At 38.3% G+C, this 1,153,433-nt stretch overlaps 3 protein-coding genes, 2 long non-coding RNA genes and 2 pseudogenes across 24 annotated transcripts in view; 5 read left to right on the top strand and 2 right to left on the bottom strand.

The window, feature by feature from the left end:
• Window positions 1-60,789, top strand: part of ST18 (ST18 C2H2C-type zinc finger transcription factor) — a 303,405-nt gene extending 242,616 nt beyond the window's left edge. For 6 of the 7 annotated variants that reach the window (XM_009455375.5, XM_009455376.5, XM_054656729.2 and 3 more), the window contains 16 exons: window positions 4,592-4,726; window positions 6,354-6,444; window positions 7,486-7,590; window positions 10,014-10,207; window positions 12,471-12,682; window positions 21,585-21,830; window positions 28,487-28,602; window positions 34,194-34,256; window positions 35,029-35,097; window positions 38,363-38,425; window positions 38,527-38,607; window positions 39,481-39,702; window positions 45,481-45,569; window positions 53,190-53,293; window positions 55,210-55,353; window positions 58,276-60,789. In XM_009455375.5, the coding sequence (XP_009453650.2) occupies window positions 4,592-4,726; window positions 6,354-6,444; window positions 7,486-7,590; window positions 10,014-10,207; window positions 12,471-12,682; window positions 21,585-21,830; window positions 28,487-28,602; window positions 34,194-34,256; window positions 35,029-35,097; window positions 38,363-38,425; window positions 38,527-38,607; window positions 39,481-39,702; window positions 45,481-45,569; window positions 53,190-53,293; window positions 55,210-55,353; window positions 58,276-58,416 (2,075 nt within the window). In that variant the 3' untranslated portion in view covers window positions 58,417-60,789. Of the gene's footprint in view, window positions 1-4,591; window positions 4,727-6,353; window positions 6,445-7,485; window positions 7,591-10,013; window positions 10,208-12,470; window positions 12,683-21,584; window positions 21,831-28,486; window positions 28,603-34,193; window positions 34,257-35,028; window positions 35,098-38,362; window positions 38,426-38,526; window positions 38,608-39,480; window positions 39,703-45,480; window positions 45,570-53,189; window positions 53,294-54,648; window positions 55,354-58,275 lie in introns of those variants that run through there. The other variant, XM_054656730.2, reaches the window with a different exon arrangement.
• A 160,543-nt stretch (window positions 60,790-221,332) lies between these two features.
• Window positions 221,333-271,537, bottom strand: LOC134810865 (uncharacterized). Of its 2 annotated transcripts, XR_010159550.1 has the most exons (3): window positions 270,559-271,532; window positions 257,569-257,692; window positions 221,333-224,281 (listed from the first exon to the last, which is right to left on the bottom strand). It is a non-coding gene; the product is annotated as an uncharacterized LOC134810865 (long non-coding RNA). The 2 variants fall into 2 exon arrangements; XR_010159549.1 differs by lacking the exons at window positions 221,333-224,281; window positions 257,569-257,692 and adding an exon at window positions 259,013-259,319 and having other exon boundaries at window positions 270,559-271,537.
• Window positions 271,538-271,560: 23 nt separating this feature from the next.
• PCMTD1 (protein-L-isoaspartate (D-aspartate) O-methyltransferase domain containing 1) lies at window positions 271,561-352,941 on the top strand. 10 transcript variants are annotated; one of them, XR_010159547.1, is made up of 7 exons: window positions 271,704-271,832; window positions 309,592-309,993; window positions 325,078-325,180; window positions 337,132-337,303; window positions 339,250-339,373; window positions 343,467-347,452; window positions 349,798-350,030. XR_010159547.1 is itself a non-coding variant. In XM_009455358.5 (7 exons), exons 3-7 carry the CDS (start codon window positions 309,687-309,689, stop codon window positions 350,163-350,165), a joined length of 1,074 nt encoding a protein of 357 aa, XP_009453633.1. In that variant the 5' UTR covers window positions 299,811-299,959; window positions 300,416-300,530; window positions 309,592-309,686; the 3' UTR covers window positions 350,166-352,941. The 10 variants fall into 10 exon arrangements, 8 of the variants coding, with proteins under 8 accessions (XP_009453634.1, XP_009453636.1, XP_063673166.1 ...); XM_009455358.5 differs by lacking the exons at window positions 271,704-271,832; window positions 343,467-347,452 and adding exons at window positions 299,811-299,959; window positions 300,416-300,530 and having other exon boundaries at window positions 349,798-352,941; XM_016959461.4 differs by lacking the exons at window positions 271,704-271,832; window positions 343,467-347,452 and adding exons at window positions 299,817-299,959; window positions 300,382-300,530 and having other exon boundaries at window positions 349,798-352,941.
• Window positions 352,942-355,348: 2,407 nt separating this feature from the next.
• On the top strand, window positions 355,349-853,236 carry PXDNL (peroxidasin like). Of its 4 annotated transcripts, none has more exons than XR_010159545.1 (23): window positions 355,349-361,432; window positions 518,057-518,128; window positions 584,096-584,167; window positions 619,701-619,772; window positions 674,553-674,624; window positions 690,694-690,765; window positions 699,258-699,427; window positions 702,081-702,198; window positions 715,539-715,708; window positions 719,207-719,473; window positions 723,899-724,015; window positions 725,856-726,014; window positions 746,293-746,405; window positions 749,334-749,490; window positions 759,789-759,897; window positions 761,644-761,801; window positions 763,486-764,980; window positions 798,165-798,299; window positions 800,715-800,923; window positions 826,848-826,958; window positions 833,041-833,170; window positions 851,911-852,024; window positions 852,790-853,236. XR_010159545.1 is itself a non-coding variant. In XM_519754.8 (23 exons), the coding sequence occupies exons 1-23, from the start codon at window positions 361,269-361,271 to the stop codon at window positions 852,919-852,921; spliced, it is 4,392 nt and encodes a 1,463-aa protein (XP_519754.6). In that variant the 5' UTR covers window positions 355,349-361,268; the 3' UTR covers window positions 852,922-853,236. The 4 variants fall into 4 exon arrangements, 2 of the variants coding, with proteins under 2 accessions (XP_519754.6, XP_063673162.1); XR_010159546.1 differs by having other exon boundaries at window positions 826,848-826,962; window positions 833,013-833,170; XM_519754.8 differs by having other exon boundaries at window positions 826,848-826,962.
• Window positions 446,261-452,446, top strand: LOC104007662 (transcription factor BTF3-like; annotated as a pseudogene).
• On the top strand, window positions 452,539-460,408 carry LOC134810864 (uncharacterized). The gene is made up of 2 exons (XR_010159544.1): window positions 452,539-453,333; window positions 453,364-460,408. It is a non-coding gene; the product is annotated as an uncharacterized LOC134810864 (long non-coding RNA).
• On the bottom strand, window positions 736,468-737,399 carry LOC104007661 (ribosome biogenesis protein BRX1 homolog; annotated as a pseudogene).
• Window positions 853,237-1,153,433: the final 300,197 nt, after the last annotated feature.

Below are 1,153,433 nucleotides of genomic sequence, written 5' to 3'. Positions count from 1 at the left end.
TGTTAATTTTGGAGTATTTTCACACATGAAAAAAGGTTCATTGAATCTATTTATTTTAATTTAACTGTTTTTTAAAAATGCATCATACCTTTAGAAATAACTTTATTTGACATTATTGGAAGTGCATCAGTATTTACTGGATCTTAAATCTTCCAGAAACTTAATTTTTCTTTCCCACCCTCATTCTTGGATTATCTAACTTGCTAGCCAGGCAGGATGCTCTGGTCCTTTTTGGGATAAACCTAGACGTTGATGCGTTTATGAGCCTACGCTTTCACTGGCTCTCTAACTCGGGACTCATACATCTCTGGGACAAACTTGAATGAGAGAGTAGGTGTGCTTTGAGGAGGCTTTAGAATTGTTCTTCAGACCTTGAGAAAAGTGTGTTCCTGCTTCCCTGGAGCATTCCCCCTGCTCTTTCTCCCCAGAGTCTTGCACCAGAAGAGCCTCATGCTAGTTCTAGCAGTTTTATGGAGCTTCCCAAGAGCAGTCCTTAGTGCCTAGAATGCTTGTTTAAGATGAGTATTTTCAGATCCCATCATCATCAGTGCTCCAGCATTTGCATTTTTTTCTCTAAGTTTCCAGGTGATTCTTGGTATCTCTGAAACCCGAGAGCCACAAAATTAGGGAGAGGAGTACCTTAGAAAAAATCAGGGCAGTGGACCCAAGGAGCTTACAAGAATAACATGTTAGTGTGGTTGAGAAGTTCTGATTGCTGAGAGTTATCCAGAAACAAATTATATATTTTGTCATTTTAAATCCATTTTAGCACTCACCTGCAATCTTGACAAATAATGTCTTGCATCTCAGAGCTGAGAAAACAAAAAAGGATAAAATGGTGTCATGTAGTGAGGAGCAAGATAATGCCATGCAAACATCCTGCAAGGGTTGGAGTGGGAACAGAATATTAATGACTAGCCTGTGGTTCAGGGCAGGACACTGTATCTAGCTCTGTGCACTCCCACTAATGTGCAACTTATTGTATTTAACTTTTTAAGTAAACTACAAAATCAGAAAAAAAAATGAAATTTACTCAAAATTCCCCAAATCCACAATTTCTGATATACTATTATTTTATTGATCTTAAGAGATATCATTTCTCCATTTTTATTGATTGATTGATTGATTTTTTAGTTTCGCTCTGTTGCCCAGGCTGGAGTGCAGTGGCGCCATGTCGGCTCACTGCAAGCTCTGCCTCCCAGGTTCCATTCTCCTGCCTCAGCCTCCTGAGTAGCTGGGATTACAGGTGTTCACCACCACAACCAGCTAATTTTTGTATTTTCAGTACAGATGGGGTTTCCCCATGTTGGCCAGGCTGGTCTTGAACATGATCCATCCGCCTCGGCCTTCCAAAGTGCTGGGATAACAGGCGTGATCATTTTTCCATTTTATCATCTCTGAACTCAGAAGAGTATGCGATAGTTTAATTACCAATCATTTTTTTCTTTCTAAGTAGCACACAAAATGATGATTTATTTTGTTTTGTTAAACAATTGATGATACCTTACTGGCAATGAAACCTAGTATTTACAGAAACTTAATTATTTGAGCCATATCTTAAAGTATTTGATGATCTTCAGAATAATTTTATAGAGCTTTTAAAACTTCTTATTTTTTGTTTTCAAAAATTCAGGGCATATAATCTGTGTTTGTAAACATTTGGGCCAATTGGAGGCTTACCGAATTCCTACGAGGGCTGGATGAGTCAGCGGTATATCCTAGTGCCTGAGGCATGGGGACAGCCTCTGCAAGATCAAGACCAGGCAGGCTAGTTAGCAAAACAGGTGAAGAAGGTGAAGCCCACATTGAAGAAGAGCCACAGGCTTAGTCTAGAGGAGGCCTGCAAACTGAGTATTCCCTTTCCTATTCCTTGTTCCCGATGTGGGATCCAATGGCACAAGAAGGATGTTTTTTCTCTCTGACATGCACTCCATGCTGTTAAGTCAATGCTTATCCCAACTGACAGCCATATTCTCCAAAATACCAACCTAACCTCCCAGACAACACCTTGACCATGCAACTTCACTGTTAAGGAGAAAACTCAAGAGTTTTAAAATCTCATTTTACCCCAGCTTTCAGATGAGTCAGCAATTCTAAAATTAGTTTGGTTAGACTCTTGCCACTAAGCATTTAGTGAGATTTAGGTTGCAATGTAAGTACAGTCGCCATGTCATTGACTGTCCTGCCTATGAAAAGGGGAACACTATGAACCATTACATGAGTACATCAGGTGTGAATGAGGACAGTCCCAGGAAAACCAAGGTGTAACATCACCAGAGTATAAGGTCACCCTCATTATGCAACATTGTACAAAGAAAATGGAGGAAGAGTCAAGCCTGAGAGTCGCCCCAGGCTCAAGCTCTGGCTTCTTATCATGCAAACAGATTCTGCTCTCCAGAGCATTTCCCTGCATCTTTGTTTCACCCAGCAGAGGAGGGACTTACAGACAAAGGGGCACGGTGGACTGTCAGTGGGCTGCACTTGGGCAGGAGCCAGGCTGCCTTATCTCTAGCACCCTCTCCGGCTTCCTGCAGACAAACAGTGTGGCGAGGAGGGGAAGTGTGCGACGCCAATCCTTTCAATGTGGTTTAGAAACGTGACCTTACCTGGGCAAGGTCCAAGAGAGGAAGGGCATCGAAATACACATTATTGCTCTTCTCCTTTTTTTCTAACTTACTCTCCTATGGTGTCAGCCCCCTTCAGTTCCCCTAATCAGACTTTAAGAATTTGGACCTAGTGGTCTACAGATTTTACATCAACTTGAAATTTGGCACTATTTTTGGATTAAATAAAACATATATCCACAAATCATGGAGCATCGCAAAACTCTTAATTTGTCTATTACGAAATGCAGAGAGAATAGTATCGACACGGGCATATTTAGGTCCTATCTTTCCTAATGTAAATGCCCGCTGCTGGCCGCAGCCCTATCATCTGGCCGTTCGTTGCTCATTTAAGACTTCCTGCCTTGTCTCCTGACCTCCCTGACCCTCAGCGCAGAACGACTCGAAGGATCCTTGGCTCTTCCGCTTCTGCTGAATCCATGCCCCCATATAATTGCATTACATACAACCTGCTGTGCCCCATCTGCCCAGGACTGTTTATCATCCAGCAACTGGGGTGCCATGGTATGGCAGAGGCATGTCTGCTCTCACAATACAGCACCCCGGAAATGTCTGTCGCATCCCTTGACAGTGGCCAGACTTCGTGCCCCGTTGCACAGGAGCACACGAGGCTCCTCACCCTTGCACGCAGGCCCCATGTTCCATCGTCAGCATCTTCTCGGGCAGGACCACACTGCCTGTTTCCACTCTCGGCATCTAGTGTGCTCATTATTCCTGAGGCCTCATGTTGCAGACCCTGATAGCCTCCTTTCCTCCTGCATTGCCCCTCTCTGAGGGCTCCTGTGCATCTTCTCATGCTCTTTCTTCTCCGTGCCCCAAGTGCCATGGGACAGGCTCTCCCCATGGTTGGTGTTATTCCTAGCACAAGTTAGGGGGCAATTTGGGCTCTAAGAGTGCATCTTTGTTTCACCTTTATCTGCCATCTCAGTCATGAATGTGAACATTTCTGAATAAGGCCTCATCTGTGTTAGTTCTAAGCTCACCAGTATTCATGTTTGGTCCTCATTTATTGCATATATTTATATAACTTTTTAAGTTGTGGCAAAGTGTGTGCCAGAAAATCAAACCCCAAGCTTGTCTGGAGCCTCACCCTCCCCAGGCACCCAGAAAATGCATGAGCAGGTGTCCCTTGCCATGACCGGCAAGGGACCATGGGCCCCACCCACACTGGTGTTCCTGGGGGTGCTCTCTGGACCGCTGCTCAGTGGCCTGCACTCTTTGCACTTCTATTTTCTGTAAGTCTCCTGCAAGAACATTTCCCTTCCAAGTCTTCCTGCTGCCTCAGTTTTCCGATTCTGCATTTAGAGTGAGATCAGCAGCTTCTTCCCCGTGCTCACTGCATGCTGAACCCAAGTGGCAACCCATGGGGGTGTTGGAATCTCGAGACCGTGAATCACTAGCACTGGACAGACAGGACACAAGCCAGTGTCCTTACCCTGTCCTAACTCCGCCAGCTGCTCTGCAGGGAGCAGGCTCTGCTCTTCACTCCCAAGCCCAAGGACCTGCAGGGCCAAGGCCAGACAGGTCTTTCTCAGATATGGTGGTTTCTTTGTTTTTGTCATTTTGAGTCTGGCTTTTTCTAGACTTTCAATAAGAAATGGTTTTGGTTTAAATAAATTCTTTCTCACTATTTTTTCTTTTTGGGAGCCTGTTCATCCCCTAGCACAGGGTTGATTTTTCATAATGAGACTCTAACTACAATATGTGACATGACAACTTAAAACCATCTCTGTATTTTAACACTCCCTTGCCCTGTGTCAGCCTTTACTTAGGAAACCAAGAAAATTGAAAACATGTTTTCTGTTTCCACAGGTCTTAGTTGAGGGTCTTGTTCAAGGCAATGTGAGAAGAATGTTTATAACAGTAAAACTGAATAAAGTGAGAATGTCACCCTGCAAGGCCATTCTATTGAATGGGAAGAAAAGCAAGAATAACCAAATGCATTTCTCAATTTAATTTCTCCATAGATTCACCAAGGCCTGAAAAGAGGGAGACCAAGTGCCCGATCCCTGGATGTGATGGCACGGGACACGTGACGGGGCTCTACCCCCACCACCGCAGCCTTTCGGGGTGCCCCCACAAAGTGCGGGTTCCCCTGGAAAGTGAGTACCACTTGTCCCTCAAAGCTTCTGCTTATGCACGCCAGATCATCAAGATGTTATCCTCTTTGTCTCCCAATTTGGAATTAGGACTGGAAACAAACTTTCTTAAACTATGTCAAGCCAATTCCATCTAGCTGTGGGTTTTAAAATATAGTGTATTTATAGAAAATTCAAGGTGCAAGAAAGCCAACAGATCAAGAGACAATTGCCATAGGAAAGACAGCTAGTTCCTCACAGTGTCCAGAGGAAGGGCCAGGCCACAGCACAGAGGGCCACACAGGAAAGCACCAGGGAGTTCAGGGGTAGAGAGAGTGCGGACAGTGGGCCAGAGTCTTTATGGTGGTTTCTGATGGGATGGGGTAAGCAGCCTTAGGACTGGCCAGTTTGACTGATTTCAGCAGGCTCGAGGGCATAGGGGCTGTCCCTAGTTGTCTGGTACCTGCCTCTGGAGCGATCAGGGCAGAAGAACAGTGCCCCAGAGGGTGAGCACCCAGTAAAGGAGGTAGTTGGGCTGTGGGTTCCAGATTTGCTGGATTGCATTTTTAAAGTGTGCTTGTGGGAAAGTTGTTCATTCTCTCTGGGAATTGGCTAGCCTGGGAGGGGCAGTCCCTCCAGAGTTAGCAAGGCCCCAGATGTTAAATCACGGGAATATAAAAATAAGTCATGGTTATTAAACTGTGTGACTACACAGTTCTGTTTCACCTGGAGGTATGGATTCCTTAAGCTTAGGACCAGTCAGCCTTGACGCATCACAAAGCAGTCACCATTGTCCTCCTGGCCTCCTCTCGCAGTGGGAACATACTCCTTGGTGTTGTCTCAGGACATCCTGCAGCAGTGGAGGGCCCTGAGTAGGAGCAAGCCTTGGCCCCCTCTCCACCCTCAGCCCCACTGTGAGCTATCTACTGGCAGTGAAGCAGAGGGCTGCCACCTTCTACATTGTACAATATCGACCTGTTACATCTTCCACTTTGTGAACCTACTTATTGACACATCTTTTGGGCCAAAACAAATTGCAAAAATGGAAGTGCTCAACATCATTCTTCTCAAAAGTGAGATTTTGCAAGTCACTGAGTCTAATCAGCTTAGTGCTGTCCTGCCAGATTAGCAGTTCCTCAGACTGATTCTCTGGCTCTTAGCTCAACCATACTTTTCTCCCAGTAACCAAATGGCAGTGGGGTGTGGGGAGTAGCGAGTGGATGGACAAAGAATCAAAATAATATCACTTAGAAAATAAAGAAGACCATACGCAGAACTTCAAACTGCAGGGAAAAGATAGAAAGAACTATATGACAAAGGGCGTGCTCCATCCATCCCCCAGGGAAAATCACATTCATGTGATGGGAAGGTTACAAGCTTTTCAGTTTACATTAACTATAAGCAGAATCATCTCACTGAAGTCTAGTGTAAGCACAACGTGGAGTTTAGAGAAATTACAACTTGATCAAGCTTGCTGGATTTAATTTCTGAAGTTCTTCCATGCTCACTTGTTTGTGTCTGAATAGACAGAGAGAGCATGGTGGATGATGGAACTAAAGTCATTTAAATGCAAAGTTGAGAGATACATGTGTTAGTGTGCTTTGTATTTATGGTAAAGTATTCTTTCCTTTATGTGTTGTTTTGTGCTTAGTTCTTGCCATGCATGAAAATGTGCTCAAGTGTCCCACGCCGGGATGCACAGGAAGGGGTCATGTGAACAGCAACCGCAACACCCACAGGAGGTAATTCTCATTAGATGATAATCATTTTGCATTTAAAAAATGTGGTAGAAACGTTCCACCAATAAAATAATGGGTTACCAATGTGTGATGAAAATTGCTGCATCACTATCCAATATGTGACACTTGAAATAGAGAAGAAATATTCTCAGCATGTGCATTGTCAAAAAGGACCTCATCCTTTCCTTTCTTAGAAATTTGTATATTAGCAACCAGTTATGATAATGAAAAAATATTATATTTGAAGTTGCTGTGGTTACCTATTCATATAATCATACAAATAGAATGTGCTGTCTTTTGCTCCAGAACCTCACCATTGCTGTTTTGACATTGCAAAGAGTTGCTTCTAGGTTATCCTGGATCCTGTCCAATAGACATTAAAAAGGTACCAACAGGGCTTCAATGGTTGTAACTATAAATCAGGTGTAGGGTAAACATCACTTCACTGAAACTGCAACTAGCATAAGACACACATATGTGCATTTACATGAAAATGTATTGTGTGTCTATAAATATTTGGGGTGAAAATGCTGATTGTTTGATATTCACATTTTATATTACAAGTCGATTATGTGGCGATGAGGTACTATTTGACTTATAAGCACTATGCCAGCAAACTTCACATTCTGCACTTTGAATTTCAACTAAGGTGAAAAACTGAGTTCCTAAAATTTTTCTAAAGATGCTAAGATAAGTCAAGGAGTTATGCTAACTTCTAGAGTTGGATACATTGCAATTGGAATGAGCACATTCACTTAGAATATTAAGAAGTTTCCAAATGCTTTAGTTATTTATCCCTTACATAATGTTTTGATGTTTAAAAATGAGTTTTGTTACCTTTCACCTCTGAGATGGGGATGGGAGCAAGTGTTGACACTGTAGTTTGCAAAACCCTTTGGGATCTTTCAGTGTGTGCGTGGTGCTAAGTGAACTATTAATATGACTTAACATTTAGTGTGTGCCAAGTGTGCTGTGAGGCACATGCCAAAACAAATCATATTATCATTTTAACTAAAATCCTCCTGTGTTTCTTTTTTTAAACAGTCTTTCTGGTTGTCCAATTGCTGCAGCTGAAAAATTGGCAATGTCCCAGGATAAAAATCAGCTTGATTCTCCCCAAACTGGGCAGTGTCCTGACCAGGCCCACAGGTATGAACCCCTAAAGATGTTCTCGGTGCTCTCTTCATCCAGGCTCCTGCACAGCGGGGCCTCTGGTCCTTCATGAGTCAGTTCTCTGTGGCTTGCCCTCCCCTCTCAGCCCCAGTAGACCTGGGTGTGCAGCCCACTCCACTAGACCAGAGGCTGGTCTAGTTAATGACATCGTTGCTGAAATGAACTACTAAACTCTCCAGAAGTTTAACTTGAAAGTCATCTCTTTGCAAAGGTAACATAATAGGGGTGAATCTAAAAGAATTAATATACCATAGCCTACATTAATCAGAATTGTGGGTTACTAAGTATACCCACAAGTCAGATGAGCACCCCTTCATCACTGACTTCACCTTTCTGCCTGGAGAAAATTCCATCAGAAGTCACTCCTGCCTTTCCTAAATATCTGCTGTTATATATTCATCCTTCAGTTCCACAAACACATATAATGTATTTAAAACAAAAATTCATTCCATGATTGACAGCTATTAATAAAATATCTCCTATTGGTCCTGGTAGCTCCCAGGCTCTTGGTGATATCTAGAAATTTGGAAGATTTTATATCTAAATACTAAAGTATATATGATGATATTTAATGTAAAGTTATATGTTTATTGCCATAAAATCATTTTTGTAGGGAAAATGATTTCAGAATTAAGCTAGATGATCAGATAACTATTGTTACTGAGTCACTGAAATATAAAACCAGTTATTAGACATTTCAACGTTTTCAAGACACGGCTTCCCTTAATATTTTGCTTCTATAGATTTGATGAAGAGTCAAAATTGGCATTTAAATCACATGCGTGAAGAACATATGTCAAGTGAAAATTATGAATTACTGAATAAGTAGCAATTAAAAATCTTAAAGTAAGATTCTTGGTTGGTATGACTGTACACTCTAGTTTCTCCCCAAGTAAGTTAGTTAGCAAATATAGAAAGAATATTGAATTTCATTTTGCTCATTTCTTAAAAGATTTATATTGTTTTAGATTAGAATATATATGCAGCTTTAAGGCTCTAAACCAAGTTATACAGGCAATAAGATCAACTAGTTGCTCAGATATTTTTATATAGCAGCTAAAAAGTTTTTGTAAAATCTAATAAAAAAAACTCATTGGAAACTTTGGCATTCTGATGAGTTTGACAGTTTTTGGTGGAAAAAAGAGAAAAATATATTTTTTAATATTGCTAAATTTTGAAAGGTATATTTGTTTATGTTCTCTTACCATTAGACCACAGCAGAAAATCATTTGTGTTTTATTTGGCTGGAATCAGTGCTACACAAATCTGATGCCCTTGTTTAATCCAAATACAACAATTCTAAAAGAATATATAATTCACATTTAGCTTAGATTGTGATAATTATGTTGAAAATGTGATAGATATTATAATACAGTAATTTTGATTCATATTGAGATGATGGCAATTCAATCGATAAAATATTGAAGTGCCATTTAAAGTATTACTTAAATCAGCAAAAACATTCTGACTGAAGGCAGGGAAAAAAGGTGAAAAGCCCAGGAAGAAACTCTCAATTCAGGAATCAAATCTCTGGTGTCTGTATTGCCCCTTTTAGGCATCAGATTTCTGCCAGCTCTGCAGGACTGAGCAGAGCCTAGCATCACTTCTGAACAGAATATAATGACACTTGCTCACTGGTCACAATTGTGACTATTCATTGCCAATCTAATGAACAATTCTAACAAGCAGAATGTGCACACCTTGTCAGCACCTTAACCAGAATTTACTGATGGTAACATGGCTTTTTTGTTTTTTTTGAGATGGAGTCTTGCTCTGTCTCCCAGGCTGGAATGCAGTGACATGATCTCAGTTCACTGCAACCTCCGCCTCTTGGGTTCAAGTGATTCTCCTGCCTCAGCCTCCTGAGTAGCTGGGATTACAGGTGTGTGCCACCACACCTGGCTAATTTTTGTATTTTTAGTAGAGACGGGGGTTTCACCATGTTGGCCAGGCTGGTCTCGAACTCCTGAGATCAGATGATCCACCCACCTTGGCCTCCCAAAGGGCTGGGATGATAGGCGTAAGCCACCGCACCCACCCGACATGGATTTCCTTTAAGAACTTTAAGAACTCAAAATGCTAATAAGCATCAAATATTTGCTCATGATATCTTCATAAGATGAATGGAGGATTGCATATTCTTAATTTGCTGATGGGAGGACTAGGACCCAGAGTACGCAGCATCATGTAGTGATGTAGAGCCCAGAGCATCTTTCCATCTCGCCCTATGGGTCTGGAGCACGCTGCTCTGTCCTGCCATGGCCCCGTCTCTCTTATTGTTCAGTGTCTCTGTGGATACCTTCAGGAGTGACGCATGTATCTACTGTAAATTCTGACACTAATGTGCTCACCAGTAGTTTCATTGTATTTCTTTTGAACTGCTTCACCCCCCTCTCCAGGACAAGCTTGGTGAAGCAAATTGAATTCAATTTCCCGTCACAAGCCATCACCTCTCCCAGAGCCACAGTGTCAAAAGAACAAGAGAAGTTTGGAAAAGTACCATTTGATTATGCCAGTTTTGATGCCCAAGTTTTTGGTAAACGCCCTCTTATACAAACAGTGCAAGGACGAAAAACACCACCATTTCCTGAATGTAAGCTTTGAGCTCTAATGCTCGTTTCCCCAAAATGCTTCTTGTGTATGGGTGTATGTGTGTATTGGGGGCCAGGGGGCTGTACTTAAATATATGATATACTACATAGAGCTGGCAGGAGAGAAAATATATTCAAGTGAAATACAATAAAGAAAACGATAATAAGTTGATCAATGTTATTGATTTTATACTGAAGTTACACATAATATAGTGAATAGTTAATGAATTAATTATTCTACAAATATGATGCTATTGTTGAATCTAAGTACAATAATTCTAAAGAAATATTTAACTCACAGTTAGCTGGAGCTTGGATTACTATATTGAAAAATGTGATGACTGTTGTAATGCAGTAATATTTATTTGTATTGAAATTATGGAAATCTAATAGGTAAAATGTTGAAATGCTGTTTAAAATATTGTTTAACTCAGCAAAAGCATTCAAACTAAAGGTGGAAGGGAAGGTGAGAAGTCTAAGAAACAATTTGAAAGTCAGGATTTTACTATAATAGAAAAAATTGTGTGGCTGTGGAAATCTTTACTCCCAAACTGAAGCATGAATACGGAAACACTTAAAATACATGAATATTCTTTAATGCTAACACATCCGTATAGAAGACCATAACTCAAATATGGTATAGTGTATGAAACCTGGTGTTTTTTCTTCTTACACATTTCTTCAAGTTGTTGGGGTCCTTAAACATTCTAATGAAAAGGTGTGAAAGTAAATATTGGGAACCAATAGAGGTCATGATTTCTTCATTATGGTCACTTAACTTCCACAAAGGAAAGAGCTAAATAATGTGCACATTGAGTTCTCCTAGACAATGAATTTTTTACAATATTCTGCATAGCCATAGAATCCCTTTGAACTTGCACCAGGCTACGGAAACTGAGTGCTCTTAAGAGCACAGAATGTTTACCTCATTATGTGATGTTGATGAATTCTTTCAGAGAACTAGAATTTCGTGTAAAACCCAGTAGTAAACACACTTGAAAGGAATTTGCCTATCAGGGAGAGGTACATTACATTCTAAAAGATATTTTACCTAATCTTACCAAAAATTGCTTCCAACTAACATAAATAACCACTAACAACCTGTTAGATTTAAGGGAAAAGTTGTACACACACAGTTTTATATCTATCTATCCATGCAATTTTGTGTGTGCCTATACAGATATACAATTTTATTATATATACACACAATATACGTACATACATATATGTTTAATTCCAGCGAAGCTAGTTAATAAGAGCATTCAATGTACTCATATAGTACGGACATTGATTTTTAAAAGTGCAAAACATTCAGTGACATTTTCATATTCTTGTAATTATAGAAATATAACATTTGCCAGTGTTTTAAGTTTTGTTTTATGAAAAGAATCAAATATTTAAAATAAAAAAATTTAATATAAAATAAAAAGCTAAATGCTTTTATATTAGCTCACATTAAATCTTGAGTGTTTCTCCTGTAACCTTGAGTGATGTTTACAAATACTCAAGAATGAAGAGAAATATGTTTAATTCTATCTCTCAGTAATGCCTTGGCACCCACAACAGAAACATAAAATGGAAACTCAGCCTTGATAACTAAATTGCCTTTCTGTTCACCTTGAGAACATTTCCTCCCTGCCCTTTATTTATCTCTCTCCCTAAATATGCAAAATGCCAGCTCATTAAAGACTCCACCATCTATTTAGTTCCATCTAGTTGGATGAAGAACAACTTCTACTGGTTTAAGGACAAAACAAGCCTGCATATCAAATAATAAAAATACAATTCCATGTCTAAGTAGAAATTGTTATTGTGAAAACAAATATTGAAAGGACACATTTTTTTTTCCGCCACTGGAATCACTGGTCCTCACATATATGCAGTTTTCCAATGGGCATGCCTTAAACTCTCTGTAGTCCCTGGTAGGTTTTGCTAGTGTGTTTTTTTATCTACAATTTTTGCCACAAATGTTGCCAGTGCACCTGCCCCATAACATTAGTTATGGAGTTTTTGTCATAAGAAGCGTAAATACAAAAATATTAAGAGAATAGGCATTCTCTCCCAGCAATTATGTCATTTGTTCTGTGAATCTCTGTGAAAACCGATCTGGATAACCTTCATTTAATGTTCCCATGGATAATGGAACGTGTTTTAATTTATTCTTCACATATTTTAATGCAAGAAGTTACATTTTTAAAAAAAACAAATCTATTTAATGACTAAAACCATGTACATGCAATTGCTAATCAAATCTCTCTTCAACAGCAAAGCATTTTTCAAATCCAGTGAAATTTCCTAATCGACTGCCTAGTGCAGGCGCCCACACCCAGAGCCCTGGCCGTGCCAGCTCTTATAGCTACGGTCAATGTAGTGAAGACACCCACATAGCAGCAGCTGCTGCCATCCTGAACCTTTCCACCCGCTGCAGGGAAGCCACAGACATCCTCTCCAACAAGCCACAGAGTCTGCATGCCAAGGTAGGCCAGTCCAAGAGCCCGGAGGGTGGGCCAGCGACTGAACTGTGAGAATAAACTGCCTTTCATGTTCCTAACTACATTCACTACCACTCTGCTTCCCAACCTCTGAAGCGATCCCCTCCCTGTCTCAGGAAGAGGCTCAGAGGAACGCAGGCAGGGATGAGCTTGGTGGGGTCAAAGAAGGATGAAAGTGTGCACATCCTGCTCTGTGGCTCCTCTTGAAGTTGGGGTACCAAAGTTTGGGGAGAAGTGAGTTACAGAGATGGGTTGGGGAGAATTTACACATTTCAAAGCTATTTTTGCTATGGGGAATTTGGCACACAAGAAAAGAGGATTGCTATTAAAATAAATCTCAACAATGGAAGCTTTTCAGTGTCTGCAAATCAAAGAAGGTAAGAAATGTGTGATCAAATGGTGACTTGTAAAACATTTGCAAAATTGACCCATGAAATTTTATCATTGCATATGTTACTATTGTGTAACATAAGATAGTCTAAGTTGCCACAGTATTCTCCAGAGACACATGGTAGAACCTGAATACATTAAATCAACAGGAGATGATTCAGGGAGGGTTGAGAACTCAGGGCATTCAAATACAAAATCACATTCTGTGAAGTTTTAAAAACACCACACTTCTGAAGCCCATGAAATTAATCACATTTCTCCAATACCCTCTCCTTTCCTTCCCAATTGACAATGAGAAGTAATTTTATGAAAACCAAAAAACAAAGATCCTTCATGCCCTTTGACAGCAAAGGGCTTCTGATGCCACAGTCACAGCGATCCACAGAGCTTGTAAAAGTGGCTCAGCCATTTGCCCCTGCTGTTAGCTGGAGCAGGAACTCCTATTTACAGAAAGGGCTTCAGTTCAAAGAAATGATTTCCCTACCTAGATGGCTGAAGCCACTGAAATAAGTTGCCTAGACTTACTTGAGAATAAATGTTACCCTGCTTTATGTGGAAGATTTTCTGCATCAAATGCTAACCCTGAAACCTGGGCACTTGAAGACCATGGCTCCTCTTTTCCCCTTTAAGTGTGCCGGTCCCCGGCATGGTCAGCTGCTGCCTGTGCTGTGCCAGGCCTTCAGGAGAGCAGGTAACACGGTGCCACCGAGCATTTGACAGAAGAATCAGAATTAGCTTCTGGACAAAGCTGAGCCAAGTAAACCCCAGGAAGAGTTGGTGGCCAAAAACCACTCAAAAACAATTTTTAAACAAATGAGGTTCTTAAACAAAGAGAAATTCATCCTCTAAAAATAAAAAATACATGCATATGTATACCAGGCGATCCAAATTCAAAAGATTCCTAGTCACAAATTATTTACATAGGTGATTTAGGGAATTTTTAAATGCAACTTTATTGTTAAATTCATTTTTTTAATCTGAATAAATTCCTTCTTTTAAAAGGTATATATTCTAGTAGCCATCTACTTGGAGAAATACTAAAATCGCTTCCTTCTTAGTGCCTTATCATTTGGTTATTCAGGCTGTCCTATGAGAATACAGGAACCAATATTATAATTATTGATGTTACTGAAATGACTACGGTAAGTGGTTCTAGAATGAATGCTGTCCATCTGTGCCTGTAGATGTGTTCCTGTTCCTCAGAATTCTGCCTCTCACCTTCAGATTCTCCATCTTCTATGACAATGACACCAAGCAACATATCAAACAAAGATGACTAAAATTACAGGGCTTTTTCCCTTATCAATATGTGTTCTATTTTAAAAACATATTTTTGGTTAGAAAAGCAATTGTTAAATGGACACGTTTCAAAAAATCAAATAGTTGATTTTCAGTGTGTGTTCTTGGGCTCCTGGCGGGAGCGCTCCGTGCCAGACTGCTCCACGGAGCTCATCCTGCATGCCCAGGTGACAGGAGCTCGCTGTACGCCTCAGCCTTTCAGTGCCAACCAAGTCTTAACCGCAGAAGCCAAACAATTGATGCGGTGATGAGGGTGGAAGAGAGAGAGCACACAGATTGACATCCCAAAGGAGTTTGTTATGCTGGGAGTTCTAAAAACCATTTTCCCATGAAAATTGTCTCCTTTGCATAGTAGTTGCTAAAATGGGATAAACATGGTGCCCTAGATTGTCACTTTGTGCAGAATCCTTCTGCCAGTGCATGTGCACACACACACACGCACACATGCACACATGCACGTGCACACATTTGCACACAACTGTAACAATTTCTAGAATTCTGTCCTGGTTGGACCTTATTTTCTTAATGTTGAAGAGAATCTCATTTATTCCTGAATTAACAAGATAATTATTTTAGCAAAAGTGAGAGAAAGCCAAGGTAATTCACCCTGAAACTGAGCCTCTGATGAAACCATGTCTGATGTAGGCCTTTTCTGTTGTCAGTGCTGCCTTTTACTTAATGTAGGATTAAGCAGAGACAGACTTCACCTCCACATTGAATGCTAGCCTGATTATCTCTCTGCTATTATTTGATTCTTCCACCATGGCAGGCTATTAGTACGCTTATTTCTCATAGCTCAAATCCATAGATCTCTTGAGTTTCATGTGTAGAAATAAGCGTCTTGAAATGTACAGCTTCTCCTTATTCCAAACTTTCACAGCTGAGCACTTTTGGTATATTAGCAAGACATCCTGGTGATGGACTCATAGCTGAACCAACCAAAGGTCTCTAAGTGCTGGACTGCCCCGGCCACAGGTTAGGGTCAGTCATAGACTTTGCCCTTGAGGAGCTTACCAACAAAGCAGGAGAAAAGAAGTGACCCTCTGGGAGCTGTCCCTGCCTTGCATGGCTCTGGGTAAAGAGCTAAGCTTGAAGAGGTGAGCTTCCTTTCATCCAGGACAGGCATGGTGGCTTTGCAGGGAATTTGACCAGAACTTGGGTGAGGGCTGATTTCTCAATTCCCCTCTGCTTGCATCCAGTTCTTTCCTTTACACAATGAGCATCTCTCATTTGCATAAAGCACCCCATAGGAGTATGAATTACAGATCTTACTGTCACCCATGGGCACAATCTTTTTGACATCAAGCCAAAGAATTTGAAATTGCCTTCATGCCCATATAGTGGGGCTAATACAGGTTAACTGGCTGTATGCAATCTCACAACAGACTCCAAGCTTAATGGGCAATCTGAATTGGTGCTTTGTAAAATTGCAAATGATCTTATAGAAGATCATAGGAGCAGAGGTTGTTTTCAGAGGGGCAAAAAAACTTTGATTTCCTACACACTCTAAAAATATAACGAAGGATGATATGGACATTCCAAAATGCTATCCTCCTTGCAAAGTCTCTTGGCCTCCAAAACTGGAAGACGTCACTGATCCACCCCTTCCCAACACAGAAGGCTCATGCTGCTGTTCACATGGTCATCCATTCACTCAACAAGCATCCCTCAAGTGCCGGCTCCCATCACACCCCAGCCTGAAGGCACCAGTGCTTGTGACATTGCCAATCACTGCCCAAACCAGAGCCCATTATGTCCCAGAGGCAGAAGATTTTCAAAGGAATTATTTATTTGTTAAAATACAATCCAACATATATATAACATATTTGTACCACCAATATTGCCTACATATGTTTTAAGTATCTCTTTGAGGAATTAAATCAGGGAAAAACAATTAACACTATCAGTGCTTAGTGGATGACATAATGGTTAAAGGTAAATTTGTCTGAAGTATTAGCTTTATTTATTTAATTTAATTTTTTTTTTTTTTTTGAGACAGAGTCTCACTCTGTCACCCAGGCTGGAGTGCATTGGTGTTATCTTCACTCACTGCAACCTCTGCTTTCTGGGGTCAAGCGATTCTCCTGCCTCAGCCTCCCGAGCAGCTGGGACTACCGGCGTGCACCACCACACCCGGCTAATTTTTGTATTTTTAGTAGAGACAGGGTTTCACCATGTTGGCCAGGCTGGTCTCGAGCTCCTGACCTCAGGTGATCCGCCTGTCTCGGCCTCCCAAAGTGCTGGGATTACAAGCGTGAGCCACAATACCAGCTTTATTTTGATTCTAAAACTTTTTTTTCTTTTTTTTTTGAGAGGATCTGCTCTGTCACCTAGGCTGGAGTGCAGTGGTGTGATCATAGCTCATTGCAGCCTTCAACTCCTGGGCTCAAGTGAGATTATCCTGCCTCAGCCTCCCAAAATTCTAGGATTACAGGCATGAACCACCGTACTTGGCCTGATTCTAGAACTTGGTTGTAAGATGCATATAATTTCCTTCATTTTAATTTGGAATTAATATGATTTGGAAGACACAAAGGGGCCACAGCTCCAAAGAGCTCCCCTTTGGTCTTGCCACGGGGCCACAGGTGGGAGAGAGTCCTGGGTCTGCTGGGCCTCCTGAGCATCTTCCTCCGGTACAGGCCCCAGGCAGATGCACTCCCGTTTTCTTCCTTCCTCCCACCCTGATCACCAGAGGTAGGAACAGGCCTTGCAGTCTATCTTTATCCTCATCGCTGCTGCTTGCCAGGCATTCTGTTGTTTGTTTTGGTGTTTTCCCCACCTGTTTAGACAAAATGGCATATGCAGAGTGTGCCTTAAAAGAAAACAAAAAATTGACACTTGCTTGAAATGTTTAAAGTTCAAAGTCTGTTTTGTGCTTGAACAAGGCCTAGAAATAACATGATGTGGCACCGCCATTCTTGCCGCCTGGTATCAGGAAGTCTGGCGGCCCTCTGGGCAGTGAGAACCCTGATGCTGCCTTTTCTGGTAACTTTAAGAGCAGGGCAGAATTGCCACACATTCTGAGTGAAATGTTATGAGGGTCTTGGGTCAGGGATCACAAGGCACTGGTTGATACAGGTGCAAGGAAACAGCTATTTAATAATTGGCTTTTTAGCCCTGTGCACAGTAGCCTAAGAACATGTCTCTTTTCGTATTCAAAAACCTAGTCCAATCCCCTGAATCTAAAGTAGAAGTTGGAAAAACAAACTCAGTCAAATTATTATGATTATCAGCTGTCATTTATGGAAGAAGTATTATGTGCCAGGTACTATAAGCAAGCATGTGGCTCACATTAATCCCTTTTAATCCCTCTAGAATTTCTGTAAAGCAGATATTATTATCCCGTTTTGCAGATAAAGAAACAGTAGTACAGAGATACTAAATTACTTTCTCTGAGTGGCACAACTATAACTGTTGAAACAGAAATTTGAACTCATGCCTGTCTAACTTCTCTTCTTAAGATCTTAGAGTAGCTAAGCTGCTGGCCAACCAGCGTGGACCATGATTCCAAGTCCCAAAGATCTTGGGGAAGCTGTTTTAAATTTCACTTAAATTTTATACCTTACATTAGTTATTTCTCCTCTGATCATTTCTCCTCTATTTATATTGAGTATATTTCACAAATTTATAATCTAAACAGCTTTAATAATTACCATTCAGTAGGAGTAAGATATTTTCATTTCATCTGTTTACTGTTAATACCCTGCCTACTTTGAAAACATATTTAAGATAGCTTTCAGTATGGAAAAGATACTCCCAAAACAAAAACCTTGAAGCAAGAATAAAAAACATCAGCTGCTAGATGAAAGCCAGGGGCTAATTATGGCAGAAACCTAATCAGAAGGACACTTAGTTTTGCACTTCCTCTCAGCCAAGTCAACAGGGAAAAGATGGCAGGTGACCCATCCTGTATTCATAAGACAGCTTGCCAAGTCAGGAAAACAGTGCTTTCTTGTTTTATCAATGTTTGGAAAATTAATAATTTTCACAAGATAACATTTAAGTTAAAATTCCAATTTTATTTTTACTTCATCACAAACTTTGAGTGTGTGACCACTTAAAATTGCTAAAACAATATAATGTTGTCATTTGCCTGAAAAATAATGGAAGAAAATAGCCACAAGTCTACCTTCTACATACAAGGACCTACAATCACTTTTGTGTTTTCCTTTTTGTTCTTTTTCAGAAAACACATTTCTCTCTTTTTTCCCTAGTTGTAAACATAGTAGGAATGCCACATTGTTCTCTGCTGTCAGTGATACAAGTATTTTCCATGTAGAAACAGTGTTCATAATTATCACTTTCCTGACCACATAATGTGCCATTAAATAGGGGTAGCATATTTTCGTTAAGTATTTCTCTGTTGGTGGCCATCTAGGTCACTTCTTATTCTATAGTAAAGGTAAGGATTACAATGAGTAATTAGTTCAACCTTCAGTTTAATTATAATTTACATTAAATTTATAAAATTACCTTCACTAAAAATCTATATGCATAAAAAAGAAATTTGTTGAAGGCAGAAACAACCTATTTTCCAATTTTACTTTCCCTAGAATATAGTGTCTTAAAAATATGAAGTACTTTCTCAATAACTTAATGAATAAATAAAATGTACGTAGCATCAGGTAGCTCAAAAAGTGGCTGAAATCGATGGCCTGGGATGTCCCCTCTAAGTCGGAAAGAACATGAATAGTAGTAATCCTATACCTACCCCCAGATAACTTTACATTGAAATACTTAAAGTAAAGATCCAGAATAGCACTTGAAGAAATCAGAATATTAGAAGTTTGAGGGGGTGGGGGATGCATATCTGCCACAGCTTCCCCAGCCCCTCCCTCCTTTTTGTGCTGCCATTTGGAGTTTCAAGCACAGAGAGAAGTGATGCCCATTGATACTGCTCTGAATAAAAGCCCATGCTGTAAACGTGTGATCGCCCATCTATGGGCAGAAAGGGACCCTTCTCTGGTACTGCATGTAATTGTTGAAGGCATCTGTGCGCTCACTTAAAGCCCATCTGTACCCTGCTCCCCAGTGAGCTGCCCGCTCTCTCCCAGTGAAGTCAGGTGCTCAGAGCAGCAGGCTGGGCGCAGGATGCAGGAAAGCGCCTCTTTTAAACATTAGGAGTAATTGACTCGAAATGTATAATCGTAACAACTCCTAGAATCTATCATTGTCTTAATGGACTATTTAGAATTTTTGCCTGTAAAAACTAAAATATATATTAGTCTTGTCTTGGAAGAGTTGATATTTTTCAGAGAAATCGAATCTGCACTATTTATGGGTTTTGCACTATAAAACTCTGCAGCCCAGTCACATGGCTTCTTTTTCCTAAGCCATCTGTCACAGAGGTCTGGAATTTTATGTGAATGTTGGTTGTGCAGTCTTAACCCAAGTTTTTTTTTATTTTTTTATGAAAAATGTCAGCAACTACAATATTTAGCATTTTACTTTACGTTGGCCATTAAACTTGATTACTATAGCTCTGTTTCATTGCTATTTACATATCAGCTACGAAGCCAAAAATTGTTTTGATGCGCTCCTGGCAGAATACATTGTGAGATCATGGAGAGAGAGCACACGTGGCACTGATATGGTTAATATCTTGGATTTTTGTAACTAAGGTTTATTAATGCTGGTATAAAAATGTATTTGATATTATACAGATGGCATAAGATGTTGTGGTTACTAAGTTATTATCCCGGATAAGCTGTACTGCCAAATTCGGGGCTTAAAACTATCACGAGAGATTAAACTATTTACTAAAAAGGGACAGAAAGATACGGCCAAAGCATCTTAGTACAACATATTAGAAGCGTACTTACCTCCCACAAATATAGCAAAGCATATCTATCTCGTAGGCTGAGAGATTGAAAATACAAACTTTGCAGGTAAAATAAGCAAATAAAAGAAGGGCTTTTATTTTCTAAGTCGGGCACAAGCAGCAAGCCCAGCTGATGCAGCCCAGTGGCGCCTGTTTGGGGGTTGGGAGTGGGGGTTGTTTAAAGGGAAGAGTTAAAACAAATCCCCTGGGAAGTAGCTGGTTACCACAAGAGTTAAGGATCTTGCTAAATATTCAAAGAAGAGTGGCCAGCCAAGAGAAAAAAAGAGAGTAGCCAAATTGTCAAGAAGTTAATTTTAAATTGATGGATGATGGCAAAAATACCAGAAAGGTGTTATTCGACCCATTTAGAAAAATGACAGGCAGCTTCCTCCTACCTTCTGAGAATGACTGCACAGTAGTGTTCACAATTCATGACACCACATGAGCCATCCCAGTGTGCGAATCTTGTAGAACATACGAGGCACGTGAGCAGTTTGCTGGAGCTTGAACCAAATACAGAATGGGGTACTGTTCCTCCCGACACAGAAAAAACAAAACCAAGAAATAACACATGGCAAAAGGTAGAAGGTATCTCAAGAAGAAATATTGTGCGGTGGATTTAGTTTTAAGTCTCACACTAAGTGTGGAGAAAATAAGCTGTTTTATAGTATTCTTAAGTTTGCACTATAGGGCTTCAACCTCAGTCAGGCTGTCAGCTGCTACCCAAAGCACCCCCCGACCACCACCAGTGTGAAGCATGATTTGCACTCCCTGCCTCCCTCTCCCTGCCCCCCACAATTTAGCAAAGCATTTCCGGCTCACATAGCCTAGGGTAAAATGTTGCTTTTATATTAGTTTAATATTCCAATAAAAATTCTCTTCCAGTGGGTTGTTTTGCATATTTCTCATGTGAGATTAATATTATGATTTGAAGGGTTGGAAAGTTATACATGCCTTTTGATAAACACAAATGTGAATGCTTTAAATGATGAATTGGGAGTGATAATTCTGTAAACTAGAAAAGAAGATTTAAAGCTAAACTTGTAAATGTGTGTGTGTGTGTGTATATATACACATATACACACACACACACACATTTTCATAAAACTGTTTTAGCCAATATATTTAGTATTTGGAGCATCTTATTTACATTAAGCTTACTTTGTTTAAACCCAGAAACACAAAGCTCACTAATGGGGCTGTTCTTAAAGTCTGCCTAAGAATTGAACATTACCCAACGCAAATCAGAAAGCTAGATTTAAAAGCAGATATACTGACATAAAAGCTTACATTTAAAATGATCCCTTAAAAGCCCCACATGGCTAGGCTGTAACTGCAAACTGCTTAAATGTTTTTCTGTTTCCTATTGTATACCAGGGAGCCGAAATAGAAGTGGATGAAAATGGCACATTGGACTTAAGCATGAAAAAAAATCGAATCCTGGACAAGTCTGCACCCCTAACTTCCTCTAACACTTCTATTCCAACTCCTTCCTCTTCCCCATTCAAAACAAGCAGCATTCTGGTCAATGCAGCGTTCTATCAGGCTCTTTGTGACCAAGAGGGCTGGGACACTCCTATCAACTATAGCAAAACTCACGGGAAGACAGAGGAGGAGAAAGAGGTATTGTTTCCATATGTCAATCAATAAGTTGAAGACAGCATGATTGCAGGGTATCACTAGCTTTTCCCTCCTAAATTATATTTCACATTCCTGTTTAGATAATACATAATTCTGTACCTTGCTTTAGATTTTGATAAAGTGGTGATTTTTAATGTCAGAGGAAATTCATTAACAAATCCAACTTTTATTATCACTTGCCTAAAATAATGTCACTATAGTAGATTTTATTCCTATTAAGGCTGAAATTTTGTGCCCTGCACAAGAGATTATATTATCTATCCCTTCATATAGCAGCTGTAAGGGGCAATGTATTGCTCAACATTGAAATGCCAGCTTACTAATTCTTTCTGAACCAGAGGGTTGAAGATGAAATCAAATCAGGGTGAAGTAAGAATCTTTGAGTCATGTCAAATTTCTTTCCATGGTTTTGTGAAGGAACTGTGTTAGCATACCTATGTATAGACTCATTGTTTAAGGCATTGGATCGAAATGTTGGATGTCTAAATTGAATTAATCTTGAAGTCAAGGAGACCTATTTGTGTATTTGATTATCTTGGAGGTGGTTTTGGCCCTGAAAGCCAGATGGTGCGACAGTGCCAGAATTCATCTAACCTTCGCCTTATGGCTTGAGCCACCTGACTAGGCCTGATTAGCCGTGGACTACTCAGTGTCATTCGAAAGAACTGACAGCCAGAACCCTCAATTGTTTAGACTCTATGTAATTGCAGATGTGACCTTAATTATTACAGTAAGTCAGTCCTATTTTGCTCTTTGTCAGGGAAGTTGTTGATGGGCTTGCCAGTTGATATGTGTAAAGAACTGAAATAGCCATTCTCTGCAGAAGTGTGCAACGCCTTTTACAGCTTTTTGAAGTTTAGAGACTTTGGGTGATGAGATCTAATTTGATTTTTGCACATGCTTAACATCTCAAAGTATAAGTCAACATACACAGTTTTGATCACAAGATTGGGCTGTTTTTCTTTCCCCCTTCCCTTCCCTTCCCGTCGCTCCCCTCCCCTCCCCTCCCCTCCTCCCCTCCTTCCCTCTCTCCCTTCCTTCCTTCCTTTCTTCCTTCTTTCCTTCAGCACAGTTTTGCCAACATCTCCAAGTCCAGTCAGTGACATGGGACCTGGAAATACAGCAATGAATAGGACACACTTCCACCATGCTTGTGTGCCACAGTCATGCATGTGCTCAGAAGACTGACCTGTAGCCAAATACACTGATAAACAGAGTAGCACGCACAGGCACACAATGTGGAGAGGGAGGAATGGCTAACTGCATCAGGTGGCTGGGTGTGGACCCCTGGGAGACATCCTCAGCATCTGAGGCAGCCTGTGTGTCTCCACCACTCAAGCCATCACATGGAAGGATGAGGGGATTCACACACTGCAGCTTTTGATTAGATTCTGTCATACTGGCCTTAGTCATTTTATTCTGCTTGGCTTTTCAAAATTCACCCAAAGCATCCAAGGATGGCCTTAATCAATCTATCATAGTACTATTTTAGAAGAATCATTTATTAAAATAATACATATTTGACGATAACGAATGTGAAACTGATGCCAGCAAAGTTTAAGAAGCTCATTTGCCTCAAATGAAGACCACAAACTGGCAAGTGTGCATCTTTCCCCTGACCACTGTGCCCACTGCCACCTCAGGCTTGTGCCAAAAAACAGAGGTTACACCTAATTGTGTCTACGTGTATCATCTAAAAGTCTGTCAGTGTTCACATCCCTCGAGTATCCTGCACATCTTGTCTGAAATGGAAGTAAGCAGCAAGCCAGGAAGTGGACAGGTTAAGAGGCACAATTGTGATGAGATCAAAATTGTTGGCGCAGTCCTACTACATACGAGTTAGCTTTGGGTAAGGGAATGCGCTTCAATTCACATGACTGCTTAATCTCCAGCCAGGCCACTGCTGCTCAGATCATGGCACATTGCATCTACAGACCTAAAGGGAAACCTGACCCTTGGCCCAGGATGTGTGGATGTGGGTCCAGTAGAAGTCCTTATGCTACAGGAAGGACAGTGTCTCATGAATTAAGTATAACTGCTTCATGCAGGTTCAAAATCCCAACGTGTTCTCATTTCTGGGAGTATCTCGATGCCATATGCAGAGTGGCACTTGGGCTTTCTGCACTCATCCTTATGATTATGGCGAATGTATTCACCAGAAAGTGTCAGGCATAAGCCTCCAATCCTGGGTAGTAACAAAACACATTTGCTTCAAATAGGTTCTCATCTTCATCTAGGGTGTCTTGCGTTGTTTGACACTGATTATACTTTTGTGCCCTCAGCAACGATGTCAACATTGCACTCTTCAGATTCTCAGAAACCCGTTCCTATCACTTCCTTAGCCACAGTTCTTATCACCCAGAAAGCCAGAAAACGAGATTTCATAAGAAATATTTTATGTTACTTTTTAATCTTGTTTTTTGCTTAATTTCAAAAAATCATCTGGATTCATCTTGGTAGACTTGAGTCTGTTTTTTTCTCATGCATATATGTCTGGGACAGTGTTTCATTTCCCAGCAAATTCACACACACAAGATGGGATTCTTTAGAGTGGATTGATGCTCTTTACAGAATGGCTTACTTACTCCAGGTCTGACAACACAGGCTTGGACTGCTACAATTTTCAACCTAAGTATTGTGACATCTGGAATTTAGAAGCTATGTGGGAATTCAGTGTCACTAAGAGTATCAGAGAGGACTTTGGAGATGCTAAGTGAGGTCTTGGACTCAATGTGCTTGCCCTAGGTTTGAGCTGACAGAATATTTGTTTAAGCTAAATGCTTATTGTCCCAGCTATCTGAACAGGGTGATTCATTGGTTGGGAAAGCTGAGGCTGGTGGAGACACACACATAAAAGTACTTCTGAATCACTCTAACTCCTGATATGGTTTCTCACTCTTGTTCTCTGTTCCTTCATCCGTGCCAAGGTAATCTACTAACAGTATTTTTCACATCCTGTTCTGAATCTTGAAAATGAAAAATGTAATGTTTGGTAGGCATTATTTTGAAAAATTAGATTGTATTAAATGCGCTCATTGACAAGCTATCAGAGGGATACCACGTACAATAAAATACAGATAAGGAACCTTTATACGCAATGTCTCATTATCCCAACAATCTTGAAAAGCAGGATTATTATCAGATTTTTTAGAGGAGAAATGTGAGGGGGGTAAAGATGTTGCTCCTGGTCATATGAAATTAAGGAATAGGCCTGGAATTCCCTACAACGAAGAAAAAAAAGAGAAGAAGGTAAATGAGGAAAAGGAAAAGAAAAAAAAAATCTCCAAAAACTGGAGACTGCTTAGGGGATATTGAGAAAAATTTAATAGGAAAGAAAAAAGAGAAGAATGAAGAAATGGCAGGTGGCAAGGTGTGTTGGCGGCAACAGTTGTCTAAAGTGTTTCTGCGGGTGCAGGACTGGAGCTCCTGTGATCCAGGCAAGTCCACGCAATGTGACCACAAAAAACAGTTCCAGGACTGATCCTTTCTTGTGACTTTCCAGTGAGCTTCCCTGGAATAGCTATGTGCGTTCCAGACAATCTATTGTTCACATTTGGAGACTGGAATATGGTATGTCCCTGCTCCCACCCACATCTTTCCCTTTGCCACTTCCCTCTCCCCCCACCACATAAGACACATACACAACCAGAAATTGAGTGATTATTTCTAATTCATTGTTATCTAGTTCATATGCACAACAGTTGCTTAATTTTGGTGGTAATTTTCAGAAAATATTGTCTGTCTCTCTCAGTGAAATAGCCTGTCCAGATGCCCCCTAAAAAAAATTCCTGAATCTGGAAAAAACTCAAAATATCTCGAAAGGAAAGTGTTGAGAAATAACTAGGGCTGTCAGTTTCATTCAACTGTCAGTTCTCCAAAGATTTCAGGGCTTAAAATGTTAAGAGTGCCAGATGCTATTATCTGTTATTCATGTTACCATTATGTCCTGGTCTTTACTGAAATCAGTATAAACTTCCATCTGTATGTTAAAGGAATTTCATTGCATGCATGTACTCTCTAAACACACACATAAATACAATTATTATTTTCAAAATTATACTTTAAATTTTGGAAAAAGATTTTTACAAATGCTATTGATTTACACTGGCTGCTGTTTAGGTATTCATTCAATATAAAACGCCTCCATAACAAAACTAATTATTTAGTGACAGCCACCTGGATTTTAATACATACACTCTCTGCAGGTTTCTAAGGGTAGAATGTTGAGCAAAGAAAAGGGGAAAAGACAATTATTTCATAAAACGATTGTATGCATATGAGTCTATGTGTTAAAGTTACAAAATATTTAAAAGGTCGTATGCAATAAGATTATCCTGTTGAAACATTACCACATATTACTATACCAAAATAAATAACATATATCCTCCAAGCTTTATGTTTATATTATTTAGTAAAATAACTTAAACTTTCATAATTGATTATTTCCTTCAAAATTCCCCATTCTCTTGCCTTCCATAATTATAGATTCAGCCCTAAACAACAGCTAGAAACTTGTGATAATCTGTAAATATACATGTCTTCTTAGAGAGACTTTGTTCATAACTTTGCCATAAATAATAAAATGGCTCTTTTTACTTTATGCCGTTTTCGTTAAAAAAAAATCAGCATCTAAACAGAAAAACAAAGGCTGTTCCACATTGAGACAATATCAGATTTAGCAATTGTATCTACTTTCAAAAAGCAAAGACATTTCTAAATTATAGTGGAAAATACTACTCAGGCCAAATCCAGATAGGACTAAATAAAGTAGATGGTGGAATTATCAGGTTTAAGGCCTCAAAATTTGGAATTTTTTCATTTTAGCCATTTACAGCATAAAACTTTGGAAGGTAAGTGTTAATCATCTATTTTGCTGTGGATCCCATGGAGGCAGCATTAAACTAGCACTTCTCTTTGCATCCTAGTGTGGAATTATTATCAAGCATACATTTCTCTTTATTTTAAAATCCTATCTTTTTATCGGCTTCTGTTTTCAAACATTTACCAGTAAAACAAAATGAAACACTTAATACCATCAATAATATGGATAAATTGTACTAAATCAGGTTTCATTAATGTAATCTGAAGACAGTGTCACTTGAGACAGTGTACCAATGTATTTACTACAGTATGCTCTTGTGTAAAATAACTGATCGAATTGTTAGCCAAGTAATTAATGAAAAAAATTACATTTGCCTTGATGACTGAGATCAGCATTTAGAATTTTTCTTTGGCTGGGAAAATCCAGGAATTTTGTTTTTTTCACATTGCTTTTGAATATAGACTCAGAATTACTAAAATTATATTTTGCTATAGTATTTTTATATTCATTTAATTTAAAAAAATTATTTTGAATCATTCAAAATAGTTTACTTACCTTAAGTACATCAGTACTTTTGAGATTTAGAAGACAGTTTTTTTTAATTAGTTCATCTGATTTTAATATTAAAACCAGAAAGTATTATATTTACCGGATACAAGATTAATGATGAAAGTAAGCTAATTATGTGATTGAGAAAAACCATCATTTGTTATCTGTGAAATAATACATCACTTGGTAAATAAATTGTTTGATAGGATTAGTGAGTCTTCTTTATGAAATAAAGGTCAGTATTAAACTTAAGAGAAGGGCATGAAAATTAGGAATATCCAACAAGAAATTCCATCCAGGAAGGAAAGTGCTACAAGATACCCATTTAGCAAAAGAAGTAATTTCAGAAAAACAGGAAGTAATATAAAAATAAAAGCAATTATCCAGAAAGATCAAATTAAATGCCTAAATTTAATTTAGCCTCAGTTATTACATATTTAAACAAATAATTTAGATCTTAATTATCTGTACATTAGAAAGGGCATTCAGTTAACCAAAAATTCCCCCTTTTCTGTCTAAAAGTTTGTGTGATTCATTTTTGCAATATTTCTTTGGTTTTACTGCTGTTATGACTGCTGGACATATAAACAATTCCTGTGCTCTCTAGGGAGCATTCCTAATACAAGAAACCTTGAAATATACTAAAATATTAATTACATGGGTCAAGAAATACCTACCTCTGTAATCATATTTGACAAAATGTGAACTTTTGAAAGGTGTTCCATATCAATTACACTTTTTCATTCTTCACTTAGGATAAAGATCTGTAACAACCAGGACATATTCTTATTATCTCATTTATTTCTTTTCTTTTCTTTTTTTTTGAGACGGAGTCTTGCTCTGTCGCCAGGCTGGAGTGTAGTGGAGCCATCTCGGCTCACTGTAACCCCCGCCTCCCGGGTTCACGCAATTCTCCTGCCTCAACCTCCTGAGTAACTGGGACTACAGGCACGCACCACAGCGTCCAGCAAATTTTTGTATTTTTGGTAGAGACGGGGTTTCATCATGTTGGCCAGGATGGTCTTGATCTCTTGACCTCGTGATCCGCCTGCCTCGGCTTCCCAAAGGCCAAGGATTACAGGCATCAGCCACCTCGCCTGGCCTATATTATTTATTTCTTATACAAATCCTCTAAGGTATTTCAGCCAAGTCCAAGTCCAAAGCCAAAACTCAAACCTGGCTTCAATGATTTTAAATCTAGTTGTCTTTCCAGGGTTCCCTAATGGCTTCTGTGTTTTGTTTGTTTGTTTGTTTGTTTGTTTTCCAGAAAGACCCAGTGAGCTCTCTAGAAAATTTAGAGGAAAAAAAGTTTCCTGGAGAGGCTTCTATACCAAGCCCTAAACCCAAGCTTCATGCAAGAGATCTCAAAAAGGAACTAATCACGTAAGTAGTGCCCAATGCCATGCCCTCTAAGATTCTGGAATGAAGATTCAAGTTCATGACTTAGAGTTACAATATCCTGGCTTATACAGTTGAAGTTAGGGTGATTTCTACCGGTCAGCAGTTAAACGCATCTAACCTGAGCTAAGAGGGTGTACGTGATCTTATGCTAACAGAATTAAAAGCCTGTCAATTAAAAAACAAAATAAGATAACACAATTAGAAATGCTTCTTAACCTGATAACCATTTACCTCCAGATCTAAGGGTTGGCTTCGGGGACTCTACTAACCTTCTAACACTTGATGCAAATTGTTATTTGGGCAAGGGAGTTATTGGTTTTCATCACATTTTCAAAGGGGTTCTGAGGCCCAGAAGAGGTTAAAGAGCAGGGTACCCGAAGGCAGTAAGTACGAGTTATGTACTAGCGGGTGAATGAGTGAATCAAATGCAGGAAACTTTCCCATGTGTAAGTGATTAAATATTAATCAAGTCTACTCATATATAAATCTATTTAAAGCTGCCAGTTAGTGAGAGTTTACAGCAAGGAGTAACGCGTCCACTTAGGAATCAGGACTGTACCCTCTCTTCTGTATCCCTCATCAAAAAATATGTTTAAACTTTTCCAAAAAAAAACTGTAAAAACCTCTCCTGACCCAGCTTCCACCTGGACTCTCTGTCTCCCCTTCCTTTTCCAGCTGAACGTATCAAGAAAGTTGTTGCTACTGTGTGATGCAGTTTCCCTCCTGAATCTTTCCCAGACCGATCTCCAGGGACCTCCCTTCCCTCGGCATCCCCTTCCCCTGTCAGAATCTTGGTCCTGGAGCCTCCTGTTCCTACTTGACAGGCAGCAGGATGCCACAGAGCTGATCTCCCTCCTCCACAATCCATTGTCTACACTTGGCCTCTAGGATGCCTCACCTCTGGACTCTTCCCTCATCTCACTGCTAGCCCTTCTAGACTCATGTGTAGCCCTCTAAAGAGCGGGGTGCCTCTGAGCTCCATCCTGGGACCCTTCCTTCCTGCTATCTGCACTTACTCCTGCTGTGGACTCCTTGGCTGCCACCCCGCTGTGACCTCCAGATGCCCACCCACCACCCCACAGGGGCAGTGAGTGCTCCCATCCCCCAGCCTCACACTCTGGGCTTCTTGCTTCCCCTAAGCTCTCTAGGAATTAGGCAGGGCCTTAGGGTTGCTGTTCCCTCTGCCCAGAATGCTGTCCCCAAGGCTTCTGCAGGGCCCACATCCTCTCCTCCCTCAGCGCAGCTCTTCTCTCAAACATCACTTATGTGAGAGGCCTTCAGGCTACTGTGCTTCCCCACCCTCAGCCCTGATGCTCCCATTCCCAGATCTTTTCTTCACTTCCCTCCACTCTCTATTTTCTGCCTCCTTTCCCAAGAACAAAGCCTCAGAGGGCACAAAGTGGGGACGGGGGGTCTTCTCTCCTCCGTCTTTGCTCTCTACCTTGTCCGCATCATTGATGCATAATATTTATTATGCAACCTCTTATTTCCCCTTATTTCCCTTCTGTAACTTGTCCACACCATTGGTGCATAATATGCACTGTGCTGCCTCTTATTTCCCCACCTACATGGACAGTGACTTGGGAGCAGGGAATACATTTCAAATGCTGGTGCCAAGAACAGGGCCTTGCACATAGTAGGTGTTCAGTAAAAATTATTCCGAGTCCATCATCAGTTTGCCCTATTGGTATGTGAGCGACTTTAAAATAAGCTTAGACTTTGCATTCTCAAAGGATTTTGTAGGCAAACATTACTGGCTGAAATAGCATTCTCCCTTGTAAACTTGATGTCCACCTGAGGCTTGGTGGTTGACGATACAATGGATGGCTCCAAACATGCTGGAACTTAAATCGGCTTGAACACTGTTTCAGGTTCAGTGACTTGAGACCTTAGAAGTCACTTCTAACTTCTTAGAAACTTCTTAGAAGCCACTTAGGCCAGCCAGACACCTTTTCCCACATGGACCTGCTGTTTGAAACTTTTCATCTTTGTATGTATTTTTTTCATGTGTTATTTTTAATATCTTCAAAAATGGCAAAATTTTATCCTTTGAAGGTAGATTGTTGGAAATTGCTAAAACTCATCCCAAACTAAATGTAGTGTAAATGACTGAAAATTAACCTGCAATACCATTTTGGGTCAGAAAAATGAAGCATGATTATTTTGCAAAGGGCACTTCTCCATGGTATGAGGGTAAATATAAAAGAGGAAGGATTTCAAAAAGATATTGAATGATTTTTGGAATATAATCATTCCAAAAATTCTTAAGAAATTACTCTCTCAGAGGCCTCTTAGTTCATCCATTTTATCTATCTATCTATCTATCTATCTATCTGTCTATCTATCTATCTATTTATTTCGAGATGGGGTCCCGCTCTGTCACCCAGGCTGGAGTTCAGTGGTGCGTTCTCGGCTCACTGCAAGCTCCACCTCCCAGTTCAATCTCCCACCTCAACCTCCCAGGCAGCTGGGATTACAGGCGCCCACCACCACACCCGGCTAATTTTTGTATTTTTAGTAGAGACAGGGTTTCGCCATGTTGGCCAGGCTGGTCTCAAACTCCTGACCTCAGGTGATCCACCCGCCTCAGCCTCCCAAAGTGCTGGAATTACAGGCGTGAGCCACCACGCCCAGTCTAATTCATGCATATTAGACAGGGTGAGTGCTTTGATGGATATCACTTATTTGCATGTGTCTAAGTTGGTATATTTGTCTTGTAAAAGTCATACTACATTCCATGTCACCCTGTCCTTATTATATTTTGCTTTGTGTTTCTAACAGTACGTTGTTTGCATACCAAAAACTTTGTTTAGATTAGGACTTTTTGGATGTCACTAATTATCTTAGAATTTCCTTACGGTTTCAGTGCCACTTACTGAGAAAACTAGCTAGTTTCTTTCTTCCAGTTTTTGTATTTTCATCTGAAAACCTTCCCAAAATATATCACCCAACTAATATTGGCACGTCATTATGTAAAATTTTTCACTGTAGATTCGGAATTTAGTCTAGCTATCAAAATTCCAAACTGCAACTTTCCCCTGTATAATGTTGTCTCCAGTTCTTTATTTCTTGACCTTTTAATACCACCAAACTTAAAAATAAATTATCAGCTAATTGAATGCATATTTCATTATCATATTTTATAGGTAATTGATAGCTGATGTTTAAAAACCTCTGGCACTTCTTGGCTTCTCCTGGCAATATTAATGGGAGTAATTTAAAAATATAAAATAGGCTGGGCGTGGTGGCTCATGCCTGTAATCTCAGCACTTTGGGAGGCCGAAGCAGGCAGATCACCTGAGGTCAGGAGTTCGAAACCAGCCTGACCAAAATGGTGAAACCCCGTCTCTACTAAGAACACAAAAATTAGTCAGGCATGGTGGTACACGCCTGTAATCTAAGCTATTTGGGAGGCTGAGGCAGGAGAATCGCTTGAGCCCAGGAGGCGAAGTTTGCAGTGAGCCGAGGTCACGCCACTGTACTCCAGCCTGAGCAACAAAGCGAGATTCTGTCTCAAAAAAAAATAAAAATAAAAAATTTTATATATATACGTATATATATACGTATATATATACGTATATATATACGTATATATATACGTATATATATACGTATATATATATAACGCAATGCTGTTTGTAACACTAAATGGCAATGTATTTCTAAAGTGGGAATTCCCAGGCAATTGAAACACCTCTCACTCTGAATACTCCAGTTGTATAATGTTCAGAAAAGATTTTTTTACATTTAGTGAGTGAATGGCACTTGCAAGATAACTCAGCCGAAATGTTAATAACTGGTTTTTGTCTTTACTTTTTAACATATATTTCTAGCTTTTATAGTTTTTTTTCTGATATCTTATCCAGGAAAAGGGATGGGGAAAGGAGATAGATGACTTAGCTTGGATCGACCCTGAAAATCAAACATTCCTTTGAAAGATGGGAATGCTCTAACTCTTATAGTTTCTTCAGATACCTGAAAATGATTGGAAAGTGGATCACAGGAAGAAAAATACTTAGAAAGTGATAACTCAGAAAATATAGGAATAGCGTTAGTTTATCCCAAAATGTCCCTTCAAAAGGCTAAAACATGTATTCTGTATATCTGGATAAGTCCTCGCTTTAGGCAGGATGTCAAAAAAAGATCAGATGCGTGACTGGTGTAGTTGATGTTCCCCTCTGATAATTGACACCACCGCAAATAACACTGAGTAGGCTGGGGTCCACCTGCTTATTACAAATGAGTGACTTTCAAACACCATCAGAGGAAACTAAATGACTGAGAACCCAAGGAATCTACTAATTGTGGAAGAAAACTGCTAAGGATAACTAACTACCTTCTTACACGATTGTTATTATTTTAGAGATGGGGTCTCACTTTGTCACCAAGGCTGGACTGCAGTAGCACAATCATAGCTCACTGCAGGCTCGAACTCCTAGGCTCAAGCAATCCTCCTGCCTCAGTTTCCTGAGTAGCTGATTACATTATTTTTACAACACACATAAGGTGGACAGGACATGACCAGGTTCAGAGATAAAATGAAATGCAGGGGCACACATCTTAATGGAGTGAGATTCTTGGCAGATGGCCTGAGAGCCTATTCTTAGGCTAATGGTGAATTAGCAATTGTCTTCGCTGGCTTCAAGCTTTGGATGAAATTGTTTGAATGCTTTACAGACTAAACTTCTTTCCTGCTTCATACTGTCAGCAACTTTCCCACCTAAAATATCAGTTTACATTTTAGTCAAAGATTTTCAGTGGTTTCTAAAATGTTTATAAAGTTACTAGGTTGCCTTGCTCTTAAAAACTCACAAAAATTTCTTTCTGGAATATGTCATATAATGGGTGCTGGTGTTCCTAAGATCTGCTATCATAGCAAAGCATGGGTTTCTAATATTTATTTTTTATAACATATGTAATTTTCTTTTTCTTTTTCTTTCTTTTTTTTTTTTTTTTGAGACAGAGTTTTACTCTTGTTGCCCAGGCTGGAGTGCAATGGTGCAATCTCGGCTCACCACAATGTCCACCTGCTGAGTTCAGCGGATTCTCCTGCCTCAGCCTCCGAGTAGCTGGGATTACAGGCATGCACCACCATGCCTGGCTAATTTTGTATTTTTAGAAGAGATGGGGTTTCTCCATGTTGGTCAGGCTGGTCTCGAACTCCGAACCTCAGGTGATCCACCTGCCTTGGCCTCCCAAGTGCTGGGATTACAGGCGTGAGCCACCATGCCCGGCAACATATACATTTTTCAAATGAATTAAAACATCTTTGATTGCTAACTGACAACATCACTAGGACATCACTTTCCCACATCAATGGAATCAAATAATCGAATGTGATGTTGAAACAGGTACCTAAGGAAGTAACTCATCATGCTATGATTTTTAGTTTTCTTTCAGGTAGTCCACTGGTTCTTATATAATATAAATCCTTGATACACTAGCTTCTGCATGTCCTATACTGTGTTAACTTATCTTGCACACAGAAGCTACCTCCTCTGTAATCTAATGGGCAGAGGAAATGAACCTGGGAAATGCGCTTGACTCTAATGATGTATTTTCTATTGACTCAGCTGTCCAACACCAGGATGTGATGGAAGTGGCCACGTGACAGGAAACTATGCATCTCATCGCAGGTACCCAATGACCTCATGTGCAGTCAGATTTTCATGGTCTTGTTCTATTTTAAATACTTATTCTCACCCTTTCTATCCATGTATTATCTGAAGCAGGAAATGGAGAGTGAGTTGGTTGGGTTTCTGGTTTATTTTCTTTTTCAGAAATAAAATTATGTGATATAAAAATCATGATTCTTGGTCAAAATGGTTTTCTGATCCTGTAGTCCAGGTTATAAGTGAAAAGTTGAGCTCATGTCAGGCTTCGGTTCTGTGTGGCTTGAGGACTCATGTGGAATGAGGAATAAATACAACAGTGACTCAAATCGACCATTTGCCCGAGGAAAAGTAATACCCTCAATCCTGGGCAAATAACAAATTGAAGCATTTGAGAGATTAAACAGTGCAAAGGAGTTGCTTTAATCTTTCTACTCACCATCTCCATTGATGGGATTTGTCTTCCCTTTGGAAAAGCACCATCACCTGGCTGTGCAGCAGGAATGGACTCTGTGTGGGGGTGATCATTGCATCCCTGAGCTTTAGAGTTGGGGGGTCTCATTGGGCTAAAGTCATTCATTTGATAAACAGAAAAATCTGAGTCTATGAGAAATAGTTGAAGTGCCACCAGCCCAGACTGGCGAGAAGAGCAAAGCCAGATTCAAAGCCAGTTATTTTTTTTTTCCCAATCCCCAGTCACCAATAATTTAACGTATGTTCACGACTCAGGATGCCATTTGACTCAGATATGTATATGTCAGTGTTGTGTTGTGTTTTTTTCCTCATCCCTCTCTAGTGTTTCTGGATGTCCTTTAGCAGATAAGACTCTAAAATCCCTCATGGCTGCCAACTCTCAGGAGCTTAAGTAAGTTCGGGAAGCGTGGCCGGCTTGCCCTTCATCCACACGGTAGGACCCTCTCGTTCAGTGCCCATTCATTGCCCAAGTGATCAGCAACAAGCAGTATGTCCTGCCTGCCGGGATCACAGCAAAGGCACTTTCTCACTAAAGCGCTGGGATGACCGAAACAAAATCACTGTAATTTAATTTAGTTAATTTGCTTGCTTCCGGGTCTTTGTATTTTATAATAATTTTTAAAAAAGTGATGTAATAGTTAACACAATACTTTTTTCTGTAAATTTCACAATCTATGTATTAAATCAAACCTGTGAAGGAGTCTCAAACATACCTGCCATTTAATTTTAAAGAAATTGCATAATCCTTAACCTGCTGGGTATTTTGATTCGTACAACTGCCTTTCACTCTTGGGTGCCAAAAACAGTTTGGGCTCATTCCTGCCTCACCTACAAGATCTCAAAGTCACATGTATATTAACTTTTACTTTGTGATTTCATTTTTCCTGCTGATCTTCTTTTAATACAAAGTTCTCAGTTGTTTATTTTCGTATCTTATTATATTACGTATAGAACAATAAACATTTATAGTCTACCTTTTAGTCCTTAAAAATATGATAGGGCATAAATTTTAAAAGATAAAGAAATAGGATTAAACAAAACTAATTACATCTTTTTACAAATAATAAAGCTTTAGAAAAAATGAGTATTACTACATCTACTGGTAAAACAATATGCGTAGACAGCAGCATCAGCGTTTGGTGTCTAAAACACATGTAACATTTCATGTATTATATTTTCTTAGTATTTTGTTAGTCTTTCACTTTTTTAGGCTGTTTAAAATTTTTTTATCTAAAAATTTTAAAAACTAAGTTTATGAAAGAAGATGTGATAATGGACAGATGAAAATTTGGAATCTTAGTACCAAAAGTAGTAAAATAAACTGTGAAATATGCTTTTCTCATTTTCTTTCTTTTTTTCTTTTTTCTTTTTTTTCTTTCTTTCTTTTTTTTTTTTTTTTTTTTTTTTCCGAGATGGAGTTTCGGTCTTGTTGCCCAGGTGCCCAGGCTGGAGTGCAACGGCACAGTCTCGACTCACTGCAACCTCCGCCTCCCAGGTTCAAGCGATTGCCTGTCTCAGCCTCCTGAGTAGCTGGGATTACAGGCATGCACCACCATGCCCGAGTGCTTTTTGTATTTTTAGTAGAGACACGGTTTCACCATGTTGGGCAGGCTGGTCTCAAACTCCTGACCCCAGGTGATCTGCCCACCTCGGCCTCCTAAAGTGCTGGGATTATGTGAGCCACCGTGCCTGGCCACTTTTCTCATTTTCAGTGTAAAGTGCACTTTACTTTGTCAGTGTGGATTTTAGAAGTCATTTTATTGACTGGCATTTTTCTAGACTAAAATATAAGTAGTAAGTAGAGACTAATAATTAACAGACTGAAAAGTGAGATGTACCAAAACATCTTACTAAATTGCTCTAAACTTCCACATTGCCACATCTTAATTATAGCTATTGGGTCTCTTAAATATTTTCTCTAAAACTTGCTTCTAGAAAAATGTTGGTAATACACTGAAAACATGTAAATTGAGAGATCCTATAGGAATACTCATTATTTAATATTTTATACAGCTATCTAATAAGTAATGTCTTTGGTTTTTTCCATAGATACGTTTTTTCCATACAAGAAAATTTCTTCCATGCAAGAAAAATCAAAGAGACATTTCATTGACCTCTTGTTTAGATATTCATGGGGAATGCCCCAAAACGGTTACTCAGCACAGATATTTCCAATCAACATGCTATAAAACCACTTTTTTACTAAAAAATGTTAATAGAAAAAGACCAGCATGTAAAACTTTCTTATAATGGAAGATACATATTATGTTTGTAAATGATTGATAAAAGACTCAGTGCAGGTTGCTCTGGTTAGCCAGAAGAGATGCGTGCTCATTTTATATTACATTTGAAAAAAGAAAAAAAAAAGGCATTTGTTCCCTATTTTCTGACTCAGGCTTGAATATAAATGCATTCTGTGAAAGTTCAGGGGAATGGAATGTAAGGAAAGGGATAGTAAACACATTTTTCTTTGGATTATTGTTTTTCTCAAATGGAAATTTGATCTGAACCACAGTGTGCATTCAGAAAAGCAAGTATTTTGTGATGGCCTCTAGTTTTTGTTTGTATTGGGGATTTTCTAAAAAGACAGCAAAAAGGTAAAAGTCTGTGTAAAATTTTATATTTAAGAATATTTTGAAACCTATTCCTAATCAGCATTCCTAGTAGAAATTGGATTCCCTGTCATCTTTCACTTTTCTCATTCCAAATTTAATGGTTGATTGTTGGTGTAGTTATTGATGGATTTTCCCCCAAAGACTGTTTAACTTGGGCCATGAAGCAGGACAGACCAGGTGCAAATTATTGAGGTTCTTTGATAATCCCATAAATGTTCCAAGTCTCTGCAGTTCACGTGTATCACTGTTGTTCATCTGAAATCAATGGATTATCATAGTCGCACAGCATATCAGAGAAAATAAATTATTCATAAAAATCATTTGGAGGCGGGGCACAGTGGCTTACGCCTGTAATCCCAGCGCTTTGGGAGGCCGAGACGGGCAGATCACCTGAGGTCAGGAGTTTGAGATCAGCCTGGCCAACATGGTGAAACCCTGTCTCTACTGAAAATACAAAAATTAGCTGGGCATGGAGGCATGTGCCTATAATCCCAGCTACTCGGGGGGCTGAGGCAGGAGAATCACTTGAACCTGGGAGTTGGAGGTTGCAGTAAGCCAAGATCGCAGCATTGCACTCCAGCCTGGCCACAGAGCGAGACTCTGTCTCAATAATAACAATAATAATAATAATTTGGAAAACTTTTCTTTTTACATAAAAGGTAAGAACTTTGCATGATGTAGACAGAAGCCCAGCAATAAGTTGTGGACTGATTTTCAAATCCCTTCTATATGAGGTTAAAAAAAAAAGAATGTACAATAAATAACAACTAATCCATTGTCACTCAGTAGTCATATATCCTTAAAAAATATTTAAATTGATTATTAACCAAAAGATAATTATATTTAAGCAAAAACAGTCTCACACAAAAAGCAGCTCATTATTTTTAGTTACATTTGGCTGTGTGACCCCGCCTCCCTCCACGTGAACTACAGAGACTTGGAACATTAATGTGATTACTGAAGAACCTAAATAACTTGAGTGTGACCCCCACTCCCCCAACTACAACCTCTCAGCCCATGCTCTCTTCCTGTACCTTCCAGGTGTCCAACCCCAGGCTGCGATGGCTCGGGGCACGTGACTGGAAACTATGCTTCCCACAGAAGGTAGGATTGATCTTATTTCTGAGATGTGGAAATGAGCTTGTCAGCAGCAGTCAGAGAGATCACATAATTTTGCTTTGTTCTTTGTCGGGTCCCTATTTCAGCTTGTCCGGATGCCCTCGTGCAAGGAAAGGTGGTGTCAAAATGACCCCTACCAAGGAAGAAAAAGAAGACCCTGAACTGAAGTAAGTGCAACAGTTGAGACATGGGGGTCAGCTGTCTCTTGTTGGTAAAATGGGAGGGAACTTGGTTGGGATGCAATTGAACACGGATTGAGTTTCAGGGAAGGTGTACCCCATTAAATATAAGCAAGATTCAAACTATTTGGTGGTTTAAGAAAAGTTTCCAATTTATAGCTACATTTCCACAGCTCTTCGATAATGCAAAAGATTGTTTTAAAAAGTAACAGTTTCATACATTTCTCAATTGTTTTAAAGGAAAGTAGTATTGTGGAAGTACTATACAATGATAAATATGGCAGCATTTTCCCCCGAAACTTTACTTTTGCTTAAGGTGAAATTATATCTAAATTGAATTCCTTCCTCTAAGAAAGGTCATGGATGATATATGCAGATATAAAGTTGTTTTCTCAACAACAGTTCTAAATGCAATATTTAAACATTTAGAAACTCAAATTCCAATTCTATGAGTAATGTGCTATGCAGCGTCTGTTAAGGCAGTTAACATGTTATACCTTTGGTCTTCGGAAGCAACATAACATAGTCCTTATGTGGTTGGCTCTAGACCTAAAAAGTGTGGGCATGAACTTGGCTCCACTTCTTATAAAATGGGCGGCAAGTTACCTGAGCTCTCTAAGCTTCATTATTCCTCATCTACAAAATGGGATAATAATACTCTCTACCCAGTAGATTGTAGTGAATATTAAGTGAGATAATGCATGAAAATCGCGTAGCTCCGAGCCTGTTTATGCAATGCGGTTTTGCTAGTTATGGTGGCATATTTTATTAAAACTCTATAATTGCATGGTTTGTTCTCTGGAGAGCATAGGACTATCATTGCCTTCTTCCTGGCTGGTAATGTCTCTGCTTTCTCTCTAGATGTCCTGTGATAGGGTGTGATGGCCAAGGTCACATATCAGGTAAATACACATCACACCGCACAGCTTCTGGCTGTCCTCTGGCTGCCAAGAGACAGAAGGAGAATCCTCTCAACGGAGCCTCCCTCTCCTGGAAACTGAACAAGCAAGAGCTACCACATTGTCCCTTGCCAGGCTGCAATGGGCTGGGCCATGTAAATAATGTTTTTGTCACCCACCGAAGGTAACATGAGCTTTCTGTCTTTTTGTTGTAGTGTTGTGATCGGTTGTCGCCTAGGCTGCCTTGGGGAGAGGGTTGTGAACAACCCCCTAAAGGTTGTTCACTGTAGCAGTTGAGATGTCATAACATGAAGTCTTTCTGTATAGATATTGGATGAGCATGAAGAATGAAAAATGTTATTTTCTCTATTTCTTAAAATTACTACACAGTTTTCAAGTGCTCTAGAAAATGTACAGTTAGTTTTATTTGTATTCTAAAATGTTGCTTAGGCTGCTATTTCTTAATGGTTCAGTCATTTAATGGTTTACTTCAGTTCCAAGTGGTGATATCTGTTCTATTATGTTATGTAATTGCAAACTTTTACTTTACATATTTATAGCATTCCCTCTGTCTTACGGACTGGCTCAATTTGGGGGCAAAATTGTAGTTATTTTGCTACTGGGAGGATGTGACTCATCCGCAGCAGCCAGAAAGAAAATGACACAGTGACTGCAAAGTGTGCAGCAGGATACAGGAGATCTAGAAACCCTTTTATAGTTTCCCAGTGACTGAATTCCTTTACCACCGAGTGTCATGCATTCAATCAAGCCGTTTCTTGGGCAACAGTGATCTTTGTCCAGCTTTGTGGTTCACATTCCACCTAAAGGAAAAGATTAGAAGCTTCCCTACATATTTCTCCCAACAGTGGGGTCCTGTCTTGTCTTTTGGGCCACTGTACATGATGCTGGTTTAAAATCCAATGAAGCTTTAGGAAACCGTTGATGTTTTGTATATGAGTAGTGTAAACATTGAGCAAAATTGGGGCTTTTTGAGATTTTGCTCAGTTCTAAAGATATATACGGATGATATCAGAAAATAAAGCCTTCCAGGAATTGCTTGTTTAAAGATATTTAAATATTCAGTAAAACCTGTTTATGGAGAAAACTTGACTTTTTCCAGTGGTTTATTTTTTGATGGTTTTCAAATGTAGACCTATGTCCACAATAGCACACATTATTTTATTCTGAATTTGAATTATTATTTCATATTCAGGAACTTCAGTCACAAATCAAGTGTGCCTAATGGCACATTTACTGTACAATAGCTTGAATTCCTTGTAATGACCTCAGTAATATCCATGTTGATACTGCTAATGAAATATTAATGCTGTACCATGGTGAGCACATCCCTCAGTTAGCAGTAATGAAGTTATCTTTAAAAATTGTGAAGAAGTTTTAAATGATGATGCCAAGGCTTGGTGAGGATGTGGAGCAACAGATACTCCCATACTCTGTAGGTAGCAGAGCAACTGGTAGTGCCACTTTAAGAAGCAAATTATCTTTAAAGAGTCAAGTTGAAAACAACAGATGCCCCAGCACACACTCAGACTTATGCCCGGAGGATCTCTGCATATGAGAACCCGGAGATCTGTCTGACCACATCTGAGCAGTGTTGCTCTACTAACTCCAAACTGGAAACAACCTTGGTGCCCACTAACAGTGGAGTGGGTAAATAAGTAGTGCTTATTGATGGTGGTACATGCCTGTGGTCCCAGCTACTCAGGAGGCTGAGGCAGGACGATTGCTTGAGCCTGGGAGTTTGAGGCTGCAGTGAGCTGTGATTGCTCCACTGCGCTCAAGCCTGGTGACAGAACAAGACTCCATCTCTAAAAATAGAATATTCTTTTAACTGCAAATACACATCATAGGTTCCTGTTTACATATTATGTATTTCATAATAAGAAAAAGAAAATTCTGATTTCAAAAATATAGGCTGCAATATTAATGCCAAGGTACTATTTTCTTTCCTTCCTTCCTTTCTTTCTTTCTTTCTTTCTTTCTTTCTTTCTTTCTTTCTTTCTTTCTTTCTTTCTCTCTCTTTCTTTCTTTCTTTTTTGAAACAGAGTCTCACTCTGTCGCCCATGCTGGAGTGCAGTGGGCTTGACCTCGGCTCACTGCAACCTCTGCCTCCCCAGTTCAAATGATTCTTCTGCCTCAGCCTCCTGAGTGGCTGGGACTGCAGGTGCATGCCACCACACCAGGCTAATTTTTGTATTTTTAGTAGAGACAGGGTTTTGCCATGTTGGTCAGGCTGGTCTCGAACTCCTGACCTCAGGTGATCTGCCCACCTTGGCCTCCTAAAGTGCTGGAATTACAGGCATGAGCCACCGCACCCAGCCTCCAAGTTATTATTTTCTAGGAGATGGGAAGCAGTGAAGAATTTAGACAAAGGTAATTCAGATTTCAGCATTCTTGACTCGAAAGTTCTCTTGCAATTTAAAATATTTAAGAAATTGGATTTAATTTGGGGTATCCTCTTTAAGGTGGAATACTCTTTCTTTTCTATGTGTAGAATTTAATGGAATTGAATTTCTCTTGTGATTTCAAATACTTAAGAGACTGTATTTAATGTGGGGTATTCTCTTTAAGGTGGAATGCTCTCTCTTTTCTGTGTGTGGAATTTCTTTTTTTTTTTTTTTTTTTTTGATGGAGTCTCACTCTGTCACCCAGGCTGGAGTGCAGTGGTGTGATCTCAGCTCACTGCAACCTCCGCCTCCCAGGTTCAAGCGATTCTTCTGCCTCAGCCTCCCAAGTAGCTGGTACCACTATACCCAGCTAATTTGTTGTATTTTTGGTAGAGACAGGGTTTCACCATGTTGGTCAGGCTGTTCTCAAACTCCTGAACTCAAATGATCTGCCTGCCTCAGCCTCCCAAAGTGCTGAGATTACAGGTATGAGCCACCGTGCCCAGCCTATGTGTAGAATTTAATGCAATAATATGGCAAAACGCCTCGCTTATGCCTGGCATGCAGTAGGGGTTCAACACAGATGATCTCCTTTCTTGTTTGTAAAGATAATATTAAGCCTATATGTATATATGCAGGATGACTTACATGACTTGGAATATAACTCACAACTGGCTTTTATATGTTACGTATTTTGAATCTGAAATCTCTGAGATTGTTCATATTCTTTCCCATCACTTGTTACCTAGTAATAGCTGACATGTATTCAGGGTTCTTGCCCACAGACAGCACCCTTATAAGTAACTTGTACGGTTTATTCCTTTAAACCTTTGCAAAACCCTGTGAGCTATAGGTATTATAATTATCCTCAGTTGACAGAAGATGAAACAAGCACAGGAAAGTTATGGAATTGCTTTGAATACAGGTTGGCACGTGAGAGCCAGTGTCATCCCACTTCCCCTAAGGTTTAATGATGGGTCCTCACCATGGGCCAGGCACCAAGCTGAGGTGTCACAGGCATTAGTGCATAGACTTTTCTCAACCAAAGTGGGAATCATTACAAAACACACTTTGTAGGACGTTTAAGAACAATTTGACCCACACACTATATCCATATTATATTTATATAATAACTACCTTCAAACCTTGCTTTAAATCTCTATGTGACAAAATTTTCCCTTTGAAAAAAATAGCAATCTGAGAAGACAAGTGATATATTAAAACACACACACAATTATGGATGTTTGTAGCTTTAAAATCAGAAGTCCAGTGATTGACAGAACTCATTTAGTGCTATGCCATATCCTTGTGATTTTATTGAAACGTAGTAATAATATATTGTAAGCAATTATGTTCATGACATACATTGTATCACCTGCCATTTTGCTTTAAGAAGGCAGATGAAGATATAATTTAAAATTGCAGCTGGGCACCGTGGATCACGCCTGTAATCCCAGCACTTTGGGAGGCCAAGGCGGGCAGATCACTTGCTGTCAGGAGTTCGAGTCCAGCCTGGCCAATATGGTGAAACCCTGTCTCTACTAAAAATACAAAAATTAGCCAGGTGTGGTGGTGTGCACCTATAATCCCAGCTACTTGGGAGGCTGAGGCAGGAGAATTTCTTGAGCCCAGGAGGTGGAGGTTGCAGTGAGCCAAATTGTGCCAGCGCACTTCAGCCTGGGTGGCTTGGTGAGACCCTGCCTCAAAAAAAAAAAAAAAAAAATCCCTTAATATGTCATAATAGAATGGTAATTTTGGTCAAAACCATATAAGGCATGTTTTTTTCTGCCTTTCCAGTATGGAGCCAAATGTCTCAGCCTCTTAAAATCTGCCTTCAAAAGGAAAAAGGACTTTTAAAATATTTTTCCTGCCCTTTTTTTTTTTTAATTTAAGATTCATTTTACATCCTGGAAGATATTAAATCTCTACATTGGAAGACACAAAATCAAGTGGCATTTTGGAAGCAAAGCCTCTCTTTCATAACTATATTCTTTGCTTCTAAGTCATGTAATTATGGATGGACGCTTCATTAACTTTTCCACAATACTGTGTCACCCTGAAAGTTCTCTGGCATGTTGTCTGCACAGAGTAGATCCTTTAAGGGTGAGGATCAGAGAAGTTCTAATGAGGTATTAATATCCATTATGTTACAAATGGACTTACTGAAGGTCACCTTTAAATATCCAGTTTACCAAATAAATATTCATGATTATTTTCTCAGAATACAATACGTGACATAAAACAAGACAGACATGCAAACTCCCCATAAAACAGATAATGAAACTTTTATAGGCCACAGTTGACAGTGAGAAGCTTCTGAAAATAGAAGACACAGTTTCCAAGTTGAGTTTGTGCTTTTCATTATTTTCTTTTTCTGTGTAGAAAAATCTATAGCTTATCAAATTAGGCAAACTGCATAACCTTTTCTATATATGTAATAGTATATGTCTATTATTTTCTATATTTCATAGACTCTTAGTGTAGAATAATTAGTATTCTTGAAAAAATACAGTAATTAAGCACACATTTATTAAGGGCTTTTCTTCAGAAATATTTTCTTTCACTCTGCCAAATGTCCCAAGCTTCAGAGTGAAATGATTTCTTTACAGATGAGTTGTAACTAACTTTCTGCAGAAAAAAAGACTTTAAATGACTGATTATGATCATCACTATTTTGATCTAAAAATTGTTTCTACAAAAACACAGCAAGATTGCAAAAGAATTAATGGCTGGATAGAATAACAAAATTATCTGATCATAAACGTTGAAAAACAAGTTTTCTTCAATGTTGTCATTTATCATGCTGGTGCAATTTAAATAAAACAGATGACATTAAGGGAAAGAAACCCTGCTGAAGAGTGCCACTACTAAATGGAAGGGTTATAAATACCACTGCAATGTAATAGACTGCCTCTGCAGTGATTGCATCTGAATACACTTGTGGCAGCTCCTCTTATTCTCCTTCCAGGGTAGAGATTTTTTTAATGAAAAATGTTGTAAAAGTTAGAGAAAAAAATTAAAAACATTCCCATAACCAAACTGAATTTGCCATGGGGGCGTGGGGTAGGGCTTTATTTTGACTTGTATTAATTTGAGTCATTCTATAAAGGTCAAGGGACACTTGATATAAAGGCAGGAAGAACTAGATTCTGCTTTATTACTCATGGAATTTTGACTAATTGGGAACAATTCTTATTCATAATATATATGTACAATTTCACATTTACAGAAAATAAAGTAACCACTACTAAACAAAAGAACTTACTTGAATGGAGATGAATAGCAATTTAACAAAATAAATTAAATAATAATTGTGTATCGGCAGTAACTATTTGTACCTTGATTTAAGGAAAGAAAGCAAAACATTTTACATTATTTGAGGGCCTTTGGCCTTTGCTTTAATGGGTATGTATTCATTACTCTCTACAAAGAGACTGTGGGTTATAATGTAATTAATCGGCAGCAAAAACACAAATAGTAGGTTGTGAATAAAACATTTTAATTTATATAAGAAATCATATACATTTCATACATTAGTACAATTTCTATTTTCACAGCTTATCTGGATGTCCTCTCAATGCACAAGTTATCAAAAAGGGCAAGGTTTCTGAAGAACTCATGACCATCAAGCTCAAAGCAACTGGGGGTAAGAGCACAGGGCTGGCTGTCACCACCTCCTGCAGGGTGTAGACCCTGGCTCCCCAAAGCATTCCGTGTGTCAAAGTATTCTCTAGGTGGGAAGCATAATTTTAATGTACAAGAAGAAAGGTTTCCTCAGATTTGAACTAAAATTATAACTTTGTTTAAAAACCAATTTTTTGATGTCTTCCTTATTTTTAAATAAGGAGTGATCTCCAACAGAGAAAGTCAGGCAGTGGGGTATGATGGATTAAGATATACTTGTGGTTGGCAGGGCATGCTGGCTCACGCCTGTAATCCCAGCACTTTGGGAGGCCAAGGATAGAGGATTGCTTGAGGTCAGGAGTTTGTGACCAGCCTGGGCAACATAGCCAGACCCCATCTCTAAAAAAAAAATATTAGCCCAGTGTGGTGGGGCACACCTGTAGTCCCAGTTACTCTGGAAGCTGAGATAGGAGGATTGTAGAGACCAGGAGCCCAGGATCGAGGCTGTTGTAGTGAGATATGATAGGGCCACTGCACTCCAGCCTGGACAACTGTGAGAGACCCTATCTCTAAACAAAACAACAACAACAAAGATACACTAGTGGAAGTTGTGTCCTTCGGTCTCTCTCACGTGTGCGTGTTCTCTTTCTCTCTCGTGTGTGTGTACGTGTGTGTGTGTGTGTGTACGTGTGCGTTTTTCTGGTATAAATCTGCTATAAAATTTCAGGAAGCAGTTTCTGGCATCTGTATGTGAATCCTTCAATTGTGTTCTTCTGTGCTCAACATGATATTTTTATAGAGATTCTGGAAGGTTTGGACTTAGCATCCAGATCTTTACCTACATCTACATTTCCCTAGATATTTCCTTAGTGTCAATCCCCTCTCCAAGTTCAGAGACACAGTTTCTGAGTTCTCTGTTTGGATCCTCCAATTTTCCTTTGATTCTTGAATGCATTTTCTTGAGATTTCTAATGAGCATTATCTGGGGCCTGTGTTGTTTTCCATCAAAGATCGTTCCAAAGCATTTGAGAAACAATGACAGAGCAATTATTTTGCTCTGGAGACTTTATTTGATGGCATCTTTGGCACATGACTAGAATTGAGCTGGGGACTTTCACTGTTGCTACTTTCCCTGAAAGCATTGCTCAGTCTTTTTAATTTGTGTGTGTGATTTTTAAAAAGAAGACATGCAGTATCCAAGGGAGGGAAAGCACTCGAGCTTCCTACTGTTTCCTTCCGAAGCCTTCATCTGCTTTATTTAAAGCGATCCTTGTGGGGGATGCTCTCCCTCCGTGGGTCCTCACCACTAAGCGCCAAAGGAGGGGAGTGTACATGCAGAGGAGAAATAAAGCCCTGGCTGCTGGGGACAGGCCTGCCTCTTCCAGTCTTTCCAGCATTCACATGCTCAGTAAAAGAGCTTTTCACTAGATGTTCTGACTGCTCCTTGGAAATACTGCCCATTCCCTAAATACCTCTCAGTGCATATGCAGTGAAATTGGGACAATTTAATGTGTATTTATTTATCTCCTTATTTCAAATAGTATTTAAAGGATAAGGACTGCAAAGCTACATGAAATTTTTCTAAAATGCTGGTTAAAAATTTAATTCAGCCAGAAGCAGTGGCTCACATCTGTAATCCCAGCACTTTGGGAGGCCGAGGCCGGCAGATCACGAGATCAGGAGATCAAGACCATACTGGCCAACATGGTGAAACCCCATCTCTACTAAAAATACAAAAAAATTAGCCAGTGTGGTGGTGCACACCTGTAGTCCGAGCTACTCAGGAGGCTGAGGGAGGGAATTGCTTGAACCCTGGAGGCAGAGGTTGCAGTGAGCCAAAAAAGCACCACTGCACTCCAGCCTGGGCAACAGAGTGAGACTCTATCTCAAAAAAGAAAATTAATTCAAAAATGAGACAAAGGAAAGTCGAAGATAAGAATGCAAGATGGAGCAAGCCTGAGGACACTAAGACGTGTGCGAAGAGTCATTTCTTGCTGGGTAAATAAGGATTGCAAATTTGACTTTCCTTTTAGAAGCCAACACAAAAGAAAGCTATAATCGCCGTGTGAATCACGTGGTAGTAAGTAAACTCAGAGCAAAACTCCTTCTGGAACCCAGTGCATGAAGAAAATATTTCTTATGAGTTCTCATTATGAGAACACCACTACCATCCATACTGTAAACAGAATATAAATTACAAGGCCACTCCTAAGAAAGATAAAAACAGAACAGTCATCTGGCATTACATCAAATTATGATAGAGCTTTGCAGGGGGCCAGCAGCAGGTGGTCTGTCTGAACCCACAATAGACTTGCACAGAGACCCAGGAGCAGCAGGGCTGAGCACATACACTTCAAAGGGTCCCTATATGTCTAGCATCTTCAGCTGAGCTTTCAAAGAATATAGAGCAGCAGCGAGCTGGGTTGAACCCATTGACAAGTGTCAGGGTGCAGTCATTCTATGTGGACAGGTGACTAACTGGAAAAGTACACGTTTTACAATCCAAGAAAGTAGAGGCTGATGCTCTGTAAAGCTTAAGAACCTACAATGACTTTGCATGAGAAAAAGCCCACCTGAATTCAGGTCAGAAGGACCTAAAGTGGTTTGGGGGTCTGCTCTAACAATGCTGTGTTTCATGATCCCTTACCTTAAAGTGTGGCCACAATAATTGTTCTCTGGATGATCTTTAAAGTAGATGTAAACCAACACACCTTCAGACATTAAAAATGTTAAATCAAATTGCAATGAAATACAAAGTGCATATGGCTTTACCTTTAGCATACTATGTTAATTTAAACTAGGTACAAATCATTCATGTAATTAGCTGAATTAGATAATATTTTAGGGGAATATTATGTACAAACCATTTCAAACATGGAAGGTCTATATCAAAAAATGTGTACATTAATTTTAGAGTAATTGATCTTTAGTTCTCCATCCTTGCCATAATTAAATTGCCACATTAATTTTTAAAGACCTTTACTACTCCTTGATAATAAAATTAGGCCATCTGTATAAGAAAGAATGCCAGTCCTTCTGTGCTTTGTAGAAACAAGCAGAAGTTATGATAATTGATCTATGTATATGGTCTTGCATTTCGGAGCCCCTTCTAGCTCTTCTCATGTGACAAAATAGTGTGTCCTAAATATAGTTATATATAATTTATTTCTAGATATTAAATCTCCTCGCTCCTTTAGTAACTAAATAGCCAAATTTACATTAACTCATTTTCCCCTAAATAAAAAAAAAAGTACAATTTTGGTACGTAAACTCAATTTAAAAATAAAAGTTCGGCCGGGCACGGTGGCTCATGCCTTAATCCCAGAACTCTGGGAGGCCGAGAAGGGTGGATCACGAGGTCAGAAGTTCAAGACTAGCCTGGCCAACATGTTGAAACCCCATCTCTAATAAAAATACAAAAAAAAGCATTAGCTGAGTGTGGTGGCAGGCTCCTGTAATCCCAGCTACTCAGGAGGCTGAGGCAGGAGAATCGCTTGAACTCAGAGGGCACAGGTTGCAGTGAGCCAAGATTGTGCCACTGCACTCCAGCCTGGGTGACAGAGTGAGACTCCATCTAAAAAATAAATAAATAAATAAATAAATAAATAATAGAAGTTCACTCAAGAAATATAATAGAATTTGTTTGAAATATAATAGAATTGCTTCATTTGTATAATATGAAAAAACATAACTATAGTACTTAAAGCCTCATAAGTTGAGAATACTTGCTCTATACAGGTATATACATAGCTTGCATAATTATACAGAATACAAAGAAAATATAATATATGATATAATCCCCAAATATGCAAATTAGGCACAGATTAGTACCAAATAAATATTAGAATTATTAAATGAAAAGAAAGCATAATCTATTGCTTTTACATAAATGGATTATATAAAGAATCAAAGTCGCTGAACAGTTAAGTAAAATATTTAGTGGAGGCTAGGTGCAGTGTCTCACACTTATAATCCCAGCACTTTGGGAGGCAAGGAAGGCGGATCAGCAGGTCAAGAGATTGAGACCATCCTGGCCAACATGGTGAAACTCTGTCTTTACTAAAAATAAAAAAATTAGCTGGGCATGGTGGCGTACGCCTGTAGTCTCAGCTACTCAGGAGGCTGAGGCAGGAGAATCGCTTGAACCTGGGAGGCAGAGGTTGCAGTGAGCAGAGATTGCGCTACTGTACTGCAGCCTGGTGACAGAGTGAGACTCCGACTCAAAAAATAATAATAATAATAATTTAGTGGATAGTTTATACGGTTTCCTTGATAATCAGCAATACCTAGCTAGTCCAACACTCTACTAGAAGTATGTCTGTAAACATCAGGGCACACCTTTTACTGATACTTCCAAAACAGATGAAACATCTATGAATAAAGATAGTATTTTCATGGTTAAAAGAACATATTCTGGAACCAGAGAGCTTATATTTGAATCCCTGCTGTACCACTTACTTTGTAACTTGGCTTCCCATCCATACTTTGAGGTAATAAATGTTTCTACCTCATGGTTTTTAAATGAGGATCATACGAGTTAATATTTGGAAGTGCAGAGTGAAATCCAAAGGTTCTTAAAGACTGTGTGCATGGAAAGAAGTTTGGCAGATGAGCGACTCCGTGGAAACAGATAAAGTGATATGTTAACAGGAAACATTACAAAGAAATTAGTTGAATTTGATCCTGTGGCTAAAATAGCTCCCCAGATCCCAGAAATTATAATAAAAACATTAGTTCCTTCACTGATTAATTCTATGAGCATGTAAACGGAGCCTGTTACGTATTAGATCCCATGACAATGTTTCCTTTTTGAGATCTCATCTTATGATCTTCCCTCACAAGCTCCAGCCATCTTTTGTTATTAGGCATCTTCCAAACAGCCCCATCTTGATTAAGAGGCTGGGGTGTCTTCAGGAACATTGGCCCTCAGCGAAACATAATCCTAACGAAATCCCAGAACCAAGAACTCAGGCTGTCACTTAAACAGTCTTCTCACAAGCACTCATAACTTAGCCAAAATTGAACTTTTACTTATCCTACTACAAGTTTCAGCCTCCCAGTCTGCCTCATCACAGAGACAGCTCTACAGTTACCCACCTGCTCTGGCAGAAACAAGCAGTCAGGGTTGATTCCTCTCTTCTCAGTCGATTCCTCTCTTCTCTCACCCCCTGCCTCAAGCCCTCACAAGTCCTGCAAATTCTGCCTACAGATTAGATCCTGAGTCTGTCTCCTTCTCTTGACCTCACTTCCCTACACCCAGCCAGGACTCCAGCAATCATCTCCTCATGGGTCTCCTCGCTTCTGCTCTGTCTCTTCTCCAATCTATCCTCTACTCAAAACTCCAAATTATGTTTGTGAAAATTCAGCTCAATCACCCCAGCTCCCCTACCTAAAGCCCTTCCCTGGCTCCTGTTGCACTTGGAATAAACCTAAGCTCCCAGGATGTCCCCATGGCCTGCTCCCATCATTCACTTTCTTGCTGTCCATGGGGCACTCACTCCCTTCCCAGCCTGGGCTCTGGGCTTCCTTCCTCCTCTTGGATGCTCAGCTGCTGGCTGGTTTTTCACAGGCCTGCCTCCTTCTGATCTTGAAAGTCTTGAAAGGAGTGCATCTTCTCCAGTGAAGGGCCTCCCAGAACTCTTTGTGCTTCCTTCGGAACACTTCATGTTTTACAAGCATCTCCTTGGTTTTTGTCTGCCTCACCAGATATTATGTAAGAAAATAGCATTCTTTGAGGTGGAATTTTACTATAAAAAGACAGAAAAGAAAAACAATATGTCAAAGAAATTTATAACAATAGAAGTTTTCGATAGCTCAAATCAGAAAAATTTCAAGTGCTGATAGCACTCCAAATACCTGTTTCATTGAGAATCCAGATATTTCAGTCCTTTCTTCCCCAGCTCTTACCCATCAATTGTCTGAGAGGAGTTCCCTGTACCAGCACACCAACCAGTAAAATACGGGGCTCCAAGATGCAGTACAATTCTGCAGACACAGCTGGCCAGTGCAGAATGAATCCTGAGTCCCAGATACTATAGTTCCATGAGTATGGTCCTGGGTAACTGTTGGTTGTTTTCTTAGTAGCCATGTCATACTGTTGACTCATATTTAAACTGGTCTAACTACTAAGGTACCTAAGTCTTATATGTTGGTTTGTTTTCCTTTTTTCATTAAATCTTAGAGCCCAGAGTTATATCAATCTTATGACACACTCTCTTCATTGGTCCATGCATGGCTCACTTTATTCAGTAGTTACTTTTAATAAAGCAGTAAGTACCCACAGAATAGCCATCTGTTTTATCATGCTGTATGTGATGTAACTTTCGGCTTACTTTTTTTCTCTTTGCACTAAATTACTAAGAATCTCCCGTGTTGTTTTTGGTGGGCATGTGGTTTCCTTTCAAGTTGTGCTTTTGGCGAGCAACACTGCTGTGTACACCTTATGCATGCTTCCTGTGTACAACCATTTGTTTTGGGTGTGTGCCTAAGGAAGAAATTGTAGGGTCATAGAGAATGTGAGCATCACCTTCAGGAGGTAATGGATTATTTCCCAAAGTAGTCACCCTAGGAAAGTATAAGAGCCCAGATCTCTTTCAAACCAATTGTCAAGCCAAGTACCCTTTATCCTCCTCTCATGAAATTGCTCCTATGAAGTCTCTACGTGGAAGTTCACATGTCCTTCTTCATTGTCACCCTGGTTCAGATTCATTCTTCTAGGAGGTAAATTACCTTCAATCCTGCTTCCCGTACCCTTAATATTAACTACCTTCCCCAGGTCCTTGAAACCTTTCAAATGTAGTCATACTCCTTCTACAAAGTAATCATGGGAAATAACCCCCATTCACTGAGAGACTGTGGCACGTTTAGCGCTCTACATTTTATTGCATTCATTCTCAGTGTAGATAACATGCCTATTTTACAGAAGAGGATACTGAAGCACAAAGAAGATAAGTAAGTTGCCCAAGTTGCAGAACAGGAGTCAAACTCCCAAGCTGATGTCCTTCCCCCTAAATTACATTTTCCTCATCCATGTCCATGTGGAAGACTATGCCAATGTGTTTCTGGACTCTAATTCACCTGCCAGCAGCCCCGCAGCTCTGCCTACCATCATGGGTCCTAAGGTCTAACTCAACTAAACAGATATTTAATTACTCAGCATAAAACTGTCCTTGCAGCATTTTGAATACGAGAATGCAAGGGCTTTGAGGTTTAATCCCAGCTCTGCCTCTTAATTTGAACTTGGGCAGGTTATTTAACTTCTGTCAGTGATTCTTGAGGCCTCATTTAACCTCGCTGGGCTCGGTGTCTTCATATGTGAGGAGGGTATAATGGAGCGTGTCCCACTGTAGGGTGTGGTGAGATGTAGTTGAAGACATATTTACAAATGTGTCTGGCAGCACCCCTGGGACATAACTGAGCTACATGCAATGGTGGCACTTTTCTACTCCCTCTTTTCTTTCTTACCAATAAATTAAATCTGTAACTTCTCTTATCCACTTTTTCAGAATCCTAGATATGCATTGTTTTGGTAAAAACACTAAATGAAAATCTCATTTTCAAGTAGCAAATCACAAATTAAACATATAGTGACTCATTTGTTAACAGTTTTCAGTTGGAACTAAGGTAGTCTTACTCTTTACAGGAATAGAGAGTGATGAAGAAATTAGGCATTTGGATGAAGAAATAAAGGAACTGAATGAATCCAACCTTAAAATTGAAGCAGATATGATGAAACTTCAGACCCAGGTAAAAAAAAGAAGTAATTCATGATCCTTAATGTAATCATAATCTTTGGTGGAAACAAAACATTGAAATTTTAAAACTTGTGTGAAAATACATGGTATCTTAGAGTCAATATGCTGAGTGTTTCTAGATTCCATAATTATTGTAATATTCTGAATAGGTGGATCATCCCAGGTTACCATTTATTCAGTAGCTGTGGGCAAGCTTTCTCATGTTTTTGCCCTGGTGGCATCAAAGTTTTTATAAGCAAACAAGGCAGATCATCCTATAACCAAAGAGTCTCTGGTGCATTAGAAAAAAAATGTGATGGAAAGGTAAGAATCCTTGGTTTTATTCAAAATTCAAGTAAAATATAGCAACTTTTTATTTAATGTTTTTGGAACACCTCTGAATGTGTAAGTATTTATTAGAAACAGATCTTACTGAACATTTTCTTGAGCAAATTCTTTACCTAAAAGCCCAAGCAATTTCTCAATTCTGCATTCTTCTTTGTGATGTCTGCCTCATCTCCTGGAAATCAACAGTTCAGTCCAAGATTTTTAAAACATGAATCATAACTCTCTTGCAACAAGTTAGCAGCAAAAGAATGAGACAGAGCATACGACTGTCTTTCTCCCCTTCCCTTCTCTCCTCTTCTGAAATGCAGGATTTGTATGCCACCACAGTTACTGGATCTCTTGGAAGTCCTCACACAACAGCTTAAGACAAAGGGTTTTAATCCATCTGAAATTTAGGTTTCCTTACCCAGAGTGACCATTGTTGCCATCATCAATTAATGGCCATCTGGTCCACAGATTGATACTTTTGTCTAGAAATCATGGGAATTCCTCTAGAAAACCATTAGCAAAGAACACAAAGCCCTCTGCCCTCCTGAGACTTATAGTCTAGAAGGAGGAAGCAGACAATAAACAAAAAAGTCATAAATGATCAATGGTGTTGTATGCTAGAATGGCAGGGGGCTGGGCGAGTGGCTGTATTTCAATACTAAATGGGACCACCAGCCACCAGGGAGAAGAAAGCCATCCACAAAGACTTGAGGAATGAGGGAGTTAGCCAAACAAGTATGGAGAAAGAGTGTTTCAGACAGAAGAAACCCTGCAAGCGCAAAAGTTCTCATCATGAGAAGGCCTGGGGATTTCAGAAATAGCAAAGAGAAGTGTGGCCGCAGGTGAGTGAGCTGGGTGAGGCAGGTCACAGGATAACAGTCTCAGAGACAACAGGGCAGCTCACATGGGGCATCTTAGGCCATTTTAAAGACCTTGGTTTTTATTCTGAATGTGTGCAGAACTGTAGCACAGTTTTGAGCTAACGAGTAACATAATCCCATCTGATTGACATGCTGACTTGCATTTTAACAGGCTCACCTTGGTGGCTGTGTTGAGGAAAGGCCAAAAAGAGATTAGATGGGGTAATGGCAAACACAGGGCCACCCACGAGAAGGCAGCACAGTCACACTGGTGGCTGGGCCCAGGGGGCAGCAGAGTGGAGGGGACAGTGGTCCCATCCTGGATATTTTGAAGGAGGAGCCAGTGGAGGTGAGGTATGAAAGAAAGAGCCATGGGGGATCTGCACTACAGTTGAGTTTCTGCTGACTGGAAAAGGGACAGTGGATGGAGCAAGTTTGGGGAAAATAGCAAAGTTTACTTTAAACATGTTGAGTTTGAGATATCCATCATACAGCCATGTGGAGAAGTTCTACAATTCATGAGGAAGTCTGGGCTGAAGATGAAAATTTGGGGATTTGATTCCAGCACTTCAAACAATCCAATGGGGCTGCAGCTTCATGCCAAGAAGTTACACGCATGTATCTCTGCATCTCTTAGTATTCAGATGCACTTGGTGCATTTTCCTTCAGGGAGAAACCTTTTACACTCCTTCCAAACTCCACTACTCACATTCCCAAGTTATTTCTGTTGTAGATCACATCTATGGAGAGCAACTTAAAGACGATAGAGGAGGAGAACAAACTCATAGAACAGAACAATGAAAGTCTGCTGAAAGAGCTGGCAGGTCTAAGCCAAGCTCTCATTTCAAGCCTTGCCGACATCCAGCTTCCACAGATGGTAAGTTCAAGGCCAGAACCTTGCCGTTCCATTACAAGCGTTTGTAGTGTCATCATGCATCTACCCACGGGGTTGCCACGACTGAGCTTTGAGGAGACCTGTGAGCAGTCACAGAGTGACCACACTTCATCACAGTCTGGCTTGGAGTAATCTCCCTCTCTGGGAACATGGTAGATACATTTATTTAAATTATATGAAGGCCAAGGATTTTTTAGAGGCCAAAGTCATTTAAAAACAAAGGATTTTTTAAAGCTCGGTTCACAATGTCATGTGAAAGTTGAAGGGCAAAACTCCCTCAGTGAAAATGTATTTCCAAGTAGAAGATTCCATGTCTAACAAAATTTGAGACCATTATTTGCATCATCCACCCAAATCAGGAACTGTAACCAAAAATGTTCAATTCCCAATGGACTAGGTGCTTTCTTCATATGGAAGTATGAAGAACCTACTTCAGTTCTCCTCATATAAAATAAAAAGCAAAAAAAAATGAACAAGGAATCCTCATTTTCAAAATCTAAGCATGTCTTTTAGGTATGCAACTATAGTCCTCTATCAGCTAGTAATGGGCACACATTCTAAGAAATGTGTCCTTAGGCAATTTTGACGTTGTGTGAACATCATACAGTGAACTTTCACAAACCCAGATGACAGACCCTACTTTACTTACTTTGCACCCAGGGTGTATGGTACAGCCTACTGCTCTGAGGTTACCCACCTGTGCAGCAAGTTAGTGTACTGAATACTTTAGGCAATTATTAGTATTTGTGTATCTAAACATGGAAAAACATATCTAAACCATAAAAACATGCTATTGTTATCTTATGGGACTATCATCATATATTCAGTCTATCATTGACTGAGATGTTGTTATGCATTGCATGACTGTATTTGGAATTCATAGAAAATTAACTTCTTTTACATATTCTTAAATACAGACAAATCTTTGGAGGAGAGACTACATTGCTAAATGCTTTTAATTTCCTCAGAACCTAAATTTTTAGAATAATTTTTCCAAAGATGCCTATTTTATATATGAAATTATTTATAGAAGCAGCAATGTGATAAAGAAATGTAATTGGTTTTGGTTAAAACATTAAGCCCCTCCATTTTACCCAAGTTCCTAGCATGGGGTTCTTATCTTAACCAATTCCAAATATGTTTCTTGACTCCCACCAGCCAAAAAATCAATAATGTAATAATGAACACAAAGCAAAATAAATGATACCACTATGGTAAGGATTAAGGTAATTATTAAAAATCATTGCAATGTTATTTATTAATGTTGCATAAATCATACTTTGAATATGCATTCCTTAGTATTTTCTTCTTCACCACTGCCATAAAAAATAGGTACCACACAAGTTAACCTGTGCCTTGTATACTCACCACACAGGGCACTCTAGTGGTGATTTTTAGTGCTGATCACACAAAATGTTACGAAAGCACCAAAGAGCGAGCATTAGTATTCCCATTCCATAGTTGAAGAAATCAGGGCTCAGAGAGCTTACTTAATTTGATCAAGTTTCCAAAGCTAACACAAGGCAAGTGGGCCCGGCCCTGCAGAGTGGCCTTTACCCACTGTGCTACCTGGGTTCCCATCCAATCCCCTGACTCTCCAAGAAACACAAGGCACAACAAAGGCAGGAAAGAGAAGGGGACAGAGAATCATGATTGGACAATACTAATAATTTAGCTCAGCGCTTTGCCGAGCAGAGCACAACCAAATAGCTTCAAATTTAGAAAGCTTATTTCCTTAAATAGCATCAATAACAATACTTTGACATTTAAATGTCCTTTCTTCCAAGCACCTTTGCGAAGTAAGTCTCACGTCATGCGTTTTTAAAAAGGAGGGAAAATGGTGGCAACAGAAATGACTGAGTAGCATTCCCCTTGTGACATTCATTCCATTTCACATTTGTGTGAAATTTACATGTATCCAGCATGTGCTCTCCTTGAAGCATCACACTGGGTAAAGGAGAGACCGAAACATACAAAAAGAACAGGGAGGCCAAGCGTGGTGGCTCACACCTGTAATCCCAGCACTTTGGGAGGCCGAGGCGGGTGGGTCACCTGAGGTCAAGTGTTTGAGACCAGCCTGGCCAACATGGTGAAATTCCATCTCTAATAAAAATACAAAAATTAGCTGGGAGTGGTGGTGCACTCCTGTAATCCCAGCTACTTGGGGGGCTGAGGCAGGAGAATCGCTTGAACCCGGGAGGCAGAGGTTGCAGTGAGGTGAGATCACATCCTGCACTCCAGCCAGGACAATACAGCGAGACTCTGACTCCAAAAAAAAAAAAACAAAACAGGGGATGAATAAATTTAAACTTTGTGAAACTGATATTCTGCTTACAGAGACTGAGAAATTTTTAAAAGTATATTGCAATGATGCCACAGGAGAGAAACAGGCTAAAAGGATCTGAGGATGGAGGAGGAAAATTTTCCATCACAACTGTTACTGAGCAACTTGCTCAAATCTTAAATTCCTTAAGTTTCTGCCCAGTGCTGTTAAAGGCACCACTTAGTACAAGCAACCCTTCCTTCCCAGCCTCACAAATATTCACCTTCCACAAACAGGAGGCATATGTAGTGCAAGGCATGTGCAGTCAAGGCTGAGGCTGCCTCCCAAGAGAAGTAGAAAAGTTTTGTGGAGTCCGAGTCCATAGCCAGACATATACTTTATGTGCTCCAAATCAACCCCAAATACTGTACAAGCCAGTCATATTCGTCTCCTGAATTAAGAGTGAACAGATGAATCCCACACACACTCCGTCTCTCTCCATCCCCTGCAACTCCAGCAGTCATATGCACCCTTGCCTTCCCTCCCGACTCCCGGATCACTGATCTTCGATGTCACTGGGTCCTTCTTTTCCCTCAGCCTGAACCACTGTGATTGGGTCAATGTGTTTTGTCTCCATTTAGGGACCTATCAGTGAGCAGAATTTTGAAGCATATGTAAATACACTCACAGACATGTACAGCAATCTGGAACGGGACTATTCCCCGGAATGCAAAGCTCTACTGGAAAGTATCAAACAGGCAGTGAAGGGTATCCATGTGTAGGATCACAGCGCTGCCGGGCAACAGAAGTTACCAACAGCAGTAAACTCCAGATGGATCTGTTAGAGGTTCATGTACTGCTAAGGCGTGGAGGTTGCCGTACTGCATTTACAATTTGCAACATTGCACTAATTTTATTTTCCCCAGCTGATATAAAAAGGAAAGAAAAACTATGATAGACTTCTTGGATTAAAAGCAATGCAGTCAATTATTAGATCTTATTTATTTTCATATGTTTTTCTTTTATTTCTTCATTGTACTCTTCTTTTGTAAAGTATATGTAAAATAAATGTGACTTTTTATAATTTATTTATTACTAATCAAAGAGTTTTTTATCTTTTAACTGCATTTTGAAGTCTGCCGTATTTTTACAAGTGTGTTTATTAATTTATTTTCCAATAGGATTTAAATAGAAATGCTATTCTCAAGTCATCTTTCTTGCTGGGTTTTAATGAGGAAACAGGAAAGGGTGAAGGAAATCCTTGTCTAAGGACTGCACTATAGTTGAGTTTGATTTTTATTGCACACTTCTTCCCCCACCTTTCACTGGTTTTTGTATTTATAAATGAATTTGCGGTAAGGTGAGCTGCACGGAAGGAATAAGAAGACAAATGGCGCCCACTAGTGGGGAATCCGCATTCACAAAAGCACAGGATGCTGGAAAACAGCCTGCTCAGAATTTGTTAGCAATAATTAAATATAGCAATCAGCAAAGTATTCGACTTGGCTGGACGGTTTTCGTTAATATGAATTATTTATTTGAAATGTTTTAAAGAAACATAAGCCTTTTTAGTGATGCAGATTTGTCTGTTTGTTTTTCAAGTCATATCAGATCGTTGGCAACTCGTATCCCAAGATGAAAAATAAGACTTGGTGTGACCAGCCAGGCTTTCCTGCCATATGTTGGTACAATACACAAGTGACAATATTGGTGTAGATTTGTACTTAGCAAATACAAACACATCCAAATGAAAAATTTTGTAGATACCATATCCCCTGAAATAGCATTTATCTTACTGGGTTGACTGGAAAGGAATGGAAAATATAGTAACACATGAAAAAATGCTACTCCAATCTGAATGATTACTTCAAACACTGGCAACTTGGGTCTCACCCTCCATAGGAAACAAGACAACATTCAATTTGATAGAAATCTTGCCACAAAACTTCAAATGCTACAAAATATACACACACACTCACACACACAGGCATACTCACACACAGACACACAGACACACACACACACACACACACACAGACTCATCCACACTTCAAATTGAGCCCACAATCTTGAATTTCTGAATGGATCAGAGTTTCATAGTTTCTATAGTAAAGGCAATGTCTATTTCAGGGATTGTAAAGTAGTTAAGCATTGTTTCAAAAGTTTTTTTATATTTATTTTTTTTAAGGAAAAGGTATAGACAACCAGCTAAACTGCCTTTTTGGTGTGCACACACATTTCATGTGCAGACGTGCCTCTGTGTAAATGTACACATGAACTTCGTGTGGGCTTAATTTTCTGTGCTATAAACAAAAGTGTTTATTTTTTATTAACCTCATGGATATTTAGATGGAAAGTGATGGCATTCACAGGCTTGATGTATTCCACTGTTATTACTGCACAAATGAAAAACAATACTCAACAATAATTCCACTCCCATGAAACTTTGGTCATTGTTATGCATTAAGTGGGGCTTATCTTTGGTTTGGAGTTCATTTGAACTCTTGAACCTTAGTTTAGTGAAGATGAACTGTCTGTTCTTAGGTAGAAACGGTGTTTATTTAAAAATCAATTTTAAAAAATGAGCCACCATATGTGCTGTCTATTATAAATGGGACACCAAACAAAATTTTCTATTACAGTTGTGTACTTGCAAACATTTTGCTATACAGTACTTCATAGATGCATACAAATGAGCTCACTTATTACAAAGACAAACGTTTAATTTGCTAAATATTTTAACAAGTTTGTTATATATTTTATTTAATTTAAAAGAAATCTCTTACCAACCTACATATTTATTACTATAATTTGCTATGACTTCAGGTTAATTTATTTGTGTTTGCATAGTTTGAGCAGGATGTTTTGTGAAGTATGTTTGTATTTATTTGCCTACTTTGTACTTGATGTGTTTTGTAATGTGCACTGAATTTGTTTTCTTTTCAACTATGTTAATGATCAATACTGTAAATTGGGTCTTTTGTAAACAACAAAAAGGCAATGATGTATGCATTTTTTTTAATTTGAGGTAGTTTGTTTGTATACTGTTTCTCCAAACACTTAATATTTCTTACATCAAAGCAACAAAATTGTGTTCAGTGCTGTACATTTGGTGTATGGTAGGAAATAAAAATTGATAACGAGTTTTGATGTGATCTTTCTCAGGCTGTTATCTGGAGACTAGTATCCCCTTCCCATGGAATCCACTGTCCAGAACGAGCCCTGGTGAGGTCCCCAGAGTGCACTTGAGCCTGCCAGTCATTCGGAGACATTTCTGTTCTGACAGCCGGTTTGCTTGCCTTAAAGTGGACAGGACTTTTGGCCAGTTGACAAGCTGTCACTGCCTTTGATGTGGCATTCACCTCCAGAACAGGGAATGCTTTGACATAAGGAACACCTTTGCTAGCAGTAGCAGCAAATTCACTCAGATCTAATAAGTGGCAAGATAGAGGGCCCACCCTCCTGATTCCAAAATTACTTTGGATACGGAGTATATCTCTAGATTCATATAAGCTAAAATTAAAGAAACTTGAATTAAAGAAAAATAATAATAAATTACTGATAGCACCTCTTCTGCTTATGTGTTCTTTCTACCTAATGTCAAATAGTCAGCCTAATTTAATTTTTCAGTTTCTGCCCAGATTCGTACATCTGTAGAATAAGTTTCCACTTACATTTGATCTGGTTAAAAAAAAAATCTATTTAACCCATGTAAGGAAGCCAAATTGACCGAAGGGAAGTCTGGGTTCAAAGAGGAAAGCCAGAGTTGTACTTGGGAGACCTTCATTTACCAGGAGCCAAAACATAACCATTAATGCACAATATAGCTTTCATTTAGTCACCACACTCACGTGTTGAAGATGTGCATAAAATGGATCGCAAAATGCAAATCTGCTCAGTCAGGCTCTTAGCTTACCCTTAGCCAAGGATGTGCATCTTGCCCTGATTGGGACTTTTTTTTTTTTTTTTTTCGAGGTAGAGTTTCACTCTTGTTGCCCGGGATGGAGTGTGATGGAGTGTGGTGGAGCAATCTCGGCTCACTGCAAACTCCGCCTCCCGGGTTCAAGCAATTCTCCTGCCTCAGGCTACCAAGTAGCTGGGATTACAGGCATGCGCCACCATACCAGGCTAATTTTTTGTATTTAGTATAGATGGGGTTTCACCATCTTGGTCAGGCTGGTCTCGAACTCCTGACCTCAGGTGATCCACCCACCTCAGCCTCCCAAAGTGCTGGGATTACAGGCGTGAGCCACCACGCCCGGCCTCTGATTGGGATTTTATACCAACGAGTAGTGTCTACAACTCTGTCAACAAGGCGTCATAAGAAGAGCACCGGTCTTACCGGAAATGGTGAGTAAGAGTCATCCATTCATCAAAAAGATGTTTACTTGGAACACGATTATGCCGGGCCCACTTCCTTACTCCCATGGGAGTTCAGCCTCGTGGGAGACAATGAAATAAGTGATAGGTATTTCAGTTTGGGTACACACAGGCTCCCGTGGAAACCATGTGAGGGTTACCTAACAAACCTGGATTTCCAGGAAGAATACTGCTTCTGATTCAGCAGGGAAAGTTTGAGGCAGTGACAACAGCATGTGCAAAAGTATGGCAATCATCAAGGCAGCAGCTTCACGTATTTAAAACATTGAAAAATTGGTGAGAAGTGAGAAGATGAGAGGCCAAAGCCCAGATGAGTGGGAAGAAGAGGAGGTCATATCGTAGACTGGCATGCTAAAGAGTTCTAATTTCCATAGACTTCAGCATGTGAAAGAAAAATTTTAAATCAGAGAATGACAAGATCAGATTTCACTGCAGATAATTTGTTCCAGCAATTCAGATGATTAACATTTCATACATCAGGGCAAGAAAATTGTGTTCAGTGCTGTGTATGTGGGGTATGGTACAAATAAAAACAGGTAACGAGTGTTCCCGAGATCATTTTCAGGCCAGTGTATAGAGACTATCATTACCATCCCAAGAAAAGTCCTGGGGCCTTCAGACACAGGACTAAAACCCTTCTACTGGAACCAAGGACCTGAATAAAAAGAAGGGGGTGAATAATTATTTGATTTTCCCCATTAGAAAAAGTTTTAAAAATTAACTTGTTATGGTACATAAATATTTTATTAATATTTGTAAAAACTAATGTTTTCTACATCTCTTTCCACACATTACATTCATTTTATTGTGGTCTGGGAAAAGTGCCCTGCTATTTCCTCTCATTATTCAGCAGATAATTATAAAGTAAGCAGATTTAATTGGCTAATAACTATCCACGCTGTCAGACACAATCAATGATGTTTTGTATACTTCATCTGACAAAATGTATCAAGCAAATATCGCCATGCACAATTAAACTGATGAGGAAACTGGTGTTTAGCAAAGTTAGTAACTTGCTCAAGACCGTAAAACTAGGAAACGGTGCAGCCAGGATTCCACCCCAGATGTGCTTGATTAAAGCAAGGCAAGCCCCTTCTCACTATTTTCACAAAAACAATTCTATTGTGGATAGTCCTTCTCTAATGAGGACAATAGCAGGACTCACTGACTCGCCCATTTAGAAATAATTCAGCCTCGTGTGGACCTCTCAACCTAGGTGCTCCAACCAACATGATCTGTCTCATCACCTGTCAGATGTAGTCTCATCTGGAGGAAAAAAAATAAGAATGAGGAAAGATTAAGATATATGCCAGGATCCAGACATATTCCAATATTCCTCAATCTTAACACTACGATAATGAGTACATCCCTGAATTCCCTCTTGTAAGCTTCATGGCCACACTGCAACAGAATTATTATGATCAGCATTATACTAAGAGACAACGAAGGGTTAGAGAGAGTAAACTCTAATCATTGTTTGATGCCCCAGAGATAAGTAGCAGGGTCAGTATTCAACTCAACTCTGACCCAGAGGCAAGCTCCTGTCCCTTCTGCAGGCCGCCACGACTGCATTTAGCCACACTTGCTGTGCTGGCCAGCACCTTACCAGCCTCTGTGCACAGTCATTCAGCAAGAAACAGTTAAGATACATGCCAGGGCCCATTCCAGGAAAAGTTGTTCAAAGAAGCATCATTTTCACATTTACACCACACTTTATGATGTATTTTTCTTGCAAAAGCATATCATAAAAATGTGACATCCTAATAATGTATTTGATGAATTGGGATTGAAAAATCTTAATATTGGTTATAATAAATAGCCAAAAATAAGAAAAATGCAAATCCCTCTTTTTTTATTGTTTTTAGAGCAAAACAATATAATTATTTTGTTCTGTCACTGGCCGCTTTGTGTATGCCTGACAGTTTTGAATTGGCCTCCGACAAATAAAAAGACAGTTTGTCCTGACCTTTACCAGCTATTAAATATTTAAAACATAAAGAGAATGTAAAGTTCCCTGCTCTTCAGAAACAGCTGCCGTTTTAGTAGAGTTTTCCACTCAGATGTATATTCTCATATATAAATGTAGTCATTTTCCTTCTGTAACTGATGGCCTTGTTCAGTTTTAAATGAAATCCAGGGTTAGATTTATGGGTTAGATATTTGAAAGTGTGAGTGGCACTTTGGGGATAATGTCATGCTGCTCTGGTTTGGATATTTGACTCCCAAAACCTCATGGGGAAATGTAATCCCCAGTGTTGGAGGTGGGGCCTAATGGGAGGTGTTTGGGTCATGAAGATGAATTCCCCATGAATAGATTAATGCCCCTATGGGGGTGGGGAGTGAGTGAGTTATCATTCCATTCATTGAGAGAGCTGGTTGTTAAGGAGAGCTGGGCACCTCACTCCGCCCTGCTTCCTCTGTCGCCATGTGACCTCTGCACAGTCCAGGCCCCCTTCAATTTTCTCCATGAAGGGAAGCTTCTTGAGACCCTCACCAGAGTGGATGCCGGCACGGGGCTCCAGGTACAGCCTGCAGAGCTGTGAGCCAAATAAACCTCTTGTCTTTATAAATTATCCAGCCTCCAGTATTCCTTTATAGCAATACAAAATGTATGAAGACGCACTTTAACAATGCTCTTAAAGGATCAAACTTTTAACCATCAGAAATCTTTGTAAATATTGATCCCTGAGACTAGTATACTTGAATTTGAAAAATATGAGAGAGAACGCTCAAGTTCTGTGTCTCATCAAAGACCCAAGGACCAAAAACATCCACACCCACGCAGCTGGCTGTTGCCTGGGCCACGGGTCAATATCTGCATGGACAAGCCTCTACTATGGGATTGACTCTATTAACATGAATTTACTATTCCAGGAAATTCTTGCCCAGGATAAAAAATGGAAAACATCTTCATTATCTGTTCCAGGAACTTCCTAACAATCCATTTACCCGAACCAGATAAAACCAGAACTACTCAATGTACTCTCATAATAAATACCCCTTCTCAGGACACTCATTCATGTCAAGTGATTGTTTACTCTTTGAGACTCACTTTGAAACCTTGGCTTTGCTGTGTGTCTTTCTCCTAAATTGCTAAGTTGTGAACTTGCCCAATTCTAATCATGCCCTCACATTCAAGGGCCCTCCTTAAGCCAGACCCCTCAAATCACATAAATACCCTATGCTTGCTAGCCCCCTTTCCTCACATGCTGTTAAGATTCTGTCAAGGTAAACTCAGTTTTGTTTTATCAATAGATTATTTTGGTTGTATTTTGTGGCAGCCAGCATTTGACAGACCCAAGTAATGTCTTCATACACCCACCAACGTATCTTCCATCCATATCCCCAATTTTTTGGTAATTCGGTACATAAATGCTTCAATTTTGAATCATCAAAAAGCTATAAGTGTAACTGTAAATGCTTTCAACAACTTTCTTGGATATTTCTGTGAACAAAAAAAAGGGAATGTTTTTATCTCTCCCATGTACCCTTTTCATCGCCAGAGATTCATCTAGATCAGCAGGAAAACTGTACGTAATCTACAAAATCAGGAAAGGAAGAATGGAGGAAAGGAGAAGAAACAAAAATAAGAAAATTTATTCATACTGATAACATGAGGTTTTTAAAAGTAAGTCAAATGTCAGTACAAATTCCTCAAGGGCAGCAGCAGAAGCTAACAGGTGGGCTTGGAAATGTTCAAAGTCCCCACAGGCACAGCAAGACACCCTGAAGTTTTTTATAAAGGTGTGTCTGTGTGTTTTAACATTAATCGGGCATTTAATATTCACCAGAAATTTCCCAAGTGCTTTACACATATTATTTAGTTCCCACAACAACTCTGTAAATTATGAAATATGATAATCAGGAGATTTTTTTAAAGCATTCGTAAAGTGGCTCAGTAGCGTGGGCACAGCTGTATGCATCTTCTTCTCAGCACTGAGTGGAGCCTTCTCCCCATCACATGGAGGGAGTTCTGCCCTCCATCCCTCCAATCTCTCCTCTTAACCTCTTGCCCCACTGGCTTCTCCTCCATCACAGCCTGGTTGCACTTCTTAAATCAGTAGCTGTGGAGCACTGAATTATGGCTCAAGACCACAAGCTGAAATAAAAATGTGTTGAATATATTGAGTTAAATAAAGTCTAGTTTTAAAATGAATTTTCCCTTTTCTTTTTATTCATTTTCAGTGGGAATGCTAGGGAATGCTAGAAAATATATAATTACATGTGTCGCTCTCACCAAATTTCTAGTAAACAGTGCTGTTTTACCATTTTTTTGCAAGAAACAAAAAAGGTGTTCAAAAAGAAAAGCCAAGGAAATAACCTAGTTTTTATATTTTCTACAGCTCAGAAATCACAATGTTTTTTTCTCTTTTTGTGAGGGAGAAACACCCCAAAACAGAAAATATCTAAAAAGAATGACAATTTTTACATGATCAGACAAAGTAAGTGGCTAAATCACACTCTAAAATCCACAAATGTATCAAATGTGCCTGATTTGATACAACCTGAAAACCTACTCATTTTAGCTTTTTTTTTTTTTTTTAACAATTACCCATCTACATAACCAAATTCTGGCTCACAAGATGACCATAATAGTTGGAATAGGATGGGCATGGTGGCTCTTGCCTGTAATCCCAGCACTTTGGGAGGCCAAGGCAGGCGTATCACTTGAGCCCAGGAATTCAAGACCAGCCTGGTCAATGTGGTGAAACCTCATCTCTACTAAAAATATAAAAATTAGCTGGATATGGTGGCATGTACCTGTGGTCCCAGCTATTCAGGAGAATTTAATTACCATTTTCACAGAAATTCCATGTATCATTAGGGTCTTAAGAATCACAGAAGAGCTATAGGATGGCTTGGGTTGGCTTATGCAGGCTACCTACCATTCAGTGAATGGGGTACAGTTCATCTCACTGGGTGTATTTTCATATTCTTTGTGCTGTATTGCTTAAGTGGATTATGTTTTCATTGTCTTGTTTTGTTGTATTATATTTCTGATGCACACAAATGAATCAAGCACACAAAACACTTATTGAAGTGAAATGGAGAGGTGAGAATTCCAATATAAAAATTTAAACTTAAAGAAGCATATTCCCATGAGGCAGATACTAACACTCTCACCAATGATAGATGGGGAAACTGAGGCATGGTTTTATTTCATGTCAGCTGCTGTAACAAACTGCCATAGGCTGGGTGGCTTGTAAATGACAGAAATTTATTTCTCATGGTTGAGTCTGGGGAGACCAAGATCAAGGCAAGGTGAGGGCCTGCTTCCTAGCTCATAGATGGCTGTCTTTTTGCTGCATCCTCAAAAAGCAGAAGAAATCAAGGTAACTTTCGGGGGTGTCTTTTGTAAGGGCACTAATCCTATTCTTGAGGGCTCAACCCTCATGACCTAATCACCTCCCACAGGCCCCACCTCCTAATATCATCACCTTGCGGGTTAGGTTTTCCACACATACATTTTAGTGGCACACAGAGATTCCTTAAGATAGGATTACAAAGCTCCTAAGTGGCAGAGCTTGGATTTTAACTCTACCATAGTGGGTCTGGAGCCCACACTTGCATACACTATAAAATGCTGCCACAAAATGAGTGAAGGAGACCTGTGCTGTTATTACCCAAAGCCGGTGAGATTTCTTGCTAAATTAATGACTACTTTTGATCCATTATTTACACTTAGTACTAATTTGGAGCACCTGCTAAGTTTGAAAAAAAGAAGGGCATTAATATTGGAATAAAACTGGCTAAACTTGAATGCCCATCCAGAAACTGTTTCATTCACAGACAGCAGCTGGCACTGCAATATGTCTCTTGATCTTAATGCTGTATTGGAGGAAATAGGGGACACTGAAAATTTATCTATCAAGAAAGGGAGCGCATGCTTGGTGAAGAACTAGAAAGTGAGTTTATTTTTTCACATATTAGTATGCTTTCTAATAAAGGAGAAGGTGTAGGTGAAATTCAAGATTTTTTGTTATTTATTTACTTGTAGAGACAGGGTCTCACTCTGTTGACCAGGTTGGTCTTGAACTCCTGATCTCAAGAGATCTTCCCTCCTTGGCCTCCCAAAGTGCTGGAATAACAGATGTGAGGCACCGTGCCTGGCCCCAACATTTTTTTGAATAAAGAATGAGATAAAAATATTTTCTCATTACCCTGATAATACTACTTAAAGCCATCTCTAAGATTTCATTGAGATTTGTCAATTTGGGATCTCAAACACATTCAGCGTCTTACCTACACTGAACCTGAACTTTAAAGCCAAAATGTTACAATTTTTAATGTTGAGAAACAAGATGGTAGGGTGTCCTGAATAAAGCAAACTATGAATCAAACAGTCCAATCACCTGAAGTTCAATGTTTCACAGTACTTGGTTACTCAATTATTTCTTTACTCACTGAAGAAAGAAATCAATGGCTCATTATTAGGTTATTTATTTATAAATGACACTAAGACCAAATAGTTTCCAAAATGCTTCCAGCCCTACAGGTACAACCAAGGAATGAATTAGGACTCCACTTAGAGCTATTGTTCAAGTTCACACTTAATCTCCCAGTGTTTGAATGTGAGGTGTTTGTCACCTTAATACCTTTGAAGAATTGAAATTAGTAAGGAGAGAGAAATTGCAGCATTATTTCTGGGTCCAGTTTCAATTCAAATATCCAGAACTTCCTGTCAGAACCACTAAACAATTGCTATCATCTTAATGACTTATAATTATGTTAGGGTTTCCCAATTTAATAGAAATAAAGAGTAATACACTTAATTGTATTAGATTTGGTTTATCTGGACAATATTAAAGCCCCAGAAAGAGTAATTTTAAAAAAATAGGAAATTCTCTCTCTCTCTCTCTCTGACAAGAAGTCAGCTGGTAAGCAATACAATGAAGCTTTAGTTTCATCGTTTCATCTACCTTTCTAATCAATCAACCTGTCATCCTCAAAGTTATCACATCATCTAAGATGGCTGCTGGAGCTCCAGCCATTTCACCTGTGTCCTACACTATGGAAGGAGGAAAGACCAAAGAGAAAATGGAACCCCCAGAGCTCAGCCAGATCCCTTTAATCAGCCACCCTAGACATCACCTATTCCACTTGTACTTACATTTCAGTGGCTGGAATTAGTCACATGGCCTTACCTAACTCGAGGGAAGTCTTTTCTTCTGGGTAATAAATAATGTGCATAGCTAACAACTGGTGTTGGGAGTTCCGTTAGGAAGAGAGAATGGATGTGGGGGCGGACATCTCACTTTCTCCACCAGGAGATGTGAGCCAAGTGCATGTGGAGCTTGAACCTGTGGCTTACTTATCCTGGGTAGAATTGGATGAAAGTTTTTCAAATCATGGTATCACTTTTACTGCAATTTTAAAATTCATTATTTTTATAAGCATTATTTTTGTTTTATTATTTTTAAAATTGTGAACAGTCTTTTTTCTTCCTAAAAATGGACACTTGAAATTGTTGGACACATTAACGGATTAAATATGCCCAAAGTTTGATATGCACTTACCCATATGATTCAACTAGAAGGGGCTAAAAGGCCCAGTTTTCCTGGACACCCATCCCAGTGGGTTCCACTCCCACTGAGCCTAACATCCCCACTGACAGGATGGGCATGTATTTGGGATTTCAGATACACCAAACACTTCACAATTTGCGTATGACTGTGGAGCTGAAACACGAGCTACAGGAGGACCAGATCTCTACCCTGGTCCTCACTGTTCTCAGGAATGGGGAGAGGCCCTGGCACAGAGTTGGAATAACTGAGTGAATGAGTCAGTGAAGAAAGGACTTAGCGAGTGACATTGAAAAGGCCACCACATACTCCCTATTCCTGTTTTCCCAAATGTAAAATAATATATGACCTAGTTCTGCTCAAGGTTCTTGAATAATAACAGGTGTGAGAACACAGGGTTAACTTTTAAAGAGTAGAGTTGTGTCGTATTTATCTCATTTATATACTCTATATCAACTGTGATCACTATTAATCTTCAGTGCGGTACTGCTTTTCAGTTTTAGAAATACTTGAGGTGCCCTGAAAAATTACCCAATAACTCATGTGACATAATCACTAGTTCTGGAGTTTCCATTTCCACCATTCTTAATACCGTATGACATTTCAGGAAAAAAAAAAAAAAAAAAAAAACACTGAACTTGTCTAGACCCCAATTCCTTCTCCTATGAAATGCAGAAATACATAAAGTTCTAGAAAATGTGGAGAACTCAGTTATTAGGCAGGGTATGCTGAAAAGGATAGGGTTTGAGCCCCAGCCCTCCGCTGGCCAACGGTGCCTGCAGAAACGTATTTAACCTCTCGCTGGGTAGGGCCGGGAGAGGCCTCGCAGCGTTCCCAGCCCCAACTCCGCCTGGAGCACACAGCGCACAGGTGGCACGCCAGAGCCGCCCCGCTGCCGCCACCCGGTCTGCAGCGCTCCCCCGAAGCCGGCTGCAGCCTCCCCACGGCCCGGGAACCTCCCGGAACCGCACTCAGCCCCAGCCTCTTCCACCCGCCCCTTTATCTCGGTCAGACTCGCCCCAGGTTGAAGTCTGGGCCCACCTCTCTTCCCCTCCGCGCCCTGGCAGGCACTCCCCCCACCTCGTCCGGTCCGGTCTGGGCGGATACTTCCCAGCAGCCCTGAGCTAAGAAGTAGCCTCAGCTTCTACCATAAAGTGGAGATAATCCAGGATAGTTTCCAACATAAGTTCAGGCTTGAAATGTGACACATGCTTCGCCTGGCACACTGAGGGGCACGTCGGAGTCTCCCCCACCCCCCGCCCTCCCACCTATTTGCAGTAACCACGGCTAAACTCCCCCCCCCACCCCCCCGATCGTGTGAAAATCTACATGTGTGGACAGGAAAGGAAGCCAGAGAGGATGGAGACTTGGGAGTTCAAGTATATCATCAGGGATAAGAAGAGCGAAGTGGAGAGGAGGTCCTGAGGTCTGGGCCGGTCCTGAAGTCTGAGCAAGAAGCTGCAGTCCCAGCAGAGGCGGCTCCGGGAAGGGGACGGGAGGGTCCTCTCAGCCCTGCCTGGGGGTTTGAGGTCTCAGCGCCCTGGATTCCTTTAACAGTGGTGTGCCCCCTGCCTGGGGTGCACACCACTGATGCACCCACTGATGCACGCACCCGTCAGGCTGCCGTGGTGTCGCCAGGGTAGCAGGGCCCGGGGGTTTGCACCCGCTCCCCGAACAATGCCCTTCTCTACCCAAGCTCCCTCTCCCTGACCTACAAGGCTTGGAAGCGGGAGCTACAAGGCCCCCAGAGCTCCCCTGTGGGGTGAGCCCCTAGCCTGGCCCTCTGCCCTTCCATATTCCCATTCCCTCACCATTCTTCCCAGACCAGTTTTCCTTAAGAACACCTCCTACTCTCACATTCGCAAGAATCTTGGTCTCAGAAACTTCTGGTGGATCCGGGCGTGGCCAAACACTTGGCGGATCCGCCTCCCGGTAACCCCTTGAGTCCGTTGTCTTGATTGAGGCTGCCTGTCCGCGCCTGGACGATTTCAGAAGGGCCAGGCGCGGACAGGCAGCCTCACAAAATCCTACTGAGCAAGCTAATCGTTGTTGTTGTTGTTGTTGTTGTTGTTGTTGTTGTTGTTGTTGTTGTTGTTGCTGTTGTTCCCACCCGAAACTTCTGAAAAACTACAATTCATATTAGCAAAAACCGTACGGTGCTTCGGCGAAATATATGTCTTAGAGCCAAAAACATCTGCATCTATATGAATACAGTTTTCACTTCTCATCTAAAGGTTTTTGGCACTAAGTAGGCAGAGCCTGAAAAATATTACAGCCTGACTCACGTTAGCTAATGTTATACTGATTTAGAAAAACAAATTGGCCAAGACACAGTTTTTCAAAACTGCTATGCAATAATCTAGTGCTAATTTTTCCACTGCAATTACATTTGGATCTGGCACCAAACAATGAGTAAATCAACTGTTCAATAGCCTTTTTTAGCCTGTTCCTATGACTGAATTACACACATTTCCCACGATGCTCTTAATTTCAAAACTCATTTCCTACCAGGGTGGATAACATTTTTCTGAATGTCCTTCCATGATTTTGAGGCTGTTTCTGTAACTGATTCCTCAAACACCTGATTTGGTTAGGACACAGAGTGCGAGGAAAGCTTATGTCACATATAAATAAACTTTTAACTCTTTAGTGAAAGGATCGCTTTACATGATGTGTGGATTGTAATTCATTAAAATGGGAAGGGGGGATTTACATGTATTGCATAGACAGTAACAACAACGACCTTGTTTCATCACCTTTTAGCACCTCATTGTAATTCTTCTTCCATCTCTTTTGCTCTAACAATTCTCTTTCAGTCAACCCTATGCAGTTTTCTGTTTGAAAATTAGTCTGACATATTCTCTGATTTAATTTGTCAAAAGCTCTGGTTAATAGATATATAGTCTATTGATTTCCACTCTTTCATTTTGTAGATCTTAATACAAATTTCTCTTTATAATGTCCTTTAATTGTCTCTAGAATGTTTGGGCTTCTTCTAAAAATTCCCATACTAAGTTTACTTTTATTACCTTTATGGAATGCAAAGATGTGATAAGGCAAAAGCATAACATATAGCTATAGTGTGGCATGTCCTGTTTCTCCCAAGGATTACCAAGCAGACATCACTGCACTGTGTGCAATTTCTTCAGGGGTCATCTGCAGAGCAACCCCCCAAGCCAGAAGGAAAGATTATCTTCCCTCAGTAATTTCCCACGTAGAACCACAGAGAGAATTCATCTCACACAGCTGGGCCATGAAGCTGTCAAGTGGATGTAACCTCCTCCCTTCAGGACACGTGGTCCTGCCTTATCAGAGAAGAAGATGGAAATGATGAGTTCCAGGAAGCTACTTCCTTGGCATACACCTAACGCTAACCCACTGTATGACAGCTGGGGCTGTCATAACAAATACCACATGCTGGGTGACTTAAATAACAAAAATTTATTTATTTTTTTTCACAGTCTGGAGGCTGGAAGTCCAAGATCAAGATGTCAACAGGTTGGGTTTACTCTGAGGTCTCTCTCCTTGGCTTGTAGATTTGTGGACGGTTGTCTTTTCCCCATGTCTTCACATGGTCTTCCTTCTTGTGTGTCTACATCCTAATCTTTTCTTCTTATAAGGACACCAGTCCTATGGGATTAGGGCCCACCCTCATTACCTCAATTTACCTTAATTACCTCTTTAAAGACCCTATCTCTAAACACAGTCACATTCTGAGATACTGTGGGTTAGGGCTCCAACATATGAATGGGGAGGGACACAATTTAGCCCATAACCCCTACTTTGGGTGTGTTGCAGCCATTTACTCTACTGGCTTTGGCAGGTCCATCAGGAATTCAAACCATAGATTTGTGGTAGGCTACGGTTTGAATGTGTCCCTTCCAAAACTCAGGTGTTGCCAATATGATAGTATTAAGAGGTGAGGCCTTTAAGGGGTGATTAGACGGTGAGGACTCCTACCAAGTTAACGGGAGTAAGGTCCTTTTAAAAAAAGCTTCACACAGCATTTAACTAGCTGGCTAGCTTTGTTTTCTGTTTTTCTGCTGTGTGAGGACTTTAGCAGCTGTCACTGACAACTGAATCTGTCAGCACCTTACCTTGGACTTTCCAGCCTCTGGAACTGTGAGAAAATATGTTTCTGTTCTTTTTAAATATCCCCATCTCAGGTATTCTGTTATAGCAACACAAATGAACTAAGACAGGATACAATGCTGGAGACAGAAGCCTGAGCCCTATTCGGTTCACTCTCCAGTTTTGCCAACATCTCATAGCTCCTTACCACAGCACTGCACTGCTGGACACGGAAACCCCAAGGGGTGCCCAAGACAGTTGATGCCTAGCAGGGCAGAGGGTGCACATTCCTGCTGGAGACCTGGGGGCTCTTAATCCAAAGCTACTGTGGACGCACATACAGAATTACTCATGACTCTGTGTCCAAGTTGACTCTCCCAACTATTGCTAGAGAACACCCAGAAAAGAGCCCAGGCTTCGGAGAGACAAGGAATGCCTGGGTTTTAGTTCAGCAACAAAGTTGGGCCTGAAACATGAAGACCAATGTAGAGCTAAACTCCTTTTTATTCTTTTCTTTTCTTAATTTCTATAACGATTCAGTTGAAACAAAGACTATCACAGACTGTAAGTCATAGACTCTATATGGATGGGAAGATGTCCTTACTGTGGAAAGGACCAAGTTGCAGATCTAGTTCTTTTATGTGTGATCTCGGATGAGTTTCTTACCTTTCTTTAACTGTTTCTCCCACTGTAGGAAACATAGATTTAATTTAATTCAATATTTGTTGCATTTTCATCTAAGAATAAAAGACCCAGTCTCCTAGGTAAGTCCTTTAAACAACTCAAAGACGTCATGAGAGCAAGAGCTAGACTGGATACATTTTTGATATTGGGCTTTGCTTAAAAGGTAGGACCAGGAACCTCTCTTCTGCTGAATCAACACAGTGTCATTACCTCCGTAGACACGGGCCAAGTGCTGCCAATGAGGAAAAGGTGGGATCCCAGGAAAGAGATGCTGAGGTGAAATTTGCATGGAGGAAACTTAATGGGGAATGCCCTTGGGATCAAGTCCTAAGGAGTGAGAAGAAAGCAGGATAGGACAGAAGGAAGAGTTGAGCCGTGATGTAGTCACCACCAAGATCTTGGCTGAGTCAAGGGAAGCTCTGGAACTGAGACAGCCTTGTAGAGCTCTTTCACTTTGAGGCAAGGGGACTTGCCCTTTGTAAACCCAGCCATCCCAGATAGATGAGTCCTTAGACTAGCAGCCCAGGAAATGTTATACTACCTGGTCAAGTCAGCTCGGTTCTAGAAAGGGACTCAGCTGCCAGGGGCCAGTCACCCATACTCCCAGCAGCTGGGAGCTCAGTGCTTCGCCCTGGTCGTTAGAGACCTGGGTGGTGCACACAGCATGCACCTCAACTGCATTCCATTCACCAAGAAGCCTTCTTTCTCATCACTACATCGCAAAGCAGAATGTAGCAAGCAGTGTGATAGAGGGAAAAAATATCCTCAAAATAATGCTCTGAGAGCACACAAGAATAACTCTGATGAGATCAAAGAAAGCCCAGTGGAAACAATAGCATTTGAGCTGGGATTTGAAGAATAAATGGAATTTTGGAAAACAGGATAAAAGATGGGCATTCTAAGTGAAGGAAACAGCATGAAAAGAGGAAAGATGTAACATGCAGGATGGAGTTTTTAGGTAAATATTGAGTGGTACAAACTGACTAGAGTAAAGGCAATAAAGGAAAAGAAACCAGGTGTCACAAAAGAATGGTGAGAGAAGACAGGAGGAAGCCTGGGGCCTACAATAAGGAATTGTGACATATCAGTGACACTCAGCAATGAGGTACAGTGAGCTAATAAGATGGACATTTAACCTGTAAAGTCTGTTTTAGTGCACAGTCTGTCACAAGATAAAACAATAGCTCTGGGCAGCATTATTTATAAGTATTAGGAACAGCCTCAAGTTCTAGCTTCTGAATCATTTGGCTATTGAAGGAAACTGTGATTTAGCTCAAGTCTCTACCACATATCCTATGGGCATTCCAGCACCTTCTCCAATACAGTTTAGGGTTCTCAGAAAGAGTACGTTCTTCTGGTCGCCACTCACTCTAAATTCCTGCCCCACAAAATTTCTGGTCACTGCTCAAAGCAGTCACAGCTGCTGGCCTTGTTCCACGAGACCTCTTCCATCATGAACACAAGCAGTGCCCTCCAGAGAGGTTGATGACTAGCCTAAGATCACAGGGCCACCAAGATGCTGGCCCAGAATTAAGACCAGGTTTCCCTGACCCCAAGCCCAGCTTTTCAATCTTTCAACATTAGTGGTTGCAAAGGGGGAAAAATAAAACTCCCAGTACCATGTACAGATTTTACTGTTTTAATGTTTAATGTAACTTTTAAAGAAGACATATTATAATGTCTAATATATATTCACTACAAAGATGTGTGTGGCCATCTACTTATTATAATAGAATTATGAATTCTTTTCTCTGATTCACATTGTTTGCCTTTAATAAAAGATAAGGAATTTCATATATCCTTAGGAGAGTCACTTTAGCAACAGTTGGATAAATAATATAACATTATAAAAGCCTACAATTTTGTTACTAGTTCATAAACTATTCATTTTGTTTAAAAAATCAGAGTAATAAATGGCCACAATTTCAACAATATAATTTACAGTAATAGACTCATTCTCTTTTCCCTCAATAGAAAAGCTGAAAGAAGTGCAAAGTCTGTGACTGTGTTTCATATATATTGCAAGCAGCTCTTCTTTACTGTATTTCAGGAAGGATTCAGGAAAAAAAAAATCTCCATATGTTTCTCTTGTCTGACTTCTAGTGGAAATAACAATAATCTTTTTCATTGTTATTTAATATCTGTTTGCATTTTTTTCTTGCAAATTCTTCTTTGACATGCAAGTGCGTTAGCAAGTAAATATAGAAAAGAAATTACACAAAGAAACACTACAAACAGGTTTTTAAAAATGTTAATCATTAAATATACACATTCTTTATCAGCAGCCATTTCTTTACATAGCAAATTGTTTATCCTGCCTTCCTCCAATAGTTCCTGAAGAATTTTCCTAACACCTATATATTTTTATAAAATTTTTATCATTAAACAGAGGAGTTGAAAAACCTGATCAGTAAAAACCTTCTTGAAAAACTAGTCTGAAGAAAAAAAATCTGTAATTTTATCCAGAAAAAATATATTACCAGGTGCTTTTTGTGTCCTACTGTTCTCAGAAAACATGAAAGTTGGATGTGAATCTTGTTTTGATTATACATGCCAATCTGATTTATCAGAGTGCAATGACGAGGTGGTGTGTTAAAGTAGGACAGCTCTGGTGCAGCTAGACATTTTTACACCTACCCTCCCCCCGCCCCCCATTTTTAAAATTGCATTTCCCAAAACAACAAAAACAGCAAGGATTAAAAGAACCCAAAAAACAAACAACAAACAACAAACAAAAAACCACGAGCATGAAGAATACTACCCAGTGAGAGAGATCTCTGTACAACTGCACAGGTTTTGCTCTGGCTCAATGGTACCTGCAAGACATGAATGAGGGTAAAATCTAGTCCTAACCAAACTTACGTCCTGGTCTAGGCTGTGGCACAAGAGGAAATGGCTCTGCCTTCTTCTAATTCATCTACTTAAAAGGGGCTCCCTACTTGGGAGGCTGAGGCAGGAGTAACCCTGGAGCTCAGGAGTTGGAGTCCAACCTGGGCAAGAGAGAAAGACCCGTCTCTACAAAAACAAGGGGGACCACTGTGTGTAATTCACTCAAAGGAAGTCTTTGTCCTCTCAGTGGCCTTAAAACAAGAGTATACAAAAGAGAAGAGCGGTGAGGAGTGTGATGTTTACAGTGGGTGAGAGAGACCTGCCAAAAAAAAAGACCAAGAAGTACCAGTCAGAAATGTAGAAGGCCTAGGCCAGGTGCGGTGGCTCATGCCTGTAATCCCAGCACTTTGGGAGGCTGAGGTGGGCATATCACAATGTCAGGAGTTCAAGACCAGCTTGGCCAACATAGTGAAACGCCATCTCTACTAAAAATACAAAAATTAGCCAGGCATGGTGGCACGTTCCTGTAATCCCAGCTACTTGGGAGGCTGAGGCAAAAGAATCGCTTGAACCTGGGAGGTAGAGGTTGCAGTGAGCCGAGATCACACCACTGCACTCCAGCCCTAGCAACAGAGTGAGACTCTGTCAAAAAAAAAAAAAAAAGAAAAGAAAAAAGAAATGGAGAAGCCCTGGGAAAAAGACAGTATCATGGAATTCAGAGAAGCAGAAGCTCTGAAGTAGGAAGAAAGTTAATATCAAATGATCAAATGTAGCAAAGAGGTCCAATAAGATAATAATGGAAATGTGTTCTTTGGATAAAGCCTCTGAAGATCATTAGGACCTTCCTCGAGCATTAACATTGGCAGTGGAGGCAGCAGGGGCTGTGGCAGAAGACGAAGAAGGAAAAGAGACAAAGGCTGGTGGGGCCAGGCAGTTGAATTTGTGATTGTCTTCAGATGATTGCAGTAGAGAAAATGTGTGTTTGAGTTGGTTTCGGTAAGAATAAAATTTTTTAGAACACTGTAAATAGTGGAAGTTAAATTTCCTTAATTTCTGGGAATTTTAGGAATATTCAATGATATAAATGCTTATGTATCTGCAAGCCAATCAGAGTAGTGTCCCTTTAAGATATTTTTATAATTTAAGTTACTAATACCATCTGGAGGAAGGAAAATATTACACACTCACGCAATGAGAGATAAATGTCTTTCTAAATTACAGACATAGAAACATAAACAATATGACATAGAGAGAAAGCTTATAGCTTCAGTTCAGAATTTCAGCCGTGGGTCAAAGTAACACAGAATTACAAAACTCACCAGGCCATATCGACAAGCTGTTCTCTTCCCAGAGAGTATGAATCCTTAATTGATTTGAGTTCAAAATAGACAATTAGAAAAGATGAACAGGCTAGGTGAAGTGGCTCACACCTGTAATCCCAGCATTTTGGGAGGTTGTGGCATTCAGATCACTTGAGCCTGGGAGTTCAAGACCAGCCTGGTCAATATAGAAAAATCCTATCTTGGCCAGGCATGGTGGCTTACACCTGTAATCCCAGCACTTTGGGAGGCCGAGACAGGTGGATCACCTGAGGTCAGGAGTTTGAGGCCAGCCTGGCCAACATGGCGAAACCCTGTCTCTACTAAAAATACAAAAATTAGCTGAGTGTGGTGGCAAGCACCTGTAATCCCAGCTACTTGGGAGGCTGAGGCAGGAGAATCGCTTGAACCCAGGAGGTGGAGGTTGCAGTGAGCCAAGATCGTGCCATTGCACTCCAGCCTGGAGGACAAGAGCAAGACTTCATCTCAAAAAAAAAAAAAAAAAAGAAAAATCCTGTCTCTACAAAAAATACAAAAATTAGCCAAGTGTGGTGGTGCCCACCTGTAGTCCTAGCTACTCAGGAGGCTGAGGCAGGAGGTGTGTTTGAGTTTGGGAGGTTGCAGTGAGCTATGATGGTGCAACTGCACTCCAACCTAGGTGACACAGCAAGACCCTGTCTCAAATTTTAAAAAAAGAAAAACAAAGCAGGTTCTCTGTCATTTTTCACGTAGCAGACGTAAGATTTCTATAAATCATCGTTTCATTTACAGAGAATCCCAAATGGTTAGACAATAAAGTCAAAAGAAGCTGGCACCAGATATCAAGTGAATACTCAAAAAGAAGCATAATCAAAATCTTACAAGGGGAGGATTTGGACAAGAGGCAGAGCACAGGACCAAATGTTGGACATACCCTTGGTCCACAGATGGTGGGTCAGGAAAGAGCCCTGTGAAGAAGGCCTCCTTACTGGGCAGAGTGAACAGGGCTTCACAGATGAGGTCCAATCCTGTGGAGTCACAGCACAAACCAAGTCACAGTGACAAACCAAAGGAGTCACAGTGACAAACCAAAAGCACAGGACAATTCCAGAGATGATTTTATTCAGGTTATTGAGACAGGGAGAGTGTTCATTTATAAGGAACATCTCCGAGAAAAGGAAGCAGCTAAACAAGAGATTCATTGAGTCTTCAAATGGGAGTCATGAGGAAAGATGGGGAAGGATCTTATCTCAGAATATTTGGGTTTATGGTTAGCTCTTTCTTTGGGAAATGATGAGAAGATTTTTGAAAACAAAAGGTTGTAGGGGGGTTTCTTCACCATTACTGTTTTTCAGGAGCACAGGGCTCAGGTCAAGTTCAATGTTGTCAAGCGTTTGGCTGGGTTTGGAGTATAGGGTCGAGGAGAGGCAAGAGGAAGGATTACCAAGGAGGACCAGGAAATTTAGGGTGCAATGTTCACCCTCTTATCTTGATAGAGATGATGGTTTCACCCATTATAGAAATGTGAAAGAATGCACATTTTAAATATGTACAGTTTATTGTACATCAGTGAAGCCTCAAGAAAGATGTTAAAAAACCTGCTTGATAGATTTGCCTCAGTGGCATAATATTTCTTCTGAGGAAATATGCTAATCTTGTAAATTACTATATAACGTTCAAAATTTTGGAAGTCTGACTACTATTCAAGAGACATTTCATGTGTTCAAAAAAAAAAAAATGAGCCTTGGTACCAAACTGTATCCCGTATTTCAAAACTAATAATCATTTGGGAGATATAATTATCTTAGATGTCATAAATTGCTACCATTGTTAGAAACACTTAAAATTCAATTATTTGACTTAGGTTTATTTCCTCAAGTCGGCAATTATCATTATAAAAGAACAACTTTTCTGTCTTGTTCAATTCTACTCTGCTTTAATATATTAGAAAACCACCTTTGAAGCTGGGCGCAGTGGCTCATGCTTGTAATCTCAACACTTTCGTAGGCCGAGTTGGGTGGATCACCTGAGACCAGCAGTTCGAGACCAGTCTGGCCAACATGGTGAAACCCCATCTCTACTAAAAATACAAAAATTAGCTGGGTGTGGTGGCACACACCTGTAATCCCCATTACTCGGGAGGCTGAGGTGAGAGAATCACTTGAACCCGGGAGGCAGAGGTTGCAGTGAGCCAAGATTGTGCCACTGCAGCCTGGGCAACAAGAGCGAAACTCCATCTCAAAGAAAAAAAGAGAAAGAAAGAAAACTACCTTTACACACCTCAAGTGGAAACATATTGTGGCATTTAATTTTGCTGTATTGAATTATGTAAGAAACTGCTACAGTCATCTGTTACTTTGCATTAAGTTCTTAATCATTGAAATATATCCTGATCGTATATGGCCATACCACTCTGAATGTGCCTGATCTTGTCTGAAATATATCCAGATTGTTTCAGCAGTATTTTTTAAATGAAATCTAAGTTCATTTATATCTACAAAATTGGGCCTAGGTATTGCCCACATATTGTGATTCTGTTCACATTGTTTTTGCTCTTCTGTATACAAATTACTTTTAACAAAAATACTTTATTCCTGTTATGGGTTGAATTGTGTGCCCCAAAATTCATACGTTGAAGTCCTAACCCCTAGCACCTCAGAATGTGACTATAGCATTTCGACATAGGATCTTTAAAGCAGTAATTAAATTAAAATGCAGTCATTAGGGTGAGTCCTAATCCAGTATGACTGGTGTCCTTATAAGAAAATGAGGCCGGCACGGTGGCTCACACCTGTAATCTCAGTACTTTGGGAGGCCAAGGTGGACAGATAGCCTGAGTTCAGGAGTTCGAGACTGCCCTGGGCAACACGGTGAAACCCCGTCTCTACTAAAATACAAAAATATATATATATATACCTGGGCTTGGTGGCGCATGCCTGTAGTCCCAGCTATTCGGGAGGCTGAGGCAGAAGAATCGCTTAAGCCCCAGACGCGGAGGTTGCAGTGAGCAGAGATCACACCACTTTACTCCAGCTTGGGCTACAGAGTGAGACTCCGTCTCAAAAAAAAAAAAAAAAAAAAAAGGAAAAAAAGAAAATGAGATAAGGGCACTGACTATACAGGAAGAATGCCCTATAAACATGAAGACAGCCACCTACAAGCCATGGAAATCCTTCCCTCAGGACCCGCAGAAGGAACCAAACCTGCCCATGCCTTGATCTCAAACTTCTTGCCCACAAAACTGTGAGACGATAAATATTTCCTGTTTAAGCTATGCAGTTTTTGGTACTTTAACATGGCAGCTCTAGCAAACTACAACAATCCCCAACGAACTTTTATTTATTTTTCTTTTTTTCTCATATACTTTTGTTTGTTTGTCTGTTTTTGAGACGGAGTCTTGCTCTGTAGCCCAGGCTGGAATGCAGGGGCACCGAAACCTCCGCCTCTTGGGTTCAAGCAATTCTTCTGCCTCAGCCTCCCGAGTAGCTGGGACTACAGGCGCCTGCCACCATGACCGGCTAATTTTTGTATTTTTAGTAGAGACGGGGTTTCACCATATTGGCCAGGCTGGTCTTGAACTCCCGACTTCGTGATCCGCCTGCCTCGGCCTCCCAAAGTGCTGGGATTACAGGCATGAGCCACCGTGCCCAGCCTCTCATATGCTTTTAAAATGTATCACTTACTCTGTTTATACCATATTAGATTTTTAAAAATTTTAACCTTTCAGCCAGTCTCAAAGACTGTCATGTGAAGTCCGCCCTGACTGAGATATAAGCAGCAGGCTGACAAACTAATTATCTTGTTACTTCTTCTATCTTGTTTAAAACAAACAAAGAAAAAATAAGTGTGGAAGAGAGGAACTGCTCACACTAGGTAGCTGCAGTTTCTCCCTGGGCAGCTGAGGGGCGCTCAAACAAACGTCCCCACTGGGGCCCCTGCGTAGCTTGTTTCAGCCACAAAAGCAGTCAGTCAGCGTGTGCTGTTTACCTTCCCTGCACCAGCGCTGGTGTGCAGGTCTGAAACTCAGAGACAAAAACGAAGTGTTTCTTATCCAAGGTAAAGGAGCATTTGACCTGCTCTGAGTAAATCCGAGAAACTTGCCTGATAAAAAAACACAGTTTTTGGTAGAAAAAAAAATATGTAGTTGATAAACTTGTTAAAAATTAGTGGGAAACATAAGTCTCAGCTTTGAAAAGTCCATCCTAGCATTAAAAATTGTTGTTAGCTAAAAATGTGAAATAACAGTTCTGTCATTTTACAACTCATGGTATTCTCTCTCACGTGCTCCATATGATAAATTTCAGTAAATACTCAAACACATTACGGAGTTGGAGTTTTGTGATTTTCCAAATTCCATTTTTATGAAGGCTGGTTGCTGGTGGGAGAGGGATTCGTGCTGTAGGTGGATAAATTGGCAATACTGCTGTGAGAATGTGGAAGTACATTTTCAAATGATTAAAATAATAATACTAAATGTGGGTGATCACATTTCCTTACTATTAAAAGTATACGATTCTTCATGTTGAATGGATTTTTTAATTAAGTAAATTACTAATTGATGCCATATGTAAGAGTTTTTTTGAGATTAGAGGCCAGGCGCACTGACTGACGCCTGTAATCCCAGCACTTTGGGAGGCCAAGGTGGGCAGATCACTTGAGGTCAGGAGTTCGCGACCAGCCTGGCCAACGTGGTGAAACCCCGTCTCTACTAAAATACAAAAATTAGACGGGTGTGGTGGCAAGTGCCTGTAGTCCCAGCTACTCGGGAGGTCGAGGCAGGAGAATCACTTGAACCTGGAAGGTGGAGGTTGCAGTGAGCCGAGATCACACCACTGCACTCCCACCTGGGCAACAGGTGAGACTCTATCTCAAAAAAAAAAAAAAAAGATTAGAACATCCCTGGTAATTCAAGGAGTAATTTAACTCCTTGTCTTTGGTGAATTGTCAGATTCCTGCAACTTTGGAGTCTAGTGTTAGGAGCTTTGGGGCTGGTTGGCTCATTGGCTCAGTGAGTTCAGCCAGACTCCAGGGTCTTCCCATTTCTGTGCTCTACTCTCTTGAGCAGTACCTGTACTCCCCACAGCTCAGGCTGATGTAGACAGAGGATGAAGATGGTCCCCTTCTTCCTATGGCACTCCCTTAGGAACAAGGATTCATTTCCTGGAATATCTGATACAGACATCTCACCCCTCTTCAGCCTTTCCTTGAACCAATTGCTCATTAGGGAATGGGAGACAAATTGGGCTCCTGCTGTCTCTTTCCCCTCCACTCTTGCTATGGACTTTCAGTGCAAAGTAGACTGACACTATCCTCCTGGTCCTCGCCATGCCCAAGCTTCTTGCTTTCCAGCGTCCCTGTATTTGCCTAGCCTCAAAGATCCAGCCAGTCATGACCCATCACACAGGACTGATGTTCTCCCCCTGGGGTCCACAGATCCCTTACCTTCAAGATTGCCCTAGCATCTTCAGCCCTTCAGTTGCTATCACTAAGCTGCCTGTGAGCTAATTGCCTGGCCTATCACCATAGAACAAAGTGCCCAGGGACATTCAGCAGAACCTGAGATCTCTCCCAAACCCAGAGCTTTGCAGGTGATAGTGGCCACAGATCTAAGGAGATGCATGATTCAGTGATAAATGGAGAGGAAAGGAAATGTCAGGGCACAGTGTTTCCAGAACCTTCTTCTCAACAATTAATTGCCATTCTTATGGGAGCTCATTTGATTTGGGATTCTCTCACTTCAACCAAAAGAATCCTGTCTTGTCAACCACCCACTAGGTGGGCCTCCCCAAGGCTTGGAGGCCTTTGCTGGAATTAACATCCTGGTCAGAGGAATCACACAGACTGACATGCCCAGTTTCCCACAGAAAAAAATAAAGCAAAAGCCTTAAGGAGCTTCAAGGACAGCTAGGAAGACCAAATGCTAAGTACAAAGGAATAAGAGTGGGGTTATAAAAAGGAAACAGAGATAAGAACCAGGAGGGTATGAGACTGCAAGAGGGAGGTGCAGACAGAACAAGCTGGGCGGGTTTGCAGATGGGTATAGGAGAGTGACATACTGGCTAACAGGGACAGACTTTGGGTGATGTCCATCTTCTTAAAATAGGATACAATTCTATTTACTCTCAAGGTTGATGTGAGGTAACTTTCATAAAGTGCTAAGCACATTCTCTGGGCAAATGGTAGAACTTTTTCGTCCTCAGTTTTTGTCAAAATGAAGAAAATAATGCATAGATGAGTAGTGGAGAAATGTCATATTCTACTTCTTTAATTAATACATGTTTCTTGTTCCTCCTGCCCTTGTACACTGAGGAAACAGATGTTCTGCATTATTAGGGATCTGAATTCTCCCAGGTAACCACTTCCTCCATCAGTCTCTCCTCACCTTTGTTAATGTCTTGGCTCTGAGTCAGAATCTTAGAGGTAATGTAGGTTCTCTTATCTCTAAAATAATTGATTGTGTAATTAAAAAGTGCTTGGCACATTGGCTGTTAACATTTTATTATTATTAGTGTCATTAGGAACTAAATCTGAGAAGTAAATTTCTGATCTACAACATCTAAAGCAAAAATATATTAATGAAGTTTTACTTAGGTCAGGAGAAACACATGGGCCAAGCAGAGATTTATTGATCTATCTTTTTTTATTGTAATCCAAATATTTTTGTGTATCTTCCTTCTGAAGCATTTTTCCCACAAGTAGTATATTCGTCGAGCTTTGCTACCACAACCTCATTTCTTTGGCAGGTTAGGTGACTTTGCAACAATATATTAAATTAGTAATAAATTAATTATGATGTATAGAGGTGATAAAAATATGTTAATGTGAGTAATATGTAATTTAAATCCCCAATTCAGAATTAGTCAATTAAATTCTTTAGTAAGCCATGTTTATATTATTTCATATTCTGAGTTTCCTTCAAGAATCAAGGTCACATAGTCTGGAGGAAATTGTTCTAGACTTTCTTTCAAATTTAAATACTTTCTGAGAACAAAATACTTCAAAAAATTGTACCCCAAAATACTACACACACACACACACACACACACACACACACACAGAAAGAGAGTCATGATTACATAGATACTGGCATAGAGATCAATAGATGGTTGGGTGGGTGGGTGGATGGATGGATGGATGGACAGATGAATAGAGACATCAAGGTAGAAAGAACATTAAATTAAACTCAGTTGACACATATTCTAGCTTTCTACCTGCCTCTAACCTTGGTTGAGCCATTTATGTCCTCTAGCTCAATGTTCCACAATAATACAATAAGAAGTTGGATTAGATGATCTTTTAGGTATTTTTTCTTCAAAGGACTTATTATTAAAATCCTCCTAGTGAAGCAATTTCAACCCCTGCAGTCATTTTGTCACCTCTCTATTGCTCCTTGTATCTCCCTCTGAGTCTCCTTTTTAACACAAGCACTGATAATAGAAGCTAATACTCTTAGAACAAAAGTCATCTGGTCAAGGCTGCAGTTTACAGTGGATGTTAGATCAAAGCAAAATTAAGAAGGTTAGAGTTTGCTTAAAAAACATGTTGGAACAAACAAAAGAAATTCTATGCCCATCAAGAGAATTGTTCGGGAACGAGTAATCTCATTTAATCGAATATTTCCACATTAATATAATTTTCTGTTTGGGGCTGAGTCACATGCAAGCTTATTTATGCATGAACAGATCAAATCAACATCTTTCTTCTAGATTTTACAGCCACTTCCCTAAGAGGACCTAAGGGAAATGATTCTAGTGATGACAGATTATACTAGAATATCAAATTCACAGTAGAAAAAAATTACAATATGCGTTGAAATTCCTAAAAGGTGGGTACTTTCTAACTTTAGAATGGAGAACCATTAACACATGGTAAATTTCTTCTGATGTATACCATGAGTAAAAAATTTGTTTCGTGACATTATTTGTGGAAAGAAAAAGTAATATTTATATTTTAATTCAACTATCACAAGCTTGGTTTTGAAATAAATGCTATAACTGGAAACCTTTGGTCAAAATTAATGACGTCCCAAATATTTCAGCTAAACTAAATATTGATTCTTTGAAAACAAACAAGGTGTTCATTATGTAGGAATAAGAGACTGAGGCTAGCCAAAGTTTTCTATCATCCATTTATCCTCTATTTTAAAAAGTATTAAACATTTACATATGATTTACATTAGCTTCAGCCTTCTACTGGAGTTATCCAAGCCATCTGCTAGGGAGATTTCTTCTTTTTTTTTTCAGAGGTTCAAACCAGTTCTGACCCCTACCTTCTTTTGAAGGGCAGATAGAGAGTTTAATGTGTAACCACAGGACAGTTTAAGATCCCCAGCACCCCATATTACTTTTCCTGGGGTAACAGAGCTGATGAGCCATTGTGCACGGAATCATTCTGTATTTGAGGAAAGTTCAATAGGCTGGTCCCTCTTTTCATTTAATAAGAACGTTAAAAGTGCCACAAGAATTAAAAACAGTCATAGCTTGCTGCCTTCACAGGACTATTTCCATGAGGAAGGGACAGCAATCATGCCTATAAAGAGTCTCTAGAAATGCTTGGTCATATACATTATACTGATATATATGTGTGTGTGCATGCGTGTATGTGTGTGTGTTTGAGACAAGGTCTTGCTCTGTTACCCAGGCTGGAGTACAGTTTCACAATCATAGCTCACTGCAGCCTCAAACTCCTCCATTCAAGCTATCTTCCCACCTCAGCTTCCTGGGTAGCTGGGACAACAAGCACATGCCAACACACTTGGCTATCTTTTCTTTTCTTTCTTTTCTCCTTTCTTTCTCTTTCTTTCTTTCTTTCCCCTCCCTCCCTTCCTTCTTTCCTTCCTTCCTTCCTTCATTCTTTCTCTTTCTCTCTCTTTTTCCTTTTTTCTTTTTTTTCTGTAGAGTTGGGGTCTCACTATATTGCCCAAGCTGGTTTCAAAATCCTTGGCTCATGATCCTTCTGCCTTGGCCTCCCAAAGCACTGGGATTGCAGGCATGAGCCGCCATGCCCACTACTGGTGTTCTCGGTGGTAGAGATTATGAAGAAGAATTGGGACACATAAGAGAAGCTATTTTTACCCTGGACCAGAGTTTCTCTGCATTTCCCACCTGCAAATCTGTGAGCAGCCACAATTGTCTCTTTGTTGCTGTTGCTTTATCAGTTGGATGGGCAGTTGGAAGTCTCCAGAAGGAAGTTAGGTTTTTCTGTCCAGGATGGAGGCTGGTATAAGACTCTTCAGAGGCTGCACCCTGTCATGCTCCCTCTGCACACTCCAGACTGCCTGTATGGATGTAGCAGGTGCTCATTTAACTCCTTTATTTATGTCCTTGGGAGTGCTGGTGAAGGCACACTGTTGTCCTCCCTCATTAGCCAGCTCCTTGGCAATCCTATTTCAAAAGGGGCAGACACTTTGTGTGTCTTCCCCATCATCCCTCCCTACCAACTTCCCTGGAGACTATCTCAACATGTTCACCTGAGATGCACCATGTGTTAATGCAAAGTAAAGACACCTGTATAATAACATTTTTAAATAATCAAAAAAAAAAAAATAGCAAGGTATCAGTGATGACTGTCCTTCACGGATCTCCGTGACTGAGGTCTATGAAGGAGACAGGAAGGCAATGGTTACAGCTGGGAAAAGACAAAGCCTTAGACTCCGGTGCACTGTTCTCTTTCAACTTCAGATGGTTATCATGGCATTTTAATTACTCTCCTATAATAATTTCCAACTGGGTTCCTGTCCCAGGGTTACTTATCCTCTCACTTTCATTCTCTTTCCCCAGGCATCTCCAGACAATTCATACGCGGGTTTACCAAAGCTTGAGCTAGTCTCAAATTTCCTCGTGAAGCGGGCCCAAGGCTGATAACAGCCATGACTGAAGGTCCCTTCTCCTGCCTTTATTCTTCCTTGCTGGGCCTAATCCTTAGCGCTTCTCAGTTCCTACCTGGTGTGAAATCCAAAAGAGCTTTTCTTCAAGTCGTTCATTAAACTTGGTGTGCTCAGTGCTTAAAGTGGGTGTTTAATTCTTCCTATTTTATGCTCATCTGCATACAACTTTTTAAAAATCAAAAGGTTATACTTTTAAATGTTAATGTATTAGATTTTACATTATTAATTAAAATGAACTATCTTTATTCATCAAATTAGCAATGATGGGGGTTTTGGAAAATAAGCTTTCTACTAGACTGCTGTCAGAAGCATTGATTGCTTCATTTCTGGAGGAAGATTTGGCAATATGTATCAAAAGCCTTAAACATGTTAGTACCGTTGACCTAGCAGTTTTATTTCTAAATATGAGACCTAATAAAACTAATATATGTGCAAAGATGCTCATAGAAGCCTTGTTTATAAGGAATATATAGAAATATGTTGTTAAGCAAGTGGATAGTTTAGTCATTTATGGCACATTTTTACAGTAGAATGCTATATGACCATTGAAAGGTGATGAAGAGTTAGTCTTCCTCAGTATCTGGGGATTGGTTCCAGGACACCTTCTTCCCCACCTCTCACTGTGGGTATCAAAAGCCAACAAAACTCAAGTCCCTGATATATAATGGCGTAGTATTTGCATATAACCTACACACATCCACCTGTATACTTCTGTTGTTATTATTTATTTATTTATTTATTTATTTATTTTTGAGACAGGGTCTCCCTCTGTCACCCAGGCTGGAGTGCAGTGGCGTGATCACAGCTCACTGCAGACTTGACTTCCAGGGCTCAAGTGATTCTCCTACCTCAGCCTCCCCAGTAGCTGGGACTACAGGTGTGCACCACCATGCCCAGCTAATTTTTGTAGTATTAGTAGAGACGGGGTTTCACTGTATTGGCCAGGCTGGTCTCGGACTCCTGAGCTCAGGCAATCTTCCTGCCTTGGCCTTCCAAAGTGCTGGGATTACAGGCATGAGCCACTGCACCAGGCCCTCCTGTATACTTTAAATCATCTTTAGGTTATTTATATTACCTAATACAATATAAATGTTATCTAAATAGTACTTGTACTGTAATGTGTAGGGAATAATGACAAGAAAAACGTTTGTACATGTTCAGTACAGACGCAATTTTTTTTGAATATTTTCAATCCTCAGTTGAATCTACAGATGTGGAACTCACAAATACGGAAGGCCAAATGCATATGCACTAATACAGAAAAAAGTCTTACATAGTTTCAAGAAAAAAAGTAAGCTCCAGAACAATGTAAAATTGTACAAAATATTATCAGTGGTTATCTTGGGTTAATAAAATTATAGTTGAAATATTTTTAAATCTCCTTTTCATGTGAACTTTTAAATTTTATCACCATAAACTTATTATATCTTTCAAGATTAATTTTTTAAATTTTCATGTTGATTCAATTTTTTAAGATATTAACTTAATGTACCTACTTCTTAATAATATTGAGACAAATTATTAGAAAGGCAGGTAAATATTTTTGTAAATGAAAAGAGAAGCCAATGAAGGCATGAATAATTGAAATCCACAGGTAGTTTAAAAATTTATCTTTGATCCTCTGTTTTTTACCAAATATGCAAATAAGATATACAGTTACTGAGTTTTGTTTCCGCAATTCCTGTGTTCCCTGAAAATTTTGAGGAAATATGTAATAATGAAAATTGTGGGATAATGGAGAGTGACTAGAGCAGGAAGAATCATATATAACCTGCAAATAATCAACCAGTTATGCATATATAGAGCTATTAATTTGCTCAAGTTTGATTATAAGCCCTTGATAATCACTATCCATATTGATCAAAAGAGGTTGAGGGGGCCCAGGAATTCTGTGGGGGCTAAGTTACCAGAATAAGTTGTTAAGGAGTGAAGTGTAAACACTCATAGTATTTCTTATCAGAGTATTTTCCACATTGCATTTTTCTCATAATTACTGTATCAACCTCCTGTTAGGTTGTAAACTGTTAAGAGAAAGGACACATCTCTTCTCATGATTGTAATTTCTTTTCCCTTCATATGCCTGGTATGGCTACACTGGCAATATATTGCATGTCTTTAATGAATGAATAACGAACTCTTTGTTATTGATGCTCTTCTACCCGTAAAGCATATCTTGAACCTTCAGTTTCCACTGCTCCCTGCAGCCAGGTTGGGCCAGATTCCCTGCCCGCCACACCAGGGGAGACCTTGGGCAGGTTCCCTTCATCCTCTCACTCCCTCCTCCTCAGCCTCAGTGTCCTCATCCAACAGGAGCAATTTTACTTGTCACGGGGAACTGCTGTGAGATCAAGTAGCCACATGAGCACCTTGAAGGCAGCAACAGGGTCTTAACTCCCCTTGAAACCTTATGGACTAACTGCGGACCTCACCCCACTGGCCTCCATAAATGTTAGGTACTTTTCTCCCCTCCCCTTGGCTATGAGGTTCAACCAGAATGCTAGAGAGGCTTATTTGTAACAGAGAAGAGAAAACAAGTTGTTTTACCAGTGCTTAATTCAATTCCACACATTTCTGAGTCTCAGAATGTCTCAAATAGGAGAATTGGTCTGAAAATCTTCCCTCAGTAATTCTCCAAACTACCATTTGGCGCCTGAATAATTATTAACACCAATCTAATAATGGGAGGACAATCTATTTATAGATATTTTCCTGCAAGTTGTTGTGATGGTTTTAGTCCACTTTGTATTATTTGTTTTAAGAGTTTCATCCTTTTATGTCATCAAGCTGTTAAATTTTATAGTTGAAAACTTTCAATTCCAAAAAGGCAAATACTTTGGGACATTCTCCTCCTACCTTTTTTCATTATTCCAAGTGAATCAAAACTTTTCTTCAATAACGAAAAATCATATATTTATCCATAGATTTTGCATATGCTTCTGTTCCCTTATATATTAAGGTTTTCCCTCAATCCTTTTGCACTGTGCTTTTCAGGTAAGGAGCACAAACCCCAAATACAGTTCTTATGTAGAAACTCCTAAACGTGATACCCTACCAGGCTTTCCACTGAAACTCCTAGCAGTGCCTTCCACTCAATTGCTAACACTAAGTCCAAGGAATATCATAAACTCCTCCCCATTACTCATTTCACTTCTCTTCTTGGCTTCTAATTTTGACCACTATGTTCCATTCTATTCTAAGCAGTAAAAATTATCTTTATAGAGCATAAATCAGATCATTTCAACCCAAACTACTACTTAAAACCCTTCAAAATCTTCCCATTGCAGTTTGAAAAAAGTACATAAGTTGTATGATATTTTTTTTTGTTTCTTTTTCCCATGGGCTGACTAAATACTATTTCTGTATCCTACCAGACACAGGAGCCAGGCATATAGAGGTTGAAGCATAACCTTTACTTGGGACAACACTGGGGAATGCAGCCTCTGAGTGTGGGCCTGTGAGCTGCTGGCACAGAGGCCTGGGCTAGACAGTGGTACTGCTGGACAACTGTGGGTCCCAGCACAGGAGAGGGCGAGTTCATCCTATGGTGGAGCACGAACCTGACACGTGCCCTCTGCAGGCAGGTGGATCCCCAACAAAGGGAGAACACAGAAGGGTTGTTCTGCCACTCTCCGTGTCTCACCATCTGGTGAACTCACTGGTTTCTCTCAGACAGAAAGAAGCCAAGACCCTTCTCCTAATGGAAAGCCCTCTCCAGGGGGACATAGGACTCCTTCAACATTCACCACAGCTACAAGCCCCTCCACCATGGGGGTCCCTGCAGCTACTCCACCCCGCAGGACTCTTTCACTACACCTCAGCCACAATGGCCTCCTCCTAGTCCTCGACTCTGTTAAGTGCTTTTCTGCCTCCTCTCTTTGCATTTGTTCTTTTCTCTGCCTCCAAAGGGCACGTCCCAAGGCTGGATGCTTTTCATCCTTAAGGTCTCAGATCAAATGGCCTGGCCTCAGAAATGGCAAACAGAACACAAAATAAGATGGTAGAATCATGTCTAAATGCATCTGTAACCATTATTACTGGAAGGAGATTTTTTTAATCCAGCAATATGGCGCTTATATAAGACAGAAGTAAAGCAAAGAAGCTCAGAATGTTGAAAATAAAGAATTAGAAAAAGGTATGACTGGCAAACAAAAGATAGGGCAGAGATATTAATACCAAACAAAAGAGACTTTGAGGATAAAGCATTAAGACAGATGAAATGAGATGATAGATAATAATTATAAGGAACAATTAAGCTAATAGATACAAGGAAATTATGAACTTGTATGCACCTTAAAAAGTGGCTCTGTGATTCATGTTGATATAGCAAAACCTGATGGAATTTTAAGGGAAATTGCCAAAACGATCATCATGGTAGAAGACTTTACCACCAGGCTGTGCCACATTAGCTTTGAGGCCAGGCAGTGAGGCAAGCCTGAAGATGCCTCGCCAAGAGGGAAGACCAGAAGCTCCATAAGAAAATGGGGGCAGAAGAATACACAGAACTGTTGCCTTCGTAAACGGACAGGAGAAAGAGCTCCTAATAAAATGATGGATCTGCCTAAGGAGCTTCTTTCAGTTGCCTATAATAAAACCCTGGAGCAATAAAATAAGATAGAAAAAAGTTTTGTTTTCAAGCAGAATTTAGGGTAAATATAAAGAAAAACCACGACTGTAGGATTCCAACATAAAACTGTTTCTCATCCCATCTCTCATAACAAAAGATTCTCAGAGTGAATTAGTAATATCCTCAGAATAAAGATCAAATCCAGGGCCCTCTCAGTAAAAGAGTTATCACAGGAACAAAAATATGTGAAACACTTTGTTAAGACTTCAGAAAGACTTAAGACATTATGGAACAATTCAGATAGACAGTGGGGCTTTTAAGACTCTTAATTCATCCCCTATCACTCTGATTTTGAGGTCCAAGTGGAAAGAGATCTGTCTTGAAGATATTTATGGGTACAGCTTTTATTGAATAAAGTGAATTTATAATTTGATACATAGAAAATGTATTAACTTTCTAAAGAAATTATACTATATTGAACTCAAAAGACCAGAGAGAGTTTCAAATGAAAAACGAATTTTAAATTGTGCAAGAAAGGGTTAACTCAGTAGACCCACGTTACTCAAACCCTGCACATTCTGAGGGAAAGTCTGTGTTCAGGACTAGTCTTTGGCTGATTCCTGGTATATGAGCTCTATGACCCTGGAATATGCTGCCTGATGAGTGTTTTGGTATGCCTGAGGCCTTGGGACATGCAGTAACAGTTTGACAATTAGTTTATGCTGACAATGTGACTTACAGTGAATGCCTATTTTGCTGAGGGGAAAAGGATTCTGAGTGACTTCCCAACAAAAGCACTGGACACCAAGGTTCAGGGGAGCTTCTCTGGTTGTCATACATCCTTGATGAGAGAATTAAGTACCTTCCACAGGAATGGGACACCTGGAAGCTTGCACCAGGTTACTCCTGGAAGTCACACCATTTGCATCTTTCCTTTGCTGATTTTAATCTATATCTTTTCACTGTAATCAACCATAAGTGTGTGAATAAAGCTTCCAAGACCAGTGAGTCTTTCTAGTAAATCACTGGGCCTGAGGTGGTCTTGGGAACCCCAACATACAGACTGTGAAAACCACTCAACTCCAAATAAAAGCCATTTCTCACAGGAAAAAAATTGCTTCTGAGGGTGGAACCAAGGGCCGTGAAGAAACACTCCCAGAGGGCAGAACTGGGACCTAGTCAAGGCATGAAAAATTTATGCCTTGCAGGATTTCAAAATTTCTATGAATCAGTGGCTACTGTGGGCCTTCTGTTTTCACCCTTTGTAAATAGGAATTTCTTTTTGGTTTTCCTGGCACAGCCTTACCTATGTGTGTTAGGAATATGGAAGACAACTTGAATTTTGATTTCATTAGAGAGCCCACTTCTGAAGAGCATCATCTGCACATGGACCTAAATTAGATAAGGAGACCCTGGACCTCAAGCCTGAGCCCTATGTCATAATAGAATGACATCTTTGGAAGGCATTCTAGAGAGTGAATATATAATGTATATGGTAGAAATGTGAATCATTAGGGGTCAGGATTATGGTAATTCATTAAATTAATACCTCCATTTACCCATACTTCTCATTATTCATGCCTATCCTTGAATCTAGGCTGAGCCTGTGATTTAATTTTTAAAATATGTCAGGAAAGATGTTGTGCCCATTCTGACTAATCTTGAGAAGTTCTGTAAGCTTCTACTTTTGCACTCTTGGGAGCCCTGAGCTTTCAAGCAAGAGGTCTGTCTAGGCTGCTGGAAAGATCATTTGAAGAAACCATGTAGTAACACCATGTAAACAGGATACCAGGGGAGGGGGAGAGGGGGAGAGATAGAGAGAGACTCCTGAGACTACAACAGTGCAGAACCAAGGAACACAGCCAACAAAGAAATCCAAAAATCCTAGGCATAGGTATATCGTCCCCATTAAGCAGCCCCAACCAGCCCTCAGTTACTGAAGTCAACTTAGCTGAGAAGCCAGAAATGAGTGAAGTGAACATCTTGTACATTCCAGTCTCAGAAGACATCACTTGGCGTGTGATGAACCATCCTGCTGAGCCTTCTCTGAATGCCTAACGTACAATGATTGTGGTGTTAAGCTACAAAGTTTTAAGTAGTTTGTTTTGCAGCAACAAATATAAAGTTTTAAGTTTGTTTTGCAGCAACAAATATATTCTAGCCAACTTTCTTCTAAGAGTCCACTCACTTTTTGTTTCACCAACCAGTTCTTTCTTCTTGTTCAGAGTTAATTATTAAGTATTCATTCATCTAGTGGGTAGAAAGAGTATGGGATACTGAGTCTGAGGACCTGAGTCAGAGTCCAATTCTACCACATTGGCTCTGTGACTGAATCCCTTACCTTTAAGTTTTGTCTTCTCACATAGAAATGGGAATAATATTCCTCACTGCCTCATGATGATGATTAAGTGAAATGACAATAGTGAGATGTCTTTGAAACAACTAAGCTTATTCTTCCATCCTTTTTCCCCATAACTGAGACTCTAATTTGTAGACATGGGAACTTCCTTCTCCTTGTGTGCCCACTGCAGGACCATGGGTGTGGTGACTGCATGGGGCAGGCTCAGTAGGTGTCTTGGTTACTATAAGATATTAGCTATGCCTGTCATAGAAGGAGAAGCCACAGCCATCCTAGGGACACATTCCATACTTATTTATACAAATATATATATATATATATATATTAAAGTGACTATTTTGATAACCACTGAGATTATAGATCCTTTGAGCAGCTGCTTTTCCACTTGGCATTAGCATGAACTTTAAAATTAAACAAACATTGTTTCCTCGTGAATGAGAAAAAAATAAAATTAGACAAACAGACTTGAAATACTGGCTTTGTTGGTTACTCTGTGTATGATTTTGGATGTGACTTAACTTCTTTAAACTACCTCCTTTTTCCATAAAATGGAAATAGTATACACATCACATTTAGTATTACATTTTTGATGGTTGGATATAATATTTTGATATTTATCAAGTTATTTTTCCATTCTTCTTCAGCTTCGGCCACAATGCCATAAAAACAAAATAGGTCTAATAAAAATAATTATACTTAAGTACTGGCACTAGAATTTATATTTAAATCTCCATCATAGAGAATTTTTTTGAAAATTTTACATAATTCTACAAAGAATGTACATATTTTCTATTCCATAAATAGACTTTCCATGGTGGTTGTTTTTAACTAATGTTAGAATAAATTTTTATTGTGTGAATTAACCAATAGATGGCTGAACTTCAGAGAAAACTGAGGTTCTGCTGTCTCATTGCAAAATACTATCTGCATAATCCAAAAGATAATTAACAAAGATACAAAAGCTCCAATTCGGAGTCTTTCATGCAAGCTCTGCATAAATGTTGTGTTGTCCTCTTTCAGTCTAATCATAATTTGCAATTGTGCATAATTTCAATACAAAAATATTCTATTAAACATGAAAATATGATAATGTGATATAGTGCTAAGGGAGAAAATGCTTTGTAAAATACTAAAAAAGATACATAATTCATTTTAAAATAGATGGCTCTTAGCTTATGAAAATATATTTTCCAGGGAAAAATAAGGTTTTTAGGGTGTTATCTGGAAGGAGGTGGAGAGGAAAAGAAAGCTGATTTTTGCAGCTTAATAAAATGATAGACTAGGAGAGAGAAATTGGGAATTATCGGAACAAAGAGAAAAGGCGAGGTGAAAAAGACCCCATAAGAGAGAGCTATCTGAGCTACATGCCTCCCTCCTCTTCTTATAACCACATTTGAACTCTCCTGCAAGGTCTGCAGAGTCCTGAAGCACCTTGTCCTTTTGAATATTCTTTAATAGCTCCTCTTGGGTCTTGTGACCTCAGGTACTTTAACGGGTTATAAACCTAGGGCTTCGTTCTGATGTCTATTTGCATACTTTTGCAAATGTTCTACTTTTTTTTTTTTTTTTGCAGAATCTGCCCTCAAATTCAAATCTACAAACAGCAGCTTGAGTAGGTTTTTGTAAATTAAAATAATTTTCAGGCACATTGGGACATTCACAGACTATGTTCTGCTGGCACTCTTGGCAGGAGCCCAAGAGTAATTGTACACTACATTAATATTAAATACGCCCTTTGAAAATTTTTCTGAAGGTGGTGATGCAATTTCAGTAACTTTTTCTCCCCCTAGGCATTTATAAATACCAAATTGGTTTAGTAAAGAGGCACTATTAGGGGACTTCATCATAAATTCACCTCTTAAAATAATCCTTCAATGTACTATGTGGAAATCCCCCAAACTGTGGTGTTGAAACAGATGGCACAATTGTGCTATTGAACATCAATGCCATCCATGGACTGTTAATTTCAATTATAAAATGTAAGTCACGGAAGGGTGGATTATGTCACTGGTGATGGTCACAGTATGTTTTCATAAGGTCACACATTTCTTGATGTTAAGTTACAAAGTGGGAGAGAGGTATCTTATGACACTTGTACCCAGACCACACCAGACATATAGAAGCTTAGTTTTTGGACATTCTTGGTTTGCCTCAAGATAGATGTAAAGTCTTTTCAGATAGGTCTCAAGAAGGAGGCTGATGAAACTGCAAATTTCCACCATCTTTCTTCTATTTGAGAGGCTCCTCTGAAGCAAGATGGCAGAATGAAATAATAAAATAATGGCACAATGAAGCCATAAGATAACATTTTGTTTTCTGAACTGAACAAAATAAATATTAACAAAGCTTTAAAATTATTAAAACCATACCCTAAGGAAGTGGAATAACCTCATGAGAAAATCTTGAAATCAGTGAGAGAAAAATAAGTGATTATCTAGATGGTGTCCCAAGTAAGATTATAGTTGACGTATCAGAAATTATGGAGTCCAAGAAAATGCAGTATATACAGAATGGGATACTTTTCAGCCTTTAAAAATGAAGAAAATCCTGTCATTTTCAAAAACATGGATGAACCTGGAGAACACTGTGTTAAGTAAAATAACCCAGGCACAGAAAGACAAATACCGTATGATCTCACTTATATGTGGAATTTAAAAAAGGAATTCATGGAAGTACAGAGGAGAATGATGGTTAACTGGGGTCTGGGAAAAGAAAGTGTGTTTGGGGAGATGTTGGTTAAAGGATACAAAACTTTAGCTAGGATAAATCAGTGCAAGAGATCTATTGCACAACATAATGACTATAGTTAATAACAATGTATTTTATTCTTGAAAAATGCTAAGAGAGTAGATTTTAAGTGTTCTCACCATAAAAAGTGAGGTAATGCATGTGTCAGTTCGCTCAATTTACCCATTCCACAATGTATACATACTTTAAAACAACATTTTGTACACCATAAATATATACAATTTGTACTTGTCAGTTAAAAACTAAGTTAAAGAAAAGTAATGAAGGAGGTCAGAAGAAATGGAAAAAAACTATCAATGAAGAATCTTATATTCAGCAAAGTTATTCTATAGAAATGAAGGCAAAATATAGACACCCCTATGCAAACAAACACTAAGAGAATTTGTTGCTAGCGGACTTACCTTATAAGAAATACTAAAGAACTTTATTTAATATGAAAGCAAGTGATAATAATTATAATCCACATGGAAAAAATAAGAGCTAAAAATTAATCATTAAAGGTATTCATGTATTTACAAAAGACAGCATAAATGCATATTTCTCTCTTTCCTTCTCCTAACTGGTTTAAAAATTAATGATAAAAAACAAAAATACATATAATTTTATTGTTGGACCTATAACATATAAAAATGCAATATATTTGCCAATAGCATTACAAAGGAGGTGAGTTGGAATAAAGCTATACTGGACTATGGAAAGGGCTTCAGATGGCAACTCAAAGCCACAGAGCAAATGAAGAGAACCTGCACTAATTTTAAAAAACAGGGTTAATATAACAAAGACTATAAATATTTACTTGCTTTTCTTTTCTCTCTCAGCTTCTTTAAAACACTTATAAGATTGTATAACATAATCATTTATAACAATATGTTGTTGAGGACGGGCATGGTGGCTCATGCCTGTAATCCCAGCACTTTGGGAGGCCGAGGCGGTCGGATCACAAGATCAGGAGGAGTTCAAGGCCAGCCTGGACAACATGGTGAAATCCCGTCTCTACTAAAAGTACAAAAAGTAGCCGGGGGTGGTGGCACATGCCTGTAATCCCAGCAACTTGGGAGGCTGAGGGAGAAGAATCACTTGAACTCGGGAAGAGGAGGTTGCAGTGAACTGAGATTGTACCATTGCACTCCAGCCTGGGTGACAAAGCGAGATTCTGTCTCAAAATAATAAAAAAGTATTGTTGAATTTGTAACATTTATAGATGTAATATGTATAACAATGATGCCACAAAAAGTAAAAAAGAATAGAGCTTCATATAAGTAACATTTGTATATTTCATTGGAATTAAATTAAGACAAATCTGAAACTGATTTTCATAAGTTAAGGTGCATATTGTAAGCCCTAGAGCAACTACTAAGAAAACAACTTAAAAAATGGCAAAACTTTATTGAAGAAATAAAAATAGTACTTTAGAAGATATCCACTAAATGCAAACGAAAGCAAAAAAGGGGTAATAAGGGAACAGAAAAAACATGAGACATTAACAAAAACAAAAAAGCAAAATGGCATGTAATCATTTAATGTTATTATTGATAGAGTTGGATACAAATCCAATATATGGAATTCCAGTTCCATAAATTGGATGTTATAGTTAGATGTAAATCCAACTATAGCAATAATAAGATTAAATGTTATCAAATTAAATAACCCAATCAAAAAGCAACTTGTCAGATAAGATTTAAGAAAAACGAGATAGAAATACATGCTGTCAACAGAAGACGTACTTTATATTCAAAGACAAAGAAAAACTAAGGCCGGGCGCGATGGCTCATGCCTGTAATCCCAGCACTTTGGGAGGCCGAGGCAGGCGGATCACGAGGTCAGGAGGTCGAGACCATCCTGGCTAACACGGTGAAACCCCGCCTCTACTAAAAATACAAAAAAAATTAGCCAGGTGCGGTGACAGGCGCCTGTAGTCCCAGCTACTCGGGAGGCTGAGGCAGGAGAATGGCGTGAACCCGGGAGGCAGAGCTTGCAGTGAGCAGAGATAGCGTCACTGCAGTCCGGCCCGGGCGAAAGAGCGAGACTCTGTCTCAAAAAAAAAAAGAAAAAAATAAAAAAAAAGAAAGAAAAACTAAATCAGAAATGAAAGAGAAGACTTTATTTCCAGTCTTGGTAAAAGAAAAAGGATTATAAAGAAATAGTACGAGCAATTCTGTCAATAAATTAGAAAATTTAGGTGAAATGGACAAATTCCTAGAGAACACAAATTACTGAAACAGACTTAAGAAGGAATAGAAAATCTGAATAGGGAGAGTGAAGGAAGAGGGCGGATAGGAGACAGGGCTAACATGCAGCTCCCACTTGGACAGACAGAACATGTGGAGACTCACACCATGAACTTTTGCTCCAAGAAACGCTGCAGGAACATATCAAGAAAACCAAAAGAATTCACAGATCCTTTAAAAGGAGTGGCCTGTCGCTGTAAATTCCATGAGACAGGTGAAAAACTGTGAGTTCCCAAAGTGTGAGGGGGGAAACCTACCTCTGAAAACACATCCCCACTGGAGAACCTGAAAATCCAGATCCCAGGAGAAGGATTTAACTTTACCTGGAGCTGAAATGGATTTAGGGAGCCATGCAAAACATAAAAGTAGAAGCAGCAGCAGAAGAGCCTTGTAGGCACTCCCAGTATCCAGCCAGGGCCCAGGGAAGACAACCCTGACTATATCTCACAGGGGCCTTGGGGAAGTCAGCCAGTGGAATTAGGGAGGGGTTACAGGGTGAACAGGGTAAAAGAAGTTTCCAGCTGAATTTTGTAATAATTTTGACTGAGCACAAATTTCCTTGAGCAGAATCTGGGGATTGAATGGGAACTGCTGCAGATATGAGCACAGGAGCCACTGCTGGTATTGTGGGCAGATGAGGAGGGATGAGGCCTGAAAGCTGCGCTTGCTTTCTCAGCAACGAAGCTTATGGCCTAGGGCAAGGTCTGAGTCCCATGCACTGGCTGCCTGGTTCTAAATTCGTCACTGCTGGCAGAGCACTGCAGGAGGAAGACCGGCCTCGCCAACTGCATGGGAGCTGAGTGGGGCCAATCACTACTGGCTTTCCCCCATTTCCCTGGCGAGCTAGATGGCACAGCAGAGGCAGCCATAATCCCCTCTGGAACATAACCTCATTGGCCTGAGAACAATCTTTCATCCCCCATAGTGGCTGTGGCAAGCCCTGCCCAAGGAGAGTCTGAGCTCGGAACTGCCTAACCCTGTTCCCACCTGATGGCTTTTCTTTACCCACCCTTGCAGCTGAACATAAAAGACATAAACCCTGGGGAAATTTATGGCCCTGCCCACTGCCTACCCTGGCCTTACTCATCCTGGCCAACTTAGGGCAAGCTTATATCTCCCTTCTACGACTGCAGCTGGTGCTCTCTTGAAAGTGCCACTTCCTGGCTGGAGGCCACCAACTCAGGCCGTTACAGCAGATCATGACAGAATAACTCTACTCCCAAGAAATAGGGTTAACAATAGCTAATTCCAATGCCTGCAACCAGAGGTCCTGAGCCTACCCATGTATCAACTTCACTACTAGAATATCCAGCATCTGAGAAAGCCAGCACACTAAACACATCTACAACCAATGACTGTCACACAGTCTACTTCACTCTCCTGCCACCTCCATCAAAGCAGGTGCTGGTACCCATGGCTGGAAGATCTGAAGACAGATAACATCACAGGACTCTTTGCAGACATTCCCCAGCACCAGCACAGGATAAGGTAGCCCCACTGGGTGGCTAGACCCAGAAGAGCAATAACAATCACTGCAGCTCTCAGGAAGCCCCATCCCTAGGAAAAGGGTGAGAGCACCACATCAAGGGATCACCCCGTGGGACAAAAGAATCTGAACAGCAGCTTTTGAGTTCCAGATCTTTCCACTGAAATAGTCTACCAAAATGAGAAGGAACCAGAAAAGTAATTCTGGTAATACAACAAAACAAGGTTCTATAACACCCCCAAAAAATCACATGAGCTCCCCAGCAATGAATCCAAACCAAGAAGAAACCTCTGAATTACCAGAAACAATACAGGATATGAATGAAACAATACAGGATATGATATGAATGAAAAATTCTCCAGATAAATAGATAGCATGAAAGAAAAAACAACCATAACTTCTTGAAATGAAAGCCACACTTAGAGAAATACAAAATGCACTGGAAAGTCTCATGAATAGAATCAAACAAGTAGAAGAAACAAGTTCAGAGCTCAAAGACAAGGTTTTTGAATTAACCCAATCCAACGAAGACAAAGAAAAAAGAATTTTTAAAAAATGAGCAAAGCCTTCAAGAAATTTGGGATTATGTTAAATGGCCAAAACTAAGCATAATTGGTGTTCATGAGGAAGAAGAGAAATCTAAAAGTCTGGAAAACTTACTTGAGGATATAATTGGGGAAAACTTCCCTGTCCTTGCTAGAGATTTGTACATCCAAACACAAGAAGCTCAAAGAACACCTGGGAAATTCATTGCAAAAAGATCATCACCTAGGCACACAGTTATCAGGTTAACTAAAGTCAAGACAAAGGAAAGAATTTTAGGAGCTGTGAGAGAAAAGTATCAGGTAACCTATAAAGGAAATTAGGGTCTGGGGTTCTATCTTTAGCCTCCTCAAACAAAATAATTGTCAGCTGAGAATTTTATATCCAGCAAAACTAAGCTTCATAAATGAAGGAAAGATAGTCTTTTTCAGACAAACAAATGCTGCAGAATTGGCCACTACCAAGACAGCACTATAAGAAATGCTAAAAGGAGTTCTAAATCTTGAAGCAAAACCTCAAAATACACCAAAATAGAACCTCCTTAAGGCAAAATTCTCATAGGGTCTATAAAATAATAACAGGATAAAAAAAACACAAGGTATTAAGGCAACAACTAGCATGATGAATAGAATCATACCTCACATCTCAATACTAACACTGAATATAAATGGCCTAAATCCTCCATATAAAAGATACAGAATGGCAGAATGAATTAAAAAGTCCATCAACCAAGTATCTACTATCTTCAAGAGACTCACCTAACACATAAGGACTTACATAAACTTAAGGTAAAGGGGTGGAAAAAGATGTTCCATGTAAATATAAACTAAAAGCAAGCAGGAGTAGCTATTCTTATAACAGACAAAACAAATGTTAATGCAACAACAGTTTAAAAAGACAAAGAGAACATTATATAATGATAAAAGTCTTACTCCAACAGGAAAGTGTCATGATTCTAAATATATAGGGACCTAACACCAGAGCTCCCAAATTTATTAAATAATTACTAGCAGACCTAAGAAATAAGATAGACAGTAGCACAATAATAGTGGGAGACTTCAATACTCCACTGACAGCACTAGACAGGTCATCAAGACAGAAAGTCAACTAAGAAAAAATGGACTTAAACTATACCCTAGAACAAATGGACTTATCAGATATTTACAGAACATTCTATCCAACAACATGCATTCTATTCATCAGCACATGGAACGTTCCCTAAGATAGACCATATGATAGGCCACAAAACAAGTCTCAAAAAAATTAAGAAAATCAAAATTGTATCAAGTACTCTCTCAGACCACAATGGAATAAAACTGGAAATTAACTAGAAAAGGCACCCTCGATACTATATAAATACATGTAAATTAAATAATCTGCTCTTGGATGATATTTGGGTCAACAATGAAATCAAGATAGAAATTTAAAAATTCTTTGAACTGAATGATAATAGTGACACAATTTATCACAACCTCTGGGATATAGCAAAAGCAGTGCTAAGAGGAAAGTTCATAGCATTAAATGCCTACATCAAAAAGTCTGAAAGAGCAAAAATAGGCAATTGAAGGTCACATCTCAAGGAACTAGGGAAACAAGAAAAAACCAAACCCAAACCCAGCTGAAGAAAAGAAACAACAAAGCTCAGAGCATAACTAAATTAAAACAAACAAACAAACAAAAATAATACAAAAGATAAATGAAACAAAAAGCTGGGTTTTTGAAAAGATAAACAAAATTGATATACAATTAGTAAGATTAACCAAGAAAAGAAGGGAGAAGATCCAAATAAGCTCAAGTAGAAGTGAAATAGGAGATATTACAATTGATACCACAGAAATACAAAAGATCATTCAAGGCTACTATGAACACCTTTACACACACAAATGAGAAAATCTAGAGGAGATGAAAAAATTCCTGAAAATATACAACTTTCCTAAATTAAATCAGGAAGAAATATAAACTCCAAACAGACCAGTAACAAGTAGCAAGATAGAAATAGTAATACAAAAATTGCCAAAAAAAAAAAAAAAGTCCAGAACCAGACGGACACACAGTTGAATTCTATCAGATATTCAAAGAATTGGTACCAATCTTACTGAAACTATTCCAAAAGATAGAGAAAGAGGAAGTCCTCCCTAAAGCATCCTATGAAGCCAGTATCACCATAATACCCAAAACAGGAAAAAACATAACAAAAAAAGAAAACTACAGACCAATATCCCTGGTGAACATAGGTGCAAAAATCCTCAACAAAATACTAGCTAACTGTATCCAAGAAACAGCTAACTGTTTCATACCAGGGATGCAAGGATGGTTTAACATACACAAATCAATAAATGTGATACATCACATAGACAGAATTAAAAAGAAAAAACTTATGATCATCCCAACAAACATAGATAAAACATTTGACAAAATCCAGTATTCCTTGATGATTAAAACCCTCAGGAAAATCTGCATAGAAGGAACATAACTCAAAGTAATAAAAGCCATCTATGCCACATCCACAGCCAACAGTATATTGAATGGGGAAAAGTTGAAAGCATTCTCCCTGAGAACTGGAACAAGACAAGGATGCCCACTCTCACCACTTCTCTTCAATGTAGTACTGGAAGTCCTAGCCAGAGCAATCAGACAACAGAAAGAAATAATGGGCATCCAAATCAGCAAAGAGGAAGTTAAACTATCGCTGTTGCTCATGACCTAGAAAACCCTAATGACTCATCCAAAAAGCTCCTAGATATGCCAAATGAATCCAGCAAAGTTTCAGGATACAAAATCAATATACAAAAGTCAGTAGCACTGCTATACACCAACAACAACCAAGCCAAGAAACAAATCAAGAACTCAATCCCATTTACAACAGCCAGAAAAAATAGTACTTAGGAATAAACCTAACTAAGGAGGTGAAAGATTTCTACAAGAAAAACTCAAAACACTGCTGAAAGAAATCATAGAAGATAAATGAAACAAAAAGTTGACACAAACAAATGGAAACACATCTCCTTCTCATGGATGGGTAGAATCAATATTGTGAAAATGACCATACTGCCAAAAGCAATATAAAGAATCTTGGTGGGACTGTAAACTAGTTCAACCATTGTGGAAGTCAGTGTGGCGATTCCTCAGGGATCTAGAGCTAGAAATACCATTTGACCCAGCCATCCCATTACTGGGCATATACCCAAAGGATTATAAATCATGCTGCTATAAAGACACATGCACACATATGTTTATTGTGGCACTATTCACAATAGCAAAGACTTGGAATCAACCCAAATGTCCAATAATGATAGACTGGATTAAGAAAATGTGGCACATATACACCATGGAATACTATGCAGCCATAAAAAATGATGAGTTCATATCCTTTGTAGGGACATGGATGAAACTGGAAACCATCATTCTCAGCAAACTATCGCAAGGACAAAAAACGGAACACCGCATGTTCTTACTCATAGGTGGGAATTGAACAATGAGAACACATGGACACAGGAAGGGGAACATCACACACTGGGGCCTGTTGTGGGGTGGGGGGAGGGGGGAGGGATAACATTAGGAGATATACCTAATGTTAAATGACGAGTTAATGGGTGCAGCACACCAACATGGCACATATATACATATGTAACAAACCTGCACATAGTGCACATGTACCCTAAAACTTAAAGTATAATAATAATAAAATTTTTAAAAAAAGAATCAATGCTATTCCCATCAAAGTACCATCATCATTCTTCAAAGAACTAGAAAAAAAAATCCTTAAATCCATATGGAACCAAAAAAGAGCCTCCATAGCCAAAGCAAGACTAAGCAAAAAGAACAAATCTGGAGGCATCACATTACCTGACTTCAAACTATACTACAAGGCTAGAGTTACCAAAACAGCGTGGTACTGGTATAGAAATAGGCACATAGACAAATGGAACAGAATAGAGAACCAAAACAAAGTCAAATACTTACAGCCAACTGATCCTCAACAAAGCAAACAAAACATAAAGTGAAGAAAAGACACCCTATTCAACATAGTGGTGCTGTGATAATTGGCAAGCCACATGTATAAGATTGAAACTGGATCCTCACCTTTCACCTTATACAAAAACCAACTCAAGATGGATCAAAGACTTAAATCTAAGATCTGAAACCGTAAAAATTTTAGAAGATAACATCAGAAAAACTCTGCTAGACATAGGCTTAGGCAAAGAGTTCATGACAAAGAGCCCAAAAGCAACTGCAACAAAAACAAAAATAAGTAGATGTGACCTAATTAAACTAAAAAGCTTCTGCGTAGCAAAAGAAATAATCAGCAGAGTAAACAAACAACCCACAGTGTGGGAGAAAATATTCACAAATTATGCACCTGACAAAGAACTAATGTCCAGAACCTACAAGAAACTCAAACAAGCCAGCAAAATAAAAAACAAAAAAATAATAATCCCATCAAAAAGTGGGCAAAAAACAGTTCTCAAAAGAAGATATACAAATGGCCAAGAAACATGAAAAAATGCTCAACATCACTAATGATCAGGGAAATACAAATCAAAACCACAATGTGATACCACCTTACTCCAGCAAGAATGGTCATAATTTAAAAATCAAAAGATAACAGATATTGGTATGGATGTGGTAAAAAGGAAGTATTTTTACACTGCAGGTGGGAATGCAAACTAGTACAACTGCTATGGAAAACATTATGGAGAGTCCCTAAAGTAATAAAAGTACAACTACCATTTGAGTCAGCAATCCCACTACAGGGTATCTAAGAGAAAAAGAAGTCATTATATGAAAAAACACGGCATACACATGTTTATAGCAACACAACTTGTAATTGCAAAAATATGGAACCAGCCTAAATGCCCATTAACCAATGAGTGGATAAAGAAAATGTTATATATGTGTGTGTGTGTGTGTGTGTGTGTATATATAGTAGTATTCCATGGTGTGTGTGTGTATGTGTATATATACATATATATGTATATGTATACACATATTTGTATATGTATATACACATATATATGCATATATGTATATGTATATACACACACACACCATGGAATCTATATATATAGATAGATAGATAGATTTTATATATATATAGAGAGAGAGAGAGAGAGAGAGATAGAGAGAGAGTAGTATATATGTATATGTATACATATATATGTGTATACATATGCACACACACACACACACACACACCATGGAATACTACTCAGTCATAAAAAGTAAGAAAATAATGGCATTCACAGCAACCTGGATGGAGTTGGAGACCATTATTCTAAGTGAAGTAACTCAGGAATGGAAAACCAAACATTGTATGTTCTCACTTGTAAGTGGGGGCTAAAGCTATGAGGACACAAAGGCATAAGAATTATACAATGAACTTTGGGGACTCGAGGGGAAGGGTGGGAAGGGGTTGAGGGATAAAAGGCTACACATTGGGTACAGTGTACACTGCTCTTGTGATGGGTGCACCAAAATCTCAGAAAGCAGCACTAAAGAACTGATCCATGTGACCAAAAACCACCGGTTCCCCAAAAACTATTGAACTAAAAAATTAATAAATAATAAAACATTTTTTAAAATTAACAAATTAGATGGGCATGGTGGTGCATGTCTATAGTCCCAGCTAGTTGGGAGACTGAGGTGGGAAGACAGCTTGAGCCCAGGAGGTCAAGTCTGTAGTGAGCCATGATTGTGTTACTGCACTACAGCCTGGGCAACAGAGCAAGACCCTGTCTCAAAGCAAACAAACAAACAAACAAAAAATTAAAGTTCAAATAAAATTAAAAAAATAAAAATCTGAATAGGCCTATCACAAATAAAGAGATTAAATTAGTAATCAAAAAATTACCCTCTGTGAAACGCCTAGGCCAAAATGGTTTCACTAATAAATTCTAAAAATATTAGAGATGAATTAGTACCAGTTCTTCATAAACAATTCCCCTTCATAAAAAGAAGAGAAAACACTTCTCAACTAATTATATGAGACTAGTTATTAACCTGACACCAAAGCCAGCCAAAGATTTTTTAAACTACAAACAAATGTATGTTATGAATATACATGCAAAAATTCTCAACAAAATACTAGCAAGCTAAAACTTGAAACATTAAAAAATAAAAATTATACACTATGACCAAATTCGAATTTATACCAGTAATGCAAGATTTAACATGTAAAAATTAATTGATGTAATATACTATATCAATTGAATAATAAACAAAAACCATGTTGATCTCAATTAATGCAGAAAAAGCATTTGACAAAATTCAATGCCCTTGCATGAAAAAAACACTTAGCAAACTAAAAATAGAAGGAAATTTCTTTAACCTGACAAAGGAAATTTGTAAAAATCCCATAGCTAACATCATACTCAATACGAAAAACTGGTTACTTTCTCCTAAGGTCATAAATAAAAGAGGAATATCTGTTCCTACCATTTATATTCAGCATTATACTAGAGGATCTAGCCAGGGAAATTTGTCAAGGAAAAGAAATAAAAGGCACCAGATTGGAAGGGAAGACTTAATAGAATTTCTATTCACAGATAATATGACCTTGTAAATTTTAAAAATCCAAGCTAATCTATTTTAAAATTATTAGAATGTATTCAGCAAAGTTGCAGGATATAAGACCAATATACAAAAATCAATGGTATTTCTAAATACTGATAACAATCTTTAAATATAATTATGAAAACAACTTTATATATAACATCAAAAAATGCTTAGCTTTAATTTTAGCAAAAGGAGTGTAAAACTTATGCTGCAAAAATTACAACTCCTTAGTAAAAGAAATTAAAGAATATCTAAATAAATGTAAAGCCATCCCATGTTCATACCCCCCAAACCAATCAATATATCCAGTGCAATCCACATCAGAATACCAGCTGACTTTTTTGTATAAATTGACAAGATGATCCTAAAATTCGTATGGAAACTCAAGTGGCTCAGAAGTGCCAAAACAATCTTGAAATAAAAAATTCAAGGACTTAGTATTCTTGACTTCACATCTTACTATAAGGCAACAATAGTCAAGACAAATTAATACTAGCATAAGTATAGACATATGATCAATGGAATCAAATGGAAATAAACCCATGTATTTATGATCAATTGAGTTTCTACAAGAATGCCAAGACTATTCAATTAAAAAAGAATAATGCATTCAACAAATGGTCCTAGAACAACCAGATACCCACATGCAAAAAAAAAAGAAAAAGAAAAAATGAATTTGAATTCTTAACTTTATACTAAATACAAAAATTAATTCAAAATGGATTAAAGACCTAAACTAAAACCTAAAGCTACAAAACTCTTAGAAGGAAACACAGGAATAAATATTCATGAGATTAAATTTGGCAATGGATTCTTAGATATGACACCAAAAGCAAGAGCAAAAAAAGAAAAATTAAAAAATTGGACTTAAAATGTAAATGTTTTGTGCATCTAAGGACACTATCAAGAAAGTAAAAAAGACAACCCACAAACTGAAAAAAATTGTAAATCATGTATCTGATAAAGAACTCATATCTAAAATATATAAAGAATACTTACAACACAATAATAAAAAGACAGATAACACACTAAGATACGGCCAAAGGTAAATTAGTACAGTCACTATGGAGAACAGTTGTGAGGCTCCTCGAAAAACTAAAAATTGTATGTGTGTACCCAAAACAAAGGAAATTAGTATATCAAAGAGATATCTGCACTCTTATATTTATTGCATCTCTGTTCACAATAGCTAGGATTTGGAAGCAACCTAAGTGTCCATCAACAGATGAATGGATAAAGAAAATGTGGTACATATACAAATGGAGTACTATTCAGCCATAAAAAAGAATGAGATACAATCATTTGCAACAACATGGATGGAACTGGAGATCATTATGTTAAGTGAAATAAGCCAGGCACAGAAAGACAAACATCACATATTCTCACTTATTTGTGGGATCTAACAATCAAAACAATTGAACTCATGGACATGGAGAGTAGAAGGATGGTTATCAGAGGCTGGGAAGGGTAGTGGGACTGTTGAGAGAAGGTAGGGATGGTGAATGGGTATAAAAAACATAGAATGAATAAGACCTACTGTTTGATAGCATGACAGGGTGACTATAGTCAATAAAAATTGTATATTTAAAAATAACTAAAAGAGGGTAATTGGATTGTTTATAACACAAAGAATAAATGAAATGCTTGAGGGAATGGATACCTCATTCTCCATGGTATGTTTATCATGCATTGCATGCATATATCAAAACATCTCATGTATCCCATAAATATATACACCTACTATGTATCCACAAAAATTTTTTTAAAATTTTTAAAGAATGCCATCATGAAAAAATAGAAAAGATATGAGCAAAGGATATAAATAGACATTTCTCCAAAGAAGATATACAAATATCCAAAAAGTGCCTGCATGAGGTAAACACAGGTCAAAAACCGCAGTGAGATTTCATTTACCACCCAAAAGGATGTCTATAATTTTAAAAAATTGAAAATAACAAACATTGGTGGGCATTTGGAGACACTGGAACCTTCATACATTGCTGGTGAGACTACAAAATTATTCAACCACTGTGAAAAAGTAGTTTGACATTTCCTCAAAAAGTTAAACACAGGATTTCCAGATTATCCAGGAATTCCACTCCTAGGTATATATCCAAATAATTGAAAACAGGTAATAAAATAAATACTTGTAAAGGAACGTTAATACCAGCACCATTCACAAGAGCTAAAATATAAAATCAGCCCAATGTTCACCGACAGATGAATGGATGAACAAATTACAGTATATACACACAATGAAATATTATTCAACCATAAAGAGGAATGAAGTACTGATACATGCTGCAATACGGATGAACCTTGAGAACATCAGGCTAAATGAAAGTAGTCTGCCACTAAAGACCACATATTGTGTGATTCCATTTATGTGAAATAGCCATAGTAGGCAGAAGTATATTGGCGGTCTCAGACTTTGAGCCATTGCCCATAGACTAGGTGAATCTCCCTAGCTATGCTCAGTGTGCAATAATACACAGCCCTCAACTAAATCCAAAGTGAAGAAGTGCAGGTCTCAGAGAAGGGATGGACTAATAAATCATCCACATGATGTAAAAGTAATAAGAGGATGTCAAAAACAGTTGCCTACTTTAAACATGGGTGGGGAATGGGGAAAGGAAACAATATTAAAAAAAATCTAAGAAAGCATAGTAGGAAACCAGGTTGGTTATTTATTCAAATAATTAGCCGTGCTTGACTGTACTGAACAAAATCATGTCAAAAGAGCATGGGCTTTGGAGACCTAATTCTTATTTCTGGGCATATTCCTCACTCTTCTAGAATCTTGAGCAAGTCACTTAATGTCTCTGTCCCTAGTTGTAAATCTGCAAAATGAAGTTAATGCCATGCACTTTGCAGAAATTGTCAAGGGGATTAAATGAGGTAATTTATTGAGAGAACCTGTATGACACTCAATCAATGATCACTATTTGTCCAGATTCCAGGACAGAAATCACAAAAACATGTAGGTGAAATGTGAACTTTAGGTTGATTTGTTGTGAGGACAGAGGGAACACAGAAAATAAACAAGCAGGGACATAGGCATGAATGAGACCCACAGATGACTCCTGACATTGCGTGAAATAAAAATAACCATGGTCACTTCTAAGATCTTACCCAACACTACTAGGCATGTTATATCTGATAGTTCATTTAATCCCCCTAGCCATATGAAGTAGACAATGTGATTAATCTCATGTTAAAAATGAGGAAACCAAGGCTTAAAGTAGTTAAACAACTTTCCCAAAGTCATGCAACTAGGAGTAATAACATTAGCCAACTATTAATAGTGCTCTCATTCTGTTGCCCAGGCTGGAGTGCAGTGGTGGGAACATGACTCACTGCTGTCTTGACTTCCTGGGCTCAAGTGATCCTCCTGCCTCAGCCTCCCTAGTACCTGGGACGATAGGCATGTGCCAGCATGCCTGGCTAAATTTTTTTATTTCTTGCAGAGGTGAGAGTCTCACCATGTTGCCCCAGCTGGTCTCCAACTCCTGGGCTCAAGTGTTCATCCTGCCTCTGCCACCCGAAGTGCTGGGATTACAGGCATGAGCAACCATGCCTGACCTAAAGCACTTTGCATAAGCTCTTATAAGTCTGTACTATCCTCTCCTCTCTAGGATACAGTATGTGAAGATTTAGGTCAATTCCAATAGTGTTGTATTTCCTCAAATCTAAAGTGCATGATTTTTCACATTTTAACACTTCTGCAATTAGTACCTGCTTTACAAATAATATGGTTTTTTTGTTTGTTTGTTTTGTTTTATTTTTGAGACAGAGTCTCACTCTGTCACCAGGCTGGAGTGCAGTGGCGTGATCCTGGCTTACTGCAACCTCCACCTCCCAGGTTGAAGTGATTCTCCTGCCTCAGCCTCCTGAGTAGCTGGGACTACAGGCATGCACCACCACGCCCGGCTACTTTTTTTATTTTTAGTAGAGACGGGTTTTCACCATGTTGGCCAGGATTGTCTCAATCTCTTGACCTCGTGATCCACCCACCTCAGCCTCCCAAAGTGCTGGGATTACAGGTGTGAGCCACCACGCCCAGCCGATAATATGTATTTTTAATGAAATCATACTTTCTTTTTTTCTAAACCATTACTATTAAATCAGTGGTACTTTTGTAAACTTTCTGAATTTGGGCTGTATATCATACCAATGTATTATTCATAGTTTTTGCAATATAATAGTTCCTTGATAATTACTTGTGAAATAACAAATTTTCAATATTTTTGCATAGGTAGGTCAGGGCTTTAAATGTAGAGCTCCTTTACCCAAATGCTTCTTACACTCCTTATTTAATAAGCAGCTACTTTGCTTCCAACATTCTTTTATTTTCAACACTTAAAAAAATAATCTGCCTTCCCCAGTGACTGGTGATGGGTACCTCCTGACAGGGGCTTTTCTGCTTTTCCCACCCCGGTATCAAAGGAATCCTTCTTTTAAATCTCTAACAATCCCACATGAGCTTCCTGAAACACTATGATATTCCCAATCATCAAAAATCCATTTTCATCCCCTACTATGTGCTTTTCAATGCAAAAATCCATCCAAGTGTCTTTTTTAAATGATGGCACAAACAGACGAAAAGCCAAGGTACATTATGCCAAAGCTAGTCCTGAGACCTGCGATGCCACAGCCCATGTACCCCTAGGACCCACCCTACACAGAAGGGTGGAGCCAAGAGTTGTCAGAAGACTCACAAAAGAGGGAAATAAATAAATGCTGGGAACAGATCTTTTTTTCTTCATTTTTTTATCATGAGATATTTCAGACATATCAAAAAGCACTGAGGCTAATATAACAAACACTCATGTACCATGAATCCAGTATAAGAAATCAGACAATATGGACACGTTTTTGTCCGCTCATGTTTTAACAGTCATTTCACTTTTTCAGTGGCCTTTATTCTAATTACACAACAAGAAGTCTGAAATAACATGTGAGCAAGAATCAGAATCAGAAGTTCAGCTCACATCCTTTGGCCGAAATGCAGATTGGCTGAAATTTTTTTGCTATAGTTGCTATCAGCTACAACAGGTTTTTATTTTTACTTATTCAAAAGCAAGTAGACAAAACATCACACAAAAAAGACTGCTTTAATATCAATATATACAAAACCTTTTAAAAGTCTCTGACACTTGCAGATGAATGCACATTAAAGAAAGCTTTTAGAGCATCATTGCTAATCACTTTTAAATTTTTTTAGGCTTTTTGTCATTGATTAGAGGTATTCAGATAATTAATGACGGTAACATCTGGTCGTTTGTATGAATGCATACAACACAAATGTGGACAATAGTCACTTCTTCTTTTTGAAAGTTTTCAGGCTTTTTGAATCAAGAAGTTCCCTGAAAGGATTGACAACGGCACGCAGACACGGATGTGTCAACTAGTGGCAGAGATCATGTTATTTTATAGTCCAGGAACTTCCCAACATTCCACCAGGAAGAATGGATTTTGAAGTGTAGTTAGTTCCAATTGCAATCAAGTCTGGGAAGCTAGAATAATCATTCAAGCATATACTTAAAAGTCTTATAAAATTATCTTTGTTAGAAGCAGTTGCGGAAGTCTGAGCAAGGCAAATTTACATTCCAACTTATGAATACTGGTTGGTTTTATATTGGAAAATATTTCACTAAGACCCTTAAAATCCTGACTTCATTGAATAGTGTTTTGCTTCAATAAGTCAGATGCTGTCCTCCCAACTGTAAAATGGTTTCATTCCCTAATTTAATGGAATGTATATGTCATGTTTATTTTTAGAAGAATTTGGATTAATCATAGTGTATTTTTTAACTTTGGAATTGACTCAAAATTATAATCTATCTGTTATTATTCTCACAAAACATACCACTTGGTAGGAGATAAGGATTTGAAGATAGAGCTCACACATGTTCTCCTTGCTTTCTTGGAAAAAGGGAGATTGTGGGGCTAAATCAGGGTAAATGCTTCATTCCCTATTGTTCATTCAGACCAAAAGTGAAAAATGAAATGAATATGTTACTGATTAGTTTTCTAGTATGCCATAACAATGTACCACAAACTGGGTGCCTTAAACAACAGAAATGTATTTTTTCACAATTTTGGAGGCTGGAAGTTCAAGATCAAGATGTCATCAAGGTTGGTTTCTTTGAGGCCTCTCTCCTTGCCTCACAGGTGGCTGCCTTTCCCCAGATGTTGCAGGGGTGTCTCTCCATGTGTGCACTTGTCTGGCATCTCTGTCTGTGTCCTAATCTCCTCTTTTTATAAAAACACCACCAGTCATATTGGATGAGGGTCCACCCTAATGACCTCAATGTACCTTAACTACCTCTTTAGAGACCCTGTCTCCAAATACAGCCACATTGTTAGGTACTGGGATTAGGATGTCAGCAGGTGGATATGAGGCACATGATTCAGTCCACACAGTTACATGGACGAAAACACTCCACGAGCCCCAGCTTGAGCTCCAGGTGCTCACCACACTCTGCAAAGCCTGCCCTCTCACCAGCAGGAGCAAGGCTGGGCTCACACACAGTGCCACTTTCTGAAAGAAGCTCTTTGCTTTAATAAAATGAGATGATTTTTATACTCATTTTCAATTCTAATGAAATGTTCACTACTACAGCTGAGTCAAAAAATCTCCTAAGTATCTTCAGAAAGAAAAATAAATTTTTGGACATTCAGCTAAAGAGAAAATGTTCGCCTTAATTTCCTAAGACTAACAAGGTTAGGCTCCCACAGTCCTTCTGCATTTCTGGTGGCTCTGGCATCAGCTAACTACAGAAAAGCTGCTCTGCCCACAGCAAATAGGTCCAGTGATGCTGACAGGAGGAGAAATATTACATTTCTCAGCTGCAAGTGTGATCAGCAAGGCACTGGGGCCCCTGACATCCAGGCTGTCTGTACTTCCCTCTCCAGGAACAAGCTGAGTCCTGCTCCAGGGAGGTGAGGTGCCAGGTGCCTGCCTTTTGCCCTGACAATGTTTTCTCCAGGAGTGCTCAAACTTAAGCTAAATACTTTCAATACAGGGTACCTTTGTATGCACGTAAGAAACACATTTTGCCATTTTTATTTTTATATACGCAAAATATGGAATTTTACACAGAAAGTATTTTTATAAATCACTTTATATTCTGGGCACCTAACATTTCTAATCGCTATGACTTGAGGACTTATTACCATAAAACCTTCATGGTTTCAGGATGCTTGAGTAATCCTTGGTCTTACAACCTCTGGAGTTCAGTGGTCAATTCTAGGTTCAGTGGAGAAGCCCCAGGACAGGACATTGCTCTTGGGAGCAATGCCCTGCGGCCAGGGGAGCTATGAAGGCCATGGGATCCACAGGAGCAAAAAAACCAAGGAGCCAAGCAGGCAGAGGAACCACAGAGCTACCGGAGCTGCCTGGCCTCTGGCTGAAAGGAGAAAGTATTCAGGCTGAGCACCTTCTTGTGAGGCTCATCCTAGATTTCTCCAGCTCATCTGCTCACTTCATATTCTCAAGCCTGGGAGGGATATATTAATTCCTCTCCTTCTTTTCTCTTCCCCTCCCTCTTTTCCTCCCTTCCTCCCTTCCTCCCTCCCTCCTTTCCTTCCTTTCTTCCTTCCTTCCTTCTTCCCTTCCTCCCTTCCTTCCCTCTTTTCCTGCCTTCCCTCCCTCCCTGCTTCCTTCCTCCCTTCCTTCCTTCCTTCCTTCTTTCCTTCTTTCCTTCTTGAACCTGAGGTTCGGGGCAGTTGCTTTCCTTTTGGCAAACAGGTTCCAAGTACAAAAACCCATGCTGTTTTGGTAGCACATGCCTTCAGTTGTGTGTAGGGGGGAAATGCATGGCCCTGATTGGCCATCAATGTGTGGCAACCTGATAGGTGGCATCTTTTGTGAAATGTTTTCTCAATAGCTTCTTGGAGAAAGCTAATCCACAGGAAAGAAACCAGGTAGGCTTTTCACATGTTTGAGGATATGATTTCAAACAAGTATGTTATATGAGTTATTTTTATAAGAACTAACGAGGCTCAGAAGACTGGTTTATGTGAAGGAGGTCTCTGAGTGCTTGAGTGTTTGTGAGTGACGGAATAGAGGTGCTTCAGACCCGGTCAGCTGAGGACAGTGGGTTTCTTTGGCAATGAGCATGGCTGCTGATCATGGGGCCTCGGTCCCAGCCCTGCCCCTGCCTCCCATTGTGTATGTGGGGTTGGGTAAGTTGTTAACCCAAAGTGCCTCAGCTTTCTTGTCAGTAAAATGAATATAAAACCAGTAGATGCATATATAAACAAACTTTGGTACATCCAGAAAGTGGAATGTTATTCAGAGTTATAAAGACATTAGTTCTCAAGCCATGAAAAGACGTGGAAATCTTAAATGCATATTACTAAGTGAAGGAAGCCAACCTGAAAAGGCTACACAATGTATGATTCCAACTCTATGACATTCTGGAAAAAGGAAGAGTATGGAGACAGTAAAAGAATCGCTGGTTGCCCACAGTTAGGGGAGAAGGAGGGATAAAAAAATGAGTATAAACTGAGAACCTATTTCATTAAGGCTGTCATGAAGACTATTGAGTTGCTCTTCGTGAACCACTGGAGCTGGCTGGAGCACAGGCAGTGTGGGGAGCTCTCACTCTGGTGCTACGATGACCTCTGCTATACTAGCTGTCTAAAGAAGGTGAGCTGCCACATCCATGAACCCTCCAGAACTCTCCAGTGGGCCAGGGAATAAAGGAAGGCCTTCCTCCTAACCCGACGTGGCTGAGCTAGTCAGAGCCTAGATATTGTTTAAGGCAGTGGCTCACAAACTTGAGTGCTATGGGCTGAATGTCTGTGGGCCCCTAACATTCCTATGTTGAAATCCTAACCCCCCGGTGTGGTGGTATTTGGAGGTGGGACCTTTGAGAGGTAATTGGGTCATGAGGGTGGAGCCCTCATGAATGAAATTAGTGCCCTTATGAGAGGATTAAAAAGAGACGTGAAAGAGATGACCTCTCTTTTTCTCTCTCTGTCAGGTGAAGACACAGTGAGAAGGTAGCTGTCTGCAAAGCAGGAAAACAACCCTTACCAGGAATCCAATTGGCCCCTACTTGGATCTTGGACGGCCCAGCTTTTAGGACTGTGAGGAATAGATTTCTGTTGTTTCAGCCACCTAGTCTATGGAGTTTTTGCTGAAGAAGCCTGAGCTAACACATTGACTTAGCTTCAGCAGTTTAAACACAGATGCTGGCCCCACACCCAGAGTTACCAATTCAGCAGGTATAAAGTGGGACCCAGTAATTTACATTCTAACAAGTTTTCAGGGGATGATGATGGTATTGGCCTGGGAACCACAGTCCTAGAGTCACTGGTTTGCTGAAATGCCCGGTTCTTGGTTAAAGCTGTGTATAATGTCAAATCACCCAGGTAACCTTCCCTACATAGTGGGGAGGCAAGAGGATGGATGCTGCCAGCTGACCCAGAACTCCTTGACTGCATATCTTTTTCTGTGAGGTAGAATCTAAGAACATCTGGAAATATATAGGTCTAAAACGATGGAAATAAATAAAGCACTCGGTTTCAGCAAATTGCAAAGGGAGGGATCAAATGTTTCTTTAAAAAGTTAAACTTGTAAAAATTCATCTGATTATTTTAGAAGAGATCAAGGGAATGGCAGAGAAAATAGAAGACTAGAGGGATATTACACTACTTTAGAAAATCACATGGCAGAAAGAAGCATCTATGTTGTTATTAAAGAATCACAAGATATTCATTGCCTGAGAAATGCGAAGTGAGGAGAGGAAGGGTGTGGAGGAGGAACACTGGCAGGGCTGATCCTCTACAGAAGCCGCAGGGCTCTGGCTTCCACAGCATCAGTTGTGTTTCTTCATCTGCCAACAGTGACTCTCCAGGGGAGAACTCCTGCAGGGGAGGCAGACAGTATAGTCCCTGCAACTCAACAGCCAGAGGCAGTGGTGGCAGCCACTGCAGCACAGAAGAAGCTCAGGAGAAGGTGCAGGAGCTGTGGCATTAATCAGAGCCCTGTCCTCAGCTCAGTCCTGAAAGGTCAGGGCCACCAGAAAAAGGGGGCATTAGAAATAGAGGTTTGATTATGCTGGATGGGAAAGAAATGCACCTTAACATATCAAGGGTCTACAGCAAGCCCATTACTGGGTATATACCCAGTGGAAAATAAATCATTCTACCAAAAAGACGCATGCATCCGTACATTCATTGCAGCACTATTCACAATAGCAAAGACATGGAATCAAGCTAGGTGCCCATCAATGGTGGACTGAATAAAGAAAATGTGGTATATATACACCATGGAATACTATGCAGCCATAAAAAAGAATGAGATTTTTCTTTTTTATGAAATTCCTTTGCAGGAAAATGCATGCAGCTGGAGATCATTATCCTAAGCAAATTAACACAGGAACAGAAAAACAAATATCCCATGTTCTCATAAGTGGGGGCTAACCATTGGGTACACATGGAAATAAAGATGGCAACAATAGACACTGGGGACTACCAGGGTGGGGAGGGAAGGAAGGGGGCATGGGTTGAAAAACTGCCTATTGGGTACTATGTTAACTGCCTATTGGGTACTATGTAACTATGTGATTGGACCAGTAGAAGCCCAAATCTCAGCATCATACAATACACCCGTGAAACAAACCTGCACATGTACACCCTCACTGAATCTAAAATTTTTTAAAAAATTAATTTAATTAAATGCAAAAATAAAAGTTAAAGAAATCTAGGGTCTACAGCTGTGAGCAGTGCAAATGTCTAAATTTTGCAAGACAATTTTCAAAGCACTGAGGAGAAACAGCCTGCGGAGATGAGCTTTTACCCCAACTATGATGAGCCTGATGAATGAGTCCTGCCATTAAACCCAAGTCTATATAATGGCCTCGTGGCTGACATCAATTTTCTTTCTTCTGTCAGATGTCACCTTGTCTTTCCCCGGTTGGTCTCAACCATGTGGTTCTAGATGATATTAACCGCTGGGTTCTTTGCTTGGGTTAACTGTGATACCAAGAGTGATTTGCTCATGCATGTGTGTATTTGTGTGTGTGTGTGTGTGCGCGCGTGCATGTGTGATGGAGTCTCACTCTGTCGCCCAGGCTGGAGTGCAGTGGTGCGATCTCGGCTCACTGCAAGCTCCACCTCCTGGGTTCATGCCGTTCTCCTGCCTCAGCCTCTGGGGTAGCTGGAACTACAGGCGCCCCCGCATCACGCCCGGCTAATTTTTTGTATTTTTAGTAGAGATGGGATTTCACCGTGTTAGCCAGGATGGTCTTGATCTCCTGACCTCATGATCCACCTGCCTCGGCCTCCCAAAATGCTGGGATTACAGGCGTGAGCCACCATACCACGTGTGTATTATATATGTACATGTATACATACATAAGCATATGTATGCATATAAATGTACATACCAAGGGCTGAAGAGTAGGATAGGAAATGACTGCCAGCCTTGGGACAACAATGTTCTGGAGCAAAATGGGAATAATTAAACTGGTTCAACAGAGCAATGCTGCAGGCAAACCTGAATGTCAGGGCACCCACCTCAAATAAACTGGAGCACAGCTGATGAATAAAACGGCTCATTTCCTGCATTTGGGGATGAACCACAGCCTGTTTAAGGAAACTAAGTGGCAGGGTGTGGTGGTACATTCCTGTGGCCCCAGCTACTCAGGAGGTTGAGGTGGGAGGACTGCTTGAGCCTAGGAGTTCGAGGCTGCAGTAAGCCATGATTGTACCACTGTGCTCTGGTCTGGGTTACAGAGCAAGACCCTGTTTCAAAGAAAGTAAAAATTGTGGCCAGGCATGGTGGCTCAAGCCTGTAATCCCAGCACTTTGAGAGGCCAAGGCAGACAGATTGCCTGAGGTCAAAAGTTTGAGACCAGCCTGGCTAACATGGTGAAACACTGTCTCCACTAAAAATATAAAAATTAGCCGGGCGCGGTGGCAGGCGCCTGTAATTCCAGCTACTTGGGAGGCTGAAGCAGGAGAATCGCTTGAACCAGGGAGGCAGAGGTTGCAGTGAGCTGAGATCGCACCACTGTACTCCCGCCTGGGTGACAGAGTGAGACTCCATCTCAAAAAAATAAATAAATAAAAATAAAAGTAGAAAAACAGGCCCTCAGGAATGTTCACATGCCTTGGCTATTACTGTGGGAGGCTCCTGCTAGAGAAGCACACCTGGCCTCTGGCCACTGCCTCTGCCTGACACTTGCTATCCCCAAAGGAGGCATGGCTTCCCAGTTGTCTCCAGAGGAGATGTAGCGCTTCAGATTGGTCAGTTCCAAGAGGGAACCGCGTCTGTATGCATAGCTGTCCTTTCTTCTGCGGGTAGCTGCTTGTCCTCATGACCTGCAAGCTATGTTTGTTCTTCAGTCACCCTTCCCCTGCAGGGAGGCCTGTGGCTTGGAGGTCAAGTCAACACAGGTAGCAGGAAGTGGGCATGGGGCTGCTGCAGAGCCCAGTCGTGTCCAGACCCCTCTGCACTCCCCACCTTAGACTCCTCAGGAATACAGTGAATATGACTTGGACCACCTGTCTGATTTCTGCATCTATTTTTCTGCTGCTCCCAGGCTTGGAGAAGGAACCAAAGTATGCAGGATTATAGCCACTAAAACCTCAATCATGGTAACAAGGGTTTTACTGGATAAGGCTAGGCTGGTTGAGACTTACAAACAGTGGTAGCTCCAGCTCTCTGGTTCCCGCCTGAAATTCTGCCTCTCCAGCTCTCCCACCACTCAAATGCCTGGACATGTGCTCCGGGGAGGCATGACATCTGTCCCTTCACAGGATTTTTTAATCTCTGAGAATCAGTTGACAATTATGCTAGGTGGGGAGGTGAGGGAAAATAAATCTACTTCACTGTATACATAATTCTAAACTACAGTTCCAACTTCCTTCTTAATAGCCTCTTTAACTGCTACTAGTAACAACGACAAAGCCAGGCAACGTTAATTCCACTTTCTTTATGAATCTTTCCTTCCTTTTCCCAGTCACAAGTGCTTGTGTCCCTTCTATGAATTCTCAGAGCTCTTAATGCTTCTCTAGTGACATTTTCCATGTTCTGACACAGTGTAGTCATGGCTTATCTGCTACTGGACTCTAATCTGCCTGAGGGCAGGGGCGTCATCCTATTCATTCCTTGTCTTTAGGATGATGCCCTGCAAAGAGTACTTGAAGCGAGTGTGTTCCAGACCTTTTACCTCCTGTCAAAGGCATTTAAAGAGCTTAGCATTACAGCTTTGTACTGTCATCCTGTGGGGATTCATTCTTTACCACCCAGAAATTGTGAATTGCATTTCAGATGAAAGCTTTTGATTAAAACAGGCCTTGCTGGCAGAGGCACCTCATGTCACTGGCTGCAAAGTGGTGCCAGGATGTGAGAATGAGCCAGGTCTCACCCAGCTTTGGGATTTCAATAAACATCAATACTCATATGTTTAAAACTGAAGCAAAATCCATCAAAAGATCTTAAACTGCATTGAAGTGGGGATGAAAGATACTGCTGATCTTAGAGTTGGCATGGCAAAGAGAACTTCGGAACTCTTGATCAATGCTGAAATAGGCTATGAGTCTCACAATGGAAAATAATGACATAGGTTATGCAGTCAAGACCTTACTTTTATGGGTGAGGAAACTGAGACCCGGGGAGGATCAATGATGGGATCACAGCTGGTCACCTGTTGAGACCGGTCAGAACACTCACTCCCCTGGCTACAACTGAAGTTGGGCTGTGAGGGGCTAGGGATGTCACTGCGGGGAACTCAGAGTTCATTCAAGTCTGGCTGCTGAAAGCCATTAACAGGTTCTGAGCACAAGATACCATGGTCAGCATTTAGGAAGAACAGTCTGGAGGTCCATGCTAGGGGGAGGAAGGAAAGGCAGAGGACAGGGAGGGTTCTGCAGAGACCTGGGCCAGCAGGAGCCATGTGAGGACGTGATGACAATGCAGCCATACCAGGGGATATTTTGGATGGACCAGCAATGGCAGCATGCCATTGTATAGGAAAAATTTCTCGATAAATTGCTTTCCAAATAAATTGTTGATTATTAACCCTTCACATGCTTTGTCACACTTATTTTCCAATGTCTCCTACCAGATGTTCCTTCTGAGAAAGACTTAAGGAAATGGTGAAGTCAGAAATTTTGTCCACAGAAAGGAAGATGTATCCCCTTTCATCTGCCTCAGAGAAGGAAACAAAAAGCTATGATGCACAAAATGGAATGCACCCTTAATTTTGAATACCATGCGGCCATTAAAAGCCTGAGGTATCGTGTGTGCAGTGATGTGGCACATGCACGTTGTTCTGTGACTAATACAAGTCAGGGAACCATCATCATGGCATCACCTTAATGATTTCAAAACAAATCAGGCCATACCAGCATATTCATACCCCTGCTTTCATAAGTACACAGCCAAATACCTCATTGCTCAAGAGAGGAAAAGGGAGCATGCCCTCATTAGTTTATATCTATCCCCACTGTTCACATTTTTGCCAACAAGAGTGTATTTATGTAATTTTTTAAATTTTTACTTTAAGTTCTGGGATACATGTGCAGAACGTGCAGGTTTGTTACATAGGTATACATGTGCCATGGTGGTTTGCTGCACCTATCAACCTGTCATCCAGGTTTTAAGCCCCACATGCATTAGGTATTTGTCCTAATGCTCTCCTTCCCCTTGCTTCCCACCCCCTGACAGGCCCTGGTGTATGATGTTCCCCTCTCTGTGTCAATGTATTTATTTAATATTTAAAAATACATTTAAAAACAGTTGCTGATGTTTGTATTGCCATCAGAAAAGAAATCTCTACCTGATTTTCTTAGCATGTGGAGAGGAGCAAAAACTAGAATGACAAAGCTTTGAGAGAATGTGGCTCTAAAAAGATGGAGTTGAGCTGGTCCAGAAGCCTGTAACTGGGTAGGTCCTGGGGGGTCCCAGGAGGGTGAAGTATGCACCTGTCCCAGGAGCCTTCAGCTGTCAGCGTGATGAGGTGGCATGCCATGGCCGGCCAGCTTTTGGAAGGCCACAGACATCCCTGAACCTGTGCTCTGGTGACAGCAATTCTAAGTTGTGGGCTATAAGACTTTATTGTATAAGCTACCATACAGTTTAAGAAAGTGTCTGTGTTTCTGTTTCTTTTCTTGATTTTCTATCATGAAAATCTTTCCTTTTTACTCAGTTGACCTTAGAAGATCAAATAAGATCAGCTTTCCATAGTAAGCAGATTTCTTCAACTCAGAGAGCAGCTAAGATGACATTAAAATCTTTTGTCCATTCTCTTTTCTCTTCATTTTTTCTTTTTTTCTTTCTTCTTTTTTTTTTTTCTTTTTTTTTACTTATTAAGATGATTTGGGAGGCAAAGATGGCCGAATAGGAACAGCTCCGGTCTACATATCCCAGTGTGAGTGACGCAGAAGACAGGTGATTTCTGCATTTCCAACTGAGGTACCGGGTTCATCTCAATGGGGAGTGCCAGACAGTAGGTGCAGAACAGTGGGTGCAGCGCACCGTGCGTGAGCCGAAGCAGGATGAGGCATCACCTCACCCAGGAAGTGCAAGGGGTCAGGGAATTCCCTTTCCTAGTCAAAGAAAGGGGTGACAGAGGGCACCTGGAAAATCGGGTCACTCCCACCCTAATACTACGCTTTTCCAATAGGCTTAAAAAAAAGCACACCAGGAGATTATATCCGCACCTGGCTTGGAGGGTCCTACGCCCATGAAGTCTCTCTCATTGCTAACACAGCAGTCCAAGATCAAACTGCAAAGTGGCAGCGAGGCTGGGGGAGGGGCACCTGCCATTGCTGAGTCAGTTGTTTGATTAGATAAACAAAGCAGCTGGAAGCTCAAACTGGGTGGAGCCCACCACAGCTCAAGGAGGCCTGCCTGCCTCTGTAGGCTCCACCTCTGGGGGCAGGGCACAGACAAACAAAAAGACAGCAGTAACCTCTGCAGACTTAAATGTCTCTCTCTGACAGCTTTGAAGAGAGCAGTGGTTCTCCCAGCACACAGCTGGAGATCTGAGAATGGGCAGACTGCCTTCTCAAGTGGGTCCCTGACCCCTGAGTAGCCTAACTGGGAGGCACCCCCCAGTAGGGGCGGACTGACACCTCACACGGCCGGGTACTCCTCTGAGACAAAACTTCCAGAGGAACGATCAGGCAGCAGCATTTGCGGTTCACCAATATACGCTGTTCTGCAGCCACCACTGCTGATACCCAGGCAAACAGGGTCTGGAGTGGACCTCTAGCAAACTCCAACAGACCTGCAGCTGAGGGTCCTGTCTGTTAGAAGGAAAACTAACAAACAGAAAGGACACCCACACCAAAAACCCATCTGTATGTCACCATCATCAAAGACCAAAGGTAGATAAAACCACAAAGATGGGGAAAAAACAGAGCAGAAAAACCGGAAACTCTAAATATCAGAGTGCCTCTCCTCCTCAAAAGGAACGCAGCTCCTCAACAGCAACGGAACAAAGCTGGATGGAGAATGACTTTGACGAGCTGAGAGAAGAAGGCTTCAGACGATCAACTACTCCGAGCTACATGAGGAAATTTGAACCAATGGCAAAGCAGTTAAAAGCTTTGAAAAAAAATTAGACCAATGGATAACTAAAATAACAAATGCAGAGAAGTCCTTAAAGGACCTCATGGAGCTGAAAACCACGGCATGAGAACAACGTGATGAATGCACAAGCCTCAGTAGCTGATTAGATCAACTGGAAGGAAGGGTATCAGTGATGGAAGATGAAATGAATGAAATGAAGCGAGAAGAGAAGTTTAGAGAAAAAGAATAAGAAGAAATGAGCAAAGCCTCCAAGAAATATGGGACTATGTGAAAAGACCAAATCTACATCTGATTGGTGTGCCTGAAAGTGATGGGGAGATGGAACCAAGTTGGAAAACACTCTGCAGGATATTATCCAGGAGAACTTCCCCAATCTAGCAAGGTAGGCCAAAATTCAAATTCAGGAAATACGGAGAATGCCACAAAGATACTCCTCGAGAAGAGCAACTCCAAGACACATAATTGTCAAATTCACCAAAGTTGATATGAAAAAAATGTTAAGGGCAGCCAGAGAGAAAGGTCGGGTTACCCACAAAGGGAAGCCCATCAGACTAACAGCTGATCTCTCGGCAGAAACTCTATAAGCCAGAAGAGAGTGGGGACCAATATTCAACATTCTTAAAGGAAATAATTTTCAACCCAGAATTTCATATCCAGCCAAACTAAGCTTCATAAGTGAAGGAGAAATAAAATCCTTTACAGACAAGCAAATGCTGAGACATTTTGTCACCACCAGGCCTGCACTAAAAGAGCTCCTGAAGGAAGCACTAAACATGGAAAGGAACGACCAGTACCAGCCACTGCAAAAACATGCCAAATTGTAAAGACCATTGAGGCTAGGAAGAAACTGCATCAACTAACGAGCAAAATAACCAGCTAACATCATAATGACAGGATCAAATTCACACATAACAATATTAACTTTAAAAGTAAATGCTCCAATTAAAAGACATAGACTGGCAAATTGGATAAAGAGTCAAGACCCATCAGTGTGCTGTATTCAGGAGACCCATCTCATGTGCAGAGACACACATAGGCTCAAAATAAAGGGATCGAGGAAGATCTACCAAGCAAATGGAAAACAAAAAAAAGGCAGGCGTTGCAATCCTAGTCGCTGATAAAACAGACTTTAAACCAACAAAGATCAAAAGAGACAAAGAAGGCCATTACATAATGGAAAAGGGATCAATTCAACAAGAAGAGTGAACTATCCTAAATATATATGCACCCAATACAGGAGCACCCAGATTCATAAAGCAAGTCCTGAGTGATGTACAAAGAGATTTAGACTCCCACACAATAATAATGGGAGACTTTAACACCCCACTGTTAATATTAGACAGATCAATGAGACAGAAAGTTAACAAGGATATCCAGGAATTGAACTCAGCTCTGCAACAAGCAGACCTAATAGACATCTACAGAACTTTCCACCCCAAATCAACAGAATTTGATTCTTTTCAGCACCACACCACACCTACTCTAAAATTGACCACATAGTTGGCAGTAAAGCACTCCTCAGCAAATGTAAAAGGACAGAAATTATAACAAACTGTCTCTCAGACCACAGTGCAATCAAACTAGAACTCACGATTAAGAAACTCACTCAAAACCGTTCTACTACATGGAAACTGAACAACCTGCTCCTGAATGACTACTGGGTAAATAATGAAATGAAGGCAGAAATAAACATGTTCTTTGAAGCCAAAGAGAACAAAGACACAACATACCAGAATCTCTGGGACACATTCAAAGCAGTGTGTAGAGGGAAATTTATAGCACTAAATGCCCACAAGAGAAAGCACGAAAGATCTAAAATTGACACCCTAATATCACAATTAAAAGAACTAGAGAAGCAAGAGCAAACACATTCAAAAGACAGCAGAAGGCAAAAAATAACTAAGATCAGAGAAGAACTGAAGGAAATAGAGACACAAAAAACCCTTCAAAAAATCAATGAATCCAGGAGCTGGTTTTTTGAAAAGATCAACAAAACTGATAGACCGCTAGCAAGACTAATAAAGAAGAAAAGAGAGAAGAATCAAATAGATGCAATAAAAAATGATAAAGGGGATATCACCACTGATCCCACAGAAATACAAACTACCATCAGAGAATACTATAACCACCTCTATGCAAATAAACTAGAAAACCTAGAAGAAATGGATAAATTCCTCGACACATACATCCTCCCAAGACTAAACCAGGAAGAAGTTGAATCTCTGAATAGACCAATAACAGGCTCTGAAATTGAGGCAATAATCAATAGCTTACCAACCAAAAAAGGTCCAGGACCAGATGGATTCACAGCCAAATTCTACCAGAGGTACAAAGAGGAGCTGGTACCATTCCTTCTGAAACTATTCCAATCAATAGAAAAAGAGGGAATCCTCCCTAACTCATTTTATGAGGCCAGCATCATCCTGATACCAAAGCCTGGCAGAGACACAACCAAAAAAGAGAATTTTAGACCAATATCCTTGATGAACATCGATGCAAAAATCCTCAGTAAAATACTGGCAAACCAAATCCAGCAGCACATCAAAAAGCATATCCACCATGATCAAGTGGGCTTCATCCCTGGGATGCAAGGCTGGTTCAACATACGCAAATCAATAAATGTAATCCAGCATATAAACGGAACCAAAGACAAAAACCACATGATTACTCAATAGATGCAGAAAAGGCCTTTGACAAAATTCAACAACCTTCATGCTAAAAACTCTCAATAAATTAGGTATTGATGGAATGTATCTCAAAATAATAAGAGCTATCTATGACAAACCCACAGCCAATATCTTACTGAATGGGCAAAAACTGGAAGCATTCCCTTTGAAAACTGACACAAGACAGGGATGCCCTCTCTCACCACTCCTATTCAACATAGTGTTGGAAGTTCTGGCCAGGGCAATCAGGCAGGAGAAGGAAATAAAGGGTATTCAATTAGGAAAAGAGGAAGTCAAATTGTCCCTGTTTGCAGATGACATGATTGTATATCTAGAAAACCCAATCCTCTCAGCCCAAAATCTCCTCAAGCTGATAAGCAACTTCAGCAAAGTCTCAGGATACAAAATCAATGTACGAAAATCACAAGCAGTCTTATACACCAATAACAGACAAACAGAGAGCCAAATCATGAGTGAACTCCCATTCACAATTGTTTCAAAGAGAATAAAATACCTAGGAATCCAACTTACAAGGGATGTGAAGGACCTCTTCAGGGAGAACTGCAAACCACTGCTCAATGAAATAGAGGAGGATACAAACAAATGGAAGAACATTCCATGCTCATGGGTAGGAAGAATCAATATCGTCAAAATGACCATAATGCCCAAGGTAATTTATAGATTCAATGACATCCCCATCAAGCTACCAATGACTTCCTTTACAGAATTGGAAAAAACTACTTTAAAGGTCATATGGAACCAAAAAATAGCCTGCATCACCAAGTCAATCCTAAGCCAAAAGAACAAAGCTGGAGGCATCACGCTACCTGACTTCAAACGATACTACAAGGCTACAGTAACCAAAACAGCATGGTACTGGTACCAAAACAGAGATATAGACCAATGGAACAGAACAGAGCCCTCAGAAATAATGCCGCATATCTATAACTATCTGATCTTTGACAAACCTGACATAAACAAGCAATGGGGAAAGGATTCCCCATTTAATAAATGGTGCTGGGAAAACTGGCTAGCCATATATAGAAAGCTGAAACTGAAACCCTTCCCTACACCTTATACAAAAATTAATTCAAGATGGATTAAAGACTTAAATGTTAGACCTAAAACCATAAAAACCCTAGAAGAAAACCTAGGCAATACCATTCAGGACATAGACATGGGCAAGTACTTCATGTCTAAAACACAAAAAGCAATAGCAACAAAAGCCAAAATTGACAAATGGGACCTAATTAAACTAAACAGCTTCTGCACAGCAAAAGAAACTACCATCAGAGTGATCAGGCAACCTACAAAATGGGAGAAAATTTTTGCAATCTACTCATCTGACAAAGGGCTAATATCCAGAATCTACAATGAACTCAAACAAATTTACAAGAAATAAACAAACAACCCCATCAAAAAGTGGGTGAAGGATATGAACAGACATTGCTCAAAACAAGACATTTATGCAGCCAATAAACACATGAAAGAATGCTCATCATCACTGGCCATCAGAGAAATGCAAATCAAAACCACAATGAGATACCATCTCACACCAGTTAGAATGGCGATCATTAAAAAGTCAGGAAACAGCAGGTGCTGGAGAGGATGTGGAGAAATAGGAACACTTTTACACTATTGGTGGAACTGTAAACTAGTTCAACCATTGTAGAAGTCAGTGTGGCGATTCCTTAGGGATGTAGAACTAGAAATACCATTTGACCCAGCCATCCCATTACCAGGTATATACCCAAAGGATTATAAATCATGCTGCTATAAAGACACATGTACACGTATGTTTATTGCGGCACTATTCACAATAGCAAAGACTTGGAACCAACCTAAATGTCCAAAAACAATAGACTGGATTAAGAAAATGTGGCACATATACACTACGGAATACTATGCAGCCATAAAAAGTGATGAGTTCATGTCCTTTGTAGGGACATGGATGAAACTGGAAACCATCATTCTCAGCAAACTATCACAAGGACAAAAAACGGAACACTGCATGTTCTCACTCATAGGTGGGAATTGAAGAATGAGAACACATGGACACAGGAAGGGGAACATCACACACCGGGGACTGTTGTGGGGTGGGGGGAGGGGGGAGGGATAGCATTAGGAGATATACCTAATGCTAAATGACGAGTTAATGGTTGCAGCACACCAACATGGCACATGTATACATATGTAACAAACCTGCACATTGTGCACATGTACCCTAACACTTAAAGTATAATAATAATAAAATTTTTTTAAAAAGATGATTTGAATTTTTACTGGTCTAATTTATTTTAGTTTTGTTTGGAAAATTACTTTGGCTCCAAAAAAAAGTGGTCCATAAGTTAAGTAATTGATTATTTTTAAGACTAATTGAGGATTGCCTAAGCAACTATAATTTTATTACAAATGTATTTTCCTTAAACTACAAAAAAAATCACTGACTTTCTTGAAGCTGGGGGAGAATTATTTATGGAGATTGAAACAAATGCTGAATGTGCTCCCTTTTAAAATGAGAAAATAACCTTCAGCTCCTCTAAAATGTAGAGTTTGGCATTTTACTAAATTTCATAGGGAGAAAATATAATGAGTCAATAAACCCAATTTGGAGGCTGGTTATTGTCACATAAATTAATTTGCCTGCTAAATGATCAGATTCACATCCACCTTTTTCCCCACCATCTGCCTCACAACAAAGTTGGCATTGTACTCCTTTGAGGACGGACTGTAAAAATGTCATTATTTAAAGGCTTATTATCCACCAAGTCATGTTAAATTCCAATTTCCTTGTGCTTGCAGGCTGACCAGGTAAACAACATAGTTTGGAATTCTCAAAAGAATTACATGTACCGGTGGTGTACCTTGAGGCATCTCTGCATTGGGCCCTTGTCCAAAGGCGAGGTGACTCCCATGACCTTGGACTCCTGCTGGCAGGCCACTCCCACCTCAGTGCGACGCAGCCACGTTTCCATGGCTCAGCTCTGACTTGCCTCTCCAAACCCTTGTGATCTGTGAAATCTCTCCTGACTGTCACACTGAGTGATCCCATCCCATTTCTCTGCACAATCAGGCACCTGGCAGGCTTTGCCAAACAGAATGCTGGTTAGAGAGGGGTAAGCGGCTGCCAAATCCCCGCTCCAGCCAAGTCCTAAATATGACCCCAATGGAATCCAAAGACCAAGATCATCCTGACCATGATCTTACTACAAGCCCTGTTTGACAGGGGAAGGGGAAATGTGTTCAATAGAAAAAACATGATAGCTATAAGAGACCAGCTTAATAGTTAAAGATTTTTAAAAGTCAGAAACTAAATTCAGAGTCACAATTAACAACCTTTAAAAAAAAATGCTATTGCCAGGTAGTTTTGTGTGTGTTTTGTTTTTCCTTTTTCATTTGTTCTCCCCCAGCAGTCTAGATGGCTTTATACACACTGATTCATTCTGCATTGGGTAACTCCTGCCATTTAGCCTCACTATATTAACATGGTATAAGCTTGTTAGATAACTCAGTTTGTTGGAAATATGTGAAGTGTAAATAATGACAATTACTCAAGAAATTATTGATAATTATATAACTTTTTTAAAAGTTAGTAGGAATATAGTCTGGCCTCAGATTTTTATAAATATGTATTAATCCAACTGTAAGTTCTGAGGACTTACTCTATGTTAAATATGCAAAGACAAATACAATCTAAAGGGAGAAGTCTGTGCTCATTGAGGCTCCTTGTCTAGACTCTGGAAGGAAAATCAGACAAGTAAAAAATAATCGACTACAGTGTATGAAATAAGCAAGTGTCATATTAGGCCCATTAGAAGGGCAGACTGAGGTCATGGAAGGCCTCCCAGTGACAGGGCCAGGAGTCAGCACAGCCTAGCATGGATGTGACTGGGAAACATGCAAGAAATAGGGACGAATTCTATTCTCAAGGGTTTCAAATGTCATGAAAACGATTTTAGAATTTGTTTAGTTGGAAACCTTTGACGAATTTTAAGCAGGAGTATCATCCCATTGGGTATGAGTTTTAGAAAGTTCCTTTATTCCACCAGCATTGTAGCAAATGTGTTGAGGCGAGGGTGATATTTGAGGTGTGGCAACCAGACTGGAGGCTTTTATGGCTTAATCCAGGCAGGAGATTATGCAGGTGGGAACTGGGCAGTGACAGCGGGAATGAAAAGAAGGGGTGTGTTGAAGATGGGGGTAGGAGCCATCCATAGCAACTGGTGAAAACAACATGAATGGAAAGGGAAGGCAGATGTCACAGATGACTCTCAGATGACTGTAGAGGATAATTCACCACAACAATAGAGTGAATTTCCATTTCCAATTCAAGTTGTGAAAATTAAAAGCAACGAGAGATATTAATGACCAATTTACTTAAAGGACAGACAGTTAACTTTGCAGATGAGAAGTAATGAGATCATGCTAAACCAACAGCATGGAGGTGAAGCAGAAGGAAAATGACAGAAATGAATCACCAAGTATTGTCTATTGCTCAACCATCTAGAGAAGGATTTGGGGAAAGTAGAACAAAAAGTGCCCAGAGAGAGAGGGAGATGTGGAGCAAGTGGGTTTGTGTTTTAATTTCTTGATTTGGGTTGGAAAGTAATGAAAAGGCAAATAAAACATTGGAACATGCTAAGTATGTCTCTCATGGATGGCGGTGGGAGGGATCTTAAGGTTATTAGGAAAAGAAGATTTTGACAAAAGCACAGAGGTCCAGGGCTACCCACCTGCATGTGAACCACCCAAGCACAGAGAGAGAAGCATTGGGTCTTAGAGGAAGGAAACCCCGAAAGCAGGCGAGGGTGCCAGCCCCCATCCGGAGCCCCATGTTGTTTTTTCAGAGCTTGCCATGTGCAGTCCCTGAGTCAGTGAAGGGGTCCTGCCTCTGTAAAATATCTGTCACTCTTTGAGTTTCCTCTCCAAGATACTGAAACATCTGGTTCCTCTGAATGTTGGGACTCTAAAAAGGAAATGAGAACATTTTAAACAACGGAAGAATACCAAGGCAAGTTCCAAGTGTTGAGAGTTCTAGGCTGACACAAAATTTGTCAGGTTAATTTAAGTTGTAAAAGCTAAATATTGTGGGCTGATTTCTGTCCTTTCAAAATGCATGTGTTGAGGTCCTAACCTCCAGTACCTTATAAGGGACTGTATTTCCAGATAGGGCCTTTAAAGAGGTGGTTAAGTTAAAATGAGGTTATTAGGGTGGGCCCTAATCCAGTATGGCGGGTGTCCTTTTAAGAAGAGATAAGGGGGCCGGGCGAGGTGGCTCACGCCTGTAATCCCGGCACTTTGGGAGGCCGAGGCGGGCGGATCACGAGGTCAGGAGATCCAGACCATCCTGGCTAACACAGTGAAACCCCGTCTCTACTAAAAATACAAAAAAATAGCGGAGCATGGTGGCAGGCACATGTAGTCCCAGCTATTCGGAAGGCTGAGGCAGGAGAATGGCGTGAAACCGGAAAGCAGAGCTTGCAGTGAGCAGAGATCTCGCCACTGCACTCCAGCCTGGGTAACAGAGAGAGACTCCATCTCAAAAAAAAAAAAAGAGATTAGGAAACAGAGAGACACAAAGGGAAGCCCATTTGAAGACACAGGAAGATGACATCCTCTACAAGCCAAGGAGAGAGCCCTCAGGAGAACCAACCCTGCTGACACCTTGATCTCAGACTTCCAGCCTCTAGAACAGTGAGAAAACAAATTTCTGTTGCTTAAGTCATCCAGTCTGTGCTACTTCGTTATGGCAGCCCTAGCAAACTAATTAACTAAACAAGTCATTCTCCAAGTATTTACCTTGAGATTTACTCATCTGAACTTGGTACGGTTATTCACTCCAAATTAGATAATTTCCACAAAGTCGTTTCAATTACAGTTATGTGTTGCTTAATGATAGCAATACCTTCTGAGAAACGCACTGTTAGGCAATTCCGACACTGCGAACATCATAAAGTACACTTACACAAACCCAGATGGTAGAGCCCACCCCACACCCAGGCTATATGGTACAGCCCATTGCTCCTAGGCTGCAAACCTGCACAGCATGAACTGTACTGGATACTGCAGGCAATTGGAACACAACGGTATTTGTGTATCTAAACATATCTAAACCTAGAAAAAGTACAGTAAAAATATACTATTAGACAGAATAGGACCATCATTACATATGCAGCCCACCATTGACTGAAATGTCGCTATGTGGCTCATGAATATAATACTGCATAGACTCAGCTTGAGGGATTCATTTCAAAAAAATTTAAACATCCAGGCCGGGCGCAGTGGCTCACGCCTGTAATCCCAGCACTTTGGGAGGCCGAGGCAGGAGGATCACGAGGTCAGGAGATCGAGACCATCCTGGCTAACACGGTGAAACCCAGTCTCTACTAAGAAACACAAAAAATTAGGCAGGCGTGGTGGCCGGCGCCTGTCCGACCAGCTACTCGGGAGGCTGAGGCGGGAGGTTGAGGCAGGACAATGGCATGAACCCGGGAGACGAAGCTTGCAGTGAGCCAAGATCACCCCACTGCACTCCAGCCTGGGCAAAAGAACGAGACTCCGTCTCAAAAAAAAAAAAAAAAAAATTAAACATCCAATCATGCCTTCACTGTAGTAGGCTTCAAGAGGGTCCCTCACAAATTTAATACCAAAGAAGGCCTGAAGTTCGTTCTACATTGTGTCTTTATGAAAATAATTTCAACCTTCCAAATATAGCTTGAGTATCTGGGGTACTATTAGAAATGAAAAAGTATTCTAGTAAGCAGAGGAATTACATTTACAAATTGTCATGTTTGTATTTTTTAAAATACCATCTATTGTAAAGGTACTCTGTGAATTAGTTACATGATTTCAGCCTACTTACCTGAACAAATGATTCCATTACTAACTCTAGCACCACATACCAATGTTTAAAACTCTATCCTACACTTCATAAAAACATCATTTTTGGTCATTTATATGTCATAAATGTTAGTGACAAGGGCAAAAATACATCTGAATTAATACCTATCTGGTCTTTATTTTATTTATATGTACTCTAAATTTTCAAGTTTAAAAAAGATTTTCAAAAATCAGCAAACTTTTCCAAAAATTAGCACTAAGTTCTACATTGGCTTCCTTTAAAAGTTTATTCTATTTTAAATGTATTGAAATAAAGGAATTTTTTTTCCTCTAGAAAAGAGCTCTCAATGTCAAAACAACTTTTTTTTTTTTTTAATTTTTTATTATACTTTAAGTTTTAGGGTACATGTGCACACTGTGCAGGTTAGTTACATATGTATACATGTGCCATGCTGGTGCGCTGCACCCACTAACTCGTCATCTAGCATTAGATATATCTCCCAATGCTATCCCTCCCCCCTCCCCCCTCCCCACCACAGTCCCCAGAGTGTGATATTCCCCTTACTGTGTCCATGTGATCTCATTGTTCAATTCCCACCTATGAGTGAGAATATGCGGTGTTTGGTTTTTTGTTCTTGCGATAGTTTACTGAGAATGATGGTTTCCAGTTTCATCCATGTCCCTACAAAGGACATGAACTCATCATTTTTTATGGCTGCATAGTATTCCATGGTGTATATGTGCCACATTTTCTTAATCCAGTCTATCATTGTTGGACATTTGGGTTGGTTCCAAGTCTTTGCTATTGTGAATAATGCCGCAATAAACATACGTGTGCATGTGTCTTTATAGCAGCATGATTTATAGTCATTTGGGTATATACCCAGTAATGGGATGGCTGGGTCAAATGGTATTTCTAGTTCTAGATCCCTGAGGAATCGCCACACTGACTTCCACAATGGTTGAACTAGTTTACAGTCCCACCAACAGTGTAAAAGTGTTCCTATTTCTCCACATCCTCTCCAGCACCTGTTGTTTCCTGACTTTTTAATGATTGCCATTCTAACTGGTGTGAGATGATATCTCATAGTGGTTTTGATTTGCATTTCTCTGATAGCCAGTGATGATGAGCATTTTTTCATGTGTTTTTTGGCTGCATAAATGTCTTCTTTTGAGAAGTGTCTGTTCATGACCTCTTCAAGGAGAACTACAAACCACTGCTCAAGGAAATAAAAGAGGATACAAACAAATGGAAGAACATTCCATGCTCATGGGTAGGAAGAATCAATATCGTCAAAATGGCCATACTGCCCAAGGTAATTTACAGATTCAATGCCATCCCCATCAAGCTACCAATGACTTTCTTCACAGATTTGGAAAAAACTACTTTAAAGTTCATATGGAACCAAAAAAGAGCCCGCATCACCAAGTCAATCCTAAGCCAAAAGAACAAAGCTGGAGGCATCACACTACCTGACTTCAAACTATACTACAAGGCTACAGTAACCAAAATAGCATGGTACTGGTACCAAAACAGAGATATAGATCAATGGAACAGAACAGAGCCCTCAGAAATAACGCCACTTACCTACAACTATCTGATCTTTGACAAACCTGAGAAAAACAAGCAATGGGGAAAGGATTCCCTATTTAATAAATGGTGCTGGGAAAACTGGCTAGCCATATGTAGAAAGCTGAAACTGGATCCCTTCCTTACACCTTATACAAAAATCAGTTCAAGATGGATTAAAGATTTAAACGTTAGACCTAAAACCATAAAAACCCTAGAAGAAAACCTAGGCATTACCATTCAGGACATAGGCATGGGCAAGGACTTCATGTCCAAAACACCAAAAGCAATGGCAACAAAAGCCAAAATTGACAAATGGGATCTAATTAAACTAAGGAGCTTCTGCACAGCAAAAGAAACTACCATCAGAGTGAACAGGCAACCTACAACATGGGAGAAAATTTTCGCAACCTACTCATCTGACAAAGGGCTAATATCCAGAATCTACAATGAACTCAAACAAATTTACAAGAAAAAAACAAACAACCCCATCAAAAAGTGGGCGAAGGACATGAAAAACAACTTTTAGGAATGTTGACTCACTTTAAATTTTGGAACAAGTTTAATTATGACTACTTGAGTATAACATAGAAAATAAATTTTATTATTAAGATCTTTTCTAGATCAAATCTTTTATGGCTCTGTAAGTTGCATGTCTGATTGTGATTTTTGAATTCCTGTAAGATGTATTGTTCTGCCCTTTTTCAGCTTTATTTTTATTTCAATTCATTTTGACTTATGAATTTTTATTCTCTCCTGCTTTTTCTATAGAGTGAAAAACTGCATATCTAACGTGTCCTTGAATATTACACTATTATTCAACAATAATAAAACACAGGTTTACTACAAACATGTTGGTGTAGAATCAGCTCAAGTCTATGAATGTCTGCATTTCCTTTTTCTTCCTGAAAATTGTGACGGATCTGAATGCTAGTCAAGGAAAAAAGCTTGCTATTGGAATAGGATTTGCATTCTTTCAATGAAGATGGAAAAAGTAAAAGCTAGTCAAATTTCAGGGATGTATTTATTGCCGACACACACTCATATACACACACCACACACAGTCACACACACACTACACACATATTACACACACGCCCTCACATACACCCCCCACACACAGAGGTCTTCAGTTTATCAGAAGCATGTTAGAAAGTTTGAAACAAACAGGTATTCATCTCAGAGTCAGATGCCAGAAGATCTACAGTATATGCTCATTATTCAGATCTGTATAAACAAATCTGAATTGGTATTTAAATTGGATTCTGTTAACTCACTTTGATAATAGGATTAAATGGCAGAATACTATTTGCTCACCCAGAAGCAAGTACAATCCACCATTCACACTGTTCTAACTTGAAAAATACATCGTGTTTTCAGTACTCCATGGCTCTAAGTATTTCTTAAAGTCTGTGAAAATACCAGGTCTGCTATTCAACATAACAAGCATATTTTAACATATTGATTACATTGAAAAATCCAATGAAGAAGAACAACTTTGATTTTTAAGACTCCAGATATCATTCTGAAAAACTCAAAAAGTCATCACTGATAACCATCCCAATGCAGCATTTCTGTCTCTATCTTCTTATCACCACTTGTGATAAACATAAATATTTTTAATTAAGAAAACATTTTCTTAGCTTGCCCTCACAAAATTAATATGGACTCCTATATAGCAACCCCAGCAGATTTTTAAGGAAATAAACCAGCTGGGAAAGGCACTGTCCACTCTCTTGGCCTTGTCCAAGGAGACTTTTCAGATCAAATCCTGGTAGTTCAAAGGCTGTCATCTTTTACCTTAGGATGAGCATATATGCAAAATCTCAAATACATTTTATAAATATGACAGTAGGCCCATGAAGATGAGGTGTCTCTCTCTCTCTTTTTTTTTTTTTTTTTTTTTTTTTTGAGATAAGGTCTTGCTCTGTTGCCCGGGCTGGAGTGCAGTGGTGCAATCCTAGATCACTGCAAAATTCTGGGCTCAAATGATCCTCCTGCCTCAGCCTTCCAAGTAGCTGGGACTACATGCACGTGCCCCCATGCTCTGCTATTTTTAATCATTTTTTCTTTTGTAGAGATGGGGTATCACTATGTTGCCCAGGCTGGTCTTGAACCCCTGGCTTCAAGTGATCTTCCCGCATTGGCCTACCAAAGTGCTGGGATTACAGGTGTGAGCCACCGTGCCTAGCTATTTCTATCTATAACTTCTCTATCCTCAGCCTTACAGTATCTGGTATGTAATGGATATTTAACAAATATTTGCTGAATGGACAAAAAGTCCCTAATACTAATATAATAACTCAATGACAAGAAAAGCTTCAGACAGAAGATGAACATTTTGTACATATCTCATATTATGCTGAATTCTGCTTTGCAATGATGGGCAAAGCTCAATATATAGTGAACATATTGATTGACATTACCAGAGAGTACTCCTCATTACAGGTGGCAGTACAGATTGCTCAGAAGGAGCAAAGAGATCCAGGCACAAAGATAAATGCAGACACATCAGCACAAAAGCCTGGGGATGGTGAAAGCATGCTTGAAGCATGACTTGAAGCATGACTTCATGGAGAAGGCACCAGCAGTGCCTGGCTTGTGTGGCTGAAGACATGTTCCCAAGCACACCAGAGAATGCTGTGTGGAAGCATAGCCCCCAGAACTGGACGTAGAAGAACTCTGGAAATGCACAAGACAATTGGGTGCCAACGGGAGCCTGCAGATGGGCAGTGGATATTTTTGAGTCAGAAAATCATACCTGTGCGTCCTGACAGCTGGGTCCCCTAAAGCAACTGGATCCTCTAAAAATTGAGCTCGCTTTCTTTCTTTCTGCGCATTGCATTTCTCATAGAACACTCTATTCCTTTCTCTAAGGATTGGATGTAGAGTTGTTCTTATTACTCCAGTTCCCTTTCTCTTTGTTGTTTCAGAGTAAAGAATCACATTCTTGTTATATGTTGGCTTTTATTCTACCAAAAGGCAACAAGAAATTTGGATAGTGGCGAGCATGGGACAAGTTTCAAAGGCTCAAGAAACCACCTGAAACTAACCGGCATGAGTCCCTCTGTGAGCTTGATGTTGTTCTAAGCACTAGCTGTGCATTACCATAGCAGAGAAGGACAATCATGATTCACCCTATTTTTAAAGTGAAGACACCAAATTTTACATAATAGTTAGTCCATTACCTGTGTTGCAACGTAGAAGAAAGCAGGCCTTACTTTTCACAGCATTTTCTTTGACTTGCTTCTAAAATGTCTAGGGGTTTCTCTCCTATGAAACTATTTCTCCCTTGATTCCTGGAATTCATCGTCTACTCTCACAACCCCCTTTTGACATTCTCTGAATGTCTTATGCCCTCTCTGTCTGGAATAAAGGAAAGAGATGGCACTTACTGGGCATTGTACTAGTTGCTTCATATACATTATCTTATTTAGTTCTCACAGAAAACTTAGGAAGTACTTTCCCCAATGCTCTGAAGAAGAAAATGAGACTCAAAGAGATGAAATGATTTCCTGAGTCGTGGAGCTGGCATGTAGCCGTAGGGATTTGATCCCATGCACTTACATCCCTCTGTGCTGCCTGCCTTTCGGGCAAGTAGTGCATGATAAATGACGCTGCTCACAACAAAAGATTAGTGGAGGTGAAGAAGGCAAACAGCTTGTAAATTCAGAAAATGAAGTCAGTTGCACAGGGGCCAAAGTCTGGAAGTCTGGACTGAACAGGAAGAGAAATAGGGCCCAGGTGTTTACACAGATGTCAGAGTCCCAGTTTCCGCTGGGCACGGAGCAGGAGTCTTGCCAGATACGGGGGCTGAGCTAGGCGCATTTCACCTGTGTTGTGCCTGAAGTAAGGCGGGAGTGCATGCCTCGCTTTGCTCTCATACCTGTCTTGCAGGTAATTTCAATGTGCCTCTTGCAGATGCAGCCTTCATCCTTTTTCCCTCAGCCCTGCACTGCCTCCAGGAGCTCCTGAGCCTGGGCAAGACAACTGAGGGAGGAAGGAGAAGCTATGCTTTTATCCTCTGGCCCGCCCCAGCCTAGCCAGTGAGTCCCTCCACCTAGGCCCCAGCTCTGCTAATGCAGTGGCTGCAAACGACTTTCCTTTGCATTCTGGGCACAGCCCTGGTGGTTTCTTATACTCGGTCCACTCCTTGTATGTAGCCTTTTATTAAATCTTCCTAAAATGATCCTCATTAAAGAGTGTCTTCTTATCGCCACAGGTCCCCTGTCTGGTACACACATATAGTTACAAAACCAGTTCCAGGAATATTTTCATCATAGATTCTTAGGAAAGTATAGAAAATAATGGAAAATATAGAAATAGTATAGGGAAAGTATCAAAAAGAAATTATACTTTTCCTGAAAAGTATAATTTATTATACTTATTATCTAAAATGTATTTAAATACATCTATTAAAATTTTTATATTATGTATTTATTTAAAATTAATGTTTGAACCATTGCAGTGATACATTTCCATGCCATTAAAATCTCATAGTCCGCCCCTGTCCTGCCCCTTCACCCCTCCTGGGCCTCCTCCTCAGAGCCTGCCACGTTCAATTCATTTAGCTGTTTCCTCAGCGTTGACCTTCCTGTTTCCAGTTTTAGGTAGAAACTGTCTGAAATATGTTTGTTGATTTGTTTAGAGAGATTCTCCTGACACCAATGTGAAGGACAGGGATTTAGGTCCTGGTTGCCCCCACTTTTCTCCAGCCCTAAAACACAGTTCTGTAGAAAAGAGGGTGTGTTCCCTGACACCAAGCACGCATCAGAATAGAATAAGAGGCAGGTTCCAGAGAACAGGCCATGAGACACAGAAAAGAGGGAAGCGGGGCCCAGGTGGACAGCCGTGCAGCACAGCTTGGGAGCACCCAGTGCCAACGGGAGCCTGAGCATGGGGGATTCTAGGGAAGAAGGAAAATGGGACCTGATTAACTGCAGGAGGTGTGAGCTCTGCAGAGGACCAGGTCCAAAGGCGTTCAGAGAGCACTGGTGGGAAATTTAAGAATTTATTCTCTGGGGAGGAAAATAGAAGCAGATCACAGTTTCCTGATTAATACTGAGTGTAAACACTATTGACACTCTTTTTTTTTTTTTTAACTCCAGAGCCAATCAGGGTATATAAACACATTTTCTTTTTTTGATTGTTTGTTTGTTTAATTATACTTTAAGTTTTAGGGTACGTGTGCACAACGTGCAGGTTTGTTACATATGTATACATGTGCTACGTTGGTGTGCTGTACCCATTAACTCATCATTTAACATTAGGTATATCTCCTAATGCTATCCCTCCCCCTCCCCCCACCCCACAACAGTCCCCAGTGTGTGATGTTCCCCTTCCTATGTCCATGTGTTCTCATTGTTCAATTCCCAACTATGAGTGAGAACATGTGGTGTTTAGTTTTTTGTCCTTGCGATAGTTTGCTGAGAATGATGGTTTCCAATTTCATCCATGTCCTTACAAAGGACATGAACTCATCATTTTTTATGACTGCATAGTATTCCATGGTGTATATGTGCCACATTTTCTTAATCCAGTCTATCATTGTAGGACATTTGGGTTGGTTCCAAGTCTTTGCTATTGTGAATAGTGCCACAATAAACATACGTGTGCATGCGTCTTTATAGCAGAATGATTTATAATCGTTTGGGTATATACCCAGTAATGGGATGGCTGGGTCAAATGGTATTTCTAGTTCTACATCCCTGAGGAATCGCCACATTGACTTCTACAATGGTTGAACTAGTTTACAGTTCCACCAACAGTGTAAAAGTGTTCCTATTTCTCCACATCCTCTCCAGCACCTGCTGTTTCCTGACTTTTTAATGATCGCCATTCTAACCGGTGTGAGATGGTATCTCACTGTGGTTTTGATTTGCATTTCTCTGATGGCCAGTGATGATGAGCATTTTTTCATCTCTTTTGTCTGCATAAATGTCTTCTTGTGAGAAATGTCTGTTCATATCCTTTGCCCGCTTTTTGATGGGGTTGTTTGTTTTTTTCTTGTAAATTTGTTTGAGTTCATTGTAGTTTCTGGATATTAGCCCTTTGTCAGATGAGTAGATTGCAAAAATTTTCTCCCATTCTGTAGTTTGCCTGTTCACTCTGATGGTAGTTTCTTTTGCTGTGCAGAAGCTCTTTAGTTTAATTAGATCCCATTTGTCAATTTTGGCTTTTGTTGCTATTGCTTTTTGTGTTTTAGACATGAAGTCCTTGCCCATGTTTATGTCCTGAATGGTATTGCCTAGGTTTTCTTCTAGGGTTTTTATAGTTTTAGGTCTAACGTTTAAGTCTTTAATCCATCTTGAATTAATTTTTGTATAAGGTGTAAGGAAGGGATCCAGTTTCAGCTTTCTACATATGGCTAGCCAGTTTTTCCAGCACCGTTTATTAAATGGGGAATCCCTTCCCCATTTCTTGTTTTTGTCAGGTTTGTCAAAGATCAGATAGTTGTAGATATGTGGCAGTATTTCTGAGGGCTCTGTTCTGTTCCATTGGTCTATATCTCTGTTTTGGTACCAGTACCATGCTGTTTTGGTTACTGTAGCCTTGTAGTATCGTTTGAAGTCAGGTAGTGTGATGCCTCCAGCTTTGTTCTTTTGGCTTAGGATTGATTTGGCAATGCGGGCTCTTTTTTGGTTCCATATGAACTTTCAAGTAGTTTTTTCCAATTCTGTGAAGAATTGGTAGCTTGATGGGGATGTCATTGAATCTATAAATTACCTTGGGCAGTATGGCCATTTTCACAATATTGATTCCTCCTACCCATGAGCATGGAATGTTCTTCCATTTGTTTGTATCCTCTTTTATTTCGTTGAGCAGTGGTTTGTAGTTCTCCTTGAAGAGGTCCTTCACATCCCTTGTAAGTTGGATTCCTAGGTATTTTATTCTCTTTGAAGCAATTGTGAATGGGGTTCACTCATGATTTGGCTCTCTGTTTGTCTCTTATTGGTGTATAGGAATGCTTGTGATTTTTGCACATTGATTTTGTATCCTGAGATTTTGCTGAAGTTGCTTATCAGTTTAAGGAGATTTGGGGCTGAGACGATGGGTTTTCTAGATATACAATCATGTCATCTGCAAACAGGGACAATTTGACTTCCTCTTTTCCTAATTGAATACCCTTTATTTCCTTCTCCTGCCTGATTGCCCTGGCCAGAACTTCCAACACTATGTTGTATAGGAGTGGTGAGAGAGGGCATCCCTGTCTTGTGTCAGTTTTCAAAGGGAATACTTCCAGTTTTTGCCCATTCAGTATGATATTGGCTGTGGGTTTGTCATAGATAGCTCTTATTATTTTGAAATACGTCCCATCAATACCTAATTTATTGAGAGTTTTTAGCATGAAGGTTGTTGAATTTTGTCAAAGGCCTTTTTTGCATCTATTGAGATAATCATGTGGTTTTTGTCTTTGGTTCTGTTTATATGCTGGATTACGTTTATTGATTTGCGTATATTGAACCAGCCTTGCATCCCAGGAATGAAGCCCACTTGACCATGGTGGATAAGCTTTTTGATGTGCTGCTGGATTTGGTTTGCCAGTATTTTACCGAGGATTTTTGCATCGATGTTCATCAGGGATATTGGTCTAAAATAATCTTTTTTTGCTGTGTCTCTGCCAGGCTTTGGTATCAGGATGATGCTGGCCTCATAAAATGAGTTAGGGAGGATTCCCTCTTTTTCTATTGATTGGAATAGTTTCGGAAGGAGTGGTACCAGCTCTTCCTTGTACCTGTGGTAGAATTCGGCTGTGAATCCATCTGGTCCTGGACTTTTTTTGGTTGATAAGCTATTAATTATTGCCTCCGTTTCAGATCCTGTTATTGGTCTATTCAGAGATTCAACTTCTTCCTGGTTTAGTCTTGGGAGGGTGTATGTGTCAAGGAATTTATCCATTTCTTCTAGATTTTCAATTTTATTTGCATAGAGTTCTTTATAGTATTCTCTGATGGTAGTTTATATTTCTGTGGGTTCAGTGGTGATATCCCCTTTATCATTTTTTATTACATCTATTTGATTCTTCTCTCTTTTCTTCTTTATTAGTCTTGCTAGCGGTCTATCAATTTTGTTGATCTTTTCAAAAAACCAGCTCCTGGATTCATTGATTTTTTGAAGGGTTTTTTGTGTCTCTATTTCCTTCAGCTCTGCTCTGATCTTAGTTATTTCTTGCTTTCTGCTAGCTTTTGAATGTGTTTGCTCTTGCTTTTCTAGTTCTTTTAATTGTGATGTTAGGGTGTCAATTTTACATGTTTTGTGCTTTCTCTTGTGGGCATTTAGTGCTACAAATTTCCCTCTACACACTGCTTTGAATGTGTCCCAGAGATTCTGGTATGTTGTGTCTTTGTTCTCATTGGTTTCAAAGAACATCTTTATTTCTGCCTTCATTTGGTTATGAACCCAGTAGTCATTCAGGAGCAGATTGTTCAGTTTCCATGTAGTTGATTGGTTTTGAGTGAGTTTCTTAATCCTGAGTTCTAGTTTGATTGCACTGTGGTCTGAGAGACAGTTTGTTATAATTTCTGTTCTTTTACATTTGCTGAGGAGTGCTTTACTTCCAACTATGTGGTCAATTTTGGAATAGGTGTGGTATGGTGCTGAAAAGAATGTATATTCTGTTGATTTGGGGTGGAAAGTTCTGTAGATGTCTATTAGGTCCGCTTGTTGCAGAGCTGAGTTCAATTCCTGGATATCCTTGTTGATTTCTGTCTCGTTGATCTGTCTAATGTTGACAGAGTGCCTCTCCTCCTCCAAAGGAGCACAGCTCCTCACCAGCAATGGAACAAAGCTGGACGGGGAATGACTTTGATGAGTTGAGAGAAGAAGGCTTCAGACGATCAAACTACTCCAAACGAAAGGAGGAAGTTCGAACCCATGGCAAAGAAGTTAAAAACCTTGAAAAAAAATTAGATGAATGGCTAACTAGAATAACCAATGCAGAGAAGTCCTTAAAGGACCTGATGGAGCTGAAAACCATGGCACGAGAACTACATGGCAAATGCACAAGCCTCAGTAGCCGATTTGATCAACTGGAAGAAAGGGTATCAGTGATGGAAGATCAAATGAGTGAAATGAAGCCAGAAGAGAAGTTTAGAGAATAAAGAATAAAAAGAAATGAACAAAGCCTCCGAGAAATATGTGACTATGTGAAAAGACCAAATCTTTGTCTGATTGGTGTACCTGAAAGTGACGGGGAGAATGGAACCAAGTGGGAAAACACTCTGCAGGATGTTATCCAGGAGAACTTCCCCAGTCTAACAAGACAGGCCAACATTCAAATTCAGGAAATACAGAGAACGCCACAAAGATACTCCTCGAGAAGAGCAACTCCAAGACACATAATTGTCAGATTCACCAAAGTTGATATGAAGGAAAAAATGTTAAGGGCAGCCAGAGAAAAATGTCAGGTTACCCACAAGGGAAGCCCATCAGACTAACAGGTGATCTCTCGGCAGAAACTCTGCAAGCCAGAAGAGAGTGGGGGCCAATATTCAACATTCTTAAAGAAAAGAATTTTCAACCCAGAATTTCATATCCAGCCAAACTAAGCTTCACAAGTGAAGGAGAAATAAAATCCTTTACAGACAAGAAAATGCTGAGAGATTTTGTCACCACCAGGCCTGCACTAAAAGAGCTCCTGAAGGAAGCACTAAACATGGAAAGGAACAACCAGTACCAGCCACTGCAAAAACATGCCAAATTGTAAAGACCATAGAGGCTAGGAACAGACTGCATCAACTAACGAGCAAAATAACCAGCTAACATCATAATGACAGGATCAAATTCACACATAACAATATTAACCTTAAATGTAAATGGGCTAAATGCTCCAATTAAAAGACACAGACAGGAAAATTGGATAAAGAGTCAAGACCCATCAGTGTGCTGTATTCAGGAGACCCATCTCACGTGCAAAGACACACATAAGCTCAATATAAAGGGATGGAGAAAGATCTACCAAGTAAATAGAAAAGAAAAAAAGGCAGGGGTTGCAATCCTAGTCTCTGATAAAACAGACTTTAAACCAACAAAGATCAAAAGAGACAAAGAAGGCCATTACATAATGGTAAACAGATCAATTCAACAAGAAGAGCTAACTATCCTAAATATATATGCATCCAATACATGAGCACTCAGATTCATAAAGCAAGTCATTAAAGACCTACAAAGAGACTTAGACTCCCACGCAATAAAAATGGGAGACTTTAACACATTTTCTTTTCTGTACAGTTTTATTCATTAAATCATTTATATTACCTTGATTTTCTATGTCCCTATCATTAATTCTTCTTAAATTTCCCAGAAACTAGTGTCCTTCAGATTTTTGTTATTCTTAAAAAATTTTTTAAAATTTATTTTTTCATATAGAGATGGGAGTCTCACTTTGTTGCCCAGACAAACTCCTGGACTCAAGGGATCCTCCCACCTCAGCCTCCCAAAGGGCTGGGATTACAGACGTGAGCTACCGTATCTCTCCATGTCCTTCAAATTTAAAAAACAAACAAAAAAACCCTGCATTTTAAGAAATATTTTCTTCTTTTCCATTTTTTCTCTTCTTTTAATGAAATTCTTAAAGAGACATTAAAACTCACAGACTTTTAAAAAAATTATTATCTTTCCTCTCCTGTTTTTCTCTTTATACCTTTTTAATTGCTTCTGGAAGGCTTTCTCCACTCTATCTTCTGAATCTTCAACTGAGTTTTTCTTTCAGTTCTTATATATTTTTCAGAGTTCTTTGTTGTTCACTTTTACTGCCCTTTTCTTACCTTTCTGATATGTTTTCTTGAATAAAATGTCATCTCTTATTTTTCCAGGGTCTTAAATGTAATTTTTATTGTTTTATTCTAACATATTTATCATTTTTCCCCATTGAGTTCCTTTTTTTTTCCCTATTTTGGTTCGTTCATTCTTTCTCCTTTTCTTCCTTCCTCTCCTTACCTCCTTTTTCTTTTTCTTTTTTTCTTTCTTTCTTAGTTTCTTTCTTCATTGGCTTTCCTCAAATGGCTACTGATTGTTGGCTATTATTTCATAATTAAGAATGAGAGACTAGGCCAGGCACAACGGCTCATGTCTATAATCCTAGCCCTTCGGGAGGCTGAGGCAGATGGATCACTTGAAGCAAGGAGTTAAAGACCAGCCTGGGCAACATGGGGAGACCCCATCACTACAAATAAATGCAAAAATTAGCCAGGCATAGTGACACGTGCTTGTAGTCCCAACTACTCAGGAGGCTCAAGTGGGAGGATTGCTTGAGCCTGGAAGATTTTGAGGCTATACCAAAATTGTGCCACTGCACTCCAGCCTGTGTGACAGAATAAGACCCTATCACAAAAAAAAGAAAGAAAGAAAGAAAGAAAAAAGAAAACAAAAAACTTTCCTCATGGTTAAATTATTACTTTTCTTTTTCATTTCATAGAACATTTTGCATTGAACTATTCTTCAAGATAGTGGAGGAAAAACATCCAGAGAGGAAGCTGTACTTAGTCAAAGTGTAGTACTCAATATTTTGGACATATAAGGACTCTGTTGATCTGTCAGAAAGGAGAGCCAAAAGCTAGCAGTCTTAGTAAATAAAACGTTTGTATTTATATCTGTATTAGTTCATTCTTGAATTGCTATAAAGAAATACCTGAGACTGAGTAATTTATAAGAAAGGAAGTTTAACTGGTTCACAGTTCTTCAGGCCATACAGGAAGCATAGAGGCTTCTTCTGCTCCTTGGAAAGCCTCAGTAAACTTCCAATGATGGTAGAAGGTAAAGGGGAAACATCTTACGTGGCAAGAGCAGTAGTAAGCAAGAGAATGGGGAAGGGGAGATGCCACACACTTTAAACAACCAGATCTCAGGAGAACGTACTCACTATTTCGAGAACAGTACCAAGTGGATGGCACTAAGCCATTCATAAGAAATCCACCCCCATGATCCAGTCACCTCCTACCAGGTCCCACCTTCAACACTGGGGATTGCAATTTGACATGAGATTTGTGTGGAGACACAGATCCAAATCATATCATTCCACCCTGACCCCTCCCAAATCTCATGTCCTTCTCAAATTGCCAAATACAATCATGTCTTCCTAATAATCCCCAAAGTCTGAATTCATTCCAGCATTAACTCAAATGCACAAAGTCCAAATCTCATCTCAGACAAGGCTAATCCCTTCCACCTATGAGCCTATACAATCAAAAGCAAGTTAGTTACGCACAAGATACAATGGAGGTACAAACATTGGGTAAATTCTCCCATTCCAAATGGGGAGAAATGCTCAAAACAAAGGGGCCACAGGTCCCATGCAAGTCTGAAACATCACCAAGCAGTCATTAAATCTTAAAACTCCAAAATCTCCTTTGACTTCATATATCACATCCAGAGATGAGCTCCCAAGGCCTTGGGCAGCTCTGCCCCCACAGCTGCTGTCACGCGCTGGTGTTGAGTGCCTGCAGCTTCTCCAAGGACATGTTGCAAGCTGTCAGTGGATCTACCATTGTGGGGTCTGGAGGACAGTGGCCCTCTTCTCACAGCTCCACTAGGCAGTGTCCCAGTGGGGATTATGTGTGGGGGCTCCAACCCCACATTTCCCTTCTGCACTGCTCTAGCCAAGGTTCTCCATGAGAGGTCTGCCTCTGCAGCAGACTTCTGCCTGGACATCCAGGCTTTTCCATACATTCTCTGAAATCTAGGTGGAGTCTCCCAAACCTCAATTTTTGTCTTCTGTGCACCCACAGGCCCAACACCATGTGGAAGCTGCCATGGCTTGGGGCTTGCACCCTCTGAAGCAATGGCCCAAGCTGTACCTTGGCCTCTTTTAGCCAGTACTGGAGCTGAGTGGCTAGAACACAGGACACCAAGTACCAAGGATGCACAGAGAAGTTGGGCCTTAGGCCTGGCCCACGAAACCATTTTTTCTTCCTAGGTCTCTGGGCCTGTGATGAGAGGGGATGCTGCTAAGATCTCTGACATGCACTAGAGAATTTTCTCCATTGTCTTGGCTAATAAGATTCGGCTTCTCATTACTTATGCAAATTTCAGCAGCTGGCTTGAATTTCTCCCCAGAAAACGAGTTTTTCTTTTCTACCATATGGTCAAGCTGCAAATTTTCCAAACTTTTATACTTTGTTTCCCTTTTAAACATAAGTTCCAATTTCAAACCATCTCTTTGTGAACACATATAACTGTACACTTTCAGGAAAATCCAGGTCACTTCTTGAAAGCTTTGCCGCTTAGAAATTTCTTCCACCACATACCCTAAATCATCTCTCTCAAGTTCAAAGTTCCATACATCTCTAGGGCAGGGCAAAATGCCACCAGTCTTTTTGCTAAAGCATAGCGAAAGTGCCTTTGCTCCAGTTTCCAATAAGTTTCTCATCTCCATCTGAGACCACCTCAGTATGGACTTCATTGTCCATGTCACTATGAGCATTTTGGTCAAAACCATTCAATAAGTTTCTAGGAAGTTCCAAACTTTCCCACATCTTCCTGTCTTCTTCTGAGCCCTCCAAACTGTTCCAACCTCTGTCAGTTACCCAGTTCCAAAGTGGCTTCCACATTCTCGGGTATCTTATAGCAATGCCCTACTACCTTGGTACCAATTATCTGCATTAGTCCATTTTCACTTATAAAGAATACCTGAGACTGGGTAATTTAAAAAGAAAAGAGGCTTAGTTGACTCAAGAGTTCCACATAGCTGGGAAGGCCTCAGGAAACTTACAATCATGGTGAAAGGCAAAGGGGAAGCAAGACATATCTTATATGGCAGCAGGAGAGAGAGAGAGCAGGGGAAACTGCCATTTTTAAATCATTAGATATTGTGAGAAATCCCTCACTATCATGAGAACAGCATGGCGGAAACTGTCCCCGTGATCCAATCACTTCCCACCAGGTCCTTCCTGGACACATGGGGATTACAATTGGAGATGAGATTTGGGTGGAGACACAGGGCCAAACCACATCAGTGTTTGAAACACAGTACTTTATTCCATCATTTAAGAAAAGTGTGTCAGTTTCCTCCTGTGTGGCTGTCCTGTCCTGGGTTCTGGGGAATCACATCTACCTAAGGACAGAGGCCCTTCTCTCATGGGGCTCACACGGGGATGGGGGTAGGGGAGGGGGAGGGCAAGCATGTCAGATGGGGCCTGTGAGAGGAATGGAGGAGGGAGGTCAAGGAAGGCCTCTCTCTCATGAGGTGCACCTGGTCAGAATTCAAAAGAAATAAGAACCAGCCAGGCATAGACCAGGAGAGAAGCAGACGAACTGCAAGCACCAAGGCCTTGAGGTGGGAATGTGCTTGGGATGCTCAGGAACAATGCAGAGGCAGCAGTGGCAGAAATGGAGGCCTTGAACGGGAGGCTGGTGGAGAAGCCGTCCTGCAGCAGGCCAGCCCGGGAAGCTGGTAACCACAGTCAGCACTTTGGATTTTACTTCAAGTGAGCACAGGAAGCCTCTGGAAGGTTTTGGTGGACAGAAGAGTGTCATCTTTTGGGGGTCACTCAGGCTACAGATGAATATTTTAACCTAAAGGAAGGAGGGGACAAAATGGTTATTATAATAATTATTATACTATCACTATGACTGTACTATCATTAATGTTATAGTTATTATGACTAAAATGAAAAATTACATTTGGTGTAGAAATGAGTAGCTGGAATGGAAAGGCCTGAGCCAGTGCTTCTCTACCTAAGTGGACATCAGAATTCCCTGAAGGCCCTGCTCAAACACCTGCTCAAGCATCTATTCAACCACTTGCTCAAGCACCTGCTCAGACACCTACTCAAATACTCAAACATGGATTCCCGGGCTCCGCTGTAGGGCTCTGCCTCAGCCTGTCTGGAGTGGAACCGGGAATGCAGGCCTCTAACAAGCTCCAAGAGGATAGCAGTGCTGCTTGTCCCTGTTCACACAGAGCAGCCTCGTCTAAATGACATTGATTCACACATTGTACTTTCTTAATATCAATCATAGAATGCCCTAGTGGAAAAAAAAAGGCAAGAATGCCTGTTTGGCCAAAAGTAATCATGAGATGGTTGAAATGTGAGTAGTATAAGTAACTATTTGATTGGAGGCAAATAATAACTCCTGATGGATAAACATTGACTTACATTTTGTTAGTGCTTTGCACTTCAGAAAGAATTCATGATCTCATTGAATTCTTACAACTTAGGACAGATTAGATTTATTTGGCAGATAAGGAAAGGGTGTAGAATAGAAAACCAATCTCCTAAAGACACAAAGGTAATGAATGAGGAGCCTGGCCTTGGACCCCAATGCTCCTGTTGACATTAAGTGTGTTTTTCCACTATACATCGCTGCCCCTCAAGAAGGACGATGAGGACTGATATTACTTTTTTTTTTTTTTTGAGATGGAGTTTCACCCTGTCTCACAGGCTGCAGTGCAGTGGCATGATCTCAGCTCACTGCAATCTCTGCCTCCTGGGTTCAAGAGATTCTCCTGCCTCAGCCTCCCGAGTAGCTGGGATTACAGGCATGCACTACCACATCAGCTAATTTTTTATATTTTTGATAGAGACAGGGTTTTGACATGTTGGCCAAGCTGGTCTTGAATTCTTGACCTCAAGTGATCTGCCTGCCTCGGCCTCCCAAAGTGCTGGGATTGCAGGCGTAAGCCCCTGCAGCCAGCCTGATGTTACATTTTGACATAGAAAAAGGCCAACTGAAATTGTTGATTAGATACCATGATATTCTCCCTCAAAACTCTCTCAAAATATCTAAGTATGTACTCTTTACTATGCATACTCATTTAACATAAAACAAAGCAATGGCCATCTGGAGATTGTTGCAAACCAAAGCAAAACAAGGAGCCACCACACCTGCTGGGCATTGTCAGCGTTCAGATATGTGGATTTCACACTTTTGGACAGAGTTGACTACTTCTTTGAAATACTCACTATGAACACAAAAATATCCTCATGGTAATTTTTTTGTAGGAACAGTTCGTGTTATAGGAAATGTTTGTTAAAAGAATAAATGTAAACTAAATACCTTACGTTACAGAGTGCTTTGTGATTCGAAAAACACTTTCATTCCTTTTTTAAAAAATTTCCTGTCACAGCAAGCCTAGTAAAAAAAGAGTATCTAGTAGTTTTATGATCATCATTTTACAGATGAGAAAGCCGAGCTCTGGAGGGCTGGCAGCCTGCTCCCAGTCACAGGAGCCATCTGTTGTCAGACATTGATCATTCTACAGTGGATTGATTGGGTATAACTACTTGACATTGCATAACATAATGCTGGGATTAAAATATCTTTCCCTGTAAAATAAATTTTCCTGTATGTATTAGTTAGGATTCCCTGGTTATAAGTAACAGGAACCCACCCTTTGTAAGTGAAAAGGGATTTATTGTAAGGACCTCAAGTGGTTCCCAGAATTGAAGGGAAGCTGCAGAACTGGCCTTTGGGCAGACTGGAATGAAGGGCAGCTCTGGAGACCTGGGAAGCAGGAATGAGTAGACACCTTGACATCTGGCTGTGGTGTCCAAGATGGGTAGAGAGCATCTGGTTGGCCTAGATAGGTCACCATTGATGGCAAGGGACAGAAAAGTATGCCTTGGTTTACAGTGCTGGCAAGACTGAGGCAGTGCAGGGGGTTAAATCCCTAATGCAAAGTGAGGGTGCTATGACCAGAAGGAGGAACAAACACGGAGCTGGCAAAATGACATCTGTCCACTCTTCCTGCTTCACAGCCCTGGCTTACTCTTAGTGATGCTGAATGCAAAGTAGCTGAAGCTAATCTGTGCTATTTCCCCATGCACCTTACTCCTAACAAGAGGGAAAAATATGTGAATAAATGTAGCGTTGGGTAAAATCCCAAAGAACTTGAAATTTCCTAGCCAACAGAAATAACTGTTTTATAATTGTTGCTGTTTTCTTCTAGAGAATGTAGCTATCAAAGCTGAATAGAACATTAGGAGCTCTGTAATTAATGGCCTGAATTAGGTTTGATTTTGTATTTAACCAAATTTCAAATGATTGAGGACCTGTGAGTTATAGATTCTGAGTTTAAAGGATAGAAGCCAGTTGTTTCATTCTGAAAATAATTTTCTACAAGTAAATCAAGGAAGTAGAATTTGGGTTTCTGGTTTGCCTCCCTAATCAGAAGTCAAATTGAAAATACTTTATTATAAGATGACAAGATACAATTTTCTCTCCGTGTTAACTATACCTCAAGTCCAGCTAGAGTTGATATTAATAGAGTATATCATATATATTTCAGTTGCATTCTCGGCCAATGCCTATAGTTAATCTCTGCTTACATATGCTATCATTCATTCAATAAATATTTGAGAGTTTACCTCATGCTAGACTCTATGCTAGGTACTGGATACAAAGATAGAAGGATGAATAGAACCATAAAGAGATCATAATCTGGACAGCATGTATGGAGAACAAACAATACATCTATTGATTGCTTCATACATAATAGCACCCCAAGATAGACATGATTATTCTCTTTGCATAGAAAAGGTTGTATCTAAAGTCTTCAGAACTGCAGGTGGCAGTGCTGGAATTTAAATCCTGTGCTCCAAAGCTTGTGTTATTTTAATAAAAGACTTGGCTTTCTCAAAGGAGTTAGATTTGTACCAATTGCATATACTTTGAACAATGCTCTAAGATTGGACACACAGCAATGGGGCCACAGAAGAGTGCATGATTCTTTCTTCCTGGAGAGACAGTGACAATTGACTTAGGCCTTGAAGATTATGTCATGTTGTGCTAAGCAAAGAGGGGAAGAAAAGACATTGCATCTAGAAAAAACAATTTGCCAAAAAGAGCACAGAGACATAAAACACACAGTTTTCATGAAAGGACTAATTGCCACGTGGTAGGCTATATGCTGTAATGAGTGCCTGAGGATGGTGCTAAAAAGACAGGCCAGAGCAGGTTCATGGAGGTCACGAAAGACATTCAAATTAGTTTTGTATTCCTTGCATGCTAGCTTGGTTTTTAAGCAGAACATGGTCAGATTAGTGCTGTATAAGATATAAAGTATCACTGGCTATGTGGAAAATGGGTAGAAAGGGGAGATGCCAGAGTGAAGAGGAGCAGAGTGAGAATAGTACAAAGTCTTATTGAGATGGAAAGTCAAGAACAGATTGGAGATGCTGATGAGGTGGTGTACGTTTGATCAAAAGGGGCCTGAGGCAGGTGAGTGGGTGCTAAAGGCATCCATTCTTGGCCAGTCAGGAATATTGCCTAAGCAAGGAGCAAGTGCATATTCCAATGTTGCTTGCTCGATTTATTCTTGTACTCTCAAAATACTGACTGTGGCTGAATGTGGTCATTTGGCAGGAATTATAAACTGAAACTTTCATTTTCTCAATGTAGAAGATATAGATTATAAGCCTAGGGGCCAGAGAAAGAGAGGAGAGAGAGAGAGAGAGAGAGACAGAGAGAGAGAGAGAGAGAGAAATACATAGATATATATATATTAGAATTAGTTTTCTTTTAATTTGGAATATACATGAATACATTCTCAATATTGACAGTGAAAAATAATCAAGTACTAAATTCTATGTATTAGTAACATAATTATAATCAAAACAGTGGTTATCAAAAATAATGCACCTAATTTTACAACTCTGTTTTTTTTAATTCCAGTTTTACAAATTTGGCTTTTTAAATTCTAATTTTCTAAAAACTATGAGATATAATCTTACAGATGTAATGATATCTCATAGTTTTTAGAAAATATATACATTACAGAATGATATGTAGGTATCTAGGTACATATGTTTTTTCTTTTAGAACCATATCTAATTCAGAGAAAATATATTACAACCTAATATCTTACCCAAACTCTTAGGGTAGACATAACTAAGAAAGAGAATACTAAGGGAAGATGGAATTGTTTTCAACTGAGATCTTCCAGGACTGTTTGAGGGTAGAAAAAGAAGATTAAGAACAAAAGAAAGTAGATGCCAAGAATAAAAGGAAAGGGTGGCAAAAAAAGGAAAGAGTGGCAAATATAAAAAACATGATTTTAAAAATATTTATTTAGGCATCTTCGCTTTCAGAACTATTTTCAAAAACATTTTTTTCACTTTGTAAAACACACTTTATAAAATTGTTCATAGTCTAGACATCCTAAATCCTAAGTAGCATTTCACAAGGAATGGGTCAATAGCAGAGGGAAAATAGACAACCTAAAATCACAAAGATGTGGTGAAAATATCATAGAAATATTTAAATAGCATCAACAGTGTTTAAATTAGATGGATATATTGCATCCATTTGACATCAAATAGAATCTTTCCCTTCCCACTGCCTGTCAACAAAATCATAACATTAAGTCTGTTAATGTCTACGAAAATATCTAAGGCTATTTTTTTCTCATGGAAGTATGCTGACATCTGTGAAATCCAGGTGGTAGGTTCTTGTTACATTTTTTACTGTGTTTTTTGAACATTTTAAATATTTAATAATTAGATATTTAAATGATTGATAGTAAAAAGGAATATTTGTCGGTGCAGAATGATATGAAATTTTAAAGAAAGAAGTTATCTGAAGAGGATCTTCACATTGGTTTGTTCAAGCTTGGCATGACAGGCTCAGAGACGTTCTGTGATCAGGCAGCCTGGCAAAAACCACATTTCTCTAAATGCTCATTTAATTCCAGAAAGGAGGACAAGCTTTATTACGCTTCGACACAACCTCTGAGATGTTTTTCTATGTGTTTGCTTGAGTGTGTATCACTGCATGTGCTGACCGATAAGCTTCAACTTTTATTAAAATAAAAGGATGACTAAGCAAAATACAAAGTTCTCCTTTACTTCTACAGTATAATATAATGTGCCTAGTATTTTCCTTCTTTTTTTACTGTTTAAACTAATGTAATTAAGTGCAGTGAAGATGTCAGAGAGACCCAAGTAAAATTTTTACAGATTTTTTTTAATATTCAAAACTTTGGTTGAATTTTTGATAAAAGATAAATAACAACTAATTTTATATTAGTTTATTAAATAAACTAATTAATGGTTTAATTATGAGGTATTATAGCGGAGTGTGCCACTGCACTCCGGCCTGGATAACAAAGCAAGACACTGCCTCAAAAAAAAAAATCAAGGTTGTTATTTTTCGGGTCGTATTCTGCCATTTTCAGTAAGATATAATGCAAGACGCCTTGACAAAATCTGATCACCAGAAAGGAGTATTTGAAGCCACTTTATGAAAGATTAGTACATAACTTTAAGTCTTCCTAAATATATAAAAGTACCATATTGTAAAATAAATTCTCCACCTAGCATCTCAGGTGGTCCTGCTTAAACACAAGGCAAAAATGGTATTCTTCTGTTCAAATACTGACGTGGCTTCCTGGTTCCTCAGAATAGATGCCAAAGTTCTGGAAAAGATCAACATGCCGCTGACATCCTGGTGCTAGTCTGGCTTTCACAGCTAAGCCTGGGTGTTCTATAGTGTTGAACACAAACTGTTTCACAGAACACAAAAATCAGACAAGGTCATTCTGTGGTCATGACTGATTAAGACAACCATGATTGATCAAGACAATTTCCCTTTGTAAGAAATTCAGAGGTCGGGTGTGGTGGCTCACGCCTGTAATCCCAGGCACTCACTTTGGGAGGCAGAAGCGGGTGGATCACGAGGTCAGGAGATCAAGACCATCCTGGCTAACACAGTGAAACCCTGTCTCTACCAAAAATACAAAAAAATTAACCAGGTGTTGTGGTGAGCACCTATAGTCCCAGCTACTCAGGAGGCTGAGGCAGGAGAATGGCGTGAACCTGGGAGGTGGAGCTTTCAGTGACCCGAGATCACGCCACTGCACTCCAGCCTGGGTGACAGAGCGAGACTCCATCTCAAAAAAAAAAAAAAAGAAAAAGAAAAGAAAAAGAAATTCAGAAAGTAAGTGACAAGCTCCAAGCTCCTGCAATCCATGAAACCTGACTCACCAAAGCTGGTAGGGAAATTTGAGACACCCACTCACTGGAGTGCCTGTCCCTAGTGCAGTGCCATATAATCAGAAAGAGACCTCTTAGCTCCTGGTTTCTCCCAAGTGGGGAAGGGGTTGGTTCCCATATCCAGCACCCCAACTTTCCCAAGAGGGCTCCCCAGAAGATCGACCACTGTCCTGCTATACTTGAAGTGACTCAGATAGGTCTACCACAGCTTACCATCCTGGAGGGGAGTGGAAACAGCAGCCCAGGCTGGCAACGACCATAGCTCCCCATCCCACTCCCCACAGAGTAGCTGAACAAAATTCACAGCTGCTTGCCTCTTCCTGGAAAGGTAAAGATTTGGTAGAGGCCCCCAGAATCTCTGCCCAGTCTGATTGATGGGGGTCATCTTCTGTATGAGGCCAGTCCATGAAGACCAGCAGAGGTGGCTGCTTTGTCTAATGGGCAGACATCAACACAAAGAGTGTAAGAAAAACAAAACACAAATAAAGACAGCAAAGGAGGAAAAGAAATGCTCATCATCTCTAAGTATTAGGGAAATGCAAATCAAAACCACAATTAAGTATCATCTCATTGACACCTGCCAGGACTGCTATTATCAAAAAACAAAGGACACCTGTTAGCAAGAATGTGGAAACTTTGCACACTGTGGGTAGGAATGCAAAATGGTGCAGCCACTGTGGAAAACACTACGGAGGTTCTTCAAAAAATTAAAATGAGAACTACCATATGATCCAACCATCCCACTCCTAGGTATTCAAATGAATTGAAATCAGGATCTTGCAGAGATGTCTGCCCTCCCATACTCATTTGCAGCATTATTCACAACAGCCAAGAAGTGGAAACAATCTAAGTGTTGTTTAATCATCAGTGGATGAATGGATAAAGAAAATGTGGCATATCGGGCACAGTGGTGCATGCCTATCGTTCCAGCTATTCAGGAGGCTGAGGCAGGAGGACTGCTTGAGCCCAGGAGTCCAAGACCAGCCTGGGCAAAATAGCGAGACCGCATCTCTAAAAACAAAAAGGAAAAAAAAGTACATACATAAACACACGTGTGTGTGATGAAATACTATTCAGCCTTTAAAAAGAAGAAAATTCTGCAATATGACACCATGAAAGACCTTGAGAATGTGATGGTAAGTGAAATAAGCCGGATATTTAAAGTCAAGTACTGCATGATTGCATTTATATGAGGTATCTAAAATAGTCAAATTCATAAAATTAAAGAATGAAATGGTGGTGACTAGGGCTTGGTAATGGGGAAATGCGGAATTATTAATCAACAGACATAAAGTTTCAGTTAAGCAAGATGAATATGCTGTAGAGATCTGCTGTATAACACTGTACCTAGAGTCAACAATAATGTAGTGTGCACTTAAAATTCATTAAAAAATAGATCTCATGTTAAGTGTTCTTATCACAATAAAATGAAAAATTCTTGAGAAAACATTTTTCAAACCACAAAATGACCAAACATCTCCCTCTCCTGGCTAGTATAAGTAACTGCTGCTTCTTTATAAATCACAGCTTCAGCCTTGTTTCTCATCTTGTAAGAAAAGATTCAGCCATCCAACTGTAAAATTGCCCCTGCCTCCTGACAGTATTGATTCTTACCAAAGCCCCATTCCCTGAAACCCTCTTTCAAAACCACCTACTCCAAACCCAAATCCTATAATAGTTTCTTTTCAACACTCTCTTCCTGAGACATCCACGGTTTTCCATGGTGTTTGTTTTCTCTTGCTACAACAAGCACGATCCACCTTCCTCAACCACAGTTGTGTTCCTGAGGGTCTTTGGTAGTTCTCCAATATGATGTAGCTTTTTGCCTTTTGCTATGAGTACAAAAACTGAAAAAAAGAGACATAAAAAGAGGCTTTTGTGCTGAGATTTTAACTTTTTTCCTAGCAACCAATACACAGCACTGGGTGGTTACCAGGCACCTTCTATCTTAATTAACATGTCTACAAAAATGTAGAGATCTGTCTTTTTGTTCCAGATGTCTGCTTTGCAGGTATTTGGCTATCTATGGTTGCTTTTTGCTAGTATTCACATATCTATCAAAACACTAGGGTGAGGCTCATTATTACTGGTATAAATGTATTTTTCAAATTTTTCTTACTGATAATTTCAATTTTTGTGTGATTTATTGTTAGGTCTGATTTTTTTTCCTGCCTTATATGTGACTGATAATGAGCTTGGTTTGTTGTTGTTGTTGTTGTTGTTGTTGTTTGGAGACAGAGTCACTCGGTCGCCCAGACTGGAGTGCAGTGGCAAGATCTCAGCTCACTGCAACCTCTGCCTCCTGGGTTCAGGCAATTCTCCTGCCTTAGCCTCTGGAGCAGCTGGGATTACAGGCATGCACCACCATGCTCAGCTAATTTTTTGTATTTTTAATTTTAATTAAAATTTAATTTTAATTAAAATTTAATAGAGACAGGGTTTCGCTATGTTGGCCAGGATGGTCTCGAACTTCCGGCCTCAAGTGATCCGCCCGCCTCGGCCTTCCAAAGTTCTGGGATTACAGGTGAGAGCCACTGCACCCGGCCACAAGCTTGTTTTAGGTGTTAGAGTGAGAACTCTACCATTTCTTATTTTTAGCTTGTGTTTTTATTGTTGCCATTATCTTCATGATTTCTTCACGTGAATCTGTTTAGTCTCCTGTTCATTTTGTACTGTTGGTTTAGTTAGTATCAGATAATGTAATCTGCAAATACATTTAACTAGGCTCAGCCAAACTATTGTAATAAACTATTACAATATGTTGAAAGCAAACAGAGAGAAGGTGATGCTCTTGATCTCAGGTATAGTGGATTCACACTGTTCTCTGGGAAGGCCTGGCAACTGTTCTTGAAAAGCGGCCACACAGGCCTCATTTTGACACAGAGTCAACCCAAACTGAACACTCTTCAAGTTCATTTGCCTTTCTAATACATGAATACATGCAAAAAAGTTCTAGTGTTTTCCTCATGCACCCAAATCAAGCAGAATATTGCTTTTCATTATATCTTTAGTGAAGGGCTAATTTTTCTCCCCTCTTCTTGGACAGATACTTTTGTAAGAATACAATAAAAATAAATTACTAGGAAAGTGATTGTTTTAAACATACAAAATACAAATAAATTTTTGTTATTATGAGATGCATAAAATGTAAAACTACTCTGTTATGTCGTTGCTGCGCGTGTTTCTGAATGCTCACTCTGATTTCCATTCTGATCTCATTGCAGGCCAAGAGTCTGCCGGCCAGCACCAGCCCTGCCCCTCCCTCTCGGGAGCTCGGCCGAGAACCCTAAAGGAGACGACCGGCTCCATGAAGGTAGGAATGGCAGCAATACCATTTCCCCCTGTGTATCCAGTTCCTGCCATGAAGTCTGGAATGGAGAGTGTCCTCAACAAATACTTGTCCAGTGAATGAATGAATATTAGCAGGAACAATAAAAAAGGAGTACCATTCATTCATTTACATTTATTTAGCATTGTTATGTATTAGACATTGGTGGAACTATTGGAGATAAAGCATTGAACAAAATAGACTAAATCCCTGGTCTCATGTTGCTTGTTGGAATAGAGTATTCATTAACACTAAATGTTTATCCTAAATGTTAAAAATCAGGAATATGTATCAGGTAAATATCTTTAAAAAGTTCATACCCTTTGGTCTTATTAATTTAGGGAAAAAAATCTAAACATATAGAAATATATATGTTTTATGTATATATATATATACACAGAAACATATACTATGTATACAGAAAACAATTTATGCTCAATAGTAAAAAGTCTAAAATCTGCCACCTAAAAATCTGGCAGGCTACAAAGGAATGTTTAAATACACGTTTAAAAGGTCCACTTGGTAAAGTATGATGCAACTGTTAAATTAGATTTCAATCATACTGAAATACTTGTGGATGAAATGGTATGTCTTGGGTTTGCTTCAAACCACTTCAGGAGGGAAGAAGGAAGAGGGTAAGTAAGTGAAGGTTTAGATGCATAGTGGCCTCTAGCCCAAACAGTGAACCTGTGCCTTTGCATTCTGACAGCAAATAACAGCGTAGCAGATACTTACATGGTGCCCACCACATGCCTCGCACTGTGCTAAGTGCTGTAGTTATTTAATTTTAATCTCACAAAAGCATGTTGAGGTTGGTACTAATGTTAGCACCAATTTTCCGGGTAGGGAAATGAGGCACAGAGTGATGAAGTAACCAGCCCCAAATCACACACTTGCTGAGTGAAAGAGAGAGGCTTCACACTGGGCCCTCGAGTACGTCCTGCAAACTTCCACACACTACAGGTGTAACTACAAAACCCATGCCAATGGATTTCCAGAAGAGACTTGGCTTCACCCCAAAGGTGAATAACAGCCTAATTCCTGTCAAAAGAGTACACAAGAGGAGGCTCTGAAATGACATCTTCATCTGCTTTTACCTTCCCATCAAATGTTTTATTTCAAACCTCGCAAGGTCAACTGTTGTTCATGTCTCAAAATACTGGTACCTCCCAAATCCCTGTCGAGCAGTCTCTGCTGGAAAGAAGTGTCTACCAAGTCCTTGCCCTAGGAAAGGAACGTAGCCCAGTGTTGATGACAATGAAAGTCTTTTCTCTTTGACGTTTAGCTTCATGGATTGTGACACATCCTTTTTCCATGTGCCACATTCACAGAAACGAAGGTGTCACTGTTAACAGAAGCATGCCATGTTCAAGAGTTTCAGGTGGCTTGGCTTGACCTAAGCATAGTTTATGATGCTTCACAGGTACTGTTATGCTATGTGCTCTCATCTCCAGGCTTGTATATTTGCTATTCCCTCTGCTAAGACCCTCTGCTCTGTCTTCACCTGGCTAATTGCTAACGCATCATTCAGGTCTCAGCTGAGATGCACTTCTTTTGATTCCCGAGTGTCAGTCAAAAACTCCTTTAAATTACTCTGGGCTTTCCCTAACACACCTGGATTGTAGTCGCCTATTTACCTATACCACCCCCAGGGTGTATGCTCCAAGGGATCAGGAGCCATGTCAGAAATGTTCACCATTGTAATCTGAGAACTGGCACAGTTACTAGCCTGTAATATCCACCAAAAGACTGGATTTAAAAATGCTATAAGGGTATCTCATTATGAATAAGATCCAGCATATCATTGGTATTCAAATGCTGCTAATAGCACATACACTTTAGCAGCAGCAACGCCCAACAAGATGTTCTCGATGTTACGTAGTTTATTCCATTTATAGACTGGGTAAAAATGAAGTTTGGGAAAACTAAAGAATTTATGAATGAATGTTTGTTAAATGGGAAAGGTTAAAAGATAGCAGGCAAACCAAATTAGGTTGTCTAGCAATACGAGATTATTATGTATTTATACAGATCCATTTTAGGGAAGTATACATATGTTACCTCAGAGTTACCCTAAGCACAGAGTTCATAGGAGAAAGTGATGGCAAGAGCTGAGATTTTGAGCACCTTTCTATTCATACCACACCAAAGAGTTTTCATTTTTTTACAGCCAGTGGCAAAAGGCATTCTGCAGGCACTCAGTGATCAAGGGACAAGGAAGTAACTTCAGCAGATTCATGTTTTTGTGTGAGGAAATATCTGTACAGTGTGCAGGCAAACAAAGGCAGGGAGAACACCTTGGAAGCTCTTACAACAGTCTAGGAGAATTGATAAGGGCTGAATTAGGGCTGTTTCCTAAACTCGAATGATAACCTCACATTTTTACTGTTTTTATATGTACAGTAAATATTAGTATCATTTTTTTTCTTTTCAGTGACTCGTTTTAAAAGGAAAACTTATATTCTTACTACCACCATAAGTGGCATGACAGTATTACTTGTCATAAACAGAAAGTATAAAGAAAAAATAAACTCAGGAAAACAAAACCAAGCTCTTGAATCCTACCTCAGCCACAGGCCAAATTAGAAAGGCTGCTAGGCTGCTAATCTCTCACACCACCAAGCTCCACTCCCTTGCTAGATGTTGGGGTCAGCCCAGTTAAAGAAAATGTTAAGTAATTTCAGGCAAACAGTATAAAAAATGAAAGATATGAAAGAGAAAAGTATACATATATATGGCAGAAATCACGAAAGTCACAGAAATGGCAGGAAAAAAAGTTATTTTAAATAAATACATGGCAATGGTTAAGAATCTGTAAGACTATGGGCCCCAAATTCTTTGACTCAAACTTGATTTAGATCATAGTTGAAACTAAGAATCCTAAGTTTTTCACTAAGAAAACCTTGACAAATTCGTTTTAACAATACGAAATAGCAGCTTATCCATTACTTTGTGTTTAGAAAGAAAGACAAGAGCTAGGCCAGCAGCCGGAGCCTATAATCCAGGACTGACCATTTGAGGCTGCCAGGAATTTGAGGCTGCAGTGAGCTATGATCCTTCCAAGAAAAATATGAGGAAAATTACATCTCTAGTCACTCTATGTTTGTGTATCTCTTTCCTTCTGTCGGTTTCTTAACAACAACAAAAAACACTTTTCTATACAAATGGAAGGTTCACCTTAGTAATTCCAAGGATTTGTAACCTTAAGATTTTGAAACTATATTTTAAGCATATTAATTGTAGAAAACTGTTTGTTTCCTTAAAGTTATAGACAATTTTTCTCATAGGAGATTGATTTTAGTCAACTGTCACATCATAGTGAACTACTAAGACCTCATAGATTTTATTACAATTAAGTAGGCTATTATTTATGAACAGGTCTTTTTTTTTTTACTAAGTTAGAAACATCTAAAAGTATTCACTTCTCCTTGCACAAGGTACTATTTAAGTAAAATATGTAAGTACTTTGACAACTTTGCTTTAATACATAATGAAAACAATCCTAGTTTTTCACAAACTAAAAGATAACACAATGGAAAGGAGAATACAATCTCAGTCATCTAAATCTAAAGTAATTCAATCTTGTGTTAGTCAGTTTCCGCTGCTGTAACTTAAACTTATTTCTCACACTCCTGGTGGCTGGAAGTCCAAGATCAAGGCACCAGGAGATGCCAGGTCTGGTGAGGGCCTGTTTCCTGGTTCATAGGGGGCTGACTTTTTGCTGTGTCCTTACATGGTGGAGTGGGGAGGCAGCTCTTTGGGGTCTCTTTCACAAGGGTACCAACCCCATTCATGAGGGCTCCACCCTCATGACCCAATCACCTCCAAGGGCCCCAACTCCCAATACCCTCACACCAGGGATTAGGTTTCAACATATGAATTTTTAGAGAACACAAATATTCAGACCATAGTAAACCCACTTTTCCTTCCTAACAAGTGAGTAAAAGTACACTGCAGGAGGGCCTGGATTTCAGTCAGTTGGAGAAGGGAGAAGTGCGTGAGCCCGTGCCCAGGCGTCCAGCAGAGGGCAGGGCAGCTGCATCTGAGCGCCGCTGGAGGGCAGGGCTGGAACAGGATGTGGCTGAGCCCCGAGAGGGGAAGAGCAGGTGCTGCTCCCCTGCAGAGGGGAAATCTCCTTCCTTATCATAAGCAGATAGGCAGTGCCTGGGGCTGTGCAATTGCAGGGTTTATACTTGCTAGAAAAGAGAACAGAATGTTGCTACAACGATGGAATTGAACCAATTATGGTGAATAGAACTCAAGTCAGTCTGGGGAATTGCTGGAATAATAAGCGAATGGCTAAAGGAGAGCTAAGTCCCTGTCAGTTTACTTGTAAAGAAAACTAAAATGAAGCTCAGCGCTTTCCTTACATGCAGGAAAGATGGGTCCAGGCCATGGCCTTTGCCCCTTAAGTCGTCCTAGGGTGTCCCCTCCACACCCTCCAGCTACGAGGGACTCACAATTCCTTTCCCAAGCTGCCCATGCGCATCCCCAGGGCCTTTTGCTGCTTTTCCTGGGCCTATGCCCCAGAGTCTGGGCTTGGCCCCCATTTGTATCCTTAGTCCGAGGAGGACTGGCTCAGCGGTAGCTTTTGAGAGTCACAGGCTGCAATGGTGCGGGAGGGAGCCGCGGCTAGCGGAAAGCGAGACCACCCGGTCCACCACCGCATCCTAGAGGGGCACTCAGAGAGGCCCAGAGCTGGAACGTCATGCCTGGACTCCCTCACTATTTGGAAAGGTATGAGGCTAGAACAGGCATTTTAAAACGGTTTTTAGCTTGACTTATACCTTCTAATTTGTACTATTGCCCCTTGACCTCACAAAAGTCATGGAAATCGTGACAGAATCTGTCTCGTAGGTTGGGTGTAATAATGAAAGTCTAAAAGGAGTTCAGAGAAGGGAAATACAAATAGTGAAAATGTCCCAGCAGGTCAGACCTACCCGGGAAGCAGGACGTCTGAGATGAACAGCCCTAAAAGCAGAGCGCGATCCAGAAACAGATGGAGCAGTTCAGCCTGTGCCACATGCACTTGCTGGCTAAGGCTGCCGGAAAAAAGTATCAAGGACTGGGGGGCTAAGCCAACAGATACTTATTTCTTCGTAATTCTGGAGGCTAGAAGGTCAAAACCAAGGTGAGGGCAGGGGAGGTTTCTCTCGAAGCCTCTCTCTATGGCCGGTAAAGAGCATCTCCCCGTGTCCTCACACAGCCTTCCCTGTGTGTGTCTGTGTCCTAATCTCTTCCTCTGATAAGGACGCCAGTCATACTGGATTATACTGGAGTAGGTCCCACCCACAGGACCTCATCTGAACTTCATCCGTTCTTTGTTTTTCTTTTTTCTTTTTTTCTTTTTTTTGAGATGGAGTCTCGCTCTGTCGCCCAGGCTGGAGTGCAGTGGTGCGATCTCGGCTCACTACAACCTCCACCTCCCAGGTTCAAGCTATTCTCCTGCCTCAGCCTCTGAGTAGCTGGGATTACAGGCGTGCACCACCACGCCCGGCTAATTTTTGTATTTTTAGTAGAGACGGGGTTTCGCCATGTTGGCCAGGCTGGTCTCGAACTCCTGACCTCAGGTGATCCGCCTGCCTCGGCCTCCCAAAGTGCTGGGATTACAGGCGTGAGACACCGGCCTTGGCGTCATCAGACCTGGGCTCAAAAACGACTCTGTTTCTTACGAGCTGTACAATTTCAGGTGCCGTGGTGAACATGCACGATACACGTTTCTCATCTGTAGCTTCGCAGGTGGTCATTGAGGCTTGAAATGTGGCTCTCCAAACAGAGGATCTATAACTGTAAAATTCACAAAAGATTTGAAGAACTTGGCACAAAAAGGAAGAATGTGAAATATCTCATTAACTATTTTTATGTTGATTACATTAGAAATAACATTTTGGATATATTGGGAAAATACTGAAATTAATTCTACCGGTTTATTTTACTTGTTAATGTGGTTACCTGAAAATGTAATAATACTACATGTCCGGCTCACATTTTCTTTCTACTTAAGAGCACTGATCTAGAGCACGAGAGGGATGGCCATCTGTCCGGCGGCAGCCAGGACAGTCTAGAATGATGCCCAGTGCCCTTACGAAATCATCCAGTTTCACACTTTTACTGGGTTTTTTAAAAAAAATTTGAAGCAGTACTAATAGGTGCATTAAAAGAAGTTGGAATGGGTTTGTGGACCTGCACTCCATACTTCCTGCTCAGTCAGCTACTAGTGTGTGAGACACGTGTGACAACAGAGGCTAACTGAGGTGTGCTTGGTTGTGCCAGCACCTGCCTCTCCCTGACCCTGGCCAGAAGCGGTAGTACTCACACCTCCCTTTTACAGACACCTGCAGGCACTTGCAAATTAAAGAAAATTGCACTCAGAAACTGCTGTATTTACAAATAAGTGTGCATTCTGACAGCTGCAGCTTTTCTGTAGATTGAAACAACACTGCAGCTGGCGTGGACACAACCGTGAATTATGTCTGCACCACAGCCAAATCCAAGTCTTTTCTATGTCACAGCTTTCTCGACTTAGTAAGATTCCTGTTTTTACCATGCCTCTGACAAAAATGTTTTGTATTATCATCCCCAAACACATTATCTTCTACTTGTCAGAATTTACCCTAGGCTAAGTGCTTCAAAATCAGTAGAGAATTTTCTCAACTAAAAGTTATTATGGTCCATACACCGAAGTCAGGGGAAAGTACCAATAATTTCAAGTTTGTTAGCTCTAAATGCAACTTTGAAAAAGACTGCAGGCAATTTTAGTTTTAAAAACTTAAAATAAAAGCTACATTAAAAAATAATTTCACCCAGGCCTGATGGCTCACACCTGTAACCCCAGCACTTTGGGAGGCCAAGCTTGGCAGATCACTTAAGGTCAGAAGTTCAAGACCAGCCTGGTCAACATGGTGAAACCCTGTCTCTACTAAAAATACAAAAATTAGCCGGCATGGTGGCACGTACTTGTAATCCCAGCTACTCGGAAGGCTGAGACAGTAGAATCGCTTGAACCCGGGAGGTAGAGAGGTTGCAGTGAGCTGAGATCACACCACTGCGCTCCAGCCTGGGCCACAGAGTGAAAAAAAATAGTTTCAGAAAAATACCAGTGCCGTTGTGTTTTTTAAATGTCTAAAACATTAACTTAAACATTTGAATATATACCAAGAATAATGATTCTGCTTGTATTATTTTAGTGATATCATCAATATAAGGTAGTTTTAAATATTTTAACATACATACATATGCACTATTTTTAGAATTCATATTTGAAAGTAGTTGTTAATGTAATAGTTGTTAATGTAATGTAATGTTATGAGTCCGTCCCTATAATAATACCAATATGTTGGTTAATCAATTGGTATTTCAAAAATTATAAAATTTTTAGAATTTAGGGGCCCCTTTTCATTCTCAAAAGTGTCCCAGGTTAGGTGGTCTACCATATGGTTACCAAAGCCCAGGGACAATCATGCTGCCTGGACAAACCTCAGGGAGACCATCAACCCTCCAGGGCTGGATGGTGACTCCATGATAACATCCTTAGGGACACTTTACATGCACAGCCTTCCAGCTGCATCAGTCCCCTTGTGGCTTCCCAGCCTCCTATGGCTTTTCCCCTCATTTCCACATGCTTCACCTTGAAATGCCTCTACAGTTAGTCTCAAAGTTATTATACCTTATTACTATGTTAAAGTAGTCAATAAGAACTGAATGGTTAGCATACAAAATCTCTCACTCAATTTGTCTTTTCTGAACAGCAAATCTTCTTTTAGGGACTTCATAATATCATATGGGACCAAGGGAAGTGTCTTTTTCTTTGAAATCATTAAGTGATTTATAATGACAATTTATAATGAAATGACAAAATGTATAATTTTTATCACCTAGCAACTGTACCTGTCAAGAGAATACTAATTAAATCAGGGCCCTAGTGGTGTAATTGTTAATCATTATCTAACTCACCAATATATGTTTAAGTGTTAAACAAAATACAAAGTTTAATTTGTTAGGTTATAATTATTTTAATTAGACTAATTTACTGTATTAATTATTAAAACATCATCAAATACCTAAGATGGCTTAAAGTGAATGTGTAAATGAAAAAGATGACAAGGGTCTCAGAGAGGCTGAAACCAAACTTCTTTTATCATTTTGGGTGAGATTTATGTTTTCTAACAAGTGGTCCTCCCACATTATTTATTTAGACTTTATTGTTTAAAATATAAAATCAAGGCTAGTGAATCAGTAAAAATTTATTCTGCTTTAAACTCTAAAGAACATGGGGATCATGAATTCAGAGAAAAGACACCAGTTTTCTTTAGCTCCTTTAGGGTTACTTTCTCAGCATGTGCCATGAAGCCACCGTGCACAGAAGAGAGCAGCACCCAGGCCAGCAGAGCGAGCGTGGCCTCTGCCACGTGGGCACAGAGCTTCCCCAACAGTTTGGGACTGGATCAGCAGTAGCCTGAAAAAGCTCCCCATTTCTAGAGCTTTCTACAGCTGTATTCTTTCAGAAACTGCAACTATAGGAAGCTTGCTGCAGATAAAGCTCACTGCTGAGATTAAAACAGATTTTAATCAATCTGTGATCTGGATGATGGATTGTTTGAACTTTGAAAAAATTGTCTTGTCCTGCCTTGATGCTCACATAAAGTAACATAGTTTTTTGCTAGTTTATTTAAGTACCATAAACTTTGCCAGTGGAGTTGTTAGAGTGTGCTGAATCAATGAAGTGGTATGAATTGGTATGAATATATTATGTGTTATTATTCATTGCTTTATTATTTTTATGAGATGCACAGGAAGACTGTATCTTAGGCTTGAATCCTGGATCTGCTGCTCACAAACTGCATTATCTAAGGCAATGTATTTAATTTTTCTGGAATTCTGTATCAGGATTATGTTTGGTTATATAAAGGAAAATCCAAAATGGCAGTGACAAATAACATAGACATGTATTTCTATTACATATAAGCTCCACAGTTATCTGCCCTCCTGAGACTTTCCATCTTTCTGCCCTTTCACCCTTAAATCCTGAGTTCAGTGACTTCCATCTTTAAAATTACTTCATGGTCCAATATGGCACCTGGAGCTCGAGCTACCACTTTCATAGTCCAGAAGGCAGGAAGAATAAAAAGGAGACAGTCAGAAGCCCAGTTAAGTTCCTTCAATAGACTCCCAGAAATCTCAAACAATACATTCACTTACATCTCAGTGAACAGAATGTGGTCACATGACCTCACCTAGCTAAATAAGAGAGGGTAGAGATTTAGGCTTTTAACTAGGTACATTGTCAGTTACAAATATAATCAGAATTATGCTGCTAAAGAAGAAGAAAATGGATGTTGGGCAGCAATCATCTCTAACACTGTATTTATATGTAAAATTGTATAAATAATGCCTACTGAATTGTTTTGAGAATGCAAATAGTGTATGTGCAGCACCCAGTTTAGTACCTGACCAATGACTATAATTATTATATTATATTTTGGAAAGTGACAGTGTCATTTAGTATGTACCACTTCAGGTGGATAATTTTGATATACTGGGAGTCATTGCTACCATTGAATGTATACATCATTATTGATTTTGTATTCTTCCCCTACATATTTAATCCAAAGTTAATCGTGAGAAAACTATCAGACAAATCCAGAAACTGGGACATTCAATGAAAACCGTGGTCTGGACCTTTCAAAAAGTCTATGTCATAAAAAACAAAGGGAAGATGGGAGGAAGAGAGGGAGGGATGGAGGGAAAGAAAGAAAGGAAAAAAAAGAAAGGGAGAAGAAAAGCTGGTCTAGATTAAAGGAGACAGGGCAACCAATTATAAGAACGGAAACTTTATTGAGTCCTGAATTTTAAAAAACAAAAAGAACTTTGAAGGATTTTCATGAACCATTGGATAACTTTGAATATGGACTGGATATTAAATATTATTGAATAAATATAAAATTTGGGGTAGATGGGAATAATAATGTAAAAGGAGAATAGGAGAGATGTATTTAGGCATAAATATCATGATGTCTGATATTTATTTTGAAATGATTCCAAAAAAGTATCAATTGTATAAATATATATACACATACACATATTTTATATACACATATATAAAATACAACAACATCAGCCACCAGGCAGTCCCTCCTTAGAAGCCAAGGTCCCAGCCCCACAGTGTCTACATCAGCATCAGCCAAAGGGCATCCTAGTCCCAGAGATCTGTGTCTCTGGGGTTCGTGGGTCTCCAAGCTTCTAAATTTCAAATATTCCAACTTCTTGTTCCACCAGCCCTAGGGATAGTATCTGCTTCCTGAGGTTGCTATCTCGGTGATGTCTGGGTTTTTGAGTTGTCTGTCCTTCAATACTTGGTTAGCAATTCTTTGTATTAAATTATCTGCTAAAATAACTTGTGTGGTTCTGTCTCTTGATTTGACTCTAAAGAAAATATAGAAATTTGTGCTATAAGTGATCCCCGTAAGTATACCCCAAAAAGGCATGGTTTGGATTGTGACTGGGGCCCAAGCGTGGTGCTGACCTCCCTGCTGGGAGGAGGAGCTAGTCCTCCCAGGCCCATAGGAGCATCCTGATTAGGCATAACTAGTTACCTGTGCTTGAGAGTAATTAATGACCACAGGATCAAGTGGCTGCTGCCATTGGCATTTTGCAGGAATGAATTCTACAAAGACCATGATTTGGAATATCTTCCTCTAAGTGCCCTGGATTGCTCACAGAAAGAAAATGACTGGGCAGGACATGGCTGCACACCTGGAGTCCCAACTGCTCCAGAGGCTATGGTGGGTGGATCACTTGAGCCCAGGAGTTTGAGACTAGCCTGGGCAATATAGCAAGACCCCCTCTCAAAGATAAAAATATGGAAAAGAAAAGACGCACAACTCAGGTGTTTAAACCCTCAAAATCACAGAACAAAAAAAGCTTCTACAGAAGCCCTAAAAGCTTATTTTCCTGCTTTTGCTAAATCTATCATTGGAATAAACACACTCAACAACCAGCAGAATACCCACATTGACCTTCTGACCCTTGGAGCAAGGTCCATTATGATAGGAAAGGCCTAGTGGAAGCCTTTGAAACATTCTCTATCAGGATAAGAAAACCAATGACAACACCTAATAACCCTCTCACAAAATTTCACTTCCCATTACTGAAACTTTGAGTTCTGCTAGTCTAGAGGTTTTGGTTCACACGTCAGAAATTCTTTCACCAGGGGCCTTTTGATAGCCCCATTGAACTGGAAGTAGAGAACACCATTTGGCCTTTTGGAATCCTCATGCTACTGAAGCAATAGGCAAAGAAGGAGGCTACTTCTCTGGTTATTCGATCCTGATTATCAAGAAGAAATTGGGTTTCTCCTACACCATAGGGGCAAAATGGATTAATGTCTGGAAGACAAGGGGCTTTTATGAGTGCTTCTTAGTATATCCATGCGCAGTTTAAAAATCTCCAGGAAAATCGTAGCAACAAAAACAACTACTACAAAAATGCAGAACCACTGATAATTCAAAAACTTTGGCAAAGAAGGTTTGGGTCGTTCTGTCAGGTAAAATATCACAATCAGTTCATTTCCTGTAAGAGGGCAAAGGAAACATACAGTAAGTAGTAGAAAAAGGAAGTCAGAGGACTAGAGCAGCATTAACTCATTTTCTCTTCTCCTTCCCTTTATTTTTTATTCAAAATCTGTGGTGATAGTTAGCATGATAGTTTTCTGCTTAGGTAACAGAATATTCACATAGGTTTGGGACTGAATTTGAATAGGATTAACAGTGTCTAGAAATACAGACTATAACTATTGGGACTTTGTGTGTCCTTGTTTGGAGGAGAGATTGGGAAAGTCGTTGTACTAAGGATAATTGCAGCTAATTAGGGAGATGTAGGGAATTGTTTTGGATATTGTATGAAAATCCAAAAATGTGTGGAAAGGAGTGTGCATTGACTATGTCAATTACCAATGTACTGTCAGCCTTGAACCCATCCTTCTAACTCTGCTAGGATCCTGCAGAGCACATTTATATTCTGGCCACTGGCTCCACGTCAGGTTTCAGCAACCTAAGCATGCAAGAGGGTGACCCACCAGGAGGTTGAAGGAAGAAGAACGGAGACACCACTTCCTGTTTCTTGCCTATCCTGCCTCTGCCTCCTCTTCCTGGCAGCCAGTAATGTTCCCTCACACTGGCTGTGGTAGTTTGTTTCAATAGCATTAGTGGATTTACAGGCCCATCCTGTTCACGTGCCCTCAGACGGAGGCCTAACTCTGCAGAGGCCCTTCTCCAAGTATCTAAGTTCTGTTGATTCAAACCACTTCCCTTTGTTCTCCTCAGCCCAAAAGGTAGTAGCTGCTTTCTGAAGTTGTTGCCACTATGAAAAATTAGTGTCCACCTCACCAGTTGTTCGTATTAGTTAACAGTTGTTACATAGATTCTCTCTCCTAAAGTAATGGTGTGGTTTCTATTTCCTAACAGTCCCCTGACTGATCCAGTGGGCAAAATAACTTTGGACTCTGGGGATCTGAACACAAAAACTGGGTGCATCACTTACTAGCTATATAACTTTGGGTCAATTCATCAATCTAAGCCTGAGTTTTCTCATCTGTAAAAATGAAATAATAGTATTGCCTAGGCTGGGCGTGGTGGCTCACACCTGTAATCCCAGCACTTTGGGAGGCCAAGGCGGGTGGATCACGAGGTCAGGAGATCGAGACAATCCTGGCTAACACGGTGAAACCCCGTCTCTACCAAAAATACAAAAAAGTAGCCGGATGCAGTGGCGGGCGCCTGTAGTCCCAGCTACTCAGGTGGCTAAGGCAGGAGAATGGCGTGAACCCAGGAGGTGGAGCTTGCAGTGAGCAGAGATCGCGCCACTGCACTCCAGCCTGGGCAACAGAGCGAGACTCCGTCTCAAAAAAAAAAAATAGTATTGCCTAAAGCTGTAAGGATTGAGTAATAAAATTCAAGTAGAACAAGGTTATTAATGAAAGTCATAACTCAAATATAAAGAACTAAAACAATGTTTTTGTATTACAGAAGTTAACTTAGGCTGGGAACGGTGGCTCACACCTATAATCCTAGCACTTTGGGAGGCCGAGGCGGGCAGATCACCTGAAGTCAGGAGTTCAAGACAAGCCTGGCCAACATGGCAAAACCCCGTCTCTACTAAAAATACAAAAATTGTCTGAGCATAGTGGTACACGCCTATTAATTCCAGCTGCTTGGGAGGCTGAGGCAGGAGAATTGCTTGAACCTGGGAGGCAGAGGTTGCAGTGAGCAAGGATTGTGCCACCACACTCCAGCCTGGGTGATAAAACAAGACTCTGTCTCAAAAAAAAAAAAAAAAAAAAAAAAAGAAATTAACTTAGCTCTGAAACACACATTTCTACTGATGGTGGAAATAATTTAATCTTGCCTGCCAATGTGATTGCTTCTGTTTAACCCCATCACTCTCAAGTTAACTCCAGTTACAGTCCCTTCTCAGGGTTTCTCTCCTGTCTTTTTTCCTGGCCTCATTGGCTTTGAGATTCATATGAAGCCTACCACCAGGTCAACATACTGCATCTTGCCCTCATGGTTTTCTCTGAGGCCTTTCATCCACTGTGTCTCCAGGTGTGTGATTCCAGCCTTGGTCCCTACTTCAGGGTTCAGACCACACCAGTCTGTTCTGATGACTCTCAATGTATTGAGTCACCTTCTCCCTCCAGCCACCCCTCCACATGCTTGCACCACCCAACACCCTAAGTCAGACCCTTCCTCAGTCTTTGCTCTGTTCCCAAGGCCTCTGCATCCCACACCCAGAGCTTAGGGAGGTAAAAAAAAAAAAAAAAAAAAGCTTGAGCCCATTGCCTCCCTGCCTCCAGCACCCCAGGGGCATCATCCTTCCACCCTGCTAGAAAGACACAAAAAATGTCCTCGAACGACCTCAAGTCACTGGCTCTGTAGAAAGAGAATGAGGTGAAAAGAAATGCAAAGGATTTACTTTTCACTACAAATTATTTTGTACACTTTTTGAATTTTCTACCATTCATGTATTTCCCGTGTTTTTTTGTTTGGTTGGTTTTTGTTTTTGAGAGATGGAGTCTTGCTCTGTCACCCAGGCTAGAGTGCAGTCACGCGATCTCTGCTCACTGCAACCTCCGCCTCCCGGGTTTAAGCAATTCTCCCACCTCAGCCTCCCGAATAGCTGGATTACAGGCATCCACTATCATGCCAGGATAATTTTTGTATTTTTGTAGAGACAGGGTTCCACCATGTTGGCCAGGCTGGTCTTAAACTGCTGAACTCAGGTGATCTGCCTGCCTCAGCCTCCCAAAGTGTTGAGATTACAGGCATGAGCCACCATGCCTGGCCCCATGTTTTATTTTTTAAATGGCACAGAGATTATCTGGGCAGTGGGACTGTGAATAATTTTCTGCCTTCTTGTAATTTTTTTCTACTAAAAATGAGTCCATGCTTGACTAAAGGAGAGAGGGGTACACTGAAAACTTGCAACAGTGTTTGCAGATTCTAAAAGGTCTTGTGACTTGTCCTGTGACCCCCTTCTACAAGGACTCATTCCAACCACTTGCCCACTTGAGACCAAGCGGCCTCAGCACCGTGAAGGAAAGGCACACAATTTGGGAGGAGCAGGGCCATTCTCTGCTCTAGTAATTGTGGATTTTAGTCACACAAAGAATATTGCAGGTTTATGCTAAATGAGGCTTGCTTCCAGTTTATTATATATTATTCTATGAAGCATTATTCATTATTCCACATTTGTGTGAAAGATGATGTCTTTAGTAGGCAAGAAGCAGAACGTGGCTAGGGAGTTTACCAAAAAGAATTGATCCAAAACCATGCTCACTGATTATTATCCTCATTGGAGCAGGGACAGAAAAAGAACTGGTTATGTATTAGCAAAAATCAAATTGTGATTTAAAGGCATTAATTTAGTTAACCACATGTATGCATGTGATTAAAATGCAATATTGCTGTGATTATAATGCAATCAGCAAATTATTAAACTGCAATCAAAATGTAAACAAGTCCTGTGTGTCTGCCAGAAGTCTCCTCATCTCATTATTTTAACTCAATCTGTAAACTAGTTTATAGTAAATAGACTCTTTCATATTTCTCAGTTGTCACATTTCATTTTTTCTCTTAATTTGAAAACTGAAAAAAAAAAATATCAGCGAGACATTTTTAAGGAATGTAATGTATCTTTCCAAATGTGATTTTAAAAGTTATACAAATCAGGGTTTATCCATATTACCATACTAAGTTTGATGTGCTAAAAGAAAAATAATTAATGTAAACACCTTGTTTATATATTTAAAACACAAAGATTAAGCAACATATTAATGACAATAAGCTTAACACTATTTTCATGATTTGTAGATTAGTTTACAAATTAATTTTTAAAAGATAGTAGTATGTGCTGAAGAAGACACTAGCTAAAAACAAAGACAGTTGTATATAAATGTGTTTTGTTCCCGCAATACTAGCACTGAATGATTGCACTTTTAAAAATATTTTAATGCAGATAATTTTTAGATGTCAAAATTGGAGAAATGGTGTATTTTATTTAAATCCCATGTTAACCAAATCCCTAGTTCTCTATGTTCTGCCCACATTTAAAAAAAAAATACCTTGCTAGGCCGGGCACGGTGGCTCACGCCTGTAATCCCAGCACTTTGGGAGGCCGAGGCAAGCGGATCAAGAGGTCAGGAGATCAAGACTATCCTGGCTAACACAGTGAAACCCTCTCTCTACTAAAAATACAAAAAATTAGCCAGGCATGGTGGCGGACACCTGTAGTCCCAGCTACTCGGGAGGCTGAGGCAGGAGAATGGCATGAACCCGGGAGGCAGAGCTTGCAGTGAGCTGAGATCATGCCACTGCACTCCAGCCTGGGTGACAGAGTGAGACTCCGTCTCAAAAAAAAAAAAAAAAAAAATTAGCTGGATGTGGTGGCTCACGCCTGTAATCCAAAGTACTTGGGAGGCTGTGGCAGGAGAATCACCTGAACCCAGGTGGTGGAAGTTGCAATGAACCAAGACCGTGCCACTGTACTCCAGCCTGGGCAACAGAGTGACTCCATCTCAAAAAAATATAGATCTAGATCTAGATCTAGATCTAGATATAGACATAGATATAGAGATAGAGATAGACATAGAGATAGAGATAGATATAGATATGTAGATATAGATATATATAGATATAGATATGTAGATATAGATATATATAGATATAGACATATAGATATAGATATCTTGCTGGTTTTCTGATCCTAAATTATACCAGAAGGAAATAAACACTCTCTAAAATATTTCACCCATCCTATCCCAGTACATGCCCTAAACAAAAACGTAAAATATTTTTCATCAATGGTATCCTAATTTCTATTTTAACTTACATTATACTGCCTATTGTTTAATATGAGCTTTTTTTCCCTCTTTTCCAGACTTCTTTGGAGTCCTGTCATCTAAGCTACAATAAAGCTTTGTTCTTCATTGGAAAAATCTTGCTAGAAAATCTGAGTCTAGCTGTGGTGTTGTAATATAGGTGGGTTGGGCTGCCTTCAAAAGGTTGAGACACAAAGAGCTATTTCATTTAAGAAAAATAGAGTGTCTTGGAATCATTTCCTTAGACTAGGGTGGGTCCCAGTGGCAATTATGGTGGTGGAGCCTTTGCTTCCAGACAGCCTTGGTGAAAGCAGGCATTGTCTATGCCCATGAATGGAAGAGCTTAGAGGTACCTGAAAATTGGCATGGTTGTTAAATAAATCACAGTGTCTCTTCTCTTTACCTTTGCCTTTAAAATAATAATCCACCATGTTAAAAATGGTAAAGTACAATTTTTCTGATTCCATTCTTTAAGAACTCAAAGTTATATATAAAATCAATGGAAAAATAACATTATTCTATTTTTTCTTGTCTTTTTTAATACAAAAATTTTCATGAATCTATTTTTCCATGTCTGCCTTTTAATTTATAATATATTCTGTGGTTTACTTATTAATTCTATAATTGTTATATATTTGAGTTGTTTGTAGTTGTTGATATATTGTGCAACTATTTTATACAAATAATGTTGCTCTACCTTGAGAATAAGTAAATAAAATGAATTGTTGGTGCAATCTATAAAATCAAACATTAAAAAAACATATTAAAGAGATAGCTCATTGAATTTTAAGAACATATTGCATAAAACAATAATAATATGTGTGCCAGGTAATGTTCTAAGTGACTTACATATATTCACTTTTAATCCTTAGAACAGTCTCATAGAAGACTATTCTATGGGACTAAATGGGATAAAAATGGAAACTATTTTTTATCCCATTTTACAGATAAAACTGAAGCACAGAAAAATAAAGCAACTTGTCCAAGGTCACACAGATATTATGCAAAAGAGCTGATATTCTAACTCAGGCTGTCTGGTATCAGAGTACACCCTCTCAACCATTATACTACCTTGCCTCTGTAATGAGTATACAAATTGCGAAAGTTTATCATACAAAGTGGGTCATTCTTCTTTATCATACAAATTGAATGAAGAGGCCAAGGGTAAAAGTACTCAGGGCACAAAATATTGCTCCAAAAATGTAATTTTCTGCAAGCCTGGCAGCTGAAACTGCCTGCTGTAACTTGAAAACAGTTTCATCTAATGACTACCGAAACAAGCTGTTAGAATTCTAAGACTAGTTTTGCCCACTGCCATCGCTCACCAATCAGAACTTGCCAGCTCCTCAGAACCTGCCAGTGAAATTTCTCAAACAGCAATATGCAATATTTCTCCTTCCTATAAAACCTCTAACCTCTTTTTCCTTGGGACTCACTAAAGACCTTCCAGTCTGCATGTATGCCCTGAACTGTGATTCTTTTCTCCCAAATAAAGCATTTTCATTTTAGGGATTTGTCTCTTTATTTTATTTGACTTTGACAAAATAAAGTGTCAAATAAACAATAAAGATTGGATTAAGACAGTAGACTGAGAACAGAGTCCAATTTCTTTCCAAACACAAATCCCTTAAAAATGACACAACACACAAGAAGAAGGAACTGAGGAAAGAAGGGAGAGAGGCAGAGAGGGAAGAAGGGAAGGACAGAGAGAGGCGGAAAGAAAAGAAGGAAGGATAGAAACAAGAAATCCACAACAGTGGTGGGAAACAGGGAATAGGTATGAATGGAAGAGAACTTCTGAGCAATTCCTGGAGGACAGATTGAGGTGTGTAAAGGAAACCATAGTGCAAGCCATGGGGCAGAAGAAAAGATGAAAAGGTGCGCACTACAGGGAACCTTAAGCCCCGAGGCGAGGCCAAGGGATCTGGGCCATGATAATGAGCACCTCCTGTGGAGCAGGTGGACCGGTTGCCCCCAGATCCACCCCCACAACACACACACAGAGACTACAGTAGCAATCAGCAGTGGGTCTCAACAAGTGCTTTCCAGCTGAAACATGCCATCAGAAGAAAGAGAACTACTGTCTCAGGAAGGTTTCTAATGGGGAGTAGATACCTGAGAGAGGGAACGTGTGTCTCAAGAACCTCTGGCCCTTCATGACAAGCATAAAAGAATAAAGAAAGGAACTTTCACCCAGAGTGGAAGTCCACAGCCAAGGTGAAGGCGGCTTTCCTTTGCTGCCTTTGGGAACTTCAGTCCATCTGACTGCATCGTGCCCACTGGCCCTAAAGTAAAGCCTGCCGTGCACACAGCCTGCTCCTCTTACGGGTGGCACACGCCTCCACAGATCCTGCATGCATGCAGCTCTCACTCAAGCGAGAGACTTGCTGGAGAGAGAAAGGGACCTGTGATGAATTGCCGAGAAATCCTCATCAGCAATCTGTGGGGGAGGGCGGAGAACCACCAGACAGAGCAATGGATTCTGAAAAGTCTAAAATAATTCAGGAAACAGAAAATATTTTAGAACAAAATTAATTTGCTCTAAAAAAAAAAGCTTTCTTTTTTTTAACTTTTTTTTCTTCAAGTTTCATTTTAAGTTCCAGGGTACGCTTGCAGCATGTGCAGGATGTGCAGGATGTGCAGGTTTGTTACATACATAAATGTATGCCATGGTGGCTTGCTGCACAGATCAACCCATCACCTAGCTATTAAGCCCAGCATCCATTAGCTATTCTTCCTGATGCTCTCCCTCCCCCGGACCCCCAACAAGTCCCAGTGTCTGTTGTTCCTCCCCATGTGTCCACGTGTTCTCATCGTTCAGCTCCCACTTATAGGTGAGAACATGTGGTGTTTGGTTTTCTGTTCCTGCATTTGTTTGCTGAGAATAAGAGCTTCCACTTCCATCCATGTCCCTGCAAAGGACAAGATCTTGTTCCTTTTTATGGCTTCATAGTATTCCGTGGTGTATATATACTGCATTTTCTTTATCTAGCCTATCATTGATGGACATTTGGGTTGATTCCATGTCTTTACTATTGTGAATAGTGCTGTAGTGAACATATGTGTGCATGTATCTTTATATTAGAATGATTTATATTCCTTTGGGTATATAGCCATAATGGGATTGCTGGGTCAAATGCTGCTTCTAGATCTTTGAGGAATTGCCACATGGTCTTCCACAATGGTTGAACTAATTTACACTCCCACCAACAGTGTAAAAGCATTACCTTTTCTTTGCAACCTCACCAACATCTGTTGATCCTTGACTTTTTAATAATAGTCATTATGATTGGCATGAGATTGTTTCTAATTGTAGTTTTGATTTGCACTTCTGTAATCATCAGTGATGTTGAGCTTGTTTTCATATGTTTGTTGGCTGCATTTATGTCTTCTTTTGTAAAATGCCTGTTCATGTCCTTTGCCCACTTTTTAATGGGGTTGTATTTTTCTTTAAATTTGTTTAAGTTCCTTGTACACTCCAGATATTAGACCCTTGTCAGATGGATAGATGGCACAAATTTCCTCCCATTCTGTAGGTTGTCTGTTCACTCTGATGATAGTTCCTTTTGCTGTGCAGAAGCTCGTTAGTTCAATTAGAGCCCATTTGTCAATTTTTGCTTTTGTCACAATTGCTTTTGGTGTTTTTGTCATGAAATATTTGCCCATGCTTATGTCCTGAATGGTACTGCCGAGATTTTCTTCTAGGGTTTTTATAGTTTTAGGTTTTACATTAAGTCTTTAATCCACCTTGAGTTAAGTCTTTAATCCACCTTGAGTTAATTTTTATATGTGTATTGAAGGGGTCCAGTTTCAATTTCCTGCATATGGATAGCCAGTTCTCCCAGCACCATTTATTAAATAGGAATCCTTTCCCCCATTGTTTGTTTTTTCAGGTCAGGTTTGTCAAAGATCAGGTGGTTGTAGATGTGCAGTCTTATTTCTGAGTTCTTTACTCTGTTCCATTGGTCTATGTGTCTTTTTTTGTACCAATTCCATGCTATTTTGGTTACTGTAGCCTTGTAGTACAGTTTGAAGTTGGGTGGTGAGATGCCTCCCGCTTTGCTAAAAGAACAACTTTGCATAGAAAAAGGAACCAAAACAATAATTTAAAATGTGATTGTAATTTACGGTAATGGAATTATTCCATATCTTAATTGTGGTCATGGTTCCACGAGTCTATGCCTTTGTCAAAATTCATAGAATTATACCCTAAAAAGGGTAAATTTTATTCTGTGTAAGTTTCACTTAATAAACATGACTTTTTAAATGGTTTTAAATGCAACTGCAAAAATTTTTTTTAAATTAGAACAGCCATGCTTTAAAAAATAGACACGATTAAAGTAAATTAATAATCTAAAATACAGAGTCAAAAGACAAAGTCAAAACTTCTCCAAGAACATAAAAGAGAAAGACAAAGAGATGGACAATATTAGAAAACATTTTACAAGGCAGGAAAGATAAATCCACAAACTCTAACATGCTTTTAGCAGGAGTTCTAGAAGGATGAAACAAATGAAATAATAGAGGGAAAGAAATCAAGAATAATATTTCCCACACACAAGTCCTTTTTTTTTTTTTTTTTTTTTTTGGTCTTGCTCTGTCCCCCAGGCTGCAGTGTAATGGTGGGATTACAGCTCACCACATCCTCACCACATCTTCAACTTCCCAGGTTCAAGTGATCTGCTTGCCTCAACCCCCTAAGTAGCTGAGGCTACAGGTATGCACACCACACTCAGCAAATTTTTTTGAATTTTAGTAGAGATGAGAACTTGCTGTCACCCAGGCTAGTCTTGAACTCCTGGACTCAAGCAATCCTCACATCTCGGCCTCCCAAAATGCTGGGGTTACAGGTGTGAGCCACCGCACTGGGCTGAAACATACATCTTTAAATTCAAATTGCTAATTGTATTGATCAATTTTGTGCTGCTATAAAGGAACGCCTGAGGCTGGTAATTAATAAAGAGGTTTATTTGGCTCATGGCTCTGCAGGTTGGACAAGGAGCATGGCTTCAGCTTCTGCTTCTGGTGAGGGTTTCAGGAAGCTTCCACCCATGGCAGAAGGAGAAGGGGACCTGGCATGTCACATGGCAAGACAGAGGGGAAGGTGCCACGTTCTTTTAAACAACTAGCTCTCACATGAACTAATAGAGAGAGAACTCACTCCTTGCTGCAGGGACAGCACCAAGCCATTCAAGGGGGAATCTCTCCCCATGACTCAACCACCTTCCATTCAGCCCAACCTCCAATACTGGGCATCAAATTTCAACAAGAAATTTGGAGGGGAAAAACATCCAAACTAATATCACTAATCAGATACCACTTGGGATAAGTAGTCCCAGACCAACACCTGTGCACATCCTGATAAAATAAAAGAACCCAAAGGACAAATAAAACTGTTAACAGCATTCAGATAGAAGCTGGGGGAATGAGAACCAAATTGGCAGCAGAATCCTTACTGCCCACTAAGTTGCTATTAAGCGATGAACATTATCTTCCAAGTCCTGAGGGAAATGGCAGTTTTCTCCACTGTGAAGATGCTCTTTTTCCCTTTCTGTGCCCCATTTGTTAGAAGCCAGCCTGCAGTCAAGGGGAGGAGAGTCAAGCTCCACCCCTGGAGGGAGAAGTATCAAATTCTGTATGGATCTATATTAAAAGTACCATAGTGAGGAGAAAATATTTTGGAAGCTCTGCAAACATACTGTTTCTCTTTAAAGTTTCATGCTCAGCCTTTTGCTCCTCCTCAAGTATATCTACCATGTCCCTGCTCCCAGGTGCCTGCCTGGGTGCTCTCCCCCAGAAGGGGAGCATGTGCTCGCCCCACTTCTTCCCGCCTGCACTCAGATGCCTCCTTTACAGCCCTGTCTTAACAGCACCTGCCACCCTTAATCCTTTGACCATCTTTCCTTTCTCTTGGTAGCATTAACTGAGCTCACATCACACAATTACCTACTGCTGAAAGCTCACCATCACACCCCGCCTCACTAGGAGCATAAGCTCCAGGAGACAGGGATTTGCCTCTGTCCTTCTCTCCTCTACAGAGGGCCTACAATAGAGCCTGTTTGCTAAATGAAAAATTGAAAATTAGGACTATTTGGAGTCAAATGATCCTAAGATTGTAATTTATACTCATGCTAACTAGTGTTTCTTGTCATTTTAAAGCCTTAGCCTATTATTCAGCCAACGTTGGAGTTCCTACTGTATGTGGTCAGTGGGTGGAGGGAGAAGGGAAAAGATAATGATAAATAAAACCTTGCCTGGACTCTTGTTTATTCTTGTGTATAAATGCACAGGTCTTCACAGTGTTGCAAGTGATGAAGGTGATCATTGGCAAACAGTCTAAATGCTATTGGGACAAAGGAGAAATAACTAGTAAGTCTACCTGCACGAATCAAGAATGATCTCTTGGGTAGAGTTGCCAGTTTAGAATGAATTAGCCACTTAGAGAAGACAGCAGAGGGTATTCTAAACAGAAGAGGAAACCAGTGAACTGTTGTAATCAGTCATGCAGTCTTGAGGACACAGTGAACAATTGGTGCAATGGGAGCTAGCACCGGCTTACTGCACAACCTTTGCAGTCACGTGTGGCTTGGCTTTCAGAAGCACCCATGGTTGGCTAAATTTTCTGCTGTCGCTGGTTTAAAATTCTTAATAATTTTATCTCTGAACTTGTGCTTTGTCCGTGAGGTACAATGGGACAACGGAGCCTGTGCATGAGCACAGGAGATCAGGGCTGCTCCTTGTAGCCTCATTGATATATAGAGCCCACTGACGCCCCATGACAACAGAATTCCAGTGGACCTGGGCCACACTGGAGTTCAGAGAGATTCAAAGTGAGGACCAGGTGAGTGCCTAAAGTCTATCAGCCAGGCGCGGTGGCTCACGCCTGTAATCCCACACTTTCGGAGGCCGAGGAGGGCAGATTACTCAAGGTCAAGAGTTTGAGACCAGCATGGCCAACACAGTGAAACCCTGTCTCTACTAAATACAGAAAAATTAGCCGGGCATGGTGGCATGTCCCTGTAGTCCCAGCTACCCAGGAGGCTCAGGCAGAAGAATCCCTTGAACTCAGGAGGCACAGGTTGCAGTGAGCCATGATCACGCCACTGCACTCCAGCATGGGTGACAGCAAGACTCTGTCTCAAAAAAATAAAATAAAATAAAAATAAAGTCTATGGCAGACAGCCAAGAGAGGACAGGCTTTCCCTGCAAGCCAGAACTTGCCAGTAGAAGGCAGAAAGTGTGCTAAGAAATACGAACCACCAAGGAGTCCTCTCATACTCATTCCTGCTTACATTCTTCCCTACATTTGCTGAAGATAATGATGGGAAGAAAAGGGAAAAGGGGCAACACAAAGTACTTTTACCTTTCAGTTCTCTCTTACTTGTTGCTAAGCCAAAGGCAGAGAGCATTGGTAGAATGTGCACATATCAAGAACCAAAACAGAAAGTTACTTTGTGCAATGTGTCCTCCAAAAGACCACCAGAATTGCTAAACAGTAGAAAGGAGAGTTTTTTTGGTGCTATGAGTTTGCAAATCAGGAAAAGACAGTTTGTAGCAAGGATCGAAGGTGCTCTCTTTGAAGAGGGAAAGGGCAGCTTGGGTTTTATGCCCTGCAAGGTCTGTGTTACATCATAGAGTCCTACGGATTCAGCATGTTGAGGGGGGAAAGCTAGACATACTTATTAGGGGAGCCAAGCACATATGCAATGGGTAAACATGTATGTAACGTACATCCCATGTTTACTTTGGAGTGGGGTTTTAGCATCAAAAAGAGGTGGGACCAGGTGCAGTTGCTCACACCTGTAATCCCAGCACTTTAGGAGGCCAAAGCGGGTAGATCACTTGAGGTCAGGAGTTTGAGGCCAGCGTGACCAATGTGGTGAAACCCTGTCTCTACTAAAAATACAAAAAGAATTGCTGGGCATGGTGGCGGGTGCCTGTAATCCCAGCTACTCGGGAGGCTGAGGCAGGAGAATCACTTGAACCCAAGAGGCAGAGGTTGCAGTGAGCCAAGATCCTGATACTGCACTCCAGCCTGGGTGACAGAGCAAGGCTCCATCTCAAAAACAGACAAACAAACGAGATGGAATTTGGTTCTTTACATCAAAAGGTGAACTACAAGACACAGGGACAGTTTGTGTGCACTTTCTATAAGCTGCTGAAACTAGCTTAAGGTCTGCAGTTGCTTGTCAGAAAAGAGTATTTGTAAGGTCAGTCCTCTGTCCAGAGTTGCAGTGATCTGAGTTATAAATCAAAGTTAGGAGGAATGTGATAATTTGTTTAATAGCTCCTATTCTTACCAAATTTAGCAAGACCGTGGTTTTTCTTGTAGCTGTAGGAATTTAGGGAGTTGCCATGCCAGCTGCCCTGAACCCTGGACCCATAGGTAACTTCCTTAACTTTAGAGTTCATCTTAGTTGATAATGGGGCATCTATTTTGGTCTCTCAGATCACAAGTCTTTTCACTATTCTCTTAAAAATGAAATGCATAGACATGTACAAGTATAACTTGTGTAATTTCTGTGATAAGAGTTAAATGCTTTACACCTACATTTAAAAATGGCATTGCACAGTATAAAGATGAATGATAAACTTCATGCTAATATTTAAAATGGTAAACCTTCTTTACTTAATACTAAACAACAAAATGAAAACCGAAACAAAAACCAGTTCAGAAATAGATGTTAGATGAAAAGAAAAAAACTTTATATTTTAGTACCTGTAATAACACTTTTTCATCCTTTTTGAACATGGGACCTGTGTTTTCATTTTGCACTGGGCCTTGTCAAGAGATAACCAAGCAGGAGGACACTAGTTCAAGTGGTAAGGACAGCGTTTAACCAGGAATAACTGTTGCAATAGGGAAAAGAGTCCAGAATGAACTGAACTCAACTCAGATTTGTGCAGAGGTGACTTTGTGCTATAAAAGGAGAATGAGGGAGTAGGAAGAGGGCCAGTGGGGGCTCAGTAGAGTCAGAGAAGTGAAAAAATACAAAAATCAGTCAGGGGCTGGTCCAAGTGCCTAGGCCATCCGGCTTTGCTAACTGGTGCTCATGGAAGACAGGGTCTTACCCTCCCACAGAGCCTAGAAGACGAGCAGGTTTTAGCTGGAACACACCGTGAATTGTTTTGGAAGCCTTGAGCTTTTCCAGGCAAAAACTTACGGGGTTTGGAGTCATCATTCCAGGGGCATGGCCTTGAGCTGTTAGAAACTATGTGACTGTTTATTCAATCTCTTAGTGCAGAAGGTGAGCACACTCATCTGTGCTGAGAGTCTACAGTTTTCAAGTTTTCACAGGCAAAGGTTGAGGTTGAGGCCTAGTCAAGAAAAGGGTTCAGAGGAGCCTGACTAGAGTTTGGTCAAGAAGCGAGTCATTGTCAGCCTAGAAAATTATGTAGGCTTTGTGGGGGTGCCTACTGTTCATGACAGAAATGACTGAGGTGTGGTAGAAATGAGAAGGGCTTACATTCCAAAATGGAATTTTAATTCTAAATAAACATAATTTTGTAGTACGGACTTTTTCCAAAGGAACCACAGCATATAGTTACTAAATTCCTTCTAAAAGTGATCCATAAATTTAGTAGAAACCTATCCTCATAGTATCTCAAAAGAATTTAGAAACCATTCCAAACCTTTATGTTAGCTAGGAGAAAACTAGGAGCCCGAGAAGTTGACCAGTGGAAATTAAAGGGAAAAATTTGTGTCTGTTGATTTGACATCCAATCAATACAATAAGGTGTGTATTCACTTATCTCTCTTCTTCCTTCCCCTTACACCTAAAATATTTCATTGTCTCTCCCTCCATAAGATAGAAATGGCAGACATAAATCTTAGAATAAACAAAACCTTTACTCATGTATGAGTTTTTACAGATTTTAAGGCATTTTTCATATCAGTGTTTCATCTCGTCCTCACACTATTTCAGAGAGTGTGAAGGGCAGACCGTACCATTTCTCTATGAGTTGGAAATTCTTAGGCCCAGAAAAGTGACCCGACCAGTGTCACTCACCAAATGCTGGATTGTCAGGGACAAGATGGTCTTCTGAGAACCAACCCCCATCCCCACCGCCAAATCCTCCTGAGCCCTCCTCTGAGCCTCATGTGAAAGTTCACTCTTGGAAACCTGCTATTCAACTGAGGCTGCTATTTTAAAAAATACCACAGACTTGGTAGGTTAAACAACAAATATTTATTTCTCAAAGTTCTGGAGGCAGGAAAGTCCAAGACCTAGGTGCTGGCCTATTTAGTTGCTGGCTCGGGCTCTCCTTCTGGTTTGCAGATGGCCACCTTCTCACTGTGTCCTCAGTCTCTTATATAAAGAAACTAATCCCATTCATAAGGGCTCCACCATCATGATCTAATTACCTCCCCAAATCCTCACTTCCAAATACTGTCACATTTGGTATTGAGCCAGCTTCAATATATGAATTTTGGAGAGACACAAATATTCCACCTATAGCAAAACCCTAGCAGCACATGAATGTGAGTTAAAAAGTAAGAAGTGTGCTATCCCTGAAGCTGTGTTCACATGCAGTGATAGAGAAAGGACAAACAACATTTGCTTTGGATGCCACCAAATTATAATGCCTTCCAGCTATGCATGTGATATGAAAGGTATCAACCATCTTTGGCTGAATATGTGTGTGTGTATATATATATATATATTTTAATATCTTAAACCTGATTCCTGACAACTTAAAAATAACACTTATTCCTTTCAGTTTCTGTATATTGATTCTTTAAAATATCAATTTAAATATCCTCCATAATATAGAAAATATGTTATTTTAATATTTACTTATATGTTTAAGACCACATATCTTACGTAATGTCTGGCTCCAAATTAAGAGGATTTCCTCTAAATTCAGTGGTGGAGAAAATTAGCTTAACAAAAGTGATTTAGGATGAGATGAAAATGTTTTGGTTCTGTATTTCAAGAAAGCAAAGTAATGAGTCTCTAGGATCATTAAACTCTAAATTAAAAATTCCTCTGCTGAAACATTATTATTATTATTAAATAGTGAAAATATATTTAAAGCCAATAATATGCTATGTAAGTTTGGAAAAAACAACTCATTAAGGGAGTGTGAATGTCACTAAAATATTTAATGAGCCTATTCACTACTTAAGATGAGTCAGTTCATGATGAGTGGATGTGTTTGCTGAAATAGAGAAGCAATAGGGAATCTAACTTGTTGAATTTTAGAAATCCCTTGTATTACCTTATGGCTCCTATGAGACATCTTTCATTCATCCATACATTTATTCATTTCACAAAGAATCTGTTAAGAGTCAGATCAATAATATAAGGCCTTTGCCACCCATCTGGCAGGAAAGGAAGGCACATTCGGATCCTGACCCTAGTGAGGTCAGTCCGGGCATAGTGCATGCAACCTTAAGTAATTTTGAAATGAGTTGAGTCCTTTCTTAGGTTCTCCCAGGACCAGACTCTGAAAAAAGGAGTATGTAAGTCAATGATTTGGGAGTTGATTCCAAGAAACTCTACCGGTAGAGGGGTGGAGAAATGAAACAGGAAGGGAAAGAAGCCACTAAGGTGTGTGATAACAAGCGGGTTCCCCTTGGGGCTCCTGGAGCTGAGTCTCACGAGGACACCAGATGCTGGCTCAGAAGTCAGGCCTACTGGCCCATGGTGACTGCTGGGGACATCGGGAGGGAAGGCACCAGCTATGCATCCCATGGACTTAAGACATGTTTCTCAAACTCTCTACGTGAGCATAGAGACCCTAGGAATACTGCTTGCATTTCCCTCAGTCTTCCTAGAAAAAATAAATAAATAAATAAAATAAGGCTAGTTTTTCTACTTCTACTCCCTTCAGCTTTTAGTCTTGTCCCTTCCACTTCTGGTTTGGAAAAACATGACAGGATGAAAACAATCTTAAATCATCCATTTTGCCGCTAATCTTCTTTAACCCAATAATGGCTGCAGCAGAGGTACTAGGATGGTGTCATGGGAATGCAGCGAGGGAGTGGCAGCCTCTGCTTGGCGAGGTGGGGAAGGCTTCTGAAGAGGTGAGGCTTGAAGGGGTGAGGGGTCTGCAAGGTGCAGAGGCGGGTGCAGCTGGCCCTGGGTGAGGAAAGTATTTGAGGCCCCGGGGTGCACTCAGAAGGGTAAACTGCCCTTTGTGCCTGGAGCACAGGGTACCAGGGATACTAGAAAAGAGGCCTAGAGTTAGATAGGGCCAGATAGCATGCTGGAGGATTAGGGAGGGTGGTTGCCAAAAAGCATGCTTTCCTCTGAACTTGCTAATCATGCTGAATGCAAAGTCCCATAAAACCATATAATAGCAAGCTGGAGAGAAAGGAAGTTGTGGGTGGATAACATGGCTTAATCTTCATTTTCCATAATAGAAAGTAAAAAATCATGAGTAATAAAGACAAATTTTAAATGACAACAAGGACGGGCGTGGTGGCTCACGCCCGTAATCCCAGCACTTTGGGAGGCTAAGGAGGGTGGATCACCTGAGGTCAGGGGTTTGAGACCAGCCTGGCCAACATGGTGAAACCCCATGTCTACCAAAAATACAAAAATTAGCCAGGTGTGGTGGCAGGCACCTGTAATTCCAGCTACTCAGGAGGCTGAGGCAGGAGAATCGCTTGAACCTGGGAGGTGGAGGTTGCAGCGAGCCAAGATCGCACCATTGCACTCCAGCCTGGGCAACAGAGTGAGACTCCATCTCAAAAAAACAAAAAATGACAACAAAATAAGATATTTAAAAGTAAGACCATTGGACATTGCTAAATAAGCTAAAAGTGATTGTAACTAGGAGCAAGATTTGGGATAGGGAGGTGAAGACAGGAAATTGATGAAGGACAATTTGACTTTTAAAACTATGTGAACGGCTCACACCTGTAATCCCAGGGCTTTGGGATGCTGAGGTAGGAGGATCACTTGAGGCCCAGGAGTTGGATATCAGCCTAGACAACATACTAAGATCTCATCTCTACTTAAAAAAAAAAAAAAAAATTAGTCAAGCAAAGCGGCTCACACCTATAGTATCAGCTACATGGGAGGATGAGCCAGGAGGACTGCTTGAGCCCAGGAATTCGAAGCTGTAGTGAGAACTATATCATGCCACTCCGCCACTCCACTCCAGCCTGGGTGACAGAGCGAGATCTGATCTCAAACAAAATAAACAAAAACTACAAATAAGTCAAAGTCATATAAAATATAGAGATAAATCTCTAAATTTAAAACATTTTATTTGGGAAGCAAGAATTGCAACTCGGGGCATACACACAGATGAGATGCTCTTCAGTGTGTCTGAAGAACAAAGAGAAGTTTGGGCATTTTACAAAAAGGAGCAATGATACATATTGTTTTGAAAGAAAATTTATTGGCACTAGTAAAGTTTTGGCAAGCTGGCAAGCTCTGATTTGTGCATGACTGGTGGAGTTGCAACAAGTTATTTCAGTAGCTATTAGGTAAACCTGGTTTCAGGCTACAGTAGCCAGCTTTAATAGCCAGCTTGCAGTGGATTACAGTTTTGGAGCAATGTTTTGTGCCCTAAGTGCTTTTTCCCCCTGGCTCTTGACTCTGTTTCAGTTGAGTGTGACAAGAATGACCCCATCTATATGACCAACTTTCAAATATACAAGCATGTGTGTTACTTCAAATAAAAGTAGAGATAATTATGTTACAACCTCACAGTTGAATACCTAAATTAATGTAGGTCATCAATAAATGTTATTTACATGATACTCTGCAAAGTGTGTCCTATTGTCACCCATGCTTCCCTCTAAGAGAGCCATTGCATATTCTGACTGATTGGGAAAGCTCTGAAAAGTATTCTTGCTTCCTTGGCATTTATTAGAGTTATGGTCAACAAATGATCATAGCTGTTTAGTGTGTTAAAAGTTTGCTCTGGCTGGGCACAGTGGCTCACACCTGTAATCCCAGCACTTTGGGAGGCCGAGCCGGGCGGATCACAAGGTCGGGAGTTCGAGACTAGCCTGACCAACATGGTGAAACCCCGTCTCTACTAAACACAAAAATTAGCCAGGTGTGATGGCACACCTGTAGTCCCAGCTACCCAGGAGGCTGAGATAGGAGAATCGCTTGAACCCGGGAGGCGGAGTTTGCAGTGAGCTGAGATTGCACCACTGCACTCCAGCCTGGGTAACAGAGTGAGACTCCATATCAAAAAAAAAAAAGTTTGCTCTGGCTGGGCACAGTGGCTCATACCTGTAATCCCAGCACTTTGGGAGGCCTAGGTGGGTGGATCACCTGAGGTCAGGAGTTCGAGACCAGCCTAGCCAACATGGTGAAACCACATCTCCACTAAAAATACAAAAAATTAGCTGAGCGTGGTGGCAGACACCTGTAATCCCAGCTACTCGGGAGGCTGAGGCAGGAGAATCGCTTGAACCCGGGAGGGCAGAGGTTACAGGGAGCTGAGATTGCACCATTGCACTCCAGCCTGGGTGACAGAGCGACACTGTCTCAGAAAAAAAAAAAGGTTTGCTCTATTGTCTGCTTAAATAATTTCTATAAACACAGTCACTTTGAAAATCACTAAAGGCTGCATTAGGAGAACAAAATTAACAGTTCATCATTCCCTCCTTAGAACTCAGCAACCCCTTTGAAGTATTGAACTTTTTAATCTAATTGTAATTTGCAAGTTTGAATGCTAAAACCTTAAGGGAGAGAAGCCACTACAAGTGTACGCTTGGTTTTGGGTTTTCACAATGGAAAGGACTAAACATTAAAATGTTTTCTGAGAAAAAATATCAATAGCCAACCACTATTGTGTAAAACTAATTTTCTAATTAATTTTTTTGGCTTTTTTTGCCCATAGGTAAATGTTATTAACTCTTTACCTAGCCCTGCCTCCACTCCCACAACACAAACCTTGACTGTCGGGTGAGAAAAAACAACTGAGAGAGGCATTCTTATTTCTAACAGAAATAGCATTCTTTACTATTATTATATTAAATTTTTTATTTCCATAGGTTTTTGGGGAGCAGGTGGTATTTGGTTACATAAGTAAGTTCGTTAGTGGTGATTTGTGAGATTTTGGTGCACCGTCACCCGAGCAGTATACACTGAGACAGAGCATTCTTACGCAGCTCAGCTCCATGGTTTTGTCAAGCACGTCTATGTGCTCGTGTGGGTGAGGCTTTCATATAACATGCACATGTGTGTGAGGCTTTCCTATAATGACTGGAAAAGGATTGGTGCTTTAAAGTCCTTTTGTAATGTTAAATACAAATAAAATAAATAATTTTCTTAAAAGGTTTCTATCTGTGACAGTGTATCTGTCACTGGACATTAGTCATTTGAAATGCAAAGATATCTGTTCATCTGGACTGTCATGAATAATAAATAATCCGTCAATAATTTGTTACATAGTGTTTATTACCTCAGATTTAGGATAACAATGACAGCCAGTTACCAAGGAGGATAGTTGCCTGAAGCTGGTTTTCTGTGGTGTTGGTGGATTTCTACCTTGTTATCGCCTCTCACCCAATCCGCTGGATAACTTTCGGTGCATATTTTCACAATGGCTGACCAGAGTTAGTTAAAGCCACATTCTATGGCCATGAGATACCACAAAGCTAAGTGACCCATATAGAAACTAATGGAGTTTTACATTTCAACATTGACTACATTTGCTCTGTTAGCAAAACACATGAATTGTCTCATCTATGCTACTAAGTAAAAAGAAATAAGAATCATGTTACAAACTCTGGTAGATTAAGAACTTTAAGAACCCTGAGTAATACATTCTTCTGCTACTCTTCATTACTGCCACAAAGAGAAAAGGAAAGAATGAACAAAAGGGAAGAGATTAAGTGACATTTTCTTTGCAATAATATTAATTAACAATTTTGGCAAGGAATGGACTTACCAACAACATCACATAAATATTTGTATTGTAAGAGTTAAGTCTGTAACTCTTTTAGGATTACTGTAACCACCCAATGGGTTCACCTTGTCTGCTGCCTAGACAGAGCCAATTAACTTATCGAGACAAAGGACTTGCAACGGAGAAAAAGTAATTCACCCACAGCCAGCTGTGTGGGAGACCAGAATTTTACTATTACTCAAATCAGTCTCCCGGAACATTCAGGGATCAGAGTTTTTAAAGAAAATTTGGCGGGTAGGAGCTTGGAAAGTGGGGAGTGCGGCCAGGTTGGAGGTGGAATCATAGTGAGTTTTTCTTGCTGCTTTCTGTTCTGGGTGGGATGGCAGAACTGGTTGAGCCAGATTACTGGTCTAGATAGTGTCAGCTGATCCACTGAGTGCAGCGATGAGATATTGCATGAGATATTGCAAAATATCTCAAGAACTGATCTTAAGTTTTACAATAGTGATGTTATCACCAGGACCAGTTTGGGAAGGTTCAGACTCTTGGTGCCAGATGCTGAATGACCCCTAAACTGTCATTTCTAATCTTGTAGCTAATTTGTTAGTCCTGCAAAGGTAGACTGGTCCCCAGGCAAGAAGGGAGTCTTTTTGGGAAAGGGCTATTATCAGTTTTGCTTCAGAGTCAAACCATGAACTGAATTTCTTCCCAAAGTTGGTTTGGCCTACCCCCAAGAATGAACAAGGACAGTTTAAAGGTTAGAAGCAAGATGGAGTGGGTTAGGTCTGATTTCTTTCACTGTCATAATCTCCTCAGTTATAATTTTGCAAAGGCAGTTTCACTACTCCTTGGGCAGTGCTTTGAAATCCACTACAAAAATATTTTGGACTGGAAATTTTGTAAGTAAGAGTTACTCTTCACTTAATTTTTTTTGGTGTCAGTTGTCTTATTTAAAAAAATAGACAACTTTTTTGACACAAATGTGATCTAGAAGTATCACAACATGGTCCTATAATGCAAGGTTTATAAGATTAACAAATGACCTTATTTCCTTTAGGACAGGGGTCCCCAACCCCTGGGCCGTGGACTGGTACCGCTCTGTGGCCTGTTAGGAACCGGGCCACACAGCAGGGGGTGAGCGGCGGGCGAGCAACCAAAGCTTTAGTATTTACAACCACTACCCATCACAGGCATTACTGCCTGAGCTCTGCCTCCTGTCAGATCAGCAGTGGCATTGGATTCTCATAGGAATGGCCGGGCACGGTGGCTCACGCCTGTAATCCCAGCACTTTGAAAGGCCAAGGTGAGTGGATCACCTGAGGTCAGGAGTTCAAGACTAGCCTGCTCAACATGGAGAAACCCTGTCTCTACTAAAAATACCAAAAAAAAAGTTAGCTGGCCGTGGTGGCAGGCACCTGTAATCCCAGCTACTTAGGAGGCTGAGGCAGGAGAATCACTTGAACCCGGGAGGTGGAGGTTGCAGTAAGCCGAGATAGAGCCATTGCACTCCAGCCTGGGCAACAAGGGTGAAACTGCATCTCAAAAAAATAAGAAAAATAAAAAATAAATTAAAAAAAAGATTCTTATGGGAACACAAACCACACTATTGTGAACTGTGCATTCAAGGGATCTAGGTTGCATGTTCCTTATGAGAATCTAATGCCTTATGATCTGTCACTGTCTCCCATCACCCCCAGATGGGACCTTGTTGCAGGAAAACAAGCTCAGGGCTCCCACTTATTCTACATTATGATGAGTTGTATAATTATTTAATTATATATTGCAATGTAATAATAATAGAAATAAATTGCACAATTGCACTTGAGTCATCCCAACACCATCCCTCCCACCCTAGTTCATGGCAAAATTGTATTCCACAAAACCAATCCCTTGTGCTAAAAAGATTAGGGACCACTGCTTTAGGCAGTATCCCTAAAATTTGCGGCGTGTGTCACCAGGTGGCAGAGGTATACTGCTTCAAGTAATCTAGTACCGTAGTTTCTTGAGATCCAATTTTAATCAGGAATTTTCCAGAAATATGTAAATCCATATTTACCCCATGGTGTGTATGCTCATTGAAATGGCTAGACATAAGAGGCATGAAGAGCACATAAGGCACTCTTAAGAGCACATGCCTGGAAGGAGGTTTGTGTCTGTCTGTTCCCTGCTGTGCCCGGATCCTATGGATGATCTGACACTAATTAGCTGCTCAACAAACATTTGTGGAGTGGATGGAGAATGAATAGAAGGAGTCTTCCTGAAGTGGGTATAATTTGGTATTCTCAATAATCACAACTTTATCATTCTCAACAATAAATTACTATATTCTATTTACAGACCTTTTGCCTTGGAGTAAAATCTCTCAACAGACTTGTTTTATTCAATGAACATTCAGTCTGACCTGCGTTCCAGAGTCCCTCTGGGGAAATTTAATTGGCCATGTTTGGAATATTTACTCCTTCAAGGGTATCAATGTGGATTAAAGTAAAAATGTTAATTTGTATTTCCAGCAGTCTTCAATATATCAGGGAGAGGAGCAGATAGGAAAGGATAGGAATGGCTCTACGGCAAGAATAATATTGTTACACTCAATAGGTGTTGAAATGAGCAGTTTCTAGTTTTGTTTGCCAGCATATGCTGAGTACTGACTGCAGGTTTCCTTGTTATCCTGTTGCGTAGTCTCACCTTTCTTACCTTTAAAATGAGGACAATATTACCTGCCTCCTAGGGTCATTAGATCAATGAACTGCTACACGTAAACTGTCAAGCACAGTACTTAGCAACCCTCACCCAGCTGTAATCAACATTCTAGACTTGGACTATATAGACAATACACTGTGGGAGTGTCTTAGTCAATTTCAGCGCTGTGACAGAATATCTTAGACTGCAGTGATGAATAAACAACAGGAATTGCTCATTGTTCTGGAGCCTAGGAAGTCTGAGATCAAGGCACCAGCAGATTTGGTGTCTGCTTCATAGATGGTGACTTCTTGCTGTGTCCTTACATGGCAGAAGTGGGCAAACTCCTTCTGGCCTCTTTTATGTGGGCACTAATCCCATCCCTGAGGGCTCTGCCCTCAGGACTTAATCACTTCCTCAAAGGCCCCACCTCTTACAACTATCACATTGGAGATTAAATTTCATCATACAACTTCGGGCGGGGAACACAAATACTCAAACCATAGCAGGGATGCTGAATAACTTTGCTCATATGACAATTCTAGTTAAGTGATGGAACTGAACTTTGACCCCGGATCCACCAATTTCAAAACCCATACCTTTTAAACTGTCCTGCAATACTAGCTCTTTTTGGGTTAAGAAAACCTTTGGCCGGGCGCGGTGGCTCACCCCTATAATACCAGCACTTTGGGAGGCCCAAGCGGGCGGATCACGAGGTTAGGAGATCGAGACCATCCTGGCTAAGACGGTGAAACCCCTTCTCTACTAAAAATACAAAAAAAAAATTAGCCGGGCGTAGTGGCAGGGCGCCTATAGTCCTAGCTACTCGGGAGGCTGAGGCGGGAGAATGGCGTGAACCCGGGAGGTGGAGCTTGCAGTGAGCTTAGATGGTTCCACTGCACTCCAGCCTGGGCAACAGAGCGAGACAACGTCTCAAAAAAAAAAAGAAAGAAAGAAAACCCTTTATGACTTGTTTTCCCCATCAAAATATTACTCTTCCTTCTTCTTTTTACAGTTTCACCTGTTGTGTTCCTTTTGTAAATTTTCTCTGAGCGGTTCTTAACTTTTTTGAGTTTGCATATTCTTTGAATATCTGATAGAAGTCCTACCCCCGCAAAAAATGCCTAGACAAGAAAGTCAATCCCAAAAATCTTGCATAGAATGTGGTCAACAAAAGTCTATTCTAAATCCTGTTTTTCTAAATAGCTTGTGTCTTTAAAAATCACTTTTCAATGTTCAATTGGTACCTCAATAAGAAATATGTCAAACCCAGAACTACTTAATGTCTGTTTCAAATTTTAATTTTAATTTTTTTTTTTTTTTTTTTTGAGACAGAGTCTCACTCTGTTGCCCAGGCTGGAGTGCAGTGGCATGATCTTGGCTCACTGCAACCTCCACCTCCTGATTCAAGCGATTCTCCTGCCTCTACCTCCATTTTCAAGTGATTCTCCTGCCTCGGCCTCCCAAGTAGGTGGGATTACAGACATATGCCACAATACCCAGCTAATTTTTTTTGTATTTTTAGTAGAAATGAGGTTTCGCCACATTGGCCAGGCTGGTCTCAAACTCCTGACCTCAAGTGATCCACCCATCTCAGCCTCCCAAAGTGCTGGGATTACAGGCGTGAACCACCATGCCCAGCCTAAATTTTAATTTTTTTAAGAACTCCAGCTTATAGAAAAATTGAAATATATAGCAAAGCAAAATGAGTTAGCAATTTACTTTTTTTCTAGGAATTAAAGATAACTACTACACAAAATTTAGTATGCCTTCTGAAATATAAGTTGAATCATGTTACACATATAATTTTACATACATTTTCAGGTAACATTATGTAAAAACATTTCTCAATTTTATGCATGAAAATAACGGCATTAAACTCCCTCAAATGTGAACATTTTCCAGTTTAAGTTATTTTTCATTTTTTTGACATAAGTTTTTGAACATTTGATGTTACTCTTTGAATTAGTCACAGTATGAGATCACTGAATCTAATGTATGCTTTTTTAAAGGCTTGTTGGTACATTCTGACAAACCGTTTTCCTAAATAAAAACATTGCTTTTTATTTTCTGTAGGCAATTCATGCATGTGTAAATATATGCACAATTTTCATATTTACAAATTTCAATTTTTATGATTTTGTTAAATAACACCAGCCTAACAGCTTAAATCTTAGTTTCCATGTATGTGTAAGAAAGAATTTGACCTTGTCCTGAGAGATACTCTCTAAAACCTTGGAATTCTGGAACGATAGGAGCACGTTTTTTTTCATGTTCATCCTCCTGCAGACCAGAGCTAATGGTTCATGTTAGCAAGTCGACTCATGGTAGGTCCATTTGGCCATGTGATATCAGGCCAACCTTTGGTGGGAAGACTGAGTTCAACCACGGGGTAATCAATCAACAGTCAATCATGCCTACAAAATGAAGCCCCAATAAAAACTCTGGACATTGAAGCTAGGGACGCTTTTCTGGTTGGCAATACTGAGCATACTGTCATACGTCAATGCCAAGAGGGTAGCATGTCCTGGTGTCAATAGAAGCTTTGCATTTGGAACCTTTCCATAACCCAATATATGATAATATATCAGAATTAACCAGTTCCTACAGATGGACATATGTACATATATGGTTCTTAGAATAGTTTTGAAACACAATAAAACTATTTATTTGTATTGTGATTTTCAGTTTTTAGTACTTTTACGTTGCTTATGTTATTCACCACTGAAGACACTCCTGAGGCTGACCTACCTCTGGTGGCAATCACTGTCCATTGCTTTTTCTAGAGCTCATTCCTCCTTCTTTGTCTGAATACTCAAAAAGTAGGTCAAATCAATTAGTGCCAGACAACGCTGTGGGATTGTCAACCTTCAACCCTCTCTGAGAATAAGAATAAGCTGAGGAGCTTAAAAATAATATTGCAGAGGCTTGGGTCCCACCCACAGAGATTCCAGTTCAATTTGCCTGAGGTACAGCCTCAGCATCAGTATTTTTAGAGTTCCTTAGGTGATTCTAAAGTACAGTCAGGAGCAAGAGTCAGGGTTCTCCTGCATGATAAATTCGAGAATTAAAATCTGAGGCCTTAAGTGAAGTAAAATAAGTTAGCAGCTACTTTTTAAAAATAATCACACCTCATATATTTAAAATAATTACTTAATATTTAATGTAAATGTTTCAGTGATTAGATTAACTAAATAAGGTTTACCTATGTAACCCCTGGCACTTGTATGGAGCAAAGCTGATGTAAAAAGTAAGGCTGGGAGGTGGGGCATGGTGGCTCATGCCTGTAATCCCAGCACTTTTGGAGGCCGAGATGGGAGGATAACTTGAGGCCAGGAGTTCAAGACTGGCCTGGCCAACATGGTGAAACCTTGTCTCTACTAAAAATACAAAAATTAGCCAGGTACAGTGGCATGCACATGTAGTCCTAGCTACTTGGGAGGCTGAGGCAGGAGAATCACTTGAACCCAGGAAGCGGAGATTGCAGTGAGCTGAGATCATGGCACTGCACTCCGGCCTGGGTGACAGAGTGAGACTCTGTCTCAAAAAAAAAAAAAGAAAAGAAAAGAAGGCTGGGAGAAACACTTCCAAATTGGTGGGATAAGGACTTCTGAAAATCTGTTCCTCCAAAAAGCAACGTGAACACTGTCAACATGGTCAGAATCAACATCTTCACAACTCTGAAAATTAGCCAAAGGCTCACAACAATCTGAGAAATATTTATTCAAGAGCATGGCAGAAACAGTGAGCTTCACGATGTTGTAAACAGCCTCTTCCACCACTCTGCACCTATCCCCATGGCAGCCTTGAAAGGCAGCAGCCTGGCAGCTGTTCCTGCTATGAAAGTCAGCAGCCACCGGAAGGAGCAGGACAATGACGGAGCTCCCGGCAAGCCTGATCCCAAGATACAGCTGGGGAAAGCAAGAGCCTGGCCACAAATATTAAAAGGAAAATTCAGGGAATGAGATATCAATAGGAGGCTTTGAATACGTCCAAGATATCATAGGAAAAATAAAGACCCACACATGTACAAGGCTGTGTACATAACCAGTAAAGACTTGAAAAGTCCCAAATCTCTCACCTGGAGGTGACCTTAAGGCCTTATGCAAACAGGAAGTCAAGGTTAAGGCAGAGTGGCAAACTGCCAGAGCATTGCAGATGTGCCCCACTATGTACTCAGAGCCCCTTGTAAGAGTGGGAGACATTGGCTCAAGGCCTTCAGGGAAGTTTCTGTCTAATCATTAACTGACCCCTAAGCTAACGAGGCACATACTTCAGAGGCTGCACAGAACAAAGAATAGAGACTTTACTTGTAAACTTTAAACAAACAAAAAGCAACATAAACAACAACAGACCCTGGGGATTGAGGGGAAACTGGTTTTAAGAGTTGCCACATTATAATAGTGTTTTCATTAATAGATTTCCTTTTGTAGAGCCATTTTAGGTTTAATAAAAAATTAAGCAGCTAGTGCAGAGTTCACACGGCTCCTCTGTTTCTTTCTTTTTTTTTTTTTTTTTTTTCTTTTTTTTTTTTTTGAGAGGGAGCTTCGCTCTGTTGCCCAGGCTGGAATACAATGTTGCGATCTCGGCTCACTGCAACCTCCGCCTCCCAGGTTCAAGCAATTCTCCTGCCTCAGCCTTCTGAGTAGCTGGGACTACACCTGCCTGCCACGACACCCGGCTAATTTTTGTATTTTTAGTAGAGACAGGGTTTCACCATGTTGGCCAGGCTGATCTCAAACTCCTGAGCTCAAGTGATCCTCCTGCCTTGGCCTCCCAAAGTGCTGGGATTACAGGTGTGAACCACCACACCAGGCCAGCTCCCCTGTTCTTAACAACGAATTAGTGTGATATATATGTTATAATTGATGTGCCTATATTGATATATTATTATTAACTGAAGTCCATAGTTTACATTAGGGTTCACTCTTTTTTTATTTTTTATTTTATTTATTTTTTTTTTGGTACAGGTCCTCCAGTCATTGCTCAGGCTGGTGTGCAGTGACATAATCATAGCTCACTGCAGCCTCAACCTCCTGGGTTCAAGCAATCCTCCTGCCTCGGCCTCCTGAATAGGTGGACTACAGGTGTGTACACCACCACACCCAACTAACTTTTTCTTTTTCTTTCTAGAGATCAGGTCTCACTATGTTGCCCAGGCTGGTCTTGAACTCCTGGGCTCAAGCAATCCTCCCACCTCAGCCTCCCAGAAATTACAGGCATGAACCACCATGCCCGGCCCTTTTTTTTTTTTTTGACTCCTGGCAAGCTGGGAAAGGTTCACTCTTTATGTTTTACATTCTATCAGTCTAAAGACATGAATCCACCATTATAGTACCATATAGAATAGTTTTACTGCCCTAAAACTCCACTGTGCTCCACCTATTCATTCCTCATCCCCTCACCATGAAGCACTGACAACCACTGATCTTTTTACTGTTTCTTTCTCTGCCCCTCCTCCAGCAATTTATTTGTCAACCCTCAAGGGGTCACAGCTCAGGTGGGGTCTGACCACTCTCTACTCCAACAAGGTCAAAATAAGGGTTCTCCCAATACCGTGAAAATGACCACACCGCCCAAAGCAAACTAGAGATTCAATGCAATTCCCATAAAAAATGACAACACTGTTTTTCACAGAATTAGAAAAAACAAACAATCCTAACTTTCATATGGAACCAAAAAAGAGACCAAATAGCCAAAGCAATCATAAGCAAAAAAGAACAAATCTTGAGGAATCACATTACCAGACTTCAAGTTATACTACAAGGCTATAGTGACCAAAACAGCATGGTACTGGTATACAAATAGGCACATAGACCAATGGAACAGAATAGAGAACCCAGAAATAAAGCCAAATACTTACAACCAACTGATCTTTAACAAAGCATGCAGAAACATAAATTGGGTATTTAATAAATGGTGCTGGGATAACTGGCAAGTCATATGTAGAAGAACAAAACTGGATCCTCATCTCTCACTTACACAAAAATCAACTCAAAGTGGATCAAAGACTGAAATCGACGTCCCAAAACCATAAAAATTATAGAAGATAACATTGGAAAAACTCATATAGACATCAGCATAGGCAAAGAATTCATGACTAACACCTCAAAAGCAAATGCAACAAAAACAAAAATAAATAAATAGGATATGATTAAATTAAAAAGCTTCTGCACAACAAAATAAATAATCATCAGAGTAAACAGACAAACCATAGGATGGGAGAAAATATTTGCAAACTATGCATCTGACAAAGAACTAGTATCCAGAAGCTACAAGGAACTCAAACAAGTCGGCAAGAAAAAAGGCAAATAATCCCATCAAAAAAAAAAGGGAAATAACATGAACAAACATTTCTCAAAAGATACACAATCAGTGCTTCTATGGTGGCAATGTAAAAAAGAAGAAGAAGATATACAAATGGCCAAAAAATGTCTGAAAAAAATGCTCAACATCACTAATCATCAGGGAAATGTAAAGTAAAACCACAATTAGATGCCAGCTTACCCCTGGGAGAATGGCCATTAGTAAAAAGTCAAAAAACAATAGATGTTGGTGTGGATGTGGTGTAAAGTGATCGTTTATACACTGCTTGTAGGAATGTAATTAGTACAACCTTCATGGAAACAGTATGGAGATTCCTTAAAGAACTAAATGTAGTTCAACCATTTGATCCAGCAATGCCACCTTTGGGTCTCTACACAAAGGAAAAGAAGTCATTATATAAAAAAGATACAGGCACATATATGTTTTTTGCAGCCCAATTCACAATTGCAAAGATATGGAACCAACCTAAGTGCTCATCAACCAATGAGTGAATAAAGAAAATATGGTATATATGCACCATGGAATACCACTCAGCCATAAAAAGGAATGAAATAATGTCATTTGCAGCAACTTGGATGGAGCTGAAAGTCACTATTCTAAGTGAAGAAACTCAGGAATGGAAAACCAAACACCGTATGTTCTCACTTACAAGTGGGAACTGAGCTATGAATACGCAAAGGCAGAGTGATATAATAAACTTTGTAGACTCAGAAGTGGAAGGGGGAAGGAAGGATGCCAGATAAAAAACTACATATTGGGTACATTGTACTCTATTCCAGTGACAGTGCACTAAAGCCTCAGAATTTACCACTATATAATTCATCCATGTGACCAAAAGCCACTTGTACTCCAAAATACAGGTGGGCACAGGACACGGTGTTCCAGGTGTCCATGTAGCAGTCTGTTCACATGAGGATGCACTTCTCCTTGAAATTGAAATAAATGATAATAATAAAATAAAACAAGGGTTCTCTGCCCAGGGCACGAAGATGACCTGGGCACACCAGGGGAGGAACCACCTACCCTCAGGCCTGAAGGAGGTGCCACTGGGCTGCCAGCACTTTAGGAAGGAACCAGACCCAAGCCACACTCGCTGGCAGGGGGTAAGGGACAGGGGGCAGGGTGGGGGCCAGGAGCAACACAGTCCCATCTGTCCAGGCACGGTGCCATCCCCATATGCAATGGGCAGTCAGTGCACACATGTTGGCCCCCACCTCATAATGCACATACATGGAAATAGAAATGGTGTGGGGAGGCCGGAGGGTGGCCCTCCGGCTAGTGTCATGCCTCCTGATCACATGTTGGCTTGTTCTCGCTGAAGCCAGGAGTTGTGGGCACAAGACACGGTGTTCCAGGTGTCCATGTAGCAGTCTATTCACATGAGAATGCACTTCTGCTTGAAATTGTCCTGGGAGGCCCCAACCCACCTTCCCAATGTGCTTCCAGAAGCACCTTTCTGCAGGTGCCATGCAATCTGCACCTTCACTTGCTCCACAACGAGCCCTGGGTCAAGCCTTCTGCTGCTTGAACCCCTGAAATCCAAGCAGAAGCTGCCCTCCATAGCTCTGCAAAGTCAACCAGACTGAGGCTACCTGCGCCCACCTGATCTTTTTACTGTTTCCATACTTTTGCCTTTCCCAGAATGTTATATGGTTGGGGCCATACAGTATACAGTCCTCTCACACTGGCTTCTTTCACTGAATAATATGGGTTTAAAGTTCTTCCATGTCTTTTCTTGGCTTAATGGCTCATTTTCTTTTTATTATTGAGTAATATGCCATTATATGGATGTACCATACTTTGTTTATGCATTTACCTATTAAAGGATATATTGTTTGATTCCAGTATTTTGCAATTATGAATATAAACATTTGTGTACAAGTTGTGTGAGTAGACATAAAGCTGTAAACAGTAGACACTGGGGACTCCAATGGCGAGGAAGGAGAGGGGAACAAGGATTGAAAAACTACCTATTGGGTATTGTGTTCATGATTGGGTGACAGGTTCAGTAGAAGCCCAAACCTCAGCATTACACAATATATCCATATAAAAATCCACATATATACCCCCTGAATCAAAATTTTTTTTTAAAAATGCCATGGAGGGGGGAGTAAATTATGAACATAAGTTTTAAACTCATTTGGGGAAATAGGAACATAATTGTTGAATTCCATGGTTAGATTACGTTTTGCTTTGTAAGAAACTACCAAACTGTCTGCCAAGGTGGCTGTACCATTTTGCATTCCCACTAGTGAAGAACGAGAGTTCCTGTTGCTCCACATTCTTGCAGCACTTGGTATGGTCAGATGTTTGGATTTTAGCAATTTTAGTATGTGTGTCATAATGTCACTATTGTTTTAATTTGCAATTCTCTGACGGCATATGATGTTGAGTATTGTTTTCTATGCTTATTTGCCATCTGTGTACATTCTTTGATGAGGTTTTCTGTTCAGATTTTTTTTTTTTGCCTATTTTTAAATTGAGTTGTTTCCTTCTTTACGGTCAAGCTTAAGGGTTCTTTGAGCTGGGCACGCTGGCTCACTCCTGTAATCCCAACACTTTGGGAGGCTGAAACAGGTGGACCACTTGAGCCCAGAAATTAAAGACCAGCCTGGGCAACATAGTGAGACTCCATCTCTACAAAAACTACAAAAAAAAAATTAGCTGTAGTCCCAGTTACTTGGAAGGATCACTTGAGCCCAGGAAGCAGAGGTTACACTGAACCAAGATTGTGCCACTGCACTCCAGGCTGGGCAACAGAGTGAGACCCTGTCTCAAAAAAAAAGGTGGGGGTTTATTTGTATATTTTGGTTAAAAGTTCTTTATCAGATATGTGTTCCATAAACACTGTCACCCACTCTGAAGCTTGTCTTTTCATTCTTTTAACAGTATTTTTCACAAACCTGACATTTTAAATTTTAACGAAACCCAATTTATCAATTTTTTTCCTTCATGGATAGTGCTTTTGCTGTTGCATCTAGTAAGTCATCTCCCACCTAGATTTTCTCTATTATCTTCTAGAAGTTACGAAACTGTAAAGTTTCTATGGTTTACATTTAAATCCATGATCCATTTTGAGTTAATTTTTTGTGAAAGGTCTAAAGTTTGTATATAGATTTATTCATGTATTTTACATGAGACATCTAGTTGTTCCAGTGGTCTTTTTCTGGTTTTGGTATTAAGAAAATGCTACCTCATAGAATGAGTTCAGAAGTCCCTCTATTTCTATTTTCTGGAAGAGAATGTAAAGAATTGCTACTATTTCTCACTTAATTAATTCTTTGGTAGAACTTACCAGTGAAACCATCTGGGCCTGAAGCTATCATTTTGGAAGCTTATTGGTTGTTTATTCAATTCCTATAATAAATAAGACTTAATAATATTACCTATTTTTCCCTGAATGAATTTTGTTAGATTATGCCTTTCAAAAAAATTTGTCCATTTCATCTCGGTTATCAAATTTGTGGGCACAGACTTGTTTATAATATTCTTTTATTAGTCTTTTTTTTTTTTTGAGATGGAGTCTCACTCTGGCACCCACGATCTCAGCTCACTGCAGCCTCCACCTCCTAGTTCAAGCAATTCTCCTGCCTCAGCCTCCCAAGTAGCTGGGACTACAGGTGCACACTGCCACGCCCAGCTAATTTTTTTTTTATTATTATTTTTAGTAGAGACAGGGTTTGACCATGTTGGCCACGATGGTCTTGATCTCCTAACCTCACAATCCGCCCACCTCGGCCTCCAAAAGTGCTGGGATTACAGGTGTGAACCACCACACCTGACCCTCTTTTATTATTCTTTTAGTGTCCATGGTATCAGCAGTGATGGCTACTCTTTCATTTCCTATATTAGAATTTTGTACTCTTTCTTTTTGTCTTTGTTAGCCTGGCTACAGTTTTATCAATTTCATTGATCTCACAGAAACAACTTTTGGTTTTGTTGATTTTCTCTATTGATTTTCTGCTTTCAATTTCATCGATTTATGCTAATTTTATTTATTTTCTTCTGCCTGCTTTAAGTTTGTATCCTTCCTCTGTCTCCAGTTTCCTATGGTAAAATTATGAATTTTTATCTTTCTTCTTTTTTGCTATATCTATTGAATGCTGTAAATTTCTCTGTAAACATTGTGTTTACTACATCCCTAAAATTTTAATAAGCTGGATTATGATTTTATTTAGTTCAAAATACATTTTAATTTCTCTTGTGACTCTCCTTTGACCCATGTGTTATTTAGAATTGCATTATTTGGTCTCCAAATACTTAGAATTTTTCAGTTATATTTCTATTGTTGACTTCTAGCTTAATTCTATTATGATGTAAGAATATATGTTGTGTGATTTGTATTTGTTGAAATTTCTCAAGGTGTTTTATGACTTAGAATATGGTCTATCATCTCCATAGTCTATAGTAAGTGTTCCATGTGAAATTAAAAATAATGTGCATTCTGCTGTTGTTGAATGATGTGCTCTTTAAATGTCAGTCTGATCCAGTTTATTGATAGAAGTCTTCAGTTGAACTATATCTTTGCTGAATTTCTGCCTGCTTAATCTGTCAGTTACAATACAGAGGTGTTGAAGTTTTCAAATATAATCATAGATTTTTCTATTTTTTCTTGCAGTTCTATTAGTTTTGATCCCATATATCTTGACACTTTGTAGTTAGGCACATACACATTAAAGATGTTATGTCTTCTTGGATAATTGATTCCTTTATCATTATGTAATTATGTCCTTTATTCTGGATAAATATCTACCCCAGCTTTCTTTTGTTTAGTGTTTGCACAACTAAACATCCATCCGTCCTTTTGCTTTTAATCTATCTGTGTCATGATAAAGTGAATTTTATGTAAGCAATATATAATTGAGACTTTTTTTACCCACTCCATCTGTCTCTATTTCTTAGCTGGTATATTTAGACCATTCACATTTAAAGTGATCGATATAGTTCAGTTAATATCTACTCTATTTGTTACTGTTTTATATTTCTAGAATTTGTTCTTTTTTTTTGGTCGTGCCCTCTTTTTCTGCACTATATTTTACGTGTTCACTTTTCAACAAAAATTTTATGACACATGCAAAGAAACAGGAAAGTATGGCCTGTGCATAGGAAAAAATGCAATTAATAGAAACTTTTTCCAAGGAAGCTCAGATACTGTACTTTATTGCTGATATAGTACTGATATAGCACTTTACTGCTAAAAGACTTTAAATCTGCTATTATAAATACATCAAAGAACTAAAGAATACAATTCCTCAAGAAATAATATATGACAATGTTGCCTTACAAGATGAAGAATACCAAAAAACAGAGAGAAATTGTAGAAATTAACCAAATAGAAATTCTGGAGTTGAGAAGTATAATAATTGAAAGAAAAAATTCACTGAAAAGACTCAGCAGCAGACCTGAATGGCAGAAGACTCATAAAAGTTGAAGATAATCAAAGGAGTTGAAGATAATCAAACTGAGGAAGACAAAGAATAAGAATGAAGAAAATAAAGAGAGCCTCAGAAACCTGTGTAACACCATCAAATATGCCAACATACATGTAACGGAGTTCCTTAGAAAGGGGAGGAAGAAGAAAGGGAGGCAAAAAGAATATTTAGAGAAATAAAGCTGAAATTTATGTTATTATTTTATTATTAAATTTCAGAGAAATTCATGTAAAACATTTATCTAGACAACTAAGGAACTCTATAAACCCCAAATAGGATAAATTTAAATAAATTTACATTAGAGTCAAACTGCATCATAGTCAAACTGCTAAAAGACAAAGACAAAAATAGAACCTTGAAAGCAGCAAGAGAAAAATGATACATTATATACAAGTGATTCTCAATGAGATTAACAGTTGATTTCTCATCCAAAACTACAGAAGCCAGAAGACAGTGGGACGACATATGTAAAAGTGCTGAAAGAGAACAACCGCCAACCAAAATTTCTGTATGCAGCAAGACTATTCCTCAAAATGTAGAAGAAATTAAGATACTCCCAGAAAAACAAAAGAAAATTTATCACCAGCAGCCCTGCTGTACGAGAAATACTAAAGGAAGCCCTTCAGGCTGAAATGAAGGACATTAGACAGTAATTCAAATCCACATGAAGAAATAAAGAGGGTTGATACAGATAGCCACACAGGCAAATATAAAAGACAATACACATATAACTGTTTTCTTCTCCAATCTGATTTAAAAGAAAATTGCATATAGCAATAATTTTTAAAATGTATTGATGAGCCTGTCATGTATAAGGTAATTTGAATGACAATCATAGCACAAAGGACGTGGGGAAGGAAAGAGTTATTTTTGTGTGAAGTTTTTGTATACTACCGAAATTAAGATTTTTAAAATTAGGATGCTAGTTGTAATCTCTAGGGCACCACTGAGAAAATAACTCCAAAAAATATAGTAAAAGAAACAAGAAGTAAAATCTAAAGTAGTGAGTAAAATAGATAGTAAGAAGTCAATCAAGAAGTAGAAAGTATAGTAAAATGATACAATAGGAAACACCTATGAAACAAAAAAGAGAAACCAACAGGATGTAACAGGTGAGGAAATCACATAGCCAAATTCTAGAAGTAAATCTTACCTCACTGGTAATTATGTTAAATGTAAATTGATTAAACATTACAATAAAAAGGGAGAGATTGGCAAAATATGTTTTAAAAAAGAAAAAAATGCTCCAACTGTATGCTGTCTACAAGAGATACACTTGAGGATCAAAGACACAAATTGGTTGAAACTAAATGTAGAAAAAGATCTTGTAAGAGAATAGTAACCAAACTAAAGATGGAGTGGCTATATTAACATGACACAAAATGATCTTTAGACAAAAATTGTTTCTAGAAATAAAGGATATTTTTAATAATTAAAGAATCAATCGGGAAGACATAATTATAGACAAGAAAGTAATTTAATAGGGAATAGGTAAATTAATATAGACAGAAAGGTTGCCAGAGGCTGGCAGGAGAAAATGGGCATGAAGTTTCTTTTGAGGTATTATAAAATGTCTAAAATTAGAATATACTGTTAATATGCTATGAATAGACTATATCTGTGAATATACTTAAAACTACTAAATTGTACATCTTAAAAGAGTAGATTTTGCAGCATATGAGTTACATCACAATAAAGTTGTTATTTAAAAAAAAGCAAAGACTGCTAGGATGTTGCTATAGTCTTATTATTAACTTTTAGGTAAATAAAGGAGTCTGGGATGGCATATGTCTAATGTTAGCTTCATTGTCCTCAATGATTCCAGTCTTAAACACTTTTGAAGATAAAATTAACTCCATTCACCTTTGGTAAATAATAGCTAATAGCCTAAATGATTGCCACATATTTCAGCTGTTGACTAGGAGTGAGAGAGCAAGACATGGAATACTTATACCTTCTGTAGAGAAAAGCATACTGAACCAGTGATTGAAAGACCAACTGTTTGCCTGGTGTTACCTTACAATCTCCCTAAGTCACCTCTGACTGAGCGGTTGATTTTCTTCCCAGTCGTTTACTGGAGAAAAAGGAGGCTGAGGGTCCACTGGGATTCTGAGACACCTCCAGAGCTCACCATTCCTGGTGGGTGTTGCTCATGATTGAGATTGTGTCAACAGCATATTTTCAACTATGTGACAAATAACCAGATGCCAAATACTGCCCTATAAAAGCCACCACCTAAAGGAAGTAACATAGTTGGAACTTACTTAATGAAAATCTACTCTCTTATGTATTTCTAGATTTCTTGAATAAGTAGAAGTATAGAAATCTTAGACGTGAATACACACATCTACATAATATGTCATATGCATGGGAGCCTTCCTTATTTCTCTCTCCCACTGTCTCCACTGGGTTTAATACCAAAGTTGTTTAGCTATCATGTCATAAACCTGGCAGAGAAGTGAATTTATATTTGGAAAAAGGTCATGTGATAATGCTGTGTTATGGAAATATCTTCTATGTTACAAGAGTCGACTATGTACTAAATCCTATTTTGCAGTTGTAATGATTTAAGGAGCACTATTTTGGTGTCTCTCAGTTGTCCATGAAAATCAAGAATCCAAGTGGCTTCAAGGTTTCTATTAACATTTTATGAACACTAGTCATCCACTAAGATTTCAAATAATAGAGGAACCATTTGATACATTGGAAATAATTCTGTACTCACTAATAATTTTATAATAGAACTTTTTTACATTGTTGCATGTTTATAATCAAAGCAATGGTAAATCAAACTTTGTATACAAACTACTGTGTTTTAGGAAGTAGAATCCCTCACGAGGCAGATTTATCATCATTTAATCTGCAACTTAGCAAAAATTTACTGCAAAGAGCAACATTCTAGATCTAAAGTGTGTTTTTCTCTGGCTTTCATCATGCTCTGCCCAAATGCAACCCTTCATGAGCTCATGCAATCACCCTATCTCATGAGCTTATGCAACCTTCCCTAACTTTCTACTATGCTTTTGTTTCTTCACAGCATTATCCCTGTCTAAAACAATGTTACGATTTTGTTTAGTTTTGTGATCCTTTCCATCTCCACTACCAAACTTTATATGCAGACATTTTCTTGTTCACTAACACTGAAGAGAATGGCACCTGCACACAGTGAGCACACAGAACACTACTTGCTGACTGAATAAATAAAAGTTCACTTTAGGCTGTGAACACAAAAAGTAGTGACCTTTTCCTAGCTCCCCAGCTATAAGGAAATGTGAAAGTAAATGAATCGCGAGTTCTTCACCAGGGAGGAATTTGGTTTGACCTTCTGGCCTCAGGCAAACTTTTGTCCTCCCTCACGGCTTGCTTGTGGACACCCCTGACTCTAGTCTAGAGGGTCCTGCTTATCAGGTTCAGGTAGTCTGAAACCCAGACATGTGACATGGACCGCAGAAAGTCTCAGATTCTAAGAAAAGACTTAATGCAAGTTGATTTGTTTAAGCTCAGAGAGGAACAGAAACAGACAGAGGTGCAATTGGCAACAGTTAATATTTGGGAAAAAGAGTGATAGCTTCTATCTAAATGCTTGTGTTATTTTAAACCTCTCTCACAATTGCACACTATTTTAATTTCTAGTGGTGAGTGACGCTTGCCTGGTACAATCCCATCTGCTTCCTTCTGCCTTCCAGAGCAGCTGCGTGTTGCTACACGAAATTACAAACCGAGCTGAATGGTTTCACTTTAAATTCATGACCACAAAACTGAAATGGGCCCTTACGGCTGCCCAGGAATCCTACTGTGTTTCTTTAGTAATATAATGCTGCCATTTCCCCAGGCAAATGTTTCAAACTTTTTTTCTTTTCTAATCTCTTACCCATAGTTGTCGCATTGAGACTAGAAGCCATGAAATTAGGCACCTTTCTATCTTTCACCACCAATCTGAACACCTAGCCCTGCCTTCCCCAACCCTTTCTCATTCAGTTACAGGAGAAGAAATGTTTTTCCTTGTTACAGGATGTATTATATCCTCTCACCCACCCCCAACATCCCCAACCACCAAATTCATATGTTGAAATTCTTAACTCCCAGTAACTCAGAATGGGGCTGTATTTGGAGACAGGGTCTTTAAAGATGTAAAGTTAAAATGAGGTCATGAGGGTAGGCTCTACTCCAATGTGACTGGTGTCCTTACAAGAAGAGGAAATGTGGGCACAGACACACACAAAGGGGAGGCGATGTGAAGACCTGGGAGAAGACGCCACCTACAAGTTGAGGGATGAAGCCTGCACAGATGCTTCCCTCGTGGCCCTCAGAAAGAACCAACCCCACCAACGCCTTGATCTTGGACCTTCAGCCTCCAGAACCGTGACACAGTTCTTTTTTGTTATCCCTGTTACCCAGTTTGGGTACCTGATTATGACAGCCCCAGCAAAACTAACACACTCCTAATACCCAGGGACAATCTCATTATCTGTAGTTTGGTACATCTCTCTACCTGTCTCCCCCAGACAGCGCCTTCTTCTGTCTACTCTCTCTTGAATCACCAGTCTCTTCCTGTCTCCAAGATTACTCCTTGCCAGTGTAGAAACCATCTCTTGATCCTTTGTCCAGGCACCACCGAAATGTTTTCTGTCTACACATACGCTGACTTGGCCTCCTTGGCTCACCTTTCCTCTGAGGAAATCCAGTCTAGTTCCAGCCTTGATCACACCACCCAGCCTTGCCAAGCTCATTGGCTTCCCTGTCACTCTGTGCAGGGAACTTCTCTGCCTTTATCTTGGGCAACCTTTCAGTAGCATCCAACACAGCTGCCCAGCCCCACTCCAGCAACACTCTCTCCCTCAGCTCCTGGGCTCTACCCTCTCTGATTATTTCCTCCTACCTGGTTGATCCCCCTTAATCTTCTTTGCCAGCTTTCTTCAGGATTAGACCCTTGGTGCTCTTTTCTCTCTACACATTCCTCATAGGTGGTTTCACCTTATCTTATGTCTTAAATATCAACTATGTCAGATGCCTCGTAAATTTATCATTTTAGCCCAGAACACTCCTCTGAAGTCCAGACTTACATGTTTGACTGCTTGCTTGACTTTTTTATTTAAATATCTCTGTAAACATTCAAATTGGAATGATTTTTTTCCCCTCTAAGCATACCCTTCTTCCCCAATCTTTCCCACCATCCTCCTAATATCTCAGGTCAAAGTCTAGTGATCTGTCTTGATCCCTATCTTTTGTTACCCATTATATCCAACCAATCAGTAAATCCTGTCGATTTTCCCCTTAAAACATATCTGGAATCATCTACCACTCTCTCCCATTCACTGGTGTAGGTCACTTCTCATTATAGGGTTTGTAATAATGTCAACAACTTACTAACTGGTCTCCCCCTTACTCAAATCAGTTTTCACACAGAAACCAGAGTAAAATTCTTAGTACCTAAATTGGAGCATGTGTTAATTCCCTCCTTCAAATCCTCAAGCAGCTTCTGGTTGTACATAAATTGAAACCCCAGCTCAGCTGGGCGTGGTGGCTCACACCTATAATACCAACACTTTGGGAAGCTGAGGAGGGTGGATCACCTGAGGTCAGGAGTTCCAGACCAGCCTGGCCAACATGGTGAAATCCCGTCTCTACTAAAAATACAAAAATTAGCCTGGCATGGTGGCACATGCCTGTAATCCCAGCTACTCAGGAGGCTGAAGCAGAAGAATCCCTTGAACCTGGGAAGCAAAGGTTGCAATGAGCTGAGATTGCGCCATTGCACTCCAGCCTGGGCGACAGAGCAAGACTCCATCTCATAAAAAAAAAAAAAAAAGACAAAAGACAAAAAAAAAACCCCAGCTCACAGAACGCAATGCCAGTGCCCACCTGGATGGCCTCTTTCCTGCCCCAGATGGGTTCCTTGGTCCCCTTCAGCACTCCATGGCCACTCTGCATACTGCCAGCTTCTTTGCTTCTTGCAGGGCTGGGTTTATATGTTGCCGTCTAAGACAGGACTTCCCTGACCATCCTCCACGGCAGGTTTCCCTCTGTTTCTCTTTCCCAGTGCCCTGATCTCGTTTTTTTCTTCATTGCATGTGTCACCATTTTTATTTTATTCATTTTGTTTACGTCATTGTATTTTTCACCATCACCAGGTTCAGGCTTAACCACCTTGGTGGACTGACCCCTTCACAACCCATTCGTCAGGATTGTTCCTCCCAGTGATACAAAAGCTTAATCTCTCATCAAAGTATAATTCTTCAAGTACTAGAGGCTGCTGTCACACCCTAAGCCATGACTCCACTGTCCACTCTTTATTTATATTTGTCTTGGTCAAGCCACATCAGTCCTATAAAGGTTCTTGGAAATCATCTCTTTATACAGCCATTTCCTAACTTGGAGTGCAAGTGAGGAGACTATAAAAAGACCTCCTCCATTCTCCATTTTAATTTGATCTTTCTCCAAGTAACATCACACACACACACACACACACACACACACACACACACACACACTCTTAAATCTTTTCTCACAGCATCTGGTACTAGAATCTGATATGAAGGAATTTACAGCTGCACTCCACAGCTTGTTTTTCACAACATTTAGGAGTGTTTTTGTTTTCCAGCAGAATTATCAAGTGTTACTATATTAAATGTATTTACAATGTTTCTATTTTGTTTCCAGAAAATTATAATTTCTCAAGGACTTCGTGAAAATTAATTGCCAAAGCCTGGAAAAAGAAAACTAAGGCCAGGCGTGGTGGCTCATGACTGTAATACCAGCACTTTGGGAGGCTAAAGCAGGTGGATCACCTGGGGTCAGGAGTTCAAGACCAGCCTGACCAACATGGTGAAACTCCATCTCTACTAAAAATACAAAAAAAAAAAAAAAAAATTAGCCAGGTGTGGTGGTGCGCACCTGTAATCCCAGCTGCTTGGGAGGCTGAGGAAAGAGAATCGCTTGAACCCAGAAGGCCGAGATTGCAGAGAGGCGAGATCACACCATTGCACTCCAGCCTGGGGGACAGAGCAAAACTCCATCTCAAAAAAAAGAAAGAAAGAAAGAAAATTAATGCCAGAATAATATTTGCTGCTCTGTAATCTTTATTTCAAAAGTTCTAAATTCTATATGGTCATAATCCTTATCAATCAAATCTCTAATAGTCACAGAATATTAAACCACTCGAAGTAGAGATTACATTTTAGAATAGAGAAGTACAGAGAATAGTTGGGATACAGATTTGTACAAACTTTGCTTTGGATCATAGCTTTGCAACTTTTACTAGCTGAACAATCTTGGGAAAATTACTTCAATTATTTAAGCCTTGTTTCTGGTAAATTAAGGGTAATGGTTTCTATCTTAGAGGATATAAAGAAGCTTGACATAGGATAACAATAGTTTCAGACTCTTTTTTTTTTTTTTTTTTTTGAGACAGAGTCTCACTCTGTTGCCCATGCTGGAGTACAGTGGTGTGATCTCGGCCCACTGCAACCTCTGCCTCCCGGGTTCAAGTAATTCTTCTGTCTCAGCCTCCTGAGTAGCTGGGATTACAGGTGCGTGCCACCATGCCTGGTGACTCATCTTTAATAGTCAATAAATGGTCTGAGTATTTTTGACAATGGCTATTCTTAACATAAATTCATAATGTGGAAGTAAACAAGCTTTGTAGTCTTCAAGATAACTGATTAATATCTTTGCTTTATCACATTCAACCCTCAAACACTTTCCACCACACTTAGTGGCTCTATGCAGTTTTTTTTTTTCAGGCAAATTAATGTCAATATCTCAATATGGCTGCATATTCAAAGATGGGAATACAAGAACAAAGAGAATACCTCGCAATATATTAATATGTTAAAAATACCCCACGATATATTAATTTTTAAAAAATTCTGAAATGAATACATTTGGGAAACAATGAATATGCTAGTCCCTCTTGACAATCCACATGTTCACTGGAATAATAAAGACTCAGAAAATCCTTAAAGAATCTGTTTAAATTTGTTTTAACCTATGTTTTCTGAAATTATTTGGTCACAATTTTTTTTTCTTTTTTACAGAACATCTAGTACTAACTTGCTGAACTCTAGTGTTACAGAGAACATGGTTTGGGAACACTTTATTAGAACATGTAAGATGATACTACTAAGGTACAAATCAGACAACTGCAAGCATGACCACAAGGGAGGAATTCTGGAAGAGTTGAGAATCATTATTTGGTGTGTGTTTCCCTGCTGTTAAGGAGCTCTGAGTTACAGAGTAATTACAAGGCAGTAGCACAGTTGCAGTTATCAAGGAAGTCATTTTCATTCAGATCATTGGTGTGAAGCGAAACAGCACATTTGTATATAAGGCAAAAAATAAGTGTACATTTCTATTGACTCCGGCACTGTGAAAACAATCTGCTAATTTTGGTAGTGCCTATATTAGTATTGCTTTATTTTTACTAATATTGATTTAATTTGTGATTCTGTATTTCAAATACTGCATTCCCTTTTAGAAAGTAAGCAATCACGCAGGGCAATTTTGTGAGTCTCCTAAAGACAGGTTCTGCTGGCCGGGCTCACGCCTGTAATCCCAGCACTTTGGGAGGCCAAGGCGGGTGGATCATCTGAGGTCAGCAGTTCGAGACCAGTCTGGCCAACATGGCAAAACCCCATCTCTACTAAAAGTACAAAAATTAGCCGGGCATGATGGCACAAGCCTGTAATTCCAGCTACTCAGGAGGCTGAGGTGGGAGAATCGCTTGAACCCACGAAGAGGAGGTTGCAGTGAGCCAAGATTTCACCACTGCACCATTGCCTGGACGACAGAGCAAGACTCTGTCAAAAAAAAAAAAAAAAAGATGGGTTCTGCTTTGAGGCTGAGCAGTGAGGATGCGAGGGCAGGGCCCACACTTGTAGCCACAGACACTCAGCTTCAGCTCTGCTACACGGCTTTGTTACTTGCAGGCTGTTGCAGCCTTCAGAGATCAGCGTCCTCTGCAAGCCTGGAGCAAGATTACTCATGCAGCAGCGTTTTCTATAGCGCTAAATTCTATGTACACATAGGTATTGGTATCAACGTTAATGTGGTTAGAAAATGGGGAAGAAAGGTTTACAAATGTGTTTGAGCAAAAAATGTCATGGCCACAAACTTGGTGGGGATTCTTTTCCTCATTGCTGATGTTTGTAAGTGGGGATTGCTGCTCCAATCCCCCAAAGAGAACTCTAACTGAGGAACAAGTTAAGCCTTGGGCACTGCTTTCCACGTATGAATTGATTTCTGTGAGCAGGGAGAAGCTGGCGTTTGACTCTCATCTGCTCCCTGGTATCTACTGGTTATGATGCTCACCTGGACCTCGAGGCCTGGCTCTTTGCTGCCTGCTCTCATGGCTTCCTGCTCATCTCCTCTCCAAGGTGGTTTCATTGGGGAGGCTGGGACTCGTCTGGATGGTGGCAGGAGAAAGGGAGGGAAGCCTGCAGGCTGTGGTGAATAACTTTTGTTCAGAGGAGACATTATTAGAAACCTTATCTACTTGCCCCAAATCTTAGCCACATTGTCTAATCTAGCTCTGCCTCAATAAAGATATCTTTGATATTCTTGCCTCCTCCTCCCTCCCCAACTGTGAGGAGTGTGAATGGCCTTTCAGAGAGAAACCCGACAATCAAGAGCATCACTTATCATAAAAACCAAGTGACAAGGCTATAGAGAATACAGCAATCCATACCAAGGGATGGCAAGGAAGTGGAAAATATGGAAGCCTCACATACACTGGTGGGAATGCAAATGGTACAGCTGCTTTGGAAAAGAGTTTGACAATTTCTTAAAATGTTAAACATGAACTTACCATACAACACAACAATTTCACTGCTAGGAATCCACCCAAGAAAAGTAAAAGCATATGTCCACACAAAGATATATATGTGAGAGCCAGGTGTGGTGGCTCATGCTCATAATCCCAGCACTCTGGGAGGCTGACACGGGTGGATCACTTGAGGTCAGGCGTTCGAGACCAGCCTGGCCAATATGGCAAAACCTCATCTCTACTAAAAATACAAAAATTAGCCGCGTGTGGTGGTGGCACAAGCCTGTAGTCCCAGCTACTCAGGAGGCTGAGGCAGGAGAATCACCTGAACCCAGGAGACAGAGGTAGCAGTGAGCAGAGATCATGCCACTGCACTCCAGCCTGGACAACAGAGTGAGACTCCGTCTCAAAAATAAATAAATAAATAAAAATAAATAAATAAAGATACATACGTGAAAGTTAATAGCATCCTTATTCATGATAGACCCAAACTGGAAACAATTTAAATGTGTACCAAGCGGTGAGTGCATTACAAAATGTCGTAGGCTGGGTGCAGTGGCTCACTCCTGTAATCCCAACACTTTGGGAGGACAAGGCAAGAAGGTTGCTTGAATCCAGGAGTTTGAGATCAGCCTAGGCAATGTAGTGAGACCCCATCTCTACAAAGAGAAAAAAAAAATAGCTGGGTGTGGTGGCAAGCCCCTGTAGTTGCAGCTACTCTAGAGGCTGAGGTGGGAGCTTGCGCTTGGGAGGTCAATTCTGCAGTGAGCCGTGATTGTGCCATGCACTCCAGCATGGACAACAGAGTAAGATACCATCTTAAAAAAAAAAAAAAGAAAAAAAAAGTTGTGTACCCATACAATAGAATACTATCAAGCAACAGAAAGCAATGGACTACTGATAGATGCAAAAATATGGCTGAACTTCAAAAATATTAGGCTACCTGGATGAAACCAATAAAAAAGCCTACATATTATATGTCACCATTGATATAAAATATTCAGAAAAGGCAAATTCTTGGAGCTGAAAAGCATATCAATGATGGCCAAAGGCTGAGAGTAGGGGTGGGAATTATCTTTTTGGGGAGATGGCAGTGTTCTAAAATTGGATTCTGGTGATAATTGCATAACTCTGTAATATTTACGAAAAATCATTGAATTGTACTTTTGCAGTGAGTGATGATTTTGCATGTCAGTTAAAATCTCAATAAAGGTGTTGAAAATTGACAAAGGCACATGATAGTTTCAAGATTGGGGTGCTTAATGTAATTATTGAAATGTAGGAATTTTATTTGAAAAAAATGTTTTCCACAATATTATAGTTCTTTGGGGGTGATTATTGCCCTCTGCCATATGTTAATAATCATGCTAGAGGGTGTGTACAACTGAAAATTCTGCTGCAGTAAAGACTTTCAGGTGGGCCACTACCCTATCTGAGAAGGCCCAGGTGTACTTGTTACCTTAGGACCTCTTTCAACAGCAATGCTTCTGGAAGGGTTTTAAGTGTGGGTAAATATTTTTTAAGATTATCTTAATTTTAAAATTTATTTTAAATTTTATTTTATTTTTAATTTTAATTAAAAATTTTAAATTTTTTGAGACAAGGTCTCACTCTTTCACCCAGACTAGAGCACAGTGGTGCAATCACAGCTCATGGCAGCCTTAACTGTCTGGGCTCAAGCCATCCTCCCACCTCAGCCTCTCTAGTAGCTGGGACTACAGGCACTTGTCATGACAGCTGGCAACTTGTTTAATTTTTATGTACAGACAGGGTCTCAATATGTTGTCCATGCTGGTCTCAAACTCCTGGACTCAAGTAATCCCCCTGTCTCTGCCTCCCAAAGTGCTGAGATTACAGGCATGAGCTACTGCATCTGGCCAGGGTTCTCTTAATTTTGATAAGATCTTACAATTACTTAATATAGCCTCCATTACAGTGGGTTGTTTCTTGCTTTTCTCAGAGGCTGTATGTAAATTGTCACCTAATTCCCATTGCCCTAACATCCCTGCTAATATTGGCTACATGAAATCTAACTGGAAATATTTCCTTAAAGTAACAATTTTATATCCTACAATGCCTTCAAGAGTGGTGCATTACATTTTCCATGGCAGGTTTTTGTTTGTAAAACCAAGTAAATGTTTATAAAGTTATACAGATGGTCTGGTTCAGTGAACCATTAATTTATTAACTAATACCCTTAAAGTTTAAGAATCATGCCCAACAAACTTATTTTCTCTGTGAGGCTTACTGGTAGGTTTAGCAACATTAATAATGTCAGAATTCTTTTAACATTCTATAGGCTGCAATAGTTAACTATTAATTAAATTAAATTAATTAAATTAAATTCCACAGTGCTATGAGATAAATGATAGATAGATGATAGATAGATAGATAGATAGATAGATAGATGATAGATAGATAGATAATAGTTTGAATTAGATAGCCAGCACAAAATTTGGAAAGCAGTTATTTAGAGTTCAATAGTTATTTCTCTCATGCTCTGCGGCTGCAACTTCAGACAGAAACCAGTATTGTAGTTCCTACAACAAGTATGAAAACGGCCATCAGAATCAAGAGGTAGAACACTGATTTTTTTTATCAGCCGCTGATGATTATAGAACCAAACACTATGAAAAGAAAGATTCCATAATTTTTTAAACTATGTAGAAATGGGAGAGCAACATGGCCAAATGAATCCTATAGCTCTGTACCTGGAGGAACTAGTAAAGTCTTAAAACTCTATCCCAGATGATCAGAAAAGTGAAAAATTATCCAGCAAGAACTTCCACTGTCAACCAATAATTGGGTTCCATAAAAACTCTGGTGAATTGAGGCAGAATAATGTGACTTTTAGCCGCTTATTTTCCTATGATATTCCAAAAGATTAAAGACTATTCCCTATGTTGCTCAAGAAAATGACTTTACATACAGAATAATATTACCAGATCCATTCAGGATTTTTTTTATGGGATGTATTTATTTTTCCTCATGGCAAAATAAGGCCCAAGACTTAGAAATCTTCATAGCTGTTTTTTTCTTTCTTTTAAATTTTTAGTGGTGGTAAAATACATCTAACGTAAAATTTTCCATCTTAATCATTTCTAAATGTACAATGCCATAGTGTTAACTATGTTCATATTGTGGTGCAACCAATCTCCAGAGCTCTGTCATCATTTCCAAACTGAAACTCTGGACTCATTTCAACAGCTTCCCATTTTCCCTTCCCCCATTCCCTGGCAACCGCTATTCCAGCAGACACCTTGTATCTCTATGAATTTGACTACTCTGGGTACCTTATGTAAATGGAATCATACAACATTTGTCTTTTTGCTTCTGACTCATTTCACTTATCATACTGTCCTCAAGGTTCACTCATGTTATAGTACATGTCAGACTTTCAGTTCTTTTCAAGGCTGAATAATTTTCCATTGTTATGTATATACCGTATTTTGTTTATCTGTGCATCTGTCAATGGACATTGGATTGTTCCCAACTTCTGGCTACTGTGAATAATGCTATTATGAACACGGGTGTACAAAGGTCTCTTTGAGATACTAATTTGACTTCCTTTGGATATATATGCCCAGAAGTGGGACTGCTGGGTTACATGAGAATTCTATTTTTAATTTTTGGAGAAACTTTCATACCATTTTCCATAGTGGCTGTACCATTTTACCTTCTTGCCAACAGTGCACAAGTGTAACTGAAATAGGTTCATTGCCCCATGCACACAGCAAATAATAAGCTGAGACACCAGGTTGTAGCAAGGTAAGGGGTTTAATCATAGGATCACTAAATGAGATGGGAAGAAACCTCAAATCTGTCTCCCTGAGGCATTTGGGGGTAGGGGTTTTTAAGAGTGTTGGAATGGGCTGCAATGTGGAGATCACTGATTGGTTGGAAGAGTAGAGGGTGAAGTCATGAGATAGGGAGATGAAGAAGCTGTATTCTCATGCTGATCCCATTACTCTGTGGGAGTCTTCAAACTGGCTGCTGGAATTTGGGGTGTGAAAAACATCATAAGTGATCCTTAAACAAAAGCCTTATGATTCTAATGTCAGAGATCTTATCTATAGGAACAATGCAGATGTACATGGTCAGCATCCAGGGCTACATGACTTTTAACAACGAGGAAGTGGGCCCAAGTGCAGACTGATTAGTACTTAATTGGAACTACTTCTGTCCAGAACCCAGCATGCAATTCTTGTCAACACTGTGGGATGGTTTCACAAGGGTTCCAATTTCTCCACATCTTTGCCGACAGTTGCTATTTTCTGTTTTGTTTTACTTTTTTTTTTATAGTGGCTACCCTAATGAAAGGAGGTGATTTAATTATGGTTTTAATTTGATTCGTGATACTGAACATTCTTTCATATTATTGTTGGATTTTGAAGCTAATTTCAAATTGCAAAAACATCACAAATCCAATTAGGGCAGAATATTTTGTCACTAGATCCCCATTAATCATGCTATTTGTCCAGTAGATTTCCTTTTCTTTGAAAGAATTTTCCAAAAATTATGGCTCAGAACATCTACATATCTGCAACACAAAGACATTTCAAAGTCTTATGCTTTTAACAAGAAACAATGTATTTTAACAAATACATTGAGAATCTCAATATCTATATCCTTTGAAAACAAGAATCTATTACAAATAAGCTTGGCCTAACAGCTAGAGTTGGGAATGTCCCATTTTCACCCTGGGTTGGTGACTGCATTAGTTTGCTAGGGTTGCCATAACAAAGTAGTACAGATTGGGTGGCCTAAACAAGAAAAATGTATTTTCCAGTAATTCTGGGGGCTGGAAATCCAAGACGAAGTGTCATTGGGTTGGTTTCTCTGAGACCTCTCTCCTCGGCCCTCTTCTCCCTGTGTCTTCAAATGATTTCTTCCTCTGTGAGTGTAAGTGGCCAAATTTCCTTTTCTTATAAGGGCATAAGTCATTTTGGATCAGGGTTCACAGTAATGATCTCATTTAACTTTAAGTACCTCTTTAAAACCCTATCTCCAAACATAGTCCCATTCTGAGGCACAGGTGGTTAGGACTTCAACATATGCATTTCAGAGGACACAAGTGGTTCCAAAACAACAGATGGGGCAGATGAGGATGAGGTGATGGCAGTACTGCTGGTAGGAACCAGCTGAGGCCAGACTCCAATTCTAGCAGGGCAGAAGAGTGCATGACAAGGCGTGTTATAGAAAGTCATGATACACTTACACAGACTGAATCTCACTCCTTGAGGATGTGTTGAATCATGAGAATAGTAACCTTGAAACTGCCTTTGAAAAATTATGACAGTAAGATAAATTGGACATAGTTGACTCCATCTTGCTTCTACCCTCCCAGCTGTCCTTGTCATTCCTGGACGTAGACCAAGCTAACTTTGGCAGGAATCTAGTTTATAGTTTAACCTGAAATAAAGGATGATAATAGTCCCTCCCCAAAACAAACCCCTCCTTGCTCAGGGACTAAAAACCGCCTTTGTAAGATTAATGAAGGGCTACAAGATTAGAGTTGTGGGAAAGGCATGAACTCTGCTAAAATGTAGACATAGTAATCTCTTACTGCCCAGGAGTCATGTGGCCAGGGGTCACAAGCTTTGTGACTTCTCCAATTGCTCCTATAGATAACATCACTATTGTAGAACCTAAGATTGATTTTTTGATACGTTCTTCACACTGGCCCCACCTGGATTCATGATTCAGCTGGTCCTGTGGCCCCACCCAGAGGAAAACTCAGCACATCAGGACTGTTTTCCACACCCCTATGATTTCACCCCCTACCCATCAGCAACACCCATTCCCTAGCTCCCTGCCCACCAAATTGTCCACAAAAATCCTGACCTCCAAGCCTTTGGGGAGACTGATTTGAGTGATAACTCCAGTTTTCCCACATGGCTGGCCTCACATCAAACTCTTTCTTTACTGCAATGCTGTGGTCTCTGTGGACTGATCTTATCTGTGCAGTGTGCGGAAAGAACCCACCAGTTGATTACAACCTAAGTTCTATTATTGTACCAAAAATAGGGGCTAAAAATTAGTTAATTAGGTTCAATGAAAAATCACAGCAGGCCAGGCATGGTGGCTCACACCTGTAATCCCAGTACTTTGGGGGGCCAGGCAGGCAGATCACTTGAGGTCAGTAGTTTGAGACCAGCCTGGCCAACATGGCAAAACCCTGTCTCTACTAAAAATACAAAAATTAGCCAGGCATGGTGGCACATGCCTATAATCCCAGCTACTTGGAAGGCTGAGGCAGGAGAATTGCTTGAACCCAGGGGGCAGAGGTTGCAATGAGCTGAGATGGCACCACTCTACTCCAGCCTGGGTGACAGAGTGAAACTCTGTATCAAAAAACAAACAAACAAACAAACAAAAAAAAAAAACACACAGTAGTGAGTTTGGCATTCCCCTCTGCAGACTTGCTGCTGCTGCTGCTGCTTTTCTCACTCCATAATTCTTGTCTCTCTCATCAGTCTCTCGACCAGAACAAGATTAGCAGCACGCTCAGTCCTGCACTCTGGAAGTCTTCCTGCCCTTGGAAGCTGCCTCTAAAGACACAGAGGGCCCAGTTTGTAGGGACTTTCAGCTGGATCATATGTGATACAGATGAGTTCTTCCGATCCTAGAGCTCCAACCTGCAGAACAGCCACATCTTCTTTCACAAGCATTCTGGTCTATGATTGGGAAAAAGGAGTCCGCAGCCTCTGTGTGCAGAATGGGGCTCATTGTAGGTAGCAGTGGCAGGTCTAGTAACACTTCTTCTCTGGCTGCTCCAGCACCATGGGGAGTTTAGAGCTGGGAAGGAGAAAGCAGCAACACAAGAAAGAAGGTGGTAAGGAAGTGAGAGAAGGTGGGCGCCAGCCAGCTCCCGGGACGTCTCCAGGCCACACAAAGAGCTTCCTTGTCATGCCCTGGACACCATCATCTCTGGGATGCAGCTGCCTCCCCCAGTGGCCACACAGACAGTGCTCTCTGTGGACAGGCCATCCAGGGATGGGACAGTGGCTGGGGGGTAGGGGGATGTGCTAGGAAAGACCAGCTTCACTAGGAGGCTTTTGTCTGGGTTGGAAATTAGAAAGTGGTCCACAAAATCAAGAGAAAGTGTAATTTCTTGACAAACACATTTTGAGGTATTTTTGCAAGTGACTTTGATCCTCTGGGACATGGAAGTGTTTAATTCCGAGAATCTGTGTTGACCTAAAAAAAAGAGAAACGGAGGCAAAATTAACAGAAATAGTTTATTTGGGCCGACCTTGAGAACTGCAACCCAAGAGCATTATTCAAGTTGCCCCAAATATACACTCTGAGTAGCAGCAGTTACAAGTAGATTTTTAAAGGCAGAAAAGGGGGATAGGGAGTGGACTCATACGAAGTGTTTGTCAGGAATTCACATTGGTTTACAGAAATGACATTAAATAGTGATTGGCTATACCTTGTTAAGCTACTGGGTATGGGTTATAGTGTCCAGTGAGGCATTATTAGGTTAATTGATAGCTACTTGTGGCAAGAGCGAGCAGGTTTTTATTTATTTATTTATTTATTTTTATTTTTCGTAGAGACAGGGTTCTCATTTTGTTGCCCTGGCTGGTCTTGAACTCCTGGTCTCAAGTGATCCTCCTGTCCTGGCCTCCCAAAGTGTTGGGATTACAGGCACGAGCCACTGTGTCCACCCGCAAGCAATTTGAAGACGTGAATATGTAGCTCAGTGGGGAAGTAGGACATGATTCCTGTCTCATTATGTCTCTCTGGGCCTGATTGTTTAAAAGGACTCATAGTCCTCAAATAAAAGTTCTTATCTTTTCTCACCTGGTATCATAGGGAGAGGGAGAATGAGAAGAAGTTTTAAATCTCTGGGCCTGATGGTTTAAAAGGACACATAGTCCTCAGATTTACATCTCTGGGCCTGATTGTTTAAAAGGACTCATAGTCTTCAGATAAAAATTCTTATCCTTTTTTTTTTTTTTTTTTTTGAGATGGAGTCTCACTCTGTTGCCCATGCTGGAGTGCAGTGGCACAATCTCGGCTCACTGCAAACTCTGCCTCCCAGGTTCAAGCGATTCTCCTGCCTCAGCCTCCCGAGTAGCTGGGACTACATGTGCCCGCCACCACGCCCGGCTAATTTTGTGTATTTTTCAGTGGAGACGGGGTTTCACCGTGTTAGCCAGGATGGTCTCCATCTCCTGACCTCATGATCTACCCACCTCAGCCTCCCAAAGTGCTGGGATTACAGGCGTGAGCCACTGCACCCGGCCACAAGTTCTTATCTTTTCTCACTTGGTATTATAGGAAGAAAGGGAATGAGAAGGGGTTTCAAAAGCATGTATATTTAAAAGCATGTCCTTTTAAAACCCCTTCTCATTCCCTCTCTCCCTGTGATACCAGGTGAGATTTAAAGGGACATGCTTGGCCAGGTGCGGTGGCTCATACCTGTAATCCTAGCACTTTGGGAGCCTGAGGTGGGTGGATCACTTGAGGTCAGGAGTTCGGGACCAGCCTGACCAACATGGCAAAACCTGTCTCTACTAAAAATACAAAAATTAGCTGGGCGTGGTGGTGCACGTCTGTAGTCCCAGCTACTTGGGAGGCTGAGGCAGGAGAATCACTTGAACCTGAGAGGCGGAGGTTGCAGTGAGCCAAGATTGCACCACTGCACTCCAGCCTGGGCGACAAAGCGAGATTCTGTCTCAAAAAAAAAAAAGACATGCTAATCAGAACCTCAGAACCGTGATCTTATAGTATGCATCACAATTGAGGGAGGGAGCTCTGAAACCCAGACCTGCTTTCAGTGACATTTCCCCCACTTTAATCTCCAGGATTAGACACTGTCATAGCCTTTGGGCTGTCAATTTCCTTTTCTACTCAAGAGTTCCCTCAGATAACCTGCCTTCTGTCTTACCTTGTCAGGCCTTCACCCTCTCCAAGTTAGAAAGGGGTCTTTACAAGTTAGTAAATAGACTTTATATGTTAAGAGAAGGAAGATTTTTGTTTATAGCGGAGCCTTGACCAAAATCTCCTTTGAAGTAAGATTGAGATACAATGTTTTACCCCATGATGCTGATGCTACGTCAAGTCAGCATTTTATTTATCCACTAACTTAACAACCATTGGTTGAGCTCCAAGAATTGCATGCACCACTCTAGATCCTGAATCTACACCAATAAATGAGAGTTCAGCTGCCTCTTTTGTGCAGTTTATTTTCTTGTGTGGGGACAACAGTCAACTGACAAGTAAGCAAATAAAAAACTAATAATATTATTGAGCTAAAAGGAAGAACCTGAGGCAAAACTAATATAAGAGAGTTTATCTGGGCCAAGCTTGAGGGTTGTGTAATTACCAGATGAATTCTTCCTGCTTGCTGCATAGACAAAACCAATTCACTGAGACCATGCTATTGCAGGAAAGAAAGAGTAATTGACATGAGACTGCCACATGGGAGACAGAGCTATTACTCAAATCAGACACTCCAAGGACTCAGAGGCTAGGGTTTTTATGGACAATTTGGTGGGCAGGGACCTAGGGAATGGGTGGTGCTGATTGGTTGGGGAGGAAATCATAGGGATGTGGAAAATGGTCCTCTGGGTGGGGCCACAGGACCTGATGGGTCATGAGTCACCGTCCGGATACAGTCAGTTTGAAAAACATTTCAAAAAATCAATCTTAGCTTCCACAATCATGATGTTATTTATAAGAGCAATTGGGGAAGTCATGAATCCTGTGCCTTCTGCCACATGACTCTGGAGCAGTAAGAGATTATAGAAACTACACCTACATCTTAGCAGAGTTCAGGCCCCTCTCATAATCTTATTCTTGTGGACTTTCATTAGTTTTACAAATGCAGTTTAGTTTTGTGAAGAGCTATTATCATCTTTGTTTTAAGGTTGAACTAGAAACAAAATCCCTCCCAAAGTTAGCTTGGCCTCTACCTAGGAATTAACCGGGACAGCTAGGTGGTCAGAAGCAAGACGGAGTCAGCCCTGTTAGATTTCTGTCACTGTAGTAATCGTAATCTTTGCAAAGGTGGTTTCAGTTGCAATTCCATAGGTTGGAGTTGCCCTCAACATACATCCAGTTAGCAACAGTTACAAATAGGTTTTTAAAGTAAAAGAAAGAGGCAGTTCCTAAGTTGTTTAGCAAAAAATTACATTAAAATAACATAAGCTATTGATGGACTACATACTGTTCTTTGTATCACAAACTCCTGCAACATGAAGATACTGGGTGAGGCGGCTAGTCAGGAACTAAATGGCTTTAAACCACGGTGGGAGCGGGGTGGAATGACTGCAGGCCCTGCTCCTGTCTCTCTGCACCTGCATACTTCACATAGTGCAGACTGCGCTAAGCTATTTTTCTTTTCTCAACATCAACAATAAGTGCTATGAAGAGTGTCTTAAAGAGGGATATGACATGGATGTTACTCCACATTGGGTGACTGGGGAAGCACTCTGTGAGGTGAGATTTGCGCAGATCCTGAATGACAGGAGGAAGCCCCAGGTGCAGAGGTCTGCCGGCAGAAACATGCCCGGAGTTTTCAAGGAGCAGAAACAATCAGCCCATGTGGCTGGGAGGTCATGAGACCTGGTGGGCAGATCTAAGCAGTCCTGTGTGCTGCCTTGTTTTACCTAGGACCTCAAAGATTCGCAGTGAGTGGAGAGGGGATCAGGGACAATACAATTTCAGGAGCAGTAGGGGCCATGAAAGCAGAGAAGGAAGTGCCCAGGCAAGGCGTCCTAGGAGGTGAGGCGCTGGTTGTTGGGGCTCAGAAGTTAATATCCCAACAATATGGCACCTTGACATGCTGAACTGAAGAAGCCTCAAGGTCTTTCTCCCCGGCCCACCTCCTACCATTTCTCCCAAAGCACAGAAGGAAGTTAACATTTCTTTATCTGCCTAATAGCCAAACCCATTAAGGAGAACAGTTGTTTTAAATTCCCCTCCCTATAAGACCAAGAATGTAACCATGCCTGAACAGACCCACTCACAAGACAACGTATAAATTAAACTCTATTCTCTGATCTATTCATTCTTCCTAGTAATCCCCTTAACAGAATTCCTCTTCTCTCCCTCCCACACCCTGTTTTGCCAGGATGGCAGACAAGCTTCTGAACCCCATTAGGAGGTGGGTGAGTACTCTGTGGTTCTCCTTGTGTGCATGTTAATAAATCTGTATGCCTTTTCTCCAACATATCTGCCTTTTGCGAGTTCATTTTTTAGTGAATCTTCAGAGGGTGAAGGAGAAGTTTTTTCCTGTGGCCCATATATGGCCAAGCATCATGCCCTGTCAGGCATGCACAGTGCATCTGAGCGACTCGCAGCAATGGCTCAGGATGCCACACTCTGAGGAGATCCTCTGAGTATCCTACCCTGCAACGCTTCAACCCACCACTTCCCTCTGCCTTGGGGAACTTAGAGGTCAACTTATCACCATTTTTAGGCCCTAACCTGAGTTCTGCAATCGTAGAATGGCTTTTGTTGCTGGTTGACTTACATGATTCCTTCTCTTAGTTATTTTCATTTCTAGACAACATTCTCTTCATTATATGGATGGCCTTGCCTTTCCTCTCTCCTCTTCTTCCAGTTTTCTTCACTGAGTGTTATTTATTCCCAATAGACAATGTTGGAGTTTGTCTGAGGGTTATAGAAAGGGAAAAAGTGTCCCTTAAGAACATTCCTAAGGAAAAATATGTCTTCTGATTTCTTGAGCTTAGAATATGTTAAAAGTAGAAGAAAGGATCCTAACTGACGTGAACTTACATCATCAGGGTCAGTTTAGTTTAAAAAATATTGATTTAATTTCTAATTTGTACTAGCACTACATATACAATGAGTTCATAACTATAAATGAGGTGAGATTGAAAAAATATATATAGCCAGGCATGGTGGTGCACTCCTGTACTCCTGTATTCCTACCTACTTGAGAGGCTGAGGTGGGAGGATCCCTTGAACCCAGGAGTTCAAGCCTGCAATAAGATATGATAGCAGCATTGCACTCTAGCCTGGATGACAGAGTGAGACTCTGTCTCTAAAAGAAAAAAAAAATATATATATATATATATACACACACACACACATATGTGAGTGTATTTATACACACATATATACACATTAAATATATACAAATATATATATAAAGACGAATGAGTTTGGGGAAACATAATGAGTTTGGTTTTTTTCCAAGAGACAGCTGGATATATGAATCTGGAGCTTAGGGAAGACGTCAAGGGTGGAAATATAGATGTCGACATCCTCTTTAATTTCAGGTAATTATCTTAGGATCAATCTTCCTCTACAAATTAGAAAGGACATATACTCAGAAGCTAGTAGTTATAAGATTTCCACAGATTTCATTCTACTTCTGGCACGCTGCTGCACGCAAGCAACTAGGAACAGCACCAGGTATAAAATGCTTTATTGATCTGAGTGAGTCCAACTCACGACCACTCTTTCTCCACGGTATTTATCACGGTGGTTTTACTGACATCAGTGACTTGTTTTTTTCTAATATTGGCTCCTCCTCCTGTTTCTGTTATCTGTTTTGATTTGGTTTTGCCATCAACGTCTTTGGCTGGAGTCATCTGCAGGATATCTCTTACTATAGGAAGTGGTCAGACAGGTGGGACTGTGGCATTGCATCTCACAATGTGGAGTCTGCATGGAAATGCACAGGTGATGCCCTCTGGGCCTAACCAAAAGCAGAACTTGGTCATTTGCCTCCACCATCATATCCTGAACCTACAACTTGAGACAAGCAGCACAAAATCACAAAGGTCCTGTAAGCACCCAATGGGTTCCTCTTGCCTGCTGCCCAGATGCAGTTAGTTTATCAAGATGGGAATTGCAATAGAGAGTTTAATGCACAAAGAGTTGGATAGGTGAGAGACTGGACTTTACTCAAATCAGTCTGTTTTTTAAGTTATAAAGAACTAGGGTTTTTAAAGGATAATTTGGCAGGCAGGAGACTGAGAAATGAGGAATGCTGATTGATCGGGTCGGGAACGAAATCATAGGGATTCGAAACCATCTTCTTACACTGAGTCAGTTTGTGGGTGAGGGCCACACAACCAGTTGAGCCACTTTACTAGTCTGGGTGGTGCCAGTTGAGCTCTCAGAATGCAGGGTTGGAAAAAATACCTCAAACACCAATCTGAGATTTTACAGTAGTGATGTTATCCATAGGAGCAACTGGGGAGGTTGGGAATCTTGGGGTCTTTGGCTCAAGGAGGGTTTGTTTTTTTTTTGTTGTTGTTGTTTTGTTTGTCCTGGAAAGGGCTATTAGTATCTTCATTTCAAAGTAAAACTATAAGGTGAGTGTGGTGGCTCAGCATTTAGAGAGGCAGAGGAGGATGAATCATTTGAGGTTAGGAGTTTGAGACCAGCCTGGCCAACATAGTGAAACCCCATCTCTACAAAAAATACAAAAATTAGCCGAGCGTGGTGGTACACACCTGTAATCCCAGCTACTTTGGAGGCTGAGGTGGGAGAATCGCTTCAACCCGGGAGCCGGAGGCTGCAGAGAGGCAATATCACACCACTGCACTCCTGCCTGGGCAATAGAGTGAGACTCTCTCAGAAAAAATAAAAAATAAAAAGTTAAACTATAAGCTAAATTCCTTCCAAAGTTAGTTTGGCCTGTGCCCAGGAATGAACATGGGTAGGCTGGAGGTTAGAGGCAAGCAGATTTTTTACTGTGATAATGTTCTGATGTCAATTTTTTCTCACTGTCATAATTTTGCAAAGGCTGTTTCAGTCCTCATGCCTGCTGATACTAGGAAATATCTTGCCTTTAAGTTCTTTCAAAGAGATGTGACATTTTAAATCTGGTGATTGAAATGGAAAAGTGGAAAACAGAGGAATAAAATTTTAAACTACTCATATAATATACAAAAGTATTGTAATCCCATGGAAATATCTGAAAGTTTTACATTTGACTGATGTATACCATAATAATTGCACGTTAAATAAATAAACAAGCAAGCAAATAAACTTGAACATACAACCCAGATAAAAGCTGCAACGTTTCACATTCCCACTCAAGGAGAAAATGAAAATGAAAGGTTAGGCTGTTATTTTAGTTGTTTTGGCAGCTCTCAGTGGCCAGAGTAGCCATATGGCATCAGGAGTCACGCAGAATATGGTTTTTCTCACCATTAAAGCATCTACCAGAAGAAAAGATCGAAGATCAAGGGTTGCTCACAGACAGGTGCTAACAGCTACAGGGACCTGTGAATGTGCTCGGACCTCTCATGTATGCAACACTTTGACCAGACTAGCTTTCTGGGCAGAAGCCCTTCTCACAATCTAAAGAAATCCTTTAAGAATAAATAGTGACAGCTTTCCAACACCCATTTAACTCTACGTAGCAAGAGAAGCTGATTGCATAGTTGTCAGGAATCTTAAAGAGAGAAAACTAGCAACACAGGAAGCTGGAGTTCTATTGTTTACTAATGGTGTGCAAACCCCGTGTTCTGAATGAGCTACCCATCAGCAAAACAGGAATAACAAACCGTAGTAATCCACTAACAGTGACCAGCTGTAAGATGAGTCAGTACATTCAAAGTGCACTGATGTCTACAAACTTGAATCCAAACATGTCTTATCCTAAATTTACCATCATTTATTTACCATAATATGAAATGTTTAGTGTTGTAAGACAGTATTGGTGGACATTGAAAAGTAATCTAAGCAAGGGGAAATTACACTTCAAATAGGGGCATCATAATGTTGAATATTATATGCTTATTAATTAAAACTGAAAATTATTAGCAATAAAATTTTAATGACTTGTACAATAATACTGAGTAAAATTAATTTGCTAATAAAGTTAGAACACTAAGTGACCTTACATGAAAGAATGTAAAAAAGTTAGTTACAAAATATATTTATGGCACCACATAATATTTTAAATTAAAAAAAATGAGTATGGGGAAAGAAAGAAATACAGAAGGTAAACTGAGTAATGACTCTGGATTGAATATGTTCTAAAAGTATAATTTGAACTACTTCAAGTCCTTGTATCCTCTGCAGATTAGATTCTCATGGTAAAGTGGGTTTCTTGGAATAGCCTTTTCAATGCTAAGAAGAAAAACATGAGTCCTAGTCCTATAATCTGTCTAAATAGAAATCAGAATGAAATGAGAGCTTAGAGATGAAAAACATAAGGTCCAAAGAATCTGAGTGACTTTCTGGAGGTCACAAAGGGAACCATGCTGAGCAGGGACTTGAAAACAAATCTTCAGACAGGTGTCAGGTTAACCTTTGGTGGTGCCACACTTCCTATGATGAACTAAATCATTGCATCTCCTCTCTATTTGGAGAATGCCTGCTTTACAGAGGTAGGTTTCAACCTTCTCTTTAAGATGATAATTGGCTTTTCTTAATGCCCCAGGACAAGATGGGAGCCGCCTGCCTACAAGACTGCAAAAAAAGTCCTCACCAGGCACCAAATCCACCAGATTTTCCAGACTCCAGAAGTGTAAGAAAAGGAATTTCTGCTGCTTAAGCCACGTGGTCTACGACGTTTTGTTATGGCTGTCCTAGCTAAGACAGCCACTTATAGAATGGGAGAAAATATTTGCAAATTATATATCTGATAAAGGATTAATATTGAAAATTATATATATTTTAATACCCTAACAACTCAACAACAAAAAACAAAAAATCCAATTCAAAAATGGGCAAAGAATTTGAATAGATATTTTTCCAAAGAAGATATTCAAAAAACCAATGACCATATGAGAAGATGCTCACCATCACTAATCATTAGGGAAATACAAATCAAAACCACATTGAGATATTACTTTACACTCACTAAAAAAAATCTGTTATCAAAAGACTCAATAAAAATAACTAGTGTTGGTGATACCGGAGCTAGAAAGGAAATATTCAGGTAGTTAGTAAGGGTAAGAGAACCCCTGGTAAGGCTTCCCTTTTAACAAAAAGCAGCCCCCAAATCACGTCGTTTCTAACAAACAGCAGCCTGAAAAATCAAGCTGCAGACATAAATAAGCAAGCTGGAAGCTTGCATAGGTAAATGCTGGCAGCTGCGCCAATAGAAAAGGGCTACCTGGGTGCCAGACATGTTCAGCGTGGAAGTTCCCACTTCCCTTTTCTTTGTGGCCACATGGGCACTAAAAAGACAGGCAATATGGTGCAGGCCAGATAGATACCCCATTTGCATAATAAAAGATTAGGGTGGGGCTGGGCTCTGGTGGCTCATGCCTGTAATCCCGGCCCTTTGGGAGATCGAGGCGGGCGGATCACTTGAGGTCAGGAGTTCGAGACCAGCCTGGCCAACATGGTGACACCCCATCTGTACTAAAAATACAAAATTAGACAGGTGTGGTGGCATATGCCTGTAATCCCAGCTACTTAGGAGGCTGAAGCAGGAGAGTTGCTTGAACCCGGAAGGCAGAGGTTGCAGTGAGTAGAGATCAGCCAATTGCACTCCAGCCCAGGCAACAAGAGTGAAACTCCATCTCAAAAAAAAAAAAAAAAAAATTAAATTAAATTAATTAATTAATTAAAATAAATTTTAAAAAGATTAGAGTGGGATGGCCAGCTTCTTTGTGCACTATGCAAATGACACACGGGTCCAACCAATCCCTTGGGCCCTATGTAAATCAGACACGACCTCCTCAAGATTGTCTATAAAAACCCCTGCATTTTACCATGAAACAGGAAGACCCACTTGGGAACCCCTCTCTGCAGGAGAGACAGATGTTCTCTTTTCTCTTTCACCTATTAAACCTCTGCTCTTAAACTCACTTCATGTGTCTGCATCCTTGATTTCTCTGGTGTAAGACGATGAACCTCGGGTATTTACCCCAGACAGTTACACCACTTCATTGGCAAGGATGTGGATAAATAGGAACCCTTGTTCGTTGCTGGTAAGAATGTAAAATGGTACAGCTCAGAAAAAAACAGTATGGCAGTTCCCCCCAAAATTAAACATAGAATTGTTACAGGAAGGGGTCCCAATCCAGACCCCAAGAGAGGGTTTTTGGTCTCGTGCAAGAAAGAATTTATGGTGAGTCTGCACTGCAAAGTGAAAACAAGTTTATTAAGAAAGTAGAGGAATAAAAGAATGGCTACTCCATAGACAGAGCAGTCCTGAGGGCTGCTGGTTGCCCATTTTTATGGTTTATTTCTTGATGATACGCTAAACAAGTGGTAGATTATTCATGCCTCCCCTTTTTAGACCATATAGGGTAACTTCCTGACATTGCCATGGCACCTGTAAAGTACCATGGTGCTGATGGGAGTCTACTAGTGAGGACGACCAGAGGTCACTCTTGTGGCCATCTTGGTTTTGGTGGGTCTTGGCTGGCTCCTTTACTGCAACTGTTTTATCAGCAAGGTCTTTATGACCTGTATTTTGTGCTGACCTCCTATCTCATCCTGTGACTTAGAATGCCTTAACTGTCTGGGAATGCAGCCCAGTAGGTTTCAGCCTCATTTTACCCAGCTCGTATTTAAGATGGAGTTGCTCTGGTTCACACACCTCTGACAGAATTACTAAAGGATCCATAAATTATACTTCTGAGTAAACACCCAAAAGAACTGAAAGCAGCAGGGTCTCAAACACATCTTTATATACCCATGTTCATAACAGTATTATTCACAGTAGCCAAAAGGTGGGAACAACCCAAATGTCCACCAATGGATGAACAGAAAATGTGTTATATACATACAATAAAAAACTGTTCAGCCTTAAAAAGGAATGAAAGTCTGACACATGCTACAACATAGATGAACCGTGAAGACATTACGCTAATAAGTAAGACACAAAAGGACAAAGACTGTATGATTCCACTTTTATGAAGTAACTAGAGTAGTCAAATTTAGAGGGACAGAAAACAATGTCAGTTAGCAAGGGCTGGGGAGAAGGAGGAATGGGGAGTTAATTGTTTAATGGATAAAAAGTTGCAGCACTGATGAAGAATGAAAATGAACTCTTACATAATATCAATTTATTAATAATGAAGGATAAAGATGAGTTCTAAAAATGTTTAACACCCACAATTATTTGAACAGAAGACTGCTTAATTTCTCAGAAACATTCATCTTTAACCTCTAAAACACCTCAGTCATTTCAAAACTGGCTTTCTGCCATATTATTACAGAAGAGGTAAGAAATATCTCTTACGATGGTTATGTCTAGATAGTTTTTCTGTTACAAAGGTCTCTCTTCTGCTTAAACCAAATCTCTTACAATGAAATTAAATCTCATTTCTCCATTTTTGATGTCTGGTGGATTTGTTGTATTTTATTTATTAAAGATTTCTTTTCCAAAATTAAAAAAATATGGTAATTAAGCAACCTTTAGGAAAGCAATCACTTTATGCTACATTTCTATATAGCTTCATCTTCTTCACAGGGCAAGTCGCCAAACTGAATTCCTGAGATTGAAGCTTTTCCATCAGGAGCTTTGGTTGGATTGGCATCACAGTGGTTTGGGTAAATCCCTGTGATGTTACTGAAACAACGAGGATCATCTGCTGTGTGCCAACACTCTCACCCTGGTGGGGAGCTGGGTTTATTGGTTAAATTTAATTAAGCATAGGTTTAGATTTCTGTGACCAATCTGTTTATATTCAAGTATAACCAGCCTTCTTGATGTGCTATTTATTTAATGAATAAAGAATTCAGAATTGTAGAGTTATGAAATTTTAAAAATATATTTTTAAGCAGTTTTCCTTTCAGAACACTCAATCACAAAATATATTTAATAGATGCCATTAATTTCATTGTAACTAAAATAAATTTCTACAATGCAGTTTCCTTCTATTCAAATATTTTCATGATCTGGAAGCTAAAATAAATATTTAGTGGGAAGCCAGAGGACAACTGTTTTCTGCTCTTTTGTAGTTCCTTACTTTGCCATATTTGTATTATGCTAAAATTTACAAAAGAAAAATATCTCTTATAGGTAGTTATACATTTTGATTCATGAATGACAATATCATAAAGCATTATATATATATATTCAAGATATATGCAGGTTTATTATATGGATATATTGTACAATGGTGAGGTTTGGGTTTCTGGTATGCCTGTTGCTCAAATACTGAATATTGTAGCCATTAGGTGATATTTTAGCTCTCACCTCCCTATTCTCCCAGCTTTTGGAGTCCCCAGTGTTTGTTATTTTCCTCTGTATGTCTGTGTGTACCCAACAAATATATATTTTAGCAAGGAGATAATTCTAGTTAGTACATGGGCTATCGGCATCTGTTTTTCTTAGTGTAAGTCATTTTATTTTTTGCTGTCATTTATAATTTGAAAAATGGCTTAAGAGCATAGACCTAACTGGACACATTTTGTGAAAAATAAGCTTATGGCTTTGATAGGTAGAATGGCATCCTTGCCTCCTGGCTTCAAATTCACACAGCATGCTGCATGGTGTTTGAGAGTTTGCCTGGAGCCTGAGATCTGAATGTGCCGAGACCAGCTCTGTCAGGGAGACCCTAACCCAGCGGCGCTAGAGGAATTAAAGACACACACACAGAAATATAGAGATGTGAAGTGGGAAATCAGGGGTCTCACAGCCTTCAGAGCTGAGAGCCCCAAACAGAGATTTGCCCACATATTTATTAACAGCAAACTAGTCATTAGCATTGTTTCTATAGATATTAAATTAACTAAAAGTATCCCTTAAGGGAAACGAAGGGATGGGCCAAATTAATTGCAGCAGGAACACGCCCTTAAGACACAGATCACTCATGCTTTTGTTTGTGGCTTAAGACTGCCTTTAAGCGGTTTTCCGCCCTGGGCAGGCCAGGTGTTCCTTGCCCTCATTCCTGTAAACCCACAACCTTCCAGCTTGGGCGTTAGGGCCATTATGGACATGTTACAGTGTTGCAGAGATTTTATTTATGGCCAGTTTTGGGGCCATGGCCGGATTTTGGGGGGGCTTGCTCCCAACATGAATGAAACTTTCCACATTATGAAGAGACAGACACAGAGGCAGAGACACCAGGAGGAGTCAGGGTTGGCTGAGGGTTGTCACCTCTCAGCCTTGTCATTTTGGATGTCAGCTGTACGGCCTGGTGTTATATCTTTAAAACAAGCCACAGATATTTTTATAACACTTGGGAAAGTTATATTGGCTAAAGGAGAAAAAAAATACAGAATTAACTGAGGTCTACTACAATTTAGTCATCCCTTCAGCCAGGCTCTAGACAAACCACTGGGATTAACAGAATGCATAGTCAAGTTAGGGTAGCCCCTACCCATAGCTCTCCAGGGAACTCCAAATCTGTGATCCTGTGGTGCAAGACATCCTAGGCTCACCTGCCCTGAGTGGCCCTCATCTCACATCCTCATGCTTCCCCAACCCACTGGTTCTGTGCCCTTCCTCAAACATACTAAGCACACTTCCTCCCCACCCCCAGGACTATTACACTGCTGTTTCTGTGGCTAAAAGATTTACCCTCAGATAGTCTCACATCATCCAGGTCTCTGCTCAACTACCAGCTCTTCACTCAGACCTCCTGGCAACAATTCTGTCCTCATCTGGAGACTTCTCATTCTAACACAGGTCATCTCTTGGCCTGCTTCATTTATCTCAATACTACTCACCTTTACTGGATAATCATCAATCTACTTGTTCACGGATGTATTGTTTGTCCCCTCACTAGAATATAAACTCCATGAGGGCAGGGACTTTGTTTTGTTGATGCTGTGTTTCCATGAATTTATCACAGTGCCTGGAACATAGAGGATAACTGATATTTGTTTGGGGGGAATGAATAAATGAATGAAGATATAATTTCTGTGGGGAGACAGACATGCCATAAATTATTGCATGGAAGCACAGAGTTCAAGTCTTTCTAGGGAGGAGGTAAGAGGAAAGGCTTCTCAGACAAGTGACGTTTGTGAGGGATCTTGAAGACAGATTGGTGCTAGGCAGAAAAAGAGGAAAAGGCACCCCATTGCAGGAGGAAACCCCAAGTGCACAAAGACATGAAGTTAAAACACTGTTAGGGTCAAAGAAAGGTAGGAGGTTTGGTGAGCATGGGAACATAAAGTGAGGCTGCACTGTAAATGCTTCCTACGCTATGTGTCAGCAAGTGGAGAAATTATGACTGTCACAACGTCAGGCACCATATCCCTCATAGGAACTCAGGGTCTTGGCATACTCAAGCTGGTTTATTTGAGGAGTATTAACAAGTTATCTGCAAAGGTGGGTCTGAGTTTAAAGATACCAAGAAGGAATAATGTCACCCCCTAGAGAGCCTTTGCCAGCCCTAGGCCTGAAGGAGCAAAGGAAGGAAGATCAGAACCCAGAGAGGACAACTAGAAGAAACACAGAGCACCCTTAGGACCTGGTGCAGAGCAGGCGCCAGGGGAGGTCCCTGCCACAACTTGCCTTCCCCCAGGCCCGTGCCATCTCTTGCTGCCTCCCATTGGCTGAACCAACCTGGAGGCCTAAGATAAGAGGTTTTTGCTGATGCAGTTCCCACCTTTCCTGGACCACAGAGCAGGACAGCAAGAAAATTCTGAGGGACAACAAGAAAATACCCAGCACTGGAGAATTCTCTTTAGTGGGAAGAATGCTTTAGCACCTTGAGATAGATGGTGAGACCCAAAAGTCATGTCCAGGCAGCTGAAAGCATTGCTAAAAGCCTCACATGCAACAGTGAGAGAAGCTTTCTTTTGCCCCAAAGAAGGAGATGAGGGAAGAATGTGGAGAGAGAAGAGAAAAGGGAGGGAGAGAACCACTGTGTCTAGCCTGTACACAGTGTAGCTCCTCCTCAAGAAAGAACCACAGGTGTTCAGTGACTCTGTATACCCCGAAGTAGACACATTGTGTGACCATATCACTGATTTGTTTTCTTCTGGAAACTGATCAAGAAACTAGGTTTCTTTGGAGCTAGGTTTCCAAGGAATCCAAACAACTTGGTGGTACCCAAGGACAGCCTTTGCACAGAAGTGTGGAGGCAGAACAGGCCCTGAAATCCCTATAACTCTTTCAGGGCTATTGGTCTTCCACAGACTGTAAAGTTGCCAGGGTTTGCTCAGTTTTACATAGATCTTACAGTTCCAAACTATTATGGGTTATTTTTTGTTTATTTATTTATTTATTTTTTGAGACGGAGTTTCACCCTCGTTGCCCAGGCTGGAGTGCAACGGCGTAATCTTGGCTCACTATAACCTCCACCTCCCAGGTTCAAGCAATTCTCCTGCCTCAGCCTCCTCAGTAGCTGGGATTATAGGCATCCTTCACCACACCCAGCTAATTTTTTGTATTTTTAGTAGAGATGGGGTTTCACCATGTTGGCCAGGCTGGTCTCAAACTCCTGACCTCAGGTGATCCACCCACCTTGGCCTCCCAAAGTGCTGGGATTACAGGTGTGAGCCACCACGCCTGGCCGGGTTACTATTATTAAGAAGTTTGGGATTTTTTCTCCAAGTAATGGTCAAGATATAAAGGCCTTAACATAGAGGGTGGTCACGGTGGTCATGCGAAAGTTGGGCTGGAGTTGGGAGAGACTGAGAACGGAGTGGTCACTTAAGAGGCTAAGGAAATAGCTCAGGCCAAAAAGACAATGCCCTCACCTATGATGAGGCCAGGGAGTTTACTCTTGAATCTTCTTGATGCACTGTTCCAAACTTAAGTCATAAATATCATCCTTAATAAAATCACTCAGAGCCTGTATGATTTCACTTAGCCTTAGTCCTGATGCTGTTTCATTTAACACCTGCCGTTTGTTCAATTGCCGCTAATCACTTCCTGTGTGCATTTTCTGAGTTTCTTTCTCCCTATCTGTTTGTTTGTTTTAAATAGGGTAACAACTTCGCTTTTCTCTCCCTTGCAGTGTGACACTGTAGCTCCTCTACTCCTTACCTTCTGTTGTTTTTGTAAATTAATCATTTTAACCAGGGAATGATGGTTTCACCTTCCAAGATATAAATCCTTCAAGGTTCTGTTATGTCATATTGGAAGACAGAAGACATTTTTTTTTTAACTAAATGGCATTCTTTTTCTTTAAGAGATATTGAAGAAAACAAACGCTGATTTTTCAGTGGTACGCTCCTTTTTATTTTCAACTAAGACTAGCAGGGTGCTGGGCCATAACATAGTAAACTTGAGCATTTTGAAAAGATCAGAGCTTTTGTAATACCAAAAACATAACCAAAATTCACTGTAGATAACCCCCACTGTCCCACATGCTTATCTAAAAAGGCGTGACTTAAAAGGAATGTCAAGATTTAAAATGCCATTGTCTTTGGTGTAGACAACTTCCTAGAATTCAACAGTTCTATTTCCTGTAATTTTCATCTTGGGGAAAACCATGAATTCTATGAGATGTGATATTTATTTATGGCTCTGTTTTTTAAAAATTGTCGGACATGAGCCATTTTCCAATACTTATATAAGGACAAAGTTACAAATTAAGCCTTGGGTAATATTCACCTGCAAATATTCTCATGTTTATCAACTCAAAAAAAAAAAAAAAAAAAAAACCCCACACACTTTCATGTACTAAATACATGCTATGGCTAAAAGAATACATATTTTAATAGCAGGATCCATCTTGAATTTTTCCTTATTTTTGATAAACCTAGTTAAACCATTGTTGGACTTTCTACCATGGTGTATTGCAGGCACACTAAACAAAATCCCAGGGTACAAAATTACACTCATTGCTTAGATGCTGGGCTCACACCTAGACAAATGGTATGTTTTTAAAAATACATGCACCAGAGTTGCTTGAATCTCTCAATTGCTTTACAGCAGTTTATAAAACAGTAAAAGAATTAAAGACTCTAATGTGGTTTAATGTCAAGGATTAAATTAGAAATGCTAAATAAAGAAACCTGCTCTTATTCAAAGAACATGCATTTGCATGTAAGATTCCAGCATAACTGTTACTAAGTCTTTTATTTCCATCTCATCTAAAATGACAAAGAATGGAAAAGCTCAGGCAATTTGTCCAATTAAATTATAATATGGGAGAGACATGGTGGCTCATGCCTGTAATTCCATTTTGGGAGGCCAAGGTGGGATGATAGCTTGAGGTCAAGAGTTCGAGACCAGCCTAGGCAACATAGTGAGACCCATCTCTACTAAAAAAAATTTAAAAATTAGTCAAGTGTAGTGGCACATGCCTGTAGTCCCAGCTATGCAAGAGGCTTAGGCAAGAGGATTGCCTGAACCCGGGAGGTTGAGACTGTAGTAAGCTATGATCATGCCACTATACTCCAGCCTGGGAGACAAAGTCAGACTCTGTCACTAATAAATAAATAAATTAAATAAATAAATAAATACATAAAATTATAATATATATTCAAAAGTTATAAGTTTGATTGAAATTTAATAAGGGTGACTTGTGTTTCTCAAAGTGCAATCCTCAGACTGATGAACAGGAGTGGGACATGACTTCTCCTTCACACATTTTTTATTTTTTTCTTCTCTTCACAAAACCCACACCACTACTTCATGGATGGTATACCCATTAACCCCTGAGGCTTCTGTCACACAAAGCAAATAGCCATTCTTCTGTGCTTTCATAATGTTCAACCATTACTTTTACTTAGAGAATTCCAGAAACTGGCCTTAGGATAGCTAAACATCAAACAAGGTTGCGAGTGTCCTTCCTTGGGAAGAAAAACTGAAAAATTGATTACTGCTTTGCTGCCCCCACCAGACCACCAGGTGGTTCATTACTCAAGAGAACCATCACAACCAGACATGCTGACCTGCATCCGCCACCCTTCACATGCTTTGCCCAGCCCAGCCTGCATACACTAGTCTTGAAATCAATTCCCATGTTTTGTCTAATTAAAAAAAAAATCCCTAATGGCGTTTTTTTGGGAGCTAGCCAGAGGATCTTTACACCTCACCGTTGCTGTCTCCCTTGCACTTGAGCATAAGCCCCATAATAAAAGTCTTATCTGGAAAATCTGCTTGGCCATGAGTTAATTTCCATTATACGGGTAGCCAAAGAGCCTGTGGTCTGTAACAAAGCTACCTCTATCAGAATTATCTGAGATGTGTATCAAAAATACCATTTCCTAAATGTAGCAAGAAAGCCTTGGCCACTCTTGGATCCCACAGTTTGCACTCTTGGCTCACTGCCATGTGGCAATGCTTCCTTCACCTCTGCAAAGCTGGCTTTGATAAACTGTCATAAGGAACATCTGGCACTGCTACTCCAGGCTCCAGATAAATGCCAACATGGGAACAGAACAAAAGCATAAGGTGATGATATGGTTTGGATTTGTGTCCACACCCAAATCTCATATTGAATTGTAATCCCCAATATTGGGGGAGGGATCTGGTTGGAGATGAATGGATCATGGGGTCAACTTACCCCCCTGCTGTTCTGGTGATAGTGAGTGAGTTCTCACTAGCTCTGGTTGTTTAAAAGTATGTAGGGCTTCCCCCTTTGCTCTCTCTCTCTCTCTCCTGCTGGTCATGTGAAGATGTCCTTGCTTCCCCTTCACTTTCTGCCATGATTGTAAGCTTCTTGAAGCATACCCAGCCATGCTTCCTGTACAGCCTATGGAACTGTGAGCCAATTAACCCTCTTTTCTTTATAAATTATCCAGTCTCAGGTAGTTCTTTATAGCAGTGTGAGAATGGACTAATACAGATGTTCTTTTTGTTTTTACACCTTGTTCTAGCACTTCTGTATGCTTAAGATTTTGTTATATTTTTGTCACAAAGTGAAGTTCCCCCCTTAGTACCCCTAAATAAGAAAGGTAGAGTTGTAATGTAATGCTACTAACAGCTATAAAAGAAAGCAGCAGTTTCCCTTGGCCAGGGCAAAGCAGCCACTACAAAACTTGACCATGGTTTCACTTCACAAACTGATAAATGGCACTCCTTATGTGCCAGGCAGTGACCTGAGTGCTTTACAATCAACGTTGACTTATGGAATCTTCTAGATGAGCCTGTGAGGTAGGTACTATTGTTAGCCTCATGATAAATAAGGAAAGAACATTTTTGTAGTCACCTCTCTGTGACGTTTGAGGCTCAAGTTCTTGGAACTTTGAAACATCAGCCAATAACAAAACACTACCAACAAAAAGTTTGCTCCAGTAGAAGATGTGAAGCAACTGGTGCATAAAATATCTTCTTATTTTTAAGTGTTACTCTGGGTGAAAAGTAAAAAGACTATTAAAAAACTCTTCTGTCAGGGGTCCCTTGGAGCTCTGAAGTAAATTTAAAACATAATGATTGGAAAGGAGCCTCCTTTTACACTTGGAAAAGAAGTCCCCAAAACTCTGGGTGCTGTCTGAGACCTTGCAACTTCAAATTGCTGGGGGTGGAGCCCAGGACACTAGGGTGGAGGCTGTCACTCCCCACACTACTGGGACTTAGAGACTCAGAGCCAGCTCTTGGTCCTCTCTGCAAAGAATACGTAGGAAGTAGTTTAATTTTCAGTAAAAGAAGAAATGTTTTTCAATGTGGTCACCTGCAGAAACTACAGTCCACCTTTATAGTGGTAAAATATAATCATGGTCTTGAGAATTTCCCTAAAAGATTCTGCATGGGTTGAAATTTGGGCTTCAAATCAGCAAAGGGAGGACAGGACACAGCTTCTGTGAAAGTTCCTCTAAGGAGGATGCAGCTTCAAGTGAGTAACCTGTGATACCTTTTCATTCTGGATGGATAGAAGAGCTTATCTGAAAATAAAACCTAAATTTGTGTGGGAGTTTTTTTTAACTCCTTGCAATACCCGGATGGATGGATGGATGGATGGATGGATGCATGGCTGGATTGAGACAGTGTTTCCTTCTGTCGCCCAGGCTGGAGTACAGTGGCACAGTCAAGGCTCACTGCAACCTTGACCTCTCAGGCTATGGGGATTTATTGCGAAGCAAGAAGTAAGTAATCAAGAAAGGGGAGTAGGGAGTGCAATTGTACTCGAGAGAGAGTAGCACCCAATGGGGTTTGAGGCTTCTACTTCTTTAACCAAGGAATATTCACACCGATTCCCGGAAAAAGGTGAAGATTCCTTGGAACTGCGGTACCACCTATTTTTACCCCAAATATAGATGTTCCCAAAACCGTCATGGCACTGGTGGGTAATGGATTTAATGTTTTACTGAGCATATACTGAGGTCCTAGGTAAAACCTAGGTCAAATCCAGCACCATGTTGGGTCCAGTTGGTCTCAGTCAGCTTGGTCCACTCCCTGGTTTTGAGGTTTTCTCATCCCCTAGCTCATGCAGCCATTTCAACAGTTTTCTTTGGCTAGCCATGTGAAACTGCTGCCTAGAATTTTCTCCTGTGACCACCCTGTATTATTTCTGTCTCAACCTGAGGAGCTCTTCTGGTAGTCTTCATGTGGCTAAAGCTTAAGTTACAACTAGCTGGGTGTAATGGCTTATGCCTATAATCCCAGCACTTTGGGAGGCTGAGGCAGAAGGATCACTTGAGCCCAGAAGTTTGAGACCAGCCTGGGCAACATGGTGAGACACTGTCTCTATAAACACACACAAAAAAATTATTTTTAAAAAAGAATGAACTGTTAGTGCACAGAATAAATCATGGGCTTTGGAATGAGAATTGGGATTAAATCCAAAATTAGGTGACCTTGAGCAACACCTATAAGTTTCTATTCTGTTTCCCCAATTATAAATGGAAATACGATTATTCATTCTTTCATTCTGTAGGGACTAATGAAAACTTTCCTTTCACCCTCTGAAGGTTCACTGAAAATAAACTGACAAAGGCAGATTGATAGGAGAAATGGCATACCCATTGATTAGTGTGCAGGGGGCAGGAGAAATCACAGAGTGATTGCTGCATCACGCATAAAGTATACAGATGGTTATATACCTTTCTTCTTAGGGGAAAGGACGATGGAAAAGTGTAGATTATTTTAGGGGGTAGTAAATTATTTTTAGGGGAATTCAATGGGCTTGAAAAACATGCAGTGACCTGGGACAAACTCTGTTTGGGCCCACAGGGCAGACAATGGTTTCTTGCTTCCCGTGATATGAGTTTGAAATAGGCCCAACTGTCTCATAGAAATGATATATATGGGTTTTTGAATAACACAGAAATGGACCCTCCATCTTAATATTTAAAACTTATATTTGTCTTAACTGAGTTCCTTCCTCAGGAAACTGACCCTCAGGCAAGGGACTAAAACTCATCAGATCACCGCATCCAGACAATGAGATGCCAGACCTCGTATCCATCATAATTGCTTCCTTACTCCTCCCTAATTTCTGTTTTCCCTGCCTTCCCCTCTATATAAATGATAGATGCAGGAGGCAGATAAGGGAGGCTACCTGGAGAATCTCCAATCCAACCCACAAGTGTTCATATCAGATGCTTTTGTGCAGAGGGGGAACATGCCCAGGGCCTTGTCTGGACATGCCCACAATGGACTGGGGGCCTGCCTGCACACTGGGAGTACGGGGTGGAGCTACCAGGGATCAGCACCTTATGCAGTAGGGAGGAGCCTGGACTCTTCAGCTTGTATGTGTGGTGCCCTGATATTCAATCTGTGAGGTGGGAGCCTGTTGTCAGGACCCCCTTTTTATTCACTGAGAGCTTTCTTTTAATAAATTCTGCTCTCCTCACCTTTCAATGTTTTCACATGCCTAATTTTTCCTGGTTATGTAACAAGAACCAGGATTTTAGGTGAACTAAGGAGCAAAAAATCCTGCATCATAAACATCCCAATTTTGGTCAGTTGGAGAGACAGATTTGAGACTGACCTCCCGTTCTCCTCCACTGAGCACCCAATAAAGCCTTCTTCCCTGGCAATACTCATTGAGTCAGTGATTGGCATTCTGTACATGGAGCAGCAAGTCCTAGACAGAATCCCTGGTGTTTCAGTAAAAAGTTCAGTTAATGAAAACTCAGGGAAGAAATCAGAGATAATTGTTTTCTTCTTTGGTAGGTCTGGACTTTGGGCAGACAAGGGAACTTCAGTGAACAACTTTAGCCTGTGTTTTGGGAGAGACAGAGGATTGAGAGACTAGAGAGAGGGGAGAGTCGGAGAGACCTTGAGGCTCCTTCAGTTCAGCATATCAAACTACCATATCTTGGAGTATCAGTTTCTAAGCCCTAACATTTTGTTCAACAAATACTTATTTAAGACTTACTTTATTAGGGTAAAAAGCTAAGCTACTGAGGACTAAACTCTGATTTTTTTTATCTTGCCCAAATTCCTATCTAAGGTGTCTAGGGAGTCATGCCCTACAAACCATAGATTCTCAGCAGATAGGTTTTATTTAACCCTATATATTGTGACTTATTTTCCAAACCTGATTCTGGCATAACTGTAAATTAAAGAAAGAGGAATGAAACATGAAAAGTGGCTCCACAGTCAAAGACATATTTATTTTGGAGAATAAACCTGAGAGGGGCTTCTGGCCGATTTTGGTCAGGAATGCTATCTCTTACAGACTAAGAGAATTTATTGGTTTTAGGGTGAGAGAGCTTATCACAAGCTTGGAATGTTTCCGTGTAGGGGAGAAGTTTATGGTGGGGTTGGAATGTCTCTGCTCAGAGGGGAGGTTATCTCGGGGCTGACATCTTTCCGGCAGGAGGGGGGTTATCTTGGGGCTGACATCTCTCCAGCCGGAGGGGAGGTAATCTCGGGGCTGGCATGTCTCTGGTTGGGGACAGGTTTATCTTATGGTTGGAATGTTTCTGGTCATAAATGTCATTTGTGCTTTATGATCATGCTGACCTTAGCCATTAGGCTGACGCCCTTTGGATTTGGGCAGCTTTTGATCAAGCTGAACTTTAAAATGGTGGTGCTCATCCAAGACGGCGATGCTCCTGTTCTGTCAATAACATTATGAGACAAGGGAGAAAATAAAAATATTTTACCGGCAAAACATGTTTTTTGTCACATTTTGAAATAGCTCTGCAAGCCATCCTTTGTGGGGGAAAATTCGTATCTGTAAAGAATCCCTATTAACACAGCTAGACATTTTCCTTCCAGGCCCCTCCAATTCTAAATAGATTAACTGAGAGGCTAGCACTCTTTAAAGGGTCTGAATAGGAAACATTTCTCATCTATTGTTTCTAAGGGGAGCCGCCATGAGACTTCAAAAGAACTTTGGTTTCCACAATCTTCTATCTTTGTAAGGTCAGCCGAGAGAAAGGACAAAAGAGAGAGACCCAAGTTCAGGCAAACCTTTATTCAACCTGCCAGCTGCTCCACTACAGACAGAGGAGGCAGCCCTGAGCTTAAAAAATGAGGGGTTTATATGGGGCAGAGAGACCCTGGGGTTGTTTGCTGGTTAATTCTGCCGCAAACCACCTTATGATGTTTATGATACATGGGGGTGTAGGTAAAGTTTGCTTATGCTTCCCACAACCTCCCCCTGTGTGGTCTGGATGGTTTGTAATTGGGATTTGCTCATCGCAGCAAGGTCTGATAAGTGGTCTGCTGGCTCCACCATGGTGCCTAGATAAGGGCTTAGAAACGTAAAAAGTCTTAGGGGAAGGGGAGGGGTAGCCCGGAGAAGTTTAGAGGGGGGTTGTTGGCAGTACCAAGAAGCATTTTCAGGGTGATTTGTCCCTAACAATCTTAATCTGAATGTTTGCTTTCTATTGATCCCAGGTCCTTAGACAAAAACTCAATCTGTCAACCAGAAATGTTTAAATTTACCTATAGCTTGGAAGCTCCGCCCCCTTCAAGTTGACCTGCCTTTCTGGAACAAACTAATGTATTCCTTAAATGTATTTGATTGATAGATTATGCTTCCCTAAAATTTGTAAAACCAACCCGCACCCCAAACACCTTGGGCACATGTTCTCAGGACCTCCTGAGGGCTGTGTCATGGGCCATGGTCACTCATATTTGGCTCAGAATAAATATCTTTAAATATTTTACAGAGTTTGACTTTTCATTGACACTACCATTACAAAGCGCCTCAACAATACAAAGACTCACACAAAAAAACTACTTCTTTTCACATTAACAGTTGCAAGCTGTAAGCTATCTTTTTGGTGGGGCAGCTCTACTTTTGGAAGCGATTCATATTCAGGAACCTCATTCTTTCCCTTAGGGCATTGGTGACATCTGCCTGGCTGAAGCTGGATCATTGGGAGAAAGGGAAGGAGACCCTGGAGAATGCAGACACTGTCGTAAGGCATAAGTCTCCAAGGGCACAAATCACCACTGCTCACATTTCATTCATGAACATTTAGTCATTTGGCCAAGCCACTACGCAGCTTGCTGGGAAACATAGCCTGGTTCTGTACCAGGAAGTAGATAGATAGATTTTGTCCCTTCTAACAATCTTCACTAAGCCACTCCCTACTGGTCACTGTTGGCTTTCAGGATACAGCACTGAGAGAGAAAAAGGAACAAAGTACCTGCTAGCACAGAACTCACATACTAGTGGGGTAAGACTCACAAACACACATATGGCATCACTGCACATAGCTAAAAGAGCTATGATGAAAACAAAAAGGGGACCTGGGATGGAGAGTGACTGGGGCTGGGACAAGAAGGAAAACTTCTCTGAGGAGCTGATGTTTCAGATGAGATAAAGAGAGAATAAAGGATAGTAAAATATAAACTGCATAGTATGTAACAGGTTGTATGTCTACCAGAATTCTAACTATTAAAATTCAGGCAAGCATATACACGCACCCTTCTTAGATTATATAAAACCAAAATCAAGTATTTTATCCACCTTTTGTGGAAGAAAGACATTCTTAGAAATCAAATGGAAGCTATTAATAGAAATTGAAATCTGGAGCCATTAGAGGTGCAGAGACTGAGAACTGCTTTAAGCAAGCACTTGAGATTGATGCTACAATTTCCTCCTAAGGGAGCATAGCATATTGCATTCTGCTGTCAAGATATGTGAAACAATTGTACCCAAGACTAGGTCAAAGGATGTTTGAGTAACAAAGTCCACCTTGTCCACTGACATAGATTCCTTGCTTGGCCAAATTTTAGTCAGGCTTCTGAATCTTCTGCTAAGGCCCATCTCTGTGCTTTCTTATAAAATCCAGTTTTAGCAAAGTGCACTGCTTAGGTAGTTTAACAAGAAGCTCCTATTCTCAATACTGGATCATCCTCAATATCTTGATCAGGTTCCTCATCCCCACCAGCTGCCAGGTGATGCCTGATCACCCTGCCTGCCTTCAGCAAGAATCCTGTAGGTCAGTTTAGCCAGAATTCCCCTTTCCCTTATGCTACCTCTTACTAATTTTCTATTCATTGACCCCAACCCTACTCCTTGGCTATCAACTCCCACTTGCCCATGATGTATTTGGAGTTAAGCCCAATCTCTCTCCCCATTGCTATGCAAGACCTTGTTACAATGGTCCCTATACCTATTGAGATTGTCCTGAATACAGTCTTCCTTAACTGTACTTTAACAAGCGTCATTGAATAACTTTTTCTTTTCTTTTTGTTTTTCTTATAGAGAGACAGAGTCTCTCTCTGTCACCCAGGCTGGAGCGCAGTGGCGCAATCACAGCCCATTGCAGCCTCAAACTCCTGGGTTCAAGTGATCCTCCTGCCTCAGCCTCCTGAGTAGCTGGGACCATAGGTATGTGCCACCATGCCCAGCTAATTTTTAAAAAAATTTTTTGGCAAGACAGGGTTTCACTGTGTGGCCCAGGATCGTCTCTAACTCCTGGGTTCAAGGGATCCTCCAGCCTCAGACTACCACAGTGTTGGGATTACAGGCATGAGCCACCACGTCCAGACAGAATTTTTTTCTTTAACAAGATTCAGCTACAAGTAAGCAGCAAGCATTTGGTGCAGATACATAGTAGGCAAAAACTGCACAGGGTTGACGGAACTCAAGCAACAAGAAAAGAGGGAAATATACAATAGATAAAGCTAGCTGGCTAAAGTTTTTATCAGTTTTAAATGAAGAAAGAGTGAAGGCTAATCTAAGAATACCATTTAAGCATATTAATATATGTTAGGCATAATTGTTGCATAAAATCATGCTACTTAAACTGCAAACTATGATTCTCATTCCATAGTAAGCTTTATCATTAAATCCTTTGCATTGTCTATATTCATAAAGTCCCAGGTTGAAGAACACTTATAATTTAATTATAATTATAATTTTATTATAAATAATAAAAATGACATCGACCTTGAGCACTTGCATAGATTGGAAGGTGGGCCAGGACGAAGAGGTAAAGAGAAAGCGTGGAAGTGAATGTCATCCTTTTATAGAGTAGGGACTCAAGAGACTGCCTATGCTCAATGGAATAGGAAATTTAGGCTTATGTAGATTTTTTTAAAGACAGAAGATATAGTCAAGGAAATAAAAAATAGGAGAGCAGCAATGAGTGTACTAAGTGAAGAATCTCTGCAACCGTCATTGCAAGAGGATGACAATGTCTGAAAATAAGTATTAAACAGCACTTAACATAATTTTGATTAAAGAAATGAGCACCACAACAAAATTAAAAAGGAATGATTAAAAGTGGGTTTCCCGGGGATAGGTGGGTCAAGGGTGAGGAAGGATGGGGTGAAGGAACTGTTGATTTTGTTACAAGTCCAGCAGCAATATATGATTTATATTAACCAGGACATACATGTTACTTTGTTCTAATTTAAAAATATAAATTTAAAAATTTTAATTGTTAATTTCCAGATATCATTACAAATAAATATGTGAATCAGGTGGAACCTCAGGTGAACTGTAAGCACTGTTGTGATGCTTAGAGTGCTTACAACTGGCAAACGATGATGACAATAGTTATCTCTGTGCTGCCTGTGCCCATGAGGCCTGCATCAGCATCCCCTAAGGCATATGTCACAAACTACAACTCCTGGGCCCAACTCAGAACTAAGACTCTGATTCTAAGAAAGAGAGAATGGTGAGAATTCACATTTTTAACACAAAAAGGCTCAAGTCTTCAAGTTGGAGAGTTAGGAGACTAAAGAGCATTTGAATAATATATTCTATAAAAGTCTGAGCTCTCAAGGCCACCTCTGTTTGAAATACAATGATATCTCTTAAACCAACAAATGTTTTAAAATATAGCGGATAGAGTTAATGCCTGAATCCATATGCAGTAGAATGAATGTTTGCATCCCCCTAAACTTCCTATGTCACAATCCTACTTCCTAGTGTGATGATATTAGGAGGTGGGGTTTTGGGAGGTGATTAGGTCATCAGGTGGACCTCTCATGAATGAGGTTAGTGCCCTTATAAAAGAGACCCCAGAGAGCTCCTTTGTCCCTTCTACCATACGAGGACAAAATGAGAATCCAGCTCTCTATGAACTAGGAAGTGGGCCCTCACCAGTCGCCAAATCTACCAGTGCCTTGGTTTCAGACTTTGCAGTCTTTAGAACTGTGAGAAATAAATTTCTATTGATTTTAAGTCATGTAGTGTGTGGTATTCTGTCACAGCAGCCTGAATGGACTAAGACACTGTAGCTATTAGGTGTCTGACTGGATCCATAGCTACCAGAGCCCGTGGGTTGGCAGTGAAATGGGAAGCATGGACACTTGGGATGACATGGACAGTGACAGGGAGAAGTGACACATCCCTAATCTGCAAGACCCAGAGAAGCTACAGCAGTTAAGGTCAAGACAGCAGAACAGAGCATGGCCCCAAGGCTGCAGCAGGTAGACACAGGAGGCACCCATCCCTGCACTTTTCCAAGGGAAGGAATGCATTTGGAAATGAGGTAGCACCTCCACTTATTAAACTGGTAGGGTCTGAGACTAAGAACTATTTCTCTTACTGCAGTTATTTTTGTTCATACCTTTTGGTTATCCTTACTGGGGCTGCTGTTGCCTGAGAAAGAAAATGATGTTCCAAACAGAAAGCAAAAGATTGTGAGTGTTTATTTCTCTTTAGACTAAGACCCAGAAACCATTTTTAATTGATGTATTTTTAGCAAGCACTTACTACACATAGTTTGTGGTTCACTTAACATCTCTTGACTATGGGTCTGACATTATGGTATGAAAGGTGAGTAAGAGAAAGGGTTTGCCCTCAAAGAGTCAATTCAGTTGAGAAGGCAAACAAATATGCAATTATAAAAGTGGTAAAGAGGTTGTATGTTTCTCCCTGGAAGAGTCAGTAAAGGTAGAATACCTTGCATTGAAACCTCAAAGACAGTAACAAATGCATAAGCGGACTCCACAGCAACAAGCTATTTGATATAACTAGAGGTGTAGTGGCAATAAATTACAGTGGGGAAGGAGGCAGTGACTTCAATGGTTCTTACCTAGGCTCCTCACTAGAGTCAGCCGAGGAAACTTTAAAGAAATAATCAGCGATCAGCAAAAATGGCAGAGTATACAGCTTCAAGCACCCTGTCCTCCACAGAAACAACACACAAATCATGCAGGAACTCTCAGAATTTGCTTTGCCAGAACACAAAAACAACACAAAAAATCAAGCAGAAACTCTCAGAATTAGCTTTGCCAGAAATGTGGGAAACAGAATCAAAGTGAACACTGTAAAGGAAAAGCCAACTTACATATTGCTGAATTCTCTTTACTATTACTTTGTTAAGAATGTCCGCATATTTATTCAAGAAAGATGTTGGTCTGTAGTTTTCTTTTTTTCTGATGTCTTTGGTTTTATTATTAGGGTAACATTTACCTCATAGAATGATTTACAATATGTTTCTTCTTCTTCTAATTTCTGGAAGAGATTATGTATAATTGGTGTTACATCTTTAAACCAATGTTTGGTTTGTATATCTTCTATTGGTTTTGAAGATCTCTGACTGACACAATGAACAAATTAAAACCAAAGTTAACAGAAGAAAAGAAATAATAAAAATTATAGCAACAATAAATGAAATTAGAAAACAAAATAATCAACAAAACCAAAAGTTGGTACTTTGAAAAGATCAACATAATTGACAAAGTTTTTGCATCTTCTTGCTTTTAAAAAAAAAAAAAAAAAAGTCTAGTTTAGCTGATATTTTTTAAAAGCAAGAAGACACAAAAACCTAAAATCAGAAATAAAATTGGTGACACTCCAATGAACTTACAGAAATAAAAAAAAGTATGAGATGATACTATGAACAATTGTACCCCAATAAATTAGATAACCTAGGTGAAGTGGACAATATTCTAGAAATATGCAAATTACTCAAGAAGAAATTGACTCAAGAAGAAATAAAAAATTTTATTAAGCCCATAATAAGTAAAGTGATTGAATCAGTAATGAGAAATCTCCCTACAAAGAAAAGCCAAATAGTAAATAGCTTCATTGTTGAATTCTACCAAATGTTTAAAGAATTAACACCAACACTTCTCAAAGTCTTCTGAAAAAATAGAAGATAAGCAGACAATTCCTAACTTATTTTCTGAGGCTCATATTACACTGATATCAAAGCCAGGCAGGGAGACCACACTACATGAAATAAAACTACCAACAAATACTCCTTATAAATATAAATGTAAAAATCCTCAACAAAAAATTAGCAAACAAAATTCAGCAGCATATTATGAGAATACCTTCAGTTTTATAAAGAACATCTATAAAAACACCCTATAAATAACATATACTCATTTATGAAAGGCTATTAATTCCTCTTAAGATCAGAAACAAAGAAGGATATGCCCTCTAACCATGTGTAATCAAAATAGTGCTAGAAGTTTTAGGCAGCACAAAATGACATGAAAAGGAAATAAAGACATACAGATTGGAAAGAAAGAAATAAACTGCCTCTATTTGCAGATGACATGATAACTGACATAGAAAACCCTAAGAAATATGCTCACATAGACACAAAAAACTTCTAGAAATACTGGGTTTAGCAAGGTGGCAGGATACAAGATCAACATACAAACATCAATTGCATTTCTATATTCTAGCAATAAACATGTGGAAATTGAAATTAAAAATTCAGTACCACTTACAATTACTTAAGAAAGGTGAAATACTCAGATGTAAATCTAATAACATATGTAAAGGACTTATATGGTGAAACCTATAAAACACAGACAAAAGAATCAATGATACTATAAACTGGGAGATATTCTGTGGCCATGAATGGGAAAACACAACATAGTATACCAATTCTCTCCAAATTGAGGTACAAATTTAACACAATTTCCAAGCTAAACCATCATACACCCCGTGACCTGCATGTATACATCCAGATGGCCTGAAGTAACTGAAAATCTACAAAATAAGTGAAAATAGCCTTAACTGATGATATCCCACCATTGTGATTTGTTTCTGCCCCACCCTAAGTGATCAATGTACTTTGTAATCTCCCCCACCCTTAAGTAGGTTCTTTGTAATCTCTCCCACCCTTAAGAAGGTTCTTTGTAATTCTCCCCACCCTTGATAATGTACTTTGTGAGATCCATCCCCTGCCCACAAACATTGCTCCTAACTCCACCCCCTATCCCCAAACCTATAAGAACTAATGATAATCCCACCACCCTTTGCTGACTCTCTTTTCAGACTCAGCCCACCTGCACCCAGGTGAAATAGACAGCCTTGTTGCTCACACAAAGCCTGTTTGGTGGTCTCTTCACATGGATGCACATGACACTATTAAAATCCTAGACTATTATTTCTGTAGATATAGATCATTCTAAAATTTATATATGGAAAGGCAAAATAATTAGAACGGCTAAAACAATTCTGAGAACAACAAAGTAGACAAAATCTCTATTAATTTTCAAAACTTTTAGCTAGAGTAACAAAGATTGGGTGGCACTGGTGTAGGGACAGATTCATAAATCAATGGAACACAATAAAGAACCCCAAAGTAACTCTACATATGGACTGCCACTGATTATTGACAAAATAATAGAAAACCAGCTAAAATAGCAACAGCTATGTAATAGAGGAAGAATAGTCTTTTCAATAAATGGTCCTGGGGCAAATAGATATTATAGGAAAAAAATGAAATCCAACCTAAACTTCAAATCCTATATAAAACATTAATTTAAAATGAATCATACAGATTTAAACATAAAACTTTAAAACTTTTAGAAGATAATAGAAAACTCCTGGGACTTCAAGTTTGGTGAATTCTTGGACGTGACCCCAAAATATCAATTCATAAAAGATAAAAATGATAAAATGAACTGCATCAAAATTAAAAACTTTTAGTCTATGAAAACCCCTGTTAAAAGATAAAAAGACAAGTACAGACATGGAAAAACTATTTGCAAACCACATATTTGACAAAGGATCTAGAACATATAAAGAACTCTCGCTGGGCGTGGTGGCTCATGCCTGCACTTTGGGAGGCTGAGTAGGGAGGACTGCTTGAGCCCAGGAGTTGGAGACCAGCCTGAGCAACATAGTGGGACCTCATCACTACAAAACAACAACAGAAAGTTAGTTGGACATGGGAGCGCATGCCTGTGGTCCCAGCTACTTGGGGAGGTTGAGGTGGGGAATTGCTGGGGCCCAGAAGGTCAAGATAGCAGTGAGCTGTGATTGCACCACTGCACTCCAGACTGGGCTATAGAGTGAGATCCTGTCTCAAAACAAACAAACAAACAAGCAAACAAACACTTTCCAAAAATGTAAATTTGGGAGGTATTAAATATATCAAAAAAGTTCAATTAGAAAATCAGAGAAAGACCCAAAATAACATTTCACTGAAGGGGATATACCAATGGCAACTAAGCACATGAAAAGATATTCAACATCCTTACTTATTAGAATAATTAATGTAAAAAGTAGTGAACTTAAGACTGGTAAAGCTGTGGAGAAGTTAGATCTCTTAGACGTTGCTGGTGAGAATGTCAAATGGTACGGCTATTCTGGAAAATATTTTTTTGCACATCCTTAAAAAACCTAAACATATGCTTACCATAGGACCCAGCAATTGCACTTCTGTGTATTTATCCCAGTGAAAGAAACACTGTCTGCAGAAAAACCTGTACACAAATGTTCATAGCAGCTTTATTTGTTATAGCCCAACATAGAAAAAAACAGCCTAAGTGTACCTCAATAGGTAAATGGTTCAATTAACTCTGGTACATCCATACCAGGTGTATTAGTTCATTTTCTCAATGCTGTAAAGATACTACCTGAGACTGGGTCATTTATAAACAAAAGAGTTTTAATTGACACACAGTTTTGCAGGGAAGGGAAGGGAAGGAAGGGGGGAGGGGAAGTGGAACAGGAAGGGGAAGGGGAAGGGAATCACCTACCATTTGGTCCCTCCTCGGACACATGGGGATCACAATTCGAGATGAGATTTGGGTGGGGACACAGAGCCAGATTCCCATATCATCAGGGATTCCCATATCACAGATTCCCATATCATCACAGATTCCCATATCATCAGGGAATACTGTTTAACAATAAAAGAGGTATTATTGATATATGCAACAGCTTCAATGAATCTAAATGGCAGTATTCCGAGTGAAAAGGAAAAGGCAATCTCAAGAGGTCATATACTGTGATTCGATTTTTAAACCATTCTTACCAAAAAAGAAATATAGAGATGGAAAACAGATTAGTAGTTCCCAAGGGTTAGGGATAGTGGTGGTGAGGAGTGGATATGATTATAAAGGGGTACTAGAAGGGACAGCTTTGTGGCGACAGAAGAGTTCTATCTTGATTATGGTGGCAATTACAGAAATCTACGTATGATAAAATTACAGAAAATTATATACATATTGCACCAATATCAAGTTGTTGGTTTTGATATTGTTCTGTAATTATGTAAGATATAGCTACTGGGAGAAATTGAATGATGGGTACATGGAAATTCTGTACTATCTTTACAACTTCCTGTGAGTATATAATTATTTAAAAATAAAAAGTAAAAGCAGAAAAAAAATTGAAATTTATTCAAATAGGCCAGGCGCGGTGGCTCACGCCTGTAATCCCAGCACTTTGGGAGGCCGAGGTGGGCGGATCACGAGGTCAGGAGATGGAGATCATCCTGGCTAACATGGTGAAACCCCATCTCTACTAAAAATACAAAAAAATTAGCCAGGCATGGTGGCGGGCACCTGTAGTCCCAGCTACTCAGGAGGCTGAGGCAGGAGAATGGCGTGAACCCGGGAGGCAGAGCTTGCAGTGAGCTGAGATTGTGCCACTGCACTCCAGCCTGGTCAACAGAGCAAGACTCCGTCTCAAAAAAAAAAAAAAAAAAAAAAAAAAAAAGAAATTTATCAAATAAAAGAATGAGTATGAATTTTAAAGATAATAGAAATATGTTGAAGAAAAAAAATTTTTAATAACAAGGAAAACAAAAGCAGTTTCTAAAAGAAAAAAACAAAAATCTGTGAGAAAGCAAAATGAAAACATGGCATGATTTTAAGAAAATGGTAGGCTATAGGAAATGCATATCAATTTGAATATTTCTTCTAAAATGGTACATTGTTTCTGAAGAAAACAGTATTTACATAGCTCTAGTAATGAGGGAACTGGGCTGGGCACAGTAGTGGTTCACACCTGTAATTCCAACACTTTGGGAGTCCAGGGCAGAAGGATTGCTTGAAGCCAGGAGTTAGAGACCAGCCCGAGCAACATAGTGAGACCCTGTCTCTACAAAATAATAATAATAATAATAATAATAATAATAATAATAAATTAGCTAGGTGTGGGGGCTTGTACCTGTAGTTCCAGTTACTCAGGGAGGCAGAGGTAGAGGATGACTTGAGTCCAGGAGTTTGAAGGTGCAGTGAGCTATGATCGTGCCACTGCACTCCAGTCTGGGTGACAGAGCAAGATCTCATCTCTACAAAAAAAAAAAAAAAAAAAAAAAAAAAATTAACCTACATAGTAAGATGGCAGAGAGCTATGGCTGCAGAACAGAACATAATCATGATCAACTCTGATATACAAAAGCAAAATCACAGCTTATAAAAGTTGGGAGATGGAAAGACAGAATAGAGGTGGAAGGAGGATCAAAGGAATACATTTCCATTTTTCTTTTTGAGATGGAGTCTTGCTCTGTCTCCCAAGTTGGAGTGCAGTGGAGCAATCTTGGCTCACTTTAACCTCCACCTCCCAGGTTCAAGTGGTTCTCGTGCCTCAGCCTCCTGAGTAGCTGAGACTACAGGAAAACGCCACCATGCTCAGCTAATTTTTGTATTTTTAGTAGAGGCGGTGTTTCACCATATTGGTCAGGCTAGTCTTGAACTGCTGACCTCATAATCAGCCCACCGCGGCCTCCCAAAGTGCTGGGATTACAGACATGAGCCACCATGCCTGGTCCATTTCTTCAATTGCAGAGTAGGGACAGTCTATCTTTGTAAATGGAACATGATACGATTTTGAGTTACAATGGTAAATGCCAAAGTTACCAAGGTAAAAAAGAAAAAACAAAAAAACAAAAAAACAAATGCTGATAAAACTGTATGGGGGCATTAAATCTAAATTCTCATAATATCCTAAAGTTGATAAAAATTAATGAACCAAGTTGGTAAATTAAGCAATAATGGCATAATCACCTTATTTAAAGAAGTAATAGAGATATAGAAGTATAGGACTAAAAGCAGAAATAATTAAACTTGTTGATTCTGGGGAGTGAATGTAAGGGTGGGGTGGATTCAAACAAGGGGCTATTGTATTTCATTTTAAGTCCCATTCTATATGCTTGAGATACTACAATGAAAAAAAAAGATGAATGTTTCCAATTCCTTTGTACAGCTCTATATCAATTTTTGACTGCTGAATATTTAAGCTTTGGAAGTAGGGTAAGCAGACTCCAGTTACCCATCTCTCATAATAAGGAATGTCTGCATGTTGTTGATCCTTTCTGACAGGGGTGAGCCATTGCCTCCTCTGTTTCCCCCAAATGAATACTCAGTGATCTCTGACGTAGGCTTAAGTATTTCAAAAATTAAATTAAGTGTATCTAAGCACTGGAGGATCAGGACCTACGATTTTATTTAGCTTTTGTTTTCTTGTTGCATGTAAGGGGCACAAAACTGTACCATGTCAGACAAAAGGATGGTCTTTTATTCTCTGGTTGTAAAACATCTCCAAAATCCTCTAATATTACTCTTGCAATCTAGACCTTTTTTTTCATGAACAGGCACCACACACTCCACCATTTCATATCCCAGTTTTATTTATTTGGGAACATTTACTCTTGTGGATAACAGAATACCAGTCACAAGATCCTTCTTCTGTATTACAAATTCTGCCACTTTGTTTCAGAACTGGGTATCAGGATTCCTCCTCTGCCCAGGTTTCTGCTGTCCCCCAAAAAGAAAGACATGTAGCTGGGCATGGTGGTGCACATCTGTGGTCCCAGCTACTCAGGAGGCTGAGGCAGGATTGCTTGAGCCCAGGTGTTCAAGGTTGCAGTGGGCTGTGAATGCTCTACTTCACTCCAGCCTGAGTAACACAGCAAGACCCTGTCTCAAAAAAGAAAAAAAAAAAAAGAAAGAAAAGAAAAAGAAAGACTTACAATCTTTCTTTGGATAGAGGAAAAAGATGGTGGGCTCTTCAACCCCAGGTTGAGTACTCCATAAATATAATACTGTCTGTGGCAAGATTTCTTCAGAATTTTCTTGTCACTATGAATATTAATCTCCTTCTAAGTCCAGCTAGTCTGGTTTTACATGATTAACATGACTCTGTCCATATTAATTATAATTAATCCTGGCTTAAAAGAGGCACTCACCTCTTTAAGTCTGGTTTTCATTACAAAAAGCATTTGCTGGGTAGTATGAGATAAATGATGCCACCATTCTAAAACAACATCTTTGGCTCCCCATACTTTTCTTAATAGTGAGGTAGAAAATATTGAAATCCTTTGATACACCAATAAGATTTTGTTGTTATTTTACTTTACCATACATAGATGGAAAGATTTTATACATGTATTTTCAGGCACTCTCAAGTGCATTTGAAGTTAAGGCCTTTGTCTTATATATGTCCTCGACTTCTTCCTAGCACCAAATACTACCCCAACACTCAATAACTATTTGGTGTAAGAGTTAGCTAGATTATTTTTTCTTTTGCTGCATCATAGCAGATGGCCAGTGACATCTAGTTGGGCAAGAGTTTTCACATCTAGTGGGAAATACTTTTCACTGAGGAGTTTTCATATCATAGCTATGTTACAATTTCAAGCATGCTGAATTTCATACCAGAGTAAAAAAGCTTCATATTTTTTACATACTAATATCTTACGCAAGTCTTTCATAAGCCAATAAATGGTTAATTTTTACAAAAGATGCTAATAGACCATTAATGCAAATATATGTATTAGCTTATGGTTTTTATTCCTAGCTATTGTTTTTAATTTTTTTTAATAAAAAAAAATTTTTTTTTGGAGACAGGGTCTCACTCTGTTGCCCAGGCTGAAATGCAGTCATGTGAACATAGCTCACTGTGGCCTTGAACCTCTGGGCTCAAGCAATCATCCTGCCTCCACCTCCTGAGTAGCTGAGACTATATGCGTGTGCCACCACATCCAGCTAATTTTAAATTTTTAATAGAGATAGGGTCTTGCTATGTTACCTAGGCTAGTCTCAAACTCCTGGCCTCAAGTGATCCTCCTGCCTCAGCCTCCCAATGTGCTGGGATTACAGGTGTGAGCCACCATGCCTGGCCCTGGCTACTGTTTAAGTTCAGGATTATCAAAGAAAAAATGTGCCAGACAAGTTAAATGGGCAAGGTAGACTTTATTCAAGACAACTGTAATAAGGGAGAGAGACTGAACTCAACTCTAGATACCTAGGGATTTATAGCCAGTGGGCAAGGTGAGGTGTTAGTGGATGAAAAATTACTAAGGGGAACTTGATTTATTGTTATGGTGTGAACGTCTGTGTCCTCCCTCCCCACCCAAATTCATTTGTTGAAGCTCTAATTCCCACTGTGGCTATATATGGAGTAAAGAAATAATTAAAATTAAAATTAAAGTTAAAATGAGGTAATAAGAATATGGTCCTGGTTCACTAGGATTAGTGTCCTTATGAGAAGAGACATACTCTCTCTCCCTGCTGGTGCACAGAAAAGAGGCCATGTGAGAACACAGTGAGGAGGCAACCAACTGAACTCAAAAAGAGAGCTCTCACCAGAAACCATCCATGCTGGCAAACTGTCCTTGGCCTCCAGAACTGTGTAAAGATGTCTGTTGTTTAAGCCACCCAGTCTATGGTATTTTGCCATAAGGCAGCCTGAGCAGACTAATACAAGTACCAAGGGTGTGGGGATTCTTGCAAAACCAGGCCCAGCAGGTCAAACATGAAGCCTAGCCAAGAAGAGGGCTGAGAGTAGTGGGACAAAAGTTTGGTCAGGCAGGGTGCAGTGGCTGACGCCTATAAACCCAATTCTTTGGGAGACTGAGGCAGGAGGATCACTTAAAGCCAGCAGTTTGAGACCAGCCTGGGCAACAAAGTGAGACCCCCTATCTGTATATCAAAAAAAAAAATTAGCCAGGTTCAGTGGAGTATGCCCGTAGTCATAGCTACTCAGGAGACTGAGGTGGGAGGACCTCTTGAATCCAGAAGTATGAGGCTGCAGTGAGCTGACTGTACCACCACACTCCAGCCTAGGTGACAAAGTGAGACCTTGTCCCAAAACACACACACACACACACACACACACACACACACACACAAATAAAGTTTGGTCAGTCTTTTCTCTTGTTCAAGGAAAGAACAGACATTTTTCTTTCCTCTAAATAGTAAGTCCATTTCTAAGTTGGCTTCCTTTTGTTAATTAAGGAAAAGCTAAACTATTCTCTTGAGACTTGCAGTAAAGACTTTTTGTTAGATGGCAAGAGCATTTAATGAAGGGTATTCCTATGAAAATAAAAGAAAAACAAAAATTAATTGTTGGAGTAGACTATGAACCCAGCTGGTGATTCTATACTTCAGGCGTGAAGCACCTGTAGAAGATGGAATAAGGATGGCAGTGGCAATCCAACTGCCACTGCAAACCAACTTCTGGTTTGCAGTTTGAACATTTTGGTGATGATGCAGACCTCAGGGAGGTTTTCATGAGATTGTCATGATCATGGTTATTTCCTACAGCAGAGTGTGGCAGAGGCGGGAGTTCCAGTGAACTTCCTGAGTGGCCTCCACAGCAGTAGCTCTGGGCATGAAGGATGCCCTAACATGATCTTTTGTGATGATGAGCACTTGGAAATTTATCCTGCAGGATTTCTGCAGATCTAGGAGAAAAGGCTGGCTACAAGACAACCTAGAGTCCCAATAAGAATCTGGATAGGCAGGTTTTAGTTAAGTCAGGAAGGTAGAAGTAAATCAGAAACATTTGGAGAGTTGTAGCCAGATATTAAAGGAAACTAGAAGAACTGAAAATTTGATAAAGACTGACACTATGTGTGAAAGAGCAGAGTCCAGTACCATTTACAAGTAGGCAACAAAACTATGTAGGGTTACAAAGAGGTGAAAAATAGCTCAAAGTCAATGTACAGGACTAGAATCTGGTAACCCACAAGGGGGTGTTAATAGTTTTCTACTGAAACAAAGAACTTGTCTCTACAGTCAGAAACAGTTAATTTTCCCAAGATATATAATAGACTATTAATGCATGTACATGAATTAACTCACAGTTTTTGGCCGGGGGCAGTGGCTCACACCTGTAATCCCAGCACTCTGGGAGGCCAAGGCGAGTGGATCACCTGAGGTCAGGAGTTTGAGACCAGCCTGGCCAACATGGCGAAACCACGTCTCTACTAAACATACAAAAATTAGCTGGGCGTGGTGGTGGGGTTCTGAAATTCCAGCTACTCAGAAGGCTGAGGTAGGAGAATTGCTTGAACCCAGGAGGCAGAGGTTGCAGTGAGCCAAGATTGCGCCACTGCACTCCAGCTTGAGACTCTGTCCCAAAAATAAATAAATAAATAAATAAATAAATAAATAACCTTACAGTTTTTTATTCCTGAGTATTATTTAAGTTAGGGGACTATAAAATGCACATATTTGTGAAGTATGCGTTTCTGTTTTACAACTTTTATTTTTTATTATTCCTGTTATCTAAAAGGATCTTGAATCATGTTTTGGATTTTGTTTTCTTCTTTGCTACTGCTCCTCTTGCTTACTGACAAAACTTTAAAAACTCTTATCTTGACCATAAGAACTGTTTTAAGTTAGTATCCTCAAAGACTTATCATTACCAAGATTGTGACTAAGGTAGTGGCAAAGGAACTTATCTGCCCATATAAGAATACATTTTTCATTATTAAAATAAATAATCTCATTGGTATGTGGCTTCTTGTTTGAATATGTAACACTGGGACTTTTCATACTCATATTCTGTTCTTCTTGGAAAATGGGAAAAGTACCTGTCCCCCTGCAGGTAGTCTGAGCCGTATGAACGTGGACAGAAGTGATGTGTGCCATTTTCAGGCAGGATCACTTATTTGCTAGCATAAGACACTGCAAGAACTCTCTTTCCATCATAACAATAGAAAGCACATGTCAATATGATGGTGTTAGGAGTACTGAGCCAACTCATGGAGGACAGCTACCTTGGAATACTGTCTGATATATAAACTTTTGCCATGATAGGCTACTGCAATTTTGTGTCATTTGTTAGAGCAGCATAATCTAGCCTATCCAGACTGATACAGTTAAATGAGTTCTGTATTAGCAGTGTCCAGGTTTGGATGATAAATTATATATATCTCTCCATATAATTTATATAGATATACATATATATTATATATATAATATCTCTATATAAGATATACTGATATAATATAAATAATTTTAATATATAAATTATATATAGAGCTATATAACTAATTTTTTAATGACAAAAATTATAACTACATAATTTATAGATATAAATATATTATAGATATATAAATTATATCTGTATGTATGATATATATTATATATATACATTACAATTTTTATATATAAATTATATGCAGAGAGAGAGATATATATAATTTATCATCCAAACCTGGACACTTCTGAGAGTGACATGGAAAACCATTAGTCATTCCATCAGGATAACAGTCATAAACTGGGACTGACTTGAGCAAACCAGGCTGTGTGGTCGTCTGAAGTACGTGGCAAGCAAAAGTAGAGGTGTTGAGAACCCCTGACCACCAGACAGCTTTCCAAGAATATTTTCTCATGACATGTTGGAATGTCATTAAACAACCACAAGAGATTAAGTTTTAGATCATAAGGTAATATAGCCTAGTCAAAGAGGATAGCTCAGTTTAGAAAATCTGGTAAGCCAAGTATATTCTAATTATTTACATTTTTTAAAATAATAAATTATTTTTGACTTTGAGCTCATATTTTTTGAAACAAATGAGAAATTTTTCTTGGAGTTATACTCTCAGGTCTCCTATCTACAGGATGATTAAAATATTCTGGAATCTCACATATAGTCAAATCATTGAGGAGGCTCTGTGGGTCATAAGCCATTGGTTGTGAGAGGCTTGTTGTCCTAGCTGGGATGGACCCTTCAGTTCTGGAAGTTCTGCAGATTCGATTCTATATGTGGGGCATGAGGAAATGAGGCAAAGGTGGAAACCCCAAGTGGAAAACTCCTGCCTATGTGTAGCATGCATCCATTTCCCCTGAGGTTTTGCCACCTGCTATGATGCTGTTTGGTAAACAGATTTTGGCTTGTTTTACTGCTCAATGAATCCATATTCCTCTTTTCCATTTATAGTGTGGGGAGGAAATTAGGGTCATTGCTGTACAAGAAAAGTCTGCTTTTTGCCCTGCCAAAAACTTCATTACGTCACCAAGGCAAGGAATCGCACAATTGGCTATCTGCTAAAATACATTAGGGGAAAAGAAAAAGGTGTAAAATAAAAATACAGTTGCCCCTCAGTATCCACAGGGGGTTGGTTCCAGGACTTCCCACCCTTGCATACCAAAATCTGGATGCTCAAATCCCTGATATAAAATACGGTAGTATTTGCATATAACCTACACACATCATCCCATATATGATAAATAATGTCTAGATTACTAATAATATCTAATACAATGTAAATGTTATATGAAGTCTTCCTTTCCTGTTTACCTTGTCTGGTGCTTTTGTTTTCTTTTTCTTTTTTTGTGGGGGGGATGGAGTGTCACTCTGTCGTCCAGGCTGGAGTGCAGTGGTGCAATCTTGGCTCACTGCAAGCTCCGCCTCCCAGGTTCATGCCATTCTCCTGCCTCAGTCTCCCGAGTAGCTGGGACTACAGGTGCCCGCCACCATGCCCAGCTAATTTTTTGTATTTTTAGTAGAGACCGGGTTTCACCGTGTTAGCCAGGATGGTCTCGATCTCCTGACCTCGTGATCCGCCTGCCTCCGCCTACCAAAGTGCTGGGATTACAGGTGTGAGCCACCGTGCCCAGTCGTCTGGTGCTTTTTTTCTTTGATATTCCTGAACTTAAACAGTAGCTAGGGCCAGGCACGGTGGCTGACACTAGTAATCCTAGCACTTTGGGAGGCTGAGGCAGGAGGATCACTTGAGGCCAGGAGTTTGAGACCAGCCTGGGCAACATTATGAGACTTCCATCTCTACTAAGAATTTAAAAATTAGCTCCATGATGTGGCACATGCATGTAGTTCCAGCTGCTTAGGAGGCAGAGGCAGGAGGATTGCTTAAACCCAGGAGTTCAAGACTGCAGTGAGCTATGATCACATCGCTGCATTCCAGCCTGGGCAACAGAGTGAGACTCTGTCTCCAAAAAATACAACAACAAAAAACTGTAGCTAGGAACAAAAACCATAAGCTAATTCATGCACTGGCATTAATGGTCTATTAACATATATTTTGTGAAAATTAACCATTTCTTGGTTTATTAAAGTCTTGCCTAAGATATAAGTATATAAAAAATATGACTGAAGCTTTTGTCTCTGGTAGGAAATTCAGCATGTATTGTTTAGGGAATAATGACCAAACAAAAGTCTACACATTTAGTACAGATGCAACCATCCATTTTTGGGGGGAATATTTTCCATCTGTGGTTGGTTGACTCTATGGTGTGGAACCCATGGATATGGAAGGCCAACTATATAAACTAATATGTCAGAGATGTATCTCATTTTTCAACCTTTTAATTAGAAACCAAGGGAAGCTAAGAACACAGAAAGTCCTCCTGCCTAAAACAATCTAGCTATAGCTTACTCCTGAGGCCTCAAATTCCTTATAAGTAATAGAACATCATTATTTAATTCCTTTGTAAAAATTGTAGATTGAGTTTTTAAGAACTGTTTAAATAAAAATATTCCTGGAGGGAAATAAAGCTGATTTCATATATTAAGTATCTTGTCATTAACTTTTTTTTTTTTATCACATGGTCTTTCTAACATGGTTCTAGCTGAGTCCTGTGTCCAGCAGGACACATTGCAGATTAGGAGAAGAAAGGTGGGGTCAAAGGACAGCACTGATGGAGAAGGCATGGATGACACCATAGAGGGGGCACCCGCACAGCTGCAGGCAGCCTGAGGGCACTGCTTACTGAGGTTACGGAAAAGAAAGGAGGGAGGATAGCTGCAATACATGCTGCTCATGTTACACACTGGTTTACAGCTAGTCCTGGCAGCAGGGGCAGTGGAAACAGTGTGATCCAACCACCTGTGTTTTTTAGACTACATTTATCACTTAGCCATGACCTTCAAGTTGGGTAACACTGAACACTTTTCCAGGGACTTTGGTGTGGATCACTCTCTGTAAATATCTCCTTGAAGGAACATAGAATTGAAATAACATTTTGAGGTATTTTTGCTGAAAAAAGAGTTCATTATCGAGGCTAGCTTTTGTTTTAGGATTTCTCATTTCAAAGTCTCTGTTCTGCCCTAATAATGAATTTGTTGTCACAGCTCCTATTTTTACTATTATTTTTAGCAAACTATTCTATTTAGTGGAATTAAAAAAAAAAAAAGATCAGTTGGTTCTAGTCAACTCTTCATAATTGCTCTGTTCATCAACCTAGAGCCAAGAAGAATCCATACATATGAATTATCATTTCAGTGCCTGGACTTACTACTGTGGTTCAGTATCTGACCAAGAAAGATAGGTTTACTGACCAAAGCCTTTTTCATCTTCATTTCAGAATTCAAATGTCATACTTAAAAACACACATACATACATATAATGTGCACACACACACACATAAACACAGTAACTTCATTTACACTATGAATCACTAAAGCAGACTCTGAAATGGTTTCACCTAACTACAGTAATAGTTATATACAGCATAATTTTTAGTTCTAATACAAGGTACTTGCGTCAGCTACATTTACATAAAAGTGAACACTTAAGTTTTGGCTCCTTGCTGGCTGTTGCATCCAATCTAATGACCACCAAAATCTGGCTGCAGTCTATCTTTCTAGGCTTAGCTCCCATTATCCTTTTTGCATTCTATGTTCTAGCTAAATCAGATTAATCTCTGCTCTTTGAAAACAAATGATCTATGTAAGAGTTATTCTTTTATATTCCATGTTCCTAAAATAGCTATTCTCTTTATCTCCATAATTCAAAAATTCTATTCAAATTTCAAAGCTTGACTCAAATTTGACTTCTGCCATGGAACACTACTATGGAGCAAGAGTATTTTATTTGTACCCTTACTATTATGTCAAGGGTCACTTTCCTCCTTCTATTATTTGAATGTAAGTTTATTAAGACAGAAGCTATATCATATATTATTGCAATATCCTCAGCATCTATCATAGTGTCAGAAAATGTTTATTGAACTTTAATAGATTCTTTAAAAAATATTAAATTTTACATATACATTAAAAAGATGTTTATCCACAGTTTTGATGCACTTAAGTTTATAAGCAGAAGTTTTCCTTTTTCTCCACTCCATGATTCTGTTTTTTAAGAAGCAGAATTTTTAATAAAGGAAAGATATCTATATAGATTAAGCACCATATAAGAGTAATTTTAACTTGAGTTAAAGTCACTTTTTGTTTACTGTAGACAATAAATTATAAATGCTTATTTTTCTAAAAGAAATTCATTTTTTTGATAACTTATATTTCCTTTTATTGGAAGATTATCCTAGCATTAAAATCTATGTAATTGAGGGATTATATGTGCAATTTAAAATAAAATTATGCTTTCCCAAAGTCATTTAATCCTATTAATTGTCAAGTGAATATTTCAGAAATTACTGACCTTTTTAATACTGAAAATGAAATCTGCCTGTGCAGACTACATCCAATTAGAAACTAACTCCTGGGCTCAAGTAATCCTCCCATCTCAGCTTCTGGAATAGCTGGGACTACAGGCATGCATCACCACACTCAGGTAATTTTTAAATTTTTTGTAGAGATGAGGTCTCACTATGTTGCTCAGGCTCATCTTGAAATCTTGCAACTTCTGAGCTCAAATGATTCTCCCACCTCTGCTTCCTATAGGGCTGGGACTATAGTCGTGAGCCACTGTGCCTGGCCAATGACAATTCTCTTTAAGAGAGAAAATACTTCTGTTTTTGCTTTTTTTTTTTTTTTTTGCAGGGGGAGGGGGATGGTGAGGTAGGGGAGGTGATGAATTTAACTGTACTGAAAATGGTACAAGGAAATCAAACTGCAGAAAAAAACAGTTCCATATTTAGTTACATTTTAGTTTTGGGTTTTCCCCAGACATTGCAGGCCAAATTAGAGTTAAGATGAGGAAATCCTTTCAGTCCTCACAGACCAGACTTGGCTTTATAAAACATAATCAAGTCCCACTATACAACCTAGGTGTTAGGAAGCAACTAGAGTTTTCAAGGTAGATCTGGGCAACACGCAGACACCTCCATTTCTGAGGCTGAAGGAAACATGCACCAGTGCTAACTGCCACGCATATGAAAAATGTGAACTCCTAGCATGGTGACAGTAGCTGTATGCTGAATACCATTTAATTTAATAAGCATTTGTTTGTTGAATACCTTATGCATTCAAGTAACAGAGCACTTCTGATACAACAATGCTTCAGCCTACACAGTATTCTGAAAGGAGTCCCAAATAGCTCAATTTTACTTTGGGTATTTTCTGCTTAATAATAAAAGTGAAGCAACCTCGTACGAAGAATTAAGTTATTACAGTGTTATTGCTGTTGCCAGGACCAAACTTACTGTAACAATGTATCAAGAACTCTAGGAATAAACTGTGTGTGGGTTATCTAAATTTATCAAAGTCTAAATAAATCTCTAAATGATTCTAGATGATAATTTAAAATTTAAATTACTCATTCAACAAATGCTGAGTATCGGTGTTGTAGCAGCCACTGTATCAGGCCCTGCAGAGAAATAGTGAGCATACTGGGTATGTGCCCAACTTTCATGATTACAAATTAGTAGGAAGTCACACACAAGAAGTGAACTATAGCCAGACGTGGTGGCTCATGCCTGTAATCCCAACACTTTGGGAGGCCGAGGCGGGTGGATCACTTGAGATCGGAGTTTGAGGCCAGCCTGGCCAACCGGGGAAACCCCATCTCTACTAAAAATACAAAAATTAGCAGGGGGTGGTGGTGCGCTCCTGTGATCCTAGCTACTTGGGAGGCTGAGGCAGAACTGCTTGAAGCCGGGAGGTGGAGGTTGCAGTGAGCAGAGATCACGCCACTGCACTCCAGCCTGGGCAAAAGAGCAAAAGACTCTGTCGCCCCCACCCAAAGATGAATTATATGTGTAAGGTATGGAGGCATAATCAGAAATTACGTGAAGGTAGAGATGGGGTGTGCCTACCACAGGAAAATTACAGGTGATAGAGTGCTTTACTTGCTGTTCAACTACTCACCCACAAGACTAGCATTTGGTGTTGTTTCTTAAGAAGGTATTTACTAGCAGTCTTATTTAAAAAATGACCTGTGTTTAACTTTCCAGCCGCAGAAGAGAAAAAAGGTCTAGAACCCTGAAAAATTCCCATAGCAGAAGGAAGAAAGTAAAGGAAAATATGCTTTTAAAAAATGGAGAGAAAACAGGGGAAACGGCTATAAGAGTTGTTTAATGATTTTAGCTATTTTCCTTAGATTACCATTTGTACTTTTTTTGTTTGTTTATGGTAAGATAGTTTTCATGTGCCAAAATTTCTGCTTGGACTAACAGAAAATTCATCCTGTAAGATTGTTATATGATCCCACAACGGTTAGGAGTGCCCTGGGTCCAGGCAGAAATCCAAAGATGGAGGTAACACATGTGACCCGCAGCTCTACTCCAGAATGCAGATGAATAGAGATTTTGAACAGTCCGGAGCTCAATGTCCACTGAATATGCACTCATACTTTAAACCTAAATAAAGTGAAGCCTTTGAGTTAAATGGCAGAGCGCCTCAGCAGCAATTTTGCTCGTTTTCAAGTTCTTATTTCGTGATTTGAAGCTTTTGACCTTGCTAGCATGTTCTTTCTGAACGCTTTTGCAGATGGTTGGTTATGGTGGGGAGTAGTAACCCTAGCATAAAGACGTTCTAATTCTAACTTACCTTAGGTAACCTATAAGGGTAGCTTACGCTCACTCTCACACTTGAAAATCAAAACCGAACAGAATTCACACGACGGAAGCAAATCATGCTACAACCTACTACTAGAGACTGGAGGGAAACGCACAAAGATTAATGAACAACAAAGAACACTTCAAAAAGTACAGTATTTGGAAAAGACATGCCTTTATGTACACTAAAACTAATTAAAAAAAATTAAATGCAGTTTGCTAGGAGTCTTACAAGTATTAACAGCATGTTCACTGCTTAGGATCCTTAGTAGCAATATTTTCCCGGCTCGCCTGCCCCTATGTCTCATTTCCTCTTCTTTTTTTTTTTTGAGATGGAGTTTCGCTCTTGTCGCCCAGGCCAGGTGCCATCTCAGCACTGCAACCTCCGACTCCCGGGTTCAAGCGATTCTCCTACCTCAGCCTCCCGAGTTGCTGGGACTACAGGCGCACGGCACCACACCCGGCTAATTTTTGTATTTTTAGTAGAGACGGGGTTTCACCATGTAGGCCAGGCTGGTCTCTAAGTCCTGACCTCAGGTGATCCGCCTGTCTCGGCCTCCCAAAGTGCTGGGATGACAGGCGTGAGCCACTCCACCCGGCCCTCTTCTCGACTTTCTATCCCTCCTCCTCAACACCCTTTCCTTCTGGAAATGGGCTTTGGGGTGGTTAACCAAGCCCAGGGAAACTTGCGTGGCCCAGCATCTTCCGTCCGCTGCAGGAGGAGCACACGCCCCCGGCCCGGGTCAGCAAGACGCGAGAAAGCGGCCACGCCGGGCGTCCGGGAGCTGAGGCTGGAGGGCGCCTGGCAGGCAGGGCGGGGCCCAGGCGGCGGGAGTGCTTATGACCGGCGCTGGGGGGAACTTCTGGACGTCAAGGGGCCACTATAAAGCGGCACAGTCTTGAGCCTTCGCTCTTCACCAGTGAGCGCCCTTCGCAAAGCCTCTGTGGAGGTAACAATTGGGGGTTCGCCTCCAAATCCAGGAATGCACCTCAAAAATGCTCCTACACCGTAAGACCCTGTCCTTCAATGCAAAGGGGACTGTGCGGCGAGGCACCGACAAGCCGTAGCCCTGAGACCACTGAAAGCCTGCACCCCAGCGCCGGTGCGAGAACGTGGAGATGGGGGTGGGGAGGAGAGGTGGAGGCCATGCTCTCGCGTGATCTCCCCTACCGCCATCGTCTTCTAGCCTGTCAAGGCCTCGCGTTGTTTGGGTTTGGGGGCGGAGCGAGCCCTGAGGGGGGCGGGACCAGATGGGGGCGTCTCCCGGCCTTGTTGACTTTGGCGTCCGCTGGGAGCTGCCCCTGTGCCCGTGGCTCTCTGCGCATGCCCGGGCCCCGGCGGCTCCGGAGTCCGGGAGGCTCTGGCTGCTCCAGTCGCGGGTCCGGGCCCCGCCTCTCCACTCGGCGGTGGCGTCCGTGTCGTTATTGTGGTGGTAGCGGCGTCTGGCTGCTGCGGACCCCGCCGAGTCCTAGCGCCTGGCCTGCGCGCCGCTGCCCGCGCCACAGGTAACGCCGCCGCCAGTGGGGGCTCGGGGTCGTGGGGTGTGCGAGTCCCGCGTGCTGGGGCCGGGCGGGGACTGGGATGCGCTTGGAGGCCAGAGAGCCAGGGGGACGGCAGCCGAGAGTCGGGGGCAGGGGGACTTAAGGGCGGGCAGGTCGGGGGCCAGGAAACTGAGGCGCTGCGGGGCAGGTTGGGGGAAGGACGAGCCGGGGGCGGAGGACTTGGGAGGTCAGGGAGTCGAAAGGGGCCCAGCGAAGCCTGGAGGTCGGGAGCCGGGGTCCCTGGGGCCAGGGAGGTCGGGGGCCCGAGGGAGGCCGGGGCGCCGCGTCCTCGGCCCGTCCTCGGCTCTGACCTGGGCTTGGGGACCAGAGTCCCGAGGCGGGCGTCTTGAGATGCCCGCGGGCCCCTTAGGGCCGTTTTGGATCCGCCCAGTGCCTTCTGTTGTTTTGGTTTTGGAGGAAGAGAATCCAGTCTACGTAGACTCGGGGAAGCCTCGGGGGCTGGGAGGGGACTGAGAGATTATAGCAGGCGCCAAGGCCTCTTTTTGTGTTTTTGAGCGTCTACTACCGTTCAGGGGAAGTGCAGTGCCCGCGTTTTGCTTGGGGAATTTCGGACACCGGCATGGGGAGGACCCACGGGCAGAACCCGAGGGAGTAATTTTGCAAATCCAAGATTTTTTGGAACTTCTATAATTTTGTTTTCGCGTGTCCTCTTTTTAGAATCGAGAAACCAGAGATATATTTTTAACATTACAAATCAGAAGAATTTGCTACGGAGGAAAAAAGTATGCTTTTAGCAGTGTTATTCCCCTATTTATTTTTTTAATTACAAAAGTACTGCGTGCTCCTTGAGAAAAACATGAAGCAGCCAAACAATGAGGAAACCTGCCCTCTCTCGCACCCTTCCCCCCATATTTCTCCTTCTTACTACCCAGGGTAGCCAGTCTCCAAGTGTGGTGGGTAGTTATTCAGGATTTTTTTTTCTGTGCATTTAATGAGTGTGCTTTAGAAACAAGATTGGGATCATATATAGTACAGTATATCGTTTTATTAGCCAACAATGCATCATGAATATTCCTCCATTTTATTACACACCTCATTATTTTAAAAAATATTATTACTATGTGTTAGAGAATCCAATCTACGTAGGCTCGGGGAAGCCTTTTCTTCATTGTTAAACATGGTCGCCAAGTTTTCAAAAATCAGTAGCTTTGAAAAGGGCTACAAGCCAATATTTTGAAACAGTGTGGCAAAACTTTCAGAATGTCTGCGGCCAGACGACATTACTTTCGTATTAAGCAGATTAATATGTTTACGTATTGCTTAATGGTAGTTTACATGAGGCTAGATGACTCCATAAAACATAAAGTTGCTGAATTAGTTTACTTTTTGTTTTTTTTATTTCATTTTTTTCTAAGTAAATTTTAATTCCATACGGTCAGTTGAACACTTGTAATTTCTTTAACATGAAGTAGCTAATATGTGAAGGAAAGGTAAGGTAGGAAAGATAGAAAGCTAGTGGCCCTAGCCTGAGACAAGAAAAAAAAAGCAACAGGGATTAAATATTTTGGTAAGTAAGCTATAGGGAGTAAACTGGAAGTGGAAGGGTGATACTACACTGCCTACTATTAAGACAGAAAGCTAGGAAATTCCCATTGCATACTGTATTTCTGTGTGCAGAAGAGCTGGAGGCTTTGTTGATTTAATCACTAGCTTGTATTTATTAAAAATGTACTGTGTTCATCTTGGTGCTAGCTTCCAGGGAAAGAACAACTGAGGAAGTTAATCACGAACAACGTCTGGTTCTAAACATGCATAGCCTGAAATTTTAAGCCAAATTGTGTAGTATTTTATTATTTGGAAACTGTGCTTGAAAGGAATAAAAAAATCCATGACATTTTAATTATTTTTGGTAATATGCTCATATATTTCTCATAACAACATAAGTGACATTCTTCTCATTCTATAGAGTAATAAATAGAGGCTTTGAGTAAAAACTGCTCAAGATCCCATTGCTTTTTTTTTTTTTTTTTTTTTGTAATAGTGCGTGTTTATATTCAGGAGTGCTTAATCCAAGAACCTGTGTTTTCTGCTCTTGTTTTACCTCCTATGAACGAAAAATTGTTGCCCTTACGGTTTTTTCTGCTTTCTTTGAAATGTTCCTTACAGAATAACTACATGAATGTAATCACATGCATTTAAAATAGTCTAGAGAATATAGTGTGAAACTATAATGGTATTTTTTTAGATGAGGTTTCTGGTGGCATATTACTAAAATTTTAAACTCCTTGATCTTACGCTGTTAACCAAGAAGATGGGGGTTTGTGTTACTTTAGACACTTCTGGGTGCCATGGTAAATTGGGATATTATTGTAAATTGTAGCTCTCACAGCTGTGTATTGCTTACAAACTCGGAAGGATAGTCTCATATCAGTAAACATTTTTATGAACGTAGTTGAACTTTTTTGTAAACTAATGTGCTGGAAAGAATACCAAGAGGGCCCTAAAAAAGTCTAAAAGGATTAAAATTTACTTATGTAATTATTGGCATTTTAAAATATTTGGTAGTCACTTAAAATGCATAATGACAGACAATAGGGTGTCATAATATGGTTTATTAATCTTTTTTCATTTTCCACTAGATGTGGCAGCTACGTAGTTGGAAGAAATGTGGCGGCCAGGGGCAGTGGCTCACGCCTGTAATCCTAGCACTTTGGGAGGCTGAGGCAGGTGGATCACCTGAGGTCAGGAGTTCGAGTCCAGCCTGGCCAACATGGCAAAACCCCGTCTCTACTAAAAATACAAAAATTAGCCGAGCTTGGTGGTGGGCACCTGTAATCCCAACTACTCGGGAGGCTGAGGCAGGAGAGTCGCTTGAACCTGGGAGTCAGAGGTTGCAGTGAGCCCAGATCGCTCCACTTCACTCCAGCCTGGTCAAAAGAGTGAGACTCTGTCTCAAAAAAAAAAAAAAAAAAAAAAAAAAAAAAGAAATGGGACAAATACTAACATTAATAAAGTATGGTCAGTTGTAATCTGTATTTGAGAAGAAACCAAAAATACAGGAAAAGCTTTGACATTTTACTGGCAATTGTTAAGGATGATAATTGGATTCATACCTAAATGGCGTATCTGCCATTGATTATCTCTCGGTCAACTTAACATTGGATGTTGGATGTGAGTGGGTTTTATAATTAGGTGACACAGAAATATTTCAGCCCCCTAAAGACGTTTTTAGAATATGGTAAGATTTTTTCAGCTGTTGAAGTGGGGAAGGATTGTGAATCAAACACTATGTGTATGTATATTCTCAAAAATGAATGAGAGGTATTGCTGATGGGAAGACATAGCATATTTTCCAGTTTAACCTGAAAATCCTTTTTGGAACATTATGCACGGGTAGCCAGAAATAAATCAACTTTATGTCTTGATACAAGACATGCATCAGGTATGATTTCTAGAGCTTAAAATATTCTTGGAGTTTAAAAACTAATTTGCATAAAACACTCTTCTGTGTTTTCTACTGAGCACTCTTCAGTAACTTGCAGGCTCATAAAAACCTTTAATGATAATCGTGTTATCAATTGATGAAGTCAGTTCAGTTTATAATCTAAAGTTATAATGAGCATTGAAAGAGCTGTAGAATGTGAAATGCTGTGAAGGTCTGTCTTGGTGACTTTCACAAACTGGCATCTCCAACTCTCCCTTCTTGGGGCCTTTGTTTGTTTTTCTCTCTCACTTCCTGAAGTATAGATAGGTGTTGCCTGTAGGTGTTACCTTAGGTTTAGTTCTTTTCCTTTTTAGAGTTTGTTCTCTTCTTTGGCAATCCCACACAGATCCGTGGTTTCAACTGCTCATTCCCCTCACCCTCTTTGCTCAGGCTTCCACTTCTGTATCATCAGCCTTATTTTCATTCCCAAGCTTCAGATTTGCCAATGTTGTTCTACCTGATCAACTTAGTAGCTGTCATTTTGTAATCTTGAATCAGTAGATTCAGAATTAAACTTTTTTTGCAAGCCTGATTCTTCTTGCTTGTTTATATTAATGACCTTTGCATTTTCTTAGTCATCTAGACTCAAAATCAAAAGGTCATCCTTGGTTGTTCTCTCTCTCCTTTTCTTAGAATTTTTTTTTTTTTTTGTCATCTTACTGCATTGTGGTTCCTGATTTCTTCTATCTTTCTTCAGTTCTTCCAGCAGCCATATACACAGCAAGAGACATTAATCTCTAGGTTTGTCATTCATTGTGAATACTGCTTATTAATTGTCCTAAATGTAGTCCTGATCATGTTCCCTGCCTGATGACAAGCAAACAAAACAAACCCACTTGGGTGTTTATGTCAGTCAGTGTGCTGAATCCTTTGTTCTCATGTGGTCATTATAATTTATATTATCCCCATTCTACAGGTGAAGAAATTGGAACTTCATGATCTTGAAGGAGTTGTTAGTAGGTAGAAGAGCTCTGGGATTTGAATCCCAACCATGTCTTCTTCCAAGTCTGTGTTCTTGACCACTGTGCCTCTGCTGAGTGGCTCCTGATCCACTCTGGAAGAAAGCCCGAGTTCCTCAGTGTTGCCTTTCAAAACTGCATTATTTGACTTCAGTGCCCCTTTCAAAACTTATTTCTTGTTTTAGTTTAAAATATTAAGTTACATTCTTTCTGTCCCAGCAGCTGTTCCAAAAAGAATGTAAACTTCAGTTTTACTTTACTTTTTTGATTTCTTATGCATTTCCATTTCTTGGAATTTTTTTCTTTCTCCCATCTCTGCCTTTAGAAGTCCTCCGTGTAAAAGTCTAGTTTATACAGCATATACCGTATTTCCCTAGAGCCCCCACCTCCCAGTCTGTGTAGTATAGTAGTAAAATCTCCTTCACATTCATACAGCTGTTTAACCTGTGATGATACTTTGTACTCTAAATTTGTTTTGAGTACTCTAACAGTTGTAATTGGATTATATAAGATGCTTGAAGCACAAACAATGTCTTACTGTTCCTTGTGTCTTCCAGTGGGTGCTCAGGAAGTATGGGTAAATAAGTATGAAAATGATCACTGGTAAACTACCCCTTTCATTGGTATTTAAGCAGTATATTTGATTTTAGTTTCTCTCTCTCTGTCACACACACTAGCTTGTTTGAGTTTTTAATTGTGTGTGTCCACAACAGAACTAAATTTCTTGTTGTAGGCTATCATGAATTGTTTTCAGATTATAAGGTAATTATATTGTTTATTTAAGACAAATCAGTTTTGTCTTTCCATGTGCACATATCCTTTCTTGGTACTGTATATAAATTTTTTAAAAAAATGATTTAGCATTTGAATTATTTTCCATGCTGTTGAGTCAGACAAGTTTTCTGATGAGCTGCAATATTCTCATAAACTCTCTGATCTTACAGTTTCTTTAAGCTTGCATAGATGTGAAAGATGGAGTACAACTCTGTCTATACTTTAGTATTGTTTTCTTCCTTTTGGTGATATCAGGAAGCTCCAGCTGTACAATCAGCTGAAATGCCCTCACACAGATTATACATAATTCTTACATTGCTGAAGAGTTCATATGAAATTTCAGACTTTCTTAAAATAATCTATCGATGTTAATGGTTATCATGCAGAAGTTACAGTTTTTTCTTATATCTGCCATTGTGCCCTGTATTGTTTATAGTTTATCTAACTAATAAGTAATTAATTCTTGCTTTATAAAGTAAAAATATAATTCTGTTAAGAATTTTGAATGTAGGATATCTTGGTGATGGGAAGAGACGTTTTCTTTTTGGAATGTTAAAATGCATGCTTATAAAGGAATGAGACTGATTCTCAAACTAATCCATTTGTAGTCTACCTGCCCTTAGCTTTATAAAATATTAAAGTAATCATAAATACTTCTTTGAAGATACAAATTGTAAGTGAGCTTAAAATAATTCACTGACTTTAAAAATAGTTAATATATCACATGTTGCAAATTTTAAGTGATACAAAAAATATATAAACTGAAAATGTATCTTCCTTAGCCTCCCATTTTCCCCCCTGGGATGGGAAGTAGTCACTTATCTCTGGAATGATATAATGGAAACTATTTTTTTATTTGTATGTACAAGGAAATATGAATAAATTTTCTTTCCACTTACATAAAGATGAGGTACACTGCTGTTTTTTTCACTTGGATTTTCACATAACGATATATCTCTATGAGGAGATAAAGAACCACTTCATTCTTAAAAAACAATTTCAGCCTCAGAGTATATTATAGATAGCTACAGCTATAGATTGTATTTCAATTATAATTGATTTAACTATATTCCCTACTAATGAGCATTTAGTTTCTAACTATTACAACCGTTGTGACAACACTTTGAAGGAAGAAAAGTAAAAAGTAGGTGGTCTTTTCTTGTAGGGGAAAATAAAGTTTGAAAGCTGAAATGGGCTTTTTGGTTCCTTTTCTGACCTGATGATTAGTGTGTAAGTGAATGGAGAGAACTGTGGGGTTATGTGAAGACATTTGCTAGAAGCCATAGTTGACAATCGAGTTGGAAGAGTTGGGATGGTAGTGGTGATGGGTAGCAGCTGCCATGACCAATGGTCCATTCTGGGCAAGGGTCAGCCCTGCATGTGTTAGCAGTTCAGTGTTTAGAAATGATACGTGGTATCTGGAGTTTGGTGTCTGGATCTATGGCCTATGCTAGTATATTTAACATAGGAAACCTATTCAGGGGATGAATTTAGATCCCTTTGTGTCATCTAGAAGGAAATGTTGTGGCTTACAATATTGTATGTGGTTATTAATCTTTTTATTGAAAAATTATTGTATATTCAGAAATAAGATTTAAATTACTAAATTAAATGGAGTTAAACAAGCAGGCCCCCATCATCTGTGTCTGCTCCTCATGGTTTGCTGGGGTAATGGTTTTTTAACAGTTTGGTATGAATGCTTTCAGACTTACGTATAAACGGAAACAATATATTCGTGCATATTAAAAATGTCAGTCAGAATTCTGTTGAATAACAAGTACATGGAATGAATGGTAAAAGTCAGAATCTTTAACAAGAGAAGAAGGTGGTGGTGGGATACCAGGTAATTATATAGTGAATGTTCTTTGATTCCGTTAGATCCAAGGGGGCTGTAAATACACACTGTTAATTGTGTAAACTGTACTACCTATTTAGCCTCTGTAGCTAGTTTATCAGGTTATTTCTACAGATCATTTAAGGTTTCTGAAGCTATATATGTATATATACATGTATATGTATATATATGTTTTTTGTTTTTTTTTTTTAACTAGTGGCATATAATTTACTGAATAATGATATATTCTCTTTATTTTCCAGGCATTCTATGCTAAATTTGGGATTTGAGTGTTTTTTTGTTTTCTTTTTTTTGAGACAGGGCCTCCCTGTGTCACCCAGCCTGGAGTGCAGTAGTGCGATCTCGGCTCACTGCATCCTCCACCTCCTGACCTCGAGCAATCCAACCTCAACCTCCCCAGTAGCTGGGATTACAGGCATGTGCCACGATGCCCGGCTAATTGTTTTTTTCTTTCATTTTTTGTAGAGATAGGTGTCTCAGTATGTTGCCCAGGCTTGTCTCAAAGTCGTGGGCTCAAGCCATCCTCCTGCCTTGTCCTCCCAAAGTGGATTAGAGGAGAAAGCCACCTTGCCCGGCCTCATGTCATTTATTTTTAGGGTGGTATGTGTATGCTGCCTAGGTTCATATGGTTTAGATTTATTTTTAACAGTGGTTCATTTGCACTGACCCATTTCTGAGCTCCTGTGATTCTCTTTGGTCAATTATACTTCCCTAGATATTGTGAACATAATAAGTAAAAGCTCATTTATTTGATTTTGCTTTTTTCCCTGTATAACAGCAGTAGAAATTTATTGTGGAAAGACTAGAAAATATGGATAAAGAAAAGGAGAAACAGGTTAACGGGGATGTTATCACCTAAGGCTTGTATGGTTTTTAATTCTGAGGGACCTCTGTGTTAATGAAAACACCACTAGAAATGTCCAGCTTTGTAAGTCTTGCTGCCATGTAATCCTGTGGCAGATGTATTTGGTGATAGAAGTATGGAAAATGTGAGTGCTTGCATTTTCTCTGACCTGGATGCATCTGTGCTAGGAAGTGGTGTTTTAAGTAACCAAGGTTGTGTTAAGGCCTTGACTTAACGTTATTAGGGGATTTCTACATTTATACAGCCAAGCACATGGGTGTTTAGCTGTTGGTTATGGGAGCCACAGGTGTGCTGGTGGATGGATCAGTCGGTGCTTCTCTGTCACTGCTACTGCGTAAGTAGTGCAGAGGTTTTGTTCTGATTATGTATCATTATATCTTTGTAGTCCATATTTAAAATACTGGGCCTTGAGTAGAAGGAACTATTTAGAAATGTTATAGCTCAAAAAGCAAATGCAAAACAGTCTTTGTTTTAGAAGGATGGTTTGTCCCTGTTACTCCTGTAAGTCTTGGTATTCTAAATTTTCATGTTTTCATTGTAGTGTCTTGGCGGCTAGAGCGGATTTTAAATTTTCTGGTCAGTCTTCATACTCAACTGGATAAGAACAAATTTTGGAACATGCAAAGGCAGTCACTCTAATTTTAGTTTCAAGGAAAAGCCTAGCAGTGATATATACTGATTTACCAGGCATTGTAAATCCCATTGTGAAAGAATTATTTTAAATACATCTAAACCGTTTTTAATAGGCTTGACTTTTCCCTGTAAATAGAGTAATTTGAACCTTTATTCTTTTATGAACCAGAGAAATTAGAAATAGATGTAGGCATTTCTACAATGATCTATATAAATATCTGTGAATATAACCATTCATGCAGTTGATTTGGCTTTAAAGAAAAGGGAGGTAATCACCATGGACTTAAAGTAGTTTAATTACCTCATTATTTATGACAAAAAGGCTTTATATAAGCTTTTTTTGTTGTTGTTGTTAAGGACTTGTTCAGTTATCACTGTTTAGTAATCACTGGTTTTATTGTATCTAGGCAGCACAATAAAATTAATTCACTTCACACTAATATATATTTTTGTGTGTACACACACACACACGTATATACTTACATATGGCCATTTGTGGTGCACAGCTCAGGAGACACTATTAACATAGAATCTAATATAAATGGCATTCCCTTTACTGCTTCAGGAAAACTGACACTTTATGTGGGAATAGTGCTTCCTGGCATTGTGTAGTCAGCATGAGACCCTGTTAAATTTGATACTTTCCACATTTTCACATTTTCGTATAACTTTGCATCTTGTCAAAGAGGTAGGAAAGTATTGTTATTCCCATTTTATAGATGCATGAACTGAGACTCAGAATGACTTCAGTTTCCTCAATCTGCTTTATTTTCTATAAAATGATGATACCAGACTCAGCAGTCAACAATGTTGAGGGACACAGGGTTTGGTGTCAGATAGATCTAGAACTCAACCTCAGTTTTGCCTCCTACTAGCTGTAAAAGCTTAAGGAAGTTATTTAATCCCTTTCCTTCGTTTCCCATCCCTAAAAATAATGCTGTTACATGAAATTTTATGAAGACTTAAATGAGTTAATATACTTAAAACACCTCAAAGCTTTATGCTGTAAGTGCTCAATTAATGATAGTTGCATTAATAATCAGTAATAAAGGTTATATATTATTTTGTGAGTCGTATACTACTTTTCAGAGATTATGAGGTCAGTTAACACTTGACAGAAAGTGACGGACCTAACCTAGAAGCAATATCCATTTTAAGTAGAAGCCAAACTTGGACTGATAACCTCATGCTCTCTTACCAATATTGTAGGCAGTGAGTGAGGAGTTAACAATAACAACAAAAGGCCTAGGAAAAGCAAGGAGAATGTGTCCTATATAGTCAGGGACAGACTGTGGAGTCACACTAGACCCAACATAGTTGTGTGTAAAATAAAGCAGATTTGAATCATCTAGTCACACAAAAAAGAAACGAGAAGTTACTGCAGTGAGAGAGCAAAGCAGTTCCAGATGGTGGAATGCTTTTACTGTGTGTGTTGGTCTCTGAGGTGCTCGTGACATACCATTGTCATACTGTTCCTCATAATGACCCTGAGCCACTAAGAAATGGTTGAGTTATGCGGGATAATTTGCTAAGACTGTAGAACTAATACACCATATAAAGACTTCCATTACTTTGTTTTTAATCTTTGCAACTTAAAGGAGTATTTTTCAGTTACCAGTAACATTAATTTGTTTTACTCGGTGCTAGATAAAAATTACTAAATTTGAATATGCACATTATTTCATTTGATTCTTAAAACTAAGTAGGTCATAGAAAGGTTAATGGCCAATGGTAAAATAAAGGCTATGAGTTCAGACTTTCATGAATATATTTGATTCTGGGTCTCTTTCTCATTGTTAACCCAGAGCTTATTTATAAAGGTCAGGGCCTGCTTGTTTGTTTTCATACCCTTTAGTGCCTTCTATTGTGGGAGCATTACGAAAATCAGGTCTTGCTCCTAAATGTCTTAATATTTTGTTATCTAGTGTATCTTCCCGTTCATTTTTTTGTGATACACAAAAGTCATTTACCTGAAGGGGAATCTATTTTTAAAAGGGTGCTCCCTCTTGAGGCCAACCTGGAATCCTCCTGCATTGAATTGACAATTTTGAATCTGCTACTATATCCTGTTGGATGTCAACAGCTAAGGAAAGGTATGGACCATCATATACAGGGTCTTACTCTATTGAACTGAACTTCTGTAAGCACTCAGAATGAATCTATATGGTAGCTTTCTACTATCCTAAAAGTAAGGTCAGGAGTTAGGAATGAACTCTAAACAGTTTTAAACTTGAAGTTTATATTTAGGCACAGTTTCTTCTAATAGAGTAAGATGTTAGAAATTATGAAAACTTGGCCGGGCACGGTGGCTCATGCCTGTAATCCCAGCACTTTTGGAGGCCGAGGTGGGCAGATCACGAGGTCAAGAGATTGAGACCATCCTGGCCAACATGGTGAAACTCCGTCTCTACTAAAAATACAAAAAAATTAGCTGAGTGTGGTGGCACGTGCCTGTAATCCCAGCTACTTGAGAGGCTGAGGCAGGAGAATCGCTTGAACCCAGGAGGCAGAGGTTGCAGTGAGCTGAGATCGTGCCACTGCACTCCAGCCTGGTGACAGAGCAAGACTCTGTCTCAAAAAAAAAAAAAAAAGAAATTATGAAAACTTCTTTTGTGAAACTGTTCTCAAATGTTGGGACTGAGTGTACTCTTTTTTTTTTTTATTTATTTTAAACGAGGAAAATGATTGCATGGCTTGATAATTACCGTACCAAATGATTGATAGTTTTGTTTTTTTGCAGTTTCTAGTTGCTACTTAAAATTGAGTTTCAGGGTGTTCAGTTAGTTTATACATAGTTATTGCTTTAGTTAGAGGATTTTAGTCTATCTTAAGAATATAACCTTGCATTATTTACCTGTAAGAGAAAATAAATTCCAAGTCTGTCAAGGAATAATAAGCATATTTCTTCTGCTGATCCTTTCTGCCATATTGTTTCTTCACCTGTATGCTGGATGAGAAATGGGAGAAGGGATGGATTTGGGCTGCCGGTATACATTTTAAGATGGATTGTATCCGATTCCCTATGGAACAGCATTACCCTGAAGAGTAGGAGTCAAAGTTTGGGTAGTGTGGTAGGCAAATAGTAGCCCCCCAAAGAGGTCCATGTTCTAATCCCTGGAACCTGCGAATATGTGACCTTATATGGCAAAGGGGAATTAAGGTTGCAGATGAATTAAAGTTGCTAATCAGTTTAAGATAGGAAGATTATCCTGGATTATCCCGATAAGCCCAGTGTAATCATAAGGGTCCTTAAAAATGGAAGGAGGAGGCAGAGCGAGAGAACCAGAGAGACAGCAGAAAAGGAATTAGCGTCATGTTTCTTGCTTTGCAGATGGAAGAAAGAAAGGGCCATGAGGCAAGAGAGAAAAAAAAAAAGCAGATGGACACTAGACACTGATGCGAGGGAACAGATTTCTCCTAAAGAACCTTCAGAAAGGAACAGTCTCCCCAACACCTTGATCTTAACCCAGTGAGACTTGTATCATGAAACCTGTGTCAGACTTCTGACCTCCAGAACTATCAGATAATAAACTTGTGTGGTTTTAAGCCATTAGGTTTATACTAATTTGCTATGACAGTGATAGAAAACGAATACAGGTAAATATACTGTGGCCATTTGATTCCTTATGGAAATGATTTCTAAACAGCCTCTCCCCAACAAAAGATTAAGATGACATTTATAAAACTGATAAAACTAGTGCAGCTGTGTTTAAATGGGGGTGGCATTGAGTCCTGCCAGGTGAGATTTCTTCCCATTTTCGTAGAATCTTGGGGACACCTCTGGATTTTTGGAGCTTCTTTCTTTATTGATAAAAGTTGTATACTGGGCAGATGAATCAAAATGGCATATAGGAATCCCATTGAAATTGGGATAACTACAGGTATGATCATCTTGAAGTTCATTGCAGTAATCTAGCAAAAATTGATAGGGGTATTGACAAAAGGGCTTTTCACTAAGGGGAATGGGAGTAATTGAAGAGTAGCTGGTCTGAAAGGTGAGGGGCTATAGTTTTAAATATTCTAAATTTGAAATGATAGAACTTCCCTCCCCAGTGAAATTAATCTAGAAACTTACTGAATGCACTGGAAAATTTCTGCTAAAGAGGATGATGATTTTGAATAAGTCGAACAGGGGAAAGGAAAAATAGCTGTTCTGAAGTCTCTTCGGCAATATGTTGGAGGAAGGGACGAAATTAACAGCTATTTAAATTGCAGAAAAGCAGACAGAAGTTGAGGTCCTTGTGGATTTGCTGCAAGGATTCTTACCAGTTTGGAGGAAAGAGCCTTGTGCTTTAAGAAACTGTACATAGTCTTTGTTCTTAGTAGGAAAGAATATCCTTGTGCATTCACTGTAAGTACACATTTAAAAGTACATTTCCAATGCTCACTAGTTGTTAAAGGAGAAATTATAGTAATGTCATTGGATAACACAAATTACAAAAAATTGCTATCTTTGAAAGTGTTTTTGTTTTTCCAAAACACGTATAACCTTCTGACCCAGCACAAACAACGTATGCCCCTGTAGAGACATAAGGCTGTCTATCCGACAGTTACCACTCTTCTGTGGTGTTGAGTGTATTGCATTTTAATACAGTGGCAAAGTATGTGACTTATTTAGTGTCATTTACTGTTGCTTTATTGTAAAATTGTTTTTCTGCAAATAGCTCCTTTGTGAATTTGTATTTTTAGTCTGCCTACCCATGCCTACATGAAATTTAAGGAGTTTTTCAGTGGTTTTATTTTGTCATTTCCCGTGTGTGTTAGTAATCATGTAAGTTTATAGGAGAGAAGCAAGGGCACCAGAAAGAACATGTGCTTCAGTTAACAAGTTCTTTTCAAGCCGACTGCAGTAGATGAAGCCACTAAGGCATCCTCCTGTCTAAAAGTTTGTATGATATATTGTCCTAGGCAGGAACTTGAAGATGGCAGAATTGGTAACTGCCACCCTCAGTCCTCTTAGTCAGGGCTGGCGTCTAACTTCCCCTCTCTGATCATTGTGACAGCTCTCTTAACACAGAAAATGTGGTGACAAGTGTTTAAAATTTTGCCAAGAAGTGAAGATATCCTCCCCGCCCCCCAATACTTAGAAGTTAAAGTAAAAAGGATGAGAGAATGTTTGTGGGATATAGTAATTTAAGTTAAATTGAGGAGGTTGTGGATGCTTTAGCCAAGTATCAGTATCTGTTGTATTTTAGTTAATTTTATTGCTCAACTGCTGTCTTTATTTTGGTGGCTTGTGTGTAGTCTTTCTGGCTTTCAGGATTATATAAATCTGGGTCCAGTCAGGAAAGAGAAATCATGCAGTAATTTGAGCAGAGAATGTTTAGTGTAAAGGATTATTTACTGTAACAGAGCCAGTAGGAAGTACAGAGAGTGCTACAGGATATAGAAATAGATGTAAGAAACAGCCACTACTTACAGAACTACAATTGAGCACCCAAAGAAGAGGCCCATCCCAGGCTGAGATCAGGTCTTGTTGGAGAGGGTACCTCAATGGCTTATTGGATGGCAGAGAAGTTGATGGAATTTGCCAGAAATCTATCCTCTAGGATACCATAGAAAGATGTTCATAGAGAGGCATTTTGCTAGAGGTTGTGTTCTACGAACTGTCCAAAAGAGAGTGCTGGGGAAAGCTGTCTATTGTCCTGCACTGCAGCATCCTCGTGCTGGGGAAGCCTGCCAAGCAGTGCACCAGGCCGGGAAACAAAGTCCTTTCCCCTTGCAGTGTTTTCTCCAATGCTGTCTGCTGAACATTACCTATCAGTTGGGATTGAGACAGTGGGTATTAAAAAGACATTTCTTTGTGCCTAATCCCTGGTGGGATCAGGGCAGCATATTACTACACTAGGATTTTCTTGAAGAACATACTTGTTACTTTATTCCCTTTTGCCATTCAGAAACTTTTCTTCTAGGTAAAATGATGGTACATTCCTTTTGACTTAGAGGCCAATTCCTGCTTTTGTGTTTGATTGTTCCCAGTCAGCTGATAGTGGCTATTTCCTGCTTGCTTCCGGTATTCTCTCATACTGAAATATAAAAATGGAGCCATAGTCCTGGACCAAATATTTAGGCACTGCTTGTTTTTACTACACTGACTCAGATCAGTGGCTCTGTCTATAGCTTTAAGAGGTACACCTGGTTTATTTTAATAATATAAGGCTTTAACACTGTCTCAATCTCAACTGATAGGTAATGTTCAGCAGACAGCAACACACCCAAAGAAGGCATTTTATCTCAGAAAATGTCACATTTTGTAGCTTTTATTTTAGGATGTATTGAAAAGAAACTCAAGACACAGAGCCACAAATTCTGTCAGTATGCCCTTGAACGAGTAGTTTTGTCTGATGCATGACAGCGAACTAGATAATTTTATGATTTTCTGTATAATTATTTCTCTTGACCTGCTTTTCACAAATATCAAAGTGCCTATTTTGTTTGGGTTTATTTGCACGAGAATATTTATGAACTATGTCTTTGTTTTTGTAAATGCAAATGGTTTTAAAGTTCTGGAATGAGGTTTTTAAATGTCAACAACATAATACGACTGATTTTTACTTGGCCTCATTTTGTTGCTTTTGTCACAGTAATTCAACTGCAGAGAATTCAGATGCCAAAAAAAAGCTCTTGTAACCTTATGCTAGCTAGGTCTGTACATCAAGGGAATGATTTAGAAAATACACATACCTTGGTTGTTTTCAGTTTGACTTTCTGAACACGTTTTAAAAATATCGGGCATTTGCCAACCTTTGTGTACCTCCTTATACTTAATAATATTTATAAAACTGTTTACTCTTTTGTGAGATTTACTGTGGTTTAATATTGCATTAATAATTAAGAAGAAAATCTGTTGAATTTCTTTGCTCTCCCTGTGTTTTTGTGTGTGTCCCTCTATTATTATCTATATATGCATATATATACATTTTACTCTTAATAACAATCTCCCCACTTGCTAGCCTTAGGACACTGAAGTATCAACTCTTTCACCTTTAATGGGAACTGTGGCATCTGTACTACAGTCTTTGCTACTTAATTTAATTCAGGCCATGGAAAATTACAAGTTTAAATACTTTATAATCTGATGATAATACTTTTGGTTTCATAGGTTTTATTCCATCTAGCTATTATATTCCTTGTTGATTTGCTCTCATTTTGAACTCTGAAGCATTTACCTTATTACTTTTTTTGTCTGTTCTTTTTTTTTTGAGACGGAATCTCGCTGTGTCGCCCAGGCTGGAGTCCAGTGGCGCAATCTCAGCTCACTGCAAGCTCTGCCTCCTGGGTTCACGCCATTCTCCCGCCTCAGCTTCCTGAGTAGCTGGGACTACAGGTGCCCACCACCACGCCTGGCTAATTTTTTTTTTTTTTGTATTTTTAGTAAAGACGGAGTTTCACCATGTTAGCAAGTATGGTCTCTATCTCCTGACCTCGTGATCTGCCTGCCTCGGCCTCCCAAAGTGCTGGGATTATAGGTGTGAGCCACTGCGTCCGGCCGTTTTTTTTTATTTTTATTTTTTTTTAAGTATGATATTCATAACTAAATTGTAAGCTTTTAAAGACTTGCGTTTTCTCTCCAATGAAATATAATACCCCAAACAGGCTATGTTAATGTCCAGTGGAGTGTATAATTTGTCAAGTACATAGATGTATGTCTTCTGTTCTTTTCATGATCTTAAATAACTGAGAAACTGCACTCAGTTACTCATTAGCAGCGATCTTGAATAATATCTTTGTTATAAGGCATTCAACTAAGTGTCAGAAGTAACAAGTAAACAAGTGACTAGCATATAGACCCTTACTTTGAAGAGGCCATAGTCAAGTGGGTGGGAAACAGGATAATCACTTTGTGGAGAGATGATACAGAGATACATAGGCTCAGGGTGTTTGAGAGCTTTTGAAACAAGGTACAGTTATGAATTGAATGTTCATGTCCCCCTAAAAGTCACGTGTTGAAACCCTGACCGCCCCCTACCCCATGCCCAGTGCAGCTGTACTTGAATATGGGGCTTCTGAGGAAGTAATTAAGATCATAATGGTGAGGCCCTGATCCAATAGCGTCATTTTAAAAAGTGACACCAGAGAGCTCCCTCATGCTTTTTTGTGTGTACAAAGAAGAGGTCATGTGAGAACACAGCAAGATGGTGACCATCTGCAAGCCAGGAAGAGAGGCCTAGAGGCCTTACCAGAAAGTGATTCTGCTGGCACTTTGATCTTGGACTTCTAGCTTGAGAAAATAAATTTGGGTTGTTTAAGGCACCCAGTCTATGGTACTTTGTTATGACAGCCTGAAAAGACTAAGGCTTATAAGTGTTTTGGGGTTGGACTTAGAGATTTCTAAGAGGAGGGGGACTCATTAGTGGCATCTTAGTGAACAGGGAGAACTTTCTAGGTAGAGACTTAATGCATATGCAAAAACATGGATGCTTGAAGAAGTTTATTGTGGTTAAGGGAACTTCAGCAAAGGCTGTGGGAGGAGAGATGGCTGGAGGTGCCCCTGAAATAGTATTCAGGGCTCAGATTAGATAATGCACTTTTGAAATCGAAAAAAATGGAGCCCCAGATATGAGCAAAGTTCTGTGGCTTTTGACTTACACCGAGGTTTTAAGCCCAGCTCTAAATTTTTTTCTTTGTAAAATGGGTATAATAAAACCTACCTTGAAGGTTTTTTTGAAGAATAATTGAAAGACAATTCTAAAACAGTTGGTTGAATGCCAGGCAACTACTAAGTGTAGTAATTATTAATTAAGGTGGACAAAATCAGATCTGTTGGGCTCCAAATGAAGGTTGAACTTACTACACTCTGCCTGTCTGTAGATGTAAATATAGATGCTATCATATTTGTAATATGATAGCAATTGTCAAATGGGATGGGATTAGGATGACAGTCTGGCAAATTGAGGCGTTTTGTCTTATGACCTCTTTTTCTGTGGAGGACGAAGAAGGACCCTTGTGGAGCCTAGTCTTGAGGGGTTGTTGGTTGTAGTAGTGGTAATGAATTTGCTGTGCAGGTGGGAGCCAGAGGTAAATAAACACAAGAGATATTGCTGGGCATTATTGAAAATCCAGTTAAGCTTGAAGAATATAAATTTTCAGTGGCACCAACACAGGCACTGGATTTCTTTCTTAAGTAACACTTCACAATATAAAACAGTCCATGGAGAGGAGAGATTATTGGCTTGTTCCACGATCAGAAGTTTGCAAGATGAGCGAAGCAGAAAGTTAGAATGAAGGATTGAGAGTAATGAAGACTCAGTAAGTGAAGCAGTGTTCTTGGGGTTGATTTGGGAAGAAGATGAGAGTAGGTGTTAGCCGGTTGTAGCCCATGGGCCAAACTTGGACTACTGTCTTTTTTTGTGTGGTCTGCAAACTAAAGAATGGTGTTTACTTTCAAATGGTTGGAAGAATATTTTATGACATGAAAATGATATGACATTCCAATTTTAGTGTCCAGAAATAAAATTGTATTGGAACAAAGCCATACTCTTTAACTTTTAAGTTGTCTATAGCTACTTTTGCCCTACAACAGTGGTGTTCAGTAGTTGGGACAGAAACTATTGCCTGCAAATCCTAAAATGTTTATTATCTGGCCTTTTCAGAAAAAGTTTGCTGATCCTTGGGGTAGAGTACTAGTGACATTGACTGTAGTGGCAGACAACAAGCAAAGTAGACATAAAATCAGGTCAGAGAAAAAAGTAAGGATTCAGGTTGGACAATTGGGTGATATAAGTCCTCAGTTAAAGGTGTCATAGTTGTTCCTTTGGAGATTGAAAAGGTTGTTCATGTACATTGAGGATGCCCCTGATTATGGTATGAGTTGGGGAGTAGAGAAGACTACAGTAGAGATGCTAGAGTTCCCAATAAAGGTGGAAGAGTTGATATTTCCTAAGGATAGGAAGTGGGGGATTATTATTAATATGTAAGAAAACATAGTAAGAGATGAAAATACAAAACATGTTTTCCTATAACTTTTTCAATAAGTTTTTTTTATCATTATGAATCTTATAGGCCTAAAGTTGTCTTTCTAATTTTGCATTTTAATTGCCACTGAGGTTGGGCATAATTTCATATTTACTGGTGGTTTAGTAATTCTTCTGGCAAATACCTATTGTCTCCTCTGCCCCCCTCCCCTCTTTTTTTTTCATTAAAAGGAGACAGGATCTTGCTGTGTTGCCCAGGCTGGAGTGCAGTGGTGCTACTGTAGCTCACTGTAACCTCAAACTCCTGGTCCCAAGGGATCCTCCTGCCTCAACCTCCTGAGTAGCTGGGACTTCAGGTACATGCCACCACTTTGCCTGGCTATTTTTTTTTTTTTGAACTTTTTTTTTTTTGGTTAAAGATGGTGGTCTCGCTATGTTGCCTAGGTTGATCTCTAACTCCTGGCCTCAAGCAATCCTCCAGCCTTGGCATTCCAAGTTTCTGGGATTATAGGCATGAGCCACTGCACCTGGCCTTCGCCCTTTTATTAAAAAAATTAAAAATGTTTCTTTGTAAATAATTCTTATAAATTTGGCTATCAACCCTTTGCCACATGTTGCAAATTTTTCCCCCAGTTTGGTTTTTGTATTTTGATGTTTTACTGTGTGCTTTGCCAGATAGAATACATCATTTTTATCATTTTTACGTTTTGCCTGTGGCTTTTTAATTTAGAATGTCTTCTCTACCTGAAATGAGATACATAGTTGTCTCTTTTTTATTGGTTATTTTATTTTGCTTTGGTTGCTCAGAGGCAGGTGTGTGACTGAGCTTTAATTGAGTAGAACCTGTTGACTTGTAAATTGTAAGTACTCAGTTTTCACATAGTTTCATTTTCCTATTAATCTTTGTTTTCCTTGACCTGATTTATATATGAATTCCTATAGCCCACCTCAGATTCTTAAATGATAGTTTGATGGGACAATCATGAACACGAATATACTGACTTTAGTTTTAATTTACCGTTTTCTTTAAAGCTTTGTTGATTTGTTATAGTTTGTTCCTATGATTTGGTTTTGGCTCTTATAAGTTTCCTGTTACATTTCCAACTTTATTTTATTTTAGTCATGCCACTTTTTTCTAACTTAAACTGAGAATAACAATATGACATTCATTCCTAAGGTGATTTTTCTTTTTTTTTTTTCCCCTCAAGTGACAGATCTAGGAGTGAGCTTTAGGACATATATACTGTGAAGGAATTATCTTTGCTGATTGCTCAGTTCTTGCTTTTTTTCTTTTTTCTTTTGAGACACAGGGTCTTGCTCTGTCTCCCAGGCCAGACTACAGTGGCATGACTACGGCCCACTGCAGCCTTGACCTCCCAGGCTCAAGCAATCTTCCCACCTCAGAGTTCCGAGTCGCTGGGATCACAGGTGCACATTACCACACCTGGCTAATATTTTAAATGTTTTATAGAAATAGGGTCTCACTATTTTGCCAGGGCTGGTCTCGAACTCCTGGGCTCAAGCAGTCCTCACACCTTGGCCTCCCAAAGTGCTGGGATTATAGGCATGAGCCTTACTCATAGTTTTAAAAGTCAAATTGTCTTTCATCTGTTTCCTGTCTGCACAAAATAGCCTTCTCTTCCATTAATCTGCATATTCCCTTAGGCTTTATTTGTTTTTGAGACAGGGTTTCACTCTATCACCCAGGCTGGAATATAGTGGTGTGATCACAGCTTGCTGCAGCCTTCACGTCTTGGGCTCAAGGGATCATCCTACCTCCATTTCCTGAGTAGCTGGGACTATAGTCACAAGCCACCATGCCTGGCTAATTTTTTAAATTTTTTGTAGAGATGAGGGTCTCACTATGTTGCCCAGGCTGTTCTCAAACTCCTGGGCTCAAACAGTCCTCCTGCCTCAGCCTCCCAAAGTGCTGGGATTACAGGCATGAAGATCTTGCTTGCGTTTTAACTCACAATTCATCTAGTTATATAACTTCATTTTGAAATAGTTTCAAACTTAAAGAAAAATTGTGAGAAATAGCACAAGGAACTTCTTCCTGTACACCAGGGGTGTCCAATCTTTTGGCTTCCCCAGGCCACATTGGAAAAAGATTGTCATGGGCCACACATAAAATACACTAATGCTAAGGATAGCTGATGAGCTAAAAAAAAAAAAACAAAACCAAAAAAAAAATCTCATAATATTTTAAGAAAGTTTACGAATTTGTGTTTGGCTGCATTCAAAGCCATCCTGGGCTGCATGTGACCCATGGGCTGTGGGTTGGACAAGCTTGCTATACACCGTTTGCTTAGATTCACAATGGCTTACATTTATGTATCTTTTTATTTTGATAGAATTTCAAGCTTGTAGAAGAACTGGCACAACAGTACAAGGAACTCCAGTATACCCTTTGCTTAGATTCATTAGTTGCTTGCATTTTGATGCGTTTGCTTTATTACACACACACACACACACACACACACACACACACACACACACACACAGTTTTCTGCACCATTTGGAGTAGTTTGGAGTAGAATTTTTTTTTTAACTTTAGTACATATTTTCCAAGAACAAGGATGTTTTCTTAGAGAAGCGCAGTGTAGTTATTAAAATCAGGAACTTTAATAATGATACAATGCCATTTATATATAGCCTGTATTCATATTCTGCCACTTGTTTTCAATAATGTGTCCTGTAGGTATCTTTTTCCCCCTTAGTTTATGATCTAGTCCAGGAATAATATCACTGATGTGATGAGTGTCCATCTCAGGGCATATATCAGTAGGTGCATTGGTTTGGCCTATGAAAAGTAAAGTAAAGTAAAGGTTCCTCTTCAAAGACTTTCCTCCCCATGTAATTAGGAATAAATAGTAACTTCTCTTAAAAACAAAATTAATTCAAAGACCTGTACTAACATTCTGAAATATCTGCTAGCCGTAATAAAAAAATTAATGTACTTTATGTTCTTAGCTCCCACAATTTAGCCTAAATATTTGCCCTAGCATGCTTATACTGAGTCCAAGCAAGCATTAAGTCATAGCCGTTCCTCTTCTTTATTTAAAAGCGTTTTTACCTTTCTCAGCATCCTGCAAGTTACTTCCTCCTTCCTTTGTTCTCCTCTACCTTTGCCTCTTTTAAAAAGTTCTGAGTTACTATCCAATCAGGACAGATACAAAATGTAAGGTCCTGTTCCAGCCAGTGAAAACCGGACAGAGCAGTAAAGTGACCGCATCAGGTTATAAATGACCCTGTCTCCTTTGTTCGGTGTACTCTCATGGCAAAACTGCTGGCGAGTGTACGCTTTCTACAAAAAGTAAAAAAATGACCTTGCTAAAAAAATTAAATTTATATTCAAATACTAGTTCTTTACGGCACCAAGAAGCAAGCATTTCAAACAGGCCCAATGTTGGTGAAGTTAGTTTTGACTACTTCAGATGGCATTCATTGGGTTTCTCCATTGTGAAGTTACTATTTTGTCCCTTTATTAATTGGTAATTTGTGGAGAGATACTTTGAGATTACGCAGATAATCCTGTTCCTCACCAAATTTTCACACACTGGTTTTAGCATCCATTGGTGTTTTTCTAACACCATTATTTCTTCTACATTTATTAGTTGCCATTCTACTGTGAGAGCTTTTCCTTCTCCCCCAACTTATTTGTTCATTCATCATTTAGGTATGGACTCTTTGATTCTCATTTTATTTTATGACTATTATCATCAATCTCTATTGTTTAGATTCCCAAAATGTATTTAGTTTGGCCAACAGAGGACTCTTCAAGCTGGCTTCTTTATCTTTGACATCTCATTTTTTGAGAACTTCCATATTTTGTCTTAAGAAGGTGTTTCAGACTCATATATTCCCTGCCTGAATTTTAGAGTCAGCCATTTTACCAAGGAACCCTAGTTTCTTTTCTTTGGCTAGGAGAACAGTATTTAGAAACCCAGCTCTGGGTGCTAGATTTTCTTATGGTTACTGGTGGGTTTCTTACATCTGCCTGTGTATTTTAGGCCTTCATAAGCAAGGAAAAATATGTATATGTGTGTATTTCTGCAGTTTTCTATTTTTTTTGGGTGTGTGTTTATGTATATTTTAAAACTCAAACGGTTGACTTCCCACTGACTCCTCCATTTCCATCCATCGTCATAGGATATAGTCTAGGCTATACCCAATCTTTCCATGCTTTGTTTTCCCTCAGAAACACCATGAAGCTGCTGAGATCTTCTTGAAAATTGGCACCTAAAATCAAAAGTATTTTATGTGTATTTAGTAACTGTACAAAAATCTCCCGGTTTTATCAACTTGACTAATGTTTCTTGAAATGGTAATATGTTTGTTTATGGAAGGATTAAGTAGTTTCTGTATTAAGTAATAGAAGCGACACCTATTGAGCATGTGGTAGGCATCAGGGACTATTGTAGACAGTTTATATGTATTACATCAGTAATGATATAATAGTGATAATACACGCATGCGTGCGTGCACGTGCACACACACACAGACAGACACACACTTACACAAACACATTTTTGAGATGGTCTTGCTCTGTTACCCATGTTGGAGTGCAGTGGTGCAATCATAGCTCACTGCAGCCTTGAACTCCTGGGCACAAGTGATCCTTCTGTCTCGGCCTTCTAAGTAGCTGGGACTGCAGGTGTGTGCCACCATGCCTGGCTGATTTTTAAATTTTTTTTTGTAAAGATGAGGTCTCTCCATGTTGCCCACGTTGGTCTCAAACTCCAGTTGTCCTCCCTCCTTGGCTTCCCAGAGTGCTGAGATTATAGGCATGAGCCACTGGTCCAAACACCCACACTATATGATCCTTTACTTACGTGTAATTTTTATTTATGTTGAAAAGAGCACTTTCTGTTAGACTATGACTTATAATGAACATACAACTTGATACGAAATTATGATTTGATATACTAATATTCATTCTACAAATGATCCTTCTAAGGAGTAGCAAGTGAGTTAAGTAAAATTAAATTATATTCCTACTGATATAAATCCTATTGAATTGTGACCAGTAGAATTTTACATTTGTTGAGTGTCGTGACTTACTACCATAACCTGTGTGGATTTAGTCTAGATAATACTTACTAAATTGATTTATATAATATGTGTTTGGAGGTTGAAAATAATTCATGAAGTTTTTCTGTGAAGAGAGTGAATTAAGAATAAAAATAATAGGAAAACCTGACTTTGTTTTCTATAGTGCTTCACTTTTTGGTATTTTTTTCCTTAAAATGTTCTACAAGCTGTCATAAGTTTCTGTCATATTAGTTACTGTAAGTAACTGGAATATTGAAATGAATAAATTCTTTTTAAAAGAAGCATTATGTTTACTTAGTTTTAAGAAATACAAGCAAATGAATACATTAGATCTTTTTGGCCTTGTATTCCTGTGTTCTAATATTTGAAGTAGGTTTTCTCTTTTCTGAGAATATATAACTTGCAACTAACTTGTGTCATCTTGAACAAGGCAACTGCTGAGGCTCAATTTCTTAATGAAATGGAGTGATCTATTCTGCAGTTCTTACCTCGTAAGAGAGCTCTTTAAGTTGAGTTTAGCTTCTGGAGTATGGTCCCTGAATCTCCTCATACTTATTATAGTTCCTGAGGCATAAACAATTGATCAGTTTTTGTTTATTGAATGGGGAAAACATCACATGAAATCTTTTTGTATAAGACACTTAAAAATTTAAATATCCAAATGCTAGGTAATGCTGTTGAGTAATTTTTTATTGAAAGCATTTTAAAGAGCATTTGAGAGCACTTGTTGAATTTAAAATATGAAGTGTATTTTGAAATACACTGTTAATAAAGGTAATTCTACTCACACTGGCTGCTATTTACAGTTTGAAGACCAATTAATATGAAATAATTCTTTATGATTTTAAAGGTCTTTAGTTTTATGAATTTATTATAACCAAGTTGAAAGTAATTTTTAAACAGTTTATTGAAAATACAGTAACCATTTAAGAGACTGGTTTTCTGGAGCAAAGACTATCTCTGGGACCTGAAACCATTCTTTGAAATTCTTTCCCTGGTGTGCCTGAGTCTTTCTTAACTTGGTGGTTCCATGTTGAAGGAGTTGTTAAATGCAGCCCCGGGGACGGGGGATGGATGGGGCGGTGGGGGAAGTTCTGAACTGTAGTTTAAAAAGCTTTCACAAACATTTTGGTTACTCAGTTTGGATGGTGTTCTTTAAGTGAGTTTTATTGACTCGTGGAATCATTGATGACAGATTAATAATTTAAGGTTCAAGTCTGGCATTGCTATAGAGAAATACCTGAGCATTTGGCAGGCCAAGGTGGGCGGATCAGGAGGTGAGGAGATCAAGACCATCTTGGCCAACATGGTGAAACCCCATCTCTACTAAAATACAAAAAATTAGCCGGGCATGGTGGTGCGTGCTACTTGGGAGGCTGAGGCAGGTGAATTGCTTGAACCCGGGAGGCGGAGCTTGCAGTGACCTGAGATTGCGCCACTGCACTCCACCCTGGTGACAGAGCAAGAGTCTGTCTCAAAAAAAAAAAAGAAAAAGAAAAAAAAAAAAGAAATACCTGAGCCTGGGTAATTTTTAAAGAAAATAGGCTTGTTTGGCTCATGGTTCTGCAGGCTTTACAGGAAGTGGGGTACTGACATCTGTTTGGCTTCTGGCGAGGCCTCAAGAAGCTTTTACTCATGCTGGAAGGTGACTCGGGAAGAAGCAGGTTACATGGCCAAAGCAGGAGCCAGAGAGAGTAGGGGGAGGTGCCGTATACTTTTAAAATACCGTATCGCAAGAGAACTCACTCCCTATCATGAGGACAGCACCAAGACAGGAGAGATCCACTCCCACGATCCAATCACTGCCTGCAATTGGGGATTACAATTCAACATGGGATTTGGGATGTGACAATATTAAAACTATATCAGTGACCCTCCAAGCACTTTAGAGCCTATACCATTACTATGATTTGATGATGACAGTATATTTTCAAGAATTGATTAAACTTTCTCTGGTTCATTCAGAAAAGTAGGGATAGAATAATTTGCTCCAGTAAATGAAATTAAACTATAGTATCATTTTTTAAGTGTGCATTTCTCAGGGGTCTCAGACTTTTTTTGTTATGGTTTCTTCTTACAATATTTTTAGTAGTGCATAAGATTTATGAATAAGATTGAAATATCCCTTTATTGTATGGGAAATCCAGAACAAGTAATTTACTCTTTCTCAGTCTGTTTTTATTTTTATGGTGCAGGTAATACTTTGCATCCTGCCTCTATTCCTATGGTACTTAAGAAATTGTATGAATTGATGTTAAAGTGCTTTGAAAACTTATGGATAATACTTTAGCTATTTTGTTTTATATAGCTTTCACTTGTGTTCATCCGTAGATAAAATTAGCATTTTGGACTTTGGAAAGATGCCATTTTATAAGTCCAAAAACTTTGTAGTTAACCTGTGTATGTCTTTGTAAATAAGTAAATATGCTTAGATTTTTTGAAAGTTCTTAAAGGAATCATTGAGATAATTTGAATTGATGAGTTTATTTTGCAGGTGAAAAAAACCAAAGCCAGAACAGATAGTGACTTAAAATCATATAGTGTGACAAGGCCAGTTTTGCATTCCACAGTATATTAATATATGGAAAGAGTATATTTGATATGAGCTCATGTTTTGGTTTATGGTATATTCATGGAAGGGAACAGATACAGATCATCTGAAGTGAGGAGTAGCCCCCAGTTGTGCATTTTTGCTTTGGAATATTCTTATATTCGAATATTGTTCTTTATAAATTCATAGCTTTTCAAATAAAATAAGCCCCACTATGAAATCCTGACCCAGGAGGAGCTGAAAATGTGTGGTGTTTTTTTCAATCATGCTTCCCTGTTGATCTTAGTACACATCCTAAGAACTATTGGCAGTTAATGAACATATTTTTGTTTATAGACTTTTCCTGAGTTAGAGGAGGTGAACAACTTGTTTTAAAGGTTTTTCTAGGCTGCAGTTCCCATAAGGATATATATTTTAAAAAGTGTTAAGGATGGTTAGTGTAGCACTTCTGTTTCTTGAAAAATCCAGATAATACTAAGCAGTAATCCTTTAATCTGAGGCCATTATTCCCTGAGGATTAATTTTGTTAGCTGAAAGATATGTGGATCTTTGCATGTAGAGGGTGTTGGTAATAGGCAGTTGTGTTTAGGGAGATACGTGTGGTAATATAGGTTTGAAAAAGTCTTGTGTTGAGTAAAAGGGAGAGGAGGAAAGGCTTTGGGGATGCATAAAGTCCTGTAACTTTCAAAATAATAAAATTTCAGCTAGATGAGCCTCATATCTTGTCCTTTAAAGTTTTATATATTACTTTATCACTTCAAATATTATACGCTAAAACTGTCATAGAACTACCATCTACTGTTTCTCTATCTTGGAGTTCACACTGTTTCCAAGCCAAGTGGAATATGAAAATTAAAAGGATGTGGAGGAAGTTGGAAGCTACATCTGTGAATATAGGCATCTTAAAACTCACCATGTATCAAAATGTGTAATGTGGATGTTTCCAAGAGAGCTTCTTTTTAAAAAATTATATGTAGTATTGAATTGGAGGGGTAGGGGAAGAAAGATAGTCAAGAGAATATAGAAGAAAACATATACTTCATGTACTTCGACTTTGCTGTAGCCGTTGGGAGCGTTGAAATTTGACAGGACTTTCCAAAGTAGAAAACTATAACTTTCATGTGTTTTTACACTTAGTCAACAGTTGTTTCTTAGACGTTCGCTAAGACCATGCAACTGTGATAAATATATTAAATATAAGATGTTATTTTTCTCTTCAGTGAGTTTACAGTCTGGACAGAAAAGATAGGTGGAACCAAAGCAAACTTTACAAGACAATTTTTGCTAAATTATGTAACAAATGCTCTATTAGAGGAAGAAGTATTAGCCAGGGCAAAAGTTAGCTGGTGAGATGGAATTAAACCAAAGAGTTTTGGTATCTGACTGCTGTCTTAGCCCAGGTAAGCTCATCCTTCCTTCTGAGACTCCCTGTGAGCACAGAAGGGCAGCTACTCTTAATTTAAGCCCTTCAGCACAGTTGATGGCCCAGAGCATGGCAGAAGATAACTGTGTTGTCTTTTCTTCGCTTTAACTTCTCTCTTGCAGTCATCTTATGTGTGAATGTAAGTTTTCTTCCACAGACTTCTGTATGTACTGTCCTTGACTGTTTTTCTTTTAGACACCTCTCACTTCAGGATTTCCATTTCCACTCTCTTTAGTTTCTCTTTAAGGAGGTCAGTAGGCGATAGCTTTGCTAGATTTGAGAAGCAGTGTTTTTTTGTTTCCCCTTTCCAGTCTTCTGTGCTTAAAAATGAAAGTTTAGAATGTGCCCTTTCTGTCACAGAAATGAAAGAAAGTTGGTATTATTGGACCAGCTATATGTTAGAAACTTTATATTCAGTGTACTATTTAATCATCACAAATTTATGATGTAATTATTTCCATTTTATAGATAAAGAAACTGGAGATCCCATTAAGTAATTTGCCTGAGGCTGCACGACCAATAAATGACATCAGATGCTCACCCCGGCCCGCCCCCTGCTGCTTCATTCTTCCTTTGAAGCTGAGAGTACTAAAAGGAAAAAGAAAAAATGGGAGATTGTAAGAGACAGCTGAATTGAACATCTTTTCAGCTAAAAGTTAATGAAAAGTTTAGTTTTGAATTATGCGTCAGGAGCCTCTGAGCAAATTGTTCTGTGTCAGAGGGTTTCATAGCTTCACAGACTGGATTTGAGTTGTGTTTCAGTTATTCAAGGGCTGTGAGCTTCTCATATGATCTTGTGACTCTTCATAGAAGTATGGTAAAGAACTAGAGCACAGTGGTAGGTATATAGTAGGCACATAGGAAATTGCTGCTATGTGTTATCACTACTTAAACAAAATTTAAGATTTGTATTCATCATTGAATATAGAGTAAAGTAGATGTTCTTTGCAGCTTTTGGCAAGTGAGTAGTGAACCTTAGTTTAGCCATTTATTTTCTTTAATAATTCTTTATTTATATTTCATCATATCTCTTTATCAGCCCCATCACTGAGAAGAATTTTTTCCCTGTACAGTTGCCTCTGCACTTAAAGCAGGCTTGGTCCATGAATCCCATGACAAGAGCTTTGAGGACATGAGGAGCATTCTTTGTTCATGGCCACAATTAGTGTGTTTTCCTTTGGATCACTGGTGAGTAAGCTTCCCTCTAGAGCTGGATGAGCTTAGTCCTCAGTTTTGCAGAGAAAGGAGCAGCAAGGAGCAGTTGACTGCTTCTCTCTGGGTGCTAGGAGGAAAGGAAAGTGAGTCAGCATTCATTTTGTTCTCCTCCCACCTTGCAACATCTGTCTGCCATTGGTCTGCTTCCTACCTCCTTTAACTTGTCAGTGCTTAATCCTCCAGAAGGCATCCTTAAACTGCCTAAGAGACACCATAATATTGTATGGGGCCTTTGACAGTTCTTTCCTAAATAGATTTAAGTCACAATTCTAAATTTTGGAATAATAGCAAGAAACGTTTGGAACAGTTTGCAAATAGTTTCAGGTGTGCATATGTGAGTGTACCCTTTATTTTCTCTGCAGCCCTTACCTAATACACAGCAGAGAGAAAATTACCAAGGAATGAAATTGTGTTTTATGAGTAAACATGATGACTTCCTTCTCAAACAGACATAACTCTGTAACTGCTTAAGTTGTTGAACCTTTTATTCTGTTCTTACACTTGATCTTTTTCTATATTTACCTTTTTCATCTTGCTCTCAAATTCCTTATTTTGCTTTTATTGTTCAGTGCAGGACTTGAACACTCCTAAAATTGTTTCTTCTTTGTGGAAAAGAAAATGGCAGGAGTGAGGCAGTAAAAATTGTGACTGAAGTAACAGAAATGCCAAGGCATGGACAGCAGCCATTACTAGATAACTAAAACTTGATTATATTGAATTATAGATTTGACCAATGCTGAAATAGCATGGAAATTAGAGCTCTGAGGGACCTTAGGAGCTGCAGAATATAGCCTTTTTATTTCACAGGTGAGGAAACGACATTTTGGGGATTTGGCCGGATCAATACAGCGAAGTTATCTGTGGAACCGTGGCTACACCTTGGTCTCTTGACTTGTATTTGACTTTTCCATGATTGAAATGAGATTATCTTAGAAGTAACAAATGGCAGACACTGATGACCTAATGCTACACTGGGTTTTTATTAGTGTTTATTTTACTTTCATAAAAAAAAATTGTACATTTCAAGTTAGGATTATTATTGAATTATCACAGTATTCACTACAGACGTCGATTTAGGAGCTTCTCAAGTGTACATCAGTTATAATCAATTCTAATATTGATTATATTGATTATTCATAGTCTAACATTGGGGGAATTGGTTACATCCTGCTGTATCCATGTGGTAGAATATCGTACTTCTGGATTTGGAAAGAATGTCTCATGGTATTAGGAAATGCTTATTAAGTGAAAGTCCTGAACAATATATACAGTATAATACCAGTCATATGTTTACAAAAACGAAGTATATAGTTCCTTAAAAGTTAATAATGACAGTGGTTCTTTGAATGCTAGCATTATGAAAATTTTAATTTTACTTTATTATCATGTTTTCTGCAAAGGCACATTATCATCAAATCAGTGAGTATAATAAAAACGTAATTTATAATTCAGTTTCCACATTCAGCAATAATGTATGTGGTAAGAAGAGCTGTATCTGTGAAACTCTTCGGTGTGGTTTAAGTTATTATTTATGTAATAATCTTCTCTTTCTGTATCTTTATTTTTCTGCCCTAGACTGTCTTATTAAATGTATTTTTATTCCTTAGGAAATTTTCCATATGGCTTTATTATACTTCATCTGTGCTCTCTCTATAACCCCTTTAATTTTACCTTTACTTGCCAATTTTGTTCAAATAATACATGTAACACAGTTTGTAAAGATACCGCAAACCTTGATGCCAAAGCATAGCAGTCCCTGGCTTCACCTGTTTTCACCCCCAGCCTCGCATTCCAGAAGGAACTTAACACATAGAGCCATTTTGTAGGGTATTTAATGTACACATTGCTAACTAAGATGCTGCTTTTCCTTTTTATTCATTACTTTTGGACAGATTTACTTTCTGTCATCATAGATGAGGTTTTACCTCCCATGCCCCTCTTTTCCTCTTCTCTCTCACTCAGTGTGGTTAAACGAGTATTAAAACTAAATAAGGAATTATGTTTATAGTATTTTGACTATGTAAACTGTGTCATTCTCCCACACCCCCCCACACCAAGTAATACAGTTCTCTTTATTTTATAGTTTTGGTTTTTCCTTAAAATCCTATTTAATCTTTAGCAAAGAATAATTGTATATTTATGGGGTGCAATATGATGTTTCAATATATGTTTACAGTGTGGAATGATTAAATCAGGCCAGTTAAAAAATTTGCCTCTCAAAGCTATCATTTTGTATGGTGAAAACATCTACAATTTACAGTTTCAGCAATAATTGTTTCAGCAATCACAGATAACACAGTGCATTGTGATTTATTATAGTCACCATTCTGTAAAGATTACTAAAGCGTATTTCTCCTGTCTAGCAGAAACTTTGTGCTCTTTGACCAGCATTTCTCCTTTCCCCCATCTACCCTCCTGCCCCAGCCTCTGGTAATCATCATTCTATGCTCTACTTTTGTAAGTTTAACCATTTTAGGTTCCACATGAGTGAGATCATGTAGTGTTTGTCTTTCCATGCCTGTCCTATGTCTTAGTATGTCTTATGACTTAGTGTAATGTCTTACAGGTTCATACATGTTATTGCAAATGACAGAATTACCCTTCTTTTAAAGGCTGAATAGTAATCCATTTATATATATATAAATGGATTTTATATGTATATAATGTAAGTCTATATCTTTTTCTTCTTTCTCTCAAATTCCTATACACACACACACACACACACACACACACACACACACACACACACACACACACACACACACCCACACCATTTTCTTTACCCATTCCTCTGATGATGGACACCTAGCTTGCTTACATATCTTGGCTGTTGTGAATAATGCTGCAGTGAACATGGGAATGCAGATATATCTTTGACATACGAATTTCAATCTTTTTGGATATAGACTCAGAAGTGGGATTACTGACTGGATCATAAGATAATGCTGAATTTAGTTTTCTGAGGAGCCATACTGTTTTTCATAAAGCTGTATTAATTTTCATTTCCACCAACAGTTCACAAGGGTTCTCTTTTCTCTACAACCTTGCCAATACTTGTTATCTTTTGTCTTTTTGATGATAGCCATTCTGACAGGTGTAAAGTGTTAACTCATTGTGGGTTTTAATTTGCATTTCTGCGATGACCATTTTTTCATATGTGTTGGCTGTTTATATGTCTTCTTTTGATAATTGTTTATTAGGTCTTTTGTTTGTTTTTTGATTGGCATATTCGTTTTCTTGCTATTCAGTTGAGTTCATTTTATATTTTGAATCTTAATCCCTTATCAGATGTATGGTTTGCAATCCCTTATCAGATGTATGGGTTGCAATCCTTTATCGGATGTATGGATGTATGGTTTGCAGTTTTTTTTGTATTGTTTTGTTTTTTCAATATATGTTATCACTTCACTTTACTGCTTGTAAACAATTAGTAAAGCTTTACTCTACAGAAGCTTTCTAGTTTGATACAGTCTCATTTTGTTTATTTTTGCTTTTGTTGCCTGTGCTTTTGGGATCATATCCAAGAAATCTTTGCCCAGACTAATGTAATGGAGCATTTCCCCTATGTTTTCTTCTAATAGTTACACAGTTTCAGGTCTTATATTTAAATCTTTAATCTGTTTTGAGTTGATTTTTGTATATGGTGTGAGATAAGGATTCAATTTCATTCTTCTGCTTGTGGATATCCAGTTTTCCCAGCAGCACTTATTGAAGAGACTGTGCTTTCTTAATTGTGTGTTCTTGGTATCCTTGTTGAAAATTAATTGACCATAAATATGTCAAGTTTCTTTCTGGTCTCTCCGTCCACTTTGATTGGTCATTGTGTCTGTTTTTATGTCAATACCATGCTGCTTTGATTGCTGTAGCTTTGTAATAGATTTTGAAGTCAGATAATGTGAGGCCTCTAGTTTTCTTCTTTTTGCCTGTATGATTCCTCACAAATTTTAGGATTGTTTCCTATTTTTGTGAAAAATGTCATTGGAATTTTAATACAGATTATGTTGAATCTGTAAACCACTGTTGGTAGTACAGACATTTTAACTATTATTTCTGTGAGTCCATGAATATGGAATACCTTTCCATTTATTTGTGTTTTCTACAATTTTTTTCAATATTTAATAGTGTTTAGTATACAAATCTTTCACCTCCTGGGTTAAAGTTTACTTTTAGGTATTTTTTTTTTGATGTTGTTGTAAATGGGATTGATTTCTTAATTATTTTTTCAGATCATTTGTTGTTAGTGTAAAGAAATGTACTGACTTTCATGTGTTGATTTTGTACCCTGCAACTTTACTGATTTGTTTAGCAGTTCTAATAGTTTTTTGGTGGGTCTTTACAATTTTCTGCATATAAGATTATGTTATCAGTTAACATAGGTATTTTCAATTTTTGCTTTCCTATTTAGATGCCCTTTATTTTTTTTTCTTGCTTAATTGTTCCAGCTAGAATTTTGTTCTGTGTTGAATAGAAGTAGTTAAGAATAGAAATCCTTATTCCTGATCGTGGAAAACCTTTCAACTTTTCATCATTGAGTATGTTTGTTGTGGGATTTTCATAATAGCCTTTATTATGTTGAGGTATCTTCCCTCTATGTCTAATTTATTGAGAGTTTTTATTATGAAAGGATATTGAATTTTTGTTAACTGCTTTTTCTGCATCTATTGAAATGATCATAGGGTTTTTGTCCTCATTCTGTTAATATGGTACATCCATCACATTATTGATTTGTGTCTATTCAACAATCCTTGTATTCCGAGGATCAGTCTCACTTGGTGGTGAGTGATCCTTTTAATGTTCTGTTGAATTTGGTTTGCTAGTATTTTGTTAAGGATTTTTGCAGATATGTTCATCAGGGATATTAGCCTGTTCTTTTCTTTTCTTGTAGTGTCCTTATCTAGCTTCAGTATCAGAGCAATACTGGCCTCTTAAGTGGAATTTGTAGGTATTCTCTTCACTTTGATTTTTTGGAAGGATTTGAGAAGGAATTGGTATTAGTTCTTTAAATGTTTGGTGTAATTCCACCTTGAGGCATCTGGTGCCGAGCTTTTCTTTGATGGGAGATTTCTTAATTATTGATTCAGTCTTCTTGCTTGTTATTGGTTTGTTCAAATTTTCTGTTCCTTCTTGATTCAACTTGGGTAGGTTGTACATTTCCAGGAATTTATTCTAGGTTATCCAATTTGTTGGTGGATAATTGTTCATAGTCTCTTATGACCCTTTGTACTTCTGTGATATCTTCTGAGTTGTGGTATCTCCTCTTTCATTTCTGACTTTATTGTTAGAGCCTTCTTTTTTTCTTAGTTGCTAAAGGTTTTTTGATTTTGTTTATCTTTTTAAAGAACCAACTCTTAGTTTCACTTATCTTTTCTGTTTTCTTTCTGTTTTCTATTTTATCTATTTCTGTTCTGAATCTTATCTCATTCTTTCTGCTAATTGGGGTTTAACTGGTTCTTTTTTCTCTAGTTTCTTGAATTTATTTGAAATCTTTACTCTCTTTTGATACAGGCATTTATTGCTGTAAACTTCCCTTTTAGAACTGCTTTTGATGCATCTCGTAAGTTATGGTATGTTATGTTTCCATTTTCATTTGTCTCAAGATATCTTTATTTTCTTTTTAAATTTCTTTGACCAATTGGTTTTTCAGGAGCATATTGTTTATTTCTGTGTGTTTGTGAACGTCCCAAAAGTCCTCCTGTTACTGGTTTCTGGTTTCATTCCATTACGACTAGAAAAGATATTTGGTATCATTTCAGTCTTAAATTCATAGAGACTTATTTTGTAGACAAACATATCATATATCCTGGGGAATACTCATTTCAGTTGCTGTTGGATAGAATGTTCTATATGTCTTTTAGGTCCATTTGGTCTAAAGCGTTGTTCAAGTCCACTGTTTCTGTCTGGATGATATGTCCATTGTTGAACGTGGAGTTTGAAGTCCTCTGCCATTATTGTATTTCAGTCGATCTCATCCTTCAGATCTATTAGTATTTGCTTTATATATTTAGGTGCTCCAATATTGACTGCATATATATTTAAAATTGTTCTGTTCTCTTAAACAGGACATAAAATAATGGCCTTCTTTGCTTCTTTGTCTCTTTTTGCAGTTTTTGACCTAAAGTCTATTTTGTCTGATGGAAGTATAGTCATCCGTGCTCTCTTTTGGTTATCATTTTTCATCACTTTATTCTCAGTCTGTGTGTGTCCTAAGGCTAAAGTGAGTCTTTTTCATAGGCAGCATATTGTTGGGTCTTGCCTTTCTAATCCATTCAGTCATTGTTTTTAAAAATCCATGCAGTCATTTGATTGGATAATTTTTTTTTTTTTTTTTGAGAGAGAATCTCACTGTCGCCCAGACTGGAGTGCAGTGGAGCAAACTCAGCTCACTGCAATCTCTGCCAACCAAGTTCAAGCAGTCCTCCTGGCTCAGCTTCCCGAGTAGCTGGGACTACAGCTGTGTGCCACCATACCCAGCTAAATTTTTTTTTGTATTTTTAGTAGAGACAGGGTTTCACCATGTTGGCCAAGCTGGTCTTGAGCTCCTGACTTCAAGTGATCTGCCTGCCTCGACCTCCCAAAGTGTTGGGATTACAGGCGTGAGCCGCCGCATCTGGCTAATCTTTGTATTTTTAATAGAGACAGGATTTCGCCATGCTGGCCAGGCTGGTCTTGAACTCCTGGCCTCAGGTGATCCACCCACCCACTTTGACTTCCCAAAGTGCTGGCATTACAGGCATGAGCCACTGCACCTGGCCTGGGTTATAGTAATTTTTAATGAACTACAAATACACTCAGTACAGTGTTTGTCAGTAAATGGTGGTAGTTCTTATTTATTTCATTATTCTTCTTGCCTTTTTCGCACCAAAAATGTGAGCTATGTGGTAAAGACCATATTTGATTGATTGTTTTGCTATGATAATTTTTTTGCTATGATAATTTTGAATTGAATGGAATTCAGAAGGACCTAAGGAGGGTCAGATCATTCTTCTTAAGCCCTAGAGCCCACTCAAAGGGAATAATTTTTTAGTAAATTGTGGCATTTACGGTACAGCAATTTGCCAAATATCTTCGTAGTCAGAATTATTCTTATGAAACCCTTAGGCAAATGCCACACTGGATACTGACAGAGACTATCTCCTAGTGTAATATAACCATTTTTTCTTTCACCTTAGGAAGAGATTCACTCTGAGTGCCAGATGTAAAAGTTGACTTGTGCTAAAGGCCATGTTATTAAAAAAAAAAAAAAAAAGTATTGAAATGCTACAATTGGACTCAGCAAGTTGAGATGCCACAGCTAAGACCTGTTGAAGGAATAGTGAATTGGCATCTCCTATTGCACTGCATTCTACAAAGTATATTCATTGAGGAGAAGGGTGCTGTAAGCCCTTGTACTTATATATTTTTGAGGACTGAAGGTGCTAGAGCCAGGCAACTTTTTATAAGTGAGTTTGAATGAATTAAATGTGAATTCACAGTATGTCCTCTACTCCAAAAGTTCTTAAGGCAATTGTAGGAAAGGACAAAGTGGACACAGACAAAGACAATATGATAGGCTGTGTTAGGGGAGCTGCCCTCGTGGTGCCAGGGGCCTGAGGACCCTGGGGATACTTGACACCCTAATTGGTATACTTCTCTATGGTCAAGAGTTGGAGTACAGCCTTGCCAGAGTTAACTGTCATAACTCTTGTTACTGGCCATGGGTATTTCATTTCACACTTTCTCCTCTACTGATTTATTAATTCAGGAATTGATACATTAACTTACTAGCTATAGTTGAATAAAGCTTAAATTGTATATTCAGTATTATGTTTTGAAATTTTTTTAGTTTTCTCAAATTGCACTTACATTTCCATTCAGATGCTGAGTTTAATCTGTTAAAGAAGTTCAGTGTATGTGTGTGTGAGTGTGTGTGTGTGTGTGTGTGTGTATGTGTATAAAACATGTTCTAGTGCTTGGACTATTGAAGTTATTAATAAAATTTGTGGTTTCTGTCACAACAAGGTTTACTTAACAAAACAATCAGCACACAAGCGCATTAATAAACATGAGTGTGGGGTTTGTTTATTTTGCATTTTATGTTCAGTGTTTCGAGTAATATGTTATTCTGTGTGTTAACGTTGTAAATTTAGTGCATTTTTGAATTGTGGTTTTTAAGTTCAGAAATTTAAAATCAACTAATTTTTAAAATTAATCTGTACTATACTGTACTATACTATACTATACTATACTGTACTATAAAGAAGCCAGTGTGGCTCAGTGATTAAGAGCATGGAGGTCGGGCACGGTGGCTTACGCCTGTTATCCCAGCACTTTGTGAGGCCCGGGTGGATGGATCTCTTGAGCTCAGGAGTTTGAGACTAGTTTGGGCAACATGGTGAAACCCTGTCTCTACAAAAAAATAAAAAAATTAGCTGAGCGTGGTGGCATGCACCTGTAATCCTAACTGCTTGGGAGGCTGAGGTGGGAGGATTACTTGAGCCCAGGAGGGGATGAGCCAAGATCATACCACTGTACTCCAGCCTGGGTGACAGAGTGAGACCCTATCTTAAAAAAAAAAATAAAAAAAAAACATGGTTTCTGACTCTAAAGACCTAAGACCAAGTCTTGACAGTGTCACTTTGCAGAGCAGCACTGTCCAGTATGGTAGCCACTAGCTACAAGTAACTATTAAACACTTAAAATACAAGTAGGTTGACTAATGGAATTTTAAATTGTATTTAATTTTTATTAATTTATATCTAGGTAGCCATGTGTGACTAGTGGCCACCATAATGGGCTTCACGGTACTAGGTGACTTACTTGACTTCTTTGTGTTCCAGTTTTCCCATCTGTACAGATGAGATCATATAAGTTACCTTTTGTGGTTACTATATGAATTAAATAAAATAATATAGTTAAGAAGGAGTTTAACACTATGCTGGAGCAGAATATTTCCATGAGAAATGGTAGTTAATTATAATGACATACATTTAATAAACAAGTTATTTTGCTTTTGAGCATTAATTTAAACCTGTTTATTTTTGTTCTTCCCTTCCAGGATTAATTTATTTTTGGAAATCAAGTGCAATATTGGAAGCCATTTCTACTAATTTTATTTCACTTTTAAATTTATGATTTGATTTGAATACTATCATGGGAGGAGCTGTGAGTGCTGGGGAAGATAATGATGACTTAATTGATAATTTAAAAGAAGCTCAGTATATTCGTACTGAAAGAGTGGAGCAAGCCTTCAGAGCGATTGATCGTGGAGATTACTATTTGGAAGGCTACAGAGACAATGCTTACAAAGACTTAGCCTGGAAGCATGGAAACATCCACTTGTCAGCACCTTGCATTTATTCTGAAGTTATGGAAGCATTGAAACTTCAACCAGGATTGTCTTTTCTTAACCTGGGAAGTGGAACCGGATATTTAAGTACAATGGTGGGCTTAATTTTAGGTAATTTTATTTTTGTAAAATTCTATTTTAAAAAATAAGCCATTTTGTATTATGGTTTATGATTTATAGGAGTTGTAACTTTGTGTACAGTATGTTTGAATGTGTATACTCAGTGTAGGTATCTTCCTTACTTAGATGTGAAAACACAAAGTAGTAGTAATCTTTTTTCATTCCCAGTCCTTACCTCAACTTACAGTAGCTCTGGAAACTAACTGTTCTCTGTTAGTCATTGTCTGTACTTAAAGTCAAGCACTGGTGGGCAGGAAACTCAGGAGTAATATTTAAGCTATTTCAGGTAGAGTGTTCTGTCTTCTGGCATATAAAGTTTGATGGTTATCTAAGAGCATTGTGCCAGGTTTTTGTTAAGAGAGACAGGAGAATGTGGGATATATAAGATGTGGCACTGTTAGGGTAAAGCAAGAGATTGGAGAAAAATAGAGAAGAAAGAAGTATATGTTCATTAAGCTTTCAGCATACTTAATGAGTGTTTGCTCTGCCAAGCATTGTTCCTGGCATGTGCATATGCCAGTGATCAAAAGGGACTAAGGTTTCTGCCCTCAAAGAGCTTACTGGGTGTTAAATGCTAGGTATTGTTTAAAGCAGTATGTGTGTATTAACTCATTCAGTGTTCCTAATACTCCTTTGAAGTACAGACAGTTATTAATCCTTTTATATGGGCAAGTAAACGAAGGCACTGGGAAGTTAAATAACTTGCCTGAAAGTCACGTATCTAGGAAGTGACAACTGGATAACATGGAATATAGGTGGAAGACGCATGGGTGGAGGAAAATCTGCTATAAGACATTATGTTGGATGGAGGATGACCAACCATGAAGTTTACCAAGCCGTTTAGTTCAGCTGCCATATTCACTGGCCGCTACTGTGTGGCATACGTTAAAATAGAGCATTATTTAGGGGGGTGGGGTACGAGAAGACATAAGAAAATCAACAGCCTTCATCTAGTCTGATAGGTACTATAGTTGAGGTATATCCCTAAGTTAATAAGGATGAGAATGTGGTGTAAAATTCATTCTAAAGTGATGGGGAATCATTGAAGAATTTTAAATAGAGAATGACATATCCTCTGGTAGGGTGACTCTATGTTCCAGTGTGTTGGGACAGTCCTACTTTATCTCTGTTATCCTAGTGTCAGTATTAATAATGTCCTTTCATTCCTTGAAGTGTCTGAGTTTGGACAATAAATTACGTGGTCACATTATGACTTTTAAGGTATAGTCAGGTCTGAAATTTCCTCCCTACACACTAGCTAATTCCTTACTCTATTAGTCATGGGACCTCCCATCTGTTTCATTTGAGAGTGGGGATGGAAGCCTTTCATTCCGCAACTGGGTTAGTTCTTAATGTATAAGAACTGTTCAAAAGTCATAGGAAATTATTAATTTTCATCGATAAAGAGAAATCTAGAAGCTTACATTTAAATTTGGCGCTCCTCCCTGTCCTGAGACAGGAATTTCTTAACAGGTTGGAACTTCCAGATATCTGTCACTTCTATCACCGGTTTCTTTGAAAAAGGAATCTCTAGAGTTTGAGACAGTCTGCAAAATCTAGAGGTGAGAGTAGGGAGAGCTGCTTCTTTAAAAAAAAAAAGCGGGGGGAATTGCTGTCCTTGAACATTTCTTAACCAGCTCTGGCAACTCTGGGCTGGAGTCCAAGCCTTATACCATATTTGGCCAGCCTGAAAGTGCCTGTTTATTCTGTCTTCCCCTTCTCTAGTATGTGCCAACTGGCTCGTGCTGAGGGAGGTCAATCTAGCCAAACTTGGGATGGGGGAGGTATGCATCATAATTTGCAATCTTGCCAACAGTGAGGTTGCCTTCTTAGACTCATTGCCTTAGTCCCAGGCTCCAAGAGATTAGATGTCTGTGGCCAGATGGCACTGTAGGCAGATGTCAAACTTATTGTATCATGAATGTCTTAATCACGACATGGGCAATGTGGGGAAAGAGACCATTGTGTAAATGATCTACAATGCACTAGATAGTTTCCTTCTGTTATAAAGCTCTAGGGAGTCATGGATCTTTAGTTACATATATGGCAGTGGCTCCTGGATACTATTCCAGGATTTATCTTCGTGTGATCCTGCTAAGTTAAGACCAAGATATAGTTGTTCTCGTTTTGATTAGGAATATTCCTTTGGTGAGAAAGATAAAGAAGGAGAAGCAGAAACAACAGTCTGTAAAACTGTGATTACAGCTAATAAGTCTTAAATTCACCAGGCTTCTGAGGAAGCTTTATCTTTACCCTGCTCTCTGTTTTTAGTTTGTGTTTTGTGTGTGTTTTATGTCATGGAGGGGAAGGTATACATCCATAAAAATCACTTAGAACTGGATCCAGAGGAGGATGCTCACATGCTCCCTGTGATTATTGAGTATAGTGAATCAAATTTGGCTCCACTGCTTTACAGCCACCTTATTAACAGAAGTTCTTTCTTTATTAAAAACAAAAAACTATAACACTATGGCTCAGCCATTTTTCTTTTCCACTCACAAGATAGGGATAACAGGTGCTCCCCATAAACAGTGGGTCCTATGGTTACTACATATTTAGTAGTAAACTCTGGAGGAGTCCCGGCCAAAGCAGGGAGAGCGGGGTATCTGTGATTTGGTAACACAGCTAAGGAAGATACCCCTTGGGGAATTTCCACTTCACTCCAGAAACACAAATCCAGAAACAAATTCAGTGAGAGTGGGGCATCTGTGATTTGGTAACACAGTTAAAGAAGATACTCCTTGGGGAATTTCCACTTCATTCCAGAAACACAAATCCAGAAACACAAATTCAGTGAGAGTAAGTTAGGTTTTTCTTTTATTATTATTATTATTAATTTATTCATTTATTTTTAGGTAGGGTCTCACTCTCTTGCCTAGGCTGGAGTGTGGTGACACGGTCTTGGCTCACTGCAGCTTCGACCTACTGGGCTCAAGTGATTCTCCCGCCTCAGCCTCCTGAGTAGCTGGTAGTACCAACACCCATGGTTAATTTTTGTATTGGGTTTTCTTCAGAAAATTTCTTAGGATTAAAGCACACTTCAGGGAATTATTCATAAATTTACTTTTATCGAAGACAGTGGAGAATAGATCAACTCCTGAGATGTCTCATGGAGACATGTTTTTCAATTTCAAATTGAAGATAATTCATGTCCTGTTTGCTTCTCCTTAAATATTTTCCCTGAACTAAGGGTTTTCGTAAAGATCTAGTACTTAGTTGATTCTCCTCTCAGTACTGTCGTTTCATTCTCAGGGAATTCCTTTGAAAAACAGGATGCAAATAAAGCAGCCTCCCACGTCCTGTATTTTACCTCTGCTTTCCATAACTGAATTGAGTATCAGAACCACGAAGGCAAGTTATTCTGATAAACTCTTTGTGATTCAGGTAGGGATTCTGAATTCTGATCCTTTTTACTTAGGGATTCATTTTCATTTTCTTGTATAAACCATAATAAAAAAATTCTAGGTATCTTATAAAACATATAATATACAGATTCATCCCACCTAATGACTTTCTCTTAGTCTCTTGCCTATTTCCCTAGTTAATAGGAGTGACTCTGGGGAGACTGCTAGTGCCATCCAGCACTGTGGATGCCACTACCTTGCTGCTACAACATTCATTCCTAAAGGTGAAACAATTGATAAGCAGGAAACTTACTGCAGTTGCCATATTGTTTAGAAGCATTAGTTAAGCTATCTGCTGCCATCATGTTTGACCTCTACACTCTCTCTCTTTGTCATGGGACGTTAAATGGTCCTTATTCAGCTAACCTATATTGCCTTTGACCTCAGTGCTCATGCTTTCTCTCTTTTGCCTGCATGCTTATGCATGTTCTCTCTTGCTCGCTCTGCCTCTAATGAGGTATGATTCACATACCATCAAGTTTACTCATTTAAGAGTACAATTCAATGATTTTCAATCCAGTTTGAGGATACTGCCAATGTGCTAAAAAGATTATTCCCCATGCCTAGTTGCATCCCCTCCCAGTACTCAGCCAGTCCCTGACAACCAGTTACCTACTTTCTGTCTCTATAGATTTGTCCTTTCTGGACATTTCATATAAATGAAATCATAACAATATATGGTCTTCTGAATCCAGCTTCTTTCGCTTAGCATTACATTTTCAGGGTTCATCCATGCTGTAGCATGTCTCAGTACTTTATTCCTTTTTATGGCTGAATGCTGTTTCATCGTGTAGATATACACTACGTTTTGTTTATCCATTCACCAGTTAATGGACATTTGAGTTACTAGTTTTTGACCAAATGCATAATGCCATTATGAGCATTTAGGTACAAATCTTTGTGTGGATATACATTTTCATTTCTCTTAGGTAGATTCTTAAAGAGTAGAATTGCTGACCTGTATGGTAAATTTATGTTTTTAAGAGACCAACAAAGTGTTTTCCAGAGTGGCTGCACCATTTTCCATTCCCACCAACATTATATGAGGTTCTAGTTTATTCACATCCTCACTAATACTTGTTACTTCGTTTTTTAAAAAGCTGTGTTAGTGGATATAAAGTAGTATTTCATTGTGGTTTTAATTTGCTCTTCCCTAATGACTAATGATATGGAACAGCTATTCATGTGCTTATGGGCCATTAGTATATTTTTTTGGTGACATGACTAGTCAAATCTTTTCCTGTTTTTTAATTGAGTTGTTGATTATTGAGTTGTTAGTATTCTTTATATATTTTGGATATAAGTCTTTATCACAAATATAATTTTCAAATGTTTTTTCATGCTCTTTTAAGTGCCTCTTAAAGAATGTTCTTTATTAGCTTACTTTAGGCCAAAAGATTAGGGAGATCCAGGGTGGTCAGTTCCCCCGTCCCTCAACTCTCATTCTTCTTGGTAAGATAAAACACATTCTGGGCCAGGCGCGGTGGCTCAGTCTGTAATCCGAGCACTTTGGGAGGCCAAGGCGGGTGGATCACAAGGTCAGGAGATCGAGACCATCCTGGCTAACACGGTGAAACCCCATCTCTACTAATAATACACACACATCAAAAAATTAGCCAGGCATGGTGGCGAGCACCTGTAGTTGCAGCTACTCGGGAGGCTGAGGCAGGAGAATGGTGTGAACCCGGGAGGCGGAGCTTGCAATGAGCCCTGCCACTGCACTCCAGCCTGGGCGACAGGGCGAGACTCTGTCTCAAAAACAAACAAAACAAAAAACACATTCTGCAGGTATCAAGGTTTCTGTATAAGATATACTCTGTTTTATGCATCAAACAGAACCTGAGTTTTTTCTCTATACTGTGTTACACTTTTTTTTAAAAAGGAATTTTTTGTTTGTTTGTTTTTGAGACAGAGTCTCACCCTGTTGCCCAGGCTGGAGTGCAGTGACACGATCGCAGTTCACTGCAGCCTGTGCCTCCCAGGTTCAGTTGATTCTCCTGCCTCAGCCTCCTGAGTAGCTAGAACTAAAGGTGCACGTCACCACGCTTGGCTAATTTTTTTTTTTTTTGTATTAAAGATGGGGTTTCGCCATGTTGGCCAGGCTGGTTTTGAACTCCTGACCTCAAGTGTTCTGCCCACTTTGGCCTCCCAAAGTGCTGGGATTACAGGTGTGAGCCACCATGCCTTGCTCTGTTTTTTTTTTTTCTTTTTAGGAATTATAAATTATGTTTTTTTTTTTTTTTGAGATGGAGTTTCACTCTTGTTGCCCAGGCTGGAGTGCAATGGCATGATCTTGGCTCACCGCAACCTCCGCCTTCCACGTTCAAGCTATTCTCCTGCCTCAGCCTCCCTAGTAGCTGGGATTACAGGCATGTGCCACCACGCCTGGCTAATTTTGTATTTTTAGTAGAGACAGGGTTTCTCCATGTTGGTCAGGCTCGTCTCGAACTCCCGACTTCGGGTGATCCACCCTCCTTGGCCTCCCAAAGTGCTTGGATTACAGGCGTGAGCCACCACGCCTAGCCTTTTTTTTTTTTTTGAGACAAGTCTTGTTCTGTCAGAGCCCAGGCTGGAGTGCAGTGGTGCCATCTCCACTCACTGCAACCTCCGCCTCCCAGGTTCAAGCAATTCTCCTACCTCATCCTCCCAAGTAGCTGGGATTGCAGGCATGTGCCGCCATGCCCAGCTAATTTTTGTATTTTTAGTAGAGACGGGGTTTCACCGTGTTGGGCAAGATGGTCTCGATCTCCTTACCTTGTGATCTGCCCACCTCGGGCTCCCAAAGTGCTGGGATTACAGGCATGAGCCACTGCGCCTGGCCCATCCGTTCTTGATATGTGATTTATTTGGGGCTCTGTGAGCAAATCTGTTTTGAAAACAACCTTTTATTTTAGGCTAATCACATTTTATGAAATTCATGAAACTCTTAACTATTTGAACTATTATTTCTTAGTCCTAGTTAGGCTTCTGGGCATCTTTTTTCTGCCCTTGTGCTCTGTATGGAGTTGCCACCACTGTTCTATTTCTTAGATTTTTTTTTTCCCCGTCTCAATTACACTGGTTGTGGAGTAGAAGTCATTACTGACAACCACCTCTTTCATTGCTGCTAACTCTGAAAATCAACATCCAGGTGATTTTGTGTTTATGGATAATATTACTGCTGATTACAGGGTAATAGTAAATAAAATAATAAATATTAGAAGGCAATACAGGTTTTACAGAGTTTTCATAGTAATTTCTTCTGGTTATATTTTTTCACACTATTCTTAGAAGTTAGGAAGAAATTTCTCCAGTGATGTGAAGTGGCTTAGGTGGTTCTCTGAGCATTTTGAGTTTTATCTTTGTGATTAACTCTTTCCCAACCAAGATTGTCTATGTAGCAAATACAGCCAATCCTTACTATTTGCAAATTTTGTCTCTTGAGAATTCACCTACTTGCTAATACTTATTTGAACCGCCCAAATCAAAACTCACACTGCTTTTATGATCACTAACAAGCTTGCAGAGAGGAACAAAAAATTTGAGTTTCCTGCTTTGCATCTTCCTAGCTAAGGTGGGATAAAGTGAAGTTCTCTCTGCCTTCTTGTCTCTGTGGTCATACAGAGATGACCAAAGGCATGTCACAAGCTCCCAGTCTGCACTGGGGCCTGTTGATGGCTTGAATCCCAATTCTGGCAACAGTTCGTGGGGTGGCTCAGGCAAGTCACTAACACTTAAGTTTATTTTCTCTTTTGTAAAATAAATAATATAGTCTCTACCAGGATGAGTTCTCAGGATTTAATATTATAATCTATTTAATATATTTATATATGTGCATATCTTCCTAAGGAGCAATAGTTCATCTTTTGCTAATTCAATGTTTGCTGTATTTTTTTTAGAACATAACTATTATACAGTAAATAATGACAATTGACTGCGTGTTACTTTGAGAAAAGTACTAAACCTTTCTGAATTTGTTTCCTTAAGTGTAAAATTTGTGAATCTCTATCTCCCTGTGTAGGAGCTGGCACCTACGGAATTGTCTTTGTTTTTCTGTGACAAAGTCTTCCCTAGGCTGAGTTGGATATTGGACTGAATGCATCAGGTTAGAGCCAGAGGTTGACTGGAGTTGGCAGGGCTGCTTGGTCTGCTGGAGTTCTTGGTCTCGTCTGGAACCCGCCTTCACATTCCCTCTGGGTTTGGCTCTTGCAGGGTCAGTCCATCTACCCTCCTACACCCTTGCCAAAAATTGTTTCCTTGGATTTCACATCTCTGTGTGTTACGTTTATAAATACTTTGTCCTTTTTTGGGAATGAACAACTTTGGCTTTATCCTGTAGTGAAGGGTGAATCTTTCTTCTTTCTTCAAGTAACATCCACATGCAAAGGATTCATAGATTTCTGCCTCCAAGGTCCGGCAGCTGAGCTCTGGACACTCTTGATCTTCCAAGCTGCACTCCAATCTGGGTTCTTAAACATGTGGTGCCTGCATCCTGTTTCTTCTCCAGTGTACAAAAGATTCCAGAAGTGAGGCCTGTCCCCAACAATTCTTTTCCTGCCCTCTTCCACACGTGACAAAAAGTTTAACAAATTCTCTTCTTTCTCCTCTGTTTCCTTTCTTAGTGAAGAGTACTTTTTTCTTCTAAATTACATAATGCAGAAACTTGAGTACCAGTCTCTCCTCTTTAATTTTATTTTCTGGAGTAGGTAACATAATCACAGGGCTGAAAATTCAAAAGTATCAAAAGGCATACTTTGAAATATTTTCCTTCTCTTCCTCTCCTATATTTTACCTAGTTGCCTCCCCACTTTGACGATAACTTTATAGAGCTCTGAGGACACTGCGATTTTTGCAAATACATACCGCTTTATAGGGATGATAGTTGGCTTGGAGTCAGAAGCAAATTTAGGAATAAAAGGAAAATATTTGTTGAATTTTGACAGATTTCTATCAAGCAGCTAAAATTAATAAGAAATTAATTTTGAATGGAATGTACTTAATAACATTTACTTCTGTGGTATGCATCATTCCCTACCATCAGATAATATAGATTTAACATAATTTTTGGTCAGGCACTATTTTAAAAATCAAGACATGAAAAATATTTTTATGCTTTGTGGATATCATTTGTTTCAGTCTTCGTTGTGAACCTTTTAAATTTGAGACTGTAGCTACATTTGTGTACTTTATCATTCTTGAAAGAAGTATTATGTTAGACCCTGTGCCAGCTGCTGAGGATATGGAAGTGTTCAAGACACATCTCCTACCCTTGAAATTGTGCATGATGCTTCTGAACTAGCAATAAAAGTGTGGTGTTAATCTTATTGGCTGTTCTTCATTTAGTCTAGTAAATATTTATTGAGTATTTATGTGAATCTATCACCATGCTGGTCCCAGGTATCTTACATGTACTTCACAAATAGATGTGCAGTGGAATGAAAGAGCCGATGAAAATGTCTTCCAGGGAAAATGATTGCATTAAGAAAAATTTGAGGCTGGGGGTGGTGTCTCATGCCTGTAATCCCAGCACTTTGGGAGGCTGAGGCAGGCGGATCACCTGAGGTCAGGAGTTCGAGACCAGCCTGACCAACATGGAGAAACCCCGTGCCTACTAAAAATACCAGATTAGCCGGGCGTGATGGCTCATGCCTGTAAGCTACTTGGGAGGCTGAGGCAGGAGAATCACTTGAACCCGGGAGGCGGAGGTTGTGGTGAGCCAAGGTCATGCCATTGCACTCCAGCCTGGGTAATAAGCGCAAAACTCCATCTCAAAAAAAAAAAAGAATTTGAGTCAAAATCTGAAGCTGTTTAAATTAGCTTTTGAAACTATTCTGTATTATATATACCTTAACAAATTTTTTTCTCAGCTTATTGAATTTGCTTTGTTAGAAATTTAATCTCTATTTTAATATTCTATTGCGCACATTGAGGTATAGTCATAGGTTGTTCTTGACCTGTTAGTCTTGAATATTAGCACATTGTGTAGAAATATGTAAATGAACTAATCGTGACATCTCTTGTTGATATTTCGACATTTTAGAGATATGGTTTTACTTAGGGCCTTGGTTCCATTCTCTGTAACTGTGAAACCAACACTTTCAGATCTTAGGTAAACATATTTCTGAGATTCATGTGTGATAAAAGAGAGTAGCATTTGCATAGCCGTTGACTGAGAGGAGCCTGAGGGACTAGAACTTGTTTCTGGCAAATTCCAGGACTTGTTTCATGATGCCTCCCCCAAAACTGGAGAGCAAAGAACAAGGTCTAATCTTATTAGCTTCAGAGTGGTCAAGCTAACATGGCAAGACTCAGGACAAATTTGACAGTGTTTGATGTTTTTCCCCATGTGATATAGTTGAATGGGAGAAATAAATTAAATATATCTTAATAAGTGTTCGGAATATATTAGAACAGCTTCTCTTAGTTGTCTAGGTAATAATTACTTAGCCTTTCGTCGATTGCTTTCCTCCTTTTTCCTTTATTCACCTTTGGTCTGTTTTATTTTTGTGCATTATACCACAGGATATTTGTGAAAAGAAAGAGTGAAACCTATTCCTGTCGACTTTTTACCCTTTACTCTCCCTGAATACTTACAAAGTTGCTTATAAATCTTTATAAAGATACCTTATTTTATCTAACTAAAATTAGTAATAAAATATCATTGTAATTTATTGAAAGATCCTTTTATATTTATATTTTAATTCTCATTGACTTTATATTAGTTTCGTAGAAACCTAATGACTGATCCACCTACTCCCCCTTGTGGTGAATATTTAGTTTTAGCCAAAATACTTTTATTGGTAGCTATTAACTCTTGATGTTACTTTACTATAATGAGAACAGAGATTTGGATAGTCCAAAACAGATTTTAAAAAATAATTCAGATGGGGCTTTATCATAATTAGGAGGGGTGGCTAGTACTGCTCAGCCCCAGTTGCATGTTAGGATTATCTGCAGACCCTGGGTCACACCCTGAGAGATTTCCATTTTATCTGTTTGTGGTAGGACCCAGGCATTTACAGTTTAAATCAAATTAAATTTAATCTACTTTTAAAAATTAAAAATTCCCAGGTTATTCTAGTAGGCAGTCAGGGTTGAGAACCCCTTATGTAGGTTATAATTATGCTTCTATAACTATTTCTGTATATGGGGAGAGAGCACATCATAATTTTTTAACAACAGTTTGTCGATTACATTATAGTATGCAAAGTTTTACATAATTTAATGCTTTTTCCCAGGGACTACTATTATACAGTGGGAACCGGTCTTACAGTGACTGGTCTTAGATTATACAACAGTTAGGAGGAATTGGGATTGGAAGCCAAGACATCTGACCTTTAATCTACTATCTTTCTCACCACACCAGTATTTTGATCTCAGAGTCCTCAATTGAAATGATGGATCTTGAATTATTTCATCTTCAGAACTTTATGTATTGTGAATTACTTTTTGCCTGTGGCTATGTTCTGTAAGTTAGCTTTACACAAAATACTAAAGGCACAGTGAACTTCATTCAAATACAGTGTGGAACTCTCAGGTTTCCTTGGTCTGCCTCAGTCTTCTACTCATCAGCACCACACTGTCAAAATGTTGGACATTACAAGGGGCGAACATAGACATAAATAAAAAATATTGGTATTGCATAGACACTTGATGCCTAAACCTAATAATTATTAACTTTTATGTGCAAGCTTGGGTTCTTGACTGATTGGTAAATGATAAATGAACTAGATTAGATCCAATTATTAGAAAAGCACTCTTAAGAGTGCAATGAATGTGATTTGAAAACTTGAAAGCAGCCTAGATTTTACTATATTTGTTATTGTTATCAATGGGGGTTTGTCAACCTTAAAAATTATTTTTTATGTAAAGATACCTAGGAATTTCTAATAACTGTATTTGTTTTAATAAACTTTGACTTTGCTGTATGTTTCTATGTTCTCTTTAATATTTAGCTATTAAAGGTCAACATTTTCTTTTTTAAAAAAAAAAGTTACAAAAATTAAGCCCTTGTTTCATAGAAAAATCTTTACATTGGCGAATACAAAATAACATTGGAATTCAGAGTCAAATTCATGCCTCAGTTGGCCTGTTAATATCATCATCTTTTGGATACCATTTCACTTTTTTCCATTGACAACTTGTACCTATTAGCTATATATTACTTGTTTATTTATTTGAACATTTATGTTCTTTTTTTTTAATCTTTCAGTAGCCCATTGCTTTTTAATTGAAAAAGTTATACACGCAAATGGTTAAAACAAATTTTATACAAGAGCATATAATGATAAAAATGTTTCCTTACCACCCTAGATCTCTTATTCCCCTTTCTCAGAAGCATCTATGTATGCTTTTTCAATTTTCTGTTTTATTTTCCTGTTGTTATATTTAATACAGATACCAAATGTGAGTTGTAATAATCAGCATTGCATTACATTTTTATACACTTAATGCATTCAAGGTGTATATCACATTCTAAATAAATGAGATATTGGTGACATTGCTATTTAAATTCTGCCTTTTATTAATGCATTTTTCTTTTTAATTTACTTTGAACATGTTAGTTACCATTCATATTGTTAAGTAGTGATCATTAAAGATGTGCCTCCATGTCACTGAAAATTAAACAGTTTCATCTATAAAAAATCATAAATGGTGTTTACAATTCAGTATTAATGCATAGCATATTTTACATGTGTATTTATATTGTTTGTCAAATTCTTTACATATTAATGAATTGTCTTTATCTTTCATTATTAAATATCTTGTGTCAAGGTAGTATGAAAAACAAGTTATGTGAAAAAATTAAGAAATTTTCTTTAAGCTTATTTGCAAAAGTTGACACTTTGCTTTTAGATAATAAGCAGAAAGCAGGAAAAATAAAACGAAAAAGAGACCAGTGGCGTCTTTAACTGAGAGCCTAGAACTTTGAAATTCAGATTCGTTCTGTTAATAATGCAGTTTGGACTATGGATTAGAAGCCTTGATTACAGATTCTTAACACCTTTGTTATTATATATTCTGTCTTATAGGAAACATGGAGTGCCAGCAGTATTGACCTTTTTAATTGATCTCGTATCTATGCAGCCCTGGTTTTTCTTTTTTCATAAAAATGTAACTAGATTTTTTTTTCTCTCTCTCTCTTCTCTTTTTTTTCTTTTTAAAGACACGGTCTCACTCTGTTGCCCAGCCCGGATTGTAGTGGCAGGAACATAAGAGTCTTATAGGAAACATAAGAGTGCCAGCAATATTAACCTTTTCAATTGAACTCCTATCTATGCAGCCCTGGTTTTTCTTTTTTTATAAACATGTAACCAGATTTTTTTCTTTGTCTTTTTTCTTTCTTTCTTCTTTTAAAACAAACAAAACCACGGTCTCTCTCTGTTGCCCAGCCCAGAGTGCAATGGCAGCAACACAACTAATTCACTGCAGCTTCTACCTCCTGGTCTCAAGCAATCCTCCTGCCTCAGCCTCTCGAGTAGCTGGGATTACAGGCATGCACCACTAAGCCCGGCTACTTTTTTGTTTAGTTTATTGTAGAGACGAAGCCTTGCCATGTTGCCCAGGCTGGTCTCGAAGTCCTAGGCTCAAGCAATCCTCCCACCTCGGCCTCCCAAAGTGCTGGGATTATAGGTGTGAGTCACCGTGCCTGGCCCTTGGTTCTTAATGGATAATGAAAATGTAAACATCTCATGTTTTATAGTCAATGGATCACCCTAAAAGGAAGAAAGGGAAATTAGGTTTATGTCATAGGATAGTATTTTTCTTACTATGTACATAATGTTAAGTAAGTGTAGTTTTATTTCATTTTTTTTTCTTTTTTTGAGACAGAGTCTTGCTCTGTCACACATGCTGGAGTGCAATGGCAAGATCTTGGCTCAATGCAACCTCCGTCTCCTGAGTTGAAGCAATTCTCATGCCTCAGCCTCCCAAGAAACTGGGATTACAGGTGTGCACCACCACACCTGACTAATTTTTGTATTTTTAGTAGAGACAGGGTTTTGCCATGTTGGCCAGGATGGTCTCGAACTCCTGGGCTCAAGCCATCTGCCCGCCTTGGCCTCCCAAAGTGCTGGGATTACAGGCATGAGCTACCACATCCTGCCTGTATTTGAATTATTTTAAATGAGGTAAACTATTTGGTTTTTTTTAAAACATTTTATATGTTGACATGTATGGAAATTCAAATTCTCAGAATATTTACATTTAATATATTGAAAAGTGACTTCACTGTGCTTTTCTAAGTTTAATTTTTTGGCTGCTTTATTATTTTGAATATAAAAATTTTAGTTTTACTCAGTTTATCTGGAGTAATAGGAATTACAAGAAGTCATAAATGATTTTGGGCAGACGTTCCAGTTTTCAGTTGAAGGCTAAGAGTTCATAAGGAAGGAAACAAGCAAAAAGTCTGACATTGCTTTAACCAGGACAATTTATAAAATGTAAAAACATTGCAAAGGAAGTTAATTCTGTTGTGGGTTGATGAATCAAGCACCTTTTTATTTAATTTTCCTATTGGAACACATTTTTCAAGTAAAAGCAATGTTTTTATAAAAAAGTATAGTAGGGGAAGGCTTTATCCTTATCGGATTTTGGGTTTAAGATTATATCTGAACATTTTGGTTAAATTTTTATAGTTTGGATATTTCCTAGATGGCAAACCATATTTTACATGTACTGTTTCAACATTCAAACATGACAATTTATGATTGTGATTTTTTGGTTAAAAGTACCTAATGGTCAGTAGAAACAATCCAAATATGCACTGTCGTTTTAGACATTTGGTAGAGGGCACATCCAGTTAAGTATTTCCTAAAGATACTGAAAATAAGACACCTTCCAGGACCAATGTCAAAGTGAAACAAAAATGTTGAGTGGAAAACCTGGTTGGCTCAATTTCAGAAGTTGAAAAGGGACTAACTGTAATTTGTGTGTTATATTCTCATGTGGGTCGTGGGGCAGGTTAGTATGTATGTACAGTAGCCTTAGGAGACACTGAGTCCTCGTATTTTCAGGGTGAGGGAAAAGAGCCAGCCCAATAACATCTCTGGGGGCTGGGAAAACTCTATTCATTCCCCTTTTCCTGGGAGGTAGTCCGTCCTGGGCGTATGTAAAGAGAAAGCCTAAGTGAGAAGTGTAAAAGATGCTGGAGCATGAGAGTCAAGTCCAGCATGCTGCCCAATGGCCACATTCTGCTAGGCACTGGGAGCTCCAAAAGGCATGGAGTGGGGTGGGAATTTAGCCTCTACTGGCTGGGGGTAGCGATGCCCTGAGACATTCACGTAATATCTGTGTTAGCCCATGGTTTTAGGTATTTTGAATTACCAATTTTTTAGCAAATGATAAAATAATAGCAAGTAACTTAAACTTCACTTAGAAATACTATTCTTTTGGCAGTTTTGTCCTGCCAGATAAGCTACTCTCTTGGGAGAACTCTGTAGGTTTCAACCTTATCCCTGGTAGTAGTTTTTGATAGAAAACTCAGGCGAACTTTTTTTTTTCCCCTTTTTTTTTACATTAAAGCAATGTACGTGGATTTCCATTCAACTTTTAAGTCTGTGGCTAGGAAGTATTTGCATAGTTCAAGCCATCTTTAAATACTCCTGTGATGTATAAATGAGCAGAACTTAAAAAAGAGCTCTGTAAGGGCATATTATTAATATTTTTTATAAAAATGCTGCTACGATTGCAGGTCCTTTTGGAATAAATCATGGGATTGAGCTTCATTCAGATGTGGTGGAATATGCCAAGGAAAAACTGGAGAGCTTCATCAAAAATAGTGATAGCTTTGATAAGTAAGTATTCATATCTATAGTTTTGGTTTAAAATCACTTAATAGATACATGCAACATGTCTATTCTTGAACACTTATTGATCCTGACTGGCTCAATTGAATGCAGCAAAAATCAGTGCACCATAAAATGAGAAAAAGTTAAGATTATTCTGTGCTATAACTTTAACTATATGTAATTCTATAGTAAATTATAAATAATGTAGTGATTTTTTGCTACTACAACTTTATTAGTAATGTTGAATTCATTAAACATTCAGCTATCTTTTCTGGAGATACAGTGTAATAATGCTGTGATTGCAATATTTGTCTGGAACTGGTTTTTTACCTTTTGGATAGTAATTTAGTAGTTCTGTCCTCTTCAGGACATGAGAGGTGGTACCAGTCAGTATACAAAGGACTTTAACATATTCAGCTACTTTGTAATATATCCAGAAGAAATGATCATAGAAATACATTGATATATCTTGTGATAGGATTGTTAATAAGAAATTGGTTTGTAAAACCATTGTTTTGAACTCACAATATAACTCCTCTTAGAAGAAACATGGCACAGGCTTTGGTCCTTGGGCTGGCAGGAAAAGTCCATTTGGTGTGTAATCCTAAAATTCTGCATTGCTGTAGAGCAAGAGCACTTATGCTGAAATCCATGAGCTCTTTGAAATTGTGTAAAATTTGGAGAGCTTTTACATCTCTCATTTCACTGTGTATCTGATTTTCAAAGAGAAAAAGTGTTAAAAAGGATAGAAAACACAAGCTTAGAACAGTCACTTTAAAGAACAAAGTTTTAGGCAAAAACACTGAGAATTTCAACTCGGCTTGTTGGGAGTTGGCCCTCATTTATATCCAGCCCTTGGCTATGACCATCAACAACTTGAGGGAGGGGGCTACATCAGAACTGAGGGCTTTTCTCTAGAAAGATCTAGATTGAAGGACACCACCAGAGAGAAGAAGCCAAAAAACCTTGTGAATATCTTCAGAGGAATGTTTATTTTCCCCCTCCTGCCTTTGCCCTTCCTCCCCTTCCTGCCTTTGGCCTTCCTCCCCTTCCTCTTGTACTTTTGTTTCATTCCCCTTTGCAATCCCAGTTTGTATTTATCGTCTGGCAAGTGGCATTTGATTGGTTGAAGAACAGAAACCTGATGTAATGGAGCAAAATCCTCAGTACTTAACAGTGAAGGCAAGGTCTTGTGTCTACCTAGGTGTGATTGTAACTGTTAAAAATTGCAGGCAGGCATGGGGCAGTTGGGAAATGCTCAGGTTTTTTTTTTACTGTAGGTCAATGAATTTAAGCAAGCCACTTGAATTTTCTGCATTAATTTACTGAGCACCATCCTGTATCTTATTTATGCTTGTCTTTATAAACAACACGTAATGCACATTTTGATTCGTTTTTCAAGGCTTACTGTGTTGGTTCATATCCTAGTTCCAAGAAAAGCACGTTTGGCAGAAATAAAAGTTTTTACTCCAAATTATTTGATAAGAAATTTGGATTCAATTTTAGCATCTTTTTGTGTCTTTATTGTTTCTCTCTGTCTTAAGGATTATAGTGGCATGGTAAGTGCTTAAGATGCAGTCATGAATGTATTTTTATACAGTTAGAACTATAGAATTTTGTTCCTTTTATTTAATTGCTATTAAGTATTTGTTTTGATCTTGAAACTTCATGTACACAGAAGGGCTTTTTGAGTACATTTGAATTTAGAAAATATAAAAGTATTAGTGAAAGCAAATTTTTAAGGTCTATTTTAAGCTCTGTTATATGTTAGTTATTAATAGATTTCACCTATTAATACATGAAGACACAGATAATTCCATTTTGGGTCATTAATTGAGCAGAACAGACTCAAGGAAGACTCTTGAATCAGTGAAGCAACTCTGTGCAAGTGTCTGTGGAGCTCAGGCTTATTGCTGGCAAGAGGGTATAGTCCTGGGAAACAGTAAAATATGTTGTGATTTGAAGTGTTTCTATGTTGATGTAATTTAAATAATCACAACACAGATAAGTTTGAAAACCACTTATATAAGTATCTCAATTTTTAAAAATTCTCAAATTGTTTTTTTGTTGTTGTTGTTGTTATTGTAAAATACTCAAATTTCCCTGGCTTATATTTCTTTAGTTTTATTTTCATTACTGTGTTACTCAGGTTTGTTATTCATAATATGATGAATCATAAAATACAGTGATATGACTGGTATAAATGTTTCTCTGTAATTTTTAATGGCCTTGTTTTAGTTATTATATGTAGTTGTTTCTAAAGTGTTTGTTACAGCTTATTTTTGAAATAGATTCTTATATTCATGAACTAGTCTTGAAGAAGACAGTTCTGAAAATTTTATTATCCTAATCTTTTCAGTGTACTAAAACATTACTCTTATGTATTTCAGATTATAAAGTAGCTTATATACAAGGAGTAGTAGGTACTAGGGAAATGTTTCATTTTGCATAATGTAATGAGTGGCTGGATTCAATGATTTTTTTTTGTTGTTCCTTTTGTACAGTTTGGTTTCAGTGACAAATTATAAAAATGATATTGTTCTTACATGTGTTTTGATTATTTTCAGTTTGTCTTGATGTTTGTGGATAATAATTAAACTTATTTTCAAGTTTAAAATATTTTAGAAACTTGCTATGCAAAGTGGTTTTAAAAATCTCATTTCTAAGCAGTTTTATTTAATTATGTATGGTTCATCAAAATATATGTTTTAGTTAACAAAATATAAGATAACTGAGGAAAATTAATTGCCATTTGTGTATTCCTTAATACCAGATTATCCTTGATTATGTGTAATGGAGAGAGAATAAATAGCTGAAACCTAATATTCTTCCAGTTTTTTTTATGCTGTTGGTTTGGATCTTTTTTAATCAGTCCCCTTTTCAAAAGTATTACCATGTCATGATTTGAATTGCATTTTTAAAGTTTTCTTATATACATATATTTAAGATCATAGTAAACTCCCAAATACAGTAGAGGGGGTAAAATACATATGCTAATCTGCATTAGAATATATAAAGTTAGATGACCTTTTTAAGAATACAAATATAGGCTGGGTGTGGTGGCTGACACTATAATCATAGCACTTTGGGAGGCCAAGGCGGGCAGATTGCTTGAGCCCGGGAGTTTGAGACCAGTCTGGGCAAAGATGGCAAAACCCTGTCTCTACAAAAAAAAAAAAATTACAAAAATTAGCTGGGTATGGTTCCACATACCTGTATTCCCAACTACTTGGGAGGCTGAGGTGGGAGGATGCAGTAAGCCAAGATTGCACTATTGCACTCCAGCCTGGGCGACAGAGTGAGACCCTTTCTCCAAATAAAATACAAACATGTTTTTATGTTGTATAGAGCTTGATTCCTGTGTCTTGAAAGTAGTATTCTTTCTTTAAAAAAAAGTATTGTAAGCACTTTTAAACTTTGTATGTCTTAGTCTTATATCATCAAATGAAATAATGTGGAGAGTACATAGCACTAGATTTACTGTACTGGAGATGGGAGGGAAGGGGGAAGTTTCATGTCTGATGTATTCCGTTGATACATATGGTATTTTAAAATTCACTGAAATTCTCTTATAAAAATGATGTGATTTCAAGGGTCCTCTGAAACATTGGCAAGTTTTTCCCACAAATCCCAGTTAGTAAATCTTTTAGGCTTGCTAAGCTAGATGGTCTCTGTTGCCACCACCTGACTCTGCCTTTGCAGTATAAAACTGGATGCAAATGCCATGAAAATGAACGGGCTTGAGGGTGTTCCAGTAACATTTTATTTACAAAAACACTCTGTTTACGAGCTGTAGTCTGGACTTGGCCTACTGTCTGTAAACAGTTTGCTGACTCCTATTGTACTTTTATACATGCTCTCCTAAACATCCTGTTTTTAGCTAGAAAAGTAAAGGCCTTTAGATATCTGGCTTTTGAGAGGAAAGGAGGATATTGGGAAAGTCAAATTGTGAGTCAGTATTTGCTCATGTACAGTTAAAAAAAAATCTCCAGCTTTATTAGAAGAGTATGTTAAAGGAGCCTGAAGTATAAACTTTTTACCATGTAAATACTTTGAAAATGAATTATTAGTATAGCATTTATTTATAGCCACACATATGTAATGCATATACATGTATGTATTTGATTTGGCTCCCTGGAATGCATGCTTTGGAGAGGGCCATTTTCTCGTAAAGCATTAATTAGGCCAATAGATCCTATATTCGTCCCCTTTTAGGTGACTTACAGCTGTGACTTTGAAAGTATGACAGTGTCAGTAGCCAAATGAGTATAATGTAGTTTGAATTATTGGAGATTTTCATTCCATATGAATGAAAGACCATTGTCTCTGTATAGTTTGCCATATAAATGAGTCATGATATGAGTAATGAAAACAATAATGAGATGATAAGAAATAATAGCACCTAATATGCATTTCTCTGTTCATTAGTGTTAACCATTCTAAATGTTTTATCCACAGTTCTAGAGACAATATTAATTGGCGTTCACATTTCCCAGATGAGAAAACTGAGGGTTAGAAAAAGAGGCTGTAACCTGAGCCTGGGAGTCTTCTTAGTTCTGTTTGGCTCTTACGATGTAAACGTTGATTTATTCTAATATTTCTTTCCAGCAAGTTACTGCCATCAATGAATTACAGCCTAGCAACTTGTATAGGAAAGTTTCCTGGATAGGAAAGTTTCCTAGATAGGAAAGTTGAAGGAGTACTTTTATTTTCATCATTTACTTTTTTCACATTAGAATTAAGGAATGCTGTTAATGCACTTAATTCACTATAGCATTTATATTAAAGAGCATACCTTGTTCATTAATGAGACTTGCCTATGGCATGAATTTTTATTGGGGTCAGGGATGGGTGGGGGAGGCAATTCATTACTCATATTTGGTTGAGGTATAAGTTTTATATGTAGAGTTAGAGTAGACTTTTGTATTTTAGAAGATTTAGTTGACATGGTCATATCTACTATCCTAATTTTATTTTAAATTATATGTTCATTTTTCACATATGATTTGCATTTGAAAATTAGATGCTTCTATATTCTGTCATCTTTTATTCACTTCATCTTTATGAGAATTACACTTACTTAAAGGAGTTTTCCTATATATAATTCATTATATATTCAATATTATTCCAAAATATTTCTCAAAATATGTGAACATTTTGGTATTCTAATAATGTTTAGAAGTAGTTTTATAACAATTGTTAGAGATTGTAAATATACTTTAAAGTTATGACAGATATGTAAATACATTTTAAAATTATGACAGACATTCAGATGTTGAGACAGAAATCCTTGAAAATAGTCATCAGGACTATCGGTTATATGTTTTAACCTCTGTTAGAAATGGCATGGGGAAAAATTTCATGGCTTCAAACACATTTTTAGGAGAAGAAATTGTTGAAATACAATTTCAGCAATAAAAGGCTCACCTTTATATGACTTACTGTCACATTTCCTGTAAACTGTTTGGAGATTGTTTTTGTTACTATGAATTTCTCTGATGCTTTCTTTAATGAACAGTAACTGTATTTACTTGAAACACATTGCTTGGAATAATGCTTGAATTATTCTGAGATGAGTTTGATTCATTTGAAATGGAAAACACTTGAAAATGTAAAGGTTTGTTTTTCAAAAAATTGTAATTAAATAGCTTAATTATTGATTGCAAGAGTCCTTGAATGGTATCAGTGTATCTGGAGATCAAGAGTTTAACATTTCCCTTGGTTTTCTTCACAATGGAAAAGTCTGAAGTTTTATTTTGTCTTAATAAAGCAGTCATGGCTCTTAAAACTCAAAATGTGTATTTTGACAAAGTATTTCAAGAAAAAGAAGTTTTTTGATTCATTTGGCAGGTTGTTTTGGATGAGGTGTGAGAACAAGGTAGGATTCTTTTCCACGTCCTTGAAATTTCTCTATTCCACTGGAATAATTGTCTAAAATTTCAATAACAGCATCCTGTGGCACGTGATAAACTAGGTGTGCAAATTGTCAGCCCCACTTCAACAGTGTATTGAAGGGGAATGTTGTTTTTTCTACTCTCAGTCAGCTCCTAGACCTAGACTATCCGTCTAAGAGGGAAGCTACAGGGCAAGGCTAGGTCACCCTGATCTCCTAGCAGCTTATCAAAAGAATTATATGGGCAAGTTGGCAAGGTCCCTGCTGTGAACGAAATCATCTGATGAAGATATTCCAACATGCACCTATAAAGAAAACCACTGCTAAGGTAAGTGATTAGAATCCTGGTGTTATTTTGGGCAAGTCTTCATGTTCTAAACCGAGATATCTGTGTGCTCTATATTTTTTTCATAAATGATTTTCAGGGTACATTTTATTAAGAGTATGTCAATTACTTTTCCTTATCTGCATAAGAGAGTCTGAGAATATTCACTGGATTTTCAGGTTTAAATCAATAAATGATTATAAGCTTAGAATGAATGATTTTGTGGTTATACACATTTCAGGACTGTTGATTTTTTTTTTTTCTTCTGTATACATATAACATTTTTGGTAGTGTAATTTAGGAGTGTGGGTCATCTCTATCTTGGAAATTTTGTTTTGAACATTTTTTTTCAAAGAATAAAAATGATTGCTACTTTTTATTTTACTTACAAACATAAAATTTTAATGAACTCCTAAATCAAGTATAACAATTAGGGAAGGAACACGCCAACCATTCTTTTATGAGTAATTATAAACACATATTAAGTATCATTTTAGTAGACTTTTTGCCATTTTTTTCCTTCTCAGATTTCATTTGTTGTGTCGTTGATGTAAAAAGGTAGATTTCAGATGTTCTCTTTCACCATTTTTAACCTATGTAATTTTATAAATAGTGTAGTATTATTTTGTGATAAACTGAGAACTTTCGTTGAGTTTATTGTTCAGTCTTAGAGATTATACAGAAATTGTATTTGTAGTTTAAAATATGTCCTTTACCTCTATAGGTTTATGGAAACTTAGGTAACATACAGTTTTCAGAAGATAGTCAAGGCCTAAGGAGGGAAAATGTTTATTTTCTTCTCTACTTTGGAAGAATCAATAGGAGTTGTAATTTACTGTGTTCGATAACATGGTAGCCACCATCTGTGTCTTGAATCAGTCATCTAGTTATTCACATATATAAATATATATACACATATCAGTAAACATTTACCTGAATTCTTTTTTTTCTTTGAGACAGGGTCTTGCTGTGTTGCACAGGCTGGAGTGCAGTGGCCATGGTCATAGCTCACCGTAGTTTACAGCTTGTGGGCTCAAGCGATCTTCCCACCTTGGCCTTTGGAGTAGCTGGGACTATAGGCGCGTGCTACCATGCCTAACTGATTTAAAAAAAAAAATTTGTAGAGACAGGGTCTTGCCACATTACCCAGACTGGTCTAGAACTCCTGGGCTCAAGTGATCCTCCTGCCTTGGCCTCTGAAAATGCTGGGATTACAGGAGTGAAGAACCACACCTGGCCTACCTGAAAAATTGTAATCATAGACTTTTGGAAAAAATAATAACTGAAATTTTGGCCACTCTATAACCTGATTGGTATGAATTTGTTTACATGAAATGCTGTATAAAAGTAAGTTATGGGCCGGGTGTGGTGGCTCACGCCTGTAATTCTAGCACTTTGGGAGGCCCAGGCAGGTAGATTGCCGGAGTTCAGGAGTTCAGAACCAGCCTGGGCAACATCTCTACTAGTACAGCCCCATCTCTACTAACATACAAAAAATTAGCTGATTGTGGTGGTCCACCTCTGTAGTCCCAGCTACTCGGGAGGCTGAGGCACACGAATTGCTTGAGGTGGAGGTTGCAGTGAGCTAAGATCGCACCACTGCACTCCAGCCTGGGCAACAAAGCAAGACCCCCTCTCAAAATAAAAATAAATAAATAGATAAGTAAGTCATGATATTAGTATCAGAATACAAAACGTCTAAGATTCTTAACAGTGTGCCCAGTCAGAAAAACCTAAGTTCATATTATAAGTACTTTATTGGAAAGTTAATCCATAATCGCTTTACAGATTGAAAAAAAGTGAGAATATGCAGTTTGAGAGCTTTTTTCTTTAACTGATTGTGAAGTTCCATGTATTATGGCTAGAAAAGGTTAAGCCATATTTAAATAATAATCCTTAGGACACTAAAATTGGTAGTGTTACAGTTTTCTTTGTAGTGTGTTTGGCAGATGAGTTCTCTAATATGTTCTAGATTTTTTAGTGCCAACATTTAAAGATATCCTTTTTAGTCCAATTTTATTTATATCTTTCAATTTTTATTTTTAAATTTAGTAATAGTATATCCCTTTTTGAATATTGTCTTAAATTCAAGGAAACTTTCAAATTTGAGTATTCTGGTAAAGGAAATCAATTTAAACATGTTAAAGGAAAGTATGAAGACCCCTTTTGTGTTTGCTAGAAGTGGAGTTGCAATTACTAGAAATTTATTAATTTAGAGATTTGATTTTTCTCTGCAGTTATCCTTTGTATTAATAATTTCCCTTAGATAGAAGTAGTTATACTTGTTCTGCTTTACATTGGAGGGAAAAACATTCATGTTGTTTACTAGAATAATAAGGATGGTTGATTTGAGATCTTCAGAAAAGCCCCCCGGCCCAAGAAAAACCTGTCATTTAGTTATAGGAGAGTTGATTATTCATTAGAGGTAAGAGTTTGTTTTGTTTTTCCTTTTTTGGCCTGTTGGGAAAAAACTGTATTCTGTAACATGAAGCTCCAGTTATTACAGTAATCAGTTTAACAAAACATAAACCATTGTATTACTACAGAGAAGTACCATAGGTGGCTGGTCACAGTGGCTCATGCCTGGAATCCCAGCATTTTGGGAGGCTGGAGTGGGAGGATCACTTGAGGCCAGGAGTACAAGACAAGCCTGGGCAACATAGCAAGACTCTGTGTCTGTATTTTAAAAAGTAAAACAATTAGAAGAAGTACCATAAGCATATGCTTTTTCTGTAACTTTATTTCTAGAAAAGCTTCTCTTCTACTCCTGAGATTTTTAATTTGTCAAATTTGGGTTCATATTCAGCGTTGGTAGGTAGAAAAGTTAAAACATTTATGTTTCTTTTTTTAAATTTAGTTCATTTATTTAATAAATGTATTTTGAGGACTAATAGGTGATGGAGATACAATTAAATTCGGAAGAAATATTCAAAGACAGCAGGAAAATAAATTTTAAAAATGTTTCAAAGGGAAGATTGTGATAAAGTATTAGAAGCAACTCTTTATTAAGTAAAAGGATAGTTATTTAGTATTTTCATTTTAGGTGACTTAAAAAGTATGTATATTTTAATATGCAAATATAAAGAATTAGATATTTTACATTGTTCTAAAAAGTCTCTGAAAACCCATGCGCATTACAGATGATCTAAACTTGAACTAGCCACATTTTAAGGGTTTACTCGTCACAGTGGTTGGTGGCTTTCATCTTGATAGTGCAGCTCTAGATTGTCCTGTCTCATCTTTCAGATCCCAGCTTGCCATTTCTCAGGGAGCCCTTCTCTGATCCCCATGCCTGTCAGTTTCCCTTTAAGAGCATTTATCACAGTTGTAATTTATATTTCAATTAGTAGGATTGTTCGATGTTTGTCTCTTCCATTAGATATAGACACGAGTGTCTCCCATTGTATTCTCAGTCATTGCACAAAGCTAGTGCTCAATAAATAGTATTTGACTGAAGGAAGTGTGCAATTAGTGGTATAAGGTAACTTGCCCAGTGTCACACATTTAATTTTAGAATCACACACTAAATTATTTCTAATTTATTTTGCTGTGATGAACATGTATAAAATACCACTAATTAATGAAAAGTGGTTTTAATTGTAAGTTGTCATTACCTGTAATGGTGATTTCCTTGGCAGTAGTTCTGTAAGCTACCACATATTTTTAACTAGTAGGAAGCTTTTAAAACTGTAAGCATATTTTTTAGTTGATTTAACATATTTGATAAAGTGGTTTAATAATTCAAAATTTTTTAATTATTTAAATTCCCTAGTCACATTCATCCTGAAAATTATGAGGTTGAAATAAATTATTATAAAATTAAAGCATTTAAAATGAATTTCTGTAAGATTTTTAGATAGACCATACTGAAATAGTCCAACTTATTATTAAAGAATGCTTACTGTGAATTTGATAAGATGATCAAACCATGTGATCTACAGTATCTAATTACTTAAAAGCCAAAAATTATATTTTGGCCATATTTTAAACAATCTGAGATTATGGCATAGTTTTGAATATAAAAGAGAAATTAAATATGATTCTCTAACCTAGGTAAATTCACATTTTGTGTGTGCTGTGCAAGTAGAAAGGATGAGATGCTGTTAAGGAATTGAATAAGATTTCATTGCAAAGCTGATATTTCAACTATATCTTGAAGGGATATCAGGCATTTATTAAGGGTAGAAGGAGAAGGGAAGGATATTTTAAGTTAAGGGAACAGCACATACACAGATACAGGATTTCAAAACACTGTGTGATGGTTCCTGTAAGGAATTAGAAGCAAGTAATTCAATCTGCCTGCAGAGTAGTATGTTCAGGCTGGGGCAGAGACAGGAAAGGAGTCTAGTAGAAAGACTTGATGGTAGACTCATAAAGATTCCCCCGTAGCACTCCTAGGAGCTTGAACTTATCCTGCGCAGTAGAGAGCAGAGGGATGGAAGAGAGCCCTGAAAAATGTGATCAGTGAGGTGACAGTTATAGTAAAAGAAATAATGGGGCATGGACTGCCTTAGCGTGGGGGCATGAAGACAATAGTACAGGGACACCCTTGACCCTTCCCACCCCACCTTTTATACCCTTCCAACAAAAAGACAAGAAATGAAGGGCAGGGCATATATTTTGGTAAATTTTCTTCTTTAGGAAATAGATGTTTATAATGTGTCTGTGTTTTAGTGACTCTGAATGGAAACTTATTGTGTAATAAGTCTATTAATTACTAAAGGACAGGATATATTTTACAGAGTAAAAATGATTGTGATTCAAATCAGTGTTATTTTTAACTGCATGCTAAACCTTTTAATATGAATTATTTCATCCTCAAATAATAGTGTGCTTTTGCTCTATGATCATATTAACTTTATTCAACTTAAAAGTGAAAGGATATGAATTAATTTTAAAAAGATTACCTGTCTTATTAGTGCATTGGGGTTTTAATTACGTTTATATTAGAGCCTGTTTTCAGTTTTATCAAAATTTAAGAAATAAAGTAGAAGTCCAAATAGGATAGTTTGTAAAAGCATAACTCCGTGTACCATGAACCAACACTATTACCAGAAACAAGCAGCCCAGATAAAATACCTTTGAAATCATATCTCTTGTTGCTTAGGGAGATCATCGGGGCCAAAGCAGCAATATGAAAAAAATAGTATTAATTCTGGTCTTTGTCCCATTCAGTGATGTTCCTCAGCCAAAATTTATTAGAAACTCTTCCTAACCTTACTGGTTGCAGGGGTATGTGGTCAGGACACTCGTATCTTTTTTTGATAAAGCTCTCCCACTTTGACCTTCAGCAAAAATGTCAAACTGAGATGAATTCTACACAAACCCTTCTCATTTCTGCTGGCCCCTCACCTTTTTTGGAAAGGACAATGCAAAGTGAAGCCTTTTCTCATTTATTGATCCTTATGATTCTCATTGTTATGTTATTTTGGGGGGTGTCACAATATTGAGGTTGTGATGGACTTTTCATTATATTCTGAAGACCTAAGTGAGGTTTCAGTGTGGGCAAAAATGTTAATGTTTTGAAAACACATGTCCGTCCTATGTCATTGATAATATAACAATACATTTGATGAGTGCTAAACTTAATAAATATTATATTTAAATAAAGTTTATAATCATTTTATCCGTATAATTAATTTTGGTAATGTCATTATTTCAAAGGACTGGATTATGGTAAATTTTTTAGATCTAATGTTTTGCTTAATTGAATTAAAATATGTTTGTTTTTCAATGCAGATTTGAGTTCTGTGAACCTGCATTTGTTGTTGGTAATTGCCTCCAGATAGCATCTGACAGTCATCAGTATGATCGAATTTATTGTGGAGCTGGAGTCCAGAAAGACCATGAAAACTACATGAAAATATTACTAAAAGTTGGAGGCATATTAGTCATGCCTATAGAGGATCAGGTAACTTCCACTCTCCTTTTCTTTAGTGGCCTAGGAAGCAAGCAAATTTGTTTAAGGTTAAGAAATTTTATTCAGTGAAAGGTATATTGTAACTTTTAAAGAAAAAATTACTTTTCACCAGATTTATCTTATTTGTTTAGAAAAAACTTGAAACATCTTAATTATTTAAACAAAGGAGATAGAGAAAAGATCTCTCTACTATGACTAGAGGTAACTTGGGCTTTCAACTCAACTTAGCTACTCCCTGTGCCTGGTGTTCAGCAAGCTGCTTCCTCCTTTGTTTTGCTTACCCAAAAGTTGAATGTGATGATCTCTACTAGTTGCTCAGTTTCCCATATTCTTCAGTTCTTTGAACATACTGAAAGGAAATCCTAGCCAGGCATGGTGGCTCACGCCTGTAATCTCAGCGCTTTGGGCGGCTGAGGCAGGCAGATCGCTTGAGCCCAGGAGTTCAAGACCAGTCTGGGCAACATGGCGAAACCCCGTCTCTACAAACAGATACAAAAATTATCCAGGCGTGGTGATGCACCTGTAGTCTCAGCTACTCAGAAGGCTGAGGTGGGAGGATCACTTGAGCCCGGGAGGTTGAGGCTGCAGTGTGCCATGATTGTGCCTCTGTATCCAGCCTGGGTGACAAAGTGAGACCCTGTCTCAGAAAAGAAAATAAATCCTGTTTGTGGTTTGATTTTGAACTACTTAACTTCATTAATAAAACAAGTGAACTAAAAAAATCTTCATTAGTACCGAATAGACTCATTTGAAAATATTCTGCAGCTATTTATGAGCATTATTAAATTTATTTTTTTAGCCTTGGTTTGGAATTACTAGGTATAATGAATAAAATACTAATTTACTCAGAAAATGGGTATACCTTTCAAAAGCAAATTACTTTAAAAAGTTAATAAAAACACATTTAAAAAATATCTCTAATATTCACATTAACTGAAATCTGAAATGTTTACAATAACCTTGTAGTTGTATAGTAGAGGTAGAGTATCTAAGATGACTGAGACCTAGCATGATAGTTGTGGAGTTTATACATCTTGGGGTTCCCTTAACATCACCATGTGTCGTTGGCAGCTCAGTGGATCTCAGTATCACCATGTACTGTGCTCTGTAGCAAGTCATTTGTCAGGTATTAAAAAGGCAGAGTATATAAATATTCATTTTTAAAAGTTCATGGAAATGTTATTAGAATGCTTCCAGGGCTTAAACTCCCAGTTAAACAATTTGTTTTTTGTTTTGTTTTTCTTTAATGATACATTTTCAAATACGTAAAATATGACTTCCTCATCAATATTTTGTTAAACATTTACTCTATACTATTTTACAAACATCAGACATAATAACGAGCTGCTTTTTGTGATAGAAGTTGAATATACTAATTAAACTTGAACAAGATGTGTATTGAGCTAATATTTTTTTCCCGTGACCAGTGATGGGCATTTGCTGAAATGATAAAACTCCTAGTCTCTTTGTAATTACATTTATTTGTGAAATATCAAGTTGGGGGTCGAATTAGAATCTATATTCCATTAATATCATGGAAGAGCATGAAGTCAACATGTAGTCAAAATATGGTCTTATTACTATAATGCCTTAACCAAATTACTGAACCTGTCTCAGACATGTATTTTGAAAGGCAATGGCATGTATAGATTGTAGTGCTTCTCCTAGACACTGTCAGACCACAGATCTAACATTGCAGACTCACTTGGCCATATTTGAGTATCCCATTTGCATTAAAACATCTGTATTAACAGCAAATATTTCCATTCCTTTTATATCTTATAGTAAATATTTAAATGGAATTAATTTGGTCACATTTACATTTAAGTGATTGTGTAGCTCTAACTGGCAGTTGTTCCCTTAAAACAAAGTTTTGACTGTAAGGTGACCACACTGTTGGGATTAAGTTGTTCACTTTCTTTTTTTTCTCTAAATAGTTAACACAGATTATGCGAACTGGACAGAACACTTGGGAAAGTAAAAATATCCTTGCTGTTTCATTTGCTCCACTTGTGCAACCAAGTAAGAATGATAATGGCAAACCAGATTCTGTGGGACTCCGTAAGTAGCTCTTCATATTTTCTGATTGAATTATGACTTATGGTGTTTGGCTTTTATGCTTGGGATTTAAGACTATGTAATTATGAAGAATTAAATACTTATGCAGTAAGATATTTGGTGGATTTATTCAACTTTTTTTTTTTTTTTTGGAGACAGTCTTGTTCTGTTACCCAGGCTCGAGTGCAGTGGTGCCATGTCGGCTCACAGCAATGTCTGCCTCCTGGGTTCAAGCGATTCTTGTGCCTCAGACACCCAAGTAGGTGGGATTACAGGTGTGCACCACCACGCCTGGCTAATTTTTGTATTTTTAGAAGAGACGCTGTTTCACCATGTTGGCCAGGCTGGCCTCAAACACCTGACCTCGAGTGATCCACCCATCTCAGCCTCCCAAAGTGCTGGGATTATAGGCGTGAGCCATGCGCACTGGGCCTCAATTTTTTTTTTTGGTAAAATAAAGCCCTCACCTTATACTAGACACTGTTAGCTACCTTCATGGAAACATAAGAAGAAGGGGCAGGTCAAACCAAAACCAAATTTATTAATTATAGTTTGTGATGTGGTGGCAAGTTACTGGTTGTGGGAAGGGCATCTACTGTAGGTATGGTGGTAAGGAAGAACTTTCTGCCAAGGCAACATCTAAATTATGACCAGAGTGATATAAAAGAACTTGCCACATCAAGATTTAGTGGCAGCATTTTTTCATACAGAGAGACAATAAATACAAAAGGCTTTAGGCTGAAGAGAACTTTGGTCATTCCCAGATCAGGCATAAGGTCCAGAGTGGTGGAAGCTCATTGGCTGCCTGTGGAGGATGGATTATCATAGGAAAAAAAGGCAGGCAGGCCAGTCAGGTGGCTTTTCTTACACCCACAGGAGAGTGGATGTTGGTGTGGATAGTGTTGTCTAAAGGCAGAAGAATAGCTGACTCGGGAGTGTGGGTAGAGGGAAAAGAAGAATTCGTTTTCCCTTGAGGCTAGCTGAGTGCTGGCATTATTTACTGTTGCCAGGAAGACTGGAAGTGGCATAATTTGGAAATAGGCATAGAAAGGTCTGACATTTTCCTTTCACCGTGTTTGAGTTGTCTGTTACCATACAGACAAATGTCAGGTGGCACGAACCTGCTTCATGAGCAAGTTATAAATGGAGACCCCTCAACATGAACATGGCATTTTAGGCTAGGGTTAGATAGAAATGGATGAGATCATTTAGCGGAGAGTGGAGATAAAGAGGAGATATTGGAGTTGGACCTGAGGTCCACCAATTTAGTGATAAAATGGCGGAAAATGGATTAGCGAAGGAGGTGCCAACAAAGGTGGTGGGGGCAAACTAGGGTCAGGTCCCCAGGGTGTTGAAAACCAAGAAAGAAAAGTTTCAAGGAGGGAGTAATGAACCTAATGGGGCAAATGAGAGCCTGAAATGGAGAGGAGAGGTGGTATTAATTGGTTTGACTTAGATCATAGTTTTTTTAACCATGAGGTAAAATTCTTTACCAAAAAGGAACCTCTTGACTTAAGTTTGCCTTTTAAATGAACTTATTGCATAGGAATTTGGGTTTATAGAAAGATACAATTTTTTTTTCAGTGTTCATTCTACTCTCTTTTGAGCTGCATGACTTTGGGACTTTTGGGTGTTTGTGAAAACTATATGGAGTAATATTTGTTTTGTTTTGTTTTGTTTTTACGATGGAGTCTCATTCTGTCACCCAGGCCGTAATGCAGTGGCACGATCTCGGCTCACTGCAATCTCCACCTCCTGGGCTCAAGCAATTCTCCTGCCTCGGCCTCCTGAGTAGCTGGGATTACAGGCTCCCACCACCATGCTCTGCTAGTTTTTTATATTTAGTAGAGACCAGGTTTCACAACCCTTACATTAGGCAGACCCAACCACCCACCCAGTTTCAGGCAGTGGCACCAGCCTGCCACCATGGGAGTCTACCTGTAAATACATGGTGAATAGAGCCTAGTGAATGTGTGTGACTCCCAGACTAAAGTAGGCACATCCCAGAGGAAAAGAGAAAGGAATGACAGCCAAACATGGCCAGCTGCTTTTTACACACCTGAAACATACAAGCCTAGCCGTTCCTCCACCCTTGGGAAGAATGTGTGCGATGATGCAGAGAGGCTCGCATGGCTCTGTGGTGAGTGTTGCTTGCTGAGAGTGTTAGTGGCATAAATGTTTCTTCAGCTTGACCTTGGGAGAGTGCTTTGTAAGCATTTTTCTCTAATGGGAGCCACCATCAAAGGAGATATGTTGACCACTTTTTACAGATTGGTGAGAGTCATAGATCTGATTCTGTGCTCTTACTGTGATCTCATTTAGAAAGAAATTAAGCAGTCAGTTCTAAAAAATTTTCAACCTTTCGTAATTCAGAAAATGTTAGCAACCAGTTTTTTCAAATATACTTGTTAGTAATGTATACTTTCGCTACTTACAAAAAGGACTTTAATCCATATATAACAATCCATATAAAACAAGAAAATTAAAGGTAAAATAAGAATGATAAAAAGCAAAGGATTATCATAAGGGAGACTGGAAACATGAGGTTACTGTGTTGAAATGTTTATTTAAGCTAACTGTCTAGTCAAAAACGGGTATCACTGGGTATTCTCTGGGACACAGAAAAGTACAGGACATCCATTTCTTTTTAGCACCAGAATCAGTGATTATCACTTGGCTGTGTATGCATTATATGATTATTTCCATGAAGTCTACTTTTTAGTAGACTACAGATGCTCCTTGACTTATGGTGGAACTATGGCCAGATAAACCCATTGTAAATCATAAATATTGTGAGTGGAAAATGGATTTAATGCTGGCAACACAGCAGATGGTCCCCAACTTAGGATGGTTCGACCTTACTTTGGTTGCAAAAGTGATACTTGTTTAGTAGAAACCAGAACCCCATCATGAGACATAAGGAGCTCCTCAGCTTGAGGTGGGGTTACATCCTGATAAACACATTGTAAAGTGGAAAAATCCTACATTGAACCATTATAAGTCAGGGACTATCTGTGTACTCTATATATTTATGCTATATTAGTACTATTTATTATAGTAGACTATACTGTAGTTACTGGTCCCTACTTAAACTCCTTGCAACAGTAGTAACAGAACTTTTCTCCTTCCTAGTTTTCAAACACTAGAATTATAGTTTATGATAATTTTGTTTAAATTATTCTAACTTGATGGGAAGTAATAAAAGGAAGTAATGAAAAAAATTTTCTGACACAGCTTGGCTTTGACCGTGACCCAACCATAAGTATCATACCTAGGAATGCTTATAGAATCCCTTGTTGATTTCTGTGCAGCAGCTGTTTATCTGTTTTACTTTGTAACTGACACTGTTAAAATCTCAGAATTCTATCAGTAGTCATTCCATTTTTTTATCTGATAGTTTTCTTAGTTTATTTTAGAAGCATTTTGGTTATAAATATGGTTTTATAATAACATAATTCATTAATGACATAGATAATATGCTGTGAATGCACAATTTCCATTTTGCCTCATTTTAAGAATTTCAACACAAATCTGAGTAGCTGGTAAGACTGCCATTGGTTGGATTGAATGACATTTGTAACTGTGAATGTAAAATAGGAATAAATTCAATAGAATAGGGTAAAATGGAGAGGAGCCTAAATTTAAAAAAATCCATTATACCTCTGAAATATTTACAGACTAAATGATATATCTATAAATATTTCATCAAAATAATCTGGGAGTGGTGATGGGAAGAGTGATAATTGTTGAAGCTGAGTGCCCAGATATATGGGAGTTATTAAACCATTGACTCTTTTCTGTGTATACAGTCATCCCTCCTTTTCCTTGGGGGTATGTTCCATTACCCTCCAGGGGATGCCTGGGCCTGCAAATAGTACAAAATCCTATATGTATATTATGTGTTTTTATCTGATAACTGAGGCAGCTGCTAAGTTACTAACAGGTGGGTGGTATGTATGGTGAGGAAATGGTAGACAGAGGGGTGATTCACATCCCAGGCAGGATATCATGCAATTATACTACACTACTCAGAACAGCTTACAATTTAAAACATATGAATTGCTTATTTCTCAATTTTTCCATTTAATATTTTCAGACCTTGGTTGACCATAGAAAGCGGAAACCGTGGAAAGTGAAACTGTGCATAAAGGGAGACTACTGTACTTGAAATTCTACAATAAGGAGAAAAGTCATCAGTAACCAACAGTAACTTATAAAAATAAGTCAGGAATTATGTGAATTTCTAAAAAATAAAAGCTTCATATAGTAATATTCAGAGCATGAAAATAGTTTTGAAAATTGATATTTGCCAAAATTTAATAGGATGTATGGAGAATAAGTTTTTGTGGGTGTGTAGAAGTAAGTTAAAATAGCTTTCTGTTGAGAGGACATTATTCCTTAATTGCAGGAAATTAAAATATGAAAGAATGCAACTCCAAAAATCCCAAAAATAATATATATATATAAATTCTTTGCCAAATGTATCTTGTAGTAATCAAGTTGCTCATATTAAACAACTTACTAAAGTGGAGTCATAATTTTTCATCTTGATTCACCACTAATTTTATTACATTTAAAAATCCTATTTCTTTCTGTGGTTTTTTTGTTTGGGGTTGAGGAGAAGACATTCTAAAAAGAAAGATGCATTGTTTAAAGTTCAGGGGCATAAGAGACTTCATAAATTTTGGGACTATATCACATTGAGCTATATGAAGTTGCTGTTTTTGAAGGTCATAAAAGACCCCCAAATCATTAGTTTTATATGGTTCAATGTAAATAAAATGCCTTTTTCAATCTTTGTTAACAAAAATGATTTCTGACTCCTAGGCTCCTATACAATCTACATACAGCCTACCTTTTGGGAAACAAATGGAGCCTAATGTGTGTGTTAGAGATAACCTGAACTGTAATTTTGGAGTAAAAGTTTATTTTATTTTTTATTATATTTTAAGTTCTGGGGTACATGTGCAGAATGTGCAGTTTTGTTACATAGGTATACATGTGCCATGGTGGTTTGCTGCACCCATCAACCCATGACCTAATTAGGTATTTCTCCTAAGGCTATCCCTCCCGTCCCCTAGCCCCCCATCCGTTGACAGGCCCTGGTGTGGTGATCTTCCCCTACCTGTGTCCATGTGTTCTCATTGTTCAACTCCCAGTTATGAGTGAGAACATGCAGTGTTTGGTTTTTGGTTCTTGTGATAGTTTGCTGAGAATGATGGTTTCCAGCTTCATCCATGTTCCTGCAAAGGACATGAACTCATCCTTTTTTTATGGCTGCATAGTATTCCATGGTATATATGTGCCACATTTTCTTTATCCAGCATATCATTGATGGACATTTTGGTTGGTTCCAAGTCTTTGCTCTTGTGAATAGTGCTGCAGTAAACATACATGTGCATGTGTCTTTATAGTAGAATGATTTATAATCCTTTGGGTATATACCCAGTAATGGGATTGCTGGGTCAAATGTTATTTCTAGTTCTAGATCCTTGAGGAATCGCCACACTGTCCTCCACAATGGTTGAACAATGGTTGAACTAATTTACACTCCCACCAACAGTGTAAAAGTGTTCCTATTTCTCCTCATCCTCTTGAGCATCTGTTGTTTCCTGACTTTTTAATGATTGCATTCTAATTTGGCGTGAAATGGTGTTTCATTGTGGTTTTGATTTGCATTTCTTTAACGACCAGTGATGATGAGCATTTTCGTATGCTTGTTGGTTGCATAAATATCTTATTTTGAGAAGTGTCTGTTCATATCCTTTGCCCACTCTTTGATGGGGTTTTTTTTTTCTTGTAAATTTAAGTTCTTTGTAGATTCTGCATGTTAGCCCTTTGTCAGATGGATAGATTGCAGAATTTTTCTCCCATTCTGTAGGTTGTCTGTTCACTCTGATGATAGTTTATTTTGCTGTGCAGAAGCTCTTTAGTTTAATTAGATACAATTTGTCAATTTTGGCTTTTGTTGCCATTGCTTTTGGTGTTTCAGACATAAAGTCTTTGCCCATGCCTGTGTCCTGAATGGTATTGCCTAGGTTTTCTTCTAGGATTTTTATGGTTTTATGTCTTAGATTTAAGTCTTTAATCCATCTTGAGTTGATTTTTGTGTAAGGTATAAGGAAGGGGTGCAGTTTCAGTTTTCTGCATATGGCTAGCCAGTTTTCCCAACACCATTTATTAAATAGGGAATCTTTTCACCATTGCTTGTTTTCGTCAGGTTTGTCAAAGATAAGATGGTTGTAGATGTGTAGTGTTATTTCTGAGGTCTCTGTTCTCTTCCATTGGTCTGTATATCTGTTTTGGTACCATACCATGCCGCTTTGGTTACTGTAGTCTTGTGGTATAGTTTGAAGTCAGGTAGTGTGATGCCTCCAGCTTTGTTCTTTTTGTTTAAGATTGTCTTGGCTATGCAGGCTCTTTCGGTTCCATATGAAGTTTAAAGTAGTTTTTTCCAGTTCTGTGAAGAAAGTCAGTGGTAGCTTGATGGGGATAGCATTGAATCTATAAATTACTATGGACAGTATGGCCATTTTCATGATATTGATTCTTCCTATCCATGAACATGGAATGTTTTTCCATTTGTTTGTGCCCTCTCTTATTTCCTTGAGCAGTGATTTGTTGTTCTCCTTGAAGAGGTCCTTCACATCCCTTGTAAGTTGTATTCCTAGGTATTTTATTCTCTTAGTAGCAATTGTGAATGGGAGTTCACTCATGATTTGGCTTTCTGTTTGTCTGTTATTGATGTATAGGAATGCTAGTGATTTTTGCATGTTGATTTTGTATCTGAGACTTTGCTAAAGTTGCTAATCAGCTTAAGGAGATTTTGGGCTGAGACGATGGGGTTTTCTAAATATACAATCATGTCATCTGCAAACAGAGACAATTTGACTTCCTCTCTTCCTATTTGACTACGCTTTATTTCTTTCTCTTGTCTGATTGCCTTGGCCAGAACTTCCAATACTATGTTGAATAGGAGTGGTGAGAGAGTACATCCTTGTCTTGTGCTGGTTTTCAAAGGGAATGCTTCCAGTTTTTGCCCATTCAGTATGATATTGGCTGTGGGTTTGTCATAAATAGCTCTTATTATTTTGAGATACGTTCCATCGATACCTAGTTTATTGAGATTTTTTAGCATGAAGGGGTGTGGAATTTTGTCGAAGGCCTTTTCTGCATCTGTTGAGATAGTCATATGGTTTTTTGTCATTGGTTCTATTTATGTGATGGATTATGTTTATTGATTTGCATATGTTGAATCATCCTTGCATCCCAGGGATGAAGCAGACTTGATTGTGGTGGATAAGCTTTTAGATGTGCTGCTGGATTCGGTTTGCCAGTATTTTATTGAGGATTTTTGCATCGATGTTCATCAGGGATATTGGCCTGAAATTTTCTTTTTTTGTTGTGTCTGTGCCAGGTTTTGGTATCAGGATGATGCTGTCCTCATAAAATGAGTTAGGGAGGATTCCCTCTTTTTCTATTTAAATTTAAAATAAGTTTTCCTAGCAGTCAGGATTAGTATTGTCTTATCTGTTAAATCCTAATCTCATAACTGGAGGCATTGGAAATGAGACCGTTAAGGAATAGACAATATGGAGGTTGTTTAAATAATTAGGACTGAGACTTATCTAAAAGGTTTTGTGTCATTCAAAAGAACTTTTTTTATTAATTGTTTGAGACAGGGGCTCACTCTTGTTGCCCAGGCTGGAGTGCAGTGGCATGACCATGGCTCACTGCAGCCTCGACCTACCCAGACTCAGATGATCCTCCCATCTCAGCCTGCTGACTAGCTGGGAATACAGGCGTGTACCACCATGCCCGGCTAATTTTTCTCTTTTTTGTAGAGACAGGATTTCGCCATGTTGCCCAGAGTGGTCTCAAGATCATGGGCTCAAGTGATCCACCTGCTTCAGCCTCTCAAAGTGCTGGGATTACAGGCTTGAGCCATTGTGCCTGGCCCAAAAGAACTTTTAAATGAAGCTCACATGAATGCTACTTTAGGAGTCCTGAGTGTTAGCAGCTACTGAAGTCAAGTCTGAATCTTTTTCCATGCTGGGTCCAGTTGGTCTTGATAAATTTCAGGTATTCCTCTGATGATTTAGGATTGAAAGATACATCGCTGGAATAGCACACAGTGTTGGCAAAGGAAGAGCATAATTACAGTATTGGCAAAGGAAGAACATAATTACAGTGTTGACAGAGAATACCAGTAACAGAAAAATTCAAGAGCCAAGATCAGCGGAAAAGACTGATATAGTTTCTATTTCCTAGCTCCTTTATAATTTCTAAAACTTTAGGGTAGATTTATTCTTCACTCTGTCCCTTTACAGAGCTCTCTCAGGCTTAGTTCTGGGTGCTTTCTTCTACTCTTGGTCTTTGCATGTCACGATGGGCTGATGACATGAGATTAGCATCTCCAGCCCCGACCTTGCCCCTGAGCTCCAGAGTCATGATCTTATGGTGGCTTATGGTGGGAAAGGCAGCATACACTCTGCAGTCAAAACCTGCATTCAGTACGTAATCTCCTAGCATTCAGTTATTACTTGTAAAACATTGAAAATAGTGACGAGTATAACATTGTAGTTATTATTATCTCTGAAATCTCCACTTTGGATAAATGATAGACAATTCACATCTAACACAAAGAAGTACACTTTAAAATTTTCTTCTCAACCTGTTCTCCCCTGTATCTTTGTCATGTCAGTCACTGATACCAGCATCTGCCCAGTTGCTCAGGCCAAAACCTTAGATGTTTTCCTTGATTATTTTTTTTTCCCTCCCTCATCCCCTACAGCCAATCCATTTCCATCCTATCTTCAAAATATATTATACCTGAAATTTGTCCATCTCTCCCATCTATACTGCCACCCTCCGTCAGAGTGTGTTCATATTTCTAGTGGATTACCAAAGTATTCCAGCTGATCTCGTGCTCCCAACTTCATCTGCACTAGTCTTCCTTTGGCTCCTTGAACATGCTAAGCTCTTTTACCTTTTAGGTTCCCTCTGCCCCCAAGATGTTTACATGGCTGTTATATCATCTAGATCTTAGCTAGGACAGGATCTTCTCAGGGAGACCTTTATGACCACCCAATAGAAAGCAACCAGGGCCAGGCGTGGTGGCTCACGCCTGTAATCCCAGCACTTTGGGAGGCCAAGGTGGGTGGATCACGAGGTCAGGAGATTGAGACCATCCTGACTAACATGGTGAAACCCCATCTGTACTAAAAATACAAAAAATTACACTGGTGTGGTGGCACACGCCTGTAGTCCCAGCTACTCGGGAGGCTGAGGCAGGAGAATCGCTTGAACCCGGGAGGTGGAGGTTGCAGTAGCTGAGATCACGCCACTGCACTCCAGCCTGGTGACAGAGTGAAACTCCGTCTCAAAAAAAAAAAAAAAAAAAAAAAAAGAAACCAGAACCCCACTTTCTATCATATCATTGGCGTTTTGATTTTTTTCTTGTATTCCTTATTTTTCTTCTTTATAATTTATTTTTGTTTAGCAACTCCTCCCTGATGATGCAAGTTGCATAAGTGCAGGGAGTGCAGACTTGGTAGTCTAAATCATCCAGTGTGTCTGCATGGGTTCTTTAACAGTGCCTGGCAGATATAGGTTAATACTTACTTGATGATGAATGTTAAATAACTTAGTGAACAATTTTGGAAGATGGGCCGAGCAGATGGTTTTTGTATATTTTTACATGTAGAGGGCCGGGCATGATGGCTTACACCTGTAACCCCAATATTTGGGGAGGCTGAGATGAGAGGATCACATGAGCTCAGGAGTTAAAGAGACCTGCCTAGGCAATATAGTGAGATCCCGTTTCAACAAATAATTTAAAAATTATCCAGGTGTGCTGGCGTGTGCTTATGTCCCAGCTACTTGGGAGGCTGAGGCAGGAGGATCACCTGAGCCTGGGTGGTTGAGGCTCCAGTAAGCCATGATTGTGCCATCACACTTCAGCCTGGGCTGTAGTGAGACCTTGTTTCAAAACAAACAAAAACTTCATATGGGATGGGTTCTCACGTCTGTTGTTATGAATAAATAGTACTTTTCATATGATTTATACATCAAAAAGTATAAAAGATACACAGGATAGTCTCTCTCCTGGTCTTGTCTCCTAATTACTTCACAGTCATGTACCCTGTTTCCAAATTCTTATGCTTCCAGAGAACTTTTATGCATATAAATGCCAACACACAGACACACACACATGCCCCTGTACATTTTAACTTCAGTGCTATCCATCGGTCCTTGGCATATAATGACTACTCCAAAACCTTTGTTAGATGAAAGGTAGAGTTTTCATATTTTCTGTATTTTCTAAAATATGCTAAGAAACACATTTTGTTCTGTGAAAAAAAATAAACAATAGATAATGTTTTATTGTTAATATTTTCTTTCTTGTGTTTTATGTTTGTTTTTAGCTCCCTGTGCTGTCAGGAATCTACAAGACTTGGCTCGTATTTACATTCGACGCACACTTAGAAATTTCATAAATGATGAGATGCAGGCCAAGGGGATTCCTCAAAGGGCTCCACCCAAAAGGAAAAGAAAGAGAGTTAAACAGAGAATTAACACTTACGTATTTGTGGGTAATCAGCTTATTCCTCAGCCTCTAGACAGTGAAGAGGATGAAAAAATGGAAGAGGATAACAAAGAAGAGGAAGAAAAAGATCACAATGAAGCAATGAAGCCAGAGGAGCCACCTCAAAATTTACTGAGAGAAAAAATCATGAAGCTGCCCCTCCCTGAATCTTTAAAAGCTTACTTGACATATTTTAGAGACAAATAACTTAGATCAAGAAGAAAGAATGCCTACTGATAATTCCTTTAGTCTTGAAAATGTAGCATTTGTTAGGAGTTAAAAGAGAGAATTATTTCTTTCATCAGAGCAAATTATAGTGGAAAAAAAATCACTTGTTTCTGTCAGTAACACAAATGATGTATTCAGTGAATAAAAGAATCCCTTTTATAAAATCTATTTTTCTTTAAATCTTGGAAAAATGTTGTTTTAGCTCAGAGTGATTTCAAAGTGGAATGCAACAGTAGTCAAGACTTGTGTACTATAAATCCTTTTCTGATTCCTTACAGATTTGTAGTGATGAGGGTTAGATTTAATTTTATATATGGTTTAAATAATTGTTAAGCTTATATAACCTGATCTGAATTGCAGTTGTTTGCATTTCCTCTATGAAAACTTCATTTATCTAATAAGGAAGTCAAATGCTTTGTAGACTATTTACCTTACTTTTGTTGCAATCACTGTTGTTGGGTTGCTGTATATATATTCCGGGCAATATATGAGTGCAATAACAATACAAGATATTGAATAATTTAGCTTTAAAAAATCCCACAAAATTTATGAAATTTTACAGCCCTGCTACTTTTGCTTTTGAATCTCTTGCCAAAAGACATGGGTAAAATATCTGCCTCTCTCATAGAGATTTTAAGAGCACAGCAAGTGAATTATTAAAACAGAAAGTATATACTTAATACAACTCTTTATATGGACCCTTTACATTTTCAGTATTTAAAAAAATGAGGTTATCTTAACTCTATAGAATTTTAAAAGTATATTTAGAATTGTTTTTTCTGTAGTTCACTGTATAAAGTATTTGGTTTTTTAAAAAAAGCAAAACCATTGTTATGTGTGACTCTTGATAGGACACAGAACGAGTGAATGAGCATGAGTGAGGCCACTTTCTTGGATGGCTGTAAGTAGCAGGGCCAGGGTAGACCTGGTCAGCGGATGCACTTTAGCAGATGGAACTTCTAGTTTATCTGAATATTTATCTTTGACAAGGTAGGGCTGAGCCTACATTTGCTTTTGATCTATCTAGTATAAGAAATATTCACAGAAATTGTATGTAGATACCCTTTGTTTTGAAAATCCTGTTCAGAATCATAGTGTAATCTTTGGGACCTATGCCATGTTCATTTCACTCCTTCCCATATTTTTTGTGTTTCTTTTGGTAAAACTATAATGGTTTTCATTTTTTACTTAATATCACACAGTTAAACTGTCCATATTTGAGCTTTATTTTAGCTTATCAGTGATAAAAAACAGGTAGTAACTGCCATTGTTTGTTTATTTGTTTTCCTAATAAGGCCTGAAAACAGCCATTCCTTGTTAAGAAAGTGTACAATGTAACATATTTGCTAGAGTTACATGGATTATATATTTCTTAAAGGGAAAAATTTGAGAGTATCATGGACTACCACCAGCATTATTATTACAGTAGTTACTCAGATTTGGTTAAGGAAGCCCAAGCAATGTATAGTGAAAGGATTATTATCTCTCTGCTAAGATTCAGATATTGTTTCAGAAATCTCAGCTCCAGTAATTCCACAACGTCTAAAAACAAATGTTTGTGATCATGTGTAAGCATGAAATTGTTCCAAGTAAGTGAGGATATTTTAGTTATGTGAAAGACAGTTTCATGGAAGGTATTTGTTTTATACCAGTGGCTGGGATGGTGGAATTGGGGTTATTTCTACAATTATTCTTAGACGATTACTAAACTGTTAAGAAATGCCCCATATCATTTTTGTATCTAGGAAAGAAAAAAATCAGTTTCATACTGTTGTCATCTGTCAGAAATGCTCATTTTATTTTGAATTAAATGTGGCTTTTGAAGTACCTAGTTACCTTGAATTCCTGGTGACCACATGTTTTTATCTGGAAAACCTGGAGAAAGTTATCTGTCCCATCTCCCCTGCTTGTTTTTTTTTTTTTTTTTTGGTTGGAGCTGCTGTTTAGATGATGCTTTTACTATGCAGGAGAGAGTTTTTGTTAAGGATATATTTGAAGATTGGCTTTTCCATATTGTCTTTCATTCTTTGACCGTGGCAAAGTGTACAGTAGATTTTCATGATCATTGCATATTTCTTGTCATTGAAATGTATCTTTTATGTTTTTAAATGCATTCATTTTACACTTGTGAGTTTATCATTGACTTTAAGAGGTAGAAATGAAAAATGAAAATTAAAGCTAAAGCCTTTTTATCTATTAATGCAGATATATTAGAATAAGAATATTTTGGGTTTGTGTTTATTTTTTAATGAATTTATGTTTACTTGAGTATGGAAAATTACGCTTTATAGGTGGAAAAGTAGCAAATAAAGATTAAGTAAAAGTAAGTGAAAATGATGGGGAATATAGTATTGGAATTTTATAGCTAGTTAAAACAATAAGTATCATCTAATTTGGGTGTTTATTTTGCAGATGAGAAAACAGACCTAGAACCGTGGCATGTTTTGCCTGAAACACAATGAGTTAGAGACAGGGCCTAAGATAGCTTCTAGCATCAGATCAATCCCAAGAATCCATCAGCAACCTCAGACCAACCCAAGAAGATAATTTAAATCTATACTGCTTATTGGTCAATAATATTTGATTCTAGTATTAATAAAGAAAAATGTTATTAAAATAGCATACATAGTAGTAAAATAAAATACAAAAAGTGTGTTGATTTATAGCTGTTTGAGATGATAAAAGTGAAGCAAAGCCTGTTAAATCATTGGAAGACTTGGAAAATTATTTTAAATAAACAATTACATGTAATTAAGCATTTTTCTCCCATGGCCTGACTTTTATGTTTGTCTTCTTCTTTTTAAATTTAGGCAATCTCAGTACACCTATGGATATGCTCAATTATGGCATACAATTGTCTTTATTTGGACATCTCACTGTCTTTTGACTATTGCCACTTCTGAAGAGTATGGAAGTTTTTTAAAATTTATTTTTATAAAATAGGGAAATTTATAAAATATTCATGAAATATAAGAAATAATTTAGTGTACATGCAGGTACGTGTGTGTACCCATTAGGTTCAACTAATAGCTTTACAGTCTCCTGTGTGCCCCTTCCCATCCACATCTTAATCCCTCCCTTCTCAGGAGGAGGGATTTTGTGTTTATCATAATCTGCCTTTTTGTTCTCAATCACGTGCCTGCATCTCTAAACAATGTATTTGGCTTCATATATGCTAGGATCCTACTGTACGCATTCAGCAGCTCTCTTTTTCACATTACCTTTTTGAGATTGCCCCATGTCGTATGTTGTTCTGTTACATTCACACTTCACAGTTTATTCTACTGTTGGTGGACATTTTTTGTTCCCTCGAATAGTTCAGTTGTGAACATTCTTTTATATGTCCTGTGACTACATGTGTGAGAGTCTGCTTAGGGTGTACATCTAGGAGTAGAATTACTGGGTCATAGGAATTCATTTCTATTCACTTTTATCTAGATGGTGCAAATTTGCTTCCCAAAATAGTTTAACAGTATGTTTCTTCTAGCAATGTCTAAATGTCCCAGTTATTCCACATCTTCACCTACACATGACAGACTTTTGCCTGTTTAGTAGTGTGACGTATCTTCTTAGGGGACTTTGTTACTTATAAAGGTTATTTATTAAGGGAGTTTTATCTTCAAGTGTTTCTTGGTTTTAGGATTCCTTTCTGCAAAGTGCTGTTCAAGTCTTCTGTAAATTTTTTTATTGGGTAGTTTCTTTTAAAAAATTGTTTTGTGGGATTTCCTTTTGCAGTCTAGATATATTCCACTGTCAATTATATGTGTTGCAAGTATCTTTTCTCAGTTTATGGTTTCTTACTCTGTTTATGATGTTTTTTGATGAATTGACATTTTCAATTTTAATTGTCAGATTCATCTTCCTTCACCCTCAGTCTCAAGGTCATGGAAATATTAACCTATATTTTCTTACAGAAGGTCTGTGATTTTGCCTTTCACATTTAAATCTGCACAATAGCTGGAATTGATGTTTGTGTATGGTGAGAACTAATAGTCCAGTTTCTTTTTTTACTTTATTGATCAACTGTTTGAGGACCATGTTTTGAAGTTTCTTTTTTCTTCTCTGATCTGCAGTGTTAACTTTATCGTAAGTTTTCATATATTTTTGCTATGTGTCTAGGCTTTCTTTTTTGTTTTATTAGTCAGTTTATATAACCCGTTGCCGACACTACACAATTTTATTTACTGGAGATTTACAATAATTCTTGATCTAGGAAGATAAATCCCTTCACTTTATATGCTAGGAGTTTCTTGAACCTGTAGACTGTAGACTTTAATCTAAATTTCAGAATTGGCTTCTCAGATAAATCCCTTCACTTTATATGCTAGGAGTTTCTTGAACCTGTAGACTGTAGACTTTAATCTAAATTTCAGAATTGGCTTCTCAGATTACATACACATGCACACACACACTCTTCTTTGGGAGTTCCTTGAGAATCACTTTGAATTTATAGATCAGTTTATGCAAGAATTAACATGTTTATGATAGGCAGTCCTCCAGTCCATGAATATGGCACTTCTCTTTTTTTTAGTTAGGACTTATTAAGTATGGTTTGGCTCTAAGATCTAATATCTTTTGTCAGATTTAGTTGCAGATATTTTATATTTTTCAATGATGTTGTAGTTTATTAAAATTGTATTTTATTCCTTTTATTGGTTTTTGTACATTGATTAAATCCAATACTATCTCTTTTGATTCTTTTAGGTTTTCTGTATAGGAAATCATATATTTGAATAAATTTTAGACAGTTTTATTTTTTTTCTTCTGGGTTTTTTTATTTTACCAGATTTGCCAGTTGTGTCCTCCAGTGTAACTGAATAGTGATGAGCAAGAGCAGCCTTATTTCTTTATTTTAATTTTTTAATTTTTCCATAGCTTATTGGGGAACAGGTGGTATTTGGTTACATGAGTAAGTTCTTCAGTGGTGCTTTGTGAGATTTTGGTGCACCCATCACCAGAGCAGTATACACTGCACCCTATTTGTAGTCTTATCCCTCACCCTCCTCCCATTCTTCCCCCTACATCCCCAAAGTCCATTGTATTCTTATGCCTTTACAGCCTCATAGCTTAGTTCCCACATATCAGTGAGAACATAGATGTTATCACGATATTTGATTTTTCCATTTTTGAGTTACTTCCCTTAGAATAATAATCTCCAATCTCATCCAGGTCGCTGCAAATGCTATTCATTCATTCCTTTTTATGGCTGAGTAGTATTCCATCATATATATATATATATATATATATATATCTATACACACCACAGTTTCTTTACCGACTCGTTGATTGATGGGCATTTAGGTTGGTTCCATGATTTCGCAATTGTGAATTGTGCTGCTATAAACATGCATGTGCAAGTATCTTTTTTGTATAACGACTACTTTTCCTCTGGGTAAATACCCAGTAGTGGGATTGCTGGATCAAATGGTAGTTCTACTTTTAGTTCTTTAAGGAATCTCCACACTCCTTTCCGTAGTGGTTGTACTAGTTTACGTTCCCACCAGCAGTGTAGAAGCGTTCCCTGATCACCGCATCCATGGCAACATCTACTGTTTTTTTATTATGGCCATTCTTGCAGGAGTAAGGTGGTATCGCATTGTGGTTATGATTTACATTTCCCTCATCATTAGTGGTGTTGAGCTTTTTTGTCACGTTTTCATGTTTGTTGGCCATTTGTAAAAGTTTTTTTTTTTTTTGAGACAGTCTCGCTCTGTCGCCCAGGCTGGAGTGCAGTGGCGTGATCTCGGCTCACTGCAAACTCCGCCTCCTGGGTTCACGCCATTCTCCTGCCTCAGCCTCCCAAGTAGCTGGGATTACAGGTGCCTGCCACCGCGCCTGGCTAATTTTTTTGCATTTGTACATCTTTTGAGAATTGTCTATTCATGTCCTTAGCCCACTTTTTGATGGGATTGTTTTTTTCTTACTGATTTAAGTTTGTTGGAGATTCTGGATATTAGTCATTTGTTAGACATACAGATTGTGAAGATTTTCTCCCACTCTGTGGGTTGTCTGTTTACTCTGCTGACTGTTCCTTTTGCCATGCAAAAGCTCTTTAGTTTAACTAAGTCCCGGCTATTTATCTTTGTTTTTATTGCATTTGCTTTGGGTTCTTGGTCATGAAATCCTTGCCTATGCCAATATCTAGAAGGGTTTTTCCGATGTTAACTTCTAGAATTTTTAAGTTTCAGGTCTTATATTTAAGTCCTTAATCCATCTTGAGTTGATTTTTGTATAAGATGAGAGATGAGGATCCAGTTTCATTCTCCTGTGTGTGGCTAGCTGATTATCCCAGCACCACTTGCTGAAAAGGGTGTCCTTTCCCCACTTTGTTTTTGTTTGCTTTGTCAAAGATCAGTTGTCTGTAAGTATTTGGGTTTATTTCTCTGAGTTCTCTATTCTATTCCATTGGTTTATGTGCCTATTTTTATACCAGTACCATGCTGTTTTGGTGACTGCAGCCTTATAGTATAGTTTGAAATCAGGTAGTGTGACATCTCCAGATATGTTCTTTTTGCTTAATTAGTCTTACTTTGGCTATGTGGGCTCTTTTTTGGTTCCATATGAATTTTAGAATTGTTTTTTCTAATTCTGTGAAGAATGATGGTGGAGCCTTATTTCTTATTTTACTGCCTTTTTATGGTCATTTTTAAGTAAATAGCATGGTGTGTTTACAAAGAATGTTCTGCAGATGTTCATTGTAGTGTTCTGTTAATGCTAATTGAATGAGTTAAAATTGTGTTCAAATTCAATATAGCCTAAGTAAATTTGTGTGTGTACCCACATCATCTATCAACTGTGGAGAGAGACTTGGCAAAAACTCTCATTTTGATGGTAGAATGTCAGTTTTTTTCTTGTTAATTCTTTTGATTTTTGCTTTATTTCAGTGTGATAATATGTGGATTATGTCCATTTGGTGATTTGAACCTTTAACATCATGTAGGAGCACTCTTTATCTTTAGTAATATTCTTTGCTTCCAAGTCTATTTTGTCTGATACTCATTTAGCAGTTTTATTTTGGTGAGTAGTCACCTAGTATATCTTTCTATTCTTATTGTCAACCTTTTTTGTATCCTTATGTTTTAGGTGTGTTTCTTATAAACAACATATAGCTGAGTTTCTTAAAAGTTACTCTGGCAGTCTTTGAATTTTACTTGAAGCATTGCCTTCTTTTCATTTTCATTGTTACTATAGAGTGATATTTTGTGCTATATATCAAGTTTTTTTCCTCCATTTTTTAGGATTGATTATTGTTTCGTTTTTTGTCCATTATTAGTTTGAAAGTTATATATTTATTTTTTCTGCTCTCAGTGATTACTCTCGACATTTTAATGCACTCACCTAACTTACAAACTTCTAAAGTTAGTTTCTTCCTACTTGATACAAGCCACTTTAGAATACTTCGATAAACTCTGGAGTCATTATTGTGTTTGAACTATATAATTTTAAGCCCCTATGGTACACCATAACTATTATTTATCTAACCAATGCTTAGTTTTACTCCCACTTACACTTGTTTTTTGCTCATTATTTCTTCTTCATTTTGGACTGTCTCAATTTCCTTTTGCCTAAAGTACATCTTTTCAAATTATTTTAATGAAAGACGGTAGCTAACTCTTACTTTTTTCTGTCTGAAAATGTTTTATTTTGACTTTGTTCTTGAAAAAAAAGTCCACTTGTTATAGAATTTTAAATCAACACTTTAAAACACAAGAATTACGATTTCTTTGCATTCTGGCTTTCATTGTAGCTATTACGTCAACTGACAGCCATTCCTTTGAAGGTCATCTGTCTTTTACTTCTGTGTGCTTTAAAGATTTCATCTTGACGTTGTTAATATTCTTGTCTTGGCACTGTTAATTTTCTGTAGTTTGATATAATGTGCTTGGGTATGAATTTCTTTTCATTTATTCTGCCTATTGTAGCTGTGCGGGTTCATCTCTTTCATCAGTTCTAGAAATTCTTGGCTGTGTTTTTTCTTACAAATGTTGTCTCAACTTTATGTTTCTCAGCATTGAAATCTAGATTTCCTTAGATAATATCTTCTTATCACGAATCTTCTCTTTAGTTGCTTTAAATCTGCTGTTAAACCTTTACATTGAGTTTTAATGTTTGTTGTATTTTAGTTTATAGTTCTGTGTTTTCAAGTCTGCCTGTTTGTTTTTATGGTCTTCTACTCTTTATTAATATGTTCAACTCTGTAAACATACTGCCTAATTCTATTCTATGTTGGATTCCAGTATGTGAACGCTCAAAGTGGGCTCATGTTCATAAGGTGTGATGGCTAGCTTTCATAACACTGTTTCTGTTTCTTTTGTATTTTGTGGGTTTTGACTGAGCTTGTATTGTAAACTGTGGGAATTATTAGAGGCCCCAGGTTGTTTTTGCCAAGGAGCACTGCCAACTTATGACCTTTTTAAATGCTCCACCTACAAGTTTTTTGTGCCATCCAAGTAGAGTGGCCCGAAAATCCATGTGAAGGCTACTTTGGAGATAGCACGCCTCCAGGAAGATTTGTTTGCTGCCTCCCCATAGCAAGCTTTGAAATAGGTCATTTTACTTGTGTCTTCTGGGTTGTATAGGTAGGTGGGTGGGTGGAAGTGGAGGCAGGGGGCAGAATTATTTCTAGTTCATCCTTAAGATATGGCTATGGCTTTATACAGGAGATTTTTGAAATAAGACTCTCTCATAAGAAGGGACTTTTCTTTTTCCTGTATCCCTGCTACTCCAATTCCTGCAGTTCTTTTCACAGGTTGAACAGACAGTTTCAAGCTGCATCGGCCTTCATTGTTTACCCACCTTGCTGGCTTCTTATGTTCACTTCATTTTTTGGACTCTTGTATATGTCTTACTGATTTCCTCAGTAATAGCACATTGATGCATTTATACAATTTTAAAGGTATTTTAATAAATTAGCGCATTTAGTCGTTTTCAGCTGGAAAGTTGTCCTAAGTCACTGTCCAAAAGGACTTCCGATCATGAGCAGGGCCATGCCTTGCAGTTCTTAGTCCTGTACTGACAGTTGGTAATCAGTAGATTTTTTTTTTTCATTCAACGTAAGTTTAGGTTTCTAAAGTGGAAAGTTTTTTGTATTTTTTTTTTTCTGTAAAAAAAATGCTTTATGGGCCGGGTGCGGTGGCTCACCCCTGTAATCCCAGCACTTTGGGAGGCCAGAGCGGGTAGATCACAAGGTCAGGAGATCGAGACCATCCTGGTCAACATGGTGAAACCCTGTCTCTACTAAAATACAAAAAATTAACCAGGTGTGGTGACAGGCACCTGTAATCCCAGCTACTCAGGAGGCTGAGGCAGGAGAATCGCTTGAACCTGGAAGGCAGAGGTTGCAGTGAGCCAAGATCGCGCCATTGCACTCTAGCCTGGCAACAGAGTGAGACTCCATCTCAAAAAAAAAAAAAAAAAAGCTTTATGAATGCAGATTTTTTTTTATAATTCGAACTGAAAACAAGGCACAAAAACTTGCAGAATTTTTTCCCTTCGACCTAATTATTATACACCCTTAGCTCAATGACTTTTAGAACCGCATGTCTTGCCTTTTTCTCCCTCCTGAACTTACATATTTCTGAGTCCCTACCCTTTTTAAGTCTACTTTATGAATGCAAGATATTTTTATATTTTTGTATTTTATATATTTTATATTATTTATATTTTTTGTATTTTATATTTTGAACTGCAAACAAGGCACAAACCTGCAGGTCTTGTCTATGTCCTCCAAATCACAGGCACTGCCAAGAGCATAGTGATTGTTGGGGGGGATTTAAAGGAATAAATTTCCTTTTTTGGCTTTATTGGTATACTTGGACAATAAAAGTCATGTGAACAATGTCAAATGTAAAGTTTAAAATAAATCATTCTTGTTCATGGAGATTAGTTTTGTTTTTTAGATCTTTTTACATTTTAATCTCCCCAAAATCACATATTTAGATATGAACATTTTGCCAAAAGAGGGCAGTATTCGCCTACAGTAGAATGTAAAGGGACTGAAACATTTCTGCAGAGAGAAGGATGAACTTATTTTCCTCCTAAGATTGGTCTACTAGTCTGATCATCTGGGATTGACCATGCAAGTTTTAATTTGTTTTCTATTACTTTTATGGATTTAAAACATTTTTGTTTGAAAATGTTAGTCTTTAAAGATAAAGCCAAAAATCTGTTTAAAAATACCTGCTTACAGAATGACCAAAAAGTAGATGTTTTCATATTTATTAAGTTTTCACACACATCCTCAACGAGGTGCTGCTCACTTCAGGGAAAGATGGCCAGTTCAAACTGCTGATGAAAAGTCTGCAACCAGCAAGACCACTGCTGCCAGTGTGTCCTGAGGGAGCTTGCATCTGTTTGACTTTACATATACATACTTAGGTTTGTCCATCAGTTGTATCCTCTTCAAGGAGGTATGTGAGTTCATGGTTTTAAGCATATAAATTTAAACGTTAAAGGAAGAAATCAGAAGTAGCCCGTTTGAGTCTTACTTGAGTGAAATGTGTTGGGTTTCAGCAGCAGAATATATAGAAGGAAATGAAACAATTTTTTTTAAAGAGCATAGTTTGGAATAAAGAAAGAATATGTGCACCTAGATGAACGAATTAGAACTCTGCCTGCCCTTTAGGGTTTGGTAATGTTACCAGATAAAAAAGAAGAAAAGCTGTTCTGCATTGTTTCAATACATTCTTAATCAACTTGGGCTTCAAAAGGACAGCTGGAGGCTAAGAGGCCGGGTTTTTCATCAAATGCGCAGTGGAAGTAATTTTGGAAAAGTTTGTTTGCATTATGCTGCCTAAAACACGGTGTTTTAGGAAGAGGCTTTTGCATTGAAAAGCTTCTCGTCCTCGCCTCTGGGAGTCTAGTGCTTCATAGAGCTGCTTGTGCCCTCAGCCCTGTAATGTGATATCCCTCCTCCTGGATTGGTCAGAGGGGTGTCCTTTCCCTGGGAGCTGCTTTCCACCACGGCTCCCAAACTTGGCTCAGTCCAGCAGCCACCATCACCACCACTGCGGTTGCTGCTGCAGCTGCGGCTGCTGCTCTCCCTCCGGCTGCTTCTTCGCGTGGCCAGCAGCGAATGGAGCGATGGAGCCCAGACTGTTCTGCTGGACCACTCTCTTTCTCCTGGCCGGGTGGTGCCTGCCAGGGTTGCCCTGCCCCAGCCGGTGCCTTTGCTTTAAGAGCACCGTCCGCTGCATGCACTTGATGCTGGACCACATTCCTCAGGTACCACAGCAGACCACAGTTCTGTAAGTTCACATAAATTCCCCAGAAACCCTCTTCCCCAATGCTTCATTGCTTCTCTGCTAGGACCTGTGTCCTTTTAATTTACGATTCCTAATGCTCTCCCTGCTTGTATACTTAGAAGAGGCTTTTCACTTTTCAAACAATTTCATGGTTCTGCTCTGTTAGACTAGAAAATGTAAGCAATGATGAGTTGACATAAATATATTAGTTTTGGATTCAGTTCTCTTCCAGCATCTTCCAGAACTTAGCATTGAGAATTCTCGTCTTCATTCTTCCTTCAATAATTTTCCTGCATACTTTCTCAATTTATTCCTATTCATCCTCTACTCCCAAGTCTTTGGGCCTCTTAATTGGTCAGCACGTGTCTGCCCCATTTGGAAGGAGCTAATTTAACTTTAGAGTGTGGTTTCAATTGATTATGTGCTGACAAATTGTTAGGCTTTGTACTGTGTGTACCTCCTGGGAGGGTGAAGTCCTGAGCCCTCAGCACTTGAAGCACTGTCTGTCTCCAGAACAGACCCTCAAATGGTCCAATAGAGTTCTTGAATGCTTAAAAGCCTTGTGGAGCAGCCGCTTAGACTAATCGGCATCTAGGAGGCATTACGGGATAGTAGGGCAAACCAGAATTTGGAAGTCAAACAGGTCTGAGTTCAAATCCTATCTTCTCATCTTTAATATTCAGATAATAAACCCAAACATTTAGATTTGTTTAGATTAAATTAAGTCATAATTAGCTAATTAGAAGGGCAAATCACCACAAAAGAAGAAAAGGATCTGTTTCTAGGGTCTATTTTTAAAGAAAGAAAAAGACAACAAATTCAAAAATTTAAGAAAAAATAAAAGAAGAAAAGGAAAAATGCTGAAAGATGCAGACTAAAGAGGTTCCCTGCTCTATAATAAATATTTTGTGGGTTGTGTCATGTTCATGGAAGACAAAACTGCTTGCGGTGTTTCAAGTCCATTCTTGGGCAGAGGGAAATAGCTTAAAATTCCTGGAATTTTGAGATATAAATGTTTAAGAGGATCATTGCCACACATTTGTCAGTCATAATCATGAAATGAGGACTTGGTAATAAAAAGTCCAATTTGATGGTATTTACATAGAAAATGACATATTATCCATAGATTTTCATTTCTATAAAGCATTTCATTAATTTTATATGCATGCAAATATCAAAATACGTCTTACTGTAATAACTAAAAGGATTCTTGAACTTGGGAGCACTGCTTATTGCTATGTGGACAGCACAGTTCTGCAAGTGCCTTCAGACTCAGAACCAGCCATTTGTCCTTTTGTAATGACAGTTTTTTGGTAGATAGCAGCAAAGCCTTGGAGAAGGGGCTGCTTGTCTAATCAAGTGTCTTGGAGCTACGTGAGGTACAACTCGACCTAAATTTTGTTTTCTAGGTGTTTCAAAGAAGAGATTAGCATGCATTAGACACACACCTCTAAATGTAATGAGCAGAACTGAAATGATGTTGTCAGTGTTGTCATGCAGAGCCTTCCACTATGTTTAAAAATAAAGCTTAATGGTGGATTCTCAGGCCCTTGGCTAGATTCCTGTCTGGGAGTCTGGTGCCACCACTTACAAAATGTGTTGCCTTAGACAAATTCTTAACTTCTTGGTGTCACAGTTTCCTAATCTGTAAAAATGGAGATGCTAACAGTGTTTGATATGGTTTGGATCTGTGTCCCCACCCAAATCTCATGTTCAATTGTAACTCCGAATGTCGGAGGTGGGGTGCAGTGGGAGGTGATTGGATAGTGGGGGTGGATTCTCATGGTTTAACACCACCTCCCTTGGTGTTGTCATGGCGAGAGTGAGGTATCACAAGATCTGGTTGTTTAAAAGTATATAGCTCTTCTTGCGTCTCTCTTCCTCTTGCTCCGGCCATGTGAAGTTCTCACTCCCCCTTTGCCTTCTGCCATGATTGTAAGTTTCCTGAGGCCTCCCCAGAAGCCAAGCAAAAGTTGCTGTACTTCCTGTACAGCCTGCAGAACCATGAACCAATTAAACCTCTTTTCTTTGTAAATTACCCAGTTTCAGGTATTTCTTTATCACAGTGTGTGAAAACAGACTGATGCACTGTTCACCCTATTGGTTATCTTGAAGATTTAATGAATTAATGCATTTTAAGTACCTAGAAAATTGCTTAGCTCTAGTAAACACTATGGAAGTTTTCACTATTAGTATCATGTTTGCAATTCAGGACAGGAATTACAAACCTAAATATCTCTGGGAACCTGCCAGTAAACAATTTGAGGGAAGTGGGGTAGATGAAAGGCAGACTACTGTGTGATGAATAGCAACTAGCCTGAAGCTTGGAGTGTGTGGGGATGGTAATGAAGGCAGAGGCAGCTCTTGCTAATGGGGCAGCCAGTTACTTAGCTAATTGATGGCCTTTGGGGATTTGGGCCATAGTTTCAAGAAAATATGGAAGCCAAAAGTGACATTCCCTAGCTTTTCAATATTAGCAGCTAATTACATTTTTAGAAATGGAAAGGCAAAAATACACAAGCCCAACCATGCATATTTGTAGGTTGCTTTTTGCCTAGGACTTTCAGTTTGTGACTTCTAGTAGAGAAATGGTATAAAAGCTGAGAAGTATATGTAAAGCCTGTAAAAATTGCTCCTCTACTCCTCTGGGGCTAAAAATCCTTGATGTAAGATTGCATTTTATGTCAGCAATATCATGAAAGATGAAAATAACAATTATGGAAAAAAGCCAATTAGTTTTTGAAAACTAAGGCAAATGGAAGCTGAATGAATTTCTCCCCAGCAGCAGAACCAATAGTTTTTGTTAAACCGCCCTTACGTATGTTTATTGTCATTATAACATGGAAATGATGTAAATAATATATTTAGCTCTGCAAATGGCCAACATGCTTAGTAAATGCTAATTAGTAGTAGTGTTAAAATTTCCTTGATTTTTTCCATTTTTACATGTTTTAAAATTTTAGCCTGAATGCAGAAAATATTTTCCTAAATCATAGATAAGAAAACTGTATTATTTTTAAGATTGGTTACAGTTGATCAGGGTTTTAAGTTTAGAAAAATGCAAAACTGTCCCTCCAAATTTTAATTTTATTATGCCTATAAAGATATCATTGTGTTTCTAAACTAATATCATTTACCAAAAAGCCTGCTGCCATTGAGAAAATCTCACTCTTCGTGCCGTGGATTTTAGTAAAACAAATCTTTCAGAATTAGAATTTGCAAACAAAAAAATGTCCAGTAATGAACACAGCATCTTTAGGGAGCCTGTTCAGTAATCAGAAGCAGTGTATGGTGAGTGTGATTTGACTCCATCCTATTCCAGGGTCATTAGGTTGTACTTTCCTAATTTCCTTAGTTACTGGTTAAGAAATGGACTCAGTGACTGCATATTGAACATGCTCTAAAAACCACCTTGATTAGAAAAAGTTTTAAGCTTAGGGCTGTTTTAATGATCGAGGATTTTCCTAAAAGTCATAAATACAGAAGTATTTACAATGTGAAATTCTAAACATTTAATTTAAAGACATTTTCTTTATGTGGAAAGCTTTCTTTGCTGTCCAAATAATAGAAAACTTGAGGAACAAGATGGGGGTGGGGAAATGGAAAATGTCTTATGCTCAGTCATGAAAAAGTGTGTCCAGCTGATAAAAAATTTCACCTTGTTCAAGAAGAAAATAGAATTCCTTCAGCTCTTCCAATTTCCATTCATTTTATATGTATATAATATATATCATTTTATATATATATATTTATATATATATAAAATGATGTGTTATGGAATAATAGGGAGTAGCTGCAATCTGAGGCAGCAAACATATATATATAATTTTATAATTTAAATTATATGTAAAGTTTTATGTTATATATAAAATTGTATAATTTAAAATATATATATGTACATATAAAATACAACTTAATAGGGCTTACTTTTACCTTTGTTACAAAATTTTTTGTAGCTTGTTTGTAACCGACATAACTTACTGGCTTTGAATGACCACTTGGCAGTAATGAACAGGCCTGAACTTTTTGGACCTTCCCCCACCTGGCATTGTTGAGGACCCAGATGAAGTGTGTCAACATTCAAACTTCCCCCAGTGGTTGACTTGTTGGGGAGAGAAATGAAACTGAAAGTGGGCTGTCACTGACCTCCTGACTCAGGCCAGTGTGATCCTGTGGAGAGGGGCTGGAAGAGGCTGTTCTGGAAGGAAGGGCAGGTGAGTGTGGATGGAGCCCAAGCAGGAGAATGGACATAGGGACAATGTGGAGGGGACAGCTTGAGGAGGTAGAGGAGTAAAGGCCAGCACCACTGGCTGGGGTGTAATGTACCCTGGAGACTTGGGAGTCATCCTTCAAGAAACAAATGGACAGACATTGTTTTAGAAGGTCAGTGGAGCCAGGATATCCTGCAACAGCCTGTACTTAGATGGTATATGCTGATTAAAGTATTAGAATAGTGTTCCCTACACTAAGCGCTGCCTTTCAACCCTACTGTAGATTCTATAAATGAAGTGAAGGGATGTGTTATGGAATAATAGCTTTGTGGGGAGTAGCCGCAACCTGAGGCAGCAAAGCTGTGGTTCCTGTGCTAGTTGGAGAGCTACTGCACATGGGAAGAGTTGAATGACAGTACAAGTCTGGTGTTAGAAGGACCAATTCTGCTTCTGTATTTATGGAGTAAAAAGGGATGGTGAATGTCCTCGTTTGTCAACTAGATGGGCAACAAAGACAGTGAAATGAGTGAAAAAGAGGAGAAAAAAATTGAATCATGGAGAGTGTGAAAGCAAAATAAATCTTGGGTCCCCAAAAATCACTAAGCTAAAGGGAAAGGTCAAGCTAGGAACTGCTTAGGGCCAACCTTCCTCCCATTCTACTCAAAGTCACCCCTCTGCTCACTGAGATATATCTGTATCCGATTGCCTCCTTTGGAGAGGCTAATCAGAAACTCAAAAGACTGTAACCATTTGTTTCTTATCTATGTATGACCTAGAAGCCCCCTCCCCACTTCAAGTTGTCCTCCTTTGCTTCAAGTTGTCCCACCTTTCCAGACCAAATCAATATTCATCTTACATAAACTGATTGATGTCTCATGTCTCCCTAAAATGTATAAAACCGAATTGTGCTCTATCATGTCGTCAGGACCTCTTGAGGCTGTGTCATGGGAGTGTGTCCTCAACCTTGGCAAAATAAACTTTCTAAATTAACTGAGACTTGTCTTGGATATTTGAGGTTCATACATTGTTGAATTTTGTTGTGTTTTACCTGGGCATTCTGGTAGAAGGGGAAGGGGCTCAGAAATATATAAGCTCAGGAGGGAGATAGAGGCAAAACATGCAGTTCTGAAAGTCATTGGGCTAACGGTGTACATTAATTAGGTTGAACAGAAGAAATGAGATTTCCCAGAGGGAAGAATGGGAAAAGGCCACATAGGCTAGAATTCTGGAATGCTCCATGGTCAAATAAACACAAAGAAGAACAAAAGCCAGGACGGTCACCAGTGGTTGTGTAGGCTGTGTACTGCACAACTCCAAAGTGTGCTGGGAAATGTGCCCCCCTTGCAGCTGTGCAACACCGTGGTCCTGGGGGAAAAGGAGGGAAGAGACAGAGGAACACATCTACCAAAGACTCAGGAGGAGCCCAGAAGACAGTATCGTTTGTTCTTCAAGAGAGAGGAGGGGGGCCACATCTGTCAGAGCTCGAGGTGGCAGAGTGCAAATTCCACCTCTAAGAAGTTGGAAGAGAGGGACAGGGTCAAGTGAATTTTGTTGTTTATGTTGGTCTGTTTGTTTTTATGAAGGACAGGGAGAGTTTTTTTGTGTGGTAGGCAAAGGGAATGAGAGTAGTGTGGGAAGAGGAAGGATGTGAGAGCTGAGAAATGGATAGGTTTTCTATTGGACCTTGCAGTTTCCAAAGAGAGATACTCGCTGAGATATTGATATAAGCAAGTAACTGAGAGCTTCCTGTCTAGATCAACAGGCAGGACACAGACCTCCTTATCTGGGAGGCAGGGAACCCAGCAGGACAGATGGGAGGCCTCCAACCCACAGTGAGCCAAGGCCTCTGGAAGCCTCGCTGCTGCAGCACATGTTCTAACCCAGGTGCAGAATAGGTCTGACATTGATGCTTCTGGCCCCAAAGGGAGAGAGAAACATTAGAACAATTTTGAGGATACCTGGATGTTCAGCTACTACATTATTTTGTAAATGTATTCCTTTGCTTAGACATCTTTCACAAATAATGTTTATAAAGTTTTGTTTTATTCAGTGAAACGTTAACTTTACTCAAGGTGATGTAGGTTTAAGTTATGTAAATGTTTATCAAAAACAAATAGGTACCAATATAACTTAAACATCCTGGTATGTTCTTTGTTAGCCTGTATATTCCATTCTGCCATGAAGTTCAATAAGCTACTTCACAGGATGCATGAAGGGGTATATCACACAGCCCTTTTTCTGCTATTATGTAAAATTGGCCATGTCTGACCAAAATTCAAATCACAGACCCTTTTCAAATGCAATATAAAAGCATTCATATGTTCTGCCTTTTGTTTCAGGCAACAGAGTAGCCACAACAAATGACACAGCACAGTTTTATTGTCAAACTCTAGACCAGCGATGTCCAATCTTTTGGCATTCCTGGGCCACACTGGAAGAAGAATTGTCTTGGGCCACACATGAAATACACTAACACTAACAATAGCTGATGACCTGAAAAAAAATTCACAAAAAATCTCATAATGTTTTAAGAAAGTTTATGAATTTGCTTCAAAGCCATCCTGGACCACATGTGACCTGCAGATTGTGGGTTGGACAAGCTTGCTCTAGACAATGAAGTGGAGAAACTCAGAGTTATGTTTAAAATCCATGTTGTTTTGCTGCTCCTTCTGATTAATTTACATAACTTTGTTGGTCTTCTCCAGTGATTCTTCATCGGAGTAGTAAAAACACCAAGAAACAGTAACTGTGCAATTCTGACTGTTTATGCATGCATTTTAAAATTAAAAAAAAAAAACCTTGAACATGACTCCAGCTAAAAATACTTTAAAAAATTCCTGTCTACTAACTTCTTTAAAAAAAAAAAATCAGAACTAAAAGCCCTCATTTAACCACAAATGCTACAGAGTGCTAATGGTTACATATGCTATGAGAGACATGCATGATATTTTGTGCAAATGATTTCCAAGAGTAACAACACAGATCTTAAGATTCAAGTACTCATGTCGCCTGGAGTGTGAGCCCCAGGAATAAGTAAAAGAGGCACCTGCCTACATGCATGGTTTGAGACAAACCTAGAGGTCCCCCAAAGGTAGATTTCCCAACAGCTTACCAGTTCAGCTAATATCCCAATTGAAGATATACATTTTATCTAACTAAATAGAATGACTTCAGCTTATTAAATTAGTGCCTACCAGTCCAGCCACAATACAATTAGAACATAAGTGGATTGTGTTTATGAAGGTGCAGCAGAAAGTCTAGAGAAGCAGGAACCCAAATGGGCTTTGTGCACACTGTTCTTTATCGGGGGAACCAGCCCCCAATATTTCAACATAGGTCCTTTCTATTTTCCCTAAGTGTCAGCCGGTCTGAGAAATAAAGAGTGCAAAGAGAGGAATTTTACAGCTGGGTCTCCAGGGGTGACATCACATATCAGTATGTCCATGATGTCCGCCTGAGCCACAAAACCAGCAGGTTTTTATTAAGGACTTTAAAAGGGGAGGGGGTGTATGAACATGGAGTTGGTCACAAAGATCACATGCTTTAAAGGGCAATAAAGATCACAAGGCAAAGGGCAAAATTAGAATTACTGATGAAGGTCTATGTTCAGCTGTGCACATATTGTCTTGATAAACATCTTAAACAACAGAAAACAGGGTTCGAGAGCAGAGAACTGGTCTGACCTCAAATTTACCAGGGCGGGATCTTTTCCCCACCCTAATAAGCCTGAGGGTACTGCAGGAGACCAGGGCGTATTTCAGTCCTTATCTCAACCACATAGGACAGACACTCCCAGAGCAGCTGTTTATAGACCTCCCCCCAGGAATGCAATTCTTTTCCTAGGGTCTTAATATTTAATATTCCTTGCTAGGAGAAGAATTTAGTGATATTTCTCCTACTTGCACATCCATTTATAGGCTCTCTGCAAAAAGAAAAATATGGTTCTATTCTGCCCAACCCCACAGGCAGTCAGACCTTTGGTTGTCTTCCCTTGTTCCCTAAAATCACTGCTATTCTGTTTGTTTCCAAGGTGCACTGATTTCATATTGTTCAAACACCCATGTTTTACAATCAGATTTCATATTGTCAAACACATGTTCTACAATCAATTTGTACAATAGTGGTCCTGAGGTGATGTACATCCTCAGCTTACGAAGATAACAGGATTAAGAGAGTAAAGTAAGACAGGCATAAATTATAAGAGGATTATTTTGGGGAACTGATAAATGTCCATGAAATCTTCACAATTTATGTTCAGAGATTGCAGTAAAGACAGGCATAAGAAATTATGAAAGTATTAATTTTGGGAACTGATATGTGTCCATATTAAAATGAAATCTTCACAATTGATGTTCCTCTGCCGTGGCTCCAGCTGGTCCCTCCATTCAGGGTCCCTGACTTCCCACAACAGTTCTTCCTGCCAGGAATGCATCCTTGGCCATTTTCTCCACACTGAGTCTGCTTGTGCTTGTTCTGCAGAAGCAGCTCAGAGCTCACCTTGGGGAAGCCTTTCTTCTCCCTGTTACTCCCAGGCTGCATGACACACCTTTCCTGTCTTATCTGAATCAGGGAATATACCACGTGGAATTAGCGTTATTAACTTGTCTTTCTGAGAGACTGAGTTCCTTCAGGGCAGAGAACAGAGAAGATAGACAATATAAAATATATTAACATAAAATATTTTACATACCAACATATTTTATGTTGGGATATTAATATAAAATATGTTGCATGCAGGAATGAGCCAATTGGCCCAGTGAAACTTGAGGGGTGCTGAAAATATTGCCCATTTGAAAGTTTGACATGGGGCAGGCCCTCCATTCTAAGAGTGCTGTGGACCACTCTGTGTTTAACAGGGAGTTGCCTGGACTGAAACGATTTTAGTTGTAAGCCTCACTTACTACCTCACCTGTGTTGATGACTACTTTTACAGAAAAGGCTTGTGGTATGTGCCTGTTCAAAGAGGAAAATAGATTCCAAAGACAAAAATTTCTAGGGAAAATCAGGTAAGGGAGAAAAGAGAATTAGAGGCTAAATATTCTGACAAGCAGATATGAGAAATATTTGAGTGCTGATGTGATGGTTAATCCTGTAATGCTGTGAGGGTTGGGCATGGGTAGGGAGAAACTTACAAAGATCTCCATCTCTCTAGTTGGCACCCTTGTTTTAAGCCAGATGTAGGTGCACAGTAAAATGGTTTGTTCTTCATACCTAGATCAGAATGCCTCCTTACCTGGAGCTGTTCCCTTCCTGGCTCACCTTGCCCTGTTATAGAGAGGCTGATTTTGCCATGGTCTATATTTTGGCCAACTCTAAAGACAAGTATAGTTGAAAAGCTGTTGCAGTGTTGAGAATTTATTTTTAAAATGTTCCAAGTTAGCTAAAAGCAGCCACCAAGTAGGGACTATAACTCTGTTTGCATGGGAATCCTAGACAGCTCTCATGGCACCAGCCCAAGACAACAATCAATTATTATATTTTTACACTTCCCAATGTTGGTTATAGTAATAATTATTTTATTTACTTGTACCTCACATTTTCTCAGGAAGAATATCTTTTTTTAAAATTTAATTTAATTTTAAGTTCCAGGATACATGTGCAGGACTTGCAGGTTTGTTACATAAGTAAATGTGTGCTATGGTGACTCGCTGCACCTATCAACCCATCACCTAGGTATTAAACTCCACATGCATTAGCTGTTTATCCTGATGCTCTCCCTCCCTGCCCTGCCCCCACAGGCTCCTGTGTGTGTTGTTCTCCTCCTTGTGTCCATGTGATCTCATTGTTCAGCTCCCACTTATAAGTGAGAAAAAGTGGTGTATGGTGTTCTGTTCCTGTATTAGTTTGCTAAGGATAATGGCTTCCAGCTCCATCCATGTCCCTGCAAAGGAAATTATCTTGTTCCTTTTTATGGCTGCATAGTATTCCATGGTGTATATGTACTACATTTTCTTTATCCAGTCTATCATTGATGGGGATTTGGGTTGATTCCATGTCTTAGCTATTGTGAAGATATGTGTGCATGTATCTTTATAATAGAATGATTTATATTCCTTTGGGCATATACCCAGTAATGGGACTGCTGGGTCAAATGGTATTTCTGATTCTAGGTGATTTATATTCCTTTGGGTATATACCCAGTAATGGGATTGCTGGGTCAAATGGTATTTCTGGTTCTAGGTCTTTGAGGAATCACCACACTGTCTTCCACAATGGTTGAACTAATTTACATTCCCACCAACAGTGTAAAAAGGTTCCTGTTTCTCCACAGCCTTGCCAGCATCTGTTGTTTCCTGACTTTTTAATAATCACCACTCTGATTTGCATCAAATGGTATCTTATTGTGGTTTTGATTTGCATTTCTCTAATGATCAGTAATGTGCCTTTTTTCATATGTTTGTTGACTGCATAAATGTCTTCTTTTGAGAAGTGTCTGTTCATGTCCTTTGCCCAGGTTTTAATGGGGTTGTTTTGTTTCTTCCTTGTAAATTTGTTTAAGTTCCTTGCAGATTTTGGATATTAGGCTTTCTCAGATGAATAGATTGCAAAAATTTTTTCCCATTCTGTATGTTGTCTGTTCACTCTGATGATAGTTTCTTTTGCTTTGCAAAAGCTCTGTAGTTTAATTAGATTCCATTAGTCAATTCTTGCTTTTGTTGCAGTTGCTTTTGATGTTTTCATCATGAAATCTTTGCCTGTGCCTATGTCCTGAATGGTATTGCCTAGGTATCCTTCTAGGGTTTTTATGGTTCTGGGTTTTACATTTAAGTCTTTAATCCATCTTGAGTTAATTTTTGTATAAGGTATAATTTTTGTATAATGAGTCCAGTTTCAATTTTCTGCATATGGCTAGCCAGTTTACCCAGCACCTTTTATTAAATAGAGAATCCTTCCCCCATTGCTTGTTTTTGTCAGGTTTGTTGAAGATCAGCTGATTGTAGATGTGTGGTCTTATTTCTGAGATCTCTATTCTGTTCCATTGGTCTATGTGTCTGTTTTTGTATCAGTACCATGCTGTTTTGGTTACTGTAGCCTTGTTGTATTGTTTGACGTCAGGTAGCATGATGCCTCCAGGTTTGTTCTTTTTGCTTAGGATTGTCTTGGCTATACGGGCTCTTTTTTGGTTCCACATGAATTTTAAAGTAGTTTTTTTTCTAACTCTGTGAAGAATGTCAGTGGTAGTTTAATGGGAATAGCATTGAATCTACAAATTACTTTGGGCAGTATGGCCATTTTCATAATATTAATTCTTCCTATCCATGAACATGGAATGTTTTTCCATTTGTTTGTGTCCTCTCTTATTTCCTAGAGCAGTGGCTTATAGTTCTTTTTGAAGAGGTCATTCACATACCTTGTAAGTTGTATTCCTAGGTATTTTATTCTCTTTGTAGCAATTGTGAATGGGAGTTTATTCATGATTTGGCTCTCTGCTTGTCTGTTGTTGGTTTATAGGAATGCTTGTGATTTTTGCACGTTGACTTTGTATCCTGAGACTTTGCCGAAGTGGCTTATCAGCTTAATAAGCTTTCAGGCTTAAACAATGGGGTTTTCTAGATATTGGATCATGTCATCTGCAAACAGAGACATTTTGACTTCCTCTTTTCCAGTTTGAATACCCTTTATTTCTTTTTCTTGCCTGATTTCCCTGGCCAGAATGTCCAATACCATGTTGAATAGGAGTGGTGAGAGAGGACATCCTCGTCTTGTGCCAGTTTTCAAGGGGAATGCTTCTAGCTTTTGCCCACTCAGTGTGATATTTGCAGTGGGTTTGTCATAAATGGCTCTTATTATTTTGAGTTATGTTCTATCAATACCAAGTTTATTGAGAGTTTTTAACATGAATCAGTGTTGAATTTTATCGAAGGCCTTTTCTGTGTCTATTGAGATAATCATGTGGTTTTTATCTTTAGTTCTGCTTATGTGATGAATGACATTTACTAATTTGCATATGTTGACCAGCCTTGCATCCTGGGGATGACGCCAACTTGATCATGGTGGATAAGCTTTTAAATGTGCTGCTGGATTTGGTTTGCCAGTATTTTATTGAGGATTTTTGCATTGATATTCATCAAGGATATTGGCCTGAAGTTCTCTTTTTTTGTTGCATCTGTGCCAGGTTTTGGTATCAGGATGATTCTGGCTTCATAAAATGAGTTAGGTAGAAGTCCTTCCTTTTCAATTGTTTGGAATAGTTTCAGAAGAAATGGTACCAGCTCCTCTTTGTACCTCTGGTAGAATTCAGCTGTAAATCCATCTGGTCCTGGGCTTTTTTTCGTTGGTAAGCTATGTATTTCTGCCTCAATTTCAGAACTCATTATTGGTCTATTCAGGGATTCGACTTCTTCCTGGTTTAGTCTTGAGAGGGTGTATGTGTCTAGGAATTTAACCATTTTTTCTAGATTTTCTAGTTTATTTGCATAGAGGTGTTTATAGTATTCTCTGATGGTTGTTTGCATTTCTGTGGGGTCAGTGGTGATAACCCCTTTGTCATTTTTTATTGTGTCTATTTGATTTTTCTCTCTTTTCTTCTTTATTAGTCTAGCTAGTAGTCTATTTTATTAATTTTTTTTTTCAAAACACCAGCTCGTGTATTCATTGATTTTTTTGAAGGTTTTTTTTTTTTTTTGGTTGTTGTTGTTGTGTGTGTCTCTATCTCCTTTCATTTCCACTCTGATCTTGGTTATTTTTTGTTTTCTGCTAGCTTTGGAGTTTGTTTTCTCTTAGTTCTCTGGTTCTTTTAATTGTGATGTTAAGGTGTCAATTTGAGATCTTTCTAGTTGTGGGGGTTCATTCAGGCTGGTGGGAAAAATATTAAAGATAGTTATAGTAATAGCCACAAACCTTCTTGGAAGGCCGAGAAGTTTGCATAGCTTTAGTAAGGATTATAGCTGAAGGCAACCTGATCCTCACCTTAAGTAAATAGCTTAAAGTGAGTACAAAGGAATGTGGGGAGTTTACCTAATGAGCTTATTTACTCATGTGGTCTTAAGACCAACCTTTGATCATTTGCGGGTGCATGATGTCTCTCTCCAGGGTCGGGGTGACCAGGTTAATTACCCACAGGTGTGTTTAGTCATGACCTTTGTCAATTAATCTTTACTGAACAAATGTAAGTCTCACTGGCAAGTTGGGGCCACGGTTGCAAATAGTGGCCCAGACACTCAGCTGAACTGGCAAAGCAGAGTATCTGTGTGTCAGTGTACTTTATTCATCCATCATTGGGTCAGGGTCTGCAGGACAGACCCCCGCATCTAGCTTTTTGGGCATTTAGTGCTATAAATTTGCCTCTTAACACTGCTTTAGCTGTGTCCCAGGGATTGTGGTACTTTGTCTCTGTGTTCCCATTGGCTTCAAAGAACTTCTTGATTTCTGCCTTAATTTCATTATTTACCCAGGAGTCATTCAGGAGCAGGTTGTTCAATTTACATGTAGTTGTGTGGTTTTGAATGAGTTTCTTTATCTTGAGTTCTAATTTGATTGCACTGTATTCTGAGATACTGTTTGCTATGATTTCAGTTATTTTGCATTTGCTGTGGAGCGTTTTACTTCCAATTATGTGATTGATTTTAGAGTTAGTGCCATGTGGCACCAAGAAGAATGTATATTCTGTTGTTTTCTGGATGGAGAGTTCTGTAGATATCTATCATGTCCACTTGATCCAGAGCTGAGTTCAAGTCCTAAATATCCTAGTTAATTTTCTGTCTTGATGATCTGTCTAATATTGACAGTGTGGTGTTAAAGTCTCCCACTATTATTTTTGGGGAGTCTAAGTCCCTTTGTAGGTCTCTAAGAGCTTTTTTTATGAATCTGGGTGCTCCTGTATTTTGTGCATATACATTTAGGATAGTTATCTCTTCTTGTTGAATTGATCCCATTACCATTATGTAATGCCCTTCTTTGTCTTTTTTGATCTTGGTTAGTGTAAAGTCTGTTTTGTCAGAAACTAGGATGCTTTTTCCTACTTTCCATTTTCTTAGTAAATTTTCCTCCATCCCTTTATTTGAAGCCTATCTGTGTCTGCACGAGATGAGTCTCTTGAATACAGTACACTGATGGGTCTTGACTTAATTCAGCTTGCCATTCTGTGTCTTTTAATTGGGACATTTAGTCCATTTACATTTAAGATTAATATTATTATGTATGAATTTGATCCTGTCATCATGATGTTGGCTGGTTATTTTGGAGACTTGTTGATGTAGTTGCTTCACAGTGTCATTGGTCTTTGTACTTCAGTGTGTTTTTGCAGTGGCTGGTAACAGTTTTTCTTTTCCATATTTAGTACTTCCTTCAGGAGCTCTTGCAAGGCAGGCCTGGTGGTGATGAATTCCCTCAGAATTTGCATGTCTGAAAAGGATTTTATTTCTCCTTTGCTTATGAAGCTTAGTTTGGCAGATATGAAATTCTGGGTTGGAAATTCTTTTAAGAATGTTTAATATTGGCCACTAATCTCTTCTGGCTTGTAGGGTTTCTGCTGAGAGGTCTGCAGTTAGTTTGATGGGCTTCCCTTCATAGGGGACCTGGCCTTTCTCTCCAGGTGCCTTTGACATTTTTTCCTTCATTTCGACCTTGGAGAATCTGATGACTGTGTGTCTTGGTGTTGATCTTCTCATGGAGGATCTTACTGGGGTTCTCTGGATTTCCTGAATTTGAATGTTGGCCTGTCTTGTTAGGTTTGGTAAGTTCTCCTGAATGATATCCTGAAGTATGTTTTCCAACTTGGTTCTATTCTCCCCATCTCTTTCAAGTACCCCAATCGGTCATAGGTTCTGTCTTTTCACATAATCCCATAGTTCTCAGAGGTCTTGTTCATTCCTTTTCTTTTCTCTCTAATCTTGTCTGCCTGTCTTGCTTCAGCAAGATAGTCTTCAAGCTCTGAAATTCTTTCTTCTGCTTGGTCTATTCGGTTAATGATACTTGTGGTTGCATTGTGAAATTCTCATGTTGTGTTTTTCAGCTCCGTCAGGTCATTTATGCTCCTCTCTAAACTGGTTATTCTGGTCAACAGCTCCTGTAACTTTTTTTTCTATCTTTGTTGTTGTTGTTGTTGTTGTTGTTGTTGACAGAGTCTTGCTCTGTTGCCCAGGGTAGTGCAGTGGCATGATCTTGGCTCATTGCAACCTCTGCCTCCGAGATTCAAGTGATTCTCATGCCTTAGCCTCCTGAGTAGCTGGGATTACAGACATGTGTCAGTCACCATGCCCAGCTAATTTTTGTATTTTTAGTACAGACGGTGTTTCACTATGTTCGCCAGGCTGGTCTTGAACTCCTGACCTCTAGTGATCTGACCACCTTGGCCTCCCAAAGTGCTGGGATTACAGGCGTGAGTCCTTGTGCCCAGTTCCTATAATGTTTTATCATGGTTCTTAGCTGCTTTGCATTGGGTTAGAACATGTTCCTTTAGTTCAGCAAAGTTCATTATTACCCACCTTCTGAAGCCTACTTCTGTTAATTCATCCATCTCAGTCTCTGCTCAGTGCTGTGCCCTTGCTGGAGAGGTGCTGTGATCATTTGGAGGAGAGGTGGTGCTCTGTCTTTTTGAATTACCAGCATTTTTTTGTTGATTCTTTCTCATCTTCATGAGTGATAGTATCTGGTTTTGATCTTTGAGGCTGCTGACCTTTGTGGAATTTTTGTGGGGGCTTTTTTGTTGATGCTGTTGTTGTTATTGTTGCTTTCTGTTTGTTTGCTTGTTTGTTTTTAACAGTCAGACCCCTCTTTCATAGGGCTGCTGTGGTTTCCTGGGGGTCCACTCCAGACCTGGGTCCCTCATGCAAGTGTCATCAGTGGAGGTTACAGAACAGCAAAGATGGCTGCCGTTCCTTCCCCTGGGCTGTCTGTCCCAGAGGGGCACCAACCTGATGCCAGTGGGAACACTCCTGTATAAGGTGTCTGGCAACCCCTGTTGTGGGGGGTCTCACCCAATCAGGAGGCATGGGATCTGGGACCTGCTTAACAAAGCACTCTAGCTGCCCCTTGGTGGATAGGGTGTGCTGTGCTGGGGGACATCCCATTTGTCCAGACTGCCTGGTTCTCAGAGCCCGCAGGGGTAAAGACTAAGTCTGCTGATTCATGGAGACCACGGCTGCCTCTCCCTACAGGAGCTCAGTCCCAGGAAGATCAGAGTGCTGTCTCTAAACCCATGGCTGGAGTTGCGGAAACTCCAGCAGGGAGGCCCCGCCCAGTGAGGAGGGCTGGGTCAGGGTCTGGCCTGAAGAGGCAGTCTGGCCACAATCTACCACAGCCATTATCCTGTGCTGTGGGGAATTCCTCCTGGGTCCAAACCATCCAGTCTCCCCAGCACCAGCAGGGGGAAAAATGGCAGACTGGAGCTGTGGTGATGGCTGCCACCCCTGCCCTGGGAGTTCAGTTGTCTTAGGCAGCAGGCAGCTGCAGTGATGATGAACACCTCTCCTGCTGGGAATTCGGTAGTTTTAGGCAGTCTCCAGCTGAGTGGTTGCTGAGAATCTGCACAGCTCTATGCTTGGGACCCAAGGCCCTGGTGGTGTGGGCTCACGAGGATCCCCTGGTCACATAGATCAGTGGAAAAAGTGTGGTTTCCCAGACAGGGTAGCACTATCGCTCATCACATCTCTTGGCTGGGGGTAGGAGCTCCCCTTGCCCTGTGTGGTTCCCAGGTGGGCTGTCACACTACTCTTCTTTTCCTTGCTGTCCGTGGGTCATGCCAACCACCTAGTCAGTCCCAGTGAGAGAACCTCGATACCTCAGTTGTGGTGCAGGATTCACTCGCCATTTTCATTCTTCTCAGTGGGCGCCTCTGACCGCAGCTGTTTTTAGTCAGCCATCTTGGCCCCTCAAGGAAGATTTCAAGTAGCTGATTGCTTTTCTTACTTAAGGCAGAAGGTAAAACTCAATGTTTTCCACCTACTTTTTCTAAATCATTTATTTTCTTTTTTTTGTATAATTTCTGATTATATTTTTCTTTTAATATTTCTTTGAATTTTTTGAATGCAAAAGAAGGGTAACAGATTCTGTAAACAGAAAAGAATTTATTTTTTCTAAGTGGGACGTCATCAGATTTACAATCTATTGCTAAATCTTACTCACCCGGGCATCTAGGTCCTTGTACTGAGAATAGAGCCTATACAAAAAATCTAACTTTCAAGAACAGCCCCTATAATGATTAAGCATTGAAGGATTTTATATCCACTATTGAATTTTTCTTTGCCACTATCTAGTAAAGCAGGACAAGTACTAACCTGAACTGTCTAGAGAGAGTGGGAAGCTAACTCTACTAAGGGGAAGCTATATGAACACCTGACTTTTAGGGTTGCATGCACTGGCAGGGTTGATAAGTTATGCAAAACTACTTGTGTACCCTTCCATACTTTTCTCTGTCCAATGAATTTGACCAACGAGATGGAATTAAGGCAGCAGAAAGTCACCTGGATGACATGGTCACAGCTGCGTTGGGTTAACCCAGTCCCTGGGTACTCTCTGACTGTTAGAGAATGGCTTTTCATTTCATGACCTTCAAGCTCTGAGCCATTGTTTGTTAAGGGTGCCTTCCTGAATGATTGCAGGTCACCTCTGTGTAGTTTGGAAGGCACTGTCACCCACAGTCCTGGCCAATTTGGACTATTGTGAATATGATCTGAGTCTCACAGAATAAAGCCCATGGAAGTCATGTGACCACATGATCTACCGGTCTTTCTCTGTGTAAGAAGATGTCTCTTAGCAAGCTTAGGCTTTGCCTGCAATGTATTTCTGGCTCACAGATCTAGTTGAGGGGCAAGAGAGCTCAGTAGTTAGGACCCTGGATCCCAGAGCCTGACTGCCTGCACTTGAATTTTCCCTTCACAGTTTATGAGCTGTGTGTCTTTGGGCAAGTAGCTTCAATCCTTTGGTGTCAGTCTCCTCGCCTATAATTTTGTGCTTATTTACCATGTACCAGGAACTATTCGAATGTTAGCTGCACCTATTAGTACTAGTATTATTGTATCCATTAAAACCCAGAGGTGAAACTGGTAAATTCTAAAAGATTCTGGATCTCTTTTTAAAAAATAAGGCAGGGTACAAAGAAGTGTATTTACAAAGATTACGAAAATGATCAACTAGTGTCTCTTGAAGCCAAAAAGTTATTTTTGTTTAGAAAGCACTGGAAACACTCACTCTTAGCATGACTTTACTAAGGTTGCAAGTTCCTGAAATGATGATTTAATGTTCAGAAACATTCTTTTTTTCCCAGAAACTAAAGTTTTTACCGGGTGTGAGAGATACATGAGCTACTGGAGAGTATGTTTAGAAGATGGTAATCTAATAAATTCTTGGACTTGGGGTTTTCAGTACAGAGGCACACTTATTTTCCTATAATTGTCATTGTGCTCATAGCTTGCTTTGGTCCCAAACCACCACTATATTGTAGCAAGCATCTTTGTGTAATAGAAAGGGGGCAATTCTTCCAAGTCCCTGCTGAACACAGGAAAATTCCTAGTTCTCCAAGCCATGATCGTCAAAGTTCTGCACAAAGTTTCATACCAATTAAAATCATAGCTTGTATATCATAGTAATTTTTCCCTACCTCTAATTTGTATTTATCAGAATTCTGAGATTTGTGCTATTGGAAAATTGCCCCCTCATCTTTCCCTTGAAAGATATGTGTGGGGAAGAAGGAGAATCTTAAGGGTTTTATTTGTTTGTTTTTGTGCACACACAGCTGTAGGAGCCTGGAGCTTTAGAGTTTTTAAAAATAAAAAGGAATCCCTGGGGAGGTAGAGGGTGGTGGTCTAGAAAAAATCAGAAAACTTTGGAGATCTAGAAAGTACCTAGAAGCAAGGGAGAAGGGGCAGATTGGGAGAAGTTTTCACTTTTGAGTTAAAATCTCTTGGGTATAGGAGAGGAGTGAAGCCAGCATTAGCTTTGAAGAGGGAGCCCTGGAGAGGGACTGCGCTGGGCAAAAATAGAGGAGCCTCCTGACAGACCTGCAAGGAAGGCAGGCCTCCTGGTGGGGCTGTTTACATGGCTGAACAGGCAGGCCTCAGGATTTGGGATTTGAGGATCCCATACACAAATGTTTCAACAGGTTGGGTCCTGCTGCTCTAGGCTTCAGTGGCATGCTGTGTACTTGTTTTCTGACAACTTTAATCAACATTTGTATTTACTTATTTAATGTTTTCCCCATGACATTATAAGCGCCACAAAAGGGATCATTCTGTCTTCATGAGCACTCCACCCCAAACTCATAACACGGTGCCTGGAATACAGGATGTGTGCAATAAGCATTTGTTATGTGAAGGCTCTGGCCGCATGAATGATGCGCCGGTAGCTTTTTTGCAGCAAGTGTTTCTTTCCTGTGTGCCTGGCGCTTGACTAAAGGCAGTAGGACACAGGCACACAGATCAGTTCTCACGACTTCCCCTGGGAAGCAGGTAGCACCTTTAGGGTTCCATTACTTTACAGATTCAGCTTTGCACTTGTTCCTTGCTGGGGCCCAGACAGGCAAGGCCCTGCCCCGCGGAGCTCTCCTTGTCACAGCAGGGCCTGATGAGATGCTTTTCCCTGGTGCTGGGGCTGTGAGACCTGGGGTTTGGGCGGGAGGATTCGCTAGTCTGGATGGAGTGAGGAGAGGGTGTTGGTCCTAGGATCTCAACCGCAAGAAGGAGCAGCCTTTCCGAGGTCGGGACTGAGCACGGCCATACAGGCACACAAGGTGGGGACAGGCCGGGCACAAGAAGGGTGGACATGTAGAAGCAGACGAGGAGGGGAGGCGGGGGCCTACCCACACCGGTCCAGGGTGGTGACTGTGCTCTAAGTGCAGAGGGAGCCCTGAGTACCCGCGAGACAGGGGATGTAGTGACCCTAGACCTCGCGGACCGGGGCAGAGAGCGCAGGTAGAGACAGGGCGGCACGGAGACATCTGGGGCCTGGGGCCTAGCGGGTGGGGCAGCGGAGGGCGGCAGGAACTTCCCCTACCCAGCGCGGGGCTCTCCCTCGCCTAGGAGCCCGCGCAAGGCAGCTGCGCCCGCCGACCCTCTGGGAGCCCCACCTCGCCTGCTCCGCTGGCTTCCCCGCAGCAGGTTCTAGAAATGGCGGTCATCCAGTTCTTCCTGACATGGGGCGGGTGCTTGGGAACAGTTTGAGTTTAACAGATCATTTTAATGCCGTTTTTTAACTCGGCAATTGAGAACTTACAAGAGGGATTTTTTTTTTTTTAATGAACACGTTTTCCAAATGAAATTTTTTTGTAGTTAGTGTATATGTACCAAGAAAGATACGTTAGGTTTTTTTGTTTGTTTGTTTGACTTTTTTGAGGGGGGGGACTTGTTTTGTATTTTTTTAAAAGGGTTTGTTAATTTTTCTAATTTTACCGAAGTTTGCAGCCTATACCTCAATAGAACAGAGATATTTTAAATCACATACCTGCAGACAAACTGGAGCAATGTTATTTTTAAAGTTTTTTTTCACCTCCTTATTCTGTATGTATTCTGTACAGAATTCTGTATGAGGGAAGAAATAAGACAATTTGGTGTAGGCTTTTTCTAAAGTCCAATATTTTTTGTCCAGATGTTAGATTCCCAGAATAAATGTTTTTCACACACACACACACACACACACACACACACACACACACACACACACACACATATATATATATAAAAGAGTGGCAGCCCTCCTCAACGCTGTAGCAGGAGCAAGGGCTGCTGGCACCCGGGGCTGGGCCCATCCGGACCTCGCCCCCGCTGCCCTCCGCCGCCTCCAGGCCCTTCCCTCGCCCATCAGTGAGGACAGTGTCGCAGAGAGCTGCGACTCCGGCATGGGCCCACGTGTAGCCTAGGGAAGAAAGGGATCCTGGAATCTCTGTGCCTCATAGAAAAAATAATGCTGCCCTTAGTTGCTCCTGGATGCCAGAAGAGAAAATAAGAAAAGGTTTGCAACTCAGGACCTCGTCTTAGAAAACAGAAGGCTTTATCTTAAAAAGGTGGTAGAACCTTCCACCAAAGTATTAGTAAACCAGATAGGAATTTAAAGGCAAAATTTAGAGTAATTTAATGTTTCTTTGAATATTCATTCTTTGGAGTCGGAGGCCAGCTGTACCTCACTTTGTGGTGGAGGAAATCCCACACTTGCCATTTGAATGCCTGTGTGGTTGACAAAGAATCGTCCTCTTCTTCCTTTTGAATGATATTTCATTTCATTCTCTTTCGAAATGGAGGTTTGTGCAAAAGAAAAAAAAAATCTATTAATGAAAATTAACATGAAAAAAATTGACTTGTTCCCAGGCCTGTGTCTAATTAATTTTGTTTTCTTTTCCCATACAGTCATACTGTGCTTTTTTCCCCTTTTAAAACATCACATTTAATTATCCTTGAATAACCTCATAGATTTCAATGCATTAGAGACATTTTTAAAAAACAAGCATTGGATTGTTCACTGTAAGTCTTGTTACATCTTAGATTGATGGCTTAAACTTCCAAGACTTGAAAAATAGTGAAAAAAATTTACTAGAAAAATATTTTGCATATATATTTAGGGCAATAATAATAAATACAATAATTCATTTTTAAAAAATGATTGAGTCTAAAGATAAGTAACACAAGTTCCCTTTAATTTCCTAATATTTGTTCTTCCTTCTAAACTCTAAGCTTCTTTGTGTGCTCTTTCCCCTGAAGGATACTCCTTGGGTGGATTTTATCTTCTAAAGATAAGCCTTTTGTCATTCAAGTCTGGTGTATGTTAGGAAAAAACAGACCAAGTGCAAGCAGAGTGCAAAATAGAAGATAATGGCTACAGTTTCTTTTGTGTTATTTATTGTGATGTGATTGTCATTTGCACAGGCATGATGTCATGGAAGGCCACCAGTCAGAATACCTGTTTTCTTCTGGCACTAAGAAGGTGTATGATCTTGGGCAAATCATTTAATCCCCAAGCCTCTGGGTTTTCCTTTTTTTCTCCATCTATATAATGAAGACTATATCCAAGAGCTGCCCTGGCACTACTGAGTGCCCCTCATTGTTCATCCCTGAAGACTTGTGTCACGCCCGGTCTCACCTTTGTTCACCATCTGTGCTTGTTAATGCTTATCCTTCCTGGAAAAGAGAAAAATTGAATTTTACCTCTTTGGCAGGGCATTCTGAGGACAGATCTTTTCTAGAAATATTCTTATATAAATCAATCAAGGATAAATCTCCAACTTGGAGTGAACTCACCGTATGAGTAACATAAAAACACAGCAAAAAAAAAAAATGGGTACAATGAGGAGAGAAAACTATAGGCCACTCTTTGCAACACTGATGACTACTGAGAACCTGAAATTTGTCTTACAGAATAGGGAAAGTAGGAAAGTATTCAGTGAGGCTGCCCTAAAAAGGATGGGCAGATAGCACTATGTCCAAATAAATGGGGTATTAAAAAAAAGAAAAAGAAAAAGGAAAAGCACTAGTGGTGTGCATTCCCAGGGAGAAATCAGGAATATTAATTCTGTATCCACAGGACAGGGAGTACTGGGGTTCATTTGACTTGGCCCTTGTGGAGTAGTTGGTGCTCTGGAAGGCAGTTAGTGCAGAACTGAAGCATAGGGCACTGAGTCCTAAAGCCTTGGGAACCAGAGCTTGGAACACCCCTACTTGAGATCTGCAATGTGAGAATGAGGTTGTTTTTTCCAGAAAAGCTGAACCAAGGCCAAGAACACATCCCAGCACTGAGACCACGAGCTGTGGGACTGTGAGCACTCAACTTCACAGGTAGTCCTGAGCAGTAGTGAGAAAGGGAACCACTGGTTCGACTAACTCCCTATGGGGCAGGATTTTTGACATGTAGGGGAAAGAGGGAGCCCTGAGAGAGATTGCAGACTCCCTACTACAAAGATTTCTGAAGTCTAAGATTGTGAAGCAGCTTATACTAGTTACACTCCGTAGGACTTAAAGTGCAAATACATCTTTATCTATGACATTTCTACTCCTGGTTTTTCATTTCATGTCCAAGCTGGAATGATTACTGTCTCTTCCACTCCAAAGGCTTTCCTTGAACAATTGAGTGGTGGCTTTTGCACCCCCACCACTTTCCCAACAGGGGACTTTCCTTTGGAGAATTCATCCTTGCCCCGTTCTCAGCCACTCATTCTGGGTGACAATAATTTCATTCCTAGCTCCAGAGGAGGAATATCTCCTGGTCCTCAAAATCATTAATGGTCCTCAAAATTATTAGCTAATTTACATACAGTCATTACAAAGATATTGCAGATTTAGTCCCAGACAACTACAATTAAGCTAATATCGCATAAAAGTGAGTCACACAATTGTTTTTTGGTTTTGTAGGATATATAAAAGTTATGTTTACACTATATTATAGCCTATTAAATGTGCAATAGCATTATGTCTAAAAAATGAACACAGCTTAATTTGAAAACACTTTATTGCTAAAACATGCTGATGATCATTGGAGCCTTCGCCAAGTTGTAAGCTTTTTTTCTGGTGGAGGGTCTTCCCTCACTGTTGATGGCTGCTGACTGATCAGGATGGTGGTTGCTGAAGGCTGGGGAAGCTGTGGAATTTTCTTAAAATAAGATGAGGAAGTTTGCTGCATTAATGGACTCTTCTTTTCATAAAAGATTTCTTTTCTGCATGTGAGGCTGTCTGATAGCATTTTACCTACAGTAGAACTATTAAAATTGGAGTAAATTCTCTCAATCCTTGCTACTGCCTTATCAACTAAGTTGATGTAATATTCTAAATGCTTTGTTGTCATTTTAACAGTGTTCACAGTATCTTCACCAGCAGTTGACTCCATTTTAAGAAACTACTTTCTTTGCTCATCCATAAGAAGCAAGACCTCATTTGTTCAAGTTTGATTATGAGATTGCAGCAATTCAGTCACATCACAGGCTCCACTTCAAATTCTAGTTTTCTTGATATTCTCTACCACATCTGAAGTTACTTCCTCCACTGAAGTCTTGAACCCCTCTAAGTCATCCCCGAGGGTTAAAATGCACTTCCAACAAACTCTTGTTAATGTTGATATTTTGACTTTCTCTCATGAATCACGAATGTTCTTAATGGCATTTAGAATGGTGAATCTTTTCCAGAAGGTTTTCAGTGTACTTTGTCCAGATCTATCAGAGGATTCACTATCTATGGCAGCTGTAGCCATAAGAAATGTATTTCATAAATAATAAGACTTGAAAGTCAAAATTACTTCTTGATCCAGGCTTGCTGAAGGAATAATGTGTTAGTAGGCATGAAAAACATCATTAATCTCCTTGTACATCTCCATCAGAGCTCTTGGGTGACCAGGTGCATTGTCAATGAGTGGTAATATTTTGAAAATATTCTTTTTTTTTTTTTTTCTGGGAAGTAGGTCTCAGCGGTAGACTTAAAATATTCAGTAAATTCTGCTGTAAACAGATGTGCTGTCATCCAGGCTTTGTTGTTCCATTTCTAGGGCATAGGCTAAGTAGATTTAGCATCATTCTTAAAGGCTCTATGATCTTAAGAAGGGTAAATAAAATTTGGTTTCAACTTAAATTCATCAACTGCATTAGCCCCTGATAGGAGAGTTCAGCCTGTCCTTCAAAGTTTTGAAGCCAGTCATTGACTTCTTTCTTGCTACAAAAGTCTTAGATGGCATTGTTTTCCAATAGCAGGCTGTTTCCTTTACATTGAAAATCTGTTGTTTAGTGTGGCCACTTTCATCAGTGATTTTAGCCAGGTCTTCTGGATAACTTGCTGCAGCTTCTAGATCAAAACTTGCTGCTTCACCTTGTACTTTTGTGTTATGGAGATGCCTTCTTTCCTTAAACTTCATGAACAGCCTCTGCTAGCTTCAGTGTGTCACAGTTGCTGGCCCTCTTCTTCCCAGGGCACAGAAATGCTCTCAGCACCACATTGAAGAGGTGGGCATGGGGGTGGGGGTGAGGATGGGGGTCGGGGAGTGAGGAAGGGTTGTCATCAGTGATTCAAGAATATTTTTCCACACTTTGGGAGGCCAAGGCAGGTGGATCACTTGAGGTCAGGAGTTCAAGACCAGCCTGGCCAACATGGTGAAATCCTGTCTCCACTAAAAATGCAAAAATTACCTGGGGGTGGTGGTGGGCGCCTGTAGTCCCAGCTACTAGGGAGGCTAAGGCAGGAGAATCGCTGGAGCTCAGGAGGTGGAGGTTGCAGTGAGCCGAGACTGTGCTACTGCACTCCAGCCTGGGCAACAAGAGTGAAACTCCATCTCAAAAAAAAAAATTGTTTTCTTAAAAAAGAAAAAGAATGTTTTTCCTACCTCTTCAGTGCCTCTTTCAGTATATGAAGTTAAAACCAGGTAATATGAGTGCTCAGCTGATTTTTGGTTCTTACAAAGATGCTTTTTTCCTGTAGATAGTTGTTTAATTGGTGTCCTTGAAGCGGGGATGGTTGGTGGAGTCTTCTATTCTGCCATCTTGCTTCACCCCTCCTAGCTTCAAACTTTTCTTCTCTAGCCTCCTCATCTCTCTCAGTCTTCACAAAATTGAAGAGAGTGAGGGCTTTGCTCTGGTCTAAGGTACAGAGGCCTATCTTGGCTTTTGACATGCCTTCCTCACTAGTTTAATCATTTCTAGCTTTTGATTTAAAGTGACAGACTTGCCACTCTTCTTTTCCCTTGAACACTTACAGGCTGTGGGAGGGTTATTAGTTGGTCTAATTTCAATACTGTTCTTTCTCAGGGAATTGGGAGGCCCAAGGAGAGGGAGAGAGATGGGGGGAGCAGCTGGTTGGAGCAGTCAGAACACAACATTTAAGTACACCATCTTGTGTGGCTGTGATTCGTGGTCCCCCAAACAATTACAATGATAACACCAAAGATCACTGAACACAGACCACTATAACAGATATAATAATAATGAAAACATTTGAAATATTGGGAGAATTACCCAAATATGATACAGAAACACGAAGTGAGCACATGCTGTTGGGAAAATGTCACCAGTAGACTTGCTCCACTCAGGGTTGCCACAGACCTTCAGGTTGTAAGAAACACAGTATCTCTGAAGCACAGTAAAGCAAAGCACCGTAAGACAAAGTCTGCCTGTACATGTATTACTAATGTGCATTGTATGAATCATCGTAATAATAAAATGGCATTTGTTCCTTTGAAATATGCCTTGAATGTGCATGTCCTCAGGCATTATCTAATGAACCATGTTAATCATTTCATTCAAGTTTTTTTTTTTGGCAGGTACAAACAACCAGCATTGTATTTTTGGTAATAAAATCAAAACAGTAGATTCTGGAGTTAGAGTGAGGACAAGTTTTAGAAGAGTGTAAAGGACCACGATCAAGTGCATCCTAGAAACAGCTTGTTCCATCTAAAATGTTTAATTCCACTAAAGATCTTGATGGTAAGCCCAGGAGTTTCACTGAAGACCATTTGCCTAAGAGAAATATATAACCACTGATGCTTAAAATGTGTCTTGGTTGTTTGTTTATAATTTTATGATCATAGAAGCATTGCTTTCTGGGGCATTTACATTATTTCAATAAGCAAAACCTATATATGAATGTATTTTAATTTTAATAGAAATATAATTTTTCCTGCTAAAAAGAGGGGGGTTAAATGAGTGATTTTGTGTTTTCAGTTGCTTTGGGTATTAAAGTATTATATTATTTTTTCTACACATATTATTCTATGCTATGAAATTTATAGCAACATTGTAAAGGGAAGCAATGCAGAATAATTTTTTTTTTCTAACTGCAGGAAAAATTTCTGTGCCTCCTAATAAGTGCCTCTCTGATGAGCAAGCACACTCTTTACTGTGTGTTCAGGCATTCCTTTGTCTTTTATTACTAGAAGCATGTTGCACTTGTTTCCATGTGACGTTGATCCAATTAGGAGCAATGCTGAGATTGACTATAATGAGAGGAGTACATCAACTCAAATATCTGACTATTATATTTTCTATTTAATGTTTATGAACTGTCTAAAGGCCCTATGGTTACTCTGCTACTTACAAGGATTTCCCATTGCCTTTATGGCAGATATGAAAGAAACATATAAAGTTCATGAACGAGATTCTGATATGAGTGTATTATGCTGATTGATCTGCTTAAGAATTTGTAAAAACAATAGAAAAGCATAATTTGTCAAGGAGAAATAATTAGTTTTGACTGATAAAATATGCAGTTTGGTTCCTTGGTAGTTTTACAGGGATCTTTCACACATTAACAAATATAAAAGTGATGTCTTATTGAAATGTCTTTTCAAGAGTTGACAGAGAAAGTAAAATTATTTATCAAATATGTCCACCTCTTGCTAGAAAAAGAGAGGAGAGTCTTGTATAGTTCTTGGTCTCAAAAGACTTTACAGTTTGCTAAACTAAGAGTATGTTGAGCAGAGATTTCTGAGTAGTGTTGTTATTGCCATATCTATTCTATCAACATATACCTGCTAGTTCACATGTTTTTCAAATTGATTTTTTTTGGGGGAAAGAAAATATTTAATCACAGTCTGTGTATCTTTCAGAAGACATGAACAATCATGACTTTGGAATTTCAAGAACTGAACCTCCAAATCTATCTAAAAACATAATTTTAGCCCTATTGACTTGAAATGTTTAGTTCCATTTTACCAATTTCTTTCCAGTGAGACTATTTCTAAGGCTCGCTAAACATATCAACAGTTTTGTGGGGATGCTGTGGTAGGAACTTGGCTATCTGGCTAATATGCCCCTTTCATTCAAAATTCCTGTTACACATGGAATTTCTCCCTGTTGCTTAGAGATCACCTTTCCCCCAAATTTAAATATGTGTATTTCAGCAATGGCTTTCCAGTAGTTTATCCATTGTTTGTTCCATATCAAAGGTAGTAGAGCATTATTTTTATACGGTTTAGTTATAATAATGCATGAGTAGAAAAAAACTGAAATTCAAAGTATCCTGTGTTATCTTTTTGGCTTCCATCTCCTATACTGCTGGGGTGAACTCTGCCAAGTTTTAAAGGGATGTGAACACTCCAGAAGGCCAATCAAAAGCATCTAGCTGGGATAAGTTATTCAATTTCCATTCTGTATTTCTTCCCTAAGGGCAACTATTTGGAACCACTTTATTCTCTATTAGTGAAGGCATTACGTGTTATTCGACTCAGCAGCAGAAGGAGGTTTTCTGCAGTGTCCAGTAGTTGCAGGCACTTCGGGCTGTGCATACATCTCGGTGGACATAATAAAGCACTTCACTTGATGGTGTTTGGGTTGTGCACAGCTACATGATGCCAGCTGGTTTCAAGGCACCAATTGCTTACAACTTATCAATTTATCCTGTAGCAAAAGAAACTGGAATAATGTGGTCTCCAAGTAAAACGACACTGATTTTTAACCCATCTTGACACTTTTTACCCAGGAGGAAGCTATTCTCATAATTATGCAATAATACATTTTAACTCAAATTTTATACAATTGTATGCATGTCTGGATATTGCCTATTGCCTAAGCCATTAGCCACTGTGGATGCATGAATGCTGTACCCTTTTTGTAAGTCAATTTGCTTTATTAATATTAAAATCGCAGATTGTCATGTTTCTTAAATTGAATACAGAGGGAATGCTCAGTAAGGAAACAGTCTGACATATTCAGGACATTCATAAGCCACTAAAGTGAATTTTCTGCCTATAAGAGAAATTTTATGGGATAAGGTTATGTTAACCCCAGAAGATTGTTGTTAGATAACTTGGCTTCATGATAAGTACCATGACTTGGAGACGTTGGTTGGAAGCCATGCCTCATAGACTGAAATTCTTCCTTGTATTTAGCACGCCATAAAGGAGTGAGAATATGCTAGACAGATTATTCAGTGTAAGTCAATACATATGAGAAGAGATTAAGAAGCATCTGTAAGTATTCTTGTGTGGAACAATTTGTTCAACAAATATTTTATCAGTGACTACTATGTGCCCTGCACTGTAGCAATAATTAGGCAGAAGATGATGAATAAGTTATTTAAGGAGCTGATAGTCTATGGAGAATGAGAGTAAACACCTTCCAAAGGCTGTGATTAGTCCTGCCATAGGAGGGAACTGATAGGAGAAGCATTTATCCTGATATTTAAGGATTCAACACTTCTCTTTCTTGGTGGCTTTGAAACATGGTGGCTGATTCTTTGACCCTCTTGCCCTTGAGCTTGGAGCTAAGCCCTTCTCCTTGAACCTGGAGGTGCTGTGACTGCTTTAATCCACACAATAAGGGGGAAGCCCAAGGCATCTCTGAAGGCCAGGCAGCACTGCTCTATTTGCTGGAACACTCACTCCTGGAGCGGTAGGCCCCTTGTAAGGGTCCAGCCCCCGGAGGCTGTGGGTGGGCACTCCTGGCAATGGTCCTGTGAGGTCAGTCTTTCCTTCTTATCATCTGAGCCCCTAGACACCAATGGGCAGAGAACAGCCACCCTACTGTGTTTTGTCCAAATTCCTGACCTACTCTGTGGTTAACTGTGTAGCAGCAGGTCATTTGAACACATGTGGTGAGGAGGCCCTAGCTAAGGATGAACTGGAAGTCACCATGAGGAGGATGGGGCGGTGTTCTGGGCAGGAACAGCCTTGGCCAAAGCTGGCGGTGAGAGTGCACATGTGCCTGTGTTCCAAGAGGGCTTTTGCTTTTCTTGCTCTGGATTGGATTATGACATCAGAGGATAATATCTGGAAATGGATATTGAATAGCAAGGATCAATGAGTTTGTGAGCTCATGTGAGCAGCAGATATCAGGCACCTCTTGCCAGGCTGGACCACCCTGTTTCTCCCCTGCGGTAACATATTTTCCTTGGCCTTTTCCTATCTCTGGCAGGGTAGGAGCCCAGGAAACACGTTTTATGTGAATGCAGTTATACCACTGAACAGTTTCCACTAAAAGGAAGGTTATGAGTAGAAGAAAGTAAAAATCAGAAAAATTGTAAAGTGAATCAATATCAAGAGACCAAACCCTACAACTGGATGAAGAGCCACAGGAAAACTGAGGTGTTCCCAGAAAGCTGATGTATCTCCATGCATTGTGAAGTCCCAGCTGATGGTGACTTTGCAGCCCAAAGCCATTTGAATCAGCAGCTGTTTTATGATGGCTGCAAGTATACTCATTCTTTAACACTTTCAAACAACATGACAGAAAATAGCAAATCAAGGCCACATGCATGCATGTGCGCCAAGCATCTACACAAGGCACACAAAGTCACAGAAATAAGAGGCTGCATGCTTCCTCTCCGCTTTTTCATTGTAGAAAACATTCGTCACAAAGGAAACAGCCTTCTGATTTATAGAGGTCTCCTTTCCACAATGCATGCCTATAATGTAAATATTTTATTTAACCTATGTGCTGTAGACCCCTAAGTGTTTGTGACACCCAAAATTCATGTGTTAAAATCCTAACCCCAATGCGTTAATATCGGCGGGTCCTCTGGGAAATGATTAGGTCATGAAGATGGAGGTCTCATTAGGTCATAAAGGTGGAACCCTCATGAATGGGGTTGGTGTTTTATGAAAGAGGCCCCAGAGGCCAGGTGCAGTGGCTCACACCTGTAATCCCAGCACCCTGGGAGGCCGAGGTGGGTGGATCACCTGAGGTCAGGAGTTCGAGACCAGCCTGGCCAACATGGCAAGACCCTGTCTCTACTAAAAATACAAAAATTAGCCGGGCATGGTTGTGCACACCTGTAATTCCAGCTACTCGGGAAGCTGAGGCAGGAGAATCGCTTGAACCTGGGAGATGGAGGTTGCAATGAGCTGAGATCGCGCCACAGCACTCCAGCCTGGGTGACAAGAGTGAAACTCCATCTCAAAAAAAAAAAAAAAAGAAAGAAAAGAAAAAGAAAGAGGCCCCAGAGAGCTCCCTCAGCTATCCATTATTTGAAGACACTGTGAGATGTGTTTATAAGCTACTCAGCGTATGGTAGTTTATTACAGCAGCCCAAACTGACTGAGAAACTCCCCATCCATGAGTTTTAAAGGTTTCTCATTGTAGGATAAACAAGTATGCGCACTGTCTCCTAGAACAGTGTTTCTTGACCTGGGGTTCTTAGAAACCCATATGGGAATTTACATATGTATTTTTGGGTGTCTGAGAATTTTCTTTGAGAAAATATATATTATTTCATTTTGGTGGCATTTTCAGCTATCTACATTAGTGTCCCTCAAACTTTATTGTGCATGCAAATCACTGGGTTATACAGCCTGTTTGGAATCAGCAGGTCCTAGGAGGGCCTGAGGCTCTGCATTTCTTTTTTTTTTTTAAGACAGAGTTTCACTGTATTGCCTGGGCTGAAGTGCAGCAGCGTGATCCTGGCTCACTGCAACCTCTACCTCCTGAATTCAAGTGATTCTCCTGCCTCAGCCTCCTCAGTAGTTTGGGATTACAGACACCTGCCATCATGCCCAGCTAATTTTTGTATTTTTAGCAGATATGGGATTTCCCATGATGGCCAGGCTGGTCTTGAACTACTGACCTCAGGTGATCCACACGCCTCAGCCTCCCAAAGTGCTGGGATTACAGGCATGAGCCACCACACCAGGCTGAGGCTCTGCGTTTCTAACAAGCTGTCTGGTGACTACAGTGTGAGTGTGGGAACAGTGCTTTGAAAAGCCAGGCTCGAGATGCCCCCTTACAGCCTGCAACTGCCAAGTGATGTCCCTGCCTGCCTTGTGTTTGTGTGTGATTATATTTGATCTAAGTTGTGCTGCTATCATTGTCACAGCTGAAAAGGGATGAAGACAGCCAACTATTATGTGGCAGCCTTCTGGTTACCAAGAACATGCACAGTTGTCAGAACGGAATCCATGAGATAGAATTTATGGGCACACATACTTGGTGGACCAGAACTGGGAGCTGCGTGCCATCAGCACTCCCTGTCTCTGCTCATCCTTTCCTTCTGCTGCCTGGGCCTAACTTCTCTGGGCACAGGCTTTCTCCAGGTAATGGGCTAGTTCTCAGTGTCAGCCCCATCCCCTCCTCTCTGTGCCCTGCATGACTGTACTGTGCCATCTCCACTGGGCCTGTTTTGATTCCTTTCCTCACTCTTACTGTCAGGGGTTCCCGACATCTGGGATTTTTGTGACAGGTTGTTTGGATTGGATGGCAGTTCTCACTCAGATACCCTGGAAACTCACATAGGTGCCCACAGGGACTTCGCCTCGCTGTCAGATCATGATATGTGTGGCCTTCCCTTGCACACAGCCTTGGCCTAGAGGACACTTGGAAACTGGTTGATGAGGTGCATAGGGGAGGAGGGCATGTTTTAATCACACAGAGCTTGTGTACTGATGGGAAGCTATCAACCTATAAACATAAAATGTTAATATCTATGCATAGTCTCACTACAGTATTATCTTTTCTACTCTACCCCCTTTTTATTAGTGGTTATTTATTTTAACATGTTTCTTTGTTTATGGTTATCAGTGGATATAGTGTTTCACAATCCTATGAGAGCCAGGTCAGGGTGATATCCCTGAAGTGGAAAAAAGTCAAGATCCAGTGAAAAGTCATCAGCAACATAAAAGTTCCTCCTAGATTGTCAGTTTTTAAATCTCAGAACTGTAAATAGCAAAATTCAGTGTGTTCTTTAGAAAGTAAAAGAGCATACTGTTGGAAAGGAAGAATACTCGCAAGAACTGAATCAGAAATAAAATATAGCTTCTGGCAGCAATTGGAATGCCAAAAAGAAGACATAGCAGTTATTTTAAGAATTATCATTATCTTTCATTTAAAAGTGAAAGCGTGGGAGGCTCCCAAGCAGAGAAGAACGAGCTGGATGTTAAGTCTAGCTGACTTGAGCTTGGATCATGGCTCTGCCACTTTCCAGTCCTGTCATTTTGGGCAACATGTGCAGTCTCTTGGAGCCTGTATCTTCTTCTGTAATAATAATAATATCTCACTGGAAAAGTTGTGAGTAGGAAATAAATAATGAGCATAACATCCCTCAAGAGCTCCTGATCCATAGTAACCACTCTATTAGCGAATTATGTCTTAAAAAATTGTGTGTGGAGAGGAATGATGAGGATATTACATAGGTTGAGTTAAGAAACATAGCCTGCCGTGTGGGAGACAGGAAAGAACTTCCCAGTAGCCACCCTCCAAAGTCACCGTCATGAAATTCATAGTAGTGAAAAATCTTTTGTGAAGGAATACAAGGTCTCACTGGTTTTATTTATTAATTTATTAATTTTTTTTTTTTTTTGAGACAGATTCTTGCTCTGTCGCCCAGGCTGGGGTGCAAGTGGCGTGATCTCGGCTCACTGCAAGCTCCACCTCCTGGGTTCACACCATTCTCCTGCCTCAGCTTCATTTTTAGTAGGGGTTTCATTGTGTTAGCCAGGATGGTCTCGATCTCCTGACCTTGTGATATACCCGCCTCTGCTTTCCAAAGTGCTGGGATCACAGGCGTGAGCCACCGCACCCGGCCAATTGATAAGTATTTACTTCAGGTCTTGAGCTTGTGAGCATTTGCTAGTATCTATGGCTTTCATCCCTGGCTCTATATTTCTGTTCCTTTTGTATTTTCCAATACACACCAAAGAATAACTTTTTTGTTGTTGTTGTTTTGTTTTGTTTTTGAGATGGAGTTTTGCTCTTGTCTCCCAGGCTGGAGTGCAGTGCCACAATCTCGTCTCATTGCAACCTCCGCCTCCCGGGTTCATGCGATTCTCCTGCCTCAGCCTCTTGAGTAGCTGGGATTACAGGCGCCCACTACCACGCCTGGCTAATTTTTGTATTTTTAGTAGAGACAGGGTTTTGCCATGTTGGCCAGGGTGGTCTCAGACTCCTGACCTCAGGTGATCTGCCCATCTTGGCCTCCCAAAGTGCTGGGATTACAGGCAATGAGACACCTTGCCTGGCTGACACCAAAGAATAACTTATGACATCCAGTTGACTTCATGAAGGCTGTGTACTTGGTACTGACTAAATTTGTGTTAAAAATTCACTGAACCGAAACTTGAGAACTGAACGTAAACTTGGAAAATAAGTGGACCACTTTCTGTGAATGGCTGATTTTGATATTTTATCTGGCAGTTGGTACCCAGTGGCAGCTATGGTTTCACTTTCTTGTTCTGATTTATTTTTGTGCAGTTTATGTTGATTAAGAATTCTTGCATTCCAAGTGTCATCCCAAGCACTTGGTGTGTATTGACACATTTAATTATCACAGCCATCTTATAAGGTAGATAATAATGTTATTCCTACTTTGGGGATGTGGAAGCAGGCTTAGAGGCATTAAGCGACTTGCCACAGTCACCCTACTGGGTCAATGTTGGAAGATTGGAACTCGTATTCCCACCATGGGAGGAAGCAGTGATATTTAACAGGTTTTAGAGACTATCACCCATTTCGCATATATTAAATGGGCATGTGGCTGTAAGACATCATATAGGAAATGAGTAGCTAAAGCATTTTACTTTGTATACTTGCTTTGCTTTTACTTTAATATGAAAATATTGGAAGTTTGAATCTGGACTTTTGTAAACCCATAGTGACATATCATAAGTTGCCAGCTGTAAGGTGTAGAGGGGCCATCTGTTGTAGACTGTCTATGTCTGCATTTGTTCCTAGGCTAATAAACAGCATTAAAACCAGAACAAAACAGAAGGGAGAGTGTTAAAGAAAAAATTATTTAGGACTATTGTGATACATGTCAAGACCATTGAAGGAGGGGAAAGAGGTGGGGCTCTACTTTAAATACAGTCAGGACAGCTGGGGAATTACACCCAGCAAGCAGAATGAGGGAATCATTGGATGGAAAATGACTTAAGAAGGTACATCAAGGGTGGGAGGAATTCTTGCTAAAAAATACAACTTAGCAGTATTCTTGCTACCACTGGACTAGCAGACCAAAAGCAAGGTGCCAGGTCAAGGCCTCACTGAGAAGAGGGGGTTAGAGGAGCCTGTATAAGGTTTAGTCAAGGAGAGAGACTTTGTCAGGGTTATTGGGGGAAACCAGCCCCCGATAATTCAATGTTATTTCACGTAGGTTCTTTTCTATTTCTCTAAGTGTCGGCTGGCCTGAGAAATAAATGGAAAGAGTACAAAAGAGGGAAATTTTAAAGCTGGGTGTCCGGGGCAGACATCACATGTCGGCAGGTTCTGTGATGCCCCCCAACCCGCAAAACCAGCAAGTTTTTATTAGTGATTTTCAAAAGGGGAGGGAGTATACGAATAGGGTGTGGGTCACAGAGATCACATGCTTCACAAGGTGATAAAATATCACAAGGCAAATGGAGGCAGGGCGAGATCACAGGACCACAGGACTGGGGCAAAATTAAAATTGCTAATGAAGTTTTGGGCACGCATTGTCATTGATAACATCTTATCAGGAGACAGGGTTTGAGAGCAGACAACGAGTCTGACCAAAATTTATTAGGTGGGAATTTCTTTGTCCTAATAAGCCTGGGAGCGCTACAGGAGACCGGGGCTTATTTCGTTCCTTACACAACCGTAAAAGACAGCCGTTCCTAAAGCGGCCATTTTAGAGACCTCCCCTTGGGAATGCATTCTCTTTCTCAGGGAAGTTCCTTGCTGAGAAAAAGAATTCAGCGATATTTCTCCTATTTGCATTTGAAAGAAGAGAAATATGGCTCTGTTCCACCCTGCTCTCAGGCAGCCAGACCTCATAGTTATCTCCCTTGTTCCCTGAACATTGCTGTTATCCTGTTCTTTTTTCAAGGTGCCCAGATTTCAAATTGTTTAAACAATTTGTGCAGTTAATGCAATCATCACAGGGTCCTGAGGTGATATTCATCCTCAGCTTATGAAGATGATGGGATTAAGAGATTAAAGTAAAGACAGGTATAGGAAATCACAAGAGTATTGATTGGGGAAGTGATAAATGTCCATGAAATCTTCACAATTTATGTTCAGAGATTGCAGTAAAGGCAGGCATAAGAAATTATAAAAGTATTAATTTGGGGAACTAATAAATGCCCATGAAATCTTCACAATTTATGTTCTTCTGCCATGGCTTCAGCTAGTCCCTCCGTTCAAGGTCCTTGACTTCCCGCAACACAGGGTGACACTGATGAACCCTGTAGAGAATCAGATAAATGTATTCCACGTGGACTTGAAAATGTTACCCATTGGAATGGCAATATAACGAGCCATTTAAGTTGGTTTTGGTATTTTTGATTAATTTCATGATAAAGTTAATAAATATTAAGACAACTGATTTTCTGCTTATTCTCTACATAGCTTCTTCTCTTTGGGGGATGCAAAATTTCATTAGCTTTGTTTTCACTCTTAAACTACTGAGTCTTCTTATTTTAGTAATCAGATCAGCCTATAAATTTGTAGTAATGGCCTTTGTGGGTGGATAGATAGTAATTAATAAGCAACCTACCTAAGTGAATAACAATTGTATAAATATATGTTCAATGTATTTAATGGGAGAACAAAACCCACTACATTATACTTAGGTACATATTTAATTTTAGAAGGAAATAAATCATTCTGTTACCATAGACTTTCAGAAACCTCTTGACTGTGTGAATTCTATGCAGAGTAAAATTTCACAATAACTTTAAAATGTATCATGTATCTGAGGATTGAAAATGTATTATGATATTAAATGTATTTTTCTTGACATTTTATGTAAACTTTATAAAACAACATAGGGGAATTATTTTTTATTTTTATTTTTATTATTGTTTTTGAGATGGAGTCTCCCTTTGTCTCCCAGGCTGGAGTGCAGTGGCATGATCTCGGGTCACTGCAAGCTCTGCCTCCTGGGTTCACACCATTCTCCTGCCTCAGCCTCCCAAGTTGCTGGGACTACAGGCACCCACCACCGTGCCTGGCTAAATTTTTGTATTTTTAGTAGAGACAGGGTTTCACTGTGTTAGCCAGGATGGTCTCGATCTCCTGACTTCATGATCCACCCGCCTCGGCCTCCCAAAGTGCTAGGATTACAGGCATGAGCCACTGTGCTCAGCCCCCTAATTTACCTTTTTAAGCCTCTTTTGTGAACTTACATAGTCAGAAGGTTTACATGGTTAAATTAAACACCTACTCAATCTAAAGTTGTTAATATTTTAATCTTCCTAACCATGGACAATTTAGAAAAAGTAACACTGAGCATACTTCTCTGGAAAGCAATAAAGAATAGCCTTTAAAAATGATAGTTAGTAAAAAATATTTTATTAACTAGTGAGTACTATTGGAAGTTACATTCCTTTTAATCTTAGGAGGTGCAACATTATTGCTTTTAAGTGGGGAGAACTGTTTTGATATTCGTCTCAAACAGTAGCAGAAACAGAATGCAAATCACAGTTTAAACAGTCACTTAAAGTTTTGAATATTATAAAATGAAAGAATCCTGTTGTTTCAACTACCATTAAACAGTTAAAATTGCAGAATTTTACTTAAATGACTTTCTTCTAAATTAGACTAAATAAAAACATTCATTTCAAAGTGCTGAAATTACACTTACAATTAGTATTTAATGCTCATTTAAAATTCTATTCTACATATTAACTATCTTTTCATTATCTCAATTTACATGTCCCTAAGATTTTCTGAATCTTAATCCCCATAGCAGTGCTAATGTTTAAGCTAGTATTTCATGAAAGAAAGAAAGGCTACAAATCAGTTTTTCGTACATTACACATAAAGATTCAGTTCAGTGGAATAATCTTGAGGAATTAGTTGTGCAAATGGATTACTGCTGAAAATGGTAAATTGTATATGCTTAATTAAGGAAGGACTTTTCAATGTGAAAGTTTGAAAACATTGTTTCTTAGCAGAATGTTAAACTTAATAAATGTGAATAAAAGTAACTAGCATTGTAAAGCTGTAGCAAAGTAATTTGACTTCATTTGACTTCTAAAGAGGAGTCCCAGTACAAAAATAAATCTGGGTTGCCCTTCTTGTTTCCTGAGATGGAAGCTTGGGAACAAATTCTAGAAGGTGGTCGTGGAATTCTAGAAGGTGGTTGGGCTATTGGTCTTCCTTTTTGGTGTCTAGTTCACCCTGAGTCTGTTTCTCTGCACTATGATGTCCCTCCCTGCTCATTAGTAGCATTATGCAGTGAGACTGTCTTACAGCCCCTTCTTCTCCCAGAGGGTCCACAGAAGCCTGTGTCTGTGTCCTGTGGCTGAGTGAAAGTGGCTGTAATGTGATGCTTCCCACGTCATGCTCTAGAGGCAGAAGCTGCGGCTGGCTCCCTGCCTTACTAGCACTGACCTTGAATATGATTTTTTAAAAAAGAAGCGTGGGCAGGGGGGTAAGAAAACTACTTACCTCCTTGTTTGTCATGAGGATTAAATGATATATGTAAAGGCTAAGCATGGCTTTTGACATAGAGCAAATAGTCAAATGTTAGCTAGTGCTTTTGTTTTCAAATGTGTGGGTTTGCATATATCCATAGTTCATCCTATTATCATCCTGCTATTTCTGACCCTCTTTATTCCAAACTATTTTAGCCCTTTCTCTTCATATTCCAGGCTACATCTATCTTTGAAACTCTAGATCACAGTTGTGTTGCTATAAGTGTTGAAGTAGGTGTGTGTAATTTACCTGGAACCATAGCAGGCACATTAGTGTGCAGTGAATGCCTTGTGTAGTTGTCTTGCTGTTGCCTTTAATGGGGTCAGTGCCTCTCAATTTTCCAAGTTGGACCCTCCAAGACACTCCTGTGGCACTCCCTGTAGTTGGTTCCCTGGTCCTCTTGGTTCTATGGTGACTCTAACTTCATTAACTCTGCCCCTGACCTTTGCAGGACAGACCCATGCTACCTTGTCTCAGCCCCATGTCTTCAGCCTCTTCCTCCTTCCCACCTTCCACACAGACTTCATACAACCCTAGAGACACTGGGTCACCCCAGCCTGAAGGCAAAATAAGATCAGTCCCGAACTTAGGATCCTCAGCCTCCCCCTGCTCTGAACGAATTCCCCCAGAACCTTCCTGGAGTCCTCAGGGCTGACCTGGCCTGGTGGTTTCTGTGTCTCCCTGCTCTGCCCAGCTTGCTGATGACCACAGTAGCTGCTTGAGGTCTGCCTAGATGAGCTTAGGCCACCCTGGCTCCAGGCTCTCCCACCCACCCTCAAAATAGTTTATCAGAATCTTCTTTTGAAAAAATAAATTGGATCCTGAAAGTCCACAAGGTTCTCTGACACCACATGATTTCCCCAGAAAGCACAGGTATCCAGCCAGAAAAGAGAGAGTGGGGCATGCAAGGAGGTGTGACCCATTGGAGCAGCTGTATATGTGTGTGTCTGTGTGTGTATAGAGAGAGAGAGAGAGAGAGAGAGAAAGAGAGAGACAGAGAGAGAGAGAGAGAGAGAGACCCAGAGCCAGGCAGTGCTGCTGGTTCATCAAAGAGAGTGAGAAACAGGAGGAAGGTGAGACATGGTGTGCGGGGTGAGTAACCTACGAGGTGAGCAGGAGAGGGAGAGACACCAAGGGGTGGTGTGGGCATGGAGGAAGAGGGGGCCACAGTGGACCCTCCCAGCTGCTCCACTGGACCACACCTCCTCACATGACCCACTCTCTCTTTTCTGGCTGGATACTTTTGCTTTCTGGGGAATCGTGTTGTGTCAGAGAACCTCGCAGATATATATCAGTGCCACAGCTGGAGGAGAGGGAGGCAGAGGAACCACGTGTGTGGACCAGTAGCTGAGGTGTGGAATCAAGGGAGCACTTGCCACCCACAGGCAGCACCGCCTGGTCCAGAAACTTCATGCTTAGCTGCTTCCAGGTAGAAGAGCCCTGTCTCTTTCTCTCTGTCTCTCTGTCTCTTTCTGTCTGTCTCTCTTTCTGTTTCTCTGTCTCTCTCTTTTGTCTCTTTTTTCTTGTTCTCTGACTTTCCCTGCTTCTGTCTTTCTTTTTCTTTTTCTCTCTGTCTCTGTCTCTATTCTGTGCTCAAGGACTACCCCAAAAGCAAGTGACATACTTGCAGGGTCGTCTTTCCTTACCTGCCCCCAAGGATAGGGGTCTTCGGCATCTGAAGGACTGCTGGTCAGGGAGCAGGGTCAGGAGCCATCCGTGACACACCAAAGGGCACTTTGCGTGTCACTGCGGGCCATGTGAGGATTACAGTGGGTAGACTGTGTCATTATTCATAATTTAAATGTTTATTTTTCCTCTAAATTATAAGCTTCTGGTGTAGATAGTAAAGTGTACTCTTTATAACTCTAATTCAATGTTTGCTGTAAATGAATGGATAAGTGTAATCTTTGTTTGCTGAAGTTTGTCATATAGGACTGCTGTGGATTGGCTTTGTTTGTTTTGAAACGTTCCCTTAACGTTCTCTGTGGTGTTGAGATTTATCAGGAGCACAGAATGTTTCTTGTGTCACTTGGTGAATTTGGCTGGACATATTTTTATTTTGGACATATTTTTGAAAATCAAACTGTAGGTCCATGATTTTAAAACACTCTTCAGTTTTGCTGTTGTTTTTGGCTTCCAGAGACAAGACTGATAGCAGCATGCTTTGGAATGTGTGTCATTGTCTTTAGGATTCCAAGATTCTGCCATTGCTGCTGCTGCCGTCCATGTGTCTGTGATGGCTGGTGGGAACAGCACTTTCCTTTTGTGGGAAGATGGTGTGGTGTGCAGTAGTGGTCACTGTTGGAGAGATGTTTATGTCTTGTACATGAAGAGCTGCCCTCCCTCTGATAGCTGCCTGCCAAGCGGCTCCATCCATCATTGAGAGCGGGCACCACACGGCTCACTGCCCCAAGGTATCCTGAAATATTTCTCCCAACTTTAACATGTTCATTCTCTCCACCTTAATTTGCTATGAAGACATCTATCTCACTGGTGATATAAGAGTGATTTTCCTGGTTTAGAACTATGGTGTACCTGTTTTGACTTTAAATTAGATGAGTAGTTGACATCTCAGATCCTGCCGAAGGCCTGTGCATTCTGATCAAGAGACAGGAGGAGACAGCAGGAGACATGGAAAGGATTATATAAAGACTGTTGCTTCCTGGACTCATGGACCAATGGGGAGAAAAGCTAGTTACATTCTGTAACAAGCAAAAAACCGGAGGAAAAAACTTCAGAGCAGAAGTTTGGACACCTCCGTCCCCATGCTGAGCCCCTCCAGCTAAACCAGTGTTCTTGGAGCCCTGTTTTTGCTTTACTATTAGCTCCATGAAGGCCAAGACTGTCTTTTTCACTTCGATCATAGCTATTCAATCATAGCTTGTTGAAAGAATGGTGTGTGTGGTTCTGTACGAAACCAGGCTCATTCTGCCTGTTGCACAGTAAGCCAATTGCTGACATGACAAGTTTGCAGTGGAGAAAAGATTTTATTCACAAGGCAGCTAAGTGAGGAGATGGGAGAACAGCTCTCAAATCTGTCTCCTTGGAGATGGTGTTTTAGGGATATTTATGGGATAGAGGAGCAAGGTGGTCTGAAGCATGGGGAAAGGTGATTGGGTATAAGGAAAAATGAGGTAATGAGTGATCTGTGCAAATGTAGTCAAGCGTCATAGCTCTTCATGGGATGCATGTTCACAAAATAGCATCATTACCATGATCTGAGGTTGGAGATTTTGGCCCTCTGACCTCAAAAGGTCACCCATTGGACATTCACTCAGGTCCAGTTGAAGGGTCAGTGGTCTCAGCTAGCTTGAACTGGACAAGAGCTGACTCCAAGTTCCTGGAAAACACCTTAAGCAAACATTTCCATGGTGACCTATGCATCAGAGATACCGTCTATAAGAAAGATGGTGGGAGTTTAGTTATATATTGTTTAGCTACATGACTTTTAGCTATATGGTTTTTAAAATCAACTAAAAGCAAGTGACTAAGAACAAGCAAGGCAGGTCAAGATTGGTGAGCCTAATCAGATTAGCTTTCAGTTTCAGTTCTAAGGCATGGTGGTTCTAAGTTTCTTTTAGTGTGAAATATCTATGATTACATGTCAAAACATGTATCACAGGAAAAAAGGGCATCATTGAAGAATGACAAATCAGAAACTGGGGCTAATAGTTGTGAAGGCAGCTTCAACTACCAAATATCGTGAACCAGAATAAAGTCTACTCAGCCACAAGTCCAGAAGTGGAAAACAAGCTAAAGGTTAATCCCATCATGAGTTGGAGTAAGAGTAGAGACAGGTGGCAGGAGCCCAGAGTTGGCAGAGATTTGAATTCTTCAAGCTTTTCCAATATTTGAGCAGCATTTTGGAGTAATGGTAACTACTGGACCAGTTTTATGAGAGTGGATGCAGGGCTGGCTGAGTCTTCATCTGATTCTGGGTCTCAACTACAAATTCTGAGGAGCAGTCAGCATATCTTCCCATATGAACTGTTGGGCACATAGTAAACCATTAATAAATGGTGGAATGACTTTGATATGACTCAAATAGAAAATGTGCAGTTCATTCCACAATTCCTCTGTCAGTGATGCACATTCTTTTTTGAGATGGAGTCTCGCTCTGTTGCCCAGGCTGGAGTGCAGTGGAGCAAACTCAGCTCGCTGCAAGCTCTGCCTCCCGGGTTCATGCCATTCTCCTGCCTCAGCCTCCTGAGTAGCTGGGACTACAGGTGCCAACCACCACTCCCAGCTAATTTTTTTTATTTTTTATTTTTAGTAGAGACGGGGTTTCACTGTGTTAGCCAGGATAGTCTCGATCTCCTGACCTCGTGATCCGCCCACCTTGGCCTCCCAAAGTGCTGGGATTACAGGCGTAAGCCACCATGCCTGGCCAATGTGCATTCTTATTCATTCTGTTTTGGCCTAATTTATAATACATAGAATGGTGGTTGTTGGACATACCACACTTCTGTGTTTTGTAGTTATAATGTGAGTGTGTGTGCACATATCTGCATATAAATGATTCAACCCAGCTTAGAGCTCACAAGTTCCTTTTCCTTTTTTTCTTTAAATTATTCATGGCTTGTTTTGAATGCTGAGAAAGCTGTTCTAGCCCTGTATTAATATAATTATCTGAAAATTTGGAACTTGGTTTTTATTGACATCATGAGTTTTCTCATGAGTTATTTTTTCCCAGAAGTTTCACTCATATATAAACTTGAATATAATGAAGTTAACTTCCTATAATTTATTTACTCCTATTATAGCAGAAAGGTCACCAAATTTGACATAAAACTCTGTTCATATAAAGCCTTAATTATCAACTAGCTGTTGACCTTGAACAAGTCAGTTAAATTCTCTTGGCCAGAGGAAACACTTTTGGAATGGCAGAGCAAGGACTTTCAAAAATCCACTTCTCCACAAAAGCAAAAACAAAAACAAAAAAAACAAAACACTGATAAAATCTGATAAAATAAATTAAAAATAATCAGAAGTCTGGAAATTAACTAAAGGCTTTCAACAGTTGAAGGAACATTTATACAAAGTGACTGAATCTCAGTAAGAATCGTGAGCTTTGTTCACTGCTTTGTGATGTTTTAACTTAGCTGATCCCCTTCATTTTCACCCCAGCTCCGCAGTAGTCTTGAAAACCAACAGCTTCACAGCCATGGTAACTCTGAAAATCAGGAGCCTAGAAACCACTAAGAGGAAAGAACAGGTTTGGAGATCCTAAACAAAGAACAATGATTGTCATTATTTGTTCTATCTGGAAACTTTTTGGAAAATTCAGATTCACAAATGTCTTGACTTGACTTGACTCATAATTATCTCTGTAACGTGTTATCCTCAGGGCTTTGGTTGAAAACATCAGCAGCAATTGTTTAATATATCAAAGTTGCCCTGGCAGTGATACAAATTAGGGCAAACAAGAGGACGGCCAAAAATCTTAAAAGGAAAATCTAGAAAACGAAACACCTGTAGCAGGCTTTGAAAACATGTTTATCTGACATATTCCAGGGGATCTAGAAGACCATGCAAATATGCAGTAAAGATTTGAAAAGAGTATCTGTAGGTGACCTTTGAGGCCCTGCAAAACAGGAAGTGAAGACTAAGGCATAGTAGTAAGCTTTCAGAGTGTTGAAGGCATGCCTCAGGACACATACATATACAGCCCCTGAACAAAGGATGGGAGACTGATTGGTTCAAGGTGTTTAAGGAAATCTCTGTCTAATAATTAGCTAACTAACAATTAGCTAACTGAGTAGAAACTTCAGTGGCCTCACATGACAAAGAATACAGACTTTACAAAACTCACTCAAGAAAATCACTAAACAAGCAGCAAAAACATGAAAACTAGGAAGGGGTTCAGATTTTAAAAGTTGCCTTATTATATTATGTTAAATGTTCAGTTTTCACAGAGAAAGGAGGAGGGTAGAAGAAAGAGGGGGAGAGACAGAGAGAAAGGCAAAGAGGAACATATATAGGAAAGAGGAAAGTATGGCTCAAGCATAGGAAAAGTAATCAATAGAAACTATCCATAAGAAAACTCAGATGTTGGACTAATTAGATAAAGACTTTAAATCAGCTGTTATAAATATGTTCCAAGAACTAAAGGACATTATATCTAAAGAATAGAAGGACAGACATAGGAATGATGTCTAACCAAATAGAAAACATCAATAGAGGTATAAATTATTTAAAAAGTCTGAAGAAAAATGAAGAGAATCCAAAAAGCTCCATGGGGTACCATCAAGGGCACCAACATACACATGATCATAGTTCTAAAATGAGATGAGGGAGAGAAGGGGACAGAAAGAATATTTAAAGAAATAATTCCAGCAAATTCCAAAATTTGATGGAAAAAATTATACACATCAAACAAGTTCAATGAACTCCAAGTAGGATAAACTCAGAGATCCATCCCTAGAAAGACCATAATCAATCTGTTGAAGACATCTTTTTTTTTTAAAAAAAAGATGCATCACAAATAAAATAATCCTTAATAAAACTAATGGCTGATTTCTCATCATAAACCATGGAGACTTCAGGCAGTGGGATGACATACTCAAAGCGTAGAAAGAAAATGACTGTCAAACAACAATTGCATATCGAGCAAAGTTATCCTCGAAAAGTGAAGGAAAATTAAGACATTCCCAGATAAACAAATATGGAGAGGATTAATCACTAGCAGACCTGCTCTATGAGATATGCTAAAGTGAATTTTTTAGGCTGAAATAAAGGACCCTAACTAGTTCTTCAAATACATACAAAGAAAAAGCACTGCAAAGTATACTACATAGTTAAAAGTGTAAATTTATTTTTGCTAGTAACTTGTTTCTTCTGATTTAAAAGAAAACTGGATAAAATAATAATGACAAAATGCTGTTGATGGATTTTAAAAATACAGAGGTGAAATTTGCATGACAATAGTAATATAGAAGAGTGGGAAGGGAACAGAGCTGTAGAGCAAAATTTTTTCTATACTATTAAAACTAAGGTGGTATTAATGCAAACGAGTTGTTTAAAATGTTAACTGTAATCCCTAAGAAAACAGCTCCAAAAATATAGTAAAAGAATAAACAGCTCGGTGGCTCACGCCTGTCATCCCAGCACTTTGGGAGGCCAAGGCGGGTGGATCATGAGGTCAGAGATTGAGACCAACATGCTGAAATCCCGTCTCTACTAAAAAATACAAAAAATTAGGCGGGCATGGTGGCGGGCGCCTGTAGTGCCAGCTACGTGGGAGGCTGAGGCAGGAGAACGGTGTGAACCCGGGAGGCGGACCTTGCAGTGAGCTGAAATCGCACCACTGCACTCCAGCCTGGGGGATAGAGTGAGACTCCATCTCAAAAAAAAAAAAAAGAATAAACAGGGGAATTAAAATGCTACAGTAGAGAATTTTGATTTAACAAAGAAGTAGGCAGTAATGGAGAAATAGAGGAACAAAAAGATATAAATATAGAAAACAAGAAGTAAATGGAAGATGTAAATCCCACCTTATCTTTATTTATAATAATATTAATGAAATATGATACAAATTAATATAATTCCACCTTATTAATAGTTGTGTTAATTATTTAGTAATACAAATGGATTAAACATTTAATCAAAAGGCAGAGATTGGCAGAATGCATTAAAAAGCATGAACCAACTATATTGTATTAATGAGACACACTTTGGCTTCAAAGACACAAATAAGTTGAAAGGAAAAGAATGAAATAGTGTTGTATTAGTCAGTTTTCATGCTGCTGATAAAGACATAGCCGAGACTGGGTAATTTATAAACAAAAAGAGATTTAATGGACTCACAGTTCTGCGTGGCTGGGGAGGCCTCATAATCATGTCAGAAGGTGAAAGGCATGTCTTACATGGTGGCAGGCAAAGAGAATGAGATCCAAGCCAAAGGGATTTCCCCTTATAAGACCATCAGATCTCATGAGACTTATTAACTACCACGAGAACAGTAAGGGGGAAACCGCCCCCATGGTTCAATTATCTCCCACTGGGTCCCTCCCACAACATGTGGGAATTATGGGAGCTACAATTCAAGATGAGATTTGGGTGAGACACAGCCAAACCATATCAACTGTGCAAGTAGTAATCAACAGAGAACTGTAGTGGCTGTAGTAATATCAGACAACATACAATTGAAGACAAATTTATGCTAGAGACAAAGGAGACTGTTTTAAAATAATGAAATGGTTAGTTCATCAGAAAGACACAATAATTATATATGCACTCAATAACAGAGCCCCAAAACACATGCAACAAAAACAGATTAAACTGAAGACAATTCAACAGTAATAGTTGGAAACTTCAATACTTCAATAATGGATAGAGTAACTAAGCAGAAGATCAAGTAAATAGAAAACTTGAACAACACCATAACGCAGCTAGACCTAACAGACATCTATGTAATGCACCATTCAGCTACAGCAGGGTACACATTTTTCTCAGTGCACATAAAACATGCTCTAGGATAGTTCATATGGTAGCCCATATAACAAGCCTCACTAAATTAAAAAGGACTGAAATAATACAAATGTAAAGTATGATCTCTAACTACCTGGAATAGAATTTGAAATCAATAATAGAAGGTAAATGGGGGAATTAACAATTATGTGGAAATTAAGCAAAACACATCTAAATAAACAATGATTCAGAGAAGAAATATTAATGGAAATTAGAAAATACTTTAAGATGAATGAAAGTAAAAACATAACAACACTTATAGGGTGGAGCTGCAGTCATGGCCAGAGAGATATTTGGAGTTGTAAATGCCCATATTAAAAAAAAAAGACATCAAATAAATAAACTTTCACTTAAAAAAAAAAACTAGAAAAAGAAAGGCAAACTGAACCCAAAGCAAGCAGAATGAAAGAAATCATAAAGTTCAAAGCTGAAATAAATGAAGTAGAGACTAGAGAAAAATAGAGAAAATCAACAAAACCAAAAAAGCCTGCTCTTTAAAAAGGTCAAAAAATTGACAAATCTTTAGCTAGACCAAAAAGGAGAGAGAGAAAAGACTCAAATTACTACAAATTACTAGAGTCAGGAATAAAGAGAGGACATTATTTCTGAAATTATAGAAATAAAAGGGATTATAAGGCAATATGATGAACAAATTAGATAATCGAGATGAGATGAACAAATTCCTAGAAAGGCACAAACTACCAAAACAGACTTAAGAAGTATTAGAAAATCTGAGTGGATATATCTATAACAAGTAAAGGGATTAAATTAGTAATTTAAAAAATTCTCATAGCTATATCCCAGGTCCAGGTGACTTCGCTGAAGAATTCTACCATACATTTAAAGGATAATTAACAATTCTTCACAAATTTTTCCAAAAAATTGAAGAGGAGGAAATATGATTTGGCAATAAAAAGTAGTACGTATTAATTCATGCTACAACATGGATAATTTTTTTTGGAGGTCAATATACACAAAGCAATTTTATTTGTATGTACTTGTGGTGAACAATTAGAAAATTTCATTCATAATAGCATAAAAGTATAAAATATTCAGGAATAAATTTTTTTTTTCAGAGCAGGAATGGAAGTTTATTAAAAAGCTTTAGAGCGGGAACGAAAGAAAGGAAAGTACACTTGGAAGAGGCCCAAGTGGGCATCCTGGAGGTCAAGTGCGGCATTTGACCTTTGACTTAGGGTGTTATATGTTGGCATACTTCTGGGGTCCTGCGTCCCTTTTTCCTTGATTCTTCCCTTAGGGTGACCTGCCAGCACGTGGAGTGGCCTACTGGCACCTGGGAGGTGAGCATGCACAGTGTGTTTACTGGAGTCTGGCACTTGCTTGCCTGGGGCTTCGTCCCTTTTCCAGTTGAATGCCCCAGGAAGGTCATACTCTGCCATTTTGGTTCTTTTTTTTTTTTTTATACTTTAAGTTCTAGGGTACATGTGTACAATGTGCAGGTTTCTTATATATATACATGCGCGACAACATGGATAATATTTGAAAACATTTTGCTAAGTGAAAGAAGCCAGTCACAAAACGCTGCATATTTTATGATATCATTTATATAAATATCTGGAATGGACAAATGACAGAGACAGAAAAGCAGGTTAGTGATTTTCTGGGGCTGGGTATAAGGGATAATGGGGGAATTACTGCTAATGGATATGGAGTTTCTTTATGGGGTGTTGGAAATATTCTAAACTTAGGTGGTGGTGATGGTTGTACAACTATGTCAATATGCTAGAAACCACTGAATTGTACATTTTAAATAGATAAATTTTATGCAAAGTATATCTCAAGAAAGCTGTTATACTTCTTTTTTCCCTTTGGCTTGTTTTCTCATTTGAAAGATGAGAGGCTGGGGTTGATTATCTATATAGCTTCTGGTGATGAAAAGAGTCAAACTCTGTAAAACGATTTTAAGTGATTTATTCTGAGCCAAATAATGAGTGACGATGGCCCGTGACACAGCCCTCGGGAGGTCCTGAGAACATGTGCCCAAGGTGGTCGGGGTACCTCTTTGTTTCATATATCTTAGGAAGACATGAGACATCAATCAAATACATTTAATAAATACATTGGTTTGGTTCAGAAAGGTGGGACGACTCAAAGTGGGGGCTTTCAGGCTATAGGTAAATTTAAATATTGTCTGGTTGACAATTAGTTGAGTTTGTCTAAAGACCTGGGATCAATAGAAAGGAATGTTCAGGTTAAAGATAAAGGATTTTGGAGACCATGTTTTATTGTGCAGAGGAAGCTCTCAGATAGCAGACTTCAGAGAGAGCAGCAGGTTGTGAACTGTTTCTTATTGGACTTAAAAGCTTGCCTGGCTCTTAGTTGATCATCTCCTGGATCTAGGAAGGAAGGAAGGAATACAAAGGGGGAAGGGGATTCTCTATAGAAAATGGATTTTTCCCACAAGAGACTTTGCAGGATAATTTCAAGGTATGGCAAGGAAATATATTTTGGGGTTAAATATTTTTTCCTTGTCTCATAATGTTATGCCAGAGGCAGATTGAAAAGTAAGTCACAATATGTATCTGGTGAGAATTTATGGTTTGTAGGGCATGACTCCCCAGACCCCTCAGATAAGAATTTAGGCAAGATAAAAAAAATCAGAGCTCTAGTCCTCATTTCTTCCAGCTCATTTATTCAATGGATGTATGCCTTTGAAGTTATACAGAAATAAATCTTAAAAGCAGAGTCCTATTTACTCATTGTTTTATTCTCAGATATGCTTTACTTTTATTTCCCATGTTCTCTGTTAATCCTACACTCTAAGATTCTGTATCTTCCAGTTGCTCTGTAGAGTATAGAAACATTTCACAGCTTCCAAAAAATGCACACTTATTTAAAAATTAGTGTGTGGGCATGCAATACATTATGAGTGTTAGGTTTAAAAGAGAATTTTAATCTAGCAAGTGAAATGATTTAAATAAGGTGAAATTTTCTGTTATATTTATTTTTTTCACTAAGCATCTTTGGAATACCTTTTCTCAGACAACAAACTTTAGAGGCACTGAAGTAAGTGAAATATTTCAGATAAGGTAAGTACAGTCATCACAGGTGGAAGTACATTTTAAAAAAGAATACCAGAAAACCCCGGTTTAAAATTTAACTCTGACATGAGCAAATCTATTAAGAGCTTTAAATCTTAGCTTTTTGTTGTAAATATACATTATATATGCATATTATACATGTTTGTATATGCATACATAAATACGGTGAGGCATAGCCTTAATATTTATCAGGGGTAATAATAAAATAATGGCTGACAGTTATTGACACTGGATATGAGCTAAGAAATTCATGAATACAGTCTCATTTAATCCTCAAAATAATCCCTTATAGCAGAAATTATTTCTCATCCCGTTTTACAGATGAGTAAAACCAAAGCCATCAGGTTAGCAAGTATCAGGAACAGATCTGTTAGCTTCTAGGAAATGTTCTTCATAATACATTCTCAGCAAATGCCACGGGATTTTGGAGAACCCTGCTGTTTGTAAATATCAAGTAATGCCTCTCATTCAATTCAAGGAGATACTAAACAGTTTAAGTGATTTCAGGCCGGCCACGGTGGCTCACGCCTGTAATCCTAGCACTTTGGGAGGCCGAGGCGGGCGGATCACGAGGTCAGGAGATCGAGACCATCCTGGCTAACATGGTGAAACCCCGTCTCTACTAAAAATACAAAAAAAAAAAAAAAAAAAAATTAGCCGGGCGTTGTGGCGGGCGCCTGTCGAACCAGCTACTCCGGAGGCTGAGGCAGGAGAATGGCGTGAACCCGGGAGGCGGAGCTTGCAGTTAGCTGAGATCGCGCCACTGCACTCCAGCCTGGGCGACAGAGCGAGACTCCGTCTCAAAAAAAAAAAAAAAAAAAAAAAAAAAGTTTAAGTGATTTCCTTCAGGCTAACCATGAAGCTGGCTGGGAACAGGGATTTCACCATGAACTAATGCACACAAGTATTACTGTTATAAAGAGACAAAGGGAATTTCAAAGTTACTTTGGAATCCCAATGTGCACGCATGATTATGACTATGGGCACTCTTTGCTGGTACAAATAGTGGATGTTAAATGCTAAAGTTTTAAAATGCCACCAGTTCATATTATTTTAAAAACTGCTTTATAAATGATGTGCTATTCAAATAGAAGGTGATCTAAATCTCATTGCAATACATACATGGAGTTAGAAAGTTCAAGCACTTCATCAAACAGCAAAATTTGCATTTGAGTAAATGAGTAAGTCAGTGTACATGTTTGTCTCACACTCTGTGACAAATTTCCAAGGGAGGATTCATTTTATTTCTGTGCTCTGAATATTTATTTAGAACACAATGCTACTCATTGTAATTTCACAATAGCTTTATTTTTTTAATTAAGCTTAGTAAACCATACTACTTTGTGAGCTTTACTAACTTCACTAGAACTCTCTTATTCCTTCCTACTGGTCTAGCATCTTAGACTAAACACCAGCTAGAATGTGGAGTTAGGCAATCAAGTGTGAAACCTAACTTGTACTTGTGTAAGTATTAATATATACTTTTAGTCTTTAAACTTGTTAAGAATGAGAGATTTCCAAATTCGTCTTGACAGGGAATCAGTTTTTGATGGACTTCTGAGTTTTAACATATGAAAATACATTTTTGTTTATAAAATATAAATTCCAACAAGGGTAGCTTGGGTTCTGAGCTAATTATTAGGGAATTCGAGTTTCTTCCTTTACCTGGAGAAGAGTAGCCTCAGAACTGATAGAGAAGTTAGAGAGGGGCCTTAAGTGGACCCTCAAGAAACAGCACCTGAACTTTTGGGGCGGCTGAGGTCAGCAGGATTTACTGAAGACTGTTAGGTGCCCCGAGGGCATTGCCTTGGCCAATTCATCCTTGTAACAACCCTGTCACCAAGCAAGATATTTCACTGGGCAGGAAATGAAGACCCACGTTAAATTAAATGTTCAGACATCTGTCTAGGAAACTGGAGCAGGTGGGGAACTTGGCTCCTTTGACGTTCAGTCAAGTATAAGAACAATGTAATTTGTGTTCTTCTTGCTTATTGCTATTTAGTTTCTTGCAGCACAGCTGTTAAAGCATGACAAAGGAATGGTCATCTCTGGAAGTATTTTTAAATGGAGAACTAATCCATCAGTCATTCTTGCCTGAGGAGGATTCTCTGCTCTCCTACTCTCTCTCTCCCTCCAGTATTTAGGGCGTGCCTATTTTGTGCTGGTCAGAGTTCTTCATGGCCCTCCCTGTGGCTCTCACACTCAAATCGGGGACATAGATAATCCAGAGAAAATGATTAAATACAGAGTGCAAATTCTGAGACGTCCTATGCAGGAAGCGGAGGGCAGTGAGGGGGCACTGGTGGCAGGGGATGAGCTTATTTAGAAACTTCATCAGGGCTGGCCTGCCAGAGAAGGTGGCATTTAAATTGACACTTTCAGATAGAAGAGGCAGCCAAGCAGAGATGTGAATTCTAAGACAGGAATAAATTTGGACAGAGACTGAAAGAGGGCAGTGAGGTTGGCTAGAGCTTAGTGGCTGTGGGAGAGTATCACAAGACTGAGTAGATGAGGTACTTTCTTCAACCAATGCGGGGGCAAACAAAGAACCCCTGGGAGCCTCTGTACATCAGGTCTAGTACTCAGTGCTGGCACAGAACACCCTGAAACCCTGACTCCTATTCTCATGGTCCATTCTATTCCAGCCCCAGGAAATGCTTCTCCCCATGTCTTGCTCTTTGTCCTCAAAACAAAAGGTGTTACTGAGTTTCCAAATCTGCCAAGATTCATAGGTAGTAGCAGTGGCAACACTGGAGAGAGTCACTGCTTTCTTGCTCAGGGAGGATTAGAGATGTGGAAATTTGTAGGTAAGAGAAAGCACAAGCACATTAACTGGCTGTATGAGTCCGTTTTTACACTTCTGTAGAGACCTGCCTGAGACTGGGTGATTTATAAAGGAAAGAGGTTTAATTGACTCACAGTTCTGCATGGCTGGGGGTGCCTCAGAAACTTAGTCATGGCAGAAGGTGAAGGGAAGGCACCTTCTTCACAAGGTGGCAGGAAGGAGAATGCATCTGGGAGGAACTACCAAACGTTTATAAAACCATCAGATCTCGTGAGAACTCCCTATCATGAGAACAGCATAAGGAAAACCACTACCATGATCCAATTATCTCCAGTACGTCTCGCCCTTGACACATGGGGATTATGGGGATTATAATTCAAGATGAGATTTGGGTGGGACACAAAGCTTAACCATATCACTTGTCAAATCCCTTCCCTCACTGTGAAATAGCATTCTAATTCTTGCAAAGTATTTTTTCCATGTAGTGTTGAACATCTATTTCCTTGCATTTCTTTATGAACCAAATATGGTCGGGAATTACTCATACATTAGCATGGAATTTGTGATGCTTGCATATGGTGGCTAAGGAATATTAGACAATTCATCTTATTATTAAATTCACAATATTCTTACATTCATATATATGTATGTTTAGCTATAATACATGTGAGGTGGTAACTCCACTGGTGACTAGGAAGACCTTGAAAGTTTAATTACAAATAGCTTTACTTTTATAAAAATATTTAATAAGATGTAATTAAATCTTCATAAGAAAAAGATTTTAGTTTAATTTCAATAAATTTAATTTAAAATTTGACATTATTATTTACATTTGCCTTTAATTTTAAGGTAGTTTATATTATTAAAAAAACTTTTCAAAATACATGAAAAATATGTTCAGTTTTTTATATTTAATTGGTATTTTCATGAGAATAGATTCTAATTTTGTAGTCTTTGGATACAATTACATTTTTAAAATTTCTTTAGATCACTTAGAATAAGTTCATGTCAAGATGGGTCTAGAAATAGAAGACAAAAATAGAGCTCAGAAAAGGGGCGGAAGCAGCAGAAAGAAACCAAAGACATTCAGAGGCAATCTGCTTACATTTTTAAATTCCTGAAACAATGAAAGAAAGAGTAGGCTTCTGTCAAGCATGACCCATATAAAATTTGCAAAGAGTACATAACACATTTTCCAGATTTAGTTACTGATCAAAGTAATAAAAACAAGCCAATTGGACATTGCAGATGATTTAGACTTTTGCTACTGGCCATAACAATGGAGATGAGCAAGAAAATTTTTCTCGTCATATCCCATGTAATCAGGTCTGATAAACTCCATGAAAGTTTATATTTTTTACTAAGCAAAGGTTGAAATACTGATCAAAATCACAAGAATAAATCACAGAAGTGTTCCCATCTAATTCCCAGCTTAGAAGCAGCAAAGGCAGCTGGGCCGGCTGATAGACAAGGAACGCTGTCCTCCCAGAACCAGCCACGGGTGCAGATGATGGGCACTGCGGAGCCTGCTGTCTTACAGAAGCTGATCCTGGAGGGTGCCTTTCAATCCTCGATGTCAGGAGGTTTTCTTTTAGAAAACAATCTGATTCAGAATAATGACTGCAATTTTTCACTGGATGGAAAACAAGTCTAGAGGAATTGACCCTTATTTTAAGTTCAAAGATAGTATATCCTTGTTACTACTGTTACATGTTTTATAGCCAATCTTCAAGACCACCTCTGGGCAATGAAGTTATTTGTGATGGAAACACTTAGGTTCTTGATTAAGTGAATATTAAAAAAAATCACTGTCAGAGAAAAGTATACCTGATACAATGACTAGAACTGAAAAATTATGAACAAATAGCAAAACAATTAGTACTATTTGACAAAAAGAAGTAATCACCAATATAAAACTTTGGTATGATGTTCTAAACATACGAATATCCACTTTTTAGCCAAACATAATGATGCTTCTTTTGACATTGACTATCCAACATTTCTTGAGAAGAATGGATAGTTTCTAAGTCTAGAAGACATGATTTTGGAATTTGAAGCTAGAATGTCTGAACATGTAGTACAGATTAAAAAAAAAACAAATTAAAACTATCTAGAATGGCAAAATAAAAATGAAATTATCTTTTAATGCATAATGAAGTGAGAGAAAAAATTACATTAAAATAATTTTTAAAGTTTTTTTCTAAATTGAAAGATATTTCATGTGATACATCTAAAGTAACATAGCCATAAAATATAAGGACATTAGAAAAAGGAAATGGAAATATTTGCATTACTATGAAGCTTCCTGTACAAATAATTCCAAAACTAATGTATATAGATACTATTTGCTCACCATTATATACTGAGATGTCTTAATCATAGGTTTTCTATGAAATATTTCAGCAAAGAAAAATTTGAAAAAATTTATAAGTATTGTGTGGGTTCAGGCATTTCTTTTTCTTTCTCTCTTTCTCTTTCTTTCTTTTTTTTTTTCTGTGATGGGGTCTCACTGTGTCACCCAGTCTGTAGTGCAATCATGCTATCTGGACTCACTGCAACTTCTGCCTACTGGGCTGAAGCCATTCTCCCACCTCAGCCTCATGAGTAGCAGAGACTGCAGGCGCACCACCTTTCCCAGCTAATATTTGTATGTTTTGCAGAGATGGTATTTTGCCTTGTTTCCCAGGATGGTCTCGAACTCCTGACCTTAAGTGATCTGCCCACCTTGGCCTCCCAAAGTGCTGGGATGACAGGGGTGAGCCACTGCACCCGGTTGAATTCAGATTTTTTTTAAGAGATGGTGTAATTTATAATACATGTGATACTCATGTATATGATACATTTAAAAAATATTGTAGTTTTATCCTAGGATAATGATAATTTTATTTGCAACCTGTCCTTAGAATTTCTAATTCCATTGAAAGCAATAGCAAAAACCGCAATTACTTTTGCACCAACCTAATATATGTAAAATCTATTTTTTTCTGAGTCTAAATATCGCCTAAAAATAATTTTATTGACAGTTGCTGCTGACTTAGCAGAATGAAATTTCTCTATACTGAAATAAACTACAGTGACTCAAGAAAGATGCCCTAATTTTAGCATTACCCTCAACAGAAGAAAATTACATGGAAAATTTTGACTGTGAACACACAATTAGTGATTTTGTTAATAAAAAGGTAAAAGATAAATTTTATGAAATATATAGATGAACATTTATGAGTTATGTGTGTCTTGATTTTCTTATTCATCTACCATCACAGGACATCATAAGGACATCTCAAAACTGGGTAATAGGCCGAGCATGGCGGCTAATGCCTGAAACCCCAGCACTTTGGGAGGCCAAGGCAGGTGGGTCACCTGAGGTCAGGAGTTTGAGACCAGCCTGCAACATGGCAAAACCCGTCTCCACTAAAAATACAAAAATTAGTCAAGTGTGGTGGTGGGCGCCTGTAATCCCAGCTACTCAGGAGGCTGTGGCAGGAGAATTGCTTGAACCCAGGAGGCGGGGATTGCAGTGAGCCAACATAGTGCCCCTGCACTCCAGCCTGGGCGACAACAGCGAGACTCTGTCTCAAAAAAAAAACAAAACATTCTATTCCATCATCATGAATATATGACCATGACTCTACCATTTTAACATTTTATCATTATGAAGGTATGCTTCTCAAGATAGGAGAATAGAACATATTTTATTTACAGTTTAATTTACTAGATTTCACTGTTTAGATGGATGGGGCCCATTTGTTCTTTTGTTCAGACTCTAGAGATGTTAGAGGCCAGCCTGAATGGTGGAACTTTCATCATTCCCTGTGTTCTCTCTTGTATTCTCTAGTGTGCAGAGTAAGCATTTAATAACTGTTTGCAGTGCAGGGTGCCTAGGCTCACACCTGTAATCCCAGTCTCAGGCAGCAGGATCCCGTGAGGCCAGGAGTTTGAGGCCAGTATAGGCCACCTGGTGAGACCGCATCTCTAAAAAATATTTTTTTTTAAATGCTGAATGAACAAATATTGCCTTCTCCTACTTCTCCAAAAACTACTTGTTAAAAATGACCTGTCAGAAACGACTTGACTTTTGGCTGGGCGCGGTGGCTCATGCCTGTAATCCCAGCACTTTGGGAGGCCAAGGTGGGCAGATCATGAGGTCAGGAGATCGAGACCATCCTAGCTAACACGGTGAAACCCTATCTCTACTAAAAATACAAAAAATTAGCCAGGCGTGGTGGCAGGCACCTGTAATCCCAGCTACTAGGGAGGCTGAGGCAGGAGAATGGAATGAACCCAGGAGGCAGAGCTTGCAGTGAGCTGAGATCGCGCCACTGGACTCCAGCCTGGGTGACAGAGCGAGACTCTGGCTCAAAAAAATAGAAATGACTTGACTTTCAAGGCCTGGATGAACTAGCTCATTCTCAGGGAAGCCTTTTTTATTACCTTCAGCCAGAAGCCATGGCTTTTCCCCTGCCCTTGGGCAGGCTTCTCATCGGGGCTGCGTCCTGTGGTGGGTTTCTTTTCTTTTTTTTTTTTTTAAATAAATTATTTATTTAATATATAAAGATCTGTTCCATATTTATTCCTCTTTGTGTGACTTTTGGAAGGTCATGTCTTTCAAGGAATTGGTCCATTTCATCTATGTTATCAAATCTGTGGGCAGAGTTGTTTATAATAGTCCATAATTATCCTTACAATGTCCATTAGATCTTTTGTGTGCTCTCAGCACCACCCACAATGGGATCAACAGCCCCTGGGGGCACATAAAACCACACTTCCCAGTGCTCACAGGATTTGGCACCTGGGTATTCATTACATTTTTTTTTTTCACTGACAATCTTCATTTTTAAGAGATTAGTATGAATAAATTCCTATAGTAAAATCCTCTTCCCTCCACATATGTGAAGTAAGAACTTCTGCTTTTATCTTGTTGCATCGGGCTTTGAAAGTCATTTTGTAGCCTTGTATTAAATACACACATAACAAACACTGTACATTTTCTGAGACTGAGAATAGTTGTGACAAAACTTTCTGTATAAATCCTTGGGGCTTGTTATCAAAATAGCTAAGAGAAAAATGTAGAAATAAGCCTCAGGTCTCCAGTGGCTTGATAATCGAGATACATAATTTCAGAGCCAGAGGCATATTAATCAGTTGAGGTTAAGTGAGACTTTCATCAAATCAGAAAAAGGAATGCCCACTGTGTGTAAGGAGCCAAGCTGCAGTCCAGCCAGGCTGTGGGTCAATATCTCTGAGCCTTGCTTATTTAATTGTACATCTGCTTTTGGAACCACCTTTGCCCTGTTTGCTGTAGATGATCAGCTTTCATCTGCTATAATTTCCTCATCAAGGTTTATTCCCCGTTATGTACTTGATTTCTTTTTCATTTTCCTTCCTTGTAAAGGAATATTCCCAATATGACCTCAGCTGAATTTCTCTCTGTTCTTTTTATTCTGCTTGCTTCAGGCAAAAAAACCCAATGAACCTTTCAGTGTGCGATGCACAGATTAAAGTACTTCATTGAGTTCCTGTTTAAGGATGATCATGCGATACTATGGATCAGAATGAACACATAAAAAGATACTCTTCTTTTTTGATTAAAAGGCAATTCTAAATGAAATTATGTCAGTTTATGAGCACTTGAAATGCATTCTCATCCTCCAACTGGTAGTAATGAGGGATTATTATAATTCTTGTGGCTCTACGCTTTCCTTCAGGACACTCTTTGTTAAGGATTCTGCCTGGTATTCGTCAATCATCTCCTACCTGGGAAATCATGTGACAGTAGCTTAAACAGGGAAATGAGTGATTCATATTCAAAAATACCTCTTTTTTTTTTGTCTTAAATAGCCAATAGCACATTATGGCTTTGGATAAATTGAAATGGACAATGGAAAGGGGAATTTGATTTCTCCAGAAACTATATTCCCTGTTAGATGTTACGCAATCAAGAGAAATCCATTTGTAGGATTAATCTGTGCTCTGAATAATAATTGTGCTATTCCATATTTACTGTTCCATTGTAAATGGCCAAATATTCACTGATGTGCAGGACGAATGGCACCGGCTGGAGGCAGCCGCATGTTGGCAGTCGCCGCGAAGCCTTTCCCCAGGATTCTGGCAGACACCTTGGTCTTGATCTGAGACATCACAGCCACCCCATTTGTAGACATTTGTGCCCCTGGGTATGCCCCATGGATGCTCATTCTCTGTGAGCAGACTTTATAATGTGGAAAGTATTCACAAGGAGCTGAGAGGTGACCACCAAATTAACTTCCATCTGCCATCAAAGTCAAGATTTTTCCTTCAATGCCAAACAGATTCCCTAGGGTATAACTTGATGCTTTCTTATATACAAATATCACTAAAGGCATGAACAGTAATTTTAAATAAGATGGGCATTGGGAAAATGAACAATGAGGACAGTACACCTTACTGTGCAGGTGTGGGCACACCCAAACCCACCCCACATCCTTTAGTCAGGAGATTGTAGGTGACAGAGGTTCATGATGCTTGCATACATGATCTGTATTAAATAGCCCTTCTGTGGCAGGCCAGGTCTCACTAACATAGGCCTCCATAGCAACTGTTTCAGCACTGACTGAGTGGTTAAATATTAAAAGCTGAGAGAGCCAGTGCCCTTATACAAAGGCTGGAATGTAACAAAAGCCCACCAAGAGTCTTGCATAGGCCTTTCGTGGGCCTTAAAGCATGACAAGATAATGAAGGAATTCTTAACAGGACCCATTTAGGATTAAACAAGTTTTATTGGGGGTCTGAAGAAACTCCCCAGGCCTCCACAAGCAAGTTTATTAGGGGTCCAAAAGAGCTCCCCAAACCTCCGTGATTTAACAGGAGACGAGATTAAGGGTAATAACCCCAGCTCCTGGACCCACTGAATTTAAGTAAATTTACTGAGGCTCCAGAGGAAGGTCTTCAGGACTCAGAGCTTAGTTATAGATTAAAAGAAATTAATCACTTATTTGTTTAGATGAATGCACACTTACAGTTAGACATAGAGTTTAGAACGTGTATAAGCCCTGGAAAACTTTGTAATTTTGAGTTGGTCTAGCGATAATTTCCAGGCCTTCTCCTTGTAACTGGTGGCAGAAATAAAAACTCTCTTCCTCCCCAGTTCATCTGCATCTTGTTATTGGGCCACGAGAAATAGCAGCCCAACCCTCAGTTTGTTCTGGGAACACTTCCATGCCTGAGTTGAAGTACAGAAGTATTTCTCTTAGCTGATAAAGAGGGGAAATTAGAAGGAAAGTACAATCCTACAAGAATTTACTTTTCTAAACTTTTATTTTCTTTTAGGATTATTGAGGACTGGGTAGAATTATGAGGAAGTCAGAAAGAAAAAGTGTTAAAGCACACATCTGTTTCCCACCCCAGCCCCAGCTTCTTATAGTTTGTTCACTGTGGAATCTGGGCATGATCAGATGGCATGCTTGGAGGACTTAGTTTTTAATGAGACCAAATATTCTAATGCAAATTCCCTTTTTTCTGCTGAGACCTTTCGAATCTATGGTGACTTGGGGTCAGACAAAGTCATCTAATATCTGAAGTAATTGTGTGAAATATCAGAGAAAACATGAGCTCCAGCATGGTGTAAAATAAACACGCCAATTCATTTATTCATTTGTCATGGAGAAGTCATGGATTGGAAGTGGTGGTAAAATTTTAGAACAAAATAAAAGATACTTTGATAGGGACAAAGTGTGTAAAAGAATTACTCAAAAATTAAGATTTAATAGTATTTGATCTTAAAAACATGATCTTTAATAGTGATATATGTCAATAGAATCTCATGTCATTGTAAATTATATTTTATCAGTAATTTTGAGCTTTCAGATAATTAAGATTAGAGCAGATCTGCTTACATATTTAGCCTTGTATGACTGAGCATTTTGTTACCCAGAACATGTTGATATGACCTATGATGAAGTCTCTCAATTTTTCTTGGCAAAATAAGAGCAATGATATTTCTTTTTTGAAAAATCTTTGCAATTGTCTGAAAGCACTTTTCCTCTATAAAGATTAAAACTTTTCAAAAAAAAAAATAACCGGCATTTTCTCTGGATAGACTTTGTATTTTTTACCTGCCTCAGCAGAAAATTAAAAACTACCAAAGCATTTGTAACTTTTGTCCCTAGCTAGGGAAGAGTTCTTTGTCTAAACTGTCTGTTTACAACCATCCCCCCTTCTCCATGGGGGATACATGGCAAGGCCCCCAGTGGATGCCTGAAACCGTGGATAGTACTGAACCCTATATGTACTATTTCTTCCTATACGTACATACCTATGATAAAGTTCCATTTATAAACTAGGAACAGTAGATATTAACAATATCTGGCTTGAAGAAAAGGACTTTCAGGTAGGTTTGATAACTGGTAGGGTAGTAAATAAGAGACCATCATCTCCTGCCATCTGGAACTAAAGAAAGATTTACAAAGAGCCCTTGCTTAAATATTATCCTGGGTTTACACTGATTGTCAGATAATACAGTCATGCACCACATAATGACGTTTTGGTCAGTGATGGACAGTGTATATGATGGTGGTCCCATACGATTATTATGCAGCTGAAAATTTCCTATCACTGTCATAGCTGTCTTACTGCCATAGAGCAATGCATTACGCAGGTGTCTGTGGTGATGTTGGTATAAATGAACCTACTCAGGAAGAACCTCAGACAGGTCATTAGAAGGTATCGAGAAGGAGGCATTGTTATCATAGAGATGACAGCTCCATGCGTGCTTTTGCCCCTGAGGACCTTCCAGTGGGATATGATGTAGAGGTGGAAGATAGTGATATTGATGATCCTGACCCTGTGCAGGCCTGGGATAATGTGTGTGTCTGTGTCTTAGTTTTTAACAAAAAAGTTTAAAAAGAAAAAAAAAATTTAAAAAGCTTGTAGATAAGGATATAAAAATTTTTTTGTACAGCTGTACAACGTGTTTGTGTTTTAAGCTAGGTGTTACAAAAGGATAAAAATGCAGAAAAAAATAAAAACTTTCTAAAGTAAAAATGTTACATAAGCTAAGGTTAATTTTTGTTGAAGAAAGAAAATTTTAAAAAATAAGTTTAGTGGCCCGGGCCTGGTGGCTCACACCTGTAATCTTAGCACTTTGGGAGGCCGAGGTTGGGAGGATCACAAGGTCAGGAGATTGAGACCATCCTGGCCAACATGGTGAAACCCCGTCTCTACTAAAAATACAAAAATTAGCTGGGCATGGTGGTACGTGCCTGTAATCCCAGCTACTCAGGAGGCTGAGGCAGGAGAATCGCTTGAACCAGGGAGTCGGAGGTAGCAGTGATCCGAGATCACGCCACTGCACTCCAGCCTGGCAACAGAGTAAGACTCTGCCTCAAAAATAAATAAATAAATAAAATAAGTTTAGTGTAGCTGAAGTGTTCAGTGTTAATGAAGTCTACAGTAGTGTACAGTAATGTCCTAGGCCTTCACATTCACTCACCCCTCAATCACTGACTCACGCTGAGCAACTTCTATCCTGCAAGCTCCATTCAAAGTGAGTGCCCTATGCAGGCAGACCGTTTTTAATCTTTTATGCTGTATTTTTACTGTACCTTTTCTATGTTTAGATATGTTTAGATACACTATACTTACCAATATGTTTCAGTTTCCTACAGTTTTCAGTGTGGTGACACACTGCACAGGTGTGGATGGGTATACCATATAGCCTAGGAGCATGGTAGGCTCTACCATCTAGCTTTGTGTAAGGACACTCTATGATGTCTGCACAACATTGAAATCTTCTAAGGACATATTTCTCAGAACATATCCTTGTCGTTAAGTGACCCATGACTTAGTATCTATTTAAATCTTAAACCTTCCAAGAGTGTCATAGGATGTAGCTTAGAAGATTATTTTTATATAATCATCTGCAGACATTCCTTGAAGTAATTATACCTCCTTGTACTACATAATTAGTATCAATGAATAATTTAGAGCATGTAATTAATACTGATACCAAAATGTTTAAAATTATTTTTAAAAGAATTCATAACTATCCCTTTTAACTTGATTTTTTCAGGTTTTGGCTAAATTTATCCTATCATACTTACACTAGTTATGCCTTCAAATTCATAATGAACTCTAAGGAACTTGAAGGAGACAATAGGTAGTTTTAAATAAACTGAGTTTCTTAAATGAAATGCATTCTGCTTATTTTTAGTGCCCTAATTTTGAAAACAAACACTGCACTCTCCCAGTAGTTTTGCAGGTTGTTTCGGACTGATGAGTATTTTAAGGCAGGTTGTTTTGGACTGATGAGTGTTTTCCCCATGAACCAGGGGGAAAGACCCACGGCAGGAGGCTACTAAGGAAGGTAGGGGCTCTGGACACTTGGGTGGGCCCAGGGGCTCGTGACCTTGTGTTGTTCTTTGTCCAGATCCTCAATTCCTTTTTAATTCTATGGTCACTTGTTCACAGTTTTTTAAAATAACTCCTGCTTCACCCCCATGCCCAAACAAACTTTCCAGCTGTTCTTGCTAATCCAGGACAGTGAACCTTGGCCCAGGCAGTGATGCTGTGCTCCAGTTGGGACCAGGTGTCCTGTCGGAATGCAGTGGCACTCAGGAGTGTGCCACCCCACCTGCCTTTCTGCCCACCCACAATGCAGGGTTTGAGCTGCTCACCGTCTGGGGCAATCCCAGCTCTCCCTCTAAGGGCCCATGTCAATGAACAGAAAGATGATCTCCACTGAGGACAAAACCCTTTCCATCCCCACTTCTGAAACATGCACTAAAAGAAAGAAATTGAACATACTCAGTTCACCTTATTCATTTGGAGGCAATCTCAAAAAAGGAGGCAAACGTTAACTTGTTATTTAGAGAATCAATTACTGATGCAAACTGACCATGTGTGTGTAAGTCCCCAGTGTGTCTTATGATTTGTCACTTAGTAGCTTAGCGGCTGCTGTCATATGACTAGGAGGCTTTGCGTTAGAAGCCCTCTGACTGTGTCCTACACTACCAAACTATTCAAATGAGCTTGAGTAAATCACCTTGCTAATCATTCTCAATATATTAACTCATTTACCACTCACACTCAGATACTTATAGAGGTACTGTTATTGCTGCTATGTATACAAGAGGAAACTGTGACCCAGGGAGGATAAATAACCCTTTTCCATCCTGCCAGCTTGTGTGTGAAGGCTAAGATCAGACCCCAAGGCAGGCTGTTCTCTGAGAATGAGCTCTTTCCCTACTCCTGCTATTTTGGAATAAGGTGACTTTTATACACAAACAAATCTTTTATTGCTTCAATGACCAGGTTGAATTCATTAAAACTATGGCCTGGGAATTGACCCAAGTTTGATCCTATTTAGCTAAAAGACAGAGCTACTGTGACACCAGCTAATTGTACTTGAACTCGTGTCAAGGTGTAGCCTGGAAGTGTTTCTGGACAGCTGGAGCATTGCCCTAGCTCTGCTACTCCCCTTATTTCCTGGTTCAATTGCTATCCAAAACCCAGCTCAAAAAAAGGGCATCAACTTGGACCGCTCCTTGGCATTCCAGGGGAAAATGAGTTTCTTCTTAATCCTTGCTTGCATGCCACATTAAACATGCCACATGTTGTTTCTGTCTACATTGTGTTGTGGTTAGTTTCTAATTCTCCACTGTGAGTAAATGAGTAAATTAACTCATACTTCTCCCACCCTTCTACACTTTGAGTTCACTTAGAAATACTGGAGAGCAACTGAGTTCACCTGATGGTGGTGGCAAAGATGGCAAAGAGCAATGCAGAAGAATGAAATAACATTGACAATTAAAAAGAAAAGTGAAGGAGCACAGTGTTTGCCTGCAGCAGTGCATGGTGTGTGTGTCTGTGGTACCCATGTCCAGTGGAGAGGGTGGGCACCAGGAAGGAAGGTTGGATCAGGTCTTTGAGTCTCACAGGGAGAAGCCTGAATTTCATGCTATCGACAAACAAAACTCCATCATGAGTTTTTTTGTTTACAATGAAATATTTTCCATACTAGTCTATAACTTTTTATTTTTCTTAAAAATTTTTGATAGCTTTGTTAACTGTAAAAACAGCACATTTGGCTTGGCACAGTGGCTCACGCTTTAATCCCAGAACTTTGGGAGGCTGAGGTGGGAGGGTCCCTTGAGCCCAGGAGTTCAAGACCAGCCTGGCCAACAGGGCGAAACCCTGTCTCTACAAAAAATACAAAAGTTAGCTGGGTGTGGTGGCGTGCACCTGTAATCCCAGCTACTTGGGAGGCTGAGGTGGGAGAATCACCTGAGCCAGTGAAGTCTAGGCTGCAGTGAACCGTGATCACACCACTGCACTCCAGCCTGGGCCACAGAGTGAGAGTTTGCCTCAAAAAACAAACAAACAACAAAAACATTTTCTTCAACCACAAGAAGCAACAAATAGGCATTACTGGAGCTTACAAAGTAGATAATAAAAGTTCACCTATCCACCTCCTTAATACCACAGCCCCGAGATAAACGCTACATGTGTAACAAGCTTTTGAGGGGGACTTATCTGTTGCCCCAGAAATGGTAATCAAGACTCACCAATGCCAAAAATGGATGCTCAGTTTCCCCTCCTTATAAAGAAAGTTAATGATACCCTAATAGGACACAGACAAGACCCTTGTATAATTATCCATTACCTAACACCCTCTGCCTGTTCTAGATGAAGAGAGGACAGGGGAGAAAATCAACTGTTATCAGTGTCCTTTGGGCTTTCAAAGAGTTCTGTGGTTGGTGGCCACTCACTCTTCTACTAGGGGTGGGACTGCTCTAGGGCAATGTCTTGGAGAGATTGAGAAGTCCTGCAAGAAAAGAAGACTGACACCTGATTCCTCAAATGGATACTTCTTTAATTGCAGGTGCATTTTGGCATTGTCCCTTGAGAAAGAATTCTTGAAGATGAGGGGTTTAACTAAATCTAGAGATGATGGCTACATCTCTGGAGCTTTCTGGAGATGGAAGTCTTGCTAATAGAAAGTCTTGCTAAAGATCTATGGAATTGTGTGTCTTAAAAAATAATGGTAGGGCTGGGCACGGTGGCTCACGCCTATAATCCCAGCACTTTGGGAGGGTGAGGCAGAAGGATCACCTGAGGTCAGGAATTCAAGACCAGCCTGGTCAACATGGTGAAAACCTCTCTCTACTAAAAGTACAAAAATTAGCTGAGCGTGCTGTAATCCCAGCTCCTCGGGAGGCTGAGGCAGGAGAATCACCTGAACCTGCGAGGCGGAGGTTGTAGTGAGCTGAGGTCGCACCACTGCACTCCAGCCTCACCACTGCACTCCAGCGACAGAGTGAGACTACATCTCAAAAAAAAAAAAAAAAAAATGGTAGTGGTGGAGAATTCCTCTCATGTTGCCGTGACTCTTGGAAGAGTGTGGAGGTTGACCTCAGGGTCCCTGTGCCTCTGCACCTGAAGGAGTAGGAAGGTTAGAGGACAGGATGGAGGCAAGGTAATGTTCCACCGTCACGGCCTGAAAGGAGACATGACTCTGGGAACAGGGTGGCCATTTGCCTTCTGGTTTAGATCAGGTAGCCTGAAAATGAATAAATCTGCTGCTTTAGTTCATACTTTCTTTTAATTAGCTTTTTATAAGAATATAAATTTGAAAATAATTTTGTATTTTGAAGACTTGCTAGAGAGATGGATAGGATTTTTAAATGGAAGCAAGGTAGAGAGGCTGGACTAACAGAATCAGGGTTATTTTTGTTGTTATTTGTTTGTTGGATTGACTTTCTTCTATTTGTTTTGTATTATTTTTTCGTTGAGTAGGGTTTGAGGTTTTTTGAAAGCTAGAATCTTAATCTTGACATACCATTGAATTACTGATGAAAGGTCCTTTAAGATTTCATTCTATTGGATAGCAATTATCTAGAACCAGTTTTATATTTAAGTTATCTTATAGGCACGTGGTATTTTCTCAAAGTAAGCAATAGATGACAAAATAACAAATAAGTGGGTTTCTCAACAATTTGTTGTATCATAAACATCCATCTTAAAATTAACTAACAGTATTATATCAGTAAATGTCATTACCATCCATATTTTAAAATTGATTTCTTTCTTTCTTCCTTCCTTTTCTTCCCTCTCTCCCTTTCTTTCTCTTTCTTTCTTTCCTTCTTTCTCTCTCTCTTTCTTTCTTTCTTTCTCTTTCTTTCCTTCCTTCTCTTTCTCTTTCCCTTTTCTTTCTCTTTTCTTCTTTCCTTCCTTCCTTTTCTTTCTGTCTTTCTCTCTCTCTTTCTCTTTTTCTCTCTTTTCTTTCTCTCCTTCCTTCTTTCTCTTTTCTTTTCTCTTTCTTTCTTTTCTTTTTCTCTTTTCTTTCTTTCCTTCCTTTCTTTTTTTTTTTTTTTTGAGATGCAGTCTTGCTCAAGTGCCCAGGCTAGAGTGCAGTGGTGCCATCTCGGCTCACTGCAAGCTCCGCCTCCCGGGTTCATGCCATTCTCCTGCCTCAGCCTCCTGAGTAGCTGGGACTGCAGGCGCCCGCCACCACGCCCGGCTAATTTTTTTTTTTTTTTGTATTTTTAGTAGAGATGGGCTTTCACCATGTTAGCCAGGATGGTCTCGATCTCCTGACCTCGTGATCTATCCGCCTCGGCCTCCTAAAGTGTTGGGGTTACAGGTGTGAGCCACCGTGCCCAGCCTTCCTTTCTTTTTTTCTCTTTCTCTCTCTTTTCTTTCTCTCTTTCTCTCCTTCCTTCCTTTCTTCTTTCTTTCTTTCTTTTCCTCTTTTCTTTCTTCTCTTCCTCCCTTCCTTCCTTTCTTTTCTCTTTTTTCTTTCTCTCTTTCTCACCTTCCTTCCTTCTTTCCTTCCTTCCTCCCTCCCTTCTTCCTTTCTTTCTTTCTTTTTCTTTCTTTCTTTTTTTCTTTCCTTCCTTCCTTCCCTCTTCTTCTTTCTTTCTTTCTCTCTCCTTTCTCTCTCTCCTTCCTTCCTTTCTTTTTTCTCTCTTTCTCTTTTTTCTTTCTCTCTTTCTCTCCTTCCTTCCTTCCTTCCTTTCTCTCTCAGCAGAGAGAGAGAGGTTCCAACATTTATTCCAGATCTTCCCAACTGACCAAGATAAACATCCTCAAACAAAATGAAAGTAGGGGCTGGGCACTGTGGCTCACACCTGTAATTCCAGCATTTTGGGAGGCCAAGGCTGGTGGATTGCTTGAGGTCGGGAGTTTGAGACTAGCCTGACCAAATGGTCAAACCCTTTCTCTACTAAAAATACAAAAATTGCCCGGGCATGGTGGTTCATGCCTGTAATCCCAGCACTTTGGGAGGCTGAGGCAGGTGGATTACCTGAGGTCAGGAGTTCAAGACCAGCCTGGCCAACATGGCAAGACCCCAACTCTACTAAAAATACAAAAATTAGCTGGGTGTGGTGGCAGGCACCTCTAATCTCAGCTACTTGGGAGGCTGAGGCATGAGAATCACTTGAACCCTGGAGGTAGAGGTTGCAGTGAGCCAAGATCACACCACTGCACTACTCCAGCCTGGGGGACAGAGCAAGACTCTGTCTTCAAAAAAAAAATTAGCCAGGCACGGTGGCAGGCACTTGTAATCCCAGCTACTCAGGAGGCTGAGGCAGGAGAATAGCTTGAACCCGGGAGGCGGAGGTTACAGTGAGCCGAGATCACGCCCCTGCATTCCAGCCTGGATGACAAAGTGAGACCCTGTCTCAAAAAAACAAAAACAAAAGTAGGGATTATTAAAAGTGGAAGTTACCTCCTTCATTCCATCTTGGCTCTCACGTGGATTTCCAGGTAGTGTACTTTTAAAGGCACTTCTTTTGTTTCATTTAATGAGATGGCAAAAGAATTTTAATTTCAAATGAAGAGAGAAGATCATTTTGGTGTCCCTTGGCCCTTCTGCAAATTGATAATGTTGCATAAATAGTTTACTGGAACTGAATGACTACCTATTGTTCCACTTATATTTCAGAGTTTATTAAATTTTAGGAAACTTTTGATTAAATTATGGATCACCAACAGGCTCCATTGATTCCAAAGCCTGTGCTCTTTCAGCATGCTGCATTTGATTGTCTTTACAGTATCTGCCAAGTGCTTCGGGCTTGGGTCACATTTCTTCTTATCAGGAAACATTCTCTTTCTATTTTCATGTGACAATTATGAAATGCCTACTGTGGCAAACAAAACAGTCACTGTCCATGAAATTTGTTATAGCTTATTTGTCTGGCTTCACTTCTGCCATCTTGTTCTCTGATATATATACATTTATATGTAAAATTTTTATATTGTTTATATATATAAAATGTTTATATATATAAACATTTTCTTCATTTGTTGATGTTTTGTCCCCCTTTTTGTCTAAATTTAAAAAACTGCTTGAGATAACTGTGGATTCCCATGAAGTTGTAAGAAATAATACAGAGAGATCTTGTATACCAGTCACTCGGTATCCCTTAATGGTAACTAACGTCCTACAAAACTATAGTACAATATCACAGTGAGGAAATTAACACTGACATAATCCAGGGATATTATTCAGATTTTCTGTTTTTATGTGTACACTGTTCTCCCCCAACCACAGGAGTTTAGTTCTACTCAGCTTTACCACCTGAGTAGATGCGTGTGATCACTGCCACAGTCAAAATAACAGTTTCGTCACAAAGATTGACCTTGCCCCCCTTTTATAGTCCCTGTCATCCCTCCTCATCTTTCCTAGCTCCTCGTAACCACTAATCTCTTCTTGTCTCTTTAATAATGTCATTTCAATAGTGCTGCACAGATGGACTCATGCAGTATGTAACATTTTAGATGGGCTTTTCACTCAGTGTCATTCCCTTGAGATCCAGCCAAGTTGTGGCATGCATCAGGAGCTCATTTCTTTCACTGTTGCTGAGTAGTATTCCATGGTACGGATGTAGCACAGGTTGTTTAACCCTTTGATTAAACACTGAAGCATATTTGGTTGTTTCCACATTTTGGGCGTTATGAATAAAAACGCTGTGATCTTTTATGTACAGGTATTTTTGTGATAATTTGTTTTCATTTCTCTAGTACAAATGCCAAATAGAGTAACTGCTGGGTCAGTGGTAAGTACACATTTAGTTTTATGAGAAACTGCCACATTCTTTTCCAGAATTGTGATATTTTACATTCCCACCAGCGACGTGTGAGTAATCAGTTCACCCGCATCACTGACATTTGACCTTACTACAATCTTTTATTTTAATTATTCTGATGTCAAAATTATTTGAATAGATTTGTATGGCTCTATTTTGGGGTTCTCTATTTTGTTTCATTGACCTATATGTCTACTTCTCCTCTAATACCACACTGTCTTGAAACTGTAGCTATGTAGTAATCCTTAACAGTTCTTAGATTGATTCTTCTCAGTAAATTCTTCTTTTTCAAATTTTGCGAGTTGTCTTTTTTAGCTGTTTAGATCCTGTGTCTTTCCTTGTAAAACTTAGAATAAACTTGTCTGTCCTTTAAACCAACAAAGATAAAAAAAGACAAAGAAGGACATTACATAATGGTAAAGGGATCAATTCAACAAGAAGAATGAATAATCCTAAATATATATGCACCCAATATAGGAGCACCTAAAATCATTAGACAAGTTCTTAGAGACATACAAAGAGACTTAGACCTCTACACAATAATTGTATAGTATAAACAGCTCTACACAAATAAACTAGCAAATCTAGAAAAAATTGATAAATTCCTGGACACATACACCATCCCAAGACTAAACCAGAAAGAAGTCAAATTCCTCAATAGGCCAATAGCAAGTTCTACAATTGAGGCAGTAATAAATAGCCTACCAACCAAAAAACAAACAAACACACAAACATAAAACCAGGACCAGACAGATTTACAGTTAAATTCTACCAGCGTTTCAAAGAGAAGCTGGTACCATTCCTTCTCAAACTATTCCAAACAACTGAAAAGGAGGAACTTCTGCCTAACTCATTTTATGAGGCTAGCATCAACCTGATACCAAAACCTGGTGGAGATACAACAAAAGAAGGAAACTTCAGGCCAGTATCTCAGATGAACATTGATGTGAAAATCTTCAATAAAATACTGGCAAACCAAATCCAGCAGCACATTAAAAAGCTTACCTACCGTGATCAAGTTAGCTTCATCACCGGGATGCAAGACTGGTTCAACATATGCAAATCATCACATATCCATCTGACAAAGGTCTAGTATCCAGAATCTGCAAGGAATTTAAACAAAATTACAAGAAAAAAAAACAACCCCATTAAAAAGTGGGCAAAGGACGTGAATAGAAAAATTCTCAAAGGAAGACATTTATGCAGCCAACAAACATATGAAAAAAAGCACATCACTGATCATTAGAGAAATGCAAATCTAAACCGCAATGAGATACCATCTCATGCCAGTCAGAGTGGCAATTATTAAAAAGTCAACAAGCAACAGATGCTAGTGAGGCTGTAGAGGAATAGGAACTCTTTTACACTATTGGTGGGAATGTAAATTAGTTCAACCATTGTGGAAGACAGCATGCTGCTTTCTTAAGGATCTAAAACCAGAAATACCATTTGACCCAGCAATACTATTACTGGGTATATACCCAAAGGAATATAAATCATTCTATTATAAAGATACATGCACACTTATCTTCTTTGCAGCACTATTCACACTAGCAAGGACATGTAATCAATCCAATCACTATAACCAATCACATTAACACAGTAAAGAAAAAATTATATAATCATATCATTTTACTAGAAAAAGAACCTTGTTAAATTTTGATAGGAATTGCATTACACATCAGGATCGATTTGGGAAGTAGTAACATCTTTATTATGTTGAGTTATTAAATCCACAAACATTATATGTCTTTCCATTTATTTAGATATTCATTAGTTTCTTTAATCAGCATTTTGTAATTTTAAGAATACAGATCCTATACACATGTTCTAAATACTTCATTTTCTTTGGTGTGATTGTAAATGGTTTTGTGTTTCAGATTGTGAATTCTACAAGTTCATTGTTAGCATATAGAAATAAAATTGATTTTTTTTTTTTTGAGACGGAATCTCGCTCTTTTTCTCAGGCTGGAGTGCAGTGGCGCTATCTTGGCTCATTGCAAGCTCCACCTCCTGGGTTCACGCCATTCTCCTGCCTCAGCCTCCTGAGTAGCTGGGACTACAGGTGCCTGCCACCACACCCAGCTAATTTTTATGTTTTTTTTAGTAGAGACGGGGCTTCACTGTGTTAGCCAGGATGGTCTCAATCTCCTGACCTTGTGATCCACCCGCCTCGGCCTCCCAAAGTGCTGGGATTACAGGCGTGAGATGAAATTGATTTTTGTGTATTTATCTTATATCCTGCAATCTTGCTGAAATCACCTGTTATTTCTAGGAGATTTCCAGTTGTTTTTAGTATATTCCTTTGTAATCTTTGTGATTTTCTCATGTACAAATTACAACAGTTTTATTTTTTTCTTTCTAATTTTTATGCCTATTATTTCTTTTTCTTGCCTTATTGCACTGTCTAGAACTTCTGATACTTATCATGAATAAAAGCGGTGACACTCCTGTTTCTAATCTTAGGGGAAATCATTTTCTTGTTCTTGATCTTAGGAGAAATCTTTCAGTCTTTTACCACTGACCATTGTTTACTGTTGGACTTTTATAGATGCTCTTTATCAGGTTGACTTCTGCTCCATTTGTAGTTTTCTAAGTTTTTTTTCTTTAATCATGAACAGATGTTGGATTTTGTCAAGTGCTTTTTCTGTGTAAAATGATAAGATTACATATTTTTTTCATTACTGTGTTTACTGTGATTTGGTTATAGTGGTTGATTTTTTGAATGTTGAATTAGGCCTGTACACTTGAAATAAATTTCAATTGGTCATGGGAAATATATAATTCCTTTTATATTTGCTGGGTTTGATTTGATAATGTTTTGCCAATAACTTTTCTGCCTATGTTCATGAGAGATATTGGTGTGTAGTTTTCTTTTTTTTGTACTATTTTCGACTAATTTTGTTGTCAGAGTAATACTGACATCAATGAGTAAGTGGAGATGTGTTCTCTAGTCTTCTATTTCTTGGAAGAGATTGTGTAATGTGGGTGTTATTCTTTAAAAAGTGTTGTTAGAATTCTCCAGTGAAACCATCTGGGACTGACTATTTCATTTTTGAGAATTTCTAAATTACAAATTCAATTTATTTAATAGTTATAGGACTATTCAATTTGTTTATTTCATCCCAATTGAGTTTTGGTAGTTTGTGATTTTTTGTTTAGGAAGTTTTCCTTTTTTTTTACACTGTCAAGTTTATGAGCGTAAAGTTGTTTGTAGTATTCCCATAGAGTATCTTGTGTGTGTGTGTGCACGTGTGTTTCCAGTTTAGCTAAGTTGCAATATAAAATTGTAAAGAGGAGGCCCTAGAAAGATTTAATCTGAGGAAGTGACATTTGAGGACAAATTTGAAGAGTAAAGAGGAATTACCAAGTGGGGAGAAAGTGGAATGTTCTTGGCAGAGGGAATGTTAGGTGCAAGAGTCACATACTGGATATGCATACCGGAAGGAGCACAGCACGTTTTGGGAGACAGAAGATGGTGGCTTTGGCTGAAGAGCAAAGGTGAGCTGAGCCTGGAGAGCAGGGCTGGCTATCAGGGGCAGAGTCTCATAAATCACTGTAAATTTCTACTTAAAACAAAACCCTGAAAACAGTAGGAAAACACTGACAGATTTTAGGAGGAAGGTCAGTAAGACTTGCTTTTAAAAGCTCACTATATTTGTAGTGTGGGTGGGATAAAAGGATGCAGAAAAGCCTGCTAGAAGGCCCTGTGGGGTCCAGTTGGTGCGCATTACTGACTTTGGTGTGTCTGCCCAATACTCAATGTGAACTCTGCTGCCAGCATCACAATCCTTTGTTTGTGGTTCCAGTCATCTGCGTGACTAGAGGACAGAGCACATGAGAGATTGGAAAAGAGTGCGACTGAGAGCTGGGACCCCTGGGTGGGCAGGTGGCCATACCATGTCAATCATTGGGAGCTTCACAAATCGACAGGGACAGGTATTCAGTGAGAGCGAATCTTAATCCCATCTACATATAGAAAGCATGCCAGCAGGAGCAATGAGTATTAATGGGGGCCAGTGAGAAGAGATGGGCAGAAAGGAGTGGTGGGGGTGTCTGACAGTGAACTTCGCAGAAAGATAACTGCACTGAATGTGAACATCTTTCAGACATCAGCAGGGTGAACTGGAGGAGCAGGCAGGATGGAGAACTGTCTCAGAGGCAGAATGAATAAGTCTTGGCCATGAGTTGGTTATGCAGGTGAGAGGAGCAAAGACCATGAGGTCTTCCTGTCTAGTTGGGAGAGATACTGTTCATCAGGGTAGAAAGAGGAGAAAGGGGAGTGCTTGGCCCTGGCTGGGCCTGGAGCAGGGTGCTCATTCCTTTATTCATTGAAGAAATGCACATTAATGCCTGCTGGGTACCAGGCTGCACCTGAATGATAAGCCTAAGGGATTGAATTAGGTAGTCTTGGTCATTGCCCACATGACAGTTAAAGTCTCATGCAGTGCTTCTTTTTGGGCGTATAAGTTTGTCACATATGAAGTCGCAGAACAAAACAAAATGCAATAAAATCCGAAGTCATTCTTACTGAAACTACTGTAAGGGTTTAGAGTAGAGGATACATGATGTTTCCATTAGCAGAAAAACAGAGTTTTATCTTTCATTTACATTTCTTTTTCAAATGAGAGAAATGTGGTAAGGAGATAGTCATTTTGGTGGCCAAAATGAAGGTGTCTTTGGGCAGCTGGAAATTCAAACTGGAATCTTGAGGATATTGATGAATGAAGAGGTGCCAAATTTGTGGGAATGAAAAAACAATCCAGGGAGTACATTTTGAAAATTAGTTTGAAATTCTTTGTATTATGTGCCAATTAATTTTTTAGAGTTGTTTTGGTATCTAAAGAACAAATGCTCTTATGGATAAAGAAATTCATTTTAGGTATTAAAAATGTCAACCTTAAAACTTTGTATACAGTTAACACTTGAAGAAGTGGAATTGCTTTCTTTCATTGGTTTTAAGACTCTTGCTTTCCAAACATTTTCATTAAAATTAAGATTTCAGCAATGAATATATTTGTTGAAATAAGGGATGAAGGAAATTATGAACTTATCAGTTATTCTTTACAACTGCCCTTATGTACCACAAAGGTCTGTCTACCTAAGGGAAAAAACTGGGGCACAATATATAATGTATAGAGTTGACCTTAGCCAAAGTGAGGATAGCTGCCAGGTTGCCTTGGGGAATGCTTCTTTTGCCTTTGTTACAAGCAGCTTTTTAAAGACAAACAGGAACAAGGAGTGGGCTGATCCAAAGTTGTTTGACAGGCATTCTCATTGGTTTACAGAATAACACTGGTTAGTGATTGGCTGTACCCTGTTGAACCATAAGGTGTATGGCATTTTACAGCTACTTGGAGTCAGTTAGTCTGGAGCCTGCCTAGCAAGTGGCTTTAAGGGGTCATTATTTTAGTTAAAAGGGGAGTGAGATATGTCTGCTGTCACATTTTAAATGCCTCTCTGGGCCTGATAATTTAAAGAGGTTCACATTCCTCACATAAAAAATTTATTTTCTGTCTTAGGTCTATGATAAACATCAACTGGCATAGTGCACATTCACTCTATACAAATGTATATAACAATGCCATATTCTGTGCGACATAAATGTATGTTCCTCTCCTCAGAGCTGTTTCTTGCGAATGATAAATATTTTGAAATCCCCTCTCTTAATTTATTTAGACATAAAAATCACAGGAAAAATGTCAATGATGTTATCTTCTAAATGTCTAACTTTAAAAATTATGGCTCTCTCAAGGGTACAGGCCTCAATTTAAATGTCATTAACAATTCAACTTGGGAGTTTATTAGGTTTAGGGTGTGGTGGTAGGCAGGTAGGGAGAAAGATAACATTTTCTGGGAGGAACCCCCTAAATCTGTCCAGAAACAGTTATAGAACTTTTATCTTTTTTTAGGCTATTAAGTTGAAGAATTAATTATGATTAAAACAATTTTTAATTAATTAATTAATTTTATTTATTTATTTTTTTCTGAGACAGTCTTGCTCTCTTGCCCAGGCTGGGGTGCAGCAGCAGGATCTCGACTCACTGCAACCTCCGCCTTCAGGGTTCAAGTGATTCTCCTGCCTCAGCCTCCTGAGTAGCTGGGATTACAGGCGCGCACCACCATGCCCAGCTAATTTTTGTCTTTTTTTTTAGTAGAGACAGGGTCTCACCATGTTGACCAGGCTGATCTCAAACTCCTGACCTCAAGTGATCCATTCACCTCGGCATCCCAAAGTGCTGGGATTACAGGCCTGGGCCACTGCACCTGGCCACATTTTAAATTTATTTTTAAATGCACAAAAATTGTATATATTTATGGCATATAACATGATGTTTCAATATATGTTTACATTGTAGAATGACTACATCAAGCCAATTAACATGCATTATCTCACATACTTATCTTTTTTGTGATGAGAACACTTAAAGTATACTCTCTTAGCAATTTTCAAGAATATATGTTGTTATTAACCATAGTCACCATGTTGTACAATTGATCTCCTGAACTTATTCTTCCTGTTTAACCAAAATTTTATATCCTTTGATCAACATCTCCCCAATCTCTCCAACCCTATTATGTTTATTTCAATTCAATGTTTTAAACCTGAGACTTCCAAGACCTTCACTGTATTTGCCTTTCATGCTCAGATTTCTGTAGTTCTAATTTTGCTATGTAATATTGCTTTGAGTCTCAGCAGCTGCATGCTTGACTTAACACTGTCTTTTAATTTTCCTTGGAGGTTTTAAAGAGCAGAGTAGAAAATATTGTCTTTACTTGATTTATTAGGTGTCAACATAGGAAATACCAGATGGTTTTGTCTGGTATTTCTGCCATGTATTTAGAAAAATACTTGTTTGAAATTGCTAGGCAAAATGCCTATTTTTATTGTCTATGTCTTTTATCTCTCTTATATTAAGATGTTAAGATTGTCATATAAATATTATGTATTGATGTTGATGAGCTGTGAGTTCCTAAAGAGTTAGAGATTATTCACTCATCAACTTAGACTCCCGTTTCAGAACCCAACTATCACAACCAAGTAATTTCCACCATTTTGAAAGGTCAAGAGGGACTTAAATAGACCAATTTACCTAAACCGTATGCCAAAAGGAATTTAGGGTGTTGAAAGAGTATTTTTTAATATGTCCTTTTTTACTTTAATTTCTTTGATTCTTATTCTCAGTGTATAATTTAAAAACTAGTTTGTTTGAATTCACTGTTAATCTCTACTCTTCCCTAACAAACTCTTTTTTGAAAAAAAAAATTTTGGAGCATTAAGTCCTAAAATAATTATCCAATTAAGAAACGTAAAAAGGTGCTATGCTATTGATCTTTCAAAGCTCCACATTATACTGATAGTGAGGTTTCATGTAATGACAGGAATTAACAGCCCTTTGCTGATAAGGTGAGAACATCATTCCTCAGCTTGAAAGATACACTCTAAGTCAATGATGTCTAGAGTTAACCATAAAACATCTATTCAAGATGTTTATTAACATAAAATGGAATATTCTTTTGCATATATGTTACTCAAAATTCAAGCAAACCTTCTCATATCCCTTCTTTTGTTTTTTCCTTTATATGTAATATATATAAAATATATCATATATCATATATATATCGTATATATATAAATTTTATATATATATTATTTGAGACAGAGTCTTGCTGTGTCACCCAGGCTGGAGTGCAGTGGCACGACCTTGGCTCACCGTAACCTCCACCTCCTGGGTTCAAGTGATTCTCCTGCCTCAGCCACCTGAGCAGCTGGGACTACAGGTGCCCGCCACTATGCCCAGCTAATTTTTGTATTTTTATTAGAGACAGGGTTTCGCCATGTTGGCCAGGCTGGTCTCAAACTCCTGACCTCAAGTGATCTGCCCACCTCAGCCTCCCAAAGTGCTGGGATTACAAGCGTGAGCTACCATACCTGGCCTATTTTTTCCTTTATTTATATTCCTCCCTCACTTTGTTCTTCCCTCCTTCATGTTTCCTCCTTTTCTGAGAACAAATCACCAAGAAATGGCAAGAATGTGCTTAGTTTTATAAGAAACTAAAACATAGGGTGTGCAAATCTTTTACTTTGTTCTACTTTTATAAAACCAAAATCCACCAAGTGAGCACACTTGAGTTACATTTTGGAAGCCCATAGCCTTAAACTGCTTGATAGAAATGAGGGAAGATGGAGGAAAATACGTTACTTATCTGTGTTATTCAGAATGCTAGTGAATATGTTTTACAGTCTCAAATAAGGTCACTACAGGGTTTTCCTTTTCCTCTTAGATTTACTCTTGGATTTGGTTCTAAAGCAACTGTTTCTAGAAGTCATGCTCATCCACAGATAACTACTGAGCACCTACCATGTGACAGGCACCATTGCCAGAACAAAGCAGACAAACAGAATTTAGACTCTTACTCAAGGTGACAAATTGCTCTAAAAATGGCCACAGGGCACCTGGGGTTTGTAGTGAACAGAGAAGAACAGATTGTTGAAACCCTCCTGGGATCCCATGTGATATGGTTTCGCTGTGTCCCCACCCAAATCTCATCTTGAATTGTAGCTCCCATAATTCCCACACGTCATGGGAGGGACCTAGTGGGAGGTAATTAAATTATGGGGATGGGTCTTTCCCAAGCTGTTCTCATGGTAGTGGACAAGTCTCTTGAGATCTGATGATTTTATAAAGGGGAGTTTCCCTACACACACTCTCTTGCCTGCTGCCATGTAAGACGTGTCTTTGCTTCTCCTTTGCCTTCTGCCATAATTGTGAGGCCTCCCCAGCTATGTGGAAATGTGAGTCCATTAAACCTCTTTCCTTTATAAATTACCCAGTCTCAGGTATGTCTTTATTAGCAGGGTGAGAACAGACTAATACAGTAAATTGGTACTGGTAGAGTGGGGCGCTGTTGTAAAGATACCCGAAACTGTGGAAGCGACTTTGGAACTGGGTAACAGGCAGAGATTGGAACAGTTTGAGGGGCTCAGAAGAAGAGAGGAAGATGTAGGAAAGTTTGGAACTTCCTAGAGACTTGTTAAATGGCTTTGACCAAAATGCTGATAGTGATATGGAAAATAAAGTCCAGGCTGATGTGGTCTCAGATAGAGATGAGGAACTTGTTGGGAACTGGAATTAAGGTGACCCTTGCTATGTTTTAGCAAAGAGTCTGGGGGCATTTTGCCCTTGTCCTAGAGATTTGTGGAACTTTGAGCTAGAGAGAGATGATTTAGGGCATCTGGCAGAAGAAATTTCTAAGCAGCAAAGTGCTCTTGGGTCCTGTTAAAAGCATTTGGTTTTATGTATTCACAAAGATATGCTTTGGGATAGGAACTTGTGTTTAAAAGGGAAGTACAACATAAAACTTTGGAAAATTTGGAGCTTGATGATGTGACAGAAAAGAGAAACCCATTTTCTGAGGATAAATTCAAGCTGGCTGCAGAAATTTGCATAAGTAATGAGGAGTCCAGTGTTAATTGCCAAGACGATGGGGAAAATATCTTCAGAACATGTCTGAGGTCTCCACAGCAGCCCCTCCCATCACAGGCCTTGGAGGCCTAGAAGGAAAAAAAATGGTCCCGGGCCCCTTGCTGTGTGCAGTCTCAGGACTTGATGCTCTGTGTCCCAGCCATGGCTAAAAGGGGCCAAAGTAGAGCTCAGGTCATTGCTTCAGAGGGTGCAAGCCCCAAGCTTTGATGGCTTACACATGGTGTTGGGCATGTGAGTGCATATAAGTTAAGAATTGAGGTTTGGGAACCCCTGCCTAGATTTCAGAGGATGTATGAAAATGCCTGGGTGTCCAGGCATAGGTGTGCTGCAGGGCAGAGCCCTAATGGAGAACCTCTGCTAGGGCAGTGCAAAAGGGAATGTGGAGTGGGAACCCCCACACAGAGTCCTAGTGGAGCTGTGAGAAGAGGGCCACCGTCCTCCAGACCCCAAAATGGTAGTTCCACGGATAGCTTGCACTATGTGCCTGGAAAAGCTGCAGACACTCAATGCCAGTTCCTGAAAGCAACCAGGAGGGGGCTGTACCCTGCAAAGCCACAGGGGTGGAGCTGCCTAAGACCATGGAAATCCACCTTTTGCATCAGTGTGACCTGGATGTGAGACATGGAGTCAATGGAGATCATTTTGGAGCTTTAAGATTTGACTACACCATTGGATTTCAGACTTGCATGGGGTCTGTAACACCTTTGTTTTGGCCAATTTCTCCCATTTGGAATGGGTGTATTTATTCAATGCCTGTACCCCCATTGTATCTAGGAAGTAACTAACTTGCTTTTGATTTTACAGGCTCTTAGGTGGAAGGGACTTGTCTTGTCTTTGATGAAACTTTGGATTGTGGACTTTTGTATTAATGCTGACATGAATAAAGACTTTGGGAGACTGTTGGGAAGGCATGATTGGTTTTGAAATGTGAGAACATGAGATTTGGGAGGGGCCAGGGGCAGAATGATGTGGTTGGCTGTGTCCCCACCTAAATCTCATCTTGAATTGTAGCTCTCATAATTTCCACATGTCATGGGAGGGACTCAGTGGGAGGTAATTGAATCATGGGGGTGGGTCTTTCTTGTGCTGTTCTTGTGATAGTGAGTAAGTCTCATGAGATCTGATAGTATCATAAAGGGCAGTTCTGCACATGCTTTCTTGCCTTCCACCATGTAAAACCTGACTTTGCTTCTCTTTCACCTTCCGCCATGAATGTGAGGCCTCCCCAGCCATGTGGAACTGTGAGTCCATTAAACCTCTTTCCTTTAACAATTACCCAGTCTTGGGGTATGTTTTTATTAGCAGCATGAGAACAGACTAATATACAATGTCAGTGTTTATTTGTACATAAATGTTTATTGATTGTTTACTTTTCTGCCTTCTTCCGTTAGAGAATTAGAGGGTTAGCCATTAGGGACAGAGATTTCATCTTAATCATCTCTACATCCATGGCATATAGACACATCAATGGTACATAGTAGACAATTGGTAAACTGTTCAGAGATTACTTGGGGGTTTTCTTCCTATCACTCCAAAATAAGGCTTATAGTTTGATGACACCCAGATTATGAAAATATAGCAATGATATATTCGTAGAATGAGCTAGACATAAAAATTGGTTTTGAAATCTAAAATGTGTAATGAAGGAAAAAAATTCAGGAAAGGTTATTTGATTATGTTGACACTTTAAAGCAGACTTTATTATTTAGAGCAGTTTTAGGTTCATGGCAAAATTGAGTGGACAGTACAGAGAGGGCCCATATGCCATCTTGCTCCTGTAAGCTAGCCCCTGTCAATACCCTGAATGAGATGTTACAAGTGATGAACCTACATTGACACATATTTATTATTTAAAGTTCATAGTTATCACTTGGGTTCACTCTTGGTGTACATTCTAGGGGTTTTGACTGATGTGTAATGGCATATATTCACCATTATACTATCATACAGAATAGTTTCCCTGCCCTAAAAGTCCTCTGTGCTCCACCTATCCTTCCCCCTTCTCTTCTAACCATTGGCAAACATTGATCTTTTTATTGTCTTCATAGTTTTGCCTTTTCCAGAATGCCATAGTGTGTCACATAGCACATAGCCTTTTCAGATTGGCTTCTTTCACTTAGTAGTGTGCATTTGAGTTTCCTCCATGTCTTTTTATGGCTTGATAGCTCATTTCTGCTTAATAGTTCCTGGTGTGGATGTACTACAGTTTATCCATTCACCTGCTGAAAGACATCTTATTTGCTCCCAAGTCTTGACAATGATGTTTAAACCTTCTATAAACATCTGTGTGCAGGTTTTGTGTGAATTAAGATTTCCTCTATTTGAGTAAATGCCAAGGAGCACAGATGCTGGATTATATGGCAAGAGTATGCTTATTTTTGTAAGAAACTGCCAAACTTTCCCAAAGTGGCTCTACTGTTTTGCATTCCCACCAGCAACCAATAAGAGTCTCTGCTGCTCAGCATCCTCACCAGCATTTAGTGTTGTCAGTGTTTTGGATTTTGGCCATTCTAAATGATTGTGTAGTGGTATCTCATTGTTTTAATCTGTAACTTTCTAATGACATATTACATTAAGCGTATTTTCATATGCTTATTTCTCATCTGTATATCTTCTTTGGTGAGGTGTTAGTGGGGCTTTTACCCATTTTTTGTTTTCTTATTGTTGAGTTTTATTTTTAGGTATATTTTGGATAACTATCTTTTATCAGAAATATATTTTGCAAATATTTTCTTTCAGTCTGTCACTTGTCTTTTCATTCTCTTGACAGTGTCTTTCACATAGCGTTTTTAATTTTAGTGAAGTCTAGTTTAAGTTATGTGTTACTTAACAATGGGGGTATGTCCTGAGAAATGCATCATTAGGTGATTCTGTTATTGTGCTCTCAGGCTACAAACCTATACAGCATGTTACTGTACTGAGTACTGTAGGCAACTGGAATACAAGGGTAAGTATTTATGTATCTAAACATATGTAAAATAGAAAAGGTACAGAAAAATACCATATAAAAGGCAAAAACTGGTACACCTATATAGGGAACATACCATGAATGGAGCTTGCAGGATGCAAGTTGCTCTGGGGGAAGTCAGTGAGTGAGCGGCGAGTAAATGTGAAGGCCTAGGACATTCCTGTACACTACTGTAGACTTTATAAACACTGTAGACTTAGGCTACACTAAATTTATAAAACATTTTTCTGTCTTCAATAATAATTAAACTAAGCCTACTATAAAGTTTTTCATTATAAACTTTAATTTTTTTAACTTTTTGGATTCTTTTATAATAACACTCAGCTTAAAACACAAACACATTGTACAGCTCTACAAAGATATTTTCTCTCTTTATCTCCTTATTCTATACGTTTTTTTATTCTTAAATTTTTTAATTTTTTTTCATTTAATACTTTTTGTTAAAAATGAAGACACAAACACAAACATTCGCCTAGGCCTGCACAGGATCAGGATCATCAATATTACCATCTTCCACCTCCGTATCTTGTCCCAGTAGAACATCTTTGGGGCAGTAGCACCCATAGAGCTGTCATCTCCTATGATAGCAATACCTTCTTCTGGAACACATTTTGAAGGACCTGCCTGAGGCTAATTTACAGTTTACTCTGAAAAAATATATAAGCAGAAGGAGTAACTAAAATAATGATTAAAAGTATAATGAATATATAAATCAGTCACATAGTCATTTATTATTATTATCAAGTATTATATACTATACATAACTGTATGTGCTAGACTTTTATACCACTGGCAGCACAGTAGGTTTGTTTACATCATCATAACCACAAACATGTGAGTAATGCATTACACAATGACCTTACTATGGTGATGACATCACTAGACAATAGGAATTTGTCAGTTCCATTGTAATCCTATGGGACCACCAGTGCACATGTGGTCCATCACTGACTGAAACATCGTTATGTGGTGCATGACTGTATTTAATGTGTTAAGCAATAGAATACATATGTGAAATTTAAGAGAACAAAATTTTACTTTTAACTTTTCTTTTTTGTTTACTCTCTTAAAAGGAAAACTTTAGAGAAAATAAATTTAACAGAATCTATTTAAACAAAGAACAATTCATGAACTTGGGAGCACTCAAAACCGGCAGAGCTCAGAGTGCTCTGCTAGAGTGAGCAGCGAGCTTTCGGAGGCTGAACGTGGAAGCAAAGTTAAGACATTTCCTGATTGCCTACCATAGGTGTTTGCCTCATTTAGGCATAGCGTGATTGTAGATCCCTAGTTCCACAGCTAACCTGGTGCTTGACTGTTTGTGATTGACTGAGTCTAGGTGTTTCTTCCTTTTTTTTCCTTTTTTTAGTCAGTTATAAAAAAATGCCCTCCAAGCCAAGTTTCAGTTTGCTTACATAGTGCTCTGGGTACAGAGGAAAGCTTACGCCAAGGGTCTCCTCTTATTTGCTTTAACAACTCTATATTCTCAAAGTAAATTTTTGGGTTTTGTATTCTTCCAAGTGATCCTGCAACAGTAGACAATTGTAAACGCCAGCATTGCCATGAAGAGAAATGTTTTTATAGTATTTTGCATTATTGTTTAACTTCATTCATTTTTGTTATGTTGGTTATGGCACAGATGTTTATGGACCCCCACTGTGTAGTAGTACTATGGAATCATTTTTCTGTGCTTTTACTTTGATTTGAGTGTATGTAATTGTAAAATGATACTATAGATTAAAAGCAAAATTACAAAACAAAATGCCATGCTCCTTAGTACAAGCAACATAAGGCATTTAGGGTCAGTGTTTGAAATTCCCATGCAAACTATCTTGTTCCTAGACTGCACTTATTATAAATACTTGTTTTCTAGCATCTCAGGAACAATTTATTTCTTGATGCAAAACATTTCTTCCAATTTGTATTATATTGGTGTCATCTTATAAGTACAAATGGAGTAGTTAGACTTTCATTCAAGATATGCTTCACACTCTTGTCCATGGAGGGAGGCCCGCCAAGGATCATGATTGTTCTGTCATTTATGAAGATGATAGAGCCTTTCTTGAACTGGAGGAAAAGGGCTGAAAGTCCTTACTAAAACTATAAAGTATTGCCTGGGTCTAAGAATCTAGTAGTACTTTGAAACTTTATTCAGGCAGATTATTCCAAAATGGTGATAAATGAAATTAAACTTTTTAGTATAGTAGGTTATTTTTTTCAAATCCTAGATTTTTTTAAATGAGCTTTTAGTGGCTCAATGTAATGAAAATATTGAAAGGAGTCACACCAGATTCATTAGCTTTGTAAGTCACTGCAAGATTTATTTTAGGTGAAGCCTTGTGCTGCTTTAAGTATCATGTAACGTTGAACATTCTAGGAATCTGCTATCTTCTAACCTAGAATGTGAGTTAAAGAATAGTTCAGGTGAACGGCAAAGAATAGTGATGAATAAAAAGGCCTTATAGGCAAGTATGAAGACCTGTCTTCCTCATCTTCTATGTGTTTGCATAGTCATGTCTACGTTTTTCTGGTCCCAGGTGGTTTCTGTGGGCACAAAGAGACGTAAGACAGGGAGGTAAGGGCAGCCATCATGGGCCTTTCAATGAATTCCATTTCTCTTGGGTTCACCAAGCCAAAGGTGAAGTGGGATGTAAGCAGGCTAGAGGATCCAGAAGTATGAGAGCTGGCATAGAGCCGGCGTGTTCATCCACTAGGTAAGGGACTTTGGGCCCATGGGTGCTGAGAGCTCTTCGCTCTATCTGGGGCGCCAGAGGTAATGGGACTCATTCCTGCTCCCATGGAGCTCGTTTTAGTGGGAGAAATGAACTATTCAAGAACTGATTTGAATAGATTGCAGTTAGAGCTGCAGTAGAGATATACACACAGGGCATCAAAAAACGCTGCATTTCTTTCTGTAATGTTTAAGTCTCAGAATCAAGGATAGAATTTCAAGAGATTCAAGATGACATTGGACAAATCCTTTTTATTTTACAGTTAAAGCTGAAGTTAAGAGACTGAAGTGATTTTATCAAGGCTACATCATAATTAATGACTGAACCAAAACATAGAGGCCAATGTTGTTGAAATGGTCAGTGGTCACACTTAAGCCTAATGAAGCAAAGTTTTTGAAAAATTAGGGCCCATAAAATCAGCTTACACATGTAAGATGACCTGTGTCTTACCTGTGTGTGAATACTTGCCTGTTGACCATTTACTATCTGTCCTTGCAGAACGCAAAACACCTTAAGGTGTCTTACTAAAGAGAACTGGGTTCTATCCCCAATCAAAATGTTCTTTAGTTGTTCCCACTGTCCCAGGACTTATAATTCATGCCTGGGAGTGCTTGGTAACACAGATTTCACAACCAGGCAGCTAATGCAACGAGGAGCTTCAAGGGCCTGAGGTGGGAGATGTTCTTCTCCTTCCATGATGGAGTCCAGGACAACGCTCCCGGGAAGGAAAGAGAACACTCTGACCCTGAATGTGTTCTTATTATAGAAGCCTTCTATTCTGGAAGTGCTACTTTTATTTTGTAGCTAAAATGATCAAATAAAATAAAATAAGTGGTGTTAGAAACACGTTTACAAAAATAAATAGAATTTTCAATCAGTTTACTCAGATTTCTTCAAGTACTACTAATAAAAACACATCTTTTATTTCTAATGCTCTTATTTCTTGCCAATGGGAAAGACAAAAACACCGACATGCCCACCCACTGTGGCAACTGTCGTATTATTTCTGTGATCGACGGACATGGTGCCATGGGAATGAAGATGGGGCTATTGATTGTCAACAAATATTTATGGAAGATCTGATACTTTCTAGACATTGTGGGTGCAGAAAACCCATAAAATGATCTTGTTCTCAGCACCTTATTACATGGTTGAATAGAAAAGACAGCAAATACCCAGAAATTAGTAATAAACACCCGGAGTTCGAACCTGCAGAGAGCCATAATGGTGCCACTGCACTCCAGCCTGGGTGACAGAGTGAGACCCCATCTCCAAAAAAGAAAAAGAAAAGAAAAAAAAATTAAGTGTCCAAGGACAATAGGTGGAGTCTGTGAGTTAGAGGAGTCTGGCTCCTGGATGAGGGGAACAATTAGGGGGTAGTTCCTGGAGGAAGAGCTGGGCTGGGGTGAACTGAAACACACATGAATTTTAGTGATTGCTGAGAAAGGCAATAGAGTTCATGGCACTCACAAGGACACAGGGCAGGGGATCCTTAGACGGTAAAAAGAATGGACAGGGAGCTGAGAGCTTTCAGACTATTTCAGGTCTCATATGGGCTAAGATGGCTTCTACAGGGCTGGGGCGACCCACACAAAGCCTGTTACTCACCTCTGCCTATGGTAGACTTTGCTAGTAGTGTCCATGGCATTTTATGGACTAAGGAGAACTATTTATGGTGGCTCACAGTGGCCTACTCTCGAAGGGCAGAAACACCCTCCACAGGTAAACACAAGTTCAGGTTCTCATGAGAATGCTCTTCTTCCTGAGATCTGATTTTTCCTTTTTTTTCCTGCGATGTCATGTGGTCATCAGCAGCTAATTTACATAACAGATATGTCTGTTGTCTCAGGCCTTGTTTGGAGACCTGAGACTGCAATGGAGAACCAAACAGATGGGGTCTCTGTTCTCCAGCAGCCCCCAGGTGTGCTTCCCAATCTCCTCTGATGACATCTCTTACTCTGCCTGCTCTTAAAAGCAGCTGTTCCTTATGGGCCTGTCCTCTAGGATCCTTTCTCTACATACGCTCCCTTTGTGGCCTCTTCTACTTGGATGCCATCAATTAACAACCTTGCAGAGATTCCCTAAATAGCCATTGTAGCCCCAAACTCTCTCCTGAGCTCTGGCCAACAGTCTCCACCCGTCCTCCCAACCTGTTCCTGTCTTAGATGGGTCACTGCTCTGTGAGTAGCACCCCACCCCCACCCCTGGTCCGGCGATAGCCAAGAGAGGCCTGTTCCGCTCGGTGCCTCCCTCTTTCCTTTTCTGCACCCTCCACTCCTATTCAATTCAACCCTCAAACTCCTCCATCTTATTTCCTCTTCTCCACCCCTGCCTTACAGTCGTCTTGTTCAGGTGCAGATCATCTCTCTCCTGGATTATTCCAAGTGGCTCCCACCAGACTCCCTGCTACCAGTTTTACTGTCCGCAATGCAGTCCTCTCATTGTCAACAAAAGTAAACTTTCTATAAAGGCAAGCCTGACCGCACCCCCTCCCTGCCTAATGTTTTCAGTGGCTGCCGACTGCCCTTAGGAAACAGCCCCACCTCGCTCAGAGGAACTTTGTCGACCTGCTGGTGCTCCCGCAGCCCATGGCCCACCTTCGGCAAGTGGCTCACTGCTGAATTGCTCCCACCACATAGGGACCCTGAACTGCTGTCAGAGTGGAGCCCTCCCAGGTCTCTGTGACTGAGGAAATGCACACAATGTGTTTCTCTCCTTGATGAACTTCTCTCCATTTGGGCCACAGCAGAGCCTTTCCTAACATTCTGGACTAGGGTAGTTGGGTTGGCTCAGAGCTTGCTTGAGGCTGATATCGCCCGTGCAGGACTGCCTGTCTAGTGTCTCTTTTACCTGATAGGGCACGAGTTCTGGGAAGCCAGCATCTGAGTCTGGTTTCAGTTTTGATTTTTCCTTTTCTCAACTGTAGCTGCAAGGCATAGATGAATTAGGAATAGTAAATTCGAGTCTGGATTTGAATCCAGGTCCATTTGACTCTCAATTTATGTTTCCTTTACCACATTCCTGTTTTCTCTAAGTTAACTTCACACTAATTAGAAAAGTAAAGATTTTTTTTTCTGAATACTATCCAGAAGGGAGACTAATTGTCCTTTATAGATTTTTCCCCCAGATGTTCTGCTTGTAGACTTTGGCTAATAGAGCTCTATCTTGTGTCTTTTTCTTTTCTTTTCTTTTTGTATTGTGTGTGGGGCAGGTATATGCTATAGAAATGAATTCTTGAGGCCATTTTGCATCTCCACATAGAGCACCTAATCTCAGCTGTTCTATCTGAGACCCCTTGAGTGCCAACCCTAGTGATACAGACTGGAGACAGGGACATACTGGATAGAAAAAAGAAGTTCCCTGGCAAAGGCCCCACCTCCAAGCTTGGAAACCCTAAATGAGAACAGGCACTCCTATTTTTGCTCCCTAAAATAGAAAAAAAAAATGTTGCCTTTTGGCCTGCCATGTCCCCATCCTGTACTCATATAAACCCCAAACCCCAGGCTCCATGAGGGGACAAACAGAAGAGCAGAAGAACGGCAGAATAGTGCAACATAAAGAAGAGAAGGAGTGTCTGAATGCTTAGAGGAGTTTGGCTGGGGACAGTTGGAGACAAGATTGGCCACTGGGCAGCCACACCCCAGGGGAAGATCGTCTTCCCACTCCATCCCCTTTCCAGCTCCCTATCCATCCCACTGAGAGCCACCTCACCACTCAATAAAAACCCTACATTCATCCCTGAGTCTGTGTGTTACCTGATTCTTCCTGGATGCTGAAAAAGGACCCAGGTACCAAGAGGGCACTGAGTTGGTTAACATGTAAGCCAACTGCGAACTGCAAAGCTAGAAGAGTGCACTGTGACATGTGCCCACTTGGGCTTCAGGAGTCTCAGGCTACCACCCCTGGATGCCACTGTGGGGTCAGAGCCCAGGGGCTCTGGCCCTGGCTCCTGCACCTGCTCGTCTGTGTGCTCCCCCTCCCATAGGGGTTGGAGTGCGCATGTGGCCAAATAGATGAGCCACATCCCTGTCGCATGTCCTGCAAGGTGGATCAGGGAGCTCTCCCATTTCACTAGTGCCTCTTGCTGCCCCTTTTCCTCTCCAACAATTTGAAAGCAACAATCATGAACCAGGGAAAGCTCAGCCGACTGCAGGCACCAGTGTGCATTGGTGAGAAAGCAACTGCTTGCGGAAGGAAGAAGGTGGTCCATAGAACAGCTGCAGCAGATTAGAAAAAACTTCAGCTCTCCTTAAAGAAGTTAGGGGTAAACACTATCTCTGGTACTGAAGAGGTGAATATGTTTACAAACCAATGAACAGCAATCCACTTTAGCAACCCTAAAGGTCAGGTATCTCTGGGAACACTTTCACCATGACAGGCCATGCTGGGACAAAGCTGCTGAAAGAAATGCTACCAGCTGGTTTACCATTGTATACCAGCTTGGTGCAGACTGACTAGTTTAAGGGGACTGGCTGGAGCTCCACCAAACTATCTGCAGATGGAAAAGCAGCACTTGCTGCTGGAGAGGATGATGATGATGATAATGAAGTTCCCGATCCTGTGGAGAATTTTGATGAGGCTTCCAAGAATGAGGCAAAGTGAATTGAGTCAACTTCTTTTTTTTTTTAATTTTATTATTATTATACTTTAAGTTTTAGGGTACATGTGCACAACGTGCAGGTTTGTTACATATGTATACATGTGCCATGTTGGTGTGCTGCACCCATTAACTCATCATTTATCATTAGGTATAGAATTGAGTCAACTTCTAAAGAAAGTAGAAGTTGAAGAAGTCACTGGGAGCTGCTATTTTATATTATGACTGCTTTTCAAAATTGTTTATGGATCTCATAATATCTAAATCTATAATATTTTTAAGCCCAAGTCCCTTGGATACTGCAGCTGTTTTTAGTTTTTGCTTATACACAATTCATTCTTTGCAGCTAATTAAGCTGAAAAAACCTGGGAATAAAGTTTGAAACAAAGATGAATAGAGTTCTTTGCCTAATTAAAAAAAAAAGAAGTGAGTTCTTGAGTGTGAAGAGTGTTTTAGTTTTCGTGGTCTCTGCTCGTTTTCAGTGCCAGCCTCACTTTCATCCATGCTTGATTCTGGAGTGCTGGTGTGCCCTTTGAAGGTTGTCTGCAGGTTGAAGCTCAACCTGGAGCCAAAGCTCTGAGTCTTGGGGTTCAGCCAGGAGGCTCTGAGACTTGTTCACGGGCTCTGCAGCCTCTGAGACAGTGCTTCAGCTCCCTCCCTGTCACTATCTGGAAGAGCCACGGATATTCTGGGGCCGTGGTGGGACAGCTTTGGGAGGAAAATGAGATTTTCCTTGCATGCGATCGAGCGTCTGTGTCAGCCTGTGGAGTTCCCTCTGTTGTGCCTGGAAGTACTGAACACTTGCTCTTATCTTGCCTTCACCGGCCTAGGCAGGAGCCTGCACAGGGCCAGTGGGGAGCTGGCAGCAAGAGGGAAAAGCGCCGTGACCACTAGCCGACTGTGTGAATATGCTCTTTATTCAGCTGTAAAGGTGATGGTGTTGGTGTCCTAGATGCTTCACCAAAATATCCAGCTAGGAAGTGAGAAATATATCTAATTTTCAAGAGTTTATTAAATTAATCTGATAAACTTGAATTTAGGGATTATTCAAGTGAGACTTCATCTATATGCTGCTCAGAAAATACCCAAAATATTTACAGAATATCAGGATAGCACATTTCTTTTTAAAATTTTGGTTAATAAAAATACTATGTATAAATTCTCAAAAAAGAACATACTTATTCACATGTGATTCATATAAATAACACCACAATTATGCCAATAAGTCTGATTTATAAATAGTATCTATTTACAAATAACAGCTGACAGTAAAGTAGGAAGTTGGGAAAATAAACATGAATGAAAACCCTTCCAAAAACATTTTCAAAGTGTAATAAAAAATTACTGAGTATTAAACATAGCTTTAAAAAAACAGTTCAGACATAAAGGATAATATGTCACATAAGTTGTTTTTTAAGAACAATTTGCTTCTGTATAAAACTTCCCCCAAACTTAGGAAGTCTGATTTTTTTTTTTTTAGGAGGGAATAATATATTTTATTGAAATAAAGAATTAAAATATTTTTATTATAAAAAAGAAAATACTGTATTTTCTTTTATTACTGAGGTTTCTTTGCATCCCTTTAAAATTTGCCCATCAAATTAATGCCTCACTTACTTCACCCTAGTCCCGGCCCTGCTTCAGGCCTAGCTGAATCCAGAAGTTCAAATGATCACATCATGACTCAGTTCCTTTGGCTCTGCTTGTATTTGGTTTGGCTCTATGTTAGGCAGGTGCTTTCTACATGTGGCTTTTAATACTCACAGTCTTAGATGCAGAGAGGCTGTTTCTCTTCTAAGCGCACCGCTTACTGATCTTTGAAAAAATATTCTGCTTGAATCCGTCTGAAACATATGATACTCTGGAAGAATTTTTGAATGATAGGGTACCCTCCAATCCAGGAAGATGTGGAGTTTCTGGATTAATCCTCGTTCCTTTCTTTTTGGAAACTCAATATTTTTTTAAAAAAATCATGTTTATAGTTTTTAAAATTCTCATTAGAAGGTAGAAATAGTTTTTTTTTTATTATTTAATTGATCATTCTTGGGTGTTTCTCGCAGAGGGGGATTTGGCAGGGTCATAGGACAACAGTGGAGGGAAAGTCAGCAGATAAACAAGTGAACAAAGGTCTCTGGTTTTCCTAGGCAGAGGACCCTGCGGCCTCCCGCAGTGTTTGTGTCCCTGTGTACTTGAGATTAGGGAGTGGGGATGACTCTTAACGAGTATGCTGCCTTCAAGCATCTGTTTAACAAAGCACATCTTGCACCGCCCTTAATCCATTTAACCCTGAGTGGACACAGCACATGTTTCAGAGAGCACCGGGTTGGGGGTAAGGTCATAGATCAGCACCGGGTTGGGGGTAAGGTCATAGATCAACAGCATCCCAAGGCAGAAGAATTTTTCTTAGTACAGAACAAAATGGAGTCTCCTATGTCTACTTCTTTCTACACAGACACAACAACAATCTGATTTCTCTATCTTTTCCCCACATTTCCCCCTTTTCTATTTGACAAAACCGCCATCGTCATCATGGCCCATTCTCAATGAGCTGTTGGGTACACCTCCCAGATGGGGTGGCGGCTGGGCAGAGGAGCTCCTCACTTCCCAGAAGGGGCGGCCGGGCAGAGGCGCCCCCCACCTCCCAGACGGGGCGGCTGGCCGGGCAGGGGAGGAAGTCTGATTTTTAACACAAATGACTAGTTCAGGATCCTGGTGAATTGAAAATACCCACCTTTTAAAGTGTAAAATCAGTGGAGGAGCTCATGCAGATGATCAGCATGAGTGATGATACCACAGAGGGGCCAAGAGGCAGTCCTCAGGGGGCATATGAGCTGTCACAGTGGAGACTGTGAAACAAGATACTTCAAGCAGATGTGTCCATCTTTGAGTTTTATAGCACAGGGAATGAGATGTCACAGCATACTTTTCAAAAGAATTCTATGAAAACTATAACTGAAGCAAATGTGACTAGTAAGCAATGAGAAGTGTGCCCCTTTAGGGCAATGTATGAAAATGCAGTTAGAGGCAAACTATGAAGTTCGAGCCACGGTTGGTATTTCTTGGTTCACTTTGGAAGGCTGCTATCTGTTTTGAGAAGAAAACCAAAAAGATGAATGCTGGAAAGTGTATGCATGATTGAATTACAGATAACGTCTACCTTTTTTCACCTAACCTCCAGTACAGCCAAAGACATTGGCGCTCCCCATTCCTTGTCACTCACTAAAGGGTGGAGAGCTTCCCTGCTGGGTCCAGGGCTAAAGATGGAATTCCCTCACAATCTCCCAGCTCCTCCCCCTCAGTCCCTGGCCCCCCACATGGAAGGTGGTCTCCCTCCTTCCAGACCCCTGAGGCTGCCTGTGGCTGTGGTGTTGGGGTCTGCTTGGGACAATCAATCCCAGGCCTTGCTTTCCTTCCTGTGTACTTGCCCATGCTCCTATTCCTTCCAACCAGGCCTGCCTCCTCAGGCAGCTGTGTCAAAAGCAAGACATTTAAGACAAGTGGTGACTGCTCTCTGCTTTCTCTTGATTAGAGAAGAATTTAGCAAAAGTTGTAGTAATTAAAAAAAAATCTAGCTCATTTGCTCAAAGGACAACAGTTTAAAAGAAAACATATTCAGCATGACTCTCACTTTGCTTTTAGGTGACAATAAGTTTTTGGAAACCCCCCTTATAATTAGCCAGGGAGTGGCAGCTGACTCTGGTGGTGGCTTGCCCAGCATCCATTCTCGTTCCCTTTTGCCAACAGAATCCTGCAGGGTGACGCTGCCTGACCACAAATACTCATCTTCTCTCCCTCTCCTGCTGCTGCAGAGGCCAGAAAGGTTGGGCCAATGAGGCCTATCCTGGCCCCACTCATGGGCACTATTTCCTTTTCCCTGAGCCCCTCCTCTGATTCCAGCTGCCCTGTGGTCTCTGGTCACACACAAGCACTGATTATGCAGGGACAACCTTGTAGCTTGTGCTTCCAGCCCAGGTCATGGCTTTCATTTTCTGCTATGGGGCTTCTCAGATCCTGCAACATGGGAAGCCCACACTAGAGATGTGGGATGTTAGCATTCGTGGAGCACCTGTGACTGATGGGATGGCAGCAACAGACAGATGTGTCCCCTTTTATCTGCCAGGTCTAAGTTCTGAGAAGCATTTGGAAGACTCTGCAGTTCTTTTGCAAGACATCTATGGTGCTGGCCAACTGGATAATGTGTCCTTAGAATGGTTTTTCCCCCTTTCCAGCTTTCTTCATTCCTCACACCTGCTCCCTGAGATCACATTCCTATGTAAACTCCCTGCAGCTACGTCTTTATCTCAAGCTCTGTTTTCTGGGAAACTATAGTATTATAAGATGTCTGCAAGAGCAGGAATCCAGGGCATCTTTTTAAAAGGGAGAGACAGATAAAATTGGTAAGCCCCTTCTTTCTCATTCCCACTGGTAAAGACAAAAGTCATTTTGTCATGATGAGTGTGAAGGCCACATACTAAGGATAATAAAGCACAAACGTTGTCCCTGTTGACAATGCTGAGCAACTACAGCCACCTAGACAACCTCCTCTGGTCTTGTATGGTGCAAATAGTTCATCTGTTTGGGTCTGATTAGGATTTTCTGTTATTTGCAGCCCAAATCATTCCTAACTGATAGAGTAGAAAACAACAACAAAAAAAGAGTTCTTGGATTTACAAATCTTAGGGTAGTGATTAGAATCTTGCCTTTTGAAAAATCTTGCATCTCTTCCCCTTGCTTGCTATGAAGGGCCCGAGGGAGCCTTCTCTGCTCTTCCTGACAATTACAGGAGCTAGGGGTGCAGTCGTTTTCCACCTGCCTTTGGGGATGCCTGGTGTAGGTCCAGTGCTGCCAATGTTTTCTTCTTCTTCTTTTACTTTTCCATATTATTATTTACTTTCTGAAATATGAGTTAGATACACAAAAAGTAATATGGAGAAAATCATGGCACACGTTTGGAGCTCTTACACTATTATCCTTATGGATTCTAAAATGTCTTTTATTGCTCACAGGGCCTTTTCCTCACTAAAGGTACATTTGGCTTTCATTGATTCAGCCTTGTTTCACAGCAAGAGTGCAGTAGTTTACAAAAACACATAGCATGAAGTGAATTAGTTAACTGCACCTCACTTCAACTAGCTCGACTGAAAGTTAGTCTCATTCCATGGAATCAGCAAGAGGGAAAGGGGAATTTATGTGTTGTGCACTTCAGCATTTGAATACATGATTGTTTTAGGATTTTTGTCTTTTTGAAGGTGTAGCAAGGCTGCCAGAAATGCAATGGCCCCAAGGTACAGCTGTCAAGAAATATCTTCCGAAAGGGTATTGCTTCATTAAACATAGATCTTTCCTTTGTTCATTAGGATCTTGCCAGATGGGAATTCAGTGTTTTGAAAGCAGGCACCCACATGGAATTTTGTTTCTGACATTGACGAATGACTGAATCTCTCCATGGAGTTTTGTTATGGGGTGTCAGTGAATGTTAGCTGAGGGCGTGACTGTAACTTTTCATGATACAGAGATCTGTAGGTGTCAAGCCAGTCTATGGTTGAGCAATCATAGTACAGCATCCGTATCTATAAATCAAAAGGGTAGAGGCAAACTTTTGAATTTAAATTTGCATATTGTAAGATTCTTCCAAGTGGACTGAATAGCATTTTTTTTTTTAAACTTCTGTTGAACTTTCAGGTAACGTCATTTACTGTGCCTGATGAGAAATACAGGCAGCACAGATAAAACACTGGGTTGCTGATCAGAAGAACCAATATCCAAAGCAATGAAGTTACCCCTGCCTTAGGTTACTGTACCTCCTGAGTCAGCTGACACCTGGTACCTCCGCACCATTAGCTTGACAAGAAACCCCGCCCTGTATTCATAAGGATCTTTGGAAGGTGAATAAATTATTTCTATTGTAGCATTTGCAGACCTCCTCATATGGCAGGTGCTTTGCTACGTGTTGCTCTTTTGTTACGTTCTGCCGCAGGTCAGTGAGGTGCCTGTTTATGGAGTTGGAGAAGCTAAGAATCAGAGAAGTCAACACTTACCTCAATCACTTAGCTAGTAAATGGCACAATTGATGTTCAAACCTAATGTGTCTGACTCAAAAGACATTTTTTTCATTCTTCTCTACTGCTTAGTGTAGTGATTAAAATCGTGTGTGGTGGAGTCAGTTGGAGTTCAAGTCCCTGCTTCGCTGATGACTAGCCATGTCTTTCTGCAACTAACTCAATCTCTCACCCTCTCTGTTTTTGCCATTCAAAATCAGGTGTATCTTATCGTGGTTTTGATTTGCATTTCCCTGATGATCAGTGATGTTGAGCGTCTTTTCATATTCTTCTTGGCCCTATGTATGTCTTCTTTGGTGAAATGTCTATTCAAGTCCTTCACTTATTTTTGAATTGGGTTGTTTGTCTTTTGTTGTTGAGTTGTCAGAGTTTTAAAAAATACTTTGATATTAATCCCTTATCAGATATATACTACATTTAATATTTATCTTTTAAGGAGCAACAGAGGCCTTTTAAAGAGCTGAGGAAAATGGCAAAAAATATTGGCAACTAATGCTGCGCTCATGATATTCCCCATAGTGGAAACTCATGAAGGGTTTTCATTTGGCAACTGGAGAAGTTGGACATGCTCTCTTTATGGCACTTACAATTTATTCTTTGGTAGAAGGAAGAATATTAACAACTCAGTAATGTTTTCTCTGTTTCCTTGAAAAAAGACAATTGCAGCTTTTGAATTTGTAAGTTGAGTAGGAAAACAGAGGATAATACCAAAGCAAAAAGGTGTCTGAATGGAAAGGTATTTCATTTGTCCATTCAGGAGATTTGTTTTACTTTACAAAATGGTGCAATGGAACAAATACCTATGTTACCATTTTCCTTCCCCTCTTGTCATTTATTTTTCCTTTGGACTGTTATCCTCTCCTCTGAACTGTTCTCTGTGTGAAAATGTTATACCTTCTTGATTTTCAAATGCTTTCAGAATAGCAACAGGTAATGGGAGATCAATATTTAACAATCTCAATATTTAAACTTAAGCATTTTCCACAATATTATAACCCCAAAATCTTTTTTTTCCCATTGAGCCATTAAAAAAAGAAAATAAATTAAAAGCACAGAGAGCCTCCCAGAATGACTGAAGTGTCTGTTTGCTCTAGATGTGCTTATATGGCCAACAGTATAGTGGTAATAGAATGCTATTCCTCAGTGCTATGAAATGAAGATGGTGGATAATAGCGCAGCAATATTACTAAATCAGAGAAATGATGTCTTGAATTCATTAAAGTGCAATCTAGCCAATGATAAGTCATCCTTCCATGTGGCAAAAGAGAGAATCTGGGTGCACAAAATATGGGCATATTTGTTAAGTCAAAAATATAAGGCCTACAGGATAACATTCTACATAATGTGGCCAATTTATGCTATAATCATTAGGGATGACTTAATTTTACTATTACAATATTCTAATCTTAAAAAGGAGTTGAACTCAATGTACTATCCATTTTGAAGAGCTTTAAAAAGCATTTCAGTGTGATAAGAATTACCGGCTCTTGTTATTTTGTAAAATTTTCTTCATTTGAAAACTCCAAAAAACAATTCATGGTTTTATTTATATGGATTTTGCAAACATAAATATGTAGGGAATTAAAGTGATATGGAGGAAAGGTAAGATTGTGGGTTTTTTTGGTAGATCACTTTTATTACAATAAAACAAGTGACTATTTTGCTTGGATCTAACATTATTATCTGTTGGGAATACATTTCAACCCTAATTGAGATTAAAGGCCTGCAACAGTAAATCAGATTTTGCTAATCAGCTCTTCTTATACTACAAACAATTCCTCAAAAAAATGGCAAGCAGTTTATTTCTTCATGAATTTTTTTTATACTTTGATTACAAAAGGATAAAGCTTGTTTTGACTAACCAAGTCTTTTAGCATATTAATTTACACTTAATGAATTTTTTGTGGTGAAACAATTGGCCCTTAATATACATGGGCCTGTGGTTTTATCTTCAGATTACTTGACAGAAACCGGCTCAACGAGGTGTGAGGACAATGTTGGCCAGCCTTGCCTATTCAACTGGGGTGGGTGACAGAAGGCTCTGTTTCTGGGTGATGGTTAAAGGTATTTCATTTCATTCTCAAGTGTCCTTGTTTGAATGCCAAGTTATATAATCATTCTACATTTAGCCAGCTGCTGCTTATGATAAGACTGCCTAGGAATTTAAAGTTCCTTTATTTAAAAAAGACAGGCATATCAAACCTGAGATAAGGAATGCCTTGTGGCGCTATCTATTTCAGGTGAAACTTTCTATGTGTTTAGCCTTTGGGCAGCTATGCCTTTGCATAGCAGCAAGCTGATATTATAAATACTTCCTAAAGTACAAGTTTATCTAACATGATTTTCTGAAGATTCAAATGTATGCTTGTTTTAAGTTAATGCTTTTCATATTAAGTCATTTAGAAATAGCCAGACATATTTAAACTCCAAATACTAGTTTAGCAGAATTTTTATTGACTCACATTTTTAAGAGAAAGATAAAAATAATCTTAAAATTAGCTCACATTACAGATTTAATTGTGATGAGTATCCTTTCAGCTCAGCCTTCCAGACTTTTTATTTCTATGGTTTATTGTTGCATAATGAGAAGTAATGTTTACAATGAGTGCTCTGAGACTCTGCAAAATTATGAATAATTGAAAAAAGTCATATTTTTCTTACCCATTAATCATAAGGTATTAGAAGTATTTTCAAAACAGAAGTTTGAAAGGAATATTTTAACAGTTGCCAGGAATTCAATAAACCCAATTATACAGTTTCCTGAGCATTGTGTTTAATCTAGATTTGTCTGTAAAATGTGCCATAGATAGAATGTAGACTTTTTTTCTTATACTATAGAAGCTAAAGTCATTATATTTTTCTCATACTATAAGAACTAAGGTTGTCTGTTTACATTAACTTTGATACATGTGATCAATGTCCAAATACTTATTCAACAAATGTTTATTAAGTTAGTACTATGTCCCAGGCATGATTCTAGGTGCTTGGCATATGAGTGAGTTAAACAGAGAAAACCTACTGCCCTCATTGGGCTTACATTTTAGCAGAGAGAGAAAGAAAATACATTAGAAACACAATAAATAAACATATGCTATAGTATTTCAGATGGTAAGGAATTCTACATAAAAGAAAAAATGAAAATAGAGTAAAGCCAGTCAGATGTGCCTAATGAAAATTAGCTGAAATCAGCCCAGTAGTACCATAGGTAGTTTTTTTTAGATAAACACAGAAATGGACCCTTTTGGTCTTAAAGGTTGAAACTTACATTTGTTTTATCTGAGTTCCCTCCTCAGGAAATGACCTTCAGGCCTCTCCAAAAAAAAAAAAAAAAAAAAAAAAAAATCAAAGAACTGAAACTTACCATGTTACCACACCCAGACAATGACATGCCAGAGGCCTCATTCCTCATAATTGCTTCCTTGCCTCTCTCCTAGTTCCTGGTTTCTTATACATTGTTGCATTTCTTCCCTGCTATTTAAACCCCTAGTTTTAGTCAATCAGGGAGATGGATTTGAGACTAAATTCCCATCTCCTTGGCTGCAGTACCAGAGTAAACCTTCTTCTTTGGCAATACTTGTTGTCTCAGTGATTGGCTTTCTGTGCTGCAAGCAGCAGGACCTAGAACAAACCCCTGATGTTTCAGTAACAATAAATGCTGGATAAAAAGAAAAATGAGAATAAGGTAAGGACAGTCAGATATGCCTAATGAAAATTAGATAGCTACAAGTATTTTTTGTTGACACATTATAAAATAACTGTATTATATATATATATATATATATACTTTTGGAAACAGTGGTCTAGGCCAGCATTTCCATTTGGAAATTGTAGAATACAAAGTTCCTTAACAAAACAAAGTCACTTAACAAAAGTAAGTTGACAAAAGTAATTGGAGAATAAAATACATGTAGTTTTTAGAACTCATAGCTCTCTGGTTCCCAATCATGTATTATTTCTTTTTCATAATTCTGGAGCTTCATGACAAACTGTCAACTGTATTAGATCTTTGTAATGTTTATAATTTGAAGACAAGCCATATGTATAACTGAAGCAAACAATCACAATGCATTGATATGTTCAAGAGATAATTTCGGCTGGGTCCGGTGGCTCATGCCTGTAATCCCAACACTTTGGGAGGCCAAGGCAGGTGGATCACTTGAGGTCAGGAGTTTGAGACCAGCCTGACCAACATGGCAAAACCCTATCTCTACTAAAAATACAAAAATTAGCCAGGCATAGTGGTGTGTGCCTGTAATCCCAGCTACTTGAGAGGTTGAGGCAAGAGAATCCTTTGAATCTGAAAGGTGGTTGCAGTGAGCCAAGATTGCACCATTGCACTCCCGCCTGGGTGACAGAGCAAGACTCTATCTCAAAAATAAAATAAAATAAAATAAAAAAGATAATTTCAAAGTTTTAACAGTTTTTGGCATAATTGCTAGTTTTCTATATTTAATACCATGATATCTGTAAACTGTGACAATTTAACTTCTTCATTTCTGATTTGGATATCTTTTATATATTTCTTTTTCTTACCTGATTTCTCTGGATTTTCAGTTCTACATTGAATACACATGGTGAGAGTGGGCATTCTTATCTTGTTCTTGATGTTAGAGGAGAAGTTTTTCATTTTTCACCATGGAGTGTGAGGGCTGTGAGCTTGCCATACATGGCCTTTTTTGTGTTGAGGTACATGCCTTCTATATCTAATTTGTTGAGTTTTTATTATAAAAAGATGCTAAAATTTGTCAAATGCTTTTTCTGTATCTATCGGTATGACCATATGGTTTTTGCCCTTTGTGACAACGTGGATGAACCTAGAAGACATTATGCTAAGTGAAATAAGCCAGGCACAGAAAGACAAATACTTCATGAGCTCACTCCTATGGGGGATCTAAAATGGTCAGACTCATTCATAGTACCAGAGAGCAGAATGGCGGCTACCAAGGCCTAAGGGAGGTGGAGTATGTGAAGAGATTGGTCAAAGGATACAAAGTTTTCATTAGGAGAAATAAGTTCAGGAGATCTATTGTACAACATGGTGACTATAGTTGGTTGCCTTGTATTGTATATTTGAAAATTGCTATAAAAGCACATTTTAAATGTCCTCACCCCCCAAAAAATTGATACATATGTGAAGTAATAGATTTGTTAGGTAGCCTGATGTAGCTATTCCAGAATATGTACATATATCAAAGTATCATGTAGTATACCATAAATATGTATAATTTTTCTTTGTCAGTTAAAATAGATTCTAAAAATTTAAAAAGAGACAATTTCATGTTCACTTGAATGGAAGGAGAAATCTATTTGCTTCTATAAAAGTGATACAATATAAAATCTAGAGCAAGACGGATTTTGTCTGGCTGCCCAGAATCAATTTTTGGTGGAGTCTCAGAGCCTACACTGGGGGTGGTGCAGTTAAAGGGATTAGCAGAGCAGACAAAAGGGAAAGATGGGGAATAAGGACAGGAAATATTTTTATCTCTTTTTTCAAAGTTAAAATACCTTGATTGGCTCTTCTGGCTAAAAAGGCAATAGATGGTTATTATAAAAATGCTTATGGAATAATATAAACATTATAATCAAAGTTGTCAAAACTCCTACTCCTCATTAACATTTAGAGTCTATCATTCTGGACTATTTGTGTGCATAGATATTTGCATATTGACTAAAATTTCACATAGATAACATGTGCAAAACTTTGTGAATCAGTTTTGTTTAATGATATTCGATGAACAATATTTTTGTTATACTATATTGTGAATATCATGTAAATGATGTTGGTACATACATATATACATATGTAGTTAAGTACATGGATATCCTCTTTATTTTAATGACTACATAAAATCTCACCATGTTCATGTACCATAATTAACTTATCCTCATTTCTTTGTAGAAATTTAGTAATTTACTGATTATAAACAATACTATGATGAGTTTGCATTCTTGTGCTCTTGTCTGGTCACTTTCTTAGAATAAATTCTTAAAAATGGGATTTGGGGGGCCAGGCATGGTGGCTTACGCCTGTAATCCAGCACTTTGGGAGGCCGAGGTGGGTGGATCACGAGGTCAGGAAATTGAGAACATCCTGGCAAACCCGGTGAAACCCTGTCTCTACTAAAAATAAAAAAAATTAGCCGGGCCTGGTGGTGGGCACCTGTAGTCCCAGCTACTTGGGAGGCTGAGGCGGGAGAATGGCGTGAACCCAGGAGGCAGAGCTTGCAGTGAGCCAAGATTGCACCATTGCACTCCAGCCTGGGTGACAGAATGAGACTCCATCTCAAAAAGAAAAAAAAAAAAGGGATTTGGGGTCAAAAGATGTTCAAAATTTATAATTACATTTTGCAAGTTTGACTTCCAACTGACATTAGTAATGAAATTTACTAATTCTTGCCAATACAATTAATCAAATTTGATCTCTTTAATTTGCATTTATTTGATTACTAATGAGGCTTACCACACTTCTACATTTATCTGCCAATTGACTCACTTCCTCTTCCTCAGCAGGGCTCCTTCTTCATCCCTTAGCAGTCTACTCGTCTTCTGCTTAAACCCCAAAGGCTGGAATCCCCAAACATGTCATTTCAAATCCTCTTTTTCTCTTATTGCCCCCCTCCCTAATTATCTCATCTGGTCCCACATTTTAAATATTGACATGCTAGTAACTCCCAGATTTATAACTCCAGCTTTGACTTCTCTCTGAATTTCAGTGCCTACCTGAAACTTCAACACTTGAACTAACGTCCTATGGAACACAGGTTTAGCAATTAATTATTTTTCATCAATTTTGTTTGGTATAAATTGAACCTAAGGTCTTCTCTCAGTTCAACGTTTTGGTCTATCATGTTTTTGAGCATTCTTTCCCATAGATTCGGTTCTCTTCTTCAAGGATTCTAATTATTCCTACAAAGGGTCTCCATTATTTTTCTTCCATATCTATGAGCTCTCTGATTTTTGTATCTGTGTTCTTTTCCTTTGAATTTCAGCCTGTACTCCACATTGCTGATGTACTTCACTTCTCTGCAATGGCAATTCTATTCTTTACAATTTCCTACAAATTAAGTTCATAAGGGTTCTGTTTCTTTTACATTATTCTTCTCTCTGTGAACTCTCTTTTTATTTTAGTCTGCTTTCTTAGCTCCATTGTCTTTTCACCTCCATTGTGCAGAGCCTACAGTAGGTGCTTATGGAAGATAAAAAGATAAATGACTACAGACAGTGACTTCCTGGAGCCAGTTGTCTTGTTGACAGGCCAGATCCAGGGCCTCTCCTTCCTGCTCCAGGGTGACTGAAGTGCCCTTCTCTGTCATTCCAGGTGAATCACGATCATCGTGCTCATCATACTCTGACTTACCTGTTTTTCTCTCTTTCAACTTGGAATTTTGAGAGGACAAAAACTTTCTCTTACTCGACATATATTCTCAGGAGCTAGTACAGGAGACTGGCACAAAGTGGGCCTTTTAGAAATATTTATTGATTTAATGAATCAGTGCATGAGTAAATATCAAGAAGATTTTAATTTAGATGTGGTTCTTATGATGCAATTTATTTATTGACCTTTGCTACACAAAAGGTCAAGGACATCTGAATGAATAAAGAAAATATTATATATATATTTGTATGTGCGTGTGTGCATGTATATATATATATATATATATATGCGCGCACACACACACACGTGGACTATTATTCAGCCTTAAAAGAAAAGAAAATCCTACCATTTGTGACAACATAAACTGACCTGAAAAATATTATGTTAAGTGAAATAAGCCAGTCACAGAAGGACAAGCACTGCATGATTCCATTCACATGAAGAATCTAAAATAGTCAAATTCACAGAAGCAGAGAATAGAATGGTGGTTACCAGGGGTTGTGGGGAGGAGGAAATGGGGATTTGTTGCTCAGTAGGTATGACATTTCAATTATTCAAGACAAATAAGTTCTAGAGATGTGTTTTGCAGAACAGTATCTGTGGTTAACAAAACAGAATTGTATACTTTAAAATATTTTAAGATGATAGATCTCATGTTAAGTGCTCTTACCACAAACCAAACCAAACCAAACCAAACAAAAATGAAACCACAAAAAAATACAAGAAAATTTGTGGAGGTGATGAGTATGTTTAGCACTACTTGGCTGTGGTATCATGAGTATAGGCATATGTCCAAACTCATCAAAATATATACATTAAGTGCACTTTAAATATACAAATATCAACTATGTCTCAATAGAGCTTAAAAATTCCCCTGAAAGATTTAAAAAGGGACTCTATATTTGAAAGCATGCTTGTCTAAATGTGAATTTCCTCACATGATGAACTGCTTGTCATGTGTCTGCCTCTGTTTTTATTAAAGGATTATTTATTCCACTGGACAGAGAGAGAGCGAGCAAAACAAACCACTGAAAATATCAGAGATGCTCAGTTCTACTAGAAGTGAGCATGATCCAAAACAAATTATTAAAATAGCTTATTTCATAAATTTGTTTATGAGAACTGGGTTTAAATTTCAGGCTATCATAAGTAGTAAAACCGTCTATGTAGATTCAGTAATGGTGCAATTCTCTTTTGAATGCTACAGAGAGCAGAACTCTTTGGAATCCAAGCATTTTTTTCTGCTGAAAACCCAGAGACCCCTTCAGTGGGCAGTTATGTGGAGACCCTCCATACCTGAGAATTGAAGCTTCAAAGGTTGACGTCTGTTTGATAGTCTTTTTAAGAAATTCACTGAGTTGGGAAAATTACACTCTTAGCAAAGAGGAGCGTAAGAAACCTCATATTGAAGTTTGATTTGCCAATGGCATTTATTTCAAATGTTTGACAAATCTAAGCTTTTCTGAGGGAATCTTTGAAACTCAAATAGGTAAGATGTTAAAAATTAGTCTCTTTTATTTGTTTTTCTGGTGCTCAGCTTGTAAACTCAACTTTACTATTTCAATCCTATTACTCCTTCATTTGCATAATAAGAAAATGATTACCATAAAAATAATTCAAATTATCATGGTAGTTAATGAAAATAAATATAACTATGTTAAAATAAGTAGTTGCTCTCTTCATGCTTTAGCTCTCACAAAATCTACTGTGGAAGGCTTTTCTGATGGCTCCAATTTGCATTGGGTGTTCCTCCTATGTGAATTCCCTACTTCCTCCCTTGACACCAGTATTTTAACTATGCATTTACTCATTGATCTAAATAGACTGTGAAGTATTGGAGGTAAAGAGTCTTACCAATTTTTTTTTTTTTGAGACGGAGTTTCGCTCTCATTATCACCCAGCCTGGAGTGCAGTGGCACGATCTCAGCTCACTGCAGCCTCCGCCTCCTCTACCTCCCAGGTTCAAGTAATTTTCATGCCTTAGTCTCCTGAGTAACTGGGATTACAGACACCCTCCACCAAGCCCACCTAATGTTTGTATTTTTAGTAGAGACGGGGTTTCACCATGTTGGTCAGGCTGGTCACGAACTCCTGACCTCAGGTGATCTGCCCATCTTGGCCTCCCAAAGTGCTGGGATTATAGGCATGAGCCACTGCACCCGGCCAAGTCTTAGCTATTTTCGTCTTGGTGCCTTCTGTCAGTTTTGGAAAATTCTCAGCCATTATCCTTTTAAATACTGCTTCTAACTTATTCTTTACACTTTGTCTGGAAATGCAATTAAAATAAATGTAAATTATGAATATCTTTGTGCATGTAAGAATCTGCACACATGTGCATGCGCGCGCGCGCGCACACACACACACACACACACACACGGTGTTTTCACCAGGAGGGTTTGTCTGAACTATTTGGTCTGTCTTTGCCCGAAGCTGAATGCTGTAGCTGACATTAAAGAAGGAAATCAATTGACTGAGAGAATAAACACGCTCACTCCTTTATTTTAAATGTACTACAAATCTAAGTAAAACAAGGGATTCCTAATCCAGAAAATATTATTTCTTACACACATTATCTCACCGCGTTAATTTATCTTGTTTAAGTAATATGCGCTTTCTGATAGAGAAATTATCACCTTCTCTTTCTCCTACTCTTTCTCCTTCTTCTCCCTCAGAGTTAGCCAGTACAATTACTGTTTAGATGACCATGAGCTTCCCATGAAGCTTATTGTCACTATGAACCATGTTATTGTCCCTGTAGCATTAGTCCTTAATTTAATTTCTTGGATGTTTTATTAGCGATATGCCAGACCAAGTAACCTAAGGAGCTCTTCCAGTACAAGACGTGTAGCAAGAGCTTTCCTTTAATTTTACAGTAGACATGAGAAAAAATGAGGGCTATTCTCAAATGTTAAGGTGAAGAGAGAGCCCGGACATAGAGAAGTGACTTGAGTCCTGGGGCAGAGGTCTCCTAGAGGGTGGGTCACTTCCCTGGTGGCCCAGGGCCCCCTTCAGTTATGTGGGGACCCCCCATGCCTGAGAAACAAAGCTTCAGTCAAAGGATGATCCAGCGGGCAGTACAAATTCTTTCTGGTCTCAGTCTTATCACCAAGTGAAAAAACGGAAACCATTTATTTATTTTTTTTCTGAGAAATCCTAACCATAAGCCGGCCCACAGTGTTGGGGCATGAATTCACATTACTTGAATGGCTCCAGTATCCCTGAGAAGAGAATTTAGTATAAAGTGTTTATGTGTAGGTGCTGTTTACTAAGGTCCAATAAAGAAAATGTATATATATTACATATATCAGACTAATGATTAAGATCTAGAATATACACAGTCCTAGAAATCAATAAGAATGGAAAAAGAGAAGGGAAACTACAATACAAAAGGCATTTTATATAAGAGATCACATTCATGTCCAATAAACCACCAAAAAATGCTTAACCTCATTAGAAATCAGAGGTTGCAAGTTGGTTGCAACAGCAATAAGGTATATTTCACATCCTCCACATTGGCTAAAATTAAAGTTTGAGTACCCCAAGTGTGGTCATCCATGTGGAGCAATGAGAAGTGTTATACACTGCTGGTGGGAGTCTGAATTGATACAAACACTCAGGGAAACAATTTGTTCTTAACTAGTAAAGTGGAATATATGCATAACTTAGGGCAGGTAATTTAATTTCCAGGTACATAACTTAGATACATTCTTGCACACAGACACTAGGAAATATGAACAAGACTACTAATGACATCTTTGTAACAGCAAGTAACTGTTAGCAACCCAAATATCTTCGAATAGTTGAATGCACAGACTATGGCATACTCACAAAATGAAATACTATACAGCAGTAAAAAATAAATGAACTGCTACTACACACATCCACATAAATGACTCCTGAAAACATCAGTTAAAAAAGCAATTTGCAAAATATATGCATATGATCCCACATTATATAGTGCTTAAAACATGTAAAACTTAAATATATATTGTCTGTGGGTACACATTTATATGGTAAATTGAAAGAAAATCCAGGAAGGGACAAAGAGAAAAGTGTAGGTTAGTGATTGCATCTCTATGGGAGCATGAGACCAGAAAGGGGCACATACATGGGACTTCAATGTTCTTGGTAGTTCTCTATTTTATAGGCAATGCCATGAGTACATGCATATTTGTAGTACGTTGGTTTTGGGATTTGCCAAGTCGGAAAGACTTGTGATAATAGTTTTTTTCCCAACTAAAACACAGATAAAATAAAAATACTAACATAATTTTATACTGCTTTGCTCTGGAAAACATTAGAAGAAATAAAGGCAAACATTCTAAATTAATTGTCCAAGAAAAGATTTTGGCGTGAAAAACTATGCAACTCAAATTTACTAAAGGATTTTTTTAATCATGCTGCATTTAAATTGCTTATTCTTTAAAATGTATGAACACATTAAATTAAATAGAAAATCCTACAGGGATTGATTATGAGTGGACACAAGAAGTTACTCTCAGGACTAGGCAGTACTTGCTGGCCACAGTTTCTGATAGGGTGGCTCAGCGAGGCTGGGTCCGGATTCTAGTGTTTTTATCAAGCATACCAGATGCAGGTATTCTAGTGACCACATTTTGAGAAGCTTTGGGTTAAAGTTGACGTTAATAGTTTGCAAGATGGCAAATAAAAGGTAGAGAAACAAAAACAAAAACAAATCAAACCCTGAGATTGTTGACAAAGATACGATTGTACTGGTTTATTTGAAAAATGCAATACAATTAACAGACAAATTAATGATCAATTCCCCATAAATAACACGTAATTGTTGGGGAAATATTTTGAAATGTTTTCTTTGGCTGCATTCTGTGCACAGCTGTTAATGAGAAATGCCACTATCTTTTTTTTTTTTGGTGTGAAAAGAGCCTCAAATTGAAGAATCTGTGCTCTACTGTTAAATTACTCCCGTGTAGAATGAAAAATTTGATTAATGTATTCAATTTAAATTACTTAGATAGCACAGAAAATTAAAAGAAGTTCCCTGAAAACTAAAAGATTAATGGCAAAATGTCATGGGTTCAGCAGCTTTGCACACAGTATACCTGGTGCTGTATGCACATTCAACATTAGCTGATTAATAAAGAGTTCAGATAGCATTAGTGAATGTAAAGTGTAGAAAAAGATTGTTACTGAAAAAGATTATTCTGAATATAGAGGAAACGTGATGATAAAAATGAGATAATGAAAAATGTGGAATCTACCCAAGTTTTCAGATTCCAGAATCCCTCCTTGTGGCCAAATAGATTATGTTGAAATAGAAAACAGACCCCGGAAGTTTTCTTCTGTTTCTGTGTTTCAATATATTTCTGGATTGATTGGATACATTTGACAACAACTGATCAAGTGGGTGCCATTGATGTACTTAGACCAAATTCTGATGCTCTAAGTACAGTTCTGGGAACATGATAACAATTCACATTGATTCTTGAAGTCGGTGATGTTATTTAATCTTCCTATCAGTGGAATGGCATAGGTACTGTTATTATAACCATGTGATAGATGGGGAGATTGAGGCACCCCGCTTAAGTACCTTGTCAATGTCCCACAGTTAATAAAAAGCAGGATTGAAATTCACGCCCTAATAACTATGCTAGAATCTTTCGAACAGGATTGTTGGAAAAAGGGAGCGTGTTAGTTGATTCTGACCTGCAAGTTCTAGTGAAAACTGCAAGGTTTGTTCGCATGGCTATGTACTTGGATTTAAAACAAGTTTTTCCCTCTACCATATTGCCAAAGTTTATTACTGAAACCTTTACCTCTATTCTCATTCAATTCTTACCCTAAATTTCCCAGGGCTCTGATGTGGAAGAGTCACGTTTCCACTTCAGCTCTCAGTTCCAGCATTCCATCACTTACGGAAGTAGCAGAGTCAATGCCAATTAGCAAACAAGTCATTCTGAAGTCAGTCTAAAAGTCAGTCTTTCTTCATCCAGCTTACTATAGAAGACAAACGGATAAAATAACAGGGTGTGCCTCTGCAATATTTATCAGATACATTATGCAAATTGACCACTCTGTATTTGAAAAATTGGGAAAAAATAAAAACCAGAATAAGTTGTTTCAAAAGTGAGCCTGGATGGAAAACATTTATTTTTCTAGTATTGTAAACATATTTAAATAAGTAATTTTTAATTAATACAGTGTTTTCACTTTCAGTGTTGTAACAAAAAATAAGTTGATTAATGGCTGGGATGGGGCTCAGGCTTCGGGAGTTTAAAAATTCACTTGGGTGAATTTCATGGGCAGTCTGAGCTGAGAACCACTGGCTTCAAGATTTCCCATCCAAGAACCACTGGACTTGGTTCTAAACAAAGAGACTGCATTTCGAAAATTCCCATGTCTGAAAAATCTGTCCTTGCTTTTAAATCAAGATATAGTTGAGTATCTCAACTTCCCGTTATTGAAAAACAATCAGACTGTCAGAGATAAAATTTGTTTTGCAAGAATTAGAAAAATTTATAATGGAAAAGAGGATTCTCACTAATGTAAATCAATTGTTTTGGTAATTGATTTAATTACAGCAATGTGGAATGCAGTGTGAAATATATGACTGCAGAGATGATGCTAATTGCTTTAATTAGCTACCAAGACTCAAAACCAAGAGGATCACTTAGTATAGGCAAAGTAGAATGGAAGAACAGTTCTATAATTTTTTGGCCTGAAAGCTAAGCCCAGGAATTTCTAACTCACCCTCCTCTAAGGCAAGGAGAAAATGATTATAATTGAATAATGCATTAAATCTGTTCTGAAGTGATAGTCACTGCAAATTATTCAAAACAATATCTGAAGACCTATTGAATTTGAAAGAGAAGTATATAATGCAGGTTGGGTGAAGGAGGCCAGTGACTCACTGTTCGAAATTCGCCTGCATCCATCGGTTTTTATTTTCACCTGTAATATACATATGATATTATTGAAAAAATATGAAGGCAAAAATGGTAAATGCTAGCAACTGAATTGCTAATAATAATTCATACAATTTATCATCTAATGTAGAAACTGGTATCCTGAATGTACTTGTAATCATACAATTTTGAAAAAAAAAAGACAATGTTCAATGTTAGGAAGCTTTCTATAAGAAACCTGGATAGTGTTGTATTAGAATTTCTCTCTGTGTGTATATGTGTGTGTACCTGTGTGTGCATCTCTGTGTCTGTATGTATATGTGTGTATATGAATTTGTGTATGTGTGTATGTGTCTGTATATATGTGTATATTGTGTATGTATATGAGTATATTGTGTATGTATATGAGTGTGTGTATATGTGTATATATTTGTGAGTGTATGTGTATATGTGTGTATGTGTGCATATGTGTGTATATGCATTTGTGTGTATGTGTTTATATGTGTGTGTATATGTATGTGCATATGAGTGTGTATAAGTGTATGTGTATTTATGTGTATATATGTCTATGTGTGTCTGTGTGTATGTGTATGCATGTGTGTGTTTATGTATGTTTATATGTGTGTGTACATGTGCATATACATGTGTGTGTATGTTTGTGTGCACATGTATTTGTGTCTGTATGTGTGTATATGTGTGTATATGGGTATATGTGTAAATGTGTATGTATGTATATTTGTGTATTTGTGTGTGTCTGCGTGTATATATGTTATGTTTATATGTGTGTATATGTGTATGTGTGTATGCATGTGTGTGTAGATATATGTGTGTATATATGTATGTGTGTGCATATGGGTGTGCATATGTTTGTGTGTGTGTATTTATGTCTATGTGTGTATGTGTGTATACATGTGCATATACTTGTGGGTGTATGTATGTGTGTGTATATGTGTGTATTTATTTTTGTATGTGTGTATACGTGTGTACATGTGTATGTATGTATATATATGTGTATGTGTGTGTGTTTGTGTGTATATGTGTGGGTATGTATATGTGTCTGTATGCATCTGTGTATATGTGTGTGATGGTGTGTGTCTGTGTGTGTGTGTGTATGCAGGCATACCTTGTTTTATTACACTTCACTTTATTGCATTTCACAGATGATTGCATTTTTTACAAGTTGAAGGTTTGTGACTACCCTGCCTCCAGCAAGTCTGTTGGCTCTATTTTCTTAACAGCATGTGCTCACTTCCTGTCTCAGTCTCACAATTTGGTTAATTCTCACAATATTTCAAATCTTTTCATTATTATCATATTTGTCATGGTGGTCTGTGGTCAGTGGTCTTTGATGCTGCTATTGTAATTGTTTTTGGGTGCTACGAACCATGTCCATATAGGGTGGTGAACTTAACTGACGAATGTCCTGTGTGTTCTTACTACTTGACCAGCTATTTGTTACCTCATTTGTTTCCCTCTTCTCAGGCCTTCCTATTCCTTAAGACATGATATTGAAATTAGGCCAATTAATAACCCTACAATGGCCCATAAGTGCTGAAGTGAAAGGAAGAGTTGCGTGTCTCTCACCTTAAATTAAAAGCTAGAAATGATTATGTTTAGTGAGGAAGGCATGTGGAAAGCTGAGATAGGCTGAAAGCTAGGCCTCTTGTGCCGAACAGCCAAGTTGTGAATGCAAAGGAAAAGTTCTTGAAGGAAACTAAAAGTGCTACTCCAGTGAACACATGAATAAGCGAAACAGCCTTATTGCTAATATGAAGAAAGTTGCAGAAATCTGCATAGAAGAGCAAATCAGCCACAACATTCCCTTAAGCCAAAGCCTAACACAGAGTAAGGCCCACACCCTCTCTCTTCAATTCTATGAAGGCTGGGAGATTTGAGAAAGCTAGAGAAGAAAATTTGAAGCTAGTAGAGATTGGTTCATGAGGTTGAAGAGAAAAAGCCATCTCTATAACATAAAAGTGCAAGTGCTTAGCATCGAGTTATCCAGAAGATCCAGCCAAGATAATTGATGAAGGTGGTTCCAGATTTCTACTGGAAGAAAATACCATCTAGGACTTTCATAGAGAGGAGAAGTCAATGCCTGCCTTCAAATCTTCGAAGGACAGATTGACTCTCTTGTTAGGGGCTAATGCAGTGGTGACTTTAAGTTGAAGCCACATCTCTTTTACCATTCTGAAGATCCTAGAGTCCTCAAGAATTATGTTAAATGTACTCTGCCTGTGCTCTAGAAATGGAACAACAAAGCCTGGATGACAGCACATTTCTTTACAGCAAGGTTTAGTGAGTATTTAAAGCCCACTGCTGACACCTACTGCCCAGAAAAAAAGATTCCTTTCAAAATATTACCACTCATTGATAAGCACCTGGTCACCCAAGAGCTCTGATGGAGATGTACAAGGAGATTAATGGTTTCATGCTTGCTAATACAATATTTGCTTTGCAGCATATGGATCAAGGAGTAATTTTGACTTTCAAGTCTTATAATTTCAGAAATACATTTCTTAAGTCTATAGCTGCCATAGACAATGATTCCTCTGAGGGACCTGGGAAAAGTAAATTGAAAGCTTTCTGGAAAGGATTTACCATTTTAGATAACGTTAAGAACAGGCGTGATCCATGAGAGAAGGTATAATAAAAATATCAACATTAACAGGAGTTTGGAAGAAGTCGATTCCAACTTTCATGGATGACTTTGAGGGCTTCAAGACTTCAGTGGAAGAAATAACTGCAGATGTGGTAAAAATAGCAAGAGAACTAAAATTAGAAGTGGAGCCTGAGGATGTGACTAAATTGCTGCAATCTCATGATCAAACATGAATGGATGAGGACTTGCTTCTTATGGATGAGCAAAAAAAGTGGCTTCTTTGAGATGGAATCTGCTGTCAGTGAAGATGCTGTGAACATTGTTGAAATGACAACAAAGCAATTTAGAATATTACATCAACTTAGTTGATAAGGCAGTAGCAAAGATTGAGAGAATTTACTCCAATTCTGAAGGAAGTTCTACTGTAGGTAAAATACTATCTGACAGCATTGCATGATACAGAGAAATTCTTCATGAAAGAGTCAATCAATGCACCAAACTTCATTATTGAATTATTTTGAGGAATCGTTACAGCTACCTAAACTTTCAGCAACTACCACCCTGATCAGTCAGCAGCCATCAACACTGAGGCAAAACTCTCCACCAGCAAAATTTATTGTGAACTTGCTGAGGGCTCAGATGGTCATTAGCACGTTTTAGCAATAAAGTATGTTTTACTTAAGTACTTTTTAAAGTCACAGTGCTATTGCACACTTAAAAGACCATAGTATAGTCTAAATGTAACATGTTTGTACAGGAAAACCAAAAAATTCATTTAACTCATTTTATTGTGATACTTGCTTTATTGAGTTGGCCTGGAATGGAACCCACAATATCTCCAAACTATGCTGTTATGAGAAAAACTTGGGACTGTAATGTCCCCCTTGAAACTAGGAAGGAGCCAAGAGACCAAAGAATGACTCAGACAAGTTCAGCTTGATGAATAGATGAGTTTATTAAGACTTACAGACAGGGCACTCCTGGATGGTGCAGGGATGCTCTAGGGACCTGCATCACCCCTGTCTCTAAGCTACTTTTAATCTAATTTTCTGGCTCTTTGCTTAATATGTGTGTGTGAAGACACTGTTTTCCTTGGTAGGTTCTCAGATACTCTCCAAGATGTTTGAGCTCTCAGGGACATCTACTCCTTGGCTGGGCACTGTGGCCTTGGCTCACTGCCTGGCCTGCAGGGTTCAGGCAGTGGACATACATCCTTAAGTAACCCTGTGGGGACCTGTCACACTATATATGCTTGTATTAAATATATGTAAGCCAATAAACCCAGTGAATCTTTTAAAAATAAAAATAATGACCGTTGCTATTTCCTTATTTAGTATATTTCTTCCCCTCACAACCCACCCCCACCCCGCAAAAACAGAGTCTTGCTCTGTCGCCCAGGCTGGAATGCAGTGGCACGATCTTGGCTCACTGCAACCTCTGCCTCCCAGGTTCAAGTGATTCTCCTACCTCAGCCTCCTAAGTAGCTGGAATTACAGGCGCCCGCCACCACGCTCGGCTAAGTTTTGTATTTTTAGTAGACATGGGGTTTCAACATGTTGGCCAGGCTGGTCTCGAACTCCTGACCTCAAGTGATCCTGCCACCTCGGCCTCCCAAAGTGTTGGGATTACAGGTGTGAGCCACTGTGCCTGGCCTATTTCTCCATGTTTAAGTGAAAATCTAAAAAGCTTTCTTCACCTATAACTTTCCTGAGAGATGCATCTATTAGTGTTTATTGGTTTCTGCTTTGAAACAGCAACAATATAATCAGCAAAGGCTGTTGCAGAGTAGAATGTGTGTGTGCACATGTGTGTGGACCTGTGTGTGGATGCGTGGACGTGCGTGTGGATGTGTGTGGACTTGTGTGTGGATGTGTGTGGAACTGTGTATGTGTATGTGTGTGGACCTGTGTGTATATGTGCATGGACCTGTGTGTGGATGTGTGTGGACCTGTGTGTGGTTGTGTGTGGAACTGTGTATGTGGATGTGTGTGGACCTGTGTGTGTGGATGTGTGTGGACCTATGTGTGTGGATGTGTATGGGCCTGTGTGTGGATGTGTGTGGACCTGTGTGTGTGTGTGTGTGGACCTGTGTGTGGATGTGCATGGACCGGTGTGTGTGGATGTGCGTGGACCTGTGTGTGTGGATGTGTGTGGGCCTGTGTGTGGATGTGTGTGGACCTGTGTGTGTGTGTGTGTGGACCTGTGTGTGGATGTGCGTGGACCGGTGTGTGTGGATGTGCATGGACTTGTGTGTGTATGTGTGTGGACCTGTGTGTATGTGTGTGGACCTGTGTGTGTGTCAGGACCTGTGTGTGTGTGTGTGTGTGTGTAGACCTATGTGTGGGTGGGTATGTGTGTGGACCTGTGTGTGTGGATGTGTGTGGACCTGTGTGTGGATGTGTGTGGACCTGTGTGTGGATGTGCGTATGCCTGTGAATGGATCTGTGTGTTTCCTGTCGGCACAGAGAAAGTCATGTGCCTTGAGTTGTGTCTAGCGGGGAGCAGGTTCCTACATCCTGCTCTGCCCAGAAGATCCTCCCAGTTGAATCAGTGTTTTAGTCAGCGAGGGCTGCCATAACAAAGACCACAGACTTGGTGGATTAAATGACCAAAATTTATTTCTCACCGTTCTGGAGGCTGGGAGTTTGAGATTAGGGTGCCAGCATAGTGAGAATCTTCTTGGTTTGCAGACGGCCGCCTTCTCTTTGTGTCCTCACATGGCAGAGCAAGAGATCTGGGCCTCTTCCTCTTCTTATAACGGCAATAGTTCCTTGGATCAGGGCTCCACCATTATGACTTCGATTAACCTTAATTACCTCCCTGAAGGCCCTGTCTCTAATGCAGTCAGATGGGGGTTTAGGGCTTCAACATAAGAATTTTAGGGGGACACAATTAAGTCCACAGCAGCCAGGGTCTCTTTGTTGCCTAAGATGAAACCAGTGCTATTTTCATTGCTGTATCAAGTGTACAAGGCCAAGAACTAAAGTAGATCAGGGTGAAATGAAATGCATGACATTTGTTTCAGACAATGTCAGGCCTGAATTTGTACCTTTGTGCAGTATTTTAGGAAATTGGGAGCTGAAATTTTATTCACCTCTAAATGTACTTCTTTGTATCAGCCCTGTTCTGTTCCCCGAGGAAACTGCAAAAGCTGGTTGTCCAAACCACTAGCCTGTGAAGGATACTCAGTAATAGTCGAGGGAGCATGGAGTTAGAGATCAAATAACCTTCCAATTATCAGAGTCCCCAGGCACTCAGTTCTTGAAGCTTCTCAGCTCTCACATTCACTTGCTTTCAGAGTCACCTTAGCTTTTCTAGCAGAAGAAAGCTCATGTTTTCTTACAATAACGAACAAGTTGAATCATTTAATGTGCAAGTGAGGGGAACCATACTGCCTCATACAAATGGCTGCCATTTTCACTTGGGGAGGGAACAGTTAATGAGCATGCTGGGGTGCCCTGTGCTATGGATTGTTGTCTCTGAGGTCTCACTCACCCAACGAATTTGTTAAATAATCATTATGACACCAAGACCAAAACATAATGACACCAAACACAAGATGTATGCGTGCGTGCTTGCGTGCGTGTGTGTGTTGTAGCACTGGAATTTACTGCTCTGATCTGTCTCCCTGATATAATTGGTAATAATAATGATAAGATGAGAACCTAATATGTGCCAATTCTGTGCTAAGTGCTTTAATAGGTGATACCAATTCATTCTTGCAAAAATCCTCTGCTGAAGGTAAACGTAACACCTATTAAATGAGAAACTAAGTGTTACTACTGATAGGAAATGATAATTCATTTATTTTCACCTTTTCTTTCATTCTTAAGCAAAAAACTATATTGATTAAGTGGGGTAGTGGGAAGTAAAGGGAACTATGATTAAATAAAAGTGCTGTTACAGTCAGAACAAACCACAGAAACACAGCAGGTACAGACAGCAGCACAGGTTCTGCTGACATAGCCTCTGAAGGTATCCAGCCCTTAGCACCCATCCTTTCATTTCTAATAAACATAGTTATGCACATGGCCTCACCTATTGGCCCAGCCTTCAGAGAGGCTCTGAACCCACTCAGATAGAATCACGGTGTATGGTTTATTGGTTTCAACTTCTCTGTAGCCAGAAAAAGACAATAGAAGTCTCAGAGCTTAAACATTAACAATATACTTTAAATGCAATGTACCATAAAACATCATAAGATTTGGATGTATGTAGATTTCATAAAATTTTATTCTAGAAAGTACACTCAGATGGTCCTAATGTCTACCTTACAGCTCATTGTCTGTTTGTTTAACTTTAAATAAAGTTAAGTCTAATCTTGCCTTGTTATGTTACAAATGGAAAAGCTGGAGAATAGAGAGGTTAATGCTTTGTTTGGGATCACACAGCTTGCTAATAGAAAAGCCAGGGGAAAACCCCAGATGACTTTGCTTAAAATTCATTGCACTTGCATGATTGACAATGCCTAGATACTTGAGATTAGTTTGGGAGTCACGTGGTTCTTTTAGTGTCAGACAATATACGAATCAAGATTTAAGGCATCAGCAGCTCTCTTTGATGAAGGGTTACTGTAAATGTGAGAACGTGGGCACCTAAGTTCCTGTTGGTCTATTTAACATATCTGCGAGGCTTGAATGTGAGTGATCTCTCAGTTGTGTCACAGAGTTATTAGTGAAACCCTTTTTGTTTGTTTGTTTGAGACGGAGTCTCGCTCTATTGCTCAGGCCGGAGGGCAGTAGCACCATCTTGGCTCAGTGCAACCTCCGCCTCCTGGATTCAAGTGATTCCCCAGCCTCAGCCTTCCAAGTAGCTGGGATTACAGGCACACACACCACCACCCCCAGCTAATTTTTGTATTTTGTTTAGCAGAAACAGGGTTTCACCATTTTGGCAAAGTTGGTCTCCAACTCCGGGCCTCAAGTGATCCGCCCACCTCGGCCTCCCGTGGTGAAGCATTTTTCCGCAGGATACTAGGCTAACACATGTTGCCTCCCATTGGTGGGTGGAAGGTGATAAGAAGAAAGTGGCTGTTTCCCCAAAAAGAGTGATGCTTTGGAATATTACTTGAAATACAGAAGTGTGATTTGGTGACTTTGAATATATTATCATCTTCATTAAGATAAAATTGTGGTTTCTAGAGATTTCCTCAAAACAACATATGCTTTGATCACATACCTATCAACAATGAAAGATGTTTTGTGTCATTTATAGTCTATGTATTAAAAGCCTGAATCAAAGAGATAGTAGAGCTGGTTTCAAATTCCTTTTTGTTACTGTTATTGTTGTTTTTGAGACAGGGTCTTGCTCTGTCACCCAGGGCGGAGTGCAGTGGCGTGAGCTTGGCTCACTGCAACTTCTGCCTCCCTTGCTCAATTGATCCTTTCACCTCAGCCTCCCAAATAGCTGGGACCACAGGCGCACACCACCATGCCTGGCTAATTGTATTTTTAGAAGGGAGGGGGTTTTGCCATGTTGCCCAGGCTGGTCTCAAACTCCTGGGCTCAGTGATCTGCTCACTTCCGCCTCCCAGAGTGTTGGGATTACAGGTGTGAGCCATCGTGCCTGGCCATGTTTCAAATTTGAAAGATTGAACAGTTTATGTTGTGCAAGAAACTTAAACTCAGTCTGTGCTCATGTGTAAAATGAGGATAAATAATGTAGAGCATAAACCTAGTGTTTCTCATGAAATAAATACCTTGTATTGCTACTGATCCTAATGTAATGACAGCATACACTGGTAGCAGTGATTTAGAGCTTAGATACAAATCTTCAGTACATTCTTTACCACGCTAAGCTTGCTTAGTGTTTTGAACAAATTGGACTGTTTACTCTTTCGTGCTGCCCTCCTGTACTAAAGGGAAAAGACTTTCTTATTGTCTGCAACTTTCATGGCATTTCTTTTTATGTTAGAATTGACATAAACAATTTCAGTTATTTTGAGTGTATTAGGATCACTGAGTAATATTCTTTGGACAGATAGAGGCTCTGATTTCTTTGAAGACATAGATTATGTTTAAGTCTGGAGGATCTGCCTGAAAATAAATTTCAAATTTTCCAGCAAGAATAATGATTGAAGCTACAAAATTGTGACTTCTGATGTGAGCCTAAATATAGATATAATCTGTAAAATGTATTTAACTATTGTATTTTGTGTAATTTTTGTGTTTCAATTTGGAACAGTTGAGACAGGAACTTACGTAACTCTGCTAGGGCATGTTTTCCATGGGGAAGATGAGAACTTTTACTTGTTTGTTAAAGCAAAGAGTATTTTCAGTGGGAGAAGTCACATTTTAGACTGTGGTGTACCACACCTAGTGAGCTGTGGTTTAATCATAGTTAAGAAATTAGTCTGTTTTGACTTGAAGCCTTAGAATTACGGTGTTGGCATGGGAAGATGTGTCCATCTGGAAGCCACTCCCCTTCCTGACTTCAATGACTTCTTCCTTGATTTTCTCTTGGGTTATTCTCCAGTGAAATTTGGCCCCCACCCATAACCTCTCATTTCTTTGACCTTTTGATTTATTACTAAATTTTCAAAGACTTGTTTGAGGGGTTTTTGTAAACAAGGCAAAGAAAATGTGTTATACTTTCATGGACTTTCCTCATGTAAAACTTAATTTTTCTGCTTCCTTTATTCCCCTTGAACTTACTACATTTACCACTCCAAATTCCCATGTGGATACTGACTAAAAAATATTTTAAATGATTTAATATTCAAATAATTTAATAGTTGTCTTTCTCTGGACTTCTTTTTGTGTTTCTTGGAAAGAGATTTTTGAGAACTAATGATAATTAGCAAATCTAATTGGTATTGTATATTGTTTTATGCTCATCAGTCAGATCCTTGTAGTTTTGTAATATAGCACACGTTGACAGAAAGAATTGAATAATAAAAAATCTCATACTCTGCTTTTAAGGCTTGTTGTCCTTTACAGGGTGGCCTAGGTAAAGAGGGGATGGAGAGGGATGGCTTATATTACAGACCTTAATCAGGGGCCCTTGCTGCTACTTGCAACAGCACGAGTCTACTTTTGCCTCAGATGCTTATGGTTGTATTGGTTCTACCTATGAACAATTCAAATTTAGGTTATAATTTCAATGGAGACCTGAATTAATAAGAGACTGCTTAGTTAGATCACCTAAGATGGTGGGGATTTGAAATGCAACCTTTGAAACTTCGTCTATGGATGTACGAGTCACACATTTGCCTTCCTCCCTCTGCTGGCCGGGGCTGAGGATGAGTGTTCTGAAAAATAACAAGATATGGTAAAAACGTTCATAAGATAGTGCTTTTAGAAGTATGCATCATGCAAGAAAGAAAAGAAGGGAAGAAAGAGGGACTGTCTTGGCATTGTTTAGTGGTACTGTTAATTAGTTGTGCCTTTGTCTTAATGACTTTTCATGACCTTCCTTAGAAGGTTTTGTTCAACTTTAAACTTTATTTTATATTTAGGTGGTTTTTTTTCATTTTAAATTAACTTTCTTAAGTCAAACTAACTTGTAAATGTTTGTCTCTAGCTAAATAGCCATGTTTTTTAGAAAAACAGTATAACGCCACATGTCTACAACTATCTGATCTTTGACAAACCTGAAAAAAACAAGCAATGAGGAAAGGATTCCCTATTTCATAAACGGTGCTGGGAAAACTGGCTAGCCATATGTAGAAAGCTGAAACTGGATCCCTTCCTTACACCTTATACAAAAATTAATTCAAGATGGATTAAAGACTTAAACGTTAGACCTAAAACCATAAAAACCCTAGAAGAAAACCTAGGCATTACCATTCAGGACATAGGCATGGGCAAGGACTTCATGTCTAAAACACCAAAAGCAATGGCAACAAAAGCCAAAATTGACAAATGGGATCTAATTAAACTAAAGAGCTTCTGCACAGCAAAAGAAACTACCATCAGAGTGAACAGGCAACCTACAAAATGGGAGAAAATTTTTGCAACCTACTCATCTGACAAAGGGCTAATATCCAGAATCTACAATGAAATCAAACAAATTTACAAGAAAAAAACAGACAACCCCATCAAAAAGTGGGCAAAGGATATGAACAGACACTTCTCAAAAGAAGACATTTATGCAGCCAAAAGACACATGAAAAAATGCTCATCATCACTGGCCATCAGAGAAATGCAAATCAAAACCACAATGAGATACCATCTTACACCAGTTAGAATGGCAATCATTAAAAAGTCAGGAAACAACAGGTGCTGGAGAGGATGTGGAGAAATAGGAACACTTTTACACTATTGGTGGGACTGTAAACTAGTTCAACCATTGTGGAAGTCAGTGTGGCGATTCCTCAGGGATCTAGAACTAGAAATACCATTTGACCCAGCCATCCCATTACTGGGTATATACCCAAAGGACTATAAATCATACTGCTATAAAGACACATGGACACGTATGTTTATTGCGGCAGTATTCACAATAGCAAAGACTTGGAACCAACCCAAATGTCCAACAAGGATAGACTGGATTAAGAAAATGTGGCACATATACACCATGGAATACTATGCAGCCGTAACAAATGATGAGTTCATGTCCTTTGTAGGGACATGGATGAAATTGGAAATCATCATTCTCAGTAAACTATCACAAGGACAAAAAACCAAACACCGCATGTTCTCACTCACAGATGGAATTGAACAATGAGAACACATGGACACAGGAAGGGGAACATCACACTCTGGGGACTGTTGTGGGGTGGGGGGAAGGGGGAGGGATAGCATTAGGAGATATACCTAATGCTAAATGACGAGTTAATGGGTGCAGCACACCAACATGACACATGTATACATATGTAACTAACATGCACATTGTGCACATGTACCCTAAAACTTAAAGTATAATAATAATAACAACAAAAAAAGAAAAACAGTACTTTTTTCCACATATGAGATTAGCTCATCAGCCATTGACAATCCAAACGCAGTTGTGTTGGTTTGGTCTTTGCACGAAGGAAAATATAAAAAGCTCGGTTTTATTATCAGAGAGGTTAGGAGGACATGACTTTCTTTAGTATTTCTTTACTACTTCACAGAGTCTGATATAGTCTTTATTAGACTTTCTCCACTAGCTGTTTGGAAGGAAATTGAATATGCAGCCTGTGAACCTCGAGGAGACATCCCTGTGGCGGTGAACCTGTGCCGAAGGCTCGTATTTATCAGAGATGTTAAAAGCTAAATCTGTGCTAGTTGAGTGATGGCCCACACTGTGCCTCAGTGGAACGTCATTCTTCTCAGAATGGCTAAATCCTGTTTTCTTAGGACCATGCTCCTCTCTATGTTATTTCCTTATATTACCGGAATCAAAGTTGCTAGGACATAACTTTCCAGAAACTTCCATGTTGTTTTGGTTTCCTCATAAACATACTCATGGTCTGTCTTCTCTTCCTTCAGCATAGGGCACACTGGGGTGGGAAATTAAGGGAGCAGTTACCTTATTAGGGGAAAAAAAAAGAGTCAGATAACAGCCTCTTAATATATCATTACTTGGGGCATCACCCATAAGACTAACTGGTACACATGAGGAAGAGACAACCAACCACTTCACCAAGCAAAGTAAACTAATGAATCAAAAGAGGATAGAAAGATTTGCCCTGCGTTGGTTTGATCAATACAGAGGTTGTGAAATGCAGGTCATAAATATTTAAAGACGTTCTGCAGTAGATTTACATATTAATCCCCAAAATGAAGCAAAAAAAAAAAAAAAATCTGGATGTCTGAGATGGCCCATAAGTTGGAGCTGAGTGCAGAGAGCCGAAAGAAATCATGAAGAAGCTGACAGCATGGTTGCTTGGGCAGATGATCCTCCTGCTGCAGAGCAGCTCCCACACTTCAATAGATGCCCAAGAAGACTCTGTGTGGCTTCATCCTTGACCTGTGGCTGGGCTCCAAGAGACTTGTGGGCTGGCAACCTGCTGTTTGAACAGATGGGCCCCATACAGGCAGCCCCAGGAGTGCGACTGTTGGGTGATTCCCAGCCAGGAGTGTCTGAAAGGCCGACTCCTGATTCCTAATGGCGTGGCAAGGGAGACGTGCTGGGGCCCATCCAGCCAAGAGATGTCTGAACTTCCTCATTTACAGCAATGTAAAGCAAGGCCCTGAAACTTGGTGGGTTACGAGGATTTCTGCTCAAGGATAAAGATGGTGCTGTTCCTGGAGATCTAATCCACCTGGCTTTCTTGCAGTAATAATGAAGTTAGCTTTTGTAATTAGATGATTCTTTAAAAAAATATGCATGCCCTCCTTTATTTTGGAAACATCTGTTCCCCTCAGGTTGATTTTCTGTCTTCAGAATGGCTAGTGCTTGATTTCTCCTTAAAGAGTAGTGACTGTACAGATATGGTTGTGGCACCATGCCGTCAGGATGGGAACTGCAAGCATTAGAGGTTAGGATAGAGGGGCTAATAAAAATTAAATGTTACCATTGGATGTTCTTGCTGTCACCTGTGTCAGAAAACTCAGGATCACCCAAGATTCCGCCCTCTTCCTCCAACTGGCCGCAGTCCACAGGGTCACCTAATTGTGTTTGTTCAACTTTCTTATCATTGAACCCAGACCTGCCTCCATAAATTGTTAATGTGTTGCTTTGACCTCACTTTCTGTTCTGCAGTGTGTTCTGTGTCTGGTTCTTGTAAATTCCCCAGCCAACAGAATGCCCTTTCTAAAACACAAATCAGATTATTTTATTCTTTTTCTTAAAATTCTTAAATGAATACTAGACACTTGAAAGATAAGGTCACAGTCTCTTTGCCTGACTATGAGGCTGACATGCTTCTGACTCCAGTCTTCCTGCACCCATGCCACTGGCTCCCCTCCCCTCACCCAGTGGCATTGCCTCTGGTCATACTGATCTGCCGCAGTGGCTGTGTAACAAGATTTGTCATATTAAGACATGTAAGGAAAAAATGTTTACTGATCACGATTTTTTCTTTCCAAAGGTAAATGATTTTCTCTTGCTCTAGGAAAATCTATATTTTCTTGTAATCTAGATTTCCTACTTCACTGAGCAGAAGAATATCATTGAGATCATTGGAATTGTATAGAAATTGAAATGTCAATATCTGTGCTATTTTAAAAATGGCAACACATTCGCAGCTCTCTAATCCTTCATGCTGGAAATATGCTGAGGGCTCTAAAGTGAAGTTATTCAGGCTATATTTGGCACATGGGCCATGGTTCACTCATTACATACAGCTTTGGTGACTGAGGCCTGACTTTCCCTCCACTCCCATGGAATGTCTTTGGCTTCTTCACTAGGACAGCTTCATTCTCATTATCACTCTTGTCATACTTTATTACAATAACTATTTTTAAAAATTATCAGTCTCCTGCATTGGACGATGAGTTCCATGAACACAAGAACTTCAATCTCTGGTGATTACACTTGGCCTGCCACACAGAAAGAACCCAATAAAACTGTTGGGTCCAGTGGAATCAGTCATGTGACTTTTCTAATTCCATTCAGTAGGTCTTTTGTGATCTTCTAATAATAAAATTATTTACATTCTCACATAGAAAACTTAGAAAAGAAGCAACACTCATTTTTACAAATTGGAAGTGGTTATAATTAACATTTTCTGCTAGGTTTACTTCTAGCTATATACCGTATATAATACAGTTGAGATAATGACTATAGACATAGTTTTTAAACATTGTATCATCAACATTTTTACCATATCTTGTTATTTTTCATATTTCTAGAAATGCAATTGTTAGACTAAAGCATCTGACATATTGAGACTCCTAAAATATAATGACAAATTGCTTTAGAGAAGGGTGGTTGACAATTTCTGTTTTCATAGCAGGAGTGTTTGGTTTTGCTACATTCTTGCTACCGCTGACTATTTAACCTATATTAAGTAGAAACGTATATATTTTGTTTTGTAGTTACTACTTCCTAAGACTCTTTAATATTATTATTTAAACTTTTACCATATCATATCACATCTTATCACAAGATGAGAAATTGTATTTGCATTCCTTTGGTTATTAATAAGAATGACAATTTTCTTAAGTCTAGAATTAATTTCTATTTATTTTACTGAAAAATGTCCCTTTATTAATCTTTATCAAAGTTTCTACTGGAGTTTTTGATGTTTTCCTTATTTATTTGTAAAAGGCAAAATAATAAGACTATTAACCCTTTCTAATTTATAATAATCATTTCTTAGATTGTTTGCCTTTTGCTTTTTTATTGTGAGGTATTACATTTTTAAAGTTATACATATCTTTTGAAGTAATCATTTGTCATTTGTTTCATTTTTTATGCCCACAAAATATTTCATCATTCAAATCTTATATTTTTACTATTTGATTTTTTTGAGTTAGATTTAACTTCTTATCTATTTGGAAAAGATTTTGATATTTCAGATGAGTTGAGGATTTAACTTTTTTCCATTAATTCTAGGTTAATTCTCATGCATATAAAGCAACATGATTATAAAAACTACTGTTGTCTCCAGGCATCCTGCTCAATGAGTGCTGCAAATACTGGTCTGGGAGCCTGCTAGTCAAGTAGGACTTATTAAATTAGAGACCTCGCCCCCCCGATTGGGGAACAGGAGGAGAACCACTAGCAATTACTGCTATTTTGCTGATTCCTATTTCATTGTATGAGGCAGTGGGGCGGCAGAGGCTTCCATGCTTCTGTTACTCCAAGTACTGGCTCATGGCCACTATGAATCATTCCAGGCTGGGAAGAAAGCATGGCTGTGGTTTCTTATATTACATTATCTCCAGGGACATGGACATGCCAAGCCATTGCTTTGGGCTGTTATCACATTACCAAGAGAGTTCTAGAGGACTGTTTAAAAACAACTTCATAGTGTACTTGGCTCGAGAGTGAATCTGTTTCCCAGACTGATCTCCTCCTCATCCCATTGCGAAGAAGAACTGAGGACAGAGATTACACATACTTCCCTATGGCTCATTAGAAAGAATGAGAATATTAGTGGCAGAGGATGTTAATCTTTAAGCATTCCATCTCAGAGTGTGGCAAGAGTATTTGAATTTACTCAATGGGAAGAACTTCTGAAATTTGAATATCTAAATCGATGCTAAAATATATCATGTTACTTATACTCCTTATGTAATATTCATTAATTCATTAAATATTTGTTGCTGTGGGTACACCTTTAAAAATGTAATGGGAAACGTAACGGATAACACAAAAACATAATATGCCAATATTTTTGATAAATAATATAGCAATAAAAGTAAAAAATGGATTCAAGAAGTTGAGAGACAACATGTTCATTAGCGTGTATGAATAAGGGAGATGAGGTTCTGAGACTTCAAGAGGAAGGCAGATTTGATGAGTGCTTTGAAGCCAACTTTTGTTTTAAACACCACAATGCCTATGTGTATATGTATGTATGTGTGTATGTAGGTAAACAAAGAAAGGGTTAAAACTGAAGAGGATAGAGAAGAATTCAGAGTGGAGAAAATGATATTAGCCCTGACCCAGAGAATAAGTGACAGCAGAGTTCCCAGAGAGGCTAAGTAGGCAGTGGTGAGACTAGGAGAGCCCAGCTATATGGGGCTAAATTAGTGGTTTTTCGGGAGATGGCTTTACTTGTGAGGGCTTTGCCAAATGTAGGGCTATGATTTTGGTTGCCATAGTAATTGGGGAACATGAACTGGCATTTGAAGAATGAAGGCATGGCGTGTTAGACAACCTGTATTATGTGGGGCAGGCCTAATTGGTAAAGAACTTTCCCATGTCCTCAACTTTCAAAATTTCCCAGCAGACATTAATCTAGGTGAAAAACTGTGCATAATGATCTGAGCCCAGAACTCACCTGCATTTTACACGAGGTTTCTAGTAGAGTTGTCAGAGTGTGGTGATACCTATAATCAGAATAGGAGGGGAAGAGAATAAAAGCAGCACAGTGAGACACATTGGTTTGTGCCAATGACAAAAACAAACAAACAGAAATTGTCTGAATTTGTTTTCTATTGCTGAGTAACACTGAGTGCCTGCCTACAATATCCATTTATTAGTTCCCAGTTTGCCAGTCAGCTGTCTGGGCATCCCATGGCTAGGTTCTTGCTCAGGGTCTCCCACAGCTGAGATTGTGTCAGCTTGGACTGCTGTCTCATCTGAGGCTGGGGTTCTTTGCAGGCCACGCAGGCTGTTGGCAAAATTAACTTCCTTGTAGTCATAGGGCTGAGGTCCTGTTTCCTGGCTGTCATCTGGGGACCATTCTTAGCTCTTCGTGACTGCCCACTGCTCTCTTCCATGTGGCTTTCTCCACAAAATGTCCATTTGCTCCTTCAAGACCAGCAAGACAATGTCTGTTGCTTCCAATCTCTGACTTTTCCTCTGACCTCTGGACCCAGATTTAAAGAGCTCATGTAATTAAGTCAGGCCCACCTGAATAATCTCCCATTTGATTAAGTCAAAGTCAACTGATTAGTAACCTTAATCATATCTCCAAAATTCCTTTTGCATGTAACAGTATAATCACACAGTGACATCCCATAGGCTCTGCCCACACTGAACGGAAGAGAATTATACAAGCATATGCAGTGTGTAAAATGGAGTTGGGTTCCGGGCTTAGATCATTATGCACAGGTTTTCCACCTCGATTAATGTCTGCTGGGAAATTTTGAAAGTTGAGGATATGGGAATCTTGGGGGCTATCCTGGAATTAATGCCTTTTACACTGTCTAGAAGCATCCAGACTACTTTGCGCTGGAACACATGTTCATGGTGACGATGGAATACTTAATCAGACCTGGTAAATCCTAGTCTTAACTTTTGCTTTGGCCTTGACAGTGGATCAGTTGCAAAGAGATTATATGAGATCTGTGAACTGGACACAATGACTGCTCCTTTCCTGTTAGAAATCATTATAGATACTTTATAAGCATGTGGATGCATGTGCTAGCAGCCATAAAACCAAACGTAGCTTTGATTTACTGCCCTCTAGGTGGGAACACATAGCATAGATATTGGTGTCATATTGTAGTGATTCTGAACTGCTAATTTAAACTGGCTCATTTTTCAAGTGTAATTTTCTTTTATACATTATTTTATTCAATCTGGAGGTTTTGACATGTAAGTGGGTGGGAGGGAAAGGGGCAGAAAATCCATTTTGGAACACTTAAGGTAAGAACAATATATTCGAAGGGGAAGAGGAAAGTGAACCTTGAAATCTGATTGTGCTTTCTGCCTTCCTCCTTGCTACACTGGAGCTGTTTGCCTACACATCAGTCTCACATGCCTTGGAATCTCTGCCTCTTTTCTTATAGTCCTGCTAAAACTCAGGACAGCCTGAAAGCATGTTCTATCAAGAGGCTTTTTTGTTCAGGGAATTTAGAGGAGCTTAGAGAAGAAGACAAGAAAAAACCACCTCTTAGGGGAGCTTCTTCTTTGCTCCAGGATCTTACTTATGAACAAAATTTTAAGTGTAGAATACCACATTGCTAATTCCGGGGGCAATGTTGTACAGCAGATCTCTGGATCTCTTCCCTCTTGCATAATTGAGACTTTATGTCTGTTTCTTACTAATTCCCCATTCCCCTCTCCCCAGTATTAGGTAAAGGATTATTTTCCAAAATATATAAGGAGATTCTATAACTCAGTAGCAAAAAGAAGCAAAAATCTGATTTTTAAAATAGGCTAAAGACTTGAATCATTTCTCCAAAGAAGACATACAAATAGCCAACAGGCAGATGAAAAATTGCTTAATGTCACTAATCATTAGGGAAATGCAAATCAAAGCCACAGTGAGGTATCGCCTCAATTGATACCAAATGAGGTATCAATTGGGGTGAGGTGATACCTCACTGTGGCTTTGATTTGCATTTCTAATAGGCATATATATATATATATATATGAAAGACAATTGGTGTTAGTAAGGAGGTGGAGAAATTGGAACCCTTGTACACTGTTGGTAGGAATGCAAAATGGTGCAGCCACCATGGAAAACAGTATGGAGATTCCTCAAAAAATTAAAAATAAAACTACCATATGATCCAAAAATTCCACTTCTGAATATTTATCAAAAATGATTGAAATCAGGATCTCGAAGAGATATTAGTGCTCTGGTGGTTCCTTAATTGTAGGATTGGCAGCACCTGGGAACTTGTTAGAACTGGAAATTCCCAGCCTCCCACTCTAGCACTACTACTTCATCAACCTCTAGGGTGGGGCCCAGCAATCCCTTCTTAACAAGCCCTTCGGGAAATGCTGATAACCTCTGTATTGAGAACCACTGCTTTAGTCAAATCATACAAGTTTCTCTCTCTCTCTCTCGTATGGTCATATCTGTATCATTTGTTTCTCTACTTTGAGCTTCTTACTGAAAAAGCAATAAACAACATTATACACATTTCTAAGAAAACAGACTATTTGGGTTAACAAAGGCAAGCTCGATTGCAGCTGAAGAGGAGGTAGGTTAGGGGAGAGTAAGCGGCATGAGGCTGTCGCAGATGTGCAGCCCAGTCATTCAGCAGCAAACAGGTGAAGGACAGAGCTGTGTGTGAACAGAGGGCCCTGAATGCATACGTAGAGCTGCTCATTCTCCAGGCATGTGGACACCGTACCAATTACAAGGGCCCCTCACCCCTTTCAAAGAGTTCCTCAGCACTCGCAGGAGGAGATGAGGCAAAAGACATGCTATAAGATTCTTGGTGTCATTGCCTATTCTCTTTTGGTTTTTAATATTTGAACAATGCAATGGTAGACTGTAGCCCACAGTAGCAAACATATCCAGAAAATGCCAACTGTTTTGGCAGTCCTTTCAAATAAAAATTCCCTGGCTGGAATTTTTTCTATAAAACTCTTTCTGAGCATGTAAGATCATATTTAAAATATTCCATGCAGATCATTTTATGGTCTTTGTAATGTTCAAGATATAATAGCTGTTTTTTTTAACCATAGCATTTACATAACATAATTTGCTAAATGTATTTTAGCATTGGAATGTAAAAATCACTTTCCTCTTGCAGTTATCTCTGAATGGTATGATTCTACGTACTTTTCTGCTTTATAGCTTTTCATATTTTAAAATATTTTTACAATGAGCGTATACTAGTACATTATGAAATATATCTTAAATGTGATCTTAGCCTATCTGCTGTCATTTGTATGATAGATTTATACAGATCTCATAATCAAGAACGTTGAGTGTACTCATGCCCAGTGGAAACATAGTGCCCACTGAGAGGTGGAGTCCCAGTGGGTGCTGTGTGCAGACCATGTGCTACAAATATGGCATTGCACATATGTGGAAAAAAATGCTTCAAAACTGCAGTAAAGCTATGGCTTCAATTTACAAGTTGGATTATTTTGAAAATGCTAGTGTTCTTTTCAATTAATGTCATAACCTCATAACAATATTTTTGTCTGTGGCCATATGCTGGACATTTCCTGAGACAGGGTGGGAGGAGAGGGCAGCAGGGCTTGAGACACATGCCAGGCCCTGGGTGACTCTGCAGCCCTGTTTACCCCCAGATCTGCAGCAGTATGTGGGCTGAGGGCCCCAGGGCCCTTGCCCAGGAAAGCCAGAGGATGCATGTAGACTCCTCCAGGGAACCTCAAGAATGAATACATACCAGGGAGCCAGATACCCATTTTTGATTCTGTGGGACCAGAAGTGGGAGAGAAAGTTCAGAGAGAAATGCACAAACAATTCCGGGATTGGTACTGATAGGCAAGGTGGGGTGGAGTGTGGAAATAAGAGGTAAAACAACGACGAAGAGCAGTTCTCTTATGGGGACTTCCATAGGGTGACTGGTGGCGTTAGGGGGCTGGGGTCTTGGGGATGGGAGGGTTTGTGTTTGGCCTATGAAATCTGAAGAAACCTCCTTCTTTCCTTGTTTTCCTGTGTTCTTACAAAGAGTTTGGTCCATTGAATGGGTCAGCTCCACGCATGCTCAGGTCCACTGAAAAAGGTGCACCAGTCCTGTATTGAATCGACAGTCTTAAGATCCCCTTCTGGCTCTGAGGGTGACAGTTAGCTCTCTCTTCTGCACGAAAAACCACATGTGTCTGGACGAAAAACCACAACATGTCCCACTGACTTTTCTGGGCAAATCCCAAAATCCTGGTCTTCTAGGGTTCAGTTAGTTCTAGAAATGTGGTGTGAGGGGAAATTCCATACTAAAATAGCACCATCTCCTGCTGATTAACTGAACGTGTTCCACCTCATTAATTCCCTTAATCACATATCTTCACAACAGTCCTATGAGACAGAAACAATTTGACAAGAAAATTGAGGCACAGGGACGCTAAAAACCTGCCCAAGATCACACAGCGAGCGAGCAGTAGTCCTACATGGGAGACTCGCTCTCTGGCCACCCGGCTGCAGGGCACCCATGGTCACTGCTGTGGCCTCACACCTCCGTGAGATGACAGGAAGGCACCAGAGATTTACTGGCGTTTTTTTCCCCACTCAATAAAAGTAAATTTGTGTTTGCCACTAGGACTTAGTTTCACTGAATAATACCAACAAAACATTGTTTTTGAAAATATGTACATATGTAATCAGTTTTTTTAAACACACATATACAGGATTAGATATATCAAGAAACAATTTTTTTCTCTGTAATACACCTTCATTTATAAAATTGTCACTGGAAGATGCCTGTGCACTATTAGATATAAACTTCATTGTCAAGGCACTCATGAAAACTCTGCAAAATTCAAGAAACAGCCAAGCAAAGAGTATTACTCCTAGTTTTCTGTGTTTTGAAGATGACAACTCTATTTCACACCTCAAGAGCCTCTTCCCAAGCCACGTGCACCCCACATGCAGGCACCACACAGACACCCGGCCTTTGGTGAAACCATTTCTGCCTACGCAGTGACTCTCCATTGTGGATAAGATGAGATCACAGTGCTAGGTCATCAGCATGAGCCTCGAGACTTGGATGCTCCATCATAAATGGGAAGGAAATAATCAGAGCTTATTGTAAATGAAGAGAAAGTGAATATTTTCAAGCATAAATCAAATATAAGTGATAGGAATAGAAGTAGCCTGTGAACTTTACAGTGTCTCATTCACATACAAGTTTCAGGGAATAACTTAAAATTAAATGAAACAATTCTTTGTAGCTAATGAGCATGTGTCCCAGGAGAGAGTTATGAGTGCACAAACAGGGATAACTTTGGCCCTTTCATGAAGCATCCTGACTCTGGTGAAGTTGTTCCAATGGGATGCTTAGCTTCCTGAGGGCGATGCTTATTCATGAAATGAGCACTTATCAGGCCATTGTTCTGTGCAAGGTAAGGACATTCAACTACCAGGCTTTGAAGTTCTAACAAAGCATGCACAACACTACACCACATGCCAAAATGTCCCTCTGGAAGTCAAAGCATGAAGCCCACATGCAAAGCAAAATGTCTAGTCCCTGACTCCTCAGGAATGACCACATTAAATAAAAAGGATGCATGTAGATCCAAGGATGGGCATAAAGTCATACTACTACTAATAGTAGATATAAATTATTGAGCATGATGTGTCAGTCGCTTAATGTCAGCAATCTCTATATTCTCCACCCCTGATTTAGCAAATCCTACTCCTATTTACAAATGATATGTTAAGTAATTTGTTCAAGGTTGCACAAGACCTATGACTGACCTAGGGTGTTTTAGGTGATCTATATGTATCATAATATCTCATGGAATCCCTATTTGTAGATGAGAAGACTGGGGCTTACGGGGTTTATGCAAAGTACCTGATGTCATAATACTATAAGTGCGAGGCCTAGACTTCTGAGCAGGTTTCTCTGTCCAATATGTGTGTACTCTTTCCACTGTAACAGCCCATTTCCCAGGCTTCAACATAAAGAGGATGCATTGTCTAGCCTAAAACAAATTTTCAACTAAAAGGAAGAAGGAATGCTTATAACTTTAGAGTGGGAAAAGTGCCAGTTTTTTCCTCTGCATTACCTCGATCATAGGACTGCATCCACCTGATTTCTTGGGACTATTTGCTTATATGTTTTTTCTGCCAAACCAGATTCTTTGAAACCCTTGTCTTCAAAGATTTGTGTCTCACTCATCATTTCTCCAGAACTTAGAACAACGTCAGGCATGTGGTAGGTATGAAACAAATGCTGATAGATTGAGTTTGGTTTTATGTAGTCAAAACAATCCAGTTAAAATAAGTAGTAATTTTTTTTTATTATACTTTAAGTTTTAGGGTACATGTGCACAATGTGCAGGTTAGTTACATATGTATACATGTGCCATGCTGGTGTGCTGCACCCATTAACTCGTCATCTAGCATTAGGTATATCTCCCAATGCTATCCCTCCCCCACCCCGCCACCCCACAACAGTCCCCAGAGTGTGATGTTCCCCTTCCTGTGTCCATGTGTTCTCATTGTTCAATTCCCACCTATGAGTGAGAATATGCGGTGTTTGGTTTTTTGTTCTTGCGATAGTTTACTGAGAAGGATGATTTCCAATTTCATCCATGTCCCTACAAAGGACATGAACTCATCATTTTTAATGGCTGCATAGTATTCCATGGTGTATATGTGCCACATTTTCTTAATCCAGTCTATCATTGTTGGACATTTGGGTTGGTTCCAAGTCTTTGCTATTGTGAATAGTGCCACAATAAAATCATTATCAGATTCCATTTTTTTATGTTAAATTCTACAGAGTACCTTCGGGACACAAAAAAATAGTTGTGGACTAAATGTGTAAGTAACCCATTACAACATGACAAGCAGGTGCTATGCTTTAAGCGTTTCAGTGATCTCTACTGAAGAAACAAGTCTGAGAACTGATGACACTAAGGTACCCAAGAATGTAATTCTCCTTCAAGTTTGGTTCTTGAAGATCCACCATATGTCTTCTACTTCTCCTTATACTGAGGAGTGCCAGAGCTGCGTCAGGACAAATGCTTCAAGAATAATGTTTTATGCCACAATGGAGATCCAAAGATATCCTCCTTCATACACAATGTTCTGTGAGCAACATGCCTTCTCTTTACAAGAGGTTTTATGGGAAAATCTTTATGGCCCTTCTTAGTTATGTGATTTTAAGCCCTGCAAACTCTTTATTGTCACTCAGCACGTACTCCAGGAACTCATCATAGCCCTTCTGAGGAAGGAGGCCCTGTTCCTTCTAGCAGTATTAGCTGGAACCCAGCTATCCTTATGGTTTAGTGCAGCTACCAAATACTTGAGGAGTTAAAGTGAAGTTTCTATATTTACTTTCATTATGGAATGATAAACAAATTAGTGTGCTTTTAGAAAAGTTATAAATTATCCAAAGATTTTATTTTGGGAAAAGATTTTATATGAAGTAGTATATGTCTATTTAGAAGAAACCACCATTCTACATTATGTTTTAGGCTATTTCCTAAGTAAAAGCCATTTGTTTTGGAAATGGTGGCTTCAAAATAATTGTTATTTACTCATTTATTTTTAACTTTTTAACACCTAAGTCCATTAATTAATACAGGAGCTGTCAGTTCTATTGCATACCGGAAATATAGCACAAAATGATGTTTTATAAGCAAGGCTCTCAGATAACTCTGGATTGAGTCATTTTATGCACTGGAACTGGTCAGTCACTGTATGATCAAGCAAGTCTTTAGGTTTTAACTAGGTTATCACTCTAAATCCTCATCAAACATTTGAAAAATTTATCTTCTCCTGAACGGAGTAGACGAATACATTTTTTTCTGTTGCTTTAAGCAGCAGAGAATAATGATTTGGCTGATTATAGGAAACATATGTAATATATTAAACAGATTATCTGTTTGTGTCAAAAAATAATCAGGAGATCATGTGATAATGACCAAGAGGTATGCAGGGTGATGACAGGCTCTGAACAACGGAAAATTACTCAGCTATTTGGCAACAGAAATGCTTACTAAGTATTTTCCTCCACTTCACCAAAACAAATGGGAAAAGTAATTAGAAACAAAGCAGTAGGCTTTCATCTTCTAAATTAGAGCTTCAAGTAAACAATCCTGTTTGAATCCTGCAGCTACTGCAACTGGAACTGTTTTGGCTTAATGATTCAGTTAAGAGGATAAGCCTCTGTGCTCTCTGGTTTGTTTTTCTTCGTATCTTGACCCATTTCAGGAGCTGATTCCCACCTGGAATGCTGCTCTTAGCCCTGAGGTGTTTATTCCTGGGTTGTCTGAAAAAATTTTTGACAGGGTTACTTATTGATCTTCTTTTTCATTAATCAAAGAATGCTTATTACTTGGCCAAGGGATATATGACACTGAGCTAGATAATACATAGTGATGAGAAAAGAATATGAAAATGAACCTGTCCTAATTATTCAAAAAACTAATTGTGATAGAAGAGATGGAGGCATTTGGCAAGAGATACATTATTTCCACACGGTTTGGTAATTCTACAGCAGGTAGGAGCAGCTAGACAGTTCTGGCACAGGGGCTGTTGGAGAACAGGATAGGGAGGACTGGTGGTCAAAGATGAGTCCGGCCAGGCATGGTGGCTCACGCCTGTAATCCCAGTATTTTGGGAGGCCAGGGCGGGCAGATCACTTGAGGTCACGAGTTCGAGACCAGCCTGGCCAACATGGTGAAACCCCATCTCTACTAAAAATACAAAAATTAGCCGGGCATGGTGGCATGTGCCTGTAATTCTAGCTACTCGGGAGGCTGAGGCAGGAGAATTTCTTGAACCTGGCAAGCAGAGGTTGTGGTGAGCCGAAATCATGCTACTGCACTCCAGCCTGGGTAACAGAGCAAGATTCCATCTCAAAAAAAAAAAGTGAATACATCCTGGGAGAACCACAGAGAAAATGGACACTCATCAGAGAGCAAATGGCCAGCATAGGTGAAGGCACCAAAGGGTTTAGAAGATGCAAGTGGAGCATTCTTAGGAGGTAAAGATAACAACTTCAGTAATAGAGTCAACAACAATCTAAGTAATAAGGCACGTTTACTGAGGACTTACCATCTATATCTGTTCTTCCATGTGATTATCTTAACCCTGTTATAAGGAGGAACAAAAGCTTAGAGCTGTTAGTAACTTGCTCCAAACAACACAGATTATTGAATGTTATACAATGGATGACCAGATAAGAATTGTAAGAGATGTAATGGGTTATGAATCTATATACGTGACTTTTAGAAAGTCTGCTTTCTATATTGACTGAAGTGGAGCTCCTTTGCAGCAGGAAAATCATCGAAGGGTGTCTTTGTCTATCTGTGCTGCTATAACAGATTATGAGTCTGGGCAATTTTTTTTTTTTTTTTTTTTTTTTTTTTTGAGACAGAGCCTTGCTGTGTCGCCCAGGCTGGAGTGCAGTGGTGTGATCTCGGCTCACTGCAACCTCTGCCTCCTGGGTTTGAGTGATTCTCCTGCCTCAGCCTCCCGAGTAGCTGGGACTACAGGCACATGCCACTGCACCCAGCTAATTTTTGTATTTTTAGTAGAGACAGGGTTTTACCATATTGGTCAGGCTGGTCTTGAACTCCTGACCTTATGATCTGCCTGCCTCTGCCTCCCAAAGTGCTGGGATTACAGGTGTGAGCCACCACATCTGGCCGAGCCTGGGCAATTTCTACAGGACAGAAATTTATGTCTCACAGTTCTGGAAGTCTGAGATCAAAGGGCTGGTATGTTTGGATGCTGTCTGATTCCAAGGTGGTGCCTTGTTGCTGTGTCTTCTGGAGGGAAGGAATGCTGTATCCTCAGGTTGCAGAAGGTGGAAAGCAAGTGAATCCAATGCTGCAGGAAGCCTCTTTTATAAGGGCCTTAATCTCATCCACAAAAGAGGAGCTTCTGTGGCCTAATCATGTCTTAAAGGCCCCACCTCTTAATACTATCGCATTGGCAACATCTGAATTTTGGAGGGGAGACATTCAGACCTCGAAAAGGGGAGCAACAGTGCTCCAAATGGAGAAATGACTAGGGTTTATAAGAGCAAGTGAGTTCCAAGGGTGTGGGACAGGTGCATTGAAGAAGTAGGAGAGTGCGTAGCAAATGATGGGCCATATAGAATAAATGGCAGGTAATAGCTCAGAGTTAGTTCTCAGTTTCCCAAGGACTCATGGACCGTTTCTACTAGAGAAGGCCTTCCAGGTCATCGAATTAAGAAATCTAAGTCCAGGGGAAATAATGTAATTTGTCCACATCTAACAAAGGGTAGCAGAGTGTTAACTAAACACTTTGGAATGAGACAAATCTGGACCTGAAACCGGGCTTGGTTTATGTTTGGGCAAGTTAATATTCAGTTACATTTTATATAAAATAGGAGCGGCATGCCAGTCTAACATGGCAAAGTGTAAGAAGGCTGCACAGCGCCCATGGGGTAGTCACTTTTGCTGCCGTGATGGGTATGGCAGGACCAGGAGCCAAATCCCTGATGCTCAGGTCCATGCTCCTCAGCACAGCAAGCTGCCCCAATAGCCACACCAATGCCACTTGGAATTTCAGAGTAAAGACTTTCATCCAGGCTAAACTCATGATATAATCCATTTCAGTGTGCTGCTTTCCCTAGAGAACTTATAACTCAATCATAGTCACTTATGTTAAGTGAACAATACAAAACTCCTGAGTCCAAGGTTATCTGAAGGAAGCAATCTGCAAGAAGTTTCTCTTTACAAAGTCATGACATCTAATTATTTCAGGCATTCTCCTTTATGCTCGATTCAAGACAGTCAATTTGCCATTATTTCCTTTACGTTTCAGTTAACGAGTGCTGAGAGGTTCCAGCTCCCAGGGCTATTCAGCTGGAGTCATCGAATCCATCTCAGTACCAGTCAGCCTGAGTTTCATGCATCACTGAGCAGATTCACAAAGCCTCAATGCAATCTTTTTGTCTTTTTAGGATATGCAATAGAGTGCCTTCTCAGCAATAGTTGGAGGAAGAGAGGCAATGACTTAAATCCTGTTCCTAGTAGATAGGAAATAGAAGAAAAATGTATGTAATTCAGAGGCACCGAGTATTAAAGAGATGAAAAGGCATTTCTGAAATTAAATGGTTGAAAACCATCGAAAGCAAGAAAATACATGTAGGGCCCATACACTCAATGCAGCTACAAGTTTTTAGTCTTATTGTTTTAACCAATGCATTTAAAAATAACTTCTTAAGTTCTTATTTAAGTCTTCAGGGATTTTTATTTTATTTGGCATCTGTGACCTGGTGGCATGCCTTAATTACATATGAAAAAAGTTATGCCCACATGAAAAACCTATAAAAGGCTAAACTTTTAAGTCTAAATTGCTGAAGGCCTGATGTTTTTCTGTTCATCATCTCCATATTTAACTAAACTATGTAGAGAGGCAGGGCTTTTGCATTCTTGGGTTTCTAATCTTGGTTTGCGCAGTTAAGGGATTATAGATTCTTTGCATGAAAAGGATTGAAAAAGTTAAAAACATCTGTTAATTGATTTTTCTTTATGCTATACCAGTCGGGTCATCATTTAGTCTTTATCAAAATGCCCATAGTCAAGGGCATTGCTTGCTTCTCAAGGTCATTCGTTTTCCTGATTGAGAAACTTAAAACGTTTATTCAGCTGAAATTTGTCTCTCTACAGCTTCTGATCTTTCTTCTTATCTTTTTGGAGGAACCCTATAAGTATATTTTTTATTGTAACTCATGTTGTTTGAACTTATAAAAGAAGTATTTGTTCATTGTGTAAAGTTTGGAAAATGTAACAGAGTAAAAAAGAAAATGAAATTCATCTATATTTCTACCCTGCAGCAATAGTCACTATTATCATTTAGTATCTTTTCTTATAGGTTTTCCTATATGTGCTTATAAACACATTCAGCTGCGAAACTGTAATTGAACTCTGGCTTGATACGATATTTTCAGAACTACATTTTATGTCGTGAACATTTCCCCACATCATTAAATATTGATGAACCATAATTTATCATTCTCTGTTTGTTGGTCACTTAGTTCAGTTAAACATACATGTGTAAAACTTGGAATTTCTATACTTTCTAATATTTGAAGAACGTGTGTGCGTATTTCCCAAGTCTTTTCAAAATTTAACACCCCTCAGATTTTTTTCAATCGTTTCTCCTCTAATATGGATTATCTGCATTGCACCATCTGAATATATTTCTCCCGAATTTAATCCTGTTTTCTTGTAACTTTCACCCACAACCAAAGAATTTCACAGCAAATCAGGAATATATTTTCTTAAAATTGGTGAATTTTCTTCTATAGTCTAATAATACAGTATCCTATTTTCTTAGTTCTTTTCATTGACTAATACTGGCTAATACTAGCTTTCCACAGAACTAATTGTTTTTAGTTTATAGAACCTCAGGGAATACCTAGTGTGTAGTCCTTAAAAGCACTAATTTATAATATAAATTAAGTCCCAAAGTTATTTCTCCTCACCCTAGACTTATATAATATGTTATTTGTATTGGAAAGAACATTTAATTCTTTTATATTTCTTTTATATTTAAAATGTGCCATGATTCCAACAACCACTTAGAGTATGACTGTAATAGGCAACATATGACCTTTCCCCAAGAGCTTCAGGTTATTTGTAATTTTGACATTTCCTTCTCTACTATTCTTCTTTTCATTAATACCATGTTGAGCCAGGCAGAGACGAAGCCATAGGATTCCAGCAGTCTTGTAGAAACCTCCTTCTAATGTGAAATTAATCCATTCATCCTGCAGCTATGGACCAACTTCTGACAACATTTCCACCTGGTCCTTGTGAGATAATTTACTTAAAGCCACTTCTATTATGTTTGCTGCATTAGTCAGTTTCCAAGACTCTGTTAAAGAATGATTTGAAGCCAGGCACGGTGGCTCATGCCTCTAATCCCAGCACTTTGGGAGGCCGAGGCTAGGCAGATCACTTGAGGTCAGGAGTTCGAGACCAGCCTGGCCAACATGGTGAAACCTGTCTGTATTAAAAATACAAAAATTAGCTGAGTGTGGTGGTGTGCACCTGTAATCCCAGCTACTTGGGAGGCTGAGGCACAAGAATTGCTTGAACCTGGGAGGGGAAGTTTGCGGTGAGCTGAGATGGCACCACTGCACTCCAGCCTGGGTGACAAAATGAGACTCTGTCTAAAAAAAATAAAGAATGATTTGACTTGCAATAGTTAATTTATTCTTGGTGAAACCATGCTAATTCTTGGTAATCATTATTTAAAATATGCGCTCATCAACCTTCTTCAAATAACTCAAATTTGTCTAATTCTGAAATGTTTATGACTACTATACACTGGTGAGTGTGAGATAGGGAGGAGATGGAGAGAAAGTGAGTGCGCAGTGTTCTGACACGTGATGAAGTCAGTGAGGATGGAGGTTCAGGGCAATTTGGGATAAAGGAGAGTGGAATGAAGGTCTGTAAGTGATCAAGTGTTTGGCAGAGGCTGCTGGGAGCTGGTCTGGGGCCACAGTCCTGGGGGAGCAGTCTGGAGAGACAGGGGCCTGGGGCTACTGAAGAACAATTCCACTTAGTTTCTGGTTTTCCTTCCGGTTTACTGTAAGTAAACTCTGAAAATAAAATTAGTAGGTTATTTGAAAAATGATGGTGGTGGTAGAATGTTTAATTTTTTTCTACTCTGGAGAAAACTCAACCCTTTATTTTTTAAAATAGATTTTGTAAAAAGTGAAAAATTATAGAGGTCTCTGTTGCTGTTATTTCTGGAAGACCACAAAAGGAGAAAACTTCCCAGGTTGAACTGTAGCTTCTAATTCCAAAGAAGGAGGACACTATAAAATTTTTGTTTGGGGCAAATGAATTTCAAGTACCATGCACAGCTGCTGTTTTTCTCTGTGCATGAATATGTGTATTTGTGTACCCACGAAAACATTGGTTCTTTTTAGTCACCAGCTTCAATTACAATTGAATGGAATTCTATCTGTCGCTCTCTTCCAAATAAGGATATACAGCATAATTCATACTATTTCGAGTCAAGTCTTCCAAATAAGGATATACGGCAAAATTCATACTAGTTCAAGTCAAGTCACACAACAATTGTTTCTTGGCTAACAGAAATGATCTTTACAAAGATTTTGCATATTCTTTGAACCCAATACTTGGTTTAAAGTCTTATTTTTCTTAGTCTTGTTTCATTTGGAAGTTTCTTAAGATGTCTCAATAGAATATTGAGTCATGGCATTCTTCTTTATGCATGGCAATGAAAAGATATCGGTAAGAATTATTAAGCTAATACAGACTAATGGTGATTTTATAATTTTATACGTAATTGTTAAATTTGCCAGGAGTGCCACTTAGTACAGAGCCAAATACAGTTCCTGTTTTCCTCATTGGGGGACACATTAGTTTCTAGATGTTAAAGAGAGTTGCCAGTGTCATGCAGTGGGTTAACAAATCTCATTGTAAAATCTAGTGATCTTTCTACTGCATCACATTTTATCAGCAATGAAAAATTTAAAAATGATAAATAAAAAAGTTGGAGATACAGTCACGTGCCACATAATGATGTTATGGTTAATGATGAGCCACATATGATGGTGGTCCCATAAGATTATAATATCATATTTTTAGTATACCTTGTCTATGTTTAGATACACAAATAGTTACCATTGTATTACAATTGCCTACAATATTCAGTACAATAATATGCTGTACACGTGTGTAGCCTAGGAGCAATAGGGTACACCCTATACACTATATAGTTTGTGTGTGTAGTAGGCTCTACCATGTGTAGGTTTGTGTAAATGCACTCTATGATCTTTGCGCAAGGACAAAATCATTGAACAACATATATCTATGAACGTATCCCCGTCATTAAGTCAGGCATGATTGTATTCTCTTCATGTAATTCTTCCAACTGAAGCAAGAAATCTTTTGTGTGTGTGTGTGTGTGTGTGTGTGTGTGACGGAATTTCACTCTTGTTGCTCAGGCTGGAGTGCAAGCATGATCTCAGCTCACTGCAACCTCCGCCTCCTGGGTTCAAGCAATTCTCCTGCCTCAGCTGCCCGAGTAGCTGGGATTACAGGCATGCACCACCACAACCGGCTATATTTTTGTATTTTTAGTAGAGATGGGGTTTCACCATGTTGGCCAGGCTGGTCTAGAACTCTTGACCTCAAGTGATCTGCCTGCCTTGGCCTCCCAAAGTACTGAGATTACAGGCATGAGCCACCGTGCTCAGCCTGAAGCAAGAAATCTTCATAATGGTATTACTTCATGGTTCACAATTTGTTGAATTAGTGAACATATGAAAAGATGGAGTATATTTATATTCTTAAGGTATTCATGGAGTTATTTTTTTAAACGTGTGTGAAAAAGTACAATTTTATAAATGGTTAAGAAATCCCATCCATTAGATTAGCGTGCCTTTGTTTTGGATTCCAGGGGTCAGGGAAGCTCAGCTAAATTTAATTCTGCCCAGCATGGACATTTTGCTTTTGATAGTCATTTTCTAATCCTTGGCTAATTAAATCAGGAATTCCATCTAACTTTTGGACTGTGTGTTGTGTGTATGTGTATGCCCATATATGTGGTAAATTCCTGCCAATCTACAGCCCATATGAAACCCTGAAATTACCCCTCCAAAGTCTGACCAACCAACCATCTCTTAAGAGACTAAAGGATGCTTTAAATTACAAATTGGCTGGGAGGTTGGAAATGTTTCCAAAACCTAAGTAAGCAATTATAATTATTCCATCATTCCAGTCACACAATAAAACTGCTGACTAGAAACTACAATGAATTGTACAGTATTCCTTCACTCATTATAATACATTCTGAAAGTAGGTCATAACAGAAGTTTTTTCTTTTTAGTTACTAGAAGTAAATAATGTGCTCTAATGGAATATCACTTTAATCAAAGTCAGAAGACTTAAAGTCTAGTTCTCTTTTTGATCCTAGTTAATTCCGTGAACTTTTCTACATTAAGTTTCCTCATTTAAAAAATCTGAATCAAAATACTCGATTAACAAAATTTCTTTCAGCATAATGTTGAAATAATTGTTTTTAGTTCACCTGAAAGAAAATAAGTTGACATTTTAATATATTCATTCATTATTATTCATTAATTCATTGATTTATTTATCATAGAATATCTGAGTGACTTCAGTATGCAAGCTACTGTGTTATTTTTAATAATACTTATTTTAATTAATATTTATTTTCTCCAAAGAGCCTACATCCATCCATCCATATACTTGTCCACCCATCCATCCATCTATCATTTGTCAACAAATGGTTATTGATCAGTTATTATATGCAAGAACATTTAAAAGTTTATGGACCTTCTGACTACCTAATATTTCTATAAATTTCTGGAATAATTGACAAAAATATGTTAAAGTGTTTACCACACATATCACCTAAAGGAAGAATAATTTTTTGAAAAGAAGATGATATTGTTTAATATACTATTGGAATTTTTAGTAATATTGATAATGATGCCAGAATTGTGTATGTAAATGGGATATGGAGAATATTCTGTGATATGAATTATGATTGGATCCTCTGAACTGAAATACAGCACCAGCAGTCATATACATTTGTACAGACATGTTGTAGACCCTGCTGAAACCATAGGTTAAGCAAAATCCTTCTCGTAAGAGTGCTTTTCTCCTTTTAGCCTTTTGTCTTATTACCATGGTCCTGTCAGAAATAAGCCTGGTGGCCAGGCATGGTGGCTCACTCTTGTAATCCCAGGACTTTGGGAGGCCGAGGCAGCTGGATCACTTGAGGTCAGGGGTTCGAGACCAGCCTGGTCAGCATGGTGAAACACCATCTCTACTAAAAATATAGAAATTAGCCAGGTGTGGTGGTGCTCGCCTGTAGTTCCAGCTACTCAGGAGGCTGAGGCAGGAGAATTGCTTGAACCCAGGAAGCAGAGGATGCAGTGAGCTGAGATAGCGCCACTGCATGCAGCCTGGGCAACAGAGTGAGACTCTGTCTCAAAAAAAAAAAAAAAAAAAAAAGAGAGCGAGAAGGAAGCCTTGTATTATGGTAAAAACTTGCGGAAGAGGAAGAATAACATTCATCAAAATACCCAGCTGGTCGGCTCTTCTTTTAAGTGGCTACATTGGTGGTAAATTCTGGTGTTGGTACAAGAATTCCTCACCTGTAACATCAGAAATTGTGAGTCCGGTGCCTCCTCACCCAGTGTTCAGCTATGTTGCAGGCGAGTTCAGGGTCAGCTGACATTTCACACAGAATGATTTTCAGGCATGGAATGCAGATGGAAGCAGATTTGTGAAAACTCATTTCTGACCTTTAAAACAAAAGGTTTTTGCCATGGAATGAGCAAACGTGATGTAATCATATACTAGAGGCTAATTCTAAGCATGCCTCTAGTGCAAACAGATTTAGAAAAAGCAACCCCCTCCTTGTGTGTTTTTAGCAAGAAGAACTGAAGCTGTACTTCCAAACAGTTCTGCTGTGAATAGCCCTTAGCTCTTGCGGTCACATTCTTGGCACATTGATTTCTCTGGGTTGCTATCTAGTTCTATAGTGTAGTGAGGTTGTAGATATTTATGTATTTGGCATCCATAGCTCTTTGGATGAGAAGTTATTGCTGATCTCACTGTAGGGAAAATTACACCACAAAAATACTGTTGCAGTAAACCAGCCATGAAAAATATCAAATTGGTGAAGAAAAGAGGGCAACCATTTTTGCGTAAGTAGTAGATAAATACATTTTGTGCAATTTTCACCACGTGTAAAGTTAGTAGTTTATACCACGTGTAAAGCTAACATGGAGGGTTGAGAAAGAAAAGCACACTGTTTTTGGAAAAGGTACATTTTGTTGGAACTGCAAGGAGTGTAAAACATTCATTAATTCATCTTTTTGTTGAATGAACACAGTGACTTGGGGCCATGCTCTGTGCGGCACAGAAGCTGTGGGCTGTCGGGGCACTTACAGAATAGTAGCCAAGGGAGGGGCTATCACACCCGGGGCATATTCAGGCTTTCTTATCAGATTCAAGGCTTTATGGAAGAGATCATGATTGAGCAGAATTTTTGAAGACAAATGGGTATTTTCTAGGATTGGATGGTGAGAAGGAATTCTAGAAAGAAATTGGGTGGGATGATGATGAGTATGACATGTCCTGCAGTGTGCTAGGGTGGGAAGCACTGGGCTGGGCTCATGCACAGGGTGTCAGAGGCAAGCCTAAGGGAGGGAAACAGAAAATCGGGGTGGGTCTCAGAACACACAGGCAGCTATGGCTGGGCTCTGCTGGTGATGGACAGCCATGCCTGGAAGGATTTTAAACTGGGAGAATTAAAATAAATTGACAGAAAAACCAACATAGTTTCCTTTCCTACAAAAATCCCCCACAGCTGCATGCAAGAGGGGCATATAGAATGCAGGAGAATGGCCCATCAGGACAGTGATGATGCAGGCATGGGACTTGACTTGGGAGGTGCTGAGGACTTGGTAGCTGCATGGATGTGTAGGGTGGGAAAGAATGGGTGGCTCCTAGGACTCTGATTTTGTGTCTGGGCTGAGAATAGAAAAATAGAAGAGAAGGATTTTTTAAGACTTTGGGTAAAGTTGACAGGTATCTTTGGTACACCCATTTATTAGAGAGGTCAAATGGGTAGATGAATATCAAGTATGAAGGGCATGGTCAATATCTAAGAGAAAGGGAAACATTTGGTTTATGTGTATGTATATGGATATATGCATGTATATTTGTATATGTATCTCCCTAAGTATAGACACACACTTATGCTTCCTCATGCATATACTTTCTGCTTACTTACTTATGTATAGCTGCATGGAAACCAAACAGTGGATGGAATTGCTAAAGGAAGGTCAAGGGAAGAGGGAAGAGGGCTCATACAGAGGCAGGCAGAAGAACATGGTCTGGAAAAAGAGTCTGAGACAGACTGTTTAAAGAGAAAGGAGAAGATCAAGGATAGCTTAAAAAGGAAGGGAGCTAACATGATCAAATGCCCCCGAAAGATCAAGTAAAATGATGACTCCAGTTCACTGACTATGCATCAAGAATTCAGAGGTGACGTAGGCCGGGATGATTTGAATGAAGTGGTAAAGGAGGAGGTTAGCTTGCAGTGGGTTGAAGAAGAAATGCAACGAAATTGCTAAATATTTTTTCAGTTGTTATCATTGGTATCCAAATATCGGTGTAAGAGATAAAGCAAAAATGTTAAATAAGTCACTAAAATTTTGACAGAAAAATATAGTTTCCCAAAAGAACATCACATAGTTGACAGTTCCAGACTATTGCAAAATCCACTGTCTCTGTCAGCTTCCTCACATCATCACAGGAATGAAGTGGTTGGTGTATGGAGATCTGATTTTTGTGGTGTATAGTACACATTTCCCAACACTCAGGCAGATCTGCACAGAACTGCAAGTGACAGTGACCGGCTTGGCTATCCTTGTAGAAGAATGTACATTCTGTTAACTGGATTTTTCTTTTCCTTAATTGATTTTGGATTGGAAGGAAAGAATACTTTGAATTTTGCCAATTATGAGCCGTAAGTGATTCATTCACTAGCAATATTATTATTGCTATTATTTTGGTTCAATACTCTGTGTCAGTATTTATGCTTTATTTTGCATATAAGGAAGATAGTTAGACATTTCCCTGCTCTTCAAGAGCTCTCAGTTTGGCTGTGTTGGGTGGGAACAGAGACACTGTTATGAGACAATGACAACATGGTGTTTAAAATGTTATAAAAGCAATGTCTGTATTGATATTGGTCATGTCATGACTACAAGCACTTATTAGCCACTATTCTAAATGCTCTGGATAAATCCTCACATTTAGTACTGAGCATCATTATGCTTATTTTATAATGAGGAGTCCTGAGAGTGTGGGCCTGTCCAAGCTGCCAGGCTCAGGGGTGGCCAGGGAGACCCACCGCCCGTTCGCTTTCCTGGCTGAAGCCTGGACTCCCAACCACTGCGCTAACTGCCTCCATTGCAAAGGCCTTAGGGGAGCACAGGGGTTCCCAGAGCACAGTTGTCAGGGAACGTCTCTCTAAGGAAAGGAAGGGTAAATTTGAAATCCACATTCCAGTGTGGCAGCCAGTCCTGGCATTGGCAGCAAGAGGCACCCGAGCAGATGGTGCAGCTGGCAGGGCAGCTGCCACCACCTGTGCTTCTCCTGACCTCCTGTGCGGGTGCTCCCAGGAGATGTGGTGCCCTCGACTTCACCACGGATGTAGGAAGGAGAGAAGAAAGGCAAGGACATTCCAGGAAGAGGAACCACATGTGCACCTGCATAGAGCTGGAAAACAGTATGACCAGACTGTGATGAGCAGGTTCAGTGTGCCTGGGAGGGCTGGGGGAGGCCAGGGTGTGGAGATGGGTGACAGCCATGCAGACAGGCTCACCTTCATCCACAGTGGGACCGCAGGGCACCTGGGAGCACATCTCACTCCTGCCAAGTCCCAGGTCACTATATAAATGGTCAAGAACCAGGCTGGGAGGATGTGCCTGACTCCCCCAGAGTCAAGCAGCAGCTGAGCAGTAGGAGACAGGAAGGACTATCAAGGTAAATATAATGCCAGATAAAAATACAGCCAAGTCTGATCTCAGCGATACCATCATTTTCTGTCTTCATGCTGTGTTTATTGGCTCATGTGCAAATGGGCTGGTATTGTCTAGTGAGATCCAGTAATGCCAGTCTGTCTTCCCAGGCACACGGGCATTTGGAGGAGCCACATTTAACATGGAGTGTGGGGCACAGAAACAGTGGAAATCATTGCATAATATAACAGTGATCCTAAAACTGTGAATTATGTTAATTCATTTGAAAAGTTAAATCTTATTACTTTTAAACTCACTTTCTCCAGAATGACAAAGTTAGCAGTTCAAGAGGTTATGCTTTAGTTTTGTGTAAAAATTCACTTAGAGCTTCTTGTTTCCAAGTGAAAGACATTACTTTATATAACATGGTATATGATGACCTCAGAGTTAGACTTTGCAGTTGGAAGCTATTTTCACACGCCAATGAATGTGACCCAATGACGCTGTTCAGATGTAGCCTAGTCCTTCTCCCACTGCAACGTTCAGGACAGATCAAACCCCCTCATTTCTCTCTGTCTCGCTTTTTTTTTTTTTTTTTTGAGACAGAGTCTCGCTCTGTTGCCCAAGCTGAAGTGCAGTGGTGCAGTCTCCACTCACTGCAACCTCCGCTTCCCAGGTTCAAGTGATTCTCCTGCCTCAGCCTCCCAAGTAGCTGGGATCATGGGCGTGTGCCACCATGTCCGGCTAATGTTTATATTTTAGTAGAAACGGGGTTTCACTGTGTTGGCCAGGCTGGTCATGAACTCCTGATCTCAGGTGATCTGCCTGTCTTGGGCTTCCCAAAGTGCTGGGATTACAGCACCCACCGTGGCCCCCTCATCTCTCTTGATCAGTTCTCTGACCTGTAAGAGAGGGCTACCTTTTAGTGACACCTGCTGGAAGAACCAGGTATGTAGCAGATGAAGAAATCTGGAAGGGACTTTCTGTCCAGGTTTTCTCAGTTTACTCTGGGTTCCCACATACAGGGATACCACCGTCAAAACTGCAATGTTCTCCTTACTTTCAGATGCTTTTAATGATCTGGAGAAGGTGGCCGCAAACCCCTGTCAACGCTGACTTGCCTTGAACTGGTTAACACCTTCCATTAACTCGGTCAATGTCAGTTCATTAGAGGAAATAAAGGATGTTTGTAAGCTCTAACCACATAATCCCTGAAAAAGAAGGGATTTAACGTGCAACACTAATTGCAACACATTTAAACGCAGGCAGGGCAATGGAGGCAGTGCCTGCTGTGTCAGCAGATACACTTGAGGGCCATTTCCCGGGTCCACTGGCTTTGCTTTGAGGGGAATCTGATGTTCTGGGTCTTAACTTCTTCAGTTCTAAAATCATCATGTTAACATCTGCCTTGAAACGGTGTGTGGAGCTTCAGCTGGGATGAGTATGTGAGTGCCTTCCTGTTCTCTCCACTTCCCTTTTGGCTTTCTCTTAGGTAAAGCCAAAGGCTGGCCCAATTCATTGGCAAGCCAGATTCATTTAAAAAAGATCAAGTCTTTCAAGTTTATAAAAGTAGTACTGGATGTTTATAAAAACTGGGATGCTGATGAAATGTGCACCCCTTAGTTTTTATGTTTATACATATGTGTGCTCCCTTGCTGCTGACCTATTTTAACTTCCCATGAGTGCCTGACAGTGCTCAACAGTAAGACTCATAAAGTATACTGTTTTTTTGGTATCTGAGGGGGATTGGTCCCTGGAACCCCCAGGATATCAAAATCCGTAGCTGTTCAAGTTTCTGATGGAAAATGGTGTAGTATTTGCTTATAAACTATGTACATTCTCCCCCATACTTTTCAATAATCTCTAGATTGCTTATAACTAATACAAGGTAAGTGCTGTGCAAATAGTTATGATTCTTTATTTTTTAAAATTTGTATTTTTATTATTGTATTTTAAAATTATTTTTTATTTATTTTATTTTTTGAGATGGAGTCTCACTCTTTCACCCAGGCTAGAGTGCAGTGGCACGATCTCAGCTCACTCCACCTCCTGGGTTCAAGAGATTCTCCTGCCTCAGCCTCCCAAGTAGCTGGGACTACAGGGGCCTGCCACCATGCCCGGCTAATTTTTGTATTTTCAGTAGAGACTGGGTTTCACCATATTGGCCAGGCTGGTCTCGAACTCTTGACCTTGTGATCTGCCTGCCTCAGCCTCCCAAAGTGCTGGGATTATAAGTATGAGCCACCACGCCCGGTCATATTTTTATTTTTTGTTGCTTCTTCCAAATATTTTTGATCTCCAGTCCATTGAATCTGCAGACCCGAAAATAAGGAAGGCCAATTATAATTGATTTTCTGATCCCAGGGACTTTGTGAACAAGCACTTTAGCAGAGCAAGTCTCAGCTCTCCTTGGTCTAATTCATGAGCTTGAGAGGGAATTAAATTGATTTCTGGAAAATAGTGTAGATGTGGGATGGAAATTTCATTGAGGAGCAAAGTGAAGACGCTAGATAGAAGAACTTTTACAAAGTTGTTTGAATGTCTTCTTTGAAGCCTTTATAGTATTCCTATTTATGTATAAGTGCTGCTTTAGCCATTGTTGGAGATCTGTAGATAAGTATCAAACATGTACCAAAAAAAAAAAAAAGAAAAGAAAAGAAAGAAAAAATCACCCCACTGCCACCTGCCCCACACTAACTGCAGACAAGTTTCCCACAGGGAATGCCCTTCCTTTCTGGCTTTCCTCACACTGTGGTCTCCCTACAGATTTTGCCAGACCAACAGCTGCACACCAGGGAGCAGGCGATGTGCGTGTGTATAAGGAGAGGGAGATTTTAAGGAATTGGCTCACACAATTGTGGGGCTGGCTGCTCTGATATCTTCAGGGCAGCCGGCAGGCTGGGGACCCAGGAAAGAGCTGATGTTGCAGCTCAAGTCCAAGGCAGTCTGGGGGCAGCTTCCCTCTTCCTCAGCGGACCTGGGGCTTTCCTCTTAAGGCCTTCAACTGACTGGATGAGGCCCAACTACGTTGTGGAGCGTGATCTGCTTTACTCAAAGCCCACTGATTTAAATATTAATAATATTGTAAAAAATACCTTCAGAGCAAAATCTAGACTGGTGTTTGGCCAAAAGCTGAGTTTCATGGGTGCTGTCACCCAGCCAAGTTGATCCCTAAAATTAACCACCACAGCAGGTTAACACTGGGCCAGCAAACAACAGCGGAAGATGGCCTCAAGCTCTGGCCTTGAGGCAGCTGGGAGGCAGGAAGTGCACTGGAGATTCGAGAAAATTCAGGAGCCTTCCTCAGCTGGGAACATGACTGGGAATCAGGCAAGATGGAGGGTGTCCTCCAGATGCTTGTCTCAAGCCTGGAAAATGTATTTCCAATTTCTACAATGACAGGGCTGTCAAATGAAATGATGAAGAAGACTTGTTTTAGAGCAACAGGGAGAGGTGTGGAAAAATCTCCTTGATTCTTCCCCTGACTCCAAGGCCGGGCAGCGCGGCAGTGTCCCGACAGTGTCCCAGCACCGTCCTGAAATGCTGGATGACGGGCGGTCGCAAAGGGCATCGCCTGAGGGAGGGGTTGTGGCGGGGAGCTGGAGCAGGGCGGATTGGAGTGACTGATGGCCTGGCTACAGGGAGCAGAGTCTGCCCTCACTCTGATGCCAAAAATAGGCTGCAGGGCAGGAGTGCATAGGAGTGCATGTCTCCCAATAAAATAACAGCCCAGCTTTTAGGAATCACCTTCTCCCTCCTGCCCTTCATGGTAGCTCAGGGAGACAGGAACCTGCTTGCCTTTCTTTCTGCGGTGGCAGGCTTGTGCCATTCCAGTGACTTAATTGCATCCTTACCTTCAATAGGAATGCTTTTGGCTCAGGTACAGATCTGGTTGATCTTTTTCTCAGGAAGACAGGCTTTCTCCCAGAAAGAATATTTCTCGGATTTGAGAGAAACAAGTACCACACGCAAACAGAAATCAGTCTGGTAAGACGGCACTCTCTGAATGTTTCAGCTCATTTGTTTTGCTCTCTGAGCATGAGATTCTTAGCTATGATAGCCAGGCATCTACTCACAACAAATCTGGAGACTGTGTTCAACCCAGGGATTACCAGGAGGCCCCACACCTCACTGGATGAGCTGTGTGGCCTGGGTCTCCTCAGGAAGGGGCTCAAGTTCAGACTTGATTTTATGTCTTAACGACATTTTGCATTCAGTCTCAGCTACACATAGTATTTCAAAAGGATCACATTTATCTTACAACTTATACTGGACTGCACCATCTGTACTGCGCACACTATTTAATATCTTAAAATAAATTCTGGGCTGGGCGCGGTGGCTCATGCCTGTAATCTCAGCACTTTGGGAGGCCTAGGTGGGCGGATCACCTGAGATCAGGTGTTCCAGACCAGCCTGGCCAACGTGGTGAAACCCTGTCTCTACTAAAAGTACAAACATTAGCCCGACGTGGTGGTGGGCGCCTGTAATCCCAGCTACTCAGGGGGCTAAGGCAGGAGAATCGCTTGAACTCGGAGGTGGAGGTTGCAGTGAGCTAAGATCTCACCACTGCGCTCCAGCCTGGGCGACAAGAGCAAGACTCCTTCTCAAAATAAATAAATAAATAAATAAATAAATAAATAAATAAATAAATTCTGCAATTTGTGAATTGGACAGTCATAGATAACTGTATTCTTTATATTAAATTTCTGTTTGTTTATTGTTAATGTAAAATTTGCCCTAAAATCCACTGGGAACTTCTGGATTTTAGACAAGGCCTGGGCTTTTCTATCACTCTGCTAGGTCTTTCTCTGCACATTTCTGCACATCCCCTTGGTGTAACTCCATGTAACCCACTGAGAGGAGGCATAATGGGCTGTGAGGTGAGTCTGGTGTGCATTGTTAACTTGGGAACCAACTGACATGACTTGGAGCTATGATAGTTCGCGTGGAGCTAGTTCATGTTGCTCTCTGTCCATCCCTTTTCTTCATCCTCAATCTGCCACGGGGAGTCATTTTCATCTCTTTTTGGCAGCAGGAATTTCTGAATTGAGTTTGAGCTAGAAACTCACATCTTATTAGTTAAAAATGTTGATTCCGAATTGCTTCTGCAGAAGAGCATTAAACATTTCTTCCCCAGCTTCATCAGCTTGTGCTGGGGAGAGTAGAGGAGACAGACAGACACACTTGTCTAACCACTCCCAGCAAATTCCATGTGCCCAACTTTTATCTTGGTACAATGACTAGGATTGCTTCTGAACTGAGTTCCAAAGAACAATGAATGGGATGAAAATTGTGTTACACAAGGGTTGTTATTATCATAAATATTATTTCATCAATATTATGTATATTACAATGGGATGAAGGAGATATAATAACTCAATTTCCACTCTATGTAAGGAGTAAAAATACAATGCTACATTTTAGGCTAAGGGAAGTTTTATATGAATGACAAATTTTATATAAATGAAATTGCTAGTGACCGATCTTGAGTAAAATATTTAGCATAGGCAAACATTTTTTCAAGTGTACAAGGAGACATGCATGCATATTTATTGCAATATTGTTAGTAAATAATGTTGCAAAAATTTGGAAACAACCAAAATGTCTGTCAGTAAAGGGATCTATAAAGGAATGGTGTGGTCTGTCTGCACTGTGGAGTACTGTGGAGAATTTAGACAAAAATACCTAGTCCTTTATGTGTAGACAAGGAACAACATAGAAAATATGTAGTGGAAGGGAAAAGGGAAGTTTTAACAACCACATAACGTGGGAAATGAATTGTATTTCTGGGTAAATGTACATACTTACACAGTATCATTATCCAAATTTGGTGGCCATTTGAATTTAAATAATCTAATTTTCAGAAATATACTTACCCTACGATAGGTAATACACTGTGCAAGGCCCTGTATGCAATCCTAAAGACCTGGGATTCAAATTAGGAAGGGGTATGTTTTCCTAGAATTTCAGCTTATAATGTACTTACCTATAAAAATTTATGTGCCAGAATGTACTAGCCAAAGAGGATCAAGTGCTAACATATTCATTTTGGTATATTTGAATATGACTTATTGGAGTTTAAGTCAATCTCGAGAAAATCTTTGGGTGTCCAACCAGACTTTTTTTTCTTTTTTCTTTCTTTTTCTTTTTTTTTTTTTTTTTCTTGAGACGGGGTCTTACTCTGTGGCCCAGGTTGGAGTGCAGTGGTGTGATCACGGCTCATTATAGCTTTTACCTCCTGGGCCCAAGCGATCTTGCCACCTCAACCTCCTGAGTAGCTACAACCACAGGTGTGTACCACCATGCCTGGCTAATTTTTGTATTTTTTGTAGAGATGGGTCTTGTCATGTTGCCCAGGCTGGTCTCGAACTCCTGTGCTCAAGGGTCCTCCTGCCTCAGTCTCCCAAAGTGCTGGGATTACAGGCATGAGCTACTGCACCCAGCCCAGCCCACACTCTGCTTCTCAGGAAGAGAGTGAGTCCCTGAGCATGCCTCACTGGTGAGAATAGGGTGTGGCCAAAGTCAGTGGGCAGAGTCTTACAGTCCACTGAGCCTGGGTACCCTGGAGACCTTTCTATGGCACCAGCTTACAAGCAAGACTGTCTTTATGGCAGAAGAGCTTATGTCTGCTTACTTGTGGAGAAAAACAAGAAGGGAATTCTGATAATAGATACATATAGCACCTTGGCTTTCAAATCAATCCAGTGATAAGTTTAAATCTATAATTTGGTGATGAGTTCAAGCATCTTTTCACATTATTTTCAGTTAAATTACCATTATATTGTATGTAGCTGAAAATAAATTTGCAATGGCATCATTTTGTACAACTGAAAATGTACCTACCCTATAATCTAGCAATCCCAATTCCAAATATTTAGCATAGGCAAACATTTTTCCAAGTGTACAAGGAGACATGCATGCATATTTATTGCAATATTGTTAGTAAATAATGTTGCAAAAATTTGGAAACAACCAAACTGTCTGTCAGTAAAGGAATCTATAAAGGAACGGTGTGGTCTGTCTGCACTGTGGAGTACTGTGGAGAAGTTAGACAAAAATACCTAGTCCTTTATGTGTAGACAAGGAACAACATAGAAAATATGTAGTGGAAGGTAAAAGGGAAGTTTTAACAACCATATAACATTTGATAGCTTTTTTGTAAATTTAAAAGCACAAAATATTTTAAATTTGCCTATATATTAGGTTTATTTTCATATGTAGACAATTGTTGACTTACAATGGTGCAACTTACGATTTTTGACTTTACCATGTTGTGAAATGGTTACAATTTTGATGTAATGTACAATAGTGAGTAAATTGCATGAGATAGTCAACATTTATTATAAAATAAGGAGTGTGTTAGATAATTTTGCCCCACTGCAGGCTAATGCAAGTGTTCTGAGCGTGTTTAAGGTGGGCTAGGCTAAGCTATGATGTTGGTAGTTCAGTTGTATTAAATGCATTTTTGACTTACAATGTTTTCAACTTACAGTGGATTTATAAGGACATAACCCCATCATAAGTCAAGGAGTATCTGCATGTGTTTACATTTCATCTTATATTTATCCACATATATAGAAATGTTATGTCTGAAGAGGAGCATCAAATACATGAGTGGTTACATCTGGAGTGGGAGGCAAAGCTAAAATTAAGATGGTGCTTAAAAGATGTTCATTTTATCTACAATGTGTTTTTATATATAATTTGTGTAGTAAACATACACACGTGAAATTATGAGTAGAAGCAACTGTATCAAGGTATAAATATTAATAGTAGTTAATTCTGGATGTAGACAGTAAGGATTATTATTTTCTCATTTGTACTTTTCTGAATTTTTCAGAAATTTCAAAGCCGAAAATAAGGAAAATGGTTTATCTTTTTATATTTGCTTCCTTGTTGTATTGTTGGAATCTCATTTTGGGAGAATTATTAGGATTATTGTTTAATGCAAGAGGAGAGCCCTTTCTCTAACTGTTAATTTTTAGCTTCTGTTTTTAAGAGAAACCAGTGGTTTCCAGGGTATTCGGGTCTACATAACTTAATGTCTTATATGTTTATAGGGAGGATCTCATATAGCTTACAGTTTCTTTTACTGATATAGTCTAGACATACCAAAGAGCAATGGGTGGTGTATAAACAGTGCATTCCATTTAGCGAGGAGGTATAGTCACTGAGTTATTTAATAATTTTAATTGAAAATAATAGCTCCTATAAAATTTTGCTCATTTTGGCAAAGTCTAGAGAAAGATGAAGTGATAGATGATAGATTTTAAGGTACTCTTATAAAGTTTTGTGAGTCAAGTATTCTAAGATAGAACAACTTTTTATGGTGGTGAAGAGTTTTGTTTTGAGAAATTAATTGAGGGGAAGTAAATAGTTTTTGTTTTCATTTTATTCTATTACTGCCACTCTAGCATCCTATAAAATTTCCCTGATATACTTCTCCTTGGGCCTAACATTTCCAAGCAAATATCTTCATCTTTCTTCTATACTCCTTGCGTTAGAGAGAGAAATTCAGCTCAAATTAGTTTATCAAAACGACAGCTTCTGGTGTCAGGGATCTGGAAAGTCAAGGAGTAAATTTGGTCTCAGGCAATCCTGGGTCCAGGGCTTTGTTTCTTTCATTTGCTATTTTGGCCTTATGTGTTTCTGCTGGGCCTTTATTCCTAGGCTGGCACTTTCTTGAGTGGACAAGATGAGGTAGTGGCCCTAGATGTTCATTTTCCTTAGGGCTCTGAACCCCAGAGAGAGAACATGACTTTTATTCAGCAGCCATGTCAATGCTTTAAAACAACTCCAGCTGGCCTGGCTTGGGTCATATGTTCCCCATGGAAGAAACAGCATGCCCGTGGAGATGCTGCCCCCAGTTAACCACCCTGTTCTGGGCAGGAAGAGGCCCCTGCTTGACGTCTTTACCATAATGACATGGAGTGGGGCGCCTCATTCTCCAACTGAAAGAGGGGCTCTAGGCAGAGCAGTCCCTAAGTCTTCCAAGTGTGCATGGCATTTGTTTGATCCTCTGTTGTATCACAAACACTATGCACCCTAGTCCTGTAATAACTTGCTTGACATCCCCCCACTGAACTATCTGTGCTCAGTAGCAGGGACCCTATCTTGCTTATCTTTGCATCCCTATTAATTAACATGATAGGTGGCACATAGCTGACACTCAATTATTTACATGCTGAATAAAAAAGATGTGGACTCATGAAAGAGAATGTTGGTTGTGGAGTAATGTCTCTCTCAAACTAATTGTTCTGTTGATTTAATACTTTGTAGAAGGCCATTGTATTCCTGTACTGTGAAGAAAAATTAAGTAATTAATAATTTTTGCTAAATTCAAACAGTGGTGTTGAGTTGATATGTGACATCTAATATATCAATTATTTTCCAAACTAAATGTACTCAATTGACATGTTGCCATGTATAGAATTTGTTTTACTGGCCTACAAATAAAACCTAAAATAAATGGTGTAACTGTCTTTAACACTTTGCAGAACTCTATAAATAGCCACATTTGTCTGGCATCCTGTGACAAGCATATGTCCCCAGAGATGCAAAATTTGCTGTAAACAGTGCACCTCCCTAATGATTAGTGTATGATGTGCATTAGTTCTGTCTTAATTATATTTAGTCCTTTAGTACTGTATGTTTGATCATAAAAGGAGACTTAGCCTTCAAGCTTCTGGAAATAATGGCAGAATGCAGTCAACATATTATAATTGTTCTTCACCTTTTTATGTTCCCAGAGACTTGAGGTTTAACAGAATAAGAGAAATTCCAGGGAGCGCCTTCAAGAAACTCAAGAATTTGAACACACTGTGAGTACTTATTGCTTATCTGTAAGGTTCCTAAAATTATATGCTGGTTGGATGGCAATTTACCGTGAAAGTCATTCTGAGTGTCAAGAACAGCTAGCAGAAGAATGACACCTTGTAGATGTCTTATAACTGGGAAAATTCTACTGCTTCTTTACACTGCCTATGTTTTTATAACCTTTTGAACATGGAAGAGATTCTTATTTATCCAATTTATTTGTATTCTATTGGTTTAGAAAAGCTTCATGAGAAGAAGAAATAGAGAGAAGGAGGGGTTAAGTAACTGGTCTATGAGTCCCATGGCAAGAAAGCAATAGAAATGAAATTAAAATTCACAACTTCCTAACTGCAAAGCCCATGCTCTACTCAGTATGCTACTAGGCCTTCTTATTTGTGATACTCTAAAACAAAGAATAGCTTTAGAATCATGTAGAGATGCTGTTTTATGATAGTCTTAAATGAAAACATATCATGTAGAGAAAAAAATGACAACTTTATGGCTAAGCGCTGATAAATGTTTCCAAGTTTAAAGGCATTTATTTTATTCACTCAACAGTATCTATTATCTATTGTGGGCTACCAGTTGGCTGGTTTTGCGTTTGGATCCGAATGCACATGCCCCTGCTATGATAGAACTGATGGTCTGACATTGTGGGGCAGTCAGGTAGCCAACACCCAACTGTAATATGTCTGTAATAGAAAAAATTCCTATGTATAGTAAGTGCTATAAGGAGAAGAGACCTATGAGAGATGATGACCGGAGGTTCAATATGTAAAATCTTCCTATGCTGCATTTAGATTAATCCACTGAGTGAACACACTGAAAGTTAAGAATCTTCAGTGAGGCTAGACCCATGTGGGTGTGTTTGTCTTCTTGTCATAATATTCTCATGTTAGAGTTAGCAATTTTATCAACTTGGCTGAACTCACCATATTCAGGCCAAGCTAGCCCTTCTAACTTTAGAGTTGAGATCATAACTTTACACTTGTGCTTCTCCCATCTGGTTTCTTTCCAGTAACTGATGTCGGAACACACATATTTTTATCACAGTATCTCTGTTTGGGATGATGTAAGAACATAAGAAAGTAAGGACTGCAGGGTTTATTCTTTGTTTTACAATAAAGCAATGATTATCAAAGTGCAAAGTACAAAAACATTTCCTGGAGTGCTTGTGGACATGCAAATTCCTAGCCCTCTTCCCCAGGGATCCTAATTTAGGACTTCTCAGGATGGGCCCAAAGATCTGCATTTGATTATTATTATTTTTTTCTTTGAGACAGAGCCTTACTCTGTCGCCCAGGCTGGAATGCAGTGGCACGATCTCGGCTCACTGCAACCTCTGCCTCCCGGGTTCAAGCAATTCTCCTGCCTCAGCCTCCTGAGTTGCTGGGATTACAGGTGCCTGCCACCATGCCCGGCTAATTTTTGTATTTTTAGTAGAGACAGGGTTTTGCCATGTTGGCTAGGATGGTCTCAATCTCCTGACCTTGTGATCCACCCGCCTCGGCCTCCCAAAGTGTTGGGATTACAGGCATGAACCACCACGCCCAGGCTATTGAGTATCTTCTAATGAGTATTTCTGGGTGAAACCTTTCACCACTGTCTACTGAAACATGTATATGATAGATAATCAAATATTTTATCCATTGATTAAATTGTGAATATGATAAAATGTTATCAAATATTTTCATTAGAGATAGTTGCCATTTAAAAAATTCAAGGAGTGTGACAAACTGATAAAATCTATTGGGGTTTGGCCACTTTTTGGAATTACAGTACACAATTATTGATGAACACTAATTATTGATGAATAATCCACTTCTTCACTTGGCAGAAACCATGGATAATATTAATTTGTTTCTAAATATTTTTTATTAGAAAACCATAATAAAATAGTAATTATGTTGTTAATTGCAAGCCTCATTTTATACTAGTTGCTTTATATACATTATCTATATTCCTTTCTTTCATGCTTTGTGGTAGGTGTTACTATGTTCATTTTACAGATGAGGAAATTGAGGTTCATGGCTGTAATGTAATTTACCCAAATTGAGGCAGATAGAAAAGAGCAGAGTCAGGGTTCCACAGAGTTTGATCTGTTAACTGCTGGACTATATGGTTTCTCATGATAGCATTCAGGAAAAGTACTTCCCTGGAATACAGATGGTAGATCATTTAAACAGTAAGTTGTGTGTACATGTGGTTGGTGTGTGTGTGTGTGTGTTTGTGTGTGTGTGTGTGAGAGAGAGAGAGACGGAGAGACAGACAGTGAGAGAGAGAGAGAGAGAGAGATTTCTGTCTAGAAAATGAGTTAAGCAATGAGACACTTACCACTCCTGAGACTTCAGAGGAATTTGTTAGTCCAGTTAAGTGAAGACCCAAAGGTCTTTACTAATTTATTGTAAAAGCAAAAGAAATAAGGACACATTTTTTAAAAAATAAAGTTAAATTTTTCATGAAGAATATTAAAAATTTTGACCATATGGCTCTTATACGAACATAGCATCACAAAGTGAAATCAAGCATCTGGTGATTCTATTTCCTTGGGTTGCGTTTATAGTAAATTGCACAGAAACTCCACTGTTTTCTTACAATTTAAAAAAATGCCAACCACATTTCTTCTATATTGTAAAAGAGAGGGTTTTCTCAAAAACAGTTGGCATTTTTGTATTAAACAGAGCTTGCTAAGAGATTTACTTAATAAAAAATCTGGAAATGTTATGTATTGCTGGAGCCTAAGAGCTAGAGGGTAAGATCAAGGATCTGTTATCAGACCCTGAATTTCACCCGCTGCAGCACAGCCAAGTGGTGCCTGGCAGAGCTCTGTGACTTGCCAGGGTGCCTCCGCCTTCCAGTTTCTGGATGACACTGATGATAAGAGTAATACATTTGGGAAACAGGCTCAAATTCAATTGTGGACAACACAATCTTGCTTATAAAAAAGATGATTGAGCCCTGGAGGAACAGCAATAGCTAATAAGTGCCAAGGACAAAAGGTTAGACTATACCACAAAAATAAAATAAATGCATGCCACTATTTAAATAGCAACAACAGAAATACGAAGATCTGATTCTAGGGCTGACACTCCTCACTCATCTGCCTTCTGGAAGGAAGGCCTAATTGAAAAGCAAGGTGAAAAGAACCTTGAGAAGAATGTCAAAAGGGAGGGGTTGGGGGGTATTTCTGGTCCTTCCAATTGTTTTGTGAAGTGTGGCAAGTTATTTAACTCCTTAAACCTTAAGTTTACTAACATTTCCTCTGACGTTTTATTTTGAAAATTTCAAAGCTACCCAAATCTCAAAAGAAGGGCATGATAATTGCTTTGTACCTTTTACGTAAATTCACTAGTTAACATTTTGCCACATTCACGTTTCTCTGTCTCCCCACACTCATCTATGTGTGTTTATTCTAATTTGGCCGAATCGCTTCCAAATTATATACTACGCTTTATTCCTAGGTAAGCTATATAGATATAGGTGCAGTCTGTAGAGTGTTTAACTAAATATCACATAAAATTAGTTAATGTACGTATTAATATTATTGTTAAATGGCATTAAATTATATGTTCTATTTATTTCATGCTAGTAGATAAAATGCAATTGATTTTTGTATATTGATATTGTATCCAGTGACCTTACTAAATTAATCCTCACTAATTCTACTCATTTGCTTATATCCTTTGGGTTTTTGTAATTACACAATCATGTCCTTTGGAAATAAACAGTTTTCCTTTCCAGTCTGTATACAGTCTCAGGGGACAGCACGTGATATTAGCTGCAGTTTTTTTTGTAAAGCTTGTATTAAGAAGATAGTGGCATATGATGAACTAGTGATCGATTTGTGGTAAAACCACTGATAAGAGTTAGGTCATTTTGTCTTTGCTCTTACCAAATTCAAAACTAAATGCATTATTCTCACTCTTGCTGTTCAACAATCAACCTTATCACTAGTGGCTAATAGACTAATTTATCTCCACAAACTTGGCACTGCAGCATAAACTGCACTGAACTTCACCAACATGAGACCAATTCTTCTGCCTATTGACGTGATCTGATCCTAGAGGTAGTTCTCCTAGGGCAATTTCCACAAGCAATAGGGCCTGAGCACTGAATACAGTGCTAGCTTATTGGAAAATGGTCATGGTAAGGCAATGTAAGAAGGACTCTGGCTGATCTCTTCCTAATAAATTTCTCTTCCTCATTATCCTACAAAACAAAATCACAACATCAGGAGAATAAAACCAAGTTAAGTGGTCTTGTCTATTTTTCAACTTTTATACTCGATCATGGCAGAAATGTTTTGAGTGGCTATAGGGTGAGTGAGAAGAATCCGGGCAGATCAGAGCAAACTTCCAATTGGTAAATAGTTGACTTTAAAATCTACTGGAAGACTTATTTTTTTTTTCCTCTATGCCTGTACATTGTTAAATTTTGAATATTACTCTTAATCTCTTGACTTTGTCTGTATATAATACTATTTTGCTGTATATAATAAAGGAGCATTTAAGATACAGTACTCCTATGGAATCAATTCAAAGGTGACTAACTGGAATTTTTTTTTTTTTTTTTTTTTTTGAGACAAAGTCTCTCTCTGTTGTTGAGGCTGGAGTACGGTAGCAGATCTCAGCTCACTACAACCTCTGCCTCAGGGGTTTAAGTGATTCTCCTGCCTCAGCCTCCCAACTAGCTGGGATTACAGGCATGCACCAGCACACGTAGCCAATTTTTTGTATTTTTAGTAGAGATGAGGTTTTACCATGTTGGCCAGGCTGGTCTCAAACTCCTGACCTCAGGTGATCCACCCACCTCGGCCTCCCAAAGTGCTGAGATTACAGGCATGAGCCACCATGCCTGGCCTGGATTTTCATTGTCCAAAGAATGTTTCATCTGCGAAACAGATCAATAATGAGAATTTTTCTAAAGTCAATAAAATGTTTAATCAAAAATAAAAAGTAAAATAAAAACATAATTAAAAAGAAAGAAATAGCATTAATGTATGCACAATTTGCAATACTAAATATATTACAGACTCCCCCCCAACTAGAAATATAAAATTAAAAATTATAAGAGGATTTTCTCTTTATTGTAAACATGTTATGTGTGAAGTGTTGTGGTAGGTGCTTTACAATGACTAAATATGTGACCTTGAGTAAATTGTTTTACTCCTTGGATCACAGTTTCTTCACCTACAAAGCTAAGAGATTATGTCTTCTAGTATTAAACATTTACCCAATTTCCAAAAGAATAAAAGATTCAGCTCTAGACAAGATTTAAAAGGAAAATTGTTATAATTACAGGTTAAAAAACACAGTATGTTTAATGGGAAAGTTTCAAGTCTCTCAACAGGTGTGTTATTTGCCGACTTTCCTCTTTCAAGCTGAAAAGGCTGTTTTCAGATTCATGAGAAAATGACAATTAAACCAAGGCTGGGGTCTATGTTGGTGCTGCAACTACTGCCGTTTTTTTCCTCGAGTGTGTCTTGTCTGAAGGGCTGAAGACACAGTTACCAGCCAAAGAGGTTTCTCTTTTCTTAAAGCATGTTGTTTGACACAGAAATTTTACTAGTTTTTCTTTATAAATCCCTTAAAAATTAATGATGAAATGTTTGCACCCATATTAATTGTTTCATCCTCTTATTCATTGTTCTTCACTTGTGTGTCCTGTTAGTAGAAGAAAATGGAAAGTATATAAGTAGGAAATGTATGAGCACTAAATCAAATTTGGAATTTCTACCCATTTGTAATTTTTTATTATGTTGTTTAAATGTGATTTTTGACACAGTTTTTAAGCATAGTAAAACATTTTAGTAAGACCACATGAAATCATTATAACAGCACAAGTATAAACATAATGATAGCTTTTAGAATCTTCTACCTGGGTGAGAGCTGAAGTTCTGACTTTCATTAGCTGTATGATGTTAGTTTCCATATCTATAAAAGAGGATAATCATAGCTCATATAATTAATGTAATGATTAAACAAAATAATACATGTAAAATATAGTGTGAGGAACGCAAAGAAGTTATATTGATTTTCTAGGGCTGCTGTAAAAAAAATCGCCAAAGCTTTGGTGTCTTAAATCGAAAGAAATGGATTCTCTCACAATTCTAGAGACCAGAAGCCTGAAACGAAGGTGTGGGCAGGACTGCCTTCCCTCCAGAGGCTCTGGGAGAGAAACTTCTCCTTGCCTCTTTTAGCATCCAGGCCCTGCTGGCATCCTTTGGTGTTTCTTGCCTTGAGTCCACATCACTCCAATCTCTGCCTCTATCTCTCACTAAGAATTGCTTTCTATTCAGTGTCTGTAGAGTCTCTCTTTTACATGGATAGTTGTGATTGGATTAAGGGCCCACTCTGAATAATCCCATTTCAAGATCCTTAATTTAATCACATCCCCGAAGATCCCTTTTCCTTATCAGATACAATTTACAGATTCCAGGAATTACGACCTGATATTTTTGGGTGGCCATTATTCAGCCTACTACAGAAAGGTAAAAGTTTATTATCATTAGTTATGATTGGTGGTGGTAGTAATAGTAGTAATGAGAGTAATTATAGTAGTTGTACTGTAAGAGTGACATATATTTAGACACCCTAATTTTGAGTTGCAAAAAGAAGAATGATGCATGAAAAAGGCTACACTTTATGTGACTTTGGAAACTAACACCATAAAAGCAAACATTATATGAAGTCCAAGATGTCATACCATCTAAGAATCAAATATTCAATATTTTACAGTGCTCTTCTTGATATTAAAAAATAGGCAAAAAGTAAAAAGAAAGAAGCTAATATTGTTGAGTCCCTTCTGTGTGTCTAACTATAAATTCTAATAATAAATATTAAAAATAAAGTCAATATTATGGAGACACTATTGTAAGTGTTTTTCATTTACCTGTGATTTAACAAACCCCATGAAGCACTATCATGATCCTTATTTTATAGCTGAGGACACTGATGCACAGAGAAGTCAGTTAACTTTGTCAGTCTTGCAGAAAAATGCAGTGGTAGATCTTTCCTTGACACAGGGGCTCTGGCTACAAAGTTCATGCTCCTAGCCACTCCATAATACTGCCCCTCATATACTACCATCTCTTTGTGATTTGGGGAAATTTTAACTTCTGCATTGTAAAAGGATGACTCATATTTTTCTACATAATGCAAGTACAGAACCTGCTGTATTTTTCAAAAGGCTTGCACAGTGCTCAGTGGAATTGTTTAGTTTCTCTCTACCTCGTTTTGGGGAACTCCCAGAACACATAGGTGAAGCTTCAGCAGCACAATTACCATCACTCACCTTCTCTGAGAGGTTCTCTTCACCTTCATTTCCCCCTTGGCCCAACTTCTTGTCATGTGTCGGTATTTTGATACTGGCCAGAAATAGAGAGAAATTTCTGGGGTGGATGCCAGGAAAATTTGGCTTATAAAAACTCTATGTTGCCGTTCTCTGATTGGCACATCCAAGATATTTCTTGGCTCTAAGGCATGGGCTTTACTAATTGGGCCATGAAGTCTCCTTAGAGACTTCTTATCATTTGCCTTTGCCTCAATTTATGTTACTCAGAATTCACAGACCCTGTATAAGGGATGATACATCCTGGCTTCCAAAAAGAAAGCTCCAAAATGGTGAAAACACCCAAGAGCATACATTTCTCTTAAAAGTACGTTGTATCCTTTTTACAGTATATCTATGTGCTGAAGTACCAGTAGTAATAGACATTTGCACTCCCAGGCCATCGGCTCTCTCTCCACTCCTGCTGCACTGAATAAACCGTCCTGGCCCCTTTCTACAACCACCTGTGCCCTGGATCATTTCCTTTCTCTCCCAGGCAGTGGCAGATTCTTGCGGTTGTCCCCTATCTCTCCTAATCATCGGTTTGTCATTTTCTTTTGTACTTTTCACACAAACATACTGACATTTAATAATTTCTGTAACATGTTTTCCTTTGATCTGACACCTCTTTCCCTCTCTCTTGCTATCTCCCTATTTTCCTGCTCCCCTTAGGAGCAAGGCTCCTAGAAGTGTTGTCATTTCTCATTCTATCTGTGTGCTTTCCTCCCTTCCTCTCTTAAACCTACCCAGGTCAGTCTGGAGCACTACCACGCCACTGAAAGGTAACCGTTGGCTGCCATGGAAGTGCCCCATCTCGTGGGTATTCTTCAGTGCTTGTTTTGCTTGCCCAATCAGCAATATCTGACACAGGGGGTCAACTCCTCCTTTTTGAAATATTTTCCTTAATTGCACTTTGTGTTATCACTTGTATTAGTTGGCTACGGCTATCACAACAAAATGCCACAGACCAGGTGGCTTTAAAAACAGAAGTGTATTTTCTCACAGTCCTGGAGTATGGAAGTCCAAGATCATGGTGCCAGCAGGTCTGGTTTCTCCCGAGGCTTCTCTCCTTGGTGTGTAAATGTCATCTCTCCCTGCATCCTCACTGGCCTTTTCTCTGCACACAGATATCCTGCTGTCTCTTCCTCTCCTTATAAGGACACCAGTGTCACTGGATCAGGGCAGTGTCCTTAAGACTTCACTTAACATTAATTCCTTCTTGAGGGGCCCTACCTGCAAATTTAGTCACATGAGGGGTTGGGGCATCAACATACCCATTTCGGGGAACACAGTTCATCCCATAACACAGTCCTTTCCTTGGTATCCTCCTAACTCATTGCTTGGCTCTTGTTTTCCTTTCCCTCTGTCTTTCCCCTTCTCAGTCTTTATGCTGCAATGCCTCACAGCTCAGCAGGCAGCACTTTCCTTACACTCACCTTCAAGGTGAGCATGTCCAGCACCATGGTTTTCAACACTGGGCCCTCCACATTTATGTTTTCACTATGACTTTGAACTTCGATTTCACGTAACTGTCTGCACAACATCTGAGGCCTGTCAGCATCCCGAGCTCAGTATTTATAAAATCAAACTTTTGATTCATATATTTTACCAAAATTGCTCCTCCTGTAAATTTCTCCATTTCAGGCTGTGTTACTTTTATGCTATCAGGTGGCCTGTAATATTAAAGTCGTTCTAATCTCCTCTCTTTACCTCAAACCCTACATCTATCAGCAAATGCACTTCATTCTGTCTTTAAATGTACTACAAATCTGATCTGTTCACCACCTCACTGCTATCAGCAGTCACTCTGGCTTCACTGCCTTTCACCTAAAGCCAAAGCTAATTAAATGGCCTCCCTGTCTCTTTTTACCAGCTCCTCAAGCAGCCGTGTGATCCTCTAAATAGATGTTATATGATCTCAATCATCTGCTCAACACCATCCGTTGATGGTATGATGGTTAATTTTAAATTAATCAGGGCGCAGGATGCCCAGATATGTGATTAGACATGATTTCTGAGTGTGTCTGAGAGGATGTTTCTGGAAGAGATAAGCATGAATTGGTGGCCTGAGGACAGCAGATGGCTGTCCCTAGTGTGGGTGGGTGCTATCCTATCCACTGAGGGCCTGCATAGAACAAAAAGTCAGAGGGAGGAGGAATTTGCACTCTGCCTGAATGCTGAGCTGGGACATCCATCTTTTGCCCATGGCTCTCCTGGCTCTCAGGCTTCAAAACTGGAATCTGCACCAACAGCCGGCCAGCTCTCAGGCCTTCAGACTGTACCACGGGCTTTCCTGGGTCTTCAGCTTGCAGAGGGCAGATCATGGGACTTCTCGGCTTCCACAACCATGTGAGGCAATTCCTGTGTAAATCTTCTCTTTTATATCTCCATGTATTTCCTATTGGTTCTGTTTCTCTGGAGAACCCTGACTGATTCAAAAGTCTTCCCTTCCACCTACGGATCTGTGTCCCCGCCATAACCTATGTGGCCGTCTACAATCAGCCTGGGGCCCTTTTCTGACGTGAGCTCCTAGACTCAGCCCCCTTCACGCTGCTGCTGCTACTATAGGCTTTTATTTTTTTAAAAATATAAATATCGTCTCGGCGCGGTGACTCACGCCTGTAATCCCAGCACTTTGGGAGGCCGAGGCGGGTGGATCACGAGGTCAGGAGATCGAGACCATCCTGGCTAACACGGTGAAACCCCATCTCTACTAAAAATACAAAAAATTAGCCGGGCGCGGTGGCAGGAGCTTGTAGTCCCAGCTACTTGGGAGGCTGAGGCAGGAGAATGGCGTGAACCTGGGAGGTGGAGCTTGCAATGAGCTGAGATAGTGCCACTGCACTCCAGCATGGGCGACAGAGCGAGACTCCGTCTCAAAACAAAAACAAAAACAACCCATATATATATATATATACGTATATATATATGTGTGTGTGTATATATATATGTGTGTATATATATGTGTGTGTGTGTATATATATATGTATATATATATAAATAAATATATAAATGTGCCTTTGCTACAGGGTTTATATATTTGCCCTGATCTCCACCCAGACTGTTAGAGACTGGCATAACTGTCTCCTTCACTTTATTTAGTTCTCTGATCAAATGTGATCTTTTTAAAATATTATAATTGTTTTATTTTACTTATTTAACTTTATTTATTTATTTATTTGAGACGGAGTCTCACGCTGTTGCCCAGGCTGGAGTTCAGTGGCGCGATCTCGGCTCACTGTAAGCTCCACCTCCCAGGTTCACGCCATTCTCCTGCCTCAGCCTCCCCAGTAGCTGGGACTACAGGTGCCTGCCACCATGCCCGGCTAATTTTTTGTATTTTTAGTAGAGATGGGGTTTCACCACGTTGGCCAGTGATGATGAGCATTTTTTCACGTGTCTGTTGGCTGCCTAATTGTCTTCTTTTGAGAAGTGTCTGTTCATATCCTTCACCCATTTTTTGATGGGGTTGTTTGTTTTTTTCTTGTAAATTTGTTTGAGTTCTTTCTAGATTCTGACTATTAGCCCTTTGTCAGATGAGTAGATTGCAAAAATTTTCTCCCATTCTGTAGGTTGCCTGTTCACTCTGATGGTAGTTTCTTTTGCTGTGCAGAAGCTCTTGAGTTTAAATAGATCCCACTTGTCAATTTTGGCTTTTGTTGCCATTGCTTTTGGTGTTTTAGACATGAAGTCCTTGCCCATGCCTATGTCCTGAATGGTATTGCCTAGGTTTTCTTCTACGGTTTTTATGGTTTTAGGTCTAACATTTAAGTCTTTAATCCATCTTGAATTAATTTTTGTATAAGGTGTAAGGAAGGGATCCAGTTTCAGCTTTCTACATATGGCAGGCCAGTTTTCCCAGCACCATTTATTAAATAGGGAATCATTTCCCCATTTCTTGTTTTTGTCAGGTTTGTCAAAGATCAGATGGTTGTAGACGTGTGGTATTATTTCTGAGGGCTCTGTTCTGTTCCATTGGTCTATATCTCTGTTTTGGTACCAGTACCATGCTGTTTTGGTTACTGTAGCCTTGTGGTATAGTTTGAAGTCAGGTAGCGTGATGCCTCCAGCTTTGTTCTTTTGGCTTAGGATTGTCTTGGCAATGCGGGCTCTTTTTTGGTTCCATATGAACTTTAAAGTAGATTTTTCCAATTCTGTGAAGAAAGTCATTGGTAGCTTGATGGGGATGGCATTGAATCTATAAATTACCTTGGGCAATATGGCCATTTTCACGATATTGATTCTTCCTACCCATGAGCATGGAATGTTCTTCCATTTCTTTGTATCCTCTTTAATTTCACTGAGCAGTGGTTTGTAATTCTCCTTGAAGAGGTCCTTCACGTCCCTTGTAAGGTGGATTCCTAGGTATTTTATTCTCTTTGAAGCAATTGTGAATGGGAGTTCACTCGTGATTTGGCTCTCTGTTTGTCTGTTATTAGTGCATAAGAATGCTTGTGATTTTTGTACACTGATTTTTTATCCTGAGATTTTGCTGAAGTTGCTTATCAGCTTAAGGAGAATTTGGGCTGAGACAATGGGGTTTTCTAGGTATACAATCATGTCATCTGCAAACAGGGACAATTTGACTTCCTCTTTTCCTAATTGAATACCCTTTATTTCCTTCTCCTGCCTAATTGCCCTGGCCAGAACTTCCAACACTATGTTGAACAGGAGTGGTGAGAGAGGGCATCCCTGTCTTGTGCCAATTTTCAAAGGGAATGCTTCCAGTTTTTGCCCATTCAGTGTGATACTGGCTGTGGGTTTGTCATAGAGAGCTCTTATTATTTTGAGATACGTCCCATCAGTACCTAATTTATTGAGAGTTTTTAGCATGAAGGGTTGTTGAATTTTGTCAAAGGCCTTATCTGCATCTATTGAGATAATCATGTGGTTTTTGTCTTTGGTTCTGTTTCTATGCTGGATTACATTTATTGATTTGCATATATTGAACCAGCCTTGCATCCCAGGGATGAAGCCCACTTGATCGTGGTGGATAAGCTTTTTGATGTGCCGCTGGATTCGGTTTGACAGTATTTTATTGAGGATTTTTGCATCAATGTTCATCAAGGATATTGGTCTAAAATTCTCTTTTTTGGTTGTGTCTCTTCCTGGCTTTGGTATCAGGATGATGCTGGCCTCATAAAATGAGTTAGGGAGGATTCCCTCTTTTTCTATTGATTGGAATAGTTTCAGATGGAATGGTACCAGTTCCTCCTTGTACCTCTGGTAGAATTCGGCTGTGAATCCATCTGGTCCTGGACTCTTTTTGGTTGGTAAGCTATTGATTATTGCCACAATTTCAGAGCCTGTTATTGGTCTATTCAGAGATTCAACTTCTTCCTGGTTTAGTCTTGGGAGGGTGTATGTGTCAAGGAATTTATCCATTTCTTCTAGATTTTCTAGTTTATTTGCATAGAGGTGTTTGTAGTATTCTCTGATGGTAGTTTGTATTTCTGTGGGATCGGTGGTGATATCCCCTTTATCATTTTTTAATGCGTCTATTTGATTCTTCTCTCTTTTCTTCTTTATTAGTCTTGCTAGTGGTCTATCAATTTTGTTGATCTTTTCAAAAAACCAGCTCCTGGATTCATTGATTTTTTGAAGGGTTTTTTGTGTCTCTATCTCCTTCAGTTCTGCTCTGATCTTAGTTATTTCTTGCCTTCTGCTAGTTTTTGAATGTGTTTGCTCTTGCTTTTCTAGTTCTTTTAATTGTGATGTTAGGGTGTCAATTTTAGATCTTTCTTGCTTTCTCTTGTGGGCATTTAGTGCTATAAATTTCCCTTTACACACTGCTTTAAATGTGTCCCAGAGATTCTGGTATGTTGTGTCTTTTTTCTCCTTGGTTTCAAAGAACATCTTTATTTCTGCCTTTATTTCATTATGTACCCAGTAGTCATTCAGGAGCAGGTTGTTCAGTCTCCATGTAGTTGAGTGGTTTTGAGCGAGTTTCTTAATCCTGAGTTCTAGTTTGATTCTACTGTTGTCTGAGAGACAGTTTGTTGTAATTTCTGTTCTTTTACATTTGCTGAGGAGTGCTTTACTTCCAACTATGTGTTCAATTTTGGAATAAATGTGATGTGCTGCTGAGATGAATGTATATTCTGTTGATTTGGGGTGGAGAGTTCTGTAGATGTCTATTAGTTCTGGTTGGTGCGGAGCTGAGTTCAATTCCTGGATATCCTTTTTAACTTTCTGTCTCGTTGATCTGTCTAATGTTGACAGTGGGGTGTTAAAGTCTCCCATTATTATTGTGTGGGAGTCTAAGTCTCTTTGTAGGTCTCTAAGTACTTGCTTTATGAATCTGGGTCCTCCTGTATTGGGTGCATATATATTTAGGATAGTTAGCTCTTCTCGTTGAATTGATCCCTTTACTGTTATGTAATGGCCTTCTTTGTCTCTTTTGATCTTTGTTGGTTTAAAGTCTGTTTTATCAGAGACTAGGATTGCAACCCCTGACTTTTTGTTTTCCATTTGCTTGGTAGATCTTCCTCCATTCCTTTCTTTTGAGCCTATATGTGTCTCTGCACGTGAGATGGGTCTCCTGAATACAGCACACTGATGGGTCTTGACTCTTTATCCAATTTGCCAGTCTGTGTCTTTTAATTGGAGCATTTAGCCCATTTACATTGAAGGTTAATATTGTTATGTGTGAATTTGATCCTGTCATTATGATGTTAGCTGGTTATTTTGGTCGTTAGTTGATGCAGTTTCTTCCTAGCCTCGATGGTCTTTGGCATGTTTTTGCAGTGGCTGGTACCGGTTTTTCCTTTCCATGTTTAGTGCTTCCTTCAGGAGCTCTTTTAGGGCAGGCCTGGTGGTGACAAAATCTCTCAGCATTTGTTTGTCTGTAAAGTATTTTATTTATCCTTCAGTTATGAAGCTAGTTTGGCTGGATATGAAATTCTGGGTTGAAAATTCTTTTCTTTAAGAATGTTGAGTATTGGCCCCCAGTCTCTTCTGGCTTGTAGAGTTTCTGCTGACAGATCTGCCGTTAGTCTGATGGGCTTCCCCTTGTGGGTAACCTGACCTTTCTCTCTGGCTGCCCTTAGCATTTTTTCCTTCATTTCAACTTTGGTGAATCTGACCATTATATGTCTTGGAGTTGCTCTTCTCGAGGAGTATCTTTGTGGCATTCTCTGTATTTCCTGAATTTGAATGTTGGCCTGCCTTGCTATGTGGGGGAAGTTCTCCTGGATAATGTCCTGAAGAGTGTTTTCTAACTTGGTTCCATTCTCCCTGTCAGTTTCAGGTAGACCAATCAGATGTAGATTTGGTCTTTTCACATAGTCCCATATTTCTTGGAGGATTTGTTCATTTCTTTTTACTCTTTTTTCTCTAAACTTCTCTTTTCACTTCATTTCATTCATTTCATCTTCCATCACTGATACCCTTTCTTCTGGTTGATAGAATCGGCTACTGAAGCTTGTGCATTCATTACGTAGCTCTTGTGCAATGGTTTTCAGCTCCATCCGGTCATTTAAGGACTTCTCTACACTGTTTATTCTAGTTAGCCATTCGTCTAATCTTTTTTCAAGGTTTTTGGCTTCTTTGCGATGGGTTCGAACTTCGTCCTTTACTCGGGTAAGTTTGATCATCTGAAGCCTTCTTCTTTTAACTCATCAAAGTCATTCTCTGTCCTGCTTTGTTCTGTTGCTGGTGAGGAGCTGTGTTCATTTGTAGGGGGAGAGGCACTCTGATTTTTAGACTTTTCAGCTTTTCTGCTCTGTTTTTTTCCCCATCTTTGTGGTTTTATGGTTTTATCTACCTTTGGTCTTTGATGATGGTGACATACAGATGGGGTTTTGGTGTGGATGTCCTTTCTGTTTGTTAGTTTCCCTTCTAACAGTCAGGACCCTCAGCTGCAGGTCTGTTGGAGTTTTCTGGAGGTCCATTCCAGACCCTGTTTGCCTGGGAATTAGCACTGGAGGCTGCAGAACAGTGAATGTTGCTGAACAGCAAATGTTGCTGCCTGATCTTTCCTCTGGAAGCTTCATCTCAGAGGGGTACCCAGCCGTGTGAGGTGTCAGTCTGCCCCTACTGGGGGTTGCCTCCCAGTTAGGCTACTCTGGGGTCAGGGACCCACTTGAGGAGGCAGTCTGTCCATTCTCAGATCTCACACTCCATGCTGGGAGAACCACTACTCAGGATAGGTTTTCTACTTCTGCAAAAAAAAAAAAAAAAGGCATTGGAAATTTTATAGGGATTGTATTACATCTGTGTATCACTTTGGTAGTTGTAATCTCAACATCTTAAGCTTTCCAATTCATAAACATGAAATCCTTTTTCATTTATTTAGGTCTTCCTTATTCTTTTAGCAATGTTTGTAGTTTTTAATGTATAAATGTTTACCTTGGTTAAATTTATTTCTAGACATTTTATTCTTTTTGATGATAAGTATAATTGTTTTCTTAATTTCCTTTTCAGATTATTTATTGCTGATGTACAGAACACAGCAGATTTTTGCATGTTGACTTTGTACCTGCAACTGTGATAAATTGATTTATTATCTATAGTAGTTATTTTCTGAAATCTTTGAGATTTTCTAGATACACATTATGCCATCTGTGAATAGAGATAGTTTTACTTCTTCTTTTCCAGTTTGGATGCCTGTATTTCTTTTTATTGCCTAACTGCTCTGGCTAGAACTTCCAATATAGCGTTAAATAGTAGTGATGAAAATAGGCATCTTTGTCATGTTCCTGATCTTAGGGGGAAGGTTTCTTTCACCATTAAGTATAATGTTATCTGGATTTTTTATAAATGTCCTTTATTATGTTCAGAAATTTCCTGCTATTACTTGTTTTTTGAGTATTCTTTGTTGATTATAAAAGGGTGTTGAATTTTGTTAAATACTTTTTACGTATCATTTGATAGGATTGTGTTTTGTCCTCCATCATTCCATTAATGTGGTGCATAACATTGGTTGACTTTCTTATGTTAAACTATCCTTGCATTCTTAGGTTAAATCTACTTGATCCTGGTGAATAATGTTTATGTTATGCTTTTTATTCAATTTTCCAGTATTTTGTTGAACAATTTTTGTATCACTATTACTAAAAGATATTGCTCTGTATTTTCTTCTCTTGTGGTGTCTTGTCTGTGTTTAGTAGCAGGCTAATACTAAACTCATAGAGTTAGTTAAGAAGCGTTCCTTCCTCTTCTATTTTTTTGGAAAATTTTGAGAAGAGTTGGTATTAATTCTTTAAATATTTGATAAAATTTACGAGTGAAACTATTTGGTCTTGAGGTTTTCTTTGTTGTGAGGTTTTTGATTATTGATTCAATCTCTTAAAAAGTACTTCGCCCCCCCACTCAGATTTTCTACTTTTTTTGAGACATTTTTTGTAATGTTTCTATTTCTAATAATTTCTCTATTTTATTTAGGTTATCTAATTTGTTGGTGTACAATTTTAATAGTACTCTCATATTTTATTTATCTCTTTTAATAAAGTCAGTAGTATTGTCTTCACTTTTTATTTTTCTTGCTTTCATGGTTAGCCTAGCTAAAGTTTTTAAAATTGTATTGATCTTTTCAAAGAACCAACTTTTGGTTTTATTGACTCTATTTATTGTTTTTCTCTTCTCTGTTTCATTTATCTCCACTCTAATCTTAATTTTCTTCCTTCTGGTTGCTTTGCATTTAGCTTGCTTTTCTGTTTCTAACTCCTTCAGATGTAAAGTTAGGTTATCCATTTGAGATCTTCTACTTTTTGAAAATGTAGGCCTTTACAGTTATAAATTTCTCTCTCAGCACTGCTTTCACTGCATCCCATAAGTTTTGGTATATTGTATTTTTGTTTTCGTTTGTCCTAATTATTTTTAAATTTCCCTCATGATTTCTTCTCTGACCCATTTGTCTTTTAAAGAGTGTGTTGTCATCTGACAGCATACTGAATGGGCAAAAGCTGGAAACATTCCCCTTAAAAACTAGAAGAAGACAGGATGCCTACTCTCACCACCCCTATTCAACATAGTACTGAAAGTCCTATTCAGAGAAATCAGACTAGAGAAAGAAATAAAAGACTTCCAAATAGGAAAAGAAGAAGTCAAATTATCTGTCTTCACTGACAATATGATTCTATACCTAGAAAACCCTAAAGATTCCACCAAAAGGCTCCCAGAATTGATAAGCAACTTCAGTAAGGTTTCACAATACAAAGTCAATGTACAGAAATCAATATCATTTCTATACACTAATGATGTTCAAACCGGGAGCCATATCAAGAGTGCAATCCCATTTTCAATAGCCACAAAAAAATAAAATACGTAGGAATACATCTAACCAAAGAGGTGAAAGAGCTCTATAAGGAAAAGTACAAAACACTGCTGAAAGAAATCATAGATGACACAAACAAATGGAAAAACGGTCCATGCTCATGGATTGGAAGAATAAACATTATTAAAATGGCCACACTGCCCAAAGCAATCTACAGATTCAGCACTATTCCTATCAAACTACAAATGTCATTTTTCACAGAATTGTAAAAAACTATTCTAAAATTAATACAGAACCAAATGACAGCCCAAATAGCCAAAGAAGTCTTAAGCAAAAAGAGCAAAGCCAGAGGCATCACATAACCCAACTTCAAACTATATTATGAGGCTATAGTAACCAAAACAGCATGGTACTGATTAAAAAACAGACATATAAACCAATGGAACAGAATAGAGAACCCAGAAAGAAAGCTGCACACCTACAGCCAACTGATCTTTGAAAAAGTCAACAAAAATAAACAATGGGGGAAAGACTCCCTATTCAATAAATGGTGCTGCGATAACTGGCTAGCCATATGCAGAAGAAGGATACTGGATCCCTACATTTCACTGTATAAAAAAATTAGCTCAAATTGCACTAAAGATATAGATATAAGATCACAAACTCTAGAAATCCTTGAAAACCTAGGAAATACCATTCTGGATGCTGGACTTGGGAAATAATTTATGACTAAGTCCTCAAAAGCAATTGCGACAAAAAGAAAAATTGACAAGCAGGACCTGATTAAACTATAGAGCTCCTCCATAACAAAAGAAACTATCAACAGAATAAATAGGCTATAGGATAGAAGGAAATATTTACAAACTGTGCATCCAATAACGGTCTAGTATTCAGAATGCATAAGGAACTTAAACAATTAAAGAAGCCAAAAACATATAACCCCATCAAAAAGTGAACAAAGAACATGAACAGACACTCCTCAAAGAAAGACATACAAGCGGCCAACAAACATGAAAAAATGCTCCACATCACTAATCATCTGAGAAATGCAAATTGAAACCACAATAAAACACTATTTCACACCTGTCAGAATGGCTATTCTTCTTCTTCTTCTTTTTAGAGATGGGGTCTTGCTCTGTCACACAGGCTAGAATGCAGTGACATGACCATAGCTCACTGCAGATAATGGCTATTATTAAGAAGTTAAAAAACAACAGATGCTGGTAAGGCTGCAGAGAAAGGAGAACACTTATATGCTGTTGGTGGGAATGTAAATTAGTTCAGTCTCTGTGGAAAGCAGGTTGGAGATTTCTCAAAGAACTTAAACTACCATTCGACCCAGCAATCTCATTACAGGGTATATACCCAAAGGAAAAACAACTGTACTACCAAAAAGACACATGCATTCACATGTTCATTATAGCACTCTCACGATAACAAAGACAGAATCAACCTAGGTGCCTATCAACAGTGGACTGGATACAGAAAATGTGGTACACATACACCATGGACTACTATGCATCCACAAAAGAGAATGAAATCATGTCCTTTGCAGTAACATGGATGCAGCTGGAGCTCATTATCCTAAGCACATTAATGCAGAAACAGAAAAACCAAATACCATGTGTTCTCACTTGTAAGTGGGAGCTAAACATTGGGTACATATGGACATAAATATGGGAACAAATTGACACTGGGGGTATTAGAGTGGTGAGAGAAGGAAGGGTGCAAGGACTGAAAAGCTACATATTGGGTAATGCGATCACTATCTGTATGACAGGATCATTTATACTCCAAAACTCAGCATCACCCAGTTTACCCATGTAACAAACCTACACATGTACCCCGTGAATCTAAAATAACAGAAAATCTAAAATTACAGAAAACAAAACAAAACAAAAAACAAAAGGATATATAGTTTAATTGCCACATATTTATGAATTTTCCAGTTTTACTTCTGTTATTGATTTCTAAATTCATTCTATTTGGTTAGGGAAGATATTTTGTATTATTTCAATCTATTAAAGCTTATTAATACTTTGGATTTATGGTTTGATATGTGGTCCATCTTAAATGTGCCGTAAGTACTTGAAAAAATGTTTATTCTTTAACTGCATCGTGGTGTAAATATTTTTATTTATTTTTATTTTTTAAATACTTTATTGATTGATTGATTGATTGAGATAGGGTCTCATTCTGTTGCCCAGGCAGTAATGCAATCATAGTTCACTGCAGCCTTGAACTCTTGGCTCACATGATCCTCCCACCTTAGCCTCCTGAGTAGCTGGGACTACAGGCATGTGCCACCATGCCTGGCTCATTTTTCTTTACATTTTGTAGAGACAAGATTTTGCCATGTTGACCAGGCTAGTCTTGAACTCCTGGGCTCAAGTGATCTGCCCGCCTCGGCTTCCCAAAGTGCTGGGATTACAGGCATGAGCCACCACACCCTGCCTGTTGTGGTGTAAATATATTTATATAGCCTGTTAGATGTAGTTGATTTACAGTGCTTTTCAAGTCCTCTATATTGTTATTTATCTTCTGTCTACATGTTCTATCCATTATTAAAAGTAGGGTATTGGAGTCTCCAACTATTACTGTAGAACTATCACTTTCTCTCTTCAGTGGTCCTTTTTTCTTCATATAATTTGGGGCCCTGTTGTTTGTTGTTTTGGGGTCATAGCCAAAAAAATTATTTGCATCATGTTTTAAAAGTCATTCTGCTGCTCTCTGCCTTTTGATTGGAGAACTCAATCTATTTATATTAAAAATAATTACTGGTAAGAAAGGACTTACTTCTGTCATTTTCCTGTTTTCTGTATGTTTTATACCTTTCCTGTTCTTCTCCTCCTCCATTACTGCCTTCTTTTGCATTTAATTAATTTTTTATTTTACTATTTTGATTCTGATCCCATTTCCTTGAGAAATGAGACACGAGGTAATTGATATCAACTTAGCTTCAATAGCATAAACTCTGCCCTATACAATCTGCACCTCCACTGTTATGTTGTTACTATTACATATTACATCTTTATTATGGTGTGCCTGTGAACATAAATTTATAGCTATTATTTTATGTATTTACATTTTAGATCATATGGGAAATCAAAAGAAGACTTAAACCCTGAAATGTAATAATTGTGTCCTTTATAATTACCTATATAGTTATCTCTACTGGATATTTTCACTTCTCTGTATTGTTTAGAGCTGTTATTTAGTGTCCTTTCATGTCAGCTCAAAAGATTCCCTCTAAAATTTCTTGTAGGATAGGTCCACTAACAATAAAATCTCTTAGCTCTTGTTTATCTGGAAATGTCTTAATATCTTCATTTTTAAAAAGCTTTTATTTTAGGTTGAGGGGTACATGTGCAGCTTTGTAATACAGGTAAATTGCATGTCATGGGGGTTTGGTGTACAGATTATTTCATTACCCAGGTAATGAGCATCATACCCAAAGGTAGTTTCTCAATTTTTTTCCCTCCTCCCATTCCTCACCCTAAGTAGGCTCTGGTGTCTGTTGTTCTCTTCTTTGTGTCCATGTGTTGTCATTGTTTAGCTTCCACTTATAAGTAAGAACATGTGGTATTTGGTTTTCTGTTCCTGCATTAGTTTACTAAGGATAATGTCCTCCAACTCCATCCATATTTCTGTAAAGAACATGATCTCATTCTTTTTAATGGTTGCACGGTATTCCATGGTGTATATATACTACATTTTCTTTATCCAGTTTACCGTTGATGGCCTTTTAAGTTGATTCTGTGTCTTTGTTGTTATGAATAGTGCTGCTATGAACATAGGTATGCATGTGTCTTTATGACAGAACAATTTATATTTCTTTGGGTATATACCCAACAAAGAGGTTGGTAGGTCGAATGGTAATACTGCTTTAAGTTCTTTGAGAAATAGCCACACTGCTTTCCCCAATGGCTGAACTAATTTATGTTCTCACCAGCAGTGTATAAGCATTCCCTTTTCTCTACAACCTTGCCAGCATCTGTTATTTTTGACTCTTAGATAATAACTATTCTGACTGTTATGAGACAGTATCTCATTGTGGGTTTGATTTGCATTTCTCTAATGATTAGTGATGTTGAGCATTTTTTCATATGCTTGTTGGCTGTATGTACGACTTTTTTGAAAAGTGTTTATGTCCCTTGCCTACTTTTTAATGGGGTTGTTTGGAGTTTGCTTGGTGATTTCTTTACATTCCTTATAGATTCTGGATATTAGACCTTTGTTGGATGCATAGTTTGCAAATATTTTCTCCCATTTTGTAGGCTGTCTGTTTACTCCGTTGATACTTTATTTTGCTGCGTAGAAGCTCTTTAGTTTAATTAGGTCACATTTGTCACTTTTTGTTTGTGTTGCAATTGCTTTTGGCATCTTTGTCATAAAATCTTTGCCAAGGCCTATGTCCAGAATCGTATTTTCTAGGTTATCTTACAAGGTTTTTATAGTTTTACATGTTACGTTTCAGTGTTCAATCCATCTTGAATTTATTTTTATATATGGTGTAAGGAAGGCATCCAGTTTTAATCTTCTGCATATGGCTAGCCAGTTATCCCAGCATTATTTATTGAATAGGAAGTAATTTCCCACTGCTTGTTTTTGTCAATTTTGTCTAAGACCAATTGATTGTAAGTGTGTGGCATTATTTTTGGACTCTATTCTTTTCCATTGGTCTATGTGTTTGTTTTTGTACCAGTACCATGTTGTTTTGATTACTATAGCCTTGTATTATAGTTTGAAGTTGGATAATGTAATGCCTCCAGTTTTATTCTTTTTGCTTCGGATTGCCTTGGCTATATGGGTTTTTTTTTGGTTCCATATTAATTGTAAAATAGATTTTTCTAATTCTTTGAAAAATGTCATTTGTAGTTTGCTACGAATAGCATTGAATCTGCAAATTGCTTTGGGCAGTATGCCATCTTATTATTCATTTTCGAGGGATAGGTTTGCTAGATATAAAAGACTTTTGTTGACAGTTTTAAAATTTTTCAGCACTTTAAAATGTCATTCTGTTTCCTTCATGTCCGCATGGTTTCTGATGATAAATCTGCTGTTAATCTTACTGTGGGTCGCTTGTACACGACAAGGTGCTTCTCTTTTAGTGCTTTAAACATTCTCTTGTTTTTGGCTATCAAAATGTGATAATAATTTGTCTCTCTGTGGATCTTTGCATTTATCTTTCTTGGAGCTCACTGAACTTCTTGGATGTTCAGATTCTTATCTTTTATCAAATTTGGAAAGGTTTTGTCTACTATTTCTTCAAGTATTCTTTATTTTCCTTTTTCTCTCTTTTCTTGGGATTTCTCATTTATATGTATGTTAACATGCTTGATAGTGTCCCACAGTCTCTTAGGTTCTGTTCATTTTTCTTCATTCTTTTTACTTTCTGCTCCTCATGCTGGATAATTTCAGTTGACCTATCTTCCAGAGTGCTGAGTCTTTCTTTTGCCTTCTCAAATGTGCTGTTGAAACTCTCTAGTGAGTCTTTTATTTGGCTACTGTATTTTTCAGCTACAATATGTCTTTTTATATTTTTCATCTCCACCATGTCTGCTTCCTTTACATACTTTCTATTTCTCTATGGATATTCTCTATTTGTTCATACATTGTTCTCCAGTTTCCTTTATCTCTTTGCCATGGTTTCTTTTGGCTTTTTTAAAAGCATATTTAAGACAGTTGATTTGAAAGTCTTTGTCTAGTTAGTCCAATGTTTGTGTTTGTTTCATCATGGACAATTTTCATTAGTGCCTTTTGTGAACTGGACAAACTTTCTTGCTTCTTTGCAAGGCTCATAGTTTCTGTTGCAACTTGGATATTTTGAAAAGATAATATGGTGACTCTGGAAGGCAGTTTCTTTCCCCTCTTCAAGATTTGTTTTTGTTTGCTATGGTCTGTAGCTGTTTGCTGTTAGTGACTTTTCTAAACTACTTTTTTGTAAAGTCTTCTTTTTGTTACATGTAGTCTCTGAAGACTGTTCTTTTTACTTGTGTTCAGCTATAATTTTGGTAGAGATTTCCCTAATGCCAGGAATCAAAATGAAAAATAAAAAAAAGAAAACAGAGGCCGGGCGTGGTGGCTCACGTCTGTAATCCCAGCACTTTGAGAGGCCAAGGTGGGTGGATCACAAGGTCAGGAGATCGAGATCCTCCTGCCTACATGGTGAAACCCCATCTCTACTAAAAATATAAAAATTAGCTGGGTGTGGTGGCATGCATCTATAGTCCCAGATACTCAGGAGGCTGAGGCAGGATAATCGCTTGAACCCGAGAGTTAGAGGTTGCAGTGAGCTGAGACAGCACCACTGCACTCCAGCCTGGGTTACAGAGCGAGACTCTGTCTCAAAAAAAAAAAAAAAGAAAAGAAAAGAAAACAGAGAGAGATGAAAAAGGAAAGAAAGAAAAGAAAGAAAGAAAGAAAGAAATGAAGGAAAGAAGGAAAGAAGGAAAGAGCAAAGCCTCTCCCAAAGCTTGTAGATTGACTCGTGCCTGGGGACTCCTTCAGTGCTTAGCCAGACCATTTACAACTCTGTCTCAGTCTTTACTTTCTGTTTGTGTTAAACCAAGAGATCAGCCAAAAAATGCAAACAGGGTTTTCTTGGGTCTTTTCTGAGCCTGAGTTCAGTCCTGGATATACTTACGGCTTTCTAAATTTCCCAGTGTACACAGCAATTTTGAATATCCTAATTTTCCGAAGAAACCCTTTTCTCAACTTTCCTTCTAGGCTTTTGCTGCTCTTTTATTTGCCTACACTATAATCTTGTGCCCACATGTCCGTGAGTTGTGTTTTGGCTTTAGAATGGTTTTGAGGAATGGCTGCTGCTTTTCTTCCCTGAGTGAATTCTAAGTTCAGTGAAATGAAGACAAGCACCTTGTCTCAGTCTTTTAGGTAGGCCCCAGACAGGTTCGAATGGACAAATACTTTGAGAATTCTCTGAGAATGAATCTGCTTTGCTCCTTCCAGAACCAGGCCCAGGACCCTGGACTGCTGATTTCAAGACTACCTTTGAACCCAGGATGGGGGTGGGGCAAGGGCAAGTAAAAACACCACAAAGCTTTCTTACAATTTATAAGCTGTCTTTTTCTTGATTCAGCCTTTGCTTTGTTGCTGTAAACCTTTGACTTTCCTAGAGTTCTGACGAAGTTGGTTTTGACAGTTACTGCTTGATATTTTAATGTTTCTCTGAGGAACCCTTGGAGCTACCTACTATTCTATGTTTGCTGACCTCACCTCGTCTCATGGTATTTTTTTTATTCTGACATTTTATCTTCTGTTTCTTGCCACTATAATGAAATATAATAAATATATATGTCTAGTAGTGCATAATTGATATTCAATGTGTATTCCTTAACCACATGAACATAATTGCCTAATGAAGGTTAAGATTTTTAAAATTTTCAATAAATTGGATGATCATATACAAATAATTAAAAATAGCTGACTTCCTATTAAATCTCACCTGTTAATTTTTCCAAGTGTCTTGATTTTATCTTTTGGAGGCCCTGCTCTGAATTTTATCTCTTTAACTTGGTAACCACTAGTGACCTGCTGGTATTCAAATTTATCCGGAATCGCTGGAAGCAAAGTCACAGAGAAATTTAATTGTACTCCTAAAAGTACAGTTGGCTTGCTACTTTACACATGGTTCATGATTAATTTGTTTCAGGAAAATATACCATTTATGATTCCCCAAATCAAAAATATCCAGTCAAATAAAGATATATGCTTTGTTGATGTTAAAAAAACTTATTAAATGTGCTCTTTTAAGTTTTTTAATCTCTACTATGAGAAAATATGGATTCAATATAAGTATGACTGGGTAACCTCAAGAAAGCACAGCTAATGTGAACAGACATCAAAGGCTGCTCAGTGGGCAGGGCCTGGATGACAACAGCTTTGATTCTTTCTGCCATCACTCACCACTTACATTTTTATCACAAAATTTGCCTCTTTGGTTCATCGTAACAAACTGGCTTGTATATGAAGTTATATTAATATTTTACTAGGTTTACTGATTTGGGTATTTAAATTAAATATTTGTCAAAATAGAAATTGCCTCTTTGGTTCACATTGACGAGCTGATTGGCTTTTGAAAGAGGTTGTATTTACACTTTTCTGGGTCTACTCTTGAATGGTTGCTGACATAACTAAGTTTACCTGTGCCAGGTGCTGTTAGTGCAGCAAGCTTGGGTATTTGTTTGGAGGCTCCAAACAGGGCACATATCTGCTGCCTGGGAAAGCTGTGAGGATGGCAGAGGGAGTAGTTTAGTGTAGAGATAAAAAATTAGAGAAAGAAGGGGCCCTCTGCAAGTCAGCCAAACTGGGAATCTCACCACAATGAGTGACAGCTGTTGCCATTAGAGCACCCTCATTACCAAATGAGGTTTTAGAAGCATGGATTGAGATAGAGAATGGTTTGCTTTTCATAACCAAACTGTAGTTTTTATATCCATACATCAGATAGAATAAAAGCCACTGAAGTTTGCACGGTTTATGTAGTTGTATAGATGAGTAGTCAGGTAGACATAGACAGGTAAGTAGGCAGATAGAAAACTATCAGAACAGTGGCAGGTGCATAGCAAGTATTATATGTGTTCATTCTCATTATTATCTATGATAAAATAATTTTTGTTATTGCCTCCTCATTAATGCAGGTCATTTGATGGTGGTGATTAGCACATTTTTAGCATACCGATAAAATTAGGTTCTAAAATTACATTTTTTGTTGCATCTTTAGATTATTACTTTTTGACAGACATTTGTATGTAAAAGAACTTATTTCTGGTATGGTACAATGAAATTCTAATTTGCTCATTATTTTGAGAAGGCTCAAAGACTATAAGATAGTCGAAGGCAAACTTTAAATCTTCGCTTGGCTGTTAAGTAAGTCTGATTATGAAGAAGAGGAAAGAGAGAAAATGCTAGATCACAGAGTACTAAAAAAATCTGTTTTAAATAAATATTTTAAAGAGAGACAATTATTGGGCATTAGCCAGGAAATCATTATTTCAATGCTGATTTTAATTTCCCTCTATTTTTCAATTGTGTGACTATAACTTTCTACATTGTTCTTTCCAACTTACCAACTTGATTTTTCCTTTAAGCAATTCCAGTCATGTGCTATCAAGTTCTGATCAAAATTTTTATTTTTCTTCCTGCTATCCCTCCAGACCATGGCAAGAAATTTGAACCCTGATATTTTTCACAGTCCGAATAGATTTTTCTCTAAGAGAAAGAAATTATCGTGTATTTTATTTTTTATACTGGTTTTCAATTTAAATGAATCTTAAAGAGTCTATGCAGTTGGTTGTAAAATGACTGAATTAGTCAGTGTGATTTGACTTGCTTGGGATTGAGGATTATTCTATTTACTAATATTTGCCTTTATAAATATTTGATGGTGGTGATGTTTAGAAGTCACAGGGGCGCTATGTAATTTGAGAGTAATATTTTAAAATCATACATCGCTTTTTTCTCTATTGAAGAAAGAGTCTTAGCTTGCTTTTGTCTTTAGCATCTTAAGGATGCTAACGAAGTTTCTGATAAAGTCATCATTTTCCCTGGGAGCAGATGTTGGGTGACTTATGCAAGAGCTTATGTGCAGTGACCTTTCACTCTGACTCCAAAGTAAATGCTCTCTCTATTGTGTAGCTACCTTTTCAGGTACCTTCAGTAACTTTTCAGGTTTTCATGGTCTGTATTTTATTATCTTTATATCCCCCAGGATTTAGGAATATGTCTTGGACATGGTAGGTAACTTTTCATAATAACTATAAAAAATTTTAAATTATTTAAAACTCATGATTTAGGTGTTAACTATTTAACATTTAGAATTATGATTATGTAAAATGTAAGTTTTATTAATAAGACATCTGCACAATAATAGATGGGTAATGATGACTATCAAATATACATAATTCCTTTATCTTCACTCATTGATTGCAGATTCATGTTTGATATGACACCTAAGCTCTGGCTTTCAGACTGGGAATCCTGAGACCTTGGCTATGTCACATTCCCTGGGCAGGGTTTGATTTTAATGATGTTGACTCCAGTCTGAAAAAGGAAGGACATATATATTATATATTATATATATAATATATAAAATATATAATATATAATTTATAATATATGAAATATATAATATATAATTTATAATATATGAAATATATAATATATAATTTATAATATATAAAATATATAATATATAATATATGACATATTATATATTATATATATTATATGTAATATATGACATATTATATATTATATATAATATATATTATATATAATATATAATACGTATTATATATAATATATAATATATATTATATATAATACGTATTATATATAATATATAATATATATTATATATAATATATATATCATCAGAAAGACATGTTAAGGTAGAATAGGCTCTAAACACTATTTTATTTCTTTATTTTTAATGTTGGTAATTATATTTGTGATTATTTATAGTGAGTTATAGTTTGTTTTAGAAAATGTTATTTCTAGTCAACAGAGCTATAACAGACTATGAGAACAAATGTAAATATTTCCTACAGTACAACATAAAATGACTGCAGTAAGAATACTATTATTAGTAGCAATGTGAAAAGGCTACATTCAAAGGTAATAGTACCAAAACAATTTTGGTAATAAGTACTTATCTCATGGTTAAACTAGAAAACAAAACAACACCTGACTTACTGTTGTATTTTCTCCCCGCCTTGGGTTGGATGAATTACTCCTGGCAAGGCCTGGTCTGGTGCTGCATAGAGAGGTAAATACCACCGGTCTGTGGTCATTTGGCTCCTCAGTATCTGGGGTCAGGTGGATCTTCAGAGTCACTTCTGGCTGACTTTATGCTCCGGGGGCAGATAGGATTCTGACAAGGAAGAAGGAGGTATTTTACCTGTGTGGATTTTTTTTTTTTTTTTTTTTTTGTAATTTGAGACAGCGTCTTGCCCTGTCGCCCAGGCTGGAGTACAGTGGTATGATCACAGCTTGTTTCAGCCTTGACCTCCCAGACTCAAGTGATCCTCCCACCTCAGCTTCCCAAGTAGCTGGGACTACAGGAATACGCCACCACAGCAGGCTACTTTTTTAATTTTTGTAGAGATGGGGTCTCCCTCTGTTGACCAGGCTGGTCTCCAACTCCCGGCCTGAAGTGAGCCTTCCACCTTGGCCTCACAGAGTGCTGGGATTATAGGTGTGAGTCACCCACCATGCCTGGCTTGTGGATTCATCCTGATTGCTAGTTTCACATACTTTAAACAAACTTTATGGCATCCCTTTTTCAAAACAGCAAAAGAATGGAAATAACAGTGTGAGAAAGGGAGGAACACAACAGCTGGGCTGCGCTCTGCACACTCGGTCCTGCCGAGAGCACTTATGGAGCCAGAGGCGTGCGTGCCCATGGGTCTGCTGGGTGCTGTGGATGGTCCTCAGTGAAAGATAAAAAGCCCTCCAACACCTTCCCCACAATGGAGGAGGGCAGAGAATGCATAATTACATGCTAATATGATAATGTGCCAAATACACATGCATTCTCATGCACAGGCACACACATGTGCTTCTAGGTGGAGAGTGAAACAGCCTGGAGCAACAGAATAGGGAAGACTTAGCGACACTTACCACCACCTCTTCTAAGTGCTTTGCATGCAGAATTCATGTGATCTTTTTAACAGTTCCTTGTGGTACTACTATTACCCACTGGAGAAACTGAGGCACTGCAAGGTTGGGTGAAACAAGGCTACCTTAGGGGTGGTGCCAACATCAGACCTAAACAAGCTGGGGCCCAGAGTGCTGCTCTCTGCCTCTGTTCCCTGCCCTGGGGAATCGCTTTCTCCAGCAGAGGCAGAGGCTTTTCGTCTCAGAGGCTGTAGCCAGAGAGAGGACAATGAAAGAGGCCCTTTGGGTAGTGTGGCTAGAAGATACAGGCTAACAAAAACTGAACATTGAAATTTAAACCAGGAAGTATGGAAACCTTCGTACTTCTTATTGAAATAACAATAGAAGCTTTATACTGAGCAGAGCAGGTTTTGAACAGCTACCTATAAAGGGAAGGCAGCAGTTCCTTTTGTCTTTCCACTTAGATATGAATGTGAAACTGCTGAGCTGCTTAGCACCCCCGTTTGTTCCATGTTGGGGTGAGCTGGGCCCAGCAAGTGTGGCCCAGTGGGCAGGCAGGCAGAATGAGCGCAGGAGCTCCGGCCAGAGTGGGCCCAGGGTAGGTGCCTTCAGAGAACTGAGAGCTGGTTTAGTCTTTATCAATCATTAGAAATAAATTAGTACACTTAACTCCTTTGCAGAAGAAACTGAGCCCAGGTGAGCTATTTGTATTGATCACTTGGTAGGAGCACCAGCTTCCCTTATGTCCTTATCCAGAGCATTTTCTACCACCGCTTGTTCATCTGGTTGTTCGTGGCTATTATGTTATCACGCAGTCACTTTTTATTAGGTTTCTGCTTCTTAAATGTTAATACATCATAATAAAAATGTGTAAGGCATTGTTCTAGGTGATTTCTAATATTAATCCACATTGCTTAATTTATACATTGTTGCATTGCAGATTTTCAGGCATTTATATAACCCCAAACAACAAAGTATTCCTCTGTACTAATTTTCAATGGCAGCATAGCAAATTCCCACAAACACAGTGGCTTAAAGCAGTGCCCATTTATTAGCTCACAGTTCTGTGGGCTCAAAGTCTGGCAGCTTCAACTCTCATCATGGAGTCTGTGGCTGGGCCCTCACCCAGAGGCTCTGGGGAAACACCTACCTCCAGGCTCACTCAGGCAGGGTTCAATTCCTGGAATTGTGGATCTGAGATTCCTGCTTCCTTGCCGGCCAGTGGGTGAGGTTATTCTCAGCTACCAGAGGTCCCTCTTTGGTCCTGACAGGTGGCCCCTGCATCTTGGAAGCCAGCAAAGGCCCACTAAATCCTTTTTATGCTTTGAATCTGACTTCCCCTTCTGCCAGAACTACAGAAAACTCTACTTTTAAAGGGCTCCTGAGATTAAACCAGAACCACCCAGTTAATCAGTCAACTGATTAGTAAACTTAACTACATCTGCAAAATTGCTTTTTTTTTTTTTTTTTGAGACAGGGTCTCACTCTGTCACCCATACTGGCCTGCAATGGCATGATCTTGGCTCACTGCAACTCAACCTCTGCCTCTTGGGCTCAAGTGATCCTGTCACCTCAGCCTCCTGAGTAGCAAGACTACAGGTGCAAGTCACCAGGCCTAGCTAATTTTTGTATTTTTTGTAGAGACAAGGTTTTGCCATATTGCCCAGGCTGGTCTCAAACTCCTGGGCTCAAGTGATCCGCCCACCTCAGCCTCTCAAAGTGTGGGGATTACAGGTGTGAGCCACCACACTCGGCCTGCAAAATTACTTTTATATATGTAAGTTATCATAGTCACAGGCATGATATCTCATTATAGTCAAAGTCCCATTCTTGAGGAATAGATCCTGGGGTCTGGCATCTTAGAATCCCATCTACCATATCCTCCAAAGTCTGAATTTCTGCTGCACTATATAACACTTTTGCTGTACACACACACACACACACACACAGACACACACACTCATTCTTTTGTAATGTTATTTTATATAAATGCATAATAGTTTTATCAACAATATTTTAATTATACCAACACATAACAGGCAATTATTTTAAGTGCTCTATAGTTTTAGAATACCAACTGTTGTTATCATTCTATTTATATTATACAGAATACATGTTTGTGTATTACTATTTAGCAATCAACCACTATTCTAGAATCTACAGATGGGTAGAAATTTTATGATGTGTAGATATGTGTAATATATCCTTATGCATGAGAGCAGAGAAAATTTGAGAATAATATTTATAAAATCCATTTGAATACAGATATACTTGATATATGCTCCTACCAATTTTTAAAGGGAGGAATTAGCAAGATAGAAAGTAGTTCATCTTTATTTCATAGTATATTAGTAACATTATGAAAAGTGTGACTCATGAATCAATCCATGACTAAGCTCTTAAAGGGCAAACAACATTGGTATTTAGCAATCTAATTCTCATATCTGTAGCAGCTTACAAAAATAACAATATATTGTCCTGAGGAAGTGCACAAAAGGAATTTATTCCGTTGTCAAAAGAAACTATTTTTGTAACAATAAAAGTATTTAAGGCCAGGCATGGTGGCCCACGCCTATAATCCTAGTACTTTGGGAGGCCAAGGCAGGTGGATTGCCTAAGCTCAGGAGTTCAGACCAGCCTGGGCAACACGAGGAAACCTCGTCTCTACTAAAGTACAAAAAAAAAATTAGCCGGGCGTGGCAGCGTGCACCTGTAATCCCAGCTACTTGAGAGGCTGAGACAGGAGAATTGCTTGAACCTGGGAGGCGGAGGTTGCAGTGAGCCGAGATCGTGCCACTGCACTCCAGCCTGGGTGACAGAGCGAGACTCCGTCTCAAAAAAAAAAAAAAAAAAGTGATTGAGTTGTAAGAAAGTCTCAGCTGGAAATATGCAAATGCCATGCTCACACAATGAATTTGGCTTTTATAATGCCTGGAATTCTGAGAAAACAGTAATAGGCAAGAAATTACGGGAAAATGTTGGCCATGTGTTAGCTAAAATCACTCTAGGAATAAACTACATTGTTGTGTACAGCAGATTTGGAAACTTCTTTATTTTCCATCTCACATATTGAGATTTTTTTTGACCTCTTCAGGATTAGAGGCATTCGTGAAACCTTCAAAATATAGAAAATTACTTTGGGATATCTAAAAAATATGGCCATATATTTTATCTGGTCTTTGGCTATTATTCTCAATTCATTGACAAATTTTATCCAAATTTGTCTTTACAACACCTTCATTTTGTTCAAAACTGTATTTTCAGGTGTTCTTTTAAAACTAGGTTTTCACAACAAAATTTTTGAGATATGAGGGCAAAATGGTGTGTTGCCTTTCCTTCCCCATCATAAGGGTGATGGCCGATACTCCAGTAACAAAAGACAGGCTAACAATAGAAAAGTAGAACGGATTTATTTAATCAAAGCTTTTTGAGATATGGAAGCCTTCAAAATGAAGGCCTCCAAATATAGAGAAACAGCCCATTTTTATGCCTAGGTTTGATGAAAAATGAGCAGCTGGGTGGAAATCTGATTGGATGAAAAGGGTATCATCTAATGCTAACAGACGGAGTGAGAAAACCCAGTGTATTAGTTTGTTCTTGCACTACTATAAAGAAATACCCGAGACTGGGCAATTTATAAAGAAAAGAGGTTTAATTGGCTCACGGTTCTGTAGGTTGTACAGGAAGCATGTCTGGGAAGCCCTCAGGAAACTTACAATCATGGTGGAAGGCTAAGGGAGAGCAGGCATGCCTTACATGGCTGGAGCAAGAGGAAGAGAAAGCGGGGAGGTGCCACAGACTTTTAAACAACTGGATCTCATGAGCTCTCACTCAGTATCATGAGAGGAGCACCGAAGGGGAAATCCACCCTCGTGATCTAATCACCTCCCACCAGGCCCCACCTCCAACATTGGGAATTAAAATTGGACATAAGATTTGGGTGGGAACACAGACCCAAATCATATTACCTGGCAAGGCCTGTCTGCTCAGATTCTTCTTGGCCTCTTCATGCAGCGTTCCTTTCTCCAAGGTGTGAGGCTAAACCCTTTCTGTAAAGGGGGTCTTATGATCTACCATTAAACAAAATAGGTCAGAGAATTTCTTTATGGCCAGCCCTTACACAGAAAGGCAAGGAAGGCTGGAGAAATATTTTTATGGTTTATTGCTGACTTCAGGGAAAGGGCCTTCTGGTTTCTACATCCACCTTGGGGAAGAAGAATTCTAGTTTCTATGTCCACCTTGGGGAAGAAGAATTCTAGTTATTATGGCTAGACTTGAGGGAGAATGAATGGTGAGAGACAGAAGAGCAGAAGGTCAGAGAGAGACTTTGCTTCTGAGGCTAGTTTGGAGGCTATCACTTTGGGGTATCATTTTCTGAACCCTATGAGAGGTCTGATCTATGTTACAGGTCATATTCTCAGAACTGTGCTTCCAAGTCTAGAAATACTTCTTGAAATATAAAGAAATACTAAAGCATCTGCCTGCGTAAAAGAATGCTGGAGCTCAGGAGATTCACCATTCTTTTAATAAGAACCACCGACATTTTTTGAGTGCTCATGAAGATCCAGACTGGGCACCACTCAGAACAATTGTACAAGGGAAGGAAGGTGTTATTATGTTTCTTATTTTGCAGGCTAGGAGGGTGGACCTGGATCTGGGATTCAAACTTAAGTCTGCATGAGTGCAGAGCACAAAATGTCAGTCACTGTTCCTCACTGCTTCTCTTTAGGAATTATCAGTTCCCACAGGGAGTTTGATTTCAAGTTTATTCTTCTGCAAACCTGCTCCTCCCTGGGAGAGGCCCCAGGCACTGACTTTTATTGCGAGCCTCCTATCAGGTTCCACATTCTCAGGCTGACTTCACCATGAGCTGAGAAAGGAGAGCTAAAACATGAACCATGCAGCAGGTAGCTGGAGACTACTGCACTTTCTCTTTAAAAGCAGATAAAGTTTACTGGAGGATTATTATAGCATTTCCATGATGCCTGGTTCCCAGTTGCAGCTGCATCCTGATTCTGCCCCTAGTCAATCCACCCAGCAAGGTTTTATTCAGTTTTTTCATTTACTATTAAGTATATTGAAGTCCAAGGAAAAGAACTTTCTCCTGAATGCCAACACCTGCTGATTTCCAGGTTGTAGGCCCTCGCCTTTCAGACTTTGCTTTGTTTGTATTTCCTATTTCTGTTCCATTCTCTGCTCTGGTAATTGCCAGTGTCTTTGCCCTTTAGCTTCAGTCCTGCTGTTGCCATCTGGAGGGCTGGGTGACTGGCAGCTTGCGTGGCAAGGCAGCGCCTGGGGGCCCAGAAGGCCATTTTTGTTGCACAATGACTCACCAGGGAGCTGCAACTTGGCAGTCAGAAAAGAAGCAGCGACTTTCAAAATGGTGGGATTTTCTTCAAAAGGCATTTTATAACCACTTGGAAATCCCCATATTGGAGCAAGGCTGTCACGGAAGACCCCTCACAGTGTGTGCGTGTGCGCCTGCATGCATGTGTGTTTGTGTGTTTTCCATTACAGGCAGAAGGAAAAAGAAAAGGACAATTGTCAAAACCTCTTTCTTGGCTTTCTCTTCCCTTTCCATTGTCAGTGGGAGAAGTAGCTCTGCTGGGCATCTCTTAAACCAATATGCCATTTGTGTTTTTAAATTGCTGTGCTTGTTTCATTTTTTTAATGCAAAATTAATGCATACTTGCTACAGACATTTTGTGAAAGACAAAAAAAATGGAATGTTAGCCATTAAACCTGAAAGAAAGTCCCAACACTTAGAGAGCACCAGCTTACTAATGTTTAGTAGATTTCCATGCAGTATTGACTGAGCCTGAAGTCATTATCTGTTCGAAGTCATATTTCTCTAAGCTTCCCAGCCTCTATGTGGTGCATGTGAAAACTCGATGGAAATCCAGCATTCTTTTTGGCATTTCTGTTTGCAGCGGCAGTGAAACAACCAAGACACTTATAGCATTTAACAGAAAAGCATCATACTTGAAGAACGCAATTCTAATTTGAAGTTAATTCAAACAATTGGCAGAGTGTTTGTATCCTTTATTTGCATTATTTTTTGCTATCTCCTATTAATCTCTGGAAATTGAAATGACAAAATATACAGTAACAAATGCTGTCTTTTAATGTCAACTAATTTTAAGAAATGGATCCATTAAAATTATACTGCTTTTAAATTTCATGTGCATTTATTTAATTTATAGAGATTGAGGAAGGTTGAGATGCCATTTGGCCAAACTGACAAATTGGCGAATTGTGTTTTTCATTTCTTCCTCTCAAGCTTCCCCAGGACTCCCTGTTAACAGTCTATTCTCCCAATTCTTCTCAAACTCCCTTTTCCTCTTTTAGATATACACGTAAGTACAGTTGGCCCTCTGAATCTGCAGGTTCTGATTCTCAGAGTTCAACCAACCACAGATAGAAATATTTAAAAGAAAACAATAAAAAACAATTAAAATAATACTAATAAAAATACAATATAGAATAACAACTATTTACATAGCATTTACATTATATTATAAGTAATCTAGAGATGATTTAAAGTACAGTCAATCATATCTGTGGGTTTCAAATTTGGATTCAACTGACCTCAGATTGAAAATATTTGGAAAAAAAATCCCACAAAGTTTCAAAAGAAAAAGTTGAATTTCACACCATGTGCCTCATTGAATCCATGGGAATGAAGTGATGTGTAGGCATTATTTTAGGTATATAAGTAATCTAGAGATGATTTAAAGTATACAGGAGTACTGAAAGTATACACACGTAGGTTATATGCCAATAATACATCATCTTACGTAAGGAACGTGAGCATCCTTGAATTTTGGTGTCAGAGGAAGGTCCTTGAACCAATGCCCCACAGATACCCAGGGACCACTGTACATACACAGATATCCGTATAGCTATGGATACAAATGTGTGTGTGTGTGTTTCTGTGTATTTCTCCCTAGAAATACATCCTTCAGTTTAGTTTTTGGCCCAAACAAAATCTCTCTCGAAGGTAAGTTGTAGGGAGTATGGCATCGTGGCTGATCCCAGAGTGGGCCTTGGTGATCTCTCTCAGACAAACCTACACGCATGGCTGTGTCCTCCCTTCTATCTGTGGCTGCTCTCATATGGACGCTTTAGAAAAGTACCAGAAACCATCTGTGCAAATTTTTCGAATGTAAGATTTCCTGCGTTTTTCAAAATACGAGACTGAAAATGAGCTGTCTGTTGGTCCCTGCATGTGTGCAGACATCTTCAGAGGCACAACCTAATGGCTCCTTAATTGCTCCAGGCTAGTCCATCTCAGGCATGGGCTCCACCCCACCTGCCAGATACTTTTGTATGTCAGTTGGAGTGGATCTTTGTGGTTTAGCATGTGGGGCCATTGCTCTGATAGAGAAAGGCAGTCACTGGGCAGAGCCAGCGGCTGGGTGGTGGAGGGCAGGTGACACTTGCATGGACAGTCTCATAGAGGCATTATGTTCAGGCTGCCGTGGTGATGGCCATTCTCTGCTGCCATGCTAATGCACTGTCATCATGCACTGATGGGCTACAACACTGAGGAGCAAGGAATGTATACAGAGGGCTGATCTTAACATCATATTGGAAATTCTCATTTGTTAAATTGTATCTTTGACTTATTATGAATTGTAAACGTGTTATTTCAGTGAATTGTCATCATTGATAAAATCTATCTTAAGGAGATTACCTTATAATGAATACTTGAAACCTGCCAGTGATTGAAGCTTTGAAATTTCAGTCGCATTGAATAAATTAACTCTCAAACTAAATTCCTGTTTCTAGGTGCAATCTCTCATATAGATTTATGTAGGACTTTGTGACTCCATTTCCAGCCTTTTCCTCTCTTTTCCCCCCAGACTCTTTAAGTTTGAATTCTCTACTTTAACAATGCTAAAAAAATTAATTTTGCTTTGATTAATTCTGAAGTATGTATTTCAAGAGAAAATATAGTGTAGTCTGACATCACAGAAATAAATATTTTTGTGCCCATAATACAGCTGGGCAAAAACCATTTACATAGATAATATTGTCTATTTTCTATTTCATATAATTTTCATAGAGAAACTGATGAAAAAAACAAGTCAGCTTCTTAGGTTGACTGAGAAGTAGAAGAAAACTGTAAGGATTTTGTTTAAATGAGCAAATTCTCATGCATTTAAAAAATGCCAGTAAGAAGGAATAGGTTTGTGAGCTCAGACATGCTATTTTATGTTGTACTGCTAGTGGAAATTTGTACCATTTACAACATAGAGATTAACTTGCACATTCTGAGTAGAAAACCACTGAGCATGTCTGATTGAAGTCACAGGAAAAGGTATGAAAATCTGCATTTGATTTTCTATGAACATAATATAATATTAAACTTTTTGAAGTTCAACTATAAAATGGAATTCGAAGCACATAATTAATAACCAAAATATGTTTTTATTCAAATTAACTGAAAATGAGATAGTTTTTTATTTGCTTAGATACTTACTTCTATCATCTTGTACTTTTTAAGTTTCTATCTTGAGATTATTTCTCCTACTAAGAAGTTGAAATATTTCCAGATCGTGTTGCCCTCTGAGGAGTCTTATATTTACTTCCTTTTTGGAAACATTTAAGTTTTTCTTAAATTCTTGTACTATGTCAGATACAGGCAGATGATCATTATTTTCATAAAACTTGTAGATAATAAAAATGTAAAAAAATCTAAAGTCGATTTAAAAAAATCATCTGAGTGAATTTATAAGTTGATCTCTATAATACAGGGTTAAAAGAAAAACTTTAGACAAATTAAATTTAACAGAGTTTAACTGAGGAAGTAACAATTCGTGAATTGGGCATCTCTACTCCCAACCAGAATATGTTCAGAGTGATTAAGGTGCTGCCACGTGGCCAGAGTTTATGGGCGAAAAAGGGAAAATAAGGTATAGTAAATGGAAGTGAGGTAGAGAAACAGCCAGATTGGTTATAGCTTGGAGTTTGCCTCATTTGAACAGTTGGCCACCTGCAATTGGCTGAGACTCAGCTGCGTGTTACAAGAGTAGGTTACAGTCTGTTTACACATACAGTTAGGTTACAGTTCACTATGTACGAAGAAACCTTTAGGCCAAACTTGAAATATGTAAGGAGACAGCTTTAGGCTAATCTTAATTTAACAACACTAATATGGCTGAAATAATCGGTAGAGTAATGGAAGATAAATTATAAGAGAATGACTGGTGCTGACTGATCTGTTGCTCTTAGATTCTTAGATTCTATAATTCTGAAAGTTATTTCTCATATATCATTTCTTTAAAGGAATACATGAAAATAGCTGTTCACTTAGTCAATAGTGTACAAAATATGAAGATGGCACAACCATCAGGTGGGAGGGAGGCTAATGCGACAAGCAGTGCAGAATCACTTCCTGCTGCTTCAGCACACTTTCTTTCAGGCCCAGAAACCTAGGACAGAGAGACTGAGGCACCTAACACTACATAAATAGAATAATTTGGATGATGGTTAGGTTGAGACAACATCAAAAGATAATAATGGCCTCCTAGTTCCATGACTTTCACTTAAGCAATGCATATTCAACCATGCTTGCTCCCTTGATGTAAGGATGAACAAGCAATAGAAGTTGTGCCTCGTGGAGTTTGCATTTTAGAGGGTGAGGCTGTCATATAAAAAGTAAATATCATGATTAATCCTATGAAGAAAATGGAGAAAAATAGAGACAACCTGAGGAAGTGGCATTTTAGTTACAATATGTCAACGTCCATGAGAAGCAGTTGCTAAATTATTGTGGACAGCCAAGTTTTTCTCTTATTCGACTTCTTAGTAATTCTGATAGTAATGGTCACTCCATCCTTGAAATCATCTTTTTCTCTGCAAGCTTGTCTTCCCCCACCGCCGCCCCGCCCCCCCCCCCCCGCCCCGCCCCCTTAAGCTGTGAGGTTTCCCTGGATCCTCTTTACCTAAAATCTCTGGGTGATCACGTGTACTTTCTTGTCTTCAGATACTGCCTGTACATCAAGTGACGCTCAAATTTATGTCTTTAGGCCTTATCTCAGTCCTGAGATCTGAATCAATGTGTTTACACTTTGCTGCCTGTAAATATATATATTCTCAAATATATTGTCTCCTAAACTGAACTCATGATCAACCCTGGCTTAACATCTTCACATCCCTCTGGCCATATATATACATATATATATATATATATTTTTTGGTGAACAGTGACAGCATCCTCTGGTAATCCAGATCTGAAACCTGAGAATAACCTTTGACATTCACTTATGGCCCCATAGTCAATTGCTTATCAGCTGTGATCGATTTTCCATCTAATCCTTCTGATGCTTCCTCTCCCTATCTGCAGCCTTAGTTTAGGTCCTTGCGGCGTCTGCCTTATATCGCAGCAGTAACCTCCCAAGTTAGGCGCCCTGTGTGCTGACAGGAAACAGATGACATACAGATTGGGCATTCTGAAGATAATTTAGTTAAGGAACTCTTACAAAGGTTCAGACAAGGTGTAGAAAAACAAGGAAAAATGCAATATCCCATGTGTCTTAGTTTATTCAGGCTGTTATATAACAAAATATCATAGACTGAGTGGCTTATGAATAACAGAAATTTATTTCTCACAATTCTGGAGGCCACAAATCCTGCGTCAGGGCACCAGCATGGCCAGGGGCTGGCGAGGGCTCTTCCAGGAGGCAGGCTGCCAACTTCTCCCTGTGTCCTCCCATGGTGGAATTGGGGAGGGAGCTCTGTGGGGGTCTCTTTTATAAGGGCACTAATCCCATTAAAGGGAGCGCCTCCCTCATGACCTGATCACCTCTCAAAGGTCCCACTTCCTAATACCATCACCTTAGGAGTTAGGATATCAACACAGGTATTTGGGGACAGTGGGGGGCACAAACGTTCAGACCATAGAACCATGCCTGGCAGACTTTACCACCCCTAAAGGGACAAGGGGAAGAAGCAAACACCAGGTAAAGAGATGCAGAGAGAGTTGCGTGGAGAGAGATACTCAGTATGAACTGTGGGCTTTTCGATGGCGGTTGTTAGCTCCCCGCAAATCTGTAGGTAGGGATTAAATATCTCAATTTTACTCGCCTTTCTCCTCCTATATCTGCTGCTGCCCATTTCATGAAGCCAACTGGAGGTCAGAGGACAAAGGAAGCAGGCCCCACAGAACAGGACAGGGTTGCTGGGAAAGAGAGGAGGAGTGGAGGCCGGGAGCAAAACCACCAATGTGCTCTTCAAAACTCCAGCCTCCTTTCCTCTACCTTCCTCTACCTCCCTCCAATTCAAACTAACAAAGGAACCCACTTTTATCCTGTTTCCAGGTCGATATTTGTCAATACCATTATTCTTTTGGTTAAAGGACTCTTGAATCCCCAGTGCTTTCAAGAGAAGGGGAAGCACAGCAGAGTGACCCAGGTCTTTCCAGATATGCCTGCATCTGCTCCTCTGGCTTCCTCCCTACCCCATAGCCCACTCTGAGCTGCCCATCGCTGGTGCCTCAGGCCTTCCCTTAGGCATCCCAGCTGCTCCTGGCCTCGCTCCTCCTACTCTGCAGACAGTTCCCACCCTTCCTCCAAAGTGCCGTGCTCCTTCCTGGGAAACTCTGACCTTGCTCCTCCTACTCTGCAGAAAGTTCCCACCTCTCTTCCAGAAAGCAGTGCTCCCTCCTGGGAATCTCTGGACTCACCCCTCCCACTTGGCAGACAGTTCCCACCCCTCCTCCAGAGTGCTGTGCTCCCTCCTGGGAAACTTCCTGCTTCTCTCATTCAAACCTTGGTTTGGGTGCATGACATATCCCATAGTCCTTTTCACACAAAAATTTGTAAGACATTTGTCATTTCTTATTTCTCTGGTTCTTCCCTTGTTAGATTTTTGAGATTGTTGAAGGCAGAAGCTTTGTCACATAACTTTGAAAACAGAGTCAATTACACAAAAAAGTGTTTAATCACTATATTTAAATATTTATCATAAAATAGTTAAGACTCCTTAAAAGGTCTAAAACAATATAATAAACACTCATGTAACTACCATCCTACTTAAAAAACAAACCAAAAATAAACCCAATTACATTCTCTTTTTTCATGATCAAAGTAACTGCTATGCTGAAATTGCTATTTTAAATGTCTAAATACTTATTTCTGTTTCTAATAAGGGTGTCATATATCCCTAAATAAAGCATAGTTTTTTCATGTTTAATGTTTTTATTAAATATTACATGGCGGGAAGGAGCCAAGATGGCCGAATAGGAACAGCTCCAGTCTATAGCTCCCAGCGTGAGCGACACAGAAGACGGGTGATTTCTGCATTTCCGTCTGAGGTACTGGGTTCATCTCACTAGGGAGTGCCAGACAGTGGGCGCAGGACAGTGGGTGTGCACACTGTGCGTGAGCCGAAGCAGGGTGAGGCATTGCCTCACTCGGGAAGCGCAAGGGGTCAGGGAGTTCCCTTTCCTAGTCAAAGAAAGGGGTGACAGACGGCACCTGGAAAAACGGGTCACTCACACCCGAATACTGCGCTTTTCCAACGGGCTTAAAAAACGGCGCACCACGAGATTATATCCTGCACCTGGCACGAAGGGTCCTACGCCCACGGAGTCTCGCTGATTGCTAGCACAGCAGTCTGAGATCAAACTGCAAGGCGGCAGCAAGGCTGGGGGAGGGGCGCCTGCCATTGCCCAGGCTTGCTTAGGTAAACAAGGCAGCCGGGAAGCTCGAACTGGGTGGAGCCCACCACAGCTCAAGGAGGCCTGCCTGCCTCTGTAGGCTCCACCTCTGGGGGCAGGGCACAGACAAACAAAAAGACAGCAGTAACCTCTGCAGACTTAAATGTCCCTGTCTGACAGCTTTGAAGAGAGCAGTGGTTCTCCCAGCATGCAGCTGGAGATCTGAGAACTGGCAGACTGCCTCCTCAAGTGGGTCCCTGACCCCTGACCCCTGAGCAGCCTAACTGGGAGGCACCCCCCAGCAGGGGCAGACTGACACCTCACACGGCCGGGTACTCCAACAGACCTGCAGCTGAGGGTCCTGTCTGTTAGAAGGAAAACTAACAAACAGAAAGGACATGCACACCAAAAACCCATCTGTACATCACCATCATCAAAGACCAAAAGTAGATAAAACCACAAAGATGGGGAAAAAACAGAGCAGAAAAACTGGAAACTCTAAAAAGCAGAGCGCCTCTCCTCCTCCAAAGGAATGAAGTTCCTCACCAGCAACGGAACAAAGCTGGACGGAGAATGACTTTGACGAGTTGAGAGAAGAAGGCTTCAGACCATCAAATTACTCTGAGCTACAGGAGGAAATTCAAACCAAAGGCAAAGAAGTTGAAAACTTTGAAAAAAATTTAGAAGAATGTATAACTAGAATAACCAATACAGAGAAGTGCTTAAAGGAGCTGATGGAGCTAACAACCAAGGCTCGAGAACTACGTGAAGAACGCAGACGCCTCAGGAGCTGATGTGATCAACTGGAAGAAAGGGTATCAGCGATGGAAGATGAAATGAATGAAATGAAGCGAGAAGGGAAGTTTAGAGAAAAAAGAAAAAAAGAAACAAGCAAAGCCTCCAAGAAATATGGGACTATGTGAAAAGACCAAATCTACGTCTGATTGGTGTACCTGAAAGTGACGGGGAGAATGGAACCAAGTTAGAAAACCCTCTGCAGGATATTATCCAGGAGAACTTCCCCAATCTAGCAAGGCAGGCCAACATTCAGATTCAGGAAATACAGAGAATGCCACAAAGATACTCCTCGAGAAGAGCAACTCCACGACACATAATTGTCAGATTCACCAAAGTTGAAATGAAGGAAAAAATGTTAAGGGCAGCCAGAGAGAAAGGTCGGGTTACCAACAAGGGGAAGCCCATCAGACTAACAGCGGATCTCTCGGCAGAAACTCTACAAGCCAGAGGAGAGTGGGGGCCAATATTCAACATTCTTAAAGAAAAGAATTTTCAACCCAGAATTTCATATCCGGCCAAACTAAGCTTCATAAGTGAAGGAGAAATAAAATACTTTACAGACAAGCAAATGTTGAGAGATTTTGTCACCGCCAGGCCTGCCCTAAAAGAGCTCCTGAAGGAAGCACTAAACATGGAAAGGAACAACCAGTACCAGCTGCTGCAAAATCATGCCAAAATGTAAAGACCATCGAGACTAGGAAGAAACTGCATCAACTAATGAGCAAAATAACCAGCTAACATCATGATGACAGGATCAAATTCACACATAACAATATTAACTTTAAATGTAAATGGACTAAATGCTCCAATTAAAAGACACAGACTGGCAAATTGGATAAAGAGTCAAGACCCATCAGTGTGCTGTATTCAGGAAACCCATCTCATGTGCGGAGACACACATAGGCTCAAAATAAAAGGATGGAGGAAGATCTACCAAACAAATGGAAAATAAAAAAAGGCAGGGGTTGCAATCCTAGTCTCTGATAAAACAGACTTTAAACCAACAAAGATTAAAAGAGACAAAGAAGGCCATTACATAATGATAAAGGGATCAATTCAACAAGAAGAGCTAACTATCCTAAATATATATGCACCCAATACAGGAGCACCCAGATTCATAAAGCAAGTCCTGAGTGACCTACAAAGAGACTTAGACTCCCACACATTAATAATGGGAGACTTTAACACCCCACTGTCAACATTAGACAGATCAACGAGACAGAAAGTCAACAAGGATACCCAGGAATTGAACTCAGCTCTGCACCAAGCAGACCTAATAGACATCCACAGAACTCTCCACCCCAAATCAACAGAATATACATTTTTTTTCAGCACCCCACCACACCTATTCCAAAACTGACCACATAGTTGGAAGTAAAGCTCTCCTCAGCAAATGTAAAAGAACAGAAATTATAACAAACTATCTCTCAGACCACAGTGCAATCAAACTAGAACTCAGGATTAAGAATCTCACTCAAAACCGCTCAACTACATGGAAACTGAACAACCTGCTCCTGAATGACTACTGGGTACATAACAAAATGAATAAAGATGTTCTTTGAAACCAAGGGGAACAAAGACACAACATACCAGAATCTCTGGGATGCATTCAAAGCAGTGTGTAGAGGGAAATTTATAGCACTAAATGCCCACAAGAGAAAGCAGGAAAGATCCAAAATTGGCACCCTAACATCACAATTAAAAGAACTAGAAAAGCAAGAGCAAACACATTCAAAAGCTAGCAGAAGGCAAGAAATAACTAAAATCAGAGCAGAACTGAAGGAAATAGAGACACAAAAAACCCTTCAAAAAATTAATAAATCCAGGAGCTGGTTTTTTGAAAGGATCAAAAAAATTGATAGACCGCTAGCAAGACTAATAAAGAAGAAAAGAGAGAAGAATCAAATAGATGCAATAAAAAATGATAAAGGGGATATCACCACCGATCCCACAGAAATACAAACTAGCATCAGAGAATACTACAAACACCTCTATGCAAATAAACTAGAAAATCTAGAAGAAATGGATAAATTCCTCGACACATACACTCTCCCAAGACTAAACCAGGAAGAAGTTGAATCTCTCAATAGACCAATAACAGGCTCTGAAATTGTGGCAATAATCAATAGCTTACTAACCAAAAAGAGTCCAGGACCAGATGGATTCACAGCCAAATTCTACCAGAGGTACTAGGAGGAGCTGGTACCATTCCTTCTGAAACTATTCCAATCAATAGAAAAAGAGGGAATCCTCCCTAACTCATTTTATGAGGCCAACATCATCCTGATACCAAAGCTGGGCAGAGACACAACCAAAAAAGAGAATTTTAGACCAATATCCTTGATGAACATTGATGCAAAAATCCTCAATAAAATACTGGCAAACTGAATCCAGCAGCATATCAAAAAGCTTATCCACCATGATCAAGTGGGCTTCATCCCTGGGATGCAAGGCTGGTTCAATATATGCAAATCAATAAATGTAATCCAGCATTGAAACAGAACCAAAGACAAAAACCACATGATTATCTCAATAGATGCAGAAAAGGCCTTTGACAAAATTCAACAAGCCTTCATGCTAAAAACTCTCAATAAATTAGGTATTGATGGGACGTATCTCAAAATAATAAGAGCTATCTATGACAAACCCACAGCCAATATCACACTGAATGGGCAAAAACTGGAAGCATTCCCTTTGAAAACCGGCACAAGACAGGGATGCCCTCTCTCACCACTCCTATTCAACATAGTGTTGGAAGTTCTGGCCAGGGCAATTAGGCAGGAGAAGGAAATAAAGGGTATTCAATTAGGAAAAGAGGAAGTCAAATTGTCCCTGTTTGCAGATGACATGATTGTATATCTAGAAAACCCCATTGTCTCAGCCCAAAATCTCCTTAAGCTGATAAGCAACTTCAGCAAAGTCTCAGGATACAAAATCAATGTACAAAAATCACAAGCATTCTTATACACCAATAACAGACCAACAGAGAGCCAAATCATGAGTGAACTCCCATTCACAATTGCTTCAAGGAGAATAAAATACCTAGGAATCCAACTTACAAGGGATGTGAAGGACCTCTTCAAGGAGAACTACAAACCACTGCTCAATGAAATAAAAGAGGATACAAACAAATGGAAGAACATTCCATGCTCATGGACAGGAAGAATCAAGATCGTGAAAATGGCCATACTGCCCAAGGTAATTTACAGATTCAATGCCATCCCCATCAAGCTACCAGTGACTTTCTTCACAGAATTGGAAAAAACTACTTTAAAGTTCATATGGAACCAAAAAAGAGCCCGCATTGCCAAGTCAATCTTAAGCCAGAAGAACAAAGCTGGAGGCATCACACTACCTGACTTCAAACTATACTACAAGGCTACAGTAACCAAAACAGCATGGTACTGGTACCAAAACAGAGATATAGATCAATGGAACAGAACAGAGCCCTCAGAAATAACGCCGCATATCTACAACTATCTGATCTTTGACAAACCTGAGAAAAACAAGCAATGGGGAAAGGATTCCCTATTTAATAAATGGTGCTGGGAAAACTGGCTAGCCATATGTAGAAAGCTGAAACTGGATCCCTTCCTACACCTTATACAAAAATTAATTCAAGATGGATTAAAGACTTAAATGTTAGACCTAAAACCATAAAAACCCTAGAAGAAAACCTAGGCATTACCATGCAGGACAAAGGTATGGGCAAGGACTTCATGTCTAAAGCACCAAAAGCAATGGCAACAAAAGCCAAAATTGACAAATGGGATCTAATTAAACTCAAGAGCTTCTGCACAGCAAAAGAAACTACCATCAGAGTGAACAGGCAACCTACAAAACGGGAGAAAATTTTCGCAACGTACTCATCTGACAAAGGGCCAACATCCAGAATCTACAATGAACTCAAACAAATTTACAAGAAAAAACAACCCCATCAAAAAGTGGGCGAAGGACATGAACAGATGCTTCTCAAAAGAAGACATTTATGCAGCCAAAAAACACAGGAAAAAATGCTCACCGTCACTGACCATCAGAGAAATGCAAATCAAAACCACAATGAGATACCATCTCACACCAGTTAGAATGGCAATCATTAAAAAGTCAGGAAACAACAGGTGCTGGAGAGGATGTGGAGAAATAGGAACACTTTTACACTGTTGGTGGGACTGTAAACTAGTTCAACCATTGTGGAAGTCAGTGTGGCGATTCCTCAGGGATCTAGAACTAGAAATACCATTTGACCCAGTCTACATTACTGGGTATATACCCAAATGATTATAAATCATGCTGCTATAAAGACACATGCACACGTATGTTTATTGCGGCATTATTCACAATATCAAAGACTTGGAACCAACCCAAATGTCCAACAATGATAGACTGGATTAAGAAAATGTGGCACATATACACCATGGCATACTATGCAGCCATAAAAAATGATGAGTTCATGTCCTTTGTAGGGACATGGATGAAATTGGAAATCATCATTCTCAGTAAACTATCGCAAGAACAAAAAACCAAACACTGCATATTCTCACTCATAGTTGGGAATTGAACAATGAGAACACATGGACACAGGAAGGGGAACATCACACTGGGGACTGTTGTGGGTTGGGGGGAGGGGGGAGGGATAGCATCGGGAGATATACCTAATGCTAGATGACGAGTTAGTGGGTGCAGCGCACCAGCATGGCACATGTGTACATATGTAACTAACCTGCACATTGTGCACATATACCCTAAAACTTAAAGTATAATAATAATAAAAATAAATAAATAAATAAATAAATATTACATGGCATGCTAATTAAAATAATAATAATATTTTGATTGGATATACAAATAAAGCCAAGAAATCTGCCTCAATTACTAATCCCAAACTCAAGGTGATAGGAGAAATTCCAAGATGACCTTCTAATACCCATACAATGACCCTGCCCTGGAATGTGGATGGGGCCTCTGCATATGATGGGCATCACTCATGTCACTCATGTTGCTTAGACTCAGTGTTTGTGATTACTTACACTACTGCAAAGATGGAGAGTTTTTTTTCATATTTAGTGAAGGTCTGTGAATTGACTTTGAGTCAATCAAAAGGGAGATCATCTTGTGTGTGCCTGGCCTAACCAGATGGGCTCTTTAAAAGAGGCTGGAAGAAGAAACAGAGTATGCCATGAGTTGCCTATGGAGAAGTGTGGCCAGTAGCAGCTGAGGGCTGCAGTTCTCCAGCTGCAAAGTCCTGAATTCTGACAACAACTTGAAAGAGTTTGGAAGAGGACCCTTACTCTAGATGGGAATTCAGCCTTGCCAACACTTTGATTTCAGCCTAGTGAGACGCTTAGCAGAGGATGCAACAGAGCCATGCCTGTACTCCTAAACCAATTGAGATAATAAAGGAGTATTGTTTTCAGCAATTGAATTGGCGGTAATTTGTTATATAGCAATAGAAAATGAATAAATATACTCACCCTCCTCCCTAAAATAGTTTCTCTATTAAATTTCTTCCAGGAATATTTTGACATAAAGAGAGGGAAAGGTCTATCTATTAATACTGGTAGTCCTGAAGACTGAATACTAATAGAATTATAATAGCGAATGTATAGTTTTTAATTTCTAATATTTATATACTATTGTAAATAAAACCTTCACACTAGTTTATTAAAAATGTATTCTTTATAGCTCCAGAACTATGGATGGTGCTAATGATGCCTAAGGAACTCGAAACAATGTAATCTAATGTAGACTCCAAGCCCAGTTAGTCCCAAATGGCACAGGCTTCTTGTTGCTTAAAATGGGTGTCTCTTCTCACAAGGACCAACAGGTGTAATTTGTCTTTAGGGTAACCACCTAAAGGAACTTGACCTGTGGACAAATTCTTGTGCTCTCTTTTCTTTGACTTTAATTAAATGCAAATTATTATACCTATTCCTGGTTGCTAGAATTGTGTGTTGAAAAAAATGGAAAGATTATTGTATTAATAGAAGGCCAGTAACATGTGACCTTGCAACTTGATCTCCTTCAGCAAATGGTGACAAGCGAGTGAAAAACGGGGCTTTGCAAACATAGACAGTGGGACAGAGAACCCCCAGCTCCCAGAAATTGTCCAGGTGTGATCTGGTTATCTGGTTGTTAGCAGGTGATATCAGAAGCACTTCTCTACGTACGTTTAAAATGTTGAGAGCTTCCCCAAATCCTGTGAAGAACGAGTGGAAACAAAAGGCATTTCAAGCAGTAAGCAGCCCTCCAGAATAATTTCTTCTGCTTTCACAACTCTCACTGCTATTTTCCCTTTAACTCTTCCTGAGATTTCCCATTTCTTCCCATGTTATTCGTGTTCTTGGATTTATCCTTCCACCTGCATTTGTCCATCTATGGGTGTTTCACCTTTGTTTCCTATTTCCTACCAACTCTATTCATCTCTATCACCATGTTGACCCATTTGGCTTAATTCACTTTAGCTACCTGGTTCCGACTTCTGAATTTACCCTGTTAATCACACTACAATCACAGGACATCACCCCTCCCAACATGGAATTATGTGGCCCCAAAGGTCAAGAGCACAGGGGTCAAGGACCCTGGGATAGAGGACACTTCCTGATGTGTCCTCCCAAGGACAATCCCATATTTCCAGGTAGTCCATTACCACCTGCCCCCACTGGAGTCCTCATACTCTATAAATTACCACTTGAATTTTTTCTAGTTTTTTATTCTTATGTACAATATTTTAATCAACTGTGTGATATCAGTTGTTATTACTTTTTCTTTTTTACAGATGGGAAAATTCAAACTCCAAAATAGTAAGTAATCAAGAAGATTTATTGAGAATTAGAACACATGACCTTGAGTTATTAAATACTGCTCCTTGCAGTGCATTGGAGTCTCTCTTTCAAGGTTGTCATTCATCCTTAGAGAACTGTAAATCCTTAAAGATGCCTTTGTGAGAACAAGGAGTCGCTAACAGTGAAATCTCTAGAATTTTCCACTTAATCCTGATAGAGTTGGGAGAGGACTGGGATAAGTGACTTGAAAGAGTACCTCGTCAATTTGAGTATTTTCATATTCAAGAGTTATACATAAAATTACATTCAGAGAAAACATATGCTTTTCCTTAGGCCTCACTCAATGCAATACTTTCTTTTTTTCTTTTCTTTTCTTTTTTTTTTTTAGACGGAGTCTCGCTCTGTCACCTAGGCTGGAGTGCAGTGGCTCAATCTCGGCTCACTGCAAGCTCCACCTCCCGGGTTCACGCCATTCTCCTGCCTCAGCCTCCCGAGCAGCTGGGACTACAGGCATCCACCACCACGCCCGGCTAATTGTTTGTATTTTTAGTAAAGACGGGGTTTCACCGTGTTAGCCAGGATGGTCTGGATCTCCTGACCTCGTGATCTGCCCGCCTTGGCCTCTCAAAGTGCTGGGATTACAGGCGTGAGCCACCGCGCCCGGCCTGCAATACTTTCTCTTTACCTTTGTCCTATTAATGCTTTGTGGCTTTGTAATAAAAACAAAACCTGGAAGTCAATGAAAGAGTTGTCCTGAGATGAGCCTGATGACATCATGACTTTGGGCCCCTTTCTTTCTTCCTTCCTTCCTTCCTTTCTTTCTTTTTTTTTTTTTTTTGACGGAGTCTCGCGCTGTCGCTGAGGCTGGAGTGCAGTGGTGCAATCTCGGCTCACTGCAAACTCCGCCTCCCGGGTTCACGCCGTTCTCCTGCCTCAGCCTCTACAGTAGCTGGGATTACAGGCACCCGCCACCACGCCTGGCTAATTTTTTGTATTTTTAGTAGAGACGGGGTTTCACCATGTTAGCCAGGATGGTCTTGATCTCCTGACCTCATGATCTGCCCACCTCGGCCTCCCAAGGTGCTGGGATTACAGGCGTGAGCGACCGTGCCCGGCTTGCTTGCTTGCTTGCTTGCTTGCTTGCTTGCTTGCTTCCTTCCTTCCTTCCTTCCTTCCTTCCTTCCTTCCTTCCTTCCTTTCTCTCTCTCTCTTCCTTCCTTCCTTTCTTTCTTCTTTCTCTCTCTTTCTTTCCTTCCTTCCTTCCTTCCCTCCCTCCCTTCCTTCCTTCCTCTCTTCCTTTTTTTTGAGATGGAGTCTCACTCTGTTGCTCAAATTGGAGTGCAGTGGTGCCATCTCAGCTCACTGCAGCCTCTGCTTCCTGGGCTTAAGCAATTCTCTTGCCTCAGCCTCCCAAGTTGGTGGGACTACAGGCATGCACCACCGTGCCTGGCTAATTTTGTATTTTTAGTAGAGATGGGGTTTTGCCATGTTGGCCAGGCTTGTCTTGAACTCCTGACCTCAGGTGGTCCACCCACCTCGGCCTCCCAAAGTGCTGGGATTACAGGCATGAGCCACTGTGCCCGGCCCCTCTCTGCTTTCTTACAGTGCCAAGCAGTATTCGTGGGTAGAGGTGGAGTGGGTTCCCAACAATTGCAGTTAGCAGCCCCAGCACTTACTGGCAGTGGGGGTAGAAAATTGTTTAAGGTATGATGATCACAACCAGCCCAAGAGCCAAAAATAACTGGGCTTCGTGCCTCCTTTGTTATGAACATCAGGGATTGAAGGCTCTGGAAGAAAGAAATGAGATCATAGTAATTACTTCTATTAGTACCAATTAACTCTCAAAAGTGGCATGTGATGTTTGGCAGGTGGAGATCTGTGAGCTGCATATGGACAATCATCTGAAGGGTTTAGGAAAGTGCTTCTAGCTGTGTCCCTCCCCATTTCCTATGTCCACTGCTATACAGATTAGTCTGTGGGATCATGGAGCCTGAGAGTCAATAAATATTGGTTTCTAAAGTGTTCAGTTAAAGATATGGATCAAGTAAATTATATTCCACAATATATTTAAGTACATTATTGTATCAGAAAAAAAATCCCAAACACATAAGTTTTACTTTGCATGAAGAGGTGATGGTGATGTGAGTTCTTCCTGGGTTATAGGGCATTTTTAGAGAGGAAAGATTTTGTAGGATACTGTTGACAGTGAGCGAAAGAACTATGCTGTCCAATATGGTAACCATATGTATGAGCCACAGGTGGGTGCCTGTTGAGCACTTGATATGTAGTTAGTCCAAGTTGCTATGTGTTGTATGTGTGAAAGACATTCAGATTGCAAATACATGTGAAAATAAGAGTATAAAATATCTTATTTATAATTTTTATATTGGTTACACATTAGAATGATAATCATTTCAATACATTGAATTAGATAAAGATATTTCATAAAAATCAATTTTACCCAGTTGTTTTTACTTTTTTAAAATGTGGCTACTAGAAAATTAGAAATCACATATGTGACTTGCATTTGTGGCTCAGATTATATTGCAGTTGGGCAGCACAGTTCTAGATGTTAAAGGCTAGTTTGAACTTCTTTAAAACTCTGCTTTTAAAAGTTTGGTAAAAGAACTTTATAGTTAGAGTATTATTTCTACTTGTGGCAAATGCATATACCTAAAGGTTAATTGTATTTTACCTTTTACAATGAGCTATACAAGAACCACAAACAGAAAGTGTCCTATGTTCTGTATTCCCAGTGGAACATGAAGGATCCACTGCTGGCAGGCACAAATAGACCCATTCCCTAAAAATATGCTATGATGAGAGATAAATTCATGTTTCATTAGTTTTGTTATCATAAAAACCAAAACAGACAAAAAATTCAAAGTTAAATAACTTTTGAGATCTCTTTATGTCTAAAACTCTATGATACTCCATGGCAATGTCACTTCAGCCTCTCATGGCATGTATATGAGTAATTTAACAACAGGAGATTTTCTTCATTTACTGAATGTCAATCTTATCACAATTCACAATCTCATAGCATCTGGCATCTTTTCTTTTTTTAAAAAGAGATCTGTCTTAGTCTATTTTATGTTGCTATAACAAGATAATATATGAATAAAATAAATTAATTTCTTACAGTTATGGAGGCTGAGAAGTCCAAGTGCATGGCACTAGCATCTCATGAGGGCTTTCTTGCTGCCTCGTAACGTGATAGGGGGCATTACATGGTGAGAAGGCAAGAGCAAGAGAATCAGAGAACTCATTTTTACAACAAAGCCACTCTGGAGATAATGAACCGACTCCTGTGATAGCAACATTCATTCATTCATGAGGGAGATAACAAACCCACACCTTTGATAGCAACATTAACTCATTCATGAGGGCAGGGCCCTCATTAATCCATTAATTTATTCGTGAGAACAGAGGGATTAAGTTTCCAACACATGAACTTTTGGGGGACACATTCAAATCCAACAACATCTAACTATAATTTTTCTTTTATTCTACATTTAGGAAATCAAATGATTCATTATTAAACTCATACATTTAAGAGCCTCATCTTCGATCTTAGATTTTAAAATGTATTTAGCAAATTGATATTAAACATGGCCTTGTGATTTTCTTTTTAATAATGAATATTTATGTTAATAATTTTAATAATGACTATATCTGTATGCATTTCACATTTTTGAATTCAGATTCTTTCTTTTTTTCTTTTAAAATTACATAAAGCATATGACCATAACCCACTGGCAACAAATAGTCATATGGCCAAACCTGGAAGAAAGACCAGGAAGCCTTGGAAAACAGTAACCAATCTGACCTCTTTTATATTTCAGCAATTCTTTAAAATTACTTTATCAAATTGATAGTTTCTCATCTTGACTCATTCAAAATTATTTAATCTTGTGACCTATATGTCCATATGAGAGAAAATTATTGCTTTTCACTTAGTATATGTCATTATATCTATCATAAATATGTCCTAGAATAATATTTATATTTTATATGGTACAAGGCAAGAATATAAGAAAATACAAAATTACTAGCTGCTGATCATGGGCAATTTATAAATATTGAGTAATTCTAAAACTTAGAAGATATTTACCAAAATTAACTTGATATTTCTGAATAGTGTTGTTTCTTTTAGTTTTACTTGGGCAGATATGTATTTTCTAACTTTTATATAATTGTCATGGATTACTTATGTGATACATGGTAGCATTATAGTTCTACTAAAATGGAAGTCATGTGATGACGTATATTCCTAATACTATACAAACTCTGACAAGATATTTGCTGTGTGTGTCAGAAGATGACACAATAGCAGTTGCACGTGTGTTTGGATGTATATACAGATGTATCGTGTATCCAGATACAGGATGGTAAAAAGTCTTGAAATTAATAATGTCTGAAAACAACAGAAAGACCTAAAACTGTTTAGAAGCCTAAATTTATGGGCAAATGTTTAAGTATTTTTTTTATTATTATTATACTTTAAGTTTTAGGGTGCATGTGCACAACGTGCAGGTTTGTTACATATGTATACATGTGCCATGTTGGTGTGCTGCACCCATTAACTCGTCATTTAGCATTGGGTATATCTCCTAATGCTATCCTTCCCCCCTCCCCCCACCCAACAGTCCCCAGAGTGTGATGTTCCCCTTCCTGTGTCCATGTGTTCTCATTGTTCAATTCCCACCTATGAGTGAGAACATGTGGTGTTTGGTTTTTTGTCCTTGTGATAGTTTGCTGAGAATGATGGCTTCCAGTTTCATCCATGTTCCTACAAAGGACATGAACTCATCATTTTTTATGACTGCATAGTATTCCATGGTGTATATGTGCCACATTTTCTTAATCCAGTCTATTGTTGTCGGACATTTGGGTTGGTTCCAGGTCTTTGCTATTGTGAATAGTGCCACAATAAACATAAGTGTGCATGTGTCTTTATAGCAGCATGATTTATAATCCTTTGGGTATATACCCAGTAATGGGATGGCTGGGTCAAATGGTATTTCTAGTGTTAGTAATGGATTTTAGGAATTGAATAATTTAACAAACTAATTTTATTATAATTTTGGGGGAAGGTTTCTTAAAGCAATTATAATATGTTGACAGTATTATGAAAAATGTACTATTTCTTTGGTTTTGGTATAGATCTAAAAAAAAGCCATATCTTTAGTACTGCTTATGATAGTAAATTACTTGTGGTAAGAGAAAGCATGAGCACAGTGACACTACTTTGTCACTGCCCTGTTTCCTGATTTAGTAACAGAGTTGCCTGGTAAATATTTTCTTTACAATTTTTTCTCTTCCAACCTGACTAGTCTGAAACTATCATAATTATTAAGGGCAAAACTCTAAAAGAATGTCCATTATCATCATTATTTCAAAGCTAATTTTAGAGACATATTATCTACTATTATTAGGTCTGGGATAGAAATAAATTATAATTATGGAAAAGAGAAAGCAAAAAATCATGGTCATTACAGGATATGCTTATATAGTGCAACCCACATTCACTTTAGAAATGGTTAAAAACAATAAGGAAATATAATAAGGAAGTATAGTAACAACTGATAAGAAAAAATCAATATCCTATATTCAAAAAGTCATCTGTTACAAAATATGATGAAAGAAAATATCCAACTTAGCAAACTGGAAGATATAAGAAGTATCAATAGACTCATTAAGAAATACATAGCACACACAAGGTGACTACTTCAAAAACATACTAAGATTAAAAAGATGGTTTAGATAAGCAGAAAAATGAATGATGTTGTTAGATAGGTAAAGTCAATATGGTAAAATTTGAATATTAGTCAAAATATGCAAAGGAAATTTTTGAAGCTTGAAGGATGTTCCTAAAATATACCCAGAAAAAAAATCTTTAAAATTAATCATTAAAATAGTAAAAAAGAGGGGTAGAAACTATCCTATATAAAGAGTAAAATATTAAAAAACAATGATATTGGAAATATTTCCATTGCAGTATGTCTAGAAAGGGAACCAGATACATGTTGGAGATTTGCATATAATTACATTAATATTGCATATCACAGGGAAAACTATAAATATATCAATCAATAGTAATGATAATATGTAAATAATTTGGAAAAAATATTAATTCAAGATGATTCAGAGATTAAAGTATTAAAATGAAACTACAAAGCTTAAGAAAAATATTGAGATTTTAATGTAAACTTAGATTCAGGAAAGCCTAAATATGATACAAAATCCAAAGCCATAAAGAAAAAGAACAATAAATGTTATTATATAAAAATTTAAAACATCTGTATAATAAAAACAATAAAGAAAGCTAAAAGTAGAAATTACATAAACTTTGAAAAAATAATTGTAAAACATAAACAAACGTTTAATTTTTTGCTTACAAAGGGTTTTTAATAAGTTGATAAAGAAAAGATACAAAACAAAGTGAAAATATGAGACAAAGGATTTTTTAAGTTAATGTCCATCAAAAGAAACACATGGTTCTTAACAAATTTTGAGAATAACTAGATCTTTCTTTCAAATAACATTTGTTTCAAATAACATTTTAATTTTGAAGTCTTAGAATTTGTCACTCCTATATTTAACATGTAAATCTGCTTTTTTTGAGAAATATGCATTAAGAAAAAAGTTAACAAATTCACTTAATAATAAATTTATGTGGACTAAGCAGATAAAAGAATTTCAGAGCTTGAAGACTGGTCTTTTGAATTAACATAATCTGATTTAAAAAAAGGAAGAAAACGTTTAAATAAGCGAAGTCTTTAAGAAATATGGGATTATGTAAAGCAAAATAACCTATGAATTATTGGTATTCCTGAGAGAGAAGGAGAAAAAGCAAACAACATGGAAAATGTACTTGGAATAATTCAAGAAAACTTCCTTAATCTAGTTGGAGATGTAGACATCTAGATACAAAAAATCTAGAGCACACCTGTGAGATACTACACAAAACAAACATCACCAAGGCGTATAGTCACCAGACTGTCCAAAGTCAATGCTCAAGAAAAAAAAAAATCACATACAAAGGGAAGCCCATCAGGCTAACAGCCTTGCAAGTGAGGAAAGTTTGGGGGCCTATTTTCATCATTCTTAAAGAAAAGAGATTCCAACCAAGAATTTCATATCCCACCAAAATAAGCTTCATAAATGAAGGAGAAATAAAATCTTTTCCAGACAAGCAAGTGCTAAGGGAACTCGTCACCACTAGACCAGCCTTACATGAGATTCTTAATGAAGTTCTAAACATGGAAACAAAAGAATGATACCTACTACCATAAAACACATTTAAGTGCATAGCCTACAGACCCTACATTAAAAAAAAACCCACAATAGAAACCGCTACAAAGCAAATAGCTAACAACTTTGTAATAGGGTCAAACTCTCACATATGAATATTAACCTTGAATGTACATGTTCTAAATGCCCTACTTTAAAGGCACAGAGTGGCAAGTTGGATAAAAAAAGAGGACCCATCCATTTACTGTCTTCAAGAGATTCAACTCAGACATGATGACACCGATAGGCTCAAAGCAGAGGGTTAGTGAAAAATCTGCCATGCAAATGGAAAAAAAAGCAGGAGTTGCTATTCTTATATCAGATAAAACAGAGATTAAATCAACAACAGTAAAATGAAGACAAAGAAGGGCATTACATAATGACCAAGGGTTCACTTCAACAAGAAGACTTAACTATCCTAAATATATGCACACCCAACAATGGAGCACCCAGACTTATAAAAAAAGTATTTCTAGATCTACAATGACTTAGACAGCCACACAGTCATAGTCATGAACTTCAACACCCCAACGACAACATCGGACAGAGCATCAAGGCAGAAAATTAACAAAACAAAACTATAGACTTAAACACAACCCTTGGCCAGTTAAACCTAATAAACATTACGGAATACTCCATGGATTAACCACAGAATATATATTCTCTCACCTGCACATGGAGCATACTCCAAGATTGACCATATGCTTGGCCATAAAGCAAGTATCAATAAATTTTAAAAGAATCAAAATTATACCAAGATATAACTTTATTATATCTTGATATAAGATATAATATATTTATATAAGATATAATTTATTATATTATTTATATAAGATATAATTTATTATATAAATTATATAATTTATATAAGATGTAATTTATCTAAACTATATAATTTATATAAGATATAATTTATTATATAAATTATATAATTTATAGAAGATATAATTTATTGTATAAATTATATAATTTATATAAGATGTGATGTAATTTATTATCTAAACTATATAATTTATATAAGATGTAATTTATTATCTAAACCATATAATTTATATAAGACATAATTTATTATCTAAAACATGTAATTTATATAAGATATAATTTATTATCTAAACTATATAATTTATATAAGATATAATTTATTATCTAAACTATATAATTTATATAAGATATAATTTATTATATAAACTATATAAATTATATAAGATATAATTTATCATATAAATTATATAAGATATAATTTATCATATAAATTATATAAGATATAATTTATCATATAAATTATATAAGATATAATTTATCATATAAACTATATAATTTATATGATATAATTTATCATATAAATTATATAATTTATATAAGATATAATTTATTATCTAACTATATAATTTATATAAGATATAATTTATTATCTAACTATATAATTTATATAAGATATAATTTATTATCTAAATGATATAAGTTATATAAGATATAATTTATTATCTAAATGATATAAGTTATATAAGATATAATTTATTATCTAAATGATATAATTTATATAAGATATAATTTATTATCTAAATGATATAATTTATATAAGATATAATTTATCTAAATGATATCATTTATATAAGATATAATTTATCTAAATGATATCATTTATATAAGATATAATTTATCTAAATGATATCATTTATATAAGATATAATTTATCTAAATGATATCATTTATATAAGGTATAATTTATTATCTAAATGATATCATTTATATAAGGTATAATTTATTATCTAAATGATATCATTTATATAAGGTATAATTTATTATCTAAATGATATCATTTATATAAGGTATAATTTATTATCTAAATGATATCATTTATATAAGATATAATTTATTATCTAAATGATATCATTTATACAAGATATAATTTATTATCTAAATGATATCATTTATATAAGATATAATTTATTATCTAAATGATATCATTTATATAAGATATAATTTATTATCTAAATGATATCATTTATATAAGATATAATTTATTATCTAAATGATATCATTTATATAAGATATAATTTATTATCTAAATGATATCATTTATATAAGATATAATTTATTATCTAAATGATATCATTTATATAAGATATAATTTATTATCTAAATTTATTATATAATTTATATAATTTATATAAATTTATTATATAAATTATATAATTTATTATATACATTTATTATATAAATTATATAAATTAATATAATTTATATAAGATAATTTATTATATAAACTATATAATTTATATAAGATATAATTATATAAATTATATAATTTATATAAGATGTAATTTATATAAGATATAATTTATTATATCTTGATATAAGAATAGCAACTCATACCCTTGGGCCACAGTGGAATAAAAATATATATCAATTTCATTTCTCAAAACCACACCCTTACATGGAAATTAAACAACTTGTTTCTGAATGACTTTTGGGTAAACAATGAATCAGAAATCAAAAAATTATTGGAAATAAATAAAAACAGATACATAACATATCAAAACAAAAGCAATGTTAAGAGGAAAGTTGAAAGCAATAAATGCCTACCTCAAAAAATTAGGAAGATCTCAAATTAACAATCTGATATCACACGTGGAAAAATGAGAAAAACAAGAACAAACTAACCCCAGAACTAGCAGGAGAAAAGAAGTAAATAAAATCAAAGCAGAAGTGAGTAAAACTGAGACCCAAAATCCATACAAAGAATCAGCAAAACCAAAAGTTGCTTGTTCAAAAAGACAAACAAGATGGATAGACCACTAGCTAGATTAACAAAGAGAAAAAGAGAAGATCCAAATTAGCACAATCAGAAATGACAAAGGAGACATTACAACCAATCCTACAGAAATACAAAAGATCCTCAGAGACTGTTATTAACACCTCTATATATACAAACTAGAAAATATAGAGGAAATTGATAAATTCCTGTAAGCACACATCTCCCAAGATTGAATCAGGAAAAAATTGAAATACTGAATGGGCCAATATCAACTTCCAAAATTGGATCAGTAATAAAAACCTGTCAACCAAAATAAGCCTTGTACCAAATGGATTCACAGCCAAATGCTACCAGATGTACAAAAAAGAGTTGACACGAATTCTACTCAAACCTATGTTAGAAAATCAAGGAGGCACGTTTCCATAACTCATTCTCTGAAGCCAGCATCACCTTGATACACACATCTAGCAAAGATACAATAAAAAGTGAAACTACAGGCCAATATTCCTGGTGAACATAGATATAAAATTCCTCAACAAAATACTAGCAAACTGAATCCAGCAGCACATCAAAAAATTAGTTCACCATGATCACATATGCTTCATTTCTGGGATTCAAGGTTGGTTCAGCATATGAAAATCAATAAATGTGAGAATGTGATTCACCACATAAGCAGAATTAAAAAAGAAAAACCATATGATAATCTTAATCAATGCAGAAAGAGCTTTTGATGAAATTCAACATCCCTTCATAATGAAAACTCTCAAGAAACAAGGCATTGAAGGAATATACTTCAAAATAATAAGCCATCTGTGATAAGCCCACAGCCAACATCATACTGAACAGGCAAAAATTGGAAGCATTCCCTTTGAGAACTGGAATAAGACAAGGAAGCCAACACCCATCATTCCTATTCAAAATAGTACTAAAAGTGCTAGCAAAAGCAATCAGGGAAGAAAAAGAAATAAAAGGCATCAAAATAGGAAAAAAAGTCCAACTACCTCTCTTTGTGGACAATATGATTTTATGCCTTAAATTCTAAAAATTCCACCATAAACCTTCTGGAACTGATAACAAAGTTCAGGATACAAAATAAACATGCAAAAAGTAGTAGTAGCATTTTTATACATAAATTACCTTCAAGCTGACAGCCAAATTAAGAATGCAATCCTAGGCCAGATGCAGTGGCTCATGCCTGTAATCCCAGTACTTTGGGAGGCCAAGGCAGATGGATCACCTGAGGTTGGGAGTTTGAGACCATCCTGACCAACATGGAGAAATCCCTTCTCTGCTAAAAATACAAAATTAGCCAGACATGGTGGCACATGCCTGTAATCCCAGCTACTCGGGAGGCTGAGGCAGGAGAATTGCTTGAACCCGGGAGGTGGAAGTTGCGGTGAGCTATGATCGCACCATTGCACTCCAGCCTGGGCAACAAGAGTGAAACTCCATCTCAAAAAAAAAAAAAGAAAAAAATGCAATCCTATTTACAGTAGACACATACACACACATACACACACACACACACACACAAATAGTTACAGATATATCTAACAAAGGAAGTGAAAGACCTCTACAAGGAAAACAAAACAAAAAAAACTGCTAGAAGAAATCACAGATGACACAAGCAAATGGAAAAAGTATTCCATGCTCATGGATTGGAAGAATCAATATCCGCTAAAATGGACATTCTGCTCAAAGTGATCTATGATTCAATGCTATTCCTAGCAAACTACCAGTGTAGTTTTTCACAGAATTGGAAAAAAACTATTCTAAAATTTATATGAAACCCTAATAGCTCCAAAAACCAAAGCAATCTTAAAAAAAAAAGAACAAAGCCAGAGGCATCACATTACCCAACTTCAAACTATATTAGAAGGCCACAGTAACCAAGACAGCATTGTACTGGTACAGAAACAGACACATAGACCACTGGAACAGAATACAGAGCCTTGAAATAAGGCCACACACCTACAATCATTTGATCTTTGATGAAGTCGACATAAATAAGCAGTGGGGGAAAAACTCCCTATTCAATAAATGGTGCTAGAATAGCTGGCTAGCCATATGTAGAAGAATGAAACTTGTCCCCTACCTTTCACTGTATACAAACATTAACTCAGGAAGGATTAAATATTTGAATCTAAGACGTCAGACTCTAAGAATTCTAGAAGAAAACCTACGAAATACCATCTGGGCATGGGCATCAGGAGAACAGTTTTGACTACGTCCTCAAAAGCAAATGCAAAGAAAACAAAAATCAACAAGTGGGCCCTAATAAAAATAAAGAGCTTCTGCACAGCAAAATAAACTAAAAACAGAGTAAACAGACAACCCACAGAATGGGAGAAAATATCTGCAAACTGTGCATCCGATAAAGGTCTACTGTCTAGGATCTTTAAGGAACTTCAACAATTGAACAAGCAAAAAACAACCTCAATAAAAATGGGCAAAGGACATGAACAGAGATATCTGAAAAGAAGGCATACATGTGGCCAACAAATGTATGATAAAGTGCTCATCATCACGAATCATCAGATGAAAGCAAATCAAAACCACAATAAGATACTACCTCTATAATAATAGTCAGAATGGCTATTATTAAAAAGTAAAAAAAAAGCAACAGCTGTGGTTGAGGCTGTGGAGAAAAGGGAATGCTTATACAGTGTTGATGGGAAAGTAAATTAGTTCAGCCACTGTGGAAAGCAGGTTGGAGATTGCTCAAAGAATTTAAAACAGAACTACCAGTTGACCCAGCAATCCTATTACTGGGTATAAATCCAAAAGAAAACATATCATTCTACCAAAAAGACACATATGCTCATATGTTAATCACAGCACTCTACATAATAGCAAAATCATGGAATCAACACAGGTGTTCATCAATGGTAGACTGGATAAGGGAAATGTGGTCCATATACACCATGGAATACTATGCAGCCATAAGAAGAATGAAATCATATTCCTTGCAACAACATGGATGCATCTGGAAGTCATTATCCTAAGTGAATTAATGCATGAACCGAAAAAACAAATACTACAGGTTTTCACTCATAGGTGGGAGCTAAACACTGGATACTCATGGACATAATGAGGGCAACAATAGACACTGGAGATTACTAGAGTGGAGAGGAAGGGAGGGTGGCAAGGGCTGGAAAACTATTTGGTACTATTCTCAGTACCGGGGTGATGGGATTATCCATACCCCAAACCTCAGAATCATGCAATATACCGAGGTAACATATCTGCACATGTGCCCCCTGAATCTAAAATAAAAGTTGGAAAAAATAATAAATTTATATTCTTTAAATCAGCCTGATGACTTCCTTTCCTTGCTCCTTTTCCTCTTTTTTTTCCTACAGTTTTGAAAAGCAAATGATTTATGCGTTGTTTATGATCACATAAATATTTTTCTGTGGCTGTGACAGATTATCAAGGGTAGCTATAAGTGATTTTTGCCATGAATCTCTTGCTTGGTGACTATGCAAATCACTCCAGAATAATGGTTTATGCTCACTGAAAGTTTCATACTATGTTTACTTTGGTACGCACAGAAATGAAGTTCACAACCCTTTCATGTTAACAGCAGCAGAACCATATTTCTGGAGTATCCAAATGAAAATAAGCATAACCATAACAAGCAGGAACAGACCAACATGATTGCCCCTTACAAAAAATATATTATTTGTATTTAAATGTAGAGATAATGATTCACTTGTGGAGTAAATCTTGGCGTTATCCTAGTAGAAATTTTATGTGAAGTGGGAGAGATTTCTATTTTTCTTTATAAATTTTATTATTTTTATTTTTTATTTTACACTTTGATGAATTGACGACTATGCAAATAGCCTTAATCTTTTCTAGCAGTCACTTATTGGTTTTTAATAAAATATTTCCAACCACACAGTATACATTTCTATACTAGTAAATATGCAAGTGTGTATGGGCATACTCTGGGTAAGGCTTTGTGTTTCAGCAAAAAACAGCTAATAAACTGGGCCATTGGTCTATATTGCTGGTTCCTCTTTTACCCCAAAATTTTGATCATCAGTATATTCAGATATCCTGTTTTCAGAAATTGTTTTATTTTCTCAATAAAAACTGTAACATTTTTACATTTTCTTCTTGAGAGTTTTGCTTGCCTCTTTTTTGTTTTGTTTTGTTCGCTTCTTTTTTGTTTTGTTTTGTTCCTTTGGCATCATGGGCATCATGAGGATATAGGGTACAGCCGCAAATTTCCCTATGCTTGTGCTGAGTTTTGATGAAATAATGTTAGGTGTTGTTTTACGCCCTGAATTTTAGCAGGCCCACTCATAAATTTTGAATGCATTTTCTTTCTGAATAATAAAACAAAATAACATAAATGACAGTTTCTATAACCACTTAACCAAAACATTACTTGGGTAAGGTTCCAACCATTAAAATTAAAATAAAGATATTTTGATGGAAACCATAATGCTTTGAATAAAACTTGACAAGAAATATGTACTTGTGATTGGAAAATACATTCAACTGTGAACCATTTTAATGAGTTGGTTTCTTGTCAGCAATAAAAAAATTTTCAAGAAAACAAGTTAAATTGTTTGATCTCATACTTTAGGTTATGCACATCATAATTTCAGTGTAATTTTTTTGAAATCTTATGTTTTATTTTTGTTAAAATTTAAATAACTCTAAAAGAATATGCAGAAACATAGACTTCAAGCACATTTAATATACTGAAGAAAGACTAATTATGGTATGTAATATCTTTTCCGTTTCTAATTGTGGCTTTGAAAGATAATTAACACTAATGCCCAAAGACACCTTTTGTATGAAATGAGTCAATTTCTCTCTCCTAGGCACCACCGTTGGAAGATTTAAGAAAATAGTCACTCAAATTGTTTTTTGTGATCTGTGATTAATATGAGGTTGAGACTATATACATGTGTCACATACCACACATACACATGCATCATAGCAGACATGCAAATTACATACACACATGCACATATGTATGTATACACACGTATAGTTTATTCTACATGCATTGGTGCATGTTGTATTTAATAGACTAAGGTGGACAGAATAGTCATTTCTTCAAGTAAATATATTTGCATGGTGGTGGTTTGGGGAACTAACAGAAGTGCATTAATTGATTTTGAACAATAGAATGGGAGAGTACCTAAACAGCAAATTCTCCCAGGACAAGGTTTGTGTCTGGTATTAATTACACATTAACTAGTTATATTGCTTTCAGCCTGTTTAAAAATTCCTTGAACACATGGTGGACTATAAAGTTGAATGGCTCATTGACTGAAGCTTAGAATTATCCATGAAAATTGACATTATCTCTGTATGGCATCACCTCCAATGCAAGCTGTAGATTGGTTGTTCTGCCTCCCAATGGCCAGGACACTAGGCAGTCACAAATGGTGAGAAATGGCTCTGGTGCCATAGGTGAGGTGTCAGCCACTTCAGATGCTGTTTGGGGAATTTAACAGTGAGGCCTACAGTGAATCAGTTAGGAACAGATGAGCTTGGGGATCTCTAGGCTGCCTGTGAAATTGTGCATAATAACTGAAATAATCACCTGCTCCAGTGGCCAAAACACTTCTGTTTTCCTAATCATTCATACAAAAACCCCACAAAACAAATATTTTATAATATGCTAAAAGTGAATCCTCCAGCATTGGACTTTGGCAGTAGATTTTTAGAAGCTTTGAGGGTTTTAGACATTATAGAATATTCAGGAACATGTGTGCCAATCTAATTAGCAGACTTTCCCCCTATATTTAGACATGCCATAATAATTTTAATTTGAAAGAAATTTTAAGTGTTTTTACTAGAAAAAATTTATAATTTTCATTTGCCAGGGTGCTTTTACTGAAGCTTTCAAGGTTACTGAAAGTTGATTTTTCTGTAACTTGTTTTACGGTTCAAATTCGATTTATTTCTGCCACCTATTATTTTTCTCCCTGGATTTTTTAGAAATCGTTTTTGGACCACTGGATACTACTATAAGAGCCTCACTTCCTATGGTGTAATTGACTCTTGGTTTGACAGTTTAACAAATACACAATGAAAGTCTACTGTGTGTCAATATCTGTGATATTTATTTTTCCAAAGAAGATGCTTAAGCCTGAGTGTTCAATACTCTCCATCTGTTTAGGAATATGTTCCTTTGTTACCATGGCTATGTTGATAATTTTCTTTTTAGATGATATGCTTCAGGAGAACAAGAATTTTACCTCTGGGTTGCAGTGTTGTTTTAGGAGTGTTTTAGGGTAATTTAATAAATATAAATTATTTTGGAAAAGTCTTTGTGACAAATTAATGTTTTATATCACTTTTTTGAATAGGGGATTAAAGTATAAATTTCCAAATTTAGTGAACCATGTCAGTAAATATTTTTCTGTTGTGTAAAGCACTATACTTAGCAGAACTATTTTAATGTTTGCGGAGTCTGTTTCTCATTTGGGAATTATTTGTTTGTTTTTGCTTTTTCAGTCTGCTGAACAACAACCACATCAGAAAGATTTCCAGAAATGCTTTTGAAGGACTTGAAAATTTGCTATATCTGTAAGTTATAAGAAAAAACAACAATGCCTTATGGTGTTGTTTGACTATTTTTGCCTTTTTTGTGTGTGTTTACTTTAAATTAAAATAATTCTTTACCTTCGTGAAAAGCAGTTTCAACCTTTATATAAAACTCACATATGAACATGTCTTAAGTGCAATAAATTATTGCTTTCAATAGATTGTGCATCTGAAAACATTCAAATATTTATGCACATTTCTCCTGCCACAAGTTCTAAATTGGAGAAAAATAAAAACAAAACAGTTTTCCAATATTTCACATTCAAATTTAATTACTCAGTAATTTAAAAAAATTCCATACACACAGAAAAGGGTTTTTTTTTGTTGGCTAAAGGAGCTTTATGCCAACAGAGTATCCATCCAAGCAAGACCTTCCAAAGCCAGTGAACACATTACAGTTAGGAACTTTAATAAACTTGGGTAAGGACCACATTTCTGAAAAATTAGGTCACAAATATGATCACTGACAATTGTCATGGTTTTTGTGTATTATTGGTAAATGGGAATAAAGATATTTTAAGCAACTGCCTGTTTGACTCAGAAACATTGGTGTTTGGTAATTTGAATGTTGGGAGGTCATGATTGGATATGGTTATGTTGGAGGCTGAAGAAACAAACTACAAGGGCTTTTATCTCAGCTAGAGTGAGTGCTACAACCTTCTTTTTAAAAAAATGTTAAGGCAATAATGGGCCGGGCACGGTGGCTCACGCCTGTAATCCCAGCACTTTGGGGAGGCCCAGGCGGGCGGATCACGAGGTCAGGAGATGGAGACCATCCTGGTTAACACAGTGAAACCCCGTCTCTACAAAAATACAAAAAAATTAGCCAGGCATGGTGGTGGGCACCTGTAGTCCCAGCTACTTGGGAGGCTGAGGCAGGAGAATGGCGTGAACCCAGGAGGTGGAGCTTGCAGTGAGCCGAGATGGCACCACTGCACTCCAGCCTGGCCAACAGAATGAGACTCCGTCTCAAAAAAAAAAAAAAAAATATTAAGGCGATAATGAACATTTTTATACAAATATGTTCATCTGCAGATTAATTAAGCATACTGCTAAAAAGTTAATTATTCTCTTAAAGAGAAGACACCATTCCAATCTTTAGCTCTGACCAAATTTATACAACTGTAGTATCTCCCGAAACCACTGAAATTCCTATTAAACCTAGGTCAAGAGCCTCAAAGCCTCCTGTGTTCAGCTGAGACACCTCAGCCTAACATAGAGGTCTCCCACAGCTCTGCTAATTACTGAGTCCTAAAGTTTCAGTTTCCTCTTAGGTCAGTCAATTCCATCTGCTCGCCTAACCTTTCATAACAAATCTAACATACCGTCTTAGTCAACTTTCTGCTGATGTAACAGAATACCACAGACTAGGTAATTAATTTTTTTAAAAAAAGTTTATTTGGCTCATCATTCTGGAGGCTGGGAAGTCCAAGATCAAGGGGTTGTATCCTAACATGATGGAAGGACAAATGAGCATACAGACATGGAGAAAAAGGGGGCTGAAATCCCTCAATCACTAATCCACTCCATGATAATGGCATTATTGCATTTATAAGGGCAGAGCCCTGATGACCTAATCACTTCTTAATAGTCCCTCCTCTTAATACCATCACAATGACAATTAAATTTCTATATGAGTTTTAGAGGAAACAAACATTTAAACTGTAGCATTCTGCCTCTTCGCCTCACAAAACTCATGTCCTTCTTATATACAAAAATACATTTATTCCATCTCAGTGGCCCCAAAATCTTGACTTATTTTAGCACAAACTCAAAAGTCCAAAGCCCAGAATCTCATCTGAATCTGGTATGGGTGAGACTCAAGGTGTGATTCATCCTGAGGCAAATTCCTCTCCAGCTGTAAGCCTGTGAAATAAAAAAAAAACAAGATATCTACTTCCAAAATATGACAATGGTGCTGGCATGTGATAGACATTCCCATTACAAAAGGGAGAGATAGGCAAAAAGAAAGGAGCAAGAGGCCCTAAGTTAATCCAAAATCTAATAGGGAAAACAATGTTAAACCTTAGACTTCCACAATAATCATTTACCCCATTTGCCACCTTCTGGACACTGGGGAATTTGGGTCTCCAAAGCCTCAGGTGGCCACGACCCCATGTCTTTGCTGGGCTCAGCCATGCTTCAGTTCTCTTGGGTTGGAATCTCATGCCTATGACCTTCCCAGGCCGGAGTTTCCACTCTGGCTATCGGTGGCCCTGTAGCTCTGGGGTCTCAGTGGCAGCCCCAATCCTGCGGATCCACTAGGCTTTTCCCTAGTGAGCACTCTCTGTGGAGGCTCTACCTGTGGCATGTTTCTGCTTGGGTTCTTAGTTTATTTGGTACATCCTTTGAAATCTAGGTGAAGGGAGCCATACTCCCACAGCTCTTGTATTCTGTGAGCCTGGAGACTTATACCATGTGGACACTGTCAAGGCTTACTGCATGCACACTGCAGGAACCCACTTAGGCTATAGGTGGGGTTGGCTGAGTCATGCACTGTGCTGGAACACAGGAAGCAGAGACCCAATGTGGCTCTGAGCAGCAAGTCCATGGAAGGTATCTTGAGCCCATTACCTGAAACTATTCTGTTTTTCTAGAGCTCAGGGCCTGTGATGGGAAGGGGCAGCCTTGAAGGCCTCTGAAATGCCTTTGAAGTCTTTCTCCTGTTCACTTGATGAATAGCACCTGAATCACTATCTGTGCTAACCTCTTTAGCAAATGGTCACTTGGGCACACCTGTAGTATTCTCTCTTTTACATGCTTTTTTACTCTTTACAATGGCCAGCCTGCAAATTTTCCAAATCTTTCTGTTTTTTTACCTTTTAATTATAAGTTCCATCTTTAAGTTTTTTCCTCTAGCATCTCAATGCATGTGGTTAGAAGTAGCCATGCAGCAACCTGAGTGCTCTGCTCTTTAGATATTTCTCGCATGAGACATCTTAGTTAATCACCCTTAAGTTCTTCATTCCATAAAGTCCTAGGACACCAACACAATTCAGCCAAGTTCTTTGCAACTGTGTAACAGGGTGACCTTTAATCCAGCTTCCAATACCTTGTTCTTCATTTCTGTCTGAGACCTCATGAGAATGGCTTTTACTGTGCATATTTCTATCAACATTCTGGCTATGACCACTTAATATCTAAGACATTCCATACCTTTTCTACAGATTCTTCTTTCTTCTAAGCCCTTAACAGAATCACCTTTAACATTCTGTTCATGGCAATCTAGGGTTTTTCTAGCCTGCTCCTCCAGACTCTTCTAGCCTTTACCCATTACCCAGTTCCAAAGCTACTTCTGCGTTTTTTGGTATCTATTTGAACAACAGATCCACCTCTCAATACCAATTCTCTGTCTTAGTTTTCTGCTACTATGAGAGAACACTACAGACAGGGTAATTTATAAAGAAAAATTTATTCGACTCATGGTTCTGGAGGCTGGGAGCTCCAAGACTGAGGGGCTGCATCTGGAGAGGGCCTTCTTGCTGTGTCACAACATAGTGGAAGAACAAACAAACACACAAGACAGAGAGAAAAAGGGCCAAACTTCTGTGATAACCAACTCACTCCTGTGATAATGGCATTAACCCATTCATGAGGGAAGAGTCCTCATGACCTAATCACCTCTTAAAGGTCTTACCACTTATCATAGTTACACTGGAAATTAAATTTCAGTGAATTTTGGATGGAACATTAAAGCCATAGCACTTGCCCAGGTGCATGCCATTCTTTATTTCCATATTTTACATATTACTAAGGATCCTTCAAACTTTGGGGGTGTGCAAAGCCTGCTCCTCGTTAGTGAAGGAGCTTGACCTTCTCCCTGTGTTTCATCTCAATCCTGCTCTGTAGTTCTCTACTCACGGGCATGTCAAGAGTAACTCCCTTACAGTAAGACAAACAAATTAATAAAACAAAACAAGAAGCTTTATGGCTTTTCAAATATCAATTTAGAAGGAATCTCATTACTAACACTAATATTCAATGAGGAAATAAGTAAAATGACAGTTATTAGCAGGAAATTAATTTTGAATAAGACAGATGTTCAATGTTGCAGAGGCTTGGATCAATTACATACACAAGTGTATTCTCTGCTCTGAGTGAGAACAAAACATTTCACACAACTTCTAATCAATGCTCTGGCCAATTAAAAACACTAGTTACTAAGTGAAAAAAGAGTCTGGGCTCCTGTAAGACATGTTATTTAAAAGGCAAGGATAACAGATGTGTGAAGCAGTACATGGTGAACACATTCATGTGCCCACTGCAGTAAATTTTGCCATGTTTTCAATAACATTGCCAAGTAACCATTGCCTTTCAAACCAGGGAATTTTGCAGAGAAAGAGGGTTGTGAGTTAGAAGACCCATTCAATGCATACAGTATCTGCAAGTTCTTATATCTTTTCTTTGCTCTTTATACTTGATCCATTGCTCTTTTATTTCTTCAAATATGGTAAGCATTGCCTTTCTACTCTCTGACCCTGGGCATGTCCTGCTTATTGTTTGTTCCTTGGCTATTTTCCCTTTCTTGTCCCAGCTTTAATGACATGTCCTCTAGCAATCACCTTAAGCCAACCAATACTTCTCTTTTTCTCCCTAACATGGTGCCCTGTGTATTTCATTTATTGCATATACCACAAAAGTTTATTTTTTCTCATCTGTTTGTTAAATTATTTATTTTCTGATTTCCCCACTGGATTCTGTGAGGTTGGGTGGCCATGCTCTCCTTATTTAACACATAGGTCGGCATCTAGAATTAGTATCTAGAACACAGGAACTACTCATTAAATATTTGTTGAATAAATGTATGAACATAAGGTACTCAATAAATGCTTGATATTTGCTTAATTAAGACTCTCAGTTATGTTGAGTTAATTATTCTTAAGAGAGGAATTATAACACTATTAAATGCCTCTGTTGTTTCAACAACATGTGTATTTATCAATTATTTATAGCGTGCATTTTCCCAAAGATTACAAGTGTTTATATCACATAAGGTAGTTATAGTGCTTGTATATTCAGGAGGTTAATTTTCATTTGACTATACAACAGAATTGCAGTTTTACCCTGCCAAACACAAAGGATAGCATAGCTTTTCCTCTAAGACACAAGCATTTGTAAACTCATCTGAAATTCTAGTGTGTTTTGATCCAAAATGTATCTCTGATCCCCTTGGGCAAAAATAAATTGAAATGTCTTAAGACAAGTTGTGCTTTCAAATTAAAAAAATACAATTGTTTGAGAATATCTTTGGGTATAGTGATTCATTTAATGTTACCTGAATTTTAGAGCTAAGATTTATTGAAGATCTAAGAGCAAAATTCTCCTTTTCTTTGGTTTAGCAGACACTTAAACTTTAGCTTCTTTTCTTTGATTTAGCAACCCTTAAGAATAGCATTTGCAATGTTCATTATTTTTAACCATTTGACTTAATCTAATGATAAACTCCAAAAATAAAGTTTATTTATTCAGAAACATCTTGACATCCAAATTATGATGATCTTGTTACTTACGGGCATTGATAGTGATATCAAATCACTGTAATACAAAATGTGATAATAGTCATGTTACTTAAGGGCACTGATAATTTCACAAGTTTCAAATTACCCATGGGGCAAAAAACTGATGCATCTCTGTGCATGTTTACGATAAACTAGGCATCAATGCTAGCATTTAAAGAGGAAATTTATTCCATATTCAAATCTGTGATTCTGTTTCTGGCCATGGTTATCATTCTCTAAGTTTAGTATTTTCTCTGAATTATAGCTTCTTCCTACTAGCCCAGCTCTGAGCAGCTTTGTCCTTTTGAACTCCTATTACTAAATGCTGCTCCTTTTGCACAAACTCACCTACTTAGATTATTGGCTGAATGCGTCACTTGCAATTGTATCCTCAGCATTGGCGTTTTCCATTTCTCTCCAGTTTCTTTGAATTTATTGGGAGTCTGCCCTATTTCCATTGTATCCTACAGATAAAAAGATTTTTTTTGAAATATTAGGCAAGTAAGTGCCATTGAAGAATGTGACCTTTAATAGTGTAAGCTTGAAGGACACAACTCTCACCAGTTCTGAAATCTCTCACTCCCTGGGTTTTAATCACAATCTTAACAAAATGAGTGCAATTTCCTTGTGGTTTCTTGTCCACTCTCTCAGCTTTTGCTGTGAAACAAACCACTGCAGAATTTAGTGGCCTAAAACAATCAAGCATTTCTATCTCTCATGATTGTTCCATGGACTAATGAGTCAGTTCTTTTTGTCTAGGCTGGCTCAGACCTTCTGGTCTAGAATGACTTTTTTCACATAGCTGGCAATTTCTCAGTATTAGCTGGGATCCTTCTCTTTTCCATGTGGCTTCTCTTTCTCTAGCCAGCTAGATTGTGCTTGTTTACACAATGATCTTATTCCTAGCATAGTCAGGGATGAGTGCTTTCCACACCTTGCTTCTGTCATGTTTGCTAGTGTTCCATTTGGCCAGTTAAGTCACATGACCAAGATGTGATTCAGCACTGGAGAAACAGGCTCCATATTTTGGTGGATGAAGCAGCTTAATCACCTTGCAAAGGGGTATGAATCAGGGATGGGAGGAATTTTTTGCCATTTCTGCGCTCTGTCACATTCATATAGGTCTGGGGCTTCCAGGGGTTGAGGTACAGGTTGCAATCACAATCAAGCACATCCTGGGTTAGTATCCAGGAAGGATTATGCAGTAGGAGCTCAAAGAGAAAAGGGGCCATATCTATCTGGAGAGCCACAAGGGGTGGGCGGCAGGTTGGACTTGATGGAAGGAGCAAGAGGGTTGTGAGAAAATTCAGCAAATAGTCTGGTATGTTTGTGTTATGTCAAGTATCTTTTAATGAATGGATGGAAGGGCCTGAATGGAGCATGATGAGAAATAAGGCCAGCAAGTTTGACAAGGACCGAATCATGGGGGAAGAGGGTTTGTGTGCCAAGCTTTCTGTCTCCGTGTAGTTAGCTCTTACTTACTTCTACTCACTCCAAACCAGCCTTCATTCCTACCACTCTACTAAAGGTTTTTTGATGAAGGCCACTCATGTTGTTAAACATATGGAACCATTCTGTGTTTAATTATGTTTCATGAGGCTTCATGGTCTCCTCCATTGACTGCTCACCCTCTAATCTCCTTGGTGTTAGTGACATTGCATGTTCCTGGTGTGCCATTTGCTGACCTGCCTGCTCAGACTCCTTCACCCTGAGTTCTTGCCCATGTGCTGTTCTCTTTTCCCACTTTACACCTCCCTGAGGTGGAACATATCTGCTTCCATGGTTTCAGTCATTATATAGATGCTCCTGGCTCCCAAATCTTTATTTCTAGCCTGGATTGCTTTTATGTTTCCCAATCCATACACATGCAATTTCTAACTCAGTATTTCCACTGATATGTCCCACAGGAGCTTCAAACTTAACGTGACTTAAATTTAACTCATTATCCTTCTCCCTTCAAACTCACTCCTTACTTTCCCCTTCAAATGTGCTTATTTTATGAAATGATGACAGACTCATACAGTCATCCAAACTAAATATCTGTGCATCATATTGGCCTTCTCCCATTTTCTCTCCTGATGTGTCTAGTTAGTTGTTAAGTCCTAAAGTTTCTAGGTTAACATTGCTCTATTCCCCTCCAATCTACCCACATTGTGCTGCCTTACCTTCTATCTTCCATATCCATTACCCTTGCCTGTACAAAACTTTATTTCTTTGTCCAAATCTTTCCCTTTCTAAATCTCTGAAGGGCGACTAGTCATCTTTTCTAAAAAAAAGACTTGATTAGCCCACTCTTCTTAGAGTTCTTCAATGGCTCCCATTGCTTTTGGGATGAAGTAAAATCTCATTAACAGAACATATAAGATTCAACTTTATTTATATCTTCAGCCTTCATGACAATCACCTCCTCAAACTCTGAGTTCTAAAGTTCCTGGTATGTGGCATTTGATATCCTTCTGAATTGCCACCTTCACATACTCTCTTGGCAACTGTATTATGCTGGGATATTGTGTCTTCCTGAAAATACGTCCCGCTGCATGACTCTGATGATCACATAACAGATCACTTATTTTTACCTACTGTGTTATTAGAGATGTACATTGTCAGTAATCTGTGCAACAAACCTGTAAGGTTTTATATATGGAATAGATGAACACAGCAATTAATTCTACCAAGGACACAAATATGAAAATACCAGGGCCTTCTAAGAAAAATTGTAGGAACAGAAGCAGAGCAGGCAGTCTGGGGTGGGAGTGAAGAGCAGTGACACCTCTCCTACCCTGCCTGGGAAAGTATTCCCTGCCTTACAGAGTGGGGTGGACTGGTCACTCAGCAGGTTTACCCACTTAGAGAAATAGCTGCATCAAATGATCATAACTCAATGAGAACAAGCATTAGCATCATCTAGCTCTGAATCCGTTTTCATCAAGCATCCTGATTGTCATCTTGTACAGATTTGCCATCAAGGAAAGAATATGCTGACTACCTGAGAAAAATAGCCCAATCTTCAAGGAAGTAACATATCTTATTAATTAATTGATTTATTGATTTTTTTATGACTTTGGATCAGGAAAATTAGTTTCCAAAAGAATAAAATATATTTAGATGCTCTGACTAAATTCATTTTGTAGGCCAAGTTGAGGAACCTCTGGAAGGTCCTCTTTGGGCGACTCATCCAGCCTTCCTATACGTCTATCTTTTCTCTCTGTACTGGCAACTATTTTCTCTTTGTGCAAATTAGGTAGCATTACTTTATAATCTTGACATATAATTACTTTGTCAGTATATTTTGATTAAGAAATTTTAGTTTTCATCCATGTGTTCATCCATCTGTCCATCCATCCAACAGTCTATCTATCTAATATCCATCTATCCATCTATTTATCTATTCATCCATCCAACAATAATGTAATAAACACCTACCATGCAAGTACTATACTAGGCTCTAGTTATGTCGTGGTGAGCAAAAAAGATTTGGCTCTGTCCTCATAAAATCTATGAACTGATATAGTAGAGGAACATTATTCATTTATTTTCTATCTTAATATTTTAATAGTGAGTTACCATGTCCTATGCATTTGGAGTCAAAATGTCCAGAATGAGATTCAGGAAGTTTGAGGAGGGAAGAGGGGACATTACAACTAATACCACAGAAATGCAAAAGATAATGAAACTGCTATGAACAACTATGCACCCCAAAATTTGATAACCTAGAAGAAAGAGATTTCTAGAAACATGCAACCTTTCAAGATTGATAAGGAAGCTTTTGCTTCCTTTCTCCATATGTGATGCTGGGTCCCCCTTTGCCTTCCACCATGATGGTCAGCTTCCTGTAGCCCTCACCAGAAGCCAAGCAGATGCTGGCGCCATGTTCCTCATACAACCTGCTGAACTGGGAGCCAAAATAAAACTCTTTTCTTTATAAATTACCCAGCCTCAGATATTCCTTTAAAGCGATGCCAATGGGCTAACACAATCACCTAAAAAATATTTTGGCACCTTGTTCTTAGTACTTTTCAATTCACTCACAAAATTTACTTTGGTTCCCTGCGAGAAAACTATTTAAATAATTGAATATTATATACTGTGACAACCATATTTTTCAGATTTTAGTGATAGATGGTATTTCCTTCCCCAGATGAAACACTACATTTATAAAATTCCTTCAATGTAACTATCCTATTCTGCAATTGATTATGTGTAGATCAGCCATCGTTTACCAGGATTTTTTTTTGAGAGTGAAAGCTGGCACTGCTAACAATTATGCCAGTATAGAATATAAACCAAGGCTGTCCCAAGCAAATCAAGCATGTGGTCATTCTAGTTACATAAGACTAATTTCAAAAGACTGCTTTAACATAGGATAACTGTAGTGTCTTACTTTTGAGGAATTTAAAGCATATAATTTTATCATAATTGATGAAGTCATTTAAAAAACATCATTTTACATTCTATCTGCTCAAATCATAAAATCAAGAGTAAGAGGGAGTAATAAGTGATAAATATCAGTGTTACTAAGCATCAGATAAGGTAATGTAGGATTTCTTATAAAGTGTCATAACATTGTCCTTCAAAAGAACTCTATGACCCTGAATATAGACAAGTGTTTTTGTGTGCAACACTTTTTAAATAAAATTTACCTGTCAGAGCCTTTCAAAGTTGTTGCTGTTGCTGAAAAGATCTTTTTCTAGTCATGAGAATAACATACATTTACTGTATATCTTGATCGGCTGAGGATACCATAACAAAATACCATAGACTGGATGGCTCAACCAACAAACCCTGATTTTCTCCCAGTTCTGGAGTCTGGAAGCCTGATATCAGAGTGCTAGCATAGTCAAGTTCTAGTGAGTGCTTTCTTCCTTGCAGACAGCCACCCTCTTTCCTCAGTACATGTGCTTTGTAATAATCCTGTAGGATTAGCATCCCAACCCATGACCTCATTAACTCTATTTTATAAAAGTCCTATCTCCAAATATACTCACATTTGAGGTTAGAGCTTCAACATATGAATTTTGAGGTGATGCAATTCAGTCCATAGCTCCATAGGAAACTTAAAAGTATACTTCTTATATATACACATAAATTTAAAAAAAATTATATCATTTTGTAACCTGCTTTAAAAAAATCCTAATATATTCCCATGTGTTCCATGTAATTAAATTTTTCTGTGACAGGTAAAAAAAGATTGATGAGGGAGAAATAGAACATCTGAACAGGCATATGAATAAGCAGATTGCATCAGTAATGAAACATCTCCCATCAAAAGCTGAGGACCTCATGGCTTCACTGCTGAATTCTACCAAACATTTCAAGGACTAATGCCAATCCTTCTCAAAATCTTTCGAAAGATTTAATATTAAGGAATACTTCCAAACTGCTTTTATGAGACCAGAATTGCTCTGAAATCAAAGCCAGGCAAGGATGCTACAAGAAAAGAAAATTGCAAGCCAGTATCCCCGATGAACACGGGTGTTTCAATTTGACTCAAACTCTTTGATACCTAATTTTATGCTTTCATGAATTTCTCACGAAGATAACTTATTTCGTTTCTTTTTCTGGTGCATATGTTTTATTTTCTAATTTAATTTTTAATTTTTAAAATTTATTTATTTATTTATTTATTTATTTATTTATTTATTTAGAGACAGGGTCTCACTCTGTCATCTAGGCTGGAGTGCAGTGGTGTGATCTCAGCTCACTGCACTGCAACCTCCGCCTCCCAGGTTCAAGCAATTCTTGTGCCTTAACCTCTTGAGTAGCTGGGATTACAGACACATGCCACCATGCCCAGCTAATTTTTTTGTATTTTTACTAGAGATAGGGTTTTGCCATGTTGTCCATGCTGGTCTTGAACTCCTGAGCTCAGGCAATCTGCCCGTCTTGGCCTCCCAAGCATATGCTTTTATGAAGCTGTTTGGTAATACAAGGTCAACCTTACAGATGATTGGAATCAGTCATACTGTTACCCTAACCAGAATGATCCAAGGCTACAAGATTTCTTTTCCTCCAGACGTTTTTCTCACTCCTTCCTATTTCCTGATTTTTCTTTGATTTCAGGCTACTCAAGACCAGTTCTCCTAATCAGCCACCTTTCTGCCTGTTGCCTACTCACTAGGGTAAGGTCCATAGTGAGAGAATCCTTTTCAGGTTTGCGAAAAGAGAGGGAGAAATAGACTCAGCACTGTTTTGCATTGTATATTTGCTAATTATGCAAAAAAATATCTATGGAGTTTGCCTTCTATTATGCATCTATTTCATGAACAGCCAGCAGCTCACATCCTTTATGTAACTTTTCTAGATTTCCCCAACCAGAGTTATTTCTCACATGTGAGACGTTATTTCTTTTTCTCTCCCTCTGATTTCAATATTTGAGTTTGTCATATAGCTGTTGTATCCTTCTATTCTACAAAGTGATAAGCTACTTGGTATCAAGGAATTTTTTAGCTACTTTTGTCTTCCAGGCAATGGTATGCAGTCTCTGGTACTTACACATGTTAAGTAAATTATTATGTACATCAACTGTATTTTTAATCTGTAGAATGGATGACTTTGGTGGAACATGATATTCAAAAGTCTAATGAACAGATGTGTGGAACAAATTAGTTTTGTATGATAAAATGGATTAAATTAATCTTAGTAGTTCCAGAGAATGGAATTTGGACTTAGATACAGTTACAGGGAAAATGATTTCAGTTAACTTATTCATTCATTTCAATCTCCATTCATTCAACAGACATTTTTTAAATAAAATGTTTTATTCTGAGATAATTATAAATTCACATGCCACTGTAAGAAATAATACGCAGAGAGATAACATCTACTATTTATCCAGTTTCTACTGATGATAAATATAGCAAAAATATAATGCAATGTATGACCAGAATACTGGCATTGATACAGTCAAGATAAAGAACATTTCTATCACCCAAGGTCCCTCATGTTGCTCTTTTATAGCTGCATTCGCTTCCCTCTGCCCACCCCTTCTTCAAATCCTGGCAACTACCAGTCAATTCTCCATTTCCACAGTTTTATTTAAAAATGTTATTTAAATGGAAACATAAAATATATAACCTTTTGTGATTGCCTTTTTTCTTTTTATTTATTTATTTTTTAAATTTTATTATTATTATACTTTAAGTTTTAGGGTACATGTGCACAATGTGCAGGTTTGTTACATATGTATACATGTGCCATGTTGGTGTGCTGCACCCATTAACTCGTCAACTGGAAACCATCATTCTCAGCAAACTATCACAAGGACAAAAAGCCTTTTTTCATCAGCATCATTCTCTGGAGAGTCATCCTGGTTTTTGCGTAATACCAATAGTTTATTACTTTTTATTGCTGAGTAATATTCCATGATATCAATATACCAGTTTGTTTAACCGTTCACCTATTGAAAGACATCTGAGTTATTTCCAGTTTCTGGCTATTAAGAATTAAAATCTTTATGGTGGTGATTAACGTTGCTTCACACATAAATAAAAATTTACACAACTATTTTTGGGTGAATTTAAAGTTTTTATTCTTTAGAATAAACATCCTGGAGTGTGATTGCTGGGTTACACGGTAATTGGATGTTTGGTTTTAAAGACACTGATAAATTGTTTTCCAGAGGAGCTGTACCATTTTATATTCTCACCAGTATGTGATCCAGTTTCTCTGTACCCCTGCCAACATTTTTGCATTGTCACTATTTTTAATTTTAGCCGTTCAGATATGTGTATAGGAATATCTCATTGCAGTTCTAGTTTATACTTCTCTGATGGCTAATGATGTTGAACATCTGTCATGCACATTTACCATCTGTTTATCTTCTATTCATGTCTGCTCATGTCTTTTGCTTAACTTCTAATGAGATTGTGGGGTTTTGTACTGTTAAGTTTGGAGAGTTTATATATTCTAGAGATTAGTCCTTTATCAGATATGTACTTTTCAAATATTTTCTTCTAGTCTGTAACTTACTTTTAGTCTTCTTAACAGGGTCTTTTGAAGAGCAGGTGTTTTCATTTTGATGAAGTTCAATTTATCTAAGTTCTTTTCTATGGATTACACCTTTGGTGTCAAGTCTCACAGTTCTTTTCCTGCCTATCCATCCAGAAGATTTTCTCCTGACTTTTTTTCTTAAAAGATTTATAGTTTACATATTTACATTTAATTCTGCAACCCACATAGAGTTAGTTTTTGTAAAAGTTGTGAGGCTTAGATCAAGGCTCGTGTTTTTGCCATGAATGTTCAGTTGCGTCAGCACCTGTTGTTAAGATGCTTTCTTTCCTCCACTGAATTGCTTCTGCACCTTTGTCAAAAATAAGTTGGCTATACTTTGCGGGTCTATTTCTAGGCTGTCTATTTTATTACATTTACCTATATGCTTACCCCTTTGCCAAATAATCTTGATTACTATAGCTAAATAATACATCCCGAAGCCAGGTAGACAGTTTCCTTCCATTTTTTTTTTTTTCAAAATTTTTAGTTAGTCTAGATTCTTTGCCTTTCCATTAAAACATAAAATAATTTTGTCTACATGTACAAAAATCTTGCTTGAATTTTTATAGATTGTTTTAAATTTGTATGGCAGTTTGGGGCTAAATGACATATTTACTCTATGAAACTTTAAATTCATGAACAAGGTAAGTTTCCATTTATTTAGATCTGTTTAATTTTTTAAAATCAGTGTTTTATAGTTTTAAAATAAACATTATCTAAAGCTTTTGGTAGGTTTATACCTAGGTATTTTGTTTTCAAGTGACTGCAAAGAGTATTGCTTTTTAGTATAATTTCAGTGTTGACATTTTCATTGCCAGAAACTAGTAATGCAATTGATTTTCATATTCCCTTGTATACTGTGACCTTGCTGATCTCACTTTTTAAATTCTAAGATTATTTTGGGGGGTAGATTCTTTGAAATGTTTTACATACATAAGCATATTATCTGTAAACAGGAATATATTTTCTTTCTTTCCTTCTTTCTTTTCTTTCTTTCTTTTCTTTCTTTCTCTTTCTTTCTTTCTTTCTTTCTTTTCTTTCTTTTCTTTCTGTTTCTTTCTTATTTGTATGTTATTTTTCCCAATCTGTTTTCATTGCCTAGATCTTCCAATGGAGTGGTAAGAGCTGACATTCCTGCCTTGCTCCTGACCTTAGAGGGAAGGATTTAGTCTTAAACCACTACTGATAAGATTACCTGTAGGTTTTTTGTCAAACTCTTTACCAAGTTAAGGAAATTTCCCTACAGTTCTATTTTCCTGGAGCTTTGATCATGAATGGGCATAGAATTTAGTCAAAGGTTTTTTCCTTATTTATTGCTGTGACTATATAACTTCTTTTTTAGCCTGATTTTATATATATATATATATGTAGATAGATAGATTTTATATATATATATATATAATATATGTATTTGTAGTGATTTTTTCATATTGGTACTTGTGTTTTCTCTCTTTTGTTCTTTGTCAGTCTTGCCAGAGGTTTTTCAATTATATTGATCTTTTCAAAGTAATAAATAAAATCCACCCTCTCTATATACATATATACACAAATACATACATATATAAATGCATATATACACACATAAATATGTAGAGAGTGGATTTTATTCATTAATTTTTGAATATTGAACTACTTTTGTATTCCTGAAATACACTTCCCTATATTATAGATTATAATTCTTAAATATATTGCTCAAATATATTGCTAATATTTTCTTGACAATTTGTGTATCCATATTCATGAGGGTTATTGATATGTTGTTTCCTTTTTTCTTACTATCTCTCAGGTTTTGGTATCGCGTTAATACTAACTTTGTAAAGTGAATTGAGAAGTATTCTTTCTCTGTTATTTTTCTGGAAGAGATTGTGTAGATTTGGTATTAAATTTGTCATTAAATGTCTGATAAAATTCCTCAGTGACACAACATGAGCCAGGAGATTTCTTTTTCAAGAATGTTTAAGTTCTGAATTCAATTTTTTAAATAGTTATAGCACTATTCACATTATCTCTTTCACACTGAGTGAACTGATAGTTTGTGCTTTTTGAGGAAGTTGTCCATTTTTTCTAATTTGTCAAATATATATGTGTAGAATTGTTTGTTTTGTTCTGTTAGTATCCTTTTGATGTCTGCAGGATTTGTAGTGATTTTCTCATATTGGTATTTGTGTTTTCTGTCTTTTGTTCTTTGTCAGTCTTGCTAGAGGTTTTTCAATTTTATTAATTTTTTAAAATAATCAGCTTTTTTTTTAGTTCTCTGATTTTCTGTTGTTTATCTGTTTTGAATTTCATTAAGTTTTGCTTATTTTATTATTTTCTTCTTGCTTTGAGTTCATTTTGCTCTTGTATTCTATGTTTCTGAAGTGGTTGTTTTGATTATTAACTCAAAACTTTTGCTCTTTTATAATGTAAGCATGTCATATGATAGATTTTCCTTTCTATACTACCTTATCTATATCCCATTAATTTTTGATGTTGTATTTTCACTTTGATTTAGTCCGATTTTTTTTTAGCTCTTTTCAGATTTTCTGACTCAGGGATTATTTGTAAGTATGTTGTTTGGTTTCCAAGTGTTTAGATATTCTCCTGTTATCTTTTTGCTATTGGTTTTTTGTGTGTGTTCAGGAAATATACTCTGTATGATTTCAATATTTTAAATTGTTGAGGATTCTTTATAGCTCAGGACATGATCTATCTTGATATGTATTCTCAGGGAACTCAAAAAGGATGTGAATTGAATTTTTTTGTTTGTTTTTTGTTTTTTTTTGGAGCAGTGTTCTAAAAATGTGAGTTAGACTGTGTTGTTTTATGAAGTTATTGAGTTCTTCTAATTCTTGGGTGATTTTCTGTTTAGGTCTTCCATCAATTGTTGAGAAAAGGGTATTAAAATCTTTAACTATAACTATGCATTTATCTGTTTCTCTCGTCAGTTCTATTTTTTGCTTCGCATGTTTTCTAGCTCTGTTTCTTGATGCATACATTTAAGATTTCTATGTCTTCTTGGTGGACTGACCTTTTTAAAATAATTATAAAATATTCTTCCCTAACTTTAGTCATTGTTTTTGTTTGGGAGCCTACTTTATCTGATATTAACAGAACCATTCCTGTTTTCTTTGGATTGATGTTTGCGTGACCTAACTTTTTTCATACTTTTATTTTCATATCATTTTACTTGAACTCGTTTTTCTTATAGATAGCATATAGCTAGTCATATTTTAAAATCTGTTTTGCCAATCTTTGTCTTTTTCTTTTTGAGAAGGAGTCACTCTGTCGCCCAGACTGGAGTGCAATGGTGTGATCTCTGCTCACTGCAGCCTCCCCCTTCCAGGTTCGACCAATTCTCCTACCTTAGCCCCCTGAGTAGCTGGGACTACAGGCGTGCACCACACCACCTGGCTAATTTTTGTATTTTTAATAGAGATGGGGTTTCACCATATTGGCCAAGCTGGTCTAGAACTCCTGACCTCAAGTGATCCACTCACTTTGGCCTCCCAAAGTGCTGGGATTCAGGGGCAACCTTGTCTTTTAATCAGTGTGTTTAGACTATTTTTATTTAATGTAATTATTGATATATTGGGTTTAAGTTTCACATTTTAATTTTTTTCTGTTTATTTTCTCCCTTTTCTGTGCTTTCTCTTTTTTCTACCTTCCTGTTGGTTACTTGTACATTTTTTAGAATTTTACTTTGATTTATCTGTTAGTGTTCTTATGTCTTTGTGCAGCTTTTGTAGTGGGTGCTCAGGTATTAAATACATATACATAATTTATCACATTCTCCTCAAGTATCATTCTATTTAAGTATAAAAATCTTTCCTTCTCTGAAGTCCCTTTACCCTCCCTGATTTATAATATAATTGTCTTAACTATTTTCTCTATGTACATTGAGAATTACTTCAGAAAATGCTATTATTTTTTATTCAGTTATCAACCATAATTTAGGATGCTGAAGAGAAAAGGTAAAAGGTATTTATCCATGATTTTTACTCTATTATTCTTTCTTCTCGAAGCCTCATATTTCCTTCTTGTATTATTTTCTTTCCTCTTAGAGAATTTCATTTAACCATTCCTTCAAAATAGCTCTGCTGTTGACAAATGCTCTTGATTTCCCCTCATCTGAGAATGTCTTGGTTTACCCTTTATTCCTGAAGAGTACTTTAGCTAGATATAGGATTCTGGGTTGACAAATCTTTCCTTTCACCACTGGAAAAATGTACCAATTCCTTTTGCATCTGTGGTTTCTGATGAGAAATCTGCTGTCATACCTACAATTCTTTGAGCTCTCTTTCCTCTGTCACTGCTTTCAAGATTTTCTTTTTCTTTAGTTTTCTGATATTTGAATATGAAGTATCTTGATTTAGATTTCTTTGAGTTTACCCTGTTTAGGGCTCACTCAGCAACTTGAATCTGTAGATTTATTTCTTTGGCCAAAATTGGAAGTTTTCAGTCATTGTTTCTTTAAAGACTTTTTAGCCTCATCCTTTTTTTCTCCTCTCTTCCTAGGACTGTGTTGAAAAAAAATACCAGATATTTTGTTATGGTCCCACAAGTCCCTGAGACTCGGTTTATATTTTAATGTCTATGTTCTTCTCTCTGTTGTTCAGATTGAGTAATATCTACTGCTCTTCATCAAGTTCACTTCTTTTTCTGTTGTCCTCTCCATCCTGCCACTGACCCATCCATTGAGTTTTTTTTACTTCAGTAGATAAGTATTTTTCAGTTCTAAAGTTTCTGTTTGGGTGTTTTTTATATTTCCTATTTGTTTTTTAAGGCTGGTTTAAAAAAATTATTTCCAGCTTGTTTGTGATTGCTTCCTGAGGCATTTTTATGATGTTCTTTAAAAATCTCTATTATATAATCCTAACGTCTCTGTCATCTTGCTGTTGTCATCTGTATTACTTTGCTAGGGCTGCCGTAAGAAAGTCCCGCAGGCTGGGTGGCTTACAATAGAAATATAATTTTGGTCTCTTCTAAAGCCCCTTTCCTTGGCTGACAGAATGACTGTCTTCTCTCTTTGTCTTTACATAATCTTTACTCTGTGTCTGTGTCCTAATCTCATTTTCTTCGAAATACTAAAGATGCTAATTTTATAAAATTAGGGCCCATCTATATGACCTTGTTTTACCTTAATTTCTTCTTTAAAGGTCTTATCTTCAAATACAGTCACCTTCTGAGGTACTGGGGGTAAAGACTTTGACATTATTTTTTTGGGTGGAGAGGAGATCCTGGATCTTATTTGAATTTTCTGTTTTAGCTGACTTCCTCCTACATTGCTGTCAAAGGAAGGAATGCTGCCTCCTTATTGTCAGGTGCAGGTAGGAGTCTAGGTTTCCCATGTGGCTTCCATTGATTCCCACATGGTGGTGAGATTCCTTGTTACTTCTAGTTGGAGTTGGGAGTGCGGGCTCTCCACTGATAATTTCTTTGCCAAGAGGGTATAAATGCTTTATTATTGCTCCCCATATGAACTGCACTGATACCATGTAGTGGGGGTGGCATCATCACTGCTTCATATTAGTTAAAATACTGACTATCCACTGGTTCTCCTCTGACACCATTCCAGTGGGGAGCAGGAAGGACAGATCTTTATTGCTGGTTTGGGTGGAGGTCAAGGCTTTCTATGTGGTCTGTACAGATACCAGAGCGGGTTTCATTATTATCACCATTTGGGAATGAAAATTCCAGCTCCTTACTTTACTTCTCTGACAACACAGCTATGGGGGTGTTGGGTGCCTCAATATAGCCTCACAAGTGTGAGGATCTAGGATCCCCAGTTGACTTTTAATGGCATGAGTGGGAGTGCAACCATAGTTTCTTCTGTAGTGTTTGGCTAGAATAGAGTTATTATTTTCTAAAAGTTTTGTGTCTTGCTAGACTTATTTCTTCCCTTGTTTGTTTGGACTTTTTGTCATCTGTACTCATTGATAGTTTCTAGGCTTTTGCTTGTTAATCTCCAAGTTTGAAATAAATGAGCAAAAAGAAAACCTAGAAAATTACCATTGTGTCATATCTTGGGCCCTGAAGTTCCCGGGAGATTTGCTTTCTACCTTTCAGAGGCTTTTTAGTTTGTCTTATATGTAATGTCCAAGATTTCTAGTTGTATTTAGTGGGATAAATATGATAAAGGCACTTTTGAGCATTTTTACTTTATGCGCGTGTGTGTGTTTTTAAAAAAAGAGAACTAGCTAATCATCACAGCTGTCCAATATGTGATAAAATTTTATTCCTTAAAATGTGGTAAGACATATATTACATAAAATGTGCCATTTTAATCATGTTAATATCATTAAGTACTGCTTAGTACTTAATGTTTAGTATCATTAAGTACATTCACCATATTGTGCAACCATCACCACTATCCATTTCTAGAATTTTTTCATCATCCCAAACAAAAACTATACTTATTAAATAATCCTCTATTCCTCCCACTCTCAGCCCCTTATAGCACCCATTCTACTTTCAGTCTCCAATGAATTTTTCTTTGCTAGATACTTCATGAATAATTCAGTATTTTCACCTTCGTTTTGGCTTATTTCATTCAGGGTAATGTTCTTAAGATTCATCCATGTTGCAACATGTATCAGAATTTCATTTCAAACGCCAAATAATATTCCTTTGTACAGATATACTATATTTTGCTTAAGTGTGGCATATCTGTTCAATGTTATTTCTATATTTTGGCTATTATGAATTATGCTGCTATGAATACTGCTTTGCATGTATCTGTTTGAGTAGCTGTTTTCAATTCTTCTGGTATATCACGGAAGTAGAATTCCAAAATTTATTTTCATGCAATTATTTATGCATTGATTACTTTTATTAATTTACATACAAGTGCTACTTAACTTATGATGGGGTTATGTCCTGATAAACCCATTATAAATTTAAAATGTTGTAAGTAGAAAGTGCATTTTTGATCTACACTGTTTTCAATTTACAATGGGTTTATCTGGTTGAAATCCCATTTTAAGTCAAAAGCATACTGACTGCATATGGCTATTGCACTGTCATAAAGGGAAACCATTGTAAATAAGGGATAATCTATAGTCATTCACTTACTCTACACATTTCTTGATCATTGTTTGTTTGCCAAACACCTTACTGATAGTAATTTTTAATATCTTACTTTTGTATACTGTCTTACAAAATATTTCTATAAGTGCCTTATTGAATTTTCAGATTAGTTTTATGGTTTCATGTATTAATTCTCTAACTACACAAATAAGCTTAATATTCTGAGCGTTCCATAACTGACTCAAAACTCACATTTCTGTCCTATGATATTGAGTTTAACACGCTTTTGGCTAACAGCCTTGAGATTTTAAAGCAAAGTTTAAATTATCATTTGAGAAGAATGTTCTAAAAACGTGTTTTTTAGTTCAAAACTCCAGAAGCTTTGCCCTTAGAGGGAGTCTTATAGATTGTGTATAATCCATTTTCTATAGTTTAAAAATCATTTTAGCTTAAGCCTTATTTTTACAGTTGGGCACAGTCTCTCTCAAAATGACATCATCAGTGTAAATACAGAGGTTGATGCGTAAATATTTAATGAAACATGTCAACATAAAATTCTTATCAAATTATTTATTTTCCATACATATCTGTTATGTAAATATATTTTTCTGGATTCTGTGAGGATGTTTCTCAGCTGATGACTGTATTCTTGGAGCTCACTGGCAATAATCTAATACCTTATTTCCAAAATTAATAAATGTTGAATCAAAAATGATGATTGAACTTCTTAGCTTTGATTGTTGTAGAACCAACATAAATTTGTTGTTGGAAGACCACACTCTAATCTCAAGTGAAAATATTTTTGGAATGTTTGTACATGTTAATAGATAGAATTTTACTGTCATTGGCTTATCTGACAATTTTTTTTTTCAGAAAAAACTGATATAAGTGGTGAAAAATTTTTAATTGTCTTTTTCTATTACTGTTTAAGATCTTTGGAAATTAGTGAATTATTACACTCTGAAATAATGCAGAACATAGTTTTAGGATATAGGAGAAACTTCAGTTTGCCCCCAAGTATAGTGAGAATAGAAATGACTTCAGCACAAACTTTGCCTATTTAACTACTATTGCATATATATCATCTGTTTTAGTTACAATATATATAATACATTTTGAATGTATTGAATTATGAGTAAGAATTTTGTATATATTTCTCATTTACCATTTTATACAGTTTATATCTACTTCTTTGACCCTTATGAATTCTAGCTTGAATGTTGGAATTATCAAATGAGCAAAATGTAACATTATAAGTATACACTATTGTTAGTAAACCTACATGAATAGTGGATAAAAGGACAGGGGACAGCTTCCCATGGTAGTATTGTTAAAAATAAAAATGCTTCAGATTTGGTGGGTTTTCATGTTGCTGAAGCCATTATTAGGAAGAATTCATAGACGAAAAGGATGAGGAGGCAATGATAAAAGAAAAATGAAAGTTTCTTTTTTTCTCCTTTATTTCTTTTCCTTTGTTTTTAAAAAGTATAATGTCAGGTTAGATTCTCTTGGTGACAATAGACCCAAACAAACAAATAAAAACACAAACAAACTGCTCAGGTAGATATAAATATCTTAGAAGTAATGCTGACTAAGACGAACCTAATGGCTCAAACAATTTCGCCAAGAGCCTAGTTCATCTGCATCTCTCAGGATGGGTGGGCCTCTCCCAGCTTTAATTCATCCTTAGCTCTACCTAGTGGACCCCAACAGCGTCATGTTTTCCCCTCCAGTTAGCAACACTTCTCTGCCAGACTCTTCATACTGCCCCATCCAGGGAAAATGATGGATTTCTTCTGATGCCTCATGAGGAAGAGAGATTAAACTTTTTTAATATATGAGAATCCCAGCAAATGTCTACTTGTGTCTCACTGCTCATGTCTTTCTCTGAGCCGGTCACTGCAGCCTGAGGCTGGGTGTAAACACTGTAACTAAGAAATGAGGAAGTTGGTGCTGCTAAAGCTGCTCTGCAGCTTCGCAGTGATCCCAGGCAACAAAAGCACTTGCAGAAAATTGTGCCATTTTCTGTAAAACATCTAAATGCATTATTTACTGAGAAAAAATTTTAACTCTTTTTTGGAAAAACTGTCTCAAGCAAGGCACTTTAGAAGATTTTCATGCCCGTGTATCTCTGATGTGTTATTGGTCAGAAACATGGCTTTACAGAATTAAATTAGCTGTCAGTTTTGCTGGAGTATTAATCTGATTTTAGATTTACAGTTTTTCCTTATATAGAATTATCTTCCTTTCAAAATGTTTAAAATACTTTAATGATTTGAAAAAATTATGATGAGTAAATATGATAATAAAAACTATCTCATAATTCAGTAGTACCAAAAATTTTAAGTTAATGTTACTTTTAGATAGCATTTTCACATCTTGGAAGAAATTCCTAATCCTTTTTGAAGGGATAATATTGAATACTAAATTATGTTGCTTTTAAATAAAGGAAATGTTTATTTGCCTTCCTAGAGTGACATACAATTGTCATGTGTGTTTATCTCTGTATGTTCATCATAACATTTTTGAAAGAATAAAAAGCGTGTGTTTTAGTTATCAGCATCCTAATCTGTTCATATTTGCTCTCCAAATTTTACTTTGAAAATTTGCAAGCATGCAGGAAAGCAAACACCTGTAAAACCACCATTGAATGGAAATTAATTAGAAATTCGCATATTATATATTTGTATGCATTATACATTTTACTGAACCATATGAAAATAAGTTGCAAGTCACCTTTCAGTACTAAAAATTATTTACCTCAGTTCCTGTTACAGGAGACGTCATTTCCACCTTTTAAAAAAATTATAAGGAAAGTTAAAAAGCAAGAAAACATGCAGCCAGAAGAGAGAAAGCTGGCATCAGAACCAGACTCAGATTCGGCAGAGATTTTGGAATGCTCACTCAGGAATTTCAAACAACTATATTAATGTGCCAAAGACTCTAATGGGAAAAGTGGAAAACATGCAAGAATAGGTGGGTAATTTAAGCAGAGAAACTCTAGGAAAGAATGAAAAGGAAATTCTAGAAATAAAAACACTGTAGCAGAAGTTAAGAATGCCTTTGATGGGCCCACCAGTCGACTGGATATGGCTGAGGAAAGAATCAGTGACCTTGGTGATATGTTAATAGAGGCCTCGTAAACTGAAATACAAAGAGAAAAAGGATGGAAAAATGAAACACAATACTCAAGAAAGGCAGGATAATAACAAAAGGTGTAACATACATGTAATGGAAATACCAGATCGGAAGAAAATGTGAAAGGAGAAGAAAAAACATTTGAAGTAATAATGGCTGATAATTTTTCAAAAATAATGACAGATGGGAAACACAGGTCCCAAAAGCTCAGAGAACACAAAGCAGAATAAATACCAAAGAATTTACACCTAGGCATAGCATATTCACATTGCAGAAAAACAGACAAAGAATTAAATCTTGAAAGCCAGGGGTAAAAACACCTTACCTGTATAGGAAAAAGGATACAAATTACACTGGACTTCTCAGAAAACATGCAAGCAAAAAGAGCATGAAGTAAAATATTTAAAACATTGAAAGTAAAAACCACCAGTTTAGACTTCTGTATTGATAAAAATTCTTCAAATTGAAGAGGAAACAATGACTTTCTTAGACAAATAACAATTGAGGAAATTTGTTACTAGTAGACCTGCCTTGCAATGAATGTTTAAAAAATCCTTCAAAGAGAAGGGAAATGATGTAGATCTGAAACTCAGACTTATACAAAGGAAGGTGGAGCAATAGAGAAGGAATAAATCAAGGTAAAATATAATCTTTTATTTTTTATTATTTATTGATATAACGGATAAGAGTTTGTTCAGAATAAAAATAAATGCAATAAATTTGGTAGCTTATGGATAAGTGGAATGACAGGAATAATTGTTAAAAGGGATAGAAAAAAGGAATTGGAAATACAGTCAGCCCTTCATATTTATGGGTTTCACATCCATGGATTCAGCTGATCACAGATTGAAAATATTGGGAAAAAATTGCATCCATATGAGCATATAGAGACTTTTTTCTTGATATTATTCTCTAAACAGTTCAACAACTATTTACATAGGTTTTTATATTGTATTAGGTATTATCAGTAATTTAGAGATAATTTGGGGTATATAGGAGGATGTGCATAGGTTATATGTAAATGTCGCATCATTTTATATCAGAACTTGAGCATCTGCAGATTTTGGTGTCCTCAAGAGGTCCTGAAACCAATCCCTTATGGATACTGAAGGATGACTGTACTCTGTTACAAGGTACCAGCACTACCCATGAAGTAGTATAATCAATTATAGATAGATTAAAAATAAAGAGATGGAGAAAGTTGCATCATGCTAACACAAATGAAAAGAAAACTAGAATAGCTATATTAATTTCAGATAAAGCAGACTTAAGGACAAAAACAAAAAGTATTGAGGGATAAAGAGAGTATTATGTAATGATAAAGGGATTCATTCTCCAAGATGACACAGCAATCCTTAATATATATGCACCTAACAGTAGAGCAGCAAAATATATGAGGCAAAAACTGTTAGAGCTGCAAGAAGAAATAGAGGAATCCACTATGATAGTTGAAGGCTTCAACATGCCTCTATCAGCAATTGACAGATCCAGCAGGCAGAAAACTAGTAAGGATATAGTTGAACTGAACAGCACCATCACTCAACTGGGTCTAATTGAAATTTATAAAATACTCCACCCAATGACAACAGAAATACACATTCTTCTCAAGCTCACGTAGAACGTTCACCAAGAAGGACCATATTATATGCCATACAACACATCTCATCTAATTAAAAAAAAATAAAGCATACAAAGTATGTCCTGAAACCACAATGGAATTAAACCAGAAATTAATAACTGAAAGATAGCTGGAAAATAACAAAATATTTATAGATTAAACACATTTATAAGTAACATGCTGATCAAAGAAGTCTCAAGGGAAATTTAAAAGTATTTTGAACTGAATAAAAGTAAAAATACAAATCATCAGATTTCGCGGGATGCAGTGAAAGCAGTCCTTAGAGGTATAGTGTTGAATGCATACATTAGAAAAGAAAAAAGATATAAAATCAATAATCTAGACTTCCAATCATAGGAGACAAGAGAAAAAAAAGCAATATAAAATTAAACAAGCAGAAGAAATGAATAATTACAAAATAGAGCAGAAATCAATAAAAGTGAAAATGGGAAACAATACAGAAATTTGACAAAAGTAAAAACTGGTTCTTTGAAAAAATTGTGAAAATTGACAAACTCCCAGCCTGGATAGTGAAGAAAAAAAAAGAATAAACATAAATTACTAATATCACACATAAAATTGGGCCATTTCTAGTGAACCATAGATGTTAAAAGAATAATAAAAGGGTATTATTAGCAATTTTAAGCCCATAAATTTGGTAACTTAGATAAAATGGACTAATTTCTTGAAAGACACAATGTAACAAACCACACAAGAAGAAAGAGATAATCTAAATAGGCCCATATTTATTAAACAAATTGAATAAATAATTAATAACCTTCTAAAACAGAAAGCACCAGATTCAGATGATTTTACTGCTGAATTCTACCAAACATTTAAAGAAAAAATGACGTTAATTATCTATAATTTGTTCCAGAAAAACAGAAGCAGAGGGAATACTTCCTAACTTTAATTATCTGAGGCCAACATTACCCTAATACCAAAACCAGAAAAATATATTACAGGAAATAATAACCACAGACCAATATCTCTCATAAATATAAATGCAAGAATCCTCAACAAAATATTAGCTAATCAAATCCAACATTGTATAAAAGTAATTATACTATCCCAGGTATACAAAGGTGGCTCAACATTTGAAAATCAGATAATGTAATCCATCATATCAACAGGTTAGGGAAGAAAAGTGATATGATTATATCAGCAGATGCATAAAATGCATTTGGCAAAATTGAACACCCATTTGTGATAAAACCTGAGCAAACTAGGAAGCGAGGGTACTCTCTTCACTCAATAAAGAAGATCCAAAAAAAAAACCCTATGGCTAATATAATGCTTAATGGTGAGAAACTACAGGTTAAGTATCCTTTATATGAAATGCTTGGGACCAGAAATGCTTTGAATTATGGATTTTTTTTTATTTTGGTGTATTTGCATATACATAATGAGATATCTTAGGGATGGAATTCATATAAACATGAAATTCATTTATGTTTCACAATACATTATATGTATTCACCTGATGCACATAGACTGATAGTAATTTTATAAAATATTTTAATAATTTTTTGCATGAGACAAAGTATGTGTACATTGAACCATCAGAAAGCAAAGGTGTCACTGTCTCAGCCATCCCTATGGACAATCTGTTGTTGTTTGACAGTACTCTCATTCCTGACTTGGAATCTTTTTTTTATACTTATTCACACATAAGTACTTAATAGTAAAAAACAACATATTATTATTACAGTGAAAAAATATTGTGTGCAGAGTACCTAAGCAGGGCAGTGGCATCACCAGATACCTGCATCAGCTGTTGAACAACAGCAATGACAAACAATGGCAGGATTTCAGCCTCCACCTATTATGTGGTTTTTCAAATAAAAAGTTACTGTGCACTTTATTTATTTATTTATTTATTTAGGAAAAGATATATTGCAGCTGAAGGGGGCTAGGAGAGCCCTTTTCCTTTGGGGACACTGAATAAGCTGTATGTTGTGTGACTGAGTTTTAACTACGACCTCTCACAGGAAGTCAGGTATAGAATTTTACCCTTGCATCATGTCCGCACTTAAAAATTTTTGGATTTTGGAGCATTTCAGATTTCACATTTTTGGATTAGGGATGCTTAACCTGTATTGCTTTCCCACTAGGCTCAGGTTTCCCACTAGGCTCAGGAACAAGGCCAGGATGTCCCCTCTCTCCATCCCTATTCACCATCGTACTGGAAGCCTTAGCTAATGAAATGTGGAAACAATAGATTGGGAAGGGAGAAGTAAAACTGTCTTTGTTTGCAAATTACATGATTACTTATCAAGAAAATCCCAAACAATCAACACAAATCTCTTAGAACTAATAAGTGATTATAGCAAGGTTTATAAGATTCAAGGTTAATGTATCAAAGTTAATTGCTTTCCCATATACAAAATTTCACCAATGGTTTTGGCATCATTGATGAGCCTTGCATAAATATACTTTTATATTGTATTGCAAAATTATGATTTCCTAATTTCATGACTCCCTGTACTAGCTGGTATTCTTCTTAAAAGAAGGAATCTGTTCCCATGCCCCATCATGTTGTGTCTCTGTCATTTTCTCTTCTTCTCCCTTATCTCAGTGGACTCATGAAATGCTAAACGTTAAGTACATATGGACACAAATGTGTCCAAGTAGGCACCAGTGTGCCTACTTGAGGGTGGAGGTTGGGAGGAGAGTGAGCATGGAAAAACTCCCTAATGAGCACTAGGCTTATTATCTGGGTGGCAAAATAATCTGTGAACCAACCGTCTGTGACCTGAAATTTACGTATGTAACAAACCTGCACAGTACCCTCAGAACCGAAAATAAAAGTTGGAAATAAAATTAATTCTACGTATTATAATCAGTTCCATTATCCCTTTTTCTAACCCACAAATAGTCCCAAATTTGGCCAGTGGAAGACTCTTCCAGCTAACTCTTTTGTCCTTTTGACATAATCCCATTAGACTTTGAGTGCTTTTTGTCAAACATTGTGTCATATACTTTTGTTGCCCCAGACCTTGAAGCAGCTGCGTCTTCAAAGAGTTGGATTTCTTCTAGTGAAAAATAGTAATTGAAAATAAAATCTGAATAGCAAGTGTCCTTTTATACTGGGAGGTAATTAAATGTAGGATCTTTTAGAAAACAAGATTTCAATTTCCTTGACATTTCATGTAGTCAAACATTTTTTCATGACTTTTAGATTTTGTGTGTATAGAAATGACTTTCCAACTTTGAATTAACAACTAGATTTATTTCACATTTTAAGTTATTTTGCATTTTTATTTTCACATATATTATTACTTGAAAATCTGCGTGGAATTTTTATAGATAATAGAAAGTTACATTGCTCTGTACTGTCTTTTAAATATATTGAGCAGAGCATGATACCACACAGAGACTGAGGTGTGCAACTTTTGCAACTTACTGTGTAGTTTTTCACATGGAAATATGTTTACAATGGGGTGTGTATCAACTGTGAATTTATCAGTCTATGTATTGAGTAGTGCAAAAAATAATTTTTTTGTAAGCCAATTATTATTTTGGACCTCATTCCACATAATGGCAGAAAACATCTTGGCCCAATTTGGGTAAATTTACCATTTGGGGTAAATAGAGTCCATTCAGAATCTGTTACTCATTCTTTTCTCTCTATTCAATCTAAAATACTGTTATGGATTGAATGTTTGTATCCTCCCAAGACTCCTATCTTGAAGCCCTAAGACCCAGTGTGATGGTATTTGGAGGTGGATCCTTCAGCAGGTAATTGGGTTTAGGTGAGGTCATGAGTGTGGAGCCCCTGTATGGGAGTAGTGTCCTTGAAAGAGGAAGAGACATGGGGGCTTGCTCTCACTCTCTCTGTGCCATGTAAGGGCACAGTGACAAAGTGGCTATCTGCGAGCCAGGAAGAGAGACTTCAGAAACCAAACAGTGCCAGACCTTGATCTTGGACTTTGCAGCCTCTAGAACTGTTAGCATATAAATTGCTATTGTTCAAGCCATCCAGTCTATGTACTTTTGTTATGGAAACCTGGGCTAAGATGGCTGCCCAGGCTCCATATGGCTTCATGAGACCTCTTGGTTGTTTTCATGGAGGTATTATGCTTGCTCTCTAGTCTGTGATCATTCTCATTCTGTGAGGTGAAACACAAGTCTAGGTAGTACTTGAGCACAGTCATGACATCTGGGGCTACTCTGTTTCTTTCTTGTCACAGGGTTGCAAGAGCAAACCAACCTCTACTGTGACATCTCCATTACAACTGCAACTCCCTCGCAAGTCCATGACTCCTGGTGTCACATCCACCCACTATAAGGCCTGCAAAAACCTTTTTCTCTTCCCCACCCCATTGAAGAGCTCAGTGATTTGTCAGGTTAGTTTTATGCCTTGATACATCTTACAGCCATCTCAGCACCTCTATGGTCCCATGGTAGATTAGAAACCTATCTGTGATGTCTGTCATCTTCCAGAGCAACCATCAGGAAATGGGGGTACAGACTCTATTCTCACACCTACCAACTATTTTGATTTTTATTACTCTTTCCTTGGAACTAATTCTGTGTTTGATGGGGAGGGTTTAGGCTTTTCATTGCTCCCCTCTATAACACTCCTTGGTCCAAAAGCCCAATAAGTTTTATCTACACTGAGAGCGTGGAGTGAAAAACTTAATACATTAGTTCAGCAAGCATTTCCCCAAAATTTTAGTGTCAAACCTATATAATAGCTATGTGAGATTTAAAAGGAAATAAATGATGTTTGAGTTCTGTGATTTCATTCGTATAAGTTATTATTGGGGCTATAAATTTCACATAATATTTTTTGGAATTAGGGAAAGAATCTTTTGTTATCTAAAGAAATTTAATGAAGCATGGAGGGATAAAATAAGTTGGTTAACATCTTCCAGTTGTTAAGATAAAAAGTAACATAATATTTTATATAGTAAATATCATTTTTATAAAAAAGATAACACAAAATATAAAACAACACATTTTAAAAGTAATGTTATTATCCAGGGTGAAGAACATGTAGATGAGTTTGATTTATTTCTTTAAAATTATATTTTTTATAAAGGGATATAATTTCTTACTTGTATAATAAAAATAAATATGAAATAAATATGAAAAAGCAATATATCAATATATAATCATCTTAGAAAATATTGAAATATGAAAAAGAACAATGAAGAAAATAAATTTGTGCAAAACCCCAGGCCTGTTATCACTGTCAATGTTTTAGATGTAGTTTTAATTTTTATGTAGACACAGTTATTTTATATAATTTAGATAATTTTATGTCCATTTAACATTTTTTAAAAAGTGTAATTGTGGTAAAAAATACAAAACCTAAAATGTACCATCTTAAGCATTTCTAAATGATTTGGTATTATTCAGTATATTCACATTGTGGTGTAATCAATCTCCAGAACCTTTTAATCTTGCAAAACTGAAACTCTATACCCATTAAACAACTCTCCATTTCCGTCTCTCTGCAGCCCCTGGCAACCACTATTCTACTTTCTGTCATTACGAGTTTACTACTCTATCTTCCTCATACAAGAGGAATCATATAGTATTTGTCTTCTTGTGACCAGTTTACTTTACTTAGTTTAATGTCCTCAATGTTAATCCATTTTGTAGCATGTGTCAGAATTTCCTTCGTTTTTTTTAAAAAAAATTAATTCAAAGTTTTTTTAGTAGAGATGAGATCTTGCTATCTCATCTTTCCAAACTGGTCTTGAACTCCTGGGCTCAAGTGATCCTCCTGCCTTGGCTTCCTGAAATGCTAAGGCTGAATAATATACCATTGTATGTATATACCACATTTTGTTTTTCTATTCACTCACCAGTGGACACTTGGGTTGAATCCACCTCTTGGCTATGTGAGTAGTGCTGGTGTGGAACATGTGTGTGCAGATATCTCTACTTTCAATTCTTTCAGATATATGCCCAGAAGTATATTTGCCTAGGAATTGCTGGATGGTAATTGAATTTTTTATTTTTGAGGACTCTCCATACAGTTTTTCATAGTGGCTGTACCAATTTACATTCCTACCAACAGTGTACAGGATTCTTATTTCTCCACATCCTCACAAATGCTTATTTTATCTTTTTGAAAGTAGCCATCCTAACATGTGAGGTGATAGCTCATTGTGGTTTTGATTTGCATTTCACTAATGATTAGTGAATTCTTGTTGGTCACTTGTATATTTTCTTTGACGAACTGTCTATTAAAGTCCTTTACCCATTTTTAAATGGTTTTTTTTTTGGTTGTTGTTGAGTTGTAGAAGGTCTTTGTATATTCTGGATATTAACTCCTTATCAGATACATGATTTGCAAATATTTTCGTCCATTCTGCAGGTTGCCTTTTCACCTTGCTGATTGCATTCTTTGACATACCAAACTTTTAAATCTTGGTGTAGTCCAGTTTACCTATTTTTACTTTTGTTGCCTTTGCTTTTGGTGTCACATTTAAGAAATATTTGCCAAACCCAAGGTCATGGAGCTTTCTCTGTATGTTTCCTTCTAACAGTTTTAGGTCTTCGCTTCATTTTGAGTTAATTTTTGTATATGGTATAAGGTTCCAGTTTTGTTCTTTTCCATGTGGAGAGCTAGTTTTCCCAACACTATTTATTGAACAGATTTTCCTTTCCTCATTGTGTATTCTTGGTAGTCTTGTAAATAATCATTTGACCATATATGGGAGGGCTTATTTGTGGACTTCCTATCGGTCTGTATATCTGTTTCTATGCCAGTACCATGCTGTTTTGATTACTATACATTTGTTATAAGTTTTGAAATCAGAAAGTGTAAAATCTTCAACTATGTTATTCTTTCTCAAGATTGTTTTAACTGTTCAGGGCCTCTTGAAATGTCACATAGATTTTAGGATGAGATTCCCTATTTCTGCAAAAAAAAAAAATGCCATTGAAATGCTGATAGGGATTGTATTAAATTTTTAGATCACTTTGAGTAGTATTGACATTTTAATGATATTAAATCTTTAAGGCCATGAGTATGGGAAATCTTCCAATTCATTCACATTCTCTTTAATTTCTTACAGTAATGTTTTGTATCTTTCAGTGTAGAAGTCTTTAACCCACTTGGTTAAGTTTATTCCTAGGTAGCTTATTATTTATAAGCTATTGTGAATGAAATAGTTGAGAAATATCTTTTTGATTTTTTATTTAGATTTTGATCAAAATTTCTATTTCTAGGTTTTCTATTTCTATAAAATTTAGTATCAGATTTGTTTTTCTTAATTTTCCTTTAGTATTTACAGGTAATTTTCCTTACAGTGATTATCTTGATACACAATAATCTTGATTTTTAAAATCCTAGTCCTAATTTATTTTACCTTTGACTTCTTGCTTTCTTCTTTCCTGTTAATACCAATTCTCCACAAGTTACCCCATGCTAGCAAAGTGCTTTCTCCCACTCATTTTCCAAGCCCTTTCTTTCAATTCCTTAGGAGCCAGAATTCTAATTTCCTCAATCTTAAGTTCTCATCAGGATGGTACTCTCACCCTTTGTTGTTCTACCCCTTCTGCCACAGTCCCTTCATCTGTAAAAAGTGGGGATTCCCACTTGACTCTGCTGAGGGTGGACTCTAGAGATGCTTTAGTGTTTTCACCACTTACATGTAAACTGAAGTTGCTAATGCTCTCTTTCTCTGGTTTTGTGGTAGCTTGTGCTCTGGGTGATGTGTTTTTCTTCTTTCGTTGAACTGTGTGGTTTTCAGAGGTGTGTGGAGAGATTTGAATTTAGCTGAATACCATTATCCTATGGGAAACTGGAAGCTGTGTGACTGGTGTTAATGAAACTGTCCCTATAAACTTTATAAAATTAATCAGGAAAGAAGGTGGGGGGGGGTGGAAAGAAACAAAAATAAGCCAAACTTTCAGCACATCAGCATTCATCATGAGATCAGCTGCTCTCTGACCCCTTCCTCATAGCTGTTTGGTGCCTATTGTCCTAAAATCACATAGACCCATGAAGATTATAGTTCGCCTTAACTGCTCTGTAGATAACAACTTGAGAATTATAAAATGTTAAGTTTTCCATTTGAGATATCCTTTTAGGTCCTGCACACCAATAAGGTCTGAAGGACCTCATGAGGAGCTGACTCACCAAAGAATGCGGTTTCTACATCCAAATAATATCCCCCTTATTCCAGCCAATCAACAACCCCAATTTTCTAACCTCTTTCCCTCTACTAATCCATTAAAAACCCCAGCCCAGAACTCATTGGGGGGAAGAATTCGAGGGTCCTTTCTGTCTCTTTATTTGGCTGCCCGTTGATAATTAAACTCTTTCTCTGCTGCAAACTCTGCTATCTCAGTGTATTGGTCTGTTACTCTTCAGCGAGCATACAAACCTGTTGGTCCTATAACTTGAATATAGGTAGTAACATATCTGGAATTCATACTTTACTGATTTAATCAATTTGTGCAGATCTGGTTGCAGAAGTTCTATTCTTTTCCCCCTACTTTGTGCTTATTTTTCCTGAATCATTTTCTACAATATAACAGTCTAAAGTGAATCTGTGTATCTGAGATAAAATATTATGGGAAACCTTTAGTTTTAAGTTTTGAAACTCCTTCATGAATATTTTATGATTTCATTTTATCTTTATGAAACAACCCCTCATTATTTAAAATTGACGATAATAATAAAAACCAAGTATAGTGTTTGTATGCCTCTCAGTAGAAGTCAACTTCTTTATGCTCAAGACATGACACCCTTGAAGTCATGTGGCTCTCAACATTCTAATAGTCTAAGGGCCTTTACCAGGAGGTAGTTCTGAATCCAGTGGGGTACATTTACAGAATACTTTCACCTGTTCTGTACCTAGTAACAGTAGCTTTCAACCTTGCTGCATATTATTATCTCCTGTGGAGCTATGAAGAATCTCAATGTCTAGTCTGTACCCTGGACCCATCATTAAATCAGAATTTGTGGAGGCAGGGACCCAGACATTACTATAAGGCTTGGGTAGAACTCAAAATGAGGCCTTACAAATACTACTGACTCACGTACCTACACTATGATTTGCATACATCCACACTTGAGAACCACTAGTGAGTTTTGAGACGACTTCTCAATGCTTCTTATAAACTGTTTGAAGAAACATGGTTCTAGAATATTGTATTTCTTGAATTCTAACACATAGCTATATTTTTGAGATTTGGAGTAAAAGCAAAATCTTCTGAAGTATCAATTAATGCTGAGGAAAAACAATATCTAGTTAGATGTAAATCCACACTGGTCACTGCTACTTTTAGAAACTGACTGGAGTCCTAAACTGGGGGAAAAGAAACTGGTTTGGAACTTTCAAAGCTTAACTAAGCAAATTATAGAAAATCAGTCCCTTCTTTATTTTTAGGCAGAACTGTGATTTTGATGGCCTTTAAGGCAGGACTGCAGATGAGCTGCAATTGAATTATCTAGAAAATATCCTGAGAGAGTCCAATTGAGTAGGTTTGTGGGTGAACTTTAGAACTGGTGCGTTTAACAAACCACCAGGTGATTCTGATGCACTGACAATATGCAAGAGCACATTCCGAAGACACTTGATGGAAGGTTTCAGGAATTCTGATTGTCTCAAACCCTGAGAGGCACAAGTAGAAAAGATCCAGGGCTTCATTTTCATGACATTAACAAAGAGTGTGGAGAAGAAATCACCTTACTAACCTACGGTTGAAGAAAAACGATGGAGAAAGTGCTCATATGTCACATAAATTGTTTTCTTTAAACCCTTTGGTAAAGATTAGTTGTATCATCGTATTTATAAATCCATTTGTAGTATTCTTCCCTGCAGATTTTCAACAGCAGCCACAGGAGGATCAAAATTCATCTTATGCATCTCTAAGATGCTTTTATCCCCTTAAGATGAATCCCATGGTGGTATTTGCCAGCTTTATAACTACCAGTTGAATATATTCAGTGTCATAAAATAAATTTTAAAAAATTGTTTATAGTCAAACATATTTTTCTTAAAGAAGTTGTTACTCAGTATATATGACTCCATTAGTCAGAATTTCTCCACAAATACTCTATGTTTCTTAATATTTTGAACCAAGGATCCATTTGAGAATTTGATGAGAGGCTTAGAACTCTTACCAATTGAACACATTTAAGTGAAATAACAGTTTCTATATATTGTTAGAGAATCTATGGACATCCCACAAAGCTCCTAAGGTCCACAGCTTATAGTTTAAAAAGTTTGTATCTAAGACATGTGGTATCTCTACTAATTTATAATTTAATGACATTCTATATATTTTCCAGGTACCTGTATAAGAATGAAATCCATGCACTAGATAAGCAAACATTTAAAGGACTCATATCTTTGGAACATCTGTAAGTAATAGAAACTTTTTTATTAAATCACTCATGGTGACAGTTCAAATAGACAGCTTTTTAAATGCCATTATGTGATAGTTGAACAATTATTTTAAGCTTCTCCATGTGGCTTGAATGATTGAATATCTGTCATCAGTTGGATAAAAATCAGAATGTATGATTGAGTTGGCATAAGGATAGGAAGACAGACAGAACTCAGCTGGAATTCCAGCACTGCATTTATTACCTGTGTGACATTGGGCAACTTACCCTCCGTGAACCTTTGTTTCCAAATCCTGAAATGCACATATTTCCGTGGTGCATGTTAAGGTACTGCATGCAAAGAGAAATAATGTTTATTAAGCAAAAATGTTTATTACTTGACTTAAAATAGGCATTTTATAGAAGGTAATTTATAGCTGTGACTATAATTTATGAAACAAGTTCAAGCTTTTAACTGACATTAGAACTTCCAAAACATGGGATTATACCTCTCATTTTACAGATAATAAAATTAACTTCAATGTTAGTTAACTGATTTGCCCCAAATTAAGAGTCTGTATTATTATTGTTATTATCATTATTATTATTTTTGAGGCAGAGTCTCTCTCTGTTGCCCAGACTGGAGTGCAGTTGTCCCATCACAGCTCATTCGCCTCCTGGGTTCAAGTGATTCTTGTACCTCAGCCTCCCAAGTAGCTGGGATTACAGGTATGCCCCACAATGCCCGGTTAATTTCTATGTTTTTAGTAGAGACAGGGTTTCACCACATTGGCCAGGCTGCTCTTGAACTTTTGGCCTCAAGAGGTCTGCCCGCCTCGGATTCCCAAAGTGCTGAGATTATAGTCATGAGCCTCCATGCCTAGCCCTGTAGCATTATTATTACAACTCAAACTGACTGCTATCTTAGTGTACTTTTTAGCATTTGATACTTTATGAAAACCTCAGATTCACCATCGTAATTTCAGTGTGAAATATGAATTCTTCAATATCAAAAAGTCATATTGTATACTAATACTGCTACTAAACTGCAATTTGATGTTTTATTCATAGATTTCTCTCAATTACAAGTGTTTGAAACACAAATACTAATTAGATAATTAAAAAGATTTTTCCCATTGATGACAACCTATGGGATAGTTCTGAAACTCGGATATGTAGAAAGCAGACTGGTTTTTAAGTATTGGCAGGATTTCTGTATATCAGGAGCTTTTGATCCTGAAATTTGTTTCCATATTCAATGTGGTTTCTTAATTTCAAAACATGATTTTATTTCTATAATAAATATGGTTAGAAGAAATCTAAATTTCTTTTTCATAGAAGGCCGAACTATTAGGTTATAGTATTAAAACACAGTCAACCAACCAAAAAAAATTTTTTTAAATTGTCTTTGCTCTACTTTTGTCTCTTATTAATTTCCTTTTACATGACTGCTATGGTTTGAAACTCATGCTGAAATTTAATTGCCATTGTAGCAGCATTAAGAAGTGGGAACTTTAAGGGGTGATTAGACCATGAAAGGTAATGAATAGATTAATGTTGTTATTGTGGAAGTGAGTTTCTTATTGTGGGAGCAAGCTCTTTATCATGGGAGTGGGTTCCTTATAAAAGGACAAACTTGGTTTCTTCTTGCTCTCTCTCTCTTGCCCTCACTTGCCCTTTTGCCATGGGATTATACTGCAGGAAGGCCCTTAAAGGATGCTGGCCCTTCAATCTTGGAATTCCCATCCTCTAGAATTGTGAGCCAACGAATTTCTGTTCATTATGAATTACTCCATCTGTGGTACTCTGTTATAGCAGCATAAAATGACTCAGAAAGAGAATTGGTACCAAAGAGTAGGGTGTTACTGTGACAAACACCTGAATATTTGGAAGTGACTTTGGAACTGGATAATGGGTACAAATGGGAAGAATCTGGAGAACCAGGATAGAAAAAGCTTGTATTGCCATGAACAGATCATTAAGGGCAGTTCTGGCGAGGGCTCAAAAGAAGAGGAGAGCTGTAGGGAAAGTGTAAAACTTCTTAGAGGTTGCTTAAGTAGCTATGATCAGAAAGTTGGTATAAATATGGACAGTAAGGCAATTCTGATGGGGTCTTGGACAGAAATGAGGAACAAGGTAATGGAAACTGGAGTAAAGGCCATTATTTTCTAACGTGGCAAATAACTTGGCTGAATTGTGTCCACACCAGAGGGCTTTATGTAAGGCTGAATTTAAGAGAATGAACTGGGACATCTGGTGGAATACATATCTAAGCAAAACGTTGAAGGAGCTGCACAGCTTCTATTAAATGCCTAGAGTACAAAGTAGGAAGAGATGAATGATTTAAAGATGACATTTATAATTAAAAGGGAAGTGGAACATAAAGATTTAGAAAATTCACAGCCTAGCCAAGTAAAGAACAAAAAAAGTGCAAGGTTGCAGCCAATTGATCCTTTGATAAAGGGATTAGCATAGATAAAATAAGCCAGGTGCCATTCATCAAGACAATGGGAGAATGACACCCAATTCATTTCAGAGATCTTTGAGGCAGCCTCAAGAGAGCAGCTCAGCATGCCTGAAAAAAATCAGCATTCACTACCCTGCACCACCTTAAGTCTCTGCCCCCCGAATTCCCAAACAGTGCTCCTTGGTCACCTCAGCTGTCACTCAAGTGGGCTTAGGTGTGGATTGTGCCCCTAATTTGAGGAATGGAAGTGGTAAGCCTTGGCAGCAGATTTATGTTTTAGTATGTATTTGTAAACCTCACACGATAAGTCTTTAAACTTATTGGTAAAGAACATCTTTAAAAACATTTTATATGCTTGTTTACAGAATTCACAGAATGGTAAATAGTCCAATTCACTGTAATAAGTCAGCTCACAATACATCTTTGAAGTAACATACTTCGATTCATCTTTTAAATGTGGATGTATAAACTCCTCACATTATGGCTTAGAACACAAGGGCAAGGGACATCTTTAAAGAGCATGTCTTAAACATGTGGTTAAAAAGTTCACTGTGTTAAACAGTTCAATTCATTTTAATAAAGTGCTTCACAATGCATCTTTGAAGTAACATGCCCAGATTTATATTTTCAGTGTGTATATATATATATATAAAATCCCTCACAATAAGGCAATAAACTAAATGATAAGGAACATCTTTTAAATGTGTATTTGTACATTTGTTGAGAGAGTTCATTGTTTGGGAAGCGGTTCAATTCACTGTAATAAAGGAGCTCACAATGCATCTTTGAAGTAACACACTCATTTCATGTTTTCAATGTGCATGTATAAACTTCTCACAGCAAGGCATTGAACTAACTGATGAAGAACATCTTTAAGAAGCATATTTTATACACTTACTTACAGAGTCCGTAGTTTGGTATTAATTCTGCAGATGCACAGAATGAGTGGGCTATGGGGTCAAAAGTGGTCTCCACCTAGATTTCAAAGGATGTTTTGGACAGCCTGAGGCCCCAGGCAGTGCCTTTTCACAGGAGCAAAGCCATTGCAGACAGTCCATACGAGTACAATGCCTAGTGGAGTAATGGGAGTGGGACTGCCACCAAGATCCCAGAACTATTGAGCTGCCAGTGTGCAATGTCAGCCTGGGAGAGCTTGCAGCACAAGACTTCAACCCATAAGAGCTTTGGGTGTGCTGAGCCATAGGGCTTGGGCTGCTAGAGGCCTTGGGGGCCCAACCCCTACCCCACCTTGTCCAGGAGGCAGGACACAGAGTCAAGGAAGATAATTTGAGAGCCTTAGGATTTAATGTTATTCACCCTGTTGGATTGTGGACTTACTTGGGAACAGTTGCTCCTTTTTTCTTGCCTGTTTTTCCCTTTTGTAATTGGAATGTCTATTCTACGTATGTCCCACATTGCATTTTGGAAGCATGTAACTGGTTTTGATTTCACAGGCTCACAGCTGTGGGGAAATTTGCCTCAGGATGAATCATGCCTTGAGTCTCACCCATATCTGATTTATTTAATTTTTTGTCTATCTTTTATTATTGTTACTATTAATTATTTCAATAGTTTTGGGGGGAACACCTGGCGTTTGGTTACATGAATAAATTCTTTAGTGGTAATTTTTGAGATTTTGGTGCACCCAACACCTGAGCAGTGTACACTGCACCCAATGTGTAGTCTTTGATCCCTCACCCCTGCTTCCATCCTTACTCCGAGTACCTAGAGTCCCTTATATAATTCTAATGCCTTTCCATCCTCATAGCTTAGTTCGCACTTATGAGAACCTATGATATTTGGCTTTCCATTTCTGAGTTACTGCACTTAGAATAATGGTCTCCAGTTCCATCCACGTTGCTGCAAGTGCCATTATTTCATTCATTTTTATGGCTGAGTAGTATTTCATGGTATATATATACCACATTTTCGTTTTCCACTTGTTGCTTGATGGGCATTCAAGCTGGTTCCATATTTTTGCAATTGCAAATTGTGCTGCTATAAACATAGTTGTGCATGTGTCTGTTTTATATAATAACTTCTTTTTCTGTGGGTAGATACCCAGTAGTGGGATTGCTGGATCAAATGGTAGTTCTACTTTTAGTTCTTTAAGAATCTCCATACTGTTTTCCATAGTGGTTGTATTAGTGGTTGCCCCACCAGCATTGTAAAAGTGTTCCTTTTTAACCACATCCACACCAACATCTGATATTTTTTGGTTTTTTAATTACGTTATGGCCATTCTTGCAGGAGTAAGGTGTATCGCATTGTGGTTTTGATTTGCATTTTCCTGATAATGAGTGATGTTGAGCATTTTTTCATATATTTGTTGGCCATTTGTATACCTTCTTTTCAGCATTGTCTATTCATGTCCTTAGCTCACTTTTTGATGGGATTACTTGCATTTTTCTGACTGATTTGTTTTAGTTCCCTTATAGATTCTGGATGTTAGTCCTCTGTCAGATGCATAGTTTGCAAATATTTTCTCCCACTCTGTGGGCTGTCTTTTACTTTGCTGATTGCTTCTTTTGCTGTGCAGAGGCTTTTTAGTTTAATTAAGTCCCATCTATTTATCTTTGTTTTTGTTGCATTTGCTTTTGGGTTCTTGGTCATGAAGTCTTTGCCTAGGCCAATGTCTAGAAGAGTTTTTACAATGTTATCTTCTAGAATGTTTATGGTTTCAGGTCTTAGATTTACATCTTTGACCCTTCTTGAGTTGATTTTTGTATTAGATGAGAAAAGGATCCAGTTTGATTCTTCTGCATGTGGCTTTCCAATTATCCCAACACCATTTGTTAAATAGGGTCTCCTTTCCCCACTTTATGTTTTTATTTGCTTTGCCAAAGATCAGTTGGCTGTAAGTATTTGGCTTTATTTCTGAGTTCTCTATTTCATTCCATTGTTCTACTTGCCTGTTTTTATACCAGTAGTACCATGCTGTTTTGGTATTTATAGCCTTGTAGTATAGTTTATAGTCAGATAATGTGATGCCTCCAGATTTGTTCTTTTTGCTTAGTCTTGCTTTTGTGGGCTCTTTTTTGGTTCCATATGAATTTTAGGATTGTTTTTCATAGTTCTATGAAGGATTATAGTGATATTTTGGTGGAAATTGTATTGAATTTATAGATTGCTTTTGGCAGTATTGTCATTTTCATAATACTGATTCTACCCATCTGTGAACATAGGACGTGTTTCCATTTGTTTGTGTCATCTATGATTTCTTTCAGCAGCATTTTTTAGTTTCTGTTTTAGAGATCTTTTACCTCTTTGGTTAGGTATATTCGTAAGGTTTTTGTTTGTTTTTTGTTTGTTTGTTTGTTTGTTGTTTTTCAGCTGTTGTAAAAGGGGCTGAGTTCTTGATTTGGTTCTCAGCTTGGTCGCTGTTGGTGTATAGCAGTGCTACTGATTTCTGTACATTGATTTTGTATTTTGAAAGTTTACTGAATTCATTTATCAGATCTAAGAGCTTTTTGGATGAGCCTTTAGGGTTTTCTGGTACAATCATATCATTGGTGAACAGTGACAGTTTGACTTCCTCTTTACTGATTAGGATGCCCTTTCTTTCTTTCTCTTGTCTGATTGCTCTGGCTAGGACTTCCAGTACTATGCTGAATAAAAGTGGTGAAAGTGAGCCTCCTTGTCTTGTTCCAGTTCTCAGGGGTAGCGCTTTCAGTATAATGTTGGCTGTGGGTTTGTCGTAGATGGCTTTTATTACCTTAGGGTATGTCCCTTCTATGCAAATTTCACTGAGGGTTTTAATCATAAAGGATGCTGAGTTTTGTCAAATGCTTTTCCTGCATCTACTGAGATAATAATACGATTTTTTGTTTTAATTCTGTTTATGTGGTGTATCACATTTATTGACTAGTGTATGTTAAACCAACCCTACATCCATGGTATGAAACCCACTTGATCATTGTATATTATCTTTTTGATATGCTGTTGGATTTGGTTAGCTAGGTTTTTGTTGAGGATTTTTGCATCATGTTCATCAGGGACATTGGTCTGTAGTTTTCTTTTTTTGTTACATCATCTCCTTGTTTTGGTATTATGGTAGTGGCTTCATAGACTGATTTACGGAGGATTCCCTCTTTCTTTATCTTTTGGAATAGTTTCAGTAGGATTGGAATCAATTCTTATTTGGATGTCTGATAGAATTCAGCTGTGAATCCATCTGGTCCTGGACTTTTTGTTGTTGTTGTTAGCAATTTTTTATTACTGGTTCAATCTCACTAGTTGTTATTGGTCTGTTCAGAGTTTCTATTTCTACCAGGTTTAATCTAGGAGGTTTGTATATTTCCAGGAATTTATTCATCTCCTCTAGGTTTTCTAGTCTGTGCACACGAATGTGCTCATAGTAGCCTCAAGTGATATTTTGTATTTCTGTGGTATTGGTTTTAATATCTCCCATTTCATTTCTGATTGAGCTTATTTGGATCTTCTCCCTTCTTTTCTTGGTTAATCTCACTAATGGTCTATTGATTTTGTTTATCTTTTCAAAGAACCAGCTTTTTGTTTTATGTATCTTTTGTATTGTATTGTTTGTTTCCATTTCATTTAGTTCTGCTCTGATCGTTGTTATTTCTTTTCTTCTGCTGGTTTTGGGTTTGGCTTGTTTTTGTTTCTCTAGTTCCTTGAGATGTGAGCCTAGATTGTCTGTTTGTGCTCTTTTAGATTTTTTGATTTATGCATTTAATGCTATGAACTTTCCTCTTAGAACTGCTTTTTCTCTATCCCAGAGGTTTTGATAAGTTGTGTCACTATCATCATTCAGTTTGAACAATTTTTCAATTTCCATCTTGATTTAATTTTGACCCAAAGATCATTCAGGGGCAGATTTTTAAATTTCCATGTACTTGTATATTTTTGAGAGTTCCTTTTAGAGTGAATTTCCAATTTTATTCACCTGTGAGCTGAGAGAATACTTGATATAATTTCAGTTTTCTTAAATTTCTTGAGACTTGTTTTGTGGCCTGTCATAATGTTCTATCTTGGAGAATGTTCCATGTTCTGATGAAAAAAATATATATGTTCTTCAGTTATTGGGTAGAATGCTCTGTAAATATCTGTTAAGTCCATTTTTCCTAGGGTATAGTTTAAGTCCATTGCTTCTTTGTGGACTTTCCATCTTGGTGACTGGTCCAGTGCTGTCAGTAGAGTACTGAAGTCCCCATTATGATTGTGTTGCCATCTATCTCATTTCTTAGGTCTAGTAATAATTGTTTTATAAATTTTGGAGCTCCAGTGTTATGTGCATATGTATTTAAAATTGTGATATTTTTCTATTGGGCTAATCCTTTTAGCATTATATAATGTCTCTTTTTGTCCTTTTAAACTGTTATTGCTTTATAGTGTGTTTTGTCTGATGTAAGAATAGCTATTCCTGCTTGCTTTTGGTTTCCATTTGCATGAAATCCCTTTTCCCACCCCTTTGCCTTCAGTTTATGTGAGTCCTTATGTGTTAGATGGATCTCTTGAAGACAGCAAGACTTGGCTGTTGGATTTTTGTGCATTCTGCCATTCCATATCTTTTAAATGGATCCTTCAGGCCATTTACATTCAATGCTAGTATTGAGATGTGAAGTACTGTCCTATTTATTGTGCTAGTTATTGCCTGAATACCTTGTTTTTTTTCCACTGTGTTATGTTTTATAGGTCCTAAGAGATTTGTGCTTTACAGAGGTTCTATTTTGGTGTACTTTGAGGGTTTGTTTCAAGAGTTAGCATTTTTTTGTAGTGCTGGGTTGATAGAGGTGAATTCTCTCAGCATTTGTTTGTCTGAATTATACTTTATCTCTCCTTCATTTATGAAGCTTAGTTTTGCTGGATACAAAATTCTTGACTAACAATTATTTTGTTTAAGGAGGCTAAAGATAGAACCTCAATCCTGGCTTGTAAGGTTTCTGCTGAAAAATCTGCTGCTAATCTGATAAGTTTTCCTTTATAGACTACCTGGTACTTTTGCCTCACAACTCTTAAGATTTTTCCCTTCATCTTGAATTTAGACAACATGATAACTATGTGGCTAGGTGATGATCTTTTTGTGTTAAATTTCCTGAGTATTCTTTGAGCTTCTTGTATTTGGATGTCTAGACCTCTAGAAAGATGAGGGAAGATTTCCTTGATTATTTCTCTCAAAAAAGTTTTCAAAAGTTTTAGATTTCTCTTCTTCAGGAACACCAATTTTTCTAATGTTTGGTTGTTTAACATAATCCCAAATTTCTGGGAAGCTTTGTTCATTTTTAAAATTCTTTTTTCTTTGTCTTTGTCAGGTTGGGTTAATCAAAAGCCTTTTTTTTTTTTTTTTAATTCTGTAGTTGTTTCTTCTACTTGTATGATTTTATTGTTCAAAACTTTCCAGTGTATTTGTATTTCTCTAAGTGTGTCTTTCATTTCTAGAAGTTGTGATTGTGTTTTCTTTATGCTACCTATTTCTCTGCAGACTTTTTCATTCATATTCTGTATTTTTAAAAAATATCTTCTTCACCTTTCTCTGATGCTTCCCTGAGTAGCTTAATAATCAACTTTCTGAATTCTTTATCTGGCAATTCAGAGATTTCTTCTTTGTTTGGACCCATTGCTAGAGAGCTAGTGTGAGCTTTTGGGGATGTTGTAGAATGTTGTTTTGTCATACTTTCAGAATTACTTTTCTGGTTCCTTCTCATTTGGGTAGACTGTTTCAGTGGAAAGATCTGGGACTCAAGGGCTGCTGTTCAGATTCTCTTGTCCCATGGGGTGATCCCTTGATGTGGTTTTCTCCCCTTTTCCCTAGGGATAGGGTTTTCTGAGAGCCAGACTTCGGTAACCATTATTGCCCTTCTGGGTCTAGCCACCCAGCAGGGCTACTGGGCTGTAGGCTGGTGCTGGAGAATTTCTGCAAAGAGTCTTGTGATGTGATCTGTCTTTAGGTCTCCCAGCCATGGATACCAGTATCTGCTCTGGTGGAGGTTGTGGGGAAGTGAAGTGGACTCTGTTGGAGTCCATTGTTGGAGTTTTATTTAGTGTGCTGGTTTTCTTGAATGCTGATTATGCTAGTGGTGAAGCTGTCACATGGCCAGAGTCAGGATCTGTGGTTAGCCAGGGTGTTGCAGCTGGTGAAATTTGCTGTTGTTTGCTCCTTCTTTGGAGCAGGGTTGTTCTGTTATGAGTTGAAATAATAGCTTGAGTTGGTGGCCTCCAGCCAGGAGGTGGTACTTTCTAGAGAGTACCAGCTGTGGCAATAGGAGGGGGATATGGGTTTGCCCTACATTGGTCAGGATAGGTACTCAGGTTTCTCAGGTGATGGGCGGGGCCATAGAGCTCCCAAAAGTTTATGTCTTTTGCCTTTGGCTATAAGGGCAGGTAGAGAAAACCATCAGGTGGGGGCAGGGTTGGGCAGTACTGAGCTCAGACTCTTCTTTGGTGGGGCTTGCTGTGGCCACTGTGGGGGATTGAGCGGATGATTCTTTGGCCAATGGAGTTATGTTTCAAGGGGGATTATGAATGCCTCTGCTGCTTCATTCAGGTTTTCAGAGAACTGGGGGAAGCCAGCAGTGACAGGCCTTACCCTGTTCCCATGGAGTCAGCAAGGCCAGTCTCACTCCTGCTGTGCCCCGCCCATCTGCACTGAGTTTATATCCATGCAGCCTCTGTGCAGGGCTGAGATCTTGCCCCAGGCTACAAGCCTCCTGACTGAGAAAGCAAGTAGGGCTCTCAGGCCTCGCCCCTCCCTGCCTGCCTGCACCATCCGCTGGAGCTTCTGTGCTCATTTCTGCACTTCATGTTCACCCTCCACCCCAGATTTTGTTCAGGAAAGTTCATGCTCAGTTGCAATTATTACCAAGTTCAACTAGGGGCTTCCTTTACCCTGTGGCCCCTCCCCAATTCTGCTAGCTGCCTTCCCTTCCCCCAAGGACCTCTGTGAGGTAAGGCTAGGAATGGCTTCCCTGGACTCAAGCTGGTGACCAGGAGTGCCTACAGGGCTCTTTCTGCTGCTTTATCTACTTTTATATTTCACTCAGCTCCCTAAATCCCATCCAAGTACTAACCAGGCTGGATCTTGCTTAGCTTTTGAGATCAAACAAGATCAGGCACTTTGAGGGTGATATGTCTATAGACTCAGCTCCTTAAATCCATTTCAGCTATAGGTAAGGTTAAATCCTTCTCTTGTGATCTGGATTTTTAGGTTCCCCAGTGGGAATGCATGTTCAGAGGCTGAATTTTCCCCCTCTAACAATTTAGGAACTCACAGTTTTCTGGCTGTCTCACGGCACTTGTAGCAGCAAGCAGCTGCTATAAAGGGTCTGTGAATTCTTTTGGTTTTCCTCATATGTTCATATAGTGGTTATTGAAGCAAGAGTTCACAATGTAAGTCTTCAGATGCTGTTCTGTCTGTCCAAATGGGAGCTGCATGTTAGTCCTGTCTTCTGTCCATCATCCTCCCTACCCACCCATGTCTGATTTAAATGAGACTTTGGACTTTAGACTTTTCAGTTGATGCTGGAATGAGTTAAGATTTTGAGGCTATAGAGATGAAAATAACATATTTTGTATGTAAGACAGACTAAGTTTGAATGTTTGTTTCCTCTGAATATCAGATTGAAATTTAATTGCCTTGTAGCAATATTAAGAGGTTGGACTTTTAAGAGGTGATTAGACCAAGAAGGCTGTGCCCTCATGAATAGATTAATGCCATTACTGTGGGGGTGAGTTCCACATCTTGGGATTGGGTTCCTTATGAAAGGATGTGCTTTTTTCCCTTTTGGCTCTCTCTCACCCTCTCTTTGCCCTTCTGCCATGGGATGACATAAGGCCATGGGATGCCCTTCTGCCATGGGATGACATGGGATTGAGGGGATGATTGGCCTGTCAATCTTGGACTTCCCAGCCTTCAGAGCCATGAGCCAATATGTTTCTATTCATTAAAAATTACCCAGTCTGTGATTTTTTTTAAAGAGCAGTACAAAACAAACTAAGACAATGACTACTAAACTATCACTGTGATAAAATGTGTGCCTTTGTCTTTTTAAAAAATAATTTTAAATTGTGTAATGCTTTGGGTAATTTTTACTATATTGCTGAATCATCACATTAACCAATCAAGTATACATTTTTAAATAAAGACAAAATGGAAAGCCCTTATCACTGTGATGTTTTTCATCAAATATATTTACAGATGGCTTATAAAAATTAGCATATGAAAAGTTCTAATTCCCATTTAAAATGCACATAATTCTCAGCAGTAAGTGCTTTATATTCTGATAATAATTACTGGTCTTACTAATATTGAGTAATCTTACTATTTAAAGCCAAGAAAACAGACATTTTTGCTTTCTGTTTTAAAACTGATTCCATGCTGTTGTGAATCACTATTCAAAGAGAATTTTTGGTTTCCAAACATGTAATCTATAATCCTTAAAATTTATCATAATTTTAATCATAAGTCTGAAATTCAATTTTATTTCAGTATATCTTGGCAAAACAATTATAGATCTTAAGGTGCCAGAGATGTTTGTTTTTTATACTGCCTTTATTTTAATGTTTCTTATTGTACATCATCCATTTTAAATTAAATTTATTTTTGAGGAAGGCAGAGATAAATAATAGATCTTTTCAGAGGTCTTGACAGTAGCGCAGTATAGAAATGCCAATCCTGCTACAGATATAAATATTCACAATTAGTATAAAAATACACTTTTTGATTTTCCTGTTGGCTTCATGACATAGCCTTTGACCCTAAAAAGTAGGTTGTGGGGGGTGAGGAAGGGATATTGAAGAAGGATTTGTTAGCCTTATTCTTTTCTTGATTGTTTGCTGATTGAAAATTTGCCAAAGTACATTTGCTTCAAGTATAAATGTTCTCTTTATGTTGCATTAGGTTATTTTCTATGTGTTGGCTACATCAGGAGAAATTTGGTAAACACAACAATGTCATAGAATAAACAAAAATGTTACTTTAAGCATCAGTGAGGGCTAGATAGTTCCGAAGAATAACCTGATGTTATATTGATTGTGTCAGTGCAGAAGATAGCATAGGGAGGAGTAATCATCTTGTAAGAATTATAATCATCGAATTTTTATGAAAGAAAATGAATGATAATTTATTATCAGGCCTCACCCCTCCCCACCTGCCTGCACCATCTGCTGGAGCTTCTGTGCTCATATCTGCACTTCCTGTTCACCCTCCACCCCAGATTTTGTTCAGAAAAGTTCATGTTCAGTTGCATAAAGCATATCATACTTTAAAATGATCAGACTTGAGAGGATATAATGAACTTTTACCAAAGGTAAAGACCTTTTGATTAGGTATTATTTTCTCCTTTTACATACACATCCTGTTAGCTGGATGTTTCTGCTCTACAAATGGCACAGAGGACTCTTTAATCACTCCACTTTTCAGAACAAGAGTAATCGGTATGTTCTTAGAAAGCACTGTTTAATAATGCTGATGTTAATCAATCATCCTGCTTTCAGTTATTCCTCATCTACAATTTCTGCCTTTATTTCACTGATAGAGCTGACATATTTTCATATTTTTATTGATTATCCTTGCCAATAAATTTTTCTTTTTTCTTGCCTCCTTAGTAGGCACCAAATATCTCTTTTGTAAAAATTGTATCTTCTAGCCATGTTCCTCATATGACCCTTGAACTAGAAGTGTTATAATCCACTTTGACTGGTCATTATTTCTTTCTTTTTTTTTTTTTTTTTTTTTTTTTTTGATATGGAGTCTCGCTCTGTCACCAGGCTGGAGTGCAATGGCGTGATCTCGACTCACTGCGACCTCCACCTCCCGGATTCAAATGATTCTTCTCCCTCAGCCTCCCAAGTATCTGGGATTACAAGTGCACACCACCATGCCCGGCAAATTTTTTGTATTTTTAGTAGAGAAGGGGTTTCACCATGTTAGCCAGGATTGTCTCAATCTCCTGACCTTGTGATCTGCCCATAGTCATTGTTTTTTAACTTACATTTCCTCTTCAGTATATAGCCTTATATTTATTACCTCTTCTTTTCTTTACCTGTTTACTTATTTCTAAGTGGGATATTTTACTAGAGTACCTTTTTTAGACAACAGCAGGCTTCTACACCTGTATAAAACTGCTACATATTGCATCATGTATTAAATATAAACTTTTTATCTTATCATCTACTAAATTTATGGAAAGAGACAGAGTAGTATCACCGGGCGTAAAGTCTTGGAAATCAAACAGACCTGAGTTTGAACTGAGTGAAAGTTTGGCACTTAGCTCTTTGATCTTGAGAATTCCGCTTTAAAATTCTAAATCTTAGAGTTCCTTGGTATTGCTTATAAAATGAGAATAATTACAGTGATTTGACAGGCTGGTTCTGAAATCTAGAGGTAATGTATGAAACACTTGGTAAGAGCAGATTCTGAAATAATAATACCTATTTTCTTTGTTACCATATTAATTATTTTATTATTATTTCAGCAATTACTTTCTGACAGAGCTAACTTTAAATGGTGTATTTTTAAATACATAATTAAATTTAGCCAGTGATATAAAGTATCATTAACTTAATTCTTTTGGCCTTTCTTGATCTGTCTAGTTTATTTTAAAGGAGTTTCTCATTTTATTTCTTTTTTTTTTTTTTTTGAGATGGAGTCTCGCTTTGTCACCTGGGCTGGAGTGCAATGGTGCAATCTTGGCTTACTGCAACCTCTGCCTTCTGGGTTCAAGCGATTCTCCTGCCTCAGCCTCCTGAGTAGCTGGGATTACAGGCGCATCCCACCATCCCAGCCTAACTTTTGTATTTTTTAGTACAGACAGAGTTTCACCATATTGGTCCGGCTGGTCTCAAACTGCTGACCTCATGTGATTCATCTGCTTCGGCCTCCAATATTGCTGAGATTACAGAAATGAGCCACAGCACCTGGTCGACTTCTCTCTCTCTCTCTCTTTTTTTTTATAAGGGCATTAATTCCATCACAAGGACCCTACCCTCGTGATCTAATCTAATTCTATTACCTCTCAAAGGCCCTATCTCCAAATACTATTATATTTGGGGTTAAGATTTCAACATATGAATTATATGGAACATAAACATTCAGTCCATAATATTCAATAAACTTGCTTTTGTCTATGCTGAGACAAAATTATAAAGTAGGATTGCTTTGGCCCATTTTATCATGGTCTCAGGGTAACCTTGTCTGAGGTTGTGTTCTGTTAGGTAATATTTAATAGGAGAATACCATGGACTGCCCTTGAGTGTGAAACCAGTTTTTAAATGTTGAGGATACTCTTTTTTTTCCCCCTTTCTCAAAATAAATTAAAGCCTGAAATTCAGAATAAAACATAGACTATTGTGGTGGTAAATGTTCTTTACAAAAGACTTTATTTACTGTAATTTTTTTCCATCAGGATGACTAGCAACTTATTAGTACAAAAAGCACCTTTGATATATAATATCTGGGAGAGTTTTCACTGAATTATAAAACAGAGACAAGTTTCTGCTTTTAACCATGATGGAATAGGAGAGACCAGATTAATATTCTGCTTAAAAAAACTCGTAGAAAACCAGAAAACATGAAACGGCAGTGTTGGAGAACTGGAGAGCAGGCTGCGAGGGGCTGTGGTCCATGAGGGAAGGGACACACGGGGTGATCTCTGTGAGTTTTCTCTGGTGTTTTCCAGAGGTGGTTTCCGTGCTGAAGTACAGAGAAGGGTTCCCAACCCGAGACCAGCAGGCTTGCCAAGTTGAGGATACAGAGACTGGGGCTCAGGAAGCCTAGTGTGAAAATTAGTGGTGTAGGAGACCAGTGAGCAGGGAGCTACACAGAGAGCCCTAGAGACCTGCAGAGGCTTCCCCTAAAATCTTTGGCCAGACAATGATCTGCACGTGTTGGAGGAAACTACTTGTGGCTAGAAAAGAACCAGTAAAAATTCCTGGGCCAAAAACTTCCCAGAAATCACTCAGGGTGGGGAATACTTTGTGTTACTACCAGCTAGTGTGGAAAGACCTTGCTGCATAGCATTGGATGGAGCCCTCAGAAAGGTGTCACCTTAGTAGAAAGGCTATATGAGCCCTATTATGAAGATCATTCTGGGCTTGCTTTATAAAGCACAAAAGTAAACCTGAAAGGATCAAACCGATCCCAAGAAATGTAACTGTGTGGCAGAAGAAAGTCCAATATTCTTTTTTTTTGATGGAGTCTCACTCTGTCGCCAGGCCAGAGTGCAGTGGTGCCATCTTGGCTCACTGCAACCTCTGCCTCCCGGGTTCAAGTGATCCTCCTGCCTCAGCCTCCTGAGTAGCTGGGACTATAGGCACATGCCACCACGCTCAGCTAATTTTTGTATTTTTAGTAGAGACGAGATTTCACCATGTTGGTCAGGCTGGTCTCGATCTATTGACCTTGTGATCCGCATGCCTTGGTCCCCCAAAATGCTGGGATTATAGGCATAAGCCACTGCAACCAGCTGAAAGTCCAATATTCTTGAAAAAAAAATAACAATATCTGCATCCAAGAAACTAAAAATCACAGTTTCAATCATCCAGTCAAAAATTACCAGGCAAGCACATCATACAAGAGTTACAAAATACAAGGTGCCAAAACGTGATACAACTGAAAAAAGAAATAAACAAATTCCACGCTCCTCTTTTAGTAACTGATAGAACAAGTAAACAGAAAGTAAGTATAAAGAAGACCTGAAAAACAAAATCAACCAACTTGACCTAACTGATATTAATAGAGCACTACACCCAAAGCCAGAAGAATACACAACTTTTCCAACCACATAAGTATCATTCCCCGAGATAGATTATATTGTGTATTACATAATAAAGCTCAATAAATTTTAAAGGATTGAAGTCATATAAAATACATTTTCCTATCAAAACAGGATTAAACTAGAACACAATAGTAGATGTCATAAAAATTCTCAAATATTTAGACCTATTAAGTAATCAATGTGTCAAAGAAGACATTATAAGGAAAGTTAATTATCTCAAACAGAATAAGAACGAAAACTCAATATTCAGAAATTTTGGGGATATATCTAAAGCGAAAGTAGAAGTTAGATAGAAACTTATAAAATTAAATGGTGATATTTGGAATTAATAAAGACCTAAATCAGTGATGCAATCTTCTACCTTAAGAATCAGGACAAAAAATGGAGAATTGTATTCAAAGTAAGCAAAAGAAAGGAAACAATAGAGATAAGAGTTAAACCATAGAGAGAGAAACCAGAGAGATAACTGGTCCAGACTCAGTGGCTCACACCAGTAACCCCAGCACTTTGGGAGGCTGAGGTGTATGGATCACTTGAGGCCAGGAGTTCGAGACCAGCCTGGCCAACATGGAGAAATCCCGTCTCTACAAAAAATGCAAAATTTAGATGTCATGGTGGTGTGCACCTGTAGTCCCAGTACTCAGAAGACCTGAGAGGCGGAGGTTGAGATTGCGCCACTGCACTCCAGCCTGATTGACAGAGTAAGACTCTGTCTAAAAAAAAAAAAAAAGGTAGTAGATAACTGAACAACAATAGAGAGAAGTCAATAGAACAAATTATAGCTGAGAAGAGTAATAATATTGATAGACCTCAAGCTAAACTACCATAAAAAAGGGAGAAGATACATAATATCAAGAAGGGAGGCATCTCATTACAGATAATATGCATATTAAATGGATAAAGAGGAAGCATCCTGAAGAGTTTTATATTAGTAAATTTGACAACTTAATGAAATGAAAATATTTGTGAAAAATACAACTTATAAAGTTAACTCAAGAAAGGATAAACTGCATAACTAAATCTTTTAAAGAAATCATATTTGAAGTTAAAACTTTTCCAATTAAAAAACAAAACAAAACAAAACTCTACACCCAAATGTCTTCACTGTTAAATTCTAACAAATATTTAAGAGACAAACAAATTCAATTCTGTACAAATTCTTACAGTGGGATAATTCTTGACTCATTTTATGAGTTAGAATTATTTTATGACACCAAAATCACAGACATAAGAAAAACCTTCAACATAACTATATTTCTCATTAAAATAAAGCAAAATCCCTTAATCAAATATTAGAAAATTGAGTTCAGCAATGTAAGAAAAAGATAAAAATATATCATGCATAAGTAAGTTTAATTTTAGGAATGCAAGTTAGTTTATCATTCGAAAAACAAAAATGTAATTTATTATATTAACAGATTAAAAAAGAAAAATAATAAAAACATCTCAATATATGCAGAAAAAGCATATGGAAAAATTTAATGTCCATTCATGACAGAAAACCTCTATCAAATTAAGAACAAATGAGAACTTCCTTAACCTGGTAAAAGACATCTAGGAAAGACCCTTGGTGAATTTCATACTCAGTGGTGAAAGACTGAATAACTCTTAAGGTGAAGAACAAGGTAAAGATGTCTGCTTACACGATTTCAACTCAGTATTTTACTGGAGATTCTAATGATTCTAATAAGGAAAGGAAAATAAATGGAAGGAATTCAGATTGGGAAGGAAGAAACATAAAACAAAAAGCAAAGACAAATACATTATTATTATTCACCACATAATTGCATGATTTTCCCCTTATTTTTGTTTAGTGGTTTATAGCAAGTCTTAAAATCAGACAGTAAAGTGTCTCCAACTTTGATTTATTTATTTATTTATTTATTTATTTATTTGAGATCGAGTTTCGCTCTTGTTGCCCAGACTGTAGTGTACTGGCACGATCTCGGCTCATGCAACCTCCGCTTCCCAGATTCAAGTGATTCTCCTGCCTCAGCCTCCTGAGTAGCTGGGATTACAGACACTCACCACCAGACTCACCTAATTTTTTGTATTTTTAGTAGAGATGAGGTTTCATCATGTTGGCCAGCCTGGTCTCAAACTCTTGACCTCAGGTGATCCACCCGCCTCAGCCTCCCAAAGTGCTGGGATTACAGGCGTGAGCCACTGCACCCGGCCGATTTATTTTTAAAAATTGTTCACATTCTCAGATGTATTTTAGAATTAGATTGTCTATTTCTAATCATCCCCTCAGTCTGAAAAAAAAAAGCCCTCTGAATTCTGATTGAAACTATATTGAATCTATGGATCAGTTTGTTGGAATTTCTATCACCAAACACACTATAAATGTACAGACAAATGAAACGTGTTATTTTTTGGTAGAATTATACCAGAGCAAAAATTTTAGTTATCTAAATTGTTTGGAAAAATCAAAGTGCATGTTTGGCTGGAAACAGCATCCTGTGTATCTTGGGTAGAATCACTGGTGTCTCTTTCACAGAACCTCGGGGATACGAGGGCTGGAGAGCAGTTTTGGGCATTGCAATTTCACCGTATTCCCTGCACATCAGTAAAAGTCTATTTGTAAGTACCTCTCTAGGAATAGCTCTATTCTGCATTATGCAATTCTTTGTAACAAGTTTGAGATACATTTGATGAGAAAATAGTAATACAATATTCTCTATTGTTAAGTTGTGAGAGCATCCTTTTCTGGGGCAGGATTGGCTGCATGTCATGCTAGCTGGAAGTGGTGTGGCTTTTCCGATCTATTCCATGCTGATTCCTCATTGATATTCCTTCTCATGAGTCTAACACTGGTAAAACCTCTTTTTTGGGCACCGCATGAAAAAAATAGGGTTTGAAGACCTTTCCCTCTTCTGTGCAATTCTAGATAAAACCCGTATGATGTAGAGAGCATAACTTACTTTGAAAATGCCCAAGTTTGTTCTTCAATAGGAAGCACATGTTAAAAACAGAGAAGTTCTCTGATATCCTTTGGGGGCTCTTCAAGGTTTCCAAGGAAAAGGCCCAGACACTCACACTGAGAAATAGGTCAGTGGAGGGGGTGGAACTGAACGTCCCTCTTCCCCCCTGTTGCTCTTTGCTTGCTCACAGTTACTTGTGACTGACTGGGATCACAGGGAGTTAGGGGACTCATGTCCAGCTTCAAGCAGTGCAGTTTTTAAAATGGCTAGAGGGGAGAATAAAATTTATAGGTCTGAATATGTTTTGAAGTGACTATGTAAGCAATTGCTGCCAATTTATATGTCTGAATTTCTGATTAAGTTTCCTTTTCTAAGTCATGTTTTAAGAGGATAGGTGGAGATTAGTGAAAACTTTTCTGTCTTATCATGGTGCTCAGTAGTGTCCCCAGCCAAAGGGTGTCCAGCCTGCAGCATGTTAGAATCACCTGGGCACTGCCTGCCCACACTCACGGTGAATCAGAATCTCAGGAGGAGGGTGCTGGCATCAGTGGTTTTTTTCAAAGTTCCCCAAGAGACTCTAATGTGTGGTCAGGGTTAGGAATCATTATCTCTACCTTAAAGGTATTACATGTCCTAGAGATACTATCTGAGTCTTATCTGGGATTTATGTTTCCTTTTCTGTCTACAAACCTTGCCTAACAATCATCACCAGTATTTTATAAGCCCCATTATCTAAAGTCTGCCTTTATCTGGCATAAAAGCTGTGCCAGGCACCAGTCAATAAGCACATTAGGTTTGGGCTTTAAATGGATTTTTATAAACACTGAGTTCAGGTACCTAAGAAATAGAAGTCGTGAAAATGTCATCTTCTTAACTTACTTTTCTGCACCTCAGAGCACGTTTGTTGCAAAAATCACTTTCTCAGACATTCATTTTTTATGTAATTGTGTGAAAACTGTTGGGGACCAGACCTCTTCAGTTCCATTTAGTGTTGTAGCAAATATTCATGTTTGCCAAGCATAAACCTTTGAAAATCGGATGAAATTTGTGGTATATTATGAAGAAAGAAGAATCCAAAAGCTTAAAGAATAAATGCATTAAAAAAAAAAAAAAACTGAAAGACTTGGGATATTGAAGAAATTCGGTGCCACCCTGTCCTGGGCACTGTTGCGCCTGTTCCCTGGACGGTGTCATGCACACTCTCTGGGTCCTCCCCATTCTCTTTTGCTTTTCCCCTCCATGCCTTCATTACCTTTTTCATTTCAGCCTAGGCTCAAGTTTTTCTTACCAAGAAAGCCCATTCTTGAGCCAACATTCCCGTTTAGCTACTGTTCTTTTTCTTCCCTTTATGTATATAATTAAACATACATTACACTGTAAGTGATAGAGTACTCAACCTCAACTTGCTTAAGCAAAAAACAAGGCCTCATAGTCTAGATGCAGATGTAGTACAAGGTTTTTTTCTCTCCATTTCCAGTTCCTGTGTCCTTGGTGTCAGCTTTATTCTCAAGCTCTATAACTGTATAAAAAGGTTGCTTCGGCTCTAGCCTCCTCGTTTTATCTCCATTCTTGTTCGTTAAGATAGAACTTGGTACTCAAATATCCAGGAAAATTTCAAGGCCCAAGAGGGTGTGGCCCTGAGTGGACTGACTGGGATGGTCAGGTGCCTTTTGCTGGCCCGATCACCATGGCCAGGGGTCCACATGCTCTGGTTGCACTGAACTTAATCACTTGTTCCATCCCCCAAGTCCAGGGCTGGGGTCAGCTTTACACAGATCACAGAAGCTGGAAACGTAGTAAGAACTGCAGTCACAGTAAAAGAGAGCGAATGCAGGGAGGGGGCAAGAGAAAATCTCCACTATACCTGTCTTGTGAGACTCTATAAGGACTAAAGAATATTTTTTTCTTTTTAAGGAAAATAAGAGAGGAAAGATGGGAGAAAGGAGAAGAAGAAAGAAGAAAAGAGAAGTCCATACCAGTTCTTCTCAAACTTTAAACAGCATATGAGGCTGGGCACAGTGGCTCATGACTGTAATCCCAACACTTTGGGAGGCCGAAGCAGGTGGATCACCTGAGGTCAGGAGTTCAAGACCAGCCTGGCCAACATGGTGAAACCCTGTCTCTACTAAATATACAAAAATTAGCCGGGCGTGGTGGTGCGTGCCTGTGATCCTAGCTACTCTGGAGGCTAAGGCAGGAGAATCACTTGAACCCAGGAGGCAGAAGTTGCAGTGAGCTGAGATCGCGCCACTGCGCTCCAGCCTGGGTGACAGGGCGAGACTCTGCCTCAAAAAATAAAAAAGTAAATAAATATAATAAATAAACAGCATATGAATACTTGGTGATATTTTTTAAAAGAAGATTCTGATTCAGAAGTTGTAGTATGGGGCCATGTTTCTGCTTCTTGAATCAGCTTCTGGAGATGCTGCTGTGGCTGTCAGGAGGCCACACTTTTTTTTCTTTTCCTTTTTTTCCTACTTGATTCAATTAGAATTGCATTCAATTTCACATTAAGCCAGAGTTGTGGCTTAATCAAAAAAGCGGTTCATTTATTTAATTCAACAAGATGTTTGGGTATAGGCATTTGGGAGTTAGTATGGTACCTCAAAGATTACATCTGAGAACAAAGCTTATTCTATCATTTGTTTTAATATCTTTAGTGAAGGCTGCTCTGCATCCATGTTCCAGGGTAGTGAAAGGAGAAAATAGAAGAGACAGCACCAGAAGACTATGGCTAATATCTCGTTGGGGAGACTTTGTCAAAGAAACCACACTTTGAATTAGCAATCTGTCTGAAGCCTTTACATTCTGCTTACATCTTTTCAATTGAACCTGCACCAACGACTTACCAAAGGAGAAGTTAAAAACCAAAAAGCAAACAAACAAACAAACAAACTCAGAGATGCTACTCTCAGTTCTACTGAAATAGCAATAATAGTAATAACATCACACACTGTGTCAGGCATCCTTGTTAGCAGTGTTTTTGTACACATTGTGGCATTAATGCTGTAGTAACTGTGAGGTAACCATTGCTGTCAGAAAGGTTGTAGAAGCAGCAGAGTCTCAGAGAGTTTCACCCACTCACACATTGTTGCACAGTGGGTGAATGGTACTGCCAAATACAAACTGAAGTCTTTTGCTTTTGAATTCTGGGTCTTCATGAGAATATCACTATATAATACTGTGAAAAATAACAGGCTTTGCTGTTTTAGCAATCTTTTTTTTTTTCTTAATTCTGGCCACTGATTCTCAAGTGGTAAGTATAAAAGTTGTTTCTAGTGTCAGTGCCTCTAATGCGAAGGCTATTACTAAGCCAGCTTAAGAGAAGCATGCCTTGCATTAGTCATACTTACCTGCATTCTGCACCGTAGACAGACCAGACCCCGCAACCTCAATTTATAATCTTGATCTACACAAGAAGCCATCACCAGGATTTGCAAGCTGTTGTAGCAAAGTTTAGTCAAGAGAAGGTATACATTAAACCGTGTTTGGGGAGTGTTCTTGCTTCTTGGGATGTCTGCAACTGAATGTGGATGATGACGGTGGGGGGAGCACTTCACCATTACTTTATGATTGGAGTTTGGCAATGGCCAAATCCTGTTTCTATACTTGAACTTGTGTGTTGTCTACTGTGGTGTGTGATGACAATCCACATCCTTTCTTTGAATGCCTTCCCTCTTCTATCACCTCCAAGACTTTTCAGATTCTCTCCACCATTCCTCACATCTCATCCCTATCTTCTTCACTTGACTTAAGCTCCTTCTTGCCCATAGATCTGTATAAGTTAGGGTTTATATACAACACAGCAGCAAAAAGCCCACCTCACAGTGTCTCATGCTCCATCTCTCTGCTGACCCAACAGAGCTCTGTGTTCATGCCTTACTTGCTATAGAATGCACCTACTTTCTCCCTGGGGACCAGCCTGAGCCCATCTCATTCAGGTCAGCAGCTGAGTGCCTGAGATCTCTGCACCATGCCATTCTCCACAGCTGCTCCAGATGTGGCCCTCAGGGGCTGATGGCTGGCAGACAGGTTATCCACTCCCCGGCTTCAGTATATGCTATGGGCGGTGGGGCGGAGGGAGGAATAGAACAGGTTTAATAAGAGCAAGCAAGCAAGCAAAGACTCATTAGAGAACATGGAGATTTTGAAGGACACAGTCATCACTGGTCTACAATGCATGGCACATCCTGATGGGCAAAATTATAACTCCTTCCACTGGAATCAATTCCTTGGTTAAGCAATTTGGTAGCTCTAGACGGCTTTAGCTAACACTTTTGGGGGCATTTGTTGGGGAGATTTTTCTGCCTGTAGACCTGGAAGTTTTAGCTGCCCTCTTCCTGTTAGTGTCAGATGAGAGGCTCATAGACTGCTTTAAAGTTTAAAAGTCACAGACAGTAACTTTCCGTATTTGGACTTTCTTGTGTTTACAATTCATTCATTTACTCACTCATTTATTCTTGTGCACATTCAAAATATTTACTGAGCATCTATTTTGTGCTAGGCATTTTCTTTCTAGGCACTGGAAATCAATCAGTGAATAAAAAACAAAGTACTGCCCTCAGGGTTCTTCCTTTTTAGGCAGGAGAGAGAAATAAAGGAACACATTATTACGTGCAGTAGCAGAAAGAGAGTTGTAGCTACTGGGAAATGGTGCAAGGGTGGGGTGTGGTGTTAAATCGGGTGTAGGGAAGCCCTCACAGCAGAACTGAGGCCTGGAGGGAGGGAAGGAGCCTCAGGAACCGAGCACTACAAGCAGAGTGTGAGGGCAGAGGCCACAGGTCGGAGCTAACTAGGCACTGTGTGTTTAAGGAAAAGCAGGGAGCTGGTTGGGCAGATGTGCTATACTGGGGTGAGTGGAGAGCCGCAGAGACACCTGAGCAGCAGTGGGCAGTCCGGGTGGTCATGGCAGCAACGTTGGCTCTACTTTGAGCAGGAGAAATATACTGGGGATTTCCAGCTGAGCAATGACAGATCTGATTTATGTTTGAAAGGATCATTCTGGCTGCTTTGATCTATTTAGAAGAGAGAAGGAGGAAGACTAGAGGCCAGGGACCTGGATGAGCAGGGGAGAACTGTTTCTACTGTGGATTTAGGTTGAAGGTAAGGAAGACAGATGTCATGAACAAATGGATTTATAAGGTGAGCAAAAAGGAGAAGAGAAGAACTTAGAAATCACTCGCTAAATCCCTTTTTGCCGCTAGGTATACTCTCCCTAATCCATCTCATCCATCTTTTGAATTTAAATTGTATCCATACAATGATGACTCTCAAATATTGATCTCCCAACTAGACCTTTACCGTGAACTCCAGATGCACACACCCAGCTGCCAACCCCACATCTCCCCTTGATCATCTGATAGTCTATCTGCTTTATCTTCAACCTATATCCACAAGAACTCCAAAGCTCTTGGCCTAGACGAGTGCTTCCTCACAGGAGAGTTGAGGAAGTTGCCTCCCTAGGGATCATTTAACAATGTTGATGTATTTTTGGTTGTACAGCTGGGGAAGGGGGATTGCTATAGGCATCTTGTGAGTAGAGGCCAGGGATGCTGCTACACTTCCTACCAAGCATGGGACAGCCCCTCACAAACATCCATAGTGCCTGGCCTAGAAGAAGAGTTTTCGTGTACCAAGATGTGGAAGAATGGAAGGGGTGTGGTTGTGGGGAGAGATTGGGAACTCAGGTTGGACAGGTTAGACTGCAGGTGGCTATCAGATGTTTAGGGGCAGGTAGCTGGCTGTGTGCATCTGGAGTTCACAGTAGAAGTCTTCTTGGGAGATCAATATTTGGGAGTCATCATTGTGTGGATACAATTTAAATTCAAAGGATGGATGAGATGGGTTAGGGAGAGTGTACCCAGTGGCAGAAAGAGATCTAATGTTTGAATCCCAATTCACCCAGACATCTGGAGATCGAGAGGTAAGAACGAAACAGCAAAAGAGACTTAGAAAAGGCAAATGAAATTACAAGGTCCTAGGGGAGGCTTCCCAGAGCCCAACAAGCAACACTTTTAGGTCTTCAGGAGTAATAACCTGTGGGCAATGCTGTTGATAAGTCAAGTAAGATGATAGTGGAAGCAGCATTCAACTTTGCAAACTAGTTACCCATTACTATTGCTCCAGGTGCAAACATGGAGGCAGAAGCCCAGTTGGATTAGCATCCAGAAAGACAGTGAGTGGGAGAAGGGATAAGAGGGAGTGACGATGGGTAACATATCCAGAGGAAATGAAAATGCCCATAATCCCCAAACTCTGACGAATATTTTTGTGTACTTCTTTTTCATCTTGCTTGTGTATATACAACTGGGATGTAATTGACGTTAAAGTATCTACGTAGTGCTGATGCTGGGCTTTTTAAAAAACCTGACATCGTCCATAATGTTTATAACTGTATAACAATATACAGATTTGTAACTATATTCGTTCCCATAACAAATCACCACAACCATAGCATCTTAAACAATACAAATTAGTTGTTTTACATTTCCATGGGTCAGAATTTCCATGTGGGTCTTGCCTGGCTAAATCTAAGTGTCAGCATGGGTGTGCTCCTTTCTGGATGCTTTAGGGGATAATTCGCTTCCTACTTACTTGCGTTGTGGGCAGAATTCAGTTTCTTGCAGTTGTGGAAGCTGTAAAAACCCAATTTCTAGAGGTTGCCTGCAGTCGTGGGCCTACAGTCCCATTTCCAGCTTCAAAACCAGCAAGAGTAAAGTGAGTCCCTCCCACGATCTGAGTCTCTGCTCTTTTCCTCTGCCACATCTCCCTGATGGGCTCTTCTGCCCCCTTTTCCACTTTTAAGAACTGGTGTGATTAGATTGGACCTACCCAGATAATCCAAGATAATCTCTCATTTCAAATCTCTTAATCTTAATCACGTCTGCAAAGTCCCTTTTGTCATGGAATGTAACAAAATCAGGTTTGGAGATTAATGCATTTACATCTTTGAGGGGCTGTCTATAACAACATTAAACATGTAACACAATTTAATGGCTGTATATTTTATTAACTATATGAATGTACTATAATTCATTTTAAACATTTATAATTCATATAAAACATTTTAAACATTTAAACATTTTAAACATTTTAAAAATATATTGGGCATCTGCGTATTTTTTAATTTTGCAATTAGCACTATGGTGAACACACTTTTTGTCTTCAGTTTTTGTTATATCCTTAAGTGAGATTATTTGCATCTTTATGACACTAGCTGGTAGAACTTGTTTCTTGATTTTCTGCATCCCTGAGTCACCTTCTCAGCTGCTAGGAGAAGCGGGGTCTGTTGTTTTCAGTCTCATGGTAATTGTATAAATAACTTAAGGATGAGTCAAGTGACCATTTTTATTAATATTTGAATCCTCTCCTGGTTGTAATATTGCAATGGCCCTCTGATTAATTCTGATACCTTTGGTTTCTTCTTTTTCCAAATTATCTCACACACAAACTACTAGATTAGACAGATGAGGAAACTGGGGCATATTGAGGTTAAACTCCTTGGCCAAGCACAAACAGCCAGTAAGTGTTGGAGCCAGGACTGGAACCCAGGAGCTGGGCCCCAGATCCACACTCCTAACCTCCAAGCAAGCTTCCTTTTCTCCATATTTTCCCTGACTGATTCTCTCTTCAAGGCTAAGTACAAGTAACCTCTGTCTCTCCATCATGGATTCCCACTGTTGCACCCTCTGCACAATTTCATGATGGCAACTCTAGCCTTCCTTCACACTCCTGCAGATGGTTCTCTCTCCTACATGTAGGTTATAAGGATTATGAGATCCAGACCTGTGTTGGCAATCACCACCATGATGCCTGCAGCTCACTTTAAGTATTTACACTTAGAAAAGTCATACCACTTAGACAGCTGTTCTGAGCCCTGGGCCATAACATCTCCTGTGGATAATAATACTCACCTCACAGGGTTGTTGTAGAACAAATCGGATACTTCATATAAAGCAGCTGGAACAGTGTTTGGCAACCATGAAATGCCACAACCTGTTTGCTCTCCTTGTCATTCTGGTGGAGGTCTACAATGAGGAGTGAATATTTACCAGGTGTGGATTGGAATTTGAGGGTAGAAGGCAGGTAAAATGAGCCTATCAAGCAAATGGAAATATGAAGTGGCAGGGAGCAAACGTGCTAAATCATGTAAACACGGCAGGTAGGGAACTGAAACAACATCCTCGCAGGAGGTAGGAAGGGGGTGTGTGAAGGCAAGAACCCATGTAGGTAGGTCCCAGCTCACTGTGGGTCTTCTATGGCAAGCTCAGGTGTCTGGCTGATCAGGAGGACAGACTTTAATTTTGGGAAGATATTCTGGCAACTCTTCAAGAAATAGGCTGCATGCATCCAAACTGAGAGGCAGGAAAAGTAAAAGCTTTTTAAAAATGAGTCAAATTGAAGACCCTTGCAGTGGGGAAGGGAAAGAGGTATATGAAGAAGGTAGAAGCCACAGAAGCAGATGGCTGAGTGGGAAGGAGGGTAAAGAGAGGCTCATGGTTGACCAGGTGAATGATGGTTATTCCCAGGGCGGAGCACAGAGGGGGCTGGCAGGAGGAAGCATTGCTGTGCCAATGTGAAGGTGCCTGCAGGACACCCAGGTGGAGATGTCTGGTAGGCAGCAGGAGACGCAGGGCTGACCTGGAAGAATAAATGGAAAGTCATCAGGATAGAGAGGTAATGGTGGTCCAGGCACTCTCTGAGGTGACCTGGTCATTATTAGCAACAGCATCTTTAAATTCCCACACCACGCCAAATGCCCCTCACATCACATCACATGTTAGGAAAGAACATATTCGATCAGAGGGATGTGTTGTGTGCCTGGGAATGCAGAGCTTCAGTGACAGGAAGAACAATTATTTAGTGACAGAAATACAGAGGCAGGAGGAGGTTGGATGGAGAAACGATAAAATAGCTCTCCTTAGCTTTTATACCCCAAATGGAAGCTTTCCTTAACTGCTGGACATTTTTTCTCACATCCCTTCTAGATGGATGTATAACCTCAGCTACCATCTGTCACATAACCTTTAGACACTATTGGCTTCATATGTTGAATATCAACATTGGCACTGACCTCGTAGGCTGTCTCACAAAATGAAATTAAAAAAGAAAGAAAGAAAAAAAAAACAGATCAGCTACTTAGTGGTACGGGAAGATTTCTCATTCTGAAACAGAGCTGTTTCTGTTGCTGATATGCTCTGTTATGCCGTCTGTGCCCTGAAGGTGGCACTGTTAACTCGCAGTACCTGCCTCGCCAGCCCCATGCCCAGCTGCAGAGACCAAGAATGCGTCCACCTGTCTGTCCTGGATGATCCAGGACTCCTGTGATTGACACACACACATTGGGAACATTCTGAGGACAGATTATAGTAAAATGATGGCATTTCAGTGACATTTTCATTTCGGTGAGGGGAAAAAAACTATACATGCAAAAAATTTCAGATGGAAAAATTTCTGCAGTTTCAGCAGCATTTCCCCCTAACAAGAACTGTATGAGTGAGCATGCCATTTGACACACAGCACAGTATTCTGGGTTGGGTTTTCCTCTTTCTTATTTGCCACAACTCCGTTTAACCAGTGTTTGTGTCTTTAGGGCAAATATGTGGGAAGGTTCACAATGGAGTTCTGGCCTGCACATTTCCTGGGTGACGAGCTGTCCCCTGGCCCTGCTATCTGCTTGCCATCATCGCGACCACTGACCACGGACATGCTCTGGTTCCTTCAGTGCTCAGGGGTTGCTCTGCTAAGAGGACAGACAGGCTGCCAGAATCTTCCCTGAGCCAGGATCATTGGTTTTAGGGTTTTTTATTTTTATTTTTATTTATAGCATCAGACTCACCACACTAGAATGTTTTTTATTTTGTCCAGCATTTTGGACTAGGCTGATGCTTTTAGCTGGGACTTGATTTTCCTTCTGTCTCCATGTTAGAACTTTGTTTACCAAAATGGAGGAGGGAAAAGAGATGTTATATTAAGTTGGAGACACGTTTCTGAATGTGTGTGATTACAGATAGAGAGCGAAGCAGACCGAGGGGCAGTGACAAATGTTACATGTGGTAATTACTGGACAGTTGGGTTTTTAGGGTTTGTTAATGCACTTTTCTGTATCGTTTGAATTTTTCTTAACCCATTTATCATTTTAACAGCTTTGTTGAACAGCTATAATTTACATACCATAAAATCTACACATTTAAAGAATATGTAATCTTCACAAAAATGACAATGCCATTAGAAATCATGAGCGGGTCAGAGGAAAAGTAAATAAGGCTTTGCAGAGCTTTCCTGCACTTTTCCTGTTGTGGGGAAAGTGATGTGTGAAGATTTTAAAGAGATTTTTTTTTTTTTATAAAGGTGACACATAAACTTAGCTAGCAATGTTTAAAAATGGAGAAGCAGTGTTTGCTTTAAAATTGTTCTTCCTTCCTGTTAGTTCTCAGTCTTCTGGGATGGCGCATCATCAGGAAGAGTTCAACACGCCCCTGTTCCAGCAAGGCGAGGGTGTATGAGTCAACAGTTTTAGTGTTTTCTAGGTTGGTTTGGAACTTTTGCATTTCTAACCTTAAGCTTGCTCAAAGATTCCAGAAATCTCAAGATTGCAGTATTGGGTTGGAAAACTCCCAAGAGCAATTTCCTCTGAAATTGTGCTATTTCTATTTCAGTAGAACAGTGACCACAGAAGAGAATTTGATGATTTCCCATTCTGTAACTAGGCACACACAAAAAGTAAAAGATGCATTTTCCTGACACATTCAAACTGTTCAAAAGATACCTTTTGAAAGATAAGTAAAAAATTAATTGAGAAGTACTTATTTTATAGAAATCTTTTTTTTTAGTTAATGGTGGCGTCATAAGAAAAGTTTCACATCTAAAATAAAAACTGAATTGTATACATTTATGTTTTGTGCTTCACTCCATATTAGGTGGAAAGATTTGCCTAAACTTTGAGATTTGTGATGGTATTTCACAAAGCTTAGAGAAAGAGATTTAGGAAGTGGTTTTTGAAAGCTATTATAACTGTTTAAATGTATTGCCCTTTTAGAGAAAAAGGAGGCTACCAAGCCAATTGCCAATGACATGCCAGCCATAAAAAATTTATTTCCAAGTTCTACAACATGTTTCTCAGCAAGAACTTTAATTTTTAACTTTAATTTAATAAGATCTACTATTTATTGTATACCTATTATGTGCTTTGAAGTTATCTGTTTTCATTACAAGAAAACAGCTTTTCAGAGGATGAAAACAACTAGATGTCATGTTAGGGAGCATATGTAACAATGTGTCATAACAGGATTGTATTTAAAACTAGGTCATATATCAATTGGTATGACTCCATCATAATCCCTTGGGTGCCATGAGGAACCGAGGTGGCAAATCCCTGTGGATAAGCCCATCGTATGGGTGGTGCCACACAGGCAGTGGGGTGCCCAGATCCTGCTGCAGAGGCCCCAGTTACATGCTTAAAGCATTTATTAAAGGGATTGATCTTGACACAGTTGAGACATGATTCTAACTTTTTTCCCCATCGGTCTCTTTAAACATCATGGAGATTTTCCTTTTCCAGCCCTGATTTCATCTCTGAAAGATCAGAGAATTCTCTGATTTCTTTCAGGGATTAAAAAAGAAATCTTGCCTGGTCTAGTTCAATTTTGAATCAATTAATATTCTTCTGTCATTGCTCAGGCTCACCCCTGGGCCTGAGGGACCTCCTGTACAAAGGGGAAGATCATGCTTGCCAACCTTAAAGTAAAAGTATGGGAGCCTCCATGATAGCAACTACAAAAGCAGGTGCAGTTTGCAGTAATACTGGGTTCCTGGGATGATGTTAACTTTCATTTTCCTGAAAGCATTTTCATATCATGCTGGAAGGGACATTGGGCATCATCTAGCTGAATTCTTCTGTGTTTTCTTTGTTTTGTTTTTCAGTTGATACACTTAAGAGCTAAATGTTGAAAAAGAACTAGATACTTGAGAAAGAACTGAATTTCTCAAAATCACAAGATAAGTTAGTAGCAGAACACAATTAGAATTCAGGTTTTTAGACCACAAGTCAGTGATTTTCCCATATGCCACAGATTGTTGGCTATGTTGATGGGATACACAACTTGCATAGAGAGAAAATTTTATTTTCCAAATGTAGTTTACAGCTGCTATTACCAAAAGCATATTAGTAAATAATAGAAGTGGAAAAATCTTATAGATGTTTTACAACATTATATCATAAGTGAGAATATTTTTATATCTATATCACTCAAAAATCTTACTGTCTTAATCGACTTTTCATATACTATTTCTTTAGACACATCATAGATATTTAACTGTGCTCCTCTTACGCTCTGTTTTTCTTAAACTGCAGGATACTTGGCTGGTTTTTTAATGATAGGTTAAAATAGAATATATACAATTTTAAACTATCATTAAAATAGTTATCTTTCTCTTTTGGTGAAGCTTGATTTCATAAAAAGATATCACTGTTGTAGGTAATTCCATCTCTAGGTAAAGAAACTATATCAGTTAATGGTCTTAAGTTTCCCACAAAGATAAACTATTTTATTAAATGAAAAGAGACTTCTATTATATTCTCTGTTTTTTTGTTTGTTTGTTTGTTTTTTGTTTTTGTTTTTTTTGAGATGGATTTCACTCCTGTTGCCCAGGCTAGAGTTCAATGGCACGATCTTGGCTCACTGCAACCTCTGCCTCCTGAGTTCAAGCGATTCTCCTGCCTCAGCCTCCCTAGTAGCTGGGATTACAGGCATGCACCACAATGCCCAGCTAATTTTTGTAGTTTTAGTAGAGATGGGGTTTCATCATGTTGGCCAGGCTGGTCTTGACCTCCTGACCTCAGGTGATCCACCCACTTCGGCCCCCCAAAGTGCTGGGATTACAGGCGAGAGCCACCGCGCCGGCCTTACATTATCTTATAAGGCCAATTACAATAGAAGAAAATGGACGTATTATATTTTCAATGAAAAATGAACTTCTCTGGTAGTTTGTTCTAGTTTCCTCTACTCTACTATAAGTTTTTCAACGAGTCCTTTAATGCTGGAGCTCAGCGTGCCAATCTGCCTGTGGGGCGTGGTCATCTTCTCATTTAGACCCATGCTCATTTCATAACTCATTCCACAGACCTGACCCGACGGCAGTTAAAACAGAGAACCCAGAACAAGAGGGACTACAAATACCTTTTTACAGATTTACTAAATAGTTTCTCTTATTTTTGATGATCTTTTTCTGAAAAACATCACTTAGAATATATTATTCCTTCCTATTTGATTCCCATTCCATATAGTCCAGGTTCAATCAACTTGTTAGTTTTAAAGTTTGCACTGTATTTCCTTTTCTCATTAGAATTTTAGAGAACTTAGAAATAAGAAAAATAAAAGATTATTCTCTCAATTTTTTGTATGATGCTCATTCCTTGTTTGTATAGATCCCAGTTTCTGACCTATTTCATTTCTTTCTGCTGGAAGAATTTTCTTAGTTATGTTTATTTTGCCTCAGTTTTTGTTTGTCTGAGAAAGTCTATTTCTCTTTCACCTTTGAAGTCAACTTCACTGGGTGTAGAATTCTACATTGGCAGTTTTTCCCTTTTAGTATTTTAAATAATTCACTCTGTTTTCTTTCTGCTTGCATGGTTTCTAATGAGAAGTTCAGTGTAATTCTTATCCTTGTTCCTCTGTAGATAAGTTTATCTTTTTTTCTTTTTTCTTTCCTTTTGACTGACTTCAAGGATATCTCTTTGTCTTTGTTTTTCTGCAGTTTGAATATGTCATGCATAGATGCAGTTTTTGGTATTTATCTTGCTTGGTGTTTCTAAGCTCCTCAGAGTTTTAGCTTGATATTTGAATTTTGGAAACTTTTATTTCCTTTATTGCTTCTATAAAAAAGCCATTGTTTGTTTCTTTAAATATTTATTCTGCCAGTTTCTGTTTTTAACTAGGTACACATCACAACTTTTGCCATTTTCCCACATTTCTTGGATATCTGTTTATTATTATTATTTTAGTTCAGTTCTCTTTGAGTCAACTTTTGTTGACTTTTTTCAAGTTAGCTACTCCTTACTCAACTATGTCAAATATGCTAATGAGGCTGGAGCATTTTTGTTGCTATTGTTTTTGAGTTAAAATATTTTCTTTTTTTTATAGTTTCCATCTCTCTGAGATTATGTATCTAGTCTTATAAGTCATTTACTTTTTCCAGTAAAGACTTTTTTATTTTTATATTTTTAGAGACAGAGTCTCACTCTGTCACTCAGACTACAGTGCAGTGATGCAATCACAGCACACTGTAGCCTCATACTCCTGGGCTCAAGCGATATTTCCACCTCATCCTCCCGGGTAGCTGGGACTGCAGGCAGGAATACAATGCCTGGCTAATATTTTAATTTTTTTTGCAGAAACAGGGTCATGCTATGTGCTCTGTTGCCCGGGCTGGTGTCAAACTCCTGGCGTCTAGCAATCCTCCCAACTCCGCCTCCTCCCACCCAGCCGAAGTGCTGGGATTACAATCATGAGCCACTGCACCTGGCCTAGTTATAGTTTTTTTAAATTCCCTGTATGATAAATGTCAACATCTTGGTCATGTTGGGTCTGGTTCTGGTGATTGCTTTGTTTCTTCGGAATGTTTGCGTTTTTATGACTTTTGGTATGCCTCTAAGTTTTTTTTTGTTCGAGGGCCAGGAGTGTTGAGCAAGGCAGCAGGTGCTGAGGTATGCAGGCTTCAGTGTGAGGATTTGCATTGCTCTGCAGGAGCTGGGCAGTGTGAAGTTTGTTGGCTGTGAGGGCAGGAGAGTCTCCCGTTTCTTCTGGTGCACCTTGTTTCGCCTCCCCTTTCGGGTTTGGCCTTTGTGATGCTCCTTAGAGCTTTTCTCACTCTGACCCATAGTTCCTGTTCCTGGAGCTTTATTAGCATAGGTGGGAGGACATGGTGGGTGGCCGTCCTCGGATCTTCCGATGAGATGTGGGTCCTCTGGGTGCATGGCGGGCCTGTGTCTCCAGGGTGTGGCTCTCCCGCGTGTTTCCGTCCCTCCTCCTGGTGCGGCGTGGAGTGATTGGCCCCAGTCACTTCCCTGCCCCAGTCCCTTCCCTGTAGCCAGGTTCCAGTCCACATATTCAAAGCGCTCGCCCCTTCTAGAGGGATGGTTTCTTTTCTTTGTTTTACTTATTTTTCTGAGGGAAAACAGAAGGTAGAGTTGGGTTGAAGAGGGGCAGATAGGGCGGGATTTCACTATTGCCCTCTGGCCGTGTTCTTCCCAAGGTTGAGACTTTAATTCTGTGAGGGAGCAGGGCCTGGGCAGACAGCACTGTGATAATTCTTTCCCTTTCCCTGCCGCGTGGGAGGGAAGCTCCCACAGATTCCCCGGCATTCTTTCTGTGGGTCTCAGTGAACTCTTTCTTGGAGGAAAAGCCGGCAGATACCCACAACCGCAGTCCACACTTGGACGCCAGCAACTCCTCCAAATGCCCACCTTGCTGTTCCCCCTAGACTGTTGCATCCTGCGGTGTTCTGCTCTAGGTAAGCAAATCTCAGGTGGTTTTTTTCTGCCTGAAGGTGCCTGTCTTTTCAGATTTAGGGATGACTCACTGCTCTGAGACCTCAGTTCTCTGGTGGGTCCAAAAAAAGTAGTTATTTTCGTTTCGTTGAACTTGTTTTTATTGTAAGGACAGGAATCCTGACTTCCAGTCTCTTGGGATGCCCCAATCTCTCATTATTGTTTACCCCTTGAGAGAATTCACCCTTTCGGCACTTACACAACCATTGCAGTTTTTGTTGTTGATGAACTCTCTTGCTTTATTTTTTGATGAACTCAGTCTTGAGATGTGTGTAACCATTCCAGCTTGAGCCCTTCCATATGATAAGCAATTTATCTTTCCTCCTCTTTCTCCTCTTCCTTGTTTTCTTTTTCTCCATTTTCTTCAGGAAACTTTGTGTTTTTTTTAGATGGCGTCTCACTCTGTTGCCCAGGCCGGAGTGGGCAGTGGCGCAATGTCTGCTCCCTGCAACCTCTACCTCCCAGGTTCAAGCAATTCTCCTGTCTCAGTCTCCCAAGTACCTGGGATTATAGGCGCACACCACCACGCCTGGCTAATTTTTAGTAGAGATGGGGTTTCATCATGTTGGCCAGGCTGGTCTTGAACTTCTGACCTTTGGTGATCTGCCTGCCTCAGCCTCCCAAGTTCTGGGATTACAGGGGTGAGCCACCGCACCCGGCCTTCTTCAGGAAATTCTTGATCACTCTTGTACTTAGATATTATTTATATGTTAGTTTTGTTCTACATATCCAATCTAGATTTTTATCTTACTTTAATTTTTTATCCTACCATCACAGAATTAAAATTACCAATGACAATTTTTACTTGTATTTCTTCTCAAATTCTCAAAATAAGAAAAATCCATCTTATGTCAGTACTTTCACTTTCCTAATGGCCAAATCCATTTCCTATCCCAAAGTTTCCACTTCTGTTTTAAAAAATTTCTGACCAAAATCCTGGAGTCCTTGTTTATTTCCTGTCCCTTTTGTCTTTCATATTAGCCTTTAATTATTTCCTTCCTCCCACCCCTTCTTCCTTCACTTGTGCCTCTCTTCATTAGGTGACATCTGCAATTATCACCTCCCAGGTTTTTCTGCTACCATCATTTCTCCTATCGAGCCCATTCTTTGTGTCTCTGTTAGACTCATCCTCAGCCACTTTCTTTCTCATTAATATGTAATTGCTGCATGTCTCCTACAGTGATGAAATCAGATTCTCTCCCTCTCATTCTCAGGGTGCAGTGTAATCTAACCTGTCAGTCACCTCCTCCTTTTTCTGCAGTGCAGTGAATCCTCTAGTGAGGTTAGTATTATTTTCTGCTATGATTTATGCTATTTTCCCATCACTGACCTCATTCTCATGTTCCTGCCTCTGTAAGAGTTTCTCAGGACACAAATCAAGATTACATTAACATCTTACCTGACAACTTCAGTCCATAGTGATCTCTACCAATGAAAACCCTCAGCTGTATTCCACAGTTTTCAGCATATTATATGTTCTATGCTTGTATGCATATGTATATATATATATATATGTATATGTTTTATGCTGTGATTGTTTAATGTGCATAGGTTTGATGTGCATAGAAACACTTGATTCTCCCAAGTATTGTGTGCTCCTTGAGAACAGGGACTCTGGCAGTCTTGGCCCAAGAATCAGTGACATGTGCCCAGATGGAGCTCCAGGGCTCTCATAGGCCAGTTGGAAATTCAGCATTGGAATCCGTCTGTGGGTTTACAGAAGTCCTCACAGAAGTTCTTATTCAGGAGGTATGAGAGTTAGCCATTTCCTTTTTATTTGTGCTTCGAAAAGATTAACATGTTAAAGAAGTCTATGATAAAAACAAAACAAGATACACTGACCCTGACGTTAGGAAGAACACTGTGAAGAAACAGTAGCCTTAAAGAGGTTTGTTAGAGACACAGCCTTGCTATTATATGAAGATAAATTAAGGAACTAACTACACCAAACAGAAGCAATCTGTTAAAGTCAACATTAATCACACCGAAAAGTACGTTTCATTTGATTTTACACCCAACTATAAAGAAATAGAGTGGAGAACAAAAACAACTCTTTGCCTTTAGCTGTTAATTTAGAAGGGCTAAAAAAATAGTCATTAATATTTTATTGATTAGATGCTGATCTTCACAAACAGGAAGCAACAGTTACAATGTACTAGATTGCAATTAATCTCGGCTCTCCCTCTGAAGCTAGTTGAAAGCTTGTCACCAGTTAGGAAAAAGAACAAGATCATATAAAATTATCCCTTGATAAAACATATAAGAGGCAATTACACATATAATAGTGTTATCATTCATCTTTGATTTGCCATAGAATGCTAGTATGTTACATTTTATTTTGCACTGGCATTTTAGAAATAACAAACCTACTGCTCTGGCAAAGAAGCTAGACCAAGTCTTAGAAAGCATGAGCAAGACATAGTCAATTGTGTCTACAATGGATAGGAAAAGGTTCTATTACTATTTTAGCACCCTGAGCGTTATTATATATACCATTATTATTGGTTTTAAACTTGAGTACAGTAAAAGCACTTTGCACAGTATACACTAATATTTTCTTCAGAAAGTACTTCAATATATTTTAGTATATTTTGATTATGATATGGCATCTATATTTCATTGCTATAAAACAATGGTTTTCTATTAGAGTTTTATGTAAGAATCACCTGGAGAATTTCTGAAAAATAACACTGCCTGGGTATCACCCAGCCCAATGAAATCAGAATCTCTCAGGGTGGATACTTGATAAAAAATCTAAAAAACCTAGATTTTTTAAAAAAGTTATCCAGGCAAATATAATATTCAATCAGAGCTGAGCATCAGTAGTGAAAGGTTACAATGAATTGAAATAAATCATTACTAGTGTTCTACTTATTTGTTTTATAGTTTTCCTGAAAAGAAAGTAAAAGGAAGAATATACAGAACATGCTAAAATGAAATAAAAGGTGGATAATTAGAACTTCTGATAATTGGGGTTAATAATAAATAGGAATTAATAGTGTCAAGCTCTATGGCTTGCTAGCTTCTAATTCTTTTATTTATCAGGCTTTGGTGTTGAAGTAGGACCTCAGAGGCATTTTAACTCTTTTAGGCAGGGAGCATCTATTAAATGCATAATTTATACATCTTAATTGGTCCCTAGTGTCAGGAAACAGTTAAAGGGGCCCTGGCAGCATTTTACTACCAAGGAATGATTTACGATGTAGCCAATGGCAAGAACAGAAAGGACTGTGTGACTTGAGGCAAGTTATATCATTTCTTTGTATGTCTCATCTCATTCTGGCAGATGAGAATAATATAGCACTCTCTAGAAAATGCTAATATTGTAAAACTAATTTTGTCTAGAAATATACTGGGATAGAATGTCGATTTAAAGTAAAATAAAGCGCCATGAACAAACCCTAATTACTTATCATGGTGGATTTTCTGACTATCAATCCTCTTACTTTGAAGGAGAAATACAAATGAAAGTATATTCTTGGAAAGGCTGTAATTTGTTTCTGTCAAAGCCAAGATACTCACAGAGGCTCAGGCTTAAATACCAGTTTATCTGCTCTACAGGCCAAGTGAAAATTCTTTCTAGAGTTGACTTGAATTTGTGTTTCTAATCAAAAGTGGCTGTGCTATATTTTCACAATCAGGGCTCTGCTTTTCACCATGCATATTTTACATAAATTGAATAGAAGAAATATAACATGTTTCTTTGATTTAAATTATAGGATGTTGTTACTCATCTCAGAATGATCTTTGTAAATATAAAATTTGTTTTTTAAAGTTACATAATTTTATTTCAACAGAGGCTTTAATAATATCCTTTAAAAGTCAGAAACACAGAAAAAAATCCACCCAAAGCTGAAGCTATATCCTTTCAATTGTTTTATTATTGAAAATATGTCTTCTTATACCTCAGTTATGATTCGAAATTGAAATTTCACCCCCCAGAGGCTTATAAAGTTACTTAGAGGGTTTTAAAAACTACTATATATCTTTATTAATATAAAAACTTGAACCAGATGAGTACTTTAAAATCTTGTAAAACATGAAATTAGGAAAGAGGAAAAAACTAATAGAAATCTGATATCAAAATGATCACAATTATTGTGACAGTCTGTACTTTGTGCTTTGTATGTCTATATATGAGAATATTTCACTCACACCCATGAAACTTCCAAAAGATTGTTATTTCCACTTGTGACAAGTAAGAACATTAGCTCTCAGGGAGTTCTGATTACTTTCCAGAGATCAGACAAATCAAGCCAAGAGCTTATTCTCTCCCCTGTGGGAGGAGACTGACAGTCCATCAATCCCGTGAGATGTTCACGAGGGAGGACAAGAGGAAGAGAAAATGAAGGCAAGGAATGTGTTTTCCTCACAGCTCCCAAGGACTTTTGCCATGGACAGGGAAGAGAAACATCTAAAGAAGCATCCGCAGTGCGCTTGGGTACATGTTTAGTGGTGTGTGTCAAGAGTGCCTGGAGAACATGGATGCCGGGCACTTTGTTTCCAAGTCAGCTTCCCAGAACTATCAGGTATGTGTTCACAGTGGGTTCCTTCTCCACCTCTCGACAATGCCTCCACCCCTGGAGCCTCACAGCAGCACAGACCAGCTAGGGTGTGACCTGCCCCCTGGAACCCTAGCGTCTGTGGATGATCTCCCCCTGCTCTTCCATCTAAGCTCTCTTCCACTGAGCCCCTGAAGAGCCTGCAAGTCCATGACCAGGGTGCTTCCATATCACCCCGATTGTCCCTCACTGTCCTTGCCCCCTTCCCTCCTCAGCAGGCATCCACCTGGGGGCTTCAACACTGAGGTTCTCACGTCCCTGTAAGGTGAGGCTAAGCTCTGGCGAGGACGCAGCCTCCTCCTGGCTTCACGCTGCTGTTTGCATCTAGTGTAACTTTAGGTCTAATTCTCTTTATTCTTTACTATGTATTTCTCTGCTTAAGACAATGTCATGATGCTTCAGACCAAAGTTTCTCCAAGTATGTTTCTCCAATGTGTATGTTATGAAATGGGAATTTTGCACAGAGCAACAATGATTGTGGGGATGAAAAGGACATTGGCTTGTCTCAAATGCCTCTTTTCTTCAATACTTTGGTTTCTGGAGGTCAGTGTGGGGATGCAACTTTCTCCCATTTCCAGGGCTGTATTTATTATGTCTCTGGGATTTCCATCAAGCCCCAGAGGGTCTTGCTCAGTTGCTTGGACTTTGTGGAGTGGCATAGTGGATGTGGGCATGGACATACTTAAGTGGTGTCATTTGCTCAAAGTATTGAACAGGGGGTTCAGGAGCACCAACTGATTTATATTCTGCCTTCCTTTGTCAGTCCTATGTATTGGAAGGCATTTAGATTGTACTATTGGAAGATGCTACCTGAAGGATTGGTGCATTACAGATAATTATATCATAAACATTTGAATTATCAAAACATGTGAATTTTCATAATATAGTATTGAGTCTGCTGCCCCGCGTCTTAAATGTTGCATTTGGAAAGCTTCATCCAGGGATGGTTCCGTATATAGCAACCTGACACTTTCTATTACATCTGAAATTAATGATTTAAAAGGAAAGAAATAAGGATTGCAATTTGGAAATATGTTTGCTGACTGAAACAATTGAGTCTTTTTTGCAATTTTATTCATTAACTATTTCATACAACTATCATTATGGTTTTGTCCTAGTATCTTTCCCTTCCCTATTATCCTCTAAATGTTAAAAGCCTACTGTTAGTTTATTTCTCATGGCTCCAGATGAGATAAAAGCCATTTATTCTCAATGCAATGCAAATATGCTCAGGATTTCAAGCATCAACCAACTTCCTCAGTGAGGAATAGAGCTCCGCGTTCTTCTTCAATAACTGTAAGGGGTTCTATTCATGGCAGAATGTCCTCCTCTAATTTGTATATGGCTTACATCCAGAAGTGAAATGTAAAACAAAACCATTGTTATGGAAATAGAGGAGAAACAATATTCATTTATGGTCAGGTTTGGTTAAAGCTGTGTCTAGTTCTCTCTGAGGTGTAAATCCCCAGGTGACAATCAACTACGTCTACGTCTGGAAACTGGTTTTATGGGTTTAATTGGGAGAGTCTTCCAGGCCAGAATATTTAGAACATTGTAGAATTTTATAGTTGGTTAGACTCTTGTGGAGCAAACTTAAATATAACTTTTTACAGTAGATGCATTTACAAAAGTGAATTTGAGTTTCTAAAGCCGATTTAGAATAAAGGAGGAAGGCATGCATGCATGCCAATACTAATCTATAGTGTGTTGTTCTCTGTCACTATTGTGAGAAAATATATTTATAGAAAATGTTTCAATATTGTGCATCAGTGACCAATGCTAATTTTTCTGTAACTTTCATTATAGCTTCATTCTCTTTCTTATTTAAAAGTTTCTGTTGTTGTAGTAATCAAATGCCATGCTTGTCTGAAGTCACAAAAAGAATGCAGTAAGGTTGCATTGGTGTGCGAGCTGAGGCTTCTTCTGGTCCCTTGCACAGTGTGACTCATCTTCCCCTGCTACTAAGATGTGGGCCCACCACCTTCATGCTCGGGGTGGCCCTGAAGCAACTTTCACAAGGCACAGTGCAGGGCATGTCAGTGCTGACCTCTTGTACTTCCCTTTCCTCACTGCTTCCATCCTCAGACTGTTTATGCCCAGGCCCTGCCTGCAAGTGCACAGCCTCACCTGGAGAGCAGCACAGCCTCACCTGTGGGCATCAGCCTGCATCATGACTCCTCCACCCCACCCACCACTTGTTCATCTCCCCTCTGCAACCAGGTCTTCAACACTGCTGCTAGCTAGAGTCCTGTTTTGTTTGAACGAATCTTAGCTTCCTGATGGTTATGTACAATTGATTTTGTTTGTATGAAAACTCAAGAAGCAGAGGGAAAGGTGGATCTTTCCACAGCATGCAGGCACAGACCCTTCCAGGATGCCTTCCTTGCCTTATAATTGGAACAGAACCTAGGTTGGGCTGCTTGCCTCTTGAGAGTTGGTGGGAGGAAAAGCAGCTTTATTCAAGAGCCAGCAAACTGAGAAGATGGCAGACTAGTGTACTAAGTAACCATCTTAAGTCAGTATAGATTTCAGACTCTTTTTTATGTTAAGGGAAGCAGGGTGGGGAGGAGGGAATTGAGATCAAGAGTCACGTGATTGTGACTGCAGCCATCTGGGCACCAGCGAGGGTCCAAGAAGGTTGGAAACTTTGTCCTTGGCCAGGTCATAGTGCTTTTGTAAATCTTCAACAAAACATCATTAGTTGTTTACATACTTCCCCTTTAATCCCAGAGTTAGCTTCAAAAACTACATGTGGCTGTTTCTGCATTTTATCTCAGTGCTCTAAAGTTATCCTAGCCTACATGCAGGATTGGGTAAAGACCCCTTAAACAAAAATGGAGTGTGTTATATTCATTCATTTGCTGTTTCCCTGTTACAGAATCAATGCCGCCATCTCCCTTTTTCTATATTACTCTTCCAAAGAGATCTTCACTTTATGGCTGAGAGGGGGACGTATTGGAATATCTCCTCCTTTGTGATCAGGTCCTTCTTCTCTGATTTCTTTCTGTGCTTCTCTCACTTCTTAGAAATCCCACCATCCGTGTCATGTCAGGTCTACTTCTTACCCCTGTCCTCATATCTCAGGAGGCTCAGTCTTTGCTCCTCTTCACACATTTATTTCCTCCCCTGGATCTAACTTTGTTGCTCTCTTTTCTTCATGGCAAGAGTTCTGAAATTTCTACATTATGCTGCCCTTCTCTGAAATACCCTATACTTGTTCCGTTTTCAAAATGTCAGTAGGTGTATAAATTGTGCACACCTGCCCACTTGAGTTTTTTTTTTATGGGAATGGTTTCAGAGGGAGCGGTCTGATCTGACGAGCATTGTTCACGGCCACAGTGCCATAAAATCATGGCGCATGAAGGAGATGTCAGAGCAGGCAGCCATTCCTTTGCTTTTAAAAATTCAACTGAAATCTTTTAGCCAGTAACTTGGCTGGATGATGGGGGCATTCAGGTTCAGGGCTGAGAAGAAATATAGCAGATACAGTATACTGGGGAAGGGGGCTTTACCTTCTCCTTTTCTTGTGTTTTTCTCACATTTCTTCTCAAGCCTACTGTACCCATGAGAGGGAGCATTGCACTCTTCATCCTGGGCGTTTATCCCCCTTCTCGGGCACTTCTCCCTAGAAAGGGGGGAGTGCATTTGATTGGTTGGTGATTGATATCCCTGGATCAGGGTGGCTCTGCGGTGACCTCAGTCATCCTTTTTCTGCCCTGCCTGCCTGAATCTGGCCTGCAGCCCCCTCCTTGCAACTGGTCAGTGAGTGCCTTTGGAGTACATACTCCAGGCCCTGCATATCTCTGTACATAAGCTTGGGAAGGGGACCCGATGATTTTAATTTGGAAGCAGGAAGTAAGAGTCCCCGTGCTGACCTCAGCACCAACCTAGTTGTCCATTCCAGTGTTTCACAAAGAGGCCTGCATTGGGAGTCACTTCTCCATCAGCAACCAGCCCCTCTATTATTATATTGCTCTATTGTATGCTCTATTAACTCTGGAGGGAAGGAGGCCAAATACTGCTAGCCCCTGTCTAAAGTTCTAAGCCATAAGGATTTTCTCAACCTCCTCTGTTCTCTAGTTGCCTTGGACTTCTGCTATGTATCAGGAAGGTGCTAGGTGATTTTTACAGATGATCTGCAATCTTCCACTGCCCTGGCATGAAGTATCATCAGCCACAGCATCACAGAATGATTGAGGGGTCAAATAAGAAGATGAGTGCAGGCCTGCATGTGTCCAGTGCTGAAGCTTCTCTTGCCCCATCCTACCCCTGTAAAAGCCTCTGGGATCCATTTCTGCATTTTCTCTTGGGGTTATCTCTGCTTCACATGAGACCCGCTGCCTCATTTCTTCTTTCCTAGACCACGATAGCATCCTCATAGCTAACACATCCCTTGATCTGTTCCATTGTACCACCTTTGACCGAATTGTGACCCTAAATTGCAGCACTGACAACATCAATTTCCTGAGCCTGAAACCCTTTAATTAGTGCTTAAAAAAATACAGACCAGCCCCTACATATCTCAGTGTTCACAGGCAAACACAGTAATGTTTTTGCCTATGTTGGCTAAGCTGGTCACAAACTCCTGACCTCAGATGATCCACCCGCTTTGGCCTCCCGAAGTGCTGAGATTACAGGCGTGAACCATAGTGGCCAGCCCCAGGAATCTTAAATTCCAAAATATCACCCGATGAGCCTCAGGTCTCCTGTGCTTCTTAGGTCATGTTTCAGGCCTGCCCTCATGGGATGGTTTTATCTCATCTAAAATCTATCCATGCCTTCCAGATTTAAGTCCCTCTGCATGTGGCCTATAGTTCCTTTCCCTTGTGTGCTTTGTCCTATGCTCCTGCTGTACTTTAGATTCAAATATGAGCCAACCTCAGTGTCTATTTCTTTATTTCTGCTTTCTACTCCACTGTGTTGGAGGAAACCACAAAATCACAAGGCTGTACTATTTTGAGTCACAACAAACCCATCTCGAATTTCAAGTAGATCCTCAAATAATTCAATTTTTCCAGAAACTCATGTTTGGTAAGAGGAAGTCTTAGCATGATCTTCTAGAACTAGGTGAGATGAGTTTCTCAGTAAGATCATGCTCTCGATGGGTCAATAAAGGTGAAAACTAAAACTTGACCATGGTGTAGCAATGACAAGGAGCACAATGGAACTCCTTCTCTTGCTGGCTCTGTGGACTCTTCCCAATGTGCCTTTCTTGCCTTAGATCCAATACTCCCCCTACATTTCATAGGTGACTTGGCCTTCCGCCTTTCTAGAACCTTGTGCTAAGGGTCTGTTGGGCATTATCTCTGATCTTGCAGCAGCCCTGCAATATAGATAATATTGTCATTTTTCAGTTTTAATGGGTGTCTTTTGCATGCCAAAACTCTTTTAGTATCTGGGCTGTGGCACTAAACAAAACATAAAATCCCTGACCTTGAGGGACCTGCTAACATTCTAGCAGGGAAGGCAAGCTTTAAAACTAATAAATGAACAAGCATATTGCATAGTACAATGCAAGTTTTTGGCAAATATTTAAATCGGTATATACACACACACACATATATATGTATATATATACATATACGTGTGTGTGTATGTGTGTGTGTGTGTATATTTATGTGTGTGTGTGTGTGTGTGTATGTGTATATATATATGCAGAACCAGGGGAGGGAGGGGTTGAGAAGTGCCAGGACGTGGGAATGTGGTTGTAATTTGAAAAAGGAAGGGTCACAGTTGGGCTCATTGAGTGGGTGGCATTTGAGCAAAGGCTTGGTGGGCAGGGAAGGAGACACATGCATGCCAGGGAGGCACAGCGCAGGCAGAAAGGCAACCGCTGCTAACACCCTAAGTTAGGAGTGAGCCTGGCATGCGAGAGCAACAGCTTGAATGCTGATGTGGCTGGAGCAGAGAGACAGGCCCAGTTAGCACAGAACTGTGTAGATCAGAGGAACAGATTTGATTTGTATCATTGTGAGCGATGTGCATTTTATTCTGAGTGAGCACTGGAGGGTTTTGAAGGACAGTTGTCATGCCTGATCCAACAGGCCTTATAATGGTCACTCTGATTTCTGTGTTTCTTGCATTCTTCTTTATAAAAATGTATTTGACAAATAAATGTTGTATATATTTATAATGTACGACATGATGCTTAGATACATGTATACATTGTGAAATGGCCAAGTCAAGCTAATTAACCTATGTCTTACCTCATACGCTTATTGTTTTGTGTGTGTGGTGAGAGCATCTAAAATCTCCTATCTCAACAAGGACGGCTATGTAGACAATAGGCTATGGCCTGGCAAGGGTGGGGGACCAGTTGGTTGCTTTGCTGTACACTAGGCCAGAAGTGGTGTGGCTTCAGAGTAAGGAGGCAGTAGGGTAGGTTTGGGATGGGTGCAGCATCTGGATCTCTTTTACAACCAACCACTTAGATGTAGGATGTTGGAGAAAGAAAGAAGTCAAAGGAATTACTGAGATTCTTGCCCTAAACAACTAGAAGGAAGTGTGGTCCTCAGCTGAGATGGACATGCTGGGAAGTGGGCATGAAGACTAATCAGGACTGCAGATTTGCACACACCAAGTTTGAGTTGTCTACTAGGCAGCCACATGGGCATGGGGCTGGCAGTAGGGCATGGGTCTCCAATGTAAGGCGGCGGTGAGGGCTGGCTGTGCAATGTGGGTATCTTTGGCACCTGAAAGTGCTCATGTTCCTGGTACTGGATGCTGTTGAGTTTGGCTGGAAAAAAGGAGAAGCCTCAGGACTCAGCCCCAGGCACTCCAGTCCAGGAGGCTGGGGAAAGAGAAGGAAGCAGTGAAGGGCCCTGAGCAGGAGGTCCCTTGAGGTGGGAGAGGATCTGGGAGGATGGCATCCTGGAAGCCAGGGAAGAACATGGCAGGGAGAGGGACTAACCGACACATTCCAATGCTGCTGAAAATCCACTAGGGAAAGGACTAAGAAGTCAGTCCCAGCTTTAGCAGCAATGATCAAAAGGAGCTGAGCTCCTTGTCCTGCATGACGTAGCCACAATTCAAAATTCACACCCCTATTTTTCTTTTCTACATTTCTCTTACATTTCACAGTTGACTTTGCCTTTTACCTTAAGGGGAAAATTGAGGGCAAAGCTAATAGACCTCTCACTAGCTTTCCTTGTGACAAGAGACAATTGTGAGTTAGTGCCCATTTCCTTTGTTCCAGCCTGTTTCACTGGGACACATTCCTGCCTCCTTTTTACAGTCACATTTTCCAATAGCCCTTTCGGTGCCATCGAGTACCATTGGTCCTGTGCAGGGTCTTCCTCACTTTGCTTCTATTAATTCTTTCCCCTTCTTATTTGGCACCCCTTTAATAGTTTGCTATCATTTCATTTTTCTAGGATCCTTTGAAAAAGCTCTTGCAGCCTTCAATTGAGGCTCCACATGGCAGGCATCGTCACCACCACTCCTTCCTGCTCAGAAAATAAAGCAGGCTGTAGCTCAGGTGTTTCTCAACCTGGCACTGTTGACATTTTGGGCTTAGTAATGTTGTGGGGCTGGCCCAGGTCATGTAGGATAGGACGTTGAGCAACACCCTGGTCCCTACCCACTGGAGGCTAGTAGCACCACCACCTCCAGCTGCGACAACTAAAAGCATCTCCAGACATTGCCAGATATTCCCTGGGAGGATGGAGGGGGACAAAACAAAATCATCCTAAGCTGAAAACCACTGCAAACCATTGCTCTAGCTGGAGTCTCTCTCTAGCTAACTTCCAGTCCTTTGTTTGCATAGCTGCTGGCAATGTTGTAAAATAAAAATTTCACTTAGAAATTTCATTTCTTTAAATCTTGTCATGTGTCCTTATATCTTTAAGGTAAAGTTCAAATCACCTTGTTGAGCACAAAGGAAATGTGTGATTCAGTTCCTGCCCAAGTCCATCTTTCCAGAGTTCTGCAGGCACCCAGTGCTTCTGTCCCGCTCAGCTCCTTACTGTTCTGTGCAAGAGTCCTGCATTTTCATGTCTCTGCACTTCACATACATTTGTCTCCGCACTTTCTACACTGTCTTTTCTCTTTTGCACCTAGGTCAGTACTGTTTGTCCACAAAAGTTAGGTAGAGAATCCTTTTCTTTGTATAACCTTTCTTTATCTTTAAATCTAATGTAGATATTTGGATTCTCATGGTATTCCTTGCATCCCATTATTATAATAAGTATTCTACAAGACTGTGGTCATTGATTCCTTGTATTTTACCACTCACCTAATTCCAGTCTCTGAGAAGGTCAAGGATCTTGTCTCACACTTCACAGGCACTCAATAAGTACTTATTAATGTTTTAATATACTAAAGGAGCCAGAGGAATGAAGTTACATCTGACACAAGCAGTCACTAAGTCCTTAATGGAAAAAAAAGTACTGTTGAGCTTAAATGGGTGAGAAAACACTTTAACTGTTAGACACTATGAAAAAAATCGGAGAGATTCCAGAGATAATGAATTTGGTTAGAGGGTGCTCAGACTTATGAGGGAGGGAAAAGTCACAGGTTGGCGCTGAATCTTGAAATGCCTTGAATTCCTGCTAAAGACAGTGAGAAGACATTGATGATCCTTAATAAAGGGGATGGTCTAATCTGCATTTTTTCAGGAAGAACCACCAAATAATTCAACCTAGTGTAGATTGGAAAGAAGAGACTGGATTTACATGGAACATTTATAGCTATTAGTTCAGGCAAAAAGAGTCAGAGATTGAAAAAGAGTGAGAAAGATTTTTCATAACTCTCAACCATACTGTATCTAAACTATTGTAGAAACATGGCTTTTTCTGTAACTAGTCTTTTTTTTTTTTTTTTTTTTTTGAGACAGAGTCTCACTCTGTCACCCAGGCTGGAGTGCAGTGGTGCAATCTCAGCTCACTGCAACCTCCGAATCCCTGGTTCAAGCGATTCTCCTGCCTCAGCCTCCCGAGTAGCTGGGATTACAGGCACGCGCCACCATGCCCAGCTAATTTTTGTATTTTTAGTAGAGACGGGGTTTCACCATGTTGGCCAGGATGGTCTCAATCTCCTGATCTCGTGATCCGCCCGCCTTGGCCTCCCAAAGTGCTGGGATTATAGGCGTGAGCCACTGTGCCCAGCCTTTTTCTGTAACTATTCTAATTTAGGATTGAAATAACTTCCCAAAGAGTGAAGCTTGTGCAGTATGATTTTTAACTGGTTTTAACTCTTTAAGAATAAATATAATTCTCTTTATAATGAATTTTGGTAGAATACACTGTTATTGACTTTAGCACAGCATGCAAATGAGATGCTGGAAAGCTTTTCTCTGGAAACTAACAGATTATGATAATTCAGTCAATTTTTCCTTTAAAATCAGTTGAAATAATTTACCATGCTCTGAAATAAGGATCTTCATTCAGATGTTTAATTAATTCCTGAATGGTATGAATAATTTGTTGGTGTAATAGATAATTCTTGCTTGCTATTGTGCAATGAAGCTAAAGCGTGCCTATTTTAATCTTAGCTGAGATTATTATACAGAAAGTTTGTGTCATCTCAATGCACCCAGCCTGTGGATGTGAGGCAGGACATGGTGGATCTCCAAGCCAGCTGTCAGCAAACTGCTTTTCCTCTGAGCTCTTTTTCATGTGCTAGGATTGTTGACATCTTATATTCAATATCCCCTGTATTGCAGGCTTCAGATTCAGATGTCCTTAGCTTATGTTACACACATATAGACACATGCAAAATTACATACACAGACACACAGAGACACTCTGGTGTGCAGCCTCCTTCTACCAACAGTACTCCTTTTTTCTTTACAATCTCATGGATTTTGAGAAAATAAAAAGCAGCCACTTTGTACAAAAAGGTTGAGAACATTGACCGTATATGCTATTTTGATTGTGCAGTTAGATACAGATAAATATAGTGTTTTTCTCCCCATCTCTGCTCTTGCCTTAGATCGGGGTTGCCAAGGTGATCATACGGCACAGAACATTTGTTTTTATGTGGCTCAGTGAGTTCACGCTGAAAGCTAAAGCGATACCAGCAACTTCTCACACTGAGAATCATTCTCTCTCTATTATTTTTGTTGTCATTCTCTGACCACATGTTCTCGCTCTGCATGTTTTAAAGATCATAGGAAGATTTTTGTCCTCACTTTGGTGGCCTGATACCTCGGGGTGGTTGTGTAAATAAATATTTATTCAGATAAGAGATGTCAAATGTGTTGTCAGTGCTCACAAAAATGTGTGATTCAAACATGTCCCTTTGGAGTGAGATGGATTCTCTTGGAGAAGCCCCAGGAAGACTTTGCTAGATGCCCTCTAGGTTCATTAGTGCTCAAGGATTCTACAAAGTTTTAGGAGATACAATTAAACATACATTATGACAGAGCTTACTAAAGTCAGACTTGTGTAAATGTTTGGGACGGTTCTTCCCCAAGGAAATGTAATGCCATTATAGATTGTTGAGCTGATATTAACTCAGAAAGCTTTTATTAGGGTTCATACTCCCATCTTTTGCTTTATACCATAGAACATATGAAAAGTTCAACGTCTTATCCTCACGTTTGCAAAGACAATGCTCATGCAAAAATACTGGCTGGTCATTCATTCTTTCAGTGATCAACTATGTACTGACTATCTATTTGTCAAACTCTGCTAAGAAACTAGGGATGTGAATATTACTTTAAATCAGATATGATTTCTGTCTTCATGGATCTTAGAGTTTAGTTAGGGCAGACAGACATGGATTACATAATCACTCAAATATTACATTGCAACAGTACAATGCTGGGTAAGCCCATAACAGGGGGATTTGACCAGGAGCTCAGGGAAGGCTTTCCAAGGAAAGAGCACAGTAAGATCTGAAAACAGGTCCAGAATTACCAGGCAAGAAGGGTGGGAAGGTTTACTGGGCTACAAAGACAATCATTCAGAGACTGCTGTAGGCAGGAGTATGGCAGGTATGTGGCTGGGAGGAGGCCAGAGCACTGGGATTGAGGTAGAGCAAGAAGGGGATAAAGTGGATACTGGAAGGGCATTTACAGGCAAGACCAGGCTGGAACTTGGGCTCTGTTAAAAAAAGTTCTGTCTTTATTTCTATAGAAATTAAAAGCCATTTAAGGGTCTTATATTTCTATTGAGGGTAGACCAGATAGATGTAGGCAGACCAGTTTGTTCTTGTATTTTAGTAACCGAGGGTATAGTTTGCTCTAGTGTGGAAGTAGTGGGTAAGAGGAGAATGGAATACATTCAAGAGATATTTAGGAGGCAAAATGAAAAACGCAGAATTGGGTAAGATACAGAGAGTGAGGGAGACAGAGGGGTCATTGCTAGTTTTCTGAGTTGTGCAAATAGATATACAGCAGTGCCATAAATTGAGACAAGCAAAAATGGAGGACAGCCAGTATGGTGAAGGAGGATCCTGGGCTGGGTTTCAGACATGTTGGATTTGAGGTTCCTTGAGACATCTAGATGATATTTTAAGAAGACATTGGGTGCATGAATTTAGGTCCTAGAGGTAAATTTGGGTTGGATATGTAATTTGTAGGTCTTCTGCATAGAGATAATAATTGAAGCCATGGATGTTGATGAAATCATCTGGGGAAGCTAAGTATGAATCAACATGACATGACAATGGCAATAATTTCCTGCCTGCTTTAAATAAAGGGATAACTAGTAATTCATTTACATATAAACTTTATGAAGTGACTTAAACAGATTTAAAATCCTCTCAAGTAATCATTCATATTTATCTACCTGCAATAGATATCCAAAAATGGCAGGGTTATCCACAGCCTAGAAAAATAAGATGTAGGAGAGGATAGTCTTGCTATCTTATCAAGGCACAGAAGGGAGTGGAGATCAAAGCTGACTCCCTCCTTATTTGAATCTGCTAAAGCCATCACATAAATCAAACACATATAACCTAAAACATCCTACTGCTTTAAATTGGCTTAAAGTTTTAAAAATTTTTGAAAAAGATTTTGTTAGAAAATTTGTCAAATCATATGGACACAAAACTTAAATATGCTTGCACTATAATCAACAGAACTCTCTGGGTTGTTTTACTTTCCTGCAAGGAACAAAGTCTACTTACATGCATTTTTCTCATTCATTAGTAGTGAATTCCAATACCAGTTGCTTACCCTACTGTGTATTAGATTGAAGTCCAGCAGAAAACATTTGTCCTTCAGGGCATCTCTGGGTGGGTCTAAGATTGCAGTGATTTATTCTAGGGAAGCATGGCTGGAATGGGGAATAGACAGGGCTCTGTGATTAGTGGGCTCTCAGTGGGTGCATTGTGGAAAAGGAGATTATGCATTTCCCATGAATTATGAGCAATTCATAGTAAATATGAATTACTACCTGTGAAATATTTAAATATTGAATCGATAATTATTAATTACTGTGGATAATAAAACACATAGTAGCTATGTGATATTGGATAAGCTTTTGTATGTTATTCTACCCCTTAGATTGTCTCTTTGCTCCAATTTTAGGTGGCTCAGTATGTAAGATGCCCTCCCAAGTGAAAGCTGTCTTTCTACTTCTAGCAATGCAGACACCTGTGCAAACTATGGAGGATGCACATTTGATCAATGATGGCAGGAATACTAGTGCTACTTAAAAATTCTTTTGCTGAACTCAAGTTTTCTTTATAATAAATTGTTTCAAAGCATTAAAAAGTTGAAAGGAAAAAAAAACACTTCTGCTGGGCTTATACATAAGCTAGAATACTCCCTTTGAAAATCTGGGAGTTGTTAGGTTGGCTAAACCACAGACCCGGCTCGTGACTCCTTTCCTGTGACCTATTAGGTTGTTTTATGACTGGAATGTGATGCTTGCCTCCAGTTAAGAACCCCACAGCTTCACATTTAAAAAGCCACTAATGTAGGCAAACTGAGAACAGGAGTGTAGAGAGGATGGGTTTTGCTGGGTTTGTGACTTGGATTTACCATTGATTGGCTTTGTGGCCTTGGGCACTTTCCTTCTCCCTGTGGAGTATCTGTTTCCATACCCAAGAAAGGCTCTGCTCCGGGATTCTTGGATCAGGTTTCCATAGCTCATCTCTGGGTGATCTGTGTCAGCTGAGCCTGTGCATGGCCGCCCCCCACTTGCTGCTAGAGAGGCTGGCTGCGTGAAATTGAACAAATTACTTTATCTCTGTACCACATTTTTCCTAAGTAAATAATGGTGTATTTATAGAACCTACCACACAGTGTAGTTGCAAAAATTAAAAATGACTAAATACATGTAAAGCACTTAGGACAATAAATTTTTTTTTGCTGTTGCTCTTATTTACTTTATGCTAAGTTTGATGCCCTCATCAGCACTTATTCCTAGTCTTCATAAAATGTCTATTTGTACTCTACAGGCCTGGGCCTGTCCAGTATACACAGAGATTGGAATCCAACCATGCGATACATTTCACTTGGGAAGACAAACCTTGTAATGGACCCTCCTTCTAACTCTTTCTTCGCTGCAGTCACAGAGACTTCTCTCTCTTCCCTGCTTTCAGCAGCCAGTCTCTGCCTAACACTCCTCCCTTACATCCTCTTTCACTCTCCCAGCCCCTACCTCCTTTTTAATGTGCTAGACCAATGACACAGGTAATGATTTTGTGGGGGACAGTGTGTGAGTGTGTGGGAGTGAGTATGTGTGTGTGACTGTGTTAGTGTATGTGAGCATATATGTGAATACATGTGTCAGTGCGTGAAAGTGTGTTAGTGTACATGAGACAGTGTGAGTGTGAGCATGACAGTGTGAGTGTGTGAGATTAGGTGAGTGTGTGTGTGTAGATGTGTATCTGAGTGTGATGGTGTGTGTTAGTGTATGTGAGAGTATATGTGAACAAGTGTGAGTGTGCACGAGTGTCCGTGTGTGTGTTAGTGTAAGTGTGGTAGTGCATATGAGTATATGTGAGTAAGTGTGTGAGTGTGAGCATGTGTGGGTATGAGGGAGTCTGAGCATGTGAGGGTGTGTTCATGTAGGTGTGTCAGAGTGTGTCAGTGTGAGACAATGTGAGAGTGTGTGTCTGTCAGTATGAAAGTATGTGTGAAGCTGAGAGTGTCTGTGTGTGTGAGAGTCTGTTAGTGAGTGTGAGTGTGTGTATAATTCAAGGCAACCAAGGTAAAGTTGTTTCATGCTAACCCAAAGGCAATTATTGCCAGGTCTTATACAATGTCACCACGGTAAAATGTCACCACTTTTAAAATGGGCAGAACTCCTGGGAGGAATGCATGGGATACGGGCCAGGATGCTGAATTTCAGAGAGTAGTACAGTGTAGCACTGATTCTGGATCCAACCTAAGGCAGTCTGAAACAATCATACCTTTCCAGTGACATGGTTTTCATTCTCTTGTGATTATTATACTTTTTCATTAGGTGTCTGAAGTACTCTTACTATAATAATGATTTATAAGAAGGAAGCCTAGGAATGAAGTAAAAGTATTTCTTTTTCTTAAACATTTTTCTTTTCTCCTTTCAAAAATATTTCTAACTGTGATGAAATAAATACATTTTATGCAAACGTGGGTTGTAAAGCTTTCTTTTTACTTGCCTGCCATTACTTCAAGTCAGAGAGCTTCCCCTTGACAAAATCAAGTACTATTCACTGTGTCTTCCCACATAAATGTACAATATCCTCTTTTCCAATTTGGTGTGAAAGTTTGTTACTTTTCATGGAAACTTTGTATCTGCAGTGCTTTCTTCAGCAGTTCACTATAGACTGCTATATATCACTGTTGGTTTCACTGAGATTATTTGAAAAAGCTGTGTTCAGAAGTCAGGTGCAGGGAATACACTTAAATTTTCTAAGAGGAGTGTGCAGCCTTCCCCATGGATCTTTCTGTCTGTTGGGAAGATTTGCTTCACAAAGGTCTGCTCAGCTGTCTGCTTTGGAAACATGCTTCTCCATTTCATCACAGGATTTCTGAAGGAAATGCAAGCCTTTCTGTCTTCAGTTGCCCTGCTTTAAGAGAAGCCTTTCTGAAATGGAAGCTTAGGAAATAACTCCTGGATCAGTTGCACAGAGGGGATACCAAGGTCTGAAAAAGTCTAATTCCTAATTCCAAAAGGATTAAAACAAGACACATTACTTCTCATCCATCCCCCAGGGTTAAGATTAATTCATTTCAAGTATGATGATCATATGACATCAAATATGCCATCCTTTGACTCCGTCAGACAGGACACTTCTCCCTGTTCTGAAATGTAAATAAGCATGTGGTCACTTGTAATGTATCTTATTATGTTTGTAATCTTAATTATTACCCTAACTTTGCTTACTTTAAACATTTTAATGAGTAAAAGAGTAATTTCAACAACCAGTTAGCATCGACTCAAGAGGCTCCCTGGGAAAAGGGGGCAGCATCATGCTCCTTTCTGGGTGGGCTTCGGATTCCCCTTTGGAACATCAGGTTTTTAGACCCAGGACTGTGACGAACAGAAGAGACAAAATATCTCAGAGTTTCTGATTTTTGTATGTGATATATAGTGGTTGGGGCCAGTGAAATTCATAATTTCAGCTGAAGCAATTGCTAATTCTTCAAACATTTTATTTTACTCACCAGCACAAGGAATAACCAACTTGATTTTTTGCCTTCCAGGTATATTCATTTCAACCAACTAGAAATGCTACAGCCAGAGACCTTTGGAGACCTTCTGAGATTAGAGCGACTGTAAGTGATGACCCTTTAGATGTCCTTTGCTTCTGCTTTACATTTTCCATTTATACAACCCATCTGACTGCCGTGGAGATCAGGCCACTTTGCTGTAAGCTTTAGAGGCATAGCCTGTACCTTGGCACTATAAAACAGAGTTAATATAAAGCTTTCTATAGTTTAAGATCAATGGAGAAAAGGTGAAATAGCCAATGAAAAACAGGGCAAAAGAGAGGAAGAAGCACTTCACGAATGAGAGAAAGCTATTTAAAAAACTTACATCAGGGGTCGGGCAAGGTGGCTCACACCTGTAATCCCAGTACTTTGGGAGGCTGAGGTGGGCGGATCACCTGAGTTCAGGAGTTTGATACCAGCTTGGCCAAGATAGTGAAACCCTGCCTCTGCTAAAAATACAAAAAAGTAGCTGGACCTGGTGGCGCACTCCTGTAATCCCAGCTACTCAGGAGGCTGAGGCATGAGAATCACTTGAGTCCGGGAGGCGTAGGTTGCAGTGAGCCGAGATCGTGCCACTGCACTCCAGCCTGGGTGACAGAGTGAGACTCCATCTCAAAAACAAACAAACAAACAAACAAACAAACATAACCTTACAGCAGAATCAGTTGAGCATATACATCCCCTATGACCTAGCAGTTTCACTTTCAGGAACATGCACAGCAGAAATTCACATATGTACATACCAGAAAATGTGTTCTTGTATTTGCAGCAGCATTGTTTCTGGTAGCTCCACACTGAGAACTACTCAAGTCTCCAACAACAAAAGAGTAGAGAAATAAGCTGTTGTATATTCATAAAATATAATACTATACTGCAACACAGATGGATGTCAGAAACATTCTGAGAAGAATAATCTAAATGCTGAAACTTGCATAGTTCTATTTTATTCTCAAAAGAAATTTTAAAAGAGATAGCAGAAATATATGTGGTATTGAGAAGTTGAATGGTGCTTACCTTTAGTAGGAGAGAGGCCGTTGGAAATGGCAGGAGGAGCCTCCGTAGGCCTGGCAATGTTTTGTATTCTTTGTTTTTCCTGGGTGGTAATTACACAGCTCTGTTCACTTTCAGGCAAGGCATTGTACTCTACATCACGATGTCTACACTTTTCCAGATGAATGTTGTATTTCAATAAAGGCTTATTAAATAAACAATGACAAACCACAAGGGCACTTGGATATCCTTCTTCTGTTTTGTCTTTTATCAAATGAAGTTACTCTGCTACTTCAGTTTTTCTAATACCTTATATTAATAAATTTATTTATTTATTTAATTTTTTTATTATACTTTAAGTTTTAGGGTACATGTGCACAACGTGCAGGTTAGTTACATATGTATACATGTGCCATGTTGGTGTGCTGCACCCGTTAAGTCATTATTTAACATTAGGTGTATCTCCTAATGCTATCCCTCCCCCCTCCCCCGACACCACAACAGGCCCCGGTGTGTGATGTTCCCCTTCCTGTGTCCATGTGTTCTCATTGTTCAATTCCCACCTATGAGTGACAACATGTGGTGTTTTGTTTTCTGTCCTTGTGATAGTTTGCTGAGAATGATGGTTTCCAGTTTCATCCATGTCCCTACAAAGGACATGAACTCATCCTTTTTTATGGCTGCATAGTATTCCATGGTGTATATGTGCCACATTTTCTTAATCCAGTCTATCATTGTTGGACATTTGGGTTGGTTCCAAGTCTTTGCTATTGTGAATAGTGCCGCAATAAACATACGTGTGCATGTGTCTTTATAGCAGCATGATTTACAGTCCTTTGGGTATGTACCCAGTAATGGGATGGCTGGGTCAAATGATATTTCTAGTTCTAGATCCCTGAGGAATCACCACACTGACTTCCACAATGGTTGAACTAGTTTAGAGTCCCACCCACAGTGTAAAAGTGTTCCTATTTCTCCACATCCTCTCCAGCACCTGATGTTTCCTGACTTCTTAATGATCGTCATTCTAACTGGTGTGAGATGGTATCTCATTGTGGTTTTGATTTGCATTTCTCTGATGGCCAATGATGATGAGCATTTTTTAAGTGTCTGTTGGCTGCATAAATGTCTTCTTTTGAGAAGTGTCTGTTCATATCCTTTGCCCACTTTTTGACGGGGTTGTTTGCTTTTTTCTTGTAAATTTGAGTTCATTGTAGATTCTGGATATTAGCCCTTTGTCAGATGAGTAGATTGCAAAAATTTTCTCCTAGTCTGTAGGTTGCCTGTTCACTCTGATGGTAGTTTCTTTTGCTGTGCATAAGCTCTGTAGTTTAATTAGATCCTGTTTGTCAATTTTGGCTTTTGTAGCCATTGCTTTCGGTGTTTTAGACATGAAGTCCTTGCCCATGCCTATGTCCTGAATGGTATTGCCTAGGTTTTCTTCTAGGGTTTTTATGGTTTTGGGTCTAACATTTAAGTCTTTAATCCATCTCGAGTTAATTTTTGTATAAGGTGTAAGGAAGGGATACAGTTTCAGCTTTCTACATATGGCTAGCCAGTTTTCCCAGCACCATTTATTAAATAGGGAATCCTTTCCCTATTTCTTGTTTTCGTCAGGTTTGTCAAAGATCAGATGGTTGTAGATATGTGGCATTATTTCTGAGGGCTCTGTTCTGTTCCATCGGTCTCTATCTCTGTTTTGGTACCAGTACCATGCTGTTTTGGTTACTGTAGCCTTGTAGTATAGTTTGAAGTCAGGTAGCATGATGCCTCCAGCTTTGTTCTTTTGGCTTAGGATTGACTTGGCAATGCGGGCTCTTTTTTGATTCCATATGAACTTTAAAGTAGTTTTTTCCAATTCTGTGAAGAAAGTCATTGGTAGCTTGATAGGGATGGCATTGAATCTATAAATTACCTTGGGCAGTTGGCCATTTTCATGATATTGATTCTTCCTACCCATGAGCATGGAATGTTCTTACATTTGTTTGTATCCTCTTTTATTTCATTGAGCAGTGGTTTGTAGTTCTCCTTGAAGAGGTCCTTCACGTCCCTTGCAAGTTGGATTCCTAGGTATTTTATTCTCTTTGAAGCAATTGTGAATGGGAGTTCACTCATGATTTGGCTCTCTGTTTGTCTGTTATTGGTGTATAAGAATGCTTGTGATTTTTGCCCATTGATTTTGTATCCTGTATCTTGAGACTTTGCTGAAGTTGCCTATCAGCTTAAGAAGATTTTGGGCTGAGATGACGGGGTTTTCTAAATATACAATCATGTCATCTGCAAACAGGGACAATTTGACTTCCTCTTTTCCTGTTTGAATACCCTTTATTTCCTTCTCCTGCCTAATTGCCCTGGCCACAACTTCCAACACTATGTTGAATAGGAGTGGTGAGAGAGGGCATCCCTGTGTTGTGCCCATTTTCAAAGGGAATGCTTCCAGTTTTTGCCCATTCAGTATGATATTGGCTGTGGGTTTGTCATAGATAGATCTTATTATTTTGAGATACATCCCATCAATACCTAATTTATTGAGAGTTTTTAGCATGAAGGTTGTTGAATTTTGTCAAAGGCCTTTTCTGCATCTATTGAGATAATCATATGCTTTTTGTCATTGGTTCTGTTTATATGCTGGATTACATTTATTGATTTCCATATGTTGAACCAGCCTTGCATCCCAGGGATGAAGCCCACTTGATCATGGTGGATGAGCTTTTTGATGTGCTGCTGGATTCAGTTTGCCAGTATTTTATTGAGGATTTTTGTATTGATGTTCATCAGGGTCATTGGTCTAAAATTCCCTTTTTTTGTTGTGTCTCTGCCAGGCTTTGTTATCAGGATGATGCCAGCCTCATAAAATGAGTTAGAGAGGATTCTCTCTTTTTCTGTTGATTGGAATAGTTTCAGAAGGAATGGTACCAGCTCCTCCTGGTGCCTCTAGTAGAATTTGGCTGTGACTCCTTCTGGTCCTGGCCTTTTTTTGGTTGGTAAGCTATTAATTATTGCCTCACTTTCAGAGCCTGTTATTTATCTATTCAGAGATTCAACTTCTTCCTGGTTTAGTCTTGGGAGGGTGTATGTGTCGAGGAATTTATCCGTTTCTTCTAGATTTTCTAGTTTATTTGCATAGAGGTGTTTATAGTATTCTCTGATGGTAGTTTGTATGTCTGTGGGATCGGTGGTGATATCCCCTTTATCATTTTTTATTGCATCTATTTGATTCTTCTCTCTTTTCTTCCTTATTAGTCTTGCTAGCGGTCTATCAATTTTGTTGATCTTTTCAAAAAACCAGCTCCTGGATTCATTGATTTTTTGAAGGGTTTTTTGTGTCTCTATTTCCTTTAGTTCTGCTCTGATCTTAGTTATTTCTTGCCTTCTGCTAGCTTTTGAATGTGTTTGCTCTTGCTTCTCTAGTTCTTTTAATTGTGATGTTAGGGTGTCAATTTTAGATCTTTCTTGCTTTCTCTTGTGGGCATTTAGTGCTATAAATTTCCCTCTACACACTGCTTTGAATGCATCCCAGAGATTCTGGTATGTTGTGTCTTTGTTCTCGTTGGTTTCAAAGAACATCTTTACTTCTGCCTTCATTTCGTTATGTACCCAGTAGTCATTCAGGAGCAGGTTGTTCAGTCTCCATGTAGTTGAGTGGTTTTGAGTGAGTTTCTTAGTCCTGAGTTCTAGTTTGATTGCACTGTGGTCTGAGAGACAGTTTGTTGTAATTTCTGTTCTTTTACATTTGCTGAGGGGTGCTTTACTTCCAACTATGTGGTCAATTTTGGAATAGGTGTGGTGTGGTGCTGAAAAGAATGTATATTCTGTTGATTTGGGTTGGAGAGTTCTGTAGATGTCTATTAGTTAGGTCCGCTTGGTACAGAGCCGAGTTCAATTCCTGGATATACTTGTTAACTTTCTGTCTCGTTGATCTATGTTGACAGACGGGTGTTAAATTCTCCCATTATTATTGTGTGGGAGTCTAAGTCTCTTTCTAGGTCTCTAAGTACTTGCTTTATGAATCTGGGTGCTCCTGTATTGGGTGCATATATATTTAGGGTAGTTAGCTCTTCTTGTTGAATTGATCCCTTCACCATTATGTAATGGCCTTGTCTCTTTTGATCTTTGTTGGTTTAAATTCTGTTTCATCAGAGACTAGGATTGCAACCCCTGCCTTTTGTTGTTTTCTATTTGCTTGGTAGATCTTCCTCCATCCCTTTATTTTGAGCCTATGTGTGTCTCTGCACGTGAGATGGGTTTCCTGAATACAGCACACTGATGGGTCTTGACTCTTTATCCAATTTGCCAGTCTGTGTCTTTTAATTGGAGCATTTAGTCCATTTACATTTAAGGTTAATATTGTTATGTGTGAATCTGATCCTGTCATTATGATGTTAGCTGGTTACTTTGCTCGTTAGTTGGTGCAGTTACTTCCTAGTCTCGATGGTCTTTACAATTTGGAATGTTTTTGCAGTGGCTGGTGCCGGTTGTTCCTTTCCATGTTTAGTGCTTCCTTCAGGAGCTCTTTTAGGGCAGGCCTGGTGGTGACAAAGTCTCTCAGCATTTGTTTGTCTGTAAAGTATTTTATTTCTCCTTCAGTTATGAAGCTTAGTTTGGCTGGATATGAAATTCTGGGTTGAAAATTCTTTTCTTTAAGAATGTTGAATATTGGCTCCCACTCTCTTCTGGCTTGTAGAGTTTCTGCTGAGAGATCAGCTGTTAGTCTGATGGGCTTCCCTTTGTGGGTAACCTGACCTTTCTCTCTGGCTGCCCTTAACATTTTTTCCTTCATTTCAACTTTGGTGAATCTGACAATTATGTGTCTTGGAGTTGCTCTTCTCGAGGAGTATCTTTGTGGTGTTCTCTGTATTTCCTGAATTTGAATGTTGGCCTGCCTTGCTAGATTGGGAAGTTCTCCTGGATAATATCCTGCAGAGTGTTTTCCAACTTGGTTCCATTCTCCCTGTCACTTTCAGGTGCAACAGTCAGATGTAGATTTGGTCTTTTCACACAGTCCCATATTTCTTGGAGGCTTTGTTCGTTTCTTTTTATTCTTTTTTCTCTAAACTTCTCTTCTTGCTTCATTTCATTCATTTGATCTTCCATCACTGATACCGTTTCTTCCAGTTGATCAAATCGGCTACTGAGGCTTGTGCATTCGTCATGTAGTTCTCGTGCCTTGGTTTTCAGCTCCATCAGGTCCTTTAAGGACTTCTCTGCATTGGTTATTCTAGTTAGCCATTCGTCTAATTTTTTTTCAAGGTTTTTAACTTCTTTGCCATGGGTTCGAACTTCCTACTTTAGCTCGTAGTAGTTTGATCATCTGAAGGCTTCTTCTCTCAATTCGTCAAAAGTCATTCTCCATCCAGCTTTGTTCCATTGCTGGTGAGGAGCTGCCTTCCTTTGGAGGAGGAGAGGCGCTCTGATTTTTAGAGTTTCCAGTTTTTGTGCTCTGTTTTTTCCCCATGTTTGTGGTTTTATCTACTTTTGGTCTTTGATGATGGTGACGTACAGATGGGGTTTTGGTGTAGATGTCCTTTCTGTTTGTTAGTTTTCCTTCTAACAGTCAGGACCCTCAGCTGCAGGTCTGTTGGAGTTTGCTGGAGGTCCACTCCAGATCCTGTTTGCTTGGGTATCAGCAGCGCAGTCTGCAGAACAGTGGATATTGGTGAGCAGCAAATGTTGCTGCCTGATCGTTCCTCTGGAAGTTTTGTCTCAGAGGAGTACCTGGCCGTGTGAGTTGTCAGTCTGTCCCTACTAGGGGGTGCCTCCCAGTTAGGCTATTCAGGGTTCAGGGACCCACTTGAGGAGGCAGTCTGTCTGTTCTCAGATCTCCAGCTGGGTGCTGGGAGAACCACTACTCTCTTCAAAGCTGTCAGACAGGGACATGTAAGTCTGCAGAGGATTCTGCTGCCTTTTGTTTGGCTATGCCCTGCCCCCAGAGGTGGAGTCTACAAAGGCAGGCAGGCCTCCTTGCGCTGCGGTGGGCTCCACCCATTTCGAGCTTCCTGGCTGCTTTGTTTATGTACTCAAACCTGGACAATTGCAGGCGCCCCTCCCCCAGCCTCGCTGCTGCCTTTCAGTTTGATCTGAGACTGCTGTGCTAGCAATGAGAGAGGCTCCATGGGCATAAGACCCTCCGAGCCAGGTGCAGGATACAATCTCCTGGTGTGCCATTTGCTAAGACCATTGGAAAAGCACAATATTAGGGTGGGAGTGGCCTGATTTTCCAGGTGCCATCTGTCACCCCTTTCTTTGACTAGGAAAGGGAATTCCCTGACCCCTTGAGCTTCCCGGGTGAGGCGATGCCTTGCCCAGCTTTGGCTCATGCTCGGTGTGCTGCACCCACTGTCCTGCACCCACTTTCTGACACTCTCCAGTGAGATTAACCTGGTACCTCAGTTGGAAATGCAGAAATCACCTGTCTTCTGCATCGCTCATGCTGGGAACTGTAGACTGGAGCTGTTCCTATTCTGCCATCTTGGCTCCACCCCAATAAATTTATTGTATCTAGCTGATGATATGCTATTTCTCTCTGAAAAGAAAGAAAATGCAGAATTACATAGCTAACCTTAAGCAGAAAAATGTTTTCCCTTAAAGAAAATTTGAATTAAAAATTTATGTTTAAAAAAGAATGCCCTTAATTAATATACAAAGTAAATTAGTAAAATTAAAGGCTAAGAAGAGCCAGTCAACCACTTTCTTATGCAGTTACTGCAACCTCATTTGCCTATAGTAGTATAGCAGTTGCAAGGCATAAAGTCACATGGTTTGCTTTTGTTTGCTTTGTGCTGGAGACATGATCATGAATATGAAATGAGGTAGGAAAGTGTGTTATACTACTCCTTTTCTGCTCTAACCTGTGTGTGAGCAGGGAGCCAGCCCCGTGCAGGACAGCCCTGGTGCAAGACAGATGTATTGTTCAAGATTTAGCATCACAATGGTTAATAACTTCAAAAGACATGGGACACCAACTTTAATTTGGGGGAAATTTTTTTGTCACATTGTTAACCTTGTGTTCCTGTGGTGTAGCAATAAACCACCAAGCCTTGTATTTTTGTTGTGTAGCCAATAAACCACCAAGACTCAAAATCCTCACCAACAGCAGCCCTGAAAACTGCGAAGATGGGAAGGGGAGAGTCCTGCTGCCTGGGGAGGTGTGGAAGCCCTGGCAGGCCGGCCCATGGCAGTGGTGGTGGGCTTGCATTTATAGAAGGGACTTCTTAGCTTGGGATCCATGAATGGGCTTGGAAGGCAGGGAATGGACTAACTAAAAAAGTTTTAGCTTCTGGTTTCTTTCCTATTGTCTAAATATATTTGCTCTATTTTAACCTTGTAGTACAGACATGTGATATCAAATCATATCATAAAATAGAGCTCCTGAAAGAAAACTCAAGCCTGGACCCTCTCTCCAGAGGCAGCTTCTTTTAGGTATTTCTCTTTTATATTCTTTGGTTGTTGCCATCATAATTGTCTATTGTATTAGGGTTCTCTAGAGGGACAGAACTAATAGGATAGATAGATGTACAAAAAAGGGAGTTTATTAAGGAGTATTAACTTACATTATCACAGGGTCCCACAATAGACCATTTGCAAGCTGAGGAGCAAGGAAGCCAGTCCAAGTCCCAGACCTGAAGAATTTGGAGTCTGATGTTTGAGGGCAAGAAGAATGCAGCTCAGTAGAAAAATGTAGTCTGGGAGGCTAAGCCAGTCTAGTCTTTTTACGTTCTTCTGCCTGCTTTTTATTCTGGCCATGCTGGCAGCTGATTAGATGGTGCCTACTCAGATTAAGGGTGGGTCTGCCTTTCCCAGTTCACTGACTCAAATGTTAATCTCCTTTGGCAACACCCTCACAAGCACACCAAGGATCAATATTTTGCAGCCTTCAATCCAATCAAATTAACACTCAGTATTAACCATCACAGCTAGGTAATAGATTTTTATTTCATTCATTTTCAACTATAGAAGATATCAATTTTCACTCTGAAGATGAGGATTTATCTTGCTTATGCTATCCCTGTGTGATACACACACACACACACACACACACACACACTAGAAGGTCAATTACATACTGATGAGTGAACTATATGTGTGTGTGTGTGTGTGTGTATATATATATATATATGTGACTCATAAATAAAGTCCACTAAATATATATATACATACACATATTTAGTCCATTCATTGGTATGTAATTGACCTTCTAATTCTTGTGGCATTAATTTTGATAGCCTGTCTTCTTTATTTAAAGTTTTGAAACTACTACCCAATCCCATACTTACTTGCATTTTCTTCACCTTTTACATCTTCTCTCTGTTAGCTATGTTATTATCTTTATATTACTCAGATATTCAACATGTTTATCTTGCAACTACAATGAAATTTCTTGCTGTTGACCATAAATTACCTTGAACAATTAAAAGTATATATCATTTTAACTAAATTATTGTAGGGTCAGGAAACATGCTCAGATTTTATTTCTTTCTCTATGTGTAAATATTGTAAATCTGGCCACTTCAAAAATAATTGTCTTAATAAAAGGGCTATTTTCTTGTGTGATTTAAATTATTTAAAATAATGTCATGTCTTTGGTTCATATTTGAACTGTTATTTTCTTATATAATTTTTGCTTTTCCTGGACATTCTAAATGCATTACATGTCTTTGCAATATCTTCACATTTTTTATACAATCAATTATATAAACCATGTCATTTCTCTTTTACACCAGAGACCCCTGTCTTCTAATTTGAACTGGCTTTTCATTAGGATTAGTGTCACCTGCCATCAACCTGGGATTTCCCTTCACTAATTGCTTGAGTGAAGTCCATGGTTTCTGGTCTCCATTCTTCCTTTTTCTTGTGTTACTTCTTTGTTCTGCTGGAATACACGTTGAAGAACTTACTATGAAAAGGCTTAAGGGAGATAGTTTTGATAATCCTTGAATGCCTGAAATTGTATGTATTATTTCCTCATAATTAGTTGATAGGTCGTCTGTTATAAAATTATAAGTTCAAGAAGTTTCCCTTGATCTTTGAAGAATCCATTCTATTTCTTCTAGCCTATTATGATTCTACTTTATAGGAAATCAATTTTATTTTCACAGAGAGGTTTAAAATTTTATGATTGTTCTTTATTTTTAAAAATCTTACAGGCCAAATGTAATGGCCTGCACTTTGAGAGGCTGAAGTGGGAGGATTGCTTGAGCGCAGGAGTTCCAGACTAGCCTGGGCAACATAGCCAAACCCACTCTCTACAAAAAATAAAAATAAATTAGCTGAGCATGATGGCAGGCACCTGTAGTCTCAGCTACTTGGGAGGGTGAGGCAGGAGGACTGCTTGAGCCTAGGAGGTTGAGGCTGCAATGAACCATGATTGTGCCACTGTACTCCATCCTGAGTGAAGGGTGAGAACCTGTCTCTAAATAAACATATAGTTAAAATAAAAATAAGATCTTATAAATTTACATCAAGGAATGAGACTTTTCAATTATTGGAGTTTTCAATGTAAAGACAAATCCATCCACAATTTTGAAAGATTCTCTTTAATTATTTATTTGACTATGTTTCCCTTTATTCTTTCTGTCTTCTCTTCTACCGATACCTTAATTGAATATTAGATCATTTGGATCTCTATATTTTTTATCTTTTGTTTCATAATCTGTTATTTCATCATTTTGATTCCTAACCTGGTATGTTTTACTTACTTTTTAACATTTACTACATAAAAACATTTTTTAATCAGAGTTTAATTCCTAAGAGATCTTTCTTGTTTCCGATTTATCTTCTATAGAAACTTATCCTTGTTTTGCAAGTATGATACATATTGCAGTCTTTGAGTACATGTAATAATTGTAATGCTTTCTTACTCTTTTTCTCTAGTTCTTGGAATTTCCCTGTTTCTTCTGGCATTGTTTTCCTTTTTGAAAATCTTGGCCTTTCTTTTTCATGTTCCTAATTAACCTCCCATGCCTTGTGATTCTTCATTGTCTGTTGATATTTGAAATCAATAGCATTTCAATTGGTAGTGTGAGTTTCACCTGCTCTCCTTTAGATAAGTTTATTTTCTTACAAAATTTCCCCTTTGGTGTAAATTTTAGTTTGAACAATTGGATGTAAAATGCAGATTTATCTTCCTAAAATTCCAGAATGAGGAAGGCTTTTTCTCTTGAGTTTCAGCTCCACAAAAATTCCGTTACTTTTCTTCTTTCAATTTGTTCAATTTCTTTGGAAAAAAATCTCTATTTCTATGTCTATCTCATCTATCAGTATGTCAATAACATTTTCCTCTTAGCCGTCGGTGTTCTGTATGGATGGTGGCTACTAATTATTGTGTTTCTCCATCCAGGTCTTTGTGAACCCTTGTTTGCAATCTCACTTCTCCCTCCTCTGCCCCTGCCATAACTGTTTGGGGTCTCTGGGTGACACACAGTCAGATTGCTCCTGCCTCATAGGATTCTCTGGGCTGCAGCTTTCTCTCCTATTTCATCTGTCAACATTTTCTCATGTATTTTATTTTTCCAGAATTTGCTGAATACTCTTATCTGTTGGTGACCTTCCACATTCTGCCCTCTTGATGAATATGGATATATTTGTTCTTATTAAGCATCCTGGTAATTATTTCAATGGAGACTCAAAAGAGATTGAGGAAGATTTGCATATCTACTTCACTATTTTGGACTAAAATTCTTTTCCCCATAACTTTGAAATTTGTTTGCTGAAATAATATTTTTTATTGCTAAAATTATCCTATTAAGGCATTTCTAAATTCAAGCAAATTTACAATGACTTTATCTGCAGACTGCACATAGTCGAGTAATGTGCGTTCAGCAGGAGCAGCACAATGCCTAGAATGGTTCTTTATTGTTATGATTTGACAAAAGCGCCTTTGTGTTACATTCACAAGTACTAACCTCTAACACCTGGGTAGGAATGTTCTTTTCAATGAAGTCATGATCTCAATACAATCAAGAAAGTCCTGCATCTTCCTCTTTTCTATTAAAAGAAGGATTGATTTGAAAATCTTCACTTTACCAAGTTAGGTTTTCTCCAAAAGATAAGTCTTATCTTCAGACACAACTTCTTACTACTACGTTACCAAGCAAAAGAATCGAAGCACATTTAGTGGAGCCATGTGGTTTAAAATGTTCAAGTTACTTTAGAGCTTGGTGCTCAGGCAGAAAATTGAATGAGTGCTTTCGTGAAAGTATGTCAAGCATTACAGAATTTGGACTTTTTGGCTAAAAATTTATGGTTGGTATTAAAGAACATGGAGTCGACCAGACTGGACAATGTTTTCTCTATCTGGTATGCACCTCACTAAAGCTGAGGCCATTCCACGAAGTTTTCTCAAGGAGTAGGAGCTGAATATGACTTTTACTTTACTTCTGAAAAGTCTCCTGGATTTTCAAGGGATACATCTTGAAACATTAACCTAAACCTTAGGCAGAAGATTTACTTTCTTAGAACATTTATGAGGAAAATGCTCATTCGTGACTTGACTTTTTTAGATAATATCCAGGTTTCTGTCACAGGAAGGAGACAAGTCTTTGTATAAACTCTGTATAAACTTTGTATAAAAGTAGATACTGCTCAAATATTATTTTTTTGATCAAGCATCTTTGACAGAAGACAGCAGCAGCAAATAATTATATAAACTTTTCGGCCGGGTGCGGTGGCTCCCGCCTGTAATCCCGGCACTTTGGGAAGCCGGGGCGGGCCGATCACGAGGTCAAGAGATGGAGGCCATTCTGGCCAACATGGTGAAACCCATCTCTACAAAAATACAAAAAATTAGCTGGGCGGGGTGGCGTGCGCCTGTAGCTACTTGGGAGGCTGAGGCAGGAGAATTGCTTGAACCCAGGAGGCGGAGGTTTCAGTGAGCCAAGATTGTGCCACTGCACTGCAGCCTGGCAAGAGTGAGACTCCGTCTCAAAAAAAAAATATATATATATATATATATATGTGTATATATATATATGTATATATATATATGTGTATATATATATGTGTATATATATATGTGTATATATATATGTGTATATATATATGTGTATATATATATGTGTATATATATATGTGTATATATATATGTGTATATATATATGTGTATATATATATAAACTTTTTAACATAGGAAGAAGTGCTTTTTAGCTTCTTGTTGGGAGTAAAGCAATCAAAGTCATCTACAAGCAGAAATCAACAAATACGTTGCATAACTGTTTTGAAAATTAATTTCAGGAAAGTTGGAAAGAAGAAAGAAAAAAAGGAAACTACAAGCATACATTTTTGCACCCCAAGCAAATCAGTACTGCTGGAACAGTACTACTGTTTTAATTTACTGAATACTACTGGGATAGTATTCTAGGAGATAACCAATGACAGTTATTATTATCATAATTTTTCCTTTATACATAAAGGGACTGAGACTTAGATTAATCTGCTTGAAAGCAAGTTGTTATAGAAATATCAAGTAGCAGTAATATCTGATTTGGGAATCATATATCATGTTTGATATAAACTGATGTAAAATATCATTAATTTGGATATTTTGTCACCATGTGTACAAAATTAAGAAAAAAATTCAAGAATGATTTTTCAATATTTACATACCTTGCTTCAAAATCTGTGATGATGGAAATGTTTTACTTTTCTTTTGATTTGTTTTGCCTGTTAAGCAATTAATTCTGGTCTGCTTGGATTGGAAAATAGATAATATCTTTCAATATTCAATCATGGATGCAATTTCCAGCCTCTAAAATACGTTTAAAGAAAGAACAACAGTCTTTCTACTGTGGTTGTCTTGCAAAACTGCACCACTTATAAAATAATGAAGAAAGCTTTCATTTTACCTAGCAAAAATAAAGCAGGCATAAATTGTCCTGGTAATTTGGCTTTTCCCGAGTTTTAGTGCAATCTACTATAAGCTGTTTCTCCATCATGAAACTCTGTTCCAGTGTTCCTTAAGATAAGGAAATGGCATACGGCTAGGGCTTGTGGTAGAGAATGAGAATTACTGTGTCATCCATCTGCACACTGTTGAAGAAAAGGTTATTCAACAATACTTGTTAAAGCATGGCAAGAAAAATGTTATTCAAGGGGGACCATGGTGATAGGTATAGGGACCAGTGCAATGGAGTTTTGCACTGAGGGAGAAAGATTGGGCTGAACTCCAAATACGCCATGAGCAAGTGGGAGTTGATAGCCCAGGAGCAGGGTGGAGCCAATGGATTGAAAATTACTCAGAGGAAACATTAGGAGAAAGGCTCAGGCTGACCCTATTTAACAGGATAGGGTGATGATCTTGGTGATGATCAAATATCACCTGGGAAATGATGGGGATGAGGAATTTCAGGTATCGAGGGGTGGGAGGTACTGGTTAAACTTAGCAGCAGGGTTCTTGCTAAAATTGGACAATGTAGAGATGGACATGGAAATCCGAAAGTCAGGTCTGGTTGGAAAAGAGCTCAGGAGAACCTGAGTAGAGTTTGGTCAAGAAGAGAGTCTTTGTCAATATCCATCTTCCCATCATCATTTCTTTTCTAGCTACTGCTTCTGAGTTGGGTAAATTAGATGGGGCCGGTAAAGATAAGCACAGGGAATCAAAATAGGAAGGATCAGGAAAACTTTTTATCTTCTCAGATGTGCATCAGTGAAATTCAAGTTCCCAAAATAGTAGAAATAGTTTGGCCCCAGCTCACTCCCCCGACCTTAACACTTAATACAGTTAAAATAAAGCCAAAAACATAAAGCCAAAACACTGATAAGAAAATATGGCCACATGATTTTATTTAATTTTGTGACAGAGATACTAGTCATGAAGTACAGCTCATAAAGTGGCTGGATGTAGCTGATTGTTAAGTTTCAGATATAAATTGGTTATTTATGCTCATATCCTTGAGTCTTAAGAAAACTGGTCTCCATCTTTTCTCTATATTGCAGAGACCATCGTGTTTTCTCTCTTCACACATAGGCTCTTTGCCGAATATGTATTCAGTAGTCCTGGTGACTAGACAATCCCTGGCTGGTGCTTTTCTTGGTCATAATTTCTCTGGTCATAATGAGGGGAATGGGTATAGCCAAGGCAGCATGGAGGGAGCCAAAGCAAGTGCAAGACTACTCAGGTGGAGGGAGAGGGAGAAGTACTGAGGCCTGGATCTTCTCCTACTCCCACCACCCTCCATCACCTGGCATGGGGCATGACCTCATAAGTGCACCTCTCTGTGATCCAGCTACGGACATGTAGAAATGGCTGGCTGAGCAGTAATCATAGCAGCACCCAATGGGACTCTGGATCAGCCAAACTGTGTTGGCCAGTAAGCGACAGGCAGAGCTTGCACATCTCCATGTGATCCCACATTTGCAGGATTACAACAGTTACTCATGCTACATCTGTAGGCATCTGTTGTCATATATTGTGGTGCCTTTTTTTTTTTTTTCGAGACAGAGTCTTGCTCTGTCACCCAGGCTGGAGTGTAGGGGTGCAATCTCGGCTCACTAAAACCTCTGCCTCCCAAGTTCAAGCAATTCTCATGCCTCAGCCTCTGGAGTAGCTGGGATTACAGGTACCTGCCACCATGCCTGGCTAATTTTTGTATATTTGGTAGACAGGGTTTCACCATGTTGGCCAGGCTGGTCTCGAACTCCTGGCCTCAGGTCATCCGCCCAGCTTGGCCTCCCAAAGTGCTGGGATTACAGGCGTGAGCCACCACGCCTGTATTTTTAAATTTAAAATATTTAAATCTAAAATATTTAGTTCACAAATAAAAATTGTATGCATTCAAGGTGTACAACATGCTGATTTATGTATACATTGCCTGCTGATAATGAATACATTGACTATTTACTTTGATTTCCTCATACTTAAATATTTATTTTTATGTATTTCTCTTTAGCATTTGTAATCTGTAACTAAGTAAACTAAAAAAATCAAAAGTACACAGATGTGAAAAAATACCCATATAGTAGTGGTAGATAGAGATATGTAAATCTTTAAAACAGATGGTTGTATAAATGACACTCTGACTTCTGTTTGCCCTTTCTCACTGAAATATTTCAAAAAAGGTATTGGATTCACAGTTAGGTGAAAGAAAGGTTTTGTTTGTCAAATTCATTATTATTGTATGGTGATTAAAGTTTATCTTTTCTTTTTCAGATTTTTGCATAACAACAAATTATCTAAAATTCCGGCTGGGAGCTTTTCTAATCTGGATTCATTAAAAAGATTGTAAGTGAAAGCAAGTGCATTAACACAAAAACCTTTTATAATTTCCTCCAAAATCCATCCCAAATAATGGTTGGTTGCCTTCTCCTGCTTTTCCTGTGAAAGACATTGCAATTCTAGCATGTTAGGGAGAAAATGGTTTTGTTAACTGCAGAGCAATAGAGAACCCAGATAGTCTTCTGGGCTTTCATGTATTCTCTTAGAAGTGACATTCAAAAGGAGTATTGAAAATAGACGTTTTCCTCGTTTCTCTGTAATATCCTTGCTGGCTAAATCTAAAGGCTCCCAAGACTTCTTTTTCCTTTAACTTTTTCATGAGATAAGAGATGTGAGAAGTTCCAAAGAAAGTCTGACTCCTCGGGCCAGGCTTCAGTTTTCCCTTGTTGTATGGAGTTGTCTTCCTACTCATTTCCTCCTACATTAAGCAAAACAAAACAAAAATCCCCATGCTTGCAAGGTCTGTGTTCTCCACAGCTTCCCTGCTGCCGTCCGTGGGCTGATGTCCATCACTTTTTTCCACCTGTGTCTCCACCCTCCTTCATTCCAGCTGTCTCTTCACTCCCATCTGTGTGTAGCCTTCTACAGTGTTGATGTCTTTATTTTGTGGTTACCCACCCCCTCCACTAATCCTCAACCCCAAACACAAGTATAAGTTCCAGTTATCAGAAAAAGATAGATGCCTGCTTCCCAGGTATCAGTCAGAGAGCACATAGTGGAAAACTCACACAGGTGTATCCATCATGGGCCTTGGAGGCTGTATTAGTCTGTTCTCCTGCTGCTAATAAAGACGTACCCATGACTGGGTACCTTATAAAGAAAAAGAGGTTTAATGGACTCACAGTTCCTCATGGCTGGGGAGGCCTCACAATCATGGCAGAAGATGAAGAGAGAGCAAAGGAATGTCTTACATGGTGGCAGGCAAGAGAGCCTGTGCAGGGAACTCCCATTTATAAAACCATCAGATCTCATGAGACTTATTCACTACCATGAGAACAATATGGGGGAAACTGCCTCTATGATTTAGTCCCCTTGACACATGGGGATTATTACAATTCAAGATGATATTTGGGTGGGGACACAGCCAAACCATATCATTCTGCCCCTGGCCCCTCCCAAATCTCATATCCTCACATTTGAAAACAAATCATGCCTTCCCAACGGTCCCCCAAAGTCTTAGCTCATTTCAGCATTAACTCAAAAGTCCACAGTCCAAAGTTTCATCTAAGACAAGGCAAGTCCCTTCTGCCTATGAGCCTGTAAAATCAAAAGCAAGTTAGTTACTTCCTAGATACAATGGGGGTACAGGTGTTGGGTAAGTACAGTCATTCCAAATGGCAGAAATTGGCCAAAATGAAGGGGCTACAAGTCCCATGCAAGTCCAAAATCCAGTGGGGCAGTCAAATCTTAAAGCTCCAAAATGATCTCCTTTGACTCCATGTCTCACGACCAGGTCACATTGATGGAAGAGATGGGCTCCCATGGTCTTGGGCAGCTCTGCTCCTGTGGCTTTGCAGGGCACAGCTTCCCTCCTGGTTTCTTTCATGGGGTGTGTTGAGTGTATGCAGCTTTTCCAGGTGCACAGTACAAGCTGTCAGTGAATCTACCATTCTGGGATCTGGAGGATGTTGGCCTTCTTCTCACAGCTCCACTAGGCAGGGAGTGCCCCAGTAGGGACTCTGTGTGGGGGCTCCAACCCCACATTTCCCTTCCACACTGCCCTGGCAGAGGTTCTCCATGAGGGCCCCACCCCTGCAGCAAACTTCTGCCTGGACAGTCAGGCATTTCTATACATTCTCTAAAATCTATGTGGAGGTTCCCAAACCTCAATTCTTGACTTCTGTGCACCCACAGGCCCAACACCACATGTAAGCTTCTAAGGCTTTGGACTTGCACCCTCTGAAGCAATGGCCTCAGAAGTATGTTGGCCCCTTTTAGTCATTGATAGAGCTGAAACAGCTGGGATGCAGGGCACCATGTTCAGAAACTGCATAGATCAGGGGGGCCCTAGGCCCAGTCCATGAAACCATTTTTCCCTCCTAGGCCTCCAGGTCAGTGATGGGAGGAGCTGCTGTGAAGGTCTCTGACATACCCTGGAGACATTTTCCCCATTGTCTTGGTGATTAGCCTTTGGTCCCTCATGACTTTTGCATATTTCTGCAGCCAGCTTGAATTTCTTCCCAGAAAATGGGTTTTTATTTTCTACTGCATCATGAGGCTGCAAATTTCCAAAATTTTTATGCCTCGTCACCTCTTGAATTCTTTGCTAACTAGAAATTTCTTCTACCAGATACCTGAAATCATCTCTCTCAAGTTCAAATTTCCACAGATCTCTAGGGCAGGGGCAAAATGCCACCAGTCTCTTTGCATAGGAAGAGTGACCTTCACTCCAGTTCCCAACAAGTTCCTTATCTCCATCTGAGACTCCCTCAGTCTGGATTTTATTGTCCATGTCACTATCAGCATTTTGGTCAAAGCCATTAAACAAGTCTCTAGGAAGTTCCAAGCTTTCCCACATCTGCCTGTCTTCTGAGCCCTCCAAGTCTCTAGGAAGTTCTAAACTTTCAAACATTTTTCTATCTGCTTCTGAGCCCTCTAAACTGTTCCAACATCTGCCTGTTATCCAGTTCCAAAGTCCCTTCCACATTTTTGGGTATCTTTACAGCTGTGCCCCACTCCCAGTACCAATTTATTATATTAGTCTGTTCTTATACTCTTAATAAAGACATACATGAGACTGGGTAATTTATAAAGAAAAAGAGGTTTAATGGACTCACATTTCCACATGGCTAGGGAGGCCTCACAATCATGGCAGAAAATGAAGAAAGAGCAAAGGAATGTCTTACATGGCAGCAGGCAAGAGAGCCTGTGCAGGGGAACTCCCATTTATAAAACCATCAGATCTTGTGAGACTTATTCACTACCATGAGAACAGTATGGGGGAAACCACCCCCATGATTCAATTATCTTCAGCTGGCCCCACCCTTGACATGTAGGGATTTTTACAATTCAAGGTGAGATTTGGGTGGGAACACAGCCAAACCATATCAGAGGCTGATATAGTTTGGATGTTCTCCCCTCTAAATCTCATGTGCAATTGTAATCCCTAATGTCAGTCGTGGGGCATGATGGGAGGTTCATGGGGGCAGATCCTTCATGGCTGGGTGCTGTCCTCCCAATATTGAGTGTGTTTTCTTGAGATCTGGTCATTATAAAGTGTGGCACCCTCCACCTTTTCTCCTGCTTTCACTATGTGAAGTGCCTGCTTCTGCTCCTCCTTCCGCCATGAGTAAAAGCTCCCTGAGGCCTCCCCCAGAGCTAATGCTGGCACTATGCTTCCTGTACAGTCTACAGAACCATGAGCCAATTAAATTTCTTTTCTTATAAATTACCCTGTCTTAGGTATTTCTTTATGGCAATGCAAGAATGGCCTAATACAGAGGCCACTTTTGTTGTGGTTGCTCTTCTAATATTGTGTTCCTAGACACAGGTCCCTGAGCAAAAGAATGTTATGATTAAGTAAAAATCAGAGCCCTGAGGAAAATAAATCCAGGCCCAATTTGTGCCCAGAAATAATGCTTATAATCTTTGAGTTTAATCAAGGAGGCATTTCACCCACTCCTAATCCTTTTCTTCAAGTCTTTATTTCCTTCTTTCTTGGTAATTCTCATGTCAGACACACATAATGCTGCTTCCCAGTCTTCTTGGTGTTCTTTGATTGTATCCAAGCCCTCAAAAGTCTTGGATATGGTCATCAACTGACCATATCTATCTGTCTATCTAATCTATCTGTAAAGGGGTACAAGTACAGATTTGTTACATGGATATATAACATAGTGGTGAAGTCTGGGTTTTTAGTGTAACCATCACCTTAATAGTGTGCACTGCACCCATGAGATAATTTCTCATCCCTCACCCCCACCCCACCCTTCCACTTTTTTGAGTCTCCAGTGTCTATTATTTCACTCCCTACGTCCGTGTGCCTGCATTATTTAGCTCCCACTTGTAAGCTTTAAAACATGAGACATTTGACTTCCTCTTTCTGAGTTATTTCACTAAAGATAATGGCTTCCAGTTCCATCCATGATGACTCTGCTTTTTGCCAAAGTTTTCTTACTTGTGAGAACTGCTACAACAGCCATTTGGAATAACACATCCATTTATTCTTGTTTTTCAACCCTATGTGGGATATGCAAAATGCCAAGACATTTTGTAACAGGGTCATAGGATGTTCCATTTTGGTGGTGGGAGAAATATTGTGTATTATTTTCTACTTGTCTGTTTTCTCTCTTTTTTTGGATTTGTTACATCAGTTATGGTTAGAGTCACTCTCTTTGTATATTTGCAATTATAATTCCTATGCAGTGTTTCTTGTCTACATAAATTTCTATCTGGGTCATTCTTGCCTTCTGTGACTCAGAGAAAGTCTTGAAGTGCCAAATCCCTTAGTCTTTTCTAATCTCTTTTTATTATTCTTTCATGTTAAATCTTAGTAGCAGCTTTTTTATTCTAGCCTCCTCTTACATTTACTGAAACAGCATTCACTCCATTGCTGGAACACACATGCAAAAATAACTGCCAATAAAGAGGCCGAGGGAGTTCTCCTTACAGTGATGTGCCAGTATGCACCTTACATGCATGCACTGTGCTTATTCCAAATGTTTTAAGATGATTTTTTTGGCTTGTTATTTTGACAAACTATCTTTATGTTATAAATTTATTTTATGGGAAACTGATATACAGATGATTTGAGCAACCTGCTCAGGGTCCATGAAATCCTGATGGGTCCAAGACGGGGTGGAAACTGGGCACCTGTTTATTCCAAATCCTCAACTCCTGTCCTATTTTGGCTACAATTTAGATGAGAGCAACAGAATACAGGAGAGCAATAGAGGGCTACACCTACTATTAAATGAATTCCACCTTCAACAATAAAGTTTTTCAACTGAGGAGTGTCCATTCACTGATAGCTTGTGAGGGCAGAGAAACCAGCGGGAATTCTGCCCTTGACTCCGGGCGTGGCACTTTGAAGGATCACCCGACACTGGGTTCTCCATCTGTACCATGCCATTTCTAACTCATGACAACCACACTCCTCACAAGTGGACTGTAAAAATCAATAAAATGTTTTTGATCTTGTTTTGTTTAAAAGTGTTTTTGGATCTTTAAGTGAAAGGGATTGTGTAAGTACAAGTGAGGTGTTACTGTTTTCAAATAGAAAAGATTAATTTACCTAGCACCACTTATTTCCTTTGAAATTTTTCATTGAGCAGAGAATATATTCCAAGTGCGTAATTATTTTAGTGCTGTGGTTCTTGACTGCATACCATCAGAGGGCTTTTATTTATTATACTTGGTATGATATTTGATGTAAGAGTACTTTCAAAATGGAGAACAGTAAAATGATAATGATTTTAAACATAGTGTATTCAATATTTAGTATAGTCTAATAAAGATTCATAAGAACCATCTTTCTTATTGATTTACTCTATTGTTCCTTGGTTTTCAATATTCATGGCTCTAAATTATAGGCAAAATTTTGAAAACGTTTTCTCATGATAAATTTGAAAATTATTTATAAAGATTACTCAGATTATCATATAAAAGTATACTTTTACTACTAGATTATTTTCCGAACATAAAAGGAGTTTTTCAACTGGCAAGTGAAAATCTGTATCCTTTTGTTGTTTTCTTCATGTTTTGCATCCCCACTATTGATATCTTAAGTTGAAAATAATAATTAGAAAGAAATGAAATCTTGTTCTCAGTTATTACCAAAACACATAAGCATGAGGTTGCGTTAAGGGAATGTATGACTGAGGGAAGGTGATGAGCAAACAGTGATGACCTCTGGGAGATGGGACAATTGCATGGTGAGGCTGCCATGCTCAGGATGCTCCCAGGGGATGTGTATTCACATCCTTGCTTGTGTTCAACTCAGAGGAACGTCATGGTGATGCTGAAGCGAGAACTTACTCCTTTATATTTAGAGGAGTAAGTTCTTGCATGTTCCTTTTTGATAAAATTACGAGAAATTAAACTCAAAATAGAAATGTGAACTTCAAACACAATACTGTTGAACTAGATCTGTTTTATAGCCACGTAGCTGGTACAATAAGTCAGTCAGTGACAAAGAACAGCCGAGGCCCACTGAACCAACAGCGCTGTCCTGAACAAGGGCTAGTTGACTTTTATGACTTACACCTCACTCCCGACAAGGCTGACAGAATTCCCTACTTTAGCCATGGCTTTATATTCTCACGTTAGTGTGAAGTCTTGTTGGAAACATTAAGCAAATAATATGTATATGGCTAACTAACTTTTCAATAAGTGCAAATGTTTTCCCTTTAGCAATTTAAAGCTACTAAATATAGCTATCATTTTCAGGGTAATATAATAAAATTTAGATACAGTTATAAAAATTAGTCTTATGAATTGGGTATCTACAAAACATTTTACAAAACTGTCAGATAATAAAACTTTCTTAAATTTATTAAAATGTTTACAGTTGTTTTAGGAAGTGTTTTAGTTTCTAAATCCAGAGAATAGCACAATTTCTTTACTTTCAGGTTTGTCTCTTCCAGTAACGTGATATTGATGCAAATTTCCAAATTAATACAATGAAGTGATTTTTTTATTTGCAAATTGGTATCTTTAGATTTAATTTGTGTTTGTGTATTTGTTTTTCCATGTTTGTAAGGACTTTTTGTGCATGAATAATTTTGATTAAAAGTTATTTAAATTATGGCATTTTGTATTCTCCTCCAGTCACATTGGACACTACTTCTTACAATCAGGTATAAGCAATCTAACACCTATCATAAAATATGTTCACATTACCCTTTTATTGCTGGACTTCCTTGCATAGAGTGTGATCCAACTGCCACCATAGACAGACTTGTGAATTCTACTTAGCAAAAGCTCCCTTTTTAACCCATTGGGAGTAATGAAAAAAAGTATTAATCATTTCTGCGCCTTTTTGCCATGCATCTTTTGGCAAGAATGGAGGTATATACCATAAATCTCTTTGGTGATCTATTTTATTTCATGAGGAAAAATGTGACAGAAAAATTAGTGAAGTATAGTATAACTTGGCAAAAATGAATAACTTGTGTGCCTATCTTAGGAAACACCATAAAGAAATGAAAAGAGCCATCGCCTTCCTGTTACAGTCTACATGTGGCAATTCCAGAGGGGGACCTTCTAACTGGGACTTTGAACATTATAAAAAAGGAAAGCTTGGCTTCTGTCCTTTAGAGCAAGTGGAAAACACAGAGAACACATGCCTATCCATATTGATGCCAAGGAGTTTACAAAAGAAAAAAGCCAACTCCTGGGGGAGCTGCGTGGATCACACGTCACATTTATAAGCCTCCTTTGGGCAGCAAAGCTTCTACCACTCTTTTGAGTAATCCAAAAATATTGAAATACCACCACCACATTACAGCTTCCTTGTTCTGTAACACATAAACAAAGCAAACTGGAACACTTCAGTACTTACAGCTTTTTTGTTTGTTTGTTTGTTTGTTTTTGCTTTTGGGACAGGGTCGCACTCTGTCACCCAGGCTGGAGTGCAGTGGTGCCTTCATAGCTCACTGCAGCCTCCAACTCCTGGGCTCAAGTGATTCTCCCACCTCAGCCTCCCAAGTGGCTGGGACTACAGGTGGGTGCCACCATGCTTGGCTAAATAAAAAATTGTAGACACAGCCATAAAAAAGAATGAAGTAATGAATTAATGCAGGAACAGTAAACCAAACACCATATGTTCTCACTTATAAGTGGGATCTAAATATTGGGTACTCATAGTTGATAAAAATGACAACGATAGACACAGGGGACTACTGGTGAGGGAAGGGAGGGAGGGGGGTGAGGGTTGCAAAACTATTGGGTACTATGTTCAGTACTTTGGTGATGAGATCAATAGGACCACAAACCTCAGCATTATGCAATATACCCAGGTAACAAACTGCATATGTACCCCCTGAATCTAGAATAAAAGTTGAAACTATAAAGAAATTAAAGAAAATTTTTATCTTTGGAGAGGGAGCCTTGCTAGAATGCCCAGGCTGGTCTCAAACTCCTGGCCTCGAGTGATCCTTTTGCCTAGGCCTCCCAAAGCACTTGAATTACAGGCGTGAGCTACTGCACCTGGCCATACTTACAGTTTTAATTCTACATTTCTCTGAAACAAATAAGGATTCATTTCACCTCACAATTATTTATTTATAATAGACATAGTGCACATTAAGGGAAAACCGCTTTTCCAGTTTTAAAGTGGCTTCTCAAAAACATGGTTAATTTGAAAATGTGTCTACTCTGTGCAAGATATGCAATGAGTTAAGTGATTCTTAAAATCTGTTTATTGGTTAATAGAATCCTGGAGTCAAAAATGTAACAGACAAGGTAAATCAGGGGAAATTAAATATTACCACTCAAAAGATTCATCATAGAAATTAATAGTCCCTTTTAACAGTTGTACTTCTTGCCTGCATGCCTAGGCGTCTGGATTCCAACGCCCTGGTTTGTGACTGTGATCTGATGTGGCTGAAGGAGCTTTTACAAGGCTTTGCCCAACATGGCCACACCCAGGCTGCGGCTACCTGCGAATATCCCAGGAGACTCCATGGGCGTGCAGTTGCTTCAGTAACAGTAGAGGAATTCAATTGCCGTACGTAAATTTCAATGTGTACATAAGATAGAACTGTCTCTCATTTGCTCTCTTTTTGTAAATGTTTATTATATAATATTGCATTTTAGAAGAACGTGTTATCAGAAAGTGTTTTTAAGGAATGTGGTAAAAGTATGGCCAATTTCCTTTCCATCATCTGCATTTTCATTTAAAGAAGTTTTTATCAACATAAAATTAAGAGCTGAGAGAGTCTTTGAGGAAGATTTAATCTAATTTCCGTAATTTCAGAGGAGAAATATTGAGAAAACTGATTTTCAACAAGGTCACCAGAAGTGGTGTCCAACATTAAAATCTCCACTTATTCCTTGGTGTGACTTAGTGTTAATAATCAGTAATTTAGGGGTTTCAACTTTAAATCAAATAATTGCTAATATTCATTGCTGAGAAAGCCCTCAACAAATTCAGTAATTGATTTTTTAAATGTATAATGGGACCATGAATGCGACTAAAATAATGAAAATCAGTTTTACCATCTCTTTGTAAATTTTTAAATAATGGAAACCTTGGATTTAATAAGCATATGGTTATATTCTGACAACCTTACTAAAGCAATAAGCTTTACCCAAATAATTTATTACGGCTGCTTACAATATTATTTGATTTTCATTTAAAGCTTTTCATGTGAATATAAGAATATATCTCTATGTATCTCTATTCCTATATTTCGGTTTAAATAGAAATAAATGAATACCTTTGTGTGTGTGTGTGTGTGTGTGTGTGATAATTCGTGTCTTGGAGATTCACTCACATGACTGCTGTAATTACAGCAAAAATTTGCTTTCCACCCCCTCACTGGCAAGCCATTTTTTGAATTTCTCTAAACAAGTAATTAAAAATCATATCAATATAATTAATTTATATTCAAATTGACAAGAAAATTGACTTGGTCTTTACTGCCAAAAAATTCTCAAGCTTGTCCATAGCTCCCATCTTTACTACTAACTTCCACTTCAAACCACAGTCAAGTTTGGCTGGATTGCTTCACATCTTAACTGATATCCCAGCTTTCATTTTTCTTGCTCCTTTATGTTTGGGAAAATTGTTTAAAAACACATCTTAATACATCATTTCTTCATCTATAATCCTTATATAGGTTCCTACCTTAAAATAAAGCACAAAATTCTTAACGTGGTTGATTCTTTTTGTACAGTCCTTCCTGGCTACACTCTGCTCCTCCAGTCACTTACTGTTTTTTTTTTTTTTTTTAAATTAGACATTAAGTTTTAGGGTATTTGTGCCCAATGTGCAGGTTAGTTACATATGTATACATGTGCCATGTTGGTGTGCTGCACCCATTAACTCATCATTTAACATTAGGTATATCTCCTAATGCTATCCCTCCAGTCACTTACTCTTTTCTCAGTGTTGTAGCCAACTCAGTGTTCTCCATTCTTGGAAGTTCTTAAGCCTTTCTTCAACCCAAGGAATTTTTACATGCTGTCTTTCCTGCCTACAATATTCTGATTCTACTTCTTTTAATGGTCCTCCTTTTAAATATGAATTACATGGAAAGCCTTCATTTAAACCCGCTTCCCACTGACCTACCTATCCCTCCATACTGAATCAGGTCCCTTTTTATAATACATCAAAACATCGTTTATTTTCCATCTAAACATTTGCCGCATATGTTAATATGTATTTGTGTGTGCGTGTGTGTGTGTTTATTTTCTACTGCTTCAATGAAACTGTAAACCCCTTGGTACAGAGACCTTGTCTATTTTGAACACTGCTTCATCAATAGTCCTAGCGCCTTGTCTGGCACATAACTGATGTTGAATTTTTTTTTAAAATTACACAAATGAATAAAAGCATTCATCTAAAAAGAATAAAGCCAAGATATTAATTATATGGACTTTTAATGAAGTAAGCAAGATTACTAAAGATCTACGGAATGTTCTACAGACATAATAGTCACGGTTAATGACAGGAAATTTCAGATAAGGCACTTATAAAAGGAAGAGTTTTATTATTTAGAAAGGTTTAAAGAGAATTAGGTGAAACTATAGAAAACTAAAAGTCCCTTTCGTACATTGTTCTTTATAATTTAAGTTCAATAATATTACCTGATTCATTACAAAATCAATCACTCCATCTTCTTATTGAAATAATTTAAGTGTTTTCATGTTTTACCACTCAATTATTATTGGAAGATGGAATCATTCATTTATATAGATAAGAATTTTGCTCAACCAGTTTTGAGGTCTAGACATATCACTTGTTGTAAATTGTGTAAAGTGGGTGGTTGGGTGCTTAGATAGCTAATTGTCTAGGAAGAGTGCCTGCAAAACTGCAAGCTCAGTTTAAGTACTTGGTTTGAAAAATTGACCCATAAAATCAAATTCCTTCCATAAATATGGTTGTATTGAGCTCCTAGAAATAAAAGCACAGGAAAATTTACTTAATTTACTTCATTGGAGATCCCTTTGTGCAGTGAATCTTTCAAACTTCTAAAGTGTAAGTCAAATATATGTCTAATCTCTAACCTGGTACATGTATTACCGGGTAAATGCAGTTCGATGTGTAAAACTTTAATGTAGAAATAAATTTAAATTGCCTATATCTCTTTCTCAGCATCTTGGAAGGCCATAATTTTGTATCTCTGAAAAATATATTAATAATTCTTTTGTTGCAGAGAGCCCCCGAATTACTTTTGAGCCCCAGGATGTGGAGGTACCATCAGGAAATACTGTCTACTTCACCTGCCGGGCGGAAGGAAACCCCAAACCTGAGATTATTTGGATACACAACAAGTAAATACTGAGCATGGACATGGGTTGTGATTCTCTTTCTGGTTCCAATGCCTAGGTTTTCTTCTAGGGTTTTTATGGTTTTAGGTCTTATGTTGAAGTCTTTAATCCATCTCAAGTTAATTTTTGTATAAGGTGTATGGAAGGGGTCCAGTTTCAGTTTTCTGCATATGGCTAGCCAGTTTTCCCAATACCATTTATTAAATAGAGAATCCTTTTCCCATTTCTTGTTTTTGTCATGTTTGTCAAAGATCAGATATTTGTAGATATATGGCACTATTTCTGAGGCCTCTGTTCTGTTCCATTGGTTTGTATATCTGTTTTAAAACTGAACTGGTAGTTAACATAAAATAGAAACATAAAGTGCACTATATACCTAATACAATTCAATGATAGCACTTGGACAATTATATTATCATTAGTTATGATAATGATAATTACCATGGTTTTCATGTGTCCCTTCCATTCTTGCACAGACTTTCACTGACTTTCTTTTGTCACGTGTATAATCAACTCTGATTTTTTTGTCTGTATAAAACATTCTAAAATATATTATACAGTTTTTTTGCTTTTTGTATATAATTTGGATTTATAATTGTAGCCAGAAACTCAGCCATGTGTTTTAAATTCTTGTAAAAAGTCTAGTAAGTGTAGGTTTAAAATAGCTTGTATAGAAGGCAATTATGAATACTATTAAATCTGGAAACTAGCCCACGAGAAAGACTTCAACTGATAGAAGTGTTCAATTTATTTCCATCTTTAGATTGCTCAAGTGCACTTGAGAAACAGAAATCGCTGTTTTAATGTCTTAAAACTGCTTTTTCTGCTTTCTTACAATTTAAATTTTAAAATGATGTGTTCAAGGTTGCAAAGATACTCACTAGTATTTAGAAAGAAACAAGTGAAAAAATCACATTGCCTGTTTTAACTTATGACATAAAAGTTTCAAATATAGTGACTAAAGAAGCTAAGATGTATTTGAAAGGAAAACAAAGAAATCTAAAAAGAAAGAATAGAATAAAGAAAAGTATGGGTAAAAATGTCTGTTAAAACGTTAATCATTTTATACCAAAAAATAAAAGATGAAAGAGAAGAGTTTATGACAAGAAATGTTTAACATGAGTAACTATTAACTTACTGATTATTTACTGTTGAGTATTTTTTATAGAAAGATAATATATATCCTGAAAGTGCATGGAGCATAAAGTGTGGTATAGCAAATTATTTTAAACAAACATCTGTTCAACATGAACCAGGCTAAGAAAAAATACCCCAACTCAGAAGCTACCCATGTTTCCTTTCATTATCATTACCCTTTTCTACTTCCCTGGAGAGGACCTGGATTTAGGGTCCTTAGAGGAGTGGATTAAAAACTGATTAGACACAACCAGAGGTAGAATTGGAGGATTAGAAAGTAGTTATGTGGGAATAACCAGATTTAAGTGTGGTTAAGAGACATGGAGACTACAATGCAAAGGTCTAGTGTCTATCCAGTAGGAGTTCCAGAAAGACAGGTAGGAAAGAATGAGCTAAACGCAACATTTGAAAAGGTAAGGCTAGAATTATCCAGAAATAAAAAAAATCAGAAAATTTCAGAATGAGAATTATATTGATTCCAAAATAGGATTTAAAAAATAAATCTATACTCTTCACTGTGATCACAACATTGAAAGTCAGAGTCAAAATCTTTCATTCCCAAGTAATCTGCAGATTACCTTCAAATGTACAGCAATTATATTTGCGGTAAACTTTACATCAGACAGAAGACAATGAAATATATTTAGAGTGTTAAGGAAAAATAACTGATTTCCTTCAGTTTTACATCCAGGTAAATTATCTGACAAGGTGAAATAACATTTTCAGGCAAAGAATAGAGCTTTATTCAGGAGTATTTGCTGAAAGAATGGCAAGTGGTTGTGTTTCAGTAAGTAGGAGTTTGATCCAATAAGAAAGATGTGATTTGCAAAAAGCAAAGTTGAACAAAGAAAGTTTTAAACATGTTGATAAATATGAATAAACTTAGATTATTAAGGACTGAACAACTTTAAAGTAAGAAAAAAGTAGAACGTTAGACAATATTAATAGAAGAGTTATAAGGAGAGAGAACATAGTTAAATTATTTTACATGCCTCATTTTTGAGGTGAAGAGTGATACTGTGAATTCTGTTAAGTCAAGAGTGCATATTAACAATTAAGATGGAATATTAACAAATAGAAGGATCCTTCCAGACTAGGAGGAGAAAAAAAGTGGATAAAGAAAACTGGATCAATCCACAAAAGGGAAGCAGGGATGGATTAAAAAGTCAGAGAAAAGGCTTGGGAAAGAGAAAATATAAAATAACTCATCAGAAATAAATTTAAATACATTCGTGAAAACAATAAATAGTCTATTGGAAGACATAATATTGAATTTTAAAATCCAGCTATATGCTATTTATAAGAGGTGTATCTGAAACATTATGACACTGAAAGGTGGAAAGTCGATAGGTAAACAAATATATCAACCAAGTTATACTGATCAAGATAAGGATGATGTAAGACTATTATAGTGTAATCACAAATCATTAGATCATACTTAATGATAAAAGATGTAATTCACCTGAATTTAAAATTCATGAACCTTTATATACCTAACAAAATAGCTGCTGAAGAATAAAACAAGATTGAGAGAATTATAAGGATATATTTACACAAATCAAATTACAGCAAGAAATTTTAATACTGCTTTCCCAGAAAGATTAGGAACAAAAAATTAGCAGCAATATCTAAACATAGCTTAAAACACTGATGATATCTACTACATACAAAGCTAAACCTTACTATCTTTTCAAGCAGTTATAGAACACTTATCAAGATTGATCACATGCAAAGATACAAAATCTCAACTCATAGCCAAGAATCAATTTCATAAAAATCCCTTTCTTTTATTACAATTTAAACAAGTTTTAGGAAACAGCCATTTGTCAAGATAATTTTAGAGATTCTTTACATTTCTCAGTAGGAAAATGAAATGATTACCAGCACTTAATAAGTAGTTTTAGAATAACTGAATAGCTTCAAAGATGAGAGAAACCTGCCAGGCTGAAGGAAGAATAATTAAAAGCTCAGAATGAAGGTTAGTTTCAGGAAAGTGTGTAGAGCAAATTTGTGAGAATTAAGGTTTTACCTTGGGGAGAAATAGAAAAAGATTGCATAATAATGGCAAAGCTAATGACTTGGGCTTTCAGTTTATAAACTTTGAGACCCATTAGAAGATGTTGAGCAAGACAGTGACTTGATGAAAGAGATTTAAAAACCAACCAGACTTTTCTATTTCTTTTTCAACTTTTATTGTACATTCTGGAGGTACAAGTGCACGTTTGTTACAAAGGTATACTACATGATGCTGAGGTTTGGAATATGACAGAACCACTACCCAAGAAGTGAGCATAGTAACAAATAGGTAGTTTTTCAACACTTATCTCCCTCCCTACCTCTCCATCGTGTATTCCCCAGTGTCTAATATTCCCATCTTTACGTCCATATGTACCCAATACTTAGTGCCCACTTACAAGTGGTAATATTTGTAAGTATGTAGAATTACAATATTTAGCTCTAACTTACAATGAGAATATTTGTAATTTGTAAAGACAAACAGTATTTGTTTGTTGTCGTTGTTGTTCCTGCATTAGTTCACTTAGGATAATGGCCTTCAACTGCATTCAAGTTGTTGCAAAGGACATGATTCCATTCTTTTTTATGGCTGCACAGTATTCCAAGGTGTGTATGTAGTACATTTTCTTTATCCAGTCCACCATTGATAGGAACCTGTGTTGATTCTATGTTTTTGCTATTGCTAACAGTGCTGTAATTAACATACAGACACATGGGTCTTTTTGGTAGAAGGATTTATTTTTCTTTGGGTATCCAGTAATGGGGTTGCTGTGTTGTATGGTAGCTCAACTTTTACTTCTTTGAGAAATCTTCAAACTGCTGTCTGCAGTGGCTAAACTAATCTACATTTCCAACAGTGTGGAAGCATTAGCTTTTCTCTGCAGCCCCAACAAGACCTGTTATTTTTTGACTTTTTATTGAAAGCCATTCTGGCAGGTGCTAGATGGCATATTACTGTGGTTTTGATTTGCATTTATCTGATGATTTGTGATAATGAACATTTTTTCATAAGTTTGTTGGCTGCCTGTGTGCCTTCCTGTGGGAAGTGTCTGTTCTTGTACTTTGCCTGCTTATTAATAAGGTTATTTGTGGGTTTTTTTGTTGATTTGTTTAAGTTCCTTGTAGATTGAGGATATTAGGCTTTTGTCAGATGTGTAGTTTGTGGATACTTTCTCCCAGACTGTAAGTTGTCTATTTACTCTGTTGATAGTTTATCTTGCTGTGCAGAAACTCTTTAGTTTAATTAGGTCCCACTTGTCAATTTTTGTTTTCATTGCAATTGCTTTGAGGACTTAGCCATAAATTCTTTGCCAAGACTGATGTTGAGAAGGGTATTTCTTAGGTTTTCTAAAATTTTTACAGTTTGAGGTCTTATATTTAAGTCTTTAATCCATCCTGAGTTGATTTTTGTATATGGTGATATATAGGGGTCTCGTTTCATCTTTCTGCATATGGATAGCCAGTTCTCCCAGCACCGTTTATTGAATAGGGAATCCTTTTCCATTGCTTAGTTTTGTTGACTTTGTTGAAGATCAGATGGCTGTAGAGGTGCAGTTTTGTTTCTGGGTTCTCTATTCTGTTCTGTTTGTCTATGTTTCTGTTTTTGTACTAGCACCATGTTTTGTTTAGTGTAGCCTTGTAGAATAGTTTGATGTTGGATAATGTGATGCTTCCAGCTTTGTTCTTTTTGCTTAGAATTGCTTTGGCTACTAAGGCTCTTTTTCTGTTTCATATGAATTTTAGAATAGGTTTTTTTTTCTAAATCTGTGAAAAATGACATTGGTGGTTTGATAGGAATAGCATTGAATTTTGTAAATTGCCTTGGGCAGTATGGCCATTTGAACAATATTGATTCTTCCAATTTATGAGCATGAAATGCTTTGTTATTTATTGGTGTCATCTGTGGTTTCTTTCAACAATGTTTTGTAGTTCTCCTTGCAGCAATATTTCACTTACTTGGTTAGAGGTAGTTCTAGATATTTTTTCTTTTTGTGGCTATTGTAAGTGAGATTACATATTTGATGTGGCTTTCAGCTTGAACATTATTGGTGTACAGAAATGCTACTATTTTTTACACATTGATTTTGTATCCTGAAAATTTACTGAAATCCTTTATCAGTTCTAGGAGGCTTTGGTGGAGTGTTTAGGGTTTTCATGGTATAGAATCATATTATCAGCAAATAGAGATAGTTTGACTTTTCTTCTATTTGGATGTCATTTATTTCCTTCTCTTACCTGATTGCTCTGGCTAGGACTTCCAGTACTATGTTGAATAGGAATGGTGAAAGTGGACATTCTTGTCTTGTTTTGGTTCTCAAGGGGAATGCTTCCAGCTTTTGCCCATTCAGTATGATATTGGCTGTGGGTTTGTAATTGATGGCTTTTATTATTTTGAGGTATGTTCCTTTGATGCCTAGTTTGTTGAGGTTTTTTTTTATCATGAAGGAATGTTGGATTTTATAGAAAGCTTTCTCCACATCTACTGAGATGATCATATAATTTTTTAAAATTCTGTTTATGTGGTGAATGACATGTATTGATTTGCATATGTTGAACCAACTTTGTATCTCAGGAATAAAGCCTACTTGGTCATGGTAAATTAACTTTCTGATGTACTGCTGGATTCAGTTTGCTAGCATTTTGTTGAGGATTTTGGGATTTATGTTTATCAGGGATACTGGCCCATGGTTTCCTTTTTTGTTGTGTCTCTGCCAGATTTTAGTATCAGGATGATATTCACTTCATAGAATGAGTTAGGGAGGATCCTTCTTCCTTGACTTTTTAGAATAGGTTCAGTAGAATTGGCACAAGCTCTTCTTTGTATGTCAGGTAAAATTTGGCTGTGACTCCATGTAGTCCAAGCCTTTTTTGATTGGTAGGATTTTTATTACAGATTCAATTTCAGAACTCATTATCATTATTGTTATTATTATACTTTAAGTTCTGGGATACATGTGCAGAACGTGCAGGTTTGTTACATAGGTATACATGTGCCTTGGTGGTTTCTGCACCCATCAACCTGTCATCTACATTAGGTATTTCTCCTAATGCTATCCCTCCCCTAGCTCCCCACCCCGCGACAGGCCCTGGTGTGTGATGTTCCCCTCCCTGTGCCCATGTATCAGAACTCATTATTTATCTATTCAGGGTTTCAGCTTCTTTCTAGTTTAATTTGGGAGGTTGTGTGTTTATGGGAATTGTCCATTTCCTCTTAATAGACTCTCTGGTCTTTTGTATTTCTGTGGGAATTGTTGTAGTATCATCTTTGCCATTTCTGATTGTGCTTATTTGAAACATCTCTCTTTTTTTCTTTGTTAATCTAGCCAATGTTCTAGCAATCCTCTTTATCCTTTCCAATAACCAACTTTTGGTTTCATTGATCTTTTGTATGGATCTTGTGTGTCAGTTTCATGTTCTGCTCTGATTTTGGTTATTTTATTTTTAAAAATTGATTTTTTAAAAAATTAGAGATGGGGTCTCACTCTGTCACCCAGGCTAAATTGTAATGGTGCAATCATGGCTTACTGCAGCCTTGACCTCCCGGGCTCAAACAATCATTCCACCTCAGGCTCCTGAGTAGCTGAGACTACAGGCACATGCCAGCACACCCAGCTAATATTTTCATTTTTTGTAGATACAGGGTCTTGCTGCATTGCCTAGGCTGGTCTCAAACTCCTGGGCTCAAAAAGTCCTCCTGCCTCAGACTCCCGAAGTGCTGGTATTACAGGCATGAGCCACTGTGCCCAGTCAGTTATATTTTTTCTTCTGCTTCACTTTTGGGTTAGTTTATTTTAGTTTTTTTTTTTTTTTTTGAGTTCCTCTAGATTGTTAATTTGAGATCTTTCTTAACTTCATGTAGGCTTTTAGCTTTATAAACTCTCCTCTTAACATTGCTTTTGCTGCATTCTAGAGATTTTGGTATGTTGTGTTTCTATTGTAATGAATTTCAAAGAGTTTTTTGATTTGTTTTAATTTTGTTGTTTACCCAAAAGTCATTCAGGATTAAGTTGTTCAATTTCCGTATTTTGAGAGATATTCTTGGTATTCATTTTTTATTTTTATTACACTGTGTCTGAGAGTATGGTTGGTATGATTTTGATGTTTTTGCATTTATTGAGACTTGCTTTATGGCTAAGTACATGGTCATCTTCCATGTACATATGAGAAGAAAGTATATTCTGTTATTATTGGATAAAGTGTTCTGTAGCTATCTATCAAGTCTGGTTGGTCAAGTGTCAAATTTAAGTTCAGAATTTCTTTGCCTTCTTGTTGAATTGAACTAATTATCATTATGTAGTGCCCTTATTTGTCCTTTTTTTTATAATTGGTGGTTTAAAGTCATTTTATCTTATGTAAGAATAGCAACCTCCTACCCTTTTTTGTTTTCCAATTACATGAGAGATCTTTCTCCATCCTTTTACTTTGAGCCTTTGAGTGTCATTACATGTGAGATGAGTCTGTTGAAGACAGCAAAAGATTGGGTCTTTTTAAAAATCCAACTTGCCACTCTGTGCCTTTTTAATGGACCATTTAGACTATTTACATTCAAGGTTAATATTGATACGTGCTGTTTCGATCTTCTTGGTTAGCTCGTTGTTTGGTAGGCTTGACTGTGTAGTTGCTTTATAGGGTCTATCTATGGGGTATGTACTTAAATATGTCTTGGTGATAGTAGGCATCATTCTTTTGTTTCCATGTTTAGAACTCCCTTAAGGTCCTCTTATAAGGCTGTTCTAGTGTTAACCAATTCTCTTAACATTTGCTTGTCTGGGAAGAATTTTATTTATCCTTCACTTATAAAGTTTAGTTTGGCTGGATATGAAATTCTTGGTTGGAATTTCTTTTCTTTAAGTATTTTGAGAAAAGGTCCCAAATGTCTTCTGGCTTGCAAGGTTTCTGCTAAGAAGTCTGCTGTTAGCCCTATGGGGCTCCCTTTGTAAGAAATCTAACCCTTTTTTCTAGCTTCCTTTAAGGTTTTTTTTTCATGTTGACCTCACAGAATCTGATGACTGTGTGTCTTGGGGGCATCTTGTGTAATATCTTGCAGGGATTCTCTGAATTTCTTGAATTTGCATGCTGATGTCTCTATCAATATTGGGGAAATTTTTGTGGACTGTATTCTCAGATATGTTTTCCCAGTTGTTTACTCTTCTTCATTTTCTCTCAGGAATGCCAATGAATTGTAGGTTTGGTCTCCTTATGTAATCCCATATTTCTCAGAGATTTTATTCCGTCTTTTTAATTCTTTTTTCTCTCTTTTTGTCTGACTGGGTTGATTCAAAGAACCAGTTTTTGAGCTCTGAGATTCTTGCCTCAGCTTGGTCTGTTCTGTTGTTAATGCTTCTAACTGTATTATGAAATTCCTGTAGTGATTTTTTCAATTCCAGAAGTTCAATTTGGTTCTTTCTTAAAATGTCTACGTTATCTTTCAACTATTGAGTCATTCTATTGGCTTCCTTGGATTAGGTTTCAACTTTCTCCTTATCTCATTGAGCTTCCTTGCCATCCAGATTCTGAATTCTATGTCTGTCATTTCAGCCATTTCAATCTGGTTAGGATCCATTGCTGGGGAGTCAGTACAGTCATTTGGAAGTAATAAGATGCTCTGACTTTTTTAATTGCCTGAGTTCTTGCACTGATTCTTACTCATTTGAGAGGGCTGGTGTTCCTTTATCTCTTTGAAGTTGCTGTCAGTTGTATGGGGCTTTTTGTTTTTATGTTATTTCCCTTGAGGTTTTGACTGCGGTGTATGTTGAATATCGTTGAATGACTTTGCTTCTGTGTGCTTTCTGAATATCAAGGCCCTGTGTGGGAACTTAATTTGTGGCTAGATTTTTGCATTGTGTTTCATGGGTGATATGTGCTGAAAGAATTTTTGTTTGGTGGTGTATTTCAGGCTGCAATTCAGTAGATGGTGCTTAAGAGTAAGGGCTGACAGACTCTTCCTCAGCTGTGCACTTCTTTTGTATTTCGGCTTGTTCTTATTTGCTACAGTGCTCTGGGGGTGGGGGAGACAGGAAGTGAGAGATATACTTCCTTGCCAAGTCTATTCCTGGGCCTTGGAAGACCCTCCTCCAATCACTGTTGACACACCTACATTTTCTTAGGCCCAAAGGGGCCCTGACAGGCTGTGCTACCCTCACTCTTAGGGGAAACCCGAGCCAAAGGATAGCTTATCAGGAGACTTGCAGCTCCCTAGGGGCCCACTGGTCCTCTGTGCTTTGTGATGTCTATGGGTGGTGTGTTTGTGTAGGAGGTCAATGGCAGAGGACCCCAGGCATGGTGGAGTTGTTTTGGCTATGCAGTTGGTGTAGTGCCCACGGCTTGGGTTTTTTGCCCAGCAGATGGCTGTAGGGACTGCCCAGCCTGTGCTCCTTTGACTAGGTCTCCTGGTGGCTGCCCTCTAGCTTACTCCATCTGCTGGTTTTATCCCAAGCCTTCTGCACCCAGATCGCTGGGCTGTCAGGTGTTTCAGGCCACGGAGCTCCCTCAGGCAGAGGCTGTGGCTAGCAGAAAGGTCACACCCTTCCCATACTAGCCCTGTGGCGGGGAGGCACACCCAGCTCCTGTGCCAGAACACAAATCTGCATTTCACTCTTCTCAGTGTTCTGAGATTGGCAGTTCCTCCTCTGCTCAATCTCTAGTCACAGATCTCAGCTTGATATCCTTCAGCTGTGTGCCTAGACCCTGGGAGGATGGGATTGGGCCTGTGGTTTTGTCCTTTAGCCCTTTGGGGTCTAGCACTGGCTGTGCTGGGGAGGCTGTAGTGCTCTCAGGCTGCTGGCAAAGCACTCACCCTGGGTAGTGGAGGCTGTGTTGTATGCATGCTCTTATGGGAGCAGCCGGGTGGGTGCCTTGGGAGGGTCCAGAGACAAGGGAGCATGCAGATCAGATTGGTCCTAGTCCTGTAGGAAAGGCAGCCCTGCTCTATCCCAGCCCAGCAGTCAGCAGGGGCTGGAGTGACTCAGAGCAAGATGGAGAGCCTTGGGGCATGGGCACCTATGGTCACATTTTGCTGGAGTTGCCCCATGTGTAAAACCTGGGCTCCATGCAGGCTCAAGCTCTGCCTCTGCCTTCTCTCTGGCAGATCCTCCGCCAATTAAAATGTCTATGGGGGTCGTGGGATCTCTTGCAGCTAGGATCCCAGAGGTCCATTGTGGGGGTGTGGTGCCCTGCAGTTTCCTTCACTCACCTCTTCTTTAGGACCTGATCAGGACTAGGAACGGGTCTTGGCACTTGGCGACTCTGTGCAGGCTTCCCAGCTTCCATCCTATTCAGCCTCAGTGGCTGTGTTTCCCCTCTAGCAACTCTCAGTGTTTTCCCTCAAAAGATCTGTTTAAAGTGTGATGGCTTTTTCAATATTTTGGCTTCTCTTGGCGGGAGAAGGGCTTCCTGGCTGCATCTAGTTGGCTGTCTTCCACACTTTTCATAATGTTGAGGTTTAGCTATGGAAATTTAGGTCATTCTAAATAAATTCATATTCTAGTAAACATGGTAAATATGATTGATAGTTCCAGTAGATTATAAGCAAACTTTACAACTATACTATAATTTGTGGTTGATGATGGTTTTGTATATGGAAGATTTTTTTTTTTTTTTTTGAGACAGACAGCGTCTCACTCTGTTGCCCAGGCTGGAGTTCAGCGACACAATTATAGTTCACTGCAGGCTTGAACTTCTGAGCTCAAGCAATCCTCCTACCTCAGCCTCCAAGTAGCTGGGACTACAGGCTTATGCCACCACATCTGGCTAATTTTTAGATTTTTTTGTAGAAACAGGGTCTCACTGTGTTGCCCAGGCTTGTCTCAAGCTCCTGGCCTCAAGCAATCCTCCCACCTCAGCCTCCCATAGTGCTGGCATCACAGGTGTGAGTCACTGTGCGTGACCATAGAAGATAGTTTTAATTTGTGTGGTGATAACTTATTTGTCAATATTTCTGGTATCTAGCTACAGCACCTAGTTCTTAGAAAGCACTTAACAAATGACTGTTGTAATGAAACACCTTAATAGAAGTTATTTGTATGTCTTTATTAAATCAAATATGTTTATTTGTACATTTTCAAGGAAAAATAGAATATCTTCAGATATATTCTACCTCTGCAAACCTTTGTGTTTTTACATATGATTGCTATTTGCATCAAACTGACAATGTGAATGGAATACATTGAAACATGAAGACTTTGATTTTTTGGGAAGGAACATCATGATTCATGAGCAAACAAGTTTTATGAGCATAACGAAGAGGTTATGGACAAAGAGGGAAATTACTAGGAAAAGGAATGATGCATTTTGAATTTATGGGTGTGATGTGCTACTGCCTGTTTTATATCATTTTTAACATAATGAATCCTGGTGAATTCTATTGCATTGTGTAGCCAGAATTGATAGATAGCACATACACATCTGGTAGCCTTTGAAATTTTGGGCTGCAAAGTTTTGGAACAAAATTCCAGGAACTTAAATCACCTTCTGAAAAATGTGATTTCATCATTTGTCATATTCCTTTGCAAGTAGTCTTATTTGGGTTCAGTGTTAGATAATTTTAGAATTGCATTTAAAATAATTAAATTGCTTAATACTAAATGAGCCCCTTGAATGGGGAACTTTAAGAAAAAATATTATTTCTTGAACTCCTGACCTCAGGCGATCTGCCTGCCTTGGCCTCCCAAAGTGCTGGGATTACAGGCATGAGGCACTGCACCTGGCCTTGAAAAAACATTCTTTCTGATGTTCGTTTCATGCTACTTACACTGAGAAACTTCACAGGCGATATGGATAGGAGCATCCAGTTTCTCCTTTTCTTGCCTTTGTCTTGCATTGCTGGCTTTTCAAAAGCATGCCTGTTTTTTCTGAAACTAATCTGTTCAAAAATGACAACTCGAATTTCTTTTTTGGCTAATTGGTACTTCTTCTTCACATTGGGTTTTTTCACCCAATAGCTGAAGAAGATCAGATTGTCTCCATCTTTCCTGCCTTCACTCTGTGATTCCGCTCTAAAACATAAAAGTCAAATATGGCCATTGTCTGTTTCTTTATTATCTTTCACAACAAAAAATGGTTAGATAAGAATGACAATTTATTCATCTCTTTAACAAACTTTACTGTTTTTACCTATGTGGGAATAGGCTGTTATTCTTTAGTGTGGGTACATTTTGAAATTAGTGGGAAAATGTTTACCTGGCTTTATAAAACAAATACATGAGTTAAAGGGAGAACTATGGAATTCTCCTAATGGACTTTTTCTTTCTCGGGGAATGATGTTTTTGTGGGTGACACCTAGTCGGTGTTTAGAAAATATGTATTGAGTGATGAAGATGGAGGAGAGTAGATTTCCTTTATCTATGCCTAAAACGTTCATTAGTACTAAGTATACACATGTGAAAATCTATATACCTTCTCATACATAATCATTAAATATTTTTAAAGGAAAAAAATCTTTGCCAGAAAAAAAATCTGTAAACATTTCTAACATATGTTTCTGTGTCAGTAGCTTTGCATTTATTGTTAAAAATAACTCATGCAGACCCTCCCTTTCTTACGATTATTGATGTGATATGGTGTTGCACATCTGAACCTACTTGCACTCAATGGATTATGCACTTAATTGATAAATGGGACTTTTCTAGTATATCCAAATGGTGCACATCAGAGAAGGCGGCGTAATATTCAACAACTTGGTAGGTTAGGTGTGTTATTTATTGCTCAGTCATATAATTATACTTGGCTTTGAGCCCGTGCTGGTTTGAATAGGAATTTTTTTTTACACTTTAACAAAATATGGAAGAATACTGAATGACTCATGGAAGGAGGTAAAAGGATTACATATTACCATCTGGTGATTTCTTTTCTGAAAAGTGGGCATTCAAATATATAAAAATGTGCTGAAGTGTCTGTCATATGGGAGCGCTTGCTTCAGTGTCTAAATTCATGCCACTCAGGAAGGCAGAACATCTCAACCTCATTTCCCTCTATCAAATGTTGACTCAGTGCCTTTGTTCAGGGTGTATTCTTGAAATAGGAGCAAGATAACTAGGATTTAAAGTGAAATAATTAAAATTATTCCGATAAAATAAATGTAAGAAATTTGGTAGACATGAAACATAGCTATATAGTACTATATTCTCAGTCTTGTTAAGAGTTTTAAACATGAATGGGATTAAATAATATACATGTATAACATATATTTCCAGCCACTCATTGGATTTGGAAGATGATACTCGACTTAATGTGTTTGATGATGGCACACTCATGATCCGAAACACCAGAGAGTCAGACCAAGGTGTCTATCAGTGCATGGCCAGAAATGCCGCTGGGGAAGCCAAGACACAGAGTGCCATGCTCAGATACTCCAGTCTTCCAGGTAAAACTGTTATTTTCTAGTTCTATCAATTATCTGCACTGGAAAATGATCTAATATTGCTGCTTTAGAGTATGTAATGCTTCAAAGTGAAACTATTCCCATTGGCTGTGATTTTTTAAATTTCATTTTAGAGAAACTAGAATTTTTTCTCTTGAAGTTTATTTTAATTTCCTGCCTTAGTTCCTTTCTGGTACAGCACACTGTGGTTCCAAGACTTTTCTATTCTCCTTTTGATTCCCCATCCAGCTATCCAGCATCCTTATGCAGAGTGAACCAGTGTTACTTAGGCAGGAATATTACTCTTTTCAGAAATTCATTCAATCATTCATTCATCATGAATTAATCCAACACATATTTATTGAATGCCCACTGAGCTAGCTGTTGAAGATTGCATGGTTATCAACCACGTTCCTTATTCAACTTTCCAGGGGCTTTGCTTTGTCATAATTTCAGTGGCTTATATAAACCAGACATAATGACTGCAACAAATTTTCATTAATAGCATGTTGACATGGTGGAAATACATTGTCTCTCACCTTACTGAGCCCATCATCTATTAGATGATAGCCATAATTCAAGAAATAAGTTTTATGATGTGTAAGGAGAGGGAAAGAAGCATAAAGGACAGTTGTGTGCTGGTAAATGTTTGTAAATTGGCTCTGAGGAGCAGGGAGCCCTGATTTGCAGCATTTGTCAGTATCTGTTGTATAAATAATCTCACCGTGGCCAATTCCTAGTTACCGAAATGATATCACTGAATGTGGAGTTGGGAAGAGATGCACAGAAGTTCATCATAATATAGCATTTCTAGCGTGCAGACACAGTAGGCATAATAACCCTGAGACTGAAGATAATAATAAAATGTAGTAAAAAATAGGGATGAATTTGTTAGTTTTGATGTTAATAAAATTTATTTGATTGTAAGTTTACTTAGTTAAAATTTTAAGAATGGCTTTGTGTAGCAGTCAGCTTGCAGAATACTGAAAATTTGACAACTGGCTCTCCAGAGCCGGCTCCAGCCCATCCCAGTGGAGGGGAGCACTTGGAGGAGCAGCCTCGGAGGATTGCATTCATTCAAGTCTTCCCAAGAGCATTGACCTTTAAGTTGAAAGCAACAACAAGTGGGAGAGAGCCAGAGAAGTAGGGTTGAAGCATCATTTCAGGAGAAAAGACAGCATAGGGAAGACAGAGCAAGGCATATTCAAGAGATGGAGATCCTGGAGCATACAGAGGAGAGGCTGGGAATGACACGAGATTTGGTGAGGTATAAAGTGGGGTCAGATCACTCAGGCTACTCATGACGCTACACTGAGATGATCAAAATTAGATTTTTCTTTTAGAAAAATATCTCTGGTGGCAGTTCAGAGAACAAACAGGAGGGCATGGTAAGATAGGCATGTCAGGATGAGGAAGTCTGCAGCGGCAATTGCCGCAGGGCAGAAGAGAGCTGGTGGTGGCATGGATAGGGCAGTGGCAAAGTGAATGGAGGAAATTGCAGTGAATCGAGGTTTTCCAGGAAAAAAAGACACTTGAGTTGGCGATTGATTGAATATGATAATTCCTCACATAGTTTCCAAGTAATTTCTTTTAAAAAAAGTTTGTAGAGACAAGGTCTCACTCTGTCACCCAGGCTGGAGTGCAGTGGCATGATCATAGCTCACTGCAGACTGAAACTCCTGTCCTTAAGCGATCCTCCTGCCTAGGCCTCCCAAAGTGCTGGGATTACACCAAGTAATTTCTGATTGAAACACCACTGTCTCCTTCCAAAGCCTCCTTCCCTTCTGCCTCTAGGTCAAGTCTGACCCTGCACACAGGAGCATTTCTACTTTGAGAACATGACTTCCTCTTGATCCTTTCCTAATGTCCTCAATTCTCTTTTTAAATCTCTTTTGCCTGCCTAAAATGTGGTGTGTCCTCCACTCCCTTTCTCTAGTCCCCCGTGCCCTAATCACATTTTTTTCCTCTTCCATCTGAGCTCTTCCCAAACTTTCAGCTTTCATACTTCATGTAAAATTTATAGTCTTTATTGCTCAGATCCTTCCTGAGATTTCAATGGACATTGCCAGGACTTTGTTTTTATCTTCACATGTAAATCTTTACATCTGTCAAACACATTTGCCCACACAAACCCACAGCATCCTGTGTTTGCTATCTCTATTGGTATCATTACTCTCCTCCAGTAACCTCCGATTCACCCTCTAGTGCTACTCCTTCTTCCACAATTCTCTAAAAATTTAGTTCCATGCATGCATCAGATTATCTCCTTTTCCAGTTCTACTGCCACTGACTTACCTCGGAACATTTATTTCAATTATTATAATAACTTTCCCTTACCTCTTGCCAGAATGTTCTCCTATCACATTTACACCTAACTCTGAGACAATTCTTTCCGAGGCATGTTGTGGTTTTACAGATGATGTGTTCTGTCCTCTGTTCATGCAGCTAGAGTAGGAGCATACAAGGAGGAGTGTGTTTGTTCATCTCTGTATCTTTCCAACATCCAGCATGTTACTAATATACTTAAGACACTCGATATTGTTAGGAATTAAATTGAACATTTATTGTTGAATTGGATTAATTTAATTTATTTCCACTCTCCAGAATATGTTCGTCTCAGGAATGGATGATCCCCGCTCCCCAAACTTAGAATCAGTCATTAGGCATTTTTAACACCTTAGCAAATATTTAATTTTTGCTTGAGATTCCCAGAAAAGAGAAACTCCTATGAATTTGTAAGAGTGGAACTCCTTATATGAAAGTCTAAATTTTCTATTTACATGGATACTTGATGAATCAATTTATAATACGTTTAGCTGAAAGTAACTGAAAGCTTGGCTAGATATGGCTTAAACGCATAGCTTCTATGTGTGTGTGTGTGTGTCTGTGCATGTGCATTTTAATTGTATGCCACAAGTAGGACAAGGGTAGCCTGTCACAGAGCTGCCACATTACCTATAGTGAGCCAATAATATTCTTCTTTCCGCTTTTTGATCTGCTTTGCACATAGGTTTCTTTATTCCTCATAATTTTCACCTCTTAATCACAAAGTGGCTCCTGTAACCCAAATGCATTCCTGCCCGAATTCCAGGTAGCAAACAGGAAGAAGAAATGACTACTTAGACTTAGCACTTTTATTTATTCCCAGTGACATGTGCCTAAACTGTGTTTAAAAAAATGTGAGTATTCTTAAGAGGAAATGTTTAAACATTTAGCCCCTAAAATAAGGAATATGTATTGGGTAGGTGCTTTGCAGTATCTATAATACATCGTGATATCAAGGCAAGCAATCTTTTTAAAAAAGTGTTTACTTACAGCAAATCCACATTTCATTATTTTAGATTTAATTCTCTGGGAATTAAATGTATATATATATTTGTGTAATATTTTAGTTTAAAGGCATTTTGAAAATGACAATAATCTTAAAACCACAATGCAGAATAAATAAATCTTCCTAACTGCTACTTGCTGGATTTTGTTTTGTTCCCCCTTTGCCATCAGCCAAACCAAGCTTTGTAATCCAGCCTCAGGACACAGAGGTTTTAATTGGCACCAGCACAACTTTGGAATGTATGGCCACAGGCGACCCACACCCTCATATCACTTGGACCAGGGACAACGGATTGGAGCTGGATGGATCCAGGCACGTGGCAACGTCCAGTGGACTTTACTTACAGAACATCACACAACGGGATCATGGTCGATTTACCTGTCATGCCAACAATAGCCACGGCACTGTTCAAGCTGCAGCAAACATAATTGTACAAGGTATGGGAGCAGAAGGTCATGATTGAAATGTTCCTCCTGCCACACTCAGAAAATTATTTTTCAACTTAAATAATGTCATGTACATCAGTGGAGAGATATTTTTATTTGCCAATTATTTTTTGACACAATAAGATTTTCAAAGCTAATCTGTTTCAAGTTAAAAGTTGTTTTTTTTCTTTCCTACTTCAATCTTTATCCAAAGGTCAGACTCAACCATTAGCAACAAAAGAGATGGAGTCATTAATCTGGAAGGAAACTGTCAAGAGATATTTGTGCTTGAGAATATTTTACAGATACAGAAAAGACAGTACAGATATGAAAGTGAAAAGGCTGTGCCCTGTGTTCATAGTCACTTACCAAACTGTCTACTCAACAGAGCTTGAGGACATGCTGAAGGCTCCTACGAGGCCAGGCTGTGTAACAACAGCAATAATAAAACTATTCTGAATCCAGAAATTAATTTATATGCATGGGCATGCAATCGTGTTATAAAGAAGGCACATTCTTCTTTGTACTTTGGTTCTCAGCCTGGGGTAGCCCCTTCCTTTCTGGTGTGTGTGCGTGCATGTGTGTGTGTGTGTGTGTGTGTGTGTGTGTGTGGATGTGTTTGTGTGTGTGCGTTTGTGTGTGTGCATGTGTGCTTGCATGCCATCTTCCTGTAGGGTTAGAGTTTAGTAAACAGCAGAATATAAGTGCTATTGGAGTCATATCAAAGGTTCAGTTTTTTCTAAACTAGTTTTTCATCAGTTGACGAGAGTACGGTAATTTACATGATCCATTTTAGGGGCTTCCTGATATGTGCATATTTTGATTGAGTTAAGTTTCATTATTTTAAGATTTGCATAGGATGTTATCTACCAAAACACTGAACCGTGTGAAACATAGAACAGAGAAAAAGGGAAGTGGCCAGCCTAGTGCAGTGCCTGGGTTGGGAGGGCTTCAGAACAGTGAGCCCCAGTGACCCCCAAGAGTGATCTTGGCCCCCACAAAGCACAAGGCTTCCTCCAGCCTAGTCTTCCTGCATTCAGAGAATGTTTTCTAAATTGAACTGTTTAGCATCAACTCCTTAGTAGCAATAGATCAATACTTTCTTGTTCCTATTTACATGTCTCAGGAAAAAAAATTGTGTTTTTCCCTAGAACTGCTAATATCCCCAAAATACTTTCCTTGCTCTAATAAGAAGGCACAGAAATGAAATATTTTCTTGAGGTCTTTGGTAACTTCTGGGGGAAATTACTTTTAAAGGACCCAAACATTATTTTTAAACTTTTAATATGTTGAGATTGAAAAATGCCTTCAAAGAAACTGTGTTTGGGTTTTGTTTTGCTTACATCATTTTGTGTTCAATGTCTGTTTTTTAGAAACCTAATGCCTGATCACTTTCACACTTTAGTGGTTGCCTGTATTCCACACTGTGCTAGGCTTTTGTTTCTCAGCTTTTTCCATGTACTTCCTTTCTATGCTTCCATCTGCCCATCTGCGTCAATCATTGCTTAACAGAACTCTGGTAACCTTTACCATCCTGCCTATTTCTTCTACCACAATATGCTAATGATTTCTTGTTGCCAGTGAGTTTGCACTGAAATGGCCATCTGCTTGTCCTTTGTTATTTGTGACCATGTACTTGTGTCACTTTTGGATCTGTGTGCCCATATTTTTAATTGATTTTGAAATGGTCCATTAATCATTCTATACATTTATTTAAAAGGCTGATTTTATTTGCCTAATCATAGATTAAACATTTTAAGATGTATCCTTTTGTGTCATTTTAACAGGTTTCTATCCATGTTCTTGATCTTTTAATGTCTGTTTAAACTGAGATCACAGTTACCCACAGATAAACTTCCTTTTTTAGACTGACTGGAACAAATATAAATAATAAATAAAATGACACAAAAAAGCTTCAATGAAAGATATGAATCACAGTGTGGACATATAGGTAAAAAGGCCTATGGTCATCAACAGTGTAAATCAAAATGCTTTGTGTGTGAGGCAGCACCTTAATGAGTAGCCAGAATTTTAGATTTTAATAAAATAGCAAAACACTTCATCTTGGCATGTGCTATTTTAGCACTGGAGGTGGGACTTAGAAGGCCATCATTTTAAATGGAAAGTGCAAAGATGTCAGCTTCATCATTCCTGTCTAATTATTCCACCTTCTCTGCCTGCTTTGGTGGTGTTCATAATTTCTTCATCGACCTAGCAAGCTGCTCATTTTAGTGTTAGAAACAAATGTAAATTGACTATTTTCTTAAATGTTTTCTATGCTTTGCTAAGATGTGGATCTTGGGTTCTGTTAAAAGTGAGAACACGTGAAGTTTAACAATTCTTTTCACACAGACTTGGCTAACCGTGAACTTTAATTATTATTAAAGTTATTAAATGTTAATATTTTTAATAATTAAAATAAAATTAAATTTTAATATGTTAATAATTATTAAAGTTATTATTATTCAAAAGTTGAAATCAAATTTCCCAACACTAGAACCAGGACTACATTATTTCTCTTAACTACTACCATCTTTTGTTATATAGCTCTTTTACTGTGTCATGAATCTATTTTTTAATGTAGAAATATTTTTGTTCTTTTTAAGTTGTTCCTAGTAATTTTGGGAGTTAGTGTAATGTTCTGGAAAGAACATCAGGCTGGGGGTTGAGCGGCCCAGATTCTCTACTATCTTTTCTACTTATTAGTTCTGACCGAGAGAAATTCAATCCTACCTCCCAGAGTCTGAATTTTCTCATCTGTGCAGTGAGGAGCCTGAGATTGCTGATTTGTGGGCTGTTTTCCAGCTTGACTTTTCTAGAACTCTATTACAAATAGCTTGCAGGCATTCCTGAGGGTTTCCATGAATTTGTGTGACTTGGAAATTTATTTTATACCATATTTAGTCCAGCACCTTACTAAGAATGGATGAAGACTTTAAAAAACTCTTTAGTACTTGCACACAGTATGAAACTTGCAACAAATACACTTTGCCAAATATTATTTACTTTATCATGTTTCTTGTATTTCCAGATGCAGGTGAAAAGAAGGGAGTAGTAGGAATTGTGCAAAAATCTAACAAGGCAGAGAAATGATTTGTCAAGTTGTCAAAGGCATTTGAACCAGAGTGACTCCATCTTGAATGAGGGCTGGGTAAAATGAGGATGAGACCTGCTGGGCTGGATTCCTAGCAGGTTTAGCATTTTTAGTCACAGGATGAGATAGGAGGTTGGCACAATATACAGGGCACAAAGACCCTGCTGATAAAACATGATGCAGTAAAGGAGCTGGCAAAAACCTGCCAAAACCAAGATGGCGATGACAGTGACCCCTGGTTGTTCTCACTGCTCATTTTATGCTAATTATAATGCATTAGCATGTTACAAAACACTCCTACCAGCACCAGGACAGTTTACAAATGCCATGGCAATGTCAGGAAGTTGCCTTTTATGGTCTAAAATGGGGAGGAACTCTAAGTGCTGGGAATTGCCCACCCCTTTCCAGAAAACTCGTAAATAATCCACCCCATGTTTAGCACATAATCGAGAAATAACTGTAAGTATACTCAGCCCAGCAGCCTACACTGCTTCTCTGCCTGTGGAGTAGCCATTCTTGATTCCTTTACTTTCCTAATAAACCTGCTTTCACTTTACTGTATGGATTTGCCTCATATTCTTTTTTGCACAAAATCCAAGAATTCTTTTTTGGGATCTGGATTGGGACACCTTTCCAGTTACAAAGTCATCTGCAAAAGTTCTTTTGATCACTTAGGCGTTACTGGGGATCATTGCGCTCTTCTTAAATGGCCACATTGATTTATTTTTTTATTCAATCAAAGAGTCACGGACAGAATCCCTTTTCAGGAATGGCATATGCAGCTATTAGCTATTTCTTATTTATACAAAAGCAATAATACAAAATCTGAATATTTGGAACTCTGAATTTTGACATAAATATGACTTTTTCAAAAGTATAATTTCAAGTGTTGCAGGAACATTAATCTTAAGGAGCTTATTTTTCTTTCTGAAATCGAAAGATCAACTCGTTTCAAATTTTATTGTGCATGTGAAAGTTTGGAGAAGACGGTTTTGTTAATAGTTTAAAGTACAATTTGTAGCTTTAAATATGTTTATCACATCTACTAAAATGATAACCAATATGATTCAATCATGGGAAACAGCTGCCGTAAGATTTAGAAATGGTTTCTTCTTGTTGGCTACTGCTGTTTTGCTTTGCAGACCAGATGTGTGTATTTCTGGCTTCCTTGCAAACAGGCACAAACATACAGAAGCACCTCCACACTCTTTATAACCTTGTTTATATATAATTGTAAACAAATTCTGATCACATGACATATTTGAAGACATTTTCTTTTTTCTATTGGCACTGAAAATTTGTAAAATAATTTTCAATTTTGATGTATGTTTCATTCTCTTTAGCTCCTCCACAATTTACAGTAACCCCCAAGGATCAAGTGGTGCTGGAAGAACATGCTGTAGAGTGGCTCTGTGAAGCTGACGGCAACCCACCTCCTGTTATTGTCTGGACAAAAACAGGTATTAGAACATCTGCAGGTAATTGTGGGGAAAAATAAGTGCCTGCTTTTGTGGATAGTAAAAAAAAAATAGTTTAAATTAATTATCGAAGGTGTATCACGGACATGAAAAAATTACACAGAAAATAATCTTTGATCTAAATATGACATCATCATAATTTTCGTGGTGTTTTGAGTTTTGGCATTTGAGTGTGTGGCCTTCCTGAGATCATCCCCTCTGGGACTCGGTTTCCTGATTTTTAAAATAAAATTACTGGAAAGCGTACAGTTGTTTTGTTTGTTTGTTTGTTTGTTTGTTTGTTTTGAGACAGAGTCTTGTTCTGTCGCCCAGGCTGGAGTGCAGTGGTGCAATCTCGGCTCACTGCAAGCTCCGCCTCCCGGGTTCACGCCATTCTTCTGCCTCAGCCTGTAGTTGGGACTACAGGTGCCCGCCACCACGCCCGGCTACTTTTTCTGTATTTTTAATAGAGACGGGGTTTCACCGTGTTAGCCAGGATGGTCTCAATCTGCTGATCTCATGATCCGCCCGCCTCGGCCTCCCAAAGTTCTGGGATTGCAGGAGTGAGCCACCGCGCCCGGCCGCAAGTGTAGCAGTTTTAGACATTTCTTTTTTAGTGGGATAATTTTCTTCTAGTACAAAATGAAATCACAAGTGAAATGAAATCCGAAGTGAAGCTCCAAAAAAGAGCTGCTGTTCCTGAAGTGTGGGTGGTGGGGCGTGGGCCTGGCAGGCAGGATCCAACCCCCTATGCCCCACCAAGGGGCCAGACACTTACAGGGAATCTGGGCACATAACAGAACAGGATTGACGATTGGCTGGATGAGAGCTTGTCTAAGATTCCTCCGGGCTTGGGAATCCTACTTTCCATATTAGTTCAGGTACGAAATAAAATTCAAAATCTGCATTTATGAATTTCTTGTCTTAACATTTTTGCTCTATTCTTTATGAGATTAGTTGATAGGAGGTAGACTTTGGAACCATAAAGCCTTGGTTCACATCTCCACTCCTCCATTTGCTTGTCATGTGACCTTGAGCAAACCTGTTAACTGCTGTTTGCCAGAGTCTTTGTTGCTGTGTTGGGGGTGATGACGTTTCCTACATCATAGGGTGGTTGTGGGGTTTGATTTGAATAATTTATAGTCTTCAACATTTAGAATAGTTGATGGCACAGTGTGTGTACGCTCAATAGGGTTAGCTATTCCTTTTTCCATCTGTAACAAGACATTCAATAAGATACAAGTTTTCCCTGAACTAGTTGAAAATTATAATCTCATTTAATTGTTAATGACCATAAGAGTAAAGTGTTAAGAAGGATTCAGAGGCTCATATAAGCTCAGCAGTGCAAAGTACAATGGCCTGTGGTTGACTGTGTAGATTAACAGCATGAATGTCACAAAATCACCATTTTTGATATGCTGCCTCTGCATTTTAAATGTATTTTAATCACGTTATTGTATTCCAAATATTGCATACACATGATAAACAACTGTCACGAAGATATCTGAAAATCAAATTTAAGAATCAGATTGGTTTTGAAATTTGCTTTCTGATTATAGTAAGGCCGAGGGGCACAAACATGAAGATTAAAAATTCATTAGGAGGCTGGGCTGTTCTGGTGACAGATGAGAATTCCTTATGATACAGTGGCAGAGTTTCGGGGACAAGCGGCATGGGGGTGCTGTGTTTCTGGGGTTGCAATCCTAGGGCACAACGCACACAGTACACCCTAGCACCGAGAATTTCCTGAAAGACAGGCCTCACCCTTTACCCAGGACAGCCAGCAGCTCTGGCTTTCAGTGCTCTGGGCCATGAAGAATACTTTCTTTACCTCTTTTTGCAGGAGGGCAGCTCCCTGTGGAAGGCCAGCATACAGTTCTCTCCTCTGGCACTTTGAGAATTGACCGTGCAGCACAACACGATCAAGGCCAATATGAATGTCAAGCAATCAGTTCGTTGGGGGTGAAAAAGGTGTCTGTGCAGCTGACTGTAAAACCCAAAGGTAATATATACTGTGATTCATATTCACATTCTGAAGTGTGCCCTCTGCCTGTGTCTTTAACACACCTGACAGGGATCTTATGACATATATGACTATATATATATATATATATATATATATATAGTCATATGATCTAAGAAATGCAAATTTGATATCTTCTTCCAATCAGTCTTTTATATAACTTCAGTTTTTAGAATTCTATTTTCATTCATATTAATTATGATTATGTTTTCCTTAAAAATGCCATTTCAGGTTTTCTTACAAAATTTTTTACAATTACTATGATTAATTAGTCCTACTTGCCTAGACTGTCTTACAAAAGAATGCAGCTTCTCGGCCTGACGTGCTGAATCTCACTCTGACACTGAAGTATGTTTTATGCTGAGTGGTATTAGGAGTACAGTGAAGACACTCCCATTCAGACTCTTCATGTGACAACTGTACTTAGGTTTATCCTACATAATATATATTGTGGAATGAGATTGTGTTATTCATCCATAATTTATTGTCAACTGATATATAAAAAGGGAAAAAAATCAAGATTTGAATTTTTAAAGATAATTCCAATATAAAAATGAAAAATGGTTGTTATTAATTACTACTGAAATTTTTTCTTAGTTTCTGGCTTATGGTGAAATGATGGAACTTAATTACAAAATGCATAGCACCTAAACTGCGTTTTCAGCACTGCTTTACATTTTGATATAATTTCCTAAGTCTCTCCACAATTTGCTACAATTTGTTCTGACGTATTAGATCTCAATTCAGAGGTAACATATATTGATGAGAGCACAGGAGAAGGAAAAGCAAAGCTCTGCTGCATGCATCAACGTAGGTGTGAGAAGAAGCATTGGGAATGCTGACATGTTCATGATGCCTGAACACAGATGAAGGCCTACACTGAGCTACTGTCTACATATGGTCTGTTAGCAATTACTTTCCCCTTATATTTTAGACATATTAAATGTTTTTTTTTAAAGGAAGTTGAGGTTCCCTTATATTTTAGACATACTAAATGTTTTTTTTTTTAAAGGAAGTTGAGGTTCTACGAGGGGGAAAAAGGATTGTAGGGAAGATATGAAAATAGCAACTCAAACGAGTGGGAAGATTTGAAAATACAATTGTGGAAAGGTGTCAGGCTATGACGTGCCCTGGCAAACCTTTCTGTCTAAGAGGAAATACCAAAAGCTTGTCTGCAGAATGTTTCAAACTACTTTTGAATTGGTGTTCAACTAAAATCCAAAAATTAGGTGGTATTTACATTATATCTTTTAAAATGGGACCAATAGTAAGTCCACACATATTATTAAAACCAAATATGAGGTAAGGACACTAAAGAGCCTCATCTTGATTTTTCCCTATTGCCAAATCCTTTCACTTGACTTGCTCCTGTTGATGCTTTAGATCTCAATCTAGAAGCCACTTCACTTCCCTACGGAGGCTTCCTCGACTCTCTAAGACCACTGTAAGTTGCCCCTGTTGAAATTAGTGTTAGAATACACCATTTAATCTAGGAGTTGACATTTGTAGAAGAATTTGATAAATCTACCACATATCCGTAGGTGAGAAAATACCACTAGCAATTGGCATGAATATGGAAGCAAACAAGTGTTTTAGAGAACAAAGGGCCCTAAGTGTAGCACCAGATTTTGTGAATGGTGGCAGGTGAGAGCCATATGGAAGGAGTTAGTTGGGATTGTTGGTTGAGTTGGAACACACCAGATCTAGACTTCAGACTATAGAACTATTGAAAGTCTTGATCAGATCGATTATTCAGAATATTCATTAACCTGGGGCGAGCGTGGTGGTTGCTCACACCTGTAATCCCAACACTTTGAGAGGCTGAGGCTAGTGCATCACCTGAGATCAGGTGTTCGAGACCAGCCTGGCCAACATGGTGAAACCCTATCTCTACTAAAAATACAAAAAATTAGCCAGGCATGGTGGCATGTGCCTGTAGTCCCAGCTACTCGGGAGGCTGAGGTGGGAGGCTGAGGAGGGAGAATCGTTTGAACCTGGGAGGTGGAGGTTTCAGTGAGTCAAGATCATGCCACCGCACTCCAGCCTGGGCAACAAAGCAAGACTCCATCTCGAAAAAAAAAATAGAAAAATAATATTTGTTAACCTAAAGAGGATAGGATAGGTTGGAATGGAGAAAAATGAAAGTCAGAAACCACTGGAGCTACTACTGTCACCAAGTGATACGTTATGAGATCTATAAACTAGGATCACAATGGTGGGAATGGAAGAGTGAATTAATTCAAGAAAAAGTATAGCAGGTTGAATCATTTTATCTCTGAGATTATGAGGAATATTTTCACCCCCCAGTACCTGTTCCCAGTAATACTTTGCAGAACCTTCATCTGTTTCCAGCTAGGAATCAGCTTCCTTAACTATATTTTGGGCATATTGCACATGAATTTCATGTGCTATGACAGTCTTATTCTGCCTAAGGTGTCTTAGTGTTGAATTTCCTTCGGGTATTAGGTGTTTTTTTTACTATGAAGAATCAAATACTATTTTATTTAAGGAATGTTCTCTTGAATTAATTCTTTTAATATCACTTCTGTCTCATTATTTGTTTCTTTTTGGGGAACCTCCACATTTTGTGTATGTTGCAATACTTCTGAAAGTGTGTTCTGTGGTTGCTGGTTGAGGGAGATCCCGAGACCCTTGAGGGGGTTTCCTAGGTTAAAACTTTCTCATAATAGTATCAGTAATTTGCCTCTTCACTGGGTTGACATTTGCGCTGATGGTGCATCATGGTGGGTAAAACTGCTGGAACCTCAGCCTGAACCAAGACAGAGGGTGCCAAATGGTAGGAATATATCATTATATCCTTTGTTTGTAGCAGAAAGTAAAAAAGAAAAGTAATTTTACTTGATGCTGTTATTGATGAAACAGGGGGAAATATTACTTTTATTAAATCTTGACCTTTACATACATATACTTTCAGTAGTTTGTGTGATAAAGGAAATTGTCAAAAGAAGCTACCTAAAGTTAAATGATGAGTAAAGTTAAATGATGAGTTACTGGGTGCAGCACACCAACATGGCACATGTATACATATGTAACTAACCTGCACATTTTGCACATGTACCCTAAAACTTAAAGGATAATAAAAAAAAGATACCAATTGTCAAATTTTGATATAGCATAAAAGAATGTTTACAGTTATCTGAAAAATCTTTAAAAATACTCCTATACTTTTAAAAACATGTCTTTGTGAGGTAATACTTTATTCATAGACTTCAACCAAAACAACTAATTGTAAGAGATTGAATTTGAAAGCAGTTCTTCTACTACTGAGATTTGTAAAACAATGCTACTCTACTCACTACTTTTTTGTAGAAAATATAATTAATTTTCATAAAAACATGTTATTTAAAAATGCTGAGTTTATAATTGTAATTTTAAAATGAACACATAAATTTTTAAATTCTCAGTTTTAGTTCCCAATGCAGTAAGCATAGCTACATGTAAGCCATGTAAATAAAAGCTCTTAGTGCTTGTCAATAATTTTTAAAAGTAAAGGGTTCCTGAGGCCAAAATGATTGGGTGCACTCATCTGTTGATCTTCTTTGCCCAATTTCTAGCTCTCTCTCTTTCTCTTCAATCCCTTTTAGCTCTTTGTTTTCAGAGCATTATGCTGGCTTTTTTCGTATCTGTCTTCATATCCCTCATGTGTTTTTGACAGTGTCTTTTCACTCCAGAGATGCTTCTAACCCTTACTTATGCATTTTATTTTTTCCACTAGTATTTTGGATAATTATATGCAAATATTTGTAAGCAATGAATAAAATTAGTAATTTTACAGAAAAATGTAACTAGTGAAAATTTATGTCAAAAGAGAGAGAAATCTAAACAGAATGTTACAAGGAGAAAACAAGTTGCCAGAGATCAGAGCAGAACAGATACTCAAATTATGACTCTCTGGCATGGCTGTAGAGGTTGTTAATTATTCCACGTGTTAAACCTGTGGAAGAGCTACCTTTACTAAATCATGTGGTCAGGTGCTTTTCCAGGAGGAACTATCATTCCTTTAAATAACATTTCCAATGTTACTTAAATTGCTTAGAGGATTAGAAAATAATTAATGCCATAAGGTATTTTTTAAAAACAAGCATAATCTTGATAATAAAACTCTAAGAATTAATTAAAAATAAAAAAAGCAAAGCCCTCGCATATCCACATGAAAATCCAAAATGAAAATAAATAAATATAATCATAGATATCAAAGAATCCAGTAGCACATTAAAAACATTAGTGGTATTTATTCCAGAAATTTAAGAACAAAACAGTAGTAGAAAAGAATATATTTTATTAATTAACATATTTTATATTAACAGACTTAGGAAGAAGAATCATGAGTATTTCCATAGCTACTAAAAAGGCATTTGTTAAACATTCAACATTCATTCTCATCAAAAACTCTTCATAACATAGGTCTGAATAGATATTTCTTAAACATGATAAAATAGGTCTACTGAACTCATTAGCTAGAATCTTGCTTAATCAATAAATGAGATAATATTTTCATAAAGAAAGGAACAGACCAAAGATTTCTACTGTCATCACTGTCATTTAACATAGAGTTGAGTGATAAGTCATCAAAATTAGGTAAGATATGCAAGAAAGAATAACCAAGAAAATTCTGAAAAAGAACCAGAATCAAGGAGGGCTAATCATACTAGATACTGAAACACATGATAAACCTACAATAATTAAAACGTACCCAGATAGTATATTAGAAAACAATATGTAACCCACAAATTTGTTCCATTTTATCTGGGAATTAATGTGTGAAAAAGGTAGCATTTTTTGTCAGTAAAGAAAGCAACTCAATAATAACAGAGTTGGGAATAATAACTCAGTAGACATATGGAAGAGTGACCCTGGGTCCATGTCACATAGGTTTTGTTCTGGAGGTGTCCTTCCCAATAAGGGTACAGAAAAAAGGAGAAGAAAAGCCTGTTGACTGGAAGCCAGCAGTGTGGCGACCTCTCCTTCTGTTGCTTTGTGGCCTTACTTGGTCATCAGGGTGCTCTGCGTGGCCAGCCCCCAGGCTTCATGTGTGTATTATTCAGAGGCCATATTGAAGTCCTCCCAGTACTCTATTCCCTGATGTGGGACATCCAGCTCCAGCATTTGGTCTTTCAGCCAATCTTACCTCCTCTTAGAACCAACCCCAGCTAATAGGGTTTCCTCATTCAATGGACAGTCCTACAGGGCATTTATTACCTGAAAGATAGCTTAAGTCACCATTTTCTATGGATACCACTAACCATCACAGTGATCAAGCTGTAATCATCACAGTGATTTATCTGTGTACCAGTACTGAGGGACTTCAGAAAGTTCATGGAGAATGTATATTAGGAAAAAACTGTGCATTGATTTCAATTTTTTTTTGCACTAAAATAAATGGGCACTGACTTGTTATAGCATATCACATTGCCATGCTGCTCTGTCTCTCAGCTCTGCCTTTGCTTTCTAGTTCTCTGCTGCTGTTCACCTCTACCATGTCATCAAGTCCACTGACCAAGCAGACATCTAACTAGGGAAGTAAATGCTAGTCTCCGCTTCTGTGTGACACTTTCAATATGAAGGGAGGCAACTCTCTTCTCCATATCCAGGAAAATGAAGGGCCTTGTATTAGTCTGTTCTCCTGCTACCATGAAGAAATACCTGAGACTGGGTAATTTATAAAGAAAAGAGGTTTAATTGGCTCACAGTTCTGTATGGCTGGGGAGGCCTCAGGAAACTTAACAATCGTGGCAGAAGACACCTCTTCACACGGTGGCAGGAGAGAGAATGAGTGCCAAGCAGAGGGCGAAGCCCCTTATAAAACCATCAGATCTCGTGAGAACTCAATATTACTAGAACAGTATGGCGGAAACCACCCCCATGATTCAATTATCTCCACCGAGTCCAGCCCTTGACACGTGGGAACTATTACAATTCAAAGTGAGATGTGGGTGGGGACACAGAACCAAACCATATGAAGTCTCTTCCCCTCAGCACTGCACTGCCCAAAGACGTGGGTCCCTCTCTCCCACAGTCACCTGGACAGGCTCTGGATCTGCTCAGTAAGCCCCACAGGGGAGAGGCAGTGCGATCCTGCTGGCCCTCTGCACCTCATGGCTGGGACACATCTCACTCTTCTCCCTGTGCCATAGGCCCTAGCAGCAACACTAAGACAGCTGGAAAAGCCCCCTTAATACCCTGCTGTGTTTTCAGGCCCTTCCTGGTCTCAGGTATTTCTCTGTGTCCCAATTCAGACTCAAATGTGTAATTTCCTTCCTAGATAGATACTTTAGCTATTTTTTAATTTTAAAATATATTTTGTAAGCAGAAGGTAAATATTGAATAAACGTGCACCATCAGTCAGTAAGGGCAACATGTGTTGTGAGCTATGTAGAGTGTTGTGGGATAGCTGCAATGTGGGAGAGCTTTCATGGATGGTGTGGACTCATTCACGATATTTCACTGGTAATATCCCCAGAGGTCACTGCCACATGAATTATTATTATTATTATTTTTCAATGGATTTTTTTAAATTTCAGTAGGTTTTGGGGGAATAGGTGGTGTTTGGTTACATGAATAAGTTCTTTAGTGGTGATTTCTGAGATTTTGGTGCACCCATTACCCAAGCAGTGTACACTGTACCCAATGTGTAGTCTTTCATCCCTCACCACCCTCCCATCCTTTCCCCCGAGTCCCCAAAGTCCATTGTATCATTATTATCTCTTTTCATCCTCATAGCTTGGCTCCCACTTATGAGTGAGAACGTAAGATATTTGGTTTTCCATTCCTGAGTTACTTCACTTAGAATAATAGTCTTCAATTCCATCCAGGTTGCTGCAAATGTCATTATTTCATTCCCTTTTATGGCTGAGTAGTATTCCATGGTGTGTATGTGTGTGTGTGTGTACATACATACATATATATATATGTATATCTGTCTCACAATTTCTTCACCCACTTGTTGATTGATGGGCATTTGGGCTGGTTTCATATTTTTGCAATTGCAAATTGTGCTGTTATAAACCTGCATGTGCAAGTATCTTTTGGTGCAATGACTTCTTTTCCTCTGGGTAAATATCCAGTAGGGGAATTGTTGGATCAAATGGTAGTTCTAGTTTTAATTCTTTTTTTTTTTTTTGAGATGGAGTCTGACTTTGTCACCTAGGCTGGAGTGCAGTGGTGCGATCTTGGCTTACTGCAACCTCTGCCTCCAGGGTTCAAGCAATTCTCCTGCCTCAGCCTCCCAATTAGCTGGGATTACAGGTGTGTGTTAACATGCCTTGCTAATATTTATATTTTTAGTAGAGACAGTTTTTCGCCATGTTGGCCAGGCTGGTCTCGAACTCTTGGCCTCAAGTGATCCACCTACCTCAGCCTCCCAAAGTGTTGGGATTACAAGCGTAAGCCACCACACCCAACCTGTACTGTTAATTCTTTAAGGAATCTCCACACTCTTTTCCATAGTGGTTATACTAGTTTACATTCCCACCAGCAGTGTAAAAGTGTTCCCTTTCCACTACATCCATGCCAACATCTATTTTTTTATATTTTTTTGATTATAGCCATTCTTGCAGGAGTAAGGTGGTATCACAGTTTTGCTTTGATTTGCATCCCTCTGATCATTTGTGATATTGAGCATTTTTTCATATGTTTGTTGGCCCTTTGTATATCTTCTTTTGAGAATTGTCTATTCATGTCCTTAGCCCACTATTTGATGGATTGTTTGTTTTTTTCTTGCTGATTTGTTTGAGTTCCTTGTAGATTCTGGATATTAGTCCTCACTGGATGCATAGATTGCAAAGATTTTCTTCTATTCTGTGGGTTGTCTGTTTACTCTGCTGATTATTTCTTTTACTGTGCAGAAGCTTGTTATTTTAATTAAGTCCCATTTATTTATCTTTGTTTTTTTTGCATTTGCTTTTGGATTCTTGGTCATGAAGTCTTTGCCCAAGCCAATGTCTAGAAGGGTTTTTTCCGATGTCATCTTCTACAGTTTTTATGCTTTCAGGTCTTAGATTTAAGTCCTTGATCAATCTCGTGTTGATTTTTGTATAAGGTGAAAGATGAGGTTCCAGTTTCATTCTTCTCCATGTGGCTTGCCAATTATCCCAGCACCATTTGTTGAATAGGGTATCCTTTCCCCACTTTACGTTTTTGTTTGCCTTGTTGAAGATCAGTGGGCCATAAGTATTTGGCTTAATTTCTGGGTTCTCTATTCTGTTCCATTGGTTTATGTGCCATTTTTTTTTGATGGAGTCTTGCTCTGTTGCCCAGGCTGGAGTGCAGTGGCACAATCTCGGCTCACTGCAAGCTCCATCTCCCAGGTTCACGCCATTCTCCTGCCTCAGCCTCCCGAGTAGCTGGGACTATAGGCACCCGCCACCATGCCTGGCTAATTTTTTGTATTTTTAGTGGAGACAGGGTTTCACCATGTTAGCCAGGATGGTCTCGATCTCCTGACCTCATGATCCGCCTGCTTTGGCCTCCCAAATATGTGCCTATTTTTATAACAGTTCCATGCTTTATTGGTGACTATGACCTTATAGTATAGTTTGAAGTCAGGTAATGAGATGCCTCTAGATTTGCTCTTTTTGCTTAGTCTTGCTTTGGTTATGTGGGCTTTTTTTGCTTCCATATGAATTTTAGAATTGCTTTTTTTAGTTCTGTGAAGAGTGATGGTGGTATTTTGATGGGAATTCCATTGAATTTTTAGATTGCTTTTGTCAGTATGGTCATTTTCACAATATTGATTCTCCCCATTCATGAGCACAGGATGTGTTTCAATTCATTTGTGTCATCTATGATTTCTTTCAGCAGTGTTTTGAAGTTTTCATTGTAGAGCTCTTTCACCTCCTTGATTAGGTATACTTCTAAGTAGTTTATTTTATTTTATTTTTTGCAGCTATTGTAAAAGGAGTTGAGTTCCTGATTTGATTCTCAATTTGGTTGCTCCTGTATATACCAGTGCTACTGATTTGTGTACATTAATTTTGTATTCTGAAACTTTGCTGAATACATTTATCAGTTCTAGGAGCTTTTTTGAGGAGCCTTTAGGGTTTTCTAGGTATACAATCATATCATCAGCAAACAGTGAGTTTGATTTCCTCTTTACTCATTTGGATGGCCCTTATTTCTTTCTCTTGTCCAACTGGTCTGTCTAGGACTTCCAGTACTATGTTGAATAGAAGTAGTTCTGAGGGATAGTGCCGTCAACTTTTCTCCATTCAGTATTATGTTGGTTGTGGGTTTATCATAGATGGCATTTATTACCTTAGGATATTTCCCTTCTATGCAAATTTTGGTGAGGGTTTTAGTCATAAAGAGATGCTGGATTTTGTAAAATGCTTTTTCTGCATCTATTGATATGATCATGTGATTTATGTTTTTAATTCTGTTTATGTGGTGTATCACACTTATTGATTTGCATATGTTAAACCATCTGTGCATCCCTGGTATAAAACCCACTTGATCATGGTGGATTATCATTTTGATATGCTGTTGAATTTGGTTAGCTAGTATTTTGTTAAGGATTTTTGCATCTATATTCATCAGGGATATTGGTCTGTAGTTTTCTTTTTCTGTTATGTCCTTTCCTGGTTTTTGGTATTAGGATGATACTGGCTTCATAGAATGATTTAGGGAAAATTCCCCTGTCTCTGTCTTGTGGAATAGTGTCAATAAGAGTGATACCAATTCTTCTTTGAATGTCTGATAGAATTCAGCTATGAATTCTAGACTTTTTTGTTGACAAATTTTTTATTACTGTGTTAATCTCACTACTTACTGTTGGTCTGTTCAGAGTTTCTATTTCTTCCTGGTTTAATCTAGGAAGGTTGTATATTTCCAGGAATATATCCATCTCCTCTAGGTTTTCTAGTTTGTGCACATGAAGGTTTGCATAGTAGCCTTGAATGATCTTTTGCATTTCTGTGGTATTGGTTGTAATATCTCCTGTTTCATTTCTAATTGAGCTTATTTGGTTATTTTCTCTTCTTGGTTAATCTTGCTAATGACCTATGAATTTTATTTATCTTTTCAAAGAACCAGCTTTTTTTTCATTTATCTTTTGTAATTTGTTTGCTTCAATTTCATGTAGTTCTGCTCTGATCTTTGTTATTTCTTTTATTCTGCTGGGTTTATATTTGGTTTGTTCTTCTTTCTCTAGTTCCTTGAGGTGTGACCTTAGATTGTCTGTTTGTGCCCTTTCAGACTTTATGGTGTAGGCATTTAAGGCTATGAACTTCCCTCTTAGCACTGTGTTTGCTTTATCCCAGAGGTTTTAATAGGTTGGGTATTATTGTTCAGCTCAAACAATCTGAAATTTCCATCTTGATTTCACTGTTGACCCAATGATCATTCAGGAGCAGATTGTTTAATTTCCATGTATTTGCATGGTTTTGAGGGATCCTTTTGGAGTTGATTTTCAATTTTATTCCACTGTGGTCTGAACAGTGGGATCACATGGAAGAAGGATCTTTGGCTCTTTCTTTCTCAGTTTCTGCACATCTTTCGCTTGCTGATTCTCTCTGTATTTTGCAGGTGTGATGGATCTTATGACATGGCAATGCATTTTTGGTGCCTGGTAGTGAGAATTTTTATATAAAGTTGGTCCTCCAAAACTTCCCTGAATAATGTTTATGAGATTTAAGACAAAACAAGGTCCTATTTCTACAAGAGCAACACCTTCTTCTATGATATAAAACTTCTGAAACCATATCGTATTATCCAAAATGGTGAAAGTCAACACATGGCCCACGAATGGTTGGCTTTTGGGATGATACCACGGTGTACTAAAGATCTGAATTAAGAGTTCTTTTAACAAAGCATAATGTAGTAATTCATCAAAAGCTGGGTCAAGACAAAAGGGGCAAGAACCTTTCAAAAGGTTTCCAGTCATCTGTAGTTCAGCTAGGCTATGACTATTTTGAACAGGGAATTTAGCAGATGGTCCATGAGGTGAATTTGAAAGCTACATAAAGAGATCCTGTTTTTTTCTTAGCTTCAAAGTAGATGCATTTATTACAGTTTTTCATTTCACAGAACTCACTAATCTCAAATTATTTATGCTTACGATCCATTTTAGCATCTGCTTTAGAATGAGGCATCAACATTCTCAAGTCCTGCATAAAATGTCTTGTTCTGAAATTTATTTATTCCTCTGGAAGAAAAGATGAAAATCCATTCCTTGTTTTTTCACTCCCCCTTGCAAACGGGGCCTGGGATCCAGTCTCTATCTTCTTCTTCCACCTCCTCTGCGGTGGCGCCCAGCTTAGCTGGCTGCTCCGCCTCTTTTTCGCTTCTTTCTGGGTTCTTCGCCTGAACTGGCACGCCTCCATGCTGTTTCCTCTTGGTTGCCGCCATCTTGCCTCCACATTAATTATTTGTTCTCATTATCTACATCTTCTATTTGTAAAGAAAATTTTATTTAATCTGAAAAATTCCCCAAATTTATTACTTTTTTAAATTTTAACTCGTTTATTTCAGCCATTCTACCAGGCTGCAACGATACCTTTCCATTCTTGACTAGAGTCCAGTGTAATTATTTTCTCTTCCAAATATGTTGCATCTAAAAAACAAACAAACAAACAAACAAAAACAAGCAAACAAAAAACACTGATGAGGACTTTTTTTTTTTAGTTTTTTGAGACAGAGTCTCGCTCTATCACCCAGGCTGGAGTGCAGTGGCGTGATCGTGGCTCACTGCAACCTTCACTTCCCGGGTTCAAGTGATTCTCCTGCCTCCGCCTCCTGAGTAGCTGGGATTACAAGCATGTGCCACCATGCCTGGCTAATTTTTTTGTGTTTTTAGTAGAGAAGGAGTTTCGCCATGTTAGCCAGGATGGTCTCCGATCTCCTGACCTTGTGATCTGCCCGCCTCGGCCTCCCAAAGTGCTGGGACTACAGGCCTGAGCCATCGCATCCGGCCAATGAAGACTCTTTTGTTTGTTTTTGTCCATGTATTTGATGAAATGTGGAAAGGACAGAGCACTTTATCTGGGTGACATTGATCTATTAATTGTTATTTCTTGGGTATAGATGTTCAATCATTATATATCCTTAAGAGCTCCTTTCTACCTGTTTTTACTACCTCATCTCTGTAAAGAGGCAATCTATAGAATGCTAAAATCAAGATATATTGTGTCTATGGCAAACTGATCTGTGTTACATTCTGTCATAATTCTGTGACTCAGTTTCCTCATCTAATAAATGCTCATGATTATCATAATTTGGGGGGAATAATATCAATGCCATTAATCTGCATTAGAGCATACTAGAATTCATAGTGTCTTAATTCTAGTATTTTTAACCTTCTTATTTCCTAGTAGTTCCAAAAAGATTATTAGCAAACATTCTGGAACCATTTGTTACATGGTACAAAATACATTTAATGTATATTGAGTACAAACCATGTGGTATCACTATTTTACTCACTGGTGACTTAGCAGTAAATACAGCAGAAGAATCCCTGTTCTCTTGGAAAAGATGCTCCTTATCTAAAGGGAAAGAAAATGAAGTAAATATCGTGTATTCCAGAGAGTGTTAAGTGTGATGAAGAAGCAACAAGGCATAGGGCCAGAAAAATGTACCAGGACATGTCATTTAAAAAGAGAGGTCAGGGGATACCTCTAGAAGGACATGACATTTGAGCAGAGAGCTGAGTGAAGTGACAGTCAGAGAAAAAAGGCAAATCACTCACAGTATTTAAACTAACAACAGGCTTTATGTCAGTAGCAACAGAAGCCAAAAGATGCTGGAATCGATTCTTCAAAGTGTTTCGACAAAAATAACTGTAAATTTAATATTATATAAGCATCAGCTCCTTCATGGATAGGAGCTAAGTAAAGATATTTTCAGAAAATAAAACTGAGAATATAGTATTGTATACCCATCAAAGTGTTCAAGAATGAGGGCTAAAGATTATCTTCTTGAAGAAGGACAAAATCTTAAAAGAGCTGAGATTCAAAAAAAGAAATTCAATAGTGAATAAAAGAACCTGATGAACATATAGATAATATTAAAATATTTTCTATATTCAATAGTAATAATTGTAATCATTAAGGTGTGACATTGAATAAAGTTATACAATTAAATACTGACTTACAATGGAATATATGTTGGAAAAATGGTTATTGAAGTTAAAGTTTTATAATATTCTTATATATCTGAGATGAGGTGTTGGTTAATAGGTTGGTTAATCTGTTAATTTCAGACTCGTAAGTATGAATGCCACAGATACTAAGGGTAAATAGTAAAGTATAAAAATACGATTATAAGTTTCAAATTGGAAAAGTGAAAATGGTGAGTTAGAAAACCAACAAATTAATTGTTTAAATAAAAGCTAAGAAAGGAGTAGTGGCAGCAAATTTACAGATGAATTCTGTAAATGTCCTAAAAGTCAACCCAGTCTTAAACAAAGTTTTGCAGATAATATAAGAGGAAATACATTTCAAATTAACTAATAAAGGAAATTATGGAGAAAAAACTTAATCTCTGTACAAAATATTGCCCCACTGACTCCACTGACATTGCTAGATTAATGGAGGACAAATCATTTTAATAGATGCAGGGAAAATATTTGATCAAATTTATTAACTAATTATTAAGAGAAGATCTTAGCAACATAGAAATAAAATATTTTCTACAAAAAAACCCTTTTTTTAGAAATAAAACAATAGCAAATTACATTTTTAAAGATGAAATGTTAGAAATATTTCTTTTATTATTATTATTATTATTATTATTATTTGAGATAGAGTCTTACTCTGTCACCCAGGCTGGAGTGCTGTGGTGCGACCTCTGCTCATCGCAATCTCTGCCTCTCAGATTCAAGTGATTCTCCTGGCTCAGCTTCCCCAGTAGCTGGGACTACAGGGGCGCCCTGCCACATCCAGCTAAGTTTTGTATTTTAATAGAGACAGGTTTTTACCATGTTGGCCAGGCTGGTCTCAAAGTCCTGGGCTCAAGTGATCCCCACCCGCCTTGGCCTCCCAAAGTGCTGGGATTACAGGCATGAGCCACTGCACCTGGCCAAAATATTCCTTTTAAAATTAGGAAGAAGATTGCATGTACTCAATGTTGTAATGGAAGGTCCTAGCCTTTACAGAAAGGCAAGACATAGAAAACAAATGTTATGACTTTAGAAGAAATACATACAATTTTATTTGTATATAATAGGATTCTCCTCAAACACAATCCAAAAACATCTACAAATAAACTATCAGACCTAAGAGTTCAGCAAGATCATTGGATATGACATTAACAAGTAAAAACTATTTTTGGTTCTACATGCCAGCAACAAAATGCCTAATTTTATTTTAAAAGCAAAGCTCCTTAAAATGACAAGAAAGTATAAGTTAAAAATAAATCTAACAAAAGATGTGCAAGAATTGTGTAGAAGAAAAATAAAATGTCATTGAAAGAAATTGAAGAAGACAGACTTACTATTGTAAAGATGCTAATTCTTCCAACATTGATTTATAGATCAATGCAATTCCAATCAAAACCCTAAAAGAGTTCTTGATGGAAACTGAAAGGATGATTCTGGAAGGCATATGGAATAACAAAAATCCAAAAATAACCTAGATCATCCAAATAGCAAGATGGTATTACTGTATACTGCTCAGGGATAACATATTGTATCGTTGGCCCAAGGATTAACAACTTACCAAAGAGACAAAAAACCGGTATGTATAAGCAGTGTCATTGCTCATGGCTGCAGAAACTATGGCTTCTCAGTAATAGTCCTGGGCAACTCATTATCCACAGGGAGAAGGTGAAATTACATCTTTACATCACCCTACACACCAAAATCAATTCCAGATAAAAAAGTTTTAATATTTAAAACATTTAACTCTTTTTCAATAAGAAGTAAAATCATTATGATAGTATAGAAAGATTTGCAAAACAAATTACAGAAAACTATTAGCCTATCAGAAATGATAATATCTACATTAAAATTTGGATATTCTATTCGTAAGTCAGAAATAGAAGATATTTGCAATATATATAACCGACAAGTGTGTTTTGATATCTGTAATATATAGAGAATTCCCAAATTTAATAAAAAGAATTCAATTAACAAATGGGAAAACACAGTCAATACAGCTTGGGAAAAAGTTAAATCGGTATGCTTGCTGAGAATTAATGTAGATGTCCATGAAATGGTTGGTTTCTGAGTGTGGACCTAAGATGTAGAGTCCATGGTTATTAATGAACTAATTTAGAACTAAGGTGGTGCATTGAGTGAGAAGGTGAGAGGACCAAGAATTGGACCCCCTTGGAATGTAGAGAGAAGAAAAAGCTATGAGCGATATTATAGAGGAATTCCCAGCCTCTGGGTTACACAAAAACCCTGAGGAGACAAGAGTCTTAGCAGCTAAGAAAAAGTTATTCCCAGAAGGAGAGAATCAAATGTGTCAAAAGCCACAAAAAGGTGCATTCAATAAAGACTGGAATTTTGTTTAAGGGCCTGAACAAAGGCAGTTTCATACAGTCAAGGAAATCGAAGCCTTAATGAAGTGGGCTGTGGAATAAAGGGTATAGAAGTGCCATGAGCAGAGAATGTTTTTGTTTTCGAAGAAACCAATAAGTTTCTTATTCCAAGAAACCAATAAGTTTCTTATTCCAAGAAACCAGTAAGTTTCTTATTCCAAGAAACCAGTAAGTTTCTTGGAAACAAGTGAAGAGGGAAACAGTAAAGAGACAGCAGTGGAGATGGGGCTGGGTCATGCAGAAATAAGTGGAAGGGCCTGTTTTTCCTAGGTATTTTCTAAAGGAAGGAGAGGCTGAAAAGATGGAAGAGCATGAGCATTAAATAATTTAAGATCACTCAGGTGGCAAGATGGGGTGAGATTTGCAACTCTAATGATCCAATTGACCTTTAAGAGAAGAGTTATTTTTTTCAGTTTAGATGAGGATAGGAGGGGAGGTAAGAATGGTTGTATGGATTGAATGATACCTCTGTGGGAGAAGAGTATAGGAGTTGAGGAATTTATAGTCTGATGGCTTCTGTTTTCTTTGTGGAGAAGTCAATATTGTGTAGGAGAAGGGTATTCCAAGAGATGAAGTAGGTGACTTGAAAGAGAAGTAAATGCTTGAAATTCGTTGCTGTTGATGTGAAATAGGATCTGAATTGACAAGGGCAGTTTGTTCCTGACAATCCAGGACATAGAATCACTGTATTTTTACTGCAGATATTTTGTGAGAAGAAATGCAAGAAAATGGTGGAGGGTTGTTGAATGAAAGAATAATGGGGTAAAGGAGTTTAGCATTTTGGAAGAAAAGTGGTAAAGGTGACAAAACTTGGGATCTTGAACAAAAGTTCTTTGCAAAGGAATTTGAAGCAGAGACTTTATTCCAGCGAACAGTTTGCAAACTGGAGAGACAAAGCCCCTAGTGTAAAACAAAGGTGCGTTCCAGAAAACAGAGAGTTCAAGTTCTGTAGCAAAAGTTTCCACCCATGTTCCCAATCAGGTCCATTTATGCAAATGAAGGATTCAAACTTGCTGAGTTCTGATTGGTTGGTTCAGATAAGCTCTGAAGGTCTTGAAGTTAAAAAGGTGTGTGTTTTCAGGGAACTCAGAGCATGTGTGTCACCTCTAGTCAGGAAATGGCTGTTTGGCTCTATTTTAAATTTAAGCCCAGTTAGCCGCTTGGGATTCATCCTAAAGGATTGGATCTTTTAAGCTTCTATTTATTCACAGGAGCTTGGCTGAAAAGGAAAGGGAATGAGACTAGAAGATTGTTGGTCAACAGGAAAGAAGCAGATCGCCTTCCAAGTCTAGATAAAGTCCAAATGAGGAGATGCAAGGACATAGTGAGAAGAGCTTTGCTTTAGAGTGTGGTGTTAGATATTTCCAAAATATTATAAGTGATGGCACAGCTTGTGGTAATGAGCAACTGTTGTGACAGGAGGTGAAAGCAGCTGGCGATAAAGGACATCAGACAAAGGAGGCTATGATGTGAAGAGTGAGACACTGGAGAGTTCTTGATTGGATCAGGAGCATCACTGGCACGTAGGCTGACCCTGGGTCTCATGAGATGTCCATTATGCATTGTCAGGCATCAATCAGCCATGGTCTCAGCATTCTGAAATGCATGTATTAACTTAGAATATACCATGAGATTTAAATACATAAGGAAAATAAGATTCCAACAGAGGAACTGAACCTTTTTATCTTTCTCAGCAATAAATGTTTCATGTTACTATAATTTTTTTCAGAAATACAGAAACATACAAGAAAGATATGATGAAAGCTCTTATTTCCTTAGTCGAAGATCCAGCCTGGGTGACAGAGTGAGACCATGTCTCATAAAAAAAAAAAGACAAAAAAAAAGAACACGAGGAAGACAGTTTGGTAGCTTTCCTAAAATGCTACATATTTTACTACCACAGGACTTAGCTTGTGCACTTTTGGACTTTTTTTGCTTTATTTTGTTTTGAGATGGAGTCTCACTCTGTCGCCCAGGCTGGAGTGCAGTGGCTCACTGCAACCTCCACCTCCCCAGTTCAAGCAATTCTCCTGCCTCAGCCTCCCAAGTAGTTGGAATTAAAGGCTCACACCTCCACGCCTGGCTAATTTATTGTATTTTTAGTAGAGACAGGGTTTCACCATGCTGGCCAGGCTAGTTTCAAACTCTTGACCTCAGGTGATCCGTCGACCTCGGCCTCAAAAAGTGCTGGGATTATAGGCATGAGCCACTGCACCTGGCCACATGTTTAAATTTTTAAAGAAGTTTCCAAACTCTTTTCCAGAGTGTCTGTACCATCTTACATTCCCACCAACAATGTATGAGTAATTCAGTTTCCCTGCATCCTTGCCTGCAATTTGTAATGTCATTATTTTGTATTTTCACCATTTTCATAGGTGTGTAGTAATATCACATTGTGGTTTTAATTTGCATGTCCCTAATGACTTCTGATCTTTAGCACCTTTTCATATGCTGACTTGCCATCTGTATATCCTCTACAGTACAATGTCATGCCTTTTGCCCATTCTCTGAAGTGTTTGGTATTTTACTGTTGAATTTTTGAGTTCTTTATATATTTAGGCACTATTCCTTTCTGCATATGTGGTTTGCAAATATTTTCTCTGTCTATAACTTGCCCTTTGATACTCTCAGCATGGTGTTCACAGCACAGAATTTTTTATTTTGGTGAAATCCTGATTATCATTTTTTTTCTTTAATAGATCAATTTTTTTATGCAAAGTCAAAGAACTTTTGGCTTAAATATCAAAGATTTTCTCCTATTTTTTTGAATAATAGTTTTACATTTTATATTTAAGTTTGTTGTCCATTTTGAGTTAATTTTTTATAAAGTATGAGACTTAGGTAAAGGTTTATTTTTCTGCCTATGGTTATCCATTTGCTATTTTACCATTGGTTGAAAGGCTTCCAGTGAACTGCTTCTGCTCTTTCATTAAAATCAATGGAGCATATTTGTATGGGTCTATTACTGGGCTGTCTGCTGTGTCCCATTGATATTTGTGTCTGTGTCTCCCGTTTTCCTCAATACCACACAGTCTTGATTACTGCAGCTATATGACCCGTCTTAAAATCTAGTAGATCAGTTGCTCTCACTTTATTATTTTTTGTCAAAACCATTTAGCTATTCTAGTTCCTTTGCATTTCTGCATAAATTTTAGAATAATCTGATCTATATTTATGAAAAAATCTTGCTGGGATTTTAATGAGAATTGTATTAAACCTGTATATCAATTTGTAAAGAAATGACATCTTTACTGTCTTTAGACTTTCAATCCATGCATATATGCTTATTCATTTTTTTAAATCTTTGATTTTGTACTTCAGTATTTTGTAGTTTTTAGTTTATAAGTACTGTAGATGTTTTGTTAAATTTATACCTAATTATTTCATGCTTTTGAGCAATTGTAAATGGTATTTTTTAAAAAGATCTATGTCCATGTGTTCATTGATTGTATATAAAATAAATACTATCTATATATTAATACATTTGTCTTATATCCAGAGACCTTGCTGAACTCACTTTGGAGTATTTTTGATATATATTGGGATTTTCTACTTAGACAATAATTTCATCTGCAAATAGGGACAGTTTTATCTCTTCTTTTCCATTCTGTTTGCTTTCTATGTCCTTTTCCTGCCATGGTGCACAGGCTAGAACTTGCAGCACTGTGTTGAATAAGACTAGAGAGAACAGATATCCCTGCCTTATTTTCTATGCGAAAAGTATTCACTGTGTTTAATTACTCTAGGGCTTTTGTATATGTTCTTTTCCAAGTTGTGGAAGTTCCCCTCTACTTTTATTTTCTTTCTGAGAGGTCTGTAACTCATAATGAGCATTGAATATAGGCAAACACTTTTTATGTATTGATACTATTATGTGACTTTTCTTCTTTAGCCATTAATATGATGGATTACATTTATTTATTTTCAAATATTGAACCAGTATTGCATCCTGGGAATAAATCTTACTTGCTCATGGTGTATAAACCTTTTCATATTGATAAATTCTATTTGCTGATATTTTGTTAATGACTTTTGTATATATGTTCATAAGAAGTATTTGACTGTAGTCTTTTTTTTTCTTTGTTTGTAGTTGTCATCTGGTTTTGATATTATGGTGAGCCTCCCAAAAGGAGTTGGAAAGTATTCCCTCCTCTGTTATTTTACAGAGGAGAGTCTATAAAAATCCTGTTAAATTTTTTAAACACTGGGTCAAATTCTCCGGTAAAATAATTTTAATTCCTTCCTGGGGATTTCTTATTTGGGGAGTTATAAGGATTAGGAATTCATTTTTTTAATAGTTATAGAGCTATCTCAATTATCTATTTCATATTAGGTGTGTTATGGTAGTTTGTGTTTTTTGAGGAAATGAGATGCTCACTGAAGAGCTGGATCTTTTTATCTTAGCTACAAATAAATTTTGATGTTACCGTATAGTTTTATTTCACACTTAACAAAAAGTACTGAGAAAGAATAATGAAAATCCTGTACCCACAGCTCAGCTGAAGAGATGCATGTTAAAAATACAAATGTAGTTAAAGTTTCAGTGCATTCCTTTTGCCTAATTCCTGCTCCGGCCTCTGCTGTACTTGCTGCCAGCCTGGGTGTGATGCTTGTTATTCCCCTAGACGTCCAAGTAATTGATTTTTAAAAAACTAGTGTGCTTAACCAATATGGCATTCAGGTTCATACCTTTGACTCAGCTGGCATATGTTGACAAAAATGATATTATTTGACATGATGTTATTTTGGTTTGTTTCCACAGCTCTTGCAGTGTTTACTCAACTTCCTCAGGATACAAGTGTCGAGGTTGGAAAGAATATAAACATTTCATGTCATGCTCAAGGAGAACCACAGCCCATAATTACTTGGAATAAGGTAAGATCTCAACTAAAAGTACAGTAATATTAAAAACACTGACAGATGTATCGACCCACTGAAATGGAGGTAATGATTCTCATATTGATTTTTTACTGTTGCGACTTTTGCTAGCAAATAATGCCTTTTACATTGCAGCAGGTTTATTTCCTGTTTCTTCTTTTTTTTTTTTTTAAGTGACTCTATCTGATTTTGGTTCAGTGTTTTGATAAGGTTTATCCTTTCTAATTTGCCTGGTGATGAAAACTTCATAAGCATAACTGAATTCCTCTAAGGAAAATTGGTTTTGACACATATAAATTAAGAGTTTAGTGGCTAATAAGAAACCATTTTAAGTTAATAACTCAGAAGTGGATTAAAAGTAGGTCATTGGCTGAAACAGGAAAGGAATGAAAAGCTTGGTGTTAAACAAGAAAAAGTAGTTCTGAAGTTTCAAAACCTGAATGGCTTTAAAAAAACAATAGCTCCTTATTTATATATCTTACATCTTTTGGAAGCCATATTCTTCCAACATAACTGCTTCTTCTGTTTTAAGTTTTTCGTCAGAACAAAATGGTCGGTCTCAGATTTCAGTGTTCTTAAAAATCTACAAATTTGCACACTTGAATGTCAGTTTTTGAAACATTTTGACAAAATATAAAATCTGTGAAAGGTTACAAAACTGTTTTCCAAAACCACTTGGCTTATTTTTATTGCTACCATATATTAACAAGGCCTTCTTTTGTGCTGTAGCAAGTCTCACATGGCAGTCTCTATGAAGAGTACGTTTAGGGGTCTCAATCTTGAGTCTTTCGGTTCATGTCCTCTCAGTAGTCTGAATTTTTTTGTTTTTTTTTTTTTTTTTGAGACGGAGTCTCGCTTTGTCGCCCAGGCTGGAGTGCAGTGGTGCAATCTCGGCTCACTACAAGTTCTGCCTCCTGGGTTCACGCCATTGTCCTGCGTCAGCCTCTCCGAGTAGCTGGGACTACAGGCGCCCGCCACCACGCCCGACTAAGTTTTTGTATTTTTAGTAGAGATGGGGTTTCACTGTGGTCTCGATCCCCTGACCTCGTGATCCTCCTGCCTCGGCCTCCCAAAGTGTTAGGATTACAAGCGTGAGCCACCACGCCTGGCCTAGTCTGAATATTTTTATAACCCCCTTTTAATTTGATATTATATATTAAAATATTTTTATGCTAAAAATAGAAAGTGCGAAAAATATACATTTTGGGTAGTCTCTGAAGCCTTATTCGACACTGTACGACATGCATCATTATGTAATCACATCAGCAGACTATCTCAGCGTCTACTTTGTAAAAGGTAGCTTTTAATCACAAACTGAGTGCTGACTCTATGTCAGACATTTTACACACACTATCACATTTACTCTTCATAACAGTCCTCTTCAGCTCACAAGTTTGGAAAAGGTATGAGTTAGCATACTTTGCTACCAGCAATAGAAACGCCCTACCATAAGCAGATAAGGAATGTGCTGGAAAGCCATCTGATTGCTGAGACTCCAAGCAAATATTTCAGAGCAATACATTTAGTCTGGAGTTCTGGCAATAGGTGAGGAGAAGGGAGCAACTTTGAAAGAAAATTTAGAAGTGGCCCAACCTGAGGCAGAGAAGGTGTGGTTCTGAAGGAAGGAACCACTAGGCCCTGTGACCTGTGCACCTGGTTGCCTCATCCATGCCTTATGTCTGGTCTCTCTCATCTGCCCTCTCACCTGGTGGGGCCCTGCAACTTCTCACTCCCTACTCTGAGTTACCAGCTACCAATCACCTGGACTTGTTTTCAAGCATGGGGTAAAGTCAGCTGTGAGAATCCGAAGACCTGTGAAATGTTATTTTCACTCTAAACATTCATGGTTACACTCTGGCCTATTGGCCATAGCTGGAGTGTGAGTTCTTTTGAAAAAATATCTCCCATCCTCTGTTTCCTGTGAGTCTTTTGTGGAGAGGCAGGGCAGAGGCACACCATTTTAACTGCAATTTCATAAGGCCAATTCCTTTTACTTTTTAAAATTAAATCCATAATAATGAAAATGTATGTAAGTCTATATTAATTAAAAGTAAATGCACTTTAATAATAGCTCATATAAAATGTAGTTATTTTTATCTTCTTATATTTTTAATTGTGTATATATATATATAATACACATATCAGTGTAGCTATACAAAACATATGAGTACATACAAGGAAGAAATAGAAGGGAAATTAGAAATACGTTAATAAAAATATTTTGATGTTTTTAGATGATGGATTTGTGAGCATACTTCTCCTCGTTAATTTTTATTTTTTTTATTTTAGATATGGGATCTTGCTATGTTGCCCAGGCTACAGTACAGTGGCATGATCATAGTTCATTACAGATTCACACTTCTGGACTCAAGCAACCCTTTTGCTTCAGCCTCCTGAGTAGCTAGAACTACAGGCACACACTACCATGCCTGGCTGACTTTTGTTCTATTTTTTTTTGTAGGGATGGGGTCTTGCTATGTCACCCAGGCTGGTCTTGAACTCCTGAGCTCAAGTGATCCTCCTGCCTCAGCCTTCCAAAGTGCTGGGATTATAGGCATGAGCCACTGTGCCCGACCAAATGTAGTTGTCAGAATTATCTTTAGCAGTAAGCAATATATGAATCAATTGTGTCTATCCATTCATTGGAGTGATAATTTTAAAATTATTATTCTGTTAAATAATTACATGATTGAACTTTTGGTTGTCATATTTAATAATTAGAGAGAGAGAAAAACCACACTTCCTAGAAACCTCTTTTCCTCTCTTCCTTCTCTCCACTAGATTCATGTATCTCCTCCAGTACTTGACACACAGCAAACATGCAATAGATATCTGTTGAATAAATGAAGCCACATTTTAAAAAGTAAATAAATGATTTTTTAAGGAACCACACTCATTCAGTGGCAACTCTTTTTTGCTCCCTAGGAAGGTGTGCAGATTACTGAGAGTGGTAAATTCCATGTGGATGATGAAGGCACGCTGACTATCTACGACGCAGGGTTCCCTGACCAGGGAAGATATGAATGTGTGGCTCGGAATTCTTTTGGCCTTGCTGTGACCAACATGTTTCTTACAGTCACGGGTAGGTGTCTATAGCTCCATTTACAACATCCAAATAACTGTCTTTGAACAGCTTCTACCCCAATCCTATTTGACTGATCTCACTAATCATGCTCTCTTATACTTTCTTTCTGGTCAAGTGTGTTTATAGTCAAAGCTGTTTTATTCTTTTTAAAATAAAAAAATTTAAATATAAACAATCTTAAAGGATATAAAGTGAAAAATAACAATTTAAAAAAAGAACATAAATAGCAAAGATTTGCAAATATATATCATGCTTTCTTACAAACCAAAAATAATAGAATGCAAGATGTATTTATAGCCAAAATGTGGAGCCAGAGGTGGAAGCATAATATGGAATTCAACATATACTACATACTCTAGCCTAGTATATTTAATCCCAGTTTAAAATTAGGAATCAATCCATCAAACTCCCAAGTAAACTTTACAACCACTAGAACAAATATCTCAGTGTTTGCAGGCATTTATAATTGGCCAACATAATTGACATAGCTTTTTACATTCTATCACCAATCTGGTTATATAGCTGGAACCCTCTGCAGGTTGATTATATATAATGACTGTTTAAAATACTGTTTACTGTAGTCTTATAAAAAATATATTTTTTCTTTTTTTGATTATTCAGTTCACAAGGGACATGGGAGAGTCCATTTGTAGGCAGACTTGAGTAGACTGTACTGAAACTCAGCTGAGGTTATTTACAAGTGGAGACAGGCTGTTAAGATTGCCTGGTGTGTTCTCTACACGGAGAGGCATTGAAGGAAAGCACAGCATGTCTGCATGTGGGAGTTCACATTAGTGTTGCTTTTTTTGCAAATGGGTTCAGGAGTTTTTGCTGTATTGACAACCCACAGTTGAAATAAATGAGTTTAGCTAAAAGCATCTGGAGTGCTATTTTGGGCTTTGCTCAGCTTTCAGTTTCCTTAAAAATGAACAAATTTCATAAATATGGTTTTGCAGATTCTTTTTTACCTTTTAGTTTTTCCACGCCTTATGGGTTTATAAAAGAGATTGGATAACTGTTTCATTACGTACAATAATATTTCATAACACAGGCCTCATTAAAAATAGATTTAGCTTATCAACTCATATTTATAAAGATTTGCCATTTTCCTATCATATGAATACTTTCACATTCTTCCACTTACATATTCTGAAATATCAAACTTCTGAGCATTTATTTTGCCTAGGTCAGTGGTCCCCAACCTTTTTGGCACGAGGAACTGGTTTTGTTGAAGACAATTTTTCCACAGACCGGGGTGGGGAGATGGCTTTGGGATGATTCAAGTGCATTACATTTATTGTGCACTTTATATCTATTATTATTACATTGTAACATATAATGAAATAATTATACAACTCACTATAATGTAGAATCAGTGGGAGCCCTAACCTTGTTTTTCTGCAACTAGATGGTCCCATCTGGGGGTGATGGGAGACAGTGACAGATCATCAGGCATTAGATTCTCATAAGGAGTGCATAAGCTAGATCCCTCACATGTGCAGTTCACAATAGGGTTTGTGCTCCTATTAGAATCTAGTGCCCCTGCTGATCTGACAGGAGGTGGAGCTCAGGCAGTAATGCTCGCTTGCCTGCTGCTCGCCTCCTGCTGTGTTACTAATAGGCTGTAACCAGTATTGGGGGTTGGGGACCTCTGTCATAGGATCTTCAAACCTCAGTGAGGAGCATGGATTTATTCTGAAGGCGCTGGGGTTGGGAACCCCTGGTCTAGGTATTTTAAATAAAATGTATCCATATTGTAAAAATGTCTTTTGTAGAATAATATTCTTAAAATTGTAACAATGTAGTTTAGTAACCAGCAAATATTTGTCCTAATAATGTCAGAGGTTGTTTAAAATTGCTTTTTATTTTTTTTGAGACGGAGTCTCACTCTGTTGCCCAGGCTGGAGTGCAGTGGCACAATCTTGGCTCGCTGCAACTTTCGACTCTCGGGTTCAAGCAATTCTCCTGCCCCAGCCTCCCGAGTTGCTGGGGTTACAGGTGCCTACCACACGCCAGGCTAATTTTTGTATTTTTAGTAGAGATGGGGTTTCACCATGTAGGCCAGGCCTGTCTTGAACTCCTGACCTCAGGTGATCTGCCCACCTTAGCTTCCCAAAGTGCTGGGATTACAAGCCAGAGCCACTTCGCCTGACCTAAAGTTTCTTAATGTTACAAAATCTTAGTCTCACTCTGCTATTCTCTATGAGTTCATGATTTTCCTGATTTAAAATCTGTGGTAGTTGTGCTTCCTATAAATTTATGGAGTTCACATTTTGCTATTCAACTATTTATGAGACCTGTGGAAAAATGCCCTTGAGATAGTTTGGGAAAAAATTATTACAGAATTTATATTAATATCACCATGTTTTAGAAATGCTAAAAATCTTTACCATTAAACAAACACACATACAAACAAACATCCTGTCTCTCTGTATTGCCCCTCTGTCTTGCTCTTCCACATACACAGAAGCACTGTAATCTCAGTGAAAAAACATTTCAGAATCTCCAACACAAGAATTTCATCTTCTTTAACAGAAATTTAACTAATTGTAATTATACATACATATTAAAAGTAAAACATTCAGGCTGGGTGCAGTGGCTCACGCCTGTAATCCCAGCACTTTGGGAAGCTGAGGCAGGCAGATCACAATGTCAGGAGTTCGAGACCAGCCTGGCCAACATAGTGAAACCCTGTCTCTACTAAAAATACAAAAAATTAACTAGACAGGTGGCGCTTACCTGTAGTCCCAGCTACTTGGGAGGCTGAGGCAAGAGAATCACTTGAACCTGGGAGGTGGATGTTGCAGTGTCAAGATCACACCACTGCACTCCAGCCTGGATGACAGAGTGAGACTTCATCTCAAAAACAAAACAAAAGTAAAACATTCAGTAAAATGTATTAATCACTTTATTTACCAGATTTTAGAATAGTGATAGCATTCAATGATATTCTGTTCTATGGTGTTGAAACAGGCTATAAGGAGATAATAATACAGTAAAATAAATGTTATTCCACAAAGAAAAACTTTTTTGTCTCTGGGGCATTTATATGTCAATATGAGGGAAAAGTAATTTATACCAAATAAATTTCATAATGTTAGAAATATTTTTTAATAAAGTAAAAGAAAGATGAAAGAATACAAATTTAAAAGTTTTGGGTAAATTTAAGATCCAAGACAAGGAGTGTGTATGTGTTTATAAAACCCAAATTAGCAGAATAAGGGGAAATATGGCAAACTAAAGTAACATTTGCTGAATGTTTTATGACTGAGACCCTTTCATTCACCAGGTTATTATAACTAAAACGAAAAGTTCATACATTACAGGAGGATTTTCCAATCTTGATGCCCCCACTTAGTTATTGTAGAATGTTGTAATTCCATTTGTGGAATAAATGACACAAGTAAGTGATCATGACTTTTGAGTTTCTAATTTACATGGGAATTACAGCCATAGAAAGTAATGCACAATAATGAAAAGTACACAACCATCTAGGCATTATATAAAATTTACCTTTTACTGACTGATGTTTATAGCAGGGCATCTATGATAGCAAAAGAACAAAAAGATTTCCACAGTTGTAATTTTTTCAGAAAGCTCATTTTCCCTTTAGAGTTAATAGATTTGTAAACAGTTTACATAAATAACCTGTAAGACTGATACAGTATTTCCTGGGAATCTATCCTTTTGTTTAGGATGTTGTCAATGTATTTTATATCAGAAAATATTAATTCTATTTGCCCACTTCTCTCTTTTTTTCTAGATAATATTTTGTATCCAAATGCTACACATTTTATTTAGATAAAATGTTTATATATTTATTGTTTTTAAAAATATTTAATAATAACTTACTGTAACACTCCCTATATTATATTAACTACAAAGTGCTGGTAAGTGCTGTGAAGTATAGACTCATTTCGTCCTCGTGAAAATGATTCGGTTTGACTGAAGGCACAAAACACATTTATATGAAACATTAGAAGTGTGAGATAGTGAGAAGAAAACCCTGGGTTAAGCCATCAGACTTCACTGATCTCAGCCACTTTGGATAACGTCCTTACCCATAACTGGAATTGATTTTCTTATTTTTTAAAAAGATGGACCTGAACTCTCTCAAGAGTATTTCTTGGCATAGAATTTCTATGTTTCCATGATAGAATTCAAACAATAGTTACGAAAATAGTACAACGGTAATGAGGAAACACTTTATAGCATGTCTGTGATAAAATTCTTACCATTGAGACATTGAACTAATATGTGGACAAAGTGAAAAACGCAAAGATGACCCAGAATTTATTAAACGAAAAACTTGGACCATGTAACATGCATATACTGGTTTAAATTGTATGAAAATAATGCTAGGCAATGTTATCTCCTCTGAAATTCCTAGGTAAGTGTCTAATTGTCTGTGGGGCACCTCATTTTGGTGGACCCACAGTCCTTGCAATTCCTCATGTTAAAAACTGATCTTGAACATATTCGAATCTGAACCCCTGGTCTTTCCCCGAAGACCTTGTCTGCTCCTAGCATGCCTTCATAGCAGAAGCAGGAAGCTGAGCCCTCACGATTTATCTTCCTCCCCAGCTCCCTTACTCCAACTCAAAGCCTCCCTCGTCTTTCCTTCCCTAAAATTGCTTCTTTTCCACTTCTCTTCTTTATGTGACTCCTGTTCTATGGCTCAGCCTTTCATCATTTTGAATGTAGGTTTGGAAATAACTTTCCAAATTATCCTCCCACCCATAATATTTGCTACTTCAACTGTATCCTTAACCCAATAAATTATTATCAAACTGAACTGATTGAAGATTTAAGGCTACGTTAGCTGACTTTAGCTTAGTGGGACCTTTTCTTTGAAGTTAATGAAATAACCTATACTAAACTCATAGGAATATCAGTAGTAAAAATAAAAAGTTCACATTTATTGAGCATTTACCATGTGTTCCAAATGCTATACATTAATTAACCTGTTCAATTCTTGTGAGTTCTAGTTATTTTCCAAAACTCTGTATAAACAATTCACTATTTGAATTATTTGACATTTTAATCCCAATATTTGTCATGGTGTAGACAAACATCAATTTCTAAGCCACTGAAGTTGTTGCAGAGTTATGAGTGGACAATAAAGTATCAAAATATTTTCATTAGTTATATTTATTCAAACATTAATGAAGTGAAATTGGTAACTGAAGAGTTTTAAATTGCTATTTTACTACATTTTAAAATTTACTCTGAATAGGGTATAAATTAGTTTACAAACTAATTAAGAGATACATGACAATCTTTGCTATCTTGCCAAGCTTTTAATTTTGTTTTCTATTTTATTTTTGTCAAACTTTAATAATACAATGAGTGGGGAAATATTTTTGTAAACAACAGCATCTACCTAGTATACATACACGTATGTTTGTATTAGCTTTATGTTAAAGGTAACACATTTCTCATCCATTTTATACATAAAATATACAGTGACCACATACTTCTATCCTAAGATAAATGCTCTCAAAATTTTAACATATACATTTTAATATGTGTAAGTAGCATTTCCAGATTTTTGATGTTGTAGTGTTTGAATAGTTTAAACATTATAAAGAAAACAAATAAAACGTCATAATCTAAGCACCATAACCTTAAACAAAGTAGATGGTGCCTTTCCTTTTCCAGTCTCTGAAAAAACAGTGGAGCTCTCCAGGGCAATGAATTGGTTTCCATGTTTAATGATGCAAAGTGATGAGTAAGACAGATTCTCTGCTGTTCAAAGAAAATGATTTCATAAAGGCAGTCATTACCATCAGTGTGTATGGTAATGTGGACCTGTCTCTGGTGTCCTGGGACAGCCCTCACATGTGTCAGTTTTAGCATCACTCTTTATAGGGAAAGACTGAGTATGATAAGACCTATTTGGTTACGATAGTTACATTATCTGCTAATTTTCTTCCCCAGGGGGAAAAAGGGGGAGGATAAAAAATACTCAAAACTGAACTGGTAATTGTGAAAAAATCTCAGCCTTTATTGAGGTCTAGGCATTTTTTTGCAAGGGTGACAGAGGAGCACAGCTGTTTTGTTTCTGCATCCCATCTCTAGGTCCAGTCCCCAAGTCACCCAGAGCCAGCCCTTTCATGCAGAGCAGTGAGTGGCCACGTGGCCTAAGCTCCCCCTTTTCTGAAAGGACTCAATATTACCATTGGATTTTACCATCAATAGTGGTGATAGCCTCATAGATGCAGGGATAGGATTGCAAATAGATGTGCATCAATAACTTTAAACATGTTTATTTTGTAAATATACTGAAGCCTTTTTCTCATTTTTATTACCCTGAGACTTAACAAAGAAAAATGATCTAGTTGTCCCTCTACTCCTGTAAAATTTTGCATAAAAAGATGGAGAATATGCTCAGAATTTTCTGATTGTTCTATTCCTTAAGCCATTAACTGAGATGATTTTTGAGACAAATAACTACAACAGTATTGATTAATTCTAATGTGTCCCCAACACATTGGATTTGCTTACATAACACAGTGCTGTTCTAAAGAAATTTATAAAAATATTTTTGCAGTTGTACCAAATCAAACAAAACAACACTGAAATCAAATGAATAATAAAAGAGTTAGTTTTAGTTTACTCTTAAACCACATCAACTTAAAAAATCATAGCTGACATAAAAACGAGAAAGCTTTATTATCAAGAATGTTTTTGTTTGACTATATCACATATTTAATGTGCTTTTAAGAATCTGAACAACTTTATGTGTTTTCTATTTGTGTAGTTTAGAGTTTAAATATTTCAAAAAATATTTGCATACAATTCCATTTTTAAAATTTTCTTCTCCTTTTCACTTTTACACACTGGTTGACTTCTGATTCATATAAATAAATAGCAAATCATATTGACAGTATAACACAGTATCAATTGATAATCATGTGAGGATACAGATTGCCTATAGGTTTTAAAACGCATTAATCGTGAAAGCCACCTTATATGTGCATTGCAACATGCAGTTTTAAAAGAATTTTGCATATCTTTGCTATCTGATAATCACATCAGCCCTGAGCTCTGTGCTGAGCAAGGCTTGCTCTCTCCATTTAATGGATGAGCTAAAAGATGAAGACAAGTGCTGCAAAATCCCTATGCTTGTAAATCTTATACAACTATAACAGCAAAACAATTTTATAAACAGAATAAAAGCAAAAACATCAATCCAATTCACATTCACATATTAAATGACGGTTTCCTGAAATTTATACTTTATATCAACTTCTGTCCACCATTGTGAATAGCCTTTTAAGTTTTGGCATCTCAATAGCACTATGTCCTGTACGGTAACTCAGTCCTAGCACACAACCTTCTTACTTCCAAATCCACGTAGACCTTTGATAACATATTTTGTCCCAGATGCAGTAGCCCAATGACAATACTTGTCACAAACAGAAGCATGTAATTAATGCTGCTTTCTATATTTGAGGTCCAAAAGTGAAGAAAAAGCTAATATGTTGATTAAATAATCGAGTCATACATGCCAGTGCAGATTGATTTGATTGATTTTAGTTTCTTTATTTCTAAGGTAAAAGTAAATTAAGTAGGCTCATTCCTACTGACTTTTTTTGAACACATAAGCAGACTAATGTAGCTATGTTTATAGTATTGTTTTCTCATAATCACAGTAATTATATTGATTGATTCCTCAATTGGTTAACTAATTAATTCATTACCTTTTATGTCCATACTCTACTTTCATCATCATTGCTATATATGTAACAACTATACTACATCTAAGTATTATATATTTTAATTCGATCATTTTATGGTTATCTCTTTCTAGTTTTCGAATTTTTACCTTAAGCATCTTTTAAGTGTCCATCCATGTATGCCCAGACAATTCTAACTGTTGCATGACATTCCACGTTGAACATCCACCACATTTTCCTTGCACACTGGTATGGTTTAGATTTGTGTCCCTGTCCACATCTCATGTCCAGTTGTAATCCCCAGTGTTGGAGGAGGGGCCTGGTGGGAGGTGATTGGGGTGAGTTTCCCTCTTGCTGTTCTTGTGATAATGAGTGAATTCTCATGAGATCTGGTTGTTTAAAATTGTGTAGCCTCTCTCCCTTTGCTCTCTCTCCTGTTCCAGCCATGTAACATGTGCTTCCTTCCTCTTCATCTTCTACCACTACTGTAAGCGTCCTAAGGCCTCCCCAGTGATCCTTCCTGTACAGCCCAAGGAACTGTAAGCCAATTAAACCTCTTTTCTTTGTAAATTACACAGTCTCAGGTAGTTCTTTATAGCAATGCGAGAACAGACTAATACACCCATACTTCCACTGTTGTACAACCAATTTTCTACAATTCCTACTGCACAAAGTTGCAATAAACATTCTCATACATACCCTTGTGGATTTCAATTATAATTTTTCTGCATATATGCATGGGATTGAAATTACTGGATGAGAGGATGTGTGCATATGCAATATTACAAAGTAACAACTGCCATCTCCCCCCCGCCAAAAAAGGCTCTAAATACAATCCCCAAAATAGGTGTCAGTTCCACAGTCCTATCAGTCTGCCTGAGGATTTATAGGAACTCTCACTCCCGTCAAAATTTGGCTTTAACCAGATTTTTATTTTTTGCTAGAATAAGCATAAAATGGTAGTTCATTGACACTTTTTCATTTCTGAGGTTACAAGTGATTTTGAGCATGTTATATCCTTATTAACTTTTGAGCTTTCCTCTTTTATAACTTGCCTATATATTTGTTTCTTAGTGTATTATAATGTTTCTTTGTATGAAACAGAATATCATTTCTGCCTCAGAGTTTGAGATTGCAAATATTGTCAGCTATTTGTGTCATTTATTAGTTATTTTGTTCATGTTCTTGAAATTGTTAATTTCATCCAATTGAATTAATCAATTTTTGTCTTTTTTTCTTTCAATTATCTTTAGCTAAATCAATCCCATGTATTTTTTGGACTAGGAAAGGCAGCATTGGCCATTTAGAGCCTCAATCTTGTGGTCATCATAAAGGCTGCAATGACTTGACAGTGGAGCCACTCTACTTACTCAGAATTGCTGCACATAATCTAGTTTGCCAAGAAGAATTTTCAGTATGGTCCTGAATTTTATTCTTTCCTTACAATATTTCCATACCATTGGTATTTTTTTTCTTAAAATTATTTTATGTTGGTGGTCTTTTTAAGACAATAAAATCTAGGCTATTATAGATGGTCATAATATACAGGAATTTTCCTGTAATATCTAGATGGAGAATGCTATATGGGCCCATCTATTGTCAAATATATATGCTTAAATATGTATAGAAACACATATATAGATATATACATATAATATGTATATATCTATCATACTATATTGTGGTAACACCTTGACTTAAGCTTATATTAGTTACTTCATTGGGAGTTCTTTTGGATAATACATACAATACCGTCCTATTACTATTCAAGTTTTTAATCACTTTTACTTCCCCTAAATGACATTATTTTCAAACTCAACATTTAAAGCTATATTGACTTTTGCTTTCAATATTTAGCAGTGCCAAAAAGTTATTGTTTTCATTGCCTGTGTCATATAAAATGTTACTGTACTTTTAGTATCTCAAAAATGAACTAGATACTGTGCTGATTATTTCTCTGATATGAACTATAAATATTCATTCGTAATTATTTTTATTTAGTATTTGTTCCTTTACTGTTAAACTTCTTAAAACATTATTTGAAGAAGATTCAATAGACTGGAAATGATCAGCTGTAAGTAAATAGCTTCCTTTGTCTACAGGATTCAACTTTGCAGTATTTTCACATGTTAGAGAGCTATAAAAAAACATAAATTAATTTTCCCATAAATCTTATTGAGAGTTCAATTCTTGCCTTAAGAAGCCTCTATGGGATGGGAGAATATTTACTTTGCTTTAATGTTTAACATTAAAGCAAGGTGGCTGAAGAGATAGGTATTTCATACCTTCTCCAAGATGACAAATTGCTGACATACTTGGATCCCGTGTGAATCAGCGTTGTTCAAAAGGAAATATTTTACATAGCTTTACTAGATTTTGGAATACTTTAATTCCCTAAATAACATTATTATTGTTAGATGAAGCTTTGCTTCAAGATAATTACCTACCTCTCTGCAATGGGCATTATCATGTAGATATTGTATAACATTTTCATTGTCTTAGAGGTTTTAAATGTAATGGCATTACATTTAAAAATGTAATGCCATTCATATCATATCATGCCTAACTTCAAGGTCTGTTTGATATTTTTAATCATGGAATTGATTTTCAAAGCTATACAGGGTAGACAAGCTGGCGATGACTTTGTTGAATCTTCCATTCTTGATGCTGTACAGAGAGTTGACAGTGCAATTAACTCCACACGAAGACATTTGTTTTCACAGTAAGAATTTATTTTACATAGATTGAAACCTTGTTTTCATTTCTGTTCTACTTAGTTTTTATCATCTCCATAAGTCACATTATAGTGCATAAGATTGCAATAGAGTGCTTTCTTTAGTCCTTGTGTATGCGTCCCCATCTGGGCTAGCCATCATTATCAGTTCACCCTAAAAAAGGGGAAACTTCTTCCCCATAGAATCTAAATGGCATTAATTTATGCCAAAGGTCCGTGCTATACAGGCTGACAATAGACACTAGGCAATGGGCTGGGTTACCTCAGCATCCACCAAACAGTGTCAGATGCAGTGCTCCTGCAATGTGTGAATTGAGAATGATTATCAAGTTGAACACACCTCGGTATAAACTGGGAGCCTATGACAAACATTATGTTTAGGATATTTGGCATTTTACATTATTTTAATTTGAATTGGAATGTTCATGGACTAGTGAAACCTTCCAATCCCATTAACTTCTCTGTGTTTGTAACATCAGGATGCATTAACAAAAAAATGATTGTTGGTTTCATCATAATCGGATAAAGTATATATTCAGTATTTGCAGTTAGTGGTCAAAAAGGGACATCGTAAAATCCCAAATTGAGTCTCTTCTGGCTTCCTGCACATCCATAAATAGAAGGGCTTTGTGATCATGCATGTGTGTTCTAGAACCATGCAGCCGATTTAGCTTTATATTCTCTTCTTGATTCCTCACTTCATTACTTTCTGTCTGGGTGACCTTGAGCAAGTGACTTAACATCTTTGTACCTCAGGCTCCTTGCTCTGTAAAGTTGGGATAACAGTAGGATCTACTTCATGGATGTGCTTGCTAGGAAGAAAAAGTAAGATAATATGTAAAAAGTGCTTCAACAGTGCCTGGAGAATAGAAAGTGCTTAACCAAAGTGAACTATTAGCATCATTATTATTATTCTGTGACCTCAAGTAGTTACGATTCAAGACATAGAGGATGAGATGTGCCTCAATTGATCAAAGTCTCTAAAACAGTTTGCTTCACATTCTCAGTGCTTTTAAATTTCTTTTTAACATATTTGGTTCAGTTCTACAAATGTGCATAAACTGCTATTATGTGCTGGTCAGTGGGCTTGGTATTTGGGATACAAGATAGATAATAGGTCAACATCTCATCAGCAACCTAGTTCTTTCTTTAGCAGAGGAGACAATATGTCAGCAATTCAAGTACATTTTACTGAGTATATAAGACACATATTTAAGGATACAGGAGTACTAGAGAAGATGGAGTGATAGCTTGTCAGAGCTCTCAGTGAAACTCTACAGGGAGAGTGAGGCCTGAGGAGGATTCTAAAGGCAAGGAGGAATTTCTAGGAGATTACACTCAGGGAAAGAGAAGACACAAAATGCCAAGTCCTGCAGACCGAGAGTATTGCATAGTACTTCAGAAGGTTTACTGAGCCTCCTATAATCCATTCATCAACTGACCCCCCCAGTTTAGAACCCCACCATAGATGTTGTTTCCTAAAACTATTGTTTAAATCATCCATTCATTAAAAATATATATTTTTGAGTTCAGCACTGGGACTAACATTTGGAATAAGTTGTTAGCAAAATAGGAAAAGAACCCACAGCTCCTCTGTAGAGCCTCTATTGTAGTGGTGGAGCTTTCATTCTTCTCGAATGTTTGGGAAATGCCTTTTTAAATGCACAGTATTTGCAAGCTTCATGGATTCTGCTGTTTTGCCTTGTAAAGAATCACGTGTTTTGTCATTTGCAGAAAACCTCACACCTCCAGTGACCTGCTGGCTCAGTTTCATTACCCGCGTGACCCACTGATTGTGGAAATGGCCAGAGCAGGGGAGATTTTTGAGCACACGCTGCAGCTGATACGGGAACGTGTGAAGCAGGGGCTCACTGTGGACTTGGAAGACAAAGGTCAGCCACAAAGCCATTTTATTCTCAGCCTACTGCCCACAGCAAAACTGACCACCACCTTAGCAAAGGACACTGAACTTTTAATCTCCAGAATATCATGGGATTTAGAAATTAATTTACTCACTACTTTTACCAAATAAATGCAGATGTTTCTCATAGGAACTGTAATTCCAAAGTAAGGATGATAAATATATATTCAAACTTGTCTCAACTTTTAAGTTATATGTATAGAGAACAAATCTAGGGAACCTACATTAAGTGAACTTGTGTTTCAAATGTAAAAGATATTATTGTGTTTTATAGAGAAATGCTTTATTACCAGGGGGATATTCTTCTACTTATCCTTTCAATCACCTGAATCATTCAGTGAATTTACTTGAAATTTCTTCTACCACTTATAATATTTATAATACCTCCCCAGTTCTTTTGATTTTTGTTTTTTTGTTGTTGTTGTTTTGTTTTTTGGTATATCCAAGTTCTTGTGTATTTCTTTTTAAAACCAGACACCTAGTTAATAGATGTCAAATGAGATGATATAGAAAGCTTTCAGATTTTCTAAGTTGTTCTCTTTCAAATGAAATAAGTGAATGTGATTCTTTGCTATATACTATTTGTGCTGTGAGTACAGCATCAATTTCTATCGGCTTACCCTTTCTTTATTCTCCTTTAGGAAATCAACCGAGACGTGGTGCAGAAGGCCTATCTGTGAGCTTGCCTCAGCCCTTAGAGCTCTGTACAATTTCTCTAACTGGCATTTGACTGTCCCTGGTCACCCAGTATGATGGGTTTTCAAAGCTTCCTGAGGCAAAATATCCAGATACCCAAGATTAAGATATCTCAGGATCCAGCCAGGGACTGGCTAACATGGATAAAGTGCAAATGGTCCCATTATTGCTTGCCAGTTTCTGAAGATTAAATAAGTATGGTAACTTTTAGTATGATTAGTGAACAGTCTTTGTAGCACTGGGAGAATGCTGGAAGTTTAAGCCCTGTTAAAAGGTAGAGCTCCAAGCATGTCCCTTATTATTTTGCCCGTTTGCCAGGGAATGACAGCTTATAGTAGTTCAGAAAGTTGCTGCTTAATCCCTCCTTGTCAAGTATCATGTGGGTTAATATTCACATGATCCATATTGATATTTCTTTGACCTTGTTCTCTAGAAGCACAAAACTTGAGAGAAAAAATTCTGAAATGAAACAAACAAAAATCAACAAAACAATTCTGGGATGTGGAAGAACAAATCCTTGCCAACATCGTTCTTGTAAAGGCACAGAGTAGAAGTTAGGAGCTGGCTGGCACCTGTTCTCTTTCCATTTTGCTTCTTCTAGCAGCTAGCCATTGTTTACAGGATGAACAGCACAAAAGTAATCCCGGGTCTTCTGGAAACATCTTTTAGTGTCTGGCTGGCATCTGCTCTCCTTCCATTTTGCTCCTTCTAGCAGCTAGCCATTGTTTACAGGATGAACGCTCAAAAGTAATCCCGGGATCTTCTGGAAACATCTTTTAGTGTTATAGAATGATCCCCCCTTTTGTTGTGAGCTGACGAAATGTTTTTGGAAGTAAGAAAGGCCTCTTTTCACTCAGGGCGGGCGGGGTGGGAGGTGGTTCCCGCAGCACCTGGAGTTCCAAGTTGCCCGCGCCCTCCCAGGCCCGCCCTCCTCACGGCTTTCGCCGCTTGCCTTTCAGAATTCCGATACAATGACTTGGTGTCCCCGCGCTCCCTCAGCCTCATCGCCAATTTATCTGGATGCACAGCTCGCAGGCCTCTGCCAAACTGCTCCAACCGGTGTTTCCATGCGAAGTACCGCGCCCACGACGGCACGTGCAACAACCTGCAGCAGCCCACGTGGGGCGCGGCGCTGACCGCCTTCGCGCGCCTGCTGCAGCCAGCCTACCAGGACGGCATCCGCGCGCCCCGCGGGCTCGGCCTTCCTGTGGGCTCCCGCCAGCCCCTCCCGCCGCCCCGGCTGGTCGCCACAGTGTGGGCGCGCGCGGCGGCCGTCACCCCCGACCACAGCAACACGCGCATGCTCATGCACTGGGGCTGGTTTCTAGAGCACGACTTGGACCACACAGTGCCTGCGCTGAGCACAGCCCGCTTCTCCGATGGGCGGCCGTGCAGCTCCGTCTGCACCAACGACCCTCCTTGCTTCCCCATGAACACCCGGCACGCCGACCCCCGGGGCACCCACGCGCCCTGCATGCTCTTCGCGCGCTCCAGCCCCGCGTGTGCCAGCGGCCGTCCCTCTGCGACGGTGGATTCAGTCTATGCACGAGAGCAGATCAACCAGCAAACAGCCTACATCGATGGCTCCAACGTTTACGGGAGCTCGGAGCGGGAATCCCAGGCTCTCAGAGACCCTTCGGTGCCTCGGGGTCTCCTGAGGACAGGCTTTCCTTGGCCTGCCTCCGGAAAGCCCTTATTGCCCTTTTCTACAGGCCCACCCACCGAGTGCGCGCGACAGGAGCAGGACAGCCCCTGTTTCCTGGCCGGGGACCACCGGGCCAACGAGCATCTGGCTCTGACCGCCATGCACACCCTGTGGTTCCGGGAACACAACAGGGTGGCCACGGAGCTGTCCGCCCTGAACCCCCACTGGGAGGGAAATACGGTTTACCAGGAAGCCAGGAAGATCGTGGGCGCGGAGCTGCAGCACATCACCTACAGCCACTGGCTGCCTAAGGTCCTGGGGGACCCTGGCACTAGGATGCTGAGGGGTTACCGAGGCTACAACCCCAACGTGAATGCGGGCATCATTAACTCTTTTGCTACTGCAGCCTTTAGATTTGGCCACACATTAATCAATCCTATTCTTTACCGACTGAATGCCACCTTAGGTGAAATTTCCGAAGGCCACCTTCCGTTCCATAAAGCGCTCTTTTCACCGTCCAGAATAATCAAGGAAGGTGGGATAGACCCGGTTCTCCGGGGGCTGTTTGGCGTGGCTGCTAAATGGCGGGCACCCTCCTACCTTCTCAGTCCTGAGCTGACCCAGAGGCTCTTCTCCGCGGCTTATTCTGCGGCCGTGGATTCGGCTGCCACCATCATTCAAAGGGGTAGAGACCACGGGATCCCACCATATGCTGACTTCAGAGTTTTCTGTAATTTGACTTCAGTTAAGAACTTTGAGGATCTTCAAAATGAAATTAACGATTCAGAGATTAGACAAAAACTGAGAAAGTAAGTATGCAAATGCTGCCTGGATTTAAACATTTCTTAGGAGAGGTAAAAGTGTTAAAGGTCATTTTGTGTGGCTGGAATTTGGTTCTCTGGGGGTGCTGCAGAGCTTTTAGTACTTGTTATTGTTGGAGAGGTTTAATAATAAAGGAAGGATTCACCAGAAACTGAAATCCCCCTTTCTGCTCCTTTTTCTATCCACCTCCTTGGAAATGCAAATATTGCTGCCTCCTATTAACTTGCATTACAGTTAGGAGAGGTGAGGTAAGCATATCTAGCCCATTCGTGTTCTGTGGTAATCCAAGCAAGGCCCTTTTGTTGATATGAGGCCATACATTCGATATAAATTCATAAAATAAACTGGCCGATCACGTAAGCCTTCTTAGGGAGAGAAAAGTAGTGATAATAAAAACAAATTATTTTTTGTGGTAGTTCTAAATTCATGGTCGGAATTTAAGTTGGGGCTTTTTCACTACATCCTTAATGTCTTTCAGTAAAGTATTACTGTTACTTTTTCTACATATGGGATTTGAAGTTTCATTAAAACTACAAGTATACATTTCCAGGAATGAGATTCAACTGTTCCTCATGGTCACCAAGATTCCTCCTTTAAAAATATTTTTTTAAAAACAGTTTCACAAAGAAGTTTTGTCTATAGTAGGTTAAATATAGGAGACTAATATTTATTAATATTTTAAGGTATATTTGTGTGAAATATTTCAAAGAAGTTTAAAATTATAAGTTCTATAGCCAATTTTCAAGATTAGGCCTTTCTTTGCAAAACTAAGGCTATAAATACTTCTGTGTCAATAGAATTTGTCACATATGTGGAATATCAAACTGTGAAAATGTGTAATGTATTTAAAAGAAATCAGAGTACCCTGCAGGTTGAATTTGCACATTTCTTTTGGAAAGGACATTGATTTGGATTCACGAAGACCTGGTTTAAATCTCTGTTCTACCACCCAATAGTACCAAGAGCCTGTGAAAAGTAAACAGTTTTCAATCTCAGGATACCTATAAAATGAGAAAGTAGCACCTTCTTCTCAGAATTGTTTAAAGATTAAATTACATAAAATGCATCAGATACTTGGCCCCATTCCTCCTGCATCACAGGCAATCAATAAATGTTAGCCGTAGATGTTTTATTATAACATAATCATTTCAGTTGTCAGGGGCATTACGATATTGCACATCTGCTCAGATGTAGCCCTGTGGTAGGCGTGGGAGCCGAGATGACTGAAACAGCATCCACACAGGGAAAGCCTGACAGCGTGCGGGGGAGTCAGGAAGCTGCTGTGACCAGTGTGGAAAGCGCTTGGTAGAAGTCGCGATTAAATGCTGTGAGCACACAGAGCTGAGAAATGGAAGGCTCACAGCAAGCCACTGATAAGAGATGTCATTTGATCTGGTCTTAGAAGTTTAAGTGTAAGAGGCTAGATGATGGGGGAACACCAGGTGGCATCTGGGGTGAGGGACTGGAAGCAGGAAGGCATGGGGTTGAGTGTCAGGAGGAGAGAACAAAGAGGTAGTAGGGGACAGGTTTTAAAGAGGCTGTGTGCCATGCAAGGGAATCTGATCTTCACTCCGTATTTAACTCTAAAGCAAGAGAGTGACCTGAAGAGGGACTCTTCCCTGACATGGTAACTGGCAGGCATCTGGAAGGTGTATTGCAAGGAGGAGAGACTAGCATAGGAGCCAAGAATCCAACAGCTGCTGGAGTCATCTAGGAGAAGCTCAAAGATGGCACAGATAGGCTTGTGGCCATGTATGCAATCCTATCCGAATTTTAAATGTTTCCTGTGGGTAGATTATCTGGATTGGAAAAAGTTAGGGGTATGACGTCTTGTGCAATTTGGGTCTCACTTCTCAATTGGCAGCTAACTTGTAAATTCACCACAAATTAGAGTACCCGGAATGTTTCTTCTTACAAATTTCCTGTCCCAAATTCCTCCTAAATCATGTGGTTCTAGTGTTAGCTGTATTAGCCTCCACTGCCGGCCACTGTCCATCCTTACAGTGGCTGATGTGAAGTATGAGTGGCCTTTCAGACGGACAGCAGCTGGGGAGACTTCATTGAGCATTCACTCAGTAGCCTTTCTATTTGTTCCTTTCATGCCTATGGGATATTGGCCCCAAGAGTCTATGCAGCCTAAACATTGAGTCGTTATCCTTGCCTGGGAGAATATTTGAACTAGTGGAACTCTACGCAGCCTGGTGCTTGGCGTTAGCCAGAGGAGGACAGAGCATTGCTGACTGGCATGGGTGGGTTGCCAGAAGTCAGTAGAAGCCAGATGCTTTTTGCTTAGGCTGTCACAGATGCCTGACTTTCCCCTTTCATTAACGGCAAATTTGTAAAATATGAAACATATACTCATTCAACTGTGAGTGCAAAATAAATTGGAATGGTTTTTACAGTCAGTTCTCAAATATGTAGACTGCAATTTCTCAGGAGCTGCTGAAGATGATATAGCTTTAAGTAGTTTAATTTACATAGTATTTCTTTATCTTATTACTTCTTTTCCTTTTTGTATTAATTTACAAATGTGGTTTTAGGACTTTGTTTTTAAATCACTTCAGTCCACTGGGTGGAGGCCCTTGTCTCTGCCTCTAAGATGTATCTTGAGCCCCGTATCCTCACATGGCCGAGTGGAGGGAAGACAAAAGGAGCAAATGTCGTGTGAAGCCTCTTTTATAATTCATTAATAACTTTAATGAGGACTTCACCCTCATTGAGAGGTGACGGCGTGCTGGCAGCCCTCGCAGCAATCCCTCGCTCTGGGCACCTCCTCGGCCTCGGTGCCCACTCAGGCCGCTGTTGAGGAGCTCTTCACCCCGCGGTTGCACTGTGGGAACCCCTTTCTGGGCTGGCCCAGGCGGGAGCCGGCTCCCTCTGCTTGCCAGGGGGTGTGGAGGGAGAGGCGCAGGCGGGCCAGCGCCAGTTCCGGGTGGGCGTGGGCTCAGTGGGCCCCGCACTCCCAGTGGCTGGCCGGCGCTGCCGGCCCCAGGCAGTGAGGGGCTTAGCACCCAGGCCAGCAGCTGCAGAGGGTGCGCTGGGTCCTGGTGCTGAGCTCGAATTCTCCCAGGGCCTCAGCTGCCTCCCCGCGGGGCAGGACTCGGACCTGCAGCCCACCATGCCCGAGCCTCCCCCCACCCTTGCCGTGGGCTCCTGCGCAGCCCGAGCCTCCCTGACGATCACCGCCCCCTGCTCCAGGGCACCCAGTCCCATCGACCACCCAAGGGCTGAGGAGTGCTGGCACACTGCGTGGGACTGGTGGGCAGCTCTGCCTGCCACCCTGGTGCAGGATCCACTAGGTGAAGCCAGCTGGGCTCCTGAGTCTAGTGGGGACTTGGAGGACCTTTATGTCTAGCTAAGGGATTGTAGATACACCAATCAGCACTCTGTGTCTAGCTCAAGGTTTGTAAATGCACCAGTCAGCACCCTGTGTCTAGCGCAAGGTTTGTGAATGCACCAATTAGCACTCTGTACCTGGCTAATCTGGTGGGGACTTGGAGAACCTTTATGTCTAGCTATGGGATTGTAAACACACCAATCAGCACTCTGTGTCTAGCTCAAGGTTTGTAAATGCACCGATCAGCACTCTGTATGTGGCTAATCTGGTGGGGACCTGGAGAACTTTTATGTCTAGCTAGAGGATTATAAATGCACCAATCAGGACTCTGTGTCTAGCTCAGGGATTGTAAACACACCAGTCAGCACCCTGTCAAACCAGACCAATCAGCTCTCTGTAAAATGGACCAATCAGCAGGATGTGGGTGGAGCCAGATAAGGGAATAAAAGCAGGCTGCCTGAGCCAACAGTGGCAATCCACTCTGGTCTCCTTCCACGTGTGGAAGCTTTGTTATTTCGCTCTTTGCAATAAATATTGCTGCTGCTTACTCTTTGGGTTCACACTGCCTTTATGAGCTGAAACACTCACCCCAAAGTTATGCAGCTTCATTCCTGAGGCCAGCGAGACCATGAACCCACCAGGAGGAATGAACAAGTCCGGACGGGAGGATCTAGTAACTCCAGACACGTGGCCTTAAGAGCTGTAACACTCACCATGAAGGTCTGCAATTTCACTCTTGAAGCCAGTGAGACCACGAACCCACCAGAAGGAAGAAACTCTGAACACGTTCGAACATCAGAAGGAACAAACTCCGGACACACCACCTTTAAGAACTGTAACACTCACCGTGAGGGTCCGCAACTTCATTCTTGAAGTCAGTGAGACCAAGACCTCACCAATTCCGAACACATCATGACCTAATCACCACCTAAGGCCCCGCTTATTAATACCATCACATCGGAGATGAAGCTTCCACATTTGAATTTTGGGGAGACACATTTAGATCATAGCAGCGTGGAAACCCAATCCTAAAGCAGATGGCAGCTGTCTGTGAAAGACTTGGCTGTGAGTGCCAAGAAGGACATTTGAGATACATGAGAAGTAGGGTAAAGACTGGCACCAGGGCCCCTGTGATATGTGTGAGACGTGAAAAGCCATGGGTCTTGCTGCACCAAGGAGTCCAATCCTAGAATTAGCATCGGACTCATCTCACCCCCAAAACATTAAGATGCACCAGGGAAGCTGACACTTTTTTCTAAGTGGAATTGTACGTGGAACACTGCCCCCTAGAGGGGAGGACAGCAGAGGAGTTGCGGGAGAGGTGGGCGGGGTCTGGGTGTGGTTCCTTGGCATCTACTCCTCAGAGTTCACTGCTGTCGGATCCACAGACCACAGCATTTGCCAGAAAGATTTGTGACATGTACAAATATCCTGCCTCCTTCAGTACCAAGAGCTCAGGAAATCTTTTCATTTTTTTCTTGGTCAAAAGTGTTTTATTTTTTAAAGAGCTTATTTTATTCCAGGATCATATGAAAATGAATTATTTTCTTTTTATAAGATTATTCTTGCTCTCAAGAATCACACTGTTTCTTTTTTTTTCTTTCTTTCTTTTTATTTGGAGAGGGAGTTTGGCTCTATCGCCCAGGCTGGAATGCAGTGGCGATCTCAGCTTACTGCAAGCTCCACCTCCCGGGTTCACGCCATTCTCCTGCCTCAGCCTCCCGAGTAGCTGGGACTATAGGCGTTGGCCACCTCGCCCGGCTAATTTTTTTTTTTTTTTTTGTATTTTTAATAGAGACGGGGTTTCACCATGTTAGCCAGGATGATCTCGATCTCCTGACCTCGTGATCCACCCGCCTCAGCCTCCCAAAGTGCTGGGATTACAGGCGTGATTACATCGCGCCTGGCCACTCTGTTTCTTTTTATTGTTTCTAAAACATTTAATGAGCAGAAGGGGAAGATCAGTTATTCACTGAATGGTGAACATAAATTTCCAGAGAGGCCATTTTCAAAGCTATTTTTGAATCCTCTTTTGAAAATATAATACTGTGTGTAATTTGTGGATACGGTTACTTTTGGTTTTGAGTAAGTATAAGTTCATTTGTCACTCATAATCACAGGGATGTGTAACTGCCTCGGCTTTATTTATTTATTTTGAGACGGAGTCCTTCTCTGTCACCCAGGCTGGAGTGCATTGGTGCGATCTCGGCTTGCTGCAACCTCCACCTCCAAGATTCAAGTGATTCTCCTGCCTCAGCCTCCCGAGTAGCTGGGATTACAGGTGCATGCCACCATGCCTGGCTAATTTTGTATATTTGGTAGAGACTGGGTCTCACCATGTTAGCCAGGCTGGTATCAAACTCCTGACCACATGTGATCTGCCTGCTTCAGCCTCCCAAAGTACTGGGATTACAGATGTGAGCCATCGTGCCCAGCCCTGCCTCTGCTCCTTAAAAGAATAGCTCATATTTCACCAATTAAGTAACTTATATTCTGTATATGTACCTATTTTATGATAGCTTCACTCGATATTAAAAATAGACAAATTAACAAACAATTTTTAATTTCTTTCCGCTTTCCACTCTTGGGTTTCAGGAGGTCAAACCGCATGATTCCTTCCCAAAAACTTGCATTCTCTGTCTTTGTCTTCCTGTGCCCGAAAAGGTTGCCCCTTTCCTGTGGGCTTGGCTTTTCCTTCTTCTGCATGTTCAGCTGTCATTCCTCTGCTAAATATTTATCAACTTTCATATTCATGCCAGCCTTTAAAGACCTGGCATCGACAGCACCCCCTCACGTTTCCTGAGTGTTTAGTAGGCCCAGGAGCAACTTTAATTGCTGTGAAACAGTGATTTTTGACCATTTCATGTAAGACCATTTCCCAAATCTAGTAGAATCTATGAACCTTCTTTTGCAGGAAGATACAACAAAGAGAGAAAAATAGACCCAAATCTGTGTGTATTTTCAGAAGACTCACAGATTCCTGGGTGCCCCCTATTCCTTCACTGATGTAGTGTCTCTTCCTCGCTGGCATCTCAGACATAGGAAAAGGATGCTTCTCTCCCATATGCCTTCAAATGGCTGCTCTCTTGGCCAAAAAGCAGCCCCCAGATTTGTGACTACCATGCGCTCTTAGTCAAGGACCAGTCCTTTTCTTCTATCCCATTTGGAGGCAGTGACTTTGTTCTTTATGTCACAGAAGGGTACTGAGCTGCTCAAACATAGCTGGGCCTCTGGAAGACCAGCGTCTTGTCTTCATCTCTAGTCTCTGCTGCTTTCTGTTCAGCGTTTTATTCCCTTCTCCCTCAGATCTCCTATCTCCTTACTTATGCATATGGTGCACTGAGGAAGGCTCTCTCCTAGCTCCCAGGTTTACATAGTCTTTTATGGTAAAGCTAGCACAAGGGTTTTGAGTATCACATTTTTTTTCTAAACAATACTTTTATAAGGGTATTGTACAATTAGACCAAGTCCTGTTGTTTGACTCTAAATGCCAGTTTTAGAGCCTTGCTACCCCTGGTCATTTTCATTGCACAGTATTTCTGCTTTTCTAGAGAACATATTAATTGAATGACAGGTTCCAAGAGTATGTACTCCTTGGTTGCAAATAAATTGTCTAATTTATCTTTGAATCCCCAGAGTTCAGTCCAGGGCCTAGCACAAAGCAGCTGCTCTCTAGATATTTCATTAGGGGAAGTGGGACATGCTTGGGTGAGACTCATTTTAATTTTCCAAGAGGCTTTGATTTGAAAATTATTCTTTGCTTGAACACCTTTGACAAGACAAATTTTCTTAGGTGAAAACTAGATTTTTACACTTATTCCTAACAATTTAGTTTTTCATCAACTATTGAGTGGCATCAATGAACTATGATGTATTATAGTCTTTTATACAAAGGAATGAGAAGTTAAAACAGAGAACAACACATTTGATTCTTACATGACCTTAACCCCAATTTCAAAAAGTTAAAAATGCACACACTTAACCAATCAAAACTCATTCTGTCAACACTATAGACCTGCAACACAGAAGACACACATGCCTGAGCAAATAAAAAGTGACAAGGCCATATTAAAAATAAAGTGGTCAGTCAATTATCCTCAAAGGTCCATTTCTTAGAAGGCGTGCAGCTCTATTTGTCTAGCAAAAACAGAGTGCAAAATAATTTAACGCCTTAAAGTATGACATTAATTTAACATCAGTTGTGTAGACAGTGGTGAGTCTTAGTAATGTGTTTTAGAAGTTATAAATATAAGCAGGTTGAGCATCACCAATCCAAAAATTCAAAATTCCTGAAATGCTCAAAAATCAAAAATCAAAAATTTTTTAGTACTGTCATGATGCCACAAGTGGAAAATTCCATCCTGAACTCATATGACCAGTTTCAGTTAAAACAGGTGCACAAAAGCATCCTCAAGGGAAAAAAGACTTCCACAGCCCCCTTCAGCTGCAATATATCTTTTAAGGTGTATGTGAAACATAAATGAATTTGGTGTTTAGAGTTGGGTTCCATTCCCATGATATCTCATTATGTGTGTGCAAATATTCCCAAATCTGAAAAGATTCTAAATCTGAAACATTGCTGATCCCAAGCTGGATAAGGGATACTCACAACCTGTATATAACTTCTTCACTTTTAGAATCTACTTTTTATTTCTGCCTTTGAAAATTGTTTAGTACTATGATAGATTATTTTACAATTATAAAAATTCAACTGAAGAAATCTTTACCATTATGTTATCAAAATCTAACACTTACAGAAATAAAGATATTCAGTTGTTCCTCATTATATACCATACAAAATCATAGCAAATATTTTATAGAAAACTTTATGCTTTATTTCACTTCTAAATTCTATTTTACCACCAGAGTATACATCTGAATGCAATTTAATGCATTTCGTCTTTAAATCCCCAAAATCTGACTAAACTAAACTAAATTTTCAATTAACATCATGTATCAAAAGTGGCATGTGGTACAATGCACACATTTTAAGTGTACAATTTGATGCCTTTGAACAATATTCATACCTCTGTAATCATTACCCCAGTGAAGACAAAGAGCATTGTCATCATTCCAGAAGCATAGCTCATGGTCTTTGCAGTCTGTCTTCTCATCCAGACCCTTCCCAGCAACCACATATTGGATTCCTCTCATTGTACATTCATTTTGTCTCTTCTAGAACTTCACATAAATTGAATCACACCATATGTATTGTTTTAAGCTATTTTGCTTGGAATGTTTTTGGAGTTCACCTATATTGTGAAGTGCACCTGTAGATCATATATTTTGTTCATTGTGAATGGTATTGTTTGTATGAATATACAAATATTTGTTTACTCTTCCATTTGAAGCAGCCATTTGGGTTGTTTCCCATATTTATCTCTTCTGAATAACTGCGATGAACTCTTACATGCAAGTCTTTTTGTGGGCCTATGATTCCATTTTTCTTGAATAAAAAACCTAACAGTATAATTTCTAGGTCACTTAGTAACTCTGTATTTAACTTTATAAGAAACTGCCAAATTGTTACCCAAAGTGGTTGTAATATTATTCACTCCCACTGGCAGTGTAAAAGACTTTATATTTGCTTAATTTTTTTCTCCTGTCTGTTCTTCTGGTTGGAAATATTCTATTGATTTTTCTTGCTAGTTCACAGATTTTCTACTGTCATCTTCAATCTCCTCTTACATATATCAAGTGAAATTTTCATTTTGATTATTGTACTAGTTCTAGAATTTACATTTTTATGATTCTTAATTTTCTTTCTACATTTGTTTCAATGTTAATTCAATAAGAGCATACCTTCTTTAATTTGTTAAATACATGTATAATAGTGGCTTTAATGTCCTTTTCTGATAAATTAAACATCACAGCCATCATTCAGGGGTTCATTACTTTCCTAAGTGTGAATTCCAATTTTGCTTCCTTCTCTGTCTCGTAATTTCTAAATGCATATCAATTACTGTGATTCCGCCTTGCATTTGCATAGGTTTGGCTTTATGCTTCATTTGGGTGGAAATGTAGAAACCCCAGGAATGTTGCTTAAGCTCCGCTGATGTGGGGTGGCTGAACTTCCAAATGCTGTTGGCCATGCTAATCTTGGCAGGGCTTGGTTTTCAGCTCTGTTGAGTAGAGTTTATCCTTATAAGGATAAAAGTTATTCTGTTAAGACTTGGCAAGCTGCTGTCTGGCTGCTCTCTGGGTATTACTGAGGTGTTACAGCCATCACCGTCTTCTGATTCAACTTCCTGCAGCAGTTGCCCTGTGTATACCTCATGCAGTTCCTCTTGCTCAGGTGTCAGCCAGCCATCCCCAGGACTGTGAGGGGCCCCAAAGTAAATGTCTGCCCACTCCCCAACGCAGGTCCCGCCACCTGTTCCCAGCTGCTTCAGCTTTCCGGAACTGGGATGGCAGCCTCTTGAGTGCAGCTGCACCTTGCTGTGCTGGGATTCTAGTGCCCTGTGCAGTGTGGGGGAGATTTCTCCCGAAGGGAAACTGAGGCCATTGTCATGAGTTTCCCTCTTCTCAGGCTCCTCAGTCTTAGGCTGCTTGTTGTCCAGTGTTTGGAAGCTGTGGGCTCACACATGTTGTCCTCTTTTGTGATTGTTTATAATGGGAAAACTAGTCTCCTTTCCATCACACCATAGCCAGAAACAGAAGCTTACATTCATTCTAAATTGTATTTTTCCCTACAATTTTAGCTCCTGAGCAATTGTTTAAACGAAAGATTTTACCATAATTAACTATGTATCTTCACACCGGGGCCTGTTGTGGGGTGGGTGGAGCGGGGAGGGATAGCATTAGGAGATACATGTAATGCTAAAAGACGAGTTAATGGGTGCAGCACACCAACATGGCACATGTATACATATGTAACAAACATGCACGTTGTGCACATGCACCCTAGAACTTAAAGTATAATAATAAAAAAAAAGGCCTCTCCCTACTTAGACCTGAGTGTTCACAGCAGCTCTCTTTATGTCCTCCTGCAATGCATTTCTTCTTTTCTATGGCACCTAATATTGTTATCCCTGCAGAGCTATTTTTTCTTTGGTAATATTGCAGGACTTTGCACCTATTAATATTAAAATACTTACAGTACATTGCAACTATTTATGTGTGCAACTTCCACATTAAAATGTGAACATTCTGGAGGAGTATGACTTATCTCCTTAAATGTCTAACAATGCCTGATTCTTAGTATTTGTTAAACAAGCAGAAGGATTAATGGATGGATCTCATAAGTTTTGTTGGTTTAGTTTTTTGTTTTTGAGGTATTATATTTCCTGTGGCCTTAGATTAGGGATTTGAACTATGTAAACAATTTGCATTTTTAACATATCTAAATAGCAAACCAGAAATATAAACAACAGTTCCAAAATCTTTAAAAGTAATAGTATAATTTGGTCATAATTGTAACATGAATATAAACATTAGAACTGATTCAAAACCCATTTCTAGCTAAGGAACTAAAATTGGAATTGTTAGCAGGCATGCTTATATTTTATTTCATAAGTACAAGAATGGTCCGCAGTTGATAATCACTTTAAGAACAGCAGTAAACTAAAATGTGTTCAACTTTTTATATATCTGCCCAAACCCTTAATAACTTATTTTGGTTTTGTATCAGACCTAATATATATGGGTTCATTTATGACAGAGGTGTGAAGACCACAGTTGAGTGGCTATGGCAGAGACAGCCATCAAAATATTCAAAAATAAAGTAGAGCAAATAAGTTTGCAGGTTTCAAGTGCAAAGTGACTGTTTAGAGGCTAAAAATATAAGTAAGTCCTTTTTTCCTTCAATGAGGAAAAGCTTGAGAATTGCTTCCAACACAAGATCTTGTAGCAGGGCTGATTGGAAAGAATATCTGGACTACAGTATGAATGGTTTATTTGTTTATTATTATTATTATTATTACCGTTATTTTTGAGACGGAGTTTCATTCTTGTTGCCCAGGCTGGAATGCCATGGTGCAATCTCAGCTCACCTCAACCTTTGCCTCCCACGTTCAAGCGTTTCTCCTGCCCTCAGCCTCCCGAGTATCTGGGATTACAGGCATGCACCACTATGCCCGGCTAATTTTTGTATTTTTAGTAGAGACGGAGTTTCTCCATGTTGGTCAGGCTGGTCTGGAACTCCCGACCTCAGGTGATCCACCTGCCTTGGCCTCCCAAAGTGCTGGGATTACAGGCATGAGCCACCGCACCCAGCCTGTTTATTTTTAAATCCCAGATTGATGTTTCTGTGCAGCCAGGCATTCTCAGACCACAGTCATTGCTGAGTCTTGTGGAGACACAGGCGCTCTGCACTCTGGTCGGGAAGGCCTCTGGGGACAGTGGGTCTTCCCACGTCCCTGTGCTGCACTACCCCACCCAGCAGCACATATGGTTCCTGCAGCCAGAGGCTTGCAACCAGGTGTCTGGCGTTGGCGTGTGGAAAGAGAAAAAACTCAGTTTAGCCATCCACCCAAATCACACATCATACACACATGTCCAAATCACACATCATACACACATGAATCCTGCAGTCAAATTCCCATTCCCCGTCTAGCCCATCCCTTTCTTCTCGCAGGCATAGGTGGACTGCTGAAGCTGCGTTCCCTGCTGTAGCTGTGTTTATTGCCGATCTATAGAACCGATTTATTTCTCAGCCAAGTGCAGCTAAGATCCATTAGTGTCAGTACCTGTAGCAAGAGAGGCGTAAGTAGTCATAAATTAGCTATAATCTTAGATAATCTTCCTTTAGAAAAACAAGAAAGGAGCAGTGGGGAGCTGTGGGATTGTCCTGTGACAGTCCCATTACTCAGTGGCGTTCTGCTGGCAGAGTTGGGGGTGGTGGGCTAACTGCCCTGAGAGTAAATTGGAGTTAAGTATGGGTCTCATTAGGCAGTAATAGATTTTTTAAAGTTTTGGAAAGCTCTTTTATCCTCTGCCAAAACAAAAGCAAGCAAGCAAGAAGGAACATAGCCATTTATTTCCTGTTTTTCTATGTATCTCTTCTCAGTGTCCAGTCTTCTACTGCTTTTTCAGTTCCTCTATAACATTTCGTATCCTCTTTGAAACCAAATTATATCATCTTTTAATCTTTCTAGATCCTCTCTTTCACAGCTTCACCCTTTATTTTTCAATTCAATATATACTTAAAAAATATTGGTTGTTTCTTTTGTCTCATAATTTGAATTCCCTTTTTTCTAATCTCTTTAACTCACTAAACCATTTTTTAAAAATATTTTCTTTTAGAATGACTTACCTTTTCTCCTGCATTGAATGCATTGATATCTACATTTCACAGACATTTATTAAGTCACTGTTATAAACCAGAATTTGAGGGAGAGGCAGCACAAGTGAATTGAACACCATACCTGCATCGATGATTTCTGGAGGGTGAGTGAGCAGGTGATAGTTCTGAATTGGTTGAGCCCCATCCCAGTCCTCTGAGAGCTCTTTTGTTGAGTGTGTTCACCCAGCATCTGGAATAGTGTCTACAAAGTCAAGGAGGGCCTGATGCTTATATGCACACACACTTTATGCACACTTGTGACTGTGTGAATACCCTGCAGGCCCTCTCTAGGGTCTTGGGAGTGGCCCTTGTGGTTAGGGCTCTGCAGAGTCATCTTCACTTGCTTCCTGGGAACTCTGCCTCTGGGTAGTTACTCAGCAAATACAGACCCATGACACATCCTTTCCCTTCCTTTGAGCAGGTTATATCTCATGGGGTTGCTGAATGTGCTTATCTTTGTGAAATGTGAGGCAGACGTGGGATGACCATTGTACCACATGTCTAGGACAGTCCCTATCTACACTTGGGGTCTTCCAAGGTGAATAAATACACCTTGTATTCCACAATCAAGTGCCTTTTTGGGATCCTGGGCAGAGCAGAGACTTCTAGGCCTATGTGGCCACAGGACCAGGGCTATGTACCCCAGGGCATTTTTGAGAATAAAAGAGGGCACTATGAATGCTAGTTAGAGTGAAAACCCTTCAGGTCAAGATGCCACTTTAACACAGGGTTTGGCAAACCACAGCCTGCAGGCTGGCCGTTGTTCTTATGAATAGTTTGTTACATAGTCAGACACATTTACTTAACATTCCCTATGTCCCACTACCTGGCAGAGTGGAATAGTTGCCACAAAGATTGTATGGCTTGAAAAGTCCAAGGGTATACTAACCACCCTTTAAGAATAGTTTGCCGATGCCTACTGTTACAGAATCAAAGCACGATTGAAGAAGGATATTCTTTGATGAGTTTTTCTAATATATCTCAGGACTTAGGAATGATACTGTTCCTCTTCAGAGTTATAATTTTCTCACCTCAATATGAGACAGTCAAATCAAAAAAGTCCCCAAATGGAAGCCATATTTTTCTTGTTAACCTCTTAGGTTTTATGGATGGGATAGCTTTACTCTAATAGTAATAATATTTCCTTCATATTTGGCTGGCGTTTGTTGCACAAAAAGGAGTGTTTTGTGACATACATCACCTCTCATTTTGTAAGACAATTTATTACATGAAATGCTATTTTTAAAAATAATTATTCGTGCTCCAACGTATATAGAATAGTTTGAGGCAAATCTCTTCTGTATATGCCCTGGGCACATTCACACTTTTCATTAACACTTTTGTTATCTCATGAGCTGGTGTTAACTTTCCCAAGGACATGGAGTTGTCAACTGGAGAATGCGGGTTTTAATCTGAATCTATATGATTCCAAAGTTGATGCTTTTAGCCACTGTATTATTTCCTGCGACTGCTGTAATGAAGTACCATAAAATAGATGCCTTAAAAAAAGACAGATTTATTGTCTTGTAGTTCAGAGGTCAGGAGTCGGAAATTGGTCTTGCTCGGCTAAAATCAGGGCTGTGCCCTTTCAGGAGGCTTCATGGGATGATTTGTTTCCCTGTCTTTCCCCCTTCTAGAGGCTGCCCACACTCCTTTGCTGGGGCCCCTTCTTTTCACTCTTCTATTCCCTTTTCCACTTTTAAGAACTCTTGTGATTACATTGGGCCCACCCGGATAATGCACAATGGTCTTCCCCTCTTGATATCCTTTGGTGAATCACATTGGCAAAATCTCTTTTGCCATGTAAGGTGACATATTCACAGGTTCCAAAGATTAGGCCATGGACATCTTTGAAGGGTGGGGCACTGCTATTACGCAACTGCCAATGTTTGTTTTTATTTTCTGTTTTGCTTCAGCTTTAGCACAGAAGGAGACTATGAGAAACAGCATAACCCAGCACTTGGCAATACAGCAATAAAGGCTCTGATGTCAGACCATGGTGTTATACGTGCTCTCTTCATTTCCTTCTCACTGTGCAGCCTTTTGTGCTTATTCTTAGTCTCATACTTCTCATCCCTAATATGAGGATCACTGTATGTGTCTCATCAGTTTACTGAGAAGATGAAATAATTTAAAGTATGTCAAGCACTTAGCAGACTGCCTGGATGCTAAGTCTATGCACACATCTGAGTGCCATGTGTAAGTGAATCTGCATTGGTCTCCAATTATGGAAATTTAGGAAATTAAAATTCAGGAAAATTAAAAAACATTCTCTAAGTAAAGGTGGAAACCTGTCTTTCTATAGGTAGCAATTCTTTCCTTTTCATTTCAGAGCGGCATGACATTCACATAAAATGTATACTTCAGAATGAAAACACAGGAGACTGGCTTTAAATTAAGTAAAATTCATAGTCAGTGACATGTAACTCAGTATTTTCTTTTGCTCAGGAAATATATTTTCAAATGGCTGCAAGTGAGAATACTCCCATTCGTGTACTCTCTAATCTTCTCTTTAAATTAAAATTGAGGAACTTTGATATTAATTTTTATGCCAATCAATTTCTCCTAACCTCACAATAGAAATGGCACCACTGTTGCTGTTGAAAATCTGTGCTTTCAAGAAAGGGATGCCCTCTCTCACCACTCCTATTCAACATAGTGTTGGAAGTTCTGGCCAGGGCAATTAGGCAGGAGAAGGAAATAAAGGGTATTCAATTAGAAAAAGAGGAAGTCAAATTGTTCCTCTTTGCAGATGACATGATTGTATATCTAGAAAACCCCATCGTCTCAGCCCAAAATATCCTGAAGCTGATAAGCAACTTCAGCAAAGTCTCAGGATACAAAATCAATGTACAAAAATCACAAGCATTCTTGTACACCAATAACAGACAAACAGAGAGCCAAATCATGAGTGAACTCCCATTCACAATTGCTTCAAAGAGAATAAAATACCTAGAAATCCAACTTACAAGGGACATGAAGGATTTCTTCAAGGAGAACTACAAACCACTGCTCAATGAAATAAAAGAGGATACAAACAAATGGAAGAACATTCCATGCTCATGGGTAGGAAGAATCAATATCATGAAAATGCCCATACTGCCCAAGGTAATTTACAGATTCAATGCCATCCCTATCAAGCTACCAATGCCTTTCTTCACAGAATTGGAAAAAACTATTTTAAAGTTCATATGGAACCAAAAAAGAGCCCGCGTCACCAAGTCAATCCTAAGCCAAAAGAACAAAGCTAGAGGCATCACACTACCTGACTTCAAACTATACTACAAGGCTACAGTAACCAAAACAGCATGGTACTGGTACCAAAACAGAGATATAGATCAATGGAACGGAACAGAGCCCTCAGAAATAACGCCGCGTATCTACAACTATCTGATCTTTGACAAACCTGAGAAAAACAAGCAATGGGGAAAGGATTCCCTATTTCATAAATGGTGCTGGGAAAACTGGCTAGCCATATGTAGAAAGCTGAAAGTGGATCCCTTCCTTACACCTTATACAAAAATCAATTCAAGATGGATTAAAGACTTAAACGTTAGACCTAAAACCATAAACACCCTAGAAGAAAACCTAGGCATACAATTCAGGACATAGGCATGGGCAAGGACTTCATGTCTAAAACACCAAAAGCAATGGCAGCAAAAGCCAAAATTGACAAATGGGATCTAATTCAACTAAAGAGCTTCTGCACAGCAAAAGAAACTACCATCAGAGTGAACAGGCAACCTACAAAATGGGAGAAAATTTTCGCAACCTCCTCATCTGACAGAGGGCTAATATCCAGAATCTACAATGAACTCAAACAAATTTACAAGAAAAAAACAAACAACCCCATCAAAAAGTGGGTGAAGGACATGAACAGACAGTTCTCAAAAGAAGACATTTTTGTAGCCAAAAAACACATGAAAAAATGCTCACCATCACTGGCCATCAGAGAAATGCAAATCAAAACCACAATGAGATACCATCTCACACCAGTTAGAATGGCAATCATTAAAAAGTCAGGAAACAACAAGTGCTGGAGAGGATGTGGAGAAATAGGAACACTTTTACACTGTTGGTGGGACTGTAAACTAGTTCAACCATTGTGGAAGTCAGTGTGGCGATTCCTCAGGGATCTAGAACTAGAAATACCATTTGACCCAGCCATCCCATTACTGGGTATATATCCAAAGGACTATAAATCATGCTGCTATAAAGACACATGCACACGTATGTTTATAGTGGCACTATTCACAATAGCAAAGACTTGGAACCAACCCAAATGTCTAACATAGACTGGATTAAGAAAATGTGGCACATATACACCATGGAATACTATGCAGCCAGAAAAAATGATGAGTTTATGTCCTTTGTAGGGACATGGATGAAATTGGAAATCATCATTCTCAGTAAACTATCACAAGGACAAAAAAGCAAACACCGCATATTCTTACTCATAGGTGGGAATTGAACAATGAGAACACATGGACACAGGAAGGGGAACATCACACTCTGGGGACTGTTGTGGGGTGGGGGGAGGGGGGAGGGATAGCCTTAGGAGATATACCTAATGCTAAATGACGAGTTAATGGGTGCAGCATACCAGCATGGCACATGTATACATATGTAACTAACCTGCACATTGTGCACATGTACCCTAAAACTTAAAGTATAATAATAATAAAATTAAAAAAAAAAGAATCTGTGCTTTATGCCATTTAGTGAGGTCGGCTTGTCACCTCATTAAACAAATAGCGATCCTCAGAGAACCTGAATCCACATCACTTCTTGGCTAGAAATGAGGAAAGCAGTCAATGTGCTTTATGTTTTTGTGTGAAAAGAGCCATAACTGTTATCATGCAAATTTATAGAATACACAGAAAATATTTTAAAGGCTTTATAAATTATAATAAAGATATTTGTGAATTAATATTTGTACTTATTTCATCCAGAATTAATATGGAGAAGGCGGAGAATTTCGGAAAATGTGCTGAAAATACTACCTAAGTGCTTTTTTGGGTTCCTAGTAATTAACTTTGTGATCTTAGGCAAATTGCATGACCTATCTGAGTTTCCACTTCCCTGGGCATATTATTCATTGGTTGCCACAGGAAACTTACTGAATGCTTTTAAATGGCTCTAAAATATTCTCCTTTGCAAATACTTATGAGCCTAAGGCAGACAAAAACTAGTTTGAATCAGTTTAGAATGTTTTTAAAGAGTGAATTAAGTCAACATTTACTTTCATTTTGCATAATGCCAGATGTTCTTTGCAATATTTGGATAGTTTGGCCTATATCCTCATTTTCTCATTAACAATGAATGGTACTTCATAACATTTTTTAGCTAGAATAGAATTTTTTTTTGGTGGGGAGGCATGGCTTCCATAGCCAGTGAAGTTATTAGCTTATTTTGTATTTTTAATTACCTGAAATAATAATTGAGAATGAATTAAAATATATAAACATTTGTGCTACATATAATGTTAAAATCTTTTCTTTGTTTTTCTTGCCTGTTCCATTATGGGGAAATGTGACATAAAAGCTATTTTAAACAGAGAATGATGTGTTTTATAAGGCATTTGACTAATAGCCTCTTTTCACTGGCAGTTTGAGAATTTCTTGGCAAATAATGAGTTCAGTAAAATAAGCTTCCTTTTTGCTAAAAAATACATAGAACCATTGAACAAAAAGTGAAACTATAAAGAATGGCTTTAAATATAAAGAAGCTCAAACAAATGGGCAATTCTTATATGTCACAAAGGACAAGGAAACTTAAAAGCCAGGGAGAAATCAGGAATGAATGTGCTTTCTTGGCCCATGATTGTCAGTCATAGACATTGCTCCGAGGGATCAGAAGTTGAGGTTTTAGTACCCATACAGGGTAAGGGGATACAGAATCCACCTAGTCAGAGGCCTGAAACAGAGTTCTCTGCAGAAAGGCTGAAATCCTGCCTCATCTCTGCAAGGATGAAGGGAACTAGAAAATGCCTTCCCATCAGGAAAGAGGAAGCAGCAATATGGTTTCTCAAGTAAACATCAGGGACTGAGGCTGAAATGAAACAGGGAAATTTTTGAAATTCGAATCCCAGCCTGTGTTACACAGGAAAATAATCTGAATTTACTCAAACATTATGGTGCTGGAAAGACAGGAAGATAAATTAACATGAAAAACAGCCCAGGGACACATGAAAACCCTGAAATCCTCGCACAAGCACATGTCAAATCACTCTCTAGGCATTCTTTTACGACCCGGTGCATACAGACAATCACGGGAATGACAAACCAAACTCCCAAGAAGTTCTCTCCTTCTCACACATGCAAGTTAAAATTCATTTCAGCAAATATGTAGCTGCAAGATAGTCAGCAATGAGAATAAATGAAAAGCAACAAAACAAAACAAAATTAAAATGGAACTTAGGGAGATTAAAACAATAGGAGAGACTCTGTGCATTTAACATTAAATTAAGTAAGAGAGTGAATAGTGTTAAAAGGAAAAGGTAAAAATACAGGTATTTGAAAAACTGAATTTCAAGACATGATATATATAATTTAAATTAAGATCTCAGTAGATAGTGAAACAGCATACTAGAAATAGCTGAATTAAAAAAATAGTGAACTGGAAGATAAATCTGAAGAATTAACTCAGTGTGTAGTACAGACAGATGAGAATAATAAATAATAAGGGAGATTTAGAGATAGGGAGAAAAGATTGAAAACATCAAATATTTATAGAAGTTCCAAGAGGTAGAAAACAGGAATGAGAGAGAGAGACCCAGTTTGAAGGGTTAGCAATAGAAGAGTTATAAAATTGAAGAAAGACTTGAGTCCTCACATTTAATGAACAGAACCAGTACCAATGTACTCATCTGCAGAACATCTCACTTAGGAAGTAGAATGTATGTATTTGAAACCTGTATCAGTCTAGATATGCGAGATTATGGTAATCAACAACCAAAAATCTCACAGGATGAACATAGCAGATATTTTTCACTTACATTAAGTGTCTAACTCAAGTTGGAAAGAATAAATAGAAAAGCAAAAGTTAATAAAGTAAAAAGTTGAAAAAAAAGACTGATTAATATATTCCCAAACTGAAAGTTAAGTTACAAAAACATAAAAAAAACCAGATTCCTAAGAAATTACTATTTGTGTTTTTATAAAGATAGCTTGAAAATAATAGTAATTGAATAATTTTCTATTTGGTCTTCGAATAATAAGAAAGCCAATATCAAAACAGAGCCTACATCAATTTGAAATCATTGAAAAATTACTTTTAATACTTTCTGAGTTCTAGCTAGACAAAATATTTCAAATTTTAAAGAGCACATTATACAGTATTATGGAATATATAAAAAGATGATAACCTACTTGATTTATTAGCTGAAATTAGCATGCCTCTGGTATAAACCTTAAGAAAGGATCTGTAATGTTAACCCTGAAGTCATTTTTTATAGGGAATAACATTAAAAAAATGCTTGTCAGTCAAATCATGAATAGTTTAAGAATAGTGCAACATGATTAAGGAGGAATAATTAATATAAGTCCAGAATATAAAACTGAGTTAGTATCAATATAGGGCATTATATTAGAATATACAGTTATAAAACCCATTCAGTCATCTCAGAGTATACCAAAATGACATTTGTTAAAACTTGAAAACATATTTAAGGTGAAAATAAAAACAACAAAAACATTTTTAGCGGTTTTGAAATAGAAACATCTTTTTACCATAATATTCATGTATTCATTCAATTAGTAATTATGTTAATTCATAAATATGTATTATATCTACGTTATTCCACCTATTTGCTTAATAAAAGGTACGCAACTGATACTGTAGTGAATGATGAAGCACTCACTGGCTTAGAACCGGCAAAAATCTAGCAATTGTGAGACCAGTCTCCCCTACTGCATCTGTGACAAACACTGCTAAACTCTCTCAGGATTTTTTCCTACCGAACATAGAGGCAATCATCTCTGACTTCTTCTAGACATGGCTCTCATGACAGCCAGCAGTTACTCTATTTGATGGGACCTGGCATACAAAATGAGACCTCCTTATAGCCCCTCATTGGAGCATGCCCACCTGGAAACAAAACATGGCTCTATTACCATAGTTAACATTGCTTTTAAATTTCAATGCAATAGGCCCTATTGGGGCTTATGAGCTGGAGAAACAAAATGAAGCCTGCTCATTTTTATAACTGCATAATTTTCATCAGTTTAGAATGTTGTCTAAAAGGGAGAATTGTAAGAGTGGGTGGTAATTATGAGATCTATGCAGTGGCATGGTTTGTTGTGGACAGTTCAGGAGGTCCTAACTATAGGCTTCCTTTGCTGAATGAAGGATAAGCTTAGTTCATCTCTGACTGTGAAAGAGTAGAACAGTGGGAAATCAGATTTGAGTGGAGAAGCTCTCACATCGTAATGGACTTCATAAGATTGGAAAAAAGTCACAGCATCAAGCCAAAATAGTTTTGCAGTTTTGAGGACATAAATGAAATTTATAAATCAAGTGTATACAGTTGATTAAATAGAATAATAGAAATAAAATGCTTGTCACTTGGCTGGCATGTAGAAAAGACTCTTTCTTTCTTTTTTTTTTTTTTTTTTCGAGATGGAGTCTTGCTCTGTCATCTGTCACTCAGGCTGGAGTGCAGTGGTGCTATCTTGGCTCACTGCAACCTCCACCTCCTGGGTTCAAGCAATTTTTCTGCCTTAGCCTCCCTAGTAGCTGGGACTACAGGTGTGTGCCACCATGCTTGGCTAATTTTTGTATTTTTAGTAGAGACAAGGTTTCCATCTATCATCTATTTATCCACTTAACTACCTATATATCTATTATCTATTTCTATTATCTCTCTTATCTCTTATCTATCTATATCATCTCTACCTCTCTTTATCAGTCATCTATCACTTGCTTCTAATTCTCTGTCATCTCTCTATATCTATCTTTGTCTCTTTTTCTATCAGTCATCTATCTATCTTACTACTGCCAGTATCCTGACATAGGGGTGTGATTTCTGAAGCTTAGAATAAATCACCTGGCCAGTCACAGTGGTTCACACCTGTAATCCCAGCACTTTGGGAGGCCGAGGCAGGCAGATCACGAGGTCAGGAGTTCGAGACCAGCCTGGCCAATATGGTGAAACCCCATCTCTACTAAAAATACAAAAATTAGCTGGGCATGGTGGCACGTGCCTGTAGTCCCAGCTACTCCGGAGGCTGAGGCAGAAGAATTGCTTGAACCTGGGAGGCAGAGGTTGTGGTGAGCTGAGATCACGCCACTGCACTCTAGCCTGGGTGACAGAGCAAGAATCTTATGTCGAAAAAAAAAAAAGAATAAATCACCCAACATTTCTGTTAAATGTCTTGAATTCCACCAATGGAGAGCTATTCTTTTATTCGTTATCTGCTTTTATATCAATACCATGGTCTATTAGTCCATTTTCATGCTGCTTGATAAACACATACCGGAGATTGGGTAATTTATAAAGAAAAAGAGGTTTAATGAACTTACAGTTCCACTCGGCTGGGAGGCCTCACAATCATGGTGGAAGGTGAAAGGCATGTCTTACCTGGTGGCAGGCAAGAGAGAATGAGACCCAAGTGAAAGGAGAAACCCCTTATAAAACCATTAGCTCTTGTGAGACTTACTCAGTACCAGGAGACCAGTATGGGGAAACCACCCTATGATTCAGTTATCTTCCACCAGATCCCCTCCACAACACATGGGAATTATGGGAGCTACAATTCAAGATGAGATTTGGGCAGGGACACAGCCAAACCATATCACATGGTATAAAAACGTAGTTTATGTTTTAAATATCTGTTTATGCCTTCTGACTGGCCTATGCTCTTTAAATCAGGGGCTGTTAATTAGTCGTTTTTTAGTCTAGATTGGTGGCTAGAAAACTCAGGGAATCCTTAGGAATATGTGGATTGAATGGAAAGTTAATCTTTAATTTCTCAATCAGAAATTAAAAGCATGATTTATTACTGTAGATTACTTACCCCAGAATGTATGCTAACTAATCTTATGTAGTGTGTAAACATAACATTTAATGACATTGTCCTACACAGTGGAAAGTGTTTTTTTTTTTTTTTCCTTTTTAGCTATTTTTCTGCTTCTGTGGTTATGATGTAGGGAGTCTCACCTGGAGACTGTGTGTCTTTAATACTTGATGTTTATTTAGTCAACCTTTTAAATAAAAGGAGAATATGTCTCAGGCCCAGGATTTCAAAGGGTTACTGTATGTAACCAGTGGAGAAAGCAAATTTCTCCACTGGAGTTAAAAAATGATATAATTGTTAATAGCTGTCATGCTGTAAGTATTGTTCAAATATGCTATTGTTCAATACATGTGAATTTTTATTGGATATGGACCTGTCTCTTTTCATATGTGGAAGTCTATCTCAGTCTCAATGACTGCCTGGACTTATCTCTGTCTTGTTGTTGATGTCTCTGCCTTCTTTGATTTTATTCTGTTTCTTAATTTTTTTCTTATATTTATATCCCTTCTTTCCTTTTTCCTCTAATCAAAAAACAAAGTATAGATGATTATTTTTATTACTAGACATAATTACAGAGTTCTATATTCTGTACTCTGCTTTTGAAAATTTGATGACTATCACATTTTAGTTCTATGTAAAATCTTATATAAATAGCTTAGATTATTTTCCTCCTTTAAAGTAGTAGTAGAAAGAAAAGTTCCTCCTCCCATAAAAGCAAAAAATGAATAGTATTATATACTTGCTTAAAAACAAAAGTCGCTTGAGTCATTTTTCCCATTTGTTTACTTTTCTGTGCTATTTCTGTTACAGAGATGTTTGTTAACATAGAGCTTTATATATAGTTTTCTAAAATGCATACGTTTTTAATTGTAGAAGAATTTATTTTTACAAAAATGTGATGTCCTTAAGATTTTTGAGGAAATTAGGTATCTAGAGTCCCGAGATAGCTTTTAATAAAAAGTATTCTGGGAAAATTTTCTTCCAAGTAAAGAAACAATTTTTCTGTCTGGTGTTATTAATGACAAATTAACCATAAGTTTTTTTTTGTCATTCACCTTTATTTCAGTGCTGGTAATCATAAGATTATTTTGTACCATGTGTTTGATCTGACTAATCATGCTAGTGGGGTAGGATGTTTTCATTGTTTTAATTTCTCTGATGTAAAATGTCATTTACTTCCTTTAAATTGATGCAGTCATCCTGAGGCAGAGGAAATTTTGTTCTGTGTGAGAGTACACAAGGGCATTTTGCCTTTTTTGCCAAAGGACATGTTTCAAATATATTTTTTCTCTAAAAGCTACTAAATGATCATATTTGCTCTGAAAATCCAGATGTCTCTCAGAAAGCTTTTCCACAAGGACACTTTATCACAAAGCACCTTTCCTTTGTGTTTTGGGGAAGGATTTTTATTTGTTTCATTAACACCATACATTGCTGCATATCTATCTTGCACTCTCTGAATCAGGTGAGCATGTATAACCCTGAAAAGATTCCATACAGGACCTCTGCCCTTGTGTCTCTGTGAATGATCCAGCTGAATGAAAGTTATTATTATTATTATCCTTCCTTCTAAAGCCAACTTTAAGTCAAACTGTCATTATGAAATTAGATATGGATTGACACTGTGGTCTCTGTGGCAAGAAATAGTTCATTTCAAGGTCTGCAAATCTTTTCTTTCAACTCTCTGTATATCAAAATACCGACAAAAGCACCACTTTTTTTAAATATAGCTAGACTCTTTACTCTTATTATTCCATGTGTGTTTTTGGTTTGCAATCATGGAAAAGGTTAAAAGGTAAATTTAAACACAGTTAGATGGTACATTACCAAAGCCAGGAGATTTTATGATGGCAGTTTGCAACCCTGCTTTGGGCAGTACTCTCTCATGTTGTCTGCATTTAGGGGAATTCTGGCCAAAGGTACCATCGCCCTTTGTATTTGCTGCTGCACACAACAGAAAGGGGCTTGGTGTGTATTGTCATTCTCACTTTCAGGGACAGTGCCCTCGGATGCCATCTCAGATTACAGATGTCTTTGCTGTCATAAAACCATGCCGCTTTGTATTGGATTATCATTTTAAGGTATGGAACAAATGTTTAACATTAGGTTTGGGGGCGAAGGTTGACAAGTGAAATGACATACCAAAGCTATTAATACAGAAGCTGCTTTATAATCTTACTAATGACCAATTATAACCACAAAAGAAGAGCTACAATGTCTACGATTGAAAAAGTTAAAAAAAAAATAGAATTGACATTCTCCAGAGTAATGCAGATGAATTAATAAGAAATGTTTTGAGAGCTTATGGATCTCAGACTTCCGTCTAAGGAAAGTGGAGAGGATTTATTTTTCCAGACATAGGCTCTACATGATTAATAAGTTACTTATATAGGATGTGCACGAAGACTCCCAACATTTCTTGGAGCTGCTGTGGTGAGCCATGGTAAAGTAATATAGAACAATAAGGATAGGAATAGTTAATGTTTAGCTGAATTATTTAAGACATGAGAAACAGATCAATGATGAAGAACTGAAATTAACAAAGCCAGGATTATACTCTCTGGGAAAGTTCAATGTTCTAACTTCTAAAACTTCTAAGTACTATTTTTTTCTGGACTCTTATAGTTCATAGACATAAATCTGACCCTATGTAACTTTCTGATTTCCATTATTATTATTTCTCATATTCTGCATAATTTAATTCTAACCATTCAGAGATCAATATATCTTTTTTTTAAACTTATTTTAAAGAAGTAATGCAGGGGTGTATGATAAGTCTCTGTACCTTTCACTCAGTTTTGCTGTGAACCTAAAACTGCTGTACAAAATCAAGCCTATTAAAAAATTAATTGAAGGGTCTCTTCAAAGATACATTAAAATTACATTATACTAAAAATAAGCAGGTGTAAGATTTAGGACAATAGTCTCATTTTTGGCAGGCAAATTGTTTTAAAAATTAGGAGTGAATTTAGCATAAAGTCAATGGAAGGTCATAATTATATTAGTTTTCTAGGCTGTCGTAACAACGGACCACACACTGGGTGGCTTAAGACATCAGAAGTTTATCATCCCACAGTTCTGGAGTCTGGAAGTCTGGAATCAAGGTGTCAGCAGGGCCACGCTTCCTCAGGATCTTGGAGGAGAGAATCCTTTGCTTTTCCTAGTTTCTGGTGGTTTCCCAGCAACCCTTGGTTTCCCTGGCTTGCAGCTGCAGTGCCTCAGTCCCTGCCTCTGCTGTAGGACAGCATTCTCACTCTCGGTCTCTGTTCAAACTGCCCTTTTAAAGATAAGGACACCATGGCCCGGAGCGGTGGCTCACGCCTATAATCCCAGCACTTTGGGAGGCCAAGGCGGGCAGATCACAAGGTCAGGAGATCGAGACCATCCTGGGTTAACATGGTGAAACCCCGTCTCTGCACATGTATACATATGTAACAAACCTGCACGTTCGTGCACATGTACCCTAAAACTTAAAGTATAATAATAAAAAAATTCACTATTGTTATGAAAGTTAAAGTCAGCAGTAGCCATAATTTAGCAGTTAACCTGTCATTAGTGTTTCTATTTTTCTTATTAAATCATATCTTTTGGGCCTCTGGTCAAAAAAAAAAAAATTAGCTGGGCGTGGGGATGGGTGCCTATAGTCCCAGCTACTCAGGAGGCTGAGACAGGAGAATGGCATGAACCCGGGAGGTGGAGCTTTCAGTGAGCCGAGATTGCACCACTGCACTCTAGCCTGGGCGACAGAGTGAGACTCTGTCTCAAAAATAAATAAATAAATAAATAAATAAATAAATAAAGACACCAGTCATATTGGATCAGGGTCCACCCTAATGACCTAATCTTAACTTGATTACATCAGCAAAGATCCTACCTCCAAATAGTATTACCATATTAGCAGATACTGGGGGGCAGTACTTCCCCATGTTAATATCTTTTCATGGGAACACAACTCAACTCATAGCAATAATTAAAATTTAGTTCTTACCTAACAAAATATTGTTTACTTATTTTGGAGGTTGGTGCAGCCTTGGACAAATTTTTTTTTTTTACTCATTTTATTGGAAACACAGGATAAGACACAGAACAATAAAGAGAAACAAAATGCTTTGGCAAAAGACTCTAGAAGACCTAAGTGGGAAAGAAGATTTTCAGAAAAAGTTTTGACATATGCTCTTCAATCAAACCTAGTGTTCCATTTATAAATGTAATTTGGGAGGTTCCAAAGGCCCATGGAGTCATTTAGGGAATGCAAAAGAAGGAACACTATCTAACTTACTTTCTCAGGCCAGTAACATTTTGATATTAAAATAAACAATAACAGTACGAGGCAAGGAAATTTACAAGACAACATCTCATATAAATGTATATAAAAATTATAAACAAAGCATTGAAAACTCAAGTTGAATGCCATATATACGTACATATATAACATGATCATAATAGGTTCGTTTCAGTAATATAATTAGTCCAAGATTTTTAAAGTGTTGATATAATTTAGATCATAAGCTGATTGAAAAAGAAAAAGGTGATTATTTCAGTATTGGCAGAAAAAAACATTCCATGTAAAATGCAACATTTCTCTAGAATTTAAGAAAGGCTGTTAGAATTCTAGGAAAAATGAAACATACTAACTAAATAAAGAACATCTCGAAAATACATTGTAAGCATTAATTGTTAGAAGCATTCCATTTAAAAACATGAATAGACATAAATGGCAGCAACTTCAAAATTGTATTGAAAAGTATAATCAAGACAATAACATAAGAAAAAGATAAAGATCAGAAAGGATAAAACTGCCATATTACTTTTTTTTTGCAAATACTCTATGTAGTAAATGGGAATGAATATAAAGAAAAATTGCTCTTCCAAAGAGAAGAAAAGGTAAAGAAGAAGTCTAACAAGTTGTGCATTGTGTTGTAATGATAATTAAAAGACTTACAGATAGTTATTAAAGAGTGGAGACAACGAACATTCTCAGGTGTAGAAAGATTGAGTAATATTGATAGGTCAGTACTTCCCACAAATGATATACTTATTGTAGTGCCAATGAAGAGCTTAGTAGTGCTTCTTTGTGGCATCAATAGCTGATTTTAAAATTAAACTGGTAAAGCTGATGGCCAAGAGGAACATGGTAGGGTGGCTTGATGTTCCAGTTAGCAACCCTTCCTATAAAGCAAACTTGTCCAACCTGCAGCTTGTGGGAGGCACGCAGCCCAGGATGGCTTTGACTGTGGTCCTATACAAATTCATAGACTTTCTTAAAATACTATGAGTTTGTGATTTTTTTTTTTTTTTAGCTCGTCAGCTATTCTTAGTGTATTTTATGTGTGGCCCAAGACAATTCTTCTTTTTTCAATGTGGCCCAGGGAAGCCAAGAGATTGGATGCCCTGATATAAAGCTTTTAGTAATTAAGACAATAGAATAGAATAGAAAGCCACAAGAAAAAGGGCTCATATATGGAAATATCCTATTTGAAAGAGCTGCAAGAAACATTAGTGAGAAGTGAGGACATATTCAGTAAGTGGTGCGATACCAAGTGGCTACCCTTGGATTAAAAATGAGTATGGATTCTGATCTCATCTCATATATGAAAATCAATTCCAGATAGATATGGGAATTAAATCTGAGAGGCAAAATTTTAACTTCACAAAAAATAAAAGAGAATATCTCTATGGCATTGGGGAAAGAAAGAAATTTTTAGTAAGGTACAAAAAATTGTAAAATTGATATAAAAATTGATAAAATAACCTTAAGATTAAGAAAATATTTTCATCAGAATCTAACATAATGAGAATGATTAAAAGCACCACAAATACAAGGAATACATTTGGACATAGATCACAGTATTAGCATTCAGAATATATAGAGAATTAACAGTAAAAAAAAAAACCAATTAAAAAAGGGTAAAAAGTATAAATACACATTTCACGTAAGAAAAAAACTAAATTTTCAATCAACACGTAGAAGATATTCAATTGTATAATTAATTAGGAAGATCCAGAATCATAATGAAACACCATTTCACACCCCTCAGATTACCAAAAATTTTTTGAAAAAGACGTATTTTCAGGTTAGCCCTAGGAAAATAATTGTCCCTTACTTGTAAATCTCTCACCACAGCCTTTTCCAAATCTGTAAGGTCAACAAAGAGAACACAAAATAACAAATGACTCATACCTTCAATTAGTGAGACACAGAAAATGGCATGAGTTTCAATGGCAAGTTTGAAAATAAGTTATCGGAGCTGCCACTGGAAATCCACGTTCACTGGAAGTTTGTGGATTGGGAAAAAGAAAGGTAAGCTAATTTAAAAAATCTCCATGGACAAAGAAATGGGAAAGACGGAAGAAAAAATACAGAAAAGGCTGGGGCGTCCTGGCACTGTGGCAAGAGGAGTCCTTGAGCCCGGGAGCTTGAAGCTACAGTGAGCTGTGATTGTGTGTCCGGAATTGGTGGGTTCCTGGTCTCACTGACTTCAAGAATGAAGCCGCAGACCCTCGCGGTGAGTATTAACAGTTCTTAAAGGTGACATGTCGGGAGTTTGTTCTTTCTGATGTTCGGAGTTTCTTCCTTCTGGTGGGTTCATAGTCTTGCTGGCTTCAGGAGTGAAGCTGCAGACCTTCGCGGTGAGTGTTACAGCTCTTAAGGCGGCACGTCTGGAGTTGTTCGTTCCTCCCGTCCTGTCCCAGTGGGTTCCTGGTCTTGCTGGCCTCAGCAGTGAAGTTGCAGATCTTCACAGTGAGTGTTACAACTCATAAAGGCAGTGCACACCCAAAGAGTGAGCAGCAACAAGATTTATTGCAAAGCGCAAAAGAACAAATCTTCCACACAGTGGAATGAGACCCCAGGGGGTTGCCACTGCTGGCTGGGGCAGCCTGCTTTTTTACCCTTTTCTGGCCCCACCCACATCCTGCTGATTGGTCCATTTTACAGAGAGCTGATTGGTCTGTTTTGACAGGGTGCTGATTGGTGAGTTTACAATCCCTGAGCTAGACACAAAAGTTCGCCAAGTCCGCACTAGAGTAGCTAGACACAGAGCAGTGATTGGTGCATTTACAAACCTTGAGCTAGACACAGGGTGCTGATTGGTGCATTTACAAACCTTGAGCTATACACAGTGCTGATTGGTGTATTTAAAATCCCTTAGCTAGACATAAAGGTTCTCCAAGTCCCCACCAGATTAGCTAGATACAGAGTACTGATTGGTGCGTTTACAGACCTTGAGCTAGACAGAGTGCTAATTGGTGTATTTACAATCCCTTAGCTAGACATAAAGGTTCTCCAAGTCCCCACTCCACTCAGGAGCCCAGCTGGCTTCACCCAGTGGATCCCGCACGGGGCCTCAGGTGGAGCTGCCTGCCAGTCCCCTGCCCTGCTCCTGCACTCCTCAGCCCTTGGACAGTGGATGGGACCTGGTGCTGTGGAGCAGGAGCAGGCAGTGGCGCTCGTCCGGGAGGCTGGGGCTGTGCAGGAGCCCACGATGTGGGGGAGGCGGGCTGCAGGTCCCCAGCCCTGCCCCGCAGGGAGGCAGCTGAGGCCCCGCGAGAGTTCGAGCGCAGCGCTGGCCAGCCGGAACTGCTGGGGGACCCGGCGCACCCTGCGCAGCTGCTGGCCCGAGTGCTAAGCCCCTCACTGCCTGGGACCGGTGGTGCCAGCGGGCTGCTCTCAGTGTGCGCCAGCTGAGCCCATGCCCACCCGGAACTCGCGCTGGCCCGCAAGCACCCTGCGCAGCCCCGGTTCCTGCCTGCACCTCTCCCTCCACACCTCCCTGCAAGCTGAGGGAGCCAGCTCCGGCCTCCTTCAGCTCAGAGAGGGGTTCCCACAGTGCGGTGGTGGGCTGAAGGGCCCCTCAAGGGTAGCCAGAGTGGGCTCTGGCTACTGAGGCTGAGGAGGCAGCGACAGCGAGTGAGGGCTGCCAGCACGCTGTCACCTCTCAATTGCACCACTGCAGTCCAGCATGGGCGAGAAAGTGAGACCCTGTCTCTTAAAAAGAAAAAAAAAAAAAATCCCCTGGAAGGAAAAACTCCACCACCAAGTACTAAGTTGTCAAGTGAAATTCTGGAAACCTGGAAGTTATCAACACCAGTTACAAATCTGAGAGTGTCCAGAAATGGCTTTGGCTTTGTGTGTGTGTGTCTGTGTGTGTGTGTGTGTGTAGAGAAAGGGTATAGTGCCCCTTCAGATTTGATGGTGACATTAAAGCAGAATGAAATGAAATTAAGGATGCTCTAGCACTTAAAGAGGAACAAGGCTGGGCGCGGTGGCTCACGCCTGTAATCCCAGCATTTTGGGAGGCTGAGGAGGGTGGATCAGGAGGTCAGGAGATCGAGACCATCCTGGCTAACACGGTGAAACCCCGTCCCTACTAAAAATACAAAAAATTAGCCGGGCATTGTGGCGGGCGTCTGTAGTCCCAGCTACTCGGGAAGCTGAGGCAGGAGAATGGCGTGAACCCAGGAGGTGGAGTTTGCAGTGAACTGAGATCCTGCCACTGCATTCCAGCCTGGGGGACAGAGCAAGACTCAGTATAAAAAAAAAAAAAGAGAGAGAGAGAAGAGAAGCAAAACATGTTAACTCTCACTTCTCCCCATCATCACCAAAACAGACATCAAAAAGACTGTACTTCCCTGTAGTGAAAGAAGAGTATGCTACCCAACCAGAAATTCATTTCGTGAAATGCATAGGAATTAAAAGAGAGAGAGAGAGAGAGATTTGTATTTCAAATAAAGCTATGTAACAAGAAAACAGAAATGCAAATCAAAACATTTCAGAGGAAAAATCTCTCAGAAAAAGAATTGAAACAGGAGGAAACAATAACACAACCTTCAAACCGGAATTAAACAGCACTCAAACATTCAGGCAGGCACTTAGAAATCTAAAAAGTCCATCTATTATCGGAAACCAAGAAGGAGAAAGTGGGGAAGGGCAGCAGTGATGAGAGTTGACTTACAAAATAAAGTAAAATGGAATAAGTTACAATGTGTCGAGGAATAATATGCCTGTCTGTTCCAGGCTGTACAGCTCTCCAGGTGACATTGAAAATTTTGATATGCTTCTTGTCGATGTATGAATTGTACATCCATTTTGGATAGCAGTTTGGCATTGTCTTTTAAAATTGAAGATATACATATGGATATCTATCATAGAGTAATTCCGTGTACTCATTATGGGAATATGAATCATACATCAATTTCATATAGCAGTTTGGCATTAACTATTAAAATTGAAGACACTATACTCTGCCCTCAGAATTCTAGCTCTTGCACAACATAATCTAGAGCAGGGATCTGCAAACCACAGCCAAGTGGCCAAATCTGACCTACTTTTCTAATTTTGTAAATAAAGTTTTATTGGAACACAACTATGTCTGTTTGTTTATATGTTGTCTATGGCTGCTTTTATGCAAAACAGGAGTTGGGTAGTTGCAACAGAACCCACAGTTGTTCCACAAAGCTGAAAATACTGGCTCTCTGGCCCTTTATGGTAAAAATTTGCTGACGCCACCTAGTCTAGAGAAACTCTTGTGCATATGAAGAAACGTAGAGAATGTTCATAGTGTAAAAGTTGAAAACCTCACAAGTATTCATCACCAGTGTAACTAAACTAAATTGGAATGGTTTCCAGTAATAGACTGTTTACTATACAGCAGAGAAAATGAAGAAAGTACAAATATATGCAACCACACAATTGCGTCGCCAAGTAAACTGTTGAGTGAGAAAAAGGAAGTATGAATACTATATTTCCATTTGTGACAAGGTTAAAACATGCAAACTAAACTATTTGTAGTTTAGGGAATCATATGTATGAAATAAAACAAGGGACAAGTTAAGTTGGTGTCACGTTTGTCATTAGAGTACAGAAAAAAAAACAATCAGAGTGGCTCCTACTGGGAGTGTCAAGCATATGGACATATTTTCTTTCTCTGGTGAGCCAAGGCTGTTGGCTTATAATCAACATTTGCATTGTGCTTTTTTGTTTGTTTGTTGTTTTCAAAAATTGCTTCAAATCTTAGATCAAATACTTATTGCCTTTTTATCAAGAGAAAACTTACCTAACACTATTATCTTATCATCTCCGCAAATTATGATTTTCTATTGACTTTTTAGCATACCTAGCATATACACGGATGTGGACATTTCTCAATGCTGAATTGTTAATTTTCTATGTATTTCTGAAGGAATTAGCTAGATGCATTTATACATGACATAACACACACACACTTGCATATATATATATACAGTTATACTCCATATGTTTAGAGAATAATTATAAAGAATTGCACAGGGAACATTGCATGAGGCTTGGTGTCATATGTCCTTGGTTAGGTTATGACTCTGCCTCCTGCCTATGGGGTGATCCCTGAGGGTTCCTTCATTTGAGTGCTTTCCCCCGTGAAATGAGAATACAGTAATCATATCTACTTTTCTTTTTTTGGGTGGATAAAATAATGCTTGGTGGTCATTCACATAAGGAATATTTTCAATTTCACTTCCAGTCTCAGGCGTGTGCTGTCTGCCTGTCTCTGTTCCAGGTTGTACGGCTCTCCAGGTGACATTGACCTCTGGCCCGCCCTTATGGTTGAAGACCTGATTCCCGGTACGAGAGTGGGACCAACACTTATGTGCCTGTTTGTTACCCAGTTTCAGCGGCTAAGAGATGGAGATAGGTGAAGGATTATCTGTTATACTTATTAAATATCACAAAAGTTGTTTTTGACCCAAAATGTATATGTTTAACATTGTGATTCATATTTTTATGATTTAATGCATATTGAGTATAATAAATATCAGACAGCATTAGGTGATTGGTGATTGAGAGGATGAAGGCTAGATGGACTACGTTGTGCTTAAATCTGAGTCTCACCACTTACAGCTGTTTAACTTTAGACATGTATCACTCAGAACCAGGTTCCTCATCTGTAAAGTGTGAATAACCATTGTACCTATTCCATAGGACGTCTGCAGCCTTCAATGATGTTGAGAAGGAAGGAATTGATAGCAGCCTTGAGATTCCCTCCCTTCATTCTCATGGAGGAAGATCTGATGACCCTAGACCAGATCTCCTTTTAAATTACATTATGAGGGCATTTACAAGTGGAAAGATAACTGGGAACTCTTCTCTAAAATGTCTTGGTTTATCTAAAGTGTTCATTGTAAATAAATTTAATCATGAAATAATGGGAAACAGCAGGCTGGAGAATGTAAGTTAGTCATGTAATCTGTTTACTGTTCCAAGACTAACCAAGAATAAAAACCAAGAAATACAAACCTAAGCAGCCTCTCCTGAGTGGACACGTGCTCTTCTATTGCTTGGAATCAAGTATGTTCCAGGGCATGGTATCTTCTGAATCATTAGTGAAGCTTAGTGTTGAGTAAGATCTAGGAATCTTGTGAATCTGTTTGACAATATAACCTTTTGTATTATTTCAGAGACGATGTATATAAGACTTGAAACAAAGCCCAGAGCTTAGTTTTTAATTAAAGTTACAATAAAAATTATTCTATACTTTAAATCCCTTCCCTTTACAAATTATAGAGAAAGTAGCAAAGGATTTAATTCCCTTTATTGCACATTGGTAACAATTAATAGCATATTTCATTAATTTTTTAAAATCATTTTTAACACTGAATTTCTTGACTCACATAATTGGGTTAATGTGCTCAATTGGCAATAGTTTAAAAATATGTGCAGTCAAAGACTGAAAATAATTGAAAAAGCTTCAGTTTGGGGGTTAAGCTGTCTTCCCCATATACATTAGTTTGCCAGGCTGTTGTGACAAAGTCCCATAGCTTGGATAGCTTAGACAACAGAAATTTGTTATTCTTACAATTCTGGAGGTTAGATGCTGATCAAGGCATCAACAGGATTGATTCCTACTGGGGCATCTCTTCTGGCTTGTATATGGCATCTTCTCCCTGTGTCTTCACGTGGTCTTCCCTCTGTTATCTATGTCCACATTTCCTTTTCTTATAAGGACACCAGACATACTGGGTTAGGGCTCACACACGTGATCTATTTTTACCTTAAATACCTATGTAAAGGCCCTGTCTCCAAATAGAGTCACCTTCGAAGGTACTGGGGCATAGGACTTCAACATATACATTTTAGGGGGAAACAGCTCAGTCCATAACATCAAGATAGCGGCAAGAAGTCTTTTTCCCTACCATCTTAATTTCCTGCTCTATACTCAGCACAAAAAAGTGCTTGGCATATGATATTCAAATATTTACTGAATGAATGAACCCAAGGATTGACTTTGCTGAATGTACCCAAAGATTGACTTTAATAGTTCTTTCATTTAAAATTGATTGTATCCTTTCATTTAAAATTGAATGTGCTTATTCTAGCTAGTTGATGGATATAACCAAATAGTATATATTAATTATCAAAAGTGCTCTTTTCTTTTTAGGCAAACATGTTAATGCTACATTGCTCAGACAGTTTCTAAGGTTAGTTCATGGAATTTAAATGTAACAATAGGGCTAGGTGCGGTGGCTCACGCCTGTAATCCCAACAGTTTGGGAGGCCGAGGTGGGCAGATCACTTGAGGCCAGGAGTTCAAGACTAGCCTGGCCAACATGGCGAATCCCCGTCTCTAGTAAAGATATAAAAATTAGGCAGGCATGGTGACAGGAGCCTGTAATCCCAGCTACTTGGGAGGCTGAGGCAGGAGAGTTGCGTGAACTCGGGAGGTGGAGGTTGCAGTGAGCTGAGATCATGCCACTGCACTCCAACCTGAGCTACAGAGTGAATGAGACTCCGTCTCAAAAAATAATTAAAAATTAAAAAAAATTTAAAATGTAATAATGGACTTTTCTTATTTGGAGTAAAACCTTAGAAAACTTTCCTTTGAATCATTTTGTAAAGCTTGAGTAGAAAGTGATAGTTCAGAAGCATGTGATTTAAGAATGTTGTAAATATTGGAGAGAATTAAAAGGATACTCAGTTGGAGAACAAGCATAATTCTTTCAGTATGTGTCTTTTATGTTGAGCTCTTCTTGGTGCATTGTGGCTGTTTGACATGCAGCTGAGTTCTCAGGCCACAGACCCACGACAATGTTTTTTTTTGGTTGACTACCAGGTTCTGGTATGAAAACCCTGGAGTATTTACCCCGGCACAACTCACTCAGCTGAAGCAGGCGTCCCTGGGCCGGGTGCTTTGTGACAATGGTGACAGCATTCAGCAAGTGCAGGCTGATGTCTTTGTAAAGGCAGAATACCCACAGGATTACCTGAGCTGCAGCGAGATCCCGAAGGTGGACCTGCGAGTGTGGCAAGACTGCTGTGCAGGTCAGTAATAATGCAATGAGCACGATCTGGATTGATGTGCATGTTCTCATGCTTGAATTGTTTTCAGTGGTAAAGATTATGCAATTTAAAGAAGGATATGCAAAAAGCCAACAACACAGAACTTTCCTTTTGGAAATCTGACAGATGATGAAGGGGTGGACACCAGGAAAAAGAGAGGCTCCCAACCTGCCCATCCTCTTCCATTCCACACTAACCTTGTTAGAATGGGGACACTTGCTGGCAAAACTGGCCTCTGCCTTCTTACTGCATTTCAGATTTCTGCACCAAAGATCAAATGCCAATCACTTGGTACTGACTATATCTACTTCTTGGGGTTCATCTAACAAAAGAGAAATGAAAGTTTGTAGTAACTTGGCTAACTTAGGCTATTCATTCTTCATAAGATGTTGCAGTAGTGCTCATTGGAAGTACAAGGAAATTTTGATAGAGTCAGGAAAAAACTTTCCCTAATGGCACAACAGAATTGGTGATATCTACAACATCACCGTTTACGAACCAAACTTTCCCTAAGGTGCTTCTATAAGCATCTGTTTTGTTCTCACAATATCCCTTTAGAAATGTGGATTTCTTTCTCCTTTGAGGAAAGTGTGGCTCAAAAATATTAGATGACTTTCTCAAAGTCCAAAGATGAGTAAGTGGTGGAGCCAGGGCCAGAGAAAAGATGTATTGTTTGTTGAAACCTAGAGATGAACTGAGGACTTGATGATTCTGGAGCAGAACATGCTGACGTCTTCACAGGTGAGCAGGTGTCTGTCACATGGAGGATACTTGCAGCTCCTCTGGACGCCAATGACACAAGGGCCACCATAGCCTCATGCTTGCTCTGTGTAGTGGCCATGGGCCTGGGAGTTCTGATGTTCTCTGGGACTGAAATGATCATTCTCAGTACCTAAGTAGTACTAGAGATTTGTTGTCAGGGGAGGAAATTGAAAGCCACTGCTAGAAGTGTGATAGAACACTGGCCGGGTGCGGAGGCTCACGCCTGTAATCCCAGCACTTTGGGAAGCCAAGGTGGGTGGATTGTTTGAGGTCAGGAGTTCAAGACCAGCCTGGCCAACATGGCGAAACCCCATCTCCACTAAAAATACAAAAATTAGCCAGGCGTGATGATGGGTACCTGTAATCGTAGCTACTTGGGAGGCTAAGGCAAGAGAATCGCTTGAACCCTGGAGGCGCAGGTTGCAGTGAGCCCAGATTGTGCCATTGCACTCCAGCCTGGGTGAAAGAGCCAGACTCAATGACACCTGAGTCACGGTTGTCTTTTTCACTGTGGTGGTGCTTTATCAGACACAGCAAAAAGGAATGTGGTACTCCGGGGAGGGTGGCATTCTTTCCCTTACCTCAAGTTCTTAGTGATTAGATCCAGGAATAATGAAATAGTCCCCCCTCTTCAGAATGTTGGAGGAGCAGAGAGCAATATACAAACCATATAAATGGCAACTTGTAACACTCCTTTGCTTCTTCTCCAATGTCCCTGGGATAGGACATAGGTCCTGCTGAGCAGAGGGAGAGATAGATGGCGTGGCATGGTGTGGGCTGTGATGACCAGAGCGGTGCCCTGCAAGGAAGCAATGGCTCTGTGTAGAGGCCAGGGCTGCGTGCCCATACTGACACATACCATTTCTAGCTCTTCTCACCTCTGGCCATGTGATATGTGATTCATGGATACACCTAGCTCATATAATTGTCCTGAGTCTTTCAAGGTGGTTGTTATTATCCCTGATTTACATATGAGGAAAATAAGGCTCCTGGAAACTAAATCCATTTTCTAAGGTCCCACAGCTGACCTGAAGGCCTCGGCTCTCTCCTCTGTGCGCACCACCACCTGGTAGCACCTGTAGGGTAGGTGCATGGCACAGAGACAGTGAGCAGGCCCCTACCAAGGGGAGTTCCTCTGCTGCCCTCCCCCTATTGCCATTGTTCCACGTTGAAGACTCGGAGGAGGGCTCCTCTGGTTATTTAAATGGTAATGAATCTGCTGTGGGCAATGTTTGTTATGGAAAATGCAATGCAAGGATGTAACAGACCAGAGGAGGGTTGGGGTCTTGAGTTTGTGCAGCGTTCTTATCAAGATCTGTGGTCCCAATCAATAATAAGAATACTCTTTCTCTGTGAGTGTCTTTAAAAAATGTCTGAAAATTAATAAGCCAGCAGTAAACATCTACTCCTTAACTGGATACAAACATATAGTGTTTTTTTTTTTTATGGCACTATAAAAATGCTCAGAAGTCATGTCAGTAGCAAAATTACCTAAAGATATGAATATGCCTGATGTAGTTCCAATCCTAATGTAATGTTTGTAATGAGAACCATTACAAATGGATACATGTGTATTTTTCCGTGTACTTTCTGACTAACAAGCGTGGATTTTTCAGAAAAATTAAAAGACAGTTTAAAATGAGTGGCTTAACAAAAGGTATTTAGTAACTGCTCAAAAGTGGACCACTTTCTTATGGGATGGGCTTCTTACACTTCCCAATTAACAGAAACATTGCTCTATGTAGATTAGAGGCCTGCTGGAACATTCAGATCTCTGAGGAACTAGTTTCTAGACTGTGGCTCCGTAGTTTCAGGTAGGTTATACATTTTAATGGTCTGAGTTAAGTAAGGCACTTGAGAAGTGCTGGTATTGACTACATTGAGTCCATCCCTGAGACCTGAAGTTGCGAATTTCCCAAACAGAGAAGGTGTATTAAAGGACCTAGAAACTATGTCACTACTCAGTACACTTCTCTTTGTTGTGTGTTCATTCATGTTGTATTAATAGATTTCTTCCCTCTCCTTTGCTAATCTCACTCTCGGACTAAAATAAGTGATGGTGTTTAAATGATTTATTTATTTATTTTTATTTTTATTTTTTTTGAAACAGAGTCGTGCTCTGTTGCCTAGGCTGGAGTGCAGTGGTGCAATCTCGGCTCACTGCAACTTCTGCCTCCCAGGTTCAAGTGATTCTCCTGCCTCAGCCTCCTGAGTAGCTGTGACTACAGGCCCGCACCACTGCGCCTGGCTAATTTTTGTATTTTTAGTAGAGACAGGGTTTCACCATGTTGGCCAGGCTGGTCTTGAACTCCTGATCTCAAGTGATCTGCCTGCCTCAGCCTCCCAAATTGCTGTGATTACAGGTGTGAACCACCATGCCCAGCGGATTTAATTGTTTTAACTGGCATTATCCTAGAGTAAAATAGAGACCTCCGTTTGGGATGTAAATGGCCACTCCAAGCAGTCCTAGTGGTTCATTTTGTTAGAATGAAATGTATGATTAAATTGACCCTCAGCCCTTTATGTTGTTTTTAAAGAATAATTTTATTTTCAACAGGGCTATTTTTTTTCTCATTTTTTGTTTCCCATGAATAATAGCCTACTGATTAATACTGATACCAGCATCTTCCAAATTTAACTACATTTTTTTAAAATCCTGGAGAAACTCTTCTCCTAAATTCCTAAACACATTGAAATGGACTCTGAGTCTGTTTAAACAGTGATAATATAAATGCAGTCAAGATTTACATCATTATATCTTGTTATTCTTTGTAGGTAGAAGGCATGAGATCTAAATAATGGAGCTGGGATTTCTGTCACTTAGCTGTAAGGCTATGGGTTTGTATGGGTGATCAAACTGGAAAAAGTTGGGGTGTTAAGGACTTGGTTTGTAGTTTTCGTGTCATTTATTATGTTTGATGAAGAATTTTGTTATCCACCATTTTGTTTTGTTTTGTTTTGTTTTGAGATGGAGTTTTGCTCGTTACCCAGCCTGGAGTGCAATGGCGTGATCTTGGATCTTGGCTCACTGCAACCTCTCCCTCCCGGGTTCAAACGATTCTCCTGCCTCAGCCTCCCAAGTAGCTGGGATTACAGGCCTGTGCCATCAGACCTGGCTAATTTTTGTATTTTTAGTACAGACGTGGTTTCTCCATGTTGATCAGGCTGGTCTCAAACTTCTGACCTCAGGTGATCCACCCGTCTCGGCCTCCCAGAATGCTGGGATTATAGGCATGAGCCACTGCACCCTGTGGCCCTATCCACAGTTTTTAACCCATGAATTTCAGTTTCTCTTCAAACTATTCTAAAACAGCATGGTGTTTTTGTTTTTCTTTTTGCCCTTAACTAAATCCATTGTTGTGCTTTTTTTTTCATAAATTTCCTCAAGTCATTCTATGTATCTGTTATATAAGTAATTCCTTTAAAATATTGCTTAGTATTTAATGGATAGGATTGTATATACCAAAATTCATGCAGCCATACTTTGCATATCAGGGCTTATATGTCCATAGGCTAGGTTCTTATAGAATTCCCAAAGTAAAGTTGCTGAGGTACAGGATATAGGCTTTTTAATGAAAAAAAGTGTTGTCAGATTTATTTCTAAAAAGATAAACATGACGATTCCACAAACAATTATATTAATACCCACTTTATTTCCCCACCAGCAATTGGTAATATAGCCCTTGGTTTTTTGATAGTGCAGTGAGTAAAAACTTAATTATCTCAAGTTCATTTTAATTTTCATTTCTCTGTTAGTGTGTTTAAACAGCTTTTTCCATGGTTTTTGGTTTTGGGGATTGGCTGTGTGCATTGTGTGTTCATAGTCTTTGTCCTTTAATCAATCTGTATGAGCTCTCTGCAAATGCTGTGTGTTAACAATGGTGAGGGTGAACATCCCAGGATTGCCACTAAATTGAAACGGTTTCATCATTTACCCAGCAGCAACGTACTTGCTTCCTTTTATGTGAATTTTTTTTTTCTTTGAGACAAGAGTCTTGCTCTGTCGCAAGGCTGGAGTGCAGTGGTGCGATCTCAGCTTATTGAAACCTCCACCTCCCAGGTTTAAGCGATTCCCCTGCCTCAGCCTCCAAAGTAGCTGGGACTACAGGTGCCCACCACCACACCCAGCTAATTTTTGTATTTTTAGTAGAGAAGGGGTTTCACCATGTTGACCAGGAAGGTCTTGAACTCCTGACCTTGTGATCTGCCTGCCTCGGCCTCCCAAAGTGCTGGGATTACAGGTGTGAGCCACCACACCCGGTTTATTTGAATTTTTTTATGCTTAAGAAGATTTCTTTCAGTCCCTTGGTCCTCTCTGTAACAAAGTAGCTGCTGCATTTCACCTGTGCTGCTCCTTCTCCCTGTGCACTGCCCACTGTCAGGTACTACTGTACAGAGGGCTTTCTTTAATTTAGTTACTTCATTTACTGTTATTTAGAGCTTCCCTCTTCAAATTAGCCTTATTTATTTTTCCCATTATTTGCATATGCATTATATACATAAATACGTAAAACGTATCTTCTATGTCTGTATACATGTATAGGTGTGTACACATACAGATGTGTACATTGTTAAAAACCTTAGACAAATTAAATTTAACAGACTTTACTTGACAAAGGGCAGCCTCCTGAGCCAGAACAGGCTCAGAGAGACTCCAGCACAGCCACGTGGTGGAAGAAGATTTATGGACAGAAAAAGAGAAGCAATGTACGGAAAACAGAAGTGAGGTTCAGGAACAGCCAAATTGGTCACAGCTTGGGCTTTGCCTTATTTGAACCCGATTTGAAGAGTTGGCTGCCTTTGATTGGCCAGCTGATTATGAGGCTCAGCTGGCACAGGAGTTGATTACAGTCTGTTTGCGCTTCAAGTCAGGTTCACTATGCCCAGACATCTTTAGGCCAAACTTAAAATATGTAAGGAGGCAGCTTTGGGCCAAGCTTAATTTAGCAATTTCCCTCTTTTGGTCATCCTCTCAATTTTGGGAGATAGACCAAAACTTTAGGAATTAATGTCACTCTGTCATCATCATAAATGTCAAGTAATTTTGTGTGTGCATGAGGGTTACAGTAGGGGCAGCCTTCTTTTGTTGGAATCTACTGTTCACAGGGGGAAAAAATGGTCACTTTAGGACCTATCTCCTTCCTTAAAGTTTCAGTTTGGTTATGCTGCATTTAGCATAAGTGCCTCCATTTTGCTTTTGTCTGGTTTGTTGGGGCCTAGTGCAGGAGCTCAGTCCAAAACAATGACCTCCCATAATTTTGTTTAAAAACTTCCTCTCCCTTTTTGGTAAGGTTCTCACTTAGGTGAGCATGTGACCAATACTTAGGGCCTTATCACCACTCTCAGTTACCATCGTTTTGGGTTTTCTGTCTCAGCATATCACTCACAGGCTACGATGTTCTCATGATCACATGTTTCTTTGAGTTTTTGTCATTCCAGTTGAAGAAAGGCCATTTGACATTCTACAGATGGCTGCATGCAAACGTTTAAAATTTTTGAGAGAATACAACACAGCAGGGAGACTACTGTTATGATTATCAGGAGGATAATACCAAGAGCTTGGAGTATGCTCCTTACCTGGGGTCCCATAAACCAAACCAACCAAATAAAATCAAATAGATCAAAGAATGTGCTAGGTAAAGAATCTACTCACTTTAACCAAGCAGTCTATTCATTAATTCCTTACAACTGGATCTCTGTAATACCTGATGTGATGTATTTCTCCATGGGTGACAAGAAGTGCCAACAACTACACAGACACTTCTCTGTTAATCACTAAGTGATCTAGAGCAATTTTATTATTTAGCACAACTTTCAAAGGAGCATTTAAAGTCTGTTGTATAACTGGCTGGGCCTGGTGGCTCAAGCCTGTAATCCCAGCACTTTGGGAGGCCGAGGTGGGCAGATCACTTGAGGCCAGGAATTTGAGGCCAGGCTGGCCAACACAGTAAAACCCCATCTCTACTAAAGTACAAAAATTAGCTGGGTGTGGTGGGTGCCTGTAATCCCAGCTACTTGGGAGGCTGAGGCAAGAGAATTGTTTGAACCCAGGAGGCAGAGATCTCAGTGAGTCGAGATCATGCCACTGCACTCCAACCTGGGCTACAGAGCGAGACTTCATCTCTAAAATAAAATAAAGAAAAAAAAAAGTCTGTTGTATAACATAGCATTTACAGTATTATCTGCTATAAGAGCCTATCATGAGGGATAAATTTCTAATCATTGCTTCATTTACTCCAAACCATGGGAAAAGAAACCTAACAAAAGATGCCCATTTGGAAGAGTGAAGTCTTCCTATTGATTTACTCCATAACCGATGGCAGCAATGTTCTCTTTAACCTATGATGTAGGTTAAGAGGAGGGTATCCGTGTTCTGTTTCTGACTGATTATGAGACAACAAATGTACCATGAACATTTCTCACTTACACTGGCCCTTCATCTTCCATCTATCAAAGCATAAAGTTGTCTATGTATATAAGGCTGGCTTCAATATCTTTCACAAAATAAAAGTATACCCCATGAGTCCACACAACCATCTCCTTTTTCACTTTTATTGTTCATAGAAGTATAAGCAAGGAAAAAAAATAGAAAGATAAGAGTCTTATGATAGCAGAGAAGTCTTGATTCTTGATCTGGTGAAAAAGCTACCCACATCAATGGTGTCATCTTCTTCTGGGGAGAAATTTTCCTGGTTAGCTTTAACCTTAAGGTTTCCAGTGAGAATACACTAAGAGTGTGGAGGGGACCTTCTGAGTTGTGAGGTCATGAACCCAAGGTTCAAGGTCTCAAAGTTTTGCTACAATGTGATGGCAAAGGCCAACTCTGATGTTGTTCTCAGAAAATTCAGTCTTCAGGTTCTAGATTGTGCTCAGTCAGATCACCATGTAAAGCTTTCTTTACCTTGTGAAAATACGCCTTGACATAGTGCATTAAGGCTTTGCAGCATTTAGTTATGTCAGAGTTTATTAGTGGAAGATACATGAGACTGTGTTATTAGGGGGATAGTCCTTTCAATGACATAATAAAGGTGCCAACTTATGTTTTACACTGGAAGTGGATGTGATTGTCATTAATCTACAATACCTTTTACCAAAACAATTCAGTCAGTTCAGCTAGCTTTGCCCAGTACTATAGTATCTATAATACCTTATTTAACTGTTTTATAACTTGTCCAGTGAAATAAGTATCCTATCTCTGGCTATTTCTCCAGGAATAATCTTTTAGCTACTGTTATAACATCAGCCCTTGTGCATGGGAAAGCTTTTATACAACCAGAAAACATGCACTGAAAATGTCTTCCCCCAGGTACTAAGGGAGGAGACCACCCCTCATATTATCTTACACCCAATTTCTGCCTCCAAAGAAAGAAGAAGTAAAAACTAAAAGGCAGAAATGAAATCCACAGACATACAGCGCAGCACCACGCCCTGGGCCTGGTAGTTAAAGATGGACCCCTGACCTAATCGGTTATGTTATCTATAAATTACAGACATCGTATGGAAAAGCACTGTGAAAATCCCTGTCCTGTTCTGTTCCATTCTAATTACCAGTGTATGCAGCCCCCAGTCATGTACCCCCGCTTGCTCAATCAATCACTACCCTCTCACGCGGAACCCCTAGAGTTGTAAGCCCTTAAGAGAGACAGGAATTTCTCACTCAGAGAGCTCGGTTTTTCAGACGTGAGTCTTGCGAACCCTCCCGGCCGAATAAAGCCCTTCCTTCTTTAACTCTGTGTCTGAGGGGTTTTGTCTATGGCTTGTCCTGTTACAGTACCTTCACTAATGTCTTCCCCCAGGTACCTTCCCTAATGTCTTCCCCTATATGCCATTTAGCCACGTGGCACCCAGGAGGACTATGAAGGGCAGTGCTTGTCTAAGTCCTGAATTTCCATGCCTGATGTAGAAGTCAGGACAGAAGACAGCTGTGAGGAGGATGCCTGGAGGCTACAACCCTTCCCAGAATAGCCAGGAGGCAAAACTGGGCCAGGGAAGAACGGGTCATGTTGGGCTTGATTCTGGCTGGTAGCTGCCGTTCTAGGAACTGAGAACTTAGCCCCAGGCCTCACTATGGCCATCTGTCTGGATCACTGAATCCAGACTCTCAAAACCAAACCGTAAGCTCACAGTCAAATCAAACAAGTACCTACTTATATTTAACTGACAATTTTGAAACCATATTTTGCCAACAATTTAAAAACTAGTTTTATTTACCAAATTTTATCACATACACTTAACATATATAGTAGACATATGAACACAGACAGAAGCAGATCTTCTAGCTTTCATAAAGCTAGCTTATAAATAATTTTTCCTTTCTCTCTTTAGACTATCCCTCTTTCAATCACATGCTTCATTGCCCTAAGCAACCGCCAGCCAGGCAATTCCAAATCTGTACTTCTAAAGGGCCAACTCCCAGGCCAAACAAGAAAATCTGTATTTCAAAAGCACAGAGCTAAGACTTTAGACCTAAATATTGTATCATCAGCTCAAACCAAATAAAAAATAGTGGAAGTAAAAGTTCAGTTAAGACAAGATAGTCTGAAAAGCACTTTAAAAAAGGTTTGACTTGTTATGTAAATTGAAAACAATAGCAAGAGTTTCTAATGTACATAGGCAGATATCCTTAAAAATGGAGATTTCCTTTATAAATGTAGGTTTTTTTTACAAAAAGGTTTAAAGATAGCCAGTTAGATTCCAGAAAGGCATATTTTAGTTCCATGGGTGTTCTTTTTAACTTAGCTACTGTTTCTTAGCTAAAATTACTGAGTTCAGCATGGAGCCCATTAAGGAATAGAGCAAAGAAAGTATTTTCCATAACTGGATTCAGCATGGATTGCTGTGAGAAAGAAGCAAGCCTACTTTACCGGAGGTCTTATATTTTGTAAACACTTTAGGATAGCTTTCTTTTTGCCTTTGGGGCAGAATAATAACTAAACCAAAATGTTAACAGATATTTTCTTATCAATTAGTCACTTAAACTTTTTATTTGCCATTTGTAAAAAGTCTCTTTTAAAAAACAGTAAAGATATTAAAATCTTTTTAGAAGCTTCTGCCTATCAATAGGCATCCCTAGATAAGACTAATTCAAGAATTCTCATTTTCTTTTTCTTTTCTTTCTTTCTTTTTTTTTTTTTTTTTTGAGATGGAATCTCACTCTGTTGCCCAGGCTGGTGTGCAGTGACAAGACCTGGGGTTCAAGTAATTCTCCTGCCTCAGCCTCCCAAGTAGCTGGGACTACAGGTGTCCACTATCACTCCTGCCTAATTTTTGTATTTTTAGTAGAGATGGGGTTTCACCATGTTAGCCAGGCTGGTCTCAAACTCCTGACCTTAAGTGGTCCACCTGCCTTGGCCTCTCAAAGTGCTGAGATTACAGGCGTGAGCCACTGCACCTAGCCAGGAATTCTCATTTTCAGATGCACTGCTTAAAGTGTGGTATTATTCATTTGGAACATTCCATTCTAATTTTAAATTACCTTTGGTAAGATTTTACCACTTCTATAAGTGTTTGCTGCTTCCAGAGTCTGATATTTATACATGCAAATGTAGGCATAGCTGGAAGGTGGATTATTCAGTTCTTTAGAAACTAAGGATCTCCTTTTTACCTTACATCTTGGCTTTGGCTATCAGATCTCCTTGATCAACTTAGTCAATGATTTTTTTTCCTACCTAAGCAACCAAAAAGAGAAAAGTGCAAGGAAGGGGTAGAACACAAAAATCCCTGTGAATTTGCAAAAGCTGAAATTTATACCTTCTGCAATATTTCCATTTATTATCAGTTTCTGTCTGACTGGGTCAGACATAAGAGGCCTCTAACTGGATCCAAGCCAGTTAATATCAGATCCAACGTGATTCTGCATCCAGTCCAGTTTCTGTTGTGTTTTCTGAACCCAGTTCAGATAAAAAAATTTGCTCAAACAAACTCAGAGAGCTAAAAACAAATCTGTGGAGCTTTGGAATCTGAGAGAGAATACCATGATCCCCAGTTGCTGTGAGAGAGCAGTGGCCACAGTGGGCCTGGCAGGGACCTCACTTGGTCACATGTTGCTCCTGGGCATCGGAGGAAGTTCTACTTCAGGTCCCACTTCTGACACCATCTGTTAAAAGAAAAACCTTATGCAAATTAAATTGAGCAAAGAATGATTTGTGAATTAAGAAGACTCCTGAGCCAGAGCCAGAGTAGGCTCAGAGACTCCAGCACAGCCATGTGGTGGAAGAAGATTTACAGACAGAAAAAGAGAACTGATGTACAGAAAACAGAAGTGAGGTACAGAAACAGCCAGATTGGTTCCAGACCAGCATTTGCATTATTGAACACAGTTTGAAAGAGTTGGCTGCCTTTGATTGGCCAAAACTTAGCGATTGACACAAGAGTAGACTACAGTCTGTTTACACATCCAGTTAGGTTACAGTTCACTATGTCTGGAAAAACATTTAGGCTGAACTTAAAATATGTAAGGAAGTAGCTTTGGGCTAAACCTAATTTAACAACATGCATATGTATGTGTGTATATAACTGTGTACGTGGATAGGTATGTGTATGCATGAGTGTGTACACATATGGGTGTGTGCATGTGTAGTTGTGTACATATATACATGTGTATGCATAAGCATGTACATGTAGATGTATGTATTGTATAGGCATGTATAGCTATGTGCACATATGATACATGCATGTTTAAGTTATGCATATGTACATGTATAGTCATATGCATGAATAGGTATTGTATGTATAGGCATGTACAGGTGTGTATATGCAGATGTGTGTACATGTGTAAGCATGCACATGTATGGGTGTATGCATGTTTGAGTGTATGCATGCATAGATGTGTACACATATGGGTACGTACATGCCTATTTGTATACATGTATGGGTATGTTTATATGTGTACACAAAAGTGTATACGTGAATTGTTGTATACATGCATGTATAGTTATATATGTGTCCGGGATACACATGAGTAAGTGTACACATGTATAGGTGTGTGCATATATATAGGTGGAAAATGCTTGCCTTTACTACTCATTGCTTTTTTTTTTTTTTTTGCTTTTCTCTTTTCCTAAAGTGGCCTATCAAGTAATGCTTTCAAATTGAGTACTTGTGTAAAGTATTCTACAAATGGCATTTTATACTCAAGTATCTTTTTCCCGCTGAACAGTGAAGAGCATCTTACTTGCATAGGATTCCTGGACTGTGGTCTTTCCCATTCTTTGCCAGTGTTCCTTTCCTGATTTCTAGTTTCTTATATTGCAATTGGAAGGATAGGTGCGATAGGTGCCAGTCTGGATTTTTTTTCCCCTGCTTAAATAGGGGTCTCTAATGCTTTTTTAATGGGATTCCGTAAGATCTTTTGTTCAGAATTAGGGCAGAATATGCTTAGATGTAACTTTCCTTATCAATCCAGTGTCAAACTTAGGGAACAATTTCAATTCATAGATTTGCATATTTCTTCAACAAGGGGAAATTTATACATATATTTCCTTATTTACTGTATATCTGTATGTGTCCTCCAAATATTTTTTTTCCTTCTGAAACGTTCTTTATTTGAGCATTAGGTCTACCCTCCAAATCTCTTTTCTTTTCCTTCATATTACTCTCTTTTATATTTTTGCTAAATGCTCTGATATATTTTTTGCCCATGACCACTTATATCAAATTCACTAATCAGTCTCAACAGAGATCAACCTCCTTTTAAATTTATCTATTTAACTTCTTAGTTCCAACATCATCTGATCATCTGTTTAAGTTTTATGACATCATTTTCTGCAGCATTGGAAATGCCCTAACTGTTTGTATTATTATTATTTATTATTGTTACTATTCTAAACAGATGTTCTTTTGTCATCTCCGTCTCTTGGGTCATGTTTTCACTGAGAAAGTGGCTCCTCTCTCTGATAACTATTCGGGACCCTTTCATGGACAGTGACTTTTTTTATCTTGGCTCAAGTTGTCAAGTTTATCTCCATGGCAGAAACCTAGCAGAAGGAGACAGGTTCACTGGGCTGGGCTATGACATCAGCCTCCCGTAGGCTAAAGCAGGAAGACAACCCACTTATTCAGTTCATTCTTGGCTTTCTGAGAAGTGGAGACACACTGCACGCTCTGAGGGCAGAAGCTCTCGGCCAGAAATCTGAACATGAAGCCCTTTCAGAGGTGAGCTGCTCTGAGTCCTCAGTTGGGCAGGGCTGGGCGTGGTTCCCCCAGGTCTGCAGCCTTCAGGAGGATTGTGTGCTGCATTTTTCCCCAGGGTTCCCCTGTCCTCTCAAGCACACTGTGGCCTCTATATTCCTATGCCACTTGCCCAGGGGAGGCCTGTCCCCTGGGGTTGTGGGGGAGGGGAAGAAGGCCCATCTTTGGGGTGCTCATCTTCAGGGCACCGTGCTCCCAAATCCCTGTGAGCTCAGTGTCCGCGTGCTGCAATGAGCGTTCTGTGATGAGGACCTCATGCTGGGACCAGGCGAAACCATTCCTCTTGTCTTTGGTTGAGGTGCATGCTGATCAAGGCCTGAGCTCTTCAGGGAGAGCACAGGCATGTGAGCTTTCCTGTCTGACAGCATTAATCAGCATATTTGGTTTTTCAAGGTCACAGAAGATCCTGTTTAATCATTTTTTTTACACACTATTATGGGGGCCAGGAATGTACCGACACAAAGTCTGAGAAAACCAGTTTTGATCTGAAGCTAAGGGGTGACTTGGAATTCAGTTCTAAAACACTGATTTCTTTGAAGACAAAAAAGCTCTTAGAAGGATCCTCAGGATTATCGTAAGTAAAAAGCAAAACTGGTACTACCTGTTTACAGTTTCATCTAGCCCCCTCCTGTCTTTTAGCCTGGGAAGAGAGAAGATGAAATCCCATGGGCTCTGAGCCCACATCATCTGAGAATCTATTTAATTTAAAGATAATTCATTAGGTTTCATTTTTAATCTTATACTAAGATGAAACTTATCATAACAGGTTTCTATTTGGTCATTTTTCTCCTTGTGGAGAAACGTGGGATAATTCTAATTCTCCTTTGGTGTGACATCATGTTTATCCTGTGAAGATGGCTTTCTTTTTTATAATGAATCTTTTCTTCTGCACTAAACAGACACCCTCCATCCCAAGCTCCCTAGTTTCTTCATGCTGCATGATTTAGAGTTGCTTCATTATTCTGATTTTACTTATCAGTTTTTCTTTCAGAACATTATAATTCATCAAGGTCTTTATTAAAGTGTGATGCCCAGAAGTAGGCATAGCTTTAAAGGTATGTTGTGGATATTGACAGAATTGTTCAATCTGATATATTTCTTACCTACTCAAAAATAAACCTACAAGCCCTCCATTAGGAAAAAAATAAAAATCATGTGTTTAATCTCCAAAAAAAGTCAGGGATCCTTTCTTCCCTAGGCATCCTATTTGTTCCACTCTGGTGTTGCCAACTTCTTTCTTTTACCTTGTGGGTTAATTTCTCTGCCCATGTTATTTTGACACACAGATTTATACTCTCTATTGTGTGTGTATACTGAGTCCGATTTTGTCAATATAAGCAAGTTGCATCTAAATATGTGTGAAAAAATATGTGCAAATGCATCCAAAGAAGCCACATCAGATACTGTCTGCTTAGATGACCTCCTTCAGGGAAAACTTCTTGATATTCTCTGTATAATCACTTATCTTTGGGCCACCCAGCATTTTACTGGAAGTCATTCTGGGAATGCTGTGATTTGCACAGGAACTGCCATCAGTAGTACCAGAGAATGTGGAAACATGTCAGAGAATGTGGAATGTGGAAAGAGGCAAGCCAGGAGTTCTGTGCTGCTTCTGTGTATACTCTTGCCTCAGGTAGATGGATGTCTTTCGTACAAGATACGTAGGAGAAAACCAGTATACTTATAACTTAGTCCATTAATACAGCACTCTGGAAGGATTAATACTGGTAAGGATAATGAGACTATATTCTGATTCAAATAGTGGGATATTCTGGCCAAAGATTATGTTGCTTGTTGTCCATGAGGAGGGGTTTTTATTTTTCTGAGTACTTGAGAAAATGCTATTCCATTGACAGTGTCCAAATTATGTCAAAACAACTTACAAGTTGACTCAGAGCTTATATAAACAGTAGGGTGGTTTGGGGGATAATTATCAGATGAATCAGCTGCTTGATTGGAGTTTTTGTTCTTTTAGCCAGCAGAAACATAATAATTCAGTGCTGTAGGTAAGGCCTAGGGAATAGTAAGTGCCCACTGAAAATATTAAGAAAAGATAAGGAACCAAGAGAGCTCCGACAGAGGCGTAGCTGGTGAAGTGATAAGCAGCAAGTGTTCAAAATGTTGTTTGATTGGATTTTCTTTTAAGGAAAAGGGAAAAGGGAAACCTCATGAGACAAATGCTAAACTTGTAGTTATCAAAAGATCACAGTAACCAAGATTGATAAATGAATGACTATAACGAGAAAGCCAAGAATCTTATTTTACCAGCATAAAAGATAAAGCAAAAAATTTCAAATTTTCTTTGAGATTTAATATTTTATATCACTTAACATACTTTACAGAACATTTCACATTAAATTCCTAGGTTCTTTTCTTTCCTTAGCTATCTTAGGTACGGATTTTCTTTTTTTTTTTTTTATTCTTTTTTTGAGATGGAGTTTCACTCTTATCACCACTGGAGTGCAATGGCACAATCTCGGCTCACTGCAACCTCCACCTCCCGGGTTCAAGCGATTCTCCTGCCTCAGGCTCCTGAGTAGCTGAGATTACAGGCACCCGCCACCACACCAAGCTAATTTTTGTATTTTTAGTAGAGATGGGGTTTCACCACGTTGGCCAGGCTGGTCTCAAACTCCCAGCCTCAGGTGATCTGCCCGCCTCGGCCTCCCAAAGTGCTGGGATTGCAGGCGTGGGCCACCACACCCAGCCAGTTATAGATTTTTGAAGCTGGAGGTGGCCTAAGAGAGTATTTGACTAAGAAACAAGGCCAAAAAACCCAACACTTCATCTTAAGATTAGGAAGCAAAAGTTGGAAAGGTTTAAGTAATTTGCTCTCAGTTATTTATTAGCAGACCTAGGGATAGAGCTCAGACTCCCCATTGCCAAGTCCATTTGTTTTCCTCACCCCACCATGTCATCTCATCGCTAGTTTTCCTTTCGTTATACTTTCTGTAATTTTCTCCAAATCTCTTTCACCAGTAGTTAACATAGGAACTCTTCTTTAGCTGGGTGGCCTTCTTTTTTAGAATCTTGTCCTAAAAAATTGCAAATGCAACAATCTTGACATTTTAACATCAAATTAATTTTCAGTATCAGCTAATCAATAGATCAAGAGTCTTTGCATAATACTGTAGGCATTACAGATGCAATTAAATAATATTCACAAGTTCTTGTTACCAATCTACTAATTTCAGCAAACTCTACAATTGACACATTTGTATCATAAATCAGTCAAAACTCTACTGATAAAATTGACTTTGCATAGAGCAGAAAGCATTCTCTTCAATATAGAACAGAAAATGATTTACTCTCATTTATTTTAGAAATTAAAAACTTACACCTAAAGCAGGTGGGATGTTTCCTAAGACAAGATAAGTGACGTACTAAGACACTATACCACTCGATTAAATAAAACTTCCTTCAAATAAAACAATTGCACAGAGTCAACAGATGTATATTTTCTTCTGGGATTTATTGAACCATGTGGTCTTGTAATTTCCAGCTGCATACGTCACATTAAGTTCTGTCTTTAGAGCATCAAGTAATTGTAAATACAGTATATTTTATGTACAAATGTAAATATATTTAGGTTTGCTCATGACTTTCTTTCAAATAAATTGTGCTTATGTTTGTGAACTAATGAAAGTTTAATTTCTTTCATAAGAGACTAATTTTATTACCATCGTATTTCATGACACTGTAGTTTTTTCATGCTTAACTTATAAAATCCCTTCGAAGTATTACTAAAGAAGTAAGATTTCAGCAACTCCTATAAAGCTTTAATGAAGCAATTACATTGCAACAGTGATCTCAGGTTTGTCTTTGACAGTTTTTGCTATTTTTAGTAGAACACCATAAGGACATCTCCCACTCTCCTTGGGTCTGTTAGTACCTAATATCTTGTGTGAAAAACTTGTTGAAATCAAGGTGAGAATATTACAGTAGGAAAAAGGGCAAATAAGTAGCCCTGAAATGATACAAAACAGAATGAGTGTTCAGTGATATAGATGATTAATCAAACTCTACTGATGATGTTGACTTTACATAGAGTACAAAGCATTCCCTTGAAAATAACCCTCTCATAAGTTCTAAGGATAAGTTATCTTCCAAATACAGCATTCTGCATTTATTTACAATCTATTCTAACACATAAGAAAGAAAAATTTTTCTATATCAGGATTAGGTAATTCATTAGCAGGGCTTCACCAAGTTGCTTAATTTAAGAAAATGGTTTCTTAATACTAGAAATTTATTTTACCATAAGATAAGTGCCTCTTAGTATTTTCCCATCAGATATGTTCCTCTTAGTATTTTCCCGTTAGATATGTGCCTTTTAGTAAACAGGAGAACTGTCTTTAGCTGATGACCTTCCCTTTTAGAATCTTATGCTAATGAATTACAAATGCAACAATCTTGACATTTTAACATCAATTTAAGCTAATTTTTCATATCAGCTAATCAGTAGGATCAAGAGTGTTTGCATAATACTTTAGGCATTGCAGGTGCAATTAAACAACATTCACAAGTCCTTGTTACCAATCTACTTATTTCAGCAAATTTTGTAATTGTCCATTTGTTTGTGCCATAATCAAATAAGTCAAAATTCTACCGATAAAATTGACTTAGCATAAGCATGATGATAAATGATAAAAATTAGAAAATTTAGAAATCCTCATTATATTTGTAATTATTAATATTGTTAAAGTATGACATTGATAATTAATGAAATTTGGTTTCAAATATGTTCCCATAAAAGGCAAAATATTTGGTAAACAGGATATATGCTGTGCAGATCACTAGGGAAAACCAACAATGTGGAGTTTAAAGGAAACATTGAAGAACAAAAATCTTAAAATCCTCATAAGACCCAAATGTGCCTGAAGTTTCAGTGCATTAAGAGAATTACTGAAAGTCGAAGACTGCTTTATCTATCCACAAAGCAGCTTTTAACTCTATACCATTAACAAGGGCCATACATAAGCAAAATATTGATAATGGTCACATATAAAAGCATACGTCAAAGTTAAGTCAGGCACACAGAAACAGGAGTGGCAATAACAATACACAGTTGAATGTAAATAAGAAAATCATTAACTGAAACGAAGTTTATTTCAATCTCAATTTCGAAATAGCTTAGCATCCATTCAGCACAGCTTAATAGAATTGTGTCTGAATATTACTAGTGAGATCAATTTGTGAAAGATGTCTTTAACTTTGTCCCTATAAGCTAAAATTAACTTTATCTTCAAATATTCATAAAGATTCTCAAATATTGATTATATGCTAGGTCACTAGGAACACTAAAATTCCCAGAAGCAGACTTCATTATCTTTTACCACAGTGCAACTAATCTAAAATAATCAAATTTAAAAGAAAATAGCTACTTAGAATTTTTTAGTCATTAGACCAAATAAATATTTTATCAACAAGAAGTGTAATATCTAAAAATATTAATTACAACATTATTATCAAAATTTATGGGTAACAGAGGTAAATACAGAAACTTGTAGTTTTATTAAAAATGAAATAATAAAAATAAATTAACAAAACACACAGCTTAAGATGTTAGCGAAAAGACAGCTAAATAAATATGAATATACTGAGAAAGCCTGAATAAAGATATAAGCGGAATTGATGAATAAATCTAATAGCTGGCTTAAAAAATAAAGGAAGGAGAAGTAATAACTATAAGAAATTATATATTCATCTAATATCTAATATGTATTATATAGGTATAATATATATATAATACATAGTAATATACACAATAACATAATAATAACATGCTTTTTCCAATAATGACAGAGAGAAAAATGAAATTGAAAATTAGAAGAAGATTGTCGCCATTTTCTTTCTTGGAGTCTTGAGACATAGGAATGCTTTTTAGTTGTATACTTCTTTGTACCATTGTACTCAACAGGTAATCTTCAATACTCACTCCCCTCCCACTCTCCTACCTTTCGGAGTCTCCAGCATGTTATTCCACTCTGTCTATCCATGTGTACCCATTGTTAGCTCCCACTCATAAGTGAGAACATGTGCTATTTGCTTTTATGTTTCTGAGTTATTTCACTTAGGATAATGGCCTCAAGTTCCATCCACGTTGCTGCAAAAGACATGATTTCACTCTTTTTATGGCTGAGTATTATTCCATTGTAGTAGTCCATTTCCACACTGTTATAGAGGTACTACCTGAGATTGGATAATTTACAAATAAAAGAGGGTTTCTGACTCACAGTTTCACATGGCTGGGGAGGCCTCATGAAACTCACTATCATGTTGGAAGGCAAAGGAGAAGAAAGCACCTTCTTCAGAAGGTGGCGAGAGGAAGAGAGAGCAAAGGGGAAGTGTCATACTTTTAAACCATCAGATCTCGTGAGAACCCCCTCACTATCATGAGAACAGCATGGGGGAAACCACCCTCATGGTACAATCACCTCCCACCAGGTCCCTCCCTGGACATGTGGGGCTTACAATTAGAGATGAGATTTGAATGGGGACACACAGCCAAACCATATTATCCATGGTGTATATATACCACATTTTTTAATCCACCGATGCACTTTTAGGTTGATCTAGTGTTTTTGCTCTTTTGAGTAGAGCTGTGATAAACATGAGTGCAGGTGCCTTTTTGAAATAATGATTTCTTTTCCTTTTGGTAAATACCCAGTAGTGGGATTGCTGGATCAAATGGTAGTTCTATTTTTAGCTTTTTGCAAAATCTCCATACTACAGTACATTTTTTTTTATGGTGGGAATTATCTTCCTGATTCATGAGAGCAAGTCGAGGGCAGTGTGCAGTGGATGGTTGTTGAGATGACCACACACTAATGTAACCCTGAGGAGTCACGCCCTCATGTCATCCCTTTTCTTTAGTGAGAGCAGAACCTGTGACCTGCTTCTAATCAGCAGAATACAGCAAAGGTGATGAAATGTCCCTCCCATGATGAAGCTACCTCATATTAGACTCTGTCTTACTAGATGGAGGGAGAAAGATTCCCCTGCTGATTGTGAGAAAGCAAACCACTATGTTGTGGAGATAACATTTTTCTGATTTTTATTTATTATGGAGAGGGCCTCATGGAAGGGAACTGTGGGTGGCCTCCAGGTGGCCTTCAGTAACACAACCATGAGGAAGTGAGTTCTGCCAACACAGATTCTGCCCCAGATGACATGAGAATGTAGCCCCACTAACAGATTGGAGCCTCATGAGACTGAGCAAAGGACCTGCTAACCTGTGCCAGGAGTCCTGCATTCTGGCCACGGAAGGTGTGATGTGCTGCATGTGGTAGTTTGCTTGGGATTCTGTAACAAAGCACCACAAACGAGACAGCAAAATGTGTCTCCCCACTCCAGAGGCTGGGAGTCTAAGATCAAGTGCTGGCAGAGCTGGTTCCAACTGAGAGCTGTGTGGGAGAATGCATTCCATGCCCCTCACCCTACTTTTCATGGTTTGCCAACATCCATTGTTTCTTGGCTTCTGCTGTATCTCTCTGACCTCTACCTTCATGTTCACACAGTATTCTGTGTTCATGGCTGTGTCCAAATTTCTTCTATGTATAAGGGCATTAATCATGTTGAATTAGTGGCCCATCTACTCCAGTGTGGTCTCTTAACGAATTACTCTGCAACAACCCTATTTCCAAATAATGTTATAGTCTGAGTTACTGGGGATTAGAATTTCAACATATGAATTTTGAGGGAATACACAGCAATCCATAAAAATGCGTTGTATCATTTTAAGCCACTGCGTTTGTAGTAACCTGTTAACACTGTGATAGATTCCTAAAGCAATTGTAATAAGAAAGTGAAATACCAGTAAGAGTATGAAGAAATATAAATGGGGTGCTACTGGAACCGTCTCACTTCAAAACAATTGTGGGGATAGTTCAGTATTGATTCTAATTGAGGTGAAACATCATCTAAAGATATGATGTATTAATATACTCAGTTCCTTTATGAGAACTAGAAGCCACTTTGCTATTAATACAGGAGTTATTAAGAAATTATTTTGGGAAGTTAGCGAGGGTAAAAGTTCTCAGTGGAATTTTCCTTTAATAAAAAGCAGCCCCAAATCATTTCTTCTGTAACAAAAAGCAGTCTGAAAGGTCAGGCTGCAAGCATAGATATGCATGTGTAAATACATGTGGCTAAGAGCCAAGTCCATCCAACATGGCGGTTCCCGCTCCCTTTTCCTTGTCACCATGTGTGCGGGTGTCATGGCCGCTGCCAGGTAGAAGCTGCATTTGCGGCTGGGCGCGATGGCTCACACCTGTAATCCCAGCACTTTGGGAGGCCGAGGTGGGCGGATCACCTGAGGTCAGGAGCTCGAGAACAGCTTGGCCAACACGATGAAACCCCTTCTCTACTAATAATACAAAAATTAGCTAGGTAGTGTGGGCCTGTAATCCCAGCTACTGAGGAGGCTGGGGCAGGAGAATCACTTGAACCCGGGAGGCGGAGGTTGCAGTTAGCCGAGATCGCATCATTGTACTCTAGCCTGGGCGACAAGAGTGAAACTCCCTCTCAAAAAAAAAAAAGAAAAAAAGAAAAGAAGCTGCATTTGCTAATAAAAGACTAGGGTGGGAGGGCTAGTCTTTTCCTAGGTTATCTAAATGGCATACCTGGTCAGACCAATCCCCTGGGCCCTATGCAAATCAATCACTGCCTCCTCAAGCCTCTGTACAAAATTGATTGCATTCCGTCCCAAACCAGAGACCCTATCTTGGGAGACCAGCTTTCCCAGCATAAGGAAGCTTTTTCTCTTTCTCTTCTTTTTTGTCTATTAAACTTTATGCCTCTAAACCCACTCCTCGTGTGTGTCCGTGTCCTGAATTTTTTCTCGGTAAGAGATAAAGAACCAGGGTATATACCGCAGACAACAGAGATGTTTCATATGCAATGTGAATGCATTCATTCTCAAAGTGTCCCCCAAATTTATTGTGAGTTTTGTAAGTTTGTTTTCAGTTATTTGTACTTTTCCCCTTTTTGCAAGCAAATAAGAGGTGTTGAAAGTGTTGAAAATAAAAATCAGATATATTTTTGCCAATTTGAAAAATCCATTTTGACATATTTTTAATCTATGGAATGCAGCATTGGGATACTAGTGTTCCAAAGTTGCATAGTTTTGATCAATTCGTGGAAAGACATAGGATTGCCTGAGCTACTATAGCTCAATCTCCCAAACTTGACCTTGTTTATTCACCACGGACTGTCAATCCACTCCAATGAACTGCAATATTCAGACATATTCTGAAAGCAACCTGCTGTCTTGAGAATTTTCTAGTTTTATTAAAGCATTTACTAGGCACTGGCCACAAGCATGTGCTGAGGATTAACCGGTAGGTAGGACAAGGCCCTTCTCTTCTGCTCTTCTCAGAGAATGTGAAGAGTAAGACCCAATGTATCCAGAGAGTGCTGAGAGAGTGCAATGAGTTTACATTCGACTTGCTCTTGGCAGTTAAGAAAGGCTTCCTGGAGAAGGCTGACATGACACCTATGGCATTTGTCACTCAAGTGAGACAAAATGAAGTTGGAGCAGGATCACTGGCTGTGGATTGTGCATTAGGGAGAAATGAGACTGGAGAGGCAAGAAGGTGCTGCATAGGGAAGAACCTTGTTTCACCCACTAAGAATCTAGGTCACCATTCACAAAGCAAAGGCAGGAGCAGGGTCAGGGTGGGGGCAACCAAGGCTGCCCTGAATGGGAAGATTCACACACACACACACCCCCACACACACACCCACCCACCGTTATGCCTCTTGAACACCAGTTATCTGGCTGTATCTTCATCCACATCTGTTGCTGTCTTCAAACGCCGTATCTGCTGTAATTCATACCCCCATGTCACACATAGACCAGAAATTTAAGCTGATCTAAATTTAAGTCATTTCATTTTACTTTCCACACTAGACTCATCCATCCATTCATTCAGTTAACAAATAATTACCCTATTATTTGCAAGTTGCATAAGCCAGAAATCTAGGAGTTAACCTTCTTCTGTTTTCCTCATTCTTTCTGTAGTGTTATGGCTTTTGAGTCTGTCCAGATTTAAACCCTGTCTCTTCTGTTGAAAATCTGTAGGACTTTGTACAAGATAATATAATCTTTCTGTGCCTCAGGTTAACAATAGGGAAGATAATATTGAGTATGGGTTATTGTAAAGTTTCAAATAAATAACTCATGTAAAGCCTAAGAACAGAGCTTGAAAACATGTATGTATATATACACATGCACATAGATATATATGTATGCATATGTATATATTTATATAAGATAAATATGCATAGGGATAAAATCAAAGCATCTACTATACTAACATTGCATTTAAATGTAAATGTAATGTTGTTTGCTTAAGAGCCAAACATTCAGCAATCAAGAATACTCTGCTTCTTTGGCATTATCCAGGAATAAATAACAAAGTGAATTAAAAGAAATGATGTCAGAACTACAACATTTTAGCTGTCACATTACAAGAAACCTGCCATGTCACTGCAGTCTGGTGGGTTGTTTCTGTTCAGGTGTACTCATCTCTGTATACCTGCAGTGTTATATACATGATTCTTTGCTTTTTGGGTTTTATTTATATGACCTTGAACAATCTATTGGTGCTTTAAAGTAAATAAATTCTAAAGCTTCATCTTTCTAAAAAATAATGAAAGACCATAGATGATGAGAGTTTATCTGCAGAGCCTTTTCTCTATATTTTTTCCTTTTTATATGAGAATTGAAAAGAAAGATATTTGGCTTAGCTGGAGATGCTGCATTGTAGTGGGGAGAATACTTGCAACCTATTGAAAATCAGGAACCATGCCTTATCCACTTTTATTTTCTCTACAGTGCCTAGCCTAATACCTTAATTCAGTAAGATCTCCATAAATATTTATTGACAAAAGCTGTGTGCTATTCAGAAATAGAAAGACTGAGTTTCATTTTATGATTGAAGTTCACTTTCTTTAGTTGTATTCTTCGTAAATATTTCTATGTATTTTTTTTTTTTACTCAGAGCTGCAAATATTTATGCGTAATTAATTATCAGTAAAGTACTAAGTCAAGGTAACAGCATAACAGTAGGGGAAAATAAGCACCTGTGGGTCCCTTAGTATAATGTACAGCTTTATCTAGAATGTCTTGACTTCACCGTTATAAAAGTAGCAATAGGTCGGGCGTGGTGGCTCATGCCAGTAATCTCAGCACTTTGGGAGGCCGAGGCATGAGCCACTGCACCCGGCCTCCAGAAATTTTTTATCCGATTATGGTAATATACAACAATATGATAATTAACTTGTAAATCTTATAAGAAGGCTTGGATTTTCTTCAGTGAACTGTGTTTGGATTTTATAAATAAAGACGTTTTTAATTGAAAACAAAAGGTAGAAGTAGAAATAAAAAAGAAAACAAGTAACAACCATAACCAGTATTCTAGACAATGTCACTGTGGTAATTTTGGGATGTTTTCATTTTAGTTTATTTCTGGTATGTTTTAATACCAGTGAGTTCATATGTATAAGTTTTACTCTTATTTTGTTTAGCATTATAGCATTTGCAGTTTGTTGTGTTATTTTAAAAATCATCGTAAATTTCATATTCATGTTTGCTTAATAATCTTTCATGTCATATTCCTCTTGAATTTAATTTACATATGATAAGGTGAAGATGTAAGTGGTTTTCACTTTCTCTTCTTTTAAGAATAACTTGCTAGCTGCCCAGAACAAAAGTACTCTCTGCCTATTTTCCAATTTATGCTGCCTAATATAATGTGTTAAATTCGATTGCATGGTAAGATGCTCTCGGGTTGTTATCCTGTTTTATTTTTTCAGGTATTTTCCCACCAATATTAAGAATTTTTATTTTTGAACTTCATATATAGTAGTTTTACTATCTGGGAATGTTGATTCCTACGTCATTCTTTTTCATTTTCAAAATATCTTAGTTTCCAGACCATCTGTTTTCATATGAAATTTTAGAGAGTGTATTAGGCAGTTTTTGCACTGCTATAAAAAATACCCAAGACTGGGTAATTTATAAAGAAAAGCAGTTGAATGGGCTCACAGTTCTGTAGGCCATACTGGAAGCCTGGTGCAAGTTATCTGCTCAGCTTCTAGGGAGGCCTCGGGGAGCTTTCACTCATGGCCAAGGCAAAAGGGAGCAGGAGGCAGGGCACATGACATGAGTGGGAGCAAGAGAGTAGGGGAGGTCCCACGCACTTGTAAACGACAGATCTCCAAGAACTCACTCACTATGGCAGGCACAGCACAAAGACGTGAGGGAGCCGCTCCCACATCCAGATACCTCCCACCAGGCTCCACCAACACTGGGAATTACATCTCAACAGCAGGTTTGAGGGGGACATCCGTACTATATCAGAGACCACTTTTTAAAGTTCCATATTTATTTGCAACAAGTTTTTCATGTTATTCTCATATCTTTTTGATTGTGATAAAAACACATAACATAAAACTTACAATTTTAACCACTTGGAGGACACAGTACAGTTGTGCAACAGGGGGTATCTTAAAAAACAAATCCCTAGTGGGTATCAGGTGTGCCTGAGACACTTTGAGGAGTTGCCAAATTTCAAGCATTCCACTCAGGACTCTCCTGCTTCTTTCTTCATTGTGCCAAGTCCTTAGTGAATAAAAGACACCATGCAATCCATGCCCTTACTAAGTAAGATTCAGCATCACTCTGCCTGGGGCTCCTCCAGAGGTTCTGCAGACTGCCTTGCATCCCACTTGCTGCTGCAAAACAGAGATTCAGTGACATGCAAAAGCAGGTATCCGAGACTGTGGTCACCCAGCAAAATGGAATGGACTGAATGAGTCTCTCTCACTCTCGCTCTCTACTCTTTCTTCTTGGTACTCTTGCCCTCTCTGACTGTTAAAGAAATGATCTAGATGAGATCATGACATCGCATCTCACATGATGCTATTGTGGTTACTTCTTTCCCCACAGACTGTAGGAGTAGAGGACAGTTCAGAGCAGTGACGCAAGAATCTCAAAAGAAACGCTCAGCTCAATACAGCTATCCTGATGATAAGGATATGGAGTTAAGTCATCTAAGAAGTAGGTATATATAGAAATATCTCATTTCTTTAGGCAACTTACTATAGATTTGCTTCAAACCTACAATTTGTTTTTATCTTTTTTAATAGAGACCACAGTTAACTTATTTACATATAGGATGAATCACATGAAAAGGAGCAAACACAGAATGAATTCTGTAGTGTGTTTGGGTTCCATTTCACTCTGCAATAGCCCAACCAGAGCGTATTTGGCAATGAATTTTTCTCAGTAAAGTGCAGAAAACTAAGTGTATTGGATGCTAGTTTTGATCCCTTAAATGACATTATGAGTTGATATTTTTCAGATTCTTTTTGAAAATATGAAACAGCATATTGTTTGCGAGAAAGGTAATAGTATCTATTTACTAATTCATGTTAAGTTGATTTGAATTCATGAATAATATATGGCAAGCAGGGCTTGATTTGTGACCAAGATGGAATATTTTTGAACTCTTAGAAAATTGAGAAATGTCAGTCTTATTCCTTTGAAATCCCTTAGGACTTCTTTTGTGTAGCTTGTATATTAGCTTGATACAAAGTGTTGCCTTAAAAAGTTTCTCCCTACCATTGACTTGGAAGCTTCTGAAAGCGGAAACACTACCTTGAGCATAGGTATGTCCAGTAGCTCCTTTTCATTGAATAAGGAGTCAGTACATACTTGTGAAATTAAGTTACCAAAATAAACATTGCAATTCACAGCTTCATAGTCCATGCAGGTTCTTTCAAGGAACCATACATCCTATTTTTGTTGTCCATAGCTGCCTTCTAAGTAGTATAATTTAGTCAAATTCAAAATCCATTTTTGGCATCCATTTCTTCAATTACAGTTGTCAACTTGAACAATATATGGGCCCTGTACTCTAAGATTTAAAATTGAGGAGAGGAGATAGTGTTGTTGGACAAGAAGTGTGAAGGCTTTAGAGTCAGGCACATGAATTCAAATCCTGTTTCTACTGCTTCATAACTATGCATGTTATATAAAATTTCCAAATCTCCATTTCCTCTGCTGTAAAATGGGCATGTAATACCTACTTTACAGGATTATTGTTTTAACTTGAGGATACATATGTAAAGCACTGAATACTAATATAGTGCCTAGCATTTTACAGGCATTCTATAACACACATTCTGTAATGACACATGCTGTTGTAGTGTTCACTGAATGCCAAACATTCTTTTAAGCATCAAACAAATATTAACTCACTTAACGAAAGTGCTTATATGAGTACTGATGTGAAATCCAATCATGGAGTGAGTAGTGCAGAGAAAGTGGTGATTAATTCTTATTGGGGCCCTTTGACCAGGTAGACATAGGAGGGATCTTGAAGGATAAGCTAAGATTTTGATAGCATTTAGGGGAGTCCAAGTCTGAAAGAACAACATAAGCAAAGAGAAGTGAGGTGTGTTTGGAGAATGGTACAACTCGTGTCTAAATGAGTTGGTCCCAAATATTCAGGAAGCTGAGGTGGGAGCATCACCTGAAGCCAGGAGTTCGAGACCAGCCTGGGCCACAAAGTGAGACTCCATCTCTAAAAAAGTTTTTTTTTTTAATTTAAAAAATTAGCTGGGCATGGTAGCATACACCAGTAGTCCCTGCTACTAGGGAGGCTGAGGCAGGAAAATGTCTTGAGCTAAGGAGTTTGAGGCTCCCATGAATTACGATCATGGCACTATACTCCACCCTGAGTGATAGAGTGAGACTGTCTATAGACCTCTATAAAAAACAAACAAAAACCCCAAAATGAATGAATGAATGAATGAATGAGTTGGTGTGTTCAATAACTAGGAATGAAGAACACTCTTCCAGAACGTTCTGAAAGAAGGTTGAGGCAAAGAGTGAAGAGCTGTAAATTCCAGGGTGAGGAAATGAAATATATTTTGTGTTCCTGGAGCTAATCCTTGCAAGGTAATTGGAACTCTGATCAGGAGTTGGAGTCCTAGTGAGAACCATTTTTAAATAATTTGAGTATTGGAAACATTCACTTGGCCCTTTTATTTGGCATTTCATCTGTTTTTCCATTGATTCAGGTGAAGCGTTTTACCAGTGTGTCATCAGAAGTGGGTACCGGACTCAAATATTGGAGGGCAATTTCCCTTGTTTTATAAGATGGTGATGGGGATCAGTCCCTTCCAATGGTGTCCACAAGCACAGACATGGATAACAACACCCATTACTACCTTCTGTTCTTTTCTACAGCCACACCCAGGTTTTACCTCAAAGACTCATTTTGCTTGTTTTTGAGATAAAATTAACTTATTATCAAAACACTTAATACTCTGGGTGGCCCATTGAAGCCCAGCTCAGATGTTGCCTCAGCTAAAGATTGGCTAATTTTATTTTTAGCCTCCTGCCAATCTTATCAAACTTTTACTCAAACATACACCTTACAATTATGAGTTCAGTTTATCATTAATCTGACAATAAAAAGTTAAGAAGAGCTCTGATTTGTTTTGTTTTATAACAACACACGCTTTAGTAATCCTTTATAGATTGTTTCTGTTGTGCTTAAATGTACCATAGTTGTTTAGACCAGAGGAGGTCAAATTCCCTCAACCAACATGCACAAAGAATTGCGGTTGTAATTTCACTTCTTGTTTTCTCTGTGTGCCCATTTTACTTGCACTTATCCTCTCTTCTCTATCTTTTCTTTCTTCTGTCTTGGTCACAAATTAAAGCTAGCTTTCAATACAGTACCCAAGAGTCTTTTTTTATAAGCAATATGTTGAGTTTTATGTTTTTGGTAAGAATCCAAAATATAGCAACATTCACAGTGTCTTGGGTTTTTGTGTTTCATTTTTTGCAATAACCTTCCTACCTGGGCTCCTTGCCTCTCTTCTATCCTTCCAAATTGTCTAAAATGTAAATCTGATCATTCTTTAAATCACCCACCACTCTCTATGGATGGAAAATAGACTGTGTACTGGTTAGGAGCAAGGCCTTTTTTTTTTTTTTTTTGGATCTTAATCAGCATCTCAGCTGTGCAGTTTAACAGCTCTATATACTGTGGACATGTTAACAACTTTCTAAGCTGCAGTATTCTTACCTGAAACACAGGCTAGTTATAGTGTCTTATAGAACTACTAGGCAGTTAAGTGACACAGAGTGCATGCTAGCACTTCGACTCCTGCCTGCGCAGAGCAGGCACTAACTACATGGACCTGACGTGGGATTCTCTTTACACAGCTTCCCAGACTCATTACTGCTCTGCTCCCAGGCAGAGGGCATTGCCTTCTTACTTATTTATGCATTCATGTTTGTTTGAGACTATCGTGGATTTTATTCTTCATGTTGTGTGCTTTTCAGAGATTTCTAATTTTTTTTTCAATCAGAAATCAACAATGCAAAGTAATTTTTGAGATGAAAGAACCATTTTTCCTGATTAATTTAAGTGGTATTTTTTTCTTCTGAACTTCTGCTTAAACAATTTTTTTCTAAAATAACATATGCTACCTTTACTATGGAAAAAACCTATTTGTAAATGAAATAATAAACTAAAAATATAAATAGTTATGTTAAAAGTTTATTCTGATGAATATAGGTCATCCCTCCCCTATTTTTTAATTGAGTACTGATGATTTTTCTCTTATACTTTACTGCATTTTGCAAATCTTCTTAAATAGCATATACTATTTTTATGGGTAAAATCTTATTTTTTATATATTTTATTTTACTTTATTAATTTTATTTTATTGTGATAAGAACACTTAACATGAGATCATACCTCTTAACACATTTGTCAGTGTACAATACAGTATTGTTCATCTGTCCATTGATGGACACTTATATTGTTTCCATATTGTGCTAATTATGAATAATGTTGCAGGTAACATGGGAGTGCAGACATCTCTTTGATATCCTCATTTCAATTATTTTGGCTGTATACCCAGGCGTGGGATTGCTAGATGAAATGGTACTTCCATGTTGCTTTTTGAGGAGTCTCCATACTGTTTTCCACAGTGGCTACTCCAACCCACATTTCCACCAACGTTGTATAATCCTCACTAACATTTTTGTTATCTTCTGTTTTTTGGTAATAGTCATCCTAACAGGTGTGAGGTGCTATGTCATTGTAGTTCTAGAGGACATTATGCTAAGTGAAATTAGCCAGTCACAAAAGGAAGATATTGCATGATTCTGTTTATATGAGGTATCTAAAATAGTTGGATTCTTAGTGGCAGAGAATAGAATGGTGGTTGCCAGGGGCTAGGAGGAGGAAGAAAAGGAGAATTGTTGCTCAATGAGTAAAGCGTTTTACTTATGCAAGACAAATTAGTTCTAGAGATTCGCTGCACAACCTAGTACCCATAGTTAATAAATGGTACTGTACACTTTCAAATAGATTGAGAAGATACATCTCATATTAAGTATCATCATGAAAATAAACAAACAAAAACCAAAACAAACCACATGCACACGTGAAAAAAAATAAGGAAATTTTTGGAGGTGGTGAATATATTTATATTTAGTACTTTGTAATATCACAGGTATATATGCACATGTCCAAACTCATCAAAATGTATACATTAAATATATGTGTTTTTGTGTGTATCAGTTGTACATCAGTAAAGCTTAAAATGTAGTATTGTTGCCTATAAATACAAGGTTATACCTCTTATTTGTCTTCCTAATGCAGATGCTATGTGTCTTGCTTCTTTGCCAACTGTTCTGCTTTGAAAGAATGTGAGGAGCCTAACGGCAGCACCCTCACATCCTGCACCCATCTACCTGAGCAGAATGCCTGATGCGTGGCCCATACCCACACATATTTGTTAAATTGTGAATACTGTCCTACTCCACAACATCTGGGCTCACCAACATCAGCCACTTCCCCGTGTTCCCACGTGTGGTCTTTTGACTGTTGGTTATATCTTCATACATTCATTCATGCTTCTTCAGGATTAAATACCTTTGATTAGACACTGAAGATTTACAGAAGAGAGCATTATGAAAGTAAAATGTCCAACCATTTGCATTAATATTATCCCCAGCAACACTTGTACATTTAAACTGTTTTAACACAGTACTGTATAGAAGCTAGCATGTGGTCAGTACTGATTCATGGTGCCTCTAGCTCACAGTGCCTCAGAGGACATGGAGTTATCCAGTGACTAAACTATTGCTGTTGGTAACTTTTGTTATTTTTCTTTGTTTCCCTTTTTTAAATTCCCTGATTAATGTAAACTCTATACTATGTCTCTGATTTATGACTTGTTTTGTAAGCTCATAGAATCTACTGTTTCTGGCAAGCCATTTTCTTAGTAAACAATGGAAGACATATTTCAAATAGAATAAAGCAGAACAATTTTGAAAGTTATAATGGTTTCTTCACAAGGAATAACTTTTTACAAAATGTGGAAAAACGTTGAGAACTTGAAATGCAGATATCATACCCAATAAATCAAATCTATCTAAAAATATTTTTAACAATACATGATAATTGTAAATAGAAAGAACTTTCATTTATATTTCCCAAATTAGTTATTTGCTTCTGTTTTTTTGGAAGTTTCAGTAAACTCAAAGAAACATATCTTAAATTCAACCCAAGGTTACCTTATATCCTTTTATTATCAACAAGACTGAGCTATTTTGCATCAGGTTAAAGGTTAGATTTTTGTCACTCATAGAATCCTTATCTTATTTTAGTTCTTGCCATGAATTTATAATAGAGAAAGCAGCTTCCCTACCTGGCAACTGGATAATATGTTATATTAAATTTGTCACTGCTCTTTCACTGTTTAAAGTGAAATGAAGAATTCGTTAGCAAAAGAAATACTTTAAGGTCTAAATAATATATCAAATATATATGTAATACAACATGAAATTTCCTTTATGTCATAAGAAATACTTTCTTATCATTTTAGATAAATTACATGAACCAGATGTGACACTCTGGATTATCATCTTATCTGCCATTTAATTTTAATTTTGAATTCCACTCATACCATTTTCCTTTTAAGATCATACAGAACACCAATCACAATGCCTTGTACGTGCCAAATGACCAAAGAAGATTTGATGATATTTTAAAATTCTCACACAACTTTTATTTTTCAGCATTTTATTTGCTTCTTGTTATAAATAGGCAACAAGATAAAATATATGTGGGTGAAGATGCTAGAAATGTGACAGTTCTGGCAAAAACAAAGTTCTCCCAAGATTTCAGCACGTTTGCAGCGGAAATTCAGGAAACCATCACAGCACTCAGAGAGCAGGTTTGTTTTCTCCTCAAATAACATGTCCTTATTGTATGCATTGGAATAACTAAACATAAAAGATTTGTCCAGTAACTCTCCACAATTACAGCACAGTATCAGAATAATAAAAACCTATACTGGGAGTTGTATTGCTTTTTTTTTTTTTTTACTTTTGCTTTTTTAAAGACACAGTCTTGTTCTGTTGCCCGGATGGAATGTAGTAGCACAATTCTGGCTCACTGGAGCCTCCACCTCTTGGGTTCAAGTGATTCTTGTGCCTCAGCCTCCCAAGTAGCTGGGATTACAGGCGTCCGTCACTACACCCAGCTAAGTTTTGTATTTTTAGTAGAGATGGGGTTTGGCCATGTTGGCCAGGCTGATCTTGAACTCCTGGACTCAAGTGATTTGCCCTCCTTGGCCTCCCAAAGTGCTGGGATTACGGGTGTGAGTCACTGCACTGGCAGGGAGTAGTATTGTAATAAGAAGTGAGTTAGGGAAGGAGGCCTTGGGGAAACACACTACAAACAGGCAGAGAGCCTCATCCTTTCTACCTAACGCTCAGGGCTCTGATGGGCATGAATTTGGTCGGCACTGGCTCCGCTTGCTGCTTCCAACTGCCTCACCAGCACTTTTCTGAATAACTGTGAGCTTGATGCCTGCTTCATCTCCACAGATGGAGATAATTTTTAACAGCACGATGTGTACTTTTCTTATCAATTTTTCTTGGAGTAGAGTCAAAGAAGCTTCTTAGGAAGTACTGTTTTCTCTGGCTTTCTTTTTCTGACAAAGTTGTGGAAAACAACATTCCCACACCCCGCTATACTTTTGCTTATTTTGCCAGTTGTTCTGGCTCATGCCTTATTTCATTTTTCCAAAAACTTAAGGATGAATCAACAAGAAGGAAAAGACTTATATTAGAAATTGCGATGTAGATGTTTTTATTCAAAAATATATGTCTGATTTCTTTCAAGGCATGGTGCCAAGCTGTCTGCTTCTTAGACAGTAATGTCACTGTGAGGTATATGCTTTTCTTCATAGCATCAAAGCCTTGAAAGCAGAAAACACTGTAGGAGGATGGGCTGAGCCCAGGCTGTGCCATCAGGAAGTTCTGCCCTCACTATTGGCCTGACCCAGTCAATTTATTTAATCATTCAGAACAAGTATCCTCATCTGAACTTCGGGGCTATTGTGAGGATCCAAAGAGATTCTAGAACAGAAGGACTTTGTGAACTACAAGCCCCTTAAAATATGATTGCTTCTTTTGGATGTGAACGCGTCTAGTCCCAGGTGGAGGGGTGTGATTACCAGGTGCATATGCTTCCCTGAGAGGCTCACATTGGGAGGCTAAGCTGCCTGCAGCTGTGGTCTGTATCAGTGCCTTCACTTGACCAGAAATAGCCACCATTGAAATCACTTGTCCAATCTGAATCTTTTTTCCTTTTTTTTTTTTTTTTTTTTGAGATGGGGTCTCGCTCTGTCACCCAGGCTGGAGTGCAATGACATGATCTTGGCTCACTGCAACCTACCTCCGCCTCCCGGGTTCAAGCAATTCTCCTGCCTCAGCCTCCCAAGTAGCTGGGATTACAGGTGTCCACCACTGCACCTGAGTAATTTTTGTATTTTTAGTAGAGATGGGGTTTTGCCATGTTGGCCAGGCTGGTTTCAAACTCCTGACCTCAGGTCATCTGCCCGCTTCGACCTCCCAAAGTGCTGGGACTACAGGTGTGAGCCACTGTGCCTGGCCATCCAATCTGCTTTTTTTTTTTTTTTTTTTTTTGAGATGGAGTCTCGCTCTGTTGCCAAGGCTGGAGTGCAGTGGTGAAATCCCAGCTCGCTGCAACCTCTGCTTCCCAGGTTTAAGCACAGCCTCAGCCTCCCGTGTAGCTGGGGGACTACAGGCACCCACCACCATGCCCAGCTCATTTTTGTATTTTTAATAGAGATGGGGTTTCACCATGTTGGCCAGTCTGGTCTCAAACTCCTGACCTCAGGTGATCTGCCTGCCAGCCTCCCAAAGTGCTGGGATTACAGGCCTGAGCCACCATGCCCAGCCCAATCTGAGCCTTATAAAAATCTGAAAGACGTGAGGCATTGCTTCTAGAAGGTTACCCTTAAGATAGATAGCATGCAATGGTTGGGGTGACTGAGAACTCTGGACATCACAGAGTCCGGAAACCCTATTTCATCCTCGTGAGTTAATGTGTATCAGGGAAGAGATGTTATAACAGCAAAGAAAAGTCCTCAGAGCTGGGCTAGAGAAGGTGGGCCCAAACAATTTAAACATTAACTCATATATCACTCAACAAACTATTTTTTCATAAATTTAATTTATGGATTTACAGACACAGGTAGATTCCACGAGCAACATTTCAGTTCAATTTCCATTTCATTACATATTGGTGGTGATAATTGTGTATTTGATATGTGCTGTAGTGATTAAAAACATCCCAGAAATGTATGTTTTTAGACATACCCCAAGACTGCAGTAGTTGCCCCTTCTAGGTGTTTAGTAGCATTCTTAGTACTTGTCTCTAAATTTATCAAGATGGAGTGTTTTTGCCTGTTTAATTGTCTGTCTGTTCCATTCCATTGTTAATTTCTTAATAGTTGAGACTATTTCACAGGGGTATCTTCAGAGCCTGATACAAAGTCTGTGTTTAAAAATAGCCAGTTTCTTTGTGTTGGAATATGAAAAGTTAGCTCTAGATCTCTCCATAATCTAAGGTGTGTGACAGGCTGGACAAGGTTCAATGAGAGAATTAGAAGGTCCTGTGATCTCTTATAGAGGTCAGAGACTTACTCAAGCTATGACCAGGCTGTAGAGGTGGAAAGAAGTTGCAGCAGTTCCCAGTGCCTCATGTACACTGAGTGACATGTAGCAAATGCCTGACTGATAGGAATTAAACAATAAATAAACATGACATAGCACCAGCAATAAGAAATATTGACCAAAGCCAGAAATCAACCCAGATCATCTAAAGGGGATTGAGAAAAATAAAGAACCCAGGATAGATAGCAATGATAAACTGCAGATTTCCTGGGTGACTGTCAGGTGCAACTATAGTAGAGTGGGGAGCACCCAAAGGTAGATGGGGATGACGAAGACAGACTTTTGTGAGGGCCAACGGTCTTTTGAGATGCGACAAGCCCTGAGTATTTGTGAAATTAGCACTTACTACTGATCTGTCACTTACTATACTGAGACATAAATTTTAATGGTCCACATTGAAAGGTAGGTTGTAACAGTGAGCCTGTTAGCTGGAGAAGGAAATTTCTGATTGTTCAGTGTATGCCACTTTGTGGTTTTTCTATTACTCACCATTGTGGATGCAGTAAGTCCTGTGAAAAGGTTGCTTTTTACAAAAACCCTTTGTTTTGTGAAAAATCAGCATAGAGATAAAGGGCATGTGTATTTCTGGAAGTGAAATCAGACAGCGAAGAAATAGATTAAACAGAATCTAGAATGTTTAAGAGAATCTATATACCATAATGGGCCTCATCATGGGAGATTACTAATGTTCTTGAGACTCATCCTTTAGATGTGAGGGGATTCCAAACTTCAGCCAAAGATTTCTTACCTTTACTTCCTAACTCTAGGTGACATTACATTTATGGTCTGCAACATAAGGTCTATCTTGACATTTCACACTGTTGATGTTTTACTTTTGTTAAGTGACTTTTGAATGTCTAGGAATGATGATTTTTGGTCTTGATTTATCACCATGATGGCATCAAGCTAACCAAAGTGGTCTGCAAATTTTCATACATGTTATAGCTCTTGTGTAAGTAGTTGGGCCCAGTAAATTATATTTGTCCTTTTCATTTGATTCTGATTATTATGGGAATAACTAGAGCCATAATTACTCTCAGAACATTTTATTATTTCTATTTGAGATTGTATCTAGTTTACCTGACTGTGGAGAGGGCATGGATGTGTGTGTGTGTGTGTGTGTGTGCGCGCGCACGTGTGTGTGTAGGGTATATAATGAACAATGAAATGAGATATAAGAATTTGCACTTTTAATTATAATAAAAATGTTAATGAGGTCTTCACAGATATTACAAAAATGTGTGCATGCATGTACTCGAGGTACTACAAATAGGAGAGGTTTTAATAAAAGAAGTTAGAGATTCTCACAACTGTTGGAGCAGTGAGAACAAAGGTCATGGAAACAGCTACTGAAAGGAGCTCACCAGGAAGCCATAGCACATCTCAGTCATTTGTACAGGATCCCCAAGCCCAGCCCTTCTTTATGCATCTGCTGACAACTGCACTTAGGATAGTAACAGCGTCTCCTTCCAAATCTTATATCAGTGCCTCTCATTGGTAGACTCTAACCCAAAACCACAAAGGGAAAGAGATCCAGGAGAGATGGTACATGAGGCCAGAAAAATACTTTGTGGTCACAAAGACAGAATTCTGTTCTGAATGCCAATTACATAAAACAAATAAACAAACTGATATAAACAGAGATATGGAGATCACTATGTCAGCCACTATAATTTGTTAATCTAAAATTAATTAGGTCTGGAAAAAAACGCATACATTAGAACTGTTCCAGAAAATCCAGCCTCCTCACTTTATTAAACAAGTAAATGTAGATGGTTGAAAGGAAGGAATAAAAGATACTCCAGAGGCTTTCTTAAAATTAGGAGACAGGTAATGTTATTACTAAATAACAATTATAGAAGGTGAAACAGTTAAGATTAAATAGGTTATGACATATGTAAGGAACAGATTGATGTTCAGTGTGGCTGGAGATTAGCTAATCAAGATTGTCAAAGCAATGTACAAGGTGCCTGGTGAGGCAGAAAGTTTCTAGATGAGAAGACCTAATAAGCTCATATTAGATTTTCTTCTGGACTCTAAGTATATGAGGAAGGAATATATATTTTTTCTTCTGGATGGATAGGAATTCCAGGAATTTATCCATCTCTTCTAGGTTTTCTAGTTTATATGTGTATAGGTGTTCATAGCAGCCTTGAATGATCTTTTGCATTCCAGTGGTGTCAGTTGTAATATCTCCTGTTTCATTTCTCAGTGAGATTAATTGGATTTTCTCTCTTCTTTTCTTGGTTAATCTTGCTAATGGTCTATCAATTTTATTTATCTTTTCAAAGAACCAGCTTTTTGTTTCACTTATCTTTTGTACTTTTTTTAGTTTTGATTTTGTTTAGTTCTGCTCTGATCTTGGTAATTTCCTTTCTTCTGCTGGGTTTGGGTTTGGTTTGTTCTTATTTCTCTAGTTCCTTGAGGCATGATCTTAGATTGTCTGTTTGTGCTCTTTCAGACTTTTTGATGTTGACATTTAGGGCTATAAACTTTCCTCTTAGCACCACCTTAGCTGTATCCCAGAGATTTTGATATGTTGTGTCATTATTGTCATTCAGTTTGAAGAATTTTTTAATTTCCATCTTGATTTTGTTTTTGACTCACTGCTCAATCAAGAGCAGGTTATTTAATTTCCATGTATTTCCATGGTTTTGAGGGTTCCTTTTGGAATTGATTTCCAGTTTTATTCCACTGTGGTCTGAGAGAATGCTTGATATGATTTCAATTTTCTTAAATTCATTGAGGCTCATTTTATGGCCTATCATATGATCTATCTTGGAGAAAGTTCCATGGGCTGTTGAATAGAATGTGTATTCTATGGTTGTTGAATGGAGTGTTCTGTGTATATCTGTTATGTCCATTTTGTTACAAGGCATAGTTTAGATCCATTATTTCCTTGTTGATTTTCTGTCTTGATGACCTGTCTAGTGCTGTCAGTAGAGTATTGAAGTCCCCCAGTATTAATGTGTTGCTGTCTATCTCATTTCTTTGGTCTATTAGTAATTGTTTTATAAATTTGGGAGCTCCAGTGTTAGGTGCATATATGTTTAGGATTGTGATATTGTCCTGTTGGACAAGGCCTTTTACTGTTATATAATGTCCCTCTTTGTCTCTTTTAACCACAGATGCTTTAAAGTTTGTTTTGTCTGGGTGTCTATTTTCATAAATGCTTTTTTCCACCCCTTTACTTTAAGTTTATGTGAGTCCTTATGTGTTAGGTGAGTCTCCTGAAGGCAGCAGATAGTTGTTTGGTGAGTTTTTATCCATTCTGCAGTTCCTTATCTTTTAAGTGGAGCATTGAGTACATTTACATTCAATGTTAGTATTGAAATGTGAGGTACTGTTGCATTCATTGTGCTCTTTGTTGCCTGCATACTTTGTTTTTTGCTTTTGCTTTTTAACTTATGTTTTTGTTTTATTGGTCCTGTGTGCTTTATGCTTTAAAGAGATTCTGTTTTGATGTGTTTCCAGGATTTGTTTCAAGATTTCGAGCTCCTTTTAGCAGTTCTTGTAGTGGTGGCTTGGTAATGGTGAATTCTCTCAGCATTTGTTTGCCTGAAAATGACTGTATCTTTCCTTCATATATGCTGCTTAGTTTCGCTGTTTACAAAATTCTTGGCTGAAGATTGTTTTGTTTGAGGAGGTTGAAGATAGGGCCCTACTCCCTTCTAGCTTGTAAGGTTTCTGCTGAGAAGTCTGCTGTTAATCTGATAGGTTTTCCTTTACAGGTTACCTGGTGCTTCTGTCTCACAGCTCTTAAGATTCTTTCCTTCATCTTAACGTGGGATAACCTGATGACAATGTGCCTAGGTGAAGATCTTTTTGCAATGAATTCCCCAGGTGTTCTTTGTGCTTCTTGTATTTGCACGTCTAGGTCTCTGGCAAGGCTGGGGAAGTTTTCCTCGATTATTCCTCCAAACATGTTTTCCAAGCTTTTAGAATTGTCTTCTTCCTAAGGAACACCAATTATTCTTAGGTTTGGTCGTATAACATAATCCCAGACTTATTGGAGGCTTTGTTCATATTTTCTTATTCTTTTTTCTTTGTCTTTGTTGGATTGGGTTAGTTCAAAGACCTTGTCTTTGGGCCCTGAATTTCTTTCTTCTACTTGTTCAATTCTATTGCTAAGACTTTCCAGAGCAGTTCACATTTCTAAGTGTGTCCAAAGTTTCCTGAATTTTTTATTTTTATTTTTCTTTAAGCACTCTATTTAATTGAATATTTCTCCCTTCACTTCTTGTATCTTTGTTTTTTGATACAAGCTCTTGCATTGGGCTTCGCCTTTCTCTGGTCCCTCTCTGATTAGCTTAATATATAACCTCCTGAATTCTTTTTCTGGTAAGTCAGGGATTTCTTCTTGGTTTGGATCCTTTGCTGGTGAACTAGTGTGATTTTTGGGATCATTGATGAGCCTTGTGTTGTCATATTACCAGGGTTGGTTTTCTGGTTCCTTTTCATTTGGGTAGGCTCTGTCAGAGGGAAGGTCTAGGGCTGAAGGCTGTTGTTCAGATTCTTTTGTCCCACAGGGTGTTCTCTTGATGTAGTACTCGCCCCCTTTTCCCATGGTTGTGGCTTCCTGTGAGCTGAACTGCAGTGATTGTTGTCTCTCTTCTGGGTCTAGCCATCCAGCGAGTCTACCCAGCTCCTGGCTGGTCCTGGTGGTTTCTGCACAGAAATCTGTGACATGAACTCTCTATGGGTCTCTCAGCCGTGGATGCCAGCACCTGTTCTGGTGGAGGTGGCAGAGGGTGAAGTGGACTCCATGACGGTTCTTAGCTTGGGTGGTTTAATGTTCTATTTTTGTGCTGGTTGACCTCCTGCCCGGAGGTGGTGCTCTGCAGAAAGCATCAGCTGTAGTAGTATAGAGAGGGACTGGGCCCTAGAACTACCAAGATTATATGTCCTTTGTTTTCCACTACCAGGGTGGGTAGGGAGGGACAATCAGTTGGGGGCCGGGCTAGGCATGTGTGAGCTTAGACTCTCCTTGGGCCAGTCTTGCTGCGCTGCTGTGGGGGATGGGGATGAGATTCCCAGGTCACTGGAGTTGTGTACCTAGTACCTAGGAGGATTATGGCTGCCTCTGCTGAGTCATGCAGGTTGTCGAGGAAGTGAGGAGAAGCTGGCAGTCACAGGCCTCATCCAGCTCCCATGCAAACTGAAGGGCCGGTCCCACTCCCACTGTGACACCTGCAATAGCCCCTGGTCTGTTTCCAGGTGGAGGGCAGGCTTGAAAACTTGCCAGAAGCTTTCAGGCTTTCTGCCTCCCAGCTACGAAAGAAAAGGGCTTTAGTTCTTCCCCTGCCTGTGATGTCTGTAAGCTGGATTCACGCCCTCCCCAGAGTTCTGGCTAGGAAGCTTCTGTCCCCACTGAAATTGTTACAAAGTTCAGCTAAGGAAGTCCTTCTCTCCAGTGCGGTTTTATCCCCTGCTCCTCCAGCCTCTCTCCTGATGGATCCCTGTGGTGTCAGGCAGGAATGGGCTGCTTGAGGATTCAGTGAGCTCCCAGGGCCTCCCTGCTGCCTCCTCCACCCCTGTATTTCACTTGGCTTGGCTCTCTAACTCAACTCAGCTCCAGGTAAAGTCGGGAACATCTCCCACAAACAGACCTTAAGCTTCTCCAGTGGGGGTGTGTGTCCGGGAAAGGAGGGTTTCCTTTTCCCACTTCTGCAGTTGGGGCACTTACAGTATTTGGGGTGTCTCCTGGGCCCTGCAAGAGCAGTCTGCTTCCTGCAGAGGGTCTGTGGATCCTCTCGGGATTGCTGGTTTGTTCTTGTAGTTGATCTGGAGTTAAGTTTCACAATGCAAGCCTCCGCAATGCTGCAGTATCCGGATCTGCAATCTAGTCCTGCCTCCTGTCTGCTATGATCTATCAGAAGTCCTTATCCATTGTATTCTGAAAGCAAATAACTTGTTTGGTTTCTCAGGTTCACAGATTGAGAGGAATTTTCTCTCAGGATCAGTCATACTCTAGTCTTACCCATAATTGGTTTAGATGATATTTTAATGAGATTTGAGGCTTGGAATGGATTAAGACTTTAGGGGCTATTGCGATGGGGTGAATTGATTATTTTGCATGTGAGAAAGACATGAATTTTAGGGGTTCAAAGGGTGTAGTGTTATGGACTAAATTGTGTCTTTTCCTCAAATTTTCATGTTGAGTTCTAATCCCCAGTACCTCATAATGTGAATGTAGTTGATAACCATCTGCAAGCCAAGAGAAAGGCCTGAGAAGAAATCAACCCTGCTGGCACCTTGATTTTGGACTTTCAGCCTCTAGAGCTGTGAGAAAATAAATTTCTGTTGTTTAGGCTACCCAATCTGTGGTATTTTGTTATGACAGCCCTAGCAAACTAAGATACCATTTTTGCAGAAATGAAACAGCCTGTCAAAAATTCATATGGAATTATAAGGGATGCTGAATAGCCACATTTTTTTTTTAATATTGCCCTGTAGTTCTTAGATTTTATATTAGTTTTCCATTCTCAGATTTTTCTTTGCATTTTAGTTTGGGAAGTTACTATTGACATATCTTCAGGTCAACAGATTCTTTCCCCTGCAACCATGAGTATGATAGTTAATTTTATGTGTCAAATTCTGGATCATGGGATGCCCAGCTATCTGGTTAAACAGTATTTTTCATGTTTCTGTGAGGGTGTTTCTGAAGAGATTAGCATTCGAATTGGTGGACTAAGAAAAGCAGGTGCCCCTCCCAGTGTAGGGGGGCATCCTTCAATTTTTTCAGGCCTGACTGGAACAAAAAATTGGAGGAAGGTTGAATTAACTGTGCCTGACAGCTTGAGTTGGGACACAAGCCTCTCCTGCCCTCAGCACTCCTGGTTTTCAGGCCTTCAGACTCAGACTGATCTATACCATTTGTTCTCTGGCTCTCCAGCCTTTGAACTATACCACTGACATTCCTGGGTCTCCAGCTTGCAGACAGAAGATTGTGGCCCTTCTCAATCTCCGGATCCAATTCCTTATAGTAAATCTCTTTATATTCACGTCTTATTGGTTTTATTTCCCTGGAGAATCTTGACTAATACATTAAGTCTACTGATGAAGCCATTGAAGGCATTCTTCATTTCTGTTATAGTTTTGATTTCTAACATTTTCTTTTAATTCTTCTTTTGTATTTTTATCTCTCTACTTACATTACCCATCTTTTCCTGAATGTTGCCTACTTTTTCTACTAGGGTCATGAATGTATTAATCATAGTTATTTTTATCCCTGCCAGATAATTTCAACATCTGTGTCTCATGTGGGTCTGCTTCTGATGCTTGTTTTGCCTCTTAAAACTGTGTTTTTTCCCTTTCTTTGGAGCATGCCTTGTAAATTTTGTTTAAAGCCGTACATGATGTCTTGGGTAATAGGAAGTGTAGTTGATAAGCCTTTGCTTTAGGTTTTTGTATTGAAAAGGCTGACTGTTGTGCTGTGTTTAGTGTTTCCTGTAGCTTTAGATGCCATGGCTTTAAATTCCTCCAGTGTCTTTGTTTTTGTTTTTCCTACTGACTTTGGCCTTTCTTATGTATTCTTCCTCAGAGAGAGTCTGTGTCTTTCAGCTGCTTCAGCAGTAATCACTGTTATTATGCTGGCATCCTGTTGATGTGCTGGTCAGGTGTGGGGATGGGAAATATTTTATCATCTTCTGATGAAACCTCAGCTTTCTAGTGGGCTTATGTTCTGAGGCTATGATTTTCACAAGTGTTGCTCCAGTACTGTGGCCTTTTCTCCACCTCCTACTCCTTTCCCTGGCTGGTGTGCAGCTAATTGATTTCACTGAAGGGCTGACCCCTGGTTTTTCTGTTGGCTTTTTCCTGATTAAGTGAGTCAGGAAGCCTGGAGTAGGATGCAGTGAGTAAGAATCCCCTTTCCCAGTTTGTTTTAGGATTTAGTACTGTACCCTGGCAAGTTCCTTTCCCTTGGTACAGAGGCCTTTTTTATGGAGAAGGCTTTGGGTGTTTTTCATGAAGGATATCTTCCCCTCCCGCTGCCAGGGCCAGGAGGGGCTGTTTCTTGGATCTCTTCTATGAGAACCTCATAAGTTTCCTTAAGGTAAACTTCTTGAATACCTTACCTCACTAAGACAGTGACACCTAGTAGTTTGTCATGCTCACATTTTTTATATTGCTCTGTAGTTCTTAGATTTTCTGTTAGTTTTTCATTCTCAGTTTTCTCTTTGCATTTTAGTTTGGGAAGTTACTATTGACATATCTTCAGGTCAACAGATTCTTTCCCCTGCCACCTTGAGTGTGATAGTTAATTTTATGTGTCAATTTCTGGATCGTGGGATGCCCAGCTATCTGGTTAAACAGTATTTCTGGATGTTTCTGTGAGAGTATTTCTGAAGAGATTAGCATTAGGATTGGTGGACTGAGAAAAGCAGGTGCCCTTCCCCAGTGTAGGGGTGCATCCTTCAATTTGTTCAGGGCCTGACTGGAACAAAAAAGTGAAGGAAGCCTCCAGCAACTTCTTAAAATTTACCATTTAAGAGTTTGCATTAGTCAGAGTTCTCCAGAGAACTAGAACTAATAGGAAATGTCTGTCTGTCCATCTGATATGTGTATTAAAAGGCATTGGCTCACACCATTATGGAGTCTGGACAGTCCAAAATCTTGGCCTGACAGGCTGAAGACCCAGGACAGCTGATGGTGCAGATGAAGTGGAAGGCCATCTGCTGGAGAAGTCAGTCTTGCTCTGGGAGGCTGCTATTTGTGTTCTATTCAGGCCTTCACCTTACTGGATGAGGCCCACTCACACTATGGAGGGCAATCTGCTTTACCCAGAATTCACCAGTTTAAATGTTAATCTCATCCAAAAGCACTCCCAAAGCTGACTCATAAAACTAACCATCAGGGTGTTCCCACCAGTATGGCTCAATGCTCAGTCAGTCTGTCCCAGGTAAGCAGATCTTGGTTGCTGCCTCTCTTGTTATCCTCCTGTCTCTTCAGATTTCACCTTAGTGGTTTGCCCTGCAACCTTAGCTCTCTAAGAAATTTATTGATTTGCAGTGTGTCCAATTTTTCTTGTCGTGAGGATGGGAGTGATGATTTACAAGCTTGCTACATGCTGGAACTAACGCGGAGTTGCTTTATGTTTTACTCATATTTCTGAACACAAAGAGATTTCTTTGCCAATTTAAAAGTCCTGGTATCTTGTAGGAGATGTGGTTCTTCAGGTTTATGGGCTATGCTCTTGCATAAAACATTTGGAGATGCATCTTAAGTACACTGAGCAAAAGTATTGAACTTTACAACATTGAGTCTTGGAGTGCCCTTGACTTTCTAGTTCAAGCTTATGTAGTTACAATTCTGCAGTACTTTCCATTACCCTTTTAATTTTGCATACAAAAGGTCTTCAGCAACATGAATTGGTTAATAAGAAAGCTCTTCTAAATTTTCCGTAACTGTTTCCGTACAGCTCCCAGTGAAAAGACAAGTCTTACATGATTGTATCAGGGCCATCACTGAAGAAGATACCTTGGTAATTCTTGTTGTGATGAGAGTTTTTTCTTTCACTGGTGTTTTATACAGCGGCTTGGTCTAGATTAAGCCATGAATTAGACGGGTTTTGCTAAGTTATGCTCTAGTAACAACCCAAATCTTGGTTTACGGCAACAAGGAGGATTGTTTTTCACTCATGTTGCATGCTCTTTGGGGTTCAGCTGTGTCTCTCCTCCACAGTTTTTCAATTTCCAACCCAGAGGAAGGAGCATCTCTAACTGGAGTATACCTTCCTGTTGCAGAAGGAGATAGGCAATAGAAGTCTCATTAGACAGTACCTCAGAATGTGATGTTTTTTGGCTTGTAGATCTCTGTCTTTTTGTTCACATGGGATTATCCCTGTGTGCCAATCTGTGTTCAGATTTCCTTTGTTTATGAGAGCATCAGTCATATTGAAGTAGGGGCTCACTCTACTCTGACTTTATCATAACTAATTACATCTGCAATACTCCTATTTCCAAAAAACATCACATTCTGAGGTACAGAGGGTTAGGACCTCAAGATTTGAATTTGGGGAGTGATGCAGCTCAACCCCAAGCAGGAACCATGAAGATAAGGATGCTTCTGGAATGCAGAGCAATGATGCAATCATTGTCAGTATTATCTGCTTTGACACAGCAGCTGCTTTTTGGGGAATGCAGTGAGGCTGAGAAGGCTACACTTCTGATTATATATCCTTAGGAAATCTGAAACTGCAATAGTTTGAATAAATTAAGTAAAAATGTTACATGAAATAGTGTCTAATGAGAATTCTATTTCTGGGAAGGCTGAGTAGATGTATTTTTGCCTCCTGCTTATTTTTCTTTTATTTTTACTTTTTTTCTGAGACTGAGTCTCACTCACCCAGGCTAGAATGCAGTGGTGCAATCTCGGCTCACTGCAACCTCTGCTTTGCAGGTTCAAGCGATTCTTGTGCTTCAGCTTCCTGAGTAGCTCAGATTACAGGCGCCTGCCACCACGCTTGGCTAATTTTTGTATTTTTAGCAGAGACGGGGTTTCACCATGTTGGCCAGGCTGGTCTTGAAATCCTGACCTCAAGTGATCCACCTGCCTCAGCCTCCCAAAGTGCTGGGACTACAGGCATGAGCCACCGCACACAGACGCCTCTTGATTATAGTATAGACAGCTACAACCCCTGGATATCACGTTTAAAACAAACATAAGATGACTCAGAATGGTGAAGAGCAAGAAAGCAGACTGATCAGGGACCTTGGGCTCCAGGAACAATGTGATGCTCTTTCCTGGGTAGTTTTTCCTCACATAGCTCAGGCTTGAAACTGAAGAAGCCAGCAACCTGAGCACATCAACAGACACAGAAAAAGGCCCAACAAAACCTGAGTCCCTCTAGACAGCAGGCCAGAAAAGTGGAGGCCTAGCAATACAGGTAACTTCTAGACAATAACCACTCTACCCCAGCCAAACAGCACAGAAGAAACTGTGGCCCCCACCTCCAGCAAGACCAGCAAAGGCCAAGTGAGGAGGTGGCTTTCACTCTCCTCAGGGTATACTGAGGCACCTAAGGACACCTTGAGGCTGCTGTCCGAGAAAGCCAAGTAGGAAACTAGGGGGTCATCATGCCAGATGATTGCATGCAAAAGCTTGGGGTCATAAGGGGAGCCTGGGCTTCCGTCCTAACCCAGCAGGAATGAAGCTCCCCTCCCTCTTCACTGGGGTGGTTGCAGAGAAGGCCTAGTGGAGGTTCCAGGTGCTCTCCATTTACCAGGGGGTGATGAGGCTGCCCTGCCCCTCACCATCCTGAGGTGCATGGAGGCCATGTCGGGAGGAGTCACAGAATACTATGCCTCCCATCCAGGAGGGTTATGAGGTGGCCTGACAGGGAGCCAGAACCCCAACTCCACCCAGCAGTAATGAAGAGAACCCCTTTGCGTGTCAACGGAGGCCAAGGAGGGAACCTGGACTTCTATTCCCACATGGCAGTAATGATGTGGGACCCCTCTTCCCATGCCAGAGCAGTTTCAGAGGAAAACACCTAAACTAGAAGGCTTAAGTAAGATCCAAAGCCTCCAGGTTTCAATAGGAAATTATTCATCATACCAAGAACCAAGAAGATCCCAAATGGAATGAAAACAGGCAATTAACACTGAAGTGATAGAGGTGTTGCAGTTATCTGAAAAAGATTTCAAAGCAGTCATAAGCTGGGTGCAGTGGCTCACACCTGTAATCCTAGCATTTTGGGAGGCTGAGGTGGGTGGATCACAAGGTCAGGAGTTTCAGATCAGTCTGACCAACATGGTGAAACCCCGTCTCTACTAAAAATACAAAAATTAGCTGGGTGTGGTGGTGCGTGCCTGTAATCCTAGCTACTCAGGAGGCTGAGGCAGGAGGTTGCAGGGAGCCAAGATCACACCACTGCACTCCAGCCTGGGCAACAGAGTGAGACTCTGTCTCAAAATAAACAAACAAACAAATAAATAAATAAAGCAGTCATAAAAAATGCTTCAATGAGCAATTTCAAACACACTGGAAACAAATGAAAAATGGCTGAAAATTTTCATCAAAGTAGTACGAGACACAAAGGGAAACAAGATGGAGATTTTGGAACTGAAAACTACAATAACAGAAATAAAAAAGATCAGTCGATGGGCTCAAAATGGAATATGGATCAGAGGGGAAAGAATCAGTGAACTGCAAGATAGAAGACTAGCAATTATACATTCTCAACAACAGAGACAGCATAGACAAAAACAAGATGAGCAGAACCTCAGAAGCCTGCGGGATTATAATAAAACATCCAACATTTGTGTCATTCAAGTCTTGGATAGAAAGAAGAGAGAAGGTGAGGACAATTCCAAAGAAATGCACACCAAGACACATCATAGTCACACTTTTGACAACAAAATAAAAAGGAAAACATTTTGAAAGCAGCAAAAGAGAAACATGACCCTGCCATTTACATGCTGAATGGTGAATGCTTGAATGCTTTCCCCGTAAAACTGCAAGGTATTGCAAACAAGGCAAGGATGTCCATTCTCACCACTCTTATTCAACCTAATGCTGGAAGTTCTTGCCAGTGCAATAAGTCAAGAAAATGAAAAGGCCTATAGATTGAAAAGGAAGAAATAAAACTATTTTCAGATGATACAGCTGCCTACATAGAAAATCTCAAGGAATCTACAAAAATACTCCTAAAATGAATACATGAGTTGAGCAAGGTTACAGGATACAACATAAACCCAAGATAAACATAGAAAAAATTAATGGCATTTCTATATACTAACAATGAACACATGGGTGATAGGAAAAGGAAAGTTACATCCTTTTATTATCAAGACTTTTTAGTTAAGCCTGGAACAAAAGTGCCATGCACTGTATTTCTTATACTAATGATCCATACAAGATTCTTTTTTTTTTATTTTTTATTTTTTATGTTATTTATTTATTTATTTATTTTGAGATGAAGTTTTGCTCTTGTCACCCAGGCTGGAGTGCAATGGCATGATATTGGCTCACTGCAACTTCCGCCTCTTGGGTTCAAGTGATTATCCTGCCTCGGGCTCCCGAGTAGCTGGGATTACAGGCACCCACCACTATGCCTGGCTAATTTTCTTGTATATTTAGTAGAGACGGGGTTTCACCATGTTTACCTAGCTGGTCTTGAACTTCTGACCTCAGGTGATCCCCCTGCCTCAGCCTCCCAAAGTGCTGGGATTATAAGCATGAGCCACTGCACCCAGCCCTGGTACATACAAGATTCTTAAACTATTTATTTCCCTTCTTAGAGCAGGGTGTGGTGGTTTAAGCCTGTAATCCCAGCACTTTGGGAAGCCAAGACAGAGTGATTGCTTGAGCCCAGGAGTTTAGGATTAGCCTGGGTAACATAGCGAGACCCCATCTTTACAAAACAACAGCAACAACAAAAAATTAGCTGGACGTGGTGGCGTACACCAGTGGTTCCAGCTACCTGGGAGGCTGAGGAGGGATGATCACTTAAGCCCAGGAGGTTGAGGATACAATGAGCCATGATGGTGCCACTACACTCCAGCCTGGGTGACAGAGCGAGACTGTCTCAAAAAACAAAACAAAACAAAAAAAGCAAAACTATTTCCCTTAAATAATTTATTAATTTGTTAGCTTATTTAAATTTGAAAAAGCTTTACTGTCCTAAGTGCCTAAAGTTTAGAATAGATATGCATTTTCCCAGTGTTTTTGGACATAAAAGTTCTCTATGTGTCCTAGTCTGCTAGGACATATTCATTAATATCTTTAGAGATTTTTTTGTGATTTTCATACTTCAAACCCATGACCCCACTCAAGAATGGATTATTTGGTTCACATCTGGTTATTGTGAAGCCTTGTCATTCAAGCCTGCATTGTAATATTTGTCTTATCATCCTCTCCATTCTCACTGCTCACCTAAAGTCAGGGGTCAAGTCCTGCTAGTTTATTAGTGTATTAGCTGGTACATATCAGGTACTGAATGTATCTATTGAGTAATGAATGGGTGGATGCCACTGCCCAAGTGTAGGCACTCATGCTAAATTATCTTCCAAGAGCCAACCCTCCTGTCCTACTTCAATACAAAAGCAGTGAAAAGAATTTACAGAATCAAAATTCTTTCACATCAAGACTTTTTGCTTTCTAAATGAAGTCTGAGTCCATCGTGATTTTTTGGGTTCTTCTCTTCTCCTTAAACCCACATCTAGCCAATCTCCTCTACCTGCTACATGGCTCTTTTTGTCTCACTCCCTCCTTCCTCAGTGGAGCCCATATTGGTCTCCATGTTAGTTTCTCACCAGTGATCCTTCATGTTGCCACAGGAGTGATCATTGTGATGTTATTTCCCATTGCCTGGAGACTGCACTTAATTAATTTAGTGACCTTTAAGGGCCTAATTTTCTTTGCTGCCCACTCATCCCACCTCAGTTCCCACTAACATGTTCTCTGTAGATCTCCCCAACAAAGGAGGGGAGAGAAATGTACATTTCTGAAATACTGATCTGTTTCTGGTACCCATGCTTTAACACATATTTTTTTTTTCCATTTGCCTGAAATGCCTTTTCTCTGCTTGTTCTCCTGAAAGACATGGTCATCTCTCACAGCTCAAATGCTTTTTTCCATATATCATATATTAGTCTGCTCAGGCACCATAGCAGAATACAAGATAATGGGTAACTTAAAACAGTTTGTTTTTTCACAGTTCTGGAGGCTGAAAGTCCACAATCAAAGTGTCAGCAGGGATGGTTTCTTCCAAGGCCTCATGCCTTGGCTTGCTGATGGCCACCTTCTCCCTGTGTCCTCACATGGCCTTCGCTGTGTGAGCACATCTGGTGTCTCTTCCTCTTTTTACAAGGACACCAATGTTATTGGGTTAGAGCCCCACTCCCATGACCTAATTTAACCTTCATTACATCCTTCGAGGCCCTATGCCCAAATATAGTCACATTGGGGATTACGGCTTCAACTTATGAATTTTGGGGGAACACAGTTCAGTCCATAATATCAGGCATCCCCTTATTCCCTGAGGCAGAACTGAGTGTGGCTTCTGTGTTAGTTCATTCTCACACTGCTATAAAGAACTACCTGACACTGGGCAATTTATGAAGAAAATAGGTTTAGTTGACTTACAGTTCCATAGGGTTAACAGGAAGCATGACTGGGAGGCCTCAGGAAGCTTACAATCATGGTGGAAGGCAAAGGGGAAGCAAGCACCTTCTTCACATGGCAGCAGGAGAGAGAGAGCAAATGGGGGAGGAACTGCCACACACCTTTAAACCATCAGATCTCATGAGAATTCACTACCACGAGAACAGCTGGGGGAAATCCGCCCCCAAGATCCAATCACCTCCCACCAGGTCCCTCCCCCAGCATTTGGAATTACAATTCAACATGAGATTGGGTGGGGACACAAAGCCAAACCATATCAACTGCACTTCTGCTCCCCTTGGGATTCCTAAAGACCGTCATTATCTAAAGGCTTATAGCTGTGGTTTGTTGGCCTTTCTACCAAATTGTAAAGTCAGACAGACCCTGGTCTGCTTGCTTTCATCTTTGAAACTTAATAAATATTTGTTAAATAAATATTATTTTATAACAACTTGGGGGACAAAAAATAAATAAAATACTTAGTTGAATTTACATTTGTGCTTATTGAGAAGATTTTCCAAATATGTAATTTCATTCATTTGATTTTAATTCCCCTTCCTTTAGAAATTAACTCTTTCAGACTCTAGGTCCATGTTCAATATTTTTTAACACCTACAGAACTGTTTATTTGTTTGGATACTGGATGATTCAAGCTCATTAAGTCCTGGGGGAAAATGGAAAATTATGTAGGCTTTGAAGTTTCTTTTGCCTTCTAGGTGTGTGCTTACAGAATAGAGCATTTCATCAAACCATGTTATTGATTGGCTTTGTTGCTATCTGCTTCAATTCCCACTCTTCTTTCCTTTGCCTCCCCTTTCAGATAAACAAGCTGGAGGCACGCCTGAGGCAGGCAGGGTGTACAGATGTTAAAGGGGTTCCAAGGAAGGCCGAGGAGCGCTGGATGAAAGAAGACTGCACTCACTGCATTTGTGAGGTTTGTGCTGCGAGTTTTCCCATCCAACTCCCCCTGTTTCACTTCTTCTAGCCAGCCAGTTGAAGCATACTTGAAAAATTCAAAAGGAGAAAAAATATATTTTATGTCAATAGATCCTAGGCATATTTTTAAGATCAAGGTACTGGTGTGAAATTTTGAGGCTTTTGCTTATTAATAAAAGAGTATAGTCACAATCTAATGAGCAGTCGCTAGAGACCACGAGCTTTTTCCATGTTCACTGATGGACGAGGGAACCAAGGCTAAGGAAGTTTATGTCAGTAAGTAAACTGAGCCAACCTGGGACTTGAGTTCATCTCATTATTCTTCAGTCAGGCTCACTATAAATGCTGCCTAAAGGCACTTGGTAAAGCTACACAATTCTATGGAAAAATAAAAAGTGTTATCATGGTGTCTACCAAAACAAAAGAAAATAAAAATGCTCTGTATTCGTTATTTAGTTTGCTTTTTGAACAGAGCTGTTTCTTTCCAGCCATGTAGAAATGCATGAACTTCCTCAGCTAATCCTACCATATGGTACAGTAAGGTAGGCAACATTTTATAGGGCAGGCTTGCTGTTTGTGCTGCAAATGTGTAGAAAGAAAGAATGAATAGAAACCATGCAAAAATGAGCTCATACTATGAGCATTTTTTATTACATTGAGACAGTCAGCTTATTAGATTATGTATTATAAGAAACGTTTATTTGTCTTTTAAGTACTTTGACTATAAGAAACATGGAGGTGATATGTGCATGCTGCCTTTCAGAGTGGCCAGGTCACCTGTGTGGTGGAGATTTGTCCCCCGGCTCCCTGTCCCAGTCCTGAATTGGTGAAAGGAACCTGCTGTCCAGTCTGCAGAGACCGAGGAATGCCAAGTGATTCCCCAGAGAAGCGCTAATAAAAGTTTTGTGCTGTTGAGCCCCAAATGGGAAATTTCTCAGGAAGAGACATTTAGGACTTCAGAACTTTTAACTTGTAGTCACATTGTTGATATGGAAACCACTGACTTAAGCAACTTAGTTCATCTAATCTTACATATACTGATGATCTTTTATTTTTTTCATTTTCTAACATACCTTGAAATAATTCAAAACTAAAAGCAATAAAGTGCATAGGAAGTGTTTGATCATAAGAAATATTTCTTACTGTAAGCTGTCAGTTTTATATGCCACACCTGGAAATAAAAAGAATGTCATGGAATATTTAAAAAATATATGAGTATTGTGGAAAATCTCTAATTTTGGAATTCAGAGAGGTTTCAAGGTTTCATATCTGCAGGAATTTTGAAATAATGAGTTTTGCACTTACAGAAAACATCTGGAAGGGTCTGTGATACATTCGTGACAATGTTGTGATGCTGTTCTCCCCACTGACCCCCCTTTCTCAGATCTACAACCTAGATAATTGTCAGACTTTGCTGGGAAGGCACTTATCTTAACCATCATTAGTCGCTAAGTCCTCGGACATAAGGAAAAAGTCAGTGAAGGAATATCATTATTTTAGGGAGCTTGTTAGTTCTGCATGTGGCTGAAAAATGCAAACTCTCTGAGAGAAAGAGACTTTAAAGTAGAACTGCTCAATATCTACCTTCCTCTTACTTGGCATTATTGCCATTCCTGAGATGTCAAAATTGAAATATAACCAAGCCTGAAATTCAGGAGCAATCTGAATTTACTATAAGCAGACTTGAAAGTGTTTCTGACTTTTACAAAAGGTGTTACTGTGGGGTTCTTCTAATTTGGGCACTTTCTTACAGCATTTGACACAGAACCCCATAGACAAGTGTATTTATACTCAGAATTGAGTATTAAGTAATTTAGGTGATTTTCACTTCATATTAGATCAGAGCCTTTAAAATCTGATATAAAAATATGTACCCATATGTGGGGTTGATAGATCTTTTTAAAGAATATTTTGTGCCAAGACTTTTTTTTTTTTTTTTTTTTTTTGAGACAAGGTCTCACTCTGTCACCCAGGCTGGAGTGCAGCACAGTGGTGCCTTCATGGCTCACTGCAGCTCCACCTCCTGGGCTCAAGCAATAGTCTCATCTCAGCCTCTTGAGTAGGTGGGACTACAGGTGCACGCCACCATGTCCAACTAATTTTTTTTTTTTTTAATTTTGTAGAAATAGGGTTTCACTGTGTTCCCCAGGCAGACCTCAAACTTCTGGCCTCAAGCCGTCCTCCCTCCTCAGCCTCCCAAAGCACTGGAATTACAAGCATAAGCCACCATGACAGCCAAACCCTTTGAGGAAAGATTTCATGTAGTGTCCTGCCAAGAGAGGGCCTCGAAGAGAGAGCGCTACTGTTTTTCAATTACAAAATAAACTTTTAAAAATAGGCATCATTTCCCAATATTTAGAGTTCTTTTGTAAAATGCAGTATTAGTTTTAGAGAAAATATTCTGGTGGCTTTTGTATCATGAGTCAGGAAAGATGTTTCTAGAGTTTGTAGTGTATTTCATCGTTTTAAAATGTGTTAGTGATTCCCAAGATCCAAATTAATTTTTACTAAAAAGGTTTCAAAGGATAAATCCTAATATGCCATAAAAAGTTTCATATTTCATGGCCTTTCAAAATCCAAAATAATTTTTAATTATACTAAGTTTTAAAAGATAAAACCTAACAAATCTCAGATGCTTGACATTTGGTGGCCTTTTAAGGCCCAACATCGTGAAATGCAGCTAAATCTTATGAACGTAAGTGTAATGTGTTTCTCAGAAACAGTCACAGTAAGCTTACCTGCAGATGACAGTAACAAATGACAATTACTGGCCGGGCACGGTGGCTCACACCTGTAATACCAGCACTTTGGGAGTCCGAGGCGGGCAGATCACAAGGTCAGGAGATCGAGACCATCCTGGCTAACATGGTGAAACCCCGTCTCTACTAAAAATACAAAAAATTAGCCTGGCGTGGCGGTGTGCGCTGGTAGTCCCAGCTGCTGGGGAGGCTGAGGCAGGAGAATGGCGTGAACCTGGGAGGCGGAGCTTGCAGTGAGCCGAGATCACGCCACTGCACTCCAGCCTGGGCGACAGAGCGAGACTCCGTCTCAACAAACAAACAAACAAACAAACAAACAAAATGACAATTACGAACGAACTTTGTTAAGTTTAGTTTTCTCATAATATTCATTTGCCGTTGTTTCATCTTACTGCCATTTAAGCAAGACCTATGTGATTGCTCATTTTATTTTTTACACACTGACCACATGTTAACTTGGATGTCACATGGTTAATATGACTGGCTCGTATAACATAAACAAATATTAAAATAACAGAATGAAACTATCATTTAAAATAGAACTGGATTGACTACATGAGAATTTTAAAAACTATATGTCGATTGACAAGAAAACTTGAAAATTCAGCCAACTTTATAGACATCATTATAATTCAGTCATATAAATTGCTTTTTGCTTTGTATATTTTACTGTACAACACTTATTTGTCTATGTTTTTAATGTTGTTTTTATTCTTGAAAATAATATTGCAAATGGTAAAAATTTCAAGTATTTCCCAAGGATATACCCTGCCCTTCATTTCTCCAGTCTAAGTGCAATGATTATTTTTAGTTTTAGCATGTGTGTGTGTGTGTGTATGTATATGTGTGTATGTGCCTTTGTGTGTGTGTAGTAGAAATTTCCATTTATCAGATTTTAAAAGAAAGTACCACATCAAAATAAATGAGCTGGGTAAAGGCTACGTAAGCTGATAAGACTTACACATGTGAAGTGGTAATGATATCTTGAGAGAAAAGGAACTAAGTCAAGTTAGAAAAGAACCTGGATTTTTAGAAATTTAGAATTGTTTAGAAGTGGAAAGTATCAAGTAATCTGTTTTTTGGAAAAGCATGTGAAAGAAACAACAGACTAGCTGTCAGGGAATGGAATATGTGATTGACAATATGATATTGTTTGCCCACAAAAGAAAGAAAAAATGTATAAAGGTAAAACACATGAACTGGATGTGCCAGTAACTCTGAAGGACAGAGCATGGAGGCAGAGCTGAAGGAGCAGGCTGGAGCCACACAGATCTATGCTGATGAATCTGGAGAACATTCCAATTTGATCCTGGTAATGAACCAAGCACAGTGAAGACAAGGAGCTCTAGTGGCCAGTGTTAAATCAAAGCCCAGACACCAGAAGTGCAAAGAGCCTGCAAGACTACGTTTTATGTTTTAAACCCATGCCCCAAATTTCTAATGACATGGAAAACTGAACTAACCAGAATCCTGTTCTGTCTCACATTTCTAAAATGCTGAACAAAATATGATACAGAACATGAAATATGTAATTCAATATGAGAGAAAAAAACACAGAAAATCTCTGAGTTTTATAACAGAAGGAACCTAAATCAAGAGCTATAAAAGGTAAGCCAGGGGCAAAATAAAGTCAGATATAGGGCCCAGTAAAGTTGAGGCTGGTGTTTTAAATTCACACTCGGGATTGGATGGTGCAGCCTGGGGCCAGGACAACACTATGAGCATAAACCAAGTTGCTTCCTTAGGACGTCCTTCCCATGGAGGATACCTGGAAAATCTGATCTCCAGTCCAGGGATGCTGCAGAGAAGGTCCTTTCTATTCCAGCTTGGGATAGAAGAAACTCTTATCTCATGGCCTGTGGAAGTCTGCAACCAAATTGACACTAGCCTTAAGGTTTGGAAATCCCAAGCTAGGAAACGGATGTGAACAGTTGCCCTGTCCCAATAAAGAAATCACAAACCATATGAGGAAATGGCTCATCACACAGATTAGTCAAGAATCACAACAAACAGGATTATGAGCACCCCAAGAATTTAAGATAGTAAAAATTTCTGAAGGATACTAAGAAAAGGAATGGAGCTGGTGGAAAATAAGAAACATTTTGAAAAACTGACCCTGTGCTGCACTTTATATTTTAACAAATTTCAGTGACCAAGTGCTTTTTACATTGTATGTTACTTCATAACAAATACAATCAAAATAGAAAACTAATAATTAACAAAATGATAGCATATACATGACACTTTCATAAAAAATACACTTTCATAAAAAAAGAGATTAGAATGGAAATTATAAAATATTTAGACTGAACCTAAAACTAAAAAGTAAAAAAATAATATATATCAAAACTTGTGGAAAGCAGTTATAATTGTGAAGTATAATTGAGTGATGAGCATTAGTTCACTTTGATCATATCTGAATGATTTCTATTTTTAGCCTCTGCAGTTCTCTCTGACCACAGGTAAGCACAGAACACTTGGCACACAGGACTCTGATGCATAGGCCGCGCCACTGTAGGCGTTTGGGGTGGAAGGGAGTAATGGAAAATATGAGAAATAAGCTTGCATCTTAGAACATTTTGGAAAGAAGGTGACAGTCCTTTAGTCACTGTCTCCCCTCTGCACTAGCAGTGGAGGGTTATAAAAATACCCAGTGGGGAAAAACCACCTAAGTAGAGCCTTCTAGTTGATGACGGCTTAGGAATCACCCGTCTATTGAGATATCACCACTATTGGGAATGACAAGGCATTTGAAATGGTATCTTTAAAAAAAGAGAGCATGAGGCTGGGCACAGTGGCTCACACCTGTAATCCCAACACTTTGGGAGGCCGAGACAGGTGGATCACCCGAGGTCAGGAGTTTCAGACCAGCCTGGCCAACATGGCAAAGTCCCGTCTCTACTAAAATTACAAAAATTAGCCAGGCGTGGTGGAGCACACCTGTAATCCCTGCTACTCGGGAGGCTGAGACAAGAGAATCACTTGAACTCAGGAGGCGGAGGTTGCAGTGAGCCGAGATTGTGCCACTGCACTCCAGCCTGAGTGACAGAGTAAGACACCTTCTTAAAAAAAAATGCGAAGCGCGGTGGCTCAGGCCTGTAATCTCAGCACTTTGGGAGGCCAAAGAGGGCAGATCATGAGATCAGGAGATCGAGAACATCCTGGCTAACATGGAGAAACCCCGTCTCTACAAAAAAATATAAAAAATTAGCCCAGCATGGTGGCCGGTGCCTCTAGTCCCAGCAACTTGGGAGGCTGAGGCAGGAGAATGGCGTGAACCCAGGAGGTGGAGTTTGCAGGAGAATGGCGTGAACCCAGGAGGTGGAGTTTGCAGTGAGCTGAGATCGTGCCACTGCACTCCAACCCGGGTGACTGAGCGAGACTCCGTCTCACAAAAAAAAAAAAAAAAAAGGCATAATGTTGGCCAAAATGTATACTGCCTGTTTTATAACCAGTATGTATAGTCACGGCCTTGTGGCATGGGACCGTATGTTAAAAGTCAGTCATATACCTTGAAAGAAAGCAACACTGCTTCTTAGAGTACTGAATATCATGTTGCCTCAGATGTTAAGCAGCAGAAAATGTAAAGGATGTCCTCCTAAGCTCTCAAAGGATTTGAAGTTTACATGAAAATAGAAGAGTCATGCAAACCAACTTACTTGACTGATACTGTCACAGAAGCAAAGTTTCTTTGGAATATACATACACACAGTGTATGTGTGTATCATGTACATATATATATATTTGTATATGCATGTGTATATGCTTGTATATATTTGTGTGTGTATATATATAGTCCCAGAGTCTTATCTGACCTTTCTCCTACCTCCACTCAAACTACATTTCTTTTCATTTTTTTTAATTTAATTTTTTTTGAGGCACTGTCACCCAGGCTGGAGTGCAGGCGCATGATCTCGGCTCACAGCAACCTCCATCCCCCAGGTTCAAGCGATTCTCCTGCCTCAGCTTCCCAAGTAGCTGGGATTACAGGCACGCATCAACAAGTCCAGCTAATTTTTGAATTTTTAGTAGAGACAGTGTTTCACCATGTTGGCAGGCTGGTCTCGAACTCTTGACCTCAAATGATCTGCCCGCCTTGGCCTCCCAAAATGCTGGGATTACAGGCATGAGCCACTGTCCCTGGTGACAAACTACATATTTTTAATGCATAAATTATACAAGACAAAACTTCAAAAGCAAATCCTAAACAACATTTGGTTAAGATCCTTCTGCACTCTCCTCCCGTGACAAAATACAGTTATGGTTTCTTCACTGCATTAAAATAATCCAGATTAGAAAATCCAGGCATCTGGATCTCCAGGAATTCTTTATTTTGTCTTTATTTTTGTAAAGAACACTGTTTACATTAGTTGCTGCAAATAGTTCCAAATCCTTTCATATTTATTATAACTGGGTTTAATTACTGTTATGTGAAAACAGGGCCAGTAAAGAAACAAATTCTTAGGAGTAGATTCTTTGGTTTATATGTTGTGACTGATGGCATGTTGAAAAATTTAAAGCGGTTTGGGTTGCAAGAATCAGATTTCTCCCCAGTCACTTTTAGTACACGCCTCTTTTAATGGAATGCACTATCTTCTCATTTCCCTCATGTTAAAATCCTTCATTTGGTTTCTGTAAAACTCTGACATTTATGAATTATTTAAATTTTCTTTTGTTCTCATCCATTCTTCTTAAAAACAGTTCATATTTGCATAAGTTAACTAAAATCATTTCTCCTGACAAATATATATCCATGATAGTAGGCTATGGAAAAGATACGAATTATATTTTTATTCAAAGAATTCCCATGGTATGAGTGAGTTTTCTGCAATCTTGAAGTGAAAATTTTATAAATAATGTATTCATTTATTTAATCACTTCCTATTTGTAAGTGACGAAGGCCACAATAGAGTATTTTGGTCTTCTAAACTGATTTTTTTGGACTAAATGGATGTTAAATTTATTAATTAGACATACAAAATATGTATCTCTTGAAAGTGTTTAATGTATAAACTAACTTTCTTGATTATAGATGAAAGATTCATGTGTTCTTCTTGTCACTGCTGGAGATTCCTGTGTGAGCAAAGGGAAGAAATCAGCATGAAATATGAGCCAGTCTTTTTGTATCACGATGCGGGAATGGCTCTTTTACACAATTACCTTCAGGCAATAAGATAGAATTTTTTTCTTTCTTCCTTTTCTTTTTGCTTTAAAACTGAAATATGCGTGCACTATGAGATCCAAGAATGGTAAAGGATCTTAAGAAGAAGCAATTTACTGAAGCACAGTTGGAAGCCATGTGTCATTACATTAACAGCTAGGAAATTACAGGAGCCAGCACACCACACTGGCTTCAGGGTTGCGAATGGCAGTCCAAAATGGAGTGGCTTGACTTCCAAAAACCTGAGCTGACCTTTAAATATGAAGTCATGCTGACTCGAAGCCCTCGGCAGTGTTCCAAGTAGCAAGATGCTCTATGGGTAGCAGCAACAGTGGTAGTTTCAAAACCAGCTATAATTTTGGGAGGCCACCCACAACACTTTCACCATCTTCAAATATTTTTTGCAAAGGCAGTGACACTAGAACAACCAGACAAAAAATAAAGACCTCTGTTACAGCCATTTAAATAGTATGATCATGAAATATCTCAATTGCAAAAGCAGAAAAGTGGTCTTGTTGATGTAGGTCTACAAAGAATCTATACAGTTTTAAGTTTCCAAAGACTGGGATTAGGAACGTAAGTGAGCTTGTTTCTTTTTGATAGTATCAACGAACCATCAGATTTGCCCTTACCCTCCCCCAACCCCCACGCCAAAACACATGCAAATCTCAGGCCTAGAACAAACACACTGGCACAAAATCCTAAATTACCTGTGGAGTCGAAAGGCCAAGACAGATAATGGGTATGTCTGGGAGTATCACAGAGCTCAGGGGGCTGCCCCTTTTCCAAAGTAGAGACTGGGCATGGACACTGGGCTTTGCATGCTTGACTGTGTACTGAGACTGGAACAGAAATCCAGTCTATACTTGAGATTAGTTATCAACAAACATTAAAAATAGAAGCAAGCAAGGGGAATCAATATTCAATAACTAAGAACCCAATAATCAGAGTGAAAATTTGTAGAGAAAGATAAATACATATAGTATATGTGTTATCTTCTACATCAACATGACACTACTTTTCTGCTTCTGCAATTGAGATATTTGAAAAAAATCCAACATTGACTTGTTAAGCCTATATAGAAGCTATTTTCATTCTCAAAACACATTTTTAATATTCTTTTGTGCAAGGAAAGTTGAGACACATGTTAAAGTATCCTGGCTGGAGAGCAAAAGCAGCATCTACTTTATAATAATATAGTTTAAAGTTCATATTACTTTATTGTATAACATCAAAAACAAAATAGGTTCAAGACTTCCTGTAGTAGTAAAGCAAAACAAAAATATAACAGTTTTTTAGCTATAATATTAAGCAGCACTAGTATACCATGTACACTTGGTAGGGATAAATTTTGTGACAATGTGCTCTTTCATGCTTAGGGAGCTGACTGATAGAAATATATTCACTTTAAAATTAGTCTAAAAACCTGATCAAAAGGCAGAAATTGCCAGGCATGGTGGTTCATGCCTGTAATCCGAGCACTTTGGAAGGCTGAGGCAGGTGGATCACCTGAGGTCAGGAGTTCTAGACCAGCCTGGCCAACATGGTGAAACCCTGTCTGGGATTACAGGTGTGAGCCACTATGCCCAGGCCAGTTAGCTATATATTTTTAGGATTTTTGCGTCTATGTTCATGAGGAATATTGACATGTAGTTTTATTTTCTTGTAGTAGCCTCATAAAGCTTTAATATCAGGATCAAACTGGCCTTGAAAAATGAGTTTGAAAGTGTTGCCTCTTCTTAACTATTTTGGAAAGTGTTGAGAAGACTGATAGTTCTTCTTGAAATGTTTGGTAGAATTCAGCTGGGCTTAAGATACTCTATTTTGTTGTGATTAAATCTTGGTAGGTTGTATGTGTCTAGGAATGTATCCATTCCTTCTAGGTTATCCTATTTGTTGGTATAAAATTGTCCATAGTAGTTTCCTATGATCCTTTGCATTTCTGTGGTATCAGTTTTAATATGTCCTCTATCATTCCTGATTTTATTTATTTAAGGCTTTTTTTCTTAGTCCAGCTGAAGGTTTGCAATTGTGTTTTTTTTTTCAAGAAACCAACTCTTAGTTGATCTTTTCTACTGTTGATCTAGTTTCTATTTCTTTTATTTCTGCTCTCTTCTTTAGTATGTCCTTCCTTCCATTAACTTTGTGCTTGGTTTGTTCTTCTTCTTCTAGTTCCTTGAGGTGTAACTTTAGGTTGTTTATTTGAAATCTTTCTTTTTTTGATGTGTTTTTTTTTTTGCTATAAACCTCCCTTCTAGAACTGCTGCAAACTCCCCCAAAGAACACAGGAAAAGGGAACACTTTCAAACAAACTCCATGAGGCCAGTATTACTCTAATACCCAAATCAGTCAAATATATTACAATCAAAGACCAATATCTCTTATGTATATAGATCCAAAAATCTTCAATTAATACTAGCAAACAGGACACAGCAACATATATATGATATATGCACAGCCAAGTGAAATTTATCCCAAGACCGAAAAGTTGGTTTTACATCATAAAGTCAGTTAATATAATACTCAATATCAACAGAATAAAGGGCAAAAAACTCACAAAATTATCTTAAATATGTGGAAATTGCATTTGTCAAAATTTAACATCTTTTCACAATGAAAACTCTCAACAAATTAGAAATAGAGGGAAATTTTCTCAACTTGAAAATGGCGCTTATGTAAAACCCAAAGCTAATATAATCATCTAATACTGTAAAACAATGTTTTGCCCTTAAGATCAGGAGCAAAACAAGGATGCCCACTCTCAACACTTCAGTTACGTGATGGAAGTTCTAGCCATGCAATAAGGCAAGAAAATGAAAAAAAAAGCATTCAGTTTGTTCAGTTTGGAAAGGAAGTAAAGTTATTTCTGTTTGAAGAAAACCATGATCTTATATAGAGGAAGTCTTAAGAACCCCACTAACAACTACTAGAAATAATAAACAAGTTCAATAACATTGCAGAAATATGACATCAATATATAAGATTCAATTATACTCCTATAAACTAGTAATAAGCAAAATGAAAAAAATCAAGGAAATGACTCTATTACCATCAAAAAAGAATAAAATACTTTGAATAAATTTACAAAAATACTTATGAATAAATTTAACAAAGGAGCTGAAAAATGTTTATGCTGGAAACAATGAATATTGTTTAGAAAAATTAAAGATGACTTGAATAAATGGAAAGACATTCTATGTCTATGAATTAGAGAATTAATATTGTTAAGATAACAAAACTTTTTAATTTGACCCATGGACACATGCAGGACATCGCAGGTGGTAAAATACTGCAAACAGGAAAGAAAATTATGAATGTATTAGAAAACAATGAGTAGACCATTTTGGTAAAAGTAAACATATATATGGAGGAACTTCAGGAGAAAAAGAGAGTCTAAGTTATGAAGAATCTTGAATGTCAATATCAGAAGTTGAAATTTAATTTTTTAAGGCACGAGTATCCCATACAGCTTTTTGAACAACCAGGTGAAATCACCTAGTGCTTTAGAAACTTAAGTCTGAAGAATATGCGCAAATTTGGTTAGATGGGAAGGCACCAGAGACAACTAAGTCTAAAATTTAGTCTGAAAGCCCAAGTCATAGTGAACTTAGACTGCTCTCTCTTGGTTTCTGTAGTCTCTACTGTCCAATATGGTAGTAACAAGGCAAAGACACATTCAATTTTAATTAAGTAATATTAACATTTGTGTTCTTCATTTGTGCTGACCATATTTCATATGCTTGATGGCTAAATGTGACTAGTGACTACCATTTTGAACAGCACACTAAAGGGCATTTCTATCATGAAGAAAGTTTCTGTTAGCCAGAACTATTCAGAGGCTTATCCCTTTATCTTATGGACCCAGATTTTATACTTGGGGTAGATTGTGTCAAGACAAGATGGATGAGACACAGAGAACAGATGATAATGGACCCATTATCAGCTAAATGCACTCTTTCATCTAATGCTCTAATGACAAAGTGCTAACTGAATTTCTGGCATAAGATGTGAGAATCTGAACTATAAAGAAAAAATTAAAAGTAGTATGTGCTTGTAAGAGATATGTGAAAAAATAGAAACTAATTCTTTATAAATCAACTAGCCAGATTAACAGAAAGATTATTTATTTGGTGTTTGAGTTAGAAGTACCTTTTGTTTGTGAGCAGATTTTAGCCTTTGTATTATCTGTTTTCACACTGCTGTAAAGAACTATCTGAAACTGGGTAATTTATGAAGAAAAGAGGTTTGACTCACAGTTCCACAGGTTTGACAGGAAGCATGACTTGGGGGTCTCAGGAAAGTTACAATCATGGCAGAAGGCAAAGGGGAAGCAAGGCATGTCTTCTTGTGGCGGCAGCAGAGAGAGAGAGAGAGCGTGAAGCAGGAAGTGCCACACACTTTCAAACAACTAGATCTCATGAAAACCCACTGTCACAAGAATAGCAAGGGGGAAGTCTACCCCCATGATTCAATCGCCTCCCACCAGGCCCCTCCCCAGGACATGTGAGGATTACAATTTGAGATGTGACTTGGGTGGGGACACACGGCCACACAATATCAGCCTATTTATAATGTCTTAAAAATAGAAGTGTGAATATAGTGTCTGTCGGCATTCATACAGTGGCAGAGCCAACCTCTTTGATGCACTCTTGCTCTTCCTGCCATGTGGGGTGCCTCAGGTTTTTCATGTAACTGTGAACACCAGGAGACATTTATACTTAAGGCTTTCTGTCCCTTTTGTTGGAAAATCAAAACCTGCACAGAACCTCTTTCCTCCAGTCAATTTCTCTTATATGGGCTAGTACCAAGCTGCTTCAGCATCCATAAAAGCAAAGGAACCTTGGAACATGAGTGATTAAGTTTCATAGTTTCTGTAGTGGGATGGCTACATAGGAGAAAAAGGTTGCAAATGGCTGTTGATCCGAGGACTTTGGTGTCAATCACAACTACATTGATTTCTATATATCAAACTTATATGGGTACAAAATATGTATAGTTAAAAAGAATGAATAAGACATACTATTTAAACACACAATAGGGTGAGTGTAGTCAACAATAACTTAGTTGTACATTTTTAAATAACTAAAAGAGTATAATAAGATTATTTGTACCACAAAGAATAAATGCTTGAGGGGATGGATAACCCATTCTCTATGATGTGATTATTTCACATTGCATTCCTGTATCAAAACACTTTATGTATCCCAGAAATATATACTCCTACTATGTACCCACAAAATCTAAAAATAAAATATTTAATTTTAAAAAGGCAAAAAAAAGGTAAAGGAATTATTCCAGATATTGGGCTCTATTATGTATTCCCAGCCAAGAATCAATGAAGTATACAAGTTGAATCAATTATTCTGGCTTTTGAGTATCCCTCTATTATACTGGAACTGTGTCATCTGACAGATGTATATTTCAGATTTTTATTATAGAAAGAATGATACGTTTCAGCTGTCTCAGTTCTGTTTTTCTTCAAGAATGTCAAATGAGCAGATATCACTGTGAACAGGCAGTAAGTTGGAATTGAATGCCAAAAAAGTAGCAATTTATTTTTACATAAAAGTGGATTAATACTATTGAGCTCTACTTTGTTTGATGTATTATTCATATCTTGAAGTTATTTATGCTTATGTATCTCAAAAAAAGACATGGAAAACCATGGAAAATAACCATTTGCAGAAACACATAATTTATGATATAATCAAAACTACTGACAGTGTATCACAATGCTTTCTTAGTGGTTGAGCAGAATGCAATTAAACATTTGTAAAATTAGATCAAAAGCAGATTAGTCCAAAGTACATTTAAAAGGGTAGTTAGAAAACATTAAAACTAGACATAATCTTCTTAATGACAGTAACTACTATATTAGACCCTGGAAATAAATAAATAAACTTTTCATCCTGAGGAACACACTGCTACTTTTTTTTTTCCCTTTGAGATGGAGTTTTGCTCTTGTTGCCCAGGCTGGAGTGCAATGGCGCAATTTTCCGCTCACCGCAACCTTTGCCTCCTGGGTTCAAGTGATTCTCCTGCCTCAGTCTCCTGAGTAGCTGTGATTACAGGTATGTGTCACCACACCGTGCTAATTTTGTGTTTTTAGTAGAGATGAGGTTTCTCCATGTTGGTCAGGCTGGTCTCAAACTCCCGACCTCAGGTGATCCGCCTGCCTCGGCCTCCCAAAATGCTGGGATTACAGGCGTGAGCCAACGTGCCTGGTCTCACACTGCTACTTTTAAGCGTTCATGTTTGCTTTCTGGGTGCACCGTGTAACGGGCCTCTAGTTTCACAGTCTGGTTCCCAAGGTGTCTCAATACACTGGGGATACCGACCCACACTGGAGGTTTGGAATGGAATTATGTCAACGGAGATGAGTCCCTAAACACTATCCTGTCAGTATTCCATCCAGTCCTAAAAATTCAGAAGAATCCATAAACCAGAGCTTGTGCATATATGTAGCTCAGAAACAAAGGGGTAGTTTTCCAAGACTCTTTCTTGGACATTCACCCCAAAGGACGTCCTGCTTCTTTGCTGGACCTGGATTAGTGAGCGCCAAGCTTCTCAAATAAACTCTTAATGTTTTTGAGCACACATTAAATGCAAAATATGTGACGATGATAGTGGGGAAGATAAAGACATGAATGAGATATAATTATTTTTATTCAATAATTCCCTTTCTAACAGGAAACATAAATGCCTAGAACAATTTTCCAAAAGTGGAGAGGTTATTAGTGACACAATTAAGAATAAAATAATGTGTTATAGAAGCACAAATTATAGTAAGTTTTCAGGTTAGCTAAAAAGATTTAAATTACTTCTCATCTGGGTATATGCACATGCAAACATTCTTCACCTTCAAAGAAAGCATATTTTCATTATGAAATATTTAATAGAACAGTAGAGAGAATGCAATGAATGTATACCCTCATGTGTATATGTGAATGTATTTAATATAATTTCTGGTTCATAGTGTATGCATATATTTCTCAAATATTGCCAAATTACTCTGCAAAGTGGTTGTGCAAATTTAAAATTCCACTAGCTGAATGCTAGAAATTTTATGTCCCCATATGCTTACTTAGGAGTCCTAGCATCGTCAGACTTGCAAAATCTTCTTGCTATATTCTGTCTCATTGTGATTTTAATATTCATTTATCTTCCAAGAAATACAAAGGAGAGTATTTTTGTATGCTTATTTTCCACTAGTATGTCCTATAAGTTTTATGAATTACCTTTCCATATTGTTTGCTTGATTTTCAACTAGGATTCTCATTTAAAAAATATATTGATGCCTGTAATCCCAGCACTTTGGGAGGCCAAGGCGGGCAGATCATGAAGTCAGGAGTTCAAGACCAGCCTGGCCAACATAGTGAAACCCCGTCTCTACTAAAGATACAAAAAATTAGCTGGGCGTGGTGGCACGTGCCTGTAATCCCAGCTACTCGGGAGGCTGAGGCAGGAGAATCGCTTGAACCCAGGAGGCGGAGGTTGCAGTGAGCTAAGATCGCACCATTGCACTCTAGCCCAGGCAACAGTACAAGACTCCAACCGAAAAAAAATATATATATATAATATATATACACATTTATATATTATATATAGTATAATAAGTGAAGGAGAAATAAAATACTTCACAGACAAGCAAATGCTGAGACATTTTGTCACCACCAGGCCTGCCCTAAAAAGTACATGTATATATAATATATATGTATATATAATACATAATATATAAATGTATATATATTATTTATATATATGAAATATATATAGATAGATAGATAGATTTTTAGGAGTTCTTTATGTATCTTCCATTCAAATCCTTTGTCACTGGAGAAAAATTGCAAATGTTTTCTCCAGTCTAGACATGTCTTTCTACCTGTCATAGTATTTTTTGTAATATAGAAGTGTCGGGCTCTGAAATAGTTGACTTTATCAGTTTTTCCTTTATAATTACAATTTTGAGCTTTTTGAAGAAAACTTTTCCAGCCTTGAGCACAAAATATTCTCCAATAATGTTTTCATAAATTATTGAAATTATTTTTCAAAAACAATGTAAAAGTACTTTTCGTTTTTCACACATTAATCTTGGATTTATCTGAAATTTACTTTTTATGTATATCTAATTATAATCTTTCAACAAGGATAAACAGCACTATTCATCAAAGCACTCTTCCACTGCTTCTTCAAGCCTCCTCTGCTACTTATGAAGTTTCCTTATGTTGTGGGTTTGTTTCTGGGCTGTCTACCCTTTTGCATTGGTCTATCCTGGTGACAGTTCTGCAAGACATTCATCACCATAGCTTTATAGCAGGTCTTGATATCTAGGAGGGCTAATGTAGCCACTCTTTTCTTCAGGAGAGTCTTGGCTAGATTTAGACCTTAGCATTTCCATATGAACACTTAAGTCAGTTTTAAAAGTTCCCTAAAAGGAATCCCATTGGGATTTTAGTTGAAATTGCATTGAATTGATAGGTAAATTTAGGCAAATGATATTTTACTGTATTGAGTATTTTCACGTATGATACACTATGTCTTTCCATTTACTTAAGTCTTTTCTGGTCTTTTTTTCAGTAGTACTGCATTTTCCCTCATCAATGTGCTCCATATCTTTTTAGATGAATTCCTATAAATATTAAACTCTTGCAGGTATTATAAAATGTATGCCTTTAAGAGTATGCTTTCTGTATGTTTGTTGCTGACATACAGGAGTACAATCAATTTTTATATCGATAATAGAGCTAGAAACTCTTTTGAGTTCTTTAGTCCTATTAATATATTTCTAGATTATCTTGAGTTTTTGGGCAAACTATGGTACTCTAGATGAGTATTCAAATTTTTGTTTCTTCCTTTCTAATCCTATGCATTCTATTTTTTCCATAATTTTTTATTGCTATATTGACTAGAATCTTCCACCCAATTTTGAGTAGAAGTAATGACAAAGAACATTCCTCTTGGTCTTGAATTTAAGTGGAATGATTTTAGCATTTCACAATTAAATTTGATATTTGCTGTCAAACTTATTAGATTGTCACATCAATACTGTGAGGCAAGTGTGGTCATTTTGCAGTTGAAAAAACTGAGGCTTAGTAACGTTAAATGATGTGCATAAGATAACTCAAAATGGCAAAAATAGGAAGAGAACCCAGAACGAATGACACTGATATGGTTTGGCTGTGTCCCCCCCAAATCTCATTTTTAATTACAACTTCCACAATTCCCATGTTTCACAGGAGGAACACGGGGGGAGGTAATTTAACTGTGGGGGCGGGTCTTTCCCATGCTGTTCTCATGATAGTGAGTAACTCTCACGAGATCTGATGGTTTTAAAAATGGGAGTTTTCCTGCACAAACTCTCTCTCTTTGCCTGCTGCCATCCATGTAAGACGTGACTTGCTCCTCCTTGCCTTCCACCATGATTGTGAGGCCTCTCCAGCCATGTAGAACTGTAAGTCCAATAAACCTCTTTCTTTTGTAAATTGCCCTGTCTTGGATATGTCTTTGTCAGCAGCATGAAAGTGGTCTAATACAGACCCTAAGGCCCTTTCCCTTTCCAAGACATAGTGCTGCCTTGCTAGAAAGCCTCCCTGGGCCAAGTGTTGTTCATGCATGGAATGCAGCAGTGTGTGCACAGTCTAGGTGTGAACTGTCAGCCCAAGCAGGCTCCAGATGAGCTCCACCAGGGACCAAGCATTCCCAGTCAGAGGCACATTTCAGTGCACTGCTGGCTTCAAGGTAAACTCTTTCCCTCAGTTCAGGGGAGCAAGTGCGGCAGTTTCCATGCTGCCAAACATGATGCCACTGTGCACTGGGAAAGGGTTCTCCCTGTGATGTTTCTAATGAATTAGAAAGTCTTCCATCTTTTAAGTGTCATGCTCAGTGCTGGAGCAGGACTTTTAATAAAGAAATAAGCCAGCTGGGCAAGGTGGCTCACACCTGTAATCCCAGCACTTTGGGAGGCCGAGGCAGGCAGATCATCTGAGGTCAGGAGTTTGAGACCAGCCTGACCAACATGGTGAAACCCCATCTCTATTAAAAAGGCAAAAAAATGGCCAGGCGTGGTGGTGCACACCCGTAATCCCAGCTACTTGGGAGGCTGAGACAGGATAATCTCTTGAACCCAGGAGGTGGAGGTTTCAGTGAGCCGAGATCACATCATTGTACTCCAGCCTAGGCAACAAGAGCAAAACTCCATCTCAAAAAAAAAAAAAAAAAAGAAAAGAAAAGAAAAAGAAAAAGAAAGAAATCAGTCTACTTACTTGGAGCTGCCCCATGCCTGTCATGAGCCCTACCCTCTGGCTGCTGTACTTAGGATTTTTTGTAAGCCTGAAAGGGAGAGTGAGAAGGCTCATTAATACTTTTGTAAGCTTTACTGTTTATTTATTTGTGTTGTTTCATTTAACCAAAGGATGCAGATATTGCTTTTTTTCCTTTGTTGCATGAATTTTAAATTCAGCTGTTGAACTCTTTATTAATATATATTTTTATAGACAGCCAGCTTATCTGTATTCATCTCAGCCTCTAATTGGCTGCCCATCTCTCCCCCTCTGCAAACTCTCATGGATGCTGATAGCATGAAAATCACTAGGTCTGCCAATTCCTACTTTTTCCCTCAGAAACATCATCTGTATTGTGACACATGCTCAGTCTTCTATAACTTGACATTTCCAAGGTTTTATTTCTATTTCTAGACCAGATAAAATAAGAACAAAAACAGAAGGTTGAACAATGTCGACAATGCAGACACAGTTTAATTTCTTTCAGAGCATACAAAACAATACAAACTTTACCTTGAAGAATACTATTAGAATATGATTTTTAAACAAATGAAAAATAAACTATGTAATGAATATAGACAGGTTGAATGAGGCACCTGGGTTTCTGAGATATTGTTTTGAATACAAAGTTGAGTGTTTTTACCAAGCAATTAGTCGAGTTAATATTTTCTATGAAAATCATGTTTGCATTTCATTTATAAAAACCCCAGTTTATTATATGAAAATTGGAGTAAGAAATGACAAACCATGTCTGTATAAAAAGTAATTAAGTACAAATTAATAAGCATAAATTCAATAACTAGCAAAGCAAATGTAATGAATGAAATAAAAATAAAGTATAAGTCCCTCAGATTTCTCAAAGAACTTTGAACTACAGAACTACATTCAATTCAGTAATCCCATTACTGGATGTATATCAAAAAGAAAACAAATTGTTCTACCAAAAAAAGACATGCGCTCACATGTTCATCACAGCACTATTCACAATAGCAAAGACATGGAATCAACCTAAGTGCCTATCAGTGGTGGACTGGATAAAGAAAATGTGATATATACACACCATGTAATACTATGAAACCATAAAAAAGAATGAAATCATGTTCATTGCAGTAACATGGATGCAGCTGGAGGTCACTATCTTCAGCAAATTAATGCAGAAACAGAAACCAAATACTGCATGTTCTCACTTATAAGTGGAAGCTAAACATTGGGTACACATGGATGTAACAGGGCAATAATAGACACTGAAAACTACTAGAAGAGTGATATGGTTTGGCTGTGTCCCCACCCAAATTTCATCTTGAATTGTAGTTCACACAATACCCACACATTATGGGAGGGACCCAGTGGGAGGTAATTGAATCATGGGGGAAGTTACCCTCAGTTCACATGAGTGAGTGAGTTCTTACAAGATCTGATGATTTTATGAGGGACATTTCCCCTTTTGCTCAGCACTTCCACCCCATGAAGGACTGCTTTTTTCCCCTTTCACCATTATTATATTAATAAGTTTCCTGAGGCCTCCGCAGCCCTGCGGAACTGTGAGTCAATTAAACCTCTTTCCTTTATAAATTACCCAGTCTTGGGTATGACTTTATTAGCAGTGTGAGCAGAGATTAATACAGTAAGTTGATACCAGGTATTGGGGTGCTGCTGTAAAGACACCTGAAAATGTGGAAGCAACTTTGGAACTGGGTAACAGGCAGAGGTTGGAACAGTTTAGAGGGCTCAGAAGAAGAAAGAAAAATGTGTGAATGTTTGGAGCTTCCTAGAGACTTGTTGAGTAGCTTTGACCAAAATGCTGCTAGTGATATGGACAATAAAGTCCAGGCTGAGGTGGTCTCAGATGGAGATGAGGAACTTGTTAGGAACTGGAGTAAAGGTCATTCTTGCTATGCAGAGACTGGTGGCATTTTGTCCCTGCCCTAGAGATCTTTGGAACTTTAAATTTGAGAGAGATAATTTAGGGTATCTGGCAGAAGAAATTTCTAAGTGCCAAAGGTTTCAAGAAGAACCAGAGCATAAAAGTTTGGAAAATTTGCAGCCTGCCCTGCAATAGAAATGAAAAACTCATTTTCTGGGGAGAAATTCAAGCCAGCTGCAGAAAATTCACATAAGTAACAAGAAGCCTAATGTTAATCACCAAGACAATGATGAAAATATCTCCAGGGCATGCCGGAGACCTTCACAGCAGCCCCTCCCATCACAGGCCAGGAAGCCTAGGAGTTAAAAATGGTTTAATGGGCAGTGCCTAAGTCTCCCTGTTGTGTGCAGCCTAGTGTGCAGCCTCAGGACTTGGTGCCCTGCACCCCAGCTGCTCCAGCCATGACTAAAAAGGGCCAAGGTACAGTTCAGGTTGTGGCTTCAGAGAGTGCAAGCTCCAAGACTTGGCAGCTTTCACATGTTGTTGAGCCTGCAATTGCACAGAAGTAAAAAATTGAGGTTTGGAAACCTCTGCCTAGATTTCAGATGATGTATGGAAATGCCTGGATGTCCAGGCAGAAATTTGCTGCAGTAGTGGAGCCCTCATGGAGACCCTCTGCTAGGGCAGGGCAGAGGGGAAATGTGAGGTTGGAGCTCCCACACAGAGTCCCCAATGGGGCATTGCCTAGTGAAGCTGTGAGAAGAGATCCACTGTCCCCCAGATCCCAGAATGGTAGATCCACTGACAGATTGCACCATGTACCTGGAAAACTCATAGATGCTCAATGTCAGCCCATGAAAGCAGCTGGAAGGGGGCCTATACCCTGCAAAGCCACTGAGGCTGCCCAAGGCAGTGGGAGCCCACCTCTTGCATCAGCATGACCTGGATGTGAGACATGGAGTCAAAGGAGATCATTTAGGAACTTTCAGGATTAATGATTGCCCTACTGGATTTCAGACTTATATGGGGCTTGTAGCCCTTTTGTTTTGGCCAATTTCTCCTATTTGGAACAGGTGCATTTACTAAATGCCTTTACTACCATTGTGTCTAGGAAATAACTAACTTGTTTTAGATTTTACAGGCTCATAGGCAGAAGGTGAGAGGTGAAGCCAGCTGGACTTCCTAGGTTGAGTGGGGACTTGGAGAACTTTTCTGTCTTACAAGAGGATTATAAAATGCACCAATCAGCACTCTGTAAAAACACAACAATCAGTGCTCTGTAGCTAGCAAGGAGATTGTAAAACGCACAAATCAGTGCTGTGTAGCTAGCAAGAGGATTGTAAAATGCACCAATCAGTGCTCTGTAAAATGCACCAATCAGCAGGATCCTAAAAGTAGCCAATCACAGGGAGGATTGAAAAAAGGGCATTCTGACAGGACAGAAATGGAACATGGGAGGGGATAAATAAGGGAATAAAAGCTGGCTACCCCCAGCCAGCATCAGCATCCCACTCTGGTCCCCTTCCACGCTGTGGAAGCTTTGTTCTTTTGCTCTTCACAATAAACCTTGCTACCGCTCACTCTTTGGGTCTGTGCCATCTTTAAGAGCTGTAACACTCACTGCAAAGATCCACAGCTTCACTCTTGAAGTCAGCAAGACCACGAACCCACCAGAAGGAACCAAATCCAGACACATCCTGGGGGCTTGTCCAAGGTATTGCCATGCAGTGAGTATCTTTGGACCCCTTTCACTTACTATTCTGTCCCATTTTCCCTTAGAATTTGGGGGCCAAACAACGGGAACCTGTTGGCCGCCAGACTAAAGACACGGGTGTCAGGCTTTCTGGGAAAGGGCGCTCTAACAATCCCCGACTCTTCAGAGTTAGGAGTGTTGGTTTGCATGGAACCAGCTTCCACTTTTCCTGTACTTCAGGGCTGAGATGGGGGTTGACAGAGAGGGAAGCCATTCAGCTTCGGGGTCCCGACAAAAAGTTGGTTGAACCTGCAGCCATGAGCAGAACTCTCAAAGTTACATTGCCCAAGCAAGACTCACCCACCTTTCTTATCTATCCTGACCCTTGCCTCCTGGGTCCTAACACTTGTCAGACAAACTTCCTCCCGCCCCTCTTCTCCGAGGCTAGTCCCACTTCCAAAAACCACTCCCTGTTTCTGGTGCTTTTCTAGTTTCTCCTATAAGAATGATTTCTAGTATAAATTTTGGGAATATGTTCCCTTCCTTAGGCACCTAGGCTCACCAATCAGAAAGATAATTTTTGCCCAAAGCCCCATTGGGGAGGGTACTATCTGGAATTTTAGAATCCCTCCTCAGACTAGCAGGCCTAACAAAGGCTATTCCCAAAACTAGGATATAGGGAGCCTCAGAAATCATACCCTTTCTATTCATATGATGAGAAGTGAGGACAAAAGGCATCATTCTTCCAACACTGGAGATCCCTTCCCTCCCTCAGGGTACGGCTCTCTGCTCCATTTTGAGGCATATCATCTTTATAGGACAAGGGTAAGGTCCCAATACCAACAGGAGAAAATGCTTAGGACTCTAACAGGTTTTCAAGAATGCATCAGTGGCTGGGCGTGGTGGCTCACGCTTGTAACCCCAGCACTTTGGGAGGCCAAGGTGGGTGGATCATGAGGTCAGGAGATCAAGACCATCCTGGCTAACACGGTGAAACCCTGTCTCCACTAAAAAAATTAAAAAAGTTAGCCAGATATGGTGGCAGGTGCCTGTAGTCCCAGCTACTTGGGAGGTTGAGGCAGGAGAATGGAGGTGGAGCTTGCAGTAAGCCGAGATCGTGCCACTGCACTCCAGCCTGGGCAACACAGTGAGACTCTGTCAAAAAAAAATGTATCTGTAAGGGCCACTAAATTAGATTTTTTCTTGATCCTCTTTGTGGTCTAAGAGGAAAGGCAAGGGGGCAGGTTTTTGAGAATGAGTTGGTAAAGGCCACTAAATCTGACCTTCCTCAGTCCTCTTTGTGGTCTAGGAGGAAAACTAGTGTTTCTGCTGCTGCTTCAGTGAGCTCAATTATTCCAAACAGCAGGGTCCAGGGACTGTTGTGGGTTCTTGGGCAGGAAAAAAAAAAGCAGGTGTTTTTTTTTTTTTTTTCAGATGAGAAACACTCAGGCATCAACAGGCTCACCCACGAAATGCATCCTAAGCCATTGGGACCAATTTGACCCTCAAACCCTGAAAAAGAGGCAGCTCATTTTTTTCTGCACTATCGCCTGGCCCCAATATTCTCTCTCTGATGGGGAAAAATGGCCACTTGATGGAAGTATAAATTACAATACTATCCTGCAGTTTGACCTTTTCTGTAAGAGGGAAGGCAAATGGAGTGAAATATCTTATGTCAAAGCTTTCTTTTCATTGAAGGAGAATACACAGGTATGCAAAGCTTGCAATCTACATCCCACAGGAGGACCTCTCAGCTTACCTCCATATCCTAGCCTTCCTACAGCTCCCCTTCCTATTAATGATGAGCCTCCTCTAATCTCCCCCACCCAGAAGAAAACAAGCAAAGGAGTCTCCGAGGGACCACAGAAATCCCCAGGTTATTGGTTATGTCCCCTTCAAGCTGTAGGGGAAGAGGAATTTGGACCAACCTGGGTACATGTCACCTTCTCCCTTTCTGAATTAAAGCAGATCAAAGTAGACCTGGGGAAATTTTCAGATGATCCTGATAGGTATATACCTGTCCTACAAGGTCTAGGGCAAATCCTTGACCTCACTTGGAGAGATATCATGCTATTATTAGATCAAACACTGGCCTTTGATTAAAAGAATGTGGCTTTAGCTGCAGCCTGAGAGTTTGGAGATACCTGGTTCTTAGTCAAGTAGATGATAGAACGATAGCTGAAGAAAAGGTCAAATTCCCTACTGGTTAGTAAGCTTTCCCTAGTATGGATCCCCACTAAGACCTCAACTCAGATCATGGGGACTGGAGTCACAAACATCTGTTCACCTGTGTTCTAGAAGGACTAAGAAGAATTAGGAAAAAGCCCATGAATTATTCAATGATGTCCACTATAACTCAGGGAAAGGAAGAAAATCCTTTCGCCTTCCTCGAGCGACTACGGGAGGCCTTAAGAAAATATACTCCCCTGTCACCCGACTCCCTCGAAAGTCAATTGATCCTCAAATATAAGTTAATTACACAATCAGCTGCAGATATCAGGAGAAAGCTCCAAAAGCAAGCCTTGGGCCCTGAACAAAATCTGGAGGCATTATTAAAACTGGCAACCTTGGAGTTCTATAATAGGGACCAAGAAGAACAGGCCAAAAAAGGAAAAGTGACATAAAAGAAATGCTGCAGCCTCAGGCATGGCCCTCAGACAAACAAACCTTGCTGGTTCAGACAGGACAGAAAATGGAGCAGGCCAATTACCTGGTAGGGCTTGTTATCAGTGTGGTTTGCAAGGACACCTTAAAAAAAATTGTCCAATGAGAAACAAGCTGCCACCTTGCCCATGTCCACTATGCCGAGGCAATTACTGGAAGACATACTGCCCCAGAGGACAAAGGTTCTCTGGGCCAGAAGCTCCCAATCAGATGATCCAACAACAGGACTGAGGGTGCCTGGGCAAGCAACAGCTCATGTCATCACCCTCACTGAGCCCCAGGTAAGTTTAACCATTGAGGGCCAGGAAATTGACTTCCTCCTGGACACTGGTGCAGCCTTCTCAGTGTTAATCTCCTCCCCCAGATGGCTGTGCTCAAGGTCTGTTACCTTCCGAGGAATCCTGGAACAGCCTGTAACCAGGTATTTCTCCCACCTCCTCAGTTGTAATTCAGAGACTTTGCCTTTTTCACATGCCTGTCCTGTTATGCCTGAAAGTCCCACACCCTTAATAGGGAGAGACATATTAGCTGAAGCTGGAGCTATTATCTACATGAATATGGGGAACAAGTTACCCATTTGTTGTCCTCTACTTGAGGAGGGAATCAACTCTGAAGTCTGGGCATTGGAAGGATAATTCAGAAGGGCAAAAAATACACGCCTGGTTCAAATCAAGCTAAAAGACTCCACCACTTTTCCTTATCAAAGGCAATATCCCTTAAGGCCTGAAGCTCATAAAGGATTATGGGATATTGTTAGACATTTAAAAACTCAAGGCTTAGTAAGAAAATGCAGCAGTCCCTGCAACACTCCAATTCTAGGAGTACAAAAACCAAACAGTCAGTGGAGACTAGTGCAAGATCTTAGACTCATCAATGAGACAGTAATTCCTCTATACCCAGTTGTACTTAACCCCTATACCCTTCTCTCTCAAATACCAGAGGAAGCAAAATGGTTCACTGTTCTGGACCTAAAGGATGCCTTCTTTTGCATTCCCCTGCACTCTGGCTCCCAGTTTCTCTTTGCCTTTGAGGATCTCACAGAACACATGTTCCAACTTATATGGACGGTCTTGCCTCAAAGGTTTAGGGATAGTCCTCATCTGTTTGATCACCCACTGGCCCAAGCTCTAGGCCACTTCTCAAGTCCAGGCACTTTGGTCCTTCATTATGTGGATGATTTACTTTTGGCTACCTGTTTGGAAGTCTCATGCCAGCAGGCTAATCTAGATCTCTTGAACTTTCTAGCTAATCAAGGGAACAAGGTTTCTAAACCGAAGACCCAGCTCTGCCTAAAAGAAGTCAAATATGTAGGCCTAATCTTAGCCAGAGGAACTAGGGCCCTCAACAAAGAATGAATACAGCCTATACTGGCTTATCCTCACCCTAAGACATTAAAACAGTTGTGGGGGTTCCTTGGAATCACTGGCTTTTGCTGACTGTGGATCCCCAGATATAGCGAGATGGCCAGGCCACTCTGTACTCTAATCAAGGAGACACAGAGGGCAAATACTTATCTAGTAGAATGGGAACCAGAGGCAGAAACAGCCTTCAAAACCTTAAGGCAGGCCCTAGCACAAGCTCCAGCCTTAGCCTCCCCACAGAACAAAACTTCTCTTTATATGCCACAGAGAGAGTGCAGATAGCTCTTGGAGTCCTTACTCAGACTTGTGGGATAACCCCACAACCAGTGGCATACCTAAGTAAGGAAATTGATGTAATAGCAAAAGGCTGGCCTCACTGTTTACAGTTTGTTGTGGTGGTGGCCATCTTAGTGTCAGAGGCTATCAAAATAATACAAGGAAAGGATCTTTCCTTGTAACTGTCTGGACTACTCATGATGTAAATGGCATACTAGGTGCCAAAGGAAGTTCATGGCTATCAGATAACTGCCTGCTTAGATACCAGGTGCTACTCCTTGAGTGACTGGTGCTTCAAATACACACATGTGCAGCCCTCAACCCTGCCACTTTTCTCCCAGAGGATGGGGAACCAATTGAGCATGACTGCAAACAAATTGTAGACCAGACTCATGCCGCCCAAGAGGAACTCTTAGCAGTCCCTTTAGCTAACCCTGACCTTAAACTATATATAGATGGAAGTTCATTTGTGGAGAATGTGATACGAAGGGCTGGTTGTGTCATAGTTAGTGATGTAACAGTACTTGAAAATAAGCCTCCTCCCCCAGGGACCAGAGCCCAGTTAGCAGAACTAGTGGCATTTACCTGAGCCTTAGAACTGGGAAAGGGAAAAAGAATAAATGTGTATACAGATAGCAAGTATGCTTATATAATCCTACATGCCCATGCTGCAATAGGGAAAGAAAGGGAGTTCCTAACCTCTGGGGGAAACCCCATTAAATACCACAAGGAAATCATGGAGTTTTTGCACCCAATGCAAAAACCCAAGTAGACAGCAGTCTTACACTGCCAAAGCCATCAAAAAGGTGAAGGAGAAATGGCAAAAGGAAACCGCTGGGCAGACGCTGAGGCCACAATTGCTTCCAGGTGGAACTTCCCATTAGAAATACCTATGGAAGGACCCTTGGTATGGAACAACCCTCTCCAACAGATTAAGCCCCAGTATTCCCCAACCAAAACAGAATGGGGACTTTCACAGGGGCATAGTTTTCTCCCCTAGGGGTGGTTAACAACAGAAGAGGGAAAGGTTACTCATACCTGAAGCCAGCCAGTGGAAAATACTTAAGACCCTCCATCAAACTTTTCATATAGGTATTGAGAACACTCATCAAATGGCCAAATCCCTATTTACAGGGCCAAATCTCCTCTGGACAATCCAACAAGTAGTCAAAGCCTCTGAGGTGTGCCAAAGGAATAACCCCTTGCTTCATCGTAAGGCCCCTCTGGAGGAACAAAAAATAGGTCACTATCCTGGAGAGAACTGGCAGTTAGACTTCACCCATATGCCTAAGTCAAGGGGATTTCAACACTTGTTGGTCTGTGCTGATACCTTTACAAATTGGATAGAAGCCTTCCCCTGCAAGACAGAGAAGGCTCAGGAAGTGGTTAAAGTCCTAATTCATGAAATAATTCCTAGATGTGGGCTTCCCCAAGGCTTACAAAGCTACAATGGTCTGGCTTTTAAAGCCACGGTAAATCAGGGAATTTCCAGGGCGCTAGGGATACAATACCACCTTCACTGCATCTGGAGGCCACAATCCTCAGGGAAGGTCAAGAAGGCAAATGAAACACTCATGAGGCATTTACAGAAGCTAACACAAGAAACTCATCTCTTATGGTCTACTCTCTTGCCCATGGCCTTGTTGAGAATCCGAAATTCTCCTTACAAAATGGGGCTCAGTGCATATGAAATGCTGTACGGACGACCTTTTCTCACCAATTACCTCCTACTTGATCAGGAAACAGCCAACTTTGTCAAATATATAACTTCTTTGGCAAAATATCGACAAAACCTTTAAAACCTACCCAAAGGATGTCACAGAGAAAAGAGAACAGAATTGTTTCAACCAAGAGAACTAGTGTTGGTCAGATCCCTCCCCTCTACCTCCCCATCTATGGATTCTTTGTGGGAAGGACCATACTCAGTAATCCTCTCTACCCCCACTGCAGTGATGGTGGCAGGAATGGAATCTTGGATTCACCACACCTGAGTTAAACTTTGGACATCCCCTGAGGAACCTGCAGGACTGACAGCTCAGGAGTCCCAAGTTCAGCCAGACCAGCCTTGATACACCTGTGAGCCATTGGAGGACTTCCATCTCCTATTTCAGAAGGAAACATCCCAGACTAAAAAGACTCCTACAGCTGATCCTCAGGAAAAACCTTTCCTACTTAAAAAGATAAGTGAAAACCTACAAAATCTTTAACACCTCTCCTTTCCCCTTGAATGGAATCCTTTTTCTGTTTCATTGCATTATTAAGCAGTATACTACCATATTCTTTGCAGTAGGACTATATACTGTAGCATCTGCAGGGACAAAAATCCTAATCACGTCAACCTTTTTTCTATCATCCTTCCTGCTGACAGCAATTTACTGCTACCTTTAACTCAGACTGGATAAAATGATCTCATCTTCTAGGGCACCCTCTTTACCCTCCTACTTACTCTTTGCCTATCTATCCCTCCTTCTTCCTTGGACACCCCAGATAGTCACCCCTCCCCTTCCACTAGCTCCTAATTACCTCTACAAAACTCTCAACTTAACCCACTCTCTGTTAAACCAGTCCAACCCTTCTCTGGCAAACGACTGCTGGCTTTGTATCTCTCTATCAGCCACTGCGTGCGTTGCCACCCCTGTTCCTGCAAAAAACTCTGTCTTTACTAACTTAACCTACCACCCTCATTATGAAGGAAAAGATCCTTTCTGACTTCTCAATATGCAATCATTAGCCAACTTCCCCATCTTTGATAGGACGAAGAATACCCTAATAGGATGCACAATCCAACTTTTACGGTCTTACATTTCCAACTTCACTTATTACATGAGCAATGAAAAGCCTTGTAACCACGAATACCGTCTTAACTTTTCAAGCCCCCTTATGCATCCAACACAACCTTTTATCAGGCCTGCCCCTGGGGCACCTAATATCCCATCAGTGTAATTACACCCTTCAACTTCAAGCCCCAATTTATCATAGTAGCTTCTGAGTCACCCAAACAGCTCCATTCAGATGGCTTGTCTGCTTCTCAGGGCCTCCAAAAATCATCACCTTCTCCCTGCTTAACAAACAGTCTGGATTTTGTAATGGCAAAAATGCTCCCTGCATGACGATTCACCCCTGGACCCCCTGCAGCAGTGCCCCCACCACTAATGAATGATTTCTCATCCCCTCTTTCAATCACTCCCTTGAATGGTTCCTAGCAGATACAAAACGATTTTTTCTCTAATGGGAAAATAGAACACAGGGAGCCACTCAGTTTGCTCCCAAAACTCCTTTCCAGCTGCTCACCGGAGCCACATTGGCAAGTACTCTAGGAGTATGGGAAAATGAAAACAACAAACTCACACACCTTTTTAACCTACACAACCAGTTCTGTCTACACAGCCAAGGCATATTCTTCTTATGTGGAACTTCAACTTGTATCTGCCTCCCCACCAACTGGACAGGCACCTGCACCTTAGTCTTCCTGAGTCCCAACATTGACATTGCTCCAGGACATCAGACCCTATCAATGCTTGTCAAAGCTCAAGTCCATCAGCACAGGGCCGTACAACTAATACCTCTACTTATAGGGTTATGAATGGCCACTGCTACAGGAGCCGGAATAGCAAATTTGTCCACTTCACTATCCTACTACCACTCACTCTCAAAGGATTTCTGACAGTTTGCAAGAAATAACAAAATCTGTCTTTACTCTACAACCCCAAATAGACTCTTTGACAGCAGTGACTTTCCAAAACCGCAGAGGCCTAGACCTCCTCACTGTTGAGAAGGGAGGACTTTGCATCTTCTTAGGGGAAGAGTTTTGCTTTTACACTAATCAGTCAGGGATAGTACAAGATCCTGCCTGGCATTTACAGGAAAAGGCTTCTGAAATCAGACAATGCCTTTCAAACTCTTATACCAACCTCTGGAGTTGGGTGACATGGCTTCTCCCCATTCTAGGTCCCGTGACAGCCATCTTGCTATTACTCGCCTTTGGACCCTGTATTTTTAACCTCGTTATCAAATATGTTTCCTCCAGGAGTGAGGCCATCAAGCTACAGATGGTCTTACAGATGGAACCCCAAATGAGCCCAACTCACAACTTCTACCAAGGACCCCTGGATCAACCCACTGGCCATTTGACTGGAGGTTGCAGGAAGTCAGAGACCCCAAATGGAGGGACCAGCTGGAGCCATGGCAGAGGAACATAAATTGTGAAGATTTCATTTTAATATGGACATTTATCAATTCCCAAATAATACTTTTATAATTTCTTATGCCTGTCTTTAATCTCTTAATCTTGTTATCTTTGTAAGCTGAGAATATACATCACCTCAGGACTACTATGATATTTGAATTAACTGTACAAATTTATTATAAAGCATGTGTGTTTGAACAATATGAAATCAGTGCACCTTGAAAAATAACAGAGTAACAGTGATTTTCAGGGAACAAGGGAAGACAACCATAAGGTCTTCTTGCAGAGAGCCTATAAATGGATGTGCAAGTAGGGAAGATATCACTAAATTCTTTTCCTAGCAAGGAATATTAATAATTAATACCCTGGGGAAGGAATGCATTCCTGGGGAGAGGTCTATAAACGGCCACTCTGGGAGTGTCTGTCTTATGTGGTTGAGATAAGGACTGAAATATGCCCTGGTCTCCTGCAGTACCCTCAGGCTTACTAGGATTGGGAAACTCCACCCTGGTGAACTTGTGGTCAGACTGGTTCTCTGCCCTCAAACCCTGTTTTCTTTTGTTTAAGGTGTTTACCAAGACAATACATGCACAGCTGAACATAGACCCTTATCAGTAGTTCTGAATTTGCCCTTGTCCTGTTTCCTCAGAAGCATGTGATCTTTGTTCTCCTTTTTGCCCTTTGAAGCATGTGATCTTGTGAACCTACTTCCTGTTCTTGTACACCCTCCCCTTTTGAAATCCTTAACAAAACTTGCTGATTTTGTGGCTCAGGTGGGCATCACAGTCCTACCAATATGTGATGTCACCCCTGGAGGCCCAGCTGTAAAATTCTTCTCTTTGTACTCTTTCTGTTTATTTCTCAGCTGGCCGACACTTATGGAAAATAGAAAGAACCTACATTGAAATATTGGGGGCTGGTTCCCCCGATAACTGGCCTAGAGATTTCCCCTCCAGAGAACACTACAACTGCAGGGCCCCTTCTTGACCCCATCCAGCAGGAAGTAGCTAGAGCGGTCATCACCCAATTCCCAACAGCAGTTGGGGTGTCTTGTTTAGAGGGGGTATTGAGATGTGAAGCCAGCTGAACTTCCTGGGTCGAGTAGGGACTTGGAGAACTTTTCTGTCTTACAAGAGGATTGTAAAATGCACAAATCAGCACTCTGTATAAACGCACCAATCAACACTCTGTAAATGCAGCAATCAGTGTTCTGTAAAATGCACCAATCAGGCTGGGTTCCTGCCTGTAATCCCAGCACTTTGGGAGGCCGAGGTGGGCAGATCACAAGGTCAAGAGATCGAGACCATCCTGGCTAACATGGTGAAACCCCATCTCTACTAAAAATACAAAAAATTAGTTGGGTGTGGTGGTGGGCACCTGTAGTCCCAGCTACTTGGGAGACTGAGGTAGGAGAATGGCATGAACCCGGGAGGCAGAGATGGCAGTGAGCCAAGACTGTGTCACTACACTGCAGCCTGGGTGACAGAGTGAGACTCTGTCTCAAAAAAAAAAAAATGCACCAATCAGCAGGATTCTAAAAGTAGCCAATCTCAGGGAGGATTGAAAAAAGGGTATTCTGATAGGACAGAAGCAGAACATGGTAGGGGACAAATAAGGGATTAAAAGTTGTCCACCCCCAGCCAGCAGTGGTAACCCACTTGGGTCACCTTCCGCACTGTGGAAGCTTTGTTCTCTTGCTGTTCACAATAAACCTTGCTACTGCTCACGCTTTGGGTCCGTGCCATCTTTAAGAGCTGTAACACTCACCGTGAAGGCCTGTGGCTTCATTCTTGAAGTCAGGGAGACCATGAACCCACCAGAAGGAACCAACTCCGGATACAAAGGGACTTTCCTTTTTTTTTTTTTTTTTTTTTGAGACGGAGTCTCGCTCTGTCGCCCAGGCTGGAGTGCAGTGGCGCGATCTCGGCTCACTGCAAGCTCCGCCTCCCGGGTTCACGCCATTCTCCTGCCTCAGCCTCCCTAGTAGCTGGGACTACAGGCGCCCGCTACCACACCCGGCTAATTTTTTGTATTTTTAGTAGAGACGGGGTTTCACCTTGGGGACTTGCCTTTTCTTAGATGAGACTTTGGACTTAGACTTCTGAGTTAATGCTGGAATGAGTTAAGACTTTGGGGGACCATTTGGAAGGCATGATTGGTTTTGAAATGTGAGGACATGAGATTTGGAAAGGTCTGGGACAGAATGATATGGTTTGGCTGTGTCCCCACCAAAACCTTATCTTGAATTGTAGTTCCCATAATCCCCACATGTCATGGGAGGGACTTAGTGAGAGGTAATTGAAACATGGGGTTGGTTACCCTAATGCTGTTCTTGGGATAGTGAGTTCCCACAAGATCTGATGGTTTTTATAATGGACTTTTCCCCTTTTTGCTCAACAGTTCTCTGTCCTGCAGCTCTTGAAGAAGGACGTGTTTGCTTCCCCTTCTGCCATAATTGTATTAATAAGTTTCCTGAGGCCTCCACAGCCCTGCAGAACTGTGAGTCAATTAAACCTCTTTCCTATATAAATTACTCAGTCTCGGGTATGTCTTTATTAACAGCATGAGAACAGGCTAATATAAGAGGGGAGAAAGGGAAGGGGGAAAAATGTTGAAAAATTAAGTATTGAGTACTTAATTAAGTATTGAGTACTCAGTATCTGGGTGACAGCATCAATTGTATTCCAATCCTTAATATCACACAATATACTCAGGTAACAAACCTGCACATGTATCCCCTGAATCTAAAATAAAAGCTGAAAATAATTCATTCTTGCTTAAAATAATTTAAAAATACAAAATTTTTACTTAAAGGAAAGTATAATTCTCCAAATACTTCTCCTTGCCCTGACATGAAAACAATGGTGACTCTAAGCCCTGAGGTCCTCTCTGGCATCCATTTAAGGGAGTTGGGTGGATCTCAGAATTGTTGCAGGAAATCAAATTGGTGAATGTGCAAATAGTTTTAAAAATTAACAATATGAAATGTCCACAATTAAAATGTAAAGAAAAACTATAGATGTTGGCATAGATGTGGTGAAAAGGGAACACTTTTACACTGCTGGTGGGAATGTAAATTAGTACAATCACTCTGAAAAACAGTATGCAGACTCCTTAAAAATTAAAAGTAGAACTACCATTCAATCCAGCAATCTCACTACTGGGTCTCTACTCAAAGGAAAAGAAGTCATTCTATTAAAAAGACACATGCAAATGCATGTTTATAGCAGCAGAATTTGCAATTGCAAAGATATGGAACCAACCTAAGTGATCATTGACCAGCAAATGGATAAAGAAAATGTGGGTCAGGTGCGGTGGTTCACATCTGTAATCTTTGCACTTTGGGAGGCTGAGGCAGGCAGACCGCCTGAGGTTGGGAGATTGAGACCAGCCCGACCAATATAGTGAAACCCTGTCTCTACTAAAAATACAAAAATTAGCCAGGCATGGTGGTGGGTGCCTGTAATCCCAGCTACTTGGGAGGCTGAGGCAGGAGAATCACTTGAACCCGGGAGATGGAGGTTGCAGTGAGCCGAGATGGCACCACTGCACTCCAGCCTGGGCGACAGAGTGAGACTTAGTCTCAAAAAAAAAAAAAAAAAGAGGAAAATGTGGTATATATACACCATGGAATACTTCATTCCATAAAAAGGAATGAAATAATATTGTTTGCAGAAACTTAAATATAGTTGGAGGACATTATTCTAACTCAGAAGTAACTGAGAATGAAAAACCAAGTATCACATGTTCTCACTTATAAGTGAGAGCTAAGCTATGAGGACTCAGAAGCATATAGGGGGATGTGATGGACTTTGGGGACTTTGGGGGGTGGTTGGGAGTGGGCTGAGGGATAAAACACTACATATTGTGTACAGTGTACACTGCTTGGGTGACAGGTGCATGAAAAATCTTGTAACTCATCACTAAAGAACTCATCCATGTAACCAAAACCGCCTGATCTTAAAAACTATTGAAATGCATAGAGACAGAAATATATTATTCCTCTTACTTTACTTACAACTTCTAAGAAAAATTGTCAAACAGCATTTACTTATACAAACTCATGTCAATTAGGTTTATTTCTTTTTTTTGAGACAGAGTCTTGCTCTGTCACCCAGGCTGGAGTGCAGTGGCTGATCTCGGCTCACTGCAATCTCCGCCTCCCAGGTTCATGCCATTCTCCTGCCTCAGCCTCCCAAGTAGCTGGGACTACAGGCACCCGCCACCATACCTGGCTAATTTTTTTTTGTATTTTTTAGAAGAGACAGGGTTTCACCATGTTAGCCAGGATGGTCTCCATCTCCTGACCTCATGATCCACCCGCCTCGGCCTCCCAAAGTGCTGGGATTACAGGGGTGAGCCGCTGCGCCTGTCCAGGTTTATTTCTTAATTGACCTCATTTGGTATCTGACAAAAGAGAGACACAGAAGTAGTGCTGAAATCTAAGTTTAAATGGCCTGCTTACCAATATGCATTGGAAGTAAGGTCACTTCCATATTAGTAATCTTTATTTCATTAAATATTAAAATTACCATATAAGTAATCTTTATTTGACACAAAATCTGATCAAGTCCTCTCCCCTCCACCCCCATTCCTGGAATCCTTTAGCTTCTAGTTGCTTCCATTGTTTGAAAAGGGTTTTTTCGTTTTCAATTTTAGGTCAAAAACATGTTATATTGAAGTATTTTTTTCTGTTTCTCACTGGATTTGATACTAAAACATATTTACTAAGATAATAAGTGTAATTTTTCTTGTGGTCTCAGAAATTTAATTAAAGTCCCAAAGTTAAGGAGACTAGGTGATAAGTACCCACGTTCAAAGGAAAGGTGCTTGTGCTAGTCAGATTCTCCAGAGAAGCAGAGCACATAGGATGTGTATGTGTGTGTGTGTGTGTGTGTATTTGTAAACATAATTTGTATATGTATATATGTATGTGTGTGTGTTTATATATGTATATATGTGCATATGTGTATATGTGTATATATAATGTGTATATGTATATATGTGTATGTGTGTATGTTTATATGTGTGTATGTATATGTGTATATATAGTGTTCATATGTATATATGTGTGTATGTATATATGTGTGTATGTATATGTGTATATGTATATGTGTGTATGTGTATATATAATGTATATATGTGTATATATAATGTATATATGTGTATATATGTGTGTATATATAATGTGTATATGTGTGTGTATGTGTATATATAATGTGTGTATGAATATATGTGTGAGTGTGTGTACACATACATATAAAGGGATTTACTATAAGGAATTCATCACAGGATTTTGGATGCAGACTAACAAGTCCCAAAATCTGCAGGGTAGTTTGAAAGCTAGTGACCTCACAGAGATAATGGTATAGTTTCAGTTGGAATACAAAGCCTGAGGCCCAGGAGAACTGGCCATGGTGTGGTTCAAGTCTGAAAGTCATCAGGCTGAAGACCCAGGAAGAGACAATGTTTCAGTTCAAGGCAGGAAAAAGCCGGTGTCTCAGTTCGAAGGCAATCAAGCAACAGAAACTCCCTCCAGCCCAGGGGGATGGTTGGCCTTTCTTGTTCTATTCATTTTTTCAACTGATTGGATGAGGCCCACCCATATCAGAGAGGGCAGTCTGCTTTACTCAGCCAACTGATTTAAATGTTGATCTCATCCAAAAACACCCTCACAGACACACCTAGAACAATATTTGAACAAATATTTGGGCACTGAGTTGATTAGACACATAAAATTAACCATCACAGTGCTGAATAGAGAACAGATTGAGGGATTATTAATAACTCACCCCATCCCAGTCTAAATGTCTGAAAAGAATTATCCAAGCTAGAAAAAACTGGCTACCCAGTGTGGACGCAGTTGGCATTCTCCTTTCATTGGTCTTTCTCCAATGAGCAACATGTAAAACTCTAGGGGTACTGAGGGAGAGGCCAGGGTATGGAGGAAGTAAACACTGAGATCTCCCTTCTCACAGCATGTTTTGGAGCCAGGATGCACAGAGTCTTTACTGTTTTCTGCCTGTAGAAATCAGAAAGTAGGAGGTTGGCAGTGCTATCTGCTTTGATTGAAAGAGCAGCTACATGGAGCAGTGCCTTCATTATTTGAAGTGGCAATGGTATGTAAATTTCTCTTGGATATCTTGGACAACTCAGGAGGTAGACAGGTCAGAATCCTTATGGTAAGATCTTTCCAAGAAGGTGCTTTCTGTCAGAATGAGGGAGACACAGCAGGAGCTGAAGGTAAGTAATAGTAGTTCAGTTGGACTATTAGAAAGGGAAATGTCTAAGCTAATAAAAAAGAGATCCTACAATACAATGGCCTACAGATTTTCTGAAATAACTCTTCAGAGGTTGGTAGTGCAGATTGAAGAGGCATCTCTGCTCCACATAATCATTCAGGGATCCAGGATCCTTCCATCTGTTTTTTCATCATCTCCTAGGACACTGTCCTCCTCAGTATGGTCAAAGCTGGCATGCGATACCTCTGAGTTCTAGCTGAGACTAGCTGAGTTCTATGTAAAAATGGCTTATATCATTTCCATTTCCCATCAGTGAGACCTTAGTCAGGCAGTCACTGAAAGCTACAGTTTATGCTGAGAATTATCTTGCTTAGCTTGGCTTCCATTTGTTCAGTTAATCTCTGTTACTACAGAAAAACTGGCAACAGGTAGTCTCCTTGGCAATTAGTGAATATTCTGCTTGCATTGGGAAGCGCTGAAGATTTCAAGAATCCATAAGATACTGCATGTGCGTACTGACATTTGGAGATATACTAAATAGGAAGCATGTTGACCATTGTCATATTGACAAGAGAGAACTCTAGTAACAGAATCCATGCCATGCCATGTACTACTTCATGTACGAGCCATCTCCTCTAATTGACTCTCCACTGCCCTATTCTTGAATTCATTGAAGAAAAGGAGCCATATAGAAAGAGGAAGACACTGGCACAATCTCTTTTCCCATTGCAGGCCACCCAGCCAAGGATCATGGCTAAGCAGGCAGGTGGGAAGAATTCTTGCATTGCATGTGAGATAGAGCTTCTGCACTAGCCTGCTCAGGACCAACAGAAAAGCTGTGAGATATGCCCTGGACGGGGGAAGAGGCTGGAGGTAGAAATGGGTTAGAAGCCATCTGAAGGCAATGAGGGTAAATAAACCAAGCTCTTTCCTATTCGTCTCCCATTTAGCTTAGACCATCAATAAACCTGTTAAAGTGTTTTAAATATCTAGCATTCTCCATTTTACTGCCAATATGGACTCAGATACAACTGGTGTGCTGGTGAAGCACTTCATATGTACCCCTCTGAGTAGGGCAAGGATGTTCACTCTGTCAAGAATTATTTTCTTTCTTTTTTTTTTTTGACGGAGTCTTGCTCTGTCGCCCAAGCTGGAAGTGCAGTGGCGCGATCTCAGCTCACTGCAAGCTCTGTCTCCCGGGTTCATGCCATTCTCCTGCCTCAGCCTCCCAAGTAGCTGGGACTACAGGCATCCGCCACCACGTCCAGCTAATTTTTTAAATTTTTTTAGTGGAGACAGGGTTTCACTGTGTTAGCCAGGGTGGTCTTGATCTCCTGACTTCATGATCCGCCCGCCTTGGTCTCCCAAAGTGCTGGGATTACAGGCGTGAGCCACCACGCCCAGCCAAGAATTCTTAATATGCAATAGATATGGGTAAACTTATTTAAAATTTCATAACTTTAATGTGTTATCAATTATCTTCTTAGGAATTATGCAGTTATTATTTTCCTAAGTGTGTATGTATTTATAGAATCTAAATTATTAGAGATGACAGGAATTTATCAAGACAGAAACGTTATTAACACACTCCTGAAATTATGATATTCTTAAATATACAAAGTCATATTCAAATGAAAAACAAAAAAGCCAAAGGTTTGTCATTTAATCTTAGCACAATTTTACACTTACTAATGACTGCTGGCATTTTGAGTTATATTCAGTGTAACATTCGTATGTCAAATTACAGACAATATGTTTGTTGGGTAAATTCTCTCATCTCTATCGCAGCTGGAAGAGGAAAAAAACCTTTTGGTGTGATGGATTCTTTAGAAGCCATATTATCTTTATATTTTATTAAGTATTGTTACTGTATATTTTTAGTTCAAAAAATCATATATATTTATATTGTCCTATAAATCTCTCATTTACTTCTTAAAGTTGTAATTTTAACCACATTTGTCAAAATCTCCTCTTTGAATAAAAATTTTCTATTCTTGTTCATTGCATCAATGAGGCTTTATTCAGTATTTCCGACACCTGAAACCCATCATAGAAATGATGCAAAAAACAAAAATACTCAAGATGTGACTGAGAATAAATGAAGAAAAAGCACAGGACTTTTTTTTGTAGGTAGGATGCAAATGGTTAAGGTCTTTGGAAGGGTGATTTTGATAGAGTAAGTGTGAAAGAACACATTTCACGACACTAACAAATTGTTGGTAAGGAAATAGTAGCTATGGGTATATAACATTTGTTTCACAATTATAACAATGGAAAAAAGCTCCTCTCAAGTGAGGAGGAGAAATGAGTTAAGCCTTTATTTATTTTTGTTTGCTTGTTTTTTTTTAAGTTTATGTAGAGACCAACAAAAGTTTGGAGACATTGGAGACCCCACGGAGAGAGGAAGAGAGTGAAGATAAGAAATTAGGAGGTGACAGATATCTTGGCAAGTTTGCTGAAATGGCAAACACACAAAAGGAATTCTTAATTCAGTAGAGGAAAATAAAGAGCTCCCTTTTTGAGCTTCAAATTAAGAATTAGAGAATGCCAGGAGGTATAAAGTTTCTATCAACTTATTAATAATAATAATCATATTTCCAATATGTTCACAAATCTCCAAAAGAATTAAAAGCTGCCTTTTAGGTAAAGGCCCTGGTGGATTTCTTAGACTTCCCAGCCAGGGAAACTGGTAATTTTCTGAGTCAGGTGAAACCTCCTCCAGGTGGAGGCAGGTGACTCCCACTCAGCCCCTACGCAGCAGCTCTTGTCAGTGTCACGCACCCAGGCAGTCCTCTTCAATGCCATGGGATCTGTTGGTGATGGCTCACCTTGGATCTCTTTCAGGAGATCCACAGTTGGCCAGTAGAAAGCACACCCTGTGCCCTGCCATAGGGAGAACGCAACCCCTTCCAGTCATAGCCCTCTCTGTTCACTGTCTGAGCTCCACCTAGAGTCGTCTCCATGTGCCTCTTAAGTCCCTGTGTCCCACACAGGCCATGGGAGAAGTGGTTTTTGAGCCCCTCTTCTGTGACATTTATGCAGAGTGTGTGAGAACAGAACTCCAGCATTTTTTGTTGCCATAGCAGTCCCCCTTTTTATCTGTAACTTCTTACCGAATTCCCAACTTTGCTCTCCCTAGGCAGGAATGGATGGTGGACTAGTGACAGCAAAGCTGGATTCATGTCGTGGCCTGCTTGGCACAGAGCCTGCACCTGGTCAGTCCCCGGACACTCTTCTTGGCCAACAGCATCGAGCCCCAGAGAAAGTCCTGACATTTTGTTCTTGTTGAGCAAGAGGCAACCTTCTGGAGCATCAGTTTGAGAGACCCAAGTTCTCAATAATAACATATCTTGAGTAGCAAATGTTCTAGTTGATGTTGCCTTATCCTCGGAGTAAGTGTTACAGATAGGCCAGAATATCTTTGCATCCTTGAGAAGATAGCTCTAAAAAAGTCTGGGAGTTGATTGTTCTCTGCAGCTAAGGCATCTAGATATTATTAGTGACTCAATTATCATCTACTCTATCTCTTCTCTAAAATGTTTTCAAGTTCAAAAAAAAAATATTTTTTTCTTACCGTCAAAGGCAGTTTTGCTCACTTTTCCAAGAGAAGGTATAACAATAAAAGCCAAGTCATTGTTGATCATTTATTTTTTTTTTGAGACAGTGTTTTGCTCTTGTCACCCAGGCTAGAGTGCAATGGTGCAATCTTTGCTCACTGCAACCTCTGCCTCCCAGGTTCAAGCAATTCTCCTGCCTCAGCTTCCTGAGTAGCTGGGACTACAGGCATACACCAACACACCTGGAAAATTTTTGTATTTTTAGTAGAGACGGGGTTTCACCATGTTGGCCAAGCTAGTCTCAAACTCCTGACCTCAGGTGATCCACCCGCCTTGGCCTCCCAAAGTGCTGGGATTACAGGCATGAGCCACTGTGCTTGGCCTGATCATTTAAAATTCTTAAGATGCTAGAAATTTGGGTATATTTATCAAAAATATAATATGAACATTTAAAAAGAGTTCTAAAAACTTTGATAAAGAAACTTAGCAGTAAGTTTAATTTCATTACAAAATATACAAATAGATAAATTTCAAACATTTTAGGTTTATTTTAAAAATATTGACACTGTCTAAGGGAGAATCAACACCAAAGTGTTGGCTACATTTCAAACACAATTTTTAAAAACATTCTTATATGAAAGTTTACTTAGCATGCTTAACTGTTTCTGAATATTCATCTAGATTCTCTGAAGAACACTAATTTTTAAAAAATCTCTCAATGAAATTAGTGCTGCAGCTCTTGGTCTTTGCAAACTCTAAAAGCCTAGTTAAAAGCATATAAGCCATATGTAAGCTTCATTCTTAATTATTTTGCTTATTATTTTAATGTTTATTGTACAGTCATTAATTTGAAATTTTAGAATTTGGCAGCTGCAACACATGCAGCATTAAGGCTTTTAATAGCACATTCCATTTTGCTTCTCATGAAAATTGAGAAGTCAGATATTATTATCCGTTTCCTGAAATATATGAGACATACTGTTTATTTGTGCCTAAAGCCAATGAGTAATTTTTAGCATTTTCAAAATCTAATATATTCCAAAATATTCTTAGAAATGTTTAATTAAATTGAATTAGATTTGGCATCTGTTTTTATTGAGCACTATAGAAATCATAACTCGCTAAGGTGGTGTTTAACAAGTCTGTTAATTCTCTTTACTCATGACACTATACATATTTGCAAGTAATAAATGCTTTTTTATTATTCCTTAATTCATTATGTGATAATTTATTGAGTGATTCATATTAAAAATAATTGTAATATAAAAATGATTAAATATGCTCACAAATTGTGATTTATTATACATAAATTCAACCGTTTACTCTAAAAAGCACCTTCAAATAGTAGGAAATGTGGAAAATCATTCCATTTTTGTAAAGTTGCTTTTCTAAGTATATTTTGGTGAAAAATTTTAAACTTTCATTTGCATTTAGTTTTATATAATTGATAGAATGATGATGGAATTTATTGGTTTTGTTTAGTGACATAGTAAAAAAGGTTATCATGGGACAGTGGATTCTTTATGGAACTTAGAAGCTAATCAGTCAAGAAGGGAGAACTGGTATCCACATAAATAATCTGCACAAATATTTTTTCTTAAAATATATATATATATATATTATGTATTTGAATACATATATTCGAGGAAGAGTAAACACGTTTCTATCTGTAAGTTCCAAAATCAGTTTTCCCAGGATCGCGTAGAGTTGGGGTTGGTAAACGTTTTCCATAAAGAGCCAAAAGGTAAGTACTTTCAGCTTTGTGTATCATGCAGCCTTTGTCATAGCCTCTCAACTCTGTCCTAGGGAGGCAGCTCTGTCTGTCGGAGAAAGAGGCCATCCACAATGTGCAAACAAATGGGCCTGGCTGTGTTTCTGTACTTCATTTGCAAAAATGTTCATCTCTCAACCTCCCATGACTGACGTATCTTTGTCTTCTTTTTTCTTTTACCACAAAACATCTCATATGGCATATTTAGGTTTACCACCTTTTTTTCCTTAAGCCTATTATTACCTGTATTGTGTTCTCACTGCCTTGAAGATAGATAATTTTCAACCCATTCCACACTTGTTCAGTGTTCAGGTTATTGAAACTCTCCTCAGCATCTGGCAAGGTTCACTGCTCTTTCCTCTTTGACCCCTGTCCCTTCTTTTTCTCTGAGTTTTCCACTGCTGGCTCATCCTCCTTTGTCTTCTCAATTTGGGGAGCTGTCCCAGGTCAGTCTTAGCTTTCTCTCTCCTAATGCTTCATTTTATCCTTGGGCAACTCTACATAGTCCTATATCCTTACCTACATCAGAATGGCCCCTCTTCAATATCCATTAGGACTTTAGAAGTAAATTCTTAACTGATTCATCACTATTACCAATAGTACCACCACTAACTACTATCACTGCTACTGTCACTAGGACGACTACTGCCATTACCCCTAATTATCACCTCTGGCACTACTAAGTTATCTCTCATGCTCACATTCCAGAGGGATGACAACCAATTATGCATCTATTTTACAAATGATATATTTCACTTAAGAGAGTTATAGTGACTTAAAAAATATATAGCCAAAATGTGGTCAGGGCAATATTTTAAGTCAGCTAATTCCAGGGATCATATTGACAAGCAAACAATTAAATAAGTGGTTCAAATACGTCATGTAACATTAATCTCCACTTGTAAAAATATTCAAAGAAGAAGCTACCTCTCAGTTTGTTAAATTCATAGTAACTGAAGAAGGGACTAATTCACATTTTTGAATTTTATTTTCAGTATTAGATGAGTTATTGTAAGCTCTGAGAAGATTATCAATTATCCTAAATTATGAATTATTCAATAACATGTGTCTGTGCATGTGTGTAAAGAGTTAGAGAGCAGGAGATACTGATAATACTAGGATATTTAATGAAGAGTACTGAGTTGTTTGGAAGAAAAAACAGAAGCTCTTTGGAACATGAACACATGTTGGAAACTGTTATAAAATTGGGGGAAATAAACTTTCAAATAAACTTCCATCACCAAGACAGATATGAGAGATAAAGTAATGAATCAACTGAAGTAATGAACCTAATGAGTGTACTGAAAACAAGAAAGTAGGTTCTTCAGGGTTTTTTTTTTTATGACAATGAGGTAGAGTTTTACTAATCTATTCTGAATCTCATATTTTTTTCTCTGCCTTGTGACAAACAGTACACCTTTCAGGGGATGAAGGCCAAGCTAACGTTTGTATTCATCTTCTAAAGGAATTACACATACACTCTCAGGCTCATTAGCAGCATTGTCTGACATCCTGAGCAACAAGGGCACAGATGCGGAATAACAGGACTGTTAACGAGGTCTACACTTTGCTGGTATAAATGTGAGCAGACAGAGCTATTGCCACATTCCGCAGCTGTGTTGACATGCATATTTATTGAATGCCCCCTTCGAAATAAAGAGCAGAGTAATCTCCAGGCCAGAGTATCAAAACAACCTTACTTTATATTCTTTGCCTCAGCTCTCTCCGCTAAGAGCACAGCTTGCACGTTAGCTAGCTCTCACTCCAACTGCCAATCAGAAATTTCCAACTGCTAAGTGAGAATCCTACCAACATGTTCCACCATTGCATCAAAGAATATATCCAAACCAAACCAGCATTTTTTGTTTACTTCTTTCTTGAAATTATCATCTTCATTATCCTGGTCACTTGAAAACCTGAGAGCTTTTTTATATTCTCTTTCTCACTTTACTAGTCTCATATGTAATCAATTGCTACGTTCTATAAATTCTATCTTTGTGATGCTTCTCAAACTCTTCCCTTCATTTTCTTCCCCACATCTGTGGCTCTATCTCTACACTTTAATTACCTCTCACTAGACTGAAAATAGCCTTTTATCTGGGCCACTCTACTTCCAGGTTTTCTGAAATGTAATCCAGCCAAAACACGTATGATAACTTTTAACTTGTAGCTTCCTTGCTCAAATGCATTCAGTGCATAGCCTGTCCCCACCAATCAAATGACATCCAAACCCCTCAGCATGGCAGTGAAGGGAGGCCATCTGCTACCCTGTCTACATCATGTCACATTGAAAGCAAACTGTCCCCTATGCTCTGAATGGTCCCTGGATATTCTTGATTTTACAGTTTGTGCAAGCTAGTCTTTCTACCAAAATTGATGTGCAGTCTGCTTATCCAAACTCTTCACAACCTCCAGGACCCAATGCAAAACACAGCAACAACCACAACGAAAACCACAACAATCTCCACACCAGCATGTTTAGCATGTTTAAGGCACTCACACATTCTGCAGTCCTTAGCTCATTTAACATTAAAAACAATAACATTGTGGGTTCTGTTATATACCTTTTTAATTTTACTAAGGAAAACAATATTGCTGCTTGAAAGTGTTAAGAATTTTGAGGAGCTCTTCCTTTTTAACAGGTTATTTATATGTCCCTTGTAGCACTCATTAAATTCTGTGTGTAGTGTTAATTCTGTGGCTGTGTCATATTCCTTGCTAACTTGCAAGTCCATTGAGAGGAGAAGCAGTCATTTTTTTTATATTCCTCACAGGATGTAGCTAATTTTTTACACATGGTATGTGCTTAACACAGATTTGAATATGCACATAATAACTCATACTATAGTGTGTAAAACTGCTCAGCTACTCTTTTCTTTCCTCTGGATTTACACCTGACAACCTCTTGTCTGAACCAAATCTCCAGTCCAAATGTTACATTTTTCTGCCATGTCTTTTCTGATTTCCCCATGCACATTTGGCTCTTCCTATGATCTGCTTTAGAACTTGTATGAGAGCTCATATTCTAGTTATTTGTCTGGTTTTTTACTCTGTTATTTCTTCGGATACCTCCAATAACCTAAAGCTCCTTAAAACATTGATCATCTCTACCTGCCTGTGTTTTTTCTCTTCCCCACAATACCTAGTGCATTCTGTAACAATAATAATTTCTAAACAATAATTTTAATTGAAGTGAACTATCTAAAATTCTTTTAAAATAAAAAGCTTAGCTTCCACAATAAGAGACTTCAAAAGAATAAGACAAAGGACAAAGTACTTTATTTTTCACATATATAAGAATTCACAGTGTGTCCTATACTTCACTGAGCAGCTCCATAGTGTCTTTGTCTTGAAAAATCATTCACAGACATCAACTGACAATGGTTCTTCTCTCTGGATCATGGAACTTTCAAGGTCTTTCTGCTTACTCCAGCCAGCAAGAAGGGAGAAATGGCATGGCAAGGTGCATGCTAAAGACTTTCCAAGACACACCTGTGCTGCATTCACTCACCATCCATTGGTTTTGAACAGTCATGTGGCCACAGCTAGCAGTAAAGGGACTGATAAATGCAGTCTCCATGTGGTCTATATCGTAACCACAAGCTATAATTCTGCTCTTCAGAAAGAAAGAACGTGTGTGTGTGTGTGTGTGTGTGTGTGTGTGTGTGTGTGTGTACTAGCGGTTTCTGCCAGGTGGCCCCATTTACCTTTCTTCATGCAATAGATAGTCATCCCTTACTCAGTCAAGATAATTAGGGTGGAACCACTAAATCTAGGATTTGTGTGTGATGTGCAGTATTTTTCATGAGATTGGGAGGTAGCTCCCTATAACTTTTAAATTAAAGGCAAATTATGACAAAGTGAGACCATGCCTCTTAAAAATACAAAGAAAAATTGCCTGCTCCCCTTCAACCTTCTCCTGCATCCACACACTTGGATACTTCCAGTGCTGAAGCACACTCAAGTTATTTATGATGTGATGTTACCAAAAACACCAGGGCTTCAGCCTAGGCCCTGCTGCTCACCGCACAGAAAGCCAATCACTGAGATGACAAGTATTACCAAGGGAGAAGGCTTTAATCTGGTGCTGCAGCAGGGAAGACGCGAGCTCAGTCTCAAATCCATCTCCCTGACAGACTAAAAGTAGGGGTTTCCATGCAGGGAAGAAATGTAACAATGTGTAAGAAAACAGGAACTAGGGAGGAGTAAGGAAGCAATCATGATGAATGAAGGGTCTGGCATATTATATTGTCTGGATGTGGTGATTTGGTGAGTTTCAGTTCTTTAATACTTTTTTTGAGACCTGAAGGTGGTTTCCTGAGGAAGGAACTCAGATGAAACAAATGTAAGCTTCAAGCTTTAAGACCAGAGGGTCAATTTCTGTTTATCCAAAAAACTATCTATGGGACTGTTGCGTCAGTTTCAGTAACCCCCCACTAAGAGCAAGAAAGGATGGAAAACACGAAGATGGCATTACTTTATAGCAACTATTAAATCCTGCTGGACAGGATTACAAATATTCTCTGCCCCAGCTATAGCATCTTTTCAGGTTTAGCCTATCCATCTTTCCCTAGTGCTGAAACATGGAAAAATTCCCTTATCTTATTCTCCATGGCCTCCAACTCAGTCCCTTGGAAGATTATTCATTGACCTTTGTACTTCTGGCCACATTTACAGTGGATGTTAGAGAGTATTCGTTTTTTGAAGACTGTTGCATTTAACAACCTATTCCTGTAGTGTATTAAATAGTGGCTTCCCAAAATAGCTTTATGTCCCAATTCCTGGAATCCCTGAATGTTACCTTATCTGAAAAAGGATTCTGGATATATAACTAAGGATTGTGAGATGAGATAATCCTGTATTACCTGAATGAGCCTTAAAGGCAAAGACGACTGTCCTTTTCAGAGAAAGAGAGCGACCTGGGCACAAGCAGAAAGTGGCAAAGTTGGAGGCAGGAAATGGAGTTAGACAGCCACAAGGTAAGCAATGGAGCTACCAGGAGTCTCAATATACATGGAAGTTTCTCTCCTAGAGCCTTCAGAGGTAGCATGGCCTTGCCAACACCTTGATTTTGGACTTCTGGTCTCCAGAAATATGAGAAAATAAATTTATATTTTTAAGCCACTCAATCTGTGGTAACTTGTTAAGGCAGGCATACAAAATTAATAGACTGGATAAGTTTGAGAGCATGAATATCAGTTTGAGACTTGAAAACTCAAAGACGTTTTCAGTCCAGGCTTGTAGTTTCATAGGTAATGCACCATAACAGATATTTCTGATTCAGCTATTGCTTCCTTCACAGCGGCACCACGCACAGCCCAGGCGATGCTGCCATCACCCTTGCTGAGCTTCCTAAGCCGGCTGGAGTCCTCATGAAGGCCCACACCTTGTGGCTTACATGCCACCTGCATGCCACACCTCAGATTGAGTCACGCTCCCATTCCTTGGCTTGGCTGAGAAGCCACATCAGAGAGTATGTGGCATGCTTTCTGCATACCAACATGCGACAGGGGGACACAACCTGGAATGACCCACCATGAGAAACTCTCCACTGACAGGAAACGGGCATGGGAAGGAGTGAAGCCGATGCACCCCCTTCCTCTGTCCCTTCTGTAAACTACTTTGAGATGGGATTACAGCCCTGCCTGAGAAATCTTCCGTGTCTCTGAGGCTCATCATGAAACTTTCATCTCTGTGTGCTTCACTTCCATTTTTTCATTGCATTCACAGCCCTGGGCCTGCACTTTCCAAATAAAGCAACACTTGAATCCTGGCCTCAGGCTCTAGGTTCTAGAGGCCCTGACCTAGATGGTAAACTTTTGATCTGTTGCCTCCACCCAATTCCATCGGCCAGCAGCCAAAATCAAAGTGTTCTTCTGAAATTAGTTTGTGCCACTGCTTAGTTTCTTTACTTCCTTGTTCAACTCAAGCTTTTCTCTCAATTTAATGACAGATGGCTGGAGGCCATCTGAAGAGCTTGTTCAAGGCCTCCTTCCTGTTCCATAGGTTTCTGAAACATCTGGCTTTCCATCCACACAGTTCCCAATTTCGGATCTTTCCTGTTTTCCTTTCATTTCTGTTTGCAATTTGGCTAATTCATACCTGAGATCCTCTCAGATTCCTCTATTTCACCTGAGCGACATATAATCTTTTGAATTAAGAGCATATTTTTTCCCTTGTGGAGGTAAAATAGATGATAAAGAATATCACCTACTTGGTAGATGTGTTTAAATTCTGACTTTCTACTGAGTTGCATTACTTGAACAAATTAATAAACTTGTCAAAGTATCATTTTTATTTCTAAACTATGGTCATATATTATATATCCTATATAATTGATGTCAGAATTGAATTGAGAATGGCTATTAAGTATTCAGTAAATTAAGTATCCTGTAAATTAGAAGAATTTAGTGAACTTAAAGTAGTAGTAAATAAATAGTAGTTTTTGTTGTTAAGTCTCAAGGAACATAACAGGTCAAAGAGTTTTCCATACGTTATTAACCACCTGAATGAAGTAGAGTTGGAAATAATTGGTATGTGTAATCCATAAATTTAATCACCAGTAAACATTTTGAGTCACTATCATTTGTTCAATCTCTATCCAAATGAAGTAGTTATTTTTTCAGCGATTTCAGGGGAATAAATAGTTATATGAAATAAAAATAAAGTATATATTAAAGCAAGAAGAATAAAGGTCATTGAAAAATAACAGGCCCAGGGCAGTAGCTCATGCCTGTAATCCCAGCGTGTCCGGAATTGGTGGGTTCTTGGTCTGACTGACTTCAAGAATGAAGCTGTGGACCCTCGCGGTGCGTGTTAGAGTTCTTAAAGATGATGTGTCCAGAGTTTGTTCCTTCTGATGTTCGGACGTGTTTGGAGTTTCTTCCTTCTGGCGGGCTCGTGGTCTTGCTGGCTTCAGGAGTGAAGCTGCAGATCTTGGCGGTGAGTGCTACAGCTCTTAAGGCGTTGTGTCTGGAGTTGTTCTGTTGATTCCTCCCATCTTGAGTTGCTCATTCCTCCCGGTGGGTTCAGGGTCTTGCTGGCCTCAGGAGTGAAGCTGCAGACCTTCGCGGTGATTGTTACAGCTCATAAAGGCAGTGCGCACCCAAAGAGTGAGCAGCAGCAAGATTTATTACAAACAATGAAAAACAAAGTTTCCACAGTGTGGAACTGGACCCCAGTGGGTTGCCACTGCTGGCTCGGGCAGCCTGCTTTTATTCCCTTATCTGGCCCCACCCAGTTCCTGCTGATTGGTCCATTTTACAGAGAGCTGATTGGTCTGTTTTACAGAGAGCTGATTGGTCTGGTTTGACAGGGTGCTGATTGCTGCATTTACAATCCCTGAGCTAGACACAAAAATTCTCCAAGTCCCCACTAGATTAGCTAGACACACAGCACTGACTGGTGCATTTACAAACCTTGAGCTAGACACAGGGTATGGATTGGTGCATTTACAAAACTTGAGCTAGACACAGAGTGCTGACTGGTGTATCTACAATCCCTTAGCTAGACATAAAGGTCCTCCAAGTCCCCACTAGACTCAGGAGCCCAGCTGGCTTCACCTAGTGGATCCTGCACTGGGGCCGCAGGCGGAGCTTCCCACCAGTCGCTGTGCACCCGCACTCCTCAGCTCTTGGGTGGTTGATGGGACCAGGTGCTGTGGAGCAGGAGGCGGCGCTCATCGGGGAGGCTCGGGCTGCGCAGGAGCCGACAGCGTCGGGGGAGGCTCGGGTATGGTGGGCTGCAGGTCCTGAGCCCTGCCCTGCAGGGAGGCAGCTGAGGTCTGTCGAGAATTAGAGCACAGAACCGGCAGGCCGGCACTGCTGGGGGACCCAGTGCACCCTCTGCAGCCGGTGGCCAGGGTGCTAAGCTCCTCACTGCCCAGGGCTGGCGGCGCCGGCTGGCTGCTCCGAGTGCAGGGCCCACTGAGCCCATGCCCACCCGGAACTTTTTCTGGCCCACAAGTGCTGCACAGCCCTGGTTCCCGCCTGCGCCTCTCCCTCCACACCTCGCCTCTCCCTCCACACCTCCCTGCAAGCTGAGGGAGCCGGCTCTGGCCTCAGCCAGCCCAGAGAGGGGCTCCCACAGTGCAGTGGCAGGCTGAAGGGCTCCTCAAGCATGACCAGAGTGGGCGCTGAGGCTGAGAGTGAGCGAGCACTCCCAGGGCGGCCAGCACGCTGTCACGACTCACCAGCACTTTGGGAGGCCGAGACGGGCGGATCACAAGGTCAAGAGACCAAGACCTTCCTGGCCAACATGGTGAAACTCCATCTCTACTAAAAACACAAAAATTAGCAGTGAGTGGTGGTGCGCTCCTGTAGTCCCAGCAACTCGGTAGGCTGAGGCAAAAGAATCACTTGAACCAGGGAGGCGGACGTTGCAGTGAGCCCAGATCACGCCGCTGTACTTCTGCCTGGCAACACAGTGAGATTCCATCTCAAAAAAAGGGGGAAAAAAAAAATAAAAATAATAAAAGAGTAAAACAGCAAGGTGTCTTTGAAGGAGAAAAGGAATGAAATTTAATAACCATTTTGGCGATAAGATAATAATAGAATAAGAATATAGAAGAATAGGAGTGTATTACTTAAAATTTAATAGTAGAGACATATTATGTGGCATAAAAACAAAATCAGCCAATTCTTGCAAAATACCTTGCTTAAAAAATTTATATTATTTATTTGAGGTCTGAGTCTTAAAATTTACTATAAAGACAGCATTAGATAAAGTAAATTGGGTAGAAATTTAATTCCAAGGGCCCTATTAATCCCTATGCTATGGTTAGTTTACAATTTATTTCAGTTGCCACATTTTTCCTAAGGGCATTTCTGCTCTGGCCGGTGCTGATACTTTTCTATCTCTCTTCCTGGTAGAGATTGCCTTTGCTTTCTCCTCTCCACCTTCAATTTCATTACAGAACTTTGCACTCTAGCATATATTACGTTTATTTTGCTGCAAATATAAAATGTGTCATACGAATAACAGAAATGAAATAATTTTCTTCTATTAGTTACAGTAAAGTTTCATCTTTTACTATTATGACTACTTTAGTAAAAAGTAGAAAGAAAAGAAAGATATTTTGTAAACACATCAGCTGATATCCCTCCATTTCTACTTTTTATAGTAAAAGTTGCATAATCATTAATTAGATATTATAATTTCTAAAGATTAGCTAAAGTTCATACTGGACAACCATAAATCTTTCTCATCTGAATTCTGTTCATATATACAATTGAAATGGACAGATGGAGCCTTAAGCCCTTTGCAACTTATACGAATATAACAAGTTTATTATGGTATAATTATATTTCTCCACACCTGTCTGCTATAAAATACTGTAGTGTTTATAATAACAAAACACCTTTTATCTTCTTCCATTCTCAGTCTAACACAGTGCCTATTTCTTAGTAGGCATTTCACAAATATATGTTGACTAGGTTACAAACTGACTAAATAACAAAGTTTAAAACATTGTGACTTTAAAGTATAAAACATTTAATCTGCAGTTTACAAAATAAGGTTATTGAAGATGGGTTTAACCTATAAGAGTAGCTTAAGGTGCCTGAAATTTGTTTTCTGTATAAGAATATGGAAAGTGTATAAAATGCTTATTTTCCTGAATCTGTTAAGGCATTTTTTTAATAGTTGATGAGGATGAAGATGTAGAAAAGTCATTTACTTATGTTTTATTAAAAATCTTAGAAAAAAAGAATTGGTCAGAAATATAAAAATTTTAATCCATATTAAAAGTCAGTTGGTCAGGTTCCACATGACCTCAGATGTTGCTCTTTTCTTAATCACAGGAAAAAAGGTAAACACAATAAAAAATCAGCAACTCTTCTGAGATTCATAAGGGAAGTGAGGTCACAAGGCAAACTACTGCTACCAAAATTGAAGAGATAGACAGGTAGAGAAAAATAATTACAACATGCTAGAGTAGAAACCTCCACCAGAACCTGTGTTGGAGTAGGAGAACCTGAAATGTAATTGGGAATTGCTGGAGTCCAAGTGTGGACAAATCTAAGAATTAAAATCTCCAGGTTTCCACCAAGCTTTTGTGAGTTTTACCTTCAGGAGCTCCACAGTGTTCTCACAGTAAAACCAGAAAAATCCCCTCATACTTCCAGCAGGAGAAAAGGAAAATGAACCGTTTTGAAATATGCTGGGGCACTCTGTTCGTAACAAGTTTTGCCCTCTTAACTTGAGAAATAAGTACTCTAGAAGGCTGTGTATACCCTGAATGGTGCCAATATATGGTACTGTTTCTCCTATAGCCAGGATTCATGGTTCCGGGAATCAAGGGGTAGAAGTGGAAATGGCACCACTCACCATCACCCGTAGGGACCCACTAGCAAAATTTTGCTTCGTGTTCCCAAGACATTATGTTCTGCTGGCCAAGAGGTCTTAGTTTCAGTGGGAGGAATGCTGCCACCAGGAGACACAACAACAATTCCATTAAACTGGAAATTAAGATTGCCACCTGGCCATTTTGGGCTCCTCTTACCTCTAAGTCAACAGGCTAAGAAGGGAGGTACAGTGTTGGCTGTAGTGATTGATCTGAACTAGCAAGATGAAATCAGTCTACTACCCACAATGGAGGTAAGGAAGAATGTGTGAAATACAGGAGATTCCTTAGGGCATCTCTTAGTATTACCATGCACTGTGATTAAGGTCAATGAGACACTGCAACAACCCAATCCAGGCAGGACTACTAATGGCCCAGACTCTTCAGGAATGAAGGTTTGGTTTACCCTACCAGGTAAAAAATCCATGACCCACTGAGGTGCTTGCTAAAAGCAAAGGGAATACAGAATGAGTAGTAGAAGAAGGTAGTCATCAATACCAGCTATAAACACATGACCAGTTGCAGAAACAAGGACTGTAATTGTGATGAGTATTTCCTCCTTATTTTGTTAAGAACATGTTTGTGCATGTATACACTTGTAGTAAGAAAATATCTTCATTTTCATTTTTTTCTTTATCATGTGGCATAATGTTTACTGACTTCATATCAGCATTTAAGTGTTTGTTAACTTTATGTAATAGCATTTAGGTTAAGGATTAGTGTGTTTCTGGTTGTATGAAGGATAGCCATATTATGTTAGGCATAATTATGACCTTACTATTGTCTTTATTTGAAGATTATATATGATTTCTGGAGATGTGTATGGATTCAAGTTGACAAGGGGTGGACTTGTGATGGTTAATATTGTCAACTTGATTGAATTGAAGGGTGCAAAATGTTGTTCCTGGGTGTGTCTTTGAGGCTGTTGTCAAAGGAGGTTAACATTTGAGTCAGTGGACTGGGAGAGGCAGACCCACCCTCTACCTGGGTGGGCACCATCTAAGCTGCCAGCATGGCTAGAATATAGCAGGCAGAAGAGGTTGGAAGGAGTAAACATGCTAAGTCTTCTGGCCTTCATCTTTCTCCCGTGCTAGATACTTCCTGCCTTGGAACATCAGACTACAAGTTCTCCAGATTTTAGACTCTTGGACCTACACCAGTGATTTTCCAGGGCTCTCCAGCCTTTGGCCACAGATTGAAGGCTGCACTGTCAGCTTCCCTACTTTTGAGGTTTTAAGACTCAGACTGGCTTCCTTGCTCCTCAGGTTGCAGATGGCCAATTGGGGACTTCACCTTGTGATTCTGCAAGACAATACTCCTTAATAAACCCTCCTTCATATATACATCTATCCTATTAGTTCTGTCCCTCTAGAGAATTCTGACTAATACAGTTAACCAGAGCCAAACCAGCTGGAGTTATGTCAGAGCATAACTTACTGGAGAAAAGGGAAATACCCAGGTCTAGCCTACTTCAGCCTTGCATGCGGAATAAGAGAAAAAGAAGAAGAAAAAATGGAGAATCAGTTGTGAAAGTCACAGCTCAGAAGCAGAGACTTACTGAAAAACAGATACCTAATCATAAGACTATAGAATTATTCCCAGCCCCACACCTTACCACCACATTACTAAAGACCTATTCATTGAAGTTCCTCTTATACAGTACATCTTATCTGACTATCAACAAAAAAATGCAAGCATACTAAAAGGCACGCTCTCTCTCTCTCTCTCTCTCTCTCTATATATATATATATATATATACACACACACACACACACACACACATTTTGAAGAGACAGATCAAGCACCAGAACCAGACATGGCAGGGATATTGGAATTATCAGACAAGGAATTTAAAACAACTGTGATTAATGTGCTAAGGACTCTGATGTCTAAAGTAGGCAATATACAAGAACAGATGGGCAATTCAAACAGAATGATAGAAATCCAAAGAATGAAACAACAGATGCTAAGGATCAAAACACTGTAAAAGAAATGAAGAATACCTTTGATGCGCTTTTTGGTAGACTGGACACTGCTGAGGGAAAAAAAATTTATGACCTTGAGCATATATCAATGGAAACCCCCAAAACTGAAAAGCAAAGAGAACAAAGAATGAAAAAAAAGAACAAAATATTCAAGGGTTGTGAAACAACTACAAACGATGCAACATACATGTAATGAGAATACCAGAAGGGAAAGAAAGAAAAAAATGAACAGAATAAATATTTGAAACAGTGATGACTGAGGATTCCTCCAAATTAATGTCAAACACCAAACTGAAGATTCAGGAAATTGAGGGAACATAACACAAGATAAATGTCAAAATAACCCTACACTTAGGTGTATCATTTTCAAAGTAAAAAAAGTCAAACATAAATAACAAAACCTGAAAGAGTCCAGAGAAAAACACATATTACTTATAGAGAAGAAAAATATCATAGCTATATCTGACTTTTCCTCAGAAGCCATATAAGCAAGAAAAAAATGAAGTGAAATACTTGAGTGTTAACAGAAAAAAACAACCCTGCCAAGATGATTGTTGTATTACCAATCGATCATCTAAGTTTCCACCTTAGCAAATTAGAAAAGAAAGAACAAATTACATCAAAAATTGGCAATATAAAATAAATAATGAAATAGCAGAAATCAATAAATTGAAAACAGGAAATTAATAAGAATAAGTAATGAAACAAAAAGCTGCTGCTGCACAAAGATTAATAAAATTGACAAGCCTCTAGCTAGGCTAACTAAGAAAACAAGAGAGAGAACATAAAATACTAATGTCAGAAATGAACAAGGAGACATCAGTACATTAAGTGGACATTAATGGACCTTGAAAAGATAACGAAGGAATACTATGAACAACTCTATGCTCACAAATTTGATAACAGATGAAATGGACAAATTCCTTGAAAGAAACAATCTGATAAAGCTTACACAAGAAGAAATAGACAATCAGAATAGTCCTATATCTATTAAATAAATTGAATCAATAATTAATAACATTCCAAAACAGGATGAATCTGGCTCAGATGAGTTCACTGGAAAATTCTACCAAACAATTTAAGAAATAAATTATACCAAATTCTCTACAATCTCTTTATTTGTGATGGAAGCAGTGAAAATACTTTCTAGCTCATTCTATGAAGCTAGAATCACCCTAATACCAAAATCAGATGAAGATATTATGAGAAAGGAAAACTATAGACCAAGATTGCTCATGAACACAGGTGCAAAAACCCAGAATTAGAAAATTGAATTCAACAACTTATAAAAAGAATTATACACCATGATTAAAAAATGGGATTTATTTGAAGTATGCAAGCTGGTTCAACATTCAGATATCAACTAATGTAATTTATCACATCAATGGGTTAAGAAGAAAAATCAAATGATCTCAACAATAGATGCAGAAAAATAATTTGACAAAATCCAACACTCATTCATGATACAAACTCTCAGTAAATTAGCAATAGAGGTGAACTTACTCAACTTGATAAAGAATATCTACAGGAAATCTAAGCTAACATCATGCTTAATGTGAGAAATTAGAAACTTTCCCACTAAGATCAGAAACAAAACAAGTATGTCCTCTCACCACTGGTTTTCAACATTGTATTGGAAGTCCTAGCTACTACAATGAGATAAGAAAAGGAAATAAATGATAGACATTTTGGTAAGAAAGAAAACTTTTCATTTGCAGATGACTTGATCATCTGTGCAGAAAAATGGAATGAATCAACAAAGTAGTCCTTGGACTAATAAGCAATTATAGCAAGTTTACAGGATGCAAGTTTAATAAATAGGAGATAACAACTTTCCTATATTCCATCAATGAACAAGTGGAATTTGAAATAAAAAACATAATACATTTATATTAACACTTCACCTCAAATTAAATACTTATGTATAAATCTAATGAAACGTACAAAATCTATACAAGGAAACCTCCAAAACACTGATAAAATAAATCAAAGAAGAACTAACAAAACAGATATATTTCATGTTAATGAATAGGAAGACTCAATATTGTCAGTTCTTCTCAATTTATAAAGTAAATGCAATCCCCATAAAAATCTCAGAAAAGTGGTATATGAATACTGACAAACTGATTGTAAAGCTTACATGGAGAGGCAGAAGACCCAGAATTGATGACTTTTTTGAAGAAGGACAAAGTGGGAGGACAAGTATTACCCAATTTTAAGACTTACTATGAAGCTAGAATAGTGAAGACAATATTGTATTGGTGAACAAATAGACAATTAATTAATGGAACAGGATAGAGAGCCCAGAAATAGACCCAGATAAATATAGTCCACTGATCTTTGACAAGGAAGCAAAGGCAAGACGATAAAGCAAAGATTATGTTTTTCCCAAATGGTGCTGGAACAAGTGGACATTCATATGCCAAAAAAAGGAATCTAGACACAGATCTTACACTTTTCACAAAAATTAACTGCAAATGGATAACATACCTAAATGTAAAACACAACACTATCAAACTCCTAGATGATAACATAGAATAAAATCTAGATTACCTTGAGTTTGATGATGACTTTTCAGTTATGACACCAAAGGCACAATCCATGAAGTAATTGATAAGTGGACCCTCACTAAAATTAAATATTTCTACTCTGCAAAAGATACTGTCAAGAGAGTGAAAACACAAGCTGCAGACTGAAAGAAAGCATGTGCAGAAAACATACCTAATAAAGGACAGCTATCCAAAATATAGAAAAAACTCTTAAAATGTAACAATATTGAAACATTCAACTAAAAATAGGCCAAAGACCTTAACAGAAACCTCACCAAAGAAGATATAGAGATGGCAAATAGGGAGAGAAAAAGTGCTCCACATCATATATATGTCATCAGGTAAATGAAAATCAAAACAACAATGAAATACCACTACAAACCTATTAAAATAGGCCAAATTCATAACACCGGCAAGTGCTGGTGAGAATGTGGAGCAGCAGAAATCCTTATTAATGGCTGGAAGGAATACAAAGCAGTACAGACACTTTAGGAGATGGTTTGATGATTTCTTACAAAACTAAACATACTGTCACCATCTGGTCTAGCAACCATGCTCCTTGGTATTTTCCCAAAGGAGTTTAAAACTTATGTCCACACAAAAACCTGAACATGGATATTTGTAGCCTTTTTATTCATAATTGATGAACTTTAAAGCCCCCAAGATGACCCTCAATAGGTAAATGGATAAACAGATACATCCAGACAATGGGATAATATTTAACACTAAAAGGAAATAAGCTCTTAAGCCACGAAGAAATCTTAAAAGCATATTATTAAGTGAAAAAAGCCCATCTGAAAAGGCTGCATACTGTGTGATTCAAACTACATTATATTCTGAAAAAGGCAAAACTATGGAGACAGTAAAAAGATCAGTGGTTGCCAATGATTAGAAGAGACAGATGAATAGGTAGAGAACAGAGGACTTTAAAGGCACTGAAACAATTCTATATGATAACTACATGTCATTATACATTTACCCAAACCCAGAAAATGTACAACACCAAGAGTAACCACAATGTAAACTATTGTCTTTTCAGTGATAATGATGTGCCAATATAAGTTCATCAGTTAGAAAAAATGTACCACCTTTGTGGTGATATTGATAATGGAGGAGGCTATGCATGCATGAGGGTAGGAAGTTATGGGATATCCCTGTATCTTCCTTTCAACTTTGCTCCTAACCTAAAATTGTTTTTGTAAAAATAAGTCTAAAAAAGAAACCTTATAATAAAAGTGAAACTTTTAATAATATATATATTTCCAAAGTGAGCATCTCATTTTATATTATAGCTGCCCTGCTTATTTATTTAAATAGATGCCTATGTAATAGAATAGAATTTTTTTTTCAGTTGTACTCACAGCTCTAATTTACTATAGCTGAAGGATATCAAGAAAAATCAGCAAAGGAAAAAGGTGCGTGAAAGTCTCAGGAAATCAGGCACAAGCTTCCAAAAATTCTCTCCCAGTAATTACACAGGACGTGGATGGCAACACATATGAAATGCTGTCTGCCAGGGAAGTTTATTAGAGACTCACTCCCCAGGGGTTTGAAAAATTATTTTTAACTAACAAACAATAATTATGTATATTTTTGAGGGTAGTGTGATGTTTTGATCTATGTATATATTATTAAAAGATAAATCGAGCTAATGAACATATATGTCACCTCCCCAGTTTATCTTTTTCTGTGGTGAAAACATTAAAAATAAATTTTAGCAATTTTGAAATATGCAGTACAGTATTATTAACAGTGGTGAACACGGAGTGCAATAGATCACTAAAACTTCTTCCTCCAGTCTAACTGAAACTTTGTACCCTTGGATCAGCATCTTCTCTTTCTCTCTCCTCCCCTTACCACTGTCAGGCTCTGGTAACTACCTTTTTACTTTCTGTTTCTATGAGATCTACTTTGACAGAATCCATGTATGAGTGAGAACGTGTAGTATTTGCCTTTCTGTGCCTGTCTTTTTTCACATAATGTAATATCCTCCAGTTTCATTCATATTGTCTCAAATGACAGGATTTCCTTCTATATTAAGGATGCATAGTACTCCATTGCCTCTGTGTGTGTGTCTATGTGTGTGTGTATGTATTTTTTATATATTTTTATATTATATACATACAAAATTAGAGCTGTGAACAACTAACAAAATCCAGATAGTTCAATTCTATTATATAGGCATCTATTTAAATAAATAAACAGGGCAGCTATAATATAAAATGAGATGCTCACTTTGGAAATACTATATACTATTAAAAGTTTCACTTTTATTGTAAGGCTTTTTTTTTTTAGACTTATTTTGTAAAAAACAATTTGAAGTTAGGAGCAAAATTGAATGGAAGGTATAGGAATATCCCATAACTTCCTACCCTGATGCATGCATAGCCTCCCCCATTATCAATACATACATATATATATATCTATATCTATATATATAAAATCACCCTTTCTTTATCCATTCATCCATTGATGGACACTTAGATTGCTTCTCTTTCTTGGCTAAAGTAAAAAAATGCTGAAATGAATATGGAAGTGCAGATATTCTTTAACATACTAATTAAATCCCTTTGGATATATACCCAGAAGCACTGGATTATATGGCAATTATATTTTAAGCTTTTTGAGAAACCTCTATATTATTTTCCATAATAGATGTACTAATTTACACTCCCACCAACAGTGTACAAGGATTGCCTTTTCTCCACATTCTCACCAACACGTCATCATTCATCTTTTTGATAATAGCATTCTAACAGGCAGGATGAGATATCTTGTGGTTTTAACTTCCATTTCTCTAACGATTAGAGAGGTTGAAATTTTTTTAAATAGCTGTTGGCCAATCATTAATCAACATTCAAAAATCTGTAACATATCTATATGGTAAAAATAAACTATTCAATAAAGAAATCCAGAAAACAATCCCATTTATAATTTAGCTGCAGAAAATAAAATATGTTGGAGTAAATTTAGCCAAGAAAGTGAAGTATCTGTATACTGAAAACTATATAATATCATGAAAGAAATTGAAGAAGACACAATTAAATAAAAAGATATCTCATGTTCATAGATTGGAAGAATTAATCTTGTTAAAATATGCATACTACCCAAAATAATCTGCAGATTCAATACAGTTCCTATGAAAATTCTAATGCAATTTTTCACAGAAATATGAAAAGCAATCCTAAAATTCATATGAAACCAAAAAAGTCCCAAAATAGGCAAAACAATCTTGAGCAAAAATAACAAAGCCGGAGACATCACACACCTTTATTTAAAATGCACTGTGAAGCTATTGTAACCCAAAACAGCATTGCACTGACATAAAAAGTAGATACATCAACCAATGGAATAGGATGGAAACCCACAAATAAACCCAACTTTTCTCAGTCAATTGATTCTTGATAAAGGTGTTAAGAACACAGTGGTGAAAGGATTGTTTCTTTAATAAATGGTGCTGGGAAAACTGGATATGCACAAGCTGAAGAATTACATTAGAAATTATCTCACATTGTATTTTAAAAATCAGCTCAAAATGGATAAATGACTTACATGTAAGACTTTAAACTGTAAAGCCACTAGAAGAAAATAGGAGAAATGATCCACAACATTGTTCTGGGCAATGATTTCTTAGATAGGACTCCAAAAGTACAGGCAACGAAAGCAAAAACAAACAAATGGGATTGCATCAAACTAAAAATCTTCCACACAGCAAAGGAAATAACAAAGTGAAGAGACAACCTGTGAGTTGGGAGAAAATATTTGCAAACCATACATCTGATGAGGGACTAATATTAAAATTATATAAGGAACTAAAACAACTCAAAAGCAAGAAAACAAGTAACCAAATTAAAAAATGGGCAAAGGATCTGAACAGACATTTCTCAAAGGAAGAAATATAAATAGATCATTTTTTTTTGAAATAGACAAACCAAAAACGTTTTTGGTTTGCTAATTCATTTTTCTTTCTTCTTATTATCAGTATTGATTTCTACAAGAGTTTATATTTATTTGGGACACACAAGATAGTGTGGACTAGAAGGACTAGATGACTTTCCTCATGTGTGGATGTTGTGATATTATTACACTGCATGTACTTCCTTGATCTGATGGAAAAAAGACACTGCCAGAGAGCAGAACATTTATTTTTTCTTTCACAGGGAAGACCACATCCATTATACATGGCTTATTGGAATGCGGTGGAAAAATGCTCTACAAAAATTAAATGTGAATATTTATATTTCTAATAGATGGAATAAAATGAAATTTATTATTTTTCTAAATGAACTATTTCAAAAATAGCAGCTCTTTAGTATCATATTTAGATATTCATTGGTTAGGTCAGTGAGTGACAAATTAGTCACTGAAAAAAATCACTAAAATTTTGGAGATGATGAATATCTACTTTGTGTACTGCAGAGAAGTGGACTACCCAGTGGAAAAGAGATCTGTAGTATCCTACTTTGAGGCAAATAAAACCAAAACCAAATCAAACTAAATCAAACCAATCACAACAACAAATGGAGTAATTGAAGAATTCTGACATGAGACAGCAATGGCAAGCTATAGAAAACAAACTGAGCACATCAGGAATTTCAAGTGCCATCCAGCAAAACTTTGAGGATCCAAAGGCTTTTTAAAGATTTCACTTAATTAACCAGCAATTCTTAGAGACTGAAAGAAGGCTCAGAGAGAAATTGTCATTCTTCAGAAAGTACAAGTAACAACTTGAATGTTTAGTTTTCTTTTCTGGCTACTAGTTATTCTGTATATAGAATAATGTCACCTAAAATCATTGTTAAATTTGTATATTTCATATTGTGAATATTAACATATTTCTCATTGTTTTGATACATTTGTAATGCAATGCAGATGGAGACTATTACTTAAAAATTGCAAAAGAGCATTTTGGCTTATTTAAATTACTAAATTATTATTAAGCCAAACATGTAAAGAGTTCTGTCAAATGAAAGTTCTTAAAGTAAAAATTTCAAAACGAGCCATAATAATAAATTGGCTTCTTGTAAAATACTAACATGTAAAAATGATAGAAACAAGGAAAGCAGATGATTGGTTTGTGGAAATCCATTTTTAAAACAATCCCAGGTAACAAAGTTTAGATTTATGTTCTTGAAGAATATAGAATATATTTAATAATTTATCAGATCATTCTTATATTTTTCAATTTTGATATGCTTTCAAAACAACTGAGATTAAGATGAATAAAAGATCAAAATATATTGAGATAAATGCATATATAATAGAATAGATATATGCATCATTTCAGTTTGAATAGATTGGAACAGTTGGCATTTATCTGAAATTTTTTTAAAACACTAAAATGAGAGAAAATAAATTTTCTAAAAAAAGTTAAGGTTGTAATACGGGATCTAGGACAACAATTGGATGCCTGTGTTTTTCCATGCATCCTTTGCCCCCCAATATCTTTGAGAAACAACACATTACACTTCATTGGTAACTATCCTGTTCTAGGTCTGCCATATAACTCTAGAACGCGAATTTGAGATAATTAAAATTGTTTAATAAATATTTATTTAACTTCCTTACACATGTGTACACTTAAAGAGGCTTTTACATTAATTATGCACGTGATCATATTAATTCTTTTCAGTGTATTAAAATTATTTTTCTGCTTGGATCCTCTTCTCATTCTTTTTTCCATTCCCAGTACCATTTCCTTTCTCTCTTTAAGTTGTCTTTGTAACAACTTCATGTATATCCTTCAGCATTCTTTTTTTGTAAACATAGAAGTATTTATAAAGTGATATTTTTTTTCTTGAACCAGAGTCTTGCTGTGTCCCCCATGCTGCTGCAATCTTGGCTCACTGCAACCTCCACTTCCCAGGTTCAAGCGATTCTCCTGCCTCAGCCTCCCGAGTAGCTGGGACTACAGAGGCCTGCAACCAAGCCCGGCTAATTTTTTTGTATTTTAGGTAGAGACGGGGTTTCACCGTGTTGCCCAGGCTGATGTCGAACTCCTGAGCTCAGGCAATCCACCCGCTTCGGCCTCCCAAAGTGCTGGGATTACAGGTGTTGGCCACCACACCCGCCCCATAAAGTGATGTTTTTTTAAAGTTAATGTTGCCGTTTTTCTTTTTTAACGACACTTCATTAAACACACTTTCCCACTTTTTGTTTTTCTTCTTCATTCCAAGGATGAGACACTATGGAAATCATTTCAACTCACCGATTCTAATTTATTCTTTTGAATAACTGAATGATGTATCTTGATGTGGATATATCATTGTATCTATAGCAAAGCCCCGAATTATAAAACTTCTATTTGTTCGAAGTCCACAGACTTCAAAATAATATTATTTTTCATATGTTCTTTGTATTTTCATCTTTATTTCTACAGTGTTGATTCTAAGAGGCAACTGAAGGATTTACTTCTATTTTTGTGATCATGAAACTTACTGACAAATATGCTCTATCTTTGCGGCAGGTGAACCAGGCAGCAGGCAGTTTTCCCTGTAGCTTGTCATCACATCTGACGATTCTTCTACCAGCTGAAGTGTGCTTTACAAAGTTGCCTTAGGAGTGGCTTCCATTCCATCTACCGTGCGTGTAAAAAGAGAACATGAAGAGCTTTCATAATTTTCCATGGCCCAGGTATGCAAGTGGCATACCTTTCAGAATTTATTAGCAAAAATTATTCATCTGTGGCTACATCTACTTTCAAAGAAGACTGGAAAATGTAGACTAGTTGTTGTATACTCAGGAAGATCCCCTGTTGTCTGTGTGTGTGTATGTGTGTAAATATGTATGTATATAAATTGTGTGTATGTATGTGTATTTTCCTCAATATAGATTGGAACTCTATGAACCCATTTGATTTTCAGACTTCGATGTTTCTATTACATTGTTTCCATCATGTAAAAATAATTATTTTTCTGTTAATTATTTGATTACTGTGTCTCCATGATCTTCTATTTCTTTTATCCTGTGTGTGTTTTCAACCCCCAAGACTCCAGGTTATCATACATTAGGTCTTCTGACTCCATCACTCAGTTCCCTGACCTTCCCCTCATGATTTTAACCTCTTAATTTTTGATCTCTGACTTGATCTATTTCTTGCTCATTATAGGTCTCAGTGATGACCCAATTCCTTTAATTTAGTTACATTTTTCATAATTTTGTTTGTCAGACAGACTCTAAGATAATGTCTAGTAACTTCTCCTCTCTGGTGTTTACTTCCCGCACAATCTCCTCCTTTGAATGGGGGCAGGACTGGGACTTATTTCTAATCAATAGAATATGACAGTGTCGATGGATGTTACTCCTCCTGGCTCTGAAGAAGAAAAATGCCACATCAGAGAGGTCCCATGTCAACTGAAGGAGCTCTCAGACAATAGCCAGCAAGAAGCTGGGGCCCTAAATTCTATACCTGGGAGGAAATGAATTTTGCCAACAACCTGGACTTGTTTGGAAATGGCTGCATGTCCAGATGGGAATGCAGCTCGGCTGGTACCTTCATTGCAGCCTTGTAGACCCTGAACATAGGACCCGGTACTCCTAACCTGTATTCCTAAACCATGGAAACTGTAGAAAACAAACATCTGCTTTTTAAACTGCAGTGTTGCCATTGTTACAGAGCAGTAGAAAACGATCAGTGCAGTTTGAAGTTTTTTGTTTGTTTCAATGTCTTTTTAAAATTTGTTTCTTTCTCTTTTTTGAAAGAAACTTTACTTGAAAGTTGAGTAATTTATTTTATTTCACTTTACTCCATTTTCAAAATCTAAGTCCGATTGTTCTCATCTTTCGAATGATTTGTGGTAAGTTCTTGTGAATTCAGATTGGCACTCCGCTTCTCTGTTGTCAGCTCCTGTGTACCTAGGCAAGGTGGCTGCAGCATTCTAAATAGCAGAGGTTCAGTGGGGACAAAATGCAAATGGGCTTCCCATTTCTGTCCCTGCACCTGAGGTCTAAAAGCAGGTTCTGTTTTGAAGTTCTTGAAGAAAGGCTCTTTGTTTCACTATGGCCTCATTCTTACATTTTGGAAGTCCCAAAAGACATCATCCTTATACTCACTCTTGCTTTCTGGGACTCTGGGGATTCAGAATGGTCAACAGTTTCCTTCTTTCATGGAGTCCCCAGATATCAGCAAAGACAGATCTTCTTAATATCAACTCCTTTCCAATTCCTATTGTTAGGCTCCCACCCGAGTGGATGGACTCTCACACCAGTTATCTCCATCAAAACCCCCAATATAATCCAAAGCATCAAACGCTGTCCCCTCTAAGTCCTGGTATTTATTTGAAGAGGTAGTCCCATGCATTTCACAGTAAAGGGAGATGAGGGTTCAATCAACTGGCTGTGTTTTCAAAATCTTCTTGTAAATATAATCCTCAATATTTTATAGATATACATTTTCTTAATTTCCCAAGTGATACACATTATTATAGAATATATTTAAACAAATAGGCTCAAATAAGATTAAAATTAACTTTTCTCCAATACTTAAATTATTACTGTTAACATATTAATGTATATATTCCATTTTTTACATGTTTGGTTATTTATTATTTCTCATACATTCAGAATTATACTGTGGAAACTTTTATAAAGTTTTTTCATTTACTAGTATATATTATATATTATCACATCAATAAATTTACTCTTGAATCCATTATTTCATTTACTCCATGTAAGAAACTTTATTAAACACATTTCACATTGTTCATGTCATTTTAATATCTCATATTATCATTAACAGCACTACAATAAATATCTGTATAAATCTGACATTATTAGCTGTTTGTTTTTTTATTTCAAATAATTGCTAACCACCCATCAGATCAAAGGATGAGAACAATAGCACTTAGATTTTGAAAAAGGAGTAAAGCGAATTAAAATAAGTCACTCAACTTTCAAATAATTGCTAAAGGTGAGATTGCTAGATTGAAGGTATATATAAAATTTGAAGATGAACAAAAAAATCTGGCATTTGGATTGCAGGAGACAAGGAGAAGAGAAGTTGAGACTGGAGAGGTAGGCAGAGGCTATATCGTGATGGATCTAAGAAGTTGGATTTTATTCTAAGTATTATTAACAGCCAGTGGTAGGTTCGAGCAAGAGAACTTCTGCATTTTTGGAAGAGTTTTCTGAATGCTGCATGAAGAATTGCTTATGAATGTGACAAGAAAGTCACCATGGAGACCTGTTTGGAAGGCATTACCAGTAAAAAGTGATAGAATAAAGTGGACACATTCAAGGTGTAATTTCAAAGTAGGATTTTCTGATTGATTGAATGTAGGTTTACTGGAAAGTAAAGTGTATTGAGTTAGACTGTTCTTGCATTGCTATAAAGAAATACCTGTGACTGGATAATTTATAAAGAAAAGAGGTTTAATTGACTCATGGTTGGAAGCATGATGCTGGCATCTGCTTGGCTTCTGGGGAGGCCTCAAGAAACTGACAATCATGGTGGAAGGTGAAGGAGAGCAGATATGTTACTTGGCTGGAGCAGGAACAAGAGATGGTACACACTTTTAAACTACCAGAACTCATGAGAACTCACTCACTATTTCATGGATGGCACCCAGGGGATGGTGCTAAGCCATTCGTGAGAAATCCACCCCCATGATCCAATCACCTCCCACCATCCCATCGCCAACACTGGGGATTACAATTGAACATGAGATTTGGGTGGGGACAGAGATCCAAACCATATTATGTATGTTTTGGCCTAATTACTCAAACGGTCATTCTGAGTTTGGAAAGACCAAAAAGGAAGGTATTTTTAAGGAGTGGAGTCATCACGAGTCAGACATTTCCTTTTGCTCATGTAAATTTTGGTCTGATTGGGCATGTCAATAGAAAACTGAACAAGTAACATAGAACTCTAGGGGAAAGTCCAGAACTAGAGGTACATATTTTGTAGTCATAACAGTGACAGCCATGATACAGCATGACATCACAAATAGAGGGAGTGCAGTTTGAAAAGGAAAAAAAGGCAAAAAACTGAGGTTTAGGGCAATCCAAGATTTAGGTAAGGGGAAAAGGGAGACAGCAAATGAGATTGAGAAGAATGTCTAGTGGGGTCAGCAGAAAAGCAAGGAAGTCCATTCTCTAAGACTAAGTGAAAAACGGCAGTTTCCAGTAGAACAGTCAACAGTTGAATAGTGATTTGACCATGTCAATCATTCCTAAGGGTTTGAGTAGATGAAGAATAGTAAGATGTTAGGTCATTTGATTTGAAGAAAGGAAGGCTCTCAGAGGCCTTGATGAGAATGATTTTAGTACAGTGATGGTGGGAAAACTCACATTAGAGTGTTTTGTGGGAGATGAAAAAGGGGAGACTGTGATTAGGCACCTCTTTAAAAGAATTTTGCCATTACAATGAGCAGAGAAATGAGGTGGCAAATTTATATGGTTAGGCTTTGTGTTCCCACCAAAATCTCATCTTGAATTGTAATCCCCATGAACCCCACGTGGCTAGGGAGAATCCAGATGGAGGTAATTGAATCATGGGGGCGGTTTGCTTCTTGCTGTTCTTATGATAGTGAATGAGTTCTCACAAGATCTGATGATTTTATTAATATAAGGGGTTCTTCCCTCTTCTTTTGCCATTCTCTCTCTCATCTGCTGCCATGTAAGAAATGCCTGTTCCCCTTACACCATGATTGTAAGTTTCCTGAGGCTTCCCCAGCCCTGCAGAACTGTGAGTCAATTAAACCTCTTTCATTTATAAATTACCCAGTCTTGGGTATGTCTTTACAGCAGTATGAAAATGGGCTAATACACAAACGAAAAAGCTTAAAGTGTTAAGGATATACTTTTTTTTTTTTTTAAAGATGGAGCCTCACTCTGTTGTCTAGGCTAGAGTGCCGTGGTGCAATCTTGGCTCACTACAACCTCTGCCTTGGTTAAGGATATACGTTGAATAAATGGAAGCAATTTCATCCAATTTCTTGGATGTGATTATACAGAGGGAAATTTATGATTTAAGAGAAAGAAGAAATAATTTTAGGAGTTAAGCTTTAGGAAGATAAGAGAAGGTAAAATCCGTTCACATGTAGAAGGGTTGTTCTTATGTTGGACAAGATACAGCTTTCACATATTATCAAGAAGATTTGTAGTTAGTTGGATGGTAGAAAAAATTGGTAATTTTATTCTTAGAGCTTGTATTTTCTCAGGAAATACAAATGAAGATGATTCACTAAGAGAAAATAATAAATGGGGTGCTGGCAGTTGTAGAAGACAGAAAGGGAGAGAAATAGTTCATTCAGCACAGTGAGTAGCAGGGCTATTGGGAAAGCTTAATAGAATTTTGGGGGTTGAGCGTGTGGAAGCTGAAGACCCACTTGAGAAGTGTGGTCATAAATTAAAAGCTAGATCAGAAAGCACAGTTGATATGCTTTATGATAATACTAATTTTTACTTAATACTGCCAATTTCCATAGAGGGGATTTGTGGATTCTATGCTTATTTGCCATAATCGGTGCCATAATCAGTGATGATTTTATTAATATAATGGGTATAATAATTTAAATTAGTATGAGGCATAGAAGTTCAAAAGTTAATCACAATCAGAAAACAGAAAGTAAATGTTCACCAAAACCTTAATGAAGTGAAATTGACAGCTCATTCCAAAAGTTTGCCTTGGTTAAATTCTCACATTATTTGTAATTTACTTTAACATTGGATACGTTTTACAGTTAAATTAACTACTTATTGAACTATGTGTAATGAGTATGAAACCAATATACTATTAATCATCTCTATGTATGATTATTGACAATGAATCTTAATGATCAGGCACAAGGGACTTTAAGAAGTATGTGAGTGATCATGAATAGCTTCCTGGAATTTATTAAATGTAAGCCGAACTTTAATGGAAAGCAGGATTAGGGAAATGTTTGACTGAAAAGAATTTCAATTGAATTCCTGAAGGATCTTAATGAGTAACTGTATGTAGGTGAAAATTAGCAGATTAGGTGGAGACACAGGGAATGATTTGCATCAGACAAATAGTCTAATACAGTGGAGATAAAGTTTTAGTATCCAAGTTGTAATCTGGACTTTTCTTCTTCTGCCTCGTGTGGACTTGGTTAGTTTCTTCATTTGTGAAATGGAGGAGTGATGGTGAAGAAATTGTTTAAGATTCCTTACATTTGTGGTGAAGTGTTCCATACAAGTGGGCTGAGGACAGAGGACGGCTTACCTTAAATTGTTTAAATAATCTCAGGGAGATTTTGCTGTTGTTGTTTTGTTTTAAGTAGAGTGTTTTGAAAAAAATCAGTATTAGTATATCTTTTAAATGTGAATCATCTGAAACTTATGTAATGCTTATTGTTTGTAAACATAATTTTCTTCCCTTCTAATTTTTATCTTTCTATTACACCCCCCACCACACAGACACACAGACACACACACACACACACACACACACACACACACAGACACACTGGCTTCTACATTTCATTCTCTTGTAATGACATTGCTGGTATATCAAATTATATATTTTGTTCTCCCCTCGTGGCTTGACTGGCATGTCAAATTTAAGGACCAGCTACATTAAGACAAACCAGCTGTCTATTCTGGTGGAAAATAGCAGTTTTCATATTATAAAAACTTGCTAGAACATAAGCAGAAGCAGATGGCTTTTAGTTATAATTTTGTATTATGGAATGGCATGCCTCTCTAACACATGCATAATCAAATGCTAAATGTGTGATGGTTGTTAGGTGAGTATTTGTTGGACAAAGCAAACTTATTCCTGACTTTATTTGCTGCATTTAAGAATCAGCTTTCTTCCTCTGTATTGTTTATAATTATTTAGAAATTGACATTGTTGTATTAGTGAACCATCTCAAAACTGATAGACGTGCTTTTATTAAAACTGGTAGAAGTGAAGTTTTGATCAAGCTGTTGGCATTTAAAAATAATATTTCTTGATTCATTATTTAGTAAAATAGTTATTTCATAATTGACATATTTATCACTTTATTATTAAGTATTCTAATATTGTCTTTATTGAAGCATGAACACATTACTAATGTACCTATTTATGAAAAGTACAAGTGTTTTGTTATATTGTATTTGCTCATTATAGACTCGTGAACCAAACACAGGTCAAAGCTAATTTCCTAGGCAAGATGTAATGCCTAGAGTCCCAGGATACCACACACACTGGCAGTGGATGCATGCAAAATACAAATGACCTACCTGAAGACTTGAAAATTAGGAACTTTTCTTCTTTCTAGATCTCTGTGCTTAGGAAGTACAGTTGGTAGTGTGGCTATTTCTCCAAAATGCTTCCATGTGTCCTTCTCTCTTTAGTAGCTCTGTGCTTTGAGAAGAGATTGATCATTTTTCCTGCTTCATGATAGGCATTGATTATTTTACCTAAATTAGATTACTCCCATCTCCCTTCACACAGTGATTTCTTCAGACAATGTTAGTTGCTCCAATTTTCTTGGCCAAAAGCATTATTTCAGAAATGAGCACTTGGCCAGCTATAAGCCAATAAGACACAGTGGTTGTTGTGAGGGCTGACTAGGGAGTCTTGCTTTTGACTCTTAAGAGTGAGCTGGCTGGGCATGGTGGTTCATGCCTGTAATTCCAGCACTTTGGGTGGCCGAAGCGGGCAGATCACTTGAGGTCAGGAGTTCTAGACCAGCCTGTCCAACATGGCAAATCCCTGTCTCTACTAAAATACAAAAATTAGCCAGGGGTGGTCGTGGGCCACTGTAATCCCAGCTACTCATGTGGTTGAAGCCAGAGAACAGCTCGAACCCAGGAAGTGGAGGTTGCGGTGAGCTGAGATCGTGCCACTGCACTCCAGCCTGGATGACAGTGCCAGGCTCTGTCTCAAACAAACAACAAAAAAAGAGTGATCTGCAGAAAGTCGGTTCCCTCTTCCTCTGGGCCTTGAACAGATGTAAAACTTGAAGCATAAAAGCAACACAGAGAGGTGAGAAGACTGAGAGAACTTCAGAGACGTTGAGCTGAGTCCTATTTGAATAACTTCTTTTTAAATTAAATTATTTTATTTTATTTTAAGTTCTAGGATACATGTGCAGAATGTGCAGGTTTGTTACATAGATATGCATGTGCCATAGTGGTTTGCTGCACCTATCAACTGCCATCTAGGTTTTAAGCCCCACATGCATTAGGTATTTGTCCTGATGTTCTCCCTCCCCTTGACCTGCCCCCCGACAGGCCCTGGTAGGTGATGCTACCCTCCTTGTGTCCATGTGTTCTCGTTGTTCACCTCCCACTTACGAGTGAGAACATGCAGTGTTTGGTTTTCTGTTCCTGTATTAGTTTGCTGAGAATGATAGCTTCCAGCTTCATCCATGTCCCTGCAAAGGACCAGAACTCATTCTTTTTAATGGCGCATAGTATTCCACAGCATATATGTGCCACATTTTGTTTATCCAGTCTTTCACTGATAGGCATTTGGGTTGGTCCCAAGTCTTTGCTATTGTAAATAGCAATAAACATACCTGTGCATGTGTCTTTATAGTAGAATGATTTATAATCCTTTGGGTATATACCCAGTAATAGGATTGCTGGGTCAAATGGTATTTGGTCAAATGGTATTTCTGGTTCTAAATCCTTGAGGAATCGCCACACTGTCTTCCACAATGTTTGAAGTAATTTGCTTCAACTCCCACCAACAGTGTAAAAGCGTTCCTATTTCTCCAGAGCCTCTCCAACATCTGTTGTTTTCTGACTTTTTAATAATTGCCATTCTGACTGGCATAAGATGGTAGTTCATTGTGGTTTTGATTTGCATTTCTCTAATACCAGTGATGATGAGCTTTTTTTCATATGTTTGTTGGCCGCATAAAGGTCTTCTTTTGAGAAGTGTCTGTTCATATCCTTCACCTACTTTTGGATGGAGTTGTTTGTTTGCTTTGCACTGTTATTTTTAAAGGTTCACATTAATAGATGTTTTTAATCAAATTATGTGGAATCGATGCTTTTCAAGCTCTAGATAAAAACGCTTCCTTCAAGCTTTTTACAAAATGCTGGTTTTGCCCATGAGGTAAGCTTTCCCACAGGCTGCCTCTGCACACTGATGGGTGGGCAGCACTTGACAGCACAGAGTGCAGAGGCTGAGCTTGTCAGGGAGAGTGTTCTACACGTCCACTTCAGACTTGTGAGACATGCCAAAAGACATTACTGTTCTGCATGATCCTTTTGTTACCTCATTTTTTCTCTCATTAAAATAATATTGACTCTTCACTGGCATTTCTGTTTTACCTAATTTTCATTCAGTTACAGGGAGGCAGCATATACATTGCTTTGTTAATTTCCTTGAAATATTTAGAAGACTCATAATTTAGAGTAGGTGTATCAGGATAATTTAATGGATACACTTCATTAAAATTTGAGCCAAATGAACCACATAATGTAACTAGGTGCTTTAGATTCATGCAAAGACAAGTAATATTTTGTAAACAAACAAACCAACAAAAAACTGGAAAAGGGATGGTAAGTCACTATGGCATAGTTGCATTTTTGATAATTGACAGGCAATTAGTAAATGCTTTTCTCTCAAAGTAGGGAGATTGAATATTACAAAAATTTTGAAACTAAAGAGCATTTACATTTATGTTGGGTAATGAGTTATTACACATAATTATTTATAGTGATATTTCATTAACCTGTGCCACTAATGAATATCTCATTATTAATAATATTAAGCACTATAAATCAGTTTTCTGCTAATGTCTATATATCAAACATACACTGTTCAGTAAAATACAGGGCAGAATTGATTGCCCCGGATAACTGCACTTCATATGTAAACTTCTATGACAATTTAATTGGTTATGAGTTGTTTACCGCCTTCCTACTAATAAGACAACAAAACAAAACCAAAGCTCAGGTACCAGCTCAGATGCCTCAGTCTGTTTCCTAAGCTTGCTAGTTGACTTCATGAAATACAAAGGCAGATAGTCGCTTAAGCCACTCATCAATGGGCAGAGAGATAACACTTTTCTTTGCATCACTGAAAACCACCAATGTGATTTAAAAAATGACACCTATCACTCATAGGAAATAAATGCTTGAAAACAGCTGTGAATACAATTCCTTAATAAAAGGTTTGAGTTCATTGCTGGCCTTTCAGATCTCTTTGAGGTATAATAAATGGGTGTTAACTGAGATGAACACTTATTCTAACCCATTTCTCAATTAACTTGTAACGCAAGTAGTCTCAGAGAATACAATCAAAGGTTTGAAACAGCAAATTCTTGATTGAAGCTGAAATTATTTTTTTGGTAAGAAATGCAAACAAACAAACAAACAAAAAAGCAGGCAATAAAACATAACATGAACATACCCCATCCCTGTCAGCCTTAGTGCAGTTATCTCATTGGAAATTGGAATGAACAACTGAAACATATGCTCCTTAAGCAGATAGGAAAAAAAAGTTTGAAAGGTTGACTTAATTGTGTAGATGATCTTGTCTTTATAATGACTATGAGGGAACATAAGGAATGGAAGTAAGGTTTATTGGGTTGAGAAGAGTGAGAATCACAAGTGAAGAATGCAATTACAAAAATTTATATTTTCCTTCTCCTAAAATGTTTCATTTTTCCCAATTCAGTGGTTCTAGGCCCGTGTTTAATCTTAAGCATATCCATGCAAGGTACTATTAGTTCATGAGTGATAACATTCATACCATTAAGTTTGACATCAAATTGCTATTGTTAAACTTCTTAAAGGTACAGTAGAGTAGGTAATACCTTCACCCCAGGTACCGATTTATAGGTAATTGTGAAAATAGTTCCAAAAATAAGCTCTGAATCCTATGGCACCTCCTTAGGGGTGAAGCCAAGGAGAAATAAATGTCCTCAAGGCTGCTACTACTGCAGGCTCTATGGTGTGAATGTATGTTTTCCTTCAAAATGTATATGCTGGAACAAAAACCCCAACATGATAGTATTAAGAGGTGAGGTCTTTGAGGAAGTGATTAAGTCATGAGGTCTCTGTCTTCATGAATAGGATTAAAGCCTCATAAAAGGGTCTTCAGAGAGCTACCAACCCTTTTTCCCCTTTCACCATATGAGGACACAGTGTTTGTTCCCTCTAGAGAACACAGTGACAAGACACCATCTTGGGAGCAGAAAGAGAGAGTCCTTATCAGACAATGAATCTGCCAGCACCTTGATCTTGGACTTCCCAGCCTTCAGACTGTGGACAAATTAATTGCTATTATTTATAAATTTACCAGTTTCAAGTATTTTGTTATTGCAGCACAATTAGACTAATAAAATGTAAATATGACTTCCTGACCTATATAACTTTTCTTCTTTCTGAAGTATTTGCTTTAACATTTCTTGCAAGGCGGGTCTAATAGTAACAAATTCTCTCAATTTTTGTTTATCTCAGAAAATCTGTATTTTTCTTTTACCTTTGAAGGATAATTTTATAGAAAACAGAAATTTAGGTTGGTCACATTTTCTTCTTTCACTGTTTTAAATATTTTGTCATACTCTTTCCTTACTTGCATGGTGTCTGAAGTCAGATATAATCTTATCCTGGCTTCTCTATAGGTAAAGTGTATTTTTGCTTTTGACTTCTTTGAATATTCTCTCATCTTGATTTTCTGCAGTTTGAATCTGATATGACTAGGGGTAGATTTTTATCTTGTCCACACTAAGCCTTCAACACTTTTTAAATTACAGTTTAATTTTCTTACCTCACTACTGGCTCTAGCAGCAGCTTTTGCTCCTTGACTTCTGCTCTGATACATTGTGATACTTTGTATGTGCCTGTCTGTCTCTCCAATTTTTTTTAACTTTTATTTTAGGTTCAAGTGCCCATGTGCAGGTTTGTTATATAGGTAAATTGCATATCATGGGGATTTGGTGTATAGGTTATTTTATTACCAATGTAATTAGCATAGTACCTGATAGGTGTTTTTTGATCCTCACCTTCCTCCATCCTCTGCTCTCAAGAAGGCCCTGGTGTGGGTTTTTCCTTCTTTGTGTCTATATGTACTTGATGTTTAGTTCCCACTTACAAGTGAGAACATGCAGTATTTTGTTTTTGTATTCCTGTGTTAGTTTTCTTTGTCTCTCTAATTTTGGGAGACAGTGATTGACTTTGTGACTTCAATTATCAGATAGATATAAAAGGAATTGACGATTTTCAATTTGTTCAGTTTCCTTTATCTTCTTGTAGAGATGGAAGTGATAACTTTTGGAGCCCTTAGATGCCAGACTGGAAACTGGAAGTTACCCTAAGCCATTTTTATCTTAACTTCATTTTTATTTCATCTTGTAATCATGAATGATGGACGTACAATTTTATCTAAAAATTTTATTTAAATGAACTCCTCTAAGAGCAACTAGTATGATAATTTTTTCCTCAAACATCTTTTGTCTTATTTTATCTTTTGAAGAAATACATATAGGTGACATTCACCAGGCTGGAATGCAGTGGCGTAGTCTCGGCTCACTGCAACCTCTGCTTCCTGGGTTCAAGCAATTCTCCTGCCTCAGCCTCCCGAGTTGCTAGGACTACAGCCACATGCCACCAAGCCCAGCTAATTTTTGTATTTTTAGTAGGGACGAGGTTTCACCATGTTGGCCAGGATGGTCTTGATCTCTTGACCTTGTATTCCGCCTGCCTCGGCTTCTCAAAGTGCTGGATTACAGGCATGAGCCACGGCACCCAGTTGATGATAAGTATGTTATATTGAATTTGTCTACATGCTGTGTCTTTAGAATGCTGAGCAACTATGCATAACTCAGTCATCTTTAATCTCCAAAATTTCAAATATTTCTAAGGCAAAATATTCATAGGTCAATACTCAATTCCAAATACTTCCACTTAAATATATATTTAGAGACATAGATATAAAGGCATTGCTATTATTGATTTTTATAATCCACTAGAGTTTAAAATTGAGATTCTAATTAAGTTGGTTGTTTGACTCTAACTCAAGTGTTGGCAAACTAAGACCAGGAAGTCAGATTTAACCCATCACTTGTTTTTATAAATAAAGTTGTATTGTTTCACAAACAAAAATTTATCTACATATTATCTACGGCTGCATTCACATTACAGTAGTAGAGTTGAGTAATTGCCATAGAGCCTGCATGTCCTATAAAACTTAAGACATTTACTCTCTTACCCTTTACAGAAAAAAAGATTACCAACTTACTTGAAGATTTAGAGAAGATTTTGAGTTTTTTCAGTATACATATATTTAACAAGCTAAACACTCTATAGGGGTGAATTTGCATTAGTTTTGTGGGTTTTTTTAAAACCTGTATTTGTTATAGGCCATCTATATTTCTATGGCTATAAGGTGGTAATTTAAAAGGAAGAAAATTTGATATTTATATACTTCATTGAAAAATTTTCAAATATAGAGTATAGAAATGGCAAATTTTTTTAGTTACTATTCCCTTTTATTAAGTCTTCATTCTGAATTTTAAACTTTCATGTTGCCTCTGCTACCTCTTCTTGTTACTTATAATTTACTTGTCTCCTAGTCATTTCTATTTCATTCATTTGTGACTTTAACATCCTGCTTAACATCTCCCCTCCCATTTCCCTTTCTATCACTATTCCTTGTGACTTCAACAATTGTAGATAATATTTGCCTTCATTGCATCTCCTCACTGACAACATTTTTACTTAGCAGCACCACCCAGTCCATTTCCGTATTATATCATTAACCTCATCGCCAACAACAAAACTGCATCACCACTTCTTTTTCTCATTGTCAGTTGCCCTGTTGTGCTGTCAAACCCTCCCTGGCCAGCCTGGATTTCATGGTACATTGCTATAATTTATCTTTTGCAGACATTCTTAGTTCTCTCACTTCTTTCTCCGGTTAAATTACTTTGACAGAAAATCGAAGATTGCAGGCTTCATCTAGCCCCTATTCTGCCTGAGAACATGACAAGATAGTGCTAAAGAGTCTAACTCAAATTCATGATCACAGATTTCAAATGGATATTTGGAATCTTTCAAATATGACCAAGCAATCTGGTCATATTTTCTTACTATATTTCTTACTCCCTATTTTCTATTTTCTTGTTATAAAAATAAACTGTTCTAGTTCCTACCAAACATCCTACCAAAGATCCACCTCTACTTGAGTACTAGATCTCATTTGGTCTTACTTCTCAAATATTAAATTATTGCCAGTTATCTCTTCTTTCCCCTGCATAAGCGTATCTCTATTTTTACTGTTTTAGTTATATCAGCATAAAATTATGTGTTCTTTTAAAACTAAACTGTCTCCTGACCCCTTGATGCCACATAGGTTTCTAGATATTGTCTCGTCTCTCTACTAGACTAACAAGAATAACAAGATAATGTGTATTTGTTGAAAGAATTTTCTACAGACACTATCATAATTTCCTTACTTCATATTCTCTTCTCAATTCTCTCTAGTCAGGCTCTGACCTTACTTCTGTGTTGTCAAATCCAATGTTCACTTCTCTGTTTATATCTCACCCAGCTGATTTTCAGTATTTGACACTGTTGACCATACCTCCCATCTTGAACTCTTTTTTCCCTGGGCTTCTAAGAAAACAAAATGCTCAGTATTTCCTTCTATAAAACATTTCACCATCTACTTTCTTTTTTTTTTTCTTCCTGGCTCGCCTTTCTTTTTTTCTCATCTACAAAATATCGCATCACTTGCTCCCAGGCCCTTTGATCTTGTTCTCTCTACCTACTCTTTTTATTATCTCAGCTCTTTCATGGCTTTAAATACACCTATATGTCAATGACTCTAAAATATGTTTCTTAGCCCTGATTTTTCTCCATTACCCCAGACGTATATCAAATGGTGCCTTTCACATCACCATTTGGATGTTAAATTGACATTTCTAACTTAACATGTCCAAAATAGAACTGTCACAACCATGATTCTCAAACTCCAAATTTCAGAGTAATACATCAACAGTAATAATTGATTTTCCCTTCTACCCTCAAAGTTCAGATTCAGTCCCTCAGCAATACTTATTCTAACCCTAAAATATATCCTGAGTCGGACCATTTCTTACCACCTTCATGTTTATTTCCTTGGTTGAGTTCCCAAAAACTGGCACCTGATTAATTGCATTCTTATCTCACTACTTCACAATCTAGCTTCTTAAAATTAGTTTACACATGGTAATCAGTAGGGTTTTTATTTTTTAATGCACCCATGCTCACCCTTGCTTAAAACTATCCAGTGACTTTTTTATTCCATTTATCCTTGCCTAAAATTGTTTGAAAGATCTGACCCGCAGGTATCTGTCCAACCCTTTCCTCCTTAATTTACTATGTTCTGGCCTGCTTGCCTGATTTTGAGGCACTTAAATACGTTATGTTCAATCCTAATGCATAGCAGTTCCTTCTATTCAGTCACATTTCTTCCCTGATCTTGAAGTTTCTGCGCATTTTCTATTGGGAAAAGGCTTATCTGACCAACTAATGAAAGAAGTTACTTGGTTACTATTCCGTAATCTTATTTAATTTTCTATGTAAGCCCTAATCAGATGCTGACCCCATGAGAATGTAAGCCTCATGGGAGAATGAATTTTGTGTCTCTTGGTTCTACATCAGTGCCTAGGGCAGTACCTGATACTAATGTATGTCAAATGTGAATTATGTGACAAACTTATGAGAGATGAAAAAAATCTAATGGGATGTAATAAAAATAGCTATATAAATTGTGGTCCTATCACATAGGAGAAAGAGGAACAATATTTTAGAATAGAATTTGGCAGTAAATTGATTAGTTGAATTCAATGAACAGATTAGAAAATTTGGTTGGTAGGTTCTGATTTAAATCAGGTGAATATGTAGGATTATAGTTCTTAGTAAATCATAGAAATTTGTTTTTGTGACTATAGGGGTTCATGGTCTCAATTAGTATATTAAGCAAGAATTGACACCAGCATTCTGATCAAATATCTCTATGGATGATGTAAAAATACTGAAAAGAGAATCCTGATTTTTTTGGAATAATACAATTGGTAGTAGATAAGCACTGAATATGAATTTTAGAATAGTCAGAAATAAATATTCAAAATTTCGAAGCCAATCAAACTCATCATTTGAATATTTTTGTGTTATATTTGTAACAACTATTTATATTTAGTATTGTGGTATTTGTTATGTTTAAAAGAATTTGGTAGACTAGAGACCTAACAGATAAGCCTCATTTTTCTGTTTGAAATGTATAAAGAGATTAATTATGTTTACACTTAATATTAAAAAGTATAAAGGGATTTTCATTAAGATTGTAAGCAACACTGAAATGCTTATGTGAATTTAAAATTTATCAACTTTATGAGTTTAACTCATTCGATTTATAGGACATTTAATAATTGGTAATGTTTTGTTAGACATTTAGGTATTTAAAAAATTTAATATGTTAAATTTATAATGTAATAATATATAAGGGATTTTAGCTAAGATACAAAAATGTTGTAAAGAATTGATAAAATATAGTATATTTATACATAGAGTAATAATATTTAAACATTTGACTAACTAAAATTGTTTTTCTACTTGTACTTCAACAAACTGAATAATAGTTAATAAGAAGTTTAGAAAAGTCTTTACTATGAATAGAAGCCACCCTAGTGAAACTAGAAATACTCCAATTCTCATATTTATTCTCTAACATTTCCATTTCATTTGCTCTTTATAAATAAATCCCTGTAGGGTAGGTGTAACAAGCATTATGGTTCCCATTTTGAGAGAAAATATAGAAATTCACACTGGTTTCATCAATGAACTCTATGTCATCTGTCCACCTTATGTCCATGTTTTTTTCTATCGGAAAGAATTTGTTTATCCTTTATCTCCCTCCTTCTTTTGGCTGATTTCTGCTGTATTTCTCGAAATACTCCTACCTTGATCCCCCAAAATACAATAGACATGGTTTCCATTTATCCCCCTGGCTTTCTGTACAAACCTCATGACTGTATTTATTGCCCTGTTTGTAGTTATTTAGGTGTTCCTAGACCCTAAGCTCATTGTTGATACGGTGCCTATTGTTTCAGAGTTATGTCTTAAATGTCTTGTATGTCTTTTTAGTGCATGGTAGGTATTAAGTAAACATTGCTGTGATTGAAGGAGTTACATGAATAAAGCCATGCAGCTAGAACAGAACCAATTATTTTTTACTGTAGAGACTCTGCTCCTTCCAAGTGCATTTTTCCTTTTCCCAAATCATTGCTTATATTTTAGAAGTCCTTGAATTAAACATATTATGAAAATTGTCCCTAATGATTGGAATTGAAAAGTTGGATATTAAAATATTGACATATCTTTTGCAATTAAGTAAATCAGGATATTTTCCTGTGAAGTTCAAATTTATTTTCAGTAGGAAATGAGCCAGTCAGCTCAAATAGCTCATTGGGAAATAGAGCTAGAAGACACTATACGTGAGTTGGAAGTCAAAGAATATACATGCGTAAAACACGTGTTCAATCTCTAGACCTGCTGCATACTGCCCAGAATACTCAGCATCCCATCAGCATCCTCTAAACTTCACAGTGGCACATTGATCAGTGCTGTATGTAGAATAAAATCACCCCCTGTAGTAGCTGACACACCATGGGTGGAGGAGGTGTCTATCCTGTGCAATATACAATACAAAGCAGTTCAGGCTGAGTGACACTAGGTGGGATAAGTAGTGAGAGCTACTTTGCAGCTCTCCCAAGGGTCCTTTGCAGGCCACAGCAGAGCAGAATGCTCCCCTGGTACATGTGCCTGAATGGTTACTATACCAAGAATAGTGTCTGGCCCATACAAGGAAATATTTGTGAATGAATTAATTAACGTGGAATTAAGTTTCAAACTTTATGAATAAAAGTTATTCGTAAAACCCTTAAAAATACTTTCAAAATTTTTGGATTAATCTAGTCTCCCTCTACCTGCCACCCCGTTGCCAATTAATTCATATGTATTTTAATGGGGACATTTTAAGGCCTTAACCTAAAGCATGATTATTGTGAACTATGAAAGTTGGATGAGTGGCTTGTAGAGGAAAGCTTTCAGAACCATTCACAGCTGGGCACAGGAGCAGCTGCTCACTCCAGTCTGAATAATACACTTTAAAAGAGGCATCAGAGGTCTCCTGGGGGAAGCCTTGGAGCTTCATATTAGCACTTCTTCTCCAATCAGAGGCTAAGTCCATAAGAAAAGAATGTAAAGAAGCTTGGAAACACATTTTAGTGTTTATTTTCAATGTTTATTTGTGATTGTCTGCATTTTTGCTACTTTTACCTTTAAATGTATTTGTGCTCAACAAGCAAACACTTGCAAATTCTGAGACTATTTGCAGATGGGAATTTGAAGAAATCCTTCAAGATAATAACACATCTCAGGCAAAATTATCATAAGATCAAATGCAGTTCTTAAGCTATCAAAGTTATTAAAATGAAATGCAAAATCAAGATTAATTTTATCATATTAAATAAACTAATGAATTAATTAAAACCCTCAAATATACAACAGTTTGAAGGAAAATTCGATTTTTGAAGCTATGTCTTGGGGGATCATTTCTTTTGAGTAGGTCAAAAGATTTAATTATTTTGAATTCACAAATGCTTTTAACAACATTTTGCAACAATAATGGAAAACAATAATTAATGGCAACATCCTCATTGTGCTTGATATTGCTCTCATAACATGAGGAAATTCATTTGCTGTGTTTTATCTATGGTACTTAGGTTTTCATTACCATTACAAGTGTTTTCTGATGGAGTTAGATCAATGTATTTCCACAAGTACCATTAGCTTCTATAAAAAAAAAGTGTAGGAGATAATTTACTATCTAGATTCATCAAATCAGGTTAATACATTATTTATAAGAATTCCAGCTAGTTTTTGAAAATAATTGTGAAAATTTCATAATTAATAGCACCCTGTCAAACCCTTTCTATCTCTAAAGCCATGGTGCTTTGAAAAAGATGTCATTTAAATGTGTGGAGAATATTCCAAAGTAGTTTGGAATCTATAACGCAAATTTGAAATTCTTGTAATTCAACTTTACTCAAGAATATCAAGTTAAATATTAACTATCTCATCTATGAAAACTATAAATGAAGAGAAAAGAAAAATTAAAACCTTTATTTCTTGGGTGACAAAGACCATATTTTTTACTTCCCATTTTCTGATATCACTTATCTTTGTAGTTTTATCTCATAATTAGAATTTTCCATTTTCCTTCATAATATTCAATATACCCAATATGTTTAATGTGAAACATTGTGCTTATCATGAAGTACTCACGTTATTATTATGAGTCTTAACTGAGCTAACCAGGTTTCCTACTCATGCTTTTTTTCATCACTGACAGCAGGTAGAGGCATTATTATTAATACAGGTATTATTGGGGTAATCTTATGTAATTATCCTATATCGAGTTTTATTCAATCATTACTACATCCTACAGTATAATGTACATTATTTGCAATTATAGTTATTTAAAAAAATAAATGTGGACGACTAATCCTTCTAAACTTTAAATTTTTCAATTTGGCATCATGAATTTACAGTGTATACATTTGGGGATGAGTCATGTTTCTATTGGGTTTACCTTCTCCATGTCAAAGTGTATTTAAGAATGACCGCACCAGCCGGGCACGGTGGCTTACGCCTGTAATCCCAGCACTTTGGGAGGCCGAGGGGAGTGGATCACGAGGTCAGGAGATGGAGAACATCCTGCCTAACACGGTGAAACCCCATCTCTACTAAAAATACAAAAAATTAGCCGGCGCCGTGGCGGGCGCCTGTAGTCCCAGCTACTCAGGAGGCTGAGGCAGGAGAATGGCGTGAACCCGGGAGGCATAGTTTGCAGTGAGCCGAGATCGAGCCACTGCACTCCAGCCTGGGCGATAAAGCGAGACTCCAACTCAAAAAAAAAAAAAGGATGACCGCACCTCATATGTGGTTGGTAAATATAGTTTTGCTCAGGTGCAGCAAAGAGAAATGACAACAAAGAAAAAAAACAAAACCCAAAGTATGTTTATAGCAGAACTTGGCCATATTTCTAATTGCTCAATTGAATCATTTACCTCCATTCACCACCTTTTTCCTGTTGCTTCTAATTTCAATGTATCATAAACATGGAGAGGTTGTATTTACCTGTTGAAATATCTTTCTATCTTCAGGGGTTCTGCTGAACATGCTAACCAGCCAAGAAGAGTTGGAATTTGTATGATTCTTATCATATGGCCAAAATATAATTAATGTAAGTATTTTTGTTTATTTAGATCATCTTGATTAATCATAAAAAATCATTTAAAACTCCAGATGATCATGTTAGAAATCTGAATACCTGGATTTATATTTTTGGTCGTATGTTTCTGGTTGGTAGAGTTACATGGAGATCAGGGAGCCAGACTCTTCTTAAGCTCAGCTCTTCCTGAGGGGCTGCAGGCATAAATGTAATGAGAGGCAGGGAAAGTGTCCCATCCATTGTGATAACAGGTAAATAACTCAAACTCTGTGGACTGTTATTTCTTCGTGTACGTGTGTGTGTGTGTGTGTGTGTGTGTGTGTGTGTGTGTTTGGGTGGGGGTGGGGGGAGAGAGAGAGAGAGACAGAGAAGAATTTGGCTTTTACACACTTCAATTCTTAAAATTCCTTTCTCGTTATGTCAGTTAAAGGGCTTGGGACAAAGTAGATGGCAGACTTCACTAACTGCATCAGAAATTAAGCGCATTTGCCTTGCAAATATGGAAGTCAATATTTAAAAATTCAGGGCAAAGGCAATGATTGGCAACACTGATTTAAACAGGCAAGTGTACCAAGGCACTGCACATTTTCCCTCATCACTGCCAAATCCCAGGACAATGTACTAAGCCTCCTGGGTCAAGTCATGCTCCTGAGACCTGTTCGTGAGAAAGGCATCTGTTGCTTTTCTAATTTTAGTCAAATTTCTCATATAATGCTCTAATCTCTCAGGCTGTCATTCCTCTCCAGGATTAGGGTGCTCTCCCTGTCTTCACATGAGTGTATTAAAACAATTGATTTGTGGTGAGAAGAAATATATTTAGAAGGGAGAGTAAAATTGTAAAGACGTTAATAAATGGGTAAGTGAGGTAAAAAGAAATTGGGAGAAGTTATAAATCATGTTAAGGATTCTTAAACTAGGGCCAGGGAGAGACAAAAACCTCAAAGCAAAATTTATATTTTGTGATTTGTGTGATGAGCCATTCACCAAATCCAAGCTGTTATGTTTTGTGGAAAACCTACAAATGAGGTCAAGCAATAGGAAGAAAAAAGAATAAACATTGATGATACCTTTCTAAAAGGATATTTAAGGAAAAAACAAATAATTAGCTCTCTGAGAAAGAGATAAATACATTTTACGGACATCAAAAGAAATGTCAGAGGACTCACTCGCCATTTGTGTTCTAATGGATTTAAAGAGATGTAAGAGATTATTTTCAGGAGCTTAACAACTTAGCAGCATCTGTAGCTATAGTGGTTAAAATGAAAATACCTTTATAATCCACTTATTTGATCATTTCAAGTACAGCTGGATTTTAAAAATATAATTATTTGTAAACAAGATGCAAGCACACATATAAAACCAAACCACTGTAATTTAGAACAAAGTAAAAAAAAATGTTCATCTAGAATGAGTTGAAATGGGTTGTATTAATCCATTCTTGCACTGCTATAAAGAAATACCTGAAACTGAGTACTTTATAAAGAAAAGAGGTTTAATTGGCTCATGATTGTGCAGGCTGTACAGGAAGCCTAGCAGTTTCTGCTTCTCGGGAAGCCTCAGGAAACTTAGGAAGGCAAACGGGGAGCAAGGAAGGCATCTCACATGGCCAGGAAAAAGAGACAGGGAGGGTGGAGGTGCTACCCACTTTTAAACAACCAGATCTCATGAGAATTCTATCATGAGACAGTACAAGGGGGATGGTGCTAAACCATTAGAAACCGCCCCCATGATCTAATCACCTCCCACCAGGCAGCACCCCCAACATTGGTGATTACAATTTGACATGAGATTTGGGTGGGGACACAGATCTAAATCATATCATGGGTAAAGTTCACATATCTATCTATCTATCTATCTATCCATCCATCCATCTTACTGCTAAAGAAAATCATTAAAATAGTCAAAAGTTATTAAACTAAAAAAAAAAGGGAGATCAAAATCCAGGTCTGCAGAAAGCAAATCAATTGGATCATTTACAATGATTTGGCTCATTCAGGCATTTCTTTAGCAAACATTAAGTGGCTAATCCACACCCTTGGTTAGGCAGTGAGAATTGAATAGTGAAAAGAAAGACAGTTTTGTGCTTGTATCTTATATTCCAGGTGGAGATACTGGCAAAAACTTACTAAACACTCATGAGCAAACTTTCATTGTGGTAAGTTATAAAGAAGAAAACATAGGGCTGGGACACAAAATATTTGTGGCAGGACATGACTACTAATATCATGCCATGTCCAATCACAAAACTAAAAACATACCATGTATGTTTGTATTATACATTCATAAGGAAGTTGATTAAAAGTAATTCAATTGTCATAAAATTCAAAGTAACAGGTAAGCAAATATTTCTAGTAAAAAATTAGTGACATCAAGGCAGAATACCATGGAAGTTAATTCAGGTTATTGAAATCAAATGCCTCATCTCTGTCACAGTGACCTGGTAAAAAGAAAGAAAGTGCTTCATTCTAGAAACATGTTTCTTCATTGGGATTCACATTTTTAATGAGATGGTAACTATGCTATTACCCAAAATGCTGGATGACTAGGAAGCTTAATTATAGAGAAAAGTAACACCTGGATTAACAACTTCCACTGACATACATAAACATATTTAAAAAGTTTCAGAAGCATACAAAGATGTCCTACCACCACTGGCAAAAAACCAAGAGTCCAAGAGTCAACCATGTTAGCAGAACCGAAGCTTCAACCTGGAATCTTTGCTTTAAAATTTTCGATTTGATGGCTCTTTCCTTAAACCATCTATAGCTTATTTATATGTATGTGGCAGTTCATTTGAAATGGATTACATTAGTAATGTTTTAGTCACTTTATCATAGTTTTGAGATTTGGAATTCTGAAGACAAGACTATCCCCATGTATTGGAAGTAGTAATAATTGCCCAATTCAACTTGAAGGCCTGATACTGATAGGAATGTTTGAGATTCAACATTACAGAGGATCTTTCTGTCATCCCCTTTCTGCTACACTTTGGAGTATGCAGACTACCCTAATAATTACTAATATCATGAAGTGTCCAATCACAAAACTAAGAACCATACCGTGTATATTTGTGTAATACATTCATAAGGAAGTTGATTAAAAATAATTCAATTGTCATAAAATTCAAAGTAACAGGTAGACAAATATTGGTAGTAAAAAATTAGTGACATCAAAGCAGAATACCATGGAAGTTAATTAAGGTTATTGAAATCAAATGTCTTTTTGATTGAAATCAAGTGTTTTTTGTCTAAATTAAGCCTACACTCTTGTTTCTTGATCCTATTCTCTCCTTTTTCTTTAGAACACTCTTTCCAAATTCCCTTCGTCAGTTGCTCCTTCATCTCCGCCTTTTGCTTCTCAAGTCAACAAATATCCTCAAGTTTCTGTCATCTTATTAGAAACATACTAACCTAACAAACTAAGCAATTAAACTAATAAAGTTTCATGCTGATTTGATCTTATTTGTGCATCTAGATACTCTCAAAACTTTCCTTGACTTTGGTCTGCAAAATCCTTGAAAACCCTTGTCTTCTATCTCACCTCCAATTTCTATTCGCTCAATTGATACAATAATCATTGATTTTTCTTCTTCCTCAAACATGCTATGCCTAATTTAGGTGGCATTACCACTCAGGAAGTTACCCAGGGTCATAAACTGGGCACTGTCTTTGTCCACCTCATCTCTACTCCACTCATATTTGGAATAACAGTGTTCATATATTGGCTCTGCAATTTACCTACTTTTTACCTTGGAAAGCTAGCTTCAATCTTTCTAGTTTTCAGGTTCTCATCAATGTGATGGAGATTATATCCCCTTACATGTATGTTGCACATGTTAGACAAAAACTTATGGAAGGAAAATGAAATAATACCATTTCTGTAAAAGGCAGTATACTTTATTATCTGAGAGCGGCAGCTTTGAAATCGGAAAGATTCAAGTTTGAACTTAAGGAGGGATTCTTGTTAACAACAGGAATTATTTCTTATTGACACCCAACACATATTTGTTTAATTAGTATATGGCCACAGAGAATGGAAAGAAAAGACAAATCAGTTTCCTAGTTAAGAGGACAAGGGAATATTTTGGGTGTGGAATGTGGGTCAAGAGGTATGTCTCTGACTCTGGACTTTCTGTGAGAAGCAGAGGCTTTGTTTAACTTTCCTTTATTACAACCTTTGAATGTGCTATTAGTCTGATGATGTGGTCACTGAGTGTCTCTTGAATCATTGACAAATGGAATGATTGCTTGGGAACCCTATGGGGAGGCATCCATTTGGAAGCCTCTTCATGGGTAATGAAACCAGAAATACTCTCCTGCCTACCACAAGAGGTAAGCACACTGGAAACAGCTACAAGGATCCTGCTCATTTTCTTCCTTAGAGCCCCTACATCTTCTTCCCCTTAAATGCCATCTTAATTTCCATTTCCCTTATTTCAAGGAAATAAAGGAGACCATAAAATTAGAATATTGAGGTGGAGCCTTAAATTACTTCACAGCTTTCTTTCTTTTGTGTTGACACATGTTGTTTACTTTATGATATATAAACATTATATGTCCAAAAAAAGCCAAAGCTTAGATAAATTTAGGTAAATTTCTTGCCTTCTGCTATGAAAGACGAAGATCATGTAAAATAAAAGCACAGAGCTTTTAAGGGTACATTGGGATGGATTTCTTTATTTTAAAAAATAGTGACATGTTTGAATTTGAATTTGAGAAAAGAGATTTATTTTATTTATGAGAATTATAATTAGCAATACAGTAGCAAAATTTTCTGGTTTCTAGACTTATCATAGTCAAAGGCAATTTCACTCTTTGCGTTCATAAAACACACATATCTACATTTAAAATTGTTTCAATTGGCATAGGGTTTTTGCCTCAATTGTTGGAACCTGAAGTGATTATTTATTGTATGCTTATCTGTATTTTATAGTTTTTCCACAACAAATATGAATTAGTTGAGCAATATATTCATTTAAAAAGAAATAGCTCCTAGACTTTAATAATCACCTTCTAGGATCTGTAGACCTGAAAACCTTTGGCTGGGAAAAATCTGAACAAAAGAATAAACAAATAACAGCACCACTTACCTTCTAATGCTGGGGGGCCCTCACTAATCTTGTGACCTCTATGATCCTCCTTCTCATTGACTTCCTCATGAATATGGAGGAAAAAATGCAAGGAAACTTAACATTAACAATTGTGTTTTGTCTGTCTTTTCAGTGTATATGAATAATGTTTTGGCAATAGAAATAATAAGTATTGATATAGGTGATGGTAACAGTCCAACAAAATGTATTTAATAATACATGTATTACCTATTTGTCAATTTTTCTTCTTTTTATTTTTAAAAACTTTAAAGCTGATCAGCGGCAGTCTGCAATACCACTCTGCCCAGTTGTGTGTAATCCTAATGAAAACTTCTTGTATGTTGTTGGGATTACATTGCTAGTGCCTGTGGAATCTCTGACAAACCAATCTCATAGATTCTCATACTTTCATGCCTCATATTTTTAAAACATACTTACATTGCTCTCACATTTTGTCAGCAAATTAGAATGTTTCTAAAATATGTGAGTTTTAAAATTGGTTGTGTAGAGAAAAGATTGAAGGCTAAATGTTTTCTTTCTTTCTTTCTTTCTTTCTTTCTTTCTTTCTTTCTCTCTCTCTCTCTTTCTCTCTCTCTCTCTCTTTCTTTCTTTCTTTCTTTCTTTCTTTCTTTCTTTCTTTCTTTCTTTCTTTCTTTCTTTCTTTCTTCTTTCTTTTTTTTGAGACGGAGTCTCGCTCTGTCACCCAGGCTAGAGTGCAGTGGTGCGATCTGGGCTCACTGCAAGCTCTGCTCCCGGGTTTACACCACTCTTCTGCCTCAGCCTCCCCAGTAGCTAGGACTACAGGCGCCCGCCACCATGCCTGGCTAATTTTTCTTTCGTATTTTTAGTACAGACCAGGTTTCACAGTGTTGGCCAGGATGGTCTCGATCTCCTGACTTCGTGATCCGCTTGCCTCACCCTCCCAAAGTGCTGGTGTGTCCGGAATTGCTGGGTTCTTGGTCTCACTGACTTCAAGAATGAAGCCACGGACCCTAGCGGTTAGTGTTACAGTTCTTAAAGGCGGCATGTCTGGAGTTTGTTCCTTCTGATGTTCAGATGTGTTCCGAGTTTATTCCTTCTGGTGGGGTTCATGGTCTGGCTGGCTCAGGAGTGATGCTGCCCACCTTCGCGGTGAGTGTTGCAGCTCTTAAGGCGGGGCGTCTGGAGTTGTTCCTTCCTCCCGGTGGGTTCGTGGTCTCGCTGGCTTCAGGAGTGAAGCTGCAGACCTTGGAGGTGAGTGTTACAGCTTATAAAGGCAGTGTGGACCCAAAGCGTGAGCAGCAGCAAGATTTATTGCAAAGAGCGAAAGAATAAGGCTTCCACAGTGTGGAAGGGGACCCGAGCAGGTTGCCACTGATGGCTAAGGGCAGCCTGCTTTTATTTTCTTATCTGGCCCCACCCACATCCTGCTGATTGGTTCATTTTACAGAGAGCCCAGCGGTCTGTTTTGACAGGGCGCTGATTGGTACGTTTACAATCCCTGAGCTAGACACAAAGGTTCTCCACGTCCCCACTAGATTAGCTAGATACAGTGTGGACACAAAGGTTCTCCAAGTCCCCAACCAGAGTAGCTAGATACAGAGTGTCGAATGGTGCATTCACAAACCCTGAGCTAGACACAGGGTGCTGATTTGCGCATTTACAATCCCTGAGCTAGACACAAAGGTTCTCCAGGGCCCCACCAGAGTAGCTGGATACAGGGTGTGGATTGGTGCATTCACAAACCCTGAGCTAGACACGGGGTGCTGAATGGTGTGCTTACAAACCTTGAGCTAGATACAGAGTGCCGATTGGTGTATTTACAATCCCTTAGCTAGACATAAAGGTTCTCCAAGTCCCCACTATACTCAGGAGCCCAGCTGGCTTCACCCAGTGGATCTCGCACCGGGCTGCAGGTGGAGCTGCCTGCCAGTCCCGCGCGGTGTGCCCACACTCCTCAGCCCTTGGGTGGTGGATGGGGACTGGGTGCCATGGAGCAGGGAGCGGCACTCATCGGGGAGGCTGGGGCTGCCCAGGAGCGCAAGGTTGGGGGAGGCTCAGGCATGGCAGGCTGCAGGTCCCGAGCCCTGCCCTGCAGGGAGGTAGCTAAGGCCTGGCGAGAAGTCGAGCACAGCAGCTGCTGGCCCAGGTGCTAAGCCCCTCACTGCCCGGGGCGGCTGGTCGCTCCAAGTGCGGGCCAGCCCAGCCCACGCGCACCCGGAAGTCGCGCTGGTGAGGGAGGGCTGCGAGGGCTGCCAGCATGCTGTCACCTCTCACTGGGATTACAGGCGTGAGCCACGGCGCCCGGCCGAAGGCTAAATGTTATCTTAAAGATAATCACTTTTAATTTTATAATAAGGTTTACTGAAAAATGAGCTTGAAATTTAAAAAATTATTTTGATACAAATTTTTTCAGAGACATCTATTTCATTTGTAATGTACTCAGTGATTAAATTGAGTTTATCAATATACCTTCATGCATAACAAAAGCAAAGAAGAAAACATGAGCTGTTATGTGTGTAGTCTACAACGGCTAATCTCAGGGTTCAAAAAACAGTAATTACATTCTATAACAAAAATTGTAAGCTGTAGCAAAGCTTAGGAAAGCAATTGTTTAATGCCACATAATAGATTTTCCTTGAAGGTGAAAACATACTACAGTATATTACAGTATAGGTGACTTGGAATTTTGAAAATGTGATACAAGAAACATTTTAGCGATTTTATAAGAAATGCATAGCAAATATGACTATCTTGCTTTGACAGAGTTGTGGGGTGGTATGTATGGTATTTATTTAGAAGTTAATTAAATATCTTAAAATAGTCTCCACACCACTCCCCCTTAGAAATATGCTCAGAACTTTCTGTCTTAGAGGATTATAATCTGAGATATAAAATATCTCAAATTATCTCAACTATTTCAAATATCAAAAAATAAAATCATTTTAAAATAGTGAATTTTTATACTAAAAATAAGCTGAACGTTGGGTGACATAAGATGTTTTAACCATATGTGTTCTGAGGAACTGCTGATGCTTGCCTATATCTTCAGCGAAAGAATGAGTATCAAAACATCTCCCCATTGGTGTAAAGAAGCAACAAGATCAAGTTCATCTGCCTCATCTGGGCACTGGGTGGACAAATTTCATCCAGCAGACTCATAATCATATGTCATCAGTCATGAGTTTGAATTTATATTCACTTCATTGTCCTGAAAACTACAGGCTTATATATAATACAAAATGGTAATGACAGCAAGACAGTGCACTCACATATCTAGTAAAATAAATCTCAAAACATCTCTGGAGTCAGCATCTTAGAGTGGTAGTATGAATCCAGAAAGAATGGAGTATTTAATTAATTATACTGGAGCTATTGATTATCTATACGGAAAAAATATATCCTTACCTAAAACATAGAAAGATGTTTTGGTTTAAGAAAAATCAAAGTATGAAAATAAAATATTAACAATTATATAAAATGCACACCAATTTTAAAGACAACCATTATTTCTCCTCCATTAGAACAGAGACTTTAGGAATCTAAAAAAGACTTTACAAACAACAAAAATAGGCATATCAGAAGCTGGGAAAGGATATTTGCAATAAAGATTCCTACAATTACTATACAAATATAAAAGGAAAATGCTGCAATTAAAATAATAGAAAATGGGTAAATCATATAATGATATTTTTCTGATTTGTAAATGTAAAATAAATAAGCATTTAAAAACCTACTCTATTTTACTAGAAATTAGGAAAATGCAAAGTAACATCACAATGATGTGCAATTTAAAAGCAATTCACTAAAAAAATAAAGTCTGACAATAACCAGTATGGAAACAGCCTCAAAAACAGGGATGACATAGTGTGTCAGTAGGAGAGTAATTGGTCCATTGCTTCCTAGAAAAATATGCCTTCATCTAAAAAGTTTAAGATAGGCTCATGTCATAACACAAAAATTGTTCTCTTCAATATAAAATTCCCCTTTATGAGTATAAGGAGAAATACACAAATTACTCATGTATAGAAATAAGAATACATAAACATTGTGTATTCATACAATGGAATGCCATGCAAAGGTTAAAAATAATTAATTAGAGCTTTATCTGTATTTTCAAAGTATATAGTGCCTATGAAATACAGCAAGTTGCAGAACCATCTAGTTTCAGTGGATCCTGATGATGCCAGTTTCTCAGCTCAAGGCCAAGGCTAGGGGTTCAGTAAACCTCAGGGACTTTCAGATATTCTTCATTTTTTTCAGTTGTATGAAGTTATGGTTTACACACTATAAAGTTCATCTGTTTAAAGTACACAATTCAATAGGGTGTAGTATATTCAGAGAGTTGTGCAAATATGATCATAGTATAATTTTTGAGTATTTTTATCACTCCAAAAAAAAATATTTGTACCTACTACCACTTCTTCACCATTGTCCCGCCCCACCTCACCTCCAGTCCTTGGCAACCACTCGCAGACTGTCTTTCTCTATAGTTGCCTATTTTGGCCTTTTCTTATAAATGTTATCATACAATAAATAGTATTTTTGACTGGTGTATTTCACGTAGTATTATGTTTTTTAGATAAAACTGTGTTGTGAATTTCTTTCTCTTGTTAAATTTTTATTTTGAAGTAATTATATAACCACAGAAAGTTGGATAGATATTCCAGAAAAGACCTGCATCCTTTACCCGGCTTCCCTCCATATATCTTGCATAATTCTAATACATCATCAAAACAGGAAACTGATATTGGCTCAATGTGTAAATACAACTCTATGTCATTTTATTTCATGCTCATATTTGTGTAACCACCACTGCAATCTAGATACAGAACTATTTCACCTTCACAAAGATCACCTTTGTGCAACCCATTTAGTCGCAGCCCTCCCCCAACCCCGTTTGCCATTGCTTACCCTGGTGAATCTTTAATCTTTTCTCCAGTCCTATGATTGTGTCGTATTAAGAATGTTATATAAGTGGTATCACATAGTATGCGACATTTTGAGATAAACTTTTTTCACTCGGCATAATGCCCTTGAGATCCATACAAGTTGTGTGTATTCATAGTTAATTCTATTGAGTGGTGAGTAGTATTCCATATAAACATAGAAGTATATCTCATCATTCACCTATTGAGAAACATTTTAATTGTTTCCAGTTTGGGGCTATTTTAAATAAAGTTTCTGTGAGATATTATGTACATATTTCTGCATGCACATAACTTTTTGTTTCTCTGGGATGAATACCCAGTAAGGCGATTGCTGGATTATCTACTAAATGTATGATTACTTATGTTTTCAATTAAGAAACTGAAAAATTATTTTACAGAGTGTCTGTACAATTCTAAATTTCTACCACCAATGATTGAGAACACCGGTTTCTACAAATCCTGGTCAGCATTTTTGTATTGTCAATACTATATATAATATTTTTGCCTTGCTCTTTTAATGTGCACAAAGTGACATCTCATCATCATGTTAATTTGCACTTTGCTAATGACTGGTGATGTTGAACATCTTTTCATTTGCTTATTTGGCAGCAGGTATCCTTGGTGAAATAAATCTTGATGACTTTGTCCATTTTTGGATTAGAGTAGATTGTATTTTTCTGTTGTGTTCTTTATATATTCTAGATACTAGATTTCTGTCAGATAACACGTTTGCAAATATTTTCTCCCAGTCTGTCAATTGTTTTTGCATCTTCTTAACAGGATCTTTTCCAGAGGAAAAGTTATGTATCTTGCTTTTGGGTGTCATGGCTAAGAACTCTTTGCCAAAGATCCATTGATCATAGATATTCAGGTTAACTTCTCAACTCTTAGTTTTAATACATTTATCCATGTTTATTCTTATTCCAGCACCATATTGTCTTATTCCAGCACATACCTTTCTTGTAGCTTTTGATAGAACCGTGACTCCTCCAACTTTTTCTATTTCAATATTGTTTTAACTAATTATTCTGGTTCTTTGACTTCCATGTGAATTTTAGGAAGAGCTTGTTAACTTCTCCAAAAAATCTAGCTGGAATTTTGAATTTCATGGTATATGTATAAAATTTGAGGGAGTATTGTCACTTTAATACTCTTAACTCATTGCTATATGAATAATTTAGAACTTAATTTCTTTCAACAATATTTTGCTGTTTTCAGTTTACAAATACTGCACTTATTTTGATAAATGTGTTTCTATGTATTTTATTATCCTTTTGATGCTATTATAAATAAAATCATTTCTTAACTTCCTTTTTACTTTATTCATTGCTAATGTATAGAAAGATGATTAATTTTTGTATGTGGAATTTGTATCATTTAATCTCCGTGAACCCATTTATTAGTATTTTAGTAAATTTGGGGGGTTGTAGATATAAAATACTATGTCATCTGTAAATAGACATTGTTTTACTTCTTCCTTTCTAATCTGGACTTCTTTTCTCTAGCTTAATTTTTCTGGCTAGAACGTGTAGTATGCAGTGGAACAGAAGCAGTGAGAGCAAACATCGTTATCCTCTTTCTTATTTTAGAGGGAAAACATTGTTTTTCTTTATTTATTATGATATTAGCTCTGGGTGTTTCACACATGCCGTGTGTCAGATTGAGGAAGGTCACTTTTACTTCTAGTTTGTCTAGTGTTTCTATTATGAATGGATGTTGGATTTTGTTTGATGGTTTTTCTGGGTCTCTTCAGATTAACTAGTGTGGTTTTAGTCCTTTATTCTATCAATATGGCATATTGCATTGATTTATTTTCACATGTTACACCTATCTTTCATTTCTGAGCTACATCTTACTTGTTGAAGGTGTGTAATCTGTTTTGCATGTAGCTGGTTTCAGGTAATTAATAGTTGAGAATTTTCGTGTTTATTTTAATAAGAAGCATTGGTCTGCAGTTTTTCTTGTGATGTCTTTTTCTTGTTCTAATATCAGGGAATTCTAGTTTCACAGAATTAAGTTTGAATGTGTTCTCTATTTTCAACTTTTTGAAATTTTATGAGGCATTAGCCTTAAGTTTTCTTTAAATGTCTGGTAGAATTCATTAGTGAAGCCATTGGAATTGGACTTTTCTTTGTGGGAAATTTAAAAATGACTAATTCAACCTCTGTGCCTTGTAAATAAGTGAAGAAAAAAAAAGGCCATTTATCATACAGTTATTTTATCTTTTGTCATTATCTACAAAATTACCTTTACTGACGCTATTTTGTGTGTGGGAGTGTGTATAGTTATACTACTGTCTGTTGTCATACTCACATCGAAGAATTTCCTTTATTATGTTTTTAAGGCAGGTGTGTTAGCAACAATTTTCTGTTTTTCTTGTTTTGGAACATCTTTATTTCTTCTTCATTTTTGAATAATATATATACTTGGGAATAAGATTTTTGGTTGACTATCTTTTTGTCTTCAGGATTTTTAATATGCCATCTCAGAACCTCTTGCACCTATTGTTTCTTTCTTTCTTTTTTGGGGGGTGGGGTGGGTGGAGTTTTGCTCTTGTTGCCCAGACTGGAGTGCAATGGTGAGATCTCGGCTCACTGCAACCTCCGCCTCCTGGGTTCAAGAGATTATCCTGCCTCAACCTCCCGAGTAGCTGTGATTACAGGCACCAGCCATGACCCCAGCTATTGTTTTTTTTTTTTTTGTATTTTTTAGTAGAGACAGGGTTTCACCATGTTGGCCAGGCTGGTCTCGAACTCCTGACCTCAGGTGATCCATCCGCCTCAGCCTCGCAAAGTGCTGGGATTACAGGCGTGAGCCACCGTGCCCGGCCTGAGTTTTTATTCTCTTGCTGCTTTCACAGTTTTCTTTTTATATTTGGCTTTTAACCTTTTGACTATGATGTTTCTTGGTGGGGATGTTTCTGTATTTATCCTACTTAGGGATTGTTTATTTTCGTAAATATGTAGAGTATTTGTGTTTTTCGTCAAACTTGCAGTCTCTGCCACTATTTTGTAATGGTATTTTGTTCCTTTCTCTCTCTCTTCTTCCGGTATTCCTATTATGCATATTTTGGCCTGCTTAAGTTGTACCACATTTATCTGTGGTTCTGTTAACTTTTTCTTCATTCTTATCTGTTTTTCTGATCATGAATTAGCTATTAATTTTATCAAGCTTATTTGTTCTTACTTCTGTAAACTCAAATCCACTGATGAGCCCTTCAGTAATTTTTTATTACTGTACTTGTCAACTTTAAAATTCCTTTTGATTCTTCTTTATCATTTATATTTATGTGTTGATATTCTCTAGTTGATAAAAACTTGTCATTATACTTTAATTCATTAGATATGGTCCCTGGTAGTCCTTTGAAAAAATTTATAATAGCTGTTTTGAAGTTTTTTGTTCACTAAATCTAAGATCTGAGCTCTCTTTAAGGCAGCTTCTGGCACCTGCTTTTCTTTTTTTCTCTCTATAGCTTACATTTTTCAGGTGTTTTGATTCTTATATTTTTCTTTTCAAGAGTGACACCACTGTTCCATGAGTGGGCATGGGAGTAGAGGAGAGGGTTGATAGCCCCTGGTCTTCCCATCATTCTTTCCTAGTATGAACTTCTGTCATACCAGTTAGCTGTGGCAGGAAAGATATGGGCCCTAGTATTATTTTAACATGTCTGGATAGAGATTCTGCCCTATTTGTGTCAGCTGGGTGAGGGAAGGGAAGCCTAATCCTCTTGCTATGCCTTCTTGGATTAAGACTTCTAAGATTAAGACAGAGAGCTGGGGTATGGAAGATAATAGTTACCAGTGCCATGCTCCTACTTGAGCGAAATACTATTCAGGCTACCACTAGTGGGAAAAGGGAGGCTTCTTTCTTGGTTGTACTGTCAGGGTAGAGACTCCTTACAACATGCATGGGAAGACAGTTGAAGCAGATTGCGGTTCAAATGCTACAGATTCTTGCTGTTCTTACAGAAAGTTAGCAGGTGTTTTTGAATAACTGTTTCTCCATTTGCTACATGCAATCAGATCAATTTTCAGAGACTTTAAGTTAAGTGGATGTTTCTTATATATTTTACCAGTCAACTGGTTGTTTTACTGGGAAAAGAATTGCCAAGCCCCTCACGTAGCCATTCTGGAAATCATTCCATTATGCTTGTCAGCTCATTCCTGTGAAACACTTGGGATAGTCCCAAACATCATTACCATTATAATCACTTGAACCATCCCGGGTTCAAGTGATTCTCCTGCCTCAGCCTCCTGAGTAGCTGGGATTATGGGCACGTGCCACCAAGCCTGGCTAATTTTTGTATTTTTAGTACAGACGGGGTTTCACCATGTTGATGAGGCTGGTCTTGAACTCCTGACCTTGTGATTTGCCTGCCTCCTCCTCCCAAAGTGTTGGGATTATAAAGGTGGGAAGCTTGGGAAGGAGAATGGAGAAATGGCACCAGCTGCGAATGCCCCCTTACTCTAAAAGCATCAAGACCTTCTATACCCTACTGTTATAATTCTGTAAATCCTTTTTTGACCAAAATGATGTCACAGGGTTGTCCTTAACTACAAAACCATAATTATACATGGATGTTTTATTTAATTTTATCCTTTCTAGTGGAAGTGACCATTGAGAAAAGAGCTGGAAATATGTTTGTTTCGTCAATAAATTATGTTTGAAACAAGCAATTCAGGTATATTAAACATTGCTTTTATACATGTAATTGCAACTTTGATGAAATTGGCACTCCAAAGAAAAATACAAATGTTTATTGCCTCAGAGTAAAATAATGATTGCATAAAAAACTGGATAATATATTAATGGATATGGGTACAAAACTTTTGGGGTCAATTTTGAAGTAAAATAAGTAAATATTTTCTGAATCAGACTGCTAATTCAGCAACAGGTTTCTTTGTTTTTTTGTTTTTTTGTTTGAGATGGAGTCTCGCTCTGTCACCTAGGCTGGAGTGCCGTGGCACCATCTCGGCTCACAGCAACCTCCGCCTCCCGGGTTCAAGTGATTCTCCTGCCTCAGCCTCCTGAGTAGCTGGGATTATGGGCACGTGCCACCAAGCCTGGCTAATTTTTGTATTTTTAGTACAGACGGGGTTTCACCATGTTGATGAGGCTGGTCTTGAACTCCTGACCTTGTGATTTGCCTGCCTCCTCCTCCCAAAGTGTTGGGATTACAGGCATGAGCCACTGCGCCCAGCCACAACAGGTTTTTTTTTTTAACTGTAAAGTTTTATTTTGTTTTATGTTATTTTATTTTAATCCAGAAGGTACATGTGCTTTTTTGTTACATGAGTATATAGCGTACTGGTGGGGATTAGGATTCTAGTGTATCCAATATCCAAATAGTGAACCTGTGCTTGTTAGTTTTTCAACTTCCCCCTGCTTTTGGAGTCCCCAATGTCTATTATTTTCTTATTTATGACCATATTTACCCATCGTTTAGCTCCAACTTATAAGTGAGAACATGTAGTATTTGGTTTTCTGAGTTTGTTCACTTAGGATGATGACCTCTAGCTCCACCTCCATTGCTGCAAAGGACATGATTTACTTCAATTTTATATCTGCATACTATTCTATGGTGGATATGTACCACATTTTCTTTATCCGGTCAAACACTGATGGACACTTAGGTTGGTCAACTTTACTATTGTGAATAGTGTCATGATGAACATGCAAGTGTAGCTGCCCTTTTGATATAACAATTTATTTTCTGTTGGATAAATGCTTAATAGTGGGATTGCTGAGTTGAATGGTAGTTTTGTCTTTAGTTCTTTGAGAAATTTCCATACTATTTTCCATAGAGGTTAAATTAATTTACATTCCCAGCGACAGTATATGTTTCCTTTTCTCCATATCCGCATCAATATCTGTTGTTTTTGGTGTTTTACTAATAGCCTTTATTGATAGTATAAAATGATACATCATTGTGGTTTTAATTTGCATTTCTCTGATGATTAGTGATGTTGAACACTTTTTTCATGTGTTTGTTGGTTGTTTGTATTTCTTCTTTTGAGAAGTGTCTGTTCACGTCCTTTGCTCAGCTTTTAGTGAAGTTTTTTGTTTTTTTCTTGTTGAGTTGTTTGTGTTGCTTTTAAGATTCTGGATATTAGTCCTTTGTCAGAGTCATAATTTGCAAATGTTTTCTCCCATTCTGTAGGTTGTCTGTTTATTCTGTTAATTATTTCTGTTGTTGTACAGAAGTTTATGTGCAGGTCTTATGTCAAGATGGTCATTAATCCATTTTGACTTAATTTTTGTATATGGTGAGAGATAGAGGTCCAGCTTTGTTCTTCTGCATATGGCTAATTTTCCAAGCACTATTTATTGAATAGGATGTCTTTTCCCCATTGTTTATTTTTGCCAACTTTGTTGAAGATTAGCTGGTTGTAGATATGTGGTATTATATCCAGGTTCTCTATTCTGTTCCGTTGATCTATGTGCCTATTTTTTTGGAACAGGATCACGCTGTTTTAGTTACTCTAGCCTTACAGTATAATTTGAAGTCAGGCAGTGTGATGCCCCTAGATTTGTTCTTTTTATTTAGAATTGCTTTGGATCTTTGGGGTCTTTTTAGTTCCATATAAACTTTAGTGTTGTTTTTTCTAATTCTGTGAAAAATGACATTGATAATTTGATAGGGATTGCATTGAATGTATAGATTGTTTTGAGCAGTGTGGCCATTTTAATAATATTGATTCTTCCCTTCCATGAGCATGGGATATTTTGCTATTTGCTTGTGTCATCTATGATTTCTTTCACAAGTGTTTTATAGTTTCTCCTTGTAGAGATCTTTCACCTCCTTGGTTAAATGTATTCCTAGGTATTTTATCTTTCTTGTGACTATTGTAAATAGAATTGGGTTATTTATTTGTTTCTCATCTTGAATGTCATTGGTGTATAGAAATGCTACTGATGTTTGTACATTGACTTTGTATCATGAAGCCTTATTTAATTTGTTTGTTAAATCTAGGAGGCTTTTGGAGGAGAATCTGGGGTTTTCTAGGTATACATTCATGTAATCACCAAACAAAGACAATTTGACTTCCTCATTGACTTGAATGCTTTTTATTTCTTTCTCTTGCCTGATTGCCCTGGCTAGTACTTCTCGTACTATGTTGAATAGAACTGGTGAGAATGGACATACTTGTCTTGTTCCAGTTCTTAGGGTAAATGCTTTCAACTATTCCCCATTCAGTATAATGTTGACTCTGGGTTTTTCATAGATGGCTTTTATTATTTTGAGGTATGTTCTTTCAATGCCTAGTTTATTGAGAGTTTTTAATTATGAAGTAAAGTCAGATTTTATTGAACACCTTGCCTATGTCTATGTCTATTGAGATGATCTTATGCTTTTTAAGTTCTATTTATGAGATGCACCACATTTATTGACTTGTAAATATTGAACTATTCTTGCATCCCTGGAAGAAAACCAACTTGAAAGTGATGAATTATCTTTTTGATTTCCTATTGGATTCAGCTTGCTAGAGTTTTGTTGAGGACTTTTGCATCTCTGTTCCTCAGGGATATCGGCTTGTAGTTTTCTTTCTTTCTTTCTTTCTTTCTTTTTTTTTTTGGTAGTATGCTTGACTGATTTTTGGCATCAGGGTGATACTTGTTTCATAGAATGAGTTGGGGAAGAATCACTTCTTGATTTTTTGAAATAGTTTCAGTGGGATTGTTACCAGCTCTTATTTATATGTCTGGTAAAATTCAGATCTGGTCTTGGCTTGTTCGTTTCCCCACCTTGGAAGATTTTTTATTACTGATTCAATTTCATTACTCATCATTAGTCTGTTAAGGGTTTCTGTTTCTACCTGGTTCAATCTTGGGGATCTGCTGTATGTTTAAAGGAATTCATCCATCTCCTCTAGGTTTTCTTTTTATTTATTTATTTATTTATTTGTTTATTTATTTATTTTTTATTATTATACTTTGAGTTCTAGGGTACATGTGCACAACGTGCAGGTTTGTTACATATGTATACATGTGCCATGTTGGTGTGCTGCACCCATTAACTTGTCATTGACATTAGGCATGTCTCCTAATATATCCCTCCCCCCTCCCCCCACCCCACAACAGGCCCCAGTGTGTGATATCCCCCTTCCTGTGTCCAAGTGTTCTCATTATTCAATCCCCACCTATGAGTGAGAACATGTGATGTTTGGTTTTTTGTCCTTGCAATAGTTTGCTCAGAATGATGGTTTGCCAAGTCAATCCTAAGCCAAAAGAACAAAGCTGGAGGCATCACGCTACCTGACTTCAAACTATACTACAAGGCTACAATAACCAAAACAGCATGGTACTGGTACCAAAACAGAGATAGAGACCAATGGAACAGAACAGAGCCCTCAGAAATAATACCACACATCTACAACTATCTGATCTTTGACAAACCTGACAAAAACAAGAAATGGGGAAAGGATTCCCTATTTAACAAACGGTGCTGGGAAAACTGGCTAGCCATATGTAGAAAGCTGAAACTGGATCCCTTCCTTACACCTTATACAAAAATTAATTCAAGATGGATTAAAGACTTAAATGTTAGACCTAAAACCATAAAAAGGGAAAAAGAAAAAAACCTAGGCAATACCATTCAGGACATAGGCATGGGCAAGGACTTCATGTCTAAAACACCAAAAGCAATGGCAACAGAAGCCAAAATTGACAAATGGGATCTAATTAAACTAAAGAGCTTCTGAACAGCAAAAGAAACTATCATTAGAGTGAAAAGGCAACCTACAGAATAGGAGAAAATTTTTGCAATCTACTCATCTGACAAAGGGCTAATATCCAGAATCTTCAAAGAACTCCAATAAATTTACAAGAAAAAACAAACAGTCCCATCCTCTAGGTTTTCTAGTTTGTGTGCTTAGAGCTGATGATCTTTTGTTTTTCTGTAGCATCAGTTTAAATGCCTCTCTTTCTCATTTTTGATTGCACTTATTTGACTCTTCTCTCATTTTTTCTTGGTTAATCTAGCTAGTGGTCTGCCAATTTTGTTTAACCTTTTAAAAAACCAATATTTTGTTTAATTAATTCATTGTATCATTTTTTTGGTCTCCGCGTCATTTAGTTCTACTCTGATCTTTGTATTTCTTTCCTTACCTTTGGGTTGAAATTGTTTTTGTTTTTCTAGTTACTTGAGATTTGATATTAGGTTAATAATGTGAGATCTTTCTATTTTTTTGATGTGGACATTTGTTGTTATACACTTTCCTCTTAGCACTGCCTTTGCCATCTTTCAGAGCTTTTGGTATGTTTTGTCTCTGTTTTTATTCATTTCAACAATTTTTTTGATTTCTATTTTAATTTCATTATTTACCCAAAAGTCATGCAGGACCAATGTGTTTACCTCATGTACTTATGTAGTTTTGAGAGTTCCTCTTAGTTTCAATTTTACATTTTATTCAGTTGTGGTCCAAGAAGATACTTGATGTGATTTTGATTTTTTGGCATTTATTGATACTTGCTTTATGACTCAGCATATGCTAAATTTTGGATAGTGCTCCATGCAGAGGTGAGAAGAATGTATATTTTGCACTTATTGTATAGAGTGTTATATAAATGTCTATTAGGTTCTTTTGGTCTATAGTACAGTTTAAATCCAGAGTTTCCCTATAAATTTTCTGTCTCAATGATCTCTCTAGTGATGTCAGTGAGGTGTTGAAGTTGCTCCTCCCACACCATTTTCCTATTGCTATCCATATGTTTTCTTAGGTCTAGTAGCATTTGTTTTACCAATATGTGTGCTCCATTGTTGGGTGCATCTATATTTAGGATACATATATCTTCTTGTATTGAACCTTGCCCTTCTTTGTCTTCTTTTACTGTTTTTGGTTTAAAGTATTTTATCTGGGGCCGGGTGCAGTGTCTCAAGTCTGTAATCCCAGCACTTTGGAAGGCCGAGGCGGGCGGATTGCCTGAGGTCAGGAGTTCGAGACCAGTGTAGCCAACATGGTGAAACTCTGTCTCCAATAAAAATACCAAAAATTAGCCGGGCTGTGGTGGTGTGCGCCTGTAATCCCAGCTACTCAGGAGGCTGAAGCAGGGGAATTGCTTGAATCAGGGAGGTGGAGGTTGCAGTGAGTTGAAATCGTGCCACTGCACTTCAGCCTGGGCACAGACTGAGACTCCATCTCAAAAAAAAAAAAGGAAAAGTATTTTTCTGATATGAGGATGGCTACTCCTAGTTGCTTTTGTTTTACATTTGCATGATATATCTTTTTCCACACTTTTACTTTGAATATGTAGCTGTCTTTAGCCAGAAGTCTGTCGCTTGCAGGGAGCTAAATATTCTTTAGTGGTTATTTGACAACTTACAATGGCTTTCAAGAGCAGATTCTTGATATATTTTCTCTAATCCTGTACATCATTTCTATTTGGCATTATCTTGGTTAAAAATTATATTTTTTCACATATAATTAATCATTTGGGGGTCTATACTGAATACAACTAAATAAGATTTTATACAACACTCTTGACCTTTGCAAATCATAATATTTATGTTATATATTTGCATAGCATATGTAATATCTTAGCAGTTTTTAGTACCAAAGTGTCATAGATAGAAGTTATAGTATAAGTTATCTGAGAGCATATAGAAAGATAGCTTGCAAGTAATAGATTTGTAGAAATGTAAGGAAGAGAAAATATAACCATGTTTGTAAGAAAAGTGGATGTTTTCATCAACTTTCCAACTTCTATCATTAGTAGGCTAGAATATAAATCCAACATAGTTGTATTCTGAGGACAAGGAGATAGTCTCAAAGATTCTATGCATCATTTATTTATGCCTGTATCTCTGTACATGGCTGGTTTAAATTTATAAGCTGATTTAGCTCCTTGATCTGTACAAGTGTCTGTCAATCACTTACATCAAAGTAGTTAAGTCATAAATTTATGTACACCTAGATCATAAATCCCTGGGAGTATGTCTCATGAGTAGTTGAAGCCATAAATCATTCAGGATGGTCAGTATTTGGCCAAGGGCCTGAGGCTAAATCTGCTAGGCAAGGTGCAGGGAGATAATAAAAAAGTACCTAAGTATGCCTGACTCTTTTCAGAATTAGGATTTATCATCGTGCATCACTTAATAATAAGGATATGATCTGACAAATGCATAATTAAACCCCAGATGGTAGAGCCTGCCACACTCCTAGGATTCATGGTAAAACCCATTGCTTCTATGCTACAAAGCTATACAGTATGTTACTCTACTGAATACTGTAGGCAATTGTAACACAATGATAAGTATCTGTGTATCTAAATATAGAAAATGTACAGTAAAAATAGAGTATAAAAGATGAAAAATGGTACCCAAGTATAGGGAACTTATCATGAATGGAGTCTGTAGGACTGGAAGTTGCTCTGGGCCACTGAGTGAGTGGTGACTAAATGTGAAGGCCTAGGATATTACTGTGCATTACTTTATAAAACTGTACATTCAAGCTACACTACACTTAATTTTTAAAAATTTTCTTTTCTTAATAATAAATTAATCGTAGCTTAGTGTAACTTTTTTACCTCATAAACTTGTTTTTTTATACTCCTTTACTCTTTTATAATAATACTTGGCTTAAAACCAAAACATGGTTGGGCGCGGTGGCTCATGCCTGTAATACCAGCACTTTGGGAGGCCGAGGCAGGTGGATCACCTGAGGTCAGGAGTTTGAGACCAGCCTGGCCAACATGGTGAAACCCCGTCTCTACTAAAAATACAAAAATTAGCTGGATGTGGTGGCGGTTGCCTGTAATCCTAGCTACTTGGGAGGCTGAGGCATGAGAATCGCTTACCCGGGAGGTGGAGGTTGCAGTGAGCTGTGATCATGCCACTGCACTCCAGCCTAGGCAACAGAGTGATACTATGTCTCAAAAAAAAAAAGAAGAAACCAAAACAAAACACATTGTACAACTGTACAAAACATTTTCTTTCTATCATTTGTCTATATGCTTTTTTCTTTTTTAAAATTTTTTACTTCTTAAAATTTTAATTGCAAACTAAGATACAAACACACACTTTAGGCTAGGCCTACCTGCAGGATCAGGATCATCAATATCACGGTCTTCCAACTCCACATCTTATCCCACTGGAAGGTCTTTAGGGACGGTAACAGTTCCATTATCTTTTTTTTTTTTTTAAGACGGAGTCTCACTCTGTCACCCAGGCTGAAGTGCAGTGGCACTGGGTTCACTGCAGCCTCGACTCCCTGGGCTCAAGCAATCCTCCCACCTTAGCTCCCAGAGTAGCTGGGACTACAGGTGTACAGCCACACGCTCAGTTAACTTTTGCATTTTTTGTAAAGATGGGGTTACGCCATGTTGCCCAGGCTAGTCTCAAACTCCTGAGCTAAAGCAATCTGCCCACCTCAGCTTCTCAAAGTGCTGGGATTACAGGTGTGCACCACCAGGCACAGCCCCTTCATTATAATCTTATAAGATGAATGTTCAGTTCATCATTGATCAAAATGATGATCTTATATAAGATCATATAAGATTGCAAACCTCTTATCAAATATTATATAAGATTGTAATAAGTGATTGTATAAGATTGCAAACTCATAAAATTTTTAATAATTAATATAAACTTTACTCTGCAGAAAAAGTTGATATTTATGTGATATCAGCTTTATCTGCAAAAAATATTTGGATATGTTTGTGGACTTATCCAGAAACAAACAAATAACTAATTTATATTTACAAATGTAAATTTGTCCCCAAATACTATTATAATTAGATCTGTTCACTGCTCTTAGATATAAGAAAATTTTAAAAATCACATGAAGAATTTTATTTTATACAGAAAATTTAATAATTAAAAAATCAAAACTAAAAATTTTTATTACATATGAAAAATATCCTTTTTGTTCAAAAGATACATAACTACAATTACATAGAAGGAATATATTTCAAGAAATCTATTGCACAGAAGGTGACTATAATTATGATACATTCTATTTTTAAAAAGATTAAAGAATGTGAAGTTTGTGTGTTATCAAATCACAAAAATGCATTTCTTTTTTAGCTATATTTAAGCACTCCACAATATGATAGATACTTCAAAACACCATGTGTACATGATTAAAACATACAAGGCTGTCTTTCAATTAAAATTAAAAAATTGAAAGAACAAAGATGGATTTTTCTTTAATAGATAATTTAAAATTATTATTTATTCAAACTTGCCAATGTTCTGTCATAAAAGATGAGCAAGTTATGCTCTATTTTGCCGGTTGGATGTTTAAGAAGATTAATAAAAGATTGTGGCTCCTATGAGATTTTTGAAGACTTTTGCTGTTTTTAGAGGGAATCATATTGAGTTTAGGAATCTTGCGTATTTATATCATCTGAACTAAAAAGAGAATATAGTATATAATTAATTCAATTGATCTATGATACAGATGATATCATGTTTAAATATAATTTATATTATATTTTAAAAATTGTTTGTTAAAGCTGTGTACAGCTTTCTGGCCACCACAAAGCCTATATTCTTGGTGCAGCTTGACTTATTTATACCATAGTATTTTTAATAAACAGATAAATCATAGAACTCTAAATTACTGAAGGCTGCAACTTAAAATGATCATGTTCATATTAGAAAAATATGCCTTCATTTTCTGAAAGAACTTCTAAGACTGAGTGGTATAATCAAATGAGTAAGTACATCTAAATTAGTATGTAAATAACATTGATTCAACTGCAAACAATGTGTGTTGATTGCGCTCAAATGAAATTATTTTGTTCTGTAAATAAGTCCTAACAAACTTCTAGAATTTCTTGTACTTTCATGTATATGTATTTGTGTATATATATGTATATTTATGTGTGTACACACATGCATATGTTTATGCTGATAATTATTAATATTAACAAACCTCAACTGTGTACTATGTAGTGAGCATTCTACAAATAATTAATATTTGTTAATTAATTTAAAACTTAGAATAGCCTAGAGATAGGTCCTAATATTATACTTAATTTGATGGATTAGGAAATTAAGATATAGTGAGGCAATGTGAGTTCAGATCCCATGCTTTTGACTGCTACAGGTATAAATAATATGAAATTAGCAGTTATAACTATTCTGTTAATATTTTCTTTAAACATTTTCTATAACGATAAATTAAATTTATAGCAAATTTATAGAATATATAAATTTATAAATGTGTGTATATATTAAGATCTATTATAACGTGATAGTAAATGAGGCAATGTGAAATTGAAACAAGGACAGAATCCAGGAATAGAAGTAATTCACCTGCTAATGAAAAAAATGTAATACTGCAATGTAGTGGTAGAAGAAAAATGGTCTTGGAAATAAGTAATTCTTAATCTACTATATTTAAAAATACCTCTTGTCTCTACTTCATGCCTTTTACAATAATCAATTCCACTTTTTTATAGATATAAATATATAGACATATAAATATAAATTATAGACATAAATATAAACAATGAAACCTTTAGAAATATACAGAGAAGAATATTTTTATGACCCTAAAGGAGGTAACATTTCTTAAAGAAGGAAAAAATGCACTAATCACAAAGAAAATATTGCTGAATCACACTTATTTATAAATAAGAACTTCAGATCAAAAGACAACATTAATTGAAAAGATAGCCTACAGAGACATAGAAGATAATTATTTAGATATAGATCTATATCTATGTCAGTATAGATATAGATCCCAAAACACATAAATATTCAGGGTATATAAAGAACTCCAATATATTAATAATAAAGAAAAAGACAATTCTACACAAAGTGGGCAAAAGTTTTGAACGGACATTTCACATAAGAGGATATTCAGATGTACAATAAACACATGAAGCACTATATTTTCCATCTAAGAAATGTGAATTAAAACCACAGTGCAGTGTCACAATCACCAATGATGCTAAAAAGAAAACAGTGATCCAAGGTCTGTCAAGAGTATGGAACAACTGAAACTCTCATACACTGCTAACGGGAATATAAATTAGTACAACCATATCAGAAAACTGTTTGGAAGTATCGTCAAAGCTGAATATATGTACACTTTATGACTCAACAATTCCACTCTTATGTAGCTAGTGAACTAAAATAAGGACATATATTCACCAAAAGTTATATCAAGGATTATCACTGCAGAGCTATTCATAAGCTTCAAGATTTAAAAAATATATAAAATGCCTTCAACATAAAGTTTATCTGTATATGCAGAAATAATGTATAATCTATCAATGTATATATTTAAGTGTATATAATAAGTGTATTCTCTCAATAGAAATGAAATACTGTACATTGACATGAATGAACAAAGTACAATTACATTCAATAACTTGTATAAACTAATATAATATTGAGAGGGGTTTGTTCTTCAGGTTGGCCCTAAGTGTTCCAGCAATGTTTGATATAGCAGAGTCTGAAGATCCCAGCTTTTTTCCACAGGTTTCCATGGAAAATCATGCATCATACCCAGAGACAGGAAGATCTCAACTTGAATGAGAAAAGATAATCCACAGACGACAATACCAAGATGATATAGATGTTAGAATTATTAAAGACTTTCAAACAGCCATTATTAAAATACTTTAAGGAGCAGTTATAAATATGCTTTATACAAATGTAAAAAAATGAAACGTCTCAGGAAAGAAACAAAAAAATAGAAGTTTTAGAACTTAAAAATATAATAATTGAAATAAAACTTCCATATATGTGTGTAACAATAGAATGGAGGGGGCATAAAATGAAAAAGTGAACTGAAAGATAGAATAATTGAAATTATTCAATCTGAATAACAGAAAAAATCTACTAAAAAGCAAGGAATGGAGCCTCAGAAACAGAGAAGTTTGTAATAAAATTTATAACATTCATGTTATCAAACTGTTGCAAGGAGAGAAAAAAGAAAAGCTGGCTGAGAAAGTACTTAAAAAAATAATGGCTGGAACCTTCCCAAATTTGGCAAAAGACGTAAACCTGAGTGACCACTAAACACGATAAACTTAAATACATTCACAGCAAGACAACAGCATCTTCAAACTTCTAAAACTAAAAACCAAGAAAAATATTTTCAAAGCAGAGAGAGAGAGAGACAGGCCTTATTTGTGGGTAAAAAAACAATGAGAATTTCAGCAGAGGAACTTTTAAACATTTGAATGAAGTTCTATATGTTATTATTTTTTCCTTCTATGGATTATGCTTTTCGTGTCAGTTCTAAGAATACTGCCTAGCCAAAGATCATGACGGTTAGAGAACTTCCTTCTGCACTCTTTTAGGTTACACCTATTGGGGACAAGTTCTGTATGTTTTTCACCATCTGAAAAGTCATGACTTCCCTTTTATGCCTGAGGAATATTTGTGCTGGAATCGGATTCTGGGCGAACAGTACTTTCCTTTAAGCACTTGAAAAATATTTTGCCTTTTTCTGCTGGCCTTGGAGATTTCCAAAACATCCCAGGGGATAAGGACGCAGAGAGTGAGAAATGAGAAGAGGTGAAGACAATTTAGGCATTTTACACCTCCCAACTTCTATAACATCCTTCCTTACAGGAGTCAGGAGTTGGTCTGATTTTCATTAATATTATACTGTTATGAATTACCACTTTTCCTGACCTTTTTCCAGCAAGATGTAGTTATTTTATGTTTCAGTGTCAAAATATCAACTCTAGTGTCACGGCAAATGTAAAAGATCAAAGTTCAAATCATCATAGCCTACATTCACCTAATATTGTTCTGGAGACTGGACATAAAAATGTGTATTTTCCAAAAGAGGAAAAATTTGTTTCTGCCTGTAATTTTTTTTTTTTTTTTGAAATGGAGTCTCCCTCTTGTTGCCAGGCTGGAGTGCAGTGGCGCGATCTTGGCTCACTACAACCTCCACCTTCCTGGGTTCAAGTGATTATCCTGCCTCAGCTTCCCCAGTAGCTGGGATTACAGGCACCTGCTACCACGTCCGGCTACTTTTTTTTGGTATTTTTAGTAGAGATGGGGTTTCACCATGTTAGCCAGACTGGTCTCAAACTCCTGACTTCCTGATCCGCCTGCCTTGGCCTACCAAAGTGTTGGAATTACAGGCATGAGCCACCGTGCCCGGACTGTCTGTGAATTTTATTAAATTGTCATAACCTTATAAACCCTTGACAAGTGTGAGTAATTAATCAATAAGTGCTTATAATCTGCAGATTTGAGTGGTTCTTTTTGGGATAACAATCCATAAAATAATTTTGTCAAATATCAGATATATTAAAAATCATCTGGTAAAACTACACTTTAAGATGTTAAGTGTGTCTGGATATTCACTAGATTTAGAAGTGAGTCATTTTCACCTGCTGGGACCTGGCAGGGTAGATTGTAACTGGAACTGAACACTCTTAGGGAAGTGTAGCAATTTATGTTACCTCAGCAGGACACGTACCCTCCAGTCACCAAAAAAATTTAGTTTGATCTTAGCAGGAGGAATACATTAACATTTTTTTATTCAAGAGAACAAACTTGTAATTTCAGTGTTTAGTAGAGAAAATGATAAAGAAAAAAATACAATTAGATTAAGAGAACCATGTAAGATCGTTATAAACTATAACCTGCTTTGCAATTTCACATATTGCAGAATTGATTGATAATTAGTTAATTAGCATTGCCTAACTTTTAAAGAATAATACTTCAATAAATCACTTACAGTGGTCTATTGAAATATAACACTATTTTTCTTATCCCACCATCAAGAAAATGCATTGATTCTCAATGACGATATATGTTTAAAACTATAGAATATTTGGCCAATAAAATAACTGATTATCAAAAGTCAATATGTTGACATTATAAGAACTACTGCATGATTCAGTGAGTTATATATCAGACTCTTTGCTTGTATTAAACAGATCTACCTAAAACGAGTTGGTGTCTGCAATAAGACCCATGGTAAAATGCAGTGAAGATATACAACTATAAATGTGGATTTCTATCAAAAATTCCTATTGGCATAGGAGCTCCACTAGCTTAGAAGCTGCACTCCCTCACCAAGTCCCTGTAGTAGCTCCATAACCGTAGTTTTCAGTGCCCTATAACCTGCCCATTCACCAGTTATCTCATTTAAAAAAGCCGAAAGATAGAAGGGCCACACTGTTTGTGGTAGTGCCTGCTTCTTCACAGAGAATGCATTCCAAGACCCCATGTGGATGCCTGAAACCACGGACAGTGCTGAACCCAATTGCCATAATAAGGAACACGTTTCTGCTAATATCTTCCACCCACAAATGTAATGCCTTTTCTAAATTAAGCACCTTTCAGGTACTGTGGTTGTAATTTTACGGTGTCAAGTTAAGACAGTTAAACTAGCCTGAACTTCTTTATCCTTCTTCACAATTTCACAGGTAAATTTGTTCTTTCAATAGTGCTAGCAATCACAGCATACCTTTGATTTTCTCTCCTTATAAAGTCGTGAACTTTCAACTTTTCACTTAAAGAAAGCACTTTACATTTTCTCTTTGGTATATCCAAATTGCCATTATTACTACTCTTGCGCTTTGGGGCCATTGTTAAGTAAAATAATGGTGATTTGAACACAAGTACTGTGATATCACCACAATCCATCTGTTAACCAAGAAGGCTGCTAATTGATTGACAGGCAGACAGGAGATCCCCACAGAGTGGAGATACTGGAGAAAGGGAAGATTCACATCCTAGTCAGGATGAAGCAGAATGGTGCAAGATTTCATCACACTACTCAGAATGACATGTAATTTAAAACTTAGGAATCTAGGGGGTCATTTTCCACTTAGTATTTTTGGACCATGGTTGACTGGGGTGACTGAAGTTGTGGAAACAAAACTGGGGATAAAGGAAGAATACTGTATTTGTAATTGCCACTACAGGAGCAATGTACCTATCCAGGGTCAGCTTTTCCATAAGCAGCGTTGTCTAGTAAAACATGCCATTAGTTTCTATGGAAACAAAAGCAGGAAATCAACCAAAGACCAAATTTTCATGAATAAAGGGAAAGGAAAGTTTTTGTTAAACCTTACACATAGTCTTTTATTCTATTTATGATTTAAATATTAAATTACATTAATATATTTATTAATGTAAAAGCAAACTTGTAATTCTAATATAAATCCCACTTTGTAATAATAGATTACACTTCTTGTTTAATAATAGTTTTGATTTATACTACTTTTGTTTATTTTCTTTTGGCCATTCTGTTGTGAAGAATAATTGGTCATAACATTTGTTTCTTATAATGTCATCGTAAAGCTATTTTTCTTCTATTTTCTAAAAATGTATTATTGATCTCTTTCATAAAACTTTAGTAGAATTCACCAGTAAAGCAATTAGAGCTTTGACATTTTTTCTATAGAATGTTTTGAGTGCAAATGTAATTTCCTTAAGATTAATATGTAATGTTAATTTTATTCTTGCATTTATGTTAATGATTTAATTTTTTCAATATTCTTGTACAACTTATCTAAGTCTTGTAATTTATTGACAGAAGTGATTCAAAACATGTAGGATCTGTACTGAAATTCAATATGTCACTTCTGATATTAGTAATTTGTATTTTGACTCTTTTCTCTTGCTCCAACATTTTAGACTTTTAAAAAATCTGCTAATCTTTTAAAGAATCAATTTATGGTTTTATTGATTTTCTCCTCTTTTTTTGTGTTCTATTTCATTGATCTCTGCTCTTATTTTTATTATTTTCTTCTCTAACAAAGATATACAAGTGGCCAATAAGCACATGAAAAGAACCTCAACATTATTAATTGTTAGCAAAATACATAGTAATACCACAATGAAATATCACTTTGCATCCACTAAGGTGGTGACAATCAAAAAATAATAATAACAAACAAATATAACAAATGTTGGGAAAGATATAAAGAAATGAAAACCTTTGTACATTGTTAATGGGAATTCAATATGTTGTAGCCACGATGGGAAACACTCTGGAGGTTCCTCACAATTTTAAACATAGAATTACCATATGACCTAGGAATTTCACTCCTCAGTATATACTCAAAAGTAGTAAAAATAGATACTCAAACAAATATTTCCACATAAATACTCATAGCAGCACAATTCACACAGCCAAAAGGTGGAAACAACCCAAATGCTTATCAAGGGACATTTGACATTTGACAAAAGGTGGTATATCCACACAATGGAATATTATTCAGCCTTAAAAAGGAATGAAATCTACTATGTACCACAGTATAGATGAACCTTGAAAGCATTATACTAATATAAATAAGCCAAGCACAAAAAGCGACATAGTGTATGGTTCCATTTATATGAACTAGCCTAATAAATACATTCATTTAACAGAAAGGAGATTGGTGGTTTTGGGGAGAAGGCAGTAGGGGTAACTCCTTGATGTGCCTGGGGTTTATTTTGGGATGGTGAACACATCTTGAAACTAGATAAAGGTGATAGTTGTACAACATTGTGAATAAACTAAATGACACTGAATTGTTCACTTTATAAAGATTAATTTCATGTTATTTAAGTCTTATCTCAATTTAAAAAATACCAAAAATCCCCCAAACAAAATACCAAAAAAGATTTCTAATGTATTAAGAGCTCTAATAAAAAAGTAAGAACATAAAAGACCAGATGCCTAATAGAGATATGGGATTTTTAATTAAAAATCAAAGGTAAATGTTAAGAATAAAAAACACTATAACAAATTAAAAATGCCTTTTGAAGTCATCAGTAGGCAACGAAGCAAGAGAGCATTGAGTAAAGGATCAGTGAGCATTAATATAAGTTAACAGAAACTTCCTAAAATGAAATTAAAAGGTGAAGTTGGGGGGATGAAAAATAGAACAGAATGTCTATGTACTCTTGAACAATGAAAATGATGTAGTATACGTGTAATTGAGTATCATGAGGAGAATAAAAAGTGAATGGAGCAGAAAGTTGCGAAGTAATGATGCTGATAACTTTTTAAAATTAATGACAATCGATCACAGATTCAGGAAGGTTATAGAACATCCAGCAAAATAAATACAAAAACAAGAACACCAAAAACCTTTCACCTTAAACATATATTAAAACTCCAGGAAACAGGAAACAAAGATCAACTTCTAAATAGACCCAGAGTTGAGGAAAACACCTTATCTATAGAGGAAGAATAACAGAAACATCAGATTCTTTATGGAAACCACATAAACAAAAGAAAATCTAGTTGAAAATAGTTATTTCTTTAAAATGTTGAAAGAACAAAAACTACCAACCTAAAATTCTATATCCTGTGAAATTACCTTTCAAAAGTAAAAAAAGATAGTCTTTCTCACACAAAAACAAATAGAATTCATGGCCAACAGACCTACTTTGTAAGGTTTATTATTATTTTTTATTCTGGAAAAAGGAACCATTTAGGTCAGAATATTGAATCAACATAAAGAAATGCAGAACAGAGAAGTAATGACTTTTGGTAAATTAATATGTTTTATTATTTATAATTCTTAATGATGTAAAAGATAACTATTTATTATAAGTAATAATAGTAATAAAGTATCATGCATTTACAGCCTATTAAGTTAAATGAAAGACAGCTTTGTCACAAGGGATGTGAGAGTGAAAATTTGGATCCTCCGTTATAAGTTGCCTGAAGTAACATGAAAAATAGTATCATTTTAAGGTGGCCTTGAAGTAGTTAAAAATTTATATTGTAAACTGTAAGAAAAACACTAAAAAAAAAAATCAGAGGAAGTAGAAGTGAGGCCAAGCATCAAGACTCATTCCTGGTCTTGAATGACTTCCAAGGAAGGGGTGAGCGAAATAAATATAGAACAGCTCACTATCTCCACAGATCTCTGGGATCCTAGTCTAGATGACCCCATGATCCCCACGGTCATTTGAGTTGGCAGGAGAAACTGCCCAGAGATTTGGCAAAGACAGAGCTTGAATCTGCATAGAGCCCAGTTGAGTTAGTGGGGGCAAGGATGTGGTAGAACACAGCTATAGGCACCCATCCCCCAACATTCTCCATATTCCCCCAGGTAGCTTTAACTTTGTTATCTGCTGCACCTGGAGAGAACATGGCTGCCTTTCTTCTGGCACAGGGGTGAGTTTCATCTGTGCACCCTCACCCCCTTTTTGCTGGCCCCATCCAGAGTCCCTGCCTGACAACACCAGTTCAAAAACATCTTCAGCTGTCTCACTAGAGCACTTTTGCAATCGCTATGGCCATAGTGCTCTTGCAGGCAACCCCTGTCACCCCACCACAACACTTTTGCTGACAGTCCCCCACCAGAGTGTGTCCCTCCAAGATGCCCCCCACCAATCGCTGCCCTACTGGAATACATTTGGCCATGACTCTGCCACAGCCCCACTGGAGCACCTTCACACACTGCCCCCATGCTGCCTGCCAGTGCACTTTTGCACACAACCCCCATGGAGTGCTGTTGCCAGTGGTCTGGGAGCATCTCAGCCCTGCAGTGCAGCCGGTGCTGCACCTCAAGGGCCAGAGGACAAAGCTAAGGGCCTGATTCCAGCCACCCAGGGTGGAGCATGCAGTCCAGGATTGCTGAGCTGAAACTTGGCCCTCTGAAAGCATCTGGAAATGAAGCCATTCGACTATACACAACTCATACCACTGTCAAACCCTCAGGGGCAATAAAGAACATAAAAACAAAAAGCCCCATTCAAAGGACAACAACGTCAAAGAATAAAGGGACATCAGACCTGACAGATGCAAAAGAACCGGTGCAAGAACTCTGGCAACTCTTAAAGTTAAGAGTGTCTTCTTACTTACAAAGGATCACACTAACTCCTCAGCATTGGTTCTTAACTAAATAGAAATGGCTGAAATGTCAGCAATGGAATTCAGAAACTAGATGGCAATCTAGTGTAATGAGATATAAGAGAAGGTTGAAACCAAATCTAAGGAAAACAGCAAAACAATCCATGAGTTAAAAGATGATGTAGCTATTTTAAGAAAGAACCAAGCTGAATTATTAGAAATAAAAAATTCACTACAGGAATTTCATAAAACAATTGAAAGCATAAATGACAGAATAGACCAAGCTGAGGAAAGCATCTCAGAGCTTGAAAATAGCTCCTTCAAAGCGACGCTGGTAGACAAAAATAAAGAACAAAGAATATTGACAAATGATGAAAACCTCTGAGAAATATGGGATTATGTACAGAAATATGGGACTGTGTAAACATATGACTCAGTGGCATTTCTAAATGAGAAGGAGAGAGAGCAAGCAAGTTGCAAAATATATTGGAGGAAATAATTCATAAAAATTTCTGCATTTTCAGCAGACAGGTTGACATGCAAATTCAAGAAATACAGAGAACCCCTGTGAGGTACTGGACAAGGTGACCATCCCCAAGACATAAGAGTAATCAGATTCTTCAAGGTCAACATGAAAAAATAATTCTTAAAGGTAGCTAGAGAGAAGGGGAAGGTCACTTACAAAGGGAATCCCATCAAACTAACAGCAGAACTTTCAGCAGAAACCTTAAAAGCCAGAAGAGATTGGGGGCCTATTTTCAACATCCTTAAAGAAAAGAAATTCCAACCGAGAATCTCATATTCCATCCACCTGAGCAAAGAAGAAATAAAATCATTTTCAGACAAGAAAATCCTGAGGGAATTTGTTGTCACTAGACCTGCCTTACAAGAGGTCCCAAAGGCAGTGCTAAATATGGAAATGAAAGAATATCTGTCATCACAAAACACACTTAGGTATATAGCCCATTGACACTATAAAGCAATTATACAATCAAGTCTATATAACAATTAGCTAATGATAGGATGACAAGATCAAATCCTCACATATCAATATTGATGATTAATGTAAACAGGCTAAATGCTCCACTTAAAAAGCATAGAGTGGCAAGTTGGATAAAGAAGCAAGACTGAGCTGTCTGCTGTCTTCAGGAGACCCATATCACAAGTAACAATACACATAGGCTTAAAGTAAAGAAATGGAGAAATATTTATCATGCAAACAAAAATTAAAAAAAGCAGGCATCACTATTATTATAACAGATAAAACAGACTTTGGCCAACAATGACCATTCAAAAGGATAAAGAAAGGCATCAGATAATGACAAAGTGTTTAATTCAACAAGATGACTTAACAATCCTTAATACATATACATCCAATGTTGGAGCACTCATTTTCACAAAACAAGTTCTTAGAGATCTACAAAATGATTTAGATAACCATACAGGAATAGTGTGATTTGAAATCACACTGACAGTATTGGACAGATCATTGTGGCAGAAGTCCAATAAGGATATTTTAGACTTAAATTCAATACTTGACCAGTTTGTCCTAATAGATAGCTAAAAATCACTCCACCCAGCAATAACAGAATATACATTCTTCTTATCTGTACACAGCATATACTCAAGATTGACCAAATCCTCCACCATAAAGCAAGTCTCAACAGATTCAAAAAAACTGAAATCATATCAACCACATTCTCAGACCACAGTGCAATAAAAGTAGAAATAAACACCAAGATAATATCTCAAAACCACACGATTACATGCAAGCTAAACAACCTGCTCCTGAATGACTTGGTTAGAAATAATAACGCAGAAATAAAAATAATTAGTTGAAACTAACACAAAGAGTGACACAACATACTGGAATCTTTGGGATATAGCTAAAGTAATGTTAAGAGGAAAATTTATAGCACTAAACACTTACATCAAGAAGTTAGAAAGAACTCAAATTAATAACAATGCCACACCTAGAAAAATTACAAAAACAAGAGCAAACCAACCCTAAAACTAGCAGTAGACAATAAATAATGAAAATCAGGCCTGAATTGAATGAATTTGAGATGCAAAAAATCCATAGAAAAGATCAAAGAAACCCAAAGTTGGTCTTCAATAGAATAAACAAGATGAATTGATAGCTAGATTAATAAAGAAAATCAAAAGATTCAAATATATACAATCCAACATGACAGAGGTGACATTACAACCACCCCTATAGAACAACTCACCAGGGATGTAAAGATCTCTACAATGAGAATTACCAAACACTGCTGAAAGAAATCAAAGAAGACACATTCAAATGGAAAAACATTCCACGCCCATGGATAGGGAGAATCAGTGTTGTTAAAATGACAATACTGCACAGGGGAACAGACTCACTGCTATTACTATGAAAATACTTTGTCATTTTTCACAGAATTAGAAAAAAAATTACTCTAAAAAATTTATATAGAACCAAAAAAGAGTCCAAATCACCAGCACAATACTAGACAAAAATAATAAAGATGAAGACATCACACTATCTGACATAAAACTATACTATAAGTCTATAATAATCAAAACAGCATGGTATTGGTACAAAAACAGACACATAGACCAATGGAACAGAGAAAAGAACCTAGAAATAAAGCAACACGCCTACAATCACCTGATCTTTGACAAAGTTAGCAATAAGAAGCAATGGGGAAAAGAGTCCCTGTTCAATAAATGCTGTTAGGATAGCTGGCTAGCCATATGCAGAGGATTGAAGCTTCCTTTTACCATATACAAATATTAACTCAAGATGGATTAAAAATTTAAATGTGTGATCTAAAACTATAAGAATCTGAGAAGAAAACTTATGAAATATCATTCTGGAAATCGGTCTTGGGAAAGAATTAATGACTAAGTCCTCAAAAGCAATTGCAACAAAACCAAAAATTGACAAGTGCAACCTAATCAAACCAAAGAACTTCTGTACAGCAAAACAAACTCTCAACTGAGTAAACAGAAAACCCACAGAATGAGAGAAAATATTCACAAACTATGCATCCAAAAAAGTTCTAGTATCCACAATCTACAGGGAACTTAATTCAACAAATAAAAACAAACGACCCCATTAAAAGTGTACAAAGGGGCCGGGTGTGGTGGCTCACACCTGTAATCCCAGCACTTTGGGAGGCTGAGGCAGGTGGGTCATGAGATCAGGAGATTAAGAGTGTCTTAGCCAACATGGTGAACCCCATCTCTACTAAAATACAAAAACTTAGCTGGGCGTGGTGGTGCCTGCCTCTAATCCCAGCTACTTGGGAGGCTGAGGCAGGGGAATCCCTTGAATCTGGGAGGCAGAGGTTGCAGTGAGCTGAGATCACGCCACTGCACCCCAGCCTGGCGACAGAGCAAGACCCCGTCTCAAAAAAAAAAAAAAGAAAAAAAAAAAAAAGAAAAGAAGAAAAAGTGTACAAAGGACATGAACAGACATTTTTCCAAAGAAAACATGCATACGGCCAACAGATATACGAAAAAATACTTTTTTTTTTTGAGACAGAGTCTCACACTGCACTGTCGCCCAGCTGGAGTGCAATGGCATGATCTCAGCTCACTGCCACCTCCGCCTCCTGCGTTAATGCTATTCCCCTTCCTCAGCCACCCGAGTAGGTGGGATTACAGGCGCACACTGCCACACCCGGCTAATTTTTTGTATTTTCAGTAGAGACAGGGTTTCACCATGTTGGCCAGACTGGTCTCGAACTCCTCATCTCATGATCCACCTGCCTCAGCCTCCCAAAGTGCTGGGATTACAGGCCATTATTCTAAGTGAGGTAACACCAGAACAGAAAACCAAATACTGCACATTCTCACTTATGAGCGGGAGCTAAACATTGGATACACATAAACCAAAGCTGGAAGAATAGACACTGAGAACTGCTTGAGAGGGGAGAGTGAGAAGGTTGTTGGGTTGAAAAACTACCTATTGGATAGCATTATTATTACCTGGGTGATGGGATAAATCATACACTAAACCTCAGTGACCTTAAATATACCCATGTTACAAACCTGTCCATTTACCCCAAATCTAAAATAAAAGTTAAGAAATCAAGAAAACATAATAATAAAATAAATATTTAAAAAGGTATAATTGATATCTTGAAAGAGAATGTAAAATTGAGTCATAGAAATACTCATATAAATCCACAGTAGGCAGAAAAAGAAGTCTCCAGCAATATATAGAAAGGAGTTACAAACATAGTTAATATTGTTCCAAATATAGGAATAATTGCCTTAAATTTGAATGGTCTAAATATGCCAATGAAAATGCAGAGATTGTCAGTGTATATGATACAACAAGACTCACTATGTGTTGTGTACAATGAATCCACTTTTAAAATAAAGACAGGTTAAAAGTAAAGAGATTGAGAAAAATGTGTCTTGCTAACAAAAATCAAAAGAAAGCTTGAGTGGCTATATTAACTAAAGACAAATAAGTCTTTAGAGCAAGGGAAATTATTAGTGAAAAGGAGAGCATTTTACAATCATAAGGGGGCAAATTTTCCAAGAAAACATACAAATGTTAAATGTATAAACACAAAACAATAGATAATCAAAATATGTGAGACAAATATTGATATAACTGAAAGAAGAAGTAGATAAATCCACTATTATGTTTGGAGATGTTGGCATACCTTATCAGTAATGTATAGCTCAAGCAGCCAGAAAAGCAGTAAAGATATATTTTATTTGAACAGCACTTTCAGTCAGTTTGATCTAGTTAACATTTATAGAATGTCACATCCAACAACTGAAGAATGCACCTTCATGTCAAGCTTGCATGAAACATTTATCAAGATAGTCCACAATCTGCATCATAAACACACCTTAAAAATTTTAAAGGAATTAAATTAACACCAATCTTCCTCAAATTTTTCTAAAAAATTGCAGAGGAGAAAATACAGTCAAACTCATTTTATGAGGCCAGCGCTATCCTGATACAAAGCCAGACAAAGAACTATAGGGAAAAACAAAACAAAAACAAAAACGAAAACAAAAAAAATGCAGACCGATTACCCTGTTGAAAACTGATGCAAAAATCTACAACAAAATACCAGCAGACAGGATACAGCAGCACTTTAAAAGGATTATACACCATAACCAAGTGAGGGTTACTCCTGGAATGCAAGGATAGTTTAGCATATAAAAATCAATCAATGTAATACACCACATTAACAAAATGAAGGAAAACATTTAAACTGAAAACATACTATATATGTCCTTAGGAACAATTTACTTAAACTAGAAAAGACTAACAGAAAGGCACCTAGAAAATCCTAAAATATTTGAAAATTAAACTACTCACATCTAAGTAACATATGGATAAAATAAGAATTTTTAAGAGAAATTTAAAAATGTTTTGAACTAAAGAAAATAAAACACACTTTATCAAAATGGGTGGAAAGCAGCAAAACAGTGCTTAGAGGAACATTTATAGCATTCAAAGTATATTTAAGAGAGAAGAAAGATCTAGAATCCTTAATCTTGTTCTTACCTTAAAAATAGAGACAAAAGAACATTTTAAGCTAAAGAAAACATAAGAGAATAACAAAAACTAGAACAGAAATTAATAAAATTTAAGTTAGCAAACAATCCACCTTTGAAAAGTTTAATAGGAGTAATAAATTTCTAGGCAGGTGAAAGAAAGAAAGAGAGAGAATAAAGAAATTACCTATATCAGAAATACAAAAGTGATCAACACTAATATCACCAAGCCCTTTAAGTGAATTAAAAAGTATTTTTTCTCTTATACTTTCATGTAAAAGTTGCATTTATTTTACATTTTACAGTTAGGTCTATAATCAACTTTGAAATAATTTTGTAAAAAGTCTAAAGTCTTTGTCTAGGTTTTGAATTTTTTTAAAATTTTTTACATAAAGACATTTTAATTTTTCCTCAGCATTTGGTTGAAAGACTACCCTTTCTTCATTGAGTTGAATCCTTTGTCAAAAGTCACTTTACTATATTTCTGTCGGTCTATTTGTGCTAGCTCTATTCTGGTTCATCCTTCTACATGAACAACAGTAAGGAACAAACAACCTAGTTAGAAGTAGTCAAAATCTGGACAGACATTTCACCAAAGAAGTTATACAAATAGGAAATAAACCCGTGAAGAAGTACTCAACATTATTTGTCATTAGGGGATTTCAAATGAAAACCACCGTAAAATAAGATATACACCCATTAGAATGTTTAAAATTCAAAATACTGAGAATACAAATGGCTGGGGGGATGCAGAGCAAGCAGAAATTCTTGGTGATTCACAGTGTGAAAGCAAATGGCACAGTCACTTTGGAAGGCTGTTTGGCAGCTTCTTATAAAGCTAAACATAGTCTTACCATACAATGCAGTAATTACACTCCAATAAACTTATGTCCATATGGAATCCTACACGCTTGTATTTCTAGTAGATGCGTTTATAATTACTCAAAACTACATGCAACCCAGATGTCTTTCAAGAAGTGAATGGATAGACATTGATAGACAAACTATGGAATATCCATACAATGCAATATTATGGAGTGATTAAAAATGGACTATTTAACCACAAAAAAAACAGACATAAATCTTTTTTTTTTTTTTTTTTTTGGAATGGAGTCTCGCTCTGTCACCAGGTTGGAGCGCAGTGGCGCGATCTCGGCTCACTGCAAGCTCTGCCTCCCGGGTTTACGCCATTCTCCTGCCTCAGCCTCCCGAGTAGCTGGGACTACAGGCGTCTGCCACCACGCCCTGCTAATTTTTTGTATTTTTAGTAGAGACAGGGTTTCACCGTGTTAGCCAGGATGGTCTCGATCTCCTGACCTCGTGATCCGGCCTCCTCGGCCTCCCAAAGTGCTGGGATTACAGGCGTGAGCCACCGCGCCCAGCCCAGACATAAATCTTAAATTCGTAGTGTTTTGTGAAAGAAGCTAGCCTGACTGAAAGCTATATACTGTATTATTTCAATTATATGTCATTCTGTAGACGGAAAAGCTATAAAGACAATAAAAAACATCAATGATTGCCAGATGTTTGGGGTGAGAAAGGATTGAATAGGTGAAACATAGGGCATTTTATAGGGCATTGGAACTATTACATATGATACTCTAATGGTGGATCCATGTGATTATGCATTTGTCAAAACCCATAGAAAATTACAGAACAAAGATTGCACCTTAATGTATGCAAATTTAGAAAATTATTTAGGAGATTGGGTGACAACAGGATGAGGTATAGAATGTGATAAAATAATCTAATAGTATTAAAAATGTCAGCAAAAACCTTACTGATGGAAGTGGGCAATTAGTTGGTGTCCTAAATATCTTTGAAAATCAGTGTGGGATCCGTGCACAAGGAATTAGACAAAAGAAACTGTGCATAAGAATTGCATTCTAGTTGATAAAGTTGTTTCCCATGGGGATATGGGTTAATAACTCTGAAGCCACCATACATGTACACTGGAATTGAACAATTTAGTAAATAGATGGCAGAGGGTGAGAGCCCTATTTTTAAGTGTTGGAGTAGGAGCTTACAGATAAACCAGGGGAGAAGTTGCGACTGTTCCACGTAGAAATGATCACAGTTGGAGATACCAGTATGAACTCATGTTTACCTTAACATACATAAAATAATATATAGAAATATTTATGCATATGTTTTTATACAGAGATATATACACACCTATATATCTTCTTGCCCTGTCAGTTGAAAAGCCCTAGATAAAAAGATATCCCATATCTTGGATTTTAGTACCATTCACTGTCAAAAGAAACCAGAACTCCTTAAAGAAATGGCTGACTCTATGGCTGGGACAGGAAATACAAGATCAGCCTGGAGCATCTTGTAGGATCAGAAAATAAGAAAATGTTAAAACACAACACACACACACAAACATGCACACACACACACACACACAAAATGATGGGATATATCAAAAGGATAGAGGAGCCAAGTGAAAAGTGTGCTATACATAGTGACTTTCTTTTAAAGATTACATTATAGAAGGGAGAAATGAAACAGTGACTTTATGGTGGAAATAATGGACAAAACCTTCCTCCACCAGATTTTCAAGGTTAGTATCAACAGTGACAAGTCATGCTGTTAGTACATACCCTTGATATAATGTGATGAGAATAGAACTTTGCCTCTGTGTTTTTACTCCCCAAACGCATAACCCCAGTCTAATCGGGAGAAAAACAACAGACAATTCTCAATTGATTGATATTCAACAAAATATCTGACAAATAATTTTCTAATTTCTAATGACATTCAAAAGCGAAGTCTGAGAACCTATCACAACCAAAAGCAACCTAAGGAGACATAACTACAAAGTAAAAGGTAGTATCCTTGATGGGATCCTGGAACAGAAAAAAGTAGACAAAAACAGAAAATCTGAATAATTTATAGACTTTCGTTAGTAATAATATAGCAATATTTTTTATTAATTGTGACAAACGTACCATACTGATATGAGGTGTTCATAAGGGAAACTAGGGATTAGGATGCATGGGATTCTCTGCTCTACCTTTGCAATAATTCTATGAATCTAAATCTCTTCTAAAATAAAGATCTTTTTAAAAGGAAAAATCAAAAGGCTTATTTCTCTGATAAAAATATAAATATGTTTGTTTCTGATGTTCTGGAATATATTTAACTTTTGTCTTTTTCCACAAAGACATACAATTTTAAATTTAATTATGGAGTCATTAGCATGTACCTGTCATCGTAGGTGACCCTTTGTTGTTACTGTCATTGTTTAAAGTATGTGTGTATCCCTGAGAGGGGTTGGGGAGCCTTCCCTCAAGTGAGGAGGGGCAGGACATCTCAGTTGCCTCTTTTTCCCTGTTGCTGAGAAGTATCCCAATCTTCCTTCTTCATCTATAGTTTCCATGTTGCTATTTGTATTTATTTTTAAAAATGACCTCAAATGTATTTGACTGGAAAAGTATAAGAATAAATAAATAGCCACATTGTTTATTCTAGTCATTTTACTCTTCTTTGAAATTTTTTATTTTTGAAATTTTTTTCTGAATGCACAGTTATTTTAAGTTTTTGACATCTTGGAGCATTTGCCATAAAGTTGTCCACAGGGAAAAAAAAAGTAAAAAGCAAAGCATCTTCATGGAGCTTGTCTTGAAAAATTTTTTTTTTGTTGTTGTTCAAAAGAATCACACAAGAAAAGAGTGCTTAAGTGTTTAAGTAATTTTTAATTATTTACATAAACCTGGGGTCAAAAATTAAAATTCTGTATTTTTAAAAATGAAGTACACTGAGCCAAAGTTTCCATGTGTCTGAGTTTAAAGGTTTTCCTCACATAGACTGAGAGCTTTCATGTGTAATTTTCAAAGTTTTAAATAACGATTGTCAATATAAGAGATGTCACAAATCTCTTAAAATGAACCAAAGACAAACCAAACAAAAAATTCTTTCACTTTGTTTAAGGAATAGGTGGCCTTGCAAATTCAGGATTTTCAGGCCCCGCCCCAACAGCATTTTATTGTGCCCCTTTCTAAATATGTTCCGTATTTCCTCATCTTAGTGAGCAGAGTGACTACCCAGTGTTGTTCTGAGCTGCAGGTAGCTTGGGTACCCTAGTGGTCACTGTAGCTGTCTGTGTAAACAGTTAGGTACCCAGAGCCGAATGGTGATCACTTTCAACATATTGAGGGAGCTAACAAACTTCAGAAGTCTATACCAATCCCTTTACTTACTGCTAATAACAACCATAGACCATCCTTCTGTAATCTAGATATTAAGCTAGGGCTTAAGACTTTAAATAACATGACAGAGGTAAACCAGTAAGTGGGAGGAGATGGAATATGTCTGACTCCAGAGCCCATGTTCTGTGCAACTGAGCTTGTTGCCTTTAAAAAACTCCCACTTTATTCAGAAAAAGTATTTATTATTAGAAATATACACACATACATGCATGAACGTACACACACATACACATAATCATCGTGAAACATTTTAAAAAGTACAAACACCTCTCTCCAACCCTTTCCACAACCAGTCACCAGTTCCTTGCTGTAAAGGGCCAGCACTGCTATTTACTCAAATCTCAAAGTCTTTCTATACATATTCTCTTCAGCTTGCATTTAAAAATGGTATTTAAAAATCTAACCACCTATATATTATTTTTTTCAGCTGACCGATGATGTTCTTTGTAGCATAGTTTTCCCTCTGCACAGGTTTTGACTGGAATTGGCTATTTATTTGGCTGCTGTGTTTCTTGTACTCCATGGCTCTTTCCAGCCCTTGGCGTCCTCAGGCTCACAAGCAGTGCATGGGGGCTTGAATCTATCAGATTCGTTATTATTTTGTCGCTATTTACAGTATTTTGAAGATTGTCACGTCTGTATTTCCTGAAACTGTAGTCTCATGTGGACTTGTTGTCCTTAGTCATGTTAAGAGTGATTTGTTCTACTTTGTTGGGAGGGAAGGGATTCAGAACTCAGCGATAGCCATTGTTCTCCCTGAATACACTGTTTTTGAGGCTAACAAATTATTCCCTACAAAGTGAGTTAGTGCTTTATATTCCTATTTCATGCTGATCTCATTCAATTTCTGATGTCCTTGTCATTTGGGCTGAGTCCTACTGATTATTATAGAAACTTTCTCAATGATCTTTTACCAGTTTTCCATTTTCTATTGTATTTACCATATTCATTAATCATGATTTTAGAAATATTCCAGGGACTCAAAATTCCATCTGCTCTAAATGTAATGTCCTAAGTCACTCATTTTCTGTGCTTGGCTTGACTGATATATTTGACTAACCCTGTTTTTCAGAACCATCTCACTTCCCCATGTACCTCAAAGTTACTTCGGGAGTCATTTGTTTCATGTTGACCTGGGTTGAAAAGTATACAACCTTCATCTATTGCAACACAACTTCTTCATGTCAGTTAGCTGCCATTTACTGTGTGCTGGGCCTTGTATCAAAAGCTTCACCTTCAATATCTCACTGAACCCTCACACATCTTAACAATGTAAATGTTAGTGCTGGAAGTTTGGAAATAAGAACCTTGGGGCACAGATTAGACCCAGCTATGATTCCAAAATCCAAGCTCTTAACCACTTAACATTAATGTCTCTTACTTTTTAAGACGTTATTTTATGCTTCCAAATTTATTTGGTGGCACTCTCTTGACCTAATTAATCATAATACTATTTTGCCAGAAAAAAAAACAGAAGACTGAAATAAGAAGCCATACCCTTGACTAAGGATGATTCCAGACCTGCTCTAGAACATATTCGCTCAAAATCTTGAAATGAGATTGGTATTCATTTGTCCTTTCAGATCTCCCTGCTCCCATGTCCACCTTTCTCTGTCCTGGGAGGATGAGCCAAATGTTCAGCATCTGTAGATTATAGGGCCTATGGATTATTACTGGATTTGGGCAAAGGGAGCATGTCAGGAGGAAGCCATTGAGCAAATCAGTGTATAGAACATTACCCACCTGAGAGGACCTCCTCAGGACACCTCTGAGTCAGCTGCCAATGCTATTCATATCACCATCTTTACAGACCAGTTTTGCCTGGTTTTGTACTTCAAACGAATGAAATTACTCAGCATGAAGGTTTTTTGTGATATAAAATTTATTTATCTTCTTGTTTATGATAATAATTAGTTTTATTTTGTTGCTGTGTCAAATACACTTTTATAAACATGTCTTGCTATATTTATTCATTCTGGTGTTTTCAGACATGTGAATTGTTTTCATTTTTGGCAATTATGAATTACACTAGTATGGACATTCTTTTGCATATAATTTGTTGGGGATAAGCACTCATTGGCAGGAAGGGAAGGGCTAGCTCATAGTGTGTATGTATGATTCGCTCTAGTAGATACTGCCAAATGATTCACCAATGTGGACAAGCAATTTACACTCCCACTCAGCAATGTATGAGAGTGTTTTATTTTTTCTCTCTCCCTCTGTGTGTGTGTGTGTTTTGTAGCGATGAGGGTCAACTATGTTTTCCAGGCTGGTCTTGAACTTCTGGCCTCAAGCAATCCTCCCAACTTGGCCTCCCAAAGTTCTGAGATTACAGGCATGGGCCACCACACCCAGCCTGTATGGGAGTTTTAATTGCTCCATGTCCGTGTTACACTTGCTGTTGTCTCTCATTTTTGTTTTAGATAGTTGAGAATGATTGCAGTAATATTTCATTCTCATTTTAATGTTTAATTTTCTGATAATTAGTTTTCTCCATTTTTCTGGTTGATTTTAGGAGTTCTCTATATATTATGGAAGTAAAACCTCTCTTCAGTATGTATCGAAGCTGTTTCCTCCCAGTCTTCCTTATGTATTCACCAGCTTAAGGAGTGTTGTTAATTTGTTGAGTTCTTTATTTTAATAAGGTCAACCTTTTTATCTTGTGGTTGATGCTTTTTGTGCCCTCTTTAAGAAGTCTTTGCCTATTCCAAGATAAATAAGGTATCCTTCTTCCGTTTAGAGACATGGTAGTTGTATCTTTTACATTAGGTGTATTATGTATTTCTATATTGCCATCAGTCCCTGGAAGGAGCTCCCACAGGCTTATGTTAATGTAGGAGAATTTGTCTTCCTACCACAATAAATTGGCATAGGATGAATTCTTTTGTCCCCATATCCCTGAGGATATTATCCCTCACTATGCAGCTAGAAAGAGAGAATTCCTCTAAGTAAATGAAGAGAAATTGTGTAATTTTATTAACTCAAATTCCCTCGTGTAGTAAGAAGCAGACATGGAAAAGTCTATGATCCATGACTCTCATGCATCCACTAAGAGGATTTCCTCCAATTGTGCTAGCCAAATAGTGGTTAGAAAAGAATGTCACAAAATTTCTAATCACAGAAAGGGTAGACTTTGATTATCCCCTATAATTTATTTTTACCTAGGTTTGTTACGCATTTTAGGATAGGAGAAAGACATTTTCAAATATCTATATTTCATACTGATTATTAGATTATTTTCTCTTATCCTTATTTGCAATTTTGGATGCTAACAAAGATTGCAAAAGCAAGTTAGGAGATACTGTTAATTTTCCAAAGAATTGGCTACAATAAATACAACAATCAAACATTCTCCAAGGAATGTAGACAGGCAATTTCCAAAAAAATAGTGATGTGTTCAAACAGCTTTTCAAACATTTCTGGTTAGATATTTAGTCATGGGACCCTTTTTGAACATGGAAAGCTGAAAGCATAAACTAAATTATAAAAGTAATAATGAGATTTGCATGTTCTTTTTATTCTTTTCAGGGTCCATCTTTATCAATATAAAACTATGCTCTTTTTTTTTCAAATTTCAACTCATTAGAACATCAGCAAAATTAAATGAAGGTGAAAGGCTCAATAAAACAGAAGCAAGTAAATAAATGTTACACAGAGAAAGTCTGCACACTCTTAAAAAACGAACACTTAAATCACTGAATTTCTCTTCTTTCAGACTCATCAAAGAATTTAAGTTAAAGACACATCATGTAAAAGTATTTTTAAAAGAGACACATCACATCAGCATTTTTACCCTAGCTCTTTTTACTCACTGTTAAAGAGACCCATGTGGTCTACCCTAGTTAATGCATTAATTGCATGTGTCCATTGTGCTTAACAGATGAGAAACGTGTTTGGCAGAAATTACTGTTATTTATAAGTAAGTAAAGCAGGGACAAGCAGATTGTGTAGAAAAAATTGCAATTAAAAAGCCAGGTTGAATGATGGATGGTAATTAAGAACACTATATAACCTCTATGGTGAGCTCCAGGAAGGTTCTTGGAAGTTCCTGTTTCCTCACTATTGCTCATCATGGTAGGCATTTGATCTGAATGAATAAAAATAAAGAGGGGCTAAAGACTCTCACTGCCACTTTGAAATAAGGCTGGATAACAAGGGGAGAAAGGCCTAATGAAACAAAGGACTTTTTTTTTTTTTTTTTTTTTTTTCTGAGACAGGGTTTTGCTCTTGTTGCCCAGGCTGGAGTGCAATGGCACGATCTCAGCTCAGTGCAACCTCCACCTTCTGGGTTCAAACAATTATCCTGCCTCAGCCTCCCCAGGTACCTGGGATTACAGGTGCACACCACCACGCCCGGGTAATTTTTGTATTTTTTAGTAGAGATGGGGTTTTGACATGTTGGCCAGGCTGGTCTTGAACTCCTGACCTCAGGTGATTCATCCGCCTCGGCTTCCCAAAGTGCTGGGATTACAGGTGTGAGCCACTGCGCCTGACTAGACTTTTTTTAAAAAAATTATAGTTAGTATTACTTTACTACATTTATTATCTGTTTAGCCTACTGCAAAGTCAGCCCTGTTGTATGAGAATAGGGCCATTGTCTGCTTTCTGCACTGTTGAATTTTCAACACTTTGAAAGTCCCTTTCATATATTAATATGAAAGCCCATGAAATGTCAAAGGATAAAAAAACTAAGGATTCTAGTTACTACCTTAAGATGTTCTATAAGCTTGGGACTATAAATTATTGAATAGATAATTGAAATAAATGAGTATGCATGAAATTGAACTATTCAAGTCAAACCAATTTATTATCTTTAATTAAAAATGACATGAAGCTATACACTGTGAATAGGAAGGATCACCAGGATAGATTGCCTTTGCTGAATTCATCCACCCTACAGTGCACTTTTAATTGCCAATGAGATTAAGAGTTTCTACAAAATGCTAGATGAAAGCTACCAATTGGAAATGATTAATTAACATATAAAATTTGTAGCTTAATGTCAGACATGTAGTAGGCATTCCCTAAATATTATTTCCTTTATTCTTACCCTCCTAAATTGTATTTTGTTTAAAGTAAATTGGAAGCAGAGTAGCTCATTTTTGAAGTTGAAGACTTATTTCAAAAGTAAAGAGGAATTGTGCCTGTATATGCAAATGTAAAACACACAATTTATGAAATCTATAATTATACAATGGAAGCATGCAGATTTAGGAAACCTGCATTTGAATATGCATCACATATTTATTAATTGATTATCCTTGGATAGTTGCTTTTTGCTTAATCATTGTTTCTCCATATGCAAAATACTGGTAATATTACCAACATTATAATGAAGCCAGTGACACAATGCTTTCTGAGTTCCAATTTGACTCATTATTGTTAGGTTAGCCAGGGTGTCAAGTGTTTTAACAGGAACCCACCGAAAAGTGACAAAAAATGAAGTAGACAAACTGCAAGTGGGTGTACAAAAGGAACACAAAAGGGGTAGTCCAAAGACAACGTTCAGGTAAGAACGTATAGCATTAAACCACTGAGTAATGACTGACTTGAAACAGAACTATTTCACGTTTCTAGAAAAGTGCTATGCCTCACATTCTATATTAGAATTATCCAATTTAAATGATAACATTTTGATCAACCAAAATAGCTGTCACTCCCTCTCTAGAAATGTGGCTCATTTGGCAAACATTTCCATAGCTGTTCCTGAAGGTTATGCAGCCCTCAGGATAAAAAAGAAATCATTCTTTAGGACTATAATGTTCTGAGTAAAATGATGGATGACACATGTGGTCTGTGTGGAGTGGTCCTGGGTATTTTAGATGGTAACTCTGCCAAGAGCATCATCTTTCATCGGAAAGAGATGACATATGCACTGTGTTTTCACATCTAGAGGAAATGTGGCTGCAAAATCCTTCAAAACAAATGTACTCTTGGGATGTAGCAGTTCTACTAAAATGTGTGGAAGGGATTATGGTAACATAAATTAATAAAACAGATATATGGTATGATTTCAATTTTTTAAATTGTTCTTTAAGCCATAGTTTATGCTTCTATAAAACTTTCTCTACAAAAATAAATTTAAATATGACCAATATTGATATTCTAGCTTGCAGATTTGAATAACTGGTCTTTTTGACATTGTTCTTTACCAAACAAAGACAATGTATCATTGTATGTAATATTCTACCATTTAAGGTGGCACAAATGACTAGAAATGACTAATCATGTCTACACCAAATACTGTCTTTACTTGGTGAACCACCCTGAGAAATTACAGCAATTGCTATATTTTTAAGCTACGTTGTGTTCATGACTAACATAAATACTAAACTGAATACTAAATACCAAAAATAGCCACATAAGTCCTGTTTCTATCTACTAAGGAGTTAATAACATCATTAGAAGAACCAAATGCAGCAAATCTAAGGGCTCAGTCACAGCACTCTCTTATTCAACATGTCTGTGGAATAATGTTATAATTCAGTGCTGAACAGGATCAGAGGAAGGAAGAACTGTTTGGATTCAGTGATGGGGGAAGGGAAGAGCAGGTAGAAGAGACTGGATTCAGGTAGAGAAGTAGGAGTGGAAATAGGTTTGGAGAAGCTAAAGAAGACACAGAGGAAGAAATACACCTCAGGTATGAAAAGGACAGTACGTAGATTAATTGGTAATGAGGTTTTTGGTAGGAAAGTGAGGAGTACTGCGTTTGGAACAGATACCTGAGTGTTAAAATGTATAGAGAAAAATGTTAAAACTTGGTGTAGTAGTTTTTTTAGTCTCTAAAAATTGGCAAACAAGGTGATGGCACAGCAAATTAGTATTTGCTTCTTTGAGAAATATATCAGGGATGGTGGTGAATGAACTGAAGTAAGGAGTGACAAAAATCAGGCAACCTCCTGGAAGACTGTAGCACCCAGACATGCTGGACTCAGGGAGAACTGCTGCCCTGCTTTGAGGGGTGTCGTTGGTTGGCAGTAGCCAGATGCTAGCTCTGCCCAGCACTCACCTCAGCTCACCTAACAATTTCTGCCCAGCATGCATCCAATAGCTAATGCCTGGAAGCTAGATGCCACATTCATTTCATTTGTTTTAATTGCCCAAAATATATAATTCATCATTAAGTCTTATTAGTTTGATCTTCGACATATACCCTGAACCTTTCTGATTTTTCCATTTCCAAATCCTAGACCAAGTCACAATTTTACTTAGACTAATACTACTTAGAATGAAACAAATTAAATTGCTAACGCTTGAATTATTTTTTCACCTTCAGGAAAAGCAATGTCAAATGGTTCACACTACTAATACTCTATTAACTAGCCTTGACACTTCCAAATATTGCCTATGTCATGTAAGATTAGGTTCAGTTGTGCAATGCAGAAAACTCATGCCTTCAATATAAAAAGGCTCACTTTTCTCTTGCAAAATAAGCAGTTTTAAGGTAGGTTATAAAAGCCCAGTGTGATGTTTCTACAGTTATCAGGGACCCACGCTCATGTATCCTCTACTCAGCCATCTTCATTGTGAGGTTGCTATCCTCAAGGTCACTTTAATCCGAGATGGCTACAGAGCTTCTTCCATCATGTCATTATCTCAGGCTGCACAGAGAAGTGGTGGGTAAGACCTCACCACCCAGCTGAAACAGCTGTCTCTCAGCAGACTTCTCAGAGGTTCTACAAAATCTGGCTTACGTCTGATTAGTAAGTAAATAGAGGCTTGCTCCCACAAAGGAGTTTGGGAGATATAGGATCTTAGCTAAGTACACATAGGTAATTATAAAGAAGGGAGAAAGAGTACTATGTAGGCAAGCACATGCCCCAAATCTCATTCTTTCTAGAGTAGCCAGAGTAATTTTTTGTTCATTTTTTAAGCTAAGCTCCATATTTTACTTGGATGTGTTAGTGTTTCCCTATTTGTGTTTTTTCGGCTCCAGGAGCCCTTCCAGAATACTGCATTAAGTCACTGTATCTCCTTAGGCTGCTCTGGGTTGTGCCAGTTTCTCAAATGTTCTTTGATTTTGATGACCTCAATAGTTTTGAGGAGTATTGGTCAGAGAGATTCAGTAAAATGTCACTCAGCTTGTGTTTCTCTTGTGTTTTTCTCAAAGTCAGGCTGGGGTTTTGTGTTTTGGGGAGAAGATGACAGAGGTAAGTGCAATTCCAACATGTCACGCGTGTCAAGGGCGGTGCTGTCAACGTCACTCATCACTGATGACACTCACCTTGATCATCTGACTGAGGTAGTGTTCCCCAGGTGTCTCCATGTCAAGTTACTTCCTCTCACTTCTTTACTATACTCTTTGTAAACAAGTCGCTAAGGGTAATCCCTATAGTGGTCTATTTTCTTGACGAGGGAATATCTAGATAATTTGGTATTCTCCTTGGGAAATTTTTCTCTTCTCCTCCATTTACTTATTTGTTTAGTCATTTAATTATATTGGTAAGAACTCAATATTTATTTTATGCTTTGGGTGATTCTCCAATATGATTTTACTTATTTTCACTTCAATGCTTCCAGCTTGCCATCAAGAGCTGTTTCACTTGGCTCCTGTATCTTTTTCAGTCGACCCTATCATTTTATTTTTTAGCACTTCCTTACTTTCTGGATCTGCAAAATGTTCTAATCTCTTCTTGTGTAACCTCTTTCCCAGCACTTGAATGAGCCATTTCTCCAAAGAGTTCTTGTTCCTATACTTGGAGAATGGTATCAGAAATCAAGATAAGGGCACTGAATGTGCTTCTGGGATGTTATTGTTTCTAGGCCTTTTTAGTGCACAGAAGTATGAAATATATGTATGAATGGATACTAATTGTATCTATTTGTACCTCTGTAACATACACACACACATACATACACACATATATATGTATGTATGCATAGATGTCCATCTGTATTTATATTAAGCTAAGTGGTTCATACTGATGTCGCTGACCTTAATCCAGTACCCTGTGATTTATTCTAGCATTCCCCATTGCTTATCTCTACAAAATGATTTTCTAAATATATAATTCAAAAAAGTCCTCCTTTCTACTTATGACCTACAAACCTTCCCACCTTAGGATAAAATATACACTTATAACTTTGAATATAGCAAGTTCTTAAGATACACCAGATGACGTAAATTCCTTATTTTCTTAGCAATTAGAGATAATCCATAGGACTAAAAAAATTTTGTAGCTACTTCTTTCTTCACAAATGTGATGAGACAAGAATCATAAAGCAAACAACATCTTAATTTGTTTGAACTGTTCATTTCACAGTCAAATAAATTTTGTTAATTAATATATAATAAATTAATGACAATTAACAGTTAATCAATTGTTATGTATGCCATATTGTATTAAAGTAAAAATAAAATTATATTAAATTTAGAATAATATTTCTCAAACTGTTGGCTGCTGTGAATCACTTAATCATGCTTATACCACACATGAAAAAACAAATTTAAGAAAAACTAAAGTTGCAATAATATGCATTCTGTGTACACGTGTATGTTTGCACACTCATATCAGGAAGTTATACTGTTTGCAATTCTTCACAAATGAATTTTTATAAAACTCAGTAAGAGAAAGCTTGAGCAATAAGCAAGGTTTAATATTCCATTAGTTTCTATAATTGATCTTTATTTAAGGCAGATATTTCTAATTCAAAATCATACTCCTAGGAAAAGGAAAGGGGTGTTGGAAGCTTTGTAAAACAGTACTGGAAACGACTTGCCTTTGACAACTTCAGAAACTTTGGAGACATTTTTCATGGTACATGAGTAATAAACATACTGAAAGTCTAAAGTTTTGGCTTTGAAGAAAGCAAGGAAATAATCTCCTATCATCTCTTTGGTTGCATTCATGTCTGGAGTAAATTTCATCATGCTTTGTTGTCGAATTTAGACATGGTTTTAAAAGACTTAACAATTGGGTAAAATTCAATTAATTATTCAGTTGTCGAGTTTCTTTCTCCAAGTTTGCTTTCTTAAGAAATGATAATAACTTTTTCCGAACATTGAAAAAAAAAAAACAAAACACCTCATCAGTGAAGTGAGAGTGTCAGGAATTTCAGTGAACCAAATAAGCTAAAATATGCATATCTGAAGAATTTTTAAAATCCTGTCTCTCATTTTCATAAATTTAGTGTGTGTCTGTCCCTTGGACACAGAACAAATCTTTGTAAGTGTGGCTTGGCCCTACTGCCCATTCACGACTGAGAGTCCAGCAGTCATGTCGGGAATTGACCGAAGCCATACTCGACCTGGGTCTTTTGACCCTGAAGTCCGCTATCCATCACCAAGGATTGTCTGTCGATATAACAGACAACTCTGCTGGCTGGCATTAAGGCATTTTCTTGCTGTACCTAGAAATGCAGCCTAATTCTGAAATATAATTTCAGTCTCTGCCATGGCTCAAAAAAATATTCAGTAAATATGAGACACTTTCCGACTTAGTGAAAACCACCGAGGAAGCACTCTCCCTTAAATGACTACCACATATGCGCTAAGAGATGCTTCATGTTCTCGCCAGGCGCGGTGGCTCACGCCTGTAATCCCAGCACTTTGGGAGGCTGAGGCGGGCAGATCACGAAGTCAGGAGATTGAGACCATCCTGGCTAACATGATGAAATCCCGTCTCTACTAAAAATACAAAAAAATTAGCCGGGCATGGTGGCGGATGCCTTGTAACCCCAGCTATTCAGGAGGCTGAGGCAGAGGATGTTTCATGTTGTCTTTTGACTTCGCTTATGTAAGATTAATCATTCTTCCACTTTTGTGCAACTTCCACAGCATTATAATGATAACTAATTCTGCCAACATTCATTCTGTTTCTGCCTCAATCGTAAGATTTTTAAAAATTAACTTTGGTATAAGTTGTTAATTTTCTCAGTAAGAGTTTTTGTTCCTTTCTTTTTTGAGAGAAAGGGTCTCACTTGTCTTGCCCCGTCACCTAGGCTGGAGTGCAGTGGCGTGATCATAGCTCACTGTAACCTCAAACTCCTGGGGCTCAAGCAATCCTTCCTCCTCAGCCTCCTTGGCCTTCCAAAGTGCTGGGATTACAGGTGTGGGTCACTGTGCCTAGCTAGTAATAAAGTAACTTGAACAAGTTTTTGCTATTACTAGTATTCTTTTAAATTATATTTCCTTAGTTTAGGTTTTCTGTAAGCCTTCTGGGCAAAAATTAATGTATTACTTTAGAAAACCTAAATTCAATTTTAGATAACCAAAATTTTCAGAAAATGAGAATGATATGTTTGTTAGATTTATGCCATTTTCTAATAAAATTTGTAAAAGATAATATACAGGGAACTAAGGATTTTCAATATTAGAATGATAATTTTTAGATGATTATGTTTGTTCTTTCTAGCCAAAGTCTGCTTTTTCAGAACGTTTGTGCAATCAGAACATTTCAATATTTACTTCTCACTGACATTCCAAATCACATTCCATGATTCATGTTCACCATTTACATTTATATTATCAGTTGTTTATTTTATACTTTATATGTTAGTATTGTCTTCATTAGTAATTACTATTCTTTGCTTTAATTAATCCTTTTAAGTCAGTGATGCATGTTGATGAATTGCTGGCACAATGAACGATATTTTAATAAGAGAAATAGAACAAAAGTAAGCAATGTGAAAATAGGTTGTCCAAGAGGAATGGTACTTAACTAACTTAAGTTAGATATGAACCAATTGAGTTATTAGCCATGCTTGTTACTATTATTAGGTACAAAATTAAGGGTGCACCAAAAATCTCATTAATACAAATAAATAGTGCTGAATGCAAAAATTCATGATTAAAAACATATCAACCTTTTACATCAGGATCAGCTTTATTAAATCTTCTTTTTTCCTTGAAATGACCCAAGATACTGACAGACATCAGAAAATCTCTAAGTAAAACTATCGATGGGAAATACATGCAAATTGAGGAATGTTTATAGACAAAATTGCCTCTGCCATTTCTTCTGAAACTGCCAAAGGAGTTATGAACCATTTGATAGACAACTGGGGACATAAAGTATATTCTAAGAAAATTTATTGAGAAAAGCTAACCCATTCTGTGTTTGTTTTCTGATTGGAAAGACATGAACTGTGTGTTGTGTGTATGTGTGTGTGTGTTTATGACAGTCAACTATGTTTATAAAATTTCTTCACTAACTGTAAAGATGTATCTATATACAGTCAGCCATCTATTCATTGGTTTCACATCAACAAATTCAATCAACTATTAATAAAAAATATTAAAAATTTTTAAACCAACAAATTAAAATACAGTATGATAACAATTGACATAGCATTTATATATTAAGTATTATAAATAATTTAAACATGATTTAAAGTATAGGAGAGGATGTGTGTAGATTATATGCAAATAGCCATTTTATATAAGGGACTTCAGCATCCGTGGATTTTAGTATCGTTGGGGTCTTGGAACCAATCCCCACTGGATGCCAATTGGTGACTGCATTACTTATTGCCATTATACTTATTAAAGGATAGTCTGCACTCTATCTTCCATTCCTAAAGTTAGAGTTGCTAAAATTATATTATTTAAACACCATTATGATTCAACAGACTATTCTATTTGCATTATTATACATAATTATATGAAATAGAGAATTAAACATCTTAGCCATATTTTAATTCTCTTTTACTTAGACTTCTATGTGAATCCATCCATATAGAGGCAAAACAGGGGTGATTTTAATGGTAATAATGACCTAGTCCTTGTAACTTTCAAATAGCGTGTCAGCGTTACATATTCTGGTTTGTGATATAGTTTTGGTTGAAATATATTTTAGAATGTTGAAAAATGTGCAGTAATGAATGATACATTTTAAATTTAAGCTCTAGGCATCCTACATCAAAGGCGAAAATTTCTTTCAATAGCATATAAAATGTTTATGATCCCTGAGCAAATGAAATCAGTTAAGAGATTATGTATGCAAAATAGTTAGCATGCCAGGAAAAGATGAAAGAAAATACAACATGGCACAAAAATCCCACGTTATAAAAAGCATGAGGCCAAGCCTCAATCATTCCTTCCATTATGCAAGAGCTCAAGGGCTTGCCTTTATGTGACAAAAGCAAGTGAGCAACTGTCACAGTGACCAATCCACATTTCCCCACCTCTACTTTCACCTCACAGGAGTTCTGGGAGCCGTTTAAACGTGGAATGTCTGCTTAGAGGCTTAGATTTTCAAACATGAAATGGGTATGAGCAGCCAACTGCTCCCTAAAGTGAGGCTTCTCAAAAGCAAAAATAGGAGTTGGCCTGAGACTATTAGGTCAGAATATTTAAAGAGTTGACATAGAGAGCAGTAAAAATAACTTCCTTTTAAACTAATTTGTTGTGTTCAGCTTAATGTTTTGAAGACACTTCAATTCAAAAAGTAACTTAAAAAGCAATTAATATCATTGGGCACCTTGGAAAAGATCTCAAGGCAAGAAACACATAATAATGTTAATTGTAAAAAACATAAAGGCATGGGCATATTTTGTATATTAACATTTTGAAAGAGTACCCATTTCAAATCACTGTTATTAGCAAGCAGTCTTAATAATACTGAAATGGGAAAGGTTCACTTGTCTGCCTCACAGGGCGTGTGATGAGGGGTGGCTCGCTTCTTCAGTGCTCCCCTGCTGAAACCTCTAGGGGGTCATACAGACAGACAGGCTGTGGGGGCTCCATTCCCATGGCAGTGTCTAGGGGTGAATGTTTACAGCTGAAGCCCCAGTGGGTGTGTGTTACAGGATGCTCTTTTAGTTTTGGTCTTTTAATTTTGCCGTCCATAGGCAGCTTGTGTTGACCAGATCAGTTGGACCCTCTACCTTGTCACAAGGACAGAGGGATTTCTGTATCCGGGGATTCTTGCCTTAGTGTACTGGAAGAATCAGATCACCTGTGGGCTTCGGGAATGAGTGCAAAGTTTTGTGGAGTAGAAGTAGCTCTCAGCAGATGGGAGAGCCAGAAGGGAGATGGTTTTAGCCTAGAGTTGGGCTGCTCAGCGACCCGGCTCTCCTCCAAATGCCCCGGTCAAACTCCACCTTGTTCCACTGATCAGTGGCCTGCAGGAGTGCCAGCATCTGTCGGTTTGCTCTTTGGCTGGTGTGCTCCCCTCGATGTCCTCTTGATGTCCGGCCACTTGTCTTCTGCTGATGTGCTCCTCTTGCCGTCCAGCAGCTCTGTCTGCCCGCTAGGGTCTCGGGTTTTTATAGGCCCAGGATGGGGGCATGGTGGGCCAGGGTGGTCTTGGAAAATGCAAAATTTGGGTGCGAAGGCAGAAGTGTCTGTATCCACCTAGGTCCCTAGGGGTACAGCCCTAGCCAGGGACCATGCCCTAGTCTACCCAGCACTTCCCTTCTCCACTTCCATATCATTTAAAGGGACCACACTCTTCCCTTCCCAGCACTCAAGTATCAATATTAATAAATTGAGCTAATTTAAAAGTAGTATTTGCCACTGTGAAAAAAAATATGAAACATTGATTTCTTTGAAAAAATATCACTACCTTAGCTGTTTAAACATTCTCAGTAAATCAACAGGATGATTGAGTTGGAAGATTTTCTGACTTTTATTTTACTGATTTAATTTCAAAACTCTACTACTCCTGTGAAAGATGACTGGAAAACATTAATGTGGACTGACTTACATCAGGTAGATAGAAAGTAATGGACTTAGAAAGTGTTCTCAGCAGTGCAAAAAGGTATCAATGACCTTGAAGGAGTCATTTATAGATGAAACAAGTCTTAAAAGGAGGCTGTTTAGATGTCACATTTGGGAGATTTGGAAGGGAATGGTGAAGAAATGTGTCCCTAATTAGTAAGAAAATGTTATGACAGGAATGAGTCACTTTAAAATGAATCACTTTAAATTGTAAAATATATTTAAAATTTAAAATATAAACTATGAATATGTCTCTTGGGGAAGATACAGTACTTGGTGCATCATAAGTGTGTTCTGTTTAAATAGCTACAAGGTGGCTGTTCAGTGAAATAAAACTGAGCTAATGCAGAAATAATTGATAATCAGTTCAGAATGATTTTTAAGAAGATTCATGAACTTGTTAGAAGAAAATCAAGCTTTTATTTATTATTTTCTACAGCTTAGAGAGAAGATAAGGAGGAAGGGGTCAGGCTTCAGATTACAAGTGACTAATAATAATGATGATAATTGTTAATATTATTATAAAGGTTTTAACTTTTTTAATACCTAAAAGATGCATTTGGTCTCAGTGATTTATTTATATTATTTGCATAACTGTATGCTCACATGCAGTTGTGAGAAATAATACAGAGCCCACACACTTTTTACCCAGTGTCATCCAGTGGTAACACCTTGGTTAGATAAAGTAAGATATTACAATAGGAGAATATTAATATAAACCATTGGCTGTATTCAAATATCATTGGTTTTAAATGTAGTCGTGTGTGTGTGCATTTAGTTCTTGGCGATTTTATTGTGTGTGAATTTGTAGAGTCACCACTGCAGTCAAGCAAGAGGACAATTCCATCACAAACCTCCCTGAGCGATCTTTTATAAGCCACAACCTCCCTCTTCACCCATCACTACATTGCCCTAAAAGGCAGGAGCTGAGGCTAAATGAATATAGAGGGTTTATTTGGGCCAAGGTTTGGGACTGCAGCCTGGGACTGCAGCCCAGGGCACAGTTCCAGGTTGCCATGGAGAGTGTTCCAGAGAACAAAGGAGAGGCTCAAGGTTTTAAAGAAAAAAATGATGAATCAGGAAAGGAGGCAATTATGTAAATTGCTCATCAGGAATTGTCATTGGCTTACAAAATAACATTGGTTAGTGATTGGCTACATGTTGTTGAGCTATAGGGTATATGGCATTTATGGCTACTTGGCGTGAGTTAGTCTAGAGCATAGCAAGTGGCTTCAAGAGGTACTTATTTAGCTCAAGGGGGACTGAGACCTGACTGCTCTGACACTATAAATGCATCTCTGGGCTTGTTAATTTAAAGGGGCTCCCCATTCCTCAGATAAAAGGTTTTTTTTTCTTTCTCACCTAATCCCTAGAAACCACTAATGCCTTCTTCAGGACCATAATCATCTCATTTTAATAATGTTAATTAGATGGAATCTTAAAGTATGTAATCATTTGGAACTGCCTTTTTTCACTCAACAAAATCCCCTGGAGAGCCATCAAGCTGTGTGTATCAATAGTTCCTTCCCTTTTATTGCTACCTGGTATTTCATGGTATTGATGTACTGCAGTTTCTTCAATCATTCAACTGTTGAAGGACACATCCATGTTTTTTCTGTGGTTTGACTACTACAAATAAAGCTTTTAGAAACATTCACATGCAAAACTTTGTGTGAATATACACTTTTATTTTTCTGGGATAAATGCCCAGGAGTGCAATTTCTGGGTTACATGCCAAGCACATTGTGGGAAAGAGAGTTTCTAGGGTGCCAGTTGAGTTGGTCTCCCCTGTTTGAGACACTCATGGGCAGCCATGGGCAGCCTCTGAGGAGAAAAGTCTCCTTATTGCCTTCATGTCTTTATGCCCTGAGAGCATAACCACTCAGCAGCATTCCACAGGTTGCTCAGGGAAATAACACTCCCTTGAAGCAGTGGAGTATAATCAAACATCTTGGCTCCTCCTGAAACCTGCTCCCACCCGTTTCAGTCCCGATAAGTTAAAGATCTTAAGTAGTTTAGACACACACCTTTGCTCAAGGAAATTCACAGAAACTGCCACTGCTATACATCTTACTGAATGACTCACAAGTTCTCCTTCACTGATTAATCCTTTTCCTCATCCCTTCCGCCCCTTCCCATCTGCCCTAACAACAAAGAGCTTGTAAACCTATAAATTGGGTGGAGCCCGAGAGATCTGGGCCATGAGAAAGCCTCCGATGCTCTGGTCCCCTGGACCCGCCTTTTAAAGGCTTATTCTGTCTCTTTCTAACTCCTTTGTCTCCACCAGACTCAGGGTACCCTCTGGGTGGTGTGGGGCTGGTTTCCCCAACACACGTTTAGTTTGTAAGAAATTGACTAACGGGCCGGGCACGGTGGCTCACGCCTGTAATCCCAGCACTTTGGGAGGCTGAGGCGGGTGGATCACCTGAGACCAGCTTGACCAACATGGAGAAACCCTGCCTCAACTAAAAATACAAAATTAGCTGAGTGTGGTGGTGCAGGTCTGTAATCCGAGTGAAGCAGGAGAATTGCTTGAACCTAGGAGATGGAGGTTGTGGTGAACCAAGATCACACCATCGCACTCCAGCATAGAAAACAAGAGTGAAACTCCTTCAAAAAAGAAAGAAAGAAAAAGAAACTAAAAAACTGTTTTCAGAGAAGCTGTGCTAGCTGACATTCCCGGCAACAATATATGAGTAATCAGGTTTTCCAGATTCTAGTCAGCATTGTTACTGTCATTAAAAAAATTAGCTATTGTGTTAGGCATGCAGGAATATTTCATTATGGCCTTAATTTGCATTTTCCTAATAGCTAATGATACTGACCATGTTTTAATACACTTAAATGCCAGAGAAATATCTGCTCATGTATTTTGTCTATTTTCTAATGGGCTTTTTTTTCTAGCAGTGAGTTTTGGAAGTTCTTTGTATATTTTAGACATGAGTCCTTTGTCAGAAATGTGGTTTAGAAATATTTTCTCCAGGCCTATAGCTTAATGGGTGCTTTTATAGAGTAAAAACAATTAATTTTGATAAGATACAATTTAAATTTTTTCTTTTATGGCTTGTGCTTTTGATGTCAAGTCTAAGAACTCTTCACCAAGCTAAAGGTCAGATTAGTTTTCTCTTATTTTTTATTTTAAAATTTTATAGTTTGATGCCTTACACTTATGTTCATGATCCACTTTTTAAAATTTTTTTTATATTTTATTTTTGAGACAGAGTCTCTCTCTGTCACCCAGGCTGGAGTGTGGTGGCACAAGCTTGGCTCACTGCAACTCCTGCCTCCTGGGTTCTAGCAATTGTCATGCCTCAGCTTCCTAAGTAACTGGGACTACAGGCACACATCACATTGCCTGGCTAACCTTTATTTTTAGTACAGATGGAGTTTCGCCATGTTGCTCAGGCTTGTCTTGAACTCCTGGCATCAAGTGATCCACCCACCTTGGCCTCCCAAAGTGTTGGAATTACAGGCACGAGCCACTGCACCCAGCCGTGATTCATTTTGAGTTAATTAAAAAAAAATAAATTGTGAGGTATTGTTTTTATTTTGTTTTGTTTGTATAACTTTAAGGGACACAACTACAGTTTTGTTACATGAATATATTGCATAGAAGTCTGGCCTTTTAGTGTAACCATCACCCAAACAATGTACATTTTATCCATTAAGTAATTTCTCATCCCTCACCTTCTTCCCAACCTCACTCCCTTCTGAGTCTCCAAGGCCTATCATGCCACTTTCTGTGTCTGTGTGTACAAAGTATTTAGCTCCCACTTATAAGTGAGAGTAAGTATTGGCAATTATTACTGATAGTGGCAGGAGACAGACAAATTCCTAGGCAGACAGGGGCGGGTCCCTGAAGAAACCCAACCTTCAAACCAAAGATAATTTAAAGCCTTAACTGAGCTGCCGGTTCTGGGTAGAGTCCACAACGGGAGTGAGAACTTCCTCAATGTCTTTTACCCAATCAAATGATGCTTTTCCTAGGCCCACCCATGGACCAGTCAGCATTCACTCCCTCATTCTGAGCCTATAAAAGCCCCAGACTCAGCCACACATTGGGCTACTGACTTTTGGGACCCTCTCACACAGAGGGTTACCCACTCTCAGTCCCCTCTCTGCTGAGAAATTTCCTTCTGTTGCTCAAAAAATCTCTTCTCCATCTTGCTCACTCTCTGGTGTCAGCGTACCTCATTCCTCTTGGACGTGGGACAATAACACAGAACCTGCCAAACAGAGGGTGCGAAGGCAGCTGTAACACCATAAACCCTCCCTCCAGTTTGCCAAGCTGCTGGGCACCACACACCCCTATTCACCATGCTACAAGTGGGGAAAGTGAACTGTAACATGAATAAACTGTAACATGACATGCCCCCACTCCACCATTCGCTGCACTGTGGGTGGTGGGAACAAACATGAGCCATAACACAAATGAGCTGCAACACGCTCCCCACTGCCCTTGTTTGCCATACTGAGTCCTTGGGGACTCAGACCTTGGGAATCCCCAGGCAAAAGCCACAACACCACTTGGGGCTCTGCAGTTGCTGGCATTTCTGAGTTTTTGGGCATCACTGAGTTCCCCTCATCCAGATGCAGGCGCCCAAGGTGGAAGCAGGCCATGGCATGTCAGACCCAGGCCTTGGTTGAGTGCAGAGCACATGGTGGTTGCAAAATCCAGGCATGAGCCAAGCACAGCCTGTTGGGCTGAGTGGGCAGAGTGAGCCCAGTGGTGAGCCCAGAGCCAAGTGAAACCAAGTCAGAGCCACTGCTGACCATGGAGATTTCTGGCTAGTGAAATGGCACCAAAAGAATCCTGTGTAATTTCCTCAACTGGGTGATCAAAGTCAACTTCAATGATGATGTCATGTTGGTAGTATATACCCCTAATATACTGGAAGAAAATGAACTGTATATCTTTGGTTTTTCTGCTCAAATCCCGAAAGTCCAAGTCTAATGAGAAAAATATAAGGCAAATTCTAGTTGAGGGACATTCTACAAAATAATTAAGCAGTAGTCATCAAAATTATTAGAGTCATAAAAAAATAAGGAAAACCTAAGAACCTGTCACTACCAGAAATGTGGTATCCTGAATTGAATCCTGGAACAGAAAAAATGATATTAGGCAAAAAATTAAAAAAATCTGAATAGAGTTTATATTTCAGTTAGTACAAAGGTTAACTTACTTTATGGTAAATACCTTCCATACAACAGATGAAAAATTACTGATAGATTTACAAAGGAAATTTGACATTAGCATGCAGGATTATAGCATGGTTCCCTAAGAATTTGATCAGTTAAATAAACATAAACAAGAATATAGCCATTCCGAATGTCATAAATGACATGTAATTTTGTGGACATTTTGCAAAGTCAGCATGCAAATGTAGAAACCAGGTTTAGAAAGACAAATACTGCATAATCTCATTTATATGTGGAATCTAAGAAAACTGAACTCTCAGAAGCACTTGAGAGTAATGGTTGCCAATGCCTACAGGGAGGAGGAAATGGGAAGGTGTTGGTCAAGGAGCACACAGTTGAAGTTATGTAGGATGAATAAATTCTGCAGATCTAGTATACGGCATGGTGACTACGGTTAATAATAATATATTATTGAAATTTGCTAATGGGATAGATGTTAAATACTGTCAGCACACACGCATGCATACAAAAGTAACTATGTGAGGTGATTGCTATGCAAATTCATTTGACTATGGTAATCATTTAACAGTGTGTACATATATCAAAACATAAAGTTGTACACTTTAACTACTTTTGAATTTTGTTTGTTAATTACTTTACCAAGCAATGGGCTCACTGTGTGATGGGCATAGAAACCAACACCATGACACTAGCTTTTGAGAAAAGAAAAAGCTTTATTGCAAGTCAGCTGGCAAGGAGACAGGAGGCAATGTTCGAATCTGTCTCTCCAAGCTGGGGGTGAGTCAAGCTTTTACAGCGGTCCCAGCTAGTCCCTGGTGATGCCAACAATCTCTGCTGTTCTGCCAGGCTGACGGTGTTCAGAGTTAGGAGGTTAAAGCCCTTTCCATTGCCGATGGCTGGGCAATTTTGGCTCTGTACCACCTGAAACAACTTCAGCAATCATTAGTCAGCTGGAGCTGGTTCCATGGTTACATTTATACCTAAAAAATGCTGGAAAATAAAAAATAAAAAATAAAATTTAGATATATCCAATATTTTTAAGCACACAAGACACATTTTGAATATTGATTATTTTCTAAGCCCTACATCCAACTCTTACAGATGTCAAAAAAATTAATATACACATGACATTCTCTGACAACAAAAATATTGGATTATAAATTTACAATAAAATATAAACTACAAATTATATATCTAAGTAAAATGTAAAATCCCACCTGTAAATATCTCATTGATAAATGAAAATGTACAAAAAGACCTTAAAGTTTTGTACTTGTGAAAATATTTTTTGATAGGAATTCATGAGATGTAGCTAAAGCATATTTCAAAAGAAATTCAGACCCTTAAATGCTTATGTTTGCTTAAAAGAATGAAAATTAATGAAACAAATTTCCAACTTAATAATTTAGCAAAAAATCTGTATCTGTATAAGCCCACAATAGAAAAAAATGATACAATACAGGTGAAATCAAATACCGATATAATAAAAATGCACTCAATAGAGTATCAAAGATTTGATTGTTTAAAAGTAATAAACAGAAAAGTACACGGTAAGATTTATCAATAAAAATAGAAAGAAAACCAGTTTGCATAAATGCATGCAGTGACAAAGTTATGTATTCAATAGTGCCTAACATATTACTAGGAAAAAAATGTCATGCCAATCAACTTTAAATTTATATAAAACAATGGGAAAATTTTCCCAAAGTAATCACTTACGAACACTGAAATAGAAGGAAATAAGTATTAAGAAAAAGCTAAAAAAAATCAAGACAGTTGAATCAGTAGTTTAAATTTTGCCTACTCAAAGCAACAACATAAATAGTTTTAGAAGTAATTTCTAAAAAATAAAGGCTACATTCGCCAAATTAGGATTAAACTGCAAATGAAGTGAATATTCTCTAATTTATTTATTTGAAGCCAATATGTGTTAAAGACAAAATAAAAGCAAATAATGTAAAATCCAGAAAAAAATACTGGCCAAACTCACTTATGGCTCTAGATACCACCATTCTAAAAGGAAATTATTAGCAAAATAAACTCTGCAATTTTATATGAAAATAGAAATCATGAGCAATTAAAATCTCATCAGGATAATTTAACTTTAAAACATTTATGAATAATTCAATGCAAAACTTATTTTACAAGGAAAATTAGATTGACCATATCAATGAATCCAACAATAAAATTGCTCATGTAAGAAAGATCATAGGAAATTTTGCTTATTTAAGAATTATCCCCTTACATTTTCTTTAAAATCATGTAAGAATATATCTATGATCATTTCTCATCAATATTGTATTGGCAGCCCTTTTCAGCAAGGAAAATTAAAAAAAAAGAGATAATGATTTGACATGGCAAAATCAAAGTGTCATTGTTAACAGATAATTGAAAGGATACATGGAAAATCCTATAGGATCTATGGAGAAATTATTTTTATAAGTAAGATAATTTCCAAGGTGACTACATTTAAGTTTAGAAAAATCAATTATATTTCTGAATACCATCACAAAAATGTTCTCACAAAGAGTGAGAATATATAAGTATTAAAAGAGTTAATATTTGTGATAACTTTAGAACTAATAGAAATAAGTCGGGGAAAATATTTGTAGTTGCTTTATGTAGAATAATTTGTTGTTCTTTATGTGTCTGTTGGAATACATATGAGAAGACTTTAACTGAGAGGTATACCGCATTCTTAAATATAGTCAATAAAAGCACATTGATTCTTTTAAAAAAGTATCTATAAGCAGTTATTCTTTATAAATAATGTTAGCATGTGTTTTCAAATAAAATTTAACAAGGTATACATTTATTTTGGAAAAGTCAGTGGCCAAAAATATCCCCAATTATACTGAAGAAATAGATTGAAGACAAATATTGCTTTACCAGAGAAAATGTATTGGAAAGTTGTGATAATCCCAAAATGCATCCAGGTTATACAATTGTTTTATGTGTTATATAATTGCTGTTATATGATTCGGGTACACACAGAACAGTGGGGGAAGAATCAACCAATTATACTCTGACCACTGGTTATTCATATGGATAAACAAAACACTGAAACACTACTCTTTGTTAAGGATGAATTAGAGATATAAATATAAAAGTAAATAATTATGAACTTTAGAAGAAAATACCTGGTGTAATCTTTATTGGCCCAAAGTATGAATATCTATTAAGATAAAGAAACAAAAACTCTAATGGACATGACCAACAAATTATACTACAGTAAGACTGAATTTTAATGGTTCTTAAATGATGATACTAAAATGAAAAAAGCAATTCACAATCACTTTTAGAACTGATAAAACATTTTACATTAATAATTTAGACATTATTACTATTAAGATTATGTAAATAATTTCTACAACAAATAAAGACAGGGAATAACAAAACAGGCAAACAGTAAGAGAGGGCAGTGCACAGGAAGGGAGGTCTAAATTGCAGAAAAATGTAACACATTTCTTAGCAAAATGAAATAAAAATTTGCAGTCAGTGTAGAAAAATAAATCTAATACACAAGAAGTGTGTGTAAATTCTTAGGAAAATAGAAAATTATACACAGGTGATGAAATATTGCATAGATTCGATATAAAAGGTTTTTACTTGTGTGATTGTTAGACATTCTGAAATACCTTCAGTCTGAAGGCTGGCAAAAGCCAGAGCCAGAAAAAACAGGGTTTTTTTTTGTTTTTTTTCTGCTTTTTTTTCTCCAAAGCCAGAAAAGAAAAAAAAAAAAACAGTTTCTGTTCAAAGGCAGTCAGAAAGGCAGAATTCTCTCTTGCTTGGAAAAAGAGTCAGCTTTTTGTTCTAGTCAGGTCTTCAACTGACTGGACGAGGCTCACCATCATTAGGGAGGCCACTCTGCTTTACTCTGCCTTCTGATTTGAATGTTAATCTCACTTAAAAATGCCTTCAGAGTCACACTCACAATAATGTTTGACCAAATATCTGAATATTCTCTGACTTGGTCAAGCTGACATATAAAATTAACCATCAGTAAGGAAGTAAATTTACTTCCTTTTTCATAATCTGCAATGATTTTATTGGCATAATACATTCTGTTTCTTATAGATTTGAATGAATTTCACGAGGTGCAGAACAGATGTAACATAAGGAGTGATGTAGAAGTTGGAAAACTAGAGAACATATTTAAAGGCCGAAAAGCCTTTAAATTTGAACATTTTTTTGCCATCCCTTCAAGACAAATAACATATTCCGGCAGTTTGCATCAAGACTACTGATTACATTGTGGAACTAGGAAAATTAAAACCATCTATTAATATTCTCTGTCATTTCTTCTATCTGAAGTTTCTCTGTTTTGATGCTAGTTTATGTGATACATTCAAATTCCTCAATAATATCTTTATTACAGAACTTTTTCTTTATGAGAATAAGGCAACTTATCGGTCCACTTTTTGTTGTAGAAATATGAAGCTGTCTTAATTTTGACATTCAATACTCTGCCAATACAATCAACACTCACTGCAGTGTTTATTTAATGTAATCACTTATTCTTTCACTTTAAAATTTTCTGAGTCAGTATATGTTTATACTTTTTTATCTTACATATTATGTGTTTTTTAAAACAAATCTGAGATGTATTTTTTTCTAATGTTAGATTTAGCAGTATTAAATGTAATAAATATTAGCCCTAATTATATTATCTTTCTTTATATTAAAATTGTGTTTTTATAATAAGTATTGATTGTGTCTTCCTCTTGGATTTGCGAATTTATTTTTGTCTTCAGTTCCTCTGATGATTAATAACTCTAGAAGATATAGCAAAATTGTACTTTAGACTGGCAATTTAACTGCTGCTGTTAAATATAAGAAAGTTTGCGGTTGACTTATTATTTATATGTATGTTATACATAAAGAAAACCATACAAATATAAATGTGTATGTTGATGAATTATCACAAAGTGAATGTAAGCTTATAAATAACCCCCAGATCTTTATCCTTACTCTCCCCAAATGCAAGTGTTATCCTGACTTCTAAAGATCATATATGTTAGTTGCTAGAGTTAGCATAAGTGGGATTATAGAACATTCACTCTTGCATTTGGCTTCTTTCATTCAACACAATGCTTGTGAAATTTATCCGTGTTATTGCTTATAACAGTAGATTATTTATTTTGATTGCTGTAGCATATTTTACTGTGTAAATATATTCCCTAAATTGTAGCTACTGAGAACAGAATTTATTCACTTTAATTTTAATGTGGCATTTTATTAATCTTTTCTTTATGGTTAAAGCCTCTTCTCTTTTGAGACAAGGTCTCGCTCTGTAGCCCAGGCTGGAATGCAGTGGTGCCAACATGGCTTACTGCAGCCTTGATCTCCTGGGCTCAAGCAATCCTCCCATGTCAGCCTCCACAGTAGCAGGGACTATAGATGTATGCAACCACACCTGACTATTTAAAAAAAAAATTTAAATAGAAACAGGGTCTCCCCATGTTACCCAGGCTGGTGTCAAACTCATGAGTTAAATCCTTTTTAATTTCTGTCAAGAACTAGTTCTCCAAACCACATGTATATTCATAATACCCATGACAGTTAATTTTATACGTCAAGTTGACTGGGCCATGGGGTATTGAGATATTTGGTCAAATATTATCCTGGAAGTTTCTATGTGGGTTTTTTGGTAATATTAATATTTAAATCAGTAGACTGAATAAAGCAGATTGCCCTCTCTAATGCAGATGGGACTCAGTCAATCAGACAAAGGCCTGAATAGAACAAAAACCTAATTTCCCCAAAGGCCTTCAAATTGGGACATCACCTTTTCCTATTTCTACAGTAACTTCTGCCTTTGGACTTAAGCTGGGACATTGGCTCTGCAGATTTTGGACTTTCTAGCCTCCATAATCACGTAGACTATTTCCTTGCTATCAATCTTTCTATATCTCCAATTAGTTCTCATTATCTGAAGAACTTTGACTAATATATTACCCGTGTTTGAGATGAGAGGTTTTATCATCATGTCTTTTACATTTAGATCTATAGTCTACATGTAGTTGGCTTTTTGTCTCATGTGGAGTAACAAATTACAGGAAGTTATTTCGGCACATTTTTACATGAATTTATGTAAGTTGGTACATTTACATAAATTAATATCATATTCTCATCGTTATAAAAAATTTCTAGAGGGAAGCACTAGGAATTATTAAAAGTGATTATTTCAGTGGAGAAAGACAGATACATCATCAAATGTGGGGGACATGAGTTTTTACTTTATATGGATCAAGCAGAATATACCGTCCTATTTAAGTGTGCTTAAAATCTGTCTCTTGCCAAACAGATCTCTAAAGCCACTGTTTTGTTGGGTACCAGAAAAGACTCAGATGAAAAACGCAACAGAAGGTGTCTCTCGGGAAGCAAACACTGTCTTTGCTCTTTTTAATTTTTGTGCCAAAGATCAAAATTATGAAACATTTCTTCTTGCTGAGAATCATTACATCTCCTCTAAAATGCTACTTGGATGGCCTGGAAAAACAGTGTGATCTTTAGTAGTTACCCTGGGTTTTTTTTTTTTTTAATAAGGTGATACAGAAAATACACCCTGTGAATATACCAAGTAATAAAGCCTGGAGGAATTAAGAGGTTTCTATAAGCCTCCTGTGATTTCCAATAGACAAAACTAATTAAATCAAGTCCAGCTCTGGTTCCATTTGCTTATTTTACGGCATGACATGGTATTGAGGGTGTCTTTGGAACAAACCTATAAACACTTACTTTGCCTGATGGACTTTCAAAGTCAGTATCTTAATGATTCAAATCATAACAGAAAAGATTTTTGCAATTCGATCTGAGAATAGAAAGGCACTTTAGTGCAATACAAGTTAACACTTCTGTTCCTCGTTCTGTCATGTAGGAAAAAATGGAATCGTGCAGTAGCTTAAAATGATGACTGCATCCTTGAGTCTAGATTAATAAAAATCTAAGTTTTCTAAAGAAAGATTTACTACCAATGGAAAAACAATATAAATAAATAAATGATTTTCACCCAGCCAATACACAGATATTCTGTTATGTTGTTAAAATAATGTAACTGGTCATCGAGTATTGATCTAAAGATGAATTGTGTCAAGACACAGATAAAGGCATTATCTGTATAGGGGAAGATGGTGGTGGTGGTGAAATTTTGAGAACAAAAGATGGATTTCCTGGAGCTCCTGAGGAGTAGGCACCGAGGCACTTGCTAGTGGCTTCAAGACCCTTGGCAATGGGCAACATGCAGAGGTCTGAAATGGGAAAGGAGAAACAGTTGATGGCACTTTGGAGTTCACAGACATATTAGAGAGTACACGTGAAGCACTCCATATGACATATCTGAATTCCAAGAAATAATCAGTTGCAAGCTGATGCAGGGACTTGGAACTCTGTATGGCACGTGAACTGAGATCCAGTGAACTATGTGTAATGGTTGAGAACATGTCCATGTTTGCATCTTCAGGCTGCCAGACTTGACAAAAGTGGGCTTTATATGTTCATATATTATTCTAATGCCAACACAGTCTAAAACTATTTGAAATAAGCTTTAAACATTTGATTATTAGCATAGACATATTAACTTATACAATGTTCTTTCTAGAAAAAATACTTCATATAAACAATAATCTAAAATCCTTCCTTTGTTGATGAAATTTGCCCCTAGTCTAGCACAGAAGAGCATTTTCTTCATCAGAATTTATGATTCTTGTAACCCATTGTTTTATGTGTAAATCTCGACAGAGAACAGCATTTCAAAAATCCCATTATGCTTTATTTGGGAAGTCAGCTATTTGTGTTATAAAATATATGGGGATATACCTCTAGAGAATGGTAAGAGTTTTGAAAGAATTATTCCATGAATAGAAGAATGACATAAATTGGATGATAAAGATTAAGAATTCTGCCAAGTATCATATCTATGACATTGAAAACTAGGTGGTTATTGTTTGTTTTATAATCATATCACTTTCCTTGGAAATTGTGTTAGTACTAAAGCCAACACAAATTATCTTTATGTCTGCTTTGCCTTACAATATTCAAGACTTAGTCAAAAACTTTCAAAGGTTATTTACCTGCTTTACCACTGATGAAAGAAAGAGAAAGATACTCTACCAAAGGTAGATTTATTAAAGATAGCTTTATATCTCAAAATTAAAAAAAGCTTTATATCTCAAAATTTTAAAAAGATAGCTTTATATCTCAAAACAGAAATTACCAATTTGTACAATATGAATCAATGTTACAATAGAAAAAATTAAAAGTATGTTAAAATATTTTACATCTAGAAATTAATGACTTCAACATTTTAGAGTTACAATCTACTTTCCCTTTACATGACTTTTTCTTACACAAGACATAATTTTTTCGGTTTTGTTAATTTAATGTCAGAAAAAAACAATGCTTACTTGCAACCGTATGCTAATGCCACTTTTCTGGGAACTACTTATTCACTCAATCTTAAGTAATTGTGTGTGTGTGTGTGTGTGTGTGTGTGTGTGTGTGTAGGTACATAGATCAAAAGAGAGAGACAGAGACATAGAGACTCTTACAGAATAATAATTTGACTTGAAGTTGAGAGGTGTGTGTTCCAGTGCTGGCCATGTTAGTCCACACTTTTAATTTAGATATGTTTGATAAATCTTTCACATGAGGACAGCAATGTTGCAGCTGACAAGAAATAAGTGAGGGTTGTTCTCTAGGGCATCCATCTAGCCCACTGAGCCTAGTTTCTCCAGGAGGCATCGTGCCGGTGAGGCTGCATGGTCTAGGGACTGGTCCTCAGCTTTAGACGTATAGAAACTGAAAATGGTCAATTCCTCCAAGTGGGTTCGTATCCAGCGTTATTTCTTGATGACAGAATTCACAAGGAGGTAGTGTATGAACCAAATTGCAATTTAAAAATATATGATTCACATGGAAGAAGACAGAAGACAGAAGAAGATTTTGGTGATGTACAAAAAAATTCCTTGGAAGTAAATATACTTGCAAAGACAAACATATTCAGAAGATGCTTGGTGAGCATGGAGTCAGGGGATGATGAAAGTCTGATGACTTTGCATAAATTAAACCTACCATTTTTCATTTGTTATGTTCTAACATAAATTTCTCAACTTAAAAAATAGATTTATTAATTTGATTATACTTGAACAACTGATAGATTAAAATTGGATTTTCCCTAGAACCATTTTAAATAAAATAGTAAATCTGTGATAATTTCATAATTTTTAAGTATTCCCATATATTTATTACAAAATGACTATGATAATATAACCAATTTTTGTCAGCAGTGTTTATACTTTGGTTTTGACTACAGTAAGGACTTTTCTATTTTTAGTTTTGTTTTGGGAGGATAAAAATGAACACAAAACTTCCTACAGTCTTCTTACATCAAGTCATCACTCAGAATCTAGCAAATTATTAGGTGGCCTGCAGCAAGGTCATAGATTCTTTCTTAAAGCCAAACATTTACTGGCTAAATGATTTTGAGCAAGTTGCTTAAACATTGTGTGTTAGAATACTCTTGCATGAAATCTGGAGATAGAATATTTAATTAGTTCATATGTTGTTTGGGGCATACATACATCATAATAATAGAACAGTGCATTGTAGCTATAATATTATTATCTTTCAAAAGCGACATAAAGATCTTTTAAAATAAATGACAACTTCCAGTTCCAACCAAAAGAGATTAACCCTTCCCTTCTAAACGCCCCTTTTCCAACTACGAACCTGGGGAGCTGCTCAGTGACCTTGCAACTTGAGGAAGCACACTTTTGAGTCCCTGGATTTTCTTATGGCCTCCCATATACTCTGAACAGAGCACCGTAGAACCTCTAACTCAGAGCCACCAACAGCTATCTATATCCATATACCATTTCTATACAGAAAGTCAAATAATATTTTATTTTTTACTAAGTTATTTTACTTAGTTATATATATTATATATATTATATATACATAATATATATTATATATATTAATAATATATATTATATATATTAATTATATATATTATATATATATATATGTATATTTGAGACAGAGTGTTGCTCTGTCACCCAGGCTGGAGTGCAGTGGCACTATCTTGGCTCACGGCAACCTCTGCCTCCCGCGTTCAAGCAATACTCTGCTTCAGCCTCCCGAGTAGCTGGGATTATAGGTGCCCGCCACCATGCCTGTGTAATTTTTGTATTTTTAGTAGAGATGGGGTTTCACCGTCTTGGCCAGGCTGGTCTTGAACTCCCAACCTGCCTTGGCCTCCCAAAGTGCTAGGAATGCAAGCGTGAGCCACTGCGCCCGGCCTAGTATAATATTTTCAATGCTCAACCACACATATTAGTACTGTGTTCCTTTTTATAAGCAAATAATATTCCATTGTAGAGATAGACCATATTTTGTTTTTGTGTAAATATTTACATTGTCAGTTCTCTTGAGTATACCTAGAGTATCCCTAGGAATGGAGTTGCTGGGTCATAGGATAACCATATGCTTAGCATTTTGAGGAACTGACCACAGGCTCCCTTTTTTGTAATGCCTTTTATCAGGTTAAAAACATTTCCTTCTATTAATTGTCTGCAGATATTTGTATCATGAAAGGCAGTTAATACTTTTTCACACTTTTCCTATATCTATTAAAATAATCAATGATGTTTTTTCTTTTTAATTATTCTGGCCCAAATCAGAATTACCTTTCTTTACTTCTCCAAGTTAGCACCATCAATGCCCATTTTCACTTATTTTCTAAGTTTTTTTTCTTATATTAATTAACACAAAAATACAGTTAGTTTGATGTATACACCTTCTCTTACCAGGTTGGCCCTGAAGTAGGATCCTTGAGGCATATTGTGATCTGACACAGACTGAGGCCTAGAGTCTTTCAACATTTTACAGTAATGCTTAAGTAACATTAACACACTTCTGCTCACCAAAACCTTAGGTAAGGTCCTCACAGGGTCCAGGCAGATGAGAAAGGAGTGGATTCCACACCTGGCATGGAAATGCAGTGTGTTTGGTCTAAAAGGCCAAAAAGAGAGGCCTAAAAGCACCTAAATCTCCCCAACATCAATCCTTCACTTGTCAGCGGCTCAGCTTGTCCCACTATGTCTTAAATTTTATATAGGAAATTTCACATAAGAGACAAAACAACTGTTCACATATACACAGTAATATTTAGGACCTGACTCTGACTGATTTTCTTTCTTTGCCCTGATCCACATACCACCAAAGATTAGAAACTCTTTTGTCAGTTATGGAAAATTGCTCATTCTCTGACCATAATTCAAAGCAAGAAATTAAAATCAGACCTTTTCATATTAAATTGCTAAGTCCTGTAGTGCACATAAAAGTGGCCAGCTCACTCCCCATTTCTAGCATCTCCTATGCCCATCATAACAGCATGGGTCAATAGTCACACAGTTGAAACCAAGCCTTGTCTTTGACACCTCATTCTAGGTAATAGTTCCCTGCTGGTATTCAGAGCTACCAAATATTTTATAATTTAATGCTAATCCTCACAGGCTTCCAATCAACTAGACCAGATATTAAATTCTGATTTCTAATATCTGTTGCTGTATTGGTCAGCTTATTAGTTGTAGACCAAAACATTCTTTCCTTCTAGCTTAAATAGAAAAGGATTTATTAAGTGATGTTAACATAACAAACCTAATGAATATAATAAATTAATATTTATGTATAGAAGTTGAACAGATACTGCATGTAGGTACAAACATTTCATTTAAGCAAGAAAAGTAAAGTACATATTTAAATGGCACAGTAGCATTATAGAAGGAAACCCAGATATCAGTACCTCTGTAAGAAAAAATTGTCTTTGACTTATAATAAGTGGAATATTTATTTTCTTACAGCATCTATGTTCTAAATGTTTTTGCCAAGAACTTTTATCACAGTTATTCAGGACTCTACTGCTCATTTGGTTGAACAGCCAAGCATTTCAGAAACTGTATAAAGAATGCTTTTTGATAGCATGGCTTACTTAAAGACATCAAATTCAGCAAGCAAATTGGAGTTGCTAAAACTTGGTATTTCTATCAAAGTCATCTTCTCCTTGACTGAAATCAATGAAACTGATGCTGTTTGATATTGTCAGGCAAGCTTGGCATCTTCAACATTAGTACATTTTTAAATTTGTTCTCTTATCTGCTAAGTCAGATCTGTGGGTTATGACCTGGTATCAAATAACTTCTCAGAACATGTTCTTGTAATAGAAGTGAATCAAATAATCATACATGCACAGGAATGCTACTAAAAAGGTAAGAGGGGTGCTTATTGCTTCGTGGTGGTGAGAGAATATCTTTAGCTCTTCACATATAAGATGTCAAAAGTGCCTGATACTTAACATCTAAGCATGCTCCCTCTATGCTAAGAGAAGAGTTCACTCAAAGTATTGTATATCATTTTAAGGCTTAAACACTGTGAAGAGCATAATTATATTTTTAAAAATTTGAAAGAGATATAAATGTGGCAAAAAAAGCTTTGGTGAAGGCACTTAAACTACAAATGTCATCACTAAATAGCAAAGAGAGGTGTCAAAATTTGATTTGTGAAACATATGGCATTGTCAGAGAGGAAGTGACAATCCTCCTCATGTTTCTAACTGAGTAATTCAAGAAAATTTGATAAGCTAAGTTGGTTGAAAAAAAAAAGGTGAACATCTGTAAAAGCTCAACATTTTCTGCCGTGAGCTGTCACCTGAACAAGTTCAGATGTTACTGCTGGTGTGTGCAGTATTGCTTCATGTGGGTGAAAAGGTTTCATGCTTTTGCTCCTTGAAAAATAAGGCCTCACAGAAACATGTTGTAAACAGGGAAGGGTATCATTGTAGTTGACAGAAAACTGTTGATGATTCCAGCTTGCTAGAAGTTAATCCCAGAATAAACTGCGATCATACCAGGATTGGCTTTATAAGTTTTGACCAATTAGTTCCCCGTATATTAGAAATCATTTTACATAGAAAAGTTCTGAATTTTAGATCAATATAAGTTAGTTTTTTATTATGAAATATTTCTCAATCATAATTGTCTTGTTCAAATAATAAGAACTACAAGGCTATAAGAACCAAATGTAGTAATGAATATGAGAACACTTTTCAAGTTTTAATCTCTAAGAAAATGCTGCTTAACATTTCTAAATATATGCTTGTTTTCTGTGAATGGGCTTATTTTATTTCTGCTGTTCCAGGATCTTATTGATAAACTTTCAAGGTGTTAATATGAGACACTTATTTATGAAAATAAGCTATGATTTTTCACACATTACATATAATAATAAAGTATATCAATATGCACTGATTACCACATTTTTCAGTCTTTAAGTGGAGTCAACTCACAGCGCATCAGCTATGTTACAACTTATTTACTTTTTCTACACTTAGTCTGAAGGCAGGTTATGACCTTGCAGTGGAAATTTCATTGTATTAATACCAATTTAGATTCTCTTGATGGAAGTGGAAGTTAAAATTCTGCTTGACAGAAAGCTTGAAATTTTTACTGAATCACAAAATATATCTTTAAATTCATTTTCATTCATGTAATCACACAAATCCAGTAAATACTAAAAATTCAAATTTGTCAAGTCATCTAATTTCTCCCACTATTAAGAAGTTTGCATCCTTGCTATCATTTTAAGTGGCTTTAGAACCAGATATACTGATGACTTACCTCACCAAATGCAATAGCCAACATTAGCAAGTTGGCTCTAGATGAAAGGTATAGTGATGCTATTACTACCCAAAAAAATCAAATTTCTTGAAGAAGATACAGACAAGGAAAGTTTTGTTAATAAGTAGTTGGGGTTTTTCCAACTCTACATAGTTGGGAAAAAAAGTTATTTACTTAAATTGAAGAATTGAAGAACTGTTTTAAATAAATAACATTTTATATTTGCAAATTTACTTTTAAAACGTTGTTTATTGCTCTAAGTTAAAGATAACAGTAAAACAAAGAGAAAATTCTTATGTTGACCAAGGCCTCATTTTTTTTCAAATGATATCTCATATTTACATGAGTCTGTATAAGAAGTATATTCATGAAGAGGAACTTGAAACTTGAGCATTCACTTTTATGCAAAATGGAAAATAGCCAGAACATTTCATCATATGCTCAGTATGAGAAGGTGACCTAGGCCTGGACAATCTGCACTCTTCTCTGCAGTATTTTTAACTGGAGATGGACAGCTGCCCACTTGTCTGCTTGAATGCTAGAGTGTAAGCGTAAGGCCTGGGCCCTGACGACCAACCTCCCTGCCATGGGGAGAACCAACATGCAGAGAACAGAGCTGAGAATCAGAGGAGGAGAGTGTGGGAGAGAGGGTTACTCCCGCCATCACTGTGTGCCCAGTCTCTGAGGCCCTCGCTCCCGCAGTGCTTCGTCACTGAACCCTCCTCAGGCTGTCCCACCTGTCACAGTCAATAAATAATCTTTCTGCTTAGAAAACCCACTTACATATAATACTGCTCTTAAGAATTCACAGATACCTATGGCATTGGAAAGAAAAGTTAAAAGTTTTAAAATCCACTTATATTATTAGAACAGAAACTGGCAAGAATATAAATGAAATGATACCAAAAAATAGGGGTGGAAAGAGTTTGATATTCTAAAGAACTGAAGCACAACCTTATTTTCTTGGATCTCCGTAACTTTTTATTTTTACCAACATGATTCCAATAAATATAAAAATATTCATTCTATCAGTTCTCTGCACCTGTATCCTTAAAGAAAGTGGTAGTCAAGTATCTCTAGAGTATTTTTAATGGTGTGCTTTATGGAAGTTCAGGAAATCTCTCCTGTCATTTCTCACTGGCCATCTGCTGAGAACAGGTGTTTCCCACCAGGTAACCTGAGCACCACCACCTCTGTATACCACCATCACCTCTTCCCATTCCTCCCAAAGTGGGAGAAACCTCAAGATGGCAAAAATTGTAAAGTGTCCTGCTGAATATTTGCAAGGAAACTGCTCCTTTCATGTTACAAATTGATGGAGAGGAACCTTAGTGGTGCTCCTTAAATCTCAGTGTCACTCTTAGTTTTATGAAATCGATCTTTCGTTTCTATTTACCATCCTCTCAGGTAGGACTGGGGTGAACCCTGGGCACTAAGCAAATAGCAATAGTGGACACCCTGCCCCTGACCTCCCTTCCTCTACTAGAAGGAGGCACTCACTGAGTAAAGCTTATTGTTTCTTGTTTGTTTTTCCTTTATTATAACTTCTCTTCCAAAAAGATTTTTGACACCTTTGAAGATAAGTTTAAAGGGGAAGTTTTCCACCTAAGCTTGTCAGGAACTTTGTGTTTTTTGTTTGTTTGTTTGTTTGTTTGTTTGTTTTTTGAGACAGAGTCTTGCTGTGTTGCCCAGGCTGGAGAGCAGCGTGATCTCGGCTCACTGCAAACCTCTGCCTCCCAGGTTCAAGCAATTCTCCTGAACCAGCCTTCCGAGTAGCTGGGACTACAGGCACCCGCCACCACGCTTGGCTAATTTTTTGTATTTTTAGTAGAGACGGGGTTTCACCGTGTTATCCAGGGTGGTCTCGATCTCCTGACCTCGTGATCCACCCACCTTGGCCTCCCAAAGTGCTGGGATTACAGGCGTGAGCCACTGCGCCTGGCCTTGTCAGGAATATTTGAATTTACTTTAGGTTCGGGCTGGGTGGGCCACTATGGATGCATTGATAAAGAAGAGGAAGAAGTGAAAGCACAATAATAAACTATCTGGACATAGACAATCTTTTAATGACATAGACATTTTACTTGATTTTTTCTTAAAGAAATAGAACAATTTCTAAAATAATTATCGTTTATTCTTTATCAGCCACAAAATTTCCAGTATCCAATCCAGCTGCAAGCTCTCCTACTAAGTTTTCTAATGGAATAGGATATCATTGTTGATTTCAGCTGAGTTACAACTTCTGGCTTTATAGTTTTCAATCCTGGTATCACTTTAAAAACCACTCTACATAAAAATCAAGAAAAGCTATTACCATAATTTTGTAGAAAAGAATCAAATTTGTTTTTATTTAGACAAGTCACTTCACTTTATATTTCATTTACCTTGAGCTACATGATGTGGCTTTGCAAAGCAAATTAAAGACTAATAGTAAAGTTAAGGCTTCTCTTTGCCAAAAGATATTTCTTAATGTTCTTTTAGAGACAGATTTATTTTTCAGCAGTTAACTTGCATTCTTTGTAATGATATACAAAATATGACTTAAAAAATACTTCTTTAGGCAGTTATAGAATCATTTATGGCTAGCTTTTTTGGCTCCAGGACACAAAAACAATCCTTATGAGGCTTAACAGCATGTTTTACCTTGGATCTCTGGTCCATTTTTCCTTGAGTCTCCATTGTGAGTGTGATTTGGTTCATGTTCTCCTCATTCCCATGGTTAATGGATATTGTTATATTCTCAGGTACTGACCGTTCAGTTAGTCTCACTTCTGTGTTTATGGACTTCCATTTGTGAGATAGTTAAAATAATATCCTTGTTTTCCAAAATTACCAGTTGAATCATAGTTGAGCACTGAGGTGAACTAATTTATTGGAGATCCATTCCAATACCTGATTTTTAAAAACCATAGGTTTCCTGACATTTTTTGGTATTTATTATTATTATTTTCTGAGATGGAGTCTTGCTCTGTCGTCCAGGCTGGAGTGCAGTGGCGCGATCTCAGCTCACTGCAAGCTCTGCCTTCCAGGTTCACCCCGTTCTCCTGCCTCAGCCTCCCGAGTAGCTGGGACTACTACTCGCCGGGACTACTACCACGCCCGGCTAGGCTAATTTTTTTGTATTTTTAGTAGAGAGGGGGTTTCACCGTGTTAGCCAGGATGGTTTCGATCTCCTCACCTCGTGATCCACCCGCCTCGACCTCCCAAAGCTCTGGGATTACAGGCGTGAGCCGCCTCGCCCGGCTAGTTTTTACTATTATTTAAAAACAAAGATAGTGGTCTAAGAACACAGTCAGCCCTGTTAATGCACCTACAGTCCTGGTGAAAGACTTAACTTTGTGACAGGAGTCAGTAAGTGAGAAAGGTCGGTGATAAATGTGTATCACCCTCTTGATCGAGGCTCTTTTTTTATATTCTTTGTTGCCGAGACACCTAGAGATGCAGAGGTAGCTCTAAATCCCCCAGAACCCTCCTGGCAACTCAAATTAACTGACTCAAGCCAAATAAACAGGAGGACTAAAAATTGGTTTATTGGGCTACACACCAGTGGACTTGGATTGGAGGTTAACTCCCATCAACTAAGCGCTAAGTAGAGACTATAGGAACGTTAATTAGGGGCTGCTGAGGTTGGCGTTGTGTACAGCTTGGAAGTGAAAAGGAAGCTACTCTGATTTCCCCTGTGTTGTTCTGCAATCACTCCACAACAGTTATGTCTGGAATAGAATTTGCCTTGTAAGGCTGGTGCTATAGTTATGAGGAAGCATGTCTGTGCAGCATAGGAAAAGAAAAATAGAACAACCTTCAAAATACTTTGTAGCCCTATAGACTTTTGTAGCTCAAAATTTCCCGCTTTTGTAATTTGACTTCAGAGGCAAGTAAACTCAATATCAGTGGTTCTATTTTTTTCTGAAATGCTGAACAGGATTTTCATAAAGTTAGAACCAGCAGTTTTGCAGAACAAAACTGGAGATTCATAGAATGTGTGTAATAAATAGAGATAATTTTAAAAATAATTTATAACTTTTTCTTCATTTTGTATATTGCATAATCAGAACTAAAACAGGATAGAAGGCAGCTTTATACACAATTATTACAGTCATGTTATTTAGTAGCTAATTAGCAGAAACAGTCAATAGAGAATTGTACTATTTATTAATGAGTTTCAAATCCTCCCCTTCAGTATGGATATAGATCTTTCATGAAATTATTTGAAAAGAAGTAGCTAATTCTTAAAAGTTGGCCACTTGTGAAAATAATAGATTATATTATATTTCCTCTCTTTCCTCGACATAATAGGTGAATCTGTGAGTTAAAAAATATACCCACAACTTATACCTTTCTCTCTCAGGTATAGGTACATAATATCGTGTATCTTTTACAGGGAGCAAAACTGGGTCACCCAATAAGCATACTGAGCACATATGTGCCTAGGAAAACAGCAAAAAGGGAATGTTTACAATTTTTGTTTGTTTGTTCATTTGTTTGTTTTGAGATGGACTCTCGCTCTGTCGCCCAGGCTGGAGTACACAGTGGTGCGATCTTGGCTCACTGCAACCTCCACCTCCCAGGTTCAAGTGATTCCCCTGCCTCAGTCTCCCGAGTAGCTGAGGCACCTGCCACCACGCCCAGCTAATTTTTGTATTTTTAGCAGAGATGGGGTTTTGCCATGTTGGCCAGGCTGGTCTTGAACTCCTGATTTCAGGTGATCTGCCCGCTTTGGTCTCCCAAAGGGCTGGGATTGCAGGCATTAGCCACCACACCCAGTCTAGAACATTTACAATTTGTTAATGCGATATTTTTTCAAAGACAATGTTAATGATTAGGATAAAATAAATAGCATTATTTTAACTTACATATAGAATTGTCAAAATGTTTTCAGTATCTAAAGGTCTTAATCTGCCTCTGCTGGGGAGTTCTGTGACCACTTAGTGGAACTTTCTGTTTTAGACTGCATAGTTACCACTCAGGAAACCCTAGCTTCAGCTTCATCTCCAACATTTTCTTTTCTCCTTTTGAAGGGCAGACCTTACTGAGCCCACTCAATTCTATCCACTAGAGTTCATATCCTGCATAACCTCCTCCTCTTGGACATGGGTGTGACCTGTTACTTGCTTCTGGCTAGTAGAATATGGCCAATGTGAAAGAATTAAGGCCTCACATGAATTAATGTTAAATTAATCAAAAGTGACATGGGCCAGGCTCAGTGGTTTGCGCCTGTAATCCCAGCACTTTGGAGGCTGAGGTGGGAGGATCACTTGAGGCCAGGAGTTCAAGACCAGCCTGAGTAACATGGTGAGACCCAGTCTGTACAAAAAATTTCAAACAATTATCCAGGCATGGTGGTGTGGATCTGTAGTCCCAGACACTTCAGGCTGAGTTGGGAAGATTGCTTGAGCCCAGGATTGTGCCACTGTACTCCAGCCTATGTGACAGAGCAAGACCTTGTCTCAAAAAAAAAAAAAAAAAAAAAAGAGAGAAAAGAAAAAGAGAGATCATCCTGAGTGGGGTTAACCTACTCAGGTAAAGGCTCTTACAAGAGGGATGAGGTCCCTCCTTCAAGTGAGAGACTCTCCTTGCTGGCTTAATGAAGTAATTGGCCATGTTGGAGGAGTCTGTGTGACAAGTGACTGTGGACAGACAAGTGACTGAAAACCCACTGCCAGCAACAAACAAGGTCTCAGTCACACACCACAGGAAATGATTTCTGTAAACAATGTGAAGGAATGGGTTCTTTCCCATTCCAGCCTCCAGATGAGAATGCACCCTGGCAACATGGTGACTGACACCTGTGATACCCTGAGCAGGGAACCTAGTAATACCATGCCTCAACTTTTAACTCCTGCAGAGTGAGAGACAATAAATGTGTGTTGCTTTAAGCCCCTCAGTTTATAGTAATCTATTATGCATCAATAGAAAATTAGCATACTCTTCCTTCTTGTGACCAGCCATAGAGACAATCTGGTTTTTCTTTCCCAATTTGAATAAAATTTTCTAAAATACTTAGAGACCCATTACTTTCTAGCAATTCCTGAAGAAAAGGGTCTCATGTCTGTTGAACTAGGTTAAGGCCCTTCCTCTGCAAATATTCCTTGACTCATTTTGGTAGATTTAATTATTTTCACCTTTTTGGTACCACCATCATAATCAATGCAAATCACTAGCCTCCCTCTCTGCTCTTACTGAGTTCACCAATGAACTTATTCTTGTGCCAAATCCAATTAGTACCTTGCACATTTTCCTTGGCCATATGTTACATTTTATTTTAGCTGCAAAATGGAAAATTTTATCAATACACGAATTGTTATTTTCTCAAGAGCAAAGCCGTCCATGCTTTGGATTATACAAAAAAACTCTCATAACAGTAAAAGGTAATTCTCTACAATCACTAATCTTAAATTTTAGTAGATTTTTTCTTCTATTAAACTTTGTAAGTTCCTTTCTATGTAAGCCTATCCTTTCAAATATATATTTTTAAGACTGATTTGTTATAGTTGCTTTTATTTAGTTTCCCAAGGAAAATAAAACAAGTTCTCCAATTACTCTTCAAGTCATGTGTACACCACAATGAATAAAATCATCATGAACTTGCATGACATTCACAGAAGGTCACTGGGAAATGGGATAAAATCCATGTTACAATGAAGAGGTGAAACAAGGTGGACAGACACAATCTTACCATGGATTATTATGACAAGAAAAAATATTTTCATAATCAGGGGCAGAATGAGTGTGAGTGTCCTCCTCCATCATCCCAGGCCATAACTTGGAGTAACTTGTTTAGGCAACTCCACTGAATTCAGTGTGTCATCTGCTGGTTCCAGCATAGTAATTTCTTCTTTTTAAAACTGATCTTATTTAAATGCAAAATAATTTCATACTGTTTATCTGCTCAGATTATCTGAAATTTTCTTATTTATTAAAAAGGAAAAAGTCATCTGTCTTACATTAGGACGTTTTATTTATATTGATGTTTCCTGTTGACTATACATTTTGCATGATATATTGTTAGTTATGGTCTGTAATTTCCATGTAACTCTGTAATCTTGTGTAAGGAAATAGATTTTCAGGCTCATTTGCTTTGACAGAATGTGTCATACACAATAAGGCAGATTCTTTTGTCCAAGTTATCTCATGATATAAAAGTTATACAATATTAACACACACTGATGTTGAAAGCTTCTGATTATTTCTTATTTAAATAAATAAATATTAGAGAGAAAGAAGAAGAAAGGGGAGTGAAAACTGACATTTACTGAAAGCAAAACACCTCAGGCTTTTTAATCTGTCTTACAGAATCCTAATAAATAAGCCACTAAAATAAGTATTGTGGGCCCATTTTGATGTCAGTGAAACTTAAACTCAGATAAACACATTGAGGAATTATGTTTAGAGCATCTTCTATGTGAGGGACATTGTGATAGGTACTGCATATTTCAAAGTCATATAACTAAATAAGAAACTTCATTCTAAGTCTAATTTTTAAAGTCCATTTTTTTTCACTATGACAAGTTAGTGAAGTAAAAACAAACAAAAACATGTTTTTCGGCAAAGATGAGGCTTGTTTTTAATTCTCACTCTGTCATTTACAAGATACAGAACCAGAATCAAATAGCTCCGTCTTTCCAAATGTCATTTTCCCTATCTGATTCCTAAAGGAGGGTTCCTGAATTTGATGGCATCTTCCTTGTAGTGCCTCCTTGCGAGCTTTAGAGAGAATGTGGAGAGAGGACCTAGGCCAAGTCTGGGTGCAGCAAACTGAACATTGCTGTTTTTCTTACTGCCTAGCAGCCTAGGACATGATAGATCTTTTTTTTTTTTTTAATTATACTTTAAGTTCTAGGGTACATGTGCACAACGTGCAGGTTTGTTACATATGTATACATGTGTCATGTTGGTGTGCTGCACACATTAACTCGTCATTTACATTAGGTATATCACTTAATGCTATCCCTCTGCCCACCCCACAACAGGCCCTGTTGTGTGATGTCCCCCTTCCTGTGTTCAAGTGTTCTCATTGTTCATTTCCCACCTATGAGTGAGAACATGCGATCTTTGGTTTTTTGTCCTTCTGATAGTTTGCTGAGAATGATGACCTGTCACCACTCCTATTCAACATAGTGTTGGAAGTTCTGGCCAGGGCAATTAGGCAGGAGAAATAAATAAAGGGCATTCAATTAGGAAAAGAGGAAGTCAAATTGTTCCTGTTTTCAGATGACATGATTGTATATCTAGAAAACCCCATTGTCTCAGCCCAAAATCTCCTTAAGCTGATAAGCAACTTCAGCAAAGTCTCAGGATACAAAATCAATGTGCAAAAATCACAAGCATTCTTATACACCGATAACAGACAAACAGAGAGCCAAATCACGAGTGAACTCCCATTCACAATTGCTTCAAAGAGAATAAAATACCTAGGAACCAACTTACAAGGGATGTGAAGGACCTCTTCAAGGAGAACTACAAACCACTGCTCAACGAAATAAAAGAGGATACAAACAAATGGAAGAACATTCCATGCTCATGGATAGGAAGAATCAATATTGTGAAAATGGCCATACTGCCCAAGGTAATTTATAGATACAAGGCCATCCCCATCAAGCCACCAATGACTTTCTTCACAGAATTGGAAAAAACTACTTTAAAGTTCATATGGAACCAAAAAAGAGCCCACATAGCCAAGTCAATCCTAAGCCAAAAGAACAAAGCTGGAGGCATCACGCTACCTGACTTCAAACTATACTACAAGGCTACAGTAACCAAAACAGCATGGTACTCGTACCAAAACAGCATGGTACTGGTACCAAAACAGAGATATAGACAAATAGAACAGAACAGAGCCCTCAGAAATAATACCACACATCTACAACTATCTGATCTTTGACAAACCTGAGAAAAACAAGAAACAGGGAAAGGATTCCCTATTTAACAAATGGTGCTGGGAAAACTGGCTAGCCATATGTAGAAAGCTGAAACTGGATCCCTTCCTTACACCTTATACAAAAATTAATTCAAGATGGATTAAAGACTTAAATGTTAGACCTAAAACCATAAAAACCGTAGAAGAAAACCTAGCCAATACCATTCAGGACATAGGCGTGGGCAAGGACTTCATGTCTAAAACACCAAAAGCAATGGCACCAAAAGCAATGGCAACAAAAGCCAAAACTGACAAATGGGATCTAATTAAACTAAAGAACTTCTGCACAGCAAAATAAACCACCATCAGAGTGAACAGGGAACCTACAGAATGGGAGAAAATTTTTGCAATCTACTCATCTGACAAAGGGCTAATATCCAGAATCTACAAAAACTCAAACAAATTTACAAGAAAAAAACAAACAACCCATCAACAAGTGGGCGAAGGATATGAACAGACACTTCTCAAAAGAAGACATTTATGCAGCCAACAGACACATGAAAAAATGCTCATTATCACTGGCCATCAGAGAAATGCAAATCAAAACCACAATGAGATACCATCTCACACCAGTTAGAACGGTGATCATTCAAAAGTCAGGAAACAACAGGTGCTGGAGAGGATGTGGAGAAATAGGAACACTTTTACACTGTTGGTGGGACTGTAAACTGGTTCAACCATTGTGGAAGACAGTGTGGTGATTCCTCAGGGATCTAGAACCAGAAATACCATTTGACCCAGCCCTCGCATTACTGGGTATATACCCAAAGGATTATAAATCATGCCGCTATAAAGACACATGCACACGTATGTTTATTGCGGCACTATTCACAATAGCAAAGACCTGGAACCAACCCAAATGTCCAACAATGATAGACTGGATTAAGAAAATGTGGCACATATACACCATGGAATACTATGCAGCAATAAAAAATGATGCGTTAATGTCCTTTGTAGGGACATGGAGGACATGATAGATCTAAGCATGCTTACAATTACAACTTCCAAGTACTTACTGAAGACTGTACTAAATGCTACCTTACTGATTCTAAACATGGTGATTAAAATAATATATCTCCTGCTTCATGGAGAAATTACTTGAAGAGTCTTTGAATCTTCAACAGCCTTTCTTGAACAGTAAACAGTAAACAAGCAATACATGGTTGCTATCCTCTACTCATTTTTAAACTTTACCCACTTTCAAGGTGTTCTATACTCCATTAGATAATTTTCACCAACAAATTCATTGGCAATCAAAACCCTACATATTATTCCTCAGGGGTTATAGTTATGGCATGAGGTGGGTTAGAGAAAGGGCTTAGAGACAGGCCTGCACATGCAATGTCCATGTAAAATGCCACATATCCTATGTAGCCAGGATCTGTCCTTTTCCAGTGGGCTATGGACTGGACTATTGGATGCTGGAAGGAGAAGTGGTGAGAGGGAAAAACTTGTGCACCATTCCTCCAGCTCCTCCACAGTCTGCTCCATTAGAACTCTCAATGCTTCTGAAGTGCAAGTGCTCTCAATCCAGTCAACAAAAAGGCTTGGAGGAAAGCATACATCAAAATGGGTGAGGGGAGTGCTATAAGGTGAACTCCCATTGCCTTGATTTTGTGAAATACTTTCCAAAGTTCATTTGTAAAATTAGCATTTTGCAAATCTGTAACTAGAGAACCAAATGTAAGTTTGGGAGTTTGTCTAGGGAAACATCAGGACTTTTTCTAACGTGTTAAATTTACAATTGACAAAGAAAATGCATCAGTTTTGGACCACTGGTAAGCTCAAGTTGTGAGGTTTGATGCACTCACCCATAAAGGGCTAGAAATCTCTTACATTCCAGTTTAAAGGGGACAGTGAGCTGCCCTTTAGAAACAGCATCCTGTATGTGCTTGTTGGAGATGCTGAACCATCCAAACAACAGAAAGATGGGCACCAAGAGCACAGCGCACTATGGTTTATTACAGCAGCTGGTTGTAGGCCACAGACACTCAGGCAACATCATGGTTTTCCATCATGAAAAGCATTAAGAGGCGTATTAGTTCCCTAAAACCGCCATAACAAAGTACCAAAAAACAGATTTTTTTAAAACAACAGAAACTCTTTGTCTCACAATTCTTGAGTTCAGAAGTCTGAAACCAAGGTGTTGGCAGAGCCATGCTCCCTGGGACATCTTAGAGGAAGAATCTTCCTTCCCTGTTCCAGCTTCTGGTAGCCCCAGTTGTTTCCTGGCTTTTGGTAGCATCACTCCAGTCTTCACATGGCTTTCTCTTTGTGTGTCTTCACATAATCTTCCCTCTGTGTGTGTCTGTCTCTGTGTCAAAATTTCCTCCTTTTAAAAGTCATATTGAACTAGGACCCTCCCACCCTACTTCAAAAAAGATTATTTTCCAAAGCAAAAGGATGGCTAAAGCGAACAGTCATCCTAAAGCCAAATACATATTTATGTTATTAACTAGTAAACACTATCCTCTTCTCTTTACTAATTTAGATACTTCAGAGATTACAAAGGTGATAACTTTATCTGAAAGTTGCAGTCATACTTCATATGTCAATGAATAGGGCATATCATTAGATGGTTATTAATTTTCATTTAATCCTGATTTCTTTTGTAACTGCTGGGGTGATGCCCATGTTAATTTATCAAGAAGCTTTCTTAGGAGAGTGGGATTTGATCTTGAAACTCTTCTTGGGTAAAAAGGGTGAGTAGTGGCACAAGAGGTGAGAGTCACTTTTAAAGTTTTTGTCATCCCTTAATATTACTGAACATGCCAACGAGGAAGAGAGAGGAACAGCGTCCAACCTGAGGGACACTCATGAGAAATTATGCCACAGTATGCTATTCCCTGGCCTCTAAAGGCTCATAGCCACAGATCAAGTAGTCAGACCCATGGTGGATTTGAGATGATTTTTCACTTTTCTGTATTACTGTTCCCATTGGCTTTGCCCCAGAAAGACAAATAAAAACCTTTCTACCAACCCCAATTTATTTTCTCTGAGACCTCTTTAATCATCCTTTATTCACAGTGCCTACAATTTCATCTCAATATGCTTATATAGAGTTTTCATTTGTAATTCAGAATATATATAATTTTCATAATTAAGTAATTATAATTGATTACAAAAGTATCTATTTACATTTTTTAGCCTCTGGTTTTCAATGACTGCAAAATTTGAATTCCTATCACTCCAGTTGGAACTATATTGGCCTATCTTAAATCATTCTAGTTTCTATTGCAGCCCATGCTAAACTCACCTTAACCATCTGCAATTAATGATACTTCAGTGCAAATTTTTATTCATCTGAATGTGCCTCCTTTAATCTTCTTTGTCTTGTTTTTACTCTTTCCTAAGGATTATATTCCTCTTCTGTAGCTCTTTTTAAATCTTTTGTATTTCAAAGTGCATTAAGGATTAATGCGTGATGTTCTGTTAAGATGCATAATAATCTTTTTGAAAAATTATACAAAGGTTATAAAAGTCCTTTATTCACTGCTGTGAAGATGGAGATACCAGACTAAATTAGTATCTTAATATGCTTTTTAAAATTCCTAGAAGCAGACATCATGATGCCCATTTGACCAACAATCTTTTCCATAAATTTATGCCTACAATTGAGGAAGCTAACAGAGACAGTGAGATTGTTTTGCCAAAGACAAGTAGAAATATTCAGTGTTTGAGAAGTACTGGATCCCCCTCTTTAGAATCCTGAGAGTCCTCTACTCCCACTTAAGGGACATAACATTAAAATAAAACATTTTAGAGTTACGTGATCATTGGGCACCAATCCAATCATGGAATACAAATGCGCATGCTGCATCGCAGTGTTCAAGTAAGAAATGGTTGTTGAAATGAGCTGGAACAGATAAACACACACACACACACACACACATACACACACACACACACACACACAAGATTAGTGACCAAAAAAGGGGAAATTTTTTTTTAATTTTTAAATGTTTTAATTATTATTATGCTTTAAGTTCTAGGGTACCTGTGCAGAACGTGCAGTTTTGTTACATAGGTATACACGTGCCATGGTGGTTTGCTGCACCCATCGACCCGTCATCTACATTAGGTATTTCTATTAATGCTATCCCTCCCCTAGGCCCCTACCCTCAGACAGGCCCCAGGGTGTGATGTTCCCCTCCCTGTGTCCATGTGAACTCTTGTTTCAACTCCCATTCATGAGTGAGAATATGTGGTATTTGATTTTCTGTTCTTGTGATAGTTTGCTGAGAATGATGGTTTCCAGCTTCATCCATGTCCCTGCAAAGGATATGAACTCATACTTTTTTATGGTTGCATAGCATTCCATGGTGTATATGTGCTACATTTTCTTAATCCAGTCTATCATTGATGGGCTTTTGGATTTGTTCCAAGTCTTTGCTATTGTGAATAGTGCCACAATAAACATACGTGTGCATGTGTCCTTATAGTAGAATGATTTATAATCCTTTGGGTATATACCCACTAATGGGATTGCTGGGTCAAATGGTATTTCTAGTTCTAGATCCTTGAGGAATCGCCATACTGTCTTCCACAATGGTTGAACTAGTTTACACTCCCACCAACAATGTAAAAGCGCTCCTATTTCTCCATATCCTCTCCAGCATCTGTTGTTTCCTGACTTTTTAATGATCACCATTCTAACTGGTGTGAGATGGTATTTCATTGTGGTTTTGATTTGCATTTCTCTAATGACCAGTGCTGATGAACTTTTTTTCATATGTTTGTTGGCTGCATAAATGTCTTCTTTTGAGAAGTGTCCGTTCATATCCTTTGCCCACTTTTTGATTGGGTTGTTTGTTTTTCTTGTAAATTTGTTTAAGTTCTTTGTAGACTCTGGATATTAGCCCTTTCTCAGATGGATAGATTGCCAAAATTTTCTCCCATTCTGTAGGTTGCCTGTTCACTCTGATGGTAGTTTCTTTTGCTGTGCGGAAGCTCTTTAGTTTAATTAGATCCCACTTGTCAGTTTTGGCTTTTGTTGCCATTGCTTTTGGTGTTTTAGTCATGAAGTCTTTGCCCATGCTTATGTCCTGAATGGTATTGCCCAAGTTTTCTTCTAGGAATTTTATGGTTTTAGGTCTTAAGTTTAAGTCTTTAATTCATCTTGAGTGGCTTTTTGTAAAAGGTGTAAGGAAGGGGGTCCAGTTTCAGTTTTTTGCATATGGCTAGCCAGTTTCCCAACACCATTTATTAAACAGGGAATCTTTTCCCCATTGGTTGTTTGTATCAGATTTTTGAAAGATAAGATGGTTGTAGATGTGTGGTGTTATTTCTGAGGCCTCTGTTCTGTTCCGCTGGTCTATATATCTGTTTTGGTACCAGTACCATGCTCTTTTTGTTACTGTAGCCTTGTAGTATAGTTTGAAGTCAGGTAGTGTGATGCCTCCAGCTTTGTTATTTTGGCTTAGGATTGTCTTGGCTCTTTTTTGGTTCCATATGAAGTTTAAAGTAGTTTCTTCCAATTCTGTAGAGAAAGTCACTAGTAGCTTGATGGGGATAGCATTGAATCTACAAATTACTGTGGGCAGTATGGCCATTTTCACAATACTGATTCTTCCTATCCATGACCATGGAATGTTTTTCCATTTGTTTGTGTCCTCTCTTATTTCCTTCAGCAGTGGTTCGTAGTTCTCCTTGAAGAAGTCTTTCATATCCCTTGTATGTTGTATTCCTAGGTATTTTATTCTCTTAGTACCAATTGTGAATGGGAGTTCACTCATGATTTGGTTCTCTGTTTGTCTGTTATTGCTATATAGGAATGCTTGTCAGCACCTCATCACACTTATTCTAAAATTGACCACATAATTGAAAGTAAAACACTCCTCAGCAAATGCAAAAGAACGGAAATCATAGCAAACAGTCTCTCAGAACACAGTGCAATCAAATTAGAACTCAGGATTAAGAAACTCACTCAAAACTGCACAACTACATGGAAACTGAACCACCTGCTCCTGAATGACTACTGGGTAAATAATAAAATGAAGGCAGAAATGAAGATGTTCTTTGAAACCAATTAGAATGAAGGCAGAACATACCAGAATCTCTGGGACACATTTAAAGCAGTCTGTAGAGGGAAATTTATAGCACTAAATGTCCACAGGAGAAAGCAGGAAAGATCTAAAATTGACACCCTAACATCAAAGTTAAAAGAACTAGAGAAGCAACAGAAAACAAATTCAGAAACTAGTCAAAGACAAGAAATAACTAAAATCAGAGCAGAACTGAAGGAGATAGAGACACGAAAAACCGTTTAAAAAAATCAATGAATCCAGGAGCTGGTTTTTTTTTTTTTTAAAAGATCAACAAAATAGATAGACCACTAGCCAGACTAATAAAGAAGAAAAGAGAGAAGAATCAAATAGACTCAGTATAAAAGATAACAGAGGATATCACCATTGATCCCACAGAAATACAAACTACCATCAGAGAATAATATAAACACTTCTATGCAAATAAACTAGAAAATCTAGAAGAAATGGGTAAATTCCTGGACGCATACACCCTCCCAAGTTTAAACCAGGAAGAAGTCAAATCCCTGAATAGACCAATAACAAGTTCTGAAATTGAGGCAGTAATTAATAGCCTACCAATCAAAAAAAGTCCAGGACCAGATGGATTCACAGCCGAATACTACCAGATGTACAAAGAGGATCTGATACCATTATTTCTGAAATTATTCCAAACAATAGAAAAAGAGGGAATCCTCCCTAGTTCATTTTATGATGCCAGCATCAGTCTGATAACAAAACTCGGCAGAGACACAACCAAAAAAGAAAATTTCAGGCCAATAGTCCTGATGAACATCAATGTGAAAATCTTCAATTAACTACTGGCAAACCGAATCCAGCAGCACATCAAAAAGCTTATCCACCATGATCAAGTTGGCTTCATCCATGGGATGGAGGGCTGGTTCAACATACACAAATCAATAAATGTAATCCATCACATAAACAGAACCAATGACAAAAACCACATGATTATCTCATTAGATGCAGAAAAGGCCTTTGACAAAGTTCAACACTCCTTCATGCTAAAAGCTCTCAATAAACTAGGTATCAATGGAACATATCTCAAAATAATAAGAATAAGAGCTATTTATGACAAACCCACAGCCAATATGATACTGAATGGGCAAAAACTGGAAGCATTCCCTTTGAAAACTGGCACAAGACAGGGATGCCCTCTGTCACCACTCCTATTCCACATAGTATTAGAAGCTCTGGCCAGGGCAATTAGGCAAGAGAAAGAAATAAAGCGTATTCAAATAGGAAGACAGGAAGTAAAATTGTTATTTTTACTTACGTTATTGTGTATTTAGAAAACCCCATCGTCTCAGCCCAAAATCTGCTTAAGCTGATATGCAACTCAGCAAAGTCTCGGAAAAAAATTTATATTGAAAATTTAGACCACTAAGAATATATTCAGAGACACTATTTTAGGAAATAAAAATATAATTGCAAATAAAATATAATGTGCAAATAAAATATAATTAGTTACAAAATTTAAAACTCCCCATTATAGTATTTTAAAATTACTTATTCTGATTATGTTAGAAGAAAACACTCTGATGAGAAACATTTCTTTGGCATGAACAGGCTTGAAAGAACTGGTCAGGACAGGTTTTGTCCACCATCTCTGTTTGAATCCCAATTTTAGCTTTTTCTCATGGAAAATTTCAATTTATTAAAGCTTTGCTGCTGTTTATTCAGCTCTTTCTGAAAACTTTAATGGCTTATGAAACAAATTCAATAAACATTTTGTCTAGAACTCTAACTTCTATAATAAGTGTTTTACTCTTTGCTTGCCTTAGTATTCATTTAATACAAAAGATCATTTGTCTTTTTTATTATGTATACATTAATTTCCATATTAGTGACAGTGACCAATACAGGGGTATCAATGACTTTATTTTCTATTGTGTCAGTGAAATATTTAGTTAGCAACTGTGTTTGCTTACTTGTTTGTTTTACAATTAACTGCTTAATTGGGGAAGGATATTGTATTAGTCTGCTTGAGTTGCCAAAACAGAATACCACAGACTGGGTGGCTTAAACAACAGAAATGTATTTCTCACAGCTCTGGAGGCTGGAAGTCCAGGATCAAGGTGCCAGGGTGTCTGACAAGGCAGACACTTCTTTCTGGCTTGCAGATGGCCACATAATTCCACTACACGTGGTCGTTTCTCTGTTCATGCCTGGAGAGAGAGAGAGAGTGATATCTGGTGTCTTTTCCTCTTCTTAAATGGGCCTTGGATTGAGACCCCACCCTTAGGATCTCATTAACTCTTAATTACCTCCTTAAAGTTCTTGTCTCCAATACAGTCCCATTCTGAGGTCCTATGGGTTAGGGTTTCAACATAGGAATCTTAGGGGCACACAATTCAATCTATGTCAGGTATTTATTACATATTGTTCACATTAAAATAAATTTTGCTAGAGCAGTAATATCTTACTCTGTTGCCTGCCTGTTCTAGATGAAATAAAAAACTTTTTGTTTGACGTCAAATTTGATTTACATTTTAGATATACACAGATAGTTTTTTAGTTATAAATATGTCCCAAAGATTAAATATTATATATTTATGTTTTTTAAATCTGAAATTCATATTAAACTGAGCACCTTGTACTTTTATTGGTAAATTTGGCAAATCTAATGCCTCCACCCCTCCACCTCCCAGATTAAACACTTATTCCCTCGGCCTTTGACAGCTCTCAGCTGATTCGTCTTTGGGGATTTGCCTTTAACTGAACAGAGCCTCCTTGACCAAGGTTATGTCCCCTATATAGAGCATGTGTGCTTACAGTGGATACCTCCATAAAAACATATAGGCCTGGACCCCTTGCACCAATTTAAGTCTGAAAGTCTATCCCAGATGTAGAACTCCCTGAAAGATTTGCTGAGAGCTTTTTTGCAACTAAAATCACAATTTAACAATTTGTCTCTGCCTAACCCCATTTTCTTCACTCCTCTCGAAGTGTTATCCCAAGAATTCTCCCCAGTGAATTTCATGCATACAGACCTCCAGCTCAGAGTCACCTTCCTGGGAACCAGGTGCATTAGCTGTATTACCCAAAAGATCCCCCACTTTGGCGGGATTACCCACTTTTAATAGGACTTAAAGAAGAAAAGGGCTCTGTAAAAGATCCAGACTACTGTGCAGCTAGTCCTATCATTTGGGACACATGTCCTGTTAATCCAACCATATTAGACTCTAATTATTTTATCATCCCTCAAGGCCTCCTGAACAAGGCCCAAACGCAAAATTATAACATTTACCTTTAGGGTATTGAAGTAAGGTCAAGCCATATGCAGAAGAGAATTATACATTAAAAAAAAAACAAAGCAATTTTTGACATGCTACTGGACCTAACAGATATGAAGTGCCTGACCATGGGGCACTAAATAACCTTGTGGCCAAAATTCGCCCATCATGAGCTGAGCTATATCAAAGCCATCGAGTCATAATATCATTTGGGCACAACAGTAATCCATATAAAGACAAAGGAGGTACCTCCTTGATGAGAAATGGGCAGAGTCAGAACAGAGTAAGATGCATTAGCAAGTGTCCCAGGCCCTGTATCTCTCACTGTCCACCACAACTCTGCCTCTTGGTGTGTGTGTTGCGGGGGTGGTGGATAAAGAAATGACCAAGCTTGGTTCACAGATCAATCAGCTTGGTTGTGAATATATGACAAAATAGAAAGTGATGCATTTGAGCTCCACTCAGGAGAGTGCCTTGGAATACAGTGGAGAGTGGAAATTTGCAAGAGTACAGAATAATGTCCACTGCGTGTGGAGAGAGAAGTGGTGTGAGGCAGGGGCATAGGCATACATATGGTTTGCCTCATTGATCAAGGACCCAGAAAAAGAAAGATTGGAAGATTAAGGGCAAGGACCGGGAAAGACCTGATGGATGAGTTACTCAGACTGGGCACAGAGTGTGAGGATGTCCATGATCCTGGGACCACCCCTCAGCAGGTATCTGTGGTAAGGCAGATGCCCTTTTATCAGGTGGAACAGATGAGGATGGAAAGACAACCGAGCTGTGGATGTCACCAAGCTTCTGTTCCCTGCTTTTCCCAGCACTTATGCAATGGATTTACTCATCATTCCAGGCAGGGGTGGAGGCCATGCAGGGGTTCGATAACAGAGACCTCCTCTCACCAAAACAGGTCTGGTTACCACTTTCACTAAGTGCTAACAGCAGAGGCCAGCACAGAGTCCCTGACATGTTGCAACTCCCTGGGAATTACAGATGGGGGCAGCCAGCCTCCCAGGGGTAGTAGGAACTACTGGACAAATTCCATCCCATAGGGAACAGTGATGTTTTCATGAGGAAAGAGATGATTTTCAAATATAATTTTTCTTCCTTTGCCCACATGTTCCTGCCAGCATTGTCCTCTGTGGACATTCAGAATTCTTTGCTTGCCAAGATGGTATTCCACAAATATTGCTTTTGACTTAAGAATTTGTTTTACAGGGAAAGGAGTGTGGTATGAGACTTGCTACTTGATTTTTTTTTTTTTTTTTTGCAAATTCCATTACAAACTGCTGGCTTGGTAAATCCGATGTGAATTATGGAACAAACAGTGACAGCATCATCTGAGAGACAGGATGTGACAGTTGCTTGTCTAAGAAATAGACTCTAAGAGGGAGCATAAAGTCTGGTATGCTTCTCATTGAATGTCCTTAGGATTGACATCTGCAGAAAGTGGGGAAGGAAGCATAATTGAATAGGGAAAGAAGACAACCTGCTATTCAGACCTGATAGCCTCAGGAACTCTACATGACACCCTGGAGCTGGAAAGGGCTGAGTTTTTCCACACTGGGCCAAAGGATCCAGAACTTTATAACCCATCTCAGTAAGTCACTGGATATATGATGCATAAAGGAAGGGAATGATCTTAGAGGAGGCAGCTCCCAGAGCTTAGGCAATCCCTGAAGGGGCAGACCAGTGAAGACTGTTTGCTGCTTACCCTCTCAGCCTTGGGACAACAGTCCCTGAAGGAGACCTTGGTAATGTATCTCCATGTCTACCATCATCTATCCTTCAAATCGAAATAATGACTCACTGGTTGCAGCATTTGCTTTAAACTCAGAACTAATATATGGTGCTGTTTCCCCCCATCTCCAGAATACAAGATTCCAGGGCCAGGGATGTGGTGGAGGGTTTAATAGTGAGTATCCCTCACAGTTTCAACTTTCAGCCTTTAAGGACTTTCTGATTCTTGTGTCTCCCTTGGATGTTTTTTGGAGACCCTACTTCCCAAGAAAACAAACACTTCCACCAAGAAAGGCTGCACGGAATTGGAAGCTGAGATATGTCTCATGTCTTTAGGTCATTTTGGCCACCATATGCCACTGAAGGGCAAGCAGAGAAGAAGGTGACACTCTTGGCTCAGAAGATTAGTCCCCCTTGCCAAGAAGAAACCATCTGGGCCAAAGGGACTAGATGTAGAAGCTAGTTGTCCCAGCGCACACTGTGGTACCCCTGTGTCCAAAATTGAAGGCCAGCACCTTGACAGAGATGAGACCACTGAGGACTCAGATCCATTAAGATTAAAGACGCAACCGGCCGGGCACGGTGGCTCACGCCTGTAATCCCAGCACTTTGGGAGGACGAGGCGGCCGGATCACGAGGTCAGGAGATCGAGACCATCCTGGCTAACACAGTGAAACTCTGTCTCTACTAAAAATACAAAAAAATTATCTGGGCGTGGTGGTGGGCGCCTGTAGTCCCAGCTACTCGGGAGGCTGAGGCAGGAGAATGGCGTGAACCCAGGAGGCAGAGCTTGCAGTGAGCTGAGACCGCGCCACTGCACTGCAGCCTGGGTGACAGAGTGAGACTCCGTCTCAAAAAAAAAAAAAAAAAAAAAAAAAAAAAAGACACAACCTTATTTAGGCAAGGTATAGGCAGAAGAAAAGGGGAACATAAAATAAACGACGGAAGGAGGAAGGTATGCTCATAATCGTGGTCTAGTGTTCATTTACAGAGGCCAATCATGGCAGGTATGGGTATTTTATCTTAACCGTTTCTTCCTACTTCTCCTTCAGTGTTCTACTGGTGCCTAAATGGAGTCTAACATCCTAATTTAAGTTCTAAAAAGAAGTGTGAAATTTACATCACATAGTGATATACAACGGCCAATGATCCTTTATGACTCCCTTCTACTTAGCATGAGAATTTCTTCACGTGAACAAAAGGCAAGAAAGAGTGCCGGGTGGATAGGGTTGAGTTTTGCTGGTTAGTCTCCGCTGGTCTCTCCCAGACACATTCTCTGATCCCGCTGCCCTGCTCTGTGATCTCCAAGGCTCTACCCAATGCTTGTCGTCATTCAGATCCTTAGCAGCTGGCTTCTAATTGAAAAAGAGTGATGGGATGCTATAGGGACAATGCAATAGAGGTCAGGGTGTTTCCTCCCTGCTCCCTCCATGCTGTAGTCTCAAACCGTTGCTCCTTTAGATCTCAGCATACATCATTGTTGTTTTTCTTAATCCTGACCACACTCTATTAATAGTCTCTTATTTAGGTCTCATTATTTAAACCATTTTCAAGTGGATGCTGTTTCTTGCTGAGACTGAATTTCCAGATTATTTGAGTTAATAGTATCCATATAGTCTAACATAACTATGTGACCTTTAAATTTGTTAATTTCTTTATGTCCAAGCATCCATTGGTCTCATTTAAAATAGCTATGCTGTTGGTGATTCTGTAGGGTGGCAGGTTGGTGATTCTGTTGGTGATTCTGTAGGTGACCGGTGTTTCTAGATTTATCTGAAAGTGTCACCATACAGGTCTGTCATTATCAGTCATCTGCTCCTGATTCATTTGGTGTGGTCATCAATACAGAACTTCAACCAATAGTCAGCAAGTTGAAACCCACTCTTAAATGAATCATCTACATCTTTATAAGAGTTTTGGAAATGAAGTTTCTTAATGAATATAAAGTGAAGCAAAGGAAGTGCCTATGACAGGCAATGCCCTCCAAACCACCGAATGAAACAGTTTACCATGATTTGATGATAGAGATGAGAAACAGCTTCCAAGGGCTGAAGTGAGATGCTCGGCCCACAGGCTGCATGAGGTGCTGGATAATAAGTGCTCCTTTGATGCTGTTACCTGGAGCCCCTTAAGCACTCTTCCTGCATTTCTATTTCAGGGTAGGGCTTAAGTCTGTTTCGCCTTCTCTGCTATCTCTGTTTTCTGACTAACAATCCAAGGACTAAAAACCTGGGTGTCTTCCATTGATTAAATTGGTCTCCCGGCTTAACTTTTACCTCAGATCACTTCTAAGTTTTTGGACTTATTGTAAATATATATTTTGAATTGATATTTTAAGTGCCCTAGGCCAGCCCTGGCACATATGTGCTCAATAAAAATTCTTCCTCAAAAATAAGATGTGCTTTTGACAGATTACAGAGATGTGGGGAGAAAGAGCAGCACTGTTGTTCTAACCATGCTATAGCAAGTATGTGGGATTCAGAATCTCTTGCACCATCATTCATTTTTATTAAATGCATGGGCTGCCACCACAGGCGTCTGGCAACTCCTTACAAAGTTATTATTTCTTTACTCTGGGTGACAGGAGATTGATCAAAGCTGCTTGTAGAAATCTAAATAACATCAGTAATATCAGTGAGTTGGTCATGTTATTTTGAACCTGTCCAGAGTATTTTCCCAGAACAAAAGTCTGTAAATGAAATTTTGAGACGTAAACCTGAGCTAATATTTTCAACCAATAGATATATCACCTTAGTTTAAGATTGTGAGATAAAAGCTGATAAGCCTAAACGACCACATGCACTTTTCTTTTGTAATTGCTTTAATTAAATACTTATATACATAGTATATTATAATTATATGACTCAGCTATATTATATATTATATTATACAAAAAGGAATTTAAGATTTTTTATTTTGTTACATTGAGACACAGCTTAAGAGAAAATTGTAGATGTTTTACCAGGACAGATATTTATCTGGCTGGTAAGCTCAAATTTGTGCATATCAGGCCTTGCTTCTGACTCAATGGAATAGTCTTTTAAGACATCCTGATAATATGAACAAATAGGAAACACACAAAAAAGGTTTCAATTTTTTAATATTATTAGTTTAGCTATCATTAACCTATGAAATAGCTATTTTGAAAAAATTCATTTCATAAATGTTTGTTAAATTCTTTCATTTATCCTACAGATTATTTCTTGAACCTCTATTTTTTCCAGGCACCTAAAAATAGAATAATATTTGAGTTCCCACTGAGAAAGTATGTTCAATGCCAAACGCTGCATTTAACCTTGGAAGTGATATTGTAAAATGTCCAGTGTACAATTGTTTGTTTTATAGTATAAATACTCATTTTGCTTTATATTTTTAACTAGGAATTTCTTCAATTGTTGTTTTCTTCCCAGTAAGGCATAAACATGCAAACTGTTGTTTATGGATAGTTTGCTTAGGTGACAACTACTCACAATAATCATAACTGCTATTATATGCTGAATGTTTTTTCATTCTTCCAGGAATTGAGTTGAGTGCCTTACACAGTTTTCATTTAATCCCAACAACCCAAGTACTGTAGTTGTCCCCTTTTTACAAATGAGGAAATTGAAGCTAACACATGATAAGAAGTTTGCCCAAGGTCCTCAGACCCTATCGTTAGGAATATTGACATTTGAGCACAGACATTTAACTTCCAGGATGGAGCAATGCCATGAGCCCCATGCTCCACCCCCATTTCCACTATGGCTTGGTCCATTGCAGCAACTGAGGCAACGGCCCTTGCTGGGCTGGAGTTCCCTGTGCCGCACCCTTAGGGCAAGGGAGACTGTTGGGTAAACTGACTACAGCAAAGGGAAGGGACAACTCCAATTGCACTAAATGCAAAATGGCAATTTTCATAGGAAAATCATCTCAAAAGAAAATGCTACACATGTGGTAAGTCATGTCTGCAATGGCAGTCATCAGCGATCTAGCCTCCTACTCCAACTGGGCACTTCTTTTGTTGATGATTTAAATCCAAATCAAGTAAATTTCAACCTGACCCTTCCTCTATTATCAATATATTCTTTAAATGAAAATGACATTTCTATCCCATCAGTGATTTGTCAGCAAACACCAGGCAATTGAAAAGGATTATATTTATGAGTACTGTTAAAAACTTGAGCCAAATTAAATTTAAAGGATTTATATGAGCAATGAATAATTTGTGAATTGGGCAGCCCCCAGATTCACAGCAGATTCAGAGAGACTCCAGGTTGCCTTGTGGTCAGAATAAATTAATAGACTAAAAAAGTAAAGTGAGGTACAGAAATAGGAAGTGAGGTACAGAAACAGCTGGATTGTTTACAGCTCTGTGTTTGCCTCATTTGAACATAGTTTGAACACTCAGTCATGTATGAAGTATGGCCGCTGGGATCGGCCAAGACTCAGCAATTTTTACAGGTGCATACTCCTGAGTTACGTTTTTAATCTTGTCTACCAATTAAGTTAGGTTGCAGTTCACTCACAAGGACTCAAATACAGAAGTACAGAGTCCTTCTCAGGCCATATTTAGTTTGCTTTAACAGTATTAATTTTTATTATGAAAAAGAAAGTGGTTTTTTTTTTTTTTTTTTTTTTTTTTTTTTTTTTACAAAAGACTAGAATTTGACGTTAGAAATACTGGTCCCTTTCACCAGTACAAATTAATGACATGACACAAATCACTATACCGCATGCAATTATTTGATAATGACTTGTAATCATAAGTAATTTCTCAAAGAGTAAATTAAATGTTCATTAGAAAACTTAACCACTATTAATTGCATTAGTTATTTCCATTAAAAAGCAAAATGTGTTTTTATATAAATCTGAGGATTATTTTAGTTTCCATCTTTGAGAATTTTCTTATTCTCTAGATTTTTTAAAAGTAAAAGGAAAATGAGCATATGGATATTTATATATATCTTGTGTCTACAGTGTTTGATGACTTACTGAAATGATTTCTGTAATGATTTTTACTCTGTGCTCACATTAAGTTGTAGAGCCCTAACACTGATTCAGTATTTCCACAAAGAATGCAAAATAGTTTTTGTACCAAAAAATATGAGGTATCTTTCATATTTTAATACTTACCACCTGTATGTATGACGAGTAGCATTACAATTGCTTTAGTACAATGTTATGACAAAGACTATTCTCATAATCACAGTAGAATTATTTTGTTAGGCTTATTTTCCATTATCCCTTGTTATTTATTTTGTATTCTTTGAAGCCGGGCTATACACTAGATCATGAATATTACCAGTGCTTTTCTGCTTCTATATCTTAGCTTGAATTACTTCTTTCTTTTCTTTTTTCTTCTTTTTTTCTTGGTGCATCAATGTATTCAATTTACAGAGTTCATTTACATTATCATTTTAATTGAGGTAAAATTGACATAACATTAAATTGATTGATTTTAAGGGAACAATTCAGTGAGTGAGTGGCATTCAGTACATTGTTTTGCAAATTCTGTATCTACCTAGTTCCAAAACATTTTTGTTTCACCTCAGAATGAAACTCAGTAACCGTTAAGCCGTTGTTCTCCATTTCCCCCCTTCTACCTTCTAACACCTACCAATATAAATTCTGTCTGTATGAATTTACCTATGCTGAATACTGCATTTATTTATTTATGTATTTTATTTTTTAAGTTTTTTTGAGGTGGAGTTTCACTTTTGTTGCCCAGGCTGGAGTACAATGGTGTGACCTTGGTTTACTGCAACCTCCGTCTCCCAGGTTCAAGCGATTCTCCCACCTCAGTCTCCCAAGTAGCTGGGAATATAGGCTCCTACCACCATGAGTGGATAATTTTTATATTTTTAGTAGATACAGGGTTTCACCATGTTGGCCAGGCTGGTCTCATACTCCTGACCTCAGATGTTCCACCCGTCTAGGCCTCCCAAAGTGCTGGGACTACAGGCGTGAGCCACCGTGCCTGACCTGAATTCTTTATATAACAGGAATCAGACAATACATGATGTTTTGTGCCTGCCTTCTTTTACTTAGTATGAAGTTTCTGAGATTTATCACTTTGTAGCATATATTGGTAATTATTTCATTCTTTTTTATTGCTAAATAACTTTTTATTATGCATATATACTATGATTTGTTTTCCCTTCTTCTATTGATGAACATTTGGGATGTTTCCACCTTTTAGCTATTGTGAAGAGTGCTGTTTGCTTTGAACATGCATGTACATGTATTCGTATGACTACAAGTTTTCAATTCTCTTGGGTTTATAACTAGGAGTGGAATGGCCGGGTCATAGAGTAATTCTATGTTTAACATTTTTAGGAGCTATTTGTTTTCACAGTGGCTGTATCATTTTACATTTTCACCAGAGTTTATGAGTGTTCCAATTTCTCCGTATCCCTGCCAACAATTGTTCTTTTCTTTCTTTATTTTTAAATCACCATGCTAGTGGGAGTAAAGTGATATCTCATTGTGTTTTTCCATTTCCGTAATAATTGATGATGTTGAGCATCATTTTATGTGGTTATTGGCCATTTGTATATATTCTCTGGAAAAAGGTCTATTCAAGTCCTTGGACTAGTTTTTAATTAGGTTGTCTGTGGTTTTGTTGTTGAGTTGTAAGGGTTCTTTATATATGTTGTATATTAGTTTCTTATCAGATATAATATTTGTAAATATGCTGTATTGTGTAAGTTATTTTCACTTTATTACTGATTTTTTTGATACAAAAAAGCTTACAATTTTGATGAAGTCTGATTTTTTTATTCTTTTGCTGCTTCTGCTTTTGGTGTCATACCTAAAAATCTACTGCCAAATATAAGGCTATAAAAATCTACCTCTTTGTTTCCTTCTAAGAGTTACATGGTTTTAGTGCTTATATTCAGGTCACTGATCCATTTTGAATTTAGGAGTCTAACATTATTATTATTATTTTTAAATCCTCTAGTCTGAGAGCATTTTTTTGTTTGTTTGTTTGTTTGCTTGCTTGTTTGTTTGAGACACGGTCTCAATCTGTTGCCCAGTTGAAGTAAGGTGATACAATAATGGTTCACTGCAGCTTCAATCTCTCAGGCTGAAATGACCTTCTCATCTCAGCCTCCTAAGTAGCTGGGATTACAGGTGCATGCCACCACTCCCAGCTAATTTTTTTTTTTTTTTTTTAGTATTTTCTGTAGAGACAGGTTATTGCCATGTTGCCCAGGCTGGTCTTGAATTCCTGGACTTAAGCAATCTGTGTGCCTTGGCCTCTCAAAGTTCTGGGATTATAGGTGTGAGCTATTGTGCCCAGCCTAATCTTATTTTTTTGTGTGTGAAAATCCAGTTGCTCCTGCACCACTTATTAAAGGGGTTTCAGCTAATATTTATCTCTGTCTACTTACAAATAGTTAACATATATGTTAATATACATAGTATATATGGTTAATATACATGTTTATATATAGTTAGTATACATAGTTTATATATGTGAATATATATTATGTATACTATTACATACAAATTATATATATTATGTATATATCATATATAAAATATTATAAAATATATAATAAATTTATATTTAAATGGTGATATGGTGTAAAATGGTAAAATGGTGTTTTACAGATCCCTAAGACTCTGTTCACTTTTCTTCATGATTTTTTCTTTCTTCTCTTCAGAAATTTTAATTGTCTTATCTTCAAGCTGTTGATTCTTTCTTCTCCCTGCTCAAATCCTGTTGAACTTCTTGAGTGAATTTCTTATTTCAGTTATTGCCCTTTTCAGTTTCAGAATTTCTATTTGCTTCCTGTTCATAATTTTTATATCTTTATTGATATTCTCATTTTGTTCACATATGGTTTCCATCGTTCCCTTCAGATTTTTGTCCATAGTTTCCTTTAGCCCTTTGAACATATTCAAGATGGTAGATTTAAAGTCTTTATCTAATAAGTTTCATGTCTGGATGTCCTCAGGGATGGTTTTTGTCAATGTAATATTTCCTATGAATGGGCCATACTTTCCTTTTTCATTGTATGCCTTGCAATGTTTTGTTAAAAACTGGGCTTCTGAGTATTGTGTTCTGGTAACTCTGGAAGTCAGCGTCTCACCCTTCCCTAGGTTTACTTGCTGAGATCTGTAGTTTTACAGCGGTCTAGTAACTTTTTTTAAAACTATTTCGCAATACTGCATTCCTTGTCATGTGTGATCACTGACATCTCTGTTCACTTTCTCACTTATCACCAAATCACAGAGAAGTAATTTTATTAAACATTTATAGCCAAGAGGGGAAAGGGAGAGAAAAAATAGAAGGAGAGAGAGAAAAAAAAATTTCTGTTTGGCTTTGAGCTGGAGCAATCTCTGAATGCTAAACTGGGCTGCTTATAATTCAGCTTTGCTTTTCCCTTTGCTTCTGCAGAGTCTACAGTTTGGCCAGGAGGGTAAGCACAGGGTCCTCACCAGTCTTTTCTGAGCCTGCATCTGGTGCTGGGCCTGCACATTCCACTCCCTCTTTCCCCAGTATATGTAATGGTCATTCTGAGCCATTATTCCTCCAAGGAAATTTCTTTTTTGCCTTCTTCTTCCTGTCCTTGGGTTTATTTTATTTTTCCCTGTTTACTGTCCCTTTCTCCAGGTATAAATGGGTAGAATATGTCTCTAAATTTTTAGACAGACCACCAGTGTCACTGCCTGGACAGTCATCCCAACCCAAGGAGGAAAGAAGAAAACAAAATAAAGGTTAGCCTTTGTGCCTGTTCCTCTGGGAGCCACAAAAATAGTCAAAACACAATATTTTACTAACATGAATTTTAAGAGCCAGTCTTTTGAGAACAAGGTGCGTATTAGCCTCTTGGCACCAGCAAGGCACATTTGGAACATGGGTTGCCAAACTCACAGCCGTGACCACTCCCACTCGCTGGAGACTGGGAGATGGTGGACAGGTGAACAAAACTACCACAATACTTTCTTACAAAAACTCACCCATCCTTTTCTTCATTTAAACAGTCCATCTGGTTGCTCTATGTTTTGGATTAGATTCTAGAATTCCAAAAAAAATTTTTTAAATTTTCTTTTGATTTGAAATTCTCTTTCTTATCCTTAAACATTTAAATTTTAAACTTAACCCAAGCTAAACTGAGCTTTTGTTACTCTGTCCCTCAGGGCAGGCCGTTCTTGGTTGTGCTCATCTCAGTAAATGATAACTCTATTTTTCCTGTTTTATTTGTTTGGGGTTTGCCTTCCTCTGCTGCAGGAAACCTATAAGAGATCAAGACTTCTGTCTAGTTCACTGTTATATGATTTATTTCTGGAAAACATGGTAAGCACTCAATAAATATTTGTTGAATAGATGTCAAATAAAGTTATTATCTACCTGGGTTCCCTAATGTGAATAAATCTCTTTTATTTACATGGCAGTTTATTCGTCTCTTACTATAATTTGTATTAAAATTTGTCTGCGTAATTCAGCAGGAGTTTACACATTTAAATAACTGCAATACTAGTCTGCAAATGCTTGGAGAATGAGAACATGCTTTGTTTACCTATCACAGTTACCTGGCCAGGCACAGACACTCAGACACTGTTAATGGTTTTTCAATCCTCTGGTGAACTCTAAATGAGCAAAGAGAGGTGTTATTTACAGGAATGCTGTGAGTCTGCATCACATAAGTAGCTCTACTTGTCCTCTGGAATGTCTATCTGCTAGAGATGGTCATTTTCAAGTCAATCTAAGCTTATTTAATACAACATCCTTGTTGATTAGCGGCTCATGCTACTTCTTCTTCCCTCGTATTTTATGGAGTCTAACAGAGTGCTATTATATTTATCAGTTTTTGTCAAAGACCCCAGCTACATTGGTTAGATACAATGATTATGTGAAATAATCAGAGGTTTGGGTTAAATGGAGCAAAAATTCTTTTCATGGGACTCTAAAATAAATTATCCTTTTCTTTTTCTATTTGTAGAATTTTATTGCTTAGAAACACCATAATTTTTTTTTCTGTGAGCCTTTAATACAACTTCTATATGATCTTTAGACATTTCAGTCTTTCAGCATTTCTTGTAGTTTTTCAGTAGCAGACTGATAATAAAGGAAAGACAATAGCAATTAGGTCAAGATACTGTTAGGAGGTAATATGGTTTGGTTCTGTGTCCCCACCTAAATCTGACCTTGAGTTGTAAAAATCCCCACGTGGCAAGGTGGGGGCAAGGTGGAGATAATTGAATCATGGGGGCAGTTCCCCCCATGCTTTTCTCATGATAGTGAGTGAGTTATCATGAGATCTGATGGTTTTATAAGAACAGATGCCTTCCTTCTTCACTCGCATTCATTCTCTCTCCTGCTGCCCTATGAAGTGATGCCTTCTGTCATGATTGTAAGTTTCCTGAGGACTCCCCAGCCATGCAGAACTGTGATTCAATTAAACCTCTTTTCTTTATAAATTATTCAGTCTTGTGTATTTCTTCATAGCAGTGTGAGAACAGACCAATGATATAGGAGTTAAGAAGAAGTTACTTAGGCAGATGGTGAGGGTATGGAGTCCTCGGTAAGGTTTTCCTTTTTAATGAAAAACAGTCCCAAAATCATTTTCTAACAAAGAGCAGCTTGTAAAATTGAGCTGCAGACATAGACAAGCAATCTGGAAGCTTGCATGGGTGAATGCCAGCAGAAAAAGCTAACTGGGACTAAGCATGTTCAAAACAGCAACTCCATCTTGCCTTCTCTCTTTGCCAGCCACGTGTACAGTAAGGAGCCGACAAGATGGCACTGGTCAAGTGGAAAGCCCATTTACATAATAAGACTAGGGTGAAGTGGCCAGCCTTCCCTGTGCGCTATGTAGATATCACACACACCTAATCGAACCAATGTGTGGGCTCTACATAAATCAGACACTTGCCTCCTCAAGCCGGCCTATAAAATTCAGTGCATCCACCACTGGCTGGTGTTACCTTTCAGAATCCCCTCTCTCTCAGTAGGGAGAGAGCTGTTCTCCTTTCTCTTTCTTTTGTCTATTAAACCTCTGCTTCTAAACTCCTCATGTGTGTCCATGTCCTAAATTTTCTTGGCACAAGATGATGAACCCGAGGTATTTACAATCGACAACAGAGCCACTTCACTAATACAGGAGGTAACCTGAAACAAACACTTAGGAACACACATTACTATCTATCACAGTATTACTAATGGTACATAAACGCAACAATCAACATTTATAGTTAGGTAATTGTCAATAATGTTTGGTGTACTGATATATAGGATGAGCTATCATGTAGCCTTAAACAATACTGACAAATTGTTTATATAATGTTAATTATAAAGAAAATAAAATCCAATATATTGAATGATAATAATTTTATTCAGAAAATGTCCAACACTTAATACAATGGAAAGAAAACATATAAACAATTTTACCTGTACTTCTGGGTCCTGAAAATACAGAATATATTTATTTTAAAATTTTACACTGCTAAATCTTTCAGAAACCACAAATGTATATTCATTTTTATTATTTTTAGAGAAAAATATTCAAAAGAGAAATATATATACGATAATATGGGTTGTCAGTCTAATCTAGGTAATTCTACATTCGAATTATAGAATTTCTATGAGCTCTGTTATGCCCATAATTTATCTATTCAGTTAATCAATCTAATAAATATTTTCTGAGTAGAAAAACAATGCTGATTAATGTGCTAGATGCTGGAGGTGCTGCTGAGTGAGATAAACAGGACCTTTCTTTGAGAATGACAGGTCTTTCTTGCAACTGTTAAAACCTAGTACTATATTCCTGGTCTGCTCACCTACTGGGCTATGTGTGGTTTAAGGCCAGGGTTATGCCGATAGTAATTATATCTTGCATACCTAGCCTTGTGTCTGACACATAACTGTGACTCAGTAAATCTTTTGACAATAGAGATACTGAGTAATAGTCTCAAAACTTTAAACTCAATATAGATTTTCAAGTCAACATTTGCCAGTGAAGGAGTCATTAGGAGATTGAATATAATTGTAAGATATACACAGGTAACACCTTAAGATATACACAGGTAACACCTTAAAGCACTGTTGAAGATTTTCTTGCCGTGAAAGAAAAATGCAAGCCACAGTCCTATGACAAAACAGCATGGGTTAATAACTGAAAAGTTTTGGGTTTTAGTGTCACTAAGTTCAAATAAAAGTAGTTTAAATGTTTTGAAAAATATGTTTTAATAAAAACTAATAAAGTATAATAAAATATATTTTAATAAAAATATAAATTTAAGTAAATATTTAAGAATTACTTTCCTGCTTCTTATGACAGTACCTTTGAACTAACTTGTAAAGGAGTAGGTACTGCATTTGGAATGAATAACTTTGAAGAGATGATCTGGGAAGGAAAAGGTTCTGCTTCTGTTTTTAGAGGGAGAAAGCTCTGAGCTTTGGTCATAAAGTGGCGCTCCTGTATGCATATCCTGCTTCTTCGGGTGAGTGTGAAACCCCACTGATCCTCCTGGCTTTTCCTAGCTATAGTAAAGCCATGGTCTAAGTGGCACCATGTAATCAATATCAAAATTTGGCTAATCAAGCCAAATCTGTCTTGTAGAAAATACCTCTGCTTGACCATGAAAATATCTGGGAGAACTTCAGAGCACAAGTGACTGGTGCTCCATTCTTGGCACACTGAGGTCTCTTTTCCTTTTTAAGAACCTGCTACAGAGTGCACTCAATTTAATCAGAAAATGAGCATGAGTTAGAGAGACTGGTGATGAACTCTTTCCCCTCCTCCTAATCCCTTCACCTAAAGCATTGGCAACTATAATAATTCATACACAGGCTCCCAAAAGACAATATGGATATAAAAAGTAAGGTTATAAAAAGAAGGTTAAAAATGTTTGTAACTAAACAAAAAACAAATTGACAATATAGAAATTCAAATAATTTATATATTTGAAATTAGATTGAAGAAAATTACTTTTTTGATCCCTGGTAACTTCATAGGATTTATGGGAGCTTAATTTTTATTATTGTTCCAGTAGTTTACATGCCATTTGTTCAAATATAAAGAAGGAAGTTTACTTATATTATATCATTACAATTTTGATCGTATCTACAAGTCTAATCAACATATTTGATTTAGCTTCAGGAAAATAAAAGCAATCTACATTGTATCAAGACCACAGAGTCATGTTTTTCATATATTTTCAACGGTGATAATTATTAAAATATATGGTTAACTCTTCAGTAGTAACAGTCAAAACCTGAAAATAACCCAAATGTCCTTAAATAGGAGAAAGGTTCAACAAACTGTTCTATGTCCTTACCATGAAATATTACTCAGCAACAAAAAGGAACAAGTTATAGATACATGTGACAATCTGGAGAAATTTGCAGAAAATAATGCTGAGAATAAAAGTCAACCTCCAAAAGTTATGAAGTCTATGAATTTATATTTATATAACATTTATGACATGACAAAAATATAGAAATGGAAATTTCTATATTTCCATTTAGTGGTTGCCAAAGGTTGAGTGTGGGGAGAATTGGTGGCTGGAGGAAAAGGTGTGGTTATAAAAGAGCAACATGAAGGTGCCTCTGTGCAAATCTGTGTTTTGACTGTATCTCTTGGGAACAGGCCCCCCAAAATCTGGCCATAAACTGGCCCCAAAACTGGCCATAAACAAAATCTCTGCAGTATTGTGACATGTTTGTGATGGCCATGACACTCATGCTGGAAGGTTGTGGGTTTACCGGAAAGAGGGCAGGGAACACCTGGCCCACCCAGGGCAGAAAACCACTTGAAAGCGTTCTTAAACCACAAACAATAGCATAAGCGATCTGTGCCTTAAGGACATGCTCCTGCTGCAGATAAGTAGCCCAACCCATCCCTTTATTTTGGCCCATCCCTTTGTTTCCCATAAGGAATACTTTTAATTAATCTATAATCGATAGAAACAATGCTTATCACTGGCTTGCTGTCAATAAATATATAGGTAAATCTCTGTTTGAGGCTCTCAGCTCTGAAGGCTCTGAGACCTCTGATTTCCCACTCCACACATCTATATTTCTGTGTGTGTGTCTTTAATTCCTCTAGCACTGCTGGGTTAGGGTCTCCCTGACCAAGCTGGTCTGGGAAGTATCATTATCAATATTTTAGTTGTGAATTTTTTTATACTTTTGTAAGCTGTCAGCATTGAAGTAAATTAGAGTGTATAAAGGCTCTCTATGTATTATTTTTCACAACTGCTTGTAAATCTGTTATGTCAAAATAAAAATCAATGAAAAAATAGTGGTTTATATATGAAAACAATGAGTATATTTTGAGCCCCACCGAGTAAGTCTGTGAGCAATAGAACAATAAGAAGTTAATCTCCCTGAGTCCAAATTTTTCTATCTTTAAAATGAGACTTCCATAACACTCCTTGTAGGGTTTGTCACGTGTTTAATGATATTATTTATAGAAAAGCATATTTTAAAATGTAAATAGTTGAATAAATTCTAGATGCATACATTTTGAAGTAGGTTCTTTAAGAAAATCAAATCCAACATTTATAGTTTATAAAAATCTTTAAATTCCCACAGATGTAAAAGATATAATAAAGATTGTAAATACTTGGCAGCCTGATACCACTGTTTCTGAACTCCCATAGGTTGTTGGGGGCTTTCGTTGCATCTTTTATCTTCCCTTGTCTGACCCCTGGTGGGCCCTGAGGTTCTAAAATACATGCTTTAAAAACTACTCATTTATAACTTAAGGATCACATATGGGAAATACCATATAAAATCATTTAAGTACTTGTAAATTATGAGGTTGATGCAAGGTAACATAATAATTTGAGCTTTTATATAGAATACTTCACTTCCTTTATATAGACTATCTCATTTAATCATCATAATTGTATAAATTTTTATTACTCATAAATCCATTATGTTGATGAAAAATAGACACAGAGATGGCTAAATACATTTTCCAAGTCATAAACCAGTGAATGAAAAGGTATAATTTAAATCAGGCACTCTGAGGTGTCCATTTTCTGGATGCATTTCTGAAGTCTAAATCTACACGTTGATTCATTGACCTTGTAATTTCTGGTTCTTATTTTGGTCATGGAAATGCCTGTGTTGATTGCAAAGGGCATCCTTTGGTTACTCTTGATTTAAGCTGGCTAATGACTTCGGTGGAAGGTGTTGAAAAATGGTGAATTAACCTATTTTCAAATACTGGCTCTACTTCTATTGCTATAAGTGGTAGCAGTGTCTATCACCAAAGAAAATTGTTGAGCAACAGTGAAAGTCACTGCAATATTTATATGGGCATATAGTGGTGGAGAGATTATTGCAAGCAAAGACACAAGAGGTTGAGGTTTCACAGTGTCCTCATTTATCTCTGGACAACTGTGGCTACTCCTTCTGGACTCAGTAATTCTGGCATCACCACCCTGGAAGTGAAGATTGCATAGCCTCCCTGAACTAAGTGAACCACCTTCTCCAGGAATTTCCCATTGTAATTCAGTTCCCAGTCCCATTGAAACAAAGTGCCTAACATTTGTGGAAAAATTATTCTTTGCCAAGCACTTTTATTTATCATATAGGGCATTTATTTGTTTGTATGCTCCCCTCCCCTTCACTGGAAGCTTCAGAAAACAAAAATAGCTAGTGTTTTATTAATCTCTAGCCCCAAGCATTCAGTGCCTTGTACATAATGGCCTGTCATTGAGTGTTTATTATATTCAGTCGGAACTTGAGAATGTTTTATTACTTTACAATTTTATTTTGGTCATTCTACTTGCCCTGTTATATCTCAAACTTTTCACATTTTACAGGACACATGACTTGTTCTTTTGAAAACATTATTCATCTGCTCAGTTCATAAACCTTTCAGATATATCAGATCCACCTCAGAACAGTCTGAAAGTATTCAATGAACTGACAAAGTACCACTAATTATAAAGCCATTACTAGTTCATCTATCTAAAGGTAAGCACAATTTCCTGAAAAGATGTGTCCCTAGACATTAAACAAATGAGATCTCATCAAATTATTGTCTTTAGCTTCAGTACAATGTGGGTACTTCTGCAAATAATTCAGTCTACCTATTAGTGGTGCTTTTTTCTCTCTAGGAAATGGCATCACTATTGGCTAGTCATCAATATCTTGGCAGGGAACTCTAGTTCATTGCCTAAAAGTTTAACTGCCTAAATTTTTCAGGTACTCATTACATAATTACATGGTCACCATACAGTCACTTTCAAAATAAAGCATTCGTCGCATATCATTGTTGCTGTCTTCTATTTCTAATCTAAAGTGATGTCCCCAGGTAAATTCACTGATAAATATTTCATATAAGAATATGAAAATAAAATAAGACATTTCAAGGACAAGACTTAATTCTTTAACTGTCAAGAATAAATTTAAACAACCTGAAAAATGTTCATGACATTTCATGACTGCTATCTGAGCATTCATTTATTCATGAATTATTGAACTCACACTTTAAAACAGTTCCCAAAACCAGAACCTAAACATTTCTGCCCTAACAAAATCAGAAACTTTATAAGTGAGAATTTAATGCAGTATGAAGAAAAGACATTTTAATGACAAGAATATGAGTCATTGACTGTTGAGAAAATTAATACAAATTCTCATAAAATATTACATTTATTCTATTGAAAACATAAAACTAGCTGACAAATCTGATACATAGAACATTCAAATTTTTAATAATATAAGCATCATCAACAATTTATTATTAAGTGAATTTAATAGTATTCAGAACTCCAACATAGTAAGCAAGTACTGATGGTTATTTCATAGAAAGGACTTTTTGAAAATTCTTCTAAAACACCAATTCTATCTGTTTGACTCATTGTGGGAAGTGGTTCAATAATGAAATCAGTAAAAGGGAACACTATCCACTGAATTTTTGGTTAGGAATAAGTAGACATTAAAGGATGTCACTGGAACAAAATGGAGATTATGGCTATAGGCAGCCATTTATTTGGGGGAAGAGAAAGAAAGGGCTGGAAGAAACAATACAGTTGAATCTTATTTTTAGGCAGAGATGAAAGATCAAGAAAAGTGCTAAAAAAGGATTAATTAATACATATTATGGGAGATGATATGGATAAGGGATCTTTATTTCACCTCCGAAGAACTGAGCTTAGTATAACTAATTTACACTTTAGCTGTTCTTGGGAGGAGGGAGAGTTTGGCCTTTAATGATTGTCACAGAGCACTACAGTCAGCTCTCCATATCCCTGACTCTGCATATGGGGACTCAACCAGCTGTGGATCTAAAATATTCAAAAAAAGTAAAAAATAACAAATAACAATGTGACAATAAAAAATACTGTACATGAAAAGGGGTAAGTTCCTTTATCCCCCTGTCAGGGCATGCGATGGGGGTGTGGCTCGCTTCTGGTGCCCCACTGCTTATACCCCTATAGGGGAGCATGCCGAAGGGCAGGTAGTGGGAAGCGCCAACCCCAGGGCAGTGTCTGAGGGTTGAGTGCTTACAGCTGCAGAAGCCCCATTGGGCGTGTGTTACAGTGCGCTCTTTCAGTTTCAGTTTTTGATTAACACAAGCTGCAGGTGGCTTGTGTTAATCAGCTCAGTCAGGCCCTCTGCCTTATCAGAAGGACAGAGGGCTTTCTGCGTCCCAGGTTCATGCCTTAGTGTACAGGAAAAATCGGATCGCACGTGGGCTTGGAGAACGAGGGCAAGGTTTTATTAAGTGGAGGTAGCTCTCCTCGAGGTGAATGTCTGTGCCCTCTAGAGTCTCAGAATTTTTATGGGCACAGGATACGGGCATGATGGGCAAGGGTGGTCTTGAAAAATGCATCATTTGGTTGCAAAAACAAAAATGCCTGTCCTCAACTAGGTCCGCGGGCACAGGCCTGAGGGCGCAGCCCTTGCCAGGGATCTTATCCTTCTCCTCCCAGCATTTCCCTGCCCCGCTCCCATTATCACAAATAAAAGCCAATACACTCTAAGAACTATTTACATAGCATATACATTGAATTAGGTACTATTAATAATCTAGAGATGATTTAAAGTTTGGAAGGATGTATGCAGGTTATATGTAAATACTATGCCATTTCATGTAAGGGGCTTTAACATCCTCAGATTTTGGTATTTGTGGGAAGTCTTGTAACCAGTTTTCCAGAGGAAACTGTATGGAGGAACGACTGTACTGATGGAAGAAAAAGTAGCCCAGCTGCTTGGAAAGGCTGCAAAAACACACTAAAGAGGTGGCTGCTGCATTTTCTGATTAAAATTATCCTTGGCTGAGTGTAGGTACAGACAGTAAAGTGATAATGTTCTCCCTATTTGTTTTGAGAGACACCAAGTAAATACAACTACAGGCTTCATGTTATTCGTCTAATTCCATTGACCTTTAAACAGTAAAAATATCATCTGAATTCTGACAACAAAGTCAAAATGCATTCTGGTTTTCATTGTTTACATAGATTTGGAGGTGGACTGCTAGATGTTATTTTTGTCATCTAGAACTCCCAAGATTTATAATCTCATTCTATTACACTCTGCAAACAGAGAGAAACTGGTGAACAGCGACTTGAACACGGGCTCCCTATAAGTAAACGGCAGTGGTGAGCGATGAAGAAAGAGCTTGCAGGGAGCAGCAAATGCCCTGGGAGGGGTCTTGTGTGTTTCAGGGGCAGCATTTGTTGACTGGGCCTCATGGTTCAGGTGAACGATGAGTGAGGGAAAAACACTACCTTCTATAGCACAGCACGCTGAAGGGAATCTTATCAAAACCAGGGGCTGGGGGGGATCATAGACAAAAAAGAATAGAGCCAATATTAAAATGAGGGTTGGACCCAAGGAAGATCTTTTTACAAATGAAGCTAAGCAATTATACAGCATGGTATTAAATAAAGCATTTCTGCCTTAAAAATGGAAATGTGTATTCTGAACTAAAGAGGTTACAATTTGTTGACATCAGCCTAAAAAGGACTTCTATCTAAGCATAGACAAATGGCCTCAGAGAGTGCTGAATGAGAAAGGGTTATAACTCAAGACATTTGTTCTCAGCAATTTGTATGTAATAATTAAAGTTAACAGAAAAATATTTCTGCACATGGAGGGACTCAGAAAATTCATGTTCTATTTTAAAAGAATTATTTGAATACATATGATTGATGGTTATAAGATGAATCTAAAAGAAGAATTTAAGAATTTTCAATGACATCAAAAAACTAGCACTATTCACAATGAACCTGGATGTGAGCACCATGCTCAGTGTATTTTAAGGAGTAGAAACTCCTTGCTACCCAGTCTCAAGGTCCCTCTCTTTCCTCTACTGTGGTCAGTCCCCTCCTCTCCAGAGTGTGGGTTCCACAATCCTTCAGGAAAATCCCATCTGTAACCACAGAGGTTAGTTTTACCTGAGAGTCCTCCTCTTCCTCACATCTGGATAATCTTAGATTTCTAAAGTGGTACATTTCAGTATATCAGTGCATTCAGAGTAGTGGGGGGAAGGATGGGTGAGAAAAACAGTCCAAGAGAAATACTGTAGTGCTTAATGTTTGCTACCTTCAAAGTTTCACCACAAGGATGAGGGAAAGGTTTTCCTCAAATCCATGGAATGTGATCGCTCCTTTACACACACACACACACACACACACACACACACACACACACACCCCTTAGGATGGCACAACAGAATTCTCACTGACCTAAACCTATACCTAAATTCATAACAAAGAAACAAAATATCAATCAGATCAGACAAATAAATAAACAGCATCCAAATTGGAAAGGAAGAAGTAAAATTATCCTTATTTGAAGATGACATGAGCTTTTATTTGGAAAAACCTAAAGACTCCACCAAAAACTATTAGGACTGGTAAACAAATTTGGTAAAGTTTCAGGATTCAAAATCAACATACAAATCTCAGTAACATCTCTATATGCAAACAGTGAACAATTTGAAAAAGAAATAACGAAAAATAGTCCCATTTAGAATAGACACAAATAAAATTAAATACCTAGGAATTAACCAAAGAAGCAAAAGATCTCTACAATGAAAACTGAAAAAAGACAGATTAGGAAAATTGAAGACTTCTTTTTTTTTTTTTTTCTTTTCATAATGTAGGAACAGGAAACAGACCTGGGTTGCCTGGGCTACCTGCACTTCTGCCTCACCAACTACAAAGTCAGCAGTTCCTAGGATATCCCATCAAATTTGATCATTTGCTAGAATGACTCATAGAATTTACTTAGGAAAATACTTTACTTACTATTACCAGTTTATTATAACGTATACAACTCGAGAACAGCCAAATGGCAGAGATGCACAGGCCAAACGGCAGAGATGCACAGTATAGGAAGAACTTGACTGTAAAGAGCAAGGGGGAATGTTTTCAGGTGGTGCAATTGTGCTGTATCTTGTGGTGGTAGTTAAATGCCTGTATAGATTTATCAGAATACAGAACTGTATAGTAAATTGGATTAAAATTTTTAAATATATTTCCTTAAAATATATTTCCTTAAAATTCAACTGACCTCTGTTCCAACAGTGTGAATGTTCAGAAGTGCAGATGGAGAATACTTTTTGATGTTCTGTACTTTGATGTCTGTTAAATTTTAAAGAATTGAAGTTCTATTTTAAAGACCAACATTCTTTTAAATGAAAAAGTGAAGTAATCTCTTCTTGGAAAACCAAATGGGAACTAGGCCAAATTCTTTCCTTTCTTTTTCAGCTTTCTCCTCATCTCCCACTTCTTCCTCACAGCCAATTCCACAGTTAGGAGGGCATTAGAACCCAAGATTTCAACCTTACAATCCCTCTAATTACCTTCTCCTTTCCACAGTCCTCTGAAATAGAAAGGTACAACATTTCCCTTCTATACCTGACTAATAAGGACTTCCTTATACTTGTCTCCCTGCGTCTCCAGGTGTCTTTCTCCTTAGCACTCACACTGGAATCAGGATGGTATCAGTGATGCAAGAAGAAAATCTGTCCTACTCATAAAAGAGTATTCTGAATCTTACCCTCATTCGCACTTTTGTGAGTCGTTGTAGTTGGAGGTGGGTGCAGCTAATTCTATTGTTTTTTAGCTCACCATCATATGATCTGAAAATAACCCTTATGATGACTTTACTGTTATGCATAATGTTGGTGGCTGCTTTAAGATATTATATTTTCTGTTAATTTAATTTTGTTTTTTGTTCACTATGAGATTCTATTAAGATGAAATGTTGACTTATTTCAAGTGCCATTTTATATATCAGTGTAGTGTGGGAAAACAAAAACAAATGCCATTTCAGGCAGAATCAAATGAATAATATTTTACTCATTTGCTATTTTTGAATGTATTCCCTTAATGAATCTTGTCATTGGAAACAACGTTTTCTCTTAAAGTCACTTTTTGGTGGTATCTTATAATCTTAAAGTATCAGTCTTATTTGCTAAATTTTTAAAATATTTTTGTCTCTATATTAGCAAGTGTTGGTAGTTTATGATTTCTTTTCCTTCTTTGTCAGTGTCTATCTCTGTATTTAATGTTTTTATTAATGAGCAGTTTTTTTCCTCCTAGCTCCAACCAATTCTCTAAATATCTAATACCAACTGGGTATTCAACATAATTCTGACACTGAATACCTAGAGTTAGCATCAGACTCCACAAGTTTAAGGGACTCCCCAAGACAACCCCCATTTCAGATGCCAGCCACAGATGGGTTGCCTGGGCTACCTGCACTTCCGCCTCACCAACTACAAAGTCAGCAGTTCCTAGGATATCCCATCAAATTTGATCATTTGCTAGAATGACTCATAGAATTTACTTAGGAAAATACTTTACTAACTATTACCAGTTTATTATAACGTATACAACTCGAGAACAGCCAAATGGCAGAGTTGCACAGGGCAAGCTCTGGAGGAAGGGGTGTGGTGCTTCGGTGGCCTTCCCAGGTATACCACACTCTCAGCTACTGCATGTGCTCACCAGCCTGGAATCTCTGCAAACCACATTGTTTAGGGGTTTTGATGGAGGTTTCATTACATAGACATGATTAGTTATATCATTGACTTTTGGTGACTGAACTCAGCCTCTAGCCTGTCTCCCAGTCCCAAGCATGGGGTGGGGAATTAGGAGGGAGGGACTAATGGGAATTTCAACCCTCTGTTCATGCCTGTTATTTTTTATTTCTGGTCATCAGCCCCCATCCTGAAGCTATCTAGGAGACCCCAGCCACCTGTTGTCTCATTAGCATAGAAAAGACACTCTTGTCCCTGCAGAGATTCCAAAGATTTTAGAAATTTTGTACCAGGAACCCAGACAAAAGATCAAATACTTATTTTTTGTTATACCACAATCTACCTAGTCATTTTGTCTTTCTTCCAGTTATATTATTAATTTGTCCTACATATCTCATCGATAACATTCCAGGTGTTAACTTGGAGAGCTTTATAACTTAAATAGCATTTGACAGGTGCAATTTCAGCAGGAAAATAGCTATTTGAGATGAGGACATCTGGAAGGCATCTCTGATGGTGTGGCATATGAACAGGTATCCAAATGACAAAATGCAGCCAGCCATGTGCAAGTCTTGAGGAAGATGCTCCAGCAAGTCCAATGGCCTGAGAGACAGGGGCTATGATTGTTTTTCCACCATTCTACTTTCCATGCCTCCCAAGTTCAGGAACAAATTTGGTTCTCAAGTGCACATTAGTTGAAGAGCTGTTTCTTCCTTGAAGATCTTCATCATTTGGTCAGAGCTAGTAAGTAATATCTGTGTGATTTCTACATGTGCACACACTATTGATAGGCCACACAGTACCCATAGTTGGTAACATTCCTTTCTTTCAGATGTAGGCTGGCTGTCAGTATAGAAAATGTTAGTTACTCAGCTCCATAACCTGGTTCCCAGCTGCAACATGGCTCTGTTACCCAATCCTGACCTGAAGTGGTGTAGATAGAGGGTTGGATGCTGTCCTTACAATGTTAACAAGAATTACATGCTGGGATCTGGGCAGAAATATGGTTATAAGCATGCATTAATCAGGCTTAATTAATTGAATTAACTTTGAATTACTTCCTTGTAATTCAGAGTTACACAGCTCTAGATCCTGACCATCTGTATCCCTGTTGTTCCTATAGATAAGACTGCTGACCTTAGAATCATAATGTTTTAATTTAAGAATTGCTTAAGGTGTTTTTTAGACCCTGAATTCTGGCTGAATGGCTGACACCAAACAGTTTAAAGATCCTCACAGAGAAACCTAGTCATCACGAGAATGCAGTTTCTTCCTTTCCTGGTCCCATGACTTGGCCCTGCACTCTGACTAATCAATGATCCTCATACCCCAGCTCATGCTAAACCCCTTAATGTCTCTTCCCCAAACTCCTTTGGGAGGCAGATTTGAGATTTCCTCCTGTTTCCTCATTTGGCTGCCCTACAATTATTAAGCTCTTTTTCTGCTGCAACCCTCAGTGTTGTTGTATTGACTTTCTGTGCCTTGGGCAATAGATCTGCTATGGTCACAGGTTCCTGAAAGAGATCTGCACCCCTCACCCCCCTCTACTTTGCCGAGAAACTGGATGAGTCATGAGCGAAGAGAGCCACTTAGGGCATCATCATATCAGAATAGGATACCTGGCACTGCTGTAGTCCCCTTACAAGCAGGTCCAGAGGTCTGTGAAATCACACTGAAGCAGACCCAAAGTTCTGGTGTTGAATCTCTAAATAGCCCCAGAATCCCCTAACCTTGACTTCTCAATACATAAAAGAAATAAAACACAAATGGTGTTACCCTTTTTATTCAGTTGTTCAGCTAAAAGCAATAAAATGCACTGCATAACGGTGTGCAGAGAGAACTGCCCACATTTCTTTAGTGTGATTTGTTGTGCGTTTCCTCCTGTGCATTTTTAATATCTGATAGAAGAGCTTATGGGTGCTTATCTTTGCGTGCCTGTAACTCTGTTTGCAGAGTGTATGAATGCACACATTTTTCCATTTGGTGGTTTTCTGATCCTAATTCTTCCTGTCAAATCAAGTTTCTCTCCTTCTGTAAAGCTTATTTCAATGCTTAAATCCTCCCTGAAGTGTTGCTGTAAAACCTGCCCTGCATAATCATGACACTCACTCACGTATCCCCACAATACCTTGTAAGCACTCATAGATTTTGAAAATTCATAGTTTCTGTATAATGCTCTAAGTGATTGAGGTTTCCTTGTGTGTCTCTAAGCCGGCTCACCAGACTGGGGAAGGAGATCAAGATATAGAGGATGCAGTAGGAGCCATTTGGAGAGAAGATACATTTTGCATTTATTCAAAATATTGAAAAAGAAAATTACTGAATGAAATAGGCATCCTCTGTTTCCAAAGGATCTATTTTTAAGTCAGTTATACAAATACTGAACACCTATCCATAATTACAATGAGTTCTACAAATGGAGAAGTACAGGGAGTCAACAGGAACATATGTCACTGTGGGTTCAATGAAGGTCTCCTAAAGGGAGTGAGAGTTGACCTAAGGTATAGGAAGTGAGTTAGTCATCAGTAGTTGCAGAAAGGTTTCCTAAGCCAAAAAACAAACAAACAACAACAAAAAACCCCAGCATATCCAAAATCCCTGGAGTGACAATATAGAGCAGCTTAAGGGGCAAAGAATTGAATTATGCTATGCCAGAGATGCCACAGTAAGGACTATGCTTTTATACTAAAAGAAATGATCAACATTCATGGTTCATAACAGTGGATTGGGAGCAGAGAGAAGGGAGAAGGAGAGAGGTCTTCTTATCAGATTTGCTTTTAAAGTGAGAATTTTGGCAATATTTGGAGAAAGGAGTGGATGGAGGTGATAAAACTGGATGTTGCATAAAAACTAGAAGGGTATTTCTGTGGTTTAGATATTTCTGGATCTGAATAACTGTGTGGATGGTGGTGGCATTTTTCTAAGCTAAAAATCACAGGAGAATTTTGTGGGAAGGTCATGAACTCAGTTTTGGACCCTGGAATTTTCAGCGTCTGATACAACTCCAGGAAAACCCTTAGTCTGTAGTGCTTGAAAATGAATCTGACTAGCTGTGGGGTCTCTGTTAATTAATTGACACTGCACTGTGTATTCACTTAATTGTAGTCATTCTTCAGAAAGCCCATGCATCCCTTTAGTCACCTGCACTTTCCTGCATCCTCATCTCCATATCACGGTTCTCTACCCTCATCAACTCCCCCTGTCCCCAATCTGGAAACCCATTGCTTATTTTAAGCACTTTCCCTAACTCTCAAATCCACTTTTTCTCTGTGAACTAGTTATGGTAGTCTGGACCCCCAAACAACTAGTTAAATAAGTCAGATACAAATGCAAAATTATTCAAACATAATAGAATTATTTCTTGCTTATGAATGATACCTGCAGTGAGCAGGTCTGTGTTGGCCATTCTTCACATCAGTGCCTCAAGATGACAGAAGCTCTGCCTTCTTCCATGGCTTCTACATCCAGCCCCCTTTCCCCACCAAGTGACTACCTCCAATCCAGGCAGCTAGTAGGGAAATGGTATGGAGAACATGAGCAGGGAGTTTCATGAGCCAGGAAGAGCAGAGAGCCACATTATATCTCCTTATATGTTACTGATTTTAGCTCAGTTACAAGGCCACACTGAACTATATCGGTCTAGTCCGGTTAAGTAAAAAAGAAAAATAGTGGTATTAAAATGGAAGCAAAAATGACAAGGTCACAAAAAGCAGAAATATTGAGGATCTGCCTAAGATTAGAAAAGACAAGGGAACCATGACAAGTAAATGCAACATGTGACCCTCAATTGGTCCTGGACTGGGAAAACGGTATTAGTGAAGCAAGTGATGAATTTGAATAAGGCCTGTATATTAGATAATAGTGCGGTATCAACATTAATTTCCTGATTTTAATATTTGTACTGTGATTATGTCAGTTAACATTTGGGGAAGCTCAGTGTATATGAAAATAACTTTTGCAATCTTTTCACGTCTAAAATTATTTTTAATGACAATTTTAAAAGAGAGAAAATAGAAGTCTCATGGACTCATACAGACTTGTATAAGATAAGAGGGATATGGAATGGAACATTTTCAAGGAGCTAAGAAAACGTATATTAAGAGTAAGTGGATATCATTTCTATTAGGGTAAGAAGTTTTCATGAGATAGCATGGTCTTAGAATCTACTTAGAATCTCCCAAGTTGGAGTATATGTTTTTAAAATAAACTTTCTATTGCTGAATAGTACACTCATTACTCTTTACTTCTGTGTAACAACCACCCAGATTATAAAATAGGACACTGTCATACTTTTAGCTTATGTTCTTCTAAAAAGCAGAACTGGAGACAAAAACTTGTATATAGCTAGTTTAATTTGAAATATTTCAGTGAATAAAACTGGGGGAATTTAGAATAGTGAAATAAGGAAAGAAAGAAAGCCAATTGAATAGTTGAAAATTGAACTGGTTACCACTGTGTGCAAAGAGGCTTCAATCCTACTGGCGATCCTCTGACCAACTGGGAAGGGCTGTCTGCTGTACACATGGAAGAAGAGATTGGCTGAACACGCCTGCTTTGCACTGCCCAAGAGGTCCTAACACCCTCACACTTCCAGATTCGTACACTTGGTTAAATGGCTCAGTAGACTCTTTCAGGTGCCCTATGTGCAGCAAAAGAGAATTTTCAGTGCAAGAAGAAAGAGATAAACAGTAAAATGAAGGACATATGTTCTCAAGCTATATTTATGCTCAACTGATTGCTGTGAATGACCAATTGTAAACATTTGGCCAAGAGAATGGGGTACAATGGATGTTCAGCACAGTTCATCCCTTGCATCTTGGATCCACTCATGCTTTTTCATTAACTAAATCAGGACTATCACAAAAGACTGCAAAGTGTCAGATAGTTACAATCTCTCCAAAAGACTCAACACAAAAGGACCAGTAAAATAATTTACAGACTCACCAACTATAACTGATCTGGGGCTGTCTTTTCTGCTTATGATGTCTATTATCTCTCACTCATTTAGATTTTTCTCATCGTATCCAGTAAGGTGAGCAGTATAAGGGATCAGAGTCCTTGGTTGCTTTTGCCTTAATTGAGCCATAATTGGAAGGATTTCCCATTTACAATTGTAACTGGACATAGCACCAAGAGATAAACCTGTGATTATTCTGGGGTCTAGATATCATCCTTTCTGTCTCTATTGTGTGGTATCTTGCTTTAACACTCATATAAATCAGTGTCAATCAATCCTACCAATATAGTGACTTCATTTATTTCTTACCAATCAGCATGAGAACTCGAACATCGTTATGGGTAATCACAGCTTTGGGTTCACTGAACCCTTACTGTTTACCTGTAGGGAAGTACTGCTCATCCCAACACGCACACATAGACACACACACACATACACACACACACACACACACACACAGATGCAAGGATGCAAACACTTCTAATCCAATGTAATTGTGGACAAATGAAGTAGAAATTCCTCAACCATTTGATAGTTACGAGTGCTGATTCTATGTCTAAGCCTTGGTATAAAAATGCATGTATTTTAGGTACTACTGATTCTGTATAGTATTCGGTCACTGGTTTAGTACATATATTACATCCTGAAGGACAGCACCAAAGCCGCCTACTTGACACTTTAGCTGAGCATTTAATAAGACTTTACATTCCATCTCTCTACTAGGCTGGCTGTTTCTGAGCGAAGCTATATCTGAGAGGAGCACTGAGACTTTTGGTTTAGTTGCCCATTGCCATACTTCCATGATTAAAAAAAAATTCCTTGTTTGAGGAGATCTTATTCCGGGACTCATGAAAGTAAATCAAGCCTTCTCTAGACCCTCAGATGGTGGTATTGGCAGAGGTATTTTGAGCAGGGAGGGCAAGCTCATTTCCAGAACAGATATCACTTTTAGTAAGGACAAAATTTTACCCACTTCAGACTAGAAGTGATCCAATCTAATCAATGTGCCACTAGGAAACTTGCTCATCCTCTTGAGGAATAGTGCAATTTCAAAGGCTAAATATTGGTTTCTGCTATCAATAGCTTGGTCCTCCATCAGTAGCAGTATTTAGATTGGCCTTAGTTAGACGGAGTCTATAATTTTGAACCAATAATAGGCTCCATTCTGTCATCATGAGTACTTTATTGAAAAGCCCATTGTATGTGCATAGAATCACTAGCTTGAGGCAACACTCTAATCAGCTGCAGGAAAATCATCCTGTAAAACTATCGAGTGCTTCCCTGCACATTGATTTGACACAATGGTGAATGGCACTTTTATGTTTTGTTTTGCTTTGCTTTTATTTTTGTTTTTTGCTCCTCTCTCTTCTGGTGAATGGCTTCAGCTCCTTTTGGCAAAATATTGGGGTAGTATTTATTGTATATACATGCAGTGGTATTTAAGACCTTTCCCCAAATGAACTGCCCTTGCTGTTTCATTGTAGGTCTCTAGTCAAAGTACTGGCTTAGATCTGGAAATTTTAGGAAAAGTTGCATTTTTCTATTGTTACAGCTGAATTCAATCCTTTGCTTTTAAGCTGTTGTTAGTTTTCTCTGGTTAAGCCAAACAACATCCTATTTGCTTTCTTATTTCTCTCTCTTCTTGCTTGTCTTAGTTTGTTTAGAATGCTATAGCAAAAATACTATAAGCTGAGTGGCTTAAAATAACAAAAAATTATTTCTCATGGTTCTGGAGGCTAGGAAGTCTAAGGTCGAAAAACAAGAGCACTTGGTGTCTGGTGAGGGCCTTTTTCCTGGTTCATAGATGTCACCTTCTCATGGTGTTCTCACATCATGGAAGAGGTGAGCTAGTTCTCTGTGGTCTCTTTTATAAGAGCAGTAATCCCAATCATGAAGGCCATAGCCTCATAATCTAATCACCTTCCAAGACTCCACTTCCTAATACCGTTACTATGGGGGTTAGGACTTCAGCATATGAATTTGGAGAGGATATAGGCATTCACACAATAATATTTATATCACTTTGTTTAGAATTGTATACTTTTTGCCTCTGTCATTTAAACCTTATCACCTAGCCTATGCTAGGAGGGATCTTATCAACTCCTTAATGTTGCCAGAGGAGACTTGGCGGTGGGAGGAAGTGTGGCATTTTTTCTCCTTGTACCTTGGCTCCTCTCATAATTATATTCCAGACTAATTTGTAGCACACTCCATCTTCTAGCTGCAGGAGATGAGTCTCTAAATGCTACCATGGAAGATCTTTGGCTTTCTCAGGGTGAGGTGAGTTGATGGTTAATCTGATTCTGCTTCTGTCTTCTTCAAGGATTCTAAATTTTTAAATAAAGCCAGGTAATTATCACAGACACTATAACATTCAAGTGTCTACTAGGGCTTCATTAAATGCTTCATTTTTCATCTGTACCTCAGTATAATCAACCATTGATCAGGTTTTAGTAACCATAATTTATTACACATTGAGGGATTATCAATATTCTAATTTCACCTGCAATAAGATCAGATTCTCTTCTGATCAATAAGTGGCCTTATTCCAGAATCTGAGAGTACCAGCATGTTTGGATTGGGTTTCCTCAAAAAGCAAAGCCTGAATCAAGGGATTGTTGACAAGTAGTTAAAAGTAGGAAGTAATTAAAGGGAACATAATCGAAGGTTTTAAGATTAGAAAAACCCATAAGAAGGAAAATCCAATCCAAGAGTGCATATTGAGCTAGTGTGTGTTGTGGGTACTTGGGGCTCCATGTAGCTGGAGATCCCTGAAAAGCAGTGCAGAGCAAATCTCAGAACTGCCTACAAGAAACCAAGAAAAGGGTAATATCAACAATTTTTTCCTCCCTGATATTGACCAAAGCAATAGAATGTATTGACTACCTTGTATTTATATATTTACATAATTACTGGTATGTTTGAGAACATTCCTATAGTTATAGAATGTGACAGCTGCAGAGAAGCTCCAGATAGAAGGTAAGAGACACAGAATCCAAGTCATAAAGAACGTAGCCGAAGGACACCTATGTTCAGCTCAATGCTGCAGCAGTGGCTAACACAAAAAGGTAGGCTTGAGAGAATGTGATTTGGGGAATAGGGATGAACTTTAAAGAGTATTCTGTAAGTCCTTCCTGTGTTCCTATCTGGTCACTACCCATCACAGATTGACTTGTAACAGCTTAGATAACTTTGGTCAGTTTTTGAATTTCATATAAATGGGTATGTGTGTATTTTAGCAGATATTTACAAGGAGTTTTCCAAGTAGGTGCACAGTTTTCATTACTACCAACCATGTATGAGGATCCCAGTGACAACATCTGTTTATTAACCCTTAATTTATCAGTCATTCTGTTTTTAACTATTCTGGTAGGTCTCTAGTAGAGTCTGCCTGAGATTCTAATTTGCATTTCCCAGACAACTAATAAAGATGCATACAGTATAATATGCTTTTGGAAGCATATAATATAGGAAGCTTTTGGAAATTTCTGTTGTGGGATATCAAGTTTTGCCCATTTTTCCATTGGTATACTGGTTTTTTTTTTTAATTGGGTTATACAATTTGTAACTGCAGTATTTGTTTTCACCCATTCTGATATTGGTCATCTGCAGGTTTGTTTCTGCTGTCTGCTTTTCTACTTTCTTTGTTTTAGCATGCTTAAACATTTTTGAATGACTGCTCAGAATTTTATACGAAAAACTAAGAATTCTACAGATAATGTTCTCTCCCTTCATACAGGCTGTATCTTGTGCTCTGGTAGTTTGTGCAGGGAACAGAAAATTGGATAACCTCAAATCTCTTAGGGACTGAAGTGAATCATGGCTTGTTTATGGCCTGTGTAAGGTGCAGTCTTTCTCTGGTTTACCCACACTCCTAGGGTGTAGTACCTGGAGGGAAATAACTGAGAGCTTGGGATGATTCCTAGAGTCTTCCTTCTTTTCGAATCCTTGATTCCATTTTGTCTTCTAGAACGGCAATACTGCCAACAACTGCACTGTGCTTTGCAGTTCCTTTTTGCTTTGTTTTTTATTCTCCTTCACTATGTAGATTATCATCATACAGTCTACCACACAGATTAATGTAGACAATGTGTTAACAGGACAGAAGGTGCTAAATATCACTTTCACATCTCTGTGCTTCCCTCCTTTCTGAGATTTTGGCCCCTTACCCCGCTGGTCATCTTGACCCATCAACTCCAATATTTTGTTCTGTCTCCTCCATGGGATGGCCGGGAGTTTGGTGGTTCCTCTTCTCGTTAACATCTGCCTTCTGTCTTCGTTCTCAGCCTTTCCCTCAACCCCCAGTGGGCAAATGCTTAAGGGGAAATGTGGCTTGCATAAAGTTAGGTTCTCCTACATAAGCTCCCTTTCCTCCAGGGTCTGGCTTTTTAAGTTATGAGTACAGTGTAAACTCTCCAATTCCTCCAAACAGTTTTTCGTATTTTACTTACCTTTTCTAATTGTTCTCAGTGGGAGCATTCACCTGTGTCAAGCTTCCCTATCAATATCCAAGAGTGAAGTTTCCTAAAATAAAATCTTAATTTTATTTTTGTTATGTCTTCCAATAATTTCCTCTAGTAAGTGTTCCCTCTTTTTTTGTCACCTCTATTTTTAACTTCTTTCTCTTGACTACAGCATTTTTCCTTTAGCTGTAAACTTTCTTAATTTTCTGTCAACTCAAAGGAGGAAAAAAATCAACTTTGACCTTGTCTTACAATTGAAAATAGCTATTTTTTTCCTAAGGCAAGTTTATATAAAAAAAACAACAAACAAAAAACCTAAAGATTTTATGTCTGCTATCTCCATTTTCTTATATCCAATTCCCTCAACAACCTCTACCTCTTCTTATTTTATTTGTTTGTTTGTTTGTTTATTTATTTATTTATTATTTATTTATTTATTTATTTTTGAGACAGGGTCTCACTGTCTCCCAGGCTGGAGTGCAATTGCGCAATCACGGCTCACTGCAGCCTTGACTTCCCATGTTCATGCAATCCTTCACCTCAGCGTCTCATGTATCTGGGACCACAGGTGCACACCATCAGGGCTGTCTAATTTTTGTATATTTTTTAAGAGACAGGGTCTCACTGTGTTGCCCAGGCTGGTCTCGAACTCCTGGGCTCAGGCAATCTACCCACCTCAGCCTCCCAAAGTGCGAGGATAACAGGCATGAACCACTGTGCCCAGCCTCTACTTCTTAAATATGTTTTCCAAGCCTACCACTTTGCTGAAACTATCCTAAATTCCGTAGATGCTTTCATTTGATTCAAGACTTTTTTCCTTAGTGAAACGCTATTTCATTTGATGGCTCCTCCCCTTCCTTTCTGAAACTGAAACTGGCTGACTTTTTCGCTCTGAGCCACCCTTGAAGCACCCATAGCTAGTATTTATCCTACCTTTCACATTTTCTTCACCTCTTTTTCCGCCTATATGTTTCATGCTTATGTTTTGTGAGTCCAGCTCATTGTTTTTAACTTTCTTGCTTTCTTTGGGCAACTTTATATTTTCCTTTGGTTTCAGCTACTGTCAAAATGCGGATGCCATGAAGACATGAATTTTTATCCCAAGCCTTGACTATTGTCTTGATATCATAATGGTGAAGAGTAAGAATTCTAGTGTTATCATGCTTGGGAGTGATCTTGTCCTTGAGAGTTATTATTTGGGTGAATTAATTTACTTTAATAAAATGAGCATCATAATAAAATACCTCCTAAGGTATTTGTGGAAATCTTTCTACCTACTGAGCTGATTGAAGGCTTCTTTATTATAGTCTTTATAGGCACTGTCTTTCACCCCAAATCAGCATAAGACCATGAGGGACAACTTGTAGTTCAATAAATTCAATTTTATGGCCTTATTGCACTGAGGTTTGTGGTACACCAGGGGCTCTATGGAATATTACTTGAAACAAAATAAAATATTGTATTGTTATTAGTGTAGGAGAAGGATGGAGTTTAAAGAAAATTTAAATAAAGCCATATATGTGTTTGTATGTGCAAATGCATGTGTGTGTTTAGGTGTGTGTGTGTTATAGGAAGACACAAAGTAGCACACAGTGGTTAAAAGCTTAGCTTGAAAATATTATTCTAGGAGTCAATCCTCGCCCCATCACTTAACATGTTACGTGACTTCGGGAAGTTTTTCAAACTTTTTTGTCCAGTTTCCTCATCCATAAATTGGGGTTACTATATTTTATAGGATCATCTTGATGATTAAATGACTTAATTAATGTAAAGCATTTTGAACAATGCCTAACACATAGGAAGGGTTTTGCTGCTATTGTTGTAGTTGTTATTATTATTGTTATTTATTATTACTTGATAGGTGCAATGGAGGAGATGCAGGAATTATTGAAGAAACATCTGATACATAAACTATGTACAGGTGTCAGTCTTAGAGAACCTACTAACTAATAATATGGATATTTCCATTTAAACAATAGTTACTCAGGATTATTCTGACAAAATTATGTTTAGAATTACATTCCTAGCTGGGGTTGTAGCAATTTCATTAAGTTGAGGCACTAAAAAGTTTTTGAGAAGCTTTTTATTAGCTGTTCTTTAAATAATTTGGGGGCAAAAGATGCAGTTCAAAATATGAGAAATTTATCTCTGTAATAATAATTTTTATTTACCCAGTATCTTTTGTTTGAAGTTTTAAAAACTTTCAGATGAACATATATAATACATATACGTATATGAAAGCAGAACAAGAGAGAGAAAAAAAGATTACATTTAAGAAGCTGGAGAATAAAAACCTTGGCAACAGTAAAGTTGATTTTTTTTAATAAAAATACATCTTTATTCAATACTTTTGCAAACATAAAAGTAGAAAACAAAAGTATACTCAGAATTTCACTAAACAAAGAAAATTATATCAACATAAGTACACTTGTCAAAATAATTATCAATTATATGAAAATACTCATACTGAATGTTTTGATAGGCATTAATTATACTGTTTAGGTGTATTTATCTAGATGTAATTTTATTTTGTGGGATTGTAAAATCTAATAATAAATAACATTTGAGAAGAGACATTTTAAAGAAAAATTCCTAGCATAAATGTATAGATTATTTGTACAATTAAGAAAACAGTTTATTTGAGATTGTTTTCTCTTACTTTTCATGTCTCATTTTGAAAGAAGATGTCAATACTTACATTCGTTTTAGTAGACAGTTCATTCCAGTGATTGGCTCAGGTTCTGAATCTTAAGCCAGATTCCTGCCAGGATAAGTCACACAAATCATAACAAATTAGCCCTGTTGTTGGTAGCCTTTCTCATCTGCCAGCTCTTTCTTTGTCAGAAATGAACAGTCCTTTGCTGTTGCTTGACTGCTGGAATTAAGGTAGTAGCTTTTCCAGGTTTTCTGTCTTCTTGCTCCTAGATAGGAGCAGAAGGAGAACAATGACAAGAGCCCTTGTGGTTGCATTGTATTATTTTTTCAAGTCAAAAAACAAAACAGATAATTTGTTCAAAATAATAATTTTGGTTCTCATATTTAGATTTTTTTACTTTTACAAAATATAATTTTTTAATATATATTTCACCTTTATTCACTACCTCTGTTTAATGAGTAGAGGCCAAGAATTGCATGATCTATCTCTATTTCTCAAAATTAAAATATACATTTATTATAACAAATTTGCAATGCGTCAAAGAGTAACAAAGTAATTTCAGAAGATTCAGAATTATGTTCCAAAGACAGAGGGTTAATTACTACACTTTAGAAAATATTCCAAGTCATTAAAGAAAAAAATTCTTTTGAATATCAAGAATTATATTTAACTTATTGCAATAATAATTTACCCATTGTTTCCTTGGCTAACTGAGGCATTATAATATCAATGATTTCTGTACTTATATATCTATATAGAAAACTATACTCTATATTTTTAAAAATAATGTTTATCAGGGTAGAAAACATATCAGCAATCATAGTTATATACTGGCTAACAATATCTCCTAGGTAGGTCATTTTACTTTGAAGGGAATTTTGACAACTTCATAAGCATTAATTGATTAAGGGTTGAAACTTAAAATAAAGTGTATATTATATATACACCACCATATATAAACCACCATAATGGGTGGTTTATTCACTGCTCTCAGTAACTTCACTTTTAATATCTTATCACTGTTGGTAACCTGGAAAATGGCCTAGGCATAGATAGGAAACTCACCAGTACCCTAAAGATAGCTGATTTCACCTATGAGGATCTGGTAGTTTTATACAATTAGTGGAAGTTGCATATATACATTACCCACATGAAAAACAAACTCAAAAAGTATTTGCAGCATTTGACTAGTACAAAAACCCGACTGTTGCCAGGATATTCATCAGTAATGTTAATACATTATTAATCACGTTTTCTGAAAAGTACAATACTTAAGGCATTAATACAGGAGGTAGTTTATTTAGGGCAAGAACAAGTAACTGAACCTAGACTCCAAATGATTACATAGTATTTGTTTTATTTTTAAGTATTGATTGTCATATAACTACTCAATAGATTAGTAGAGAAGAATACTAGTATGAATAATACAAAAGGAAAGATAATAAAAAATACTTTGTTTTTGAGCATATTTTTATCACTAAATATATTTGTTTCTTATACTATTCCTAAAGCAAGTAATATTTTTATTAATGGGTTTACATAGATATAATTCACATGCTGTAAAAATTCCTAATTTTAAGTGTGCAATTTATATGGATTTTAGTATATTTACAGTTATGTATTCATAACCACAATCTAATTAAAAAAAAAAACAACTATCTCTCCCGAAAGCAACCTCATTAGGAGTCAATTCTCATTCTGACTCCAAGACCAGCTCTAAGCAACAACTTTCTGTCTAAGACCTACTTTCTGTCTCTCTAAGATTTGCCATAGTGGATACTCCATGTAACTGGAATCACACAACATAGGGTCTATTGTGACTGACTTCTTTCAGTTAGTGTAACGTTTTCAAGGTTTATCCATACTGTAGCATATATCAGTACTTTATTCCTTTTTATAATGTGATTATATTATATTTTATTTTTCTGTGTATCAGTTGATAGACATTAGTGTTATTTCCATTTAGGAGTTATTATTAAATAATACTTCTATGAACATTTATGTACAAGTTTTTTTGCGAAACTGTGTTTTTAATTTTTTCTCAGGTATATATGTAGAATTTGTAGAACTGTTAGATTATACGCTAATGCTAACTCTATTTTTAAGATTTTGAGGTGTTGCTAATGTGTTTTCTAAGTAACTGCACTATTTTACATGGCCACCAGCAATGTATAAGTGTTCCAGTTTCTATCCTCAGTCCTCACCAACACTTGTGATTAACTATCTTTTAAAAATTACCAGTCTTGTAGATTTGAAGGGGAATCTCACTGTGATTTTGATTTGCATTTCCCCATGACTTATGATGTTCATCATTTTTTCATGTGTCTATTTGCTATTTGTATATCTTCTGTGGAGAAATGTCTATTCAGATTCTTTGCTTATTTTTAATTAGGTCCTTTATTCTTATATTATTGATTTCTAAGGGCTCTTTTCTTATTCAGGATATAAGACCCTTATCAAATATGTGATTTGTAAATATTTCATCTCATCATGTGGGTTTTCTTTTCACTCTCTTAATGGTATTGTTTAAAGTACAAACATTTTTAATTCTGATGTATCTAATTTACTCATTTTTTCTTTTTCCACTTATGCTTTCAGCATTATATCTAATAAACCACTGCTAAAGCCAAGGCCATGAATATTTATTCTGTTTTATACGGAGAGTTTTATATTTTTAGCACTTCCACCTTGGTCTGTGATTAATTTTTAGTTTCTGTACATGATGTGAGGTAGGGAGTCCGAGTTCATTCTATTGTATGTGGATGTCCTCTTGTCCCAGCACCATTTATTCTAAGAATTATGTTGTTTTATTGAGTTATCTTGGCACCATTGTCAAAAATCAACTGACCATAAGTGTAAGGGCACATTTTTGAACTGAAATATATTCCATTAATCTGTATGTCTGTTCATATTCTTCTACCATCCTGTCTTTTTTCTGTAGTAAATTTTAAAATTAGGGAATGTGAATCCTCCAAAGTAGTTTCCTTTTTCTAAGACTGTTTTGGCTATTATTAGCAACTTGAATTTCCACATAAAATTTTAATATAAGCCCGTCAGTCTCTATTAAAAGCAGGCTGGGAGCTGGATCGTGTCTGTAGTCTCAGCAGTTTGGAAGTCCAAGGTGGGAAGATCAAGTGAGGCCAAAAGTTCAAGACCAGCCTGGGCAACACATTGAGACCCCCAGCTCCATTAAAAATTTAAACAATGTTATCCACAAATGATGGCGTGTGCCTGTAGTCTCAGCCACTTCAGAGGCTGAAGTGGGAAGATCACTACCACCTAGAAGTTTGAGGCTACAGTGAGCCATAACTGTGTCACTACATTCCAGTCTGGGTGACAGAGCAAGACGTCAACTCAAGAAACTGAGATAAAATAAAAATAAATAAACAAGCAAACCAATAAATAATAAATAATTTAGAAAACAAAACTAAAAGCAGACTGTGATTTTGACAAGGATGTTGTTGAATCTGTAGAATAATTTCTGGAGTGCTGCCACTTTAACAATATTGTCTTCTTACCCAGGAAGTATGAATGTCTTTTTCATTTCTTTAGATCTCCTTTACATTTTCTCAACAATGTTTTAGAGTTTTCAGTATGAAACTCTCACACTTTTTGTGTTCAATGTATTCCTAACTATTTGTGATGGTTAATATTGAGTGTCAACTTGATTGGATTGAAGGATGCAAAATATTGTTCCTGGAAGTGTCTGTGAGGGTGCTGCCAAAGGAGATTAACATTTGAGTTAGTGGCCTGGGAGAGGCAGACCCACCCTCAATCTGGGTGGGCACCATTCTAGTCAGCTGCCAGCATGGCTAAAATAAAGCAGGTAGGAGAAGATGGAAGAGCAGACTTGCTGAGTCTTCCGGCTTTCATCTTTCTCCCGTGCTGGATGCTTCCTGCCCTTGAACATCAAACTCCAAGTTCTTTAGCTTTTGGACTCTTGGACTTACACCAGTGGTTTGCCAGGGGCTCTCAGGCCTTTGGCCACAGACTGAAGGCTGCACCATCGACTTCTCTCCTTTTGAGGTTTTGAGACTAAAACTGGCTTCCTGGCTCCTCAGCTTGCTGGCAGCCTATTGCGGGATTTTATCTTGTGATCATGTAAGTCAATACTCCTTAATAAACTCCCCTTCATACATACTTATATCCTATTAGTTCTGTCCCTCTAGAGAACCCTGACTGTTATTTTATGCTGTTATTTTTATGCTATTCCAAATGGAAGTTTTTCATAATTCCATTGTTCGTTGCTACTTTATAGAAATATTTCTTACAGTGATCTTTTATCCTGAAACCGTGCTTAACTTTATTATTATTTCAAATAGCTTTTTCTGACCAAATTACTGAGAATTTTCTGCGTATAAGGTAACGGCAGCTGCAAATAGAGATCATTTCTTCCTTCCTTCCTTTTTTCCTTCCTTCCTGCCTTTTTTTTTTTTTTTAATCCAAATGTCTTTTTTCCTTGCCTAATTTCTTTGGCTGGAATGTGTAACACAATGTTGAATAGAAGAGGCAAGAGCAGACATTTTACTTTTGTCACTTTCAATTCCTTTTTCTTTTTTATTCTTTTGTTACCTTCAATTCCTAGTTTGTTGAGTGTTTCAATCCTGAAAGGATGTTGGATTTGTCATACTTCTTCTCTGTTTATTAAGATGATTATGTGGTTTTGCCCTTTGTCCTTTGTATGGTGTATTACATACAATAAAATAGGAAACAAAGCCTTGCATACATAAGAAAAAATTGCCCTTTTCTATGGTACCTAATATATTTTTATATGGTACCTAATATATTTTTATATGTTGCTGTATTTTAAAAAATTACAAAACTGCATTCATGATAAAAATTCCACTTTGTCATGGTATATAATATTTTTATATATTGCTGTATCTGTTTTTCCAGTTATTTTTTATTATGGTAAAATATGCAAAGTATAATATTTATCATTTTAACCATTTTTAAGTATACAACTAGGAGGTATTAAATACCTTAACAATGTTGTGAACTCATTACCACTGTCTATACCAAAAACATTTTCATCATCTGCAAGAAAAGCTTTGTACCAGTTAAGCAATAACTTCTCACTCTTTTCTCCTCCTCAGCTCCTGGCAACCTAAATTCTACTTTCTGCCTCTTTGGATTGGCTTATTCTGGGTATAACATACAAGTGGAATTACAATATTTGCCCTTTGATGTCTGGCTGATTTCACTTTGCATAATGTTATCAAGGTCCAGGCATATTATGTCATGCATAAGAATTTTTTTTTCTTTTTAATGGCTGATTATTTGACTCTACCGTATTTGTTTGTCCATTCATCTTTTTATAAACATCTGGAATCTTTTCATCTTTTGGCTATTCTGAATAATGGAACAATGAATATTTGTAAACACATATTTGTTCAAGTTTCTACTTTCAGTTTTTTTGCATACATACCAAAAAAATGAAAAACGGAATTGTTGACTCATATGGTTGTTGTATATTTAATTTTTGAAGAAACACTAAACTGGTTTCCACAGTGGCTGCATTGGTTTACATCACTATCAGTAATACAAAAGGGTTCTTTTTTCTCCACATCATACACACCAACACTTGTTATATTTTATTGTGGTTTTATATGCATTTTCTTACTGACTAATAATGTTGAGCATATGTTCATGAACTTATTGGTCCTTTGCATATTTTATTTGGAAAAATTTCTATTAAAATCCTTTGCCATGTTTGAATTGGGTTGTTTATTTTGTTGTTGCTGTTGTTGAATGTTAGAAGTTATTTTGCATATTTTGAAAAGCAATCTCTTATCGGATAATATGATTTGCAATAGTGTCTCCCATTCAGTTGGTCGTCTTTTTGCTTCCTTGGTAGTGACCTTTGATGCACAAAAGTGCAAGCTCAATTCATCAATTTTTTCTTTTGTTGTTTGATCCTTGAAAGTTGCCAATACTAATGTCACAAAAAATGTCCCCAAAGTTTTCTCCTAAGAAGTTTTACAGTTTTAGGTCTTAAATTTTGAACTTTCATTTTTTTTTTTTTTTTTTTGTATTGGTATTTAGGTGTGGTTGACCATGTTCATTCTTTTGGATGTGGATACCTAGTTTTCTTCAGCATTATTTGATTTTTTTTTCTGCGAGCTTGTGTTTAGTTTGCTCATCTTTCTCTAGTTGCTTAAAATGTAAAGTTAGATTATTGACCCAATGTCATTTTTCAATGTAGGCATTTTCAGCTACCAATTACCCTCTGAGTACTGCTTTCACTGTTCAAATAAGTTTTGATATGTTGTGTTTTTTTTATTTTAGTCATTACTAAATATTTTTAAATTTCTCTTATGATTTCTTTTTGACTCAATGGTTGACTGTGTTTAAAAATTTCCACACGTTTGTGAATTTTTACAGGTTTTCTTTTTTTTTAAGTTATACTTTAAGTTCTGGAGTACATGTGCAGAATGGGCAGGTTTGTAACATAGGTATACGTGTGACATGGTGGTTTGCTGAACACATCAACCCATCATCTACATCAGGCATTTCTCCTAATGCTATCCCTCCCCGGGGCCCTCCACCCTTCAACAGGACCCAGTGTGTGATGTTCCTCTCCCTGTGTCCATGTGTTCTCATTGTTCAGCTCCCACTTATGAGTGAGAACATGCTGTGTTGGTTTTCTGTTCTTGTGTTAGTTTGCTGAAAATGATGGTTTCTAGCGTCATCCATGTCCCTGCAAAGGACATGAACTCATCCTTTTTTATGGCTGCATAGTATTCCGTGGTATATATGTACCACATTTTCTTTATCCAGTCTATCATTGATGGGCATTTGGGTTGGCACAAAGTCTTTACTGTTGTGATCAGTGCTGCAATAAACATACATGTTTATTGCATGTGTGCATGTGTCTTCATAGTAGAATGACTTATAATCTTTGGGTATATACCCAGTAATGGGATTGCTGGGTCAAATGGTATTTCTAGTTCCAGATCCTTGAGGAATCGCCACACTGTCTTCCACAATGGTTGAACTATTTACACTCCTACCAACAGTGTAAAAGTGTTCCTATTTCTCCACATCCTCTCCAGCACCTGTTGTTTCCTGACTTTTTAATGATTGCCATTCCAACTGGCATGAGATTGTATCTCATTGTGGTTTTGATTTGCATTTCTCTAATGACCAGTGATGATGAGCTTTTTATTAATATGTTTGTTGGATGCACAAATTTCTTCTCTTGAGAAGTCTCTGTTAATATCCTTCACCCACTTTTTGATGGGGTTGTTTTTTTCTTGTAAATTTGTTTAAGCTCTTTATAGATTCTGGACATTAGCCTTTTGTCAGATAGATAGATTGCAAAAATTTTCTCCCATTCTGTAGGTTGCCTGTTCACTCTGATGATCGTTTCTTTTGCTGTGCAGAAGCTCTTTAATTTAATGAGATCCCATTTGTTGATTTTGGCTTTTGTTGCCATTGCTTTTGGTGTTTTAGTCATGAAGTCTTTGCCCATGCCTGTGTCCTGAATGGTATTACCTAGGTTTTCTTCTAGGATTTTTATGGTTTTAGGTCTTACATTTAAGTCTTTAATCCATCTTGAGTTAGTTTTTGTGTAAGTTGTAAGGAAGGGATCTAGTTTCAGCTTTCTGCATATGGCTAGCCAGTTTTCCCAACACTATTAATTATATAGGGAATCCTTTCCCCATTTCTTGTTTTTGTCAGGTTTGTCAAAGATCAGATGGTTGTAGATGTGTGGCATTATTTCAGAGGCCTCTGTTCTGTTCCATTGGTCTACATATCTGTTTTGGTACCAGTACCATGCTGTTTTGGTTGCTGTAGCCTTCTAGTATAGCTCGAAGTCAGGTAGCATGATGCTTCCAGCTTTGTTCTTTTTGCTTAGGATTGTCTTGGCTATGTGGGCTCTTCTTTGGTTCCATATGAAATTTAAAGTAGTTTTTTCCAATCTGTGAAGAAAGTCAATGGTAACTTGATGGGGATGGCATTGAATCTATAAATTACTGTGGGCAGTATGGCTATTTTCACGATATTGATTCTTCCTCTCCATGAACATGAAATGTTTTTTCATTTGTTTGTGTCCTCTCTTATTTTCTTGAGCAGTGGTTTGTAGTTCACCTTGAAGAGGTCCTTCACATCCCTTGTAAATTTTATTCCTAGATATTTTATTCCCTTAGATGCAATTGTGAATGGGAGTTCACTCATGATTTGGCTGTCTGTTTGTCTATTATTGATGTATAGGAATGCTTGTGACTTTTGCACATTGATTATGTACCCTAAGACTTTGCTGAAGTTGCTTATCAGCTTAAGGAGATTTTGGGCTGAGACGATGGGGTTTTCTAAATATACAATCATGTCATCTTCAAACAGAGACAATTTGGTAAGACAAAAAGATAAAGGGGATATCACCACCAATACCACAGAAATACAAACTACCATCAGAGAATACTATAAACACCTCTACACAAATAAACTAGAAAATCTAGAAGAAATGGATAAATTCCTGGACACATACACCCTCCCAAGAGTAGACCAAGAAGAATTTGAATCCCTGAATAGACCAATAATAAGTTCTGAAATTGAGGCAGCAATTAGTAGCCTACCAACCAAAAACAGTCCAGGACCAGATAGATTCACAGCTGAATTGTACCAGAGGTACAAAAAGGAGTTGGTACCATCCTTCTGAAACTATTCCAAACAATAGAAAAAGACCTCCCTAACTCATTTTATAAGGCCAGCATCATCCTGATACCAAAGCCCGGCAGAGACACAACAAAAAAAGAGAATTTTAGACCAATATCCCTGATGAACATCGATGCAAAAATCCTCAACAAAATACTCACAAACCAAATCCAGCAGCACATCAAAAAACATATCTACCATGAACAAGTCGGCTTCATCCCTGGGATGCAAGGCTGGTTCAACATAAACAAAGCAATAAACGTAATCCATCACATCGACAGAACCAATGACAAAAAGCACATGATTATCTCAATAGATGCCAAAAAGGCCTTTGACAAAATGCAACAGACCTTCATGATAAAAACTGTCAGTCAATAGGCTTTCACTCTTTTTTCTCTAATCTTCTCTTCTCACTTTATTTCATTGAGTTGATCTTCAATTTCTGATATCTTTTCTTCCTCTTGATTGATTCGGCTATTGATACTTGTGTATGCTTTACGAAGTTCTCGTGCTATGTATTTCAGCTCCTCAGGTCATTTATATTCTTCTCTAAAATGGTTATTCTAGTTAGCAATTTGTCTAACCTTTTTTCAAGGTTTATAGATTTCTTGCATTGGGTTAGAACATGCTCCTTTAGCTTGGAGGAGTTTGTTATTACCCACCTTCTGAAGCCTACTCTGTCAATTCGTCAAACTCATTCTCCATCCAATTTTGTTCCCTTGCTGGCAAGGAATTGTGATCCTTTGGAGGAGAAGAGGTGTTCTGCTTTTGGAATTTTCAGCTTTTTTGCACTGGTTTCTTCCCATCTTCGTGGATTTATCTACCTTTGGTCTTTTAAGTTGGTGACCTTCGGATGGGGTCTCTGAGTGGATGTCGTTTTTGTTGATGTTGATACTATTCCTTTCTGTTTGTCAGTTTTCCTTCTGAAAGTCCGGCCCCTCTGCTGCAGGTCTGCTGGAGTTTGCTGGAGGTCCTCTCCAGACCCTGTTTGGCTGCATATCACTGGCGGAGGCTGCAGAACAGCAAAGATTGCTGCCTGTTCCTACCTCTGGAAGCTTCGTCCCAGAAGGGCGCCTGCCAGATGCCAGCCAGAGCTCTCCTGTATAAGATGTCTGTCGGCCCCTATTGGGAGGTGTCTCCCAGTCAGGATACACAGGGGTCGGGGACCCACTTGAGAGGCAGGCTGTCCCTTATCAGAGCTCAAACGCTGTGCTGGGAGATCCACTGCTCTCTTCAGAGCTCCCAGGTAGTGACGTTTAAGTCTGCTGAAGCTGCGCCCACAACCGCCCTTTCCCCCCAGGTGCTTTGTTTCAGGAAGGTGGGGGTTTTATCTGTAATTTCCTGACTAGGGCTGCTGCCTTTTTTTCAGAGATGCCCTACCCAGAGAGGAGGAAATCTAGAGAGGCAGTCGGCCGCAGTGGCCTTGCTGAGCTGCAGTGGGCTTTGCCCAGTTCTAACTTCCCAGCAGCTTTGTTTACACTGTGAGGGTAAAACCACCTCCTCAAGCCTCAGCAATGGCGGACGCCCCTCCCCCCACCAAACAGGAGCATCCCAGGTCGAGCTCAGATTGCTATGCACTCAGGAGAATTTGAAGCTCCTGGATCTTAGCTTGCTGGCTCCTTGGGGGTGGGACCTGCCGAGCCAGGCCACTTGGCTCCCTGGCTTCAGCCCACTTTCTAGGGGAGTGAATGGTTCTGTCTCTTTGGCATTCCAGGCTCCACTGGGGTATGAAAAAAAAGCTCCTGCGGCTAGCTTGGTGTCTGCCGAAATGGCTGCCCAGTTTTGTACTGGAAACCCAGGGCCCTGGTGGTGTAGGCAAAGGAGGGAATCTCCTGGTCTGTGGGTTGCAAAGACCATGGGAAATGCACATTATCTGGGACAGAGTGCATGGTACAATCCCTAATGGCTTCCCTTGGCCAGGAGAGCTTGCGCTCCCCTGACCTCTTGCACTTCCCTGGTGAGGTGACATCCCACCCTGCTTCAGCTCGCCCTCCTTGGGCTGCACCCACTGTCCAACTAGTCCCAATGAGAGGAATTGGGTACCTCAGTTGGAAATGCAGAAATCACCCGCCTTCTGCATCTATCTCGCTGGGAGATGCAGACTGGAGCTGTTGCTATTCAGCCATCTTGCCAGCAAATCCTCAGGTTTTCTTCCTTTTTTTAAAATTTCATCTTATTGCAATCAGAGAAGATAATCTGAATATCCATCCTATAAAACATATTGAGACTTATTTTCAACTGTAATGTATGGTCTATCTTGAAGAATGTGCAATTTTATTTGAGAATGATGTACATTCTGCTGTTTTGGGCTGAAGTATTCTATGTATGTTAGGCCTAGTTTATTGTGAAATATGATTTTTCTATTCCATACATATATTCTGTCTTTCTTTGTTTTTTTTTTTTTTGTAACCATTCCTTTAGTTTTAAATTATCTAAGTCTCTAATGAAAATGGAATTATTTATTGATAACATAGATTTGGGATTTTTAAAATTCATCCTGCTCTTTGTTTTTTATTTGTATTTACACCATTCAGATTTAAAGTAGTTTTGACCTAATTAGATTAACACTGGTGTAGTTAGGTAAAATATTGGTGTCATTACATTAATGTTTGTAACTATTTGTCTTTGTGTTAAATTTACAAGCAAGAGGAGATTATACAATGAGATCATATAAAATACAGCTGTCCCCTTTATCTGTGGTTTCACTTTTCCTTGCTTCAGTTGCTCACAGTCAACTTTGGCCTGAAATGTTAAATAGAAGATTTTATAAATAAACAATATATAAATTTTAAATTCTGTACATTGTGCATAGCATGGTAAAACTTCCCACCATCTTTCTCCACCCTTCCTGGAACTTGAATCCTCCTGGTGTCCAGCGTACCCATGCTGTATGTGCCACTCGCCACTTAGTAGCTGCCTCAGCATAGATATTTTGGTTTTATTTTATTTGTGTTTGTTGAACTCCCTAGATTTCTGGTCAGGTCTCTGTCACTAATTTTAGCAAATTCTTGTCTATCAGTACTTCAAATATATGTCTCCATTCTTTATTTCTTCTCTGGTATTCCAATCACATACACATTTGTAATTGCTCCATGGTTCTTGTAATTCTATTTTTGGATATTCTTTCCCCCCATTTCCATTTCCATTTGTTCTTATCTCTGTATTTCTGCTTGAAAAGTTTCCATCAATCTGTCTTTAAGATCACTGATTTTTTGACTGTTGAGTCCATTGAAGGCATTCTTCAATGCCGTTGCAATTTTTCTTCATTATTGTTTCTAACATTTGCATTTTATTCTTTCTTTAGAGTTACCTTATCTCTGCTTTCATTATCCATATATTCTAGCATGCTGTCTACATTTTTTCATTAAAGCCCTTATCATACTAATTATAGTCATTGTGAAGCGGCATTGTTTTTCTGGGGTAATACTCGAGGTTCCTTGTCTCACACCAAGGAAATCAAGGGTTCAGACACACAAGGAATGACTTTGAGAGCAGAAATTTAGGCCTGGTGTGGTGGCTCACGCCTGTAATACCAGCACTTTGGGAGGCCGAGGCGGACAGATAACAAGGTCAAGAGATCGAGACCATCCTGGCCAACATGGTGAAACCCGTCTCTACTAAAAATAGAAAAATTAGTTAAGTGTGGTCTGGGTGCCTGTAATCCCAGCTACTCAGGAGGCTGAGGCAGAAGAATCACTTGAACCCTGGAGGAGGAGGTTGCAGTGAGCCAAGATCGCACCACTGCACTCCAGCTTGATGACAGAGTGTGACTCCATCTCAAAAAAAACAAAAAACAAACAAACAAAAAAAAACAGAAGTTTAATAAGTAAAGGAGAAAAGCTCCCTCATGCAGAGAGGGAGGCTGTTCCAAATTGATCTCCCTGTTTGTGGCAAGATGTGGTTGGTTTTATAGATGAGCTTGACGAGGTGGTGTTTGATTTACATAGGACACAAAGGATTGGTTGGACCAGGTGTGCCATTTACACAGTGTATGAAGAAGCTGGCCACCCCATCCTAATCTTTTGTTATGCAGATGGTTACCTGACTGATCTGCGCCATGTTGCCTGCTTTTTACTGCACACATGGTGATAAAGTAAAGGGAAGATGGAGCCTCCATGTTGAACATACCTGGTTTTCAACTATCCCTTTTCTATTCACACAGCTGCTGGCATTTACCTGTGCAAGCTTCTAGTTTGCTTATCTATGTTTGTAGCCTGATTTTTTAGACTAACTTTCTTTTTAGAAAAGAAATGATTTGGGGGCTGCTTTTTATTAAAAGGAAATTCCACTGAGGATCTCTTACCCTCACTATCTGCCTAAATAATTTCTTTTTAGCTCCTATATCAATTTTAATTTCTTTAGGTAAAAATTCCAACATTTATATATCATGTCTGAGTCTGTTTCTAATGCTTGCTTTTTTTCGTTCAGATTCTATTTTTTCATGCATTTGGTTGCCTTTTGTGGTTTCATAGAATGATAACATGCTCTATCAGTTAATACCAATTCAGGTAAATGGGCCTTTCTTGTGATGATTTATGCTAATATGGTTAGGATTTTAGCTTTTTATTTAATGTTTGCTGTTACTGTCAGTGCCATTGACCTCAAGTTCCTCCAGTGTCCTTGTTTTTGTGCCTCCCTTTGGCTTTCGGTTTCTGTGATATCCCTCTTTTAGAGAGTCTCTATCTCGAGTCATTTAAGCTCTAAATCACTGTTTTATGGGGTCTTCTTTGGTGGTGTTTTAAAGTACAAAAAAGAGAAACTTTTCTACAATCTTATGATTAAATCTGTCTCTTCATGGGCCTGTGACTATAAGAAGTAACTTTCACTGTGATTCTCTTCTGATGGAGATTTATTTTTTCTCTCCTTATGTGAGACAGTCAGAACAGAGTGGGTGGAGGTTGAGGAATGCCCTTGCTCAGGTGAGAAAAGACCCTAGGAAGTGTTTCCCTGGAGGGTGGACTTTTTTGTGGCCAGCACTCTAGGCCTATTTTGCAATGATCGCTCTTCCTCTCCTCTTCCAGAGTCATATGGGGATCTTATTTGGATCTTTACAGTGAGAAGCTGGTGGGTTCCTGGAGATAAAGCCCTGGAAAGTGCAACAGGCTCTCTGAGACTGCAGCTCCCAGAAGCTTCTCACCCTCACACTAGCCCACATCCAGCCTCCTGTGATTCCTCACAATTACTGTTCCAGGGCTTGTACCAGTTAATGGCTCCAGCACTCCTGCTCCAGGTAAACAGATCTGTTTCTGTATCTCTCTGGATGTGTCTATCTCTTCAGATTTCAGGGTGTCATTTTCCCCTCCAACTTCAGTTTTCTGATTGGCCCAACAAAATCATAAAACTTCAGTTTGTTCTTTTGCTGTTGTTGTTATAAAGATAAGAGTGACTCCTGTTAAGCTCTTTACATGTCAAAGCTAGAACTTAAAAATCCCTTAAATGCATTATTCTAATTCGCAGTTCCGCTTGTAAACCAAAAAGAAAACCCTAAGCTCCCCAACCAGCTGAGTGGACTTCTTATGGGCCAAGGGAAACCTGAAAAACAGAATTCCCAATCATGACAGGAAAGGAGTTTGGACACGCCTCATTATACCCTCTCTCTTTTGGAGTTTAGGCACAACCGACCAGCATTAATATTAACACAGAGATCATGAAACTGATCCAATAGACTCTTTGTGGCAATAAGACACTAAATTCCAAGTTGACTCTGCTGTAGCATCACATGACAAATAGCAGGCCCTGAAGGAAATAAAAGTATTTTACACCAAAATATATTTCTTGGACATATTTTGAAATGGCCCCCACTTCTGGGGTAAATTTGCATCTGTAGAAAATCCCCTTCCCTTTCTAGTTCTTTCCTGGATTTAGGAGAGATTTAACTAGGTTCTTATACACTTTAAGGTCTCAAAAGAGACATTTACCACCTATTCTTTCTGAAGTCAGACACTTAGAGGCTTCATCTACATAACAAGAACTGTGGCTTCCTCAAAACCCCTTATCTTAACTCAAGCATGTCTTTCTAGTGACTTCCTAAGTCTTTAGACAAACCTTATCTCTCTCAACCAGTTGTTAGTCAGGTAATCTTTAAATCCACCTATAACCTGTGAGCCCCTCCATCAAATTCACGATATCCCATCTCTTTAGACTGAACCAATGTATACCTTGTATGTATTTATCTATGTCTTTGCCTGTAACTTCTGTCTCCCTAAAATATATAAAGCCAACTGTAACCAAACAACCTTGAGCACACATTCTTAGGACCTTTTGGGACCGTGCTTGGACCATGGTTACTCATATTGACTCAGAATAAACATCTTTAAATATTTTACATAGTTTGGCTTTTAACATCAACACCCTTAATATACATTTTTTAGTTGTCTTCTTAGTTTATGCCCTGGGGACCCCAATTAGTATTTAAACATAAAACAATCAAAAACATTTTCTTCCTTAATACGCATATTTAGTAAGTGAGGAGATCCAAATTTCAGTACCTTAAAATTAATTAAAATAGTATGAATATTAAAATTTAATGACCAGACTATATTAAAGATTGATATAATAATGAAGATAGTTGAAGCTGGTTTATAATTCATTTTCTTTAAACCTTTTTCCTATTTAGAAAAGAAAAAGTACAGTTCACTGGCAGTGTTCATTTAATTTTACATAAACACACTTTTTGAGGCTGAAGCAAATCTGACTGATTTTCAACATGAAAATAAAATATAACAGCTGTTCTTGGAGTTATTTCTAAACAGAACTAATAGCAGAGTTGTCTGAATCATCAGAATTGTCTATTTTGGAAAAACTGAATTCATCAAATGAATCTTTAGCCAGCAACTGTTTGAGAACTCATGAGTAAGAATGCTATGTTTTCTAGGATTTGGCATTTTCAGCAACCCAGAATTACTATATTTTGTAAATGGAAATCCCATTACTAAAACCAGAATACTATAAATAGAATGATGTCTTTTGTTTCCAAAATTGATATCCCAGAGTTATATGAAAATAATAATAAAAGAGAAATATTTTGTGGCAAAGTTATCTCAGGGTAAACATTACAGCCACAAACACCACCAACAACTATTTTCAGGGCAAACAGGAAAAGGTTTTATGCCCTTTATTAAATTAGTTATTTATATGTGTGCAAAACTCAAACTACAACCTGACAATAATGGCAAATTAAATTGCAAGCTCTAAAGTTTTGCAGGGTTTGATGAGAGCCATCAACTTCTTTTTGCATTTAAAATATTTCTGTTCTTTTTGCCTCCATTGATTCAGCCATTATAGTTTGCATTTTTGGGGTAGTTACCTGCCAATATTTAATATACACATTTAGATTTATAATTTTCTTTGAGTTTTAGGTTAACCTCCAGACTTAATCTCTTTTAGAATAAGAAAAAATCTTGTAATGATTTCAACTCCTATAATATATATTTTCTAGTATTCTATTTTGGCACTATTGAACTTTTCGATAGTCTGATGTGACAATCACTCACTCTACAGTAATTTTCACTCAAAATTCTATGCATACCTTGTAAATATTTTATGATCTGGAAACTTGTTTTTCTGTCTGTCTAGAATAATTTTGCGGATTTTCTGATATAAATCCTTGACTATGATGGCTTCCTTCTGTTCCTCAGAGATAAATAAATCTAGTTTTGTTTATCAACTACTGTCTATATTGGGTCTTCTAGTTAATCTAGACTGACTTTTGACATTTTTTTACTCTGGTTGCCTTCTCTTGCTTAAGTATACATTTTGTTTTCATTTATGATATATGTTGATATTTTTTATACACCACTTGTAAGTCCCAGGGGTTCTGTGGGTTGGCTGTGACTTGAAAGCCTGATTGATCACCAAACAGTAATTCTGGTAAGTTAATTGACAGGAATTGGACATTGCTATATTTACTATAATTTGAGACCCTAAAATTATCTGCTGACCTCTTTAGGGTTTAAGCACCAAACTGGAGAGGAGTTTCATTTACTGGTGCTTTTGTTTTGCTCTCACTGCTACCACTACGTGGCATAACGTACCAATTTTTTTTTTTTTTTTGAGATAGAGTCTCGCTCTGTTGCCCAGGCTGGAGTGCAGTGGCAGGATCTTGGCTCACTGCAAGCTCCACCTCCTGGGTTCACACCATTCTTCTGCATCAGCCTCCCGAGTAGCTGGGACTACAGGTGTCCACCACGCCTGGCTAATTTTTTGTATTTGTAGTAGAGATGGGGTTTCACCATGTTAGCCAGGATGGTCTCGATCTCCTGACCTCGTGATCCACCCACCTTGGTCTCCCAAAGTGCTGGGATTACAGGCATGAGCCACCGCACCCGCCCGACACTGATGTTTTTACAATCACTGCTGCCTGCCATTGCCATTACACCCTGTCATACACATATCTGTTTCTACAACAAGCAACACAGTTAAAAAACAAAATACAAAAACACCTTCCTGATTTTACACTCTCATTTAATTTTTTCTTGTTTTGCTCCTCAAAAGACATATTAGAAACACTGCTCCAAATATTTGAATGTATACATTCACTGTTTGAATGTATAAATTATAAAATGTATATATCATTGTATGAAAATCAGGACATTTATAAACATACTGTTCATATATAATATATTGAAAGTGGCTTATTATGACTTAGCATTTTAACTCCCTGTACTACTAAAAGTAACTTTTACTTCTATCTTCTCAAAGCAAGAAGAATGTTTAAATCAAAACCTAAGGTATAATGAAAGCTCATTTCTTCCCACAAAAGGGAAGAATGTGGCTATCAGTTCAAGATTTCCTTTAAAATTATGAACAATTTTTCATGTACTTACCTTCAACTTTAATATTTGCATAGGAGAAAACCATACAATACAGAATACTCTTGCTGATGGAAATACACTTAATTTGATCGCCTGCTGAATTTTTGTAAATTCCATATATCTTTCAAAAAGGCCTGAGGAAAATTATATCTTCAGCTGTGTTCACTATTTAGAAAGAGGTAGTTTGAAAAAATACAGGCTGTCATTCTTTTTTTTCCATGAATTAAGAAAAAAAGTTAATTTGTGTTTGCTCCCCTATTGACACAGATGGAATCTCACTAGCTATTTAATTAAAACCTATATACCGTATTAGATCATGCTTTTATTCCAAGCACTTTTCTAGTGAAGTTTTAAAAATATATATCATTCACTTTCTAAAACTTCTGTTTTCAATGTATCAAAACCGGAAAGTACACATTCTACATAGAGCAATTTGTACAAAGTAGGGCAAAATATAATAACTATGTTAGATAGTAGCTTATCATATTGACTATGACAATAAAAACATAAATACAAGTCTTACATGGTGCATTCAAGATCCTAGACTTTAGGTTTTACTAAATCAGCCCAGAGCAAGTTTTTATTAAAAGCAGCGTTTTAGTTGTCTTTCAGATGCTGTTGCTTATTAGTTATTGTAGATTATTTATTAGTCAGCTATTTCCATTTGTTTGGAAAAGAGAATTTTTTCTTTTAGTAACTGATAGTTGAAAAATAAGCCATTTCCTTTTGAACATATATATATATGTTTATTAAATTTACTTTCATAGCCCCAGGTTTCTTCCCAAGAAAGTTCCAATCCTAGTGTCTTAGGCAAGGGTTAAGAGATGAAAGTTATGGAGTTTGACTCCTCAACATGTAGGTGATTCTCATTCTTTCTCATCCCTTTCTCAGAGTAATTGGTTAAAGAATGACATGAAACTATGAAGATAACACGTTGGATGTATTATGTATCATGTGTCATGTATTATCAATGGATTTGATTCTTGGAACTGTAGCAATGTTCTTGCTGTGAGATTTAGAACGAACCAACATGTCAAGAAAGATAGAGTTGAACATGCAGAGAACTGAATCTAGAGCTTGGCCACATCATTACTCAAGCAGTCCTATTTCCAGATCTCTTGTTTGGAAGGTTATAAATACTCTCCTTATTTCAGCGAAAATGAATTGAGGATCTCTTTTATATCTCCCCTGTGATATGAAATGTTTGACTGCAACTAACATTGTGAAATTTTAAGTTATTTGAAAAAATATTGAATGACTTTGTTATGGAATTATTTTAAGAATATCTATTTCTCAATATAGAAAATATAGGTGATGGAGAAAATCAAAGCATATTTTACAGAGAGACTCCTGTATTCACCTCTAATAGAAAGATGGTACTTGTATATTTTTAGATTTATATAACTTAAAATATATCTTCTGAGGAATAGACTTTCATAAGAGAAAGCTATAAAGTACAGAAGCTTCCTGCTGACTGAAACACACTTAATGTGGTCTCCTGCAGAATTTCCTTAAATCCTGCAAATCTTTCAGGCACCTGATGAAAGTTATATTTTCAGCTGTGTTCAGTGTTCACAGAGGCTAGTGGGCGAAGTTCAAGTCATCATTATTTTTTTTTCTTTCCATGAATTAAAAAAGTTTATTCTTGGTTTGTTCCCTATTGACATGGTAGAAACTCTCTAGTTAGCTGTAGAAATTTACAAGACCATGTTTTCACCAATGTTCGATGTTTGAATATATAAATTATACAGTGTATATATCATTGTATAAAAATGACATTTTAAAACACACTATTCATATATAATACATTGAAAGTAGTTTATTATGACTTAGGTGTGAAGCATTTTAGCTCTCTATACTACTAAAATCAACTTTTACTTCTGTCTTTTCAAAGTGTAGTCACCACAACTCTGACAGCATGAGAGTTTGTAGTGTCACATGTGAGTGATATGTCACATGTGAGTAACAGACATCACCTGAATATGATAGTCATAATTTTACTACCTTTTGTTTTTCAACAAGAGTTTGGAAATTTTTTCTAAAAAAAACCCATATTTTTCTGTAAACACTTGATCTTTCTGATCATTCACATTTCCTGATTATTACAGCATCATTTCCCATTAATTTATGTGGTAGAGATGTTAGCATTTATTCTCCTGGCATTACATTTCAGAAATATAAACAACCTAATAATACTATTGACACACAAATGTCAATAATATCCTTCTGGATGAGGAAAAATACCCTCATCCAAATTTTGTTATATACTTGAAAAGGGAAAACATAAACAAAAATCATGGTAAGTGCTCTTGCTTGATGAGTTTCATTTTCCTTTGGGTGAATGGATCTTAAATTTATAATTAAATTTTTCTTATTTAAACCTAGTTACAGTGTTTCTATTATTTTCAAAGAATATGCCTTGAATTTCAAAGACTTTTATAAATATACTTTCTATTTCCTCTAAAATTTTATGTCATAAATAGCCCATACCCGCTCATCATGTCTCTTATTCACGTCCTGACTTCCCAGCTACCACTCTATTGCTGAGTCTAAAGTCCCAAGTTGTACCAACTGTCCAGAAGAGATAGAAGTTGATGTCACCTTTAGTTGGGCAGATAAAATGCTGCATTACTAAGTCTAAATATGCCACTTTTAATATATTATAAATATACACATTTAAATGTTTCATCAATTTCATCTTTCAAGTATTGAACTCTTGGAAAAAAGGTATTGTGAAAGTTATGTAAAATTATATTAAAATGTTCTCCCTTAAAACCAGTTTATTCGTGCAACAACGATTTTACTGTAAATGAGAAAAAACAAATTGTACGTTCTCCCCATAAGCTACACTGATATTAAATATCTAACAACAGTTTTGACTATTTTCTTATAATCATAGATTATCCAAGTTTAAATTCCTTCCACAGAAAACATCCCATATATAGTTTTCTGTTTTTATTTTTCTTTGATTTCCCTTACATCGAGTGGAGAAAAATGGTTGGACAGCATCTTGTGCTTTAGGACGCAGAAGGTGAGCTGAGGATCAGGACACATGCACATAGTGTGCGTTCCTCTGACTCACATTGCTCGACAAGCTTTCTGACTAAGCCCAAGCATCTTGCCTGGATCCTGGCAACGCTGGCCTCAGATGGTCATTATCAACTGGAGTGAGCCTAGGAAGTCAAGCCTGTTGCCAATCTGTGTAGGAGTTAATCTTTAAATTATCCAAATAATGTGCCTCTGGAATATTTGCTCTAATACATAAAGAATACAATTTATAATACAATTTAGAAGACTTGTATGCTAATGTTGGATTGTTTTCCAAATTAGAATTCACTAGTAGTTGTCAAGCCAATCAGGGTGCTAAAGCAACATTCTGAATTTTAGAAAGTGTGGCATACAGGTTCATTTTGTGTCACTTTTACTGGGTTTTACCCAAGAAGCCAGAATGTATGCCAGATTCCTCAGATCTGTGGCTGACATATAAAAATTCCACTTTTCCCCTCTACAATATATTCTTTTCTTGGTTAATAATGAGATCATGAGAAATCATAATAACCTTGACCCTACGCCATTCTTAATGCAGCTGTCAGAAGCTATCCATCCTCAGGCATAGGCACTGTGGGGACAACTAGTCTAAATTAAAGTCAGGGGCTCTCAAAACAGCTTTTTTTTTAACCATATTTCTGATTTTCACCAAGTCATGAGTGATCATAACAGATTATTTATAATACTTTATTTTTTCTAACCATATTATTTCATAGAAGAAATGCGATCCATAATCAATTTATAGAGGAATATAATGAGTTTTCTTAGAATTTTTGGAAAAGAAATGAGACCTATTCAATTGAAACTAACGAGCAGCAACATATAACGTGAGAGTCCCACTTCCAAAAGCACGTATTCATAGAAAGAGGCACAAATGAAACATTTTAAGAGATTGAAAGGGCAGGTGTCCTCTAGGAATGCTTACAAAAATCCAGGCCTGAGTCAACAGCCCGGTGATAATAGAACAAAAAAAGAGTTAGAAAATTAGCATTTTTTTAGTATTTAGTCCAGTTGGAGAGCCAGGTCATCTGATATTTTACAGTCATAGATGTTTAAGTACAATGATTATGCATTTGACACATGGTTGAAAATTCTTTTTTCTAATTTGTAATTTAAAAAAATTAAAGAATTAAAATGATTATTTGAAATTAGTAACATATCTTAAAATAGAGACATATGGTGACCATAATTATAAAATGCTGGCTTTGGGACCACGCATTCGAAACACGGAATCTGAAGCGGGTGTTAATTCAAACTCCTTGCTATTTCCTAGTAGCCATTTTTAAAAACATAAGCACTAATAGATACTTGGCAGTGAGATCTTCAAATATGGTATTATTATCCTCTTTTAACATATGAGAATGTTAAAGCATGGAGAAGTTTTAACATTTCTGGGAGCATATCTAAGAAGTGAAGAAGTTAGCTGGGATTTAAATTAATACTAATTTTATTGTGAGGCATATACACTTTTTGTAACTAGAGTGGAACCATGATACATTTGATACATGTGTATAGCCTTATAACTTGAAAAATAAATAGAGGCCAGGTGAGGTGGCCCACATATGTAATCCCAGCACTTTGGGAGACTGAGGCAGGCAGATCACGAGGTCAGGAGTTCAAGACCAGCCTGACCAATATGGTGAAACCTCGTCTCAACTAAAAATACAAAAAAATTAGCCAGGTGTGGTGGTGCACGCCTGTAGTCCTAGCTACTTGGGAGGCTGAGGCAGGAGAATCTCTTGATCCTGGGAGGCAGAGGTTGCAGTGAGCCAAGATAGTGCCACTGCACCCCAGCCTAGGCGACAGAGTGAGACTCCGTCTCAAAAAACAAACAAACAAACAAAAAATAGAGGTAGACTTCTTTCTTAAAATTCAGTTAAATCTTGGTTTCCTTATTTAGACATTTCCAATTACCTCAGGAAGAGTGAATTGTTCTTTCTTTATAATTATGCTTAAACTGCTATGATAGCTATTGCTTAATCATCATTGTTTATTCCCTTCCTTACTCTGGAAGTAGACTTCCTGGGTCCAAATTCTAGAACAACACTACTACCTATTTAAGGTATTCAATATCTGTGTCTCAACTTCTTCAACTGAAAATGGTAATCATAATGATACAACTACCTCGTCAGGTATAATATAGGCAAAGCTCTTAATATTGTGTCTAACACATATAAGCATTCATTATTTTTAATAGTTATGCCATCAATATATACCATAATATATGTAAGCATTCATTATTTTTACTAGTTATGCCATCAATATAACCATAATATATGTATTAATTGTATCTTAAAATATAATGCAGTATAATTATATATTAATAGTGTTTATATTGTGAACAAAGTTATAGTCTCCTTGGGTACAGCAACTACGTTTTGTTTATCTTTGAGTCTCCTGTACCTAATAATGCATCTGATACATTGTAGGCTTTTGTAAATGTCCAGTGAATTCACAAATAGGAAGTAGTTTCCCAAAAGCTGATAACATTTAATTTAACAGATTTGTTTCTCACTACAACATTGAATTCTAGTCAAAGGTAACAGCCCTAGAACATAAACATCCTCAGGGAAGGAACTGAGTTTGATTCACATTTTATTCATTGTATCTGGCAAAATGGCACCTAGTTAGTGGTTGAAACTTATGTTTAATTTAAACTTCACTGATACTTTATAAGTTGGGAGAAACACTTTCTCTCTTAACTCTTCTGAATTCAGCGATAACAATTGATATAAGCAATCATAAAAATGGAATTCAATAGTTAAACATGCAATGGGAATATCTATTTTATAGAAGAGCATGAAAAAAATGTCATATAACTCATTTTAACTCTTGCCATAAATGGGAAAATAAAATCTTACAATGCTATGCCATGGACGTGCAAACCACTTGATGATAGGGATCCTTTCCCTGTGTTTTGTTACACAAACAGTGACAATAAAAGACAATTAATGAAAGAGTTAATATCATACCTGTGGGCAGCCTGATGGCATCCTAAAAGTATATGTACATGCCTGCACGTGGATGTGCACATGCACACACACACATAATTAAAAGAAAAACTTTAGACAAATTAAACAAAGTGTAATTGAGCAAAGAACATTTGTGATGCAAATTGTGCAGTTTTCAGAATCAAAAGTTGTTCACAGCATTTCTCAAGTTCTGCAACTTGAATCGACAGCTTTTCTAGGCAGAAAATGGAAGTGAGGTACAGGAGCAGCAAAAATGGTTACAGCTTTGGCCTTATTTGGGCATGGTCACCAGTTGGCGGCCTCTGACTGACTGAAGTTCAACTACTGTGATTGGCAGAGACTCAGTTAGTTGTTACAAAAAATATGCTAAGTTAGGCCTTCAGTTGGGTTACCTACTAAGTCAGATTGCAGTTTGTTATGTAAAAACTCAAGAAAAAGAGACAGTCTCTGGCCAAATTTTTTTTAACTCAATGTATATATGCACAGAGACACAGATTTATATTGCCATATATGCTTATAGGTATATGTATATATATGCTTATATTTAATATCTCATTTCTATGTTTTTATCTTCTTTCCTGTTGAGTGCTACTGCTATTGCTAAGGAATTATTTTCATGACCGCAATGAAAAAATATTTAGTGCCATTTCCTTGATCCTCAAGATACTAGGTTGGAGCAAAGGTAACACAGTTTTTGCATTGTTGGAATTGGCCATTTGATTTTGGAATACGTTCTTAAGTAAATCTGGTCATGTTATACATCATTTTAATGGGCAATTTTCACTTTTTTTTGCTAATAACTTACCACTTGTTTATTTCATGTTTATTTTAGACTATACAAATGATGTTAGACAAAAGCCAAATTCGAGCTATTTTCTTATTTGAGTTCAAAATGGGTTGTAAAGCAATGAAGACAACTTATAACATTAACAACACATTTGGTCCAGGAACTGTTAACAAATGTCCAGTGCAGTGGTGGTTCAAGAACTTTTCCAAAGGAGATGACAGCCTTGAAGATGAGGAGCTTAGTGGCTGGCTATTGCAAGTTGACAACGACCAATTAAGAGCAATCATCGAAGCTGATCTTCTTAAAACTACACAAGAAGTTGCCAAATAATTCAATGTCGACCATTTTACTGTTGTTTGACATTTGAAGAAAACTGGAAAGGTGACAAATCTCAGTAAGTGGGTGCCTCATGAGCTGACCAAAAAAAAAAAAAAAAGAAAAAAAATCGTTGTTTTGAAGTTTCGCCTTCTCTTATTGTATGCAACAACAACGAACCATTTCTCATCAGATTGTGATGTGGGATGAAAAGTGGATTTTATAAGACAACCAGTAATGACCAGCTCAGTGGTTGGACTGAGAAGAAGCTCCAAAGCACTTCCCAAAGCCAAACTTGCACCAAAAACAGGTCGTGGTCACTGTTTGGTGGTCTGCTGCCAGTCTGATCCACTACAGTTTTCTGAACCCTGGTAAAACCGTGATCTCAGAGAATTATGCTCAGCAAATGGATGAGATGCACTGAAAACTTCAATGCCTGCCTCCAACATTGGTCAACAGAAAGGGCTCAATTCTTCTCCACAGCAACGCAGGACCGCACATGACACAACCAATGCGTCAAAAATTGAACGAATTGGGTTGGAAGGTTTGCCTCATCTGCCATATTTACCTGACCTCTTGCCAGCCGACTACCACTTTTTCTAGCATCTTGACAATTTTTTGCAGGGAAAATGCTTCCACAACCAGCAGGATGCAGAAAATGCTTTCCAAGAGTTTGTCGAATCCCGAAGCATGGATTTTTACACTACAGGAATAAACAAACATTTCTCCTTGACAAAAATGTGTTGATTGTAATGGCTCCTATTTCGATCAATAAAGATGTGTTTGAGCCTAGTTATAATGATTTAAAATTCACTGTCTGAAACCACAATTACTTTTGCACCAGCCTAATAAGACACAACATTTTCTTTAAATATCTGACTTTTAAAAATTGCTGATGATTAAATGATAAAATATTGGCACCATATCATTTAGTATAAGATACCACAGATTGTAGGATTGACCATTATATAAGGTACTACTAAATAAAAACACCGCAGAGTGAATTACATTATAATTTTTAAAATTTGTGCATTTTATCCTCATGAACTTTTAAATTAATTCCTATTTAAACACAGATTATTGTTTCATGTCACTTGTTTGCGTAAAGAAAGAAAAATATAAGATAAATATATCAATCAAGATATTTCTTAAAAGCTTCATGTTTGGAGTCCAACTCGGTATTTCTACAGCTTTTTAATTGCACAGTCATTGATGTCTATGATTTTCAAAAAATGATTCACTTATATGTTATAAGGAGCTGAGATGATAGAGCCTTTCTTAACAGAATGCCCTGCTCTGGTATTGTCTGCCATGTTGCCGATATTCATTAAGGAGATTTTGATAATGGTGCTTTCTTTTTTTTTTTACTTTTTTTTTTTTTTTTTTTGAGACGGAGTTTCACTCCTGTTGCCCAGGCTGGAGTGCAATGGCGAGATCTCAGCTCACTGCAACCTCCGCCTGGATTCAGGTGATTCTCCTGCCTCAGCCTTCCTGAGTAACTGGGATTACAGGCATGCACTACCATACCAGGCTAATTTTGTATTTTTAGTAGAGACGGGGTTTCTCCTTGTTTGTCAGGCTAATCTCGAACTCCCGACCTTAGATGATCCGCCTGCCTTGGCCTCTCAAAGTGCTGGGATTACAGGCGTGAGCCACCGTGCCTGGTCAGTGCTGGTGCTTTCTTGATTATACCAGCAGGTATTACTGGAATGTTTTTAGAAAAAATCTTGAAATTATATTCTTTCTTCAAATGATTTTTTAAGAGGCCTGTTGACTGGCATGTTGAGAGACTGTAGATGACCATAAAGTCCACCGGCGGCAGAATCAATTAGCCATATTTTTCACCATGATCATTTTTACCTTTTCTGGTATGTGCCATGAACTGCATTAAGAATCAAGATACTTGGCAACTTAGAATAAAAGGCTGGAGGATCTCAATTCCATAAAACGTTTACTCAGTTTTCTGTCAGGTCACCTGACACCTATCCAGTTTTTCAGAAAGCACAGCAAAATTATTAGGGAAGATTTCATTCTTTGAGACTGTTGTACAGGGTAAACTTAAATATACAAGCAACGTTTTGTGACCAGCAGTTATTTTTAGTTTCACAGTGATATGCTGCTTTTCATAATTGGCATTCATGACCTTGTTCTTTATAGCACTGAATTATAGTTTTAAAGCAAATCAAAAACTGTGAATAAATCAGTATTTTCTATACAGTTTTATTTTTTTCAAGATTTATATCCCATTAGAAATTAAGGAGCTTTCGGTCAAAGTAGACAGGAGATTTCTAACACATGAATGTTTGAAAATAGTTCTAGATTATGCATAAGTCTGTCACACCAGGCTTTCTTTGTTATGAATTTCTTGTATCTATTATGAAGAATTTGGCAATTTTTTCTCATGTTCATATCAGATACTTATCATGGGCAATCTTTTAGAACGCAACAAAGTTGCAGTCATGTGCCACATGACATTTCATTTACTGATGGGCTGCATATACAATGCTGGCTTTGTAAGATTATAATACTGCGTTTCACACTATGTTTTCTATGTTTAGATACATAAATACTTACCATTGTGTTCCAATTGCCTGCAATATTCTACACAATATCATAATGTACAAGTGTGTATCTTAGGAGCAATAAGCTATTCCATATTAGCCTAAGTGTGTAGCAGGCTATGCCATCTAGGTTTGTGTGAATATACTCTGTGATGTCTGCATGCTGAATTTGCCTAAAAATGCATGTTCAAGATGCATCCTTATTATTAAGTGACACATGATTGTACCTGAAAGTATCCTCTTAAGTTCATTAAAGCACTTAGTTTTTTATTCACAAGCTAATATACAAACGTGGTCATTCTTCTAGATAATGAATATTCATCAAATTTATTGTTTACATTTTTAGATTCTGCTTTATTTTCATATTTCCTTTTATTTAGTGTTGAATTTTAGTCTATTTTAACACATTAAATGCCAATTAAGCCAAACACATGTACAACTAATAATGCACATATCTCCAAATTAATGACTATATGGATATGTTTCTAAATTTGCACATGAATTGAGCAGTATTTCATGATGGCTGTTTAGCTGACTGAGTTTTTTACGCACTGAAAGATACACTCAATTACACAGATGTTAAAATCTAAAAATTTATTTCTTAAAATAGAGAAATCATAAGCTTTTTTTGTTATGTGTGTAAAGTGGTCTTTTACCTATATCTAATTGTTAGAAGACACTGCTGGTGATTTACTACTACTGGTTCAGAAAGAGATTGTGAATGTAGTATGACTATATGTGAGAAAATCATGATGATTTATACGACAATACAGCTTAGCAATTTTTTTTTTTTTTTTTGAGAGGGAGTCTCGCTCTCTCACCCAGGCTGGAGTGCAGTGGCACGATCTCGGCTCATTGCCACTTCCACCTCTTGGGATCAAGCCATTCTCCTGCCTCAGCCTCCTGAGTAGCTGAGATTACAGGCACGCGCCGCCACGCCTGGCTAACTTTTGTATTTAGTAGAGACGAGGTTTCACCATATTGGTCAGGTTGGTCTCAAACTCCTGACCTCAAATGATCTGCCTGCCTCGGCCTCCCAAAGTGCTAGAATTACAGGCATGAGCCACCATGCCTGGCCCAACTTGGGTTTTTAAAGTTATGAACCTCTAGTATAATATTGGAACTGTGGGCAGGGATTTGTGACTCAAATTTTTTCTACCAAACCTAAAATATTAATTAGAAAATTTATGGAAGTAGGATATTATCACTGAAAAATACACACTAAAGTAACAAAACTCATGTTTACCACATTTATGTACCCAAAGTGAAAATCCTGTGTTGTTGTTTTTTGCATTGAGAAAAAATGAGAATTAGACTCACAGAGAAGTTTTTTTAAAAAGAGGTCATTGTCTTAGTCCTTTTGTTTTGCTGTAACAAAATACCAGAGACTGGGTAATTTATAAACAATAGAAATTTATTTCTCATGGATCCGGAGGCTGGGAAGTTCAAAATCAAGGTGCTGGCTGGTCTATTGTCTGTTGAGGGCTGTCCTTTGCTTCCAGGATGGTGCCTCGTTGCTGCATCCTCTGTATCCGCACATGGATGATGAGACAGAAGGAAGGGATTCACCTCTGCAAGCCCTTTTCTAAGGTGCTAATACTATCTACAAGAACTCCACCCACATGATTTAATCACTGCCTAAATGCCTCATTTCTTCTTACTGTCACATTGGTTATTAAATTTTAACATATTAATTTTGGAGGCCACACTCAGACCATCGTAGTCATTAAGAATTTATGAAGAATAATGAATCACTTTTTTTAAAATTTTTATTTATTTTTATTTTTTTATTATTTTATTTTATTTTTTGCTGGGTTGAATGGTATTTCTCTTTTTTTTTTTTAGGTGAAGTTTTGTTTATTCCTTTTTTTTTAAAATTATACTTTAAGTTTTAGGGTACATGTGCACATTGTGCAGGTTAGTTACATATGTATACATGTGCCATGCTGGTGCGCTGCACCCACCAACTTGTCATCTAGCATTAGGTATATCTCCCAATGCTATCCCTCCCCCCTCCCCACCACAGTCCCCAGAGTGTGATATTCCCCTTCCTGTGTCCATGTGATCTCATTGTTCAGTTCCCACCTATGAGTGAGAATATGCGGTGTTTGGTTTTTTGTTCTTGAAGAGTTAAAAACAATTGATATTTGTCAATAAGTTAACATAACTATATCATTATTTTATTCTCAGTAAGTTTAAATGTCAAGGTTGGCTGCCCACCTAAAGCAAAGCTGATGGATATATATTATTCTGTAGACCTGTGACTAATACCTGCTCACATGATTTTTTGAGACCGTAAACTCAGTGGTTAGATTTAAGTCCTTTATTAAGATTATAAATCAACTATAAGAAAACTATGTAAACTACTAATGAGAGTGGTTATATATTATTTCTTAAAGATTAGACATTTATAACAATTAGAATAAAGTTGGGCTTAATAATGTGTTCAAAAATGAGTTTATATTAATAGCAACTTGATTAGGGCAAAGAGGTAGATAAATTTGGCAATATTCACTAATCAGAAATTAGGTTATAGAAGTGTTTCAGTGTTTTGTTTCATATGTTTGTAAATGCATATGGGTACTTTCTCTTTTCAGAGAGCATTTGAAACATTTTTTTTTCCTAAGGGCACCAAAATGAATTTTCATAGGTATAAATGGGAAAGTATCATTCCCATTAAACTGTTTTTGGCTTTATTCTCTAGTAGTCCAGTAGAAATAAAGACACATTGCATATAAAGCTGTGTCAAAATGGGATATGCTCTTTTGTCACCACTTCAACACTTATCAAGGTAAAATATAATTTGGTGATTATTTTTCAGACTGGAATAAAAATTTTTATATCATTTGGCATGATCTATGGTACATACCAAATTATTTGGTAATTTTAAATTATTAGTTTGAAGGTGTATTTCTGGCAATTGAATAGGCAGAGCAATTCTAAACTAGTTACTGCATATTTTAGATTTGAGAAAACTAGAAAACGTCAATATTTTTGGGAGTAAGATTGTTACTGTGAAGACAGGAGATAAAAATACAAATGTGGAAAGGCAAGAAATCCATAGTGATGCAAAAAATACTTAATATAGAGTTAAGTAAAATCTAATAATAATCAAATAATAATTATTTATCATGAACAAATGAGATCTATCCTAAGAATACAAGACTGGTTTAACACTTGAAAATAATTGAGTGAAATTTACCTATTAACAGACCAGATTAAAAAGAAAAATCACAGCTGGGCACAGTGGCTCACACCTGTAATCCCAGCACTTAAGGAGGCCGAGGTGGGCAGACCACCTGAGGTTGGGAGTTGGAGACCAGCCTGACCAACATGGAGAAACCACATCTCTACTAAAATTACGAAATTAGCCGGGCGTGGTGGTGCATGCCTGTAATCCCAGTTACTCAGGAGGCTGAGGCAGGAGAATTGCTTGAACCTGGGAGGCAGAAGCTGTGGTGAGCCAAGATTGCGCCGTTGCACTCCAGCCTGGCCAAAAAGAGTGAAACTATATCTCAAAAAAAAAAAAAAAAAAAAAAAAAAGAAAACTCACATGATTATCTTTATCTTAGACTGACCAACCAAAATGTGGACAATATTTAGCCTACCACATGTGGAATAAATGTTTACAAAGCCACATCCATTGGTTTTCTATGGTCTTTGGTGCTTTTGTGTTACAAAATCGGTGTTGAGTTGTCATGACAGAGCATGACAGAGATTGTATTACCTGGAAACATTAATTTCTTTCTGGACCTTTACAGAAGAAGTTTGCTGACTCCGGATATAAAGAAATGTGAACAAAGGGTTTTAGAAAAATTTAATGGTTATTCATAATACAATTAAAACTCAGTACACTGGGCATAAAAAGAAACTTTTATCAACCTGATAAATAGCATTGATGAAAACTTGCAGTTGGTAACATACTTAATAGGAAAAGCGCTTTCTTCCTGAAATTGGAGAAAAGCCAAAGTTATTTTCTCTTATCACTTTCCTTCAACACTGTTCTGGACGTCCCAGGCAGTGTAACAATGCAAAAAAAGAAAAATAAAGGATTACAATTTAGAACAAGTGCTAAAGTGTCATTATTTGTAGGTGAAAGAATTATCAATGTAGAAATTGTAAGAAAACTACAAAATATCTGTGAAAGATAACAATGACTATAGTGAGACTACAGTACAAGAGTCATATAAAGATCAATTTGTTTTCAGATGTCAGGGAAAATCACAGGGCAAGGATTGAAAAATCCTATCCTCCTCAAAAGAAAAAACAACACCAAAAACACCAAAAACTGGCAGCATCAACATTTTCAGGCTCTGGAAATTAAACCTAGACTTTTATTCAGAAAAAGCAGCTAATTCTTGGTGAGAACAGGGAGGTATGTGGCTTTTTGAGTTGGCCAATCCCTATCTCTAGCCTTGAAAAACCGAAAGTCCTGAAGTCAAAGTCAGCACCATCAGTCCAGCAGTCACCTGCGGGAGCAGGACATGGCTGGGGCATCTTCCCAGCTTCCCTCTCAGTTAACTGTCCTCCCTTGACCTATCAGGTGATTCCCTGGAAGATTCACTTGCAAGGCTGCCTTTGTTTCACCAGATATGAGCTTACCCAGTTCAAAAAGACTTTTCCCCAGGTATTTCATTTTTCTAATTCTGTTTTTGTTTGTTTGTTTGTTTGTTTATGGTTGTTTTTGAGACAGGGCGTTCCTCTGTCACCGAGGCTGGAGTGCAGTGGTTTGATCTTGGCTCACTGCAGCCTTCACCTCTTGGATCCAGGCAATCCTCCCACCTCTGCCTCCTGAGTAGCTGGGTCTACAGGCACCCGCCACCGCCCTGGCTAATTTTGGTATTTTTTTTTAAGAGATAAGGTTTCTCCATGTTGCTCAGCCTGGTCTGGAACCCCTGGGCTCAAGAGATCTGCCTGCCTCAGCCTCCTAAAGTGCTGAGATTATAGGTGTGAGCCACTTTACCTGGCCTATTCTGTTTTTTGTTTTTATCATTTTTGTTGTTGTTTTGTTTTTCCTGAAAGCAATCACAGGGATTGTATTTAAAAATATATAACCCCAATAATATTTTTATAATATTGTTTGGAATAGGAAAATAATGGAATTAATATAAATGGCTATCAATAAATAAATAGTTCTGTAATGTATGATATATCCACAAAGAGTAGGAATGTAAAAAAAAAAGCAAGTAAAATGCTATAGTTAACTTTCAAAGTATTTAGGTAAAAAAATAAATAAATAACAAAACAAAACAAAAAACAGAAAACCTCACTACAGTTCATAGCGGGATTTAAAATATTGTTGTTTAAAATAAGACACGTGTGTGTGTGTGTAAATATGTGCAAATTTCAACAACGGCAATTATTGGGCAGGTGAATTTGGTAATATTTTTAGAGACTATTGTCATTTGGAGGAAGTGTATTCAACATTATAATATTTTAAATTTTAAAAACCAGTAAAAACTATTATTTTTGTGATTGAAAAAATTTTCTTGGGCTATAGTATACTCAGAAAAGGAAATTTATGAGTGGGGTGGCAAGAGAAAAATAATTTTGTGTGGAATGTGAATCATTCACATATCTAGGGGGTTTGGATGTCTGGATTTCTCAGAAGTGAGATGGATTTTAATAAGCTAAGAGCACTCTTAGAGAATGAGTAGATATTATTTTTTTAAAGATTAGAGTGAAAATCTCTATTTAATAAGATTTCTGGGTCCTGACATTTATTTAGTCCGTTTAGTTATATTTAAGACAACACCATATTAATTGAATGAAAAAACTGAGCATCTATGGAAGTTTATCATAACTGGATTTAAATAAACACCTTGAAAGAAGAGCTTATTTAAGAGTCTGCATTACATTGGATAAAGCATGATATTGCATGGGGACTTGGGGATTATACAGATAAAACACAAAACTTGGTTTTGAGCTTTCATTCATTCAAAAGAAACTAAAGAGAAGAGAAAATGAGAATATGAGAAATAAAGCCTCCGTTTCTTATACAGTCGTATTTGTATGTTTATAAAATAGATAATTAGGCCAATTAGGCCAGACGCGGTGGCTCACGTCTGTAATCTCAGCACTTTTGGGAGGCCGAGGTGGGTGGATCACGAGGTCAGGAGATCGAGACCATCCTGGCTAACATGGTGAAACCCCGTTTCTACTAAAAATACAAAACATCAGCCGGGCGTGGTGGCACACGCCTGTAGTCCCAGTTACTCAAAAGGCTGAGGCAAGGGAATCACATGAACCTGGGAGGCAGAGGCTGCAGTGAGCTGAGATCACGCCACTGCACTCCAGCCTGGGTGACAGAGCGAGACTCTGTCTCGAAAAAAAAAAAAAGATAATTATTAATTAGTTTACCTCCCAAAGTCCTCTACAGATTCACCCTTTCTGGACATTTTATATAAATGAAATTATACAATACATGTTCTTTTGTGACTAGCTTCTTTCACTTAGCATAAAGCTTTCATTGTTCATCCATGTAGTGGTATGCATTAGTACATCATTCATTTTTATTGCCTAATAATATTCCATTGTATAGATATGCCACATTTTTTTTATCCATTCATTAGTTCAAAGACATTTGTGCTGTTTCCACTCTGTGGCAATTAGGACTCACGCTGCTATGAATATGTGTTTACCAGTTATTGTAAGGACCTATGTTTTCGTTTCTGTTTGGTACATACCTAGAAATTAAATTGTTGAGTCTGATAGCTTGTTCAGCCAGTGTGGTTAGAAGTTGTACCTAAGCCCATTGTGTGAAAGATGCCTTTGCTCTGCATCAAAAAATCTGTGTGCAGATTGCGGAATGCTTGCAAGCCTGCACATAGCCTGCTCTGTTTGCTGCTGAGTGCACGCAAACTAGCACGCGTGCGCGTGCGTGCACACGCACACACACACACAAACACACACACACACACACACACACACGGCCTTCTCAGTCTCCAAGGGTGACATTGATCTCAACGTGGTTATTCTTAGCTGTCTCTTTCCCTGATTATATCTGTTAAAATTCCAGCTGTTTTTCCATTTCACATGTTGTTACCAGAATCATGGAGCTTCAAGTAGGTTTTTAGTTGGCTGCCACTAAGACCTCCATTGTTTTGTACATTGCCCATTAGGAATAAGATTCTCCATGCTGTTTTCCATATAATTTCAGTTCCTGCATGCAGCTGTGGATTTCTGCTTCCTCCAGACATACCTCTCCATCTGGATCTAAACGTCTGCACCACCACGCAGCAGCAGAGGGTGGAATACTGACCAACATTTCCTAGAGTGACACCTCTGCCATGTGCCTGTGTACTGGGTATCTGGTATTTCCTAATCATCTTAGCTTGCCCTCCTCAGCATTGAATCTGTACCCTACAGGTGGGCTGGGTTTGGGAGACTGGGAACTCTGGGCTAGAGCTTACTCAGGTAGGCTGTACCTTGGGAGAGCTTTCATCCTCTAAGGAGGTCCCGGGTGGGGAATGGAACCTCAGGCCTTTGGATTGTACCCAGTCAGAATAGAGATGCAACACAGGGCTGAGGAGAGCGAGAAATGCCAGCCCCGAACACCCCATCTTGGAGTGAAAGAGTAGCCCTAGACAGATAACTGAAAAGTGAGGAAGACCTGGAAGTTTTGACCATAGATACTGAGTAAAGAGACCACAGTAGAGTTGCTGCAACAAAACTGTGGGGTGGGATTAAAGTAGAGGGGGTGGTTCAAATCCCAGACTGTAACAGTTGTTTTAGATATTTAATAGTTTATCTTGAATGAATGTTTATTCATTTGCTGTATGTCCTTAGGATAATTTCCAGACTTTAAATAGTTATTTTCTATAATTTTCACAAGTTAAATGGTCATTTTACTGCAACGAGGGTATATCAGAATCCACATTCCACTATTCGGGATGCCCCAACTCACTGCTGGCACATCAATATATTAAAATACATCCTGCAATTCACACCCTCTCTACCTATCATCTTATGTGTTTTTTAAAATGGTTTAAATGAGAAGAGGATACTCATTATTTCAACAACGCTCCAGTTTTCTCTACTCAGGGCCCCCTCATGCCTATGTTTGAGGTCTGTCCCGATCATCTGTAGTGGGCACCATTCACATAGCCATGACTTTTCCCTGCTCCAAGTAATAGAACAGTCTTGACCCATGACTAAAAAGGTTACTTTTTGCAAAAAAACAAATCATTGTTTAGAGTAGAGTGGTTATTATCTTACAGTGGATTTTTAGAGTAACTTTGTTTTGAAACAAGTCAATGGTGATTCAAATTCAAACTCCACTAACCTATTTTCAACTTTGAATGGCCATTGGCCATCACGTCAGTTTTCTTATAAACTAGTATGGGTGTAAAATTCATTTTCTCAAAAATGTACATATTTTTATTAGTTACTCATTTTGTGCATTTTTGCACACTATTTTTACTTCTATTATGTCACTTAATTGAGATATGCCAAGTGTTTTTCTCAGGATTCAATATGCTGCAGTTATGTATTTTGGAAGGGAGAGCACAGAAGTAAAGTGCCTTTTTATCACATCTTATCAAGGGTCCATACTATGAACATGAAGTATCACTGCTGATGTTGACCATAATCACCTACCTGATGTGTTTGTTATGTTTCTTCATTGTAAAATTATTACTTGTAAAGTTATTACTTTTTCATACTACGCTCTTTGGAAGAGCTTAAGAAATGAGAAGAATAAAAGAGACGCTCTATGATCTTGAAGTACCTACATTAAGTATTTGAAATTCTTCTGTACAGAAGATTTGTCTCTTTTTCCCTATTTATTTATTTATCCTGTCCACTTATTTGAATCATATGGAGTAGTGGACATTTAACTTTATACGTTGAGATATAATTCAATCTTATTTTATTCATTTTGTTATTCAAATAGTTCCAGCTTTGGCCACTGGGAAATCTTGCAGCTGTCTCCTAAGTACATTTGGCATAGTCCCATAATTTTAAAACACTTCCTTACTTTCTGAAATTACAAGATACTCCAGGCTCATCTTCTCTATTTCCCCCTCCAGTCCTGGAATCAGTCATTTTTCTAAAGCACCTTGCTTCCTTTTGCTGAAGGTGGGGGTGTCAGAAAGCAAGGTCTGCATGCAAGGTGTCCCATTGTTCTTGGGGTATTGTTCTTTCTAGGAACTCTCAGGTGATATATCAAATACATAATTTGTGTATGTTAACCTGCGTATTTACACGTATCTATAGCTATTTCTAAATTTAATTATCGGTATCTATATTAAGCCCAACATGAATTAATAAAGATATCTCAATTTGAAGCCATTACTATATAAGTCTTCTAGCCTCTTTTTATTATTTGTAACCTCCCATCCTGACAAAATCCAGTGTCCACCTACATAGTTTCAATTTCAGCATACATGTATAGTACATGTATATACTGTATTGTTAACCCGTATTCATATGAGAAACAACTTTATCAACTAGAGTTGCACAGATTCTTTTGTCCTTCTATACTACACTCATTTTCAAAGTTACTTAGCTCAGTAACTTTTTCTACCACCTCATTCAGAAAAGCTGCTATTTTATACATTTGCAATAGAGATAGATTGTTTTGTCACATTCTGTATTCCATCTAGTGATAACTGATTTCCTGAATGAATTTTTTCATTTGCATACATTAAGGTTCACTCCTTATGCTCTAAAGTTTATGGATTTTGACAAATATTTAGTCATATATCCACCATTAACAAACCATACACTGTAGTTTCTCTGCCCTAAAATTTCCTGGTGTTTTACTTCTTCAACCTTCTCTCTCCCCATAACTGTGGCAACCAGTAAGCATTTATAGTCTCTATAATTTTACCTTTAAAAATATAATTGACATCACACAGTATGTAGCTTTTTTGGAATGGCTTCTTTAATTTAGTGTTACGTAAATGAGCCAAAGATGGCCTCTGTGGATTGGCCCCTAGGTTATTTCTTCACTGCATGTTGAGATCCTTTTCAAAGCCCATGGCTACCAAACTCAAACTTTTGTACATCCAATGTTTCTAAAAGAACCCAAATAAGCAGATTTTTAGCCATATACAGCCTGCCTGCTTTTTATACACCATGAAATCTCACCCAACAGCTGTTACCTATAGATAAGACAGTGCTTGTAGTCATAAGGCCCAACCTGCTGCTGTTGTTCAGAGACTCTCAGCCATGTTGTGGAGTGACCTCACCTGGATACATTAGGCCCTCTCTGATCCCCCTCTTCCTTAGGATTTTCTCTGCTCCTCTGCCTTTGTGAATGGTGGCCCCTTCACCATGAGTTTCTGGAACATATCATAGTGTGAGGGACTTCATCTCTCATGAAGTACAACCACTATCCAATAAAAGTTTCTTGTCCGCCACTGCCTGTTATGGTCATGTATTTTTCATCAGTCAAAAATCCCATAAGCCCATACATTTAGCAATAAATATTTAAGATTCATTCATGTCTTTTTGTGGCTTGATACCCAATTTCCTTTTAATGCTAAATAATGTTAACTTGTATGGATTTTAAGAACCCGTTTATCTAATTGAAGGACATCTTGGTTGCTTCCATTTGGGGCCATTATGAATAAAGTTACTTGAAAATATTTTTGCAGGTTTTGGTGTGGGCTTGAGTTTTCAAAAAGTTGGGATTAATAGGTAGAAGCATGATTGCTGCCAAGTATGGAAAAACTACATATATCTTTGTACGAAACTGCAAAATTTTCTCTCAAAGAAGCTGTAGCAGTTTGCATGCCCACCAGGAAAAAAATAAGAATTTTCCTTTATATGACTCCACATGAGCAATTGGTATAGTCGGGATTTTTGTTTCCTTGGTTTTACTTTAGGCACTCTGATATATATGAAGTAGAATCTCATTCCTTTTGTAATTAGCATTTTCCTAATGACAAAAGGATGTTGAGCATATTTCCATATGCTTATTTTCCATGTTCAATATTCTTTGGTGAAGTGTTTTTCAGATCTTTGCCTATTTTTAATTGGGTTATTTTCTTGCAGAATTATTTGTATATTTTGGATAGAAGTCCATTATCATATGGAGGTTTTGAAAATATTATCTCTCGGGCTATGGCTTATGATTTCAATCTCTTAACAGTGTTTTTCCTGCAGAGCAGAAATTTTTAATTTTAATAAAGTCAAATTTGTTCTTTTTATCAATTACGGTACATACTGTTAGTGTTGTATCTGAAAACTCATTAGAAAACTCGAGGTCACAAAGATTTTCTCTTATGTGGTTTCTTTACTAGAAGTTTTTTGTTTTATATTTTGCATTCAGGTCTATGATTCATTTTGAGTTAATTTTTGTGAAAGATGTAAGTTCTGTGTCTGAGCCCATTTGTGTGAATATGTGTGCATGTGTTGTGGGGATCCTCTGGACATGCCTTTTTTTATTTTTCTAAAAGGAGCTGAATATATTTGTGTGAATATGTGTGCATGTGTTGTGGGGATCCTCTGGACATGCCTTTTTTTATTTTTCTAAAAGGAGCTGAATATATTTGTGTGGGTTTAATTTGGGTTATCTCTTTCATTTATCTTTAACTTATCTGTGTGACTTTTCTTTACCTAATACCACACTGTTTTGATAACTGCGGCTTTACACTAAGCATGTGGTTCAGGTTGTATTAGTCCTTCAACTCTGATTGTCTTCAGTATTGTGTTGACTCTTTTAGGTTTTTTGCCTCTCTGTATAAATTTGGAATCAGTCTATCAATATCTAAAAATGATTGGCAGCACTTTTATTGGCATTGCATTAAATCTATGAATCAAAACTTGTCAAGAAGATTTGACATCTTAATTTTGAGCCTTTCAATTTATTTAGGTCATTTTCAAATTTTTTCTCAGAGTTGGTAGTTTTCTGCATAATATGTATATGTGTCATGTTATAGTAAGATGTTAGTTCTAAGATTATTTTTTCTAAATATTCTTTATCAAGTTGAGGAAATTCTGATCTATTCCTTGTTTTTGAGAAATTTTATCATGTAGAAATATTGGATTTTTTTGGTAACAGTTTTATTGAAATATACTTCACATATTATAACAATTCACACAAAGTATACAATTCAGTAGTGTTAGTACACTTATGAGGTCTTCAATTGTCACCCTATCAATTTTTTAACCTTTTGATCAACTCATAAAGAAAATTTGTACTTCTAGGTATTACCTTTCATGCTCCATTTGCCTCAGCCCTAAAAAGCTAATATTTTATTTTTTGCATTGATTTCACATAAATGGGATAGTATGTGATCTTTTGTTACTGACTTGCTTCATTTAACACTACGTTTTCAAGAATCATCCACGTGGTACCACACACACTTTATTTTATGGGAAACAAATATTACTTTGCATGGATATACTACATTTTGCTTGTTGATTCATCAGTTAATGGACATTTGGCTTATTTTTTCCTTTGGAATATTATAAATGCTGTGATGAACATTTGTGTACAAGTCTTTGTTAGATTTTTTTTTTGTCTTGGGTGTATACCTAGGAAATAAATTGCTAGGGCAAATGGTAACTCTATTTTTAGAAAATGTCAGATAGTTTTTCTAAGTGACTTGACTGCACCATTTTACATAACCACCAGTAATGTATGAGGGTTCCATTTTCACCACATTCTCATCAACAGTTGTTATGGTCTGACTTTTAGGATTACACCTCTCCTACTGAGTGTAAAGTGGTATCTCATTGTAATATTGCTTTTCATATCTTTAACCAATGACATTGAGCATCTTTCCATGTGCTTATTGGCCATAGGTATATCTTCTTTAGAGAAATGTCTATTCAAATCCTTTTCTCATTAAATTTTAAAACATCTTTTCATTATTGAGTTGTAAGAGCTTGTCTTAAATATTTTGGACACATGTCCCTTATCAAATATATGATTTGCAAATATTTTCTCCCATTCTGTTGGTTGTCTTTTCACTTTTTGGATAGTATCCTTTTAAGCACAATCGTTTTCAATTTTGATAATATCCCATATATGTTTTCTTTTCTTGCTGTCATGTCTAAGAATCTGTGGGCAAATGTACGGTCATAAAGGTTTATTTCTATATTCCTTGTAAGATTTTTATAGTTGTGGCTCTCACATATTTTTCTTTATCTGTAGTTACATTTTGGTTTCAGCCTATATTGTCTAATATTAGTACAGCCACTCCAATTGTCTTATGGTTGCTATTTGCATATCTTTTCTTCATCCTTTTACCATTAATCTATTTGTTTCTTTAAATCTAAAGTATGTTTCCTACACATAGCCTGTACTTGTATCTTGTTTTTGCTTTTGTTTTTGTTTTTGAGATGGATCTCCCTCTGTCACCCAGACTGGAATGCAATGGTGTGATCTCTGCTCACTGTGACCTCCACCTCTGGGTTCAGGCTATTCTCCTGCCTCAGCCTCTCAAGTAGCTGGGATTACAGGTGTGTGCCAACATGCCCAGCTAATTTTTGTATTTTTAGTAGGGTTTCTGCCATGTTGGCAAGGCTGGTTAGGTGATCCGCCCATCTCAGCCTCCCAAAGTGCTGGGATTACAGTCGTGAGCGACTGCGCTCTGACTTTTTTCTTCTTTTATTTCTTGGCATACCAACTTATTCAGTTTACAGAGTTCATTCACATTATTTTTTTTTAATTGAGGTGAAATTCACATAATATTAAATTGATTGTTTTGAAGGGAACAATTCAATGAGTGAGTAGCATTTAGTACATTGTTGTGCAACTTCTGTATCTATCTAGTTCCAAAACATTTTTGTTTCATCCCAAAACGATACTCAGTAACCATTAAGGACTATCTTATAGATATGATTAAAGATTAATGTGCTCAATTTATTCTTCAAGGCTAAACAGAGTCCCCATGTCTAAGGGATTCTTTACTAGACCATATGAAAAAAAAAATTAACAGAGAACCATTAAGTGAAAGTCTTTATTAATAATTCTGCATCACAAAAACACCTTGAAAGGTATTCTACCTTGAAAAAGAAAGAGTGTAGATAGTGCAAAAGTGGTCAGCTAAAATACTTTGGGAAACAATTCATCAAAAATGGTTCTTGGAAATGGAAGGATTGTCTTGCAGTTTTTCAGCCATGCATTGGGCGACTTCAGTTTCACAAAAACAGTACACAGGGACAGTTGGGGGCTAAGCTCATGGGAGCATGACCTTGGAAATTTTTTATTCCTTCAGTTTCAGAATCTTTTACCGTGATCAACAGTGAGGTTGAGTCTCATTATTTGGTCACATATGTACTTGTTAAGAACTCCAGAGCTATGAAACTCATGTAGACTACAGCCTTAGATAGTTGTTGATGACTGACATAAGGGCTTCTTGAGACTTTCATCTTTTGGATGACTATTAATTTTTTGAACAAGTGACTGTGCTGAAACCACTTAAAACAATACAAATGAGAAATCCCTAGCAAGACTGAAATGAAAAAGAGACAAGGTGCAAATTACCAACAACAGGAATGAAACACTGGATATGTTTAAATTTTTTGCAGGCTATAGAGCCTGCAGGTGTAAAAGTAATAGGGAACACTATGAACAACTCTACATAAATAAATTTGTCAATTTAGGTGAAATATGCCACTTCCTGAAAGATAGACAGTACTAGTAATCACCTAATATAAATAGATCATTTAAATAGCTTTGTAACAATTAACAAAATTGAATTAATAATTAGAAAACTCCCCTTAAAAAAGAAAATTAAAGGGTCCAATGGTTTTACTGAAGCATTCTTCCAAATGTTAAAAACAAAAACCAATTTCAGTTCTACACCAAAAAGGAGTGGATGAAATAACACCCCCAAATTCATTTTATAAAGTTACCATGGCCTTGGTAACAAAACTAAAAATGGACAGCACAAAAGTAGGAAGCTACACATCAATATCTATCATGAATATAGAGGGAAAATGCTGAACAAAATATTAGGAAATTCAATTCAGCAACAGAAAAAAAAATGATTACACACCATGACTATTTGGGGTTCAGCATATTAACAGGATAAATAAGAAAAATCTCATTATCATATGAATTTATACAGAAAAAAATGGACACAATTAAACACATATTCATGACAAAAACTCAGAAAACTAGGAATTGAGTGGAACTTCTTCAAATTGCTAAAGAGCACCAACAATAACCTCCAGCTAATATTACACTAATGGTGAAAATCTGCATGATTTACTCCCTAAGAAAGGAGACAAGCAAGGGTATCCAGTATGCCACACTGATTTAATGTGGCATTTGGAGATCTTTCCAAGGTAATAAGACAAGAAAAGAAAATTTAAAACATTTAGATCAGAAAGTAAATTATCTCTATTTGCCAATTAAATGGTTATTTATATAGAATATCCCCAGGAATCTACCAGAAAACAAAAAATTTTATTATTATTATTATTGTACTTTAAGTTTTAGGGTACATGTGCACAACGTGTAGGTTTGTTACATATGTATACATGTGCCATGTTGGCGTGCTGCACCCATTAACTCGTCATTTAGCATTAGGTGTATCTCCTAATGCTATCCCTCCCCCCTCCCCCCACCCCACAACAGTTCCTGGTGTGTGATGTTCCCCTTCCTGTGTCCATGTGTTCTCACTGCTCAATTCCCAACTATGAGTGAGAACACACGGTGTTTGGCTTTTTGTCCTTGCGATAGTTTGCTGAGAATGATGGTTTCCAGCTTCATCCATGTCCCTACAAAGGACATGAACTCATCATTTCTTATGGCTGCATAGTATTCCATGGTGTATATGTGCCACATTTTCTTAATCCAGTCTATCATTGTTGGACATTTGGGTTGGTTCCAAGTCTTTGCTATTGTGAATAGTGCTGCAATAAACGTACGTGTGCATGTGTCTTTATAGCAGCATGATTTATAATCCTTTGGGTATATACCTAGTAATGGGATGGCTGGGTCAAATGGTATTTCTAGTTCTAGATCCCTGAGGAATCGCCACAACGACTTCCACAATGGTTGAACTAGTTTACAGTCCCACCAACAGTGTAAAAGTGTTCCTATTTCTCCACATCCTCTCCAGCACCTGTTGTTTCCAGACTTTTTAATGATTGCCATTCTAACTGGTGTGAGATGGTATCCCATTGTGGTTTTGATTTGCATTTCTCTGATGGCCAATGTTGCTGAGCATTTTTTCATGTGTTTTTTGGCTGCATAAATTTCTTCTTTTGAGAAGTGTCTGTTCATATCCTTCGCCCACTTGTTGATGGGGTTGTTTGTTTTTTTCTTGTAAATTTGTTTGAGTTCATTGTAGACTCTGGATATTAGCCCCTTGTCAGTTGAGTAGGTTGCAAAAATTTTCTCCCATTCTGTAGGTTGCCTGTTCACTCTGATGGTGGTTTCTTTTTCTGTGTAGAAGCTCTTTAGTTTAATTAGATCCCATTTGTCGATTTTGGCTTTTGTTGCCATTGCTTTTGGTGTTTTAGACATGAAGTCCTTGCCCATGCCTATGTCCTGAATGGTATTGCCTAGGTTTTCTTCTAGGGTTTTTATGGTTTTCTAGTAACTTAGTTCAGCAAGGTCACAGGAGACATGATAAACATACAAATCAATTGTGCTCCTATATACTATCAATGAGCAGGTGGAAACAAAATAAAAGTTGCAATAGCATTTTGAGTCACTCAAAAATATAAAATAATTAGATGTAAATATAACAAAAATTGTACAAGATTTGTATGCTGAAATCTACATAATATTGATGAAATAGGTGAATGAAAACACAAGTAAATAGGGAGGCATGTCATTCATGGGATGGGAGACTCAGTAAAAAATATCAATTCTCCTCTTTTGAAACACAAGATTTAATTCAAATTCCAGTGAAATTTTTGTAGTTATAACAAGTTTATTTTAAAACTTATGTGGAACAGCAAAGAAACTCAGATAGCTAAAGTAATTTAGAAATAAAAGAATAATATGGTAGGAATCATTCTATCATATTTAAGAATTATTTTTCAACTACAGTAATTAAGACCTTATGGTATGGGAAGAGAGACAGACAAATAGATCAATAGAATGAAAAAGAAATCCCAGAAACAGACACAAAGATATGCCAATTTTTAACAAAGGTATAAAAAATAATTCAGTGAAGAAAAGAAAGCCTTTCCAACAAATGTTTCTGGAGCCATAGTACATCCCCGGGCGGAAAAATAAACCTTTACATCTCACACCACGTACAAAAACTAATTCAAAATGGATCACCTGTTTAAATATACAATATAAAATTAGAAAACTTTTAGAGAAAAGACTTGGGAGAAAATCATTGGAATCTAGGTGTAAACCAAGCATTCTTCTACTTAACACCAAAAAAAAATCTATTATATGAAAAAAATGTTAAATTAGACTCTATGGAAAGTAAAATTTTGTTCCATAAAAGACTCTGTTAAGAGGATAAAAATGCAAGCCACACAATGGGAGAAAATATTTGCATACTGAGTGTGGGTGTCCATTCAAAAACTTAGTATTTAGCATATATAAAAAATTTCAAAAGTCGACAGTAAAAATACAAACAATGCAATTAGAAAATGAGCAAAAGATATAGATATTTCAGAATATCTATCTATCTAATGATGGCAAATCAGCACGTGAAATCAATATTAACTATCAGATAAATGCAAATTAAAGTCACAATGAGAAATTATAACACACCTATAAGAATGGCTAAAATTACAATATATATATATTTTATGTTGCTACTATATGCAGGCAAGGATGTGGAGAAAGTGGATCACTCATTGCTCATCAAAATACAAAATGGTACAGCCACTCTAGAAAGCAATTTGGCTCTTAAAATCTAAATGTATATTTATCATATGATGATGATTTTCTGAAAGCTTTTATCTCAGATAAATAAAAACTTATCTTCACAGTAAGTCTAGACACAAATATTTATACCAGCACGTTTATTTGTTTTTATTTTTGTTTTTCTACCATAAACAAAAAGTGGAAAAAAGTCCAATGTTCTCAACAGATGAATTAACAAACTGCGGTACACCCATACCACGGATTACTATTCAGTAATAAAAAGGAATATAGAAAAACTTTCATGAATCTCCAGGGATACACACTGAATGAAAAAAGCCAATCTAAAACAGTTAATACTATGTAATTCTATTTGTGTAACATTTTTAAAAGGCCAGTATTTTAGAAATGGAGAAAAAATTGGTGTTAGCCAGGAGTTAGTGACTGGGAAGCCTTGGAGAAGACTGATGTGATTATAAAGGGAATCCTTGCAATGAAACTGTTCTGTGCCTTCACTCTTTGGTGGATAAACAAATGTACACAGGTAATAAAATCATATAGAGCTAAATACACACACAAATGAATACAAGTAAAACTGGAGAAGTATGAATACAATAAACTGATTTTACCAATATAGATATCATAGTTTCTATATTGTACTATAGTTTTACAAGACATTACCTTTAGGAAAAAAATGAATAAAAAGTGAGCTGAATTTCTTCATGTTACTTCTTATGACAGCATGTAAATCCAGTTTTACAAAATAACTTTGAAATTAAAATAAATTCTGCCAGAACTTCAAATGTCTGATGCTATTGATACAGTAACAATTATACATATAAGAATTCTGACAACTATCTGGAGGCTGTTTGATACACTTGCTATTGCTCATATTCAAATGTTGGGGGCAATAAAAACATAGATATTCAGACCTTCAAAATCTCAGAACTAATCATGATTTCACCATGCTGGTCAGATTGCCGAGTAGTGAAACAAATCGAAATAAATATTTTCTGCAGACAGGAGGAAAAGTAAAGAAATATATAGTACTCAATCTGGGGAGGAGAACATGACAGGAGCATGACTTAGCTCTCTGCTCACAGGGACTCTACCCTTGCCAAAGTGAATGCAGAGGAGGGACAAAAGGTTGATTTATGTTCCCAGTCATGTCACTAAAACTGTTAGAGAAAAGCAACCAGATCACCTGTAAGCACCCATCTGCATAAAAAACCCTCCAAAGGAGTGTGCTACCTTAGGAAAGAAAAGTGGAGTCTTCACAGGGCTTTAGCAAGAGGCGTCAACCAAAGCTCAGCTAGTTTCAGGAACAGCTATCCGCATATGAACTAAATATCAAAGACACAGGAATTGTTCTTGTGGTTTAGCAGTGATGGTTTGAAGAACTGTGGTTTAGCAAGATGTGTAGTGAAGAATACTGGGGAATTGAGACCATGCGAAGGTCATAGAAAAAGGTTTTTTTCCTTAGAGCATTTTATAACATAGAGGAGTGTTGCGGTCATTCCTATTTTCACAGTGGAAAAATGAGACAAAACACAACCAAGATATTTTCAGAGTAATTCTAGAACTTTAAGCTATTTTGAGGCTTTCAATGTTCTTATTTGTTAGACTATTATGAGAACCTGCCCTGGATTATCAGTCTGCTCCATTCACATTGTCAAATAAACATAACTCAAGGCTTTGTTCTTCTCTGAAATACCTGAACTCTAATTTGTAGTGATTAATTTTTGCACAAGTAAACTTTCCTACAGCTGACTGGGATAATAATTGTTATCTAGTAGAGTGGTGGTATTTGTGCAAAATTTATTTAGAAAGCAAAATTAATTAAGACTTTTTAAAAGCAATAGTATTTTCTATGATGAAGGCACAAAATTATTTTTTTGCAATTCAAAGAATATTGTATATAAATTGTTTTGAAACTCTCTTAAATCCTATTCTGCAATGTGTGAACAATAATTTCTGTACTATGAAATTATTGATCATCTGGGTGTATGGGTTGTAGTCACTGAGTCAACTAAAAAACAAACAAACAAAAAAACAGAACAGCAACAACAACAAAAACACCCCGAAACAGAAATATCAAATAAAGCTACCAGAATACAAGTTCAGTAAAGTAAGCCTAAGTTACTATTACATTCTAATAAATAATTTTTCCCTCAAGAACACTGATTTAGAGGCATTGCAACAGATGTTGGCACTTATGTCAGTTTTCCCTTATAAAGCCATTAAAAAGTTAAGGTGGGTCTAACTACTCACTGTATCTAAAATAAAATTTTTTTTAAGCAATAAAAAAAAATAAGTAGTAAACCACAGTCCTCACCTTCGAAAATTTCGTATTTTAAAAAGACGGAGACGAAGTCATCCTTGAGGCAATAGAAATTCTAAGATGGCTGCATCATGACTATGTCTGTATTCGACTAGCGGTAACTTCGATTTCTGCCACTCCTAGGGCAAGCACAGGATACAGGAAGTAGCGGTTGTCAGCTGGGTGTCAGTGCGTCCAAGGCGGCTCTGTAGCTGCAGCTGTTTCAACAGGCATGCACACATGCTTCTGTGTTTGGTCTCCCTGGCCCCTGAAATCTAGAGGAAGATGAACAGGCAACTGAGTATTCAAGGAGACCAGGGAGAATGAGCTCAGCTAGTATAATGGGGAATAAAATTTTTAGGTGCAAAATAATTTGCAGGGCCAGGCGCGGTGGCTTGCGCCTGTAATCCAAGCATTCTTGGAGCCGGAAGGGGGAGAATCGTTTGAGCCCAAGAGTTTGAGTCCAGCCTGGGCAACAGGTGAGACCCCGTGTCTACAAAAAGTACAAAAAAGATCCGGGCGTGGTGGTGTGTGCCTGTAGTCCCAGCTATTTGGGAGACTGAGGTGGAGGGCTCATCTTAGCTCTGGAGGTCAAGACTCCAATGAGTGGTGATAGCACACTGCAGTCCACCCTGAGTGACAGAGTGGACCCTGTCCAAAAAAATTATGAAAGTAATGAAATTCACTTCTCAGAAATTATATTTTGGGACTCACAATTGACCAATGCCTGGAGCACACACAGTATAAAATTCATCACCATGGTTTCCTGTAGAGCCCGGCTCCCATGGGCTGCTCCCAGCCAATGACTGGATATTGAGGTGGCAGAAATGCTAAAGCAGGCTGCTCCCTGGGAGACAGGGTCTTGTCTGATGGGAGATTTTGGTCTGAGCAATTTGCACCAGCCTTATCAAACATCCTTATACCTGTACCGCAGTCTAGGAATCTTCCATCCAACCTCCCTTCCTTCCTAGTGTTCTTCAAGGGCGGATCTGCATCCTGCTGAGTCAGTGGGACTGCCTTCCTCTGCCCTCCTCTGACTCCTACACCGTCTTATCTCACAGGCACTTCCTTTGATACATCTCTCGAACATGTTGGGGCTCCTATTGGCATCTGCTTCTCACAGCGGCCAGATTAACACAAGCCTCTTTATTTTCATTCACATTTAAGACTGCTGATTTGGTGCACCACTGATTTACTCCACTAACCAGGGGGCTTACAAAAATAATCTAACAACACATATATGGGAACCCAGAAACCAGGCAGAAGAAGAAGAAATAGAAGAGATGTCCAAAAAAGTAGAGATTCTTGATGAAATGTGACTCAAAAAATAAATGTGACTCTGAAAATTTAATAACATAATGAAAGTACTTGAGATACACAGTATTATTTTAAAAAGTTGCAAGCGAGTCTTCCAATTTAATATATAAAATCAGGAGATATAATCTACTCAAAGATGATTACTTAGGTGCAGATTAATGTCTTAGAAGATCAAGATGAAGAGTTATCCCTAAGCCCAGGGCAAAATTACAAGAAAAACTCACTACAACAGGTTCACAAAATCTTATATGTGAGAGATCTGAGTATAAAAGGGACTGATAGGGCAAAAAATGATTAAATCAATAACGTAATTTTCCTGAGCTGAAGAAAGAAACACTATTTCGGATTCAAAGAGTTCACCAAGTGTTTTGGGGAAGACCGATTAGAAGAGAAAATCACCATGGCATAGCATGCATGATTTCTACATCTTCTCAAGTTTATGAATTTCAAAAATAAAGATAACATTCTGCAGATAATCTTAGAAGGAACATACTATCTATTATGGGAAAAATTAGACAGATGTCTGTGTTCTCATCTGAAATGTCAGGAGCCGAAAGATCGAAATATTATCTACAGAATAGTGAGAATAGAGACCTGAAACTAATAAATGATATACACAGGCAAGATATCATCCCTGTTGTGACTGGAGAGATATTTGCAGATATGTAGGCATTCAGAGTGTATATCATCCATATCACATGTTAGACTATTTATTGAATTCTTCTATGTAATGAGGATTTTGCTAGCGTTTTATATACATCAACTTATTTGATCTTTGCAACTCTGTGAGATAGATGGATTTATTCTGTTTTCACTTGAAGAACTGTGGCTCTAAGAGGTTAACAAATTTAGAGAGGTGCAGTGGCTCATGCGTGTAATCCCACCATTTTGAGAGGCTGAGGCCGGCAGATCACCTAAGCTCGGGAGTTCAAGACCAACCTGAAAAACATGGCAAAACACCATGTCTACCAAACACACACACACACACACACACACACAGACACACAAAGGCCAGGCATGGTGGCATGTGCCTGTGGTTCCAGCTACTTGGGAGGCTGGGAGGATGGCTTGAGCCTAGTAGGCTGAGGATGCAGTGAGCTGAGATTGTGCCACTGCACTCCAGCCTGGGCGACAGAGCAAGACTCCTGTCTCAAAAAAAAAAAAAAAAGAGGTTAACAAATATGGGCAAAGCACAGAACAGGCATGCTATCTTTGGATAAAAATCAAGTGGTTCTAATCCTGTTTACTTCTTAAAAGTATCATTTTTTAGGTAGCTGTAGTGGTGATGGAAACTAAAATACCAGTTTTATAGTTATTATACTATTTTTGATTGAAAAAAATGTAGGATTTTTTGTTTGTTCAGAAAAAGAGACTTTCTGATAACCTGCTAGTCTTCAGCAGATGGCAGTTTGAAAAAACTACTAAATTTTAACTTTAAAATAAGATGTGTATATTTGCGTGTATCTTTAATATCTATATTTAAGGTCAATATGTCAGATAAATGCTAAAGGGAACTCATGGCTTTGCAATTTTTTTGTTTATGTTCAAAAGTCCATCCTTGTCAAATAAGTGGGGTCTCTTGGACGAAAACAGAAGCATCGCAGTAATGTTACAGATTTTGAAATGCCAAGGTAGACTTCTCAACAAATCAGGGTAAATTAATAATATAAATTATATATACAGTGATATGATAAATCTAGTTTATTACATCTTGTAATAGTATGCTAGCCTTTTAAAGAGACGTATTAAGCATGTAGTATACCACAGTATTAACAGCATAAAAACTAACATAGTAACTAGCTCCTAAGAAGCCTGAAAGAGTTAATAGACTTCTGATACTGGTACTGATTGACTTATTGTCAGGGAATACATCAGACGCCAGAGAGAACTGACAGAGACTATTATTTCCCCTAAGCACACGCATAATGAAAGAACAGGGCTTTGACCTTTGAATTTTCTATAGCACATATTCCAGTTCACCTTCCGTACAATTCCTGCCTCTACATAACTGTTCACTGTAGGCTGTTCTGTGTACAATGAGTTCTGCATTATGAAGGCTTAGTTTATGTAATAGACCTCAAGAGAGCTGGTAATTAAAAATTTGTGCCTTTCTTTTGCCAAGTACAGAAAAAATCATGACTCATCTCAAGAATTCTAAGAAAGTATCATTTTTCAGTGAGCATTTAATAGAAAACTGAAAGATCCCTCACTTATTTTGGCAGTGAAATAAATCAACATATTTTTTTAAAAAAGCATAGCCTCATAATATCAATGGACACTAAAGAGAAAGAAATCTATAAGGATAAAAATGAGAATCACATATCACAGTTTTAAAGTCAATTACATGTATTCAGAGTTAAAGTTTGAATTTATGAGGGAATGAAAATTATTTCTAATGAGAGCACTGAAAGGCATATGTTAGGTGTTGAACATTTTTTTACCATGCTAATTGTTAAATTAATGTGATAAAAATGTTCACATTATTGCTAGCTTCTTGTTTGGCTGCCTTAAATGGCTATTTTTATTAGCTTTGATTATGGGCTGCTGTAAATATGACACTAAAAGAGTGTTCCAGTCAGATCTATGCTGGACAATTTTATTATACTCTGGCTGGAGATGCTGGCAGTGTACCTTGTTTGAAAGACATAATTTTTAGTTGACTTTCATGCTTGGACCTTGTGATGTGGCTAGTAAATAAAGCATTAGATAAACAGTTTTATTAGATACTAAATATTATAATAATGACTATGACCTTTCACTTGCGTAACAGAGACTAAGTCCTCAGTACGTCTTCATCTCATACCTACTACCTTGTTCTTACAGAGGATTATGTTACTGCCCCTTTAAGAGATTATTCAAAGAAAAAATTGAATTTAAGTAATTATAAGGCCATTCTCAATCATTGGAATAATTTTATTGCCTATGATTTTTGAAAAGCAGCTGAATGTCCCAATGGCTAACTATGGCATTGCACAGTGAAGATCCAAGAGAAAATTGCAGCAGAAAATAAGACAATACATTTATTTCAGATGGAATAGAAATAGAACAGCTCATTCAGAATCAGTATTCATTGGTGTCCTGACACACAAACACACACACACACACAGACACACACAAATACGCATGCACACAGGCAGCCCCCACAGTGAGAAGTCCCACCACCTATCTGAAAGTCTTCCTTTTTCCCATGTGCAGAGCCCAGCTGCAGAGCACTCACTCCCACTGGCTGACACCTTTGTTGTGATCTTATCACGATTCATCTACCACAGTTGTCCACTCCTGCTTCCTCCGCTTTCTACCAGATGTTGATTTGAGGGGCCATCAGCTATAAGCTCCTGCCTGCAAAAATATTCCAGAGTCTATTTCACCAGTAATCTAACTTTAGGTACTTAATGAAGCCTTAAGTAATAACTAAACAATTTGTACCATAAAATGTTATTTTCAAGTGTCTCTTTCTTAAACCAAATAAGTGTATGCATAGATTACTGTATGTAAGATCTAAGATAACCAATGGACTTTATTACTATATATACTCTCTATAGTTTTTCGTATGAGGGCCATCTTTTCCTATGGCAGTACATAAATGATTTCATAAGGAACACTGATAATTACAGATATGTTAAATATAGAACTGCATAATTTCACATCGAGCCTTTAGATGCTTCATGTCATGGTTCATCTTTGAAGTGTTCGGTATTTTAGGAGTTTCTATATATGTGAATATTATGTGCTGACACTGTTTGAAAGAGCATGGAGAAAATCTTTTAAGGTACACTATTTAAAGAGAAAATTATGCATATTTTATGAAGTATGATCCTTAAATTAGAAAATTTAATTTTCAAATTATTTGATATATTAAAAAGACAGAATCAGCCATTTTCATTTATTTTAAATCATACAAATGAATCTTATTTTCTCATTTGAATAGATTATTGTATTTTATTCAACTTGATAACCCTGAAATTCAAGTACTTGAATCTCTTATGAAAACCCTATGAAGAAAAATATTAATTTTCTAATCTATTTGGTCAAAGAACTAAAAAGAGTAAAATATTTAAATTTAATCATGGCTTTGGAAAACGTCCTGTGGCTATGTGTAAGATATTAATTTACTGTTTCCAATTTTTTATAATAGAGTCTGAGTTGAATTTAATTCTTCAACTTTTCCAAATATGTCGAATAAATATCATTTATTCTACAATATACAGTATACTATGCAATCATTAAACTTCAGTTAGTGATATATTAATGTAAATATTGTGCTCCCCTCAAAAAAGATAGTCTTTTTCAGAAAAATATATACATAAATTAAAAATTAAAAGTTGAATTACTCATATGTCAAATATTGAATGATTTAGTGTATATTCATTGAACTAATATGAATCATGTCATTTTAGGAAAATAGCCATGATGTTAAGATAATGGAAGGGGTGAGGAACTGACTTTGCCATGAATTGAAGGAAGACTTTTCAGAGGCAACAATATTTGAGATAAGCTTTTTTTGGTTAATAGAAATTTGGAAGGTACATAGGGAAGCAACAAGTATGTTCATTGTATAGATTAAAATGAGTTTATTGTAAATATTTCTAGAAGATAAGATTCTGTGAGCCTCAAATAGAAAAACATGAAGTTCAAGAAAGAAGGTAAGAGCCAGATTTAGAAAGCCCTTTTGTTCCTGGCCATATAATTTGGAAAATTAATATATACATAATTAAATAATTCAGTGAGAGTACTGAGTACTGTGGATGGTGGGAACCAGTTTTCTCACCGTGGAATGAAAAGTCATAAACAAGTGGTGGAGACTGGGATGATTCATGGGTTAATGGATTATAATTTGACGTGTCAAAATGAACTCATCTTCAGCTTAATATAGATGCAGATATTTACTTACAGAAAGATTTGCAGATATGTGTAAAGACAGCAGTGTGTATACACACATATATTCCCTTTCTCTATTAGCTTAGAGGGCCTAGAACCAATGACATCCAAATAACAGTCAGCACATCTACTGCACAGATCTTTGTGTCTAATAGTATTCAACAACAACAACAAAACAAAACACCACAGTGTTTTCATGAAGAAATGGCTCATTCTAGGACTTGGCCAGAAAATTTGCAAGATAAACTTGAAGCACCCTATCATATCAGAAAGTAATAAAATACTGAGTAATAAACAAACACAATGACAGCAATACACCGAAGGGACACACAGGTTAACTGAAAGAGTTCCTAGTGTCCAAGATAAAAGTAATTTGGGAATCAAATACAGAAATCATAAAATAAATATTCACAAGTCCATACTGATATAAATTAATGATTGAATAAATATTAGAGAGGAATAAACATAACTCTCTTGCAGAAGGATTTCAAAGAGCTTCTGTAGATTCTCTGCCCTCAATGAGGCAGAGCGTAATTTCCCACTCTTTATGTGTAAAATAAGCATAGTAACTTTCTTACAAAATTAAAATATGAGAAAAAAAAGAGTAATTTCAATGTGGAGAAGGCTGATCAATGCTACCCTTCCCAGTTGAGGAAGGTCAACATCAGCAGTTATAAATCATGTTGATATTATTTACCTTTGATAATGATGTGATGAAAATGACACTGCACCTCTCTGGCTTTTCTCCATAAAACCCATAAATCCAGTATTATTATGAGAAAATATCAGAAAAATACCAAAGGAGGAATACTCTTTAAACACCTACTCAGTACTTTTCAAAATTATGAAGGTAATAAAAAAATAAGAAAAGTTTGAAAAAAACTATTGTAACCCAAATGAGCCTGTTAAGCAATGACCACTAAACGCAATGTGATATCCTGGATGGGACACTAGTATGAAAAAGAAAATTAAGTAAAACCTAAGGAAATTGGAATAAAGTGTGGATTTTTATTAATAAAGTATAAATACTGGTTTATTAATTGTTATATATTATTATGTCTTAATAACAAGGAAAACTAGGTTTGGGTTTATAGAAATTTCCCTACTATATTCATAATTGTTGTAAATATAAAACTATTCTAAATTAATTTTTTAATATGAATATCACAAAAATTTCATACCTTGCTACAGGTAGGTCACAAAATTAGCTGTATGTTTTCTAGTGGCAAACACAAACAGATAACCCTTTTGACCTCACAATGTCGATAAGGAACTCAAAGAAAAAGCTAACACAATTTCCTCAGAGCAGTTACATCAAGATCGTCAGGAATAGGATGTAGGTATTTTAAAAATAGTCCCGACTACTCCAAACGGTGCACAGGTTTAAATATTGGCCATGTACATTTCCTGGGTTTGCACAAATGTGTAATGACATGTATCCACCATTATAGTATCATTACAGTACAAAATACCTTCACTGGCCTAAGAATCCTCCTTAAGCATCACTTATTCATGTGTAAACTATATATATTTTTTAACATTCCGGAATACATGTGCAGGATGTGCAGGTTTGTTACATAGTAAACGTGTGCCATAGTGGTTTGCTGTACCTGTCAACCCATCACCTAGGTATTAAGCCGAGCATGCATTAGCTCTTTTCCCTAATGCTCTCCCCAGACCCCATCCTCCAATGTACCTTATAGTGGTATTATGAAAATTAAATTACAACAGGAGTGTAAAGCACTTAGCATATTACTTAGTTGAGAATAAATAAGTAAGCCATAATGATGATGATAATAATAATAATGTAACAATATTTCTGTTGGTTTTGTTATTCATTATTCATAGTATAATTGATGATTTAACAAAGTACGTTTCAAGAGAGTGGTAGTGACAGAAATAGAAATTGAATGGGACTGAGATGTGAATGAGAGGCGAAGGCATGACGACTGTGCTTCTGAGAAGAAGAAATCAACCGGGGGAGGAGCACCCAGGCGAGAGTTGATTCAAAATCAAGAGATGAGCTTATTTACTTATTTTAGGATAGAGATTCTTGCATTTAATTGCATTAGGGTTGGCTTTGGGCTGGTGGTGTAGGTAGAATTTCATTTTACTGAAAGTTTTCCTTTAGAGTTACTTTTCATTTGCTTCTGTAAAATATGAAATGCTGTACTTCTACCTAGAAATTCCGTATGTTTATATAATTCAAGAGTAATGCTCCTCATAGCCAAGACATGTTTATAATAAATTCCAGAGATTTTATATTAAAAAAGCTGCTTGTGATTGACTTTAAAATGGATTAACATGGCATTTTAACTTAAAACATTATATATATATGTACACACACACGCACACATATATATGTTAAATACTATGTCTAAACACTTGTAAATTTTAGTTAAATATTTGTACTTACTGGTATTACAATTGCCACAAATAGCATCTACCCTGGGTAGTAATAAATATTGTTGCTATATGCTTGCATAAATATTGCACACATTCTGGGCCTCCTCTGAATTTTTCTTTGAACTTGCTATTCTCTTATTCCCTGCTAAATTACTGTTATCATTTCTAGTTTGGTTTCTATGAATCACACCCTCACACCCCAGACTCTTTCTTAATTGTGGGTAAGACAAGTGGTACAGCTTTCCACCGTAATCAAAACTGAAAGAGGCTGTGGCAAAAGCCAGCCTTTCCTTGTCCACAGCTGCCTATACATCCCCTTTGGTACAACCATCAATAAGCATCTCCGTAGTGGGGCATGCAGCAGCCCTCGCAGGAGACACATCACATTGGAGCTTCCCATAGTGCATCCTCCAGTGCTGGAAGGTTTATTTTGTCACTTCTGTACCTGATATGGTGGCAATGTTCTTTTTACTTTCTATTCTCCTGAAAGATTTCAAAAACAGGACTGCTTTATTATTTTCATTTGTGCCACTTGCCTTTTAAACATTTTTAGGGGACAGCAGTGTCTTTCCATTTTCCATTCATGGATTTCCTGTATGACACTGCAGGTGTTCTTTTTGTTGTTGTTGTTGTTTTTTGAGACGGAGTCTCACTCTGTTGCCCAGGCTGGAGTGCAGTGTTGCGATATTGGCTCATGGCAACCTCCGCCTCCTGGATTCAAACTATTCTCCTGCCTCAGCCTCTCAAGTAGCTGGGACTACAGGTGCCCGCCACCACGCCCGGCTAAGTTTTTTGCATTTTTAGTAGAGACGGGGGTTTCACCATGTTAGCCAGGATGGTCTCGATCTCTTCACCTCGTAATCTGCCCGCCTTGGCCTCCCAAAGTGCTGGGATTACAGGCGTGAGCCACCTCGCCAGGCCTGCTGCAGGTGGTTTTAAAGAGAGTTAGCTAACCTGCTTGACCCAGCCACTGCAATGCCCATCTGAAAGATCACACACACACACACACACACACACACTCACACACAACACATATAGACAAACACACACACACTAGATACAGAAAGAGAGAGAGCACTGGAGTTAGACAATAGGAATAAGGAAAATAATTCTGATATTAGTCTCTCTCCTACGTTTATTCCAACAAGTTGTTTTTGGTTTAGCTTTCAGAAATACAATTTTATTTCAATGAAGCTTTTGAATTTTTTATGAGAAGCTCTTTATTGCTTTTTGGTTTTGATTTTTTGGTCAGAAGTAATTGAGATGTCTTTACAAGTGAAAAATAAGGAAATCAAGGTTAAGAGCATGAAAATTTTTTCTGCTTTGAATTACTTTTGTATATAATTCAGTAAATCAAGCTATAAAGAGGTGATTACTTGGATCACCTAATAGAGTGTGGAAACGTCTTTTGCTGTGTCACTGTTAAAATGACATGATGACCTTGGTGACATGGAATTGGGAGCATTTGCAGTTCTTTCGTCCATGTACTTCCCCTGTTTGGGGTCCTAAGAGAGAAGGCAGCCGGGTGGACCGTGGGCTCAGCAAGCAAGGAAAGTTTTAGAAAGAGACATTTCTTCATGGGACCTCGCCATCCCAGAAAATTGTCCTCACTGCAGTGCACTTCCACTAAAGAGAGTGTCTTCAAATCTCAGGCGATATTACTTTGTAAGCCAAATTCAGCATCAGAAGGGAGAAAACTAGCCATCCAGGAAAGCTCCTTCTCTCATCAATTAACTTAGAGCTTTTCTGTGAACCAGAAAATACCTAGCCTACTAATTCCACTAAAAGACATTTTTAACATATTTAAAATTTTGTCATGTATTTTGAAATTAAATTTTGAAATGTATTTTGTAATTCCTGAGGAAAACCACTATTTGTATTCTGCTGTGCTCTAATCACTTTTTTCCTATTCCTAGAATTTGCTTTTTTAAATATATACCAAAGCAAGCTGTATTTTGCTTTTTCCATAAAATAAAAACAAACATGTTTCTGCCATGTTTCACAAAATCCTAATAACATATACCTGAACAAAGTTAAGTTTACTTAACCCTTCCCAATGTTTAGATATGCAAATGATTTGTTTTTTTCACAATTATATTATTTTTTGCTTTTTTCAAATTAATATCTTCCTAGCATAAATTTTTCATATTAAAATTATAAGTTTTTAAGTTACACTATTTTAAATACATTTTCAAATGTTATTTCAATTTTGGAATAAAGAAAAATGATTTTCAAATTTTAACAATCTCACATATTTTAAACTAATATATAGTAATTCCAAAGCCCTGAATTACTACACAACCACAGAAGTTAGTAAAATAAGAAAGTTTAACATTGGCAAAATCCTGTAATGTAACTCACAATCTATATATGCAAATTTAGGCACACATCTCATGATGTACTGAAATCAGTCCATATCACAAGTACTGTATACCATGTGTCTATGTCATAGTTCATAAAGCAATTCTCTGCAAATGAGTGTTTTGCAAAATGTTGACATATTCTCAGAATAATAGTCCGAGTTACATATATTGAACATCATTAGAAATTTTCATTCACCTATGTTATTTTATTTTGTTTTTCACTTTATTATGGAAGATACATATCTTTGCAAAAACCTATGCTAACCTGTGCACCAGTATTGGTAAATTCGCATTTCAATATACCATTGGACATCTGTGCCTTTAAAATGTTTTTATGTTCAAAATCGAATCTACTTATGACACAGACATATACTAAATAAAAAATATCTGATCATCTTTTAAACCAATATATTCAACAAAAAACATTAGCCTCCTGTGATTTTTTTTAACTTAATAATTAACACTGGCTAAGCAGAACTTTTGTGAACGTTTTGAATGTGGGCCCAGAATGAAGGTTATTCCAAGGTTAACAGCTTGTTTTGTTTAGCTTTTAAACAAGGGCAGTCTTCCAGGCTAGCTTTTCTCTGAATTGAATATAAGGAAATACATGTATTAGGATATATGCAATTTCTTCCAATGCAATCACCCAGGATGCTCTGTAATTGTACCTCATAAAAGAATAAATGATGTTCTTCTTTTTCATTGCACATTATAGTACGTGTGTGAAGGATGAACAGCCAGAGTCTTGTGGTAGCTCTTCTATTCACTATCTGCTAAATTACAGGTGGTGTGGCTGCAGAGAATCATGGTGCCTGGGTAGCTGGTGTTGACAGTCCCCTCTTTCTAAAAATGCACTATTTCTATCTTACCAGGGGCTCCCATGAGCCAGTGTTCTCCTTCAAGGACGCCTCTTCTTTTATAAGCAGATAAGTTATAAATAAAAGCTTGTTAGAATTAACTCACTTTTTTGTCATTCCTTCTCTCTCATCATCCCAATTTCTTCTGCTTCAGAAAAAATAACTTTGGCTTCCTACAAATCTGACCAAGCAATCACTTGCTTAGAGTTATAGTCTTCATGGCTGAGAGAAGTGAAATTGATTGCATTTTTTTATTTTTTGCAAATGGCCCTCAAAGGCCCTACAAAAAAGAGGCCTTAGTCATTTTGTCCCATGGTTGATAGACTATATTCTTGGCTCCGACCTTGTCCCACCTGTGATCACGCCTCTACAAATTAAATATCTTCATTTTATCTCTGAATATGAAGACTGAACAGCTGTTCACCTGGCGCCAACAGAAAGCTAGAATTTTAGCACTAAAAAAATTAAAATGAAAACTCTCAATTGCCTTTATGTGTCCTCTGGTGGCAAAATTCAGGGAGAAAATGAGTGACACAAAAAGTTTTTGTGACGGCCTGCCAGGAAGTAGCTAGAGGTGGGTACAGGTGGGATTAGGAGGGGGAGCTGACATGTTCGTCCATGGCACTTCGTTCTATTTACTAAAAAGAAGTTCAGAGGCAGTTCTCAATAAGAAGACACAAACCTGATGTAGTGAAAGGCCAAAGAAAGCACTCCTGAGGGAACGTGGTAGAAAGTTTGGGGACTGTACTAATTTGCGTTCCCACCAACGGTATATAAGTGTTCCATTTTCTTCACATGGATGTTAACATCTGTTTTTTCCTTGTTTGTTTTTTTCTTTAAGAGATAAAACTGGAACTACCATTCAATCCAGCAATTCCACTACTGGGTATCTACCCAAAAGAAAAGAAATCACTATATGAAAAATACGCCTGCACTCACATGTTTTTGCAGTGCTATTCACAGTAGAAAACTCATGGAATCAACCTAGGTACCTATCAAGGGATGATTGGATAAAGAAAATGTGGTACATATGATGGAACACAATGCAGCCATAAAAATGAACAAAATCATGTTTTTTGCAGCACTACAGGTGGAGCTGGAGGCCATAACCTAAGTGAAATAACTCAGAAGCAGAAAACTAAATACTGTGTGTTTTCACTTATAAGTGGGAGCTAAACTACAGGTACACATGGATATAAAGATGGAAATAATAAACACTGGGGACTTCAAATGGGGGGAAGGTGGGAGGAGAACAAGGGTTGCAAAATTACCTTTTGGTTAAAATGTTTACTATTTGGATAATGGGTACACTAGAATCCTAAACCTCATCATCATGCAACGTATGCATGTAACAAACCCACACATGTACTCCGGAATCGAAAATAAATAATAAATAAATAAACAAAGTGCAGAGAATTCAGAAGTGGCCTTTGCTTCCTCCTATGTCCAGTCACAGAGCAGGTAGCGAGTTTTAGAAGCCACTGTGTGAGTTTCCAGGAGCACAAAACTCTTCCCTTGCCATGCACTTCTGGCCTCCTGGGAGTGCTTTAAGGCATACCCCACAATCCCACTGTGGAAGAGCATTGGGTCTTGCCACTCTCTCTAGGGGCCCAGCCAGCCTAAATGTCTGCAGAGGGTGTGCAATCAGCAGCAGCTGGGTGACACAGTGAGTGCTTTGGAGCTCAGCTAGTCAGCCTCACTCTCAGGCCACCGTTGGCTTAGGAGAAGATGAGTTATCCTTAGTGAGAGGAAAGTACAACACTTGGGTAGTACGAGGTGATCTTGGACACATTCTCCACCTTGCTTTCTGTCAAACCTATTCTGCAGGCCCTATTATCTTCTAAACCTGGAGAGGATAACAGGGCCTGCAGTGGACGCTGGTTAGGAAAACGGCAGAATGCCTAGAACGGCGCCAGGGAGTTACCGAGTTCTGCATCAGCGTTTGTAACATGAATGTTGCATGTCCTGGATGATGAGATAGAGGATGGGGCAAGACCTACAGACATGTGGCTGAGGGAAGAGTTGGAGTCTCTGAGTGCTCCTGGGCAGCATCTTGCACTCCTCACCCAAGCCCTGCCCTCCACTGGGACTTTAGCTTATTATAGGTGCTATCAGAAATGGGTATTTGGCTGCTTTGTTTTGTTTTGGCTAATTTATCACTAATTGCTTAGCAAACTACTATTTAATAACACAAGAAAATACAGCTTTTTAGGGGGCAGTTTACTTCCATTGTTTTAAAATATTGCATTAGGTTAATAAAAAATTAACATTTGCAACTCTGATTTCCTAGTATCTCAAGGTGATATCAACACAAAATTACTTTTAAAATTTCTTAAGAAAATCACTAGAAAGTTTTAAAGAGAAAAAGGAAATTCCAGCTCCCTCTGAAGCATTAGATGCCTGGACTCCGGGGTGATGTGAGCACAGTTGTGTAGATGCCATGCGAAGATGGAGGCCCCCCGGCCATCCCCCTGCTGAGTGGGTGGGAGGCAACATCAGCGCTTCCGTTTGTATCAGGAGCCATTGACTCATGGAGTACTCAGAATCGTTCACAACAAATGCTTAAGAGATTATGTGACTCATCTGAAGTTTCACAGGCCTGGAGATATAAAATAATGATTCAAAGATGCACAGGCCCGCGAAGGTGCTGCCATACCATGGAAGGCTATTGCATTGTGAATTCCCACAACCCAGATCAATGGCCCTCACCCAATTTTGTGGAGGGCGAATACCACCAGAACAAAAGAACTAATTAAGCATATGGACTTCAAAGACAATCTTCTTTGAGTCTCTTGCCATAAAAGTATTTGACTAGATAAAATTCTTTCTTTATATAACAAATGCAATGTTTTGGCAAGTCAAGATCTTCTATAAGTCACAAACACACAGAAGTGAGAAGATGATGAGAGGAATCCACCTTGTTGGAGAAGAAGTAGAGACGTTTCCTAGAAAATGAAGGGAGAGATTCAGAGAGAGAGAGAGAGAGAGAGAACAGAGATTGAACTTATAGGTCCTGAATAACCCCTAACCCCCAACATCCATGGCCTCGCTGTAGGATGGAGCTGGGTATACACAAAATAGAAACCCAGAAAAGAGAGAAATGGAGCCCCAAACACAGTGAAGAGTAACTGAGCTCTCCAGCGTGCAGCCTGGAATATAACAAGCCAGTTAGAGAGGTGCTGGCATCCACACGGCTGCTAAGTTGTATTTTAGAAGAAGCTGTGATGAGTCTGGGATGCTGAAGGCCTGGAGGACTTGTAAGAAGTGTGAGGATGGATCTCTGTGGTTTTGGAATATGCATATTTCCAGACTGGGTCCCAGTAAAATGCTGGCAGCAGAGCCAGATGATGCTGGGAAGATCCAGATGATAAATGTCCTAGGCCCTGAAGGTGGAGACAGGGTCTGAGGACCTCTGTCCCATGCTGTCCAAGGGCCTGCCCAAGTAACTCGCCACTGACTGGGTACTATTAGGGAGACAAGAAAAAAAGTCTTTTGAAAGACTAATTACCCCAAGGAATTTGAAGTTAAAACAGACAGCTTTAAACTGAAAAAAAAAGAACAAAAAACAAACAAAAAAACAGTTATGTATGTCTAAGGCAAAAGTTAAATTTTACATTCACATTTATCTCATTATTTCCTGCCTCTACCCAGCATAGTGATTATGGAAAGAATGATTAGATAGATCAGTAAGTTAATTGTTGGAGGCAAGGCTACATTTCCCTCCTGGAATATCAGAATATCCAGGGATACTGGCAGCACTGATATATGCAGTACCCTTGACTTTTATCTCTATGGCAGTCCTTTGAAATAGAACTGCCTAAGCTCTAAGGACAGCCCATGCATGCATTTTGTTTGACTTTCTTAGATGTAGCAGACACCAAGCTTACAAATAGAATTTGAAGTAACTGTTAGAATTTAAATATTAGGAATTTCATAAATACATCTGGATTACAGGTTTCTGTTCACATAGTAAGAATACCTGAATAACAAGTTCCTGTTTTAAACATAATGTTAACTTTCTAGTGAATGTCTGAGATCCACACCCCTCAACTGCCACACTCCCCATGGTACCAGTGGGCTTTTTGGTTTATGATTTCTGCTCTATGGCTGCAAAGGTTTTAGTTTGTGTTACAGCTATGATCTTGGGGTAACTGCATAGCTGTGTTACAGCTATGATCTTGGGGTAACTTTGGTGTGAGTTTTGCTTCTCGGCCCCCAAGTGCTCAGAAGATATTTGGAAATTCCTGGAGACATTTTGGTTGCCACAACAGGGGATGACGCTATTGTCATCCAGTGGGCAGAGGCCATGGATGCAGCTAACCATCCTGCAAGGTACTGGCCAGACCCCTGTAAAAGAGACATCATCGCAAAGTGTAAGTAGTACTGAGGTGAGAAACTGTAGGTTAGAGCAGACAGAAGTGGAAAAGACTTGCCTGAAATTAAGGCATTTCTAGATACAGTATTAAAAACATGCCCTGTTTCTATGACATGATCCTGATGGTTTTCTGTAGATCCACAAAACACTACATCTGTTATTCATTCAACAAACATTCATTTGTGCATCACACGTGAGCAACACCCATTGAACAAAGATGAACTAAACCCATTTCATGTCCAGGTTGTTCTCAAGGAAAATGTAATTTAGAATAATAAATGACTTTCGGAGTTATCTTACACTTAATTTTGGAGAAGTGGGTAGGAAAGGTTATTTCTACTAATTTAAAAATTGGTTGTACTTTCTGTTTATCAAATAGTTGAAACTGTTGAGGGATTTTTTGAAATGATTGGTAAGAGGTTGCTTCTATCTGGAAGGAATTTGAGAGCTGAAAACTCTGGAAGTAGCTGCAGACTCAAGGGAATGGGTCCTTCTCGCACATCTGCCCTCTTGAGTATGGGGCAGTGAAGAAGCTACTTAAGTTCATACCTCATCTATGAGCTCCCTCTTAAATTTCAACTTCTACCTCTGGGTTTCTCCAGTGACTCCTACTCAAGTACAAAACCTCAATTCCTTCTTCCTGAATTCTCTGTATGTTATGAGCTACTACTTCTCCTCAGCCATCTTTCATTCTCTCACCCCAACACTTCAACCAAATTGAGAGTACTTCCTTTTAAGATATCTTAACAGGGACAACAGTGCTTTAACTATTTCTACACAAAATAACATTCAGGCAGCGTGCCGTGGCTCATGCCCACAATCCCAGCACTTCGGGAGGCTGAGGCAGAGAATTGCTTGAGGTCAGGAGGTCGAGGCTTCAGTGAGCCATGATCACACTGCTGCACTCCGGCCTGGGTGACAGAGCAAGATCCTGTCTCTAAAAAAAAATAAATAATTAAAATGAAAATAAACAAATAAAAACAAAATCAAATTTATCTTTTTTTCTAAGTGAAGCTTTTCAAATTTTACAATTTCTATCAGAAACATTCTTCTATTAATGCAATCTCAAAATCTGAAATTAATGCAGTAACATTTATCAACTTCCTTTATTTCTGATTTCAAATGAGTTGTCACATTTTGTTAATTTTTGAAGATGTATGCAAGAAATATGTGCATTCCTAACAAATTTTTAACCTCCATTATGGGCAGTTATTTTAAGATTTGTGTTAAAACAGAAAAACATGGGAAATTTTATGATGGGTATATTTGGGTAATGGTTACACCAAAAGCCAAGGCTTCACCATCACACAATATATCCATATAACAAAACTGTACTAGCACCCCTTCAACTGATACAAATGAATACATTTGTAAAATGTATACATTAAAAATAAATAAAAAATGAATACATTAATTTAAACATAAATACAATAAGGTTTTAAAATTCCCATACTGCTGTCTAGTTTCCCAAGTGTATGTTTGAACTGAATAATAACGGATGAGTATTGGCAAGTATGGCCAAGTAAATATAAAAAATAATATTTTAAGGTATTTTTGTTAACTATAACTTTTAAATATTATGATTTTTCTTAATGTCTTTTCAGAAGATTGGAGGAGAGAATTAACATATATAGCGTATTTGCTATACAGTTTACATGATTTAATCTTCACAAACCCCAGTAGATTTTACTACCAACGTATTCAAGATAAGGAAACCAGACTTTGTGACATGAAGCAACATGCCAGAGGCCTGAAGAGTCCTGAAGAGTTGAGGCTCAAACAAGTTTCATTGACTTCAAAGTCCACGATCTTTCTACAGTGGAACGAAATACAAAACACAGAAATCTAATAAATGATTGATTCTTACAAGAGAAATCACTGGAAATATATACATTTCCGTCCTTAAAAAAAAAAAAAAAAAAAACAGCAACAACAAAACAAAAGAACGAAAGTTCCCTGGAATCAGAAAGACCAGGTCTCTAAAATAAAGATATTATCAATGTAAGCATTTCCATAGAGTCTGCATTTGAATGTAAATTTCTGACAATTCAAAAGCTCCAAAGATCTTTATTTTTAAAATCAAATTTATTTTCTCATATATATTGTAAAAAAGACTAAAATAATCAAGTTGTATATTTAGAGGAATACCTAGACTTATCCAAATGCTTCATCCAAGCCACGGCCTCTACCTGTGTGTCAGGTGGGCAGGCTCTGGACCCCTAAGAGGGGCCCAGAATGCCACTGTCCCCTGAGGGAGAATATTTGGACTTGGTCAAACTCTCAATGAGAGTGTGGTTGACTCTGGCTAATGGATATTTTGTTTGTATTTTGATATTAATGTCTACTAGAGAACCCGATCACTTTGGTGATGACAGCAGAGCTAATCTTTACATACCCAGTTAGGTTTTTTGACTTGCCCCATGAACACTTTAGTGGTCTTTATAGACTATCAATTACTATCCCAGGAGGGTGCCTTGCTTGCCTGCCTGTTGGTCTAGGTCTGCTCCCTTCTTGCCAAGTTGTCTTCCATTCCTAGGCCCCAAAACATTTGCTAATTAGTATTGATAAGGCCTTACTAAAATCAAATGTTAGAAGGAAAAATAACCACTTTCAGTCTTGGTAATATTTTTAAGATATTTTGTTTTGTAATCAGAAAGTTAATATATGTTCACTATTAAAAAAAAGATGCGTGAAGATGCATTGTTACACATTAGATATTGTAGATGATTTAAACCTTTCATGTCTCAGTGACTGAGGCTGAATTTTGTCTTGGAAATAAAATAATAGCACACCTAAGCTCATTTGAAAAGAATCCATCAAAATGTATAAAAGACTAAATGAAAATTATTAAAAATTTCTGCTTCAGAGGTTAAAATGTTAATGTTTTCAGGCTTTACTCTGAATATCATATTCTTATTCTTTTTAAACTAAATTTGGATTGCATTTTTAAGTTGTGATATCATAAGACTATATAAGACTTTGTAAATGTATATTTGTACATGTTTTTTTCTATGACCCACAAACTGAAAAAGTTTTTCCTTTTTTTTTTTTTTTTTGAGACAGAGTCTCACTCTTGTCACCCAGGCTGGAGTGCAGTGGCACAATCTCGGCTCACTGCAACCTCTGCCTCCCAGATTCAAGTAATTCACCTGCCTCAGCCTTCCAAGTAGCTAGGATTACAGGTGCCCATCACCACGCCTGACAAATTTTTGTATTTTTAGTAGAGATAGGATTTCACCATGTTGGCCAGGCTGGTCTCAAACTCCTGACCTCAGGTGATCCTCCTGCCTTGGTCTTCCAAAGTGCTGGGATTACAGGAGTGAGCCACCGCACCCGGCCAGGTTTTTACATTTTTGAATGATTGAAAAAATCAAAAGAAGGTTATATTTCATGACACATGAAAATTATATGAAATTTGAATTTCAGTGTCCATAAAGTTTTATTAGAATACAATATGCTCATTCATTTATATATTGTCAATAGCTGTCTTTGCATTCTAGTAACAGAGTTGATACATGGGCCACAAAGCCTACAGCTTTTATTAACTGGTCCATTACAGAAAAAGCTTAGCAAAATTTGCTCTAACCTCTTAGATTTAAGAAAAATACTGGGCATTATGACTCATCTTCTTACACTCAACTGGCAATCGGACCAGGAAGAATCCTTATATAGTAGTCACTTTAGAACTTTTATTTTCAATAAAGAAAGCTCAAGCACCCAATTTTTTTTTTTTTTTTTTTTTTTTTTTTTTTTTTAAATTAAATCAGGAGTTTTATTCTTTAAAGGAGTAAATATTATTATTATTTTTTTTTCTTTTTTTTTTTTTTTTTTTTAATTTTTTTTATTATACTTTAAGTTTTAGGGTACATGTGCACATTGTGCAGGTTAGTTACATATGTATACATGTGCCATGCTGGTGCGCTGCACCCACTAACTCGTCATCTAGCATTAGGTATATCTCCCAATGCTATCCCTCCCCCTCCCCCCTCCCCACCACAGTCCCCAGAGTATGATATTCCCCTTCCTGTGTCCATGTGATCTCATTGTTCAATTCCCACCTATGAGTGAGAATATGCGGTGTTTGGTTTTTTGTTCTTGCGATAGTTTACTGAGAATGATGGTTTCCAATTTCATCCATGTCCCTACAAAGGATATGAACTCATCATTTTTTATGGCTGCATAGTATTCCATGGTGTATATGTGCCACATTTTCTTAATCCAGTCTATCATTGTTGGACATTTGGGTTGGTTCCAAGTCTTTGCTATTGTGAATAATGCCGCAATAAACATACGTGTGCATGTGTCTTTATAGCAGCATGATTTATAATCATTTGGGTATATACCCAGTAATGGGATGGCTGGGTCAAATGGTATTTCTAGTTCTAGATCCCTGAGGAATCGCCACACTGACTTCCACAATGGTTGAACTAGTTTACAGTCCCACCAACAGTGTAAAAGTGTTCCTATTTCTCCACATCCTCTCCAGCACCTGTTGTTTCCTGACTTTTTAATGATTGCCATTCTAACTGGGGTGAGATGATATCTCATAGTGGTTTTGATTTGCATTTCTCTGATGGCCAGTGATGATGAGCATTTTTTCATGTGTTTTTTGGCTGCATAAATGTCTTCTTTTGAGAAGTGCCTGTTCATGTCCTTCGCCCACTTTTTGATGGGGTTGTTTGTTTTTTTCTTGTAAATTTGTTTGAGTTCACTGTAGATTCTGGATATTAGCCCTTTGTCAGATGAGTAGGTTGCGAAAATTTTCTCCCATGTTGTAGGTTGCCTATTCACTCTGATGGTAGTTTCTTTTGCTGTGCAGAAGCTCTTTAGTTTAATTAGATCCCATTTGTCAATTTTGTCTTTTGTTGCCATTGCTTTTGGTGTTTTGGACATGAAGTCCTTGCCCACGCCTATGTCCTGAATGGTAATGCCTAGGTTTTCTTCTAGGGTTTTTATGGTTTTAGGTCTAACGTTTAAATCTTTAATCCATCTTGAATTGATTTTTGTATAAGGTGTAAGGAAGGGATCCAGTTTCAGCTTTCTACATATGGCTAGCCAGTTTTCCCAGCACCATTTATTAAATAGGGAATCCTTTCCCCATTGCTTGTTTTTCTCAGGTTTGTCAAAGATCAGATAGTTGTAGGTAAGCGGCGTTATTTCTGAGGGCTCTGTTCTGTTCCATTGATCTATATTTCTGTTTTGGTACCAGTACCATGCTGTTTTGGTTACTGTAGCCTTGTAGTATAGTTTGAAGTCAGGTAGTGTGATGCCTCCAGCTTTGTTCTTTTGGCTTAGGATTGACTTGGTGATGCGGGCTCTCTTTTGGTTCCATATGAACTTTGAAGTAGTTTTTTCCAATTCTGTGAAGAAAGTCATTGGTAGCTTGATGGGGATGGCATTGAATCTGTAAATTACCTTGGGCAGTATGGCCATTTTCACGATATTGATTCTTCCTACCCATGAGCAAGGAATGTTCTTCCATTTGTTTGTATCCTCTTTTATTTCCTTGAGCAGTGGTTTGTAGTTCTCCTTGAAGAGGTGCTTCACATCCCTTGTAAGTTGGATTCCTAGGTATTTTATTCTCTTTGAAGCAATTGTGAATGGGAGTTCACTCATGATTTGGCTCTCTGTTTGTCTGTTGTTGGTGTATAAGAATGCTTGTGATTTTTGTACATTGATTTTGTATCCTGAGACTTTGCTGAAGTTGCTTATCAGCTTAAGGAGATTTTGGGCTGAGACGATGGGGTTTTCTAGATAAACAATCATGTCGTCTGCAAACAGGGACAATTTGACTTCCTCTTTTCCTAATTGAATACCCTTTATTTCCTTCTCCTGCCTGATTGCCCTGGCCAGAACTTCCAACACTATGTTGAATAGGAGTGGTGAGAGAGGGCATCCCTGTCTTGTGCCAGTTTTCAAAGGGAATGCTTCCAGTTTTTGCCCATTCAGTATGATATTGGCTGTGGGTTTGTCATAGATAGCTCTTATTATTTTGAAATATGTCCCATCAATACCTAATTTATTGAGAGTTTTTAGCATGAAGGGTTGTTGAATTTTGTCAAAGGCTTTTTCTGCATCTATTGAGATAATCATGTGGTTTTTGTCTTTGGCTCTGTTTATATGCTGGATTACATTTATTGATTTGCGTATGTTGAACCAGCCTTGCATCCCAGGGATGAAGCCCACTTGATCATGGTGGATAAGCTTTTTGATGTGCTGCTGGATTCGGTTTGCCAGTATTTTATTGAGGATTTTTGCATCAATGTTCATCAAGGATATTGGTCTAAAATTCTCTTTTTTGGTTGTGTCTCTGCCAGGCTTTGGTATCAGAATGATGCTGGCCTCATAAAATGAGTTAGGGAGGATTCCCTCTTTTTCTATTGATTGGAATAGTTTCAGTAGGAATGGTACCAGTTCCTCCTTGTACCTCTGGTAGAATTCGGCTGTGAATCCATCTGGTCCTGGACTCTTTTTGGTTGGTAAACTATTGATTATTGCCACAATTTCAGCTCCTGTTATTGGTCTATTCAGAGATTCAACTTCTTCCTGGTTTAGTCTTGGGAGAGTGTATGTGTCGAGGAATGTATCCATTTCTTCTAGATTTTCTAGTTTATTTGCGTAGAGGTGTTTGTAGTATTCTCTGATGGTAGTTTGTATTTCTGTGGGATCGGTGGTGATATCCCCTTTATCATTTTTTATTGCGTCTATTTGATTCTTCTCTCTTTTTTTCTTTATTAGTCTTGCTAGCGGTCTATCAATTTTGTTGATCCTTTCAAAAAACCAGCTCCTGGATTCATTAATTTTTTGAAGGGTTTTTTGTGTCTCTATTTCCTTCAGTTCTGCTCTGATTTTAGTTATTTCTTGCCTTCTGCTAGCTTTTGAATGTGTTTGCTCTTGCTTTTCTAGTTCTTTTAATTGTGATGTTAGGGTGTCAATTTTGGAGCTTTCCTGCTTTCTCTTGTGGGCATTTAGTGCTATAAATTTCCCTCTGCACACTGCTTTGAATGCGTCCCAGAGATTCTGGTATGTTGTGTCTTTGTTCTCGTTGGTTTCAAAGAACATCTTTATTTCTGCCTTCATTTCGTTATGTACCCAGCAGTCATTCAGGAGCAGGTTGTTCAGTTTCCATGTAGTTGAGCGGCTTTGAGTGAGATTCTTAATCCTGAGTTCTAGTTTGATTGCACTGTGGTCTGAGAGATAGTTTGTTATAATTTCTGTTCTTTTACATTTGCTGAGGAGAGCTTTACTTCCAACTATGTGGTCAATTTTGGAATAGGTGTGGTGTGGTGCTGAAAAAAATGTATATTCTGTTGATTTGGGGTGGAGAGTTCTGTAGATGTCTATTAGGTCCGCTTGGTGCAGAGCTGAGTTCAATTCCTGGGTATCCTTGTTGACTTTCTGTCTCGTTGATCTGTCTAATGTTGACAGTGGGGTGTTAAAGTCTCCCATTATTAATGTGTGGGAGTCTAAGTCTCTTTGTAGGTCACTCAGGACTTGCTTTATGAATCTGGGTGCTCCTGTATTGGGTGCATAAATATTTAGGATAGTTAGCTCCTCTTGTTGAATTGATCCCTTTACCATTATGTAATGGCCTTCTTTGTCTCTTTTGATCTTTGTTGGTTTAAAGTCTGTTTTATCAGAGACTAGGATGGCAACCCCTGCCTTTTTTTGTTTTCCATTTGCTTGGTAGATCTTCCTCCATCCTTTTATTTTGAGCCTATGTGTGTCTCTGCATGTGAGATGGGTTTCCTGAATACAGCACACTGATGGGTCTTGACTCTTTATCCAACTTGCCAGTCTGTGTCTTTTAATTGGAGAATTTAGTCCATTTACATTTAAAGTTAATATTGTTATGTGTGAATTTGATCCTGTCATTATGATGTTAGCTGGTGATTTTGCTCGTTAGTTGATGCAGTTTCTTCCTAGTCTTGATGGTCTTTACATTTTGGCATGATTTTGCAGCGGCTGGTACCGGTTGTTCCTTTCCATATTTAGCGCTTCCTTCAGGAGCTCTTTTAGGGCAGGCCTGGTGGTGACAAAATCTCTCAGCATTTGCTTGTCTGTAAAGTATTTTATTTCTCCTTCACTTATGAAGCTTAGTTTGGCTGGATATGAAATTCTGGGTTGAAAATTCTTTTCTTTAAGAATGTTGAATATTGGCCCCCACTCTCTTCTGGCTTGTAGGGTTTCTGCTGAGAGATCCGCTGTTAGTCTGATGGGCTTCCCTTTGAGGGTAACCCGACCTTTCTGTCTGGCTGCCCTTAACATTTTTTCCTTCATTTCAACTTTGGTGAATCTGACAATTATGTGTCTTGGAGTTGCTCTTCTCGAGGAGTATCTTTGTGGCGTTCTCTGTATTTCCTGAATCTGAACGTTGGCCTGCCTTGCTAGATTGGGGAAGTTCTCCTGGATAATATCCTGCAGAGTGTTTTCCAACTTGGTTTCATTCTCCGCATCACTTTCAGGTACACCAATCAGACGTAGATTTGGTCTTTTCACATAGTCCCATATTTCTTGGAGGCTTTGCTCATTTCCTTTTATTCTTTTTTCTCTAGACTTCCCTTCTCGCTTCGTTTCATTCATTTCATCTTCCATTGCTGATACCCTTTCTTCCAGTTGATCGCATCGGCTCCTGAGGCTTCTGCATTCTTCACGTAGTTCTCGAGCCTTGGTTTTCAGCTCCATCAGCTCCTTTAAGCACTTCTCTGTATTGGTTATTCTAGTTAAACATTCTTCTAAATTTTTTTCAAAGTTTTCAACTTCTTTGCCTTTGGTTTGAATGTCCTCCCGTAGCTCAGAGTAATTTGATCGTCTGAAGCCTTCTTCTCTCAGCTCGTCAAAATCATTCTCCATCCAGCTTTGTTCCGTTGCTGGTGAGGAACTGCGTTCCTTTGGAGGAGGAGAGGCGCTCTGCATTTTAGAGTTTCCTGTTTTTCTGTTCTGTTTTCTCCCCATCTTTGTGGTTTTATCTACTTTTGGTCTTTGATGATGGTGATGTACAGATGGGTTTTCGGTGTGGATGTCCTTTCTGTTTGTTAGTTTTCCTTCTAACAGACAGGACCCTCAGCTGCAGGTCTGTTGGAATACCCTGCCGTGTGAGGTGTCAGTGTGCCCCTGCTGGGGGGTGCCTCCCAGCTAGGCTGCTCGGGGGTCAGGGGTCAGGGACCCACTTGAGGAGGCAGTCTGCCGGTTCTCAGATCTCCAGCTGCGTGCTGGGAGAACCACTGCTCTCTTCAAAGCTGTCAGACAGCGACATTTAAGTCTGCAGAGGTTACTGCTGTCTTTTTGTTTGTCTGTGCCCTGCCCCCAGAGGTGGAGACTACAGAGGCAGGCAGGCCTCCTTGAGCTGTGGTGGGCTCCACCCAGTTCGAGCTTCCTGGCTGCTTTGTTTACCTAAGCAAGCCTGGGCAATGGCGGGCGCCCCTCCCCCAGCCTCGCTGCCGCCTTGCAGTTTGATCTCAGACTGCTGTGCTAGCAATCAGCGAGACTCCGAGGGCGCAGGACCCTCCGAGCCAGGCGCGGGATACAGTCTCGTGGTGCGCCGTTTTCCAAGCCGGTCCGAAACGCGCAATATTCGGGTGGGAGTGACCCGAGTTTTCCAGGTGCGTCCGTCACCCCTTTCTCCGACTCGGAAAGGGAACTCCCTGACCCGTTGCGCCTCCCAGGTGAGGCAATGCCTTGCCCTGCTTCGGCTCGCGCACGGTACGCGCACCCACTGGCCCGCGCCCACTGTCTGGCACTCCCTAGTGAGATGAACCCGGTACCTCAGATGGAAATGCAGAAATCACCCGTCTTCTGCGTCGCTCACGCTGGGAGCTGTAGACCGGAGCTGTTCCTATTCGGCCATCTTGGCTCCTCTCTCACCGCACCCAATTTTTCAAATAAGAAAAGGCATACATGACTACCATACTATTCGGTAGTGATTATAACTTTGACAGCTAGAAGATGAGATTTTCAGCTGATTTTGCAGTGTTGTGCAACCATTCATCTAGAATATCTTTGGAGAATAAAAATAATGCCTCCCCTCGGATACCAAAACCTAATTATGTACAAGATAAATGACAGTCTTCAAAACATGATCTTTTTGGTGATAAATAACTCCCAAAGAATTTATAAAGCTTAGAACACAATATTTTCTCCCAGTCATGGTTTGTTATTTTCAAGGAGTGTATAGAATTAAAATGATGCTGGGAAAGGGTAGTTGAGGAGATGCAGAACATTATCCCATGTGTGGATAACAGAGACTCTGGTTGTCTTCTAAGTATAAAGCCTGGGTCTTCAACCAGGGGAAAAAAGGTGTTAGGGATGAGGTGACTTGTAAGAAACTGTCAATCCTTTGTTTATTTTTTAATATAGCAAAAGGTGTGTCAAAATCATGCAATTGTGAAAAAAGTTATGCAATGTATTTTTCATTTTATTTCCATATACCTTTTAATTTTTAGAAACCTTCCCCTGCATTCTAATAATTTTTATGAAAATCTTGGTTTTTAATCTTGTGAGATGTTTCTTTTTTCAGAGATATTTTTGCAGAAAGCTGAGGTTCCCTGGATACATTAAAAGGAAGAAAATCATTGATTTTGAATATAAATTAATTTAATAGGGCCGGACACAGTGGCTCACGCCTGTAATCCCAGCACTTTGGGAGGCCAAGGTGGGCAGATCACGAGGTCAGGAGATCGAGACCATCCTGGCTAACATGGTAAAACCCGTCTCTACTAAAAATACAAAAAATTAGCCGGGTGTGGTGGTGGGTGCCTGTAGTCCCAAGCTACTCGGGAGGCTGAGGCAGGAGAATGGTGTGAACCTGGGAGGAAGAGGATGCAGTGAGCCGAGATTGTGCCACTGCACTCCAGCCTGGGTGACAGAGCGAGACTCTGTCTCAGAAAAAAAAAAAAAAGTAATTAATTTAATATTAATTAAGTTTCTGGTATCCCACAGACCTTGAATGTCTTAAAGAAAAAATAGGATTAATGAATTAAAATGTAAGGAAGAGAAAGTCAAAATGACAAACACATAGCATGGCTGACAGCTTGGCTGGAAAGGCTGAAATGGCTAGCACAGGAAATGTCTCTAGTGCACGTTGGCAGTTGACATGCCAACAGTGTACGGAAATTATTAGAGAAGGGAGGAATGCAGAGAGGCGTGAGGAGAGAAGGGAGAGATGACAATGGCATTTAGCAGGTGAGCGAGTTGAGGAAACAAAGAAGAAATTTATTAACAAAATTGCTCAAAAGTATTTTGAAAATTCTGACCAAATTCATACACAAAACCATGAGATTACCAAATTACATGGAATCCTGTATTTAAATGTTTAGTTTTATTCCTGATGTGTTCAAATCTTGGACTTTACTTACCAATGCGCTTCAGCCACACACTACTATGGACACACCTCTAGGTGAGCAACTTGGGCTTATTTGTCATTGCAGAAATGGCAAAATAGAAAGAAGAATCCAGAGTTGGATTGACATTTGTGCTTTCCAAACTATTTTAGGTAAACTTTGACTGGTCACATTTCAAATCTTGTTAGCCTGTTTCACCAATTTTGGTTTCGCTATTTTGTGTAAAGCAGGATTCAAGTGGTCCAGACCTCCAGTTCTTAGCACACATAAAATTTATAATGTAAAGCAAGTTGGTGGTGGTGGTGTAAGTAGAACACATGTCATTTGATGGTTGTTGTAGTACAGCAGATTGTTAACTTCCTTAACAACTTAAAGGTATATCTGCAATTACTAATAATATTAACTAAAGTTTGTAAAGTTGACCAAAGTTGTGAGTAGATTCAAAAAATTAATACGTAGTGAGCACAAATTTGGTGGCCTTTTTCATCCTGTCAAATCTACCAAATCATTTTTTCATAATCATCTCCAGATTCACTGGTTTGCTAGGAGGACTCACGGGACTTAGTATTGAGTCTTATGACTACGATTCATCACAGCAAGCTGATATGAAGCAAAAACCAAAAAAGGAAAAGGGAAAAGACAGGGGAAAACAGGCACTAACTTCCAAGAGTCCTTTCCCAAGGAAGTCAAACAGAATGTGCTTGATTTCCCCAGCAATGAATTGTGAATATGTGCAATATTTTCTACCAGGTGAGCTTATTAAGAATCCAATAACCAGGGTTTTTAATGGAGGCTGGTCTCGAGGTACCCTTTGCTTAGCACCTTCCAAATTTAAGACTCTCATAAGAAAAATAGGAATTTGGCATAAACCACATTGTTAATGCAAACAAGCCGGGCAGGTGAACGTCCTCCTGAAATCTAAGTTCTCAGATGTCACCCAAGAGCCAATCTTGCGAACAGGAGAGCTCCCAGGCCTGCCATGTTAACTCTTTTCTACACAACCATGTAATAGGACAACCAAAATATCTGTAAGGAGATAAGTCTAATCTCAAGTAATTCAAAATTTAGTGCATCTTAATTCCATTTGTCTTACTCATGTTCCTTCAGTGGTCATGATCTATCTTGTGAATGTTGTTGCTGGACCCCCGCCAGCAGATGAACTAAATGTTTTACTGGGGCTAGAGAAAAATATTTGATCTTCTAAGTTCTGTCTATTTTTATCTAAAAAGAAGAAAACAATGAAGCTTCCCTATTATTTAATGTGTAGTTTGACACCGGTGACTTTACCTCTTTTTAACGACCAGCATATCATGTTTCATGTGTTATGTGAGGCACACCTGGGAAGAAGGGGTCTTGTGTGAAGTGGAGGTGTTGGCAGGTGGTGAACTTTCACTTATTTACCTATTTTGGAATATCACAACACAGTGTATTTTATGTATGCTAGGTGGACAAAATTATCTAAATTAAAATATCATAAAATATGAAGGAGAATAAAAATGCATTGTGTCAAGAAATCCTGAAATAAGTATATGAATAAAGTAAGTATAAAAGGACAACTAACACCTCATCTGTTCATAGTAAGAACTACTTGGTTTGACTATTTCATGAAAAAATACTGATGATCTAATTATATCTGACAAAGTAAGGGCAAGAAACAGTCTGAAATATAAATATATATTAATACTTTCTGTATAGCTAATGTTGAACTAATGGATAAGTGTCTAGAATTATCCTTTACTGGTGGTTTGAAATCAAACATGCATTGGGAGCATGTTTAAAATTATTTTACTGCTGGGATATGCAGTCAGACTATTTGACTGTAGTGAAGCATCATGTGCAGACATTATAATGTTTTGTTTAATATCTTCCTCTGTTTCTGTTTGGGAGGAAACACATTCAGGCCATATCTCCTTCGATACATAAGTAATCATTGATTTTGTTTCACCACCACCAAGGTATTTTCCTTGGCATTAATGATTCTAAAACCATCACATCAGTCTCTTGTAGAAATAATAAAAAGTCCACCTCTAGCGAAATCAGCCCTAAAGCAGGTAATCACTCTATAACCACTGACTGGATTATGGCTCTTGTCTTTAGTGAGCTCTTCCATTTTCATACTGTCAGACAAATTAATTAAATTTACAGACTGGTATGCTGCATTAGTCTGGGTTTTTAGATGATGAATTTTATATTACATCCTATTTCTCTGGGCACTGGACATAAAATAGTGAAAAGGACATGGTTCTTGCCTAGTAGTGGAGGAAGACAGACATATACACAGACAATTTTAATAGAGTGTGATAGACTCTACGCCAAAAAGTGCTAGTGGGTTCACTAAAACCTCACAAGATGAGTAAGCTTTAATATGTATACTGAATCATTTTAAAACTGTCCAGAGATGTATTTAAAAAAAAAAAAAAACCTTGAGAATAACTGTTAAAAAAAAAAAGTAGCCGCCAAATCTCAAATCTCAATAGAGTGTTTATGGAGTAACTCTTTATCACCCTGAGTATATCCATGTAGAAAAAGTAAATTTAAAAATGACTTCAAATCACTTCCAGCTTGGCAGGCAAAAAGAGTTATCAAGAGATAATTTTAGTCCTATAGTTAGTTGCCTTTTCCACCATATAAAGCTGTAATATTTTCAAGCATGTTTTTACTATCTTTTCTGCTTACGGACTCCTTGTTTTCCTTCATATAAAGTTCTCTAAGCTAACGAACTGCTTTACGTATTCTGTAGATCTGGTGAATGCTTCCACTCAGGCTAGGGAGTCTCCATTCACAAAATTCACACCTTAGAGCCACACCGAGTGTGCTAGCTTAATAGTGGTTGCATACATGAAAGAATATTGGGCAAAAACACATTTAAATTACAACAGCAACAGAAAATGATATAGAATGTATTTGCAATTATAGAAAAGGTAGAGGCACATGGAATTAAAGGCAATGGTTTAGAAAGTGATTAAAGATGAAGGCTACTCATGATTTAAAGTAGTCTTTCTCTTTCAAAAATAGAGAAATTTGCCCGGGCGCGGTGGCTCACACCTGTAATCTCAGCACTTTGGGAGGCCGAGGTGGGCAGATCAGGAGGTCAAGAGATCCAGACCATCTTGGCCAACATGGTGAAACCCCATCTCTACTAAAAATACAAAAATTAGCTGGGCATGGTGGCGCATGCCTGTAGTCCCGGCTACTAGGGAGGCTGATACAGGAGAATCACTTGAACCCAGGAGGCGGAGACTGCAGTGAGCCGAGATCATGCCACTGCACTCTAGCCTGGCAACAGAGAGAGACTCATCTCAAAATAATAAATAAATTAATTAATTAAATTTAAAAAAGAGAGAAATTCTGGATAGATGCCAGCATTATTGGTGGTATAGTTGTGTTTTTTTTTAAATTTTTATTATTTTTTGAATTTTCTTGAATCTCTAAAATGTCAAAATGACTGGATAGTAAAAACAAAGCCACAGGACTTCATTTATAAAGAAAATGATAAGCTAGGTGACGCGATATTGTCACAAACTTTAAAGCAGAAGTGGATAGAGAAATTCACCAACAACCTTAACACCTGCCTGCTATGAGTGTCTGTGCAGAAAGAATCAAAAGGGAGAAATTATGTGGATTGTAAACCTTAGGACTAAATATAACTAAAATCCCACTCTTATTAAATAAAGAGTGGGGCAGATATAGTAGCTAAAACTGGGATGAATTTTCACAATCCGAAAGCCGTTGAGTTCAATGGGTCTAATGTAGAAAGGATTGAAGGGCCCGAGCTTTCTAACCTCTATGAGCTCTCAAAACTGATGGACCAGGGCTACCTTTCAAGGCTTCACACTGAGTAGAAAGTACTCAAATTGGAAACAAGATAAGTAGGACAGAGATGTTGAAACAAAAGAAAGTGAAAGCTCAGATAAACTTGATGAAAAGAAACAGGTCCTGGGAACCTCAAAAAACAAGAAAACAAGAGAAGAGAGGGCTCTGAGAAGTTGAATAGCTGTTCTGTGCATTACCTCATGTTGAATTCAGGAAAACAAATTTTACGTAAAGATTGAGTCACAGAAAAGTGTCAATGTCTAATTCTACACAGAGTCATTTAAGAAGAATGACTGAGGCGCATTCCTGAGAATGACACCAGGAAGACTTTCTTATAAAGCAGGTAAAAATGTCACCTACTGTTTCAAAAGGCGCTATAGCACACTTAGAAAATAATGAAAGACAGAAAAGAAAACAGCAAAATTAGAAAAATGCAAGAATAAAATATTTCAAAAAATTTGGAAATTGAGAAAAGAAAATTCAATATGAAGAAAAAGCCAAAAGGAACACAAGAAAAAATAAATATAATGGGTAATGTCTTAGGAGAAAAATAAAACACACAGAAGAAAAATATGAAAGTTAAAAAAAGAATTAATGGACTTCCAGTTTTCAATAATATGGAATAATACATTAAACAACGAGAAATCTGACAAAATATATAAAATATTGCATTGCAGGCATTAGAAGAAAGACAATACAGCATTATATTTTCTGAAAATGGGGAGAAACAAGATGAACCTGACTAATTCCTGATTTATGACTGGAATCAATTTTCAGTCTGCAGTGTAGGGAGGAGGAGCCTAACAGAGCCTGTTGATTGCACTGAGCTAAAAGATATAAATCAGAGTCAGGGAGGCCAAGCCAACCAGAAGAGAGGACAGAGTTTCACAGGAAGAGAGAACTCCGGAGATCTGCCAAGGGTTCCTATGATTCTCTAGCTAAGTACTGATCTGTATATGCACAAGAAAGAAGCACTTGAGGCTATGGAAAGAATCTTCATAAGTGAACAGACAGATAGTTTCTAGTGTTCCAACAGAGGTGGGAATAGTCTGTGTCCCCACAAAGCAGAACAGATAAAACCTCTAAAGCTACCACCAAATCTTGAAAGCAGACATCAGCGATCCAATTGCCTCAAGCTAACTTAACTATTTGCCAAAATAAATAAAAACTTTATTGAAAGAAATACAATAAAATGCAACAATTAACAACATCAAACTCTAATGTATGCTGTCAAGTAAAAAAATCAGCACTTAAAGAAGCATGAAAATAGGACTCATAAGCAGCAGAAAAAGCAATCAGTAGAAACACATGAAGATGAAGAAGATGATAGAACTACCAAAGACAACAAAGATAGATTATAAACATGCTCTATATGCTCTAGAAGACTGAAAACAAATAAATGGTGTGAGTGATTGATTGCAGAAAAGACTCACATGGAACTTGTAGGGATGAAAAATATAGTAACCAAAATTAAAAAAGAAATCCTGAGTGATAATAGCATGTAAGCTGATACAGAGACAAAGAGCAGCATACTTGAATTCTTAGCAATTGAAATTTTCCAAAATTTAGCTCAAAAATAAAAAGAACAGAAAATTAAATAGAACATCGGTGACCTATGAGACCATATTAAACAGTCTAATGTAGGCATAATTGAAATTCCAGAGAGAGAGAGAGAGAGAACATATCCAAGAAGCTCAATAAACAAATGTAGAATAAATCTAAATAAGTCTCCCTAAAGGCATGATGAAATTGCTGAAAACCAATGAGAGAGGGAGAGACTCATAAAGGAAACAAGGGGAAAATACTCATTACATATAGAGAAGAATAAGAATAGCAGCTGACTTCTAAGAAAAACTGCAAGTCAGAAAAAAGTAATATATTTTTAAATGCTGAAAAACAAAATGTATGCAAACCAAAATTCCTTACCCATCAAAATATATTTCGAAGTTAAAGGTAAAATAAACACTTTTTATTCACAAAAAGCTGAGAGATTTTGGCCTGGCGGGGTGGCTCACACCTGTAATTCCAGCACTTTGGGAGGCCCAGGAGGGTAGATCACGAGGTCAAGAGGTGGAGACCATCCTGACCAACATGGTGAAACCCCATCTCTACTAAAAATACAATAAATTAGCTGGGCGCGGTGGTGCATGACTGTAGTCCCAGCTACTCAGGAGGCTGAGGCAGGAGAATTGCTACACTTAAAGAAATATTAAGAAAGTCTTTAAGGCAGAATAAAAATTATGTAAGAAGGACATAAAAATCTCCACAATGGAATAAAATTGGTAAAACTGGAAGTAAATTTATAGATGTTTCTTATGTATTAATCTCTCTCAAAGATTATTAACTTTTTAGATTAAAAGACACTCAATGTATTGTGGAACTTACAGAATATGTAGAACTAAAGCGATAGCACAAAAATGGTAGGGTAGGGGAAAATGAAACTATATTGTGTGGGTTTCTTACATAATATGTGAAGTGGAACCATATTAAAGTTAGATTGCATTAAGTTAAAAACTTAGAATCTAAGTGACAGAAAGAGAGGAAATAATAAGACAATAGTAAAGATTAAATAGAAATATTAAACAATTTTAATTTATTCAAGAGATTAAGATAGAAGACAAAACTGAGCAAACTGTATATTAGACAAATAGAAAGAAAAAGGTATTGTGATGATTGATTTAAGCCAAATTATATCAATAATCACCTTAAATGTAAAGTATCTAAGTAGCCAAATTAAAAAACAGAGATTGCTGGATTGGATAAAATAAAGACACTACTATGTGCTGTATAAGGAAACACACTTAGAAAGTGAAATATAGCTAAAAAAGTGCAATGTTAATGCATGAAAAAGATATATGACACAAACATTGAGCCAAAATAATTTAAAGGTTAAATGGCCATATTATTATAAAGTAGACTTCAGAGAAAGGAATATTATTATAGGTAAATAGGCCAATTTCATAATGATACAAGGATTAGTTTCTCAAGAGAACATGATCATCCTAAAGCATAAGCATGTAAAATCCAGCTTAAAGTAGAGCAGGCTGAGATCGCGAAATGTAGAGAGAAATAGAAAAATCCCTTCCTTACATCTTATACAAAAATTAATTCAAGATGGACTGAAGACTTAAATGTTAGACCTAAAACCATAAAAACCCTAGAAGAAAACCTAGGCAATACCATTCAGGACATAGGCATGGGCAAGGACTTCATGTCTAAAACACCAAATCCATGGCAACAAAAGCCATAATTGACAAGTGGGATCTAATTAAACTAAAGAGCTTCCGCACAGCAAAAGAAACTACCATCAGAGTGAATAGGCAACCTACAGAATGGGAGAAAATTTTTGGAATCTACTCATCTGACAAAGGGCTAATATCCAGAATCTACAATGAACTCAAACAAATTTACAAGAAAAAAACAACCCCATCAAAAAGTGGGCGAAGGATATGAACAGACACTTCTCAAAAGAAGACATTTATGCAGCCAAAAGACAATATTTATGCAGCCAAAAGACACATGAAAAAATGCTCATCATCACTGGCCATCAGAGAAATGGTCCTGGAGAGGATGTGGAGAAATAGGAACACTTTTACATTGATGGTGGGACTGTAAACTAGTTCAACCATTGTGGAAGTCAGTGTGGCAATTCTTCAGGGATCTAGAACTAGAAATACCATTTGACCCAGCCATCCCATTACTGGGTATATACCCAAGGGATTATAAATCGTGCTGCTATAAAGACACATGCACACATATGTTTATTGTGGCATTATTCACAATAGCAAAGACTTGGAACCAACCCAAATGTCCAACAATGATAGACACGATTAAGAAAATGTGGCATATATACACCATGGAATACTATGCAGCCATAAAAAATGATGAGTTCACGTCCTTTGTAGGGACATGGATGAAGCTAGAAACCATCATTTTCAGCAAACTATCACAAGGACAAAAAACCAAAGACTGCATGTTCTCACTCATAGGTGTGAATTGAACAATGAGAACACATGGACACAGGAAGGGGAACATCACACACTGGAGCCTGTTGTGGGGTGGGGGGATGGGGAAGGGATAGCATTAGGAGATATACCTAATGTTAAATGATGAGCTAATGGGTGCAGCACACCAATATGGCACATGTATACATACGTAACTAACCTGCACGTTGTGCACATGTACCCTAAAACTTAAAGTATTATAAAATAAAAAAGAAAAAAAAAGAAAAATCCTAAAAGCTGGAATTTTCAACATCAAACTCTTAAATAATTGGTAGAACAAGTGGACAGGAAGCTAGTAAAAATACACGAGACTTCAACATTACAACCAACTTGACCTAAGTGGCAATTATAAACATTCAATTGAAAACAGATGAATACATTCATCTAAATATACATAAGCAACTCACCAAAAATAGACCATACACAAAGCCATAGACAAATTTCAATTGATTGAGATTTTGTATATTAAAATGTGTATGGTCTAATCTCAGCCCCAAAGCTTTCTAAGCTGATAAGCAACTTCAGCAAAGTGTGAAGATACAAAATCAATGTGCAAAAATCACACGCATTCTTACATACTAACAACAGGCAAGCAGAGAGCCAAATCATAAATGAACTCCTGTTCACAATTACTATAAAGATAATAAAATACCTAAGAATACAGCTAACAAGGGAAGTGAAGGACCTCTTCAAGGAGAACTCCAAACCACTTCTCAAGCAAATCAGAGAGGACAAAAACAAATGGAAAAACATTTCATGCTCATGTATAGGAAGAATCAATATCGTGAAAATGGCCATACTTTAGGTAGTATGGTCCAAAGCAATTTATAGATTCAATGTTATTCCCATTAAACTACAATTGTCATTCTTCACAGAATTAGAAAAAAAACTATTTTAAAATTCATATGGCACCAAAAAAGAGCCCATATAGCCAAGACAACCCTAAGCAAAAAGAACAAAGCTGGAGGCATCAAGCTACCTGACCTCAAACTATACTACAAGGCTACAGTAACCAAAACAGCATGATACTGGTACAAAAACAGATACACAGATCAATGGAACAGAATAGAGAATTCAGAAATAAGACCTCACATCTACAACCATCTGATCTTTGACAAACCTGACAAAAACAAGCACTGGAGAAAGGATTCTGTATTTAATAAATGGTGCTGGGAGAACTGGCTAGCCATATGCAGAAAATTCCTCAAAGACCTGGAACCAGAAATACCATTTGACCCAGCAGTTCCATTACTGGGTATATACCCAAAGGAATATAAATCATTCTGTTATAAAGATAAATGCACATGTACTTTCACTGTAGCACTATTCCCAATAGCAAAGACATGAAATTAACTAAAATACCCCTCAGTGATAGACTGGATAAAGAAAATGTGGTACCTACACCATTGAATACTAGGCAGCCATAAAAAGGAACGAGATCATGTCCCTTGCAGGGACATGAATGGAGCTGGAAGTCATTATCCTCAGCAAACTAATGCAGGAACAGAAAACCAAATACCACATGTTCTCACTTAAAAGTGGGAGCTGAACAATGAGAACACATGGACACAGAGAGGGGAACAACACACACTGGGGCCTGTTGAGGGAGGGTGGAGAGCGAGGGCATCAGGAAAAAGAGCTAATGCATGGTGGGCTTAATACCTAGGTGACAGTTTGATAGGTGCAGCAAACCACCATGGCACATGTTTTCCTATGTACCAAACCTGCATGTCCTGAGCATGTATCCGGAACTTAAAAAAATAAATAAATAAATATAAAATTTTAATTAAAAAATGTATATAGTCTGTTGTACTTTATACTTTACACATTGTACTCTATTCAATAAAACAAAGTATCTTCTCTGACCAAAATGCTACTAAATTGGCAATCAATTACAAAAAGATAATTGAAAAACAACAAATGTACAACAATTGTCAACTACACTCTTAAATATCTTCCGGGTGATATAAGCAATCATAAAGTAAATTAGAAAATATCCTGAAGTAAATGAGAGTTAAAACATACATACACACATTTGTGGAATATAGCTAAAGCACCGATTAGATATAAAGTTATAAAGTAGATACTTACATTGGAAGAAAAGGTAGAATAAAAGAATTAAGCATTAACCTTAAGAAAACAGTAAAATAAAAGAAAATAAAACCAAAGTAGCCAGACAAAAGAACACAATAATGTAGAGAACATAGATTATTGACAAAGAAACAACAACATGTGAGAAAATTAATGCAACTCAAATATGTTATTTAAAAAGATTAATATGTGAACTTCTACTCAGGCTGTTCAAGGAAAAAGTGAGAAATCACAAATTAGTAGTATCAAGAATGAAACAGAAATTATCACTACAGATTCTACAGAAAATAAAAGACAATGATTAACTATTATGAACAATTTTTATGTCATACATTCAGTAACTTAGGAGATATGGAGAAACTCCTATAAAGACAACTATCATAGACATTTAAAGAACAAATGCATTGTCTGATAATCTTACATTTTTTAAAAAATATATTATATATAAAAACCTTTCCATGATGTAAATTCCAGGCCCAGATGGTTTCAGTATTGAATTATACCCAATGTGAAGAAAGAAATATTAATTCAAACTCTTCCAGAAAAGAGGAGCAACAACTTCCAAACTCACTTATTAGACTTTATAAATCCAGCATTAGCTTCATATCAAAAGCAGAAGAATATATAGTACAAGAAAAAATGAAATAAGCAATATTATTTTAAAATTATTAACAATTTTTGGTAAATTTTAATAATTTTTAGTAAATTAAATCAAACTGTATGTACAAGGAATGATAAATCATGATCAATTTGCAATCATTCCCAGAATACAAGATGTGTTTATTATTTAGTAATCACAATAAAGACCATATTACCTCACTAATCATATACACTTTCAATAAATGTACCAAAACACATTTGACAAAATCAATATTCATTCATAATAACATGCTCAGAAACTAAAAGTAGCAGAACCTTTATTAATTTGACAAAAAGCACATATGAAATGCTGATAGCTTACTATATTTATTGGTGAAATACTGAATACTTTCTCCCTAAAATCAGGAATAAAGTAGTTAGCTTTATATTTACAAGTTTTATTTAGCATGATACTGGTGGAATAACCAGTGCAATAGAGTCAGAAAAAGAAATCAAAACCATCACATTGGAAAGCAAGAAATAAAACTGCCTTTACTGGTAGATGGTGTGATTATCTCTGCAGAAAGTTCTACTAAATCTACAAAAAAGGTATTCAACTAATAAGTGCATTTAGCAGGACAGCAGTACATAAAATCCATATGCAATAATCAGATGTATTTCTATGTATTAGCAGTAAATGATAAGATGTTTATACTTAAATATCCAGTTTACAGTGCATTTACAATCATATCAAAACATAAATAATTTAGAAATAAGATTAAGCAAATAAGTGCAAATTTCATATAATAGAAACAACAATATTGGTTACAATTATTTAAAAGTCTGAAATAAATTAAGAGATGTTCCATGTTCACAGATTGTAGAACTTTATATTTTCAAGATGTCAATCTTCCCTTAGAAGGTCTGTAAATTCAATATAATTCTAATCAAAATGCCAACAAGCTTTTAAAAAATAACATGATGTTGAATTTTTATGAAAAAGTAAAGGACCTAGAGTAGCTGAATTGAAAAAACAAAAACAAGTTTAGACAGCATTTATTTATTTATTTATTTATTTATTTAATTAACAAACTGCAAGTCTTTATTAAACAAAGCAGTATGGTCCAGGCAAGGAGTCTAGAATTAGACCTTTCCAGATAGGGTCAAGATTGTGTTGTTTTGTTTGAGTTTTTTTTTTTTTTTTTTTAACAAAAGTGTCAACACCATTCAATTTGGAACACAATAATATTTCAACAAATAGTGACAGAAAAAATTTGGATGTCCGTACATATAATAATGAACCTCAATGCTTACATTACAACATATGCTAAATGTAACTGGAAATACATCATTATCTTATGTTTAAGACATAAAACTATAAATGTTTAGAAGAAAACATGAGAGAAAATCTTTGGAGTAATGGATTAAGCAAAGGTTTCTTAAATAAGAAACCAAAATCCCAAAACACAAAAGTAAAAAAAAAAAAAAGACAAACTAGACTTCATTAAATTTAGATACTTTTTACATTCAAAAGACTCAGCCTAGAAAATATGTTTTGTTTGGCTATTCATTTTGGTTTCCTTTTTAATTATTTTAGAGACAGTATGTCTGTTCATATTTTTCAATCTCACAAATCTTCTCTGCTAAATACACCCCACTCATTTTCACAACTTCAAGTTATCTGCTGTTTCTCTAGATCAAGGATTGGCAAATATTATTTTTTTCTGTAAGGGTCCAAATATAAATATTTTATACTTTGTGAGTCATATAGTATTGTCACTACTACTCAACTCTACCACTGTAGCACAAAAATGTCCTTAGACTATAGGTAAATGAATAAGCATGACTGCATTTCAATACAAGTTGGTTTACAAAAACAGACGATTTGACCAAGAGCTGTAGTTTGACAATCCTGCTCAAAACCAGTACTATCCTGTAGAAATATAATGTGAGCCATAAATGCAAGTTACATAGTCATTTAAAGTCTCCTAGTTGCCACTTAGAAAGTTTTCAAACGACATTAATTTTAATAATACATTTTATTTGACCCAAATATAAAAATGTTATTTTACATTTAATCAATGCAAAACTTTATTAAAGATATTTTATATTCTTGGTTCCATCCTGATGTTCAAGTTCCATTGTATATTTTTCATTATAGCACATCTCAATTCAGACTAGACAGATTTCAAATGCTTAGTAGCCACATGCAGATAATGACTATTGGACAGCACAGCTGTCAGTATTTGAGCTTGTCACCACACAGAAATGCTAAGCTTCCTGAAAGAATCTGTAGACATTCCAAAGGAGAGTTCAGGTAAATGTATTATCTTATTAATTACTGGTTCTTGTTTGTTTTCCCCCTAAGATTATTATATTGCAGCACAAATGAAGAATAAACCATTAGATTTTATTGGTGTTTGTTTGACTGTGCTAACATTCTAGATTCAATGTTAATCTTTGTGTTAAATAACTTTTATGCCACTGATTTATTGTCTGATTTTCTGCTAACAGATAATTTTATCAGGGTAAATCCTCTTCTTTCGTTTCTTTCTATATCTTGAAATTGGAGTTATATATATAGTATATTATGATATAGTATTTTGGGAAAATGCACAGAGATCACGGTGCTCAAACTGAAAATAAAACAGTGATGGGGTACTGATTTTTAAAATGTAAGTGAGATAATATATTTGGCTAGAGCAGTTATATTTAGTTTTATGTAGAGTAGCAACACGAAATAATTTGAAGTCATGTTTTTTCTAATTAGGAGTTGTGACAGCTTTATTACTTTCAGTTTGAGGCATTTCAAACTCAACTTTATAAGAGTGACAAGAAGACTTAAATAGCCTCTATAGAAAAAGGTTAATGAAACCATCTGTACGGGGCAGGGGAAGTTGAAGGTAAATTAAATTGTATTCAAGAGTATTGTATTGGTAGGGTGGAGTGGGGCGTGGATTGACCTCTATTTTCACTAAGGATAGAACTTAAGAAAATTAGCTTCATCTGTAATAGAAGGAATTTAGCCTAGATATTACAAAGAAACATTTTCAGCATGAGGGTTGCCGAAAAAAATGCTACCATGGAAATTCTTGATATTTATTTTCTCAAAAATATATGTTTTCAATGAAAGTGTAAACACATAATAATTTGGGAGAATTACTGAGATACAACTTTTCCCTAAAGTACAAGGGAATAATAGAGAAACAGTAGTGGTTCTTTCATTCCTTTAATTTTCTGTTCACTTTGAGATATAAGCATTAGTTTCAAATGTTAAAAAAAAAAAAAAAAAGCAGTCAAAGAGATGTGCTAGAATTGCTAAGGACACTGCACTGTGGTGTGTGGAGCACACCCTCTTGGTCAAGTGCAGGGCCTGAG

This window comes from Pan troglodytes, chromosome 7 (assembly GCF_028858775.2).
Source record: "Pan troglodytes isolate AG18354 chromosome 7, NHGRI_mPanTro3-v2.0_pri, whole genome shotgun sequence".
In the NCBI taxonomy this organism is placed as follows: domain Eukaryota; kingdom Metazoa; phylum Chordata; class Mammalia; order Primates; family Hominidae; genus Pan; species Pan troglodytes.
This window is presented reverse-complemented; position numbering and strand designations above follow the sequence as displayed.

Bases quoted from the DNA above. Each gene is read 5' to 3' on its own strand.
- PCMTD1 (XM_063817093.1), top strand. From the start codon at position 309,687: ATGGGAGGAGCTGTGAGTGCTGGGGAAGATAATGATGACTTAATTGAT. The intron at 309,994-325,077 runs GTAATTTTATTT...CTACGATTGCAG, and splicing joins AATGGTGGGCTTAATTTTAG to GTCCTTTTGGAATAAATCAT. The intron at 339,374-349,797 runs GTAAGTAGCTCT...GTTTGTTTTTAG, and splicing joins ACCAGATTCTGTGGGACTCC to CTCCCTGTGCTGTCAGGAAT.
- PXDNL (XM_519754.8), top strand. From the start codon at position 361,269: ATGGAGCCCAGACTGTTCTGCTGGACCACTCTCTTTCTCCTGGCCGGG. The intron at 719,474-723,898 runs GTATGGGAGCAG...CATTCTCTTTAG, and splicing joins AGCAAACATAATTGTACAAG to CTCCTCCACAATTTACAGTA. The intron at 726,015-746,292 runs GTAATATATACT...TTGTTTCCACAG, and splicing joins GCTGACTGTAAAACCCAAAG to CTCTTGCAGTGTTTACTCAA.